General features: G+C 35.1%; 36 protein-coding genes and 1 long non-coding RNA gene across 48 annotated transcripts in view; 17 read left to right on the forward strand and 20 right to left on the reverse strand.

Moving 5' to 3' along the window:
* Nucleotides 1-2,841: 2,841 nt before the first annotated feature.
* Prp5 (pre-mRNA processing factor 5) lies at nucleotides 2,842-61,753 on the forward strand. Its single transcript, XM_023166297.2, has 12 exons — nucleotides 2,842-3,003; nucleotides 3,071-3,292; nucleotides 4,226-4,352; nucleotides 5,473-5,836; nucleotides 9,656-10,027; nucleotides 16,813-16,962; nucleotides 17,220-17,462; nucleotides 19,747-20,013; nucleotides 22,764-23,303; nucleotides 48,199-48,411; nucleotides 48,718-49,070; nucleotides 61,331-61,753. Exons 1-12 carry the CDS (start codon nucleotides 2,993-2,995, stop codon nucleotides 61,571-61,573), a joined length of 3,105 nt encoding a protein of 1,034 aa, XP_023022065.1. The 5' UTR covers nucleotides 2,842-2,992; the 3' UTR covers nucleotides 61,574-61,753.
* On the reverse strand, nucleotides 38,368-40,070 carry LOC141484676 (uncharacterized). The gene is made up of 2 exons (XM_074179836.1): nucleotides 39,352-40,070; nucleotides 38,368-39,297 (listed from the first exon to the last, which is right to left on the reverse strand). Exon 2 carries the CDS (start codon nucleotides 39,294-39,296, stop codon nucleotides 38,490-38,492), a length of 807 nt encoding a protein of 268 aa, XP_074035937.1. The 5' UTR covers nucleotide 39,297; nucleotides 39,352-40,070; the 3' UTR covers nucleotides 38,368-38,489.
* A 12,422-nt stretch (nucleotides 61,754-74,175) lies between the features above and the next one.
* Nucleotides 74,176-104,512, forward strand: LOC111510390 (nose resistant to fluoxetine protein 6-like). Its single transcript, XM_074179839.1, has 13 exons — nucleotides 74,176-74,397; nucleotides 74,891-75,042; nucleotides 75,105-75,283; nucleotides 76,089-76,168; nucleotides 77,233-77,426; nucleotides 87,697-87,842; nucleotides 87,950-88,118; nucleotides 89,521-89,711; nucleotides 90,023-90,164; nucleotides 93,905-94,082; nucleotides 97,340-97,482; nucleotides 103,853-104,086; nucleotides 104,398-104,512. The coding sequence occupies exons 1-12, from the start codon at nucleotides 74,220-74,222 to the stop codon at nucleotides 104,051-104,053; spliced, it is 1,953 nt and encodes a 650-aa protein (XP_074035940.1). The 5' UTR covers nucleotides 74,176-74,219; the 3' UTR covers nucleotides 104,054-104,086; nucleotides 104,398-104,512.
* Nucleotides 104,513-113,061: 8,549 nt separating this feature from the next.
* On the forward strand, nucleotides 113,062-128,182 carry LOC111506811 (hexamerin 70a). Its single transcript, XM_023162016.2, has 6 exons — nucleotides 113,062-113,219; nucleotides 120,938-121,075; nucleotides 121,311-121,450; nucleotides 123,033-123,890; nucleotides 125,273-126,054; nucleotides 127,859-128,182. The coding sequence occupies exons 1-6, from the start codon at nucleotides 113,156-113,158 to the stop codon at nucleotides 128,085-128,087; spliced, it is 2,211 nt and encodes a 736-aa protein (XP_023017784.2). The 5' UTR covers nucleotides 113,062-113,155; the 3' UTR covers nucleotides 128,088-128,182.
* Nucleotides 128,183-131,741: 3,559 nt separating this feature from the next.
* Nucleotides 131,742-146,100, forward strand: LOC111506812 (hexamerin 70a-like). The gene is made up of 6 exons (XM_074179840.1): nucleotides 131,742-132,184; nucleotides 134,627-134,761; nucleotides 134,827-134,966; nucleotides 137,159-138,016; nucleotides 142,363-143,144; nucleotides 145,788-146,100. The coding sequence occupies exons 1-6, from the start codon at nucleotides 132,124-132,126 to the stop codon at nucleotides 146,011-146,013; spliced, it is 2,202 nt and encodes a 733-aa protein (XP_074035941.1). The 5' UTR covers nucleotides 131,742-132,123; the 3' UTR covers nucleotides 146,014-146,100.
* Nucleotides 146,101-149,432: 3,332 nt separating this feature from the next.
* Nucleotides 149,433-158,086, forward strand: LOC111506809 (hexamerin 70b). The gene is made up of 6 exons (XM_023162015.2): nucleotides 149,433-149,578; nucleotides 150,840-151,007; nucleotides 153,538-153,677; nucleotides 153,789-154,646; nucleotides 154,881-155,662; nucleotides 157,775-158,086. Exons 1-6 carry the CDS (start codon nucleotides 149,512-149,514, stop codon nucleotides 158,016-158,018), a joined length of 2,259 nt encoding a protein of 752 aa, XP_023017783.2. The 5' UTR covers nucleotides 149,433-149,511; the 3' UTR covers nucleotides 158,019-158,086.
* Nucleotides 158,087-169,340: 11,254 nt separating this feature from the next.
* On the forward strand, nucleotides 169,341-178,697 carry LOC111506808 (hexamerin 70b). The gene is made up of 5 exons (XM_023162014.2): nucleotides 169,341-169,500; nucleotides 172,050-172,183; nucleotides 172,242-173,105; nucleotides 176,000-176,775; nucleotides 178,331-178,697. Exons 1-5 carry the CDS (start codon nucleotides 169,440-169,442, stop codon nucleotides 178,602-178,604), a joined length of 2,109 nt encoding a protein of 702 aa, XP_023017782.2. The 5' UTR covers nucleotides 169,341-169,439; the 3' UTR covers nucleotides 178,605-178,697.
* A 5,477-nt stretch (nucleotides 178,698-184,174) lies between these two features.
* Nucleotides 184,175-674,818, forward strand: LOC111507545 (uncharacterized). Its single transcript, XM_074179853.1, has 6 exons — nucleotides 184,175-184,467; nucleotides 208,083-208,242; nucleotides 551,714-551,886; nucleotides 566,784-566,967; nucleotides 579,735-579,899; nucleotides 674,560-674,818. The coding sequence occupies exons 2-6, from the start codon at nucleotides 208,127-208,129 to the stop codon at nucleotides 674,774-674,776; spliced, it is 855 nt and encodes a 284-aa protein (XP_074035954.1). The 5' UTR covers nucleotides 184,175-184,467; nucleotides 208,083-208,126; the 3' UTR covers nucleotides 674,777-674,818.
* On the reverse strand, nucleotides 195,792-197,934 carry LOC141484677 (uncharacterized). Its single transcript, XM_074179841.1, has one exon. The coding sequence runs from the start codon at nucleotides 197,840-197,842 to the stop codon at nucleotides 195,947-195,949; it is 1,896 nt and encodes a 631-aa protein (XP_074035942.1). The 5' UTR covers nucleotides 197,843-197,934; the 3' UTR covers nucleotides 195,792-195,946.
* LOC141484678 (uncharacterized) lies at nucleotides 204,485-206,007 on the forward strand. Its single transcript, XM_074179842.1, has 3 exons — nucleotides 204,485-205,005; nucleotides 205,065-205,286; nucleotides 205,345-206,007. Exons 1-3 carry the CDS (start codon nucleotides 204,835-204,837, stop codon nucleotides 205,588-205,590), a joined length of 639 nt encoding a protein of 212 aa, XP_074035943.1. The 5' UTR covers nucleotides 204,485-204,834; the 3' UTR covers nucleotides 205,591-206,007.
* On the reverse strand, nucleotides 370,003-375,130 carry LOC141484679 (uncharacterized). The gene is made up of 3 exons (XR_012466737.1): nucleotides 375,026-375,130; nucleotides 373,156-373,280; nucleotides 370,003-370,420 (listed from the first exon to the last, which is right to left on the reverse strand). It is a non-coding gene; the product is annotated as an uncharacterized lncRNA (long non-coding RNA).
* LOC111508765 (uncharacterized) lies at nucleotides 389,313-405,627 on the reverse strand. The gene is made up of 3 exons (XM_023164372.2): nucleotides 405,433-405,627; nucleotides 395,911-396,435; nucleotides 389,313-392,061 (listed from the first exon to the last, which is right to left on the reverse strand). The coding sequence occupies exons 2-3, from the start codon at nucleotides 396,432-396,434 to the stop codon at nucleotides 391,845-391,847; spliced, it is 741 nt and encodes a 246-aa protein (XP_023020140.2). The 5' UTR covers nucleotide 396,435; nucleotides 405,433-405,627; the 3' UTR covers nucleotides 389,313-391,844.
* Nucleotides 414,182-431,782, reverse strand: LOC111508766 (uncharacterized). The gene is made up of 3 exons (XM_023164373.2): nucleotides 431,579-431,782; nucleotides 424,578-424,979; nucleotides 414,182-415,703 (listed from the first exon to the last, which is right to left on the reverse strand). The coding sequence occupies exons 2-3, from the start codon at nucleotides 424,976-424,978 to the stop codon at nucleotides 415,517-415,519; spliced, it is 588 nt and encodes a 195-aa protein (XP_023020141.1). The 5' UTR covers nucleotide 424,979; nucleotides 431,579-431,782; the 3' UTR covers nucleotides 414,182-415,516.
* Nucleotides 440,307-442,368, reverse strand: LOC111508764 (uncharacterized). The gene is made up of 2 exons (XM_023164370.2): nucleotides 442,215-442,368; nucleotides 440,307-442,152 (listed from the first exon to the last, which is right to left on the reverse strand). Exon 2 carries the CDS (start codon nucleotides 441,850-441,852, stop codon nucleotides 440,662-440,664), a length of 1,191 nt encoding a protein of 396 aa, XP_023020138.2. The 5' UTR covers nucleotides 441,853-442,152; nucleotides 442,215-442,368; the 3' UTR covers nucleotides 440,307-440,661.
* On the reverse strand, nucleotides 446,971-460,640 carry LOC111508768 (uncharacterized). Of its 2 annotated transcripts, none has more exons than XM_074179843.1 (3): nucleotides 460,400-460,640; nucleotides 454,130-454,224; nucleotides 446,971-450,330 (listed from the first exon to the last, which is right to left on the reverse strand). In XM_074179843.1, exons 2-3 carry the CDS (start codon nucleotides 454,143-454,145, stop codon nucleotides 447,116-447,118), a joined length of 3,231 nt encoding a protein of 1,076 aa, XP_074035944.1. In that variant the 5' UTR covers nucleotides 454,146-454,224; nucleotides 460,400-460,640; the 3' UTR covers nucleotides 446,971-447,115. The 2 variants fall into 2 exon arrangements, with proteins under 2 accessions (XP_074035944.1, XP_074035945.1); XM_074179844.1 differs by lacking the exon at nucleotides 460,400-460,640 and adding an exon at nucleotides 454,425-454,548.
* LOC111508767 (uncharacterized) lies at nucleotides 468,098-498,164 on the reverse strand. Its single transcript, XM_023164374.2, has 2 exons — nucleotides 498,146-498,164; nucleotides 468,098-471,950 (listed from the first exon to the last, which is right to left on the reverse strand). The coding sequence occupies exon 2, from the start codon at nucleotides 471,943-471,945 to the stop codon at nucleotides 468,220-468,222; it is 3,726 nt and encodes a 1,241-aa protein (XP_023020142.2). The 5' UTR covers nucleotides 471,946-471,950; nucleotides 498,146-498,164; the 3' UTR covers nucleotides 468,098-468,219.
* On the reverse strand, nucleotides 505,702-510,387 carry LOC111516362 (uncharacterized). Its single transcript, XM_023172532.2, has 2 exons — nucleotides 510,228-510,387; nucleotides 505,702-507,111 (listed from the first exon to the last, which is right to left on the reverse strand). Exon 2 carries the CDS (start codon nucleotides 507,104-507,106, stop codon nucleotides 505,958-505,960), a length of 1,149 nt encoding a protein of 382 aa, XP_023028300.2. The 5' UTR covers nucleotides 507,107-507,111; nucleotides 510,228-510,387; the 3' UTR covers nucleotides 505,702-505,957.
* LOC111516363 (uncharacterized) lies at nucleotides 520,420-528,752 on the reverse strand. 3 transcript variants are annotated; one of them, XM_074179847.1, is made up of 3 exons: nucleotides 528,628-528,752; nucleotides 521,755-522,658; nucleotides 520,420-520,631 (listed from the first exon to the last, which is right to left on the reverse strand). In XM_074179847.1, the coding sequence occupies exons 2-3, from the start codon at nucleotides 522,637-522,639 to the stop codon at nucleotides 520,617-520,619; spliced, it is 900 nt and encodes a 299-aa protein (XP_074035948.1). In that variant the 5' UTR covers nucleotides 522,640-522,658; nucleotides 528,628-528,752; the 3' UTR covers nucleotides 520,420-520,616. The 3 variants fall into 3 exon arrangements, with proteins under 3 accessions (XP_074035948.1, XP_074035947.1, XP_074035946.1); XM_074179846.1 differs by lacking the exon at nucleotides 528,628-528,752 and adding an exon at nucleotides 527,862-528,018; XM_074179845.1 differs by lacking the exon at nucleotides 528,628-528,752 and adding an exon at nucleotides 527,858-528,010.
* Nucleotides 536,956-545,467, reverse strand: LOC111507546 (uncharacterized). The gene is made up of 3 exons (XM_023162873.2): nucleotides 545,332-545,467; nucleotides 540,447-540,473; nucleotides 536,956-537,509 (listed from the first exon to the last, which is right to left on the reverse strand). Exons 2-3 carry the CDS (start codon nucleotides 540,451-540,453, stop codon nucleotides 536,962-536,964), a joined length of 555 nt encoding a protein of 184 aa, XP_023018641.2. The 5' UTR covers nucleotides 540,454-540,473; nucleotides 545,332-545,467; the 3' UTR covers nucleotides 536,956-536,961.
* On the forward strand, nucleotides 560,266-561,206 carry LOC141484568 (uncharacterized). Its single transcript, XM_074179534.1, has 2 exons — nucleotides 560,266-560,793; nucleotides 560,846-561,206. Exons 1-2 carry the CDS (start codon nucleotides 560,748-560,750, stop codon nucleotides 561,115-561,117), a joined length of 318 nt encoding a protein of 105 aa, XP_074035635.1. The 5' UTR covers nucleotides 560,266-560,747; the 3' UTR covers nucleotides 561,118-561,206.
* An 11,054-nt stretch (nucleotides 674,819-685,872) lies between the features above and the next one.
* wake (ankyrin repeat and fibronectin type III domain containing protein wide awake) lies at nucleotides 685,873-885,702 on the forward strand. 6 transcript variants are annotated; one of them, XM_074179852.1, is made up of 12 exons: nucleotides 685,873-686,293; nucleotides 826,803-826,958; nucleotides 840,826-840,904; nucleotides 861,772-861,875; nucleotides 866,861-867,031; nucleotides 869,054-869,260; nucleotides 872,739-872,955; nucleotides 873,214-873,384; nucleotides 875,372-875,995; nucleotides 881,193-881,487; nucleotides 881,600-881,868; nucleotides 881,953-885,702. In XM_074179852.1, the coding sequence occupies exons 2-12, from the start codon at nucleotides 826,832-826,834 to the stop codon at nucleotides 883,136-883,138; spliced, it is 3,450 nt and encodes a 1,149-aa protein (XP_074035953.1). In that variant the 5' UTR covers nucleotides 685,873-686,293; nucleotides 826,803-826,831; the 3' UTR covers nucleotides 883,139-885,702. The 6 variants fall into 6 exon arrangements, with proteins under 6 accessions (XP_074035953.1, XP_074035951.1, XP_074035950.1 ...); XM_074179849.1 differs by lacking the exon at nucleotides 685,873-686,293 and adding an exon at nucleotides 758,084-759,099 and having other exon boundaries at nucleotides 882,001-885,702; XM_074179848.1 differs by lacking the exon at nucleotides 685,873-686,293 and adding an exon at nucleotides 758,085-759,099.
* Nucleotides 705,635-706,613, reverse strand: LOC141484585 (uncharacterized). Its single transcript, XM_074179555.1, has 3 exons — nucleotides 706,090-706,613; nucleotides 705,809-706,030; nucleotides 705,635-705,751 (listed from the first exon to the last, which is right to left on the reverse strand). The coding sequence occupies exons 1-3, from the start codon at nucleotides 706,258-706,260 to the stop codon at nucleotides 705,635-705,637; spliced, it is 510 nt and encodes a 169-aa protein (XP_074035656.1). The 5' UTR covers nucleotides 706,261-706,613.
* On the forward strand, nucleotides 721,477-758,242 carry LOC141484586 (uncharacterized). Its single transcript, XM_074179556.1, has 4 exons — nucleotides 721,477-721,573; nucleotides 736,379-736,748; nucleotides 736,812-737,111; nucleotides 758,161-758,242. The coding sequence occupies exons 1-4, from the start codon at nucleotides 721,477-721,479 to the stop codon at nucleotides 758,240-758,242; spliced, it is 849 nt and encodes a 282-aa protein (XP_074035657.1).
* Nucleotides 885,703-892,852: 7,150 nt separating the features above from the next.
* Nucleotides 892,853-894,162, forward strand: LOC141484680 (uncharacterized). The gene has a single exon (XM_074179854.1). The coding sequence runs from the start codon at nucleotides 893,281-893,283 to the stop codon at nucleotides 894,073-894,075; it is 795 nt and encodes a 264-aa protein (XP_074035955.1). The 5' UTR covers nucleotides 892,853-893,280; the 3' UTR covers nucleotides 894,076-894,162.
* Nucleotides 894,163-895,745: 1,583 nt separating this feature from the next.
* LOC111512188 (odorant receptor 10) lies at nucleotides 895,746-900,832 on the forward strand. The gene is made up of 4 exons (XM_023168291.2): nucleotides 895,746-896,515; nucleotides 897,323-897,424; nucleotides 898,276-898,431; nucleotides 900,267-900,832. Exons 1-4 carry the CDS (start codon nucleotides 896,441-896,443, stop codon nucleotides 900,327-900,329), a joined length of 396 nt encoding a protein of 131 aa, XP_023024059.1. The 5' UTR covers nucleotides 895,746-896,440; the 3' UTR covers nucleotides 900,330-900,832.
* Nucleotides 900,833-901,916: 1,084 nt separating this feature from the next.
* On the reverse strand, nucleotides 901,917-921,738 carry LOC111512185 (glutamine-rich protein 2). Its single transcript, XM_074179558.1, has 11 exons — nucleotides 921,657-921,738; nucleotides 920,840-921,017; nucleotides 917,540-917,687; nucleotides 914,367-914,552; nucleotides 911,825-912,012; nucleotides 910,621-910,773; nucleotides 910,144-910,209; nucleotides 909,934-910,084; nucleotides 907,602-907,764; nucleotides 906,744-906,792; nucleotides 901,917-902,050 (listed from the first exon to the last, which is right to left on the reverse strand). The coding sequence occupies exons 1-11, from the start codon at nucleotides 921,736-921,738 to the stop codon at nucleotides 902,011-902,013; spliced, it is 1,404 nt and encodes a 467-aa protein (XP_074035659.1). The 3' UTR covers nucleotides 901,917-902,010.
* On the reverse strand, nucleotides 920,878-944,051 carry LOC111512184 (uncharacterized). Its single transcript, XM_074179855.1, has 9 exons — nucleotides 943,864-944,051; nucleotides 940,770-941,010; nucleotides 936,183-936,314; nucleotides 935,896-936,100; nucleotides 927,652-927,776; nucleotides 926,395-926,565; nucleotides 925,029-925,074; nucleotides 922,833-922,965; nucleotides 920,878-921,017 (listed from the first exon to the last, which is right to left on the reverse strand). Exons 1-8 carry the CDS (start codon nucleotides 943,927-943,929, stop codon nucleotides 922,869-922,871), a joined length of 1,083 nt encoding a protein of 360 aa, XP_074035956.1. The 5' UTR covers nucleotides 943,930-944,051; the 3' UTR covers nucleotides 920,878-921,017; nucleotides 922,833-922,868.
* An 8,529-nt stretch (nucleotides 944,052-952,580) lies between these two features.
* LOC111512187 (tetratricopeptide repeat protein 39C) lies at nucleotides 952,581-981,986 on the reverse strand. 2 transcript variants are annotated; one of them, XM_074179856.1, is made up of 9 exons: nucleotides 981,573-981,986; nucleotides 972,844-973,192; nucleotides 969,958-970,318; nucleotides 969,687-969,896; nucleotides 962,925-963,093; nucleotides 962,664-962,871; nucleotides 954,908-955,150; nucleotides 952,765-952,985; nucleotides 952,581-952,712 (listed from the first exon to the last, which is right to left on the reverse strand). In XM_074179856.1, exons 1-9 carry the CDS (start codon nucleotides 981,771-981,773, stop codon nucleotides 952,599-952,601), a joined length of 2,076 nt encoding a protein of 691 aa, XP_074035957.1. In that variant the 5' UTR covers nucleotides 981,774-981,986; the 3' UTR covers nucleotides 952,581-952,598. The 2 variants fall into 2 exon arrangements, with proteins under 2 accessions (XP_074035957.1, XP_074035958.1); XM_074179857.1 differs by having other exon boundaries at nucleotides 970,222-970,318; nucleotides 981,573-981,985.
* A 5,484-nt stretch (nucleotides 981,987-987,470) lies between these two features.
* On the forward strand, nucleotides 987,471-988,856 carry Bub3 (mitotic checkpoint protein Bub3). Its single transcript, XM_023162895.2, has one exon. It carries the CDS (start codon nucleotides 987,601-987,603, stop codon nucleotides 988,591-988,593), a length of 993 nt encoding a protein of 330 aa, XP_023018663.2. The 5' UTR covers nucleotides 987,471-987,600; the 3' UTR covers nucleotides 988,594-988,856.
* Nucleotides 988,857-990,387: 1,531 nt separating this feature from the next.
* On the reverse strand, nucleotides 990,388-992,165 carry LOC111507561 (G-patch domain and KOW motifs-containing protein). The gene has a single exon (XM_023162894.2). It carries the CDS (start codon nucleotides 992,013-992,015, stop codon nucleotides 990,918-990,920), a length of 1,098 nt encoding a protein of 365 aa, XP_023018662.2. The 5' UTR covers nucleotides 992,016-992,165; the 3' UTR covers nucleotides 990,388-990,917.
* Nucleotides 992,166-993,047: 882 nt separating this feature from the next.
* Nucleotides 993,048-1,009,385, forward strand: Prp6 (pre-mRNA processing factor 6). The gene is made up of 13 exons (XM_074179858.1): nucleotides 993,048-993,255; nucleotides 993,325-993,384; nucleotides 997,516-997,582; nucleotides 997,639-998,080; nucleotides 998,835-998,917; nucleotides 999,953-1,000,297; nucleotides 1,002,536-1,002,851; nucleotides 1,003,181-1,003,395; nucleotides 1,005,546-1,005,722; nucleotides 1,005,959-1,006,142; nucleotides 1,006,289-1,006,485; nucleotides 1,006,540-1,006,824; nucleotides 1,008,056-1,009,385. The coding sequence occupies exons 1-13, from the start codon at nucleotides 993,161-993,163 to the stop codon at nucleotides 1,008,389-1,008,391; spliced, it is 2,802 nt and encodes a 933-aa protein (XP_074035959.1). The 5' UTR covers nucleotides 993,048-993,160; the 3' UTR covers nucleotides 1,008,392-1,009,385.
* Nucleotides 1,009,386-1,013,193: 3,808 nt separating this feature from the next.
* On the forward strand, nucleotides 1,013,194-1,020,366 carry LOC111515136 (chitinase domain-containing protein 1). Its single transcript, XM_023171371.2, has 6 exons — nucleotides 1,013,194-1,013,560; nucleotides 1,013,610-1,013,790; nucleotides 1,019,396-1,019,599; nucleotides 1,019,651-1,019,809; nucleotides 1,019,877-1,020,099; nucleotides 1,020,178-1,020,366. The coding sequence occupies exons 1-6, from the start codon at nucleotides 1,013,282-1,013,284 to the stop codon at nucleotides 1,020,320-1,020,322; spliced, it is 1,191 nt and encodes a 396-aa protein (XP_023027139.2). The 5' UTR covers nucleotides 1,013,194-1,013,281; the 3' UTR covers nucleotides 1,020,323-1,020,366.
* Nucleotides 1,020,367-1,021,003: 637 nt separating this feature from the next.
* Nucleotides 1,021,004-1,033,330, reverse strand: INPP5E (Inositol-3-phosphate synthase). 2 transcript variants are annotated; one of them, XM_074179860.1, is made up of 9 exons: nucleotides 1,032,844-1,033,330; nucleotides 1,032,249-1,032,320; nucleotides 1,030,153-1,030,291; nucleotides 1,029,921-1,030,095; nucleotides 1,029,702-1,029,859; nucleotides 1,026,915-1,027,187; nucleotides 1,023,071-1,023,297; nucleotides 1,022,700-1,022,923; nucleotides 1,021,004-1,021,236 (listed from the first exon to the last, which is right to left on the reverse strand). In XM_074179860.1, the coding sequence occupies exons 1-9, from the start codon at nucleotides 1,033,072-1,033,074 to the stop codon at nucleotides 1,021,122-1,021,124; spliced, it is 1,614 nt and encodes a 537-aa protein (XP_074035961.1). In that variant the 5' UTR covers nucleotides 1,033,075-1,033,330; the 3' UTR covers nucleotides 1,021,004-1,021,121. The 2 variants fall into 2 exon arrangements, with proteins under 2 accessions (XP_074035961.1, XP_074035962.1); XM_074179861.1 differs by lacking the exon at nucleotides 1,032,249-1,032,320 and having other exon boundaries at nucleotides 1,032,844-1,033,327.
* A 3,678-nt stretch (nucleotides 1,033,331-1,037,008) lies between these two features.
* On the reverse strand, nucleotides 1,037,009-1,076,267 carry LOC111515135 (aldehyde dehydrogenase, dimeric NADP-preferring). Its single transcript, XM_074179862.1, has 4 exons — nucleotides 1,076,192-1,076,267; nucleotides 1,043,233-1,043,531; nucleotides 1,042,013-1,042,619; nucleotides 1,037,009-1,037,636 (listed from the first exon to the last, which is right to left on the reverse strand). Exons 2-4 carry the CDS (start codon nucleotides 1,043,521-1,043,523, stop codon nucleotides 1,037,029-1,037,031), a joined length of 1,506 nt encoding a protein of 501 aa, XP_074035963.1. The 5' UTR covers nucleotides 1,043,524-1,043,531; nucleotides 1,076,192-1,076,267; the 3' UTR covers nucleotides 1,037,009-1,037,028.
* Nucleotides 1,076,268-1,089,679: 13,412 nt separating this feature from the next.
* On the reverse strand, nucleotides 1,089,680-1,094,814 carry LOC141484681 (uncharacterized). Its single transcript, XM_074179859.1, has 2 exons — nucleotides 1,093,766-1,094,814; nucleotides 1,089,680-1,093,701 (listed from the first exon to the last, which is right to left on the reverse strand). The coding sequence occupies exons 1-2, from the start codon at nucleotides 1,094,322-1,094,324 to the stop codon at nucleotides 1,090,418-1,090,420; spliced, it is 3,843 nt and encodes a 1,280-aa protein (XP_074035960.1). The 5' UTR covers nucleotides 1,094,325-1,094,814; the 3' UTR covers nucleotides 1,089,680-1,090,417.
* A 1,020-nt stretch (nucleotides 1,094,815-1,095,834) lies between these two features.
* On the forward strand, nucleotides 1,095,835-1,126,889 carry Tc-re (major facilitator superfamily domain-containing protein 12-like). Its single transcript, XM_074179866.1, has 10 exons — nucleotides 1,095,835-1,096,128; nucleotides 1,099,251-1,099,455; nucleotides 1,106,920-1,107,003; nucleotides 1,107,054-1,107,252; nucleotides 1,111,593-1,111,704; nucleotides 1,113,356-1,113,543; nucleotides 1,116,720-1,116,915; nucleotides 1,119,904-1,120,012; nucleotides 1,124,415-1,124,565; nucleotides 1,126,585-1,126,889. The coding sequence occupies exons 2-10, from the start codon at nucleotides 1,099,284-1,099,286 to the stop codon at nucleotides 1,126,721-1,126,723; spliced, it is 1,350 nt and encodes a 449-aa protein (XP_074035967.1). The 5' UTR covers nucleotides 1,095,835-1,096,128; nucleotides 1,099,251-1,099,283; the 3' UTR covers nucleotides 1,126,724-1,126,889.
* A 46-nt stretch (nucleotides 1,126,890-1,126,935) lies between these two features.
* The window catches only part of LOC111517383 (integrin beta-PS), a 72,401-nt gene continuing 45,903 nt past the window's right edge, over nucleotides 1,126,936-1,153,433 (reverse strand). For both annotated transcript variants that reach the window (XM_023173529.2, XM_023173528.2), the window contains exons 8-10: nucleotides 1,151,343-1,151,435; nucleotides 1,147,643-1,148,082; nucleotides 1,126,936-1,128,989 (exon numbers count right to left, since the gene is read on the reverse strand). In XM_023173529.2, coding sequence (XP_023029297.2) covers nucleotides 1,128,649-1,128,989; nucleotides 1,147,643-1,148,082; nucleotides 1,151,343-1,151,435 — 874 coding nt within the window. In that variant the 3' untranslated portion in view covers nucleotides 1,126,936-1,128,648. The remainder of the gene's footprint in view (nucleotides 1,128,990-1,147,642; nucleotides 1,148,083-1,151,342; nucleotides 1,151,436-1,153,433) is intronic.

Consider the following 1,153,433-nt stretch of genomic DNA (forward strand, 5'->3'; position numbering starts at 1 on the left):
ATTTATTTGTTTCCAATACTTCCAACAAATTCACCTCTCTTCTTTTACTGCACATAAGTATGTAGAATTTTTTTGTTTTATATATTTACATGAAAATGTATTTACATGGATCAATACTCAGCAATTTTGATATGTTATGCAAGTTAAATAATTATTCTTTTGGTGTCTCAGATAAGGTATTGATGATTCAGGGAACATTTTTGTTATTTCAGGTACAGGTTTAATTAACCTATCTAAATGGCATTGACTATATTACAGTATATTTAAGGATACGTTTGTCAAACTGAGTCAGTTGACTTGTGAATGGTTTAATAATCCGAAACCGGTCGTAATAAATAAAAATCTCAGGAGAAATTAGACAAAATTTATTTTATCTATCCTATATTCAAAATGAATTTCCACAAAATGAATATGTCATCAGTCGAACAAGTTGTATTCTTCATTTTCATGTTCACCACACTTATCAGCGTGATCATTTGTTTCTGAATGGAAAAGTAGATGGACATTAAATGAAAGTTTTAAGCATAATTCAACTCACCTGGAAAAATAATCTTCACAACAGGAGCCTAAACCACTTTAAAACCATATTCAACCCAATAACAAATAAGTAAGAGTATGTGCTTTATATAGTCTATATTCAAAATTCGAAGGTATGTGCATATCACTGAAAACAAACAAGGGAGAGAAAGCCATCTAAGATTCGATAGCGACAGTTAAAGTGTGATGTCAGAACCAGGTAGCAATCACTTCGAAACTTCATTACGCCCTAAAATAGTTGATATCTGCTGAGGCCATTAATTTAAATCTAAGAAGAAGAATAGTTGACATTTGAAGTGTTTTTCACTCAGAGGATTTTTTTGTTCCTCTGAGGTTTTTCACACCACATGAAACAGAATGATTGTTTTAAGAATACTCTGGGTTGCTATGCAATCAACAGTAAGGTACGAAAGAGTAAAATTCCATGGTCTTTTCATGTTTTGGTAATCAGAACTGGATGTCTATTATATTGAGATATTCATAAGATCCTCAAACATGCCATTGACATGTTTGAGGATCATTGACATGTCATTTCAACCTCGTTGAAATTACTTAATAAAATCATTCTTGGCTACAAATTATTCCACAGTATTTCTATAGTTACGGAATTCTGTGGTTTATACTTTAAAATATACTCAAAATGAAATCCTAATTTCATGACAGTTTCCTTTTGCCTTTGAAAATTGTTTTGAAATTATCTCTCTAATTATTAATGTATTATTACTGGAAACAATAGTCCGAAGTGGTGATTTGAATGAATTGGATATAAATTATCACACCAAATCTGATAAAGTATTTCATGAAAATTCTGAAATATTTTTCATTGTGAAAAGGTAGTACATTCAATAGGATGAGTCGCCAAATTATAAAATTGAGACTCAGATCAAATAATATTTTGATTATTATGTAGTTTAGATGTAAAATAAATAAGGAGACAATTGAATTCTCGAAAGCATTTTATTCGGTATGATTACAGAATACTTTTACAAAAGCAACATCAATACAGAAACATACTGAAGCGCGAAGGCAACCTATTTTATTATTTGTTTCTTGGAAATCACGACTCTGAAACTCGAAATTTCGACTTTGATCTCGTAATTTCGATTTTAAACTCACAATTGCGGCCTTAAACTCAAAATTTCGACTCCAATTTCCCACATGATCACAATTAAAAATGCATTTGTCTGTACATCTTTCATTATTTGATGTTTTTTGTGAAATTCTCAAATTTCATTCACGAAAGTGACTTTTAAGAGAAGATTTTCTGTACTGTATCACATTTGAGCTGAATTTTCGGTCTTTACTGGGGTAAGAACTGTTGGATTCTTTATCATTTGAACAGACTCGAATATAGCAGAAGATGACAACTCAGATTATTTAAAAATGGTGATATATAGAACTGAAACATGTTATTGGGTGTATTCAATGTGACTGCATTTCATCACCGCTGTGCGGTCAAGAGCAAAGATGGGGAACACCTGGTTACTAAAAATACTACGATGAGTCGAACACACATTTGTAGTTTTAGTTAGAATACCTAGCATTTATAGAAATTGACTAATATGACTACATTTGTAGCTGTGGTTACCTTCGTGACAATCGTGTGCATGTTTGATGATAATAAAAAAACTAAGACAGCCCGCGGACACATACTTGTGACTTTTTGGTCGCATTAGTAAGGTGCCGCAAAGTGTAAATATGGGCAACACCTGGTTTCAGAAAATGAAAAGCATCACATATATGAACGGAGTCACAGATAAGTGTTGTGTCAACCACACATTTATAATTTCAGTTAGTATTTCAGAATCAACTAATATGATCACTCAGACAGTGACATGCGTGGATGGAATATGAATACCTACTGAAAAATGTTTACCAGAGTGAATAAATAAAAAAGGAGAACTCGCGGATATCTCATCATTAATTAGGTTTATTTTATATCATTTCATTTCTTGATGCATGTTTATACATTTCTAGTTTGAATTTAATGTATTTTTCAATTTGATTTCAGTTCAATTTATGTTTAATGAATTTTTATATTGGAATTATACCTAACTCAAATATCACATGATCAATCTTGAACGTCTTCGTTAATATTTCAAATAAATAATTATTTCCGACAATGATTTTTCCACGAGAGACCTAATTTTTGGTAAAATAACAACGTATCTTTTATTTGTAGGAATTCAAATACAAAATGCCATTTTATCATGTTTCCTGTTTTCCTATAGTTTTGAATCGGTTTTTCGCGGCAGTGTTTCCCTAGAATAGCTACCAGAAAAGAAGAAGAACTGATTCCCAGAAGAAAAAAGTTTATGGTTATGTCGTTATGTTGTGTTGCTGGTTTTGTTGACTTTTGGCTTCATAGTATTTAATTAAGTACTTGAGAGTCGGATGAATTATTATGTTTTAAACAACTCACACATTTGCTCTGTATATTTGATCTCCCTATAATATGGTGCGAGGGTAATTATTCATTGAATAAATTATTAAATATATTTCACATGATCATATTTTCTTATCAATATTTCAGCCGAGACAGGAGCCGAAGTCCGGAGCGGAAAAGAAGACGATCCCGATCTAGAAGTAAGGATAGATCTAAACCTGGCAGGTACAGAAGGAGCCGGTCTAGAGAACCAAGGCGGAGAAGTAGATCACGTTCAAAGGATCGAGATAGAAGAGAACGAGACCGTAGGTCCCACAGTCGCGAAAGAGATCGTTCTGATAGGGACCGTTCTGAAAGGGATAGAAGAGGGTATGCTATATTGATGAAACATTAGTAATACTTCAACTAATAATAAAAATCATATATTATTATATGGAGTTCGGAACGATTCCTGACATTTTTCATGGTTGACAGTGGGTTTTTCCATTGATCACATGATCAAAAACAACCCTCAACAGTCAAAACTTACGTGAGGCAAAAACTCAGTTTTTTCATGACACTATCATATTAATTGTTGATCTTGGAATATACTCATGAATTTATTGAATTAATGCAAGGAATATATTAAAATCTCGACACATATCGTTTTGATAGAATATTTGGGTTGGCGACTTTCTTTATATATTTGTTCGACAACTGTGTAACTAAAATGTGCACTGATATAGAGAGTTGAACTGAGTTACAGAAAATTTATTTCTGCAATAAATCTATACAATCAATATTACAATTTTCCAAAGCTTGAAAAAATTCAATACTCAGAAATATATGATCATATGAATGCTGTTCTAAATGAAATTCATTCACGAAGGTTCTTCTTCCCAGATAATTTCCTGTCATTCTAGAAGTAGGGTATTCCAGAATTTTTTTTTTAATGTGTTTGAAATTTGCAATATGCAAGTGTGGTACAACTATAAAAACTTGCAGAACGTTTGATTTTTTTCAATTGCCCCACTCTTGTCATTAAATGCTAACGCTAATTCTGAAATTATTTTCTCACAAGTGCAGTACTACTGAGAACTAATACAGTCTAAAATAAGAAGGAGTATCTGCCAATCTTGAGTATCAAATACTTTGGTATAGCCTAGAAGTATGTAAATTGTTAGGTTTTTTAGTGTGATATCTACTAAATTGGCTGTAGCACAACTAAACTCTGGTCTGGACTCTGACACTTTTTATAATATATAATTTAGAAAAATCAGAGCATTTGCATTGTTTTCCTATTCTACAATTATAATTTTGCAGAGGTGATGGCAAAGAAAGACGTGGAGGTGTTGGAAAGTCCAGCAGGAGAAGATCCAGGTCAAGATCAAAGGAGAAACCAAAACCAGATGATTCGGGGCTGTCATTTGATCCAACTAATTTGGACAAGGTATCAAAATATATACATAACAGGACTCGTATTCCTTCTATTTTTTCTACTTATTAGTGGGTAAGAGGAAAACGACCTCTTTCACCAGAAACTGCCAGTTAATGAAAACAAAGTTGACCTAACAACTTACGAATATACATTCGTCCTAACTACAATATAATATTGATGAGTAGAATTTCCAACTTCTGGTGTAAAACACTTTTTCCTGACTATGATGATGTAGATGGTTGACATTGAGTCCAGCTCTGGGCAAGGTGAAACATAAGTAAATATTTCTTACACAAACTACTGAAGGAACAAAATGTAAGATACAGAGAATCTTCAAGTTCTTAAAAGGTTTACATTCATCGATTAAGATAAACTTACTATTGGCTTTACTTAGGCTTTAAAGTTTGCCAAAGACTTAGTTGTGATCAATATAGTAGATTTTCCACTCAGTGTTGATATTCGAGATGAGTGGCGTGTCCTACAATTTGATAAATGTAGGGTGCCCATCACTAGAGACTTTCTAAAAAAGTGGAGTACCACCTATAAATATTTCCTTGTTATGGTGGCACAAGAAAAAAGAATGGAAGCTGAAAAGAAAAAAAAAGAGTAGATGAAGAAGATGCGAAGAAGGAGGAAGCAGGAAGCAATGAATATTAAGGAAAAAGTTCAACCAGAAATCAAGGGAAGCGAAGGAAACAATTCAAAAAGATAAAAAACCATAGAAAACATAAGATGAAATTAATTGTAACTCACATATAAAAAAATGATTGTTGAGAAGAACACTAGAATGAAAAAAGCCCATGCAGTACAAGTAAAGAGGCAAACAGAAATAATTTGAAAAAAAAAAGATAGTTCTAGACTACTCAGAGTCTAGCTCAAAGCAGAAGACTACTTATTGTGGTTATTATTATTATTACTTTTATGTTTAAATTAAAAGGGGTATATTTTTATGTATTTTGTGTTGATAACTTCTTCAAAAAAATATTTTAACTGTTCTACTTTTTTCATAATGGTTCTACCTTTTTCCAGAGATTTCCCAATTTTTTTACTGTTCAATAGAAAAAATTGGATACGAGACCTGATATAACGACGATAAGAAAAATTGTCACATATCTATTTATACAAATTCTAGGAAGAAGAACAGAAAAAACTGGAATTGGAAATGGTGAAGAGAAGAGAAAGAATAGAACGTTGGAGAGCTGAACGAAAAAAGAAGGAACAAGAAGCTGCTAAAAAAGAGGCACAAAAATCTGCCTCTAGTCAAAATTCTACAATATCTCAAGGTACCTTCAAAAAGTGGTCACTAGAGGATGATTCTGAAGACGAAGATAAGATTGATAAATCTGAAAAAGAGGGAGAGAAGGATAAAGAAGAAACTGAAGGAAATGGACATGAAGAAATGAAAGAGAAACCTGATATTAGTACCCCTGAGCCTAAAAAAGAAATTGAAGAAAATATCGAAGACGAAGCTGATCCTTTAGATGAATTTATGAAAGGTATATTGTTTATACTGGGATATTTTATGATTATAGACAAGACAAGACAATTTATTTTCCACCGAATGTTACAATACAAGTACCATACATTATGGAAATCGTCACTAATAAGTAGGTTATAATAATATTACAATTTCACTTTTTGGTCATAAAATAAAATAAATTAATATAAATAAATAGGAACATGTACACACTTTGAAAATTAATAAATGAAATATAAGTTTATCAATACTAATTAGAATTATTTATTAAAAATTTGAATCAAAAGACTACTGTTTCATGTGGTCCGAGTCAAAATTTTCATTCAAAAACTCCTGAACTGAATAATAGCATTTCTGTACTAAAAACTTTTTTAGATAATTTTTAAATAAACTTGTGCTGAGTTCTCTAAATTTCTTAATTTCACATATTTTATTGTAGCATTTGATTCCTATATAATTGGGATTCTCCTGTCCGATTGATAATCTAGAGAAACATAAATTGATGGTGTCCTTCTGCCGTGTGTTATGATTGTGAACATCCTTTCTTGTTTTGAGAGAGTTATGTTTATTTATGATGTGAACAATTATTGAGTAAATGTACAAGCTTGGTAATGACATAATACCCAGCTCAACAAAGTGGTTTTTACAAGATGTTTTGCTAGATAAATTCAGCATACACCTTATAATTTTTTTTGAGTGATAAATAATTGACCACTATTATGGGCTTTTCCTCAGAAAATCAGACCATACGACAGGCATGACTGAATAAGGCCAAAATATAGTAGTTTCAGTACTTCCATTGACACTGTGTTACGCAAGTTTCTAATAATGAAGCAATATGAGCTCAGTTTTGAGGATGTATGTTCAACATGATCGTTCCATGTGAGTTTTTGATCCAAGTGGACCCCTAAAAATTTTGTACAGGTCGAGTTTTATAATGATGTTTCTTCAGTTTTAAGTAGTATGCTCTGGTTCACAGTGGCATTTTTTGTATTAAAGTAAACAGCTATTGACTTGTCTATATTCAGAGATATGTTATTATTACCACACCATTGGGTTATGTTTTCGATAGATTTGTCAGCTTTGTCCTGTATTTCCCCCTTGAGTGTCCAGTGATGATTAAATTAGTGTCATCTGCATAAATAATTGGATAGCTTGTTTTATTTACCTCCATGGGTAGATCAGTTATAAATATATTGAATATATAGTTATGATACTGAATATATGTAACAAAATAAGGATGTTTCTCAAATATTGCAGTAGAAAATGAATAAATGTTATTTTGTTGAAATTTATGAATAGTCGTTTGGAATCTTCAGTAATAATAATATTTATTTCACTTATAGAACAGTATGAAAGCATTATAATAAACATTTACATACCATACCGTCCATGTATAACTATAAACAAATATAATTATATAAATATAAAACAATAAAACACGATAGATGGTAAACTGTACATATGAAGGTAATTAACAGTTTTTTTATCGAGAGTAACTAATAAAACTCGTCAACGGTGTAGCAGTTTCTTTCGATATGATATTTTTTCAATTGTCTTTTGAAAATGCAGATGTTCACTGAGTCCCTAATAGAAACATCTAGCTTGTTATACAATTTGGGTCCAAGGTATAGGTGACTCTTTTGATAGAGGGAGGTTCGGTGAGGATTCGCTATCAACAACCCTCTAGTTCTAGTTGCGTATGGGTGGTCTTGCTGGTTTGGCTAAATTTTTCTTTATTCTTATGAACGTAGAGACACATCTCATATATGTACAGACCAGCAACTGTGAGTATTTCCAGCTCTTTGAATGAGCTTCTTCATGAGTGTCGCCATCCTAACCTAGCAATTATTCTGATCGTGCGCTTTTGTAATATAAATACTCTTTCAGCCGAGGAGCTCATACCCCAATTCAAGATTCCATAGCGCAAGTGACAGCCAATAGTTGCATAGTACAGACTTAGGAGCACCTCTCTTCCACAATGATTCGACGTAAATCTCAGTGCATAACAGTTCTTACGTAGTTTATCACATAGTGAATCTATATGAGGACCCCAATTCAGCTTATGATCTAGAATTAGACCTAGAATTTTTGTTTCTGGTTTGGATGTCACCTCTAGTTGGCTATCTTCATATATTTTGAGAGTTTCGGTGATGTTCTGCATTGTGAATTTGACTAATGCTGTTTTGCTGATATTTAGTGCTAAATGATTTTTTCAGCCCATTTCATTATTTTCTCATATATGGATTCTGTTGATTCTGCAAGTGGTAATGTATTACAATCAGTGACCAGAACATTTGGATCGTCTGCATATGCAACTATATATACCTTTGAAAGACTATTTAGGTATTGTATCAAGTCGTTCGCATAAATAAGAAAAAGGAGTGGTCCGAGTATAGACCCTGTGGAACTCCTTGCTTGCAGGTCAAGGACTGACTGAACACCTTGAATTCTCACTGTTTGTGACCTGTTCTTTAGATATGACATCATCCAATTTTGGGCAACTCCACGAACCCCATAACGATGCATTTTCAGGATTAGTACATAGTGATCCACACAGTCAAATGCTCTAGAAAAATCTATGAACAAACCACAAATTTGCAGTTTGTTATCCAAGGCTGTTACTACGTGTTCTATGAAATCATATAAAGCTGTTTCCGTGCTTTTATTTTGCATGAAACCTTGCTGGTTTGTCGACAGTAATTCAATTTTGAGGAAAAACGATAGTAACTGATTTTTAATATTCATTTGGTATACCTTGGATATACTAAAGAGAAGACTTACCCCTCTATAGGTCTCATAGCTATTTGAGTCTCCTTTTTTAAAGATTGAGGTAACGATTGCAACTTTTAATTTCTCAGGGAATATTCCCCGTTCCATGGAAAGATTTATCAAATAGGTCAGGGGGTAGACTATTTCTTCCATGCATTTTTTCAGAAGATTGTTTGAGACTTGATCATATCCACTAGCATTATAATTCTTTAATTCATTTATTAAATCAAAGACCTCATATTCCTTCATTGGGTAGAGAAATATTGAGTTTGGGCAAAGTGCGACTGTATTTTCCATAAAATTCATATCATATTCTCTTTGTTCTTCCGCTTTCGTTAAATGAGCATTAAAATTGTTAGCCATGTCAACACATGACACCTTACGTTCTCCACTAAAAATGGAAATATTTTTGGGTTTATAGGTTTTTTTCTGGATATTATTTACAGTTTGCCACACTGTTTTTAATTTAATGTGAGAATTATTTATCTTATGCTCAATGCATCTTTGATTATTCTGCTTTAATTTAGAGTTGACTTTCATTGTTTTTTTGTATGTTTCAGTGGAAAAGATACCTCAATGTAATATTGAAGGATTTCATGAAATCTATTATATGCTTCGTTAGGACATGTTTCCTTGTAAACATTCTGTCAGTTCTCGTTTCCAAGTAGTATTTTAAAATCTGAGATATTTTTCTCTGAGAAACTTGAATAATAAGAATTCAGAACATTGGAGTTATTGGTGGTATTTTTGTTGGGAATTCAATTCTTTGTCCATAGTGATCTGATAAATGAAAATCCTTGATCTTTACTATAATAGAGTTTCAACTTTTTTGTAAGATGTCATCATTTCCTGCAAACTGGATGCAGCTAGTGGTGGATGGTTCACCATTCAATACTTGAATCAACTTTCAATATGTTTGACTCTTCATTCTGATGAACTTTACTAAATATGTTTGACAAAAATCTGTTTTTCCGTTAACCAGCTAATACTTCAACACAATATTTCTTTCAAAATATAAACTATTATAAATATTTTCATCAATATATTTTTTAATTTTTTTCTTCAGGGGTTCAAGCAGAGGTACGAAAAATCAGTAAAATAGACCTGAAAAAACCTGGTGAACCTAATGAAAAAAAAGGATCTCTAGTCATTGTAACAGGTGTAGCCAAGGCTAAAACAAATACTAACAAAGGTGAACTCATTGAACAAAATCAGGACGGACTTGAATATTCATCTGAAGAAGAACAGGAAGATTTGAAAGATACAGCTGCCAGTTTAGCTAACAAACAAAAAAAGGAACTAGCAAAAATCGATCACAATACCATTATTTACAATTCTTTTAGGAAAAATTTTTATGTGGAAGTGCCTGAAATTGCCAAGATGACTCACGAGGAAGTAGAGGCCTACAGGGAAGAAATGGAAGGAATCAGGGTAAAAGGTGAACAAGTTTTTATGCTTTTGAAATTTAAAAAAAAAGTTTTTCATCTTTATTTTTTAGGATTTTTTCTGGAAATATGTTAGAATGAACACTCATATCAAAACTTACTAATAAAATTTATTTTAATTTTTACGATGAAAGGTTTACAGAACCATAACAATATCTTCTTCAAGTAGGATTTGATTGTAATTCTAAATCATACCCTGCTTGAAGAAGCAGTAAAGCGAAACATGTCTTACGGCTTTGCAAACCATTTACAGTGAAAATCAAAATGAATTTTGTTAGTGAGTTTTGAAGTAAGTTTGTAAAATATTATAGTAATTTTGAGACAGAATAACAGGATTTTGGGCACATTTGAAAGTTTATAATTTGAAAAAAGAACAGCGACAGACCTTCTTTTACTGTGTTAAATAATAATTACAGCTAAAAACCAAGGAAATATTATGTACCATGCTAATTTGGCCAGCAAAACAAGCGTCGAGAGACAGCACTTTTGTGGTGGTGTGAAAAAAGTGTTTTCAATAGATAAATTTTATGTCCAACCAACTCAACATTTTATTTCAGTCTTGTTGAAGATTCTGCATATTATTGCAAATTTTTTCCTCTATTTTCTTTACAAATTAGCTTCGGGAATTTTTTTACTTTAGAAAATTAAAATATAGATCTGAATACCGTCACAAAACATTGAACGAAATATTCATTAATTAATCCTGACTTATACAGACTAGTCCCAGTTACATATGCACAGTCCTACATAAATTACTCTAGATCTAACTTAACCTGACACGCATTATAGGGTACAGAAGATGAGTTCCAATGAAGTAGAGTTTAATGAAGGTTAGCGTGTTGTAAAAAATTCTGAAACCAATTTATTGTAAGACATTTAAAAAATCAGTTTACTACTACTAGAACTACTCATATTTAGGTGTATCTACTGAAATGATTTTCAGTTGTCTAACAAATGAAGCATTGAATATTTCATTAAAACAGACAATGATAAAATAATAAAAGGGATTTTTTTATGGAATTCTGAGACTAATATGAAAATCTTGTCTCAATTTTTATATAGAGCAAACAGGTAGAACTTTTATTAACTATGTGAAAGAACACATTGTCCAAATGAATTGAAATGAAATGAAATGAAATGAAAAATGGCGGCAGGTGCAAGTCCACTGTCATTAAACTCTAAAGAAAACAATGAATTTATATGTAAACATTGTCAGAAAAAAGTTGTGAACAAAGCATTGTGTATCAAATGTGAAGACACTTTTCATCCTGCATGTCTCAGGCAGGCTAATGAGTCTAAAAAAGGTGATTGCAAGCATGTGGTGGGAAATCAAAACCAGGGTAAAGAAAGAAACCAAAGTGACCTAGTCTACACTGAGGAAATATTCCTAAAAGAAGAAAATAAACTTCTAAGAGACGTAATCCAGAATAAGGAAACAATTATTAAGGACAAAGAGATCGTTATCTCATTATTGAATGACAAAATCGCATTCCTAGAAAATATTTTGTCACAATATAGCTACAATTATCCTCACAAAACTCAGTCTGAACAGAAAAACGGCAGGCAAATAGCACAAAAAAAAGGCCTATCAGAAAAAGGTGAGGCTGAAAAAACCAAACATACCAAGCAAAACCTTATAAATGAGTCAAAGGTAATAAACAGCCAGAAATCGGAGAATGCCCAATTACAGGGTGATTCATTTCTCAAAGTGAATCAGATTGCACCAAAAATACTACAAATTCAAACAGAACAAAAAATGAACGAAATCATAATGTTGACAAAAAATGATGAAGAAGAAACACAGCATGATTACCAAGTAGTAACAAGAAGGAGAAGAGGGCATAACATTGGAAGTGGTAATGGAAATGAACATTTTTATGGGAAACACGAAAATAAAAGCAAAAAGATATGGCTATTTGTATCACGGGTACCAGACACCATTAAGGAGGATAACATAGAGAAATATATTAAAGATAAAACGAAGACAGAAAATGTGCACGTCAAAAAACTAGAAACAAAAAACATACGGAAGGATAACCAGTCTTTTATGATTGGAGTAGATCCTCATCTAAAAGAACTTATCTACGCACCTGACTTTTGGCCCAGAAATATAATTTATAGTAGATTCAATTTCAAGCTAGGGCAACACTTTCTAGATGGGCAACCAAAAGAAGAGGAGGCACAGACAAACCAACCGAGGTCTTTTTTAGAAATACAACAACAAGATCATCATACCCCCAACCACCACTGAACTGTGATGATGCATTCAATATGGTTCATTTCAACATACAGGGACTTTCAGGAAAATGTGATGACCTTAACCTACTACTGACAACACATAATGTGAAAATCGCTTGTATCGATGAACACTGGCTCACAGAAGATGAACTGAAGACAACTGTGATTAAAAACTACAAACTCATCTCATATTTTGCTAGGACACAACATCGAAGAGGGGGAGTATGTATATTTGCTAATGAAGAAGTAAACCTTGAACCAATAACTTATAAAGGTAGTGTAGAGAAGAGCTTTGAAACGTGTTTAACACGTATCAAATTTCTAAACAGAAATAATTTCATATATATTATTAGCATATACAGAACTCCAGATAGTGAATTTGGTACCTTCATTACCAAGATAGAACAATTACTCTATGAAATATATAACAAAGAGGATACATTTATTATCTGTGGTGACATAAATATTAACTTTCTCGAATACAGTGTGAATAAAATGTTATTGATGAATCTGCTACAAGAGTATAACATAAAATATTACATCAATGAGCCTACAAGGATAACTAGCCATTCTGCAACTTGCATTGACAATATCTTCTCGAATACAGAAATAAGTCATGTACGGGTGTTACACTCTTTTTTATCCGATCATACATATCAGCTTTGTACTCTTAATATTGCAGTGAATGAGGAAATCAAAACAGAGTCTATCTATAAAAGAATATTCAATGACTCTAATATTAGCACATTTCAACAACATATATCCACTGAAGACTGGAATGAAATATACTCAGCTAATACTTTTCAAGATAAGTTTTCCATATTCTATAAAACATTCATTTACTACTATAACATTTCATTTCCCGTAACTAAAACTAAATTGAAAAATAACTCAAAAAAATGGTATTCCCCTGAAATCAAGGAAATGCATGCTCAACTTTGTGAAATGGAAAGGGTAAAAAAACAAACACAAGACAAGAACTACATTGCAGCATATAAACAGTTTAAAAAAGAGTATAAATGCCGAGTAAAACATTTTAAAAAACAAAAAAATGATGACAGACTTTTTAATTCACCTAATATCATGAGAGAGAGCTGGAAAATTATTAAAGAGGAAAATTGTACCAAGCAGATAAATAAGGTCAATATTGTTGATAATCAAGAACAGACAATTACTGATCCAATGATAAAAAGTAACTTCATCAATGACTTTTTCATAGACTCTTCTCACAATTTCAACAAACCCAATAATGGTGATAAAAAAATCAACAGATTCCACAAAAGTTTTTTTCTAACACCAGTGACACCCATAGAAGTAACATCCATTATAAATAAGACAACAGCTAAACAGTCTGCTGGCATAGATGACATAAATGGGAAAATTCTCAAATCTGTCTGTACTCTTGTAGCAGATATCATATCATATTTAATAAATGAGTCTTTCACATCTGGAACATTTCCAGATGTTAAGGAATCAAAATGTATACCTGTATTTAAAAATAAGGGCTCTGCTTGTGACATACATAACTATAGGGCTATATGCATACAAAGTCAAATCGCTAAACTATTCGAAGCATCCTATTGTGATAGATTGACCAAGTACTTGGAATATTTTGAGCTCATCCCAGCAAATCAGAATGGTTTCCGTAAGCACAAATCAACCAGCTCGGCAATTTCTGATTGCCTAGAGTTTATCTACAGTGCAATGAATGATAGAAATAATGTTCTAGGACTGTTCTATGACTTCAGTCGGGCTTTCGATACCATTGATCATCATTTGTTAATCATGAAATTGGAAGGGTTAGGAGTCAGGGGTGTTCCGCTTCAATGGGTAACATCATACTTAACAAACAGAACCCAGACGACAGTTGTGAATGGTGTGAAGTCAGATTCAAGAGTAATAAATTCAGGGGTTCCACAGGGTTCAATCCTGGGACCACTATTGTTTGTAGCTTTTCTGAGTGACATTGAAGACACCTGTAAATTCGCAAATCAAATGATATTATATGCCGATGACACTAATATTCTGATGTCACACAATAACATTGATCAATTAACAAATTTAAGTAACAAGGCATCTAATGAAATAGAAAGGTATAGCTTTGAGAATGGCCTCAGCCTGAATGGAAAAAAAACCAATTATGTCCGGTTCTTGCCAAAAAACATGAATCCAAATTATGACCTATACTTAACCTTATCTGGTAAATCTATACAATCCATGGAAACCATCAAGTTCTTAGGTGTTACTTTGGATAGTAAGCTAACATGGGAAGCACACATAAATACTGTATGTTCGAAACTAAGCACTACATGTTATATAATAAAAAATCTGCGAGATACTGTATCAGCAGACATCTTGAGACTATGTTATTTTGGGATGGTACAGTCTACTCTACAATATGGCGTGATATTCTGGGGGTCGTCTTGTCACTTTGAAAGGGCATTTGTATCTCAAAAAAGGATAATAAGAACGATTTGTCATGCTCATCCAACCACAACATGTAAACCTTTATTCAAGAATCTCCAAATACTAACCCTTCCATGTTTATATATTCTTGAACTGATTATGTACATAAAACGTAACCAAAAAGAAATAATGAGGAATGAAGACACTCATATGTATAATACTAGGAATAAAGAAAAACTTCGACAACCCTATTCAAGGTTATCAGTCTGTGAAAATTCACCAAAGCATATTGGTATCAAGTGTTTCAATAAAATAAGAGATTTGATAGATGTGAATCTGAATGACATTCTATTCAAAAATAAATTGAAAAACTTTCTTCTTGAAAAAGTATTTTATAATGTTGAAGACTTTTATAATTCGTGATGTCTCATAATTGTAAGACTGACTATTGTATGTACAATTTATCTGGTTTGTTTCCGATTAACAACTTATTTGTAGATTACCTTCTTTTCTTTCTTGACTAGTCTGATAAGTGTTATGTATGTGTATGTATAATGCCTTGTATAACCTTTGATTGATGAATAAATTCTATTATTATTATTATTATAATAAGTACTGATAAATATACTTATAAATAATAGTACTAGTAGTACTATTAACTGTAGTTAATTTTACTATATAGTTAACTATAAGTGCATAGGACTATGGTTTATTGAAATATGTTTAGCAGTTTAGAAGATTGTAAAAAAGGTTTATCTTCGAAGATAACTTTTTGGGAGTCTCAGTTACTTGTGTTTGTTTATTGATATTACGTATTACGTACCACTAAATACAGCAACACTTCTCATTTAATTTTTTCTTTCTGAGAAGTACTCTGAAGTTATAATATATAACTCATTCCATTTTAACCTTGTGATGTTAGTATTTTTGTTTCAGACAACCTATATATTTCAAATGAATAATATATTCATTTTATATAAATTGAAGGTTATGTATTTTTAGGAGAGTTTAATTATTGGGAAAGGTTTTGGCTTTTTACTTCTCCATCTTTATATAAAAAATGTGGGAAAGTTACAAACAAAGAAAGAAACCAATTAATTTCAAAATAAACCCTTTACAAAGATGTGTAGATCATGCAAAGATCAACTTTTGGATACAAACTGGAAGAAAAAGTCTTCTCGAAACAACTACTTTCATATAAACATTGAATTACAGGAAAGAAAAAATACTTTGGAAACAACAACTTTCATATGAACATTGAATTATACAAAAAACACGTTCACCCATTCAGTTTGTACAATGTTTATATGAAAGTAATTATTTTGAGAGGGATTTTTCTTCCAGTTTGTGTCTGAAAGTCAAAGCTAAAATATGCTTTATTGTGTGAAGATTGACATCTTATTGACAAAGCTTGGTTAAAATAATTAAAAAACAAAATTACACATTCGCCGTCGCTACTTAGTCAGGTGAAACTATAAAATAATATACATTGGTAGTGTGTTGAATAAAACTTCAAGTAGTAACTGAACATATGTATATACAACAAAAAAGGACAGAAAAACTTAAAAAAACAGTTTGTATTTACATACACTTTACGAAAATAGCTATGTAATAAGAATATATTCTAAAAATTTTCAATACTGATTATATAAAATGTATTGAGAGTCGGACACAAGTCGAATTTAAAAGTATCTTGATAGTACTCTGATGAATTATAATAGTTTCTCTCACAAAAAAATCCTTCAAAACTTCCCTGAAGTTCCTGTTATGACATGCATCTTTTAGATGTGATGGAAGGTGATTGAATACTTTCATTCCATTATAAATAAAAAAGTCTTTAATAAGAAAATATTTTGGAATGAGCAAATTACAATTGTTTTTTTGGCGAGTGGCGTTTGCCTTAATTCGCATGATCTACACATTTTTGTTTTATTTGAAAATTAATTACTTTCTTCCTTTCTTTGGAAGATTCCCCTTTTTTGTATAAAGACGGAGAAGTAAAAAGCCTAAACCTTTCTTTCCCAACACTAATTATAATATTTTTTACACCTGGCTAATCCGATCTATTTACTGTAAATAGGATAAAGACACAATAACATATGATTTGATTACTACCTACCTCTATATTTTACAGGTAAAGGTTGCCCTAAACCTATAAAAACTTGGGCACAATGTGGTGTTTCAACGAAAGAACTTAGCATTTTGAAAAAACTTGGTTATGAAAAACCTACTCCAATTCAAGCTCAGGCTATTCCTGCCATAATGTCTGGAAGAGACCTTCTAGGTAAGTTTATGTGAAATTTTTATCTCATTCTTCAGATATAAGTCAAAAATTGAATGACTACAACCTGATCACAACCTCACTAGGTTTTAATTTCATTTTTCCTCAAAAAATTGCTGAGATATATTTAAAAATTCCATTCAGGCAAATACAATACCTTTTTCTTGTATTATACAGATTTGACACCAAATTTCTATTCTTGCAAAACTGAACAGCAGAAGTAGTTTCATAGAACTGATCGAAGTTCCATTAATTCACAGGAATTGCAAAAACTGGAAGCGGCAAGACATTAGCTTTCCTTTTGCCAATGTTCAGGCATATTTTGGATCAACCTCCTCTTGAAGATACAGATGGACCAATAGCTATAATCATGACACCTACAAGGGAACTATGTATGCAAATTGGAAAAGACATCAAGAAGTTCACAAAAAGTTTGGGTTTACATGCAGTATGTGTTTATGGCGGAACTGGCATTTCTGAACAAATCGCAGAATTGAAGAGAGGTAATGTAGTTACTATCATTAAACCAAAAACTACCTAGACCATCTTTGACTTGCAAATAGATTTACATTTCATTGATAATTGAACCTAAATGTATGTGAACATAGAATGTAAACTTGAGTCAAATTCTATAAAAAAAACCTGAGAATGCCCCAGTGCTGATATCCAGAGATTGTTTTTTAAGTAAATATATGTGAGTTTAATAATAATTCTAAACACATTTGTACTGCAATTAAGATGCATTTATAAAAGAGAAATGAGGTGTAGCTATAGTATATATTTACTGGACATTCCATATAAATACATGCATTGTCAATAATAGCTAGTAAAAGGGTTACCTTTTAGGTTTTTGCAAATGAAAATTTCAGTCAATTTATTGTTCGAGATACGATCTTTTTTATGAAGCTTGTATTAAAATAAAAAATTGAAAGTAATCACATGTATAAATAGACATTCATACATGTATCATAATATAATAATAATAAATGACTTCATTTACCACATGTTTACATAAATTTGCAAGTAATATTCATTTCAAATGTAAAAAAACGCGGAGTTCGGCCATGGGCTTTCACATGAATGAGAGTACTCGTGTTTGCTCTTTCAGATTACACTTTGTTTAACTATAGTATTGCTCCAGATTATAATGAGTATTTTCAATCAATTGGAAATGCTTATTGTTGTATAAAAACAATTTTGTTGACAAAGCCTACTTAACTTGGGAAATTGGTAAAGAACAACCAATCAGTTATCATAAAAAACACGGAGCAAGCATGTTAACAAGATTGACTTGGAAAATAAAGGTGTTGAGATAAAAAATACACTTTTAGTCTTTCAAAATATTTGAATAATAATAATAACAATAATAATTTATTTCTCAACAAACATGGTAATACTACAGAAGAAAGAATATAGAAAAGAACAAAAGAAAATCTAACTTATTTGCTTAAATAAAAATATATGAAATATATAAAATATTGATAGCAACATAATAGTTTGTAACAGAAGATATTTTTTTCAATCTTTTCGAATTATTTTTCAATGACAGTTTCCAAAGAATTTGTCAAATTATTGTATAATTTAAAATAACTCCAATAAGAGTAAATCGATCGTTTCCCACTATTTGATCTAATATTCAAAACATTTAAATTTTTTTAATGCTTTGTTGCAATGTTTCAATTTGTTTTTTGCCGGATGAATAAAGGTACAAAGCTTGAGTTTGTATAATATTGATATGTCTAATATAATTTTTGGTTTATATAAACTAGTAGTTGATTCCTTATATTCCAATTTGCTAATACATTTTATATTTATGATGTACTGTTTGGAACCTTTGGTGTAATAATGAATATTACTGGAGTTTTTTTCCAACACCAAATACTCATTTTCAACACCTCAACACGTGTTTCGATCACCAATTGATCATCTTCAAGAAAAAACTCCAGTAATATTCAATACATTTTATAGCAGAGTTGAGTAGAGCATTTAATGTTGCTCCGCAAACTGATATTAAATACTGCAGTATTGAATAAACTAAAGAGAAAAAAATACATTTTGAATATTTAAGTGACAACAAATTTAGAATTCAAAAGAGTATAATAAAATATCAACATGTTATATAGGGCTTGAAGTCTTGAAGTCGTTAGTATTATAAACATTCTTCAACAACAGTTCTTTCACAGTGAGTATGTGGAAGAAGGAAGTTTGTGAAAAAAAAAAAGAAATTACACACTGCAAGTGGGTCACCATACGAAGAGATTTGGGCTGTCGGATGAGTCAACAAGTTATTTTTCAAAAATTTCCAACAAAAAACCACACATCACATCAAATAATTAATTATCTAAAAGAAAAAAAACAAATAGATGACTCATTACTTGGATTCTGTAGTATTGACTAACAATTTTTTTTGTTACCCTATTCAAAGAAAGTATGCATGGAGAAAACATTTTCATTGCCATAAGAAACTGTTAAAACCTTCTGAAAAATCACGTTTTGGAGAAATATCAACTTAACTACCCTTTTATTTATCTTGAGAAACAAAATTTGTTTATATTAGATAGATCAACAGAATTAAAAAAAAAATAATAAACTTAACAATGTTAACGTATACCAACAAAACTTCAGAGTGGAAAAACTGTTTTGAGGATTGGATAATAATAGAACAGTCAAAAGTTTTCTCCTACTTTTTGAGAAAGTTCAAAAAGTGACCCGTGTATAAATTAAACAAAAAATAGAATTTTGACTAAGCTATTGATTGATACTCTGTTTTTTGTCATGTTTTTTCAGGTGCTGAAATAATTGTCTGTACGCCAGGGAGGATGATAGACATGCTGGTAGCAAACAGCGGAAAGGTAACAAATTCAAGGCGAGTAACATATATAGTTCTTGATGAAGCAGACAGAATGTTTGACATGGGATTTGAACCACAGGTCATGAGAATTATCGATACCGTCAGGCCTGATCGACAAACGGTGATGTTCAGTGCTACTTTTCCTCGACAGATGGAAGCGTTAGCCAGAAAGTTGTTGCAGAAACCTATCGAGGTTCAAGTGGGTGAGAAAATCAATTTTGAATATTTCTAAATTCATTGTCCCAAAATTCATTGGCATCTTCTGTTATATTGATGAATATGTGAAATTTTCACTACACAAGAACTATGAAGGTGATAAAATGTTATAAAAGTTTCATATTTCAAGTCTATATACAGCTACTGGATTGAGTCATGGCTGGTGGGAGAAATTGATCTGCATAAAGTTTGGGTCGGTTTATGACAATCTCATCGGCTATGACTCAGTCCAGCAGCTGTTCTCTGGTATACGACTTCTGATGTGATTTGATTTGATCCTGTAATGGGAGTAATTGTTTTGGTGGTCCAAAGATACTATTTGATTTTTATACGATAGGAGCATCTGTCAGTTATATGTCCATTTTCATAAATGAATTACTTTCTGCGACCTCAGCAAAGCATTTGATTGTATTTCCCACGACATTCTTTATACCAAGCTAGAACACTATGGTTTCAATTCTTCAAGTTTAACCATTTTTAATATCCTACCTGAAAAACAGAATTCAGATTGTCTATTATAATAATACTTTTTCTGAAGCAGGTGCTGTCACCGTGGGGGTGCCAAAGGGGCCGTTAATGAGGCCTCTCCTTTTCATTTTATATATATTAATGATCTAATAGCCAATCTTCCTTCAACCAGTTGTGTGTTATAAGTTGACAATACAACCTTGGCCAATAGAAATAAGTATTTAAACATTCTTCAGTTCAATATGCACGAAGAGCATTTGAGAGTATCACAGTGGTTTATTGCAAATGAACTATGTCTTGATGCAAATAAGACAAATAACTACATATTTACTCAACGTTAGCAGGCTGTAAAATTTTTAGGTTTATTTTCAGATCAAAAATTACTATGGGATGAACTTATTCAATACTTGTCCAACAAAATATCAAAAAATCTTATTCTTCTCAGAAATTTACAGCCTGTTGCAAATCACGAAACCTGTATGATTGCCTATTTTAACCTTTTACACCCCCATTCAACATATGTAATCCCTGTTTGTGACATTCGTCATACTGTTCCAAAATATTTGGCCTTCAAAGAAAGGCCATTAGAATAATAAATGGCCATAGTTTTCAAGCAGATGTGAAAGTCTACTTTGAAATAAACAAAATGCATAGTGACATTCACCATTATAACACAAGAAATATAGCTCTCATAACAAATTATTAAGCACCTGAGTTTTATAATAAGCTCCCTTTTCATAATAATAATAATTTCAAAACCAAATGTAAACATATATTTATACAGGAAAGTTATTACTTATTTGATAACATTCTTAATGCTGATCTGGGTTGTTACTGAAATGATTTTGATTATCTTCATTTTGATAATTTGATCATAGTTCATAGAATTCTGTACTGTCTTGTTTGATTTATTTTAATTGTAATTTGTATGTTTTTTTGAATGTATTTCAGTATGTAACCACATTGTAGACATGTGCAAAATCTGTATGATTAGAAGCACATATAAATTTCTATCTATCTATCTAAATAGTATTCATTGATTTTTATTGATTATCTTTTTTTCTTTGCTATAGATAATATTTCATTCGTGATTATCCAAATGTGGGCATGTTTCTGGCACTCTTCCTGTAGATATCAAATTTTAGAGTGTCCTTGTTGTCTATAGAAAGAGTTGTTCAACTGAAAGCAATTAGGTTCTAAGATGATCTGTAGGTATTCTTCAAGTATTTTAGACCATTGATCTCAATAAGATACCTCAAGTATTCGACTGTTTTTGTTATAGAGACACATAATTTTTTAAATCTGATTATGATCTGCAAACTAGATTAACGTACAATTCAAAAAGCAGTGGGGACTTTTAGAATTCCAAGACTCTATTTATATGAAGAAATATATTTTTGTGGACAGTTTCAGTACATAAAACGTATCCGTACTTGTCATTTACGTCTCAGTAATGTTGCCGCTCCATCTCAGTTTCATTCAGTCAACATTTGTGACGGCTATTCATACATATCAGTAGATAATTATCCAGTGATTGTTATTTGTAGTGCTTTTCTCCGAAATTTTGCTGAACGCCTCATTTTACATGTGCCGGGAATCGCACGTTAAACGGTCAGACCTTGTTAATCCTTTCGCACAAGTTTCTACTTTCGAGGATTGTCGTTTGTAGAGGGGCAACAGCTGGTTAACGGAAAAGCAAATTTTTTTCAAACAGTAATACTTATAAAAGAGAAAGCAAGATATTGGCGAAGGGCTTTTTATAATCAAGGTGAACACACATCCATCACATCAAGAAAGTATTGTTGACAATAAATTTTAATTATGACTGAAAGCACACTGAATTGAGTCTGACTGTCAGTCGAAGATATATTATTTGTGATGCACTGTTTGGAACCATTGATGTAGGTTAGTAATGAATATTACTGGAGTTTTTTCCCAACACCCAACTGTTAACGGTTTGGAAAAGACTCCAGTAATATTCATTTTAACTTAACTGAGACTGTTTGATGGAACGGAACTGAGAAGTGGTTGAAAAGTGTGAATAGACCTTAAAGACTCAAAGTCGTTTCCACAGGACATTTATTTTCAGTGTCGGACTTAGGGGTAAAATTGAAAATTGTTTAGAAAACCAACATGAAAAAACTATTCTTATAGAGTCAAAGTACTGATAAATATAAAACTAATACACATGCATAATCTATAAAAACTTTTTCACCAAGTTCACTTGTTAAACAAAACAATATTTTTATTTATTATTGTTACTTTGCAGGTGGCAGATCAGTAGTCTGCAAAGAAGTGGAGCAGAATGTTGTTATTATCGAGGAAGACAATAAATTCTTGAAACTCCTCGAGTTATTAGGTATATACCAAGAATTAGGAAGCATCATTGTATTTGTAGACAAACAAGAGAATGCTGACATACTTCTCAAAGAACTAATGAGGGCCGCCTATAACTGCTTGAGTTTACACGGAGGCATCGATCAGTTTGATCGAGATTCTACCATTATCGATTTCAAGTCAGGGAAAGTGAAGCTGTTGATCGCAACTTCTGTAGCAGCTAGAGGATTGGACGTCAAACATTTGATTTTAGTTGTCAATTACGATTGCCCTAACCACTATGAAGATTACGTTCACAGGTGTGGCAGAACTGGAAGGGCAGGAAATAAGGGATTTGCTTATACATTCATCACCCCTGAACAATCCAGGTATGCGGGGGATCTTATAAAGGCTTTCGAATTGGCAAATGTTCCTGTTCCTGAGAACTTGAGGACGTTGTGGGAGACGTATAAAACCAAACAGGAGTCCGAAGGTACTGACTTTATATTATCAATAGGAATGTTAGAAATATGAACAAATTCTAATGGATCCAAAAATGTTTCGATTTATTTCTGAACATTATATATGCATATAACTGTTGTTATATGCATATATATACAAGATTGAGATTCTCCTGATGATCGATTCAACAAATAAAAACAACGTGCCAGAGTTTTTCAGTTCTGAGAAGACCGGAAATTTTTGCACCATATTAGTTATTTAATGTAATGCCCGGTTGCAGAAAGTTATAGTAAATCATACCAGTCGCTGACATTAACCATGGTCCATTTTTGGTGGGTGTTCGCGTTTGGTGGGAAGTGTCTGAGTGGCTTATCGATGTTCAACAACTCTCCCGAACATCTCCCGTTGTAAGGGACTCACTTTTCACCACACGTGACGATCCAATTCAAAAAAGGATCGTTTTGGTTGTGCAAAAGTAAAGCAGAACATATCTCGAAACGTGAAAATTTCTGTCGATAATTCAAATCGTGGGGTACCCACTTTTTGAGCTTCTTCACCTTTTCAATGCGTTTTAAACCATCAAAAATAGCATGGGAGCTGACGCTCAGTTCTTCAGCCATCCCACACACCAGGGTTCGGCAAGAAGTTATAGGTGAGTTCCGGATACTATGGGAAAATTTTAAAATGGTCCGGAAAACACACGTGATAATAATCAAGTGCCTATGTATTATTTTGGTTTCAAATCAAATCTGAATTACAAAACTCAAGGTCTGAAATGAATGTGAGAAACTACACCGATGGTCTTGAGCCAGTTTGATCTTCTTCTTGAAGATGATCACTTGGTGATCAAAACACGTGTCGAGGTGGTATAAATACTTGGTATACAACACATTACAATATTTGGCGGTCCGAGGTTCGACCTTTGGCGATCCGCAAATGGATCGCGGTCCGTCTGTTGCTGACCATTGCCACACACCGTTTGTGATGGGTCAGTCTTCACCAGGGTCCTAAAATCCTCGACCTGGATTACTGTAGGTGACCACTTCGGGACTCATTTTCAAGGTAAAATCTTCGGAACGAAATTTCGCAAACCAACGTTGAACAGTACGTTCACTAACACTATCATTGCCAAATGCCCTGTTAATATTTCGGGCTGTTTCGGCAGTGCTTTAGTTCAATTTGAATTTGTAGAAAAGAATTTGCCGAAAATCGCTTGACACCATATAGTAATAAGCTCAAAATAGGAAAAACATTTGAATTTGGAAAATATGGACCTCATCAATGTATAGAGTACAAAATTCCCTATCGATCAGTATACACCACGACACAGTATAATAAATTTCTATTGAGATACAAAAACACAGGACTTTAAAACGGTTGAAACTTTTGAAACAACTCAATACTACATGGATCAATAAGTCCCGAGACTAACCCAGAGATGGTGCCCTTAGTAAACCAGTAACCACGTCTTTCTAGAGTACTAACCTTTGCTTGAAACGTGTCGAAATTTTAAGTCGATCGGACCAGAAACAGCTGAGTTATCGAGGTTAGAGTAAAGTCGTTTTGTAGTTTGTTTAAAAAATGGAAAAAACCGAGTTTCGTGTTCTGATAAAACATTGTTTTTTAATGGGTAAAAACACCGTGCAAGCGAAAGAATGGATTGAAAAATGTTACCCGGACTCTTGTCCATCAAAAGCAACGATTTGTCGGTGGTTTGCCGAGTTTAAACGTGGTCGTACCGACACAAATGACGCAGAACGCTCGGGTAGACCTGTGGAAGCTGTTACACCGGAAAATGTGAGTGAAGTGACAAAAATTGTAATGAAAGATCGTAAAGTGAAGCTCCGTGAGATTGCTGAGATGACACAGATATCATATGGAAGTGTATTTACTATCCTTCATGAAAAATTGAGCATGAAAAAGGTTTTTTCTAAGTGGATGCCGCGATTGCTTTCGATGGAACAAAAACAGCAACGAGTCGATGATTCAGAAAGCTGTTTATCGCTATTTACTCGCAACAAAAAAGATTTCTTGCGTCGTTACGTGACCATGGACGAAACATGGATACATCACTACACTCCAGAGTCAAAGCGGCAGTCATCTGAGTGGCGCACAGCTGGCGAAAGCCGTCCGAAACGTCCGAAAACGCAGCAGTCAGCTGGCAAAGTGATGGCGTCAGTTTTTTGGGATGCGCATGGCGTGATTTTCATTGACTACCTCGAAAAAGGTAAATCGATCAACAGTGATTATTATATTGACTTACTGGTACGTTTGAAGGAGGAAATCGCAAAAAAAACGACCGCACATGCAGAGAAAAAAAATCCTTTTTCACCAAGACAATGCACCTTGCCACAGGTCGATGAAAACAATGGCAAAATTAAACGAATTGGGCTTTGAACTGCTTCCCCACCCCCCATACTCACCAGATTTAGCCCCCAGTGACTACTGGCTCTTTGCTGATCTTAAAAAAATGCTCCAGGGAAAAAGATTTGGCTCAAATGAGGAGGTCATCGCTGAAACTGAAACTTATTTTGAAGCGAAAGATACATTTTTTTATAAACATGGTATTGAAAAATTGGAAAAGCGTTGGAACCATTGTATCACAGTAGTTGTTTACAGCTGATTCTCGGCCTCCCCCCACCACTATGACGTATTAATTGCTTTTTTTATTGGTTGTTGTTTGGTGAAGTTTTTTTGTTGTGCAGTGAAGTCAAGGCGTTGTGACCTTGAAGTGTCTGGTGCATGGATCGTTCAGATTTTTTTTTCATATGAGATTTTGTGTGTTTATGTGTGTGTGTGTGTGTGTGTGTGTGTGTAGGAGAATGCACGGTACAGGGTTTCATCATGTGCTTGTTTGTCTATGTACAAACATACGTCTGCATACTTCGAAGATCCTCCAAGTAATAAATGCTCCATCGGTGTTAGGGCACCAAGTTAGTAGTGGAGTGACGTCACAGCAATAACCGTTCAACGGCTAGAGAGCGACATGTTCACTCCACGACGTGTGGCAGAGTAATGCGTATTCATCGGTCTGCCCTCACCTCTCCCGAAGCGATGAAGGTTCGCTCTAGCCCCGCTATCGATGGTGACACAACGGCAGCCGAGGACCGTTTGCCTAGCGTCTACCCTCTCCGAGACCGCAACGACCACTGCTTGCTCGTACCGGCAACTGTTATCGCATCAAGTTGGGAGATGGGCTTGGCTGTGACGTCAGGCATCTCTAGTGGATAGCAACTAGCAATGTGAATCTTTCACGGTTTCATGGTGGGGGTGACTCACACTGTTTAATATAAAAGAAATGCCTGGCACACTATGAAATCAGTAGACGAATATATCTGCAGCAGTTAGCAATTGGTAGAGTGTTATTCAGTTCGTAATAGAAGGAAGACGGTGAGTGTATTTGTCTGTTGGAAATTGTTTATATTTTCGTATATATTTTCATCATGTCCGTTTCAAAAGTAGACTTGAATAAAATTAATAATTTGATTGTACAGGAGGTTGAAATAGTAGAGCAAAAGGCCTTATCATCATTGCCAATTGATGAAGTGTTCATAATTAAAAATATGTCAACTTATTCTACACGATTTGGTAAATCAATTTTATTAACTTTGCAAGATGTGAGCAATGATAAATTATTTAAAACATGGCTACCAAAACGTATTTCGTTGCAATTCAGTGATGACGATATATCTTGTATCAACTCATCAGGTGGTAAATATACGATGATGTATTTAGGACAGAGCCAACAAAGTTTTGCTGGCATGAAAACGCGATCTCTAGTCAAATTCAATATAATTGAATAATAATAGTAATAATTTATAGTGAATTTCTTTAGGTCATAGCTTACGAAGTTTTTTTGGTGTGAAAACGCTAACTCTAGTCAAATTCAATATGATTGAATAATAATAGTAATTATAATGAATTTCTTATTGTTTTATAATATTCATATATTAGATGATAATAATTATATGGAAATATAAACATTACTAACTTAGTTGAATACACTCACTTTGTAACTACAAGTAAAATGGGAATGTGAGTATTATATCACTGAAAAATTGGAGGTTGCTTATTGTTTTTTTTTATTCAATTTCAGTTCCACCATTTAAAGATGTGGATGCAGTACGCAAGTCAAGATTGGGTCGATGTTGTAGATCTCAAATCATCGGTTCAACATTTGTCGTCTAAATTGAAGGTGTTGGGTGATGGAGCCGAACATGCAAGCAATTATGATATGAGTGTATGCTATGATGAAAAACAAATCGAATTATGCCTTCGTGATGCTGAGAACTATTGGAGTGGTGCAGAAGTTTGTAACAAATTTTTGGATAATGAATTGGAATTGTGGCAACTTTGTGATGTTATGATTGAACTGAACCTAAGAAGATTCCTGTATAGCCTCCAACCATACTTGCCAGAATGGATTATTCATCACTTTGAATTGAATGATGAAAATCGAGAGGAAATTGAAGATGGTCGCGAAAATGATGATTATGAGGAAGAAGTTATTTTAGATAGTCTGTATGTTCCTGTAAATCATAAATAATGTCAAATAAAAAACTTTGTATTATTTTCATGTTTTATTTATTTAAATCTCATGAAATACAATAGAAAATGATTACAAAACAATAAATATGATATAAAATACAATACATGATATAAGTCAGTTACAAATAAAAAAAAAAGATCATGAAACAGTACATGATAGAGTGAAAAAAAAAGTGTCAATATCTGCTATGAACTGAACCATCCAATGCATTGTATGTTAAAACTGTATCATGCAAAATTAATGCATATACTTTAGTGTTGTCTGGAAACTTGGTCTTCCTCGTCTCAAACTCAATCTTTATATCAATAGTTGATGATTTTGTTGCATTCGGTTGATGAGAACAATCGATGACGAATAGTGGATTCTCTCTAAATTGTCCAATGTCCATCAGAGGTTCACTCATATCTTTATCATAATAACTTCGCTGGAAACTCTCAAAAGCATAATAAGCAGGAGCATCAAGTTTTTTATCGAAATTCAAATTCCAACGCTCATATGGATAAACTTCAGAATTCAAGTATACTCGAATACTATTGATATCAGCAGTTGTGAATTTTGTAATATCCTGTGTTCTATCTTCAGATGTGGTAGTACTTTGGAATGCGATGATGACAAAACGAGGAGTTTCCAATGCGTTAGTTGTTTTGATGGCCCATATGTCTGAAGAAGTCCCACGTAATGATGGTAGTTCATAGAGGTCCCACATACGATACGCCAACTTGATTTTGGCATTCAGATCGCTTTTGTTTATTCTACTCAAAAGTTTGAGCTTGTGTTTATCATCTGGTACAATATGTCTTATTTTCCATTCGATTTTATTTATTTCCAAATCAGCATCAACCTCACCTATATATGAGTTTTTGAATGATCGAGCGATAATCAAAATCAATTCCTGTTTGGCATTCAAGATACTTTTGTTGTAATCTTCAGCAAAACCCATCAAATATTTCAGTGGTAGTTTTCCACTAAAAACATGACTGTTTGTATCCAAGATATCTTGCTTCAATTGTGAAAGTCCCCAACCAGATGTCAATAATGTGTTAGCATGAGATTGTCCAAATGATATCATGGTTTTCATTGTAGATGTTATCCCAGGTTTTCTAACAACAGCCACTTGTTCACCACCCATTTCATAACGAATTTCGTCAAAGAGAAATGCAATTGCATTATTCGAGAGATAGCATGTTTTCGCTACATCTTTGGGGGTGAATTTACCTTCTATGTAAATGAAGCTCTCGGCAATATCTAGTATAACATCTTGATTATTGATTGCAATTCTGATTTCATCCGAATTCCTGAATAGCGGTGATCCATAGGGCTTATATGTGTGCTCATGTAAACTTATGAGAGAATGATCGAGCACTGGTTCATTGAATATATTCAACTTTTCATTGTTTGTTTCGAGCACCATTGTTATTTTCTCACTTTCAATCCAATCGATTTCAAAAATTTAAGATCACTCACAGACAGAGCGTTATGTGCTAACTGTTTAGCATACACTTGTGGAATGAGCTTCTTTTTATGCACACCTTTCTTTTTGATAGTGCAACTCGTTTGGATTGTTCAATGCGATTTTGTCTATTATAAATGAAACCCATAACAACAGTTATTCGATTTTCTTCAATTCCAAAATAATGAAAATCTCTTCTTCACTTCCAAAATCGATAAGGTTATTTTTTTCATCCAAAATACGCACTGTAATGTTGTGAATCAATTGACGACCTTCTGGACTGACAGGCATATATATAATACTGTGTGGTTCTTTAGTAAGATTGTAGCCAGGTTCAACATCAATATCGAATGAGAAAAGAATGTGGGATTCTTCACCATTTATATATGAACCAGATATTATATTGCAATCTAAGCGGATAAGTCTCACAGTTGTAATGTTTATTGGTAATGATGATTCATGTATCTGATTTGGTGGAAATATTTCATGAGCGAACCCCATCATTTCTGCTATTGAATTTGGATGTGTCAGATCAATTTCATATTTGGATCGCATTTCACATTTGAATGTATTATTATTGGCGTGTAGATAGAAAATATCATCTGCAACGACATCATTTGGTTTTTTATCATGAAACAATCTGAACATGATATGTTTCTGTATGACGGCATTGATCTCTTCTATTTCATAAGCACCACATGGAATTTCAATTGTCAACTTTTGGGGTATCGATGAGTTGTCATTACTGATTCTAAAACTAACTAAGTTATTAGCTTCAGTTATATTATTGATTGTATTGCATCCATAGAATCCCAAAAGTCCTAATCCATAACGACTGTTCCTATCCAATTCAATTGGTGGAAAAAAATCCGCACTCAAGACACTTGTCCCGACAGCTTGTAGCTCGAACTTTCGTGACATGACTGATGAATATTTTGAAACACATTTCAATTTATTATTGTACACAGCAACAACACATTTGAGACAATTTACACTTTTTGGAAGGTGTTGTATTGTAATAAGTATCATTTTTATTGATACCAATATTCACATCCTCTATATTACAAATACAACACATAGATTTCCGAGGTATAGGACCGTCATTAACATCCGATTCTGAATTTTGATCGTGGTGGTGGTGCTCATAACAATATCTATGTTTCATTATATCGATGTCATCTTGCAGATGCTTAGGCAACTTTTCCCAAACATATGCAATCTCATGTGCAACACATGCAAGTATCACTTCCTTAGGCATATTTGCAAGCATCACTTTATCCATTTTTTTCAAGGTACCATATTTTGAAAACATTCTAAGTGAAAACCCCATTCCCTTGATAGCCTCCCGATCCAGTTTTGGTGTTGAATCCATTTTTATTTGGAAAATTATTTAGAGAGAAACTGCAAGCACAAGTGACCACAGAGAACTGTATTAAATTTCTGTTGTCGATCATAGTTATATTTGATTTTTACATTCGAACATTTTCGAAAGAATCGAGTCAATTCCAATGGTGGGGGTAGATCTCCAAAACTATCGAAATATGTGACTTCTTTCCCACATTTTTTATATGCCACCCAATGTGTTCCTGGTCCACTTATTCCATCTAAATTAACAATAGCTGTCTCGTTTTGTTTTGGACCTGAAGATGGTAATCTATCACGCATAAAAACACCACGAAAATGTGGAATTTTCATTTTTTGTGCATAATAACTGAGATCGAGATCAGTAAGAGGCCTCTGAGGTAGGGGTTCAATTAGTTTTTTGTTTTGTTTGTGGCTTTGTATGGTTTTAAATATAGTCCTAAACCTTTACGGTATGGTTTGAGATATATTCCACTTCCGCGTTTGCCTAATGCTACAGCCTCCATGGTTTTATTGTGACGATTGGCTTCCATTAAAGCCGCTCTGCTGGCTTTTGCCGAATTCACGGCCTTGGTAATACCAGCAGCGGCTCCCGCCAAACTTCCTAGTGCGGATAGTCCAGCAAAAATTGGTATCAATGGTAAAAGTCCACCGATCTTGGGAACAGGAATTATGCGTGGTGTGCGGATTTTCTTCTTTCCACCGGCAGCTTTAAGGTATTTACGTGCCGCCTGCAATGCCACAGTGATAGCTTTTTTGCTATTATTCGTCACAAATTGATTCCCACCAGCTTTCTTCAATACATTTCGCACTTTATGGACTATCCCAGCACCAAATGCAACTTTTTTAATTTTATTTTTCTTCGTTTGTTTCCTCTTACATTTTTTCTTATTGGTACTACAACCCATGCCCATATGTCTTTTCGCTTTCATAATGTTGGTGACAAGTAATGCAGCTGCTCTTTCCCCAATACTCGCGTCCTTCGATTTAACCCTATCCCAAGCGCTGTATTCAAGTTCTTTGTCGGCTAAATGTCTTGCTGCAAGATCGGATGGATGCTTAGAATATTGAATATCGTGTTTTTTGCATTCAATATCTAATTTATTGATTCCAGGGTCGTTACGAGCTAAACGTTGTTTCAATTTTGTACCCGGTCCACAGTATTGATAACCTCCGGGTAGATGTAATTCGAAAGGAAGTTTGTTTATTAAATCATTAACAAAACCACAACCTCTTTTAATTTTACGATCACTTTGAATACGTCCGTATCGTTTGATGGTACACATTGAAATGAATAAGCTAATAACATTTATATAGTCTCCAACCACGGCACGATGCGCATTGTAAAACAGAAAGAAAAGTTTGCTGTAGATAATCTAGATGAGAAATTTGGGTGTGGATTGAATGGACAAAAGGTATTCAGACATGGTCCACTACTTCCATCATCAGTTCGAGGACTCATTATAGGACCTTCAAATTGTGGAAAGACGAATGCAATGATATCACTATTAACACATCCACAAGGACTGAGATTTAGAAATGTGTATCTCTATTCGAAATCACTCAATCAACCTAAATATCAGTACTTGCGAAGTGTTTTGGAACCTATAAAAGGATTAGGTTTCTATACATTCAGCAATAATGCAGAAATAGTGGAACCCTCCGACGCTAAGCCTAATTCTGTTTTCATTTTCGATGATGTGATATGTGAAAAGCAAGATATTATTAGATCATATTTCTGTATGGGACGTCATAAGGATGTTGATTGTTTTTATCTAGCACAGACATATTCACGGGTACCCAAACAGTTAGTGCGTGACAATACCAATTTCATTTTAATGTTCAAACAAGATGAGACGAATTTACATCACATTTATTCAGATCATGTTTCACCCGATGTAACATTCAAACAATTCCAATTGATGTGTGTTAAATGCTGGGAGGACCAATATGGATTTCTAGTCATTGATAAGGATAGAAAAATAGATGAAGGTAGATATCGCAAAGGATTCGATAGTTTTATATACCCATGATCTTGTTTTTTACACTTATTCGATCACTGAATATTGTAGAGGTCACTTCATCAGCGAATTAGGCTATAATTTAAAAAAGGGCATTATGAATACAAAAAAAGATTCTGAAAATAAAAACAATGAAATGAATTTGAAACGTCAACTAGTAGAGACAACAGAAGCTGTCAGGCAGAAATTCAACTCTATCAAGAATGATAATATTGAAAATCGTACGACACTTGAAAGATTGTATGAGCCCATAATGAAACCATTGAATGTTTTATCATCAAACGCTACTTCTAAATCACCAGTGTTATCACCAAATCATGGAACTGTTCAATCTACTTCAAATTATCCCATGAGTACTCCAATAGGAAGAAAACAATCTTTTGGTAGTGTATCATCTGTGAATAGTGACACGAGCACACTTCAAGACGATATGAGAACAACTCTATTCGAAACACCATCATCGTCCCACATCGATTCCTCGGATCCTGACATCTCACCTGTTATGAATGAAAGTGGTGAAGATGTTTTGATGAAACATTTGAATAATGTAAAATCTAGAAATCCAGCATATGATGGAACATTTGGCGTACGTATGGATCCTATTACACAAAAGCTGAAAATGGGAAGTCTAGTGGTGCATTTCAAAGATGGAAACATTTCATTTTGGGATGCTAATAAAGTGAAAAAATATGAATGCGCAGGTAGTCCAGAATTGTATGATATGATCTTTTTGAAGAATCCACGAGATGTTGATAATAAAGAAACTCGTCAAGTATATTCCAAAATATTGAAAATAACGAATGCTCCATATAAACAATATCATCAGAAGAATGGTTTTAAAAATACAAATTCTAAAAAATTTCGTGAAGTTATCAAACCTCTATTAGACTCACGACAATATCCAATAAGAAGTAGAAGTAAAATTGGTGGAGCACTCAAACGAGTGAAAATGGAGAAAATATATAATTCTAAACCTGTGAATTATGTGTACTGGGATTCACCGAAAGAGTTAGTTGCTCGCCTACGATTATTGGTAGCTTCAAAGTCAGCTGGTCATACAGGACATGACAATGAAATAATTTCAATAATTGAAGAATTACGTGAAGAAGGTATAATATATTAACATATTCACATGTAATGATCACTGTCACATCATCATTCAATGCAGTAACATTATCACACTTTCTCTTTAATCATATTGAAATAGAATGACTAATGAAATAAGTGATGTCAAACGACAAGTTGTTAATGAATTACATAAACCTGCAAGACGTAATTTTCGTAGAAGAATAACCACCATCAAAGGTTTTGCAGATCTATGGCAAATAGATTTAGCTGAACTGCAACCTTATGCAAAAAGTAATGAAGGATACCGATATATACTTGTAGTGATAGATTGTTACTCCAAATATCTGTGGACTGTAGCAGTTAAAGATAAAACAGGTAGTACAGTAACTAATGCAATGAAACATGTACTGAAAGAAGCCAAATACTCCCCCAAACACATACAAAGCGATCAAGGGAAAGAATTTTTCAATAAAAGCTTCTCATCTCTCATGCGAGAATATAATATCAATCATTATTCAACATTTAGCACAAAGAAGGCAGCTATAGCAGAAAGAGTGATTCGTACAATAAAGGGGTGGCTCTATAAGGAATTTTCGATGAGAGGTCACCACAAATGGCTTGATATTCTTCCAACTATAACTAGTAGATATAACAATAAAGTTCATCGTACAATAGGTATGGCACCCATTAATGTTGATCCATCAACAAGATTGATATTCAAAGGTATCAATGGAGTTGGAGAAAAACAAAGTAAACCCAAATTCCGATTGAATGATATTGTACGAATAAGCAAATACAAAAATATTTTTGAAAAGTCTTACACTGCGAACTTTACCACGGAACTCTTCAAGATTGTTAAAATCAATAAAACCTTTCCCACAACCTATAATCTTGAAGATATGAATGAACAACCTATTAGAGGATGTTTTTACGAAGAAGAGTTATTGCGAACCGAAAATCCTGATGTATATCTGATCGAGAAAGTGCTGAAGAAAAGGAAAAATAAAGTATATGTAAAGTGGTTAGGACTTCCTAGTGAACAGAATTCTTGGATTGATGAATCAAATATGCTTTAAATGTATCTAATAATGTATTTATGAATAAAGTAATGTTAAAGTTCATTATTGTTTTCATTTCAATTATATGTAAGTGAATTGAAAAAATATTGCAGCGGTAAACATTGCCCCAACCATTCGCAATGTTCTGTGTATACCAAACCAAATTAATTGTATACTCCATTCCCGCTTAAAATTTTTTTCAACTCACAATATTGAGAACACAATACCATTCCCAAAACTAATCGCTGTCACTTTGAAATGCTTTCTCCAACTCTTTTCGCCAATTATCTCTCACTGATAATGCCGTCTCATAAAGTCGAGTCGACTCCTCAAGCTCTGCCTGTGCTTGCATTCTCGAACGTTGATTGAATTTGTCATCTTTCATGATTTTTGAACGTAGTTCATCTGCTTCTTTGCTCATGTTAGCCAATTCAATTTTCGCTAATGCAATCTTAGCATCTAATGCTTGAAGAGTGTCCTTATTGACACTAATAGCTTGCTCACTCTTTTCATGTTCAGCAATAGCCTTTTGCGCCTTTACAAGACGGCATTTCGCTTTCTTTTTCATATCTCCAAACCGAAGTAATGGAGTGAAAGAAGATAGCGATTCAGTCATCAAATCACCCTTCATTTCTTTGGGTTCACATTTTGTCTTCCTCTTCGATCTGTCACTTTTCGTTGTGGGCTTTTTCTCCTGCAAACCACTTTTCGATTGTTTTTTTTCTTTCAACTCAGTGACAATCGATGAAGATGCATTATTAACCTTCCTTTTGATAGTTCTGGATTTTTTATCAACACCAAGAGGGGGGGTAGATGAAGGGTGTTTGGATGATGATGATTGTGAAATGATTGGAGTTTCAACGATAATTTGTTGAATTGGTTCCGGCACATCTGCGAAGTTAACGAAGTCGCTAATATCAAAATCACTTATCGAGTCTTGAGACTGTAAATGTAATACTGGAATATTTTCAAAATTAGTGTGATCGATATCAACAAGTGGTGAACCATCTTCAGCAATCAATAGTGGCATGGAGCTCATGATAATGATTATTTAGGTTTGGAGGAATGATATGTGATAGCAATAGAATGTGGATAGGAAAGGTGATGATGTTACTGATACTTCACCTTTTATAGAAGAAAATAAACTAGCGCATGCGCTCTTTCGTCAACTAGCCCACTCTTTCATCGACTAGAGATGCCATATCCTTCTCTCCCACTTAAAACGAGTCAAGTGATAGGTGGGAGTCGTACCACTTCCGTTTCCTATTCAATCGTATAAGTCGACTTGCGATCCTGAAGTTCATTCATTCACTCTCTACAACTGTGAGCAAACAACAACAAGATGAATTCTGCAAAAATAAATGCTGCATTAAATAGAATATCTGCTGTTGATGAAAACAATTGGATAGACGAATCAGATGATGATGATGTCAATGTTCCGCTAGAGGAAGTGATAGTTGAAGCAGAAGATGTTGGAGTCGATGAAGATGAGATAGACGAAGTTGAAAACGAGGCCAACCAAAGCGACGAAGATGATGACGTGATGGAGTTTGAGAGGGTCATGGATGAAGAAGGAGATGATGAAGGGATAGAAGCTGACACAACTGAAGGCGATGGTGCTTTGAGGATCGGTATGCGAACGCTCAATGTCAGTGAGACATTGGAAGATCCCTTGGATTTGTATTGTGCAATGGATGCATACGTATTAATCAGCACAATAGATGGAGAGAACAAAAAACTATGCTGGTGCTGCTTTCGGTTTTATTCGCATAGAAACAATAATGGAGGGTGGTATGCCCATGTCAACACCCACAACACTGTCTCAATTATGGAAATGGGACAAAATTGGTGTGAAGCTTGCGAGAGGCCACTAACAAACTTCACCCGAGTATCTACATGTATTATATGTAATAATGTCCAACCTGTGGCACAATAACCGTGGACCTACTGGTCAAAAAAAAACAACAGCCCTTTTCAGGGCTACATTATTCACACAAACGGTAGTAGTAGAATTCACAGATTATGTGATAAATGACTACTTTGACTAAAAAGTCGAAGTTAGGATTTGGTTTATCATCGAATATCTGTGTATATGATGAGTACTACTTTGACTGAAAAGTCGAAGTTGATATTTTCTCAATCATTGAATATAATGATGAGTACTACAGAGTTGGATGATGATACTTTCACATAAGTTTTGACTATAGTGTTAACCTATTTCTGATTGAAAGTATAATGATAGCTCTGAAAATAGTTGTTTATTGTCTTTAATTGTAGCCCTTAAAAGGGCTGTTTTTCCTATTAATCCATACAATGGTATGGACTAACGCTCTTCATCATCAGAAACAATCATGATGGTGTCATCATCTGAATCATCTGTATCTGATGATATACTGATGATGTCGTCCTCATATTCATCAGATTCATCTGAATCAGATGATATACTAATTATGTCGTCCGCATGATCATCTAGCTCGTTATCCTGTAGATCGTCTAACTCATCTACTTCCTCTTGCATACGTTCCGGGAAATCATCAGGAAGATCGTAGATGCGTTGCAGCATTTCTGCGAAGGTTGTACTGAAATGATCAAACGTAGAATCTATTTCATGTACCTGGATGGGTCCTGTACTCATCATAGAAGACTCTGGTACACTCATCGGTTCGGTGGTGGAATCAGCAATCGACATTGTGGAAGAATGATGTAGAACTGGGATTGATACTATATTTATATTGGAAGAAATAAAACGGAGGGGGTGAAGTGTAAATGTAGAACAGTGTTTGAGATTCGAAAACATTAAAAATGACGATCTTCATGAAACTCTGAGCGATTATTATGAGAAATTCTAAGTGATTATTATGAAAAACTAATAAGAGAGAGGGAGGAAGACACTGCCCCAGCCTCGCAGTGCCTCGTGTACACCAACCAAAAAAGTGTGTACTCCGTGGAAGGAAAGGAAAGGAAAGGAAAGGGTGGGAGAAACAGGGAAACGATTACATATCGTCGTCGGAATTTAGGACATCATCGTCATCAATTAGGATAGGAGATGGCGGAGGACTGTCCTCGATAAGGATTGGGGATGGTGGAAGTCTGATGTCGCCAGCGTCATCGTCGTCGTCGTCGTCATCCTCATCTGTGATGTCTACAGGCGGTGGGTCACCCCATTCGTCATCCCATTGGTAGGGATCCGGATAATCCCCGTCCGATAAGTCAGCTTCATCACTCCCAGTGACATGCTGAACCTGCACCCTGTAGTCATTATTCATGAATTCGAAGGGAATGTCATGAGGTGCCGTTGTGGAGTCCACGAATCCTTCATGGATAGAAGCCCAGTAAGGATGTTGATGCGCTGGGTCACTGTACGGCTCAGTAGTTGAATCAGGTTCCATGTTGAAGGTGGCTGATCAACTGAATATTCCAACAGATAATTCCTACTTTTATACTTTTGAAAGGGAGTGGGGAGGAGTGGGGATGAAAGAACTTGGAATTGAAAATGGAAAAAAAGAAAAATAATGAAAAGACGAAGTGAAGAAAAATGCTCCAACCATCGCATTGTTCAATGTGTACCAAACCAAAACAATGTACACCCTTTATTTCACTTCTTTTTTCATTTGTTTTTTTTTTGTTTTTTATTCCTAAAATCATAATTACAAACCTAAAACTACCATGCTACCTAATTATCCTAAAACTATCCTAGTTGACCTAAAAACTATTTCCCTTTATTCAAAAATTTCTTTATAAATATTTTTAGTTCATTATTGAGCTCTATCGAAGAGGTCTCTGCCTTCCGCCTTTCCTTCAGAGCTGCAGTCCTTCGATCTAGCTCGGCCATCCTCATTAACAACTCGCGCCGTTGGCTAGCAATTTCATTCTCCTCCCGGGAAATGCTAGCCAACGCGGCCTCACTATTTCGTGAAGCAAGTGCAACATCCCTACACCTCTGTAGGAAAGTTTCCATCTCCTGGGGGTTAACCTCTCCGACAGGCTCCGGCACTGGTGGCACTTGTGGCGCGATCTCCCCGGCAGGCTTCGACACTGGTGGCACGACCTCCATGGCAGGATCAGGCACCGGTGTGAGTTCCATGGGTGTCAACATCGCTAATAATGCAAATTGGGTGAGGATTTCACCTGGAGATGGCACCCTCGGCACCGGCTTATATGCCCTCCGTCTTTCCACTGTCAATGCGAGCGGTGTGGGACGTCTCGGAGGATTCCTTTTGGCGGTCGACCAACTACCTGCATAAGGGTTAGTCCTATTGCATTTACTCCTATACCTTTGAATAGGACCAACCTTAGCTGCAGATTGCCGCTTGGCTTTGTTAACAACCCTGTCTTCCTGGAATAAGACAGGGCTGCGTGGCCGCTGCACACCACCCGAAGTTGAAGCCTTCACCTCTTGGACCATCGCCACCTCGTCTCCCTCGAACATATCAGGGCTGCCTGGTCGCTCCACCTCAACATCCACAGGTATGATCGATGCCACAGCGTTGTCGATTTCCTGCGTGTAGTTTTCCATTCTGAAAATGTAATACAAAGTTAGTTGTTATGAAAAAGTAACATTGATAACTTACTCAAAATTCGCTTGTTGTAGACTGTAGAAGACTGCTGTATTAGACTGGTGTTGTAGTAGATTGCTGTAGCTGGACTGCACTCGATGAGAAGACTTGTCGTACTGAATGCCGAGAAGTGTGCTCCTCAGGGTGTAGGCAGAAGTGGGAGTGGTGGGAGTGAGGTGGGGGCGCGCATGCGCAATTGTGGGGTGAGGCGAGCAATGGTGGGAAGGGGGCGGGGCTAAAAGTGGAGGAGAGTGGGCGGGGACTACAGTGTGTTGTTAATTTTTTTTTTTAATGAAACATAAAATTAAAAATTTTTAGTCATAGAACCGGCATTGGTCATCCTCAGTCATAGAACCGGCATTGATCATCTACTTGAATTGTGACTGGAGAAAAAAATCTTTATTTTTTGTAAATCTATATTATTAAAATCAATAATGGGGGTATTTAATGTTCAGTGTGTATGTAGAATCGATATTTTTTGAGAAATGAGTGGTGGAATCTCATTATTATAATATTGAATTTATTACACTTATTTTCAATTTTACACGAAAAATAGTAATGACAAAAGTTGTAGAGAATTTAATTTCCAACAAATTTGGTCTCTATTATTTTTTTCGCAGGATTGATATTTTTCGAGAAAAGAACGGGTTGTAATCTCATTATGTAATATTGAATTTATTACACTTATTTTCAATTTAACACGAAAAATAGTAATGACAAAAGTTGTAGAGAATTTAATTTCCAACAAATTTGGTCTCTATTAATTTTTTCGCAGGATTGATATTTTTCGAGAAAAGAACGGGTTGTAATCTCATTATGTAATATTAAATTTATTACACTTATTTTCAATTTTACACGAAAAATGGTAATGACAAAAGTTGTAGAGAATTCAATTTTCAACAAATTTGGTCTCTATTATTTTTTTCGCAGGATTGATATTTTTCAAGAAAAGAACGGGTTGTAATCTCATTATGTAATATTGAATTTATTACACTTATTTTCAATTTAACACGAAAAATAGTAATGACAAAAGTTGTAGAGAATTTAATTTCCAACAAATTTGGTCTCTATTAATTTTTTCGCAGGATTGATATTTTTCGAGAAAAGAACGGGTTGTAATCTCATTATGTAATATTAAATTTATTACACTTATTTTCAATTTTACATGAAAAATGGTAATGACAAAAGTTGTAGAGAATTCAATTTCCAACAAATTTGGTCTTTATTAATTTTTTCGCAGGATTGATATTTTTCAAGAAAAGAACGGGTTGTAATCTCATTATGTAATATTGAATTTATTACACTTATTTTCAATTTTACACGAAAAATAGTAATGACAAAAGTTGTAGAGAATTCAATTTCCAACAAATTTGGTCTCCATTAATTTTTTCGCAGGATCGATATTTTTCGAGAAAAGAATGGGTTGTAATCTTGAGAAAAATTCCGAATCTTGACGATCAAAATTTTTTTTTAATTATAAACCTTTAATAATTCATAAAAAAAAGTAAAATATTGATATTAGTGGTTCAAATCCCGTTTTTTTTCGCAGGATCGATATTTTTCGAGAAAAGAACGGGTTGTAATCTTGAGAAAGATTCCGAATCTTGACGATCAAAATTTTTTTTTTAATTATAAACCTTTAATAATTCATAAAAAAAAGTAAAATATTGATATTAGTGGTTCAAATCCCGGTTTTTTCGCAGGATCGATATTTTTCGAGAAAAGAACGGGTTGTAATCTTGAGAAAGATTCCGAATCTTGACGATCAAAATTTTTTTTTAATTATAAACCTTTAATAATTCATAAAAAAAAGTAAAATATTGATATTAGTGGTTCAAATCCCGTTTTTTCGCAGGATCGATATTTTTCGATAAAAGAACGGGTTGTAATCTTGAGAAAGATTCCGAATCTCGACGATCAATTTTTTTTTTTTTTTTAAACCTTTATTAATTCATAAAAAAGTAAAATATTGATATTAGTGGTTCAAATCCCGGATTACCCATAAAAAAAATCAATAATTTTTATATAAATGAAGCTTTCATATCTTATATAAAATAATAAATGTTATTAACACCAATATGTAAGCCTGTGGCGTAATGGTTAAGACCCTAGCCTATGCAGACGTATGACATGAGTTCAAATCCCCGTGTGACCAAAAATTTTTTTCTTTATTTCTCACCATTATTCCTTGTGATTTAAATAGAATTGAAACTGTTAGTATAAGTGGGCCTGTGGCAGCGTAGATGTTAAGGTATCATCCTACCGCACAGACTATCCAAGTTCGAAACTTGGCAATGACAAAACTAGAAAAAAACTAGAAAAAATAATAAGAAGGAGGCGGTGGGGGGGGGGGGGGTGGGGCAAGAGGGTATAGGTTTGTGAAAAAATATAATTTTTTTAATTTTAAAATTTATTTTCAAATTTCAAAAATTTTTTTTCAAATTTGCTTTTTTTTTTCAAATTAAATTTTTTTTTCAAATTTTAACAGTTGGGAACATGTCAAGTCAGAATTCGAGTACATCACTAATGCCACTTCAGGGACATTGAAATATATATAATAATACTTGTTGATAACTTTCATTATTAATTTTTCAAATACACATTTTTTTTCCTAACCTAACTTAATCAGGCCCTGCCCAGGCAGGCTATTCCACTTCACTATTCACCATGTTGGTTCAATTAATACGTCATCTGTTGCTTTTGGTTTTGGTTCTATTATTCTAATATTTGGATCAATGTTCAGTCCTGGATATCCCACTCCACCTGATGGCCTGACTTTATGGCTTTTCTCCAAAACTTCAACTCTCTCTTCCAGTACATCATACTTTTTCATTGTAGTCGCTGTTATGTTTGACATAGCATCAAATTTTTTATTTGTAGACGCTGTTATGTCAGACATTTTTATGTCTACATCATTTGTAAGTTTGTCAAATTTACGAGTGACAGTTATCCGAGCCTCTGCAATTTTATCGTCAAATGCTTGACGGGCATCGCGAGCAATATTGCCTATTGTGGATTGTATTGCAGCTTGTAGGGCTAGAAGTATAACCTCCTTTGTTCCGTTAATTTCCCCCTCAAGGTATGATACAGTTACACAATCACTCTTGTCAATTGGTTCGCTTGTATTTTTCAATATTTTTCTTTGCATGTCATAATGACCATCTTTTGTTAATTTAAATCCATTGCCGGGTGGACCTCGGATGACATTACCACCCCATTTTTTTTTTCTGCCAAATTTATCGATTGTTTTAGACATTGTGCACCCACGATGATTCTTTTCAAACTGATATTCCTTTCTTTTACATTATACTATATATTGCAGTAATCGATTAGGGAAATAGAAATAATACAAATAAAATTTCAATCATTTTATATTCATTACAGTAATACATATACATACATACATAATACATTAATATCACAATACTTCTGTCATATTGAATTTTCCGGTTTTGAAGATATTGAATGATACTTCAATCATTGATCTCGGCAGATAATAAATTAATCAATTGATCCAATGGAGTCTCCTGAGATTGTGATTGTTGAATAATATTACTTATCCAACGAATGTTCTCATTTGGATCGTTTTCATAAAATTCAATATCATTATGACCCCAAGGAAGAGTGTGGGTAGTATTCGGAATGATAAATCGTTTATCGTCGTGGTATGATAATGCAACTTTATTTTTCAATTCAGTATACATATCATGCAACACGCTTCTAAATGAATTCATCTTTCTGAATATCATACCACCTTGTTCGACGATTTTTTGATAATCTTCGCATGTCAATTCATTCTTTATTACCGATCGTTTAACCCCTTTGGCTTTCTTAAATTCACCATCAACAGATTTCACATAATATGCTTTAGCACCTGTACCATAAAAACTCATGATTGGATCATTTGGAAATTCATCTTTGAAGTTACCCAAGACTGAACTTGTTACTGGAATATTGAATTGGTTAACTATACTGTAATTGGATGTATCAAATCTACTTATGTTAGTTTTTATGAATTCATAAAAATTTTCTGTGTTTACTTTAAGAATGAGCGAGTCGGTATCTGTGTAAAGTAAAGAGACATTTTCATCAAAGTGTTGTTTGATGCATCCATAGAAAAAGTCATACATGACTGTTTTAGATAATTCTAATATGGAAAATCCCAAATATAATGGTTTATCGTAATGAACCTTCACTCTACCCAATTGAATGGCAACGAAATTATCAGTGAAAATTGAACAATTTTTGAAATTTGGTTTGGCTATGAGAGTGCTGGCACCTATATTTTTCTTTATATTTTCCCAATGTGTAACGAGTCTAACATCAATTCGATTATCTACATTCTCCATTGTCTTTCCATACACCGCATTATTCATTAGTTTATAGAAATCTTTAACAGATTTGTTGTTAGACCTATTACGCATTTCAGTATTAAGATCTATATAGGGTTTCATCCAGCATGATTGTTTGAATTTCAATACTCTATGTGTATTCATTACAATCAATCCATTTTTGACAGCTTGCTGTAGATTCCTATAATGAACAATATATTTTCTTTTATCATTCAAATTTGGAATTAATTTGGGAATTTTCGATTGTGTACGAGGTGGTATTATTTTTTCGACTAAAAATGGAAGGTCAGAATGTTTATCATGCAACTCTTGTGGATAATGAATGTCCACTTCAAATACATACCCATACGGACTATCAGTACTCACATCCATCACATCAAGATTAAGAATTTCATTTGGTGTCAACCATGTAAATTCACTTGTTGGTAGAGGTTGTGACATACTGTGACCGTATAGATTTGTTGCATCTAAATATGTAATGAATGTGGAAGGTTCATTGGGATTATAATTGGGTAAAAATCTATTATTTGCTATATGTTTCCTCTCGCTACATTGACTAATTCCACCTCGTATACCTTTTTGAAAAAAGTGAATCATATCAATGTCAGTTAGTAATTCCAATTCAACATTAGTGAACTTCAACATGGCATCCCATGATAATCCAGGTGCAGTATAATATTGTGCCGGATCTAAGTTATATATCTCTAAACTTGTGGTGCGGAAGTTTTCAAAAATATCACATAGTAGCAATACATCCGACTTCAAATACAAATCAGAGTATTCCCCCAAATTCTGACACTCGAATAGATTCCAAACATTTCTAGCCCTATCATAATCAGTTTCCGATATATGTTCACAATTGAGTGTGTCATAAAACTGATTTTTTGTCGGAAGTAATGGATAATTCAATTTGTCAATGTCATCAACAAAACTATATGGAAATACACCTTTCTGTCTCATCAAATTGAATTTCTCAATTTGTGGGAAATGTTTGTGCATCTCCAAACATTGATCGGAGGTCAAGTTTGCACCCAACTTCTCCAACGAATTAGTCATAAATTTATAACTATCGATAAATCTCATTTTGAGATAATTCTTCCTAACCACACCATCTTTATCGGTATAGCTGTGTGTGAAGAGATGCTTCGTGAAAGATATATATTTCTCTTTAGTTTGCGGGATAACATCAACTTTCTCTTTATTCCTATACAATTCTTTTATGAATAAATGACAATCATAACCACTTAAATTATGAAAAATGATAGGTATGAAGTTTGGTATTTTGAAATTTAAATTACATTTCGAGTGAGCGGCATGTGATCTTTTCTTTCCTGTGACATGACAATGATCTCTTACTTTGACTTCACCATCAGTAAATGCTTTATTACATATACCACAAGTTCTGGCTGCAGCAAACTGTTCTTCTTCTTCGTCAGTTTGTGTATCCATCGGTTTAGGGTTTCTGAGATGATTTTCATGTATCTCTTTCAAATCATCTTCAATGCTACTCACAAATTTCTGAGCTGCATCTACACCCCTATATGTAACAAATTTTGACAAATCATCATTATATGAACACTTTATCAAATAAGCAAATGAATATGGGGCATGTTTGAATGTTTTAATCGTGTATGAACTTTCAGGATTTGGCTCATTCACATGAATCGGTTTAAGCACTGATTCAAAATCAGCATACACTACAAATGGCACCCTCATTTGCCTCTCAAAGTTTTCAAACATTAGTTTATTTTCCGCAACCATTCTACCATATTTATTGATCTTTAAATTAGTAGTTGGTGTTGTGGTACTAATGTGATTACAATCATACATATTATGACGTAAAAGCAATCTCTCATCAGAAAAATATATCAAACATCCGTCACAAAAATATTTTTTCTGTCTATGAGCTGATAGTTGATTAGAAACTAATCTTGAAAGATCTTTGATCCAACAATAGTGACCATTACCGGAGTCATCAGTTATAAACAACAAATTGACATGTCTCCGGAGTCTTCTCTGTGAGTATCGCAATGGACCAATCACTTCATACTTCATTTTACCCTTCTCAAATGTACTCTCTAAACCGTAAACATTAATTGAAATATCATTCCTATCTTCGAATATTTCGATACTCTTATTATTAACTTTAACCGGAAAATCCATACCTGTGACATCTAAAACAGTGGAAAAATGTGGATATGACGTAAGTTCGGACACTCGACTATCTGCAGGATATAATGCTGATGTTATAGCCCAAGCAAAACAATATTGATCTTCATTACGAACATTCACAACAGCTTTCTTCCATTGAATACATTGAGGCAGCTTCACATATGAACGTCCTTCCAGTGGACTGTATTTATTAATGTTGACCTCGAGAAACAATATTTTTTCACAAGTCCAACCTGAATTATTAAAAAAAAAATTACTATTCAATCTTATTGAAATTTTTAAAAAATAAATACCTGAGTCACGATCCTGGAACTCAGTCGTTTGAGCCACAATTACATCACGGAATCCATCAAAAACAGCATTCAAATCTGAAGATTGGTCCACTATTTTATTTTGGGAATTAAATGACTTCGTGTCCCTCGAATCATCAGTCTGAAGAATATAATTCCCAAAAACTTCCATATTCACCTTGATGCTTTTATGGATCCTGATGGCTGATTCCAGTAATTCAATGACCTTCTGCCTAATCTCATTGAAAAATGACATGTAGTCACTGGTTACAATCGAACTCTCCACCCTGTATGTAGCAATGCGGCAATTGAATGCATTCGTTATAATTTGAACACCGTCAGACAATTGAACACATGCATTATTTTTATGACTCATGGTTCTTCGGTGAGAATTCACTTGGGTCATAGGAATTGTCACATTACAACAATTGCACGTATACATAGGTGTTGCATTATCCACTCTCACCCGTTTCACTGCAGGCCCTCCTTGGCAACTCTGGAGCTGATGCCGACGAAGATTATCACTACGAGTGAAAGATTTACCACAGTCACAGGAATACATTTTATATAATAGTTCTCACTAACTCACTTGATGTAAACTGACATAGCCAACACTCGTACGCTTCTTAAATACACTCTGATAGGACCCGTCAAGACGTCATAGCCAACCCCACTTCTCAACTACATGCGCCAAGATTACCTCCCAACTGAATGCGATAACAGATGTCGATATACGAGCAAGCAGTGGTCGTTGCGGTCTCGGAGAGGGTAGACGCTAGGCAAACGGTCCTCGGCTGCCGTTGTGTCACCATCGATAGCGGGGCTAGAGCGAACCTTCATCGCTTCGGGAGAGGTGAGGGCAGACCGATGAATACGCATTACTCTGCCACACGTCGTGGAGTGAACATGTCGCTCTCTAGCCGTTGAACGGTTATTGCTGTGACGTCACTCCACTACTAACTTGGTGCCCTAACACCGATGGAGCATTTATTACTTGGAGGATCTTCGAAGTATGCAGACGTATGTTTGTACATAGACAAACAAGCACATGATGAAACCCTGTACCGTGCATTCTCCTACACACACACACACACACACACACACACATAAACACACAAAATCTCATATGAAAAAAAAATCTGAACGATCCATGCACCAGACACTTCAAGGTCACAACGCCTTGACTTCACTGCACAACAAAAAAACTTCACCAAACAACAACCAATAAAAAAAGCAATTAATACGTCATAGTGGTGGGGGGAGGCCGAGAATCAGCTGTAAACAACTACTTATCACCCTAAAAGGAGATTATGTTGATGAATAAAAAAAAATTTTGTAAAAAAAATGTTGTTTTCATTGTTAGTCTCGGGACTTATTGATCCATGTGTTAGTTATCTCTAAGTTCACGTTTCTCTCCTGCAGAATCAGAGTTGATTTCTCTAAGAATCACATACACTAAGTAGTTGAAATGAGTCAAGAATGGCAGTCTAAGGTACTATTTTTGTTCTTGAAAATACTGACAGATGTTAAAATCAATAGAAAATTTTTTTCTGAATCCATGAAAAGTGATTTATAGGAGAAAAAAATACTATAATGATATCAGGTTAATGAAAATGATAATAATTCATTTGTAGTGAAAATGATTCAAACGGTGATTATGCAATTCTCAAACCTCAACGTTTGTGAGATACATAATTGTAATGTGGAGTTTCTCTCACTGGAATCAGAATTTCGGAATTATCAACAGTAAAAAGGACTGAATATTTCTAAATGAAGGTAGAACATTTAGAGTGAGCTTTCGGCAGTGAAAATTGTCCACCACATCCAATTTCAGAAACTAGTAGAGTTTTTTTATTGTGAGAGATTTATTGTGAATGAGTTTTTTTCCTATTTAAAAAAATCAATTACTATACGAATGATCATTTAAGGAAACATTTTAATATTATATACTGTAACTTAATATTTTTCTAGAAATGATTTGGATTTTCAACCCCATTTCAATCATGTATCTAGCTTGTTTAACCGGTTCTTGACTTGACCTGTTCCAGGTAAAAAAGTTCACAGTGGAGGCGGTTTCAGTGGTAAAGGCTTCAAATTCGATGAATCAGAAGCAGCTGCTATTAACGAAAAGAAGAAATTCCAGAAAGCAGCTTTAGGATTGGCTGATAGCGATGATGAAGACTTAGAACATGACATTGACCAACAAATTGAAAGCATGTTTGCTACCAAGAGAACCGTGAAAGAAATTAAGGCTCCTCTAGGTAATATATTATTTTAAAAACCACTTTTTTGAAAATATAAGTTTCGCTTGTATTTTCAATTGTTCATTAACGGGTTAAGTCGAAGAACAGCTTGTGTACTCCGTGAACAAAAGTCAAACTATGTTGTTTTGAAATAATTAATGTTTTATTACTATTGTAATAATATGTTCTATGAATAATTTTTTGTTTTCTAAACTTTTATAATGTTCAATTTTGAATTTATTTCAAGTATATATTTTGAAATTAAAATTTTATACATTTATTTATGTAAAGAATAGTAACTTTATAACAAAATTTGAATTTTAGGACTCATCAACTCATCATCTATGGGTAATTCTAATACTGCAGTTGACAAGCTGGAATTGGCCAAACGTCTCGCATCCAAGATCAACCTTACAAAAAATACAATTATGGATACCAAGTTTGCCACACAACAGGCTGCAGAATCCATCCTAAAGGGTAGCGGATCTCAGCCTCCAATCACAGCAAAGACTGTTGCTGAGCAACTGGCCGCGAAACTTAATACGAAGCTCAATTATCAACCAAAGGATGATGATGATCGAATGGACGAAGATTCCGAGCAAACCTTCAGAAAGTACGAGGAAGAATTGGAAATCAATGATTTTCCTCAGCAGGCTAGGTGGAGGGTCACCTCGAAGGTGAGTTTGTTACTTTCATTTCATTTTCGATAATTTATTTTCATGAACCATTGTAATAATAGAAACAGTAGTGTAAAATAGTAATTTAGCCTCAGAGAAGATATCCAGTTTCTTTCGGGAAAATGAATCATTTGGTAATGTTTTTTTGGTCCAGGGTGCCATATTTGGTGCTTTTTTTTTCGTATATGGTGAATATATTTTCAGATTTATTTAGTCAAATATTGAATTGTCTTCTTTACAATTTCTTTATATTAATATATCAACATTTATATATTCGTGATATCTCAAAATTTGTCATTGAATAGAACTGGCTGATACTGATATTAAAACTAATTAATACAGTTTATTGTATGATTTTTATCATAAAGGGTTTTACAAAAACCGCTACAAGTGTATCGCTATACAATAGTTTTCTGAAGCATAAACTAAAAGTTACTTCTAAATTACAACCATTTTATATTCTAACCCAGGGGTTCCCAACTGGTGGTATGCGGGAAAGCTTCAGGTGGTACACTTGAGTGATATGAGAAACATGCTGTTAATAGCAAACATGTCACAGCTCATGGGTCGCCAGAAAAACAAAATACCCATGACCCAGTGAACGACCTGACATCTTTGTTTTTCTATTACATTGGAATTTCTAATTCCTAGGTAATAAAACAATAAAACACTTTAGGAATTTTACCTAGGAATCCCCAGATAGTACAATTGGTAAACAAAGGGTGTTTCATTTTTTACCTGTGGGTCTTTAAAAGGATTGTCTTTTACTTTCACTTGGCATTACAGGTTCGTAGTGGGTGTTGTAATTATTAATTCTGATTATCGTATAAGAAAACTGAATGATGAAACGATTTCTCATGCCCTCTTCTACTTACAGTACGGTTTTATAGTGAAGCCAGGGAGTGAAACCAGTGACATTCCTATTCCTCAATGTGTTGTATGTCTTGAAACACTTTCGAACCAATCCATGAAGCCTTCTTTACTGATGCGACACCAAAATATTAAGCACCCTGATTTGATTGGGAAGCCCATTGAATTTTTTAAAACAAAATCTAATTTTTTAAAGAAAGAAACCCAATGTTTGACGAAGTTTGTCAATACTAATACTAACTTGATGAAGACGTCATACCTTGCTAGTTTCAGAATTGCAAAAGATGGAAAACCTCACACAATAGGTGAGATGCTTTTACTGCCAGCCGCTGTGGATATGGTTCAAGCCGTGTTAGGAGAAAAGGCAGTCAAAGAAATTAAAAAAATACCACTGTCAAATAACACAGTAAAAAGACGAATTGACGATATGTCTAATAATATTGAACTCAAGAATGGACTAATTTTGCACTTTAAGATGAAAGCACTTATGTTACAAACATGGCAGAGCTACTTGTTTTCGTGCAATTTGATTATAATGAAGAGGTAATAGAAGAGTTTTTTTTTGCAAACCACTTGAATCAAATACAACACTGGAACTCACTTTAAAGTAATTGATGAATATGTGCACTCCCTGGTCCAAGTGTATTGGCTTGCCTAGAGATGGGGCAAAAGCTATATCAGGAAAAATGACAGGACTAGCAGCAAAAATTAAGGAAGTTGCTCACGAATGCAAAAGTACGCATTATGTCATCCATTGAGAAGCATTAACTGCTAAAGGTATGCCGGAAAATCTTAACTCCGTTCTATCAGATGCTGTGAAAGTTATTAACTTCATAAAGGCTAGGGGTCTAAACATAAGATTATTCTCCTTGATGTATGAAGAAATGGGTGGCAAGTTCAAAACTTTACTCCTGCATACAGAAGTGAGGTGGTTATCTCGCGGGAAAATTTTGAAACGTCTCTTTAAACTGAGATCAGATTTTCATGTTTTTAAGTGAAAAAAATCAGGACATGAAAAAAATCAGGACATGAAAAAAATCAGGACAAAAAAAAATGTTTGCTGATGAAGAATGGTTGTCTAGATTGGGTTACCTAGCCGACATTTTTGACAAACTCAACACACTGAACTTGGGACTTCAGGGACCAAACACAACTTGCCTTCACAGCCAGCGACAAAATAAATAAACTCCTTCAAGAGAAAGTTGGTCCTGTTTTGTTTACAAATACAGGAGAAGAATTTATCTGCATTCCCCACCCTATCATCATTTTTTGAAGAAAATGAAATATCTCCAATGCCAGATGTGGTTGCAGATATCATTGTTCACCTGGAAGGCCTTCAAAAAAGCTTTAAGAAGTATTTCTCTGAAGATTATTCAAAAGTAGACTGAATCAGAAATCCTTTTTCAGGTAAAAGAAAGTTTTATCGGCCTTACAGAAGATAGTTTCATGAAATATTATTTTAAAGAGAAATCTTTAACTAATTTCTGGATCGGATGTAAAACTGAGTACCCTTTGCTCTTTCGGCAAGCTCTGCTATTTTTGATGCCATTTGTTACGAGTTACTTTTGTGAGGGTGGATTTTCTGAACTCTTACATAAAAAATAAATATAGATGCAGAATAAGTGTTGAAGAGAACTTAAGAGTGAAGATAAGTTCCATTACTCCTAATGTTGATATTTTAATCACAGACAAACAACAAGTTTCACACTAAAGACTATAAAAGTATATTTTGTATGACAATTCATTTTTTGCTGACTTTTTAATAATTTTTTATTTGTATGTTTTTAGACCTGTGGGTAATAAATGAAACTGTAAATTAATACCATTTCAATCTTTTTATTCCTCCTTTATTATAAGCATATTATAAATAAACAAATATCTAACCATTAAATTTGAAGTTTTCTCAGGAATTTAATTATAAAAAATGTCTTTTAGAAGAGTAAATATTATATGTTTATTAAAATATTTAGGTCTGGTGGTACGCCAATATTTCTCAAAAAGTCAAGTGGTACGAAGGTGCAAAAAGGTTAGGTTAGGTTAGTTTAGGTTAGGTTAGGTTAGGTTAGGTTAGGTTAGGTTAGGTTAGGTTAGGTTACCTACTTGTATGCCTAATTTCTAGTGAATGAATCTATCTGAAAAGGTCAGGTATGAATAATTCATGAACTATATTAATAATTTTTTTTTGAAAGTACATTAAATATACCTAACTGTTTTTACCTTGGAATGAAGAGATTCAATAATGGCAAATTTACGTAATGATGATTGTAATAAACATTTTCTTTGTCCTCTTGCTTCACCTCGGAAAGATCCTGGATCTGAAAAGGCTTGAAACTATCTTACCTACTTTCCGTGGTTTGGAATAAATTTTGTTCTGATCTGCAAATTACTGACAAGTATGATTAATGAAAGTGACATTTTTTGTAACATTAATTTGATATCAGGAATTCATTGAGAAACACCTAAACTCTCCAGGGTATTTCACTTATATGATGCAATATGATTAACTAGTTTCATAAGAAAATATGTATGAAATCAACACTTCAGTATTGGAAAATTTGTCAGTGCATTGTAAGTTTGTGTGAAGTGTTCATATCGAATGTGGCAGATGAGAAGTTGTGCATTTGTTTGTGAAATTTATTTATACCCTTTGCATGGAGCAGGAATAATCCTTATAAATGAATACATGAAATGTATTTTGGATTTTCATCAGATGACGGACACATCCATTCACAGTAGTTAATGAATATATTTTTGGATATTAATAATGTCATTAATTTGAAATTTGTAGTCTTGAATGATTTCTGGAGGATTTCAATAATGTTTAATCAAAAGTAGGACAATAATTTGTTAGTAGTCTTTCTGAGTGTACAAGATTTTATACTTCAAGTTTCAATTACATACTTTTTTTTTGATTTCTGCACGAATTATATTTTATTGTTAGAACAATAAAAATTAATATAACCACAAGACAGAAATTGAATAACAAAAAATGAAATATAAATATCACATCTATTGGCACATGAGCTAACGCACATAGGCCTCCAAGAGATTGTGGAGGGAATGTGCTAAAACAATTGACAATCGCCAGATTCGAGAGTCTTTTCTGTACGTTTTGAAGCTTTTGAACTCTTCGAAGTTCTGGAATATTTCATCTGAGAGATTTCCTTCAATCTTTATCTTCTTAAACACCATATGGAAAATTGGAGTTTTCATGAGCATCAGAAAACAAGAAATACAGTAACGACACAAGAACCAACTCTGAAATAGGAGGATTGCTTGATAGCTTCGTTCATTTTTTGACAAAAATCGTCTAGCAGCCCTCGTGAGCAAAGCAGAAATAGTTGGTACGGAAGGTTCTGTCAAAACATCGAGCACAAAATATAAGAAACTACTTATATAAATTCACCTAGCTGGTAAAAGTATATATCGGCTCGGATGAAGTATCTATCACAATGCAAGTACGCATACCAAAAAGATTCAATAGAAAATTATTAGAAGGAAAAACCCAATAATCATTTTATATTATTTTTTGACAAAACCTTCTTGTTCAGTAACATTTTGGATATTACTCAAGAAACATTTTGCATATTCTCGAAACATGTACTCTCTGATATACTATTGATTCATTGAATATTGCTAATTCAGTTGTTACACCCTCTGTTTACTTCGTATTTCAATTATATGTTAATTCTGCATTTATTGTCGGCGCCTGATATTTTGCAGAATAAGGCTTCTGAATGGAACATGTTTATTTCAAGTTCAAGGATTTGCATTTAATGGCCGAATGCATAATGAACCCAAACAGGTTTAATTAATTCAGTAGGATGCAAGATTCAATTCATCTATCTCCAAATAAGTCGACCGATATCGTTTAAAACGAGAATAAGAATTTGTATTTTCAGCATCTCACAAAAAATATATCACCTCTTCGATTACAAGGTAGATATCAATAAATATAAATGCAACATTTATGAAAAAATGAACTATTGAATTTGTTTCTGGGGCTGCAATTTTCTCAACTTCACTGTAAAATTTATAAACAACGAACTCTTCCTCTTTTGAATTTTCAGTCAAGATATTGTTTTGTGTTTAAAAAATATCACCTATGTTATTTATATAACACATTATCTTTCTTGATTTTCAGTTCCCGGTACAGATTAAGAAATGCCTAATCTTTAAAAGAACTGTCAATTAATATTTCCATAATAATTGAAAAAATAAATAGTAAACAGCATTTTGGAAGCTTGAAAAGATATGTTTTACAAAGTTTGGTTCAATACAGTATTTTCTATAATAACTTGTGAAAAAATACCGAAAATCACACCGAACTCCTTCAATCGTCAGTAACCTAAAATAATGACAACTCAGTAATTGTCTCACACTCTTCTGGGTACTACCAGGTGTCTGACCTAATTTTCAAATGTTTTGAACAACTATAGAATATTATTAAATCAAATATCAAGTATATTTAATCCAATTGTAATCCAATTTTTCATAGAATAACTTGGATAATCATAACCTCGACTCTGCTACATTGAAAATTTTTGGTTTACTCCTGGCATTGAATCTGATGAAATTTATCAAGTATTTGACCATCTTGCTGATGACGTAGGAGCCTATCCAAATTTCTTGCAGCTTGAGACCTAGACTTTTTCCTCTGAGATTGATTATATGATGGTTTCATTCCTCTTGTTATCATACTGAAATCAACTTCCATTATTTTCTTCCTAATGAACCCAAAAATACATGAATATATCAAAAACATGTAACTATAACTTTTTAGTTGAGATGTAAGTACTTGATATTTATTGCATGGTCTGAATTCTGGAAAATTAAGTTGGTTTTGTGACCAAGTATGAAAACCTTGGCTACCAATGAGTAATTTGATTACAGATAAAATGGATTGTACATAAATAGTTTATCAGTGACTTTTTGCAATCATGTTATGTTGGATATCTTGTTATGATTTGTAACTTTCCAGAAATCTACAGCAAATTTATAATATGCATAATGAAATGGATTATTTATTTCTTGAATCAATATTTTGTATATTCCGGAAGGTCATAAAATCAGTTTTGTGTTATTAGTTCATTTTTGTTAGCAAAACACATTTGAAGAGGTTTTGAGATTCAAATTTATAAGCCTTGCTCTCCAAGATAGTTATTTATACTTTATTTGAGAAAGAAGAAGAAAATAGTTATTTGAATATTAACTGTATAACATAATAAATTGTGCTTAAGAAAGTATACTTTTATGGTTTCGTAGGAAAAAAAGACCTTCATTTGCAAACCAGACAGGGTCTGTATGGAAAAGTCTCATTTGCTATCTTTTGGTAACCTAACATTCAATATACTACACAATACAATACACATTCCTAGAAACAATTTAACTAGAGAAACTCCAACATAAGGGATATTACCTGATGTAACCCAAATACAGGCAAATTTAAAGAGACATCCATAGACAGGAGTGCACCAATACCTGCACTAAGGCGTTCTAACCGTATAAAAGAACAAACAAAAAGGTAAAACGTTCAGTTTGAGTAGAGCCATGAAGATGATATTACAGCCTGCTATCGAAAGCACTGGCATACGATAAGTAGAAGTTATTGAAGCTTCAAATCCTTTTAGTAAACAAATATTATTATTGGTTAATGCAGTCAAGCTGCTGGAAAATAATTCCATGAAAATCAAAAGATAAGTACTTTCTGATCATTCTCATATTGATTTCAATTTAAGAGCCACCGGTAGACAGCTGTTTCAGCCTATTGGGCATCGTCAGTACCGGGCAGGCGGTCCTCGATTGAAGACAAAATGTGAAAAACCAGAAAAGTACTTAATAAAAATAGCTGCGTAAACGTAAGTGAAACATAAGTGGAACCACCTATTAGTGTGACACCCAAGTCAACATAAAAAACTTGGCAAGTTGACTTGACATTATCCATTACCTTTGTCCTAACGGATTCGAGGGTTGGCGCTTTATTCTCAAAAAAGAAAGAATGAATGGTATAGCGTACAAAATTTTTCTGGTACTCGTCCAATTCAATTTTTTTTCTACCACGACAATGTACTTTTGGAGCTTGCACAATCCCAGTCACCTTTTTTTCACGTACAATGCGTTCAATTATCGACACGTATATTCCCGTTAAAAATGAACACTGGACTACAGCTTCCACTGTACGGAGTGTATTTTTTAAATTTTCGTACACTCTACAGACAATCTGTTTTTTTCTTACGACACAAACTTCCGCTTTCTTCGTAGAATACTTGGACCTGCTACGGCATCCATCTTAATACTATAAAAATAATAAAATTCAATCATATTATTCAATTATTTGTCAGTTGTTTACTTACCTCAAAAACTATTTTAAAGTTGATGTATTTTGAAAAACACTTTATCGTGAGATTTTCACTAGAACAGATTAACAAATCCGCAACACGCGTTTCGCTGCACAGTAGCTTTTTCAAGCGGGTTCACTAACAAACTGAATTCTACATACATTGTGATTTATATATACTTTTTGAAATATTACTATCTACCTAGAAACTAATAATATTCTAGGAACTAATTTACACCTGAGTTTAACGAACATTTATACCTGAGTTTAATGAGTAGGTCAACTAATTATCTCACAATAAAGTGTGAATGTGAAGAAAATCTATCATAATGTATTTTGACATCAAGTATCGGCCAACTCTTTCTTATATTTTAAAGTTAATAAATATAACAGTCTATTTAATAAATATAATAAAATATATTTAATAAATGCAAAACAAAGTCACCTTCACAAGAAAGAGAATACACTACGCCTATGCAGATAAGGACGCTTGATAATGAAGAAACGGAATGACTAGTTATGACATTTTAAGGACGCAAATATAATAGACCTGCGAAGTGTTGATCAGTTTACCGATGTTTCGAAGTATTTAACGAACTGGTTCACCTATTCGCTCGTATATCCTATCGATATGCAGAAGCTATCTTGTTACGGGAGGCAAATTATATGGAATTATCTTACTTTTCAATTATTTACAATGGCGATACATAGACAATAAAAATGACCCCGGTAAGAATTTAGTTCTAACATTTAACATTGTTGCCGTTAGCTCTCAGTTCAATTTGTATATGAGTTACCTTCAATTGTAAATTGTTATACTATAGTGATGTACCGATTAACAGGCTACACACAATAATCGACTATTTTAATTACTGAACCACAACAGTTACAACGAATACAATCTGCCGGAATATTGAAAAACAATCAACCACATTGAACTGTTCGCATAATGATTATGAAGAGCACATGTGCAGGTAGGGTACACCTGTATCTGCAGACCCCTGACAGAGATATCAACCTGCCTAGGGACCTATTATTATTATTATTGTGATGTCATAAACAACCAACAAACATGTGTAGCGAAGTTACCACAGCTGAGTGAAATGTACTAATATGGATTGTAAAGTTAGAAATCATTTTACCGTATTTTAAGGAGGAATGCATGCCGCCGCACTTGATTAAATATTTCTCGAAAGACGTACCTTTCAATAATTTATCAGATTCAGAAGTATCATTTTTGAGTACCAGCTGACTGAAAAAATCCATAGACTGTTATTAGAGAACCTAATTGAATAAAGCTGAACATATTTTACGATTTTGAGACTATATATTTATGTGATAATTGTGATGCACTGTTTGGAACCTTTGGTATAGTAATGAATATTACTGGAGTTTTATCCCAACACCAAACCGTTATTTTAACGCCTCGACACGTGTTTCGATCACCAAGTGATCATCTTCAAGAGGAAGATTAAACTATGTGATACTACTGTTCATTGAAGTGAAATCAGTAAGAATTGACAGTTTCTGTTATGAAACAGAAACTAAGAATATCGGGCGTATGTTCTACAATAGCCTCAAGTTTTGTATGGTAGGGTAATCTCTTTAAATCAAGAAATTAGGCTTTAGAAAACTAATTATCTTTGTGGAAAACCTTTATAAAACACCTTATAGGTTGAATATATAACCCTCTTCAACAGTTACCAACAGATACCATTTTTTATGTTGATGCCATCTGGTTTGTCATTTGTAAGTATAGGTATGTGAAATATATTTTCAATAATGATTAAAATAAACTTTCCATGCACAACAGTAAAATAAAGCATTTACCATTTGCAGTCATATCTTTCGAGTGTAATATATCAACTTTTTTGTTTATAAACAAACTCAGACCATGTCAATGAACATCTGACTTTATGATCTGACCCCCCCTAGAAAGAACTGGTGATAATTTTAATCACAATAATATGTTACCTAAATAAACGAAGTTAATTAATACATTCTCAGACAATTTGCCGGTTGCTATGCAAATATTATGAACGACATTAAACTTTATTCATTCCATGATTAACGTATCTATAAATTTTGTTTTTAACTGAAATAAATGATTGGAACTTTTTTTATACTTTTAACGTTTCGAAAGTAAATATACATATTTCTAAGACATTTTTCACCAATAATTTTTCAGGTTTTTTGAGATTAGAAAGGGATTATTTTTTAAAACGTAAGGCATTTTAGGAAAATTTCCAAAAATTTATTTCATTTACATATAGGCAAAATTTATAAAACCGACAATTCTCTGACGAATTATACGGATTATATCATGCAGTAACTTTTTGGGATGAACTTTTCCGTGTGCTCTTCATTATCTACATTTCAAATTAATTCATTTTGCAGGTTGTGAGGTTTAGGAATCCGAAAGACATAAAGAAATATAGATCACTTTTACTTGAGCATGTAATATCCCTTGTTATAAATCGAAGTACTAACATCCAGTGTGTATATGGATGAACTGTAACGACACATCTATTTTTATAAAACCGATTTCTGAACTGCCACCGTAACAAATTGACCAAGTTTTTCTTGTATAATAGAAAACTATGAGAAAATAACTTGTGTTTATTGTTATTTTTGTGTTTGTTTCCTATCGAAATTTGTGACCCAAAAAAATTTTTATTTTACTTTTTATTAAATGAAACCAAAATTTATGTATAGAAAAACTGCCTTTTTCTTGTTAAGTTAATTATGCGGAGGTCTCTTACTCTTACTACATGATTACACCTCCTGAAGTAGTTCTTTACACAACACAATAAATTTGATTTCATAATGTTCGATGAAATTGGTGTTTACAAAGGTATTAACGTTGGCTTTAGTAACATTGGTTGTTAGAAATTCTCTTTTAGGATTCTGTGTAGACGTGGTCATGATTTGCTTATCATTATTAGAATATCAACAGGTAATTTTTTATTTAATGAGTTTAGTAATAACCATTTCCTCTTTATTAGCCCTTGATATGTCATAACTGCTCCACATGTCATCCATTCAAATTTTCAAGAATTCGTCGTAAGTCTTTTCATACAGTGGAAAAATACAGATAATAAACTAGGTAAAATGAACAAAATTTTAAGAAAATAAATTCGTACACTGGCATAGTAGTTTATTGCTTAGTCAAATCTAATCGTGATTGCCAACTATATCTCAATTCCAGATGCTATTAGTAATGGGCACTACTATGTTTTTACACCGAACCCGAATCTGGTAATGTAACTTGATACACTTCCCAATCAGTTCAAATAAAAAAAATCTAGATGATACCATAGTCCAATCGGTAGTTGATGTTGAACTTTGGCTTTACAATGGCTTTTAATATTATCCATGACTTGGCTTTGTAATATAGTTGAGAATTTTACGGCTATTGGAGTCGGTAGCCGGTTGGGTTAGTGTGAGTGGTTTGTTCTGAGCATTCAATAGACTGCTATGTGGAACGATGGTTTGAGGTCTACAACTGAATGATCGATTTTCACTGCGTATCATCCAATCAGTGCTAGTAACCGTACGTCAAAAGGCAAGACCTCGTCATTCCTTAACTCGCACAATTTTCTTCTTCTGAGGGTTGTCATTCGTAGGGAGGTGACAGCTGGTTGACGGAAAAATATATTTTTATTAGAATTAACAAATTTTCAAAGAGCCACGTCTTCAATTCAGAACAAAAAAATAACTTTGTTGCAGTTATTTTATTTCGGGATATTTCATCGCTGACAGTTATGGTCATCGTGTTCTGGGTAGCTTATTTTAATAATCCCTCGAATCACCGGGTTGAGAAAACCGGCCATCGGATGCCTGCTTCCACATAGCCCCGCTGGATACGGGAATGACAGTATCAATTGTGGTTATGTTATTCCCTAATTGAATGGCATTCCAACGATGGATTAATCCTAAGGTGTGTGTATCCGTACCGAGAGGATGAATGACACTGAGCCTATCAGCTGTCTCTAGGGAACCTTTAAGATACCGGGCGCCCTTTCGTAGTAGCATCGCCTTGTCATGGTAATGCGGGGCTCTGCCATGATTGACCTTCTTTCCCTAGCTACTCGTAGGACTTTTATGGATATGGTGAATTTAAAAATTCTTTCTGACGCTGAGTCTACAGAGGAGATGGATGTCGAGCTTACGACTCCAACTGACCTCCCTGTGAATTTAGATCAGGAGCGAGAGCTTCTCAACTCTCCAACTCCAGATCCAATAACTGACCCTAAAAAAATGTTTGGTGGTGCAGCCAAGAAACGACTGAGTCGTCTCCTCAAGATCGTGGTACCTTATGAAACCACCTTGCACCAAATTCTTGAGCGGCGTACGCAGAATCTGTCTCAGGTGGAGGAATAAACTCCCCATGAGCAGTTTAGCAAACGTTTGCGCTCAAGTGATGATTCACCAAAACCAGAGGCGAAAAAGCTCTGTACGGTTGAATCTAAGGCATCGTCAGGTGTAGCTGACAAAAACCTTCATATGGGAAGGTTGTCGCGGGTATCATGGTGGGAATCTTGCACCTTGACTACCCCACTACCTCATTGACGATGAAACAGCAGATCATATACTTTGTGCCTGCCCCGCTGGGGACCGAATCAGGTTTTTAGAGTTCGGCAGAGCCGTACTCTTACCATCTGACCTGAAAAATCATTAGAGTTCGGCAGAGCCGTACTCTTACCATCTGACCTGAAAAATCACTCACCACATAAACTAATCGGCTTCGTTAAGAAGCTGGGTCTATTTGGTCGGGTGTGGATAGGTGTGAGCCACAATAAACCATTGCGGGTTGCGGTGGAGGGTCGAATAGACCCACTCACTTTGGACCTAACCTAACTTAACTTAACCGCCTACAGAGTATCACGAATTATTTCAAATCAATAAATTCTCGTTACAAAAAGTATATTGTTGAAGTCAGATTGAAACTTGGTTATTTTTATGTTTTGGTGAAAACTGGTTTTTGATGTTTCTTGCACATCTTTACAGCTATTTAGTTCTTTATTGCTAATGATAGTTTTATCTATTTCAGGAAGCCTTGGCTCAGATATCAGAATATTCAGAAGCTGGCATCACTGTTAGGGGTACTTACGTCCCTACTGGCAAGTCACCTCCCGAGGGAGAAAGAAAATTATATTTAGCAATTGAAAGTACATCTGACATAGCAGTTTCTAAAGCAAAAGCTGAAATCACGAGGTTAATCAAAGAGGAACTACTCAAGTTACAAACCGCAGGACATCATACATTTAATAAGGCTAGATATAAGGTCGTGTAAATATTTTTGTAATTGTTTTTGGGATTCTTGATCAAGTATCTGTTGATTTTATAATTATTGATGGAATTCAATTATGTCAGTTGCGTGTGCGAAACCTACCAGTGTTGAAGAAGTATTTACCAGTTTTACACACTTTGTCTGTTTCTATGATTTATAGAGAATAAATAGGGTCTACTTTCATGTTAGTCTTTCATTTCATTTTCAATTTTCATTCAGAATTTACATACATATGAGAATATTTACTTCTATATGAACTTTAAAAATGATCTGATTCTTCTGAAGCAACCAGATGAAAAGGTAAATGGTATGTAGAAGGTATATTGAACAAAAATGTGTGTTGTGACTAGTGATAAGAAATTTCCATGTTGTTTTTGCGATAGTTACTCTAATATACTTTTTTGGTATATATTAGATACTAGCGAGTCGCCCCGGCTGCGCACCCGGGCGGAGCTGGGGTGATACTGGTACTAAATATACTACAGAATGTCTATACAAGGTTCATAGATTTTTTGTCAGTAGACAATATAAACATGTTTTCTTTAGAGCTTATTTTTGAAAGAGCGACATATAATTGGCCCGGTACCGACGCAACCGCTATGTCCCTGTATTTTAAATCTGTAATATCTCCGAAAATATTCATTCAAATTACATGCTGTAAGGGTAAGGGGTCATAATAATCACACAATGGACAGGTAAGATAAAGGATATATAAGATAATTTTATAAACGCGCCTTTATCCCCCGCGGTTGGCGTTTTGGAATATTTAAAAATCTTTATTGGATATCTAAAACATGAAACGAACCTATATACAAAATTTCAGTCTCCGAAAATATACCGGTGTGCAGAAACAGTAAAAAAAATTGTTTTAAGGACGCGCCTTGTTCCCCCGCGGCTGGTGCACCAGTTGGTATATTCAAAAATCATTCCTTATTGCACATCTACAATATAAAACAAACATACATACAAAATTTAAGCCTTCGAAAATATACCGGTACGGAGAAACAGTGATGAAAAGTTAACTTTATTTTATGATCGCGCATTTTTCCGTCGCGGCTGGCGCCTCAGTTTGAATATTTAAAAACCCTTTCTCATTGCAAAATGAACCTACATACAAAATTTAAGCCTCCGGAAATATACCGGTACGGAGAAACAGTGATGAAAAGGTAACTTTATTTTATGAACGCACCTTTTTCCCTCGCGGCTGGCGCCTCAGTTGAAATATTTAAAAATTCTTTCTTATTGAAAAACGAACCTACATACAAAATTTCAGTCTCCGAAAATATACCGGTACGGAGAAACAGTGATGAAAGGTTAACTTTATTTTATGAACGCACCTTTTTCCCTCGCGGCTGGCGCTTCAGTTTGAATATTTAAAAACCCTTTCTCATTGCAAAATGAACCTACATACAAAATTTAAGCCTCCGAAAATATACCGGTACGGAGAAACAGTGATGAAAAGGTAACTTTATTTTATGAACGCACCTTTTTCCCTCGCGGCTGGCGCCTCAGTTGAAATATTTAAAAATTCTTTCTTATTGAAAAACGAACCTACATACAAAATTTCAGTCTCCGAAAATATACCGGTACGGAGGAACAGTGATGAAAGGTTAACTTTATTTTATGAACGCACCTTTTTCCCTCGCGGCTGGCGCTTCAGTTTGAATATTTAAAAACCCTTTCTCATTGCAAAATGAACCTACATACAAAATTTAAGCCTCCGAAAATATACCGGTACGGAGAAACAGTGATGAAAAGGTAACTTTATTTTATGAACGCACCTTTTTCCCTCGCGGCTGGCGCCTCAGTTGAAATATTTAAAAATTCTTTCTTATTGAAAAACGAACCTACATACAAAATTTCAGTCTCCGAAAATATACCGGTACGGAGAAACAGTGATGAAAGGTTAACTTTATTTTATGAACGCACCTTTTTCCCTCGCGGCTGGCGCTTCAGTTTGAATATTTAAAAACCCTTTCTCATTGCAAAATGAACCTACATACAAAATTTCAGTCTCCGAAAATATACCGGTACGGAGAAACAGTGATGAAAGGTTAACTTTATTTTATGAACGCACCTTTTTCCCTCGCGGCTGGCGCTTCAGTTTGAATACTTAAAAACCCTTTCTCATTGCAAAATGTACCTACATACAAAATTTAAGCCTCCGAAAATATACCGGTACGGAGAAACAGTGATGAAAATTTAACTTTATTTTATGAACGTCTTTTTTCCTCGCGTCTGGCGCCTCAGTTTATATATTTTAAAACCCTTTCTCATTGCAAAATGAACCTACATACAAAATTTAGGCCTCCGAAAATATACCGGAGAAATAGTGATGAAAATTTAACTTTATTTTATGAACACGTCTTTTTCCCTCGCGTCTGGCGCCTCAGTTTATATATTTAAAAACCCTACATACAAAATTTAAGCCTCCGAAAATATACCGGTACGGAGAAACAGTGATGGAAATTTAACTTCCTTTTATAAACACGTCTTTTTCCCTCGCGGCTGGCGCCTCAGTTTGAATATATAAAAACCGTTTCTCATTGCAAAATGAACCTACATACAAAATTTAAGCTTCCGAAAATATACCGGTATGGAGAAACAGTGATGAAAAAATAATTTTGTTTTATGGACGCGCCTTGTTCCCCCGTGGCTGGCGCCCCAGTTGGTATATTCAAAAATTATTCCTTATTGCACATCTACAGTATAAAACGAATATACATACAAAATTTCAGCCTTCAAAAATATACCGGTACGGAGAAACAGGAATGAAAAAGTAACTTTATTTTATGAACGCGACTTTTTCCCTTGCGGCTGGCGCCTCAGTTGAAATATTTAAAAACCCTTTCTTATTGAAAAACGAACCTACATACAAAATTTCAGTCTCCGAAAATATACCGGTACGGAGAAACAGTGATGAAAGGTTAACTTTATTTTATGAACGCACCTTTTTCCCTCGCGGCTGGCGCCTCAGTTGAAATATTTAAAAACCCTTTCTTATTGAAAAACGAACCTACATACAAAATTTCAGCCTTCAAAAATATACCGGTACGGAGAAACAGGAATGAAAAAGTAACTTTATTTTATGAACGCGACTTTTTCCCTTGCGGCTGGCGCCTCAGTTGAAATATTTAATAACCCTTTCTTTGTGAAAAACGAACCTACATACAAAATTTAAGCCTCCGAAAATATTCCGGAATGGCGAAACAGTGATGAAAAGGTAATATTAATATGTAAACGTTCCCCTTTTACCCCCACGGGGGGCACCCCGTTGGAATATTTGAAAATCCTTTCTTAGTGCGCATCTAAGACCTAAGAAGCATCTAATATACCAAATTTCAGCTTCCTAGGACTTACCAGTACGGAGAAACAGAGATGAATGGGTGAGTGTTAGTAAGTGACTTTCGCGTTTATAAGTATAGATTGCAAAGTTTCAGAATGAACTGCCATTGACTAGAATATTATTGAATTCGAGAGTTATTGGAAGAATTCGTACTTTATATTGGAAATATGCAATACGAATTCATATGCATACCCAATGAATCATTGAAAATACTGTAAATATGATTTGTAATGTTATTCAGTGGCGAAAAAATTCACAACTCAATAAATTATAGGCCATGAAGAAGCTTCCCATTAGAAGCGAAAGCTTTGATTTTGACTGTTTTGATTTTTGACTGAGAGACTCAGTCAAAAATCAAAACAAATATATATATATATATATATATATATATATATATATATATATATATATATATATATATATACAAATATATATATATATTTGTATATATATATATCATCTCAGATGGCATTATCAAGACGAGTTACTGCTTCGCTTCGAGAGGTGTAACTGTAACTATCAAATAGTACCCAACGGATGAACACCCGGAAGAACAACACATCATATTCTACCATCCGTAAAAACCTACATTGTAATATATATATATATATATATATATATATATATATATATATATATATATATATATATATATATATATATATATATATATATATATATATATACATCGGAAAAGTCTAGGGATATTTTTAGAACATACTAAATATCATAAAAATAAATGCATGAGGTCGTTTAATTTCGATTAAATTGGTAGACTCGACCACCCTGTAGATTTCTATGGGTTGAACAAAGCCTGCAAAAACGGTAACTAATCTTTTATCAAGTTTTTTACAAACTGTAGGTTTTCGGCTAAAATGAATAATCTGAAAGTGTCGAGTTTGTACATTCTATGCAGTTCTTGCTCAGCAATTATACTGGAAATATTGTGCTTTAACATGGAACGCCATCACTTACCATTGGCTGAGATGAATAGAGCTGTAGGGCTTCTTCAAGGTGGCATGCGACAAAATGATGTAGCTCTTCGTTTGGGGGTCTCCCAAAGTGTTATCAGTCGATTGTGGCGGCGTTTCCGTGAAACTGGCAGTCCAGCCGAACAATATCCAGGGCGAGGACGCGCTACAACTGCAGTTCATGACCGATTTTTGGTCTTAACCGCAAGAAGACAATCGACAATCACAGCACATGAGTTGGTTAACGTGTTGCAGAAGACGCACCAGGTAACCATTGGTCGTGATACTGTCAGAAATCGACTGCATGAAGCAGATCTCCACAACAGAAGGCCACTTAGATATCCACCTTCGTCGAGAGGCAATCGCGGTAGAAGGTTAGAGTGGTGTCAAGAACATCAAAACTGGGATGCAAATGATTGGGCCACAGTTTTGTTTACAGACGAATCCAGATTTGGATTTCATACAGATTCTCGTCGAGTAAGACTGTGGAGACGACCTGGAAATATTGAACGTTTGAGACACGTCCAGGAAGTCCACACATATAGAGGTGGTACAGTAATGCTATGGGGCGGAATCATGATCGGCGGCAGAACCGATCTCGTTTTTCCAAATCGCTCCCTCACAGCTCGACAGTACCTCGACACCATTCTTCTACCTATCGTCCGTCCGTTTGCTGGTGCTGTTGGTGAAAACTTCCACCTAATGTACGATAATGCTCGTCCACATGTCGCGCGTCTAGTGACTGACTGGCTCACCAACCAGGGAGTTGATGTATTGCCATGGCCAGCACAATCACCGGACCTGAATACCAGGTAGGGCATGTGCCAAAGAAGAGCCATATTTTTTTTTAGTTTTGCTTATATGCGCACTCAGTATTTTTGACCATTTAATAAATTTTGTTGTAAGTTACATTCGTTTAATAATCACCCGTCAACTTTTTTTCCCTAAAGCGATCTAAAAAAAATTATTGCCATTTTTAAAAATATCCCTAGACTTTTCCGATGTATATATATATATATATATATATATATATATATATATATATATATATATATATATATATATATATATATATATATATATATATCTCATTTGCCATCTTCTGGTGATGTCTGGTTTTTTCAACTAGACTGATTAATTCGAACTCTGTGTCTCAATTTATAGGGATGGATGTTTCCCTTTACCTGCGTTGTTGCCACTACCTGTGTTTGCTCGACTACCTGTTTTGGTCTTATTACCTGAGCTGCCTCTCCTGTCTCTGTTATTGTACCTGTATTGTCATGTACCGAGTTTTGTCTCTGGAGTTGAGCAGTCTGATTGCTTGTGCGAAGTGATAAAACGGATCTCCATGTTGATGGTAATCTTTGCGCATCATCCCTCTTGTTCATATTATTAGGTCGTTTTTCAATTTCGATTGCCTCTCTGATTGTTCGTGAGTAAAAGTTTTCGTTGCTTGCTAGCATTTTTGTGTTGTCGAAATTGATGTTATGTCCTGTTTGAAGTACGTGTTGGAAGAGAGAAGACGTGGTGACTTTTCCCTTCACTGCTAGTTTGTGTTCATCTTTGCGAATGTTGATTCGTCTGTTGGTCTGGCCGATGTAAGTCCTGTCACAATCATGGCATGGTACTTCATACACTCCTTGTGATTCCAGTGGTATCTGATCCTTGGGATTACGAAGCATGGACCTTGTTCGTTCTGGTACGAACGAAGTTGATATGTTATGTCGGTGAAGAATTCTGCTGATTTTATCTGTTGTTCCTGCAATATATGGTAGTGTGGTTGTTATGACCGGTGTATCTCGAGTTTTTTGTTGTTTCCGTGTGGTCTTGGCAGCCGCTTTTATACTTCTTTCTGAGTAGTTATTCATTTGTAGCGTTGTTTCGATGGTGTTCAACTCTTGTTGTCTGTGATCGTTGTCTGTCCGTAAAGTATGGAACAAATTCATTTTTAGTTAAACAGGTCATTTTAAGAAATAATCCTGAAACACGTCGATTTTTGATGTTAATTTACCGTATTTTAAAATAATAATCTAATATACAGGGTGAATTACGTTCGAGTAATGACGTCACCGTATATATATATATATATACAGGGTGTTCATTTGAAAACTTCCCACCACGGATTTATCGAAAACTACTGATTGAAAGAAAAAACGCCGAGACACGTCAGAAGATACATCAAAGGGGACAACTTTTTAACCAATAACTACTTCACCCCCTTTCACCCTCTGCACCCCAGGATCATTTCCTTGAAAATTTTAAATGACAAGGGGTATCGAGTGATAGCTTGTTTGAAAAGTCTTCCGAAGTCCTTCATTATGACGTTTATTTTTTTCAAATCGGTCGATTCGTTTTCCAGAAAATTAGAAAAATCTGCATTAATTTTTATTTGTTCCGATAGAAAACAAAAACACACGAAAATATCACTTTTCATTTCAATTACATTTAAGGTTTGCCAATTCCACAATTCGTTTATAATTCAAAACGAAAACTACCAACATAAACAGCAGTTCGAATGATTAGACGTGGCAATAACCAAATACCAATCCCAATTTTTTCCGCGATTTTTTCATCAACACAGATATCCTAGGCGAACTGTTTTTATTGTTTACATGTGTAGTTATTCTCAGTTGCTAGGTGAAAGAAGGAATTGAATTTCCTGTCAGTTACCTCTGTCACAGTTTTCAGATCGTGAAAAGTAAATCATTGATTCAGAATCTATTTCGAAAATGGTTTACACACTAGCCGAAAGAGTGGAAATTATTCTGATTTATGGTGCCCAAAATCAATGTGCTCGGCAAACTGCCGTCACGTTTAATGCCAGACATCCAGATAAGTTAACTTCGCATAGGTATGTTTTGGACCTAGTTACTAAATTTACTCAAACTGGATCGGTTGCAAATAAAAAACGTGATAATAGAAGAGTTTTGGATGAAGCCGCTCAAATTGAAGTTTTAGGTCATTTTGGAATAAATCCTAATACTTCGTTACGCAAAATTGCTGCTGCGACTCATATTTCATTAGACTCTGTACACACAGTTACTAAACTCCATAAATTTCATCCATTCAAAATGAAAATATTGCAAGAGTTAACCGAAAATGATTTTGATAGGCGAGTGGAGTTTTGTGAAATAATGACTGCAGCGATTAATGATAATACCATTCGTGTGAAGAATGTCTGCTTCACTGATGAATGCACATTTTATCTAAATGGATTTGTTAATAAGCATAACTGTAGGTATTGGAGCAATGAAAATCCGCATGCTTTTGTGGAAGGGCACACCCAGTACCCTCAAAAAATTAATGTATGGGCAGGCATTTTAGGAAACAAAGTGCTTGGGCCATTGTTCATTGATAGAAATTTAAATGGAGACATTTATTTGGATATGTTGGAAACTACTATCAATCCGCTTATCACTGAAACCATTGAAAACCAAATCGAAGAGGATGGAAACCCTACACTTGATGAGGCTCAGATATATTTCCAGCAAGACGGTGCTCCTCCTCACTATGTTCTTCCGGTTCGACAATGGCTAGACAACGAGTTTCCCGATAAATGGATAGGGCAAAGAGGGCCTATAGAATGGCCTGCTAGGTCCCCGGATTTGACGCCATTAGACTTTTTTCTATGGGGCCATTTGAAGTCCATTGTGTTCACTTCCCAACCTGCAAATTTGAATGAACTTCGTCAACGCATTATCGACAGCTGCCATGATATCCAACAACATGTATTTGAAACTGTCCGTCAGGAATTTGAACATCGCCTATATCATTGTTTGGCCACCAACGGGCAACATTTTGAACAATTATTGAAATAAAATGTAATATTTTTGTATGTATTGTTTCGAAAATTCCCAAATTAGGATCAATAATATTTTTCTAATTTTCTGGAAAACGAATCGACCGATTTGAAAAAAATAAACGTCATAATGAAGGACTTCGGAAGGCTTTTCAAACAAGCTATCACTCGATACCCCTTGTCATTTAAAATTTTCAAGGAAATGATCCTGGGTGCAGAGGGTGAAAGGGGGTGAAGTAGTTATTGGTTAAAAAGTTGTCCCCTTTGATGTATCTTCTGACGTGTCTCGGCGTTTATTCGCATGGCACGATTCTGCATCTTTTGTAGTCTGTTCATTTCCTTTTGATTGAGAAAAACAATAGAACAATAATTTAAATGTGGAAGGATTATGGAGTTGTATACTAATAATTCAGACCATGTCTCATATATAGGGAACATATAATGATGATTTTGTAAGCTATTGTTTTGTTAACTTTTAGCATGTTCCTTGAATTTTAATTTGCTGTCAATAGTTACACCCAAGTACACGAATTTGTTTACATTTTCTATATCACTGTCATTCAATCGTAGAAGTATGTTTTCATTATTATGATCTTTATGTTTCCCTAATAACATCCATTTTGTTTCATTTACGTTCACCTTTGGCAGATTTGCAGAGCAATATCTGTACACCCTTTCAAAACTAGCGTTCATAGCATCAACACACTCATGTACATATTCAATTCTAAAGTTCAGTAGAATATCGTGGGCAAATAAGTGAATTTCAAATCATCTAAAGGAACAATTCATTTTGGCCAGTCTCAACTCCCTACACTGTAGGTTAATGGACTGACAGCTATCAGAAAACAACTATTCCCCTGGCTATTACCACGAAGAGTTTTAGATTATATCCGACAATGATATAATGAATCACACCACCCGCTGACCACCATACATTAACTATGGTCCATTTCTGGTGGTGGAGTTCCTGGTTGGCTCACCGGTTTCCAACTACTGTCCTGAACGTCTCCTGTTGTCGTAGAGGATCAAATAAACGAATGTTTCGATTTTGCGAAAGCAAAGAAGAACAGACATCGAAACGTGACAATCTGTCCATCGTTCAAATCGAACTTTTTGTCCTTTCCAATACGTTGAAAACCATAAAAAATCGCAGTTCTTCCGCCATCCCATGCATCGTTTGCGACTGGTGAATCTTCACCAGGGTTAATCCCTGAGTTAATCCAGGAAGAGAACATAGAAAATTTAGCAAACCAACGTCTAACAGTGCGTTCATTAACACTATCTTTGCCGAATGCCTTTTTCCACATCGCATTGGTTCTAATACTCCTTACCTGTTTTATTATTAAACATCACTACTTCATTAGTTTTTCATCTATCATCGTGCTTTTATTTTCTTTATTATCGACCTGTATTTTTTGATACGACCTGTATAGATAAATATGAAAAATATTTCATTAGCTCGGCCTTCCATTACCCTTCACCGCAACCCTCAAGGATTTATTGTGGCTCACACCCATTCACACTCGACTAAATAAACCCAGTTTCTTAACGAAGCCGATTAGTTTGTAAGGTGAGTGGTCTTTCAGGTCAGATGGAAGAGTACGACTCTGTCGAACTCTAAAAACCTGATTCGGTTCCCAGCGGGGCAGGCACAAAGTATATGCTCTGCTGTTTCATCGTTAATGAGGTAGTCGGATAGTCAAGGTGCAAAATTCCCACCTTGATATCCGCGACAACCTTCCCATATGAGGGTTTTTGCACGTCGGCTATACCTGACGATGCCTTAGATTCAACCTTGCAGGACTTTTTCGCCTCTGGTTTTGGTGAATCATCACTTGAACGCAAACGTTGATAGGCTCAGTGTCATTCATCCTCTCGGCACGGATACACACACCTTAGGATTAAGCCATCGTTGGGATGCCATTCAGTTAGGGAATAACAGAACCACAAGTGATTCTGTCATTCCCGTAGCCAGCGGGGCTACGTGGAAACAAGCATCCGATGGCCGGTTTGCTCAACCCCCACATCCCAAGCCAATAATGCACTCGCCAAAAACAGCATGCACAGTGGTTCAGGCAGTGAAAGATGAACAAAGACAGCCAACCCGCCAGTTTTTTTGGTTAACATAATTTGTTATTTTTCAGCTAGTCTTTTTAATTTTTCACAGATTCTCTCAGAAATTTCAAGTCAATTTACATCATACTCGGTTTTACCCGTGGCTTCGCTCGCATTTATGCCATTAAATAAGTGTCAGTACATTAGAAATGAATCAATATGAGAACTTATTTTAATGCTTACCTTTTACTAGTTCGGACTTCCGTTGTCTAATATATACAATGATTTGAAATCATTGTATATATTACAGTATTACAATAAACAAAAAAACTAAATTCGTTTTCATTGTTTCAAATATTAGGTATGTCGATGTTAGGGTTTTAACCCGTTACCAATGTGGACTGTATATAATTATTCACTAGTATTAATGAAAGCCCAAGTACTTTCAACAAATTATATTTCCATATATTACACAATGTGCAATGTATGCACTGTCTGTCTTCTATTCTAACGTGTTACCATCGTTACACTTGACTAGCAACCCAAAAGCTCTTAAAACTTTAAAACTGTTATCTCTCTATGCGCGGGTGATGAAATTTTGTACACATATTCTTGGAAGTATTAGAAGTAATATAGGAAACTTTTTATAAAAAAAAAATTATGTAAGATAAAAAAGTTGTTTATCAAAAAAATCTCAAAATTTAGCTACTTTGTTGGTAGGGTAGGTTAGTTTATTTTAGGTTATGTTAGGTTAGGTTAGTTCGTACTTCCATTGTCTAATATATAAAATGATTTGAAATCCCTGAAACAACTAAAAAAGAGGAATTAAAAATGAATAGCTGAAAATACCAATTATATTAAGCAAAAATAACATGAAATGAAATAATAGTGAAATAAAATACGATTCAAATCAAAACGATTGAACAAAAAATAAAAATAAAGAAATAAAATTAAAAAGTTGAGAGATTCCAAGCCACGTTAGTTCACGACGTTTCGATTGTTTGTATCTATAATCGTTTTCGGGTGATGACTGGACTGATTCCTCCGAGAGAAAAAAAAAAGAAAAGAAAAAAGAGGAATCATCAAGATTCTATTAGACCGTGCTTTCGGGCTCTGTAATACGAAGGAAGGTCTCGAGAAGGAACTAGACATTATCAAAAATTATCTTCAACGGAATGACTATTCCAAAGCGATGCGATGGTAGAAAATACTTTGGCTAAAAGACAGCAGGAGCCTCGCAAGGAAGAGAAACCGTCACAAGCAGTGCTTGCACTTCCCTACATCAGAGGATTATCAGAGAGGATAAGAAGAATTGGTTCCAAGTACAACATCAGAACCTGCTTCAGATCCGGTAACACTATCCGTAGCAGCCTCATGAAAACCAGGCCACCAAACGTGGACTGCGATTCCAAGAATTGCATTTACCGGATACCCTGTGACTGCGGAAAATCCTATATTGGTGAAACTAAGAGGCCATTGAATGGAACACACACAGCGAGGGGAAACCAGCAAATCAGGAATAGCAGACCATGTTTGGACCCATCAACACAACATCGAGTGGGCTCAAGCTCATCCACAAAGATGAACACTGGTTTAGGAGCCACGTGTATGTTGTCCAGCAACGCATTTAGCCAAGGTAGCGTAGAGATACGCAACGTATTGAAACCCATCATCAAGCGAAAAATGGCCAACTCCCGCCAAACGGTCATCTCCCACTGAACCAGTGAAGTGGAAAAAATGGAAAGCGGGGATAAGTGAAAGTACTCGAACGACCCATAAATAGTCATCTCTCGGAGGAATCAGTCTAGTCATCACACGAAGACGATTGTAGAAACAAACAGTCGAAACGTCGTGAACTAACGTGGCTTGGAATCTCTTGACTTTTTATTTTTATTTTCATTTTAATTCTTTTTTGTTCAATCTTTCTAATTTTACTTGTATTTTATTTCACTATTATTTCATTTCAGGTTATTTTTGCTTAATATAATTGTTATTTTCAGCTATTCATTTTTATTTCCTCTTTTTTAGTTATTTCAGGGAATTTAAATCATTTTATATTTTAGACAATGGAAGTCCGAACTAATGAAATTCATCATGAAACATTGTCAATCACCTTCAAACAAACGCTAATCTAACCTAACCTAACATAACCTAAAATAAACTAACCTACCCTACCAACAAAGTAGCTAAATTTTAAGATATTCTTCACAAAGAATTTTTTTATCTTACATAATTTTTTTTAATAAAAAGTTTCCTATGTTACTTCTAATACCTCCAAGAACATGTGTACAAAATTTCATGATATCGGTTGAGTAGTTTCCGAACTAATGAACTAATGAAACTAATGAAATGCTCCACGAAACGATTTCAACCACCTTCAATGTCGTTGCTGTTATCTACTACATATTTTCGTTAGTGCGGTGACGTTTTCATTATACTTAGTGACTTTCATTATCGACATACCTAATATTTGAAACAATGAAAACGAATTTAGTTTTTTTGTTTATTGTGATATTGTTTCGAGATGCAGTTGGTGAAAATTCAATTCATATGTATTTTGATTACTTTGAAGACATTTATTTCCATACAAACTCATCTGGAATATCGGAAAATTGTAGCAAAATCTTCAAAGACGGAATTTTCTCAGATGATATACGTGAGTATTCGATTACGTGAAAACTATTTCTGAAGTGAATGAGGTTATTTATGAAAATATCCAAAATACTTATTTTAAAAAGTAATAAATATAACGTTTCTATGTTTCATTAAAATTTTGGTGCGTGTTATAAATGTATAATGGGTGTGTTCTCTGATATTCGGGGATTAAGTATTCTACCATAGATGGCGTATAAATCTGTCTGTGTGACTGTTTGTCTGTTTTCCGTTAACCAGCTGTCGACCCCTACGAATGACAACTCTCAAAAGTAGAAACTAACGAGGTCTTACTGTTTCAACGTGAGATGCGTAACACGGGTTGGACGATAGGAAGTGAAAATCGATCGCCCGGGCTTTGCGGTTTGAACCACCGGTTCACACAGCGGTCGATTGAGTGAGTGATCATACCACCCACGTCAACCTGACCCGCTACCGTCCTAAATAAACATTTTTCACTTAGAGCAAACATTATTGAGGTTTGCGTTTTGTTTCAGTCTATGATGCTAGTGCTAAGCTTCCCTCAGGAATATATCAAGGAGACTATTTTGATCTGGGGAATTTTGACGAATGTTACAACTATGTAAAAAATACATCTGAAGGAACTCCCGTTTTTGGAAAATATTGTTTAGGTCAAATGAACACAGAAGTAATATAAGTAACATTGATTGATACAATTTTTGGATTTTTCGGTTTATAATTTGTTTTCAGATGATACACATAGATGTTAGTGGAAAAATTGAAAATATTAGTCTTCATAGTGGTTTCTGTTTGAATAGCTACTGTTCTTTGGACGACTTCTCTAAAATATTCTACTTACACAATTTCACTGAAGATAAATGCCATTCCAGGCAAACAGAAAGTTCAATTTTTCGTGAAAATGTCATCACGTAAGTATTCTGGAAAAACTGAAGCATTTTTAGACTAATATGATACAGGAATACTTTCCAAAAACGTACATTTTTAAACAAACAACACTATTTGACATAAAAATGTCACTTCCCACTGCAATTTGATTAAAAAAATGCTATTTTCAAACAAATTATTTATAATAAATGTAATACTAATTGAAACTCGATTTCATGTTATAATTTTTTCAGTAATCAACTTCCCCCTTGCGTGAACCCACTTCTGTCTTTTCTGATGAAAGGAGTTTATCATACATCCAAAAAGGGCAGAAAAATTTCCCTAAATATCTATACCTCGGCGACTTTACTATCAATGACATTGAATGACATATTATTGGAATGCTTCAATATCTCAAGCTATCATCTGTTCGGTTCCCGGGAACAAATAATATCAACAGAAAATTCCTTTCCTTACTGTCACTAGCACTTAAAATAATGCAGCCGAGAAAAATACGATTTTCTTTTATGTGTTGTTCACCTTCAAATGTTTACCATTCACTTGGTCCAGGTTGAAAACCAAAATGAGAGACTAGGAAAAATTTCCAATAGATGTTTAAGGCCCACAATCAACGTTGTTGATTCATTTCACTTCCGAGTGACACGCCAGAACATCTTACGGCGTATTTCACAGTGGGGCTATATTATAATCCATATCCTTCGTATTTTGTTCATACGATGAAGGCTTGCAAAACATAATTATGTCAAATAGTCTTTTATAATAAAGGTCAATACAGCAAAATCATTATATATTATTTCTTTGACGCTTATAATTAATGATCTGTTGCAGAATCGTTATCATAGGAACTTCTACAGCAGTAGTGCTTCTGTCAACTTTGTATGATATGGTGTTATCATACAAAGGAATAGGTAATTATTTAAATATTTAATGAACTCTACATGAAAGTACGAAGTGTGGCTAGAAATTAACAAGAAATGTCTGTTTATGGAACAAATTTTACCTTATCCCCTTCAATATACTTCCCTTCGTTATCCCTGAACTCTTCCATACATTTTTTTACTGTCCAAAACAAAGTTTTGATTCGTTTTCTGAAAACAAATTTATAGACTCCTTGATATTTCCTTAAAAGTTTCCACAGTAATAAATCTGGTTTATTTCAATGCTTCCTTCAGTTTCGAAAACTTGAACCAGATATGGTGAGTAGGGTGGATGTTCCAACTCAGGGTTCCAATGCTTGACCAGAATAACTTAAGAATGCGTGCATCCATGGCGACTTGTTCTTCTACAAGTATTTTTAATTTTTTTTAACCGTTAACAGGGAATTTCGAGGATGCCGACAAAAAACAAACTCATAAACTTGAATTTTTCGTTTGGACATTCGAGATTTCTTCCCTCTTGGTGGATATGGACTCTTCCAGTGCATTGATTGGTGTTTAGTTTCTGTTCGTCACATTTCATTTCTTTTTCCAACAGTTTAGGATTTTCCTCAAAAGAACAGCACAAATTTCCATTCATAAGAAATTTAGACACCATTTTGATACCATTGTGATATTGAAATATTCATATCATATTTGTACGGTGATTTTGATGGATATGAATACCTGTTTTCTCGATTTTTTCGTTCATTTTCGAAGTTGTAGGACGGTCCTGAGCGTGGATAATCTTCGATAACTTCTCTTCTTTCTTTGAAACTTTTATATATCTGAAACTCCGTGTACGTAACATACATCTACTCCTATACACTTTTTGTTAGGAAGAATATCACATTGATAACTTTTTGAGGGCTGTGGCCAAAAACTAAGCAAACCAGTGCCATCCAACTAGCCGGAATGTGAGGGGGGAAGTTAGGCGACTTGGCAATATGGCGATTGACTTTTAGGCTCGCATTGTTTGTCCTAAGGAAAGCCAGTCACGTTATTTACTAACCACGCCTCGTTTTTTCTTTTCGATGATAAAGAAGTGTGATTTTCAGAGACGAAAAGACAACCAATGGTAATTTTTTCGGCCTTGGAAAATACCAAAAAACATTTCGCAACTTCAAACAGCTCAAATCAAATACTGTGTATCCATGGAATAAAAACCATAAGTATATTCTGGATAATATTCTTTCACGAGCATGCAATTTGGCAGAATGCTCCTCTCAGTAATCAATATGATTTACCAAAAGTAAGTTCAAAAAGATATACGTATAGTTTACCTCAATTTAGAACTATTAATAGATTATTTTACTCCCTGTAAAATTCAAAAGATTTAATATATTTTAAGGAACAGTTCATTTGGAGATTTTCACTGAACAATATTACAAAAACTCAACACGTGTTTCGTTATACAATAGCTTCTTCAGGTCTTCACTAACTTGAATCAGTTCAGTGAAAACCTCGCAATGAATTGTTTCTTGAATACGTTATGGATTTTCATCAAGTATTGGCCGAATCCGTCACATATCTTAAAAAATATATGAAAAATTGTATAAGTTAGTACACTTAGTACCACTTAGTACGACTACATCTATCAATTCATTAAAAAATATATCACTCGATATCTCTGATTTTATCAGTGGTACAATAAAATGAGTCTCCTACTTTCTTGGTTAATAGTCTAATGATCTAAATGACTTATATCTAAGAAAGTGTTTCGTATTTGATTGAATTCTTCTTCTGGGCTCCGTAACAATGAATTTTATGAAACATACCTGCCACAAACGCTATACCTGTTGTGGTTTTTAATGTTGTGGAAAGTAATGATGAAATCAATCAGACGTGTAATATACAGGGTCATTGATATGTATGGAAACGGTCGATTATTTCCTAAAGTAAGATAGCTAGCGAAAAATGTTTGGATACAAAAGTTTTAGGGCTTTTCAATATCTATCACACCAAATAATAACTAGGTATGTATGATCAGTCAAACTGTCTTGAACAAATGAAGTTGCTTTTTCTTTGATAGACCACCCTATATATTATTCCAGATTTCAATTCTGTCAAAATTTTGAATGAAATTGATAAAGCACACCCTTGCCTAAATTCAACCGTTTTGTAGATACCGACTTTTGAAAATAACTTTTTAATGAATTATCCAAAAATGTTTCAAGTCCATTAAGTTCATAGTCTGAATTTCACTAGTTCGGACTTCCATTGTCTGATATATAAAATGATTTGAAATCCCCAAAACAACTGAAAAAGAAGAATTAAAAATAAATAGCTGAAAATAACAATTATATTAAGCAAAAATAACCTGAAATGAAATAATAGTGAAATAAAATACAAGTAAAATTAAAACGATTGAACAAAAAATAAAGAAATACAAATGAATATAAAAAAAGTTAAGAGATTCCAAGCCACGTTAGTTCACGACGTTTCGATTGTTAGTATCTAAAATCGTCTTCGGGTGATGACTGGACTGATTCCTCTGAGAGATGGCTATTTATGGGTCGTTCGAGTACTTTCACTTATCCCCACTTTCCGTTTTTCCGCTTCACTGGTTCAGTGGGAGATGACCGTTTGGCCGGAGTTGGCCATTTTTCGCTTGATGATGGGTTTCCATATGTTGCGTATCTCTACGCTAGCTTGGCTGAATATGTTGTTGGACAGCATGTATGCGGCTTCCTTGAATTTTCTCCTAAACCAATATTCCTCTCTGTGTATGCTTTCAGCTTGGGACCACTCGATGTTGTGTTGATGGGTCCAAATATGGTCTGCTAATCCTGATTTGCTGATTTCCTCTCGCTGTGTGTGTTTCTTGTGCTTGGCAATGCGAACATTCAATGGCCTCTTAGTTTCACCAATATAGGATTTTCTGCACTAGCAGGGTATCCGGTAAATGCAAGTTCATAGTCTATCAAGTTTCCTTTTGAAAGTTTTCAGCTCCATAGCAACGACGTGTCGTTTTTTTGTCTATACTATAACAATTTTCAATTGAAGGTGATTCATTAGCAAAGTCACACTTGAAATGATCAACGGGTAATCCTCTTACCAACTCTGCAGAGGCATACCAAAATAATATTTTTATTTATTTAAACACATAGGTAATTACGTAAAAAATGTTATAGTAGGTGGCGCTACCTGGTGTCAATGGTAAAACTGACTACATTTTCTTATTATGCCTAATACAGTACTTCAAAAAATTTACAAAATAATTATTATGTTCCATTTATATAGAAAGAGAACTACAAATCAAAGAAATAATTACCTATGTTATGCTTATGAAGTTTCAGAATCCATTGACACGTCTGAAGAGAAATCCGCAATTACACTTAAATCTATGATTGTTTGGTCGAAAACATTGTCTACCATCCCGTCCAATTTCCACATTTTCTCTTCTTCTTTGATCACATGGGACATGGGCTACAGCATTAGCCCAATCTTCTTTCCGTATCCGTTCCATTGCGAGTTCTAATAAACGTTGGACATTAGAAATTTCATATGTCACGTTTTCACGAGCTACGTAACCCTTTATTTGAGCCCAGAGTAATTCTATCGGGCTATTGTATCCACCACATGTTGGCGATATCTGTCACGATGCTGTTTAATGACAATCATAAGCTCGGCCTTAACCATGTCCTCGGAAAATGGAATGGATTTTTTGTCCTAACCAACTCTGCATGTCTGCTTTATTTGACTGTATTGTGTTACATTTTTTATACATTTATATACTATTTATCCCATTGACGTATGCGAATACTTTTTATGTATGCATTGCACGAATACATTCTATTCTATTCTATATCTTTTCTTTCTATTAAGACAGATTTACGGGATCGTTTGGCATATATGAATTTCAAATCCCATTTCTGACCCATTTCTGATTCAACCGAATCAGAAACATTGCAGCGTTTTCATGAAACTGGAGGTATCAAAGATCGACCAAAAAATGGAAGACCAGTAGTAAGCGTTACAAATGAAGAAAATTCTTCGAATGTCATGTTAGATGTGGTTGAAAATCCATTAAGTTCGAAACAACAGAGGGCTTTGAATCATAACATGAGTCGATACTCCATATGAAAAATTAGCAAACTGCAAAAATTCCATCCATATAAAATTCACTTGAAACAAGCATTGAACGAAGACGATTTTTATTGTACAATCGACATCTGTTATTATGGATAAATTAAATGAAAATGTCAACTTTGTCAACCACATAATGTTTTCTAACGAATCTACATTATGTTTAAACGCGAATTTAAATCGACACAACTATAGATATTGGTCATACCAAAATCGACATTGAATGGAGGAAGTTCACATTCAACGGCCACAAAAACTAAATGTCTGGTCTGGCGTTATTGGTGGACACATCATACGACTCTATTTTGTGAACGGACATTTGACGCTAAACGACATTTATTACTTTTACAGCAGCATATAATTCCAGAGCTTAGACGATTATTCTCGAATAATAACAATCCCAATCTGCCGGTAGAACGAATATGGTGTGGTACGTGCATATCTAGATAAAAATTTTCTTGATAAATGGATTAGACGGAGGGGAGCAATTGAATACCCAGCTAGGTCTCCAGTTATTACCCCACCTGACTTTTTCTATGAGATCACATGAGAAATTTAGGCATCAAATTTCCACCATTCCTCCTCCCATGATTTTAGATTCACTACAAAATTTCGTTCAGCGAGTTCATAACTGCCAGGAGGTAAATGATAAACATTTTGAGCACCTTATTAAATAGAATTCCAAAGAAAATATTTGTTGTTTAAACTTGTTTTCTCTTTTTTACTCCTGGCATAACTAATGTTTTCATAAAATTTTAAATATCCTGACATTCGTTGAATAAATACATTTTATCGTTTCATAAATTTTTATCAACCCTGAACAATTATGCTTTTTTTATTATCGGTTAAAAATGTTGAATAAATTGTAATCTTATCCACATACTCCACCTTGTGTGTAGAATTTCGATTAGAATTGAAATATGGAATAATATATAGGATGTTCCATTGAAGGAAAAGCAACTTTATTTCTTCAAGACTGATTCTGTGTACTCAATTTTCATTTCTGTTCAAAAATCTGTTTAAAATCTGTTTTTCCGTTAATCAGCTGTCGCCTTCATACGAAGGACAACTCTCAGAAGTTGTCATAGATTTTAATAAACCCTAAAACTTTTGTATCTCAACCTCAATCGCTAGCTATTTTACTTTAAGAGATAATCTTCTGTTTCCATACATATCAGCGACCCTGTATATATAAGAAATAAAAAACACTGTGGCAAATAAAATATTCAGGACTAACACAATGACACACAAATGAATAGCTTTGTCTGTGATTTTTATGGAGTGGTGCCAGTTTTCATTGCTGTAAGAAATAATTAGAATAAAAAAAGGAAATTATTTCGATTATTAAATGATTAAGTAGAAGTCTGCAGTATTGCTCTCTTTCATGACCAACAAGGACTGTGGGGTTCTTGATATTGAGTTTTAAGATTTTCCCATGCGTTATGAAACTGTGTTTTTAGGTAACGCCCGGCTTGGCCAGTATAGGATTTTGGACAGTTTCCGCTGTTCAATCTGTGAACTTTGTTAAATTGTGTATCTAGCGGTTTTTTATTTTTCTGTTAAGAAAAAACAACAACGATATTCATATTCGAAAAGGCCACTTCAATTTGTTTGTCACTAAGTAACAGGTCAAGTTTTTTAGATGGATTTTCCACAAATGGAAACACAAAATATAATATTCCATGTGTAACAGTTGGGCTGAAAAGTTCGTAGGCTAACATAGAAAAGAAATTGATAAAATTTGATTTTGTTGTTCAATATAGTTGATTTCAAGGACGATACAACTGTCATACAATTTTTTGTTAGTATTATTGTAGTTCAATTTGTGTTTAGCCTTTTTTCTTTGGCCCAATTCATTCAATTTTGACATCGTTTTCATTGACTTGTGGAACGGTGCATTCCCTTGATGAAACATCATTTTCTTCAAATGGGGCCGTTTTGGCGATTTCATCCTTCAAACACTCCAGTAATGCTATGTAATAGTCGCTGTTAATGGGTTTTATTAAAAACTTTCGTTATTTTTTTTACTTGACTTGAATGTACCTATGTTTATATGTCAAGATGGAATCTAGCAAGTTAAATTTGACCCACTTTCCGGTGTCTGATTGAGCTGAAATTTTACATACTGGTCCAGTCCCGATGACAATGCATGTTTATGATAAGCATGCCTTGATTCTGCTGTCGGGATTGGCTTCTAACGAGAGAACTCTTCAAAAGTTAACGGTAGGGACATACAATTTTGCCCACCCATAGGGGTATGGATGATAGTTAGTGGGTCCATCATGTAATCGCTACCACCTTCAGGGTTGGCTCCAAACCAAATTATTCCTAAACGGTCGGCAGTAGAGACTTGAAATCTTGTATACCCTTTCGGATATGATAGACGGTTGGTGGGTCCACCATGAAATTGCTGCCATATCCAGGGTTGACTCCAAACCAGGGAATTCCTCAACGGTCAACAATAGTAACAGGCATAAGAGACATTTGGCGTAATTTGGTGAGATGGGCGTCAATAGCATTGGTTTGCAACCTGTTTAATAGACAGAAAACTCCAAAATCAAACCCGGAATAGTGTTGCGTCAGGCACGAGTAAGCTTTAAGCTGAAACAAGTGGTGCATACATTACCAGATTACTACCTAAGTCAAGGTGAGGCCGTGCCGAACACTGAGTGGCATTAGTGTATAAAATGATGCCTTAGAGCATCTGGGCGAACCCTGTTTACATTAGCTCGTAACCTTCCAAACCTGAAAGGTTTGACGGATATTTCTTCGGTACTCCAGGAAACATGGGAAATAAAGAAACAACAACACTAAGAAAAAGAAGGTTAGAGAAAAAGAAGTTAAGACGGGATTCACATGATTCAACCGAAGGCTGTGCAATTTGCAGCGAAACACAGCCATGGCACCGCGGAACGCAGAATGTTGCCAATAGCACTATGCTGGTTTGATTGAAGGTGTTTGACAATGTTTCGTGGTGTATTTCATCAGTTCGGACTTCCATTGTCTAATATAATATAAATTGATCTGAAGGCCCTGAAAAAAACAATTGAAAAATTAATAAGATTAACCGAAAATAACAGTTTTATTAAACAAAAAAGTGAAATTACAAAGAATTGACATACAAGCAACAACCAAACAAATAAAAATTGAAATGTTAATAAAAGCTGAAAAAATAAAAATTAAAAATTATTATTACCAAAAAAAAACATCTGTATATCAAAAATCCACTCACACAGGACAGTATCTGAACCAGAAATCAAACCACCATCAATCGACCAAGAGAGGAATCATCAAGACTCTACTAGACTGTGCTTTCGGGCTCTGTAATACAAAGGAGGGTCTCGAAAAGGAACTAGGCATCATCAAAAATGACCTATAACGGAATGGTTACTCCAGAGTGATGGTAGAACAGGCCTTAGCTAGAAGACAGCAAGAACTCCACAAGAAACAGAAGCCGCCACAACCAGTATTTGTACTTTCTTACATCGGAGGATTATCGGAAAGGATAACAAGGATCCAAGTACAACATCAGGACCTGCTTCAGATCTGGGAACACTATCTGTAGCAGCCTTACAAAAACCAGGCCACAAAACGCGGACTGCGAATCCAAGAATTGCATTTACCGGGTGTCCTGCGAGTGCGGTGAAACTAAGAGACCATTGAAAGTTCGCATTGCTGAGCACAAGAAACACACACAGCGGGGAGAAACCAGCAAATCCGGAATAGCAGAGCATGTTTGGACTCATCAACATAACATCAAGTGGGCTCAAGCTGAAATCATCCACAAAGAGGAACACTGGTTTAGGAGAAAATTCAAAGAAGCTGCGTATATTTTGTCCAACAACGCATTTAGTCAAGCTAGCGTAGAGATACGGAATATATGGAAACCTCTAATCAAGCGAAAAACGCCAATCGGTCATCTCCTGCTAAAAACCAATGAAGCGGAAAAAGTGAAGAGGGGATAGGTGAAAGCACAGATCTCAAAGGAATAAGTCCAGTTATCACCCGAAGACGATTGTGGATTCTAACAATCGAAACGTCATGACATAACTTGGTTTGAAATCTGTTTTATTTTTCATTTTTTGTTAATAATAATTTTTAATTTTTATTTTCTCAGCTTTTATTAACATTTCAATTTTTATTTGTTTGGTTGTTGCTTGTATGTTAATTCTTTGTTATTTCAGTTTTTTGTTTAATAAAATTGTTATTTTCGGTTAATCTTATTAATTTTTCAATTGTTTTTTTCAGGGTTTTCAAATCAATTTATATTATATTAGATATTGGAAGTCCGAATTGATGAAATAGTACTATGCTGGGCTTGTATAGTGCATAAAATGTATGGTAGTAGGGTTGACCCCGCCATTGTGTATTTGGCCCAAAGTTGTTCGCTGCTGGCCAAGCGTACTTGGCCTTGAGCCACGATAGAAGGCCTTCTAACAGAAGAAACAGACTGGCACCCGCCCATGTGACGATGACGCACTCAATGCGTCATGTGAATTGACTAAGAAATATATCTAGCGAAAACTAAAAAATATAAAATAAATCAATATAAGAAAAATAAAAAAAAGTTTTTATTCACGCCCCAAAAAGATAAAAACAAGATTTAAATTATATTAAACCAATTCATTTTCCAATTACTTTGAAATATATAATTGTAAATAATAAGATTTAAGTTTACTTAAATAATAGGATTTAGCCTCGGTGCTGCACGATGTAAATTTGAGTAACTTATAACGTCATTACGCAATTTATACGATATAGAAATTTGTCGCGAAATTTAAGCACTCGTATTACTTAGTTCGAACTTAAGTTTTTTTAAATTAAAGTCAATCAGATCAAAATACTTAACTTACTAATTGATCCTACACAGGTAGATCTTCGAGATTTAAGCACTCGTATAACTTAGTTTGAATTTACGTATTTCATCAAGTATCGGCCGATTTCATCATATAGTTTGAACTTATTTTTTTATTTGAAATCAATCAGATCAAGTTACTAGATTAGAGCACTCGTATTACTTAGTTTGAACATAGTTTTTTTCAATCAATGTCAATCAGATCAAGTTACTTAACTTATTTGGAATCACACGTTGAATGGTAAGACCTCGTTAATCCTCAGCTCGCACAAGTTTCGACTTCTGAGGGTTGTCATTCGTAGGGGTGCGACAACTGGTTAACGGAAAAACATATTTTTTTAATTGATCCTACACAGGTAGAACTTCGAGATTTAAGCACTCGTACTACGTAGTTTAAACTAATTTTTTTTATTTGAAATCAAATAGATCAAGTTACTAGTTGATCTACACAGGTAGATCTAAAAGATTAGAGCACTCGTATTACTTAGTTTTTTTTCAGTTAAAATCAATCAGATCAAGTTACTTAAGTTACTAATTAATCTACACAAGTAAGTCTCGCGATAAGCCTTAATATCATATAAATTGTGTAATGGCGTTATGAGCACCGGGGCTAAATCATATTATTCAATTGAATTCAAAACTTACTATTTACAAATAAATTTTGTAAAGTAATTGGAAAATGAATAGTTTTAACGTAATTTAAATGTTATTTTTATTATTTTAGGGCGTGAATAAAAGTTTTTTAAAGTTTTTTTATAATAATTTATTTATTTTTCAAGATAGTCGATGAATATTATATTATATCTTGCCCATCCCAAAAAACTGATACCGTAACCTTGTCAGCCAGGGTTATCACAAGCGGTATATTTCTACTTTTTCGGTAGATTTTCAACACAAATTGAAAAATTGCAGTAGATGAATTTTCGCAGGTAGATTTCGGTAGTTTTGGATAAGACGCCTTGGCGATATAATTTTCATTTAAATGTGAGTAGCGACGTCTACAGCAAATGACTTGAATTCATTGTTTCTAGGTTTTGCCCGCTTCGATTTGCAATACAAAATGGATACAGATAATAAAACATCCATTACCCGATAGCTACTGTTTTCTGAATATCTCCGACCTCTGATTAAAGGAAGAAGAAGAAGATAATAAGACATAACCTCATTTCAGTTTTCGTTTTCAAACTTTCAAATAATTCAAAGTTTCATTTAAAATATGTAAACATGTCCGTTTTACCATAACTTATGGTAAACTTGTTACAATGAATAGTTCAAAATAACCTTAGACAAGAGAAAATAACCAAAAACAAAAGCCAACTAGAAAGCAACTTGCTATTTCAAGTATTAGACCACGCCCATTTAGGGATGCTATTCAAATGTCGTTACAAGCGCCACCTAGTGATCGAAAACTCAAATTTTCACTAGGTTGCTAAGTTGGTGCTTTTCAAATATATTGCAGTAGATTTCAGTAGATTTTCAATGACAACGTAGGAAGCGTGTGACCACGCTGTTGTCAGCCGACTGTTGCGTCTTTGCATGCTTTGGAGTCGGTTCACCACGTGCGACCCACTCAGATCATCGTTTTGATTCCGGTGTGAAATTATGGAGCCATTTTTCACCCGACGCATATCGACATATAAGTTCGGTTTTTTATGGTGGAACAGCTTCAATCATCGTTCAGAATAATCAGTTCGTAGTTGTGTGTGGTGGATTGTGAGCTCGCGCGGCACCCTCTTTGAACAGAGCTTTCGCACAACAAACGATTCATCCACGATATGTCCAACACGTACCTTCGATATCTTTAGAGCCTCAGCTATCACGAGCAACTTCACTTTGCGGATATCCAAAATTATTTTGTGGGCTTATTTGACTTGCCCATTTCACCTCGTTGAACACTTCTCAATGGTTGATTTCCCTGGTGCGAAGTCCGAATAATGTTTATCAAGCTTGCTTCGGCTTCAAGAGTATTTTGTTGCCAAAAACAATGCCTCATTATCACACGAAATTCCTTTACATCATTTTCTTCAAAATATCCAAAGTTGCTTGACTCAAAATGTTCTATTTCACAAACTGATAGTCCGACAACTAGAAAATTTATACACGTGTCTATTGAAGGATAGGGTCAACTAAAAATCATATGGATTCAATACTAATAGCGCCATGTGTGTGTTAGTCTACAAACCTTTCAGTCCACCTATCAGATTTTCACTCTTTGCTTTTTATTTTCAATCGATCCAATTATACTAGATTTTACCAAGAATTTGTCAACAACTTCTTCATAAAGAATACCGTTTCTCACTGAACATAATAAGAAACAATAACAAGAATTATACTTGATAATAATTTCACAATTTTCATACCATAAATCGAATGAAATGGATAGACATATATAGATCAACACGTCTACATCATCAGTGGTCTACAAACTAACATGCAGCGAAACGTATTTTAAATAAAATCTTTGGTGTGGAAATTGTATAATCATTATCAAGGATTTTGGATAATCGCTTAGACATCTGAAAAACACCTGTGAAAATAGCGAAAACTGCAATTCAGAATATATTCTATATTTTTGTAGTACGACGAAGTTAAGAATGCATATATTTCCCATGCACCTCTCGCTGTGGATACATTTCTGACAATCGCAGGAATGCTGACTACCCTAAGTATGTTAAAGAAGAAAAATATTAATATTTTCATCTGCATCATGCACAGATACTTGAGGTGAGTGCAATTTGAAGTCATTTGCAATTATTTTGATAACATTGTAGGTAACGTTTTAAAAGATTTTCGCCCTCAAAATTTGACATCAAGATTTTTCGCCTTTTTAGACTGACCCCTGTTCTAGCCATCGCAGTTTTAATGCATTCTACGATTTTGAGATATTTTGGTAATGGTCCACGTTGGAATATTTTCGAAAGTATACTGATTCAGCCCTGTAGAAACAATTGGTGGATGACACTGCTTTATGTACAGAATTATTTGTCACCTATGAATTATGTAAGTATTTCTGCTTATAATCGTGCAGAAAATCAATTTCCAGCATGAGAGTTATGGTTGAGATACTTGAGTATATTAGGTCCGAGATTGTAGATAATTTAGTCGGTCGATTAAAATTCACACACTGTGAACACTCATCAGTGACCTTCGTTTCTTTTTGGGATTTGTCACTCCCCATACCACAAAGAAGTGGCCAACAGAGTTTGTCACATTGCTTGTATACCTTCCCAAGAGAGAAAACTGCAGATGGTCCAGTTGCAAGGTAAAAAAATGCCGAAACCAAAAGTTATATCCATCCATTAGTTTTTCCGTATTTCAGTAATCCATTTCAAAATATTTTTTCCATCGGAGAGATATAAAATCAAATTGAATGTTGCAATCGAATTTTCTCTAGATGGATAAGATATGAGCGATTATGCAGCTTCGAATCACTGTGGGTCTACTTAGAGCGGACATTACACAGCATATTGCCACTGTATAGAAGGTGTTTTCTTCTATACGGTGATATTGCAGACACCCGTATACTGGCACGTGGCACAAATACAACAATTCACACGTGTCACCAATTTCACCAAAATAGTGGATAGGCGTTCGTCCTCTTTTATGGAGAGGGGGAAACGAGTTTGCACCTTTGAGATAGCTGACATAATGTTTCTTTCAGCTTTTTGAAATGTTATTATTGACCTGTTAATTATTGGATTACTTTAACGTTGTTCTGTTTTCAATAATATTTCACTCTATTTCACTTTGTCACAAAAATGATATTTGTACAAGATACACTTCACTGTGAGATTTCAACTGAACTGCGTGATAGCTGAAATAATAAAAAGATTTGCATTTTGGCATACCATTTTATTAATGTGTGTCATTTAATTTCATATGATAATGTTAGAATATTATATTATTTCAATACTTTACATAATCGTATATTCGTATAGTTAACGTAATGATTTAGAAATATTGTGAAAGTTCACTGAGTTCAATATAATCCATACATTGTTGAAAAAACTGTTTCCGCAACCATTTCAGTTTTGTATCATTTGATTGTTTTCGCAACCATTTCAGTTTTGTATTATTTGATTGTTTCGAAAATTTTGGATCGGATTGTCACGAATGATGATCCTCTACGACAACATGAGATGTTCGAGACAGTGTGTGGATACCGATGAGCCACTCAGGCACTGTTCAAAAATATGCCTTTGCCACACATGTTTGTCTTGTTGAATAAGTAATATTCGTTCAACGTGTTTTTTGATGTCCATGTGCTTTTACGAACATTCTAAAAATGTTCAATGGATATTCTGTTTACTGGGATGAGGGGCTTTAGCCTCAAACTGAGCGAGGAGCGGAAGTCAGTGGTCTGCTGTGTCCGTATACTGACTTGAATCTTTTTACTTTACAGTGTGTCCCCCAATCATGGTACTTAGCTGTCGACATGCACTGTTTCATTTTTGGTACTATAATTCTCATTCTGCTGAGAAATTCTATTAAAAAAATGGTTTTTGTCACAGCCTCCTTGATCTTGACAGGTATAGCAGTAACTTATTTCATTTGTTACACTTATGGTTTACCAGTTTCTAACTACACCAACGGGTAAGTAATTTCTGATGATGTTGAAATATGTCAAACTAATATAATGGATGATTGAGAAGAGTAGGTACCTCGTATTTTACACTGAATCACATACCGTAGAACTCAGTCTCAGATAAATTATCCAAATTGTTTTCTTATCAATTTCATGAAGTGTTCCTTCATTGAGTGGTTTCGGTGAGTGGTCCAGTATATGATGATTCAGGTCCAAAACGTTCAATCTCATTTTATTTTTATCAATCAATTCTTGTTGCAAAATTCAATATCACTCTGTGTATGTATTTATGTATTTTATATCCGTCATAACTTCGTAGGTGGGACAAATCAGATAATTACATTAAAACGTACTACGTACCAACGCATACAAGATTTCCACCATATATGATCGGCATGTTGTGTGGGCTGTTTATGAAATCGATCCAGTCTTCCGAAGTTGGCAAATACCATCTTACCCATGTATGTATAATGATTAATTATTCATTAGGAGAAAGAATTCAATTGTTTTTTGTCGCGTAGATTTCAAATCTATTTCCCTTTCTTTCAACAGCTCTAGTTTTTAAAATACAGTTTATGACCATATTTGTGTACTAGCTTCATTTACCTCCCACATATCAATATATATTCCAGGAATATTTCATGAATATACATTTGAGGATATTGTATTATGCTATGAATATGCCATGGATATATATAACTTCTGGTGAATATTTCCTGGAAGTGCTCCTGGCGAACCATTGATACATTCTAAGAATATTCCTGGAGAATATTCTTGGAATAACTTGAAATATTCTAAGAATATGTAAGGTATATTCTATTAAGAATATTCCAGGAATAGAACCCAAGGAATATTCATAAATTATTCGGGATATTCTGAGTCTATTGTAGGAATATAAAAAAGGGAATCACCATAAAATATTCTTCAAATATATTTCATGAATATTCTAGAAATATTTGGAATGTGATGAGTAAATGGTATTAATTTTTTTTTTTGAATGATGCAACTAATTTTCCTTTATTTTCAGTATTTCAATATTGAATTTCACAAAAAGGATTTGAAGCTTTATATCTTCTATTAATTATCTGCGAGCGCTTTCGACAGTTGGTAGTACTGTCATCTTCTAGGCACTCCTCAAACTGAACTTGTCATCGTGTCGTCTGCCTCTTTATACGGTCAGAGTGTCTCAACTCCGATGAAGTATTTCCTATGGCTAGGTTCAATTGTTTTTCTTAAAAAAACATTTTTCTCGGAAAATGGTCGTTCTTCCTATTTCTACGTCATAAAATCGATGTCCATTTAACCACTGATAAGAATATACAAAAGATATCTTAGTTATTATAGCCTGTCTAAACAAATATTTTTTTACGAAATAAATGATGTACCTATCACATTTTTCTAAATGGAAAATTATTTTTTTCATTGGATGCAGAATTTTTCCCATAAATCGTGCAATATCAAACCAAACAAGATTAAATGAAAAAACATTATGAATATTACTAATATTTTTTTTCATTTTATGGTATATATTCATGGATTCAGAGCTTAAGTTCTAAATATATAAATTTGTCAAGTGACAAACTACAAAAATAAAGAAGGAAGAGTTTAATGAAGGTTGATAATGAAACTTTTATAAAATATGTCCGATACGTCTTCCATTTTCTTGAATGCAGAGCTGAAGTCTATGTTTGAAAGTCGGTTCTATCCTGGGCAAGACAGCTGGTGTAATGCTGCCAAAAGCATTCGTTATTCTAAGTTGGATATTTTCGGAAGAAGCTGGTGGCTCGGTGGCTTGACGTAAACCATATTTTTATGTATCCCCATAAGAAAAAATCCAGTTTTGATAAATCTGGTGATCTAGCGGGCCACCGTACATGCCCATTCCGTCCTATACATTTATTGGGAGCGCTCATGTTTAGAATAATTGATACATCCAGTTTCAACAAATCGTTTAATTTTATTTTATTCGCTGAAGGTGAACTATACATCAAATGAAGAAATTGCACGGTGTTCTATTTAGAGAATGAATGTGTTGTAAACATAACATATATCTCGATCACAGCCGTCACATATGGATTTCACAGTAAAAAAATCATTGATATTATGGCGATACAATAGAAATTTGTCATTTTTAGAAAAAAAAAAAAATAAGAAAACTATAGGACACGCTATAATGTACAACATTGAAACAAGATATCTTTCGTACATTCTTATCAGTCGTCAAATGGATTTCACTTTGAAAAAAGTCTTTCATGCTTTTTTAAGAAAAACTATTGAACCTAGCCATAGGGAATATCTAATGAAATTTGTGGAGGTTTCGTTGGCGCTCCTCATGGATCAATAATATACAGGGTGTTCCCTTTAAAATAAGGAAGATTCTGCAAATTTTTATTTACAATATGGCAAGTGGTATTTCATACCCTGTATATCACAGGTAGATTTCAGATATATCATTTGAGAGAGTTACCAATGTAGAATATTTGACAAAAAAAAATCAATGGGACTTGGCACAACTTTATAATTTCAAATATTCTGAGTGACGAAAATTGGGAAAAAACCTGTCATGCTAGATATCTCGAAAACCGTCAATATTTTCGAAGTGAAAATATACATAAAGTGTCTTTTATTTTTTATGTAGAAACCGAAATACCGATAAAAAATATAGGCTGCCATTTGAAAAAACACAGTTGGGATCCGCCCAGAAAATATTGAACACCCTCTGTGGTGTTCACCACAGAGGGTGTTCAATATATATATATATATATATATATATATATATATATATATATATATATAAATATAAATATAAATATATATATATATATATATATATATATATATATATATATATATATATATATATATATATATATATATATATATATATATATATATATATATATATATATATATATAGCAAGCTGTGGGCGCCAGTTGATATTTATTCAACAGGAGGGGGGTAATAGGGCAAATAGACAAAGCCTTCTAACACTTCTTTCAAGCAGTTAATTTAAATATTGAAATCAGTAAGGTTAATGAAAAGTTAAGAAAATTACATTTGATTGAAATATACACTATAACAAGTTCAATTAATAAGCAACCCAGTCCATTGGTTAACTTGAATTTTAAGGCTTGTTAAATGTAATTGCAAAATTCACAAACAGAAAAAGGTATAAACTCAATTAACGAACAGGCCTGTTTTGTTAACAACATTTAACACTTTAATAACTAAATGGGAAAACAAAACTTGAGGGTTCCTGTATCTGGGGACATTTTTATCCAAAAAATTATATCTTTGTGGGTTTCTCACGCTAAAGAAAAGAAAATATTACAATTGCACTTCCTAAACAACTGTTTATGGAGCCTTGAAAAATAATCAGTGGCACCCCGTGTATCCGTTGAGGGAAATATTTATTGCAACGGCCACCTCTTTCCTCAATTTATTAATAAGAAACGCCTCATATTACACGTATAAATTCATCTCCATAAAGAAACCTAAAAGTTACATATTGGCGGAGAATGAATTGATTTTAGTCAATAAAACACTAACCTTAGATTTAATAAGGTTTCTTTCTTTTTATAAAACTCAAGATGGAATCAACACCACGAATTCCTTTGGACGAGTTCTTTCTTCTCTCTTCTTTCTTTTTTTTTTTGTTTTTTTTAAACCCTTCGTTATCAGTTTCGATTCGGAAACTCTCGGGCCAATTTGGTATACAAAATTACAAGAAATTTTGTATACTAAATTGGATTTTTGTTTATTTGAAATTGGATATATATATATATATATATATATATATATATATATATATATAACAGAATAATTAGTGACTGGATTAACTATAAATCGATTTAATTCGTGAGGCTGCAGTCAATAGCTGGGCTGTTACAAAGAAAACTCTTTATTATATGTCAAGCTTTTGGTATATTTCACACCTTCGTCAGGACAACTACAATAATAAGATTATATTTCTTGTAAAAAATATATAAATATGGAGAACTTCCTAACGTGAGAATAAAATATAAAATGGTTCAAAAACAGATAGAAAAACATTAATAAATGACAGTTGATAAAAATTTTGGCTGATAATGTCAAGTGGGAAAATTCTGAATGATACTCACTATTGACTGCAACCTCACGAATTAAATCGATATATATATATATATATATATATATATATATATATTTTTTTTTTTTCAGGTTCAATCATTCGCCGTTTGGAGTGCAACGATATCTATATTAGCAATGTGTATGTTTATTTCGTCAGCACTGAGCGATGAGACTGCTGTTTTGAATGCTGTGTATAATGCAGTAAACAGATCGATTTGGTCTCTAGGAATTTGTTCTATCATCCTGATGTGTTTCACCCAGAATGGAGGTACGAAATTTATGAGATATAAAACTACAGAGTGTTTCCTAACGATGGTTTCAAGAAAAAAAGTTTCTATGAACATATGTCTGGAGTTGCTTCGTTTCTGAGGTAGAGAGTGAAGTTAAAAAAAACGGTTAGTAAAATGTTATTGAAATTATTCGGTGATGAAATCACTGCTAAGAGACAACCGATATGGCAACCCTATTACTGTCAGCTTGTCTCCAAATCAGGTGTTCATGAAATGCAAAGTGGCTTCAATGTTTTTTCTGGAAAACGAATCTATATATGGAGAAAACACAATAGAAAAAGTTTCATTTTCAGTTGAATAATCCAAAAAAATATAAAACTACTACAACAAGTCAGTGGCATACTAATTTTCCCCAATATTGTTGGCTGCGGTGAACACTGAGGCTCCACTGGACCTAATAATTTCAATGTAGTTATGGCTAAATGGGCACCTTATCACTTCAAATAACTGTAGCGAATTTCAACCAAATCGGTTTAGGGATAGTCATGATAGTTTATAAAAACTGTACGCCCCCTGTCTCAGAAACAAAGCAACTTCGGACATATGTTCATGAAAACTTTTTTCCTAAAACGACCTAACGAATCCCCCTTTAATTTATCGTCGTATCAGGAACAGGCAATATCGACGAATGCGTAAAATGGGAGTGGATCCCATTTACGCAGAAAGAAAGAAGTTCTATAAATTTTCTCATTTGTGGCATGATCTTCAAATTGACGATGACCAACACTTTCCTCATTTTCGCACTAGGTTGCGTTCAAATCCCAGCAGAACGGCATCGGTTCGCAATTTGCACCTAGTTGGACGAAAACTGACGAACGATACGGGCCAAGTGGACGCGGTCCCTTACCGATCCATGTGTTTGGATCGTTCGTGCGTTGTGCGAATTCTGACGAATCGATTTCACAACTTATCGCAGATCATTCAAAATATTTCTATTTGTTTCGATTACGAACAACTGAATGTAGCCACATGGTACTCTTGAAACAGCATAAATCAATAATAATAATAAAATAATATATTCAATGATTCATCTCCCTACTTCCCTACTGGTGTTCTATATTCAGTATACTGAGAAAGGCAAGTAATGATTGATATCAAAACGGATGTTAGACAATTCAAAAATCGTTGGTAACTGGGTTTGATACCTCTCAAATTTTTTTAATCAGGCACTTTTTCGAAACACCAAAACTGCAATACACCAACCAAGTTGACGTCTTCAGTAGGAAAAAGAAACTCAAAAAATTCTACCTACTGATTTGTATCAAATTTTGTATAGAAAATGAAATCAAGTGCTCAAAAATACTTGAAATGTTGTCAGTGGCATATGATGATTGTACTCTGAGTCAGAAAAATGTTTACAAATGGTACAAACTATTCACAGAAGGTCGAAAAGATGTGAATGACGACGCTAGCCCTGAACACCCGAGCAAATCAACAACTGAAGAAAGTGCTGAGAAAGTGAAGAAAATTGTTATGGGAAATAGTCGAATCACTATAAGAGAAGTTCCTGAGGATGTCGGCGGCATATCGGTTGGCAATTTTTTCGGAAATTTTGGGGTTTTGGTAATGAATTTCGTTTGAAAATTGTTGAATTTTTCCCAAAAAAACCGTCACATGAGCATTGATCAGAATCTGTTGGATGACATTATCGCTGAAAGGCTCATAACTGGTGACAAATCATGACATCGAAACCAAAGTTCAATCGTCCTAATGGAAGAGGCCACGAGAGCCATGACCAAAAAGCACTGCAAGTTTGATCACCGTGGCGTAGTACATCAGCAGTTCTTGCCACATGGTCTTAATCTTGAAGTTATGTGCCGCTTGCGAGAAGGGATACGAAGAAAACGTCCGGCATTGTATGAAAACAATCCATGGCTTTTGCATCACGATAATGCACCTGCTCACTCGTTGGCCAACAACAACATCATGATTATTCATTAGCCACCATATTCACCAGATTTGTCGTCCTGCGACTGTTCTCATGGAAAGACGGCGTTTTGCGAGGCTGAGAAAGAAGAAACCGAGAGAGCTTAAGGAGATACCAAAAAGTGCAAATCAGAACTGCTTCGAAAATTGGAAATAATGCTGTTGTATTTTTCAAAAAAAAATAAATTCATCTAATTTTTTGAACATACCTAGTATCTAATCGTATCTAATAAGGTACTCTTTCACCTATTACTTCCTGACACGCATCAATGCCCTCGAATAGGAAGATTTGGGATATGTTCTGGTAAAATTCCCAGCTAATTTCAACAGAGTGTTTCATGTAATTGAACAATGATCGTTTGAAATGGAGCCTCCGTCAAGGCTCTATGCCGTTCTTCAAAGCTTGTTGAGCGACACACATTTTTGCTGGTATCCGTACTTTTGAAACGGTTTTCAATGGCTCGCTTAGTCTGACCGATATAATTTTGTCCCAGTTCACCTTCAATCCTCAGCTCGCACAAGTTTTAACTTTTGTGGGTTGCCGTTCGTAGGAGAACGACAGCTGGTTAACGGAAAATAGTTAGTTGTCAAACAGATGTTTTGAACGGATATGCAAACTCAATATTCGAGGATCTGTTGTTAAGAGTTGAAATAGAGCCCTCAACCCTTGATTTCATTGTATCAAAGTTCGCAAATATATTGTCGAAACCAAGTCCGTGAAAAATGATCTAACTCATATTTTGCTTCCAGTTCATATCTCCTCTTGAACAGATTAGCTATGAAGAGGAGCAGTGGATTTCCAATTGCTTTGCCTTCATGCTGTCAGTAGAAACGGTCGTTGAACTGCAAGCAAGGGAGGAGTTAGATTCCTTTCCACGGACTTGTATATGTAGAGAATGTATTTTTGACAGAAAAAAAATCAAAGGTAGAGGACATTATTTCAACACTTAAAAACAGATCCTGCTATCAGAGCTGATATCTTTGATAGCTTACACTATTATCCACAACAAAAAACGGCAGGTCTAAACATTTTTGTCCATAGATTTTCCATTATCCCCTTGAGTAAAGAGAGGTACGATATTGAGAAAAATGTAATCAGGGATGTAGCTGAAAGCAACATTCATTTTTCTAATATAGTAGATAAGGAAGCGCAGATGATTACGAAACGTAAATAAAGGATGAATCTCCGTAGTTTAAATTTTTGGAGATTATATCCAACATTCCTATATAAATGATAGGTAACTCTAAGAACAAGATACTTTGCGCTTGAATTATTTTTCGTACATTTATATTTGCTTGACTTTTTCAGGAGTTATCGACAAGTTCTTGTCCCTTCCGAGCTTCCAAGTATTGTCGAAACTGACATATTGCATGTACATATTTCATTTCATGATAATACTGGTGAAGGTGGCATCATTGAAGACTGTGGTACATTTTTCGATATATGATCAGGTAAGTAACTCAATACATACCTATCAATTCCTACGGTTTTTGTCAGACATATATATTTTTGAAAAACTGTAATTCCGCGTCAAAACATTATTACATTGACTTCACGCCTACCACTTTTCCGACTTTATACGGTCCGACACGAAGAAAAGCTGTGGATTGTAGCCCAACTGAGCAAGCTAGTGTTGTCCAAGCGGCTGAAATGTGCAGGAGAGGTTTCAAATGACTCAGATATTTGACGTTTGACCATGAGACTCGTATTATTTGTCTCACAGAAAATACGAGTTTTAGTTATTTTCTTACCACACTACCTGTTTTGTTGTCCAACCGGCTATAATGTACAGGGAAGATGTCATGCGACTAAGCAGCCGGTTTATGATGAACCATTAATGATTTTTTTTCTCAGAGGTCTCTTCCTAACGGTTTCTCATGTGTTTCTGGGTATATCATCCTATAAATTTTTGTTTCTAATAGATCCATTTCCTCGTTTGATTTCGGAACAATGATATTGGAAGCTCCACAGCTGTTTATTGCGCACATGGAGGGTATATCAACGATACAACAAGATTATTCATATAATTTTGTAACGAGAAGGCCTGAAGTTTTGATTGAACCCAATTGGAGAGTCTAGAACAGAGGTTCTCAAATGTATTTTGTATACCGCTCTCTTCGAGAATTAATTACTTTCTAGCACCTCCCAATTTTTTTACTTTACTACATTTTAAGAATCACAATCGCAGTCATTATTTTAATAAGTAAATGTAAAAATAACTGAGACTTTCTGATGAGGGTAACGAAAACACCATTTTGTAATATTAGGAAAACTTTTATTCATGTTATTAAAACAAATATTTAAATTTTAATTATAAAACTAATCTAATGTGAAGGATGAATTTTATGATTTTTAACAAGTTTTCAGGCTCGAATTTACTCAAAAACAGCCGTAAGTCACCGCGTTCGGTAAAATCTGCAACCGATTTATCTTTTTAGTGAGCAACGTTGCCACAGTACTAAATCCACGTTCACACAAATACGATGATGGGAATGTTATCAAAAATCGTTGAACCTTTCTATACAGGGTGTCCCTGGACTTCCTCTTTTCCTCTCGGGAATGTATAGATGGGGTCAAAATATCACCAGTACTTCATATAACTTTTTTTCCTAAAAGTCTTCGTAACCAAGTTACGGGCCCTCGAAGTTACAAAATGAAAAATGTTTTTCTTTGATAACTTTTCAAGTGAATATTTAAAATCATCCAAATTTTGGTAATTGACTAAACAAATGAATTCCTTCGATGAGCTTTCAATCAGGAGTCAGTTGTTTTGCTACAAAGTCAGGAACGGACCACCCCCGATGGTCCACACCCCAAAACTTTGAAATGACAGATATTTTTCAATATTTTTCAACAAAATAAGGTTACTTGGACAATTTTATGAATAAAAGTACTCGTGTGGAAAGTCGATCGGAGCAACGAGTCTTGATAAAAATGTAGTTCTACTCGACGACATCAAACCCGCTCGTCCACCATTATTTGAAATGAATAATTATCAAAGCAGAAATAATAATGATAACGTTAATTCAACAACATTTATAACAGGAATAATACAAAGTATGCTAAAATGAAGTCGTAAACAAAAAGTACAGTACCTATATGGAAGTTTAAGTCACAATTGTGATAGCAGATATTTTTTCAAAAGAAATATCAAGTTCTGTAGATTCGTGGTGTTTTTAAACTAACAAGCTACTCTACTATGAAATATCGAATCCATTCCATATTTTGTATGTACATAATACGTGTGGAATAATCACGTTTCGTGTTGATCAGTTATCTGAATCTCATGAAACTCAACATTCGAATGTTTCAAATTCTTCTTCACAGCTAAACTGTTGAGGAGTTTCACTGATAATTATAATTTTATGGGAGAAATTCTTTAACACGAATCTAAATTTAGCTGAAAAAACGCACATCGGAAAAAATATTTACTATACTAATAAAAAGCAAACGAATGAACTACAAAAACGGCTGCACATGATCAGGTGAAAAATATCCAGGGAATAATTATGTTCCATTTCTTTCACAGATGTTGACAAAAAAACCTTTTAGAAAGTTTTGATAAAAAATGAGAAACTGGAATGCGATTTGGTTTTGTTGAGTGGTGCGTTGTCATATGACTATCATTGTATTGTCAATATTCTATAGGATATTTTGAATTTTTTTGATATGGCCGAACAGTTTACATTCAATGAATATGCAGATATGCATGTATTTTATGGACGAGCATTTTGTAATGCTGCAGAAGCTCGTCGTCTGTATTCCGAGCATTTTCCCAATCGAACGGTACCGTCAAGAGAAACATTCGAGCGTGTCGATCGCAGCTTGAGGGAGACAGGTATATAATAAATTGATAATTAATTTGAGCACGTTGTTTTATTTCGATATTATTGTAGGTACAGTTTTGCCAAAACGAGGTGGTGAGGGCGCTCCTAGGACGGTACGTACCGTTGTATTGGAGGAAAATATTTTGGAAGCCGTCGCTGATGATCCTTCAATGAGCATCAGAAATCTATCAGAACAGTTCCATACATCCAAGTCCACTATTCATAGAATAATTAGGGAACAACTGCTCCACCCATTTCACATCCAGAAGGTACATGCCATGACACCTCAAGATTTTCCAGCACGACTGGAATATGCCAATTGGTTCATGGATAGGCAAAGAGAGGATATGACTTTTATTAATCGAGTTTTATTCACTGATGAAGCAGGTTTCAGTAGAGATGGAGTTATCAACTCTCATAATCTCCATATATGGGCCGAAGAAAATCCCCATGGGATATTGCAAACCAAACACCAACGGAAATTCAACGTGAATGTTTGGGCTGGTATCATAGGAAACCATCTTATAGGACCATTCGTTCTACAGGACCGATTGAATGGAGAACGTTATTTGGAGTTCATTCAGAACGATTTGAATGGACTTTTGGAACATGTTCCATTGCAAACCCGAAGAGATATGTGGTTTATGCATGATGGCGCTACTCCTCATTTTAGTTTGATTGTGCGTCACCATCTGAACCATATTTTCCACAATAGATGGATTGGTAGAGGTGGGCCATATTCATGGCCATCGCGGTCTCCGGATTTAAATCCATTGGATTTCTTTCTGTGGGGGCATCTAAAAAGCCTTGTTTACGCTACACCTATTCAAACAAGAGATGCATTGTTGAATAGAATAACATTACATTGTGAAGCCATACGAAACGACCCTGGAATGCTATTTCAAGTACAGAGAGGGTGTCTTCGCAGACTAAGAAAATGTATAGAGAGAGAAGGTGGTCATATCGAGCAGTTTCTGTAGCGGATTTTTCATTTCTGTTTGCTCTTGAGGCTCTTGAGTTTCGTTAGTTAAACGTGTTTGCATTATAAAAATTCGTTATGAACATTTTACCTATCATTTCCATTTTCCTTAAAAACTAATATTTTCGAATAATGGTAGACATCTCAGGATAAATGTTGTTGAATTAACGTTATCATTATTATTTCTGCTTTGATAATTATTCATTTCAAATAATGGTGGACGAGCGGGTTTGATGTCGTCGAGTGAAACTACATTTTTATCAAGACTCGTTGCTCCGATCGACTTTCCACACGAGTACTTTTATTCATAAAATTGTCCAAGTAACCTTAATTTGTTGAAAAATATTGAAAAATATCTGTCATTTCAAAGTTTTGGGGTGTGGACCATCGGGGGTAGTCCGTTCCTGACTTTGTAGCAAAACAACTGACTCCTGCATGAAAGCTCATCGAAGGAATTCATTTGTTTAGTCAATTACCAAAATTTGGATGATTTTGAATATTCACTTGAAAAGTTATCTGAGAAAAACATTTTTCATTTTGTAACTTCGAGGGCCCGTTACTTGGTAACGAAGGATTTTAGGAAAAAAAGTTATATGAAGTACTGGTGATATTTTGACCCCATCTATACATTCCCGAGAGGAAAAGAGGAAGTCCAGGGACACCCTGTATACAATGGTTGAACGATAAATCACAATCCAGGGTACAGTTGCGGGATTGGCTTTTGTAGCCAAAATTCTTGGTATCCATTTTTGAATTTTATTTTTATTTCCTCGTTCGTTATCGGTTCTATGAGTTCTTCTTGCAGCTCGCGTGATCCTGCTGTGTTGACATTTGAAAAAGGATCCAACACCCAGTCCGGTATTTTTAATTTTAAAATGTCCTGGAATCGTTCTGCAAAATCACTGTGGAGGTTCTTCAAATGTTGGCAGTGAACAAGCAAGTCGTCGTTGTTGAAGGATACTGCTGACAAGTTAGGGAAATTGCGAAACTCACGTCTGCCGATATTATTCTTGTATAAGAGTAATTTGGCGCTACAAAAGCAGCAATGCCATTTTTTATTTTAATCAAATTCAAGTCGCCACCTTGAAGTTGAAGATTGACATCTTTGAATAATTTATACAGGTCTGTCAAGTACGCAACATCATTCTTTGAAGTGATGAGGTTGTCGTGCTATTCTTTGTCTTTGTTTTTCAAGAAGTCTATTACAGGGTCAAATAGACTATAAATTCGAGTCGAGTTGATAACCAACGCACTTCTGTGTGAAATAGCAATCGGTTGAAGTCTTCATCATTAGCAGCACAAATCTGATTAAATAATCTGCCATTTAAAGAGCTGTTTCGGATTTTATTGATTTGATGATATATTGCAGTGATTGAGAGAGGCGCTCACTCAAATTTTTCGCTACCAAATGTTGCCTTTGAATGACGCAATATACAGCGAGTACATCTGGAATTTTATTTTTCAACTACGTTATGGAGCCTTTGTGACGTCCTATCATAGCCGGAACGTCATCCGTAGCAGCTGATATAATATTCTTCAGTGGAATTTCTTTCTCATCACAAAATTTTTCCAGTATATCATATATGGTTTCTCCTTTTGAATCTGGCTCTAAATTTCTGGCAAATAGTAGTTCTTGATATATTTTCTCATTTTTAATAAACCTCACGTATGACAACAACAATGCACACGTGCACTCATCTAACTGAATTGAGAATTTAGAAGTCTTCAGATGATTGAACAAAGACTCTTCAATGCTTTCAGCCATCTCATCAATTCGTCTTTGCACGGAACTATTGCTCAAAGGAATTTTCGGATAATATTTGCCGCTGATTTATGGAGCACAGTAGTTATTACACAGTTATTATTACACACTTTTGTCTTTTTTATCTGATTGAGGGTTTCATCGCTTCATTCGAAAATGTTTTTTGACAAAGAAGGCACATAGGCGAAGATGGATTTGTGGGATTTTTAATAAATCCATATTTTACATATTCCACGTTATACTGCCGTTCCTTCTATTTTGCTTCCGACATAATTTTGTCTTCAAAAATACCGAAGTAAAGAATCGAGTATTGAAAACTTGCTAATGACACCACTCACAGTATTCACCACCTCACATACAGCACTTTACCTAGCTAGTTGCTAACTAAATTCACTTGTTTTCGTAATATCGTTGAATGACGTTACTGGCTGAATGGCGCGCGCGCTTTTATATGAGGCAGCGGGCGGGCCTAGCACTTTCGAGAATGGAGACTAGAAACTTCTCGCTTCGCATTGAAGCTTACTGCCATCGATTGAACAGTTTGACAACTATCGGACAGGAAATAGTTACGGTCTAGTCCCCTAGATGGCGTCACACGAGGAAACGAGCGTTAAGCGTAAAGGAGCGGTAAAGTTTGTGTTAAAAGCAACAAAACATTTTTAAATTGGCCATCGCCCCCCTAAACCGCTTCAACGTCCTCCAATCTTCTCTGTGCCCTTTACTGCCCCCCTATAGGCCTCCAGGGTGGCGTTATCGCCCACTTTGAGAAAGACTAGTCTAGAAATACAAACACGCGCTTTGTTCCTTATGAGTAATGCCTATTCTCCACCTATTTCATACTTGTAATTGTGCAAAAGGTGAACGTGCCATTAGGAATGATACCTTCATCACCGTTCATAGCTCTCATTGCACATTTTTCGATTTCTAAGGCATCCCGAAATTTGTCATGTAACGGCCTCGATAATTTCAACCACTCTGACATATTTTGTAACCATTCTTCAAAGCACTTTGAGCGATTCTAGACTTTTCGGGTCTAAGAAACCGAATATGTGAAAATGTTCTTAGAAGAGAGCTATTGGCGTCCGTTGAATTTGACTAGCATAGTTATTATGACCATTATCACAGCTTAGTTCATGAATTTCAGACTTTTCCTTCGATATTTTTCAATATATCACAAAGAAGGCATTGACAATTATATATTTTTATTTGAAATCACTACCCTATATATGATTTTTGACTAGGATTTTTTACAGCTAATCGAGACTTGGGGATTAACAGTGGTGACAATAGGCATATCGTTCTTAGCAAGCTTGACATTCGAATTACCCATATTCACCCTGGAGAATTACGTCATCAGTAGATGTATCAAAGATGAAATCCTACCCTCGTTCAGCAGGAAATGTGAAGAAACACGGAAGCTAGGATTTTTTTTGAAACCGAAGAAGACGAAATAAATTAGATGTGAATTAACATCAAGATTAAACAAGGTGATAATAGAAATTTGGTCTCTTCATTTCATGCACATTCTTCAGATAGATTGATTGATTTTTTTTATATTATCTCATACCTCTAGTACATTCCAGCTACGAAAGTATTTGATAAACTTAGCGGAGGAATTGTTTTATTGAAAAAGATTTTATGTATATCAAAACTCTCAAGAGTCCCGCGAAAAGTGTATCCAAAAAATAGGATTGTGTAAATAAATACCTACCGAATGGTATGAATGATATCGACGAAAGCTCAATTGGATATTTTGATATTGTATCCATTTGTAATTATTGCAGTCCATTATTTTCAGGACCCTGGATTCAACGGGAGATGAATGAAGAGAAATTATAGGTTGAATCTTCTCAATAGGAAGAAAGCAGATATGCAAGAATTATTTGAAAAATAGACGAATTATTATTCGTATCATAAAGAGTCGACGAAAATAAAATTGGTTAAACAAATGTAGAGTCAAATTCCCAATATTTCTGATTCTTCCTTTCATAAAACTATTCCTAACATTTTATACAAATCGTTCATTAATAAGTCATTTCCAGATCATCTACTTGAAAATATCTTATTTAATACCGTATGTGTCAATAATAATTCTAATGTCATTCTTCTTTTAAATATTACTACCAATGAGACTATTCTAGTACTGAACCGACTACAGAATTCTCGAAAACACCTTTATCGATATAAGCCCGTCTTCCCGGGCTGAACTTCCCTAGAGGGCAGTTCAGAAAGTCAATCGAGCGGCTAAACAAGAAATTCAAATAGTAGAAATAAATTAATCGTTAGTTGCTATGTGTTGTAATAAATAAATCAGTTAGTGGCTATTGAAATATTGTTGGAAATAAATTTGTTTAAGACAATTAATTCATTATTTGTCAGAATTGGTGTCAAAAGTGGATTTGTAAAATAAATCTGTGAGCGATTAGTGGACAATCTTTGTATTGCAGGGAAATTGACGAAAAATAGACTTGTGGATGTAAATAAGTATTTTCGGACATATACAGTTTTGTGGAAAATAGACAATAAGAGACAAAATGTGTTCGAGGAAAGTGCGCCTAGTAGACTTGAAAGTCACCGAATTGAAGCTATAATTGGAGGAGAGGGAGCTAGATTGTTCTGGAAAGAAGTCAGTACTCCAGAAGAGATTGTGGAAGAACTTGACTGAGTCAGGAGAAGATCCTGAAACATATTTATTCGAAGTTTCTGGGGGTGATTTGAGTTTGAGTTCAATAATGAACAATCATCTGCTCGTACACAGCAAGCTCCCGTAAAAAACGCTTATGTTGCCATTCTCCAACGACATGACAAAGGTGTTTTCGTAAAAGGCCTCATCAACAACGAGCCTTGCACCATGCTGATACAGATGCGACGAGAACCATTCTTGGGCCAGCCTTTGCCAAAACACCAGCAAGAATTGAACCGTCAAGTTGGAAGCTACGCACCGCAACAGGGGAACCAGCCACTCACTTGGAGAACTACCAATTGAATTGATGTTGGGCAGCACTACATTGCACCATCGAGCATTGGTGGCGGACATCGCATCGAGGACGATGTGATCATTCGAATGGACATAATGAATTCCAGAGGGTTCGAGCTGAATTTTCAAGACGGCGTTCTACGTGTCGGCGGAGAAGAGCTGGTGCTTCATGGAAGAAGCGAAGAGATGATCAGGGTCCTGTTGGCTGAAGACGAGTGCGTACCTGAGAGGGCTGAAATCACCCTGGAGGCTCGCCTGGACGGAAAAACGAACAGTGGAGAGGTAGTAATGTTCGAGCCAAGATACACGATGAGAAAATCAGACGAGGAATCGCAGTGGGGAAGGCCCTTTTGCGTATTTCTGTTACCTTGAAGAAAAGAACAATGCTGGGGCACTGTTTGTCTATTTCCTCCGTGATAAGGAGTGTACGCGGTCCGGTTAGCCAAGCCAACAACTTGCCTAAAGAGTTGGAGAAGTTGATTGACATTTCCTCCAAGGACATGCCACTAAATCACCGATCCAAATTGAGGGAGTAAGTTAAGAAGTGTCAGAAAATCTTTGATATTGGAGAGAGCAGAACGAATGTAGAATGTGTGGAGAAGACTCCCTCTTGCCAAGAAAGAAGAGGCAGACAAGATAGTCAGCGATACGGGAAAAGAAGGAGTCATTGAACCTTCTGACAGCCCCTGGTCTTATCCAGTCGTATTAGTGAAGAAGAAGGACGGCTCGACAAGGTTCTGCGTGGATTATCGCCAACTAAATAATGTGACAGAGAAAGAGCAATCAAAACATTTCAATACAGCTTCACTTGGACCATTCTTTGCTTTCCTAGAAGTATCCACCATCGCATTGTGGAAATGATTTTCTGGAATAGTACTCACATATGAGAAACATGATTGGTTATTTCCTTCATTTCGATATCAGACTGATTCATCAATAAGAGATTGGTATAACAAACCTACAAATTTCATTTCATTAAAAATCAATAAAAATATATATGATCTGTCTTTTGGAAAAAAACAGCTTTTCGGCTCTCTATTTTTACATAATTGAACAAAAAGGTGGAATACGGATGACTTGTTCCGAAGTACACCTCGAAGGATGACACTATTTCAATACTCGTTTATATATTACGTTGGGTAACATTCCTATGGATAATATCTGAGTCATTTTGACAAGATCTACGATTAGGCTAATTATACGCATCGTTTTGTACTTTTGTTTGTTCTTATAAAACATTTTTCATAACCTCATATCACTTTAAGATATCTACTTACAGGTTAGTTTTACTCTCACTCCCATGGCTTGCCTTGTTGGGTAGTATGTATTTATTTACTACTGAATGCCTTCTTCCTATTGCATCCTTTAAATAATAATAGTAATAATAATAATAATGATAATAATAAATCGGCTTTATTGATAATACAAAAAAAACAATACAAAAATATATTTGAAAATGAAAATAGGTTACAGGAGATTCTGGTACTCCTTGGCGAAGTCTAGCTCAAAGCTACTCTAACTCAACCAACAAGCACCAAACATACAAAAATAAAAGCAATTAACAGTGATTGTACCACGAAATGAGAACCGTAATTAAAATAATAATTTGTTATTACCTTCTAAAGATAGTTGATGAATAATTTAATTTAATTGATCTGTTGTCTAAAAAGCAAAAGTTGACATTACTGACTATCATAGATATAATTTTTATATTTGTATTTGAATTTCCTGATATTGAATCTCTTCAATTGCTCAGGCAATGAATTATAGAGTTTTACAGCTCCAAAAAGAAATGATCTCTGAAACTGTGCAGTGCGATGTTGTGGCATAGTTAATTTGTTTTTATGTCTAATGTTTCTTGAGTGAATATTTTCACGCAGAATTAGTTTTTGTATTGAAAGAGTAGAATGGGGAAGGGTGATCAATTTATGGATAAAACAACCCAAATGATGAATCATACGGTTTTTCATATTGAGCCAGCGGGAGTTTTTAAAGGCTTCAGAAATTGAATCATACTTACGAAGTCCATAAATTAGGCGGCAACAAGAATTTTGCACTTTTTGTATTCTTTTTTTATCTGAATCATATAAGTATGGCCCATATATGAAGTCACAGTAGTTGAAATGGCTTAGCACCAAACTATCACAGAGCATTCTTTTTAGAGGTTGGCTCAAAATAAAACGATTACAATATAACAGTTTCAATGACATAAGCTTTTTTCATTGAATTTTTAACATGACTAGTGAATCTAAGATCAGTTTCAAGCATGACCCCTAAGTTTTTAGCTGTATTGACAGGAGTCAAGATAGTATGACCTAGTTCTAAACGGAAATTGTTTTCTACAAATTTACGATTCTTCTGCGATCCAAAGTGCATCAGCATTGTTTTATTAGGATTAATTTTCAAATCATGTTCACTTGATAACCCATTGATCAAATCAAGATCAGTGTTAAAGAGATTTTGTGCCTCAGCACACTCATCGATTTTAAAGTGCATGTATGTCATCAGCATACGCCTGTATTTTACATTTCTTGATGGACGAGATAATGTCAGTAGTATAAATGATGAACAATAAAGGTCACAAAATGGAACCCTGTGGTACTCCTGATAGAATATCAAGAGGTAAGAAGTGATGACCATCAACAACAACTTTTTGAGATCGACCAAGTAAATAAGACCAGATGAGAAATAAGGCAGCACTATCAAAACCATAATATTTGAGTTTCATGCAAATCAGTTCATGATTGATGGTATCGAATGCTTTCGAAAAATCTAGTAGTACCAGAGTGCTGATCATTCCCTTATCAAATCCCTCAACAATGTCTTGTGTAATAGTAGCACGAGCTGTAGCCGTGCCAAAACCCTGCCTAAAACCACATTGCGATAGTGATAACAGATTATTGGTATTGAAATATTCATTAATTTATAAATAAATAACTCTTTCAAAAATTTTACTCATGGCTAGAAGTATACTGATAATTCTGAGATCAGAATAACTAGCTGGATCATTATTCTTGGAAATGGGTTTCCCAATGGCCATTTTCCATAAGTCTGGAAAATATGAACGTTCAAAACAACAATTGATGATATGTGTAATATATTCATCTATAAACGGGCTACAAAGTTTCAACATTCTGACTGAAATCAACCCCTGAAGCTTGACTTTTAATATCATTCAGGATTTCATGAATAGCTTCTTCAGTAGCGAATCGAAATGAGAAGTTATCTTGCCTGATTGAATAATTATTGCTATAAAATTCAATATTTTCAATTATTAGAAACATTTTGTACGAATTGGGTAAAATAGTTGTTTATTTTATCGGGATTCGAGAGGTGATTGGGTAATGAATATTGTTTTTTTGAACGAACATTGAGGTTAGAAAGAGCATTCCAGGTTTTGCGTGGTATTTTTTCAGAACAGACAGACTTGAGATATGTCCTTTTTTCAGTTCTAACTATTGACATGGTATAATTTCTCAATTCTTTATACCTCATACGATCATTAACAGATTTAGTTTTTTAAATTTTTGAACATTTGAGGTAAATACATATTAACATGAAAAAATATCATTATAATTCCATAGTGAATGTTTGGAGTATGAAATGAACGAGAGAAAGTTATGAATTCAAATCCAGAAATATTTTTTTCAAAAAACTAAGTTGTCCTGAAATATATCATTTTTGATCTACCTGATCTGCCTCAAAAATAGAATTTCCTTCACCAAAGCAAAATGATTTACATTTTTCAAAAAGTGTTTTGATAGTAGCTGAGCTTGCAGGTTTGCTGTGGAGGTCTGCAATACACATAAACAAACAAAACGCTGACATGTTACGGATACGACTAGTGAAAAGGGGGTATCGTTACATTTCAAACGTACTAGTCTAAGAGCCAGCTTAAATCTGACAACACATTTTTTACGGTATCTGAAATTTTGTCCAGTGAGACTCCTATACCCAGTACTAGCTAAACCCGGCCGCGGTAGGTTTGGGGTCCCTCAGGTGAGTCAGCTGTGAAAATTAAGTAAATTTTCAATATGTTTACGTAAGGTATTCTTAGTCAGGCTACTGTCTCCGAGAATGCTTTTTGAAATTCAGCGTTATTTTTCAGTAACAAGGTTTTTTTTGCCCCGATTTAAAAAAGCAGGATTGAAATCACAACCAGTGGAAGCGTGGAAACCAATTAAGCTTCTAGCTAGAAGTGGACCAAGTTGTGCATATATTTTACTAACATCAATAAACTTTTCGTTGTTATCTGTCCGGTTAGCATCGGCTAACCGGACAGATAACAAGATAGAAAGATTTTTCAAGTTAACCATTTTGCCCAGCATGATAATTAAAATATCAGTATCTGAACCTCTAAAAACAATATTAGACTGATCCATAATGCTTCAAGCATGGAAATAGTATATTACATACCTATTAGGGTGAGAAGTGAGCTATTATTTACTGAGAATTTTTATATCCTGAGGCGCGTAGCGCCGGTTTATGTAAAAATTTGGCATGTGTCAAATTTTGATATGAATCTAGGAAATATCTCATTGCATTTTTGATATATTTCTATGTTCCATTTCTCTCATCGCTTCTGTATGTTCATAACTTAGAATTTCTCAATTCTGCATTATAGTGAGAAAAAAAATTCCTTGGTTGTATGATAACCCAAGGCAGCTATGAATTGTTGCATGTCAAATTGAAATGGTACAGTTTCCATGGTGAATACGCGATGTTGATGATAAGCGCGCAACATCTACCTAGGCCATGAAAACGTTTGCCGGCGTTTCCATGACAACCAAACACTGTACAATGATTATTATTGCTGTCAGTTTGACAAATGCGGTTTTAATTCAAATTTAGATGTCATTTTGAAGAAGTTAAAAGATCTATATAAGTAAAACGTCAATATAATTAATTGAAAAATGGGTAAAAATTCAAGTGACGATGATTTAGAGATGATGTGTACCCCGCCTGAAGTTAGAGTGGTGGCAGCTAGTACAAGTAGTGATTTATTGCCAGAAAAAGTTTTTGTGAATATCTTTAAAATTATAGAATTGTTCTCATTATTTACCTAGGTGTTTTTTTATAATGATTATTTATTTACCAAGGGTGAGAAATATTAATTCTCGTTAGGAGAATGAAGTTAATAATAGCAATTTCTCAGGTTAGCAGTGAAAAACATTGTTTTTTCACTACCAACCTGAAAAAAATCGTGTTTCCACTACTAACCTGACCTAACCTCACCGAAGAAGACTGGCAGAAAAGGATTAAAAAAGTAATTTTAGTTGAAAAAACCTATATGGAGATTGGACACTTCCATTTCAATGGTGGAATTATCAGAAGCTTGTGACTGAAGCGATCGATTGTATATATATGTGAGTAAGTAGTATTCAGAAGTATTTTCAATTATCACTCTCATCACCGATTTCGAAAATCGGTAAAGAGAAAAGATGATTGTTTTTTCATTTTTTACCCATATACCAATTTTTAGCTCTAGTACAAATTTAGTTTTTTTACAGTTTTTCGAAAATTTGACATTTGGCGATTTCTCAAATTTAGCCAAACCTCAACAAAGTTAGTGCTTTATGCCTAACTTATCTTTCCAACGCATTCTTATTACCAATTGCAATTCTAAATACAACTTATTTCGCAAAAATTTAAAACACCAGAAAAAATTATGCCAAAAATGATGTAAAGTTAATACAGTTTTTAAAAACAGATAAATATTTCACTTTATTTCTACTTTTTGCGAATAGCTTGATACATAAGCACGGGGGCCGTTAACGGGGGCCCTCATGTCCCCCGTTAACGGATGAATAACTTTCTCATCCATCCCACCCCAGCCAGGTAGGAGTATCCCGTGAAGGGCGGCACTGATGTCTAAGGACTTTATGCCGTCATCAATCAGTCATGAACCCATTGGTCCCTCTCAAGACCAACAATCAGCCAAAAGGGTAGGGGAGCTGGTCTCCAAACCTGGAAGAATTGACGATGACATTTGGTCGTGATACTTCGACGGTTCACACCGTTCTGAAGAGACCATGCCCGGTACTGATGATGGGGCAATCACCCGAAACCGATCTATTGGTTGGTCGGATCGACCAAACGAAATTAATTTCTGTTTTTCATGGTGAGAAATAATTTGCGACGAATCTTCCAAATCGAAGACGTTGCACAGGTGCCTGATGGTTTTACTTCAACTCTTTGCGCGGCATTAGCTGGGTGGGTTGTTTGTTTTTCCGTTGGGTATCTGCCACACGTACCTACAAAGTCGTAGGTATGCATGAGAGGAAAGGGGCAACCCGGAGCATGTCACCTCTCCGGAATATTAATTATTATATATATATATATATATATATATATATATATATATATATATATATATATATATATATATATATATATATATATATATATATATATATATATTTGTGTATGGCATTTTAATAACAAGTAAATTATTAAAGTAACAAATTAAGAACAGAACAACACACAATTGGTATTAATTCAATTTCGAAAATTCACAAACTGACAGCGTCATACCAATTTAATTGTCACTATCGCTAATAGCGATCTACTAGATAGATTAGTTTCGTATTTTCGCATTTATGACGATGTATCTCTGTAGTTGTTCGTAAAATAATTTTTTGCTGCGAACTGGTTTATTTTGGGCAAAAAACCCAAGAGACATTTTTTGTTTAGAATGAAACAGACTATCGGAAATAGATTTTTAAATGGTGAACAAATGATAAGAAAACAGTTACATTGGAAATAAATTTTAAGGGTTGCGTTTTCCACCCCTTACATCCATGGGGTAAACCAAATAAATTTCTGGCTAAGTGTCTTTTGGGTAGTACAAAACGTCAGGTTGATTTCAATATTATAACTTTTTTAGTGCTTGTCAAAAAATTGTTATACAAATTTTATGTACCCCCTTTATGGGGCTGTATCTTAACAAGGGATGCTCCAATGAAGTTTCTTTATATGGAAGATCCTATCTTTTTTTCGATGAGGAATCACGTCCTTAAATGTTTTACACTTATTTAGTTACACCCTGTATATAAATATTGGGTTATTCATTTTTGAGTGCATTGATTTTCAACTTCAAATCCACAGAATACTTGCGAGATGAAAATAAAAATACCCAGATATGACTAATTTTTGAAAACTTTTGAAGTTTGACATGATGACCGCCCTACTCCAAAATATTTTCTCAATTATTGAAATCATTTTCGATATCATTTTGATATATCATCAATTTTTTCCAGATTTTGGATTTTTACGAAAATTCCATTGAACAATTCATCTCTAACTCGTTATTTGCAGACCGCAATGTCCATAATAAACAACTAGAGCCGGTCTTCGCAACTTTTTTCAAATGAAAACTAGAAACCAATATCATCCAAGTTGCAGAACCTGCTATTATTCACAGAACCTGCTAGTATTTATCGTATGACAATATTTTGAAAACATGGTAATAGAGATGTTAATGAGGTGATCGGCATTATTCACCGGGAAAGAAGTTTACTATAAGAAGAAGATTTTTCGACACCGTCCTCAGATTCAGCTGTTTCTTCAAGAAACAAACATGAAGATCTCCTTAGTACTATTATTGGTGGGTTTTTACATCTGTGTTACTTTTGGACATGGCGGTGAGTATTGTTATAAATATTATTGACTTTTATTCCATTCGCAAAATGAATATGAAAATCAATTTATAATAACTCTCAATTGATAAAAAAATGAATTGAATTGATACATCTCTTCATTTATACCTGCCAAGTAGATGTATTGAAATATGATGTGCAGATGCAAGTGTTATGTGAAAAACAAAGGTGGGAGGAAGGATTTGTACCTATAGCTTATACATATATTTTGGGTTCTCTGTATAACTATAATAAAAAATAATCAGATGACGTTTTTCAAAAGGTATGAAATTTGAGCTGACGATTCTGATCATAAGGTAGAATAAAAAAGCAACTATTTTTAGAATGAGGACTTCAAGATTGGCAAGTTGTAGTTCTATATGTTTGAAATATGAACATTCCTTTAAACTTTTGTTCTATAATTGTATAGTATCAAGCTCATGATATTTTCTTCAAGATATAATGCAAATTCAACGTTTCCAAGTAACACGGCATTGAGATTTTCACTATACAATTTCAGCCGTGTTCAAAAATAAACAAAATTTTAATCACACATGTTCCTCACCATCATTATTATTAATTTTATTGATTATTACTACATCGTTTAGTCAATATTAAAACACCATTCAGGAATATACATTTACTTATTCATTATTGTGATAACAATATCGATTTATTTTCCCAAGAATAATATATGTTCATAGTAGAAAAAAATAATTCAAAAATATAATATTACTAAGTACGAACATAAGAAAACAAAAAAGAAAAACTGGAAAAAATGAGATGATTGAATATAGCTTGAGAGACTCATAAATATAAAAGTGAATTTAATGTTCATGTATTTTGTTAAATTGATGAAAACATTGAATTCACTATTGAAGTAAAAGCAGACAATTCAAACTCAATCAATTAGTAGAATGAACAACAAACATGATTTTTCAATTTATCACAAACCTTCCCACATGGATATTACTATTCATTAAGATTTCACCTATACATATCAATACAAAATTGCATCTTATAATAGCATGATTTATAGGATTTAAAGCTAAAATAATAGACACAATACTTTCCAAAAAAGTCTACGCAAAAGCGATTCAGGACGTTTTTTCTATTGTTAAGTTAGATAATCAAAACCAAAATTATAGAGCTATAATATATTTTGGACAAACAACAGAAAAAGTGGCTTAATTTTTGAATGTTCTAAGCTATATGTTGGTCAAACCGGCAGAACATCTAGGATTCGCATCCTGGAACATCGTATGATGAGCTATGTAAATAAAAAACAAGTTCAAGTCATCTTTTCGAAGAAAATCATATCTCTAATGGATATTTCGAAATTTCACACATGGAAAATGAAGGTTTGAAGCTGAATCATTTGGAAGCAATGGAAATTAGTGATCTCAAAAATTCAAACAATTTGCTTCATGACCAACTGGATCTAAATAGATCGCCATTATTGAACTTGTTTTCTTATGAACCAATGTTGTCCAATTCTTCATATACATATCATCATTGATATAATATGCTCTAGGTGATCATAACTGAGGATGTACCTTAGGTATATAAAAGTTGAGTAGATGCTCTACGTAATTATGATCGAATGAGTACCTGAGTAGGTAGTTATCACTGGTAATTATGTGGGGTATAATAATTAACTTTTTCTTATTGTTCCAAAATATAAGTAGTGTAAATAATGAATTCTCATCTATGATGAGACCAAGAAATTTCGCACCGAAAGAGTAAATATTTTCATTTTTCCCATCTTCGTACTTGGCTGAACCGCGTATTTGCAAGCACTTCGATAACTTTCTCATCGGTAGACCCTTCGCCAATCAGGACTAGGCAAAAACGTCTTTCGTCGACTTCATCAAATCACGAGCAGCCAATGACAGGATTGTTGGGACTAGTGATAGGTGAATTATTAGTCATAAGAACACAACGTGTATCAATAATAGAATTTATTAAAAACGAAAACAAAACGGCTAACGAAAAACGAAAGAAAAAATTACAGAGTAATCTTGTGAAACTAACGAGACTTTTTAGTTCCCGGTCGAAACCCTAGAACAGAATGAATACATCAGCTAAAAAATGTTTTCGAAGCATAGTATAAAGATTTTATATTATGTTCAAAGTGACTCTCGAAAAAATCACCACTGGCAATCATCTCGGTCATAAATATAGTCATGAAGGTTCAACCACTTGGCCCCCCACTCGGAGGGTCAAGTGAACAGTTCAGTCCGTTCTCAATATCCATCCTTTTTTTGGCAATAAACTTTCATTCAGAGAGAATTCCAAAGATACGTGATATGAAATGTCGAAAATAATGAGTACAGATTGAAATAAAAGAATTAACACAAAAACCCAAGCAGATGGATATTTTGGACGACTGCTCGATAATAGAGTTATGAAAGGTAATTTCTTTACAAAAATTTATAATACTAAATAAAAATCAATAAAGGAATAAAATGTTTATAAATTAAGTACATAGTTGTAGGAGAAACCCTGCAAGATTAATCGACTTGTGTTACGTTGGCAAAAGTGCACCGATTCAAATGGCGCTTATTTTGATTGAATTGCAAGAGTGTTCACTAAGATATTATAGTTTGAAGTAGACTCAGACAACGAACATAACCTAGCTTAGTATTACTATCAATTTTTTGACGATTTACATTAACAAAGTGAGAATAAGCAGACACTATCTGTATCTGTAGGATTGGGAGGGTGAATGTAGACACAAAGCACTTAGGCCCCATGTGACCCATTGTACATCCTCCCGAGGAGTTGTCCTCCTAGGTCATCGTCCATCCTGTCCTTTGCAGGAAGGTGAACAGGTCATTAGGAGACCAGAACGGCCAGTCCCCTGGGCGTTCCCCTATCCGCCACCTGGAGACGGGGAGCAGACACTATGTCAAGTGCTTGGTTTAACGATTTTTCGAAAATATTTTTGCTTTCATTAGGTGGCCGTATGTATAGTTACTACAGAAATTTCACTAAGGTTTCTTGAGTAACGAACGATACAACTCATATATTTAATCTGATCTATTTAATTATTGAGAATCCCTTTTCCAATAAATATAAGGAAACCATGAAATCCAAGTTTGGTTTTGGTAGATTGTTCGACATATTTCAATACCATATTTTCATACCTATAATTTCATAGAGATACCCATATGAAATTATTATTTTTCAAGGTGCTATGTAAATGGAAAAAAATAGAGGTCTGCATTAGATTTCACTTTTATTCACTAACGTAAAATATCACCAGTTGATAGTCTTAAAACGAAAATACCATAATCCTACTTAAACTGTATTTCAGAAATCCATTGCTTCGAAACAAATTATCGCAGCTCAAAATTCTCATATTCATGTCGACATATTTTACAGATTTATTTACAGATCTATTTATAGATAGATGAATTGGAATACTTCATTTCGATGAGGTTTATTGACCTTTATCCTTGACCATGTGCAGATATTAATAGAATCCAGAGCGATAGAAAGTCAAGTTCAAGATATTTCTCGTATATCAGGAACTGAGAGTGAAATTATAAGAATCATGTCAGTTTTAAATAAAATTCACTTAACGCGGGATACCTTAATATTTAACGTTATATTTTGTACATATTTCAATAATGAAAAATACGGTTTGGAAGACGAAAACCACTAGACGCATATATAAAATTATGGAATCGTATGTAGTCTTTGCATTTTCTCTGGAGTAGTCAATGTATCTTGCTTCCTCCATATTGTGGAAAGTTATACACTCAAAAAACAGTAAGAAGTATACATTTATAGTTCACTGGAATTGATTTTTGGGACTGACTTTTTGTCTTATGAAGGAAATTTGAGCTGTGACAGACTCACTTTGGTTTTGACTAGATTATTTGTTTATTGATGTATTTCTAGTGTCCAGTTGGCATCAGTAGAATAATTAGAATTACCAATACCGAAGAAACATCAAGAAAAATGACATTGTGGATAATTCTTCGACAAAGATTTTTATTTGAATAGTCCAAAGATTCAGTGACCTTATGAAAATTACCAATTGGAAGAATAATCATAAAGCATAAGAAAGATGGAAATAGGAACTCCGGTATCGGAATTGTAGAAAAAAAACGCATCTATTTTTGCAGTATTTGGGAGCCGTCTGGTTTGTGTATTCTTTACAAATCTATGGAAAACTCTGCATCCTCATATGCTTATTGAGTTTTTTTTCTCCATCTGGTTTATAACCACGTTCCAACAATCTTGTTCACTGCATCAGTTTACAGAAGTCCCTTGTTGAATGTTAGTTGTATTCTCCTGGACACAATGGCAGTTGCATTGCATACAGCCCTATTTTTTCAGGTGTCCTTTCAGTGGACAATGTCCTTGAGTAGCCCTGTGAATGTTCTGAGCCAAACCTTGCTTTGTTGAATCTATTTCCGTACCAATGACTTCAGCAACCCCACTGGTTAATGTCCCCTCCTTTTTATTTTTTGAACGGGTCAACTCAAAAAATTGCTGGGATGGTGAAATTAATGCATGAAATTGACAGATGAAACTTTCAAAAAGACGACTGGGCGCCATCTGGGAAAAAAATTAAATGGAAAGGGGGGTTTCCTGGCGAATACTTCACAATCCTAGAATATGAAGTCAATATCTTTACCTACTACAAAATGGCGGAACATTTAATAATTTCCTAAAGACAAACACATTAATAACGATATTCCTATAAATATTTCTTTTTATCTGCCATATGGCAATTCCAACAACCCGATAAGGTTTTCCAGGAAACACATACCCAATATCCAGAAAAAATTAACGTTTTGGCAGGAAACCATATTGTAGGACCTCTATTTATTGATCAAAATTTAACAGGGGAACTGTATTTGAAGCGAATCCTAATGAATTCGATATGGATATGGTATTCCAACAAGATGAAGCACCACCACATTACTCCAATCAAGTAAGAAACCATTTGAATACCACTTTTCCGGTCGTTGGATTGGCCGTCGAGGTCCTACAGAATGGCCAGCCTGCTCGTCAGATTTGACACCCTTGGCCTTTTTTTATTGGGCTATTTGAAGCAAAAGGTATACGAAACTGAAGCTCCTGCAATATTGAATATACGGCAGAGAGTAATAAATATTTGTAGAGATATTGACGTTACTGTGTTCGAAAATGTTCGTCGTGAAATATCGGATAGGCTGTTCATATGTCAAGAAGTCCAAGGCAACCATTTTGAGCGTCTTCTGAACCTACCTCAAGCTTATAACCTCATGTAGTTAAATGCCAATGTATTCAGGCAATTATTAAAAGTTCCGCCATTTTGTAGTAGTTGAAGATATTGACATTATATTCCAGGGTTGTGAAGCAATTGTCAGCAGCTTCTTTGTAATTTCGGCCTTCCAAATGTTTAGCAATAGGTAGATTCAAGGATTGAGGTCATTTACTGAATGACCAAATATAATGAAATAACTTCCCGTAAGTGAATAATTTTTCAAGTGTGGAAACTGGTAATTAACTGATACATAAGCTCTGACAATTTCGTTCATTGCAACATTATTTTCTTATGTTAATGCAGGTGGATTTATTCTCAAACTCAGGTACACATTTTTGACATTTAAATGGGAAAATAAAACTCAGGTACTTAATGTTCAGGTAGGTACTTATAATTGTAAAAAATACATAAAGCATTGAATATGTAAATTTTTAGTTAGTGTAGACACGTTTGAAGAAGCTATTGTATGGCAAAACACGTGTTGCGTTTTTAAATTGTTCTGTGTAAACCTCACAATGAAGTGTTTCTTGAATAGCCTCTTATCAGATTATTCACGAACATTCCACAACATTCCATGATGTTTCGATATGTTCTAGATTGTTGTGGAAAGCTCTCGAATACTCTCGAACGTTCTGGACTGTTAAAGAAATTTCTAGCAGATGTGACACTGAGACTGAAAAAAAATGCATACAGGTTGTAAATGCAAAATGGAATAAATTCATTATTTCGTTTACTGTAACGAAACACGTCAAACGTACATTATAATTTGACATACTTCAAGGATAAAATGTTACCCATACCTTCAAACCCCGTCGAATAACAGGTATAACCCCCATTTTTTTAAATGGGAAGTATAGGCTTGTATATATCGTTTGAAATGTCTCTTAATTCTCTATTCAAAAATGTTATCGCTTTCCAGTTTATTGCAACAATTTAGATAATATACATAAAAATCATGTGGTTACCGAAATTTGATAAAATACACTCAAAAACTAAAATGTAACGCATAACGTAATGAAATGTAGAATACGAAAAAGATATGGATGTTAAAAAAGATGTTCAAAATGTTCACCGCAAATGTCTTGGCAATATCCTAATTTCGAATAAAACCGTCTTCTAACAGTATTTAACATACCAGGCGTGACCGACCTAATCGCAAGCGTTAATCGTTCTTTTAAGTCATTCAAATCTGAAGGTTTAGTTTTGTACACATTCCCATAAAAAGAAATCTAATGATGGAAGAACAGGTGATCGTGCTGGCAATTCAATCGATCCTCGCCTCCCTATCCACCGATTGGGAAATAGTGTATCGAGGTATTGCCGGATATTAACTTGATAAGTTTCCTGGATCAGGATATACATTTTGCTAAACTTGGAAGGACATCATTTTGAAGTAGTGCCAAATAATTATCGCCATTCAAGTTGCCCTCAATGGAAAAGGGGCCAATGATAAGGTTTCCTACAATCCCTGCCCAAACAATAACCTTTTGAGGGTATTGCGTGTGTTCTTCTCTCATCCAGTGAGGATTTTACGTTGACCAGTAGTGGCAATTTTGCCGTTTAGCATGACCTCGGAAAACATAATGTTTTCTAATTGGATGATATTGTTATCCAACATGTCCATCATTTTCTCACAAAAATAAGTTCTTCTATAAAAATCGTCATCCATGAGCTCCTGAGTAGGTATCATTTTATAGTGATGCATTTTATTTTCTTTTAATATGTTACTATCGAGGTATGGCTAACATTGAATGTAGTGGATGCCTGTCTACTCGATGTATGTGGGTTTTCCTCGAACTCAAGCATCACATTTAATTTGAGTTCATCGCTCATTGCGTTGACAGCTGCTTTTTTATCTGCTCCACATGACCAAGTTCGCGAACTGCTTCTCTATTTTACTTATTGTTGCTCAAGATATGGGCGGTAAATTAGGAAATTTCTCATGAAATAGGCAAGCTACTTCCTATTGTGTTCGGGTTTTATCTCCGTAACCAGTCATTTGTGAAACTGTAATTTTATGCATTTCCCTTGATCTAACCTTTTGTCAGACTTGAAGTTAACGAATTTTAAACTTGAATTGAAATACTGACAACTAATATTGTAACATACAAAACAAGTTGACAAGGCAATAGGTTTTGAGTGTATTTTATCAAATTTCGGTAACCACATGATTTTAATTTATTTTATCTTGATTGTTGCAATAAACTTGAGAGCGATAACATTTTGAATAGAGAATGGAGAGACCTTTTAAACGAAATATCACTAGCCAATACTTCCCATTTAAAAAATTGGGGATTGTACCTATCATTCGACGGGGATTGAGGGTAGGAGTAGCATTTTTCCGTTGAAGTATGTCAATATGTTCGAATCAGCATTATGGTATTTGAATTGGTTGATGAATTTTTCCAATATGAAAATAATTTTGAAACCACTCCTTTCACCTTTTTTATTTCCTCAGTTTCAGGTCATGATGGAATTGAGCCCTGTCATAAAAATTCCGGGTTTAGAGGAGGATATCATGACAGATATGAACGCCATAATAGGCGAAACCAGGAAGAAATACCCGAACATATCAAAGAACTGTACATAAAGAAAGGTTCGTACAAAAATTTGTTTCACTCGGATTTTCATAGAGTAAAGATGAAGTTGATGAAAATATTCCACTATTTTCGGTTTTTCAAATTCAGAATCACTTAAGGAAATATATGGTTATGCATAGTAGATCAGGTTCTACATTTATTTAAAAATTCGTCTTATGTGAAGAAAAATCAATATATTCTATAGTATGTGAGATACAATTCCATCATTGATATTTTGCTTTTTGATTTCAGCTGATAGATCTTGCATGGAAAAACAAAAGCAGATCCTTAGCCTCCTTTACCGCCTGAACCAAAAATCCGAGTTATCGGAACATATCGAGATTGCAAACACTTTCTCTCCTTTCGGTTCTCAAAACACTACCCTTTATTTGGTAAGTGACAACATCGTGTGAATATTGTAAATTAGCAGAGTATAGAGTAGAACAAACTCTATTTTTCCAAAATATTAATGTTAACTGTAGTACAGTTTCATGAATATATATTTATATATATATATATATATATATATATATATATATATATATATATATATATATATATATATATATATATATATATATATATATATATATATGTTCTTCAATATGTGATAATTTGTTTCCATAAAATAGGAACCAAACGAGGAATAATTAAGTTATTCAAAATCAGACATGCTTTTGAAAAAAATTCAGCTGGAGAAATAAGACAACCATTCCAATCGTCAGGCTTTGATTAAATTTTTACTTAAAAGATCATCAGAGGCTGCTGGAGAAAGAAATAACTTATATCACGAAAATAAAAATTACGTTTTGGCGCTGCTACATTAATATTTTCAACAAACTCCTACTATGCTAAAGTATTTTTGAGAGCGACCCTGAGCATTGGTAATTATTCCCCCATTAGAAATACATTTCTGCGTTTCAGTACCGTGGAACTCCACCAAATCAATCAATCCTAATTTTACCATCGTCACTAGGTCCTTATCGATTTCATTGTTTCACTTAGGTTCGTTAAGAATGATGAAGTTTTGGTCAATTGAGCATTATGAAATTTTGATGGTTGAAGCTGTATTGAACATTGGAATATGCCTTTATTGTTGGTGACTCATTGACTCCAAGAACTGAAGCCAATGTTGACATATTCCTCTTGAACTACGAGCAAGAAATTTGAGGGTTCCAAGCTCTACCTTGATGGGCTCATATGATTACTCAGCTCTTGAATTACAGGCAGCTAATATTCTGGACAGACGATATAAATCATAACAAATTGACTTGTGTCTGTTAGGTTAAAAATATCACTTTTTTTGTCTGAAGGTGGTAATGTACCTAATATATGTTATATCTGAGACTAAGGATTCTTGCTTCAATGCACAAAATGACCAATTTGATTAGCTTCGACTCAAAAGATATTTCACTTTCAGAAAAATGTATTCATTCCTGTCAATTACTATTTATTTTTATAATAATTGGTGGAGCTGGCAGAATCGACTAAACATCAAAAACCAAATTGATTCTAACACACCTAAAAACAAAACATACCCTAAAATTATTTTTAATGAGAATCCATTCGATTGGAGATATGAAGAAAATATCGTTGACATTATTTGCAAAGTTTTATGTTGAATTAACTATGTGGAGTTGATAAGCCTGAATTGGGTTTAGTATTTTTCTATATGCTCTTGAAATGGACCTCATAAATTCATCTTTTCAAGATTCAAATGAAAGCAAATATGAGTACAACCTTCTTATTTCAAAATGTTATTCAATCTTCTCTGCTGACAGGAATTCAAAATATTTAGATGATTCGAAAATTTAAAAACAAGCCTTCAACAGTGTTAGAGTTGGAACGTTTTCTATTTTGTGTTGTCATAACTCGAATATATAGGTTTTTGTAGCATTCAAGTGAGTTCTGTTGCATTTGTAAATCACTAGAACACCATGTAAATTCAACTAATTTTTGAATTGCGTGTTACAGAATTCAAAAGCTGTTGAAGACTTCTACGAGTACTATAGATACGGTCCTCTAGATAGAGGAGCCACTTTTACTATTTTCGACGTGAAACATTTGCAACAAGCCGTAGCTTTGAGCAGATTGCTGTTCTTCGCCAGAGACTACGAAGTCTTTTACAAAACTGGCGTATGGGCCCGTCAAAATGTCAACCAGGGTCTCTTTACCTATTCCCTCTATGTAGCAGTGGTTCACCGTTCCGATACCAAAGAAGTCATGCTCCCACCACTCTATGAAATTACTCCTCATCTGTTCTTCAGTGCCGATATAATCAACAAGGCGAAATACTACAAACAAATTCACGACTCTAGCAAGAAAAATCAAGAAAATAAATACAAAGGATACACTATCGAATCGGATTATTCCAGTAACTATTTGACCTTGGATGACGAACAATCATCTCTGGCATACTTTCTGGAAGATATCGGAGTGAATGCCTTCTTCCGCGACTTCCACAACCACTTACCGTTCTGGATGAACGGTACAGAGTTCGGATGGAACTACTCGCATTTCAGAGGTCATCTTTTCTACTCGTTCTACCAGTACATTTGGGCCCGTTACCAATTGGAACGTATCCCACTGGGACTTGATGATAACGAATACTTCAACTGGGATTTGCCGGTAACAACTCCGTACACCTCGAATCTGGAATATCCAAACGGAGTCCCCTTCCCTAGCAGGCCAAAGTTTGCCAAATTGCATGAATACTTCTACAACTACGGACAGTCTAGGTGGACCCAGAGCTTCGCTGGATTCAGCTATAGTTTAGTAAATGACTTCGAGAGACGAATTGCTGATGCTATCGAGAGTGGCGCGACATGGAGTGTAAGTATACTCTTTTTATTTATCTCAGGACGGATAATAATTTAGTACTTTGAAGTAACACACAAAAAAATAAATAAGATTCCACCTGATTGCAACGGATAATGGAAGTATTGAATCACACGTTAGGAAGGTAAGACCTCGTTAATCCTTAGCTCTCACATGTTTCCACTTCTGACGGTTGTCGTTCGTAGGGGTGCGACAGCTGGTTAACGGAAAGACATAATTTAAACAAATTTTAAACAGATTTTGAGATCATGCCGCACGAAGGCAGAAATCTTGACCGGACAAATGCAGATAGCTGTCATTCTTGGCTCGTTGCATCTGCTCAGGGCACATGATTTTTGGACCCAATGACCACTTACCTCTCTGTGTGGAGAGTGGTCATTAATTATTATTGCTGGCGCGCCGTCCTGAATGTATCCGGACAGGGCTTCATTAGCTAACCCTTCGGGAAAATAGTGATAGTGATATTTATTGATTAAATTGAAAATACAGATGAACAAATGGATAAATATATGCAATAATTGAAAATAACATCAAAAATCAAAATTCGCAAAAAAATTGAGTTGTAATAATGCCCCATTACAAACATCAAAAGAGGGTATAGAACACAACTACGACTAACATTGAAACATACTATACACTGTCATATTACGAATGAAGATTCTTCTGGCTCTTTGATACTCCTTCCATAAAGAGTAACACATGAAAAAACCCAGACTGATAGAAAATTCATTTTTAGTTTCTTACAACTCGTCAATTGAAAATGACTAGAATGATTTCGAAGAATTCTCACCAGTGAATAATTGTTTCTTATATGATTTCATTCAGATCAATTAAAAAAACAGAGATCTCAGAGAATCATTTTATCAAGATTAATTTCCACTCCCAAAGAGGTGATAGAGAAAATTGAAAAATGGCTGCATGCATTCTTCAATTTTCCAACTGAGAGGAACTCAATTCGAAAATCTAGAGAGTTCCAAGTGACTGTTAGAGAGGAACTAGTTGTCCACCTCTGATAAACCCCGAGAAGGTACTGCGGGAAACAGAATGTATCTTATATTCCTACATTTGATGTGATCGTGTTTCGTACCACAGAAAAATGAAGATGGTAAGATAATTTGATGTTATATATAGAAATAATAACATAAAATGACTTGATTACAATGGATACTAGTAACTAACCTGACAGAAGGTCAACCAACGATATTTTTCAAATGAACTGAATTGAATTATCTCATCCACCATTTTTCTAAGAGAATCGTGTAGGTACTTTCATTTCTTTTCCTTGCACGACATCCGAAATGTTCGAGTAAGTTACCTAATTGAGAAATATCATCACACCCTCAATCGATAACAAGATTTACTTCTCTCATTTTCAGGAAGCAGAATGCAAGTTTGTGAAAGTGAAGTCCGATGAATTCCTAAATGTCCTTGGCAACCTCATTGAAACCAATCGTGATTCTCCAAACGCACGTTATTACGGCCCAATATGGTTCTTCGCTCGCCATCTCCTTGGTTATTCCATTCAATCCTTTGATCAAAACGAACTTGTCCCATCTGTATTGGAACATTATGAAACCACACTGCGAGACCCAGTTTTCTACCAACTCATCAAGAAACTCGTGGTGGTACCGTTCCAGAGATATCTAGCTCGCATTCCACCTTACACTGAGAACGATTTGCTCTTCCCAGGAGTGCAGATCACCAAGGCTAAAGTGGATCCTCTCGTTACCTTCAACGAACCTTTCTACTCCGATTTGATCAACTCTGTTTTCTACAAACCGAATGAACCCTACGGTGACTTCCTTGTGCGAGTTAGACAGAATCGTCTCAATCATGCTCCATTTGAAATCAAACTCAACGTTAAATCGGACAAGCCGCAAAAAGCCAGCGTTAAGGTGTTGTTGGGGCCAAAATATGACAGTAAGGGACGTTCTATCGGAGTCAGCCAAGGCCGTCTTAACTTTGTACTTTTGGACCATTTCAATATCGATCTTCAACCTGGAGACAATCTAATCACTAGGAAATCATCAGACAACGGATTCTATGCTCCCGATAAGATATCTTTCACCGAGATATACGACGATGTTGAGGCAGCTCTAAAAGGCGAACGAGACTTCAATATCGATTTGAGGCAAAATTCGTATGGATTTCCGCAAAGGCAAGTATTGTAGTAATGAATAATTACAAGTAGTAGTAAACAATTTTCTCCCTGAGACTTGGACCAAAACCATTCAGTATTTCAAGGTTTGAAACAAACAGATATGGGAAGTTGGATTTTTGTTTTATCAAGAAATTCTCCTGATATATGATAATGATCAATTTCTTATAATGCCAATTGAAAAAATAATTGACTGATGTGGAATCAAAATAATTTTCGAAAAAATCGGACAATATCTGAACGGTCTGATCTTGAATAATGATAAACATTATACTAATAATAATATTGCCGTTCGAATTTCAATCTACTCGTTTGGAGTAGTGAAGTGAACTCGGGAGAAGTTGTATGCATCTTCATAGATGTTTGCATCCCGTTCCACGTTCATACTTTCCCGACAATAGGGAAGCCGTGAACTTTCGAGTTTGGAGTATCTACATGACAGAATTGTACTGGAGGAAGCCTGCAGTCATCAGGAGTTCGCATCCCCTTCTCTGCATGATCCGCGACCGAGCAGGCTGATGAACTCGGTTTAGTTTTCGACACTGAACGAAGTGATCACAACTCTGCCGCCAAGTTGGATCTCATTCACCAGAAGGCCCACACAGAAGCCGCAGAGAATACTTTACTCCTGCGGTACCATGGGTCTTCTTTAACAACATTGAAGAACTCGGAGTATCAAATCACCTGACCCTCGCTTTCCACAGGTCGAGTGGATGAAGTCAGAACTGGAGGGGTTCATTATGATCTGCCAGGGTGGTATCTTCAACAGCTCAGTCCACCGCAGTCGCATGATGGGTATGAAGTTTCCTGACTCAAGGTGCAGGCCTGCTGCTAGGCTATATCCATCGACATAACGCGACTCTAAGAGAGCTTTATTACCATTACTACCGGAACTTTTACGGTATTGACGGGACTTCGATGTTGCCGTTGCCGATGTTGAATCCGTTGTCGGGAATGAGAAATGCCAAATCTATTGAAACGATTTAATTCCCATCCTCAGGCTCATACAAGCTAATAAGTCTGATGTAGTTCTTCTCCACCATAATAGTTAGATGTTATTCGTCCTGACGTTTTTAGCTCCCGGTTAAACGAATATAGTCCGAAAAGAGGACGAGCTCCTAAGATTCTACATAGGCCACTCTGTTGAGTTGTACATATAACCCTCAATTTTTACCCTTCTGTCACCAACCCCTACCTTTGAATAGCCATGTTAGTTGAATTCAATTATTTTTAACCCTGATCAATCATAGATCAGATTCCCGCCAGGAGTCTACCGGTGTCACTTCTCACTTGGCCACTGTTATTGTTTATCCATTGAGTGTAGATACAATTTACGGTGCAACCGAAACTGAAATATCCAAAAGAGTTTTTGAACTCATTGGATTTGCCAGGCATGCCACTGCATAATTTACAACTGAAGGTTGGATCACTCCGTGATTTGAATATACCACGGCTGTGCAACATCACCCGATTAGTTATTGAGGTGTAATTATATCAATACCACGAATCTCTATCATAGCTACAGATTGGCATTTGCAATGACTATTAATGAGTGCCAAGACAAAACTATGTCCGATTGGGGCTTAGATTTGAGCACGGACACTTAATTATACGTGGCACGTTCTCGAGTGGGTAAACCATCAGTTTGTTTGTGTTAGCTGAATATGAATTAACCAAATTTATTGAACACACTATAGCATTGAGGGATTGATATCATTATGTTATTGTTCCGATAGAAATAATTTTTGTGGCAAAACAACGTTTTTCCGGGTCAGCTAGTATTTATATACTATTTATTTTACAGATTGCGTTTACCCAAAGGCAGCGTGGGTGGAACATCATACCAACTCTTCTTCGCAATTTATCCATATTCAAAGGAACACTTCCACAGAAGCAATGACGTTGATGCTGATTTGATCAATAATTACTCTGTGGACTATCCTTTGGACAGATTCATCAAATTTGACAAACTTTGGGAAGAAATCCCCAACTTCCGTTTCGAAGAAGTTAAAATTCATTTCAAAGAAGAATAAAAGAGCAATAGTGATATACATAGAAGATTATGTGATATGTGTGACCATGTATGTATATTCCTATGCAATAAACTTGAACTTTTCGCAGCACACAAGCTGGATTTTGTTTCTTCCATAATTGTAACTGTAATGTTTTACGATATTATTCTGATCTCTAAGTGAGAAATAGTTTTCTCTCTGCATATTTCGCTAAAAACTGACTTTCGTCTATTATGATCATATTAATTCTCAAGTTCAAGCAGTCGAGACAAATAGTCTTGTGAATACTGAATGAGATGGCAACTGAATGATAAAAAACGCCAACAAAGTTTTTTATATTGTTTTCTTCATTATAAATAGTTATTTGTTTATAACTAGGCAGAAAACTAACAGATATATTGCCGCGGGTCCTCTCGGCAATGAAACTAGCTAAGGCGGTAAATTTGTTTCTCTGCCGTGTGAAATATAATTTTTCTCTCCCATTGTTTGTACAGAGTGGACCAAATTGGATACTTCCGAACGGAAACTCCTGTTTTTAAACTAGATAGATAAACACTGATGGCTGTGTCTCAGGGTCAAATTTTATGACAAACTCAATGGTGAATGCGGCGTATTGATATCTATTATCCTTTCTGATTTACAGCATGTTTTTCGAAAATGTTGCTGTAACTTTTTTCCTGTCAAAAATTTCTTGATTCTATGAGAACATTTCCAAAGCACTTTTTTACGTGAAGCAACATTTTGCAACACTGCCGTTTCCAATTCGTATCCAGAATTGGTCGGCAATTTAGAAATAAGATCTTTCAAGCTTCCCCAGAGGTGAAAGTCCATAGGCGTTAGGTCCGGTGACCTGGCCGGCCAACGGTTGGGTCCTTGGTTGGCTATCCAATTATTACCAAAATTTGCACCAAAAAAGTGACAATTGCAGTGTTGTGAGGGGATAACTCCGTATTGTTGAAAATGAGAGTGCCATTATAAATGAACGGGCCGATAATTCTATTCCTGAAAAACCCTACCCACGCAATAAATCCAAATCTTTCTTGACTTTTCTGCTTCACAATAGAATGATGATTTTGTTGTGCCCAAGTATAAGAGATGTAGCAGTTGAAAATGCCGGTACTGCTCAGAATTTGAGGAAAAATCACGCACTCGGTTACTACTTTCCAAGAACCACTGGCAAAAAGCCATGCGGCGTTCAAAATCTCCTGGTCTGAATTGATGAAGTCTTCTGGTCCTGTATGGCTTGAATTTGTGTTATTTCCTTCTAACGTTGGTTCTTGGTAGGCCTGTTGATGTTTTTACATTTCGCGTGGACGTTTTGGGATTATTTCCAACAGCTCCAAAAACGATTATTCCTTCCAAATCATTATCCCTATTTGATTCATATAATTTTGGTCTTTTCTTTTCAAATAGACCAACATCAATTGAGTTGTCTCTAAAAGGTTGTCTCGTCTCTGGATACCTCTCGTGATACAAATTGCTTTCTGTTTCTGCACTTGCCCCAGTTTGTATAAAAACAGACTATCATATTCCATTTTTCATAATTCTTATAATAAATTGTGAATGTGTTTGAAAATTGAACAGAAGTCACTAACTGAAGACCGTCTTTACTGCTTAAATCAAAATTTGACAGCTACCAGTAAAGAATTGCATTCAGTTTTATCGTCCAAAGCCTATTTGATCAAAGTGTGTGTTTCAAAGTCTACATGAAAAAACCTAAAAGCAGTGTATTTCAAAACATGTGTGTTTAATTTTCTTCAATTTGGCCCACTCTGTACAGTGTGTTAAAAAAATAATTCTTTTTTAAATAACGGATATGGTTAGATTAGGTTCAAAGTGAGTGGGTTTATTCGACCCTCCACCGCAATCCGCAAGGGTTTATTGTGACTCACACCTATTCTCACTCGGCCAAACAACCCAGCTTCTTAACGAAGCCGATAAGTTTGTATGATGAGTGGCTTTTCAGGTCAGATGGTAAGAGTACGGCTCTGCCGAACTCAGATAGTCAGTCAGATAGTCAAGTTGCAAGATTTCCACCTTGATGCTCATGACAACCTTCCCATATGAAGGTTTTTGCACGTCAGCTACACCTGACGATGCCTTAGATTCAGCCGTGCAGGGTTTTTTCGCCTCTGGTTTTGGTGAAACCTCACTTGAGCGCAAACGTTTGCTAAACCTGCTCATGGAGGGTTAGTTCCCCCACCTGAGACAGATTCTGCGTACGTCGCAGCCTTCGCTTCTGAACTAAATTTACAGCGAGGTCAGTTGGAGTCGTAAACTCGACATCCATCTCCTCTGTAGACTCGCTTCCGAACTAAATTCACAGAGAAGTCCGTTGGAGTCGTAAACTCGACATCCATCTCCTCTGTAGACTCGCTCCTGAACTAAATTTACAGAGAGATCTGTTGGAGTCGTGAACTCGACATCCATCTCCTCTGTAGACTCGCTCCTGAACTAAATTTACAGGGAGGTCAGTTGGAGTCGTAAACTCAACATCCATCTCCTCTGCAGACTCGCTCCTGAATTAAATTTACAGGGAGGTCAGTTGCAGTCGTAAACTCGACAACCATCTCCTCTGTAGACTCGCTCCTGAACTAAATTTACAGAGAGGTCTGTTGCAGTCGTGAACTCGACATCCATCTCCTCTGTAGACTCGCTTCTGAACTAAATTTACATTGAGGTCAGTTGGAGTCGTTAATTCGACATCCATCTCCTCTGTAGACTCGCTCCTGGATTAAATTCTACAGGAAGATCAGTTGGAGTCGTAAACTCGACATCCATCTCCTCTGTAGACTCCCTTCTGATCTAAGTTTACAGGGAGGTCAGTTGGAGTCGTAAGCTCGACATCCATCTCCACTATAGACTCAGCGTCAGAAATAATTTTTAAGTTTACTCTGTCCACAAAGGTCCCACGAGTTGCTAGGGAAAGAAGGTCAATTACGGCAGAGCCCCGCATTACCGTGACAAGTCGATGCTACGACGAGAGGACGCCCGGCATCTCGAAGGTTCCGTATCCTCTCAGAACGGATACACACACCTTATGATTAAGCCATCGTTGGGATGCCATTCAGTTAGGGAATAAGAGAATCACAAGTGATTCTGTTATTCCCGTATTCAGCGGGGCTACGTGGGAACGGGACCTGGCACACACGCCGACCGGTGATCAGCGTCGATCACCGGTAGGCATGTGTGCCAGGTCCCGTTCCCAGATGTGGTTCACTATTGTGGTTCACAAGAATATTATTCTAATAGATTGATGGTTGCATTCTTTGGAATGCATAAATTCCTGAATCTAAACGATACATAATTTTTGCACTATATGCAAGCAAGTGTTGGAAACTTAATTATTTGGAATCCCTGGAAATTCATAAACATAAGAATTGCGGATGACTGAATTGACATACTAGCATATTGTGAACCAGCAGATGTAATGTAAAAATATCTTAAAACTGATTTATTCTATCGTTCCATTAAATATATTAGGTACAGTTGTACTCAAAATACGAATGAAAATTTGAAATATGGCATCAGAATTAAACTTTCAACATTGAACAGAGTAGCCAAAAATACAAGTTGAAATGCTTCCTCTTTTGTCAAGTGAAATACGTCATATTATTAGAAATTACACGAATATTTCCATTATACAAAAATGGTACGCAATGCATTAGAATTACACCTTTTCATGTAATTACATGAAAAATTTTTAAGACTAAGTAAATCATAAAATCAAATCAGAATCGTCTAGTGGCGCCTAATGTATATTATCATATTCAATCTAGAGATACATATCGAAAATTCACATTCTCTTTTCGAAATTCTGTGTGCGCCCTTGTCGTCCGGTCTCGAGAACTTTTTCATTACCGAAGATAGCAAAATCAAGCAAGTTGCAAAACCTGCTCTTATATGTAGAACCTGATGGTAGATACACTACGATATTTTTAGAACCTGGCAATAGGGGCGTTGATGAGATGATCGTAAATACTCACCGAGAAAAAAATTTAGTATAAGAGGCGATTCAGTTTTACTGTACACAGATTCAGTGGTTCGTTCAACGATCATGAAGATCTCCCTTGTCTTATTGGTGGGTTCCTGCACCTTTCTTTGTTTTGAACATGGCGGTGAGTCGAATTTTCTTATAATATAGTACTGTATCTTACTCGATAATTTAGCGAGATTCATATTTATTTTTTGACTAGATATTGCCTGCGACTTCGTTCCCGAGGACTTTTCCCAGATCGTTCAACAAAATATAAATAAAGTTAACCAAACTATCAGCCAGATCAAATGAACGGTATTTTTGATAAATGGTTTAATTTAGTTTGCCCTGTTTGTTTGGGTCAAATTTAGTAGAGCTTAGTTCGAGGAATGATACTCTGACGGATTTCGATTTTCAATTGTCGGAAATCATCGACTTTATGTTGATGATATACACTACCTTGCACTGACGAGTGGCCAAACAGCCCGAAACCGGTCTGCAAGTGTGTTCCAATAATTGAAAATCTATTGCGGCAGTTGTATCGCCAACAGCATATGCAGGAATAACTTCTGTGAAGAATCCTGCACCGACACCTGTCGGATATAATCCAACGCCCTTCGTGGTATTAGCCAAGGGAGTAGTTGTTTTCTGATAGGTGTCAGTCCATTAACCTATTTTGTAGGGGGTTGAGACTGGCCTGAACGAATTGTTCTTAGATGATTTCAAATTTAGTAATTGAAGTTTGACCTCCTTTCTATTGACAGATTGATCTAATATTTGGTACACACATTTAGTTTTGATGACAACACAATTTAATGGATTCTGTGTCATTGATAATCAAAAATGGCCGCAGCTACAGGTGCAAATCCAAAATAATCTAAACAAAGAACTTTGTCAACTCAGAATCGGAATACAAGCATGCGGATCTCTCACTCAAGATTTTGTAACTTCATAATAAAAAAGTGGTATCTCTAACTTGATATCAAGTTAGCGAGACAACATGTATTTTTTTAAAAAAAGGACCGAAAAAATATTTTTCTCCGCAACTAATTAGCGAATAAATATACTAAATCAACGGTCTAGTCAAAGTTCTGAAAAACTTTATAATAAAAAAGTGGTATCGCTAACTTGATATCAAGTTAGCGAGACAACATGTATTAAAAAAAAAGGGGCGAAAAAATATTTTTCTCCGCAACTAATTAGCGAATAAATATACTAAACCAATGGTCTAGTCAAAGTTCTGGAAAACTTTATAATAAAATAGTGGTATCGCTAACTTGATATCAAGTTAGCGAGACAACATGTATTTAAAAAAAAAGGGGCGAAAAAGTATTGTTTTCCGCCACTAATTAGCGGATGAATATACTAAAACAATGGTCTAGTCAAAGTTCTGGAAAACTTTATAATAAAATAGTGGTATCGCTAACTTGATATCAAGTTAGCGAGACAACATGTATTTTTTAAAAAAAAGGGGAGAAAAAATATTTTTTTCTGTAACTAATTAGCGAATGAATATACTAAACCGATAGTCTAGTCAAAGTTCTAGAAAACTTCATAATTAAAACGTGGTATCGCTAACTTGATATCAAGTTAACTTGATATCAAGTTAGCGAGACATGTATTTTTTTGAAAAAATAGGCGAAAAAATATTTTCTTTCGCAACTAATTAGCGAATAAATAGCGGCAAATTGTTTTGCAAATTTCGAAAAGTGTCTCGTCAACTTGATATACATGATTTAGTATCGTGTCGAAGACGGCTAAAATGATACGTCGTTGGCAATATACCACCCAAGTTGAGGTAAAAGTTTGAATCGTGTCGGGAAATGTTTGGCGTTATGGTGGATAAAAATGGAGAAACTAAAAAATTGAAAATAAAATAAGTAAAGAATTATGTGGCACGGTTTTATTGAAAAAAAAGGGACTAGTGATATAGATAATGTACTAAAAACTGAAAATAATTTGGAAGGTCCTCGGTAGCAGTCATCACACCACTCTCCTCAGCAATCTACGGTATTGATCAGATAAAAACATTATAATATCGTTCGGCGATGCATATGTTAATACAAGTAGTGTTTCTGTACTCATCAGTGAATGGGGAATATAAAAAACTATGGAATAGAATCCTTAGTATACTTTTTTATATAGTTTACCCAAATGAAATTGGTTTAAATTATAATGTTATCATTTCTAACAAGAACAATTATTCTGGATATCCTTTTGGGAGCCTCCAGTTGTGAATTTTTCCAGGATCCCGGTGATGGATTTGTGATTTTGGACTTGGGAAAATACACTCGGAGAAGCACTATTATAAATATTATCACATTTATTTGAAATACTTTCTATAGACATCAGAATGTATGATTATATGTACTACGTATTGTAAGTAATACTGATAATATTTTGGCAAGGAGCAATCGTGGCTCAAAATGCTAAATGTGTAGATATTCCATATTTGGTGAAAAACTAAAATAATATTTTTCCGTTCATAGAAAATTAAAGATTACATTTTCTTTGTCTTTGGAGAACTGAAACTAATATTATTGAAATTTCAATCAGTTTCAAATTATGTTTTCCGTTGTTTCAGTTTCAGGTCATGGCGGAATTAATCCTTGTCATCGTAATCCTGGGTGGACATGGCACCACGAGAAATCTGGACATCATGATAAACAAAATACCAAGGAAATACCACAAAATATAAAAAACCTCTATATCAGAAAAGGTACATGCAGATAAAATTATATTTCATAATTTATGGTACATTATTCATTCCTCATTTTGTTTCAGCTGATAAAACCTGCCTGGAAAAACAGAAGCAGATCCTCACCCTCCTCTACCGTCTGAACCAAAATTCTGAATTACCGGAACATATCGAGATTGCGAAAAATTTCTCTCCATTTTGTGCACAAAACATCACCCTTTATTTGGTAAGGACTTGGAAATTAAAACTTTTTTTCGTATTGTATTACATACAGATTATCCCAATAGGTATCTTTATGGCTATTTATATGCACAACATCAGTTTGAAAACTTCACACCTTCAATATCTGGGTTTCATTGGAAAAAACATGAAAATTATGGGAAAAAATGTTTTGACTTTCTACTCTTTCATCTTTATACAACAAATTTTGGAATCTTCAAAAGGAAGGAAGAAAGCAATCCATTTTAAAATAAACTCTATACGAAGATGTGTAGATCATGCAAAATAATAACTTTCAGACAATAACTCGAAGAAAAAGTCCTCTTGAAATAACTACTTTTATATAAACATTGAATTACACGAAAGATGAAATACTTTCGAAATGAATACTTTTATATGAACACTGGTTTATTCAAAAACAGTTTTCTTTATTCAGTGTATTCCAAACATTCGTTATGGAATTGAATCAGATATCATTCACAGGATTCCTACACAATACAGCAAACAAAAAAGACAAAATTTTCCCAGAATCATTCTCTCCTGAAATTATACCCCCTTCAATTTAAATGAAAATTATATTATGGAAGGAAACAGTTTCGAAGGATATTTTGAGACTTGCATCACGAGGGTTTGCAGTTTCTACATTTTTCATTATTTCATAGAACTTTTATATATTTTTTATTTAAGCCTCAACCGCCAGGGGTTACAATAAGTGAACCACAAGTAACTTGTAACTCATATTTTATGTAGGAAACTAATGTCTTTCAGAAATTTGAATAGTTTATTATTTGACTGACCATTCAGTAACACTTTTAGATCTTTTCACATATATTCAGTGGGCATAATTGAAGACTCGCTGTAAATCAAATAATTTAAAGGAACAATTCGTTTAAGCCAGTCCCAACTCCCTACGCTGTAGGGTAATAGACTGACACCTATCAGAAAACAACTACTCCCCTGACTAATACCACGAAAGGGTTGGATTATATCCGACAGGTATCACTGCGATTATTCCTGCATATGCTGTTGGCGATAAAACTGCCACAATAGATTTTCAATTATTGGAACACACTTGCGGACCGGTTTCGGGCTCTTTGGCCACTCGTCAGTGCAATGTAGTGTTTGTCATCAACATAAAGTCGATTATTTCTGATAATTGAAAATCGAATTCCTTCAGAGTATCATTCTTTGAACTAGGCTGAAGCGGACAACAAAAAACGGATTTGTCATCGCCCTATCTGCCTGTGAACGAGGTAACCAACCGAATATCTGAAATTTGCCCAATTCCTCGTATAAGGAAAGAAAACTTTTCACATATAGTCAGTGGGCATACTTGAAGACTGGCTATAAATCAAATCATCTAAAGGAACCCTTCGTTCAGGCCAGTTTCAACTCCCTACATTGTATGTTAATGCACTGACATCTATCAGAAAATAACTACTCTCCTTTCAATTATTGCGGCAGTTGCATCGCCAACAGCATATGCAGGAATAACTTCAGAAGCCTGAACTAACACCCGTCGGATATAATCCAACGCCCTTCGTGGTATCAGCCAGAGGAGTAGTTGTTTTCTGATAGGTATCGGTCCATTAACCCATAGTCAAGGACAGGCACAAAGTATGCGTTAGGGCAGAGTTTGGCAGAGCCGTACTCTCACCATTTGACCTGAAAGACCACTCACTATACGAACTAATCGGCTTCGTTAAGAAGCTGGGTTTATTTGGTCGAGTGTGAATAGGTGTGAGCCACAATAAATCTTTGCGGGTTGCGGTTGAGGGTCGAATAGACCCACTCACTTTTGATTTAAATAACCTGGCGTTAATATTTTGGTTACTTTTTGTATAGCCTTTGTGATTGACCAAAATCTGATCGATGATATCCTTGAAAGCTACAGGTGCATCCAAAATGAAACATGACAATCAACATGGTTTGTTCGATCACAGTAGATGACATAATTAGCCGTGAACAAACATATGGACATAATAGATCGCACACAATCGCAAATTCTGAAACTTTGATAGTATTAGCTTTTTCCTCAACATTATCGTCACCTAATGTTATTATGAAATAAAATCTTACTAAATAGAGACGAAACACGATTTTTTGAATTCTGCTACTTTTCCTAAACCTGAGTCTTTCATTTTCATTTCTCACATTTAACTGAAAAATTATTTACGGAGCTAATTTTCTACATTGCAGAAAGAAGGAGTTATCGAGGAATTCCACAAGTACTGGAGATACGGCCCCCTTGCCAAAGGAGCGATTTTTTCAATTTTTGAAGTGAACCATTTACAACAAGCTATAGCTCTGAGTAGATTGTTGTTCTTCGCCAAGGATTACGAAATATTTTACAAAACAGCTTCGTGGGCCCGCCAGAATGTTAATGAGGGTCTGTTCGTTTATTCTCTCTATGTAGCAGTGGTTCACCGTTCCGATACCAAAGAAGTCATGCTTCCACCACTCTACGAAATCACTCCTCATCTGTTCTTCAGTGCTGATGTTATCAACAAGGCGAAATATTATAAGCAAATTCACGACTCGAACAAGAACAATCAAAGTAAGGGATACAAGGGATATACAATCGATTCTGATTATTCCAGTAATTATTCGAATCAAGACGATGAACAATCTTCTCTGGCTTACTATCTGGAAGATATTGGTGTGAATTCCTTCTTCCGCGACTTTCACAACCACTTGCCGTTCTGGATGAACGGTACAGAGTTCGGATGGAGCTTCACTCTACTCAGAGGTCGCCTGTTCTACTTGTTTTACCAGTACATTTGGGCCCGTTATCAATTGGAACGTATCTCATTGGGACTAGATGATAACGAATACCTTAACTGGGATTTGCCGGTAACCACCCCATTCACCTCGAATCTGCAATATCCCAACGGAATTCCCTTCCCTAGTAGACCCAAGTTTGCCAAATTGCATGAATACTTCTATAATTATGGACAGTCTAGGTGGACTCAGAACTTTGCTGGATTCAGCTATAGTTTAGTGAATGACTTCGAAAGACGAATTGCTGATGCCATTGAAAGTGGCGCAATATGGAGTGTAAGTATATGTAATTGATTTTCTGTTTGAGTTGACATAAAGTGACATATACATTTATTTTAAATTTACTATTTTATGAAACAATACATATTACTGTAGTTTTATGCCAACACCAAATCGTTATTTTCAACACCTCGACACGTGTATAGTTTACTATATAGCTTGTTGAAATAATATTTTTAGTTCAGATTTACCTGACTAGGTGAATCTGACTAGCAGATGAGGCAACATGTGAAATTAATTTAAAGGCATTCAAGACGCAGGTATCAAGCAGAGTTGCTTATGGTATAAATAAGGACAACAGTGCATGTAGATCTAGTTTAATTTTCCTCTTGAAGACGATCACTTGGTGATTGAAACACGTGTCAAGGTGTTAAAAATAAAATAAAATATAATTGAATATATTGAATAGTATACCTTCTGATGATAGGCCATCAATATTTTTCTCATTTAAAAAAAAAAGTGACTCCAAACATTTTTCAAAAGTTGCTGCATGATGGGCAATAATATCAAAATTATAGGTTGTTAATGAAATGATAAAGAATAAGCATAATGAAAAAAATTAAATGAAATTTTGTATTGTTATTAAAGCTACATGAATTAACTGAATAGTGAATACCTGCGGTATCTAACTTCATTCATCAGTTTTTATTCACTCTACCGTGTATTGTTTGATTTTTTTCACTTATCTTTCAATATGTGATGGAGTTGGCCGATACTTGAAAATACATGATTATGTAATCAATTAATATTTTATTATGAATTTTCCACTGAATGAAAAAATTTTCTACTTTAAAAAAAATTCTCAAATACCAAACTTCAACATTGACCTGGCACGGACCCGAAAAATGAAGACTAGAAAAAAATCAAAATTTTTCAAAAACTCCTCATTCAATAACAAGAGTTATTAGATGATGATGAGATATAGAAATATAAATACCTCCACGTTACACTAATTTATGAGCTGTTTCTTGGAATAGTTGTTCAAATGTCATCAACTTAAATTCAAACTATTTGGAATTGAATTGAATAACAAAAATTGAAAATATTTATGATGGCCTTTTCCGTTTGATTCTTGTTATGAAATTTGATGATATTTCTCTTCCTGTTATACGTATATCGGCGTTCACAAACATCATACGTAATATATCGTTCCTTGAATAATGTGCAATGGTCTTTTGTTTGACGATATAAACTGTTTTGATTACGTGAGTTCAAATCCAAAACAAGCACTTTTCTCAATCAGCAGATAGACCAACAAAACAGCAATCATGCGTCAGCCAACGTATTCACCAGTTTTTGCCACCTGCGACTTTTTCCTGTTTCCAAGGTTGAAGAGACCCATGAAAGTGCGGTGTCTTGCGAAGATTGAAGCGATAAAAACCAAATCACTGAGAGAGCTCAAGGACATACCAAAAAGTGCATATCAGAACTGTTTCGAGGATTGGAGAAAATGATGGTACAAGGGTATTATTTCTATGAGAGACTACTCCGAAGGGGCCCAAGCGAAGCTCTCTGGTTTACAGAGAAAGGCTTCTCTGGCTATCACTGGTGCCATCAGTACCACACCGTCAGCGGCCATGGAGATCCTTCTAGATCTACCTCCTCTCCACATTTTTCTGGAGAGAGAGAGGCTAGATGGACTGCATACAGACTTGTACACATTGCCAATTGCACAAATCAATTAAATGCACAGTGCAACAGACTGTTGGTTGACACTGGAAGTCACAGCATTCTGAAAATGACCTCTGACTTTATGCCTGCAACTGTCAACCACGAACTGCCTTATAAAGTACTATTTCCGAGTAGAGAGGACTGGATCCTCCGGGAGAAGGAAATATTAAGAGCAGATAGTTGTTGGTTCACAGATGGATAAAAAACACCTTCCGGTTGTGGTGCAGGAGATTTTAGTCACAAACCCAGGACAGAGATATCTACCTGCCTAAAAACTTATGCGACTGTATTTCAAGTGGAAATTTACGCTATTGAATTGTGTGCGGAGATATTGGATAAATCCAACCTCACACACAAGTCAATAAAAATATTCTTGGACAGTCAAGCGGCGTTGGAAGCTCTTGGCTCCTACCGAGCAACGGCCTGGAAGGTAATGAAGCTGCTGACTCTATTGCAAAGTAGGGTGCTGCAAGCGCCTTCATCAAACCAGAACCTGTCATTGGCATCGCATTGGGCTTTGCCGAACAAACATTGAACACCTGAACGGAAAGGAGACTTATGGACTTCTGGAAGAATCTTCCAGGATTGGCTCACTCCAAGGCGTTTATCCACCCTTGGAAGCTTGATCCCAAACAGTTGTTGGACTACAGTAGAGATGAACTACGATCTCTAACAGGCCTTCTTACTGGTCACTGTCATTTGAATCATTATATGCAGAGACTTCGACTGTCTGAAGACTGTGTGTGTCGCCTCTGTTTGGAAAATGATGAAACAGCAGAGCATATACTTTGTACCTGCCCCGCTGGGCACCGAATCAGGTTCTTAGAGTTCAGCAGATCCGTACTCTCACCATCTGACCTGGAAGACCACTCACCATACAAACCAATCGGCTTCGTTAAGAAGCTGGGTTTATTTGGTCGACTGTGAATAGGTGTGAGCCACAATAAACCCTTGCGGGTTGCGGTGGTGGGTCGAATAGACCCACTCACCTTAGACCTAACCTAACGTAACTCCGAAGGGGACAGAATAGTAATTGATGAATGAAAAATATTTTTGAGAAAATTGAAAACTCACATTATTTTTCGTATGCATAAAATACATCTTGTTCATGAAATCTGTTTAAAATCTGTTTTTCCGTTAATCAGTTGTCGCCCCCATACGAATGACAACCCTCAGAAGTTGAGAAACTTGTGCGAGCTAAAGACTAACGAGGTCTTACCTTTTAACGTGTGATTCCTAACACGATTGCAGAATTATTCCAGCTTCAACCAGATACATTCTGTCGAGAAGATATATGGTGGACGCGGGAATCGAACCCACAGCCTTTCGATCGTGGATCGGGCGCACTACCCATGGTAGTGCGCCCGATTCCACAACAATGGTTGAAGACAACTTCAAATGAATTCATCGAGTATATAATGAACCCAAAATGATAGAAATAACCACGGTTTATTTTCAGAAGGGTTGGAAAAGTACCGCAAGCAACGCCTACACTACCAAATGTCAAATTCGACCTAAAATCATACCTGGATTTCTTAAGAAATATATCAATTTCTGATGTGACCCAGCGTTTTCCCCAGTTTCAAATAGTCAATACTTTAGACCGCAGAATTCAGTTTCAATAGAATAAAATACTTCTATATTTCGCTGCAAATGAACGCAAGTTCGTAAACAGAACCTTTCCAGATACGTGGATAAAAAGAACAATGATTGTTCAGCCTACTACTTCACCTGATATTTTCTCATTAGACTTAGTTTTAAGGTGAAAGACTGAATCCGGGAAAAACTACAGGACATAGAAACGAATTCAGTGCCTGCGTAGGTCAAAGTCTGGCGGTCATTGGAAAACCCTTTGAATATTTACTGTGACTTTGCTTCTGTTTTTGTGAGTGTATCTAGTAGCTTCATAGTAACATAATTTAATTCATTATTTTTGATAAATACATTTGTCATGTATCATTTCGAGTATCATGTAACCTATTAATTACATAATTATAATACATGCTTCTAATCAGTTGTGTTGAATTGGCCGCGGTGGTAGTGCGCCTGACTCACTATCGGAAGGCTGTGGGTTCGATTTCCGCCTCGACCAGATATTTTTCTTGACAGAATTTATCTGGTTGAAGCTAGGATGATTCTGTAACCGTGTTAGGAATAACACGTTAAAAGGTAAGACCTTGTTAGTCCTAAGCTCGCACAAGTTTCTCAACTTCTAAGAGTTGTCGTTCGTATGGGGGCGACAGCTGACTAATGGAGAAACAAATTTTAAATAGATTTTTTTTAACAGTTTGTCAAGATAACTTGGAAAATTAAAATCAAATAGTATAAAAAGAACGATGATGAAGTTATTACTCGAAGGTAGGACACTCAGTATATTGAATCATTGAGTGAGTCAAAATAAAAAAGCAATATTCTTGTTTATATATTACGTCATGGACGCACTGTATATAAAAAACTATATAATTGATATATTCAAGATTTAGCTGTTCAACCACCACGTAGAATTGAACCATTTTCTTTTATTGAATTTTGTTTCTAACGACTGAATTGGAAACTAGTTTCATGATTTCAAATTGATATGAAAACAATTTCTCATGCTCAGAAATGAATACCATGAAAAATTTGAGGTTTTGAATGTTGTTAAAAACCAACTTCTCTCTTTCATTTTCTAGGAATCGGAAAACAAGTTTGTGAAAGTGCAGTCCGATGAATTCTTGAACGTCCTTGGAAACCTAATCGAAACCAATCGGGATTCACCGAATTCCCGTTATTACGGACCCATATGGTTCTTCGCACGATATCTTCTTGGTTATTCCATCCAGACCTGTGACCAGAACAAACTAGTTCCATCCGCACTAGAACACTACGAAACCTCATTGCGTGATCCAGTGTTCTACAAACTCATTAAGAAACTCGTTGTAGTACCATTCCAGAGATATCTGTCTCGCATACCGCCTTACACAGAAACCCAACTTTTGTTCCCAGGAGTGGAGATAACCAAAGTCAAAGTGGATCCTCTCATTACCTTCAACGAACCTTTCTACTCCGATTTGATCAACTCTGTCTTCTACAAACCGAACGAACCCTACGGTGACTTCCTCGTGCGAATTAGACAGAATCGTCTCAACCATGCTCCGTTTGAGATCAAACTCAACGTCAAATCGGACAAGCCGCAGAAAGCCAGCGTTAAGGTGTTGTTGGGGCCGAAATATGACAGTAAAGGACGTTCTATTGGACTCTGCCAAGGCCGTCTTAACTTCGTCCTTTTGGACCATTTCACCGCCGATCTCAAATCTGGAGACAATATCATCAGTCGCAAGTCTTCGGACAACGAGTTCTATGTTCCTGATAAAGTATCTTTCTCCGAATTATACAAAAATGTGGAAGTGGCTCTCAAAGGTGAGAGAAATTTCACTGTTGATCTGAGACAAAATTTGTATGGATATCCACAAAGGTAAGTGTTGAATTATGTTTGTTTTTCAGTTGTAACATTGCATACTATGATTGTCAGTGATTCTTCAACAAATTGTAAGATAAATACTACATTTTCTCTGACAATAATATAACTGGACATAATAGACTTGTCTTTATAAAAATTGTTTTGAATGTTACCACAGCTTCTTCAGAGATAATACTGAACCTTGCATTATTTTACATCTGTGTAATGGAAGAAGTAGCAGTAAGTGGCCTCAAAACTCATCATACAATTAACAAGGAAATAAATTTAAGTCATCCGTGACAAGAAGTCGTAATGTACTGTATGAACTGAGTGCTTCATCTTGTGAAGTCATCAAGATTGGTGCTGAAAGTCCGATGTCCGCACCTGACTATGACAGTGTTTTATATAAATGGATTATATTTGATTCGATTTCATAACAAATGGTTGGAGTACAAACTGGATAGAAAAAAAGGTGGATAGTCAAAAGGGTGTTCATATTATGGAAGTAGTTGTTTCGAAAGTACTTTTTCAGAGTTGGATCTGTACCCGTACAAAATTCAACTGATCTAACGACCATAGACAAGCCCATTCAGAGAACACAAGTCCCTGTCCCATTCTACATGAGATACAAGAGCGTCCAATACATCCAAAAAAAAGTAACTTTTTGGTGTGGATTCTGGACTGGCGGCATTATATTTCTTTGAGAACGACATTGGCCAGGCTATCACTGTCAATGGCGAGCACTATAGGTCAATGATTACCAATTCCATTTGAGCTGAATTGGAAAATCTGGACACCAAGGAAATGTGGTTTCAACAGGATATTCTGCAGGAGCGATTCGAGGGCATGGTCATCTTACGTGGAAGTGATGTGAACTGGCCACACAGATCGTGCAATTTGACCCCTTTAGACTTTACCTTGTGTAGTTTTCTTAGGTCGCAGGTGTATGCGAATAAGCCACAAACCACAGCGGTTTTCAAAGCCAACATTACCCATGCCATCGGTCAAATTCAGCCTGATTTATGCGCCAGAGTCATGGAAAATTAGACGTTTTGATTGCGCTTCATCCAGAGAAGCCGTAGTGGACATTTGAACGATGTTATATTTCACACATAATGGCATCAATAGGACCTTCAAGCGATTTCAAAATTTCGATGATGTCTTTCTCACACACTCTGTTTTAATAATCTCGGTGACCTCGAAACAAAGTGCGGAGCCAATTTCTTTCTTTTACCATAGGCGTGCCCTCATATAATAATACATCTCTCATTTTCTAATCACTTAATAATGAAACAAACAACAATAACCAACTACAAAAACTAAAAACAATAATAACAACAGCGAATAAACTAAACACAATATCAATTTCCAACCGTTTATTATAACTAATCCGATGCCCGCGGAGAATCCTTCAATACTACAGCACAGTCTCTGGCAACTCGGGCAGATCACGTGGTAAGAGAAACTACTATAACATAATCCTTTTGATTGATAATTGTGTATCATCTGTATATAGCCGAAAGATTCGAAGTGTACATTTGAAATTTAGGCATGCTTCGAGGTAGATAGTCTTTTAACACGTTTTTACCAGTGATACGGTGCAGAGAAGTTTGAAAAAGTGCACAATATAACTAGTAGAGTGCCTCCTGTGATCACCTATAGTGAAACAAAAAGGAGTTGACGTACACATTTTCATGGGTGACATCAACATAAATATATTAAACACCTGGGACACTAATACTAACCAACAGGGATATTTCTCCTACATCAATAAGCCTACCCGAGTAACCAACAACACCTCCCGTGTAATTGTCCATATTTACGTAAAAGTATCAGGAAAACAAACTTTCGGAAAAATCACATTTAAATCGTACATTTACAGAACTAATCTAACTGATCACCATACTATTATGATTATAATAAAAACGAAGTCTGTTTCCCTGATACTACAAACGATAACAACACCAACGCTGAATATACGAACACTTATATAAATCACAATAAACTAAAATCATTTCTTGAACAAGAAAAAAACACAAAAAATGATTATTATATGCATAAAATTCACGATGCTCGAAAAAATTATAGAAAAATTTGGCAAAATATGAATGAAATGACCAACAGCAACTCGAAATGTCAAGACAAATATAACAGTATAGATGATAATGGCCAAAAAATTTTCGATGATAAAAACAAATCAAATTACTTCAACAATTTTTTTGCAAATATTGGGTAAAAAATGGCTATCTATCTAAAATAAGATTCAATTAAGAGACCTTGAAAAACTCTAGATTCGAAGTTGCAAAATTGAGAATAATTTTTTATGTCTGTGACCTTAATTATGATATATGTGTGAGAGTGATACAAAACACAATATAAAACACAATCATGAATATATACTCGTACGAATTGAAAATGACAATTGGAAATACAAATTTTACTTGACGCATTTCAATAAAGTATTGACAATTTGCAGCTTATTTTGCACAAGATAGTAAATTGTATGTTTATAACCGGGGCCAGCTAGTGTTTTGAGATTATATTATTGATATTCTGGAAAAAAGGGGATTATATGAGTATTCGAAAAATACATATTAAGCTTTCATGAACATTTGATTACATCTAATCTGATTGTACATAACATATTTTATTTTGCAGATTCGTTCTACCTAGAGGCAGCCCAGGTGGAACATCCTATCAACTATTTTTCGCGATATATCCATTTGACGGTCGACCACTTCAAAGAACTAACAACATTGAAGTTAATTTCATTGACAATTACTCTGTGGACTATCCATTGGATAGATTTATTAAATTTGACAAGCTATGGGAACAAATCCCCAACTTCCGTTTCGAGGAAGTTAAAATTTACTTCCAAGAATAATAAGAAACTTATATTGATTAAACTGAAATGTGTAATTTGTGAACATACATTTGGTACTTTTGAGTAATAAAGACAAATTTTATTTTTTGTGCGTTTCCACATAAAATCTCGCAAAAAAGTGTTAGTTGAATATATCTGCAAACACATGTATAATGAAGAACTCCAATGTTCCGACTTGTGATGGCAACTAAAAAATTGATCATCAGAAATTCTCGAGCGCGTCAGATTAAGGTAGGGTGAGTTAATTACCTGCTGAAAAGTGTATATTCCAGTAATCTGATAATTTGAGAGTGACGTAAAGAAAGGGGAGGGCAGCAAAGTTGTGAAAAAATAGCGTCATTTCGACATTCTCGGGCGTAGCTAATTTTTTATTATTTTGAAGGAAATAATTCGAGGATAACGAAAAATATATAATCTGGCGATTTCCGCAAGTCGAAATAACAAAAATTCGTCGATAAAGTTGATTGCGTGCAGCTGTGTGATACCTATATTTCCCTCTCCGAGTTTCTATTCCTCTATTCCCTATTCACTTTTTCTCTATCTATTACTCTCTCATTCCGTCCCCACTCTGAATTCTGTTGCAATGACGCCATCACAGCTGATCACAGACACTCGTTCGTGATTGAAGATGATGATTAATTAATCAATTGATTGATGGATGTAGCCGTTATTACGTGGTAGGAAATCATAATGAAGAAAAGAGAAATAAAACTTTCTATGTTTTTTACCATTTTTATTTGTAACTAACATTACTACAGTTTCGTCCTATAAGGACATTTTCAAACTTATACAATATATAAGTTTGAAAATGTCCTTATAGGACGAAACTGCAGTAACGTTAGTTACAAATAAAAGTGGTAAAAAACATAGAAAGTTTCATTTCTTATCTTCATTAATTAATCAATTGATTATAAAAAATTGAATTTGTTTGAGCATTTAAAAAAATATTTTCCTATAAATACAAGTATTCTACTTGAAAAACATGCACTTATTTATTTGTATGCTATTTCCTGAGCTTTTCAATTAATTAAGTTCAATGAATTGAAAAAAAAAAATGTTTTTGTCAGATTGAAAGAATCCCTCTAGATAATCGTCAGATTATGAGACAGCACGTCTAAAACATAAAGATGAACCATATATATCTTAATCTGATGCACTTGAGTATTTCAAAATGGCGATTTTTTTTGCACATTATAATAATGGCCGCGAGTTTGCGTCAAATCGAAATCGTCAGATTATTGAATGAGAGCTTTTTTTTGTCGCACTTAACACCCCCCTAGAAAATCTGACGCGCTGGATTGTTTTTTTTTTCTTTTCACTTTCAACCCTTACGTACAACCACACACATCATGCAAACGATCAGATTAACATACCAACATTATAAAAAATACGTAGGACATTGATGCTATCAATATCTGACGCGCTCGAGTATGTCCATGCAACAGTATTTTTTTACATATTCAAAAATTTATAGCCGCTTTCCCCACCGATGAAAAGGTATATATTATATAACATTTTTTTCTCCTTATCATCTGAGCTTTGCAACCTGATATGTCTCAATGACGCTCGAGAGAATCCCCATTTTGCATCGTGGGTTCCCCTGCTATAGAAGGTGAACAGAATATCTGGTAATTAGTGGATAATTCGGTAACTATAGCTAGAACAACCCGTGACCTACACAGAAAAAAATAAGGGCATTTTCAAACTTATAAATTGAATTTTAGGTTTGAATTTTAACTTTATTGTATAAGTTTGAAAATGTCCTTAGAGGACGAAACTGCAGTAGGTTAGGTTAGGTTAGGTCCAAAGTGAGTAGGTCTATTCGAACCTCCACTGCAACCCGCAAGGGTTCATTGTGGCTCACACCTATTCACAGTCGACCAAATAAACCCAGCTTCTTAACGAAGCCGATTAGTTTGTATGGTGAGTGGTCTTTCAGGTCAGATGGTGAGAGTACGGCTCTGCCGAAACCTGATACGATCCCCAGCGGGGCAGGTACAAAGTATGTGCTCTGCTGTTTCATCATTTTCCAAACAGAGGCGACACACACTGTCTCCGACAGTCCGAGTCTCTGCATGTGATGATTCAGACAACAGTGAACTTTGAAAAGGCCTGTTAGATATCGTAGTTCATCCCTACTGTAGTCCAACAACTGTTTGGTATGAAGCTTCGAAGGGTGAATGTTTGTTTGGCAAAGCCTAAAGCGATGCCAATGACAGGTTCTGGTCCGATGAAACTGCTTGCAGCACTCTCCTTTGCAAGGAAATCCGCAGCCTCATTGCCTTCCAGGCTAGGTATGGCCAGGAATCCTGATCAGAGACAACTGCAGTAACGTTAGTTACAAATGAAAGTGGTAAAAAACAAAAAGTTTCAATCCCGTATTTTCATTTAAATAAAGTGTTGCTCGATTATCATTCCCATTCGAAATGTGTAACATGTGGGTTATTATGAGGGGCTAATACTAATGATCTCTATACATTTTTTTCACCATGAGTTGGCAAATTCACAGTTAAAAAATAGTTTCTTTGGAGTAATTTACTTTTTAGTGAATATTTTCATTCCAAAATAATACTTTCATTCGAATCACCTAATCGTAAATTATTGGATAATATTAAAAAAATCTCAATTTTCAAAAATAAAACTTATACTGCGGTTACTTTATTCATGAGCAGGGCTAGGGTAGTATCGAGCTATTATAGGAGATACTCTGAAGATATTTGATGGAATTAGCCGATACTTGATGAAAATCTATAACTTATTCAAAAACCACTTCATTGTGAGATTTTCCCACTTGTTTCGCTATACAACAGCTTCTTCAGGCTATATGGACAGGTGTCCCCTTCCAGAGACACTGTCAGAAGTCTCCAGGAGACTTATTATTATTATTAGCAAACAATGTTGCATTTGGGTAAGGTCAGGATTTTGACAATCAGTAGAACAATGACGGACTGTTAAAAAAATCATAGAAAATATATTACCACAAATGGTCCAATTAGATGACCTGACAGGGCACGATATTCAACTCTATTGGACTTTTTGTTTTTCGTTATACTCGAATTTTTTTGAAAAATTGTATATACATCTATATACTTTCAAGATTGATTTCATATTTTGCTCCAAGTCACTTGAAATTTTTGCCACATATTTTAATAACACCCTGTTAATGGAGAAGGTGAATTACATCTGAAATAACAATTGAATATGATGACAGGAGAAAGTACGAGTGTTCTGTTGTCCTCTTACGGGATCTACAGATTATTCAATACAGTATCATGAATTCTATAAATAAATTCATTTGATAGGTGTTGCCAGTAACAAAAATTTAATTGGATTTATCATATCGGTAACAGATATTTCTTAAATAATGTTTTCTTTTGCAAAACACGACAATAAAGGTCAGTGGGGGTCAATGTGGTATGATACAACGGGATAAAAGTTAACTATAAAAAGGTGAAGAATTCATACTCCCTTCAGATTCAGTTTGTTCACGAAACAAACATGAAGATCTCATTTGTCTTGCTGGTGTCTTTTGCCACTATTGCGTTAACCTCCGGACATGGTGGTGGTAAGTTCAAATATTTTGATAATAATACAATTTTTATTCTATTTTTTTAATTCTGTTGTACAAATGAAACTTATGAATATTGTTCTACATGTTTACAGTACATGGATACTTTTGATAATAATAATAATATGTCAAGTACACTGATTTGCAATGGTACACATTTCTAGTGAGGAAGGGATGAAAAGTTAGCTAAAATGTAAACTCAACAACCCAATTTAGGTTTGACGTAGAGCTGACACATATCAAAAATTATATTTTATTTGATTGCAATTTCAATTTGGGTTGGAGTTGCTTTATATGATATTTATTCGAATTGTATGAAAGGTAAATCAGAGTTAATCTATTATTTCGAAGGGAAAATAAGATTTCACCTTAATTTCTCTCTCAACGACAACTATATGTTCACATAATTTCAATTTAAAGAATGGATATGACAATCGTTTCTTATATTATGGTTTTCACGTTCAAAGATATTTGATATAATTCCTTCTTACTGATTTACTCAAACGTATAATTTTATGTTGTTCAAATTAACTTTTTTTATTGATCTTTTTGGGAATATCCACCTTATGTGATGGAATTGGCCAATACTTGAAAATTCAAAACTTATTCAAGTTACACTTCATTGTTAGATTTCCACTATACAGTTTACAAAACCGCTACACGTGTTTCGCTATATGAAAGCTTCCTCAGGCGTGTTAATACATATATGTATGAGGAAGCTATTGTATTGCCGTTTTGAAAACTGTTCAGTGAAAATTTCACATATAAGTATTACTTCAATAAAATATTCGAAGTATTTTTTCATTTTCCACAAAGAAAAATGTTTTATCAGTATATATCAGTAACTTGTATTCAAAAAGTTTGCTCCCGATTTCTTCCACAGAAAATGACTTTTTTCAATATCCCGATGTAACCTATCAAAAGTTGATTGTGATTTATTTTTGATTTCGAAAATATTTCAAAATGAAATGAAAACACAATAGGTATGTATCAAGAGATGTTTCTCTGATCTTCTCAGATGACATGTAGGCATCCAGAATGGAATGGGCAGCTCTGGAATTATTTCTGTGAACCATCTTCTGGGAATATTCATAGTGATGTACTGAAATGTTTTCATTTGACTTGTCTATATTGAGTTTCTTGGATATTTTAGGTGCAAGATTGCCACTTTTATTATCGCAACAACCTTTCCATATGTTGGCAATCCCATGTCAACTATACATGACGACACATTGAATTTCATCATTTTATTTTACAGGTTATAATGGAATCAAAAGTAACCACTTCGGTCTTGGTAATGGACATGGAGGGAATGTTAAATCAGGTCACTTTCATGGACATAAGAAGGATAATGAGCGGTACGTCGAGCAAGATATTACTCTAGATCAAATACCTGAACTAGTTAAGAAGACACATATTAGAAAAGGTAAGGGGTATCGATATAATCAAATCAGTAATCAATCACAAATAGAAAAAAAAATCTCTCAACTGGTGAAGACACGTCCGAAGAAGCCATTGTATGGCAAAACAGGTGTTGCGTTTTTGTAAAACTGTTTAGTGATAATCCCCAATGAAATGTTTTTGAATACGTTAGCTCTAGGAATTCATATGTGTGGATGTTAGTTATCCTGGATCCGTTCGTAACTTCTACTGTGCCTGAGGTGATAATAAAAGGTATGAATACTATTTCAAATAATGATCAGGAGTATGGGATAGACCCTCGTTGATAACATCATTTTAAAATGATTGATAGCAATATCAACGAAAACTACAAAAACATTCGCGCTGATGAGAGAGTTTAAATTATATAAGAGTTATGGATTTTACCATATTTTCCAATCTTGAAATATATCTGGTGAATAAAGATACAGATTGAATTGATTATCACGTAATGATAAATATGAGTAAGTTGTTCTTCTTATTCATCTAATCAACTGCAATATGAATATTCTTTCGATCTCAACTGAATGTTTCCACTGCTTTTCGCATGACTAATACGAGAAATCGCACGTTAAAAAGATAATACCTCGTTAATTCTTGGCTTGACCAATTTTAGACTTCTGAGGGTTGCCGTTTGTAAGGGGGGCAACAGCTAAAGCTACCTGTTTCTCCTCCTCACATGACAAGTATTTTGAACAAATTTTATCGATTTTGTTCATCTTGCAAGGATCTGTATCTGTATCTATAGAGAAGGGGGGGGGGAATGTGAGCCCACAGCACTTAGGCCACATGTGACCCATTGTACATCCTCCCAGGTTATCGTCCATCCTGTCCATTCCACGAAGGTGGACAGGTCAATAGGTCATCTCCTTTATATCGGCAGGTGTAGGCCAAGACTCGCCGAACACACACTCTCTTATTGACGATAACTCCAGGCACTCACATAGGACATGCCTGACAGTTTCATCTTCCTGTTCACACATCCTGCATAGAGGTGTGTTCACTAGCCCCATATTATGGAGGTGTTTCCTCAGTTGACAGTGACCATTCAGAACTCTTGCTGTTAAGCATAGATTTTTCCTGGTCATCGCCAGATATTTCTTCGACGCCAGCTTCCCAAGGTCGCCCAGGGTGATCCTGGCAAGATTGCATCCTTTGATTCCATCCCATCTCTTCAAGGATTGAGCATTGGTGTAACATTCGGCTAGTTCCGCAATTGTCGAAGTCATCAGGCCGTAGAAGCCACTGAGTCCTAATCTTGCATGGACTGTTCCTACCGAAAGACTGAAAGATGAAGATGGATTTATTGATAAATTGACATCCACTGTGTAGTGTCATGTATTCTTTAAACACTTCAACACAGTGTGAAGTTAATCTCAAAACATCATAATGGTTACAAATATTCATTTAAATGGGAATGCTTACAATACGATGAGTCCAAAAACTATTGGAAATTGTACACTATGAAAAATGTATGGTATTTCATTTGTATGTAGAAAATCTGAAAGAAAAATTATCATATGTCATCTTTTTCTAATATTATCCAGTTACTATTGGTGTTGACGTCCTCTTTCCCTTTTCCATCCTGGGTAACTCAGTTCTCTTGGTGTTTCAACAATGCCACTTTGACGAAATCAATCCCACTTAACGTAGGATAGGGTCCATACTCAAAGTGGAGTTAGACGATTTTGTTGAAAAAATATAATGAAATCTCGACTACTTCATTCTAACAATTCTCATTCTGAAGTTCAGACAGCACTCGAAATGAATTCAACTCTAACAAGAAATCTAGTATATACAAACTTAGCAGCTCATCTTCCAACTACATATATGAGTCAAAGTCATGGAACAATTATTACGGGGGTATCAAAACATAAAAGATCACTGACTCCTTCAAACGAAACTCTCCAAATTTGTCTTTCTGTCTATTGAGAACCTTACTATCTTAGCAATCAATGGAAAGTCAACATTCTCTTTTTTAATTACAGACGATTACATAACTTTCACAACTGAATATTCATTTTCATTTGAATCAATAGATGACATTAGCCTTGTTAATTCCATTTGTTATCAATTTTGAAGACTAGCACTTACCAGTGACTTCATTCGAATTGACTTCAGTGTTTGGGTTTACCCAGGTTTTCAAACAGCAACAAGTTCTCATGATTTATAAAAAAATCGTTTTACAAACTCTAATTGTAGTTGAGAAAAGTGTCAGAAGAATCAAGTGAACCGCATTCTCATAACATTTTTAAATCATGAACCGAACTGAATATTGAGTAAAGCCTACTAACATACGAGTGAATTAGTGAAAAATATCCTCAAATCGGTTGAACCGTTGAGCCTATACAAATAAAGAGACGAACAGATAAAAATTCTCAATAATTTGTCCCTGAAAAAATCGTACCTCTGATAAAAACTCCAAATGAAATATTGATGTTTATGTAACCTATTTTGAGTTTAGAACATCTGAACTGAGTAAACTGAGTAATCAAACATATTAAATTTGATTTCAGCTGATCATACTCTGTTGCAAAGACAGAAACAAATTCTTCACCTTCTGCTTCATTTGAAACAAAAATCCCTGATACCGGAACATATCGAGATTTCCAGGAGTTTCTCCCCGTTAGCAGAGGGTCATGAAAACCTTTACCTAGTGAGTGCTAACACTTCCCTTGTATGGTTTTTTCAATACTTGAACAAAACTTAGAACTGTGCAAAACCACATCAGATATACTATTGTGTGACATTGATTTTCTCATTCCAGAAAGATGACGTTGTTGAAAAGTTCCGTGAGCTCTGGGAATATACACCACTTGCCAAAGGAGCAATATTTTCCATTTTTAACAGAAATCATTTGAAGCAAGCCATTGCTTTAAGTAAACTGCTTTACTTTGCCAAAGACTACGATGTTTTCTACAAGACTGCTGTTTGGGCTAGAATGAATGTGAACGAAGGTCTATTCACTTATTGCCTCTATGTAGCGGTTGTTCACAGATCTGATGCCAAAGGAATCATGCTCCCTCCGATTCATGAGGTTTCTCCTCACTTGTTCTTCAGTGCTGATGTCATTGAGAAAGCTCAATATTACAAACAGGTTCATGAAAGTCCTAAGCAACACCGCGAAGAAAAGGGTTTTAACGGATACACTATTGATTCTGATTATTCCCACCACCACCTGAATTTGAATCGTGAACAAACTGCTCTTGCGTATTATCTCGAAGATGTGGGTGTCAATAGCTTCTTATTTTACTTGCACATAAATTTCCCTTTTTGGATGAATTCGACAGAATTTGGATGGAGCCGCTTCACGAGAGGAGCCCTCTACTATCTTTTCCAACAGAATATTTTGGCACGTTATCAACTTGAACGAACTGCATTGGGATTCGATGAGATCGAATTCCTCAGTTGGGATCTACCAGTCAAAACTTCTTACCACTCAAACCTTGTATACCCCAATGCCGTGCCTTTCCCCAACAGACCAAAATTCGCGAAGTTACATGAATACTTTTTCAACTATGGACAATCTGGGTGGAAGTCAAGTCTCCCTGGTTACAGCTACACATTCGTAAATGATTTTGAAAGACGTATTGTTGAGGCTATCGAAGCTGGTGCGATATGGAGTGTAAGTATACTTGTTGTACTATGATTATGAGAAACAAAAAAAGTTCGATATAATAGACATTGACAAATTTCCATCTAGATTCTTGTCGAATTATTTGAATAATTCGTTTATAGCCATAACATTTTCACAGGGGATATAAAAGATAATTCATGAAATAACGTAAACGTAGAAACTGAAAAGAAATAAAAATTAGAAGGTTTCTCAAGCGACAGTGATGGATTTCATTTGTTTCAGGAATCTGAAGGGAGAATGGTTGAGATGGGATCCGAGCAATTCTTCAATGTGCTTGGAAATATCATAGAAGGCAATCATGATTCTCCGAACCATCAATATTACGGTTCGATATGGTTCTTTGCGCGCCACCTTCTTGGTTATTCCACTCAGCAATTGGATCAGAACGAGATATTACCATCGGCATTAGAGCATTTTGAAACCTCATTGCGAGATCCAGTATTCTACGTACTCGTCAAGAAACTTGTTATGATTCCATACCAAAGATTCCTGCAGCAAGTTCCACCATACACCAAACAAGGCCTTTTGTTCCCAGGAGTTGAAATTACCAAAGCTGAAGTGGATGATCTCATTACATACAATGAAACATTCTACTCTGATCTAGTCAACTCAGTATTTTACAGCCCAAAAGAATCATATGGCGACTTCCAAGTCCGTGTTGGGCAACCTCGTCTAAACCATGCTCCTTTTGAATTTAAAATTCATGTGAAATCGGACAAACCACAAAAAGTCAGCGTGAAAGTGTTCCTTGGACCAAAGTATGACAGAGAGGGTAGACCAGTTAAAATTAGCGATAGTCATCTCGACTTCTACCAGTTTGATAACTTTGTTGCTAACCTTCAAGTTGGAGAAAATGTCATCTCTAGAAAATCTGAGGATAACCTATTCTTTTCTCCAGATAAAGTCTCATACCTTGACCTCTACCAAAATACTGTAGCGGCCCTTAAAGGTGTCAAAGATTTCAATATTGACCTGAGACAGAATTGGTATGGATTTCCACAAAGGCAAGTATTGACTACTTCAATATAGTTTTATGTAGCGTACGTACAGTATTTATATGACAACATTTGTTGAGCCAGAACTTCTTATATATATATATATATATATATATATATATTTATATATATATATATATATATATATATATATATATATATATATATATATATATATATATATATATATATATATATATATAAATAGATAAGTACTTTTCGATCATTCCCATATCGCCAATTTAAGAGCCACCGGTATATATATATATATATATATATATATATATATATATATATATATATATATATATATATATATATATATATATATATACTTATCTATTTATGTTTTGATTTTTCTGATATGTCTAGATTTTATATATATATAATAAATTCTACAAAAAGGATTTGAAGCATTATATCTTCTATTAATTATCTGCGAGCGCTTTCGACAGTTGGTAGTACTGTCATCATCTGGCACTCCTCAAACTGCAGTCTGAGATAAGATATAAAGCTTCAAATCCTAATACTCAAAATAAAGGAAAATTAGGTGCATCAATCAAAATATATATATAAGAGACTTCTCTCTACTTGCATGTTACCCGGACTTGTAATTATGTATCTTCTTCCCATCAACCAATTTCCTGGAGTCTTTGAAGTCCACTAGATACTCGTTAGGACAACAAGAGGACTGCTTCGAATTCTTGGGGTTCTTGTTGAATACTCTTCGTGAGCAAACAAATGGCAGAATCAATACTTCTGACCGCTCTGGATTGAATGATTCCATACAGTATAGCTCGTCTTGTGTTTATAGATCTTTTGCTGGAAAAATCCTCACTTGTTTACTTTTTGGTGAATGTTCAAGAGGTAGTGTCAGTCCGTGCAAAGCTTATTGTCCAATCATCTGAAAATGGAACTTGTAACGGGTGATGATCAACTGTATTGCCGAACATGCGCCAAACTAACCGACTATTATAAGAAAACAAGTATAGCTGAGGCACCAGTCAATCTAATAATAACACTGATGATCTTCAAACAAGACTCAACCTCTGACGGAAGCACTAAACTCTGGTTTAAGTTTGACGAACGAAGTGTTCTGGCGATGTTATGAATTCATTGGAGCCTCTGGAGACATCCTACATTTTGTTTCATGGAAGAGAGGACATTAGCAGATTAAGATCTTCAGATGATGTGGTGCTGCAGGTTTTTCCGGGTTTCCTGTAGCTGAAAAAGCAAATGCGCCACTGGAATCAATGAAGTCGCCCCGGAGCGCCAATTCATTTTTGTCCTTTCATTATTTCATGATTTGTATTACTTTATTTGAATGAGTGGAAAATCAAATTATAATTAATCCAATGGAAAAAAAAAGAAATAATGTATTCTTCGAGGGCAGGAAGTGTTTTCAATAGATGCATGTTACGCCAGAGGTTCCAAATTCCACTTATCAAGTTTGGGCTTTGGTTTCATCTGAAAGAACCTATATTCATTTCCACGGGTAGTTGAAGATTATATATGTACCAGTGAGGTATATACAATATAATGTGAGGAATATTGGCTAGTCATATACGTGTCCGTCTCAAAGATGATGATGATTGGGCAAGTCGAGATTGTGCAGTACTCAAACGAAAAGTTTTATCTTCCTAGTATACTTAGCTTGGAGTGTGAACAACTTCGACCTGAAGAAAACGCTAGGAAATGTGCTGAGACCATGCTAAGACCGCTTTAGTCATGGGAACTATCCCTGTGATGAATGTACTTGACGTTATCTATTCTTGAAGAGGTCTTATGAATTAGGAAAGTTTATCTTCATCTTCAAATGTTGATTTATCATCATCTTGAATTGGATCGTAATCTTGGATTGCTTTAGATTACAACTAATGTTGATAGCATTTCACATTGTTAGAAATGTGAACGTTTGATTTTGAACTAACCTGAAAACTTACTAATACTGTCATTTTCATTATGGAAGGTTTATTGAACCGTTAGCCCCAGTTAGATGGTAGCATATATGCAAATTAATGACTTTTATATTGCTGAATGGTATTACCCACTTATTCTGTTGCATGGATGTCAAATGATAAGGAATTGTTGAATATAGTTTTAAAATTTTTTTGTTAACAGATTTATGTTACCCAGAGGCAGCGTCTGTGGAACCCCCTATCAACTATTCTTTGCCGTTTATCCATACAGTAAGGATGTTAATCAATATACCCATAATCTGAATGCAATTTTGCTTGATACCTATCCCTGGGGTTTCCCACTGGACAGATCTATCAAATTTGATAAACTCTGGAATGAAATCCCCAATTTCCGTTTTGAGGAAGTTAAAGTCTACTTCAAAGAAGATAGATTCTTGGAAAAATAAAAAGTGTACGATTTGAGAAATGTTTGTGATTATGTGAATGAATAAATAGTATCAGTAGCAAGAAATAACATTTTTTCTTTAAAACACTTCAAACCAGTTCTTAGTGGAATTTACTTTTCAGAAGGAGATTTTATTGTAACGATTATTGAAACGGACTTATGAAAGCGAAGTGAGGCATTGAAAATATTTTCAGTTCGAAAAACAATTCAATAAATACATAAAATGAATATAATTTGAAAAACTAAAAAACACGCTTTTAAAGAACATCTAACTGAAAAGTTAAAAATATTTTTTTTAAATAAGCTTGAAACAATAACGAACGAAAAATACCAGAATCATTGTGAAAAAAGCGACGGGCGCTTGATATACAAAAAATATTGCACAAAGCGCCCATGCTTTTTCACAATAAGAATAGTATTTTTCGTTCGTTATTGTTTTAAGCTTATTTAAAAAAAATATTTTCAATGTTGTTTCGATGTTCTTTGAAAGTGTGTTTTTTAGTCTAATAATAGTAATAATAATAATATTTATTTTCCCACAAGACCTATAAAATGTATAGGAATGGTCATTATATAATGCACTTAAACAGACTACAGTCATTTAAGAATAAATATATATAAAGGTCGACATAAAAATACATATACACACACACACTTACACTTATATACTCATGATATAACTAGCCATTAAAATATTCTTCCAACGAGTAGAACCATTTTTCAGTCAGGAATTGTTTGAGGGAGCTACTGATTTTTTTTAAACATTTGGCTTCTTTTATATTTTTGGGTAAATGATTGTAAACAGACAGACCCCTAATTGTAGGAGCACTGTCAGATACCTTATATTTTGTGAATGGAATGTGGTAATTTTTTCTTTGGCGTGTATCCACGGAGTAAAAATCTCCCGTCAAAACAAATTTTTGTCCATTTTCAAAAATAAAGACGGATAATTCATAAATATAGACAGACATGAGGGTCAAAATTCTTAAATGTTCAAAAAGGTCCCTACAGGAATGTGTACTAGGAACTCTAGCTCTCTAGCTATTATTCTTACTATTCGTTTTTGTATAGAAAAAACATTTTTTGCCAAAGTGGAATTTCCCCACAAACATATTCCATACCTAATTCGTGAAACAACCTGTGCATGGTATAGAGACACTAGTTGAGGTATTTCCAGTATATATTTGAGATTCCTGAACATGAAACATACAGAATTTAATCTTTTCATCAAGTTTGTACAGTGACCCTTCCAGCTTACGTTTTCATCAACAAAGAGTCCAAGAAAATTGGTTTCATCTGTACTGTCAATGGATACATCAACACTCATCTTGATTCTGAGAGGATCGCATTTTCTTTGATAGTTATGAAATCGTATAATTTGGGTTTTACGAGCGTTCAAATTCAGAAAATTTGTATTGCACTAGTCCTGCATCAGTTCTAGAGCTTTTTCTGTATCTTTTTGCATATTAAATTCGTTTTTTTTGTGAAATTATCAATGACGTGTCGTCTGCATACATTGTTACATGAATGCCTTTCAAGAATTTATTCAGATCGTTAGCGTACAATATGAATAAAATTGGTCCCAGGATCGATCCTTGTGGTACACCAATATTATTGGCTTTACTCTTTGAATTGACGAAACCAACCCTTTCAGATTGGATATTTGGAATACATACGTACTGATGACGGTGTTTCAAAAAAGAGAAAATCCATTCTGATGTTACACCTCGTAATCCATAATTATACAATTTCGATGTTAACTGATTATGATTGACACAGTCGAATGCCTTGCTGAGATTACAAAAAATCCAACAGGGCATTCGCCTGCCTCAATGAACTCTATAACCTTTTCAAAAAAAGCGATAATAGCAGTATTAGTGGAACGACCAGCTGAAAAGTCATGCTGATTTTTCGTGAAGATATGCATTTATACAAAAATGTCGGTTGAGAAAAGAGTACTCAAATACTTTTGAGAAACTTGATGTTACAGTAATTGGACGATAGTTATTCATATCAGTTGTACATGCCTGTTTGAAGATGCGAATGATTTTTCCAATTTTCAGACATTGTGGAAATTCACCATTCAGAAAGGACAAATTCACTAAGTGAGTGAGAGGTTCAATAATATTTCCTAAACACGCCTTGATTATGAAAAGTGGGATTTCGTCCTGTCCAGAAGAATGTTTATCTTTCAGTTTAGATTTCAATAATGTTTTCAGTTCGGGAGGGGTGAAAGGATCAAGAAAAAATGAGTACTCATTCATATCCATTTTGATCCCATTAGAAATGTTACGTTTTGTACATACACCTTTTTTATATTTTGTGATGGAGCGTTTATAAAAAATTCATTAAATAAGTTTGATACCTCAATAGGGTTGTCATATGTCATATCGCCATTTTTTATAATTATAGGTTGTTGATTTTTCACGTTCGTGTTGTTGAGTTCAGATATAACATTCCAGACCGTTTTGTTGACATTGCTAGAATTAGCGATTCTATTTTGGTAGTATCGTTTTTTTGAATCTCTTATTGAAACTTCGTGTTCCTTTTTAGCTTTTTTGTACTGATTTGTTAATGGAGGGTAGTATTTTTCAAGATGGTGTAAATCCTTCAGTTTTATACTAGATTTCTTAATTTCGCCTGTTATCCACTTTTTGTTCTGGTCATTATTCTTATCAAAATATTTTTTCAAAGGAAAGTGAGTATTGAACTGAAATAGAAAAACATCTATAAATGCACTGAAAGATGGTTCAAGGCTTGAGTACCTGAACACCTCATTCCAATTTTTTTTTGTGAGAGCATTATTGAAATTATTGATTTAAAAGGTTTGTTTACATTTTTCTGATTTCTGTTCAGGAAACTCGAACAATACCGTACGATGATCAGACAAGTCATTGTCAATGACACAAACCACCGTGTCAACTACGTTAGTGAATACGTGATCAATGATAGTCGCAGAATGATATGTAACTCTCGTAGGCCAGTTCACGACGGGTGCCATATTAAAACTATCAAGTATATGTGTGAGCTTACTAAAATGTGCATTATCCCTGGAACTGATAGAAGAGTCAATATTTAAATCTCCAGATAAAGTGATGTTTACATGAGGAGAATATACCTGCTCCAATACTTTTAAAATATTTTCTAAAAAAACATCAATGTTACCGCTAGGTGAGCGGTAACATGTAAAAAGATTATAGTCTTGTTTTCCATTTTGCAGGATATGCCACAAATTTCAAAATCTTTTTCAACACAATACTTTTTAAAATTAATTTGTTCACATTTCAGTCCTGTTCTGGAATATATTGCGAGGTTCTAATGAGGTTCTGCAAAAGTAGCTCGATAATTCAAAACCTTTTATATTTCGCAAAGAGGAGGATTGAAAAATACTTTTTTCAAATAAAGAAATACATGTGAAGTGAGTTCGAATTATATCAAGGAGGTTACGCACAGCGCCATGTGCCCACGAATAGATCAAGCAATAATGTCGATAATTTTGTCAAACACTGATCCCAAGCTTGAGAGCAGCAAACAAACATACATACATACATACAGGTAAAGCTGATAAAAGCGTGTTAATGATGAAAACTGAACAGATAACAGAAAGTATATGAGTATCTATAGCTTGCATTAGTGTGATGAAAATTGTAAAATGAGTGTCTAAATACAGAATACTTTTGTTAGATCTTGATTGTTCTATTTTATTCGTTTTATTTCATTTTCATTTCACATTCATTATTCATTCTAACTTTATTTGTTATTTCATAGATTTCGAATCATATTAGAGTCATATTAGACAATGGAACTCCGAAATAGTAGAATTCAAAACAAAATACCTAATTAAAATGAATATAAATTCATATAATAACTGACCCAGCAAGCTCAGAATTAATGATTTTTTTTTATCAAGCATGAAGTAGAGTCAGACTAACAGTGCCCGTGTTGACAGGTCATTTTCATGCTCAGCGGTAGATTTTGCGACAGAAAAACAGTGGACTGATAAAAATTTTTTTACGCTCAACATAAAAAATGTCATATTATCTTTTTCTTAAGGACAAAACAAAAGCATTACAGGAAAACCCTTGAGTCGCTATCAGAACGGTGCCTGTGCGAAAGTAGCGATTCACAATGGATTTAAATCGCTGGAGATTGAATTCATTTGGTAAAACGTTCTCAGGAAGTTTATTCCACATAAACGCAGTTCTCCAGATGAAAGAGTTCTTAGAGAGTGGAGTTCGAGGTGTACTGAGGTGAACCTCAAAACGATGAGTAGCCATAGTCCGTCGCGTATTTGTGATATGTACCGCTCTTGGAGAAATCAAATGTGCCAATGTGTGAAATGGGCCACAGTGGTAGTGCGCCCGACTCACGATCGGAAGGTCGTGGGTTCGATTCCTGCCTCGACCAGATATTTTTCTCGATATAATTTATCTGGTTGAAGCTGGGATGATTCTGCAACTGTGTTAGGAATCACACGTTAAAAGGTAAGACCTCGTTAGTCCTTAGCTCGCACAAGTTTCTCAACTTCTGAGAGTTGTTGTTCGTATGGGGGCGACAGCTGATTAACGGAAAAACAGATTTAAAACAGATGTTACTTGAACACCTTCCGTAAAAGTATATATAGAAGAGAGACAAATCTTCCAACTTTTGGTTGCACGTGATGTTCGCGTCTCCAATCAGGCATGTGGCTTTTTTCTGGAGGATGGAATCCAGCAACTTCAGGGTATGTTTGGTGGCAGAGCTCCTTATATGAGAACAATACTCCAAAGGTCTGATATGAGCTTTATAAAGTATCAAAAGTTACTGAGGCGTGTACAGTTTTCTGGTTCGGAACAGTGTTCCAAGCTTTCGAGAAGCAGCCTTTGCAGTTCCAGCGACATGATTGTGTTAAGACATATTAGTCTTCATTTTAACCCAACAAACTCATGGAATCTGTTTACTTTCAACCCAATTCGAAATCACTTCTAGATCCTCATTAGGATTTGCAACCTCGGGCTCTGGTGAAAATGTGCCTCACAGCCGATGTCCTGGAATCCAAATGGAAAGACGAGACAAGAACTGTCCTGTCGTCAGCAAAACAATTTCTTGGTTTTTTCCAATAAGTTGTTTAATAAAGCATTCTGTAACGAGAATATACACTCTACTTAACCATTATCTTTGAATTGACAATTATATGTATTTTCTAATTCTTTACAATATGTAGTATTGCAGAAGGAAAAAGTACATTACCCATTTGCGATTGTTGTGACTACTTCGGATTGTGATAAAAAAGAAATTCTCACTGAAATTCCCAACTCATTTCTTCGAAATATACAAGTCAAATATTTTTGGAAATTCATTCAATATTCGTGAAAATTGTTTTTTCTAAATGTGCGAATAGTGAAGTCATGTGTGTGTACAATCTATATAGGTGGGCCACTCCGGCCCTTCAATTGCTAATGCCTAACCTAAAAATCATTCAAACAGCTGTGAATGCTTAGGACACTTTTTTATGGAAACACTTATTCCACTCAATGATCAATGGTCGATCGGAAATATTTTTGAGTTCATTAGTTCAAGTTCAACATACAAACAACCTTATATCAGATATGATTTCAGTTATTTCTGGATCAAATGGCAGTTGAAACTGATACTGTGATGAGTCATTTACCTAAAACAACTTGAGTTTTGTTCTCGACCAAATCACGATATGAAAATATGGAAATATAATTACAATTCTAACAGAAGCTAGTAGTTTTCCACAAGCAGTCACTTGTAGTACACTCGTTTAGAAAAATTTCATGTACTGAAATTGCGAGGAGTTGAATTCACTTGGTCAGATCAAACTCATAAGAAGTCGTGTAGAATTCAATAACTACTTGATTTATTTATTCATTTATTTATTCTATATTTATTACCCATACAGTCCATTATAAAAAATGGCTATTATATATTAATCGTAATCAGGGGCGTCTTTAACCTATATGAGGCCCAGGGCATAATGGATAATGGGGCCCCTATGACTTTGACAGATCAGTATTTTCTTAGAATAGATAAAGGAAGTAGATAAATAAGGTTGAATATTTATTTTTATTAACGATCACATGAAACGAATAGATAAATGTAATACAGGGTGTAACTGAATGAGTGTAAAACATCAAGGAGGTGATTCCTCATCGAAAAAAAGATATAATCTTTCATATAAAGAAACTTCATTGGAGCATCCCTTGTTAAGATACAGCCCCTTGAAGGGGGTACATAAAATTTGTATAACAATTTCTTTCACACGCACTGAAAAAGTTACAATATTGAAATTAACCTGACGTTTTGTATTACTAAAAAGACACTTAGCAAGAAATTTATTTGGTTTACCCCATGGTTGTAAGGGGTGGAAAACGCAACCCCTAAAATTATATTCCAATGTAACTCTTTGTCCCATCATTTGTTTATCATTAAAAAATTTATTTCCGATAACCTATTCCATTCTAAACAAAAAATGTCTCTTGGGTTTTTTGCCCAAAATAAACCAGTTGGCAGTAAAAAATTATTTTACGAACGACTACAGAGATACATCGTCAAAAATGCGAACTGGAGTCATTGTTATTTTGTAGTTAGAACCTGCATTAAGCGAATAAAGGGTAATAAACAAAACTGATTTATTTATAACAAAACACACAACATGTAGAAATCATAGTAAATGTTCAATATGTCTACCTTCAGATATTACGCATGCCTCTAGACGTCGGCGCATTGAGCCACGTATTCGCTCAAATATTCCAGGAGTCTCTCTGATTACCCTGCACGCATCGATGATGCGGTTTCTTGAGTCCTCTACATCGCGAACAGGAGTTCGATGAACCAAATGCTGTAAATGGCCCCAAATAGAGAAATCGAGAGGATTAAGATCCGCGGATCGAGTGGGCCAGTTCTGTGGCCCTTCTCGACCTATCTATTGATTTGCATATGTTTCAGTTAAATGCTAAGTGCTACTTGACTGAAATGGGCGGGAGCCTCATCATGAATAAAAAACATATACTTCTGACGCCCAAAGGGACTTTCTCCATCAGTACTGAATGCACTTCTCTCAGAAATTGAACGTATGCCTCACTATTTAATCGGGGAGGTAGAAAATGAGGTCCAATTAAATCATCCCCAATAACTCCGAGCCACACGTTAAGAGAAAACTGTTCTTGATAGTTAGTTTCGACAATAGCGTGAGGGTTTTCATCAGCCCATATGTGGTAATTATGAAAATTAATAATCTTGTCCCGAGAAAAACTACATTCGTCTTCAGAAAGTCACAATTTCTTCTAATCATCCAATTCAATTGCAAAAAACAAGACTGTTCGGAAAGTCTCGCGATAACAGTGCCTGTACTCGTTGCAGATGGTAAGGGTATAAGAGTTGTTCCTTTAAAATTTGAAATACCGTCATATGAATAACAATTAGCTGGAAAGCAATCTTTCTAGTACTGGTAGTAGGTTGTTCTTCAATCAAATTAAGTACTGTTTCCTCAAGCTGTGGTGTTCGTACTTCTCGATGGCGACCACAATCCTGCGTTCTTTTGTCGAATGAACCATATTCTCATAATCGTTGATGAAGTCGAGCAAATATTCTATGTGAAGGATGCTGCCGTTGAGGATACATTTCAGCATATCTTCTAGAAGCTTCTAACCTATTCCCCTGCGACAGACCGTAAACGTAATGCATATCAGCCATTTCCTCATTTGTGTATGCCATTTTGATAACAAATGAATTATTAAAGTAACACATAAAGAACAGAACAACAACACACAATTAATATTAATTCAATTTCGAAAATTCACAAACTGACAGCGTCATACCAATTTGATTGTCACTATCGCTAATAGCGACCTACTAGATAGATTAGTTTCGTATTTTCGCATTTATGACGATGTATCTCTGTAGTTGTTCCTAAAATAAATTTTTGCTGCAAACTAGTTTATTTTGGGCAAAAACCACAGGAGACATTTTTTGTTTAGAATGAAACAAGCTATCAGTAATAAATTCTTAAATGATAAACAAATAATAAGACAAGAAGTTACATTGGAAATAAATTTTAGGGGTTGCGTTTTCCACCCCTTACAACCATGGGGTAAACTAAATAAATATCTGTGTCTTTTTGGTGGTACAAAACGTCAGATTGATTTCATATTGTAACTTTTTTAGTGTTTGTGAAAAAAAATTTTATACAAACTTTATGTACCCCCTTCAAGGGGCTGTATCTTAACAATTTCTTCGGTTGGTTTTGGTATATTTATTATTAGTCTATTATATCCTTCCAAACTATAATAGGTTCTATCGGAAAGAACTATTTTTACAGCTTTTCTGAAGCCAGTGATGGACTGTATATTTTTGATATAATTTGGAAGGTGGTTGTACATCTTGCACTCGTTATATATAATGGAGTCCTCAACTAGAGTGAAATATGGTAAAGGTAGTTAGATATGGTCACTTTGGCGGGTGGCATATCTACTATCTGTAATGAAATTTTGTTTATGTTTATAAATGAGACACACTGTTTCAAGTATAAATATACACACTACCGTGAGAAGGTTATGTTGCTTGAAGTGAACTCTACACGAATCGCGAAATTTTAATCTCAGGGCTCTTTTTTGTAAAACAAAAACACTTTGAAGAACATTTCCACTGCACACTCCCCAGAATGGGATACCATATCGCAAATGTCACTCTATCAAGGAGTAGTATACTGATTTTGCGATTGTGTAACCTAGTTCTTTTGCAGCAATTTTTACAGCGTAACAACCAGAGGACAATTTTTCATTCAGGTTTTTGACATGTTCATTAAATTTGAGACCGTTGTCAATGTATAGTCCTAAAAATGTAAAAAACATACTGTTTTCAATGATCTGGTGGTGGATAGAAATATCAGATACTGCGCATTTGAAGGACACTATCTTGGTTTTTAATATTTTGAAGGATAAAAGGTTTGAGTAGCACCACTCTTTAACTTTTATTATATCTATGCACAGTTAACTGACAAGAGATGTCAAAATGTATTTTTACAGAAATATTGAATTTAGGTATCTATTTTATTATGAAAACAGGACAGTTGTACAAAAAATTTTGTATGATATTTGTGTTAAAAGTAAGTTTTACTTTGTTCGTGAAATTGCTCAACTCACTACGCTCGTTTCGCAAACTTTTTCACTTACAAAATAGAACCTTACTTTCAACACTCATATCATAAATAGCTATTGCGATTGAAAAATAGTAATCTACAGCCAAAATTTCAATTTTACGTTTTTACTATCCGCACCATAAAATTTTACAAGAAGTCACTATCGAGAAATGAATGAAATAATCGAGTTCATAATCTGGTGGTAATCAAATTACCACCCTGATATAAACCATGACTTAGGGGTCGTCCATGCACCAGCTAATCATGGCAAAATGAATGACCCTCCTTGATATAAAGAACGAATTTATTTTATTTATTAATTTTCAGTGGAATACAAAACAGGACAAACCCAAAAAGAGTATTCACAAATGCTGAGGTAAAAATAACAGTAAATGGTTTGATTGTTATAAATAATATGCAATATTGTGTTATGAACAGTGCAGTGCAGTTCAAATTACAATAGTTGGATATGAAAAGGCTGATTGTATGAACGTTTGAGAGACGTGATGAAGGTTGGGAAAGAATTAGAAAAGATGTCATTTTTTATTGATTTGGATATAGAGTTTTAGGATTTACAACACCTATTCAGGGAAGATTTCAAATGGTAATTAGTTATACTTTGATTTGTTTGGAATGAATATAATCCTCTGGTATTATACATTTATCAAAAGTTGATTCAATATAGAACTGTTGTCCAAACAATTATTTATTATTCACTCTCACAAGTTTCTCAACTTCTTAGAGTTGTCGTTCGTATGGGGGCGACAGCTGATTAATGGAAAAACAGATTTTTTATAGGAACTTGATATCAGCTATTTGGTGTCTATCCGCCCAAGATATCAGATTGGTTTGTATTCTAATTTGTAATAGATCTTTGAGATTATTGAAACATTTTCTATTGATGTAGGTGACAAATTTGCTTTGTATAGATTAGTCTTTCAGTATACGAGATATACAAGGGGTTCCAAATAACTAAAGCAGAACTGAGCTAGCTATTTATATAAGCTATGTGAAGTGTATGAACATAGTTAGTATTACGGAAATTTTGACAAGTCCTGATCAGAAATCCAAGACCTTTGTTGGCTTTTTTTGCAATATAGTTAATATGCGAGTCAAATAATAGCTTAGAGTCATATAATATTCCTAAGTCCTTGACTTCAGATATTTTCTTCAGTTGCTGTTTGTTTATGTGAAATATCACAAGATTATTGATGTCGTTCTGAATGAGGAGTGAATTGTTGGAACATGTCACACTATGGAATACTTTCAAGTCGTCAGCATACATTAAAAAATCGCAGTAGGAAAAACAACTAGATATATCGTTAATATAAATGTTGAAAAGAAGAGGCCCCAGATGGGAGTCTTGAGGGACTTCGGAAGTGATAATAATGAATCTAGAACAATGTTTGCCCAGAGCGACTGCCTGAGACCTATTTGTCTTAGCATATCATCGTCTATACCGATTTCGGCCAGCTTGTCGAGTAAAGTTGCATGATCTATCTTGTCGAATGCCGTGCTGAAATCGGTATAGATGGCATCAACCTGGTAGCCTTTATCCATGCTCTTTAAGAGATATTCAGTATAAATAAATAATTTGGTTTCAATAGAGCGATGTTTTACAAATCCATGCCGTTCATTATTGATTGAGGATCCAACATCAAAATGAACAATTTTCCTGTTTTCCTGTATCACTTCTTACTATCTATTTTTTTTTGTGACAAAATATTTTCCACGAAATGTGGTTTTCACTTTTCATATGACTTCAATGGGAAAACTTCAGTAAAATAAGCAGATTCATATTATTGGGTCACTTGATTGACCAAAAAATGTCATCATCACTGGTCAGATATCAACTGAAAACTTTATACAGGTGCTCTGCACCAATTATGAACAGGAAATATGTTGAAATTGAATATGAAAACTATTGGAAAAGTACCTCTGAAAACACATAATGACTTTCCGTTCTGGAACAAAAAGAAAGAATCTGCTGCTACCTTAGTTGATCAACACGCTTTCTTAATTATTTATCCTCATGAATCGAGAAGTTTTAATATTGCTCAATGCTTGTGAATATTGAAACTTATCATTTGATAAAATTTCCGATGCAACCTGAAAAACACAGGGGTTAAAATTGGCTCATTATCAAAAGCGAATACAACAACAATAATGATTGCAACTAAGGTCAGTGATATATCACGTAAACAATATGTACGTGATTCTGTATAAAAAGATCGCCAATTTCGAGAAGATCAGGCTTGACGGATTGTTTGCGAGACAAACATGAAGATCTCCCTAGTGTTTTTGGTGGGTTTTTGCACAGCTGTGCTCTCGAATCCAGTTGGTAAGACATTATTTTTATTTAAAGCTATCTTAGGTTAGGTTTTGTTGCACTTTTCTCAATAAACGGTTGTCTAACATTTTTAACTTTATTCTGTTGTTTCAGAAACGATTGAAAATAATTTATTTAAGCAATAAATAACAAATATTCAGTCATAGGACTCCCTGGTATGTACAAAATTCGTGACTTTTCAGTCGTTTCAGAGATATTAGGCTGTCAATATTTTTTGAAGAGCTCCAAAACAGCAACTTTGTGATTTCTGATGAGTTCAATTTTTAGTTCAAATTATGAATTTGTTTCTCTATTTTTCAAATTCTTTGGATTGGCTACCAAAGACCATGCTGCTAAAACGACTAACATTTCAAAAAAAATACCTACTTTTAATGATTATCTATACTCGTTCTTGAAAAGAAATTTTATATTTTTTTCTCACCTAGTTCCTGAAGTACTGAATTCGTGAGGAAAACATCACAAGTTTTTTCAGTATTTGTTGATATGAACAAATTTTGATTATTATTGGAGTTGTTTTCCAATAACAAACCATTATTTTAACACCTCGACACGTGTTTCGATAATCAAGTGATTATCTTCAAGAGAAAGATTAAATCTTCCTTTTCAATATGATTATTTAGTGATCGAAACTCCTGTCGGAGAAAATTGAATCTTCCTCTTGAAGATGATCAGTTGGTGACCGAAACATGTGTCGAGGTGTTGAAAATGACGGTTTGGTGTTGGGATGAAACTCCAGTAATATTCATTACTACACTGAAGGTTCCAAACAGTGTATCACAAGTGAACAAATTTTGTCTATAAGTAATTTCTGGTATCTATAGTCGAATCGAAGCAAGTAATATTCACTTATTTTATATTTTTTTTCCGGAATCATAGGGTTGAATGTTGACGACGAGTTTTGATGATATATGATGGAATTGGCCGATGCTTGATGAAAATCCATAACTAACGTATTCAAGAAACACTCTATTGTGAGATTTTCATTAAATAGTTTTACAAAAACGCAACACGTGTTTCGCAATACAATGGCTCTTTCGGGAGTGTCTTTACTAACTGTATTCTACATATTCAATGCTTAGCATACCTAATTTTACCATTTGAACTACCTACCTACTTTACCTGAGTCGTAATTAATTGAATTACCTGAGCTTATGTCCCAGTTTCCATATTTGGAAAAATATTTATTTAAAGAATTCCAGTAATAATTACCCGAATTCATGAATCTACCGATTTCGAGTAATAATTAGTCGAATTATTGAATCTATTGATTTCAAGAATTCAGGTAATTTACTGAATGATCAATTATAATTGAATGACTCCTCGTTATTAAATATTGCCATATTTTTTCTTTTCATTACTTCGGAAAACGTGAGATTAAAAGTCTGGTTAAAGTGGTCCATGAAATGTTTAAAGATAGTTATTATTTAGATATTAGAATTTTCGAATAAATCATTAAGTATTTCATGTTTGGCAGTTTGTGAGAAATAACTAACTCTGTAATCTCAGATTATCCTGTTCTACTGCGAAAGTATTTTAGCATTAGACATTTTCATTCAAAAATATCCAAGTCGTTTTTTAAAATTGTTTCTTCTCGAAGAAATTTAATATATCCATTGACCATCTGTCTAAAAAGTATTGCCATATTTTTTCTTTTCTTAGTTATCAAGATTTTCAATTGAATAATTTTTCATAGTAGTTTATGCTTGGCGGTTTGTGATAAATATATTAGGTTAGGTTAGGTCCAAAGTGAGTGAATCTATTCGATTCTCCACCACAACCCGCAAGGTTTTATTATGGCCCACACCTAGTCGCACTCGACCCAATAAACCCATTTTCTCAACGAAGCCGATTAGTTTGTATGGTGGGTAGTCTTTCAGGTCAGATGGTAAGAGTACGGCTCTGTCAAACTCTGAAAACCTGATTCGGTCACCTGCGGGACAGGTATAAAGTATGTGCTCTGCTGTTTCATTATTTTCTAAACAGAGGCGTCACACACTGTCTTCCGATAGTCTGAGTCTTTGCATATGATGATTCAAAGTGACCTGTAAGAAGACCTGTTAGACATCGTAGTTCATCCCTACTGTAGTGCAACAGCTGTTTGGTATCAAGCTTCGAAGTCCATAAATATTTTTGCCAACCAGGTGTTTAATGTTTGTTTGGCAAAGCCAAAAGCGATACCAATGACAGGTTCTGGTCCTATGAAACTGCTTGCAACACCCTCTTTTGCAAGGGAGTCAGCAGCCTCATTGCCTTCCACGCCAATATGGCCAGGATAAATAACCAACTCTGTATTCTTAGATTATTCAAAAGTACTTTTGTATTAGACCACTTTCATTCAAAAATATACAAGTCGTTTTCAAAAATTGTTTCTCCTCGAAATAATTTCAAGGACTATTGACCGTCTATCTGAAAAAGTATTGCTTCTTTAATTCTGATAAATGGAAGACATTTGGGTTTGAACGAGTTAAGAATATAGTTTCATGAAAAATACTTTCATTATTGTTATAAATGAGTATTTTATTATCAAATATAAATTTCAGCTGATACGAATTACCTTAAAAGGGAGCAACAAATACTGAAACTTTTGTATCATGTGAATCAACCAAGTACTTATCCAGAACACGTGGAGATCGGAAAATCGTGTATGTTCTGTGAAAAAGGATCTTTATATGATGTGAGTTGTCTAACAATCTGAAAATCGAATTGAAAATGTAATATTTGAACCTTTGCAGAAATACGAGAAACGTGAAGTGGTCGACAATTGGGTACAATTTTGGAGATTTGGGCTACTCCCCAGGGGCGAAGTATTTTCAGTATTTTACGAGGAGCACCTGCGCCAAGCTATTGCTCTTTTCAAACTCTTCTACTACGCCAAAACTTACGACGAATTCCACAGAGTCGCAACTTGGGCACGCCAGAATGTTAACGAAGGAATGTTTGTTTACGCATTTTCCGTAGCTATCATCCACAGACCCGACTGTCGCAGACTTATGCTTCCTCCAATTTATGAAATCAAGCCCCACTATTTCTTCGACAAAGAAGTAATCAACAAAGCCTACTACTACAAGCAAGTACATAATTCTCGAGACGTACACCAAAACCCTGGAAGTTTTCCAGGATACACCATTCAGACAAACTACACCCATGACCACATGAATTTGGGACATGAACAGTCGTTGTCTTACTTCCTGGAAGATATTGATATGAATTCTCTATACTATTATTACAATCTTTACTATCCATTCTGGATGAGCAGTGAAGAGTTCGGATGGAAAGATTCGAATCGTGGATATCTTTACTATTTTGCTCACCAGCAACTGCTAGCGAGGTACTATTTGGAACGTATGGCTAATGGTGCCGGAGATATTCACACACTAGATGTAGATTCACCCATTCAGACACCCTATAATCCGTCCATGGTTTATCCTTGTGGAGCAGAATTTCCGAGTAGACCCAAATTCGCCAAATTGCATGAATATTTCTTCAACTATGGCAAAAAGTGGAGCTGGAGCAGATTTGGAACCAATAGCTTCGATTTCATGGCTGACTATGACAGGCGTATGAACGATGCCATCGACCAAGGATTTGTTTTTGATGTAAGTAATAGCTTAAACGACGTAGGAATTTAACTGTCCAGTACCAGCACTCTGTAAAGTATGAAAGTACCTAAGTTACTAATACCAAGTACGTCAAAGTATGGCAGTAAACAGTACCGAGAACTTACCTACCTCTACTCAATCAAGTGCAATAATTTTGTTTATGAGGTAGGTCGGAATGAGTTTCTTGGTTAACGGCTATCGTTCTCATATGGACAATAACCAAATTTCAGAGTAGGATGAATTCGATACAAATTAATAGATTTTCAGGAGATCAACTGTTTCGAGAATATAAAAAAAATTCATTGATAGTTTGTTCATGACTTTTTTTGATATTGTAAACACAATTATTAAACAAAAAATATTAGAAAACCTCCCAGGAAAATGATTTACAAGAGAGTGTGGATGATCAACTAGGTTTATTCGGGATTTATAGTACCGAAAAAGTTTTGACTTATGTTTCCTTTAAAAATATATCGTGAGATCCATGAACAAAATACCGTTTTATTGAAAAAAAAAATGATAAAAATAATGTTTTTTCATCATTGAATCCTCCAGAATCTCAATCAGATTACTCTGCAGCAATGGAAAAAAATAATTAGTACAAATATTTTTCTGGGAAAAAACCTGGGAAAAAACCTGTCAAAAAAATTGTTTTCGAAATTTGTTTTGTCTATAACTCTCCCGAACCGCTAGGTATATACTCATGAAACTTCATATTTTCAGAAAACACTTTCAATGGGGAAATCGAATATGAATGAAATATAGGGTGTTGTTCAAATAAAAAAACCATTTATTGAGATTCCATTTACAAGTTTTTTTCAATTACCAAATAACTTATCAAATGAGTTTCCATTTTGAATTTTCTAGAATGCTCGGTACATACTCATAAAATTGAACATTTTTCAAGAGGAATTCGAATATAGAAGGAAATATATGGCATTATTCAAAAAAGTACAAAAATCGATGCAGTTTTCTATTTCTAATTCTCACTCGAAAACATATGCATCTTATTTTTCATACCATAAGCCTATTGCCTCAGTTTCACAATTAACCACAAATTACTAATGTATCCGATGAAGAAAATAATAAATGAAAATGAGAAATCTACTGAAAAATGTTAATTTATCAGTGAAAAGAAGTTTTAGTTCAGTCGTGTGGTCTAAAGACACTCGCTTTTATTGGTTTGAATATGCTGTCGGATGAAATATTCTGGAAAACTAAAAGAATATCATGGATACGTTGATTGGATCACTTATATAGGAACTGAGCTCATTTTCATATCATTTAAAAGAAATGCCTGAACGTTATCGGTTCCGGTTGATCACTTTTTTTTCAAAATTAAGGATAATTGTGAATGCTCCTTACACACTCATAAACTTTTACAACTTTCAAGATATATAGAAGGAAAAATATGCCATTCTTTAAAAAAACGAATTTTAACACCCCACAATTCTTCTAGGTACCCTGTATATATTTTTTTAAATAATTCGGAAAAATCTAATGTTTAAAACAATATTTTTTGATAACTTCACTCCTTTATCTCAAACTTCTGATGGAATCTCGATGCGACACACCCTGTATCTCCAGTTTTTATTGTAGTCACTGCATTTAGTGTTTATAAGATCGAATTCAATGGTAAATTGTAGATCAACGCATAGTGTTCAAGCTTGTCGCCTACTTGTCCGGCACAGCACAGCACGGCGCTGTCCGTCGCCTGATGGCGACGGGTAGTAGCATCGCCCACTTGTCCAGCTAGAACCAGCATACTGAAGGTGCGGTTTGTTCGATTTCGAGGGAGAGCGGTGACAGAAAAATGTCTATCATGAGCAGTTCTGACGAGGACGTCGTCATTATAGTGGCCGCATTATTGAATGTAGAAGAAAATAGTCACAAAAAGGTATGTTGTGGGTCCATCCCATTAATCAAAAGAGGGTAAATCTGGGAGAGTTTCATCATCTTTTCAACGACCTGAAAGAAGACGAGGAGAAATTTTTCCAGTATTTCCGAATGACTCCAGGCAAATTTTCAGAACTTCTGGATATTCCAGAGCCTGCCTTAACAAACAACTCAATTTCTCCTGTCAATTTTTATAAGTACCGTCTGACACTGTGGTGTCAACTGATGGAATAGATAAACAGACAGACAGAAACTCACCACGCACGATGTGACAAGTTGATGCTGGCAAGCGCTAGCCGGCGAAGAGCTCACTTGGCCAGTCCGTCACGGCACGTGCCGTTATTTGCCGGACAGGATCATAGAGCTAGAATCTTTTCTGGCGGCGGACGTTCTTGGCTGTGCCGTGCCGAGTTAGTGGGCGATTGTCCATTGATTTTCATTGTTTCAATCCTATACGTATTTTGATGGGAGGGCCGTGGTGTGCTGCGCCGGAGTGGGCGACAAGCTTTACTATGTAATGTAATCTTACAAAAGAAAAGTCTAATCAATCAGTAGCTTATATTCACAATTTTTAGTGATTTATTGAAAGTATAATAGGTTCGAATTAGATGTTTTATGAAACAAAATGTAATTTATAATCTAAGCTAACTATCCAGATTTTCGGTTCAATCAACATCAAAATACTACATTTTTTCAATGCTGATGTGTTTGGAAGATTTTTGACAAATTCGTCGAACACTTTTCTACTTTTACATTTTTGCTCTAGTGAAAAATGTACAGTGTTTGCTTTTTTTTACGAATATCTGAAGGAAAAACACTCCACTAGTAAGTTAATCTTTTTACTTCTCAGCTGAAATGTCCACTCTTCTTCATTATTCTCATAAACTAGCATTCTCCATTCGATTCCGTAGTGTGGAAGTCAATCATTTTTAGAAATATGGAGCGATAAGTAAAATAAAGATGACTAAGAATAAACTTTATATTTGTATTCACAGACCAAAGGCAACAAAATCGAACTGAACACTCCCGAAGGCTTTAACGTTCTTGGAAACCTCATCCAAAGCAACTGGGACAGCCCTAACCGCAAATTTTACGGAGCATTATGGAGCTATCTTCGCCATTTCTTCGGTTATTCTTATGCGCCAGTAAATAACTACCGGGAGGTTCCTTCAGCTCTGGAGCACTATGAAACATGCATGCGAGATCCTATGTTCTTCCAAATAGCGAAGAAAATGATTATGAAATTCCAGAGGTACCTTTCCGATCTACCACCGTATACCGAAGAAGAGTTGCTGTTCCCAGGAGTTTCAGTTGAAGGTTTGGAATTCGATCCGCTTATCACATATAACGACTGGTCCTATTCTGACCTGACCAACGGCGTGTTCTATAACAACCAGGAAGACGCCAAAACTTTCGACATCAGAGTGCGACAGTATCGCTTGAACCACAAACCGTTCACCTACAAGATCAAAGTCACCTCGGACAAAGCCCAAAAAGCAGTTGTGAAAGTTTTCATGGGACCTGCATACGACAAAAACGGTGAAACTATGTTTTTGAATGAGAACCGATTGAACTTTTTGATATTGGAGCATTTCGTACACGATCTCAAGGCTGGAGAAAACGTTATCACTCGCAGTTCCCACGAAATGAGATTCTACGCTCCTGACAAAATGTCCTTCAGAGATATGTACAAGAGAGTGAAAGCTGCTCTTGAAGGAGATGGGGAATTCAAAATTGACGAAAGGCAGAACTACTTCCATTGGCCACAAAGGTAAGAATGATAATACGATGACTTATGTGTGAGGAAATGATTTATTTCGTATTGTTTATCGTCAGTTAAAGGTCCAGAATGCGAATCTTCAACTAATTTAAATCAAGTTTCTATAGAAGCTTCAGACCTGCCTGCAACACTTTTTTCCTGGCCCTGGTTTGGAACATGATCAAGAGTAGACACTTACATCACCTCATGATTCGATTAGATAGGGGGTGGATCCAAAGTGAGCGGTTCTATTCGACTCTTCATGACAACCCCCGATGGTTCATTTTGGCTTGAACCCACTCAGACACAACCAAATGGAACCACCTTCCCAATTGAGCTGATTACTTATTCGATGAGTGATTTTTCAGATCAGTTGGCAAGGTGAAACTCTGCAAACGGGTAAATCTGATCCTGTCCACGACAGGGTAGATACAGCTTATGTGCTCTGAAATTTCATTTTGGAAAATATAACACTCTAAAGTTAATAGACTATGGAATCTAGAAAGGACTTGATCGATGGTGAGTCGACTACCTTCGTTAGGTTGGTGAGCAACACAAATGTTAAGCTCATGATTTCAAGCTTCTTGATTTGACTATTTTCTGTGAGGTTCCCTTTCCCCCTTTCTTCTGATTTGTAGTTCTTGAATTTCATGACTACTTTCAATTTTCAACATCGCTTCTCTATCTCTGGATCTTTCGAGTGGGTTGGATTGGGTCGAAATTGTTTTTACTTCAACCAGCTGTCGTCTCGATACGAATAGATTTTACCGTGTGATTGGGGCAGTTGTGATTCTCAGTACGGATGTTTCCATCAACAACATACCCCAGATTTATAAAAATTAGTTCGTGCTCCACTGGAATGTTTTTGCAACGTGTTTCCAGCAAATATATTGAGCAAAATATATCTAGATCCCTAACGATATCGAAAAGCTTATCTCAGATAGCAAGAGTAAAACCAAATCCTGCTATATGCTGGACCAAGGTAGGGTAGGCACAGAGTATATGCTCTGCTGTTTCATCATCATCCAACCAGACAGTGACCTGAAAGTAGGCCTGTTAGACGACGTAGACGACGAACAATGTTTTGGTTATGTACTCCGATAGATGTAGAATTACTTTGAAAGGTGTCAATCTTGGTAGTTTTTACCAGTCGTTTGAAACTTTTCATGCAGTCCAGGAAATCAGTGTTTATTTGGAAAAGCCTGGAGCAATACCAATTATAGGTTCTGGTTCAATGAAACTGCTCACACTAGAAGTTGATATCACTGATGAAACCATATTTGAATAACGACCAGAAAGATTGATGCCTTCCGCTTGAACGTGAAATGTGACTCAATTCCTCTTTCTCAAACAGCAAAGAACTATGATACAGTTGTGGACATAAATACTCTCCTCGCCAAAACGACAACAAAAAGGCAGAGAAACCGCCTTTCGCTTCAATGAATTTTTTAATGCATGAAGACAACAAATATGAACTAGAAATTTCCATATTTATTCTGATTAACTCGTTCACATACTTACCTCAATTGAAACGGTAAACAATAATATGAATATATGAATTTTCCAGATTTATGCTACCAAGAGGTTCTTCAGCTGGTACACCATACAGATTCTTTGTTATCGTTTATCCATACGAGCCTTACCATGAAGGAAAATACGAGACTGATGGAATTCCTGCTCCTGGTAGTGGTGGCGTTTTCATCGACAATCGAACCGCTGGTTTTCCATTCGACAGAGTGATTCGGTTTGAGAAGATGTGGTACCCACTTGCCAACGGACAATTCCAGGAAGCCAAAGTATACTTCAAAGACATCTACGATATTAATGCTCCTCATCATTAGACTGGAAATTCACCGATACTTTTCGATATGCCGGATTATGAAATATGTGAATATTGTGAAATGAATTAAATATGTATTGAATGAATTAATGAATCGCAAGAGTTTTTTTTTCATGGACGTGTGTGAGTAACTGAACGTATCTCCAGTAGAACACAAGTTTCCAATTCAGATATAATTAATTACCTGTCACAAAAAGTAACGCACTACTTCATTAATGACAAATGAAATATTCACCAATGAAATGTTCTGGATTCAATCGAAACGAATTGTTTACCAATATAACAAAATCCACCCAGGAATAAAAACGGTATCCATGAGTAGCTGAGGAAATATTGTAGTGAAGATAAGTAGAAACTGGGCTTTCAGAAGTTTTGCTTTTAGATTTATGAAGACGCAATGAAAAAAATATCTCTTCATCACATTTTGAACCAAAGTGAATTGAAAAATGTCATCGAAGCCAGCGAGATTCGACTCAGCATGAGAATCATACGGCCAAAGTATTGAATTCAGGTACTCGTAGGAAAAAACAAACAATTGAGAAATAGAATTGAACAACTCAGGAATAACGTAACCAAGGAAAACAATATTGTGTTCGGTATAACTACACCCAGTCAAGCATTTACTGCTGATTTGATTTGTTGGGAACTTGATGATCTCATATGAGTAGACCTGATAGGTTGATCAGATAATTTTTCCAATTCAGAATGAATTCACACATAATCTCAAGAAAAATAAGATTTTCTAATGTCGAAGAATCTCTCAAAAGACGAACAATAAAAACGGAGAATTTTGAGATGTTAACTTGAAGAATCAAATCTTCATTAATATAGTCTTTTTCAACTAAAATAACTTTTTTAATCCTTTTCTGCCAGTGTTCTTCGGTAATACTAGATACTTCCTCTTCAATTAGCTCTATTACCTTCTTTTCAGATTTTGGAAAATTATTTTTACGCCTGATGCTCCGTTACAATTTTCCCTAGATCAACTCGATGGGATTGAAAAAAAATTAGGGAAAAGTCTCAGTATGGTGTGTCCATACTTTTCAGCAATACTCTTGAAGGCATACACCTTTTCAAATGTTTTTGTCTGTGAAACTTTAAGTAGTTAGTTTTTGGTATAGTAATGTTCAAAATACAAATTGTTATCCATTAAAAAACTTTGTATTTCATCTTTTCTCGGATTTTTATTCGGTACTTTGATGAGTTGTCGCGAATGATTGATAGCGTTGTCAAGAACTATAACATTATTCGAATGTAAATTTGGGATCAATGAGCTTTAAACCATTCCTCAAAAATATTAGCTTCTAGTTCTCATTTATTTATTTATTTATTCAATACATCCAGCAGGCCAAAAAGCCCATTTACAGGTGTATAGAATTAGAAATATGATAATTATACATATAGTGAGATTAATTTTAAATGAAACAAAAAATCTCTTTTTTGGATTGTTTGAACGTTGGAAAAATATATCTACACTAGGAACATTATTAACACATTATGATAGTCAACATTCCAGACTTCAAGTTTTTTCCACATAATTTCAAAGAATTCAGAACCCTTCCTTCAGTTCCTTCGCAATGCATAATGATAAGTCGCGATCCTTTGTTTGCAGGCATGTTGAGCGTACACATTCTCGAACTATCAGTCCACCCTTTCGTCACTGTGTCGTGAGAGTCATACCAAGTTTCGTCCAAATAAAAATTTTGCCGTTGTTCTTGTCTATATTTAGTTATTTGTTCTTTGTATTTGTTACGCAATTCCACTATTCTTCTGCTTTCCATAATTGCTTGATGTTTGTTTTTTATTTTAAATCTAAATTCTAGTTTCTTTATCCGATTCTGAAGAGTTTAGTCAGCAACTCACATTATGGCCGGAAGTATTGAGTTTCTTCCTTATGATTTCAGTTGTAGGAGGGTTTCAAATTTGCTATCTGTATGGATGACGCTAAATTGGAATTTTTCCAAACACAAAATTCTCTTATCGACATACATTACACCTTTTTCTCTACTGTACCAACTTAACTTTTCTTACAAATGACAAAATGACAGAATTGCAAACTTAAACTATGTTTATTAACAGTTTTTGACTATTTTATGTACAGTTGAGAAAGAAATTTCAGTCAAATCTGATATTCCTTGTAATAGTTTGTTTCCCTCGAAACCAAACTTGAGATGTAGATTCTTATTTACATTGAAACATACTCTCTGTATTTCAATATTCGAATGCATAAGAATCTTATTCACTGGTATCCCCTTTTCACATTATTCACCATCGCTATTGGAATCACTACACCGGAAAAAGTCTTCGTTGTTATCACACTCGTTATTACTATTAGCACTTATCCAAGGACGCCACATTTCAAACAGATAACAAAAGTTTTAAGTAATTATAACTGCACCAATATCGAATTTCAACACTCAAATCGCGATCAGTTCCTGAACTGAACATTGACTAAACGACTCTTATAACCATCCTCGCATTACATTCGTCACCGTAACATGACTTCAAATTTAATTTTATGACTCTCCAGCCAATCATAAAACTCAATTGGCAATAATATTCCAATACGAACCGCCTAGTATACAGTCCGCGTGGACTAGTTGGCAGCGGCTTCATTTCTCTGTATTGGCTTTTTTGGCCTTTGAGATTGCCGACAGCTTTAACTATGTACAATACCGGTTACTTCGACTATACCGTAATGTTCGATTTACCGGCCACAAATAAGTGAACGGTAAGTTGATTTACTGGACAGAATTAACCTTCATAAACTCTAGCGGGGTACAGCTGAACCCCAGACATGAATTTTTGGGTATATTTTCTAATATATTTTTTTTTACCTAATATCCTTCGAGCTATGCTTCTTAAATATATATCTGAATTGGTATACAAAATTTTGAATAAATTGCTTTTTATTGTAACTAATTATAAAGAATTTTGTTGCTTGGTGTCCAGATGCACTCCGTTCGGTATATAACGACAGGTATAAATTTTGCCTACGTTAAAAACCAACCGGGGTACAAATTAATCCCAAATTGTTCAAATGACGGAGATTCCCCGTTTCTTGGTGTCAACACTCTCGGGGATTCCCAATTTATTTGTACACCTATTTTCTCAATATAATTTAAGGGTGTTTAGTCACGTTTACAGTTGATTGTCGAGTACGCGTTTATAAAAATGAGTGAACCACGAAAGTTTATAAATGAAAATAAGGTAACCGACGAAGAACTATTGGCGATATTAGAAACTGACGCTTTAGACCGTTATTTTATTGATTTACAACTAGAGGATGGTTCAAGTGATATTGAGGAGACTGACATAGTGACTGAAACTGATGAGATAGATGACGTTTTACAAGTTAGTGATAGGGAAAATGAGTCGACAGATTCTGCAGATGAAATAGGCCCGTCAATAAACTTTTATACAGATCATCCAACTTATTCGTCTAAAGATGGTAGTGTGTGGGCAAAGGTTCCTTTTACTACGAACATCAAGAGACGAAAATGTAATATTCAGAAGGTTTCACCAGGTTTCACTAGATATAGTTCCCAATTTTCCACCATAAAAGAAGCTTTTGAACTACTTCTTTCACAAGATATTATGGATGTGATTTTATCGGAGACAAATAGAAAAGCCGAATCATATTATGCGAGAAATGAGAAGGCCTTTTCTCCTTTTGTGCAAGAAGAACTGGAAGCATTTATTGGTTTGCTTATTATTTTTGGAGCCTGGCACGCTGCTAAAGAGCCAATTTGTGTACTTTGGAGCCAAGATCCAACTTTATGTCGGCCTCTAGTACCATCTGCCTTGTCTCGCTACAGATTCCAAAATATTATGTGCTTTCTAAGATTCGACAATTTTGAAACAAGAAAAGAAAGAAAACGCACTGATAAATTGGCCCCAATCAGAGATGTTTTTGATGGTTTTGTAGCAAATTGCAAGAAATCTTTATTTCCATCTGAACATTTGTGCGTGGAAGAGCAGTTAGTCCCATTCCGAGGCAAGGCCCTTTTCGGGTTTACATGAAGAGTAAGTACGGTTTAAAAATTTGGGCATTGGCTGATTGTAGTTTAGCATATACAGTGAATATGCAACCTTATTTAGGTAAGTTTTTTGATGAAAAAAATGTACATTTTTAATACAGAATAATTATTTTAGGCAAAGTAGGAAACAAACCGGAGAAAGGCCAAGGACAAAGGGTAGTGTTAGACCTGGTAAACCATTTATCTTCAGGATATGGAATAACTACTGATAACTTTTTTACCAGTATTGAGTTAGCTAATATGCTTTTAGATGAAAACCTTACCTTGTGTGGTATACTGCGTAAAAATAAAACTTGTATTCCAAAAGAACTACTTCCAGTAAGATATAAGAAGGACTTTTCAAAAGAACTACTTCCAGTAAGATATAAGAAGGACTTTTCAAGTATGTTTGCTTTTATGGAAAATAAAACCTTAGTTTTTTACGTACCAAAAAAAAATGCGGCAGTTATTTTTTTATCGACTGAACATAACGATGACAAAATAAGTGGAGAAGAAACTAATTACAAACCAGACATTATCTCACAATACAATAAAACAAAGGGTGCAGTGGACACAACAGATAAATTAGCGAAGGAATTCACGACACAAAGAAAAAGTAATCGGTGGCCAATGGCAACATTTTTTCATCTGCTGGACATTGGTGGCATCAATGCCTATAAACTTTGGATGTTGAAAAATCCAGATTGGAAAAAAATCGCTTGGATAGGAGAAGAATGTTTTTGTTGGAGTTGGGCCAAGAATTAATTAGAAAAAACATAATTTGTAGATACCAAAATAACAAGTCGTTACATTCCAATATAAAACAATCCATCATAACCATTTTGCCAAAATTAAACGTAAGGAACGAACAACCTGTTCCCGTTATTGGCAGAAAGCAGCGACGTTTCTTATGCGAGAGAAGTAAAGACAGGAAATCTCGAAAGTTTTGTATTCGGTGCAATCAATTCGTGTGTGCAGAACATTCAAAAAATATAACAGTTTGTAACAGGTGTGATAATTAAATCATTATTTAAATTGTCACTGAAGTGCTTGTTCTTTTTTCATAATTATTTTTGTTTTTATTATTCCTAATCTTTTCATACTATTTTTTCAAAATGTGTTTACTCATTTATCAATGCTGACAACTTTTTTATGTAAAAATATATTTTTTTATAAGCAGAATGTGTGTTTTTTTAATATTCCCTAATTATAACATTGAAAAAATAATAATAAGCCAAAAAAATGTTGGGGTGCATTTGGACCCCACTCCGTATTTAATGTAAGTTTTTGACCACGGGTTTATGAAGGTTAAATAGATACATTTCATCAATTTCGTTGCAAATGATGTTGCACGGAAGGCATTCAAACCATTTCCGGACCATTCTGCGAATAATGACTGAGGCTGAAGATTCTCCTCCTGTTCCAGAAGCTCAAGTCACGTAACATTCGAGGAAGAAATAGTCACGCCCCTTTCATTTGTCGGATCGATGGCTTCCATCCAGAGCGCCGTGGAATTGCCGAACTCGTGGCCAACGCAATGCCAGTTGTAGTCGTCGCGACGCTGGCGTCCGGATAGTCGCTTCGAGCCGAAAGTTTGGATTAACGCGTCGCCGAAGACGTGCTCTTCTGGACTGCTGATTCGAAAATGCGATTAAAATTCATTCCGAGGATTTTTCAGTGACGGATCGAGGATTTTAGTATTTGTGTTTATAGTGGTTGGATTTATATGGAATGTGACATTTGGAGAGTTTTTCGGTAACAGCAAAAAACTTTTGGTGTCTGCAGCGAATGAGTTGTGAAACTTAGAAACTATACGGAAGTTAGTTATTCGTAATTGATCTTCAGGTAATTTATTGCGACATTCATACAAGTGCAAACTTCTGTATCTCTACATAAAATCATATTTCGTTTTACCATTCCGTAATCGGCATTGGCCGTTCAATCGTGTATTCATACAGTGAATTCCAGTTGAAACGAGCCAGCTTAATGAGTAAATCAATATTTATACTGTAATATCGATACTGTACAAAAAATTGAAAAGTCTTTTGATTATGTATCCAATTTTGTAACATTTTTGACATTACAACAATGTCAGAAAAAAGTAGACTTCTTATTTCGTGATTTAATTCAACTTTATTCACCTTGAAAACAATTCCACTAGGTGAAATGTTCGAACTGAGTAATATTGAATGATACTTACAAATACAAACTCACGAGAGAAAATTTATTGTATAAGTACACAATATGGTCCTAAATTTTATCACTTAGTTACTGCTGGAGTTGTTGATGCTTATGTCAAAATTATTCTGAAATAGTGACTGCCAGCTCAGTTTTATTATCGAAGTTTTTAATTTTTGACCTGTTTAAACCAGAGTTATTATTTCGTTCATTACCTTTTGTTTTATAAAAAATGGTTCATGCAGTTCAAAAACGGATTGGAATGGTGGGTTTTTACTACAAACATGTAAAATCTGTGAAGGACCCTGCTTGTGTTTTCATGGAAGACAGGACTGTGAGACATGAATATGGATTGGTGATTGAAAATGGTAACGTCAATAACATATTGCGTGACTGTTGTAGGCCACCTTACGTTGATGGGGAGGCGTGAAAAATTTTTAGAATTCCTTATCAACAAAGTGAAAATGATTCATGAATTGAACGGAAATGATTCCCACAGAAGAGTTGAATTTAGTGCGATTCTTTCGGAATGTGTCGACCGTAATCAAGCTTTGTTGTACACCACGTGTTTCATGGATGAATGTACGTTTTATCTGGATATTGAAATAAATCGAGAAAATTTTTCAAATGATTCACATCCCAATATGGCACGCCAATTTTTTTGAGGACAAAACACAAGCACTGCAAGAAATCCTTAAGGTACTCTCAGAGCGGTGCCTGTGCGAAAGTAGCGATTCATATTGGATTTGAAACGCTGGAGAAGGAAGAGTTCTTAACCAGTAACCTTCTAGGTGTACTGAGTTGTATTGCTCTTGGTGGAATCGAGTGTGCCAAGTCACTTGAACACCTCCCGAGAAAGTATCTATAGCAGAGAGACAAATCTTCAACCTTTCTTCGATGTTCCACGCTATCTAATCAGGCGGATGGCTCTTTTCTGGATGGAATCCAGCAACTCAGGGTATGTTCGAGGGCAGAGCATCAAAAGTAACTGAGGTGTGTATACTTTTCTGGAACAGTGTTCCAAGCTTTTGAGAAGCAGCCTTTGCAATTCCAGCGACATGATTGTGCCACGACATGTTGGTGTCCATTTCAATTCTCAACAAACTTATCGAAGCAGAAAGCGGAATTGTCTGACCTGACATTATTATATCCGGTTCGGAGACATTTTTATTCTTAGAGAAAACCAATGCATGGGTTTTTGTGGGATTGAATTGAACCTGGTTACTTTCACCCCAATACGAAATCACTTCTATATCCTCATTAAGATATGCAACCTCCTGCTGCCGGTGAAGATGTGTCTCCGTAGCCGATGTCCTGGAATCTATATGGAATGACGAGACAAGTGTGCTGTCGTCAGCAAAGCAATACATTGGATTCTTGGTTTATTCCAATGTGCCGTTGATAAACAATAAAAAGAGGGTTGGAAACAATATGGATCCCTGGAGAACACCAGCGTTGATGTTGAAAGTATTCGAGAGATATCCATCGACAGCCACTTGCAGGGAACTTTCTTTCAGGAACTTGAATATTATGGAATATAGAAGGAACTTTGAGTAACCATTATAAAGAATCAATTTTTTTAAAGCAAACCTGAATGTTGAAGGAAATTTCAATTTGCTGATGATGTGGTTTTATGATGTTATGCAAAGTATTAACAACGCTGTCCAATTAGATCCTCTTTGCAAAATTGAGTAGTTAAAAGTTGGGATCTTTCTCATTGCCTATTAGCAATGTGACAGTTTCTCCATAATAACTTTTTGGATTGAAAGGAGAGTTTCCTTGGTGATAATTCAATTGAGAACGGTTCCTTCAATGAAATATTACGGTGCCCATCGGTTCAGATGATTTCAAGAGTGTGAAACACACTAAGAAGTGTCAGAATTTGATCGCAATGGCTTGTAATAGAAGTCTATAGGTATATAATCCTCCACCATAATTTTCCCTACCTATAAAATTTATGAATGGATAACTAAACAGTTTAAAACTCTCACAATTGACTTCCAGTGTCATTAATTCACATGAAGTCATAGATAAAATCAATGCTGTACAGTTGTGGGATGGAAAGTTTCAGTATCATTTGATGCATTTTCGTTTTCAAGTGTTCCTATATCAGAAACTATTGAATATTTGAGTGATCTTTTGAAGGTCATTGGTCAGATTGAAGAAGTAATCGAATAGTACATAAAGCTAACAAAAAAATCTGCATGGAACAGAATTGCTGAAATGATCCTGATACTTCTGTACTTATTATGGCACCAGGTGTCTGGCGACCGACTGCTCTTGTACCTAATTGATCCGACTCTCTTTCAATTATTGGGAGACTCTTTGTGTTATGAAGTGCCAGTATTCATGTCTTCTTGATGTTCAAGTGACATATATCCTTCAAATTCTTCAAAGGGTGGGACCAATCAGGTACAAGAGTAGTCGGCCTTCCGACACCTGGTTCCATTTTAAGTAATTGAACACTTTGATGACAACAAGATTTATGGACTTCTGGCAGAATCTTCCAGGATTGGCTCACTCCGAAGCGTTTATTCACCCTTCGAAACTTGACAGGCCTTCTTACAGGTCACTGTCATTTGAATCATCATATGCAGAGACTCGGACTGTCGGAAGACAGTGTGTGTCGTCTCTATTTGGAAAATGATGAAACAGCAGAGCACATACTTCGTGACTGCCCAGTTCGGGACCGAATCAGGTTTTCAGAGTTCGGCAGAGCACCATGCAATCTAATAGGCTTCGTTAAGAAACTAGGTTTATTTGGTCGAGTATTAATAGGTGTGAGTTATAATAAACCCTTGCGGGTTGCGGTGGCGATATCGAATAGACCCACTCACTTTGGACCTAACCTAACCTAGCCTCATTATAAGTAGAAAGACACGAGGATAATTTTCCTTTTGAGCATCGCAGCAGGGTAGATCACATCAACCGTTGCCATATTGCTTTTGATAATATCTGCCGCAGTAGCAGGCGGAACGTTAGATATAAAAACCTTCAGAACACGGCTAATGAATCTGGAAACATCGGACAATGTGTGTGACGAAAGCGTACACACACGAAAGATACGATATACGTTGAAAATTATCAGAGACATGGCTAAAAGCTGAAAGCTTCGAATAATAACGTAGATACATTAATTAAAGAATCTGAATGCAGGAATAATATTCGTAATTCTTCAGCTTTTCGAAAAGATATTGAATCTGAGTTCATTGTCCTTCTGCATGAACCAATATACACCAAAAGATTAGATGGTGTTTTCAAAAAGTTAAACGTGAAAGTAGCCTTTGAAACCTTAAGCCTACTTCAACAACAACAATGTTAGTTAACCCTAAAGACAAGATGCTTGAGAGTGAAAAGTAAGGACTGTGACAACAAAATACATCGGTCCCATTGAGCACGTTATTGAAAGTCGTTTCAAAGAACATGTAGCACATATACGATAGCGGAGACTGGAAAAACCTGATGCCACTTTACCAGTGACGAAGTTCCCATCCCAAACGGTACATTGTTTATCTTCATATGAAACGCTCTGTTGAAATTAGTGGAAACTTCTATGAGGAAATTTCCCGTGAATTTCTACCCGAGGTCACTGATATGTATCTGAGAATGAAAGTGAAAGTGTACCCTGTTAGATATAAAAAAGACCAGTTTTAGAGTCAAGAAATCGTCAACTTGGTTGTTAAATCGGGCCTCGAAAAGAGTGTCACATTATTTCAGAACAGTGCTTGTTTCGGAGTAATACTGGGTACATGATGATTCTTCTTTGCAACCAAATATGGACAGTAGATTCAGCAGCATAACATTTTATATGTTGATAACATCTGTACCTAACAACCAATCCAGAAATTCACACAGTCACCGTAAGGTCTCCATTGGGATCTTCCGACTACATACATTTCAGTGTTGAGTGAATTACCGATAAATGTCGGGGAACAATCCAAACTGGACCAAGTTCGGCATTACAGATCCACTGAGTGGGAGGATCTTCAAGACCATTTCCGAATTTATTCCTAGCTAGACGTTTGTTTCAGCTCTGATGATCCATCAACTTGTGCTTTCAAAGTCACGGAAGTTATTCAATCATCCATGAATGTATATATTCCTTTTTCAAGACTTCTCCATCTAGATACAAAAAACAAGGATGAGGGAATCTTCCAAGGAAATGAAGGAAGTATTCAATTTTAATTTGGAACACTATTCTGAAGCAGAAAACTGTACACACCTCATCAATTTTTGATGCTTCATAAAGCTCGCATCAGACCTTCTGTGGGCATTGTTCTTTTGTATGCAGCTCTGCCCCTGAGCATACTCTTGTGTTTTGTCCTTAAAAAAGTGTACTTATAAATCCGATAACTATCCAGAATAATTGGGGCACAATTTCAATAAACTCTAACCGATATGAAACTATCTTCGAGTGAAGCGCTCTTTTCCTGCAGCTTTCACTGCAATGCAACTAGTTCAAATCAGAACCCAAAATTGACAAAATTTCGGTAGTCTATCTCAAAGCTTGGCTCTATAACAGACTGCTTCTGAATCCTCGATTATCATTGATATTCGTCTGCTGATCCCATATATTCCTACTTGTTCTTTAAAGACAGGTGATTTCGTGGTTTATCCCAGCAACACTGATAAGACCTATGACAGGTGGAAACAGGGCTGTCTGGAGTTGAATTTCGAATGTTTTGGGCTCTGAGTTGAACACCAATTGTTTTTATTGCCTTGCAGTGAAAGCTACCGAGAAAGCAGTCGAAATCAATAATTGACTTTCTGATAGACTACCTTTGGGAGCCTTGTTTATCAATAAAATCCATGGATGGTGCTTTTATGAACAAAGATGTCATAATTTTCCTTGAATTGTGTAATGGAACCGATATTCCTTATGTTGCATCCAAATTCAGTCTTTGACTCAACAAGCGTAATGAAGCTTAGAGAGTAGGTTTGGTCTCTTACAACCACAAATAATTTCTCAAAATTGAATCGAATTTTTGTAGGCCCTTGATACAATAGATGTACGAGATGAATGAGAGTTTTGATCAATAATAAAGCCGAAACATTTTAACTTTTTCAAATACAAAATGGTCCTTACAATAATTGAAGAATTTGTATCGTCGATGTAATCACTTGAAGTAGACCAGTGAACCAATATTGAGAGAAAGTTAGCGGTAAAACGAAAACTACTTGAAAAGTTCTCAAAATATATAATCATCTAGTAAATTGGAAAGTCACAAACTGAAATTCGCGCAACATATCAACAATATATATTCGTTCTCTTGAGATATAAGCAAATACAGATTCAAAACCTATTTTGTTACAATTTATGAATGTTATCGTTCGATATTTTTCGAAATTACTGAATGAAAGCTGGATTGTCATAACAAACACATAACTTGAGTCCTTTTGAATAGGATATTTTCATGAACTACACCTTACGATTTGATTTTCACAAACTTTGTTTTCAAAAATATTTCACATATTGTAGCATTACGAAAAAGCTATTGTAATAGTGAAACATGTCGTGATATGTATATATTTTTGAAAATAAAGTTTGTGAAGATCAAATTGTAACATGTAGTTTATGAAATTACCATAGATTTTCATCAAGTAACGGCCGAATCAATCAGAATAACTCAGGATATTACTTGAAAAAGATGTATCCCCCCTTGCTCCCACCGGGTTGAGTGCCCTGAAGTAGAAGCTTCCCCTCCCCAGCTAGTTAGCGAGGAGAACCTATTACCCCACTCCACCCACCCCTGCTCTCCGAGCGGTCCTCAACTTACTGATGGACACTTCAGCAAGATTGACATCTGACCTCTTTTGGTTGGAAGACAGCCTTTTGATGCTATTCTTTCGCGATCGGTGAAAATGTTTTGTCATGACTATTCCTAACTGAATTTTTGCATGGGGGCCCCCAAAAACTAACCGGCGCGGCGGCTATTGTTATTAGAGTCGAGCGTTCCTCAGTGAATCTAAGGATAATTCTATCGCGGTCGAGTTGTTCTGCGATGAACTTGCTGAAAGAAAATCTGATTAATATGCTTACCGGAGTCGCCTGACGGCGACTCGTGGGTAGTCGTAGGTTCTGTTTCGTAGGCCTTGGGTGTTTGCCCCTTTCTCGGAACCTGGGGTCATCTATGTTCAACGCATCGTATAGATCGCGTAGCGCTGGGTTGTTGTGCGATCTGATTCTATGGAACACGCTTTCTGCGTGTTCTCTCATATACACGTCCACATATTGCGTGTTCAGGTCAAGTCTCTGTATATGTATCTATATGGAATATAGTACGGCGCTTTTACGGCGGCCCTTACGCTCGCGTTCATGAACGACTGTATCCGCTTCCTGTATGTCTGTGCTCACTAGCCCCAGGCAGTGCATGCGTACAGTATTATGGGCATGAGAACGGTTTTGACCATCAGCAACTTCACTTTCAACCCCATGTTGCTTCTGCGTCCTATGATTGGTGCCAGTCGTTGTCTGGCGTGTCTGGCCATTTCGATTCTCTGCCGTACATGAGACTGAAATGTTGATCTCCTGTGTAAGGTGACCCCCAGGTATGTCGCTTAGTTTGTCCACGGAATCTCTTGTCCGTTGAAGGTGACGTTGCCTTCCGGTTGTACGAACCTGCGAGTGAACAGTATCGCCTGACTCTTGTCAGGGTTTATACTGATCTTCCACAGGTTGGCACAGTCCTCTAATATGTTCGCCTGTTGTTGTAAGTACCTTGTGACATGTACTTGGCTCGTGGATCTCGCCAGCAGGGCCGTGACGTCCGCGTAAAGCGCCAACGTGTTGAAGTTGTTCTCTGGCTTGGGCATGTCCGCTGTGTATACGGAGAAGAGGTGTGGCGAAAGGACTGCTCCTTGCGGGACTCCTGCTTCCAGTAGTCGAACTGTTGATAATTCGTTTCCCACGCTGCAACTGCGTCGCCTGTCAGCTAGAAAAGACTGAATTAATCTTACCATTGCTTTTGAATATCCGAAATCGGTCATTTTGGCCAGTAGTCCGTCATGCCAAACTCTGTCGAACGCCTTGGAGACGTCTAAGAAGATAGCTCCGGTGTTATGTCCTTTTCTCCCGAGGTTGAAGCCCTCGGTCGCGAAGTCTACACCCTCAAGACTTGTAGCTCTGTCGAGTGTTCTGATCTAAAACCGAACTGCTCATCCGGGAGGATTCCTCTGGTTTGGTCTTCGAGTCTCTTCAAGATGACACGCTCCGCCACTTTGCTTATGGAAGGAAGTAAGTTAATTGGCCTGTGATTGTCTGGGAACAGGTGGTTCTTCTTGGGATTCGGGATGTGGATGACCGTTGCCTCTTTGAACAGGAAATGCTGCAATCTGAGTATAGCATTTATGATGTTGGTTATGGCTGCTATACCCTTGCGCGGTAGTATTTTCAGTGCCCGGTTTGTTATGTTGTCCGGGTCTGGTGCTTTACGAGTGGATAGACGTCTAAGGATGTCTTTCACTTCCTCGGGAGATGTCGGGGCCAGGGGCTGCGGGTTGTCCGTTCGATGTCTTAGTCTCCGTACCGTTCTTTCCACCTGTCTCTCTATTTCGTCTACACTGTCCGTGAACGGGACGTTGTTCTCTCTGCACTGCCTTTCGAAGTTGTCCGCGAATGCTTCCGTCTTCTTCTGGTCAGTGTAGACGATTCCTTGCTCGCCGTGTATTGGTGGGCATGGCTGTCGCGGTCCGTTCCTGACTTCTTTCTGCATTCTCCATGCAGAATAGTCTTCTTCAGTGTTCAGTTCTTCTAGACGGGTAGTCCATTGTCTCTCTCGGATAGCTTTCAGTATCCTGTTGGCTCTTTGCATGCACCTTTTGTCCACAGGCGCGCGAGTCATTTGGTATCGTCTTTTCAGTCGTCTTCTTATCCTGATCAGTTTCATTGTTTCTGGTGGGAGCTGATCTTGGAAGTTGGAGCGTGGGGCTGGGACTTCCCGTGCGCTTCTTTCCATCGTTTGGGTGATCGCCTGCTGCATCTGTTGCGTGACGTTCTCCAGATCTGTTTTTGTTTCGATGCGTGGTATCTCACCCATCGCATCGTGTATGGCGCGCTGGAATTTCATCCAGTCGATGACTCGCTTTGTTGAGTTGTCTGTTTTCACTTCACCTCTTCCTACTGTGAATAGGATGAGGTTGTGGTCTAACGAACCTTCGTCTAGTACTTCCATCTCCGTAGTTTCGATGTTCTGCACTAGTGCGATGTCGAGAATGTCTGGGACTTGGTCTTCTCGCGCTCAGTATGTTGGGGTGTTCGGTGCTACTACCGCGATGTCCTCGAATTCTTCTATGATTCTGCCTATTTCTCTGCCTCGTCTGTTTCCATTCCTGCAGTTCCAGTCTCGCGACTTTGCGTTGAAGTCGCCGATGGCAACTGTTGGATGGTGGTCTGGAAACCTTTCTACCATGTCGGTTCTTTCTAGTCTTCTACCTTGCGGAGGCAGGTATACCGACGATATTCTTAGCTGCCCGCAGCGTCTCAGTTTGACTCTGACCGCTACTGCTTCTCCGAGTTGGATGTCCGGTTTTCTGTCTTCGTTCTGCGCTAGGTCTGTTTTTACAAGTAGAGCCGCTCCCCCTGTGGGGCGGCGCCTCCCTGGCCTGTCTGTCCTATATACGTTGTATCTTGGGATTCGCTAACTCTTTTCTCTCCTTAAACTTGTCTCTTGTAGTGCCATGACGTCTATGTCTAGACGCGATAGCAGCCCCAGTAGCTCGTTTCGCCTTTCTATGGAACCGTTTATGTTCCATGATCCTATAATTAATTGCTTCGGGATTCGTGCAGGCATTACTGTTTCCCGGGTGCTTGGATTAGTGCTGTTGGGACTGCTTGCGCGATCTTTTGCTGCTCAGAACTTTGATCAGTTCGATGCCGGTTTTTGTTTCCCTTTTTTGTGAAGTCTTTTTTTTTACCAATGGCTGTTGTTGCTGTTTAGGCCTCTGTCTGTCGGCTTCTCTGGGCCTGTTCCAAGCTGTTGTCCTCGGCTTCGGGAACATTTTACATCCCCTGTAGCTGGCTGGACGCGCATCTAAACAGTTAGCGCATTTTGCTGGTACCTCTTTTAGCTTTTTACATTTTCTGCTCTCGTGGTTTCCACCACATTTTACACAGCGTGCCGTTGAGTGGCAGCATATCTGTGCATGTCCAAATAATTGGCATTTGTGACATTGTGATATCAGCCCCCTGTTTATCCTTTGGTGTTTTGCTCTCACTATGAGGTTCACGCACGTTCTTAGTGCGTAGATCCGTTCTTCGCTTTTCGGTACTTTTACCAAGAAAAGCGGTAGCGTCGCCCTGGTGCGCCTGGATGTCATCCTCTAATATTGGAGCACAGTGTATCCCTGTGCTTTCAGGTCGCTTGTGACGTCCTCCGCCGCCATGTTCTCGGGGATCCCGCGAATCACTGCGTGTAGCGCGCGTGGATGTAAATCCCATTTCTGGTCAACCTCGCTTTGTTATGTCCGATTTTTCTAACTTCAAGATCTTTAGAGATCTCGTTCCACCTTTCACTGTCGTGAACGACTATCGGTGGCGGCTTTGTCGGATCTTTTTCGGGGTTTGTCGCATGGGTTGGTGCGACTTCTTCCTCTTTTGGGGATGATGCCACTTCTTCAGTGTTTTACCCCTCTGAGTTGTTTATCTGTGTTGTGTTTTAGTTTCCATGTTTTCGCTGGCCTGTTTTTCTGCCTCCTGTTTGGCGTTTTTTGCAGCTTTTCCTTGGGCCTGTCGTTTCCTTGTTTTTTTGTTGGGTCTGGCCTTTTCAACGGGTACGAACCCGTCTTCTTCTGAATCAGAGTCCGAAGCGCTGTCCGGACCGCGTGGCCTCTTGGATTGGCGCGTTTCCTCTTTGTCTTCAATGTCCGTTTTCCTCTCCTTGGGTTGATCTTGTTGTTTATTATTGGTTTCCTCGGTCTTTTCTCCTCCTTTTTGCGCTTTAGACGGTCCCGTGTCCGTCCTCGTTCTTTGGGCGAGTATTCCTTCTACTTGATTGAGCCTTTCATCAAGTTGCTTAATCATGTTTGTCAGCTCTTCCCTTTGCTGTCTGATCCTGTAGTTTTTCCTTTCCAAATATTCCAGTTTTTCTTCCATTTCCATAGTGGGGGCCTAAAAACCTAATACTCTGTTCTGAAAAGAACTAATGTCTCAGTGCTTTGTATATACGTAGCACTACACGTTATCGGTAGATCGCTCTAGATAATACTCTTATCGCTTTTACTTAGGTAAAACTCCAAACTCTCACTTTGATGTTGCTACCTCGGTATCTCTCGACTCGTTATGTATAGAATGGATGAAAAAGATTTATTTGCTGAGTTCTAAAATTTATACCCACCCCACGAAGTCTTTACAATTTGATACATTTATATAGTTTGAAAATATGCTTATTGGTTAATCATTTTATTGAAGGGTACTAGTAAACCTGTGAATTTTGTATTACTTAACTGACAACTGACATAATTTACTAATAACCTCAAAATCTGACTAAGAGGCGACGACGACAACTACCCTCGCGAGGACAACATTTGTGTGATCGATATAAAACTCAAACGGTAAATATCTAATCAATAAAAAATATTTTTTGTGGTTTCTTTCCACCTATCACTGCAAGCAGACATTCAGATGATACCAGCGGGTTCATTCGGTTGATTTAATGAATTTGTTAGAATCCACTAAATGGATCACATAAGTTTTCAAGATATGATAACATGGCGTTTATCCCAATGTTATAATACAGTTATGGCCAACTGCAGCTGTAGCCAACAGATACTTTTGTAGCTGCTAAGCAGAATTACATCGATGTGAAAGAGTTGCATCCAGATAGTGCTGTTCCAATCTGGGCATATCATTGATGTTACAAGGTAGATTTGTTTCTATTGTAATTTTCGTTCACATTTCATATTGTTGATTCCATTGATGGCGACTTAGTAAAATAGTTTTGAAGCTTCTAGAATTGGTGTAGAAAAACATATTTCAGAAAAAATGAAACAACAACTATGGAATAATTGAGCCATTTTATTCCATAAATATTTAGGTGAATTCATACATACATTAAACATTTTTATAATTTTTGTTTTTATCAGATCAAACAAGTTTTTCATTACTTTAGCGTTATTTCTTGCAAAACTAAGCATTTAAAAACCTTATCCATTAAATGAAACAAAACTTGTACCCATTCAAAAACCCCCCGAACAGAAAATGAAGATTCGGGGGGCTATTGCAGTTTTCCGAACAAAATTCGTATTCTTCTGCAGCCTGCCTCTCCAATTCTTGGAATACATTGTCACTCGAGTTATTATATTGCTCCAGAGCTTGTCTCTCTAGTTCGTCAGAATGGCTTCCACAAATTGGAACCATATTTTCACTTCTAGATTCATCTAGCACTAAGTCAATAGTTCTTGAAACCAAGAGATCAATATCATTGTCTTCTTCGCTTGCTGAAACTGTTGATTGAGATATCAGACTGGAACACGATGTATTATCATTCGTTTTCTTTATGTTGCATCCAAATGCCCCTCCTGATCGAACTGCCTTCTTTTTTTCTAATTTATTGGATTTTTCTCTAGATTTTGATTTGAATGGCTGCCTATCGAACCTCTGAATATTTGGGCTGTGTTTATTTTGTGTAACAAAATTTGAAGCATGTATTATATTATACTGAGAAGAAACAGGAACCTGAAATGTCCTCTGTGGAAAGCTTCTTTCAAAAGTTTGTGGTACAGTTCTATGTAACATCACTGGGGTAACTGGGGTATAGACAGGTTGCAGAAAATTTTGTGAAACATTATTTTGGATGAACATATAAAACGATGGATGTTGGTGATAACTAGTAGACGGGTAGTTTGGCCTATAACGCGTTGAGCCAGGTGTGAAACAATTTTGTGACATTTTTTTCTCATTGAAATTATTTTCACATTGAAGGCCATTACTGATGGTAAATAAGTTACCACTAACACCAACATTACTAGTTGTTGAAGTTGTTTGCACACTTCTGGAGTTGACGAAAGGTGAATGATTAGGAAAAAGTTGTGGTGAACTCTCAGAACACATTGAGGAATTTCTTGTTGAAACTTCCCCGTAGTACTTAAAACTGTTAGGCAGGCTATTTTTATTCATATCACTATTAACACTTCCTAACTTTTCCATAACATTTTTATCTGGGCTAATATTTCTTTTTAGTATTGTCATTTGTCCTTCTGTAGGTTCGTGTGTTATATTTTTGGAAGAATAACCTTGCAGTACGGCAGAATACAATCTCCTACTTTGGGCAGAATCTGTATGTGTATCTAATATATGATCCGCGGAATGGCAGTCATTCTTTATTTGTTCTTTGAAGGAGTTCGAAAGCAAATTGAGATGATCAACGTTGTTTTTGTAATCGAATTCATCTTTAAACCACTCATAGTAGTCTTCTTTCAAATAACTTGTAACATCATCACTGTCTGATACAAAGACGTGGCCAGCTGGAGATTTATATACTATAAAGGATTTTTCACCTCGGATAGATTGAAGACTACGAAACATGAAACTTTTTGATTTCACATTTTTGGCATCCCATATCTTCTTCACTTCATCTTTGGAAATTTGATACTTTAGGAAATATTCAGATAGAGAGTTACTTTTCAAGAAAGGTGATTCGTACAATGTAAAAACCCTGGGATTCTGTTGATTGTCCTTATTTTCTATTTTATCTGTATAAAATTTATAATAGTCGTTTACTTCTTCCAACATCCATGGTTCTTTGTTTGGTTCATCAAAAAATTCATCTGAGAAATCATTAGATACCTTTAAATCTTCCATTGTGTATGATAATTCTCTTGAGTCATTATATTCATAGTTAGAATACCTTGCTAATTTGCTTTGGGGAATACAATCTCTCACTGTTCTAGGCCTTAGTTCTACAGGTTTGGGTTCCTGAAGTTGATTCTCCATCATAAGTAGATCCATATTAGATTTCCATAAATTACTATATTCTGTTTTCCAAGTTTTGTCGGCACTATAAGCCACATTTTCGTAAGCTATTCTGAGCTTCTCCCGAATACTCATCAAACGAAATTGTCTCAGTAGCAAGTAAATTTTGTTGGATTTATTTAATACACGTCAAGTTGAAATGTCAAAATAATGGCTAGCATTACTGACATTACATCTTTCCAGAGTTGAAGTTCGGAGGTACAGAACGAAAGACTGCTTCATGAATCTACAAAACTTCCAAGGTATGAAGATATATGGAATTCTGATAATTTGAAAAATAGTTTCCATAAAATATAAATGAAATGATCATCAAAACGATCTCGATATCAAATATTCAAAAATAGGTGACCTCAAAAAATTCCATAGGGTGTTCTGAACAGTTGAAACTGTAGAAGATGATAATATTGATTCAGCGAGAAAAATAGTTTGATTGTTATATTTCACTGTCAAATAGTTGGAAAAATTCAGTATTCAAAAATATTTTTGATCAAGATATAGTAATCGAATATAAGTAAAGTAACAGTTGTAGAAGAATCAATATGATACCAGGACCGTATTATGGAATAGTGGATAACATACTCTCCGGTATTAATATCGAAATATGAAGTATGTCTGGCATTAAATAAAAAATTTATGGAATTGAACATGATAGCAGAGCACGTGATTCTAGATCAAAAAGCGTTGTTTTAATTTACCATTAATGTCATCAGTAGTAAAGGCTGGTTCATGAATGTAACCTCTTATCTCCAAAACAAGCAATCTTGAGTGGAAAAGGGTAATGAAATGTTTTTTACGAAGATGACTCATCATGAGACTGAAGCAGAATATTCAAGATAAATGAGGCTCCCAAAGGCAAACTGTTGAAAAGTTGAAGATGATTTAGTAAAAGCTCAGCTAGTTGCCATTTTCCACTTGAAATTGAGGAAACAGAAAGTAATCAAACTATTGATGTAGAAGATTGGCTTCGAGTCAAGATAAACAAGGCTTGTGAGGGGAAATACTATCGTTTTTTTTTTTGAATCTGAGATCATCAAAGATATAGAAATATACTTATTCTTCACTGCAGAACTCTAGGAGTCACAAAAACAGAACTATTGACAGATATAATTGACTCCTTTGGTACGAAAGGCAATAAAACAGAACATGGTATATGGGAGAAGTGTTATATTGGCAGACGAACAAATGTGGATTTATTCTGGAAGAAAAGCATCACCCAAACTTTTCAAAAAATCTTCAGTTAAAGTGATAATATTTTATGTGATTTCTGACATTGAAAAATAAAATCCGTGGTTAATTCTGATGATAAGCAATGGAAAAACTAGGTGATGAATGTGAATTGTTATTTATTGTCAGAAATGTCAGTTAATGTACTTATGAATTCAGGTGCACTGTTCATTTAAATTACTGAAAAGAATAGTTCAACAACAAACCTTTCAACACACATTCCAACAGATCTCACAATGTCCGTTTCTGGCGATATTTTGCTACAGAAGTATTGGAAGTCAGTTCATTATAGAACAAAATATTAGCAAATGGACAGTGCAGTCCTACATATCCGCGTATTACGAAATAAACTATAATGTAGCAATAGATTTCGTATATTTTAGGCCCTTCAATATACATGACTCATCAATATAATTCAATAATCAATATCACACCTATTGTTCTTGTTCTTTGAATCGACTGATCCATACTTGTTTATGCAGGATAATTTTTCCCCGGTAAAATGTAAATTGGCTATCAAATGCCACGTAATATGAAAATACTCATTAATCATTCATTGAAATCCTCAACAGTAACGAACTCCTAGTCAGAATGGATGGTACATAGCTATTCTGCATGTCACATCATGAATAACAAGGATATTGATGTAAACGAATGGTCTCCTATATCAACTCAATGAGGGATGGTGATGTCAATTACCCTGAAATGGAAAAGTCCTATTTCGTTTATTCAATGAAATAAAATTGACGTCTCACAATGAGAGCATGGAAATTGTAGGTTTCATTAGAGTCATACAGGGCCATCCGTTTATGGCTGCCGACTCCTTTCATCACATAGTGGAGGTTTCTATGAAAAAAATGGGCAACAAGCTTTATGATTTTTCAGATTTTGTACAAGCCGTAAAAGGTGCTGCTCATAAAGTCGAGGTTCTGCCAATAAAGCCACAGCATTTTTACATTTGGGAAGATTTTTCCTCGTACCGAGGCCCTATTTACATGTTATGGTTCAGGTAACCGTGTACAGAAGATCGTAAAATATTACATATAAAAATGACTTTGATGGTCCATCATTTGATCTTGATTTTTCAACCGCCAAGATAACAAAAAATAGAAAACTGCGGCCACCCAAAAAAACAAAGAGAAGTTCTTGGAATTTCTTCTCAGAAGAAAGGCAATATAATAAAAAAATTTTTTGGAATTATGAAAAATTGGTTGCAATTCTGGGACACTCTTCAAATTTCAGATGAGAACTGAACAAAATTTATATTTTTCTATTTGTATTCTAGTTTACTTCTGGGTTTATTTTCAGTATAAATATATATTATTTTCTGAAAAATTCTTTTAATATTCCACAAATGTAGTGTATTCTTCATGTATCACATTATTGATAAATCGTTTCTATATAATTTTTTATTTATTATTCAATCTCCTAACCAAGTCCATGTGGTAAGAAACAGAATCGAACGTTATCTATTAATTGATCGTTAGCGCAAGGAAACGTATCTTAACTTTTTGTTCACATTTCCTCAGCCAATTAGTCATATCTCACTTTAAAACTGAAATATTAGTTTATGCAAGACAAGTTAATTACCATGTCATTGTCGTCTCAAACTTTATAGTATTTATTAAAAAAAAACATAAAAAATTTGACTATGTAGGTGCGGTTCTGAAATTCAATAAAATTCCTTATATCTTAAAACAAGAAATATTGAGATAAGCCTTACTGGCTTGGGAGGGCAGAATAGAAAAATAGAAAAATTATGGAAATGCTTATTGCCTGGGAAAACTTCAAAAATTGAAAACACATCAAGTTCGTTTATTGACTAGAAAATCACTAAGAAATTTTCAATACTCTTAGCAAGTGCGTCATCTGACTTTTTTTTTCAAATGTGAATGGAAACCGAATGATGTCTCATCGAAAAAGGCTTTCAATTTTTCATCAGCTGTTTTGCTTCTGGAAATCTGTTCAGTCGATTAAAAGATTGGACAATTTGAAGTGGAAACAATATACAGTGTTTTTCTTCAATGTCCCCCCTTTTATTTTTTGAAAAAAAGTAAATGGAAATGGGGGCTTGTGACACATCTTTTTGAAGCTCCTGACAAATGCTTCACAACCATAGAATATAATGTCAATATATTCAACTACTACAAAATGGCGGAACTTTTAATAATTGCCTGAATACATTGACATTTAACTAGATAATGGTTGCCTTGAACTTCTTGACATATGAACAGCATATCCGATATTTCACGCCGAACGTTTTCGAACACAGTAACGTCAATATCTCTACAAATATTTATTATTCTATGCCGTATATCCAATATTGAAGCAGGTTCTATTTCGTACATCTTCTGCTTCAGATAGCCCCATGAAAAAAGTCCGAAGGTGTCAAATCTGGCGAGCAGGCTGGCTATTCTGTAGGACCTCGACGGCCAATCCAACGACAGGGAAAAGTACTATCCAAATAGTTTTTTACTTGTCTGGAGTAATGTGGTGGTGCTCAATTTTGTCGGAATATAATATCGATATCGAATTCATTAGGATTCGCTTCGACGATTTCAGTGATTTCAATGATTTTAGTGGGGGTCAAAAGTATTTTCCAGCATATTCAAATATAGTTCCCCTGTTGAATTTTGATCAATAAATAGAGATCCTACAATATGGTTTCCCAATAGTCCTGCCCATATATTAATTTTTTCTGGATATTGGATATGTGTTTCCCGGAAAACGAGGGTTGGTGTCACTCCAATAACGGCAATTTTGTCTGTGAACATTGCCGTTCAAAAAAATGTACATTCGTTACTAAAACAAATATTGTGGAGATAGGTAGGATGCTTTGCAATGGTTTCTGGCATGATTTCGCAGAATTCTATTCTTCGATCAGGGTTATCTTCACTTAATTTTGTATGGATGATACCTATTCCTCTTCAAAAGTTTCTACACAGTAGAAGTAGACACGTTACAAACATTTGCGACAGAATAAGTAGACTGTTCAGAATCTACTACCATCTCACCAATTATTTGCACTTGCTGTTCTTCCGGAATCGACGGAAGACTTAGGGGCTTTTTGTTATGTACACTACCGGTAGTTGTGAATTTAGATACAAGTTCCCGCAAATATTTTCTACAGATAGGACGATTCGGAAAACTTTTATTGGAAAATCCTTTTGGTCTTGTGAAAGTTACGCGTGGCACCGTAAATAAAAATCTCTTCAATTTTTTCTTCCAATGAACGAGAATTTATCATTTACGAGATTGTTGACGTGGTACCTTTTACTAGTAAAACCGAAAACTAAATGAGAATTTCCTAACTGAACAATGATGTTCATTGTGATACTGACAATTTTTGTCGTTTTCATAAACAAAAAATAACTCAACAAACCTTATCGGGTTGTTGGAATTGCCATATGGCAGATAAAAAGGAATAATTCTAGAAATATCGATATTAATGTGTATGTCTTCAGGAACTTATTGAATGTTCCGCCATTTTGTAGTAGGTGAAGATATTGACTTCATATTCTGGGGTTGTGAAATATGCGTCAAGAGCTTCAAAATGATGTGTCACAAGATCCCCCTTTCTATTTAATTTCTTTCCCAGATGGCGCCCAGTCGATCTTGAAAGTTTCATCTGTCAGTTTCACTTCGAAATAAAGTATTCATGCATTAATTTCATTATCTCAAATTTCAATTTTTTGAGTTGACCCGTTCAAAAAATAAATTGGGGGGAGGGACATTAAAGACATTCACTGTATTTTATGAAATATGCAAATATTGAATAGTTTTTTCGCTTAAACTGGTTTTATTCAAACCATTTTTGGACATTTTGAAGCAATTAGTGTGTCAATTCGTGATATACCATATTTATTAGTCTTTACAGGTTTTCCAGTGAATCTTCATGTGTCTCCACAAAACATTTGAAAAACTTGAGACGAGGGTAGAGGAAGCCACTTATTTGAACTCCCTCGTTCTAGACAGCAACAGTGAAATCTGTTGTTTGAAAATTACCATTTTTCATGACTCTTGCACTTACATTTTCGCAAAATTACATGCTATATTTACAAACGTTTTCCTTCAGTGCACTTGTAGGATTCCCATTCGTCGTAGTGACCATATTTCTTGTATTGACCATATGCAATGCAATATATATCAATATTGTACCTCCATAGCTTCACTAGGAACCAGACATTCATTTCAAAATTCTCTAGTTTCACGAAATTTTGCCATCACGAAAATTTTTCTCCTGACGTTGTTTGTCAATATGCCGTTGATTTTATACTTCGGTATTCCGATTTTCACATTCATTATTTCAATGGTGAATTCTTGACAAGAAAAACGCTGAACCGTAAAAACTGCAAATTGTTTTGGGAAAAATTCAGACCAACTCGACAGCTTTCTACTTGAAATCGATTTGAATTATGCAGTCTTCGGAAAATGTATTGGTGGCATTTCAAATCTTCATATCTCACATCTTCATATTTTCCGCTCCTGAGTAACTTATCCCCTCACACAAAAACTTGTCAGGGGAAAGTAATCTATTCTAATCTATAGACTTCAATGTGAGATTTACACTTGAATGTTTACAAAACCGCGACATGTGGTCGCTTTACAATAGCATTTTCGTGCGTCACACACGAGTCGCGATTTTGTGAACTTTCAAGAGAAAATCTGACATTGAAATATATGCTATCATATTTTTGGAAAAGTAACCGCCTTTACCCACTTAATCGTTTAATATTTCATTCTTCTATTTGAAACACTTCCTCCTTACCAAAACATAATAGACGTCACTCGACGCGCGTTTTGCTGACCAAGTTTGCATCATCAGGCTAAGACTAAAAGGCTTAGTCATTTGGTATTTTCAATAGATTCATTTCACGCCAGAGGTTCCCAATTCCTCTTATTGAATTAATTTTTAATTTTTCTGCTTTTTTGACTTCTTATTGGAAATCTGGGAAATTACAAAACAATTCACTATCAGATACACAATGATAATTTCTGGTCTTCTTTGGTAGTTTTTTCGTAATGTTTATTTTTGGAGTATTGACAAAATAAAAATTTCAATGAAAATTTGTTGATCAAAATGAAATTGGCTATTGTGTTCATTAGGAATTAATTCGACTGTACTATAACACCGTGTTAGGAATCACACGTTAAAAGGTAAGACCTCGTTAGTCCTTAGCTCGCACAAGTTTCTCAACTTCTGAGAGTTGACGTTCGTATGGGGGCGACAGCTGATTAACGGAAAAACAGATTTTAAACAGATTTTTTTTTAACTTCGATAGAGATTTCCTGTACGCTTGATACTATTTTCGTTTCGACTGAGACTTTGGGAATTAAGTTAATTATATACTTATTAGTGTCAACCGTCCATTTTGTGTTCGGGAGACATTTTTTTTGTTACTGATTATTATACAGTTTTAGATTTTTTTTAATACAAGTTTAATGATACTTAGAGCTTATAAAACAAACATAAAATAAATTCTGACAGTAGAAATAGTTATTTATGTATCAAGGGAATTAGGAGGGCCTTAATTACCGATGGCAAAGTTTGCGTCCCGAGGGCCTCTGGCCCGAGGGACAGCAATTGCCTGAGGTTATTAAGGCTCATTAATTCCCGTGGTACATAGATAATTTTATTTCTGACCGATTTCAATAAAATTTTGTTCATTTTTGAAACGGAAAAATGTACCAATTCATTACCTTCCCGGTATATTTGAATCAGGTACCGTTGATTATAGTAGAGTTTTCTTGTTGCTAGGTTGTTGCTATGTTACTTGTTTATAAACAGAACTTTGTTATCAAGCTGTGTTTGCGGTGAAAACGTGTTTTCTACCCCAAATATAATGGAGGATATTTTGAAAAAAGCTGAACAAGCAAGAGAATCATTAATTCCATCGAAAAGTGAAGCCGTATACCAAAAAGAATACAAGATATATCTGGACTGGCTGACACGGAAAAATGTTATGCCAAAAGATGTCACTGAAACTGTATTTCTGGCATATTTTCAAGAACTGGTAAGGAATTTTCTATGTTTTTCGGTAGATTTGGTAGTAATTGTGTTTATTCGTTTCAGTCAGAAACGTATAGTCCGAATTCTTTATGGACTAAATGGTCAATGCTAAAATCGATGGTGACTATACATGAGAAACGAGATATCACCGAGTTCAATGAACTACAGGTTTTTTTGAAACGGAAGAGTAAGAGTTATAAGCCGAAAAAGTCTGCTGTTTTATCTCCTAAAGATGTTATCAGATTCCTAAAGGACGCTCCTAATGATATTCATTTATTGCATAGGGTAATTTTTTTCTTATTTTCCTTTTTGTGTGTATTTATTTCCTTTTTTTTTGTTATAGGTTGTTTTGATTATGGGTTATTTTGGAGGATGCAGAAGTCAGGAACTTTTGAATATGAAGATATCGGATATAGAGGACCGGGATTCCGTTATGGTAGTGAACGTACCGGAAAGTAAAACTGGTGTATCGAAGAAATTTACAGTTGTGGATGAAAAAGAGTTCTCAGCTTTGCCTTTATTAAGACTTTATATGTCTTTGCGTCCTAAAGGTATTGAACGATTTTTTTTTGAGCTTCCGACAAAATAAATGTACATCTCAGCCAATTGGAAAAAACATGTTTGGGAAAATCCCCAGCAAAATCGCAATGTATTTAGGATTGCCAAACTCATCTTTCTATACGGGACATTGCCTTCGTCGCACTTCTGCTACTGCTCTAGCCAATGCAGGAGCAACTATGACTAACTTAAAAAGACACGGAGGTTGGAAAAATTCCACGGTGGCGGAGGGGTATTTGGAGGATAGCATCGAATTGAGAAATAAAACGGCGCGTATGTTGTCTACTTTGTCATCAGAAGAGGCAGGTACCTCGACTGTAGTGAACAGAAGCTCCAGCCATACAAAAGAAGAAATTGTTTCCAGTGGCGGAAGTAATTTTCAGGGAACATTTCAAAATTGTACATTTATTATTTGTAATGACGTGAATAAATAAAATATAGTTCAGTTTTCATTTCTATTTATTTTTACTTGTGAAAGGTAGAGGGAATTATAAAATCTATAATGTCCCAAGGGAGTTATGACCCTCTTTATTGATAGCGTAACTATGACGATATAAGCTTATAATATCCCGGTCAGAAATAAATTACTTAAAACAATTTTGACAGACTCAAAGTGAAAATGGAAAACAAATGAACGATAACCGAAAACCATCGCCCCCTCGATGCTGGTTTACTGAAAGTTTGTTGCCGCCTTATAGGCCTCATTTTACAGCCGAGCTATCTGTATATGAATAAAATATTAGGTTGGCTATATGCGAGCGTAAAAATTTCGCAGAGGTGTATGAAATTACTCATTATTAGTGTCTCATGTTTTCATGAGTTTAATGTTTCTCAATATTTTTGAAAATTATTGTTAGGTAAAATTCATTTTCAGGATCTCTCTGTTGCAAACTTGTTTCAGCAAAATTTCTTTTTTCATCATTTATGACTTCTATTTGTAAATATACGAATAAAAGAATCAACCTGTCTAAACAATTAGTTTGATTTACTAAGTCAGAGAGGTTTATGAATGTTCATTCAGAAGAGTCACAAATTTTCTGACCAATGATGACGCTCTTGTGATGCACTGTTTGGAACCTTTGGTATAGTAATGAATATTACTGGAGTTTTTCCCAACACCATACCGTTATTTCAACACCTTGACACGTGTTCTGATCACCAAGTGATCATTTTCAAGAGAAATATCAAACTAAATATACTTACCATGTTATCCTTATTTATAACATACATACCTCTTCTAGGTACCTGCGTCTTAAGTGTCTTATATTAATTTCACAATATTGCCTTCTCTACTAGTCTCAAATTGAATTTAATGATCAAAATATTATCTTAACAAGCTATATAACATACTATTAGGTATTGGTCCATCATCGTTATTCATTATATTATTATGTTTACTTATTTCTACACTCTCAAAGGCATTTAGATGCCTGTTGTTGTTAACTTGTCTAACTGATCTCAATGAACTGAAGTCTATGGGAGGGTTTTTGTTGCAAAATATGATGGGTGACTGCTGATTTTTTTTGGTCTTCAATATTTTAAGTGTGCTAAGTGTTCCTTATATCTTATTTCAATAGATATTTTGATCTATCCATAATATTTTGCATCGCGGTCCTTGCATTTAATTTCGTAAATTCCAGACTTTTCCGAAATCTCGACTTTGTCTTTTGGACTTTCTAAAAGGCTTTGTAGTTTATGACTTGTTTTAAAAACCAACTCCATACCTACTTCCTTGAAAGTCTTCTCAAAGTTCTTCGTGTATTGGTGGTATGGAAGTGAGATAGTTTTATCTTGGTTTTCGTCGTTTTTATAAGTCGAGATTTCGTTAATTTTCAACCTAATATCTTTCTTCCTTTTTATATCATCTACAATACACCTCGACAAACCTTTACTGGCTGCTATTTCCTGAAGTGTACGTTTTTCTTTCTTGGACCTCTCATGTGTGAGAGGAAAAGTCAAAAGACGATGCACTAGAAAATTCAGTCCAACACGTTTGTGATGTCTGCAGTGATGTGAACTGTCAACAATATACCTGTACGTGCATTTTTCTTTTCTAAACACATGGTATTCTAGCCCTCCATTTTAGCTTCTCATTACTAAAACGTCAAGAAATGGAAGTTGTCCTTAATTTTCTAACTCATACGTGAATTTTATTGATGTAAATCTGTTATAAAAAAAGGAAACAAATTCCTCAATATTCGATTTTTTGTTATCGAATATCGCGGAAACATCATCCACATACCTTACCCATATCCTGGGTTTCCATTTCAAATCTGCTTATGAACAGGTTTGCCAGATAGGGGAAAAGGGTAGGGGGAAAGGAACGGCATAGCCGTTCCCTCATGTTGCTTATAAAAGCAATCATCTACCTGGAAACGATTTTGTTTCATACACAAATTAGTGAGAGGAACGAATTCATCAATTTCATTATAATTGAAATTATTTTTCTCTAGTAATTCCCTTACATTCAAATAACTTTCGAAAATTGAAAAATTAGGACTTTAATTCGTAATTTCTTTACAGGTTCTGAGCACGTTGCTGTAGTATAGATCGCGAAATTATTGGAAATGGACGAAAAGAAGCAATATTCGGCTTTAACAATTGATCGAGCAGCTTTTTTGTTACTGAGAGTCAAGAAAGCGTTCAAGAAAAAGAAACTCCAACGCAAAGAGCGGGAAAGAAGGTGAGATTATTAATTTTCTAAATCAATAATTCATTAACTTTTGTGGAACCCACTGTTTCCTATTTTAATGAATGTTCATCAATATTGGAATATATTATCATGACGAATTCTTAGGCTAACTTGACAACCAAATGAGTTCTGTAACAAGTTTTGATGCATGAATGATATGCAAATTTTATATTTCCTCGAAATAATTTTTATAGAACAGTTTATGTGTCATCAATCCAAAGAAACTGCCTGAGCATTTATTTTGACAAACAGTTCAGGAAATTTATTGTACGATACCGAATATTTTCTGAAAAAAAGTTGCGAGCAAAAGAATAAATAATTATGAATTAAATTTCTAAATATTCACCTTTTGAAAAGTTCCTACACAGTACGATCTGGTGAACAAGCTTCCTGGCTGATACGACGACGGACATTGCATTATATCCGACACACATTTATGCAAGATAATTCACACAGTTAGTCTTGTAGATGTTTCTTGTTCATCTATCATCAGATCCTACTGGAAGAGACAAATATTTCGAGATTTCATTTCTCATTCGTGTCTATCGCTTCTCGATACAGTAATCAGGATTATTTCGATTTCTATAGTGCATTTCTTTTAATGTCCCCTCTTTTATTTTTAGAACGGGTCGACTGAAAAAATTTAAATTTGGGATAATGAAATTAATGCACGAATACTTTAAATGAAATTGACAGATGGAACATTCAAGATGGCGACTGGGCGCCATCTGGGAAAAAAAATTAAGTGGAAAGGGGGGTCCTGTGACACATCATTTTGAAGCTTCTGACGAATACTTTACAACCCTAGATTATGAAGTCAATATATTCACAGTCTGCAAAATGGCGGAACATTTGATGATTTTCTGAAGACAAACACATTAATATCGATATTTTTATGAATATTATTTTTATTTGCCATATGGTATTTCCAACAACCCGATAAGGTATGTTAAGTTATTTTTTGTTTATAAAAACGACAAAAAATGTCAGTACGACAATGAACATCATTGTTTAGTTAGAATATTCTCATTCAGTTTTTGGTTTTACTAGTAATAGGTATGACAACAATCTCTAAAATGGTCAATTCTCGTCCATTGGAAGAAAAAATTGAAGCGATTTTAATTTACGGTGCGACGCATAACTTTCACGAGACCGACAGAATTTTCAATGAATGTTTTCCAAATCCTCCTCTGTAGAAAATATTGGCCGTCGAGGTCCTACAGTATGGCCAGCCCGCTCACCAGATTTGATACCTTTGGACTTTTTCTATAGGTCTATTTGAAGCAAAAGGTGTACAAAACTGAACCTGCTTCAATATTGGATATACGGCAGAGAATAATAAATATTTGTAGAGATATCAACGTAAAATATCAGATAGGCTGTTCATATGTCAAGAAGTTCAAGGAAACCATTTCGTGCATCTTCTGAACTGACCTCAAGCTTATTATCTTATAATATGTAGTTAAATGTCATTTTATTTGAGCAATTTATTAAAGGTTCAACATTTTGTAGTAGTTGGAGATGTAGACAATATATTCTAGGGTTGTGAAGCATTTGTCAGGAGCTTCAAAAAGATGTGTCACAAGACCCTCACTTTCCATTTAATTTTTTTCCCAGATGGCGGCCAGTCGCCATCACTTCAAAATAAAGAGTGCATGCATTATTTCAATTACATCCGAATTTAAATTGTTTGAGTTGACCCGTTCAAAAAATAAAAGGGGGGGACATTAAAGAAATGCAATGTACTTATAAGCAGAATACTTCAATTGAATAAAATGCATGAACCTGAGATGAAGTGAATGAAAATTGAAATCATATGCGATAGTTTCTATTAAAATACAAATAATACTAAAGAGTATATTCTATGCCGAGAAAGTTATTTCATTCTAGGCCTACATCACTTTTTGAATTTCAAATCATTTGGTCACAGTGAATAACGAATAGATAATGGTGCAGAAAAGAACTGGAATCAATTTTTCCAACAATAAGTTATAGAATGATCAGATGAATAGATAGATAGGAAGGCATTTATTGACTCCTTTGAGAACAAGAAGTAATATTTGTGGGCTGTTCAAAAATGTTCACAGTTTCAGTTGTTTAGCATGTTTAGTTTGTTGGTGAAAGACAAAAGTTATAGAAGTTTTGCGTGTTCGACGATTTTCTGTTATAAAACGAATGGATCAGAGAACTGGCATCAAATTTTGTGAAAAAATGAAATGAACATCTCAGAAACACTTGAAATGTCGACAGTGGCATACGGTGATTGTACTCTAAGTCAGAAAAATGTTCACGAGTGGTACAAGCTTTTTACAGACTATCGAGAAGGTGTGAATAACGACGATCCCTCGATGGGAATATTTATGGTTTGAATAAACATTTTAATAATTCTCATTATGAATTTTGCTTATAGGAATATTTCAAAGAAGAAAAATATATGGATATCAAATCCAAGTATTTCGGAAACCATATGTTGTTTTTCTTGAATCCCTTGAAGAAAACACTGGAAAGAATGTTTACAATCACATGAGTGTCAGATTGAAGACCTTTTGAAACTGAATGGATAATATTCAGTCAAAACTCGATGAGAACTCTGAAGATCATTTAATGTACGACAAAAACTCCCCAACAGAATATTAACAGTGACTCCATTACAGCTCAGATTATTACGTTACGTGATGTACCTTTTCTCGTAGATTAGTTATATTGCTACTTTAATAATCTAATTACACCTCACATTTGCTTTTCCTTCAGGATATTCACTCGTTTTCAAACGCTCTGAAGTTCGTGAAGTAGTGAAGTAGCGGTTATTATTGATCTAGTCGTTACTGACAAGCAGTACTTTCAGACTACTACCAAATGAGACTTTGATCCACATATAATGTAATATTGTATCTGTATGCTTGGAGGAGATCGACAATGTTTTATGATGAATTTCATTAGTTCGGACTTCCATTGTCTGATATTGCATGAAATTATTCGAAATCCCTGACAGAACTAATAAACAAAAAGAATGAAAAAAGATTAGCTGAAATAAGAATTATATTAGGTAAAAAAACCTGAAATGAAATAACAGTGAAATAAAATACAAGTAAAAATAGAACAACTGAACAAAAATAAAAAATAAATCGTTAAGAGATTCCAAGCCAATTCACTTCACGACGTTTCGATTTTTAGTATTCACATTCGTCTTCGGGTGATGACTGGACTAATTAAAAAAATCTGTTTAAAATCTGTTTTTTCGTTAATCAGCTGTCGCCCCCATACGAACGACAACTCTCAGAAGTTGAGAAACTTGTGCGAGCTAAGGACTAACGAGGTCTTACCTTTTAACGTGTGATTCCTAACACGGTTGCAGAATCATCCCAGCTCCAATCAGATAAATTCTCTCGAGAAAAGTATCTGGTCGAGGCAGGAATCGAACCCACGGTCTTCCGATCGTGAGTCGAAATTCCTTCAAAAGATGACTATTTATGGATCATTTGAGTACTTTCACTTATCTCCGTTTTTCTTTTTTCACTTCACCGGCTTAGAGGGAGATGACCGCTAGCTTGGCTGAATATATTGTTGGACAGCATGTATGCGGCTTCCTTGAATTTTCTCCTAAACCAATGTTCCTCTCTGTGTATGATCTCAGCTTGGGACCACTCGATGTTGTATTGATGGGTCCAAACATGGTCTGCTATTCCCGATTTGCTGGTTTCCCCCCGCTGTGTGTGTTTCTTGTGCTCGGCAATGCGAACATTCAATGGCCTCTTAGTTTCACCGGTATAGGATTTTCCGCACTCACAGGGTATCCGGTAAATGCAATTCTTGGAATCGAAGCCCGCGTTTGATGGCCTGGTTTTCGTGAGGCTGCTACGGATAGTGTTTCCGGATCTGAAGCAGGTTCTGATGTTGTTCTTGTACCCAATTCTTCCTATCCTTTCCGATAATCCTCTAATGTAGGTAAGTACAAACACTGTTTGTGACGGCTTCTCTTCCTTGCGAGGCTCCTGCTGTCTTTCAGCCAAGTTGAAGATCATTTTTGATGATGTCTAGTTCCTTCTCGAGACCTTTTTTCGTATTACAGAGCCCAAAGCACGGTCTTATAGAGTATTGAAGATTCCTCTTTCAGTCGATTGATGGTGGTTGGATTCGTGCTTCAGATACTGTCCCGTGTGAGTGGATTATCGGAATACAGATGTTTCCCATATAGTGTCGGTCACCTTCACCAATACGTCTAAGAATGGCAATTCGTTGTGGACTTCCTTTTCCATTGTGAAAGTGATGGAAGGTCTTCATGTGTTTTTTTGTCTAATATAATTGTTATTTTCAGCTCATCGTTTTTTAATTATTTTTTTTATTAGTTCCTTCAGGGATTTCAAATCATTTTATACAATATCAGACAATGGAAGTCCGAACTAATGAAATTCATTGTATCTGTGTCAATTTTCATTAACTCAGTTGAACCACAATAAAATGTAGCAGTTTGTAGCCGAGTGTCCGACAGACCCAACAACAAGACTAAATAACTTAGGCAGAACTTCTCTTGATGTCGTGCAAAAAATGTTTCATTGAACAAAGTATGATACTTTTCGTATTGGACCGAATCGAATGGAAATCGACCCAACTTCAAATTGATTGTGTGAAGATGTACTAACGAAACTCCTGCTACATTCCTGGACGGGTGAAGCGTTAACAAAAAATGTCACATCTGAACAACCACTTTCAAAAACAAATATCCAATTTCCATGTGTTCAAATCAATCGCATCCAGAAATCTACACGCCGCTTTTCTTTAACAAAACTTGAAATAATGAAAAATGAAAGCAAACACATCCGAATTTAATATCTCGAATTTCACGAAGCGAGGACTTTTGTCGTTCATATTCATTTTACACATAGCTTAGACCGAATTGATTAAATGCTAATTTAAACTCCTGTGAATTGAATCTCTCTTCTGATGAGTCTTCTTATCATCAAGTTCATCAAGAAGCAGATTTATTTATGTTATATAATGTATTGATTTATCTGGGAATGTTCAGCAGTTGGAAAGATATACCATTATGAAAAATTCACTCTGAACATCAATGGAATCATGGTTAGAATAAATATTCCATAAAAGATAATGATTGTAACGCAACACCTGTCAGACACCTGTCAGAATGAAATTAAACTCTGCAGCTGCCCAGGACGACCACGGAGTGAAACGACATCTAGGTATCATAATTACAACGTCAGACTCAGGGAAATCGATATTACTTGCCTTAAGGTTGACAGTCACTCAAATATTCGTTGTGTAATGTATCTATTAGAATATCCGTTTATATAATTGTGGAAGTGTATTTGTCGAATATTGAAAAAAAACTTGGAACATTTTTCAAAACATTCATTTATTGGCGGCGCAGTGATTTCGAAACTCCATTTAAGGTTAGATGTCCCAGATGTCTCAAAATGATAATTACACTTCCACTTTCTCACGAAATGAATTATTGGTAGGAGAAAATAATATTCTAGATATCTAGATTATAACGATCAAATACTAAATATTTGTTTGGAGGTGGTTGACAATGTTTCGTCTTGTATTTCATCAGTTCGGACTTCCATTGTCTAATATAATAGATATAATATGATTTGAAATCCCCGAAAAAAAAATTTAAAAGATTAACCAAAAATAACAATTTCATCAAACAAAAACTGAAATTACATAGACATATGACATACAAGCAACACAAAATGAAAAATTCAAATATCAATAAAAGCTGAAAATTGAAAAACTTTAAAAATATCAACAACAATAAATGAAAAATTGAAATTTAAAAGATTCCAAACTAAGTTACGTCACGACGTTTCGATTGTTAGAATCCACAATCGTCTTCAGGTGATAACTATTTGTTGCTTGTATGTTATTTCTATGTAATTTCAGTTTTTCGTTTAATAGAATTGTTAAATTCGGTTGGATGTCCGAACTGATGAAATAAAATACTAAATGTTGCCTTCAGTCTATACGAGCTAAACTCCAGTCTTGAGGATTTGAGGAACACCAGTCCACGATATTCCAGTCATATTTTTGAAACATCTTCCTGAAGCAGCTAAAGTGTTTTTGCTTCTCGGACCAGATTCTTATAGGCCATAAGTTTTACATGTTCAATGACAAAACTTATGGAGAAAATGGCCAGTTGTCCATTTAAGAAAACGACGATCAGGTATCGACAATATTGTGGACTTAGAAAGATTCTGGAGGCATTGGCAACAAAACAAACCTGTATTGCAATATGTCCTGACTGCGTTAAAAACTTTTTGATAAATAGATCTTTCTCAGTAAAAGTTCACAATTTCTCGTGCGATAATGCCATCGAAGAAAATGGAACCCCTCAAGGATCCGTAATCAGTCCAACGTTGTTCTTAAATGCGATAAATTATATACTTCTGCACTGCACTGTTTAGAACCTTCGATGTACACGTGTTTTAATCACCAAGTAATCATCTTCGAGGGGAGGAATGAACTAACTAAATTAGTGTTGGTGTTGGGATTGAACTCCAGTAATATGAGCTAAATTATACAAATACAACTTAAAAAAAACCTCTGAAGGCTCGTTTATATGCTGACGATTTGGTGATGTACATAAACACATAACTGAGATGAAAACTCTCTTACAACACTTCGCCTCCGATAGAGGCTTGAAATTCTCTGTTACAAAAACTAATGGTATGGTGTTTTCCAAATTATAGTCCATAGAAAATCTCCGTTAAAACTGTACAATGAAAGGTTAATTTTCAAATCACATGTTGAATTATTAGAAATGTGGTTTGACCCAAAACTATCTTGGAAAGTACATATCAAACAACCAAAACTTTTCTCTCATAAAATCTTAAGAAAGCATAACACTATTCATAAAACTGCGCTTCGAATTGATTTGGAAGCATTTCGCACTACTCCGATAGAAAGTATTTAACCTTATCACATGGCACATCCATAGCAGCAAATAGAAATAAGCCTTTGTACAACAATACCTCCACCAATAAACACTTGCACTATTTCGATAGGAAGACACGTAAACCTACGTCGTACTATGGAAGAATTTGAACGTATCTTCAGCACCTAAACATTGATTTCCCGGATGTCTATCTGTTAGATCTTGACCACCCACGCTTGGACTATACTAATTCCTGAACATCGATTTACATCACTGTAATGAACTAGATACAAACTCTACTATAATCAGAACTATCTCAATCTCTATTTTAAATCAGCGTTACCATAATTTCACGAAAGTATAAACAGATGCTTCAAAAATCCACAACGGTGTTGGTGCAGCGGTGGTAACTCCTACCAATGCATGTTTTTAAATATAAACTTCCCTCTGCCACTACCGTCATTCCGCAAAACTGAATGCATTATACAAGGCAATCCACTACATTAATTCATTCAATTTTCCTCTAGTCCTAATCCTTACAGACTCCTTTAGTTCAGTAGAATATAACAGCAATTTATCCTACTAATTCTATAGCCAAAATGATGAAATCAGAACTGTTGGAAGCAAAGATGAACAGGAAAATCAGCGTTATGGGATCGCTTCTCACATCGGGATAGATGGAAATGAAAGAGCAGACCAATGTGAACGAAACACGATAGTAAGTGCCAAATCAGGCGTAGTATCTCGTAGTGTACCGAGTGATTTGAAAGTCTTTTTCAAAAAGAAATGTTTGTGTTTCTGGAATCTAAAGTGGGTAAATTCGCGATCACAATTGCCTTACATTAAAAAAAATATCTTGGGTTGGCAACCAACTTGTAAGAACAGAAAAGTACAAATAACTCTCACGCATACAAGATTTATAAATACAGTCCTATCTTCTAACGAATAGTGACCCAATTGGATGTGACGATTGTGACACAGTACAAAGTGTAAATCACATTTAAAATGAATGGCCTGAATACAATGATAAGATAAGATAAGATAAGATAATATTTATTGACCAAAACGCGATACACTTGGTATATGTGTGGTAAGTCAGGGTATATATTTAAAATATGACATTATGAGGACCCCAAGTCAAATAATCAAATGAGTAGTACATTCAGTGAACTTACATCGCAGTGATAAGGCACACACAAAACAAGCAAAATATATACATAATAACAATGTTAGACTAGGAATGCCAGACAAAACTTTAAATTAAAATGTATTTGAGTTGTTTGGGAGATCGTCGTTCAAGAAGTCCTGATAACTATAATAGCATTTCTGTATTAGAAGGTTTTTAATATTGTTGTGAAATTTTAGTTACTCTTGACCTTTTTAAATTTATCTGGTATCTTATTGAAGCAGGTGATAGCATTGTACTGTGGAGATTTCTTGAAAAATGACATACGATGTTGAGGGATTTGCAATAGATGTCCATTTCTGGTATTGTAGTTATGGACAGTGGCGTTCTCTGTGAAGAGATTAGGGTTTTCCCTAGCAAACATTATGCATTTCAAGATAAAGATGCAAGGCGCTGTTAACATTTTTTTCTCAATAAAGATAGCACGGCAACTGTCCCTGTAGTTCATATTGAATGGGCAACAAAAACTCTCATAAAATCATTTGCCCTCCCCCAGATCATAATATTAAATTGATATGGGAGTATACCATAGCATGATAAATGCTGAGTAACGCTGATTCCCTTAATGTTGATTTCAGTTGCTTTATTGCATAGTATGCTTTATTTATTTTAGAACATGTATTGTCTACTTGTTTTTCCCAGTTCAGATTAGAATCTAAATAAGTACCAAGAAATTTCGTCACCTGTACGTTTTCAATATCATATGTAACAGGAGCATTTAGAGTATCAGTCCTAAAGTGAAACTTCATCGATACTGATTTGGAGGTATTTAGGATAAGTTTGTTTCTTTGGCACCAAGCACTGAACTGGTCAACAATACTTTCAGATTTACAAATAAGTTGCTCAACGTTTTGTCCCGTTAAAGTTATGGTAGTGTCATCCGCAAACATCGTAATGTGTCCATCTTCTATATATTGAGGTAGGTCGTTTGTATATAGGAGAAACAGTAGGGGACCTACAACCGAGCCCTGGGGCACACCGAGTGTTATCTTTTTGGTCTCAGAGAACGACCCATTGCAAAGTACCTTCATGTTTCTTTCGGACATGTAAGATTGTATCCAATTAATTATATTAGTTGGGAGACCTAAATTGGATAGTTTAGGGAGTAGAAACTCCGGGCACACTGTATCGAAAGCCTTCGATAAATCGAAGAATAAAGAGAGTACAACTATTTAATCATCAGATCCCGAATGACATTAGAATTCTCTTCGGGACAGAATTTTTCTCAAAAAATCTAATTGGTTACCTCAAATCGATAGACTCATTTGCACACTTCTTGTTTTAGTCTTTATCATTATTAGTATTGTATTAGTATTGTGCTGATCCGTTGCCAATCACCTTGCAGGTGGTTACCACTAGGTGGATTTCGCTTAGAATATTCAAACGATTAACGAAAGAGCATCTCTCGTATGTCAAAAAAACAACAAAAAAAATGACGGTTTAAAAACAAACGCGATAACTTGTATTCGAATAGAATCAGTACAGAGATATAGGTAACCCATCATACTTGTTAGTGACTACTAAATCCAGAAAGGATAACTTCGTTGATAAATTATGTTTCAGTTTAGACACGTACGGCTTTCTCTGAGCTGAAAAATAAGCAAAGGAATAGAAAATTATATTGAGAATTGGGAAACGAATAAAAAAATAAGGATGATCTAAGTGGACCCTTACGACAGGAAACATTATAAATTAAATACATGAAATATATTGTAACTTTAAATAATTATCCAGCCAATTATATTCTAAATACTGAAGTAACAGGCTGGAAAGACTGAAAAAATCAGTTTTTTCTCTCAGAAAACTTACAAAGGTTATCCAGTTCTTTATGACCTAATATCGAGTGACCTATATACGTTAGTGATTGTTAACAGCCTTCTTGCCGATTATTATGTGATAAAACTGCAATATGAAGCAACTACATCATGTGTTTTCAAGATTGATTACACTGATGTTTGAATTTTCAAGGTGAGAGAAAAGTTAAGAAGCGATGAATTATAAGAGAAACAATGAGTTCTAAATAAGAAATTTCCTTTCTTTTCGCTGCGTGTTGTTTGAGAGCTGATGACAAACGATGAAGAGTAATGTTTTATTTATTTTTTGATTTCATCGAATACTTTTGGTGAACAAATTGATAAGTACCATTCACGTCAAAGAAGTAGAAGTAGAATTATTTCATGAAAGTGATACTTCTGTAGGATTTGGTTCATGTTTAAAAATTCAAACAAACTCAAAAAACCCCTTCAGAAAGCTTATAATTCTTTAGTTCCTCGGCTTCATAATGTCATTCCATCCGAAACCAAGATGATTTCAACATTCGTTCATTTGAATGATAATTGAAAGTATGAATACTGAGACAATTCATTCATGAATTATGATTTTTAATGTCATTACGATGTCATCGATGACATAAGCAGATCAAGCTTATTCCATGACATTAAAAATCGTAATTCATTAATGAATTATGTGTATTTTCTATAATGTTATCCAATATGGTACTGAAGAGCCTTAGTGTCTTAAGGCGAAACATCGATGTATACCAGTGAGGATGACAGTGTTACATGTAAGTGCAATTTGTTACCATTCATTTAAAGTAGAACTCAAGTGAATGATATCTAATTTTTATTCCACAACGAATGTTCGAAATACAAACTGAGTAGAGAAAAGTATCTTCTGTATAATTCAGTGTTCATATAGAAGTATTTGTTTCGAAAGAATTTTTTTCTTTCGTGTTTATATGAAAGTAGCTGTTTCAGGAGGACTTTCTTTCAGGTTGTGTCTGGAAGTTACTTCTTTGCTTGATCTACACATCCATGTATAGAGTTACTTATTTTCAAATTGATTACTTTCTTCCTTCCTTTGGAAGATTCCCTCATCTTTTTTTTTAGAAAGTCAAAGACTTTCTTTCCCAAAAAATAAATTAGCTTCTTATCTACTGAAACTTTCAGAAGTCCGAAAACTAGCTTACCACAATGTGCTATAAAACTTGATTTAGAAAATATTTTCTCCCAGCTGGTTTTAAAATAATATGGCTGGGCCGGACTGGTTTGAAAGTTGTATGGATAGAAATCCTCAACTATCTCTACGTACACCAGAAGCTACATCTTTGAGTAGAGCAACGTCGTTCAACAGAACCAACGTTAAAGTTATGTTATTTTTCTACGAAATATTTTAAAATTACGATATAGATATTATAATTACTCATAAATGTTGGGAGAATATTCGAAGGGATCTCTTTTGTTAATAAAGTTTTGAAATAATAATAAAAATGATTAATCATTGATAATTTTTTTAATTTTTTTTCGTAACATCGTGCCCCAAAAATATAACAACCAGCCCCAAATTGGGGGTAAGTTGTTACAACCGACTTTTTTTGTTAAATTGTCCATTGTGAAAAAATGACATACATTTTAATGACTTTTCAATATTTCAATAGCCGATAGATATACTAACGATAAAAGTAATCAAATGTATAAACTAGTTGATAGCTACTGTCACCTTTACAATTATCTAAAAATTGTAACAACGTGCCCCCCTCTCCGCTTCATATATACTTCTTCCTCAAGTCACAACCGATTTGGTTATAAATGAAAAAGGGATTCAGTCAATGCAGACACTTATCAGTTCCACCTTAGAATCCCTATAAATTTCGCGGATCGTTCCGTTGCCTCAGTTGGAAAGCTTCCCAATTTGAATCAGCGTCGTGCTTTGCGTCTATAATGTGAGAAATGAACTCCGCGAAACCCTCAACCCAAACTTCTCTGATTCGAAGTGCATATTATAAAATCTCACGTGTACGTTGTTGGCTGGAGCCAGAAAGCTCTTTCCATTTCATAATGATAGTTCGTTTTTTTCAGTCTATGAATATAATCAGTTTTTTTTGAGTAATACAGAAGTTCAGTTTGGGATGACGGCAGTTTTTAAAATTTTGAGAAGTTATTATTCTCAACTTCGTGGACCAATCATTGAAAAAAATATTTTACCATATAAACTGGCTGTTTATTTTATCATGTAGTAAGTTTGCCAAATTCTGAACCGTAGTAGATATATAGACGATTAGTTTGGAAAAGGATAACTATCGTAAGGAACAGTACCATAATCAAAGAAAATTCACAGGGACTTTCACCCTCCTGGAGTTATACCAAAAAAATTGAACGTGCTATTTTTGATTTTTTATGAATAGAATTGGTATTTCAGAAAATACAAAAAATGTAAAGCGGAAATTTTATGTCGAAAGGTACTATAACGGCGAAACAATGAATATTTGATTAAATGTTTTGTCTCAACACGGCCGCTATCAACTTTTTTGCCAAATACGGACTTGTCTCTTCTAGTACAAATATTGATGAAGCTATAAAATCACAATTCAGTTGTATATCCCATTTGCGCTTCATTAAAAATAATTAGTATCATCAGTAACAACAATTTTCGAATAAGGTCCATAGTTTAATACTTTCCCAAGTTTGCAATTTGGTCACCAACTCACTCCATAATAGCAATAATTTCAATAGTCAACTTTCTTCTACTTTCAATCAAACCAAAACATTTCTCAAACACAATACCAATATGAAGGTTATTTTTTCTGACAAAATTAACGTCACTACGACTATGACAACAACTCAGTACGATTCTCCAGCTGATGATATCCTCAACGATAATAATCCATACAAAATTCTTAACAAGATCTCCTTTACCACCTATCAGCAAGAAGCCTATAAAATAATTTCCTAATTAGTCTTATTGAAATTAAAATGGTGCACTAGGATTACTATTTGATTCAACTGTGTTTTCCTTTTCCAATAAAATTTATTAACAGATGAAAGATGGACATCTCTGTTTCTCCTAAGAGTATTCTAGCACAATATATGACGGACGATCTGGTAGAATCGTGCACCAGCAAATTGTCGTTTCAAATTGCTTTCTAAAGAAATTTGTGGACGACACAATCCTGGGTATTTCGCATAATGGCATTAATGAAATGCTGTAAGTTTTTTACAATTAGAATGAGCTGATCGTTCACTATTGAAGAAGAGAACGCTAGCAAGAGTATTCCTTCCTTAGATTCCTTATTGACAAGAAGAAAGCATGATTTATTGATAGCTTCGTGGTAAAGGAAGCCATCAGGTGCTTAGGGCAGATATTCATATTGTGACTCTTTTCATCAGATTGAACACAAATATCACAACTTAGTTTTTATTTTTCATTACCTCATCCAAGCAGTCATTCTTATAACTTAATAAATATAGTTTAAAAAAACTAAAAAACACGCTTTTGAAGAACATCGAACTAAAAAGTTAATTTTTTTTTAAAATAAGCTTAAAACAATAACAAACGAAAAATACTAGTATTATTGTGAAAAAGCGACGTTCGCTTGATATATAAAAATATGACACAAAGCGATTATAAGATGCAGTAAGTCTCCAACAGAGGGCGGACAGTTGTAAAATTTGTGAAGTTGAAATTTGCAGTAATAATTTCAAAAACCAATTCAGTCTTGATGTTTTGATTTGAAATTTCATTCAAAATATTAATGGACTAAAAATATTTTTTCAGTGAATAATTTTATTTTTCAAACCAATCTTTTGATTTGATATGTATGTCAAGCACCTTAATTCTAATTATTCGATTTTTTGAAATATTTAAGTGACTAAATTTTTTAGGTGTACAATTTACGATAAAGTTTTCATTGTTGAAATCCATATTCTGGTTTGCTTTCGAATAATCGAATTAGATTTTAAAATGTATCTTCCGTTTCGTTCAAAACTTTTTTCAGTACTGAATCACAGGTAATTGAAAATATTTAAATATTTCATCTGTAGTACAAAATTTCGCTAACACTTATAATTCTTAAAATATGTTTTTTATTTTGATTTTCTTTTGAACAACCTATCAAGGAGGTTACGTATAGCGTCATCTGCCCACGAATAGCTCAACCGAAGTTGATTCTCACTGTTATTTTGTATCCATTCACTTTTATATTTTTATGTTTTATAGTTTCCATATTCTTGTACTTACATTTATGTGTTGCATGAGAATATTCATTATTATTATTACTATTATTCATTTCAATATGTTGCATATATATTATCACTTTTTGACTACTTTTTCACCCCAAAATGCTGAAATCATGTTCAAATATTACTTTCAATTTGTATAACTTATATTCTTTAAAATAATAACACTTTGACAATAATATTTTATCGTCGACAATATCTTTTAAGTTGTGTATCTTATATTTCTTAAAATAGTAACACTTTGTCAATGAGATTTCATCTTCAACAATAAAGTACATTTTGATTTGATTCGATTTGATTGCAATAATTGATAGTTACGTACAGCGCCATCTGTTCGCAAATAGATCAAGAAATAATTGATAGTTATGTACAGTGCCATCTGCCCGCGAATAGATCAAGCAATAATGGCAATAATTCTGTCAATACAGATCCCGATCTTGGGAGTTACACACAAACATGCATACAAACAATCATACATACATACTTACAGGTGAAGCTAATATAAAGCGTGTAAAGAAAATAGCAAATTTGAACATGTGAAACTAGCTTTCAGAAATCAGAAGACTATTATTGAACTTTTTTCCAAATTGAGGGACAAAGATGTTATGAATTTATCTAATGTGGTATATTCCATCCCTTGTTCCAGTTGTGCGAAGAAGCACATTGGAAATGGGACTAGTAGAACACTGAAAGATCCTATTACTTCTCCCAGAAGTGACAAACTTGTATTGCACCAGTATTTTGCAGACTTTTCAACCTGTCTTACAAGAAAGAGGTTTTTCTTTCTGGTTGGAAGATTTTTCTAAGGCCTTTGACCGTGTGTGGCATGAGGGTTTGCTGGCCAAACTTCGAAGCTGTGGCTTGTCGGAACATTTTTGTGTCTGGCTGTTCAGCTTCCTGAAAGGGCGTTCCCTGCAAGTGGCTGTCGATGGGTATCTCTCAAATACTTTCACCATCAAAGCTGGTGTTTACCAGAGATCCATATTGTCTCCAACCCAGTTTCTATTGTATATCAACGGCTTATTGGAAAAAATCAAGAATCCAATATGTTGCAATATATTGACAGCACATTTGTCTCGTCATTTCATTTGTATTTCAGGGCATTGGCTACGGAGGCACATCTTCACTGGAAGCAGGAGGTTGCATATCTTAATGAGGATCTAGAAGTCATTCCAGATTCAATTCAATGCCACAAAAACCCATGCATCGGTTGTCTCCAAGAAGATAAATGTCTCCGAATGGAGACATTTATCACAATATGGACACCGATATGTCTTGGCACAATCATGTCGCTGCAATTGTAAAGGCTGCTTCTCAAAAGCTTGGAACCATGTTCCGAACCAGAAAGCTATACCTACACACCTTAGGCCTTCTTTGGAGTATTGTTCTTATGTATACACACACTTGGGACATTTTTTAGGGACGAAACAGGTCCCTAAAAATATCCTAATAATTCCGACAACCATCCAGAATAATTGATGACACAATTTCAATAAACTCTAACCGATATGAAATTGAGTTGCTCCAGAAATGGTGGTTCCGAACCAAAGAACTGTACACACCTCAGCAACTTTTGATGCTTTATAAAGCTCAGATCAGACCTTCATTGGAGTATTGTTCTCATGTATGGAGCTCCGTCCTCAAACTTACCCTGAAGTTACTGGATTCCACCCAGAAAAGAGTCATTCGCCTGATTGGAGACACGAACATCTGGTGCAACCTTGATAGTTTGGAACATCGAAGAAAGGTTGGAGATTTGTATCTCTTCTCTAGATACTTTCAAGGGAAGTGTTCAAGTGACTTGTCACATTTGATTCCACCAAGATCAGTACATATCAGAAATACGCGACGTTTGAGAACGTTTGAGAACTCTTTGATCTGGAGAACTGCGTTTATGTGGAATTGAGAACGATTTTTCAAATGGACCTAATATCCAACGATTCAAATTCAATGTGGATCACTACTTTCGCACAGACACCGCTCTTAGAGTGCCTTAAGGATTTTCATGTAGTGCTCGTGTTTTGTCCTTGAAAAAACTCAAGTTGAGAATTATTATTCAATCAAATGTAAGTTAATCAAATTTAGTCTCCTTCACTGAACTGTTTCCAATTTTGAGAAATTTTTCAATTTCCTGTTGAACATGATTGGTTGCGAATTTGCCTGATTTTGTATGGAAAAATCGTCATTCTCAATGTTCAAAAGCAGTTTCATATTTTGTGTTTCAACAGTTTTCAATACATTTATTCCTTTGATTTTGACTATTTTATCGGTGCGTAAGGTCAAGATCGATTTCTAAGCAACTTTTTCGAATAAATTATTATTTCAGTATCATCAACGCGAAGCAAAATATACGCGAAGATTTCAAGAATTTGCCTTTTTCGCGGGAATGTAGTAGGCCGGGTTTCAAGCTATCACTCGAGCTAAGTATGGCAAAAAGTGCGGCCCATGAAAGTTTATGCCTGTACCAAAAATCAAATATCTACTTTTAAAGTGACTGAAATATAGGGGAGACGAATGAAGTGGGGGTTTTCCATATTCAATGATGTGACGATCCTTGAATACATTATACTTTTCCCTATATCGCTTTCGACGAAAAATTTGCATTATTTCAACTCAATGAAAACTTCTGACCGCATGTCCAGTCTGAACACTCATTAATTATTTCAGCTTCAAGGATTTTGACGTTGAGCCACACTTTCCAGACTGCCCATTAAACCTTATAAATGAAGTATCCTTTGACAAAAAATGGATATCCTTTCGTATAAACGAGGATAATGAAAAAACAGTATTTTTCAGTAACTAAGTTGAAATTGAGGTAGAGTTAATTATGGGTTATCCCCTTTACTTTATCTCGTTCACTCGACAGTCAACATCTGTATGGGAATGCATTTCAGATTGTTGAAGTACAAAAAAAAAACTTTAAAAGAACATAAGACTATATCGAAATAAAATTTCTCCCAAGGTACCTATATGGTAGATTTTGGAAAATGCCTGCCGGAAAACAACTACTTTCCCGGCTAATACCACTCTGGATATTGAATTATATCCGATAGATATTTATGCAAGATACCTCATAGAGGTTAGTGTTGCAGATGTACGTTCACCTGATACCGTAATGTGATGCTTAGCAACATCTTTTTTTTTTCTAAGACGATGATGGTTTCATTTTCATTTTTGTGCCGTTCTCATTCAGACCTGATATTTAAAAATTTCATTGGATCCTGAACAAATCTATTTCAATTATTGCCAATTGACGGAAAGTAGGATTATAGCAATAATCATATATGATTTCTATAAAATTTATAATTGAAAGTCATATATTGTGCATACGCCCTAGTCTCTAATATTTATTATCCGACCAACCCTATTTCAGGAAGAATATCATTCTTAATTTACTATATGACATTCCCGTGTTAGGAATCACACGTTGAAAGGTAAGACCTCGTTAGTCGTTAGCTCGCACAAGTTTCGATTTTTGTCGAGAGTTGTCGTTCGTAGGGGGGCGACAACTGGTTAACGGAAAAACATATTTTAACAGAAATAGACTCCAAATTTCACTTTTTATACTTACCTGAAATTTCATCTGGACCTATGTCTATTGACAGGACTTAGGAACTTTTACTAGTGAAATAATATTTCTACCAACTTTAGTAGATGGGAAACATTGGAGAACTGTAAAATAGTTGAACTGAAAAGGTATTTTTTAGGAGGAATTACTTCTTGCGGAAGAAAAGTCAACATTTCAGAATGAACTCTTCACAAAGATCTCTAGATCATGCATGAAAGCTACTTTCAGATTCAAACTTGAAGAAAAAAGTCCTCCGAAACAACAACATTTGTACGTACATTGAGTTCTACGGAAATTACTTTGTCTAATTCAGTTTTTACTTCAAAAATTCGTTATGGAACTGAATCAGATATCATTCATAGAAACGCTACACCATATAATATATGGAAGAGTATTACGATATGAAACACTATTATCCTCAATGGCGGATTTCGAGTTTTAGGAATGAGATCAGCACTTTTCTGGACGATATTTTCCAGTGTCTGGCTTTATTGACACAGCAGTTGTGAAATTATCTTTCTCCGATAACAGTCTCTTTCTGAAAAGCATTCATATCTGCCCTAAAACAACGATAAATGAAATTAAAACATTCTGGGAAGCTGTAGAATCGCTTGACCCACTATATGACCATGAAATTCTGATGGCTGGGGACTTCAACGTACCTGAATATGCGTCATATTCAGAAACAGATCATAGTAGCCCGCATAATACTTTGTTGAGCAACATGACAGTTTTTCGGCTTATTGCAAAATAACTTTGTTTTTAATGAGATGCACAGACTCTTTTAGACCTGGTGTTCTGCAATCACTTCTGTCTCGTTGAAATATCCCTAGATCCATTAGTAAAAGAGGACGGTCATCATCCTGCTTTGGAAATAACATGCGAACTGAACTTCAAAACGAACTCGAAGAAGAAATTTGCAGTATGTTTCCAGTATGTTTTAAAAATGCTAACTTTCCGCTAATCCTCAACTTCGATTGGATGTTTTTTAATGCGTTTCGCAATACAGATGAAGAATTATACAGTGTATTTGATCGCTGCGTGCCAAAATTCTCGATGAAATCTAAAAATAATTATCCAGCCTACTTTGATGGTGCATTGATAAAGAAAATTCAAACTAAAGCAAAATTTTGGTGTGAATATAAAAGAACAGGCGACATTCACGCTTTTCACGCATTCAAACGTTTTCGGACAGAAATGAAAAGATCCATTAGAATAGCTCATGAAAAATTCATTCAGAAAACTAAGAGTGAGATTATCCATAACCCCAATAAGTTTTGGTCATTCATTAACAAGTCAAAACGTACGAATGGAATCGGAAATAAATTGTTACATGAAGGCAAACTACTCGATAATCCCTCAGATATTCTTGATGGTTTTGCAGATTTATTCTGTGGTTCTTATGTAGTGTCAACATCAAGTGACCATGCGAATAATAGTAGTGATATTCCTTCGAAAAAGCTTCAACTTTGAAATTACTTTATCATCTGTCGTGGGGAGTCCCTACTATCAGGTCAATATAAATCAACTAGAAACCCTACAGAGGCGCTTCCTAAAATATATGTCTTTTAAACTTGAAGGCACGTATCCTACTGTAGGATTACCCTATTATGAATTGCTTGAAACTCACAATTTTTGTAGTCTCGAGGTAATGCGTAAATATTATTCATTTATTTTTTTATTCAAGATAAACAATATCATCACCTGCTCTCAACTGTTACATATGTTGAATTTTTGAGTTCCAAGACGGTCATCTAGGAATAGTGTCACATTTTATCTCAACACTCCGCGTTCAAATATAATGAAAAAATCTCCGATCTATACAATGTGCGAAACCTCTAATTCTATTAGTCATGTCCTTGATATATTCAACTACCAGATTATACAAATCAAAAGACATTTCTTAGGTAACTAACAGTTGTTTTTATTTTTTTTTATATAGACTCACAAATTATATTATGAGAGTGTTATATATGAAAAGGCCACTGTTACTCCCTATTCTGTAATTGGGTTCATCCTGTAGAATAGTGTATAAAATAAATAAATGAATGGACATTATAAGATGAAGCACATCAAACTACTCGTACTGTAATAAGTCAATTACCGGACCTTCAACGTGGACTACTTTCACCAGACTGAGCTTGTCCCATTAATGAATAAATATAAATGGATAATTGATGAAGCATCATAACTCCGCACAACATTACTATACTTGGAAACAAATGTGATTATGTCACTTTTTCTACAATCTGCAACGCTGAATATCACAACTTTCATTCTCCCCAGCCGTCAGATTTTCCATTTCGAAAACCTATTTCAAAATTGTTCAGAAATAATACTTTTATGAACTTCGCAAATCCTCTTGTGGAGAAGTACAAATGTCGTGAGAGAGAGAGAGTAATCCGTATTCAGACAAATTACAGTCTTTGTTTTGAGCTTGAACACTTCAAATTTACATAACAAAGCATCAGAATAATCTAGAATGGAAAGCAATGCATCTCTTGAGGTTTGACAGTCATAACATGAAGAGAAGCTGAATATGGCAGGAAACTCCATTTTCATCCAGACAGATTGAATCTTGTTTTTTCAGACGATATTTTTTTCAGGTATGTCTGATTAGTTTTTTATGAACGAGGCAGAACGGAATTAACTGAACTCATTTTCACTCACTGGGTCTTTGTAGAGAATTATTTGAAATCATATTCGAGTAATCAGAAATTAAACTGATCATTTACTACCTGGACTGAAAAATATCGGTCCTACCAAATAGATGGTGCTAGTCTTATTATATTCACCGCTTTTTCATTTAATAGTACCAACCTTCAAAAGGAAGCTGTTGAAATTTCATGATATTCCACTCCTGAGTTCGTGAGTTATTGTGCTAAGAGTGACACTACTTTTGTTATTTTGAAAACAATGGATCAAAAACAATTACGCGTTTTAATTTTACACTACTTCTTGATGGGAAAAAATACCGTTCATCAGAAAAAATATTTAAACATTGGTTTGCAGACTCAAACGTGGTCGAAGAGACACCGATGATGCAGAAAGCAGTGGACGTCCAAATCGATTTGAATGATCGAAAAGTGAAGTTGTTTGAGTTAGCTGACATTGTAAAGATATCAAAAGAATGTGTTAGCTTCATATTGCATAAGCATTTGACTATGAGATAGCTCTGTTCAAAGTGGGTGCCGCACCAGCTCAGTGGTGACCAAAAACAAAAACGTTCTTGATGATAATGAGCAGTATTTGGCCATGTTTAGAAATAACAAACCGGCATTTTTGCGTCGATATGTGACAATGGATGAAACATGGATCCATTACTCAACTCAGGAATCAAAACGATCGTCATCTGAATGTAGAGCAATTGGTGAACCGCGTCCAAAGCGCACGAAAGCACATCATTCGGCTGGAAAAGTTATGGCCTCGGTATTTTGGGATGTGCGGGGTGTAATATTCATCGAGAATTTTGAGAAGGGAAAAACCATCAACAGTGAATATTATATAGTGGTATTGGTTCAAAGGCCGAAATTGCAAAGAAACAGCCCCATATGGCGGAGAAAAATGTTTTTCTCCATCAAGGCAACGCACCGTGCCACAAGTCAATAAAAACAATTGCAAAATTGTATGAATTGAGCTTCGAATTACTTTTGCATCCACCATACTCTCTAGGTCTCGTCTCCAGCGACTTTTTTCTATTCGCAGATCTCAATAAAATGCTCACTGGTAAGAAATTTCACTCGAATGAAGAGGTTATTGCGGAAACTGAGGCTTATTTTTGGGCAAAAGATAAATCGTTCTACAAAAGTGGTATGTTAGAGCGGCACTGGAATGATTGTGTTGCTTTTGATGGAGATTGAGTTGATGAATAATGTTAGTACAACTTTTTCTGTATGCTAGAAATAGTGTTTCACCCATGCCAATATGGTTATGATGATTCAATTCTGGACAGGTGTACTATCTCTTCCTGAGAATCCTTAGTCTAATATTCATAGATTTTCACCAGATGAAGTTCGATTAGTAACCAGCTTGATGTTACATTTCACGATATGGAAGAGCTTCATGGAGCAATATCCGAATTGATCCCTCTACGAAACCCTTCATCACTTGGAAGGGTCGATCGCAGCTTGAGAAATGGTTCTGATGCAGATTCTGTAGAACATGTTCTTCCTTACGAATCAGTAGACAGTTTTCCTGAAAATTTCGCGAAGAAAACTGGATTAGACAATTTGGGAAAAACTTGCTACATGAATAGCATTTCACAAGTGTTGTTCATGATGAAGAATTTCAAGAACGAGGTTTCAACGATGCACAAGAACGATAATGTTTCCTACTTATTTGCCAAACCCAAACAACTGTTCATGTAGTTGTAGTTTCGTAAGAATGTATTATCTTTCCCACCAACCGATTTCCTAGAGTCTTTGAAGTCCACTAGATACTCGTTAGGACAACAAGATAATTGTTTCAAATTCTTGGGGTTCTTGTTGAATACTCTTCGTGAGCAGACAAATAGCAGAATCAATTCTCCTGATCGCTCTGGATTGAATGATTCTGTACAGTCTATCTTATCCCGTCTTGTGTTGTAGATCTTTGGCTGGAAAAATCCTCACTTGTTTACTGTTTACTTTATAGTGAATGTTCAGGAGGTAGCCACAACGTATGTGACTTTCTGGAACTTCAACTAGCATTTCCTAATATAACTGATAACCAGTTGGTGCAAAGCTTATTGTTGAATGATCTGAAAATGGAACTTTTAACGGCTGATGATCAACTGTATTGCCAAACATGCGCCAAACTAACTGACTATTATGAGAAAACAAGTATAGTTGAGGTACCAGTCAATCTAATAATAACACTGATGATCTTCATTCAGTTCAAAGGGTGAGGGAGCCAGGCTCCAACCTGTCTAAATTCAAGATGGCCTTCCACTGATGATCTTCAAACATGACCCAACCTCTGACAGAAGCATCAGACTCTTACGAAAGCTCGAAATAGATGAACACTTCAATCTAGCAGACCACTATTGTAATCTTTATGCAGTCATTGTTCACAGTAGTTCTGGCGTTGAATCTGGTCATTATTACGCATTGGTCAAAGACGAAACGGACTGGTAGCGATATACTGAATTTATTGGAGCCTCTGGAGACATCTATGAAAGAGAGGCCATTGGCACATTAAGATCTACAGATAATGTGGTGCTGCAGGTTTTTCCGGGTTTTCCTGCAGCTGAAAAAGCAAATGAGTCACTGGAATCAATCAAATCGCCTCGGAGCGCCAATTAATTTTTGTTGTTGTTGTTTCATAATTTCATGATTTGTATTACTTTCCTCTTTACTTCAGTAAAAAATCATCATGAGCATAGATATACTCACAGATGATCTTCCACCCAAACTGTATTTACGTATGTTTACGTATTAAAAAATACTTCATTGTGAGATTTTCACTAAACAGTTTTACATGAGTAAAGGCACATCCGAAGAAGCCATTGTATGATGAAACACATGTTGCATTTTTGTGAAACCCTCAAGTGAAAATTTCACAATAAAGTGTTTTTCAATCCGTTAGTTATGTATTTTCATCGAGAGTGGTGAGTGGTCTTTCAGGTCAGATGGTAAAAGTACGGCTCTGCCGAACTCTAAAAACCTGATTCGGTCCCCAGCGGAGCAGACACAAAATATTTGCTCTACTGTTCCATAATTTTCCAAACATAGGCGATACACACTATCCTCCGACAGTCCGAGCCTCTACATATGATGATTGAAATGATAGTGACCTTCAAGAAGGCCTGTTAGACATCATAGTTCATCCCTACCGTAGTTCAACAACTGTTTGGTATCAAGCTTCGAAGAGTGAATAAACGCCTTAGAGTGAGCCAATTCTGGAAATTCTGCCAGAAGTCCATAAATATTCTTGCCATCCAGATGTTCTTGTTTGTCAAAGCCTAAAGTTCTAGTCCGATGAAGCTGCTTGCAGCACCCTTCTTTACAAGGGAGTCAGCAGCCTCATTGCCTTACAGGCCAGTATGGCTAGGAATCCAGACCAGAGATGATCTGTTAAGTCTTCCTATCGAGGAGAGTCGTTTTTGGCAATTTGCTACCAATTAAGACGTTGCTCGGTAGGAGCCAAGAGCTTCCAACGCCGCATGACTGTCCGAGAATATAATTGACTTATGTATGAGGTTGGAGTCTTCCAATCTCTCTGCACACAATTTAATAGTGTAACTTTCCGCTTGAATACAGTCGCACAGGTTCCCAGGCAGGTTGATATCTCTATCCTGGGTCTGCGACAGAAAACACCTGCACCAGAACCTTCCGGTTCTGGTGCATTTGTGAACCAACAACTATCTGCTCTCAATTTTGTTTTCTCCACCAGTATACAGTATAACAATGTTTGAAAGTTGATAGTACAAGAGGACACTTTTTTGAGATTTTTGTTTAGAGAAGCACGATTGCCGTATAGTATTTTGAGTTTCCAAATGCTTTTCCTACTACATTCCGAGATATGATTTCCGAGTCGTAGTGAGTAGTCCATCCAGAGACCTAAATTTTTCACAACCCCAAACTCCACTGGAATATCATTCATTCTGCTGATAATATCATTATTCTCCTAAAACATAAGTCAATCGTTTTTCCTACCAAGAATAATAGCTTTATTTATATTGTGGTTTAGCGAGAGAGAATTGTCTTTGGAAGCTGTGAAGATTTTTTTAAGAGTCTCAATGATATTTCTTGTATTCATATCCAATATCAGTATATTGGTGAATGAAATTGAGATGTGATGTGTGTGGTGTTTCTACTGTACATCTATGGCAAAATTCACCAAAGTATAGAAGAATATTCATTCTCTTTTTGTAAGGCAATCGGGATTTATACATTGATATCAACCAAGTTTGTGGCCTACACAAATCACATAACTTTTGATACGAAGTTTCATTGACCCTTACTTCGAAAATGTGTGTCTGTCATACCTCAACATTCAACTTCAAATGTTTTTTTGTGAATTCTGCTAGAAGTTCATCATTGGTTCACAAGAAGATACTGAAACATAATCAGTAAGGAATTACAGTCGATGTCAATGAAGAAGTAAATATTTTTCAGTGAATATCGCTTTTAGATTTTCTGCAAAAACAGTTGTGGAAACCTATTTATATACTATACTTCATGAAATGTTCATTTTATGAAATTCTGCATTGTAGTTCCACCTCCTCCGTCTCCTCCTTCTTCCTTCGATGGAATGATGTTACTCCGTGCCCTTTGTGCTGGTAGTCGCTAATTCAATTTGCATAACAAGCGTCAACTGAACTAATTTGAAAATTACTGTTAATATATGCCTGATAGTACGTCAGATGTGGCTGAATTATAGGGGAAAAATGATAGAAACAGAAATTCTGTGAATATGAGTGCACTCCAGATTTCACTCACATCATGAAAACGTTGGTATATTCGTAGGAAATATTTAATTACGAGAGAGGGTGGTTAGTTAATTTGAGATTCCCGTTTTCAGCAAAACTGCAGGAATATTCCGAACAAGAATGCCATTTTTTTACAAGAGTTCAGAGAAGGAAAAAGAAGGAAAATGTTTTTCACTAATGTTTTACACTACTATATAAAATGATTTGAAATCCCTGACACAACTAAAAAAGAAGAATTGAGTATGAATAGCTGAAAATAACAATTATATTAACCAAAATAAACCTGAAATGAAATAATAGTGAAATAAAATACAAGTAAAAATAGAACAATTGAATAAATAAAAATAAAGAAATGAAAAACGAAAATAAAAATAAAAAGTGGAGAGATTCCACTCCCCGTACGATATTTGTGTATCGTCCCTTCTGAAGAACCTCTTCGATCTTCTGTTCGTAGAGAACGGTATCCATTATCATAGTAGCGTTTCCTTTATCTGCAGGTAGGATCTTGATGGTGTTGTCTCTACATAGGCCGTTCAGAGCTCTACGTTCTTCATTGCTGATGTTAGATGTTGGAACTGGTTGTCGATCCAGCTGTTCTCTAATTTTCCTTCTGAACTCTTCTGCCTCGGTCTGGTTAATAAGGGAACTGGTGGATTCCACTTCAGTAATTATCTCCAAAGTGGGAACAGGTGTTGGCGTAATGGCGAAATTTAGGCCTTTTCTCAACAAGGATTCCTCTATTCCCGTGAGCGAGCGGGAACTCATGTTGATGACGTTGGCGGCTTCATAGTTTTCCTGTTTTCGGTCTGTATTTGGGCATTGTTTCCTCACTAACTTCCCCCACTTTCTGTTGTGGGTATTCTCCATGCCTTGGCGGATCTTCAAGCACGTGCTTTCAATCTTGGCAAAGATTGGTCCATGATCATCTTCCAATATCTCTCTTCTTATCTCTTCAAATCGTTCCGTGGCATCCTGCAACAAAGTTGACCTCTTCCAACGGTGATAATTGATTTGAGACCTTATCAGTGCTCGGCTGGCGCGTTCCAATATGCGTTTAGCTCTCTCTCCTGGGATTAGCGAATTCAGCAGAAAACCTTTGGGGATTTTTACTTTCCTTAATACAACCATTACAAGGAAAAACATCGTCCTTTGTGATAATATGGAACCATGGGAATACTGAACTAGAGGCCTTCCTGAAACACATCAACAGAGCGAGACCTTCCATCAATTTCACAATGGAGAAGGAAATCCACAACGAATTGCCATTCTTAGACGTTTTGGTGAAGAGGACCGACACTAAGTGGGAAACATCTGTATACCGAAAACCCACTCATACGGGACAGTATCTGAACCACGAATCCAACCACCATCAATCGACTGAAAGAGGAATCATCAAGACTCTATTAGACCGTGCTTCTGGGCTCTGTAATACGAAGGAAGGTCTCGAGAAGGAATTAGACATCATCAAAAATGATCTTCAACGGAAAGGCTACTTCAAAGCGATGGTAGAAAAGACTTCGGCTAGAAGACAGCAGGAGCCTCGCAAGAAAGAGAGGCCGTCACAACCAGTGCTTGCACTTCCCTACATCAGAGGATTATCGGAGAGGATAAGAAGAATTGGTTCCAAGTACAACATCAGAACCTGCTTCAGATACGGTAACACTATCCGTAGCAGACTCACGAAAACCAGGCCACCAAACGCGGACTGCGATTCCAAGAATTGAATTTACTGGATACCCTGTGAGTGCGGAAAATCCTATATTGGTGAAACTAAGAGGCCATTGAATGTTTGCATTGCCGAGCACAAAAAACACACAGCCAGGGGAAACCAGCAAATCAAGAATAGCAGACCATGTTTGGACCCATCAACACATCATCGAGTAGTCCCAAGCTGAGATCTTGCACAGAGAGAAACATTGGTTTAGTAGAAAATTCAAGGAAGCCGCATACATGTTGTCCAACAACGTATTCAGCCAAGCCAGCGTAGAAATACGCAACATATGGAAACCTATCATCAAGCGAAAAATGGCCAACTCCCGCCAAAACGGTTATCTCCCACGGAACCAGTGAAGCGGAAAATGGAAAGCGGGGATAAGTGAAAGTACTCGAACGACCTATAAATAGTCATCTCTCGGAGGAATCAGTCCAGTCATCACCCGAAGACGATTGTAGACTAACAATCGAAACGTCGTTAACTAACGTGACTTGGAATCTCTCCACTTTTTATTTTCATTTTTATTTTTCTTTTTTCATTTCTTTATTTTTATTTATTCAATTGTTCTATTTTTACTTGTATTTTATTTCACTATTATTTCATTTCAGGTTCATTTTGGTTAATATAATTGTTATTTTCAGCTATTCATTCTCAATTCTTCTTTTTTAGTTGTTTCGGATATTTCAAATCATTTTATATAGTAGACAATGGAAGTCCGAACTAGTGAAATTCATCATGAAACATTGTCAATCACCTTCAAACAAAGGAAAATGTTACAATATATATTTTTTTAATTGAATTGAATTGTAAATATAATCGAAAGTTATTACGTGTTCAACAACCATATGAAAAAAATTGAACTCGTTCATAAATTGAGTACTTTTATTCAAGTATTCCTCAATTCAATCTTTGATTATTTTTGCGAAGTTTCGAATACTATCGTATGTTTTTCAATATTCTGATTTATTCATAATCAAATAGCAAAAATGAAATCATATTCAAATAACTTTTCTCAAATTGATATTTAAAGGAATTCTGAAATTTTATTAATAATACCTATGAAAAAGCAAATGAGTGCCCAAGGAATCTGTAGCATGATACTGTGATTGAATGCCTGTGATTGAAATTATTCGTGGAAATGGTTACATAAATATGTACAGCTACAATCAGTAGAATTTTGAACTATTTCAAATAGACAGTAGTATCAGAAAACCATTATAATAGAAAACATTCAAAACTATGCACAGAAAAAAAATCAGGAGTTTATCAGAAATCATAGAATATTCACACAACAAATTTATGAACAAACGATGTGAAGAAATTATTGGGAGATATATGTTTTAGTATCATTTCTCAAGTAGATTCAGGGTGATATACAAGAACAATATAATTTCCCTTGACAAATTCCGTCGTGAAGCCGGCAATTAACAAAAAAATTTTTTGAATTCGAGAAAAGTTAGGCCAAAGTGATTACATAGTGGATATATTGAATGATAATTCAAATGAGAGGCCGTGACTTTGTAACCTCAATTAACTTTCAATTCTTCACAGATATTGTGAATGATAGATGGTTACATTTCTTGGAATTTTTAACAAATTGATTATTTTGACCTGCTCTGTCTGGTGAATGATTGAATGCATTTAATTATGACACGCACTTAATCATTCCCCGTTTGATTTCTACACAAAGAGATGGAAGGTAGTCACTTGCAATTGGATGTAAAATAAATGATTCATAACTGAAAAGTCCAGTGGAAAAACGATGAGGTTCAATATTTTGTTAGTCCTTTGAAAAGTTACATTTAGGGTTGCGTTTCTCAGAGGACGCAATTTCATTTTTTTAATGTGTAGGGGAGGTTAGTAGAAGCTTGAAGTCAAGTTTGTGGGGTTGCGACTCTTGTCCCCCGGCCGCCGTCTTCGAAAAAGAGGGTGCAAAGGGTTTTTGCGCTGTATCTCGAAGACTAGCAACCCTGCAGAGAATTTAATCGAACATAAAATGTAGAAAATTAAATTTTCAACAATTTTATTTTCATTTCTTTTTATTGTCAAGTGACTAACAGAAAAGTTATAAACAAAAATATGTGAAAATTTTGTAACAAGTTTCCTTTTGGAGGTTATAACTTTTTTCTAGTTAATTTTACAATAAAATGACATCATAGCAATTTTGTAGAGGATTTTTCAACGAACAATTTTTACTATAGAGTTGTTTGATTTTATTTCGTCATCTAGGTTTTAGAGCGCTCCAAACTTGACCAGATTCTCGAATGCTCATAGGGATACAATAAAAACAAAACGTTAGGCTTACTTTTTTATCTCTATATTTTTTATTCATACAATTTATTATGATCTCAACATTCCTATGCTATTACAAAACTATTTTTGACCTTTTTCCCCACCACCTGTGAGGTAGAGTCTGGAGGCACGTTTTTTTTATGGGTGGGTATCCCCACTAGGCCTAATCGACGGGCAGTTTTTAGACAAAATAATATTTTTTATTATATATTGGAAAAGGTCTATCATAGTTATCATTTTTTCATTATCTTCGATGGTCCAGGCTGCGAGTCAAGATCTGAATCAGTATACGAGGTGAATTTTTGTGGTATAATGGGAGTATATTGTCGGTAATTCATCTTCTTATTCATTTTCTTCAATAAATGTTGATATGTCCACGATGTTGCTGCAGCTGCCACCTAGGATAAATTATAATAATAACAGTAATAGCAAGCAGATGTTCATGTGTCCTCAAACAACTACTTTTTTCTAACTGCTTAGGGTTCTGAGTTTTGTAGTGGAGAGAAAGGTCAAAAATAGTTTAATAATAGCATAGGAATGTTAAGATCATATTAAATTGTATGAATAAGAAAATATATAAATAGAAAAGTTGCCTAACGTTTCGTTTTCATGAACATTCGATAATCTTGTCAAGTTTGGAGCGCTGTAAAATCTAGATGAATAAATTAAATTGAACAATTTTATAGAGAAAATTTTTCTATGAAAAACCCTCTACAAAACTGTTGAGATGTAATTTCATTGTAAAATGACCTGAAAAAAATTTATAACCTCCAAAAAAAAACTTGTTAGAAGATTTTCATTCATTTTTGTTTATTACTTTTTTGTTGGTCACTTGAAGATAAAAAGTTATCAATATAAAATTGTAGAAATTCAATCTACTACATTTTATGTTTGATTACATTTTCTGTAGGCTCGCTAGTTTACTACATACAGCACGAAAACCTTTTGCACCTCTTTTTCCAATACGAAGTATCAACCCCTCCAAAGGTTTATGAAAGGAACAGTTAGGTTTCAATAACAATCACGTTGAAATATACATTTTTCAGCTGAAAAACGATGAGACGACGAGTTTCTTAGCATTTTGACTTCCCCCCTATTCGCTGTTTCTATAATTGTTACAACATTGTTCTCATCAGCTTAGAGCTGGCTCTTGTTCATTTTATAAAACGAATCGAACATGGATTTGCGTAAGGAAATAACTGTGTAGATTTGAAAAGTAAAATTTAGTTTTTTTTCAGAATGTATTGAAATGAAACCTCCATGAATGTACAAGTAAATCATTTCATTAGTACAAAATGTTCAATTATCTCAGCAGAAATGAAGTAAGTTCGCAAATTTTATTCAATCTATCAGCAATGATGTTGATATTTACCATCGATATCAAACAATCTCAAAATCATATTATTACGTATCCTGCAGTAGTGAGTAATATTTTCAACTTGAATGTTCAGCAATCAGCAAGCGTATTTACGACTTGTAGATAAGATTGAAAATAGTAAATACATTCAAATCACATAGAAATTGAACATTAACCTCAGAACTCAATTTGTTTCCGGGTACTGAGAAAAAACTTTTGATATTGTTGAGAAAGAACAATTGAATTTCAAATTTCCTCTAGAAAATAATCTTCCTTTCTTTCATACAAACATTACCTTTGCTTGTCACTTCATCATTCTACAATGGTTCTTTTTGATAAAGCAGATAATGAGTGCCTGTTGGACACTTCGGAGTGGGGAGTGTCAGCTAGTTACCAGAAAAACAAATTTTATTGTTGAATTTATTGAACTGATAGCAATATATAAACAGAACAAATAATGTCAGCAACAGTAGTGAATAATGTTGATGTCTCTATTGAAGTTCCACGGGGTTCCATGTTAGGTCCGATATTATTCATCTCTTTTGATGAGTTGGAAAATATGACGATACATCCTTAATCATCTCACATGAAGATGTTATAGTACTGTAAAAATCGTGCTCTGATACAATTGACAAATCAAATTCATCGTTTTATAACTTAATATGGAAGTCACGTATTTTCTAGGATATCAAAAGTACTAATAGGTACGTCCAGAATTCAATATTGAAATGTTTGGTAATCAAATAGCACAAAGCTGTAGCAGCATAAACTTGCTAGGTATCTACTTTGATGGATACTTGTGAAAAATTCAACTCAAAATATCTCAAAAATTCTATATGGAAATTCACAACAGAAATCAAATTGAAATCGATTCTGAAAAACAAATATGACAATTGGAGTCTAGGTTGGGAAACTATTGTTTCTCTTGGATGTCGACATCATTTAGTTCGGAAAAGAATAATGAAGAAAAGAGAATTGAAAGGCAGTGAGAATGCTCTCTGCAACAATCTAGGAAAATTGATATAATTACACAGATAAGTCATAATAATGGTTTCAACGCAGAAACTATCCAGAAGTTAGTCAGAAAACAAAGCCGTAAATTCACTTACAGATTAATATACTTACCCTCAGGTCAAACGACCAGAAATCAAGAAATGGGTAACTCTAACATATTATGGAAAAAGACCAGAGATAATTGCGGGTTTTTTCAGAAAAAACAATGTGGAAGTGGCATTTAGACCACATGCCAGGTTATCTGATTTCCTTTTCAATGCCAAAGGTAAGGTGGACAAGTTGGAGAAATATGGAGTTTATAAGCTTACGTATCCGGAGTGTAATAGTGTTTATGTATAATATATGTATAATATTAGTTTATATATATATATATATATATATATATATATATATATATATATATATATATATATATATATATATATATATATATTAATATGAATGACGACCGTCAAAGGGGGCAAATATAGAAGATGTTTTATTGAATTAAGCTGTATCTCAATCATTGCCTTACCAATCCGTTTTTGTCCGATATTTTGAAATAATATACGATGTTCTCTGTCTACCCTTCATTCACCGGTCTATTCATCATCAGAAGAACACAATAATCTAATAAATTGGTCCCATCATAGTTACGAACCTTCGTAATATAGTTGTGGCCAGAGTGTACAATCAGAGCTTGAACCTCACTCAACTGCACGAAAATTGAATTCTATTGTAGGACTTCATGTAACATCCCGCTTTCGAACATTGCTCGTCGGGTTTTATTGTTTTTGTTGTACTGTCTTTACATCGAACATAATTATTTCCTGATTATAATTACACATCGAACGGAACCGCTGAAGGTTTTCTACTGTTTCTTTTAGAGAACACCATTTCCGTTTTCGATTATATAGTTGAATAGGGAATCCGGATAAATGTGTTATACCGTTATTGTAGTTTATGTGTTGATTTCAGTTTTCACACTGAAATAATCAGTGAACCGTTCCAAATCGTTCTTGCTCTCGGGGCTGAACTATTGAGAACTGTTCCCGTTGCTCATGCGTATTCATGTGGATGTTTTTTTTATTTATTGATTTAAATAATTGATGATTCAGGTTAGATAACATTTGAACTGACTACAAAGATACGCTACAAAACAAAATGGACATGATTAACAGTCTTTTCTTGTCATCATCTCTCCATATAACCTGGTTTAACCAAGTGTCCGAGACAATTTCGGACTGTTTGAGATTTTTTATTCGTACGCATCATGTTTTGCGCAGTGTCCAAACAGTTTCGGATATTAGAATTAGGACAAACCTTTTAGTTTTTTTAGAAAAGGGCAGCATACTTGCTGCATTTTGATACTCTTCTGACTGTTAATTGTTATTAAGACTTTTTTCTGATCGACTACACCAGAAAGGTATTCACTACGAAATATCTACTGTGTGGTGATATTTTTCTGAATAAAGTTTGTGAAGATGAAATCGTTTCCGGTGTAGTTTGTGGAATTGAAATTTAAACTCAATGTACTTTACGAATCCTTTTCGAAAGGAGACAACATTAAACATTTTTGAAGGCCTCATGAATAGTAAATGTCTTCTCTGCTTCACATCACAAATCTATAACTTTCACAATTTTAGCATAATCATTCATTCGTCTACATTGTGCAGTGTTCTTCACTTCTGTGTTGATCATAATATTTTCCTAAGTAAGCTATTCAGTTATGGTATAAGGGGTATACCATTGGCATGAGTAACGGATTATCTTTATCACAGAAAACAATATGTCGCTATTAACAATGTAACTTCCAGCATGGTCCTCTCCAAATTAGGAGTACCTCAAGGGTCGATATTGGGACCTATATTGCTAGTATTGTACATAAATGATTTGGAGTATGCAACGCATGGAACATTCATTACAATGTATGTAGATGATACGTCGATTATAATCTCTGACAAATCAGATTCAGTTTTGAAAGAATAATGTTTTTGTAAGTAATTATAAATGATTTTCTGCGAACAATTTGTTTTTGAACATTTTCAATGAGATTTTATCATAGGCAACGGGAATGTGATGTCATCAGTTTCTGAAGAATGGATAATTCCGACACAGTAACAACAGAATGTACGAGCTTAAAATTTTTAGGTCTCCAAATTAATGAATGTTTGAATTGGCAGAACCACTGTGACTTCTTAATCGAAACAATTAACTCTATTTCATATCAGTTGCGAAATATTAGGATGGTTTTGAATGTTGATTAGATGCTGAGGCTGTACTATGCTCAGGTTGATTCCAGACTAAGATATGGAGTGTGCTTCTGGGGTCTTTCCTCTCGCTGCTCTGACGTCTTTACAGCACAAAAAAAAACTCATACGTATCATTAGTAGCATAAGCAACCGTGATTCATGCATAAATGCTTTTAAAAATTTCAGAAGTCTAACTGTTCCCAGTCTTTTAATTTTTGACTTATGCTTGTCTGTTCTTGAGAATAGAAACAAGTTGTTTGTACCAAATAAATGTAAGCATAATATTGATACAAGACAAAGAAACAATATTTTTGTACCATTTGCTACAACCAAATTAGCTTTTGTATCACCCGATCAGATGGCTCCACGTGCCTATAATTTGCTTCCAGATATTATAAAAAATCCAAAATCATATATATCTTCAAAAGAAAACTCAAGGATTTTATTGTTGTTATCTGTTATTATCGCTCTGAAGAATTTATATGTATGAGTATGTAGTTGTCATTATCTTTTTTTTCCAGGAATTTCTAGTATTCGATTCTTTTTTTTGACGATTCCTGTACAAATTTCATAACTTTGTCAAGAAAAGAAAAATTAAGATTTATTATTATTATTTCAGTAATGAAACCAGTGCAATACCCATTTCGTCTTGCGACTCTCTATTGAAAGTTGGAAGCATCAAGGTTTTATTTTGCAATCTGTTTAATCTGTTCGGTTTATTTTGTAATGATTAACATAACTACAGAAAGAATATCTGTGAAGAAATAGATGTTTTTTTGTCGATATTACTCGACTCCTTTTTTTTTGAGCACTACAGGAAAATACTTAAGGCGCTCTACGAGCAGTGCCTCTGTGAAAGTAGCGATTCGCGCTGGATTTGAATCGCTGGAGATCAAATTCATTTGAAAAAAGTTCTCAGGAAGTTCATTTTACATGAACGCTGTTCTCGAAATGAAAGAGTTGTCAAATAGTGAAGTATCTACGATGTTTCAGATTATCAAGGTTGCGAGTAATGTTCGTGTATCCAATCAGGCGGATGGCTCTTTTCTGGATAGAATCCAGCAGCTTCAGGGCATGCTCAAAGGCAAAGCTCTATACATGTGAATGATATTCCAAATAAGGTCTGCTCTGAGCTTTATAAAGCATCAAAAGTTGCTGAGGTATGTACAGTTCGGAACAGTTTTTCAAGCTTTTGAGAAGCAGCCTTTGCAATTCCAGCGACATGAATGTGCCAAGACATATTGGTGTCAATTTTGAACCCCAACAAAATTTTCGAAGCAGAAAGCGAAATTGTCTGTCCTGACATTATTATGTCCAGTTCGAAGACCGATGCCTGGGTTTTTGAGGCATTGAACTGAACCTTTCACTCGAAATCACCTCCAGATCCTCATTTCATTCAATTTGGAACTGAATGGCATTTCACTAGGAACTCCTTCAACTTCAGCATTACCGCGGCTAATTTCGTTCAATTGGTGGACCAATCATTTTTCTTACTCTCCTCCGACTGTACCATTCTTGTCCCCTCATTATTTCTTTTTTTCCTATTCTAGTTTTATTGTACTTTTCCCTTTCATTTACTACATCACTTCCATTCCACTTTTTCGTTTTTCTTCTAGATATATTTAGATTCATTCACTTACCCTCTCGTCCACTTCAAAAACTCAAGGTTGGGTACTTGCTGATCTATTCATTATCACCGCTATCACATTTTATGTCACTGAATTTTTTTTGCATCACAAAAATACTATTTTTGATATCAGAATTCCACAATGAAATTTTCTAAATAACTATTATTACTGATCACTGAAGCGCTTGCTTTTTAAATTGCTCTAGTCACTGTAAATAACTAATTACCTCTGATAACTCTGGCATACGTTCAACACCCAGTTCAAATAACACACAGTTGGCTATCGATGAATCATTTTCATGATTCTGAAAGTAAGGAAAGCAATACATTATTTCGTTACATACAGAGCAAAACGAAAACCTTGAAAACAATTTTTTTTGTAATAATGAATCTCCATTCCCGTCATCAAGAGATTCGTGATTTTTCTCATAATATTCCAACCACAATGGCGTCTGAGAATTATACCCCTCATAATCAGTGCCATAACAGAAATTTCTCGCAATACAAGAGCTCTCGTGTTCGTGCCTAAATGTGTTTATCTCTAGAATATATTCTTTCTCTCTGAAGCGTTGTTCGAGAAAATTGGAACATTTTGCGAATTCTTTTCTGACGGTTTTCCTACATCTCAAAAGCTACAAAACTCCTTCCAAAAGGTGCGACACATATTTACATTGTTATGTGCTTTGCGTATTGTTCGTAAAAATAATGTGATTGAGGTGACAGGAATGAGGACTTAGAATACTTGTCGAAGATAGATCATTTCACTTTGATTTCTGTGAAATGATCTGTTTCAATTCAGATGCTTTCCACAATGACACAAATGAAAAACAGTAATAATAATAATAATATGTTTATTATCGCATACACTGATATACATTACATAGAGTGCTATCGAAAATAAACAAGATAATCACAGAAGCCATAGAAATCTATAGCTTGTTCATGATAAGGATACATTGTAATTAACTGTATAAATACTTAATCTAACATTGAAAGATAATGAATGATGAATTAATCAATAACCTAAGTAACAGAAAGTAGTTTCAGACAGAATACATAGTTATTTTCGTCTGCTCAACAAATGCTCAAGTTAAATTGCTGTTTGAAAATCAGAAAAGAAAGCTCTTTCGGTATTCAGAATGAATTTCTTTACTTCTCTCTCAAACATGAGAGAACTGTTGATATTTTTGATTTTTTCTGGTAATATTTGGTATAAGCGTGGTCCGAGATATGTTGCATTTCTTTGTCCTATGGTTTTGTTACATCGTGACAAGAGTTAAAGAGTTTGCCTTTTTCCTTATTGTAGGAGTGGATGATTGGTTTTATTTTGATGTTTCCTTTTTTACATTACTGAGTATGCTCATAAAAGAGTTTGTCGAATATCACATACATTCGCTTCTTTAAATAAGGCCGCAGTTGGATGAGTTATTTTCCTATTAAATATAATCTTCAGTATCCATTTTTGTATGACATTTAGATTCCTAAGACAACAATCATTCACTCCTCCCCAACCTATTACACCATAGGATAGTTGGGATTGGACAAGTGCGAAGTACAATGTTTTCAAATGTTGAATGTCAAGAAAGTTTTTTAAGTTATTTCTTTCATATGTAGGTGCTAGCGAAAATGTCTATCTAAATGGATACCTAGACTCGCCTTCAGGTATGTGATTATTGTTTCCTATATTTAGGGGTCCCATATTGGGTAATGTACTGCAGTACAAATTGGGTTTTTTCGAAATTGATCGTAAGTTTATTGTGACAGAACCATTTTTTGATCTCAATAAAATCTTTTTCTGCAGACATTTTCAATTGGTTCCATAAAGAGTCGATATACAAGACAGCCGTATCGTCAGCAAAGCTCAAAAGTTTACCTTTTGTTGGTATCTGCAATAGTTCAATCAAATATATTGTAAACAGGATTGGTCCTAGAACCGTTCGTTGTGAAACACTATAAGTAACAATTTTGGGATAACTCATAATTCCATCGATACTAACTATCTGTTCTCGGTCACATAGATAGCTTTCGAAAATGTCGTAAGCTTTCCCACGTATTCCGCAGTTCTCTAATTTTCTCAGGAGTTTTGTATGACTGACGGTATCAAAAGCTTTGGATAAATCAACGAAGATGCACACTGCTGGATTTTTTTGTCAAGAGCTTCGTAAATACAAGTAGTTAGGTTTTGTATTGCATCTTCCGTTGATCTTCCCCCCCTGAATCCGTGTTGCTGATCAGATATCAATTTGAATTTCCCAGTAAAATTCACTAATCTTATTTTTAGAATTTTATCTATTACTTTGGCTATTTTTGAGATCAGTGATACAGGTCTATAGTTACTCACTATTGTTTTGTCTCCACTTTTAAAAAGTGGTTTTAATATTCCAATTTTGAATATTTTGGGAAATCAGCCTTCCTGTAAACATTTGTTGATTAGGTGAGTTGATATTGAATATTGTTGTTTGAATATTGAATGTTGATATTGAATATCCGAAGTTGATTTTGAAACAGAACAAAGCTTTATAATAAAAATTCCTCGCAATACAAGAGCTCTCGTTTTCATCCCTAAATGTATTCATTTCCAGATTATATTCTTTCTCTCTGAAGCGCTATTCAGGAATATTGGAACATTTTGCGAATTCTTTTCTGACGGTTTTCCTACACCTCAAAAGCTACAAAACTCCTTCCAAAAGGTGCGACACATATTTACATTGTTATGTGCTTTGCGTATTGTTCGTAAAAATAATGTGATTGAGGTGATGGGAATGAGGACTTAGAATACTTGTCGAAGATGGATCATTTCACTTTGATTTCTGTGAAATGATCTGTTTCAATTCAGATGCTATCCACAATGACACAAATGAAGAACAATGTTGATATTGAATATCTAAAGTTGATTGAAATGTCAAAAACAAAAAAAAAAGATGCAACTTCCACAACGGAAGAAATGAATACATTCCTTATGGAAGCCCTTGATGATGCTCTATCCATGAAGGTAAGAAAAGAAATTCAATGCAAACAATTTGATTTTTGACATAATATATTCATAGGTACTCCTTGTTTTCGGAATTTAATGAGCTGATTGAAATGACTATGGATGATATTGAATACTCACTCCAAAATCATTAGCTACGCTGATGACACGGTCTTGATCTGTAAAGATGATGATTGGTTCAACCAAAAAACTGAAGTTAGAACAGGATCTGAGTCAGATAAAAATGTGGTTCGATTATAGGCTATTATCAATAATCTTTGAAAAAAATTCTACTTACCATTCAGTAGCTATGATATAGCCCTGCCTACATACGAAATTGGCTGGGGCGGAGTCTCCAAAACTCATCTGCATTCTCTCTAGGTGATGCAAAAACGCTTTCTCAGATGTATTCTGCATAGAGACTATACCTATCCAAGCGACCTTCTATACGAAGGATCCGAAATATTCGATCCAAGGCAACTTTTCTTTATTAGTATAACTACAGCCCAATACATGCACAGAAATGAATTCATCATTTTGGACCATAAATATAACACCCGTCACAAAAAAACTATAGTGATACCAGTCATGAACAAAACAGTAGGTCAAAAGAATTATCGATACTTAGGCTCGAAACTTTTCAGCTCATTACCGTTAAACCTCAAATGCGAGACAAATCCAAAAATGTTAAAAAAAAACCTCAAAAAATATATCAAACTTATATCCCGTGCAGAAATAGCTGGAAAAATAGAGCACCAATCTGATATTTTTCAAGCCTCAATGTAGTACATCTTCCAAACATATCTCTCTTTAACTAAGTATCATGAATTCCAAAATAGTTGCATCATGTATGTTCATTTTGATATCAAGACTCATGGGTTCTCTATGTGTCCTATACCATGTACATGCAATATGAATTTTATTATGACAATTATTTCTAAATATGTAGTCTACTATATTGTGTCACGAACAAAGTATGTCTTAATTAACTGTAATCGCTTCCTTATACAATTTTTATCCCTATATGTAACAATATGAATACTATATCTCTATTACTGTTTTCCCATTACGCCACGTATATTCTTTTCGATTTCACGATCTTGTGAGTCCTTTATATCGATTATATGTGCTATCATATGAATTTCATAATGTAAATAAGTTATTTTTGATTTGAATCTACTGTACTATGTCCATTAATCTATATACCTTAATGACTTGACATCGTTTCTATACAAACAATTTTAAATTTCAAATTATATATATTATCCTTCCTTATACACAAGTAGTTTACTGCTTCGTAAGTTCTTGTTTTGTTTTATTCATATATTGTCTAAATGAAATGTATTGATACCTCAATCAGAAAGTGAATAAAAATAATAATTATTATTATATTATTATTGCCCGACTTATCGCGTAAACTACTTCCTGCGAGAGGAAGAGTGGCACTTTCCTTCCCAGTAATACTGGACTACTGCCCTGATAGTTCCTGCAATTTTAATACTGTCTATATCTATCGTCATTTCACCACGTATCTGAAATGTATTGAAACGCATACCTTCAATATATCCAGTGGGATTTATCCCACGTTATGCAGCTTCCAGATAAAAAAAACAACTTTTTTGTTCAGTTGCCCACATTTTGGCTATCTAAGTGTTCAATCAGAAGTAGCACAGTAATGAAAATATATAAACCGTTATTCAAGAAAAAAACTGGTATCGATCCCAAACTGTGAGTGAACCCATCTCTTCTGATTCAAAACTCACGTGAAGTTCTTGAAATAAGTGGGATTTTTCAATTCATATTTTTTCACATTTTCCAGTGGTTTCAACCCCACAGAACCCAAAAACAAAGCAATCATGATCCAGTGCGAAACAACGCTGTTTCAATCTGTCTTAGGTCTCCTTAGGGCTAAACCATGAATGCACTGTTGGTTTCATCTATCCTGAAAGACCAATCCTAGGAATAAGGAAGCATAAAAATTTGCCTCACAAAGAAGCCCCATGGTCTGTAGCAAAGTTAAGGTCTGATATCGACTATCTTTGGACCATCTTTGGGTTCAATCCAGTTACCTTGCAATGAAAGTTACAGCGGATGGCAGAAAACGGTGGTCCAAGTTGCAGCTTGGTTCGGGGATGAGACCTACTGCGCTGCCTGATGTTGGATCAGTATCATTTGAAAAAAAATGAGGATATAAGAATCGTTGTTTATGAAAAATCAGCAGATGTTGACTCATTACTGTAAATGGATTGAACTTTGGATTAACTTTGAAGTTAATTTGTTCAATTCATGAACTATTTATTTTGTAAAAACTCTTATCTGATTTCTTACCAATATTTTTATTTGTTACCACTGTTTTCGGTAAATTAAACCATTTTCAAGTATACTGGTGCAGATCGGCAGCTATCTTCAGTTCAGACAGATTGGAGCCTAGCTTCCTTAACCTTGTGGCTGATTTTAGTTAGAGGTACAAACGAGTCATGACTGAAAGGTGGTGGCACTATGAAAGTCAGTACCTCCCTTCACGGTGTACCCCTACCTGGCTGGGGTGAGGTAGATGAAAAATTGTTCGTCTGTCAACGGGGGACATGAGGGCCTCATTTGAAAGAGTGTCGAGGCCTTATATATCGGGAGGGGTCATCTACAGTAGCTTCTCCAACTAACGGATTATTGTGAGTTAACGCACAATCAAAAACTTGCCGATTCCTCGACTGAATGTCCTTTCGTTATTTCAGGTACCTGAAATAACGAAAATATTACCTGAATTATTAATACCTCATCTGAGATACCAGAGCAATCATAACATATCAAAATTATTGACAATTCATCTAAAAATTCTACTTGTGGATTGCTGCAAATACCAATGGATCCTATTTGTCAAAATTCACAAATTCAAAAGGGGAGGGCTGCATAGTTCTTTCTTCTCTTTTCTGACTGCATGTATGGTGAATTTTCATGTTCTCTTTATTTATTGTGTGAATTGTTTCTTGTGAATGTCCATATATACCTGATGTTTTATCTGATAATACATGTTCACGGTATCCTATGTTTTTTCATTCAACCGCTACTCTGATGAAGGAATCACAAATGTTCTATGTATTTATTTATTTATTTTCGTAATAGTAAGATCATTGGTCTGACCCCTCTGGACTTGTACGTTAAGGAGGTTGCATTAATGATTATGTTATTATTGCGCACGGCTGGTGAAAACTTCGAAGTAGGAATGGGTCAATTGAGGGTGAGCCTATGGCGAGAAGCGCTTACAGCACAACTTCTGCTGCAGGCAGCCAATGATGCAATTGAACTCAGGTTGGTGTTTAATGAACCCTACAAAATACAAATGAAACAGAACACAGAGTCAGATGGTACAAGTGCAATACGCATATATACAGATGGCTCAAAAACCAAAGAAGGCTCAGGATGTGGAGTGTATTTCAGATCACTAAGGCTACGGATTAAGTGAAGAATGGGAAAAAGTACCACCGTGGTTCAAACAGAACTGGCTGGTATCTCAATCGCCACAAAAGGAATAACCATTACCATCAGCCAAAGCCTCGGTAGATAATAACATTTTCCTGGGGTGAGTTAAAGGGCACGACAGAAGTAAAGGTAATCGCATTGCCGACTCTTCAGCCAAGGAAGCGGTAGGACTAAGAATTTTAGGACCCAGTGACACCTAAGGCCCGATGACTTTGACAATTGCTTAACTAGCTGAACATCAAACCCATGCTCAATTCCTAAAGAGATGGGATGGAATCAAAGGATGCAATCTTGTCAGGATCACCTTGGGCGACCCCCTGGTAAGATGGGGAGCTGACGCCGAAGAAATATTTGGTGATGACCAGGAAAAATCTACGCTTAACAGTAGGATTTCTGACTGGCCACTGTCAACTAAGGAAACACCCCCATAATATGGAGCTAGTGTACACACCTCTATGCAGGATGTTTGAACAGGAAGATGAAACTGTCAGGCATGTCCTATGCGAGTGTCTGGAGTTATCGTCAATGAAAGTGTGTGTTCGGCGAGTCTTGTCCTACACCTGCCGATATAAAGGAGATATTCCCAGTGATCTGTCCACCTTCCTAGAAAGAACGGGATGTACAATGGGTCACACAGATATAAAATAGTAAGATCAAGAAAGTTAATGCAATTGTTTTGTTCAATTTCAACCGTGAATTCCACCTTATCATAGAGAGTGTTGAGGAAATTCAGGAACTGATCTATTTGTCTCGCTGAACCGTCAAATTCCATGAGGATATCATCCTTATACCTAAACCAGAACAAGATGTGATTCTGTAATAAGGCATTACTCCCAATATGCGTATTTTCGGTATAAATCTTTGAGTAAACTGAAACGGGGAATATTTTCAGTGGAGACTAGATTTGGGAAAGAGAATCTTCCTTAGGAAGGAAGGTAGCAACCAATTTTGAAAAATCAACTCTGAACAAAGATGAAATTGACTGTTTCTTCCTTTTATTTCAAAGATTCTCATATTTTTTCATATGAAGATGGAGAAGTAAAAAGCCAAAACCTTCCTTTCGCAAAAATGTTAGAGTAGCAGTTCAATCAATATCATCTTCATGAGTTTGATGAGTTGTTTCTATCAAATATACAGTATTTTTTAGTATTCTGATGTGTTTTGTATCTGATCGAGTTGTTGAAAGTTATCAATAGCATATATATGATTTTTTGAGAAATAGCAATATCATATCATCAATATCACTACATATTCTAAAACAAAGTCATCCGCCGCGTTGGTCGATCTGTTTTACAAGTAAAGTAACAACAATTTTTTGAGGTAATCTCCACTTCTGCCAGGTAACATAAATCAAAACTGATTTATAACAAAAACTCTTAATCGTACAACTTCATTAGAAACCTTCCTTGAGAAAACACCCTGAGGCCTCGAGGTACAAAGTGAAAGAAATTTCTCCTGAGCCATCACCATTTGGGAAACAAAAAGAGAGAACAAAAGTGAAGGAAATTAATTCGAGTTCATATTGAAAAAACTTTTCATCGCTTCTTTGGAGCGGGGCATGAATTCGTTTAATCCCGTAAATCGATCTGAATACAACTTCACGGAATACTGAGATACAGATAAGCTTGTCAGCATCTCACTTTATAAAGAAATGTTGAAAGGCGTTCATTGAAAGTTTATTGGAAAGTAACATCATGTTTCAGTCGGTGATGAATGCGGATATTTCGGTGTGAAATGTAATAGGAATTCCTGTTGAGGTTACCGCCTGTGGAAATAAAATCGCTCACTCCTTTCTCTTTTGATTCATAGGAAAAGGAAAACCCTTTCTTCCGGAAAACACATCTTGGATATCGAAGGCATGGCGAGAAAGTTGAGGTAGGATTTTATATTAGCTATCCAAAGACTTGTTACATCCGCAGAAAACCCTTCTTGAAAATAAACTGTAAAGAAGGGAGAACATAAGAAATTTATTTGTGATATTGAGATATGATCCTAGTAGACCGGGAGGTAGCGTTCCATTTCAACAAATCATTTTATACAATTACACTTTTACACTGATACTCAAGAACTCTAAACGTAAACTATTTATCACGTCAAGGTTTGCTTCACCTCATGAAGCAAACGTTTGCTTCATTGTGTTGTGTTGGTTTCAAATATTTGTTTGCTACAGTGTTTTATATCTCTCAAGAATAGAGATAGATGTCCCACTTTATGAAATAACCACCTAATTTGAAAAATAATAATTTTATACGAATAATTTCAATAATGTAGCCAGTCCAATTCTTCATGTTGAATTATTGTTATTATTTTTTAAAATTTCAAATACATATTTTGAAAAAAATAGCTTTTTGTAGAACATTTTTTTTGAGGATAGATGCCTGCAGTGCAGGATAGTCTCACTTTTCTCGGCAGATGTGACTGAATTGACGAATTTTGTACCTTTTTTTGAGGATAGATGCCTGCAGTGCAGGATAGTCTCACTTTTCTCGGCAGATGTGACTGAATTGACGAATTTTGCACCTTTTCTCGCTACGACTTTTTCGGGTTCATTATTTAATTGAATTCCGGATTCATCCATATTGAACATCCTTTCTGGTTTGTCCAACAGCTCATTTTGGGTCAGAACTTTGGTCAAAAGATCTTAGAAGTTATTGACTTCCTCTCTACTAAGACCTTTAGCTCTGGCCACGGATAAACCTCCAGCTTGTCTGATAGACAGTTCTGGATTTCGTTCAATGGAACTTCTGAACCATGCACCTCCAGCCATTTCATTTTCGTAGTCGAAATTGTGTTTTAGCCCCAGCTTTTCAGCAAATTGATAAGCTAACATGCGTATGGCTTGTCTATTTGGGTAAATCCCTGCATCACTAAACTTGAGAATGTGCTTTACTAGCCTTTTCTCGTTGTCAAAAATCCAAAATAGGATGTTTTCCTTGAAAAATGCTTACGATAATGGATCTATTGAAAACTAGAGACAGCAATTAGTTCCTTGTAATACACTGTTTGAAACCTTTGGTGTAGTAATGAATATTACAGGAGTTTCATACCAACACCAAACCTTGAAACGTGTTTCGATCACCAGCGTCTCTATCCCGCTGGAACATCTATCCCGGTTTTACCCTATCTGTCAAATTAGTTGTCATTTATTCAGTCTGTTTTGGGAAATCACCATAGGCGGATATAGCATTCAACAACACGTGTAAATGATGAAAGTGTTTCATCAAAATGGGTGTTCTGTTCGGGCAACGTAGTTCAGTAAACGATCGACTAACCCTCATACGTCAATGTAAATAACTACGGTAGATCGTATTTTGTCAACAGTGTAATAACGTACAAAAATTAAAAGGATCTGAATTGTGGAATAAGATTTCTCAACCGAGAAATCCTCGTGAAATCCCACTTAGTTGTCACCAGTGTAATAAATGCCCCTTTCTGATTTATTTATTCTTCATAAATTAATTTTGGCAGGTGCTGTCACCAGATGCGAATTTCTCCACATCAATTTTGGATGTTAGGCAAATCCGAAAGAGGCTTGAATTCGGATTCCTGCACGAGGAGGAATCTATGGCCGTTCTCCAAGGCGTTTTGGCAACACTAGATTTTTCCGGTCTTCGGAATCGCATATGTGCTGCGGGTTCTCTGAAACGAGTTTTATTAGTTTGTTTGATTCAACCGATACATTTTATACGCAGTCTAGAAAGCTTATTTCAAATATTCTTGACTTTTCATTTTCCAACATTTCATTTTTAGGGTCATTTACCATTTGTGAAGGGAGCAAGAAGTTTTAAAGGCTACTTTTCACGTTTATCTTTCGTAAAATGCGATCTATTTCGTTGTTGTATCTTGGTTCATATGAATGGACAATGAACATTGAATCATTGCCTTTTCGAGAAGTCAAAGATTCTCCGCGATTTGTCTCCTTTTTTTAATGTTATTTCTAAGAGTTCTCCTCATTTTGAGTTAAGTCAAATACATATTATGATTATCTCAATTCTTTTGAATATACGAGTAAGATGAAAACTAGTCCTGCTTGTATTGACTAGATGATGTGGAGGCAAGCGCAAAAAGTCATTATTTTTTTATTGTTCATTGAAGAAAAAATGTCAAAAGGACCTATTTAAACATTTCATTTCCATAAATATTTTAAGCAAATTTTGATACATTGATAGCCAATATCTTCTGCAAATATTTTACGGAGTCTTTAATACAGAAACTTCGTTATTGTATGACTATTCAAAAAATCATTTCTTGTTGGGTAAGCAGAAAAAATTACCAATAATCCACTACCTCCGGTGTTAACCACAGGTGAGCAAATCCATAACTACACAGTTTGAATTTCAATAATTTCAAATAACAATTAAGTAATAAGAATGTTTCTGTTTCAAATTATATTCGCGATCGTCTCACTCAACATTGAACTCACAGTTCAGTTTGAAATTATTTATACTTTTCAATGGAAAACAATAATAAAAGCGTGAATCTTTTTCCAAAGTTCATCACTTGTTGGACTTTCTATTTCTCCATCTTTATACAAAAACATGTAGAAAACTTTCTGAAATATTCCATTAAAAACTGTTCACAATCATGTGTTGATCATGATCATGCAAAGAAGTAACTTTCAGACACAAACTGGAAGACGAACAATGAAAAAAAAATTGACACTTCAGGTTTTCTCTTGATATCAAAGCATATATTTTCGTAAAAAATACAAAAATCAACTACACTTAGAAAACGTATTACTTAATGTACTATAAATATTCATGATTTTCGTTGATATTTGTCTTCTGCTGGGTCCCTTCTCATTTTCCAATAATGATCTGTTAGCATTCCTGGACTCCATTTCCATTAATAATGCTTCTCCATTGAGGATATGACCTGATGAAATCTCTCTCCTTGTTCGTCATTCACAGCACCCAAATCTTGGTGAAAGTCCAACATATGTATTTTTTAGGACACATTACACCCCAAAGCTTTATATAACAATATAAGTTCCTTATTAGGTCTTTGTGATTTCTGCTTCACGATTCCCTAGGAAATTTTCGACAACACTCACAAAACATTTCCAGACGATTTTTTCCAGGTCATTTAGTCCTTTATAGGTTGTCGTATTTGTGAGCCTACAAATATTCTCCCTTCAATTTTCGCGTCGCTGAGTTTGGGAATTTCTATTTCAGATTTGAAAATCTACTGCCAAAAATAAATAAATTTTAAATCGTCACAAATTTTCCAAGTGTGTTCACTGTATTTAATTTTTTCACGAAGATTTCTCATATTTTCGTGAGTTTATTTCATATCAGGACCATGAGCAACCAGCATTGAAGGGAGTTTGTTTCTGTTATGCAGCAACACTGCCTTCAAAGTAGTTTTTGAAGAGTCGATGAACGATCGCCAGTGACTTTGATCATGTTCAAAATTCAATAAATTCATTACAGCATAAATGTTATTACAATGGACTGAATACTTTACTTTAGAAAAGTAAGGTTTTATTTCACCAACACGATGTGGAAAATAAGAAACTTTTGTATCGGGAGAAAGTAAATTCCAGTCGTTTAATCTAGACCTCAAAAGTTCAGTCTGATGTTTAGACAAATTCAAATCACATACTAAATCGTTTTAATCACTTTGTGTCAATGAGTGTGGTTCTTTTGAAGTTTGCGGATCATTACTTGGGTGGTTATTTTCATATTCCTCATGCTAACAAGTTCCGGACTGGAATCCCGACTTTTCTGGTCGTTGTAATGCCTTTTATTTTTGTTCGACTCAAATAAAAGGCATTACAACGAAGTTCAACATACTATCCAGTATTCAAACTTGTCCAAATCATTTGTATTTCAAATAGCAAATGTCTAGGTTCTTGTTCAGCTTAACCTAATAGGAGTTTCACACATGTTACACAACATTTATGTGGGACCCAGAATTTATCTTGATGCTGCACAGTAAATCCAAAATATTCAAATGGGGTGAAATTTCAACGCTAGGATGTAAAAGTTCATTCTCCAAACACATAACAAAACTGTCGGGATTAGTAGAACACTTTCGTGGCATATTTGCGATGTACCTATCAAAAATGTCAGCTGATGCAATAGTTATACAGCCGGCCATATTATTTATTCAAACAAATACACGAACATAAGGTTAGAAATGAATATATAGGTGTCACAAAAAAACTGGATGTGATTGAAGCATAATTATTATATATTTATAATGGCAATAGGCCAACATAAACAAAAAACATCACAAAGATCATGTGACAAAAATACTGTTGACCAGTGGTATAAATGATTGTTTTAATTTCTCCAGCTATAACTGAACAACAATAATCAAAAACTGCTCAAGGTATTCACTTTGCCCGGATTTTTCCTACCCCTTTCAATCCATTACATGGTAACACTAGACTAGATTAGATTGTCAGGAAGCTGGCCAATGGCCTGATTCACTGCAACCTCTTCAGATCTATTGTGATGCTCCTTGGTTGTTAGGTTCATTGTCTAGCTTGATCTCTTCTCCGCATCTTGCGTGTCCCAGCCTATCGCTTCACATTCACAGAGTACATGCATTGCGGTTTCTTCCTCTTCTTGACAGAACCTGCATTGGTTTTCTTCTGTTAGACCCATGTATACACCTTTTTGTTGTTCGACACGGTTGGTAAACCAGAGTTCTTGGTTTAAATCTTATAAACGAATGCAATGTTTTTAATTTTTTTTTCATCGGTCTAATTCTGAAACTAGGTATTCGAAATTGAATTGTAACAATAATAGAAAATATTCTCGAATGATTCATATGATTTTCACTTGTTATGAAATTCAATGATACTTCTCTCGCGAGGAATAGTAGTTGAGTGATTTACTAAGCGATTAATGGTCACATTTCTCACTTGTTGAAAAATATAGTTCCAATATACAAAAAAAGGGGACCACACCAGAATCACAAACTACCGACCTATTCCTGTTATAACACACATTTCCAAAATTTTTGAAAATGTTATAAAAAATCGTTTAACTTCATTCTTGAATAAATATAATATAATTTCTAATCATCAATTTGGCTTTCAAGAAAAGAAATCCACCGAAGACGCAATAATGACTTTAATATCTAGAATAACCACAGCATTCAATGATAGCAAACCGTGTCTTTGCGTATTTATAGACCTTTCCAAAGCATTCAACACGGTTAATCACGGTTAAAAAAAATCTGTTTAAAATCTGTTTTTCCGTTAACCAGCTGTCGCACCCCTACGAACGACAACCCTCAGAAGTCGAAACTTGTGCGAGCCAAGGATTAACGAGGTCTTACCTTTTAACTTGTGATTCCTAACACGGGTTGGACGATAGCAAGTGAAGATCGATCGTTCAGACTAGGGCTTGAACCACCGACCAACACGGTAGTCAATTCGAGTGAGTGAACAAATCACCCACGCCGAACCGCGTGCTTTTGAGATCGCTTGAAAACATAGGTGTAAAAGGACAGAGCCTGAAGCTCCTCGAAAATTACCTCTCAAATAGATATCAACGAGTGAAACTCGACCAAGTTGTCAGCGAAACAAATAAAATTGAATACGAAATACCACAAGGTACTGCCTTAGGACCCATTCTTTTTAATATATACGTGAACGAAATATACTCTCTTCAAAGTGATGGATTTATTCTCGGTTTCGCTGATGATACAGCAATACTTTATACTGCTGATACCTGGGCGGCATTCGAAGAAACAATTCAAAATGACTCTAGTAAAATGAAAACATTTTTACTAGTAAACTACTCATATGAAATATATTATTAATAAACTACAAACTATTCTATATAGATTCAAATATCTCAAAAACATATTACCAATCCACCTGCTGAAAATACTATACCACGCACTAGTGGAAAGCCATTTTCGCTATGAAATACTAGGATGGAGAGCTGCAGCAAAAACCTACCTACATCTTCTAGAAATAAGTCTAAAACGGTTTATAAAGCTCAAGCAAAAGATCGACTATACAACTCAGATCAACTGTACCTGGAAGCAACATTCATCGACACTAGACAGCTATACTTTTTCCTTACACTCATAAAATATCACTCCACACAAACACCGGTTCTTACTACTCATCCATACTATACACGAAATCAAAACCCGTTCCCTATATGATGAAAACAACAACACAACGTTTTTTTCAATACAATACACCAAAATAATATAATAAATTACCTGAACGGTTGTAAATATTGATATTTCTGCCTCAATTCAAAAATGCATTGAAGAATTTCATTCTTGAGAATTCAAGACAACTAGTTCATCACTTTTTCGATGCTCATGTTAGCTAAACAAATCCTGTTGTTGTGTACTGCCCACATGAATGAGAGCTTTATTTATTATCATCTTCATTAATACTACTTTATGAAGTATGTTTTTACTTTTACATTGTTTATTCTTTCTGCGTAACTACTATATCATTCGCATTCCTTTTATAACATTATCACATTTTACTGCGAAACAAGTGCGACAACATATACCGCTCATTAGTTTCAACCATATGTTTCGTAAGATAACACTTTTGTATCACTATTGAATAGAGTTACTTATTATTATTACTTACATAAATAAGGAGGAACTTTATAAGTACTCTGATTATTATTATTATTTTATATACTATGTATTCATTTACTAATTTTTTCTATTGTTTAGTACTTGTATATGTATGTTATCCGCATTTTTAGGTATTGAATGGCGAAACAAGTACAATAGCGCTTATCGCTCGTCGGCTTTATTAACTTCATTTTATTGTGAGGCATTTTTTTGTATTATGGATATTGAATAAATATTATTATTAGTTGACACGTCAAGAAGAGTACTTTGACCACACCACTGAAGATAACTGCCGCAATTGCAGTCGAAATGTTTGGAGATTATAACCAAAGAAGACCATGGGGTTTCGAAAATCATTTCAGTAGAATTACCTTCTTTAATTAAGGCAAACCTAACTTCTTCAGTTACTGCCTCTGCTTCTACAGAATAAAATATGGTGCTGATAATCTCTCGTCTATGTTCAATTACTTTCTTTCTTTTTCACATTTGCTTGCAAATAATGTTTTGAAATGGAGAATTCTCAAAAACGTACAACACACAGGCAGTATTTAGACGATTTAAATATCACATATGCACCGCTTCAACTGCTTATCCATTCATACCTTGCAACGCAAAATAATTGGGACAAAGAGGTTTTCCTGAAATTTACCGCCACTCCGTTCCAAGCAATTTGGTGAGGTTAAGTGTTACATAGGAAGTGTAATACATTACATCCCTTTAGTCGCAGGGCATATTAGCTCAACTTTAGGGTCGAAATGAACCGAAGGAAAAATATCACCCGTAATGGCTTGAAAATTTGTGTGGAATTTGTTCTTTAAGTACCGTTAATAAACTCTCACGATGTTTACGATTTTTGTTTTGAAGTATTTTAATTCCATCGTGCTTCATTTCAAACATAGGATATTAGCTTAGTACAGTTCTGGTTGGGTTGTTTCAAACATTTAAATTGCGATGGTTTGTAATCAACCATCTTCAAAAATATCATTGAAATCTACTCATATATATTAATTGACAAATGTTCAGATGTCTGAAATTCATTAGTGCATTTCCTCCCATTTCTGAAGTTGTAGATAAACAACTATATGATTATAATAATGATAATCTTCATTCAATATTCTCAGATCACATACAGCATGATACAGGATTGGTCATAAATAAAAACCATGAGAGGGTAAACACATTAACAATCAATATTCAACATATTTACACACATATACATAAAAACATTCATTCCAATTCATATTCATACACACAAGCAAACACATCTTCATTTTGCATCAAGGAATTATTTCATTATTTGAAACCATAAAAACAATTATTTTTCAAATATACTTTCATTTTGATTCGAAGGAGTTTTTATAATACTTTTTTAGGGAAACGAATACCTATTCTGCTTGAGTTATTTGAGATTTTGATGTTATATGATATGCGAGAGTGGATTAAACCCCCCTGTGAGTCAGAAACGGAACTGTAATCCAACATTTCAAAGAACACGTCAATTTCCATTCCTAAAGAAACTAATTCTGATATAGAAATGATACTCTAAACTTCACCCTTCTGCGGTCAGCAACTACCATCCCTATTTTTTCAATAGCATGGGGGGTCGAGTGATACACCAGTTGAGAGGTATTTTAGCCCTCTATTACTCCTGTAATTTTTTTAAAAATTGGTTCATTCGTTATTGAGAAATTGAATGTTGAACGTTTTATTTGAGAAAAAATAGAAAATTTGCTGTCGCTCATAAAACGTTCAACATTAAATTTCTCAATAACGAAAGGACACATTTTGAAAAAAAATACAGAAATAATAGAGATACAAAAGACCTTTGAAATGATGTATCACTCGAACTCTCATGCCATTGAACAACAGGGTCAGCAACTAATAATAATCTTTTTGCTTATGGCATCAATACTATTTTTTCAACTCATCCACTATCTATATACTTTCCAAGGAGTTTCGTAACTTCAGGAAGATGACTGATACTATTTCTGACAACCACTTGCATACCTGTAGTCACAGACCTCCACCTAAAATGGAAATGCATACAAACTATTTTTCACTATCACTATCAAGAAATTACTTCCTAAACTATTCAGTTTTTTTTTATTCTCCAGGATTATCTAAATCAGTTGCCAATGTACCATCTGCATAGAGAATTACAGAATCTGAAGTGATATGATCAGGTAGATCGTTTGTGAATAACAAAAAAATTAGCGGATCCAGAATCAATACGTAAGGAAGTCTCAGATCCATCTTAGAATATTCAAATTAATGATCTTTGATTTTGGCTGATAATTTTCTGAAGCGCATGTATGATATCCGCAAATATCTATCTACCTAAAGACAACCGAAAACAAAAATACGACCTAATCCTTCATCATCATCACATGTTTCGAATCGGTTGTTCAGGCCGCAATCTATCATTCTTACTATTTTTTTTTTGTATAATTCAATGTTTATGTGAATGTGTGGATTAGATATTTGATTTTATACTGTTTATTAAATTTACAGCTCCCATTTCATATTTTCGATATGAGGTGAATTCTATATTTCAGATTTCATATTCAGGCATAAGCTTTTCACCGCATACAAATATCTGATGCTTCGTGGATTGTTTTATATTTATTTGTATTTGTATATGTATTATCTCAAGTAACTCATTATTTGGAAGAAATAGTTTTAGACTATACTTTCAGAAAAAGTTCTGATGAACAATTATTCTTATTCAGTAAAAAATACATTATTTTTGTTATATTGAGAGATATTTATTTATTTTTTGGTGAGTATGACGTTAAGTTTTTGATTATTTCTAAACAATTGAAGGAAAAACTGAAAAACTAACAAATAAACATCCACTAAATCAAAGAATTTATATATTATTATTCTGAGCGTATCTTTTTCAAAATTATTTTGAACCTGTAATCATTCACCATTAGTTGGAATGTTTCTTTCTATCCATCGTCACTGTCTAACAAAATAAATCACAGTCTCTTCGTGAAAAAGTTTCGAATAACTTCAGTTGAAGACATCATCGGATCGTTGAATATAGAATTCTATCTCTAGTAATCTCCTCTCACAATCTGAAGATGAATGAAATAAAAACTTCTAATCGTGGCTTACAAGTTGATTTGTGATTTCCAAAGCGAAATTTCAGATCTTATTGTTTCAAGTTCTTGGTTACTCTGGAACCTCTGGAAAATGATTAGCTCTTACGAAAGTTTTAATGTAGTCTTTCATTATCATTATTGAAGTTATTACTTCATTATAGCAAGTTCACGAATGGATTTTCTGCTTTGTAATTAATTGTATCTGGAATGATGTCTAGGGGAGAATAGAATGACTGACAGTTTTCCAGAATTATATTCAACATTATAGCACCCCCAACTGCGTAGGAAGTAATTTCGAAAATCATAAGTTATTCTATGAAGGGGAGGTTTGAGAGATAATGTCAAAACGTAATTATTCCATTCACAACAAATCAAAAGGCTTCATAACATTTTGGTGAATTCATCAGCCGTTCAAATTTGGCATTTTCTTCAAGTGATGAGGTATTGAATATAATTTTGTTGTCTGTTACTGTTGCTGTTACTGCCTATTCCAGTGTTACAGTTGTACAAAAATGCAACACGTGTTTCACCATTGTATTTTATTGTATGGCGAAACACGTGTTGCGTTTTTGTAAGAATGTTTGGTAAATGTCTAGTAAATGAAGTGTTTCTTGATTAGGTTATGGATTTTCATCAAGTATCGGCCGATTCCATCAAATATGAAATGTGACAAAAATGTTTCAACCAATGTCTATGGCGTATGTCAATGGTTATTTGTAAATTGGTTATTTGTAAATTGGTTTTCATTATTCAGAATGAGATATTCTCAGTATTATTCAGTGTCAGTATCAGGCAGATGTTAGTGTATTGAAAACCCGAAATATATTGTAACTAATTGAAGAATTAACTGTCCTAAACAAAATTATCTCCAATAATATTTCACTAATCACAAACTAATTCATTAACTACAACACTTAGCAACTAACGTTTAATTTATTTCCACTATTTGAATTTCTTGTTTAGCCGCTCGATTCACTTTCTGAACTGTTCTCTTGGGTAGGGAAGATGTGCTTACATCGGTAACGGTCCTTTCTAGAAATCTGTAATCGGGTCGGTCCTAAAACAGGTAATGTCATGTGTTTGTTCGCTGAGTTGGCCGACATATCGGTCAGAGGCGGCTTCAGATACGTTACATTGCCCCCTTCTTGAAGACGTTTCTCCCCGAAATGTCATCCTTGGTGTGTGTCGATACCTGCAGGACTCCCCATATCTGCACTGTGAAGTTCGATGGAAGTAACATTACACAGTCTTCATGCTCGGTCGCGGAGGACGGTTTGTCTTGAGGATGTTTTTTGGTCAGCAAGTAGAAAATGTTTGTCTGACCCTGTAGCACTCTTCCGACTTCTGGATTCTGTTCTCGTAATGTTTGGAGCTGACCGAATTTCTTGTTGTTGGAGAATGGCAACATATGCGTTTTTCACGCGGACTTGCTGGGTACAGGACGCCTATTGCCTTTTCTCATCAACCCCCTCTAGTTTTCCTGATTTGGTGTTGGTTCTTTGAATGATGGACTTTTGCTACGCACCTGCCCAATTTTCTCAGTTCCAGCATCTTATTGGTTTCCTCTCAGGCAACACTTCCTTTATTGCCTTTCTAATGGTGGCCTCAATATCAGCAGGCATCTGTTCATCTTCCTCGATAGTTCGAACTTTGCTCTGGCCCTTGCAGGATGGATTTGCAGCCCCAAACTCCAGGGCGCTTGCCAGAGGATCCACGAGTTGTTTGGAATGAGCTAGTGTCAAGGCCTGCCTCGTTTCTTGGTCGCGAAGTCCGTCCAAGAATGCTAGATCTGCTAACCGCTCCATTACATTGTCCGGTGTAGCAGAATATGCCAGACGAACTTATCGAGCAATGTCGGTTTCAAATTCCTGTAGAGATTCTTCTGATTTTTGGCAGCGGTTCTTTAGCTGTGAATGGTAAACGTGCTCTAGGTTAGTCTGCCCATACCGTAGCTCAAGATGCTTTATAAGTTGGTCATAGTCTTCCTGTTCTTGAACCGTCAGTGTTTGAAAAATATCCGTTGCTTCTCCACGCAACGCCAGTGTTAATGCTACCGCCTTTTCTCCTGCATTCCATCCTTTCATTCTGGTCGCAGCTTCGAATTGTCATATGTAATTTGCCCAAGGAGTTTTTTCGTCAAACTAGACCGATTTTGTTTTGCAACTTGCTAATTGTTTCCTTCATCTTGCTGATTTCTGCCTTGACTCCACCTTTGATTTCATCGCCTATTTTTTTCCATTCTCTTCATTTCTGCCCCGATTTCATTTTTGATCTCCTTTTTGATTTCCTCTACTTCCGTGTTCATTTCCTTCTTGATTTTGTCTGTCTCTGTCTTGATGGTTCCTATCCTATCTTCGAGTAGACGCCACACAACAAAGTTCTTTCTGTAAGCCTTCTGCATTTTCTTCAAGTTCCTTCTTAAAGCTCTTGTAATTCTCTAGAAATTTATCTTTCAACTTTTTCGAATTATATTGAAGTTCATCTTTCAGCGATTTGGTATTCTCATCGAGTTTGCTCGTTATTGAACTCAAATCACCCCCAGAAACTTCGAATAAACATGTTTCGGGATCTTCTGATTCAGTCAAGTTATCCCACAGTCTCTTCTGGAGTACTGATTTCTTTCCAGAACAATCTAAAAACTGAGTTTTAATCTTCCTCTTTGAAGATGATAACTTGGTGATCGAAACACGTGTCAAGGTGTTAAAAATAACGATTTGGTGTTGGGAACACACTCTAGTAATATTCATTACTACACCAAAGGTTCCAAACAGTGCATCATAAGTAGATTAGATTAGATTGATTTGAAAGTTCTGAAAATTTACTGAATGACCAAATGAAGTTGAATTCTTTTCCTTTATCGAACCTATTTTTGTGAGTGGAAATTGGTAATTAATGTATTACATGTTCATTTCATGGGTTAGTAAATTTTCTATCATTGTGTTTGAATTTGCAATTAGTAATCAGGTGAAATTATCAGTCATTGAGTAGATGGAAAATCATTTGATTCAAATTATTTTACAAAACACTGATTATGTGGAATTTAATCAGCTTGAACACACCTGAATTTGTAAATTATTCAGTGAAAAATCTCACATTAAGGTGTTATGAATGCGTTATGGATTTTCATCAAGTATCGGTCAATTCTCTCACATAACTGTCAAACGATCTGAAAACTAAAAAAAATTTTGTTTTTATTTGCACTTATTTCCGAGTTCATAAGTTTCATTTATTTGGTGAATGAATTTATTTCGGCGACTTCGCCAAATCAAATGCTTTTTTCAGGTGGGGAAGTTTGGCATTTTTAGTTAGAATTATATAAATGGGAGCAAACCGAAGAATAAATCAGGTACTTTTCCTAATGACAATTTAAATAATTTTTTTTGCAGTTTGTAGATCAATCATTGAAGTGCTCTCCGAGAAAATATCAAATGCGAAATTATGAAAATAGTTTTACGAAGAATAAAAATTCAAAGTCGCCTCTACAATTTAATATCACCATCAGATAATAGAACGGCATAACCGTCAATCAGTACCTGTTTCGAAGCTATATATGCTCATCATCAGCTGGTTATTTAAAATTCTACAATGAAATAAGAACAACATAACAATAGTTAATTCAATGAAGTATAAAATACTTACATGAAGAAGAAAATATTTTATGGAGAAAAGAAAATTGTCACATGTTAACAATGAAACAAAACGTCACATGTGACCTTTTCATGTGACAATTTTCTTTTCTCCATAAAATAGTTTCTTCTCGATGTGAGTATTTTATACTTTATTGCAATAACTATTGTTATGTTGTTCTTCTTTTATTGTGGAATTTCAAATAACTAGCTGATGATGCACCTATATAGGTTCGAAACATGTACTGATTGTAGGTTTTGCCATCATGTCTAGCAGTGAGGATGTCAGTGTTCCATGTAAGTGAAATTCACTTCTTTCATTGATTATATTGTGTAGGAATCCTGTTAATGATATCTGATTTGATTCCATTATGAATGTTTGGAATTCAAACGGAATGGAGAACAGTGTTTTTCGTACAATTCAGCGTTCATATGAAATTATTCGTTTCGAAAGTATTTCTCTTTCGTGAAATTCAATGTTTATATGAAAATAGCTGTTTCGAAACGGATTTTATTTATGTCGGAAAGTTACTTCTTTGCATGATCTACACATTTGTGTATAGAGGTAATTTTGAAATTGATTGCTTCCTTTCTTTCTTTGGAAGATTCCCACATTTTATGTATTAATATGGAGAAGTTGAAAGCCAAAACTTTTATTTCTCAAAAATATATTTGACATAAATCCATTTTGTGAATTCTTCGTTTCTTTTTTCAGATTTGTTAGCACTTATATTAAAAACAAAGATGTCTTTGTTTTTAATATAAGTGTTTAGATCAAACATCACAGTGTGACTGATCAGAAAATAATAAAATACAGAAATATTACAATGAAAAATCTAATAAAGGTAAAATTCTGAAGGGTAAATCGCAGAAAGTACGTCTGTTCCTTATAAATATCCTCATCGATCATTTTCAGAGAATTTCCTTCCGAAATATAAACTTTCCATTCTTCAACCTGAAATAGTGAGGAAATGTCGTGAAGTGGACTATTCATTTATTCATTCCGCTATGAATAGTAATACACCTGATTGAATGTTTCTCATAAATAAAAACTCGTTCAATTATCATCGCGAAAAAATACAAAAAAGGAATTCTTACAATAATCAGTATGGAATATTTAACCAATTTTTTTCTAATTGTCCCACCTAGCATAGCAAGCTCATTTGAATTTTCAATCCAGTGTAATATGATTTCAGGAAATATAATACCCATTTTTAAGTCTGAAATTTTCATTCCATAATTCTATTTTTATCTGAACTGATACCATGGAGAGACATTATTTATTCATTGGTGTTGGTGAAATTGGTGAATTAAAAAATCGTAATTCAAGAATGAATAGTGTGTATTTTCTATAATGTTATTTAATTTGGTACTGAAGAGCCTTAGGGCAAGTGTCTTAAGGCGTAACATCGATGTATAACAGTGAGGGTGACAGTGTTCCATGTAAGTGCAATTTGTTACCATTCATTTAAAGTAGAACTCATGTGAATGATATCTGATTTTTATTCCACAACGAATGTTCGAAATACAAACTGAGTAGAGGAAAGTATCTTCTGTATAATTCAGTGTTCATATAGAAGTATTTGTTTCGAAAGATTTTTTTTCTTTCGTGTAATTCAATGTTTATATGAAAGTAGCTGTTTCAGGAGGATTTTCTTTCAGTTTGTGTCTGAAAGTTACTTCTTTGCATGATCTACACATCCATGTATAGAGTTACTTATTTTCAAATTGATTACTTCCTTCCTTTCTTTGGAAGATTCCCTCATCCTTTTTTTGTATCAAGATGGAGTAGTAGAAAGCCAAAAACTTTCTTTTCCAAAAATTAATCACTCCTAAAAATATAACCCCTTCAATTCATTCAATTTTTGTATCTGTAATCATGTATTTTCAAAAATCTGAAAAAATTATTTATCATTCCTTCACCAAAAACGTCAATTCCAAATCACTTCAAATCTCTTCGTCCAATAAGCATACTTTGCTCATTATTTAAAGTGTTCAAAAAAATTATATTTCTCCAGATTCTAATACCTAGATTCTAAAATCTAGGATTATTCCCAAGTGGCAGTCGGGATTAAGATCTTAACAGAGCTATGTCACTGACCTTCAGAATATTCAGGGCGATAACTTTTAAGGTTGAACTTTTCAGTTTGCCCTTGACTACACTTCAGCAGATTCTCTATTGATTTATTTTTCATTTATCCAGACTGGGAACCTGAAAAAACAGTATAAAATAGTTTGATTCTGTTTTTGTACTAGCTTTCTTACCAGAAATTTAGGTTGTTTTATGAAATTTCTGAAGATATCCAACAACTTCAGTACGTTTCAAAATGATATTATCATCCAGAAATACTGGAACCAACATGTTTTCTCTGTACAGGATTTCATAGGTGAAATTGAGAAACCACAATCATGGATTTTTGCATGTGACCTAAAGATATGTCAAAAGTGGCTGATATATTTCATCAACACCTCTAAATCTTCAGATGTGCTTCTCAAATTAATTTCGAAATTCTTTCATCATATGCACACCTAATGCCTCAGGGAAGAGAAAATATTGAGAGCAGATAGTTGTTGATTCCCACACAAGTCATTAAAATATTCTCGGACAGTCAAGTGGCGTTGGAAGCTCTTGGCTCATACCGAGCAACGTCTGAATTGGCAGCAAATTGCCGAAATCTACTCTCCTCCATAGGAAGACTCAACAGATTGTCTCTGGTCTTGAATCCTGGCCATACTTGTCTGGAAGACAACGAAACTGCTGACTCGCTTGCGAAGAACGGCGCTGCAAGCAGCTTCATCGGACCAGAACCTGTCATTGGCATTTCTTTAGGCTTTGCCAAACAAAGATTGAATACCTGGATGGCAAGAAGATTTATGGACTTCTGGTAGAATCTTCTAGGATTGGCTCACTCCAAAGCGTTCATTCATCCTCCGAAGCTTAATACCAAACAGTTGTTGGACTACAATAGGGATGAACTGCGATATCTAACAGGCCCTCTTACAGGTCACTGTCATTTGAATCATATGCAGAGACTCAGACTGTCGGAAGACAGTGTGTGTTGCCTCTGTTTATGAAATGATGAAACAGCAGAGCACATACCTTGTGCCTGCCCCGCTGGGGATTAAATCAGGGATCGAAAGACCACTCACCATACAAACTAATTGGCTCCGTTTAGAAGCTGGGTTTATTTGGTCGAATGTGAATAGACGTGAGCCACAATAAAGCCTTGCAGGTTGCGGTGGAGGGTCGAATATACCCACCCACTTTTGACCTAATCTAACCTAACCTAACAGATTCTCTGTTGATTCATTTTTAATATTTTCAGATTGTGAAAGTTCATGAACCCTTAAAAACAGTATAAAATAGTTCGACTTTATTTCTGTACTAGCTTTCCCAGCAGAAATTCAGGTTGTTTCATGAAATTTCTGAAGATATCCAACAGCTTCAGCACGTTTCAAAATGACATTAATATCCAGAAATGCTGAAACCAACATGTTTTCTCTGTACAGGATTTCATGAATGAAATTAAGAATATCGATACGTGGATTTTCAAGTCACTTGGATTGAATATAGTTTTCTTAAGATTGTTAATTTATCCAAAATGGATGCCTCCAAGGGGTGACCCTTCACCCCTTCCCCCTTGAATTATTTTGAAAGATAGGAGAAAGTACGGATAAGAGGGAATTATGTCGCCGTCCATAAAATTGCCTTCGTTCCTTGGGGCGTGGCTATGTTTGAACGGTGAGTAGTAGAGGGCTAGATCCACAATTATATAAGACTGACTGATAACAGGGTAGTACGTAACAGATGATACGGTGCAGGAAAAGGGTCGATTTTTTGAGTCTCATGGAAATTATTTACCATATATAATTGGAAAAGGTGGGAAGTGGAAAACTTCTGAGGAAGGGAGGAGAACGATTGAACTCTTTACACAGATGTGTAGATCATGCATAGAAGTTACTCTCAGATATAACTTGGAAGAAAAAGCTCTCTCGAAAAAGCTACTCTCACATGAACATTCAATCACATGAAAGAAAAAATACTTTCAGAATAACTATTTTCATTACACAAAAATTCCTTTTTCATATCCAGTTTGTGCTCCAAATATTTGTTATAGAATTCAATCAGATATCATCAATAAGAACGCTACACAATATCATCAATGAAAGGGGTACAATATAAAAATTCGGTTGCATGATACACATCTCCAATAGTGAACTTCGAAGTTTCGGAATAAGACACTTATTTCATCACCTCATCAGGACCTTTCTAGATAAATTCACGAAATTCATATCACATTTTAACTTTGTCACAGGAGAAACGAATTTGCTCATGTCACGATAATAATACGTAAAAAAATTTATAAGTTCATTTGATTTGATCACAGCCATATAATCCTTGACTGAATTGGAAGATGTATATTTTTGAATGAAAAGCTTTCTACTTTTCCATCTTCAATTGAAACAAAATCAATTGAACAAAAATTGTTCCACCTTTTTGTTTAAAGACTGAGAAGTAGAAGGTCGATAAGTTTTTTTCTTCAAAAACTAATGTCTCTTGAAAAATATCAATGCTATTTTTTCTTTTGATTATTAAAGTAAAATCCATCTGTTTAAAGACTTTTTATTTCATGATCGAACAAATTTCGTTTAATAAAAATATGAGATATATTCGAATTCAGTCTATAGAAAATAATTTTGTTTTCTCAAGTTATACATCTACAATTGAAAACCGAATATATCTGGACCTCTAATGCCATATATATATATATATATATATATATATATATATATATATATATATATATATATATATATATATATATATATATATATATATATAATATATATATATAGAGGCATACGTCCTATGGAGATACAGGGTGGCAAAATTTTCAAAAATAATCAGTTTTTTAATAATAATTGAGATAATTTTGTAGACATTGTGTACATCAGAAAATGCGCCTTGAGGCATGGAACATATGTATCAAATATGCCAGAGATGTCTACAAAATTATCTCGGTTATTATTAAAAAACTGATTATTTTTGAAAATTTTGCCACCCTGTATCTCAAAAGTTGGGGCGTTTAGGACATACGTCCATGGGACGTTTTTTCCTTAAAATAGGTCTAAGAATTACCTCCTTGAATATTAGCAAATTTTACGGGGAGACAAATTTAGCGTGGCTTCTCTTTCGTTGCCTCAAGAAGAAGAATCTCCTTGTTGATAAAAAAATTGAAAATCTATCTCGTTCCCCTAGTTACCAACTATCAATTTTCACATATACAAATTTTCAAATTCTTTTTCAGGAAAATTTTCTGTTCTACTAATTTAACATTGGCTCTCAAATTTAGATACATTTTCTTTTTATATTTTCGTACAACAATAGTGAACCTCCCTTTTATATAAATATAAATATTTTTCAAAAGCATCACTTCATGCCAGTTTCTAAGGAAGTGATTCACAATAATAAATTTTGAATTTATTATCTGTTATCAGTTTTTCGTATTTCGATGCGTTTCAATGTAAGAATGTTAATATTTGAATTTCCCACTCTTATTTGCTTGTTTCCGGTCAAAGCTGTGGGTTTCAATATATGTACAGGGTGTCCTTGCTGTATTTTTGTATCTGAATTCCTTCGTGATGTTTTTTTAAATTCCCATACACTGTTGTATTTCGAGTTTTTTCATAACAATATATATGGCATATCATAGGGGAGAACTTCCTGTTCGATGATTTCTAGTCATATTCCTTTTAAGAACGGTCATGAAAACGTTAGTAGTAACTTGCTTAAATTTTTGCAGAGATAGAATGTTAAATTCAGTTATTTTTTAGATATAATAATAACAATGAATGCTCTTATTGGGAGGTTACTCAGTATCTAACCTAACCTAACCTAACATAACAAATGACAGAATTCAACATCGGCACATGATAAATCAAGGCAAATATTGCCCTTCCCTTCAACCAATTTTTGAATAGTATTGTATTCTTATGACATAAATGAAAATAAGTGGTATGTGAAAGATTTGTTTGAAGTTCAGATGCATTCCAACAAGGCACATATATTTCGTTTCTTTCGTTCCTGACTTATCTCAAAAATAATTCGTATGATGATTTCCGCCTTACTACATTTTCCACACTGTCTGACAACAACGCGATTATAATTTATCAGCTCACCCCAATGTTTCTACTCACGCCAACCTGATGTGTTTATTTTAAAGAGGTCAAAGATGTTTGTCTTCTGTCACGAGCATTCTGCTGACGGTGACAAATCTTCTCCGTGTGAGACATAGCAATTGGTTTCAGCTGTACACTGTGGAATATAAAATGAAAGTGGAAAAATATCACAAGAATATTTCAGATTTCTGGAGATGTTTACGACACAATATGTACTCCTGTACTTAGAATGATTTATATCGAACTCAGTTCTTCGAAACAGTAATTTCATAAACTATACCTTACGAAACAGATTTTTGAACTGGATCCACCAAATTGATAATTTCAAAAATGATATATTGGAAACTCAAATCATTGATGATACATCGTTTGAGATTATTTCTTAAAAATCACCAATCACGACCTCTAAGCGACATACAACCAGGATATCATCATCTTCCATTCTCATCAACATTTTTTCGAGAATCAATCATTTCAGTACCACAACTTGTATATTTATTACATTGAAATCGTAATATTGACTGGTCGCAGCTTTATTCAGTTATCAAACAAACCAAGACAGATTGGTGACCAGGAAAGAGAATTTGCCAATCTTCCAGAATGAAATTTCAAAGTTATTTCAGTGTTAGGTGAATTTTCAATAAATGTTCCAAATCATTATATTTTAGTAATATTAAAATTTTTTTCTATAATCCTCAAATCGACATGATACTGTGTGATTCATCAGAGTAGTTAATAAACATCAACCAATCGGTTGAGACTATTGAAAAACAGATTAGAATTGCTTGTTCTTCTTAGACAGGCTTGTCTGGCCATCAATGGTGCCATCAGTACCACACCTTTAGGGGCCATAGAGATCTTTCTAGATCTACCTCTTCTCCACATTTTTCTGAAGAGAAAGAGGCTTTTTTTTGTGTGGGGTGGACTCCTACTGGCTAAAACCACCCTTAGCTCTCTCTCGCATCCGGAATCGTCCTAAGACATGACATCGGCACGAGCTGCATTCTAGTTTCATTTCTTCTATTTCTCTCGAAGATGTTCGGTTCTATGTTGTTTTTTTTCCTCTTCCTTCTTTTTTATAATTTTGGTGATAGAAATGGCGATTGTATTCCATGTACCGGGATTCCGCGTCATTATATCTACTATGTTTTCCATACTAATGCTTTTCCCTTCTGCGTGTTCGAGATTTGTTCTTCTATCGATCCATCTGCCACAAATGAAAATCGTGTGTTCCGCAGTGTCTGCCATTCCGCAGTATATACAGTGGTCGTCTTCACTTTTTCCGATCCTTTTTGTGTAAGTGCGAAAAGACCCGTGCCCTGTCAGGAATTGACAGCATTCTGAAAGTGACCTCTGACTTTATGCCTCCAGCTGTCAACTACGAACTGCCTTATAAAGTACTGTTCCCGAGTAGAGAGGACTGGATCCTCGGGGAGCAGATAGTTGTTGGTTCACAGATGGATCAAAAACAGTTTTCGGTTCTGATGCAGGTGTTTTTCAGTCGCAGACCCAGGACGTAGATATCAACCTGCCCAATAACCTATGCGCTATTGAATTGAGTGCGGAGTGGAAGAATCCAACCTCATACACAAATCAATAAAAATATTCTCGGACAGTCAAGCGGCATTGGAAGCTCTTGGCTCTTATCGAGCAACGTCTAAATTGGTAGCAAATTGCCAAAAACGACTCTCCTTGATACGAAGACTTAACAGATTGTCTCTGGTCTGGATTCCTGGCCATGCTGGCCTGAAAGTCAATGAGGCTGCCGACTCCCTTGCAAAGGAAGGTGCTGCAAACAACTGCATCGGACCAGAACCTGCCATTGGCATTGCTTCAGGCTTTGCCATAAAAAGATTGAACACCTGGATGGCGAGAAGATTTATGTACTTCTGGCAGAATCTTCCAGGATTGGCTCGCTCCAAGGCTTTCATTCCCCCTTCGAAGCTTGATACCAAAGAGTTGTTGGACTACAGTAGGGATGAACTACGATGTCTAACAAGCCTTCTTACAGGTCACTGTCATTTTAATCGTCATATGCAGAGACTGTTTGGAAAATGATGAATCAGCAGAACACATACTTTGTGCCTGCCCCGCTGGGGACCGAATCAGGTTTTGAGAGCTCGACAGAGCCGATATCATAGTAACTATAGATAGTAGTTCTTATAGAAACACAAAAAACCTTGATGTGGTGTGATTCAAAAGTTTAAAAACACATGAATGAACTTGTTCAGAGATCTTATCTATCCCTGAAAACATTATACGGAGGCAGGCTTCTTTAACGACGCATATAAAACTATTTCTGAGTAAATCGTTAGTATTCTCTATTTTTAATTTTGCTGACTGCGTTTATGGACTTCTTTATGCTGCTTGTTTGTTCTATAAAATCATAATTACAAAAAAACCCTACTATTTGCATCGTAAAATTACATTTTGCTCTTATATTCAATATAACCAAGTTCAAAACTGAATTTCTCATACCATGTTTTTCACATTAAATATGCACCTTATACAACTCGTTACCTCTGGAACTTGAATGTCTATCGTTCACAAATTTCAAATTAAACTACAAGAAATATATTTAGGCCCATCTCAACTTCTTCTTTTGTTTCTTCCTTGTTATTTTTCCAATATAAACTTGAAACATCAATTCATGGAAGAGTGTGTAATGATGCTAACATTTCGAAAAGGCTGATAGAGCTAGGGCAGCATTTTTGGGATTGAATGGAAGAACATTTCAGTGGAGGTCTTGTCTCCAACTGGAATGAACTTCGCTCTTTTCTCCTGTTTATCAGCTCATGGTCACAAATATGAAGTGTACATATCATGTGAGAAATAAAGGGATTATTTTTATAATCATCATTATGAAATTGGTTAAGGCTTTTGCGGCCGAGATTTTTAGTGTCACTATCTTCATTCGGGTTTGAAGGCCGTCGTAGTTTGGAACTGAAACTGGCGAAACATCAGGATGCTGTTCTAAACTACGACGACCTTCAAAATCGAATGAAGAGAGTAACACTGATTAGCAATATTATTATTATTATATAGTCAGATCAAACCGGTGTCGAGAAAGTCGCATACTCTGAGAGCAATTTTATTGATTCCATCTTCATACAAATGCTTTCAAAGAAAATCTGCAGCTTGCTGGTGATTCGCCATCGCTCGTAAAGACATCTTTCGTAAATTATAGTTTCCATCTGGGGTTCAATAGTTCTCGTAAACGGAGGGCAATCAAAACTCATACTCAATCTCCATCATTATTTTATTGTCAATCAAATTGGAGAATGTACTGAGACAGAGGTTATCAAAATGTTGGGAAAGCGTGCAAGGAAGCGAATAAAATACAGCTCAACAATTTTCCGAACTAGGCTTTGACATCTATTCAATTTTTGTAGTCATTAAAGTACTCTCATTGAAGTACCTGAAAGTATCTTATTAGTTGATATTTCATTCTTTCCAAAATAGTAATCAGTTGAGTATTGAAACACAAATATTATTGAAATAAAATATAATTTCGATATAATGTAGTGTGAACAATTAACTCTAATAGTAAATATAAGTACCAAAATGGTGCAGTCGTAGACTGCTTTTTTCACACTCATATATGTAACAATTATGTAAAATATTCAATTTTGAAAAGTTGTATATTATACTATTTCATAATACAAATTAGGAAATTATAAAACAACAACAAAAATTAATTGGCGCTCCGGGGCGACTTAATTGATTCCAGTGGCGCATGTGCTTTTTCACCTGCAGAAAAACCCGGAAAAACCTACAGCACCACATCATCTGACGATCTTGATCTGCCAATGTCCTGTTTCCCATAAAACACAATGTGTAGGGTATCTCCAGAGGCTCCAATGAATTCAATACATCGCCAGAACACTTCGTGACACGACTATCGTCAAACTCAAACCAGTCCGTTTCGTCTTTGACCAAGTCGTAATAATGACCAGAATCAACGCCAGAACCACAGTGAACAATGACTGCATGAAGATTATAATAGTGGTCTGTTAGATTGAAGTGTTCATCTATTTCGAAATTTCGTAAGAGTTTGGTGCTTCCGTCAGAGGTTCAGTCTTGTTTGAAGATCATTAGTGTTATTATCAGATTGACTGGTGCCTCAGATATACTTGTTTTCTTATAACAGTCAGTTAGTTTGACGCATGTTTGCCAATACAGTCGATGATCACCTGTTAAAAGTTCCATTTTCAGATGATTTAACAATATGCTTTGCACGGACTGGTTATTAGTGATATTTTATGAAAAATGAGAAATGGAACTTCGTATAAATTGATGGATGTACCCATTATTGCCTGGTAGGAAATCATCAGAAATCAGCGTAAGCATCGCGGGTGCAACCTGTTGAATGATCAAATCGATCTAGTTTACTCAATGGTTTTCAAATTATCTTATTCACATTGTCACAGGTAAACAAAATTCAGGTACTCAATTAAGTTAAGTACCTCTGTTAGTACCTACAGTGGTGTTATATAAGGGCTAATGTAATCAATCATTTTTAGTTGAACGTAAAAGTTTGAAAATTTCCTTATAGGCCGAAACTGCAGTAAAAAGTGATTAAAAATAAATATAGTTTCAGAAAAATAAAAAACAAGTTTTAGAGAACATCGAACTGAGAAGTTAATAATAATTTCTTTAAATGATTTTGAAACAATAACGAACGAAAAATACTAATATTATTGTGAAAAAAGCGACGGGCGTTTGATATACAAAAAATATGGCACTAAGCGCTTACGCTTTTTCCACAATAACACTAGTATTTTCCGTTTGTTATTGTTTTGAGCTTATTTTAAAACAAAATTATTTTCAACTTTTCAGTTCGATGTTCTTCAAAGGCGTGTTTTTTAGTTTCTCAAAACTATATTTATTTTCAACTTTTTATTTCGATGTTCTTCAATAGAGGTGTTTTGAGTTTTTTCAAACAATATTTATTTTTTACTTTTCAGTTTCATATGCTATAAAAGCGTTTTTTTCAGTTTTTTAAACTATATTTTCTTCTCAAATCAATCTTTTGATTTGATATGTAATGTCAAGCACCTTAATTCTTATTTTTCGATTATTTGAAATATTTAAGTGACTGAATGTTTTAGGTGTACATCTCACGATAACGTTTTCATTGTTGGAATCCATATTCTGGTTTGCTTCCAAATAATCGAATTAGATTTCAAAATTAATCTTTCGTTTCGTTCCAAACTTTTTTCTGTAATGAATCACGGGTAATTGAAGATATCAAGAAATATCAAGGAGGTTACGTACAGCGCCATCTGCCCGCGAATAGATCAAACATTATCAAGGAGGTTATTTACAGCGCCATCTGTCCGCGAATATGTCAAGCTTCAGAGTAACAAACAAACATGCATACAAACATACATACATATAGGTGAAGCTAATATAAAGTGTGTAAAAATAAAACTTTGTATGTTTTTTATCACTTGAATTTCACTACATGATTATAAGACTCATTTGTTTTTGAGAGTCATCATATGGACCACCGAAAACTTAGCTCATGGTGTAAAAGCGGACCTTCAAATGTTGACAACTTTGTTGAAAAAATTTAGTGCTTCCATTGTACTCTAAGTATCATTCTTTAACTTTAATTTTCCATTCCTACCAATCCTACCAATTCATTTCTTACTATTCTTATGTTATTCTCATACCAATATGTATTTTTCGGTAGCTCAAAATTAGTTTTTAAAGTATGTTCATAATTATATTATCATTTACACCAAACTGCAATGGGAATAAATGGTATACATGCTTCCTACACCTCTCAGAAGTAAATATTTCTTTTTTCTAAATGATATCCAGTTACGCTGGAAAAATCTTAAGAGATTACATTCCAATTCGTCCGTCATTTTCTACATTTCTCGGGGTTAAATTTTCACACCGTGGAAATATTTCTATATGTATTCGTAATATGAACGGGAATGTTGCAGTTGGCGGAATGAAACGAGCAACGGTGCTGAAATCTTTCTCCTGATTCACTAACTCGACAAACAAATTTCAATTTACTTTAAAATATATCATCGTTCTGTAATTTTCAACTTGTATTAAAATCTGAAGCAGATTTCATTGACTCATAATCAAACTCATACGATAACATTGTAACTGATCACTGTCTGTTTCTATGTGTGTTTGTGCGTGCCAATCTCAAAATCGGATCAACTCACTAAACTGATGTGGTAGGCGTCACCTAACATCAAGTAAATGACTCATTATAATCTATTTGTGAATTAAAAAGAAATATGCCAATTTGAGTAATCACGTCCAACATTTGTCGAAAGCAATACAACGAAAACATTTTTCAATTCATTCGACTGAAACTGTGGTTAACTATATTTGGAGTTTGTGAAACGGTTATGAATCAAAAATAGGCAAATACATGAAAGATTTTTGCAGGGAAAACCTTTGAACTGAAGCCAACGCGATGGAAATCACGGGTAGCAACTATACGAAATATATTGAAATGTGGTAAATCATCCATGAAGAAATGTGCTCACCTTTATTTATCAAAATAATTTGCTCAGTTGCTTATCCAAAATGCAATATAAAAAACGAGTCAGAGACTAATGACGATCTGAGTTGGAAATGAATTATTCTTCGTGTTTTCAACTTCTTCAGCTCACTTTGCTGACGACAGCACACTTGTCTCGTCACTCAATATGGATTTCAGGACATCGGCTACGGAGGCACATCATCACCGGCAGTAGGAGATTGCATATCTTGATGAGGATCTAGAAGTAATTTCGAATTGGGGTGGAAGTAACCAGGTTCAATTCAATGCCACAAAAACCCAGGCATCGGTTTTCTCGGCATCGGAGACAAATGTCTCCGAACTGGATATAATAATGTCAGGCCAGACAATTCCGCTTTCTCCTTCGATAAGTTTGTTGGGGGTTAAAATGGACACCAATATGTCTTGGTATAATCATGTCGCTGGAATTACAAAGGCTGCTTCTCAAAAGCTTGGAACACTTTCCCGAACCAGAAAGTTTTACACACCTCAGCAACTTTTGATGCTTTATAAAGTTCAGATCAGGCCTTCTTTGGAGTATTGTTCTCGTGTATGGAGCTCTGCCTCCAAACATACCTTGAAGTTGCTGGATTCCATCCAGAAAAGAGCTATTCGCCTGATTGGAGACGCGAACATCACGTACAACCTTAATATCCTGCAACATTGAAAAAAGGTTGGAGATTTGTCTCTCTTCTATAGATACTTTCACGGGAGGTGCTCAAGTGAATTGTCACATTTGATTCCACCAAGAGCGGTACATATCAGAATTAAGTGACGGAATGTGGCTGCTTGTCGTTTTGAGGTTCAACTTAGTACCTACACCTCGAATTTCACTGCTGAAGAACTCTTTCATTTGGAGAACGGCGTTTATGTGGAATAAGAGGATAGGAAATGAATAACAACTGATAATTATATTCACGCAGATAAGCTATCTGATCTAATATTCAGCAATACAAAAACCAGCAAAGTTTGGTACATGAAAAAGTTATTTCAAGCATATTCGATATGAAGTTCTGCTGTTACCAAAAACCTGCTCGAGCAGTGGAGTATCAAGATTATTGAATTCCATAATTAAATCTAAACATATTGAAGTAACATTTTCAAAAAACTTTCCCATCTCGCCTAGAAATATACCACTTTCAATTTTATTTTTTATATTTTTTCAGATTGTGGAAGGTCGAAATATCTGAAAGAGAAATGATAGAAACTCTGGGTTACTTCACAGAAATTAAACATATGGTGGTGTATATACAAATAGCGTATCTGCGAAGTCAAATTCATATGAATCGTTATACTCCATAAAAATAATTTTTTTAATATTCAAAAGTACTAGAACAAAATTATCTACTATTTCAAGTTACCCAATTATTTTGATGCAAAATCAGTTAAGAATTTGACACAAAGATTCAAGATGTTTACTGACGAAAACGAATTGAGAAATTCATCAACTTCCTTGACCACAACAACGTCTTCATGGCAATCTGATAATATGTGTATAGAAGAAACCCAAAGGAATATTTATCATATCCAAACCGAAAGAATACTACATCGGATATACTTTCTGTTCATATCAATTTTAGAAAGAAAATTCTGATGAAAGAGTGATGTGATGACGGTCATAGATCAGGTCAGAGTTTTTTGCTATCTTATGCTCGTATCATAAGTAAAGTCTTTTGGGATATCGATTTATGAAAATGAAAATCAACCGATCATTTATAGGAACACTTTGTGAAATATCCGTAGAACTAGTTGTTCTACTTCCCTTCTCAATTTCATAGTGATAGTGATGTATGCCAGGAGATCCAGCGGATTGTCTGGCTGCCAGTTTTGTTAGTTCATTCAGCGTTACCCAGGGTGCACTTATAGTATTCTACTATGAATTCGAACTAGCTTTACACCCCAAGTACTCATAGGTAATAACATTAGTACTCCAAAGAAGCTTAAGCTTACCACAGGGATCAGTATTTGCTCCCCTACTGTTCAGTTTATATATTGCTGACATGCTTGGAACGAGTTCGAGAGAGTTCAATACGCTGACGACTGGAAATTAGCTGCTAAACATAAAGGTATTGAAGTCACCGAGGATATCCTAACAAACGACCTGCTGGCTATCGGGCAAGTGGAGACTAAAACCAAGTGCTTCTAAGACAGTGGTCTCTAGTTTCCACCTAATCAACAAATTAGCCAATAGAGAACTGTAAATTTACTTTGAAGGCATGCCACTTGAACACAATAAACAACCTAAATACCTAAAGGTCACACTAGACAGAACGTTGAGTTTCAAAGAACATCTGTCGAAAACAGCAGCTAAGATCAAAACGCGTAATAACATCCTCCAGAAACTACACGGCACCACTTGGGGAAAATCAGCCACCACACTGATATCTTCAGCCCTGGGCTTGGTATATTCAGCAGCTGAATACTGCGCCGCGGTGTGGGTTAATAGCGCTGACGTTGGCCTGGTTGATGTTCAGCTCAATCAAACAATGCGGCTTAATACAGGTAATATCAAACCAACACCTACTTTCTGGCTCCACACGCTTAGCCATATAGCCCCCTTCACCTCCGTAGAGAGCATGCTCTTGTCAGGGAATTCAAGAAGATAATTAATGATCCTCAACTACAGATCCACTTCGATACCTCGCCCTCGAAAGAAACGGACTCCGCTCCAGGTATCCCCCTCTCAGAACTGGAAAGTATCTGCATGATGCCGGTTTTGACATAACTGCCCGCTGGGAGAAGAATGGAAGGTCAATGCTCCACTAGCCTACCACAACATGACTTGCATATCCAGCAAACCACATGGATTCGACCTACCCCGCAAAACATGGTCAACCCTAAATGGAATTAGAACCAAATGCGGGCGATGCGCTGACTCACTTTTCAAATTGGGTAAAATCCTTTCCTCCACGTGCGACTATGGAGATGATATACAGACAATCAGCCACATCGTTGAAGACTGCCCACTGAGGGCTTACAATGGTAACCACTCTGACTTCCGGACAGCGACTAAGGATGCAATTGAATATACGTTCCAACGAAAACTTGACCCCCTGTAAGTCAGAAACGGACGTTTCTAGATTTGTAGGCTCAGTAGAATACACTCTCGACTTCAGGTGTCCCTACGAAAAAAAGTCCATCGGGGTGAGATTAGGTGATTTAGCTGGCCACTCCTCTGGTCCCCTTCTGCCGATCCAATGCATCGGAAAGCATTCGTCCAAAAACTGTCTCACTCGAACATCAAAATGTGGGGGTGCACCATCCTGCTGTAGTGTTATTTAATTTTGTACTGAATTGTCATCATTTTCTAAAATTTGTGTAATCATAGGATCTTCACAGTCAGTAATAGATTTAGGTATGTGTGAAGAATGGTCCAACGATATGATTACCAAGAATGCCGGCCCAGACATTCCGTTTTTGTGGAGTTTGTGAATGTGTTTCCATCACCAAATGAGGATTCACATCGCTCCACTGACGACAATTATGCCTATTCACCATTCAACATTAAAGAACTTTCGTCTGAAAAACATGTATTGTATAATAGGTTTGGGTTATTGGTCAATTTCTCGCTGAACATCTCACAAAACTGAAGTCGACGATCATGATCATCGTCGTTTGATTTCTGAACTAGCCTTATTTTGAAAGGATGGAATTTGTAGGCTTTCAGAATCCGAAAAACACTAGTAGCTGATACACCAGATGCTCTAGCTACTTGTCTAGCAATTCAAGGACATATACAAATTGATTATCTAAAATCTATGTCCTTGAATTGCCACTTCGACTCCGTCATTTCCGACAGGAAGAGATACTTCATGTTTTCTGTTGTGAACAGAACCTGAAGTTCGAAACTTATCCATTAACTGTTTAACATATTGATGGCTCACGTTGTGGTCTGGATGATTCGTATTATAAATTCTTGCAGCAGCTTCAGCACATCCATTATTTCGATAATGATGAGTGATTTTTTTGCTGGTATCTTTTTGGCAACACTGTTTTTGATAGATCACGCGTGTATCGTTTCTTGTGTCATTGTCAAACTTGTTCACTTTGATCTATAATTTACCTATGAATCGACTTACGAATTAATAACGCTTGCAAATTATTGAATTTCATTATTAAAATTCATGCTCGATGAAGAAAGTGCATCGCGCACTTCTTCCAATTTATGGGCAGTTTCATCTGCCTAGTGAGGGAGCTATTCGGAAGCTTGTGATTAAATTTCGAACCCAGTATTCATTATTGGACATTAAACCACCAACACGCATACGTAGAGTGAGGACGGAAGAAAATATTGCGGCTGTATCCGCCAGTTTTCGTGATGACCGTAAAATGTCGATTCGCCGCCGTTCGCAGCAATTGGGCCTGTGTTACTCCACTACGTGGAACATTTTGCGAAAGGATTTGGGTGTAAAACCTTATAAGATACAGCTGGTGCAAGAATTGAGGCCACACGGGTGAATGGGCGCTGGCAAAGTTGGAGAAAGATCAACATTTTTAAAGAAAAATTGTGTTCAGCGACGAGGCTCATTTCTGGTTGAATGGATACGTTAACAGGCAAAATTGCTGCATCTGGAGTGAACACCAGGCACGATAATTGCAAGAGCTACCGATGTACCGATGTAGAGTAAACCATGTTTGAACACAGTGAACAAGGATGACTGAATAATAATTCGTGAAGAAGTTACGGTGTTCCACTATCTACTTTTTGTTCTGCCTCAACTAGATTAAAAAAAGCTACCAGTGCAGACAAAAAATAACAGTGTCGTCCATTTCAAAACGTTTAATACCAATTATATAAATACTACAAATCTAGAAGACCTGCGACAGAGAATTGTTGGTGAATGCCGATTTCTGAGTCCGGACACCTTCAATAATGTAAGGAAAGTAGACTGTATTATTGTATGGAACTAGATAAATGTGAATTAGAGTGATTAATTTTTTTTGGGGAAAGAAAGTTTTTGGCTTTCTACTTTCGTAATTCATGAATGAAGTGTGTGTATTTTCTATAATGTTATCCAATTTGGTACTGAAGAGCTTTAGGGCAAGTGTCTTAAGGCGAAACATCGGTGTATACCAGGGAGGATGACAGTGTTCTATGTAAGTGCAATTTGTTACTATTCATTTAAAGTAGAAATCATGTGAATGATATCTGATTCACAACGAATGTTTGAAATACAAACTGAGTAAAGAAAAGTATCTTCTGTATAATTCAGTGTTCATATAGAAGTATTTGTTTCGTATTTGTATAATTCAATGTACAATGTATAATTAAATGTTTATATGAAAGTAGCTGTTTCAGGAGGACTTTCTTTCAGTTTGTGTCTGAAAGTTACTTCTTTGCATGATCTACACATCCATGTATAGAGTTACTTCCTTCCTTTCTTTGAAAGATTCCCTCATCCTTCGTTTTTTGTATCAAGATGGAGTAGTAGAAAGCCAAAAACTTTCTTTCCCAAAAAATAGATAAATGTCATTTTGAATACTTTATCCGTTGATTTCTTCAATAAAATGAGCAACAGCCAATTTTTTTTTTTTTCTTAAATAAAACATTTAATTTCTCAATAACGAATGAATAAATTTCGAAAAGAATTGCAGAAGTAATATAGGGACGAACGACCTTTCAAATGATGTATCAATTGACCCACCCTGTCAGTGAAAAAATGTAGGGGGTAGTTATTGACCGCAGGGAGGTGAAGTTTCGGGTATGATTTCCATATCAGAATTAGTTCCCTTGAACTAAAAATTGTACTTTATACTTTTATACAATTATGTTTGTTATGTTAACTTTTGCGATTTAAATAAGCCATTCGCTAAATAAATCTCAATTTCAATAATTTTCAATGGATATGTACATAACTCTTACGAACCAACATATTCAAAGTCAAAGAGAAACCATCCAATACCACTTTGGTAATGCCATCAAAATGAGTTATTTCTATTTATTTTTAATATTTATTCCAATATTTACACACAGAAAATTATTTAGGTAAACTTCCGAAAGTTATAGTGAGAGCAGAAATCAAAGTTCGCAAAGTAAACCTTTTTCGTGATAAAATTCACGGAAATATCCAAATCAAACATTTCTTTGATGAATAATTCAATTCATTGAAAATGATTTTCGGGTAGCATATGTACTGGATGAACATTAAATTTACCATGAAAAATGTACTACCTTGTGGTCGTTTTCTCCCGTCAGCCTCGCTTCCGGGTGAACATTTCCGAGTGGAGGGAATGTATAAAATTTTGATTGGAGTTCAGTGCATCGAATCAGGCGGACTCGATAAATGTGTTCGATAACTGTTTGGAATTACAGTTGACGGGCAACTTCTCAAAAAATCTGGTGCCGTCGTCACGAATTATTATTCCAAAGAAGAGAGTGAAACGTGGCTGAAATTTTTAAGGGTCAGTTGCAATATATCGTATCACCGGTGAACAGGAGTGGAATTTCAATTATGTTTTCATGAAAAGGGTCATGAGTCTCGAGAATTTTTTTTCTTGAAGAAAAATGTCTCGCTCGCTCAGAAATATGAATTTATTGGAAAAATATACAGATCGTTTGATGAAATGATCTCTACATTATGCATCTTTGTTGATTCAACAAGCCTTTGATACACGGAAAAAAAAGATTCGTTACTTCAAAGAAATTTATTCAGTCCAATTTAATTCGTCAATTTGATCAAATATCAATCATTCCAAACGACGATTAAATGATAATTTTACGGAGAGAAAATGAAGTTCTCATTTTAATTTCTCTAATATTTCAATTCAAGAGGTCTGATTAACGGAAAAACAGATTGTAAACAGAACAGATTCACCTAGTCAAATAAATTGTGTTTCATTTCAAGAATAAAATTTATTGAGTTGCGTCAAACAATATAATTTCATCAAATCGAAAGAACGTCTGTTGAATGAAAACTTTTCAATTTAGTTTAGCAGTATGGGGTGCTGATTTGACATTAACATATAATTGAATCAGCTGAATATTTATTTTCACTTCAACAATACATATCAATACATAAAATTTCAAGCTTATGGATAATTTCATTTCAATATATTAATTATTTTTTGGTTTGAAGCTGAATTATTTTCTTGAAAGAAATTGTATAGTTGAATTACTCCTAAGGAATAAAACTGCCCTGGCAGCATTGCCAAGATTATTATAAAATGGAATAATCTACTTCTCACTGCAGAAAAATAGGGATATACGTAGGTTTTTATTTTTCTACAGCAAAAGAAGCTTTCAAAATATTAAACTGGAGTTTAATTTGAGCGTTGCTTTCAGGTCGATATTTATAAGCGTTTTTCCAGTCAAATGGAGCTAACGTATCAGATGCATATCAAATAATAATAATCTTTCTTCATGAATTTCACTAGTTCGGACTTCCATTGTCTATTATATAAAATGATTTGAAATCCCTGAAACAAATAAAAAAGAAGAATTGAAAATGAATAGCTGAAAATAACAATTATATTAACCAAAATAAACCTGAAATGAAATGATAGTGAAATAAAATACAAATAAAAATAGAACAATTGAATAAATTAAAATAAAGAAATGAAAAAAAGAAAATAAAAATAAAAAGTGGAGAGATTCCAAGTCACGTTAGTTCACGACGTTTCGATTGTTAGTATCTACAATCGTCTTCGGGTGATGACTGATTGATGAAGACGATTGTAGATACTAACAATCGAAACGTCGTGAACTAACGTGACTTGGAATCTCTCCACTTTTTATTTTTATTTTCTTTTTTCATTTCTTTATTTTAATTTATTCAATTGTTCTATTTTTACTTGTATTTTATTTCACCATTATTTCATTTCAGGTTTATTTTGGTTAATATAATTGTTATTTTCAGCTATTCATTTTCAATACTTCTTTTTTATTTGTTTCAGGGATTTCAAATCATTTTATACAATATTCAATGGAAGTCCGAACTAGTGAAATTCATCATGAAACATTGTCAATCACCTTCAAACAAATCTTTCGTCATGTACAATCAGACTGTACTGACGGAAAGAGCTGTAAATATTATGATTTTTCAACTGAAACAATAAATCATGAAAGAAATAATGGTGAAATCAACTTCAAATACATTTGTTGTCTAGTTTCGAAATAAAGGCATCGGCTACCCTGTTCTTTATGAATGCCGGTCGGCACCATATTCGTTTGCACAAGATAGAATAAAATCACAATCACAATAGAATAAAATGTGTTTTGCGTTTTGCAAGGAATTGACGAAAGGTTTACAGTTTCTTTTTGATTACACGTAGTTTGAAGTTTTTCAGTGTTTTCACAGGTATGTTGGTATTTATTCATTTTACGACAATTGAAAACAATAACTAATTTTACAACTCTTAAAACCATGTATTTTTCACTGTTTTACTCGCACATTAGCTATGGCATCACTTTCTGGGGCAATTCCACCCATGTGATAACAATTTTTAAAATGCAGAAGAAGGCAATAAGGGTACTTGTCGGAATTGGTTTTAGAGATCACTGTCAAGAGCTTTTAAAAAAATTGATAATTACGCCTTTACCATGTTTGTTATTATTTCACACTTTAATTGAAATTCATATAAGTCAGTCGGTGTTGCCGAGAAATTCGGATGTACACAGCTACAACACTCGCAATGCTCATCTTATCCGAAGCAGCCGTTTTCGACTAAATATTTCACAGTCGAACTCACTGAACTATGAGCTTTTCAACACATTGTCATCAAATGTAAAAAAATTAAGTATTAATGCCATTAAAAATACTTAAAAAAGTATCTCCTGAAATATTGTTTTTACACTGTTGAGGATTACATTGCGCATTGCCGAGCCAAACGCATTGCCGCATCTCTGCTGTGATAGTTTAATAACATATTGTAACTCAACTCTTAAATTCCTGTTTTTACTGTATTTCCTGTCAAATTTTATGTAAAAAATTTTTATTGGACTTTCTTTTTTGACGTGCTACAAACAAACATATTGTAAAGTAGTTAAATAAAATCTATCTATCTATATACTTTCTTTTATTCCATATTTTGAAATAATTATGAATGGCATGTATTGGATATCGTTTCTTCCAAGAACGTGCCCAAACAGTATAAAAAAAAATTTAAGAGACTGGAAAATACAAAATATGTTAATGTTTTAGTATAGGAGTAATCATTTGAGAAAAATTTATATTTTTATTTAAATATTTGTAGAAGTCTATTATAATTTATTAATTGTTGAATAAATTTGTTACTGATATTTCTTGATTTTTGTTTATATTTTGCTCATTCTCATGTTGAAAAATTTTCCATGGCATAATAAATACATAATCAGTATTGAATATGAAATATTATCTGCAATATTTGATGGTAAAAAGAATACCTATTAAAGTTTTATAGATGAGAAAAGTAATTTTTAGTAGGACCGATCTGAAGCTCCATTACTACCAACCAGATGCCGGTACTCAAATTAGTATAATATTTAGTTGATCAAATCCAATAAACAAATCCAAACAAGAGGAAAGGATTTTGATTTGTAAATTTATTTAATTTGGTTCATCATTATTCATACTTATTTTGAAATCTTGAAAAATGCTTTACTCTAAAGGCAAGATACTTACAGTGAGTTATAAACATTGTTCGTTCAACTAATATTTATTATTTGTTCAACAAAATCATTACTTCAGTGGACATTTTCCCATTATCAAAACAAGCAAAGCTCTCCATCATCCTGCAGATATGTTATGTTTCTTCAACATAACTTTTACCCAAATAGAAAATACATTCGATTAGAATTGAAGGGATTATATTTTTTAGGAGTGATTAATTTTGGGGGAAAAAGTTTTTGGCTTTCTACTACTCCATCTTGATATAAAAAGATGAGGAAATCTTCCAAAGAAGGAAGGAAGTAATCAATTTAAAAATAAGTAACTCTATACGTGGATGTGTAGATCATGCAAAGAAGTAACTTTCAGACACAAACTGAAAGAAAGTCCTCCTGAAACAGCTACTTTCATATAAACATTGAATTACACGAAAGAAAAAAATTCTTTCGAAACAAATATTTCTATATGAACACTGAATTATACAGAAGATACTTTTCTCTACTCAGTTTGTATTTCAAACATTTGTTGTGGAATAAAATCAGATATCATTCACATGAGTTCTACTTTAAATGAATGGCAACAAATTGCACTTACATGGAACACTGTCATCCTCACTGGTATATATCGATGTTTCGCCGTAAGACACTTGCCCTAAGGCTCTTCAGTACCAAAATGGATGGAATTATAGAAAATACACACAATTCATTCATAAATTACGATTTTTAATGTCACGGAATAAGCTTGATCTGCTCATGTCATCGATGACATTGTAATGACATTCATTCACCTATTTGATTTAATCCCAGCCGAGAGGAATCTCATTTGAATTGAAGGGGTTATATTTTTTAGGAATGATTAATTTTTGGGAAAGATAGGTTTTGGCTTTCTACTACTCCATCTTGTAGATGGGGTAGTTACTTGAATTCAATTCTTATTTAAATTGAAATAACTGATCGATGTGATTGTTTCAATCAACTATTTGTTTGATACAATGAACATATGCTTGAAGAAATAGTTGGCAGTCAAGAATTATTTTTTCTTGCATCAACAAAATATTTTGTCGTGCATAAATGACACTTTCATTTCTTCGAATGAAGTAAATTTTCTTTCATTCAACAAATCTTTTTTTCCGTGTACAGTCTGCCATAATAAGCCAGTCCACGTCCTGAACGAAACAAACGCGATACTGTCATTTGGTGTTCCACAGGGGACAATAATGAGTCCACTTCTTTCTGGAATTTATATGAATGACCTATTGAAAATTGAAACAGCTGAAGATATAGTTAGTTACTTTTGCTGATAACACGGCAGTGATGTGCCATGCAAACAATTGGACCACTATAAGAGAGAAAACCGGGTAGGTTTTGGCTAAAATAATTCAATGATTCAATGGTAGTTTGTTATCAGTAAATGAGTACCACTTTTTTATTCTAACTCATCAACACGGAGTGGAATACTTAAGTATCATTCTTGATAGTAGACTGGTATGGAGACTTCATATCAACAACATAGTGGAACAAATGAGATCCCAATTGAGTACTTTCAAATTTCTGAAGACCATCAAATATTCATAAATTGAAAACTTGAAGAAAATTAAATTGTCAAGATTCTATTATGGCACATATAGTCTTTATATGAAGACTGAAGTATTAAAAATGAGACAAATATATTTTCAAAAAGAAATGAACAGAAATGAAAATACAACACAACAATAGTATAGTACAGAACGCAAAATTCAAGTGCTGCAATTCTCAAAGAGAAAAAATGATTACCCAAGAATGCTTTACCTACCTCACTCAAATGTCAGAAATACCTGATCCCAGGAAAAAAAATCATTATCTAGATTTTCAATATGTCTTTCGATTGTTTTTTCTATCTAGGTATTTATTCACACTTACAATACGAAATTTAATAACCACACACAGAGATCTATCTTTTTGTGGATCCTTCATTATTCACCAATGTGAATTTTTTATGGAATTGTTCAATCATGCCGATTTCAAAGATAGATAAAATTCATTATAACTACCAAAAGGTGAATTAAATATTTGTAAAAAGTATTTGAAACCATGCATATGTACGTGATATATATCCAAATGTTAAAAATTATTCCGTAGCTGGTTTTTTAGGAATTATTTATCCTATTTTTCATTCAAACGTCTTCTTTTTCAAAGTATTCAGAGATGAAGTGGTGATTGGAAAGATTTGTTAACTATTTTCGACCCTATCTCTCACCCTTTATCATATCTAGTCAGTGGGAATTCGATGTAGTGATACGCACCCTCCTCAGATTTCAAAAGTTAACTAACGAACATGGTGTTTTATTAGAAAAAATTGAATTCAAGTGAATTAACTTTGAAACAATATTCGTGGCTTCTTGAATGAAAATAATTTTCATGCAGGTTCTTTCAAACGAATTTATGACTTGAACATAGTAAATTCAGGTGAAAAACAATTCAGTGCTGAAAGTGGGACGAAGAGTCTATTCCAATTACTGAAAATTCACGAGACTTCCCTTTCTTTCACCTTTTATCGCATCAACCTGCAGAGATTGAAATTCAAATAATCCTTTTCATCAAAGGAAAAGTAATAGAGAAGCCAACGGCTTCTTTCCCAAAAAATGAGAGTTTTCTATAAATGGATTCCACACTATAATCAGAGATTCAATTACAGAGGATTAATATCACCCCCGTGGCCTTGATTCTATAAATTCTTACGTATCGATACAGAACATATTCCTCAACTCAAAACTTCATCATCGCAACTTTCTTCATTTAACAATTTCATGAGCTTCGAATCTACCACAGCATTAGTCGATTCAAAACTACCGGAACTTGGGAACTCGGTTATATCCAACACACCAAGATAATCTCTTTTCAAGATATTAACCCCTCGTTCAATGTGGATCCAACAGACTGAAACGATGTTTCCATTCGAAAACGGTGGAACGGTTATGAAAGTTTCGCCAACTATAACTCAAGTAAGGGATTTCAGTTTTCCTAGCACACCTTGACGAAATATGTAACTAAATTTCTCAGAGGAATCCTTGCTTTGAGGTGTTTCGATTATTCATAGGCTCCCTGAAGAGTACTTCAACCGCAGGAATGGAAAGACTTGATTCAATTCAACATTAGATATTCAGTAATTAGCAAGGGAATTTTCTTGCTTTTCGGGTGATTTTGAATACAAATCTGAGATATAATCCTGAGGCGGAGGTGAATGATTTGACTCACAACAGTGCTCTACATGATAAAAACAGGGTATAGATGTCTCTCAGAAATGAAACCTTAACTGACATACTTTAAGTTTTTGGGAAAGAAAGGTTTTAGCTTTCTATTTCTCCATGTTTGTACAAAAAATTAAGGAATCTTTCACAGAGAGGGAGGAAGCAATCAATTTCAAAAAATCAACTCTATACAAAGATGTGTCGATCAAGTAAAGAAGTAACATTAAGACCAAAAGTGGAGAAAAGCCATCTCGAAACAAACAAGCATTGAATTACACGAAAGAAAAATACTGTCGAAAGAGATACTTTTATATGAACACTGAATTATACAAGAAACACTTCTTTCTATTCAGTTGGTATTCCAAACATTCGCTATGAAATTGAAGCAGATATTATTCACAGAATTGTTGTACAATATTGTAAATTGAAGAGGTTGAATTTTACTTACAAGGAATACTGTCACGCTCACTGGTGGATATTCCATGTTTCGGATATCCACAAAGCTGTTGACAAAAAAAAATCATGAGAGCTTTTAAATACGATTTTCAAACGACCAATTGGAATGTTAATGAGGAAACAATTTTATAAATTTTTCTGCTAATGATAATAATGAATATTCAACTAAATTACTCACCTTATAGATAGAAATGAGTCTAACTGACTACTTCAATCGAATAATAATCGACAAGTTTTCAACAATAAAACTAAAATTACCTAACTGAAATCAAAAACACAGCTTCTCAACAATGAAGTTGAATAAGCCAACTCAAATCGAAAATATAATTTGAATGTACTATAAGTAGGATCAGTATAGACGTGCGCCAGGTCGATCTTCAACTATACACTGCTATGAATCCAATGCGATGTTATTGAAATACTCAATAGAGGAGTGTTGAAGCGTAAATTCGTTATCTGCGCCTATTTGAGTCATAGTCAAATAGTTTGAATTATGAATGAAGGAGAAATCAAGGTTAAAGATGTTTGAAATTAGAAATTTTGAGAATTAGTTCAAATGATGGATGAAGGAGAAATCAATGTTGAAGATGTTTAACTTTTCCTTAAGGAAGTGAATGCCAACTTGTGTGAGAAAGTGAAAACAGAGGAGAGTCAACTCGAATAAATCGAACTGAAAATAGAAATCTCAAAATACAAGTAAACAAACCTGGAAATAATGGAAAATAATCAATTTGGTGTTTTACGGAATACAAGCCGAATCAACTGTAGAGAAACAAAACATTTTTGAATCCATAATGGCAATATCCAATTCATAACTGCGGATTTCAATTTCAAAAAAGATTTCAATAATATTGTTATACTGAGAAAAAATATGGAAGAAACAAAAACGACAGTCATTCGATTCAATTCTGTTCTGAAAAATTAAGATTTCTTAGAGAACAGTGGGAAACTTAAAGGATCGAGAATAGTAATGAGCGAATACCAAAAATAAGAAAGAGCTACAATAAAAAAAAATTGCTGAGTAACTAGTCCAATCTAATGTAATTTATCCCGTTTTTACCGATTATTGTTACTTCCTATTTCAATACAGTCTTATAATAAAAATTAATATTGAACAAAATACCAATGATATAAATGTTATTAAAAAAACTTAGCATTTTCGTCAAATATGTATATATCACTTTTTCACTGTAATATATGAAGTATCAATTAGAATTCTGAAAAAATTTAAATACTACACAAAGAAACAAGTTTCAAACTGTTCAAAATCACACCCAAAAAGTCAATTGTTTCATGGGATGCCTTTTCCATTGTGATTTGAAGTTTTGGGTTGACAGAATCCAGAATTCACAAACATATCATCAACTTAACACAGACAAAAATATGGTTTCACTTCCGCTCGATCTTAGCCACGTTGTTCAAATTTTGCCGGATTGAATGGACTGTTAATTGCGATTCCATCTATTGATTCATTGAAAACACCACGTCACTGGAAAAAAGTCGAACATAAACAGTGAGCAAACAGGGCGGTTATGTCTTCCAGAAATATTTCACTAATTACCTGTATGTATTTTTGGACTGGACTAGTATATGAGGAGACCAAGTTGGAGCTTATTAGTATGACCCCAGTTTTTTACAAATTTCCGACTCTTCAGTGAGTTACTTTGGGTCTTAGTGGTTTAGCTAAACACGCCGTTCAACTGGGGGCTCAATGATTCAGCCGTAGCGTTTGTTAGAATATACAATAAACTGGCTGGCTAATGATTAGGCAATTCGTACGATAGGGTGACCATGTGACAGAAATAAAAAAGATGGAACATCTGACATGACGTAAAGTATTTTATCTGCCCACCACGACCGCAAGATTAATAGACATCTAACAAGATATCAAAATAATGTTCTCTAGGTAAAATGCGTACTGTAGGGGCAGTGGTTGTGAGTCTTTTTTTAAATTAAATAATCTTCGTTTGCAGTTGTCATAACAATAGATGCAGTGTTCGACGTCGTGTCTGACAATCACAGTGCGTGGATGCTTTGTGACATGTCGAAAGCGTTCGACTACGTCTCACATGAAATTCTGTTGGAAACATTGAACTATTACGGAGTTATAGGTATAAGAAACTATCTTACTATTCGTCAACAAGCAGTGATGCTCAATGGTACCTTATCAAAGTTTCAAACTATTGAACATGGCGTTTGTTTGAAGGTGATTGACAATATTTCATGATAAATTTCACTAGTTCGGACTTCCATTGTCTACTATATAAAATGATTTGAAATCCCTGAAACAACTAAAAAAGAACAATTGAAAATGAATAGCTGAAAATAACAAATAACCAAAATAAACCTGAAATGAAATAATAGCGAAATAAAATACAAGTAAAAATAGAACAATTGAATAAATAAAAATGAAGAAATGAAAAAAGAAAATAAAAATAAAAATAAAAAGTGGAGAGATTCCAAATCACGTTAGTTCACGACGTTTCGATTGTTAGTATCTACAATCGTCTTCGGGTGATGACTGGACTGATTCCTCCGAGAGATGACTATTTATAGGTCGTTCGAGTACTTTCACTTATCCCCGCTTTCCATTTTCCGCTTCACTGGTTCCGTGGGAGATGACCGTTTTGGCGGGAGTTGGCCATTTTTCGCTTGATGATGGGTTTCCATATGTTGCGTATGTCTATGCTGGCTTGGCTGAATACGTTGTTGGACAACATGTATGCGGCTTCCTTGAATTTTCTCCTAAGCCAGTGTTCCTCTTTGTGCAAGATCTCAGCTCGGGACCACTCGATGTTGTGTTGATGGGTCCAAACATGGTCTGCTATTCCTGATTTGCTGGTTTCCCTCGCTGTGTGTGTTTTTTGTGCTCGACAATGCGAACACTTAATGGCCTCTTAGTTTCACCAGGTTTATTTTGGTTAATATAATTGTTATTTTCAGCTATTCATTTTCAATTCTTCTTTTTTAGTTGATTCAGGGATTTCAAATCATTTTATATAGTAGACAATGGAAGTCCGAACTAGTGAAATATTGAACATGGCGTTCTGCAAGGGTATGTTGTGGGCCTGCTCATATTTGTCATTTATATGAATTATTTGTGCAAATATATGCACTAATCGAATCGGTTCGGTTGCAGACGACACCACTTCGGACGACATTCTGTGGGATAAATATAATAATATATCATAGAAGAGGTACCTAATAGTGCTAATCAGTGGTTTCTATCCAATAAGCTGAAACTGAATGGTCAGAAGACACAATACATCCAGATTTCCGATAATAATCAAATTATCTCTAATTGTGAAACTGTTAAAGTTAAGTTACTGGGCATTACATTAGATATTAGATAATAGACTCACCTTGTTTGCACATATATCTCAACTAAGAGAAAACTCTCGTTCTGTATTTGTTCTTCGCCAATTGAAGTACATCACTAGTACATATATTTCAAAAACCTTTTACTTTTCACTGTTTCACTCCCTTATTAGTTATGGTGTACAACTTTGGGGAAATTCATGTCATTCCATTCAAATATTTAGGATGCTAAAGAAGGCATTGAGGGTGCTGACTAATATTGGATCCAGGGATCACTGTCAAGAATATTTAAAAAATCTCAGAATTATGCCATTGCCAACTTTATTCCTTTTTTACGTTTTGATTGAAATCCATTAGAAGAACCCATCCACGAACATAACACACGAAACACTCACTGCTTTAGAATGAATCGATTTCGTCTTCACTTATCGCAAAAATATTCCATAGATCACTCTCTGTACAATATTTTGCCCCAAGATTTCGAAGAGTTCAGTCTGAATACTAACAAGAGAAAACTGAAAAATCATTTGTTGAGGCATTGCTTCTATTCTGTCTTCTTTTTCATTTTCAAAGTTATTACCTATGTGATTGTTGTTATTTGCTTGTTAATTTTACCTAGTAAATTTTAAATGTAAAGCCAAACATGACTTGCTACAAACATATTGTATTAAGATACGTAGTCAAATGAATATTATTATTATTATTATTATGTAGTTTTCATAATGCGTAGGCGTAGATGTTTCATCACTCACAAGTCAATTTTTTCATATCCATTTGAAACTGAAATTAAATATTTGTTTTTCACCCTTCAAGATAGTGAATCATACACACTATAACTTCAGTGAAGAAAAAAAGAAGGTTTCGATGTTACTGAAGCCGCAAGATACGAGTGTCATATATCAGTCAGACAGAAAAACTCAAAAAGAAATATTCGGACGACAAATCAACATCTCATACGACATACGCCTACAAGAATTTCATGAGACATTCCGAATCGACAAATATGTCTTTCCAGACCCGGAATATTTGAACTCGTTTCTTGATATTGCACTCGCTTGGAAAACGCAAAGCACTTATCCAAAACCCATTTCCCATTTGACGAAAATTCACTTTTCGAAATTCCAGGTAAACTAGAACGATTGTATTCCCCTTTTCTTCGGGAAAGCTATCTCCTTTCGCATCGGCTATCTGCAAGTATTTCACTGAACGAGTTTTTCAAATGAAATACCTACCTTCATCATATTCAAAAAAGATGTTACACGAAATTACTCCCATCAGAATATGAATGAACAGTATTTCGAAATGAAAAAACCACAGTAGAAAGTTTCTCTTTGTTTCTTGAGCTCCAAAAAATATAGAGAAAACTTTGGACAATAAAAATGGATCGTTTATCAGCACCTAAAAAGCCTCTTAAGAAAGAGAATGAAATAGAGAGCTAGTTATTTAGTTGAGATGAAGAAACATAATTTTTTTCAATGTTTGTCTTCTTATGCCGATTCAGTAATTCCACATAAATCCCAACAATCATTTATTTTATTTATTGCTTCCAGCTTTTTTCCAGACCGCTTTAAAATTCCCTGTCATCCCGACCTTTTTCCGGTTACCTCCTGGAAACGGAATCATATAATTTATGTATAACGGCACGATACAGCGTTAATGAATGAAGAAAAACTCATGGAAACAAATGAGTTAAAAGTCTGGTTGGCTGAGGAAACGGAATCAGCCACGAGAGGAAGTGAAGGATTCATTAAAGCTGCAAATGAGTTATCTTGAGTATTGAATTATCTTTCACAGCCTCACTTCAAAATGAATCGCGAACTCAATTAACAAGGGTGATATTCTGAACTGACATGTAAGGAAAAAATGTAAACCGAGTTCCTATAATTTTTCCATTATGAATAATGTTCATGATGATTTCTGCCATTTTGAAATAAGTTCAAAGTGAGTTCATGCTGCATTATAACTCGCAAGATTTTATTGCGACTCATTTTGTTATAACGTCAAATAAGGTTTAATATACAGCGGATCAGTTTGAATACTATCTTTCCCTCTCAAAATCTCCCTTCCAGTTTCGATAGATACTTTAAGAATCATCAGCACAACCCTAAATGTTACCATTAGATTTTCAGATATGTAGGAGAGTTAGAGTACAGGATTTTGAAGGGCTTTTGATTTTTTTTCGAAGGTACCCTTACTATCATTACTTTCTAATCATCTTCTTTCTGAAATTGTCTCTACTGTGGGTTATTGTCTCAAGGTAGTGTTCGAACAAATTTATTGATCGAAGAATGTAAACTTTCCCAGTCGGAGATAAATGGATGGAGGCTTTTTTCCGGATTTCCTGGCCGAGGTCTGCAGATTTTTATGCCTGGCGTTTCACAATGGAATGAGAAACCCAAGATACTCTAGCCTTCTTGGATGTTCTTGCGAATAGACGTGAAGACGGTACTCTGGGCCACAGAGTGTACAGAAAACCAACGCACACAGACAGATACCTGAACAAAGACTCGAACCACCAGTCACAACAAAAGAGAGGGATGATTGAAACATTGGTTGAGACAGCACGAAAAATCTGTGAACCTCAGGGTCTGCCTAAAGAACTATAACACCTGAATAATGCATTCAAACGTAATGTGTACAGCGGAAGAGAATTCGAGCGGGCCATACGACCCAAGAGAGAGAACACCAAAGCAACCCCAGCTAGGCCAGTCAAGGAAAAAGCTTTCCTTCCCTATGTCAAAAATGTCACAGACCGGATTGGTAAAATCTTAGTGAAACACGACGTGAAACTAATATTCAGGTCAACAAAAACCATCATGCCAGCAACGCCAGGGCTATATCGGATCCCGTGTTGCTGCGGATCGGTCTACATCGGAACCACTAAATGAAGTATAGGGACTCGTCTCTCCGAACACAAAAGAAACTGTCGCCTCGGACAAATCGACAAGTCTGCTGTGCCTGAACATTCTCTCAACAAAGAAAGTACTCACATTATTTCATTCAAAGGCACAGTAATACTGGACAGTACCCACAATTACTACTTAAGAATATACAGATTCAAAAGCATAGGGATAATTTCAATAGAAAAGACGAGACAATGAATATTAATAAAAGCTGGCTACCTGTCCTCAGAGGTACACGAACACGAACAGATAATACAATTAGGAATGATATAAATAGAGCACCCAGTTCGGAAACGGTAGTTCTGAAGCTATCTTCTTAGACGTCTCCACGGAGTTCGACAGAGTTTGGCATGATGGACAAAACCAAACACAAAACCAATGGTAAGATTAATTCAGTCTTTTCTAGCTGACAGGCGATGCCGTTGCAGAGTAGGAGACGAATTATCAACAATTCGACTACTGGAAGCAGGGGTCCCGCAAGGAGTAGTCCTTTCACCACACCTCTTCTCCGTATACACAGCAGACGTGCCCAAGCCGCCAGAGAACAACTTTAACAAGTTGGCGCTCTACTCGGACGACACGAGATCTACGAGCCAAACGCATGTCACGAGATATTTGCAGAAACAGGCAGACAGATTAGAGGAGTGGGCCAACCTGTGGAAGATCAGTATAATCCCTGACAATAGTCAGGCGATACTGTTCACTCGCAGGTTCGTACAACCAGAAGGCAACGTCACCTTCAACGGACAAGAGATTCCGTGGACCAACAAAGCGACATACCTGGGGGTCATCTTAGAAAAGAAATTAACATTTCACTCTCACGTACTGCAGAGAATCGGAATGGCTAGACACGCCAGACAACGCCTGGCACCTCTTATAGGACGAAGAAGCAACATGGGGTTGGATGTAAAGTTGCTGATGATCAAAACCGTTCTCATGCCCATAATAATGTATGCCTGCACTACCTGGGGCCAGTGCGCACAGACATACAGATATATATATATATATATATATATATATATATATATATATATATATATATATATATATATATATATATATATATACATATACATATACAAAAAGGATTTGAAGCTTTATATCTTCTATTGATTATCTGCGAGCGCTTTCGACAGTTGGTAGTACTGTCATCTTCTAGGCACTCCTCAAAAAAGTAGTTGTTGCTTCGAGGGCTTTCTCTTCCAGTTTGTATCTATGAGTAACTCCTAGGCAAGAACTAAACATCTTTGTGAATAGTTTATTTTAAAATTAACTGCTTTCTTTCTTTCTTTGGAAGTTTTCCACAAATTCGTATTGATCTGGAAAAATAGAAAGCCAAAACCTTTTTTTTCATAATTGTGTGATGCTGAATATAATTGATTTTCACATCATCTGATCTTTCAATAACGAAAATTCCGCCAACTTTGTCACATTTCTGAAATATGTTGTGAGGCTCTGGAAACCGAGTTCTGAACTTCTATCAATACGTTGTCGATAAAGCTACCGTGAAATATAGCGAAAAGAAAAAAAGCTCGGAGAATGAGAAATGATTTCAGAGGTGAGTGAAAATACCATTCGTGTCCATCGGGATAACTTTGGGGACCGACCAACGATCGCTTATCTTAACCGAACTAGAAATTTCTCCAGAGATTCGCGAATCCTTCTGATCCTGTTCGACGGAATTTGTTCCGTGATTCGTTATGAATATGATGCAATTCATATTCGGAAACAAGGGCAATTATGAGATGAATACCAGCGCTTTTTGAAGGTTTTTGATACAATATTCAGTACAGTGGTCACCGCATATTTGAAATTCGAACAGGACAAGTAGGCCGTGGTATGAAACGTTCGTTGCTGAGACTTCGAGATACAACGAGATATAACTCCCGTCCTCGCAGTAGACACACGTACCACTGATGATATCTGCCGCAGTAGGTTAGATTAGGTTCAAAGTAAGTGGGTCTATTCGACCCTCCACCATAACCCGCAAGGGTTTATTGCGGCTCACACCTATTCACACTCGATCAAATAAACCCAGCTTCCTAACGAAGCCGATTAGTTTCAGGTCAGATGGTAAGAGTACGGCTCTGCCGAACTCTAAAAACCTATTTCGGTCCCCAGCGGGGCAGGCACAAAGTATATGCTCTGTTGTTTCATCTTCAATGAGGTAGTCGGATAGTCAAGGTGCAAGATTCCCATATTGATACCTGCGATAACCTTCCCGTATGAGGGTTTTTGCACGTCAGCTACACTTGACGATGCCTTAGATTCACCCATGCAGGGCTTTTTCACCTCTGCTTTTGGTGAATCATCACTGGAGCGCAAAAGTTTGCTAACCTGCTCATAGGGAGTTTGCTCCTCCATCTGGGACAGATTCTGCGTACGCCGCTCAAGAATTTGGTGCAAGGCGGTTTCATAAGGTACTCCGCTCTTGAGGAGATGACTTAGTCGTTTTCTGGCTGCACCGCCAATCCTTTTTTTTTAGGTTCAGGTATTGGATCAGGAGTTGGAGGGTTGAGAAGCTCTCGCTCTTAATCTAAATTCACAGGAAGGTCACTTGGAGTCGTAAGCTCGACATCCATCTCCTCTGTATACTCGTTCCTGATCTAAATTTACACGGAAGTCAGTTGGAATCGTAAGCTCGACATCCATGTAGACTCAGCGTCAGAAAGAATTTTTAAGTTTACTCTGTCCATAAAAGTTCCACGAGTAGCTAGGGAAAGACTGTCAATCACGGCAGAGCCCCGCATTACCGTGACATGGCGATGCTACGACGAGAGGGCGCCCGGTATTTTGAAGGTTCCGTAGAGACAGCTGATTGGCTCAGTGTCACGGATACACACGGATACACACACCTTAGGATCAAGCCATCGTTGGTATGCCATTCAGTTAGGGAATAACAGAACTACAATTTATTCTGTCATTCCCGTATCCAGCGGGGCTACGTGGAAGCGGGCATCCAATGGCCGGTTTGCTCAACCACCACATCCCAAGCCAATGCACTCGCAGTAGACACACGGATTTTGTTCTCTTCAATCTTCAATGAATGTATCAACTGAAACTGTGAGTTTCAGTTGATACGTCAAGAATAGTACTTCGACCACTCTACTGAAGATGACTGTCGCAGTTTCAATTGGAACGTTTGGAGATTGTGACCAAAGAAGACCACGGCAAAACCCGGGAAACAACCATAATATTGACGCCAGCCGTAAAAGCCCACTTTCCGATATCTTCCTGAATATTTGCCTATCTTTGATTCATATAGAAATCAATTCATGAAATTTGAATATTGTTAACTGAAGTGTCAGCCAAATCAACGGAAAAATAATTTTATTGTATTTTTTTTCCAACAAATGTTTGATATGTCATTAACTTAAGTTTTTATTTATGAACCGATTGTCATAAATCAAACACATCATGTTAAGTGAATTGATCACCTGTCGATGAATTGTAAAGACTTGGGGTTTCCTGCTATTAACGACTGCAATTGAACTGGAAAGATCTCTAACAATCGCGTCTTCAAGAAAAACATAGTTCCATTGATTTTGGAATTGAAGTCACTGCTTTGTTGAAATAATATGGTGAATTTTCATTTTTCTTGAAAAATATTTATTTGTTCATCAATTTCTATTTTGTCGTCTTCAAAGTTTTTCGTTGCTCTCCTGGGCTCTTCCATTGGGACGATTGGGCTTTGGTTTTGATGTCATAGCCATTTACTCATGATTCGTCACCAGTTATGACCCTTTTGAACAAATTTGGATTGCCGTTGATGTCATCAATTTTCTCCACTTTCTCAACACATTAATCGTTTGTTGATGTGCTTGGTGAGCGTTGTCATTTACATCCTCTCGATATTCTGTGAAAAGTGTATACCACTTGTAAACATTTTTCTGACATTCACCGAATGCCACTGTCAATATTTCAAATGTTTTTGAGCAATTAATTACATTTCTACATAAAATTCAACGAAAATTCTTCGATCCACTTTATTTCGTAGCGGAAAATTACTGAACACTTCTAACTACCACCAACAAACTAAACATGGTAAATAGCTAAAACTTTGAACATTTCTTCAAGATAAGGGTATCAACATATGGTAGTTTCTTCAGTTGCTGGTGCTTTATGTCACCAACATTTTTATTCGATTAGAATATTATTAACTCCGTCTTGAAAGCTTTTCGGTAACCACATTACATGAATGAATGAATGAACCACATTAAAATGAATGAAGTAAGTTATCCTTAAGAATAAATTGAATGATATAGCCGTTACTATCCGTAGGAGATCAACATATGCGATCGCGGAATTTTTTCAAGACCTTTAGAATGGAAGCAATATGTTTTTCGTGATATCTCATGGGGATTAACGGAAAAACAGATTTTAAACAGATTATGTAGCGTTTTTGATGAAAGTTAGCTTCGCAGGAGTAGCATCACCGCCCAATTTCTCACGGATAACAGCGTCATAATGAAGGTTTTTCAATTATTTTTCTTGAATCAGTCCTTTTATTGATGGATGGTAGTTGTTGACTTTGATCCCTTCAGACAAACGGAGCAGGGGAGACTTTGTGAGAAAAAAAAGACTTTGCGAGACTTTGCAAAGAAAGGAACCACTATTATTCCAAAAAACAAAATTATAATAGTACATTATGATTACTGTGTAGCTAGAAGATGAGAGATCGTCTTCATCGAATAACTATAAAGACCGGCGACCAACCGCTTATCTCAGTGAAACTGGAAATTTCTCCAGAGATCCACAAATCGGCCCAACCATATTCCTCTAATCAGTTCAGTGAATCGATGGAAATTTGTTACGACAGCGAATAAATTTCTCATGAATATTGATTGATTCATCTCTTAGTAGAGTGGATGGAAGGAAATATCCACTTGAAAGACTTTAATCTACTATAATTAATATATGGATTATCTACTCTAGATGACATAATACATTTTTGAATGTGAAAGTGTAGTGCAGAGGTATATGAGTTTGATTGAAAACTACGAAATCTTTTTATACTGGTTTCACGTTGATATTTCAGAAGCACAAAATCGCATAATCGTTTTCAGTTACTATTAAAGCTTTGAAACTAATCATTCTCCATTTTCAAAATGAATTTCCTTACCTGTATTTGCCCATGCATCTACTGCATTGTTGAATGGGAAGTAGGTGATATACATTTCATGTATATAAAATTTACGTTGATGAAAGTATTCTATGAAAGAATGGATGTTCAGTTTGATATCATTGAGAAACAATTCCTTTCTCTTTGAAGCTAGTTAGCAACTGATCTTATTGATTTTTAGTGCAAGCAGATTAATAGATAATATTCAAAGCGAATTGATTTGCATCAGAATCAAAACTATTTTCGTCGACATTTGCTTCGGCATTTTTTGATATCGAAAAAAATAATTATTATTATATTGTGATATTATTTTATTATAAACGAAAGACAAACTTTGAAAAAAAATTGATTGGACCATTCAAGCTCCGGAATTGAATTATTAATGTACTTCACTTTGACTTTTCTGTATCAAATGAGGATGACAGTATTCCATTTAAGTGAAGTGGGAATCCTGTGAATGATATCTGATTCGATTCTATATGAATGTTTGGAATGCAAATGGAATAGAGAACAGTGATTTTTGTATAATTAAGCGTTCAAATGAAAGTATTTGTTTTGAAAGAATTTTTCTTTCGTTTCAATGTCGATATGAAAATAGCTGTTTTGAAAGGGCTCTTCCTTCCAGTTTGTGTCTGAAAGTTACCTCTTTGCATGAACTACACATCTCTGTATAGAGCAAATTTTTTTGAAATTGGAAGATTATCATAATTTTATTATCAAGATGGAGAAGTAAAAAGCCCGAGTATACCAAGTTCTGTACATATACTACACATAAATCAATTTTTAGTTGTTTTGGCGTGATTCACAGAACAAATGATATATAGCCGGGCAGTCGACGTGGGTGCTTTATTCACTGTATCAATCGACCGATATGTGAGTCGGTAGTTCAAACCGTAGGCTGAACGATCGATTTTCACTCGCTATCGTTCAACTCGTGTTAGGAATCACACGTTGAAAGGTAAGACCTTGTTAGTCCTTAGTTCACAGAAGTTTCAACTTCTGAGGGTTGTCGTCGTAGGGTTGCGACAGATGATTGACGGAAAAACATGTTTTTTTTCATATATTCATTAAAAACAATAAACCAAAACTTCACATATATTAACATTACTTTTATGATACTTTGTTTTTATATTTTTAGTATATGTTTCGGGATGATCGATGAACCACCAGAGATCCTTTTCAGGTAATATGGATACATGGACTGATTATGAATATTCCGTGAAAGTCCTTCTTGTATCGACTCTTCATCAAAATTAGCTGAACACCCTTTCAATGTCCATGTCCAGAGAAACAAAATTGATAACAGGAAAACCATTGTTAATCCATCAGATATCTACAAGATATCTTGAATCATTGGATTCTTTCCAATGATTCAAGTCAGAAGTAATCCTTATATCATGGTTTTTTTAACTTCAATGAGTATTGTGACATTTCAAAATTGAAGCAAAATTTGTGAAAAAAAATGTATTTGAAATCTGTTCAAGTAAAGAGTTGACACAAAAGTCTGATAGCCTGTTACAAAAGATGATGTCTGAGCAGTCAGTTTACTTTTATACTTTCATTTTCAGTTTCTCATTTCAATACTGGCAACCATATATAATTCACCCCGACTCAGTGGTTCACGAGGTTGTGAAATTTCAACTTCATTATGACTACTCTCACTGCTTCAATAACTTATCAAGGCTGACCAACCAACAAATTGCGCTATTCTCACTAGATGAATATGGCATATTTTTCATAGAGTGCTCAGTAAAATGTTTTATCATTCTTTCTAATACTAATTCCTATTCAAATGTTGTGTACAAACGTCATTTCAAGAGTAGGTTGAATGGACTCTAACGCCTATCAGAAAACAATTACTCCCCTGGCTAATACCACGAAGGGCGTCAGTGCAGGAATCTTCACAGAAAATTTCCTGCATATGCAATTGGCAATACAACTGAAAGAGCCGACTTTCCATTTTGGAACGGGCACATTTGCAAACCGGTTTCGAGCTCATTAGCCACTCATCAGTGCAAGATAGTGGCCATCATCGACCTAAATCCAATGCTAGGCGTCTGTCCATTCAACCTACTGTGTAGGTATACTCGAGACTGGTTTGTCCAACTATAGCAAAAATACCCAATATGAAATATCTCGGTATTATACTGGATCAACATCTACGGTGGGATGATCACGTGACCCATGTAACAAAAAGGATCAGACAACTGATCCATCAATTTTATAGTATCAGAGAGGTCTTGAACAAAAAAAAATCTTTTGATATTATACAACTCCCCGGTCGAATCAGTTATTAGATATTGCATAACAGTGTGGGGAGGTCTGTACGATAATGCATTGGGTGAACTTCAATCAACACAAAATTCCTTAGTAAAATCAATATTGAAGAAAAAAACTTCATTCCACCATTCCACCAGGAAAATTTCCTGCATATGCCATTGGCAATACAACTGAAAGAGTCGACCTTCCATTTTGGAACGGGCACACTTGCAGACCGGTTTTCGGCTCATTAGCCACTCATCAGTGCAAGATAGTGGCCATCATCGATCTAAAGCCAATGCTAGGCGTCAAGGCATCAATGCTATACCCACTGTGTAGGTATATTCAAGACTGGTTTGCCCAACTATAGCAAACATACCCAATATGAAATATCTCGGTATTATACTGAATCAACATCTACGGTGGGATGATCACGTGACCCATGTAACAGAAAGGATCAGGCAACTGATCCATGAATTCTATAGTATCAGAGAGATCTTGAACAAAAAGAATCTTTTGATATTATACAACTTCCTGGTCGAATCAGTTATTAGATATTGCATAACAGTATGGGGAGGTCTATACGATAATGTATTGGGTGAACTTCAATAAACACAAAATTCCTTTCTAAAATTAATATTGAAGAAAAAAACTTTATTCCATCATTAAGCTCTACAAGGATATTGAAACACTTGATACAAGAGAATTATATATCTACCAGTCATTGATCTGGATTTTCCATAATAAACAAAAATATACGACTCCCAAAGCTAAGCAAACTAGATTCGCTGTAAATTAGTCCTTGATATTACCAATTTTTCAGAAAACACACACACAACGTTATATATTTTTTTGTGTACCAAAACTGTGCAATATTTTGCCACATGACATAAAAAGTATAAACACCTTGACAAAGTACAAAAACACAGTAAAAAAATTTATATATGAAAATAAAAATCTGTTAAAATTTTTCTAACAAAAACAACAAATCATCATTCATTGATAATATCACCTCTCCACTATCTCTTTTGTTAGAATCAAATTCTCATCAAACACCTCATCCTCTCTTGCCGTCGTATCTTTCCTTCTACTGTTATTGTCTGCATAATCATGAATAGTTACCTAGTTTTTTTTTAATTTTTAATTTTCTTATTTTATCTCTTTTTCCCTTTCATTTCTGTTTATATTTCTCGATATTAATGTAGTTGATCTATAACCACTAAATCTTGATGAAACACTTAAACCACTTCAGATATATTTCAAGGCCACAACACAAGCAATTGAATTGCTTAGGTGGGTTGTTTGCTTTTGAAGCGGAATGTAACATTTTCAAATTATAACATGGTAATTCTGTAAATTATGGTATGCGGACAAATTAAAATTGAAATTGAAACGTTTGAAGTTCCATTTCATTAGATTTGTTTACTGCCAGTCTTCAAGCATAGCCCACTGACTAATAAGAAAGTTTTTCTTCCTTATTCAGAGGAATCGGGCAAATTTCGGATATGCAGTTGGTAAGTATCTCGTGATATTTTGTTGTTCGCTCCAACTTAGGAAGAGGAATGAAATATTCTGAAAGAATTCCGATTTTCAATTATGGAATATCATTGACTTTAGGTCGATGATGGTCACTATCTTGCACTGATGAGTGGCTAATGAGCCCGAAACCGGTCTGCAAGTGTGCCCGTTCCAAAATTGAAGGTCGACTCTTTCAGTTGTATTGCCAATTGCATATGCAGGAAATTTTCTGTGAAGATTCCTGCACTGACGCCTGTCGGATATAATCCAACGCCCCTCGTGGTATTAGCCAGGGGAGTAGGCGTCCAACCTACTCCAGAATGGCTTGATCGTTTGAAGTTTAATTTTTTTAGATTTGTTTACTGCCAGTCTTCAAGCATAGCCCACTGATTCAATACAAATTCAAATATTTGTGTTTGCTCATTCATAATTTTCGATGTGCATTCAGTTGAACTCCCAAAAAAAAACTTATCCTATGATGGATAAATAGATCGACATATGTATTTCTAGAATTTACCCTTTCTCTAATTTAATCTGATGAGAGCAACTTACTATAAACGCGAATTGTTTCTACCAACTTTGAATGCTGACTTTGAACAAGCGAGAAACCAATCAAACCTTTATATAAACTTCAACTGAAAATAAAGGAAGTGTAAATAACGGATCGAATATGATGAAAGACTGAGCTTCGCTTTCGTGAAAATGAGTTTTCCACAAAGTAATTGAGTTTTCCAGATGCACCACAAATTTTAACCTTGCCCGAGAGGATGTTCTTACGTATTTTCAGTTGTGATCTAATTATTCCATACCATGTTTGCTATCCACAAGTTCCACTTGTGAAATTCTTCTTGAAAGTGTTCCCGTCTCATACTGAAGTTGGAAAATGTTTTCACATACATGGTTGATTAATATCTCTTTCTCAGATGAGTTTTCTCGTACATGTTCTCGGAGACCAATTAGTCTCATGTCATTTGCGTTGAAAACGCTAGAAAAGCTACTTGACAGGCATATCAGGGACGTATCACTGGCTATCAGACCATTACATCGAGACCAATATGCATACAGATCAGGTATGTCAACAGAAACGGCTCTATGTCGGGTAACAGAAAAAGTAGATTATACTTACAAAAACAGGGAAGTACTTTTAGCTGCTTTCTTGGACATTGAGGGTGCATTTGATAATACGTCGTTAGAATCAATCATCCAGGCGTCGAGGAGAAGAGGGATAGACAAGACAAGCTGTAGGTGGATAGACTGCATGCTTAGAGGAAGATTGGTATATACAACTATTATGGGGGAAACAGTCGTGGCACGGGTACCAAGGGGCTGTCCTCAGGAAGGTTTCTATCCCCTCTGTTATGGAACCTTGTAATGGACGAGCTACTGTGTCTCTTGGGCCATATTGTGTATGGAGTACTGGGGTATGCAGATGACTTAGTCATCTTAGTCCTGAGTAAATACAATAATAAAGTGAAGGGATGCATACAGCAGGCCCTGAACATCATAACAAGATGGACAGAGAAAGAAGTGCTTAACATAAGCCCATCCAAATCGACCACAGTAGCATTCACCAAGAGGACTAAAACGGTGGGTCTCGGACCTCTAAACCTTCGAGGTGAAGAAATACAAGTGTCGGGGTGGGTTAAATATCTGGGAGTAATCATAGATTCCAAACTGACCTGGATCCAACTTGGACAGGATAAAGAGGAAAGCGGAGGTAGCACTGATGCTCGCCAAACGCACCTATGGAAAAACAAGGGGGCTAAAACCAGATATGGTATATTGGCTATACACGATGGGGGTTAAACCCATGATAACATTCGCATCTGTGGTCTGTTGGCCAAAGATGAAGCAGGCGAACGCCATCAAACAAACTAGGTAAGTTGCAAAGACTTACATGTTTGGGAATGACGGGAGCAATGAGAACTACCCCAACAGCTGCATTGGAGACACTCCTGAATCTACCTCCTTTACACTTTGTGATAATGGGGGAGGCCAGGATGGGCCAATTCAGACTGGAAAACTCACCGAACTACAAAAGATCGGAGCGAACAGAAATTTCGGAACAAGTGAGGGAGCACATATTGAATATGTGCACGGACCACATGACATCAAAGTACAACTTCAACACAAACTTCACGGCCGAAATCATAAGCCGTGAAGAGTGGAAGACTCCTGGTATACAGATGGATCGATGACCAAACATGGAACGGGAGCTGAAATATACCGAGCGGATAGAAATCTAAACTACAGCTATTCGCTAGGACTATACACATCCGTCTTTCAGGCGGAAGTGTATGCTATCTTGCAGAGTGCAAGGTTTTTTAAATTGAGACCTCAAAGAAATGAGAGGATCAATATTTTTACAGACAGCAAGAGCGCACTAGGGGCTCTGACAAACCCGAAAGTGACATCAAAACTGGTCTGGGAATGCCATGAAGAACTGAATGAACTTGCAAACAGGAACAAATTAAGTTTGTACTGAGTGCCAGGGCATTCAGGAATCACAGGTAATAATAAAGCTGATGAATGCGCTAGACGCGGATCATAAACTTCATATATATGTCCTGAACCAGCTCTGGGGGTACCAAAATCATTGGAACGAAACCAGATTAGGACCAATAAGAAGCACACAGAGTACTGGAAAAAAGTACCTGGCAACAAACATAGTAGAACCTTCATTAGGGAACCGTCCGAGAAAAGAACTGAAGAACTACTCCAATATAGTAGGGATCGGCTGAGAATGATTACAGGATTACTAACCGGTCATTGTCCGCTCAAAGGACACCTGAATAAAATGGGGCTGTACAACGGAGACCTCAGCTGCACGGAACCTGTACAAACTAGTACAGGAAACGAGACTAATGAAATGGGTGTCATGAGAAGATGGGAGAATAAACGCAATAAGCCCAAGAGGCTGCAGTGTTTTCTGGAGACTTGGACTAAATGGACAAGTCAGACAGCTCCCAAGGTACAAATAAAAACGTAGAGACAGGCATCATATGAAAAACCATAATCATACAAAAAATGACCGACTTCCGCCAAAATGTCATCTCCCGCTAAACCGTGAAGCGGAATGAGAAAAGAGGAGATGATAAGTGAAAATACTCGAATGATCCATAAATAGTCGTCTCTGGGAGGAATGACTGAATTTTTTATTTTTACTTTTTGTTTAATTGTTTTATTTTTCACTTGTATTTTATTTCACTGTAATTTTATTTCAGGGTTTTAAATTTTCAATTTGTATTGGTTCTTTTAGGGATTTCAAATCATTTTATATATTATTAGACAATGGAAGTCCGAACTAATGAAATTTAAACCGGAACTGATTTTGCAAACTGTGCATCGGATTGTGATTAATTCGTGATTACTGAAAAGTCAGATGAAAAAATCTTCATTATTATAAGTCCAATAATTACAATATCACTAAGTTATGTTATTTCATAAATTTTTTTCTGAAGATAATCAGATATATCCTTTGATTTATTGAATAACACTGAATGTGACAGCAAGACTACATTTTATAAACGAATAACCCCATCCAACAAATTTTTCAGCACTTAAATATGAATATACATGACTGAAGCACATTCTATAATATATCGGTTTTATCCATTTCCTATTACAGAATTCAATTTTCGTTCTGCACAGTATGTCCATCGAATTGGTGTAGTTGGCAGAGCAATGCAGAGGCAATAAAGATTAGTATTGGGTCAGTAATCCTGCGGTGGTTGAATTTCTGGCATGTGAACCGATCACGCTACACTGAGAAAAAAAAGAATCGAAATTTTCCACTTGTTCTAGTTATAGTAGTTGTCATACGGAACAACAGTTAACACTTGAACACAGAAGAGATTTAAAGAAAATGAAAGGTGACAAATAAAAATATCGCTGAAACTAAAAACGAAAATATAAATTATTTTTGAATTACATGCTTTCATTTGAGAAGACTTTTGAATTTCGAGAAAAAACTTTTGATGCACTTTTACCAATAGGAAATGTAGTTATTATAGTTTATTTTATGATTTTCACTATGGAAGGTTTTACAAAAACCGCGACACGTGTTTCGCTATAACAATAGCTTTCTCAAGCGTAAAATAAAAAAAACTTGAGAAAGCTATTATATAGCGAAACAAGTGTCGCCGTTTTTCTAAAACACTTCATAGTGGAAATCATACAATAAACTGTATTAATTAGTTTAAATATGGTTTTTCATCAAGTATTGGCTAGTTCTATTCAATTATTTTACCAATAGGATCTTCAAGAAGTGAATCGAACTTCATTAGGCATTTAATACCTGCTTCAACAGAAGCAGTTTACCTCCAGTAAACACTATTTTGTTGGATCGATGACCGAAACGTTATGAAAGCGTCCTTCCCCGCCCTTTGGTGATCGTCACTCTTAGAATTTGAAAAGGAATTTTTCAAGAGTGACACATCATTGATAATAAAATTTTATAAGGAATTCATGTATGTGACTGTTCACTATGTAACTATGTTGGGGCCCAACAGCTTCCTAAAGAAAATTAAAATTCCCAATTTTTCACCCATAGACGAACGTTTCAATTTTGAATGGTTTTATTTAGTTTGCAATGTTTGTTTGTTTGAGTGAAATTTAGTAATTAAAGTTTGACTTCCTCCCTGCTGAGGAATTTTGATCTAAAATTTGAAACGAACATTTAGTTTTGACGACAATACAATTTAATATGTTCTGTATCATTGTAAATTTAAGATGGCCGCAGATACAAAATGGCGGATTATACATTGTTTCACAACTACCTCAATATGGGTATCAAATGAAGAATGAACATGAAGAAGAGAAATGAATAAGATTAAGAAGAACAGAATGAACAAATTAAAAAAAAAGTTGGAAATATATTGAACAGATTTATTAAAAAAAAGATGATTATGATGCAGATAATGTACTAAGAACCACTCAGCAATCTACGGTATTGATGAAAAAATCCCCAGATTACGCTACGCCCAACGATTTTATTATTTTTGTATCTTAGATTGCTGAGGAGAGTGGTGTGATGAGAGGTACCTAGGACCTTTCGTATTACTTTTTAGTTTTTCGATTATCTGATCCATTGATATATATATAAATATATATATTTTTTCAATTAAACCGTTTGACATCGAAACCTTTTTTCACTCATTTTATTTTACTCTATGTATCTCGAAGATCTCAATGAAAAATAATCTTTTACAAATATACAAACCTAATATCAGATGTAGATGAATCGTAGTGTCGCATATGTGGAATCCAACTAATAATGAAACATATTCTGGTGCATTGTGTTAATTAGAAAGAGAAAATCTCAACAAAACTCAACAAAAATTTAAACGGATGCTTGTGATGTTGTAACATACATTCCCTCTCAACTTTTGAATTGGGCAGAATATCAAAGTCGGATAAGTGATAAAAAAGTCATCACCGCCACATACAGAGCGGTGGAGTTAGTGAATGAATTGAAGAATAAAGAAGAAATATAGATAATTCATGACTCTACAACCAGAAACTCCAAAGCTAGTTATCAGAAATAACACAAATTTGGTACTTTGCAAGAGAAAGAAATCGTTCACGGAAATTGAATTCAGAATGAAATTGAACCAAATATTTTGACAAAAAAGCACATCCACGACTACGTGAGTGAAAATCCACATCCTGTATTGTGTTAGCTTGACAGCTGTCACTCATCGATATAGAGAATTCGCTTTATTTAATTTCATTTCAATTTTCAAAAATAGTTTGCGCCTGATATTTAGAAGAAAAAAGCAATGCAGAGGCCGGCCGTTATTTTCATGAAGCAGCAGTGCAAGATTTCCTGAAAATCTGATCTGCTGAAAATGTATTAAGAAATGGGTTGGAAATTGAAAGAATAGATGAAAATTGTTGCGTCTATAGTGAAAAACCCCCTGCAGCCCACGACAACAGTTACTTCTGAGAAAGATGTCTCAACAACCACCGTCAACAAATACCTCAGGAAACAAACGTATCGCCCCTGTGATATTTGGAAATCACATTGTTAGTCCTTTATGTCTTGATGAAAATCTGACTGATGATTCATATTTGGGAATTCACCTGCGGATTCAAAAATTTGTGGCCACCAATCAGGATGAATTCGAAAATTCAGTTGTTTTTCAACAAGATGCTGCGCTCCTAATTTTTTTAAGCCTCTGAGATATTGGTTGGATCAGACATACCCAGGAAAGCGAATTGATAGGTGCTCCGTTGGAATGGCCTGCTTGTTCACCGGCTTTGACTCCTCTCGTTTTTTTTCTTTGGGGTTATACCGAATCAAAAGTTTATGTTAGTCAACTTGGGACACTAAGGAAAATTAGAGACGAAATAACCAAAGTTTGTGCTAGCAATACTCCAGAAACATTCCACAATATCAGAAAAGAGTCAAAAATAGATTGTTTCACTGTCAGGGGGTTCAAGGAGAACATTTTGAATGATTGCTCGAATTTTTTTCATGCATTAGATGAGTAATAACTAGGTTGAAATAAAATGCTGTTTTATGGCTTTGAAATCAACAATTATCCATAACAAAAGATGGTAGGTACTTATTTATTTCTTTTTCCACTGAATATTTATTTCAGAATAGGGTGGCGAAGTTACGATATCCCTGCTCTCAGATTCGTATATCAATAACTTCGCAACCGATTATCGAAATTCAGAAAAGTGGAGTTCATTGTATAGAGAATTGAAAAAACTCATACGAAATGTCATGAGACCTCCCTGCCCATTTGAAGAAAAGTTGATAGCGTTCTCTCGGCGGCAAGTAATGTCTCACTATTAGCTATTTATCAAAAAGTATTGGAAATGATTCTTTCTCAAAAAATGGTGAGAGGACTATTAGGAGGCTGAAAAGTTCGTAGGCTTACACTCAGATGGCCGCTACCAGTATTATATTCAATTAGTAAACATTAAAAAAGTCCACAAATTGTTTTTGCGTGACTGTAAGGTAAATGGATCGGGATAGTTGAGGCTCTAAAGATATCAAAGGAACGTGTTGGACATATCGTGCATGAATATTTGGGTGTGCTAAAGTTCTGTTCTAAGTGGGTACCTACCGCGGCTGGCAAGGTATCAGTATTTTTGGATGCGCATGGTATGAACTTGGTATTAAGAAACTAGAAAAACCATCAACAACGACTATTACATAGTGTTATTGGAGCGTTTAAAGAACGGAATCGCGCAAAAATGGACCCAGTTTGGAGAAAAAAAAGCTGTTTCATCAAGACAATGCACCGTCTCACGAATCAATGAAAACGATGGCAAAATTTCATGAATTGGGCTTCTAATCGCTTCCGCATCCACCGTATTCTTCAGATCTGCCCCTCAGTGACTTTATCCTATTCTCAGACTTCAAGAAAATGTTCGCTGGAGAGAAATGTAGCACCAATGAAGAGGTCATCATCGAAGCTGAGGCCTATTTTGAAGCTAACGATATGTTTGAAATATGTTGAAATATTTGTTTGAAATATGTTTTTTCGATAGTCAACTGTAGCACTCCTACGAACGACAACCCTTAGAAGTCGAAAATTGTACGAGCTAAGGACTAACGAGGTCTTACTTTTAAACGTATGATTCATAACACGGGTTGGACGATAGCAAGTGAAAATCGATCGTTCAGCCTGCGGCTTGAACCACCGACCAACACGGCGGTCGATTTGAGTGAGTGAACAAAGCACCCACGTCGAACCCACCGGCTACCGACCTAGAAAGGCAAATCGTACTATAAAAATGGTATCCAAAAATTGAATGACCGCTATAATCGTTGTATCGCCTTTGAAGGTAACTGTATCGAATAACGAAATCAATTTTCATAATTATTTTTATGTTAGCCTACGGATTTTTCAGCCCAGCTGCTATTTCCACCGTACTGTATTTGTACCTATTTTGTAAGTGAATAAAAGCAAGAATTCGTTTTCTTCACGTATATATTTCAATTATGTGAATTCTCATAGGAAATATGCAGTAATAGCCACAATGTCAGTATTGCTAGTTTAGTTCATATTCCTTGTGCGAAATTTTCCCGCAACGTAGCCTTAGAGGTCACATCCGTGATACAATCTGCAACTGTCAGCTTCCATTGTCACAATAAACTATTTTTCAGTGTAGAGAGTTGTGTTGCAGATGATGAAACGGTGTATGTGAGAATAATACATAGCGACATGTGTTACGGTAACATGCGCTGGGAAATTAACAGGTCCAATATGTTTCATTAATTTGTGGTCCTGAAAACCGAAGATGATATCGTTAATTGACAATGGTAATTAATTCAAATTAAATTTTTCAATTCAATTTTATATTCAATTCGATATAACAAGATATTTAGACATACATACATTATTATAACTGGCTGATACTTGATGAAAATTCATATTAAAACTCATTATTAATAATAATAATAAAAATAATGATATGAAAGTATTCAATTTTTCAGTACAAGGATCAATTAATATCAATTTGAACAATCTGAACAATCTCAGGAAACCCACAAAGGACACCCTGTGCGTGGGTATTATCGTTTTATTCACAATATTCACATTATAAATGAGAACAGTGGGACTAAAATGGATTTGACAATTCAGGTTATGAAAATGTAAAGATGTGGAAATTTTAAATGTAAAAAGAATGTAAAAAGGTAATATGCAAAAATGGAAATGCAAAAAATGTAAAAATGGTAAATGTAAAAATGAAAATGCAAACATCTAAAAAGTATAAAAATTGCAACGAATGTAAGGCTGTAAAATTCGCCATGACTTCACAATATTATTGATGGAAAGAATGTTATACTAATATTTGCCAAATAAATATCCCACTTTACTAGTTCCCATTTTAGTAGGCAATTTCAACAGTGTTCTTATATGGTTTAAATAAGTTTAGTAATGAAGGAACACTTACTAAGGCCTAGCCTGGGCGTGGGTGTTCCTTCATCATGTATGGTTATTGAATAATTATAAATATAATATCAAAAAAAGGGTGAAGTAGTGACATTAGACATTGAATAGGGTATTTGACTCGTAGACATATGCACATTTTTGATGGGTTTAAAGGAGTGTAAGAAAAAATACAAGGAATTATATGAAATATGAACATGAACCCATTTTCTCTGGGTAAGTAAAGTAAGGCAACTGACCGCAATTCATGCGATCTAGGGATCAATTAATCGATGTATAGGAATTCTTTCTGTTTGTGAAATGAAACATTTGACATCTTTTTTGAATGAAACAGTTGGCAGTGCAAGTCTGGTTCTCATAGGTAAGTAACTGTAGAGCCGGTTTATAAGATGAATATAATCTGTTCTCTGTACGATTATTTTTGTTGAGCATGTCGTGTTCAGTTGCGCATTGATTTTAAGTCTTGTTATTATGCTTGTGATCTAAGTAGTTCAATTTTGTTCGTTTTTTGTGTTGTTTCAGAACAGTTCCTAGAAAGTAAAGTTGTTCGAGGTCGAACAGTTTTAATTCTTTGAAAAGTGTTTCCGATGAGTATTGTGTTGGTTTTTCAAAGATAATTTTCTATCACTATTCCTGATGATCGAATTGTTATATTGTTTCCGATATTCAATGTATCGTATTGGGGTAGTGAGTTGGCATAGCACGAGAATGGTAGAGATAATGTTTTTTCGGGATTAATCGATAGTATTTCATCCGCAAAGCATTCAAAGAGTTCACCCATGTCATCTTCCACTTTAGTTTTGGGGTCATTCCAGCTTCACTGATGATACTGCTGTATCATCAGTGAAGCAAACGATGCTGCCACAAGTATCGTGTCATAAATACGTCATTGATATATATATTGTAAAGAGAATTGGCCCCAAAACTGTTCCCTAAGGTACTCCGCATTTCACAATTCTTTTGTCACTGACGAAGTTATTGATTATCACATATTGCTCTCTGTCTTTAAGGTATCTCTCCATGAGCTACTTCAAAGTTTATTTTATGATTTTCACTAAAAAGGGTTTTACAAAAACTGCGACACGTATTTCGCTATACAATAGCTTTCTCAAGCGTAAAATAATAAGTTACTTCTAAATCACAACTATTTTATATTCTAACATATAACCTACTTGTTTGTATGCCTACTTTCTAATGAATGAATCTACTTGATTTCCCTCTGTGATTAAATGAGTGGCATATATGTGGAAACTATTTATGCGTGTTCCTTTATGGGGCCTTTGAATGTTTCCCCAATTCGAGGAGGAGAGAATCAAAGTTATAGAACTTTAACTTACTTAGGCTAACCCACTACAAATATTTCGAATTTTCTGTTCAACATAGGTGTAAATATTGGTTTGAAAACCAACAACAATTAAGGCATGCACATTAAGAATAACAAAGATAAAAGTTCAGTTTCAGAAAATAAATTATCATGTGGGTCATGTCCGATGTTTCATGTAGGTCAAACTGGAAGAACGTTCAAAGCCCGCATAAAGGAACACAGAAATAGTTTCCACAATGGAAAAATAAATTCCACATATACCACTCATTTAATCACAGCGGGAAATGAGTTCAATCATGAATTCAAGACCCTCCATTTCGAGAAGAAGGGTTTAAAACTTAACCTGTTGCAGAGTATGGAAATAAACAAATTTAAAAATTCTCAACATCTTATGAACGATCAAATTGAACAGAATAATTCGCCATTATTGATCCTGTTTATTTCCAGGTAAGAAAATTATATTTTCATATTCATATAGTTATTGAATTTATACCTGTCCTTTTCAGGTAGATTCATTCATTAGAAAGTAGGTGATATGTAACAAATAGTTGTAATTTAAAAGTAATAGCTATCCTTTATTATCCCAAGGGTTCTCCTAAGCAATCGTGGCGCTTGTCTTATGCATTGCCTCGGAATAATTCAGGATTTTCATTGGGCAATTGAAATGAATGGTAATCATATTATACATAACAAGGTACTGGTATCAAAGAAAATATACATTTTATCCATAATTGAAATCATTAAATTATTCTTTTTTCATTGCAATTGTTTTCTTATTTCCTTTTTCAACACGCTTTTATTAACTTCACCTGTATGTATTTATGTATGTATGTATGTATGTTTATTTGTTTGTAACTCTCAAGCTCGGGATCTGTATTTGACAGAATTATCGACATTATTGATTGATCTATTCGCAGGCAGATGGCGCTGTACGTAACCTCCTTGATATATCGACATTATTGTTTGATCTATTCGCGAGAAGATGGCGCTGTACGTAACCTCCTTGATATAATTCGAACTAACTTTACATGATTGAATAGAACTGGCCGATACTTGAGAAAAATCCATATTAAAAAACTAATTGATACAGTTTACTGTATAATTTTCACTATAAAGGGTTTTACAAAAACCGCGACACGTGTTTCACTATATAATAGCTTTGAGGAAGCTATTGTATAGCGAAACACGTGTCGCGGTTTTTGTAAAACCCTTAATTGTGAAAATCATACAATGAACTGTGTTGATGAATTTTTTTCCACTTTGCATGTATTTCTTCATTTGAGAAAAATATTTTTTTCATTAACGCACGCCTGCTGCCTTGGGCGTGGTAGCTGATTTTCAGGCTCCCTCTCTGAACTCGGAAAATATCAATGGTAATTTTTCTAAACAATATACGGCTGATTGATCCCAAAGTTTAGATAAAATAAATATAGTTTAAAAACACTAAAAAACACGCTTTCATAGCATACGAAACTGAAAAATGAAAAAAAAAGCTTAAAAAACTAAAAAACACGCTTTTGAACAACATCGAACTAAAAAGTTAAAAATACTTCTTCTTTAAAATCAGCTTTAAACAATAACAAACGAAAAATGCTAGTATTATTGTGAAAAAAGCGTGGGCGGTTTGTGCCTTATTTTTTGTATATCAAGCGCACGTCGCTTTTTTCACAATGATACTAGAACTTTTCGTTCATTTTTGTTGGAGCTCATTTAAAAAAGATCATTTTCAACTTTTTAGTTCGATGTACTTCAAAAGCGTGCTTTTTGGGTTTTTTCTTTGTTTCACCTTCTCTAATATCTGGTTTATTATTTTTTCATTTTGTTCCATTTTCTTATCTTACATTTCAGTCTTTAGAGCGGTAATGTGGTGAGGATATATGTCTTAACATTTGTATTACAACAATGAGGTTCGTTCATATAAACTTATATACATACACAAAACATACGTACTAACATATATGTCTATCTTCATCCAGATACTTAACTGACTTTTAATAAACCATAAACATTTTTTTCAAAGTAATATCACTAGTGTTAGATAGTTGTGGTGGGTGAATTGTTTTATATCAGTTTTATATTCGATAAATGAGAGGTTTTCTTTTAAACTGCGATCTAGTATATTGTTAAATTAAGGATCGAAATAGAAAACTGTTCGTTGTGTTTAAAAAAAATGCTAATCATTACATTTAAATTTTCGATAGATCTAGTATTCTTTATTTTTTCGCTATCACCCGAAGACGGGTGATGACCAGTCACACACTTTTGAGCACTCAAAACATCGAATTGATGACTCATCCTCCGTACAGTCCTGATTTAGCACCCTTCCTCTTTGTTACCGAATATAGAAGGTTAACTGCGTGGTAAACGATTTACGAACGCCAAAGAAGGCCATTTTGCAAATATTTTTTTGTATAAAGATGGAGAAGTAGAAAGCCAACACCTTTCTTTCCCATAAAACTGTTGGCTTTCCAATTCTCCATCATCAAATGATCACCATTTGTTTTCATTTCCTACAATTATTCATGACTGTAAGACATATTTTAGCCAATAGCTCACCATAAAGAAACTAATTTCTCTAGGTAAACCTCAATGGTCTTTCCACCACTTCAGGTTATTGATTAGGCTCTCACTGCTGATAATTATTCAATTCCAACTACCAACCGTGAAAAAACAGACATAGGTCTGACGGGCCGGCCACTCGGAATCAATGAACCGTGAACGACCAAAGCAGTATATGAAATAGAGGGAATCGAACGTATAAATTATTTATAGACCAATCTTTTCCTCGAAAAGAAGATTGATAGTGAGAGGGAGAGTATAAATTAGAGAAAAGTACAGTTTTTTATTCAATGGAGAAATTTAGCCTATAAGGGAGTTTTTGTTTTCAATTCCAGTGACAAAATTTATCTGATGAATAGCGAGTCACAGAAACTGCAAGGCTCATAATGATTAAAATTAACTGGGAAAGAACTCTCCTAGTTGTGATGATATATATTCATAAGAAAGCTCATATAAAATTTGTAAAAATAATTTGGCTCGTTGGGAATATCTTGAGTAGGAGATTAGTCAATTTTCTGAAAATTAACTTTCAGACATTCTATAAATGACAGAAACGAAAGATTTCGAAACATTTAGAATCTGTTTTTTGGACTTTTTGGGCTATTGAGTTGATCGATCATCGCAAGGTTAAAAATTCGAAAGCAGTGATGAGTTCCCACATGCGGTATGTAGATTTAAAAATAGTTGGTAGTTATTTATAATGATTTTCATTAAAACAACGATGAAAATAAAATAATGTATTTTTGTAGAAAAAATAACGAAAATCAGATTTTCTTAGAAAGAAGGTGAATTTAGGTTTCACTTTCATATACTTTCCGTACACCTCCATCAGAAAGATTTCTGCCCAATTGCAATTCATTAAAATTTTCGAAAAAGGCCTTTTTAGCTTCTAACTGAAAGAAGACGCACACAGGATTTACGAAAAATATGTATTCTGGAATAATAGAACTCACTGGAATAGTAATCATTTGAAAGTTTTCTGTTTCTTTCTTCATTCAGTAATGAAATTTTATTCATTGAAAATATGATAGGAAGGGGCCAATTTATTCATTAGTTGATTTCCATTTTGTCATATTTTCAACTTTACTGATCCCGCTTTTCTCTTGAAGTTCTTGATATCATTCAAAAAATGAAATTCATAAGCTGGTGTGAAGACCCTGCCATAGAGAATAACGAAAAGTTTGTAGGGAAAGACGGCAGGGTCGTGCTCAAGCAGATGAAAAACGGGACAAAAGTGTATTGTATATTGGATTGAAGCACCCTATACCGATAGGAGATGATCGATTTTGGTTTATATTGATTTGAATAACACAGGTGATATTCCTCTTCAGTTCATCCGTCAAAACTTCCTTGATAAAAATTTCGTAAATAATTGTCGAAAATACATTTTGTAAATATTATGTTCCATCAAAAAAGTGTACTGGGCAATACAAAAAAAAATTCAATCACAAGTCGCAGCTCAAAAAGGTTTTGTTTCTTTCACCTTCTCAAAACTGAAAATGCTACAGCAAATTAACCGATTTGAATCATTTATTCTTGGAAAATTATGATTGAAGTTTCCAAACGAAGTGTGAAGTAAAGTGCTTATGGCAATGACTAGCTGAACAATTGCGTTCCACTCCACAATCGATTTTCTGGGAAATTCACCACCCACTATTCCCACACTAGAATCAACATTTCCGGAACTTACTTTTTCCTGTTGAGGTGCCCGTCATCGTACTTAATAAGTGCGCAAATAAATTCGCACTAGTTTCGCACTGTCTCACAAGTAAGGGGTTTTTCCTTCTTGGAAGATTGATCGCGTTCAGCCTATTCCCAGAGAGGGTAAGAAACACCTTCCAAATAACTATAGACCAGTCTCTTTGCGATCAGTGATATCAAATAATCATGGAGTCGTAAACCACCGTATCCTCAAACTATTAGAAGGCTTCAACATCTTGAGCGATCATCAATATGGCTTTCGTAAATAAAGATCAACAAGCGACCTTCTATCATATATCACCCATATTTGGAATAACGCAATCGAGAAACATGGAGAATCAAAGCCTGTTGTACTCGATATTTTCAAGGCCTTTGACCGTGTGTGGCATGAGGGTTTGTTGGATGAGGATCTAGAAGTGATTTCGAATTGGGGTGAAAGTAACCAGATTCAATTCCCTCTCCAATTCCCTCTCCAATTCCTCCTCCAAGAAGATAAATGTCTCTGAGGTCAGACCGTTTCGTTTTCTACTTCGATACGTTTGTTAGGGGTTGAAATGGACACCAATATGTCTTGGCACAATCATGTCACTGGAATTGCAAAGGCTGCTCCTCAAAAGTTCGAAACCCTGTTCCGAACCAGAAAACTGTACACAGATCTGAGCTTTATAAAGCTTAGATCACACCTTCTTTGGAATATTGTTCTAATATATGGAGCTCTGCCCCCAAACATACCCTGTATTTGCTGGATTCCATCCATAAAAAGGCCATTCGCCTGATTGTAGACGGGAACATCACGTGCAACCTTGATAGCCTGGAACATTGAAGAAAAATTGGAGATTTGTCTCTCTTCTAAAGATACTTTCACGGAAAGTGTTCACGTGACTTGGCATATTTGATTCCAAGAGCAGTACATATCAGAAATATGCGACGAACTGTGGCTGCTCATTGTTTTGTCCTTGAAAAAAAATAATAAAAAAATATGCAAATAATTCTCTGTGTATTACTCATTGCTAATCTCTGTATAGTATAGATAATGATAATGGTGAAAGGCATAAAGAAAGAAATTAAACTTTTTATGTTTTTTTACCACTTTCATTTGTAACTGACGTTACTGCAGTTTCGTCCTTTAGAAACATTTTCAAACTGAAGGTTTCAAAACTAAAGTTTATTGTAATAATTTCAAAATGCCTTTATAGAAAGAAACTGTACTAACGTCAGTTACAAATCAAAATTTGATTTCTCATTTTTCATGTTGATTTCCTACCACGTAGTAATAACTACATCCATCAATGTAATAAAAGTTAGAAGTGTTTTACGTGATAGGCGATTTTTCGCTATTGACAAAATTTATCGGAAAATTTGCTGCAAATCTAGTCTAAAAAAGGAAATTGAGTGCTTTAAAACCCCTAAAATGTTGATAGTGATATACGGTAATTGTACTCTGAGTCAGTAAAATGTTTACGATTGGTACAGGATTTTCACAGAAGATCAAGAAGCCGTTTATGACGATGCAACTAATGAAAATGCGGAGAACATTTTTATGGAAAATCGTTGAATCACTAATAGAGAAGCTGCTGAGGATGTTGGCATATCGTCCGGCTGATCCTATATAATATTTTCGAAAATTTTTGGCATGAACGTTGGCAGCAAAGTTCGTTCCAAAATTGCTGAATTTGGACCAAAGAAACGTCGTATGAGCATCGCTCATTGCTGGTTGAATGACGTTAGAGACGCAGCAATCCGGATCTGCTTAAAAGTGTCATAACAGGTGACGAATAACGGGTATATGGTTGTTACATCGAAACCAAAGTTCAATCGTTCCAATGGAAAATCCCAGGAGAGCCAAAAAACCACGGCAAGGTCGATCAAATGCCAAAATTTTGCTCATTGTTATCGTCGAATAAGGTGGCGTAGAACACCAGGAGTTTTCGCCACGCACAGTCAATAAGGAGTATGTATTCCGGTATTGTGGAATACATACTCAAACAATTCACAATTCTACATCACAATAATGCACCTGCTCATTCGTCATTGCTTGTTCGTAATGTTTTGGCCAGAAACAACACTGAAAACAACAACTTCGATTTTTACCGTGGCGTAGTGCATCGTGAGTTCTCGCCACATGGTCGTAGGTCAATAAAAACTATTATCCAATATGTTCAGTGTTGTGGAAAAACAATTCATGGCTTTTGCATCACGACAATCCACCTTTTTACTCGTCATTACGTGTTCGTAGTTTTTCGGGCAAAATGAACACCATAATCATGCCTCAGCCACCGTATTCACCAGATTTGGCCTCCTGCGACTTTCCATTGTTCCCAAGATTGAATAAACCCATGAAAAGACGGCATTTTGCAACGATTGAGAAGATAAAAACCGAATTGCTGAGAAGGGTCAAGGTCATACCAAAAAGTGCATATCATAACTGCCTCAAGGATTGAAAAAAACGCTGGCACGAGTGCATTATATCTGAGACTGCTTTGAAAGGGATGAAATAAAAATTGATGAATAAATAACCAATTTTCGAAAAAAATTAAAAAATACCCTTTTATTTTGAAAAACCTCATATTATCGATTGTTCTCTATTCGGAGAATAATAACCCTTCTGATAACTCTTCAATTTTTTTTCAATTTTAGGTAGGTTGTTCTGAAACTGGAAATATATTGGAAATTTAGCATTGAAAATGGTAATATAATCACTCTTGGAAAATATTCGAATTTCATCTGGATTATATATACCACTATGCAACTCCAATTTTCTTGAAAAAAAAATCCGAATCAAATGAACCTCTTTAAAATATTGACATTTGTTTGTTTCAGAGTTCATCACAAAATATTTTCGAAGGTAGAAAACCTTATATTCATTTATGAAACTGTCCTTGACTTCTTCCTCGCGCTATCATATTTTTTCCTTAAAATATATTTATTCAAAGAGAAAAAATCATAATTCATCGAACACTGAATATTCGCCCTCGCGGCAATCAATTTATCTACACAAACTTTCACGGTGAACATTTTCATTTGCACACGTGTCAGCCGATGCGGCATTTCATTATTCCACATTTGAATTCAACACGACGATAACATTCCTGGAAATACCCTCGCTCTAATGAGGTTGATGGAGACATATCGGCTTCAATTCAAATTAATTAATTATAATCAGGATTATATTATGGGAAGCGACAAATACTATTTACAAAGTTGAGCTTCTCTGATTTATTATTTTGATTATCATTATAGACGAAATATCTGTAGAGTTATCGCTTCCAAAGTTGAAGTTTGGAGAGGGAGTATAGAATGTTCAGTTAATAATTTGTTGGCGTACTAGTGGGCCCTGTTCTAGTTTCAGGCCTCTTAAGAGACGGCAGTATGAGGTACCGTGGTTTCTTTGGTTTCATATTCACCATTTCTTTCTAACTCGTTGGTTGATTATAGTTTCCCAATTTCTCAATGACGGGTATACTCCTAAAACTGTATGTTTGTGGTGTTTCCTCTTGTTACTAGAGTAATCCTTCAGTGCTTCTAGGATCATATCTGGGGGAATGGAAGTTTTTCCAAGGAAATCGTCGACAAGAAACCGAATTTACATTCCTCGACACATCACAAGTATATATAAACATTCATTCTCTTATAATATAGCTGATATTCTTAATGCATTTTCCTCAGACATTATAAATGTCTCGTATCATAAGTTATAGACGTTTATTTATAAACTTTTGATTTAAAATCAAATCTGATGTGTCGTTGAATAAATGTATCTGCCAAAAGTTTCAATCGTATTCATAATTATATCCAAACCACGTAGTTTTAATTTATACTCCAAAAAAATAAACCAACATTTCAATCTGAACAAATCCCCTTGGAGCAGACAAATGTATTTCATTAGTTTCATCAGAATGCAGAACTAGACACCTTCCTAAAGCACATCAACAATGTAAGGAAGGAAGTCCACAACGAATTGCCATTCTTAGACGTATTGGTGGAGAGGACTGACACTAAATAGGAAACATCAGTACACCGAAAACCCACTCACTCGGGACAGTATCTGAACCAGGAATCCAACCACCATGAATCGACTAAGAGAAGAATCACCAAAACTCTAGTAGACCGTGCTTTCGGGTTCTCTAATACAAAGTAAGGTCTCGAAAAGAAAAAAACTAGGCGTCATCAAAAATGACCTTCAACTTAATGGTTACTCCAAAGCGATGATGAAACAGACTTTGATTAGTAGGCAGCAAGAGCCTCACAAGGAAGAGAAGTCGTCACAACCAGTACTTGTACTTCCCTACATAAGAGGATTGTCGGAAAGTATAAGAACAATTGGGTCCAACTATTACATCAGAACCTGCTTCAGATCTGGGAATACTATCCGTAGTACCATCACGACAATCAGGCCACCAAACGCGGACTGCGATTCCAAGAATTGCATTTATCAGATACCCTGCGAGTGCGGAGAATCATACATCGGTGAAACTAAGAGTCCATTGAAAGTTCGCATTGCCGAGCACAAAAAACACACACAGCGAGGGGAAACCAGCAAATCAGGAATAGCAGAGCATGGTTGGACTCATCAACATAACATTAAGTAGTCTCAAGCTGAAATCATCCACAAGGAGAAAATTCAAAGAAGCTGCATATAGCCAAGCTAGCATATAGATACGAAACATAGGGAAACCTAAAACCGATAAAGCACTCGAATGACCTATAAATAGACATATCTCGGAGGAATTTATTCATTTATTTGTATCCAAACAGACCTAGTGGTCTAATTACATGGATAAATATACAAATATATAATATTACCGAAAATTTATATTAATTTACAAGCGATAAACATGAAAATTAAGGTAAAAGTAAAAACAAAAGTGGAAATTAAAGTAAAAGTGAACTTAACACTATGGTTTCTAAAATATCAGTTTTAATTTAACAAATAAGAAAATTTATTTTAGTAGTAATTATAATCAGTTAGCATTATGATGATAAATTAATTGATAATAATTAATTTGTTTGATTATAATGTTTCTAAACATATTTTGAGTTATTGACCAATTCAGATCAAGGAGTGTGTTATAATAATTTGCTAGTCGGCACCTGAAGTCCAGTCATCACCCGAAGATGATTGTGGATACTAACAATCGAAACGTCGTGAAGTAACTTGTCTTGGAATCTTTCAATTTTCATTTCTTGTTAATAATTTTTGATTCTCAGCTCGTGTTAATAGTTCAATTTTTCATTGTTTCTTGTATTTTATTTCATTGTAATTTCAGTTTCCTTTGCTTAATATAATTGTTATTTTTCAGTTAATCTTTTTAATTTTTCATAGATTCTTTCAGGGATTTCAAATCAATTTATATCATATCAGACAATGAAAGTCCGAACTAATGAAATGCACCACGAAACATTGTCAACCACCCTTAAATAGACAAATGTATTCTCATCCAGTTATATTCAATTCATGTCATCAGAATGAATATAAATTTGTATCTCGTAGGTAGAGTTAGAATGAGATAGGAGGTTAATTCGGTGTATTTATAGAGGGTTTTCCAACAGGGATTCTCGAACTTAGACAATTGATTACGGCCAGCTTCATCTGTCAAATCAGTTGTCAATTATTCAGTATGTTTTGCCAAATGACCATGGCAACATTCAACAACACGTGAAAACGACGAAACGCACGATCTGCCAAAAATGTCGTCGTTTTCTGTGAGAGTGTGCAGGAGAATCCGACTCAATCGATTTCGCGTCGCCTTTCGCAGACCACAACTTTGCAAATTTTGCATCTTGACTGGGGCCACCACAGTAAAAAAATTCAACCGACGTAGACAACGACGTGTGTTCGATGATTGAGCTCCGGAGCAGTTGGCAACTGATCCCAATTTTCATCGAAAAATCATCTTCAGCGATGGGGTCCATTTCTGAATGAATTGGTACGTGAACAAACAAAATTGTCGAGTTTGGGACGATACCTATCCTCATGAGATCCGAGGCATCCCGAAAAAGTTAGAGAGCCCGTACACGAGCCACATTTTGCGGTTGGATCGACCACACAATTGCAGTCGCGTTCCAGCGAACTCAAGCCGCCCATAAAAAAAATACTACACTCCACGTACACGGGCGTTCACAAAAGTCAAAACGGGCGTCTGCAGTCAACTTGCTGCTGATCTCCGCCGAGATGTCATCGTGGGATCCGCCGTACACTAACCACAAACTTGCAGTCGTACCCAACCGCGTAAACCGTCGTGTATTTTTTTTTAATATTGGTCTCACAGCGTTCAATTTTTGATTTCAAAATTTTAATTAATTCATCAAAATAACTAATGGATATTCTGAAGTAATTAAAAAAATGTTTTTGTCTTGCCGGAATTTACCGGTTGTTGCTTGTATGTTATTTCATTGTAATCTCAGTTTTTTGCTTAATAAAATTGTTTTTTCAGCTAATCTCTTTAATTTCTTCATATATTCTTTCGGGGATTTCAAATCAATTTATATCATATCAGACAATGGAAGTCCGAACTGATGAAATGCACCACGAAAAATTGTCAACCTCCTTCAAATAAAATATAAAAATTTCCTTCCTGTTGTCGCGCAACCAGAAGTGGATGCACCCAAAACGATCGTACCTTTCTACGTCTTCTCCTTCTCCTCAAAATAAGAAGTTGTAGTGCTTCTTTTTCGAAATCTATGTTGAAACTGGCACTAAACTCTGACGCCACAAAATATAGATGCCTCTACTGCAAGTGCGATTTATATGACCGCAAGTCGACCACAAAAATGTGGTTGGGGCAACCGCGAAGTGCAGTCAACGTAGCCACAATGTTGTGGTTGCCTCAACTGCAAATATGTGGTCCGTGTATGGCCGAACTCGTTGTTTGGCATGGATTTTGGGCTGGCAACGTCATCGACCCATATTTCTTTAAGAACGTTGTTGGCCAGGCCATCACTGTCATTGGAGAGCACTATAGGTCTATGATTACCAACTTCTTTTGGCCTGAATTGGATGATCTGGATATTAACAACATGTGGATTCAACAGGACGGCGTTACGTGCCACCCAGCTCATGCCACATTCAATATTCTGCAGCAGTGATTTTAGGGCATGGTCATCTCACGTGGAGATGATGTGAACCGGTCACCAAGATCGTGCGATTTGAACCTGTTAGACATTTTCTTGGGGGGTTTTCTTGAGTCGCAGGTGTTTGCGAATAAGCCACAAACCACAGCGTCCTCAAAGCCAACCTAACCCATGCCATCGGTCAAATTCAGCCTGATTTATGCACCAGAATCATGGAAAATTGAACGTTCCAGATGAGCTCCATCCAGAGAAGCAGTGGCGAACATTTGAACGATGTTATATTCGATACATAATGGCATAGGTTTTTCGAATGAATAACAAATTTCGATGATATCTCACAGACACTTTATATTATTTGAATTTCAGAGATAGGAAACGCCTAATGAAATACCGGCGTATAGAAACGTAGGATGTTGGGTGGTAGAGAAGGACCTCACTAGATGTCACGTAGTAGGCTACCGAACCTTGTCTTTCAGGTCAGCATAAATGTAAAACATACATGTTCCTTATTACATCCAATATGTTCCTTATAATATATCGTTCTGATATAAATTATTATTACAACTGGGATCTTTTCAATCAAACACAAAACGATAATGAGTGTCAGGAAAATAATGAAGAAAATAATTCAGGAGAAATGATCTATATATTCAAATGGGATAATTTTCTGTTCGCGAAGGTTTTCTTTTCAGGAATATAATTTATTTATTCATGCCGTATGAAGTCGTTGGTACAGGAATTTACTATCGTTGCATATAGAGGTTTTGAGATTAAGATTGTCATACGTAGCAATATGATCTATCATCTACTTCTGAACTATGAAAATCATTATTTTTTTCGAAGTTTATCGTGACTTCCCCAAAATTCAGCATGAAATTGCTTTCTATCTCACGTTTGATTTCAATATTCCAAACAGAATCAGTGTTCCATTGTTTACTTATTCAGGTGAATATACACAGTAACTCGGTAGTAATCTATTGATTACAGCTAACAATCTAGCAATTTGTCTTTAATGATAACCTTGACAGCCACTTTATTGCATTTCCGTAATTGAATTTCCATTGGGTATCATCGGAGATGGAAGATTTCCCCGTAAACTCCCAATCAATAGGGCACTTGATAACAATGTTATTCCGGAAGGTTCGTTTATCATGCCTGGCGTAATTTGACAAGCTAATCGGTTAGAAAGTTTCGATATTCTGAGAAGGAAAATATGCAAAACCATCATATATCAATTAAGATGCTATTGAATTAATAATTCTGTCATAATCAGATAGTTGTATTTGCATTTATGAAAAAATAATGAATTTTTTTTCTGCAGGACAAACAAATTTTGCTACCAAGTTCCGCCAAATAATTTCTGTCGATAAAATTATTAGTATTTGCCTAGATGCCTTTTGACTTCGATATCTCCTGAAGTTTTTCATCAAAGGACGTCTCATTTTGTACCATAGTTATCAAATAATTTTACTACACTTGTATACTAATATTGTCGGAAGGTACTATTCAGTTGTCACTCCTCTAAAATAAAAAAAAAATCCGGGATATATAACGAGTATATTTATGCTAGTTACCCACTCCCCAGAAGCGTTTTGATATACAAAAACCAAGATAAATATATCTCAGTTCCATAACACCAATATACGAAGAACTTTGAAAATATTTTCAAGGAACTAGGTATGGAGTTGGTTTTTAAAACAAGTCATAAACTACAGAGCATTTTAGAAAGTCCAAAAGACAAAAATTGAGATTTCGGAAAAGTCTGGAATTTACGAAATTAAATGTGAGGACTGCAATGCAAAATATTATAGACAGACAAAAAGATCTAATGAAATAAGATATTAGGAACACTAAGCACATTTAGAATATGGAAGACGTGAAAAACCAGCAGTCACCAGTTATCTTTTGCAACGAAATCATTCCATAGATTTCAGTTCATTAAGTTAAGTTAGACAAGTTACCAATAACAGGCATCTAGATGCCTATGAGAGTGTAGAAATAAGTAAACATAATAATATTATGAATAACGATGGTGGACCAATACCAAATAGTATTCTATATAGCTTGTTGAAATAATATTTTATTAATTAGATTTACGTGACTATTACATAAGGACACATTGTAAAATTAATTTAGGACAAGTATATAGGGCAATATTGTGAAATTAATTATACACAGCTTTTAATTATAAATTCACCTAACTATATTACATAAGGACACATCATAAAATTGATTTAAGACTAATAGATAAGGCAATTTTAATAATTAATTTTATATAGCTTATAATTTTTGAATTATCAGATTCACCTAATTAAGACGTAGTATCTATAGTATAAATAAGGACAGCTTTGTGAGTATGATCAGTTTGATCTTCCTCTTGAAGATGATCACTTGGTGATCGAAACACGTGTCAAGGTGATGAAATAACGGTTTGGTGTTGGGAAAAAACTTCAATAATATTAATTACTACACCAAAGGTTCCAAACAGTGTATCACCAGTATAATTCTTTCGTTCACCTCATTTGGTGAATTTTATATAACAACATTCACATTTATAAATAATTGGTGAAGTGTACCAGCAGCGTATTGGTTGAGCCTTGTGGATACATATGCATCAGACACAGTCTCTGCTGAATGCACTTGTAAACTCAATTGGATTTTGTGATGATTGCCTCTGCCCATGTTACTTTACATTCAGTCACTTCGATTTCGATGTCTTCCAGATGAGCGAATTTCTGTGATAACTATTTTCACCACAAAATGGAAATGAGTGTGGAATGCTTGACATATGAAGAATCAATGTTCACTCTGTAAATGATGATTCATTAATTGAATGATCGTCATATGATGGTTTTCGTGAGACATTTGTTAATATACCAAAATAGTTTCAAACCTGTTACGTTCGTAATAGGATAATTGAATAAATTATTTATAGATTATGTTTACATGATCTTCACCTACACGACATTATGTCACATAAACACTCTCTTCTTGATTGAAATATTTCGTAAAACATTGAACTTCATGAATATATCAAAGCAAATCATTTTCTTCTAGCTGATAGATATACAGTTATCTCCGGCCGTGAAAGTTTACATTCTTTGATGAAATTCATTATATTTTGAGAAAATTCAGTTTATTCTATTTATGCATTATCAAATGAGGATTCTTTTATGTTTTTTACACTACTAGCGACCTGACCTAACCGCAGAACATAAGTCCAATTTTTTCCTATCATAGTATCACCTTAGATTGTCCATGAAAAAAGTTTCCGTTTCCACTTCAAGAGCCTTGCCACAACATCCGAGAACATCCCGAAACATTTTGGAAGATTCGGAAAGAGTCTGAAACCTTCGCGATAATCCTGGAATATGCCAGATCATTGTGCAACAATCAACTCTATCCTACATGAAAGAAGATTTTGAGAATTCACATGAAGGGTACAAATGCTGGATTGTTCGAAAATAGTCTGGAATATTCAAGAACATCCTTACTGTAGAGAAGGGAGGGTGAGTGTAGGCCCACAGTACTTAAGCCACATGTGACCCATTGTACATCCTCCCGAGGAGTTGTCCTCCTAGGTCATCGTCCATCCTGTCCTTTCCAAGAAGGTGGACAGGTCAATAGGAGACATCTCCTTTATATCAGTAGGTGTATGCTAAGACTCGCCGAACACACACTCTCTTATTGACGATATCTCCGGACACTCGCATAAGACATGCCTGACACTTCCATCTTCCTGTTCATACATCCTGCGTAGAGGTGTGTCCATTAGCTCCATAATATGGAGGTCTTTCCTTAGTTGACAGTGGCTAGTCAGAAATTCTATTGTTGAGCGTAGGTTTTTTTTTGGTCATCGCCAGATATTTCTTCGGCGCCAGCTTCCCAGGGTTGCTCAGGGTGATCCTGACAAGACTGCAACCTTTGATTTCATCCCATCTCTTCAGAGATTGAGCATGGTTGTGAAGTTTGGCTAGTTCTGTAATTTTTGAAGTCATCAGGCCGTAGGTGGCACTGCGTCTTAAAATTCTTAGTCCAGCCGCTTCCTTGGCTAAACAGTCGGCGATGCGATTACCTTTACTCCTGTCATGCCCTTCAATCCACCTCAGAATAATGTTATTATCTATCAAGGCTTTGGCTAAATCTTGATGGCATTCTAGTACTAGCCCTGAGGCAACACATTGTCTATTTGAGACTAATAGGGCTTATCCAGCCACTTCTAAACCACGCTGGTATTTTTTTCCATCTCCCACTCAATCCTTAGGCTCAGTGATCTGAAGTAAACTCCACATCCTGAGCTTTCTTCGGTTTTTGAGCCGTCTGTATATATGCGTACTGCATTTGTAGCATCTGACTCTGTGTTCTGTTTTATTTGTATTTTGTAGGGTTCAGTTGCATCACTGCCATAGGCTTAACCTCAATTGACCCATTCCTACTTCGAGGTTTACAACAGCAGTGTGCAATCCTAACATGGCAATTAACGCAACCTCCTTGACGTACGGGTCCAAAGGAGTCAGACCAATAATTAATTCCATTGCCGCGGTTGGTGTTGTTCTTATTATTCCTGTGATGTTTGAAATAAGCCAATCGCTGTATTTGAAATAATTTTTGGATGTTCGTAGAACAGTCGGTGTCCATGCAATGGACGACGTTGCTCATAAGCCACATATGCTATTTTGCTCTAATCTGTAGGTGAGAGTTCCATGTTAGCTTATTCAGATGAAAAGCCCATAAAAAAGCGTTACTTGAATCAGTGCATTACATAGATAGACATATGTTATCATGGACGTTTTTGTAGACCTATGGAAGAAGAACAATACGCAGTGAATTGGTTTGTTGTCTCAAAGGAATTCGGCAGTTTTCGATGAAAAATCGCAGAGTAGCACCACCGCCTCGACAAGAAATAATGAAAGCTTATAATTAGTGGCTATAACTAACACATTGCGTTCACATAGACAGGCACGACGGGGGATGTATTGATTTTTGCCACGTTTCACGGTAGGTGTAGTAGTAGGTTTGAAGTGAGTGGATTTATTCTACCCTTTCTGAATCTTTTCAGGCAGAGAGAAAGAGAGAGAGAGAGAGAGAGAAGACCTCTCTCATTCACGATGTTCATTATTATTGATCGTAGAATATTATTGGAGTTTTTCCCAACACCAAATCGTTATTTTCAACACCTCGACACGTGTCTCGATCACCAAGTTATCATCTAAAAGGGAAAGATTAAACTGGAAACTTCGAGAAGGTAACGTTATTTATGCTATACAGATATACCATACAGGTCTATTACACAAACAGGTATACCACACCTGAATAAATTTTACAATTTGCCTTATCTTTTTATTTTACAATATGTCCTTATGTAATGTTCAAATGTTATACCTATATATAAAACAATTTTCAGATATATAAAAGATTAATTTCACAATATTGCCTATTTGAATTAATTTTACAATGTGTCCTTATGTAGTAATCAGTATATCCAATAATATTATTTTAACAAGCTATATAGTATGCTATTCGGTATTGGTTCGTCATAGTTATTCATAATATTATTATGTTTACTTATTTCTACACTCTCATAGGCATCTAGTTGCCTGTTGTTTTTAACTTGTCTAATTAATCTTGATGAACTGAAGTCTATGGAATGGTTTTGTTGCAAAATATGATGGGCGACTGCTGATTTTTCAGGTCTTCCATATTTCAAGTGCGCTATGTGTTCCTTATATTTTACTTTAATAGATCGTTTTGTCTGTCCATAATATTTTGCATCGCAATCCTTACATTCAATTTCGTAAATTCCTGACTTTTCCGAATTCTCGACTTTGTCTCTTGGACTTCCCAAAAGGCGCTGTAGTGTATGACTTGTTTTAAAAACCACCTTCATATCTAGTTCCTAGATAAGGCAAATTGTAAAATTAATTCAGGTGTGGTATACCTGTATGTGTGGTAGACCTGTATGGTATATCTGTATAGCATAAATAGCGTTAGCTTCGCAAAGTTTCCAGTTTAATCTTCCTTTTGAAGATGAACACTTGGTGATCGAAACACGTGTCGAGGTGTTAAAAATAAGGATTTGATGTTGGGAAAAACTCCAGTAATATTCATTACTACCCCAAAGTTTCCAAGCAGTGCATCATAAAAAAATTGATCGAAGAGTTCATCAATTTTGCAATTGATTCAAATCATCCCTCTTCTGAACTATTCAATTTTTTTCAAAAGAAAGATAATTCTCAACCATGACCTAATGAGATACTGTGAAAACCGGAAAAATAAACATAAGAGAAAATTATTTTTTTATAATTCCATAAATCTTGATTAATTATTGTCGACTTCATTAGGCGATTTAATACCGGTTTGTATAAAATATTGGTTTTCGAAATAATGCTTTCATTAATATTTCATCACGATCCTATAATTAATAGCACATTCAGTGGAGCAGTAAGAATTGAATTATGTAATTATTACAGGCTACAGTGACATTATAAAATATCAAGAAATCGAGTGTGGAGTTCCATTATTATCTTCCCAAGTGTATACAGATCTGTTGTTTTGTGTCTATTGAAAAAATATACAGGACGTCTTGACGTTACTGAAGATATGCTTGTATTATTAGATATGAGTAGATCATACTTATTCCGTGACATGAAGTCGTGATTTAATAAATGAATTGTGTGTTTTTTTCTTATAATGTTATTCAGGTTGGTACTGAAGAGCCGTAAGGCAAATGTTTTACGGCGAAATATCGGACGATTATACCAGTGAGAATGACAATGTTCCTTGTAGGTGAAATTTTTACTCTTTCATTCAGAATATTATGTAGAAATCCTGTGAATGATATCTGATTCAAATCCATGCAAATGTTTCGAATACAAACTGAGTAGAGAAGAGTATCTTCTGTATAATTCAGTGTTCATATAAAAGTATTTGTTTCGAAAGTGTTTTTTTTCGTGTAATTCAATGTTTATATAAAAGTTGCTGTTTCAGGAGGACTTTTTCCTCCAGTTTGTGTCTGAAAGTTACATCTTTGCATGATCTACACATCTATGTATAGAATTACTACTATTGAAATTGATTGCTTCATTCCTTTCTTTGGAAGATTTTCACAAATTTTTGTAGCAAGATAGAGTAGTAGAGAAGCAAAAACTTTCTCTCCCAAAAATCAATCAATCCTACGAATATAATCCTTTCAATTCATTAGATCCTGTTATGCAAAGACATGAAAAAATCATGTGGTTGACAATGTTTCACGGTGAATTTCATCAGTTCGGACTTCCATTATCTAATATGATTCTTCTATGATTTGAAATCTATGAAAGAAACAAATTAAATCAGAATGAATAGCTGAAATATAAAATTCATCAAGAAATAAAACCTGAAATGAAAATACAATGAAACGCATATAATAATCGAAATACAAAATGAAAATAACTACAGAATAAAAATGAAAACAAGCAAAAAATTCAAAATGAATAAAAAAATTGAAAAAGATTTCAAACCAATTTTGTTCACAATGTTTCACAATGTTAATTTCCACAATCGTCTTCGAGTGAAACCCTTTCCGCCGGAACGCAGTAGGCTGGGCTTAAGGCTGTCACTCGGGCTAAGTCCGGCCGTACACGGACCACATATTTCGTGGTGCATTTCATCAGTTCGGACCTCCATTGTCTAATATGACATAGACAGATTTGAAATCCCTGAAAAAATAAGTAAGAAATTAAAAAAATTAGCTGAAAAACAATTTCATGAAATAACATGTAAGCAACATTGTGGTCACGTTGACTGCACTTCGCGGTTGACCCAACCACATTTTTGTGGTCGATTTGCGGTAATATAAACCGCACTTGCAGTTGAGGAAACTGACATCAAAAATTGAATGCTGTGAGACCAATATGAGAAAAAGTACACCACGGTGTACGCGGTTGGGTACGACTGCAAGTTTGTGGTTAGTGTACGGCGGATGCCGTGATGACATCTCGACGGAGATCAGCAGCAAGTTGACTGCAGACGCCCGTTTTGACTTTTGTGAACGCCCGTATATGTGTGGCACAGTATTTCTTATGGGCGGCTTGAGTTCGCTGGAACGCGACTGCAATTGTGTGGTCGATCAAATATCTGCTTTCAAAAATGACTAAAATACAGGAGTGTCTTCATCTCAAGTGTGTCACATTGTATGTACGATTAAAAAAACAAGAAGAAATTCAATTGAATTCCAAATTGACGTAATCTTGATAATGATGACACAAAAGAAAGAAAATAAGTAACAAGGTAATATTCATATGTAGGTACCTCATAAATTTCATAATACAATTCAACAAAGATAATTTTTGAAATTATTATAATTCAAAAAATGAGATGAATCGCTAACGTACTAGAAATCGTACTTTGGAAGGTAAGACATCGTTGATCCTTGGCTCATACAAGTTTCAACTTCTGAGAGTTGTCGTTTGTAAAACCGATTTTTACTCAACGAAATTTCATCTCAGTGAGTACTGAACGTATTATTTGAATGATAACGTTTCTTTGTAATTCACTACACGATAATACGAGCTGAGTTTTTCATTGCGAATATCCATTCAATGTACCTCAACTAAATAGTGTGCATGAAAGTAGTTTATTTTTCAGGACAGGTTTGTTTTGGCATTATAATTTATCTATACTATTATACTTTTATACAGAGTGTTTCCTAACTATGGTACGAAACTTCAGAAGGTGATTCGTTAGGTCATTTTGAGAAAAAAAAAGTCTGAGCATATGTCAGAAGTTGCTTCGTTTCTTCGATACAAGTCGCTATTTATAAAATATTATAAATATCCTTACACCGACTTGGTCAAAATTTGCTTCAGTTATTTTATGTAAAAAGACGCTTATGTAGCCCTGATGAATTGAAATTATTGGGTCCAGTGGAGGTTTCGTGGGCACCACAGCTAACAACATTGGGAAAAAGTACGCCACTGACTGGTTACTGCAGTTTTCAATTTTTTCAGATCAAACAACTAGAAATACAAATTTTTCGTCGCTTGTGTTTTCTTCAGATTTTGTTTCGAGAGGAAATATTGAAACCACGTTGCATATCATGAACACCTACTTTGGAGACCAGCTGTTTTTTAAAACAGATTCAAACACGAGACCAGCTGACAGAGAAAGTGTTGTCATATCAGTGAAAGTGAGATTTGTCACTCAGCAGTGATTCCACCATGGATAATTTTACTAACGCTAAAGTGGCTGAAATGCACTTTATTTATGTAATGGCTAATTGGAAGCACGGATAATTCACCAGGACAGATATCTCAACAGAGTGATTCCATGTGCTAAAATATTTCAAACGCCTTATGCAAGATTATGTGAAACTTGGAGTATTAATGAAAATGCAGGTGGTTGATGACCAGAAACTGTAACAACGCCTGATGCGATAGAAGAAGATCCTTCAAACGGTACCAGAAAGATTGCACTGCAGCTAGAAGTCAGCCCAAAAACCATATGAATAGTTCTAATAGGTGCAAGTCCTACAGTCTCGGGATTTCAACTCAATATCTTTGTTTCGCAGGTTGTTGATCCATACCATAGCATACAATAATAATTTTTCACCAAATATTTAATTTACGGACGAAGCAAATTTTTTAAGAGATTCCATGTTATTAGAGACATTCACTTTTAGCAACAATTTCCGCAGAACGTTTGGGTAGGAATGATTGGTGAATACCTAATCGGCCAATTTTTTCTACCAGCAAGATTAACAGGTGAATCCTACACGGACTTTTTGCAAGATCATTTACCCATTTTGTTAGAAGAAGTATAACCCCTTCAATTCAAGTACCGGTACTTGTGAGAGGCAACATGTGGGCTCCACCTCAATTTATTGCTCTTGCTCGTCATCGTCTCGACATCACCTACTCCAATCGCTGGATTGGACGTGCAGGACCCCAAAATTGGCCAGCTCGCATTTCTGATATGAATCTTCTAGATTTCTTTTTATGAGGTCATCTGGAGGCTCTTATTTATTAAATCTTGTACTGGATGTGAATGACTTGAGTAATCGAATAATTGACCATTTTAATGTCATAAGAAATACTCCAATTATTTTGAACATGTCACAGAATCAATGACGAATCGATTGCAGTTATGTATTTTATCAGAAGGTGACATTTTGCTCATTTATTTTAAGGTCGAAATTGTTTATTATTTACTTTTGGTTTTTTATTTTATGTTGTCCATGTAGTTTTTAGAAGGTATTTTTTTTCTCGAAAACGAAGCTGTTTAGTAGCTTCATCTAAAATAATGAAACACTATAAAAAAATCAGAGTCGTTTTTTTCTTTCCAAATATTGTTGGCTGTGGTGCCTCTGAGTTGCTACTGGAACTTATAATTTAAATCTAGTTTTTAAACTTCCTGAGATACAAGGGCGTATCTCAGGAACGAAGCAACTCCGGACGAATGTTCGAAGAAACTTTTTGTCTTGAAACGACCTAACGAATCGCCTTCTGTAGTGTCGTACTGTAGTTAGGAAACACCCCGTATTGTGCGGCGTTTTAATAAATGATATTTTTCATAGGGAGGAGTGATTTTTGTAGAATTCGATGTTCATGAGGAAATGGTTGAAATACTTTTTCATTCGTGTCATTTGATGTTCATGAAAAAGTATTTGTTTCGAGAGGGCTTTTTTCAGGATATATCGTCTTATATATACTTACGAGTATATGCCTGATCTACACATTTCTGATAATAGTTCATTTTATGAATGAATATGGAGAGTGTTTTGAATACATTTTTTCAATACGATATTCATCGTTGGTTTAAATATTCTTGAAATGAATTAGCATTTCATGTACGTTATTATTGTTTTCTACATGATTCAATTCAAATGAATAGCTTGGAGGTTATCGCAAAGTAAAAAATATCGTGCGACAAAATATTTTCAAACGGCCTAACACACTGATAAGACAAGCATGTTGAAGAAAGTTTGCAATTGCAATTGGTTTTGTTAATTTATTTTCACACCATACAATTCAATTCGAAATCATAAAGTAAAAGGAAGTAAAAGCTGATTTGACACAATGACAAGAAAAACAGTAGGTATCTTTACTTTGCTACCCGTGTAGAGCCGAGTCGGGTCGTTGATGTTATGTAGATTTCTATTTTTTGGGAAAGAAAGTTTTTGGCTTTCTACTACTCCATCTTGATAAAAAAAAATCTTCCAAAGAAAGGAAGTAATCAATTTGAAAATGAGCAACTCTATACATGGATGTGTAGATCATGCAAAGAAGCAACTTTCAGACACAAACTGGAAGGAAGCCCTCCTAAAACAGCTACTTTCATATAAACATTGAATTACACGAAATAAAAAAAAATCCTTTGAAACAAATACTTCTATATGAACACTGAATTATACAGAAGACACTTTTCTCTACTCAGTTTGTATTCCAAACATTCGTTATGGAATAAAATCAAACAAATTGCACTTACATGGAACACTGTCATCCTCACTGGTAGACACCGATGTTTCGCCGTAAGACACTTGCCATAGAGCTCTTCAGTACATTGACAGTATTCCATGTAAGTGCAATTTGTTACCATTGAAAGTAGAACTCCTGTGAATGATATCTTATTTTATTCCATAACGAATGTTTGTAATACAAACTGAGTAGAGAACAGTATCTTCTGTATAATTCAGTGTTCCTAAAAAAAGTATTTGTTTCGAAAGAATTTTTTTTTTCGTGTAATTCAATATTTATATGAAAATAGCTGTTTAAGGAGGGCTTTCTTTCAATTTGTGTCTGAAAGTTGCTTTTTTGCTTGACCTACACATTCATGTATAGAGTTACTCATTTTCAAATTGATTACTTCCTTTCTTTGGAAGATTCCCACATTTTTTTCTATCGAGATGGAGTAGTAGAAATCCAAAACTTTTTTTCACAAAAATTAATCACTTCAAAAAATATAACCCCTTCAATTCAAGTAGATTTCTACTTTTGCAGTCTCAAAGTAGTTTTTAATTCCTTATTTTGTATTATTATCCAACTGGGATAATTTAAATATTTTGTCAAGTAATTAATGAGTACATCTCGAAACGTTGCGTTGGAATTATTGTATGATAATAATAGTTTATTAACCATTTGTTGGTACGCTATGTACATATGGTAGGTCCTTATAGTATAATATTACAATTTGTTACACTAAAAATATACGGACATATGTATAAATAAATAAGTAAATAAATAAAATCTGTCAATTTGTACATATGAATTTGAGTGTCTGTATATAAGAATGAAAATAGAAATAAACAATCAATATTGTTGATCATTAAAAAGGTAAAAGTCATGTAAGATCTGTGTCTATCGAATTATCGTTCATAAACTCTCGGTAACTATAATAGCACTTTCGAAGTAAAAAGAATTCAATTTTGTTGTGATATACCTCATCATTAGTAATTTGTTTCAGCTGATTTGGTAACTTATTATAACAAGTGATTACATTGTAGCGTGGGGAGTTCTCATATAATGAGGTTCTGTGTTGTGGAATTCTCAAAAAAGCTCCATGCCGTGTATTATGTTCGTGTTCAGATACATTTTTCGCAAAAACCGATAAGTTATGTCTTGCTAACATAGCACATTCAAATATATAAATGAATATGAGGGTTAAAATCTTTTTTCTATTAAAATAGGCCGGCAACTATCTCTGAAATTCGAAATAAATATAAGTCTCAGGATTCTTTTCTTAGCCACAAAAACTCTATTTGAGTCTCTTGCTCTTTTCCAAGCCATGATTTTTAAACTAAGCCGAGAGTGAACCATTGCGTAGTAAATATTCAGGAGGCCTGTTTCATCTAAACTGGGCTTCATCTGCCATATAGCATGCTTTACTTTGCTTTGTTCAGATTTGCCCATGATTAACTTGTTTATATATTTGAGCAATAGATACATTCTGCCGAACTTTCAGCTCCTGATCTAACCACTTCAAATCATTAATAAGTTAAGTGAAATGAGTAATGAATTCACTCCCAGGTAATGTCAAAGAACAATGAATCAAGCGTCAAAGTTGAAAACGTTTTACTGGATTGGAACCACAGTCTATTTCGAAATTTAATTAACTAAGTGGCAGAATAGCTTCTTTGGCCTTTCAAATCATTTCGACTGCGTTATGAGATTCCATCATTGTCAAAAGGTATATGAGAGAATTGATTTTGTCTTCGTTGTAACTCAATTAATTCTTCATTATTAATAAGGGAAGAGAAAATACTGACAATTTCCAGCTCGGAATACACATTGTGTCTCACTTTCCATGGAAGCAATCCCGTAACTTCCGTAATTGTTAAGATAGAATGATGAAACTCACAGGATTGAGGGAAATGCTAAAAATACACTTACCACCCAAATGGTGTTGGCCTAAGTGATATACACTGCTCGCCATTCGCGATGGTAGAACCTATTTTCACGGTTAATCCTTCTAGAAGGCAGAATAGGCTGGAAATTCGTTCAGATTTGTGATCGGGACTCTCAAATTACAACAGGTACTCCTTTTTTCTGTAAAAATATCGGCTCTGAAAAATCCAAATTTGTCTCATTTTTCTTGGTAGCACCCCCGTATCTTCCGTAATTGTTGACGTAGAATTGTGGAATTAGCGGAATTGAAGGATATACCAAAAATACTTTTCACCTGAACTAACAATTCTGATGGAGAATAATAATAAAATCTGAGCATTAGCTTATGGGGCTCTCAGTTTACAGATGAATCAATTCAACCAATGGAAATATCCACTGAAAATTTGTTTGAAGGTGATGAAGAAACTTGCCTTGTGATCTTTTGATTTTTAATTTTCATTTCTTGGTAATCATTTTTAATTGTATTTTATTTCTCTGTAATTTCAGTTCTTTTTTGCCTTTTGAAATTGTTATTTTTTCGGCAAAATTTTGTATAGATTTTTTCAAGGATATCAAATTCGTTCATATCATATCAGACAAAGGAAGTCCGAACTAATGAAATCCACCGAAAATGTTTTACCGGGAAACAGTCATTGTATTTTATACCCTTTCAATATTTCTTCACTATCAAATCATTGCCATCCTCTTTCGCGAATTCAAATTCTTGTATTCAATAAAAATCAAGAAATGTCCTGACGTTGCCGTGGAAAACAAATGAGGATTGACATTAACCAAAAATATTGTTGATACAGCGTTATAAATTCAGTCTTACTTCCTCGTGTTAATTCTGTTATTGTTCCTGTTGCTTTTGTTTTTATTGTTCCTCTTGATCGTATTAATCGTGATATTTGTGTGTTCCTATGAGTTTCTTTTCTGATCTTTCATATCGATTTAGTCAAAAACATGTCCCGACGAACTATACAAGAGAACATTGACATAATACTGATAATTGGAGAAGGCGCGATGTCTTATCGCGAAGCAGCTTCTGAATTTAATCAAAGACACCCATTTGATACTCCTGTACATCCTGAAACAGTTTCCCAAATTCACAACCAGTTCAAGAGAACCGGCCAAGTAATGAAGGTGAGGAAATTCGAAAAAAATCATATTGATTATGATACCATATTGACAGCATATCGTGCTGATCCCCAAATAAATTTGATAAATTTGTCACTCCAACTCAACACAGACCAAAGTGAAATTTGGAAATGCTTGAAAAGACATAGAATACATGCCTTCAAACATAAAATTTCTTCCCACTTCACACGGTGGAGATGAACAAAGAAGAATCGAATACTATGTGTGGGCACAAGCCAATTACCTGAATGACAGTAATTTCTTAAAAAAATATTATTCAGGGATGAGGCGACTTCCACCACGACTGACGGTGTGGTATCTTCCCAGAATTTGAGATATTGGTAAGACCAAAATCCGCACTGGGTGGTGAATTATCGAAATCAAATATCACAAAAAGTGAATGTCTGGTGTGGGATACTGAATGAAAGACTATTAGGACCTTTTTTTATTGAACGAAATTTGAATGGAGAATTAGTCGTTCATTTCCTGGAAAATGAGATCTCCTACTTTCTGGAAGAATTGCCTCTGAATGTAAGGGATAAATTAATTTTTCAGTTGGATGCTTCACCCGTTCACAATTATGGTACAAACAGGGAATGGCTCAACAGAAACCTATCTAGGAAGTGGATTGGACCTAATAGCCCCCTCGTGATGTGGCCCCACGTTCCCTTGATATCACCTACCTAGACTTTCATTTATGGGGAGCGTTAAAAATAAAGTATATAGGAATAGGCCCACTACTCGTGAAGGTCTCCGCGTGAGAATAAACGATGTATGTCAGGAAGTTACACCTGGGGAACTGAGAAAAGTGGTTGTAAATAATAAAAAACGAATAAAAAAATGTGTTCTCTTCGAAGAAGGTCTCATAGAGGAAACTATTATTCGAATTTCTTGAATCCGAATCAATATAGAATTTTCAGTTACTTCTACATATATCAAGTATGATAGTTTGAAAGACTGTGGATTGTTCGTTAAATCAATAATGATTCAAGTGTGATTACATATTCCATGTATATAGTATATATTGTAAATGATCTTCAATTTCGGGATATGATTTTTTGATATACTTCATTGAAAATCATTTAAACTTATGCTATGACTTGTTTCATTCTTTCGAGAACAAGATTTCCGGAAATATTCATATGACATTGAAGAGATTCAAAAGGGTCGAAAGTAATCACCATTTAAAAAAAAATTCAGTAGAATCAATTCCTTTTAATTTCATGACTCATGAACAAACAGGAAATCAATTTCAATTTTTACTTCAGCGATGACTGAGCATTAAACAAAATATTTTCATTGTTCGATCTGTTGAATATTAAAGGCACAATAACATGTTCCATGCTGTTTTTGGGTAAAAAATCTAGATCGAAAGAGGGTCTGCTCACCTTGATCACCTGTCGACAAGTCGGGAGATCGAGGTGGCCATTCTATTGCTCATCATCGATTAGTACATCGGCTAGGAAATCTATCATTGAGGTACCTTGTTTCTCGAAAAAAGTTGTGCGGTGAAACTCCATCTTGTTGAAGGGGTCCATTATTTCTTTAAAAAACTTACATGCTGTGTATAACTTATCCTAAGAAAAAACCGAATATTTCATTTGTATGTGTATGTGTGAAATAACCAGAACGAACGAGTTATAAATTTCATGAACTTCACTTTTCGATTTGATCTTCAAACATTTCATTTTCGAAAAATATGTCACGGTGTAGATTTCCAAATTAATAATCAATACGCTTTTATTAGCTTCACCTGTTTGTATGTATGTATGTTTGTTTGTTTGTAACTCTCAAGCGCGGGATCTGTATTTGACAGAATTATCGACATAATCGCCTGATTTATTCGCGGGCAGACATTATCGCGGCCAGACATTATCGCTTTATTTTTCGCGGGCAGATGGCACTGTACGTAATCTCCTTGATATAATTCGAACTCACTTAACATGCATTTCTTCATTTGAAAAAAATATTTTATTTCATTAATACGCGCGCCTGCTGCCCTATTTGTAACCCTCCTTTGCGCGCCTGCTGCCTTGGACTTGGGGGTTGATTTTCAGGCCCCCTCTCCGGAATCGGAAAACATCAATGGTCATTTTTCTAAAAAATATACGGCTGATTGATCCCAAAGTTTACATCAAATGAATATAGTTTTAAAATACTAAAAAACACGCTTTTAAAGCATATGAAACTGAAAAATGAAAAATAAATATAGTTTAGAAAACTAAAACATACGCTTTTAAAAAACATCGAACTGAAAAGTCAAAAATATATTTTTTTTATAAGCTTAAAACAATAACGAGCGGAAAATACTAGTATTATTGTGAAAAAAGCGTAGGCGCTTTGTGACACATTTTTTGTATATCAAGCGCCCGTCGCTTTTTTCACAATAATACTAGTATTTTTTGTTTGTTATTGTTTTGAGCTTATTAAAAAATAATTTCAGCTTCATAGGTCTATGTTCTTTAAAAGCGTGTTTTTTTAGTTTTTCAAACTATATTTATTTCACTATGGTTCTTCACCACGTAACGGCGGAATCAAATAACTATAGACCAGTCGCTTTGCTATCAGTGATATCAAAAATCATGGAGAAAGCCGTATTCCACAATATCCCTGAATATTTGGAAGGTTTCAGCATCTTGAGCGATCATCAATATGGCGTTATTTGAAATAACGCAATAGAGAAACATGGAGAATCAAGAGCTGTTGCGTTTGATATTTCTAAGGACTTTGACCGTGTGTGGCATAAGGGTTTGCTGGTTAAACTTTGATGCTATGGCTTGTCGTATCATTTCTGTATATGGCTCTTAAGCTCCCTGAAAGAACGTTCCCTGCAAGTGGCTGTCGATGGATTTCTCTTGAATACTTTCACCATCAACGCTTGATGTTCCCCAGGGATCCATATTGTCTCCAACTCTCTTTTTATTGTATGTCAACGACTGATAGAAAAAAAAACGAAGAATCAAATATATTGCTTTGCTGACGACAGCATACTTGTCTCGTCATTCCATTTGGATTCCAGGACATCGGTTGCGGATGCACATATTCACCGGCAGCAGGAGGTGGCATATCTTAATGAGGATCTAGAAGTGATTTTGAATTGTGGTGAAACTAACCAGGTTCAATTCAATGACACAAAAAGCCAGGCATCCGTTTTCTCCAAAAAGATAAATGTCTCCGAATCGGATATAGTAATGTCAGAGCAGACAATTCCGCTTTCTGTTTCGATGAGTTTGTTGGAGGTTGAAATGAACACCAATATGTCTTGGCACAATCATGTCACTGGATTTACAAAGGCTGCTGCTGCAAAAGATGCAAAAGCTTGGAACACTGTTTCGAACCAGAAAACTTCACACACCTAAGCAACTTTTGATTATTTTTAAAGCTCAGATCACAAATTCTTTGGAGTACCTACTGTTCTCATGTATGGGGCACCGCCCCTAAGCATACCCTGAAGTTGCTGAATTCCATCCAGAAAAGAGCCATCCCACTGATTAGAGACGCGAACATCACTTGCAACCTTGATAGTTTAGAACATTGAAGGTTGGGGATTTGTTTCTCTCCTGTATATACTTTCACGGAAAGTGTTCAAGCGACTTGGTACATTTGATTCCAACAAGAACGGTACATATCAGAAATACGCGACGGACTGTGACTGTGACTCAGTACACCTCGAGCTTCACTGTTTAGGAACTCTTCCATTTGAAGAACTGCGTTTATGTGGAATGAACTTCATGGTAACTTCATGAGGCGCTCTTAGAGCGCCCCCACTGGATGGTCAATGTGATCCAATTGAAAACAAGGATTCATTATGTCCTCCTTGAATGTGAGTTTGAAGACTTTCTGCATTTTTTCATATTCTCTGTAGGAGCCGATGTATAGAAGGCGGTAAGTTTTCAAATCAACACACTGTATCACGTTGTGTAGTATTCCTGTTTATGCATAATATCTGTTCCAATTCCATTATGAATGTCTGTACAAACTGAAAAAAAAATTCTTGTGAAATATAATGTTCATAGTTGAAGGTAGTTGTTCTAGATGGATATCTTTCTAGTTCATATTTGAAAAGAATTTCTGTGTATAATCTACATATCTTATTGAAAGAAGGAACTGAAACTCCCCCCCCCCCATTTTTCATATATTGACAGAAAAGTACTTAGTGTGTCAAATAGAACGGATACATTCTGGTGATGTTTCTTAACACCAATGAAACTTTTATCAAATGTTTCATAAATATTTTCACAATATTATGATAATTTCGCTTGTCTTTATACAAATAAAGATGGTATTGGAAATTTCTTGTGGATTCTCACCTGTATTTATTTATTTCAGGTATCTGACTGAGAAAATGTCCACCAGCAGGGGAGCCCACGATGCAAAATGACTCGAGCGTCATTGAGAGATATTAGGTTGCAAAGCTTAAATGATAAGAAGAAAAAAATGTTATATAATCATCGGTGGGGGAAGCGGCTACATATTTTTAAATATGTAAAAAAATACTGTTGCACCGACATACGAGTGCGTCAGATATTGATAGCATCAATATCCTACGTATTTTTAATAATGTTGGTATGTTAATCTGATCGTTTGCATGATGTGGGTGGTTGTACGTAAGGGTTAAAAGTGAAAAGAAAAAAAATTAATCGAGCGCGTCAGATTTTCTGAAAAGGTATAAGTGCAACAAAAAAAAGCTCCCATTCAATAATCTGACGATTTCGATCTGACGCAATTTCGCGGCCATTACTATAATGTGCAAAAAAAATTCGCCATTTTGAAATACTCAAGCGCGTCAGATTAAGATATATATGGTTCATCTTTATCTTTTAGACGTGCTGTCTCATAATCTGACGATTATCTAGAGGGATTCGCTTAATCTGACAGAAACAATATTTTTTTAAAATTTTGTTCAATTCATCGAACTTAATTAATTGAAAAGCTCAGTAAATAGCATGCAAATGAATAAGTGTATGTTTTTAAGTAGAATACTTGTATTTATAAGAAAATAATTTTAAAAAAACGCTAAAAATTTTTTTGTTTTTTATAATCAATTGATTAATTAATGAAGAAAAGAGAAGTGGAACTTTCTATGTTTTTTACCACTTTTATTTGTAACTAACGTTACTGCAGTTTCGTCCTATAAGGACATTTTCAAATATATTTATTGTATACTGAATTATATATTGTATGAGTTTGAAAATGTCCTTATAGGACGAAACTGCAGTAACGTTAGTAACAAATATAAGTGGTGAAAAACATAGAAAGTTTAATTTCTCTTTTCTTCATTATGATTTCCTATCACGTAGTAACGGCTACATCCATCAATCAATTGATTAATTAATCATCATCTTCATCTTCATCACGAACAAGTCTCTGTGATTAGCTGTGATGGCGTCATGGCAACAGAATTCAGAGTGGGGACGGAGTGAGAGAGTAATAGATAGATAAAAAGTGAATAGAGAATAGAGGAATAGAAACTCGGAGAGGGAAATATAGGTATCACACAGCTGCACGCATTAAACTTTATCGACGAATTTTTGTTATTTCGGCTTGCGGAAATCGTCAGATTATATATTTTTCGTTATCCTTGAATCATTTCCGTCAAAATAAAAAAAAAATTAGCTACGCTCAAGAATGTTGAAATGACGTTATTTTTTTACAACTTTGCTGCCCTCCCCTTTCTTTACGTCACTCTCAAATTGTCAGATTACTGAAATATATACTTTTTAGCAAGTAATTAACTCACCTTACTTTGATCTGACGCGCTCGAGAATTTCTGATGATCATTTTTTTTTTTACTAATCTGATCCTTTATCCCTCACAGGCGGCCTTATATATGGGGCTCATATTTGGTGTAGGTACTTAACCGGGTACAAGGTATCCCCCTGCATATTAATCTGCCGCGCTTTAGTAAATCCGGAAATACCCGCTTGGGCTCCCCTGTCACACCTAATTAACCGTAGAAATTTCTTGTATGAGTCCAGGAGGAATGATGACGAAAAAACAAGTCTATAATCTTCAAAAATGAATCATGTTTTTGTAGCTTTCATGAACAAATGAAAAAAATGTGATTTAATTCCTTCCTATTCAAAAAATATAGTGTTTGAGGGAATAGGGTGAATGAAATAGGCGGTAAAGATCCGCCGACGACTCGAAACGTTCAGGTTAACTTCATCTGGGTCGGTTGTTCCACTAAATTGCACTGAACGAAAAGTAAATAGCTCTTTGCGTTGTACTAACATTTGCATATCCCTTCAAAGAAAAATTACTGTGCTTCTGGAGAGCAGTCATGGAGCGAAAGGTCGTGTTTTTGAAGTGATGTCTTTGATATCTACAGTATACTGAGCGTTGTGAAATTCAGATAATAGAATAAAAAAAATCCATTTCTAACGGTGATGGAAAGTTTCTGGGACTTTACCTCATAAACTCTCAGGAATCAATTTCACTTTCAGAATTTGCTATTTCGTATATCAGTATCAATAATTTGGACTATTTCATACAATTTTATAAATAAATCATTGTTCCAAACCAGGAGTTTCTTCCAATTGAAATTTTCAAGAAGATATATTCAGAATCCTTAAAATCTTCTGAGATCTTCCACAAACCTCAAAAATGAGTATCAGGTTGAAAAAAACTGTGGAACAATCATAATTTGATGAAATTTTACCCAAAGAAACGTAAGCTTTGAGTTCAGCTATGGCTATGCTACTTGAATTGAGCTGTGTAATTTTGGTATTATTAGATTGATCGCAAGCCTTTGATAACATTTAGGATCACACACCACAAAAATATAAAAAAATTCAAAATTATAACTTGACTTTCATGTTCGATGTCTAGTTCGAAGAACTGCCTTTTGAAGAGTCATTTTTGTTGTTCTTCTCCACTAGAATCTTCCATGTATTGTTGGAACTGTAGTTCAACTGTTGAAACTGTGATTTAATATCATTCTATCATTCATGAAACTCCAATGAAAATTATCATTGCAGTTTTATCGAAGAAAGAATGCGCCTAATCATCAATTTGGTATTCGAAGTGACATCATAAACTGACACTAAGTTATGAAAGCGAAACGATGTGGCTACTGCTCCGAACAACCCAACCTTTTTATGAAAAATGGCTTTTATTTTTGAAATTCGTGATTGGTTGAAGCCCTAAGTTACGATTTTGGATCAATTTGGCCAGCCTCCACCTGTCAAGGTTAACAGGAGCTTCATCGTAGTGATCTTGAACAAAGCAATGCTATCACCCAATTTTTTTGACAACGTGTTATAAACACACAAATTTCATTTTTCATGAAGTCGCCTTCTGCTCGGGTGATTTTTATATTTTTCATTTCATGTATACGGCCCCCTTCACTTGATTATCTGACCTTCTCCTGCTTGGAATGATCAGGAACATTTCGGGACATCTCAAGTGGTCTCATCGGACCAGTTTGTCAGGCCGCTTGACTTTGTTTTCATGCGGCATAGTTTTGATTTTACGATGACTCCAAAGATATTATTTCAGTCGATTCACAAAGATGATGAATAATTCGTACATATAAATATTTCTTTTGAATCACTTCTTCAGTTGAAACTGTAATTAATTCATTGATGTAGTTTTTGAGTTTATCGCGTTCAGACAGACATATATTTATAATATATTTTGATAGGGTTGCTCAATAGGTCTTGATTTTTTTATATTTGAATCAGGATCTTCCTCAACTGCCAAACAGCCACCTCAGTTTTTCCTGTTCTTAAAGTTCGTTTAATTTTTTTTTGATAATCATCTGATTCAAAACTTCTTCATCTGCAAAACCTTCAACGAACATTTGGAAAGTTCGTGCATCTGCAATATTTATATTTTGAGAACGTTTTCCATATAACCGCCTAATTTGTAGTGTCATCATCAAGCCCATATATTTAGACCATTATACATATCATGGTGTTCGGCAGAAAAAGCCTTTTGTTGCGAAGATTGTTATCTTTGGAAAAAGTGTTATGATTGATTTTTGATATTCTCATTTCGATAATTCACAACAGTACAATTTCAAAAAATTAATAATATTCCTAGCATAAAACAAGATGAATACGCATGATCATATATTTCCACGTATAAACTGAAAATAAAAACTCCAGAATCGCTTAAATGAAAATATAGAAGGAACCCGATAGGCCATGTATGCACGATCGAACACAACCTTTAAAAGAAACTCACAACTCCCCCATTATACCGAAGTAACTTGCAGACTCTTGGAAGTTAATAATCCGGCCTCTTTCCGAGAGAATTTTCAGCTTTCAGCATTTTCATGTTGACATTAACTAGCTTCATTCGAAGCTAATGAAGTTTTAGATCTACTCGCAATCGAATTCTTCCGGATCAGGGAAGACCTTCGTTCGACCTTCAATTTGCTACTCAGCAAATCGCATCGATCTGTATTTCTTACATTCAGTTGAACCACAAGAATAAGTCGACTGTCTTATTTCAAATAAAACATTATCCAATTCATTATATTTTTGAAAATGGTCTAGCCAAATTTCTTGTAATATAATATGTGGGTTATACTATTATTATCACAGTAGATTTTTTCAAAAGTTTTCTGTTGGATGTCATGTGTTTTTATAGCTCCAAATATCATTCTACTGTGTTGTGGTGTATACTGATCGATAAAGAATTTTGTACTCTGTACACTGATGTTTTTCATTTGTTTCAATTCAATTTTTTGCTCCTTTTTAGCTTATACAGTGTGTAAAAGCCAAATGAAATGAATTAATTATTTCGGCTACTGTAAATATTTAAGAAAAATTTCGAAATACGTCGAATATAAATTATAATTTGACATTCTTCAACGTAAAAATGCCACCCTGTAGTGTTCAAAAGGGACAATGAAACACTGGTTGTAATTGCACCCCTATTTTACACACTAAACTATATTCAGGCTAAATCCCGTCATGAAATGAAAAATTCTCTTCTAGTAAAGTAAAACATAAAATAAACATTTCTCAATAGCTATAAAAAATCACAAATTGAACATGGGCGTAGATAGATAATTTTCAACAGGCAATGAATGGTTTTAATACTTTACACACCCCTACCTTCAACCCCTTTCGAATGACAGGTACAACCTCCAATTTTTTTAAAGAAAAGTATAGGTTTGTGATACATCGTTTGAAAGATTTCTACATTCTCTATACAAAAATGTTATCGCTTTCAAGTTTGTTGCAACAATTAGGATAAAATAAATTAAAATCATATGGTTACCGAAATTCGATAAAATACACTAAAATGTAATATAAAACGTAATGAACTGTAAAATACGAAAAAGAACTATGAATATAAACAAAGTAGATGTTGAAATTGTTCACCGAATACGTCTTGACAACATCCTAATCTCAAATAAAACTTATTTAACATATCAGGCGTGACCGACCTAATCGCAAGCGTTATTCGTTCTTTCAAGTTATTCAAATCTGAAAGTTTACTTTTGTACACATTGATCTTTACATATCCCCATGAAAATAAATGTAATGATGAAAGAGCTTATATTCTCATTTTCATTAAACAATTCAGTCATTTCTTTCAGTTTCCTTTTTGTTATGATAGGTTCTCTTATCAGAACTCGGGCTTATTCATTCAATCATATTCACAAAATCTCTCAATAAAATATGTTCTACTGATTCAGATTTTCATTTTTTTTGTTTTTTCATGTCGTGTTCAATTTCTTATGCTGGAAATTCTTGAAATCTCAGCAGTATGTGCATACATAAAACACTATAATATCATTTTTCATTCGGTTTTTCTTTGAAACAACCACTGATAAAACAGCAGAGTACATAATTTGTGTCTGCTCCGCTTGGTTTGTTTGGTCGAGTGTGAATAGGTGTGAGCCACAATAAACCCTTGCGGGTTGCGGTGGAGAGTTGACTAGAACCACTCACTTTCTACCTAAACTAGTACGGAAACGGCAGCTCGTTGACGAAAAAAAAACATCTTAGCTTGAAATTATGTTCCTAATATAAACATGTTGAAATGAAAAAAAAAAATTTGATACTGACAGTTTGGGCATTGGAAGTAACTGAAATCGTTAGGAACTTTTCAGATTCTGTTGACATTAAGGATGACAGAAATTTCATAAACCTCAGAAGTGTCTATTACTGGAGTTTTTCCCCAACACCAAATCGTTATTTTTAACACCTCGACACGTGTTTCGATCACCAAGTGATCATCTTCAAAGAGGAGGATTAAACTAGAAACTAACGCGAAGCTAACGCTATTCATGCTATATAGATATCCCATACAGGCAAACCATCCAGGTGTACCACCCGTACAGGTATACCAACCTAAATTAATTTTACAATTTTGCCTTATCTATTATTTTACAACATATGTTTAATTGTTATAGCTGTATATAAAACAATTTTCAGCCATATGAAAATTAATTTCACAATATTGCCTATCTAAATTTATTTTTGCAATGTGTCCTTATGTAGCAATCAGTAAACTCAACAATATTATTTCAACAAGCTATATAGTTTTATATACAGCTATAACAGTTGAACATATATTGTAAAATAATAGATAAGACAAAATTGTTAAATTAAATAAGGTTGGTATACCTGTATGGGTGGTACACCTGGATGATTTATCTGAATGGGATATCTATATAGCATAAATAGCGTTAGCTTCGCGTTAGTTACTATTTTAACTTCATCTTTGAAAATGATCACTTGGTGATCGAAACACGTTTCGAGGTGTTGAAAATATCGATTTGGTGTTGGGAAAAAACTCCAGTAATATTCATTACTACATCAAAGGTTCCAAACAGTCCATCATAAGTACTGAAAACTGTCCTCAAAAAAAAATCAAATCAATAAATTTTTTGTGATGATTCGAAATAATTTTTAAAAACCATGCAATGATAATGAATATGGGATTGAAATAACTGTTTCTCCTATTTCTCAAAAAATTCAAAATATTTTCTGTTTATCTTGATTTTTTCAGCATTTTATATGTTCCCGAATCAATTTCACATTGGAAAATGTATGTTCATTATGATATGCCTAAACATGTTACCCCAGAACTCATCGGTATTTTCAGGTGCATCAGGAATTTAGAAAGAAATACTTCGGTATTTTTTTATCCTAATTTTTGTTACATAAATATTTATTGGAAACTACCAAATAATAGTCAATCAGTTTGTACGTGAAATGTTATCGAATGCATCAAACTAATAACCTCTCATGATGACAATAATTCAGACAGATGACCATTTGTTGCATATAAGTTATATCTCAAACCAATGTTTCCTAATTGTTTTCCTTTGATGTCTGAACATGATATCGCTTGTGATATAGATGGTTTGCAAACGTTCATGAATATTCATCAAATCTGTCGCAATTATTGAGTGGTCAATTAACATTACTGTTACAGACATACCAAATCACTAACTGAAGTGTAACGAAGGATTACAATTGGTCCGGTCTACTGGCTTTGGATTGGCGTTAGATCGTCCAATTTTCTCCTCCTGGTGAAGGGGATTATCACAGTTTTGCTGGGGTTGACAGACATTCGCTGCCTCAAGCACCAACTGTGAACAACTTCCATCATGCTTTGAAGGATATTTCAAGCTACCCTTCCCCACATGGACTTTATGCTTCAGGTGAATCCTGATCAGAATTTGATACTGTACGGGAAAATAAAACCTTCATTTTCCAATAAAGTCATGTTATTCAATCACTTAGTCATCTTTTATATCTGCAGTAAAATAAGTACTACCAATTCTGAGAATTTGTTGAAAAAGAAAAAGCAGTAAGTGTTCCGATTGCCGTCGAATTAAGATTATTTCCGTCAATCAAAAATGTCATCGTCTTATGTGACAGATACTATTCACGGGAAATGAGCCCTGAAACTTACTATAAGTTCAAACACCTGTCTTGCATTTTTTCGCACGGTTCAGACTGTATGAAAAATATGACCTATTTCATAGTTTATTCATACGAGTACATCACTGTGAAGGAAGGCTTCATAGCTCCAATGCTTTATACAGCTCAGATCATGTAGCCCGCAAAAAGCTACTAAGAAATGGAAGTTGCTATGACGACCAAGTATTCGGCTCCGGCTAATTCTAGTGGAGGTGGGAGCGGGTTGTAACAAAGATGTCTTAAGAATTTGGGCGCCAGGTAAGTACGTTCAACCCTCGAATACTCAATCAACTACCAATCACAAAGTACCCAACTAATTGGAGTTTGACTTCAAAAATGTCGCAATAATGAAAATAATAAATCTCGCTGGTGAATTAATGCTTTACTAATAACAATAAGTCCTTTTTCTAGTCAATATAAAGGGAAAGGGGGCAGAAATTAATGGATGGATAGTTATTAGCACCAAAATTAAGATAATAACCGCCGCTAGCTATGGGCCTGAAGCGAAAGGCGCATAAACTAATGATCTCTTACTATTCAACACCGTTACCGATTAATTTTCGCAAATAACAAATGTGGAATTTGAAATAATACAATAAATTTAACAACAAAAAAGTCTTAACAATAACTTAAAATACTTTATTTCGGTTAAGTGTGATACGCGTAGCAGTCTATTTGCATGACACCAGTACAGGCGTAATATCTTGACAATTCCCCCTTCTACGGTGCTGGACAGAAAGTCTATTTCGGTTCCTCTCCTTTCGAATTAATAGTTCTGACTCTTCAGCCTTCAACGGTCTTCAGCATAAAGTGGACACTCTTCCACGACCGGTAATAGAATGGTGTTTCACGTTGGAACGTAAAAAAAACCCTTGGACCTGGCAAGGGTTTTTCATCAGTAGGTGTCAACGAAAATATTCTGGAAACAGTTTTTCTCAGTTCCTGGTTTTCTGAACGGTCTCAGAAATGATTCGTCGTATCTATCCTTTTGGTGCTATGCCCAACAAGACCTTGATTACGTAGGGTTGTGAAGTTTGAAAGATCCTCGGCAAGGAGAATGAAAACCACGTTCAAAGTAATACAATACCCAATATAGGCAACGTGGACCATTTTTCACTTATTGAAACTTCGGAAAATAATCCTCATAAGAGAAGTCACCAATGACAAATTATCCAAGAGGTTTCTAACAAACTTCACTCACAGCCACCTCAAAAACCATAATCGGTTTTCAAGGTGACTCCGAATACTTCGCATTTTTTTTCAGGTAGGAAAAAAAAATCAAACGCATGTCTCTACGTCACTAATGATTGAATGCTAGACCAATCAGAATGGATCACGGGAAAGGTACTTTTGGTCGATTGATAATACCAAATTATGCGATCGGACCTGAATCAACTCAGACACGAATAATACTCAGAAAAAATCAAATTCCATTTCCTTGGAGATATCTAGGTTATTTATCCAATTCGGAAAATTCTTTCCAGTGGTTATTACCATAACCAAAGTTGAATATATTACACACATCGGAAAAGTCTAGGGATATTTTTATAACATACTAAATATCATAAAAATAAATGCATGAGGTCGTTTAATTTCGATTAAATTGGTACACTCGACCACCCTGTAGATTTCTATGGGTTGAACAAAGCCTGCAAAAATGGTAACTGATCTTTTATCAAGTTTTTTGCAAACTGTAGGTTTTCGGCTAAAATGAATAATCTGAAAGTGTCGAGTTTGTACATTCTATGCAGTTCTTGCTCAGCAATTAAACTGGAAATATTGTGCTTTAACATGGAACGCCATCACTTACCATTGGCTGAGATGAATAGAGCTGTAGGGCTTCTTCAAGGTGGCATGCGACAAAATGATGTAGCTCTTCATTTGGGGTCTCCCAAAGTGTTATCAGTCGATTGTGGCGGCGTTTCCGTGAAACTGGCAGTCCAGCCGAACAACATCCAGGGCGAGGACGCGCTACAACTGCAGTTCAAGACCGATTTTTGGTCTTAACCGCAAGAAGACAACCGACAATCACAGCACCTAAGTTGGTTAACGTGTTGCAGCAGACGCACCAGGTAACCATTGGTCGTGATACTGTCAGAAATCGACTGCATGAAGCAGATCTCCACAACAGAAGGCCACTTAGATGTCCACCTTTGTCGAGAGGCAATCGCGGTAGAAGATTAGAGTGGTGTCAAGAACATCAAAACTGGGATGCAAATGATTGGGCCACAGTTTTGTTTACAGACGAATCCAGATTTGGATTTCATCCAGATTCTCGTCGAGTAAGACTGTGGAGACGACCTGGAAATAATGAACGTTTGAGACACGTCCAGGAAGTCCACACATACAGGGGTGGTACAGTAATGCTATGGGGCGGAATCATGATCGGCGGCAGAACCGATCTCGTTTTTCCAAATCGCTCCCTCACAGCTCGACAGTACCTCGACACCATTCTCCTACCTATCGTCCGCCGTCTTTGTTGGTGCTGTTGGTGAAAACTTCCACCTAATGCACGATAATGCTCGTCCACATGTCGCGCGTCTAGTGACTGACTGGCTCATCAACGGAGGAGTTGATGTATTGCCATGGCCAGCACAATCACCGGACCTGAATCCCATCGAGCATGTGTGGGACATGCTTCAACGAAGAATTACTCCGCATATGGGGAACATTCACACAACGTTTCAATTGAGAGAGCTTTTAATCGCTGAATGGGCAAATGTACCTCAACAAGACATTGTTAATCTCATTTTGTCGATGCACGATAGATGTAGGGCCGTAATAAACCAGCGTGGAGGCCATACTTTGTACTGATTCCAATTTTTTTTGTATTATGATTTTTTTTCGGGGCCCAAAGAAGAGCCATATTTTTTTTAGTTTTGCTTATATGCGCACTCAGTATTTTTGACCATTTAATAAATTTTGTTGTGAGTTACATTCGTTTAATAATCACCCGTCAACTTTTTTTTCCCTAAAGCGATCTAAAAAAAAATATTGCCATTTTTAAAAATATCCCTAGACTTTTCCGATGTGTGTATTATAGTACTCTTTCAATTGGTGCTCCCACTAACATTTTCGGAAACTGACCGCTTGATAGCGGAACGAGTCTCAACGGAGTATTTTGAAGGTAAATTTGGTTAATCAAATATCACATTTCTCTTAGAAATATCAGATGACAAATTGAAGAAATAATATGAAGTTTATTGAAATGAAAAATAAACTAATTTTCGTATGTGTCTCCAACCAATAATTTAGGGTTATTTGTGAAGTGAAAATATACCGTAACAATCAGACATTCCGAGTATTGTTCACATATATGGAGCTCCGGCCCTAAGCATACCCTGTAGCTGCTGGATTCCATCCAGAAAAGAGTCATCCGTCTGATTGGAGACGAAAACATCACCTGCAATCTTGATAGTCTGGAACATCAAAGAAAGGTTGGGGATTTGTCTCCCTTCTATAGATACTTTCACGGAAAGTGTTCAAGTGACTTGGCACATTTGAATCCACCAAGAGCGGTACATAGACCTCTACAAACAGCAAATAAGAGCTGTTTCTCCTGAGGCGCATTTACGAAGGTAGCCTAAAATCACATAATATCAATAAAAAGTGTACAACCCCTTGAGGAAATAACTGTACTTTTCTTCTATAGAGAGAAGTCATCGTTGACACTGGACCACAGACAACCATTTCACTAGTAAGGAGGTTCCAGGAAAAAAACTAGTAAGGAAGTTCCAGTGAAAAAACGAAGTTACACAATGAAATAATCTGATTATTGCTAACGTAGAAAGCTTGTGGGCCAAAGATTTCGTTGAAATATTACATCATAACTTTTTACCAACATTTTCAAACTATGGAGTTTAAAAAATCTAATATTCTCTAGAATCTTACAAACAGACACAACCTTCTTTTGACGTAACAATGTTCAAATATTGACCTAAATTTCAAGTATAAAGTGAACTGCTACCTATCATCAACGGTTTTTACGTGAGACAAAACATACATACATACAAAAAAGCTTCAATTCAACGTGTTTTGCAATACAACGACTCCTTCGGGCGTGTCTTTACTAACTACATTCTACATATTCAATGCTTTATATTCCTAATTTTACAATTTGAAATACCTATATTTCAAGTAACTGAGTTTGTAATGAAATAAATTATCTGGGCTTATCTCCCAGTATTTTACGGTTTCTGAAGATGCAGATTCAACTAATACTGTTAAATAGAAGAGAATATTGGCGGTTACTGAGTTTGCTATTTCTGCACTTATAGTCACAATCACTGAAATTTTTTCATCAGAATCTTATTATTGATGAAAAATTGTTGTTTTCATGATATACAGGGTGTAACATAAGTACGTTAAAATATTCAAGTGACGTAATCCTGAGACAATTGTAAGAAAAAAGTCTATATGAACATGTGTCCGAAAATGCTTTATTTCTGAGATACGGGGTGATGAAATTGAATTTTTTTGTTCGCTTTTTGAAAATAACTCTTGAAAAAAATAAGTTATTTGCACGAAATTCGGTACCCGGGGTTTTTTTGACGTAGGAAATCGTAATTTGATATTAATTTTCTTGTAACATCTAGAGGGCGCTGCGTACGCTGTCATTATTTATTTTAAATTACCCTAACTTTTTTGACAATAAACTTCTGGTACTTTTCATGAAAAAACCTAATTTCCACACCTTCTCCAAGTAAAAAAGGTACACCTCAACAACGCTGGAAGTGATCGTTTTCGAGATATTTACAATTTCCTATATCGATGAATATTAGTTAGCTCCTAGGGCGCTAAGTGAAGTTGCTGAGAACATTACAAAAACTAAAAATGTGGTGGATGGTTGAAATTTTTCAAAACATGGTAGGATTTTGTGATAAATCTTTTGCAATTTTAGTTATTTTCATCAAACTTTATACGCAGTATACTCGTACAGACTTCTTCTAAACTGAGCATTATCGAACTGTTTATTCAATCCAAATTAAAAAAAAAATTGGCAGGTTTAATTATTCATGTGGAGTTTGTAAAAAAAACAATTCGGAGAAGTACTATGTTATTTATTAGAAAAATAAACATATAAAATTGAACGAAACAACTATTACAAAAACTGTTCAAAGTGATGATTCCCAACAGTAATACAAGCTTCTGCTCTCCTCATCAAAGAATTCCGCACCCGTTGAAAAATGCCCGGAGTGTTTCTTATCGTTTCGCAGCAAGCTATGATGCGATCCCTCAACATTTCCTCGTTTTCAATGGGGCTAGCATAAACTAGTGATTTTAGGTGACCCCAAAAGAAAAAATCGACGGAATTGAGGTCCGGTGACCTCGGAGGACAATGCTCAGTGCCTCCTCTTCCTATCCATCGTTAGGGATATGCTACGTCTAAAAAATTTTTGCTATCACACTGAAATGAGCAGGAGCTCTATCGTGTATAAACCAAGAGTGATTTCGGAGACCAATGAGAACATCTTCCATATGTTGGGGAAGCTCGTGTTCCAAAAAATGTATGTGAGCATCTCCATTCAAACGTAAGGGGAGAAAATAGGGCCCAATCGAATAATCCCCAATTATGCTTACCCATACATTGAAAGAGAATCTGTCTTGGAAATGAGTTTGCGTTATCGCATGTGGGTTATCTTCCGCCCAGATGTGGTTGTTATGGAAGCTCATGATACCATTTCTTGAAAAACTAGCCTCATCCGTGAAGAGGATTTTTGGTAAAATTTGCGGATGTTGTTCGACTTTTCTTTGAAGCCATTGAGCAAATTTGATACGTGGTTGGAAATCACGTAACGTAAGTGCCTGGACATGCTGAATATGATAAGGATATAATTGCTGTTCCTTTAAAATTCTGTAAAGTGTCATGTGATTCACATTTAAAGTTTGACTAATTTTTCTTGTCTCTGGATGTTCACTAATTTCTTCGAGAAACGCCTCCTCCAATTCTACAGTTCCTGTAGTCCGTGGCCGTCCTACTGCAGAATTTGTTTCAAAGCTTTCAGATTCGGAAAGTCACCGGAAAAGATTTGCAAATATCGCTGCACAAGGAGTCACGCTTTGGGGATACCTGTCCTGATATATACGACTGGCCTCGCATGAATTTCCGTCAGCCAAGCCGTATGCAAAAACCATATCAGTCATTTCAGCATTCGTAAAGTCGGGCATGGTACCAAAACATCACTTTATAAACACTGAACTGTGAATTTGTCAATTAATAGTTAAAAATGTGACAGCGAACTTCTATTTTTATAAACAAACTTTCATAGCCTACTCGATTTAATTAACTTAATTTGATAGCGGAAAGTGACAAAAATTATTGAAATCAAATTAGGTTATAAAGTGATAGGCATCGATATAGAAAATTGTAACTATCTCGAAAACGATCACCTCCAGCGTTGTTGAGAAGATGTACCTTTTTTTACTTGGAAAAGGTGTGGAAATTAGGTTTCTTTATGAAAAGTACCAAAACCAAGGGTACCGTAATTCGTGCAAATAACCTATTTTTTGCAAGAGTTATCTTCAAAAAGCGAACAAAAAAATTCAATTTCAACACCCAGTATCTCATAAGATTGTCTCAGGAATACGTCACTTGAATATTTTAACGTACTTATGTTACACCCTGTATAGTAAGGCTAGAATCTCAGGATATTTCCGGATATTCCAAAACTGGCAGAGGTGACACCCATTCATGGACTACTCCAGATCCTTCTATCCTGTCTAAAATATTAGTAAATTAGAAAGATCTGGCATGAGAGGAGAGGAGGAGGGGAGGAGAGGAGAGAAGGTGCTGAAGAACACATTAAATCCTGTGTAATGAAATTGGCCGATACTTCATGGAAATGCATGACGTTTTCGAGTAACACCCTGCTGTGTGATTTTCACTGTACAGTTCACAAAACCTCAACACGTGTTGCGATACACAATAGCTTCCTCAAGCTTTTTCATGCGCTTGGAGAACCTATCGAAGGAAAAATTATCTTATATCTTATATATAAGAAGTCAAATATAACTCATCAAAATAAATCTACTTGAGTTGTCTGGCAGAAAGCGATAGAAACGAATTAAGCGGATTTACAGGATTTAGTTTTTTGCTGCTATCTACCCAATCAATTTACAACCATTTTCTGAATTGATTCATGAAGAAATGAAGTACTTTGCTAATCGAAACTTGCGAATTTACTTATGAAATTGGATCGACTGAAATCAGTGATATAATTGAGTTACCAACATTTCCATCGTCCTATTAATTCCATCGTCCATGTTGGTGACACTTTATGATAATATTTTTTTGCATTTTGCATGTTTGTATAGAAATAGTTTCAGAAGTAGGTATAACAAAAGAATTGAAATAGTTCTCATATGTAAAACAATTTCGAAAAATCCCCTGAGTTACAACATTTATTAATCAAGGATGGCTGAACCAACTTTCATTATTTTTGATTTGTTGGATTTGTCTTCGCCCGGCATATCAGTTTCTCTGATTCAAACACACCGCTAAGCATGAAAATAGCCTGGAAGTACAACGTTTGATTATTCTAAAGTGATACTAAGTGAGCCGGGTTCCATATTTGACGAAATTTCAATTTTGACCTGAAATTTAAAATCAAGATTTGCAAAATTATGTGAAAGATGTTCAAAATGAAATCTGATTTTTTCCCAAATAGTTACTGAACAATCGAATTTGTGGGAAAACAGATAGATAGATATATTTATTAGTCCTTTGTGCTACATTATGTAGATGGGACAGGTCATATTCCTCAGATCTAATATATAAAAATGGATGTTTGTTGGTTGGTTGGTTGGTTGGTTGGTTGGTAAGTGATAAACTTCTACATCGCTCAACCGATCGTGATCAAACTTGACATGTATAAGTAATTTTTCATAGCGAAGGTTTTTGGGCTATCAATTTTTCTGTAACTCGCCACTAGATGGCGCTGTAGAACAATTTTTTGAAAGCACTGTTTTATAACGCTGCGCACGCCTCAGTTCGTTGATTCTGATTCTATCAAAATATTGGAACAGCAGCGATACAGCAACATAGTACTAATTCCTACCAAACTAATAACTACCAAATTCCACATGGGCGAAGCCGCGGGCAACAACTAGTATAATATGAATGTGTGAGATTATAAGATGTTTGAATTGAAGGGGTTATATTTTTAGGAGAGATTAATTTTTGGGAAAAAAGTCTTTGGCTTTCTACTACTCCATCTTGATACAAAAAAGGATGAGGGAATCTTCCAAAGAAAGAAAGGACGTAATGGATGAATTGTGTGTATTTTCTATAATGTTATCCAATTTGGTACTGAAGAGCCTTGGGGTAAGTGTCTCAAGGCGAAACATCGATGTATACCAGTGAGGATGACAGTGTTCCATGTAAGTGCAATTTGTTACCATTCATTTAAAGTAGAACTCATGTGAATGATATCTGATTTTTATTTCACAACGAATGTTTGAAATACAAACTTAGTAGAGAAAAGTATCTTCTGTATAATTCAGTGTTCATATAGAAGTATTTGTTTCGAAAGAATCTTTTCTTTCGTGTAATTCAATGTTTCTATGGAAGTAGCTGTTTCAGGATGACTTTCTTTCAGTTTGTGTCTGAAACTTACTTCTTTGCATGATCTACCCATCCATGTATAGAGTTACTTATTTTCAAATTGATTACTTCCTTCCTTTCTTTGGAAGATTCCCTTATCCCTTTTTTTGTATCAAGATGGAGTAGTAGAAAGCCAAAAACTTTCTTTCCCAAAAATTATAAGATGTCATTTGAATAAAAAAAATAACGTGTCACACATTGTAAAACAAACACATGCATATCAAAATATGAGTAAAAAATAGAAATAGATACATAAACAATATGTTACGATATATACGTCACAATGACAGTGATCTGACATTACCAATTTCAAGTATGAATTCATCTATTGTGTAGAAACCTTTTTCTGATAGAAACACTTTCAACTGATTTTTAAAAACTTGAGGTGGCAGTGTCTTTATATCGCATGGCAGTATTTTGAAGAGACGGATACCAGCAAACAGGAAGGAGACTTTTTATACTTTGCGTGATGGTGTTTTTGGGTGATGAGCATATCGTTATTTCTAGTATGCTAATTATGGACTTCCGATCTCGACTCTAGTTATCTTCTATTTCCATGAATATACGTCAATGTTTTTAGAATGAATGAACAGGCAACAGTTAGTATTTTATTCTAATGTAAAATCTCTTTACATGATGTTATGTAATCTAGATTGAAAATTAGCCTCAGTAATGCTTTCTGTTTTATGAAAATTCTGTCCAACTCAGTTGCTTAACCCCAGACAGCAATGTTGTTGTAAATAATGAACTGAAACTTGGCGAAACAAACTGATATCAGTGCTGTTGTATCTAATTTATTCTTAAGGGATTTAATGATATAATACGATTGATTTAATTTCTCGCCAAGTGAAATGTGACTCCATTATTGTTCCTAAAAATTATGTGGAGCTTGTTAATGCCAAAGATTCATTTCGGAAAATGAAATTGAAAGCGTGTAGGCTTCAAGATGAATTTGCAAATTCCATGCAGACAGGTTTTCTCAGGTTAAATAAGTCTATTCCCGTAACACCAGTCATCAAATTTGTGTAGGACTGAGTTTACAAGGTTATGCACTTCTTCCGTTGTTTTACTTGAAATAATAATGGAAGTGTCGTCTGCATAAAGGTATATCGCACCATTACTTATATCATTAGGTAGATCATTTACATATAACAGAAAAATTAGTGGACCGAGTACACTGCTTTGAGGTGTCCCATTTGTTACAAGGAATTTATCGGACAATATATCATTCTGTTTCAGCTGGAAATATATATTTGTTAGGAAAGCCATTATGAGCTGATTCATGTTTCCTCGAATACCAATCTTAAATAGCTTATCTGATACGAGTTTAATATTCAGAATGTCGAAGGCTCTACTCAAATCAAAAAATGAACCTACCACAATGTTTTTCCATACATTAAATCATGTACTTCTTGTACAAAATTGAACGTTGCAGTTTCTATCGAGCGATTTTTCCTGAACCCGTGTTGGCACTTTGACATTAGATCGAATGTTTCCAAGTGATCATTTATTCTGCAAGCTATAATTTTTTCAAAAATTTTTGAGATTGAGATTATTGATATGGGACGATAATTATCGATAGTTTCACTGTAATCATTTTTAAGTATAGGGACAGGGACCGCGATTTTAAGCAGGTCAGGATTATTTTATCATTGTGAACTTAGTAGGGTGAAGTGGGGTAATTGCGTACTTGGGGCAAATGTGTACTCATTTAAAAAAAGGAGGAAAAACTGAAGCTAGCTGCTATCTAGTGGCGCCATTTGGAAGCCTGTAGTTCAGTGTGATCACTTCTCAGATGGCTGCACCTATGTCCAGATAATAAGGCTTCATCAATCTGCCTCCATTTCGTCAGGTGTTTTTTTTCGTTATGAATCACATTTCGTGGACTTCTGTTTACAGTGCTGCAGGATCACCATTTTCAGCTAGATTTGATTCGTTCTTGGATAAATCACTTGAAGGTAAGTTGTTTTCTTCATTAATGGCTGCAGATTAGTTAAATTAATGTTTACCTGTACATAATGTTGGGGTATACATTTACCCCGGTTTGTTTTCAGTCACGGGGTAAATGTGTATTTTTTTCCGGGGTAAATGTGTACTACAGTACTTTTACTTTTACTGACAACCGCCCAGGCGGTTCCTTAATTTCAAAACTCGTCATAGGTTATCAATAAAAAAACCTGAACCCCTGGAATATGTAAGGAAAAAGATGACCGATCCGTTTGTAGTGGGAGAATATTTCGACTTGTTGTAAGGACTTTTGACCCAATATAAATTTTCCTCCTACAACATGGGTTAGCAGAGTTGCTGGAGGTCTCACTCAAATTTTCTATTCTCATTTTGGCCAGGACTTGCCACTATAATTCCTTTTTTTTTACCTTCCAAGATACAAATTTTGACATGTTCTTTTCAATTTTGCTATCAAAGACGTTTTTTACCTTTTACTCCTATGCTTTGTAGTTTGTTTTCACCTTTGTAAACTGTGCCAATTAAGAGAGGACAGAAAGTGGGCAACAAAAAAAGTGCATAGCTTCCACTGGAAAGTTCGGAAATAAAAAAATCAGAATTTTTTGTCCTTAACTGCTCGTTTGTACACATTTGCCCCAACAGCAAAACAACTGAATTGTATAGGAATTCCATGCGGCGTACACATTTGCCCCAACTTGTGGGCAATTGTGTACTTCGGAGGTGGTTTTGAAAAAATAGCAATACAACCATGAAAAAAATAGTTTTTTAAAATTCTTTGGGTGATTTGTAATCTAGAGAAACGCCGCTAAAAGATGAAATAAAAAAAAATAAAATTTTGAATAACCCCCTCCCCACCAGAGGCTGAAGAAGTTGAATTTCGTCAAAACAGGTACGCAATTACCCCACTTCACCCTACTATAAATTTGTTTTCATTATTTTCATGTGGTTGTTTTATAATATTCCAGAGAATTTTGGTTTTATTGGTAGAATCCTGAACTTCTTTCATGAAATCATCTATTTATTCCTGACGTATTACATGTAGACATGCAGAACATTACATTTATTTCAAGGTGAAATATTCCGAAAAGAAGAAAAAGAGCGTTGAAATTGTATAAAAAAACATATGCGTTTGTATTACTTCCATATCTGTTCATTCATTTATTGTGTTTCCAATTGAACAACGGATTTCGTTTCTGAATATTTAAAGAAGGAATATGTTTCATGAAACATGATCATTTCCAGCCTATTCCAGGAGCTCACGCACTTCCACATTCCTTATTATTTATTGATGAGTACCTGGGAAATTTAGAGACGAAATTAGATGATTGTCCCCACCATGTGAAGGCAATTTCGAATGAATGTTTAATAAGGTCCTTGAAAGTTTATGTCGATGTGACTCATTGATATTCTTTCTTCAAAGCGGTGAATGTTCGCTAGTGAATATACCGGGTGACGACGAAATCATTGTCCACGGCACCATTCAATTGTTCATGGGATAGAATATTTGAAATTCGAACTGAACATTCAGTACATCAAATTCGACGGTTTTAATGATGAAACAGTCGAAAGACGAAAATAAACCTGAGTCAAGAATTTTGAACAGAATCATATATATTCTTCGCCATTTCATTAGATATGAAATTTTCTTTTTAAAGATTCAACACATTTGGCAATTCTTATTCAAAATGGCGGCGTAGAAATCATTTTATTCAAATTCAATATTGCGGCACTGTGAAGTCATCAATAGAAATATTGTCACTAGACTCGATGAATGTTTACTCTCGCAAGTCGAAACTTGTGCGAGCTAAGGACTAACAAGGTCTTACTTTTTAACATGTGATTTCTAATAGGATGAAACAAATGACAAAGTTTGAACAAAAATTCGGAATTTCAAATTATTCACTGATCCACGATTTTTTTTCTATTTTTTTTTTCAAGTGACATCGATATATATTTTTCCAGTAAAGAAAATGCTGTTAATTTTTCTGTGTCAGTGGCAAAGTGAAAGTGTTCTTGTTTTAAATGTTCAATGAATATTTGGTGATCAAGAGGAGTCAGAAGTTTAACAATAAACTTGTACTGAAAATTTCATTGCTCAATTGCTAACTTTCTGAATTTCATGAAGGAAGAACTAATAAAAAAAAAGAATCAAAAATGAATAGCTGGAAAATAACAATAATATTAAGCAAATAACCTGAAATTAGTGAAATAAAATAAAACAGGTAAAAATAGAACAATTGAACAAAGAATGAAAATAAAAAGTTAAAAGATTCCAAGCCAAGTAACTTCACGACGTTTCGATTGTTAGTATTTACAATCGTCTTCGGGTGATGGCTGGACTAATTCCTCCGAGAAATGACTATTTATGGGTCACTTATCTCCGCTTTCCTTTTTTCACTTTACCGGTTCAGTGGAAGATGACAGTTTGGCGGAGTTGGTCATTTTTCGCGTGATTATGGGTTTCCATATGTTGCGTATCTCAGAATACATTATTGGACAACATGTATCCGTATCTGTAGAATAGGGCGAGTGTAGGCGCATAGCACTTAGGCCACATGTGACCCATTGTACATCCTCCCAAGGAGTTGTCCTCCTAGGTCATTGTCCATCCTGTTCTTTCCAAGAAGGTAGATAGATCTCTAGGAGGCATCTCCTTTATATCGGCAGACTTGCCGAACACACACTCTCTTATTGACGATAACTCCGGACATTCGCATAAGACATGCCTGACAGTTTCATCTTCCTGTTCACACATCCTGCATAGAGGTGGGTTCACTAGCCCCATATTGTGGAGGTGTTTCTTTAGTTGACAGTGGCCAGTCAGAAATCCTACCGGTAAGCGCAGATTTTTCCTGGTCATCGCCATATATTTCTTCGGCGCCTGCGTCCTGACAAGATTGCATCTTTTGATTTCATCCCGTCTCTTTAGGGATTAGGCATGGCTAGTTCCACAATTGTCAAAGTCATCAGGCCGTTGGTGCCACTGGGTCCTACATGTATGCGGCTTCTTTGAATTTTCCTCTGAACCAATGTTTCTCCTTGTGTTCTTTCAGGGATTTCGAATCATTTTATATTATATCAGACAATGGAAGTCCGATCTAATGAAATTCATCATGAAACATTGTCAGTCACCTTCAAACAAATGTTAACTTCTATTAATAACATCTCAATGAATACTTATCTTTACATTTTGAACTTCGATTATAGCTTTTTCGTGTTACTAATTATACATCACCAAATAACAAATTACAGGCCGGGACGAAATCCGGGGCAATTATTCTTTGGTGTCTGTATTTACAGACACCAAAGAATAATTGCCCCAGTTAATATCATTAATCTGTCTATATGGCAGAGTGAATTTATCTATAGCCTTTAACTAGTCTCTATAATTCTTATTTTCACAAAGGGTGATCCAAGTAATATTGAAAATTATAGACCCATCGCTTTATTGCGCATCTTTTCTGAAGTGAATGAAGTGATTCATCAACTGAGACAAGCACTATAGAATTTATTCAATAGTCAACAATCTGTTTAAAATCTGTTCTGTTTTTTCCGTTAATCAGCTGCCACCCCCATACGAACGACAACTCTCAGAAGTTGAGAAACTTATGCGAGCTAAGGACTAACGAGATCTTACCTTTTAACGTGTGATTCCTAACAATGAAATATATCATGGTGAATGTGTGATCACAATTTATTTTTGATTTATCGACATGGTCGATAGCTCTTTTATTTCGAAAATATTGGTAAACCTTGGTATCCGTGGGCCAACCAATGGGTGGATTGTATCCTTTCTCGAACTAATAAAGGTCATTGTTGAGTTTGATGACGTCATCTAAGAGGAATTCAAAACATATATAGGTACACCTCAGGGAAGCATACTTGGTCCTCTGATATTTCCCGTCTTCATGTATCTGTCGCAGCCAAATGGTTGAAATAGCCGTTCAATGCCATTTGATTGAACGGCTATTTTAACCAGTTGGCTGCGATATATACGAAAGAATATTCGAAAAAGTCAACACAATTCTAATGGAATTCAAAGGTTGGTGCTTCAAAAATAAACTAATTTTTGATCACAATAAAACGTAGTACATCGAGTTTTATAGTAACCATGGAACACCTTTGAATTTTTCGCTCTCATTTGAAGAAGCAATTATTGAACCATCCAAAATCGTGGAGTTTTTAGGAACACAATTTAACTGCAACCTATCGTGAAACTCGCATTTTGATGTAGTTTGTGACAACTGGAATGAATGTTTTTATGTATTCACTACACTTAGAAGCATGCTAGAAGGCCAACATCTGCTTGAAGTTTACTATGCACTTGGGTACTTTGCTATATCATATGGTATCGTTGCGTGGGGTCAAGCGTCTGAATCACAAAGAATTACAATCCGATCTATTTATTGTGAATACCGTAAATTTGAATCAGAATTTGAAATATGTTTGGCGCATAGGTAAAAATTTTGAACGCTTTTCATTTCCATTGAACGATTACTACAACGGTATCAACTGAAGACTTGGGTAATTTTCCGGAAATCAGCATCATCTCATTTCCAATTTCTGTTTCAACAATATCAATTCACTTTACTCAAAATGTTTCAAATAGATGGAATAGCGATGTATTCCTGTGATTTTGTTAAACCATTCTTCGGTTTCTCCGCAAATCAGTAAAATTCTGCAAAAAATCATCAAATTCGGTTTACCCGTGTCAATATTTCTACTGAAACGAGCCATGATATAATATTTTTGTTCAAAGAATAACCTGAAAATTATTACTTTGGTGCATTCATATTTTGATTTCTTCTCTTATTTTTGATATTTGGCCTCTCGTCAGTACTATGCAGAAATAATAAATTGGAATGTTATCAAAAGAGACTCAAACCCATTGAGATGATTTAGTATTTGCCTCCTTTCTCTGTAAAATAGTGAATGTAATATCTACTTTCAGCAAGGCCTGAAAATATAACTTGAAACTGGTTCCCTTGAATAATAAAAAAATCAACCATTGTCACTGCAACACTCTCTATTATGGAATCAATCTACTATTGGCTATGAGACTATGAGGAGATCAATACATTTATTCCTGAATTTATTCAATAGGAGTTCATAGAAATAAAATATTTAATCAGTCTATGGTCAATACTCTACAATTCCGCATAGTTTATTCTTTATTCATGCTCCCGTCCCATAAAGATCTCTTCCTGCGTCTTTATTGATGCCACTTGTGTGTGCATAATACTGCTGATATTTCCTTCCTTCGTTCTGATCGGCCTTCTTATCTAATCTAATCAAGCATTCAAGAATATTTTTTGTTAGAAATGAACGTTCTTGACTGCTCTCCATAGGGTGAATTTTGGCCCACATGTTATGAAGAGATTGCTTTGTATTGTGGTAGGTGAAATCTGATTTCGTGAAGGTTCCATTTTCAATCGTTTTTTTGTGAGTCTCGAGAAGGGACTTCATGTCAACTGGACCGCTCATCTGAAAAAAATAAATTTTCAATATAGGAAGATATATGTATCGTTGGTCAAAAGTTAGCGTATAGTGCAGATGTATACGAGATTGATAAAAGTGATGAAACTTTTGAAGTGGTAGATAAAAATCAACGAACACTTTGATGTTAGTCACACGATATTACTCCGAAAAGAACAATTGCCATTTCCAATTTTGAATTTCATAACGTAAATCTCTAATTAGTTAATTACCTGGAAAAAATAATTTTCATAGAGCCCTTATTGAAATAATAATTGAATGAAGAAGTTCCTCTTCTCAAAATACAAGGGTGAAACCCAAATATCACAAAATTCCATTTGTAGAAAATTTATCTGATAAACTTGGGATGAATTGAAGTGAAATATTTGAATGAACATACAGTTGGAGAATATTTTTTCTCGAAACAAAAAACAAAAACACCACAAGACATGCAATCCAATATAGTGTACAAATTGAATTGTGGAACCTGTCACAAATGGTATGTTGGTCAAACCGGACGGTATCTTAAAACACGGCTTCAGAACACATGAGAGATTCTAAAAAAAAATGAAAGAGGCAAAATTTCATTTACATGGAACACTGTCATCGTTACTGGTGAACATCCGATTTTTCGGAAGAAGACACTTGAGGCGACTGAAATGGACGTTTGGACATTGAAAGATATTGTAATAACCGTGTTCTGTCGATGACTACTTTTTGGTGCTAAAACATCGAATTATTGTCTCCTAGTTATAGGTAAGTTCTATACTGATACTTATCCACTATGAAAATTTTCAGGTTTTGTTGCAAACAGTTATTTTTATCAATCATAAATATTTATTAGAACATTTACGTGAAACATGAAATGGAAACTCATATTATGCAAAGGCGAATCACACAACCCAGCTAGTCAAAGTGTAAAATTTTCCTAATCATTCAGATCAATATGACAAAATTACGTAAGTAGTGGAGTTGAGGATAGTTTGAGAGTGCTGTAGGATCGGTAAGATCTAGACAAAATCAAAATGTCCGCAGACAATTTTCTTTGAAAAAATATATTTGGATAAAGATTTATCTACGAAATATTTGGATCGGCTTAATATTCAGCTTATTGAACAGAAAAGATATGTTCAGTGAATGAGGAGATATTGCCAAGTTGAATTAATGGTAACACCCAAAATCAATATTCAAAATTAACAATATACCGAACAATTGCAATCACGAGATATCTTTTCGATAACCCAAATCTAAGATCTTCCACTTCAAATTCTTCAAACCTACTGATAACTGTAACAAATGAATAATAATCCTGATAATCTTGACGTGTCGATTTGGAATTTGATGATACCGATGATTTCATTTGCTGCAAACACTTGGAAATTGATTTGTCAAGTGTTTGATTGCTATGATTTGAACTTGTCACTTTGTTCTATAATGCACTTCTATGCCAAATATGCATTTGAATCAGGCTTTCATTTATTTCACTAAGTTGATCAATGTGATTAGTTTTCATACCTACTTAGTAACTCTATAAAACGTTCAATCTAGTCATTTTAACTCAAAATCCTTAATTAATTTTCAAGTGTCATTTCTGATATAGGCAGGAAACACCTGGATAGGATCCTCACTTACTCACTCATATGGAATTTTTTTGAATATCACTGAAAAAAATGTATCACGGGAGTGCAAGAGGAAAAATACTGCGGTACATAAAAGCGTACCGTTATGAAGTAAATGCATTATTGAACAATAGTGCCGTTTTGTAGTGAATATACGGGTTGTTTATTTTTTAGCTAATCTCACCACTACTATTTCGGAAACGATAAGACATAAAAGGTTGGTGAAAATTCAAATATCGGGAAACTAGAATGATCTATTTTCAGATCGAGGCTATCAATGGTTGTTTTTGAAATATTCGCTGTCATCGTAATTAAAAAAGTGCGCAAATGAACTCGCACCAGTAGGTATTTTGCAGACTTTTCAACATGTCTTACAAGAAAGGGATTTTCCTTCTTGTTGGAAGATTGCTTGCGTTCAGCCTTTTCCGAAAAAGGACAAGAACAACCTTCTAACTGACTATAGACCAGTCGTTTTGCTATCAGTGAAAGCCGTAAACCACCGTATCCTCATATATTTGGAGGGCTTCAACATCTTGAGCTATCATCAATATGGTTTTCGAAAACAAAGATCACCAGGCGACCTTCTATGTCACCCATATTTGGAATAACGTAAAAGAGAAACATGGAGAGTCAAGAGCTGTTGCGCTTGATATTTCTAAGGATTTTGACTGTGTATGGCATGAGTGTTTGCTGGCTTGGTGTACACACCACCAAGAGTGGTATATATCAGAAATACGCGATGAACTGTGAATGCTCATTATTTTGAGGTTCAACTCAGTACACCTCGAACTTCACTGTTTAAAAACAATTTCATTTGAAGAACTGCTTGTATGTGGAATAAACTTCCTGAGAACAAAACCAATGTGACCCCTCTACGAGCGCTTTAAGGTTTTCTCTGTAGTGCTTATGTGTTGTCCGTTAAATAAACTAGAATTGTTGGTTTTTTTTCTGGCCGTACCGCCTCCATTTCGAATGATACAAGTTCCTCAAAATAGGAGACTTTTGTTCAATTGATCCGACCTTGTAGGTTTTCGAGAGAGAGATAGTGGAATCAGCTAAAAAAAGTGGTATGTATAATGAAATCCCATTTCCACTCAATATATCGGACACAATCAACTATTTCACCTTGTATTCTTCTGAAATTTTATTCAGGAAGCCGCACGTAGAATACCCCTACTTTGGTCTTGAACTGCCTCTCGGGATGGATATATTGAAAGTTTCTCAACTGCCATGTAATTGCTGATAAGTTCCTGTAACAAATGTAAATAATTCAAATATTCGTTTCATTATTTTTATAAATAGGTTACCTGAATAGGTTTACTATAGTTTCACTAACAGAAATACAGAAAAAGGGAATATGATCATACACTACGTGTATTCGATGTCTTTTTTTGAATTGAGAACATTCTTGTTTATATTGAAAGATTCAAGTCCACGATGTCATCACATTTTATCATCTATCAAAACTCTGATTTACCAAAAAAAATTCTATATCCTCTGTGTACGTTGAGAATTTCTAGTTTTGAAAACATGTATCCGCATAACTCAAATTTGAAACCTTGTGACACATCCTAGCAGACCCGCAATTTTGAGACACTGAGTATTTGATTCTTGGTTATGAATTTCATATGGAACTTGCTTTTAGTACTTTTTAGAAATCAGAATTACCTCAGTCAGTTGTATTATGAAAATTCACTCATTTTTTGAAGGAAATGATATTACAAATATTATGGAGTTAGAGCGAAAGTTATTTTACTAGACCCCGACATATTTCTTGAACTATTTTTCATTAAAATACTAAACATGAACGAAATTCAAATTCATCCAAGTTCATTTGCTTTTCCATCCAGAATATGCTTTGTTTTTTGTATATGATTCGTTCTTAAGAATCTTCAGCAGTTTTTCTAGTCTCGCTAGGTGGATTAAAAAAACATTTAATCGTACATTCCTTCTTCATTGCAGATAATGCGCAGATTTCAAAAATGATGTTACGATTTTGTTACTGTAGAATTTCTCATTAGGATTCTATTTGAACTGGACTCTCAAAAGTAAGGGATGTCTTCTGTGATAACAATATTCATCATTATTTTACAAAAAATGATATTCCATGGTGATTATGTATAATTTTTTGAATTGTGTAATTTTAAAGGAAATATTCGTTAGGCCAGTCTCAACTCTCTAAATTGTAGGTTAATAGACTGACACCTATCGGAAAACAACTACTCCCCTGCCTAATACCACGACTGGCGTTGGATTATATCTGACAAAAGTTATTCCTGCATATGTTATTGGTGATACAACTGCTGCAATAGATTTTAAGTTATGCCCACTGACTATATGTTAAAAGATTTCTTTCCTTATACCAGGAATTGGGTAAATTTCGAATATGCTGTTGACTACTGTGTTCAAAGACAGATAGGGAGATGACAAACCTATTGTTTGTTGTCTGCTTCAGCCAAGTTCAAGGAATTATACTCTGAAGGAATTCAATTTTCAATTATCGGAAATCATCGACTTTATGTTGATGACAGACACTACCTTGCACTGACGAGTGACCAAACAACCCGAAACCGGTCTGCAAGTGTGTTCCAATAATTGAAAATCTACTGCGGCAGTTGTATTGCCAACAGTATACGCAGAAATACCTTTTGTAAATAATCCTGCACTGTTGTGCCCTTCGTGTTAATAGCCAGGGGAGTAGATGCTTTCTGATAGGTGTCAGTTCATTTACCTACGTAAAAATTCAGCAATGTATCAGCATTTAACTTGAGGAAAAAACTAGGATGAAATCAGGAATATAATCAGCAATTTGTAGCTATGTTATGCATGAGTGATTTTGATAATACTATAGCCATATTCAGTTTAGAGTTTTTCACAAAATCATTATTTGAAATATTCCGATCTGAAAATCAACTCATTACGTATATAAAGCAACAGTTTTCTGTACCTGCATACTAATATAATAACACAAAATATAAATAACACCTGAACTTACCTGCTTCAAGTTATGTTGTGGGTGCACTCGAAACAATCGACTATTTCAATGTCAAACTGTTACCTTATATACCTGTAATCAGTGGAAATAATCACAAAATAAATGAACGTGAAAAACTGAAGTTTATCTTTGATATGCATGTCCGGATCAAGCTGGTGGGTTTACAGTTCATTTGTCGATTATCAACCACTGGATATTAGTTTTTATTGTTTATTTGCTGAAGATACTCATGTTACGGAAAAAATACTGACGAAAAATTAATAATTTCAAACATTTCACCGATGAATTGATGAACTGAAGAATTGAAATCAAATTGATGTTCATAGGTCGGAAAATATAATTTGGAAGTAACTCTGCTTGATTATCTGACTACTGGACCATTATACACAAAAACATTTTTAGGAGAACTGAATCAACAAAAATTCGAAAATTTCGAGTAAAGTTACAGATACACTGTAACTTTACTATTGATTTGTTATAAGTTCTATGTGGAAAATGGAAGTTAGGACTATTTACTGGTTTCTGTATCTGTAGAGTAGGAAGAAGTGTAGACCCACAGCACTTAAACCACATATGACCCATTGTACATCCTCCCGAGAAGATGTTCTCCTAGGCCATCGTTCATTCTGTCCTTTTCAGGAAGGTGGACAGGTCACTAGGACATTTCCTTCATACTGACAGGTGAAGGCCAAGACTCGCCGAACACACACTCTCTTTGGCAACCTTGAGGTGTCTCAAGGCGACCTTCGTGAAGGTTTTGGAAGATGCAGCGACATTACTGTCGTTGCGCGTCTTCTTTAACCTTCTTGGGATTCCCTCCGTGGAGGTGCTCAAGTAAGGGTGCTTTCCCGCAGGGGCAGCCGGTTCCCTGTCTCTATTCAAGGTTGAGATCTTGGCGCCCACCGCATGAAGTGCCCTTGATGTTGGAGGTAGAGTGAGGGAGGAGGACGGTGCACTTATAGTTTCTGCCTCTATCGCTCTCTTTCTCTTTTTTGCTTTGGCGCCGCAAATGCGCTTACGCCTTGGCCATTCTATTAAATCACGAGGTGATCTGTCATGTCCAGCCTCATTTCAAGTGGTAGATTGGGATGGACATTTCTGTTCATCGCCAGCCACCGCCATAGATTGAGGTGAGCATTTCTGTTCAGCCTCGGAATTGATTTTTGTTTTTACAGTGTCTGTTTTTGTGTTTGTTTTATTGATGTGTGTTCCCACGAGTAGCAGAGGAAGATTTGGTCACTCCGACAGAGCCCCACATTACCAAGGGAAGGCTAATTACAATGAGGTTTCACCCGTTTCCCCAGGGGGATCGTTCGTTACCGCATATCACCCTGCGGCCATTCAGCTGTCGGTACGATTCCTTACACTCCAGCTTAGGAAGGCTTGTCCACGGTAGCATGTTTTGTAAAGACTTTTGGGGGGTTTTAGTTCCCATCCCCCTTCTTATTTCTGCCACTGACCAGGAGTCCGTCGACCCCGTCCATAAGGCACATTGGCTTCCAGGACATGGCTCCCAGTCACCTGGCCGTTCCCCTATCCGCTACCTGGGGACGCGCCCGATAGGTAGCCCAACCCACGGGTATGTACTGGTTTGATATCAATGAGAGAAAATGCTTTCAGAAGATGAAACTCCATCTTAATTGGAAGCTCCTTTGAAATGTCAAAAAAACTACAGTTATTGGCAAATCAAATATATTTTTCGTTTAGCATCACTATGCCAACCTCAGTACACTTATTTCCTAAGGAAATATTTTAGCTTCTGTACAACAATAGTAAATAAAATTACGGCTTAGGTCATTTTCATTTGCCCTTACATGAAAGTCTCCTTCACAACTGTCTCTTCCAAATACTTTTTTTTCTCAGACACCAATACAATTATTTCAGGCTCGTATATACGAATGCATCGTAAGATAAGCTCTCCTAGGCCCTTATTACAAGGCTTCTTTTACACTACCCAAAGGAAGCACAGTTCTTGCTGATCTGATCTTAACAAATTCGTTAAACACAAATTGGTGCTGTGTAGATTTGTCCGCATAGATGAATCGCTGGAAACGAGACTGGGCAAACTGGCAAAGAAGCCGATCACCAATCCACTTACAGCAACAAAATGTGGAATTGTAATAATAATAATAAATGCTTTTATTGAAAGGTTACTCAGTACAAGAGATACAAATCTAACCTAACAAATGGCAGAATTCAACGTCTGCGCATGATAAATCAAGGCAGAAATTGCTCTTCCATCCAATCAGTGTATCACTATCTGAAACGATTGTACCAAAATATGCTAGAGTAAAAGAAAAGAGATAATTGCGGGTTTCTTCAGAAAAAAAAATCTAGAAATGGTATTCAGACCACATGCCAGTTTATCTGATTTCTTTTTTAATGCCAAAGATAAAGTGGACACGTTGGAGAAATCTGGAGTTTATAAGCTTATGTGTCCGGAGTGTAATAGTGTTTATGTGGGACGATGAAAGGTCCTTTAGACTAGGTAAAAATGATTCGACGTTTCCAAACCACTCCTTGGCATGAAACCAAATGTTCCCGAATGTAAACGACACAGAAATTTTGCACTTTGCAAGAAAGGGTTTTAAACTTATTTATTTGGAATTCTTGGAATTCATAAGCATAAACAATGCGGATGCAATCTGTTTATTGATCAAATTGATCTACTTACCCACTGGTTTTCAAATTAGAGTATCCAAATTGTTACAAGTAAACAAAATGCAGGTACTCAATTGAGCTGAGTACCTCTGTTATTACCCACAGATGTGTTATGTAAGGGATAATGTAATCAATCATTTTACGTTTAATGTAGAAAAGTTTAAAAATGTTCTTGTAGGACAAAACTCCAGTGACGTTAGTTATAAATAGAAGTGGTAAAAAACATAGAAAGTTTTATTCTAGAATAAAGAAAATACTTTTGTCTAGTTTCTTCTGTGTTTATTTATTCGTTTCGGCTTATAAGGTCATTTTCAAGAGTTACTTGAAAATAGCCTTATAAGCCGAAACCGGTCGTAACGAATAAATAAACACAGTAGAAACTAGACAAAAGTATTTTCTTTATTCTATATTCAACATGAATTTCTATAGAATAAATAAGTCATCAATCGAACGAGAAAGTTTGAATTCTTTTTTTTTTTCATGATGATTACCTACCACGTAGTAACGGCTACATCCATCTCTTTGGGAAATTCCCACATATTTTTGTATGAATATGGAATAGTGAAAAGTAATAACTTTTGTTCCCCAAAAATCAGTCTCTCTTAGAAATATACCTCTTTCAAATCAAATGGATTTCTAATACTTCATCCCGACTGTGGATTTTATTTCATTCTTGGATGTCTCATCACAGAAACTGCTTCATTTCTCACTGGAAAGAGTCAACTCATTGTTGTAGTACTCCCAAACTAGGTTAGATGATTTTCATGCTCCTGACAAGGTAGTTTCGGGATTTATGTTGGCTTCAGTTTAGGATCAATGGTTTGTGGTTACCGTACTTCTGTTTGTGGGATGAGAGTTTGCAAAAATGGGATTCACACTTTCAGTAAAAAAAAGTGCTCGTCGGTTTTTGGGACAACACTTAACAACCGATATTCTCAGCTCAGCGCAAAATCCTGCAGTTTTTAAACCCCAAGGTATTTGCAAGCACGAGATTGGTGACACTGATTCTTGGCGAATCTGATTGAGAATTATATCTTCTACATGGATTTTATCAGAATTTCCGGTGGTATAATGAAATAGAAGTTTCACGCTGCCACGACAGAAAGTTGAATGGGAACTGTGGTATCCGGGTTGGATAGATGTGGTTCGAAGAAAATATTGAATACTGACGACAGACATACTCAGCAATAGTTGGCAGCTATGTGACTATCCTTTGGTCTTGACTCTTGCTTGCTCGTGACTCTTTATTGAGACCTTATGCTGCGTGTCAAGTGTATTCATACAGAAGAAGTAAATATCACTCTTCTGATTGGCTCAGACGGTCCTGGTTTGATGGGGCATTGACGGAGAGCTGGATACTATGTTTTGTCCATCCTTGATTTATTTTTTCCAACAGGAGTTGTTTCTATGTTTGAAAATCTTACATAGAGTTTCAACAAGTCTACTAGTCGGAGGGGGTCGTAACCAACTACCCTGAAGATTCTCGTAGTTAATATGGACTAAAATCTCGGATCAAATCCCTCCAGTGGATTCGGCTACCAAGTCCGAATATTCATAATTTCCATTGCTATAACAAACTACTTCCAAAATAGTCGATTTGGAGCCACATTCATAATCAATACCTTATGTGAAATTTGTAACTTTCGTTTCATTTATTCAGTCGATATGTTATGCTTAACATATTCACGAAGTATAGTCAGTGAATATTGAATCCTTGAACTGGTTCCCAATTTTTTGAGTACGAGCCTGATTGTAAACAGATAAAAGTTAATTTAAAAACTCAGTTGTGTTCCATAATTTATACAAGGCATGTGACAACGTTCGTCACGCGTGGGAATCTTCTGTTTTGACATTGCAACGTTGATAGCCCAGTTGTTGATTAATAATCAATATTAACGATTTGTGACTGCAACTAAGGGCATTGTTGACCTAGAGATCCACAATTTTCATGCCATTTAGTGTTCAACACTGGACTAGTCTGATAATGATATGATAATGATTACATGTTCGAATAACACCTTATTGTGATATGGAAATCTCACAATTTTATTAATATGATATAAAAGAGTTCCATCAAGTATCGTTTAGTTTCATTACATTGAAATATCAAATCAGAAAGTCTAGAATCAATATGTAGCCAAATAATCGAACCACTTAGGTATTTATTTAATCATTGTATCAAAATAGGTTTCCAAAAATTCTGTCATACATTCGAAAACAAAAAAAAAAAAGAAAATACGAGGTTAACGTTGCACATCTACAAAAAAAGAGAAGCTCGACTGGTGACACACAGGTTAATGCAGGGGCAATCCCCAATCAGCCAGTCACACGGTGCAGAATACTTGAAACTGTACAATGAACTAACGTGACTTGGAATCTCTCAACTTTTTATTTTCATTTTCTTTTTTCATTTCTTTTTTTTTATTTATTTTTGCTCAATTGTTCTATTTTACTCGTATTTTATTTCAATATTATTTCATTTCAGGTTTATTTTTGCTTAATATAATTGTTATTTTCAGCTATTCATTTTTAATTCTTCTTTTTTAGTTGTTTCAGGGATTTCAAATCATTTTATATAGTAGACAATGGAAATCCGAACTAGTGAAATTCACCATGAAACAATGTCAATCACCTTCAAACAAGCATTTTGTATTCTCTGTAGACGGAAGAAATCGCATAGGCGTAAAGAAGGTCCATAAAGAATGACACAGTATGATAGCTTTGAAAAAATGAGACTTTCGCATAATGTCACCTTCATCTTTGTGGAAAGGTCACGATTTGGGTACAATTGTCTGAGAGTATTATATGATACCTTACATAACTTGCTGACATGTCTCGAAAATTTCAGCTCACAAACCTAGATACAACCTGGATACAAACCTAGATTCCGGCACTCCTTGACCTGGGGGAGGTAGTCATTTTCAATTTTGATTCTTATCTGTCCAAAGGCAATTTAAAAAAGTTCTAGTCCATCCCCAATTTATAAGTATAATTATAATTGTTCGCATGCCATTAATTTTTATTTTCATTTGAAAATGTTGAATGATAAATAAATATTATCTGTGGAAAAATTGAGTTATTCATTCTTGGCCAACAGACTGTCTCTCATTTTGTCTCGAAACAAATATAGTTTCATATTACGAAGTGATGGGTCGATCTCATTATGACGCTTGAAGATATTGTAGGTAAAGCTTCTTCGGAACAGAGAAGTTTTGTGAGGTGGAAGCGAGATATGACTCCTATGACGTAAATTGAGATTATGAATATCTGTCCTATATTTTATTTTATTGTAAAGATATGGGGGACACTGTTTATTGATTACTGAATGAGTTGAAATGAAAAAATGAAGTTATCGACCATCTTGCATTTTTAACCACTTTGCGGATCTTAGCTTGTGAGATATTGGATCATATTTGCGGATACCGTAGATCAATCTGAGACATGATTCCTGTATTTTTTCTATACGATTGATATCGTTATTATCTAAGCATGGTCCATACAGAACGTCACAAAAGTTAAAGTGACTCAGGACAAGTGTATCACTTAACGTTTTTTTAAGTGATTGTGGAAAAACATGTTGATGAGGGTAAAGCATTTTCAATGAACAATAAGCTTTTTGAAGACAAGAGTTGATATGTTTTCTCAATCGAAGTTCTGTATCTAAGTGTAACCCTAAATTCCTGGCATCACTTGTGAACAGTAACTCTAAATTTTGAATTTCAATTCTCATAATGGTTTCAATGTGATGTTTGTTTTTTCCAAATATCATTACTTTAGACTTGAGTGCGTTGATTTTCAACTTATGCGCATGTGATACCTCTACTAATCGGTTTATATCTTCAGATATAACTTTTTGAGCCTCAAACCAATCTTCTGGAGCAAATGAGTGATACAATTGTGTATCATCAGCATGAAAGTGGACTTCACAAGTTGTAATGCTCGAAATGAATGTACTTGTGTATATACTAAATAGTACGGGGCCAAGTGTAGACCCATGTGGAACTCCACGTATTAACTCCTGTCATGTATATTAGTATATTATGCAACGATCATGTAATGATGGTTATTAAGACACGAGCATTAACCGGGATATGAAACGAGCCGAAGGCGAGTTTTGTATGGTATATGCGAGTGTATTAATAACCATTACATGAGAGTTGCATACGCTATTTTTTCTAAACCCGATAAATAATGAAAAACTATAAATATTATATTTGTATTGAACAGATTTACAGTATTTAACTCATATTTTTTAAAAAAAACACAAACTTAATGATATTATCATGGATATATGAAAACTGTAAAGATTCTAATTATATTTATATTGAATATAACAACTGTAATTAATGTGATCTTTTAAAAATATTGGAGTCGATGGTATTCCTTCTATATCGCTGTTTTCAGACATTTTGATAATATAGGTAAGTAATATGAAAACTGATTTTGACAAATAAAGCAATTAGTTACTTAGGTTAGAATCTAGGACAAACAAAGGAACAGGATTCTTGATTGAAAAATTATTGGTTTCTATTGGTTGATAATCTGTATCGTTATGAAAAATCTGTATCATAATGGATATCATTATGATACATGTGTCTCTCTAATAATATCGTCAACAATGTTAAGTAAGGCTGCAGCACAACTGTGTCCTGGTATGAACCCTGATTGTTCAAAAGGCAATATAGTATATTTTTCAAGATGATGTCTTATTTGAAAGTTCATGATTTTTTCAATTACCTTCGACAGATATGGTAGTATACTAACCGGGCGGAGGTCATTGTAACTCATTACATCACTTTTCTTGGGCAATGCAATTATCCGTGACACTTTCCAGATATCAGGAAAAATACCTTCCAGTAAACAAGAATTGAGAATATTAGTTAATACTGGTAGAATCGTTGGGCAGCAAAGTAATATCATTTCTAAGTTTATTAGGTCTGGACCAGTAGCTAGTGATTGCACCTCTAGCAAGCATTTATGAATTTCTCCGACAGTAACTGTTGAAAAATAAAAGAGTTCCCTAAAAATGGATTTTTTACTTTGAATATACTTATTGAGCAAATTTTGTTCATGTTCGGACTTATTCGATGATGACTGTATGAAGTGCTGATTTATTCTGTTAGGATTATCAAGACATTCTGGTATAGGTACAGTTGTTTTGCTGTGTATATTGAAATTTTTTAATCTTTTCCACAGAATCTTACTACAATTTCTGTTTCTTGCACTGAATTCTAAATAGCATTTTTTTTCCTTACGGACAGCTATATTTACACGATTTCTGAGTTGTTTGTAATAGTTTCAATGACCTTCGTGCTGCAATTTTTTGTATTTACGGTTAGTTTTTTCCCTTAGTTCAATTGTTTTTTTTTATAACATCTGTAATTCAAGGAGGTTTTTGATATTTGAAGGAAATTGTTTTCAAGGGTCTGTCAACCTTGACTGATACTGCCTTACCAAGGAACGAATCAGGTTTTCAGCGTTCAGCATAGTCCCACTCAATCCAATCAACCTGAAAGATCACCTGCTAAATGAAGTAATCGATTCATTAAAAAGTTGGTCGAGTTTCAATGAGTGAGCCACAATAAAACCTTGCGGGGTCGAATAGACGCATTCACTTTGGACCGACCTACCTATACTTTCATTCTCCGCTGGGATTTTCTTCCAGTTCAATGTAATTCAGGTACATATTTTTTTTTCTCCTTCTGATATGATAAAATGAGAGAGAACTGCTCTTCAGTTTTATTCACAAGAAACATTCTTGAAATATTGCATTAAAATTTCATCAGGATCTTCGTCAGCTATTCGAATGGATATTTCTGACAGTGGAATTTGAATATTATCAGATATAAGATTTGATAAATAATATCTCTTGAGTTGCGTCAATGAACTATTTGTATACAGATTACTGAAACTAATTCAATGTCAATTGATATTCATGATAACACTATAATAAAATTGGGAGGAGTATATTTCTTGGAGAGAGTAATTTTTGGGAAAGAGAAGTTTTGGCTCTCTACTTCTCAATCTTTCTATATGAAGAACAGATAGGACAAGTGTCTTACGGCGAAACATCGGATGTCTACCTGTGAGGATGACAGTGTTCCATGTACGTGAAATATTACCTCTTTCATTCACTATATTGTGTATAGCAATGCTGTGAATGATATTTGATTCAATTCCATAACGAATGTTTAGAAAACATTCATTAAGGTGTTTTTTTGTATAATTTAATGTTCATGTAAAAGTATTTTTCTTTCGTGTAATTCCATGTTTATATGAAAGTAGCTTGTTTCAGGAGGGCTTTTTCTTCAAGTTTGTGTCTGAAAGTTACTTCTTCGCATAATCTACACATCTTTGTATAGAGATAACTTTTTCAAATTGATTGCTTTCATTCTTTCTTTGGAAGATACTCACATATTTTTGTATAAAGGTGGCGAAGTAAAAACCAAAATCTTTCTCTCGCAAACAATGAAATACTGACTGATATTGGTACAGTTGAACAAAGTTGTATGAAAAATATACTTTTTCAAAGAACCACCGTTTTTTATTAGGTATTCAGAGTAACATGTGACTTGGGGTCCAAATAATCAAATTGTTAGTTTCCACATTTCTTGAGACATGGCTGACGGATGAAATATAATTGAGGTTCATTTCAGAGAATCTAGTTGGCTGTTTGATGTGATGATGATAATGACAACGTAAAAAATTCAAAAAACGCAAGTTTTTTTCAGAATTTCAAAATAAAAGTTGACTTCGATGAACAAGGAGACGGAATGTAAATTATATTCAAATTGAACAAAAGTTTTTCAAATTGATAACTTTGACAGCCCATGTTGAAAAATTATAATGACTTCATATACCGTGTCACACATAAAGTCCGCATCAAATGGGATTTTTTTTGTTCATCTCTTCAAGCTACTTTTGATATCTCCATTAGGTTGTGCTTTAAAAATGATGCCAAATGACATGCATGTGACCGATAAAGTGATTTTTCTTCCCTTTCCCTTTCAAATTTGACATTTTTTCCAAAATATGTTCAGAAAAGCAGTTAATGCTCGAAATTTCTAAAATCGGTGAAGAGAAAAGATGATTGTTTATTCATTTTTTACCCATTTACCAATTTTCAGCTCTCTAGTACAAATTTAGTTTTTTCACAGTTTTTCGAAAATTTGACATTTGCCGAATGCTCACTCAACAAAGTTAGTGCTTTATGCCTAACTTATCTTTCCAATGCATTTTTATTACCAATTGCAATTCTAAATACAACTTATTTCGCAAAAATTTAAAACACCAGAAAAAATTATGACAAAAATGATGCAAAGTTGATACAGTTTTTAAAAACAGATAAATATTTCACTTTATTTCACATTTACGAAATATTTTTTATGAGGTATGAATGAATAAAATTACTTCAGAAATCAATTAAGATTTTGTTGCCTAGAAAACTAAACCGTAAAAAATTCTAACAAATATCTGTTAAAATAAAGTTATAATTTAAATTAAGAATACTAAATCAAATCGAAACATATGCCTAAACCATGTTAATACCAATAGAAATACAAAATAAAAAGTCACATTTCGGTGTGCCTTCCACCACGTTCAATGCAATCAATTGTCCTTTTCAAAACATCTGCATTCTTTATACTACGGGGTTTCGTGCTTACAATACATTCTCGAATAACTGTCTCTAAATGGTTTATATCTCGAAAAGGTCTTTGCTTATACACCTTTTGTTTCAAGTAACCCCACAAGAAGAAATCTAGTGGGGTTATATCAGGAGATCTAGGCGGCCAAAAGTGTTCCATATTGCGACTGATTACTTTGCCCCTAAATATTTCCAAAAGACGCTCTTTAACCACCCTTGTAGTATGAATAGGTGCACCATCACACTGATACCACACAACATCTCTTACTTGAAGGGGCATATTATCCAAAACTTCAGATAGTTCGGTATTCACAAAGTGTAGGTAGTCCGCAGAATTTGAATTATGTCTAAAAAAGTATGGTCTTATAATTTGATTGTTCAATATGCCACACCATACATTCGTCTTAAACAAATATTGATCTCGACATTCGATTACGAAATGTGGATTTTCTTTTGCCCACCACCTGCAGTTTTGCGAGCTCACAACGCCATTTGAAGAGAAGGTCGCTTCATCTGTCCATAAAATTTGATAAGGAAAATGATAATTTTCTTCTTTTTCCCCTTGAAACTAAAAAGAAAAATACAAGCGCATCTCGAAGTCCCTTTCTTTTAATGTATTGATAAATTTCGGTTTATAAGACGTAAATTTATTATTGTGTAAAATACGTCGTACACTCTCTCGGTTAACATCTGTTCTATCTGCAATATCTTGAATACTTGTTGTTTTATGTTCTACGACATCCAAACATATTTCAAATTCCACTTCTTCAGTATGTCTAGAAGGCTGATGTGCTTTTCTAAAATTACTCTCAACCGAACCAGTAGATTTAAACTTAGTTATTATCCTACTAACTGTTGACTGATGAATATTTTTTGCAGGATGTCTGGCATTGAATATCGGTATTCTCGCCGCATATTAAAACGATTTCAATTTTCTCTTGAAGATTCAGCATTTTTAACAACACACTAGACAACGAATAAACTATTTCAAATCTAAAACTGATAAACACTATTTTGAGTTATTCAACAAATGTCATATGACAATAAAATATTTTGCTTATTCAGTTCAGTTCGATTGTTTCCACAGCACCCTTAGTTTAATTTCCTTGTAATTTTTCGTGATTAGTAAATCAAAGTTCAACTGTTTGAAAAGTGCAGTGAAGAATAAATTATTGACTTTTCATTGATATTGTTTTTCAATTATGCTTATGTATCGAGCTATTTCGCAAAAAGTAGAAATAAAGTGAAATATTTATCTGCTTTTAAAAACTGTATCAACTTTGCATCATTTTTGGCATAATTTTTTCTGGTGTTTTAAATTTTTGCGAAATAAGTTGTATTTAGAATTGCAATTGGTAATAAAAATGCGTTGGAAAGATAAGTTAGGCATAAAGCACTAACTTTGTTGAGATTTGGCTAAATTTGAGAAATCGGCAAATATAAAATTTTCGAAAAACTGTAAAAAAACTAAATTTGTACTAGAGAGCTAAAAATTGCTCGAAATTTCGATTTTCGAAATTTCGAGCAATAACTACTTTTCTGAACATTTTTTGGAAAAAATGTCAAATTGGACAGGGAAGAAAAATCACTTGATCGGTCATATGCATGTCATTTGGCATCATTTTTTAAGCACAACCTAATGGAGATATCAAAAGTAGCTTGAAGAGATGAACAAAAAAAAATCCCATTTGATGCGGACTTTATGTGTGACACTGTACTACTATATGAATGATTATTTTTGGAGAAAAATATTGAAAATTTTATCCTACAAGTAGAGGAACATAGTTGAAATGAAATATTTTTAGAGTCTAGTAAACGCTTCGTTAATTTAATACAAATAATAATGAATCAAAACCACCTGGAATGTGATAAATTTTTTCAACAAGAAACATTCAAAAAGTGAAAATGTTTTGCCATGTGGTGCTATGGATTATGTGGAACTAGCAAACAGTTTCATTACTATAAATTGATGGATGTAGCCATTACTACGTGATAGGAAATCATAATGAAGAGAAGAGAAATGAAACTTTCTATGTTTTTCACAACTTTTATTTGCAACTAACGTTACTGTAGTTTCATCCTATAAGTACATTTTCAAACTCATACATTAAACTCAATGTATACATAGAAACTGATAATTTTCCACTTGAGTTACTGAAAAAGTCTGCTTATTCACTTTCTACCGTACTCTGTCATATGTTTTATAATTGCGTAGCGTCAGGAATATTTTTAAATCAAATGAAACTGTTAATAGTGTTACCATAACCGTTCAATGGTTTCTAACACAGTGTGCTCAAAGGAAAAAAATATAGAAACAACATTGTTTGATTTTATAGACAAAATAAATTCTCTATTAGAACAAGAGTGCAGTACTCGTGGTGTTTCCCTTGATCCAAGTGAAGTTTTTGGACCATTCTGTTTCAGTACGAAAGATGAAGCCTTAGATCTCATGAAATCGTATCTTAGCAACAGAGAATAATTGTTTGTATTGAACATCAATCAGAAAAGTTTTTTCCTCTAGCATAGCTGAAATTCATAAAGGTGTTCCACAAGGAAGTGTGCTAGGTCCATTGTTGTTTCTTATTTGTATAAACGATTTCCCTGAAATTTTTGACAACACCAACACCAAACTCGTTAGTTATGCTGATGATTCCAGTTTCGTTTCACCTCTTGACTGCCATTTGAATTTGGAAATTGACTGATGTTTCTACATTTTCAACATATTCTATTGAAAATGAACTCCTTTTGAACAGTTCAGTTTTGAGATCAGTTGATGTCACCATCATTGTTCCGGAGTTCGTGAACATAGCCCCTGAAAAGTTATATTTTTCATCATATATAAAAATGTTAGTGGTCTATCTAGATGACAGATCAAACTTTGACAAGCACATTGCGATGAGAAGAACACATTGATAACACAGTTATGAGACTCAATGAGATACTTTATAAATTTTATCAAACCTGACATCTGAAGAATAAAAAGCTTTAACTTATGATTTACAACTCATTTGCAGAATCTTTATTGAAGTACGCTATCGTTATATGGGGTGGTCTCGGTAAAACATTATTACACGTTCTAGAGGTCATGCAAAATACCATATTAAAAATAATTTTTAAGAAAAACAGAAGGTACTCAACTGAAGACCTTCACGAAAAAACTGGATTATTTGATGAAAGAAAACTCTATACCTATCAACGCTCAATATGGAAGCAAAATACCTCCATCTCTCGGATAAGTCATACTTACAACACACGTACTAAATATGTGCAGAAAACAAATGTTCCACTGTGTACACTAACACATAAACAGAAATTCATATCAAACTTTGGTCCAAAATTGTTAAACCTAGTCCCTATAGAAATCAGTCATTCCTAATGAACATAGAATGAAATCAAAACTAAAAAAATATGATGTGAACCCAAATTATAACAAACTCAAAACCGTATACGTACTCGAATAATAAGAAATTCAAAATACAATGAATAATCATATTCTCCCTCCCTCACAATGAATTTCACATTGTTTTTTTCCCTTTTTCTACTCACCACTCAGTACGTAAATAATAAATGCAACCAAGTTGATGATCACAAATGCTCTTAGTTCTTTTCTTTCTTTCTTTTTCTAGTTTCTCAAGTTATCTAGTTTTAATTTTGAAATCATATTGTAAATTATGCTCACCTGAATGAAATTTACTTTACTTTTACTTTACTTCCACTTTACTATCTATCTAATTTATCTAATCTATCTATACGAGTATTTTTCAAAATAATACAAGAATTTTAATTTTTTTCGAAATCCCTCAAAAATGGCCAGTGGTTACAAAGTGGTATCAGTTGGAAAAACTAGCCCATTTATGAAAAATGAAGAACTGGAGATTTTACGTTTCCTTGAATCTCCTTCAAGTTCGAGTTCATACTTGTAACAATTCCAATAATGTTCCTGGACAATCAATGGATGATAGGAATAGTAATATATTGAACTAATTTAGTGTAAATATATTTATATAAAAAATAGTCACATATCTCTTTGATACTCAGTCAATATCACAGCGAATAAGTAAACATTTCAGTCAGCAAAAAAAACATGAATTTTGAACGTTATTCACAAATTTATTGGTGGAATGGTCCACTCAAATTAAAAACACGAAACACAAATATCACACCGGAAATCTAAATTAATTGCAAGATTTTTTTAACTTGAAAAAATTCAAAAATATTACCAGTTCAGTCAATACCTACCCTTTGTCACAAAATATTATCGATGTCATCAACCTTGCTCTCAAAAATAATTTCGAATTTGAAATAATAATAATAAGATACTACTTTGATTTTCCTGAGATTAGCCAAATTCAACTGTAGTTTTTGAATAGCTACAATTTACAAGCTAACATTTATAATGCAAATAATAAAAATAATTTGTAATATAAGATACAAGTGAATTATTCGTTTCGTCAAATCAAAATAACATTGAATGCATTTTGATATTGAAAAATATCCTAAGCTTGATTTTCATCAATAACCTAATGATTCATTTCGTTACTAACATGAATGTTCCTGTTCTTTTAGTGAAACAAATGGTCGAACGTAAACAAATAATTACAAATGAGTCACTTGGAAATATTTCAGTATGGTATTTTTGTACTAAATATTGATGATAATACACTCTCATGTATGAAGAGTTTTACTGTTGAATTTAACTAAGAAAACGGTCTCACTCAGAATTGTGGATTTCTTTGTGGACGTGGAAACAAAAGTTTATAAAATAATATCATGACTCATGAGATGAACTCCATGGGCAATGTACATTTTTTTCCTCAAAAGTGCAAATTTTTCAATCGACAAATTTGAAAACTATTTCTTTAGAACTGGTGGACGCAAAAATGATTTCTATTTCCTAGTTGAAGGATTTGGAAATTTCTTTTATGTAGTTGAAATTCTCCCAAAACATTTTTTAGAAAAACAAATTACCATATTATTCATTATTTATATATCCAAACCACTTAGAATTTTGCCAAAACCTTGTCAGTGTTCATATTCATTTTACCAAAATTGAATTTCTTCGTTTCACAGTTACAGAATTAAGTATGTTCAGTATTTTGTCACATTAGCAGACTTTTACTACTATAGAAGGTGTCATATTATGATAATGTTACCAGAAAACTGTAAAATCACATTTTTTGGTTCAAAAGTTCTACTGAGGAAATGGTCCTGGATAAAAAAAGCATTTAATTCGATCTGCAACAGCAGAAAAATGTATTCAAAATAGTCGTAAATGTTATCGAAAATGAATTTCTTGACGTCATCAATATTGATATTATATGATGTTTCGATTCATCTACTGATGAATTTCTGAATGTAATTAGAGGTAATAATTATTGTTTGACAGTGATTTCAACGATAAATCTTTATCACAATATTCACAAACCATTAGAGTCCATGTATGGTGATCTCTAAACAGTTTCTATTTGTTGTCAGTTTAAATTCATAATGCGTGTACGTCAGGACATTTTGTGAGAAATTAATTTTTTCCTTCTCAAACTTCTAAATTTCTTGAAATAGGTAAAACTGAATCCGATATGTAAACTACTTTTCATTCGAAAATTGTGACGATTTTGTATTAGATGATTGTATTTGTAGGCATAATAATGAGAAAAGCTGAAGAACGTTTGAATGTGTGACATCAATGAAAGCTTTTCTATAGAAATAATATGAGCCAACTGGAAGCTCCTTCACAAACATCCAAAATACAATTGTTTATGTAAATATAGAGAGACAGTGCAACTATATTGAGAATTGTTACGAGATGGAAAATTTCCTAGTTATGAACCTTCTCGTCCATTTGATACATAGTGTGACACCAGCTATTATTAATATGAATTCGAAATATTAATGGAGTTCAAATATATAGACTGAAACATTGTGTGCTATCGAAACATGAATATTGGGGTTTATTATATTTGGATATATGAACCTAACAAAACTATCATGTAGGCTCCATTTTGGAATAAAATTTAAAATGTTTTCATCACAAAGTTAAACTACAGTTTCAGTTCACATTTTTCCATAATTTCTTCATGTTAGATTGTTGAAAATAACTGGTTAACTGTTTTTAGAGAATGATGGAAACCATAAGGAAGCTTGCTCAATAATTTCTGGTTTTCCAGAAAAAACTGTAATCAATTATGTTTTGATTATATTTTCTGGAGTTCGACCGAAATCAGAGTAGTGAAAAGTTATGTTTGTGAAAATGATAGTGAAACAGAATTTGATCGATGAAAGTTATCACAAAGTATCATGAAAAAATTGAGAACAGATCGAACATCGAACATCTCTTCCTCTTGAATTGAAACTGAATGGTCAATATTTTTGAATTATTTTCTAGGAAGACACAATGGCAACTATGAACATCAGATAGAATTCTTTGAAAACATTCTGAAAAATATTCAAAACACATAATATTCGATGTTACAGAACCAGTATTATAGCAGTCTTGCACAAACACAGGTAGGACTCCTATGAGTAAGAGTAATTTCGTCCTCTCTTGCCCTTAGTTAGGACTGGCAAAGATTTCTCAACTCCTCTGGAAGCACAACTTCCTGACGAGCTTCCACTATCTCTTATGTTTCCACGGAATATTGCCTTTGATCCTACGTAAACGCCATATCCCTGCCGTTTCATTCGCTTGTCTAACGTTTTTCTACCGTCTTTGGAGGGTGGAAAACTCTTGTAACTGAAAAATATTTATTGATCAATCAGTAGAAACTGAAATGTTTTCTTTCATATGCAGAAATAACTACTGATCTCTACACATCAAGTGCGTTTTCAAGGGGAAGAAGTTTTGACTCAAATCATCTGAAGGAACACTTCGTTCAGGTCACTCTCAACCGACATCTATCAAAAAAAAACAACTATTCCCCTGGCTAATACCACGAAGGGCGTTAGGTGTCAGTGCAGGATTCTTCACTGAAGTTATTCCTGCATATGCTGTTAGCGATACAACTGCCGCAATAGATTTTAAATTATTGGAACACACTTGCAGACCGTTTGTGGGCTGTTTGGCCACTAGTCAGTGCAAGGTAGTGTCTAAAATCAATATAAAGTCGATGATTTCCGATAATTGAAAATCGAATTTCTTCAGAGTATCGCTCCTCGAACAGGGCTGAAGCGGACAACAAAAAACGGATTTTTCATCACCCCATCTGCCTGTGAACGAGGTAATCAACCGAATATCTGAAATTTGCCCAATTCCTTGTATAAGGAAAGAAAACTTTTCACATAGTTACTGGGCACACTTGAAGACTAGCTATAATTCAAATCATCGTTCAGGCCAGCCAGGGAACAATTCGTTCAGGCCAGTCTCAACTCCCTACACTGTAGAGCTATCAGAAAACAACTACTCCCCTGGCTAATATCACGAAGGACGTTCGATTCAGTCCATTAATCTACAGTGTAGGGAGTAAAGACTAGCCTGAACGAATTATACCTTCAGATGATTTGATTCATAGCCCAGTGGCGTAGCGTAGGGGGGGGGGCGCCCCGGGCGGCACTTTTTAGGGGGCGGCAAAATTTCATAGTAAATAATAAAATATATTTTGTAAATATTTGAACCATTTCATATTTTAACGCAACTATAAATTCAGACCGATTGAAAAGAGCAAGGAATTTTTCATTACTTATTCTGTGACGAATTCGGAGAATCCCCTTTCTTCGGATGATATTTTGTTTCAAATGGTAACACCGTCTATACTGACTTGCGGAGATTTACCATATTTTATTTTGTGCTTGAATTGGGTATGACTTATAATCAGCGAGAATGACTTTTATCACATAATCATTAAGTTCAATATTGTTTATTAAGTCCCTTTGAGAAAGTACGTGATACTTTGACAATTCAAAGAAAGTTTTATTCGTGGATTTTCAGTTATTCAGTTCACACTGTTTCGTAACTGTGATTTTTGTGCAAATGGGGCATTTTACCATAATGAGAGAAAAACTGAGTTGGAAACTATTAGAGCAAATGAAGGGGCTTCACTTAAATATGTGAAAAGTGTTGTTCATGAGACGTCAGATTCTACATTTGACTCAAATTCATCACAGTCATCCGGACCTTCAAACCCAGAAACAAAAATAATTTAATTAATGCAGACTCACTTGAATTATTGAAGTTTATTGTAAAATATTAGCTGGAAGACACTCTGCCCAATATTTTAATCATGCTGCCAATATTTTTTTTAAGTTACCATGAGCGATGCTAGCTGTAAGAGAAGTTTTTCGAAATTGAAATTTATTAAAAATTATTCAAGATCCACGATGAGTACTCTATGACTAAAAAATTTTGCTATCTTGTTTATTGAACAAGAGGTGTGTGATGCTACAGACATTGATGGTGCAATAAAAGACTTTGCTCTTAGAAAAAGTAGACGTTTAAATTTTTAATTAAAGCCGTAGGTTTTGTTTTTAACTCTAACAAATGACTACCTATATTATTTTTCAAAAATATATAAATATTACTCAATAGTATCTAGTTCTAATTGAAAACTGATTTTCGTTTTATATTCAATTCGCTAATTGTTTAATCATGTCGAATAAATACTATGTACTGTATAAATGGTTGAAGTAAGAGTTTTTGTATAATAAACGTGATTGTAAAGAAAATAAATTTTAATTTGAAATCTAACTTATTATATTATTTGTATAGTATACGTTAAATTGAAATACCTAATTAAGAGGGCGGCAAAATTGTCTTCCGCCCCAGACAGCCAATACCCACGCTACGCCACTGTATAGCCAATCTTCAAGTATACCCACTAACTATATGTGATAAGTTACAACTCGAAAATCAAACACTTTATCAAAATCAACCAATTGATTCCAACTTGTTAAAGAAACTGAGTGAATTATTTGGTGAGTGATCTTTCAGGCCGGCTGACAAGAGTAGAACTTTACTGAGCGCTAAAAATCTGATCCAGTATGCGAAGAGACGGCAAAGAAAATGTGCTGTGCACCTAAAATTTCCTTCTAAAGAATATTTCACTTCAAGATTTGCAGACCTTGGTCCGTTTATCCGAAAAGTGGTGACCTGATCGGCGCCCAGTCTTCGAATAGATTTGTCAGTTGAGTAAACAACGAAAATGTGTGACCCCGGAGGTAGAACTTCAGTGGTCCAGGTGACACCATTACATAGTTCTAGGGTGCTCATTTCTCCCATCATTCAAAAGGCGATCTGCAGTTCTTCTTAGGTAACATCTAACTATCCAGATCGAAATGTGCAGTTATGGGGCATACCTGTGGACAATTTTCTGAAAAATCATCTTCAGCGGCCATAATGGCATATTGGCGAGATACCAGTTAATTGGTCGATATGGAGTTTGTTGAACGTTCAGGGTATAAGATTACCACCTTACTGATCGCAACAAACTCTTCATATGTGGGCAACTGACGATATATTGGATTCAACTGAGCTCCTTTTTCTGTCTCTGGTTTGAGTGCATCAAGATTAATGTGCTTTTTTGCTCAATGCAGATTCTGCTCGTGCTCAAAAAATTGGTGCATGGCAAATTCAATAGATAGCCCACTTCTGAGGAGACGACTGAGTCGCTGTACAAATTTTTCTCAACAGGATCAGGAATTATGAAGTTCACTTGAAATTGAAAGTTTCAGTTGATACGTCAAGAAGAGTACTTCGAGCACGCCACTGAAGATGACTGAAGCAGTTGCAGTTTGAACATTTGAAGATTGTAACCGAAGAAAACCACGGCAAAACCCAGAAACCAACCAAAAAGGGACACTAATTATCTCACTTTTTTATTTCTTGTGATTCTTTCCATATTTTTTGTTTCCAGAATAAACTCTTCACAAAAATGTGTAGATCACGCCAAGAAGTGACTTTCAGACACAGAGGAAAACACAGCCCTCTCGAAATAACTACTTTCATCTAAACTTTGAATAAAACGAAAGAAAAAATACTCTCGAATCCACTACATTTATATGAACATTGATCATACAAAGAACACTTTTTTATTCATTCGTTATGAGATTGAATCAGATATCATTCAAAGGATTGCTACACAATATAGTATATGAAAGAGGTGAGATTTCAGTTCCATGGAACACTATCATCCTCAATGGCGGACCTCAATTCATAACATTACGACTTCATCCCACGAATGAGTTAAATCTACTCGTGTTGTTGCTCGTTTAAATTGAACGGAATATATTTTTTGGAGCCATCAATTCAGAAATTTTTGGGACTGGTTTTGGCGTTCTATTTCTCGATCTTCATACAACAAAAACTTCCACATTTTTCCGTATGAAGATGGAGAAGTAGAAAGCCAAAACCTTTCTTTCCCAAAATTCAATCTCTCATTGAAATGTATTCCTACAAATTCATCATTGTTCAACTTTTATACTCGAATCTTCGTTTTTTTTTTACACGAAACAGAAAGAAAAACATGGCTGATAATAACGCATGAGCGTAGAGAAAATTGTGATAAGAAGGCCTATTTTCGATTTGTTAATGAAGTATTTATTGTATTTCTAATTCAAGAATATCACAATAGTAGCACGAAAAATTACTTACAATAAGTGGCGCTTTATAATTGTGAAGGTGCTAGGACCTCTAGCAGCCCTTCTTTTTTGAAATTCCAGAAATGCGTCTTCCTCTGCTAAAAATTTAGAGTTTTTTCTACTAGAAGAAAATATATATCGTTTCGTTCTACCCGAAGTTGAGGCATTGGGATTATCTATAGATTCATCGTCAATAGGAAGCTGAAGTTTTGGTGGAATCATATTCAATATGGTTTCAATCTCGTCGGTTGAAATAACCCTTCTTGATGGTCCCTGTATTGATGATCGTGCTGATGATAATACTGATGTCGATAATGATGGTTGTACTGATGGTGGTAATGATTGTGGTAGTGATGGTGGTAGTGATTGTGGTTGTGATGGTGGTAGTGATGGTGGTACTGATGGTGGTAGTGATGGTGGTACTGATGATGGTATTGGTAGCGATGAAGTAACTGGTGGTATAATTTCTTCTCGTTCCCCTTCAGAGGTATTTTCCTCACTGTCTGACCCTCTGCAGGTGTCCAGAGCACAACCCATGCTGAAAATGCATTTTGGTTTCAATGAGAAACATATATATGACGAATATAAATGGCATTCCAAATTTTTGTTTTTCATTTTGTTCGAAATCACAAACCATTTCGAGTGGGGATTACAACCATTTCAATATTTAAAAAAATTGTAACATATATGGAAAATTCAGTTTTGAATAATTTTGAAAAAATCTTTACGATTAATATAACATCAGATATATATCAAATCAAATCAAAAAAATCTTTATTTCCGTAGACCTAGGAAAGGCATGGAAAAAGTCACATAACTCAGTACAATTACAGTCATAAAACAACATAATTATAAGACATATTATATAACATTTAGACCATAAAAGGGATACAAAAATTAAAATTCAAAATTCCAAATCAGACTGAAAAAATTCTCCAAGCGAATAAAATACCTTTTCACATAATAGTTTCCGAACTTTTTGTTCAAAGAGCTTTACACTAGTTATTTTTTTAATGGATATTGGGAGCTTGTACAGTTTTATTGACATGATATGAGGTCCATTAGTCACTTTGGCTAACTTATGACTAAGAATTAAAATGTTATAGTTTTTTCTCAGGGTGAAGCCCGAAAGAAGACATGTATCATCTCTGTTCTGAAACTTGGAGCAATTTGATTTAACGTAGATTACGCAATTGAGAATGGTATACATGCAAGTAACAGTTAATATATTCAACTTTGCAAATAGTGATTTACAGGAATCGAGTGGTTTTTTAAAACAAATTGTTCTAATAATCTCTTTCTGGAAAATTAAAAAGTCACTGATTGTATTGCAGTTGCCAAAACAAATAATACAGTAATTAAGGGCAGAGTAAACATATGCATAATAGTAACTTTTAAGAATTTCAATAGACACAAAATTACGCAGATTCCATATAACGAAACAATGTGTCGCTAATTTCTTCAGTATGAAATCAACATGATGATTCCAATTGAGTTGAGAATCAATAAAAACTCCTAAAAATTTTTTATAGTTTACCCGTTCAATACTTTTAATCTCAGACCTAACCAATACACTACAATCAGTTTCCTGAATTGTAAAGAGAATGGTGTTGGTTTTAAGATTATTTAGAATCAAGCCAATTCTTAGAACAATAATTTTGCATGTTGGATACAGCATCATTTGCTCTTACCGACAATGTTTCACAATCCGAACCACTGACAGTAAAAGATGTGTCATCAGCAAATTGTACCGAGCACTGTAAATGATTAATTTTTGAAAGGTCATTAACAAATAAAATAAATAGTGTGAGCCCCAAAACACTACCTTGCGGCACACCTGTAATAACGTTTCGAGATTCAGAGAAACATATATGAGTACATAATAACTATGGCTCCTCTGAAGAGAAGAAAAATGGCTGCAGTTCTTCAGGAGGTATTAAAGCATTATGTTTTTGGAAAAAAAACTTTTTGGTTTTCACTTTACAAAACAAATTGGGAAACTTCCAAAGGAAAGAAAAAAAAAAGTTTGGAAAAAAGTTATTTTTTCTAAGAAGATGGAGAAAATCTTTCTGTCACAAAAACTAATCTCTTGAAAAAATATAACACTTTCAATGTGATGAAGGTATTGAACAGAGTTTTATATAGGGTCTTCTAAAGGGGCTTTCAAAGTTTGACAATTGATAACGGCCATCTTTTTGAAGCTACATCTGTCAAATTGCTTGTCATTTATTCAGTTTGTTTTTTTCAAATCATCATGGACGGATAAAACATTCAATAACACGATGAAATTGTTTAATCGAAGTGAATGTTCTCTTCGGGCAAAGTACGCGCTTTGCCCATTTTACGGTTGCCATAATCGTGGATATATTTGAGTTTATAGTCCAGTCATTTCAGGGGGTTTGCCTAGGAAAGTGGACATACCCAGCTGTAAATTTGAATAAACTTTGTATTTTGACATCATATGAGTATTCTCAAAATTCACATATGATTCGACGGCCGCAACTTCAAAAAGTGGGGGTCGTTACAAGGAATATAAACAAGGAATATAAACATTGCCATCGAGAAATTAATAAATAAATCACAGTTCAAATTGAAGATGAAGATTAGTCAAAGAAACATACATAATTTTTTTTTAAATTGTAAGTGGTATATTAATAATTCTCAGATCGAACTAATTAATTTCTCTATAGAGAAATCTGATGATACGAGTCCAGAAAGTCGATAACTATAACTATAATATTTAATCTGAGCTCGCGCTGCCCTCTGTCTCAAAAACGGTTCAACATATGAAAAAATGTTTGAATGAAAAGATAGATAATTCAATTCTCTACAATATTGATGATGAATACAAATAGCATAAAACCCATTGGAAACGAGATATTGGCAAAAAACTTGCAAAAAGTCGTTTTTTTTTTTTACTTTTGACCCCCAATTTTTGAAGTTGCAGCCGTCAAATCATATGTGAATTTTGAGAATACGAAGAATACGAAGTTTATACAAATTTACTAGTGGGTGTGTCAAGTTTCCGAAATACAGGCCTAAATCGACATAAAGTGACTTGGTTTAGTAAACTATCAACCAACATCCAAAAATATCGCGTTTGTCTGTGGGAGTGTGCAGGAGAATCTGAGTCAGTCAATTTCGGGTGGCTCACAAAAACTCGGGATTTCGCAGATCACAACTTGTCGAGTTTTGCATCGTGACTTTGACCTATACAAAATTCAACTGACCCAGGAACTGGTTAAACAACAACGTGTGTTCACTGAATGGACTTGGGAGCAGTTGGCAACTGACCTTAAATTTCTTGGAAAAATCATCTTCAGCGATGAGGTCCGTTTCTGGAAATGGATACGTGAACAAACAAAATTGGGAAGATGAGATCCAAGAGCGTCCAAAGCACCCCGAAAAAGTCACTGTTTGGTGTGGATTTTGAGCTAGCGCCGTCGGTCCATATTTCTCTGAGAACGACGTTGACCAAATCATGACAGGTCGATGATTATCATTTTTTTTCAGCCTGAATTGGATGATCTTGTCACCAACGACATGTGGTGTTGACAGGATAGTGCCACATGCCACATTGATATACAATGTGGTACGTAGCGCAATGTGGCTCGTGAAAATTGCAAAAATTATAAACAATTTAGTAAAAAAAAGGAGGGGTTTGGTTTTTGGCAAATATCTCGGAAAATATTAAAAATGTCCGAAATTTGAAAAACGATCCTTAAAGAGAAGATAATTTCCTAAAAAAAGATTCACCTCTCGTACCTCTACCACTGATATTAATAATTTTAATTTAGAGGCAAAAATAGCGCTGAAAGCGGGCGATACGCGTCCCGTACATGCTGACCGATACGGACCTTTGATCAATAAACATTATTTCAACCCATTACATATCATTGGAGAGAAAAAAAATTCACATACCTTCTAGACACTTGAATAAACGAAAATCCATGGAAAAAATTGTTTACCGTGATTATTTTATTAGATATACTTTAGTTGATCAACTAATTTTTACAAGTTTTAAATTTACATATGAACCCTAATAATTTTCAAACTAAAAACCTCAAATTCTGTTCACTTCTTGGAGCTTTCTTTGAAAGCCTTCAAAAAAGATTTTCCGTGGTGAAATTGTAAAATCTAAATTTTTCAGTTAAAGCAATGAAAAAGTTTTTTTAATATTCAAATTCATCCGTATTTTAACAAATGTATTGTTTATAAGATATTTGAAATGTTTTGGGGAGATTTTCATCAGTGATGAATATTATGATATTTAAAAACAGAATCGTTTCTTAAAAAAAGTTATTGCTTGAAATCGCATTTGTTGATTAACAATTTCTTTTTGCTACTGAATATGAATATCAAGAAACGGTTTTTTTTCAAGCATAATTTCTATTTCTCTTTGATATTCTGAAAAAAAAACCTTTTCCAAATTTATATATTTTTTTCTTGTTTAATACACAATTTGTTTTGAACAAACTAATTGTTACGATATATTTTTTCAATAGTACCAAAAAACAAAAACAACCATCTGTTGCGCCTAATGAAAGACCACATAGTTTATTCACGTAATACTCTACCAAAAGGTTGAACTGGAACTTCTGACGTAATATGAATCCAATGTTTCTTTCATCTCCTGAAGACGCCAACTTGTTTGGTGAAATGCGCATCAAAAAATGTATTGAATGTCTGGTGAAAGGAGAAATTTGCATGCTTTGAATGACCACTTCATTGTGAGGTTTCAACTGGAAAGTTCACAGAACCACAACCCGTGTTTCGCTTTATTATAGCTTTCTCAAGCGTTTCCATATTGAATCCTATAGTGTTCTCAGAATGTTTATAGAATGATGATTTGTTTCGATCTTCCACACTCTTATTGTTGGTCGGTAGCCAGGCGGTTTGAGTGGGTGCTTTGTCCACTCACCCGAATTGACTGCCGTATTGGTCGGTGGTTCAAGACCTAGTCTGAACGATTGATTTTCACCTACTATCATCTAACCCGTGTTAGGAATCACACGTTGAAATGTAAGACCTCTTAATCCTTAACTCGCACAAGTTGTCGTTCGTAGGGGTGCGACATCTTGTTAACGAAAAAAGAGATTTCAAACAGATTTATAAATTCACCACTTCAACATCATTAATGATGTTGGTGGTAACAAAGGACTGACTGACATTTTTTCCAGTAAATCAACTTAACGACTAAATACTCGTTAGGATAACAAGAGGATTGTTCAGAATTCTTGGGGTTCTTGTTGAATACTCTTCGTGAGCAAAAAATAGCAGAATCAATACTCCTGACCGCTCTGTATTGAATATTTCCATACAGTCTATTTAAACTTGTGTTTGTAAATCTTATGCTGGAAAATCATTACTTGTTCATTCTGTAGTAAATGTTCAAGAGGTAGTGAGAACGTAATTGAATTTCTGGAATTTCAACTAGCGTTTCCTGATATGACTAATAACCAGTCCGTGCAAAGCTCACTGTTTAATCATCTGAAAATGGAACTTTTAACAGGTGATGATCGACTGTATTGCCAAACATGCGCCAAACGAACTGACTGTTATAAGAAAACAAGTATATCGGAGGCACCAGTCAATCTAATAATAACACTGATGATTTTTCAAACATGACTCAACCTCTAATGGAAGCACCAAACTCTTACGAAGATTCGAAATTGATGAACACTTCAATCTAGCAGACCACTGTTATAATCTTCATACAGTTATTGTTCAGTGTGGTTCTGGTCATTATTACGCCTTGCTCAAAGACGAAACGGACTGGCTTAAGTTTGACGATAGTCATGTCACTAAGTGTTCTGGTGATATATTGAATCTATTGAAGCCTCTGGAGACACCCTACCTTTTGTTTTATAAAATTGTTTTAAAAAGATATTGGCAGATCCAAGATTTTCAGATGATGTAGTGCTGCAGGTTTTTCCGGGTTTTCCTGCAGCTGAAAAAGCAAATGCGCTACTGGAATCAATGAAGTCGCCCCGGAGCGCCAAATAATTTTTGTTGTTTTATAATTTCATGATTTGTATTCTGGAAGTGTGATCGTTATATGTATATTTTATACATACCTGTATACATACCTGCATACCTGATACACTTTTCGATTGCAAAAGCAATATCGTTTTACTTTCGATTTCAATCAGCTATCACCCAAAAATATTAATTACAAATTTCAATAAAATATGTACAAAATGTATATGATGTTCACCTATTTTTGCTATATCGACAAAACTGAGATGATAATAATAATAATAACCATATATTAATTGAAAGGGTATATTTTTAGGAGAGAATTTTTTTGACCTTTTACTTCTCCATCTTAATATAAACAATTTAAAAAATTATCTCTATAGAAAGATGTATAGATCATGCAATAAAGTTACTTTCAGGCACAAACTGGAAGAAAATGTTATCTCGAAACAGCTATTGTCATATGAACATTGAATTATACAAAAAAGAGAATTATACGAAAAACACTTTTCTCTATTCCATTTGGAGAGGTAGAAGGCTAAAAACTGGCTTGGATCATGTTGTTGAGAATAATATGAAGAAATCAAAGTTGAATTTTATTGAAATTGAACATGAATACTACTGGAGTTATTTCCCAACACCAAATCGTTATTTTTTAACACCTCGACATGTGTTTCGATCACCAAGTGATCATCTTCAAAGATAAAGATTAAAACAGTTCCAATCTTCCGCTTTGAAGATGATCACTTGGTGATCGAAACACATGTCGAAGTGTTAAAAAATAACGATTTGGTGTTGGGAAAATAAACAAGTACTATTTTTCTAAACTTGTGAAATAAATTTTTCTATAGTTAGTTAGTCCCTGATCTTGCCACGATGAAATGAACAAATGAACGTTTTCCAACTGAAGATAATGCTAACAAAATTGATAAATAAATCTTTCATGGGATGAAATTCCATTTCATGTTTTAGCTGAAGTTCGAGCTTATTTGAGAGTTATTCACAAAAGGCAACTTGACAGAAGCATAACGTTGGAATGATCACCTCGTTCTCTTGACTTGACTCTGTTATCAGAAATTAGGCTCATATCTGAACAGAACATATAACTTTGAAGGTTCTGAAGACTGTATTCACCAGAAAATTGTGCAAATTATTCTGGATTCAATACAGGATAGTGTAAGGAAATTTTAGTATCAACTGTCTCTGTTCAGATACAACATGCAGTGAAAATATTATGTTTGTAAACTTTCATTGAAATCAACAGCGGAGAAGCCACTGCAGCAGATTAGTTCATACCTTTCTGATAGAAAACAATGTAAGAACGTCATCTAACACGGATATTGTAGAGATATATTGTGGAGTACTTCAAGGCTCTGTATTAGGTCCTATACTGTTTCTGTTATATTTAATGATTTAACCAACATATCGAGTACCGGAAGCTTTACCTCATTTGCTTACTACATCACATTATCGTGGCATGTCAAGGACAAAAGCAGACATGAAAAAGTGAAGAATTGGTTTGACTCGAATCTTTTATCATTGAATACCAGCAAAACAAATATATTAGCATTCAAGGGTAATATACCTGATACCCCCTAGACAATAATACAATAAAAAATAACTACCATTTGAAATTATTGGGAATTTATTTAGATGAAAATTTAAAATTTTCTCAGCATATTGCACACATCAATAAAAAATTGGCATCAAGATGTTTCGCACTGAGAACCATTTGAAAGGAACTTGGGTTTGATTTTTCGAGAACATATAATCTAAACGGTTTATTTAATATCTATATTGGAAACCATATCGATTATACATAAAAATAGGGAGAACTATGAATCTACAGTTACAGCTACATACCACACAAGGCAGTCAAATGAACTGAATCTACCTATTCCAAAAACATGTTTGGCTCAAAACTCGTTGATATAAAATGGAATCAGGATATACAATAAACTTACCAATGAAATCAAAAATACTTCTTTTATCATATTCAAAAAGAAATGTTTAACACTATTAAGTGATGAAGCTTATTATGACCTACAAGAATATTTTGACGATGCCCTGTGATTTAGAATGTGTGGAAATTGCGATTGTACTGTGTGTGGAAAACATATTTTAATTCGTTGTTCTATTTCTTGTCATATAACTTTTGTAGATGTATGTATATATAGTTTATATTTTACTCTAATCATCTTCATTTTATACATTTATACTTCATGTTTATATTAATATTTATTTATGACGTTGTGTTTGTAACAAAATGCTATTCTCGAACAATAAGCATATTATCAATCAATCAATCAAATATCTGAGAGAAATTTGGGTAAATTTTCGTTATGTGGACACCCGGCGATTTTGAAAAAAATTTTGACTGTACGTATGTATTTTGATGCGTAGATTACGAATCCGAAAGAAAAAAGCGGCGCTCTCCCTTATTTAAAAAGTTACGGCCCTTCAAAGTTCAGAAAAGGGCAACTTTTCAGCCTTCCTTTTCACTAAATAAACTATTTAAAAACACAAGCATTTCTTCACTAGGTCACCTCTACACCTTATTTCTCCTTCTTTAACACTTTTCATTTCAATAATCAACATTTTTCTTATAAAAATGTTAAAAAAAAGTACGGAGCTGCTTTTTGGTTACATATCACTGTATTTTACGTTTTTAAGGTTAATGATATGGTTGGTACGACTGATGCAGTCCATATTCCTGAAGTAATTCAAATGTTTTTTACCTTCATTCTTTAGATCGTAAATTGGTTTTTGGTGGTGTATTACGAATTTGAAATAGTAGGCGACGGCAAATATCAACCGCTTTTTTCTGAAATGTCACTAGTAAGTAACCTAAAAATAGAATAATGTCACCAGGAGAAGCATTCGTTTTTAAATTAAGTTTTTTTATAAGAAAAATGTTGATTATTGAAGTGAAAAGTGTTGAAGAAGGAGGAATAAGGTGTAAAGGTGACCTAGTGAATAAATGCTTGTGTTTTTAAATAGTTTATTTAGTGAAAAAGAAGGCTGAAGAGTTGCCCTTTTCTGAACTTTGAAGGGCCGTAACTTTTTAAATAAGGGAGAGCGCCGCTTTTTTCTTTCGGATTCGTAATCTACGCATCAAAATACGTAAGTACAGTCAAACATTTTTTCAAAATCGCCGGGTGTCCACATAACGAAAATTTACCAAATATAATTTGCAAAATGTTTATTACTCTCTTACTCTCTCATTGATAACACGTGATACCAAGATGATCAGAATTTAAAAAGGTTTCCCAATCTCATTTTTTTTTTCAAATATAGAAATGAGACTCCATGTTCAACATTGTGAAAAATACAAACTGGAAATGTTGCATTCTTTATGAATATGTGAGAATGAAAATTGTAGAATATTTTGTTTAAATCAGGCATTTGGTACTAATATTTGACTATTTTGTTCAATAGATACAATTTTGAGATGAAGTATCTTCCATAGAGTCACGTAGTATGCATAACTTTGTAATGTAATTTTTCAGTTTTCATAAGTCGGAAATAATTGCAACTGATTCAGTGTCATACTCACTTGGTCAAGATAATTTAGCAAAATATTTTTTGTAGCAACCGATAGTCAACACACTGAGTATACACGACACTTTCTTTTCACAGGGAAAACAAATCATGTATAATTATTCACTTAATAATATAATAATTCAAAAATGGAGGACCATCATACGATACTTCTACCGTCAATTTATTGTCAAAGTATTTCCAGATACACAAAAACATTGGACCATGAAATAAAGAAAAAGCATTCTCGTTTCCATATGAGGTGAAAAAAGTTTCAAAGATAATAATGATTGTACCAGGTTGTACCACATTTGATGAATGTGAATTCGAGCCTTTGATGAAATCTGCTACAAACATTATTCGTTGAAGAAAAGAGAAATGAAAGTTTCTATGTTTTTTACCACTTTTATTTGTAACTAACGTTACTGCAGTTTCGTCCTATACGGACATTTTCAAACTCATACAATACACTAAAATGTCCGTATAGGACGAAGCTGCAGTAACGTTAGTTACAAATGAAAGTGGTAAAAAACAAAGAAAATTTCATTATGATTTCCTACCACGTAGTAACGGTTACATCCATCAATTATTCGTTGAAGTTGAAGAGTTTTCGAAATGTTTTCATTATGGATTGTATGAATTAGACCTCACTCAGATAATTTATGATATGCATGGATTGAAAATATAGTTGAACTGTAGGTTTCATTAATCAGCTGGCAACCCTCAAAGGCATAATCTTGAACAAACTAGAAATTGACGAGGTATCCTGTTTCTTTTTCTTTGAAAGAGTTACAGAAAAATGCTGATGATGAGTTTGAAACTGGTGTTTTTGTCCAAAACTTCTGGAAGTCTATCTACAGTCTATCGAGTACAGTTTCATGTATTGAGTTTTACTCAAATATATGGTTTCGCGAGTATCACTGCCCATTATATGAATTGGAAAAACTTCAGAACAAATTTTTAAGATAATTGTACTTGAAAAAAATATCACGTATGGCCAGAATACAGAATATAGTGAGAACATCTTATTTGAGGAATGAATTCAGGAAACTGTTTCCCGAAAATTGGCACGAAATATGTGTTATATCATATCATTTCTTAACCGACTTCTTAATAATAGACTAAACTTACCTCTCTCTCTCTTTCTCTCTCTGAATTAATGGACATTGCTTTCCATTAGGGCCCATTTGTCCAGGCTCCTCCTATCAAATTGACATCAATTTGACAGTTTTCTGTCACACTTTTTATAATAAAAAACAATGTACTTTCTCATTATCGCCTCCTGCTCAGGAGACCTTTTGATTTTTCAACATATATATTTATTGGGTCGCCTCCTCTCCGGGAGACCTTCAGGTGGTTATCCGAATAACCCCGGCCTGGATACCGGCGTGAATAAAGGGGCCTTTAAACTTCACTTTATGAAAATTTCACGATGGACTATCACAACACAAAACGGAGCCCCACGATAGCACATGGCATCCGCGTACCTTCTTTGTGGACGACCACGGCCACCAATCACATCATTCATTATCGTTAGTTGATTTTTACGTTCTAACCAGAAGAACAAGAATAAATACGATGTTTTATATGCAGAATTTCTGCTCTATAGGTGCCCCACTTGCAGGTATGTTCCGTCTCGCAAATAAATTGAATGTAATGATCGATATAGATTGGACAGATTCTTACTAAGGAATTTAAGTAGAAACGTCATTACACAGCTAGTGGCAATGTCTTTGTAAGATCATCACCCTCATTAATCTCCGTTAATAACTGACTTGTTTTTTGAGTGTATTATATTGTAACTAATAAGGTCATCTTTGAAATTAGACCTGTGGTCTTTTAGGGTAAATAATTAAATAGATAAATAAAGTTTCAATGATTTTTTTATAACAGATTTGGTAGCATTGATGTATCTGTTTCAATTCTATCACTTTATTGGAGTATGTGCTGATTAGTTATTTCTGATGGTTTTTTCTTCTGGGTCACATCCGGAAAAAAATTCTGTGTATGATCTATACATTGTTGTATATATTATTCGTGTTATGTTTCATTTTCTCTCATTTTTTCTGGAAGTTTTCTTCTCTTTACATAGTTATGAGTAGAAAGTCAAAGAGGTTTTTCTCAATAGAAAAAAAATTTTATGTCGCTGAAGTGACGTTAATAAAGCCTAAGCAACAACCTAAATGCCTAAATGTTTTAGAATGACAACATTTTGAATAATTTTAAGATCCGCGCAAAAACATTGCAGAAGTGGTGAAGAAAGGAGTTGATCATAAAAAGGGAGTATTGCAAACACCCAAAATACGGAAGGCGATCTTTGAAGGAGGATATTTCCTATAAAAAATACCCTTGAACATTATTTAGACCTTCAACCAGAAAAATCAACCATTGAGAACTGGTTTGCTAAGTTTAACGGAGGTGAAATGATCACCAAGGACGATGCATGCAGTGGACGCCCAAAGAGGATTTCGCCGACAAAAACAGTTTTGGATGACCGCAGAGTAAAATTAATCGAGAAAGCTGAAGATAAAAGAGAACGTTTGGACATATTGTAGCATGAATATTTGGGTATAATGAAACTCTGTAATAAGTGGGTGACGCGCGAGCTCATAATCGACCAATAATAAGAACGAATTGATGATTCTGAGCAGTGTTTGAAGCTATTCCACCATAAAGAACCCGAATTAATGAGTCGAAATGTAATAATGGATAAAACATGGCTCAATCGTTTTCCACCAGAATCAAAACGATTGTCATCTAATTGGACTGCACGTGATGAACTGACTCCAAAGTGTGCAAAGACGCAACAGTCGGCTGGCAAGGTTATGGTGTTAGTATTTTGGGATTCGCATGATATAATGACAAAGGAAAAACCATCAACAAGGAAGTGCTGTTCCATCACAAATCTCTGAAAATGATGGCAAAATTGCATGAATTGGGTTTCGAATTACTTTCACATCCACTCGCAGTGACTTTTTCCTGTTCTGAGGCCACGAAAGAATGGTCATTGGAAAATTTAGCCCCGATGAAGAGGCAATCTTCCAAACTGAGGCCTATTTCTAGGCTAAAGACAAATCGTATGGTGGGACAACTGGTATCAAAAAATTATATGACTGCTATAATAATTGTATCGCCCTCGTAGGCAACTATATTGAAAAATGAAAGGAAAAAAGTTACCTTACGACTTTTTCAGCCCAATTGTTAATTGGAACTAATTAACCCCTCACTCTATTCAAGTATGCCATTATAGCTCCGTAGGTGGTGGACAGGTACGTTTTATCCTGGGAGAATCAAGTGAACATTTTCTGTCTGACATGGTCTACAGTTATTTTCTGCAAACATGATCTGCAGACGTGCAAAGACGGACCGCTGATCAAGTCCTCACGAGAAGGAGAAAAATGTAGCATGGTCTGTCAACACAAAAAAATTCAGACAGTGGTGGTAGAACACATACACTCTACCAGCTGAACCGAGAAACGAATTAGGTTCTCAGCATTCAGCATGAAGTAATGACTTCTTTTGAAAGTTGGCGAAGTTTGAATGTACGAGCTAGAATAAACCCTCGTAGGTTGCAGTGAAGAGTCAAATTGACCCATTCACTAACTATACTATCATTATTTGCTGGAACTATTTTTTCAATCCAACATAATGTCTGTTTCTTCCTTCTGATATGCTGAAATGAAAAAAAAACCTGATGTTTAGATTTTCGCATAAAAAATTTGCCTCAGAATTTAGACAGGATTATCTTCAACTATTCAAATGAATATTTCTGACAATAGAATATGAAATTTGATAAATGATATCTGTGTAATTGCGTCAATGAATTATTGGTATACAATTCGATGAAGCTAATTGAATGTCAATTAATATTCAAGACAACATCAAAATCCTTTTAAGCTCGAAACTCCTTATTGATACAGTTGAACAAAAGTGTATAGAAAATATACATCGTTTTCCATTATGTATTCAGAGTTAATGGTGACTTGGTGTCCAAATAATTGAACTGCTAGCGTCCATTTCTCTTGAGACATGGCTGATAAAACAAATATACTTGGGTTTATTTCAGAGAATCTACTTTGTCTTTTTGAAAGATGTGTTAGAGATTATCATAAGGGGATATGAAACTTTCGATAACTGTGATGATAGTTAGGAATTTGTGTTACTTTTCAATGGCCCAATCTTGATGTTGTGTTGTGAATTAAAATGAGAACTTCAAGAATTCAAAAGTAAATGCAAGTTCTTTTCTGAAACTTGAAATGAAAGTGGTTCTCGATGGATAAGAAGAAGAAATAAAAATCACATTCAACCAAATCGTGAAAAATGTGAAATTGAACAGAAATTTTCCAAAGTATATTTAATATTTTTCTAGATAATACGAAAACTTTAATTTTTATTCTTCTGTGAATGCCTCAAAAATGGTTATTAGTTTTCAAATCTAATCGTTCAATTACATGAATGTTACTGGAGTTTTTTTCCCAACACCAAACCGTTATTTTAACACCACGACACGTGTTTCGATTACCAAGTGATCATCTTCAAGAGGAAGAAAATAATGGTTTGATGTTGGGAAAAATCTCCAGTTATATGATATGGAGGATATGATTCTATCGGTCGAACTCGGTATTTATTTTAATCCATTTATTTATTTATACACTGTTCTACAGGTTACATCCAACTACAGAACAGGGATATTAGTAAAATTACAATACAATACAATACAATTACAATAAGTTATAAACAATACATATACAATTAGCTGAAGTAAAAAGACCCAATCTCAGAGATGAAACAGTAAAACATGTCGAGCTGACAATTTGCAGAATTGCATATTGGGACACATGTTATGCAGACGTGAACGTTTCAGAATATTTGTACGTGGTGTTGGCAGATAAAAAGAATTAACGACTCCAGAGGTTGGTCTACGTACATTGAAATTCAGTTTATGCAGAATATGTTGGTCAATAATTAAATCATTAATCAGTTTGAAAAGAAAAATTGTGGAGTGACAATCACGACGGCAACTCAAGCTATTCATAGCATGTCTAGCTACCGATGCATCATGAGGAAATCCAATAGGTGGATAGATATTGTCTGATCTATAGGAGAGAAGTTTTAGGAAACGACGTTGTACTGATGGATTCCAAATTATAGATGCATATTCTATTTTTGATCTGACGAAAGCATAGTATAAGGTTTTCAATGTAGATGGATATGAGAAATCTCTGGAGATTCGTGCAATAAATCCATGCATTCTGTTTGCAGCCGACATAATGGCTTCAATGTATGTTACGATGGAAAGTTTTGTATCGAAGGTAACACCTAGATCGGTGAATATGCGAGGCCGTTGAAGTGGAATATCGTTTATTAAATACTGATGTGTTATTGGACGATTTTTTAGTGTGTACGTCATAACATTACATTTACTCGCGTTTAAAGGAAGATTATTGCCAAAACACCATTGCTCAACACGTTTCAGATTGAAAGAAACTTTAAGACAGTCCTCCATGCCATTGATCTCACAATATAATTTCAGGTCATCCGTATATATCAAACAGTTGATAGGTTGGTTCTGGTTCTGCGAAATTCAGGTTCTAGGACGTCGAGATCATGCGCCGTTGATATAGAGCGTTCTGGTTTATTTCGGACTGATGAATCCTCTGTTCTGGTTTTGACTGCGGAATGATCCTAAACTGTTTTGAACCGTCCCGAATCGTTCTTGCTCTCGAGGCTGAACTGTTGAGAACTGTTCCCGTTGCTCATGTGCATTCATGTGGAAATTCCTTTGGGCTATTTGCTGGGATGTTTTTTTATTTATTTGATTTGAATAATTGATGATTGAGGGTAGATAACATTTGAGCTGACTATAGGTATACGCTACATAACAAAATTTACATGATTAATGGTATTTTCTCGTCTCCATCTCTTCATATATACGATAAGTGGTACAGTGATCTCCTCGAAAGCTTTCTGGTTCAAACAAGTGTCCGAGACTATTTCGGACTGTTTGAGATTTTTTGTTTGTACGCACCATGTCTTGCGCAGTTTCCAAACGTTTTGGGATGTAAGAACCAGAACAAACCTGATGTCAATGACCTCAAATATGTCGTTTATGAAGGACTTAGGTTGTTTTCTTGTGGAACACCCGAAGTAGCTGCATATTTCATGAATTTGAAGCCATGGAATATAACATACTGACAGTGAAGTATGGTATAAAAAGTTGGATCAGGTTCAGAGGTATTAGTGAAAGAACAAAATATTGTCATTCCAATAAACTGATGCTGAATGTACAGAAAACAAAAATTATATATTTCAATAAGAATAATCTAATCGATAGCGAAGTCCTTTAGACACATAACTCCACTAAGTTTCTGGGTGTAATGATTAAATCACTCTCATGCTCATTGCCTGAGCATATTGAAAGTTTATCAAAAAAGAACTCTTCAAATCCCACTTCACAATTTTGCAATTGAAGTATGAACTTCATGAGACTATTCATATCCAAGTTTATTATTCATTAGTATATTCTGTATTATTATTTCACATCATGTTATGGAAAAATGACACATAAATAAATAGCTCAGTCGGTAGCCAGGCGGTTCGACGTGGGTGCTTTGTTCACTCACTCGAATTGACTGCTGTGTTGGTCGGTGGTTCGAACCCTAACCTGAACGAACGATTTTCACTTGCTATCGTCCAACCGGTGTTAGGAATCACACGTTAAAAGGTAAGACCTCGTTAATACTCAGCTCGCACAAGTTTCGACTTCTGAGGGTTGTCGTTCGCTGCTGGTTAACGGAAAAACATATTTCAAAACAGATTTTTTTAAAACAGATTTGTTACATAAAAACGGATTGTTAGATTGATTTTCAACATGAAGCCACGTGATTCTTGCTTGCACATCGAAAAACATGAAAATGAGCTGAAAAAAAAACAATTACCACCACCAATATTGCACTAGAAACGGTACAAATTTAATAACAATGACTCACAGAACATCCGCATTTGAAAAATTGCCAACTTATGTTGGGGTGAAAATATATAATAAACTCCCGAATCTAATGAAGGCCTGTAATACTCTCGAATTCAAAAAATCACTGAAAGATTTATTATTGGCTGAAGCTTATTATACATTACAAGAATATTTCGATGATTGAGTTTTTGTGGATATATTTGTGTAAAGAATCATATTCTTTTATATTTCAATTTTACATTTCTATACTTGTACATTTATACGTTTTTCACATTTTCACATTTTTATTTATACAAATGTGTATACATATTTATATTTTAGGGATCTACGTTCAAATGTATGTTTGTTTATACTTTTTCTTTTAAGGTAAACGAAAAATATATTTGAATAACACTTCCAAAAAACAAATAATGAAATTATAAAACAACAACATACTTATTAGCAAGTACAAATATTCAATATATTACAATTATCTAATACAAATCGTAAAATTATAAAACAACAACAAAAATGATTTTGCGCTCCGGGGCGACTTCATTGATTTTCAGTTGCAGTAAAACCCGGTTGCAGTAAAACCCGGAAAAATCTGCAGAATCATATCATCTGAAGATCTTAATCTGCCAATGTTCTCTCTCCAATGAAATGAAATGTAGGGTGCCTCCAGAGGCTCCAATGAATTCAATACTTCGCCAGAACACTTTCAAAGGCGTAATAATGAGACCAGATTCAACGCTGAACCACAGTGAACAATGCCTGCATGAAGATTATAATAGTGATCTGCTAGATTGAAGTGTTCATATACTTCGAACCTTCGTAACAGTTTGGTGCTTCCGTTCAAGGTTGTGTCATATTTGAAGATCATCAGTGTTATCATTAGATTGACTGGTGCCTCAGCTATAACGTGTGATTCCTAACGTGTTAGGAATCACACGTTAAAAGGTAAGACCTCGTTAATCCTTAGCTCGCACCAGTTTCTCAACTTCTGAGAGTTGTCGTTCGTATGGGGGCGGCGGCTGATTAACGGAAAAACAGTTTTTAAACAGATTTTTAAACAGTCACTTAGTTTGGCGCATGTTTCGCAATACAGTCGATCATCACCTGTAGAAGTTAGGAAACGCTAGTTGAAATTCCAGAAATTCACATACGTTTTTGCTACATCTTGAACATTTACTACAAAGGAAACAAGTTAGGATTGTTCCAGCAAGAGATCTACAAACACAAAATGAGATAAACTATACGGAATCATTCAATTCAGAGCGGTCAGGAGTATTGATTCTGTTATTGTTTTGCTCACGAAGAGTATTCAACAAGAACTCCAAGAACTCGGAACAATCCTCTTGTTGTCCTAATGAGTATCTAGTGGACTTCAAAGACTTCAGGAAATCGGTTGGAGGGAAATATGATACATTTTTACGAAACTGCAGCTGCATGAATAGTTCAAATTGTATATTAACTTTTGTTTTTTGTTTTTATTATGTTCACTTTGGATAATCATTTTATAAGTATAAATTGACATGTTCAATATCATGTAGTTGGTCCATGAATGAATAAATGTCTTTCTTTCTTTCTATTCCTTACTACACCTCAGGTTCCAGACAGTGAATCACAAGTTTAATTATATCTTCAGAACGCCAGACTATTCATAGAAATTTATAAACTGTAGTTTTTCTGTTATCCTCATTCATAATTCTAACAATTCAAATAATATTCCCGAAATGATGTTATGGACAATAAACAGATGGTAGGAATAGTAATACATTAAACTCATTCAGTATATTAATATATTCATATAAAAAATAGTCACATATCTCTTTAATACCTAGTCAATATCACAGCGAATTAGTTAACATTTCAGTCATCAAATGAAACATTAAATATCTAAAACAAATTTTGAACTTTATTTACAAATCCATTCGTGGAATGGTCCACTCAAATTTAAAACACGAAACACAAATATAACACTGGAAATCCAAATCAATTACAAAAAATGTTTTTCACTTTAAAATATTCGGAATACTCAGTTCAGTCAATACAATTTATCAGAAACAGAACTATCATCCACAAAAAAGAAGATCCATGTCACCAAATACATACTACTTTCATTTTCCTGAGTATGACGAACCCAACTATAATTTTTTGAATAGCTACATTTTCATGAGAATCATGTTTTTTAGAAATACACGTATACGTTAATATTCATTATATACAAATCTGTGAGCCGTTTCATATTATACGAAAATATAAACAGAAATATTCTGTGCTTACATTTATTTTATTGAATTTCATGTTCAGGATTTTGTCATATTCGTAAAATTGTATTACTTTCGAATTGTAATAAAGTAACCAGAAACCTGTAAAATCACATTTTCTGGTTGTTGGTATGAATCCTCTCGTACATTGATTACATAATATGGCACCTGCTATCATCAACCTTAATTTGAAATATTAATGGAGTTCAAAAATTTAAATTGAAGCACTCACTGTCTGTTATCGAAACATGAATTGGCGTACATCAGAGTATTTTGATATATGAACTTAACAAAAATATTATGTAGGCTCCTTTTTGAATAAGATTTGAAATGTTTCCACTACAAAGTCAAATTATAGTTTCACTTCACATTTTTCCCGTAATTTCTTTATGATAGGTAGTTGGAAATGAATGGTTAACTATTTTTAGATAATGATAAAAACCAAATGGGAGCTTGTTCAGAAAAAAATTGTAATCAATTATGTTTCGATTATATTTTCAGGAATTCGGCACGAAATGAAAGTAATTAGTATTTTTTTTTGTGAGAATAATACTGAAACAGGAATCAATCGATACAAGTTTTCACAAAATATCATGAAGAAATTGAGGATCAATGAATTTCCCTCTTTTGAAAAAGAGGGGTCGTTTCTTCCTCTTAAGTGAAAACTGAATGGTCAATATTTTTGAATTATTTTCTAGAAAGGAACAATAGCAGCTATGGATTTCATTCCAGTTATAACTTCATATATAAGTATTTGAAAAACATTCTGAACGTTCTTCAAAACACATAATATTTGATGTTACAAAACCAGTATTATAGCATTCTTGCACAAACACAGATGTGACTCCTATGACTACGAGTAATTCCGTTCTGTCTTGCCCTTAGCTAGAGACTGGCAAAGATCTCTCAATTTCTCTGGAACAACGACGACATACTGACAAGCTTCCTCTAGTTACTCTGCCTCCATGGAATATGGACCTTGGTCCTTCGTAAATGCCATATCCCTGCCGTTTCATTCGCTTGTTCCACATTTTTCTCCCGTTTGTGGTAGGTGGAAAACTCCTGTAACTGAAAAATATATAATGGTTATTCAATAGAATCTGAAATTTCGTCTTTCGTTTGCAGGAATAACTACTGGGCACACACTACTGGGAACATACGTCAAGTGTGTTTTCAAGGAAAACAAGTTTTGACTCGAAAATCATCGCAAAACCTTCCACCCTATAGACATATAGGAAGATGATTTCGAATTGTAACCTGTAAAGAATTATCGTGGTGGCACTTTCTTGAACTCAATCAATTTAATCCAACTTCTCAACGAACCCTAGTAATCATTTGTTGAGTGATTTTTCAGGCCAGCTGACAAGTGAAACTCTACTCAGTGCTGAAAATCTGATCCATACACGAAGAGACGGTAAGAATATTTCACTCCAAAATTTGCAGATGTGAAAATGTGTTTGTTTGAGGGTTGTTGACAATGTTTCGTAGTGCATTTCATCAGTTTGGACTTCCATTGTCTAATATGATATAAATTGATTTGAAATCCGTGAAAGAATCTGTGAAAAAAACAAAAAGAATATCTGATTGATTCGGCCGTTACTTAGTAAAGATCCATAGTAATTTCAAAAACTACACCTCACGATTTGATCTCCACAAACTTTATTTGAAGGAATATAATCACAACATGTTTCGCTAGCATAGTAGCTTTTTCAAAGTTTCTGGAGATCAAATCGTGAGTAGTTTTTGAAATTAAAAAGATGAGCTGAAAAAACTGAATTCACAATGAAATAACCAAAAACCCAAAAAAAAACTATTAACACGAGCTGAAAAATTAAAGAATTATTAACAGAAAATGAAAATGAAAAATAAAATCGAATGATTCCAAACCAAGTTACTTCATGACGTTTCGATTGTTAGTATCCATAATCATTTTCGGGTGGTAACTGGACTCATTCCTTCGAAATCTGACTATTTATAAGTCATTCGACTGCTTTCACCTATTCCCTCATTCCTCTCTCCGCTTCATTGGATTTTAGCGGGAGCTGACCGTTTGGCGGGAGTTGGTCGTGTTCCGCTTGATTAGAGGTTTCCATATGTTACGTATCTCTACGCTAGCTTGGCTAGATGCGATGTTGGACAACATATATGCGGCTTCTTTGAATTTTCTCCTAAACCAGTATTCCTCCTTGTGGATGATTTCAGACTGAGCCCACTTGATGTTATGTTGATGAGTCCATACATGCTCTGCTATTTGCTGGTTTCTCCTCGCTGCTTGTGTCTCTTGTGCTCGGCAATGCGAACTTTCAATGACCTCTTAGTTTCACCGATGTATGATTTTCCGTACTCTCAGGGTATCCGGTAAATGCAATACTTGGAATCGCAGTCCGCGTTTGGTGGTGAGACTTCTACGGATTGTGTTCCCAGATCTGAAACAGGTTCTGATGTTATACTTGGACCCAATCATTCGTATCGTTTCCGACAATCTTCTGATGTAGAGAAGTACAAGTACTGGTTGTGGCGGCTTCTCTTCCTTGATGAGCTCTTGATGTCTTCTAGCGAAAGCCTGTTTCAACATTACTTTGGATTAACTATTCCGTTGAAGGTCATTTTTGACGATGCCTAGTTGGCGTAAAGAATTCGTCCTTCAGTTGGAAGTAGCAATTTCGTTCACAGCATCCTAGTAATTCCATGATTACTTGTATCGGTAAGTTTGTTCTATAGTTCAGGTCCCCATAGCTTCTTCTGTATGATTTGAAGTGCTTCTTCGACAGGAACGTCGGTGTAGAGGCTTTCCACGTCGAAACTGATCAGTGGATCCTGCTCTTTGACTTCGATTTCCCCTAGTAGTTCAACAAAATGCCTTGCATTTTTCACAGAAGATGATGTTTTTCCTTGCAGTGGTTTACTTATTGGTAGAAAAAATCTGAATAAATTCTGAGTGGCTGACTCCCTGGAGCTAATGATCGGTCTGAGCGGAACATACTTCTTGTGGATTTTGAGTAGTCCATATAAGTGAGGGAGCTTACTGTGGTACCGGGAGCTTACTGAAAAATAGTCTGGTACAACTTCCTTTCAATTGATGCAGTAGGGTCTCTTACGATCTTCGTGTATTTTCCTTTCTGAAGCACCTCTTTGATCTTTTGTTCCTAGAGATCAGTATCGATCACAACAAGCGTTTCCCTTATCTGCAGGTAAGATCTTGATGGTGTTGTCTCTACGTAGCCCTTTCAGGGCTCTTCGTTCTTCATTGCTGATGTTAGGTGTTGGAACTGGTTCTCTATCTAGCTGTTCTCTAATTTTCCATCTGAATTCTTCTAACTCGATCTGATCAACAAGCAAACTGGTTGATTCCATTGCAGTTATTATTTCCAAAGTAGGCACAGATGTTGGTGTAATAGCGAAGTTCAGACTTTTCCTCAACAAAGATTCCTCTATGTCTGTGAGCGGGCGAGAACTCATGTTGATGACGTTGGCGGCATCATAGTTGTCCTGTTTCCGTTCTGCATTTGGGCATTGTTTCCTCAGCAACTTTCACCACTTCCTGTTGTGAGTTTTCTCCATGTCTTGTCGTATTTTCAAGCAAATTCTTTCAATCATGGCAAAGATTGCTCCATGATACTCTTCCAAAGTCTCTCTTCTTATTTCTTCAAATCGTTCTGTGGTATCCTGCATCAGAGTTGACCTCTTCCAATGGTGGTAATTAATTTGAGACCTTATCAGTGCTCGGCTGGCGCTTTCCAATATGCGTTTGGCTGTCTCTCCTGGGATTGATGATTTCAGTAAAAAACCTTTGGGTATGATCTTGTTGTCTCTAGCTCTGCACAAGAAGCTGAAGTGAGAGATACGTGACATATGGAGTTATGTTTGGACTCATCAACATAACATCAAGTGGGCTCAGGCTGAAATCATCCACAAAGAGGAACACTGGTTCAGGAGAAAATTTAAAAAACCGCATATATATTGTCCAACAACGCATTTAGCCAAGCTAGCGTAGAGATACGTGACATATGGAAAACTCTAATCAAGCGGAACACGACCAACTCCCGCCAAACGGTTAGCTCCCGCTAAAAATCAATGAAGCGGTGAGAGGGAAGAGGGGATAGGTGAAATCAGTCGAATGACCTCTAAATGGTCAGATTTCGAAGGAATGAGTCCTATTATCAGGCAAAGATAATTGTGGATACCAACAATCGAAACGTCGTGAAGTAACTTGATTTGGAATCTTTCAATTTTAATTTCAATTTTTATTATGAATTAATATTTCAGCTCGTGTTAACAGTTCAATTTTTTGGTTTTTTGGTTGTTGCTTGTATGTTATTTCATTGTAGTTTCAGTTTTTTGCTTGATAAAATTGTTTTTTCAGCTAATCTTTTTAATTTTTCCACAGATTCTTTCGGGCAATTCAAAGGTTGTCGGGTGTTCAAGGTATCAGATTACCACCTTAATGATCGTAGCAAAAATTCCATATGAGGGCATCTGAAGATATATCAGATTCAGCTAGGGAGATTTTTCCGCCTATTTTTTGAATAGATCTTTTTTGGAGCGTAAGCGTTTGCTGACCTGTTTAAGAGAAATTTGTTTCCTCTCCTGATGCAGATTCTGCTTGTTCTGAAATATTTGGTGCGAAGCAGGTTTATAAGAAATCCTGCATTGTAGGAAGCGAATAAGTTTCTCTACTGAATTGCCCAAAAGGAGTTGAAAAAGTAAGAAGTTCAAGAGAAACTTGCTTACTCTCCTGATGCAGATTCTGCTCGTTCTGAAATATTTGGTGCGAAGCAGATTCATAAGACATCTTGCATTGTAGAAAGCGAATAAGTTGCTCTGCTTAATTTTCCCAAAAGGATTTGAAGAAGTAAGAAGTCTCTTCTCTCATTTCTATAACCAAAAAGTCAAAATCTTTGGAAACTTTAATATCTGTAAATGTTCTCTAGGAATTCCCCCCACAGCAGTATCCTGCATTACTGTGACGGAAGTGATGCATCTTTTGAAGACGGGAAGACTCAACTTAGGGTAACGTCATCTTTGAAATGCCAGATGATTGGAGAATAACAGAACCAAAAGTAATAGGGACTGTTACTTGAATATTTGAATATTTTTAACAGAGTCAAACAGATTTCATTGAGAGGCATAACATTATATCCCCGATTCAACATGGTTTGCGATACAATATGTCCACTATAACTGCTGTAACAGCTTTTTACACAAAAAACTTGGAGTACATCGCGGCTGGTGAATGCCCTGCTGGAATATTTTGTGATCTCAGTAGGGCATTCGACTGCGACCACACGATATTATTGAATGAATTAATTATATTCATATTGAATAAGAGGAAATGCCCTTGACTGAATAGAGTCTTTCACCAGAAACAAGAGTCAATTTGTTTCGGTGAATCATAGATCTGAAAATAGTCATTGTAAATGTATTTCAAATACTCAGGTTTTGACCACTGGAATACCTCTAGGATCAGCGTTGGGACCGCTATAATTTATATTATATTGTAATGATGTTGGGGCCGCGGTTGCTGAGAATACGTGCGTTATATATGCAGATGACACTTCTAATTTCGGACAAAGACAACACAATTTTGAAAAAAACTTGTAACACGGTGTCAAATCGTTTGGTTTCATGATGTGCTGCCAACTCATTTCATTTCAACTCTCGAAAAACTTTACTAGTACGGTTTCATCACAGGCAAGAAAACTGACCGACTCATTGAAAACTACCTATAGAATTCAGGTTTTCAAAACCACCCTTAAAAGGTTTTTATAACAACATAATTTTTATACCATAGATGAATTTCTCAATCTTCCGTAATTTTATTTTCCTATTACACTAATTTAATGAAGCTGGAGATGAATTAAGTTGATATGTTTCGTATGCATATGACAGTCTTTCATGTATGTTTGGTTCGATTTTACTAGTTTGACCTATCCTTTAACTTTGTAAGTTCTACAGTATAAATAAAGTGATTTGATTTGATTTGAACCACTTCTTCAATGGTTCTTATTAAAATACCTGGTACAAAATGAAGATTTGTGTTAAAATATTTATTTTTTAAATTTATTTAATGTCACCTGTAGTGAGAGACGTTTTATTTTTCAAATTTGATAACGTATTCAACTCACGTTTAACACTTTTGAAAATAATTGAACACTTCAAAAATTATTTCACGTGCCTGACTCTTGATTACTGGTTTTTGTTCTGCGATAACTTTTTTTTAGAAACAACAAAATTTATCCAGACAATGCCAAACGCCAAAAGCATTGGAGGACAAGTAATGATATAGATATAATAATAATGATAATAATAATAATGAATGATCTTAATTTTTATCTTGGCTTACGCTATTCTACCACTCAACCAAGAATATTTTTGTACATGAGAGTATTAATAGTGATACAGTAGCATAACTCAAAACTGGGACCTGATCTAGGTTTTAACATCATGTGACAAAAGTATATAGAGGTAAATTAATTTGGAAAAAAAATATGATGTGAAATGCATTAGATGATTAATTTAGGTTTAATTTGATTTAATTTGATTCAATTCATGCAGATTCATTGTATACCGAAAAGGATGGCTTTCGTTTTATTTTTAAACGCAGAAAAAGATAGTGATTTCAGTTCGCAGGATATGAATTGTACTCGGTTACAGAGAAAGAACATTCAGAAAAAGATAGAGAGTGACGCGGAAGGGTAAGCATATTGATGTTACGAAGGTTTCTAGAATAGTACTGGTAACGTGGAGTAATTTTGGAGTAGAGGTATTCTGGACATTGGTTTCTCAATAACTTATGAACGAGGCATACAAGGTGATGTTTCCTTCTATTTAACATTTTCAGCCACCCAAGATTGTTTAAAAATGTTGTTACATGTGGTTCTGTACAGAGCATTTGTATGTCTTGCAAGAGCTGTAGTGGGGGTTACATTAAAAATGAGTTTGTGCGAATGGGGGCGGGCTCGCCATCACGTTTGGCGCTTGCTGTACTTTTATATTGAATCGAATATGATTCACGGGATTGCTACACAATATAGAATATGAAAGAGGTGAAATTCACTTTCATGAAACACTTTCTTCCTCAATGCACCATCACCAATCTGGATAATATTACATTACAAGCACTCAATTCATTCATAAAATCACAACTTCATGACATGAATGAGTTGAATCTACTCATTATTTATTTATTTATTTATTTCATACACTATTCTACAGGATGAACCCAATTACAGAATAGGGTGTAACAGTGGCATTTACAAATATCTAATTACATAATATACTTTGTGAATCTATATATAAAAAAAATTAAAAACAGAACTGTCACTTAGATAAGAAATGTCTTTTCATTTGTATAATCTGGCAGTTGAATATATCTAGGATATGACTAACAGAATTAGAGGTATCGCCCATTGTATAAACTGGAGATTTTTTCATTATATTTGTACGCGGAGTGTTGAGATAAAATGTAACACTATTCCTAGATCACCGTCTAGGAATCCAAAAATTCAACATGTGTGAAAGTTGAGAGCAGGTGATGATATTGTTTATGACCTTGAATAAAAAAAGAAATCAATAATATTTACGCATTACCTCGAGACTACAAAAATTATGAGTTACAAGCAATTCATAATAGGGCATTCCTACAGTAGGATACGTGCCTTCAAGTTTGAAAGACATATATTCTAGAAAGCGCCTCTGTAGGTTGATTTATATGAACCTGATAGTAGGGACTTCACACAACAGATGCATATTCCAGCCTAGATCGAACAAAAGTGAAATAAAGTAATTTCAACGTTGAAGCTTTTTCGAAGTCTTTTGTATTTCTAACTGAGAATCCATACATGCGATAAGCTGCTGTTAGAGTAGTGTCAATATGTCTATTGAAAGAGAGGGATGAATGAGAAGTAACACCTAGATCAGTGAGTGTATCAGGACACTTCAGAACTTGATTGTTTATGACGTAGTTGTGTAAATTCAAAATCGTTTTTAGTGAGTAAGACATTACATTACATTTGGATATTTTGAGAGATAGATTATTTTTCCGAAACCTAGTAGCAACGCGATTTAAATTCAGAGCGAGACGTTCGCAATCATTAGAACATATTATATTGTGATAGAGTTTCAAGTCATCTGCGTATAAAAAAAAATTGACATCAATCTCAGCTCCGATATCATTAATGAACATATTGAACATTAGGGGTCCTAGATTTGATCCTTGTGGTACACTACATGTGGCTATATACTCGATAGACTCGAGGCCATTGAGTTGGACGTATTGCTTACGATCGTAAAAATACGATTTGAAGAGGGTAATTGATTCATTGGATAACCCAAAAGTCGGAAGCTTGTGGAGCAGGGTACTATGGTCAAGACTGTCGAACGCTTTAGAAAAATCAGTGTAGATGACATCAGTCTGAGACGGATAATCGAATCTCTCTGCAATGCATTGAGTGATTGTTACAAGATTGGTGGTTTGTTTGAAGATGATTGACAATGTTTCATGATTAATTTCACTAGTTCTGACTTCCATTGTCTACTATATAAAATGATTGGAAATCCGTGAAACAACTAAAAAAGAAAAATTAAAACTGAATAGCTGAAAATAATAATTATATTAAGCAAAATAATCCTGAAAGGAAATAATACTGAAATAAAATACAAGTAAAAATAGAACAATTGAATAAATAAAATAAAAGTAAAAAAGTGGAGAGATTCCAAGTCACGTTAGTTCACGACGTTTCGATTGTTAGTATCCACAATCGTCTTCGGGTGATGGCTGTCATCACCCAAGCACAATCTTTAATGATACATGCTGGAATATGATCAAGTCCCACAGTAATTTAGGCTTCATTATTTTAGGATATGATAAACATCTTTAAGCCTGAAGTTTTTTATTACTAAGCTGGGAATATCACTTCTGTTGTTCGTATGGTCATTTGATGTTGACACTATATAAGAACCACTGAAGGAATCTGCAAAGCAATCAAGAATATCTGAGGAATTATGGAGTAGCTTGCCTTCATGTAACATTTTATCTCCGATTCAATTCGTATATTTCGACTTGTTAATGAATGAACAAAACTTATTGGGGTTATGGATAATCTCGCTCTTAGTTTTCTGAATGAATTTTTTATTAGCTATTCTAATGGCTCTTATGATTTCTGCCCGAAGACGTTTCAATTCGTGAAAAACGCAAATGTCGACGTTTTTTAGTGTTTACACCAAAATTTTGATTTAGCTCGAATTTTTTTTATCAATGCAACATCAAAGTAGGCTGGATAATTATTTTTAAATTTTATCGAGAATTTTGGCACGCAGCGTTCAAATACACTGTATAATTTTTCATAAAAGTGAAGACAGGCATCATCTGCATTGCGAAACGCATTCAGAAACGTACGATCGAGATTGAGGATCAGCTCACACATGAGCGGAAAGTTAGCTTTTTTAAAATTGTATGCATCTTGGAAAGATGATTCAAATTTATTCTTCGAGTTCATTTTGGAGTTCAGTTCGCATGTTATTTCCAAAGCAAGATGATGACCGTCCTCTTTCACTAATGGATCTAGGGATTTTTCAACGAGACAGAAGTGATTGCAGAACACCAGGTCTAAAAGTCTGGGCGTCTCATTGAAAACAAAGTTATTTTGCAATAAGCTGAAAAACTCTGACATGTTGTTCAACAGCTCATGTCATCAATGAGGAGAGATTAATTTTTGGGAGAAGTTTTGGCCATTTGTTTCTCGAAAGTAGAAATCCGAAACCTTTCGTTTTATGCTGGCATGTTTGTTTGTTTACACAAAACAGAAAGAAAAACATGACAGAAAGTAACGCATGAGCGTAGAGAAAATCGTGATGGGAAGGCCTATTTCCGATTTGTAAAAGAAGTGATTATTGTATTTCTAACTCAAGAATATCACACTAGTAGCACAAAAAATAACTTACCACACGTTGCGGTCTACAATTGTGAAGTTGCTTGGAGCTCTGGTAGCCTGTCCTCTTTGACATTGCGGAAATGTGTCATCCATTTCAGTTGAGGCATCGGGAGGAAGTGTAAATTCATAGTCAACAGGAGCCTGAAATTCTGGTGGCATCAGGTTCAATACCGCTCGAATCTCGTCAGTAATTTGGATTACAACTGCATCTGGCAGTTGATATACTGATGATGCTAGTGCTTGTGATACTGATGGCGGTTCTAATGGTGGTGATGGTGGTGGTACTGATGGTGGTACTGATAGTGGTCTTGATTGCGATGCGGCAACTGGTGGTTGAGTTTCTTCTGGTTCCCCTTCAGGGGTACTTACTTCACTGTCTGTGTCTCTGCAGGTGTCCAGAGCACAACCCATGCTGAAATTTCATCGCGGTTTCAATGAGAATCAACAAATTTAAATGGCTTTCACAAATTTCATTCGAAATCAGAAACCTCTTTGAGCGAGGACAGAATTATTCGTGATATTTAAACAAGTTGTACCATATTGGATAGAATAGAACAGTTCATTAACTACGTCACATAATATTGAATGAATATATAAAACAAAGAAGTAAATTGAAAAATGTGAAAAGATTAGGCAACGCAGGGTTTGTCTACGTACGTATACAGGGTATAACTAAATCAGTGTAAAACATTCAAGGAGGTGATTCTTCATCGAAAAAAAAATAGGATCTTTCATATGAAGGAATTTCATTGAAGCATCCCTTGTTAAGATCCAGTCCCTTGAAGGGGGTACATAAAATTCGTATAACAATTTTTTTCACAAGCACTGAAATAGTAACAATATTGAAATTAACCTGACGTTTTGTACTACCAAAAAGACACTTAGCCAGTAATTTATTTGGTTTACCCCATGTTTGTAAGGGGTGGAAAACGCAACCCCTAAAATTTATTTCCAATGTAACTTTTTGTCTTATTATTTGTTTACCATTAAAAAATGTATTTCCGATAGCCTGTCTCATTCTTAACAAAGAATGTCTCTTAGGTTTTTGTCCAAAATAAACCAGTTCGTAGCAAAAAATTATTTTAGGAACAACTACACAGATATATCGTCATAAATGCGAAAATACGAAACTAATCTATCTAGTAGGTCGCTATTAGCGATAGTGACAATTGAATTAGTATGACGCTGTCTGTTTGTGAATTTTCGAAATTGAATTATTACTAATTGTGTGTTATTGTTCTGTTCTCAATTTGTTAGTTTGAAAATTCACTTGTTATTAAAATGGCATACACAAATGAGAAAATGGCTGATATGCATTACGTTTACGGTCTGTCGCAGAGGAATGGGTCAGTAGCTTCTAGAAGATATGCTGAAATGTATCCTCAACGGCAGCATCCTTCACATAGAATATTCGCTTGACTTCATCAACGATTACGAGAATATGGTTCATTCGACAGAAGAATGCAGGATAGTGGTCGCCATCGAGAAGTACGAACACCACAGCTTGAGGAAGCAGTATTTAATTTGATTGAAGAACAACCTTCTACCAGTACTAGAAAGATTGCTTTCCGGCTAAATGTTGATCATATGACGATATTTTGAATTTTAAAGGAACAACTTTTATACCCTTACCATCTGCAACGAGTACAGGCACTACATATCACCGCAAGATTTTCCGAACCGTCTTAAATTTTGAAATTGGATGCTGAAAATGATTGGAAGAAATTGTTGCTTGCTGAAGACGATAGAATTCACAGAGGAATGTAGTTTTTCTCGGGACAAGATTATTCATTTTCATAATTACCACATATGGGCTGATGAAAACCCTCACGCTATCGTCGAAACCAACCTTCAAGAACAGTTTTCTCTTAACGTGTGGCTCGGAGTTATTGGGGATGATTTAATTGGGCCTCATTTTCTACCTCCTCAAATGAATGGTGAGGCATACGTTCAATTTTTCAGAGAAGTGCATCCAGTACTGCTGGAGGAAGTTCCTTTGGGCGTCAGAAGGGATATGTTTTTTATGCATGATGGGGCTCCCGCCCATTTTATTCAAGTAGCACGTCAGCATTCAACTGAAACATATGCAAATCAGTGGATAGGTCGAGGAGGACCACAGAACTGGCCCGCTCGATCCCCGGATCTCAATCCTCTCGATTTCTCTATTCGGGGCCATTTACAGCATTTGGTTTATCGTACTCATGTTCACGATGTAGAGGACTTAAGAAACCGCATCATCGATGCGTGCAGGGTATTCAGAGAGACTCCAGGAATATTTGAGCGAATACATAGCTCAATGCGTCGACGTCTAGACGCATGCGTAATGTCTGAAGGTAGACATATTGAACATTTACTATGATTTCTACATGTTGTGTGTTTTGTTATTAATATATTAGTTTTGTTCATTACATTCATTAATCGTTTAATGCAGGTACTAACTACAAAATAACAATAAATCCAGTTCGCATTTATGACGATGTATCTCTGTACAAATGATAAAACAAAAAGTTACATTGGAAATGAATTTTAGGGGTTGCGTTTTCCACCCCTTACAACCATGGGGTGAACCATATAAATTACTGGCTTAGTGTCTTTTTGGTAGTTCAAAACGTCAGGGTAATTTCAATATTGTTACTTTTTCAGTGCTTGTGAAAAAAATTGTTATACAAATTTTATGTACCCCCTTTGAGGGGCTGTATCTTAACAAGGGATGCTCCAATGAAGTTTCTTTATATGAAAGATCCAATTTTTTTTTCGATGACGAATCATCTCTTTGAATGTCTTACACTTATTCAGTTACACACTGCATAAACAAATAAATATTCATCTATGATAATAGGGGTATTTACAAACTACCACAGTACAATCGATACCGATTGTACGTGAACGTACGTGAACGTACGTGAACTTTCCTAAAATGATCGTAGTATTCCGAGACTGAGTAAAAACATTAGTTGAGTAGCATTTCCTTGATGGCTCTTTTGAATTTGGTGATACTAAGCTCTAAGTTATTTGGCAGAAAGATGAAAAGATTGTAATCAACAGAATTAATATTTGATCTGGTCAAACGATAACGGCATGTTCTTACCATGTTCTTACCACGCATTTCTCGTGATGTGTTGGTGTATGTCAGACTGTTTCTCTAGCAACTGAGCATTTTTTAATTTCCAGTAGCATGGGGGACTATTTATATTTTGGAAACTGTTAACACTATTGTCAATTGGTAAAATGTGGCAACACAATAATGAAGTTTGACATTTTTCAGCATGAACGTACTCACAACGTTTCGATGTAGAAGTGCTAGTTGTTTTTTTCAGGTACAATGAGTTGAGAAAATCAATTTACTCAAAGAATAGAAACTTCGAGAGAAGGTTTCCGTTGGATTACTTTTCACATCTTCCGACGTGAATTATCTCAACAAAAATGTGTGGATGAACTCAGTTCTCCATATGTCGATGAAGCACCATCAAAAATCACATTATATCACTGGTATAATGAATTTAATCGTGGTTGTGGTTTAGTTAGCGACAAATTCCGTGAAGGTTGCCCAAAATCGGTTGTTGTGCCACAAAACATCGATGCAGTGGTGCATGAACTGATAATGAAAGATCATCATGTGACATATTGTGAGATAGAGGCATCCTTGCACATCAGTTTCACTTTTGCATGAAATGTGTTCTCGTTGGATACCCCATAATTCATCAATCGCCCAATAAAAGGCTCGTGGTGGTTCTTGAAAGGACGTAAATAAACTCGTGACAGGTGACGAATCATGGATGTATGCGTATGAGCCGGAAACAAAAAACAGCAATCGACCAGGTGGGTATTCCAAAATGAGCTATATCCAAGAAACTTTGTTCGTGAAAGAAGCACAACGGAACAAACGATCACCTTTTTCTTAGGCCGAATGGATTATGTGTCCACTGTTTCGCATTAGCAAAGTAGAACGGTCAATTCTGAGTGGTACACAAACATTTGTTTTCCGTAAGTCTTCGTAGAAATTCGTAAAACTAACGGCCGAAGACAATCATGACAATGCGAGCTGTCGCACATCTCGTCAAACAGGTGAATTTTTGAGCAGTCAAAACATCGAATTGATGATGATCCTGCGTACAGTCTTGACTTGGCACCCAATGACTTCTTCTTGGTCCCGAATATCAAAGGAGAATTGCGTGGTCAACGATTAACGAGCGCCGAAGGAGCGGTTGAAGCGTTCAAAAACCATGTTTTTGAAGTGTTTCAAGAAGAATGGAAAAACTGCTTTGACAAATGATTTGAACGAATGCAAAAGTGTATTGATCATCAAGGGAACATTTCGGAAAACAAAGCCATTTTCATTAAAAAATGTTTGTTATTATTTGCTATTCCTGAAATAAAAATAGTACCTCTCTATGATGAAATCACTTTTGAATAAAATTATTCGTATTTCCATTGATATAACATTAGATATGCACCTAATAACTCTGGCTTCTCCGAAGAGAATTTTTTTTATAAACAACTGTAGTTCACGCCAAACTCATTCTTCAAAATGTGATAAAGCATCATTTTTCTGTGAAAGATAACTTTTTGGTTTTCAGTTTACAGAAATATAAATGGGAAAATTCCTAAGGAAGTAAAAAAGCATTTAAGTTTCAAATAAACTCTATTTATTTGTATAAAGATGGAGAAGCGGAAACCAAAAATCTTTTTTTTTTAGAAAAACGTATATTAACAAAAAATAAACCCTTTTCAATCAAAACATTTTTCTATTATTGAAGTTTTTTTCATTTTGGTGCCCACTGTCGAACGTAATGTTTCATAATTCATTCACGCAACACTCTATCAAAAGAAGTTTTTTCCCAACACCAAACCGTTATTTTAACACCTCAACACGTGTTTCGATTACCAAGTGATCATCTTCAAGAGGAAGATTAAACAGTTTGATCTTCCTTGTTCTGAATTTATTTTACGCCACAGGTTCCGGTTTCACGTTTCATTATGGAATAAAGATATTGAAAAAATTAGAAAGAAATACATACTTTAATTGGAATTATTTAAAATCTTCATACTCCTAAAATTAAACAGATTCATAATCGTTTGTTTGAAGATGGTTGACAATGTTTCGTGGTGCATTTCATTATTTCGGACTTCCTTTGTCTGATATGATATAAATTGATTTGAAATACCTGAAAAAATCTATAAAAATTAAAAAGATTGACTAAAAAATAACAATTATATTGAGCAAAGAAACTGAAATTACAATGAAATAAAATACAGGAAACAATTAAAAATTGAACTAATAACAAGAAATTGAAAATGAAATTTTAATTTTTATAGATTCTTTCAAGGATTTCAAATCAATTTATATCATATTGAAGAAAGGAAGTTTGAACTAATGAAATATATTCATAATCATGCCACAAGACACACCAAATCACTGTCAAAAACGAAAAACAAACAAAGGAATCGGTATATCATGATGGAATCCTTATATATAATTCAATTCCAGATACTGCAAAGAAGTACAATTCAAATATCAATTGGAAAAAATATAATTTCACAAAAGGCAGCTTGACAGAAGCATAACGGTAAAATGACCAGCTCGTTCTTCTGACTTGAATCTGTTGAATATTTTTATGGAGTTATCAGAAATTAGGCGAATATCAGAAAGAAATGAATAACGTCGAAGGTTCTGAATACAATATTCAACAGAAAATTGTGCAAATTTTTCTGGGTACAATACAGGATGGTCTGATGAACTCTGAGAATCATTTGTCCCTGTTCAGAAACAACATGCAGTAATTTTTTTTATTGACGACTTTCACTGTCCTTAACTTATTTTCACAATTCCTTATATTCTTTGCCTTGCTTGATGCTTCGATTTGTCAAATGCAGTTTGATGAAGGATTGTAATGAAGAAAACGTTTGAATATGAAAAAAGTCGGACAATCACCTGTAAAAACTGAACCTACTCCGAACAATCGAATTCTGTAAAGAGAATTGAAAGATGCTGAATTACTTTTTCCAAAAATATAATGAAAGAACACATGTTTGTGTATTTTTTTAAACAGGGCATTTCTTTAATGCCCCTATTATTTTTTGAAAACGTCAACTCACAAAATTGAAATTTGGGATAATGACATTAATGCATGAATACTTCATTTTGAAGTGGAATTGACAGATGCATCTTTCAAGATGGCGACTGGGCGACTGGGTGGTTCTTGTGACATCATTTTGGAGCTCCTGATGAATACTTCACAACCCTAGAATATAAAGTCAATATCATGATCAACTACAAAATAGCGAAATATTTAATGATTTCTTGAAGACAAACACATTAATATCGATATGTCTAGAAATATTCCTTTTTATCGGCCATTTCGCAATTCCAACAACTCGATATGGTTTGTTAAGTTATTTTTTGTTAAATAAAAACGTCAAAAAATGTCAGTACGACAATGAATATCATTTTTCATTTAGAATATTCTCATTCAGTTTTCAGTTTTACTAGTAGAAAGGTACCACGTCAACAATCTCTAAAATGGTCAATTTTCATCCAATGGAAGAAAACAATTGAGCGAATTTTAATTAGGAATCGTCCTATCTGCAGAAAATATTTGAGGGAACTTGTATCCTAATTCACAACTACCAGTAGTGTACATAACCAAAAGTCCCCAGGTCATCCGTCCATTCCGGAAGAACAGCAAGTGCAATCTCACCAATTATAATTGGTGAGATTGGGGGAGGGCATTGAGGAAATGCACTGTATGATTGCGAATTTCTTCTGGGAAATTTAAGTGTAGGATAGAATGATCTTAAGATGATCAGAATTTCAAAAGGTTTCCTAACCTCATTTTCTTTCAAATATAGAAACGAGTATTCATGTTCAGCATTGTGGAAAACACCAATTGAAAAAGTTGCATTCATCATGAAAATGTGAGAAAAAATAGTGTAAAATGTTTTGTTTGGACAAGTAGTTTGCGTAACTCTGTGAGTTACGCATGAGTCAACAATAAATACTTTCATACTTACTTTTTCAGATAATGTTCCAAAATAATTTTCTTGCAGCAACCGCTAGTCAACACACTGAGTGTACACCACAATTCCTTTTCACAGGAAAACAAATGAAACTGTGAAATCAGTCACTCATTAGTATGATAATTCAAAAATGAAAGACCATCCTACAATATTTCTACCGCCCATTGATTGTCATTGTATTTACAGATACACAAAAACATCGGATCGTAAAAAGAAGAGTAGAGCATTCCCTTTTTCAATTGACCTGAAAAAACATTTCAAAGAAAATAATGATAGTTATCCACTGAACATCTATCGAATGTGAATTAGGAATATAATACAAATCATTTGAGCTTTTGATGAAATCTGCTTCAAACATTATTCGTTCATTTAGTTGAGGTGGAAATTTTTTCGAAATATCCTCATTATGGATTATAAGAATTGATGAATTTGAAATTTGATTTTAATTTACTCCTTCATGAATATACCGCTTTTCAATTGCATTCAAGTACCTGTAGTGAAACTTCCTGATATATGAATGGATTAAAAATGAAGTAGAAATGTATGTTTTGGTAATTAGTAAAATAGTAGTTGACGAGGTAGGCTGTTTCTGATTTCTTTAGGGGAGTAACAGAAAGGTGCTGATGAAGGTTTTTGTTCAAAACTTTTTGAGGTCCATCTATAGATTGAATTTCCCAAATTATTTTTTTGCTTATATCTTCTTTATTCGCAGACATATTGAATATCTGTTTACATTTTGCTATTGGCACTTGATGTGGGCTATCAGAATATGTCCATGAATTTTTTATACAGGGTGCCATCTGACTTGAAATTGAATTTTATTTTATGTTTCCGGATGTTTCGGTAATATTTGATTATAATTGGGTGAATTCTTCCCTTTAAATTGCGGTCCTGAAAATTGTTTGACTGAGTTAAATAAAAAACAATAGCAACTTTCACGTCTCCCTATGTTCCGTAGAGTTTTTAGAGAATTTTTTTTCATTTTCAGGTACCTATTCATTTTTTCTTATATTTCCATTGCTCTGAGCGTTTATATTAACTTCGAATAAGAAAACCTTTTATGATGATCTGAAACATATCTACAACAAAAATATATTATATATGTGTTTTGATGAGCAGAAAAAGGAATGATAGTTTTAATAACAATCGAAACGAATATTATAACTGTAATGAAAATTATTGGGGCAATAAATGTTCGAATTGGAATCCTTCCAGTTCGAGACAAATAATGGGCCAATAAGATGGCCTGCAAGATCACCAGATCTTACTATTTTGGACTATTTTCCATTGGAGACATTGAAAAATAGGATTTACGATGGCAGAGAGATAGAAAATGTGGAAGACTCGAGATTGAGGATTTTGAATGATTTCGCAACAATGCAGCAAATATTAAGGGCAATAAATAATATGAAAAATCGTGTTCAGAAATGTCTAAAATTGGAAGGAGTCCAATTCGAACATTTATTGTGCCAATAATTTTTTTGTATATAAATTACTTCATTTAAATTTTCATTACAATCTTTGTTTTGGATGTTATTATTGCTATCATGTTTTTTTCTGCTTATTAAAACACATATAATATATTTCTGATGTAGATATGTTTAAAAAAATCATAAAAGGTTTTTTTATTCGAAGTTTATTGTAGAAAATACTCAGAGCAATAGAAAAAATATGAAAAGGTACCTGAAAATGAAAAAAACTCTAGAAAAACTCGGTACATAGGGAGACGTAGAAGTTGCTATTGTGTTTTTATTTAACTTGGTCAACCAATATCCAGGGCCGCAATTTAAAAGGAAATAATTTACACAACTATAATCAAATATTGCCGAAACATCGCGAAATATAAAATTAAATTGAATTTCTTAGTATGAAGTGAACATCGACGATACAAAAACTACAACAAAAAATACATGTCCGTGTTTAAAAATTCAAAGAAGGGGGTGGCTCAAGTCAGATGACACCCTGTATAAAAGATTCATGAACATATTCCGATAGCCTTCATCAAGTGTCAAAAGCAAAATGTGGACAGATTTTCAATATGTCTGCGAATAAAGAAGATATAGACAAAAAAATAATTTGGGATTTTTTGGTTTTACCTGTATATCTTCAGAACCAAAAGAGTTATATTCGATTTTTTCAGATCATTGAATAGGTTTCTAAAATACGCAACTTTGCCACAATTCAACCGACACTGTATCTCTTAACATTTACGAGATCCCCATGTACAGAAACGAATTTGAATAGCCCTGTACAATAGGTTTTATAGAATTGTTGTATCTCTTTCAATTTTATCACTCTATTAATGTATGTACTGAATGAGAAAAAGTGATCGGATGTGCATGATCGAGATTAAATGGAATGCGCACATGAAGGAACTGACATAAAAAATCAAATATACTTAATTGCTATATAAGTTCAAATTCCTTAAAAAGATCCTTCACCTCAAACATCTGGAAATAATTTATCATGCCCTGGTCCAAACACATGTGCCCTATGGCATAATCGCTTGGGGACGAGTCACCAATAATCACCTCAAAAACTTAGCAACGGTACAGAAATAGATGAAGAAAATCATGATGGATAAATCTTATATCTACAAAAGCGATGATCTGTATAAACAAGCAAAAATAATGGACATTCGACAAGTGTGGTGCCTCTGCACCACCGAAGGAACATATATAGCAAGCTTGAAAGTGCTTATCATAAATATAACACTAGGTCTAGATTAATTTCTATTGACATTCCTAGAATGTTGAAGTTTCAATATCTGGCTCCCAAGTCATATAGTGTTATTCCTTTCAATTTCAAACTAATTAATTCTTTGTCGCTCTTTGAATCCAAAATAAGAACTTGGATTGTCAACACACCAAGAAAAAAGCTACATCAACTAATTGTAATCAAGAATTACTAACCAAAAATATCAAAATATATTGAGAAATCTTTAGTTTTTGTTTCTAAAACATCTATTTATAAACTGTATCCAATGTTACTATTCAATACTAAATGTAAATGAACGCCATCTTCAAAGTATAATTTTATTGTACTCCTTTATAATTATTTTTTAACTGTGATCGCTTATATGTGAATTTTCTTTATTTTACTTTTAATCTATTTGGTGTAAACTATTTTTTTTGTTAATTGTGATTTCAAATCTTGGTTGTTTGTCTATTTTCAAATCAATAACCAATACTCACGTGCAGGCTTTGATTGGTCTTTATTTATTTACCACACTGGTTGGTACGATTAAACTATAATCAACTATATATTACTCTGTATTTTACATGAATAATACTGAATATTTCAACAATATATTTCTGTACTTTTTTCTTGGTAAATAAATATGATTGTTATTATTATTATTATAGTTGTTTCGGATGGTTTTTTCTCCTGGGCCACATTCTTTAATAAAATAAAATAAAAATAAAACGGCGCGTATGTTGTCTACTTTGTCATCAGAAGAGGCAGGTACCTCGACTGTAGTGAACAGAAGCTCCAGCCATACAAAAGAAGAAATTGTTTCCAGTGGCGGAAGTAATTTTCAGGGAACATTTCAAAATTGTACATTTATTATTTGTAATGACGTGAATAAATAAAATATGGTTCAGTTTTCATTTCTATTTATTTTTACTTGTGAAAGGTAGAGGGAATTATAAAATCTATAATGTCCCAAGGGAGTTATGACCCTCTTTATTGATAGCGTAACTATGACGATATAAGCTTATAATATCCCGGTCAGAAATAAAATAAATTTTGATCAAAATTATACGACGACGCCTATGTTATAATTAGGGATATTTTTGCTGGTATCTTTTTGGCAACACTGTTTTTGACAGATCACGCGTGAATCGTCTCTTGTGTCATTGTCAAACTTGTTCAGTTTGGTCTATAATTCAACCATGAATCGACTTACGAATGAACAGCGCTTGCAAATTATCAAATTTTATTATCAAAAATCATGTTTGGTGAATAAAGTGCATCGTGCACTTCTTCCAATTTATGGGAAGTTTCGTCGGCCTACTGAGGGAGCTATTTGGAAGCTTGTGACTGAATTTCGAACCCAGTATACATTATTGACTATTAAACCACCAACACGCATACGTACAGTGAGGACCGAAGAAAATATTGCGGCTGTATCCGCCAGTGTTCGTGATGACCGTGAAATGTCGATTCACCGCCGTTCGCAGCAATTGGGCCTCTGTTACTCCACTACGTGGAAAATTTTGCGAAGGATTTGGATGTAAAACCTCATAAGATACAGCTGGTGCAAGAATTGAAGCCACACGACTTCCCACAACGTCTAAAATTTGGTGAATGGGCGCTGGAGGAAGATCCACATTATCGAGAAATTTTGTTCAGCTCTCTGGCTCATTTCTGATTGAATGGATACGTTAACAAGCAAAATAACTGCATCTGGAGTGAAGACCAGCCACAAGCATTGCAAAAGCTGCCGATGCATCCCGAAAAAGTCACTGTTCAGTATGGATTATGGGTCGGTGGCATCATCGGGTCGTACTTGAATGGCGAGCGCTACCGTGAGATGATTGACGACTTTTTGTTGGCCAAAATGGAAGAATTGGGCATGCCTGACATGTGGTTTCAACAAGACGGTGCCACATGCCACACGGCACGCGAAACAATGGCCCAATTAAGAGCCGCCGCGCCGTCAATTGGCCGCCTAGATCGTGTGAATTAACGCCTTTGAATTATTTCTTGTAGGGTCATGTTAAAGCTCACATCTACAGGGATGAACCAGCAATGACTGACGCTCCGGCAGCCAATAATGAAGCATTTATACGTGAAATACCAGTCGATATGTTAGAGAGAGTGTTCCAAAATTGGACCATACGGCCATTTAAAGCGAAGCTGCGGACAACATTTGCATGAAATCATCCTCAAACATTGAATTATATGGATTATTCTATCGATTTCAATAAAGATGTCATTTATTTGAAATGTTTAGTGTTGTTTTGAAAATTAAACCCTATACCTCTTAAAAAATCACCCTTTACAAAGAAACTGTCGACGTTCGGTAACTATTTAGTTTTTATGCCATTAGAATTGACAGCGTTTGTACTACAGTGAAGATCTTGAACTATAAATATTAATAATAAATGTTTCAATATAAATTCCACCACCTGTTCTGTTTTTAATCTGTTTTTTTCGTTAATCAGCCATCATTAGAAAATTAATCAATTGATTGATTTTTTGATGTTCCTGTTAAAAACAAATAAGAAAGACATTCGTGCGTTACTCGCTATGAGCTGATTTTGAAATAAACTTTCTTTATGACATTTATTCTTCAAGATAGTGTTTTAGTGTATTAATTTGCATAAGAATAAAATTAAAATTCAATTTCAATCTACCAAGAGAGTAGATCCCACATTAACTGACCCTTGATATAGACCAAATATACGCGGGCTCAATAGACAGATAAATGCACACTCTAATTATTACATAAATAAAAAAATATAATTAACTTACTGATGACTTGATAGTGTGTTGTAGTGAGATTTTGCTTTCTTTGCAGGAGACTGCTCACTTCCACTTCCTAATAATCACTGTCAGATATTTTTATTTTTAATAATTTTTTGAAATTATTTATTCAGTAAAACACAGGTTATGTACACTGTGGTACACACTACTATGTATACTATAGGTATCTGGGCTCAGTGTGGTGACAGAGACAGCGCAACGCCGAACCACTGGGAAGATAATCGCACAGTCGCTTGCGCATGGTGACCCGTCGCCACGCTAGCCAGCGTGTGGCTGGCATAGCAATCTGTGATGGGTTCGTAACTTTTTTGTCTTTGAAGTACTGTTTATGAAGCCTAAGCAACAAGTTCTTTCTCGGGAATTTTAGGTCTACGCTATCAAAAATTAAGGTTGAGCTGTAATTCGATTTGGAATAGCAACTTTTTGAATGCACTTTTGCAATATCACGCAATGAGGAAATAGAAAAATTCATATTTCTAAACACTCCATTGTGGGATTTTTGCCAAACAGGCTCACAAAAACGCATCACGTGTTTTGCTATACAATAGCCACTTAATTCGTTCACGAAGAAGATATACATAGTTGTTTTTTTATTTTGTTACTATCAGATGAAAATATTGAGCAGAAATTGATCTGATTGTGAGGAAAAATTTATTGAATGGACAAATTAAAATACACCAAAAATGTTTTTCATGAATACGAAATAGCGGTAATAATAGTAATTTTTCAAATAAAACCTCAATATCAATATTGACTATTGAATAATCAATCAATGCGTCTCTGAGAAATTAACAAAAGTGTTATTGAAACCATTGTTCTCTGAAACTATTCAAATGTTACTGTAGTTTCCTTCCTAACACTAAACCGTTATTTCAACCTCTTGAAGATGATCACTTGGTGATCGAAACACGTGTCGAAGTGTTGAAATAACGGTTTTGTGTTGGAAAAGAAACTCCAGTAAAAAAAGGTTCCAAACAGTGCATCACAAGTTCAAAAATATTTGTTTACTAACAACTGAATTACCAGAACAGAATTAGAATATTACATTCAATAGTGTTCTGTAATTAGAAAACGAATCTTTCGAAATATTTTTATATTTCATATTCATATTTCAAATAGTTAAAAAAAGGTGGGAATCAAATTATTCTGATTTTTTCTACGGATCTATTCCAAAATATTTCAACATTAGATTCAGCAGTGAGACAAAATTAAGGTCTTTAGCTTAAAAGGTTTCACGGTTTCTATATTTCATATCTTGAACATATATTTTTTGAAAAAAATACTGAATTCAGATCAGCACATTCGAGATCATCGTAATCCATTTCTTGTCCCAATTTCACCTCTTTATTGAACCAATGAATACTGGTGGTGGAGTTCTGGGTTTGGGAATATTTTTTCATATTTCGGATACTTGCAGATATTATTTCGCAGAAATAATATTTTTTATATCATTAATTTGTTAATAACTTTTGTATTTCTTCACATCGAATTTTCAAAACAGTGATACCCTGATCATATGATCATAATAGGCCTTTTCATCACAATTTTTTGTGCGCATGCGTCAGTATCAGCCATCTTTTTCGTACTGTTTTTTGTAAACAACAATGTTGAAGAGCCCGCAACTCGTGTTTTAAAAATTATAATATAAATTGAAGTGTATCAATTGTAAAAAAAGTGAGAAAAAATAAAGTAGTAAGTAAAAATAATCAGAAAAAAAATTTTATACTCCATTATTATGAAAAGGGACAACAAAACGTTGTTGTTATGGAGTATGTAAAAGTAAAAGTGATACACGATACAAATCATTCAAAACTATCTATCTTATGAATTTTCCAAATCATTGTCTTAAATATCGCAAAAAAAATAATCAAATCATCAAGAAAATTACATATTAATGCCTGTGCAAAATGTGCCAAATGTGAATTATAGGTGAAAAAATTTGGCAGGAGTGACCGAGAATTTAAATCTATCCATGATGTTACCAAGGATACTTATATTTGCTCACTACCTACATTTCATTGGAGAAAGTGATCCAACTGAACAAAACCCTGATCCTTCAAGCTATCAGGAATTTCAACATACGTACAATATTCCTTATTGCATTTTTGACTGTAAATTTCATATATATTATGTTGAATTAAATATTTCCCTCTGATAAAAATTACTAAACATATTCAAACCAATATTCACATATTTGTCTAAACAATAATGTCATATGTACAGCCTCAAAATATTAATGGCTTGCTTTATTTATTAGTTCCATAAGTAATACTTTTGTCAACTGAAATATATTTTCAATTACACCAAATAAATTGACATTATTAATAAGAATAAAGCTGCAAATACTATTTTTTTCAAATGTTTTTAGATAGTAAACAAATGCTGATACCTAACATCTCAATCAGTCAACTTTTTTTCTTTTTTGCGGACGCACATGACGTTTTAACAACCTTTTGAATTGTTCACAATTATGAGCCTCAACTGAATTATTAACAAGTGAAGCATCATCAATGGTTTTTTACAATAATTCATTTGTTTGTAGAGATAATATTCCTTGCCCAGCCATTGTAGAATAAAACAGTACGAATGTTTTGAATTACCGCCATTTCAATATGACAGCTACGCTTGCGCTCGTCTTATGATGAAAAGGCCTATTTCAAATGGTAGGAATCACACGCTGAAAGGTAACACCTCGTTGATCCTTTGCTCGCACAAGTCGGGTCGAGTGGTGACAGCTGTTTGAAGGAAAAACAAATACAACAGATTTTTTTAATGGACAGAAAATCGTTGAGAGGATATTTGATGATTTCTATCTTTAACTAATTACTATTCATGTATACTTGTTGATTTATCGACTGAAAAAGTAGCAGAAAATAGTTATAATAATGAAAAAAAAAATATAATTTCGTTTTTTGAAATGAGGTTTCTCAAAGTTTTTTGTTGAATGTTAGAGAATAGAAGGATAGCATTTGTAAATAACGCTAGAGAATGAAAAGCTGAAAGTAGTCCCTCTAGGCAGTTAAAAAATACATGTGAATGAGAAACTGTCATCTGTGGGAATCTACAAAAAAACTTCAATATTTTGTTATACTTCAACTTCCATTTTAGTGTGGACGTTTCTTCCACAAAAATAATACAGCTTTTCGAATGATATATACCGGATATATACCGGAGAAAACTATCATACGTACTTACAGTTTTCCATTCGCAAGAAATTTTTTGACGCAAAAATATAAAAATATTTTATTCAGTCGTTATTTTTATCTCAATGAGATTCATCTGAAATATATTAACCACTATTATAAATTATTAGTTATGAATAAGAAAATAAATAATATCGTGTTGAATTGTAAAATTTAGTTGGTACGGAGTGGATTATACAGAGTCTATTAGTCTTTACCAACATCACGTGATATATATTTCCAACTGCCAGCAGTGTATGGAGGAGAACTTGAAAGAAGGTTCCATGTGAGCTATACATTCGTTCAAAATAACGCTTCAAATATGAACTTCACCTTTTTTAACTTGCCTTTCACATGGATTTCAAATGATTTCTGAACTTCACTTATACTTAACCAACACAACTATTTATTGATGGAACTCAAATGTTTATTTCCAATAGATTTCACTTGTTCAGTGAGTATTTCAAATAGAGTTTCTTCATTTCTTGTTGCTTTGATTTCTAAATCCTTTATACATATGTCAACTTCTCTAAGCAGCTCCTTCCTTCCATTTCCTGGTTCAAACTTATTATAAACATTGTTGATATCCAAGTAGAAGTTGGATAATATCGTACAAAGTTGGATAAACTTTGAATCCCTCTTCAAACCTCTGAAATTTTGAATATCGTCTTTCACTTCTTTCAGTTTGGATTTCAAAGCACAAAGTTTTTGCTTATCGTATGATTTAGTCACTTTCTCTTCTAGCACCTTCAGTTTACTTTGATATTCTGCCAAAAGAACATTTGCTTCGTCCAAAGTGTTTTTTAAGTCATCAATTTCATCCAAGTCAACAACTGAATTGTCTTTAAAAATTTCATCAATACTTTTACAGCTCCGTTGGAGTTTTTTGAATACTTTCTCCTGTCGAGTGAAATCTCTTGATGAGGGTAGTGGGCCCCGAATAGGTTCAGATGAGTCACTAGAGTATGGCTGGATATTTGATTTTTTTTGCTTCTGTCTGAATACTTCCTTTCCAACAGGTGTTTCCTGATTGTCAATATGAACAACACCTGAGCGAATGTTTTGTTCTTCCACAATATCTCTTACTTTAGTGGATACTTTTGATATTGCACTATCCATTTTCAGTTTTGTTGCCTCCACGTTACTTTTGAAGGGACCAGGAGTTGTTAGAATCAGGTCCGGAGGCACTGCTTCTGTTCTTTCAATCGCGACTGTTTTTCCTTCACTTGAGTTTGATTGTATGGAGGCATTCATGAATTTCAACTGAGATTCACTCGAATCGTTTTCTTTTTCAATAACAATCGGGTTTTTCTGTTCCATATCATTACGTTTTGAATAAACATCTTCTTCCAATTCATCATATCCACCAGAAGCTATCACATCTGTGTTTACAACGCAATTGAATTTGTTTATGAATTTTTTCGTACTAGAAGGTTTATTCCTAGCCATTTCTCTCCCGGTTTGTACTTCTGTTGATTCTGTTTTCGATACTTTGTTTTGACGAGTATCTTCTTCAACTGCATGTTTGAAAGGAGTCTTCATTTCGTTTACGCCAAAACCAATAACATTCGATACTTCACGCCCTTCTTCCATCGTGTGCTTTCCTCCGGGAGATTACTCTGGTCGACCATGGACACACCAAGCCTACTCATTCTCTTCAGCTCCATATTTTTAAGTTTCTCTTCAACTTCATTTTGAGTTATTTTCATGTTGGTTTGTTGATAAGGTCTTCGAGAAACTTTTGGAGATGATATTTTACCTGGTTCATCACTTCTGAATTTTGTTAGATTCAACAAGTTGGTTTTGAGCTGCCCTTTAGACATTTTAGCTTTGGTTTGTTTATTTTCTGTGTTATCTTCAGTTTCTTAATACACTGTAATGTTGGTTGCCTATCTGCAATGGAATGAGATGAGTATTTGAAAAGAAAACTTGAAATATTTCATGTAATAACTTACAATTATTGGCAGAAAACTGAGAGGTCTAGTAAAACTTGTCACAGCTGACAAATTCTTATTCATTTTATGTGGATTGCATTCACTCAAATCACGTACCTATAGAAAATGACGTGAATACTTTGTGTGTTCGCTAACTGAATAAAAACATAGGAATGTTGAAACATACGATCTTATCAGGCTTCATGATTTACTACTGTAGATTAGATAAATTTGTAAAAACAATGATCAAGGTGACACGTTTTCATACACTTCCACGTATTCGTCTGTATCCTGGGTTGCATACTTCTCGATAATCACATCCAACTTGCTTGTGAACAATTTCTGTACTTCCTCGATTTTTGTTACACACAATTTAGCTTCTTTGTAGTCCTGTTCATCGATGAACGTTCTCTCAGAAATGTCTTTCAATCTTCCGAACCATTTTGGAATATTTTTAAGTAACAATTCTTCTTTATTTCTGGGCGCTGGTATGGGAATTCTTGAGGATTCGTTGGAAAATGGACGTTCATTTTGATATTCGTTACTCGTTTCCTCCAAGTTTGAGTACTCCGATTCTGTAACATATATTTCTTCATATCTGTTTGAACTATTTCCTATTCTGCTGATACCTACTGACCTCGTTTGAGGTGGTAACCCATAATCAATAATTTCCAGTTCTTTTCGAAAATTGTACAACAATCTCTCACTTTGTAAAACGACTTTTTTGGATAGGTTGTCATTTCTCTGGAAATGTTCTACTTCTCGTATCAACGCCTTCAGTTCTTGTCGTTTCTCTTCAAGGAAGTGTGAATCTTCACTACGAACTCCATTGTGAATATCCTCTCTCAGAAATATAAAGTATATGCCTTTCCGGATCAAATAGCTTTTATTACTCACTGGATCCATTTTTTTTGAGCCGGCTGATCCCATGGAACCATAAATTTACTGCTACTGTTTGCAAAAGATTTTGAGCTCCAAATTGTGCTAGATTATAACTGTGATTGATCTGAAGAAATCGAATTTACTTTCATTATCACTCATTTCACTATCAACTCAAATTTTGAATATGATAAGCTGGAAGAGTACTTACTTTGATATCGTGTTATGAACGTCATTTCCAATTTTAAATCCCCAGTAATATCGCACAATTTATTTTATATATCAGTATCATATAAGTAATCATAATATCAGTGACATCTGAGATTTATAATTCAATTTGTAAAAAAGTTAATTGGTATATCAATTCCAGATGTAGGTATCATTCTCCGTCGATGTAAATCCCCGGTTTAAATCGAGATCAACAAAAAAAATATTTCTTTTTCAACAGAAATGATATAGTTAAATCTTTGATTTCAAGATAATAAGAAATTCTGTTGGAAACATCATATGTTCCAAATTTTACAGTGCACTAAGTACTCAATACGGATAAAAAATCAACATAAGTACCACTTTCTCAAATAAAACTTTTTACTGAACTAATTTTCGAGCACTGAAGTTATCAACATTTTCTTGAATAAGACGTTTGAATATGTAGAAGAACCAACATCAAATATGTTTCTACACAGCATGATATCGAAGATCAATTTGAACAAAAACTTTATGTGGAGAACAAGCACTCTTCCCAAACACCAGAACTGTAAAACTCTTCTCGACGCGCGTTTCAACAAAAAGGTTAGCTTCTTCAAGAGATACAATAGACTACCACCAGTCTTCTTCACTTCCTGAAGACGCCAGCATGTTTTGTGAAACGCACTCCAAGAATAGGGTTTCAGTTATGATGTTTGAAAACAGTGCTCGTTCTGGAATTATTCTGTATTCACTCCATCGACCGCTGTGTGAGTTTCCACTTTTGAGGGTTGTCGTTCGTCAGGGGGCGACAACTGGTTAACGGAAAAACAGATTTCAAAACAGATTTCGAACAGATCATAAACTTTATGAGTTAAACAGTGGACGATGAACAGTTAGTTCGAAAACATGTTAAGCAAAAACAACAGCATGCTGAAAACCAAACAGAGGATGGGAACTGAAATATACTGTGCGGGCAAAATTTGACATTGTAGCCACCTTCAAGGGAAAATGTATGAGGGAATATTATTATGGGGTGGAAAAAATATGTTCAGGAGTGAATTGTTTTTGCAAAAAAATTGGCTTTTTACTTCTCCATCATTGCACAAAAAAAGTGAGATACTTACAAAAAAAAACAAAGGGAGTAATTGACTTCAATGAAAACTCTTCATAAATCTACACTTCCTTGTAGACCATGCACAGCTGTTTCATTATAATACAAACTGGAATCCAAACATCTACTTTCAAACACATGAACATTGAAAAACACTGAAGTTACATTTTTTCTTATTCAGTGTGTACACTAAATATTCGTTATGGGATTAGAACAAATATCATTCGCAGCAACGCTACACAACGTAATATACAGGGCGTTCCAACAAAAACTTGACCTCCCTGTAAGTCAGAAACGGACATGTACCTAATCGAAGATTTCAAAGAACACGTCAATTTTTATTTCTAGGGGGACAAATTCAGATATGAAACCCATACCCGAAACTTCACTCCCCTGCGGTCAGCAACTATCTCCCTATCTTTATGAACGTCACGGGAGGTTGAATGATGCATTATTCGAAAGGTCTTTCGACCCTCTATCAACTCTGTAATTTTTTTCGAAATTGGTTCATTCGTTATTGAGAAATTGAATGATGAACATTTTATTTAAGAAAAAACAGAATATTCGCTGTCGTTCATTTCAATGAGAAAATCAACAACAAATAATATCAGTGGAAACAGAATCGAAGAATGAATTGTTCAAAATGACCTCCACCTAGTTGCATGCACTAGTACAGTCAACTCTCGAAAGCGTTCCGTCATTATTCAAGATGTCCGGAGTCAGCAATCGGCATTCCCAAACAATTCTCTTTCCCAGGTCTGTCAAATTTGTAGGCTTAGTGAAGTACACTTTCGACTTCAGGTGTCCCCTCAGAAAGAAGTCCATCGGTGTGAGATCAGGTGACACAGCTGGCCACTCCACTAGACCCCTTCTGCCGATCCAACGCAATGAAAAAGGTTTGTCCAAAAATTGTCTCACCTGAACATCAAAATGTGGGGGTGCACCATCCTGCTGGGATGATATTTCGTTTTCTACTGAATTGTCATCATTTTGTAGAATTTGTGTAATCATAGGAGCTACACAGTTTTGTAATAGATTTAAGTATGTGTCTTCATTAAGATTACCTTAAATGAAGGATGGATGAATGATTACCAAGAATCTTGGAGGAGACATTCAATTTTTGTGGAGTGTTCATCACCAAATGAGGATTCACAACGCTCCAATAACAACAATTTTGTCTTTACCATTCAACATAAAAGAACTTTCGTCTGAAAAACATGTATTGTATAAAAGGTTTGGGTTATTGGTCAGTTTCTCGCTGAACACCTCACAAAACTGAAGTCAACGATCAGGATCATCTTCGTTTAATTCCTGAACTAGCCTTATTTTGAAAGGATGGAATGAGTAGGCTTTTAAAATCTCAAAAACATGAGTAGCTGATACCAGACGCTCTAACTACTGCAACTTTAACTCAGTCATTTCTGACAGGACGAGATACTTCATGTTTTCTGTTGTGAACAGAACCTGAAGTTCTAAACTTATCCATTAACTGTTCAAAATTCAATTTCGCAATAACGAATAAACCAATTTCGAAAATAATTACAAAAGTTATAAAGGGACGAAAGACCTTTCAAATGATGTATCACTCGACCTCCATACCATTGAAAAAATAGGGAGGGGGGTAAATGCTGACCGCAGGGGGGTTAAGTTTCGGGTATGATTTTCACATCAGAATTAGTTCCCTAGAAATGAAAATTGACGTGTTTTTTGAAATTTTCGATTACACGTCCGTTTCTGACTTACAGGGGGGTCAAGTTTTAGCTGAAGCGACCTGTATAAAGAACTACTGATGTATAATTTCACTCACATGGAAGAGTTTCAATTTCCAGGTGGACCTTTCAGAGTTTAGACTCCTCTCATCAGCATCTTTTCAATAATTGAAAGAGTAATTTCCGGTATTCTGAAAATTTGTACTTTATGTGATCGCAAAAGACACTTTTGCGAAGGATTCGGAGACATCCGAAATTTTGGAAGGTCTACCTGAAAATGAAAATGTTCATAATCTTTCACATATTACGATTTGTAGTATCTCACAAATTATATCTGTTTCAATTCTCTAACTAATTTTTGGAATAAAAACTGTATGGAAAAAATTGACTTTTGTATAATTCAATGTTCATATATTCGAAAGTAGTTATTTTGGTTGGAAATTTTCTATCAGGTCGTATTTGAAAAAAAATTGTGCATGATCCATACATTGTCTTTAAGTCAATTTCTTTCTTTCTCCCTTTGGAAGGTTCCAACTCTTTCTATAATAATGTGCGATAGGCATTGAATATTTTGGAAGTGATATCGAGAACTGTTGATGTCATGAAGAACAGAAAACACTGTCGGACACAAATATTAAGACTAAACTGGCTGTCATCTCTGTGTTGTCTTCATCTTGGTACGTTTGTGTCAGTTACTTTGGAAAAATCGATTCACGTCAATGTCCTGCATCTCAAGATGATTGCTCATCCAGAAAGAGAATTAGATTGCCCTAGTAAACTCATTCAAAAAATAATTTTCCATTTATTTGAGGGTGATTTCTTCAGTTTAACGGTATGTTGTTCAAAATTACGAAGTAAGAACTGGGAAAGGAACTGAATATATTCGGAATTGATTTTGTTATTTGAAGTTTATTGGGAGTGGCTGAAATATAGTGGTTAACAAACAAATATTCTTATTTGTGTTATAAAGTTCAACTTCAGGTGGTAACATAAGATTAATGAAGGTGGTGTTTTTCAATAGGAATCAATTTCACTCAGGATTCGATGCTTTGATATAGTATTTGTGTTCTTCTATCAATTTCTAAAAAAAAAAACTGAATATTATAGTGACACTTCATTATTCTTCGACGACCATCATTGTTTTGGCAAGGAAATTTAAAAAGTAAATCCGATAAATATAGCAAATAATCTCTCATTTCATTTATATTCTCCCCTGTAATACTATTAATATTTTGGAAATGCTGCCATAATTTATTTTCTATAAAGCTGATGTTCATCAGCGCTGAAATTTCTCGTTCCACATGAATGATTACGTTTGGTATGGAACATTTCAATTCATTCACTCTTGTATTGCATTCGTTGTTCTCAATATTGACTTCCTCCAATTTTTCCAACAGATTCAACAGAAAATCTTTCATCAGTCGATAATCCTCTCTGGCGTCATACTCATCAAATGAGTTGATTTTTGAAATAGCTTTACTAATTTCTTTCTCTACTTCATTGAGAATTTCTTCTGAAGGATTCTCAACAACTTCAGATGTGTTCGATGCATTCATTTCTGCATTTTCAATTGGATGTGTCTCCCTGACATTCAATTCTTGATGTGAGGGATTGGAGTTGCTAACCTCAACTGTGGAGACATTCTGAACGTTTTCTTGTTCAGTTCTGCTTGGAAATTTCTTTGCTATCTGATTTTCATTTGATATTGTATTCGTTGTTTGGATTGTTTCATTCAACTCATTTTCAGTAAGATGGCACTGCTCTGATCCTGAATGAATTCTATTAGATAATTTTGAATCTCCACTGCAGATGGGCCCGTTTGTCTCACTAGGCAAGGCTTCCGACAAATTCTGTTTTCTATCTACATCCACTACAAGTTTATCTGAATCAATATTTTTTGTCTCACTCGTCAGTTCGAAAGCACGCATTTTCCTATATTCTTCACCCACATTCTTCTTCAAGTTATTTATTTGTTCAATGCATCTTCGTTTTCTATCTTCCAAATTATTTTCTGGATCTAATTTGTTCAAGTCCGATTCTAAATAATTCAATGTATTTTCAACCTCCTTCAAATTTTCTTCTGATTTTTTCAATTGATCGAAATTTCTATTGAAGTAACTGATGTGATCTTCTATGTTTTTCAAACTTGTCAGATCCAAAGCACGAATTTTCCGATATCCTTCACTCACAGCTTTCTTCAAGTTAGTTATCTGTTCAATGCATCTTCGTTTTCTATCTTCCAAATAATTTTCTGGATCTAATCTGTTCAAGATCGATTCGAAATAATTCAATGTATTTTCTACCTTCTTCAAATTTTCTTCTGATTTTTCCAATTGATCAAAATTTGTATTGAAGTAACTGATGTCATCTTCTATATTTTTCAAACTCGTCAGGTCCAAAGCACGGATTTTCCGATATTCTTCACATACAGCCTTATTCAAGCTATTTATCTGTTCAATGCATCTTTGTTTCCTATCTTCCAAATTCTTTTCCGGATCTAATTTGTCCAGTTCCGATTTGAAATGATTCAATTTTTTTTCTATAGCCTTCAATTGATTTCTTGATGTTTTAAATTGATCAAAATGTTTAATGAAGTAACTGATGTGATCTTCTACAGTTTTCACAAATAGGAACATTTCTGCTTTCTTTTCCAGAATATCGGTATATTTGTATACTTCTTGGAGAAGTTCTCTTTTTCGACTGTGCAGTTCACTGCCTTTTGGAAAAGACAAGTCATCCATTTCCAAAAGTAAACGAACGGAATATTCTTTCAATTCGTAGAATTTTGGATCAGTAGGTATTCCTATGAAAGAATCGATTTCGGATTTGATTTCATCTCGTCTCTTTCCAATTTGTTTCAATTTCATTTCATTGCTTGTTTTGTCTCTGCGGCAACTGCTTTGCTCAACTTTTGAGAGTATCTCAACTTCTACAGAACTTGACTCTGATTCAGAGAACACTTCATTTAGATTATTTTTATCAGTGTCGATATAATTTGATTCTTTCAATTGATCAAGACCTACTTCTCTAATTGAAATTGCTTCTTGAGTGACTTTGTGTTCACTTTGAGTACCAGATACTTCTTGTTGATTTCCATTTCTGATTTTGAAATCAGAATTTTTTTCAGCAGAATGATCTGAATCTTGAGGTTGCTCTTTGATTACAGTTTCTTTTTTCTTATGTATACTTCTTCTTACATTGTTACTATCTTCAAGTTTGTTTGACATTTCATCTAGTTCACAAAATTTGGGATCATATTTTTGATCAGCCATACACCCATTCTCATATTCATTTGCATTTTGCATCCTTTCATCTTCGTTTGATTTCTTTTCATTCCATTTATCTTCACAACGATTGTTGATATCACATTGAACTATTTCACTCTCTATAGGTTTTATTGACAATTTCGAAAAATTCTGACAAAAACTGCTTCCATCAGTTTCAACATAATCCACTTTCACTATTTGATTCTGATCTGAATTTTTATTTTCAATTTTTTGCTGATCAAATTTTTTTTCCAATCTTTCTGATATTTCAGAAATTTTTTTCAATATATCTTTTCGTTCAGTCGCTCCTATTGCTTTGTTTTCCGGCAGACATTTCTGGAAAAGTGAACATATTTTTCGAATCATTTTATACGAGTCATGGTCTTGTGATTCATAACACTTCACAGAAGATTTCTCCAAAATGATTATTTTATGCTTTAACTCTTTCAGTTCGCCATTGAGAACTACTCTTTTATTTATCAGATGTTCCAATTCAGTGGGAACGTTTGTAGATTGGATTGACCCAGAAACATTTGAATTTGATAGGGTACATGCATACATAGAATGGCGAATTTCTTGAATCAAACTCTCAGATAATTCCAGTGTTTTGTCTATTTCATTCCTCTGTGCAGTAGTCAAATTGTTGTTTTTCATACTTCTTTTGACAGAATTCAATCTGGTACAAATTTGTTGTAAATCGATGAGAGTATCACTGTTGGTATCTGATTTTTTTTTTTTGGTCATATTTTCCTTTGTAGATTTTTGATGACTGTTTACAAGAGAAGTGGGCTCTTTTCTAACAGACGCTGCTGAACGACTAGCATTACATATTTGATTTGCTTCTTTTTTACTGAAAGCTTTTCTTTCGGGGTAACCGTGTAGCTGAGTATTTTGTAATGGATCCTTTCCAATATTTTTTTTCCGATCAGCCTCTCCATGTGGTTCATTACTTTCTGACTTTCGCAGCACATTTCCCATTTTACCTGTAAATGAAAAATTTGTATATACAAATATTCAGAAGAATAAAGCTTAAGATGGATAAATTAGTGGCTGTCATTAGTGAGTATGCAAACATTTTTCAGGAGCATGAAGCGTATACTTCATGTTCTGATGACTTTACTGGCAATCAAGATTTTATCTCTTCCGTGAAAAAATAGCTTTATAATTCAGTCAATTATTTATAAACGTCAGCATGGAAAATGATGAGTCAAAGAATTATATGAATTTTTGCGAAGATTCGTTGATGCCAAAGAACTACATGCTATAATTCGTGCCATGAGTTGTTTAGGAGCATCTTATACACAAGAATACTCACCGTAGTTGACAGTATTCGAACGGATATATGAGCAAAGAGGGTCGGAAACATGAGTCATTAGATGCAAAGGGAATCTGTTTATAGGTAGATGTGTAACGCAGGCGTAACCTGTCTATCCTGGAACGATTACCGTAAGGCATTTGATACAACATCGCCTGAACTCATTATGCATCCAGTCAGATGCCTTGCGGTACCCAACAAAATAGTGAAATACTTTGATCAACTGACGGACTCGCTTCATCATAACATTTGGTTGGGCTAGAGTCCAAACAGAGTTGGTTACTTCCAGAATGGGTGTATTTCAGTTCTGCATATCACCATTGCCATTAAACGTTGCGCCATCCATTTGTTTTATATGCAATACCTTACACTTTATGCCTGTGGTCCTTGAGGATGATGGAAGAGTATACGCCTGCTATCGGTATGACATTCGGGATAGATAAATGTGCAACGGTCCATCTCAAAAGAGATGTACATCTCGTAGATGAAAGAATTCGGTACCATCTGGATGCTGGAGAGACGTATACTTATCTCGGGTGGAGCAACGCCACAAGAAGTAACAGCAGTGATGAACTCTCTCCGTGAAAATTATCAGCACAAACTCTGAGAGATCTGCTCATTGGAACTGTTGGAGAAGAACAATATCACTGCTACGAATATGCTTGCCCTTTCAATCCCACTCTACTCGTTTGGAGTATTGAAATGGACTCCAGAGGAGGTGTATCAACTCGACAATGCAGCTTGTTGAGACATCAGAAGCTCGGATCCTGCCCTCTCATGCCCGCTACCATGAAAGGGCGAAAATTGGAGCATTCTTCTTTTGGGCAGCTGTTCAAGTGGCTGATGGAATAGGTATTGTTTTCGACACTGAACGAGGAGATTAATCTGTCACCGAGTTGAAATCCGCCCGGCAATAAGCCTATATGAGAGCCAAATACATATATCACTTTACTCCTGCGGCAACACAAGGATGAGCCACTTATAAGGGATTTTTTTCAACAATATTGAAAACCTCAAAATGAAGTGTTTTTTGAATGAATATTAAAGATTTAGATTCTTCAAAGCGCTTTACGTTCGCCTTCCTCAGGTCGAATGGGCTGAAGTCGGAAACTGAGGGGTTCATCATGGCCTGCCAGGATGGTGTCTTCAACATCTTATTCTACTGCAGTCGTGTGATGAATATAGAAGTTTCCGACATGAGGTGCAGGACCTGCCGTAATGCGCCTGAACCCTAATGAATTTGCTGTCAGTATGCCCAGTATATGCAGTCTCAGCTTAAATCCATAGACACAATGCGGCACTAAGAGTTCTCAGGATCTGAGAGTGCTCTGGGGGATATTGAATCCATTTTCAGAAACGAAAAGTGCCGAATTTATCGGAACCATTCATTCCCCATTCTCAGGCTCACAGAAGCGTATAATCCAGGTGTAGTTCTTCTCGACCATCAGAGCAAGATGACATTTGTCGTGTAGTTTTCAGCGCCTGATGAGACGAATATTGTACGAAAAGACTCTATTCAGACCACTCTGTCAAGATGGTCGCTTCGATTATTAGAGTCCTTGGTAGAATGATGCCATCTCTACTCTCGAATCTTAGGATCATACCAGCTTGTTGCACTGAGGCAAAAATCTTAGCCGGACAAATATAGAAGGCTGTCATTCTTGCCTCACTGCGCTCGCTTATGGCAAATGATTCTAAGCCCCCGGTCTGTGGAGTGGTCATTAGTTGTGCCGAATTCATTGAAACTTTCGCCCTACTCAAGCTCTGGATGTGATGAATATTTTTCGAAAAGAGTAAAAATAAGGAATGAGATATCGGGATCTTTTCTTCGAGCACTCAGTCTTTATCTAGACTACACAGTTCAAATGATTTTTTAATGTTGAAGGCATTGGTGGAATGACACCCTGTCTACTCTCCAATTTCAAGGTCATTTTAGTGTGCCTCAGTATGGCAGAACATATGCAGAAGGTAGTCATTTTGGGTTCATTGTGTCTTAGGGCACATGATTCTCGGTCTCAATGGTCACTCACCATACGGTGTGGGAAGTAGTTATTGATTGGTAATGTCGACAAACTGTATGTGTCGGAGGTTGATGATAGGAATCGACTGGCGCAACCCTTCAGATAATGATAATTATTGTCTTTTATATTTCGGGATTAGAGAACAAAAACAAATAAAAATCACTTTACGATTTTTCAAAATATTTCCCATGAAGATTTATACATTTGAATTGAAAAGTTTATATTTTCAGGCGTGATTATTTTTTTGGGAAAGAAAGTTTTTGGCTTTCTACTACTCCATCTGATACAAAAAAAGGAGATGAGAGAATCTTCCAAGGAAAGGAAGAAAGTAATCAATTTGAAAATAAATAACTCTATACATGGATGTGTAGATCATGCAAAGAAGCAACTTTCAGACACAAACTGAAAGAAAATCCTCCTGAAACAGCTACTTTCATATAAACATTGAATTACACGAAAGAAAAAAATTATTTCGAAACAAATACTTCTATATGAACATCGAATTATACAGAAGATACTTTTCTTTACTCAGTTTGTATTTCAAACATTTGTTGTGGAATAAGAATCAGATATCATTCACATGAGTTCTACTTTGAATGAATGGTGATAAATTATACTCACATGGAACACTGTCACCCTCACTGGTATACACCGATGTTTCGCCTTAAGACACTTGCCCTGAGGCTCTTCAGTACCAAATTGGATAACATTATAGAAAATACACACACTTCATTCATGAATTACGATTTTGAATGTCACGGAATAAGCTTGATCTGCTTATGTCATCGATGACATCGTAATGACATTCATTCACTTATTTGTTTTAATCCCAGCCAAGAAGGAATCTTATTTGAATTGAAGGGTTTATATTATTTATATTATTTTGGGCCAAGACGAATCTTTTTAAGTTACTGTAAACAACACAAATATCGCGAATATTATCAAAACTTTCTGAGTATGTATAAGCTCAAAAATGTCCAAGTTTACGATACAGCTGTCAGTTGCCAGATTGCAGCAATAGGGTTGCCAAAACCCGAAACATAAAAGGTAACCTATCTTATTTACGGATTCCATATGCAATAATCATTGAAAAAAACAACAATACTCGAACTGACATGCGTTTGTAATAATTTTCAATTTTTCTTGAGCTATTTTTCATTTCTATAACGAACGTTTGTAGTGAAAGCTGAATGAGAAAGTGATTCCAATGTTCGTATGAGAGTAGTTCTTTTAAACGATTTTTTTTTCTGTAATTTATTATTTATATAAAAGTAGTTTTTTTTAAATGATGTTCCTTCCAGTTTGTTTCCGAAAGAAACTTCTGTGTATACACAACATATCTTCATGAAGAATTTTTATTGTTGTTAAATATTTTTCATTTCCTACATTTTTTGTTCATGATATTATCAATACGAGTATATAACATTTTGTCTATAAGCTACTCACTTGAATACGTAGACATGTGTGTTCTCCTTTGGAGAATTAAAAGAAGAAACTGGTGAAGTTTGATGACGATCGAAGCAGAGATTGAAATTATGTTCCTGAAATAGAATAAAAACATGATCAAAATACTGATACATTTAGTAGGCTCATGATGCCATATACGATGCCATTCAAAAAATGTAACTTTTTAAATCGAATCATCTACTACAGAGTAACTAGTAGTTTCATATTCGTTTTAAGAATATGCAAACAAACGAAGAATATCGTAATTTCAAAAAATAATGTATTCAAAACTCACTTCCGTTCATTCTAATAATTGTTCAAAATGTTTTGTCATTTACTTTCTGACAATAAAAAAGTGTTTTCAAGTTCAGTTCCTACATTGTGAAATGTTTCTGTTCTCACTGTTCTGTCTCTAGGATTTACTGTGCGGGTATAAACTGTACATTAGGTATCGCTGAATATTTATTTTTTGATTTCGACACGATGAAAAACAACAAGTTACTGATGAACAAAGTATTTTTTTCCAAAGTATATATTGGTTTTGCAGTAACTGCTAGGGAGATAATAAGTTAAATTTTTCTATGTCTGTATGCAGTTCTTCATTTCAATTTGATTTTGTTTCAGGTTACGAGAGGGTAAAATAACCAGAACTCAACAAACTCTATAGTTTATCATACAAAACGTTTCGTTTGCTACTGTCTCAACAACTAATGTTTCATATGCTACCGCAGTAGTATATGAAACGTTTGGCACTCCAGATTCCACCCGACCACGGCCTACCAGCCCCTATTTCGTTATCCTCAATCATCAAACTCTGCTTTTTCTAATAATTGATGAACAAATATTTCTTCAGTGGAAACGATGATAACAAGAAAAATATCAGAAGCTATGAAAACATGGGCGGAGAAAAGAAAAAGGAAGAATAAAGAAGGTAGAAGTGGGCACAAAAAAAGCCATTTTTCAACGTTTCGGCAATCCACAATCGTCTACGGGTGAAGAATAGTTGTGGTTTAGCCATCGTGGTGAATCTGGATGGTAATAATCGCAAAGCCACGAGGTAGCTGAGTTTTAAATTTTCTATTTCATTTTTTCATGTATTTTTCTCACCATCAGTTTTAATAGGATTTAAGGATTGACCAATCAATGTCCTACTCTTGATACAATAGCTTTTCGCATAGGAACAGGAGATCTCAGTAACCGTTGACAATTGTATTACCAATTGAGCAAAACCCTTTCCAGCTATGAACCTTCTTTAGCTCCATGATCGTATTTCTATTTTGTTTTTGTTTCATCTGTAATCTGTAGTTCCGGTCCACAACTGTGGTAACACATTTGTGTCACGTATCACTTCCTTGTCATTGAACGTACATTCATTGCTGTTTGTGAAACGATCTCGATACTGCATCTCAACTCACTAGCAATCCTGTCACGAATGTATTCTTTCAAGTTTGTGATCCATGGAAGGGCACTGTTAATAACTTCAATGATGGAACGAAGTTTCAATAAGTAGCTGTAGTAGCGTTCGAAGAATGTATGTATAGTAAAAAGCTGATTTGACCAAGGTTCTGCTAAAATGGCTCCTTCTCTTGTTACTGGGGTCAAGGGAATCGTTAATATTGAGTTCGTTTCTGTCATAATCGAGAACAAAGTCAGTTTTTCACTACTGGATTTCTGCTGAATCATCCTATTTGAGATTACATGACCAAACAAACTAATCTGCTTTTCCAATATCGACCACTGACTTGAGGTTAATTTTCCGCCAAGCATTTCTCATCTTCATGAGTTTTTCTTTAAATTTTATGTCATATCATAAAGACAAAAATACAAAATTGCCATCACTCAGAACTAGTTCCCTTGAATAACTCAACCATTATACGATTTCAGTAAAAGGACTTCAACTGATACAATCCATATTCATCAATGAAATGTTTTTGGGATATACCAGTTCTCACTGAGACGACTTATCCAAAATTGGTTCAAACTAAGGGGTTTGGTAAATACAATGATTATTTTGTTTGATCTGAATCTGATCAGTATTTGGTTAGATATAAGTAAATAAAAATTCGAAATGGCCAAAAACTTCAAATATTTTTCTTCTTGTTGAAATTACTGAAATTTTAATAATTTTAAAATACAAATCATGAAATTATAAAATAACAACAAAAATTTATTGGCGCTCCGGGATGACCTCATTGATTCCAGTGGCGCATTTGCTTTTTGAACTGCCCTGAAATTTGCCCTGAATATTTATTTTTGTACCATATACTGATCACACAATTTGTTGATGAAGATAAAGAACATAATTTGACCAACTCTTCTGAGAATTTTAGCCTTCCACAATCTGAAAAAAACTGTAAAGGGGTACTTCATATATATATATATAATATATATATATATATATATATATATATATATATATATATATATATATATATATATATATATATATATATATGTATGTATGTATATATGTATATATATGTATGTATGTTTGTTTGTAACTCTCAAGCTCGGGATCTGTATTTGACAGAATTATCGATATTATTGCTTGATCTATTCACGGGCAGATGGCGCTTTACGTAACCTCCCTGATTTATCTACATTATTGCTTGATCAATTTCGCGGGCAGATGGCGCTTTCCGTAACCTCCTCGTTATAATTCGAACTCACTTAACATGTATTTCTTCATTTGAAAATAGTATTTTTTTTATTAACGAGCGCGCCTGCTGCCTTATTTGTAACCATCCTTCGCACGCCTACTGCCTTGGGCTTGGTAGCATATTTTCATGCTCCCTCTCCTGAATCGGAAATTATCAATGGTCATTTTTCTAAACAATATTCGGCCGATTGATTAGATGAAATAAATATAGTTCAATGAAAAAACTAAAAATCACGCTTTTATAGCATACGAAACTAAAAACTGAAAAATATAGTTTAAATAAGTAAAAAACACGCTTTTGAAAAACATCGAAGTTGAAAGTTAAAAACAACTTTTTTTCAAATAAGCATACACAAATGAGGAAATGGCTGATATGCATTACGTTTACAGTCTATCGCAGGGGAATGGGTTAGAAGCTTCTAGAAGATATGATGATAGATATGTTCAATGGCAGCATCCTTCACATAGAATATTTGCTCGACTTCATCAACGATTACGAGAATATAGTTCAATCGACAAAAGAACGCAGGTACGAGGTACGAGAAATACGAACACCACAGCTTGAGGAAGCAGTACTTAATTTGATTGAAGAACTACCAGTACTAGAAAGATTGCTTTCCTGCTAAATGTTGATCATATGATGGTATTTCGAACTTTAAAGGAACAACTCTTATACCCTCGCCATCTGCAACAAGTACAGGCACTGTTACCGCGAAACTTTCCGAACCGTCTTGAATTTTGCAATGATTAGAAATGAATAATTGTGACTTTCTGAAGACGATAGAATTTACAGACGAATGTAGTTTTTCTCGGGACAAGATTATTAATTTTCATAATTACCACATATGAGCTGATAAAAACCCTCACGCTATCGTCGAAACTAACCATCAAGAACAGTTTTCTCTTAACGTGTGGCTCGGAGTTATTGTGGTATTTAATTGGGCCCCATTTTAGTCAAGTAGCACGTCAGCATTTAACTGAAACATTTGCAAAACAGTGGATAGGTGGAGGAGGACCACAGAACTGGCCCGCTCGATCCCTAGGTCTCAGTCCTCTCGATTTCTCTATTTGGGGCCATTAGCATTTGGTTTATCGTACTCCTGTTCGCGATGTAGAGGACTTAAGAAACCGCATCATCGATGCGTGCAGGTTAATCAGAGAGACTCCAGGAATATATGAGCGAATACGTAGCTCAATGCGCCGACGTCTAGAGGCATGCGTAATGTCTGAAGGTAGACATATTGAACATTTACTATGTTTTCTACATGATCTGTGTTTTGTTATTGATAAATTAGTTTTGTTTATTACCGTTTAATCGTGTAATACAGGTACTAATTACAAAATAACAATAAATCCAGTTCGCATTTATGACGATGTATCTCTGTAATTGTTCGTAAAATAATTTTTTGCTGCGAACTGGTTCATTTTGGGCAAAAAACCCAAGTGACATTTTTTGTTTAGAATCAAACAGGCTATCGGAAATGAATTCTTTAATGATAAACAAATAATAAGACAAAAAGTTACAGTGAAAATAAATTTTAGGGGTTGCGTTTTCTACCCCTTACAACCATGGGGTTGTGCTTGAGAACAAAAATGTTTTACAAATTTTATGTACCCCCTTTAAGAGGCTGTATCTTAACAAGGGATGCTCCAATGAAGTTTCTTTATATGAAAGATCCTATCTTGTTTTCTATGAGAAATCACCTCCTTGAATGTTTCACACTTATTCAGTTACACCCTGTATTTCAGCTTGTTGAACAGCATACAATACATCACTTACTGTCTCACGAATTGTTCCAAGTTTATTAGTCAAAATTATTTTAATAAAAAATAGAAACAACTGAATTGTTTAACGATAACTCAACTGATATCAGTATTCAAAGCAGATGTTTTGTGAACATAGAAAAATATTAAATAAATTATATTCATATGGAATACGAGGAAATGCCCTTCACTGGATAGAGTATTTTACCAGAAACAGGAGTCAATTCGTTTCGGTGAATCATAGATCTGAAAAAAGTCTTCATGAATGTATTTCAAATACTCAAGTTCTGACATTGGATTACCTCAAGGATCAGTGTTGAGACCGCTTTTATTCATATTATATTGTAATGATGTTGGGGCCACAGTTGCTGAGAATACGTGCGTTATGTATGCACTTCTAATTTCGGACAAAGACGACACAATTTTTAAAGAAAATTGTAACACGGTGTTAAATCATTTGATTTCATGGTGTGCCACCAACTCAGTTCATTTCAACTTTCGAAAAACTATTAGAACGGTTTCATCACAGGCAAAAAATCTGTTCAAGTCTATAAATGAAAATCAATGAGAATGAAAACACACTTTCTTTATCACATTCTTTATGAATGTAAATTTTTGGGACTCACGCTAGATAATTGTCTGAACTGATAGAGTCATTGTAATAAACTGATGTCGAAACTAAGTTCTGTTTCGTATCTGATACGAAATCTTAAGCCGATATTATCCACTGAACAGTTAGTAAATTATTACTATGCACATATAGAATCTATAATCAGATATGGCATTTGTGTTTGGGGAAGCTCTTCACTGGCTCCAAATGTATTTAATGCCCAAAAAAATATTATACGGATTTTAGCAGGCGTTAATCAGGGAACATCCTGCAGATATTTTTAGAAACATTCGAAATTTCTAACTTTCCCAGATATTTTCATTTTTGAAATGTGCATGTATCCATTCACACCAATAGGTCGAAATGTGGTCGCTTTTCATCCTTCCATAATGTAAATACAAGAAAGTGCAATGATTTTTACATAAATTCTGTCAAATATAATATAACCGCTAACTCACCTTCTTACTTGGAGCTACTTTATAACAAACTGCCCGGCTCATTGAAAACTACCGAATTTTATTTCACTATTACATTAATTCAATGAAGCTGGAGTTGAATGAAGTTGATATGTTTTGTATGCATATGACAATCTTTCATGTATGTTTGGTTTGATTTTATTATTTTATATACATGTACAAAGTGCTATTTAATCTTCCTATAACTTTGGAGGTTCTACAGGATCAATAAAATGATTTGATTTGATTTATCGAATCTACAACTTCCAAAAGATACTAGATCGAGGACCACTTCTAATTTTTTTTTATAAAACTGTTTTTCAAAATTATTTTATACATATTATGGGAGAAATTATAGAACGATCCCTAGAAAAATCTCAAAGAAATATTCAATTTGAAACATTTCAATAAGGAAATGAAACAATAATTTCAAGTTATCTCGACTAATTCAAATTCGTAATGCATACTTTAATATGCAAAATTGGCTATATGGCCTTTGAGACCTAGTGTTTATTTTGTTAACCGAACACATTTTTCATATGAAAAAAAATTTGAAGCGCAGTATTTCTTTACTGTTTCACTAAATGCTATATTCAGGGTTATTTAATATTTGGCAACTTTGGAGTTCACCTGCCCTCCTCTGTCATATGCCACTGTATCAGTCGATGATAAAGAAATCGGCAATGACTTACATGAAAGTTAATAAACAATAAACAAACACATCAGTTCATCGTGGAACTATAAATAGAATAATGAAGAAACTTTTCAGAATAGGTACTCACTGTGAATTATACAGTTGTTTTACTTTGAGGTTTCACCAACAATTTTAAAATCCACCATTATCTGCGAAGTAAACCGTTTATCATCACTTATAAATGATTTTATCTTCCTGATACAGTTCGTACTGAGAATTTACTGAACTTGATGCAATTGAAATATTAGAAACTCCTTAATCAGCACTTCCATTCGGTTCGGATTGTTTATACCAGATATCGTCAGATAATATTCGACGCCATTTCCCTTCAGTCAGTAGCGACACAGTTTGTTTCTTCTGGTGGGTCTCTATGTGGCAAAAATAAAATGTGTAAACCTGTGATGGAATAAAATCAGCATCTCCATGAAAGAAATGAAATCAGAAAATTCTCTCATAGCTTAATTTTTATATTTGAAAATCTATTTCCTTGCATATAATATTTCACTCCTACTACAACATACTGTTATTCAGACTAATAACTCTTTCGAAACTATTTCCTTGCAGAGGTCCAGTTACACCTTTTTCGAGACGTAATTTGAGTCTCCACATAACTGTCATATTGCTCGCAAATAGTGGTGAAAATTTTGAAAAAAAATTCACGTGCTCGTGAAAAAATAACCTTCATCGAATATAGTTGATGGTGATAGTCTGAAATTGTGGTAGTTATTTTCCAAACAACCAGCCTATGTTGATTGGGTTGTTGTTTTTCCATCGGATATCTGCCACACTTACCTACAATGTCGTAGTTTTCACCTGAAACTGGAGCATGTCATATGCTCTCCGAAATATCAATCAATATATATATATATATATATATATATATATATATATATATATATATATATTTGATTGGTGCAACTAGTTTTTCTTTATTTTCAATGCTTTAATATTAATACTTGTTCACAAAAAGGATTAGAAGCTTAACTAATTTTTAATTATTATATGCAAGCGCTTTCGATAGCAGACTGTGCTACCATCTTCATGACTCTACTCAAAATGAACGTTTTATCTTCTTGTTTATTTTCAATACGGTTAGATCGATTTAGTGAATTTGTTATTGTTGTTGATGGTTCATCAATAATAAGGGTTCAAATAAGTATTCTTCCCCCCCCTTTCATCTGGATGTCTCGTTAAATTTGCCTGTACTTGTGTACAGATAATTTCCTTTGTGTTGGTGTTTCTCAACGTTCATTGTTTCTAGGAATTTGTACTGTTTTGTGGAGTATATTGAATGTTAGGTTTTTAGATTTGTATTTGTTTCCCGATATGTGAATTATGGCTATTGAATTTATAGATGTTGAGGTTTTCTCAGATGTTCATACGGTTTCCTTTATTGACTTGTTTCACGAGTTTGCTTTTTTGTGCTCATCGTACATTTGGATCCGTTTTTTCTGGTTTTTTCTGGTTTGGCCAATGAAGAAGTTGTTGCAGTCCCAGCATTGTATGCTGTACACTCCGTTTAGGTTTTTATCTTCTTCTTTTCCATAGCTGTTTATTTTTTGTGTGCAAGCTGAAAATAACCTGATGAAACACAAGTACAGGAAAATTCAATGAGATGTTTAGATGAAAAGAGAGGATAAATACCTGTCCAAATCATAATTAATGGACCATCAAAAACAATAACGAATTCACTAAGGTCATCTAACCCTATAAAAACCAAACAAGAGGATAAAACGTTCAGTTTGAGATGGATTGTAGCTTTTCAGGGAAAAGCTACAAAAGGTTTTGATGGTAGCTTTTCCCTGAAGATGGAAATAAATTTTATAGGAAATATTGGAATAACTTGTGTAATAAGAGTACACTTCCGTTCTGCTGTTCACCCTAAGATACTTTTCAAGTTTTGTCCTTAACTAGTCAGCAAAATTTCCTTCAACAATATATATCAAGTCCACGAAATATAAAAAGAAACTCAAGCATGTTAATACTCTTTTATTTTTTGAAACTGACAAATCCCTTTTTTGGATAAGAATGGAACCTGTAGTAACCCAAGTTTCTAATATGAATATACTAAACAGCAGTTGATAGTGCACTTTTCAGTTGTTTCTTCAGGAGCCTACTCTTTTGAAGCGCCCTTTGTATTCTGGTTGTTTCATCGGTGCTATGATGCAAGGTTTCAGTGGCACTGTTGGATGATGAATTGATTTTCTTTCTAGTACTAAGGTATAAAGGTATGATGGTATGAAGGTAAGAGACACACTTGGTATTTATGCTTCAGATATAGCATGCTGGTCTCAATTGATATTTCGTAGTCAAATCTTCTCAACTATCTCAACTAGAAGTTTGTTCAAGCGAGGGATTGATTAAGCTCTACTTTTCACGAGGTACTAGTACGAGGTAAACGACGCGTAGTGAATACTTACCATCTCAGCAATCACAATAGCTGTTGATTCAATGAGTAGAACTAATTATAATCATTTGACTGGTAATCTTTCAGTTCTTCAAAACTCTCTAGTGATTTATCAGACAACTACAAACGATTGCAACCATATCATGGAAACATTCGTGTGAAGACGTGGAATTCATTTAAACAGAGGTACAGATTCTTCTGAAAGAAAATAATATTTAAGAAACTATCTTCCAAGGATCAACAAAAAACGTATATCATGAAAACATCAAATTGCTATGGATTATTCACGAACTAACAATTGATTCACTTTACTAGACGACTATTCTCTTTCCAACTCGAAAGAAAATTTGCAGATTTGGAAAGTGCCAACAATTAGATGCACATTACGGAAACCATTTACTGCATTTGAAGTAGAAATCAGGTTTTATCAATTCAGGAAAAAACCTTTCGTCGTCACTGTGTATGTCGTTTTCAATTCACATTAGACGGAGAACTTTGAGATTTTTTGTTGTAGAAGAAAAAATACCACCAATAAAAAAAAATGCGACCCGTCACAGGACGCCTGGCAGATGTGAAACATCAATAATAATATTTTATGACTCCTGTGAGGATTTTTATGTAATGAATTATCTATAAAAAATATGTAATTGAAATACAGGGTGTAATTGAATAAGTGTAAAACATTTAAGGAGGTGATTCCTCATCGAAAAAAAGATAGGATCATTCATATAAAGAAACTTCATTGGAGCATAAAATTTGTATAACAATTTTTTTCACAAGCACTGAAAAAGTTACAATATTGAAATTAACCTGACGTTTTGTACTACCAAAAAGACACTTAGACAGTAATTTATTTGATTTACCCCATGGTTGTAAGGGGTGGAAAACGCAACCCCTAAAATTCATTTCCAATGTAATGTCTTATTATTTGTTGAAAAGATTTGGAAAAGCTGAATACACTTATTTGAATTAATGAATCGAAGAGGTTTTGTATTAAAGTGTATAATTTTTAAAATTCTTGCAAAGCGCTTTCGACTTTCGTCATCATCAGTGCTCACCTGAAAGTAAGTGATCTAGTTGAAAAGGGAATTTAGTGATAATTGAAGTTGTAAACTTTTTTTAAGGTTAAGAAATTTGGAAAAATTGTTTGAGATTACTTACTTGTCAGGCAACAGGAAGTATCAAAATAAGTAAATTGCACATTTGTAATATTTGACTTATATGAAACAAAATAGACTTATAGCCAAGAAAATACATTTTTGGATTGAGGCCATGTGGTTCAGTCAAAGTATCATATGAAGAAGGACAACTTGAGACAGAATGTATCAATTGTCGTGTTGAAATAATGGTACCAATTTGAGGAGTGATCCATTATGGATATAATTGAATATGTAGAGGAAAAATATTGAATAAATTATATTAATAAACTGTGATTAATCAATAATTCATAATCCTCATATGAAGGGGAAGGAAATCTCGGTTTAAGTTTTTTTGAGTATTCAAACAATGATCATTGTTGGAAAGTTCTTTAGAAATCTCCAACTCTTCAAACAAGTCAAGTCTAAGGAAATTTTTATTATCTATTTTATGTGATATTTTGGAATTTCTATTGAGACTAAAGTTGTGATTGTGAAATTTTATGTGGTGGCCAAAAGCAGATTTGTCAGGTTTTTTTATTTGTTTATTAATACGAGTGAAAAGAGGTCTACAGGTTCTACCAATGTGAAATGCCGAACAATCAGAACAGTCAAGCTTGTAGACTCCACTACTGTGTAATTTGTTGATTTTGTCTTTAGAATTTACTAAAAAGTTACTTAAGCTGTTTTGAGATTCAAAAGAAATTTTTGTACCAGGTATGGTATTTTCTATAAATTTGGAAATAACAGTACACATATTTTGATCAAAATAAGGTAAGGAAAAATATCTCACAGAAGGTGAATTAAATAATGTGGTAGAGTTGAAAGCCAATCTTCTATCTGATCTGAGTTTAAATTTACTAATTAATTTGTGAATAATGGATGGTTGATAACCATTGTTGACAGCAATCTGTTTTAAAGTATTTAATTCTAAATTGACTGACATTTTCATGGAAAATTTAGGAAATTCCTTCATAATTAATAAAATTGATAAGATTCTTATTTGGCACAGATATGTTGATGACTGCTTGGTTTTCATAGATGGTAACTCTAATGTAGCACTTGATATCCTTGACTCCTTAAATCACTTACATCCAAAAATTGAATTTACACTTGAAATAGAACAAGACAATAAATTAAACTTTTTAGATCTTACTATAACAAAAACTATCAACAAACTAGATTTTTCCATTTACAGAAAGCCAACCCAGACTGATCATGTCATTCCTTTCAATTCATTTCATCCTATGCAACATAAAATGGCTTCCTTCAATTGTTATGTAAACAGATTGTTGAACATTCCCTTATCTCCCTCCAATTTCAATTTAGAATTAAATACCTTAAAACAGATTGCTGTCAACAATAGTTATCAACCATCCATTATTCACAAATTAATTAGTAAATTTAAACTCAGATCAGATAGAAGATTGGCCTTCAACTCTACCACATTAGTTAATTCACCTTCTGTGAGATATTTTTCCTTACCTTATTTTGATCAAAATATGTGTACTGTTATTTCCAAATTTATAGAAAATACCATACCTGGTACAAAAATTTCTTTTGAATCTCAAAACAGCTTAAGTAACTTTTTAGTAAATTCTAAAGACAAAATCAACAAATTACACAGTAGTGGAGTCTACAAGCTTGACTGTTCTGATTATTCGGCATTTCACATTGGTATCCAAACTTCGTGTGGCGAGAGAGATAAAATAACGCCGAACCAGTGGGAAGAGAATCGCACAGTCGTTTGCGCATGGCGACTCGTCGCAAAGGCACGCGTTGTCACGACAGCAATTTTTTCACCCTACGACTATAATAGATATTTCACATCAGAAAGGAATATTTCTCCAACTCACACTATAGACCTAACACTGATTGGAAACCTCTTTCAAATCTTCCTTCTGCAAATAACAACTTGACTTCAAAGAATTATTGGAATGTTGTCCCAATACTCCAAATGGATACCTAGATTTTCGAATGGAATAAGGAATTCAGTCAAACTACTTCTTCATACCTTGAGGAAAAAGAATACGTTAAACGTTGAAATGGAATCTTTGACACTCAGGGTTGAAATCGATTCGAATTCCTCATGAACTAATGTCATCCCTGCCGATAGACATAGAGTAAGCACTGCTTTGACCCCTTGGGAAATGTTCTGGTGGAAAAACATTCGAACCAAAGCAAATATTTTCACATATAGTCAGTGGGCATACTTGAAGACTGGCTATGAATCAAATTATCTAAGAACAATTCGTTCAGACCAGTCTCAACTCCCTACACAGTAGGTTAATGGACTGAGACCTATCAGAAAACAACAACTCCCCTGGCTAATACCACGACGGGCGTTGGATTATATCCGACAGGTGTCAGTGCAGGATTCTTCACAGAAGTTATTACTGCATATGCTGTTGGCGATACAACTGTCGCAATAGATTTTCAATTATTGGAACACACTTGCAGACCGGTTTCGGGCTGTTTGGCCACTCATCAGTGCAAGGTAGTGTATATCATCAACATAAAGTCGATGATTTCCGATAATTGAAAATCGAATTCCGTCAGAATATCATTCCTCGAACTAAGCTGAAGCATACAACAAACAACAGGTTTGTCGTCGCCCCATCTGCCTGTGAACGAGGTAACCAACTGCGTATCCGAAATTTACCCAATTTCTCGTATAAGGAAAGAAAACTTTCACATATAGTCAGTGGGCATACTTGAAGACTGACTATAAATCAAATTATCTAAGAACAATTCGTTCAGTCCAGTTTCAACTCCCTACACAGTAGGTTAATGGACTGGACTGGAATCCTGCACTGACACCTGTCGGATATAATCCAATGCCCTTCGTGGCATTAGCCAGGGGAGTAGTTGTTTTTTGATAGGTCTCAGTCCATTAACCTACTGTGTAGGGAGTTGAGACTGGTCTGAACGAATTGTTCTTAGATAATTTGATTTATAGCCAGTCTTCAAGTATGCCCACTGACTATATGTGAAAGTTTTCTTTCCTTATACAAGGGATTGGGCAAATTTCGGATATGCAGTTGGTTACCTCGTTCACAGGCAGATGGGGCGACGACAAACCTGTTGTTTGTTGTATGCTTCAGCTTAGTTCGAGGAATGATATTCTGACGGAATTCTATTTTCAATTATCGGAAATCATCGACTTTATGTTGATGATATACAACTACCTTGCACTTATGAGTGGCCAAACAGCCCGAAACCGGTCTGCAAGTGTGTTCCAATAATTGAAAATCTATTGCTACAGTTGTATCGCCAACAGCATATGCAGGAATAACTTATGTGAAGAATCCTTCACTGACACCTGTCGGATATAATCCAACGCCCTTCGTGGTATTAGCCAGGGGAGTAGTTGTTTTCTGATAGGTCTCAGTCCATTAACCTACTGTGTAAGGAGTTGAGACTGGTCTGAACGAATTGTTCTTAGATAATTCAAAGCAAATATAATTCTCCATTGGAAGAAATAAAATTGATTGAAGCAAATCTGAAAAATAGTTTTCCATTTCTACGAAACATCAAAGTCCCAGAGATTCTTCACCTGATTTAATATCGAATATATACCACTATTTGATAAATATTCAGTGGAAATTAGTCAAATTGATGTCAATGAAGGGTTGAAATACACTTGACTATCCTCAAAATATTTGTCAGTATACGTCCATAAATGACTCAAGAGAGAATAATATAGATTTTCAGTGATGGAAATTGATGCTTCGAGTTGAACCGTTTTCTTTTGTATTACATCTAATAATTCAATAGAACCAATGTTGGTAGAATTATCAAATCCTCCTCTACTCGAAATACTTTTTGGATAGGAGATCAGAAAGGTTTGACTATAAGAGGTTCAGATTTCCACTGTCTCAAAAAATGATTTGATATCCTAGAGAAGATAATTGAAGTACAGTAAAATGAACCTCAACGGTTTCATCGCTCAACATTCTGGAATTACTTTTTTTCAGTTCTCCTAATGGAGTTACTGCTTCAAAGTTTTTTCTGAATATGTAAGAACAAACTAAGTGCGCTTATCATTGTTATTAGGGTACCGTGAACTTTTTAATTAGTCTATATGGGAAAAATTATTCTTTACTGGAAAGAGCGTATACGATTTCTAGCTTTTGGTGAATCAGAAAAAGCTGCAGCACTCTAATGGTCACCAGAACCGTTTTGAATATCCAACAAAATAAGTTTATTCGATGTTCGATCTGAGGTAAGCAAACATTTGGAATAAATATAAATACGTGAATAAATTATTATTGAAATCAACCATGTCTTATGAAAATGACAATAGTATCAGGTATTTATTCTATTGTGGAACAAATATTGGAGATGATTCGGTCAAACAACAATTCAAACGGTTGTATCATGAATAATATTAGTGCCTTCCTTGAGCTTTATCAAATAATTTTTAATTTTCTTATGACACAACATTTTCCTCTTGTTAGGCTCATCATCCAACTGAACTCTTCCCAACTTGACTTGGAGTTCGATAAGTTTTTCATCTAACCTATTGTTCTCTTCTTTTGTAGAGCATTTTTTTATTTTTTTAGTCACAATCTCCAATTCATTTTCTATGCTAGATATAATTTCTAAGGCCTGCATTCGTTTGTCTAAATAGTCTAGGCAGTTTGAAATTTTCTGTTCAATATCCTTCTTTCTATCATCAAGGACGTTTTCTTTCTTGATGTTCAGGAGGTTCAATTTCACGTTCAGCTTCAATATATCATCTTCAAGCTGCTGATACTCCTCACTCGTATCGGAATTATCGAAGACTGCAATTTTTTCAATAATTTTTTCAGTTTGTTCTTCAATTCTATCAAGTTCTTGCTCCTCAGTTGTGATTTTTCCAATTTTGTTCCGTTCGATATCTTTCAAGAATGCAGTACTACCAATATATGTATCCTTGGATTGTTTTTCGTTTATAACTTGCTGATGCACTTTATCTTCTGTAGTAGTCTTGATTTGTTTCTCAGTAGCATTCTCGATATTCATTGAAGTTTTAGAATCAGTAGCTTCAACTTTCTCATTATCATTTCTTTCATCTATTTTTTTCACAACGTTATCTATCTGCTCAACACAACTCTGTTTTCTCTCCCTCAAATTCTTGTTGAAGTTCGTTTTTTGTAGGTCTCGTTTCACAATTTTGATGTGCTCTGCTAATTTTTCCAAGTCTTTCGTCGATTTTGTGTAGTGGTCGAAATTATTTTCGATATCACTGATTCTCCTTTCGAAATTGATGAGCTCTTCAGTTTCATTTGCTCTTTGGCTCAGCATCTTACTACAATGCATAGCTTCTTCTGAAAGTTTAACTTTTCTATTATATAACTCTCCACCTTCAGGAAAGGTCCCCATATCATTTAGTTTCAGAATTATTCTGATAGCACACTCATCCAGTTCGTAAAATTTATTATCGGAAGTGGTTCCCACGAAATTTTCAATTTCACTCCTGAGTTCATCCAATCCTCTTTCAATTCTATCTAGTCGTTCTGTATATTTACCTTCACTAGCTTCGTCTTTTTTCATTAGGAGGATGTTGCGATTCTCCAAAGCTGTTGATATTTTTGCGTCCACTATGATCTTGAGGGCATCGACCTCATTTTGTATTGAAGTCTTCATCTGCTCTTCGTTTTCGTTCAACTTTTTTAGTTGGTCAAGTTCTAATATAACAAGATCTAAACGAGACTTCAAATGCATGAAAGAATCAACATCGTTACCGGCAACAATTTCCATGTCATTCCTAATATTTTCTAATTCTGCTCTAAGTTTCATAATTTTTTCATCGTCTATTGCTATCGGCCTTTCACTTATCGTTCTTCTGAAACTTTGATCCTTTGTTGCCCGGTGTTCCAATATTTTCAAATGCTTTTCAGCTTGTCTAGTTACTTCGTCGGATATTGTCTTATTGTCTATATGCTCACTGGCATCTATGATTATTTTATTCAAATCTTTTTCAATTTTATTATAAAGAACACCTTTGTAAGCTCCTGAAAATCTGTTCACTTTATCTTTGAGAGCAGTCAATGTTTCTTGAATACTTGCCTTTTTTTCCATAACTTTCATCAGATATCGTAGTTTTTTAGATATTTCGTCTTTCTGCTCACCTGTGATATTTTCATTCTCTGTTAAATACTGCTTACATGCCAATAACTGTTTTATGATCATTTCAAACGCATCACTTTCTTTCTTATCAAAAAATTCTTCAACAACTTTTTTCATGTGTTCGAAACATTCGTGAATGGTTTCAATCTTCCCGAATGAATATACTTGCTTCAAGTCTTGACTGTTCGAAATATTTGTCAATAATTTTTGAATATCTAGCGAGACTATTTTTGCATTATTGGCAATCGTTTGGTTATTGTGATTAAAGTAGGCCTGTAGAGTTTTCCTGAAGGAAGCGAGTTTATTCCTCACATGGGTATCGTCCTCAATTTCTCCGATTTTTTCTTTAATATAGTTGACTTGTGTTCTAATCTGATCCACAACAGAAAAACAGTTTTCATCTCGAATGTGATGAGTTTCTCTCTTCATCGTTTCATCTAGCTCACTTTGCTCTTTTTTCATTTTCTCTTTGGACTTCACCAGATCACTCGCACCTTTTTCCGCTTTCTTAACATTTTCAAAAGTACTGGATTTTATTGTGAATTCATTCTGGCTCTTATTTGAAGTTGTCAAATCAGGAGAAGAATAGTTCAGCACTTTGTTCAACTTTGGCTTGACAGGCGATATGTTTTCCCGACTTGTTTCTATAGATCGCACCGCATTTTCTAAAATTTTCATCAAGTTGTTGAATTCTTGTTCAGTGAATTTCACTTGTTTGATGGTTTTCTCGACGGAATCGCAAAATTGTTTCACTTCTTTCAGTATATCAACGGAGGTTTTTTTTTTCAAAATAGATTTATCTTCTCGCTCACTATTGAGTTCCTTCTTCTCAGTACCAGTTAGAGAAGAGACAGAATCGTTGATGTTGATGAGAAGCTGTTTTTTCTTCTTTTCTTCGCTTTCATCTACGTCATCAATTGTGTTGACGAAACTCTGGAGACTTTCAAGTTTGCCTTTTATATCATCCTTGTTTTTGGTTTTTCCACTGGCAATATTTTTGATAAGTTCTTCGTACGTCACCTGTGCTTTCGTTAAATCAGACTGACTCCCTTTCTTCGTTGAATCATTCATGTACTTGTACAGCCAAGTTATTTGGTCAACTATCTGCATTTTCATGTTCTTGGTATTTTCATCGATAGCTTCTATAGATGACAGTCTCTGATTAATTCTCACCAAGTCTTCCTGTGCTCCCTTCACTGAACTAGGGTCATTACCTTTAATTGCTTCTTTCAGAGAAGCATCAGTTTTTCCCAGTTCCTTTCGGATTTCCTCTAACTTCCTCACCAAAGTATTGTTGTTTTGTTCGTAGAGGAATTCTATATCTTTACTTCTTCGAATCTCTTTCATAGCAGAGTTGATTTTTTGGTATTGTGAAGTGAGAGAAGATACCAGTTTTTCTTTTCTATCGCCAAGAGGAGTATCCTCAGAAATTTCAATCATTTCAAGATCTGTGGCGAGTACCTCGATAGTCTTCTTATGAACTCGCAGTTGGGTACTATCCTTATTTTCGATTGCAGTTTTGATTTGTGGTTTGAGAGATTTAAATTTCAAATCAATGTCTTCCAAAGTTGAAACGTGCCTGGACATGTTCTGACTGCTTATGGATTTTTTTATGGGTGAAAAATTTATTGGGATTGTTTTCGAAGAAGATCGTCTTCTATTCGTAGGCACTTCAATGATTGAGTTAGTTTCGATAGCTGCCGAATCCAAGATTGATTCCCGTTCATGTACGGGGGTTGAGAGAACCTCCGTTACAGTATTGGAAATGTTCTCCTGAGTTTTTGTTAAATGTTTCTCCTTTACTTTTCCTTTCAGGGCACTAACTTCTTTGGAGTATCTCACTAAGTGTCGGTAATGTTCCTCCTGGCCTGTCTTTGTAATCCTACTTCTGGTTCTCCTAAAACTCGCTCTCAGTGAATTGACCTCAAGATTGATGTACTTTAGCTTCTCTTCTGGTTTCACCTGCTGGTTTCCCATTTCATCTGAAAAGGTAAGTAATGTATTAAAAGAAATATATACACTGGAAATTATTTACTGAGGATAATAGATTTTCTCTTGTTGTTGAAAATATATTATAGTAATTTTGGAATGATGTACAGAATATATTTCTATACAAATAGAAGAACTGAACTATTCACATCTATGTGAAGCTTCTACTCCTCGAACTATAGTCATCGAGACAATATTGATATTGCAAAACGTGTTTGGTGTATTACAAAAGTCTTGTGATGAAAGTGAGTGCTTCAGGATTATGAGATTTGAAATCCTGGTGGAAAATCGAAAAAGTGGAGTAAAATTGATATTGAATGAAAAATAAAGTTCGGAGGCAGCGTTTGTTGTTGACCTAATCGCAAGCGTTATTCGTTCTTTTGAGTCATTCAAATCTGAAGGTTCAGTTTTGTAAACATTGCTCTTTACATATACCCATAAAAAATCAATTGATGAAAGATCAGGTGATCTCACTAGCCATCCAATCGATTCTCGCCTCCCTATCAACCGATTGGGAAATGTTGTATCGAGGTATTGCCATCAGACATTAACTTGGTGATATGGTGGTGTTTCATCCTACTGAAACCATATCGTATTCACTGGAACTTGAGGGTTTTCTGGATCATTTTGAAATGTTGGGTAATAGTTATCATCGCCATTCGCCATTATCGCCATGGTTTCCTACAATCCCTGCCCAAACATTAACCTTTTGAGGGTATTGCGGGTGTTCTCCTCTCATCCAGTGAGGATTTTCCGTTGACCAGTAGCGGCAATTTAGCCGATTAGCATGACCATTGAGACACAGTGCACTCATCAGAAAACATAACGTCTTCTAATTGAATGATATTGTTATCCAACATGTCCATTATTTGCTCACAAAAATCTTCTCCCATGAGCTCCTGAGTAGATATCATTTTTTCATAGGGATGCATTTTATTTTCTTTTAATATCTTTAATATCGATGTATGGCTAACATTGAATGTAGTGGATGCCTGTCTACTCGATGTGAGTTTTCCCAGTATGTGGGTTTTCCTCAAACTCAAGCATCACATCTAATTCGAGTTGATCACTTCATTGCACTGCTCCTCTATTTTGCTTATTGTGTTACGATACAATTTTGCTTTGTTATAAATTAAACAATTTATTTACACTTTTAATAATCGGTTAGTTTATTCATTTCCACATGCGAATTTATGTATATTTAAAACCTTTCTAACCCGCCTATGACACCGACTAGGTCGGTAAATAGGTTGTGTTCCTTTTTTTCTCACACCCAAGGACATAAGGATGAGGACGGAAATTTTGGTGAAAAGATATTTTTCGATTGTGAATTGCTGAATGAAGTGATTGCCTGGTTGAATTATTTCGCTCGTTCACTACCTAGAAGGGATTTTCGAATTTTCAGCGAACTGTGGTTCCGTTTTGATATTGTGAAGTTTGGAGTATTTTGGGACAGTATTGGAAACCACCGCTGCAAAAGCAGGATTTTTATAAAAAGGTCAAAGAGTCAGTATTTTCTGTCAATTCTAAGAGGACGATCTTTGTCTGTTTTGTGTTGGAAACACCCTCGATTATAATATAATAGTATTATATTATTTAATATAATATATAATAATAATTATAATAATTTATTAATTATAATAATATTAATTATTAATTATAATAATAATTATATAATAATAATTATTAGGAGGGTGTTAGAATATTCCTAAGAAAGGCGTATTTGCATCAGCTTGAATTTGGGAAATTGAAATCGATTGCCAGATCAGTCTCTTGAAGAAGTTTTCTGATCGTTACCTTTACCAATAATTACCACTGGGAATATTAACAGATTCCTACTACATCCGTATCCACCGATACTGCCGGATCAGTATTCATTCCCTGGCAGCTTACGAAAAAGGAGCACCCGAAAAGCAGCTAAGTTTAGACTAAGTTATTTGAATAAAGAACCCGGTGTTTATTTATTTCCTATAATAAAATGTACAAGTTACCTCATTGAGAGGAGTGGTGTAAGCTTTCACGTGACGTCACATATTAGCACATATTAGCGAATGTGTTATGATAGTGGTAATCTAGCAATTGAAGTGAGGAATCGGCAAACAGAGGGGTCACTGTATTTCTTTTTTTATTATTGTAATAATCTTCCTTAGTCATTGCGAATAGAATTATTACTTTTATGAGAAGTTAAATATTTCAATAGTGGGCTTCCCCAATAACTGGGCAGTTTTCCGGTTTTTAACTGGCCAACAAAAATTGGTGGCGCTTCCCCATTTAGTTAAAAATCATTGTTTTTCTTTTAATTAGTTGCACCCACGACTTTGTGCAAACCACTGACCTAGTCGGGCATGTTAGTGGTGTTTTTGATTTTCGGCAACCCTATTGTGAATTCAATTATCTTGTTCAAAAACATCTCGTAGCAATTGTTCCTTGAGGTATGGGCGGAATATTTGGAAATTGCTTATGAAATTGGCAAGCTACTTCCTGTTGTGTTTTATCTCCGTAACCAATCATTTGTAAACTGTTATTTCATGCATTTCAGTTGATCTAATCATTTGTCAGACTTGGAGTTAACGAACTATAAACTTGAATTAAAATACTGACAAATTCAAATAATATACCAAACAAATTGACAAGGCGTTTTGAACTAACGCTGCCACGGAAATTATTAACAGGTTTTTAAGGGATACCATCTGAAAAGAACATTGCTATGATTTTTGCCTACTTTCTTATTATCGATACCTCAACATGAAATAAGTTTTGAGTATATTGCAATAAGGTTTCAGCGTATTTTATCGAATTTCGGTAACCAAATGAAGATAACTTTCAAACGATATATCACAATCCTATACTTCCCATTTAAAAAATTGGGGGTTGTACCTGTTATTTGACGGGATTTGAAGTAGCATTTTTCCGTTGAAGCTTGAAATATGTCAAATTATAATTCAAATTGGAAATGTTTCGAGATTTTGTTAAAATATGTACCGTAACCGAAATATTGAATGTATTCCATTTGGCTTTCACACACTGTATACTGATATATTATGTGTCTAACCATTTGAAGATGCAGGATTATCATCGAAGCTGAGAGAGTTTTCAACAAATCGTGCTTCTTTCTGTTAAACGGGTGGTAATTTGGGCGCAAAAATATCTTCATCACTCGAATCCCATACGATAATTGGGCAGCCATCACTTTCTGGGATTGAACTCACCTTCATGAGGATGAATTTAGGTATTTTGATATATGTGTTTTCCCCTTTTCCGATAAATTTAAGTATCTTGATATTTTCGTTTTTCTCCAGTAAGTCAGTTGTGATGAAGATGAAGATACATGCATCTTCATCGAATTTCACCAATTATTATTCACTGTTAAAATTGGTGTCGCGCGAAATCGTTCTATATAAGTGGGCTCCTGAGAAAAGTGACGATTATTTGGAAAAACATAAAGACAAAATGAGAAATATTTTGAAAACTGTGTGTCGCGGGGGACTGTTTTTGTCGACAACGAAATGCCCTATCGGCAGGTAGGCAGGTTTCAGTGTTTTGTTTGTGTTTTTGTAAACAGAGTTCGCTATGTGGAAACAGTCGGCGACAAAAAGCAACTATTCAGTTAACTATTTTATTGGGGTGTGACATTATCACTTTATTTAAATCGTTCAATGTGTGGTGTTAATCTTATCCATAATCTACTAGTCTTCTCAACAATGATCTCAGCGACTCAGACTAATTTTTGTGTTTGGTGGAACTTGAGTTTCCAGTTTGTTCTCGAAACTGAAACAAATTTTTCGTTTCTATTTTTAACAACGAAACTAGTCGCAAGCGAGTCCGTTTGGTGGAAATCTGCCTTAACATATAAATGTTGCAATTTTGTACAGACTTCCACTTATAGGCGATGACTTATTTGATGCCATTCTTATAAAAATAAAATAGTTAGAAGTACGTTATCCAGAAGTAAGTTGGTGTGTCAGTTGATCAACATAAAACGAGACAAAAAAGTACTACAAAAACGGGCGTTATCTCTCGAAGCCGATAAAGCATCCCATTCTTTCCTATCAGTGTAGGCGCATAGCTTATTCCCTGGGAAATTTCCTTATTTTATGTGAATACAATTCAGATAAAACACAGGTAATATTTTTTGTAGATTATTGTTATAAAAAAACACAAATACGACAGAAAAATCCTGAAGGCGCTCTGAGAACGGTGCCTGTGCGATTAAATTCATTTGGAAAAACTTTCTCAGGAAGTTTATTCCACATGAACGCAGTTATCCAAATGGAAGAGTTCTCCAGCAATGGAGTTCGAGGTGTACTCAGTTGAACCACAAAATGAAGAGCAGCCACACTCCGTCGCGTATTTCTAATATATACCGCTCTTGATAGAATCAAATGTGCCAAGTCTCTTGAACACCTTTCGTGAAAATATCTATAAACAAGAGACAAATCAACAACCTTCCTTCGATGGTCCAGACTATCAAGGTTGCAAGTGATGTTTGTGTCTCCAATCAGGCAGATGGCTCTTTTCTGGATGGAATCCAGCAGCTCTGAATAGAATAGATTAGAATAGAATACGCAATATTGGAGAAGGAAATCATTCGGTTGGATAACAAACTTTGAAGGAATGATCTTATTCGGATTTCAGTGTGATATTCGCGACCTTTGTCTCAACTATTTGAGAGGTATTCTAGAAATATATTTCAATCTGGAAGTTATCAACAATATCTTCTATTTCATCAGTAATACAAATGTGAAAAAAATACTGAAATTTGAGCCAGTATCGTACATGAACAAAATCGAAATTCAAAGAAACCTTTTTGAACTCGAAGAAAAAAATATGTATGTTGTAGACGATTTGAGTCCTGAACAACAGACTGTAAATGAAGTTCTACGTCAATATTTTGATAAAACCAAAAATACCGGAATGAAAGCTACCATAAGGCTGAATCATTTGATATTGAACAACAATAAATTAGGCCTAGAAGAACTGAAACAGGATCCATCTGTATTGAAGTACCAAAGAACATTTTCAAATGTATCTGAAAATACTGAGGCCAGTATAGTTTCGGAACTAACACAAAGATGGCACTAGTCTCATTGCATCCACGGCTTTTTCAGTTAGTACTAACCTTCAAAAAACATCTGTTGAAATTTCATGATATCCAACTCATATGTTTGTGAGTTGGAATGCTAAGATTGACACTGATTTCGTTATTCTCAAAACAATGGATCAAAAACAATTCCGTGTTTGAATTTTACACCGCTTCTTGATGGGAAAAAATACCGTTCAAGTGAAGCAAAAGCTTGAAAAGTATTAAAAGAATTCAGTTTCATCAGGAACAACAATTAAACGTTGATTTGCTGATTTGAAACAGGATCGTAGAGACACCGATGATACAGAACGCAGTGGACGTCCAAATGAGGCAGTAACACCAGAAAACATAAAAAAAATCCATAATATAAAATTGAATGATCGAAAAGTGAAGTTGCTTGAGTAAGCTGACATTGAAATAAAATCAAAAGAATGTGTTGACTCTATATTGCATGATAATTAGACTAAGAGAAAGCTCTATTCAGAGTGGGTGCCGCGCGAGCTCACTGTTGACCAACAACAAGAACGTCTGAGCAGTGTTTGGCCATGTTTAATCCTAGCAAATCGGAATGTTTGCGTCAATATGTGACAATGGATGAAACATGGATCCATCACTTCACTCCGGAATTGAAACGATCGTCATCTGAGTGAAGAGCAACTCGTGAACCTCGTCCAAAGTGCCCGAAAGCACAACAATCGGCATGGAATGTGCGTGGTGTAATATTCATCGACTATCTTGAGAAAGGAAATATCATCAACAGTGAATATTATATAGAGTTATTGAAGCGATCAAAGGCCGAAATTGCAAAAAAAATTGTTTCATCAAGACAACGAACTGTGTCACGAGTCACTCAAAACAATGGCAAAACTACATATGTAAAGCTATTCTAGAACTTCCTAAAGGAAATATTGCCTTTATAATTTGAAAATCAAGCCCTCTATGCGCCACCACACCATATATAACTCATGTAATTGTTCCACAATGATATGGGATGTTTCAGGATGTTACCAAATATTCCAGACTATTTCTAAGCAGTCCAGAATGATCTGGGATATTAAGAAATGATGTGGAATACTCTTGAAAGCTCTGTAATGTTTTGTATTGTTGAGGAACTTCCTAGTGGGTGATTATTCCAGCCCTTATATCTTTAAAAGCTCTCTCTTCAGGTTTAATCGGGAATATTTTTCACGGAGATAGATGGCGACTACACCAAAAAACAAACTCCTTTGATCATTCCATAATGATCTGGGATATTTCGGTAGTTTCCCGAATGATCTAGAATATTCTTGGGATTTCCTGGAATGTTGTGGAATTCTTTTGAATAATCCAGAACGGAATGAACTCTGCTAGAACTTTTAAGACGGGGAAACGCCCAGCCCTTATATATTCAAAAGCATACACTTCAGGTAAAAATTGAAACCTTTTTTATGGCTAAGCTGGAGTGATACTATCACAGAAAAAAATGTTCCCTACACGGTTTAACGCCGCGGGTAGCAAATGTAAAAAATTCAATAAAGTGAGTGAAATGTTACTATACAATACAAATTTTTTGAAGAAAACGTTTGTGTCACTTCGAATGTTATTTTGGTGGCAGCCCGTGACGGTAATAAGTAATGAAAAATGTACATTGCAGGCAGTCAAATGATATCACAAACCAAAGTTAGGTTAGACTCATTTGTCAGAAGACGGAATTTCATTGATTGCTCAATTTTCTATAGCTTTTGTGAACGAAATACAGGCGCATCACGGCCTTTCTTAACAAACTTCCAAGAATATCATTAACCAGAGTGCATTTCTTTAATGACCCCCTTCTTTTATTTTTTAAACGGGTCAACACAAAAAAGTAAAATTTGGGATAATGAAATTAATGCATGAATACTTTATTTTGAAGTGAAATAAATGACAGATAAAACTTTCAAGATGGCGACTGGGCGCTATCTGGGGAACAAATACAAAGGGAAGGGGGGTTTTGTGACACATCATTTTGAAGCTCCTGACGAATACTTCACAACCCTAGAATATGAAGTCAATATCTTCACTTACTACAAAATGGCGAAACATTTAATAATTTCCTGAAGACAAACACATCAATATCGATATTTATAAAAATATTCTTTCTTATCTGCCATATAGCAATTCCAACAACCCGATAAGGTTTGTTGACTTATTTTTTGTTTATAAAATGACAAAAAATGTCAGAACGACAATGAACATCATATTTCAGTTGGAATATTATCATTTAGTTATCGGTTTTACTAGTAGAAAGGTACCACGTCAAAAATCTCTAAAATGGTCAATTCTCTTCCATTGGAAAGAAAAAAAGGAGCGATTTTTATTTACGGTGCGACGCGTAACTTTCACGAGACCGCAACAATTTTCATTCAACGTTTTCCGAATCGACTGTAGAAAATATTTAAGGGAACTTATATCCAAATTCACAACTACCGGTAGTGTACATAACAAAAAGCCCCCAGGTCATCCGTCCATCCCTGAAGAACAGCAAGTGCAAAATAATTGGTGAGATGGTAGTAAATCTTGAACAGTCTACTTATTCCGTCGCGAATGTTTGTGAGGCGTCTTCTTCTACTGTGTGGAGATTTTTGAAGAGGAATAGGTATCATCCATTCAAAATTGAAATGGTACACCAATTAACTGAAGATGCCCCTGATCGAAGAACAGAATTTTGCGAAATCATGACGGAAACCACTGCAAGGCATCATACCTATCTCCACAATATTTGTTTGTGTGACGAATGTACATTTTTTTAAAGACAATGTTCACAGACAAAATTGCCGTTATTGGAGTGATATCAATCTTCACGTTTTCCGGGAAACACATACCTAATATCCAGAAAAAATTAACGTTTGAGCAGGAATATTAGGAAACCATATTGTAGGACCTCTATTTATTAAAATTCAACTTTGAATATGTTGGAAACTACTATTGACCCTCTCATCACTGAAATCGTCGAAGCGAATTCTAATAAATTCGATATGAATATGGTATTCCAACAAGATAGGGCACCACCATATTTGCAGACATAATGCAGACAAGTAAGAAACTATTTGGATACTTCTTTTCCCAGTCGTTGGATTGGCCGTCTAAGTCCAACAGAATGGCCAGCCCGCTCGCCAGATTTGACACCTTTGAACTTTTTTAATGGGGCTATTTGAAGCAAAAGGTGTAAAAAACTGAAACTGCTTCAATATTGGATATACGGCAGAGAATAATAAATATTTGTAGAGATATTGACGTTACTGTGTTGGAAAATGTTTGGCGAGAAATATCGGATAGGCTGTTTATATCTGTTCAAAATCTGTTTTACCGTTTATCAGCTGTTGCCCCCATACGAACTACAACTCTCAGAAGCTGAGGAACTTGTGCGAGCTAAGGACTAACGAGGTATCACCTTTCAACGTGTGATTCCTAACACGATTGCAGAATCATCCCAGCTTCAACCAGATAAATTCTCCCGAGAAAAATATTTGGTCGAGGCGGGAATCGAACCCACGGCCTTCCGATCGTGAGTCGGGCGCACTACCACCGCAGCCTACCAAGGCAACCATTTCGAGCATCTTCTGAACCGACCTCAAGCTTATTACCTCATATTATGTAGTTGACTGTTAATATATTCAGGCAATTATTAAAAGTTCCACCATTTTGTAGTAGTTGGAGATATTGACATTATATTCTAGTTTTGTGAAGCATTTGTCAGAAGCTTCAAAAAGATGTGTTACAATACCCTCCTTTCCATTAATTTTTTATCAGATGGCGCCCAGTCGCCATCTTGAAAGTTTCGTCTGTCAATTTCACTTCAAAATAAAGTATTCGAGCATTAATTTCATTATCCCAAATTTCAATTTTTTGGGTTGACCCGTTCAAAAAATAAAAGGGGGGGAACATTAAAGAAATGCACTGTATGTTTTTATTGTAACTACGTAATGACATTCTGAAAAGAAAAATTAAATATGGTGGAGTTTGAAACTTGAAGCATTAGCATTCTACAACAAAGAAAATTAGTTCATATGTAATGGTATTTATAAGTATTTCAAAGCTAGAAACCTTCAACTGTTTCGAGCAAGCCAAGTAAATTATTTTTTTATCATGCTATGCAAATTTTATTCAGAATTTGGTCAATGTTCCATTCTGATTTTTCACATATAAAATCGGTTCTCAAGAATATCCACAAACTACTCAAATTTTAAATATTTTGTACCTGATGAAACAATGTACTTTTCTCCGTTCAGGTGAAGATCCAAGAAAAAAACAACTGATTTTGTGAGTCACCCACTACAATTGTTCGAAAGAGAAATTTCAAAGCTGACTACCGTTTTGATAAATAAGTTGGAAGATTATCTACCTGCTTCCGGTAAAACGAAATTGGGGTAGGAACGCTGTTCATTTGTCATTGGTCAACGAGGCTACCTGTGATTTTGCAAACTTATACGTCGAATTAGATAAATGGGCTTGTACACATTAAAGTACTGAGAAATACTACCCGTATTTCAATTTCAAACCGTACTGAGGTACGGTTTGAACTATAATAACTATAATTATCCGGTATACTTTCAATACAGATTAATTGAGTTCTTTAATATATCGTCAATTGTTTCCGCCTATGCAGGACAATGTGTCTCTACTGAACAACAAAATAATAGCAGTGGAGCCCACGATGCAAAATGGGGATTTACTCGTGCGTCATATATAGAGACATAGTAGGTTGCAAAGCTTAGATGATAAGAAGAAAAAAATGTTATATAATATATACCTTTTCATTTGTGGGAGAAGCGGCTATAGATTTTTAAATATGTAAAAAAATACTCGAGCACGTCAGATATTGATGGCATCAGTGTCCTACGTATTTTTAATAATGTTGGTATGTTAATCTGATCGTTTGCATGATGTGCGTGGTTGTACGTAAGGGTTAAAAGTGAAAAAAAAAATTAATCCAGCGCGTCAGAATTTCTAAGGGGGTGTTAAGTGCAACAAAAAAAAGCTCTCATTCAATAATCTGACGATTTCGATCTGTGCAAACTCGCCGTCATTATTATAATGTGCAAAAAATTCGTCATTTTGAAATACTCAAGTGCATCAAATTAGGATATATATGGTTTATCTTTATGTTTAAGACGTGCTGTCTCATAATCTGACGATTACCTATAGGGATTCACTTAATCTGACAAAAACAATATTTTTTTTTAATTCATTGAACTTAATCAATTGAAAAGCCCAGGAAATAGCATGCAAATAAATAAGTGTATGTTTTTTAAGAAGAATACTTGTATTTATAAGAAAATAGTTTTTAAAAAATGCCAAAAAATTTTTCATAATCAATTGATTAATCAATTCAAACTTATATAATGTATAAGCTTGAAAATGTCTTTATATATTGTATAAGTTTGAAAATGTCCTTTTAGGACGAAACTGCAGTAACGTTAGTTACAAATAAAAGTGGTAAAAAGATAGAAAGTTTAATTTCTCTTTTCTTCTTTATGATATCCTACCACGTAATAACGGCTACATCTATCAATTAATTGATTAATTGAACATCTTCATCACGAACGAATCTCTGTGATCAGCTGTGATGGTGTCATGGCAACATAATTCAGAGTGGGGACGGAGTGGGAGAGTAATAGATACAGAAAAAGTGAATAGAGAATAGAGGGATAGAAAATCGGGTAGGAAAATATAGGTATCACACAGCTGCACGCAATCAACTTTATCGACGAATTTTTGTTATTTCGGCTTGCGGAAATCGTCAGATTATATATTTTTCGTTATCCACAAATTGTTTCCTTCAAAATGAAAAAAAATGTTTACGCCTGAGAATGCCGAAATGACGTTATTTTTCTACAACTTTGCTGCCCTCCCCTTTCTTAACGTCACTCTCAAATTGTCAGATTACTGGAATATACACTTTTCAGTAGGTAATTAACTTACCCTTAATCTGACGCGCTCGAGAATTTCTGATGATCAATTTTTTTTTTACTTATCTGATCCTTTATTCCCCATAGACGGCCTTATACATGGGGCTCATATTTGGTGGAGGTACTTAATTGGGTACAAGGTATCCCCCTGATTAATCTGCCGCGCTTTAGTAAATCTCCGTTTGGGCTCCTCTATTATAAATAGTCCATTCATGAATTTCAATCTGTTCTAAAAAAGTAATAAGAAGCTTCCTTCCAAGCGAATTTCACGGTGACAGAGTTATATCTAATTAAGAATAGACGTACTTGTATAGGGTCTTTCACACCTGCGACTTAAGAAAACCCCACAAGAAAAAGTCTAACGGAGTCAAACCGCACGATCTTGGTGGCCAGTTCACATCACCTCCACGTGAGATGTCCATGCTCTCAAATCGTTCGTGTAAAATATATAATATGATTTCATAAACTACACTTTACGATTTGACCTTCACAAACTTTATTTGAGAAATATATCACGATATGTTTGACTATCACGGTAGCTTCTTCAACAGTGATTTAAATACTGTATTCAGTATTCAGATCACTGTTGTTCAGATCACTCAAATGAAGATGGAGATCAAATCATAAGGTGTAGTTTATGAAATTACTGTGGATCTTCATCAAGTAACGGTCAATCAATCAGAAAAAAATATACAATGTGAGCTGACCTGTATGGCACGTAGCGCATGTTGAAACCACATGTTGTCCAGAACAACCAATTCAGGGCAAAAGAAGTTGGTAATCATCTACTTATTGTGCTTTCTGTGATATTTGACGAAACATTCTGATAGTTGGAAGGAGGTTGTCGATCAGAGTGAACTATGGATGGAATATCGTGCAACCGAATATAGTCAGGAAGATGTTCATCCAAAAATAGTTCTAGAACTTGACAGATTACGAATTGTTCTCAATACATATTTGGAGCATTGATTTTTGGAGCAGTTTGGTATTTTTCAGGCTAGAAAGGAGAGCTTAACTGAGTTTCACCTGCATGAAAATGTATATTGCACTATTCCGAAATGATTTCCATTCTGGCTGTTTGAATAAAGTAGAACTTCTGATGAATTCTTGAGGTATATCAAATGGAGTATAGAGAAAAATTGCTGTATTTTATATTACAATGACTCTACTTTATATAAAATAGATAGTATTGGAAGAAGATGCAAAAATTGTTTCACCGATTTTAAATTGGATACAATTTAATCTTGTGGATTACTGTATTAAATACCTTCGACGAACCTCATAGAATTAGGATTTTGATTTCAACATTATCTCTGGTTCTTTTGAAACTATATTAATATGAGCTATACACTTTCCAGTAATCTCTTAAGAATCCCACCACACAAAATGCCACTTCATAAATAATACCCTCATTATAGTGTTTCCACATTTTATAACAAACTGCCAAATGAGGTGGAACCAGCAAGAAACGATGAAGTCTTCTGAAAGAAAGTCAAAGAATCTTGCTTTCGGAGGAATATTACTGCAGTTACAATAATTTTTTGAATGATTTTTTTTCAAAGACAAAACACAAGCACTACAGAAAAAGCCTTAAGGTGCCACAGTCCATCGCGTATTTCTGATATGTACCTCTCTTGGTGGAACCAAATGTGCCAAGTCACTTGAACACCTCCCGTTAAAGTGTATATAGAAGAGAGACAAATCTACAACCTTTCTTCGATATTCCAGGCTATCAAGGCTGCACGTGATGTTCGCGTCTCCCATCAGGCGGATGGCTCTTTTCTGGATGGAATCCAGCAACTTCAGGATATGTTTGTGGGCAGAGCTCCATACATGAGAACAATACTCCAAAGGAGGTCTGATCTGAGCTTTATAAAGCATCAAAAGTTGCTGAGGTGTTTATAGTTTTCTGGTTCGGAACAGTGTTTCAAGCTTTTGAGAAGCAGCCTTTGCAATTCCAGCAACATGATTGTGCCAAAACATATTGGTGTCCATTTTGACCCCAAACAACCTTATCGAAGCAGAAAGCGAAAATGTCTGACCTGACATTATTATATCAGGTTCGGTGACATTCATCTTCTTGGAGAAAACCGATGCATGGGTTTTTGTGGCATTGAAATGAAACTAGTTATTTCCACCCCAATTCGAAATCACTTCTAGATCCTTATTAAGATATGCAACCTCCTGCCGCCGTGGACGATGTGCCTCTGTAGCCGATGTCCTGGGATCCAAATGGAATGACAAGGCAAATGTGCTGTCGTCAGCAGAGCGATATATTGGATTCTTATTTTTTTCTATTAGGTCTTTGATATGCAATACCAAGAGGGTTGAAGACAATATGGATCCCTAGGAAACACCAGTGTTGATGGTGAAAGTATTCGAGAGATATTCATTGACTGCCACTTGCAGGGAACGTTTTTTCTGGAAGCTAGAGAGTCATACACAGAAATGATCCGACAAGTCATAGCATCGAAGTTTGGTCAGCAAACACCAATGCCACTTACGGTCAAAGGCCTTAGAAATCTCAGGCACAATAGCTCTTGATTCTCCAGGTGACATGTGATAGAAGGTCGCCTATTGATCTTTGTATCAAAAATGGTGAATGAAAATTAATATAATAATTATTATTATTGAAACTGACGTTTCGTCCGGCTTTCACAGGCAAAATTTTTCTTATCGGCTATTTAACGAAAAAGAATTGTACCAAATAAAGTACCTGTGGCACTTTAAGTTTCAATTTCACTACCAATTATGCAACTAGGTTATTTTCATCATGTCTATCATTTTGTTGGGAAGACTTCTCAAGTAACATATTTGAATTTTGTTTGCATCATTATTTTCGAACTCTTTCTTCTTCACTTCCATACATGAAGAAAGTGTAGAAGACGTTAATTTCGCACTACAAAAGTGTTTTAAGTAGTCCGTCAAGGTGCAAGATATTTTCTTCCGACTTCTGTCTCTATAAAGGCCTTTGAAAACTTAGTAGATCACTTGTAGCTTTTTATACTCTCCACCATTCTTTATATATTCGTTCTGTTGAATGTGGAAAATGTATTCGATGTAGTTTTCAACAACATAATATTATCATTTGAAATCTCATACTCAATACTGCTTAGTCCTCCAAACCTAACGATAATGTAAATTTTCATGAGTCACATTTGTTTATCTTTAATAAAAATTTTATGGTCAGATTGATAAGCGATTCAGTTCTTCACTCACATTAGGTAGAGAGCTGACAATAAAAATCGATGTTAATATCAAAGATCGAAAACTTTCTGTCGATGTAAGGGTTCGTATAGAAATATTATAGATGGAAAGTAGGAAACATTTGTTCCCTATGTATCGTATATAAGCCACATTACTATGAACGGAGCTGATACACATTTCTTCGATTCGATTTTATGGATGGATTATCAAATTGAAGGTGTACTGGAATATATAACATACAGAATATACATTACTAGCAACCCGCTTCGGCTCCGCACGGGTGCAATGCTGATGTTGAATATAAATTCACCCACTGGAAATTTAAAGGCATGGAGAAACAGTGATGAATAGATAATTTTGTTTAATGGACGTTGGAATATTTGAAAATCCTTTTTCATTGCATATAACGAACCCACACATACATAATTTCAGTCTCCGAAAATACACCGATTCGGAGAAACAATGATGAAAAGGTAACTTTACTTTATGAACGCGCTTTTTTCCCCGCGGCTGGCACTCTAGTTGGAATATTTGAAAATCCTCCCTTATTGCACATCTATAACATAAAACGATCCTACATACACAAGTTCAGCCTCCGAAAATATAGCGGTACGGAGAAATATTGATGAAAATAATTTTCATATGTAAACGCTCCCGTTCTATTGCCAGGAGGGGATCACCAGTTGGAATATTTGAAAATCATTCATTACTGCACATTAACAACATAAAACGAACCAACATACAAAATTTCAGCCTCCGAAAATATAGAGATATGGAGAAACAGTGATGAGAAAGGGGGCGCAACCTTTACACCCAGAGGGGAGCCCCATTTGAAATATTTGAAAATCCTTCCTTAGTGCTCATCTAAGATTTAAGAAGCACCTATATACCAAATTTCAGCTTCCTAGGACTTACCAGTACGGAGAAACAGGGATGAATGTGTGTTAAGTGAGTGACTTCCGCATTTGGGTTGGGTAGGGAGATCACTTTTAGTACCACTTGGTATACATTTATAGGCTGGTATATCAAATGCAATACGATCTGCCAGCCTTGCAAGATCTCCATCACATTTTTAGTCTGGATAACAAGATCATTCGAAATGATCTCTAGCAACTTTTTGAAAAATTTCACGAGGGGCTCGAAAAAATTGCAAAAGTAAATATCTCGGAAAATATTAAAGATGTCCGAAATTTGAAAAAAGATCCTTGAAGAGGGGGAAATTTCCTAAAAAAAGTTCCACCTTCCGGAACTCTATCACCAATATTTATAATTTTAATTTATAGGCCAAAATAGCGCTAAAGGCGGACGATGCGCATCACGCACGCGCTGACCAATACGGACTTTTGAACAATAAAATCACATACCTTCTAGACATACCTTCTAGACACTTGAATAAACGGAAATCCATGAAAAAAAATTTTCCCGTGATTATTTTATTAGATATACTTTAGTTAATCAACTAATTTTTACAAGTTTTAAATTTACATGAAAAACCTAATAATTTTTAAACTAAAAACATCAAATTTTGTTCACTTATTAGAGATTTTCTTGTAAGCCTTCAAAAAAGATTCCAGTTGGAAAAATTGAAACATTTTGATTTTCCACTTTGTTATTGATAATCAAAGACGTAAAAAAGTGAGAAATTCAATTGTTGCAACGAAAAGTTTTTTTTTAATATTCACATTTATTCGTATTCTCATAATTTAAAGTTATTATCAAACAATTCGTACAAATTTTTTACACGAAAAAGTGACAAATGGTTGTTTTTAACGTTTGTTTGAAGGTGATTGACAATGTTTCATGATGAATTTCACTAGTTCTTCACTTTTGATTCCCATAATACAACCATTACAAGGAAAAACATAGTCTTTTGTGAAGAATTCAAGGCATTTTGTCGAACTACTAGGGTCAATTGAAGTCACACAAGAAAATCAACTAATTAGCTTCGACGTGGAAAGCCTTCATACCAACATTCCGGTCGAAGAAGCTCTCCAAATCATACAGAGGAAGATATCTGAAGACGGGAACCTGAAACGAGAACGAATCTACCTATAGAAGTAATTATGGAATTACAAGGATACTGTGTAAGAAGCTGTTATTTCCAACTGTAGGACGAATTCTTTACACAAGATGAGGGACTGCCAATGTGATCGCCAGTTTCAGCAGTCATAGCCAACATATATATGGAGTGGTTTGAAACTCTGGCCATTGAAGAAGCCCACAAGAAACCTCGGGTCTGGTTGAGATATGTTGACGACACCTTCACAATATGGAACCATGGAAATACTGAACTAGACGCCTTCCTGAAACACAACAACAGCATGAGACTGTCCATCACTTTCACAATGACCGACACGAAGTGAGAAACATCTGTATACCAAAAACCTACTCACACGGGTCAGTATCTGAACCACGAATCCAACCACTATCAATCAACTGAAAGAAGAATCATCAAGACTCTATTAGACCGTGCTTTCGGGCTTTGTATTACGAAGGAAGGTCTAGAGAAGAAACTAGACATCATCAAAAATGATCTTCAACGGAATGGCTACTCCAAAGCTATGGTAGAAAATACTTTGGCTAAAAGACAGCAGGAGACTCACAAGGAAGAAATGCCGTCACAACCAGTGCTTGCACTTCCCTACATCAGAGGATTATAAGAGAGGATGAGAAGAATTGGTTCCAAGTGCAACATCAGAACCTGCTTCAGATCTGGTAACACTATCCATAGCAGCCTCACGAAAACCAGGCCACCAAACGCGGACTGCGATTCCAAGAATTGCATTTACTGAATACCCTGTGAGTGCGGAAAATCCTATATTGGTGAAACTAAGAAGCTATTAAATGTTCGCATTGCCGAGCACAAGAAACACACCCAGCGTGGGGAAACCAGCAAATCAGGAATAGCAGACCATGTTTGGACCCATCAACACAACATCGAGTGGTCCCAAGCTGAGATCATACACAGAGAGGAACATTGGTTTAGGAGAAAATTCAAGGAAGCCGCATACATGCTGTCCAGAAATGTATTCAGCCAAGCTAGCGTAGAGATACGCAACATATGAAAACCCATCATCAAGCGAAAAATGGCCAACTCCCGCCAAACGGTCATCTCCCACTGAACCAGTGAAGCGGAAAAATGGAAAGTGGGGATGAGTGAAAGTACTCGAGCGACCCATAAATAGTCATCTCTCGGAGGAATCAGTCCAGTCATCACCCGAAGACGATTGTAGATACTAACAATCGAAACGTCGTGAACTAACGTGGCTTGGAATCCCTTAACTTCTTTTTTATTTATATTTATTTGTATTTCTTTATTTTTTGTTCAATCGTTTTAATATTACTTGTATTTTATTTCACTATTACTTCATTTCAGGTTATTTTTGCTTAATATAATTGTTATTTTCAGCTATTTATTTTTAATTCTTCTTTTTTTCAGTTGTTTAGGGGATTTCAAATCATTTTACATATTAGACAATGGAAGTCCCAACTAGTGAAATTCATGGTTGTTTTTGTTTTTTGGTAGTAGTTAAAAAATATATCGTAAAAATTAATTTTTTCAAAACAAATTGTTCATTAAATGAATACAGAAAATAGATATGAATTGAAAATGTATTTTTTTCAGAATATCAAAGATGAATAGAAATTGTGATTGAAAATCGTTCCTTAATATTCATATTTAGTAGTGATAAAAAATTGTTAATCAGCAAATCCGTTTTCGAGCAATAAACTTTTTTTCAAAAACGATTTTGTTTTTAAAAATCATAATATTCATCAATCCCCCAAAAAAATTCAAATATCTCATGAACAATACATTTGTTAATAGAATAGAACTGGCCGATACTTGATGAAAATTCATATTAAAAAACTAATCAATAGAGTTTATTGTATGATTTTCACTATAAAGGGTTTTACAAAAACCGCGACACGTGTTTCGCTATACAATAGCTTCCTCAAGCATAAAACTATGCGAAACACGTGTCGCGGTTTTTGTTAAACCTTTTATAGTGGAAATCATACAATGAAGTGTATTGATTAGTTTTTTAATACATTTGTTTATAACAATTTCTTTAAACAAATAGAGCTAAAAATTGAGAAGAATAATTTTTATGTAACTTCAAATAATAATAATACGAATAGATTTAAATATTATAAATTTTTTTTTCTTTGCTTCAATTGAATTTTTCACTTTTTAACGTTATTAATTACAAAGCGGAAAATCAAATTATTTTATTTTTTCCATTCCATTCTTTTTTGAAGGCTTTCAAGAAAAGCTCCAGGGAGTTAACAAAATTTGAGGTTTTCTTGAAAATTTGAAACTAAAAGTAAAGTAAAAATTATATCTATGAAATAATCAGGGGAATTTTTTTTACATGGATTTTAGTTTATTCAAGTGTCTATAAGGTATGTGGATTTTTGTTTTCTCAATAATGATATTTAATGAGTAAAAATAATTTTTATTTTTCAAAAATCCGTATCGGTCAGCGCGTGCGGGGCGCGCATCTCCCACTGTTAGCGTTATTTTTGTCTCTGAATTAAAATTATTAATTTTAGTGATAGAGTTTCGGGAGGTGAGACTGTTCTCAAGAAATTTCCTCCTCTTTAAGGATTTTTTTTTGAAATTTCGGATATCTTTAATATTTTCCAAGATATTTGCAAAAAACCAAACACCCCTTTTTTTACTAAATTGTTTATAACTTTTGCAATTTACTAGAGGTCATTCCGAATTAAATGAGCCCTGGATCATAATTTTCGGTGTCCTTGGACAAAAGTTCCAAAACAAGGATCTTGTGACCCAGACTATTTGCTCGCCAAGTACAATAATGAAAAAACGTGTATTAGCCAAGCTGAAAGTTCGCAGGCTAGCACACATTAACCCTAACCTTCAAACGACACGTGTACAAATTTCACAGCTATCGGACAATTAGTTTGAGTGAAGCCACTATTGTTAGTTTCGAGAAAATGAATTTCTTGTGTTGAAAGAGCACTGCTTTTCGCCGAAAAAATACTTTTGAAGACAACACTTAGTTGTTGAGAAGTGGTTTGATAAGTTTACACGAGGTGAGATGAGCACCGAAGTCGATGCAGGCACGTAGATGACCGCAAAGTAAAGTTGATCGAGATAGTTCAGGCTCTAAAGATATCAAAGGAACCTGCATGAATATTTGGATATGCGATAGCTCTATTTGAAGTGGATGTCGCGCGTCCTCACAATTCACCAAAAACAATAAACGAATTGATCATTCTGAGCACTTTTTAAAGCTATTCCACTGAATGTATACGTCGATATATGACAATGGATGAAACATGGCTTCTCCATCTCACACCAGATTCGAAACGATCGTCATCTGAGTGGACTACAAGTAGTGAACCGACTCTAAAGCCTGCAAAAACGCAACAATCAGCTGGCAAGGTTATGGTATCAGTATTTTGGGATGGAAATGGTATAATATTCATTTACGATCTTGGAAAGGGAAAACAATCATCAGCGACTATTACATAGTGTTATTGGAGCAGTTGAAGGACGAAATCGCAGAAAAACGTCTCCATTTGTGAAAAAAAAAATCTGTTCCATCAAGACAATGCACATTGCACAGTGTCACAAATCAATGGAAATTATGGCAAAACTGCATTAATTGAGCTTTGAATTGCTTCCGCATCCACCGTATTCTCCAGATCTGCCTCCAGTGACTTTTCCTGTTCTCATACCTCAAGGTAGTGTTCGCTGGAGAGAAATTTAGCGCCGATAAAGAGGCCTGTTTTGAGGCAAACGACAAATCGTAACATAAAAAATATCATCGAGAAATTGTATGTCCGGAAGATTAGTATCTTATTGACAAAGTCTTGTAAAAAAATTAAATGCATGTCATAGAATATAAAATATACAAAATACAATACGTGACATAAAATATAAAAAATACAGAAAGAGCAATTTCACAAATAATACATTAAGGAGACAGATGAGTTTAGGTGAAGATTGAAAAATCAAGTAGAATTTACAGGTTATCATGGTAGACGTCATGGCTCGAAAAATAAGCTTCGGAACTTTTTAATATCTGTGCTATTTTTTAGAATGATAGGAAGGTGATTATATATAAACTTCAATACTTTCGTTAATCAGAGAATGATGAGTCAAGGTGAATTTTGGAATAGGTGAGTGAAGCATACGGTTCTGTCTGGTATTGTGACAATTTGTTTCGGGAGTGTACATGCTAGTTTTATTTTTATGAATTAAGCATACTGTTTCCATTATGGATAAACAGGTGACAGTTAATATTTGTGGCTTATGAATGAAGGCTTGCAGTGATCTCTTGGCTTAGACTTTGTAAAGACCTCTTCTGTAAACTGCAATGGCCCCAGAAAGCTATTCCGTAACGAATATGAGATTCAACCAATGCAAAGTAAGCCATTCTAGCTGTAGTGAACCCTAGTTCATTTGATATCACTCTAATAACATAACATCCACTAGATACTTTTTAACTCAAATAGAGTACATGTTTTTTTAAATGTAATTTATTGTCTATGTGAATGCCTAGGAATTTAGTGTGCTGTTTGTTTTATATGTATTGATTATAAAAATCTAAATCGTCTAGTGCATATTTGAAAGGAACTATAAAAAAAAAATAGTTTTGTTTTGTTCAGGTTGAAGCACATGCAGTTCGCGTTATATCATGCTCGATTTTTTTGAATATCTATTTTTATCATATTTGATAGCTGATTAATTTCTTTATTACTCCATATAATAGTGGTATCGTCGGCAAATACAGTAAATTGTCTTGCGATGTTAATGGTCATTAGGTCATTTAAGTATATTAAAAACAACATTGGTCCTAAAACAGACCCCTGAGGTACTCTATGTTTTATGTTACTGAGATCAGACTGTCCACTTGATGTTTTCACCACCACATTTTATTGAAGAAATAATTTTTTACGTTAGCTTACGAACTTTTCAACCCGAATATCATATAAATGAAAACGCAATGACGCCGAAGAATTCAGGAATAATTTACCATACGATGTAAAAGATAAAAAATAATCGCTCAGCATTTAGAAATCTCGAAAACATTATTCAATGCTGCAGAATATGCATTACAACTGGAAGGAGACATTTGGAGAGCAGATTTAAAATTGAGATACTAGTATTATTGACTCAAAATACGGGGTGTTCCTTAAACACATGCTAATATTCAAGGAGGTAATTCTTAGACCCATTTTAAGAAAAAAACTTCCTATGGACGTATGTCCTAAACGCCTTAACTTTTGAGATACAGGGTGGCAAAGTTTTCAAAAATAATCAGTTTTTTAATAATAACTAAGATAATTTTGTAGACATCTTTGGCATATTTGGTAAATATGTTCCATGCCTCAGGGCGCATTTTCTGATGTACACAAATTTGTATTTTTTCAAACAGTGGCATCCCTACGGGTTTCGCATTGAATATTTTTGGGGAAAAAGTACTACGCCAATGCTTTCTTTTCTAAATAAAATCATTTTTGAAATCCTCATTCATTTTTGAGAAAATTTGATCTCCTGGTATTTCTTTGTCCGACGCATGATTTTCACTCAAAAAAATAAAAATCGACAGAAAGCAATTTAAGAAATTAGATCAATTCTAAAATGAATGAGAATCTGAAAATTTCTTCATAACGCATTACCAATTCCCTAATAATATTTGAAAACATAATCTGCAAAAAAATAAATTTTTCACAAAAACGAGTTTTATTTTATTTGATAGATAGATAGATAGATAAATATACTTTATTGTCCAAGAAAAAATTCTCATTGACAAAGTGTGATGAAAATATAGATATATGTATATATATATATATATATATATATATATATATATATATATATATATATATACATATAAAAATATAAATAAATAAAACAGCAAATTAAAAAGTATGTAAAACATATTTGTCAAAACAAAACAAACTTTGCATTTTCATTATAAATGCAATTGTATCACAATCCAATTTACACATACACATATTAATGTGGAATAAAACAAGACTATATGTATAATAGTAATAATGATAATGATAAAAACGTGATCGTTAATACATAATATTGTTTAGCTTATCTTGGCAGAACACTGAGAATATTTACAATTTGTCATCATAATATTCCTGCAGGCTATAATAAGCTTTCATGAGTAGTATATTTTTGACCGACTCCCTGAAACGTCTCTGACAGTAAGTCTAAACGAATAGCACAAATTTGTTAATTAGTAATAATACCAAAACTGATTATAAAAATTGTTGGAAGTGGCCACCTGAACTTAGTATGCATGCTTCCGCCCTTCTACGCATGGAATTACGCACCCGTTCAAATATTCCGGCGTATTTCGTATAGTTTCACACGAAGCAACTATTCGCTCTCTCAAATCTTCTGAAGTATTGACGGGAGTTTTATACACAAGAGTTTTAAGGTGACCCCATAAAAAAATCTAAACTGTTGAGATCGGGGGATCTTGCCTGCCATTACTGAGGTCCTCCGCGACCTATCAAACGATTAGGATAAACTGTATTTGAATGGTTTCGGACAATTACACTGAAATGAGCAGGGGCGCCATCGGGCATGTACCATATTCGATTCCTTAACGCAAGTGGCACATCTTCCAATAACCCAGGTAAGTCTTCTTCGAGAAAGTGTAAATAAGAACGACCATCAAGGCGTCCTGGTAGAAAAAATGGGCCTATTAGATGATCACCTATAATTCCTGCCCATACATTAACCGAAAATTGGTGTTGGAAATGGGTTTCGGTTATTGCATGGGGATTTTCTTCAGCCCACACATGATTGTTATGGAAATTTTGAATGTCATTCCGAGAAAAATTTGCTTCGTCTGTGAACAAAATTTGTGTCTCAAACTGCGGATTTAGTGCAATACTTTGTAGATACCACTGACTGAAGTTCACACGCTGTGGAAAATCTCTGGGGAGTAATGCCTGCCCTCTTGAAATATGGTATGGGTATAACAAAAAATCAACCAAAATACGCCAAACAATTTGATGACAAATATCCAGAGTTCTAGCGATCTTCCTCATACTCGTCTCAGGATGTTCCTCAATTTCTTGCAGTACCGCTTCCTCAATTTCAGGAGTTCTTACTACACGAGTTCTACCTTCCGGAGTCCCTTTCTTGAAACTACCAGTTTCCCCAAGTCGACGATGAATATTTGAAAAGGTTCGGCTATCTGGTAAGGCACGATTAGGATATCTTTCCTAATAAATGCGCCTGGCTTCTGTTGCATTATCATCGGCAAGGCCATATACGTAATGCATTTGCGCCATTTCCGCATTCGTATAATTTACCATATTTACTGATATTCAGAAAAACAGCGGACTACCAAAATAACTTCAATAATACTCCAAAATCAATCAAAACGCGCTGTGACAGTTTTTAACACCAACACCTTACTTTAAACCAACATCAATATTAGCTACTGACGTTTGTACATACAGAGAATTCGTTTTTTATTGCTATGATGGGTACGCTGTTCTTTCTGCTTTCAATCTTTAAAAGAAATCACATATCGACAAACTCCATATTTCCAAGAGGTGCAGTAAATAAATTCTGCTACACGTCATTTATTCCAGGATAACTAAATTTATGTTTTCAAAAATTATTAAGCGGTGCTTCGTTATGACGTAATTTTAATTGAGAACAGTGCATCTGACAACAAACAAATACCTTTTAGATCCTCAATTATTTTGCAAGAAATCTGATCTCTTAGTTTGCTTTCAGTCGATGCACGATACCGCATCAGATTTTTAAGGAATTTATCCTTAAGTAAAGCGATTTTTAATTTTTTGAGCGAAAACCATGCGTTGAACAAAGAAAACCCAGCAAATCAAATGTGATCAAAAATGTATGGAGATTTTAAAAATAATTTTTAATTCAAGATAAAGCAGTGGCGTAGTATTTTTTTCGACAAAAATATACATTTCAAAACTCGTACGTACGCCACTGGCAGTGAAAATTAAGAAAATTGTACATCAGAAAATGCGTCTTGAGGCATGGAACATATGTACCAAATATGCCAAAGATGTCTACAAAATTATCTCAGTTATTATTGAAAAACTGATTATTTTTGAAAACTTTGCCACCCTGTATCTCAAAAGTTAAGGCGTTTAGGACATATGTCCATAGGACGTTTTTTCCTTGAAATGGGTCTAAGAATTACCTTCTTAAATATTGGCATGTGTTTAAGGAACACCCTGTATATTACAAAACTAAGATGATTTGCATAGAGTTAAATCTCATTCAAATTAGAAAAAATGTACTGGTTATCAAGAAGAGGGATTATTGTTTTGATTTCGTGTCTTGAGAAGCAGTCTTTTGAATAACAGCCAATTTTTGAAGAACAGAAATTTGTAATGGAATAGATCGATATTTGATGAAAATTAATAACTCATTTGTATAACACTGGACAGTTTACAAATGCGCAACACATGTTTCGATATACAATAGCTTCCACAAGCTTTTTCATACGCTTGGAGAACCTATCGAAGGAAAAAGTATCTTATATCTCAATAAGTCAAATATAACTTATCAAAATAAATCTACTCGAGTTGTCTGGCGTTTCTATCGACTGCGGAAACGTTTGAGAAAACTATTGTTTAGCGAAACACGTGTTGTGGTGGTTTTGTAAACTGTCCAGTGGAAATCTCAATTATTACTTGAATAAGAACAGAAATAAAAAAAAAATTAAAAATGAAACTCTCACATTTTCTAAAAGCCGTGAAATATTTACAAACATACTGTTTGCGTAAATATCACAAAAGTATTCGAAAACGGCGAGGAATCGGATCATGACGTATGTATTTAACGGTTTTTTTTTAAAATTAATTCCTCATAACGTTCAAAATTGTTTCCACTGATTAAACAAAAGTTTAGGAAAGTTTTGTTTCAATCAAAGTGCTGTTCAATTCAGTATGATCTTGACCTACACATGCATTCAATGTTAATTTCATTATTTTAGTTTCAAATATCGATTATCAGTGGACTATATGATAATGAATGAGTCAATTGAAAAGGAATGTTATTCACTCTTGGTTTCAATGTCTATCAAGTCGTATGAATGTAAACAAGTTATTTTCATATTTCTCCGAGCATTCATCTGAATTCAACGTGCCGAACGCATGGCTTGAATTTCTCCAGTTCTACTACACACTTCTGTCTATTACATACTTCGGAACTAATTAAACTTTATCGCTGTAATTGACGGATTTGAGTGACTGAGACAGATCGACTAGGCCTTGGAAAGTTCGATCCAGATCTAAGAAAAACTAAACGTCAGTAGTAGTTAGAAAGTGTGTACTTACTGGTGTGGCAAAATTCTTATCCAAAAGTTTCACTGCGAGGAAAAACAAAACACCCACCATGTTAGGAACGAGCATACTCTGTCTACCAAACAGATAATGCTTTATCAACTGGTAAACACTGATGAAATCGTTTATCGTAGAGATATGGCAACAATCGAGTTAACGAAATGAGTCCAACTTTTGTTTTCAGTTGGTGCGAAGGCAGATTAATGGATAATAATTGAACATACACATAATTGAATGATGAATTGTCCTTTGAAAAAATTTTTTGTGGAGGAGTCAACATTCCTCTCTGCCTTTCTGGGTTTTAACTTTTGACAATCTGAATAATAAACGAAGTTTAATCAAATGAGAATCTGCTGAAGGACAACCTGAACCTTTCACCCCGAAAACTTAGTGCGTAGCATAAACCACTGAAGAGACTAGTCAGTCGGTGACTTGTCCTATTCATAAATTAATTTTCATGGTCAGCTTTCTTCAGATGGTTTAAGTTCGTTTGACACGAACAAAACCTGAGAAAACGAATGAAAAAACTAAGTAAAAACTATTTTAAATGTTGAACGGTTTAATTAAAAAAAAAGATAATGATTATGTAGATAATGTACTAAAAACTAAAAAACTAAAGAATAATTCTTACAAAATATTGAGGAAAATCCATAGGAAGGTCCTAGGTAGCAGTCATCACACCATTCTCCTCAGCAGTTTACGGTATTGATCAGGTAAAAAAATAATAAAATCGTTGGACGTAGCGTATCCTGAGTAGATACTTATGTCAATACTACGCCAGACGATTCGATCATTGTTTTATCTGTTCAATACCGTAGATTGCTGAGGAGAGTGGTGTGATACCTTCTATTTAGTACATTATCTACGTAATTATTATCTTTTTTTTTAATAAAACCATTTAACATTGAAGATGTTATTTATTTTATTTTCAAATTTTCAGTTTCTAACTTTGCTACTCAATTCTTCTCATTCTGTTTAGTTCATTTAGTGCCTCAGTATTACAAGGTAACATGTAATCCGCCATTTTGTATCTGCCGCCAATTTCGATTCACAATAATACATGATAAATTATATTGTCATCAAAACTCAATTTGTGTACCAAATATCAGATCAATATGTCAACAGAAAGGGGGTCAAACATCAATTAGTAAATTTGGCCCAAACAAACTAATAAACAGGGCAAGCTGTATAAAACCATTTGGAAACGAAACATTCATGATATAGCCTGTTACTGTGAAAAAAAATATAGGTGAGACTTGAATTCCTTTAGATGTGAGAATAAACGAACATCGTGAATATATGAAGATTATATAAAAAATATAAAAATATAGATAACAGAATCGAGGAGAGCAAAACATATTTTGAAATCAACTGGTAATCACGCAATAAAATGAAATGAAACAAAAATTGTCTTCTAGGAAACTCATGATATATTATTTAAGCAGATGAAACGTATATTCCAACTGAACCTGTGAGGCCAGAAGTTGGAAATTCATATACAAACATGAACTAAATTTTTTTTCTATCAACGTAGACTATCGTTGACAGCATTCTTTCGACGTCAGTCAAAGAAAATATTCCTGTTTTCGTTTGAGGCGTTTTCAGGAATGGATTCTTTAGGTTTAGAAAATGGACAGGAATCACTTTTCGAAACGTAGACCATCTTAAAATAGTCAGGTATGAACATTTTCTTTTTCATCCATCGATTATTTGATCATGAATACTACTTACTAATTGGACTCTTCAATGGTTTACTGGGAGATATATTCATTTTGCCCATTATTACAGTTCAGCAGATTCTCTATCGATATAGCTTCGTTCATTTTTCAGAATTGTTGAACTTGAGGCTTCAAAAAAAGAATAATGATTTTTTTAACAGTTCTGTGCTGAACAATGAAGTTGTTGCCATAAATTCAAGAACCACTGGACGGATTTTCATGCAGTGTTCACCGATGGACGAAGAAGACGAAAAAAAGATGAATGTGAAATAATGATGTGGTAATTGGAAGAAAATCAAACGCATTTGATAAAAATCCTTATGAAATAAATGAGTCAGTTACGATTGTATCTCAATTGTTTATATCTAGACTGCGTACCTGCATCCTAGAAAACTGTACAGATTGCGAACAAACATAAAAGTCGTATTCTTGTCGAAATTCGAAGATTCTCGATGGCATATATTTCTGACAGATTGCATTCTCTCAAACAATTTTTATTTATATACTACTATACCATATATTCGATTGTCGTGTTTTAAAAATATTACTATTAAAAAATTACCTATCGTTATCTAGCCTGAGACGTAGACAGTAGATATTCTGGAAATTTTTTCCTGACCATACGAATTAGTATACCGGAGTATGAACACTGTTTTGATATTGCTTCATCTATGGAGTGAAAACCTAATAAAATTGCTTTTATATCTTCATTATTTCGTATATTATACAATATGAGAAGAAAACTCTTCTTGCAAGAAGGTACATGAGTCACAAAAATTATGAAGATAGCAACACTCGTGAATAAAATCAAATGAATTTCGTTGTTCATCTTTTGACAGTTACTCACCAAAGTTTCAGCCATTTTAGATGCGCAGTTGTTATGTGTGTTATGAGTGTTATGAGTGTTTTTATGAAAATGAACACAATAAAGTATCGAGCTGTCATTTAATATTTGAAAAGCAATACGCCTACACAAATCAAAGATGAGTTGGCCATAGTTGGCATTTACCATAGTGGAATTTTAGGCAGCTGAATTTAAACGTGGCTGTAAGAGCCTGGGAAGACGATGAACATTCAGGACGTCCAAAAACTGCAACTACATACGAAAACATCGCCAAAGTTCACTAAATGATGCTAGACTATACGACCACCAGAAGTGAGAAATATAGAAAAGGTAATGAATAGGTCAAAAGAATGTGTTTGTCACACATAAAATCCATATTAAGGCAAGAGAAAGCTGGCCGAGCGTTACGTGCCGCGTTTGCTCACGTTAGACTAAACATGTGTTCGAATGAACATTTCCAACGCTCTGTTGGCGCAATTTGAATCCGAGTTTTGACGCCGATTAATTACTGTAGATGAGACTCGAATATTCCAGCATATGCTCGAAATAAAAATACAGTCGAAATAGTGGACTGCAAGAGGAGAACCGGCTTCAAAAAACAAACACTGTTTTTTTTGGCAGGGAAAGTGATGGCGGCTACTTTTTGAGCTGGAGTTGTTTCAATCGATTATTTTCAAAACGGAAAAACCATTACAGGAGCATACTACGCATCATTACTTGACAAGCTGAAGGGAAAACTTGAGAAAAAACGGTCACATTTGCAGAAGAAGAAAATCCTGTTTCCCCAAGACAATGCACCGTCTCACATCTCAGCGGAGCCATGGCGAAAATCCATGAATTACTGTTTCAACTGGTTGTCCATCCACCCCTACTTCTCCATCTTGATAATGTATACTATATTGTGTAGAAATCCTGTGATTTTGTTTGTGGTTGATTCGGCCGTTACTAGATGAAAATCCATAGTGATTTCATAAACTACACTTTAGGATTTCCACGAACTCAATTTTTTTTAAATATCACATGTTTTGCTAACACAGTAGCTTTGTCGTAGTGAATAACCTACTAGTACGTACTTACGTTTAGAAATAGAGTTTGTGGATATCAAAGGTGTAGTTTATCAGTAAATCCTGTGAATGATATCTGATTTAATTCCATAACGGATGTTTGGAATACAAACTGAATAGAAAAAAGTGTTTTTTTTATAATTCAATGTTCATATAAAAAAATTTGTTTCGAAACTACTTTCTTTTATGTAATTCAATGTTTATGTGAAAGAAGCTGTTTTAAGAGGGGTTTTCCTTCCAGTTTGTATCTGAAATTTAGGAGAACACCAGGTAATGGAAATCAGCGGGCAATGATACCAACATATCTCCAAAACTATAACCGCTAGAAACACGTTTACTGCCGTCCCCGCCCCGTTATGCTCTCCTGCTAGGGCTGCGCCGCCCCAGTTTGCGACAGTCTAGGAAATGACAGGTGTGTTTTGTTTTTACGGCTCGCCGATGTAAATTTTTATGGTCGCAAAATAAACGGTAAGTATTCTAATTATTGATGTATCAGCATGTGACTTTTTTACGCTTTTACTCGTACATTCATACTCATATTCCGTGGGTAATGAGGATCGGGTGACCCCCATTGCCCGTTAGTGATCACGATTTCTCGCAATGTAAAGGCATACTATAATTTTGTTATTCTGCTTTCAGATGCCGAAAGTACGAGTTAGAACTACCACAAAAGCTTACTGGTCAACTGACACTTTGAATAAAGCGTCGAAACCTATTGAAGAAGATGTGTTTTCTATACAAAAAGTGGCTAAGGTTTCGACGTTTCGTTATTTGGACCACTTGAAGGGGCATATGAAAAAAGTGTGCCACTTATACAAGAGAAGTCACCTCGCAGAAAAGATCACACCTTACGAAGTAGCATCTTTATTGGCAAGGCATTTAATAACGTTGCGTCCATTAGTAAAGAAGAGTCGGGATTTAGACCTACAGGTATTTATCCAATGAATCACGATGTATAGTGTGATGAAGATTTCCTACCAGCTGAATTGCTTCGATCAGAAACTGCTGCCACTCAAAACTTTGATGAGTCAGTTGCAATTATTAGCCCAGCGCCAGTACCTGACACATCAATTCAAGTTAATTCACTGCTACCACCGACGCCGGCAAGAACTTCTAGCGCCGTTGATTATATAGCCCTTGGCCCATAAGTGGAAAGTGTTTCACTAGCACCTGGTCCAGTATATTCGCCAGTCCCTGGCACATCAAAACAAATTACTCCAGCAGTCTCTAGTTTTGATTAGGTTTCCCAGAGAAAAGCAATACCCACAATACTAGACAGTCACCAAAAGCAGCATGTCAAAATTTCAACATCCGCCAATAAAAAAACTTGATAGAAAAAGAGAATAATAAGAAAAGTAAAACCGTCTACCCAACCAAGGATAAGGAAAAAGGGAAACCGAACCGAAAGAGTTAAGAGGAAGGTTCTCCATGAATCACGTGAAACTTCTGTTTCAGACGTGGCTACTGATGAATTATGCCAAGACGATGAGCTAGATGATGCTGACGACGTAGGGAATGCGTGCTTGATCTGTAACGAATTCGGCCGAAATAATGATATTTGGTACAGGTGTACATCATGTGGTTTATGGGCTCACACAGATTGTACGTGGTGGAAGTCTGCCAAGGGTTATGTATGCGATTTGTGCTAGATTTTTGTATGATCCTCATTGCCCAAAAGGTGACCACAATTACCCTCACCTCAGTACAATTGAAATCAAATAGCTTATTTTTTTCACTTCTGTATTTCCCAAAGATGATCATTAAACTGATGTTTTTTTATCTCAAATGAGCCAATTAAGTGGATTTTATTATGAGACGATTGCAATAAAAATTAAGTTTAATTTAATTCATTTATTTCAATTATTCCTTGAGTGATCAACATTACCCCTTTCTACCCTACTTCTTCGCATGATCTGCATATTTTTGTGATATGAGGTAATTACTTTCGAAACGGAAAAGTTAACACATCTAAAAATCAAGCAATGACACGAATATATGAAATATGATAGGTAGGTATTGATGAATCATTTTATTTTTTTCTTCATTAGAATTGATGATGTATAGGATATGAATTTTCCATGGAATGGAAAATATTCTTTTAGAAATTTAAACAATATTCGAAAATTATAGTCATTGTGACGAATTCTCTAATTGAACTCATTTGGATCGTGAAGAAACACAGGAAAACACGTAAATATGCCGTATATCTAAAAAAGAAATATGTCATTAGAAATTTAATGGAAAACTGAGTCAGAATGATGATTCATGAAATATAACCTTATGAGCTTATGATAAATTTAAAAAGAGAAGTTCCACTGTGTGAATTTTGGGTTTCCATATTTTCATTCAAATCAGTTCAATTACATTTTTTAACCAACTGATACTTTTGGTGTATGGTGTATGAAAGTGCTAGTGAAGTATCAACTTTGCTGAACAATTATTTCATAAATGCTCCAGCAGAAGTCATTAACAAAATTGATCAAGCTCAAGTAGAAACCACAGATCTTCCTAAAATTCAATTCAATAACTTCACAATATACCTCAATCGTTTTGCTGAGATAGAACTAGAAGCACTCTTAATAAGTGAACTCAAAAACAAACATTCTGCAGGAAATGACGATATACCGCTCTTCCTTCTAAAGAAATGTTTGAGCAATATCATCAAACCTTTGACTTTTTTCGTGAACTTGTCATTTTTAAAGGGAACATTTCCCAACTCCCTTAAAACAGGGAAAATCATCCCAATTCATAAAAAGGGTTCAACTAGCGAAACGGATAACTATCGTCCCATAACAATAACGTCAAGCTTCTCAAATATCTTTGAATATTCTTTCCTTGAACGGTTGTTGAAATTTTTGGATGGTTTTAATATTTTAAGTGAAAATCAGCATGGGTTTAGAATTAATCATTCAACGAATACGGCTGCAATTTCGTTCTTTAACCAAGTTATTGAATATTTGGAACAGGAGAATGCCCTGCTGGGGTCTTTTGTGATCTCAGCAAGTCATTCGACTGTGATAATCATCAGCTTTTATTATCGAAGTTGTACAACTATGGAATCAGAGGCTCTGCTTTTAATTGGATTTCTTCCTTCTTAACTGAACGTACTCAGTATGTACAAATTTCGGAACGTATTTCCGGAGCATACACATTCGTTAATTCTGAAACTAAAGTGGTTAACATGGGAGTTCCACAAGGGTCTATATTGGGGCCAATTTTATTTTTATTGTATACCAATGATCTTGAGAAATACCTTACAGGGATCCCTGCTACCATGTACGCTGATGATACTTCTGTGATAATATCGGACAAGGATGAAATTGCAGCACAACAGAAATGCGAACAACTTCTCAGTTCTATAAACGAGTGGTGTAGCCTAAATTCTTTATATCTGAATGCAACGAAAACCCAAATCGTCAAATTTCATAATTGGCAAAAAAATTGTCTTTTATTAAATGTTTGCGTTAGTGACACACTAATATGTAACATAAACGAAGTAAAATTTCTCGGACTAGTTGTCGATGAAAATATGAACTGGAAAAGTCACTGCACTTATTTGAATAAAAGATTGAATTCTTTATGCTACATGTTCAGGAGTCTCAAGCAGGTCCACTTCAATAAATGACGTTTTTATCATCCTAAAAAAAAGAGTTTTAAGAATTGTGGCCGGCGTTTCCTCCACGAACTCTGCTAGAGGACTGTTTGTTAAATATAACATATTGACATTATTTTCACTCTACATATATGAACTTTGTAATTATGTTCATGAAAATAAAACTAAATTCAACAGAAATGCAAACCTGCATGACGTTAACACTCGTCAAAAAAATCATTTTCACATTCCATTTTGCAAATATAAAATCACTTATAACTCACCTGATCATATGGGGCTGAGAATCTATAACAGACTACCCACGATATAAAAAATGTCAATGAATGTAGGAAATTCAACAAGATACTGAAAAAGTGTTTGATTGAAAAATGTTTTATTCATTGGATGAATATTTTAATATGTAGTTGGTGATAAGCCTGTTACTGTCTAGCTTATCAATCTTTTTACTTTTTTACCTTTTGTTGTCCCGACTATTCCTATACATATTGTACTATGTCTTTTGGAAAATAAATATAATTATTATCATTATTATTATTATATATTTTATCTATTTTGATCATTCATTTTTAATTATTCACTTTTTCTGTTTCATCCGAAACTTGAAAGACAAAAACATCAGATGTATCAAAAATCGAACAAATTTCAACTCGAGATGAAAACGCACAAATCAAAAATTAACTATTCTCACTCTCACTAATTTCATGTTACCTAAATTTCGCATGTTTTCATCAAATACAATAAATTTAAAGAATGAATTTGAAAAATACTTCAAATCGGACTATCAAAATATCATACAGTTGAGAAATGGTTTTTCAGACTCAGATATCAAATGTATCGAAATAGAAACTATGAAACTAATAAAATCATTTCAATTTTCACGGGGTTTTCTTTGAAATACCTCAAAAAATGTTCATTCACGTTCATAAATGTTCATAAATTCTTGACGAATCGTTGGAAAATGTTATTATTTTTATTACTAGCTTTGTATTATTAACGGAAGTCCACGTTGGAATGAATTCATTTTACAGTAGTTGTTATGGAAATTTTATAAGATTATTACAGTTTATACAAGTACTATTTGGATATTCCACTACATTTGAATTTTTCAAAAAGTGTTTTAATCAACAACCAGTATTTCATTACCAACAGATGTTGATAAAAAATGATATAACTTGAATAAAAAGCAATATTTTTCTAGTAAGTATCAAATGGCAGTTGTCTTTGTGAGTTTTTGAAGCTTCAAACTGACTTCCTGTTGGCTCAAGCCATTATTTTGAACAGATAAAAAAACATCATCTTGATGTGTATCCTCATTTGCAATATCTTCAGTTTGAGCACCTTTCTTTTCGTCAACAACTTCTATAACATCAACAGACTTTTCATCTAAGAAATTCAAACAACTGCCAATGTAGTTTTTGCAAAGCCTAATTTGATCCAAGTTGAAACTGTCATTGGTTTTCATGTCACTTATTTCATGGTAATAGCTGGTGAGGGTATTTTTTATGCGATTGTACTGTGTTCCGTTTTTCTTTCCTACAAAATCTGCAATTTGATACTCGATGGCCTCCAGTTGTTCGTTAATATCGGTTATTCTATCGAGTAGAGTCGAATTGCCGTTTGAGGGGTGGGGTGCATCTTCAGGGGATACGATGGATATTTTTTTGTTGGGCATTACTACTCCTGGCAAAACGGGCACCCCCATTTTCAGAATGGATTTTCTTTTCTCTTCCGCACTTTTCATTTTTGGAGAAGATACTTCAGAGTGCACATCTGCTTCAACGGTCGTTTCTGGTATGACCTGAACAAACTTCAATTCCACAGTTTGTCTTTTTTCTGAACTATTAGCTAGCTGTGATTTCTCGTGTTCTTCATATTTTTCAATAATCTCATTGACACCATATTCTTCATAGGAGTTATCTTCCTGGTCTTCAGTTATTTCTATGTCATCCTCTTCCTCAAATTTTGTACTACTTTTCTTTTTCTTCGATTTGCTCTCTTTTTGTTTTTGCTTCTCGTGTTGTTCTGATTCTTTCATTCGAGCTTTCTCATGATTTTCGAGAACTTTGTCATCCAAGGCCTGATAAGCTTCTTCAAGTTTATTCCAAGTAGTTTGGTAAATATTTCTTACTTGTGGTTGTAGATCGTTTTTTCTCTTTTCTAAATTGTTTCGAATCTGATTCAATTCTTGCATCAATCCTGCATATTTTTCATGTTCTTCTGTTTCCCGGAATCTTTTGATGTCTTGAATAACTTTGTCAACTTTTGATTTCAGGCCATGTATTGTTCTTCTTTGAGATCTTCTTGCCACAGTATTTCTTCTTTCCAAATGAGATTTTGATGTCGATATTCCCATTTTGTCTGAAACAAGAAAATTATTTTTGAGTCTCTGATGTTCTTAACGGAATGAAAATTTAATATGTTCTAAGAAAATATACAGAACTAACACAAATGGTACATCACATATATCTACATTTTTCTTATGTAATGCCATGTCATAGTGTCGCATCATCAATTTTAATTTCAAAATATGGAAGTAACTATTTTATACTGTTTTTTGGAGTTAATACCCTTTCACAATCTGATAAAATAAAAGCTAAATTAATAGAGAATCTTCTGAAGTGTAGTAAAGGGCAAACTGAAAACGTTTGTTTGAAGGTAGTCGACAAAGTTTCGTGATGCATCTCATTATTTCGGACTTCCATCGTCTAATACGGTAATTGATTTGAAATACCTGAAAAAAATCTGTAAAACAGCAAAAAAAGGTTAGCTGAAAAAATAACAATTATATTAAGCAAAATAAATTGAAATTACAATGAAATAAAAATACAAGCAACAACCAAAAAAATTAAAAAAAAATGTAAATATCAATGAGCCACTCAGAAATTGGCCAGATTTTTACTACCAATAATTTAACCACTGCAAGGAAAAAATATCATCCTTTGTGAAAAATTCAAGGCATTTTGTTGAACTACTAGGGGCAATCGAAGTCAAAGAGCAGGATCAACTGCTCAGTTTCGACGTGGAAAGCCTCTACACCAACGTCCCTATCAAAGAAGCACTTCGAATCATACAGAGGAAGCTATCCGAAGAATCACACCTGGAATATAGAACAAACTTACCGATACAAGTAATCATGGAATTACTAGGATGCTGTGTAAGAAACTGCCTGAAGAAAGGATTCTTTACGGGACTGCTAATGGAATCGCCACTTTCACCGGTTATAGCCGATATATATGGAGTTGTTTGAAACCCTGGCCATTGAAGAAGCCCACAAGAAGCCCCGAGTCTGGTTGAGATACGTGGACAACATCTTCATAATGTGGACCCATCGGAATGCAGAACTAGACACCTTTCTGAAGCACATCAACAAGGAAAGGATAAGAAAGATTGGGTCTGAGTATAAGATCAGAACCTGCTTCTGATCTGGGAACACTATCCGTAGCAGCCTCACAAAAACACACACAGCGAGGAGAAACCAGAAAATCAAGAATAGCAGAGCATATTTAGACTCATCAACATGACATCAAGTGAGCTCAAGCTGAAATTATCCACAAGGAAGAACACTAGTTTGAGAAAAAATTCAAAGAAGCCGCATATATGTTGTCCAACAACGCATTTGGCCAAGCTAGCGTAGAGATACGCAACATATGGAAACCTCTAATCAAGCGAAATACGACCGACCCCCGCCAAATGGTCAGCATCCGCTGAAACCAATGAAGCGTAGAGATGGAAGAGGGGATAGGTGAAAACACTCGAATGACCTATAAATAGTCAGCTCTCGGAGGAATAAGTCCAGTTATCACCCGAAGACGATTGTAGATACTAACAATAGAAACGTCGGTACTTGGTTTGGAATGTTTCAATTTTTAATTTTCATTTCTTGTTAATGATTTTTCAATTTCAATCTTGTTAATTCTTTAATTTATTTTTTAATTTTTTGGTTGTTGCTTGTATTTTTATTTTATTGTAATTTCAGTTTTTTTGCTCAATATAACTGTTATTTTTTAGCTAATCTTTTTCAATTTCATACAGATTTTTTCAGGTATTTCAAATCAATTTATATCATAATGGAAGCCCGAACTAATGAAATGTGCAAACTGAAAAGTTCACCCCGAAAAGTTGACTGCGTAATATAAACTACTGGAAATGCCAATTAGTTGTATTAGTTGTGTCAGTAACTTGTTGTATTCATGAATTTTGCCGACAAGTTGCCAAAAAATCAATTGAAAAAATTAAATATTGATACTTAGCTGTCTCAAGTGGTTAACGTTTCGGAAAACAATCGTTTTTCGTGTTCGAAACCTATATTCACTATAAAAATCTCGCCTAGGAATTTGATAGCTCTAATTTTTTGGATTCAGATTATGGAAGGTTAGCTTCCAGACTGAGACATGGCATATGTATGTGGGGTAACTCGACTTCGATATCAAATATATTCGTTGCGCAGAAGTATATTTTGAGAATAATGGCCAAAGCCTCAAAAAGGGCCTCATGCAGAAGTTTATTTGGACAATTTAACATTTTGACTCTTGTCAGCATGTATTTATTCGAATTGTCTTTAAAAACAAACATAAATTTATCACCAATGAAATCATACATAGTAGGAATACTCGTCAAAAATATAACTTCCACATACAGTATTGTAAATATAAGGTTACTTCTAATTCACCTTATGTGATGGGTCCAAATATCTTTAATAAGGTACCAAAAGACATTAAGGAGCTCAATAAAATTGATGAATTTACCCGAAATCTGAAAAAGAATTCAATTGATAGTTGTTTTTATAACACAGACGAATTTTTTATATCATAAAATAGTTTCCTTTTGTATTGTATTTTATATTATGTGTTGATTTTGGAGTGTTTTTATATTGATACGGACACTGCGTTTTCATGTGTTCTTCATTGCTGGACAAATCCTCTACATACTTATATGTCAAACGGATAATCAATAAATAAATAAATAAATAAATAAAATAAACCTACGTTTCATCCAATCTGAACCATCCTGAATATTCATATTTGGACAAATGAGAACACATGAAATTCATGAAATCACTACTTGAATATAAAATAATGTTGCTTTATATGTGGTTAATTCAATATTACTATTATATTCACTCGTATTCCCGAATAGAATGAACTAACTAACAAGGTTGCTGATATCTAAGACAAATAGTTTTTCTGGAATAATTCTACGGTACACGCCCAGTTAAATTTAATCAGTCCATCAAATAGTGATGTCTCTCACAGAAAAAAAAAACTGATTTTCATAATTTTGTCATCACTGCCCTAGTTCAATTATTGTCAATACTCAGATTTGACTTTTGTAATTGTATAGAAACATGAATATAACCTCTCAGATCGTTATTTTTTAAATCAGAGATCTTATCACTAAGAAAATAAATGATTCATGTAATTATTCGGCAGTGATGAATTTTGGAGCAAATAAGAATTGCATCACTTGCAACTTACTTTTGAATCAGCATATAGACACTGGTTTCACCTCGTTTCTAGGAAAGGACACTAGATGGGATAACTTCAAATGGAGCGAACAACTCCGTTGCAATAATCACTGGCAAACAGGTACGAATTGTCATGATAAAAACGGCTGATTAACAAGTAGAGCTTGATTAGAGATAACGTTGTTTATCAAGCTATATACCCAACCAAACCGTATTTCGTCATATAGATATATCAACAAGTTTGTCTTTTATGGGGAGAATATAAAATATAAAACATTTCCAATTCGCTTATATGATTTTTTGAAATGAAATTAGTTTTCGTCTACTTTGAGTGATGATTGGAATGATGAAAATTCATCCAAAACACATAATGAATCATTATATGTAGTACGAAGGTTAATTACATATGCTGTGAAGTAGATGAAAGTGATATTAATGAAGTATCATGAAAACACAAACATATTTTCTCAAAGTGGAAGTCAAAACTTGAATTATTTTTGGAATTTATATACAATTTCGAAACAGCTCATTGTCTCTTACGATGTAAAAATGAAACTTTTTTTGTCGCTCATCATATATTCATTAAATATCACTGAAGTTTATTCCCAACACAAAACCGTTATTTTAACATCTCGACACGAGTTTTGATCACTAAGTGATCATCTTCAAGAGGAAGATCTTCCTTCCCGTCTCCCAACAGGGAGACGACCTCGAACGCTTGTATCACGAATGGAAGATCCGAGTGAACCCGGAAAAGACGATAACCATGGGAAAAACGATATCTTCTCCTGCTAGGAAAGTGAGGGTCTCTGGAAAGGAGATCGACTGGCGAGCGCGGGTAGAGTACATCGGTCTTCTAATAGACCGTACGTTCACCTGGAACCCGCACATTGATTCCGTTAAGACAAATATCGAGTGTCAGATCAGAAGTAAGATTATGACAAACGCTTCACAAATACAGGGTGTTTCATCTCAGATGAGCCACCCTGTATATTTCGAACGTCGAATGATTTTGTTTGGGGGACATCTTTTGACGTATATTTTAGGCTTGAACGAGCAACCCCCTAATAGGGGGCCCCTCAACCTCTCAAACTTGAATAGGAAAGAGGGGTTGAGTGATACTTTATTTGAAAGGCCTTGGAAGCCTCTTTATAACGGTGTATGAAAAACGTAAATTTGATGAACCGTTTTCGGCAAAAATCAATTTTGCGGTTCGAATGAGCCACCTTGAATAATTTGGTTATTTTTACAATGTACAAGACCATTTTTATTAAACCCTTTCCACAAACTCAAACAATCGTCAAAAAATTACATTCTTGAAAAATTTAATTGTGTTATCATCATGCTTAGAATCAAATAAGGCAAATCTGCGTGTTTGAATCCAATGTTCAAATTGTCCTCCATTGACTTCCATCAAATAATACTTTCAGCAAACTCACAGCAAAACATTTCCTTATCTTGCCTCAATTTTTTTTTGCTTTGGAGGTGATGATTATCTGGTTGTAACGATTCTTCGATCATTTCAGATTTGAAATCAATCTGTTGAGTTACTACTTTGCTGATTTGTTTAAAATTTCAAAAAAGATGATGTACACATTGCAAGAACATGTTGAGCTGGTTAACCTTTATCACCAAAAACAAAATTGTACCTGAACGGCTCCAAGGATATTCAACCAAAACCATCCTGAACGTAGCTTTCGCCATAAGTACGTACTGGAATTGATTTCAGAATTTGTGGAGACGGGTTCAGATATTCATAAAAAAGGGCACCCAATGGAATTGTGAATGATGAAGGAGTAGCTGTGGCGGTATTGGGACATGTCCAACTTATGCCAAACACGCAATCTGTACGACAACTTTCTGCAGTTTCCGATATTAGTCAACCTAACGTTTTCAGAATTCTACATAGACACAAGTTCCATCCGTACAAAATAAATTGATTCATGAATTAAATGATGATGATTGGAATCGAAGGCAAGAGTTTTGCGAAATTATGGCCGAGCGTATCAACAATAAGTGAAATTTCTTGTACAACGTTTGCTTTTCTGACGAATGCACTTTTTCACTTAACCTTCCGGGACTAACATGTTTGAATGGAATTCGGGGACTAACATCGGTCTCAGAGACCGACTCACAAAAAAAGGTTTTATGTTTTCAATAATCATCAGTTGAAGCATTTTATAGTTAGGGTAGGGTATAAAAAGACATTTAGAGCATGTTGTATAATTATTGAAAATTTACAAGAAAGTATTATAAACTTTTCAAAAACATATAAAATAAAAAACGTATGACCCAACTTTAGTAGTAAAAACTAAAATTGTAACTGTTTCGTAAAAAACTAAAGCAATATATATTCAAAATACGTTAGTAATTTAACCTAAACAATAGACCCAATTGTTAGAATTGGCAGAAACTGAAATTCTGTCGTTAAAGTTCATCAAATTTTTCGATGCATTCCTTGCATGTGGGGGTTAGATGTTCCAAACACATAAATTTATTTTCACAAACTACACTTAAACGATTTGATCTCCACTAACTTTATTGAAAATAATCATAACATGTTTCGCTAAAACATTAGCTTTTTCAAATGATTAATACATCCAAGCATCCTTACATTCATATTTATATACTACAGGTAACCACAATCGAGACTACCTGTAAGAAATTACCTGAATCTCTACATCGCCTACCTGCTCGATTATGCTTACCTAAAGCAAATTGCCTACCATCTACATCAATAATAATTCTTTATGGGTTTTTAAGAAAACAAGTTCAATAATGGTGATCTATTCAAATCTAATTGGTCATTCATTAGAATATTTGAATTTTTAAGTTTATTAATTTCCATTGCTTCTAAATGATTCAGTTTGAAACCTTTATTTTCAATGTGCAAAATTTCGAATTCTTCATTAAAGATGTGATTTTCTTCTAGAAGATGATTTGAATACGTTGAATTTGTTTTCTTGTTTACATAGCTCTTATGATGTTCCTGGATTCGATTCCTAAATGTCCTGCCAGTTTGACCAATATATACCTTAGGGCACGTTCCACACTTTAATTTATATACCCCTGATTTCTCGAATTTAGATGTCTTATCTTTATTATTTTTAACTAGCTTTCCCAACGTATTACTTGTTCTATATGCAATTTTAATATCTCTATTTCTCAAAAATGAAGCCACTTTTTCCGTTGGTTGTCCAAAATAGGTTAAAGCTCTATAATTTTGATTATCTACCTTATCAATGGGAAAAACGTCTCGCATCGCTCTTGTGTAGACTTTCTTGGCAAGTATTTTGTTTATTAATTCGGCTTTAAACCCATTGTTTACCGCAATTTGCTTGATGATATTGAGTTCTTTATCAAAATTATCTATTGAAAGAGGAACATTGACTAATCTATGAATCATGCTATTATAAGCTGATACTTTGTGTTGATACGGATGGGTAGAATCGTAATGTATCGTAATATCCGTATAGGACGGTTTGTGATAAATTGAAAAATCATGTTTGTTGTTCCTCCTACTAATTGTTAGGTCCAAAAAATTGATTGAGTTGTCTGTTTCTATTTCAATAGTGAATTTAATGTTCTCATGAATTTTGTTAATATCCCGATGAAAAGTATCTAATTGCCTCTTAGTACCTGTAAAACATACCAAAACGTCATCCACATATCTATGCCAATACAAGAAATTCTTAATCAAAGGATGTTTAAAGATTGACTTCTCTAGATTATCCATGAAAATTTCTGCAAGTAATGGGCTTAATGGATTTCCCATAATTAAACCTTTTGAGGAGGAATAAATATTGTTGTTGAATTGAAAATAATTTTGGTTGAGACATAATGACAGAAGGTCAATTATTTCTCGTTTTATGACTGGGTTCACTCTATTTTTATCTAATAATTCTATTACTAAAGTAATAGTATCATCTGGAGGTATACTGGGAAATAGATTCTGCACATCAAAGGATAGTAATTTTGCGTTGTCTGGTAGAGATAAGTTCTCTATTTTATTGATTAAGTCATATGAGTTCCGTAGACTAAATTTTGGTTGGAAGTTACTATGGTTTAAGATGATATTGATAAGCCTTTCTGATAATTTCACTGATGGTGCAGTGACAAAGGAAACCACTGGTCTAATTGGATAACCCTGTTTGTGCAGTTTTATGAGTGAATATAATTTTGGCATTTGGGGGTTCATCAATGTTAATTTGAACTTTTCCCTTTCTGTAAAAAGTATGTTAGAATTTTTCAAAAAATCTTTCACTTGTCTTTGAAATAAATTAGTTGGATCACGTTTCAGCGTTTCAAAATTTCCTAAATTCAAGAAATCAAGGGTTCCGTTGACATAGTCCTTTCGATCAATAGCAACTACAGTATTGCCTTTATCTGCTCTAGTTAATATAACATTATTTTCGTTAATTTTACTACGTATTGATTTAACAAGTTTCAATTCATTCGTAAAAGTACCTTCTTTCAGAAATTCTGACTTTATGAGATGTGACGCCAAATGTTTGTTATTAATGTTATTCAATGTCCCTCCTAATGCCATTTCAGTTTCTATTCCCAAAATTTCAAAGTTGTTAGTGCTATTTTTATGTCCAATGTTGTATTTGAAACCTTTTTCTATCAACCCATTTTCCATGTCTGTGAACTGAACTTTCGATAAATTTATGAACCTGTCATAAAATTTATGATTCGAGAAATTGTTTCTAATAGATAGAGATGGTTTCTGTGCTATTAGTGAATTTAGTTTTTTCTTTTGAATGCAGTACTTTTTATGAATGATTTGATTTACTTGTTCTCTTACTCTAACATCTAAAATATCGAATTCTATAGATATGTGGATGACGTTTTGGTATGTTTTACAGGTACTAAGAGGCAATTAGATACTTTTCATCGGGATATTAACAAAATTCATGAGAACATTAAATTCACTATTGAAATAGAAACAGACAACTCAATCAATTTTTTGGACCTAACAATTAGTAGGAGGAACAACAAACATGATTTTTCAATTTATCACAAACCGTCCTATACGGATATTACGATACATTACGATTCTACCCATCCGTATCAACACGAAGTATCAGCTTATAATAGCATGATTCATAGATTAGTCAATGTTCCTCTTTCAATAGATAATTTTGATAAAGAACTCAATATCATCAAGCAAATTGCGGTAAACAATGGGTTTAAAGCCGAATTAATAAACAAAATACTTGCCAAGAAAGTCTACACAAGAGCGATGCGAGACGTTTTTCCCATTGATAAGGTAGATAATCAAAATTATAGAGCTTTAACCTATTTTGGACAACCAACGGAAAAAGTGGCTTCATTTTTGAGAAATAGAGATATTAAAATTGCATATAGAACAAGTAATACGTTGGGAAAGCTAGTTAAAAATAATAAAGATAAGACATCTAAATTCGAGAAATCAGGGGTATATAAATTAAAGTGTGGAACGTGCCCTAAGGTATATATTGGTCAAACTGGCAGGACATTTAGGAATCGAATCCAGGAACATCATAAGAGCTATGTAAACAAGAAAACAAATTCAACGTATTCAAATCATCTTCTAGAAGAAAATCACATCTTTAATGAAGAATTCGAAATTTTGCACATTGAAAATAAAGGTTTTAAACTGAATCATTTAGAAGCAATGGAAATTAATAAACTTAAAAATTCAAATATTCTAATGAATGACCAATTAGATTTGAATAGATCACCATTATTGAACTTGTTTTCTTAAAAACCCATAAAGAATTATTATTGATGTAGATGGTAGGCAATTTGCTTTAGGTAAGCATAATCGAGCAGGTAGGCGATGTAGAGATTCAGGTAATTTCTTACAGGTAGTCTCGATTGTGGTTACCTGTAGTATATAAATATGAATGTAAGGATGCTTGGATGTATTAATCATTTGAAAAAGCTAATGTTTTAGCGAAACATGTTATGATTATTTTCAATAAAGTTAGTGGAGATCAAATCGTTTAAGTGTAGTTTGTGAAATTACTATGGATCTTCATCAAGTAACGGCCGAATCAATCAGAAAAAACATAAATTTATTGCACCTGTGACAGCTAAATCTGGTTTTCCTACTTTTTTTGGAGGAACAGTAGAAACAACGTCCATGTGCAGGAAGTGTAGGAGTTTGATTTTCATCAATAGTGTAGATTTCGTGTATTCTCAATTCAGTTGTTCTGGGAAGACCATTAGAGTTGACACGCTTTTTAACATGAGCTTCTACCAATTGATATCCAAGATCTTCTATAAATGATCTTCTTGGAATCGGAGTGTTATCTTTATTATTATTATTTTGGTGTATTATATAGGAGTTAATAGAAGCTATGTTCAAGGCACCATACAAAATTACCATAGGCCAACGCCGTGTATTTCTTGCACAATCGTAAGCTGCACATAATTTGTCAACGGTGTCCACTCCACCTTTTGTACGATTGTAGTCAATTATAATTTGTAGCTTATTAGTTTCACTATCAAGCGAATCATCTTTCCTGTGCCAGGTCGAGAGGAGAATTACATTTTTATTTTTTTTCCTAATGTACGACAGTAGGGTAAACTTTTCTTGATACCCGAATATAGTTGTTCCTTCAAGGTCTCTTCATTTTCATTTCGTTAGGAATTTGTGGTTTGTTTTTTCTCAGTGTACCTGTAACTGTCAGCCCATAATCATTCAATAGTTTATAAGCTAAGGTAGTAGAACTAAAAAAATTGTCCATGGTAACATTACGGTGTGAGCCCCATATGGGTTGGCATAACCTTGGCACTAGTGAAATATTGGATGTATCTAAACTATATGGACCCACTGGTTGTGTACCACATAAGATCTCCATTTTAGCAGTGTAAAACATTTTTGCGTCTACTAAAGAATAAACTTTCAACCCATATTTGTTGGGTTTACATGGAATTTAGACTCTGAATCCACAGCGACCTTTGAATGACCACAACATTTCATCCACAGTTACATACTTCGACAGCGAGAAATATTTGAGCAAATTTTCATTCAGTTCATCAAAAAATTCTCTTACTGCTGCTAGTTTATTTGATTTTACCTCTGTTCTTGTAGTAACATCGTCCATTCGGATATTTTGCAGCAAAAACTTGAACCTTTCAATTGTCAATCTGAAAATCTCTATTCCCATGCCATTGGATCTGAACAGATCGCGTATATTTTGGCGACCACTTTTTGATTTTCCAGAAATCGAAAGCAGCCCAAGTAGGGCTTTCAGTTCATCAATATCAGTGAGTCTGGCTGTTCTATATTCCTTAGAATATTGTTTCCTTTCTATTTGTCTGTTAGTGTGGACGACAATTCTTTCTAACATGGTGTCAGTGATGAATAAACTCCATATTTCAATTGCAGTTTTTTCTCTTCTGCTAAACCTTTTACTCCTGGTAACCTTGTTATAATATTATCTGACCGTGTTCTTACATTTGGATATCTGGTAAAATGTTTTGTCCATCTGGTGCCATCTTTGGAAATGAAACAAGGGATACGAACAGACCTGTTGGTTTCAGGTTCTGCAGCACCTTCTTCAATATCATCGTCGAACATTTCTTGCTCGGTATCCGAGTTTTCCTCCTGAACCAATAACTGATCTTCTTCTAGGCTACCGTCACTGTCTTCAGCTAATTCTATATCGCTATCTACCTCTTCAAAGAGCTGTTGAAGTCTTCTGACTTCTTCTTCGTAACACCATGAAGACATTTTTATCTGAAACCATTAACCAACTATTAAAAAAATATAACATTTCATAGAAAAAAAATTTTATCTTACCACTTTACTAAATCAAATCAGTTACGGGACGACTAACATCGGTCTTCGGTCATCTCAAATGAGGAAAACAGTCACAACATCCACCTTTAACGCTTCAGCAGACACTGATCAGTTAGGATTTAGGATTAGGAAGGTACTGAGAAGGCAAAATTTTAACGCTGGCAATCGGCCGTATTCGGAATAATTCGTAATCGTCGGTCTCAGAGACGTACTGTTAGTCCCGGAAGGTTAATGGAGAGGTTAACCGGCATAACTGTAGAATTTGGAGCGATACAAATACTCATCTAGAAGCTCTCACTCAACATCCAGAAAAGCTGAATGTTTGGGTAGGAATTTTGGGAGACCACCTAATTGGACCTGTGTTTATTCCTTGTAATTCAACTGGCGAACGTTATCTTAAAATGCTGAAAAATACGATTGAGCAATTAGAAAATGATCCTCTACTACTTGAACAACAATTGCATTTCCAACAAGACGGAGCTCCTCCGCACTACGCCGCACCAGTTCGCCAATACCTCAATTTGCAATATCCCGGTCGTTGGATATGGACTTCCCCTTGTGGGGACATCTCAAGCCCAAGATTTTTGTGACTCACCCTGAACATTTGGACGAACTACTCCAAAGAATTGTGAATGAGTATCGTCAAATAACTCCAAACACGCAGATTTGATTTTTTTATTGTAAGCATGATGATAAAATAATTCAATTTTTTCAAGAATGTGATTTTTTGAAGATTGTTCAATTTCACTAGCTCGGACTTCCATTGTCTACTATATAAAATGATTTGAAATCCCTAAAACAACTAAAAAAGAAGAATTGAAAATGAATAGCTGAAAATAACAATTATATTAACCGAAATGAAGCTAAAATGAAATAATAGTCAAATAAAATACAAGTGAAAATACACACACAGCGAGGGGAAACCAGCAAATCAGGAATAGCAGACCATGTTTGGACCCATCAACACAACATCGAGTGGTCCCAAGCTGAGATCTTGCACAGAGAGGAACATTAACACACACAGCGAGGGGAAACCAGCAAATCAGGAATAGCAGACCATGTTTGGACCCATCAACACAACATCGAGTGGTTTCAAGCTGAGATCTTGCACAGAGAGGAACATTGGTTTAGGAGAAAATTCAAGGGAGACGCATACATGATTTCCAACAACGTATTCAGCCAAGGCATCGTAGAAATTCGCAACATATGGAAACCCGAAAAATGGCCAACTCCCGCCAAAACGGTCATCTCCCACGGAACCACTGAAGCGAAAAATGGAAAGCGGGGATAAGTGAAAGTACTCGAACGACCTATAAATAGTCATCTCTCGGAAGAATCAGTCCAGTCATCACCCGAAAACGATTGTAGATACTAACAATCGAAACGTCGTGTACTAACGTGACTTGGAATCTCTCCAGTTTTTATTTTTATTGTCTTTTTTCATTTCTTTATTTTTATTTATTCAATTGTTATATTTTTCTTGTATTTTATTTCACTATCATTTCATTTCAGGTTTATTTTGGTTGATATAATTGTTATTTTCAGCTATTCATTTTGAATTCTTCTTTGTCAGTTGTTTCAGGGATTTCAAATCATTTTATATAGTAGACAATGCAAGTCCGACCTAGTGAAATTCATCTTGAAACATTGTCAATCACCTTCAAACAAAGATTGTTCAAGTTTGTAAAAAAGGGCTCAATAAAAATGGGCTTGTGCATGTAAAATAAGTAAATTATTCAAGGTGGCTCATTCGAGCTGCAAAATTGATTACTGGCGAAAACGGTTCATCAAATTTACGTTTTTCATACACCGTTGTAAAGAGACTTCCAAGACCTTTCAAATAAAGTATCACTCAACCCCTATCTCCCCAAAACAAAATCATTCGACGTGTTTCGGGAAATTTTTCCATTCACTATGAGATAAGAAATATACGGGGTGGAAAACTAGCAAATTCCTGGTGTACTCCAAAGTTTCTATCGAAAATACTTGCTTTCATCTGATCATCATCAACTATTTTAATCATTTCAGTACGAAGCATCCGTGAAAATTGTTATTTTTAAACGATTTATTCTTTAGTGTAATTCAATGTTCATATGAAAGTAGTAGTCTCGAAATTATTTCTTTTCTTTGGTGTATTTCAATGTTAATGCGAAATTAGTTATTTCGGATGGATTTTTTGTCAGTTTATATTTGGAAAAAACTCCTAGGCAACTTTTTTTATAGTAAAAAAGCCTGAACACTTCTCATTTTGGATCGCATGTTGAAGTTTATATTTTTTAGCGAGTCAAATTTTTAATTTAGCCCAGATGAATATTTTCATTCGGTCCATATTTTTCAATTTTCACTGTAACAGTCTATATTATGGTTTATATTTCATTTGATCAGTGACATTAGTACAAGACGCAAGAAATTGAAAAGATTTATTTGTACATATAAAGTCACTTATGTAGTTAACATCAGTACTGGTATTCATCACACAAATAGAATTCGTTTCATGTCTCATTTTTGGAATGAGTACAAGCAATAAATATAGAACAGGTTGTAGACATCCAGATTGATAGTGGTTTGTCGATCATTTTGCTTAAGACTACTTGGTCAATGATGTTATTTCTTCTTAAACTGAAATAAAAAAATAAATAGATAAGTACGAGAGGAACTTCAGTTACAATTACAGTTACAAACAATGAACAATTAAATAATGTGTGCTCGTGAAAAACTCTCGCTACCCCTATCAACTTTTGGAAGGCGTTGCAAAGACAATAGCATTGCATCATTCGTCACCAAAGAGGCGCTACAACAGATCAGTTTCATTTCGCGACCCCATTTCGCACGGATAGCAGAACATACATGCCTATATTTTTTGGCATAATGTTACATCAGCTTGTCCATGAAGAAGGTTTCGTTTATAGCTGAATGGCGTGTTTCTGAAGATAAAAGAGTTTGAAGTTTTTCCCTCTAGAAAGATCTAGAACATTTCAGAGTATCCAAAAGCATTTCACAATATTCCAGAATACCTGAAAACAATCTGGAATGTTGTGGAATATTCTGGAACAAGCTGTTATATTCAGAAAAATCCTGCTAGATTCCAGATCTTTGTAGAATATTCACCTGGAAAGCGTGTTCTCGAAGGGTGGAAGATTTGTTTTGCAGAAATTTCTACTACTGAATTTCTCACCCTTGAAAAAATATTCCATGAACGTGAACATGTGAACCTGTGATTAATTTCACGCTGTAACAAAAATCACACATATCTTGTGACGTTACACTAGCTTTCGAGAAGTGCGCAGTACAAAGTCGAGTTCTTCAACAACGGTAAATGCTATGATTTAGAAATTTTTGGCATTGCATTCTGTATGATTAACACTATCAAAATATATACAAAAATTAGATTCGGCTGAATGACCCTATTGACAATATGCAGGACGCCTGAAAAAACAATAGAACAAAATTTATTAGAATTAAGTATTGGAAATAGTGAATTGGTGGTGTGATTGAGTACCAGGCTCTCGACCCTGGGATTCAAAGATCGAGCAGAACGTCTACCAGATATTTTTCCCGCGAAAATGTATCTAGTTGAAGGTGCTGAATTGATTTTGCTACGGGACTGCTGACGGAACCGCAAATAGTCTTAGTGCCCCTTGATGGTTCGGAAAGTTATCAACCCAGTCTCCCCTGAATGGTGCGATGAAAGTATTTTCGTTCTCAGATTCAAATTTGAAAAAACTTATATGAAGTGACTTACCAGCACGTCAACTATTTTTGGCTTGAATTCTTCTGAAGGTTCATTGCTACCAAAATCATCAGGTGATCTCAAATCTGATATATCAGATTGTGTCTCCATATTCTCTTCATCAACATGTTTTTCAGCATTGGCTTCTTGGTCAGACGTAGCGGAATATTCTTCTTCTTGCGCAGTGTCACTCTTGTCAGTCAAAAAATAATGATCATCATCGGTCACAGATTCATCCTCGCTCTCCTCTTTAATAGAAAGTTCCGTACTATCTGCAAGTCTACTATCTTCAACACTAGAGCCATCACTCAATCCGGTATCTAAGAAACCATTAAAAGTTGAAGATACAAATTTCATTTGTTTCCTCTTCGATATCTTTCTTCTACTAACGGTAAGTGTTTGAACCTCTTCTGGTAGATTTTCCTCCTCTAGTTCTTTATTCTTCAAATACGACTCCCAGGCTTCTAAAGAGTGTAGCGATACTGCCGAGACAACTCTCCTCCTTTCTCTCTTGAAATCTTTTTCTATTTGAGATGGTAAATTTTGAACTGAAGTAGATAATGGCGTGATATGGTAATTAGTATTCAAATTTTGAATAGAAGAATAGTGGCATTTTCTTACGTCGTCGATACTGTTACTCTTTCTGTAATCTACTTTTTTTATGTATTCCTCATGATAAATTATTTTTCGAATATTTGTTACTATATCACTTAAGAGTTTCAGGATTTCTTTGTAATGATTGTCTTTCACTTTCTCTAAAGCCAGCACTTGGTAGTCTGGGTCTTTCTGATCAGTAACTGAGTTGAGGCAATCATTGATGTTGATTTTGATTTCTTCCTCTAATTTTTCTGCGCAACTGAACATATATTTACAGAGTTCGTTCAGAGTTGGACTCATTCTGCTGTGATCGCTGGAACTGAAAAACTTTTGTTCAGTACTGAGATTAAGATATTCATTATCTTAAGCAATAATAAATGTTGGAAGAGACTTCAAAAACGATGCTCCGATGAAATTAAAAAAAAGGTGAACAATTGTCATTTCTTTCATGGATTTGACATCTCATTTCTAGGTTTCAGTTGAAACGACATCTGTTTGGGGCTCGATTTGATAAAATATTCTGAAACCAATTTCAAAGGTGACAATAAGAGAAAATGAACATCTTATCAAACGAAATAAGTGAAGAGTTTTTGGTCGAACCACTGAATACCCACGGGAAGACATTTCAGCAGGTGGTGGTTAGTCTCTTCAGTTGACCTGTGAGAAAACGATTCTCTCTCCTATATATTTGGAAAGAACTTCTTCTACCTTCCTGATAATGTTATGTCTAATTTGTTGAGAACTCTTATAACATCCAGATGTTCAGATAACTAAGATGATCTGAATTCTGCTTAGATGTTGCATGCTTTGCTTTCCATTAGTAGAACGTATGTAATTTGATATTTTGAAAGAAAGAGTGAACAAAACGTGAAAAAAGGATAATGTCGTGAACTGTTCAGAATCTTCATTTATGTACTGAGGAAATTGCAACTGATCAATTTCTGTAATGTAGCTAGTGTAGTAGTAAGTGTCAGTAAATTCAAATCTCTTGTGTAATAAAATAATAGGATGAATAAAATGAATAGAAATAGAAGATATCTGAAAGGTCATTTAATGCCAGTTTCTCAATGGAGCTTCAACTTCCCAGAGGAAATTTATGTCGTGGCAACTCAAGCAACGCTGTCATCCTCAGAATGAAATTGATTCACTTTTCCCGGTAACCAAGACTGACAGATCAAAATGAATCAAAAGTTCGAAATTTTCGTGGGATACTTGGGTCCAACCACTAACCCCTCTGTTAGAGAGTGTCTAGCAAGCTAGCAAGAAAACTGATTCGTCGTGAGATGAAAAAGTACTATTGTTGAGTGACGAGAAATTTAAATTGATTTGATCGAGATGAGCGCGCTATGTCAAGATTCAGTTCCTTAAAAAGCGTAATGAATGTATTTTCACGCTTTTTGCATCTTTTTGCATCATATTCTATTGAAATGCTTCATACTGGTACCATATAACTGATATCAGAAGATGCGACGGATTGGTCTAGTGTGAGAAACCGACGTTACTGGAAAATGTAAATCGGAGAAGTTTTTGCTCTATTACAAAATAACCAATAATTGAAATTTCGAGAAAACTGAAGACCTAATTTATGAATATCTCAAAATGGAGGATTCTTTGATTATCGCTTATGGATTTCTACTCCTTAAAATTGGGTCAGTTAATTTTGTTAACTCTTTATTTGTCATTGAATAAAGAATCGTTTCAGCTTTCGTTTAATGGAGTTTTCATACTTCAAGAAGTTTTCAATATGAACTAACTGGTCAAACCCAAAATTTTGTGAAAGCTCATAGTATGGTCTCTTCTGGTATGGCTTTGCTTACAGGATGTTTCGTTTGAAAACAAAGTAATGCGAATTTTCATTTCTCCTGCAAGAAATAAGCATCACTCGATAAAATCATGAACATTGAATGAAATTTTGTATTCAATTTTATCGAGTAGGAAATATCTGAGTGTTGTAGGATCCCATTTTGTGACACCAATCTCACCATAACTTCCCCACTACTTGATATAAACCATGACAACCTTATATTTTTGAGAATCATTCTTTTGAGGAAAATCAATGAAATGAAAATGTTTAGGATTTTTGAAAAAACACAACACACATATACATTACATAGCTTTCAATACTCTCTACTTTTATTATTTGGGATATTTTTTTATCCCCAATAGGGAAGCATATATCGTCTACTCACAAATAATTGATACACTATGTAAGTAATAACTCACCATGTTGGATGTGATATTGGTCTGAATTCTCGATTCTTTTTGAAGACTGTGTTATTTCTAAGCTCAGAATAAAAACAAAAACTACGCAGAAAATGGAAGAGATAATCAAATCCCTTCACGTAATTCAAGTCAACTAAACGATTACTTTGCGTCCCTTCCTTTCTACTATAAAAACGAGTGTTTTCTTTGAATCACCACCTCAATAAAATCAAACTGCTAATTAACGTGAACAAAATACTGATTAGGAACAAGCGTAGTCGATCCCTCCTCGATTTAAAATTCGAGAGAATCTTATGTGTGGCAACTACATTATGGATTTTAACGTATTCAAAAAACATTGTACTGTGAGATTTTCACGTGTCGCTTTTTTTAAAATCGTTTAGTGAATTTCTCACAACAAAGTGTTTTTGAATACGTTAGTTATGGATTTTCATCAAGTATCGATCAATTCCATCATATATTATGAATTTTGGTTGGTTGGTTGGTTGGGTAACAGAATGATTTTTTTCTTAAAATAACAATTGATTTCTTGTCGACATGACGTTTCAAATTTGACTGAATTATTCTTCAGAGCTCTATAATAATGAATTTTTATAAATATACCTGTAACAAAACGTATACGGTTATTATCGTTTCCATTCCACAAGAAATAAAAAGTTCTTGATTGAAATACTCACCGAAAAGTAATTTTTTCGTGTTAATAAATTATTAAAATATTAATATTATCAACACGGAAAAAACTACTTTTCGGTAAGTAATTTAATTGAGAACTCATTATTTCTTGTGAAATTGAATCCGATCCGTATAGTATACATCCGTAATCAAGTATGGATCGAATGTACGACTTGAAGAACAATAAAGAAATTCTGGGATCTGCCCCCATTAATTTCTACAGAAGCATTTGAGAATGTTTATGCCTTTTTCACATTCGAACGTAGTTGATATGCTTCTTCCATGTGAGCTCATTAACTAAAATCAACCCTAAATATTAATAACTAGGTACTACTCGGATAGACAGAGAGCCTAGATTGATGTTATCTCCAGCTCTCAGTCTGTGCCTAGTAAAGAACATCACTGCTGATTTTTCTGGAGGAAAGAAGAAACCATTTTCGATTAACCAATATTTAAGGCAATACATGATGACCAATACTAAGGTCTACTACACATTCGGAATACGTCTCACGGCCTGTATAAATACGAGATCACCCGCATATTGAATACATCTTATGATTTCTAAATAGTTTACCAATATTAGCTAAAGTTTTCGCATTGAGTCCAAAATTCCTGAATTCTTACTCGAGTATGTTCCAAACAACTAATTTATATGCCTTCTTAAAGTCCAGAAACAATCCTGGTAAATAATGATTATCTGCAAAAGCACACTGTATGTCATTATTGGTATAGTGATTTGCATTCAAAACTTCCGAAAAAGTACATGTGAATGTTATCAGTTATCCTCCTTTGGTACTACTCTTCTCAAATTTAACGACAATTGCAGTTTTTTATAATCTGAATACATCGAATGAAATATGAAGAATAACGAAAGTTATTCAATTTGTATAATTTAGATAATTTAGGAAACAGTTGCTACATAAATTGCATTTTACAAGTATTGTTCATGACGAAGAATTTCAAGAATGAGGTTTAAACGATGAACGATAACGAGAATTTTTCCTACTTATTCACCAAACTCAAACACCCGTTCATGCAGCTGCAGTTTCGTAAGAATGTATGATCTTTCTCATCAACCAATTTCCTAGATACTCGTTAGGACAACAAGAGGATTGTTCCGAATTCTTGTTGAATTCTCTTCGAGAGCAGGAAAATAGCAGAATCAATATTCCTGACCTCTCTGGACTGAATGGTTCCGTACAGTCTATCTCGTCTATTTGCTGGAATAAATCCTAACTAGTTCACTTTGTAATACATGTTCAAGAGATAGCAAAAACGTATGTGACTTTATGGAACTTCAACTATCGTTTCTTAACCAGTCCGTGCTTATTGCTAAATCAACTGAAAATAGAACTTTTAACGGGTGATGATCAACTGTATTGCGCCAAACTAACTGACTATTATAAGACAAGAAGTAGGGCTGAGGCACCAGTCAATCTAATAATAACACTGATGATCTTCAAACATGACTCAACCTCTGACGGAAACACCAAACTCTTACGAAGGTTTGAAATAAATGAGCACTTCAATCTAGCAGACCACTATCATAATCTTCATGTAGTTATTGTTTACTGTTTTTCTGGCGTTGAAAGTGGTCATTATTACGCACTGGTAAAGACGTAACGGACTGGTTTAAGTTTGACGATAGTCGTGTCACTGAATATTCTGGTAATATTCTGAATTTATTGTAGCCTCTAGAGACACCCTTCATTTCATTCTATGGAAAAGAGGACATTGGCAGATCAAGATTTCGAGATGATGTGGTGCTGCAGGTTTTACGGGTTTTCCTGCAGCTGAAAAAGCAAATGCCCTACTGGAATCAAATCAAGTCACCCCGGAGCGCCAATTAATTTTTGTTGATGGATTGATGGATGTAGTCGTTATTACTACGTGGTAGGAGATCATAATGAAAAAAAGATAAATTGAACACATTGACGAAACTGCATTAACGTTAGTTACAAATAAAAGTGGTAAAAAAACATAGAAATTTCAATTTCTCTCCTCTTCATTATAATAATTTGTATATCACGAATTTGTATTTTTCATCTATTATTTTCCCCAACCCCATTTGTCTACTGTCTCCATATAGCATAAACGATTTCCATGAAGTCGATGACAAAGAATGGCATAACCTTTGACCAATTACTGCATGAAGATTATATTTTCAGTAGTTTCCGAAAAGCCAGCAAAACTGTATACTTTCATATTGCTCTATATTTTTGAAACTGGGAAGTTTTAGACATATCCAACATATTTTCTTCAGAACTTGACAAAATATCACAAAAAAAATTTTAAACCAAAATTATTACTTCCTGAATAGTCAGTACTTGAAAATTTAAACTATCCTTTTCCATTAGAATGATTAGCTTAGAAATCAATGTTTGGTTAATGTCAAACATAATATTTCTCGCTGTAATTGATGTTTAATCAGGATGAAACTCGTACAGATGATTCATTAGGTGAAAATTCCATTTCCATCGATATTATAACATGATGTCTGACAAGCGTAGACATATACCAAAAATAAATATTCAGTTCTCTTATTGATGAATAACAAACAAAAAACATGTTCATTTCTCCAGCAAATAACTCTATCAAATAACTTGTGGATTGAAATACTCACTCACATTTTCTCGTTCACTGACCAATATGTTCTCAAAATGATTCACAATTTCCCACTCGTTGAGCGACAGCGAATTTGTAACTGTATTTGAAGGTGATGATTAAACACCTTATCTCTGTTATCTCACTAACGAAATTTTTGCGAATAGCCTAACAACAATACTCAATGATATTTGCTGTAAACGTCAACACCTTCAAAATCAATAATCTACATGCAACAAAGGTAATTATCGACTAATCAATCGGACTGTTTTCTTTTGGGGAGTTTGTAATGCTTCATTGTAAAACGAAAGACTTCACAACATTCTTACCCCAACTCTTTTCTATCAAGGACATCTAGTAACTGTCCATAAGGAGTGACCACTGAAGGGGAGATATTACAAGGTACAGTGAGATTTGTTCTACTCATTTAATCAAACACCATATGCACATTGGTTTGATCCCAACTGAAGAATCATCAATGTTTACTGCGTATCATCCGACACGTGCTAAGAATCGCATGTTGAAAGGTAGGACCCTGTTTATACTCGGCTTGCAGAAGTATCGGCTTCTGAGAGTTGTGGTCCGTAAGAAAGCGGCTGGTCAATGGAGAAACACATCTCAAAACACGTACATATAGACATAAAACAATATAGTCACTTTTAATACCTTTAAGTGAATTGTAACCAAAACCATTGTATTACACCGCAGATGCTGGCTGCACGCCTATTTCGAAAAAAATACCTTTTTTTGGGTATACACTCGAGTTCTGTCCGGGAGTTAATTACATACCCCTGAATCCCGTCCGTAGTCTTTCCCCTACAGGCAAGAAAATTACCTTTACGGCAACAAAAGACAGGAGACTCTGAAAGGAAATGTATGTATCAAACCAGAAAAAAAAAATTAAACAGAAAATGTGAAAAAAGCAAAAAAGGAGTATGTATGATAACGTTATCACAAACAGTAAGAACCCGGCAAAAACAGTTTGGAAGAAATACAGAGTAAGTCAGGTAAAAGTATCAACAACAATACCTGCCTTGCTGCAAATGATTTCTGTTAATTCAGCTCCACAATGATTGATAACATTATTAAATAAATGCATCTCAGGGATGAAAACGGGGATGATCTCGTAAAAATGACTGTGAAAGATTCATTATTCTTGAACCCCACAAATGAAATAAAAAGTGTGATGAAAATACTCAAAAATAGTTCAAGTACGGAAATCATAAGCATACCACTCGCACACCCAGTTAACACATGCATGGAAAAGGGAGAATATCCATCACATCTGAAACTTTCTAGAGCAACCCCAATTATGAAAAAAGGTGATATAAATAACTGTGATATTTATAGATATATAACAATTACAACAATAATATCAAAAATAATTGAAGTAATCATCAAAGACAGAATAACTAGCTTTTTGGAAAACGGAAAACATCTCGATGACTACCAATATGGATTACCTATGATCTCAGATCAACTTCACAAGCGTTTTCTGAGTTAATTCACTCAAAGCAAAAAATGTAGACGTAGAGATACATTCACGTGCAATGCTATGCGACTTGTCGAAAGCCTTCGACAGTGTCTCATATGGCATCCTATTAGAAATACGGGATACGTGGACCAGCTCTTCGACTCATTGAAACATTCATTACGGACAGACAACAATACATATCCTACAATACTGTGACCTCCAGGGCCATACAAATCAACACGGTGTGCCTCAGGGTTTAGTTCTGGGGCTACTATTGTTTATCATCTATATGAATGATCTGTCAACCTTCTTGGACATCGCAGAGTTATTTATGTACGCAGATGACTCAACTTTTTTAATCAGAAGCAGGAATTTAGAAGCGATCGATGTTAGTTGAGACACTGTCACAAGGTGAAGCTTATTTCAACGCAAATATTTTATCTTTGAATGAAAAGAAAACTGAAGAAATAACTGTCTCAAAAAATACAGCAAATGATTCATGAGTCACATAGATTCCAACCTCAACTGGAAAGAACACGTTCAGGAATTGCAAAAAAAGTTGTCCAGCAGCAATTTTTATTTAGAAATCTCAGAGAAATATTATCAGTTGAAGTGCTGAAAACTGTATACTACGATTCACTGTCACTTAATGTATGGGATTTTATTATGGGGCACAAGGTCAGCGTGCCTCCAGTTATTAATGAATAAAAAAAAATGTTAGAACTATGGCTAAGGCTGGGACAAGGAAACACGCCAAAACATTGTTCATCAAAATGCATTAACATCCATGTATATACAGGCTGATTCACGGTGGATGGCACATTAGACGTTTCTGGTGAACCAGACAACGGATCACTTTGAAAATTTAATGGAGGGCATATTCGGACATTCTCTAGCCAAATAAAATATTTTCGACAATGAGGTGTTGCCGCTTCTATTAGAAAGCAGTAGCAGTAGCTTTTTTAAAGTTTATCCAAACATATTGAAATTGTTCTGAATTCGTATAAATTTCTTGAGGTTCATTGGCGGTAGATTCGGATACATTTCATTGAACTTTCTACATGTTCTGCTGATAATTTTGTCACACTGTCCAAAAATAATAAACAAATTCATAAGAACTTTGTTTGAATAGTTTTGTTCCATCGTTTTGAAGGTATTTGCAACTTCTGAAGTGACGAAAATGTCGATATTATTAGGAGAATGTCACAACGCTACTGTCAAATAGTAATCATGGCCTGCTTACCAAATACCGAATGGAAATACCATTCTGAAGGGACATTTTCACAAATAAATGTTCATAAGTCCGAAACTTGACTAGTTAGGTATAGGTATGATATACATAGAAAGAAAGCAAATTTCAGCAGCTTTCCGAATTTCCAATAATATACAGGGTGTTCCATTTAAAATAGTCAAATTTCAGCAACTTTTTCAAGCAAACGAAAAAACTGTATTTTTTTACCACCCTGTATTGAAGTAACGGAGATTAGGCTGACGTGTGGGAAGTGTCCAAGTATCACCTAACTCCAAACCAAATTTCGATATCATAGTACTTCTCAACTAAAAGATATCGGCATTTTTAGAAGTCATGATTTTCGAAGAAAAAAATTGAAATTAATTTTTATTTCGAAAACGGTAACAGATAGGTATAGGGAAATATCAAAAAAAGTTGTCGGGCAATTGTTGGAGATTCCAAAAATAATATTATATACAGAGGTTCCATTTGAAAAATCAAAGTTGCTACTGCTTTCTAATAGAAGCGGCAACACCGCATTGTCGAAAATATTTTAGTTGGCTAGAGAATGTCCGAATATGCCCTCCATCAAATTTTCAAAGTGATCCGTTGTCTGGTTCACCAGAAACGTCTAATGTGCCATCCACCGTGAATCAGCCTGTATGTCACAGAAGCCATCTTGTGGATACACAAAAACAAAAATGCGAACACTACGGAGAGTAAAATTCACAAGTACAATAGCCGTAATGAAGAATTGTATGGACTACCTCGAGTAAACTACACTAAAACAATGAAGTAGACTGACTATCTGCCAGTTAAACCATATAATCTCATACCGGTGGATTGGAAGACATTCACTACAAAAAATTGAAACACTATTTAAAAAAATCACTTCTTGTAAATCCACTTTATGATGTTAAAGATGTTTTCTCCCATGCATTCTCCCTTGCATTTCTACATCGCTTTACAAATTTTATATACATTTTTATATTACTACACCTCAGTCTTGACGTACCTACACAATTATGTTGTGAATTTATTTCACAAAACATTTTTGTAATTTTTAATAGACTAGTTCGAATTTTCTGTGCTCTCTGTATATGAGAGTGTGGGTATTCAGAAAAGTACAATAAAACGATGACTGTTCATTAGTGACAAATATGCAGATGTGGAGATCAATTCGAAAGGTAATCCGGATGAAGCCTTATGATATGATATATATCGTATAATAATGATGATAATATAATTGAAATATGCTTTTGCAGTTTCTCAGACCTCAAAGCGGAACCTTGCGGAATACCCAATTCGAGATAGGTGTGATTTGTGTGAGAGTTAAACGAAGTGCAATATGTGCATTTGTATGAGTGACGGTATGACAAAAAGGCACTGACCTAAGCTCGTTTACAAATTTATTTCTTGCATTATAAAATGTTTCTGAAGGACTGGGTGACTTATTTCTACGGAATTACTCCAGAAACATTCTTCCTATTATATTTATGAGCTCCACATCTCCATAAAAAATTCTGAACGCGTCATATTAGGTGAACTAATGAGCCATACTAAGGGACCACGTTTGAGAGGTAGTCAATTTTGCTGTAACGTAGTATCATTTAGAATGTCAATTGATTTTGTCAATATACCTAGCGTCTACCTATCGGTAATTAAGTAGACGTGATTCCTCAGAAGAGCCCACTTTATCACTTGATACGACTCATCTAGATGCCTTTGGGGGTATACGTAACATCTAAAGTGAACAATGGCAATTTATTTGAAATAAGGAAAAAAATGTTGAAAAATGAATTTGTAAAAATACTTCATTATCAGGATACCAATTTCCAAAAATGTCGGATGGAAATTTTAAATTGCTATTGAAAGAGATATCATCCTTTTCTTTTGGAGAAATAAGTTGATGAGTCATCAAACACCATTTTGTAATTAGCAAATTACGAACTCAGTATCTTGTCCCGTTCAGAAGTTGAGAGAAGGAGACTACTAGATGGACTAAAAGGTTCGTAGGCTAAGACACAGATGGCGCTAATAATATTAAATTCATTTGATTATCAATCAACCCTAACCTACAAAAGACACGTGGTCAAATTTGACAGCTGTTGGACTATCAATTTGTGGAATAGAATATTTTGAGTGAAGGAACTTCTGTTATTTTGAAGGAAATAGCAGTGTTAAAACAGCATTGCTTCTTGGCGAAAAAAAACTCTTTAAATCAAGGTTTGGCTTGATGAACATTATTCGGATTTTGCACCAGAAGCGGTTTGCTAAGTTTTAACGAGGTAAAATGAGCACCGATGACGATGTACTCAATAGACGCCCAAAGAGGTTGTTACCGACGACCGACGGTAACAAAAAAAAGTCCACAAAATAACTTTGAACGATCACGAAGAGAAGTTGATCAGTGTAGCTGAGGCTCTGAAGATATCGAAAGAACGTATTGGATATATCGTGCATGAATATTTGGGTGTGTGTAAGCTCTGTTCAAAGTGGGTACCGCGCTAGCTCACAATCGAGCAAAACAACAACGATTTGATGATTCTGATCAATGTTTAAAGCTGTTCTACCTCAAAAAACCCAAATTGATACATCGATATATGACAATGGATGAAACATTACTTAATTATTTCCCACCAGAATCAAAACGATAGTTCATTCGAATGGACTGCACGTGGTGAACCGATCCCAAATCGGCAACGAATTCGCAGAAAAACGGGTCCATTTGAAGGAGAAGAGAGTGATGTTCCATCAAGACAATGTACCGTGTCACAAATCAATGAAAACGATGGCAAAATCGTATGAAGTGGCCTTCGAATTGCTTCTGCATCCACCGTATTCTCCAGATCTGGCACCCACCGATTTTTTTCTGGTCTCAGAGTTAATCGTCGAATCATAGTACTATAAAAATAGATTCAAAAATAGTGTGACCGCTATAATATTTATATCGCCCTCGAAGGCATTTGAAGTATTGAATAATTAAAGCAAATTTCATAAAAAAACTATGTTAGCCTACAAACTTTTCAGCCCAATTGTTATTTACGTCGGTACTGTATAGTATCTTGTTATTTCAATAATATAGATTGATGTATTGAACGGCGCAAGAGGTAGAACTAAAGCAATATGTTAGTGAAACTAAAACTTCAGTACCACTTCCAGTGTCATTTCCTAGGTCTTGTACGTCAACTATGACTAATTTTCTATAAAAATATGCCAAAAGGAACCAAAAAGTGAAAGAACACATATGGTTGTTCGGCCCTGGAAGGAGGTTTTGTATTCTATAATTTTGAATGCGGAAGGCCATTAGATATACACATTTCATACATTCAGAATGAGTTGAATATTAATCCAATTCAGGGGTCTCCAAACTTTGAAGCCTTCGGGCCATAATGAGTTTTTCAGTTTGTTCCAAGGGCCATTTTCTGCCCTTAACTATATTTCTAGACTAGGATAGTCGCAAAGTGCGTGACCTAAGCAAACTTACGCTTTTTTGCATTTCAATGATTATTGTGCATTGTGACACTTAACGACATCTAGTGGCGAGTAGTGGTACTATGCACTATCTTTTTCAGCTAGCCGCTAGGTGGCATTAGGCGTAATTAAATATTTGGAATTACCGCGTTGGTTCAAGAAAGTTCTGGTTCTAGTGTATTCCGATCACCTCGAGATGGCAGTAATAATTGCATATAAAAAGGCTAGCGGCGCAACTGCGAGTTAGTCTGCGTAGGAAAGGCGGAGGAAGGGAAACTGTCAATTGTGAAATGAAGTAACACCCGTCAATAAAAATATTTTGATTTGACTTATTGTTTTTATGTGTGATTTGTTAGTATGGAAAAGAAGCGAAAAATCGACAGTGAATGCAGAACGTTCCAAGAAAAATGGAACTTTCAGTATTTTGTGATTGATTCCAGTAATATGGCGCTATGTTTAATTTGTAATGAAACCATAGCTGATCTCAAAGACTATAACATTAAACAACACTATGAATCGAAACATCTTCAAAGTTACTCCAAGTATATAGGAAGGAAAAATTTGATACTTTGAAACGCGGACTCAAATCGAAGCAATCTTTGTTTACCAAAGCGAATACTGAACAAGAGTCTGCACCTCACGCCAGCTTTCGTGTGGCTCTTGAAATCGGAAAACGTGGCAAACAATTCACCGATGGAGTAATGATAAAAGAATGCTTGATTGCAGTAGCCGAAGAAATATGCCCCGAAAAGGTAAATTTATTCAAAAGTGTCAGTTTGTCAGCAAACACCGTGGCTCGGAGGGTGCAAGACATCGCAGAAAATATATCATCTCAACTGTCTGACAAACATGGACATCATGAGTGGTTTTCTCTAGCATTGGATGAGTCAACGGATGTGTCAGATACTGCTCAGGTGTTGATTTTCATTCGCGGAGTAGATAAAAGCTATGAAGTGTATGAAGAACTTCTTGATATTGATAGTACGCTGGCTCAGTTGCGTCAGCGTTTTTTTGAACTTCGAGCAGAGATCGAAATTTTTTCAAATGAGAAGCAGCCCCTTTTGCCGATTTAAAAAATAGTGAATGGATGTGGGAGTTGGCCTTCTATGTCGATTTGACAAATCATATGAACGAACTGAATTTGAGATTGCAAGGAGAAAATCAGCTTCTTCCTGATTTATACACCAATATCAAATCCTTCAAGCAGAAAATAATACTATTTCAATCGTAATTACGTAAAAAATGTTTCACACATTTTGAAACATGTGAAATATTCAGCCACACTATAGAGACTGAATTTCCCGTCAATTTTGCAATCGAAACTTTGAGTGCTTTGAAGATAAATTTTGATACTCGTTTTTCAGATTTTGATGTCATTGCGAATAAAATTAAGTTTTTTCAAAATACTTTCAATTCTGACATTGAAACCCTTGCTCCGGAAGTCCAAATGGAAATTATTGATTTACCGTGCAGTGATATGCTTAAGAACAAATATCAAAATTCATCTTTGTTGGATCTTTATAAGAGTCTTTCACTGGAACAATTTGATAATTTGCATAAATTTGCTCGTGGGTTGTTTTCTGTTTTAGGTACTACTCACTTGTGTGAGAAAACGTTTTCCAAGATGAAGTACACAAAGAATGTTTACAGATCTCAATTAACCGATGAGCATCTCAAATCTCTTTTGATAATTGGTACAAGTAAAATTGATTCACAATTACAAAGTATTGTCGGTGGAAAATCACAATTACATAAATCTCATTAGTGTTTTTGTTTTACTGTGATTTATTTCAATTATTTGTTAGTTATTGATATGCTTAAACTTAGATACTTTAGTTAAGTTTTCTTTGTCATCATTTCTGTCGTTAAGTTTCACCTTGCAAGTAAATTAAACTGAGTAATTATCATTCTGTGTTTTCTTCTTCAACTTACCACAGCAATAGTAACAACAATTAGATAATCATTGGCTGTCGCGGGCCGGATTGATGACACTGGCGGGCTGGATTTGGCCCGCGGGCCGTAGTTTGGAGACCCCTGATCTATATAATTGAATAAAACTGACAGATACTTGATGAAAATCCATATCAAAATTAACTAACAATCTTCATTGTATGATTTTCACTATACAAGATTTTTCAAAAACAGCGACACGTGTTTCGCTATACAATAGCTTTTTCGAGCATAAAATAAAAGTTACTTCCTGATTACAACTATTTTATACACTAAAATAGGAATACAAATAGGTAATATGTTAGATAATATGTTATAGTATAAAATAGTTGTTATTTAATTACTTTTATTTTATACTAGAGAAACCTATTGCATAGTGAAACACGTGTCACGGTTTTTGTAAAACCCTTTATAGTGAAAATCATACAATAAAGTGTATCAGTTAGTTTTAATCCGTATAGATAAATTCATATTAAATTGACAGTCGTCATATATCACGTGAATTGCCCTCGTCACAGGTACATTTCAATGATAAGTGTGACGTTGAAAGTCGAAAATGTCGTCAACTTTAGAATGTCAAAACATCCGGAAGAAAATGCCGAATATCTTCTGAGTGAGTTGACCGATGATATATCTTCAGATGATGAAGTCGAATCAACTTCGGCATATTCGATTGACAAAACGAAAAAAACCTACCAAAATTGTTCTAAAATAGACGAGGAGGAGAACGGAATCAAGAATGATATCATGAAGATAAGAAATGAAGTCGAAGAAATTAAGAATGAAATAATTTCCAAAAATAAGGAACAATTGTTGCCTGACGCGAAGAGACTGGAAGAAATGCTCATTCAAAAAACACTCTTGTTAGATAAAATTGACGTAAAATCACTGAAATCTATAAGAGAATTGAGGAAAAACACTATTTTATATATTCAGGAATGCTTCGAATTAATGGATTCAAAATTAATGTGAAAGGAAAAATACATGGTCAATTCTATTCAGTGATATTATTTTCAATAGTTTTCTTCTTCAGTTTATCAAATAATTGGTAAATATATTTTATAACTTCTCTACGTTTTGCTCTCAACGTGGCACTGTGTTCTACTCTCAGTCTGTCCAGTTTCAGCACGATTCTCGTAAGACTTTCTTCGATAAAGTAATGCTGTTGGCTACCCTCAACATCATTGAAATTTTCTAAATGCTTATCAAACTCCTTAGCGTTATTGAAAAGCTCATCTATTTCGTTTATAACTTTCTTTATTTCTTCGTCATTTTCACTCGAATCAGGCAATTCTTCAGGTTTCAAAGCAGGTCTAGGACTCCCAATTCTAGCTTCAGTTTTAGACGTTTTGGAATCATTTTGTTTCTTTCTCGGGCGTGGAAAATGTTCTTTATTGTATGAAACAGAATCTCCTGTGTAAATGTAGGAAACAGGATATTGTTCAGGAGCCCGTGTAGGTTCGTGGATTTGTATTTCACCTTGTTCTGATTGGTATTGTATACATCTTGTCCGTCGTACAGTTCGATTCAGTAACCATTCGACTGAAAATGAATTGTTGGATTTGAATTCTCTTATAACATAACAGTCTAATTTTTTGATTTTTCATTGCTCGACTAGTAAATATAACTGATATCCTAGCATTGCTTGTAAATAGTACCTAATATTTGTACAAGAATAATATGGCTACAATTATAAACAACTAATAATAAACACATAAACTGAAGAGGAATAAATACTTGCTAATATAGTTCATTACGATTTGTAACACTTAAACGAAACCGTTTACGTGTTACAAGGAGCTATTGTATAGCGAAATACGTATCGTGGTTCATAAAGACTACTATAGTGAAAATCACAATGAACTATACTGCTTAGTTTTGTTATGAATTTTGATCAGGTATCGGCTAGTTTGATTTTTTTAAATGAAATGCATCTTCTTATGACAACTATAAAAAATATTCAACAAAATAGTCAAAAAGCAGATATGGTGGTACATTCAAAATTATAGTGAAATATTTCGACGAGTATAGTTTATGAGAGGGTATATCCACCCCATTTGTATGTTAAGGAGGTTGCGTTAATGACCATGTTACGAATAAGCACAGCTGGTGTAAACCTACAAGTAGGAATGGGTCAATTGAGGCCCTATAGTGAGAATCGTTTACTGCGTAACCTCTGTTACAGGCAGCCGATAATGTAATTGAACCCAGGTTTGTGTTTAATAAACACCAAAAATACAAATGAAACAGAACACAGATTCAGAGGCTATAAATGCAATAGGTATATATACAGACCAGGAAAGTAATTTCTGGCAAAAACATAACAATCTGCACCGAGTACAGACAAGCCCTATTAGCTTCGAACAGAAACCGTGTTACCTCAGGGCTAGTACTAGAGTACCACCGACATTTAGCCAAAGCCTCAGTAGATGATAACATCCTGAGGTGGGTAAAAGGGCACGACAGTAGTAAAGGTAATCACATTACCTACTCTTCAGCCAAGAAAGCGGCCGACCTAATAATTTTAGGACCCAGTGGCACCCACGGCCTGATGACTTCGACAATTGCGCCCCAGGGCAACCCAGGGCGACCCAGGGTCGCCCATGGTCGCCCTGGGTCGCCCAAGGTCGCCCAGGATCACCCTGGGCGACCCTGGAAAGCTGGCGCAGAAGAAATATCTGGCGATCTACGCTCAATAGTAGAATTTCTGACTGGCCACTGTCAACTAAGGAAACACCTCCATAATATGGGGCTAGTGGATACACCTCTATGCAGGATGTGTGAAGAGGAAGACGAAACTGTTCTATGCGAGTGTCCGGAGTTATCGTCAATAAGAGAGTGTGTGTTCGGCGAGTTTTGGCCTTCACCTGCCGATATAAAGGAGATGTCTTTTAGTGACTTGTCCACCTTCCTGGAAAGGGCAGGATGGACAACTCCTTGGGAGGATGTACAAATGGTCACATGTGACCTTAGTGCTGTGGGCCTACTCATCCTCCCTATTCAACAGATACTGAGATACAGATCCACTCCATTTCAGAATGAGGCTGATAAAAAACATATTCCAACTTCCGTTAGCATTTTTTCAGGTTCACAAAAGGCTTTTGATAACAAAAGCTTCTCTTCGAGTTCTTGAAAGAAATTGGAAGAAGTGGTTTGCAACTGAATCTATTTGAGAATTGCTCTGAATAACGTACATACTACTCTGTTTAAATATGAAGTGAATCTTCGTTTTATAAAAAAAATTTAATCAATTCATCAATTTCTATTTTCCCCTCCTCAGATGTAATACACTTGTGCTAGTGTTTTTTCCAATCCTCGAATCAGTTTTAACGTGTTAGGAATCACACGTTAAAAGGTAAAACCTCGTTAGTCCTCAGCACAAGTTTCTCAACTTCTGAGAGTTGTCGTTCGTATATGAACGACAGCTGATTAACGGAAAAACAGATTTCAAACAGATTTTTTTTAACAGAGATTCCGTTTTTATCTCCTCACTCGTCGCGAAACACCGTCCTTTCATTGGTCTCTTCAATCTTAGGAATGTTAAAAAGTCGCAGGAGGGCAAATCTGGTGAATACGGTGGCTGAGGCATAATTATAGTGTTGATTTTATCTGAAAAATTACGAACAAGCAATGACGGTGTTGTTTTTGGGCAAAACATTACGAACAAGTGATGAAAAGTGGGCAGGTGCATTGTCATGATGCGAAAGTCATGTACATCTGTACTTCCTGTGAATTTCTTTCACTTAAGGAATCATTTCATTGGTTATTCTTCTAGGGATTATAGTATTTCATTGCCATAGTAATCAGATTTATTTTCACTGCTTCTAACTATTTTCGGAAAATATCCTTTATGAATCGTTTGATGATTTTTTGCTTTTTGTCTTCAATGTTATTATTAGTCCTTTTGACAAGTTACCAGAAATTTGCTCTCTGCTAGGACTGTTAATGTTATCATCATTACAATATTATATCAGAGGCAGATAGCATGTTGCACAATCGACTTCAATTTTTCTATTTTCTGGATTTTGGTTGATATTTGGTTATTTTATCAGGTAACTTCTTGGGTTGATTTGAATTTTTATTGACTGACTGAAGAAAAAAATCGGATGTGGTTGTATATTTAAAATTATAGTGAATTTTTTCACGAGTATGGTTTATGAAAGGGTATTTCCACCCCATTTCAGAATAAGGCTAATAAAAGAAATATTCCAACTTTTGTCAGTATTTTTTATATTCACGGAAGGATTTTGATAACATCAGTTTTTCACTCCTCTCTATAAAATACTTTGTATTTTCAACTGAGTTGTCACTTTGGTGTCTATTCTCATAATATTCTCAAGACTTCTGGAAGCTTCCGTTTGACGATTTATTATTTGATTTTGCACAAACTGTTACAGTCTCTTCACTGAACAATAGTAATAGCCAAATCATTTTGAAATATATTCATGAATGAAACTGTTTATCAAATTAAGTACTTACAACACATATCAGCAGTATTCAAAAGACCTGGAAAAGAGAAACTATGAATAATTTTGGAAAAAATGTTATTGAGAAAATAAGATATACAAAAGTTTCCTCGAAGATTGATCAAACATTCATTTAAAGTATTTCACAATGGATTATCTTGAATACTGTATTATACTGGACTGTAAGAAACAAATGTTAGAATTCGAAAATGTCTGAAATAGTTTTCAATAGAAAAATTGGCAAAAGGTTCTGGAAGACCTACTGTAACCCTTCAACCCAATAAATATAATTCAATAAATATTCAATTTCCTTGCAAAATGAATAAACCGTGTAACTACATACTTTGATATTTTTAAATCAATAGCTGTATTAGAATTTGACTCAATTTTTTCTCCGATTGTGAGGAAAAGTAACCTAGAAAAGAAAAGTGTCATATGCTTCACATCAGTTAAATCCAATTTATTCTGAAAGACGAATACATTTTTTTGATATATCAAAAAAGTTTTTTTCGCGTTCGAAAATTAATATATCTCCAGAACAAATATCATGAAATTATAAAACAACAATAAAAATTAATTGGCGCTCCGGGGCGACTTCATTGATTCCATCTGAAGATCTTGATCTGCCAATATACTCTCTTCCATTGAACAAAGTTTCAAAAACTACACCTGACGATTTGATCTCCACAAACTTTATTTGAAAAATATAGCACAACATGTTTCGCTAAAACATTAACTTTTTCAAGTAATTACTTGAAATAAGTGGATTTCAAAGAGCTCCTACCCGTCTTCAAGACAGATATGGATAGTAGCGAAATTGCAATGAAACACATTTTGATACTTCAAATGTTTCAGAAGTCAATCAACAACTTTGACATATTCCCTATTTCCAAACTCTATTGACAGCTGTCAAGAACGTTCCAAAATGAAGTGAACCAGACAGAAAAACTGCAAGTACTCTTAGATTTTTCAAATTCTGAAAACAGAGGGAGATTTTAGCTTTCCGATGTTTAAGATAAGTAATAAAGTTCGAAATAGATGCACACTTCCATCTAGCAGACCACTATTATAATATTCATGCAGTCATTGGTCACTGTTCTGGCGTTGAATTGGGTCATTATTACGCCTTGGTCAAAGACGAAACGGACTGGTTTAAGCTTGACGATAGTCGTGTCATGAAGTGTTCTGGCGATGTATTTAATTTATTGGAGCCTCTGGAGACACACTACATTTTGTTTTATAAGAAAGAGGATATTGGCAGATCAAGATCTTCTGATGAAGTGGCGCTGCAGGTTTTTCAAGGTTTTCCTGCAGCTGAAAAAGCAAATGCGCTACTGGAATCAATGAAGTCGCCCAGAGTGCCAATTAATTTTCATTATCGTTTTATAATTTCATGATTTGAATTTTCGAAATGAATATGCCTATAAGTATCTGTATTAGTTCTAATTTTTTTCTGTTGGAAAAAATTATAAAATACGACAAGTTTCTGGTGGATAGAACATTTTTTGTGTGAAAAATATTTTCAGTTCACGCAGTAACTTATCGGTGTGAACTAAAAATTTGCCATATTTACACCTGTATAAAGTTTTTGCTTATATTTATGCAGTTATTTCCATCAAGAAGTATTCTTGGTTCTTCAAATTTTGTCTCCAATCGAGTATCGTTTGCATGGTTCTGATGATGTCCAACAGGCTGAAACAGCTGTCTACTGGCGGCTCTCAAATTGAAATTGAATTGTATTGAAGCGTATGGTGAATTGAATTTAACTATTATGCCCTCTTCTTACATTTCTTCCATTTTGTTATCAATTCACATTCGTACAGTAGAATACTATCTACCATGGTTGGTGATCGTTTCTTTCCTGAATAATCAACCGTAGAGAGGAAATGTTTCAAAACATAGTCCTATCGACTCTTTCACTTTCAGTTCGTGAAGTCAGCTTAATTCTTGACCACTACAGTTAGAATTCACAAATAATTTCCGTCAATTTTTAATATTGCCTTTGACTTGAACAAGCACCTCGTAACTCCTCCCCGAACTTCTGATGGATAAGTTAACATCCATTTTTGAAAAACTTTATTTGCATACTCAGCTTTTCATCTGATGAATCTATATTCGATCAAATACAGCTTTCACTTCAAATTATTAAATTAAACTGTTTCACCGTTTCCTACAAATTCTGTCGAATAAATAATTGGTATACATTTCAACTTTATTAATTTGTTCATCTAAATCACAATCATTATTATAAGACCTCCCATTCTATTGATTTTTTGTATTCTTCGACCTGTTCTTTCCTGGTATTGTTGTAAACTTACTATACTTGTTTAAATAGCACAACAATTCATAATATTTCATTCAAGCATTGGGATGTTAATTTGTTCTTGCAAAAAACGTAATTTTCATTGGTTCTGGGACTCTGCTGGTTGCAAATATCATCCACATTGACATGAGATCGTCAAGTTCATTTTTTACAATGGAAGTGCATTTTGATCACCTACATTTGGAATTTTCTTTTCAGCTATAATATCCCAAGGACATTGATAACTAACGAAATAATTTTATCAGTTTTCAAAAGCACGTTATTTGCTAACATCCCGACGCCGAAGGCGGAGGGATGTTACCTAAAATAACGTGCTTGAGGAAGTTGTGATAAAATTATGAGTTATTTATCAATGTTCGAGGGATATTCGGTGAGAAAATTTTTTGCAATTCGAACAAAATTATTTATTGAACACACAGTTATTAAAAGAACAATTCGTATAATGATATTCCGTTGATCTTGCTGTATTTGCCTCGGTTACTGCATAGGTGTTTCCACGCATACTATTGATTATTTGGTTATGATGTTCCTGATCAATATTCAAATAAGGTTTTATGGAATTTCCATTATTGTGCCAGTAATTTTCAACAATTGCTGTTCTTGAACTCCACTCTTAGCTAGTTGACTGACTGCAGTTGCTCTATTAGAGTGATTGGTTATTTTCCTCTGTTTCGTATCCAAGCCAATTGCTTCAGCAGAAGATTTCGTCCATCCGTTGATTATATTTCTACCCAGAGGCATATTGTCATACCAGTTATCGCTTCCTGTCTTCCAGTGACGATTTGGCCTTAAAAATAGTCTATTTGTCTTGATATTTGTGCCTCGTTTTGATAATAATTTAATGAATAATCTGACAGGACAAGCATTGTTATCACTATTTTGAACTAACCATTTGCTAGAGGCGCAGTTCTTTGAACCCCTTGGCAGGTTTTACTGAAAATTGGATTATATTCTATCCTATTAGTTGGAGATCCATTGTTGTCCTTTTCGATATGAAAATAATCAACTAAGCAAGCAGCACCTTCACCACCTCTCCAAGCCAATTCCACCGCTGCTATGTGATAAAATTTGCGTAGGAGTCCTATAGGGGTAAGTTTATAATTTTACTCATTTCATTTGAAGTTAATGGTACTGAGCTTGTTTTGCGTTTAGTGGGATCTGTTTGTAAATTTCTTCGTGCTGCGTCGCGTGCATTCCGCGCTTGTTTGAATGCAACACTTTTAAAGGGGTCTAGCATGATATTATACTCTTTGTAATACTTTTCTTGTAATAATTTGCTTGTTATATTCCATACGGTTTTAACAGTAGCCTCCTTAAACTCTGTGCTATCCTTTTTTCTCATATTAATCGCCCAATCCTTGAGTATTAATGCAAGCTCTTCGAGAGTACGATTTCCATCCAATTCATATTTTCTGGCGTCACAAAACTCCATAAATATTTTCCAAGTGTATTTTTTACTATTGACAGTATTTTTTGGTGTATTTTCTTCAATGATCTTGTCAATTGCCGCATCATTTTGAACACCAAAGCGAGGAAGTGACATTTTCGAAATAAATTGAATTACTGAAATGTCAAACAACTTTATTGTGTTGGTTGCTTAGCAATGTCATGACATAAGTGATAACTACCCGTGAAAACTATCCATGGGTAGTTATCAGTGTAATGATGGTTTCATTGGTTATTTCGACACACATGACTAGAAATAGACAAATTTGATAGGATAATTTTTTTGGCAAAAAATTTTCAGAATAATTGACCTAAACGGTTTCAGGAGTTTCATTTCTGATCAACTGCAATATTGAGATAATCCTTCAGTTACTATATTTCCTTGTTCTATATACAGGTATTCTTCTTTTTTATTTACCTCATTAACAATCAATTCCTAGGATATCTCAAAATTCTTCATACGAAATACAGGGTGTTCATTAAACATGCGGCAAACATTTAAAGAATCATTTCATGGGCTATTCTAAGGATATTTTGTCCTTTGATGATTTTTGATATGGTGCTTTGTTTTGAAGATACGGACCGAAAAAGAATTTCAACAATAACAATTTATTTCCAAAAATTACATGTAATGTTTCTTAATCTACAAGAACTGTTGAAAATAACTACCCTTCGCTCGGATACAAGAATCCAATATTCTCCTTATCCACTCCCAAACTCTTTCAAAAACACCAGTATCGTTTCCGATTGCGTTACACTCAGCAAATTGAATGTCTGCAACCGTTCGTAGTAATCGGAATGTTGTTGATAGGTACCAATGGAATTGTTAGATTTTTCATTGCTTGGTAGGTCTAGTGTAGTACGCTACAGTTTTATTTCGGCTACGGTAATAATTTTAAAATTACCAAAATTGTTATTGTTGAAATTTTTTTCGTCCCGTATTTTCGACACAAAGCGCTCTATCAAAAATCATCGAAGAATAGTCCAAGGAATAGTCGTTATTTTTGCCGTATGTTTGATAAACACCCTGTATCACCATATGGTAATGTAACTACAACCAATAGTCAAGAAAAGGGCATAAAAATAAAATCGGGGTATCTATATATATAACAATAAGAAAGTGTCTCACCTCATTCAATAACATCCACAAATTTTCAAGCACAACGTATGAATCCCTTATCGGTTTGATAAACGTTTATCAACACAATTTATCATTGTTTACTCATACAGGCAGTCGAAGTAAATCAGTACAGTTTTCGTATTAGTTCAAAGTCTGGTGACAAAAACTGCAAAAGATTTGTAATGGAATATTCCAATATCATATGAGTATCGAAGTTGTACATTGTATATGAGTCAGCACCTACGCCTGGTCAGATAGTGGAGCAACCGGCAGCAATGTGCTTTTATGTACGAGGTCTGTTCAAAAAATAAGGTGAATGTCCAAATTTTGCGAGCTACGTACATTCTATTGGCGATTTTTTTGAAGTGATAATTTCATATAGGAGGGTGAACCGCTTTGTTACCTAATGCGTTACAGCCCCAGTCTGTCTCTTACGCAAATGTCAACGGAACGCAGTCTCCTCCTCTCTCGTTGGATAGACGCTCAGTATTTAGTGTGCGGTAGACATATACTCTTGACAGTATTACACAAATCTAACCAGCAAGCACGTGATATTCTTTAATTATGTGAAATGTGACTTAAACATTATGATACTAATTTTGTGTACATTAATAGTATCATTATTCAATCCTAAAAAAGTAACAATAAGCTCATGATGACTATAATATATGTACATACACAAAATAATCAATAAAAGATTATATTAACAAATAACTTTTCCTCACACACAATAATAATAATAATGATAATAATACGTTTTTGTTCACCATAAAAGTAGAATTGGAACCAACAAAAAGAGGAAAATGAAAACAACTTTCAGTATAAACGTGAATAGCTGGAGTATCGGTCAAGGCTGTTTTTCAACTCAACCTGGAAATAGCAATAATTAAACAATAACAAAGAAGTCGAGTTAACAGTGATATCGTCATGATGAGATCAGAAAATGTAAGCAACCGCTGTAGAAAATTCCTTTTCGTAATACCAAGGTCGGGAACGGACAGGAGACTAGACAGTTGAATAGGACTCTAGTCTTTTTTTTTGAGTTTTTCATTGTATAAGATCTAAACTCACGAGGAAGTTGTAATGTTTAGGTGCAAACAGATTTTGAACAGATTATACGTAAAGTAGCGGGTGAAAATGAAAGATTTGTGTCTGGGGATGACTAAAACTGAACTGTTCCTTGTGGTAGAACTATTTATTGTTGAGAATGTTCTAAGCCTCTTCAGTAAGTGATCAGGTTGACGTGATATCAAAACTTTATGTGTGTTTATAAGTAGATGCAGTTTTCTGAGTTTCTCAACTTCCAACCATCCTGATTCTTGTATGGCTGAAGATATATGGTCATATTTCCAGATACCAAACGAAAAACGTAGATAGGTATTCTGAACACGCTATAGACGGAGAGCATCCAATTGATTGTCTTGAAGCAGGTTCATAAACACTGTCGCAATAAGAAATTTTTGACATGATCAATGACTCGGATAGTCTCATTTTCAAGTTTGTGTTGAGCAAATCACGATTTGGAAACAGCTGCCTAAGGACGTTATAAGAAGTTTGGTTCAGACAGCTGACATGTTCAGTGAAGCGAAGTTCTAGATCAAATCGCGATCCTAAGTTTCTCATCTCGGTCACGAAGGGAAATATTTCATTTTCGATGAGGACTTGAAATGTGGAGTTGGTGATCTCTCTATTCTTCTTGTGTCCAAACATCATTATTGCAGATTTATTTGGATTTATCTTGAGCTTATGGACTGTAAACATGTCAAAGATAGCTTGAATATCCTTTTAATATATGACTGGGCAGAGGTAAAATTACGAGGCGGAAAAGAGAAATGTAACTGCGTGTCATCGGCATTTTTTAACGAACTGATGAAAATCGCAGATGTATAAGCTAAAAAGCAAGGGCTCGAAGATAGATCCTTGTGGCACTCCCTTTGATACCGGTAGAATATCCGATACAGTTTCATCCACAATAATTTTTTGAGTACGAGCTTTGCATCTGTTCACTGGTCATTGCTTGTTCATGATTTTTTGGCCAAAAACAACACCGTAATCATGCCTCAGTCACCTTAATCACCAGATTTGGCCCCTGTGACATTTTCTATTACCAAGATTGAAAAGACCCAAGTAAGAACGGCGTTTTGCGACAATTAATGAGATGAAAACTGATATGCTGAGAGAGCTCGAAGAAATTCTAGAAGTGCATATGAGAACTGCTTCGGCGATTGGAAAACACATTGGCATAAGTGTTTTATATCTGAGGGGGACTACTTGGTAGAGTACAAACTAGAAATTGATGAATGAATTTTTTTGAGAAACATGAAAATTCACCTTATTTTTTGAACAGACCTCATATATTGAAAATAGCGAGAAAGCGGACCTCACATGTGATTGATAATCATCAGCTTGATTGTTTTCTATTATTTCTGGTACACAACAATTCATCAATTCCCGTCACCTGCTCTTTCTGTTCCAAACTAGCATCAATGTCATTCTTGCGTTCACCAATGCTTTACGTGCGGGTCTCATTGTGAGAATCCTGAAATTATATTATTATTCCTGGTAACTTTTAGTATTGTAAGCACTCGTCTGAAAGATAGATGTGTATTGACCGATCGGGTAACTATAAGGTGAATTTTCATCCGCACTGCAGGTATAATAACTTCTCGAGATAACTAACTGTTCATCATCCGTTTCATATCCGATATCCAAAGTGGATTTTTATTCTGCCCGATCTCTCGTAGCCTGATTAATTTTTCAGTTTCAACTGGCCAGCTTTTGTTTGAATGCAAATATGAAGTATTTGAGAGTGTCTCAAATGCTAGTGTGTTCGAAAGTAACCTCATTGTGATATTTTCGCTACTCAGTTTACAAAACCGCGATAGGTATTTCACTACAATTAGCTCCTTCAAACGTATTTACTGTTATTGGTGTTACTTCAAATTTTCTTAGCAGAAACAGATCACGTGGCGAAATATGTAGAAACTATTGTCGAGTTATTGAAAATTATCTTTCAAAATTCAATCTACAAACATTCTACACATCCAACGAAAATTAAGGAAACAGAATATTTAACCTAATTCAAGCCAAACCTAACAAAGGGAACAAACGCCATATATACAGGCCAAACTGGTAGAAAATTTTTATATAAGGTACCATGAACATGTCATTTCGGATAAAAAATCATCAATGCATGAACATCTTCAAAATTCTAAACATAAAATAGATAAATATAATTTAAAAATTCTCCACACAAGCGAAAAAGGGAAAATTTTGAGTTTGTTGTAATCTATGGAAATGAACAAGTCAAAGAAAAATCCAACTTGCTCTGAACAATAGTGCTCTCCTGAACCTATTACCTAGTTCCCAAAACCTACATTTTATCAAAAACTTTTGTTATGTTTATCGATATACTGCTATTAATTGAGGTTATCCCAGGTATATACAATGTAGGTACCAAATTATTCATGATAGGTATAGGCAATGTAGGTATGAATACTCAGATTTGAATGTGATATAGTTAGTTTTGAAAATGATGTAATGACCGAAACTAGTCAACATATATAATACTATCGTGGAAAATAGACATAAATGTGTTTTTTTCTACACCCGTACTCTAACAATACACTTATATGACCATAATCCGTTTCATAATGATATCCATTATGATACAGATTTTTCATAACGATACAGATTATCAATCAATAGAAACCCATAATTTTTTAATCAAGAATCCTGTTCCTTTGTTTGTCCTAGATTCTAACCTAAGTAACTAATTGCTTTATTTGTCAAAATCAGTTTTCATATTACCTACCTATATTATCAAAATGTCTGAAAACAGCGATATAGAAGGAATACATCGACTCCAATATTTTTAAAAGATCAGATTAATTACAGTTGTTATATTCAATATAAATATAAATAGAATCTTTATAGTTTTCATATATCCATGATAATACCATTCAGTTTGTGTTCTTTTTTAAAAATATGAGTTAATTACTGTAAATGTGTTCAATACAAATATAATATTTATAGTTTCTCATCATTTATCGGGTTTAGAAAAAATAGCGTATGCAACTCTCATGTAATGGTTATTAATACACTCGCATATACCATACAAAACTGCTCGTGTCTTAATAACCATCATTACATGATCGTTGCATAATATACTATTATAGTATATCCTCAGAAACTAGTCAAGCACTAGGCAAGTCAAGTACAGTACCAGATGATTTGAAAAATCCTGCTGAAATAAATGCGTTTTTATCAATTCTTGTGTTACAAAAGAACCTCCTGGAGGATTACTTTTGTTACATAAACAAAGGAAAATGGTGAAATTAGATTTTGAATTTCAAAAGGTGAATTACTTATTTGTTTATAAAACAATAACTATTGCACTATCCAATACGACGTATAAACATGCACTATATTATAAAGAGGATATTGAGATCCATGAGTATCCCAACAATTTCAACAGAAAAGAAAAAACCAAATATCGACTGAAATCTAGGAAACAGCTTCGATCGATTTATCACCAGCAGCTTACCAACTAGACTAATCAGAACAACCTAGCATGAGGACTTACCAACCTTTGCATGGACACCCCACCATCACCACAAGTATGACTGAATGTGGATATGAGGTTTTTCAGTCAATCATTGCTGAGATTTTGAAATACTCTATTCGTCCTCGCATATACATCATCCTCGTAAACGCATATACTATTGAAGATGCCAGCTCTAGTGGCAAATTCGACGTTTGTTAGAACATATCTACCTTTAATAATATTGCGTGTTTCAAAACCCAGGGCTGCTTGGTTAACTGGCGCTATCAAAAATATGTTAATAATACGTGATAAACTGAACAGGTATACCTACGAGAACTAAATCATCACCTTCAGGAACTAAACGAATTCTACTATTGAGAGAGAGAAAAAACAATTTTAACATACGAGCTCAGTAACAAAAATTCTGAAAATCTTTGGAATACTTTGAGGGCTTATAATGTTCTATCTGGCAAGTCAAGCACAGTACCAGATGATTTGAAAAATCCTGCTGAAATAAATGCGTTTTTATCAATTCTTGTGTTACAAAAGAACCTCCTGGAGGATTACTTTTGTTACATAAACAAAGGAAAATAGTGAAATTAGATTTTGAATTTCAAAAAGTGAATTACTTATTTGTTTATAAAACAATACATACTATAAACACAAATACTGCCAATGAAGATAGATTAAATTTAAAACTATTGCAATTAGGCTGTCTACATATAATTTCTTACATCACACACATTTTAGATTTTTGTTTAAATCATAATATTTTCCCTAAACTTTGGAAAAGAGCCATTTTAAAAATATTGACTAAAAAGTCGAACCCACATGAATTCCTTCGATGTCGTAAACAAATGGTTTTAGTTGATGGGCAATCCTCCAATTATATGGATTTGAAATGCGGAGTACCCCAGGGTTCCATTTTACGGCCATTGCTATTTGCTATATTTACTTCCTGCCAAGTGAAAACTCTTCAGATCTGTAATGTACACTTGTATGCGGATGATACTCAAATTTATTACAGTTTTCACCCCGGTACGGTAGTGGAGTCATGTGACCTTATAAATGAGGAATCTGATAGAAACTTAATCGCACTAAACCTAATGTTATTCTTTTCGGCAACAAAAACAAATGCTTATTCAACGTGCATACTTCACTGTTAAAACTATATATGGCAATAAATATTTCCTCCGTATTCAAATAAAATCAAATTTGTATGTCATTGAAACTGTCCATATTCAGTTATGCAGATGTACTATATGGTCTATTCTTGTCCAGCCAATATCAAATAAAAGTACAAAAATTAAAAAACTCATGCTAACGATCAATATTTGGTATCCGCAGAAAAGAACATATTTCACACAAATTGAAAGATACTAGTTGGCTGAATATGAGCAATTGAAGGAGATTACATGCCGCTATTCTTTTTAAAAAAAAATATTTTCGATAAAAAACCTTCATATTCGCACAAAAGTATCACCGATCGATTCGACATACATAATCTAAATATCCGTTATTAAGGAATTCTTTCACCGTCAATCTTCTAATTAGAAATATTATCCAATATTATCCAGTAAATCTCTCACACATGTACTTTTGATGGTAGTATGGAAACGCTTACCTACCTCTTTCCCTTCGAATCTTTCTAATTAGGTTTTTTCGTTTCGTAGCAAGAAATGGAGTCGATAATTATCAAAAACGCCTCATAAATATCTACTCATCATCCAGAGATTACTATTTCAGATGAAATAAATTGTTTCTCCTCTCTATAGCAACTGGATAAATATTCTCTCAGTTATTCAAATCGGATACAATTATTACTAAGATCGTTTTTATTTTCAGTGCTCAACTGGCAGCCAGTAGCAGAATAGACCAAAGGGCCTCTTGTGTAGGTCTAGAAGGGGCTGGAAGGACTAGCAAAAAACCTCCTCCATTACTAAGGTCCAGGACATTACCTGCTATTGTTGTTCCGGGTGTGAATATACTCCAAGCACAGTTAGGAAACTACAGTCACGGTGAGTGTTCCTTATTGATAAAAATCATTTAGATATTCGTTCATGGGTTCGTTCAGCAAATACAAAAAGGTTCAAATATCTATCGTTAAGTTGTATATTTCATTATCATAACCGCACTTTCTCCAATCTTGTAGAAAAAGTTTTGGTTGAAAAAATTATGCCTTTTCTACTCCACATGAGGTATAGAGTATTTCAGAATAATCTAATACATTTTTAATTTCTTCATAATCCAAGGTTCGGTTGGTTACGTAAAAATAGTAATAATATTTATGCATCCCTGAAGATCTTGTCAACTTATAGAACAAATCGGCAGAAAAAAATTGTGTAATTCGTGAAGTAAAGTAAACAAAATCGAATGGAATGCAGTTCATACAATGAAACATCATAAAAAAAATAAAAATAAAAAATGTTGCTATTTTTGCCTATTTTGTCATTCCATCTGGATTCCAGGACATCGGCGGCGATTGCACGTCTTCACTGGCAGCAGGGGATTGCATATCTTAATAACGATCTAAAAGTAATTTCGAATTGGGGTGAAAATAATCAGGTTCAACTCAATGCCACAAAACCCAGGCAATAGTTTTCTCCAAAAAAAATAATGTCTTCGAACCGTTTATTATAATGTCCGGTCACACAATTACATTTTCTTCTTCGATAAGTTTGTTGGCTTGGCACAATCATGTCGCTGGAATTGCAAAGGCTGCTTCTCAAAAGCTTGAAAGACTGTTCGAAACCAGAAATCTGTACACACTTCAGCAACCTTTGACGCTTTATAAAGCTCAGATCCGACCTTCCTTGGAGTATGGAGCTCCGCCTCTAAGCATACTGTGAAGCTGCTGAATTCCATCCAGAAAAGAACGATTCGCCTGATTGGTGACGCGAACATCACTTGCAATCTTGACAATCTGGAACATGGAAGAAAAGTTGGAGATTTGTCTCTCTTCTATAGATACTTTCACAGGAAGTGTTCAAGAGACTTGGCACATTTGATTCCACCAAGAGCGGTACATATAAGAAATACGCGACGACCTGTGTCTGCTCATCGTTTTGAGGTTCAACTCAGTACACTTTGAACTTCACTGTTCAAGAACTTTCTCATTTAAAGAACTGCGTTCGTGAAATAAACTTCCTGAGAACGTTTTTCCAAAAGGATTCAATCTCCAGCAATTCAAATCCCGCAATTCAAATCGCACAGGCACCGCTCTTATAGCGCCTCATGGATTTTCCTGTAGTGCTTGTGTTTTGCCCTTGAAAGAAGTCCAGATGGTCCGAGATGAATTGAACAACGCGATAATTAGTAGGCCTTAGAATATAGCTAACTTTTCAATGCCTTCTTGAATAGTATGATTTATTGGAGATCTCAACATTATAAGCAAACTTGGTCCAAAAACAATGTTTTGATCATTTTCATTGTGCAGTACTTGAACTTGCTTCTTTTATTTTACATATCTTACGAGTGGCAATGAGTATCCAAAAGCATCAGAAAAGTTTAGTTAGTAAGACACAAATACTCACAACTTTTTTTTGTGATTTTATTCAATACTGAATCATTTTACCGCTATGCAGATATGAGTTAGTTATTAAATTGGATTCAGCTCAATTGAATGAATAATAATTTATTCAAATACTTCCATTATATCAATGAATAAATATAACATTACTCTTTGAATTTTCATGACAATTTTATTATTTTCATCTGAACACATGCACTGCTCAAATATCGAAATTATTACAAATGTATAATCCATATAGCGATAGATATTGTTTTCAGTATAATGAATATTCTGAATGACATTGAATAAAATATATCCACGAACGTATTAATGCATGATCGTGAGTCAATGGGATAGTCTTCTACTCATAAATATATAGCATTATTCGAAATTATGATTGGTATATGCTATATTAATTGACACGTACTACGTTAGGCTGGTTAGGTCCAAACTGAGTGGGCCTATTCGGGCCACCACCGCAACCCGCAAGGGTTTATTGTGGCTCACACTCGACCAAATAAACCCAGCTTTTTAACAAAGCCGATTAGTTTGTATGGTGAGTGGTATTTCAGGTTAAATGGAAGAGCAAGGCTCTCCCGAACTCTAAAAACCTGAGTACGTCCCCAGCAGGGCAGGCAGAAAGTACATGCTCTGCTGTTCCATTGATAATGAGGTAGTCGGATAGTCAAGGTGCAAGATTCCCACCTTGATACCCGCGGCAACCTTCCCATATGAGAGTTTTTGCACGTCACCTACACCTGACGATGCCTTAGATTCAACCGTGCAGGGCTTTTTCGCCTCTGGTTTTGGTGAATCATCACTTGTGCTCAAACGTTTGCTAACTTGCTAATAGGGGGTTTGTTCCTTCACCTGAGACAGATTCTGCGTACGCCGCTCAGGAATTTGGTGCAAGGCTGTTTCATAAGGTACCCTGCTCTTGAGAAGACGACTCAGTCGTTTCTTTGCTGCACCACCAAACATTTTTTTAGGTTCAGTTATTGGACTAGCAGTTGGAGAGATGAGAAGCTCTCGCTCCTGATCTAAATTTATAGGGAGGTCAGTTGGAGTCGTAAGCTTGATATTCATATCCTCTGTTAACTCAGCGCCAGGAATACTTTTTAAGTTTACTCTATATAAGTCCCACGATAAGCTAGGGAAAGAAAGTCAGTCACGGCAGAACCCCACATTACCTTGACAAGGCGATGGTACGACAAGAGGGCGCCCGGTATCTCAAAGGTTCCGTAGAGACACCTGATAGGCTGATAGGCCCGGATACACACACCTTAGGATTAAGCCATCGTTGGAATGCCGTTCAGTTAGAAAATAACCGAACCACAAGTGATTCTGTCATTCCCGTATCCAGCGGTGAGACGTGGAAGCAGGCATCCGATGGCCGGTTTGCTCAACCCCCACATCCTAAGTCAATGCACTCGCCAAAAACAGCATGTACAGTGGTTCAAGCAGTGAAACATGAACAAGTACAGACAACCCGCCGTGCCTCGTACTGAGTTCGGATTACCATAGATAACCAAACACATACCGTCATTGTGTTTATGCTTTCACGGGCGGTGTCTAACGAATTATCGGATGCTTCCAGGTTTATTAGTCATGGTCTACAGGTCTGCAACTCAACTCTCGAATATCAAAGATGAACGAGGCTCCCCGAGGAGGTCAGTGGCAAAGTTGAGCTTCGACATTGACTGTCGAGGATATTTTAACTCTGTCTCCCACTGCAGCTTCCACAGCAAGTTGTCAAGTTGTTTATGATTCAGTATCAGACAGCGCAGTTTCGACCTGCCATAGATTTCATCAGTGGTGCTAGGCTGAGCCACAGATGCGTTAATGAACTCTGGTGTGCTTGAAGGACAAGCTCAAGTAATTAAAAATACGCCATCTATACTAGTTGTAAACTGTAGTCCATACACAACGTAACTGATGAAGCAGTTTTTAAATTGGCAAACAATGTTTTCAATAGGTTTCAGGATCAAGAAAAATGCATCACTGTATTTTCAGACTTAGCCAAGGCATTCGACACCGTCAGTCATGATATCCCCTTTCAGCGGTTACAGGACATTGGAGTTAGATGAATGCTTCTCGAAATTTTCAAAGATTACTTATCTATCAGAATTCAGATAGTAAAAATTAATGATTCATATAGTAGTCCGCTACCTGTCAGCTACCTCGGGAACAGTAATAGGCCCTATTTTATTTTTGCTCTATGTAAACAATATCTTTGATACCAGCAATTTCAAGGTAAAACTATTATCCTACGCCGATGATACTGCTGTAGTATTCGTGGGACGAACTTGGAATGAAACATACGAAAACGCAAACAAAGGAATGAAAACGATACATAATTGGCTAAGTACATATATATTGAGTCTCAACATAGATACAACTGAATTCATAACTTTCTCTTCTACAAGAAGATACCAACCTGATGAAAACTTCATTCCGATTCCGTGTTAGGAATCACACGTTGAAAGGTAAAACCTCGTTAGTCCTTAGCTCGCACAAGTTTCTCAACTTCTGAGAGTTGTCGTTCGTATGGAGGCGACAGCTGATTAACGGAACAACAGATTTTAAACAGATTTTTTTTAAACAGATTCACAAATATACGTGTACAGAAAACCAAAACTGTAGTTGTTTCCGAATATGTAAAACAAATACTATCAGATATTTAGGAGTCATGAATGACGATTTTCTACGCTGGACTGATGATATAGATCACATAGTAAAAAACTCCGCAAACTAATTCGGATATTTTACCAACTGAGAAGTATCTTAAGTAGAGATATCATATTGACGGTTTACGGTGCCTTGGTGGAGTCGATGAATAGATACTGTATCTTAGTATGGGGTGGCTTATTCAAAACATCTCTACATATTCTTGACGTAATACAAAACGCACTGATGAAAATCGCCTTAAAAAGGATAGGAGATATTCTACAGAGTTACTCTACGAACAAAGTGGTTTGTTCAAAGTAGGAAAATTATACGCTCATCCATGTTTTTTATGAATTTGTAGTAACCCCTCTAACATCATTACACATAAATATATTACGCGATTGACCTCCAACCAAGCAATTACAATACCATGATACCAGATGATCAATTGCACGATATCTTTGAAAATGTTTGAGCTAAATTACCTGCTCTCTCTCTCTCTCTCTTCTTATTACCTCCCTCTAGCCATCATTCTCCAATTGCGGTTTTGAACCTAGTAAGGTCACAGTATGCTGTGGTAAGGTAGACAGTAATATATAACTAAACGACCTATTTTAGCTTTCATTCAATTAATCTATTATAAATTATACAGGGTGTAACTGAATAAGTGTAAAACATTTGAGGAGGTGATTCCTCATCGAAAAAAGATAGGATCTTTCATATAAAGAAACTTAATTGGAGCATCCCTTGTTAAAATACAGCCCCTTAAAAGGGGTACATAAAATTTAGATAACAATTTTTTTCACAAGCACTGAAAAAGTTACAATATTGAAATTAACCTGACGTTTTGTACTACCAAAAATACACTTAGTCTGTAATTTATTTAGTTTACCACATGGTTGTAAGGGGTGGAAAACGCAACCCCTAAAATTCATTTCCAATGTAACTTTTTGTCTTATTATTTGTTTACCAATCGAATATTTCCGATAGCCTGTTTCATTTTAAACAAAAAATGTCTCTTGGGTTTTTTTGCCCAAAATGAACCAGTTCGCAGCAAAAAATTATTTTACGAACAACTACAGAGATATATCGTCATAAATGCGAACTGGATTTATTGTTATTTTGTAGTTAGAACCTGCATTAAAGGTAATAAATAAAACTAATTTATGATTATCCTGCACGCATCGATGATGTGGTTTCTTAAATCATCTACATCGCGAACAGGAGTACGATAAACCAAATGCTGTAAATGGTCCCAAATAGAGAAATCGGGAGGACTGTGATCCGGATATCCGGGGGGCCAGTTCTGTGGTCCTCCTCGACCTATCAACTGATTTGCATATGTTTCAGTTAAATGCTGACGCCCAAAGGAACTTCCTCCAGCAGTACTGGATGCACTTCTCTTAAAAATTGAACGTATGCCTCACCATTTAATCGAGGAGGTGGAAAATGAGGTCCGATTAAATCATCTCCAATTACTCCGAGCCACACGTTAGGAGAAAACTGTTCTTGATGGTTAGTTTCGACAATAGCGTGAGGGTTTTCATCAGTCCATATGTGGTAATTATGAAAATTAATAATCTTGTCCCGAGAAAAACTACATTCGTCTGTAAATTCTATCGTTTTCAGAAAGTCACAATTTCTTCTAATCATTTCCAGCATCCAATTGCAAAATTCAAGACGGTTCGGAAAGTCTCGCGGTAACAGTACCTGTACTCGTTGCAAATGGTAAGGCTACAAGAGTTGTTCCTTTAAAATTCGATATACCGTCATATGATCAACATTTAGCTGGAAATCAATCTTTCTAGTACTGGTAGTAGGTTGTTCTTCAATCAAATTATGTACTGCTTCCTCAAACTGTGGTGTTCGTACTTCTCGATGGCGACCACAATCTTGCGTTTTTTTGTCGAATGAACCATTTTCTCGTAATCTTTGATGAAGTCGAGCAAATATTCTTTGTGAAGGATGCTGCCGTTGAGGATACATCTCAGAATATCTTCTAGAAGCTTCTAACCCATTCCCCTGCGACATACCGTAAACGTAATGCATATCAGCCATTTTCTCATTTGTGTATGCCATTTTAATAACACGTGAATTATTAAAGTAACAAATTAAGAACAGAACAACAACACACAATTAGTAATAATTCAATTTCGAAAATTCACAAACTGACAGCGTCATACCAATTCAATTGTCACTATCACTGATAGCGACATAGTAGATAGATTAGTTTTGTATTTTCGCATTTACGACGATGTATCTCTGTAGTTGTTCGTAAAATAATTGTTTGCTGCGAACTGGTTCATTTTGAGCAACAAACCCAAGAGACATTTTTTGTTTAGAATGAAACAGGCTATCAGAAATGAATTTTAAAATGGTAAACAAATAATAAGACAAAAAGTTAAATTGGAAATAAATTTTAGGGGTTGCGTTTTCCACCCCTTACAACCATGTGGTAAACCAAATGAATTACTGGCTAAGTGTCTTTCTGGTAGTGTCTTTCTGGTAATTTCAATATTGTAACTTTTTAGGGCTTGTGAAAAAAATTGTTATACACATTTTATGTATCCCCTTAAGGGTTGTATCTTAACAAGGGATGCTCGAATGAAATTTCTTTATATGAAAGATCGTTTCTTTTTTTCGATGATGAATCACCTCTTTGAATGTTTTACATTTATTCAGTTACACTCTGTATAGCACAATCAATATCAGTCTGTAACAGCCACAACACAAGCCTAGCTTACGTGGCTACAGATTGACTGATACATGGTTCTTTAACAGGATTATTAATGACAATTTGAATTGTAAATCGCAGGGAAATCAAATCATATAACTGAATGATTGAATGACATGCGAAATGAATAAAATTACTTACTTACTTACTGAATACTTACTTAATTACTTATTTATAGTTCAACACCAGACTGCTCCTGACGCCATTTATTGGATCCGATCCCATTTCGACTTCAATCCTGAAATTTTGACTTTCAACTTGAAATTACGACTCTAAATTTGAAATTTCAACTTCATACTTGAAACTTCAGCTTCATTCTCGTAATATTGAGTTCAAAGTCGAAATTTCGAGATAAAAGTCACAATATTTCTTTAGACATATGTGAATTGTCTAGAAAATTGTTATTTTTTTCTTAGACAAATGCGACATACATGAATTGTCTAGAATATCGCCATTTTTTGTATTTTCACCGACGACGTAGTGGACTATTTAGAGTCAACAATTCCGAACCAATCTAGTTTGCTGTGCATGTAGGCACTTCTCTATGTCATGAAACTCGAGATATACATATTCCCTTTTTTATCCATCTTTAGCTTTTATGGCAACCTGTTTAATATTCTCTCCCGTTGATATTTTCACAATACTTTCAGCAAATCCTCGGTCGCTTTTCGGGATTCGCTTCGCAACATGGTGGAAATTGCTATGAAAAAAAAGTGTAGTGAATTTCGAGGCCCTCGTAGGAGACATGAAAAACATGAAGTATGCGTTTTTGCATACTCATGAAAACATGTGAAAATAATGAAGTTCGGGGCTCTCGAATTTTAAACATTCAGCGCGAACTCACAAAAACATTACTTATGAAAGGCTCCATTGTACTCAACTGGAAAATCGAGATTTTATTCAGGAAAGAAATGATTTCATGTGTTTTAATTTTTCATGGCTGTGCTTACATTTTCTGCTACTGCGTTAGAAGTAGCTTCGTTACAATAAAATCCAGAAGACCTTTTATGAATAATCTTCAACCATGTTTCAGCTTATTTAAAGAGCCTTTGAAATCATGTTACAAATGAACTGAATGACGTTCTGAAATTTCATTTCAGATATACTGAAGGGAAAGAAATGAAAAATAGGTAGTTTGAGAGAGCAGTAATGAAATAATCAAACTACAGATGAGAAATTCGAAAAAAAATTAAAATATTATATTGAAAACAATATTCAGTGGCTAATTTGATTTCCTGATTATTATTTCATTCAAAATACATATTTTTTACATATAGTCAGTGGGTATACTTGAAAACTGGCTATAAATCAAATCATTTAAAGGAACAATTCGTTCAGTGGCGGGACTCTGATAAGTAGAAATGTATTTTAGAATCGAAATGTGACGTCAAAGTCAAAATCTCGGTACTATGATGTCAATTTCTAAAGTAATCCCCCTTCCCCGTCAACGCCGATAGAATCGCTTCCAAACGAAATTCAAGAGCTTGCGAATTCTATGCTCGTATGTGTGACAGAAAGAGATAAGTAATAAATGAAGGATATAGGCAGATAGACTGTGGTATAGGTTATGGTGTGTCATAACTCAATTATTCAAAAAGTTAGTACCTAATAAGTTTTCATCATTATTTTAAAGAAATGGAAAAGAAAAATAAAATGCGAGTGACTCAAGATCACTGGCGAGTTTTTTTAGATTTCGCCGAAACTCACTCCGAAGTAGTCACCAACAAGTTCAGTTCCCATTTACAAGGAAAACAAAAAAATAAATTACTTTGGGAAAGGCTGGCACTAAAATTAAATAGTTTAGAACAGGGCAAACGGTCTGTGGAAGAATGGAAAAAAACGCTGGCAGACTGGAAATCCAAAACAAAACTAAAAAGCAGTAAAAATGCCAAAAATTAATTCAAACTGGTGGAGGGCCTTCATGTGTGTTACCGCTGACCTCTTTTGAAGAGAGATTACTGTCTCTCATGGGAAGAACTGGAACATTGGGGGACGGATCTGTGGCAGAGAAAGGTATGATACCACCAATATATAACTCTGAAATATAGGTAATAATTTTTTTTAGGAATCAAAAGGAAATTTTCTGAACCATTGGATAAACCTACTCTGGAAGTCGAGGATCCTTTTTTACTGCCTGAAGCAGATGAAACTAGTGAAGTAATTGTTGAGGAGTTTATGTTAGATGAACATAACTATTCAGAAGCTGCTAAAAGTTATTACTTAGAAACTGAGTTGCCTCACGCTGAAGAAGTTATTGGCACAAGTCAACCAAATATAGCAAATAGCTATTCAAACAAAAAAAAACAAAAGTTGAAAAAATGCACGAAGAAATATTAGATGTACTTCGGAACATTGAAAAGTCAATTGTTGCCGTATCTGTATCTTTGGGCAACATTGCTGACTCACTGAAGAAATGATAGAATCAAAATGATGTAGTCATTTTTATTTTCAAGTACTGAGAATAAGTTTTTATTTGTGATATTTAAAGTGATAGTACTAGTTTTGTTTTTTTTTTATATATTTTGTTTTATACTCTCTTTTTGAAACCAAATAAATTATTTTCTGATGTGTGTGTTTTTAAAACCTATGTCAATTCCAACTGAAATAAAATCAATGCCAACTTAAAATGTTTATTTGAAAAAAATATCATGTGAAATATTGTTCAATTATCAAATTTCTTCTATTGTCAGGATTCAAATTATCATCTAGAGGAAGTGGTTGATTTGGCATGCCATTAATAAGGTCTGGAATTTCTATATTTCCAGCAATACACAAATTATGTAAAATTGCACGAGCTACTGCAATGTTGCCAACAAAATCTGGAGAGTAACGTAATTTTCTTTCGGACATCAAACACCTAAAACGTCCTTTCAAAACTCCATTGCATCGTTCAATGCAATTCCTTGCTGAAGCATGTCTTGCATTATATCTTTCTTCAGGACTATTGAAGGGTGGATTCAAAATTGGGGTCATGAGCCAAGGTTGCTGAGGATAACCAGAATCTCCTAACAACCAACTATGATGATCACCTGCAGCATAACATTGCCTAAGTTCATCTTGAATTATGGAGTTTCTCCAAATAAATGAATCATGGCAAGAACCTGGATATCTCGCGTTAATATTGAGTATTCGCAAATTATAATCACAAATCTGAAATAGCTAGAATTGTAGAGAAAATTTACAATTTTTCGAAAAATACTTGCAATTTGTACATTTTTTTAATGGTACCCTTTCCGATTTAAGTAGTTGTGTTCCTCTTCTCGTGGTCTTATAATAGCTATATGAGTGCAATCTATTGCTCCTACAACTCCTGGAAATCCTGTGTGTTCCATAAATATTTCTTTTATTTGATTTTTCAACTCATTGTTTTGAGGAAATTTAATAAATCTTTCTGAAAGATGCTCAATGATTAATGAAGTTACTTCCTTGATACATTTAGTAACAGTTTGTTGAGCAATAGATAAATTGAAGGATTGTCCAATTACTCTTTGGTAACTGCCAGTTCCAAAAAAAACAAGAGCTGCAAATATTCTAATATTTGGATGTACTGCGTTATAACGTGTCGAGTGATTCATATAGGGCGATATTTCTTGAATTAAAAAATGTACCATATCCTTTTTCAATCGAAAAAGTTCTACAAATTGTTCATCAACTAATTGGAATGGATCAGAGCCAAACCTCATCGTTCTTCTCTCTAAATGAAAATTTCTCAACACCATCCTTCGCTCTTCATCAACACGTAAGTGGGGTAGCATCTTATCTTGTATATTGATAAAATATAAAACTCAAAAATCTTTCACCATTAACCTAACCTAACCTAACTTTCTTCTTCTACAAATCCTATATAAAGTATACTTTCATAAAAATAAAAAATTCCCCGGACTTTCCCGACAAGCAATTCTACATCGCAAAGCGATTTATGGGAGTGCCAAAATAGATTTCTACCATCACATTTTAGAAACGAATTGAAGCGATTCTAATTCGATAATTCTATTCATCAGAGTCCGAATGCAGGTCAGTTTCAACTCCCTACACTGTAGGTAAAAAGATTGACACCTATCAACTACTCCCCTGTCTGATGCCACGAAGTTGTATCACCAAGAGCATATGCAGGAATAAATTCAGTGAAGAATCCTGCACTGACACAGGTCGGATATAATCCAACGCCCTGTGTAGTATTAGCCAGGGGACATTAACTTACAGTTCAGGGAGTTGACACTGACCTGAACGAATTGTTTCTTTAAATCATTTGATTTATAGCCAGACTTCAAGTATGACTTAACTATATAAGTTTTCTTTTTTTATACGAGGAATTGGGCAAATTTCGAATATGCGATTGATTACCTTGTTCACAGACAGATGGGGAGATGACAAACCTGTTGTTTGTTGTCTCAGGAAAAATAAAGTATTGTATTGTATTGTATTATATTAATTTTTGGGAAACAGAGGTTTCATATCAAGATGCAAAAGTAGAAAGCCAAAAACCTTTTTTCCCAAAAAATAATTGTTGGTATTTTTGCATAAAAAAATAATAACAACTTGATTTCAATGTGTTCAGTAATTTGGACAATTACAGTATAATATAAAAACATAAGAACTTTTTGCTTTTGATGACCTGTCGGGAAGAAGGAAGGAAGATTAAACGCTTGAAGATGACCACTTGGTGATTGAAACACGTATCGAGGTTTATATAACGGTTTGGTGTTGGGATAAACTCCAGTAATATCCTATTCTGAATACTGGGTCCCTTCTCATTCTCAATACATGTTTTGAGGAATGTCTATTGTTTTCAACTTCCGCAAGTTTTCTTGCTTGAGTGAACGTAAAGATATACTGGTGAGTGCTCCTGTGTTGAAGTCCCATGAATCATTGTTTAGGATCAATGCTGAACAGATTTCATTTTCCAATAATAGTCGATCTCTAGATATTTCTATTACTCTGAAATATTATCAAATGAATTAACTCTCAAAAATAATTGAAAACTTATGTGGAATATATGATTGCGGATGTCCCCAGAAGGATTTCACCTGATCAGCGATCTGCGAAGTATCCACAACACGCAGAAGCTTTTTGAGTTAACGAGAATGTTTCTCGCAGGATCCCGCTAGTGACGTTTTAGCACTCACCAGCATTATTTTCCTATCGAGGCAGTGCTAATTGGTGGTCAGCAATATACCTCGACTCGAAGTGTGATGGACATGTCATTGTTTGGTGGATATTCGCCGCATAGTAAACCTGTAGTCGATCCTTGTAGCCCATCATCTACCACCTTGACACTGATTCTTTCAAACCGGTCGGTTGCGGGAGCTTCCTCGTCGATTTCTTGTACCACGAGTCATTGGTCTATCGAAGGGTTAGCCCTGTAGACCAAAAACCAGTATCAGATGGAGAGTAAAGTACCTCTTTCGTCTGATTTTGCACCAGTTGCTCGGGTAAGTGGTGGCGCAATTCAGTAAGGGCCTCAGATGTCGATCGGATATCCCTCTCCATCATTATTATTGTTATAATCAGATTCTTTCTCAGCTTTTGTCCTGCCAAGACTACTGCCATGACGCGGCATGTCGAGATCAGACAAGGTAACATTCCACGAAGGACTCGGTTAATAAAACCATTTTCATAGAGACGAATGAAGTCTATAGAGAACATTCCGTTACTTCATTCGTTTTTACTATCTATTTTGGAAGATATTCGTCTCACCCTCATCTAAAAACTCTACGACGAATATCATTCTACTCTAACGGGAAAGAAGAATATATCTATAACTATTTTTTGTGTCATCGGCATCAACTACATTGGTCATTAGCCTCGTATCCTGGGAAGGCATCGTTAATAACTCCTCGAGCCATCTAGAAAGCATCATGGCTATTCGCAGTCCGTCACCTATTAAATATTGCAAAGTCATATTTCAGCTTCAACTAGATACATTCTCTCAAGAAAAATATCTGATCGAGCTTGGGATCGAACTCACAACCTTCCCACCGTGAGTCGGGCGCACTACCACTGCGACAATTAATCGCTCTTAATCCGGTCAATCTAGACATTGGAAGGTACATAAATTTACAACAAGCTGCAAACGCGTGTAATTTTTCAAAACATAGTTGAAAACAAGATTTTGAAATTCCGAATGATCGCGATGCCTGTAAAAAAAATTTTCGAGGTCAAGGGTCAAAAATCTCGAAAAAAAATGATTATTCGCAATTTTCAGGAAAACAGTGAGTTTTATCATAAAATAACTTCAGATAAAAATTATAGACCATAAAATTTTCTACAAAAAATGTATCTTTTTTAGAGCCACCGTTTCTGAGATACGACGAGTCATAAAGTTGGAAACGTTGTAATCGTCATTATATGCACACGTTTCCACGCCAGTGTACTTAGCGCTTTTTTTTTAACGTGGTTTCCCCAGTAGGCCTATTCCACATGTCTGTTGTGATTCTGTCGAATTGAAAACTTGCATAATAAAATATATTAGGAAGGGTTGGAAATTATTAAGGCGATTGAAATTAAAAAATGTAAAAATGTATTCATCTTAGTCATAACCTTCAAATACTTCTTGTCGTTCTTCTTCTTGGTCTTCTTCTTCTTCTTCTTGATCTCCTTCTTCTTCTTGATGTTCATCCTAGATGTAGGTAAACTGCGTCAAGAGTGATGTATCGCATGTTTCCTCGTTGGTATCAAATGAATCCTCCACTATTGGTGATTCAGCATTAGAACATGACTGACCTTGACAATGTGTACATGCCAGAGAACACAACAGTCCAACTTTTTTACAACCACATTCAGCGCTGCATCCCTTTTTACAGTTGCAAAAAATTGTGTTCAGCATTTTTCCGGCGCAAGTGGAAGTAAATTCTGAATAGGTTCTAATGCATTGTCGACCAACTTCCAACCCCAGTCTGTTGGGTCTAGCTGATAACCAAGCCACACTTGAACTTGGTAATATACCCAGAAAAGATGTTGATGAGCAGCAACTGAGGTTGGAGGAAGACAAGCTGATTGCACCTGTTTCTTATTTTTAGTGTTTTTTACGAAACATGCATATCGATACTTATCTAAGCTGGTGGTTTTATTCGGAGCTTTGTACATAGAAAGAAGAAACTGAATCCCGTTGATGATAATTTCTTGTTGAGTCGAATTACTTTTTTTGAAAACTTCAGCACATTGAACTAAATCTTGTTTTTCAAACATTTCAAAGACTGTTGCTTTACCCCTCCTGTAAAATGCAGACGTCGTATCACAGCCAGTTATTGCGTGTAAAAATAATACATGATTTTGACTCTTTGCAAAAGTAGATAAACTTTTTGACGAAAATATTTCGGTTTGACTTTGAGCTTTTCCGGGCTTTAGAAAGAAAATAGTTTTTTCACATGGAGTTCGAACAGTAAGAAGTACGAGTAAGTATACATCTTCACTAACAACAATAGTTGTATTTCTGGACTGAATTTCATTCTACCTGATATTCTTATATTTATACTTATGTATACCAATAGAAAAATATTTTTACTGGAATTACAACTTCAGAGATGTATATACGTGGCATACTTATGCATATAATGACGATTACAACTTTTACAACTTTTTGACTCGTCGTATCTCAGAAACAGTGGCTCTAAAAAAAGTATTGAAACAGTTTTTGTAGAGAATTTTATGATCTACAATTTTTATGATAAAACTTACCGTTTTCCTGAAAATCGCGAAAAACCATTTTTGTTTGAGATTTTTGACCTTTGACCTCAAATAATTTTTTTTCCAGGCATCGCAATCATTCGGAATTTTAAAATCCTATTTTTAACTATGTTTTGAACGCATTTGCAGCTTGTTGAAAATGTATGTACCTTCACTCTTATTTTTTAGTCTAATTTGACCGGATAATCTATTACTGCTATTATTATTGATATTATTAGAGAAGATTTTTTGAAACTCAGTTTATTGTGTCTTTCATCGTTCAAACATTTCACTCATTGCTTTATTCGGAATTTCAAGAAGTTATTTCATAATTGCAGATGTTTCCAATGCAACACTACCCAGCAGGACGAGTCTGTCTTCGAAGTTCCAGTCGGCGCGCGTGTCTTTCAGCAGAGACGACACAGCCACCTTGGATATGCGTCGGAAATCGGCTGTCAGTCGATTGTGTGGAACGGGAAATTATGGTCCCGAGAGAGGAACTGATGGAACGCTTTTACTCAGGTAAATGAATATAAACGACCAGCAATAAAAGGTTTTTTCAATGTTTTTCACACTCTCGATTTATGAAAAACGAGGTTCTGCGAATAGTGTGGTTTCTGTACAAGTTTATATAAGAATCGATTGCTTCGAATTCTAAACAAAATTTAACTCAATACAGACTGTAAACTTTCATGAGGCTAATCGGCTTATCACAAAACCACACAAATCCCATTTGGCAAATGACTTTTTGCACATTCCAAATGTGACCGAGAATTGATGATGATATTTTTCTGTGAGTTACATTTTTGCATTTTCTCTGAAAAGAAAAAAAAAAGGATCTACAAAACTTATTACATGTCAACATACCATATGAATATATGTTTTATCGATAGTGTGGGGTTCCTTTCGAATTAGGAAAATATGTCAAAACTATAATAGAAGCAACTGTCTTCGTTAGCCAGATTGGCAGTTCCCTCTAGCACACATCAATCCCAGAAGGGGGGAACAAAATTTCATGAAAAAGTTTTGTTCTTGCTGGCATTATCATTGGCACACAATCATCTGGATATTTTTTGTTGATTTGTGCCGTGCCTAGAATATAGGCACGGTAGGCATGCCTTCAGAAACAATTAGCAAGAGACGAGTAATAAACTGTTCATGTGGTAGAATCGTGATTTCGGAACCAGAAATTTAAATATTTGTATATGTTTTATATATTCTCTGGTATATATCAATATTTTCTATCATGATAATGTTGAGTCGTGAATATAATTCTATGAAGAGGACTATCTGCTTATGTATAGGGATTAAAAAAATCGCTTGAATCATTAAATGTGACATTACCATTTTGAAAATCTTAAATTACAAAAATATTAGTAGGTGATGTTGATGGATGTCCTAGCCTGAAGAAGGCAATATATTGAAATTGGGGATTGATTCAGGAATATCACCTATGGGGTTATTACAGGGTACAATTCTCGGGCCAATTTTTTTCACTATATATGTTAAAGAGCTGAATTTGTTCTTAAAGAGGATTTAATTAGATTTGTGGACGATAGGGCTATTTTATCAGGGAGATAACTGCTATTTACTGAAAGAGAAAACGGAGGATGATTGGAAATACCGAAAAAGTTGATGAAATAATTGGAATCACTGGTAAAATCCAGCTATGTTGGGAATCCACCAGACTAACAGTTTTAGTTCAAATCAGCCAATTTGAAACATTAACTAATCCATAGACCAGATATTGCCGAACAGTAGACTAGTACCAATAATGCATAAAACAATCAGTCAAAGGAGTTGTGTATATTTGAGGTCCAAGATAAGAACTGTAGCCTCTGAAATTCCAATTTGGTTCCTAGTTTGTGAAAAATTCGATCACTGAAACTATAGCCGTTCACGTATCAACTTCCTTATTGCTGTCAAGTAAGTACTGCTTCCTAGCAATATTTTGAAACATTTTTTTCTTGAGAGATTTGTCATAGAAAATTCACCATGCATCAATTAATGTTATTATTTCGAAGCCTCAAACAAAAATAATGAGAGTTCGCAATCGTTCATCAATCGCAAAGTAACGAATCATTATGGTCCCCATAACCACTTTTCAGTTATGAATACAGGTATAGAAAGTCATATCAGCGACTCATCCGGAGTGAAGTGTCATTTATCAAAACTACCGTTCTGAAAAAATAATGATATCTCCAAGAAGACATTTTTTTCACATTTTTGATACAGCGAAAGGGTATATGAGTATTCACATTGATTTGACCATATACGTACTCCGTATCAATGAAGAGTAATACTATTTTCATCTATTTTCTACTCAACAACCGCAATCTATAAAAGTTGGTTGTTTTTGGCACGACAAGAAAAGCATGTCAAAAATCAAATATAAGTTTTTATCGACTTTTTTGAAAATTTTTACTTGTCAAAATCTGATAAAAATCCTGAAAAACAAAAGATGTCGATAAATAACTACAATTTGCGCCACAAAAAAGTTATTTGTTCGATATTCATAGAAGAGTGTTTTCATCATGGGAAAAGAAAGATGAAGAAATGCATGAAATCCGTGTATTTAATTCAACTCCTTGAAAAAATATGTTTTTTGGAAAATGTCAAAAAATAATGGGCTACCTTTTCATGGGCCGAATATTCTTAACGGAAAAATGCTTTTGGTGGCAGAATTTAAAGTTTGCATGTGTTTTATCAGCCCAAAAGTTGTTAGAAGTTAGGGATGGCATTTTTGAACGATTAGGTTTCACAAGTGAAATAATTCCACTATGAAATGAAGAATATTCAGTATTTTAAGAACCCATTGATGAAACTCATTTTGATGATAAATCGCGAGAGAGTGGAGCCTGAACCAACTGGATGTGATAGAGAAAAACCTTTTTGAAAAGGATTGACAATGGTTTCCGTTTGTCTGTTTCTCTGAATGCGATAAATTCAAGAAATTGAAAGGGTTATACTTTTAGGAGTGATTATTATTTGGGAAAGAAAGTTTTTTGGATTTCTACTACTTCATCTCGATACAAAAAATGTGTTACTTCTTTGCATGATTCACATATCTACGTATAGAGTCACTTTTTTTGACAAGGAGATTGCGGTTGCTCGATATTGAAGAATTTGACAATGCACTACCTAAATCTATATAGCATCAGCTCTGGCTAAAAAATGCGTACAATCTACATTAACTGGCTAGATCTGTGCCATGCTGGTAAACAGAACTGCAACTACGAGTCTTCACGACATGACCATTAGGTTCAGGGTCACCCGAGGCTGCCCTCAAGGTGAGGTACTATCTCCCCTTTTGTGGTCACTCCTGATGGATAGTCTGCTTGATGGCCTCGACAGAAGAAAAGTAGATCTGCAAGCTTATGCCAAGATGACCTTGTCATCTTGGCAACGTCCACGTCGGAAAGGGTAGCTTGTAACACCTCCAAAGCACAATGGACGTTGTTCACATTTGGTGCCCGAGGGAGCAGATGTCTGTCAACCTCAGCAAAACTGTAATAATCCCCTTCACAAGGAGGAGAAAATTTCGACGATTCAACGTCACTTTCTCCCAATGGTGGTGATGTCATTCCATTTGGAACGGAATTGAAATATCTTGGCATTATCCTTGATAAAAAACTTACCCGGAACGTTCACTTGGAAAAAGTTTTATACAAAGCCAGACTGTGGATCATTTTGAAATTCAGAAACGCATTTTTGTTAAATTCCATCAGAGAATATCAGTTGAGGAAGTTGATTTGTGACTGTGTGGTAGTTAAATTGAAAGGTTAACTTAAAATCATAAGAGGATGAAAGGTGTTACCTTAGGTACCCGTACCAATCAAACGAAAGTGTCCACAATGCTTCAAAACAACAAACTATGGGAAAGTAAGTAGGTACTGTGGAGAAGAGAAATTACTGACCTCTCAACCAAGGCATCACTTGATTTCCAATCTCTTTTCAAAATACAATCTGTTCGAGTTTGTTTTTTAGACAACTCGTCAACCAAGTATCGTTCTTTCACAAACGAAAACTTCGTAGCCTCTCCAGAATTCAAGAAACGGATTGTATTTTGCTAAGAGATTTGAAGTGGTGAGCTTGGAACCTGTTTCTCCATTAAAATAAGAATGGACCTATCCAGGCGATTTTTGTGATTCGTTTTTATTGGCTCAACCCGTATAATGCACAATCTAATACTCAGTTCGGAAAAATTTCGAATCATAGAAACATACCTCCATTATCAGACTAACTAGAAAGCTTCACCAAATGACTTTTCCTGAAAATATTCTGGATAACAAAAAAAAATTCTCAAACAAAGCAAAAGAAAATCACAATTTCCAATATGATCACGATCATCCCATTTATTATTTATAGCTTCATTTTTGTCACTGACTGTGTCGTGTTTTTTTTAGATATACATGATCGACCCATGTCTGACATAAATGATGAATATGGGTATTTATGCGCCATCAAATTGATGATCGTAGGATATTTATTGTTTCCAGAAGTGTCGGCATAAAAGCGAATACATAAAACTGTGAACGCTACCACCTATTATTTTCAATTGTAGCAGGTCTCAGGTGTACTCACGATATTCAGAACAGTAAAAACTATATTTCGTCTTGTATAGCAGTACTAAATTGTGAATAACGAGTCGGTTTCATTTACCAGTTTATCAGTATTCGTCTGCACGTAACGATTTCAGCTGTGTTACGCCAGCGACGCAAAGTACGGAAATCGCATTCAGAAAATGCCACAATTAAGTATTTTTCAGGTGCTTTTAGGTACCGAGGTCAAAAATTAGATGCTCTGTGACTTACACCGCAACTCAATACTCAAAGTTGCGTTGCTAGCATTATGTAATGCTAGCAACACAATGTAAATAATAATAAAATAATGAATGTTAAGGAAACAATATTAGGTGCTAATTAAGTGCTGAACGGTTAGGATCGTAAAATTTTCTAATTAATATACAAAAGCTTCCAATTTCGCTAAACAGATCTAAGAATCAGGTCTCTCGAAAACGAGGACGAATGCTCAAAGAGACATAAACTAAGCGTGGTAATAAAGTGCTAATTAGGTGCTTGCAAGAAATTAAGATGCAAACGACCATGAATAAGCGGAAAAAAAATTCGAGATACCTGATTTGAGAAAAAAATTAACAATATACAATGAAGTCTTGAAATGCTCGTAAACTAATACATAGGCAATCAAAATAAAGTGATAATTATTTGCTCACTAGATATTCAGAGTGAAACTAGATTCTATAATGCCTATGGGGCTCATGGACCTGAAAACCACCATGACGTATGTACTGAGTTTTTATAGTACTTTTCTCAATAAATAATGGCAAGAGAATGAAGTGCTAATTGGGTGCTCATTAGATATTTATAGTGAACCTAGATTTCATAATCGCTATGGGGCTCATGGAACTGAAAACCACCATGACTGATGTACTGAGTTCCTATAGAACGTTCCTCAATAAATAAGGGGAAGAGAATAAATTGCTAATTAGGTGCTCACTAGATATTCATAGTAAACCTAGATTCTATAATGCCTATGGGGCTCATGGTCCTGAAAACCACCATAACTGATGTAATGAGTTCCTATAGAACATTCCTCAATACCAACACCATTTGATTTAACATAAGGAGTGTGAGATATTATCTTAAACAGACTAAAGAGAAGATTTCGAATTTTAATTTTTTCACAATAATAATAGCAAATATTTATCCTCGCAGGTTTTCAGAGCTTCATACATCTTCAACTGTTAAGTCGACAAAAAAGATCAGAGCTTCTTCAATGAGAATTGAATTGCCGACAAGAACAGAAGCTTCAAGATGTCATTTTCGTAATTCAACTGAAAAAAAAAACGGAAAAAAAGTAATTATTTTTTGGGTTATTTAGAAAGAACATTATAAATTCGGTGACCTCCATAAAGAGTTGAGAAATCGAGTTTCACTTCTGAAATAATTTTTGTAACATTTAAAAAAAAATTGTAGACGGTAAGCGAAAGACTGTATTTATTGGCTCACTCCATTCATATAGAATATAGACAAACCAGTTAAAAGTCATCTTGCAAATACCCGTTAATAAAAAATATAATTAATTTAAAATAAGAAAGTTATCAAATTTTCTAATAACAATTCGTTCAGGCTAGTCTCAACTCCCTACACAGTAGGTTAATGGACTGACACCTATCAGAAAACAACTACTCCCTTGGCTAATACCACGAAGGGCGTTGGATTATATCCGACAGGTGTCAGTACAGAATTCTTCACAGAAGTTATTCCTGCATATGATGTTGGCGATACAACTGCCGCAATAGATTTTCAATTATTGGAACACATTTGCAGACCGGTTTCGGGCTGTTTGGTCACTCGTCAGTGCAAGGTAATGTATATCATCAACATAAAGTCGATGATTTCCGATAATTGAAAATCGAATTCCGTCAGAGTATCATTCCTCGAACTAAGCTGAAGCATACAACAAACAACAGGTTTGTCGTCGCCCCATCTGCCTGTGAACGAGGTGACCAACTGCATATCCGAAATTTGCCCAATTCCTTGTATAAGGAAAGAAAACTTTCACATATAGTCAGTGGGCATACTTGAAGACTGGCTATAAATCAAATTATGTAAGAACAATTCGTTCGAGCCAGTCTCAACTCTCTACACAGTAGGTTAATGAACTAACAGTCATTGTTCTTAGATAATTTTATTTATAGCCAGTCTACTAGTATGCCCACTGACTATATGTGAAAGAAAATTATGACTATCTTGTCAATTGTTTTTTGTAAAAATGAGGATCAAAACGTTGTTTTATTAAACTCTTGACATTTTCATAGGAATAGATTATTTTCAGCTTTCTCAGACGTGCACTAACGAAATGAATCGGATACCAATCCAATAAAGAACATCAAATTTTGAGCGCGAAAGTCAAGGCATTATGGAACTCAGGTGTTCCGTGAAAATCTAATGAGTACTAATTAGCACTTCATTCTCATGCCCTTATTTATTGAGAAACGTACTGTAAGAACTCAGTCCATCAGTCATAGTGATTTTCAGATCCATAAGCCTCACAGGCATTATGGAATCTAGGTTTACTATAAATATCTAGTGAGCGTCTAATTAGCACTTTATTCTCTTGCCCTTATTCATTGAGGAATGTACTATAAGAACTCAGTACATCAGTCATGGTAGTTTTCAAGAACATGAGCCCCATAGGCATTATAGAATCTAGGTTTACTATGAATATCTAGAGAGCACTCAATTAGCACTTCATTTTGATTGTCTATGTATGAGTTTACGAGAATTTCAAGACTTTTTTGTATATTGTTATTTTTTTTTCTCTGTGATAAATAATTTTATCACAGTTTTCGAAAGCACGTTATTTGGTAACATCCCGACGCCGAAGGCGGAGCGATGTTACCTAAAATAACGTGCTTGAGGAAGTTGTGATAAAATTATGAGTTATTTATCAATGTTCGAGGGATATTCGGTGAGAAAATTTTTTGCAATTCGAACAAAATTATTTATTGAACACACAGTTATTAAAGGAACAATTCGTATAATGATATTCCGTTGATCTTGCTGTATTTGCCTCGGTTACTGCATAGGTGTTTCCACGCATACTATTGATTATTTGGTTATGATGTTCCTGATCAATATTCAAATAAGGTTTTATGGAATTTCCATTATTGTGCCCAGTAATTTTCAACAATTGCTGTTCTTGAACTCCACTCTTAGCTAGTTGACTGACTGCAGTTGCTCTATTAGAGTGATTGGTTATTTTCCTCTGTTTCGTATCCAAGCCAATTGCTTCAGCAGAAGATTTCGTCCATCCGTTGATTATATTTCTACCCAGAGGCATATTGTCATACCAGTTATCGCTTCCTGTCTTCCAGTGACGATTTGGCCTTAAAAATAGTCTATTTGTCTTGATATTTGTGCCTCGTTTTGATAATAATTTAATGAATAATCTGACAGGACAAGCATTGTTATCATTATTTTGAACTAACCATTTGCTAGAGGCGCAGTTCTTTGAATCCCCTTGGCAGGTTTTACTGAAAATTGGATTATATTCTATCCTATTAGTTGGAGATCCATTGTTGTCCTTTTCGATATGAAAATAATCAACTAAGCAAGCAGCACCTTCACCACCTCTCCAAGCCAATTCCACCGCTGCTATATGATAAAATTTGCGTAGGAGTCCTATAGGGGTATTTTCATCCCAAAAGTTTATAATTTTACTCATTTCATTTGAAGTTAATGGTACTGAGCTTGTTTTGCGTTTAGTGGGATCTGTTTGTAAATTTCTTCGTGCTGCGTCGCGTGCATTCCGCGCTTGTTTGAATGCAACACTTTTAAAGGGGTCTAGCTTGATATTATACTCCTTGTAATACTTTTCTTGTAATAATTTGCTTGTTATATTCCATACGGTTTTAACAGTAGCCTCCTTAAACTCTGTGCTATCCTTTTTTTCTCATATTAATCGCCCAATCCTTGAGTATTAATGCAAGCTCTTCGAGAGTACGATTTCCATCCAATTCATATTTTCTGGCATCACAAAACTCCATAAATATTTTCCAAGTGTATTTTTTACTATTGACAGTATTTTTTGATGTATTTTCTTCAATGATTTTGTCAATTGCCGCATCATTTTGAACACCAAAGCGAGGAAGTGACATTTTCGAAATAAATTGAATTACTGAAATGTCAAACAACTTTATTGTGTTGGTTGCTTAGCAATGTCATGACATAAGTGATAACTACCCGTGAAAACTATCCATGGGTAGTTATCAGTGTAATGATGGTTTCATTGGTTATTTCGACACACATGACTAGAAATAGACAAATTTGATAGGATAATTTTTTTGGCAAAAAATTTTCAGCTATAATATCCCAAGGACATTGATAACTAACGAAATAATTTTATCACAGTTTTCGAAAGCACGTTATTTGGTAACATCCCGACGCCGAAGGCGGAGGGATGTTACCTAAAATAACGTGCTTGAGGAAGTTGTGATAAAATTATGAGTTATTTATCAATGTTCGAGGGATATTCGGTGAGAAAATTTTTTGCAATTCGAACAAAATTATTTATTGAACACACAGTTATTAAAAGAACAATTCGTATAAAGTTATTCCGTTGATCTTGCTAAATATTTTCCAAGTGTTTTTTTTACTATTGACAGTATTTTTTGGTGTATTTTCTTCAATGATTTTGTCAATTGCCGCATCATTTTGAACACCAAAGCGAGGAAGTGACATTGATCGGGATGGGTTTAACTGCCCTTTCTCGAACACGGGGGAGTTATAATCAACTTCGATACTAGTGGACTGGATTCCTTGTAGGTTGCTGGCTTTGAATAAATTGACGCTGAATCAGTTCGTTAACTAAATATATTTACAATCCTTAGCAGCTACCATCTCACAAAATCGTAGGACATACAAGTAACATTGGGCGTTGGCAAAATGCTTCTCATAAGATAGTCTGTGTTTAAATTACTTACAAAACGTTTCCTTCTTCAAGACACACTATGCACAATGTACCACTAATATATGCAAATTCACCTTCCTTTACTTATTAACTTGGAAAAAATACAAACGCCGAAATTATTCGAGCGTCGTGGATAAATTGAAAAATGAAGAGACTAAATCTCAGTAGGAGAAAGAAAAGTCAGTTAGGTTTCACTACCTCGGAGGACAATCTCGGAATGCGTTGTACCTCTCTCGGTTCTTTTTGGGAATTTTTAATGTCGACCGATAAGGGAAAGGGGCGATGTTTCTGGAATTCTGGGAATTCGTTGAAGGAACCTAAAGGTTTACAGATGTAGGAGTTGGAAAGCAATAAATGAATTGACAGAGCGCGTTCAGGGATGGATTAAGCACAATTAAAGTTGGAACTGAATAACTAATAAAGGATCAGAAGAAGCTTGTTGGAAACTGTGTTTCCAACATACATTTTCGAAATAAATTGAATTACTGAAATGTCAACCAACTTTATTGTGTTGGTTGCTTAGCAATGTCATGACATAAGTGATAACTACCCGTGAAAACTATCCATGGGTAGTTATCAGTGTAATGATGGTTTCATTGGTTATTTCGACACACATGACTAGAAATAGACAAATTTGATAGGATAATTTTTTTGACAAAAAATTTTCATCTTAATTTCTTGCAAGCACCTAATTAGCACTTTGTTACCACGCTTCATTTATACCTGATTGAGCATTGGAAGCTTTTGTTTATTAATTAGAAAAGTTTACGATCCTCGCCGTTTAGCACTTAATTAGCACCTAACCTAACCTAACCTAATAGTGTTTCCTTAACATTCATTATTTCATTATTATTTTCATTATGCGTTGCTAGCATTACATAATACTATCAACGCAACTTTGAGTATTGAGTTGCGGTGTAAGTTACAGAGCACCTAATTTTTGACTTCGGTACCTGAAAAGCACCTAAAAAATACCTAATTTTGGCATTTTGTAAATGTGATTTCCGTACTTTGCGTCGCTGGCATAACAGAGCTAACGATTTCTTTGACATTTTCCTCGATGCATGAAAATTATGAAAACGTTGTTGGAGACCAATATGAATGAACCTAAATCACTGTTGATGACAACTACTGTCAACAATAATATTTTTGACATGTAATTATAATTTTGGGACCTCAAGATATTCTGAATTCCGGAGTTTTTGAAGTTTATATTATACTTTCCTCTTCATTTAACTTCTTTGGGCATTTTCACAATCCACAACATGAAAAATATAGAAAATATTTTAATTGAAAGGGGTATATTTTTACAAATGATTCATTTTTGGGAAATACAAAAATGTTTAGTTCATGCAAAAAAGTGACTTTCAGACACAAACAAAAAAAAACCGTATCGAAACAATTACTTTCATATTTAATTTGAATTACATGGGAAAAACACTATCGCAACAACTACTTTTATGTGAGCATTGGATTAGACAAAAATCAATTTTTCAATTCAGTCTGTTCTCCAAACATTCGTTATGGTATTGAATCATTCACAGGATTGCTACACAATATAGTATCTGGAAGAGGGAAAATGTCACTTACATGGAACACTGTCATCCTCAATGGCGGACATACAATGTTTCGAAATAAGACACTTGTCTCATTACCTCTTCAGCACCAATCTGGATAGCATTACAAAATGAAGCACTCAATTCATTCATAACATTGCGACTCCATTTCTAGAATGAGTTGAATGGCACTACGTAATGATTAATAAGCCTCATTTGAGTTGATGCCATAGAGTCGTAGTGTTATGAATGAATTCAATGTTCATATAAAAGAAGGTATTTCAGAAGTATTTTCCTTTTCGTGTGATTCAATTTTTATATGAAAATAAACTCTGTTCATCCAAGCAACGTAGTGCTGCAAAACATTACCCAGAGAAGGCTGATTGTACAGAGTCGCACTAAAGAACGACCGAATTTTTCATTATAATATGCGGCTAGGTATAGGAACCAAAATAATTTTGTGTATGTAACATAAAACGAACTACAAAAAACTAGGGTTATGTCATTTCAGCAGGACAAACAGATAAACAGTTCTTGATTTCAAAATGGCGTTTTATCATATGAATTAAAATAGTAATAATAGAATAATAAATCATTCTGTCATTTTGGACCCAATTATTCGGTTTATAAAGAAGCTACTGAAAGAATCATCATTAAGATTGATTATCAACTAAATTATTCATTAGATGCACTAATTTTAACATTTCCATTTCTACTTTATTTTTCACATGCCCTACGCAATTATTTCATTTTTCAGCGGTAATAGATGGAATAGCTTCAACAAAAATTTTTAAAAATCACAAAATTCAAAAGTAGTGTTTTTTTGACAACATAGTTTTTTATGTTCACCTAAATGGGCTCTATTGAGTTGAACTCGCAGTGTTGAGGAGGAAGAAGTTATACTATTCTGTTATGTGCTTTAGCAATTTCGTCAACAATGCATTTATTATATTTGGTGTTATCGTCGAATGGTATACTTTTTAAACGCATCCAGTCTTGGATTACAGCTTTTTTGTGACTAAACAATTACTATGAAACTATGTTCCTTAACCAATTCTCTGAAGAAATGCCATTTCCTCATGTTAGTCGCCCGTTTTTTTTACTTGAAGGCCTACAAGTTATCGGGGACAAAATTGGTTTCACGTCTTATGTGACATACTATCAACCTTTTTTTGTGCCTGAAAAGTATTCATTTTGTTATAGTTGAAACTAGAAAAGCATTTCTTTCCATACGAATGACATCACATAAAAATAACAAGTTATCTTGTTCACAAACATACGCGGTTTCTTGAGAGTATAATGAGGTGATTGTTATCTGGAGGGAACCAGTTGAGAGGCCATCTAAACAGGCTTGTCTTGAAGAAGTCATTGACTTATCAACTCAAATTTAGAACTTACCCAGTATTTACCCACGTTTCATCCAGGTGATACATTTTTCTATTCTCTTTTCTGAAGGCACTTGTTTTTATTAAATATTGTCGTCTCCAAAATACTATTTCTGGTTTCTCGAGCACCAAACTATCTGTACCCTTTTTTTTATTTAAAACTTATTTTTTTAATAACTCGTGAAATATCAACCTTGTGAAATTTGGTAGATCAGGAACATTGTTTACGAATTTTAGAACTTAATCTATAGTTGGCATTTCATTTCTAAAAAAACTGATGTGCTTTCCTTCTAATAGCGTTCAAATCAAAATGGTCTAATTTATCAATAGTTTTTTTTTCGTGAGGGATTTGGTTTTGGAGCCGGAAAAGAATGCTTTCGTTTATGTTCTCTCATATTGATATTCCAGCAATGTTTTCTATTTTTTCACGTTTTCATCAACGGACAATAGAGGATTTGTTTCGACTTAATTTTTGTAAATGTTCATGATTACTTCTTTTAATTGATAATAACGTGCAGTTTTTTTAGTCTTTTTTGAGTTGAGTTTAGGGACACAAATACGCAGACATTAGACATTTCGAAAATTTCATACTTCAGAATACCGTATATGTACACACCATACGCGTTAAAACATAACTGACCACTCCGACACTCTGCGATATATCTGAAACAATGAATTTCGCCAGCCAATTGCAGTTAAATCTGATTGGCCAGCGTGATGAGGCTTGTTTATTTCACCCAATAGATAAATTTGTAAATTCTGATCCAATTTGAAATGTCTGACAATATTCAGAAGATTTTATTGTCTTTTATATCCCTTTATATGCTTTATATGTGTAAACTTTTGTTCTCAGAGTTCCAGCCCCACACGTGGTTGCTGCAAGAGCTTACAGAATATCCAGTCCTGGAAGTAGTACAACTGCTTTGTTTAGAATAGGGAAATTGCTGAATCAAGGGGGTTCAAAGAGCCAAATGGTTGTGGACGATTCTAACGTCTCACGGAGACTAAGTTGGGAGAGGTGAGTATAATAGAGCGTGGATTACGGGTGATTGTTTTGTTAAATATCCCTTTTGCTCAGGAAAATACCACGAGAAATACCATTAAAATATTCCAACAATAAAGAAATAGTGATTTAATAATTAAATGAATATCTACGAATGAGATGAAGATGAAATGAAACATATACGTTGATACACCCTAACAAACAGGGATTTATGTCTGATATATATTGTAAAAAAATAATGTTTAGAAAATTCACTGTCTGGTATCCTACTTTTCCTTTTTTTTTGGGCGAAAATTCTTCAACTTCAATTATTTGGATAAATATAAACTTCTATCTGATAGGCAGTACGGTTTCAAAGAGGGCAAGTCAGCGGAAGATGCCATTATTGAGCTGACAAATCATATTTATGGAGCCTTAGATGAAAGTAGGCCATGTCTTGTCATTTTCGTCGACCTTGCAAATGCTTTTGATACCGTAAGCCACACCATTTTAATATCTACACTGAAAAAAATTTGGATAAGAGACAATTGTCTACTGTTATTCAAAAACTGCCTTGAGAATCGAACACAATGTGTCAGAATAAATGAAACACAGTGATTTCAAAAGAATTGAATATGGTGTGCCCCAGGGTACCGTGCTGGGGCCGATACTATTTTCAATATACATAAATAACTTATTTTCCATTCAGAGCAAAGGAAAAATAATCAGCTTTGCAGATGATACCGCAATATTGTATAAGGGCGAGTCATGGCCTACTTTGAAACAAGATGTAGAATCAGATTTTTCCCTATCAACAGATAAAACTCATTTCTTACCTTTTTCTAATTACAAAACAACAATCCCCGAATTTGATTCTCTGTCTCTAGAAAAAAATACACGAATAATGTCAGCAAATATAATAAAATATCTTGGAATAGTTATAGATGTACATCTGAAATGGAACCATCACATCAACTTCCTCCTGAAAAAACTTCGATTTGTTCTTTATACATTCCGACAGTTGAATGATATTCTTGACCTGAAACAAAAGAAGATAATTCATCACAGTCTTGTGGAAGGTCACATCACTTATGGACTACTCGGATGTGGAGGTATATCTAAAAGTCACATCCATTCTCTTGAAGTCATTCAGGAACGATTTCTAAAATTGATGCTATCTAAGAGCTTGAGATATCCAAGTGATACACTTTATAAAGAATCGGGATTACTAGATGTAAGATAATTGTATTACAAAAACTGTAACATAGGACAACATAAACACAAGAATCAGTTAGAGACACTTACCCCTTACGATACTAGGCATCGTGAACAGTTCCAATGTCCTCGTATGCATAAATCGGTGGGCCAGAAATGTCATCAATACTTGGGTCCAAAACTATACAACCGCTTATCTTCGAATATTCAACAGATACGTAATATCAACTAATTCAAGAGTAAACTAGTCAGATTTATAAAGAACTTAACTGAGAGAGTGTTCATAATTTAATTTGATCCAATAACACAAGACAAAAGATAAACAGTTTTAAAACACGAAATTTGAACATCGCACTACCAATATATGAACTTGGCCCTTTCTGTATTCTACTCATTACATGCATATTATTGTTTTTTATATATTTCATATTATTAATTTAGTCAATATTTGTATCTCCCTAGTTTATCAATATATCTCCCTACTTTATCAATAGTTTATCAATGTGTAAAACTTCAATATTTCTTATATTCACAAACAAGTATGAACTTCCGTGATCTGTCTGTATGTGGTTGTTTGTTTTAAAAATTTTTTTTGTGTAACCTTTGATTTTGTCTATCAATGCGGGAATGTATGACATTGATATTTTATTATTTTTATTATTATTGGTGAGTTTTAGAATAACTGAAATCTCAGGGAATGAATGTTATGTTTACTGAGATTTCAAACCGATTGTGTTATTCAATTGAACTGGATTGTGAAAATTTAAATTTTGTGTTATGTGCTACTTATATAAAAGATTTTTGTAAAATTATTTTTATCATTTCTAGAGGCTATGTCACGCACAAGGAGCAATCTTGCGACTGTCTCTTCAGTGATGCCATAGTTTATTGTTCATTTATTCAGCTCTCAAGCACTACTCATATAATTGTTCTATTTTGTTATTGTTCTGTAATTTACACACATACAGGGTTTTACCTTCAGTGGAAGTATCCGTTTATTCATCAAGGTATATTGTACTTCATATACTTCATTTTATATTTATGTATTATGATTTGCTGATGAATAAATTATGATTGTTATATGCCATTTCCATTTCGAAACGAGAACGTCAAAATGACTCTATTAAGGTGATGTTTCAATTACAGATTCATGTATAAAATTTGTTCAATACATTACACCGCATCAGCTGCAAACTTAGGATAAATGAAAGCAAAGAACTTCACAATAAGAGAGTTAGGGATGAACTGCTCGCCATTCCAAACGGGTCTACATCCTTCTGAACGGAACTCGAAACTGTTAATCAGAACATTACAAAATCGACAATTCCACCAGTAACACAAACGGATGGTTCAATTGCAACAACAGCCGTAGAAAAAGCAAATCTACTAGCTGAACAATTTGCGTCCCACTCCACAGTCGATTTTCTGGAAAGGACACCACCCACTACTCCCACACTAGAATTCACAATACCGGAAATTACTTTTCGACAGCGTCTAGTCAGGCGTTATTTCTTCTTCTTGGGAAATTATTCGCGTTCAGCCTATCCCCGAAAAGGGCCAGAAAAATCTTCCAAATAACTATAGACCTGTCCCTTTGCCATCAGTGATATCAAAAATCATGAAGAAAGGCGTAAACCACCATATCCTCAAATTTATGGAAGACTTCAACATCTTCAGCGATCATCAGACTGGCTTTCGGAAACAACAGCCTTTAACAAACGACCTTATGTCATGTGTCACCCATATTAGGAATAATGCAATCGAGAAACATGAAGAATCAAGAGCTGTTGCGCTTGATATTTCTAAGGCCTTTGATCGTGTGTGGCATGAGAATTTGCTGGCCAAACTTCGATGCTATGGCTTGTCGGATCATTTTTGTGTATGGCTCTTCAGCTTCATGAAAGAACGTTTCCTGCAAGTGACCGTCGATGGATATCTCTCGAATACTTTCACCATAAACGCTGGTATTGCCCAGGGATCCATAGTGTCTCCAACCTTCTTTTTATTGTATGTCAACGACTTATTGAGAAAAAACAAGAATCCAATATATTGCTTTGCTGACGACAAGAGACTTGTTTCGTCACTCCATTTGGATTCCGAATCAGAAAACTGAATACACCTCAGCAACCTTCAATACTTTATGAAGCTCACATCAGACCTTTTTTGGAGTATTATTTTCGTGTATGGAGCTCTGCCACCAAACATACCTTGAATTTGTTGGATTCCATCCAGAAGAGAGCCATCCGCCTGATTGGAGACGCGACACGACCCCCCTAGTAAAAAAGTATATTATGCGACCCCCCGACCCTTTTTTTATATATGTTATTATTTTATATTACAAATATTCAGTCCATACAACATTTTGATGCGTTTAAATAATTGGGATACAAATACATAATAAAGTACGGCCGATGCCGGCTGTCCGGTCGAGAAACGGGACGTAACGAGCGCTGCCGGGGGCGTCGCGGGTATGAAGGAAGTGACACGCGTGATTTTCAACAGTTCAGTTGTTTAGCAAGCTCAAATCATTGTTTTCCGTTTTTCACATATTTAGTTGAAGTGATTTGTAATAATTGAAAAAGGATAAATTCCAGAAAAGACCAAGAGAACCGTCAACTTTTAGCCGGAGTGGTGGATCAAAACCAAAAAAAATCGTCTTTATGATGACAATTATTTGAAATTCGTGTTTACTGTGATAAACCGCAGTGCGTTATTTGCTTGGACACCTTTTCAAGAGAAAGGCATGAAGTCATCAGCCATCAACACAAAACATCCAAATGAAAAAGATAAACCCGTGGAATTTTTTGAGAGAAAATTAAAAGCTCTTCAGCATCAAAAAACTGATATAGTACAATTGTCCAACCTAAATGGAAAAGAGTTCCTTACTACTTATCGAGAAGCATTTCGTGTGGCTAAAACAGGAAAACCCCATACAATTGTCGAAAGGTTGAGTTTACTGGCAGCTTTAGATATAGCAGAAATTATGTTTGTCAAACAAGAAGTAGAAAAGCTCAAAAGTACACCTCTCTCAGACAATACCACTCAACGCAGGATAAGCGATATGGCGACTGACGTTGGAGACCAAGTCATAGAGAAAATAAAAGAAAGTACTTTTGTGTCCTTGCAATTTGACTTGCCCTTTACGGATATTGCGGGTTGTGCGCAGTTTGTCGCTTTAGTGCGTTTTGAATCCAATGAAAAATTAATGGAAAAAATACTATTTTGCAAAGCCCTTCCCTCAAACAGTACAGGTCAGTGCTTGCATAACATGATCCTTGAAGCTACGCAAGATATGAATATCGATTGGGAAGAAAAATGCATTATTGCTATTTGTGGTGATGGAGCAAAAGCTATGACTGGTGCAAAAAAGTGGATTTATTGCTAGATTGAAAGAACAAATGCCGAACGCTTCTTGGATGCATTGCTTTGTTCATCGCCAAGCTCTTGCGGCCAAAACCTTGCCACAGGAATACAGTCAAGTTCTAATTATTATTATAAAAATTGTAAATTCAATTAAAGGAAAAGCGTTGCATCATTTTTGAAGACATAAAGGCACTCCACCAAAATTTACTTAACCATACAGAGGTTAGGTGGTTGTAGTATTGACCATCCGAGTTATGGTACTCCAAGCTGAACATTTAATATATTTACAGCAGACCAAGTCGGAATACTCTGAATTTATTTGTAACCCGGATTTTCTTTTAAAATTCTTTCTGACGTATTTGATTATTTCAATATCTTGAATAAAAGTCTTCAAGGGCGAGATGGAAATGTCATCACTGCAAAAGACAAAATACATGACTTGACAAAGAAAATTGCTACAGTCTTATATTGAAGAAGTCGGATGTGAGATAAACATCAAGGAGTATATATATCCTGGTATGAAAACGGTGTTAGATAATTTGAAAGAAGATTTATGTCGTTACTTTTCTGTGCAAGAGATATCGGAAAACACTGAGCAAAGGTGGATCTTGAATCCATTTTTAACAGCAGTTATAAATGAAGCGAATTTAACAACTAAGCTCAAAGAAAATCTGCTGGAAATATCTGTCGATGGCATGTTACACTTAGAATTCAAGTCTGTCAATTTGGGTAGCTTTTGGTTAGAAGCCACCTCATATTTGTGCTAGTTGATATTTTCATCAATGGCCCAAATAAAAAGCAAGCAAAGAAATCGCTTGAATTTAGAAATGACTTAATTCTCAATGTAGCAAACACGGAACCACGATGAGAAACATTGATTGATCGAAAACAAGCGCAACCTCCCCATTAGGAGTGACAAGTAGACGTAGGCTTTAATTTTTTGTTAATTTGTTTGTATTAAAGCGTACAAATTTTTACCAGTATATGCTTTTTTTTACCATTTTCATAATGAATCTATCTTTATGAACTTTAATAATTTTTACTGAGGTAGTTTTTTATCCTTGCGCGACCCCCTACAGAAGCATCGCGACCCCCCAGGGGGTCGCGAAAGTCGCGGTGGTCTGGAACATCGAAGAAAGATTGTAGATTTGTCTCTCATCTATAGATACTCTCACAGAAAGTGTTCAAATGACTTGGCACATTTGATTCCACCAAGAACGGTACATATCAGAAGTACGCGACGGACTGTGGCTGCTTATCGTTTTGAGGTTCAACTCAGTATACCTTGAACTTCACTATTTAAGAACTCTTCCATCTGAAGAGCTGCGTTTATGTGGGATAAACTTCCTTAGAACGTTTCACCAAATGTATTCAATCTCCAGCGATTCAAATCCAACGTGAATCGCTACTTTCGCACAGGTACCGCTCGTAGAGTGCATTAAGGATTTTTTGTAGTGCTTTGATTTGCCCTTGAAAAAGTATTCAGAAGTACACTCGAACGTATTGAAGAAAATTTAAAAAAAAGTTTGCAAGAAGCAATACAAATTCTTCAATGTTCTAGAATATCAATGTTATTTTTGATGTTTGGGTTTTCAATTAGGCGGATGACTTTTTAATAGAATCAATCAATCGGTTAATCAACTTTATTATCTGGAATCCATTACAAGCATGGAAATCGTGGAAAAAACACACAAAGTAACAATACACAATGAGTACCAATCGGTTAGTGAAATATTAGAATCTTTGTGGCCACATGTTTGGAGCCGAGCTCCAAACAAGATCTCATTTGAGCCTCATAAATTGAGAAGATGTGAATATAATACGAGTTCAAAATAATTGGGAAAGAAAGTTTTTGGCTTTCTACTACTCCATCTCGATACGAAAATTAAAAAAAAGGATGAGGGAATCTTCCAAAGGAAGTAAAGAAGTAATCAATTTGAAAATAAGTAACTCTATACATGTTTGTATAGATCATGCAAAGAAGTAACTTCCAGACACAAACTGAAAGAAAGTCCTTCTGAAACAGCTACTTTCATATAACCATTGAATTACACGAAAGAAAAAAATTCTTTCGAAACAAATACTTCTATATGAACACTGAATTATACAGAAGATACTTTCCTCTACTCAGTTTGTATTTCAAACATTCGTTGTGGAATGAAAATCAGATATCATTCACATGAGTTCTACGTTAAATGAATGGTAACAAATTGCACTTACATGGAACACTGTCATCCTCACTGGTATACATCGATGTTTTGCCTCAAGACACTTGTCCCAAGGCTTTTCAGTACCAAATTGGATAACATTTGATAACATTGGATAAACATCGTAATTCATTCATGAATTACGATGTTTAATGTCACGGAATAAGCTTGATCTGCTTATGTCATCGATGACATCGTAGTGACATTCATTCACCCATTTGATTTAATCCCAGCCAGGAGGAATCTTAGTTGAAATGAAGAGGTTATATTTTTAGGAGTGAATAATTTTTGGGAAAGAATGTTTTTGGCTTTCTACTTCTCAATCTTTATACAAAAAAAGGATGAGGGGATCTTCCAAAGAAAGTAAGGAAGTGATCAATTTGAAAATAAGTAACTCTATACATGGATGTGTAGATTCCCTCATCTTTTTTTTGTGTATTCTCTATAATGTTATCCAATTTGGTACTGAAGAGCCTTGGGACAAGTGTCTTAAGGCGAAACATCGATGTATACCAGTGAGGATGACAGTGTATCATGTAAGTGCAATTTGTTACCATTCATTTAAAGTAGAACTCATGTGAATGATATCTGATTTTTGTTCCACAACGAATGTTTGAAATACAAACTGAGTAGAGAAAAGTATCTTCTATATAATTCAGTGTTTTTATAGAAGTATTTGTATCGAATAAAAAATTTTCTTGCGTATAATTCAATGTTTATATGAAAGTAGCTGTTTCAGAAGGACTTTCTTTCAGTTTGTGTCTGAAAGTTACTTCTTTGCATCATCTACACATCCATGTATAGAGTTACTTATTTTCAAATTGATTACTTTCTTACTTTCTTTGGAAGATTCCCTCACCCTTTTTACTTTCTTTCCCAAACATTAATCACTCCTGAAAATATAAACCCTTCAATTTCAAAATAATGTTATGACTTTTTTTTTTACTTTGAGTGGTATGATTGGGCCAAAACGTATTGGTATCCAATCTGATAATTGAAAAATTAATCGACATATTCAGCTAAATTTTCAGTCCTAAGGTCACTATATCGAGTTATGCACATTCACCTTCTGACGTAAAATTTATGCCTGGGTTTTTTCAGCATTACATTTCACTTGGTTTCTGTGAGTTGATACTGTAATTTTTTTCATATCTTCATATACAGCATTTTGTTGCCGGTAAAAATGAGCTTCGAACGACTGATGTTCCTGCATCAAAATGAAAGTATGCCTATTGATTTTTACTATAAAAATAAAATTCAAAATGAGTTATACGGATGTATAAGAGAATAAATATTTTGGAATGGAATTCTTAAGTCTTCAGACTTATTCTAATTTCTGCTAGAGTATTAGTACATGGGATAGTACAGTTGAAAAAGAGCTTTCGCTGACACATCGCGGATTCATCACTCACGGTTATTCTTTTACTAGTTTGTAAGTCTGTATTTGTTTATGATATTTATGAATAAAGCCGATTTATTATTACTATTATCATTATTATTATATTTCTTCCTCGCTTGGGGCTTTGTTCATGAGATGGAACTGTTTCTAGTTAACATATTTTTCTCTCAGACGAAAGATTCATGTATGCAGTCGAACCGTGTTGAAGTTAGTCGAGTCTCAGGCACACTGATATTCAGTTGGGATCATTCCTGCTTTCATGAGAGGTAATACCTCGAAACCAGTTTGTAGGTGACTTGCGTTGTCCACCACTGAATGAACGAGCATCATTTGCAAAAGTAACCTATGTGAAGTATCTTGAAGTACTGTCTGTTGGATATGATTCAATATCAATCGTGGTATCAGCGGTGAAAGTAGTTGTTTTCCGACAGGCAATTACCAGAACCTACTGTGTAGGTACGTTGTGAAAAATGAAAGTTTCGAAATTTCAGTATGGAGATATAATCTTTGAGAAAAATTGTAACATTATTGGAAACGATGTGTTTAGATACAACATCGAAGTTACCTGTTGTTTTTCATTTCTTGAAATAATCCTAATGATGATCACTGACTCAGGTGCATTGTTCATATAGAACTGTTTCATAAGATATATGATGGAATTGGCCGATACTTGATGAAAATCCGTAACTAAATTATTCAAACAACACTTCAATGTGGATTTTTTAACAAACAGTTTTACAAAAACACTACCCGTATTTCGCCATATAACGGCTTCTTCGAGCGTGTCTTTACTGTAAAGACGGGCCTGAAGAAGCCATTGTATCACGAAACGCGTGACACGTTTTTGTAAAACTGTTTAGTGAAAATCTCACAATGAAATGTTTCGTAAATATTGTTCCATAAATCGTTAATTTAGGTACTGTCGAAAAATCATTTTTGCATTATGGATTATATACAGTCAGAATAACGGGTGTTGTTTCGCACTGATTTCTCTTTGAAATCAATTAAAGTTTTCTTTTGAAGTTGTAACCATTGAATTATCCACCTATGTTTATGATGGAATTGTGAATAAGACAAAATTCTGAATAACGGCTAAAGCGACTGCAGGCACTGATTTTGAAGTTCTAGTTTTCCGTATGTTTTTCATTTGCAATTGATGTGTTTGTTGTTGATGTTGTCGGTGTGAACATCAACAAACCTGATAAGATATTCCAGCTAGATTATTCATCACTAATTATCATATCTTGTATTACATATCTGATTGTCAATATACTGTTTAATTTCTGATCAATTCACTATGTTTCCAATGGCATTTTCCCTGAGGTGGCGTCAACTCGGGTCCTATTTCAAAAATAATTCAAGTACAACTCCGAAATGAAGTTAACTGGATAATATAGTAACCAATTTGGATGTTTTACACAGAGGGATTTCCATATTTTCCTAAATCCGGAGAAAAACGAAAGCAATCTTGGTGAATTATGGCTTTCGCAAATGATTTACATCCCCCTTTATTCCCGTCTCGGTTAAACCTATGAATGAAGAATATACGCAAACAGTAGTGGGTTTCAGTGAAAATGTGGAGATTTATGTTCTATATACCTATATTCCAGAAACTGATATACTGAAATTGTCTGTATGGAGGTACAAAGTTGAATGCAATATGATAAAATACCAAGACTTTCATCAGCTGACTTTGATCCACATTTATGTTATGTTATTTGTGAGAGTGAACTCACACTGAAGTGTTATTCGAAAACGTTACGAATTGTCATCAGGTGTCGACCAATTCCATTACATACATATTTGGTGGGCCGAAGGATTCGCAGGCTAACACACAGATGGCGCTGCTAGTATTGAATCCCTTCAATTTTCAGTTATCCCTGACCTTCAAAAAACGCGTGTACAAATTTTACAGCTTGAGGAGTATTGTTTGGTGTGATAGAACATTTTGAGTGAAGCAACTCTTGTTAGTTTGAAGAAAAAAGATAAAAAGAAATTCCGTGAGTTGATGAAAGATTGCTTTTTGCCAAAAAAAACTTTTGACTTGGTAAACATTATTCGGACTTTGTACTAGGAAAATCAACCATTGAAAAGCGGTTAAGTTTGAACGAGGTGAAATGAGCACCAAGGACGATGCAGGCAGTTGACGCCCCAAAGAGGATGTAACCGACGAAAACATCAGCAGAAAAGTCTACAAAATAATTTTGGCAGACTTCAAAGTGAAGATGATCGAGACAGCTGACGCTCTTAAAATATCAAAAGAACGTGTTGGAAATTTCGTGCATGACTATTTGGGTATGCGAAAGCTCTGTTCAAAGACCAAAAACATGATGATTCTGAGCAGTATCTGACTATGTTCAAACAAAACAAACCGAATTTTTTTTGTCAATATGACAATGGATAAAACATGGCTCCATCATTTCACACCAGAGTTAGAAAATCGTCATTTGAGTAGATTGCACGTAGTGAACCGACTCCAAAGCGTGCAAAAACGCAACAGCCAAGAGCCACATACTCATTTCAGCGCTGCTCTAACATATGAATACCACTTTAGTAGAACTATTTATCTTTTGCTCCAAAATAGGCCTCAGTTTCAACAAGAACCTCTTCATAAGAACGAAATTTCTTACCGGTGAGTATTTTTTTGAGGTCTGCTAACAGCCAGTAGTCGCTGGGAGCCAAATCTGGCGAATATGGTATATGCGGAAGCAATTCGAAGCCCATTTCATGCAATTTTGCCATCGTTTTCATTGATTTGAGAGACTGTACATTGTCTTGATGAAGCTGCACTTTTTTCCTTCGAATGGGGTCGTTTTTTCGCAATTTTGACCTTCAAACGCTACTGTTGATGATATTTCCCTTCTCAAGATAGTGCAAAACCCCAAAATACCAAGGCCATAGCCTTTTCAGCCGATTGTTGTGCTATCGGGCGCTTTGGGCGATGTTCATCAGTTGCTCTCCAGTCATATCCATCTCCATCAAAACGATCGTCGTTTTGATTCTGGATTTGTTATGTTTAAACATGGCCAAACACCGCTCAGAATCATTAAGATGTTCTTGTTTTTGGTCAATAGTGAGCTCGCGCGGCACCCACTTTGACCAGAGCTTTTCTGCTATTACTGCCACCACGTCCATATCGTTCCACATCATCAGTGTCTCTACGACTACGTTTGGAGTCAGTAAACCAACGTTCAATTGTTGTTTCTGATGGAGCGGAGCCCTTATAACAGTTTTCAAGCTATTATTTCGCTTCAACGGTATTTTTTCCATCAAGAAGCAGTGTAGAATCAAAACACGGAATTGTTCCTTAAATAACAAAAGCAGTGTCACTCTTAGCACAATAACTCACAAACTTTTGAGTAGAATATCATGAAATTTCAACCGCCTTCTTTTGAAGGTTAGTACTTACTGAAACTAGTGCCATCTATCTGTTAAACCCGAGACTTTTCAGCTCTCCTACCTGGGTGAAACAGGAGCGTATCGCTAGTAAAATATGAATCCTGAAAATATTTTCGGGATTATTTCGCATACAGTTCGTCAAAACATATTCGCATTCGTTTCAATAATTTTCCTTTCCCGAATTTCACATCAATCTTTTCAGAGTGGTAGGTGGCGTAATATCCTTTTAGTCAAATTATATTTGCAAATCTGTACCTACTCTGAAGTCTGAAAAAAGTATTCTATTCGTATCGTAATATAACCAAAACAAGCTTCTATGAAACGTTGGATGATAATACAACTGATCAGTCACTGTGAAATACATCGAAAGCAAACCACATATACAATGTTCAAAGGCCTCCGATAAGTCAATTAAATGCAATGACAATGTAAAGGGGTAAAATAGTAAAAACATGAGTTTGATGGCAGTTCAAATTCAGTCGTATTACATACTTGATGATTTGTGTTTTGCCAGATATATTGATTTAAATTGAGTTTGACTAGATTTCATATGGAATAGTACCATTATCTGTTTAAATATACAGGGTGTTTCCTAACTATGGTACAAAACTTCAGTGAGTTCAGGTTGTTTTAATAAATGAAAGTACACTGAACATATGTTGAAAGTTGCTTCGTTTCTGAGATACACGGCGCTGAAATAAAAAAAAAACGGTATACATGAAATATCATAAATATCCTAATACCGATTTGGTTGAAATTTTCTACAGCTATTCGAAGTCATGAGGCGCTTATTTAGCCCGAGCTAGATTGACATAACTAGGTCCAGTAGCGTTTCAGTGGGAACCACAGCCAACAATATTAAAAAAAAAAAAGAAAACCACTTACTTTTTTTCAGTATTTCTTTTTTTCACAATAAAACAACTGAAAATACAGCTTCTTTTTCGAGATCACTTCGGAGAACTATCTATGGACAACATAAAATAAAAACCAAATGTAAATAATTAACAATTTCGACCTTGAAGTGAATGAGCAAAATGTCCACCTGATAAAATATACGACTGCAATCGATTTGTCATTGATTGTCTGGCACGTTTCAAAATACCTGGAGTATCCCTTATGACATTGCAATAGTGAATTATTCGATTCCCCAAGTCATATACATCTAGTACAGGAGTTTCATAAACAAGAGCCTTCAGATGACCTCATAAATAGAAATCTGAAGGATTCATATCAGGACTGCGAGGAACTAAAACTCCCCAAAAGTCTTTGCAAAACATGCCACCGAGGACCAGCCTACCCAAGCTAAGGTGTGAGGAATCGTGCCGATAGGTGAATGGCCACAGGGTGATATGTGGTTACGGACGATCCCCTTGGGGAACTGAGCGAAACCTCATTGTAATTAGGCTACCTCTGGTAATGCGGGGCTCTGCTAGAGGTCACCAACTCTTCCCTTGCTACTCGTGGGAACACAAATGAATGAAACAAACACAAAAACAGAAACAACAAAAAAAAACAATCCCGACACTGGACCGAAATGCTCACTTCAAACTAAGGCGGTGGCTGGGGATGAACGGAAATGTCCACCCCAATCTACCGCTTGGAATGAGGCTGGACATAGCAGATCACCTCGTGATGTAATATAAAGGCCAAGGCGTAAGCACAGTTGCGACAACGAGGCCAAAAATCTGTTCGAAATCTGTTTTTCCATTAATCAGCTGTCGCCCCCATAAGAACGACAACTCTCATAAGTCGAGAAACGTGTGCGAGCTAAGGACTAACAGAGTCTCACCTTTTAACGTGTGATTCCTAACACGTCTTGAACGAAGTCAACGAACCAGCTGCCCCTGCAGGAAAGCTCCCTTACTTATGCACCTCCACGGAGGGAACCCCAAGAAGGTTGAAGAAGCCGCGTAACAACAGTAATGTCGCTGCACCTTCCAAAACCTACGCGGAGGCTACCGTGAGACACCTCAAGGTTGCCAAAAAGAGTATGTGTTCGACGAGTCTTGGCTTACATCTGCCAGTATAAAGGAGATGTCTCCTAGTGACCTGGAAATGACACGATGGACGATGACCTAGGAGGACAACTCCTCGAGAAGATGTACAATGGATCACATGTGGCTTGAGTGCTGTAGGTCTACACTCACCTTTCCTACTATACAGATACAGATGAGGACTGCTACCTAACCAATTTTGCGGTCCTGTACGTCCAATCCAGCGATTAGCTTAGGTGAAGTCGAAATGCTGACGAGCAAGCATACTAAAATTAGCTGGATCCCCGTCGTGCATAAACTGCATGTCGCCTCTTACAAGTACCGGCACTCTTTATAATAAAATGGATAAATGATCTCGCGGAAAGTCCGTGTATAATTCAGCTGTTAATCTTGCTGTTAAAAAAATGGGACAATTAAGTAGTCACCAATCATTCTAATCCAAACGTCCAGCGAAAATTGTTGCTGAAAACACAACCTTCTGTATCTCAGCAACGAAGCAACTCCTTACATATGTTCATATCGTTTGATTATTTTCATAAAAAGACCAAACGAATCACTCTAGATAGAGTTTGTCATCGTAACCGAAACGAGTGACTGCGAAAGAAAGAACTTTTGCCTGCACTATTTTTGAAACGAAAACTTTGTTAATCTACAATACCATGCTACTTTTGTGCAATTGGTAGTGTTCAAAAATATCAAACCGTGAATTTAACATTTGGAGTTGGAAATCCATCAGCAATAATACCACAAAACCTCAAAGTCCTATTGATTATTTAGCAACACCATGAGAGCTAATAGCACCATGAAATCAGGATCCCGTAGGATGGTGGTTTCATCTATTTTGGATGAGTTTGAAAAAGTGGACATAGATCTGAGGTAATTTTTTGGTCGAGTGGTATTCGTAAAAATCATTTTCTGAAATATTCTCAGCTGAATGCATCGATTTGAGAACAAAATATCAATTTTCGAAATGAATGAATCTCATTACTCGAGTAACCAGAAATGTCTGCAAGAATCTTTGTTCGAAAGTACAATGTTCGAATAAATCAACAGAGTTCCTAAATGAATAAACTCATATTTGACGCGGCTAGATGTATCACCAATACGTCGCGTATTCTTTTCGATTTTTTAAAATTCAGAATAACGTTCCCATTCGAATTGAAAATGTTTCATGCGAATGAGTTTTGAATTTGAACTTCAAATTTCTGGATATTATACATAGATTATTGGTATCCAAGGAGAAGTTACAATTGAAAGATTATTGTCTCAGTACAGTTGGAGTCAAGTTTGAATATAAAGTCACAATCATTAACGAATATTTGATTTTATTGGTTCAATCTTAACTGGAAAATGGTATGATTCTTGAATACATCTAGATAGATGAATACATCAGATAAGTAACGTTTCATTGCTTTGAGACTCTGTTTAGGTGGCCTAGTGTTGAATTTATGCAACATTTTATCGGTTTGAAGGTAGTAATCGAAATGAATGCTACAAAACCTCAAAATTTTTTGGATAAATTTCCATTTTTAACGGAAACTGTGTTACTCGGCAATATTATGCGAGCAACCAATATGACAAAACCCGTAAGATGAGTGGTTTCATCTATTGCTGTTTGCTCGATTGGTATTGCTCAAAAATAAGTGGTTTCATCTATTGCTGTTTGCTCGATTGGTATTGCTCAAAAATAATAAAGTTTATATGAGATAAGTTTTGAAACTGGTCGTATTCGTAAAGATTATCTCACTGAATATTCTGAACTGGATGCATAGATGATACAGGTGATTCCGACAGGAGAGTTGGATTTTGTTAGATCTTCACAAAACCGTAATCTACATTTTTTCCGGATGAATATAATACCTTCAATCCGATTGGGCCAAGGGGATCGTCAATATTTTCGATTTTGGAATAACTCAAATTCTGATATGGCACGCCAAATTCACACTCAGTATATTCAGAAACTGAATGTTTAGGTTGGAATTTTTGGTGGACATGTTTTAAAGCAATCCAAAATATTTGCTTAATAATCAAGTTTCACCAATCATCAACAACTGCATTCATTTAGATCTTTTATTGCGATATGGGATAGTTTTTCAACTGGATAGTACCAATGTAACAGTTTCTCGATAAGGCAAGTTTCCATAGAATTGCCACTTAGATGTATCGATTTAACTTCACTAGATTTTTTATATAAGGATAATTGCAGTCAAAAGTTTTCGAGACACAGCCAACTACTGTATTTACTTCACGAGCAGAAATTACCTAGTGTTGTAGGCTACTAACACCTGTAGGAAACAAAAGTTCATTTATATCATTGTAAGTAAGTTAATGGTTCTTAGTTCAAACTTTCGATGGAATATCTTTTCTTCACTTCCACTTCTTAATTCGAAATCGAATACAAACCTAAAAAAGTTTGTTTAAATATTCATCAAAAACAATAAAGAGTTAGGTGTTTATTTACCCGTGAGCATGTGTAGATGTTCAAAACCTAGTGTTATAATTAAACTGTTCATTTATAATACCTGCTATAAACATTATGTATCATAGTTAAATGAATATATCTATCTATCTATAATTGAAAGACCTGTCAAAAAAGATAACATTTAACAATTATTCACATTTGAAATTATTGACATGTGGGTTGTAATAGAGTGGCTGAAAAAAAAATGTTATGTTTCACGACTTTTCTACAGTATCAAATGACTCATTCAGGATGGCTCGTTTTAACTGGCCTACATATTTTCCTTCCAGTGTACGGCATTTTGGTACTTTCATTTTCAGTCTCTGCGTTAATGGAAACAAGTTCTGGAATTTCGCCATTGTCCTTTTTCAACACTCTCGGTGAGATTGTCCTATCCACCATTTTCTCGTCGTTATTACAAAATCTTGATGGAGAAACCTTTCACAGTGAGAATATTAAAAAGTTGCCGGAGAAATCTAATTCAAAATCGACTTATTATTCCATCATCACAATTAGTACTTACACTGTGCCATTTCACAATGGAATCGTGACTGAAGAGAGAGAATTGACTTAAAGAACAGTCTGTGAGAAAATTGAGTTTGGGTTTTGGGATTACCTACTTATTGAAGGGACAATATATAGCCATTACTAGAAAACAAAAATTTCAAGTGTGTTACAGTATTCAAAGAAACATATTTCGTAGTTTTTTGGAAACTGGGGGAGAATTCTGAATGATCTGATACATTTTGGTGAGATCCCATCAAGATCCATCTAGTTACGTTTGGTACATAGAAGTTGACGACTTATAGTGTTAAATGCTTTACTATGATCGATTGATGAATAGAGGGTTGATTCATTGTTGTCATCCATCCATTCGACCCTCCACCGCAACCCGGAAGGATTTATTGTGGCTCACATTAATCAACACTCGACGAAATGAACCCAGCTTCTTAACGAAGCCGATTAGCTTGTATAGTGAGTGGTCTTTCAGGTCAGATGGTAAGAGTTCGGCTCTGCCCAACTCTAAAACCTGATTCGGTCCCCAGCGGGACAGGCACAAAGTATGTGCTCTGCTGTTTCATCATTTCCCAAACATTTTCCATTTTCCAAACACATATGCATATGATGATTCAAATGACAGTGACCTGTAAGAAGGCCTGTTAGACATCGTAGTTTATCTCCACTGTAGTCCAACAACTGTTTGGTATCAAGCTTCGAAGGGTGAATAAACATCTTGGAGTGAGCCAATCCTGGAAGATTCTGCCAGAAGTCCATAAATCTTCTTGCCATCCAGGTGCTCAATCTTTGTTTGACAAAACCTAACACGATGCCAATGACAGGTTCTCGTCCGATGAAGCTGCTTGCAGCACCCTCCTTTGCAAGGGAGTCAGTAGCCTCATTGCCTTCCAGGCCAGTATAGCCAGGAATCCAGACCAGAGATAATCTGTTGAGTCTTCCTATCGACAAGAGTCGTTTTTGGCAATTTGCTACCAATTTAGACGTTGCTCGGTAGGAGCCAAGAGCTATGAGCTTCCAATGCCTCTTCACTATCCGAAAATATTTTTATTAACTTGTTTATGAGGTTGGATTCTTCCCATCTCTCCGCACACAACTCAATAGCGTAAATTTCCGCTTGTAATACAGTCACATAGGTTCCTAGGCGGGTTGATATCTCTGTACTGGGTCTGCGACCCAGCCTCTTTCCGTGGTTTTCTCGACGAGAAGTTAGCCGTCTTCGTGTCCTGAGAGGCAACCATTTTCCCAGCTTTGGGATGGGTGTGAACCGCTGGTTTCCCACTATGTTTGGGTGGAGGTTTGATTAAACTTCTCCCCATAGGTGGATTTCCACTCGGCCCCGCTTCATTCACTCTAACAGGTACTCTAGAGTGACTCGGCTGAGTAGTATCCTGCTGGGAGGGTGTCCGGGTTTTAGGGCGGAGTAAGACCAGCCCAAAACCAAAATGTGGTCTGAAACCCATCCTCGCCAGCACGGCCATGGATCCTTCGTCAAAAGCGAAGGTCCTTTTTTTGACCAGGGCCTGACTTTGCCTTGTTGACAGACCATGGTTCATTTTCCTCAATCTAGTAAGCACCTGGTCAGAGGTCAGTCTGTGACTACCTCTGTCAGGTAGGTAAGCCACACAGATGTGTGGCGCCTTTCGGAGAAGCGCTCTCCCACGTTTACAGGGTATTAACTACACCCTCAAGCCAGTCGGCGCTAACCTGATCCTCACAGAATATATGTAACCATCCAGGCCAAAAAATGCAGCTCTGGAATTGTACCTGTGGCCCATCATCTGGAATAAACTCTACAGCCGACAAAATAGCCCCCTGAAGAGATTCCAACTGATTGGCCATTTATGAGGTATTCGTATAATCAAGGTGCAAGATTCCCACCTTGATACCCGTGACAACCTCCTCATATGAGGGTTTTTGAACGTCAGCTACACCTGACGATTCAGCCGTGCAGGGTTTTTTGCCTCTGGTTTCGGTGAATCATCATTTGAGCGTAAAAGTTTGCTAACCTGCTCGTGGAGGTTTGTTCCTCCACCAGAGACAGATCCTGCGTACGCCGCTCAAAAATTTGGTGCAAGGCGGTTTCATAAGTTACTCCGCTCTTGAGGAGACGATTCAGTCGCTTCCTGACTGCACCACTATACCTTCTTTTTAGATTCAGTTATTGGATTAGGAGTTGGAGAGGTAAAAAACTTTCGCTCCCGATCTGAAGTTACAGGGAGGTCAGTTGGAGTCGTAAGCTCGACATTCATTTCTTGTTGTGGAATTGGCCGCGTTGGTAGTGCGCCCGACTCACGATCGAGAGACCGTGGGTTCGATTCCTGCCTCGACCAGATATTTTTCTCGAAAAATTTATCTGGTTGAAGCTGGAATGATTCTGCAACCGTGTTAGGAATCACACGTTGAAAGGTGAGACCTCATTAGTCCTTAGCTCGCACAAGTTTCTCAACTTCTGAGAGTGGTCGTTCGTATGGGGGCGACAGCTGATCAACGGAAAAACAGATTTTAAACAAATTTCTGTAGACTCAGCGTTAGACTGAATCCCTGATTGACTTTCCGATAAGATTGTTTTTTCAATTGGCCATATATTTGTTCAGTAGCTGCCTTCTCTGAAATTTTCAATATCCCTGATAGTATTTTCAAGGGTCCTAAATCATTCTAGCATATTGGCTTGGATATTTGTCCAGATAACACCTTTCAGTCACGCATTATTTATAATGTTCGTGTCACATTAATACAACCAGGTTCATGAAATTCCCGGATATACCTCATTTTGAAAACTGTCATGACTTTATAATTACAAATTATTTTATATTTTTCTACACTTTCACCTTCGAAAACTGCCTGTCTCAACTTTTGCGCATTCTGGTATCAATAAAATTATCCTACTTTTAACTCACAGTTCCACGATATTTCTAAAAGTATGAAGAAGTGACCTAAATTGTTAGATGAATACTGGAAATATCCGCGAAAACTATTTTTAGAGTGCAATTCGCATTAGTCTTAACTAACCTAACATACCCGAATATCAATTTTCAGAAAAGATAGATTGGATGAAGCTTGTCAGTTACGTCTGCGGCAATCAGCTAAGTGAAATATTTCATTATTTGAGTACTCATATTTCGCGTTTTCATTGCAACGTGAAAAGGGCCAGGCACATTACATTTTCCATTAGTCATTCCTGTCATTCTACAATTCAATATTACTGATCTTCGATATTGTATGAATCGGAATGAAGTTTATTCAGTTTGTTATGAAATTCTTTGACGAATTGAGTTCAATGAAAGCTATTTAAGTAAGAAATAGGTAGAAATTAATTAATTGAAAATGCAAACATCACCTATTAAAGAAATTTCACAAACTCATTATATGAACGTGTAATGGAAGAAATAGAGGAAAGAGGGGAATAATTTCATTTGGTCATTCAGTGAACCTCCCTGAAATAAAGATATATCTAAATCAGTTAAATGATTATTATTGTTCAATAGCCTCAAAATTAGCCAACGATATCATTCCAACAGTGAGTAAGGTAGATTTCCTATGAATTCCTTGTATTTACATGACACAGATTCGAATGAGCTGAAGTTAGTAATAAAAGAAATAAAATACAGAAATTATGCTGGTGAAGAAAACTTTTCAGCAGAGTTGTTTTTACAACTTCCTGATGGAGTCAAGCTTCAGTAAGTTTACTACTGGTATCTTTCCTTCTAGTTCAAAATCAGCAAAGGTGATACCGCTTTACAAAGGAGGTGCCATTGATGACCCAAGCAATTTCAGTCCGATCTCAATTTCACCAATGTTATTAAAATCATTGAAAAACTAGTCAAGAGTAGGATAGTGGGTTTCTTGGAAAAACATAAAATTATAATTCACGTACAGTTTGGCTTCCGACACAAAAAAACACGAATGACATCATCTTTCTTTTCCTCGAAAATGTCTACACGGCCCTAAATGATAAAAAAGTGGTGGCGGCAGTATTTTTGGACCTTTCTCAGGCCTTTGATTGCCTGGAACCTTAAATCCTGCTGCAAAATCTCTTCCATTATGGAATCCGGGGGACAGCCTTAGAATGGTTCAGATCTTATATTACTGGTAGAATTCAAAAAATAATATTGAGCAATAACACTTCTGATAGTGGTGAATTGTACGTGAATTTCCTCAGGGGTGAGTCCTAGGCCCAAGATATTGCTCTCCATTTGAAACAGTTTATTTTTCCCTTCAAATAGGTGGTGGATTTTGAGATGATATTATATTTTCTTAATTCAAAATAGTTCACATTCGCAATGATATAATCAAACGGATGATGTCGTTGAAAGGCCAAGAAATTTGATTTCTTTGTTGAAAAAAGTGTGATTCTCTGGTGGAACATGGCGATGTTGGCATAAAGTAATAGTTTTTTCAATAGAGAGAGTTTTTCCAATAAAAAACCTATGATCTTCTTTTAAAGAAATACTTTTTACTGTGATATTCAATTTTCAAGATTCATTCTTCTCAATTTTTCAAATCATTCGTTTCATTTTTTTTAACAGATTCACTCAATTCATCCAACTGAGCAATTCTGAAATCGATTCCAAATAACTCATCGGAATTCCACTGCCCCTAAATTCCCCGTTGTCTTCACATTATCCTTTACAATAGCTGGGAAACCGCAGAGCATCGGAACTTCGTTGAGAATCAAAGTTTGATTGGTTGGCCGAACAAATAAAACTCCTATTCCGTGTAGGTGTTCCGTGAGCGTTGACATTATGACGGTCGAACTGTCCTTCAAGCTTCATTGAATTTTCCTGGTCGTCCATAGTTTTACGACATGAATTCAGTTCAAAAACCCGCTGAGAGGACATGAGGTCGCCGCAGTTTTCTGCAGGTTATTTTCTTTCAGGGTGTCAAGGATGTGATAGTTTTTGTGCCTGATTATCAGAATATCATAGACGTTGATCCAAATATTGAGATGAGAAACATATCAGTGTTTGTTTGAAGGTGGTTGACAATGTTTCGAGGTGTATTTCATTGGATCGCATTTACATTATCTAATATGATATAAATTGATTCGAAATCCCGAAAGAATCCAAAAATAACAATTTTATTAGGTAAAAAAACTGAATTAACAATGAAATAAAATACAAGCAACAATGAAAAAAATTGATAAAATTATCAACAAACAATGAAAGATTTAAAGATTCAAAGACAAGTTATTCCACCACGTTTCGATTGTTAGTATCCAACAACCAGTGCCGGTTGCTGCTGACGTAATTTTTGGTACATTTCGTCGAGTTTCTCACAATAGGATTCTGCTGTGATAGTTTGGCCCGGTTGCAGACAGTAATAGTGAATCACACCGGCCGCTGAGCAAACAGTCATCATGTTCTTTTCAAGATGGGATTTTGCCTTTGGAAAGTACGTGGATGACTCATCGGTCTCCAGCCACTGTTCTGAACGTCTTATGTTGTCGTAAATGATTCACTTTTCATCACACGTGGTGATCCGATGCAAAAAAAGATCGTTTTGATTGCAAAAAAGCGAAGGAGAACAGACCTTGTAACATGGACAATTTTTCTCGATCGTTATAATCGTTGGGCACCCACTTTTCGAGCTCATTGACCTCTCCAATACGTTTTGAACCATCAAAAACGGCATGGGAACTATCGCCCAGTTTTTCCATCACCCTATGCACCGTTCGATGGGTCAGTCTTCACCAGGGTCCTCAATTCTTCGTCCTGGATTACTGTAGGTCGACCACTTGTGGGCTTCTTGAATAGCCAGAGTTTCAGAGTTTGAAATTCTGACCACTGAAGAAACCCCAAGTTTGATTGAGGTACGTTGATGACACCTTCATAATATGGAACCATGGGAATACAGAACTAGACACTTCAACAACGTAAGTCTTTTCTTTACTTTCACAATGGAGAAGAAAATCCACAATGAATTGCCATTCTTAGACGGATTGGTCCGACACTAAATGAAAACCTCTGTATACCGAAAACCCACTCAATCGAGACAGTATCTGAACCTGGAATCCAACCACCATCAATTGACTGAGAGAGAAATCATCAAGACTCTAGTAAACCGTGCTTTCGGGCTCTGTAATACAAAGGAAGGTCTCGAGAAGGAACTAGGCATCATCAAAAATGACCTTCAACATAACCAACATGACCAACAACAACATAATGGTTACTCCGAAGTGATGGTGAAACAGACTTTGGCTAGAAGACAGCAAGTGCCTCACAAGGAGAAGCTGCCGCAACCAGTATTTGTACTTCCCTACATCAAAGGATTGTCGGAAATGATGAAAAGAATTGGGTCCAAGTATTTGGGAACAATATGCGTAGCGGCCTCACGAAAACCAGGCCACCAAACGCGGACTACGATTCCAAGAATTGAATTTACTGGAATAGCAGAGCATGTTTGGACTCATCAACATAACATCAAGTGGTCTAAAGCTGAAATCATCCGCAAGGAGGAACACTGGCATAGGAGAAAATTCAAACAAGCTGCATATATGTTGTCCAACAACACATTTCCCCCGTTGCTAGCGTAGAGATACGCAATATATGGAAACGTATAATCAAGCGGAACACAACCAACTCCCGCCAAACGGTCAACTTCCGTTGAAACCGATAAAGCGGAGAAATGGAAAAGGGATAGGTAAAAACACTCTAATAACCTATAAATAGTCAGATCTTGAAGGAATAAGTCCAGTCATCACTCGAAGACGATTGTGGATACTAACAATCGAAACTTCGTGAAGTAACTTTGTTTCGAATCTTTTAATTTTTAGTTTTCATTTCTCGTTAATTATTTTTAATTTTCATGTCTTGTTGTTAGTTCAATTTTTAATGGTTCCTTGTGTTTTATTTCATTTCAATTTAAGTTTTTTTGCTTGATATAATTGTCATTTTTTATCGAATCTTTTCAATTTTTATAAATTCTTTCAGCGGTTTAAATCAATTTATATCATATTAGACAAAGGAAGTCCGAACTCATAAAATGCACCACGAAACACTGTCAACCAACTTCAAACAAACGCTTGTCATAATATTTAAATTTTTGGTTATTTTATATCTAAACTGAGATATTAATGGGTAGAAGGTCAAATGATTCCAATTGGTATATTATATAATGCGATGGTCAGGTGGAATCAAGTCAGAATGAACACGACTGAGAATACTATTGTATAATGAAACACGTGTTACAGTTTTGCAAATTTTATAGTGAAAATTTCACAACGAAGTGAACGCAGTGTTACTTTAATATTCCCTACATCAGACGTCAACATATCATGCTATGACTCAGACCCTTAATATAAAAAGTACCTACAGGCAGGGCCGTCGCCATGGGGGGATGGGGGGGAGCCCCCCCCCCCCCCTTGCTTTTTCGACTTGGGAAAAAGTTGGGAAATTTTGGGCTGTTAAGATAGAAAAAAAAATTAAAAGAAAAAAAATTAAAAAAATAAAAATGAGAGAAAAGAAAGGGAGAGATAATGAGAAAAGGGAAAGAACGGGAAAAGGTTGGGATTTCCCAACATGCATAACCTGGAGATCCCATACTTTGGAATTATGAAATGCTTGAAAACTTCAAAAAAGTTTAATTTCTCCCAAGTAAGAGAACAGTCCCGAACAGTACACAAATTTTGACAATTTTACAAAATTCCTAACTTTTCGCTGTTTTTTTCGACTTGGAAAAGTTGGGAAATTTCGGGCCGTGAAAATAGAAAATATAGTAGAAAACAATAAGCACAATATAATTGAAGTGTTGTTTCCTTTCATTTGTATTGAATATTCCTCTACATGGTGGATATAGTGGTAGACCATGGGACCTCGGTCCAAAGTAGAATAAATCTAATTATTATTTCCATAGTTACCAAAATTTATTTTTGTTTGTGCATTCTAATGAGCATAAGCATTCTGCCAATCTTTGGATAGCTAAGTAAAAAAATTAATATATTATAATAGTAACTAATCCCTCGGCTTTCATTTTTTCGAAAGTTTGGAAATTTTGCTGATGGGGTTGAGAAAATTTGGATTCCTTCCCCTTGGTATTTCTTTTCGCTACGGCCCTGCCTATAGGTGCATCGACTTCATCATAAGTCAAATTTTCTGCAAGTCTAAATGGCATGGATGCATATTTGAAATAGGTTTGTGTACCAACCTACTGAGGATTCTGGCATTATGTTACCGAAATCTGATACCAGAAAATAAAACATGATTCAATAACATTGAGTACAAACAATCCAATGATCTCTGAATCATTTGAAAATTACCAGTTCCATGTGAATTCGACCAAATTATGTAGTCATTAACCACTTTTGTCCTCATGCTCAGGCGGCCATAAAATACACATCATACCCATATTTTCACAAATCTTCCTTCAAATTAGCATCCTAATTTACATACATAGTTTATATGGTAGTAATCAAAGAGGCACTATATGATTATGTCACATATTCTATTCGAAGCTACACAAGCTGATCATAAAAAGATATTCTATGATAATTTTGCTTATGGATGATACATATCTGGATACATGGATGATATCTATTCTGTAACTTTGCAATGGAGATATGCAATTTGCATCAAGTAAAAATAGTATGCTTGCACAATAATCGAAATAAGGCCTCTTATAATTATTTTCAATACTGTAACAGCAGTTTGAAAGTTAAGATGACAGTTAACTCTTGTAATGAAGAATAACTTCATATATAATACGATACTGATTGTATTATTATCTGATGCCTTGCAATGATAATTGCTTTGGTCTTCTTCCTATTTATTCTTAATTCATGGTATTGATTAATATACAAATGCTGCTCAATTAAGTTTGGTGATGCCTCTTGACGGGTTGATATCGCTGACAGCTAGCAAAGGATCATCAGCAGATATGTTGATAAATTCATACTTGTCGACGTATTTGATGATATTTAGAAAAATGATGAAGAGAAGAAGCACGAGCACACTCCTTTTAGGAACACATACGCTTACTATTTGCTTGCTTGGTCTAGCATTTTTCGCTGTGGTTGAATTAGGTTAGGTCCAAAGTGAGTGGATCTATTAGACCTTCCACCGTAATCCGCAAAGGTTTATTGTGGCTCACACCTATTCACACTCGACCAAATAAAGCCAGTTTCTCAACGAAGCCGATTAGTTTGTATGGTGAGTGGTCTTTCAGGTCAGATGGTAGGAGTTCGACTCTACCAAACTATAAAAACTTGATTCGGTCCCCAACGGGCAAGCCCAAAGTATATGCTCTGCTGATTCATCGTTAATGAGGTAATCGGTTAGTCGAGGTGCAAGATTCCCACCTTGATACCCTTCAAAACCTTCCTATATATGAGGGTTTTTGCAGGTCAGCTACATCTGACGATGCCTTAGATTCAACTGTGTAGAGCTTTTTCGCGGTTTTGGTGAATCATCACTTGACCGCAAACGTTTGCTAACCTGCTCATGGGGGGTTTGTTCCTCCACCTGAAACAGAGTATGCGTACGCCGCTCAATAATTTGGTGCAAGGCAGTTTTATAAGATACCCCGCTCTTAAGGAGACGACTCAGTCGTTTGCTGGCTGTACCACCAAACCTTTTTTTAAGTTCAGTTATTGGATCAGGAGTTCGGGAGTTGAGAAGCTCTCGCCCCTGAACTAAATTCACAGGTAGGTCAGTTGGAGTCGTAAACTCGACATCCATCTCCTCTGTAGACTCGCTCCTAAACTAAATTTACAGAGAGAACCATCATCTCGTTTATGTACTTGCTCCTGATCTAAATTCACATGGAGGTCAGTTGGAATCGTAAACTCGATGTTCATCTCCTCTATAGACTCAGCACCAGAAAGAATTTTCAAGTCTACTCTGTCCATAAAAGTCTCACGAATAGCTAGGGAAAGAAGGTCAATCACGGCAGAGCCCAGCCTTACCGTGACCAGGCGATGCTACGACGAGAGGGCACCCGGTATCTCAAAGGTTCCGTAGTTGATGAGCTCAATGTCATTCATCCTCTCGGCACGGATATACACACTTAAGGATTGAGCATTGTCGGGATGACATTCAGTTAGGGAATAACAGAACCATAAGCAATTCTGTCATTTCCGTATCCAGCGGGGCTACGTGGATACGGCCGGTTTGCTCATTCCCCACATCCCAAGCCAATGCACTCGCCAAAAACAGTACAGCCAACCCGCCATTCTTTCAGTGTGGTGAAATGTGACCTACTTAGAAAATAGCTAGAGAACAAGTAAAACACCATGCCTGTGAGACCATAATGTTTCAATTTCTATAGCAAAATTTGAATGTTTTCAGCACGGGCTAATTTCAATAGTATCGTTCGGTATCGAAATATGATGAATTCCGCTTTCCGTTTCTCAAGTTGCAAAATTAGTCTCGCAACAAATACCAGTGACAAAAATTAATTATCTCGCTCTCATACTTCCTGACAGATATTTTTCAACTCAGAAGTGGGGAGAGTACACGCTCCAACAATTCGAGTTTTAAGGAAACAATACCTAATGCAATTTGACGTCACCGTAGACTTCATTTCGATTCACTGAGGCACTTCTGAGATCAGAGATACGTGAGAAATTGCTGAAATAGGCGAAACGAACGGAATTGTGTTAGGAAAATTATGATCGGTTTAACTCGTTTCCCTCAAAGCAAGTCCATGGCAGCGTTGTGTAATCGATAAAACTCAAAGGAAAAATTCTATTTGACTTTGCTCTTTCCAACGGAGCGGATTTGATGAGGGGATGCGATTGAGTTGTGAGGATAACAAGTATTTGCTTTCGATTGGTGTTTGTTATGATTCTTCGACGAGAAATTGGAATTTATCTGGATACCTGAACTGCTTCCGCACAGGGTGATCTATCAAAATTATACCACCAGAACCCATCGAGTTTGCAAGGGAAACAACAATTGATCCAAAAATTTGTCAAATTCTTCAACCTCCTGAGTGTATATGTATTTCCTCATTCGTTTTGATTACAAGAAGTTTCGTAGTGTTCGATTGAATGATTGGAATGTTTTCAACGTCCATACAATAACTGATTATCGTGAAATAGTAGTTCGAAGTACTTGAGGTGTCTCTTTGTGACATACTTCACCCCCCCCTTTCACTTTAAAATTTTTCTGTGAAGGCATTTGAGAACAATGGAAATTTTTTATGGTCTAATTTCATCATTCTCTTGCAAGTTTTTCATAACAAATTGCTTTTCATTTTGAAATAATGAAGTTCGTCCGTAATAATATAAATATAATTTTTTTTTTTGTTTTAAAACCGGTAACATTTTTATGTTCTCATCGGAAGTTTATATTTTTCTTTGTCATTATCATTATATGTTATTTGAAAATTCATGCTTGATAATTTCATATTGTGTCTTCAATGTCGAAAATTTAATTGAAAGCCTTTCCAACATTTCCTCCATCAACCTATAATTCCAATTTACAATTTCAAACCCTGGGTCGGTTATTCATAAATGCAAAGTCAACGCGTGATCTGGAATATTAAATTCGTTTATCAATTGTTCATTCTCGATTGATTGGAAATACTGTACAGAAAAGCTCCCCATGTGGTATTTCAATTTTTATGAGCCTGTTATTTCTTGCGATTTTGTTCTGGTCTGATAGAATAATAATTTGATATTCAGGGAGGATGAAGGGATAACATTAGGCTCTCTTTGAAATATGACTCCATTCAGAGCTTCACGGATATAAATATTGGATTTTTAAACACAGTTGATCCCGTACATTAGAAAATGTTCAAGTATCCGCTTGAAGTGATAGTTTTTTTGATATAAGCTATATAAAGCTATATAGAGTATTCTGAGGAATTGAAAAAAATATATTGATTATTATTGTATGTAGGTAACTATTGTTGTCTTTATATAAACAATTTTTCTTCTCATTTTTGTATTCAATAGCAAAATATTTTCGAATCCAAAAACAGAGTATTGATGATGTCAATACCAGGCAGCTTTGTTCCGCTATCAGCTGAGTAGAACCAGGAAAATGTTAAAATGTCATCTATGCGATCAAAACAACGAATATCAAAGATTTGCGAAGCATGAAAACTCAAAGTCGTCTCCACAATTTATTATCACACTCAGATGTTGAAACGGTGAAACCATCATTCAGTACATGTTTCGAATCTAGATTCATCATCAGTCCATTATTTAAAAATTATGGAGAAGAAAATATTTTATAATGGAGAAAATAAAAGTGTCACATGTTTCGTTTACATGTGTCACATGTCACATGTAAACGACGGAAGTTTATAACATCCTAGGTAAATTTAAAAAAAAATACATTACTATTAACATTTCATTGTGACCATTTATTCATTGGTAACATGTGACAATTTTCATTTCTCCATTATAACATATTTCCTTCTCCATAATTTTTCAATAATCATCTGTTGATGAACCTCTATTCCTAGGTTCGAAACATGTACTGATTGATGGTTTTACCGTTCAACATCTGAGGGTGATGATAAATTGTGAGGACGACTTTGAGTTTTTATGCTTCGCAAATCTTCTGTACTCCACTTTGAGATATAATGGACTCGTAACACAGGTAAATATCAAATATATCTCTCTCCAAAACCATTGCGTAGACATCGACCACCGACCGGGATTTGTCCTTTGTATTTCAATACAGCTTTCACTGCAAAGCAATTATTTGAAACCAGGGCCCAAAAACTAATATGCAATACATTCTTGATTCAACACCAGACAACACTGTTTCGAACTGCCATATATATCATCAGTGTTGCTAAGCCAAACCATTAATGCATTGCTTGTCTCAGCTGTCGTCAATAAACAAGGGTGAGTAAGCGGAAGGGATGAAATTTTTCCTACCTTAAATGCCGATATATATGAATGATAATCAAGTTTCGACATCAATCGGCGAACGAGATTTGTCGTATTCCGTTTTTTGGCAGGCACCATCTAGTTCGAAGCCTAGCAGACTGAAACAGCACTATCTGGTATTGGATTACGATTATTTTGTTTTTCGGCTCCCGTTTCAACCAATTGCAGTGAAACCTGCAGAGAAAAACAAATCTTGGTTTTCAACAGATTGACTTTGGGAGCCTAGGAGAAAATATCGATTTCATTATTAGTATTATTATTGCAAGGTTTGCAATGTTTACATGTTTGCAGGTTCCCAACATTTCTCTAAAAAACAGTCAACATTCCTAATGTGAATTCCAAGTCACAGATTGGATAAATATTTCATTTCTTTGACCATTGGTGATATGGAAGTCGAAAACACTGAGCTAACTGATTGAAGTTTCATTCTATAGGCTTGTAAAGTTACTGATTGCAATCGGCCATTTTGAATCTATCCTCGTCAAGCTATCCTCAGGAATTTCACAAAATTACTCAATATTTTATTATCCTGCTACTACCCCATTTGGCCTCAAATAGGTTCAAACACCCATAAGGATAATCTATAACAGAACTTCCCAAAACAAACCTATCTGTACAACGTTTTTAGTATATGTGTGTTTCTGTCATAACCCTAAGTTATTTATGTCCGTTGGTTCAATCTCCAACTTCGACTCCTTATCATGAATTTAGTTTCATCCCTAAATTATGACTTGATTTTTTTTTCATAATTTAGTTTAATACCTAAGTTATTCTTGTCAGTTGGTTTCATCCTCAACTTCAACTTCTAATCATAAATTAAGTTCAATCCCTAAATTATGACTGGCTTTTTCACTCACTGATTGTTGTATTTCACTGTGAACGGTTTGCGATGTTCTACATCGATAACTCTTTCATAACGGTTTATGTTTTGGCACCTTTCTGACTTTGATTCTACACGTACTTTACATCTATCATTTCCTATATTCTGTTTCATCTTGAATGGCCCTACTTTTACTAGCACCAAATCTTCTAATTTGCAAGTCGGAGCTGTTTTTCGTCTCATATTGAAAATGTCATTCAGCTAAAACTGTTTATTTTTTTCTTGTGGAATCTCACCTGAGATATGAAATTCCATTTTGTGGCGTTTGTAGTCGTTATCTACTACATAATAATTTAATTTTGCAAAAACGAGCCGTGAGATATATGTGCAAATCAAAAAGTACAGATTCTTGTAGATTACTCTTTACCACTCATGGAATTCTAACAGTGATGTCTCTCTTCATAATGGAAACAGTGTGTTCAATTAAGAAATATTTGAACAAATTTCAATCCTCACCAATCGATCATGTGACAAGGCAATCCAACAACATCAAGTTGCCAATACCAATGACTTCAGTCATAAAGGATTCCATTGTCTACAATGGTTGTAAAATGTTCAGGAAGGGTGTGAAATGTTTTTTAAGTGATAGAATATACAATAATTTTATAATGATAATCATCTTTAAGAAAATATCATATTTGTTTATTATTACCCTGTATTTCGTATGACTTAGATGTTTTTACATATACAAACCGTTTTTTTTTTTATTTATTTATTATTTGCCAGTATCCTGATTTTATGTATTAAGTGATTAATTAGGTATATTATATCTCTCTCCCTCTAAAATAATGCCATGGTATCAACAATTACTAAATGATAATAATCATTCTTTAAGAGGCAGTTCTATCCCTCTCAGTTTAAACACGGGCGGATACTATGGTTGAAAAATTTTGGTTGAAAAACCACAGAGGTTGAAATTATAATTTCATTGCAGAAGGCTACATTGAAGATTCCGTTTCATGGAAAATGAAATATCTGGCAAATGCCATTATTATTGAAAATCAATACAATGAAATGGTTGTCAATAATTCCATGTTTGAAAGGGGTATAACGTTTCCATCATAGGAAAGCGTAGCATATGTTGTATTATTGGGTTAGTTTGTTCAGTTTGTTTTTTCATATTTGTTCATGTATTAACTCTCTCCTCCTATAGACGGAACTCCGATATATTCGGAAGGGCGCGCCAGCTTTATCAACCAAAGAAGATCCTCACACCGTGGGTTGAATGATCATTGGGTGTGTGAATCATGTGACCTTAGCAGGAGCAGTGAACCAGTAATGAAAGCCTTTTGTATTTTTCCAGCTAAGATTTCTGCCCTGGTGCGGTAAGCCGGCATGATCTTGAAATTCGATAGTAGAGAGAACATCATTACACCAAGGACTCCAGTAATCAGAACAACTATTTCGACAATCATTATTGCAAGTTTGGTTTGCAAGTTTTGTAACGTTTGCAGGTTTTCAATATTTTTCTAAAAATTTTCAAAAGAAGTCAACATTCCTAATGTGAATTCCAAGTCACAGGTTGGATAAATATTTCATTTTTTTTCACCACTAGTGTTATGAAAGTCCAAGCACTGAGCTAACTGATTGACTGAATCAAATTGAAGTTCTATTTTACAGGCTTGTGAAGTTAGTAATTGCAATTGGCCATTTTGAATCTATCCTCGTCAAGCTATTCTCAAGGATTTCACAAAATCACCCAATATTTTCTCAGTGTCTCCTCAGATTAAGATTTTGTGTTAAAAACGAAAGCATTATTCTGAGAAATGTACATAAAGGCGTTGAGAGAGATATAAAATATTCATAAAATATAGTTATTGCAATGTTGCTATATAATTTCAAAGAAATATATTGCTTCAATTATCGTTATTCTCGACATCCTTGATATCAAACGGTTCCTAGATCATTAAATTTTCCTCTGTATCGATCCTTTTCCGTCTAGCTACCAATCGTTATTCAGATTCAGATTCCTCCTTCGTTTGTTCTTTCTTATTACGATAAATAAAAAAGCCGAGCAATTTTCTTTATCTACAAAATTGAAGTAATTTGTGAACATCACGTGTGGGTTTTCCAACAACATTAGATTATATAACTCCTGGCAACAGACATATTCTAAATTGCGAGCATTTTTAATGAAATTAGTTTGAGGAGCAACTGTGTTCAGAACTGCTTTCGCTCCTAAGTGGGTAACTACAAGTTTTGTGTATAAAATGTCCAAGATAAGTAAGAAGAATCACGTTAAATCAAAAACTGACAGCATTCAACCCAGTAGAGGTGAAAATATATATTTTCAATAAAAAATCAGAACATACACCTTTCTCAATTACTAGAATAACGTTTCCAAAGATAGAAAATTCTGATTAGTCACGAAGATATTCAAAAATATCCAAACATAGGCTTTCACGGTTGAGGTCACGATGAAAAAGGATCAAAATGAATGAAATCTGGGCTGATAGGCCGACGTCTCATAGAATCTGATGTACCAAATGTTTCGTCTGCTACTGCAACTTACATCATCAGTGGTATGTACATTGACTGCAGAGATGAAGGCTATATTTTGAAGTTTCATTAACGACTGACTGACGAGCTACGTGTTCATCGTATTTATAATTTTAAAGGGAGGTGGTGATGGGATTGATGGGGATAGTTGTGGAGGTGATGGCGGGATATCTATGCGAATGCTCACTCCTGATTGGTCCGCACTATTGCTGGGACAATTCAACTGGTCCGCAATGTTACGAGGTTGTTTTGATTGGTCTGCGTTATTGACAGGTATAAGATATCGATTGGAGTTGTATTCTAGCCCATTTTTTGTCTTTTGTAGTACTGGGATACCACATTCTGTTGACCTGTATACCTTTTTCTTTTCTGTTGAATTTGTTGGTATGCTTTCAGATCCGTAATTCGTTGATTTCGTTTTAATTTCTTCTGACGTTCTCCAAGAAGATACTAAAAAAATAAACATAGTCTCATTGCCATTTTTCAAGCCGTACAAGGTGGTGTTTATACATTCTCAATTGAACGTTCAATCTCCGCAATTTCAATATTTTGTATGTATCGATGAAAATAATCACCCATTTGGCGATGATTTCACTGATATGTGGCCCATAATCGGATTCATCTCAATTCCAAACGATCTTGAAATGTTTTTTGAATTGTGCATTTTTCCTGGTTCGAAAGCTTTTCTTTTTCTTTTCAATTTTTTCATACCTGCCCTCCTCATCTTGGATACACTTTATAGCAGTGTATCGCTGCACTATTTGTCATAAATGATATTTTTTAAATGGGGCTGCACGAATATATAATGATGATTGAAGTCGACAGAAGTTTTGTCATAATATCTTCTATATTCCAAACACCAGTAAAAGAAATTAATGATGTGCTACTCTCATCGATCGCCATAACGTGCTTACTCAGATATGTATCAATCACTCTCTGAGGGTGAGCCAACAATTAATATTCTTCAGACACGAAACGTAGATATGTCAGTTATTATTTGAACTGGGAATTCTGAAACATTACTGGAAATATGGAATATTGAGATAATTATTTCGACTGAATTCAGAAAGAACTCACATTCAGTAAGTTTGTTACCAATACAACTTCATCAACTTGAAAAAATATATTTTCAGGAGAGATTGATTACTGGAAAATGGAAAATAGGTTTTGGATTTCTACTTTTTCATCTTCATAAAAAAATGTGGGGAACTTCCAAAGGAAGGAAGAGAACAATCAATTATATAATAAATCTTTACAAAAATTTGCAGATCATACATAGAAGTTACTTTCAGATAGAAATTGAAAGTTTTCCACTTCTTTTATAGGAAGAAGGAGGTGAAGAAAATAGCCAGAAATTTCTTGTCCACCTTCAACATGTGGTCTAACTGCACTAGGTCTAATTATTCAGTTATTACCCCAAATATTTCATAACATTGCAAAAATTACATGACACAAGTGTTCACTCTAAAAATTGCTGATAGGAAAGACAAATCAGGTAATTATTTCAGCGGAGATATTTGTTTTCTATCGTCTTCAATTCCGCACTTCCTCAACGGTCACTCAATATTTTTCTTCCATGAGTCATAGAGATTTCTTTTATATTCTGGTCAGGCTAAACTCAAAGTTTGTGACACACTGGAAGACTTCACTCTGTAACTTTCAGATTTTTCAACCATTTGAGTTCTATACTATGTCATTCCATTTTCAGCTATCTTTAAGTCATTTGTCATTCCTAATCAATGATGATTTATGTGTGTGGGTTTTGATGTGGGATACTGATGGAATCATATTATTTTGTTCCTGCATTCGAAAATAAATGGTTCTAAATCAAAACATGTCTGAAGACTGTATCAAGTAGAGATATACAGGGTGTTTCAGAATTCGACGGACAAACTTAAGTAGTTGTTTACAGCTGATTCTCGGCCTCCCCCCACCACTATGACGTATTAATTGCTTTTTTTATTGGTTGTTGTTTGGTGAAGTTTTTTTGTTGTGCAGTGAAGTCAAGGCGTTGTGACCTTGAAGTGTCTGGTGCATGGATCGTTCAGATTTTTTTTTTCATATGAGATTTTGTGTGTTTATGTGTGTGTGTGTGTGTGTAGGAGAATGCACGGTACAGGGTTTCATCATGTGCTTGTTTGTCTATGTACAAACATACGTCTGCATACTTCGAAGATCCTCCAAGTAATAAATGCTCCATCGGTGTGAGGGTACCAACTTAGTAGTGGAGTGACGTCACAGCAATAACCGTTCAACGGCTAGAGAGCGACATGTTCACTCCACGACGTGTGGCAGAGTAATGCGTATTCATCGGTCTGCCCTCACCTCTCCCGAAGCGATGAAGGTTCGCTCTAGCCCCGCTATCGATGGTGACACAACGGCAGCCGAGGACCGTTTGCCTAGCGTCTACCCTCTCCGAGACCGCAACGACCACTGCTTGCTCGTATATCGACATCTGTTATCGCATTCAGTTGGGAGGTAATCTTGGCGCATGTAGTTGAGAAGTGGGGTTGGCTATGACGTCTTGACGGGTCCTATCAGAGTGTATTTAGAAGCGTACGAGTGTTGGCTATGTCAGTTTACATCAAGTGAGATAGTGAGAACTATTATATAAAATGTATTCCTGTGACTGTGGTAAATCTTTCACTCGTAGTGATAATCTTCGTCGGCATCAGCTCCAGAGTTGCCAAGGAGGGCCTGCAGTGAAACGGGTGAGAGTGGATAATGCAACACCTATGTATACGTGCAATTGTTGTAATGTGACAATTCCTATGAGCCAAGTGAATTCTCACCGAAGAACCATGAGTCATAAAAATAATGCATGTGTTCAATTGTCTGACGGTGTTCAAATTATAACGAATGCATTCAATTGCCGCATTGCTACATACAGGGTGGAGAGTTCAATTGTAACCAGATTAGGCAGAAGGTCATTGAATTACTGGAATCAGCCATCAGGATCCATAAAAGCATCAAGGTGAATATGGAAGTTTTTGGGAATTATATTCTTCAGACTGATGATTCGAGGGACACGAAGTCATTTAATTCCCAAAATAAAATAGTGGACCAATCTTCAGATTTGAATGCTGTTTTTGATGGATTCCGTGATGTAATTGTGGCTCAAACGACTGAGTTCCAGGATCGTGACTCAGGTATTTATTTTTTAAAAATTTCAATAAGATTGAATAGTAATATTTTTTTTTTTATAATTCAGGTTGGACTTGTGAAAAAATATTGTTTCTCGAGGTCAACATTAATAAATACAGTCCACTGGAAGGACGTTCATATGTGAAGCTGCCTCAATGTATTCAATGGAAGAAAGCTGTTGTGAATGTTCGTAATGAAGATCAATATTGTTTTGCTTGGGCTATAACATCAGCATTATATCCTGCAGATAGTCGAGTGTCCGAACTTACGTCATATCCACATTTTTCCACTGTTTTAGATGTCACAGGTATGGATTTTCCGGTTAAAGTTAATAATAAGAGTATCGAAATATTCGAAGATAGGAATGATATTTCAATTAATGTTTACGGTTTAGAGAGTACATTTGAGAAGGGTAAAATGAAGTATGAAGTGATTGGTCCATTGCGATACTCACAGAGAAGACTCCGGAGACATGTCAATTTGTTGTTTATAACTGATGACTCCGGTAATGGTCACTATTGTTGGATCAAAGATCTTTCAAGATTAGTTTCTAATCAACTATCAGCTCATAGACAGAAAAAATATTTTTGTGACGGATGTTTGATATATTTTTCTGATGAGAGATTGCTTTTACGTCATAATATGTATGATTGTAATCACATTAGTACCACAACACCAACTACTAATTTAAAGATCAATAAATATGGTAGAATGGTTGCGGAAAATAAACTAATGTTTGAAAACTTTGAGAGGCAAATGAGGGTGCCATTTGTAGTGTATGCTGATTTTGAATCAGTGCTTAAACCGATTCATGTGAATGAGCCAAATCCTGGAAGTTCATACACGATTAAAACATTCAAACATGCCCCATATTCATTTGCTTATTTGATAAAGTGTTCATATAATGATGATTTGACAAAATTTGTTACATATAGGGGTGTAGATGCAGCTCAGAAATTTGTGAGTAGCATTGAAGATGATTTGAAAGAGATACATGAAAATCATCTCAGAAACCCTAAACCAATGGATACACAAACTGTCGAAGAAGAAGAACAGTTTGTTGCAGCCAGAACTTGTGGTATATGTAATAAAGCATTTACTGATGGTGACGTCAAAGTAAGAGATCATTGTCATGTCACAGGAAAGAAAAGATCACATGCCGCTCACTCGAAATGTAATTTAAATTTCAAAATACCAAACTTCATACCTATCATTTTTCATAATTTAAGTGGTTATGATTGTCATTTATTCATAAAAGAATTGTATAGGAATAAAGAGAAAGTTGATGTTATCCCGCAAACTAAAGAGAAATATATATCTTTCACGAAGCATCTCTTTACACACAGCTATACCGATAAAGATGGTGTGGTTAGGAAGAATTATCTCAAAATGAGATTTATCGATAGTTATAAATTTATGACTAATTCGTTGGAGAAGTTGGGTGCAAACTTGACCTCCGATCAATGTTTGGAGATGCACAAACATTTCCCACAAATTGAGAAATTCAATTTGATGAGACAGAAAGGTGTATTTCCATATAGTTTTGTTGATGACATTGACAAATTGAATTATCCATTACTTCCGACAAAAAATCAGTTTTATGACACACTCAATTGTGAACATATATCGGAAACTGATTATGATAGGGCTAGAAAAGTTTGGAATTTATTCGAGTGTCAGAATTTGGGGGAATACTCTGATTTGTATTTGAAGTCGGATGTATTGCTACTATGTGATATTTTTGAAAACTTCCGCACCACAAGTTTAGAGATATATAACTTAGATCCGGCACAATATTACACTGCACCTGGATTATCATGGGATGCCATGTTGAAGTTCACTAATGTTGAATTGGAATTACTAACTGACATTGATATGATTCATTTTTTTCAAAAAGGTATACGAGGTGGAATTAGTCAATGTAGCGAGAGGAAACATATAGCAAATAATAGATTTTTACCCAATTATAATCCCAACGAACCTTCCACATTCATTACATATTTAGATGCAACAAATCTATACGGTCACAGTATGTCACAACCTCTACCAACAAGTGAATTTACATGGTTGACACCAAATGAAATTCTTAATCTCGATGTGATGGATGTGAGTACTGATAGTCCGTATGGGTATGTATTTGAAGTGGACATTCATTATCCACAAGAGTTGCATGATAAACATTCTGACCTTCCATTTTTAGTCGAAAAAATAATACCACCTCGTACACAATCGAAAATTCCCAAATTAATTCCAAATTTGAATGATAAAAGAAAATATATTGTTCATTATAGGAATCTACAGCAAGCTGTCAAAAATGGATTGATTGTAATGAATACACATAGAGTATTGAAATTCAAACAATCATGCTGGATGAAACCCTATATAGATCTTAATACTGAAATGCGTAATAGGTCTAACAACAAATCTGTTAAAGATTTCTATAAACTAATGAATAATGCGGTGTATGGAAAGACAATGGAGAATGTAGATAATCGAATTGATGTTAGACTCGTTACACATTGGGAAAATATAAAGAAAAATATAGGTGCCAGCACTCTCATAGCCAAACCAAATTTCAAAAATTGTTCAATTTTCACTGATAATTTCGTTGCCATTCAATTGGGTAGAGTGAAGGTTCATTACGATAAACCATTATATTTGGGATTTTCCATATTAGAATTATCTAAAACAGTCATGTATGACTTTTTCTATGGATGCATCAAACAACACTTTGATGAAAATGTCTCTTTACTTTACACAGATACCGACTCGCTCATTCTTAAAGTAAACACAGAAAATTTTATGAATTCATAAAAACTAACATAAGTAGATTTGATACATCCAATTACAGTATAGTTAACCAATTCAATATTCCAGTAACAAGTTCAGTCTTGGGTAACTTCAAAGATGAATTTCCAAATGATCCAATCATGAGTTTTTATGGTACAGGTGCTAAAGCATATTATGTGAAATCTGTTGATGGTGAATTTAAGAAAGCCAAAGGGGTTAAACGATCTGTAATAAAGAATGAATTGACATGCGAAGATTATCAAAAAATCGTCGAACAAGGTGGTATGATATTCAGAAAGATGAATTCATTTAGAAGCGTGTTACATGATATGTATACTGAATTAAAAAATAAAGTTGCATTATCATATCACGACGATAAACGATTTATCATTCCGAATACTACCCACACTCTTCCTTGGGGTCATAATGATATTGAATTTTATGAAAAACGATCCAAATGAGAACATTCGTTGGATAAGTAATATTATTCAACAATCACAATCTCAGGAGACTCCATTGGATCAATTGATTAATTTATTATCTGCCGAGATCAATGATTGAAATATCATTCAATATCTTCAAAACCGGAAAATTCAATATTGATATTTATGTAGCCATTTATAATTAATAATATATGATAGAAGTAATGTGATATTAATGTATTATGTATGTATGTATATGTATTACTGTAATGAATATAAAATGATTAAAATTTTATTTGTATTATTTCTATTTCCCTAATCAATTACTGCAATATATAGTATAATGTAAATGACAGAAATATCAGTTTGAAGAGAATCATCGTAGAGTGCACAATGTCTAAAACAATCGATAAGTTTGGTAGAAAAAGAAAATGGGGTGGTAATGTCATTCGAGGTCCTCCTGGGAATGGTTTTAAATTAACAAAAGATGGTCATTATGACATGCAAAGGAAAATATTGAAAAATACAAGTGAACCAATTGACAAGAGTGATTGTGTAACTGTATCATATCTTGAGGGGGAAATTAATGGAGCAAAGGAAGTTATACTTCTAGCCCTACAAGCTGCAATACAATCCACAATAGGCAATATTGCTCGGGACGCCCGGCAAGCATTTGACGATAAAATTGCAGAGGCTCGGATAACTTTCACTCGTAAATTTGACAAACTTACAAGTGATGTAGACATAAAAATGTCTGACATAACAGCGTCTACAAATAAAAAATTTGATGCTATGTCAAACATAACAGGGACTACAATGAAAAAGTATGATGTACTGGAACAGAGAGTTGAAGTATTGGAGAAAAACCATAAAGAAGTTTTGGAGAGAAACTATAAAGTCAGGCCATCATCATCAGGTGGACTGGGATATCCAGGACTGAACATTAATCCAAATCATAGAATAATACAACCAAAACCAAAACCAACTGATGATGTATTAATGGAACCAACATGGTGAATGTATTCCCTCGTTAGGTTAGGTTAATAGCTACGTTAGGTTAGCTGCATACTTACGTTAGGTTAGGTGTTAGGTTAGTATTCCCTCGTTAGGTTAGGTTAATAGCTACGTTAGGTTAGCTGCATACTTACGTTAGGTTAGGTGTTAGGTTAGTATTCCCTCGTTAGGTTAGGTTAATAGTTACTGTAGGTTAGGTTAGGTTAGGTTAGGTTAGGTTAGGTGTTCGGTTGCATAGCGGTAGGTTAGCGTACTAGGTTAGGTTACGTTAATACATACGATAGGTTAGGTGTTCGGTTGCATAGCGGTAGGTTAGCGTACTAGGTTAGGTTACGTTAATACGTTAATACGTTAGGTTAGGTGTTCGGTTGCATATTATGTTACGAACGCGCGCGCGAAGAGGGCGTAGATGTCTCTCCAGATGTCCCGCCTACCTGGGGCCGGAGGCCCCACCCACCTGGGCGGAGCCCAGGCAGTGGGCGTGGCCCGTTAGGGCCACGCCCCCCCCCCCCGTCGCCACCAACTTTTCGGATACCCCGCCCCTTTCCGAAGCCCCGCCCCCTTTCCGAAGCCCCGCCCCTCCCCTCCCCGAAGCCCCGCCCCCCGACTCCCAACATTTGCGCATGTACACCCCTACCCTCATCGCGCATGTGCGCTCCCACCATTTTCCCACCGCTCACGCATCGAAGTCGATACCCTCCGGAGAGCACTCCACAACATTCAATTCGAGAAGTCATCTCATCGAGAGCAGTCCACTCCACAACAAGGCAGTACGTTCCAACGACCAACTTGATATTTGAGTAAGTACATTAGGAATGTTATTTTTTATATCAACTAACTTTGTATTATTTCTTCTTTTTCAGAATGGCAACCAATACACAGGAGGTGAATAATGCTGTGGCGTCTATTCTGCCGGTGTCCGCTGACCAGGAGGAGGCAGCATCTTCGAGAGCGGTGACGGTTGACCAGCCAACCACTTCGCGTTCGCGAGTTAGGTGCAGATCTTCTAGCCCTGACTTATTCGAGGAGGAGGAGGAAGTCAGGGCTGTGAAGAAGGTTTGCCAACGACCTGCAGCAAAGGTTGGTCCTATTTCAAAGTACCGAGCTACTTGCAATAGGACTAATCCTTATGCAGGTAGTTTTTCGACCTCTCGTAAGAGGGCCTCCACACCAGCAGCAGCACCAGCAGCAGTGGAAATTCCGAGGAGTCCTTCTCCGGAGTTGGTGATATTGTCGCCGTTGGTGACGCGACTACCACCGCTGCCAGCGACACCGGCGGATCCTGAGGTGTTGGTGCCACAGCCTATCGGAGAGGTTAGTGAAAAGATGAGTGTTTTTCTGCAGAGATGCAAGAAAGCAGAACGAGCTGCCCGATCTAGCGAGGCCGCGTTGGTTACCATGAAGCGACAAATGGCTGAAATGGATAACCGACGGAGGGAACTCCAAAAGGAAATGGCCGAAATAGATCGGAAGTATGCATCTCTGCAGGAAAGGTGTAAAGCAGAGACCTCTTCGATAAAGCTGTACAAAAAAATAGTGACAGTTATGGACACTCTTTTTGTAGATGAAGTGTAAATATAAGATTAGTTTTAGGTTAGTTAGGAGTATTTAATTATGGTAGTTTTAAGTTTATATTTGTTAAGTTTATATTGAATAAAGGAAAAGGAAGTGAAATAAAGGGTGTACACTGTTTTTTGGTTTGGTACACATTGAACAATGCGATGGTTGGAGCATTTTTCTTCACTTCCTCTTATTATTATTATTATTTTTTTTATTTCAATTCCAAGTTCTTCTAGACAAATACCTCACATCAATTTTTGTGTTCTCTAATCACTTGTAAATAATTTCATGTGAAGAAAATTTAAAAAATAAAAAATAGACATGTTTCATAGTGAAATCGACAAGTATATTTCATTTGTATTTTATCCATTCAAGTATCTCTTTCATTGAATATGTCTTATGTCACTTTGCAATTTACCCCTACTCATTGAATATGTCTTATGTCACACTACAATTTACCCCTACTCAATGTTCCACTCCTCTCCCACTCCCTCTCGAAAGTATAAAAGTAGAAATCATCTGATGAAACATTCAGTTGATCAGCTAGCATCGAGATGGAACCCGATTCAACCTCCGAACCCTATAGCTGCCCGGATCAGGGGTACAACTTCAATTACTGGGATAACAGCCAGGTACAGGTTGTCTCTTCCACCACGGAACCTCACAGTCCGCCATACGAATACCGGGATCACGACATCAGGATGCAAGTTCAACATGTCACTGGCAGTGACGAAGGACACTTGGATGACTCGGAATATCCAGATCCTGACGGATGGTGGGACCCTGCTTATGATGACATTGTCCCAATGAGTAGCGACGACGACGATGATGACGACGACGACTCTGGTGATGATGCTGATGACGAGCTTGACGTTAGACGTCCTCCACCATCCCCTATTCTCATCGAGGATAGTCCTCCGCCATCCCCAATCCTAATCGATGATGATGTCCTCAATTCCGATGATGACATATAATCATCTACTCGTCCATCATTTCCTTTCCTTTCCTTCCACGGAGTACACACTTTTTGGTTGGTGTACACGAGCACTGCGAGGCTGGGGCAGTGTCTTCCTCCCTTCCTCTCCTCTTATTAGTTTTTTTTTCCATAATAATCACTAGAATTTCTCCTAATAATCGCTCAGAGTTTCATTCTTGATGTTTTCGAATCTCAAACACTGTTCTACATTTCACCCCCTCCATTTCATTTCTTCCAATATAAATATAGCAACAATCCCAGTTCTATATCATTCTTCCACAATGTCGAGTACAGGACCCATCCAAGTACATGAAATAGATTCAACGTCTGATCATTTGAGTACAACCTTCGCTCAATTTCTGCAGCGAATCTATGATCTTCCTGATGATTTCGCAGAACGAGTGGAACAAGGTATTCAGGACGACATAGATGCTGTTGACGATAATAATGCGGATGATGTGATTAGTATATCATCTGATTCAGCTGATTATGACGACGACGACATCATGAGTATATCATCTGATTCAGATGACTACTATGAGGATGATATCATTAGTATATCATCTGATTCAGATGACGATACCATAATTATTGTTTCTGATGATGAGGAGCGTTAGTCCATATCATTGCATGGATTAATAAAAAAATAACAGCCCTTTTCAGGGCTACAATTAAAGACTGAAACAATTAAAAAAATAGCTCTTTTCAGAGCTACCATTATACTTTCAAACAGAAACAGATTCATACCATTGTTAACATTATGTTAACATTATAATCTCAAACGAAATATATGTATGTGAAAGTATTCATCATTATATGCATATGAATGATTGACAAATGCCAACTTCAACTTTCATTTAAAGTAGTACTCATCATATGCATAGATATTCAATGACTATCAAATTCCAAATTTCGACTTTTCAGTCAAAGTAGTAATTTATTTGTCATATAATGTATAGATATTCAAAGACTAACAAATAGTAATTTATTTGTCATATAATGTATAGATATTCAAAGACTAACAAATTTCCAACTTAGACTTTTATTAGTCAAAGTATTCATTTGTCACATAATCTATGAATACTAATACAACTAACTACTGTTTGTGTGAATAATGTAGCCCTGAAAAGGGCTGTTGTTTTTTTTTGACCAGTAGGTCCACGGTTATTGTGCCACAGGTTGGACATTATTACATATAATACATGTAGATACTCGGGTGAAGTTTGTTAGTGGCCTCTCGCAAGCTTCACACCAATTCTGTCCCATTTCCATAATTGAGACAGTGTTGTGGGTGTTGACATGGGCATACCACCCTCCATTATTGTTTCTATGCGAATAAAACCGAAAGCAGCACCAACATAGTTTTTTGTTCTCTCATCTATTGTGCTGATCAATACGTATGCATCCAATGCACAATACAAATCCAAGGGATCTTCCAGTGTCTCACTGACATTGAGTGTTCGCATACCGATCCTCATAGCACCATCACCTTCAGTTGTGTCAGCTTCTATCCCTTCATCATCTCCTTCTTCATCCATGACCCTCTCAAAACCATCACGTCATCATCTTCGTCGCTTTGGTTGGCCTCGTTTTCAACTTCGTCTATCTCATCTTCATCGACTCAACATCTTCTGCTTCAACTATTACTTCCTCTAGCGGAACATTGACATCCTCATCATCTGATTCGTCTATCCAATTGTTTTCATCAACAGCAGCTTTTCTATTTAATGCAGCATTTATTTTTGCAGAATTCATCTTGTTGTTGTTTGCTCACAGTTGTAGAGAGTGAATGAATGAACTCTAGGTTTGCAAGTCAACTTATATAGGAGGTGATGCGACTCCCACTTGACTCGTTTAGAGTGGAATAGTAGGAGAAGTTATCCCACTATACTTCCACATGATGTTGATTTGTATAAATAGAGATCGTAGGTATAGGAGAGAGCATTCAGAGTTTCTGTCATCTCTTTATATTCTAATCGAATTAGTAAAATGCCGTTTCCAAAAGAGTGGAATGAAAAACCAAAAGTGTGTGTCTACCCAATGATGATTGCAGGGGCTATTGTGTGCTACTTTTGTCAAATAAGTAGACCTAAGGATTCAATCAATCCATGTACTGGTATGTGTAGTGATTGCGTGTTGCGGATTCAACTATCGCCTCCTTCTCATCCACCGAAGCTAACAAAATCGGATTATCGTCAACAACAGTTACAGTGTCTGAAGTGTTCGAACTATAATATTTAACAATATAGGTATCTGTAGAAATATTTGTGGTACCTGTGCTGCCGTTCCAACTCCACTGCAACGTTGTTTGCGTTGTGATACATATTCCATGAATTGTTGGAATCATGTATGCAATGCATGTAGAAGTACTTGGGATCTGTGTGAGAAGGTTGGTCAACTCTACCCCAATAGGAGAATCCATTTTTTTCAATGTTGGTGTTTGACGCACGAGCAACAACTATTGAGGAATAGAGTCAAAGAACGTTCCACATCCACAGAGACATATTAACATTTTTCATTTTTTATTATCGTTATTGTCCTCTATTATTAATAAATATATATAATATTGAATTTATTTGTATTATTTTCTAACATTTAAAAATACATGCATGCAACACAAAGTTTTCCTCTTAAATGACAAAGATTGTTACATGCGTGAATAGTTTAGTGAGAGAGCGCATGTGCCAGTTGATGAAAGAGCGCATGCGCTAGTTTATTTTCTTCTATAAATGGTGAGGTCTCAGTAACATCATCACCTTTCCTATCCACATTCTATTGCTATCACATATCATTCCTCAGACCTTAATAATCATGAGCTCTATGCCGCTATTGATTGCTGAAGATGGTTCACCACTTGTTGATATCGATCAGACTGATTTTTGAAAATATTCCAGTATTACATTTATCGAGTCAAGATTCGATAAATGATTTTGATATTAACGACTTCGTTAACTTTGCAGATGTGCCAGAACCAAATGAGCAAATTATTATTGAAAATCCGATCGTTTCGCAATCATCATCACTCAAACACTCTTCATCTACCCTTCCTCTTGGTGTTGATAAGAAATCTAGAACAATCAAGAGGAAGTTACTAAGGCATCTTCATCGATTGTCACTGACTTTAAAGAAAAGAAAGAATCCAAAAGTGTTGTGCGACAGAAAAAACCCGCAACGAAAAGTGACAGATCGAAGAGGAAGCCAAAAGGTACTCCTAAAGAAATGAAGAGTGATTTGAAAGCTGAACCGCTATCTTCTTTCAGTCCCCTCCATCGGTTTGGGGAAATGAAAAGGAAAGCAAAATGCCGTCTTGTAAAGGCACAGATGACTATTGCTGAACTTGAAAAGAGTGAGCGAGCTATTAATGCTAATAATGAAACTCTTGAAGCATTAGATGCCAAGATTGCATTAGCGAAGGTTGAATTGGCTAGAATGTCTAAAGATGCTGATGAACTCCGTTCAAAAATTGGTAAAGATAAGCAATTCCATCAACGTTCGAGAATGCAAGCTCAGGCTGAGCTTGAGGAGTCGACTAAGCTTTATGAGACAGCATTATCAGTGAGAGATAATTGGCAAAAAGAGTTGGATACTGCATTTCAAAGTGACGGCGATTAGTTTTGGGAATGATAATGTGTTTTTCAATATCGTGAGTTGAAAAATATAAGCGGGAATGGAGTATACAATTAATTTGGTTTGGTATACACAGAACATTGCGAATGGCTGGGGCAATGTTTACCGCTGCAATATTTTTCAGTTCACATACTTATAATTGAAATGAAAACAATAATGAACTTTAATATTACTTTATTCATAAAAGTCACTATTATATACATTTAAACCATATTTGATTCATCAATCCAAGAATTTTGTTCGCTAGGAAGGCCTAACCACTTTACATATACTTTATTTTTTCTTCTCTTCAACACCTTCTCAATCAGATATACGTCAGGATTCTCGGTTCGTAATAACTCTTCTTCGTAAAAACATCCTCTAATCGGCTGTTCATTCATATCTTCAAGATTATAAGTCGTTGGGATGGTTTTATTAATTTTAACAATCTTGAATAGCTCCGTGGTAAAATTCGCAGTGTAAGACTTTTCAAAAATATGTTTGTTTTTACTTATACGTACAATATCATTTAATTGGAATTTGGGTTTACTTTGTCTTCCTCCAATTCCATTGATACCCTTGAATTTTAATTTTGTTGTTGAATCAACATTGATGGGTGCCATACCTATTGTACGATGAACTTTATTATTATATCTACTAGTTATAATTGGAAGAATATCAAGCCATTTGTGGTGACCTCTCATCGAAAATTCCTTGTAGAGCCATGCCTTTATTGTACGAATCACTCTTTCTGCTATAGCTGCCTTCTTTGTGCTAAATGTTGAATAATGATTGATATTATATTCTCGCATGAGAGATGAGAAGCTTTTATTGAAAAATTCTTTCCCTTGATCGCTTTGTATGTGTTTGGGGGAGTATTTGGCTTCTTTCAGTACATGTTTCATTGCATTAGTTACTGTACTACCTGTTTTATCTTTAACTGCTACAGTCCACAGATATTTGGAGTAACAATCTATCACTACAAGTATATATCGGTATCCTTCATTACTTTTTGCATAAGGTTGCAGTTCAGCTAAATCTATTTGCCATAGATCTGCAAAACCTTTGATGGTGGTTATTCTTCTACGAAAATTACGTCTTGCAGGTTTATGTAATTCATTAACAACTTGTCGTTTGACATCACTTATTTCATTAGTCATTCTATTTCAATATGATTAAAGAGAAAAGGTGATAATGTTACTGCATTGAATGATGATGTGACAGTGATCATTACATGTGAATATGTTAATATATTATACCTTCTTCACGTAATTCTTCAATTATTGAAATTATTTCATTATCATGTCCGGTATGTCCGGCTGACTTTGAAGCTACCAATAGTCGTAGGCGAGCAACTAACTCTTTCGGTGAATTCCAGTACACATAATTCACAGGTTTAGAATTATATATTTTCTCCATTTTCACTCGTTTGAGTGCTCCACCAATTTTACTTCTACTTCTTATTGGATATTGTCGTGAGTCTAATAGAGGTTTGATAACTTCACGAAATTTTTTAGAATTTGTATTTTTAAAACCATTCTTCAGATGATATTGTTTATATGGAGCATTCGTTATTTTCAATATTTTGGAATATACTTGACGAGTTTCTTCATTATCAACATCTTGTGGATTCTTCAAAAAAATCATATCATACAATTCTGGACTACCTGCGCATTCATATTTTTCACTTTATTAGCATCCCAAAATGAAATGTTTCCATCTTTGAAATTTACCACTAGACTTCCCATTTTCAGCTTTTGTGTAATTGGATCCATACGTACGCCAAATGTTCCATCATATGCTGGATTTCTAGATTTTATATTATTCAAATGTTTCATCAAAACATCTTCACCACTTTCATTCATAACAGGTGAGATGTCAGGATCCGAGGAATCGATGTGGGACGATGATGGTGTTTCGAATAGAGTTGTTCTCATATCGTCTTGAAGTGTGCTCGTGTCACTATTCACAGATGATACACTACCAAAAGATTGTTTTCTTCCTATTGGAGTACTCATGGGATAATTTGAAGTAGATTGAACAGTTCCATGATTTGGTGATAACACTGGTGATTTAGAAGTAGCGTTTGATGATAAAACATTCAATGGTTTCATTATGGGCTCATACAATCTTTCAAGTGTCGTACGATTTTCAATATTATCATTCTTGATAGAGTTGAATTTCTGCCTGACAGCTTCTGTTGTCTCTACTAGTTGACGTTTCAAATTTATTTCATTGTTTTTTATTTTCAGGATCTTTTTTTGTATTCATAATGCCCTTTTTTTTGAATTAAAGCTTAATTCGTTGGTGAAGTGACCACTACAATATTCAGTGATCGAATAAGTTCCAAAAACAAGATCATGGGTATATAAAACTATCGAATCCTTTGCGATATCTACCTTCATCTATTTTTCTATCCTTATCAATGACTAGAAATCCATATTGGTCCTCCCAGCATTTAACACACATCAATTGGAATTGTTTGAATGTTACATCGGGTGAAACATGATCTGAATAAATGTGATGTAAATTCGTCTCATCTTGTTTGAACATTATAATGAAATTGGTATTGTCACGCACTAACTGTTTGGGTACCCGTGAATATGTCTGTGCTAGATAAAAACAATCAACATCCTTATGACGTCCCATACAGAAATATGATCTAATAATATCTTGCTTTTCACATATCACATCATCGAAAATGAAAACAGAATTAGGCTTAGCGTCGGAGGGTTCCACTATTTCTGCATTATTGCTGAATGTATAAAAACCTAATCCTTTTATAGGTTCCAAAACACTTCGCAAGTACTGATATTTAGGTTGATTGAGTGATTTCGAATAGAGATACACATTTCTAAATCTCAGTCCTTGTGGATGTGTTAATAGTGATATCATTGCATTCGTCTTTCCACAATTTGAAGGTCCTATAATGAGTCCTCGAACTGATGATGGAAGTAGTGGACCATGTCTGAATACCCTTTGTCCATTCAATCCACAACCAAATTTCTCATCTAAATTATCTACAGCAAACTTTTCTTTCTGTTTTACAATGCGCATCGTGCCGTGGTTGGAGACTATATAAATGTTATTAGCTTATTCATTTCAATGTGTACCATCAAACGATACGGACGTATTGAAAGTGATCGTAAAATTAAAAGAGGTTGTGGTTTTGTTAATGATTTAATAAACAAACTTCCTTTCGAATTACATCTACCCGGAGGTTATCAATACTGTGGACCGGTACAAAATTGAAACAACGTTTAGCTCGTAACGACCCTGGAATCAATAAATTAGATATTGAATGCAAAAAACACGATATTCAATATTCTAAGCATCCATCCGATCTTGCAGCAAGACATTTAGCCGACAAAGAACTTGAATACAGCGCTTGGGATAGGGTTAAATCGAAGGACGCGAGTATTGGGGAAAGAGCAGCTGCATTACTTGTCACCAACATTATGAAAGCGAAAAGACATATGGGCATGGGTTGTAGTACCAATAAGAAAAAATGTAAGAGGAAACAAACGAAGAAAAATAAAATTAAAAAAGTTGCATTTGGTGCTGGGATAGTCCATAAAGTGCGAAATGTATTGAAGAAAGCTGGTGGGAATCAATTTGTGACGAATAATAGCAAAAAAGCTATCACTGTGGCATTGCAGGCGGCACGTAAATACCTTAAAGCTGCCGGTGGAAAGAAGAAAATCCGCACACCACGCATAATTCCTGTTCCCAAGATCGGTGGACTTTTACCATTGATACCAATTTTTGCTGGACTATCCGCACTAGGAAGTTTGGCGGGAGCCGCTGCTGGTATTTACCAAGGCCGTGAATTCGGCAAAAGCCAGCAGAGCGGCTTAAATGGAAGCCAATCGTCACAATAAAACCATGGAGGCTGTAGCATTAGGCAAACGCGGAAGTGGAATATATCTCAAACCATACCGTAAAGGTTTAGGACTATATTTAAAACCATACAAAGCCACAAACAAAACAAAAAACTAATTGAACCCCTACCTCAGAGGCCTCTTACTGATCTCGATCTCAGTTATTATGCACAAAAAATGAAAATTCCACATTTTCGTGGTGTTTTTATGCGTGATAGATTACCATCTTCAGGTCCAAAACAAAACGAGACAGCTATTGTTAATTTAGATGGAATAAGTGGACCAGGAACACATTGGGTGGCATATAAAAAATGTGGGAAAGAAGTCACATATTTCGATAGTTTTGGAGATCTACCCCCACCATTGGAATTGACTCGATTCTTTCGAAAATGTTCGAATGTAAAAATCAAATATAACTATGATCGACAACAGAAATTTAATACAGTTCTCTGTGGTCACTTGTGCTTGCAGTTTCTCTCTAAATAATTTTCCAAATAAAAATGGATTCAACACCAAAACTGGATCGGGAGGCTATCAAGGGAATGGGGTTTTCACTTAGAATGTTTTCAAAATATGGTACCTTGAAAAAAATGGATAAAGTGATGCTTGCAAATATGCCTAAGGAAGTGATACTTGCATGTGTTGCACATGAGATTGCATATGTTTGGGAAAAGTTGCCTAAGCATCTGCAAGATGACTTCGATATAATGAAACATAGATATTGTTATGACACCACCACCACGATCAAAATTCAGAATCGGATGTTAATGACGGTCCTATACCTCGGAAATCTATGTGTTGTATTTGTAATATAGAGGATGTGAATATTGGTATCAATAAAAATGATACTTATTACAATACAACACCTTCCAAAAAGTGTAAATTGTCTCAAATGTGCTGTTGCTGTGTACAATAATAAATTGAAATGTGTTTCAAAATATTCATCAGTCATGTCACGAAAGTTCGAGCTACAAGCTGTCGGGACAAGTGTCTTGAGTGCGGATTTTTTTCCACCAATTGAATTGGATAGGAACAGTCGTTATGGATTAGGACTTTTGGGATTCTATGGGTGCAATACAATCAATAATATAACTGAAGCTAATAACTTAGTTAGTTTTAGAATCAGTAATGACAACTCATCGATACCCCAAAAGTTGACAATTGAAATTCCAAGTGGTGCTTATGAAATAGAAGAGATCAATGCCGTCATACAGAAACATATCATGTTCAGATTGTTTCATGATAAAAAACCAAATGATGTCGTTGCAGATGATATTTTCTATCTACACGCCAATAATAATACATTCAAATGTGAAATGCGATCCAAATATGAAATTGATCTGACACATCCAAATTCAATAGCAGAAATGATGGGGTTCGCTCATGAAATATTTCCACCAAATCAGATACATGAATCATCATTACCAATAAACATTACAACTGTGAGACTTATCCGCTTAGATTGCAATATAATATCTGGTTCATATATAAATGGTGAAGAATCCCACATTCTTTTCTCATTCGATATGATGTTGAACCTGGCTACAATCTCACTAAAGAACCACACAGTATTATATATATGCCTGTCAGTCCAGAAGGTCGTCAATTGATTCACAACATTACAGTGCGTATTTTGGATGAAAAAAATAAGCTTATCGATTTTGGAAGTGAAGAAGAGATTTTCATTATTTTGGAATTGAAGAAAATCGAATAACTGTTGTTATGGGTTTCATTTATAATAGACAAAATCGCATTGAACAATCCCAAACGAGTTGCACTATCAAAAAGAAAGGTGTGCATAAAAAGAAGCTCATTCCACAAGTGTATGCTAAACAGTTAGCACATAACGCTCTGTCTGTGAGTGATCTTAAATTTTTGAAATCGATTGGATTGAAAGTGAGAAAATAACAATGGTGCTCGAAACAAACAATGAAAAGTTGAATATATTCAATGAACCAGTGCTCGATCATTCTCTCATAAGTTTACATGAGCACACATATAAGCCCTATGGATCACCGCTATTCAGGAATTCGGATGAAATCAGAATTGCAATCAATATCAAGATGTTATACTAGATATTGCCGAGAGCTTCATTTACATAGAAGGTAAATTCACCCCCAGAGATGTAGCGAAAACATGCTATCTCTCGAATAATGCAATTGCATTTCTCTTTGACGAAATTCGTTATGAAATGGGTGGTGAACAAGTGGCTGTTGTTAGAAAACCTGGGATAACATCTACAATGAAAACCATGATATCTTTGGACAATCTCATGCTAACACATTATTGACATCTGGTTGGGGACTTTCACAATTGAAGCAAGATATCTTGGATACAAACAGTCATGTTCTTAGTGGAAAACTACCACTGAAATATTTGATGGGTTTTGCTGAAGATTACAACAAAAGTATCTTGAATGCCAAACAGGAATTGATTTTGATTATCGCTCGATCATTCAAAAACTCATATATAGGTGAGGTTGATGCTGATTTGGAAATAAATAAAATCGAATGGAAAATAAGGCATATTGTACCAGATGATAAACACAAGCTCAAACTTTTGAGTAGAATAAACAAAAGCGGTCTGAATGCCAAAATCAAGTTGGCGTATCGTATGTGGGACCTCTATGAACTACCATCATTACGTGGGACTTCTTCAGACATATGGGCCATCAAAACAAACTAACGCATTGGAAACTCCTCGTTTTGTCATCATCGCATTCCAAAGTACTACCACATCTGAAGATAGAACACAAGATATTACAAAATTCACAACTGCTGATATCAATAGTATTCGAGTATACTTGAATTCTGAAGTTTATCCATATGAGCGTTGGAATTTGAATTTCGATAAAAAACTTGATGCTCCTGCTTATTATGCTTTTGAGAGTTTCCCAGCGAAGTTATTATGATAAAGATATGAGTGAACCTCTGATGGACATTGGACAATTTAGAGAGAATCCACTATTCGTCATCGATTGTTCCCATCAACCGAATGCAACAAAACATCAACTATTGATATAAAGATTGAGTTTGAGACGAGGAAGACCAAGTTTCCAGACAACACTAAAGTATATGCATTAATTTTGCATGATACAGTTTTAACATACAATGCATTGGATGGTTCAGTTCATAGCAGATATTGACACTTTTTTTTCACTCTATCATGTACTGTTTTATGATTTTTTTTTTTTTATTTGTAACTGACTTATATCATGTATTGTATTTTATATATCATATTTATTGTTTTGTAATCATTTTCTATTGTATTTCATCAGATTTAAATAAATAAAACATGAAAATAATACAAAGTTTTTTATTTGACATTATTTATGATTTACAGGAACATACAGACTATCTAAAATAACTTCTTCCTCATAATCATCATTTTCGCGACCATCTTCAATTTCCTCTCGATTTTCATCATTCAATTCAAAGTGATGAATAATCCATTCTGGCAAGTATGGTTGGAGGCTATACAGGAATCTTCTTAGGTTCAGTTCAATCATAACCTCACAAAGTTGCCACAATTCCAATTCATTATCCAAAAATTTGTTGCAAACTTCTGCACCACTCCAATAGTTCTCAGCATCACGAAGGCATAATTCGATTTGTTTTTCATCATAGCATACACTCATATCATAAACGCTTGCATGTTCGGCTCCATCACCCAACACCTTCAATTTAGACGACAAATGTTGAACCGATGATTTGAGATCTACAATATCGACCCAATCTTGACTTGCGTACTGCATCCACATCTTTAAATGGTGGAACTGAAATCGAATAAAAAAACAATAAGCAACCTCCAATTTTCAGTGATATAATACTCACATTCCCATTTTACTTGTAGTTACAAAGTGAGTGTATTCAACTAAGTTAGTAATGTTTATATTTCCATATATTATCATCTAATATATGAATATTAATAAAACAATAAGAAATTCATTATAATTACTATTATTATTCAATCATATTGAATTTGACTAGAGTTATCGTTTTCACACCAAAAAAACTTTGTAAGCTATGACCTAAAGAAATTCACTATAAATTATTACTATTATTCAATCATATTGAATTTGACTAGAGATCGCGTTTTCATGCCAGCAAAACTTTGTTGGCTCTGTCCTAAATACATCATCGTATATTTACCACCTGATGAGTTGATACAAGATATATCGTCATCACTGAATTGCAACGAAATACGTTTTGGTAGCCATGTTTTAAAATAATTTATCATTGCTCACATCTTGCAAAGTTAATAAAATTGATTTACCAAATCGTGTAGAATAAGTTGACATATTTTTAATTATGTACACTTCATCAATTGGCAATGATGATAAGGCCTTTTGCTCTAGTATTTCAACCTCCTGTACAATCAAATTATTAATTTTATTCAAGTCTACTTTTGAAACGGACATGATGAAAATATATATGAAAATATAAACAATTTCCAACAGACAAATACACTCACCGTCTTCCTTCTATTACGAACTGAATAACACTCTACCAATTGCTAACTGCTGCAGATATATTCGTCTACTGATTTCATAGTGTGCCAGGCATTTCTTTTATATTAAACAGTGTGAGTCACCCCCACCATGAAACCGTGAAAGATTCACATTGCTAGTTGCTATCCACTAGAGATGCCTGACGTCACAGCCAAGCCCATCTCCCAACTTGATGCGATAACAGTTGCCGGTACGAGCAAGCAGTGGTCGTTGCGGTCTCGGAGAGGGTAGACGCTAGGCAAACGGTCCCTCGGCTGCCGTTGTGTCACCATCGATAGCGGGGCTAGAGCGAACCTTCATCGCTTCGGGAGAGGTGAGGGCAGACCGATGAATACGCATTACTCTGCCACACGTCGTGGAGTGAACATGTCGCTCTCTAGCCGTTGAACGGTTATTGCTGTGACGTCACTCCACTACTAACTTGGTGCCCTAACACCGATGGAGCATTTATTACTTGGAGGATCTTCGAAGTATGCAGACGTATGTTTGTACATAGACAAACAAGCACATGATGAAACCCTGTACCGTGCATTCTCCTACACACACACACACACACATAAACACACAAAATCTCATATGAAAAAAAAAATCTGAACGATCCATGCACCAGACACTTCAAGGTCACAACGCCTTGACTTCACTGCACAACAAAAAAACTTCACCAAACAACAACCAATAAAAAAAGCAATTAATACGTCATAGTGGTTGGGGGGAGGCCGAGATCAGCTGTAAACAACTACTAACTTATACCACGTCATTCCTCTTGCAAAATGATGAAAAATGAGGTAGGACATGTGTGTCCGGAAATGAGCCATTTCAGAAATACAGGGCGTTGAAGTTGCAAAATAAAAAGACCCTTTCGTCGTAGCTCCCGGACTAAAAGGAATAAGTTAATGAAACTCAGCAAATCGATTACGAGCTAGAATGTGCTTCCTCCAGTGGTATGTTTGCTTCAGTATCAGTAGCCAGTGGCGTTCCAGCGGGTAATAGCTTATATTTCCCCCCTTATTTTTTACGCCACTGACTTTATATCCACAACCGTCTTTTTTTTTGAATTCCTTGATCAATTTTACGTAAAAACCAAATAAACATTCACTATGAAAAAACCAGTAGGTTTTCGAGAAAAATTGAGTTGAACTGATACGTGCATTCTTATATGGGAATAATCGATTAAAATAATCGAAATTCCAAACCAAAATTATTTGCACTCTTTTATGATTTTACCATTAATTTAGCGCTTGCAAGTGATGGTAATTATTGTGGGTTTTCTATCATCGTACCAATTTTTGTTATGTTTTAGCATATTGTAATGACAAATCATAACTCTTGAGGCTTATTTTCGTGCTTGTCAATAGATTTCATTGTTGAAATGTTTTCATTGTTCTCAGATCTTCGAGTGACTTTGTGATCTGAAAAAAAGTGACCCCAAATAAAATTTGCGATCATTCGGAATCTCGACTGAGTTAGGCTCCAATAATCCTAAAATAACACCATTATTTTGGGAAATTATTTTTTGTTCACAATTATCCTGTCTTTCCCATTCGTGAAATCACACTTCTCTTTGTAGAATCGTAAATATCTTGAAGAATATTCATTAATAAGAAATGAAAAACATTCTCAAAGTATACAGTGTTTTCAAATTTTCACAGATGAAGCCGAAAAACAAAATTTTACTAGTAGACTCTAATTATACGCCTGAAAAAAAGAAATGTATTTGGAAGAAGTCAATTTATTTGAATAACCATCTGATAAGATCTTCGCTAACTCTAGTCAGTAAATGAAGTTTTTTAAATAAATGAAGAAATGAAAGTTGTCTATTTACAGCTAATTACATAACTCTTAGTTGGATGTCGGTACTCATAATTCATCTTTGAGTAGAAATATCATGTTCAAATTATACCTTCTCTACACATATTTTAGATAATGTGATAAGAAACAATACTGTTGAAATTCTAGAACAGTGAGTCATAAACACGAATTTCTTTTTGAAATTTACATTGAAAATTCAAATGTGCTTTTGAATAATAATGAGAAACATCTGATGAATAATCAATAGGGTATTTGTTCGAAATTTTTTCCGTCAACACTTATACACGATCTGCAACGGCGCAACATAGAAAATCGCACTTTTTCAAATGATTCTAAATTTTCGGCAATCGTTATCGATGCAGCTTGAATGTGGGCGATTAATTCTTCTTGGCTTTTTGGTTCTGTTTCATAAACCAGTGACTTCATATGACCCCAAAGAAAATAGTCAACAGGATTCAAATCTGGTGATCTGGCAGGCCATTTGTGGGGTCCACCTCGACCAATCCAATTGTCACCGAATTTCCGATTTAGGTACTCTCTAGCAGCTAACGAAAATGAACAGAAGCACCGTCGTGCTGAAACCATATTCCATTCCGGATATTCAGAGGAACATCTTCTAACAATTCAGGCAATACTTCTCCCAAGAAAGTGCTATAATTGTCCCCATTCAAATTATCTGGTAAAAGATAAGGACCAACTAAACGGTTTTCTACTATTCCTGCCCAAACATTCAATGAAAAATTTGTTTGATGGCCATGAGGATGAATAGCAAAAGGATTTTCCTTGGCCCAAATATGGCTATTGCGAGAATTGAAAATACCTTCCCTTGTGAATTTCGCCTCATCAGTGTATAACACTTGCTTGATAAATTCCGGATTATTTCTCCACATACTTAAAAACCATCGAGAAAATTCAATTCGATCTGAATAGTCCTCTGGTTTCAGTGCCTGAACTTTCTCAGTCGATATGGGTATAACTGCTGTTCATGCAAAGTCTTCCAAACAGATGATGAAGACACATGCAGCACTCTAGCTATAGATCTACTACTTTCAGACGGATGTTCAGCAGCATAGTTCAATATCTCCTCTTCTGTGATATAATTTCTTACAGTTCTCTGTATACCTGCATTCCTTCTGGTAATTAAAAAACTTCCTGTTTCCCTGAGTCTTCTGTCCACGTTTTCGAACGTTCTCCAATTAGAAATTCTATTTCTTCCAGGAAAATTTTCACGATACATTCTTTGTGCCAACCTTCCATTTCGTCCCGATTTTCCATAAATAAGGTGCATGTCCGCTAACTCTTCGAATGTAAAATTCATTTTTATTATACGAAATACACAATCAAACACTTTCTGACAGATACGTTAACTTGGAAGTGTCATACGAATCTCATTTCATTTCCACAGCCCCTAACAAATTTATTGTTGTCAATGAATAAAGTAATCCTCATTGCTTAGGTGGATCAAAGATTGTTATAAGTCACGTGAATGTATTCTGAAACTATTCAACCAGTGGCTGAAGAACTCGAGAATATCGGTACAGTTATCTAACAAAACTATATAGATATGCCCAGGAAACATTGTAGATGGCTAAGGTTGAAACAAGTAATGGTATTTTGGTTAATCGATAAAACTTGGATTTTTACCAGTGAGAGAAGATAATTCGATAAAACATTCTGAGTTCAGTTTTGCCAACTATTCGTAATTGTCTTTGAAAATCGTTTGGATGGAACATTTTTATTAAAAAATAAATCTCGAGGTAAAGCCATTCAGTAGGTCTGCGGGCTCAGAACATATCTGCAAAAAAAGTTGGTAAAATGGTAGAAAATCCGCAATATGTTGCCGAAGTGAATAATTTTTCAAGCACACAATGAATGGTAGAATGATGAAAGAGTTCAAATAATTTCGGTTTTTGGAATTTCGATTATTTTACTCGATTATTAATATTCCCATATGAGAATGCACCTATCAGTTCAACTCAATTTTTCTCGAAAACTACTGGTTTTTTCATAGTGAATGTTCATTTGGTTTTTACGTAAAATTGATCAAGGAATTCAAAAAAAAGACGGTTGTGGATATAAAGTCAGTGGCGTAAAAAATAAGGGGGGAAATATAAGCTTTTACCCCGCTGGAACGCCACTGGCTACTGATACTGAAGCAAACATACCACTAGAGGAAGCACATTCTAGCTCGTAATCGATTTGCTGAGTTTCATTAACTTATTCCTTTAGTCCGGAGCTACGACGAAAAGGGTCTTTTTATTTTGCAACTTCAACGCCCTGTATTTCTGAAACGGCTCATTTCCGGACACACATGTCCCACCTCATTTTCCATCATCTTGCAAGAGGAATGACGTGGTATAAGTTTGTCCGTCGAATTCTGAAACACCCTGTATATAGTTTGTCAAGAATGGCAAAAGGGTGAAATTTATGCGGCCTGCGCATAACGAAGAGCTAGAAAGCATTCGGAGGAACAAAGATGCACATATTTGCGATTGAAGTTGTCTTTGCTTAGTGTAGATGCACAGTTTCCTGAATAAATTGTGAAAACCAATGTACAAAGTCCCCACTATTAGTCCAACTCCTTATTGAATTTAAAATAATTTTGGTCAAGAGGGGAAATAAGGGCTATAAAGATAACTTGTTTAATTATGGGAATAGTATTCTTTTGAGTTAGAAAATTATGATAAATGGTTATACCATTAATCGAAGAAATATTTGGAAAAATAAAGAAGGTTGCTTTTATTTTACTTCTAAATATGTATATATTTTATACTTGAATTAAACGCAAAATACGGCGAAAAATTTCTAAGAACGTAACAATTACAAATAAAACAATACAAAGCAAAAAATTGTAAAAGGCAAAAAATGCAAAAATTTGATGAGGAAAATATTTTATCTTAATCTTCGGAGGATGAATCTTCGCTAAGGTCTGAACTGATGTACTGTAGTTCAGTGTCACTATCTTCTTGCAAGTTGATTATCATGTCTACCATAAAATTTAATATTGGTTCCTTTTCCATGAAAAACTGTTCAAAACTTTGAGCATGGTCACATTGTTTTTCCACTCAATTTCAGAAAGCGTACTAAAAAATTCATCGCATAATCTTTCCCACGGTCTTTAAGCTAAAATCTACACTCATTTGTGCAGCATATTGCTTTAAAAACGCACACACTAGCTCTATAGGATTCAAGTCGGGGTGGTATGGAGGAACTTAGAACCGTATGCCCCCATGGGCGCTCATAATTTCATCAATTTTATACATTTCATATCGCGGTTCATGAATTCTAATTAGACCATACAAATCAATTTTCAACATATCTTCTGTAAAAAGTATATTTCGTTGCCTTAGCCTTCCATCATTTCGATTTTTCTATTACATGAAGTAGGAGACTTATTTACCTGCACATTGTGATAGGGGGCATTGTCTATCACTAAGACACTCTTTGATGGTAAATTAGGAATAAGCATCTCCTGTAGCCATTTTAATAATTCGTGAAGTTCATCTCGTTATGATAATCACCTGACTTCTTATTTGATCTGAGTTTCAAATACGCATTTTTCACAAAATCCATTTTCACTGCCCGCATTAGTATTTGCCCTTCACTAGTGTTGTCATTCCAGGTTTTATGTGGGTATGCGAGGAATGAATATAGGTTTCATTAATGAAAATTATGGGTCACTTTTCTCCTCGATATGGTTTTATACTTCGCAAAAAAGTTGTTCTTAACTGAACGAGTAGGAGATTTGAGCCGGTTCTAAGCCTCCCCCCACCACTATGACGTATTAATTGGTTTTTTATTGGTTGTTGTTTGGTGAAGTCAAGGTGATGTGACCTTGAAGGGTGTGGTGTATGGATCGTTCAGAAATTTTTTCCCGGTTCTAATACTCCCCCCACCAATATGACGTATTATTTGCTTTTTTTTGTTGTGCAGTGAAGTCAAGGCGTTGTGACCTTGAAGTGTCTGGTGCATGGATCGTTCAGATTTTTTTTTTTCATATGAGATTTTGTGTGTGTATGTGTGTGTGTGTGTGTTAGAGAATGCACGGTACAGGGTTTCATCATGTGCTTGTTTGTCTATGTACAAACATACGTCTGCATACTTCGAAGATCCTCCAAGTAATGAATGCTCCATCGGTGTGAGGGCACCAAGTTAGTAGTGGAGTGACGTCACAGCAATAACCGTTCAACGGCTAGAGAGCGACATGTTCACTCCACGACGTGTGGCAGAGTAATGCGTATTCATCGGTCTGCTCTCACCTCCCTCGATGTAGTGAAGGATGTGACGTAACGCCCCAGACTCGCCATCAATGGTGACACGCAGGCGGGCGAGGACTGTGCTAACGTCTGTCTTCTCCGAGAGCGCAACGACAATTGCTTGTTCGGCTATCGCTCTCGAAGCAGTGAATGATGTGACGTAACGCATCACCCTACCCTCGCTATTGATGGTGACACGCAGGCGGGCGAGGACTGTGCAAACGTCTGCCCTCTCCGAGAGCGCAACGATCACTGCTTGCTCGTGCCGGCAACTGTTATCGCATCAAATTGGGAGATGGGCTTGGCTGTGACGTCAGGCATCTCTAGCGGATGCATCGATGTGTCCTTACCTACCCTCACTCTCTACGGTGATGCGCAGGCGACGTGGATTATGGTATTTAAGAAGCGGGCGAGTGTTGGTTATGTCAGTTTCCATCGAGTGAGTTAGTGAGAACATATCATAGAAAATGTATTCTTGTGAATGTGGTAAATCTTTTACCCGTAGTGACAACCTTCGTCCTCATCAGCTCCAGAGTTGCCAAGGAGGGCCATCAGTGAAACGAGTGAGATTAGATGACGCTGCAGCACCTATGTACACATGTAATTGTTGTAATGTGATGATTCCATTGACTCAAGTGAATTCTCACAATAGAACTCTACAACATAAGAATAATACATGTGTTCAATTCAGTGATGGTGTTCAAATTATAAAGAGCGCCTTCAAACGTCGGATTGCGACATACAGGGTGCAGAGTTCCATTGTTTCCACCGATTACATGTTATTCTTTAATGAAATCAGGCAGAAAGTTATAGAATTATTGGAATCGGCCATCAGGGTTCACAAAATCATCAAAGTGAATATGGAAGTATTTGGGAGTTATATTCTACAAACACAAGACCTGAAGGAAACGAAATCATTTAATTCACAGAATAGAACAGTTGATCAATCTACTGATTTGAATTCCTTATTTGATGGATTTCGAAATGGGATTATCGCTCAAACTACAGAATTCCAGGAACGTGATTCAGGTAAACATTTCTACCAAGTTTTAATTGGATGGATTAGTAATATTGTTCTGTATTTAAGGTTGGACTTGTGAAAAAATCATGTTTCTGGAGTTGAACATTAATAAATACAGCCCGCTCAGTGGATGTTCATATGTGAAGCTGCCTGAATGTATTGAGCGTAGGAAGGCCGTGGTTAATGTCCGTAATGAAGATCAGCATTGTTTTGCATGGGCTATCACTTCAGCACTACATCCTGCAATCGATAGAACATCAGAAGTTTCATCGTATCCACATTTCAGTACAGTCATAGATGTAACAGGTATGAATTTTCCGGTAAAGTTGAAAGATATTGTGAAATTTGAAGACAAGAATGATATTTCAGTTAATGTGTACGGTTTAGAAAGTAAATTCGAGAAGGGTAAAATAATGTATGAAATAATTGGACCATTACGTTACTCTCAGAGAAGACTTAGAAGACATGTCAATTTGTTACTTATCACAGATGATTTCGGTAATAATCATTATTGTTGGATCAAAGATCTTTCAAGATTAGTTTCAAGCCAATTATCGGCTCATGAACATAAGAAATATTTTTGTGATGGCTGTTTATTATATTTTTCTAATGAACAATTACTATTACGTCATAAGATAAATGATTGTAATCACTTGAGTACTACAACACCATCAACCAATTTCAAAGTCAATAAATATGGGAAAACGGTACCTGAAAATATACTAACTTTTGAAAACTTTGAGAAACAAATGAAGGTACCATTTGTAGTGTATGCAGATTTTGAATCAGTACTGAAGCCGATTCAAACCACTAAACCAAATCCTGAATACTCGTATTCGATCAAGACATTCAAACATGAGCCTTATTCATTTGCTTATTTGATTAAATGTTCATACAATGATGATTTATCAAAATTTGTTTCGTATAGGGGTGTGGATGCAGCCCAAAAATTCGTTAGCAAAATCGAAGATGATTTGAAGAATATTTATGAAAATCATCTCAGGTTTCCTATTCCTATGGATGTACAAACTCCTGAGGAAGAGGAACAGTTTGCTTCTGCCACAAATTGTGGCATTTGTTCCAAACAATTTAATGATGGCGAAGTCAAAGTGAGGGATCATTGTCACCTCACAGGAAAAAAAAGGTCCCCTGCTGCTCATTCATCTTGTAATTTGAATTTTAAATTGCCAAATTTCATTCCTATAATTTTTCACAATCTCAGTGGATATGATTGTCATTTATTCATAAAGGAATTGTATAAAAACAAAGATAAAGTGGATGTCATCCCACAAACTAATGAAAAATATATATCTTTCACAAAACATCTCTTTACACACTCCTATACGGATAAAGATGGTAGGGTGAAGAAGAATTATTTGAAAATGAGATTCATTGATAGTTTCAGATTCATGCCTAGTTCTTTGGAGAATTTAGGTGCAAATTTAACATCTGATCAGTGTATCGAGATGCGCAAACATTTCCCACAAATTGAAAATTTCAATTTGATGAGAAAGAAAGGTGTATTTCCCTATAGTTTTGTTGATGACATCGAAAAACTGAATCATCCAAGACTTCCAACCAAAAATCAATTTTATGATAAACTCAATTGTGAACATATATCAGATAATGATTATGGGAGAGCTCAACTTGTTTGGAATTTATTCGAATGTCAGGATTTGGGTGAATACTCTGATTTATATTTAAAGTCAGATGTGTTACTATTATGTGACATTTTTGAAAACTTTAGAAATATATCTGTTGATAAATATAAATTGGATCCGGCACAATACTTCACTGCACCCGGATTATCGTGGGATGCCATGTTGAAATATACTAATATTGAATTGGAATTACTAACTGATATTGATATGGTTCACTTCTTTCAAAAAGGTATTCGTGGTGGAATAAGTCAATGTAGTGAAAGGAAACATAAAGCAAACAATACATTTTTACCGGATTATAATCCAAATGAACCATCTTCATTCATTTCATATTTGGATGCAACAAATCTATATGGTCACAGCATGTCGCAACCATTACCAACAGGTGAATTTTCATGGTTAGCACCTCATGAAATTCTCAATCTTGATATAATGAATGTGGATATCGATAGTCCTTATGGATATGTATTGGAAGTGGATATACATTATCCCCAAGAACTTCATGATAAACATTCCGATTTACCATTCTTAGTTGAACGTTTGATACCTCCATATGCAAAATCGAAAGTTCCCAAATTAATTCCAAATTTAAACGACAAAAGAAAATATATTGTTCACTATAGAAACTTACAGCAAGCTGTCAATCATGGTTTGATAGTGATGAACACACATAGAGTATTGAGGTTTAAGCAATCATGTTGGATGAAGCCTTATATAGATTTGAATACTGAAATGCGTAATAGGTCTAATAACAAATCTGAAAAAGATTTCTACAAACTAATGAATAATGCAGTCTATGGAAAAACAATGGAAAACGTAGACAATAGAATTGATGTTAGACTCATTACACATTGGGAAAATATAAAAAGAACTATAGGTGCTAGTTGTCTCATATCTCGACCAAATTTTAAAAAATGCTCTATTTTTACAGAAAATTTTGTTGCCATTCAATTGGCTAGAGTAAAAGTTCATTATGATAAACCACTATATTTAGGATTTTCCATTCTAGAATTATCTAAAACAGTTATGTATGATTTTTTCTATGGATGTATCAAACAACAGTTTGGAGAAAGATGCGTCCTTACTCTACACTGATACCGACTCCCTTATTCTCAAAGTAAATACAGACAATTTCTATGAATTTATCAAAAATAATATAAATAAGTTCGATACATCTAATTATAAAATAGGAAACCAATTCAATATTCCAGTGACAAAGTCAGTTCTGGGTAATTTCAAAGATGAATTCCCAAATGATCCAATAATCAGCTTTTACGGTACAGGTGCTAAAGCGTATTACGTGAAATCTGTTGATGGTGAACTGAAGAAGGCCAAAGGTGTGAAACGATCTGTTATAAAGAATGAATTGACATGTGAAGACTATGAAAAAATCATTGAAAAGGGAGGTACGATATTCAGGAAGATGAACTCGTTCAGAAGCGTATTGCATGATATTTACACTGAATTGAAAAATAAAGTCGCTTTATCGTATCATGACGACAAGAGATTCATCATTCCGAATACCACTCGAACTCTTCCATGGGGTCATAGCGATATAGAATTTTATCGAAATGATCCTAATGATAACATTCGTTGGGTGTCTGAAATCGTTCATTCTTTTTCTCAAGAGAGCGCCTTAGACCAACTAATCAATTTGTTGACTGTAGAGATGAATAATTGAATTATAATTCGAAGTATTATTGCTTATTCCTTCAAACCGGAACATTCTTATTTGTGATTATTTGTGATTATTGTATTATGTATTGTATATGTATCACTTTTACCAAGTTACTTAGATGAATAAAAAATGATAAAAATATTATTTGTTTCATTTCTATTTTCCTAACCAATTACTGTAAAGTATATAGCATAATGTAAATGAAAGAAATATCAGTTTGAAAAGAATCATCGTAGAGTGCACAATGTCTAAAACAATCGATAAGTTTGGTAGAAAAAGAAAATTGGGTGGTAATGTCATTCGAGGTCCTCCCGGGATTGGTTTTAAATTAACAAAAGATGGTCATTATGACATGCAAAGAAAAATATTGAAAAATATAAGCGAACCAATTGACAAGAGTGATTGTGTAACTGTATCATATCTTGAGGGGGAAATTAACGGAACAAAGGAGGTTATACTTCTAGCCCTACAAGCTGCAATACAATCCACAATAGGTAATATTGCTCGCGATGCCCGTCAAGCATTTGACGATAAAATAAAATGCAGAGGCTCGGATAACTTTCACTCGTAAATTTGACAAACTTACAAATGATGTGGACATAAAAATGTCTGACATAACAGCGTCTACAAATAAAAAATTTGATGCTATGTCAAACATAACAGGGACTACAATGAAAAAGTATGATGTACTAGAAGAGAGAGTTGAAGTTTTGGAGAAAAGCCATAAAGTCAGGCCATCAGGTGGACTGGGATATCCAGGACTGGACATTGATCCAAATGTTAGAATAATAGAACCAAAACCAAAACCAACAGATGACGTATTAATTGAACCAACATGGTGAATTTACTCCCGCGTTAGGTTAGATTAGATTAATACATACTGTAGGTTAGGGTCATAGGTGTTAGGTTAGGTTAGGTTTCACGGCGCGCGAAGCGCGCGGGTGGGGGGGGGGGCCACCGCGCCGGTGCGCGAAGCGCGCCGGCGCGGTGGCCCCATTACGCGTAATGGTGGCCCCATTACGCGAGCGTAGCGAATTGGGGCGTAAGCCGCGCGGAGCGCGGCCCGCTTTCTTCCCACCATTGCTCACCCCCGCCCACTTCCTACCATTTCTCGCCCCACCATATTCCAACCATTGCGCATGCACGCCCCCACCTCATTCCCTCCACTCCCAATGATGTTGATACCCCGAGGAGCACGTTCTTCTACATTCAGTACGACAACTCCAGTCATCCAGAGCAGTCCACCATACTCAACCAGAAGCAGTGTACTATACGACGAGGAGCTAAGTTTGAGTAAGTTAACAATGTACTTTAATTTTTTACATCTACTAACTTTGTATTATTTTACATTTTCAGAATGGCATCCAACACTCAGGAATTAAATAACGCTGTGGCATCCATCATGCCTATGACAGAGCAGGAGAAGGCATCCACTTCGCGAGTTAGGTGCAGATCCACCAGCCCTGACTTATTCGAGGAGGAGGAGGAAGTCAGGCCTGTAAAGAAGGTTTGCCAACGACCTGCAGCGAAGGTTGGTCCTATTTCTAAGTACCGAGCTACTTGCAATAGGACTAATCCTTATGCAGGTAGTTGGTCGACCGCTCCAAACAGCTTAAGGCCCTCCACACCACCCGCAGCAGTAGTGGAACAACCTAGGGCGCCTTCTCCGGAGGAGCCACCAGTTGTATTGTCCCCATCGGAGGAGGCTCCCATCGTATTCACTCCGTCGGTGGTGCCGCTTTCGCCGATGCTGGCAACACCGGTGACGAATCCTGAAGTGTTAGTGCCACAAGTGCGACAGCCTATCGGAGAGGTTAGTGAAATGTTGGACAGTTTTCTACAGAGATGTAAGGAAGCAGAACATGCTTCTCGAGCTAGTGAGGCCGCGTTGGTTAAAAGGAAGCGCGAAATGGCTGAAAATTGTTAACCGACGGAGGGAAGCAGAAAAAGTAATAGCCGAACTAGATCGGAAGTATGCATCTCTGGAGAAAAAGTGTGAAGCAGATACCTCTTCGATAGAGACTTATAAAAAGTTAGTGACTTTTATAAAAACTTTCCCATAGATTAAGTGTAAGTGTAGTAAGATTAGTTTTAGGTTAGTTAGGAATATTTAATTAAGATAGTTTTAAGTTTATGTTTGTAATTTAGGAAATAAAAATAAAATAAAAAAAAAAGAAGTGAAATTAAGGGTTACATTGTTTTGGTTTGGTACACATTGAACAATGCGATGGTTGGAGCATTTTTCTTCACTTCGTCTCATTATTATTTCCTTTTTTTATTTCAATTACAAGTTCTTCTATGCAAATACCTCACATCAATTTTTGTGTTCTCTAATCTATTGTAAATAATCTCTGGGGAAGAAAATATGTTTCATAATGAAATCAATAAGTATATTTCATTATAATTCATATAGTATTTTCAATTTTTCTCTTTCATGGAATATAGCTCATGTCATTTTTGAAATTCATTCCCACTTATAATCCCTCTCCTCCCCACTCCTCCCCCACTCCCTTTCAAAAGTATAAAAGTAGGAATTATCTGTTGGAATATTCAGTTGATCAGCCACCTTCAACATGGAACCTGATTCAACTACTGAGCCGTACAGTGACCCAGCGCATCAACATCCTTACTGGGCTTCTATCCATGAAGGTTTCGTTACCTCCACGATGGCACCTCACTCGATGAATTATGATAACATAATTTATGATGATCGGATACAAGTGCTTCACGTTACTGAAACCGATCAAGCGGACCTGTCTGATGGAGATTATCCAGATCCCTATGATTGGCGGAATGATTACGAATGGGATACACAGTCCGGAAACACAGACGACGACGACAGCGATGACGATGATGACGGTGACGCTGACAATGAGTCCGATGATAGTCCTCCACCATCTCCTATCCTGATTGATGAAGTCCTGAATTCAGACGATGATATGTAATCGTTTCCTTGTTTCTCCCATCCTTTCTATTCCTTTCCTTTCCTTCCACGGAGTACACGCTTTTTGGTTGGTGTACACGAGGCACTGCGAGGTTGGGGCAGTGTCTTTTTTCCCTCTCCCTTATTAGTTTTTTTTATAATAATCACTCAGAGTTTCTCATAATAATAATCACTTAGAATTTCAAGAAAATTGTCATTCTTATTGCTTTCGAATTTCAAACACTGAATTGTTCTACATTTACACTTCACCCCCTCCTTTTTTTTTCCAATATAAATAAAGCATCAATCCCAGTTCTATATCATTCTTCCACAATGTCGAGTGCTGATTCCACCACCGAACCGATGAGTGTACCAGAGTGTTCTATGACGAGTACAGGCCCCATCCAGGTACATGGAATAGATTCAACGTTCGATCATTTCAGTACAAATTTTGCACAAATGCTGCAACGTATCTATGATCTACCTGATGATTTCCCGGCACGTATGGAAGAAGGTATGCAAGAGGAAATAGAGGCAGAGTTAGAGATGGATGTCAATGAGTTAGACGATCTAGAGGATAACGAGCTAGATAATTATGCTAATGATGATGCCATTAGTATATCGTCTGATTCAGATGATTATGAGGATGACATCATCAGTATATCATCAGATACAGATGATGATACAATCATCATTGTTTCTGATGATGATGAGGAGCGTTAGTCCATACCATTGCATGGATTAATAAAAAAAACAGCCCTTTCAGGGCTACAATTGAAGACTGAAACAATAAAAAAAAATAGCTCTTTTCAGAGCTATCATTATACTTTCAAACAGAAACAGGTTCATACCATTGTTAACATTATAGTCTCAAAAAAATGTATGTATGTAAAAGTATTCATCATTATATGCATACAATGATTGACAAAATGCCAACTTCAACTTTCATTTAAAGTAGTACTCATCATATGCATAGATATTCAATGACTATCAAATTCCAAATATCGACTTTTCAGTCAAAGTAGTAATTTATTTGTCATATAATGTATAGATATTCAAAGACTAACAAATTACTTAGACTTTTATTAGTCAAAGTATTCATTTGTCATATATTCTATGAATACTAATACAACTAACTACTGTTTGTGTGAATAATGTAGCCCTGAAAAGGGCTGTTGTTTTTTTTTTGACCAGTAGGTCCACGGTTATTGTGCCACAGGTTGGACATTATTACATATAATACATGTAGATACTCGGGTGAAGTTTGTTAGTGGCCTCTCGCAAGCTTCACACCAATTCTGCCCCATTTCCATAATTGAGACAGTGTTGTGGGTGTTGACATGGGCATACCACCCTCCATTATTGTTTCTATGCGAATAAAACCGAAAGCAGCACCAACATAGTTTTTTGTTCTCTCCATCTATTGTGCTGATCAATACGTATGCATCCATTGCACAATACAAATCCAAGGGATCTTCCAGTGTCTCACTGACATTGAGCGTTCGCATACCGATCCTCAAAGCACCATCGCCTTCAGTTGTGTCAGCTTCTATCCCTTCATCATCTCCTTCTTCATCCATGACCCTCTCAAACTCCATCACGTCATCATCTTCGTCGCTTTGGTTGGCCTCGTTTTCAACTTCGTCTATCTCATCTTCATCGACTCCAACATCTTCTGCTTCAACTATCACTTCCTCTAGCGGAACATTGACATCCTCATCATCTGATTCGTCTATCCAATTGTTTTCATCAACAGCAGATATTCTATTTAATGCAGCATTTATTTTTGCAGAATTCATCTTGTTGTTGTTTGATCACAGTTGTAGAGAGTGAATGAATGAACTCTAGGTTTGCAAGTCGACTTATATAGGAGGTGATGCGACTCCCACTTGACTCGTTTAGAGTGGAATAGTAGGAGAAGTTATCCCACTATACTTTCACATGATGTTGATTTGTATAAATAGAGATCGTAGGTAGGAGAGAGCATTCAGAGTTTCTGTAAGTCATCTCTTAATATTTCTAATCGAATTAGTAAAATGCCGTTTCCAAAAGAGTGGAATGAAAAACCAAAAGTGTGTGTCTACCCAATGATGATTGCAGGGGCTATGTGCTGACTTTTGTCAAATAAGTAGACCTAAGGATTCAATCAATCCATGTACTGGTATGTGTAGTGATTGCGTGTTGCGGATTCAACTATCGCCTCCTTCTCATCCACCGAAGCGAACAAAATCGGATTATCGTCAACAACAGTTACAGTGTCTGAAGTGTTCCGAACCTATAATATTCAACAATATAGGTATCTGTAGAAATATTTGCGGTACCTGTGCTGCCGTTCCAACTCCACTGCAACGTTGTTTGCGTTGTGATACATATTCCATGAATTGTTGGAATAATGTATGCAATGCATGTAGAAGTACTTGGGATCTGTGTGAGAAGGTTGGTCAACTCTACCCCAATAGGAGAATCCATTTTTTTCAATGTTGGTGTTTGACGCACGAGCAAACAACTATTGAGGAATAGAGTCAAAGAACGTTCCACATCCACAGAGACATATTAACATTTTTCATTTTATATTTTTTATTATCGTTATTGTCCTCTATTATTAATAAATATATATATATATATATATATATTTTGAATTTATTTGTATTATTTTCTAACATTTAAAAATACATGCATGCAACACAAAGTTTTCCTCTTAAATGACAAAGATTGTTACATGCGTGAATAGTTTAGTGAGAGAGCGCATGTGCCAGTTGATGAAAGAGCGCATGCGCTAGTTTATTTTCTTCTATAAATGGTGAGGTCTCAGTAACATCATCACCTTTCCTATCCACATTCTATTGCTATCACATATCATTCCTCAGACCTTAATAATCATGAGCTCTATGCCGCTATTGATTGCTGAAGATGGTTCACCACTTGTTGATATCGATCAGACTGATTTTGAAAATATTCCAGTATTACATTTATCCAGTCAAGATTCGATAAATGATTTTGATATTAACGACTTCGTTAACTTTGCAGATGTGCCAGAACCAAATGAGCAAATTATTATTGAAAATCCGATCGTTTCGCAATTATCATCACTCAAACACTCTTCATCTACCCTTCCTCTTGGTGTTGATAAGAAATCTAGAACAATCAAGAGGAAGGTTACTAAGGCATCTTCATCGATTGTCACTGACTTTAAAGAAAAGAAAGAATCCAAAAGTGTTGTGCGACAGAAAAAACCCGCAACGAAAAGTGACAGATCGAAGAGGAAGCCAAAAGGTACTCCTAAAGAAATGAAGAGTGATTTGAAAGCTGAACCGCTATCTTCTTTCAGTCCCCTCCATCGGTTTGGGGAAATGAAAAGGAAAGCAAAATACCGTCTTGTAAAGGCACAGATGACTATTGCTGAACTCGAAAAGAGTGAGCGAGCTATTAATGCTAATAATGAAACTCTTGAAGCATTAGATGCCAAGATTGCATTAGCGAAGGTTGAATTGGCTAGAATGTCTAAAGATGCTGATGAACTCCGTTCAAAAATAGGTAAAGATAAGCAATTCCATCAACGTTCGAGAATGCAAGCTCAGGCTGAGCTTGAGCAGTCGACTAAGCTTTATGAGACGGCATTATCAGTGAGAGATAATTGGCAAAAAGAGTTGGATACTGCATTTCAAAGTGACGGCGATTAGTTTTGGGAATGATAATGTGTTTTCAATATCGTGAGTTGAAAAATATAAGCGGGAATGGAGTATACAATTAATTTGGTTGGTATACATAGAACATTGCGAATGGCTGGGGCAATGTTTACCGCTGCAATATTTTTCAATTCACATACTTATAATTGAAATGAAAACAATAATGAACTTTAATATTACTTTATTCATAAAAGTCACTATTAGATACATTTAAACCATATTTGATTCATCAATCCAAGAATTTTGTTCGCTAGGAAGACCTAACCACTTTACATATACTTTATTTTTTCTTCTCTTCAACACCTTCTCAATCAGATATACGTCAGGATTCTCGGTTCGTAATAACTCTTCTTCGTAAAAACATCTCTAATCGGCTGTTCATTCATATCTTCAAGATTATAAGTCGTTGGGATGGTTTTATTAATTTTAACAATCTTGAATAGCTCCGTGGTAAAATTCGCAGTGTAAGACTTTTCAAAAATATTTTTGTATTTACTTATACGTACAATATCATTCAATTGGAATTTGGGTTTACTTTGTCTTCCTCCAATTCCATTGATACCCTTGAATTTCAATTTTGTTGTTGAATCAACATTGATGGGTGCCATACCTATTGTACGATGAACTTTATTATTATATCTACTAGTTATAATTGGAAGAATATCAAGCCATTTGTGGTGACCTCTCATCGAAAATTCCTTGTAGAGCCATGCCTTTATTGTACGAATCACTCTTTCTGCTATAGCTGCCTTCTTTGTGCTGAATGTTGAATAATGATTGATATTATATTCTCGCATGAGAGATGAGAAGCTTCTATTAAAAAATTCTTTCCCTTGATCGCTTTGTATATGTTTAGGGGAAAATTTGGCTTTCTTCAGTACATATTTCATTGCATTAGTTATTGTACTACCTGTTTTATCTTTAACTGGCACAGTCCAATAGATATTTTGAGTAACAATCAATTACTACAAGTATATATCGGTATCCTTCATTACTTTTTGCATAAGGTTGTAGTTCAGCTAGATCTATTTGCCATAGATCTGCAAAACCTTTGATGGTAGTTATTCTTCTACGAAAATTACGTCTTGCAGGTCTATGTAATTCATTAACAACTTGTCGTTTGATATCACTTACTTCATTAGTCATTCTATTTCAATATGATTAAAGAGAAAAAAAGTGATAATGTTACTGCATTGAATGATGATGTGACAGTGATCATTACTTATGGATATATATTAATATATTATACCTTCTTCACGTAATTCTTCAATTATTGAAATTATTTCATTATCATGTCCGGTATGTCCAGCTGACTTTGATGCTACCAATAGTCGTAGGCGAGCAACTACTACTCTTTCGGTGAATTCCAGTACACATAATTCGCAGGTTTAGAATTATATGTTTTCTCCATTTTCACTCGTTTGAGTGCTCCACCAATTTTACTTCTACTCCTAATTGGATATTGTCGTGAGTCTAATAGTGGTTTGATGACTTCACGAAATTTTTTAGAATTTGTATTTTTAAAACCATTCTTCAGATGATATTGTTTATATGGAGCATTCGTTATTTTCAATATTTTGGAATATACTTGACGAGTTTCTTCATTATCAACATCTTGTGGATTCTTCAAAAAGATCATATCATATAATTCTGGACTACCTGCGCATTCATATTTTTTCACTTTATTAGCATCCCAAAATGAAATGTTTCCATCTTTGAAATGTACCACTAGACTTCCCATTTTCAGCTTTTGTGTAATTGGATCCATACGTACGCCAAATGTTCCATCATATGCTGGATTTCTAGATTTTACATTATTCAAATGTTTCATCAAAACATCTTCACCACTTTCATTCATAACAGGTGAGATGTCAGGATCCGAGGAATCGATGTGGGACGATGATGGTGTTTCGAATAGAGTTGTTCTCATATCGTCTTGAAGTGTGCTCGTGTCACTATTCACAGATGATACACCATCAAAAGATTGTTTTCTTCCTATTGGAGTACTCATGGGATAATTTGAAGTAGATTGAACAGATCCACGATTTGGTGATAACACTGGTGATTTAGAAGTAGCGTTTGATGATAAAACATTCAATGGTTTCATTATGGGCTCATACAATCTTTCAAGTGTCGAACGATTTTCAATATTATCATTCTTGATAGAGTTGAATTTCTGTCTGACAGCTTCTGTTGTCTCTACTAGTTGACGTTTCAAATTCATTTCATTGTTTTTATGTTCAGAATCGTTTTTTGTATTCATAATGCCCTTTTTAAATTATAGCTCAATTCGTTGATGAAGTGACCTCTACAATATTCAGTGATCGAATAAGTTTCAAAAACAAGATCATGGGTATATAAAACTATCGAATCCTTTGCGATATCTACCTTCATCTATTTTTCTATCCTTATCAATTACTAGAAATCCATATTGATCCTCCCAGCATTTAACACACATCAATTGGAATTGTTTGAATGTTACATCGGGTGAAACATGATCTGAATAAATGTGATGTAAATTCGTCTCATCTTGTTTGAACATTATAATGAAATTGGTATTGTCACGCACTAACTGTTTGGGTACCCGTGAATATGTCTGTGCTAGATAAAAACAATCAACATCCTTATGACGTCCCATACAGAAATATGATCTAATAATATCTTGCTTTTCACATATCACATCATCGAAAATGAAAACAGAATTAGGCTTAGCGTCGGAGGGTTCCACTATTTCTACATTATTGCTGAATGTATAAAAACCTAATCCTTTTATAGGTTCCAAAACACTTCGCAAGTACTGATATTTAGGTTGATTGAGTGACTTCGAATAGAGATACACATTTCTAAATCTCAATCCTTGTGGATGTGTTAATAGTGATATCATTGCATTCGTCTTTCCACAATTTGAAGGTCCTATAATGAGTCCTCGAACTGATGATGGAAGTAGTGGACCATGTCTGAATACTCTTTGTCCATTCAATCCACACCCAAATTTCTCATCTAGATTATCTACAGCAAACTTTTCTTTCTGTTTTACAATGCGCATCGTGCCGTGGTTGGAGACTATATAAATGTTATTAGCTTATTCATTTCAATGTGTACCATCAAACGATACGGACGTATTGAAAGTGATCGTAAAATTAAAAGAGGTTGTGGTTTTGTTAATGATTTAATAAACAAACTTCCTTTCGAATTACATCTACCTGGAGGATATCAATACTGTGGACCGGGTACAAAATTGAAACAACGTTTAGCTCGTAACGATCCTGGATTCAATAAATTAGATATTGAATGCAAAAAACACGATATTCAATATTCTAAGCATCCATCTGATCTTGCAGCAAGACATTTAGTCGACAAAGAACTTGAATACAGCGCTTGGGATAGGGTTAAATCAAAGGACGCGAGTATTGGGGAAAGAGCAGCTGCATTACTTGTCACCAACATTATGAAAGCGAAAAGACATATGGGCATGGGTTGTAGTACCAATAAGAAAAAATGTAAGAGGAAACAATCGAAGAAAAATAATATTAAAAAGTTGCATTTGGTGCTGGGATAGTCCATAAAGTGCGAAATGTATTGAAGAAAGCTGGTGGGAATCAATTTGTGACGAATAATAGCAAAAAAGCTATCACTGTGGCATTGCAGGCGGCACGTAAATACCTTAAAGCTGCCGGTGGAAAGAAAAAATCCGCACACCACGCATAATTCCTGTTCCCAAGATCGGTGGACTTTTACCATTGATACCAATTTTTGCTGGACTATCCGCACTAGGAAGTTTGGCGGGAGCCGCTGCTGGTATTACCAAGGCCGTGAATTCGGCAAAAGCCAGCAGAGCGGCTTTAATGGAAGCCAATCGTCACAATAAAACCATGGAGGCTGTAGCATTAGGCAAACGCGGAAGTGGAATATATCTCAAACCATACCGTAAAGGTTTAGGACTATATTTAAAACCATACAAAGCCACAAACAAAACAAAAAACTGATTGAACCCCTACCTCAGAGGCCTCTTACTGATCTCGATCTCAGTTATTATGCACAAAAAATGAAAATTCCACATTTTGTGGTTTTTTATGCGTGATAGATTACCATCTTCAGGTCCAAAACAAAACGAGACAGCTATTGTTAATTTAGATGGAATAAGTGGACCAGGAACACATTGGGTGGCATATAAAAAATGTGGGAAAGAAGTCACATATTTTTGATAGTTTTGGAGATCTACCCCCACCATTGGAATTGACTCGATTCTTTCGAAAATGTTCGAATGTAAAAATCAAATATAACTATGATCGACAACAGAAATTTAATACAGTTCTCTGTGGTCACTTGTGCTTGCAGTTTCTCTCTAAATAATTTTCCAAATAAAAATGGATTCAACACCAAAACTGGATCGGGAGGCTATCAAGGGAATGGGGTTTTCACTTAGAATGTTTTCAAATATGGTACCTTGAAAAAATGGATAAAGTGATGCTTGCAAATATGCCTAAGGAAGTGATACTTGCATGTGTTGCACATGAGATTGCATATGTTTGGGAAAAGTTGCCTAAGCATCTGCAAGATGACATCGATATAATGAAACATAGATATTGTTATGAGCACCACCACGATCAAAATTCAGATTCGGATGTTAATGATGGTCCTATACCTCGAAAATCTATGTGTTGTATTTGTAATATAGAGGATGTGAATATTGGTATCAATAAAAATGATACTTATTACAATACAACACCTTCCAAAAAGTGTAAATTGTCTCAAATGTGCTGTTGCTGTGTACAATAATAAATTGAAATGTGTTTCAAAATATTCATCAGTCATGTCACGAAAGTTCGAGCTACAAGCTGTCGGGACAAGTGTCTTGAGTGCGGATTTTTTTCCACCAATTGAATTGGATAGGAACAGTCGTTATGGATTAGGACTTTTGGGATTCTATGGATGCAATACAATCAATAATATAACTGAAGCTAATAACTTAGTTAGTTTTAGAATCAGTAATGACAACTCATCGATACCCCAAAAGTTGACAATTGAAATTCCATGTGGTGCTTACGAAATAGAAGAGATCAATGCCGTCATACAGAAACATATCATGTTCAGATTGTTTCATGATAAAAAACCAAATGATGTCGTTGCAGATGATATTTTCTATCTACACGCCAATAATAATACATTCAAATGTGAAATGCGATCCAAATATGAAATTGATCTGACACATCCAAATTCTATAGCAGAAATGATGGGGTTCGCTCATGGAATATTTCCACCAAATCAGATACATGAATCATCATTACCAATAAACATTACAACTGTGAGACTTATCCGCTTAGATTGCAATATAATATCAGGTTCATATATAAATGGTGAAGAATCTCACATTCTTTTCTCATTCGATATTGATGTTGAACCTGGCTACAATCTTACTAAAGAACCACACAGTATTATATATATGCCTGTCAGTCCAGAAGGTCGTCAATTGATTCACAACATTACAGTGCGTATTTTGGATGAAAAAAATAACCTTATCGATTTTGGAAGTGAAGAAGAGATTTTCATTATTTTGGAATTGAAGAAAATCGAATAACTGTTGTTATGGGTTTCATTTACAATAGACAAAATCGCATTGAACAATCCCAAACGAGTTGCACTATCAAAAAGAAAGGTGTGCATAAAAAGAAAAGTGTGCATAAAAAGAAGCTCATTCCACAAGTGTATGCTAAACAGTTAGCATATAACGCTCTGTCTGTGAGTGATCTTAAATTTTTGAAATCGATTGGATTGAAAGTGAGAAAATAACAATGGTGCTCGAAACAAACAGTGAAAAGTTGAATATATTCAATGAACTAGTGCTCGATCATTCTCTCATAAGTTTACATGAGCACACATATAAGCCCTATGGATCACCGCTATTCAGGAATTCGGATGAAATCAGAATTGCAATCAATAATCAAGATGTTATACTAGATATTGCCGACAGCTTCATTTACATAGAAGGTAAATTCACCACCCCAAAGATGTAGCGAAAACATGCTATCTCTCGAATAATGCAATTGCATTTCTCTTTGACGAAATTCGTTATGAAATGGGTGGTGAACAAGTGGCTGTTGTTAGAAAACCTGGGATAACATCTACAATGAAAACCATGATATCATTTGGACAATCTCATGCTAACACATTATTGACATCTGGTTGGGGACTTTCACAATTGAAGCAAGATATCTTGGATACAAACAGTCATGTTTTCAGTGGAAAACTACCACTGAAATATTTGATGGGTTTTGCTGAAGATTACAACAAAAGTATCTTGAATGCCAAACAGGAATTGATTTTGATTATCGCTCGATCATTCAAAAACTCGTATATAGGTGAGGTTGATGCTGATTTGGAAATAAATAAAATCGAATGGAAAATAAGACATATTGTACCAGATGATAAACACAAGCTAAAACTTTTGAGTAGAATAAACAAAAGCGGTCTGAATGCCAAAATCAAGTTGGCGTATCGTATGTGGGACCTCTATGAACTACCATCATTACGTGGGACTTCTTCAGACATATGGGCCATCAAAACAACTAATGCATTGAAACTCCTCGTTTTGTCATCATCGCATTCCAAAGTACTACCACATCTGAAGATAGAACACAGGATATTACAAAATTCACAACTGCTGATATCAATAGTATTCGAGTATACTTGAATTCTGAAGTTTATCCATATGAGCGTTGGAATTTGAATTTCGATAAAAAACTTGATGCTCCTGCTTATTATGCTTTTGAGAGTTTCCAGCGAAGTTATTATGATAAAGATATGAGTGAACCTCTGATGGACATTGGGCAATTTAGAGAGAATCCACTATTCGTCATCGATTATTCCCATCAACCGAATGCAACAAAATCATCAACTATTGATATAAAGATTGAGTTTGAGACGAGGAAGACCAAGTTTCCAGACAACACTAAAGTATATGCATTAATTTTGCATGATACAGTTTTAACATACAATGCATTGGATGGTTCAGTTCATAGCAGATATTGACACTTTTTTTTCACTCTATCATATACTGTTTTATGATCTTTTTTTTATTTGTAACTGACTTATATCATGTATTGTATTTTATATCATATTTATTGTTTTGTAATCATTTTCTATTGTATTTCATGAGATTTAAATAAATAAAACATGAAAATAATTCAAAGTTTTTTATTTGACATTATTTATGATTTACAGGAACATACAGACTATCTAAAATAACTTCTTCCTCATAATCATCATTTTCGCGACCATCTTCAATTTCCTCTCGATTTTCATCATTCAATTCAAAGTGATGAATAATCCATTCTGGCAAGTATGGTTGGAGGCTATACAGGAATCTTCTTAGGTTCAGTTCAATCGTAACCTCACAAAGTTGCCACAATTCCAATTCATTATCCAAAAATTTGTTACAAACTTCTGCACCACTCCAATACTTCTCAGCATCACGAAGGCATAATTCGATTTGTTTTTCATCATAGCATACACTCATATCATAATTGCTTGCATGTTCGGCTCCATCACCCAACACCTTCAATTTAGACGACAAATGTTGAACCGATGATTTGAGATCTACAACATCGACCCAATCTTGACTTGCGTACTGCATCCACATCTTTAAATGGTGGAACTGAAATCGAATAAAAAAAAACAATAAGCAACCTCCAATTTTTCAGTGATATAATACTCACATTCCCATTTTACTTGTAGTTACAAAGTGGGTGTATTCAACTAAGTTAGTAATGTTTATATTTCCATATAATTATCATCTAATATATGAATATTAATAAAACAATAAGAAATTCATTATAATTACTATTATTATTCAATCATATTGAATTTGACTAGAGTTAGCGTTTTCACACCAAAAAACTTTGTAAGCTATGACCTAAAGAAATTCGCTATAAATTATTACAATTATTATTCAATCATATTGAATTTAACTAGAGATCGCGTTTTCATGCCAGCAAAACTTTGTTGGCTCTGTCCTAAATACACCATCGTATATTTACCACCTGATGAGTTGATACAAGATATATCGTCATCACTGAATTGCAACGAAATACGTTTTGGTAGCCATGTTTTAAATAATTTATCATTGCTCACATCTTGCAAAGTTAATAAAATTGATTTACCAAATCGTGTAGAATAAGTTGACATATTTTCATCAATTGGCAATGATGATAAGGCCTTTTGCTCTAGTATTTCAACCTCCTGTACAATCAAATTATTAATTTTATTCAAGTCTACTTTTGAAACGGACATGATGATAATATATATGAAAATATAAACAATTTCCAACAGACAAATACACTCACCGTCTTCCTTCTATTACGAACTGAATAACACTCTAACAATTGCTAACTGCTGCAGATATATTCGTCTACTGATTTCATAGTGTGCCAGGCATTTCTTTTATATTAAACATGCGAGTCACCCCCACCATGAAACCGTGAAAGGTTCACATTGCTAGTTGCTATCCACTAGAGATGCCTGACGTCACAGCCAAGCCCATCTCCCAATTTGATGCGATAACAGTTGCTGGCACGAGCAAGCAGTGATCGTTGCGCTCTCGGAGAGGGCAGACGTTTGCACAGTCCTCGCCCGCCTGCGTGTCACCATCGATAGCGAGGGTAGGGGTGATGCGTTACGTCACATCATTCACTGCTTCGAGAGCGATAGCCGAACAAGCAATTGTCGTTGCGTTGCCTCTCGGAGAAGACAGACGTTAGCACAGTCCTCGCCCGCCTGCGTGTCACCATTGATGGCGAGTCTGGGGCGTTACGTCACAATCCTTCACTACATCGAGGGAGGTGAGAGCAGACCGATGAATACGCATTACTCTGCCACACGTCGTGGAGTGAACATGTCGCTCTCTAGCCGTTGAACGGTTATTGCTGTGACGTCACTCCACTACTAACTTGGTGCCCTCACACCGATGGAGCATTCATTACTTGGAGGATCTTCGAAGTATGCAGACGTATGTTTGTACATAGACAAACAAGCACATGATGAAACCCTGTACCGTGCATTCTCTAACACACACACACACATACACACACAAAATCTCATATGAAAAAAAAAATCTGAACGATCCATGCACCAGACACTTCAAGGTCACAACGCCTTGACTTCACTGCACAACAAAAAAAAAGCAAATAACACGTCATATTGGTGGGGGGAGTATTAGAACCGGGAAAAAATTTCTGAACGATCCATACACCACACCCTTCAAGGTCACATCACCTTGACTTCACCAAACAACAACCAATAAAAAAGCAATTAATACGTCATAGTGGGGGGGGGAGGCTAGAACCGGCTCAAATCTCCTACTTGAACGATATCTGGATTTTCCATTAATAATTTTCGATTATTTTTGGTTTTCCTCCAACGAAATCCCATGTCATTCATATATTTTCTCAAGCTTTCGTAGGAATTAGCATAGCTATTTTCGAATTCAAATTTATGATGTATGCGCCGAAGAGTTGGAACCTTTCCTATCGACAGTATAATAATTAATAATGAATCTTCGAAGCAGTCCTTTATGAAAACCATCTTTCTTTTTATATTTGGTGTCAAAAAAGCAGCGGCTTCTCCATTCTCAATCGATTTCATTTCCGTTGAAATTTTTTGTATACTGCTTAAACTTACGCCAGTTGCCATAGCAGCTCTTTCTTGAACTTTTTTGAAGTCCTTCATAGGTTTATTTTCTGCCGCTTCCCGTTGCACAAAAAAAATTACATTGGCTATAACTTCCCTCGTTTGACTGTACACTCGGTTAACCCGCGATGCTCACTTCACAACCTCTTTGCTATAAATTTAACCCCTGAAAAAAACATCATTTGTCAACGCATTTAAAATTGCTCATGAGGATACTGGTGATAGTGACAACACAAACACTTTGGATATATATTTTTGTTGAAAAATATATAAAAAACTAAATATGGACTGCCGTTTTCTCTTTAAGGCAATCCACAAAGTTATTGCTATTCATTTTTTTGTTCATCATCAACAACAGGTTCACATACTAATTTCTGTATTTATATTTTTGCCATGTCCATCTCTTCCCATGTAGCACCAAATGGTGTTGTAATGGCACTTACTTTTTTATCGGAATGCCACTGTCTAAAATATAAAGTGAGATCATCAGCTCGTCAAATTTTTATGTGCCTGTGGTGAAAAAAAAAAGTGTTTTCACAATATTTCACGATGCTATGTCCATTTTTTCAAAACGACCCGCTCCATATCTGATTTTCCTTTGATCTTCTCAAGAAATTTTTCCAGGTTCTTGATGGCCAATCTTACAATCCGTTCCTAACCTTTTCAATTCGCTGCTTTTCTTATATATCTGTTCATATTCTCTGCAGGAGAGATGGTTGTGTTATACGTGAGCACTTTTTCTGCTCTCCCAAAAACCCTATCTGATGGCGAAAAGCAATGCCCACGGACAGGGAACACTATTTCAATTTCAGAAACGGTAACTGGCAACTTGAATCTAAGCCGCTGCGACCGCAGCGGTCGCAGAAGAACCTTAGCTTTGTCACGTCGCCGTCCAACGCCAAGGAATCTAGATAATGTAAGAGAGCAACTTCCGTTGGTCCTTTTCTGTTTTTCTGACCACGTAAAAAACGTAAGGTGCTTAGATTGGGCGTCAACGTAGCAAAAGGAGTAAAAACAGACTTGGTGCGCATATAACGCATGGCCTTAATTTCAGTACAGAACTGAAATCTCTTTGAAACAAGCCGAGATATGTGGATATTCATCAGTCTCCTATCAAGGTTAATTCACAAGTGATTGATCCACCTTCTCCTTTTCCAGGGCGGTCAATGGACTTAGATCATTCTTCCCCCCAAATATGAGTTGCAGTCCTCGTGGTTCTGGTCCCCTTTCAGTGGAAGAACTTCATGAAGCAAGAGACGAATCAATCCCTCTACGAAACCCTTCTTCACTTGGATGGATCGATCGCAGCTTGAGAAATGCTTCTTATGCAGATTAAGGGAAACATGTTCTTCCTTACGAATCAGTAGAGAGTTTCTTGAAAATTCTGTAAAGAAAATTGGATTAGATAATTTACTTGCTACATGAATTATAGCATTTTACAAGTGTAGTTCATGACGAAAAATTTCAAGAACGAGAATGTTTCATACTTATTCACCAAATCTAAACACCAGTTCATGTAGCTGCAGTATCGTAAGAATGTATCATCTTTCCCTCCAACCGATTTCTGGAGTCTTTGAAGTCCACAAGATACTCATTAGGAAAACAAGGGATTGTTCTGAATTCTTGGGGTTCTTGTCGAATACTCTCCGTGAGCAAAACAATAGCAGAATCAATACTCCTGACCACTCTGGATTGAATGATTCCGTACAGTCTATCTCGTCTTGGGTTCGTAATCTTTTGCTGGAAAAATTCTTGTTTATTTTTGTACTAAATGTTCAAGAGGTATCAAAAACGTATGTGAATTTCTGGAACTTCATCTAGCGTTTCTTACTATGACTAATAACCAGTCCGTGCAAAGCTTATTGGTCAATCATCTCAAAATGGAATTTTTAATAGGTGATGATCGACTGTATTGCCAAACATGCGCCAAACTAACTGACTGTTATAAGGAAACAAGTATATCTGAGGCACCAGTCAATCTAATAATAACAAATACCACTTATGATCTTCAAACAAGACTCAACCTCTGACGGAAGCACCAAACTCTTTCGAAGGTTCGAAATGAATGAACACTTCAATCTAGCAGACCACTATAATATTCATGCATTCATTGTTCACTGTGGTTCTGACGTTGAATTTGGTCATTATAACGCCTTGGTCAAAGACGAAACGGACTGGTTAAAGTTTGACGATAGTCGTGCCACGAAGTGTTCTGGCGATGTATTGAATTTATTGAAGCCTCTGGAGACACCATACATTTTGTTTTATGAGAGAGAGAGGACATTGGCAGATTAAGATCTTCAGATGATGTGGTGCGGCAGGTTCTTCCGTGTTTTCCTGAAAAAGCAAATGCGCCACTGGAATTAATGAAGTCGCCCCGGAGCGCCAATTAATTTTTATTGTTGTTTTAGAATGTCACAAATAAAATTTCAAACGCATCATCGATTGGTGTTTTAGGAGGAGGTTGGACTTGCTATAAGTCAAAACAAAACGTTATAAAATTTGGTGGTTTTTGATTCAGCAATTCATAAAAAGCGTTGACTCGATTATAATAAAAAATGGATTGGACACAATACGGATGGAATAATAACTTACTTGCAAGGACTTTTTTTGAGGAGCTGAACAAGTCATAAAATTGATTTTCACTCTAGTCCTCTCCAAAGGCCTTGAAATTACCGAGTACCGTCCGATACTTGATTAAATTGTATGTAAGAAAATTGACTGTTAATCTCAGAAACCGTGTTGTTGGTCACTCAAGCTGTTGAACGATTACCTATATTCGAAAATGCTTTGAATAACCTTTTTCTCCATTTATTATTCATGGATTGCATCGTGTTGCGGTGTTGTGTTTCTGATTTTGTTTTACTAGGCCTCCTGTTTCAGCTAGTTGCTAGTTGTGAACGCTGCAGTTCAAGACAAAATACGAATGTCGTTTGGCGGTCGATGTCCGCCCTAAGGAGCCTCATTCATCTTTGATATTCGTAGAGTGATTTGTCTATCAACGCATAGATGGCGTCTTCGCAAAGGGAGATTTCGTTTTCAATGGATTTTTGATAAATTTCGATAAGTTCTCTTCAACATTAAAAAGATATTTCATACAGGGTGTAACTGAATAGGTGTAAAACATTTGAGAAGGTGATTCCTCATTGAAAAAAAGATAGGATCTTTTATATAAGAAACTTCATTGGAGCATCCCTTGTTGAGATACAGCCCCTTAAACGGGGTACATAAAATTTGTATAACAATTTTTTTTCACAAGCACTGAAAAAGTTACAGTATTGAAATTAACCTGACGTTTTGTACTACCAAAAAGACACTTAGCCAGTAATTTATTTGGTTTACCCCATGGTTGTAAGGGGTGGAAAACGCAACCCTAAAATTTATATCCAATGTAACTTTTTGTCTCATTATTTGTTCACCATTTAAAAATGTAATTCCGATAGACATTGAGCCACGTATTTGCTCAAATATTCCTGGAGTCTCTCTGATTACCCTGCACGCATCGATGATGCGGTTTCTCAAGTCCTCTACATCGCGAACAGGGGTACGATAAACCAAATGCTGTAAATGGCCCCAAATAGAGAAATCGAGAGGATTGAGATCCGGAGATCGAGCGGGCCAGTTCTGTGGTCCTCTTCGACCTATCCACTGATTTGCATATGTTTCAGTCAAATGCTGACGTGCTACTTGACTAAAATGGGCGAGAGCACCATCATGCATAAAAAACACATCCCTTCTGACGCCCAAGGGCTTCCTCCAGCAGTACTGGATGCACTTCTCTTAAAAATTAAACGTATGCCTCACCATTTAATTGAGGAGGTAGAAAATGAGGCCCAATTAAATCAGCCCCAATAACTCCGAGCCACACGTTAAGAGAAAACTATTCTTGATGGTTAGTTTCGACAATAGACTGAGGGTTTTCATCAGCCATATGCGGTAATTATGAAAAATGATAATCTTGTCCCGAGAAAAACTACATTCGTCTGTTGATTCTATCGTTTTCAGAAAGTCACAATTTCTTTAATCATTTCCAGCATCCAATTGCAAAATTCAAGACGGTTTGGAAAGTCTCGCGGTAACAGTGCCTGTACTCGTTGCAGATGGTGAAGGTATAAGAGTTGTTCCTTTAAAATTCGAAATACCGTCATATGATGAACATTCAGCTGGAAAGCAATATTTCTAGTACTGGTAGTAGGTTGTTCTTCAATCAAATTAAGTACTGTTTCCTCAAGCTGTGGTGTTCGTACTTCTCGATGGCGACCACAATCCTGCGTTCTTTTGTCGAATGAACCATATTCTCGTAATAGTTGATGAAGTCCAGTAAATATTCTATGTGAAGGATGCTGTCGTTGAGAATACATTTCAGCATATCTTCTAGAAGCTTCTAACCCATTCCCCTGCGACAGACCGTGTCAGCCACTTCCTCATTTGTGTATGCCATTTTAATAACAAGTAAATTATTGAAGTAACAAATTGAGAACAGAACAACAACACACAATTAGTATTAATTCAATTTCGAAAATCACAAACTGACAGCGTCATACCAATTCAATTGTCACTATCGCTAATAGCGACCTACTAGATAGATTAGTTTCGTATTTTCGCATTTATGACGATGTATCTCTAAAACCCAAGTGATATTTTTTGTTTAGAATGAAACAGGCTATCGGAAATGAATTTTAAAGTGGTAAACAAATAATAAAACAAAAAGTTACATTGGAGATAAATTTTAGAGGTTGCGTTTTCCACCCCTTACAACCATGGGATAAACCAAATAAATTTCTGGGTAAGTGTTTTTTTGGTAATTTCAATATTGTAACTTTTTCAGTGCTTGTGAAAAAAATTGTTGTACTAATTTTATGTACCCCCTTTAAGGGGCTGTATCTTAACAAGGGATGCTCCAATGAAATTTCTTTATAGGAGAGATCCTATCTTTTTTTCGATAAGAGATCACCTCCTTGAATGTTTTACACTCATTTAGTTACACCCTGTATATATTGTGTTACGTTGAAAAAAATCATCAGTTTTCATTTTTATTTTTGTTGTTGCTATTGAACCATCCACTTGTATCAGAGGTGGAATTGTAATTTGGTGAAATTTTGAGAGCTCGAAGATTTTCCTGTCATCAACTTTTTTCATTACTGAAATATTCATAAAAGTACTACTAAAAACATAGAAAATACCGAAAGTGATGATGATTCAATATCATTCACGAAAGTTATCAATATCACTTGTAGAATGAATTTGAATTTTTCACACGTCGCAATAGTTTTCAATTACAAAAAATCTAGTCCCTTCTGACATATTTCCCAGAGAACCTTCTAATATGAAATAAATTCGAATTTAACACTCCACTAAAAATTCGTCGTCGATCGTAAAATCTTGAACATACGAGTTTTAAATTTAGATGTAATTTGAAATTGGAGATTCCATCGACAGAATGAATTGAATCGAATTTCATCTTCTGGCGTCGGAAAAACCAGGAAAAGAAGGGCTTCGAGTGATATATGCTACCTTCGTAGAAGTTTTGGTTGTCGTAACGTTCTGACCTCGGAGTTTCTGCTTCGAAATCCTGACAGTAATACGATGAGATCTGAGACCATTAGTCAAAATATATCCGAGGGTAGCTGGAATAAATCGACCAGTCGGTTAGCAGAGAATGTTCTAATGACTACAGTTTGACATAGGTCCTTAGAAAATGAAGTTGTAAGGACGAATGAGGCACTATCATTAAGGTATATGTGCGGTACAAAAAAATAAAGAGATTTGAAATCTACTATTTGGGCGGGTTAATTGAAGGCATATAAATGAAAAATATGACAGGAAATAAACAGTGAGTATATGAATATCGTACAGAGGATAGAAAAACATAAGATGAATTATACTAGATACGTGGTTGTATTAACGATGCAACTTCAAACTTTTTGTTGAACCAGTGTTTCCCAGTGTGGAGGAACAACAGCTCTAGACCACTTGATATTTTGTTGGTGGCTTTAAATATGCTGCGCTATTCATGATTTGCTGGGTGTTACTCTAGTGTTCGCCAATATGCACTTTCACCGGCATTTTGGTATCACTAATGTGCAATTTGCGTATTTTCTTGAGATCCGGTGATACCGGTTATCGTGTGACTACCTAATAAAGGAATAACACTAGATATAATTGTGGATCTGGTCACAGAAATAGATGTCTTCATCTGTTATCTGAAGATTATATTATATTGTCTAGCTGAATCGCTAGACAATATCGTATATATCGTATTACACGATATGTCTGTCATTCATAAAATCGAGCATCGGCTAAAAAAATATGACACAAGGAATTGGAAAAATATTGATTGCTCACTTTTCCCTCTGTACAACTCTAAATTTACAATGTATATGAAGTTGAGCAAGTGTTATTTTATACATCCGCATCTCTTATTCAATAGTTTTTTTTCTAAAAAAAAAATAATTTAATTAAAAATCCAACACCATGAGGTTGTCTTAGTGAAAATTCGTCACACCTATAGTTGCCTAGATTTCGGCTGACAAGTTTTGAGCGCCAGTGTAGAGAGTGCCAGAAAAGCTTCGCAAACACACGGAGTGAGAAACATTCATTCATTCATGTATTTATAATGCTGGCTCACCAGTTCGAACCTGACAATTACATGTACTGAGGAAATTATACACTTTATGTTTTCCAATTACTCATTTAAATCTTCCCAGCTGATACTCGTTATTTATAAATAGCAAATCGTGAAACTCAATCTCGAAGGGTTAGTTAAACTTTATATCAGTCAGTAGCATGAGTACAAGATTGGCATCCTAAACCATGAAGATTGGAGAGTGAACAGTCATCCTGAAAACATATTTGATAGTCCTGGTATACAGACGGGTCGAAAACCGAACATGGAACGAAAGCTTCCCTTTGCGAGAGGAAATCTTCAATTCAGTCACACACTCAGTCAGAATACATCAGTCTTCTAGTGACAGCAAAACCAGTCTGTTAATACCGTGAAGAACTGAGGAAACTGACAGATAGAAATATATTAACTATATACTGGGTGCTAGGACACTCAGACATCGCAGGTAACGAAAGAGCAGATGAGTGTGCCAGGACACGGGTTATCAACTACATATAGGTCCTGTACATATAGGTTATGTACGCAAGCCTTTGGTACAGAACCAGATGTAAAAGTGGATCTATAAGAAATATCGAGAGTATTGGACTTTGAGACTGAATTTACGATCAGTAAGGGTCCTAACGATTTCCTCTTGGTATGTTGGTTGTGGTTGGATTCGTAAAACTTACCGCCTATGTGAATCTTGGTGGACAAATATTTCTACTTTATTGTCAATTTATCGAAGCTCTCTTGGTGTTGAGATTCTACAGGATGGTATTTAATTTCAGATTTATTATCATTTATTACATTGACTATGGCTGGTCATAATGGCTACCACACTGAAAGTCCATCACTTTGCTTGAAGAGTTAGTCCCTCTTCTGGAAATGATCAGGTCAAAACGCTACTTGCTCTAGCTTTCAGATCATCTCCTTTAGATGATCTGGAGTACTGTCTTGACATGGACTTTGGTGTACAGTATTTCTACGCCTAGTTCTTGTGATCCGGAGTATCTCAATGACGGTTGAATGAATGAAAGTAGGGATCACGACAACTTTCAGACGACCAAGACCGAGACAATTCCACTTTCTGCTTCCATAAGTTTGTTGGAGGTTAAAATGGACACCAATATGTCTTGGCACAATAATGTCGCTGGAATTCCAAAGGCTGCTACTCAAAAGCTGGCAACACTGTTCTTTAGAGTATTGTTCTCATGTATGGATCTCTGATCCCAAACATACCCTAAATTTGCTAGATTGCATTCAGAAAAGAGCCATCCGCCTAATTGGAGACACCAACATCATGTGCAACCTTGATAGCCTGGAACATCGAAGAAAGGTTGGAGATTTGTCTCTCTTCTATAGATACTTTCACGGGAAGTGTTCAAGTGACTTGGCACATTTGATTCCACCAAGAGCGGTACATATCAGAAATACACGACTTTAGCTGCTCATCGTTTTGAGGTTCAAATCAGTACACCTCGAACTCCACTGTTTAAGAACTCATTCATCTGGAGAACTGCGTTCATGTGGAATAAACCTCCTGAGAACATTTTTCCATAAGGATTCAATCTACAGCGATTTAAATCCAATATGAATCGCTACTTTCGCAAAGGCAACGCTCTGACAGCGCTGTCCTGTAGTGCTTGTGTTTTGTTTAAAAAAAACATCATTACTAACCATGGTGCTCATTACACTTATTGAGACAAAAATTGAAAAACTTACTCAAGTATTTTTATTCACACGTTTTCTTAATTATTCTGATTCAGAGGACAATGTTTTGATAACTGACCAGCAGGAGTTTCTTGTAAATGCCATCCGGCTGTCTGAGTACAAATTGTTTTGTTCACCTAATTCCGCTACATAATCTAATCATCAGCTGATCAAAGTCAATATATCGACATCACCTATTTGAATCGGTGGTACATCATGTTTTTATGGTAGGGGACACTGCAGTTCGATGCGATATTCTAAACTAATACTACATCTTGAGGATGCAAATTACAGACAACAAAGCTTCTACAAGGACATCTTGTAATATGATCTAATCATCGAATTATCTCTTTAACGATCCCTATGAAGTTCTGGAACACAAGGCGATTATACAAGATGCACAATAGAGGCAACAAAGCGGAATAATCAGGCGTCCAAGTAACCAGATACGGACCGTCAGGGGAGATCTTGTGATAATAAGTTGAGTAGCTCAAAACGAGACGGGAAATTTAAATTTTTTGACGAATTAGGTACATTTTTCACTATTTATTTGTGAAAGTATATTGAACTGTATTCTGATACATAAATATGATGCATAAATAAATATGATGCATCTCTGAAATTAGCAGATATTTGTTATGCATATTAGGAGATAGAATTCGTGAGAATTGTGAGAATGGATGAATGTAATGTATGTATTTACGTTTTTTACTTTTTCACGCCAAAACAGCTCAACGGATTCAAATGTAAGTTGGTATATATAATGACCTGGGATAACACATAGCGTAGGTTCTCACGGTAATGCGGGTGAAACAGCGGGAAACAGCCAGTATTGTATAAGTGGGTCCATTAGTCATTGGACCCCATAGTTCAAATATCATTCCTCCCAGTTGAAGGTGTGAGGGAACTGATGGTTATACATTGGGTACCTGTTGATTGACTGACAGTCTTATATTAACGTACAGCCGAAGGTACTGAACTTAGAATCTTGAAATATGCAGGTAGGTTCTTTGTATAGCGTAAATAAGCATCAAGTAAAGAAATTTCCACCCCCAAGGGAGAAAAATAGTAACTGAAAAATATGCCAACTGCACTAAGTAATTAATAGCTTCGAGAATCGAATTATGTTACCTATAGAGACATTTCGCAAAACTCTTACAACCGTCAACGACTTCTGCCCTCACGCGCCTGCCCGCGTTCGTATCGCGTTCTCGGCGATGGCGCTTCATTTACCTTCATTTACCCTTTACCTTCACGCATCGTCCCCCGTCGTCTTATAGTAGATGCAACGCGTAATGGCTTACTGCGTTGCGTCAAGTTATTCTTATGATATCGATAAATTCAGTCCTTTATCTTGTAATGTTATCCAGATTGCTGATGAAGAGACAATAAGACAATGGTCTTATTTCGAAACATCGATCAAATTTAATCCCATAACGAATATTTGGAGTACAAACGGAGTAGAAAGAAAATATTTTTTTACAATTCAATGTTCATAAAAGAATTGTTGTTTTGAATGTATTTTTCTTTCGTGTGAGTCAATGTTTATATGAAAGTGGTTGTTTCGAGAGGGCTTTTTCTTCCAGTTTGTGTATGAAATTTATTTCTTTGCATGATCTACACACCTGAGAACGTTTTTCTAAACTAATTTAGTATTCAGCGATTATTTTCACTTGAATCGCTCAACCGCTCTGAGAGCACTTTAAGAATTTTTCTGTAGTGCTTGTGTTTTGCCCTTGGAAAAAACTTTGTGAAGAATTCACTTTGAAATCAATTGCTTTCTTCCTTTCTTTGGACGATTCTTCTTTTTTTTAATGGAGAAATAGAAAGCCAAAACTATTCTTTCCCAAAAAACTGAACTCTTTTGAAAATATATCCCTTTCAATTCAAAACATTTCCATTCTGTAGTTTTCCATTCGTCAGCAGAATTACATATTCTCACTTAATAGAAAAATACATACAAAGAATGATGTGATATGAGACATATTTATTTGAATTGAAGGGGTTATATTTCTAGGAGTGATTAATTTTTTGGAAATTTGTAATCATGAAAAAGTACAAATGATATACCATCACACACATCATCTTGATGACGTTTGTAATGTATACATCAACAATCCTTTCTGTAATCATACCATTCCATATATTCCAATATTTTTCAGGTAAACGTTCTCATTTCAAAGAGCTTGGGCATCTCATGTCATTGAAATATCATTATTATTATCTTTGACAGCATATAAATCACCTGTCACCTGAATATTACTTTGATGGAACAGGATGAATCTAAGATAGTGAAAATGTTCTGTGTATAATGCACTTCAAGAGGTATATTCAAACCTCCGAAGAAAAGTTCCGAAACGCAAAACTAAGCATGGTTCCCGTATGGGGATCCTCCCACATACCAAACTCAATTGGGTCAATTGAATAACGATTCAAAGTAAATGTTTCCCCTAATCTTTCTCTTCCTATATTCCGATGCATTTCCTATCGTGAAATCCCATCGACAGAGGGTGGAAATAGAAAATCTTGGCAGAAAGACCTCCAACAGCGACATAAAAAAGAAAATGAAATAAATTTTCACGGCTTTTTCTACACTCCTTATAAATAAGTGATGGCAGTGCCTTCTCGTGTGCACCCTCCAGGCTTTTTTATTTCTGCTGTTAAACTTGTTCCGGGAGTGAGGTCGAAACTTATATGAGAATTATCGACCTTCGGGATACAAAAGCCAATCTCGTACATTACAAATAAAGTTTATACGACACTGAAGATACCCACTGAATTGTCGCTGAAAGATTTCTCCCTGAAACGTTCTGAAGAAAACGACAAGGAGTTCAATTGTGAGAGTATAAGTATCGACCGGAACAGCATTCGAGATTTTCCGTGCTACTCAAAGCAATGAATTGATTTTTCTTTTTGAGAGCTTCGTCTATTTATGTGACATACTCTGTGATGGCTTATAAACTATTATAAAAATCCACATTCGGTACAATTTACCATTACATGAAATTTATATTATTTACCCTACAGATGACACATAATAACTTCAATTCTTTATTTTACCAAAACAAACTACAATGAGCAAAGTTCAACGGCAATACGACAATAATGTAAATAAAAGTATACAGCAAGTATACAACAGCAACAGCATTTAATGTAGTTGCTCTTGTTTCGTGTGAAAATATAATAACATAATTGAGAACGCTAATTACAAAAATTAAAAATGAGGCTATCTTGTAATTAAGAAAGCCCAGAAGGGCCACATATTTTTAATACTTGTTTCTTCGAAATTACAACTTTGAAACTCTGAATTTCGAGACTGAAGTCGAAACTTCGAGTGTTTTGAGTCGAAACCTCAAGTTTCAAATCGGAATTTTCAGAATGAAGTCCAAATTTTGAGAATGAAGTCCAAATTTCGAGTTTGAAGTCGAAATTTTCGATATTCGATAGTCGTAATTTCGTGTGTGAAGTCAAAATTCCGAGTTTAGAGGCGTAATTTCGAGTTTTAATTCGAAATTTCGAGTTTAATCTCGAAGTCAAAGTCAAGTCAAAATCTTGACTTTCAAATCGGAATTTTCAGATGAAAGTCCAAAATTTGAGATTGAAGTCCAATTTTCGAATTTAAAGTCGAAATTTTGAGATTGAAGTCGAACTTCCGATATTAAAGTCGGAGTTTCGGGATTAAAGTAAAAATTTTGAGATGAAAGTCGAAATTTCAGGTTGAAAGTCGTAATTTCAGGTTGAAAGTCGTAATTTCGAGTTTTGAAGGCGAAACCTCGAGTTTCAATTCGAAATTCATGGAATAAGGTCTAGATTTTGAGAATGAAGTACAAATTTCGAGTTTGAAGTCGAAATTTCGAGATTGAAGTCGAACTTCTGATATTGAAATAAATGGGATAAACATGAATGGACACAAAAATTACAGTAAAAGTTTTCAACCAGAAATAACAATGAATATTAACAAGGAAAATTCATTTATAAATTTTGATGTTTCCATGTTATTCAAAATGAAGTAATTTATTGTTGAATTCGTTTTCTCCTTTGTTTGTGTTCTCTTTGTTTTTAGTTCAATCAATATTAGATATTTTTTTATCAGAAATGTAATTTGAAATTCGTTATACGAGATATGTTCAGAAAATAATGAAACTTTTGATTACATTAACGCTGTTGCCTTCAGAATAGTCCTTATTAGATGTTATGTACTCGTGCCAGTGCTTTTTCCAATCCTCCAAAAGATTTCTTAAACTTGATAGGCTTGATAGCGCATCGCTAATAGGCTTCAGCTCTATCAGCGATACGCTATCAACCTCATCTATTTTCGTGAAAAGGTATCCTTTTGAGATTCTTTTAATTTCTGGAAATAATAAAAAGACACATCAGGCCATGGTGAATATGGTGAATTGGTGAATATGGAGGCGGTAGTATTCCTACGGTACTGTTTCTGATGCAGAATACATGAAATGTTTTTACACAAATCTGGGCGTTTTTTCTGATATTGCTTTACGCAAATCATCAACGACTTCTCTGATTGTGGTACGACATTTTTTGATGATTATTTTCAGTTTTTCCAAGTTTATAAAGGCTTCCGCGGCGTTTGTCTTCTTCATCGTCTTCACGGTCATCTTGGAAATGCTTATATCACTCGTGAACTCATAGTTTACTAAAATAAGACTCACTATAAGTAATTGTTAACAATTCATACACATTTGATGAGGTCTTACAAACACATCTTTCGTTAGCGGATGCCACAGATGAAGTTAACAATGGAAACAGCTGAAAATTTGATCACACTTCAGGGGCGTGTATACCAATATAAAATAATTGACAATCGGATTCACCAAACCCACGAAATTTAAAAATTTCCGTTATTTTATGAATATATCATGCATACCATGTATAGCTATTTCGGTGGCTTTAACGTTAATCCTAGCTAATTAGTATATTATTATTATTTTGAATGTTACCTGATGCTATACTGATTTTACAGACGAGATACAATCAGCAATCGCTTACCTCGTTCTGCAAGTATCGACTCCATGGTTGAGGCAGTATGGGCAGAGAGCTCTGAAGCAGTGGAACCTCTGCTTCCTGAAAAGAGAGTATCGCTGCGTGCCGACAGGCCATTGGCGTTGGTGTCGCCATCTGTAGGAAGAAGAATGAAGGGACAACGAGGAATTAACGGTGAGTTTATCAAACACTTTTAGTGTTTAGTGTTTTTCATAAAACTCAATGGGATCTGCTGAATTAACTACAATAGAAAAATTCTCTGGAAAATTTTGTGATTTGTTCTTCTGCTTGTGATGAAATGTACAATAAAAAAAAAATTAAGAATTTACCCGGAGTGAAACATCGATTATCCAATACTATTCAACAGATGCAATTTCATGTAATTGAATAGTGGACGTATTATTTCAACAATAACGTTCCCTTATAACTTACTGATTTATAACATTATCTTTGAATTCCTCACAGCAGAAATTTCAGTTTATGTGCTTCGACTGTATAGTGTGCATACAAGAGTGTTTTACTGTGATTTCGCTGAAACAAACATATTGGAGAGATCAACTATTATGTGATTTTATTATAAAGATGCGGAAAATAAATGTCGGAACATACAAATTCCAATGCATTATGGACGAGGTTCACGATAGCAATTGATCAGTTTGAAAACAGGAATTTGTTCGCGACAGAATATAAACTATGCGATTGAACCACTCTACTTTGATGTATCCCCATCCACAAAGTAATTATGTCTGCTACACCTCTCTGAAACGGCAACCGACTCATCATTGTGAAAATGATAGAAAGCATGTGAGTATGACTGACTCTGAGTAAAAGACAGGGGCAGTGCTTTTTTGCCATTATGGCTTCGAAAATGAAATATATGCTTGGAATTGAGGAATGAACTAAAATGTTCTTCAAAACTCAAAAAAACATAGCGTGTACTTCCGAAAACTGAAGTCAAACGTAACTCAAAAAAACTACACTCCTATTGTAACGAAGGTTCAAATACACCACTTTGTTCTACCAAACGAAAGCTAAATTTGTGGTACAGAGATAATCTCTAATATCTGTGTTCATTTGGCGTAACCATGCTATCTGAAATTCATGGCCATATGCACATTTTTCAGATACCCCCAAAGAAAGGAATCACTTGGAGAAAAATCTGGTGATCTGAAAGGCCACATGATCGTACCACGTATAGATATCAATCGACCAGGAAACTAATTTATAGTAGGTGCAATTTGACAGCATTCAGGTTGCCATCAATAAAGAAGGAACCTATAATATAGCCTCCTATTATTCTTGTCCAATAATGCTAATTTTTCCGAAACCAATATCACACAATGGGTGGATTGTGTTTCTTACGTAAAGGAAATGATAAATCATCAGTTAGTTAAAAGTTTTTTGAAAACGAATCATTTTTATTCATGGTTTCACAATATTTCATCCGTTTAAGAAGTTCGCTGGAAAAATTTACAGAATGTTTTGTACTTTATAGCAATAGTTATCATTCTTTATCGACCTTTTTTTGGGTAATGGTTACCTTCCACAATCTGAAAAAATATAAAAATTATAATGGAGAACTTTATACAAGTGTAGAAGGGCAAACATTTTAGTTTACCCCGATAAGTTACTGCGTAAAAATCAAAGTATTTTTCACAAAGAAAAATCTTCTATTTATCAGTAACTTGTCGTATTTCACAATTTTGCCTATCAAAAAATATTAAGAAATTATACTTATCTTTTACGTTTCGGAGGCCAAAATAAAAAAATAAAAATACCTTGTTCTTGTGGTAAAGTTTACATTGGTGAAACCTCAAGACCATTGAAAGTGCGTGAGAATGAACATCGAGATTATATAAAAAATAGACAATTGACAGGATCAAAATTATCAGAACACATTTTAAAATCAGACGGTGAACATCGGGTGGAATGGAATAGGACAAGAAAGATTACCAATGAGCCTCATTCTAAGAGACGTAAGCTAAAAGAATCAGCGTATATTCTCATGTCTGGAGAGAATTGTATCTCGAATAGCTCCTTAGAAATAGATCGTACTTGGCTACCCATCTTGAAGGAAACTTTGGATAGTGGCGAAATGGCAACAAACTGATATCGGAGAGTACCTTGTATTACATCGAATATTTCAGTTGTCAATCAACAACATTGACATAATTTCATATTTCAAAACTTCTTTGACATCTGTCGAAGAAGTAAAGAAATAAGCTCTCAAAAAAGATAAGTATAATTTCTTAATATTTTTTGTTAGGCAAAATTGTGAAATACGACAAGTTACTGATAAATAGAAGATTTTTCTTTGTGAAAAATACTTTGATTTTTACGCAGTAACTTATCGGGGTAAACTAAAAAGTTTGCCCTTCTACACTTGTATAAAGTTCTCCATTATAATTTTTATATTTTTTCAGATTGTGGAAGGTAACCATTACCCAAAAAAAGGTCGATAAAAAACTGATTTTTTCCTCCACAAAAAATGACTTTCGTTGAATAGTTATCATTCCTTTTTGAATTATTCCGAACAGTTCTATCACTCATATTCATTTTATGTGCAATTTTTCGGCTCGTAAAAGGTTCACTGGTTTTAACAGCGGCACATACTGTTATTTTCCTATTTTGTCGGTCTTGAATTATTGATTCTACACGTGGTTTATGGGAATTTCGACACGCCGCTAGTTCTGAACACATTCAATTTTTTTTGACAGATTGTCAATGACGGATTTGCCCTATTTTCAAATGCAACAATAAATAGATTTATTATATCTCGAATAGAGTGACGACCAACATACCACTTCAAAATTTGTAGATATTTTTCCTTTGTAAACTTGAACATTTCAGATTTCGCGAGAAATTATTCTACTATTTTTAATCGTTATGGACTGACTGCTACCCAATGTATCAGTTTTTTGAATTAAACGGGACAGGAAGGGAAACAGTGGTTCAATCAAATATTCTGTCGTGAATAAATCTTGAACTTCAAACTGGTCGACTGCTATCGCAGACCCTATTCAGAATGCATTGCGATTCGTATATTCCGATATTCATTCTTCACATCTGTATTTCCATTATTTTTAATAATAAATTGTGTTATGAGGTTTACGTATGATATGGTCATATATTCATCGTAGTAGCTTTTTTCGCTCACACACACGTATGTAAACGTACATTCATCCAGTTTATATATTTCATGTGATGAACGTATTATTTATACCTGCTGGAAATCAAGAATTATCAATCTATTAGTGTAACAAGTGTCATACCTATAACAGTGTGGATTCGAACCCACATCCCTTGGATGGTAAATTGGCCACATTACCGCTTATGACATATTACTGTTAATTGAAATTATTATTTTCATGAAGCGAGTCAACATCTCCATCACAATTGTCAACAATGAACTTGTTTGTGGAGATCAAATCGTTAATTGTCGTTTTTGAAATTACTATGGATCTTCATCAAGTAACGGCCGAATCAATCAGAAAACAAAATTGTAAAAAAGTTTCTGAAAAGAAAAAATAATACAAGAAGTACATAGAATAAAAATGTGTGATTTCTACTAAGTTTATTACTGTTACGACCGGTTTCGGTTTATCAGACCATATTCAAGTAACTAATACATCAAGTCGAGACAAGTAGGTACTTTAATTTACACTCATGAGGTTAAGTTTCTGTAAAAGGTACCTGAAATAACAAATGTTAGCTGAATAATCAATACCAATATTACAATAACTAATTATCTTCTATAATATATCACGTTTACCAACTGTTGAATGGATCCTAAACTAGATGTCAAAAGTCACAAACTCAAAATGGGCGAGCTGCATAGTTCTAGTTGATCATTGAGCGTTTTGGAATTGGGGTTTTTATACAATTTATTTGTTTTCAATGATTTCAACAAATTCATCTCCCATCCTGTATTGCACGTATGAAGAAGTTTCATGTTTTATTTATTCATTGTGCGGTTTGTTTCTTGTAGATTTCCATATATAGCTAAGTTTTTTCCCGATAATACATACTCTCGGTATCTTATGTTAAAATTTCTGCCTGTCTGGCTTGCATAAGTTGCTTCACAGTCATCATATTCTGATCTATATATGCCCGATTTCTCCACTTATCCCCTTTGGGTTTTGCGTTGAATAACATGTTCCCTAAAGTATTCTTATTAGTGAATGATGTAATTATGTTGAGTTTTAAAAAATAGTTCTTTATATTTTCGCTACCTGCTTCATGATCTCCATTTCTACTTGAAAAGCCTCCTCCGATAACGGAATCATAAATGCTCTATGCTTCTGAATATCATAGAGCAGATAATATATTACAACCATATTTCCGCGAATTGAAAAACTGATCTGCAATAAGAACCAAAAATTCATCAAGAACGAACTACACCTACATCATGAAAAACCTAAAGGAGCTAACAAATATGCTACCATAATCTATTTCATCATTCATCATTTTAATACAATCTCAAATTCAAATTGATTTGATCAGTACTTCAAACTGAAGGGGATGATAAATAATATCTCTCTGAGTCTAATGTTATGAGGCCATATCTGAACAGAAGTGCCATTTCGGAAATGTGATATTTTCATTGACATATTTTTAAATCCGTTACATATGCTGACTGCTTTGTTCCGTGCTCTCTGTTTGTCCAATTAACTTACATGAAATCTTATCGTTCATCTATGTCGCTCCTCTGTTCAATGAATTCATTTCAACACTTCTTCAAACTATGGCTGACCCCTGGTGTATTGACGAGTTACGGATAGTATTTTTCTTCTGGTGTTGGAAAAATGTTTTCATTAGACCGACTATATGTTTCAGAAAATTCAATAGGGACGGATCTCTGCTCTTATCTTTCCGTACTATTTTCTTGTGATAGTTTCGATTTTGCTTATGGATCACCCAGGTACAACCCAGGTAAAAAAACACTCATCACGCGTAGAACAAAGTTTCCATGAAAATCTCTATTATAGATAATGTTCAGTATGGTCACGTGACTCTGACACCATAAATTATATGTAAAGTTCCTAAAATTCCACTGTAAAGGTCACTAAGTAGAATGCAAATAGACTGATCAATCAGCCAGAGATAACTCCAAGAGATAATTAAGCTCTGGGGAGAGTCTATGCATTTCTGGAATAATTAGAATTCACAGATAACATTTTCTATGGAGCCATTATTAACGGGATTCAACAAATCTACACATCCAATGAAAACGGAAAATTGTACTTCGACTGTAGGCTTTCATTTCATACCTCATCAAAACACAGTTCTCGAAAGGCGTTGAAGTTTTATTCTGGGAAAAAAATTGAGGCGCTAATTAAGTGATTCGCAGTAGAATACTTGTATAGTTTTTAGTTGCATCAAAAAATGGGTAATTATTTTACCTAAATGATGATGCCTAACAACAAACCTAAAACAGCCCTTTCAAAATGAGGTATTTAGTCAGAGCATACAATTATTTGTGATAATGGTACCAAGTTATCCTTCATATAGATTCACGAAAGTCCATTAAACATTGAGTTGTTTTCTTTTAGGTAGGTACGTGATTTATACCAAATTGAAGAATTTACTTATATTTTGGTTTGATATAGCATCAGGTTGTGCAATAATTATATATGTAGCTTATAATATGAAACATACTGACATGAATTACATGGAATCATTGTTAATGAGGTATAAAAATCTACTCAAGGACTTTGGTACGGGAACAACTATCGTGGCTCTGAATATTACTGGAGTTTTTTCCCAACACCAAATCGTTATTTTTAATACCTCGACACGTGTTTCGATCACCAAGTGATCATCTTCAAAGAGGAGGATTAAACTAGAAACTAACGCAGGTGTACCAACCTGTAAAAAAATAATTTAGGTTGGTATACCTGTATGGGTGGTACACCTGGATGGTTTACCTGTATGGGATATCTATATAGCATAAAAAGCGTTAGCTTCGCGTTAGTTTCTAGTTCAATCTTCCTCTTTGAAGATGATCATTTGGTGATCGAAACACGTGTCGAGGTGTTGTTGGGAAAAAACTGCAGTAATATTAATTACTTCACCAAAGGTTCAAAACAGTGCATCATAAGTATCGTGGCTCTGTTCATTCACAACATATGACTCATAGGCTCATTGCGTCTGCTTGGAGCAAATGAGGGTAGAGTAAAAAAATATTCGTCGTGCAGTTTTCAACTTCGGGTGAGGCATATATCGTCCGAAAAGTGAAAGAGAAATGGATGGAGCATCGCGATTTTTCTCCACAGCTCCACTAGCTCCACAGTCCCTATCTAGACCACTCAATTGAAATGGATGCTCTGATTGTTGATATCATTAGTGGATACATGTCTTCCTCACTATATGATCTTCCAATCTCTCAATTAAATGAAACCAAGTGTGTAGAAGGTATCACCGAAATTTTGTATTTGTTTGAAAGACCTATTGATGCTATTATGTGTGAAGTATAACATTGTTCAACTGTCCGCCATGGCCACTCTAGGTGGAGCGCATACGGAACGTCCAATTTTATATGACTCTGGCGCATAAATCAGGCTGAATTTGACCGATGACATGGGTTATGTTAGCTTTGAGGACCGCTGTGGTTCATGGCTTATTCGCATTCACTTTCGACATAAGAAAACCCCACAAGAAAAAGTCCAACGAGGTCATATCGCACGATCTTGTTGGCCAGTTCACATAACCTCCACGTGAGAGATTCACAGGTAGGCTACACAACGAAATATAAATGAGGTTAACTCAAAGTTTCGAGTCGAAAATACTCGTCTTCAGTGCCTCTTTGCATCTCACTTCAGTCACTCATTCTTTCAACTTCTGAAGAACAAAATACAGGAATTTTCCACACGAAATTACGACTTTATTGTCACTATAACAATACGATTATTAGATTCAATCCGGTTTTTATCTGAAAGAAATGCATGGTTTACATATCTTCGTGCAGAGATTATTTTGAACTCAACTGCTTTCGGTCTCTTTTCGGAGGGTTTTCTCAATTTGTTTATGAATATCGAGTGGTATGAAGACAAAAAAGCAGTTTTCCCCAAATAATCCCTTTCGAATCAGGCCAGTACCTAAACGAAATGTTAGATAATACTGATTAGGTAATACTCAAACTTCATTAAAAAGGCCACCTCAATCGAAATTCTTTACATCTCTGTGGATTACGACGAGTGTCAGTAAATTTGCAACCCTTTTAACAACCACGCGAGAGTTTTTCGAAGCGAAGGACAAAAACGGGGAAACAAAACAGGCTACGTAACTTGGAGTGTCCTTCACAAAAATTCACAATTACGGTTTGTAGTGAATGAGTGGTATGGATTCGTTTCTAATTATGAAGAGGACCATGAATGGAAATATCGTGTGACGGTAGTGGGGATTGGGAGAGGTTGTTATTATTTATGAATTTTCAATTATTGATGAGAATTTGAAAACACGATTAGTACAGACATCAAGAGCCAGAATACTTCATAAATATTGATACACATAACTAACTACTTGTTTTGGTGCTCTGAATATTTACACAGAGGAGAGCACTATTCTATTTTCAAATACAGCTCTATTCCTCAAATCATCCATATATTCTACAATTTTGAATATTGAATCAGGGTGGTATTAGTATAGTGAGGCAATTTCAGTTGTGGTTGCAATTTTGATACCACAGAATGAATAAAAGTAAATCTTTGAGGAAAAAACAGTTTATTAACCTTTTTTAGGCATTTCTGCCTTCAAATTACAATTCAATCACAGATAATAGACGGTGAAAATTACAAAAATATTTCAACAAGAAACTATCACCAAAGATTCTGAGATACTATTGGTTATTTCGGGTGTTAGGTTAGAAATCACACGTTGTCGTTCGTAGGGGTGCGGCAGCTGGTTAACGGAAAAACAGATTTGAAACAGACTTAAACCAGTCAAATATCTCAAATGTACGTTTTTTATATGAAATTCAACCATTTTTCAATGAAATAGTTCATTTGGTAATCTTAACGAATGAGGATAATGAATGAATTCAAAACGCCAGTTTGGTTGGGAAAGCGTGCGTCGAAAAGAGTGTTACATTTCTGGTGATGGCAAAAATTGTTTCGTTATGGAATAATGAACCAGTTTAAAATATGTGCAGATCATATGGAGCACAAAAACATCTTTCAAACAAGAGAAGGCAAATATTTTCATGTCAATAGAAAAATTCATTGAATGAAAGTTAATTATTTCGGGATTTCGCTTAACAATAATTGTTGGTTATGGTTACAGAGATTCATTGAATAATAGTTGATTATTTCTGGATTTTGCTTGACACTTGTTGGTTATAGTTATGGTTAAAAACATTCATTGAAAAAAAGTTGATTATTTAGGGATACGGCGAAAGCAAGATGGCCACCATACCAATTTCATAAATTAGGTCAATCTTGCTTACGACAAAGTTTCATATTATATGAACTGTGAAGTGATAAACTGATGGGTTTGATTACATTCAAAGATTACATTTTTCTTTCGAAGACATGTCAATGAAAGTTTGTTTCCAAAAATGTTTTTTACCATCAATGTATGCACTATAAATATGAAATTTCAGCATCTCAATAAAAATGAGTAATGAATTTTTTATCAAAACATCATTTCAATGTTCAATGAATACCATACAACTGTTTCCACATCGTTGACTATGGGAGAGCCCGCGGTAGATGTTATAAATGATATAATTAATATCAAATCGAATCATTTCTCGAGAATAATGGATCATCAAGGTCACTATTATTATTGTTATGCGCAATAGGTATTTAATGAAGGGGAGCATGGATGGATGAGTTGATTTGTGTTTTTGAAAGTGTTTGTTATTTGTGTTATTCAATGCCGACCTTCATAATTGGCGAGTGTTGTGAGACGTGATTTGGAATTGGGTAATCCTAAAATGAACTTCAAATTCTAAATTAACATTCATAGGATCAGGACAATTGATCAATATGTGTCGCACGTGAAGAAATTCATGGCGAAATCAAACAAACCTTTAACAGACATCTGCATAAAAGAAGTATTTTTCACAAAGAAAAATGTTTTTTTATCAAACGTTTTCAGAAAACACTTTATTGTGATATTTTCACTAAACAGTTTTACAAAAACGCAACACGTGTTTTGCCATACAATGGATTCTTCGTGCGTGTAGTAAAGACACTAGTGCAAATCTCTAACCTTTCTTCGATGTTCCAGGCTATCATCACGTGCAATGTTCGCGTCTCCAATCAGGCAGATGGCTCTTTTCTGGATGAAATCCAGCAACTTCAGGGTATGTCTGGCGGCAAAGCTCCATGTATGAGAACAATACTTCAAAGAAGATCTGATCTGAGCTTTATAAAGCATCATAAGTTGCTGAGGTGTGTACAGGTTTCTGGTTCGGAACAATGTTCCAAACTTTTAAGAAGCAGCCTTTGCAATTTCAACGACATGATTGTGCCAAGACATATTGGTGTCCATTTTGACTCCTAACAAACTTATCGAAGTAGAAAGCGGAATTATCTGACCCGACATTATTATATACGGTTCGCAGACAGTTATCTTCTTCTAAAAAAACGATGCCTGGGTTTTTGTGGCATTGAATTGAACCTGGTTACTTTCACCTCAATTTGAAATCAGTTCTAGATCCTCATTAAGATATGCAATCTCCTGCTGCCGGAGAAGATTTATCTCCGTAGCAGATGTCCTGGAATCCAAATGGAATGAGGAGACAAGTGCCAGCAAACCCTCATGCCACACAAGGTCACAGGCCTTAGAAATATCAAGCGCAACAGCTCTTGATTCTTCATGTTTTTCGATTGCGTTATTCCAAATATGGTTGATCTTTGTTTCCGGAAGCCATATTGATGATTCCTCAAGGTGTTGAAGGATATGGTTATAAACTTTCTTCATGATTTTTGAAGATTTTGGAAAATTTTTCTTGCCCTATTTGAGAATAGGCTGAACGCGAGCAATCTTCCAACAATAAGGGAAACCCCCTTTCTTGTAAGACAAGTTGAAAATTATGTAAAATGAAGGTGATTGTACTATATACTGCGGTTTTCTGCGACTTTTCCAAAGTCTTTGACTGCGTAAGTCATTATACTCTACTGCATAAACTCGAATATTATGGAATTAAAAACTCAAGCCAAGAATGGGTAAGATCCTATTTTGAACAACCGCAGTCAAATAGTGCGCTCTAGCACTGACTAAAAAATCTCAGGTATTGTATTGGGAGTACTTCAGGGATCAGTACTCTGCGGATGACACAACTTTTCTTTGTCATGATGTTTCACAACACCTCATACATAAAGTCGAAAGAGAATTAGTCTGATGATGGAGACCATGTTCAGTTTTCGATAAAATAAAAGAATGTGAAATTATGTAGGTACTCCAAGAAAAACACGTCAAAGCGAAGATTAACCCCATATAAAACATAACCATTTCAAACGAAATATTATTTTTCAATTCCATCATCGCTTTGCATTGTTTGCTATCCAGATCCACGGATTTTATTTATTTATTTATTTATTCAAAATTTGGGATACAAACAGGTAAATACCCATAGAAGCATCTACTGATAGTAGTGGTTACAGAGATACTCGGTGTCAACAGATAAAAGAAAAAATAAAAATTAATTAATTAATAAATTTCGTACATGCTAACCAATTATTTATTATTTTTGCTATGCGTTCTATCAAAATAGATTCCAAGATCTTTAATTTGGTCCACTCTGTTAATAATATTATTGCCCAGGATCATTGAAAATGTATCGGTATATTGTTTCTGCAGAAAGACATACATGCACATTTATTAATATTAGGTTTTAATTTATTGAGATAACGGTATTCTAAAAAAGCATTGAGGTCTTCTTGAATCTTTGAGCAATCTCTAATCATCGTTACTTTTCTGAAGATTTTTAAGGCATCTGCATATAATAGTACCTACTTGTGAATGCTTCAAGCAATCTTTCAAATAATTTATGAATACTAGAAACATTGATAGACTATCCTGACGTAGATCTGAATAGCGCGACTAAAAGACAATTAAATTGCTTCTGAACTCTTAACCCACAAAATCATTTAAGTGTTCACCTCCTGAGTGCAAACACCATTGAAACCGTTACAAAAGAGACGATTCAAGGGTCTCTGACTCATGTAAAAATCAAACAAACGTTTGCCAAGCATCGATACAAACGACAAAGACGAAGGTGGGCAGTGTCTTTTCACGTATACGATATACGAGTATACCTGTTTCACTTTGATACAACTACTCTTCTACCGTCGGCCGCCCATTTCAGTCTTGCCAAGTGCTTGTGACTCCTAATCGCGTAATGCCTTCCTTCATCAGTCATTTTATTGCTAAATTAGCACAATTTTCAATGTAAACAGTCGCGAAGTAACGTGAGAACTTGAGATCGTTCTCGTAGCGGAAGATGTTAATTCATTTGTGTTCGGTTCTTTGTCACAAAAAGTGAATAATACAGAGGAATCGCGGGTTACTGTGTGCTATGCGTTTGTTTACCTTCGTGTTTGCTTCAACAGGTGCTATTTTGAGGTTAGGTGCTCCTTTCATGTCTTTTGAACAGTTTAGGTTTGAACCTCTCTAATGTTAACATCCTCTTTCTTAGTTGATAATAGAAAAATAGTGTTGTTTGTGACCGGTACGAAGATAATCGTTCAAGCTGAAGAAAAAATACGGTGAGTTCAGTTTTGGATAGGTTTCTTTCTTGCTCTGTTTCATGTAATACTATTATGAAATTTGAAGGCTGGCGCGCAGAATGCGCTTAAATGGAATGGGTCACGTGAGGTTCAAAATACAGAGACAAGTAAGAATTGAAAGAACATTCTCGAGTTTTTTGATACAGAAAGTTTTTGCCTATTTTCTTTTTCAACTTCACACAAAAATTTGGGAACTTCCAAAGAAAGAAAAAAAGCACATAAAACTCTTCACAAAAATGTGTAGATCATGCAAAGGAATAACTTTCAATCCCAAATGGAAGAAAGAACCCTCTAGAAACAACTACTTTCATGTAAACATTGACTTAAATGAAAGAAAAAGTACTTTCTAAACAACTACTTTTGTATGAACATTTATAAACAAAAAAATCTATTTCTATTTTGTCTGTACCTACTTCAACCATTTGTCATGAATCGCTATTCAATATAGTTTATGAAAGAGGTAAATTTCACCCACATGGAACACTGTAATCCTTAATGGCAGACATCGATGTTTCGGAATGAAACACTTGCCTTATTTTCTCTTCAGCACCAATATGGATAACAATACAAGATGAATTACCAAATCCATTCATAGCATTACGACTCCATGTCTCGAATGAGTTGAATCTACTCAAATCATCGATGACAGTACGTCTTGAGTTAATAATGAACACTATTCTGGAGTCTGTGAAAAAAGTTCAAGTATTTTTCAGGCTTTTTTTAAATAAACGCAGTGGTATTTCATTCGAATTTTCTAGAAGGAATATGATTATTTATTCTCAAATAAATAATTTGAAAAAAATTTGTCGTCATCTATAAAATTACCGATTCACGTAGAACTTCAATTCTAACTGTGTGAATTCAGTTGTAAATGATATTTTCCCTTTCAACATAATTTCAGTTTCATTATTATCGAATAATGATGAATTGAATAGAGTCACCAAAAGGATTCTTGAAAGGATTTACACTTGAAATTCGAAGTGTGAAAAAACGTTTATAACTACAGCTACCGATGTGGCTGAAGTTAGCTTTAGATTTAAATCCGATTCTTTCGATTTTACAGTTGACCAGATGAATAATGCTCATAATGATAGTTTCTTGAAATATGTCTACTTCACAATGAATTTTGTAGGTAGAAATGCATGATGATATCACGCATATTGGAATTCACATCAAAGATTACACTAAAAGGGCGAGTCACTACCCGTAACAGGTATACTTTCAAAAAAGAGTTTCGCAAACCATTTCGAAATATACTTGGATTTAAAACGCAAAATAATGCAAAATGACAGCTTCAGTGAAAATTGAGAGGTAATCAGGCTGCCTAAACCTGGAAAGGGTGGTCTCACCCCTATTGCCACAAGTAATGACGATTTCTACTGATAATTGATATCTCTCCACCAAAAACATGACGAGATTGGCAGAAATTTCATTTGTCAAATGATGAAAAAAAAATCTGTATAGATGGCACATGGAGATTTATGATAGCTATGAAAGGAGGTTCAACCCCTAATATAAAATTTCTGCCCAGGTCAATTTCTGACGAGAAAATCGAAATTCACGAAAATCTATTATAAGAACATATTGGAATCAACACTAATATCATGAAAATAAATACCATTGATATAATAAGAGGGTGGTCTCGCCCTTATTTTGTCAATATACATAAATTTCTTTTTGTCAAAAACTGAACGAGATCGGAAAAATTTTCTGTACTCAAATGATTCAGTATAACCCTCTCGATAAAATGCATATAGGGATTCATAGCAAAGATCAGGCCATAAGGGCAAGTCGGCACCCCCACAGAAATATATTTGAAGAAGTGTTCGGCAAGAACCTGTTGAGATCGACTAGAATAGGAACCAGCAAAATAGTGAGGATGAGCCTTACTAAAATATCAAATAGTCACTACTCAGGCTTAAGCAAAGTAGAAAGGGTAGACTCACCCCTATTTTCTCCGATACTTAACGCCTCTCCACCAAAAACCTGACGAGATCGGTGAAAACTAAATATGTCAAGTGATGAACAATAATACTCTGAATAGATTCCACTTGGAGATTTATGAAAATTAATAGACTGCAAGGGGGAGTCAGCCCCTAATATTAAAATTTTTCCTGAGGCAGTTTCTCGCGAGAATATGTAGATCAACGAAAATCTACAATAATAACATATGGAAAACATACCCAATATCATGAAAATAAATATCATCTATATTAATTGATAAGAATAGGGTAGTCTCGCCCTTATTATGTCAATATATATAAATTTCTGTTTGTCAAAAACGGAACGAGATCGGAAAAATTTCCTGTACTCAAATGATTCAGTATAACCCTCTCGATGAAATGCATATAAGGATTCATAGCAAAGATCAGGCCATAAGGGCAAGTCGGCACCCCCACAGAAATATATTTGAAAAAGTGTTCGGCAAGAACCTGTTGAGATCGACTAGAATCGGAAACAGAAAAGTAGTGAGAATGAGCCTTACTAAAATATCAAATAGTCACTACTCAGGCTTAAGCAAATTAAAAAGGGTAAACTCACCCCTATTTTCTCCGATACTTAACGCCTCTCCACCAAAAACCTGACGAGATCGGTGAAAACTAAATATGTCAAGTGATGAACAATAATACTCTGAATAGATTCCATATGGAGATTTATGAAAATTAATAGACTGCAAGGGGGAGTCAGCCCCTAATATTAAAATTTTTCCTGAGGCAGTTTCTCGCGAGAATATGTAGATCAACGAAAATCTACAATAATAACATATGGAAAACATACCCAATATCATGAAAATAAATATCATCTATATTAATTGATAAGAATAGGGTAGTCTCGCCCTTATTATGTCAATATATATAAATTTCTGTTTGTCAAAAACGGAACGAGATCGGAAAAATTTCCTGTACTCAAATGATTCAGTATAACCCTCTCGATGAAATGCATATAAGGATTCATAGCAAAGATCAGGCCATAAGGGCAAGTCGGCACCCCCACAGAAATATATTTGAAAAAGTGTTCGGCAAGAACCTGTTGAGATCGACTAGAATCGGAACCAGCAAAGTAGTGAGGATGAGCCTTACTAAAATATCAAATAGTCACTACTCAGGCTTAAGCAAAGTAGAAAGGGTAAACTCATCCCTATTTTCTCCGAAACTTAACGCCTCTCCACCAAAAACCTGACGAGATCGGTGAAAACTAAATATGTCAAGTAATGAACAATAATACTCTGAATAGATTCCATATGGAGATTTATGAAAGTTAATAGACTGCAAGGGGGATTCAGCCCCTAATATTGAAATTGTGCCTGAGGCAGTTTCTCGCGAGAATATGTAGATCAATGAAAATCTACAATAAGAACATATGGAAAACATACGCAGTATCATGAAAATAAATATCATCTACATTATTTATTAGGACTAGGGTGGTCCCGCCCTTATTATGTCAATATATATTAATTTTCGTTTGTTTAAAATTAAACGAAATCGGAAAAATTTCCAGTACTCAAATGATTCAGTATAACCCTCTCGATGAAATGCATATAGGGATTCATAGCAAAGATCAGGCCATAAGGGCAAATCGGCACCCCCACAGAAATATATTTGATAAAGTGTTCGGCAAGAACCTGTTGAGATCGACTAGAATCGGAAACAGAAAAGTAGTGAGAATGAGCCTTACTAAAATATCAAATAGTCAATACTCAGGCTCAAGCAAATTAAAAAGGGTAAACTCACCCCTATTTTCTCCGATACTTAACGCCTCTCCACCAAAAACCTGATGAGATCGGTGAAAACTAAATATGTCCAGTGATGAACAATAATACTCTGAATAGATTCCATATGGAGATTTATAAAAGTTAATAGACTGCAAGGGGGATTCAAACCCTAATATTGAATTTGTGCCTGAGGCCGTTTCGTGTGAGAATATGTAGATCAATAAGTTCTGGCTGAATTTCATCACTCACCCTTATGAACTGATCTTTAATATAAATCACTATATGCATGTTATCGAGAGTTATATAGAATCATTCGGGTACTGAAAATTTTTTCGATTTCGTTCAATTTTTGACAAACTGAAATTTACATAGACACAATAAGGGCGGGACCAACTTTTTAATTATTAATTAATATAGATGATTATTATTTTAATGATATTGGGGTTGTTTTCCATATGATCTTATTGTAGATTTTTATTCATCTACATATTCTCGCGAGAACCTGCCTCAGGCACAATTTCAATATTAGGATTTGAATCCTCCTTGCAGACTATTACCTTTAATAGATCTCCATGTGGAATCTTTTCATAGTAACATTGTTCATCACTTACATATATATTTTTTACAGATCTCGTCAGGTTTTTGGTGGAGAGGCGGTAAGTATCGGAGGAAATAGAGGTGATTTTACCCTTTTTATTTTGCTTAAGCCTGAGTAGTGACTATTTGATATTTTAGTAAGGCTCATTCTCACTACTTTTCTGTTTCCGATTCTAGTCGATCTCAACAGGTTCTTGCGGAAGACATTTTCAAATATATTTCTGTGGAGGTGCCGACTTGCCCTTATGGCCTGATCTTTGTTATGAATTCCTATATGAATTTCATCGAGAGAGTTATACTGAATCATTTGAGTACTGGAAATTTTTCCGATCTCGTTCAATTTTTAACAAACGAAAATTAATATATATTGACATAATAAGGGCGGGACCACCCTAGTCCTAATAAATAATGTAGATGATATTTATTTTTATGATACTGCGTATGTTTTCCATATGTACTTATTGTGGATTTTCATTGATCTACATATTCTCGCGAGAAATTGCCTCAGGCACAATTTTAATATTAGGGGCTGACTCCCTCTTGCAGTCCATTAATTTTCATAAATCTCCAAGTGGAATCTATTCAGAGTATTATTGTTCATCACTTGACATATTTAGTTTTCACCGATCTCGTCAGGTTTTTGGTGGAGAGGCGTTAAGTATCGTAGAAAATAGGGGTGAGTCTACCCTTTCTACTTTGCTTAAGCCTGAGTAGTGACTATTTGATATTTTAGTAAGGCTCATCCTCACTACTTTTCTGTTTCCGATTCTAGTCGATCTCAACAGGTTCTTGCCAAACACTTTTTCAAATATATTTCTGTGGAGGTGCCGACTTGCCCTTATGGCCTGATCTTTGCTATGAATCCCTATATGCATTTCATCCAGAGGGTTATACTGAATCATTTGAGTACAGAAAATTTTTCCGATCTCGTTCAGTTTTTGACAAACAGAAATTTATATATATTGACATAATAAGGGCGGGACTACCCTATTCTTATCAATTAATATAGATGATATTTATTTTCATAATATTGGGTATGTTTTCCATATGTTATTATTTTAGATTTTCGTTGATCAATATATTCTCGCGAGAAACTGCCTCAGGAAAAATTTTAATATTAAGGGCTGACTCCCCCTTGCAGTCTATTAATTTTCATAAATCTCCAAGTGGAATCTATTCAGAGTATTATTGTTCATCACTTGACATATTTAGTTTTCACCGATCTCGTCAGGTTTTTGGTGGAGAGGCGTTAAGTATCGGAGAAAATAGGGGTGAGTTTACCCTTTTTAATTTGCTTGAGCCTGAGTAGTGACTATTTGATATTTTAGTAGGGCTCATCCTCACTACTTTTCTGTTTCCGATTCTAGTCGATCTCAACAGGTTCTTGCCGAACACTTTTTCAAATATATTTCTGTGGGGGTGCCGACTTGCCCTTATGGCCTGATCTTTGCTATGAATTCCTATATGCATTTCATCGAGAGGGTTATACTGAATCATTTGAGTACAGAAAATTTTTCCGATCTCGTTCAGTTTTTGACAAACAGAAATTTATATATATTGACATAATAAGGGCGGGACTACCCTATTCTTATTAATTAATATAGATGATATTTATTTTCATGATATTGGGTATGTTTTCCATATGTTATTATTGTAGATTTTCGTTGATCTACATATTCTCGCGAGAAACTGCCTCAGGAAAAATTTTAATATTAGGGGCTGACTCCCCCTTGCAGTCTATTAATTTTCATAAATCTCCAAGTGGAATCTATTCAGAGTATTATTGTTCATCACTTGACATATTTAGTTTTCACCGATCTCGTCAGGTTTTTGGTGGAGAGGCGTTAAGTTTCGGAGAAAATAGGGATGAGTTTACCCTTTTTAATTTGCTGAAGCCTGAGTAGTCTATTTGATATTTTAGTAAGGCTCATTCTCACTACTTTTCTGTTTCCGATTCTAGTCGATCTCAACAGGTTCTTGCCGAACACTTTTTCAAATATATTTCTGTGGGGGTGCCGACTTGTCCTTATGGCCTGATCTTTGCTATGAATCCCTATATGCATTTTATCGAGAGGGTTATACTGAATCATTTGAGTACAGAAAATTTTTCCGATCTCGTTCAGTTTTTGACAAAAAGAAATTTATGTATATTGACAAAATAAGGGCGAGACCACCCTCTTATTATATCAATGGTATTTATTTTCATGATATTAGTGTTGATTCCAATATGTTCTTATAATAGATTTTCGTGAATTTCGATTTTCTCGTCAGAAATTGACCTGGGCAGAAATTTTATATTAGGGGTTGAACCTCCTTTCAGTCTATTAGCTATCATAAATCTCCATGTGCCATCTATACAGAATTTTTTTTTCATCATTTGACAAATGAAATTTCTGCCAATCTCGTCATGTTTTTGGTGGAGAGATATCAATTATCAGTAGAAATCGTCATTACTTGTGGCAATAGGGGTGAGACCACCATTTCCAGGTTTAGGCAGCCTGATTACCTCTCAATTTTCACTGAAGCTGTCATTTTGCATTATTTTGTGTTTTAAATCCAAGTATATCTCGAAACGGTTTGCGAAACTCTTTTTTGAAGGTATACCTGTTACGGGTAGTGACTCGCCCTTTTTGTGTAATCTTTGATGTGAATTCCAATATGCGTGATATCATCATGCATTTCTACCTACAAAATTCATTGTGAAGTAGACATATTTCGAGAAACTATCATTATGAGCATTATTCATCTGGTCAACTGTAAAATCGAAAGAATCGGATTTAAATCTAAAGCTAACTTCAGCCACATCAGCTACCGGGCTGAGTCATGGCCGGTGGGCGAAACTGCATCTGCGTTAAGTTTGGGTCTGTGTATGACAGAAAGTATTAGGAAAAAAGGAATAGAAATTTTTGTTTGCAAATTCATGTTTACGGCTCGAATAAGCTGATTGATAACAGATTTCTACACATCTATTGCACATCTTGAGGGAGGGGCTTCTCACCGTAGGGGTTTCAGCACAAATATTCAGCTGCACTTGAATATTTACAAATTATAAAATAGATTTACTCAATATCTCGAACGAAAAATATTGAACTTTCATTTATTTTTTATTATTGAAATAATATAAGTTTTAAAACTTATATTAGGTACTTCAAGTACTGGATGCTGTAAGGAGATATTATGTGAAACTATTCAATGTTCAAAATAATTACATTCACGTACGTCCAAAGTCTTTTTAGTTAAGACGTTCTGTATAATTTCAGTTTATGTAAAATTATCCATTTGGAGTATTATAGGTCATGTTTTTCAGTTACAAAAATCCGTACTTGATAATCACTGGATGACTATTGATAATTGTGCTCACCTAAAAAAATAATATTACCAAATATTTTCGAAACCATTCAATATTCAGGATGACAAGCTTTCAGGACAATTTATGAAGGATTCGAAATCGCATACTTTTATTTCCCAGTTTTTTATTCAATCAGTAGGTAGGTAATTATTGATATACATTGTATAGATTATGATTATGAATACATTGAATAGATTATGCATTTCTGTAAATTCTGAGACAGTTAATACTTGTTTGAATTATTAGTGACAGAACTATTTCATCAAAAAAAAATTTCAAAATCTTTTTTGAATTTAACAAAACATGAATTTTTCCCTAGGTAGGTAGGTCTAAAGTGAGTGGGTTTATTCGACCCTCCACCGCAACCCATAAGGGTTTATTGTGGCTCACACCTATTCACACTCGGCCAAATAAACCCAGCTTCTTAACGAAGCCGATTAGTTTGAATGGTGAGTGGTCTTACAGGTCAGATGGTGAGAGTACGGATCTGCCGAACTCAAAGAACCTGATTCGGTCCCCAGCGGGGCAGGCACAAAGAATATGCTCTGCAGTTTCATCATTTTCCAGACAGAGGCACACACTGTCGGCACGCCTTGGAGTGAGCCAATCCTGGAAGATTCTGCCAGAAGTCCATAACTCTTCTTGCCATCCAGGTGTTAAGTGTTTGTTTGGCAAAGCCCAAAGCGATGCCAATAACAGGTTCTGGTCCAATGAAGCCGTTTGCAGCACCTTCCTTTGCAAGAGAGTCAGCAGTTTCATTGCCTTCCAGGCCAGTATGGCCAGGAATCCAGACCAGAGACAATCTGTTTAGTCTTCCTATCGAGGAGAGTCTTTTTTGGCAGTTTGCTACCAATTCAGACGTTGCTCGGTGGGAGCCAAGATTTTCCAACGCCGCTTGACTGTCCGAGAATATTTTTATTGACTTGTGAGTGAGGTTGGATCTATCCAATATCTCCGCACACAATTCAATAGCGTAAATTTCCGCTTGAAATACAGTCGCATAGGTTCCTAGGCAGGTAGATAACTCTGTACTGGGTCTGCGACTGAAAACACCTGCACCAGAACCGAAAGCTGTTTTTGATCCATCTGTGAACCAACAACTATCTGCTCTTAATATTTCCTTCTCCCGCAGGATTCAGTCCTATCTACTCGGGAATAGTACTTTATAAGGCAGTTCGTAGTTGACAGTTGGAGGCATAAAGTCAGAGATCATTTCCAAAATGCTGTGACTTCCAATGTCAACCAACAGTCTGTTGCACTCTGCATTGAATTGATTTGTGCAATTGGCAATGTGCACAAGTCTGTATGCAGTCCATCTAGCCTCTCTTTCCAGAAAAATGTGGAGAGGAGGTAGATCTAGAAGGATCTCCATGGCCGCTGACGGTGTGGCACTGATGGCACCACTGACAGTCAGACAAGCCTGTCTCTGTAAGCCAGAGAGCTTCGCTTGGGCCGTTTTCTGTAAAGCCTTCGGCCACCAAGCAATTGCACCATACGTGATCATTGGTCTGACAATCATCACAAGTTTCACCACAAATCCTTTGACATGTCCATAGAGACAGTCTGGCTTTGTGTAAAACTTTTTCCAAGTGAGCGTTCCAGGTGAGTCTTTTATCACTTCCGTTCCAAATGGATTGACCAAACCATTGAGGGATAGTGGCATTAGATCGTTCAATTTCCTTCTCTTGGTGAAGAGGATTAACACAGTTTTGCTGGGGTTGACAGACATCTGCTCCCTCAGGAACCAACTGTGAACAACGTCCAACGTACTTTGGAGGATATTACAAGCTACCCTTCTCGACGTGGACCTTGCCAGGATGACAAGGTCATCTGCATAAACTTGCAGATTAACTTTTCTTCCGTCGAGGGCATCAAGCAGACTATCCACCAAGGGCGACCACAGAAGGGAAGATAGTACCCCACCTTGAGGGCAGCCCCTGGTGACCCTGAACCAGATAGCCTCGCCTTGAAGAGTCGTAGTTGCAATTCTGTTTACTAGCATGGCATAGATCCAGCCAGTTATGGTCGATTCTATACCCTTTCTAGCCAGAGACAATCCTATAGATTTAGGTAGTGCATTGTAAAATGCTCCTTCAATATCAAGAAATACAGCAACCGCAATCTCCTTGTTGTCAAGGGATTCGGAGATTTTCTCAACGAGGTTGTTTAATGCTGAATCTGTCGATTTGCCGATTTGATAAGCATACTGGTGGTTATTCAGTGGGGATGCATATAATGCTACCCTCCTGACATGTCCGTCCAGTATCCTCTCAACTCCTTTCAGCAGGAAGGATGTAAGGCTGATTGGTCGTACCGATTTGGGGTGTGGGTCTCTCCGGCTCACTTTAGGTATATATATATACCACCCTTGCTGCCAACCAACCGGGTGGTATATAGTTCCACGCCAAACCAGCTCTATACAATTTTGTGAGAATAGGTAAAATTATTTCCAGTCCGCTTTGAAGAAGAGCTGGAAATATACCATCCTCTCCGGTAGATTTGAAGGGCTGAAAAGACTTAATAGCCCATTCAACTGCCGGTGCTGTGATAACCTTTCTTGCGACATCCCAGGGCGTTTAGCGCCCTCGAAGATGGGCGGTCTGTTGTTATTTTTCCCTAACGCAGAATTTTAATGAACTTAATAAAATCCTTTCATGCCGTATCTTGTGTATATCACATTTTCAGCTTCATTAAGCTCATAGTTTCCCACAATATCCTAACGGAGGGTCGGAACTTGAAACATAATCTATCTATGGAACTAACATAAAAGTAAATTTAACAAAAATAAGTTTGCGTAAAATTCATACTGAAATGATTATCCTACGGCATCATTAAACGTTCCCACCGAAGCGCAATTATTGGGGTTGTTAAACAAATAAAAAAAACTTAAAACCTATAACTTTGATACGTGAAAGCGATGAAAACGTTAAAGGTTAGGCAGTCTATAGAAAGTTTCACATAATTAAAAGTATTAGACCTGTTTAATCGGTTTAAATGATGAATCAGTGTTAATAACAAGCGGTGTGAACATCAGTATTTTCACAGGTAATTATTTTCGGAATTTGACATTTTTTGAGACATTCCACAAAAATTTGGATTTTGAAACAAAGTTTTTTATAAGTTCATATTATCGTTGCTCAGTGAAGTTTCAAAAACCATGCATACACTCCAACAAATTAAACTTGGTGCACTCGTAATATAACTCTTGAACTTTATTTATATTGAATACAAAATTTTGCATGTTTGTGTTATCAAAGTGAAAAAATACAGTTATTCGTATTTTAGCTGTATTCAAATTGAATTTTAAACTATGGAGAACAGATGAAATGTTAGGATATTTTTCCATGATAATTTGTTGTTTTGTCAGAAATGAGCAAATTAATATTGTCAGATTGAATGACAATGGATTTCAGCAAATGATGAACTGACAGCATTGAATGTAACTGGTGGCAAGTGGAACCCTGCGGTTTCCCCATTCTCTACGATCTGTTGAAAAGATTATATTCTCTAATACCGTATTATTCCATTATGCTTGAAAGAAATTGAGAGATTGACACAGTTGACTGTTTTGCTTGAATCAAAAAATATTCCACAAGGTCTTCCTCTTGCTTCGACACAGGGTGCAATAATAATAATAATGTTCATTCATCATATTGATCACATGTATATAACAGAGATTGGGCATCACGAAAGCAACATTTTCGAAAAAATGTTCCGTGTGCGTGATATTGCCAAAATATATAATTTTCACTTATAAAAGTCATATTGTATTTTAGTAAGATAGGCATCACAATAATTTTTTTTTCAGAAAGTGTGCTGATCAATAATTTGATGTAACAGAGTTCGATCAAAATTTTTCGGACAGTTTTTTAGTTTTTTCTTGAATTTTAATTTATTTTGTTTATTAATCAGTTGTATTTTTTCCGGCACTATGCTTCAGATCTTTAGGCCAAGATAACACAGTGTCTTTGACCTACCAATTTTTGGCATCTTGGAGCTAAAAATATATTTGATTTTCTTCGGGTATTATACCGGTTTTATTTTTATTCTGTTTTAAATGACTTTCAGAATAATCTTCAGGCAGTGTAGCTGCCTCGTAATTTTTGAGTTATATATAATTCGTGTGAATTCCATTTCAAGTGTCGATCGATCATTAAGCCAAAGTATTTGATTGAGGTACTCTCTGGAATCAATAAGTTTTGATCGATAATTAATGGACCTATGGTCGGTAGCTTATTGGCATAAGAGGTAAATGGTAGATATTCTGTTTATTTTACATTCAAGGTCAATTTGTTATATCGATACCATTTTAAGATGTTTTTGAAATCTTTCTGATTTCATCTTGAGGTCTTGCCATGTCTCCGCATTACAAAAGATTGCTATGTCGTCAGCAAAACTGAGAATGTTTCCTTCGGAATGCATTTTTAATAAACTATTTATATGGATAATGAATATTATTGGACCCAAGACCGTACCTTGAGGAACTCCATAAGTAATTGTTCTCGGACTACTTTTTTCCATCGATGTCAACTATTTATCTTCGATTATTCAAATAGGAATTGAACAGTTATATGCTCTTCCCCGTATGCAGATGTTTTCTAAATTTTCGAAGAGTCTCCTATGGCAAACAGTATCGAATATGCTTTCGATTGAAATCAATAATTATTTTTACAAAAATCATGTTATAATTTGTATGTTTGCTTTTTATTTCGAAAACCCTGCTTGATTTGTACATGAAAATTTAAATCGATCTCTGATATTCAATCATTTGATTAGAAATAATGATCACTTGTTGAGTGAATGTATTAGTTTTCCAGCTGTTCAGATGTGGTGAAAATATGCTGAAAATTATTAAAAAATTGTATCTTGGAAAATTGACTTTGTATAACTACAATATTCAAATATGTTATTCTCGGTAACCAATTTTACAAGATGAAATGGAAACGGGATGAAAATTAAACTTAATTGAGTATTAAATTTGAACACTCACAAGATTGGGATATGTTATACATGGTTATTGATTCAACAAAACAAATATCTCATCCCAGTTTTCCAGGCCGTTTTAAAGATCCGTTTTGAGGGGTGGAAATGAGGTGAAAAATTAAAAAGTATCAAAAGTTGAATTCGTACACCTACAAGAAAGAGATATATTGTCTCAGTAACATACATTTTACATCCGAATTTTCCAGACCATCTGAGGGTATGTGTAAATGTGGTGAAAATTAACAAAAAGAGTTCGTACATCCAAATCGTATTTCCATCCCCTTAGATAACCTGGAAAACTTGGACGTGATGTTTACCTTGTTGTTTCTATATCTCATTTTTGTAGATTTACAAATTCAACTATTGATCTTAAGGTTTTTTACTGAATCTCTTGGCAAAAATACCTTAGCAGCCCAATACAAAATTTCCGCATTGCAAAATAACTATAGCTGAGAAATATCTGTACTGCAATATCATCAATAGTCTTGAAGCTATAAATAGAATTTTCAATTGAAAATGCTTTTAGTCCTGTTCGAAACATGAAAATAGAGTCACAAAATCTTTCAATTGGTAGTTCAAGTAGTTACAGATTTTTGGTCCAATTGCTGGTTTTTTAGTAACACAATAAAGTCTGAGTTAGCTTGAAATTGTATGTCTTGTCATTTTTAATCGGTTTCATATATCTTCATCAACTGTAATATATGCAGCTAATAACGGTATTGATAACTTCCATCTCCGGTTGAATCATATTGAGAGCTATGAGCTAGTGAACTGCCTTGTAGCGTTATTTTAAAACTATATGTTTTGAAGGTCTTAGCGTGATTAGTTCTACTCATTCAGTTAACCACTATGCGGTTGGTTCGAAATCAACTGTAGGACTACCGACGGTCACCGCGTATCGTCCGACCCGTGCTAGAAATCGCACTTCAAAGTAAAGACCTTGTTAATCCTTAGTTTGTATTTGATTCTCATAATTTTGACACACTGTCACACTTTCATTGTTCATAAGATCAAAAATTACCTTGTCCGGTCCAGAGTTATACTCTAACAGGAATTGTTGCAACGAGAAATATAGAAATATGTAGATTTTGTCAAGATTACTTCACAGATCATTTCATTTATAATTATCAGAAATTACACATCAGCAGATTATAATCGGAAATTGGAAAACGTTGCATGTTACGTAATGATGTAATATTTATAGTGTGCTGGCACGGAACTTCAAAACCATCAAACAAGGCCAAAAATTCGAAATATTTCGAAAAAGATATCCTTCAAATTTCAACAATTTATCCATATGTACATATTTCAAAAGGCACTTTGAGTTTAAATTTCCCTATCATAAAGAGACAATGAACTTTAATGAAAAAAAATGGAGATACACGAAAAAAACTATATCCTCAAAAGCTATAAAATCCTATAAAATTATCTCTAAAGAGGAACTGTCACTGAATATTAAAAATTGAAATCTCTGCCGAGTCTGACTGTTTGTCTGTCTGAACGCGATAAATCTAAAAACTACTGAACGGATTTCTAGACTATTTTTACCAAAGAATGGAGTGAGATTTATGAGTTTGATTTATTAAGGTTTTTGCTGATTCGTTGGAATACGACAATGATATCCTTGGGAAGTTGAGGTGGTTGTACCCTACATAATGCTTTTTGAGATACAACAAAACAATTCGCTTTATATTATTGATATTTATAGGTCTACAAAAAGTTGGCGATAGCATATGTCTATCTTTTAAGGATAACTTAGTTTACCCATCTCGAATTTAAAATGATGATCGGATATAATGTGGTAATCGAAAGTTATTTAGAAGGATACGATATTATTCCCCATCGATTTTTATAAGGACAAAACACAAGCACTACAGGAAAATTCTCAAGGCGCTCTCAGAGCGGTGCCTGTGCGAAAGTAGCGATTCACATTGGATTTGAATCGCTGGAGATGAAATCCATTTGGAAAAACGTTCTCAGGAAGTTTATTCCTCATGAACGAAGTTCTCCAGATGAAGGAGTTCTCAAAGAGTGAAGTTCGAGGTGTACTGAGTTGAATCTCAGAAAGATGAGGAATGACAGTTCGTCACGTATTTCTGATATGTACCGCTCTTGGTGGAATCAAATGTGCCAAGTCACTTGAACACCTCCAGTGAAAGTATCTATAGAAGAGAGACAAATCTCCAACCTTCGATGTTCCAGGCTATCAAGATTGCACGTGATGTTTCGTCTCCAATCAGGCGGATGGCTCTTTTCTGGATAGAATCCAGCAACTTCAGGGTATTTTTGGGGGCAGAGCTCCATACATGAGAACAATACTCCAAAGAAGATCTGATCTGGGCTTTATAAGGCATCGAAAGTTGCGAAGGTGCGTACAGTTTTCTGGTTCGGAACAGTGTTTCAATCTTTTGAAAAGCAGCCTTTGCAATTCCAGAGACATGATTATGCCAAGACATATTAGTGTCCATTTTAACCCCCCAACAAACTTATCCAAACCGAAAGCGGACATTATATCATCCGGTTCGAGACATTCATGTTTTTGGAGAAAACCTGTGTTTTTGTGGCATCGAATTGTACCTGGTTACTTCCACTCCAATTCGAAATCACTCCTAGATCCTCAATAAAATTTGCAACTTTCTGCTGCCGGTGAAGATGTGCCTCCGTAGCCGATGTCCTGGAATCCAATTGGAATATCAAGACAAGTGTGCTGTCGTCAGCAAAGCAATATATTGGATTCTTGGTTTTTTCCAATAAGTCGTTGATATACAATAAAAAGAGGGTTGGAGACAATATGGATCCTTGGGGAACACTAGCGTTGATTGTGAAATACTCTAGTTGCCTTAGATATTTTTGCACACTATAATTGCCTTTCACATCATGCAGTTCAAAATGGAAATTATCTCGGGAATTATCGCAACATCTAAAATATCGTGCGATAATATAAATTGAAGTGGCCGGACAAACCGACGTGACAAAATCGTAGTTTTGTTTTGTGTTGTCCTCAAGTAGATATGTAGTGATCTCTTTCAGAATTGAAATCGATATTCATAAACATACTCTATTTGAGCAATTTTCTATAAGTAGTAATTATTATTAGTTACTAGTCAGCCTAGTTGGAATGAAAATATATTCTTCAAATTCTGCTCAATATACATACTTCTGTCAGTGGGTAGCTCCATCCATACAAAAAGATGCTTTGATTCGTCTTCAATGTTCAGAACATTTCATACCATTCTAGACAGTTCTGGAATATTTCACAACATTCGTAATCCTAATCGCCAAAATATCTGTTGAGAGTTAAAACAGAGTCGTCTACCTTTGATTTCTACGTATGAAAAATCGCAAACACGTCGTCTACATATCGTCCGTGGAAAGTAATCTATTTCATTTTGTGCTTTCAATCTGTTCATCAATTTTATGTAGTCTTCGATTACTTTTCCACTGAAACCATAGACCCTCAGAAGATCCCTCAAATATTCAATAGTTTTTAGTATAATGACACTCGGAAACATCAAGGGTACGTTATTGATGTGTATCAGAAAAAAATGCCAGTGAAAGTGTATCTTGTTAGATATAAATAGAGACCAGAAGACCAGACGCCAACTTGGGTGGTGAAAGGCGCGTAGAAAAGAGTATTGCATTTCTGGAGATTGGGAAAAGAGCTTGTTCTGAATATCTTTCTTTGCTGTATTATTATTCTCCAGGCTCATTTATCAACTACACGAGTTCACTTCTCCGGTCTTTTAACAGTCTTTGAGAAATAGTTTTATGATATTCATCTGAAAACACTGACTGCATAAATTGAAAAAGAAAGACTGTATTTGATACACTTCCTTCCTGGCAGGAGACATCCTGAAATTACCATATAAATAAGAAGGAATCCGCTTAGTCAGACACATGGAAAATGCGAATAGAGTTCCATCTGAATTTCAAAAAGTTGGAAGAAGTCGAATGTGTCAATATTTCTGACAGTGGTTTACTAGAATTTCATGAGATATTTTCTCAGATCATACAGGGAGATTGCTACTGAGTAACGTTTTCGAATAGGTCCCAAACAAATCCATTGAATTTATGTGATGCCCAAGCGAAGATCTCTGGCTTACAGTACCATACCGTCAGCGGCTATGGAGATCCTTCCTAATCTACCTCTTCTCCACATTTTTCTGGAAAGAGAGATTAGATGGACTGCATACAGACTTGTGCACATTGCCATTGCCAATTGCAGAAATCAATACAATGCAGAGTGCAACAGACTGTTGGTTGATATTGGAAGTCACAGCATTTTAGAAATGACCTCTGACTGTTAACTACGAACTGCCTTATAAAGTACCATTCCCAAGTAGAGAGGACTGGATCCTGCGGGAGAAGAAAATATTATGAGCAGATAGTTGTTGGTTCACAGATGGATCAAAAACACCTTCCGTTTCTGGTGCAGGTGTTTTCAGTCGCAGACCTAGGACAGAGTTATCTATCTGCCCAGGAACGAATGCGACTATATTTCAAGCAGACATTTACGCTATTGAATTGTGTGTGGAGAGATTGGATAAATCCAACCTCACTCACAAGTCAATGAAAATATTCTCGGACAGTCAAGCGGCGTTGGCTCCTACCGAGCAACGTCTAAATTGGTAGCAAACTGCCAAAAAAGACTCTCCTCGATAGGAAGACTAAACATATTGTCTCTGGTCTGGATTCCTGGCCATACTGGCCTGGAAGGCAATGAAGCTGCTGACTCTCTTGCAAAGGAGGGTGCTGCAAGCGGCTCCATTGGACCAGAACTTGTCATTGGCATCGCTTTGGGCTTTGCCAAACAAACACTGAACACCGGGATGGCAAGAAGAGTTATGGACTTCTGGCAGAATCTTCCAGGATTGGCTCACTCCAAGGCGTTTATTCACCCTTCGAAGTTTGATTCCAAACAGTTGTTGGACTACACTAGGGATGAACTACGATGTCTAACAGGCCTTCTTACAGGTCACTGTCGGAAGACAGTGTGTGTCGCCTCTGCCTGGAAAATGATGAAACTGCAGAGCATTTACTTTGTGCCTGTCCCGCTGGGGACCGAATCAGGTTCTTTGACTTCGGCAGATCCGTACTCTCACCATCTGACCTGAAAAACCCCTCACCATACAAACTAATCGGCTTCGTTAAGGAGCTGGGTTTATTTGGCCGAGTGTGAATAGGTGTGAGCCACAATAAACCCTTATGGGTAGCGGTGGAGGGTTGAATAGACCCACTTGCTTTAGATCTACCTACCTACCACTCACATAACAAACATTAGATATAAATGTACTCATATTCTTATCCTTATACTTGTTCAATGAGTTTCCTTGGGCAGCTACTAGCAGGTTCAGTATTCAAATAGAATAACCGACATCTTTATTCCCAACCTTCTTTCCATTCAGTTGGGAGTCATCATTCATTCGTATCGTTATATCATACAAAATTGAGTCCTGAATATATGAATCAACCTTTGATATTTCAAAGTTTATGACTTCCCGATGAAGGTTCCGTATTTCACCTAATCCAATCACAAAATTTTATCGAACTGGGAAGAACTTCATTTCAACCTGTAACACCTGCTATTCTCATAAAGACGCCTGGAAACACATTTTCATATAGGGCAGGGGTATATTTGGCAGATTCTCCGAATATTTGCTGTCTCTATAATTCAGACGAGAGGGGGGTCTGGCCTTACATTAACACCGTATAGAAGGTGTTTATTTCTATACGGTGACATTAGTGAGGACGAATTTTCATATCTCACTCGTAATGGTTGTAGAGTAAAACGAATTTGAAGTTTTTATCCTCAATACTCTGCGTTTTATTTACCCCACTTTTTCAAAATACCGGAAAATGGCACTTTTCCCATTCTTTCATTTCAAATCTTGCAGAAGATAATATTTTCTACAACTATGAAAAGTAGAAAAGCAGAATGGATAAAAAAATAAGTGGTAAAAAAAGTATTCCAACAATATAATGATATAATAATGATATGTTTATTTCTGACCGGGATATTATAAGCTTATATCGTCATAGTTACGCTATCAATAAAGAGGGTCATAACTCCCTTGGGACATTATAGATTTTATAATTCCCTCTACTTTTCACAAGTAAAAATAAATAGAAATGAAAACTGAACCATATTTTATTTATTCACGTCATTACAAATAATAAATGTACAATTTTGAAATGTTCCCTGAAAATTACTTCCGCCACTGGAAACAATTTCTTCTTTTGTATGGCTGGAGCTTCTGTTCACTACAGTCGAGGTACCTGCCTCTTCTGATGACAAAGTAGACAACATACGCGCCGTTTTATTTCTCAATTCGATGCTATCCTCCAAATACCCCTCCGCCACCGTGGAACTTTTCCAACCTCCGTGTCTTTTTAAGTTAGTCATAGTTGCTCCTGCATTGGCTAGAGCAGTAGCAGAAGTGCGACGAAGGCAATGTCCCCTATAGGAAGATGAGTTTGGTAATCCTGAATACATTGCGATTTTGCTGGGGATTTTCCCAAACATGTTTTTTCCAATTGGCTGAGATGTACATTTATTTTGTCGGAAGCTCAAAAAAATCGTTCAATACCTTTAGGACGCAAAGACATATAAAGTCTTAATAAAGGCAAAGCGAAGAACTCTTTTTCATCCACAACTGTAAATTTCTTCGATACACCAGTTTTACTTTCCGGTACGTTCACTACCATAACGGAATCCCGGTCCTCTATATCCGATATCTTCATATTCAAAAATTTCCTGACTTCTGCATCCTCCAAAATAACCCATAATCAAAACAACCTATAACAAAAAAAAGGAAATAAATACACACAAAAAGGAAAATAAGAAAAAAATTACCTTATGCAATAAATGAATATCATTAGGAGCGTCCTTTAGGAATCTGATAACATCTTTAGGAGATAAAACAGCAGACTTTTTCGGCTTATAACTCTTACTCTTCCGTTTCAAAAAAACCTGTAGTTCATTGAACTTGGTGATATCTCGTTTCTCATGTATAGTCACCATCGATTTTAGCATTGACCATTTAGTCCATAAAGAATTCGGACTATACGTTTCTGACTGAAATGAATAAACACAATTACTACCAAATCTACCGAAAAACATAGAAAATTCCTTACCAGTTCTTGAAAATATGCCAGAAATACAGTTTCAGTGACATCTTTTGGCATAACATTTTTCCGTGTCAGCCAGTCCAGATATATCTTGTATTCTTTTTGATATACGGCTTCACTTTTCGATGGAATTAATGGTTCTCTTGCTTGTTCAGCTTTTTTCAAAATATCCTCCATTATATTTGCGGTAGAAAACACGTTTTCACCGCAAACACAGCTTGATAACAAAGTTCTGTTTATAAACAAGTAACATAGCAACAACCTAGCAACAAGAAAACTCTACTATAATCAACGGTACCTGATTCAAATATACCGGGAAGGTAATGAATTGGTACATTTTTCTGTTTCAAAAATGAACAAAATTTTATTGAAATCGGTCAGAAATAAAATTATCTATGTACCACGGGAATTAATGAGCCTTAATAACCTCAGGCAATTGCTGTCCCTCGGGCCAGAGGCCCTCGGGACGCAAACTTTGCCATCGGTAATTAAGGCCCTCCTAATTCCCTTGATACATAAATAACTATTATTCACCATTTGGAATAATACAGTGAATAATATGATAGATAAAATATAGTGAATAAATCAGATTAGACCCACGAAGTGTAGAATTCCACTTGTTTGTGAGAGAGAAATAATACAAAAATTCAAATAAGAATGAGATACATGTAACAATACAAAATAAGTATACATATACACAATGAAAATGTGTATGAAAGTGAAATATAAAATATATGTATATGGAATGGTATGTATAACTATAAATAATATAAGATACAACGTGTTTCAATTTGAGAAATAAAACATGAAGTAATACAAAGACATTGATGAGTATATGTAAACATACTTTTCAAACAGACGTACCACAGGGTAAAATCATAAAATGAAATTATAGAATAAAATCATTGAGGTAAAAATGAAAGTTACAGAAAATAGTCCAATAGTTTAAAAGTTTCAACAGTTGAAAATTAAAATTATAGACATTTGTGATCTATGTTTTCCATTACATTTCCTATTTATTCCCGTGGTGTGTTTTTCAATAAGATTTTTAGTTTCCTTCCTATAATTACAAAAATTTGATACATTTCGCAAGTATTGTGGCAGAGATGTGAATACTTTGGACCCTAAATAACAAACGTTTGGAATATTTATATCAGAAGTATATCAGATTAGATTTGTTCTTGAATTGCTCGATAGGTAAATTCATGAAGTACAACTCTCTAGGATCAGAGATTTCTGACTCGGCATATAAAAGATCATTAGGGTAGTCAACATTTTTTTGCAGGACACATCTGAGGAACCATTTTTAAATACCTTCTAGAGCATTGAGGTAAGTTTTGGAAACTTCACTCCAACAAATTATTCCATAATTTATATAGGATTCTACCAAACTCTTATATAGAGTGTACCCCCTTATAGAATATACTTCTTTTGCCAATCTCTTGAATTTCTCAAATTCTATGAAAAACTGTTTTAATATAGAGACTCTCAATTAAGTTTTCGATATGTAAGTCACAAAAAAATCACTTCTCAAAATATGGAAGATTGGGTGTAAAACTGGGTGAATCATTTTCAAGTTGAGTCCAAAAGTCAAATCATCTAAAAGAACAATTCGTTCAGGCCAATCTCAACACCCTACACAGTAGGTTAATGGACTGACACCTATCAGAAAACAACTACTCCCCTGGCTAATACCACGAAGGGCGTTGGATTATATCCGACAGGTGTCAGTGCAGGATTCTTCACTGAAGTTATTCCTGCATATGCTGTTGGCGATACAACTGCCGCAATAGATTTTCAATTATTGGAACACACTTGCAGACCGGTTTGGCCACTCGTCAGTGCAAGGTAGTGTATATCATCAACATAAAGTCGACGATTTCCGATAATTGAAAAGTCAAGTTTCTTTTTCCATTAATTTCCTGTTTCAGGTATTTTCTCAGTAATATTCGAATTTGCAATCCATAAAATGTGTAATTCCAATTCTTCTTCTCATCATATGATCATAAAAAGGATGTTTTTCTAAAACTATAGCGCCCTGTAGTTGAAAAGTTCGAACCCATTTTCAGTTTTTTCACAAAATATACCCAAAAATATCTTCTTTGAATATCAACGATGTTGATATTTTCACTCCTTTGAACATGTATGTGTACGTTTCTCATAAACCACCCTATGGTGAAAAATAATTCGTCTGAATGGCACGAAAGTGCAATGAAACATGAATTTACTGCTACATTCACACCAGAGCAAAATGAATCCGCATAGCGAGAGATGGGAATAATAGTTAAAATGAAATTTATTGTAGTAACGTTGAATATTCGATGAATCATGCGAAAACGAATGCATGAATAGCAATGCAAATCGCATTGGCTTCTCGCCAATTTCTCCGAGGAAACCCATATATTTGAAGTTGATACGATAGTGAAATACATGATTTTCAGTGGTTTACTCACACTTCCATTTCTACGTAGGGGTGGTTTGGAAAAACTCCCAAAGGTTCACAAAACTGCGATACGAGTTTCGCAATAACTAAATTGTCTCCATGACAAAATCATATATAGCAAAAATATACATGATATAAATACTCGACAAACTATTTTCATCACAATTCCTCGACATAGAAGGGAAATTTTCAAGCGAAGTTTTTCAGCTAGATACATAAATACGTTCAAGATAACTGACAACACGAGGGTTTGCTGGCCAAACTTCGATACTATGGCTTGTCGGATCATTTCTGTGTATGACTCTCCATCTTCCTGAAAAAACGTTCCCTGCAAGTGGCCATGGGAATCTCTCGAATACGTTCACCATCAATGCTGGTGTTTCCCAGGGATCCATATTGTCTCCAACCCTCTTTTTATTGCATATCAACGACTGGAAAAAACCAAGAATCCAACATATTGCTTTGCTGACGACAGCAGATGTGTCTCTTCATTCAATTTGGATTCCAGGCCATCGGCTACGAAGGCACATATTCACCGGCAGGAGAAGGTTGCATATCTTAATGAGGATCTAGAAGTGATTTCGAATTTGGGTGAAAGTAACCAGGTTAAATGCAATGCCACAAAAACTCAGGCAGCGGTTTTCTCCAAGAAGATGAATGTCTCAGAACCGGATATAATAATGTCAGGTCAGATAATTCCGCTTTCTGCTTGGGGGATTGAAATGGACACCAATATGTCTTTGCACACTCATGCCACAGCTGGAATTGCAAAGGCTGCTCTTCAAAACCTGGGAACACTATTCCGAACCAGCCTCAACAACTTTTGATGCTTTATAAAGCTCAGATCAGATCTTCTTTGGAGTATTGTTCTCATGTATGCAGCTCCGCCCCTAAACATACCCAGAACTTGCTGGATTCCATCCAGAAAGAGCCATCCGCCTGAAACATTGTGAAGAAAGGTTGGAGATTTGTCTCTCTTCTATAGATACTTTTCACGGGAGGTGTTCAAGTAACTTGGCACGTTTGATTCCACCAGGAGCGGTACATATCAGAAAAATGAATTTAATCTCCAGCGATTCAAATCCAATGTGAATCGCTACTTTCGCACGGGCACCGCTCTGAGAGCGCCTTAAAGTTTTTCCTGTAGTTCTTGTGTTTTATCCTTAAAAAAAACAGTAGGTCGTGTTTCTTTTTGAAAAAATCCATTACTGAATATTTGCGTGAACTGCAAAAATAAAAATAAACTAAAAATATTTTCCAACTCAGAGCAAAAAATTAAATTCTCACAGCGTCGTCATGCAACTTAGCGCTTTTATGACCTAGGGGAACCACTGACTTGGAAAGTTAAGATAAAAAATAATTGAAAAGGTTTCCTATATTTTCTTTATCTTTTTCTCTTGCTTTTCTTATGCCTTCTGGTTCTTTGTGTACTAATCAGTATTTATAGTTTTAAGTTTAGTTTGTAGTGTGGATTTGAGTGGAAGACCAGTTTCTCTCCTGATGTTGAAAGAAAACTAAACTTTCACCTTTCATTCACCTAGTTCTTTAGAAATGATACTGGATATTGTGTGTGGATTCGTCATAAATAATAAATACATTATTATAAAATAGCCTTCTAGTAGTAAAGACATGCCTGAAGAAGCTATTGTTTAGCGAAACATGTGTTGCGTTTTTGTAAAACTGTTGAATGAAAATTTCACAATGAAGTGTTTCTTGAATAAAATAGCTTTCCTTGTTACTTTCTTGAACAGGAAGGTAGAGTCTACACGAAGTCTAGCTCGTGATGTGGCTTGGAATGAGGGGGGTTGAGCTAACCGGCCATCGGATGCCTGCTTCCACGTAGCCCCGCTGAATACGGGAATGACAGAATCACTTATGGTTCTGTTGTTCCCTAACTGAATGGCATCCCAACGATGGCTTGATCCTAAGGTGTGTGTATCCGTGCCGAGAAGATGAATGACACTGAGCATATCAGCTGTCTCTACGGAACCTTCGAGATGCGGGGCTCTGCCGTGATTGCCTTCTCTCCCTAGCTACTCGTGGGACTCTATAGAGGAGATGGATGTCGAGCCTTCGACTCCAACTGACCTCCCTGTAAATTTAGTTTAGGAGCGAGTCTACAGAGGATATGGATGTCGAGTTTACGACTCCAACTGACCTCCCTGTAAATTTAATCCAGGAGCGAGTCTACAGAGGAGATGGATGTCGAGTTTACGACTCCAACTGAACTCCCTGTAAATTTAATTCAGGAGCGAGTCTCCAGAGGAGATGGATGTCGAGTTTATGCCTCCAACGGACCTCCCTGTAAATTTAATCCAGGAGCGAGTCTACAGAGGAGATGGATGTCGAGTTTACGACTCCAATTGACCTCCCTGTAAATTTAATCCAGGAGCGAGTCTACAGAAGAGATGGATGTCGAGTTTACGACTCCAATTGACCTCCCTGTAAATTTAATTCAGGAGCGAGTCTCCAGAGGAGATGGATGTCGAGTTTACGACTCCAACGGACCTATCTGTAAATTCAGTTCAGGAGCAAGTCTACAGAAGAGATGGATGTCGAATTTACGACTTCAACTGACCTCCCTGTAAATTTAATCTAGGAGCGAGTCTACAGAGGAGATGGATGTCGAGTTTACGACTCCAACGGGCCTCACTGTAAATTCAGTTCAGGAGCGAGTCTAGAGAGGAGATGGATGTCGAGTTTACGACTCCAACTGACCTCCCTGTAAATTCAATCCAGGAGCGAGTCTACAGAGGAGATGGATGTCGAGTTTACGACTCCAACGGACCTCCCTGTAAATTTAATCCAGGAGCGAGTCTACAGAGGAGATGGATGTCGAGTTTACGACTCCAATTGACCTCCCTGTAAATTTGATTCAGGAGCGAGTCTCCAGAGGAGATGGATGTCGAATTTACGACTTCAACTGACCTCCCTGTAAATTTAATCCAGGAGCGAGTCTACAGAGAAGATGAGTGTCGAGTTTACGACTCCAACGGGTCTCACTGTAAATTCAGTTCAGGAGCGAGTCTACAGAGGAGATGGGTGTCGAATTTACGACTTCAACTGACCTCCCTGTAAATTTAATCCAGAAGCGAGTCTACAGAGGAGATGGATGTCGAGTTTACGACTCCAACGGGCCTCACTGTAAATTCAGTTCAGGAGCGAGTCTACAGAGGAGATGGATGTCGAGTTTACGACTCCAACTGACCTCCCTGTAAATTTAGTTCAGAAGCGAGAGCTACGGCGTACTCAGAATCTCTCTCAAGTGGGGGAACTAACCCCCATGAGCAGGTTAGCAAACGTTTGCGCTCAAGTGAGGTTTCACCAAAACCAGAGGCGAAAAAGCCCTGCATGGCTGAATCTAAGGCATCGTCAGGTGCAGCTGACGTGCAAAAACCCTCATATGGGAAGGTTGTCGTGGGTATCAAGATGGGAATCTTGCAACTTGACTATCCGACTACGTCATTAACAGATCATATACTTTGTGCCTGCCCCGCTGGGGACCGAATCAGGTCTTTAGAGTTCGGCAGAGCTGTACTCTTACCATCTGACCTGAAAGATCACTCACCATACAAACTAATCGGCTTCGTTAAGAAGCTGGGTTTGTTTGGTCCAGTTAGAATAGCTATGAGCCACAATAAACCCTTGTGGGTTGCGGTGGAGGGTCGAATAGACCCACTCACTTTGGACCTAACCTAACCTATACGAAGTCAATTCGAACAGCTAAGTCAAAACCAATGTACCGGATCTGATAAATTTACTAGTTAATGTCATATAAAACCTCCCACGTAAAATTAATGATATGAGCTCGTAAATTATACCACGCCGCCCATACCATACAAAAAAACTGCCGACGTTCAGTTACTATTTAGTTTTTATGCCTTTCGAATTTAGTTCTACTTTATTCACATGTAACTACTTGAAAATACCTGATATTTCCTTGAATAACTAGTAAACACAGGAAAGAAACAGGTTAATCTTGAGAACAGAAAAAACTCACGGGGGGGCAAATCTGGTGAATACGGTGGTTGAGGCATGATTACGGTTTTGTTTTTGACTAAAAAATTACGAACAAGCAATGACGAGTGAGCAGAAGCATTATCGTGATATAAAAGTCAAAAATATTTTTTCACAATACCGGCAAATCTGGATCGAAGTTGACGTCATTCAACAATTCCTGAGCGATGCTCATGCGACGTTTTTTCAGTCAAAATTCAGCAGTGTTGAAATGAACTTCGCTGCCACCAATTTCATGCCCATAATTTCCGAAAAAATTGCATGGCTCATCATCGGTTGTGCTGGGTCGTCCAGGGCGAGCATCGTCATTCATATCTTCTCGAAAAGTTGTTCCAGTTTAAACATTTTTCTGACTCAGAGTACAATCACCGTATACCACAGTCATCATTTCAAATGTTTTTGAGTACTTAATTCCATTTTTCACACAAGATTTAATGCATGTTATTTGATCCATTTTGTTCGATAGCTGAAAATCGCCGAACATGTGAAACTCTTTTAACTTTTATGCTTTTCACCAACAAACTGAACATGCTAAACAGCAGAAACTGTGAACATATGCTCGAGGCGAGTGTATCAACATGAAAAATCCCTAATCGAATGTACGTAGCTCCCGAAACTTGAACATTCACCTTGTTTCTTGAACATATTTCGTACATTTCAAGTTGAATCAGAAAGTTGTGAAACTAACAGTCCTATACCTCCAGGAAACTGGGCAAGAGGAAAAATATACATCAAAGAAAAGTATTATTTTTGTAATACCTTTTTCTTATGGACACTCTCTTGTTCTCGTTTTTTCAGTCGACTCCTAACAGTTCCTTCAAATCTAACATCACATCATTATGAATTTTAAGTTTCTCTAGTTACTATCATCCCATGGATACGAATGAGTTCTATTCCTATGCTAACGACCAAAAAATGATCTTTTATTTTGAATCCATTGCAAATAGAGAAGGAATAACCAACCCCAACTGATCGATATCAGAAAAAGACAACGCTCACGTGAAATGTCTAGCCGAACAACGTGTTCGCTGTGGCGTGCCCCTACAAAACGCCAATTGATGTCATACAACTCCACTATTTGTACAATTGCGAGAGCTCGAAGGAATGTTTTTATGTCAAAGGAATATAGTACGAAAGTCATCAAAACCGAGACAATTTCGTTTTTGTCCCTATAGAATTTTGCTTCAGATGTCTTTTGTGATATTTTTTAGATAGCAATGGTCGGGTGGATCTGACTAGTCAGATTATCTCATCATTATTCGAGTGGTCGTTATTAAGTTATTGTAATAATAGGAGCTTTCTAGCTCGTTTCTCCTTTATTAATTTTTTTAAATGAATTTTAGGTGCGCTGTCACCAGATGCAGGTTTCTCCACATCAAAATTTGAAAGTTAGGCAATTCCGAAAAAGTCTGTAGGGTTCGTGCCGATCGCACGAAGGCCGGTCTTTTTGAAATCTGATCATTTGGTATACCTACTTATATTCTCTTACATTATGTGGTTCCAGAATTGAATTTTTATTCATAATTAAACTGCTTTTTACTCACTAGTCTTTTCTCGATAGATTGACAAAAAGTCTCCTATCGGTTTTTTGTTGTCTTAACTTCATCTTACTCTACGAGGATGGTATTTTTCTCAGTCCAAGAGAAAATGAAAGTCCAAGGTTTCAAATATAAAGTTTAATGAGTAGAAAAAGACTCCATGGAAAAAATGAAAACAACGTGTAAAATATTATAAAAAAGGAAAATGTTAAATTCTAGAAAATGAAAGAACTAGAACAAGGAAATGCCGCCAATTTTAACCTAACCTGTTTAATATTTACAAATGCGCCAATTCGGTACAAAATACTCTTAGTTTTACTTTTACTTTTAGGAGAGTGGTGTATAACTTCAAATTTTCGCCCTTCTCTGTAATTGTATTATCAACTTTAGCTAAATAATCAGCACTAGGAACCCAATAATATATAATCTATTTGCAAATGGGAAGTGGAGTCAGATGAAATATTATGTGAACTCTCTCTAAATATCAACTGGTTAGTACAAAAAATAACAAACACTCACATTACGCCTCTTTGAGTGTTCATGGTCAACCATAGGTTCCGTTGACCCACCAACACTTTTATTTCAAACTCCCCTGTATCCATTATCGGTTTGTAAGTAAACTGCACGGATTTTTCTTAAATTTCGCACCACCCGCTTACAAACAAAATAACTTCGCCGATTCAGGACACTTTCCTCAGCCTCGAAGGCTGAGGGATGAGACCCCCGATCTCGTCTCGACGGGGTCCGGTGACCGACTTCTTCTGTCTCGCAAGAAACTCCCAAGCCCTCGCGTCAGCTACGCTATCCAAAAAAACCTCATATCAGCGTTTTTTCAACATTCCCAAGTGTATGATCATCGGCAGGATGCAATACATTTATTTGTTTAGTCTAAGTAAATTTTAACATGACCACAACGGCGCTCGAAAGTCCGACACTCATAAAGTAATTCAGCGCTTTTTCAACTGGAAAAATATCGACACCAAAGAAACGGGTGATCGACCTCGATCTTAATGAATAAAATAATATTTTATGTTACTCTCGCAATGACCGTTATTACACTACTCCCCCGTTCGTAAAAGTTCTGGGCACACAGTGCCATAACTTTTCAATCAAATAAAGCAACAATATGATAACCAAAATGAAAATTCGTAATGTATCCTAATGCTAACAAAAATTCTGTCGCTTTTCGGCGAACAAAGGTTTCGCGTCTGATCCGCGCACTGCACTCGCGAACACTCGCGTTTGTGCGTGATTCACTTCTGCAGTCAGCGAGGCTCCCTTGCCTGCTGTAACCTGATGTGGTGTGGTGTAATGCGGGAAGTAACCTTTTTCACGAGTCCGGGAAGCCTCAGGACTTTCCGCAACTCTCAATGAATAAAGTAATATTTTATGTTACTCTCGCAATGGCCGTTATTACATTATTATGAAGTATTTTTGGTGAAATATTTGCTCATTCATTAATTGTCTTCTGCATGTTGATATTCGTGAAACCTACCAACAGAATATGTTGTTGATGTGTCAGACGAATTGGCTACTTGGTATTTCTAAATATACGAATAAGCATAAACAGTGCATTCCAGTTGAAACGAGCTACTTTGATTGAGTCATTTGATAGGGGGTCTGTAGGAAGATCGTGAAACACGTCAACTTCAGTTTCAAAGGTGACATATTTCTACGTTAAAATCAACCTCCTTTGTCAGCCACTACAACCGCCTTCAAAATGGAAATAATTATCGAGTAACACTTTATTTGAAAGGTATTCAATTCTATACCCATCTCTGCATGATGTATTATTTGAATTCGTACAGCTAACCAGGATCAACAAAATATTTACTGTGATTCATAATTTGCATTTGTGTTTTTGTAGCCCTGTCAGGAACTGGGGCCATAAAAACTATTTTGGTATCTCACTTTATACCAATAAAAACTCATTGTACCTCTACCACTCATCCACCATTATATTTCCTTTTTTCAAATTTAGTTTCATCAATTTCAATTATTTTACTTATTTCACCCAATTTCGAAAAGTTGTCTTAGCGCAATTTCAAACAAATCACTTTCACGCAAAATGGATGTTTTACTGCTCAGCAAAAGTTGTTCCAATCAATCACAGATTCTGAGCCCATGTTTATTCCATGGATTATGAACTCCATTCTGCCTCGCGGCAGGCCCTACACCTTATGTCAGAAACCTCTATACCCATCACGCGACTACGGTAGTCTAAGATGTTGAAGACACCAACCTAGCAGGGTATGAACCCCTGAGTTTCCAACTCCAGCCCATTTAACCTGAGGAAATCGAAGGTCAGACGCCAAGGTCTTCAATGTTGTTGAAGAAAACCCCAGGCTTATCCTTGTTTTGTCTGCGACTTTGATATGGACCTTTTGCTAAACGGGTTCCAACTCGGTGACAGAGGTGATCACCTCGTTCAGTTCACCATCTTCTCTGGCAGCTGCCCTGAAGAGAAATGCTTCAATTCCTGGTTTCTCATGGTCACGGACCATGCAGAGAAGGGGATCCAAACTCCTTACGACTTTACAAGCTCCATCCAGTACCATTATATCATGTAAGACACTCCAAACTCAAAAGTCAACGGTCCCCTTGTTGTCGGGGGAAGTGCAACCGTGAAACGGACAATTTTAATACAAACTCCCATGGAGGAACATACTTTTTTTGGTCTTCACGTTGAGTTGATACAGCTCCTCCCGAGTCCCATTCCCTAATCTAAACGAGTAGAGTAAGATTGGAACGACAAGCATATTTGTTGCAGCGAATGTGTTCTTCACCGACAGTTCCGACGTCTCTCTGGGATCCAAATGGTACAGGATGCTTCCTTCTACGAGCTGCACATTCCCTCCGTAGTTTCCGTATCGTCCTCTTTCAAGATCGGCATGTTGCATAGTTGTCTATCCCGAATTTCATACACCGATAGCATGCCGGTACTCTTCCACCACCCCCAACGCATGATGGATATCCATTCCTCCACAGGCATGAAGTTTAGGATCATCCATGTAAAACAAATGGGTCACCTTGTGTCTCTGGTTTCTGGAGGTGCCACAGTTATACCCTCGAGTATTTCTGAGCGCAGAAGTGAAGGGGACTGAGGGAACCGCCCTGAAATACACCCATTCTAAAAGTGGGGTGTATTATTCTTATTATTATATTTAAAAACTCATTCGGTTCGTGATCAGTTTCAGTGAAACTACAACTGATGATATTGGTTACATGTGTACAGAAAATTATCATAATTCAATTTGCATTCTTCATCGCAGTTGGTACAACAATTGCCTTTGATTACATTTGAAATTTCGTTCTAATTCATGATTAACATTTTCATAAATCGCTATCGTCTAAATGGACATTCAAATCAAGAATTTTGATGTTAGGTAGTCGGTGACAAAATCTTTTTTCCGAAATGTCACTTAAAGTGAATGCATGTCATCAGAAAACTAATCAATTGTGAAATCAATTTTTTTCAATACGAAACTGTGCAAAGTAAACTCTAAGAATACTAAATTTCTATGTGAGTGTAATTTTACATCTATTTCCTTCCATTGATCACGTTGTTATCACGTAGTTTTCCTATGAATGAAAGTGTTTCGTGTTCATGTGTAAGTAGTTGTTCAAGGAGGGGTAGTTTGGAGACAAACTTCTTTACTCTTTGTTGAGAGTTCATGTTGAACATAATTTCATAATCCTTTCATCGGGAGGTATAAAAATGAAGAAGTAGACAGCAAAAAGATGTGTTTATTCGTTCTGTATATTTTCTATCTCATCTACCTCTTCTATATTATCTTCCACGAAAACACTATAATATTTGAATTAAAGGGGTTATATTTTCAGGGGTGATTAATTTTTTGGGAAAGAAAGATTTTGGTTTTCTACTACTCCATCTTGATACAAAAAAAGATGAAAAGTATCTTCTGTATAATTCAGAGTTCATATAGAAGTATTTGTTTCGAAAGAATTATTTTCTTTCGTGTAATTCATTGTTTATATGAAAGTAGCTGTTTCAGGAGGACTTTCTTTCAGTTTGTGTCTGAAAGTTACTTCTTTGCATGATCTACACATTCATGTATAGAGTTTCAAATTGATTACTTCCTTCCTTTCTTTGGAAGATTCTCTCATCCCTTTTTTTGTATCAGATGGAGTAGTAGAAAGCCAAAAACTTTCTTTCCCAAAAAACTATAATATTCAAATATAAAAGTCTAGAATCATTTATTTAAGAATGCATATTTTACATTTTCATAAATTACCAATATTGGAAGAACGTTTATTGTGCATCTGAAATTTTTCGCAGCTCATATGAATCGAGACGGTTATTCTATGATATTCTAAAATTCTTTTACGAGTCGATGTGTGCAGTTAAAGAGGTGAAATGGGCATAGAAACACATCTAGCCGATCGCGTAAAGTACAAAAATTTCATTCCTGCCCATGAATTTCATGACACAGAAGACTATAAAAGGGAATATTAACAAACGGAGTATTTCATCTTTCATTTTACGATGCCGGTGATAAAATTGTCAAAGAAAAATTATGAATGTTTAGTGTTACTATAAAGTAGACGTGCTGTAGAATTTTTGTTCTTCATTATTTCACAGTAGAAAATAATGAAATTGACGTTTGCTCCTTGAGTTAGATTTGATATATTTCTTAAGCTTTTTCAAAATGTTTTGTTTGTGTGTATGCTTTGTTGAATTGCTGAGTTGAATTTCGCAACTGAATTTTGATGCAGTTGAGAATGAAAAGAGAGAAAAAAAGAATAATTCGAAATAGTGGACAAGATGACGCATATAATTATTGGACATAGCCATAACTCGGCAATGAAAACAGTACACTCTGCTACTGTTATTGCATGGGCGCATCACAGCTGAAGACAGTCGTATGAAATACTTCTCCCATCTTCATACAAAAAATTTGGAAAACTTCCGGCGGAAGTAAAAGCAATGAAATTCAAAATAAGATGTGAAATGAGAAATGAAACTCTATGTTTTTTACCACTTTTATTTATAACTAACGTTACTGCAGGTTAAGGACATTTTCAAACTTATACATTGAACTGAAAATGATTTACTACATTAGCCCTTATATACCACAACTGTAGGCAATAACAGAGGTGATCAACTTAATTGAATACCTGAATTTTAATTACCTGTGATAATGTGGACACGCTAATTTGAAAACCGGTGAGTAAACAGGTTGCACCCGCAATGCCTATGAATTTTCAAGAATTCCTTATAATTGAGTTTGCAACCCTTCCTTGCATAGTGCAAAATTTCCATATCGTCCAGATTCGGGAACTTGTGGTTGCATCCCAAAGAATGGTTGGAAAACTTCGAATCATTTTTACCTATTATGAAGGACCTTTCATGTTCAGCATACCGTTTTAAGAAATTTCGATCACATTATTCCACATAAACACTATTACACTCCGGACTTCCGGACACTTAGGCTTATAAACTCCAGATTTCTCCAACTTGTCCACTTCATCTTTGGCATTGATAAGGAAATCAGATAACCTGGCATGTGGTCTGAATGCCACTTCCAAATCATTTTTTTCTGAAGAAACTCGCAATTATATCCCATTGCCAAATTGAAAATTGCCAAAAACGACTTTCCTCGATAGGAAACTATCGAGGAAACTCCTGCTCCTATCGAGCAACGTCAACTCCCTTGCAAAGGAGGGTTCTGCAAGCATCTTCATCGGACCAGAACCTGTCATTGGCAAACAAAGATTAAACACCTGGATGGCAAGAAGATTCAAGGACAGAATTTTCCAGGATTGGCTCAGTCCAAGGTGTTTATTCACCCTTCGAAGCTTGATACCAAACAGTTGTTGGACTACAGTAGGGACGAACTACGATGTCTCACAGGCCTTCTTACAGGTCACTGTCATGTGAATCATCATATGCAGAGACTGGGACTGTCATAAGACAGTGTGTGTCGTCTATGTTTGGAAAATGATGAAATAACAGTTCACATACTTACTTTGTACTTATGATGCACTGTTTGGAACCCACATACTTTGTGCCTGCCCCACTGGGGACCGAATCAGATTTTTAGAGTCTGGCAGAGCCGTACTCTCACCATCTGATCTGAAAGTCCACTCACCATCAAAACTAATCGGCTTCGTTCAGAAGCTGTGTTTATTTGGTCGAGTATGAATAGGTGTGAGCCACAATACACTTTTGCGGGTTGTGATGGAGGGTCGAATTGACCCACTCACTCTGCACCTAATCTAATCTGCCCATATATTGATTTCTGGTTGTATGATCTGGGGGTATATTATTCTGTAAGTGAATTTACGGCTTTGTTTTCTGACTAACTTCTGGATTGTGTCTGCGTTGAAACCATTAATTTTAATTTTCATAGCTAGATTGTTAGCAGACAAAGGTAGTGAGAATGCTCTGTGCATCAAATTTATTCTGATTGTATATAATGTTCAGGTCTAAGATATTTATATATGTTTCTCTATCTCTCTTTGAAGTATGAACTGTAGTATCAATTGGGATTATTCATGAATGTCATAAATTGGTTCAGCTATCGTGTGGCAGCTCTGAAACAGAATTTATTATAGTGGTCTCCAAGCTGTTCATAAATATGTCTGCTTAAAGTGGACTGAGGGTGAGCCCATTGGTAAACCTGAATCCAGTTCATAAAATTTGTTGAACTGTAGGTAACAACTGTGTGCCTAAATCATATGTGATATGGTCCACTTTGGCTTGATCTAATATATCTAAAAAGAGGGGCTTTCATTCGTTATATGGTATGTTGGAGAACATACTCTTTACATCGAATGAAACTAAAATTGAATAAGGTGGCGTGGTTTGGTTACTTATGTTTTCCACTAAGTAAATTTTTAATCCTGTGGGGTGGGACGAAATTGGTACCACTTTTAGCAGACATTCATGAACAGCTTGGAGACCACTATAATAAATTCCGATCTGGGTAAAAAATATTCATTTTAGGTACATATATGTAGACGATATTCTTGCCTGTTTCGAATATACTACTCGACAGCTGAACCAGTTTATGACATACATTCGGTTGCAGAAAGCTATAATGGATCACATCAGCCGCTGACCACAATACAGTTATCTTTTTTTATGGCATTCCTTGTTGTCCTAAAGCATCCACTTAGTATCACTTATCATCATTTCTTATCATTATCATCACTTATCATCACACGTGACGATCCGATCTTAAAAAGTATCGTTATGTTTGAGCAAAAGCAAAGAAGAAGAGACCTCGAAATGAGACAATTTCTGTTGATAATTCAAATCCTTGGACAACAACTTTTCGAGCTTTTTGACCTTGTCAATAGGTTTTAAACCATCAAAAACCGCATGGAAGCCTACGCACAGATCTTTCGACATTCCACGCATCGTTACTGATGGATCAGTCTCCACCAGGATCCCCAAATCCTCCTCCTGGTTACTACTGTGGGTCGACCACTTCAAGGATAAAATCTCCGAAACTAACGTCGCACAGTGCGTTCATTAAATTATTGTGAAATGACTGGTTGATTTTTTGGACCGTTTCGGCAGCGCTTTGGTTCAATTTAAATTGGTACACGAAAGAAAAAGTATTTTAGAAACAAATTCTCCCATATGAACATTGAATTATACAAAAAAAATTATTTCTATTCAGTTTGTAGTCCAAACATTAATTATGGAATTGAAACAGATATAAGTCAAAAGAACGCTACACAATATAAAAAATAAAAGAACTACGATATAACATTTTACTTACATGGAACCATGTCATCCTTAACGGCTGACTCAAGTTTTGCAATGAGACACCTGTTTTATTACCCCATCAACACCTTCCTGGATAACCTTACAAGATGAATTACTCGTTTCATCCGTATCATTCCGACTCTATGTCACGGAAGAGACAAATCTCCTCTTGTCGAAACATACAGGGTGTTTATTAAACATGCGGCAAAAAAATAAGGGACTATTCTAAGGATATTTTTTCCTTTGATGATTTTCGATAGGGCGTTTTGTTTCGAAGATACGGGGAAAAAGAATTTCGACAATAACATTTTTGGTAATTTTAAAATTATGAACATAACCGAAATGAAAGTATAGCGGATTTCATTAGTTCGGACTTCCATTATTGTCTACTATGATATATATTGATTCGAAATCCCTGAAGGAATCTATAAAAAATAAAAAGATTAGCTGAAAAAATACAAATATATTGAGCAAAAAGACTGAAATTACAATGAAATAAAATACAAACAACAACCAAAAAATTAAAACAAAGAATTATACTATTAACACGGGATGAAAGTTAAAAGCACTCGAATGACCTATTGATAGTCAGATCTGGAAGGAATGAGTCCAGTTATCATCCGAAGACGATTTTTTGTTGATAATTTTTTAATTTTCATCTCGTGTTAATAGTTCAAATTTTTATTTTTTTTATTTTTGGGTTGTTGTTTGTATTTTATTTCATTGTAATTTCAGTCTTTTTGCTCGATATAATTTTTATTTTTCAGCTAATCTTTTAAATTTTTTTCAGATTCTTTCAAGGATTTCAAATCAATTTATATCATACTAGCTATTACCCGCGGCTTCGCCTGCGTAGGATTTGGTTTGCCACATTGAGTTTCGTGACAGACCATTTCATACAAATAGTTACAATATATTTTCATTAACAATTATTGAAATTTTTTTTATAGAAAGTATTCCATGTTACTTTTAATACCTCCAAGAACATGTGTACAATGTTTCATGATGATCGGTTTAGTAGTTTTCGCGTGAAACTATAATAATAGGGGAGCCCAAGCGGGGATTTCGGAATTTACTGAAGCGCGGCAGAATAATATACAGGGGGATACCTTGTTCCCGGTTAAGTACCTACACCAAATATGAGCCCCATAAAGGATCAGATTAGTAAAAAAAAGTTGATCATCAGCAATTTTCGAACGCGTCAGATTAAAGAAAGGTCGGTTAATTACCTGCTAAAAAGTGTATATTCCAGTAATCTGACAATTTGAGAGTGACTTAAAGAAAGGGGAGGGAAGCAAATCTGTAAAAAAATAACGTCATTTCGACATTCTCCAGCGTAGCAAATTTTTTTTATTTTGAAGGAAAGAATTCAAGGATGACGAAAAATATATAATCTGACGATTTCCGCAAGCCGAAATAACAAAAATTCGTCGATAAAGTTCAATGCGTGCAGCTGTGTGATACCTATATTTCCCCTCTCCGAGTTTCTATTCCTCTATTCTCTATTCACTTTTTCTCTAACTATTACTCTCTCACTCCGTCCCCACTCTGAATTCTGTTGCCATGACGCCATCACAGGTGATTACAGAGACTAGTTCGTGATGAAGATGAAGATGATGATTAATTGATGGATGTAGCCGTTACTACGTGGTAGGAAATCATAATGAAGAAAAAAGAAATTAAACTTTCTATGTTTTTTACCACTATCTATAAGGACATTTTCAAACTTATACAATATATAAGTTTAAAAATGTCCTTAGAGGACGAAACTGCAGTAACGTTAGTTACATACGAAAGTAGTAAAAAACATGGAAAATTCAATTTCTCTCTTCTCCATTAATTAATCGATTGATTATAAAAAAATTAATATTCTTGGGCATTTTTTCAAAATTATTCTCTTATAAATACAAGTATTCTAGTTGAAAAACATACACTTATTTATTTGCATGCTATTTCCTGAGCTTTTCAATTAATTAAGTTGGATGAATTTTTGAAAAAATATTGTTTTTGCCAGATTAAGCGAATCCCTCTAGATAATCGTCAGATTTTGAGACAGCACGTCTAAAATATAAAGATGAACCATACATATCTCTATCTGACGCGCTTGAGTATTTCAAAATGACGAATTTTTTTTGCACATTATAATAATGGTCGCGAGTTTGCGTCAGATCGAAATCGTTAGATTATTGAATGAGAGCTTTTTTTTTTGAACTTTACACCCCCTCAGAAAATCTGACGCGCTCAATTGAATTTTTTTTCTTTTCACTTTTAACCCTTACGTATAACCACTCACATCATGCAAACGATCAGATTAACATACCAACATTAATGAAAATACGTAGGACATTGATGCTATCAATATCTGACGTGCTCGAGTATGTCCATGAAACAGTATTTTTTTACATATATGAAAATCTATAGCCGCTTCCCCCACCGATGAAAAGGTATGTATTATAAAACATTTTTTTCTTCTTATCATCTAAGCTTTGCGACCTAATATGTCTCAATGACGCTCGAGTAAATCCCCATTTTGCATCGTGGGCTCTCCTGCTATAACAAACAAACTTACATTCGCATTTATAATATTAGGAGGGGCCAATGGATGTCCGAACTAATGAAATGCACCACGAAACATTGCCAACCACCTTCAAATAAAAGTATAGCGTACTACACTAGACCTACCGAGTAATAAAAATTCTAACAATTCCGTTGGTATCTATCAACATTCCGATTACAGTGGAAGATGTGGAAGATTTGAGAAATCGGATAATTGCTGGGTGTAACGCAATCAAAAACGATCCTGGTGTTTTTGAAAGAGTTCGGGAGTCGATGAGGAGAAGACTGGATTTTTGCATACAAGCAAGGGGTTATGATTTTCAACAGTTCTTGTAGATTAAGAAACATTGCAAGTAAATTTTGGTAATGAATTGCTATTGTCGAAATTCTTTTTCGCTCCGTATCTTTGAAACAAAGCACCCTATCAAAAATCATCAAAGGACAAAATATCCTTTGAATAGTCCTTGGAATAGTGCTTAACATTTTTTGCCGCATGTTTAATAAATACCCTATAGAGGAGACATTCATACGCTTATTTGATTCAATCCCAGCCATAGAAAGATTGTTAAGTCTATTGAGAACACGTTTTCTACAGCAGAACAAAAAATGATCATTATCTTTAGTTTCTATCCAAACGTCACTTCTGTGCATAAAAATCGTTCAGAGAGTTTATTTTCCATTAAATTTTTTTTTTCTTGCTTCGAAAGTTCTCCAAATTTTTTGTATAGATACCTGAAGATGGAGAAGTAGAGAGACTGTAGATTGTACCATGTAGCACTCAGAAGTTTGTTGCAACCTCACCTCGAGCTTGTTTCCCTGGGTAATTTTTCATATCACTCGCATGGATGAACCTAGTAAATATAATATACATCTCTGTGACCTTCATTGACTGAGGTAAGTATCAGTAGTTGTATAAGTTGAGATATAATATATTCTCAAAATTATCCTTTGCAAATGTCACACAGGCATTACTGGCAAATATAAAAAAATTATGAAAATATAAATATAAATGATATATGAAAAAATACTTTCTAGAGTATGAAATATCAGACCCCAAAAATATCTAAAGTCTATCCAAATTCAAGATAGAGTAAAACAAAACAAAACCGAAGCGTGATGTTCACGTGATCGCCCACTGTCAGATGGAAAGGGCAGCGTTCATTGGTGAATTGGCCTTCTTGGTTCAAGTTCGATACCAGCACAGGGTTGTAATCAGTCGTTTGCGTGCTTGTGTGGCGTGCGTTATAGTATATTGTTCAAAGTTGTTTTCCAAGATGTCCAGTACAGACACTGCTGATGACACTGTGAGCTATCCTCTGAATCCAGCCAGGAAACGATCCAAAAAAAGACATTTAAGTGTTGAGATGAAAGAAGTGATTTTAAATGTGTTCAAGAAAAAAATGGAAGAAATTGAGACATCGACTGTCGACGAAGTCGTATCGAGAGTTTCCGATAAAATTGGAGTGTGTTGCGCTTCGATTTACAATATTTTACGGAAATATAAACAAAATCATACATTTTCCAAACGGAATACAAATCAGAATCGTCAAACCATTATAAAATCAATAGATGATGCTGATAAACATGCAATCAGGAGAAAGTGCATGAGTACATTTTCAGAAATGAAATAACCACGATAGACAAAGTAAATGAATGAGTGAATGAGAAATAAATGAAAATGTTTTATTGCCAAGTTTCAAGCGGTCAACATTCCATAAAGTATTGAAACATTTGAACTTCGTATGGAAAAAACGAGGGCGCAATAGTTTATTATTGGATAGAGAGGAAATTGTGTTATGGAGGAGAGAGTATCTGACCAAAATTGAATATTATAGGGAACAACAGAGAACAATTTATTATATGGATGAAACCTGGGTTAATGCTGGCCATACTACCCCTAAAGTATGGGTCGATGAAACTGTGACCTCATCTAGGAGGGCCTTTCTAGATGGACTATCCACCGGATTAACAAATCCATCAGGTAAACTTATATTTATATCAATACCTGCCTCAATCTCAATATATAAAAAGTAACCCTCGTATTTGTTTTATTTACTCACATACCTCTTCATAATTTCAGGTGAAGTAAGACGGGTTAATATTTGTCACATCGGCAATGAGAATGGGTTTGTTGCTGAAGGGCTGTGGTGTTTCGAGTCGATGAAAACTGGAGATTATCACGAAGAAATGAACGGTGAGTCTTTCGAACAGTGGTTTTCCAAAGTTCTACCCCATCTGGAGGATAATGCTGTGATTGTAATGGACAATGCACCTTATCATTCGCGACGGTTAGAGAAGATTCCGACAACGTCTTCAAAGAAGGTTGAAATCCAAAATTGGCTGCGATCAAAGAATATTAGCTTTGAATATGCTAAGAGTACAACTACTAAAAATTGTCAAAGAGCGCAAGCTTGAATACCAAAAATATATAGTCGATGGGATGACAGCAGGCCAAAACAAAATTGTCCTTCGCCTGCCTCCATACTACTGCGAGCTCAATCCCATCGAGTTAATATGGGCGGATGTGAAGAATTTTGTAGCTCAGCATAACACCACGTTCAAATTTGCAGATCTCAAAGTACTTTTTGATGAGGCTTTGAAAAGAATCACAGCGGAGAAATGGGAGAAGTGTGTTCGGCATGTGATATCGGAAGTCGAGACAAAGATGTGGAAGCTTGATAACATAATAGAGGCACAAATCGAGCCACTGATAATTCAGATTGGTGAGGATGACACTACTGATGAAGAGACAAATTCATCCAGTTGAATAATTTTGATTATTATTATTTTTGATTTTACATAAAATAGAAATTATCAATAAAGAAATAATTACGTCTCTTTTCATATAATGCTTGAGTGCGCTGTGAAAAAATCCAATGAAAATCTTTTTATATTACACATTTCATCTGCATTCTTCCCGTTAAACTGCAAAACTTGTGCATTTCACTCGTTATTATAAAAAAGTTTTCCTAAATATGATAAGCATTTGCGATCAACAAAATGTTGGTTCTGAATGCGACCCTGGCCAATTCTTGGGATTTTCAATATCACGTGCGTAGGGCATGTCAATGTTTACATCCACTCTATCTTGGATTTGAATTTACTTGAGTGTCAGACCAAATTTGCAATAAAATAATTTACATTTTGAAAGTTGGAGAAATGTACCAGTGTGAAGGTGGCCATGCGTTTTCATCCATGTGTTTGGTGAAAGATGGTTTCATGAAAAAATATTCCCAGCAATGTGTTTCTGCAAGGAGTTATGAATTTTTCTAATGAAAATTGAATTAAGGGTAGAAGGGGGTGTTCTTTCGCGTTACTAAATCAGCGACCCTTCTGGGGTTGATAAGCATGCCGCATTCGATGGTTTCATGAAAAAAATTTCCTAGCAATGTGTTTCTGCAAGGAGTTATGATTTTTTTCTAATGAAAATTGAATTAAGGGTAGAAGGGGGTGTATTTTCGTGAGACAAAATCAGTGACCCCTCTGGGGTTAATAAGCATGCCAAATTCGATGGTTTCATGAAAAAAATTTCCAGCAATGTGTTTCTGCAAGGAGTTATGATTTTTTAAATTGAAATTGAATTAATGGTAGAAGGGGGTGTATTTTCGTGAGACAAAATCAGTGATCCATCTGGCGTTATTAGGCATGCCAAATTCGATAGTTTCATGAAAAAATATTTCCAGCAATGTGTTTCTGCAAGGAGTTATGATTTTTTCTAATGAAAATTGAATTAAGGGTAGAAGGGGGTGTATTTTCGTGAGACAAAATCAGTGACTCCTCTGGGGTTAATAAACATGCCAAATTCGATGGTTTCATGGAAAAATATTGCCAGTAATGTGTTTCTGCAAGGAGTTATAATTTTTTTAAATTAAAATTGAATTAAGGGTAGAAGGGGGTGTATTTTCGTGAGACAAAATCAGTGACCCATCTGGGGTTGATAAGCATGCCAAATTTGATGGTTTCATGAAAAAATATTCCCAGCAATGTGTTTCTGCAAGGAGTTATGATTTTTTCTAATGAAAATTGAATTAAGGGTAGAAGGGGGTGTATTTTCGTGAGACAAAATCAGTGACACCTCTGGGGTTAATAAGCATGCCAAATTCGATGGTTGCATGGAAAAATATTCCCAGCAATGTATTTCTGCAAGGAGTTATGATTAATGAAAATTGAATAAAGGGTAGAAGGGATGTATTTTCGTGAGACAAAATCAGCGACCCATCTGGGGTTAACAAGCTTGCTAAATTCGATTGGTTTCTTGAAAAAATACTCCCAGCAATGTGTTTTTTCAAGGACTTATGCTTTTTTTAATGAAAAGTGAATTAGGGTAGTTGGGGGTGCTCTCGCGAGACCAAATCAGCGACCCTTCTGGGGTTAATAAGCATGCCAAATTCGATGGTTTCATGAAAAAACATTCCCAGCAATGTGTTTCTGCAAGGAGTTATGATATTTTCTAATGAAAATTGAATTAAGGGTACTCGGGGGTGTATTTAATTATTTGACAGAAAAAATATTCCTAGCAACGAATTTCCTTTCGGAATTATTTTTCTGCTTCTATTATTATCAGTTGTTGTACAATTTCAATAAAATGCGGTTCATTTCATAAAAAAAAGGATTTTCATCATCGTTTGAATCATTTCCAATCACATCAGTTCGTTTCCAGCAATGAGTCTATCAATGTAAAAATTTCCATGGCTAGCCATGTGAATAATTGAGGTGAAACGACCTATGGCGGAATAGCGCGCTCGCCTCTCTTTCACCAAACACATGGATGAACACGCATGGCCACCTTCACACTGGTGAGAAATGTTCACTTATAGTTGTTTTTTTCCCAACAAAGATTCAATAATAACTCCATTGAATATATGCATAAAATAAATCACCTTGACTGAGATGTCAGATTTCAGAACTTGTCAGAATTTGTCACAATCCTTTGCAAGATCAACTTTCGAATCAAAATTCGTTTTAGAAATAGAAATTGGAATGAGAAGAAGATCATATCCATATACATATCCATTCAGGAATCTATTATAAATTGAAATAATTAGTTTGAAGTCTAAATTTGAGATTGAAAACTCAAGTACAATTTAAACATCTAAATTACGAGTTTAACGTCAAAATTACGATGTTGAAAGCTGATGTACAAGTTAGGAATAGAAACTATGAGTTTAAAGTCAACGTTGTAAGTTTGAAACCAAAATCAATCAAGAAACGTGAAAGAAAAGTTCAAGAACCTTCTGCGCTTCTACATATGTCGTTTCATGTCGAAATTATGATTTCAAAGCCAACAATTGAACTTTACGAGTTTGAAGTGAAAATCTGGATTCTAAAATAAAAATTTGCAAAGTCAAGTTACAAATTTGAAGTCAAAACTAGAAGTTTCAAATAGAAATTACGAAAATAATGACGAAATTTTGAACACACTATTTCCATTTTAATGTCGAAATTATCAATTTTTTGTCAAAATTTTAAAACCGAAATTTTGACTTTGAATTCGAAATTATGGGTTTGAAGTCAAAATTTTGATTTAGATATAAAAACTACTAGTTCACGATCAAAAGTAGTCATAGTTGGAATAACGAGTCAAATTAAAATTTTGACTTCGAATTCGAAATCACGTGCCTGACAAAAAAATTTTGATTCAGAATCGAAATTACGAGTTCAAAATCAAAAATATGACTTCACTGTCAAAAGTACGAGGTCAAATTCGAAATTCAAGAATTAAAGAAACAAAAAAATGAATATGAGACTTTTTCGAGTCTTATTTGCAGAATGATAATATCTCTGGAATCTTCCAGTCAGAAATGTCAAATATAGTTTCCCTTCTCAAACGGTGGAAATCTTCCTAAATTAAATCACCAGCGGCGCCTTCGGAAAGCAATTGATTTCATCGTTTCTCCAATAACTACCACAACCCCTCCTAATCGTATCATGAATCTTTCATATAATGCTCGATATCCTTTCTAACCTCCTTCACCAACTGATAATTCCAATAGGTTCATATCGATTACGAGCAAAGTTGGTGTGTAGAGTCAACGGACCGTGTGACCAACTTAGCATCGAAGGACTTTTTCCAGCCGTCTGTAACGATGCCATTGGCTTGATGTCTTTGATCGTTCCCAAGAATCGACGAGGATGGAGGGAGTTTTTCATTTCGATTGTGTCAGTAGGAGATTTGAGCCGGTTCTAAGCCTCCCCCCACCACTATGACGTATTAATTGCTTTTTTATTGGTTGTTGTTTGGTGAAGTCAATGTGATGTGACCTTGAAGGGTGTGGTGTATGGATCGTTCAGAAATTTTTTCCCGGTTCTAATACTCCCCCACCAATATGACGTGTTATTTGCTTTTTTTTGTTGTGCAGTGAAGTCAAGGCGTTGTGACCTTGAAGTGTCTGGTGCATGGATCGTTCAGATTTTTTTTTCATATGAGATTTTGTGTGTGTATGTGTGTGTGTGTGTGTGTTAGAGAATGCACGGTACAGGGTTTCATCATGTGCTTGTTTGTCTATGTACAAACATACGTCTGCATACTTCGAAGATCCTCCAAGTAATGAATGCTCCATCGGTGTGAGGGCACCAAGTTAGTAGTGGAGTGACGTCACAGCAATAACCGTTCAACGGCTAGAGAGCGACATGTTCACTCCACGACGTGTGGCAGAGTAATGCGTATTCATCAGTCTGCTCTCACCTCCCTCGATGTAGTGAAGGATGTGACGTAACGCCCCAGACTCGCCATCAATGGTGACACGCAGGCGGGCGAGGACTGTGCTAACGTCTGTCCTCTCCGAGAGCGCAACGACAATTGCTTGTTCGGCTATCGCTCTCGAAGCAGTGAATGATGTGACGTAACGCATCACCCTACCCTCGCTATTGATGGTGACACGCAGGCGGGCGAGGACTGTGCAAACGTCTGCCCTCTCCGAGAGCGCAACGATCACTGCTTGCTCGTGCCGGCAACTCGCATCAAATTGGGAGATGGGCTTGGCTGTGACGTCAGGCATCTCTAGTGGATGCATCGATGTGTCCTTACCTACCCTCACTCTCTACGGTGATGCGCAGGCGACGAGGATTATGGTATTTAAGAAGCGGGCGAGTGTTGGTTATGTCAGTTTCCATCGAGTGAGTTAGTGAGAACATATCATAGAAAATGTATTCTTGTGAATGTGGTAAATCTTTTACCCGTAGTGACAACCTTCGTCGTCATCAGCTCCAGAGTTGCCAAGGAGGGCCATCAGTGAAACGAGTGAGATTAGATGACGCTGCAGCACCTATGTACACATGTAATTGTTGTAATGTGATGATTCCATTGACTCAAGTGAATTCTCACAATAGAACTCTACAACATAAGAATAATACATGTGTTCAATTCAGTGATGGTGTTCAAATTATAAAGAGCGCCTTCAAACGTCGGATTGCGACATACAGGGTGCAGAGTTCCATTGTTTCCACCGATTACATGTTATTCTTTAATGAAATCAGGCAGAAAGTTATAGAATTATTGGAATCGGCCATCAGGGTTCACAAAATCATCAAAGTGAATATGGAAGTATTTGGGAGTTATATTCTACAAACACAAGACCTGAAGGAAACCAAATCATTTAATTCACAGAATAGAACAGTTGATCAATCTACTGATTTGAATTCCTTATTTGATGGATTTCGAAATGGGATTATCGCTCAAACTACAGAATTCCAGGAACGTGATTCAGGTAAACATTTCTACCAAGTTTTAATTGGATGGATTAGTAATATTGTTCTGTATTTAAGGTTGGACTTGTGAAAAAATCATGTTTCTGGAGTTGAACATTAATAAATACAGCCCGCTCAGTGGATGTTCATATGTGAAGCTGCCTGAATGTATCGAGCGTAGGAAGGCCGTGGTTAATGTCCGTAATGAAGATCAGCATTGTTTTGCATGGGCTATCACTTCAGCACTACATCCTGCAATCGATAGAACATCAGAAGTTTCATCGTATCCACATTTCAGTACAGTCATAGATGTAACAGGTATGAATTTTCCGGTAAAGTTGAAAGATATTGTGAAATTTGAAGACAAGAATGATATTTCAGTTAATGTGTACGGTTTAGAAAGTAAATTCGAGAAGGGTAAAATAATGTATGAAATAATTGGACCATTACGTTACTCTCAGAGAAGACTTAGAAGACATGTCAATTTGTTACTTATCACAGATGATTTCGGTAATAATCATTATTGTTGGATTAAAGATCTTTCAAGATTAGTTTCAAGCCAATTATCGGCTCATGAACATAAGAAATATTTTTGTGATGGCTGTTTATATATTTTTCTAATGAACAATTACTATTACGTCATAAGATAAATGATTGTAATCACTTGAGTACTACAACACCATCAACCAATTTCAAAGTCAATAAATATGGGAAAACGGTACCTGAAAATATACTAACTTTTGAAAACTTTGAGAAACAAATGAAGGTACCATTTGTAGTGTATGCCGATTTTGAATCAGTACTGAAGCCGATTCAAACCACTAAACCAAATCCTGAATACTCGTATTCGATCAAGACATTCAAACATGAGCCTTATTCATTTGCTTATTTGATTAAATGTTCATACAATGATGATTTATCAAAATTTGTTTCGTATAGGGGTATGGATGCAGCCCAGAAATTTGTTAGCAAAATCGAAGATGATTTGAAAAATATTTATGAAAATCATCTCAGGTTTCCTATTCCTATGGATGTACAAACTCCTGAGGAAGAGGAACAGTTTGCTTCTGCCACAAATTGTGGCATTTGTTCCAAACAATTTAATGATGGCGAAGTCAAAGTGAGGGATCATTGTCACCTCACAGGAAAAAAAAGGTCCCCTGCTGCTCATTCATCTTGTAATTTGAATTTTAAATTGCCAAATTTCATTCCTATAATTTTTCACAATCTCAGTGGATATGATTGTCATTTATTCATAAAGGAATTGTATAAAAACAAAGATAAAGTGGATGTCATCCCACAAACTAATGAGAAATATATATCTTTCACAAAACATCTCTTTACACACTCCTATACGGATAAAGATGGTAGGGTGAAGAAGAATTATTTGAAAATGAGATTCATTGATAGTTTCAGATTCATGCCTAGTTCTTTGGAGAATTCAGGTGCAAATTTAACATCTGATCAGTGTATCGAGATGCGCAAACATTTCCCACAAATTGAAAATTTCAATTTGATGAGAAAGAAAGGTGTATTTCCCTATAGTTTTGTTGATGACATCGAAAAACTGAATCATCCAAGACTTCCAACCAAAAATCAATTTTATGATAAACTCAATTGTGAACATGTATCAGATAATGATTATGGGAGAGCTCAACTTGTTTGGAATTTATTCGAATGTCAGGATTTGGGTGAATACTCTGATTTATATTTAAAGTCAGATGTGTTACTATTATGTGACATTTTTGAAAACTTTAGAAATATATCTGTTGATAAATATAAATTGGATCCGGCACAATACTTCACTGCACCCGGATTATCGTGGGATGCCATGTTGAAATATACTAATATTGAATTGGAATTACTAACTGATATTGATATGGTTCACTTCTTTCAACAAGGTATTCGTGGTGGAATAAGTCAATGTAGTGAAAGGAAACATAAAGCAAACAATAAATTTTTACCGGATTATAATCCAAATGAACCATCTTCATTCATTTCATATTTGGATGCAACAAATCTATATGGTCATAGCATGTCGCAACCATTACCAACAGGTGAATTTTCATGGTTAGCACCTCATGAAATTCTCAATCTTGATATAATGAATGTGGATATTGATAGTCCTTATGGATATGTATTGGAAGTGGATATACATTATCCCCAAGAACTTCATGATAAACATTCCGATTTACCATTCTTAGTTGAACGTTTGATACCTCCATATGCAAAATCGAAAGTTCCCAAATTAATTCCAAATTTAAACGACAAAAGAAAATATATTGTTCACTATAGAAACTTACAGCAAGCTGTCAATCATGGTTTGATAGTGATGAACACACATAGAGTATTGAGGTTTAAGCAATCATGTTGGATGAAGCCTTATATAGATTTGAATACTGAAATGCGTAATAGGTCTAATAACAAATCTGAAAAAGATTTCTACAAACTAATGAATAATGCAGTCTATGGAAAAACAATGGAAAACGTAGACAATAGAATTGATGTTAGACTCATTACACATTGGGAAAATATAAAAAGAACTATAGGTGCTAGTTGTCTCATATCTCGACCAAATTTTAAAAAATGCTCTATTTTTACAGAAAATTTTGTTGCCATTCAATTGGCTAGAGTAAAAGTTCATTATGATAAACCACTATATTTAGGATTTTCCATTCTAGAATTATCTAAAACAGTTATGTATGATTTTTTCTATGGATGTATCAAACAACAGTTTGGAGAAGATGCGTCCTTACTCTACACTGATACCGACTCCCTTATTCTCAAAGTAAATACAGACAATTTCTATGAATTTATCAAAAATAATATAAATAAGTTCGATACATCTAATTATAAAATAGGAAACCAATTCAATATTCCAGTGACAAAGTCAGTTCTGGGTAATTTCAAAGATGAATTCCCAAATGATCCAATAATCAGCTTTTACGGTACAGGTGCTAAAGCGTATTACGTGAAATCTGTTGATGGTGAACTGAAGAAGGCCAAAGGTGTGAAACGATCTGTTATAAAGAATGAATTGACATGTGAAGACTATGAAAAAATCATTGAAGAGGGAGGTATGATATTCAGGAAGATGAACTCGTTCAGAAGCGTATTGCATGATATTTACACTGAATTGAAAAATAAAGTCGCTTTATCGTATCATGACGACAAGAGATTCATCATTCCGAATACCACTCGAACTCTTCCATGGGGTCATAGCGATATAGAATTTTATCGAAATGATCCTAATGATAACATTCGTTGGGTGTCTGAAATCGTTCATTCTTTTTCTCAAGAGAGCGCCTTAGACCAACTAATCAATTTGTTGACTGTAGAGATGAATAATTGAATTATAATTCGAAGTATTATTGCTTATTCCTTCAAACCGGAACATTCTTATTTGTGATTATTTGTGATTATTGTATTATGTATTGTATATGTATCACTTTTACCAAGTTACTTAGATGTATAAAAAATGATAAAAATATTATTTGTTTCATTTCTATTTTCCTAACCAATTACTGTAAAGTATATAACATAATGTAAATGAAAGAAATATCAGTTTGAAAAGAATCATCGTAGAGTGCACAATGTCTAAAACAATCGATAAGTTTGGTAGAAAAAGAAAATTGGGTGGTAATGTCATTCGAGGTCCTCCCGGGATTGGTTTTAAATTAACAAAAGATGGTCATTATGACATGCAAAGAAAAATATTGAAAAATATAAGCGAACCAATTGACAAGAGTGATTGTGTAACTGTATCATATCTTGAGGGGAAATTAACGGAACAAAGGAGGTTATACTTCTAGCCCTACAAGCTGCAATACAATCCACAATAGGTAATATTGCTCGCGATGCCCGTCAAGCATTTGACGATAAAATTGCAGAGGCTCGGATAACTTTCACTCGTAAATTTGACAAACTTACAAATGATGTGGACATAAAAATGTCTGACATAACAGCGTCTACAAATAAAAAAATTGATGCTATGTCAAACATAACAGGGACTATAATGAAAAAGTATGATGTACTAGAAGAGAGAGTTGAAGTTTTGGAGAAAAGCCATAAAGTCAGGCCATCAGGTGGACTGGGATATCCAGGACTGGACATTGATCCAAATGTTAGAATAATAGAACCAAAACCAAAACCAACAGATGACGTATTAATTGAACCAACATGGTGAATTTACTCCCGCGTTAGGTTAGATTATTAATACATACTGTAGGTTAGGGTCATAGTGTGTGGTTAGGTTAGGTTTCACGGCGCGCGAAGCGCGCGGGTGGGGGTTGGGGGCGGCGGGGCCGCGCGTAGCGCGGCCCCGCCGCCCCCCACCCCCACCCCCCCCTCCCTCCCCCCGGGTGGTGGGCGGTGGCCCCATTACGCTCGCGCCGGCGCGCGAAGCGCGCCGGCGCGAGCGTAGCGAATTGGGGCGTAAGCCGCGCGGAGCGCGGCCCGCTTTCTTCCCACCATTGCTCACCCCGCCCACTTCCTACCATTTCTCGCCCCACCATATTCCAACCATTGCGCATGCACGCCCCCACCTCATTCCCTCCACTCCCAATGATGTTGATACCCGAGGAGCACGTTCTTCTACATTCAGTACGACAACTCCAGTCATCCAGAGCAGTCCAGCCATACTCAACCAGAAGCAGTGTACTATACGACGAGGAGCTAAGTTTGAGTAAGTTAACAATGTACTTTAATTTTTTACATCTACTAACTTTGTATTATTTTACATTTTCAGAATGGCATCCAACACTCAGGAATTAAATAACGCTGTGGCATCCATCATGCCTATGACAGAGCAGGAGAAGGCATCCACTTCACGAGTTAGGTGCAGATCCACCAGCCCTGACTTATTCGAGGAGGAGGAGGAAGTCAGGCCTGTAAAGAAGGTTTGCCAACGACCTGCAGCGAAGGTTGGTCCTATTTCTAAGTACCGAGCTACTTGCAATAGGACTAATCCTTATGCAGGTAGTTGGTCGACCGCTCCAAACAGCTTAAGGCCCTCCACACCACCCGCAGCAGTAGTGAACAACCTAGGGCGCCTTCTCCGGAGGAGCCACCAGTTGTATTGTCCCCATCGGAGGAGGCTCCCATCGTATTCACTCCGTCGGTGGTGCCGCTTTCGCCGATGCTGGCAACACCGGTGACGAATCCTGAAGTGTTAGTGCCACAAGTGCGACAGCCTATCGGAGAGGTTAGTGAAATGTTGGACAGTTTTCTACAGAGATGTAAGGAAGCAGAACATGCTTCTCGAGCTACTGAGGCCGCGTTGGTTAAAAGGAAGCGCGAAATGGCTGAAATTGTTAACCGACGGAGGGAAGCAGAAAAAGTAATAGCCGAACTAGATCGGAAGTATGCATCTCTGGAGAAAAAGTGTGAAGCAGATACCTCTTCGATAGAGACTTATAAAAAGTTAGTGACTTTTATAAAACTTCCCATAGATTAAGTGTAAGTGTAGTAAGATTAGTTTTAGGTTAGTTAGGAATATTTAATTAAGATAGTTTTAAGTTTATGTTTGTAATTTTAGGAAATAAAAATAAAATAAAAAAAAAAGAAGTGAAATTAAGGGTGTACATTGTTTTGGTTTGGTACACATTGAACAATGCGATGGTTGGAGCATTTTTTTCTCACTTCGTCTCATTATTATTTCCTTTTTCTATTTCAATTACAAGTTCTTCTATGCAAATACCTCACATCAATTTTTGTGTTCTCTAATCTATTGTAAATAATCTCTTGGGAAGAAAATATGTTTCATAATGAAATCAATAAGTATATTTCATATATTTCATATAGTATTTTCAATTTTCTCTTTCATGGAATATAGCTCATGTCATTTTTGAAATTCATTCCCACTTAATCCCCTCTCCTCCCTCCTCCCCACCCTCCCCCACTCCCTTTCAAAAGTATAAAAGTAGGAATTATCTGTTGGAAAATTCAGTTGATCAGCCACCTTCAACATGGAACCTGATTCAACTACTGAGCCGTACAGTGACCCAGCGCATCAACATCCTTACTGGGCTTCTATCCATGAAGGTTTCGTTACCTCCACGACTGCACCTCACTCGATGAATTATGATGACATAATTTATGATGATCGGATACAAGTGCTTCACGTTACTGGAACCGATCAAGCGGACCTGTCTGATGGGGATTATCCAGATCCCTATGATTGGCGGAATGATTACGAATGGGATACACAGTCCGGAAACACAGACGACGACGACAGCGATGACGATGATGACGGTGACGCTGACAATGAGTCCGATGATAGTCCTCCCCCATCCCCTATCCTGATTGATGAAGTCCTGAATTCAGACGATGATATGTAATCGTTTCCTCATTTCTCCCATCCTTTCTATTCCTTTCCTTTCCTTCCACGGAGTACACACTTTTTGGTTGGTGTACACGAGGCACTGCGAGGTTGGGGCAGTGTCTTTTTCCCTCTCCCTTATTAGTTTTTTTTATAATAATCACTCAGAGTTTCTAATAATAATAATCACTTAGAATTTCAAGAAAATTGTCATTCTTATTGCTTTCGAATTTCAAACACTGAATTGTTCTACATTTACACTTCACCCCCTCCTTTTTTTTTCCATATAAATAAAGCATCAATCCCAGTTCTATATCATTCTTCCACAAAGTCGAGTGCTGATTCCACCACCGAACCGATGAGTGTACCAGAGTGTTCTATGACGAGTACAGGCCCCATCCAGGTACATAGAATAGATTCAACGTTCGATCATTTCAGTACAAATTTTGCACAAATGCTGCAACGTATCTATGATCTACCTGATGATTTCCCGGCACGTATGGAAGAAGGTATGCAAGAGGAAGTAGAGGCAGAGTTAGAGATGGATGTCAATGAGTTAGACGATCTAGAGGATAACGAGCTAGATAATTATGCTAATGATGATGCCATTAGTATATCGTCTGATTCAGATGATTATGAGGATGACATCATCAGTATATCATCAGATACAGATGATGATACAATCATCATTGTTTCTGATGATGATGAGGAGCGTTAGTCCATACCATTGCATGGATTAATAAAAAAACAGCCCTTTTCAGGGCTACAATTGAAGACTGAAACAATAAAAAAATAGCTCTTTTCAGAGCTATCATTATACTTTCAAACAGAAACAGGTTCATACCATTGTTAACATTATAGTCTCAAACAAAATGTATGTATGTAAAAGTATTCATCATTATATGCATACAATGATTGACAAAATGCCAACTTCAACTTTCATTTAAAGTAGTACTCATCATATGCATAGATATTCAATGACTATCAAATTCCAAATATCGACTTTTCAGTCAAAGTAGTAATTTATTTGTCATATAATGTATAGATATTCAAAGACTAACAAATTACTTAGACTTTTATTAGTCAAAGTATTCATTTGTCATATAATCTATGAATACTAATACAACTAACTACTGTTTGTGTGAATAATGTAGCCCTGAAAAGGGCTGTTGTTTTTTTGACCAGTAGGTCCACGGTTATTGTGCCACAGGTTGGACATTATTACATATAATACATGTAGATACTCGGGTGAAGTTTGTTAGTGGCCTCTCGCAAGCTTCACACCAATTCTGTCCCATTTCCATAATTGAGACAGTGTTGTGGGTGTTGACATGGGCATACCACCCTCCATTATTGTTTCTATGCGAATAAAACCGAAAGCAGCACCAACATAGTTTTTTGTTCTCTCCATCTATTGTGCTGATCAATACGTATGCATCCATTGCACAATACAAATCCAAGGGATCTTCCAGTGTCTCACTGACATTGAGCGTTCGCATACCGATCCTCAAAGCACCATCGCCTTCAGTTGTGTCAGCTTCTATCCCTTCATCATCTCCTTCTTCATCCATGACCCTCTCAAACTCCATCACGTCATCATCTTCGTCGCTTTGGTTGGCCTCGTTTTCAACTTCGTCTATCTCATCTTCATCGACTCCAACATCTTCTGCTTCAACTATCACTTCCTCTAGCGGAACATTGACATCCTCATCATCTGATTCGTCTATCCAATTGTTTTCATCAACAGCAGATATTCTATTTAATGCAGCATTTATTTTTGCAGAATTCATCTTGTTGTTGTTTGCTCACAGTTGTAGAGAGTGAATGAATGAACTCTAGGTTTGCAAGTCGACTTATATAGGAGGTGATGCGACTCCCACTTGACTCGTTTAGAGTGGAATAGTAGGAGAATTATCCCACTATACTTTCACATGATGTTGATTTGTATAAATAGAGATCGTAGGTGTAGGAGAGAGCATTCAGAGTTTCTGTAAGTCATCTCTTAATATTTCTAATCGAATTAGTAAAATGCCGTTTCCAAAAGAGTGGAATGAAAAACCAAAAGTGTGTGTCTACCCAATGATGATTGCAGGGGCTATTGTGTGCTACTTTTGTCAAATAAGTAGACCTAAGGATTCAATCAATCCATGTACTGGTATGTGTAGTGATTGCGTGTTGCGGATTCAACTATCGCCTCCTTCTCATCCACCGAAGCGAACAAAATCGGATTATCATCAACAACAGTTACAGTGTCTGAAGTGTTCCGAACCTATAATATTTAACAATATAGGTATCTGTAGAAATATTTGCGGTACCTGTGCTGCCGTTCCAACTCCACTGCAACGTTGTTTGCGTTGTGATACATATTCCATGAATTGTTGGAATCATGTATGCAATGCATGTAGAAGTACTTGGGATCTGTGTGAGAAGGTTGGTCAACTCTACCCCAATAGGAGAATCCATTTTTTTCAATGTTGGTGTTCGACGCACGAGCAACAACTATTGAGGAATAGAGTCAAAGAACGTTCCACATCCACAGAGACATATTAACATTTTTCATTTTATATTTTTTATTATCGTTATTGTCCTCTATTATTAATAATATATATAATATATATATAAATATATATATATATATATATAATATATATATATATAATATATAATATATATTTTGAATTTATTTGTATTATTTTCTAACATTTAAAAATACATGCATGCAACACAAAGTTTTCCTCTTAAATGACAAAGATTGTTACATGCGTGAATAGTTCAGTGAGAGAGCGCATGTGCCAGTTGATGAAAGAGCGCATGCGCTAGTTTATTTTCTTCTATAAATGGTGAGGTCTCAGTAACATCATCACCTTTCCTATCCACATTCTATTGCTATCACATATCATTCCTCAGACCTTAATAATCATGAGCTCTATGCCGCTATTGATTGCTGAAGATGGTTCACCACTTGTTGATATCGATCAGACTGATTTTGAAAATATTCCAGTATTACATTTATCGAGTCAAGATTCGATAAATGATTTTGATATTAACGACTTCGTTAACTTTGCAGATGTGCCAGAACCAAATGAGCAAATTATTATTGAGAATCCGATCGTTTCGCAATTATCATCACTCAAACACTCTTCATCTACCCTTCCTCTTGGTGTTGATAAGAAATCTAGAACAATCAAGAGGAAGGTTACTAAGGCATCTTCATCGATTGTCACTGACTTTAAAGAAAAGAAAGAATCCAAAAGTGTTGTGCGACAGAAAAAACCCGCAACGAAAAGTGACAGATCGAAGAGGAAGCCAAAAGGTACTCCTAAAGAAATGAAGAGTGATTTGAAAGCTGAACCGCTATCTTCTTTCAGTCCCCTCCATCGGTTTGGGGAAATGAAAAGGAAAGCAAAATACCGTCTTGTAAAGGCACAGATGACTATTGCTGAACTTGAAAAGAGTGAGCGAGCTATTAATGCTAATAATGAAACTCTTGAAGCATTAGATGCCAAGATTGCATTAGCGAAGGTTGAATTGGCTAGAATGTCTAAAGATGCTGATGAACTCCGTTCAAAAATAGGTAAAGATAAGCAATTCCATCAACGTTCGAGAATGCAAGCTCAGGCTGAGCTTGAGGAGTCGACTAAGCTTTATGAGACGGCATTATCAGTGAGAGATAATTGGCAAAAAGAGTTGGATACTGCATTTCAAAGTGACGGCGATTAGTTTTGGGAATGATAATGTGTTTTCAATATCGTGAGTTGAAAAATATAAGCGGGAATGGAGTATACAATTAATTTGGTTTGGTATACACAGAACATTGCGAATGGCTGGGGCAATGTTTACCGCTGCAATATTTTTCAATTCACATACTTATAATTGAAATGAAAACAATAATGAACTTTAATATTACTTTATTCATAAAAGTCACTATTAGATACATTTAAACCATATTTGATTCATCAATCCAAGAATTTTGTTCGCTAGGAAGACCTAACCACTTTACATATACTTTATTTTTTCTTCTCTTCAACACCTTCTCAATCAGATATACGTCAGGATTCTCGGTTCGTAATAACTCTTCTTCGTAAAAACATCCTCTAATCGGCTGTTCATTCATATCTTCAAGATTATAAGTCGTTGGGATGGTTTTATTAATTTTAACAATCTTGAATAGCTCCGTGGTAAAATTCGCAGTGTAAGACTTTTCAAAAAATATTTTTGTATTTACTTATACGTACAATATCATTCAATTGGAATTTGGGTTTACTTTGTCTTCCTCCAATTCCATTGATACCCTTGAATTTCAATTTTGTTGTTGAATCAACATTGATGGGTGCCATACCTATTGTACGATGAACTTTATTATTATATCTACTAGTTATAATTGGAAGAATATCAAGCCATTTGTGGTGACCTCTCATCGAAAATTCCTTGTAGAGCCATGCCTTTATTGTACGAATCACTCTTTCTGCTATAGCTGCCTTCTTTGTGCTGAATGTTGAATAATGATTGATATTATATTCTCGCATGAGAGATGAGAAGCTTCTATTAAAAAATTCTTTCCCTTGATCGCTTTGTATATGTTTAGGGGAAAATTTGGCTTTCTTCAGTACATATTTTCATTGCATTAGTTATTGTACTACCTGTTTTATCTTTAACTGGCACAGTCCATAGATATTTTGAGTAACAATCAATTACATATACTATATATATCGGTATCCTTCATTACTTTTTGCATAAGGTTGTAGTTCAGCTAGATCTATTTGCCATAGATCTGCAAAACCTTTGATGGTAGTTATTCTTCTACGAAAATTACGTCTTGCAGGTCTGTGTAATTCATTAACAACTTGTCGTTTGATATCACTTACTTCATTAGTCATTCTATTTCAATATGATTAAAGAGAAAAAAGTGATAATGTTACTGCATTGAATGATGATGTGACAGTGATCATTACTTGTGGATATATATTAATATATTATACCTTCTTCACGTAATTCTTCAATTATTGAAATTATTTCATTATCATGTCCGGTATGTCCAGCTGACTTTGATGCTACCAATAGTCGTAGGCGAGCAACTAACTCTTTCGGTGAATTCCAGTACACATAATTCGCAGGTTTAGAATTATATGTTTTCTCCATTTTCACTCGTTTGAGTGCTCCACCAATTTTACTTCTACTCCTAATTGGATATTGTCGTGAGTCTAATAGTGGTTTGATGACTTCACGAAATTTTTTAGAATTTGTATTTTTAAAACCATTCTTCAGATGATATTGTTTATATGGAGCATTCGTTATTTTCAATATTTTGGAATATACTTGACGAGTTTCTTCATTATCAACATCTTGTGGATTCTTCAAAAAGATCATATCATATAATTCTGGACTACCTGCGCATTCATATTTTTTCACTTTATTAGCATCCCAAAATGAAATGTTTCCATCTTTGAAATGTACCACTAGACTTCCCATTTTCAGCTTTTGTGTAATTGGATCCATACGTACGCCAAATGTTCCATCATATGCTGGATTTCTAGATTTTACATTATTCAAATGTTTCATCAAAACATCTTCACCACTTTCATTCATAACAGGTGAGATGTCAGGATCCGAGGAATCGATGTGGGACGATGATGGTGTTTCGAATAGAGTTGTTCTCATATCGTCTTGAAGTGTGCTCGTGTCACTATTCACAGATGATACACCATCAAAAGATTGTTTTCTTCTTATTGGAGTACTCATGGGATAATTTGAAGTAGATTGAACAGATCCACGATTTGGTGATAACACTGCTGATTTAGAAGTAGCGTTTGATGATAAAACATTCAATGGTTTCATTATGGGCTCATACAATCTTTCAAGTGTCGAACGATTTTCAATATTATCATTCTTGATAGAGTTGAATTCTGTCTGACAGCTTCTGTTGTCTCTACTAGTTGACGTTTCAAATTCATTTCATTGTTTTTATGTTCAGAATCGTTTTTTGTATTCATAATGCCCTTTTTTAATTATAGCTCAATTCGTTGATGAAGTGACCTCTACAATATTCAGTGATCGAATAAGTTTCAAAAACAAGATCATGGGTATATAAAAACTATCGAATCCTTTGCGATATCTACCTTCATCTATTTTTCTATCCTTATCAATTACTAGAAATCCATATTGATCCTCCCAGCATTTAACACACATCAATTGGAATTGTTTGAATGTTACATCGGGTGAAACATGATCTGAATAAATGTGATGTAAATTCGTCTCATCTTGTTTGAACATTATAATGAAATTGGTATTGTCACGCACTAACTGTTTGGGTACCCGTGAATATGTCTGTGCTAGATAAAAACAATCAACATCCTTATGACGTCCCATACAGAAATATGATCTAATAATATCTTGCTTTTCACATATCACATCATCGAAAATGAAAACAGAATTAGGCTTAGCGTCGGAGGGTCCACTATTTCTGCATTATTGCTGAATGTATAAAAACCTAATCCTTTTATAGGTTCCAAAACACTTCGCAAGTACTGATATTAGGTTGATTGAGTGACTTCGAATAGAGATACACATTTCTAAATCTCAATCCTTGTGGATGTGTTAATAGTGATATCATTGCATTCGTCTTTCCACAATTTGAAGGTCCTATAATGAGTCCTCGAACTGATGATGGAAGTAGTGGACCATGTCTGAATACTCTTTGTCCATTCAATCCACACCCAAATTTCTCATCTAGATTATCTACAGCAAACTTTTCTTTCTGTTTTACAATGCGCATCGTGCCGTGGTTGGAGACTATATAAATGTTATTAGCTTATTCATTTCAATGTGTACCATCAAACGATACGGACGTATTGAAAGTGATCGTAAAAATAAAAGAGGTTGTGGTTTTGTTAATGATTTAATAAACAAACTTCCTTTCGAATTACATCTACCTGGAGGATATCAATACTGTGGACCGGGTACAAAATTGAAACAACGTTTAGCTCGTAACGATCCTGGAATCAATAAATTAGATATTGAATGCAAAAAAACACGATATTCAATATTCTAAGCATTCATCTGATCTTGCAGCAAGACATTTAGCCGACAAAGAACTTGAATACAGCGCTTGGGATAGGGTTAAATCAAAGGACGCGAGTATTGGGAAAGAGCAGCTGCATTACTTGTCACCAACATTATGAAAGCGAAAAGACATATGGGCATGGGTTGTAGTACCAATAAGAAAAAATGTAAGAGGAAACAATCGAAGAAAAATAATATTAAAAAAGTTGCATTTGGTGCTGGGATAGTCCATAAAGTGCGAAATGTATTGAAGAAAGCTGGTGGGAATCAATTTGTGACGAATAATAGCAAAAAAGCTATCACTGTGGCATTGCAGGCGGCACGTAAATACCTTAAAGCTGCCGGTGGAAAGAAGAAAATCCGCACACCACGCATAATTCCTGTTCCCAAGATCGGTGGACTTTTACCATTGATACCAATTTTTGCTGGACTATCCGCACTAGGAAGTTTGGCGGGAGCCGCTGCTGGTATACCAAGGCCGTGAATTCGGCAAAAGCCAGCAGAGCGGCTTTAATGGAAGCCAATCGTCACAATAAAACCATGGAGGCTGTAGCATTAGGCAAACACGGAAGTGGAATATATCTCAAACCATACCGTAAAGGTTTAGGACTATATTTAAAACCATACAAAGCCACAAACAAAACAAAAAACTGATTGAACCCCTACCTCAGAGGCCTCTTACTGATCTCGATCTCAGTTATTATGCACAAAAAATGAAAATTCCACATTTTCGTGGTGTTTTTATGCGTGATAGATTACCATCTTCAGGTCCAAAACAAAACGAGACAGCTATTGTTAATTTAGATGTAATAAGTGGACCAGGAACACATTGGGTGGCATATAAAAAATGTGGGAAAGAAGTCACATATTTCGATAGTTTTGGAGATCTACCCCCACCATTGGAATTGACTCGATTCTTTCGAAAATGTTCGAATGTAAAAATCAAATATAACTATGATCGACAACAGAAATTTAATACAGTTCTCTGTGGTCACTTGTGCTTGCAGTTTCTCTCTAAATAATTTTCCAAATAAAAATGGATTCAACACCAAAACTGGATCGGGAGGCTATCAAGGGAATGGGTTTTCACTTAGAATGTTTTCAAAATATGGTACCTTGAAAAAAATGGATAAAGTGATGCTTGCAAATATGCCTAAGGAAGTGATACTTGCATGTGTTGCACATGAGATTGCATATGTTTGGGAAAAGTGCCTAAGCATCTGCAAGATGACATCGATAAAATGAAACATAGATATTGTTATGAGCACCACCACGATCAAAATTCTGATTCGGATGTTAATGATGGTCCTATACCTCGAAAATCAATGTGTTGTATTTGTAATATAGAGGATGTGAATATTGGTATCAATAAAAATGATACTTATTACAATACAACACCTTCCAAAAAGTGTAAATTGTCTCAAATGTGCTGTTGCTGTGTACAATAATAAATTGAAATGTGTTTCAAAATATTCATCAGTCATGTCACGAAAGTTCGAGCTACAAGCTGTCGGGACAAGTGTCTTGAGTGCGGATTTTTTTCCACCAATTGAATTGGATAGGAACAGTCGTTATGGATTAGGACTTTTGGGATTCTATGGATGCAATACAATCAATAATATAACTGAAGCTAATAACTTAGTTAGTTTTAGAATCAGTAATGACAACTCATCGATATCCCAAAAGTTGACAATTGAAATTCCATGTGGTGCTTACGAAATAGAAGAGATCAATGCCGTCATACAGAAACATATCATGTTCAGATTGTTTCATGATAAAAAACCAAATGATGTCGTTGCAGATGATATTTTCTATCTACACGCCAATAATAATACATTCAAATGTGAAATGCGATCCAAATATGAAATTGATCTGACACATCCAAATTCTATAGCAGAAATGATGGGGTTCGCTCATGGAATATTTCCACCAAATCAGATACATGAATCATCATTACCAATAAACATTACAACTGTGAGACTTATCCGCTTAGATTGCAATATAATATCTGGTTCATATATAAATGGTGAAGAATCTCACATTCTTTTCTCATTCGATATTGATGTTGAACCTGGCTACAATCTTACTGAAGAACCACACAGTATTATATATATGCCTGTCAGTCCAGAAGGTCGTCAATTGATTCACAACATTACAGTGCGTATTTTGGATGAAAAAAATAACCTTATCGATTTTGGAAGTGAAGAAGAGATTTTCATTATTTTGGAATTGAAGAAAATCGAATAACTGTTGTTATGGGTTTCATTTACAATAGACAAAATCGCATTGAACAATCCCAAACGAGTTGTACTATTAAAAAGAAAGGTGTGCATAAAAAGAAAAGTGTGCATAAAAAGAAGCTCATTCCACAAGTGTATGCTAAACAGTTAGCACATAACGCTCTGTCTGTGAGTGATCTTAAATTTTTGAAATCGATTGGATTGAAAGTGAGAAAATAACAATGGTGCTCGAAACAAACAGTGAAAAGTTGAATATATTCAATGAACCAGTGCTCGATCATTCTCTCATAAGTTTACATGAGCACACATATAAGCCCTATGGATCACCGCTATTCAGGAATTCGGATGAAATCAGAATTGCAATCAATAATCAAGATGTTATACTAGATATTGCCGACAGCTTCATTTACATAGAAGGTAAATTCACCCCCAAAGATGTAGCGAAAACATGCTATCTCTCGAATAATGCAATTGCATTTCTCTTTGACGAAATTCGTTATGAAATGGGTGGTGAACAAGTGGCTGTTGTTAGAAAACCTGGGATAACATCTACAATGAAAACCATGATATCATTTGGACAATCTCATGCTAACACATTATTGACATCTGGTTGGGGACTTTCACAATTGAAGCAAGATATCTTGGATACAAGCAGTCATGTTTTTAGTGGAAAACTACCACTGAAATATTTGATGGGTTTTGCTGAAGATTACAACAAAAGTATCTTGAATGCCAAACAGGAATTGATTTTGATTATCGCTCGATCATTCAAAAACTCGTATATAGGTGAGGTTGATGCTGATTTGGAAATAAATAAAATCGAATGGAAAATAAGACATATTGTACCAGATGATAAACACAAGCTCAAACTTTTGAGTAGAATAAACAAAAGCGGTCTGAATGCCAAAATCAAATTGGCATATCGTATGTGGACCTCTATGAACTACCATCATTACGTGGGACTTCTTCAGACATATGGGCCATCAAAACAACTAATGCATTGGAAACTCCTCGTTTTGTCATCATCGCATTCCAAAGTACTACCACATCTGAAGATAGAACACAGGATATTACAAAATTCACAACTGCTGATATCAATAGTATTCGAGTATACTTGAATTCTGAAGTTTATCCATATGAGCGTTGGAATTTGAATTTCGATAAAAAACTTAATGCTCCTGCTTATTATGCTTTTGAGAGTTTCCAGCGAAGTTATTATGATAAAGATATGAGTGAACCTCTGATGGACATTGGGCAATTTAGAGAGAATCCACTATTCGTCATCGATTGTTCCCATCAACCGAATGCAACAAAATCATCAACTATTGATATAAAGATTGAGTTTGAGACGAGGAAGACCAAGTTTCCAGACAACACTAAAGTATATGCATTAATTTTGCATGATACAGTTTTAACATACAATGCATTGGATGGTTCAGTTCATAGCAGATATTGACACTTTTTTTTCACTCTATCATATACTGTTTTATGATCTTTTTTTTATTTGTAACTGACTTATATCACGTATTGTATTTTATATCATATTTATTGTTTTGTAATCATTTTCTATTGTATTTCATGAGATTTAAATAAATAAAACATGAAAATAATACAAAGTTTTTTATTTGACATCATTTATGATTTACAGGAACATACAGACTATCTAAAATAACTTCTTCCTCATAATCATCATTTTCGCGACCATCTTCAATTTCCTCTCGATTTTCATCATTCAATTCAAAGTGATGAATAATCCATTCTGGCAAGTATGGTTGGAGGCTATACAGGAATCTTCTTAGGTTCAGTTCAATCATAACCTCACAAAGTTGCCACAATTCCAATTCATTATCCAAAAATTTGTTACAAACTTCTGCACCACTCCAATAGTTCTCAGCATCACGAAGGCATAATTCGATTTGTTTTTCATCATAGCATACACTCATATCATAATTGCTTGCATGTTCGGCTCCATCACCCAACACCTTCAATTTAGACGACAAATGTTGAACCGATGATTTGAGATCTACAACATCGACCCAATCTTGACTTGCGTACTGCATCCACATCTTTAAATGGTGGAACTGAAATCGAATAAAAAAAAACAATAAGCAACCTCCAATTTATCAGTGATATAATACTCACATTCCCATTTTACTTGTAGTTACAAAGTGGGTGTATTCAACTAAGTTAGTAATGTTTATATTTCCATATAATTATCATCTAATATATGAATATTAATGAAGCAATAAGAAATTCATTATAATTACTATTATTATTCAATCATATTGAATTTGACTAGAGTTAGCGTTTTCACACCAAAAAACTTTGTAAGCTATGACCTAAAGAAATTCGCTATAAATTATTACAATTATTATTCAATCATATTGAATTTAACTAGAGATCGCGTTTTCATGCCAGCAAAACTTTGTTGGCTCTGTCCTAAATACACCATCGTATATTTACCACCTGATGAGTTGATACAAGATATATCGTCATCACTGAATTGCAACGAAATACGTTTTGGTAGCCATGTTTTAAATAATTTATCATTGCTCACATCTTGCAAAGTTAATAAAATTGATTTACCAAATCGTGTAGAATAAGTTGACATATTTTTAATTATGTACACTTCATCAATTGGCAATGATGATAAGGCCTTTTGCTCTAGTATTTCAACCTCCTGTACAATCAAATTATTAATTTATTCAAGTCTACTTTTGAAACGGACATGATGATAATATATATGAAAATATAAACAATTTCCAACAGACAAATACACTCACCGTCTTCCTTCTATTACGAACTGAATAACACTCTACCAATTGCTAACTGCTGCAGATATATTCGTCTACTGATTTCATAGTGTGCCAAGCATTTCTTTTATATTAAACAGTGCGAGTCACCCCCACCATGAAACCGTGAAAGGTTCACATTGCTAGTTGCTATCCACTAGAGATGCCTGACGTCACAGCCAAGCCCATCTCCCAATTTGATGCGATAACAGTTGCCGGCACGAGCAAGCAGTGATCGTTGCGCTCTCGGAGAGGGCAGACGTTTGCACAGTCCTCGCCCGCCTGCGTGTCACCATCAATAGCGAGGGTAGGGTGATGCGTTACGTCACATCATTCACTGCTTCGAGAGCGATAGCCGAACAAGCAATTGTCGTTGCGCTCTCGGAGAGGACAGACGTTAGCACAGTCCTCGCCCGCCTGCGTGTCACCATTGATGGCGAGTCTGGGGCGTTACGTCACATCCTTCACTACATCGAGGGAGGTGAGAGCAGACCGATGAATACGCATTACTCTGCCACACGTCGTGGAGTGAACATGTCGCTCTCTAGCCGTTGAACGGTTATTGCTGTGACGTCACTCCACTACTAACTTGGTGCCCTCACACCGATGGAGCATTCATTACTTGGAGGATCTTCGAAGTATGCAGACGTATGTTTGTACATAGACAAACAAGCACATGATGAAACCCTGTACCGTGCATTCTCTTACACACACACACACACATACACACACACAAAATCTCATATGAAAAAAAAATCTGAACGATCCATGCACCAGACACTTCAAGGTCACAACGCCTTGACTTCACTGCACAACAAAAAAAAGCAAATAACACGTCATATTGGTGGGGGGAGGATTAGAACCGGAAAAAATTTCTGAACAATCCATACACCACACCCTTCAAGGTCACATCACAGTGACTTCACCAAACAACAACCAATAAAAAAGCAATTAATACGTCATAGTGGTGGGGGGAGGCTTAGAACCGGCTCAAATCTCCTACTTGTGTCCACTTCAGACTTGAACGATTCAGTAGATTTCAAAGTGGTCTGTGTCATATGAGCTATACATTGGTTTTCAATTGAGTTACTGAAGATGTTCTAACAGAGATCAAACCGTGTCTGAAGACTGTAAATGAGGCAATTTACATACGTACTAGAAAATAAATATTTCGAAATAAAATCTCGAAATATCCATCGCTCCCAACTACCTGAATCGTAGGTTCTGGTAAATGTCTGCCAAAAAACAACTACTTTCCCGGCTAATACCACGCTGAATATTGAATTATATCCGGCATACATTTTTGCAGACGTCACAGAGTCTGCAAAAATGTATGCCGTCTTGCAGATATTTCTTTTTCATCCAGCCCAGGACGATGCTGAAATCATTCGGGTAGATGCAGGAAAGATCCGACCTGAACAAAAAAGTGCCTGAACCTGGATTAATTTCAACGCGGCTCAACTGCATGCATGATAGCTTCATCTATGAGAAGGATTGGTAGTTTACCAATCCATGTTACTAGTTAGTAACACCTCCATTTCGTGAATGAAACCCCAAGCGGAAATATCCCATGTACCAGTATGCTAACTATTACATCCCATGTACGTACCATAACCTCAAGTGGCCAAGAAACATCCCATGTACCAATACTCCAACTGTTAGAGTATTGGTATAGTCGAAGTAAACGATATTGTGCACTCTTAAAGTTAGCGGTACTCTCAAAAGCCGAAAAAACCAATACATAGAAATGAACCGGCTGCGAGATATTCCACATGTACTGTAGAATTGGCGGTTTGTATTGGATAATTTTTACTAACCGAGTTTTATGATTGGCTGAAGAGTCATGAAATTAAATTTGAATCTTGTTACGGTGACAAATGTAAATCGGGGAATGCAGCGATGGTTATCGTCATCGTGTTCAGTTCAGGAACTGATCGCGATTTGAGTGTTGGTATTCGATATTGGTGCAGTTATAATTACTTAAAAATTTTTGTTATCTGTTAAAATGTGGCGTCCTTGGACAAGTACTAATAGTAATAACGAGTTTGATAACAACGCAGACTTTATCCTGTGTAGTGATTCCAATATCGATGGTGAACAATGCGAAAAAGACATACAAGTGAATAAGATTCAAGTGCATTTGAATATTGAAACACAAAGAGTATGTTTCAATGCATATAAGAATCTAAATCTCAAGTTTGGTTACGTGGAAAACAACTACAACTACAACGACTACAACTGAAATCATAAGGAAGAAATCGAATACTTCCTGCCATAACGTGAGTTGCTATGACAAAACTCTCCAGAATTGGATAAAGAAACAAGGAGTTAAATTTAATATACTGAAAAAACGTCAAGCAGTTATGGAAAGCAGAAGAATGGTGAAATTACGTAACAAATACTTAGAAAAAATAACTTAATATAGACAAGAACAACGGCAGATTTTCTATCTGGACGAAACTTGGCATGACACTCATGACTCGAAAAGGTGGACGAAAGGGTGGACTGATGGTTCGAGAATGTGTACGCCTAACATTCATACAATAGAAGAATCGCGACTAATTATTGTGCATTGCGGAGGAAGTAAAGGATGGGTTCCGAATTCTATGAAATTATGTGAAAAAGTGTATACCCCTGAGAATATTGCTGAAATGTATGGACAAACCATACTGAGACTTTCCTCCTATTTTTGTGTTTTCAATCCCATCGAGTTGATTTGGGGAAAATCAGGCGTAAAAATCATCAGGCGTAAAAATAAATTTCCACAATTTGAGAAGAAGGTAATAGAGCTAGTCAAAGAAGGAGTATCTAATATTACTGAAGAAATCTGGCAGAAAAGAATTAAAAAAGTAATTTTAGTTGAAAAAGACTATATGGAGATGGGGCACTTCCATATTAATGCTGGAAATAAATTCATTATTGATTCAAATGACAGTAATAGTGAAACAGAGATTATGGAAGAGGAATCATTATGGGATGATTCTTCCCGCTTGGGGCTTCGTTTACGAGATGGAGCTGTTACTACTAACAATTTTTCTCTAAGACGAAGATTTCTTATGTGCAGTTGAGCCGCTCAGAAAGTTTTCATTGAGATATAGTCATTGTGATGCGTTTCATTGAGGATATTTTTTATTTAGAGAATATTGGTATTGTTACGTTTTTCCCGTGGGTTTGACAATAATTGACTTTAAAATTGAGCTCAACCCCATTTCACTGCTACACTGACAATACAACACAAACAATTGAAATTTTTGAGAAACATTAAAAATTCATCGAATGAGACTGTTAAATATTTAAAAAAACGAATAGTGATAATTGCAATATAATTTCATTACATTCGTATTTTTTTGTGGGTTTACAACCTTCCACAATCAGGGGAATGTATTCATTTGCAGTTGAGATGTTTTTCAAGAGTGGATTTTGGGTTTTGAAAATGAAGAAGGATTTTATTTCGAAACGTCAATCATATATCTCTCGAATACTTTTTCCATCAACGCTGGTGTTCCCCAGAGATCTATGTTGTCTCCAATCCTCTTTCTATTGCATATTAACGATTTATTGAAAAAACCAAGAATCCAATATATTGCCTTGCTGACGACAGCACACATGTTTCGTCATTCCATTTGGATTTGGATGAATTGGGGAGAAAGTAACCAGGTTCAATTCAATGCCACAAAAACCCAGGCATCGGTTTTCTCCAAAAAGATAAATGTCTCCGAATTGTCAGGTCAGGCAATTCCACTTCCTGCTTCGATAAATTTGTTGGGGGGGTTGAAATGGACACCAATATGTCTTGGCACAATCATGTCGCTGGAGTTTCTGAGGCTGCTTCTCAAAAGCTTGGAACACGGTTCCAAACCAAAAAACTGTAAACACCTCAGCAACTTTTGATGCTTTATAAAACTCAGATCAGACCATCTTTGAGTATTGTTCTCATGTACGGAGCTTCGTCCCCAAGCATACCCTGAATCTGCTAGATTCCGAAAAGAGCCATCCCCCTGATTGGAGACGCGAACATCAGTTGGTAGTTTGGAGCATCAAAAAAAGGTTGGAGATTTTTCTCTCTTCTACAGATACTTTCACGGAAAGTGCTCTAGTGACCATTTGCCACCAAGAGCGCTAGATATAAGAAATACGCGACGGACTGTGATTGCTCATCGTTTTGAGTTTCATTCTTACACCTCGAACTTCACTGTTCAAGAACTCTTTCATTTGAAGAACTGCGTTTATGTGGAATAAACTTCCTGAGAACGTTTTTCCAAATGGATTTCATCTCCAGCGATTCAAATCCACTGTGAATTGCTACTTTCGCACAGGCACCGCTCTTAGAACGCCTCAATGATTTAGGCAAAATTTATAAACACAAGTTACTGACTAATTGAACTACTCGTATTCATTTACGTTTTATATTGTGGTAGGTTATACGCCCAGAAAACAGTAGGAAAAATTGAACCCCCTACAAAAAAAATCTTTCAAAGAATTATCACAATTTTTGTATAAACATTGATTCAGGTCATAGATGGCAAAACCTTTCTTTCATAAAAAATATGCATTGAATTGTGAATAGAATCCGTTACAACTTATTATAAGTATATAAAGAAGAGAGAAAACAATTTTAAAATGACGATAACAAAACATTCTTATTTACTTCATGAAAATGCTACAGATATTCGGAAAAGTATAAATTTTCATGATTTCTCAAAAGTAGTAAATAATAAATAGTTCAGAAATCATAAAATCCATTTCAAAATTGTCTTATCCATTACTTCTCGACTCTTGTTATATAGAGGATTCAAAATGTTGATACCGATTCCCTTACCACCATATAGGTATTGTTTTCCACCTCGTTGAGAAACTTCAGTTCGCTATAATAATTTCCTTCCAATGGAGATTCAGATTACTTTTCACTAACAGAGTTGCAAACAACTTCCTAAAGATAACTTTCACCATCACAAAAGTCCCTATATTTTTTTTATTTTAACATAGTAAAAACTGCCAAACAAAAGGATATGCTGAATCGCAACCATAAAATCGACAATAGAAAGAAGTTTAATCCTTGATTACTGCTGGCAAACTATTCGAGAATCGAGAGATAAAAGTTGCGTTACATTTGTAAGTATAATGTTATCCCGAAGCAAATGATCTGGAAGTTTCATGTAAGTTGTTTGACTTCAATAATAGAAACAGATTCGGTCGCAGAAAATGAGAGATACAACAAAAAAATACAGCGAGATAATCAAATTATCTTGTATGTCATAGAATAAACTGAGCAATACTCAATATTGTGGTAATGGAAACTGCCCTTATGAATTTTCTATTAAACTAGCGACCAGAGCTAGCTGGCTTCACACGGATAGCAGAACATACAAGGTGTTTCCTAACTACAGTACAAAACTTCAGAGGGTGATTCGTTGGGTCATTTTAAGGAAAAAAGTTCTCCTGAACATATGTCCGGAGTTTCTGAGATACAGGGCGTTGAATTTAAAAACCATATTCATAAAATATCATGAATACCCTTACATTAATGTGGTTGAAATTTGCTACAGTTATTTGAATATTAAGGCGCTCATTTAGGCCCAACTAGATTGAAATTATTAGGTCCAGTGGCGTCTCAGCGGGCAGCTCAGCTAACAATATTGAGAAAAAAAGAATGCCACTGACCTTTTATATTTTTAAATTAATCAAATAAAAAACAAATTTTTCATTGCTTGTGTTTTCTTCATATCTAGCTTCGTTTTAGAGAAAAAAATTGAAGCCACTTCGCATTTCATGAACACCTGCTTTGGAGACCAACTGACAGTGATAGTGTTGTCATCAGTGAAAGTCCGAGTTGCCAATTAGCAGTGATTCCATCATGAATGATTTCAGTAACACTGCAATGGCTGATATGCACTTTATTTATGGATTAGCAAATGGAAATTCGGAAGAAGCACGGAGAATTCACCAGGACAGATTTCTTAACCAATAGAACCAATAAGATGGCCACTGCTTCGGCCATCTTAGTGGCTCTATTTTTTACAAATTTTTTAATATTCTTCTTTTGTTACACAAAAAGTGACACATGGTTGTTCTTGTTTTTTTTTTTGGTAGTGTAAGAAAATATATCTCAAAAATTAATTTGTTCAAAACAAATTGTTTATTGAATGAATAAAGAAAATATAAATTGAAAAAAGTTTCTTTCAGAATATCACAGAGAAATAAAAATTATGGTTGAAAAAAATCGTTCCTTAATATTCATATTCAGTAGCAAAAAAAATTGTTTATCAACAAATGCGTTTTTAAGCAATAATTTTTTTTAAAGAAATGATTTTGTTTTGGAAAATCATAGTATTCATCTCTGATAAAAATAGTTTTGAATATCTTATAAATAATAAATTTGTTTATAACAATTTTTTTAACAAATAGAGCTATAAATTATGAAAAATCATTTTTATGTAACTCTAAACAATAAAAATACGAATAAATTTTCCACTTTTTACCTTTTCTTCGATTATTAATAACAATGGAAATCTTTTTTGAAGGCTTTCAAGAAAAGCTCCAAGAAGTGAACAAAATTTGAGGTTTTTAGTTTAAAAATTATCAGGGTTTTTATGTTAATTTGAACCTTGTATAAATTAGTTACTTAACTAAAGTATATGTAATGAAATAATCACGGGACAAAAAAATTTACCATGAATTTTTGTTTATTCAAGTGTATGTTCAAGGTATATGAATGGGTTAAAATCATTTTTATTGTTCTGAGATCGGTGCCCTTGGACAGAAGTTCCAAAAAAATATCTTGTGACCCAGAGTATAGGGTCTAGTAACTGTCATAATCATTATATCAAATTGAACCTGTGAATTTCTACAGAAACGTTTTTGCTTTGCAAAGTTTCATATTCAGTCGTAATAATATTTGAATATTTGATTCCATCGTTTCAGTTTGATGAGGACAGAGATAGTGTTTGAAATTATGAGAATCATGCACAACTAGGCTATCAGTGTATCGCATGATTCAATAATAGTTGGGAAGAAACGTTTTATATCTGTATACTAGCCTTTAATTTTTTTCATCATTATATCCGTTTGAAGGAAACAATCACGCTCATTTTTACTTTCAAACAACAGTTGAGAAATAATTCATCTTGAGCTAAGTGTTGAGTAACAAATTTGTTTATAGACAGCAACAATATCACACTTCAGTTTATGTTGCAACTCTTTCAACGAGAACGTTCAGCTGTACACAAATCTCACACAAATCAGTGCCATTTAGAAAATACAGGAATTATCACGTCTACTTTCTCACTTAATATTATTAAAGTTACCTGGGACACAAATTTGCCATCAACCATAAACGTGGAGTCTATAAGTGTCATTTTAAGAAACCCTCCATCTCGAAAGATGGAATCGTTGAGTTCATAGACTCGGTTGTGCAGAAGAGTACCGAAGTAGCATTTCACCGCAATCGACATTCAGCCTTAATACCGCTTGTGTTCGGTTCTAATTCCTCACCGTGAGGCACCCCTCTTTATCTTTTGTCGATAGGCGAGGCAGTTGGCGGTCCCCCATAAAAGTTTTACATTCATTTGTTCTTATATCAGCTACGATACAGCTGTTAGTAAGGCATGCGCCTCTGTCCTTGCGGGAAATACACAACATAACCAAAGATTTTTCGAACTTCTAACTGACAAATTTGTTGTTTCATAGTTTATTTATATTGCGAAGACTCGATGAAGGAAACGTGACGTGCAGCAAATGTGTGATTCATTCAAGTGATAAAAACACGTAAATATGGTCGGAAAGTGCGTTAATTTTGTTAATAACATGTGTTTGTGTTTTCCTGAAAAAAAAATGAATTTGTAATTAAGTTTCCTCAACATTATCACGAGAAGTGATGAAATATTGATTGAATATCCAGTAAGTGCGAGTTGTCGAAATGATAAAAAAGTCACAAATTGCTCTCTTTGACTTTCAATCAAAACGATGAGTGATTTGAGTTGATCTGAAGAAAACCATAAAATGCTTCTGAAGAAGCCACTGTAATGGGAAAGCCGGAAAACAAACCTTTGAAGAAAATGGCTGAACTTGTGACGGAGAGGCGAAAACCAGCTGTTCTCTTGAAAAGATCGAAATCTGTGAGATCTTCGTTGCGTATCTTCGGCGCGAAACTTCTTCAAACTCATCAGAAACACCACGAAGAACCCATTCAAAAAACCCCGTCTCTGTCTTCCTTGAATTCGTACAAAAGAACGTTCTCTTATGATGACAAGATGTCTTCTATGACCATTTTACCCGACTTCTATGCAAAAGAATCAGTTAACACCATCTTGAAAACTCCAATGGTGAAGTTTGAATCCAAGTACAAAACGAAAAGAGAGAAAGTGAAAATTACCACCCCGCCCCTAGTTATAGCCCCAAAAGCTGCCCAATTGCTTCAAATACCTCTCAGAGATAATCCGGAACCTCTGAGCTTGGAGTACGATAATGTATTTTTCAACAATAATATTGATCTACCTGAAGATGTCATTAGTGATCAGCTTGACTCTAACGTCGATTACAGACGTAAAGGTTTCCACAGAACCGCCTTAAGACTGTCCTTAGCCACTACAAGAAGAAAGAGGACTGAAATTGAGGCAGAGTACACAAGTAAGTGTTTGTATGAAAATTATTTTCCTTACCCATGATACAGAATCTAAAATACTGAAAATGAAAAGTGTCGATGATACCAATAGTCGCCTGAAAATTATTATAATTCAGTATTTACATGAACGAGTTTCTTTCATGACTTTTGTCGACTATTGAGTCGATTATCCAGAATTTACACTTCCAAATGGACTTGGGATGACAATGACAACAAATACGTCCTTCAATGCCTACGAACACCTATCTAGACACCTTTGTAATCCAAATCAACTTGCAGATTCTCCAATACATCAAAGTTTTTAGCACTTTACACTTTCAATTTTAATAATTATCAGCTATAAATCAATGTTTAATCTGGCACATTGAACTTCCCTTGCATATCATCTCTTATGATATTATATAGTGGTTTATTAAAAATAAGGAGTTGATATTAAGTACTCGCAATCTCGAATTAGATGAGAATTTTAATTTGTAACATTGAAAACAATCCTCAGTGGTAGTAATACCTTTTTATAAATTACGTTGTATAGCGTTCTTATGAATGATATCGATCTATCGAATGGTCGAAATACGAACAGAATGGGAAAAAGTAATTTTTGTATAAATCAACATTCCTATGATTGCCATGGAGTTTCGGATGGACTCTTTCTTCTTGTTTATAATTATATAAGAAAAACAGGGGACTAATTGTTTTCTGATAGGCGTCAGTCCATTCAACCTAATGTGAAGGTATATTCGAGACTGGCTTGAACGTTTAAAGTCCATTTCTTTAGATTTATTATTTTGATGTCTATCGCCTTACTAGATCACTTCACGTACCGCACTGCAACGTCCACTTCACTGTGTACTGTGTACGCTTGCATCCAGCGTTTAAATATCGCAATGAAACATCGTAGAATTTTCGCCGAAGTTCTATAGACATCGGTAGCATGTTTCTTGCTGCTTCTAGAGCGGCAGGTAACATTGGACATTCCCACGCTCTCAGCTACGTCACGTTTGGTTTACAACAACATCAACCGGCACCAATAACTAACGTTAGGATAATTTTGAAAAAATACAAATCCAAGCCATACAGGACCAGAAGAGTTCATCAACTCAGACCAAGAGATTTTGAACGTCGCATGGATTTTTACCGGTGGTTAATGGAAAGTTGTAACAAACTGAGTGATTTTTCGTTGAATTGTGCTTATGTGACCAGTACTGGCATTTTCAACCGCTATAATTCTTATACTTGGGCACAACAAAATCCTCATTCTATTGTGGAGCAAAGAAGTTAACGAAGATTTGGATTTATTGTACGGGCAGGTGTTTTCAGGGGTACAATTATCAGCCCGTTCATTTAAAATAGCACTCCCACATCTAAGAGGTATTTAGAAATTTCAAGGTAAAATATTAAACCCCTTGTTGATAAAATGCCACTAATGTAGCTCAGAAAATGATATTTTCAGTAAGACGGGGCTTTGCTTCACAACACTGAAATTTTTACCAATTTTTTGGCTGCAAATTTTGGTCATAATTGCGTGGAATTTTATATCGATACACTTTCATGTATTACGTATTGTTGTATTCTTGTTCATGAACAATTCTATAACGAATATTTGGAATACAATCTAAATGAAAAAAATGTGATTCAAAATTCATATGTTGGAAAGTAGTTATTTTGGTTGTCTATTTCTTCAATTTAAACAATGTGTACGTTTTATTAAAACAACGATAAAAATAAAATAATATTAATATTTAATAATATTAATATTTGGAAGAAACTCCTATGTATGATGTACAATTTTTTTAGAATGATAAAGAAACAGAAAACCAATGAGCTCTTACCCAAAATGTTCAATGCTTGATTGGAAACCAGCTTTTCATTTTTGGAGTAGAACGCTCACATTTTTCATTGTTTCAATGTGAAACAAATCGTAAGAACGTAATATTCTGAAATTTCTCACAATATATAAAGCGTGAGATTTGCAATAGGAAAGTTGTAAATTTGAATAGACAAACAACGAACGTTTATTGAAACATATGTGATACATTGTTCTCATATCATGCTTATTATGCAAACGTTGTGTGTGAAGCAGATCTCCAACATAGACATAAATGGGATTACAGTTAACGCGGAATTCATGACTGAGACTTATTTATAGTGGATCTCATGAAAAGAATTTCCGTTCCCCATAATTCCTTCCACTGAAATAATATAGAATATAATCTTTCCCAACCCCAGGATCCAAATGATCTTTATGACTTGTATCTTTATTGCTTTACCTGACTCTTCAATCATCTTCTTAAGGCACTGAACACTCCGATCATGTTGAACTTTTTCAACATGCTGAAATTTCGTTTCAATTCAAGTTTTCCAGAACAAAAAATAATATGAAATCTGCATTTACTCAAACAAAGCCAGGCAAAATGTCAAGAACATCAGATATGCCATATTTCAAATGTATCTATGGTACGTGTGTGAATTTATCCACATCCACAAAGTACACTGAGAAAAATATATCGAATTATTATTTTTTCATTTACCGACTCTGCGTACACCTACAATTTTTCAATATGATATGCTTATTGACTGATTTAGTGAAAAAAAAGACACATCCTAGTTTATTAAACTGTCTGAAGAGGTGAAAATAGGGTGGAAATATTTTAAAAAATCGTAACATAAAAAATCGACTTTGTACACCGACAATATTGAGACATGTTATTGCTCATGATCTATTCGACAGAAAAAACTTCATGTCATAGTTTTTCGAACCATCTGAGGGGGTAAACATGGGGGGAAAATATCAAAAAATTTCTCAACATGAAAAATCGACTTTGTAAACCTACGAAATTGAAATAGGTATGTTCTTCCTGATGATCTATTCGACTAAAAAACTTCAACGTCATAGTTTTCCAGGACGTCTGAGGGAATGGAACTAAGACGTGAAGTTTTCTCTGTAGAATAGATCATCATGGATAACATATCTCAAACTTATAGGTGTACACATTCTACGAGTCTTTTGGAAGGTCCGATTTTTTCAATTCTCCAACCCATTTTCACACCACCAGACGGCTTGGAAAACTATGACGTATGCTTTTTTAAACAGAACATAGTAGGTGTACAAAGGCGATTTTTCATGTTACGATTTTTTAAATATTTCCACCCTATTTTCACTCCTTCAAACAGTTCAGTTAAACAGGACGGTTCTTTTTTTTTCACTAAATCAGCCAATAAGCGTATTATATTGAAAAATGGTGTAGAAAAATAATAATTCTATATTTTTTCTCAGTGTACTTTGTAGATGTGGATAATTTCGCACCTGTATCTATGGTCACGAATCCTAATGAAACGAGAGCACTGAAAGAAACTGTTCACAAATATTTAATCGAACTGGAAATATTGCAATGTGTTCAAATAAATCCGATAAAAATTTCGATTCGATAATTTGAAAAAAAAAACATTTTTTTCAGTAGAATTTCAATATTCAGCATGGTGTATTATCTTCATTCAATTTCAAAATATTTCGAACTATTATTTTTGAACAATTTCAAGAGCACTCTTCGAAGATTTTAAGGATTCGAAAAAGGAGTGAAAGGTAATTCTCGAAACGTTGAGAGATTAGTTATAATAGAAGTTTATAAAGAATTTGTCATGAATAATTTAACCGAAATTGTCGATTTGAAGGTGAGCCGACACTCTTAATCAAATAGATTCAAATTTAAACTCCATTATTTTAAATAATTTCAATTGAGTTTCATTCAAACGCAGCATTTTTTGCAGTAATCAGCCTTCAGACTGATTTATTTTAGATTTTAAATTCATTTTCCAGCAATTCGAAGCTTGTCCAGAATATTTTTAATTACCATTTTATAGTAGGGGAGCCCAAGATGCAAAATGGGGATTTACTCGAGCGTCATAGAGACATATTAGGTTGCAAAGCTCAGATAATAAGAAGAAAAACATTTTATATAATACATACTCTTTCATCGATGAGGGAAGCGGCTATAGATTTTTAAATATGTAAAAAAATACTGTTGCATGGACATACCCGAGCGCGTCAGATATTTATAGCATCAATGTCCTACGTATTTTAAATAATGTTCGTATGTTAATCTGATCATTTGCATGATGCGGGTGGTTGTACGTAAGAGTTAAAAGTGAAAAGAAAAAAAATTCAATCGACCCCGTCAGATTTTCTAAGGGGGTGTTAAGTGCAACTAAAAAAAAGCTCTCATTCAATAATCTGACGATTTCAATCTGACGCAAACTCGCGTTATGCTTCATCTTCATGTTCTAGGCGTGCTGTCTCATAATGTGACGATTATCTAGAGGAGTTCGCCTGATTTGACAGAATTTTTTTTTTATTTTTTTTAAATCATTGAAATTATTCAATTGAAAAGCTCAGGAAATAGCATGCAAATAAATGAGTGTATGTTTTTTGAGTAGTATTTATGAGAAAATATTTTTTTTAAATGCTCAAAAAAAAATTACTTTTCATAATCAATTCCCTGAAAGATTGAAAATAGGCAAAGTTGTACCTATTCACAAAAAAATAATAAACAGTTGATGAATAACTACAGACCCGTAACAGTAACATCAGTGTTTTCAAAATAAAATAAATGAAATAAAAGAAAGCAAAACATTAGAGATGTTCAAAACAAAGATTAAAAATTTTTTAGTTCTGAATGCGTATTACAGTGTTGATGATTATTTAACGTAAGTGTATGTGTGGTGTGTGCATGCGTTTTCGTGTGTGCTTCTAGTTTTAGTGTAGTAGTTTATAATTTTAGCTTTACTGACTATTCCTAATACAATTACTTATAAAATTGTCGAACAGGAAAATAAAGGATTTGATTTGATTTGATTTTGATTTAATTGATTAATTAATCATCATCTTCATCACGAACGAGTATCTGTGATCAGCTGTGAAGGCGTCATGGCAACAGAATTCAGAGTGGGGATGGAGTGAGAGATAAATAGATAGAGAAAAAATGAAAAAGGTATAGAAACTCGGAGAGGGAAATATGGGTATCACACAGCTGCACGCATTAAACTTTATCGACGCATTTTTGTTATTTCGGCTTGGGGAAATCATCAGATTATATATTTTCCGTTATCCTTGAATTATTTCCTTCAAAATGAAAAAAAATAACTACCCTCGAGAATGTCGAAATGACGTTATTTTTTTACGTCACTCTCAAATTGTCAGATTACTGGAATATACACTTTTTAGCATGTAATTAACTCAACCTACCTTAATCTGAGGCGCTCGAGAATTTCGGATGATCAATTTTTTTTTTACTAATCTGATCCTTTATCGTTCAGGGGCGGCCTTATATATGGGGCTCATATTTGGTGGAGGTACTTAACCGGGTATAAGGTATCCCCCTGTATATTAATCTGCCGCGCTTTAGTAAATCCCGAAATCCCCGCTTGGGCTGCCCTATTATTATCAACCATGTTCATCCACGTTTCTCGCACGTAGCTTACTAGGCAAACGGATATGTGGTTGAGGTATTTCATCAAATAATAAATAAACAGTTTGCGAAGCATTTTAAGGGGAATCATTTCGGAAATCTGATCATTTTGTTGTTTATACTTTCTCAACTGGAAATGACACTGACGTCATTTATGACTACAGATACATATCAGAAATCAAAGTACACACTGCACTCTCGATCTTCAGAAAATAAGAAGAATAAAATTTCTCGTTGAAAAACTAACATACGTCCATGAATTATTTACGTCAGATATTCAGATGTTTTAGACATCACAAGAATGTTTGAATATAAACTACTTCATTTGAGACTTCAGCAGTGTCGTTGTTACCATTTACCTTGATATTTGATATTTGAGAGCATAACATTCAGCTGTGTAGTTTGGAACTACCAAGTTGATATATCTTTTTTTATAAGATCTCCATCCCGGCAAATTCTAGTAGTAATACATTGTTTTAATTACGAGGCAACATACCATAATTTTTTAAAGCTCGTGCACTGCCACTTATAGGAAAAATTACAATGAAATTACAAGAATTTCATTGGACAGAGAAAATTCTGTATTTCAAACACACTGACCCTGACATATTTTGGGAATCATATCCTGAAAAAGTTTTTTTATTATGCTTTATGGAATGAAAGTAAAGCATTTTTTCAACATTTCTGGTTATACCGGAAATTGGTACTAACTTCCTTATTTCAAATGTAACACCCCATATATTTTTACATTTTGAATACCTGAAATAAGTCTAACGCGAGTTCATATGATACACCATATACCAAAAATGAACCGTTCTCGAAATATTCAGTTGCTCACTCAAAAAAACTAGGTGATTCCCCATAAGATTCAATTGTTTGATAGAATATATAAATCAGTTATTATTGATTCATCAAAATACTTCATTCCATCGTCTTGTACGAGTAACATTTCCAAAATATTATACAAGGTATTTGGTATTGATGGCTAATTCTGAAGATATGAAAATGGACGAAAAACGTTTTTTTCAGATAGAACATCCTGTATTCTAGGATAGTTTTGAAATTCCGATATAATTCTGACTCATTTTCATGAAACATTCCCTATATAAAAATCAACCTTTCACGAAATATTTCAGTTATTTTTCAATAAAACATGTCCACCATACAACAACGGGTTATGAAACATTAATTTCAAACACTGTATAGTAGTAAACAAAATCATTTCCAAAAAAGTTTACGTAAAAACAATTCCAGAGGTTTATTCTACTGATAAGTCAGATAATCAAAATTATAAAACTTCAACATATTTTGTACAAACATCAGAAAAGTTGGCTTCATTTTTGAATAAATAAGATATTAAAATTGTATATCGGACAGGTAATACGTTAGGAAAGTTAGTTGAAAATAATAAAGACAAAACATCCAAATTCGAGAAATCACGAGTATATAAATTAAATTGTGGAACTTGTCCTAAGGTATACATTGGTCAAACTGGAGGAACATTTAGGAATCGCATCCAAGAACATCATATGAGCAAGTTCAACATATTCAAATCTTCTTTTGGAATAAAATCGTATCTTCAACAGAGATGAAATTTTACACATCGAAAATGAAGGTACAAAGCTTGATTACTTTGAAGCAAAGAAAATCAATAAACTTGAAAATTCAAACATTTTAATGAATGACCAATTGGATTTAAATAGATCACCATCACTGAACTTATTTTCTTAGAAACCGACATTGTATTATTGATGTAGAATTGATATAAAATAGTCTAGGTAATCATAATTTGGGGATTTACCGCGGGTATATGAAAGTTGAGTAGATGCTTCAGGTAATTATGATCACAGAAGTACCTAAGTAGGTATCTCCCACTTATGATTACGTGGGATATATAAAAATCAGACTATAAAAAAGGAATGCCTATCAGTATGTCATGTCGTGATATATTTTTCGAAAAAAAAGTTTGTGGCGATCAAATCGTAATGTGTAGTTCATGAAATTCTTCTTACTTGTTGCAGAATCTACATATCCGTAATGCATGTATGTCCTCATACATAATAGTACATAGGAGGCAGATCAGGGGAACGTGCTGGCCAAAGGTACAGCCCATTATTGACAATCCACAGGGTTTGACATTTGAAAAACCTGAGTTTTGGCCCATTAATACACCTTCAAAATTAGCCATCGGTTCCGAACACCTTGTGTAACTTTTTGGAAATGTTACTCCTACAAGACGATGAAATAAAGTAGTTTGATGAATCAATAAATGCTTCAAATAATGAATGCAGCACAGCAAATATTCTACCAAAATTTAAATAATGAAATAGGTATTGAATACAATTCCTACGATACTGAAATACTGAGAATTTAGAGACATACATTTACTGAAAGAGTTGTCAACCCCTCACCAAATGAGCTTCATTCAAATAATGAATGATAAAAATAGAGTAAATATTTGAACTGGAAGAGATAAACGTTGATTTTCCAATAATAAATTCCATATTATAACTGTCTAATGCACTAATAATAACGATTGACAAACAGTTTGCTTTTACAATTATAGGGGCATTATCAATTGAAATGGTTCACCTACTACGTGTGACTTTATGATAGACCTAGCATTGTTTGATTTGTTGACATACACAGTTCTTCCGGTGAATTTGAACAAACATGTCCTTTCGTGTATGAGAATATCGATTAGTGATAAAATGGCAGGTATTTCATCAATGCTTCGTTTTCTTTTTCTAGTCACACATGTAGAAACTCTTTGTATAGTTGATTTGTGCCGCATATTATTTCTCTTGATATCCTGATGATTAAAAAAATTGAGTGATAAAAACCGTCCTGATGACAACTTGTCTAGAAACAGTGCTCTTGTTCTGGTGTGAGAAAAAACTGTTTTCATTACATTCAATATACACCAATTTCTAATATCTTATGAAACTTCAAACTGTTAGTTCATGAAGTCCAATAAGTATTTTATTTGTTGCTTACGAAACAACGGTAAAATTTGAAAACAATTTGTCTTTTTCGAAATCGTAAATCTGAAATTTTCGTGAAGTAGGTAACTTAGCTTAAAATCTCTTAATTTTTAATTGTCATTGTTGTTTTTTGTTTAATTGGTCTATTTTCTACTTACATTTTATTTCACTGTGATTTATTTCCGGGGTTTTTTGCTCAATATAATTGTTGTTTTCAACTATTCCTGTTAGAATAGAGTAGACAGAATATTTTATTGGTGTTAAAATGAACATCAAATTCATACAGGTCAATACATCACAGATACAGAAATATAACTTATAAATCATATAAAAAATATCGAAGTAGTTACGTAGGTTTCACAATGTCAACAATTTAAAATTTCATTTTCTCAGAGACAAATACAATAAATACAACATTCTGAAGATTACATTTCATTTCAAATCTACTATTAAGGAATTCATCGTAGCTGTAGAAAGCTTTGTTTGTTAAATAGTCTTTCAATATAATCTTCAGTTTATTTGCTTTTAGATTTCTGATAAGGCAAGGTAGTTTTACATATTGTCTGGTTTCCTTGTATAGTGATTATATACATTTCTTTGAGTTTTGTATTGACTAATATTTTCACGCATATAGACAATGCATTCGTATATATCTTTATGAAATGGTCATGATATTGAGATCAATACATTTTTGTCTGACATCGGCATGATACCCCACGTTGGAAAGTACACGCATTGCTCTTCTCTTAATGCCAAATACTCAGATGGGGAGTGTCCCTGTATTATTATCGCGTACATACAAACTGATTGAATGAAAGCTTGAAAAGTCATCATACAAACTTTCTGGTCCACTACTGATCTAACATTTTTTAGAAGGTAAATGCTTTTATTAACTTAACTGGCTACATAATTTACATGACAGACAAACTTCAGTATGGGGTTCAGGTATACTCCCAAACAATTTACTGATTCTGGATTTTTATATATATTATTCTGATAGATGGAGAAAATCGTTGATTCAGTTTTGATATCATTTAAATTCAGCCGTTTTGAAGTGAACCAGTCTGATGCTTTGGACATTGTAATGGCCATACTATGGGAAAATATTCAAAATTTTCCTCGGAATTTGTAAAAGTCGTATCGTCAGCGTAGAGTACTAGGGAGCTATGAGCTAAGGCATATTTGATATACATTAGGAACAATAGTGGATCTAAAATTGAGCCTAGGGGTACACCGTTTCTGTTGATTGTTTCTTCTGAGAGAGTGACACCGCAAAATGTTACTTGTCTTCTATCTTCCAGGTAACTTGAGATCAGTTTCTTAATTGATTCCATTGAGGCCATAGAATTCAAGTTTTTTCAGTAAGATTTCATGTGATATACATTCAAAGGCCTTTGACAATTCTAGAGCCGAATTGTTCGTTTATCAACAGGATGTTTCCTTCAAAGAAATCGTATAGCTGATTGTTCAGTAGGAACTGGATAGAACTGGAACGAGCGTTATAGGTCTGTAATTCTGAGTGTCCATTTTATTATCTTTTTTGAAGACAGGTATGATTTTAACAAGATTGAATTTAGTTGGATACACTCCTTTTCTAATGCTTTCATTGTATAGTTTGGTTAGAGGAATGATTAATACATTTTTCAGCTCCTTGATTAGATTGATGTTCAAATCACATATACATGTACAATGTTTTGATTTAAATTTTTGTATTGCATCTCTAAACTCTATGTATGTCACCTCTCTGAACCAGAACGTGAGATTGGGATTTGCTGCGTTTTTAAAATATTGTTCAAATTTGTATTGGTTTTTTCAGGGAATCCAAATCATTTTATATAATGTGAGACAATGAAAGTCCGAACTAATGAAATTCATAATAATCACTCACTCGTATTTGCTTGTTCGTAATTTTTTTGCCAAAAGAAATACCGTAATCATGCCTCGGTCACTGTATTCACCAGATTTGGCTCTCTGTGACTTTTTCCTGGTTCCATGCTCGAAGACATCCATGAAAAGAGGGCATTTTGTGACGATTGAGGAGGTGAAAACTGAATCGCTGAGAGAGCCTCAGTACATACCCAAAAGTGCATGCCAGATTGTTTCGAGGATTAGAAAAAAAACGCTGAAACAACTGTATTATATATGAGGAAAATACTTTGACGGGGACAAAATTGATGAATAAATAAATATTCTCTGGGAAAAATTAAATTTCACCTTATTTTTTCCAACAGGAAAGAAAGTTTTGGCTTTGAGCTTCTCGTAAAAATATTTCCATTTCAATTCAGAGAAGTTTGGATTGTTTTTCACTAATGTGTTGGAGAAAAAAAAGCAGTCGGTATGCTGTAAAACTGAGTTAGAATAATGTTTTATGAACAGTTTTGATATTTGTGGAAATTGAAGAGAAAGTTTCTCGTGTTGTACTATACAGTAGCTTCTTTAGATAGGAAATCGCGGAGGAAGCTGTTAACAAACACATTCCTGAATATTTGGGATGCCTCAACATGGATTCTGGAAGCAAATATCAATAGGCGACATTCTGACATATGTCATGTACCTTTGATATAATACAATCACGAAACACGAAAAATATGTGACTTTGTGAAATCAAATTACATTTCAGTATAAAACAAATAATGTCAACGATAACATATCTAACAAACTGAATAGGTACTTCATTCCATAATTCACATACATGTTTGTATCATGTCAACTCAATTCAACGGGAATAGGAGAAAAACAAAATTAAATGCCGATATATCAGTGAAGCTACATGTATATTTCTCATACTATTTACCAAGAATATTCCAGGTGTTTACAAAGCATTTATTGAAAGACATTCATTCAACCGGAAGTTATGAAGGGGTCTTTATCTAAGTCTTTGTTTGCTCTATGTGATGAGAATCATAAATGTATTCGAAGAAAAAAGGGTCACTTTTTCTAAAACGCTGATTCCACTGATGATATCATAACAATTTATATACATTCATCAATTCAGAATTGTGAGGCGTTATTTTTTAATAACATTTTTGATACATAGTTCTGCTCTTTTTTTTTCAAAAAATGTCCACAAAAAATTATTTGATAATTATAAACACGTTATTTTTAATTTGAGCATTCAAAAGGCAGGTAAAGAAGAAAATCTCAATTTACTCACAACTGAATTGTTTCAGATGCACTTTCCTTTTGTCTTGTCATACAGTTATTATCCAATTCATATTTCTTCGATTTCTTCGAAATCACCTAAATAACTGGAACGTGAGTTCAAAATTTTTATCGTTTTGATCTTTTGTGCACTCTCGCTAAATACATATTGAGTGTTCTGTGGCAACCTGGCGAAACAACTGGTTAGGTCGATTCAATTCAGTTTATTCGAGATTTTTTTTCATTTGCAAATAACCGCATCGACATCATGGCTATTGGCAGTGAAAAAGATATTTTTGAGCAATAACTTCAATAATTAAATTTATATGATTTGTAAAATACATGAAATGAATGATTTATTTTGAGAAAAAAAAATGAGAATTTTCAATAGCTGTTTTAATTATTCAATTAAATTGCATATCAATTAAATTCTTCCGAAACTCGAAACATCTAATGAGCTCAATGCTGGAGAGCGAGTAACTTTCAAGCAAGTGACTTTTTTTTCATGCAATTCATCAAAACTCACTAATAAGATTCATTTTGATTTTCAAAATGAAAATTTAACACAACCACGACTCGTTTCCTCAAGCAGAAACTCCTTTTAGAGAAACACGTGTCGAATATAGTGAAATTCAAAATGAATCTCATCAGTAGGTTTTGATATGAATTTCATTAAAGTATGTACAAGGCCAGTCAGTCATTCAAGCAATTCATCAAGCCTCAATATTATAGCCCTGTCATATATTTGCTTTCTTTTTTCAACAACAAATATTAATATTGATACATTGGCTAGTGAAAAACTGATATTACGAACATGGTTATGTGTCCATTACAAATCACTAGTAAACATTAGTAAACTGTTATTCTACGACCTCATTGGTATTTTACGTTCCTGGAAGCAGAGAAAGTGCTTCAAAACAATTTTTCCTGTTTTACCATAAACTCACAATATCTGGATATAGGGAGGGAAAACAAGAAATTGTATAAATCCCTACATCTCTGAAACGACTGAAAGCATAAACAAATACTCACTACTCAATAACGAATACGGTTCAGGATCAATTGTTCAGAAATTTAGATATACTTGTGATTCATCACCAGACAACGCTGTTTCAACTCCACCAGATCTCATCAGTGGAGCAGTGTTGAACCACCGAACTATCCTCAGAAGTACAAGCATGAAAGTGAAGTTGATGACGTCTCCTTCTACGAATATGCCATCTATTAGATCTATAGAAGACTCAACTCTTCGAGTATCAAAACAAACTAGGCTTTCCAAGTCAATCAGTCGCAAAGCCAAGTTTCAACGTCGATCGCCGAAAGAGATTCGTCCCCTACTTCCTTTGCAGTTTTCACTGCAAAGCAACTAGATGGACTTAGATCCAACAACAGACAGTGCAGTTTCAATCTACAAGGTATCATCAGTCTTGCTAAGCTAAACCACTTAACAATTCCAAAAAGGCAAGCCTGAAAGTGAAGATGATGATATTTCCCCCTACGGAGATGCAGTTTATAGAATCTACATTAGACTCGATCCTCGAATACTGAAGAAAAACTATGCTCTCCGAAGTGATGAAGACCTCAGTTATTATTATTATCATTACACAACACAACAAAGTTTTTGTTTCGGGGTTGGAATTAGATGATTTTAATGTATTTCCACGTGTTAAAACCGAAAGTGACCATAAAAATTATATATTAGCTCTTGTTTTCAAGATATAGTATCATTATATTATATGCTATCATATATTATATCAACAAATGAAATATTTCATCACCAACAGTTGGTACACATGTTTGTTTACATAACACCCCTCTCATCAGCTGTTCTTAAGTAGTAAACATAACCTATGTGAGTTTGTCAATTGTACGCACGTGGTTGCTATTGAAATTATCGTGTGAAGTTGATTTTTAAATTAATTTACTGTGCTGATCTGAAATGCCTCGAAAGTGTGTGAATTCTGTCGATAGCTTTTGCTATATATGTGGTGAAATAACATTTAAGGCTCAGAAACGTAAAATGACACCTATCGTTAAGACAGCCTATGAACATTATTTTGGTGTGAAAGTTGGGGACCAAGATAAATCATGGGCTCCTCATATATGTTGTAATTCTTGTTCCGTCATATTGCGAGACTGGCTGAAAAATAAAAACCGGGCAATGGCTTTTGCAGTACCTATGGTTTGGCGTGAGCCTACCAATCATACAGACGACTGTTATTTCTGCTTAACTCCTCCCATTAGGCAAGGTTTATCTATGAAGAAAAGAGGAACGGTTAAATACCCTGATCTCCCATCTGCTCTTCGGCCTGTACCACACTCAGACAATTTGCCAGTCCCTTCTCCACCCCAAAACTATGAAATTTTAGAGGAAGGTGATGAAGACTGTTTAGAAGGAGCAACCCATCCTTCTACATCCTATGACCCTGATTTTGAGGTAAGCGATAGGTCTAGTGATCCGCACAGAATTAGTCAAGCAGAGTTGAGTGACCTTATAAGAGATCTTCGCTTGTCTAAGGAAAAGGCTGAGCTGTTAGGGTCAAGACTACAACAGTGGAATCTTCTAAAACATGATGTGAAAATATCTCAGTACAGACAGTGTCAAAAAGATTTGCTTCCTTTTTTTGAGAAAAAAGAAAACCTCGTAGTTTGTTCTGATGTTAATGGTTTGATGGACTGCTTGAATTTGGATCACACTCCATCTGAATGGAGACTGTTTATAGACTCTTCAAAACTAAGCTTAAAAGCTGTACTTCTGCATAATGGAAATCAGCTACCCTCTATTCCTATAGGTCATGCAGTTCACATGAAGGAAACGTATATAAATATGAAAACACTTCTCCAATCAATCAAATATGAACAACCCAAGTGGCACATCTGTGGTGATCTGAAAGTCATTGCTATACTCCTAGGAATGCAATTAGGGTTCACCAAGTACTGTTGTTTTTTGTGTCTGTGCGACAGTCGGGATAGAAAATCTCGCTATAAAAAAATGAACTGGCCTACACGAGACCTAAACCCTAATGAGAAAAATGTAGTTTTCGAGCCTCTTGTGGATCCTAAGGATGTTCTCCTTCCCCCATTACATATTAAGTTGGGACTAATGAAAAACTTTGTGAAGGCCATGGACCAGGAAGGACAAGCTTTTAAGTACTTGAGAGCAAAGTTTCCCAGGTTGAGTGATGCTAAAGTCAAGGAAGGCATCTTTATTGGGCCTCAAATCCGTGAAATCGTAAATGATCCTGCTTTTGACATGATTTTAACAGGAAATGAAAAAAGAGCCTGGGAAGCCTTTAAGGGGGTTGTACATGGGTTTTTAGGTAACAAAAGAGATGATAACTTCACAGCATTGGTTAAAGAGCTTCTTCAAGCTTACCACCAACTTGGATGCAACATGTCCTTAAAAATTCATTTTCTTTACTCTCATCTTAATTTCTTCCCACAAAACTGTGGAGCTGTGAGTGACGAACATGGAGAAAGATTCCATCAAGACATTGCCTTAATGGAACAGAGATATCAGGGCCGAAGCAATGCTTGCAGACTACTGCTGGTCTGTGTGTAGGGAGCTCCAGAAGTGTTTTATAAAAGACAAGCTAAACGACAGCGATCTTACAATGAATCGGATGGACTTAATTGAAATTTGGTGGTACAAACTTCTTTTATTTGTCGAAACACTAAGAATAATGTTTTTTTTTTTATTAATTTTGTACTTAAAATATTCTAAAAGAAACATAACAATATTGTTTTATGTACTTTCACTTTTCACGTATAGTATAACTACTCTTTAAGATTAAGTACTGTGTATCTCAAAAACCAGAGCTAATAAAAATTTTTCATTGTTATTTTCGTTTTTATCACCCCAAAATTAGTAGAAATTGACTAATTTAGTGTAGGAAACATTCAAAAAATATTTTTTTTGTTGTGTTGTGATTAATTCACAGGGGATTGTCCTCACTGGTATTTGCTTCCTGCACGGGATACATCCAAGTGGGGAAAAGGTTATTTATGTTAGAGGCTGTAAAAATTTATGGACTGTGTTGCAAGTTTTGATTATTACTGCTTCTTGTATTTATAGGTGTTTGTATGGGTAGATGTTAATTTTTTTGTGGGTTAATACTGAGCGATTGCATTGTAATTCGTGTGGTTGACATGATGGTACGTATTATTGCTATACGTTCTTGTGTCCATTTATGTGTTTTTTCAAATGTTTTTCTTGTTAATTCTGTTTATTTTTTGCGTCTGCTTGAGTTGCTATAATATGTCTATGAGTTGATTTTCGGTTGTTTGAGTGTGAATGTATTTTTTGGTGTTCTCTCGGTCTATCTGTGTGGAGTATTTTTGTTCCAGTATAGTTTCTTTATTATCATTATTAAATTTGAAATATCAACTTGGAAAATATTATCACTATCATTATGTAACCTTCTATGTTTTATCGGTAGAGTTGAAACCGGCATGTTTGCAGAAAGTTGCATCAATATGATGTACATAATCACATGACCTGTTTGATACTGATCATTTTCGGATTTTCCAGTCATGGTCTGCAGGTTTTTAGATCTGTTTTTATGTTTACAACTACGACAGATATTACCAAAGTCGATAAGGCAATGGTCGAGGTGATCTGTCTTGCTACGATACGCAAATGGAGAGTGGTCCTGACGTGTTCGCAAATACAGGGTGTTTATCAAACATTGGACTATTCCAAAGATATTTTGTCCCTTGATGATTTTTGATAGGGCGCTTTGTTTCGAAGATGTGAAGCGAAAAAGAATTTCGAAAATAACAATTTACTACTAAAAATTACATGTTATGTTTTTTAATCTACAAAAACTGTTGAAAATGACTACCTCCCCCCGCTCGGATGCAAGAATCCAATCTTCTCGTCATCAACTCCTGAACTCTTTTAAAAACACCAGGATCGTTTCTGATTGCGTTACACCCAGCAATTATTCGATTTCTCAAATCTTCCACATCATTCACTGGAGAATTATAAACTAATTATAAAATAATCCAGGGAGTTTGAATCCGGTGATTGAGCAGGCCATAAGTGGGGTCCACCTCGACCAATCCAGCAATCTCCCTATGTTGGATGTTGTAACATCGTGTATAAACCGCATTGCATTTCTTGTAACCAACGGTACATCCTCCAGAAAGTGAGGTAGTAGAATTATTAGATTTTTTATTATTTGGTAGGTCCAGTGTATCACGCTATACTTCCATTTCGAAATTCTTTTTCGCTCTGTATCTTTGAAACATATCACCAAATCAAACATCAACGAAGGACAAAATATTCTTAGAATAGTCCGAGAAATAGTCCCTTAATTTTTTGCTGCATGTTTATTGAATACCCTGTGTTTACATTGCCAGTTCAATCTTTTTTTTAGCGGTCAAAATTATTTTTATGTTTATGGATTTCTAAGGCACCCCTGTAGCGTCGCAGATGATACCCTCTGTATCTGAAGCTTGCATTCGCTTAAAGACAACATCATGAATGCCTTCTGAGGGAGCGTGCTCGTAATTTACCAGTTTGTCTGTTTGGCCATAGCCACAACTCATTTTATGCTCCGTCAAGCGCGTTTCAATGCTTCTTTCCGTGGTTCCGATATAGTAGTAGCATCAACTACACTTCTGGTGTATTTTATGATTTCCTGGGATCTCTAGCTAACCGGTGACTATTCTCTATTGCTTTCATGGATTTGAAAATAGCTCCAACTACATGTTTTTGAGAATCCTTCCAATACGGTTCGTTATACCGCTTATGTCTGACAGAAACATTATTCCATTGATGATCGGCTCCAGAACCACAATGAATTATTTCCGATTGTGAGACAAAACTTGCTTGATTGGAGCCTCACTGTAAACATTTCTCAGAAACGCATTCTTCCAATGACACATTCCATCTTGTAGCCCTTCCGGTTCACAGATACGTCCTCCTCTCTGCACGGTGCTGCAGATTACGATTAGAGTACCTGTTCAATCATCGTTCTATGAGTTTGTTTTCTATATACATCATGCCCCAGTTAGCCATTCTCTGATCTTTCCACCCAGGAAAGTGATTCTTTCATCCACTTCCTTCTCCATTGTGAACTGGTTTGGATTGGAAAATAAGTGGACGTTTGACTTCCACTCCCATCATGAATGTGAATACGTCAGGACCACTGTCAGTGCAAGTGTTGCTGCAAGATAGATCACATCGTCCATTGCCGCATCACCTTTGGTAGTCTGCCGCAGTTTTAGACGAAACCTCAAGCCTATAAACCTGCAGACTACGGCTAAGAACCCCGAAAACAGCGATTGATAAGATTATTCATAGTGAATGCTGATAAAACAAACACTAGTCTTCGGATTCCTCATGAGAGCGACTACATTATCATCCTGCACGATATTTCCATGACAGGGGCCATCATTTTATCCTGAACGTATTTACTTCCTCACATAACAATGATATAAAAATCAGATAAAAATAAAGTTCTCTTCCACTTGAACTACCCACCGCGTGGGCGAATAAAATAGTATCACGTCTCCCCAGAGAACATCTCCACTTTACAAAGGAATGAGTGATACGTCTGACAACTGTGTCTCGGGAAAAGTGAAATGTTTTTTCTTTTAATTTCATTTCCGTTTCGTGGCATACTACCGTTACGAAAAGAATTACATCTAATCGAATAAAATAGTTTTTTCATTTTTGTCAAGTTATATTATTATACTTGGCTGAGAAAACAATTCACTTTTTCCACGTATTCCTTGGGAATACTATCAGACTTTATTCCCTACAATGTTTATAGTAGAAAGGAACGAGCTCCTTCAGAACGTAGTAAATTGAGATTGATTTTTTTCAAGGACAAAACACAAGCACTACAGAAAAATCCTTAAAACGCTCTCAGAGCGGTGCCTGTGCGATAGTAGTGATTCACATTGGATCAAATCCATTCGGAAAAACGTTCTCAGGGAGTTTATTCCACATGAACCCAGTTCTCCTGAAATAGTGAAGTTTGAGGTGTACTGAGTTGGACCTCAAAACGATGAGCAGCTACAGTATGTCGCGAATTTCTGATATGTATCCTTTCTTGGTGGAATCAAACATGCCAAGTCACTTGAACACTTCCCATGAAATTATCTATAGAAGATAGACAAATCTCCAACCTTCTTTCGATGTTCCGGGCTATCAAGCTTGCACGTGATGTTCGAATCCAGTAACTTCAGGGTATGTTTGGGAGCGGAGCTCTATATATGAAAACAATACTCCAAAGAAGGTCTGATCTGGGCTTTACAAAGCATCAAAAGTCGCTGAGGTGTGTACAGTTTTTTTATTCAGAAAACAAATAAGAAAAACCATCTATAAATTTTACTTACTAAGAAATATACTGAATACTGTAACTCTTAAAACAGTGTACTATGCTATCACACAGAGCTTACTGCAGTACTACATCCATCCATCCATCCATCTAATCTTCTCTTCAAAGAATTCAGCGTCCTAACAGTCACAGTCACAGAACTGTACAGAACAGTCACAGAACTGTACCTCAAAAACTCATTGATATTTACCCACAAAACTCGAAGTCCGTCTGATGCATTATCTAACGATGGTGTTACAACTAGAGCTGTGTCTAAAGTTCCATCCTTTAACTATAAGTTGACGAGATGCAGTTTTAATTATCTCGGAAAAAAATTGTACAATATTGTAGTTAAACCAATTAGGGATATTAAGTTTCTCAATTCCTTCAAATCAAAAATAACTCCGTGGATCGTTGAGAATTCCAACCAGTTGTTGCAATTGTTATATCATCCAATACAATAAAAATGTGATTTCACATTTTCAAACTCACACACTTCATATTCAACTACTAGCTACCGACACATCTCTACCCCTCATCCTTTTTCAACCTTTATTTCCCCTTTTTTTCTTAAATTCTGTCGCGAATAATTATGTCTGAGTTCATAGTCCGGTATTACGCGACACATAACACTTACAAACATTGCACTAGAGACATATTTAAAACTACGGTATTACTGTTTGCTACACACGAGCTTACTCTGTATTAATTTGTATTATTGTTTTGTTATATTTGTTTGTTCAGATTGTATTATTACACACATCGTGGTGCGTTGTATTTACTGTACACAGAAATCATATCTATACATGTAAATTAAACTATATCACATATATCATTATTCCAAAATATCATAACGTACTATAATTGTGGTGCGCTATTCTCTGTGCATTGATATGTACATTGATATGTATTTTAATGAAACAATAAATTCTATTCTACAGTGTGTAACAACGAAAACTTAACAGAGCCGTTTTTGAATATTAAAAGTAAGATTTTTAAAAAAAGCTCGGACACGTCGATTTCTAATTGAAGGGAGACACCTTTCAGACTAATCTGATTTTTTGTAGTAAGCACCCCCTCGGAGGGGTGCGTCCGACGACCCTTATTTAGATAGGGAAAGTAAGTCGACTGGCACCTTGTTTTAAAGGTCTTTTGAATACCTTCACAATTCTGTAAAAAGAAAATTTTTGTGACGATTAGTTTTCGAGATAATTTGGAGTTAAAATTGCCATGTTAATAATACATTAGACAGACCACTCGGTAACTTGTATGCCTAAATAAAATAATTTTAGAGCAGTTCTTCTTATCAGTTTTTTGTTGAATAAAATCCCTTTTTTAAAATCAATACCCACGCCTCTTCTTCCAGTTTTCATTAGTACATCGTTCGATTATTTTGTTTAAACGGGTCGTGTATTGTTATATGTTTTAAAATGACTAACACTACTGCTGAAAGGGTTTCAGTTATTGCTTTATTTTTTGGCAACGACCAAAATACTAATGGAACATCAATTTTTTTTAAAGAGCAAAACCCTGGTAAACACCTAAGCAGAAATCACGTTCTGGATTTGATCACAAAATTCAGGGAGACAGGTTCGGTTATAAATAAGAAAAGAAATGTTCAGAGAAGGGTAGTGACGATAATGCGATTGGAGTGATTGGTCAAGTCATCGCCAATCCCAGAGGTTTATCAGCAATGGCCGGAATAAGCCATATGAGCGCATGAAGAATCCTTAGAAACCACAAATTCCATCCTTACAAACTTAAATTTTTTCATGAACTCAATGAGGATGATTTTGACCAAAGACAGGAGTTTTGTGAGGGCATGAGTGAGAGATTAATGAAAAATCCCGAGCTGCTTTATAACATCTGTTTTTTGGACGAAAGCTCATTTTATTTAAATGGTTGTGTGAACCGTCACAATTGCCGTTATTGGTCGGATGAAACCCCAAGACAATACGCAGAAATACGTACCCAACATCCCCAAAAGTTGAATGTCTGGGCCGGAATATTAGGCAAACATATTATAAGTCCATTTTTCATTAATGGAAATTTAACAGGTGATTCTTATTCACAACTTCTTGAAGGGGCAATACAACCTCGTATAGTTGAAATAATTGAACAGGATCCAGGATGTCAAGATAAATTTATTCATTTTCAACAAGACGGTGCACCACCCCATTATGCCCAGCAGGTTCCAAATTTTTTGAATAATCATTCTGAAGGACAGTGGATTGGCAGAAGAGGTCCAATTGAATAGCCAGCACGATCACCAGATTTAACAACACTGGACTACTTTTTGTGGGGATATATAAATTCTAAAGTTTATGCTACACAGCCAGCCTATTTGGATGAATTACGTCGTAGAATTATTGATGAATGCCGAGCTATAACTCCTGAGATGTTGAATAATGTAAGAGCAAAATTCGAACAAAATCTTCATTCTTGCATGGAGCAAAATGGCGCACATTTTGAACATTTACTTTAAATTTCCTATGTGAGTTACCCTTATTAGGTGTTACTTTTTTTGTGTGTGCTTCAAAAACAATTATTGGGATTTAATAACCCTAAACCAATTTTTTTAACTTTTCTGTGTCATCAGCATTCAAGGAAATCAGCAGTTTGTATTCGTTGTGTAGGTAAGATTCAGGTATGATTCACATTTTTATCAGAAGCATAAAATATCCACGTCAAAAGACAACCTTGACAAGGAGGTGTCACTCAATTTAACTAAAATGTAAGGGTGGTAACCAACCCCATCCCCCGAAAAAATCTCTTCGTAATAAACAAATAATTTTACTTTTTTACGAAATTGAATGGACACGTATTAGCAGGTTGTCATAAAAAGCAAAAATTTATTTTTTTATGAAAGTTCTGAACGTAAATTGTTCCTTAAAAACAATTTGATTTATTTTAAAAATACTTTTAAATCTTCAAATTATCTCGAAATCTACAAAAATTCTGATGTAAAGGTATTCGAAAGACTTTTGAAACAAGGTGCCACTCGACCTACTTTCCCTATCTAAATAAGGGTCGTCGGACGCACCCCTCCGAGGGGGTGCGTACTACAAAAAATCTGATTAGTCTGAAAGGTGTCCCCCTTTAATTAGAAATCGACGTGTCCGAGCTTTTTTATAAATCTCATTTTTCATATTCAAAAACGGCTCTGTTAAGTTTTCGTTGTTACACACTGTATATTGGTGTCCATTTAAACCCCCAACAAACTTATCGAAGTAGAAAGTAGAATTGTCTGACCTAACATTATTATATCTGGTTCGGAGACATTCATCTTTTTGGAGAAAACCGATGCCTGGGTTTTTGTGACATTGAATTAAACCTGGTTACTTTCACCCCAATTCGCAATCACTTCTCAATAATAATTAAGGTATGCAACCTCCTGCTGCCGGCGAAGATGTGTCTTCGTAGCCGATGTCCTGAAATCCAAATGGAATGACGAGACAAGTGTGCTGTCTTCAGCATTTACCGCCACTTGCAGGAAATGTTATTTCAGGAAGCTGAAGAGCCATACACAAAAATGATCCGACAAGTCACAGTATCGAAGTTTGGCCAGCAAACTCTCATGCCACACACGGTCAAATCCCTTAGAAATATCAGGCGCAACAGATCTTGATTCTCCATGTTTCTCGGCTGCGTTATTCCAAATATGGGTGACATACTATAGAAGGTCGCCTGTTGATCTTTGTTTCCGAAAGCTATGTTGATGATCGTTCAAGATGTTGAAGCTTTTCAAATATTTGAAGATATGGTGGTTCACGACTTTCTCCATGATATCACTGATACCATTGATATCACTGATAGCAAATCGACTGGTCTGTAGTTATTTGGAAGATTTTTCTTGCCCTTTTTGGGAATAGGCTCACCATATTTCATCAAGAAGGAAAAATCTCTTTCTTGTAAGAGATATTGAATAAGCAATAAGCCCAAGAGGCTGCAGTGTTTTCTGAAGACTTGGACTAAATGGACAAGTCAGACAGCTCCCAAGGTACCAAAAAAATAAAGACAGATTGAAAAGTCTGCAAAATACTGGTGCGAGTTAATTTGCGCACTTTTTAAGTAAGATGACAGGCACTTCATCAGGACCAGACGCCATGTTGATATTGAGCAAAATTAAATTGGTTCAATTTTATTATTATTGGATATATAATATGTCAATACTATAACTACGATGCCAAGTTGAGTTCCTTGCTCCATTTCCTAGTACTTGGCAAATAATTCCTGAACGAATTCTTGAATCAATAAACTCATGACTCATTTTTGCAAAACTCATTGAGAACTAATAAAATCTCTCATCTTGCTGAGACATGGCATATACCCCATATTCCATGAATCTTTTCAAATTTCGCCTGCTACAGGAGGGGTTACGAACTCTTAGAAGAGAAAATCGCTAAATTTGAATATGTGTACCAGTTCGAATTAGCTTTCTCTCTCATCTGATACATTCTGAATCCTGGTGGAGAAACTAGGTTAGAGGCAAAACCTCTGGAAGTAATTAGAGAAAAATCAAAACTTCAATCAAAATTGCCACGTGCTTAGTTTTTAAGGAAAGTGCAAACTCTCAACATTCATTGTAAAAAACATTTTGGAAATCATTGATCTAATTATGCAGATCATTGAATATAAAAATAAAATTCAAAATTTCCTAACTGTTGCCTCAGATTATTATTTGGTGATAATCGAAAACGAAGGATATCATTTATTTTTAGAAATCGGAAAACTTAAATAATTCTGTTTTAGTGTAAGTTACTCATTTTATTGGCGGAAAATGCCTGAAAAAACTACTTTACAATTTTTTTTATCTTCTTGTGACTAACGACATGGGATTCAGTCAGTTGAACTGACGATAGGGAATACTTCGAAATCGGTGTGTAGATGGTCTACTCGATTGATTTCAACTCAGTCTATAGACCACCACCAGTGGGTTGGTTAACTTGCATAAATATCTATTGAATATAATTAAATTTTCATCGTGGTATTATCCAGGGAATTAGTTTGTTTTCCGACGGATATTTGCCAGATTCTACTGTGTAGGAACTTTGGCAGAAGTGAATGTTTTGAAATTTCATCAGGTCATATATATTTTCCTGACAAGAATGTATCTTTATTCGACACAGTTATCTGACTTATTTCGATTTCGTGTCAACTGACTTTGGCGGTCAACGTGATCGAGAAGTCCTCATTCACTTTAGTCCTTCAAATATTGGAATAGTGAATGGAAATTTGCTCATACTTCAGGTGATGTGCAGTCACAGAAATATTATTTCAAATGAAACAATTATTTTTCTGTCCACTTACGAAGAGATTACTATTATTATGAATAATCTATTCTAGATGCCATTCCAAGAAATAATATATATCAAGAAAGTCATATTCACTTCGAATAAGATATTTGGCATATGCTATATACACAAAAAGAATCAGTTAAGTTAACGTGGTGGACTTGAGAGGTACTGAAAAGGTGAAAGTGATTCACTGGGGTTACTGAATTTTTTGATTTTAAATTGTTATTGAACTATACGGGTATGAGTGAATTTTTTTTCCAAAAAGCCTGCCACTTTTCAAAATAACATACAGTCATAACAATATCGATAATGAATGAAGATATTAAAACTTTGGACAAAATATGTTATATTTTTCCGACTAGTTATGAATTGAATTATATTGAATGAAGCATTTTTTATATCTAGCACATAGATGAGTAACCCTGAAAATATGTTTTTGTACATTCTTACAACGGTATGGTAACTATTTCGTAAATTATCTTTGACGGTGTGAAACCAACGTTAATTACATTGCTAGCATATCAATTTTCAGTCTATCAGAAGGCCTCACATGTAACAAATCCACTCCACATCAATGAATCTCTATAAAAAAGATTTTCTCTTTCTGTTTCTGTTGGTGGTCTATTTAAAGCAGCCACAAACTACAAAACAACAATCGATTTATGCGAAACATGAAATACATTTTCTCTAACATATCAACAACATCTTTGCAATAACATCCATAAAAGTAATTTCCAAGCATCCACCTTGAAAATTCATGCATCCTGAGAAGTCTGATGAACTTCTCATGAATATGTGATTGAATATTGATTTGCATTTCCAATTTCGTTCAATAATTCATCTCAATAAATTTTCGATTTTTTCCTTGAATCTTTTCTCTGGTTCGTTAGTTCTGTCAGGAATGTACTAGTAATTCAGGATGTTTCGGAATAACACTTTTCTTATTGCGTTATTGCATCAATATGGATGTCTTCAGAAGATGAAGCACTCAGTTCATTCATAACATTACAACTTTATGTCACGGATGAGTAAAATTTACTCATCTCACGATGATCTTATTCAAAGACATTCATACGCTCATATGATTCAATTTCAGCAATAGTAACCTTTATTAGAAACATTTGGAAAAGTTTCAAAACTCTTTGAAATAGTTGATTTTGATATTGATTGCTTTCTTTATTACTTTGGATGTTTTCCACATTTTGAAGTCATAACTTCTTATGAGAGGGAACATCGCTTCGTTACCTAACGCGTAACAGCGCCAATTTGTCTGGTTTCCTATCCTCTCACGCATACGTCAGCGGAAGGCAGGCTCCTCCTCTCTCGTCGGGCAGACTCTCAGTGTTTAGTGTGTGTTACGCATATACTATTTACAGTATTATAAAAATCTAACCAGCGAGCATGTTATATTCTTTTATTATGTGAAACGTGGCTTGAAAATGATGATAATTACTTTGTGTATGTACATTATTAGTATCATTATTTAATCTTACAAAAGTAACGATTTGCTTATGGTAGGTATAATATATGTACATACACAAAATAATCACTAAAGGCTTTTATTAACAAATAACCATTCCCTACATTATTATATCAATATATATATAAAATTTAGGTGATAACCTAAGCTTTTCTCAAGTCAAACAATTTCAATATTGGATAGTTCAAGTTAGATTGGTATGAAGTTATCACCAAAACCTCCAAAACCTCTTTCCCAAAAAACTAATTTCTCCGCTTTCAATTTAATCAGAATGTTATTCAGAAAAGTTGTTTGGCATGAGGAATTGTAAAATTTCGGGAGGATTCAACTGCTTTGATTGAACTTATTCAGATTGAGCAGAAGATACTGTATATATTTCAAATTGTTGTTAACATTCATGTTTCATTAAAGAATTTTGATGCTTCTTGTGAAACAATTATTGATGAAAAATGACGAATTTTATTTCATAGCTATAAAATAAACATACGCGAAGAAACTTTCACAAAATTGTTCACACTGAATGACATAAAAAATGACCTATGAAATACAAAACTGGACAAATATAAACTCGATTAAAGAAAAATCAGATGAAAAGTTTGATAATGAGCACTACACTCCAAACTATATATAAAATTTACTAACTCCTTACTATAGTAATACTTTCACAACATTTAGAAATCCAGAAATCCTGAATAAAATCAGAAATCCAAGCTGAGATCTTAAACTTCGAAATAAAATTCCACAATACAAGTAACAGAAACCCCTAATTTGAAAATTTTGTTTTGATAGTTTGTATTGAAACCTCTGGCATAAAATGAATCTATTGAAAATACTTTCCCAACACCAGAACAAAATTACGGTCTCTCGAAACGCGTTTCGCTCACCAAGTTAGCGTCCTCAGAGATCGATATGATTCATAATGATCTCCTAAGGACCAATAGCGAAACACACGTTTAGACACCGTTATTCTGTTCTGATGTTGGGAAAGTATTTTAATAGATAAAAATTTTGTGTAACAATTTTTTGGGAGTGAGGTATCTTCCATTCACAACTATAAACAAATTTTTCAACTTAATTGACAGCGATGTCTATTGAGTAATAAAAGCCCTTTATCATATCGAAGGATAGAATAAACATTTACACATTTTCCCCAAATCACTATTCAGATTCAGCGACAAGTCCTTGAAGAACCTAGAATTAACCCACGATATCCGTCTACCAACAACCTTTTTTTGACACGAATCAATACAATTTCAAATACCGCTGCAAATGGAGTCTGTCAAACAAGACAACCTCGTCATGGCCTACTACACCTTCATAACCCAATTTGTTAATGAGACACGAACATGTCTTGTGTACCTATGCAAATTAACGCTGCAGGGCTGTACGGAATTTGGCTAAATATAGCAATTTATATTAAGAAATAATAGGCACGGCACCTCCCTAGGACGAATTGATAACATTCAGATTCGTGTCTATCGGTAATAGGATACGCTGGACACCAGGATTCGGATGATTGGTATTTATTGCCCAGATATTTCCTCGAGAAAGTATTTTGGGAGTCTTCCAAATATGATAACGAGTTGTGTAAATCATTTAAACGTAACGAAAAATCTGGGAATAATTGATATATTACACTCAGTGACGCATACAGGGGCATAAAGATATCTTAGCTGCATAACAGAAAAAACTAATTAGACCATTTGAATAACAGTTTTGCTGGCCTATCATCAAACAAATGAATCAATCGAGTAGATAATATGTAACATAAAAATATTTGAAAGTTTGAAACCCGCACAATAATTTATCAGTTATGAGCAATTGAATATATTCAAAATAATGTCCCCACCCCTTTTATTTTTTGAACGGGTCAACTCAAAAAACTGAAATTTAGGATAATGAAATTAATGCATGAACACTTCATTTCGAAGTGATATTGACAGATGAAACTTTCAAGATAGCGACTGGGCGCCATTTAAAAAAAAATTAAATGAAATAAAAAAAAATTAAATGGAAAGGGGGGTCTTGTGACACATCTTTTTGAAGCTCCTGACGAATACTTCACAACCCTAGAATATGAAGTCAATATTTTCACCTACTACAAAATGGCGGAACATTTAATAATTTCCTGAAGATAAACACATTAATATCGATATTTCTAGAAATATTCCTTTTTATCTGTCATATGGTAATTCCAACAACCCAAGGTTTGTTAAGTTATGTCAGTATGACAATGAACATCATTGTTCGGTTAGAATATTCTCATTTAGTTTTCGGTTTTCCCAATATCCAGAAAAAATTAACGTTTGGGCAGTAATATTGGGGACCTTTATTCATTGATCAAAATTCAACAGGGGAACTGTTTTTGAATGTGCTGGAAACTACTGTTGACTCTTTCAAATCTGAAATCATCGAAGCGAATCCTAATGAATTCTATATGAATATTGTATTCCAACAAGATGGAGCACCACCACTTTACTCCAGACAAGTACGAAACTATTTGGATACTACTTTTTCCGGTCGTTGGATTGGCTGTCGAGGTCCTACAGAATGGCCAGCCCGCTCGCTAGATTTGACACCTTTGGACTTTTTTATGAGGCTATTTGGAGCAAAAGGTGTACAAAACTGAACATGCTTCAATATTGGATATACGGCAGAGAATAATAAATATTTGTAGAGATATTACTGTGTTCGAAAATGTTCGGCGTGAAATATCGGATAGGCTGTTCATATGTCAAAAAGTTCAAGATAACCATTTCGAGCATCTTCTGAACTAACCCCAGGCTAGTTAATTGTCAATGTATTCAGGCAATCATTAAATGTTCCACCATTTTGTCGTAGGTGTAGGTGTAGTATTGTAGGGTTGCAAAGTATTCATCAGGAGATTGAAAATGATGTGTCACAAGACCCCCTTTTCATTTCATTTTTTCCCCAGATGGCACCCAGTCGCCATCTTGAAAGTTTCATCTGTCAATTTCACTTCAAAATAAAATATTCATGCATTAATTTCAATATCCCAAATTTCAATTTTTTGAGTTGACCCGTTGAAAAAATAAAAGAGGGGGGGACATTAAAGAAATGCACTGTATAGGAGGTGATTTATAAAAAAAATCCACTACTGAAGCTTCTTTTCCATTTTCATAACTTACCATTCATAGTGACCGTTGGGCGGTTATACTGTTTTGAAACAGACATTCTCAAGTTTATTCTACTCGTACCTATATAGCGAATATCCATTTGAAATTTTGAAAACAATCATGATAACATATCATGACTAAAAGAAATCAAATACGATTAGGAATCCATTTTTTTCGTTAATCATTCACAAAATGAGTCTATTGTCAATCACTAATTGTTTAGAGTGTACATTCACATATAAAATTGAACTGTTATACAAGTACAAAAGATGGATTACCTATTCAAACAACACGAGTATTATTAAATCAAACAGGCAATTGTTATATTCAGTTATATTGCAATTGTTATATTCAGAATACAAATAGTGTACAATAGAAACATTTGTTTCATATTATTAACGCTATTTTTTAAAGGCTTCATACGTAATTGAAACAACTGAATATTTTTCGAAATTTTATTTGGTCATTTAACTTTATATGAAATATTGTTGGACATCATTTAAAAACATATTTTTGATGTTCAATTTTTCACAAGTAATTTATGTAGCTTTCATGATTGGCATGATTCAAGAAAAAATGTAAAAATGTCTATTTTCAACAGCATCACTACATAGTATAAAACAAAGTCGCTTCCCTCTGTCTGTCCCTATGTATGCTTAGATCTTTAAAACTACGCAACGAAGTTTGATACAGTTTTTTTGAATAGGCAGAGTAATTCAAGAGGAACGTTTATATGTATATAATATGCATAATGTAAAGAAACACTAATAATTTCAGAGGTTTCAAATGGGATGTGGTGAATAAACACATTTTTTACGGTTAAAGTTACCTGGCAGAACCTTACGAAATAGATCAAAAAATGTGCCAGAGTATAGTACACTTGAAAAAGTCTATAAAAATCCGCGATGGTATATGTATCTCTATGGGATAGGCTATGTAAGGTTAGGTACAAAGTAAGTGGGTCTACTCGACCCTCCAACGCCACCAGCAAGGGTTTGTTGTGGCTCAAACAACAAACAAAGCCAATTAGTTTGTACGGTGAGTGGTTTTTCAGGTCAGTTGGTGAGAGTACGGCTCATCCGAACTCTGAAAACCTGATTCGGGCCCCAGCGGGGTGGGCACAACGTATGTGCTCTGCTGTTTCATTATTTCCAAACAGAGGCGACACACACTGTCTTTCGACCTTCCCAGACTCTACATATGATGATTCAAATGACAGTGACCTGTAAGAAGGCCTGTTAGACATCTTAGTTCATCCCTACAGTATTGTAGTCCAACAACTGTTTGGTATTCAGCTTCGAAGGGTGAATAAACGCCTTGGAGTGAGCCAATCCTGGAAGATTCTGCCAGAAGTCCATAAATTTTCTTGCCATCCAGGTGTTCAATCTTTGCTTGGCAAAGCCCAAAGAGATTCCAATGACAGGTTCTGGTCCGATAAAGCTGCTTAAAGCACCCTTCTTTGCAAGGGAGTCAGCAGTCCCATTGCCTTCCACGCCAGTATGGCAAGGAATCGAGACCAGCGACAATATGTTAGGTCGAGGTGAGTCGTTTTTAGCAATGTGCAACCAATTTAGACGTTATTCGATAGGAGCCAAGAGCTTCCAACGCCGCTTGACTGTCCGAGAATATTTTTAGTAACTTGTGTATGAGGTTGGATTCTTCCAATCTCTCCACACACAATTCAATAGCGTAATAGCGCAATTCAATAGCGAAATACAGTCGCATAGGTTCCTATGCGACTGTATTTCATTATATCTGTCCTGTGTCTGCGACTGAAAACACCTACACCAGAACCGGAAGGTGTTTTTGATCCATATCTGCTCTAATATTTTGTTCTCCCGGAGGATCCAGTCCTCTCTGCTCGGGGACAGTACTTTATAAGGCAGTTCGTTGTTGACAGTTGGAGGCATAAAGTCAGAGGTTATTTCCAGAAATCTGTGACTTCCAGTGTCAACTAACAGTCTATTGCACTCTGCATTAAATTGATTTGTGTAATTGGCAATGTGTACAAGTCTATATGCAGTCCATCTAGCCTCTCTCTAGAAAAATGTGGAGAGGAGGTAGATCTAGAAGGATGTCCATGGCCGCTGACGGTATGGTACCGATGGCACTACTGATGGCCAGACAAGCATGTATCTGTGAGCCAGAGCTATTATAATAATATACATAAAATGCATGTAATAACCTAAGCTTTTCTGAAGTCAAACAATTTCAATGTTAAATAGTTCAACTTTGATTAGTTTAAGTTATTACTTCTGTCAGGCATCCCGAGTCGCACACGATTTTTTTGGAAAATGTTCATTTTCCTGAACATTGTCTCACTGAAAGATATTTTTCAAATCTACTTATCATTATGAAGTGGTGAGTTTCATATTTGCGTAAACGAATATTACAATGACCACAACACGAAGGCACAAACTAATATATTTGTGCCTGCGTATTCTAAAGTTACATAATCAATGTTTTCCTTGGGTTTGACATTCGGATCATAAAATCTAGATATCGCTCTGTGGTAATTTTTGAAAAGAATTAGTTTCCTTTTATAGGAATCTTAAATTATTCATAACTTTCATGAACGGACATAGTATTTGCAATTTTTCAACTTGTGAATTAGTCTAACATTTGATACTAGGAATGAGAAAGAAGTTCGATATTTATTGCATCGATATTTCCTCGAAAAAACATTCTGGAAATCTTCCAAATATGATAATGAGTTGTATAATTCATGTTAACGAAACGAGGAAGTCTGGGGCCGTTTAATGCATTATTCCTGGTAGCATATTAAACGGAGCGCTTGGAAAATGTTTAGTACCCCCTGAACGCTAATAGTGTTACCATAATTGAATTCGTTCTTAGCCTCATTCTCATTATCGAGTTAATTTTTGGAGCATGTAATCGAGGTGGTATTGCGTAAGGATATATGAAATGTATAATTGGAATAATAATGTTAATGAGTTTCAAACATATCGGTAAATGCAAGATATGGCGTTATTCAACAGCATTCATGATTTGAATATTGATTGTCAAAAGTACCCCACAATATTCTCACTCAGGATTTAAAAAAGTTACTTTGTACACCACAATTGAGATTATATCCTAATTTCGACATCTAGGTTGCGAACACCTCAGAAAATTTGTGGATTGCTTACAAATGAACAAAACATCAGGCGTATACCTGCCCAAATTGAATGACTCTCGATCGAGTACACTTTTTTGACGAATTGCTTTTTTTTTAATATTGTCTCTCACATCTTCTACAAAAACCAACTAATCTCTAACCAAACTTAGCCTATGAAGTTGAAGAAGAAAATTGAGTTAACCTACGAAATTGAAAAGAACTGCAGTGGGAAGGTGGGCATACTATAGCCCCCCCCCCCGGTTGAGTGCTTTGAGATGGAATCTTCACCACATGATTTCTGAGTGGTCATGAACATGCTACCTGACACTTTGGCGGGAATGATATGTAACCTCTGATGCTTATACTCTTTTTTTTATCTTATGCTTGTTATAACTGCCTCTACTGTGTGTAGTGTATGTGTTAGAACCTTATTGTGTGCGTATATGTGTCTGTGTCTGTAAGTTTTTTTATATACCTATCGGAACCGCAGCGCCGGACACTGACTTTCGGGATATCTACTAGATTTGTTTCGTATGCCTGATGTGCTTGACCCTATTGCATAATCTAGGGCCGACCCTGTTCAGTGCATCGCAGCTCTGAGTTAGGGCGTGTCCAAATTCGCTTGGAGGTTTTCTCAACGTGGTTTCTCAGGAGTACATCCACGTACTGGATACTAAGATCCAAGTCACGGTAGATGTAACGGTTGAATATGTATTTAGCAGCGTTTATGCCCATCCACAAGCAGAAGTGTATAAACCTCTGGAACTGAAGTACGTATGTTTCTAACTACAGGCAGTGGAGGCATACAGGATAATGGAAAGTAGGATTGTCTCAATAAGAAGTAGTTTCCCTTGAACATACATGTGTACGATGATTGGATAGAGGTTGTGTCGGGCGTCTTCCACTAGACCCAGCCTCTATGTGTCGAGGGTGCCTTCCAAATATCTTGCTCCGTTTGTCCAAGGAATCCCTTGTCCGTTGAAAAAAACGTATACTTTCCTGGCAGGTAAATAGTATCGCCTGACTCTTGTCAGGCGATAGGTTGGCCCATTTCTCTAATCTGTCCGCGTGTAATTAGCGCGAGGTTGGCGGATCTTGCCAGCAGAGTTGCGTCGTCCGCGTACAGAGCCAACTTCTTGCAGTTGTTTCCTGGCTTGGACACGTCTACTTTGTATACCTAGAAGAGGTGTGGAGAAATAACTGCACTTTGTGGGACTCCTGCTTTCAGAAGTCGCCTGGTGGAGAGTTCCTGTCCTACTCTCCATTGGCATCGTCAATCAGCTAGAAAAGAATCGATTATCCTTACCTTTGATCTCGTGTTATCTTGGTTTCGAGTCCATCGTGCCAGACTCTTTCGAATGACTTGGAGACGTCTAGGAATATTGCTCCTGTATGGTACCTTTACCCAGGTTTAAACCTTCTGTCGCGTAGTCAACCACTCTCATGTTCAGTACTTCGGTCTAGTCGACTGAAGGAAACGGCGAATGCAAAGAAAGTTCTGGCTGCTTAGACCGGTAATATTCATTTCTCAGGGGCGCGCGGGGTCGGCTCCATTTGATATATTACGCTTCGAAAGCTGGATAAAACTAGCCGATTCTAAAGTGTTTTTTCTGTTGGGTGAGTAGGTAGGTAGGTCTAAAGTGAGTGGGTCTATTCGACCCTCCACCTCAACCCACAAGGGTTTATTGTGGCTCACACCTATTCACACTCGGCCAAATAAACCCAGCTTCTTAACGAAGCCGGTTAATTCGTATGGTGAGTGGTCTTTCAGGTCAGATGGTGAGAATACGGATCTGCCGAACTCAAAGAACCTGAGTTGGTCCCAGCGGGGTAGGCACAAAGTATATGCTCTGCTGTTTCATGTTTTTCCAGACAGAGGTGACACACCCAATCTTCCGATAGTCCAAGTTTCTGCACATGATGATTCAAATGACAGTGACCTGTAAGAAGGCCTGTTAGACATCATAGTTCACCCCTACTGCAGTCCAACAACTGTTTGGAATTCAGCTTCGAAGGGTGAATAAACGCCTTGGAGTGAGCCAATACTGGAAGATCTTGCCAGAAGTCCATGAATCTTCTTGCCATCCAGGTGTTCAGTGTTTGTTTGGGAAAGCCCAAAGCGATGCCAACGACAGGTTCTGGTCCAATGAAGCCGCTTGCAGCCCCCTTCTTTGCAAGAGAGTCAGCAGCTTCATTGCCTTCCAGGCCAGTATGGCTAGGAATCCAGACCAGAGACAATCTGTTAAGTCTTCCTATCGAGGAGAGTCGTTTTTGGCAGTTTGCTACTAATTTAGACGTTGCTTGGAGCCAAGAGTTTCCAACGCCGCTTGACTGTCCGAGAATATTTTTAGTAACTTATATATGAGGTTGGATTTTTCCAATCTCTCCACACACAATTCAATTTTTATTGACTTGTGAGTGACGTTGTGTTTATCTCTCCGCACACAATTCAATAGCGTAAATTTCCGCTTGAAATACAGTCGCATAAGTTCCTAGGCAGTTAGATAACTCTGTCCTGGGTCTGCGACTTAAAACCCTCCACCGGAACCAGAAGGTGTTTTTGATCTATCTGTGAACCAACAACTATCTGTTCTGAATATTTCCTTTTCCCGGAGGATCCAGTCCTCTCTACTTGCTAGGTGAGTAATCTATGTTAACAACTTCTCGAGCCACCTATGGAGCATCATGCTTATTCGCAAAGCCACGTGTTGAAGTATTTGAACCAATTATCTCAGGATTAGTCAGTTACTACCACTTGCGCCAATTCTGAGTACAAAAGAACAAATATTATCTACTACCTGGATTTGCATGATAGTTAATAAAGTCGTTAATCATTGAATTGTGTCAATTATTCAAAGAATTCATAGGCGTAATAATATTCTAGCATATCATTATCGAATCATATTTCATAATCAGACTACCTACGTTGCAAATGTGACAATTCGCGACGTACAGTGATCATGATATATATTCAGATATAACTTTTGTCATTCCATTATATACTTTCGATTATATTTATTATTATACTTCAATGAAATTGGAACCTTATGAGATATGAATAATTCAGAATAAAAATATTGTAGACCCGATTTCATACTGAAACTATAGAATATATGTTATTATGTTGCGTAATGAATAACAAATACACAATAAAAAAACGTGATATTAATTAGCTTCTTCTCAGCTATTTTATCAACTTACTCTCAACTATTTAATTGAATTTCCATTCATTCGTTTAGTCTATAACAGCTTTTTACTTCATTTCAGTATCATACATCAAGTTTGTAGGTAATTGGTTAGTCAGATATTTTGACACTAATTATTTTATTGCCATGAAAAATAGACTTTCAGTCACGTTATACCAGTTCATGAAAACAATTGTATCTCATCCACATTGTTGTCTATTGTCAATGTAACTTTAAAATAATGTATATGGTGTTCCTTCTAAATCACATTCTTCTATAATTTCAACAAGCACTGTGACTAACCGTATCAAATGCTTTCTCTGGATCTACAAAAGCATATGAAGCAGACCTTGTTGCATCCTGTGTGGATTTTCCACATCTGAATCCAAATTTTGTTTGAGAGAACTTTGTTTTTTTTCAAAGAATAGTATACGTCTGCTTTTTATAGATTTTTTCATAAACTTTTGCTAGACATGATATTAACGAGACAGAAAGGTTTTTAGCCACTTCTGTAGAGTGGATTCACGACAGATGTCTTGAAGGCTTTGGGCAATGTACTTTTTTAAATGATATATTGATAATATATGTTCATCCGTTCATCTACATTGTGAAGGACAAATAAATCTACCAAGTCAGTTTTTTGATTTGTTTTTTCTCCTTTGGGTCTTCGTGTTTTATTTGCAACTTTTTCTTTGATTAATATGAAAATAGTTGAATTCCTCGACAATTTCTGTTTTTTTTTTGTAGTTATTTGTCCTATAATATCACATCTTATCATTCAGTGGAATTTGAAACGGTTGAGTGGCTGTTTTATCTTTTCCCGGAGGAAATTATGTTTTGTTATCATCAGTCGTTTGCATTCTTATGAATTACTACTGAAGTATTGTCTGATGCGTAATTAGGGAATTAAATAATGAACATAACAAAAATGTTGAAAATATTTTAGAATTTTATTTATTTATTTTTATTCAGCTCCCCGCCCCACTTATGAAAACAAATTCTAAATGCAATTAGCAGCTTATTAGCAAAATATCCGATACATAAAATATGTTTACCATTTTTTGTGAACTACACCGCTCATAACCTACATGACAATAGTTTATTCCACATATTTTCGAAAATTCAACAAGAGACATTTTTAGTTATATCAAAGTCGATTAAATGAATATATTTCAACCGTCATTCCAACGTTACTGTGTTTTGCTGATAATTAATATGTCAATTGTTGACAATTAATTTGAATATGAATGAAATGATTGTGAATTGAATAATTTTTTGTTCCGCTATATTAAATCTGATGAATCAGAAATGATGTCAACAAACAATTGATATATTTTGTTACAATCTATCATCTCTCTTCTACAATTATAATAGATGTGATTGACTGGTTTACACTACTGGAGGCCCGACTGGGAAATTCAGTAAAGTTTTTTGGTTGGTTCTCCAAATATTTTTTGAGAAATATTGAATAATTCATGAAAAGCGTATTCGAGATATTGAAAGTTTGAATTGGATTTCTAGGAATATCAGGTTTATTAATTTGTTGAACGATATCCAATACATCTTTATATATTTGAATTGAAGGGGTTATATTTTTAGGAGTGATTAATTTTTGGGAAAGAAAGTTTTTGGTTTTCTACTACTCCATCTTGATACAAAAAATGATGAAAAGTATCTTCTGTATAATTCAGTGTTCATATAGAAGTATTCGTTTCGAAAGTATTTTTTTCTTTAGTGTAATTCAATGTTTATATGAAAGTAGCTGTTTCAGGAGGACTTTTTTTCAGTTTGTGTCTGAAAGTCACTTCTTTGCATGATCTACACATCCATATATATTTTCAAATTGATTACTTCCTTCATTTCTTAGGAAAATTCCCTCATCCCTTTTTTTGTATCAAGATGGAGTAGTAGAAAGCCAAAAACTTTCTTTCCCAAAAATCTTTATATTTGTTTCATAACTAGAACTTGCAGAAACTTATAAAGCAACCTGCGTCCTCAAGTGTCTACATTCTTAACATAAATTGTCTTGAATAAAATAAAAACATTCACAGACCATGATATTCTTGAAGAGTCTTTATCACGATCCCTTTCAGTAGGAATCTGGCATCCTTCTTTTAAGTTATTCATTTCATCAACTGTAATTGATTTGAAATTATATCATTTTGATTACTCAATTATATATGTAAAGAGATAGACAACACCAAATATGTTTGATTACTATATTTCGATTTATCAAAGGTCTTTGATAATGTAAGCATAACATTTTCAAAAAATACATTTTCAAAAACTTTCGCCTCCAGGATCCCTAGCTAATATAATAATAATAATAATGGTTTTTATTAATGGTTCCATACAATTACAACCAATCAAATGGCAGGATTCAATATCTGCGAATGATAAATCATCGCAGAGATTGATCTTCTATCCAATACATTGGAGAGAAACATGTATGACAGACAGAGCTGTGATGGTGAAATATGATAATTCTATTCCACATGATCATGCTGTTAAAGTGTATTATAGGGTTCAGTTATTAGCTGTACTATTTCTTTGGTTTGTGAATCATTTTCCACTAATTAGACAATGTTCATGTAACTGTTTGATGACGAAAACAATAACATCTGATCAGAATGCGGAACAATTTGTAGTCGTAAATCTATTTTTTATGACTTACATAGCTAGTAGTACTCAGTCAGTCAGAACGAAATTATATTCGTATTATCTTCGTATTTTTTTCTTGATTTTGTTGACAGCAAATTTACTTGCTCGGTAATATCTGGTGGGGTAGCACAAATTCCTCAATCGATATCACTCATTTTGAATTTTTACGAGATACTGAATGTCAGCTCATAATTAAAAATAAGTGTTTGTTGTTTTACGAATATAACTAGATTCGTCACCAACCCACAAACTGTTGAACAATAAATTTACTGAAAATGTGATATTTATTTCGATTTCACAAAAAATTTTGAGACAAAAATCACTGATTTTGGCTTTTGGACAATTGAATATATTCATGAGATCATATTTATCAGAGTAAATGTTACATATCTCATAATTTTTTCAAATTTTTTATGGAAGTGGCCGTCATTAATTATACACGTATATTCTAAATGAGCCATTACCTACCTGCTGTCAAATACGTAATGATTAGTTCAACATGGAGGGAGAAGAAAAATAATAATATAACATTCATATGAATGATAAACAGGCGGGTTCAGATATAAGAGCTCATCTTAAGTTTATAATAGAGAACAGCATAGACGAAGAGAGTATTGAAAAAAAGACAAAGATGAAATAATACTGATGATAAAAGCAACTAACTAAGTATAAAGATGTCCTAATTTGCGTGAGACAACATGTGGGGATAGACTAAATAGAAATATATACATCGCGTCATGATATTGCCGTGCAAGAAACAAGCTTTTCAATCTCTTTTTAAAGTTTTTCAGTAGACTTTCTTTGTATTCCCTAGGAATGGTATTATACAACCGCATTGTACGAAGAGCGCTACGAGTATAAATTGCTGTGGAATGTCTGGGAACGAATAAAATATGCTTATTGCGAGAAGAACAACTATCAGATGGCGAAATCAGTTTTTCGCGTAGCTAAGGGAGATATCTCGATAAAAGAATTTTGTGTGTAAAAGTGAGTAGGTCGAATTCTCTCAGATACTGTAAATGAATTCAGCCAGCATCCTAATATTCTTACCTGATACAACTATTTTGTATACGTTGGAGTCGCATAGCATCTACTCGTTTTGAAGCAGGGTTAAGTTGTCTTAAAATATTGAATGAAGACCTACATAAATGACTTATATGTTTAGTGAGTCTCAGGTCTGTATCCTAGATTGAATTTTTGGATTCAGTCACTAAAGGAATTATATTGTTATTTATATGAATTGCTAGAAATTCACACACCTTATTCTTTTCACTTCTATGACCTGCGGTGAGTTGAGGGTTGGGTTGAAGTTTAAGTTATGTGTCATTGAATATTTCATTGACTTGTGTGGAATCTGTAAAATCGAATGAACAATAATTGAGTATTATCGGCATAGTAGTGTACTGCGGTAGACAAATTCATGAAAGTCGCTGATATAAATTACAAAAATTAGTGGTCCAAGAACAGAACCTTGCGACACACCAACGTTTTTAGAAATTGTAGTTGAGAGATCAACATCAAGATGAACAGTTTGGGTCCTTTCAGAAAAATATCTTGTCATCAGAAATACCTATCGTTGAAGCCAACCCACTCTAGTTTCTTACACAATATGGATGGAAACTAAAGTGTCGAGTGCTTTACTGTTCAAGCATAGTGAGGCAAGTAAAATTTCCTTTGTCAGTTGATTCGAAAACATCATTCGTGACTAGACTCAGAGCCGTGGTTGTGCTATAAAAGGAAGGAAATCCCGACTGAACAGAGGTGATCAAATTGTTTTGAACAACATAGTCTGTGATCTGTTCTTTGATGAATAATTCAAAGAACTTTGAGATGACTGAAAAAATACTTGTAACTATGATATTAGATGAATGCCTCATTCTGTATTTGAGTTAACTGTATGAAACATTAAGGGGTTGAATGAGCCTTAACTAGGGACATCTGCCACGTAGTGTTTTCCAAAACCGGTATACTAGTGAACTGTTCATTCAGATCTTTCAATTTATTCATAGGATAGGAAAACTAATGTTTTGTTTTCACGGGTTACTTCAAGAGACCTGAGCGTACTCCATGCAGCCTCATTAGAAATTCGACAAAAGTTATTTTCCCTATCCTTTATTTATTATGCATGGTAAGAATTGGCAAGTGGTTCTTGGCTATTGATTCTGTATGTGAATGACCTCCTACAATATTCAGACGATGATCCAGGAACCATGTTTTCCAACGAAAACGATAACGTCATCTGATCAGTATGAGAAACCTGAGACCTAGCATTTGTAGGAAACAACTAACATGTCTACGAAGGCAGCTACAAATACTAGGTCTTCTTAATGGAACTACAAATGTGAGGTAGGCTTTTGTTGTTGACTCCGTTCGTATGTGTTGTTAGCTGTTTTAAGCAAACAGGTGTTGACCATCTTTGGACTTGGCTACTTGGCACCAATAGCCAGTTGTATTATGACCTCACACAATATTCAGAGCAGGATGAGAAACAGCTTGTAGCCGTTACCTTTGCAAGACCTAGCATTTGTAGGAAACAACTAACATGTCTACGTAGGCAGCTACAAATACTAGGACTTCTAACAGGAACTACAAATGTGCGGTAGGCTTTTGTTGTTGACTTCTTTTGTATGTGTTGTTAGCTGTTTTAAGCAACCAAGTGTTGACCATCTTTGGACTTGGCTGCTTGACACTAATAGCCAATTGTATAAGTTGAAAATTACCACTTTCGATACCTCCCTATATCGTCTCCCCCGACACCTATTGAATTCATTCAATCTACTGAGTAGAGCTCTATTTTTATTACTGTGTGAAGAATCTTGTTATTCACTAGCAATATAGCTACGTTTGTGCTAGACATATACGGACAAATATATAGAAGGCCTATAAGATAGGGAAAGTATTGGCTTGGGGAAAAACAAGCTTTCGATGCAAACTACAAAAATAAAAGTGCATTGAAAATTCTTGAAATAGTGTTGAAATGGCTGAGGTGAAAGAAACACAGTTCCGGCTGAAAGCATTCGCCTCGCATTCACTTAGAAAGAGTAGTGTAAACTTTTCCTGTTTGCACGTAATGGAATTTTAACTTATTCTTTGAGAACAAAGATATTGCGGTCGTTCTCTGGAAACAATTTTCTTTGAAAGTTAATGATTCTTTTTAAATTTGTAGAATGAGATGTACTGAAAAGGAAATGTATCGTACAATTTCAGGTTGATTAATATAGTTACTAGCTTTCATGGTTATTTGATTTTGTTGAATGTTATGAAGGTTTAGAAACGAATCATATAGAAATAATTGATTAGAGAATTTGGTTTCTTTCAAAAATCTAAATTTTATAAAAATTGCTCATTAAATGAATGAGAATATCTGATAAGGGGATGAAGAGAGTAATGGCTTAGTACGTTTGTAGAATTGAAATTATAGGAAATATATTTCTTTCAGATACAAATCGAAAAATACAGTCGTTCTGAAACTATTACTTACTTTCTTGACTGATAATAACTGAACCCAAAATCACTTTTTGAAGTGATGACTTCTTATGGGAGGGTAAAACTGGCTTCTTTTTCTCTCAGTGCATGGTAGGCTCCTCGTCTCTCGCCGGACAGACGCTCAGTGTTTGTTGTGCATTAGATATATACTATTGACAGTATTATAAAAATCTAACCAGCAAACAGTGAAACGTAGCTCGAAAATGATGATACTAATTTTGTACATTATTAGTATCATTATTCAATCCTACAGAAGTAACAATTGGCTTATGGTGGCTAGAATATATTTACATAAACAAAATAATAAATAAAATATTTCATCGATGTATAACCTTTCCATACATAAAAATTACATAAATTAAATTTAAGTTATATCCTAAGCTTTTCTCAAGTTGAACAATTTCAATTTCGAATAGTTCAACTTAGATTATTTTAAGTTATCACTTTTGTTGGGCATCCCGAGAAGCACACGTTTTTTCTTTTCGAATTGGCATAATAAATATCATAAATGGCCTGAGAGGAAATTTGTACCAATATCTATCAATGTCGGATGTCATTTAATATCCAAATTGATATCCATATTATATGTATTGATGTTATCTAGGAAAATAGTGTTTTTTTTTGTTTTTTGGTGGGTTTTTATAAGATTCAAACTTCTTTGAACTTCAGAATACTTTTGGATTCTTCAGTTCATATTAGAGGCCCCACAATCGGTGTTGCCATACTTCTCCGATGACGTTAAAATTGTGCGATAATGTGAAAGATTGATTAAGATGAATTCAGTTCACTGAGGATACACTACAACAATAAAGAAATATAGTGGAAAATAGACAAAAGTGTGTTTTTGTAGTGTATCCTCAGTTAACATGAATTTCCACAAAATAAACAAGTCGTCAATCGAAGAAGTGAATTCAGTTCAGATTTTGAAGGAAACTTTGTAATTTAGCAATACCATGAAAGAATCTAGCATGAATAGACCGATAAAATCACTAGACCGGAGGACTATTTCTAATTGCACGATTAGTATTGCTCAGAAAAAACAAAGTATAAGTTTTAAAAAACAGATACTTATCTGAGAAAATTTTTAGATCGAGTAGTATCGTTAAGATTATTCGCTGAACTATTATCTTTTGAATGCATAGACATAAGAATAACTTGAAGAAAAATCCATTTTAATGATGGCACAGATGGATTTGTGATCCAACACCAGGCAACGCTATTTGGCCTCACTTGATCTCATCAGTGATGCTAGGCTGAACCACAACTGTACTAAAAAGACAAGCCTTCTGTCGATCCCATACATAGCGTCTTCGTAGGGGGAGAAGCCATCACCTTTACATTCCGTAATTGACTGTGATAAAACTGACATGGCTGTCAGTTTTATTACTGTCAATACTGTCAAAAATTATTGTTGTAAAATTGTCTTGAATTTTTTCATTATTTCATCGTTTTAAAGATCATATTCAATGAATTTCATCCCGAACAAAGAAATCATTGTAGAATTGAAATTATATCTGAAATTCGATATGAAAAAAATTTACGAAAAATTTCATCAATGACACATAGATGTTAATTTCAGTGCGGAGTAATGAGACAAAATGGCGTTAGGAAATAATATCCGACTTCATGAAGCAGAATCAGTAATACATTTTGATGGTGTGACATTTTTGGGAAATAATGGTTTTAGCTTCTCCATCTTTTCACAAACAAAAATATTTGTATGAAGATGAATAAGTTGAAGGTCAAAACCAGTCTTTCCCGAATATCAATCTCTTTCAAAAATATATCCCTGTCAATTTATTTGGTATTACCACATATAACAGGGGTTGTGAAGTTATCCATAAAGTACATTGAGAAAAAAATGTTTTCAAAATGGTTAAGGCCTTCTCGGACAAGGTTTCAGTGTCAGTATTTTTTTAGTTTGAAGGCTGTCGATTTTTGGAATCGAGTAATCAGAGTTTTATAAACCAGGATATATAAACCTTTGAAGTGACGCGCGCGGTTAGCTTCGGAAACAAAGATCAACTCGCGACCTTCGTATGTCACCCATATTTGGAATAACGCAATCGAGAAACATGGAGAGTGAAGAGCTAAGGCCTTCGACAGTATGTGGCATGAGGGTTGCTGGCCAAACTTCGATGCTATGGCCTGTCGGATCATTTTTATGTATGGTTCTTCAGCTTTCTGAAAAAACGTTTTCTGCAAGTGGCCGTCGATGGATATCTATCGGATACTTTCACCATCAACGCTGGTATTTCCCAGGGATCTATATTGTCTCCAACCCTCTTTTCATTATATATCAACGATTTATTGAAAACCAAGAATCCAATATATTGCTTTGCTGACGACAGCAAACTTGTATCGTATTTCCATTTGGATTCTAGGCCATAGGCTCAGGATGCACATCATCAGCGGCAGCAAGAGTTTGCATATCTTAGTGAGGATCTAGAAGTAATTTCGAATTGGTGTGAAAATAATCAGGTTTAATTCATTGCTACAAAAACCAAGGCCCCACTTTATTCCTTGTGGTCATTAATGATGTGCTACAAAATCTGCTGAAACCAGTTCAGGCAAGACTTTTTGCTGGTGATTCAATAATATTTGAGAAGGGAAAAAATATTCAAAATATGGCCAGTATTCTGCAAGGGGAATTGGATCAGTTAGAAGACTAGTCAAGGAAAAGCGGTTTTCAATATTCTTCCAATGAAATTAAATGTATTATCTTCACAAAAAGACCGAACAAAATCCACCAACCTTAACTTTCTAGAATGAAACACTAGAATGCACATTTGTGCATCCTAGTGTTTCATCCTAGTGGGATTGATATTTGACCAGTCACTGTCATGGAAAATCTATATTAAATATCTTGTCACAGCATGTCAAAAATGGCTAAACCTGTTGAAGTGCTTAACAAATAAACAGTGGAGCGCAGATGGTAGGACATTATTGACTTTATGTAGAACACTTATAAGGTTAAAATTAGACTACGGCTGCATATGCTACTCGTCTGCTTCCGCGAGCATTCTCAAAGCTCTGGATACAATACATAACAACGCCCTCATAATCATCTGTGGAGATTTAGTACAAGTCCGGTTGACAGCCTACTCTGTGAGTTAGAGTTACCTTTAAAGCTTATAAGACATGAACTGATACTCTCATATGCAGCCAGGCGACAAGCCCATCAAACTCGACAACCCTTCATTGTCCCAGTCACTCCCAGTACAAAAACAAATATTCCATTTCATGTACGAAAAATGCTTTCCCTCAACCTCATACAGATGCAAGCATTTCCACAAATCCAAGCCAAACTTTCAAAAAGAACTCCTCCATGGCGTATTCCCTTACCGAATATAAATACTCAGCTACTATCCATGAGCAAAGCAACCACAAATCCCCAGCTGATCCAAGCTGATTACCAAACTATAATACCTCAATACCGATTCACCAGAAAATCTTCACTGCAGAAAACGTACACACCTCAGCGACTTTTGATGCTTTATAAAGCTCACATTAGACCTTCTTCGGGGTATTGTTCTCATATACGGAGCTCCGCCCCTAAGCATACCCTGTAGCTCCTAGATTCAATCCAGAAAAGAGCCATCCCCGTCTGATTGGAGACACAAACATCATTTGGAACCTTGATAGTCTGTAACATCGAAGAAAGTTTGGAGATTTGTATCTCTTCTATAGATTTTCAAAGGAAGTGTTCAAGTGACTTGGCACATTTGGTTCCAACAACAGCAAAAGCAAAAGCAAAAATCTTTTTTATCAAAATAAACTATTTACATGCCTACATTTCATGAGTACCTCTACCTTAAGGGTACAGTAGCAAAGTGACTCCAGACAGACGCGCCCTCACGTTCCCGCCGAGTTCATGAAAAAACCAGGACAGAATGTCTACAGGAAGTTTTCTATGGCAGTTTTTTCATGAGCTTAGAAACGGTCATTTACATGTCGCTCATGGAAAATATCGAGTACTTCGTAAATCAACCCACCGTGACGGCGGGGTTGATAATGATAAACTCTAACTGCCGTGATGTTACTAGTCACCGGACTTTTCGGAAGGAACAACTTGAAGTGTTTGTAAGCAAGCCTTCGGATCAAATCCGTAATCGGCTTGACCTTCGCTATGTCTCGTAAACGTTCCTGAAACGCTCATAAAAATTCAAGCGGTTGTCCAGGATAACTCCCAGATACTTCGCACTTTACTGTTCTTCCACACACTTTTCTTGAATCGTCAATTTCCTGAAGATCTCCACGTCGGTGAATTTCTTCGTGAAATTGACAAGTTCAGTCTTTGACGGATTTAGCCTTTTCTTATTCCTCTCCATGTACGGTACAACAAACCGATCCAGGTGAATCTGTATTTGGCGTGTTGCCACCTCACTAGAGTAAGAATATGCATATATGGCAGTATCATCTGCATATATGCCTACATTCGTTTTTGCGAACATTGGAAAGTCATATGTATACAGAGAGTATAGGTGTGGGGATAAACAGGACCCCTGCGGAACACCTGCTTCCATTGAAAAATCCGTAGAGATAGCTTGGTGTATTCTTACCCTAAATTTCCGGTTGACCAGATAAGAATCCAAGATTCTTATCATGTATGAAGGCATGTGTGCCGTCCACATTTTCGCGTGTCCAAACGGTGTCAAAGGCTTTATGTATGTCCAACAGGACCATGACTGTATTCTTCTTCGGATGAAAGGCCTCTTTTATTCTGTGGACCAGTCGGATAAGTTGCGAGGTCGTGTTACGACCCTGCTTGAATCCAAACTGTTCATTCGGAACAAGTTTCAGCAGCCTTTTCTCCAGAAGGAGAATTTTGCTCAATAGGATCTCATCCGCAATCTTGGCGACCGAGCTAAGTAGCGAAATCGGTCGGTAGCTCTCTCTTTGGTTCTTCGGTTTTCCCGACTTATGAATGGGTATTACCTCCGCGCGCTTAAGGCAGTCTGGGTAATGTTCCCAGATCTCTGATTATCTGATTATCCCGTTGATGATACGTACCATTTGTACGAGACCTTTGCGCGGCAGGTTCCGGAGTAGAACTGCTCCAATGCCATTGCTGCCAGGTGCCTTGTGTAGTGGCATGCGTTTCATAGTTTCTCTCACCTCCTCAAAGTCGGTGAGGATTTTAGCAAGTTATTTACCATTTTGGCGAGGCGGAGGCATTGAACGCACCCTCCTCGCCGTCTCGGTGATGTTTCTATGCTCTTCGGTGCTGTCTGGCGTTATTCGGTGAACATCATGGAAATATTCGCCGCTGTGGCCTTCTGAACGTCGATCACCCAACTTTCATTACCTCTCTCTATGGTAGGCATGGGCTCGTATCTGTTGTCAAGACGTCGCACCATCCTCCACAAAGAGTTGTTCTGAACGTTAAGTCTCTCCAATGAGCATTGGAGAGACTTAACGTTCTTATATGTACCGCTGTTGGTTCCACCAACAGCGGTACATATAAGAAATACACGACGGACTGTGGCTGCTCATCGTTTTGAGGTTAACCTTAGTACACCTCGAACTTTACTTTTGAGGAACTCTTTCATTTGGAGAACTGCGTTCGAGTGGAATAAACTTCCTGAGAACTTTCTTCCAAATGGATTTAATCTCTAGCGATTGAAATCCAATGTGAATTACTACTTTCGCACAAGCACCGCTCTCAGAGCGCCTTAAGGAATTTTCTGTAGTGCTTGTGTTTTGTCCATAAATCGACGGCATTCATTCTACGACTTTGTACACTTACATCTTACAATATGATATACTCATTGACTGATCTAGTAGAAGAAAAGAATCCTCCTAGTTTTTTAAGTCGTCTGAAAGAGTAGAAATATTTTAAGAATTCCTGACAGAAAAAATCGACTTTGTACAACTACAAAATTGAGATATGTTATTTTTGGTAACCAATAAACAGAAAAAATCACGTCATTCTTTCAGACCGTCTGAGGGAAATGAGGTAAAAACGTATCATCAAAAATTGAATATGTACACCTACAAGATTGAGATATGTTATTTTTATGACCAATTCAACAAAAATACTTTACATCCTGGACTTGGGAGGAGGTGGAAATGAGATGGAAACTCTTAAAAAGTATATCTTCGAAAATTGAATATGTACACCTACAGTATTGAGATATCTTATTTGTGATGAACGATTCGAAGTAATGAACTTCACGTCAGAGTTTGCAGGGCGTCCAAAGGGTGGAAATGGGGTGAAAACTTTAAAAAATCGTATTTGCGTCTGATAACTTATTGTACAGAAGTGAGGTTAAAAGTTCGGAGCCAACAAACATCTATGGTACATTACATAGTGTATAAGGAGTTATAAAGCACATATACTGTTGTTTAAATCTCAGAAAATATTCTTAAAACTTGTTAGAATATGTTGAATTAGAAAATTGGTCACTTTTATTGAAAATCATTTCAATGAACCATATCTTGAACATGTTATATGTTATGTTAAAAAATATGGAAAATAAAACTGTAATGAAATTGATCGTGGTAAGTATACTGAAGAAAATACCAAAGAAAATAATTTGTATCAATTGTGATTCTAATAATTTCAGTCATAATTTTCGAACCAACATTTTTTTGTAAAAAAATTTCCATTAAACTAATATGAAAGTTCATTGAAAATAAGTTATTAGTTTCTTTTATCATACACTGAAAACTTTTATAGCTTAAATTCAACAATTCAACAATTGACAGATTTTTCCATGAAGAATTATTCAGACTTTTTTTCTACTTCCGACCTAAAAATGAATATGACAACGCCCCAATTTCAGGAGCCAGGAAAAGTCGATACTCGTTGCTCTTTGAATACATCATCTCTACGTGACAACTCAATTATGTTAAACATCGTATTTACCATTTGACGAGCGTAATTGGATAATTCAGCCTCGGTTGTATGAGAAGCAATTTAAAGTACGTCTGAATATAATTCCCTTCTTATTATAGATCAGATTACTTCAGTTTATACAATAAACAAAATATAATTGAATGCGACCCCAATTTGAATGAATAAACCAAGTCATGCTATTTGGAAAATATTAAATAATTTCATTAGGTTTGCGATAATGTTCAACTATGTCCAATTATCTTATGAAAGAAACCTCTATCATTTTTAGATTCCAATTTCAAAATCTTTTTGAATCTATGTTTGATAGGAATTGCACGCGGTGCTAGGAATCGTGGGTTAAAAGTAAGGCCTCGTTAATTCTTACCTCGCACAAGTTCCGAATCGGAAAACGATAACGAAAAACATATTTCAACATATATCTGATGGGTTCAACTTATATCTGATGAAAATGGTCGGTACTTGATGAAAATCCATTACGTATTCAAAGAACACTTCATTGTGAGATTTTGATTAAACAGTTTACAAAACCGCAAACAAGATCAACCATACAGTAGCTTCCTCGGACGTGTTCATACTCAAATACACCTAAGGATGCTATTGTATAGTGTAACTCGTGTTGTGGTTTTGTGAACTGCTCAGTGGAAATCTCACAATTAAGTATTCTCACATGGACCGCGCTGTAGTTCACGTTTTGTGGATATGATTTTCCATTATGGAATAAACAAGTTATTCTCCTCAAATTTGAAGACACATTTGGCATATAATAGTCTAATATCCATGATTTTCTGTTCTTTATGTAAATGAACACTTCAACTATTCATTTGTATTATAATGATGTATGCTTCAATTCCATAACGAATGTTCGAACTGAATAAAGTAAAGTGTTTTTTATAACTCAGTGTTCATATAAAAATATTTGTTCTTCAGTATAATTTAATTTTAATATGAAAGTAGCTGTTTCGAAAGGACTCTTTCTTCCAGTTTGTGTCTGATAGTTACTCATTTGTATGATCTACACATCTTTTCATAGAATTACTTTTTTTGACCCAGTCCAGGAGGACTGGGTCCTCCTGGAGAAGAAATATTAGGTTCACAGATGGATAAAAACACCTTTCGATTCTGGTGCAGGTGTTTTTAGTCGCAGACCCAGGACAGAGATATCTACCTGCCTAGGGACTTACGCGACTGTATTTCAAGCGGAAATTTACACTAGGACAGTCACTAGATAGTTCTTGGCTCCTACTGAGCAACGTCTAAATTGGTAGCAAATTGCCAAAAACGACACTCCTCGATAGGAAGACTCAACAGATTTTCTCTGGTCTGAATTCCTGGCCATACTAGCTTGGAAGGTAATGAAGCTGCCGACTCTCTTGCAAAGGAGGGTGCTGCAAGCGGCTTCATCGGACCAAAACCTGTTATTAGCATCGCTTTAGGCTTTGCCAAACAAACATTGAACACCTGGATGACGAGAATATTTATGGACTTCTGACAGGATCTTCCAGGATTGGCTCACTCCAAGGCGTTTACCCACCCTTCGAAGTTTGATACCAAATAGTTGTTGGGCTATAGTAGGAATGAACTATGATATCTAACAGGTCTTCTTACTGGTCACTGTCATTCAAATCATCATATGCAGTTTGGAAAATGATGAAACAGCAGAGCATATACTCTGTGCCTTCCCCGCTGGGGACCCACTCAGGTTCTTAGAGTTCGGCAGATCCGTACCATCTGACCTGAAAGACCACTCACCATACAAACTAATCGGCTTCGTTAAGAAGCTGGGTTTATTTGGCAGAGTGTGAATAGGTGTGAGCCACAATAAACCCTTGCGGGTTACGGTGGATAGTCGAATAGACCCACTCACTTCAGTCCTAACCTATCCGAATATAAAGCTTTTACGAAAGAGATATATAATCTCATGAAGATTATAATTCTGTAATGAAGTATAATTTAAATAACGACACTTGAACCTACAGTCGGTATAACTGAAAGTGTTTCGAACTATTTTTTATGAAGTAGATTCCCGTCATTATCGTATAACATTTTCATAATTTTTTCCATTTAAACTTTTTACAAAAAATATCGACGTAATTCCCGGATAGTAACTCATCAGATAATTATCACTTATTCATACTAACTTCATCACGACTCACTTTGTAAACGATGCTTAACTCCTTCGATCTACTTTCTTTTCGCATCTGTAATATTCAGTATTGGCACAAGCTCAAAGTTAGATATCATCCTCACCTGTTCGGGATATGAAATCTAATCCTTCGTTTTGCAAATTGGATGTATCACACGGCCAGAAATCTAACTACCCTATTTTCTTCTTACTAAAATTTATCAGATAATATAATATGAATCAAAAATAAACTCAATTAATTGAAAACAATTCAATTAATTTGAAAGTTATCGAAAGCAGTTTTCGTATCTGACAAAATCATTATTAGTATTTCATTCATTTACTCATGCAATGATTCCATAAGCAATGAAAACAAATCATGAAATTATGTAATAACAAAAATTAATTGGCACTCCGGGTGACTTCATTGATTCCACTGGCGCATTTGCTTTTTCAGCTGCAGGAATACCCGGAAAAACCTGCAGCACCTCATCATCTGAAGATCTTGATCTGCCAATGTCCTCTTTTTCATAAAACAAAATATAGGGTGTCTGCAGAGGCTCCAGTAAATTCAAGACATCGCCAAAACACTCAGTGACACGACTATCGTCAAACTTAAGCCAGTCCGTTTCGTCTTTGACCAATGCGTAATAATGACCAGATTCAACGCCAGAACCACAGTGAACAATGACTGCATGAAGATTATAATAGTGGTCTGCTAGATTGAAGTGTTCACCTATTTCGAAACATTTTGAAACAACCACCTTTTTCCATTTGCTATATCTATGAAGTTGTGTTACACAGTTGAATATATTCGAATATACCTAAATTGAAATATGGTACATCCAGTAGGGGATTTTAGGAAGCGAAAGTCACTAAACATTATTCAAGAATGTCTTTTGTAAAACCGATTTGTATGTACTCTTCCTTTACTGATAAGTACCATATCCGTTCGAGCAGTGACACATATTTATTCTTAAACCATAACCGATCCTCTCCCATACAAAGTCATTTTATATTGAGCATATCTCTCATTTGATCGTTGATACACTAATGGTCGTTTGTTTGGATTATGTAAAAACGCCTTGACTCATCTGTCCAAAAAATGTATTTCCAGTCTTGATCAATCCAATCGATATGTTTTCCTGAAAAGTACAACTTCCCCTTTTACTGCTCTGGGTTTAGAGCAAGCCCGTGGCCGACTATCCGAGGTGTCACTGACTCATCCCAGAAAGTTTGGTTCTGAACCGCACTGGGTACTCGATTTCTGCCTGACCAGGTCTTCCCAAGTGTTATTTTATCTTTCAAACATACGTGAACAATGTATTTGATACATACGCAAAATTCTTCGATAATTTCATTCTTCTCAAGGTGCGTATTCACCAAAAAAGCGAGCACGAGCGAACAAGAGCAAACAAGAGTGAACGAGCATTCTGCATCAATAATCGTCTGGTAGGTACGGGCTAGCGAGCGAGCGAACGTATGCTTATTCGCGTTCAGAAAAGATCGAGAAGAAGGCGGTACATCAAAAGGTGCTCCCACAAAGTAGATGGATCAACTACGACTACGAACTTAAAGATATTCGCTCTGGTGTGGTCGAGCAAACACGAGCGAACATGAGCGAACACGAGCAAACATACTAGAATGCTCGCTCACGCTCACTCGTGCACGCTTTTTTGGTGAATACGCACCTTAAGAGGAACTACTGCCCGAGAACATTCGGATGGGTCAAATTACATGATTCTGGATCCATAATTGACAGGTCCTGAAGGGCCTAAAAATTCATTACATTCTGAACTCAAATTTTATAGCCTTCATAGTATTATCATGTCTATCAAATCGTATCAATACATTTTTCCATATATTTGAATTTGTATACACAATCCACTATTCCAAGTGGTGACTTTTTTGCTGATCAGTGTATATTATATTACAACCCTATTGGAGTTACGAGCTAGGAAAGGTTTCACCAAAAACTGGTATGATCCGAACCACTTTCTACTATTTACTGAAATAAATGAGAGTATTGTTATTATTATTAGTTTCACAAAAGTTAAGCTGTCGGGGCTTGTTCCAGAACTCATCATCAATCAATGACCACTACCCACATTGAGTCCAAAAATCATGTGCACCAAACAGATGCGATGAGCCAAAATGACGGTCTTCTTCATTTGTACGGCCAAGATTTCTGCCTTAGTTTGGCGAGCCGGCATGTTCTTGAGATTCGAGAGTTGGGAGAGAATCATTACATCAAGGACTCCAATAATCAAAACAATCATCTCAACTGAGTGGTCTTGATAGAGCCTGCGGAGTTCTTCTCTTTTCGGGCGGTATTTGACTCATCCTGAGCTGAAAATTCAATCGTCTTACTCTGATGGTTGAGGAGTACTTCATCAGTCTCATATATCAGCTTGTATGAGCACTGAGGGTGGAAAATGAATAGTTTCAATGAATTCGTCACTTTTCATTCCACACAATGGATTTGATATCCCCCGGCGCGTAGGGCAACACCGGTGTCTCATCAATACCGTAAACGTGGCATAGTTGGTAATGAAGCATATTTAGGGCCGTGTTATGTCGATGGATATAGGCTGTGACCGCATATGCTGGACACGCCGACAGCAAGTTCACGGGGTATCAGGAGCCTCGCGGCAGACCCAACACCTGTTGTCAGGAACTTGCCCGTGATGTTCGCGTCTCCAATCAGGCGCATGACTCTTTTCTGGATGGAATCCAGCAACTTGAGGGTATGTTTGGAGGCAGAGCTTCATACATTAGAACAATACTCCAAAGAAGGTCTGATTTGAGCTCTATAAAGTATCAAAAGTTGCTGAGGTGTGTACAATTTTCTGGTTCGGAACAGTGTTCCGAGAATACCCCATACATTGGTTTATTCCTGTGTTGCCGCAGCATTGAGGTGATTTCTGCGGTTTTTTTGTGGGCGTTTTGCTGAACGGGTTCCAATTGAGTGACATATGTTATCACTTCGTTCAGTGTAGAAAACTAAACCGAGTTCATCAGCCAGCTGCCTTGCTTCAATTGCCGCTCTATTATTGTCGCGGACCATGCAGAAGATGGGATTTGGGCCCCTGATGACTTCACAAGCTCCATCTTGTACCATTCTGTCATGTCGAGACTTCAATTTCAAAAGCCTCTGCCTCCTCGTTATCGAACAAAGTACCATTATAGAACAGATGATTTCGGATGCAAACTCATAAGGAGATACATCATTTTTCGGGTTTTCTACTCCAAAGAAGTAGAGTAAGATCATATATTCGTAGCAGCAACTATTTTTTTATCTATATTATTATTAGTTATTTTTCTTTTTTTTTATTTTTCCTTTTTTTTTTTTTCACCGTAGTGTGCGCTGGTCAGGCCCTATCCCCCGAAGCCCCGATACATTCGGGAGGACGCGCCAGCATAATCAACCAATGACCACTTCCCACACCGTGGGGTAAGTGATCATTGGGTCCGAGAATCATGTGCCCTGAGCAAACGCAGTGAGCCAAGAATGATAGCCTTCTGCATCTGTGCGGCTAAGATTTCTGCCTTAGTGCGGCAAGCCGGTATGATTTTGAGATTCGAGAGTAGAGAAGACATCATTCCATCAAGGACTCCAATAATCAGAACAACCATCTTGACAGAGTGATCTGGATAGAGTCTGCGGAGTTCGAAGAGAAAATCTCGATATTTTATCCGTTTTTCCTCCTCTTTTCTGACGATATTCGTCTCGCCAGGAGCTGAAAACTCCACGACAAATATCGTTTTGGTCTGGTGGTCGAGAAGGACTACATCAGGCTTATTAGCTTGTATGAGCCTGAGGGTGGGGAACGAATAGTTCCAATAAATTCGGCACTTCTCGTTCCCCACAACGGATTCAATATCCCCTGGAGCGTAGGGCAACACCGGTGTCTCGTCAATACCGTAAGAGTGCCGTAGATGGTAATATAGCACTCTTAGGGCCGCGTTATGTCGATGGATATAGGCCGAGACCGCATATGCTGGACATGCTGATAGCAAGTGCATTAGGGTCTCATTTATTATTATTATTTGTATCATTGTTATTATTATTAGTATAATCATCATTACCAGATTAATATATAATATTACAATTCTAGTAAAGTCATAATATTCCCTACAATCGCAATTGAAATATAAAGTTAATGTGTGCTATATCCTACTTTGCGACAAAACATGAATTATACCACCATTTATCAGAAGTAATGAAATAACGAATAAAATTATATAATTCAGATAATCCACTCTGAAGTAATAACTCAATCTAGTTACTACATCTCGTGCATTCAATGGTTCATTAGTGAAACCAGGACATTATATAACCCATAAAAATCATCTCGTTCTCAAAATTAATAGTGCAAAACTTTGTTGAGCAAGAAACAACAAACTAAAGCTATATAACTGTAGAAAATTTGGTCGCATGTGATGCCAACTTCAATTAATTGTAATTTATAGAAGGCATTGCAAATGAAATGAAGGAAATGCATTTTACCGGGTTTACCGGGCCTGAAGTAAGAATCCAAGTTCCAGATTAATTGTTTGGCCTTGTTTGCAGCAGTCACTGTAAAAGAAGTAGGATAGAAAGTTTGCCAAGGTGCGAAGTGAAAAGTTCTGCTGAAAGTCTAGGAATGATTCACAAGTTAGTTTGTTAGCTGGTTTCGAATTTGATCAGTATTTTTTAATGGACACCAAAGTTATCAGGACTCGAAATATTTCGTCTATCAAACGTAAGCAATCATGCAGAAAACATTGTTTATTACACTTCCATTTAAACAATTTCACTTACACTTACTCATGGCGTTCTTTATTACATCACTTACGGAAAATTACTTTATTATATATTTTGTGAAAGTCTAAAAGTAATATTATCTTTCTCATTTTCTTTCAGAAAACCGATGATAGCATTTAAGCCATTATGTTGTCGACATTACATCATATGCGGTTTCAGTCTATATTTATCGAGTACTAATCTATTTAAAATCTGTTTTCCGTTAATCAGCTGTCGCCCCCATGCGAACGAAAACTCTCAGAAGTTGAGAAACTTGTGCGAGCTAAGGACTAACGAGGTCTTACCTTTCAACGTGTGATTCCTAACACGGTTGCAGAATCATCCCAGCTTCAACCAGATAAATTCTCTCTAGAAAAATATCTGGTCGAGGCGGAATCGAACCCACGGCCTTCCGATCGTGAGTCGGGCTGAGAAGAACCGAATATCAAACTTCTTCGAACTCCGCGAACCTAACCCTCTTTTGAAATAATTGTTGTGATATAGCTGCTTGCCACACTACGGCAGAAATCTGAAATTTGGCCGGACAAATGCAGAAGGCTCTTCAGAAACATACTTAAAAATGCATGGTGATTTCAAGTGTATATATGGAAGAATAATATCCATGATTATTCTAATATATAAAATTATCATTTCACACAGTGTTAGTTGGCATACGGACGGTAGCCGGTCGGTTCGACGTGGATGCTTTGTTCACTTTGTTCATACCCTAATTGATAAGAGTGTTTCATCCCAAACAGTTTCTTGAATTTTTTGAAAAAAAATGTTTTGTTTTATTTTTTTTTATGATGATATCAAGAAATACATACAACCCTCAATTTTTATCCTTCTATCGTCAACCCTTGTTTTTTAACAGTCATTTTAATAATCTTTTTATTTTTAACCTTGATCATAGATCAGTTATTCTTGCCAGGTGTCCACCAGTGTCACTTCTCACTCAGTAAACAGCACGAAGCCGGTCTCCTGTCTCTCTCACACAATAAGCCCTCTCCCACTGTTATTGTTTATCCATCGAGTGTAGATACAATTTACGATGCCACCGAAGCTGTGAATTATCCCAAACATTTTTTGAACTTTTTGGATTTGCCAGACATACCACCGCATAATTTACAACTGAAGGTTGGATCACTCCGTAATTTGAATCCACCACTGCTGTGCAAAGTCACGCGATTAGTCAATAAAAAATTAATGAAAAACGTTGTCGAATCCATAATTTGCAATGGTGAGAATATACTAACACCACGAATTCTAATTATATCTACAGATGTGCCAATCCATTTTAAACGTGTGAAATTTTCAAATAGATTGGCATTTGCAATGACTAATAATAAGTCCCAAAGCGTGGTGTAATATTCATCGACTATCTTGAGATGGAAAATACCATCAACAGTGAATATTATATAGCATTATTGGAGCGGTTGAAGGCCAAAATTGCAAAAAAAACAAACGCAAATGACAAAGAAAAAAATGTGTTTCATTGAGACAACGAACTGTGTTACAAGTCAAAGCAATGGCAAAATTGCATGAATTGGGCTTCAAATTGCTTCCACATCCACCGTATTCTCCAGGTCTGGTCTCCAGTGACTTTTTTCTGTTCGCAGACCTCAAAAAATGCTCCCTGGTAAGAAAATTCACTCGAACGAAGGGATTACTGCTGAAACTGAGACCTATTATGAGGGAAAAGATAAATCGTGCTACGATAAAAAAAAACGTGTTTTTTCCTTGGGCCCAGGAATTTTCAGCTCATGTATTAATTGAACCTATCAACTGGATTTTCACGTAATCCTCTCTAATAATTTGTGATAGTACTTTTACAGATAAGTTCTGCGTGAGCAGTAAAAGTAAATAATTAAATCCACTGAAAGAATCATATGTAACGACAGACCACATCATTTGATATTTGATGACCCAAATTCCTTATACTTACACTTACTTCATTATTGAAAGTCGCTAATTGAAATTAATAAAAATATTTTTATCCAAAAATAAGCAATTTCAAGAGGTATCGAGCAGTTTGTATGAAAACAAACAGAACATTATGAGTACACTCAAAACTTCATTCCAAATAATATTAACGTGCAGTTTTATGATTTTCTGGGTCTTATTTGCCATTCTCCTTCGGAAACATGCTTGTAACTGCATAATGGTTTCAACCGAAAATATCTAAGAATAATATTATTGACATTCCACTGATTAAGTTGTTATCGAATTTATTTACATTCCTCTCCCCATGATCCAAAACGGAGGTAAAATGAAAATGACCTTCGCTAAAATCGAACAAGATTCTATAGGCGACAGGCCACCTATAAAGTAGGTAAGTATAACGAGAAGGATAATAGTTCTTATCAAGAGAATGACTTGTAATCTGAATTATGATGTATTCACTTCCAAGTAGGTGTCGAATTCCTGATCTACCTTGCCTACTTTTGGCTCTGCTCTAAGAGCATTTTAATTGTCTTCGGTGATTTGAATGCAACACCTTTCATGCTGCGTTTAGGATGTCTCTCTTAAAATGATTCCGTAAACACCGATGTCTCCTACGATTGTGAAAATATTTTTATGATTATATTTCTTGTACAGATATTAATTAGTGATGAGAATCAAGTAACTGTGCTGATGTTAAACAGTAGGTTTACAGTCAGACAACACATCACCAAAGGATTTCACTCTTCTAGCTCCAGGCCAAAGCCGCAGCATTGGATACACCCGAACAGATGCCCCGGAGCACCCAGGTTTAGAAAATTAGAAATCTACGAAAGTTGATCCATTACTACAGATCAAGTTTGTTATGGATTATGAATTCCATTAGGAGTAGCTTCATTTTGGAATCTGAATAGTTTAAAACACTTTAAATTGATAATGGAGACTTTAGACCAAGTTCATAGGAATCCAGATTAGGTATGAAATTTATGTAGCGTCTCAGGATTACATAATAATAATAAATGGGATTCCTTCATTGACATACATTGTTTATAAAGAAGAAGTAGATACAAAAATCAATAAAAGGGCGAAGTTCAGTCGAGGCTGTTTCACAACTCAACCTAAGGGATAGCATGTATTATATATAAATATAAAAATAATTACCTAGTATACATTGGTGAGTAGTTCATGAATCTTTGTGAAACTAAGAAAAAAACAAAGGTTATAAATTCCAAAGTATATATCAAAAATATTCAACGAAAGTCATTTTTTGTGGAGGAAAAAATCAGTTTTTTATCGACCTTTTTTTGGGTAATGGTTACCTTCCACAATCTGAAAAAATATAAAAATTATAATGGAGAACTTTATACAAGTGTAGAAGGGCAAACTTTTTAATTTACCCCGATAATTTACTGCGTAAAAATCAAAGTATTTTTCACAAAGAAAAATCTTCTATTTATCAGTAACTTGTCGTATTTCACAATTTTGCCTATCAAAAAAAATATTAAGAAATTATACTTATCTTTTACGTTTCGGAGGCCAAAATCTGCCTCCGTCTTCAGAAATGGATAAAAATTCGAATAAATATGCAGTTATTCCTGTTTTGAGAGCTTATTTCTTTACTTCTTCGACAGATGTCAAAGAAGTTTTGAAATATGAAATTATGTCAATGTTGTTGATTGACAACTGAAATATTCGATGTAATACAAGGTACTCTCCGATATCAGTTTGTTGCCATTTCGCCACTATCCAAAGTTTTCTTCAAGATGGGTAGCCAAGTACGATCTATTTCTAAGGAGCTATTCGAGATACAATTCTCTCCAGACATGAGAATATACGCTGATTCTTTTAGCTTACGTCTCTTAGAATGAGGCTCATTGGTAATCTTTCTTGTCCTATTCCATTCTACCCGATGTTCACCGTCTGATTTTAAAATGTGTTCTGATAATTTTGATCCTGTCAATTGTCTATTTTTTATATAATCTCGATGCTCATTCTCACGCACTTTCAATGGTCTTGAGGTTTCACCAATGTAACTTTTACCACAAGAACAAGGTATTTTATAAATACAATTTTTTGTTTTTTCTTCAGTGTTGTTGGGTTTTGTATGTGTGAGTATAGATCTCAGTGTATTTTTTGTTCTGAAAGTAGTTCTAACATTATATCTATTTCCAATTCGTCTTATTTTTTCAGATAGTCTTGGAATGTAAGGTATAACGTTAGTTGTAAAAGGTGTCGTTGGATGTTGAGTCGGTAATTGTTGAGTTGGATGTTGTTGAATTTGTGAAGCTGTTTGTATGTTCGTTTGGTTTTTAATTTCTACACTTGTATAAAGTTCTCCATTATAATTTTTATATTTTTTCAGATTGTGGAAGGTAACCATTACCCAAAAAAAGGTCGATAAAAAACTGATATCAAAAATCTATTTAGCTTAAATAAGGTAAAATATAGCAAAACATACACAAAAGTGAGACAAAGGGAAAACCACATGATTGAGGTATTCCACTTGTTCACACTCACACTATGGGTTTTACATCATACCCAAAAAAGATGGTATTCATACCAAGGTGACATGGAAAATTTTCTTGTATTTGTGTATAGCACTCACCTTCTTTGAAAGTTGTGCTCTTACTATTTCCCAAGGATATCTAGGGATTCTTTCTGAGAAATATTGATGATTATTCCAATAAAAGGTAATGTATCTGCTTTTTCATTGCCGAATATCCTGGAATCCATGAAATGCAAAAGTCTATTCTGTTGTCGATAGAATAATAGAAAATGCGTTTGTTACGAAGGAAGTTATAATCATTGAATGGATGTATCGTTTTCTGAGATAGCTTGTTTTTGGTATTTTTGTAAACAGGTGTTAATTCATACCTGAATAGACTGCAGTGATTTTTACATTGTAGATATTCATTGAATTCGAAAATCAATTAAATTACGATTCGATATGATATGCATTGCAAATTTTTGAATAGCACTGCACAACACGCTGCAATTTTTCATAAAAGTTTAGCTTTTTGGAGAAAACCGATGCCTGGGTGTTTGTGGCATTGAATCGAATCTGGTTACTTTCATCTCAATTCGAAATCACTTCTAGATCCTCATTAAGATATGCCGGTGAAGAGGTGCATCCGCAACCGATGTCATGGAATCCAAATGAAATGACGAAACAATTGTGCTGTCGTCAGCAAAGCAATATATTGGATTCTGGGTGTTTACCAATAAGTCGTTGATATACAATAAGAAGAGGGTTGGAGACAATATGGATCCCTGGGGAACACCAGCGTTGATGGTGAAAGTATTCGAGAGATATTCATCGACGGACACTTGCAGGAAACGTTCTTTCAGGAAGCTGGAGAGCCATACACAAAAATTATCCGACTTGCCATAACATCGAAGTATGGCCAGCAAACCCTCATGCCGCACACGGTCAAACATGAACCTCCATGTTTTTCGATTGCGTTATTCCAAATATGGGTGACATACGATAGAAGGTCGCCTGTTGAGCTTTTTTCCGAAAGCCATTTTGATGATCGCTCAAGATGTTAAAGCCTTCCAAATATTCAAGGATATGGTGGTTTACAGCCTTCTCCATAATTTTTGATATCACTGATAGCAAATCGACTGGTCTATAGTAACTTGAAAGATTTTCCTTGCCTTTTTTCAGAATAGGCTGAAGGCGAGCAATTTTCTAACAAGAAGGAAAAACCCTTTCCTTGCAAGACAGATTGAAATGTCTGTAAAAAACTGGTGCGAGTTCATTTGTGCACGATAATGGGCACTTCATCAGGACGCCTTGTTGATAATGAGCTGTTTCAAAATTCTCCTGACTAGACGTTGTCGAAAAGTAATTTCCGGCATTGTGGAGTATTGTGGAAATAGTCGGTGGTACATTTCTCAAAAAAATCGACTGTGGATGAGAAGTAAATTGTTCAGCTAGTAGATTTGCTTTTTCTATGGCTGTAGTTGCAATTGAATCATCTGCTTGTTCCCAAACATCGGTGAACTGATGAGGCTACATAGTATTTTTCGTAGTTTTTTTTTAGTTAAATATGTTTTCAACTTTTTATAAGTGTTGTGCAGTGCCTACAAACCAAATACCTGAATATCTATTTATGTTCTACCTACGAAAGATAATAGAAAAAATAGTTTCATCCGACACACAGGACTCTGGCACACATAATCAAAATATAGTTTTATGAAGATCATGTTGATAAGTTTTGATATTTTTCATCCGTTATTCATTCAATAATCGTTATAAATTTTGAAGTTTGCGAAGATGAAAATTAGAATTTTCAGGTTAGATATAAATAAAACAAATTAATGTAACAGTGATAAATTTTTTGTAGGTTTTGGGTGATAGCAAATGATTCTTGGGATGCTAAAATTCATTCTACAGTCGATATCGACTTTCAAAACTAACCATCAGGATGAAAAACCATCTTTGTAGTTATCAACAATTTATATTTTAAATCAAAATGCTGTCATCGCCAAACCTGGTACCACCTGGCGGATAATAGCAAATGGTACTTTCATATGCTACAGTACCATGAGAAAATCCTAGACCGCTTTCATCAGTAGTATGTATTATGAGATTTATAAAAAATGTACTAAAATCACTATGAACTAACAATAAATAGTTAGACATCGTAGCTTGACACTGGGCATCCTTCGCTTTGATTTTTGTTCGTTCTGAAGATATTTAAGAGTGCTCTTCAGTCAGATTTTGGTTATTGAATAAAGTTAAATTCTTTGAAAATAAATACTTCATCCTCAAAATTCAATTCGATTAATGTCCCTATTGAGATATTTTACAGCAAACTCTCATGATCCGGCTCTCTGCCTATAAATAAAGCAATTAGAAAAAGTTGCGTAGGTTTTTAACTCGATGAAAACGTCCGTGCCCATATAGAACAAAATATAATCAGCAGGTAAGTCCAGTCATCCGAGAATAAAGGTCATTGTGTTCTTCGTGGTGTTTGCAAATATCCTCCTAGAGAGAATGGACGGATTACAAAATTGGGTGTCGCAAACAGTTCGTTAGTGTATTCGTTCGCTGTAGTTAGTTTGCACTGTATATTGTGCTGTGTAAATAGTGGTCGAAATGGTGTTCCAATACATCTATAGTAGCCTTGTTGACGTGGTGTTTAAATCTACAGCGAAGGTCTCGAATTATTTGGCGTATGCGTTGCTGACAGGTATATCTTAGAATTTCACATTGAGATAAGTTTGATTTGAATGAGATATCGATATACAAGCTGATTCGAATTAGGTGCGCACTATCGATGAATTTCATATAATGGCAGATAGGAAACCAGCCAAATCGGAAAACTACAGTAGCAGTTTTGAGTTAAGTTATTGATATGCAAGATACAAAAACATTTGAGTAACGGATTTTTGACTTTCAGAATGAAATACTTTTTTCTTACTTCCAACCATGAAAGTCCCCTCTTCTCAACTTTTGAATGGAACTGGATATCTATGTCCCAACAAAATTTACATAAAAATGTTTCATTATCAGTACTTTCTGGCAAAAAAATAGTGTGGAGATAGCGCTCTCAACTTTTTTTCAATAGAAATAAAAATAGTAATATTAACGAGATTCGTTTGAAGGTGGTTGACAATGTTTCGTGGTGCATTTCATCAGTTCGGACTTCCATTATTTAATATGATATAAATTGGGTAAATTTTCGTTATGTGGACACCCGGCGATTTTGAAAAAATTTTTGACTGTACTTACGTATTTTGATGCGTAGATTACGAAAGAAAAAAGCGGCGCTCTCCTTATTTAAAAAGTTACGGCCCTTCAAACTTCAGAAAAGGGCAACTTTTCAGCCTTCTTTTTCACTAAATAAACTATTTAAAAACACAAGCATTTATTCACTAGGTCACCTTTACACCTTATTCCTCCTTCTTTAACACTTTTCACTTGGAATCTGTTGTTTTTCCGTTAACCAGCTGTTGCACCCTTACGAACGACAACCCTCAAAAGTCGAAACTTGTGCGAGCTAAGGATTAACGAGGTCTTACCTTTTAACGTGTGATTCCTAACACGGGTTGGACGATAGCAAGTAAAGATCGATCGTTCAGACTAGGGCTTGAACCACCGACCAACACGGCAGTCAATTCGAGTGAGTGAACAACTCACCCACGCCGAACCGCTTGGCTACCGACCGACCGATCAACATTTTTCTTATAAAAATGTTAAAAAATGTACGGAGCTGCTTTTTGGTAACATATCACTGTATTTTACGTTTTTAAGGTTAATGATATGGTTGGTACGACTGATGCAGTCCATATTCCTGAAGTAATTCAAATGTTTTTTACCTTCATTCTTTAGATCGTAAATTGGTTTTTGGTGGTGTATTACGAATTTGAAATAGTAGGCGACGGCAAATACCAACCGCTTTTTTCTGAAATGTCACTAGTAACTGACCTAAAAATAGAATAATGTCACCAGGAGAAGCATTCGTTTTTAAATTAAGTTTTTTATAACAGAAATGTTGATTCTTGAAGTGAAAAGTGTTAAAGAAGGAGGAATAAGGTGTAACGGTGACCTAGTGAATAAATGCTTGTGTTTTTAAATAGTTCATTTAGTGAAAAAAAAGGCTGAAAAGTTGCCCTTTCCTGAACTTTGAAGGGCCGTAACTTTTTAAATAAGAGAGAGCGCCGCTTTTTTCTTTCAGATTCGTAATCTACGCATCAAAATACGTAAGTACAGTCAAACATTTTTTCAAAATCGCCGGGTGTCCGCATAACGAAAATTTACCATAAATTGATTTGAAATCCTTGAAAGAATCGTAAAAAATTAAAAATGTTAGCTGAAAAACCAATTGTATTAATCAAAATACTGAAACTACACTGAAATAATATACAAGCAACAACCAAAAAAAAATTGAACTATTCACAAGAAATGAAAATTAAAAATATAAAATTAAAAGATTCCAAAGCAAGTTACTTCACGACGTTTCGGTTATTAGTATCCACAACCGTCTTCGGGTGATACTTTTTTTTTGTTGTTGTTTGTATGTTATTTAATTGTAATTTCAGTCTTCTGTATTTCATCAGTTCGGACTTCCATTGTCTAATAAAATATAAAATGATTTGAAATCCCTGAGAAAAATAAAAAATAAAAAGATACCGAAAATAACAATTTTATTAAAACAAAAAACTGAAATTACAAGGAAATAACATTCAAGCTACAAGCAGAAAATAAAAAATTGAAATATTAATAGAAGCTGAAAATTAAAAAATATTATCAACAAAAATGAAAAATAAAATTCAAAAGACTCCAAACCAAGTTAGGTCACAACGTTTCGATTATTAGTATCCACAATCGTCTTCGGGTGATAACTGTCTTCTGCTTAAAAAATTGTTTTTTTCAGCTAATCTTTTTAATTTTTTCACAGATTCTTTCGGGGATTTCAAATCAATTCATATCATATCAGACAATGGAAGTCCGAACTGATAAAGTGAATAAACGAGATGTTACAAGACCGCTTGTCTCCTAACATCTCGTTTATTGGGCCAATTATCTATACATTTTTTTTCCGAATATCTGACTGATCTTTCCTGAGTAATTGACATTTCTGAAGTAATTTTGAGATTCTTCAAACAGACGATAAAAATATCATAATTTCAACATCAACACTCAGCCATACGCGAACCAGTTTGTCGTGATGAGGAAATATTCCATTTTGCTCAAACATCAGTTGAGAACTCATTTGGGTTGTCAAATGAGTTCTCTACAGGTATGACCAAATAGTCCGGCGTTAGTCGAATCATTCTGAAGTACCTTCAATTATGTTTTTTTTTCGTCGCAAAGTGGGAAAGAATATGCATATTGCATATGTCAGAACCGGAGCTTTTCTAAAATTTCTTATATTCAAATTCAAGGCTAATTTCCATCTAAGATCAGCACTTGAGCATATTTTCATTTCCTCGTTTCATTTCTTGGCCAACTGTTCTGTTCATTGACGATTAAACCATTTATATTTCGGGATTAGCGAATAATAATGAACATTTTTTAATTAAAATAGCTTAATTGTTTTTCGAAATATTCAATACACTTTTGCATTCGTTCAAACCATTTGCCAAAGCAGATATTCCATTCATCTTGAGACCACTCCAAAACATGGTTTTTGAACGCTTAATTCAATGTTTCGACTGCTCCAAAATTGGCCTATTTGGCGGTTAGTTTTACGAGTTTCTATGAAGACTTTTGGCAAAAAAATGGTCGTGTGCCACTCAGAATTGACCGTTCTATGTTGCTCAAGATGAACAGTGGCCACATGACCAATTCAGCCGAAGAAACAGGCAACCATTTGCATCGCTTCTTCCACGAACAACTTTTGTTAGATTTAGTTCGTCTTGGATGATCCCCACTGTCGATTACTGTTTTGTTTCTGGCTCAAAAGCATATATCAATGATTTTATATACGTCTTTTGAAGCACCATCTTTGAACTTTTTATATATTTCATTACACCACTTGACGCGAGCCTTTTTTGAGCGATCGGTAAATTACGGGGTATCCAACGAGAACAACTAAGTATTCATGTAGAATCGAATGTATTGAAGGGAAACTTATCTGCATGGATGCTTATATCTCCCAATATGTCACATAACGATCTTGCATTATCAGTTCACGCACTGCATCGATGTTTTGTGGCACAACAACCGATTTTGGACGACCTTCACGAAATTCGTCGGCGATAGAACTAGACCACGATTGAATTCACTATACCAGTGATATACTGTGGTTTTTGATGGTGCTTTATCGTCATACAAAGAACTGAATTCATCGACACATTCTTGTTGAGATAATCCACGTCGAAATTTGTGAAAAATAATCCAACGAAAACATTATTTTGAAATTTTTATTTTTTGGTCAAATTGATTTTCTCACTTCAAACCAAACAAATAGCACTTGTGGGTGAATTTTACCTATTGACCATTTTACCACATTTTACCTATTGACATTAGTTCCCGGAATAAAAATCCATCGTATTCTGCAGTTGCACTAGTGACTCAACTAGGTATTCACTGGAAGTACATTTCATCAGAACACAGGCTGATAGACCGTCGTCGAATATAACTTGAAGTAACAAACATCTTGTCTGTTGTTATGGCGGTGAGTAGTATTTGCGTTGACTGTGAGGACGAAGGTTATATTTTGAGGTCAAAGCATATTCCACTGATGATGTGTGCCGCAGTAGCAGACGAAACTTCTGGTACTTTAGGTTCCATTCAAACACAGCCTGCCAGCCCATATTTTGTTCTATTTATTGCAATTTATCACTGTTTCATTATAAATGTATTGTTTATGATGCAATTGTGAATGTAGTTTTATAATGAAGATATCATTTTCTACCAAATGAAACAAATTGTTCATCATTTATGCTGACAAGTGTATGAGTTATATCGTCAAGATAGGCTTGGAAAGAGAGGAGGTAGCATTCTATATTAAGAATACTCTGAAATCAAATTGTATAATAAAGTGAGATTTCGCTCCCAAATCCACGATGTGAATATCCGTCTTCTTTTTTTCTCAAGTCATCTTTTTCCAACGATATGTCCTAGGTTTATAATTTCATACCTATGGAAATGAGATATCTATTCAATTTGCATTTCAAAAATCAGTCACCGCTCTTATTGCAAATGACAAATTAATTATAGATCAGCTCGTATGGTCTGATATATTGTATTTTTCTCTGTGGTAGTTTTAATCTACCAAATGTATATATTTATCGTTCTGTATTTTAAGTAAAACTTAGAGTTTCACTTCATGATGTGGGAAAACTTTTGGAAAACTATTTGTGGAAGAGGGCGTCTTTTCGGTAAATCATCTTACCGTCAAGACCGAACTCTGCCTTTTGCCGGATTACTATATAAGTTTGTATTTCATTTCATTGTTCTATTTTGTAGTTTCTGACAATAAAATCTATTTTTTTGTGTCATCGGCATCGAGTGCCTAGAGAGCATCATGGCTATTCGCAGTCCGTCAGCCATGTGAAGTTGCAGAATCATCCCAATTTCAACTAGATAAATTCTCTCGAGAAAAAAATCTGATCGAGGTTGGCTCACTCACGACCTTCCGATCGTGAGTCGGGCGCGCCAATTTACCGCTATATTATTATTATTATTTCATGTCGTAGTTTGGACAGAAATGTACCTCTAGTTCAGTTGAAGGATATTATGAACGTGATATTTGTCAAAAATTTTCACCCAGTAGGTTCCACTATTTTCTATTTACAGATAATAAAAACTGAAAACTATAGAAAACTTTCGACAAGGAGTTCAGGTAGAAGAATAATATCGACATAAAAGTACTTAAGTACTACGATTGAGTAACCCATCAACAATATGTTCTTTCATCGTCAAAAACATTATGTTGAAGTTCATCAACTTTAATTTTCATAAAGCATTAAGATATCCAAAAACTCTATGGATCTGCTTCTTTGAGGGAGTAGTGGAAAGCCAAAAACTTTTTTTCTCAGAAAATATAATCACTCTTAAAAATATAACACTTTCAATTCGAAATGTATTTATCATACATATCATACATATCATGTTATGTTATACATTATACATTATACCTTATTTATGTGTAATACACACTTGTTTCAAAACTGCATTGGTTTTCAATTAGTTTTTTTATTTATTTTTTTTAGTTTATTTATTTTTTATTTATTTTTGTTTTTTCTTTCTCCTTCAGAATTACCCACCCTACAGGGTGAACTCGAGATGCAGGTAGCTACGATGCCTTTGAATAGGGGTTTGCCTCCCGGTCCCCAGAAACATAACAAAAAGGAAGCAAAATTGATACAGCAACGCCTAGAGAGGTTGGCTAAAGTCAACAATCACATACCTGGTAAGAAAATGTTCCACTCTGCGTGGAGATAAAAACTCGGGCAAATAAAATAATAATAATTGTTTATTCATATGTGATGGAATCGGCCGATACTTGATGAAAAACTATAACGTATTCATGGAACACTCTATTGCGAGATTTTCACTAAACAATTTTACCAAAACGCAACACGTGTTTCGCCATACAATAGCGTCATCAGGTGTGTGTTTACACGCGTTGCCTTTTTGTAAAACTTTTTGCCATATAATAGCTTCATCAGGCGTATCTTGACACGTGTTTTTTTTGTAAAACATTTTTGCCATACAATAACTTCATCAGGCGTTTTTTGACACGTGTTGCCTGCGTGTAAAACTTTTCACCATACAATAAGTCCATCAGGCATGCCTTGACACGTGTTTTCTTTTTGTAAAACTTTTTTGCCATACGATAGCTACATTAGGCGTGTGTTTACACGTGTTGCCTTTTTGTAAAACCTTTTCGCCATACAATAGCTTCATCAGGCGTGTCTTGACACGTGTTGCCTTTTTGTAAAACTTTTTCACCATACAATAGCTTCATCAGACATGCCTTGATACGTGTTGCCTTTTTGTAAAACTTTTTCGCCATACAATAGCTTCATCAGGCGTGTTTTGTCACTTGTTGCCTTTTTATAAAACTGTTTAGTGAAAATCTCACAATAAAGTGTTTTTGAATGATGTGTCTGTTTAGCTTTACATTACAGAGGCACAAAAATAGGAAAATGATGAAATAGTGGGATTCAGTCAGACGAGCTATTTTTGAAACCTGCCTGCAATTTCTCAAATGAAAGTAATAATAACCCAGATTCACGAGGTGGACATGAAAAATAAAAATTGACTATTCAAATTATCTCAGAGATAATAGTACGGTGGAAAAAAAATTAGCTAACATAAAAGAGGAGGATCAAAAGATCAAAGATCAAAATCAGTTTCTAATCTTCCTCTTGAAAATTATCACTTAGTGATCGAAATACGTGTAGAGGTGTTAAAATAACGGTTTGGTGTTTAAACGTTTGTTTAAAATGTCATCATTTTATATATCAAATTTTATTCTGCATGTGCCTTGAGAAACGATAATGATCTAACAAAATGGGGTGATAGGGGTGGTGAATAAACATGAATTTGTGAATTTTTTTTGTATACACGATTTAAGGGATAAGACGCTGATGAAACATTTTGTAACAAGGCAGAAAGAGGAAAGATAGGTTAGGTTTAGTGAATTTTGAATGACACTTCAGCTACAAATATTTATCAATACAGTTATCGAAGATACGTTTAACCACAACTCTACAAATCTGTTTTCTAGACTTTTTTATCGTTTCTGTGTGATAAACTTGATTTTATGAATTTAATTTTTTCAATCTGATTGTGGCAAAAATCCGAAGCGTAAAAACCAAATCCAAATAAACAGTGAACTGTGAGAACAATAAAGCATTCAAATGGCAATTCAGTTTTTGGGGTTCTCAAATTAACACATGGGCTGAAAAATTCCGGGTTTAAGAAAGGTAACGCTTTTTTTGTTCAAAATTACCTTTATTCGTCAACATAATCTCCATCAAGAGCCACACAATCATTCTCTAACATTTCAATACCACTTTTGTAGAACGATTCATCTTTTGCGTCAAAATAGGCCTCGGTTTTAGCAATCTCTCCATTCGAGCAAAATTTCTTCTTCTTCTTTTCGATTCAATGGCATCAGCAACTAAGGCTATCCGGCCAGTTGGTAACGAACGTTGTTGTTAAATCCAAATGTGGCCACACTCAAGTGGACCTGGAGCGGGCCCATCCACAATTGGGTTCAAATTATTATCCAGGAACTTGTTAAGCACAGTAAGCTAAAAATAATCCAGTTATATCATACAGGCGAAAACAATGGTTGTCCATGCACTACGAAGACATCGCACTAGCAAGCACATATTTCTTACCGGAGAGCATTCTTAGAAAAACACATTTTTCTTTGTCACAGCATGTCCCATCAAAATTTTGTAGTGTAGTAATTATTTTTTGTATCGATGAATCGGTGCAAGTTTTCTCGAGGTATACTAAGTAAACATGACTTTTAAACATTTGTAGGTAATAAATTTTTTTCATCTCAATGTCCAATGTGTTATATAATTTAGGTCCTAAGTAAGTATGGAATCTTTGTGCAATGGTTTTTTTCTGGTTTTGGTATTTTAAGGGCGTTTGTTTTATGTCTTGTGTTATGTACCTATATGTGAAATTCGAATCGAAACTTTCTTATTTTTGTGTTGATACACGAGAAGACTGTGACAAGAATAATTATTAGCATCACGTACATTGGTCTCGGTGTATAACAAGTCAGATGAGAATCGTCTTGTTTGGTGTAATGTAATTTTCAAAAGAAACTGTATAGTTTCAAGATTTCGAATCAGTTTTATTTTGCTCCTCCCCAGAAAACGATTCCCCTAATGAATGGTAAATTATTTTCATTTGTTTCACTTTCAAGATTTTTGATAAATATTTGAACTTGTACAGTATCTCATTTTTTTCATGATATTATTGATATGCGTTTCCCATTTCAACTTGAGTAGTATTATTCAAGAGTGTGAGCTTTTTATATTCTGTTAAATGACTTTCATACGATGCGAATGGAATATAAATTTGATCATAGTTGATTGTTAGTAATTTTGTATCAAACCAATGCATAATTTTAGGAAAATCTCTCTCAACCTCAGTTTTCACGCCTTCCATGATAAATCAATATAAATAACAGCGGTATCGTCTGCAAAAGTTAATATTTCCCTTTCGGTTTCTAATTCAAATAAATCGTTTAAGTAGATTATGAATAATATTGGCCCTAGAACCGTTCCTTGGGGTACTCCATATTTTATATAAAAAAACGTCGCTGTAAATTTCCCCTATTTTCATACATTGTTTCCTATCTGATAGGTAGGTAAATTCCCAATAACTCTAGAAGTCTTCTGTATTCATAAAGAAGACAGCTTGGATTAGTTAACATTGAATAACAATGTTGGGTCTTCAATCTCAAGATAAACTTTGTCTTCATCCTATGGTTACTAGAAGTTATTCCCTCAAGAGAATAATCCATCGATTCATTTTATGGAATCGTAATTTTCAGGTTCTCTTCAAAGTTTCCAGACTTATTTATTGGGACATCCTGCACCAAAGTCCCATAAATTTCGCCTCTCTGAACTTTGCGTAGACTCTTCACGAAACTGTTTTATATTGGAAACCTCCCGTGAGGGTCTTATGGATAAAGTTCGCTCAAGTAACAAGAGTATAAGTTTTCATTACTTAGATGATCAATGGAATATGTTCTTGACAACAAAATTGAAATCATTTAGCGTTACTCATTTGAAAGATCAACAATGTCCTTTTGCACTATTTCAGTAAAGTATGATATAGTGCATTTCTTTAATGACCCCTCCTTTTTTTTGGACGGATCAACTCAAAAAATTGAAATTTGGGATAATGAAATTAATGCATGAATACTTTATTTCGAAGTGAAATTGACAGATGAAACTTTCAAGATGGCGACTGGGCGCCATCTAGGAAAAAAAATAAATGAAAACGGGGGTCTTGTGACACATCTTTTTGAGTCTCCTGACAAATTCTTCACAATTGCCTGAATGCATTGAAATTTACCTACATAATTTGAGATAATAAGCTTAAGGTCAGTTCAGAAATGGTTGCCTTGAACTTCTTGACATATGAACAGCCAATCCGATATTTCACCCCGAACATTTTTAAACACAGTAACGTCAATATCTCTACAAATATTTATTATTCTCTGCCGTATATCCAATATTGAAACAGGTCCAGTTTCGTACACCTTTTACTTCAAATAGCCCCATAAAAAAGTCCAAAGGTGTCAAATCTGGCCAGCGGGCTGGCCATTCCTCTTCAAAAGTCTTCACACAGTAGAAGCAGACACCTCACAAACATTCGCGACGGGATGAGTAGACTGTTCTGGGTTTACTACCACCTCACTAATTATTTGCACTTGCTGTTCTTTCGGAATGGACGGATGACCTGGAGGCTTTTTGTTGTGTACACTACCGGTAGTTGTGAATTTGGATACAAGTTCCCTCAAAAGTTTTCTACAGATAGAACGATTCGGAAAACATTCATTGAATATCCTTTCGGTCTCGTGAAAGTTACGCGTCGTACCGTAAATAAAAATCGCTTCAATGTTTTCTTTCATTGGAAGAGAATTGACCATTTTAGAGACTGTTGACGTGGTACCTTTCTACTAGTAAAACCGAAAACTGAATGAGAATAATCCAACTGAATAATGATGTTCATTGTCATACTGACATTTTTTGTCGTTTTTATAAATAAAAAACAACTTAACAACCTTACCGAATTATTGTAATTGCCATATGGCAGTTAAAAAGGAATATTTCTATTAATGTGTTTGTCTTCAGGAAATTATTAAATGATTCATTTTGTATTAGGTGAAGATATTGACTTCATATTCTACGATTGTGTAGTAATCTTTCAGGAGGTTCTAAATGATGTGTCACAAGACTTCTTTCCGTTTAATTTTTTTCCCAGATGGCGCCCAGTCGCCATCTTGAAAGTTTCATCTGTCAATTTTACTTCAATATAAAGTATTCATGCATTAATTTCGTTATCCCAAATTTCAATTTTTTGAGTTGACTCGTTCAAAAAATAAAAGGGGGGTAACATAAATATATGAACATGTTATCAAATCCGGAATGTTTTCACAGAAAATTTGTAAAACCAAAAACCGGACTGTATTTTACGGAAAGCTTTTGGTGACCTGAAAAAACAGAACGTTTACTTCATTCCAGCATCGGAAAGAACATCTCTTTTAAGACTTTTCAGATATTTTGCTTCATTTCTGAAATATGGTCGATGATAATATAAGCGTTTTCTTGAATCCTTAAATCCCTAGTATATTCTTGATATAAGATTCAAACCAACTCATTACCTCTATAGAATATGAACTGGAACCGATTATTGACAGTCATCAAGTGAAGTTTATAGTGCAATTCCACACGAATAAGTTTTGCGTTATAAAGCTCAGATCAGACCTTTAGAGCATTATTCTAATGTATGGAGCTCCGCTCCCAAACATTATCTGAAGCTGCTACTTTCTCACAAGCACCGCTCTAAGAGCGCCTTAAGGATTTTCCAATACTGCTTGTGTTTTCTCCTTAAAAGAAAGCTTGAGAGTTTGAAATTTGAGTGTCAATATAATCCAAAATTTATTGTTCAACTTTTTCGTAGAGAGGTAATAAATTAAGTGGTCTAAATTCTTCACTTTCAGAAGCAGTGTTGTACTATTTTGAATCACCAGATATGTCTTTCGATAATTAGTATAAAATCATCATCTAAATCTTTTAATTTTAATTATTCCAAACCTTCTTTCGTATGATTGAAAAAATTCCTAGTTAAGACCGAAACACGTCTCATACCCGTAGGCGAATCTGTTTGGTTGGTTTAATCGCAACCTCTGACGTAAAATTAATCTAGTGAATACACTTTTTCCATACCACAACAAAAATACTGTCTCTATCTCAGTTATCTCCTGATAATTATCACTTGGTTAGCGAAACACGCTTCAAGAGATAGTCTTTTTTATTATCACGCTTTTATTAGCTTCACCTGTATGTATGTCTGTAAGTATGTATGTTTGTTTGTTTGTAACTCTCAAGCTTGGGATCTGTATTTGATAGAATTATCGACATTATTGCTTGATCTATTCGCGGGCAGATGGCGCCGTACGTAACCTCCTTGATATAATTCGAACTCACTTTACATATATTTCTTCATTTGAAGAAAGGATTTTTAACACGCATCGGAAGCTTCCAATATCAAAATTTTCAATGAAACTAATTTAATCCTCAGCGTTCAATCAAATGAGAAGTTGACGCCACAGAAATTGAGAAAATAACTCAATCAATATGTCGGTTTCCACAATTCCTCTCAAAGTTTTTTCAGGGTAAAGCTCAATAGCCAAATGATTTGCATCAACATCGATCAATAAGACGCTTATACTCCCGTGATTTGTAGATACATTTTCTTCTGGGCGAATGTCTCTGTGTTCATTCACTTCGATTTTCATTTCCGTTGTTGGAAAAATCAATTTCCTGTCAATCACGAATACATTTCGTGAAACGGCTATTAAAATTTTAGAATGTACCCCTTTCATTCATTTCTTATCGGTTTCATTATTACATTCCATTTCGTTTATCCTTGAAAATGATTAAATCTTGCTTGCTTCGAAGTAACGTACATTCCCTATCCAAAACTGGGATATGTTAAGGTTTTGTGAAATTTCAAATAATATTGACTTTCGTTATTCACAAATCATTGTTTGAAGTTCGGGAGTGTTACTGTGGACTATTCATTTCAATAATCAAATCCAATATTACTGACCAATGCCTATTTTGATGATACTCCAACAAAAATAGCAATGAAAACACACCTAACGAAAACGACCTTTGAGATTGGTAGAATACTAAAACCACAAATAACATAGAGTTTCAATAGCGGATCTTTGCAAAGCTAAACTCCAAAATCAATGGCCGAATGAGAAGTCTCTTTCTCTTTCTCTATCTCTCTCTCTGTTGCTTTCTCAGGCATTAAAATGACAAAGCCCAAACGCTTCGCATCCTTGATTATTCATTTAATTATTTATGTATTTATTTATTATCCACACAAGCTATCACAGCCTAGTTAAATGAATAAAAAAATAAAAGTTCATATAATCCTTGGAATACCTACTTATGAAAGTATAAAATAGTAAAATATATACCAAAACTGTAGAGAGAAATACTGCTCAAATAGGTAAATTTAACACATTTTCCAAAAATTTTTTACGGAATACTGATTGGGAAATTGTCCAGTCAAGATCTATTGATATATTCAAACGATTAACTAACTTTAGTAAGGATATTAGTGGAGCTTTCGTTGCGGTACTTATGGTTGGAATATTGAACATCAGCGAAAATCGGGTGCGACGAGTGGGTACGTGAAATGATAACATACTGAGAATTTCTGAAGAATCAATGTTGTTATTCAAGAGTTTGTGCATGTGCATCATTACTGATAATTGACGTTGCTGTTCTGAAGATAATATTTTAAATTCATGTCGTAGATCCAAAGACCTTGTTGAGTTGAGTTGACCACTTGTGATATCGCTTAAAAAATAAATACCTCAAGAATTTGTTCTGAATTTTCTTTAGTTCTTTCATATAGGTTTGCTACACCGCAAACCAAATAATGGAAGCAAACTCCAATTTCGGTCCCACCAACAAAAAAATAAAGCAATTTAATAATGTCTATATTAGAGAATGAAGAAGTTTTTCCATCAGAATATCATGATGAACCTGATAAAAAGCTTCACGAAAATCAGTAAAAACAACATCTAATTGAGTTTTATTATCCAAAACTTCGAAGGCTTTATTACTGAATTAAAAATAAATTTGTATTGTTAGACTTTTGTCTCATAAATCCATGTTTTTGAGGTACTATATTATTTGTTGATGTATTCATTGAGTTTCTTAAAAATGATATGTTCGAATAATTTTGCTGGTGAAGATATAATTGATATACCTCTATAATTTTTAATGTCCATTTTATTTTCGGATTTGTATATAGGCGTCGTAATTGAAGTTTTCCATACACCGGGATGAATATTTGTATGATGATTAAATCAAATATGTGTAGGAGAAGAGTTCTCAACCAATCACTACATCCTCTCAATATATAAGGAGGGATCCCATCAGTACCCGCTGCCTTCTTGGGTATTAATTTTTTTAATGGCCTTATAATAATAAGTAATAGTAATTCAGGCAAAATCATATTCAATGCAAAATCTAGACGTGACAGAATAAAGAAATCTGGAATATATAGAATAGAATGTAATAAATGCTCTGCAGTATATACGGGCCATACCGGCAGAAATTTCGAAGTAAGACTCCGTGAATACGTCGGTGTAGACAAAAAATCTTCTATGTACGAACATCTACAAGAAACAAACCACGAAATAAGTAAGGAAAATCTCAAAATCTCACATATATGTAGTAAAGGAAGGAAAATGAATTTGTTGGAAGCCATGGAAATCAATAAATCAATTAAAAACTCAAAATATAGAACCCTTAACGAACAAACAGATTTGTGTAGGTCTCCACTTTCGAATTTATAAAGATGACAACGCAGTTAATCACAGTTTGAAGTTTATGTAGTTGGTATTAAGGAATGTAGGTATATATCTTATCACCTAGTCTCGGATATATATACCCCGATATTTCTCGTAGGTCAGTAGTGTTAGAATACTTGAGAATGGTGTAAAAACTGAAACCTTGGTCGTATTAATATCAATTCATTAAGTAAGTGGAAATAAGACAAAGTATTTTATTTCTATATCTATATCATTTAATTGAAGATGAATTTCCACAAAATAAATAAGTCATCAATATCACAAAATATATTCAATATTTTATAAACAAGAATTGAGGTAATTGAATTTACAGCTCATGATTGTTTATTCTTATTGAATTGTTTAACAAGAACAGAAAATAATCACCAAGAACTTAGATGAATAAATAATTATTACTGCCCAATATGATACGGCATATTGAGTAACTTTCGTATTAATGATGATAATAACAATGATTTGAAGTCAAGTAACCAAAACCAAAATTCTTCAGAATATTTCCCGTTTCAGTTAATCTTTTAACAGTTTCCTGCAAATCATTTTAGAATTAATTTTATTTGTATGTATCTAACTATGTTTGCTTGGTTGAGTGGCTTGGTGAAGGCCATTTATTATTATTATCATCATTGTAAACTAGGCACCACAAAAATGTATTTCAGACAAGTTATTTTTTGCATTCTGCATCTTGAATTTACGGATCAGATTATTACCAATATAATAGATTGTTAGTAGAAATAATTTTATTAAAACAACGATAAAAATAAAAACAACAATAAAAATTAATTGGCGCTCCGGGGCGACTTCATTGATTCCAGTGGCGCAATTGCTTTTTCAGATGCAGGAAAACCCGGAAAAACCTGCAGCACCACATCATCTGAAGATCTTGATCTAACAATGTCCTCTCTCTTATAAAACAAAATGTAGAGTGTCTCCAGAGGCTCCAATAAATTCAATACATCACCAGAACACTTCGTGACACGACTATCGTCAAACTTAAACCAGTCCGTTTCGTGTTTGACCAAAGCGTAATAATGACCAAATTCAACGCCAGAACCACAGTGAACAATGACTGCATAAATATTATAATAGTGGTGTGCTAGGTTGAAATGTTCATCTATTTCGAACCTTCCAAAGAGTTTCTTGCTTCCGTTAGAGGTAGAGTCTTGTTTGAGAATCATCAGTGTTATTATTAGATTGACTAGAGCCTCAGCTATACTTCTTTCCTCATAACAGTCAGTTAGTTTGGCACATGTTTGAAAATACAGTCGATCATCATCTGTTAAAAATTCCATTTTCAGATGATTTAACAATGAGCTTTGCACGGACTAGTTATTAGTCGTATTAGAAAAAGCTAGATGAAGTTCCAGAAATTCACATAAGTTTTCGGTACTTCTTGAACATTTACCACAAAGTAAGCCAGTGAGATTGTTTGATAGTGAAGTTTGAAAATTTTCCAAGTAAAAATTCCTTACACACCTTTTCGTGTCGACTTCTGTTGAACTTTTGTTTGCTTATTTGCCTTAATTGGTAATTACTTTTTCACCAGGTTTTCTTTTTATGAGATTTGTTATAATATATTATGTGCTTTGGTATATGTTTCCTGTTTTTGTAGTCTGAAATTTGGTCAGCCTGATGCCGCTTAATTTTTTTTCCATTTTTCTCATATTGTAATATGTTTTAATTTTCATAATTGATGAATATTGTTCAGTTATCAAAGTAATTTCATGTACAATTAACTAATTAAAATAACATGTAGATCGTAACGGCTTGTATAAAAGAAATTATAATAATTCTAGGTACAAGTGGTTTTTCAATGGACCTGGGAATGCTTAATAACAATAATGTAATTGGGTCAGTGCATAAAATGAAATTACTGCAATAACTGATGCGAGAATAAATGCAATTTACACAAAGAATTAGTTCAATTTTTTAATAGAATAATCACAGGAAGTGGTACAAACGGTATCATCATTTCCTTCACCTTATCTTTCATAGACAAGCTAATCACATATAAATTGTTGTAAGACTTAAGAGGATGTGATTCAGTGAATGTCAGTGATTAAAATCAAATCAAAAATTCAATCGAATAAAAAAGAGTGGATTTTGGAGAACGGTCGTAAGTAATTGAATAGGAACATTGAAAAAAATATTATTATCTTGGATAAAAAGAAACCTGATATATGCCTCTTCGTCGATATTGCCAAAGCCTTCGATACTGTCACATAATATCATACCAGCTTATGGAAAGTTACCTGGGGCACAGTAAACAGTGTGTCACCATTTATAAAATGAAACGAGCTGAAGAATAGTACTTAGTTATGGAGTGCCTTAAGGAACAGTGCATGTATTGTTTATCTTGTTATTTAGCATAAATATTTCCACTGAGATCACCAGTTTTGCATGTGTACGGTTTTCTTTTTTGAATATATCAGTTGAGGTAACTCAAAAGAGAATATCTTTGATGCATTTCTTGATATTTAAAAACAAATCACTAACGAATAGTCTAGAAAAACTGTATTTTTGCCCTTTACTAGCTGTGGAAGCAATCTTTTGAGTTACAATACTATGGATACAGTTATATTCAAATGAAATCTTCGAAAACAATAAAATACCTAGATATTATTTTAAATAGCAATGAAACATGCACATTAACAATCTGACAAGCTTTGATATTCAGTCAGATTGTTTTTCAATAAATCGTCGACTAAAGAAAGATTGTGGAAGGTTATATACCAGAAAAAGGAAACAGTAAGAAGTATTGAGTCATCCACATAATATCCTGTATAAGATGAATTCATTATAATGAAGAAAAGATAATTGAAACTTTCTATGTTTTTACCATTTTTATTTGTAACTAACGTTACTGCAGTTTAATGTATAAGTTTGAAAATGTCCTTATAGAACGATTCAAAGAATACTTATTAGTTAATGTATCTGTTTGATAGTTCTTGAATGTATTCATAGTTCAGTTTGATATAATGTTATTTCTAGTATGTGTGAAAAAGATATTCCCAAATCAAACGTTTTTATGAAACAGTGATTCCAAGATATATCGAGAAAACTCGTTTCAAAATACATGAGGTCCCATTTCATTTCGTTCTGGATCAAATTCGCGATTGTCCTGAATTGAAAATTAGGATGAATTTGGTGGTAGAGACCAATTGGATCCAGAAAAAATCCTCTCGAGTGGACCCTTGTAGCTCCTGAGTCATATCGGTCTATTGCAGATCACTTCAGTAGTAACAAAATTTTCTGTTTTCAATGCTGTACACACGATTGTCCATTGTGTGACTAAATACTCATATGTCTGTTTCGTAATTATCAGGTGGGTTTCAAATGAAAAAAAACAACAACAAACTTATCGTTTTTCAATGCTTGGTTAAAAAAATTATCTTGGCGCAATAGATGAGCGTCATATTCCTATTAGAAGACCTGATATAGATGGGAGTGTCTTATAATCTGAAGAAAAATTGTGATTACTGACTAAAAATCAGACACATAAACATTCAAAAATGTCAAATGTTACATTCCTTAAATCGATTCCAACGTTTCTCTGTCTGAACATCGGATCATAAGAGTTAAATTTATTGGTGGCACTGATATGTATAAGTAAAATGCAGCTAGTGTTTTTCAGATAGCACCATAATTTCTTCAAATTTTCAATTTGTTATTTACTACTATAATAATTTAATTTATTCGGAACCGTCATTTTCAAGGCATCGTTACTTTATTCTCAACATTAAATTAAAACTGAAATCTGCGGTTCTGTATTTTCTTCACGATGTTAATTTATTTGAGTTTCCCCGATGTTCATTCAGCCTTGTACCCATGGATCTTTTGGTGGCACCGATATAAACTGTTCTGCAGGTGCATGGTATAGGACATACCTCCGCAGCTGATAGGGAATATCTTTTGTCTTCCGCAGATCTCAGGCTATGATGTATATTCCTGGTAGGCTTGAACACTGTTTCTATTTTATGTTTTCCTAAGATTTTTCCAATTCTGTCTATAACCCTAGTGAAATGTAGGTGTAGAAATGCACGTGCAACCGTTTCAATTTCATCCCTATTTTGACTTGAGGAAGTTTGTAGTTTCATGGCCCTGTTGATTTCAGTTACACTGTATCCATTCGATCCTAAAGTCACTTGAAGATGATCTAATTTGACTTGGATGGTGGTTTGGAAGTGCATGCAGATATATCTGTCCGTATGTGTCGGTTTTCAGTACACTTTATGTGTCGGTCGTGTGCCACGCCTTTCCACGAGTAAATCAAGAAAGGATATCCTTTTTTTTTCTTCAGTCTCCATTGTGAACTTGATGCTAGGGTGTTGAGCATTTATGTGGTCTATACATAGGTTCAGTCTGTCCCTCCCATGTCTCCAGATGACGAAGGTGTCATCTACGTATCGTAGCCAAATGGATGGTTTGAAATCGAAAGCGTCGATTGCCTTCTTCTCAAATTGCTCCATGAAGAAGTTGGCTATCACCAGGCTGAGTGGACTTACCATCGCTACGCGGTATAATTACACATAGAAATCTCCTTTCCATTTTAAGTAACCTCCCGTGAAGCAGACCTTGAAGAATCCGACAATATCACTAGGAAACAGGTTGGCTATCCTTCTCAAAGAATCTTCCAGCGGGATGTTGGTGAACAAGGACACATCGTCGAAACTGACCAGAATATCACTTGACTCCATGGTTATATTCTTTATTTTTCCCACAAAGTCTGTCGAATCCTGAACGTACGGGGTTGTTTTTTCAACATGAAGCTGGAGGAGCGATGCTAGGTGTTTTGACAGGTAATACGTAGGAAAATCCGAATCATTATGGGTCTCAACGGAACTTCCGTTTTGTGTATATTCGAAAACCGTAGAGCCTTGGCGGGACGGCTTCTTTACTCAGAATGGTATTCTGAATGGTTCCCGACAATGATGATAATTTTATAATATAAGACAGATGATTTCAATCCTATTTTTTGGACTCTTAAGTGGCCAGTATTTTTCGCAATTGTACGAAGAGGTAAAAGTGCCTTACATTTACAATGAAGTTTATTGTAACTGTTTGAAAATGTCCTTATAGGACGAAACTGCAGTAACATTAGTCACAAATAAAAGTAGTAAAAAATATTGAAAGTTTTTATTTCCCATTTTCATGAGTATCTCCTACCACGTAGTATATATCCATCATTTTAATGATGAAATTTCCATTAACTCGGAATTTTTTCGTTTCTTCTTTCAGAATCATTTAGATCCTTCTAAGCCTTCGTACAATCATTATTTGAGGACAGATTGAAGAGTTTCGCATTTTCAAGTTTCATGAGCTGTCTTGTAGCAAGAATTAACACGTTTTTGAACTCAGAAACTGATGTAACAAGAGTATATTTCGAATATTCATTTTCGGTTCCACTTAGTGGAACAAGAATTTCAACAAAGAGATCAATGAATAAATAATACTATTTTCACATTTCCACCACAACTATCCCTGAGCCTTTGAAGGGTAATTCAACTCATAGTCTCGCTTTTTCTATTGAATATTTTCTACAGTTTCCAATATTGACTATTTGCCAACGTTTAGACGCCGAAAAACTTTATTATTTGCGACAAAGTAACTTGTCTGAAAGTTTTCCTTACATGCCGGATGACATTCTGTTAACATGAAACTTTTCTTCTTGTTACAGCCCTATTTGATGCGGTCCAGCATGGTTATCTAGAAAAGGCAAGGACAATATTGGAGTCAACAGACGTAGACGTGAATAGGTAAGCAAAAAGTTTGAGGAAAATGAGGGCCGGAGACAAGAGAAAAGTAAATTAAGAAACATCTCGTGCACCCGCCGTCCAAATCACTTCGCTATATCACCGGGCAGAGGAATGGTCTAGTATGACTTCTCAGAAAATTACCTGTGGCGGTAATTGATTTATAAAGAGTGTAATATATGTTCTGTCTCTTTGAATTTGTGAAATTGAAGCACTCTGAAACACTAGTAGATATTTTAATTAATGTATTGTCATTGGACAATAGAACAATCTAGTTGTTGATGGGTGATGTTTATATTAGCCACAATACAAATTATAGAAAATCATAACTATAATACCAGTAAATACGATACCATATGAAATATATAATTCCGCTTAAAATATTGGAGACTGGTAAAGTCTACCTTTGAAATAAGCATAAGTTATGCTTGAAGAAGCTATTGTATAGCGAAACAGGTGTCGCGGTTTTTGTAAAACCATTATGGTGAAAATCATAGAATGAATTCTATTGATTAGTTTTTTAAATATGGATTTTCATCAAGTATCGGCCAGTTCTATTCAATTAATTCCAATTGTGTCACCTTCATATACTTGTGCCAGTGTTTTTTCCAATCCTCGAAACAGTTCTGATACGCACTTTTTGGTACATATCTTCAATCTTGGGGACAGCAAAAGTCGTAGGGGGGCAAATCTGGTGAATACTATGGCTGGGGTGTTGTTTGTGGGCAAAAAATTCCGAACAAACAATGGCGAGTAGGCAGGTGCATTTTCGTGATGCAACAGCCATGACGGACATTTTCTCCGTATTATTTCTCGCAAGCGGCGCATAACTTCAAGGTAATATTCTTATTGACAACTTATTGCGCTACGCCATGTTAATCGAAAAAAACAGCGAACAAAACTTTGGTTTCGATGTTATAAGCATTATATATAAGCAAAGAAATCTGGATCGCCGTAGAAGTCATTTAAAAATTCCTGAACGATGCTCATGTGATGGTTTTTTTGAACAAAGTTCAGAAACTTTGGTACGAACTTCTAAAATGAGGAAATTTATCGATAAAAACATAAAGAGTACTCTGCCATGCAGGAAAACCTTTACAAAGGAAACGTTTGAAAACAGAACGGAAGAATTGCTCCAACAGAGCAATTCAGTGGACATATCGTCATTTCAATGAGAACATCCGTATAGAATTTCAGTATGACTCAGAAAGTAAATTACGATGACTTGAGTACTAAACAATTTAACAAACAACACCAGTTGAACTATCTTAAAATATAATCAGATGGCTGATAAATAAATAATTAGTGAAACTATTGCGATCAAAAATCTTACATAAAAATCGATATAAGTCGAATTGTGAACTTGGCTTATCTTTTTTTTATTAGGTATGATTGGGAAGAGCAAAGAGATGTGAATTTCAAGAATGGTGTTGTATTTTGAGAAATCCAGTTGAAATTCTTTTCAGTGTCTGTCTTTATTTGTTTAAGGGATATTATTCTGAATTTTCTACTTTTTTCGAATTCTATTTCATCGTCTATTATCCTAAAACTCCAGCAACATTTTTGATGGTCTAGATTGCTTTTTATGTTAAAACTTCTTATTCATATCAATAGACGCCTCCGTAAAAATTTCATAAGTTTTGTTATGAACATATAATCTTCAAACCAAAAAATCTTTTGTTCACTTCATACAATTGGCTCTCTTCTGCCAGCAAGTGGTGCCCACTTTAGGTGCACAAATTTGATGAAGGTCAGCTAACCCGAAATACGTGTCTATGGTATTCTTTTTCTGAGTATCCATTGGATAGTTTTCTAAATATAAATATCTAATTTAGTGATATGCGCATACGTCTACTCACATACACACATATAGAATAAACAATTACAAGAAACACGCGTATACATTCAGCAAATAAACATTAAAAAAGCCACAGAAATAGCAAAAACTGTTTGTACGTGGCGAAACACAATTTGATTTAACACTTTCTTCTAATTAGAACAATAAAATGGAAAAAAAGATTTTAAAATAAATATATATAAAATATTTAACATTCACAAAATAATATCTGTGTTATATGAAAATATGAGTTTACTATGATGTATAAAAAAAGCAAAAGGTAAGTTTTGAACACTTTTGGGCCAAAAAATTGATGAGATCTCTGGCCTATTGTTTTGAATGCCAATGGTACTATGTATTTGTTTTTGTGTCTTGTAGTATATGTTTGGTTGGTTTTGCCTTTTCTTTATATTGATGCAATGCAAGGGTTTTAAAAAACAGTTGCCTTACGTCGAATATTTCTGATTCTTCATATTAATACCAACACAATCATCTCAAAGTGGCAATTATTCCTTATATTAATTTTTCTCTCTTCAGTAGAGATTCATAAATCAAAGCACCATTATTTTTATTCATGTTGAAGTAATCCGGGAATATGTTCGAACCCGCAAACCGCAAACCTAGCTCGTTTCATTCCTCATACCTGCACATGAATTCAAATTTGAAGTCTCAAGAGGTACGTTTTCCACGTGAACAAGTAGGCGTATAATTATTTTTTCACCATATTCTGAAATCTTGTTTGAGATTATAATGCGGAGCACTTCAATTTTCTTTCATGAAAGCAAGAAATTATTCGCGGCAGGAGAATATATAATGTATTTTAATATCAGTTTTGTTTGAAGTGTCAAAAGTAGGAGTAAATATTTGTTTCCATCGGATATTATGAGAATCAAGTTCGCTTTCCCTCTGAAAATCTTTGTCTAATGGTTCGAGGGATTGCCTCGTTCCTAGAAGAGATGAAAATAAATCGTCATGATCGTTATTACCTAAAATAAACGTAACTAAGCTCATAATAATTTACTCACTCATAAAATATTGCAGACACATTATTGTTATAAACATTTTCGTAGTGACTATTATTACAAATTCGTTGTCATATCAAAACATCTATATTTCTCACGTTCCTTCCCGAAACCACATCATCACTATCATTTTTTATTAAGAACTCGAATTTCCGAATGTTACTGAAATCCAGAGTTCTCCTGTCGATAATGTTCATTGATATTATAAATATTTGTATTCACTGAAATCCAACTAAATTTTTGTCAGAGTCGTCTTGAAAAACAGAGACCAATAATCTTTGTATCAATACCAAGTCATTCATAATTTCCAAATGTCTTTTGAAAATTTGTAGCTACCCAAAAATTTCTGTTCAGAAAATGAGGTTATCAACAAGAATTAACTAATAAAAATACTGTATTGAAAAAGTCATAGATGATTTTCACGAGAAACTAGATGAGCGATAATTTCTTTTTTTGAAGTAAGCCATGAAATACATGAATGTGAATGTCAAGTTGATTGTCACACACAAAATAAAAGTTATTCAAATTGTTGAGCGATTTTAAGGGAGAAACATTATTTTTTCCATTGACGAAAAAGTGGATATGTTTTTTGTATATTCGAAATGTTTGAGGAATGCTACCAAATCTCTGGCAATGTATCAGGAATTGTATCCTGAACGACGACAACTAAATCATAGATATTTGCAACGAATCGAATATACTTTACGGAATCATGGATCGTTTGAAAAACCCTCTGAAAAAAATGTACGGTTACTGAATGTGGTGGCGATAATGAAATCGGCGTTTTAGGTGAGTTCAAAGAAGATTCACAATAATGATAAAGTGACATTAATTTGATTTAGGATTTATGGAAAATGAAAAAATTGTGAACAATGAAGTATCTCTGAGAGAGATTGCTCATCATTTGGCCTTATCCACTACGTCTATACGGAAAATTGAGATCTATCAGCATCCCAACAATTCCAACAGAATTGAAGAAGGTATATCGATCAACAGAATATGGTATATTCAGTACTCAAGGTCAGACAAGGACTAGAATACAATTTCAAGCCAGTGAGGACCAATCAGAACGACCCAGTAAAATTTCGCACCAATAATGAGTAAGCATTTGCATGGATGCTCCGTTATCACTCCCACCACCATCCTCTAAAATTGATAATACGTGTGAACGTCTAGCTCGTCAGTCAGTCATTACTGAGACTTTCAGATATAACCTTCTTGGACGCAGTCAACATATGTTCACTGGTGATGTCTGCCGCAGTAGCAGACGAAACGTTTGGGACTTCAGCTTTCATTCGACAACACACTACCAGTTCAGATTTTGATATCTTCAATATCAAATGAGACTTATACCTGTTACAAACCTAGTTCATAAAATTATTCTACTGTCTAAATTCAAATACCTGAGAAGCATTCCTAACTAAATATGGCATAATAGCGTATATTATAGTCATATAAATAATGTTCAATATTGAAATAATTCAGAAGTGTTCATCAGGTCATCAGATGACCCTTACAAGCTTGATATGTTCTAGTCTAGATATAATAGAAATGTTCCATTTGAAATTAACTATCGACCAAAAACGAGATCGAAGCCAAATATTTGTATGCTACTCTTACTCAGCTAGGTCAAAAAAATATACTTTTCAGGGAAAAAGTGTTTAGCCATCTACTTCTACATCTTCATTTGAAAAAAATAGGAAAAAAGGAAAAAAGAAAGCAATAAAGTTCAAAAAACCCTTTATATTAATGTGTATGAGTAGATCTGGCATAAAAATTACTTTCAGATACAAACTAGATGAAAACGCCCTTTCAAAATAATTACTTTCACATGAATATTGAATTGAACTAAAGAAAAAGAAATTTCGTAACAATTACATTGAGTTATACGAAAATCATTTTTTCTGTACTCATTCAAACATTCCACGTTATGGAATTGAAACTAATATAATTCATAGGGGCGCTAAACGGTATAATATATAAAGGAATTACAATATAAAATTTCACTTACATCATTCTCGAAGTTTCAGAATACGATACTTGTCAAATTACCTCATCAGCACTATTTTGGTTCGACATTAACCTGAACTATTGCCCAGAGATCTGGAATGTTCCTTGGGCCTAAGATATATAATGATCTGTAAATTCAATTGAAACAACTGAACTTCATTTCTCAATTCAGAAAGCACAAAACTAATTTCAAGATCCAATATCGATTGATTAATATAAAGAATGTAAATCTGAGGCATGTTGGCATCACATCAACACAATTCATACTTTTTTTAATTTGGTCATTGCTCCATTTTTCTTGATTCATGATATAATTTTAAGTTAGTTTCAATACGTGTTTTTTTCTGCAATCTCAACCACATTGTGATAACTTTTTGGTTATTATTGCCTTCTTCACGAAACGATGATTACTGTTTACTGCCATATTATCTTTCTTTCTTTTTCCATAATTGATTCAGCTTTGGTCGACTGCTGATTTTTATAATTAAGCTATATCTAAAAACTGTTTATTCTTCATAATTAAATTCATGTATCATTTAATTTTCTACTTGTGGATGAACACGATTATCATTATTATCATTGCCGATCTCAGCTCTACATCGCAATGTACCGTGAAATGAGGTAAATAAAGTATTTGAGGTGAATACGGAAGTCCACTCTGTCTCTTCCAAAGAATTGTTCAGTTTAGCCACGTCAGTAAATTTATCTGTTGAAGAGCAATATATTACTGAAAACTTGTGATAAGATGTTTGATATTCAAAACTTTCATAACGATCTATTATCATCAGTTTCGTTTCTTCATCTTGAATTTATAATGAAAGCTTCATGTGAATGATCTTTTTGTTTTTCAAACGATAATAAAACAATATTAAAACAAATGCAACTCGTTGTGATAATTTGAATATAATGCTTATAAAACTATGTTGTCCGCATATTGTTGAGTACATTACTCACATAATGAACTTTTGCATAATTGAAAATGTTTTTCCTAAGAGGTGGGGCAGTGCAGTTGTGAAAGTGTTACCAAAAAATATAATATACTCCCACTGAGTTTAAAGACTTACGACCGATTAGTGTTCTTCCAGCTGTATCCAAAATACTAGAGAAAGCCATAGAAGTACAACTCCTGGAGCATATTTCAGAATTCAACACTTTACCATCGGTTCAGTCTGGGTTTCGGAAGGGATTCAGTTGCACTACAGCATTGCTGCATGTTGTAGATGACATTGTTAGAGCTTCAGATAGAGGATATTGTACAGCTCTAGTACTTCTTGACTCCAGCAGAGCCTTTGACACTATAAACCACGATTTATTGATATCAATTTTACATTACGTTGGTCTGTCAACTTCAACTATCACCTTGCTTGCCAATTATCTTAATTGAAGAAGTCAAAGAGTTACGTTTGATGGAACTTTTTCATCTCCAATATATCTTCAACGCAGAGTGCCACAATGCTCTATACTTGGGCCGATCCTGTTTGCTCTTTACTCCTCCAATCTTATCAAAAATTTGAATCACTGCAAGGTGCACTTTTATGCGGATGACACCCAAATTTATTATAGTTTCCCCCCTCCAGATGTAAATGATTCTTGCATGATACTTAATAAAGACTTAGATAATTTTTATAGGGCTGCAACAGAACACTGTTTACTCCTAAGCTCTCAAAAATCAAATGTTTTATTATTTGGACCAAAGTCCAAATAATCTAATATTTTAGAGTACCTAAACATATCAATCAATGGCGTGAATATCGAGTTGGTGGAAGAAGCGAAAAATCTTGGAGTCATCCTTGACCACACTCTCAGATTTGAAAAGAACTTGAATAACATATTGATATATGGAGTTAGGCAGTATCTTCCACTCAAATTGAAATTAGTATTATGTGGAGCACTAGTTTCATCACATTTTAACTATGCTAATACTGTCTATGGACCACATTTGAGTGAGCAGTATAAACGTAAAATTCAAAAAGTACAAAACTCGTGCTTGAGACTTATTTATGGAATAAGACGTTCTCAGAGAATTTCTCATAAGCTCAAAGATGCCTATTGGTTAAATATGAATAATAAAAAAATCTTGCATGCCGCCTACCCATTCCATAAAATTATTCTTACCAGAAAGCCTGCTTATCTATATAGAAAAATTTCTTTTCGAACGGATGTTCATAACGTCAATATCAGGTTCAGGGGAACACTTACTCCAACCTTCTTTTAAAACTGAATTTTTCCGCAGGTGTTTCAGTTATCAAATATGCCATGTGATGAATGACCTTCCCCTCGAATTACGTACAGCTGGGTTCCAAAAATTCAATTATGATCTATTTAGCCATTTATTCAATACACGTCAGTGATATGATTTGAAAACTTCACATCGTTTTGCTCCTACTTTCTGTAAACTTAATTGCCGTAATGTGGACAAATTTCTTTATTTTTCTTTTGTTTTTTTATTATTTAAAGAAAATTCAATAGAGAGGTATTTTTTAGGGTTGAGTGGAAGAACAGTTCAGTTGTTGAATTTATTCAGGAACTGAACTGAACTTCGCCCTTTATTTTCAAAAATTTTCTGTTTGTGTATTTCCTCAATCTTGTTTTTTTTACATATTTTTTGAAAATAATGAAGACGATTATTGTTATTATTATTATGAATATTGAAATTATGAACATTTTATGAAATCACTAAGGACATAGACACAACCCTAAGAAAGTAGTATCTACTGGCGTAGTAGAAAAGATTGAAAACACTTATGTTGGTTTTAATTTACAGATTGCAGAGTTGAAAGATGAACAAAAACTTCCCACAAACAAACTCCCACCTATCTGGTTCAATCCAACTTTGATAAATATCCAAGAGGAACAGTTATTTGTATTTTAAAAAAATAGCAAAACACATATCAGCAATGTTCCATAGTTTTTTCTTGTAACTTTTCTCAATTCGTAATCTTGACGAGGAAACTTGCTTCGATGCAGGCTTTCATGGACGTTCAATATAAGAACAATATAGCGGAAATAATTTTGTCCATTTTATGGAGTAATGAAGTAGTAGTAGTAGTATTGAAGTGATACTAATGATGGAAGCGTATTTTCAGGGAAAAAAAAATGTTCAGCTAATACTGTACTGCCTTCATCTACCAGATTTATGTCACGTACATGGTCCTTCGAGCCGGATCATGTATGTAATTTGTCATATATCATGTTTTCATTTGAGTGAATTTGATCAAATTTGTAATTAAAACACTTTCGAAATGTTTCAATCAAATTAGTATTTCACAACAAACCTCAGTTTTTCCATCTTCTTGGTAATGACTCGAATATGAAACTGGTAAAATAATATAACTTTGTTTTATAAATTTCTCTGTCGTCGTATAATGAGTTAATCTTCAGATAATAACCCTTTGTGTTTGAAAGTCCATAAATATGGATCAGTGACAGTTTCATGTGAAATCATAAATAATTTTATATTTGGCTTCTATACACCTTCCTGAGAAATTAATTTGAATACAGAAACACGGTTTCTGTTTCAGATTCGACTGTAACAGACGGTTCAAAGAGTAATACTTAAATATTTAATTACACCCCAGTTTAGAGAGAAGTTGAATGACCCCAGACAACTTTGAACTATGTGAACTCAGTTTAAATCTCGAAAGGTATGTTGATGACTTGAAAACTAGAGCTATAAATTGGAAAAGTTTTGAGAATTTGAAGGAAATTAGTCTTCGTTACCGGATAATGAATCGAAAAATTTGTAGTTACCAACTATACTAGGGAAACTTTGTGGAAACTTATTCAACTCGAGTGAACCGTACAATTCTAATTGTACGAACACAATTCTCGAAGTTACTTTCTAACTGTAGTTTGTATTTGAAATTTCCTTTTTTTAATGTTATCACATCGTAATATTATCAACACCATGAATTCATCAAACCCCAGTGTTATCAGTAAATAATAAGTCCCATTAAGATGGGCTTATCAAATCCATGTGTTGGAATTAATTTGTAGGTCGAGTGGAAGAGCCCTGCTTCTCAACTTCTGCTGAGAAAGCACGAACTCTACCTTTTGTCAGACATGTATATTTTGTTTTTTTTTTTTCTTTTTTTTTTTCAACTCATCACATGTATATGTATATGTTCGTGATTTTCTGGCAATAAAATCGATTATTATTATTATTCCCACAATTTTTTGTGTGAAAATGGGGCAGTAGAAAGACAAAACCTTACTTGTGTTATAATCAACAAATATTGAAATTTAATTGTCACTTCACTTCCGAAATGATCTCTCCGAAATATTCTAAATCATTTTGAAATATAAAAATATTATTTTTCACATCTTCCAACTTGAGAATTCAAAAATCCTTCTGTAAGATCTACAAGAAACAGCTTTGATATGTTTTAGGTACATTATAAAAGTAATTTTTATGTTATCATATTGCTTAAGACAAATTTTTCAAAATTTCGACTTTTATGACTGATTCATATTCAAATCCAAATAGGCATTGAAGTATATTGAATTACATCTGTTATTGCACATTTGAATTTTGAGGGAAAAATAATTTTGGAGATTTACACTCCTTTCAATGATTTAACTTATATAAATAATAATTTGAACCTGGTGTAGTTTTGAAGATTACGAATCAAATCAGTCTAAATCCTTTTTTTACATTCTTTTGGTATACTGTAATCGATCCCATTCAAAATTAGCAGTTTCCATAAAAGGTTTTTGATTCTATCGGAAAGCAATATGTCGACAGAAAATCCATTAAAACTTAATTACCGAAAATCAATTAACCGAGCGAATAGGAAAACCAAAACCAATTAATGTTACACTGATTCATTGTGATAAAATATAACCTTTCATTTATACCATTCAGAAAATACGGGTGCATGAGAAACCAATAATTTAATTATTTTTTGGAGCTCTTTCACAATAAGTTTTTCTTTATATGTTGAACAAAATGTTGGTAATACTGAATACATTGTTCGTGATCAGGGTCCAATGTACTTGTGGATTTTCGGTATTACTGATCGTTGTTTATTTGGAGTAAGTTTCTTAATGTTTCACTAACGACTGACTTCTGAGATTATATGTATATCTCTGTAACGATATTAGTGTTTATTTGCAGAAATAAATACATGAATTGATTGGAACACTGGTCCTATTGTTCACTTTGTGCTCTGTGTCAGAACAATTTGTGTTTTGCAACGCCGCAAGGTGGCGTTGCAAAACACAAGGGCAACAACAAAAATTTGAAAATAATATTTTGTATTGGCATTTCTATGGAGTATACTGTTCATTATTTTTATAAAATTTTCTCAAAATGCTTTGTTTGCAAATATTGTAGGCAGAAATAATCTGTTAGACCGACAATCGAAGACGAAGCAGTTTTCAGGATCAATCATGTAATATATGTGAGGTGTTCTGCCTTCTAGTTTCGTCATTGAAATTACCTCTTTACGAAGTGATATTTTATCTGGTATATCCAACGAATGATGTGTTGTGAGTACACTATGATGTATTATGTTGTGAAGCACTGCAGTTTGATTTCTATAATCCATTTTCGTAATGAGCATTTTAAATTCAGTTCTAAGGAACTGGATTGAACGAATATCTGTATGTTTGTGATTGTGCTTGTTTTTGACAACAATCAATGTTTTTCTTGAGCTTGACGTTCAAAATTATCGAACCCAGATGTCTTCGACTGCGTGTTCCTCTCGAATAACAAAAATAAACTAGCACGTTGACGTACAGATCAAATCTAAAAAGAAGAAAGGACTCCACAAGAACTTTTATAGTATACTAGTCTCGCTGTGAAATCAGCTGAAACTTCAGAATATTAAGGATATCAATGATTTGATTCCAAGGCCGCGAGGTTGACAGATTGACAAAATTGTCCATACAATGACACTGGTATTTTCAAATTAGAAAAAATAAATAGAATGTGTTTTTCCGTTAACCAGCTGTTGCACCCCTACGAACGACCACCCTCAGAAGTGCGAGCTAAGGACTAACGAAGTCTTACCTTTCAACGTGTGGTTCCTAAGAGAACCAACAGATTACAAATCATCTTTGTTGTCTTTGAAAACTGTTGAACACTTTGTATTTTCTTTCCAAATTTGAATTCAATTCATCGGGCTTGTTGGGAATCGATCGCGGAAGTAGAGAAATTCGGTTTCATTTCTTATTGACCTTCTTTGGGTATTTGTACCTTCCACAGTCTGAAAAATATGAAAATTGTAATGAAGAACTTTATACACGTGTAGAAAAATCAAACTTAATAGTTAAAATTAGGTTAGCTTAGGTCCAAAGTGAGTGGGTCTATTCAAGCCGATTAGTTCATATGATGAGTGGTCTCTCAGGTCAGATGGTAAGAGTACGGCTCTGCCGAACTTGATTCGGTCCCCAGCGGGGCAGGCACAAAGTATATGCTCTGTTGTTTCATTATTTTCCAAGAAGAGGCGACAAAACTGTCTTACGACAGTCCGAGTCTCTGCATATGATGATTCAAATGACAGTGACCTTTAATAAGTCCTGTTAGGCATCGTCATTCATCCGTACTGTAATAAGGCATGTTAGACATCTTAGTTCATCCCTACTGTAGTCCAACTGTTTGATATCGAAGGGTGAATAAACGCTTTGGAGTGAGCCAATCCTGGAAGATTCTGCCAGTAATTCATAAATCTTCTTGCCATCCAGGTGTTCAATCTTCCTTTGGCGAAGCCTAAAGCGGTGCCAATGACGGGTTCTGGTCCGATGAAGCTGCTTGCAGCACTTTCCTTTGAAAGGGAGTCAGCAGCCTCATTGCCTTCCAGGCCAGTATGGCCACGAATCCAGACCAGAGACAATCTGTTGAGTCTTCCTATTGAGGAGAGTGGTTTTTGGCACTTTGCTACCAATTTAGACGATATATGTTTCCTTGCCGACGTTTCGAATTTAATTAATTTCTTCGTCAGGGCTCGAAAAGAAGTTTTTTCGTGTTGATAATATTACTATTTCAAAAACCATCAGACACATCAGATACATATTCAAAAAAAAATATTGCCACAACCAAATTACCGAGACAACACAAAACGACATGAAACAAACGAAACGTTTGTTTCACGTCTTTTTTTAATTTTTTATAAATATGTATCTAATGTGTCTAATGGTTTTTAAAATAGTGATATTATCAACACGAAAAAACTACTTTTCGGGCCCTGAAAAAGAATTCAATTAAATTCGAAATGTTGGCAAGGAAACAATTGTTTTTTTTAAGAAAAAATTGATTCTGTTACCCAAGCAACCTTTTTTAAGAAAATTTTTTGGATCATTAAACTAGTTAACTTAGACGTTATATTTTACTCCGATTGAAAAAAATCTCTTTTGACATCTGTCGAGGAAGTTGAGGAATAAAAAGAATCAGCAAAGTAAAAACTGCGTATGAACCTAAATTTTGTCAATTTCTGAAGACGGAGGCAGATTTCAGCCTCCTAAACGTTACCATGAATATTCTATAATTTCTTAGCTATTCTATTGACAGGCAAAATCATCAAATATGGAACGTAACTAATAAATGGAACATGTTTCTTTATGAGAAATACTTTGGGTTCACGCAGTACTTATCGGGGTAAACTGAAAAGTTTGTTTTTTCTACACTTGTATAAAGTTCTTCATTAAAATTTTCATATTTTTTAGATGGTGGAATATACCCAAAGAAGGTCGATAAAAACTGATTTTCCTTCACAAAAAAATGAGTTTCGTTCAATGTATCCATTATTATGTGTATTCACCCGAACAAAATAAAAATACACTCCAATGAAAATACGTCTCAATTATTCCAATTACCACCCCACCTGCGGTGAGAATTGCGAATATCCTCTCTATATTCGGATAATTCACTGGTAGATTGAATTATTTCATTTCCCTGAAGCTGCATTATTCTATATTTGTATTTTCTGAATCACGAATAACTCAAAATTCGCGCCTATTAGGTTACTAATTAAAATTAACTGGACCACTTTGGAGAGCTTTCGCCTGTCGACCCAAAAAGTTTTTGGGTCAGTTTTCTCTCTAAAGACTCCTACTGCTCATTCCCGAGATGTTTCTACAATTTCATTTGGTTTCAACTTACGACCCTGTTAGAACAAATGGAATACGAAACCGCAAATATCAAATTACACTATTAGCAGGCAGTCACAATGAAGTGAATTGAAATCAGTTTTTGCACGACACAACTTCTTATTCTCTAATGGGGTGTCTTTCTTTGTCTTATATTCGTTAACATTTTGCTGATATATACAGAGTGGAAACCTAAAATGGAAAAAAATTATCTCCGTATAATTTAATTATTATCATGGATAGCGATATTAATTTGCATCAGGTAAGGAGTGAATATATTCATAACAGTTAGTATTATTTGAAATAATAATACTTACCCACTAATACTGCTAACATTTTCGAAAGCCAATGAGGTTGCATTTTCAATATTGGCACTGCCAATGGAAAGGGTTGGTTAGTTAGCGTGCGTGATTCGTTGTACTTATTCAATCGACCGCAATGTAATCTCCAAACATTTGTTATGGAATCAAATATCGTTCATAATACCGCTACACAATATACCTAATATATGAAACAGTGAAGATTTGGTGGCATTTACATCCTCAAAGGTGTACTACGAAGTTTCGGAATATAAAACTGTTACATTACCCTATCAGCACCATTCTGGAAATGGTACTGATAGTGGTAATAAAAAAGATCCTGGTCCAAAATAAAGAAGCACAAATTTCAATCATAACGTAAGGACTTCATGTCACGGACAACTATGACTATGACATAAAGCATTCAATAGTTCAGTCATCTCTAGGTAGCAACTTCCATAATATGGTTTTAGTAACAGAGGACATTGACGTTTTAGTGGTATTAATGACAAATTCAGTACCTGATGGTGTTCGCGAACCATCCAGCGAAAGGAATTCGAACTTCTGACGACTTTACAGGCTCCATTCAGTACCATTCTGTCATGTAGACACTCCAAACGTGAAAGTCCACGGCCTTCCTTTTGTCGGGTGAATTACAACCGTGGAACGGACGATTTGGGATGCAAACTCCTATGGAGATGCATAATTTTTAGGGTCTTTACGTCGAGTTGATACAGCTCCTCCAGAGTCCACTTCACTACTCCAAACGAGTAGAGTAAGATTGGAACGGCAAGCATATTTGTTGCAGCAACTTTGTTCTTCCCCGACAGTTCCGATGACCAGATCTGTCGAAGTTTGAGCTGATACTTGCCACGGAGAGCGTTTTTCACTGCTGTTACCTCTTGTAAGTGACGTTGTTCCACCCTGAGGTAAGTATACGTCTCTCCGGCATCCAGATGGTGTAGGATGCTTCCATCTACGAGGTGCACATCCTCTCCGTAGGAGATAGTTTTTCACTGCTGTTACCTCTTGTAAGTGGCGTTGTTCCACCCCGAGGTCAATATACTTCTCTCCGGCATCCAGATGGTGTAGGATGCTTCCATCTACGAGCTGGACATCCTCTCCGTAGTCCTCGCATCGTCCTCTTTTGAGATGAACCATTGCACATTTGTCTATCCCGAATTTCATACCGATAGCATACGTGTACTCTTCCACCACCCTCAAGGACTGATGGAGATCCTTCTCTCCAGAGGCATAAAGTTTAAGATCATCCATATAAAACAGATGGGTGACCTTGTGCCTCCAGTTTCCGGGGTGCCACAGTTATACCCTCGAGTATTTCTGAGCGCAACGGATAATGGCAATAGTGAGATGCAGAATAGAAGGGGACTGAGGGAATCACCCTGAAATACACCCCTTCTGAAAGTGACCCACCTGTTTGGACTCTTGCTTGACCAGATGTTATGGATAAGCGAGTTGGTGAAAGTGGTATCAGCTCATTGCTCATCTTGTATCAAATGCCTTACGGTAATCGATCCAGGCCATGGAGAGGTTACGCTTAGCGACTCCTCTCTTCGACCCTCTCTGCTCATATATCCGTTCGAACACTCGGTCAACTGCGGTGAGTATCCGTGTGTATAAGATGCTCGTAAACAACTTATAACACGAATTCAAGCATGTTATCGGTCTTTAATTCTTAGGAGTCGACAAATCTCCGCTTTTGGGGATAAGAACGGTCCGTCCCTCGGCAAACCAATCCGGAATCGGCTGCTCTCCATCCAGCAAATGAGTTGGAAACTATGGCCAGATGACGGTGGGTACTTAGTAGTTTTTTCCACCAATAAGTGTTCAGCCCATCTGGGCCTGGAGCAACAAAGTTTTTGGGACCAACAAGGGCCCTTCGAACGTCATCCGAGGTTATCGGGTTGCGCAGTTCATTGAGCTCGGGCTGTCGAAGCTCTCTGTTGAAAGCGTCGAACTGCGCTAGGGCTGGAGTGTCTAAGTTGAGTGGCTGCGGGTGTTCATAGATATTCTTCCGGAAGGATTCCACCTGATCAGCGGTCGGCGAATTATTCACAACACGTGGATATTATTATTATTCACCGTAGTGTGCGCTGGTCAGGCCCTATCCCCCAAAGCCCCGATACATTCGGGAGGGCGCGCCAGCATAATCAACCAATGACCACTCCCCACACCGTGGGGTAAGTGATCATTGGGTCCGAGAATCATGTGCCCTGAGCAAACGCAGTGAGCCAAGAATGACAGCCTTCTGCATCTGTGCGGCTAAGATTTCTGCCTTAGTGCGGCAAGCCGGTATGATTTTGAGATTCGAGAGTAGAGAAGACATCATTCCACCAAGGACTCCAATAATCAGAACGACCATCTTGACAGAGTGATCTGGATAGAGTCTGCGGAGTTCGAAGAGAAAATCTCGATATTTTATCCGTTTTTCCTCCTCTTTTCTGACGATATTCGTCTCGCCAGGAGCTGAAAACTCCACGACAAATATCGTTTTGGTCTGGTGGTCGAGAAGAACTACATCAGGCTTATTAGCTTGTATGAGCCTGAGGGTGGGGAACGAATAGTTCCAATATTATTATTTTTTTTTTTTTTTTTTTTTTTTCACCGTAGTGTGCGCTGGTCAGGCCCTATCCCCCGAAGCCCCGATACATTCGGGAGGGCGCGCCAGCATAATCAACCAATGACCACTCCCCACACCGTGGGGTAAGTGATCATTGGGTCCGAGAATCATGTGCCCTGAGCAAACGCAGTGAGCCAAGAATGACAGCCTTCTGCATCTGTGCGGCTAAGATTTCTGCCTTAATGCGGCAAGCCGGTATGATTTTGAGATTCGAGAGTAGAGAAGACATCATTCCACCAAGGACTCCAACAATCAGAACGACCATCTTGACAGAGTGATCTGGATAGAGTCTGCGGAGTTCGAAGAGAAAATCTCGATATTTTATCCGTTTTTCCTCCTCTTTTCTGACGATATTCGTCTCGCCAGGAGCTGAAAACTCCACGACAAATATCGTCTTGATCTGGTGGTCGAGAAGAACTACATCAGGCTTATTAGCTTGTATGAGCCTGAGGGTGGGGAACGAATAGTTCCAATAAATTCGGCACTTCTCGTTCCCCACAACGGATTCAATATCCCCCGGAGCGTAGGGCAACACCGGTGTCTCGTCAATACCGTAGGAGTGCCGTAGATGATAATATAGCACCCTTAGGGCCGCGTTATGTCTATGGATATAGGCCGAGACCGCATATGCTGGACATGCTGATAGCAAGTGCATTAGGGTCTCGGGCGCCTCGCGGCAGGCCCTGCACCTTGTGTCAGGAACCTCTATACCCATCACGCGACTGCGGTAGACTAAGGTGTTAAAGACACCATCCTGGCAAGCCATGATGAACCCCTCAGTTTCCGACTTCAGCCCACTCGACCTGAGAAAAGCGAACGTCAGGCGCTTTGATAAGCCAAGGTCTTCAATATTATTGAAGAAGACCCCATGCATTGGCTTATCCCTGTGTCTCCGCAGAAGTAAGGTGATCTCTGCGGCTTTTATCTGAGCTTTTTGCTGAACGGGTTCCAACTCGGTGACAGAGTTGTAGTCACCTCGTTCAGAGTCGAAAACTATACCGAGTTCATCAGCTGCTCGAGCAGCTGCCCTAAAGAGAAATGCTCCAATTCCTGCTCTCTCATGGTCACGGACCATGCAGAGAAGGGGATCCGAACTCCTGACGACTTTACAGGCTGTATCCAGTACCATTCTGTCATGTAGACACTCCAAACTCAAAAGTCCACGACCTCCCTGTTGTCGGGGGAAGTACAACCGTGGAACGGACGATTTGGGATGCAAACTCCTATAGAGATGCATCATTTTTCGGGTCCTTACGTCGAGTTGATACAGCTCCTCCCGAGTCCACTTCACTACTCCAAACGAGTAGAGTAAGATTGGAACGGCAAGCATATTTGTTGCAGCAACTTTGTTCTTCCCCGACAGCTCCGATGACCAGATCTGTCGAAGTTTGTGCTGATACTTGCCGCGGAGAGAGTTTTTCACTGCGGTTACCTCTTGTGAGTGGCGTTGTTCCACTTCGAGGTAAGTATACGTCTCTCCGGCATCCAGATGGTGTAGGATGCTTCCATCTACGAGCTGCACATCCTCTCCGTAGTCCCCGCATCGTCCTCTTTTGAGATGAACCATTGCACATTTGTCTATCCCGAATTTCATACCGATAGCATGCGTGTACTCTTCCACCACCCTCAAGGACTGATGGAGATCCTTCTCTCCAGAGGCATAAAGTTTAAGATCATCCATATAAAACAGATGGGTGACCTTGTGCCTCCGGTTCCGGGGGTGCCACAGTTATACCCTCGAGTGTTTCTGAGCGCAACGGATAATGGCAATAGTGAGATGCAGAATAGAAGTGGACTGAGGGAATCATTATTATTATTATTATTATTATTATTATTATTATTATTATTATTATTATTATTATTATTAATAAATACATTGTTTGAAATGGTTGATCCATTCTGAAAGCACTTCATCTCGAATTCAAAGGGAAAGTGTGTTATCGTTTCAATAAACTTCAAGTTTCCTTTCATCAAAATCATCCAAGGCACCCGTCCACTATTCCACATGGGCCGTTCGTGTTGGTGTTTATTTCCACTCACACCAATGACTTCACGGTGTGTCTTCTCACCACTGGAGCAAGACAAAGTGCTAATTGTGGAACAGACACCCAATAATTTTCTCTGATTAGCTTTGTTTGTAGTTCAGCTTACAAAGTGGGAGTTTGGATTGTTCAAGTGGAACAGTGTCCTTCTGAAGAATGGTGTCTCGTAACTGTGAACATGATTTACATAGTGGCAGATAGCAGGTTTTCGTTCAAGGGTGTTAATTTCCATATTGAAAAATCACGGTTTCAGAATGTTATTCTGATACATTCACAATTTCTTAAGGAATATTTTTTTAGTAACCGTCTAGCATGTAAGTACCTACTTCCTGGACGCTTTTTTTTAAGAGAGTATAATTTTTAAGGTACGAAAACGTTTATGATTTGTTCTCGAAATGGATGGATATAAACAAATCCTATCACAGAGAATATAATTTTGGCTTATTTTGCGCAAAACTCTGAAACTGTCATATTCTCTATCTTGTGGAGCATGTATGTTATGTTAAAAAGTACCATGTTAATGATTAAACATGTAAACATGCCCACTTTCTCAAAGGTTATTGCATTTCTCAAAAGAAAGGAAGTCTTCATCAGCGAGCAGATCAACAAATCCATTAGGAAACGAATAATACATGTATTAACTTAATTTTCTTTATTATCGGTTAGCAACAATTATTGCATGTAGACGGAAAGAACTAACAAAAATGTCAATGGATCTAATAAATGACAAGGAAGACATATTGCTTTTGATAACAGATTCCAAAACATATATTGGGACATTTTCTGTTGTAATTGGCCCAGAAAACCTGCTGTTGTTGTAAATTATTAATCTTCATAGCCGTCCCATACTCCACCTAACACATGTTTAACAAATGTTTGATTCAGCCTTTTGGTATCCACAGTTTTGGGAATGTCGGATTGAGAATAGTAGAATTTTTAAATTTACCCAATCCTAAAAATCACACAGGCCATAGCATTCGTCGAACGCCAGTAACGATATTTGCTGATAATGGTGAAAACATTACAAATTCGAAGAGACACGGAGGCTGGAAGTCTTCCAATGTAGTTCAAGGATATACTCACTATTCCACTAACAAGCAAAATAAAAATTGACAAGACCATTCATATTATCAGATGAAAACAATCAATGTAAAACGGAAACTTCACCTCCTTGATCTGACTTCATCAAAAGGCATTTAAATACACACCAAGCATTTCAAACAAATTAAATCCCTTCAGTATTAGCAATGGCTTGAATTTTGATATAAATAGTAATATAAATAAGAAATATGTTTCTTTTTTTTAAGGAAAAAACACAAGCACTACCAAAAAATCCTTAAGGTGCTCTCAGAGCGGTGTCTGTGCAATAGTAGCGATTCACATTGGATTTGAACCGCTGGAGATTAAATCCATTCGGAAAAACGTTCTCAGAAAGTTTATTCCACATCAATGCAGTTCTCCAGATAAAAAAGTACTTGAACAGTGGAGTTGAAGGTGTACTGAGTTGAACCTCAAAACGATGATCAGCCACAGTCCGTCGCATATTTCTCATATGTTCCGCTCTTGGTGGAATCAAATGTGCTATGTCACTTGAACACTTCCCGTGAAAGTATCTATAAAAGACAGACCAATCTCCAACCTTTCTTCGATGTTCCACTTTATCAAGGTTGCACGTGATGTTCGTGTCTCCAATCAGGCGGATGGCTCTCTTCTGGATGGAATCCAACAACTTCAAGGTATGTTTGGGGGCAGAGCTCCATACATGAGAACAATACTCCAAAGAAGGTCTGATCTGAGCTTTATAAAGCATCGAAAGTTGCTGAGATGTGTACAGTTTTCTGGTTTGAAACAGTGTTCCAAGCTTTTGAAAAGCAGCCTTCGCAATTTCAGCGACATGATTGTGCCAAGAAAAATTGGTGTCCATTTTAACCCCCAACAAACTTATCGAAGCAGAAAGCGGCATTGTGTGACCTGGCATTATTATATCCGGATCGGAGACATTTATCTTCTTGTAGAAAACCGATGCCTGGGTTTTTGTGACATTTAATTAAACCTGGTTACTTTCACCCCAATTCGAAATCACTTCTAGATCCTCTCATTAAGATATGCAACCTCCTGCTGTCTGTGAAGATGTGCCTCCGTAGCCATTATCCTGGAATCCAAATGGAATGACGAGACAAGTGTGCTGTCATCAGCAAAGCAATATATTGGATGTTGGTGTCTTTCAATGAATCGTTGATGTACGATAAAAATATGGTTGGAGACAATATGGATCACTGGGAACACCATCGTTGATGGTGAAAGTATTCGAGAGATATCCATCGATGGCCACTTGCAGGGAACGTTCTTTCATGAAGCTGAACAGCCATACACAAAAATGATCCGACAAGCCACAGCTTCGAAGTTTGGCCAGCAAACCCTCATGCCACTCACGGTCAAAGGCCTTAGAAATATCAAGCGCTACAGTTCTTGATTCTCCATGTTTCCATGATTGAGTTATTCCAAATATGGGTGACACACAATAGAAGGTCGCCTGTTGATCTTTGTTTCCAAAAGCCATATTGATGATCGCTCAAGATGTTAAAGCCTTCTAAACATTTGAGTATATTCGACGGTTTGTAAATTTTGTTCCTCAAACAAATATAATGCAGAAATGGGTCTCATTGATTTGTTAGTCTACACAGTTGCTGGAAAATAGTGTAAGCACCACGTCAGAAAACAGGTTTTTTTTGGATTCCCAGACTTTCAGAACTCGACTAAGGCTCGTCCTAGAATTTTGTCTACTCATCGAAAAAAATAATATTTTCAGGGTGTATCATGGTAGAGCATAGAAAATATCACTTGCTCTTCATCAATTCTTTCAAATGTATTCAGTATTTTCCACATTGGTTACTTCATTCGTGTTAATTATAAATTTTGTTTTTTTTTCAGTTTGAATTCTGATGGACTCTCACCTTTAGATGTTGCTGTTTTAAGCAATAATAGGCCGTTAGTGAAAATGCTTGTTAGTTTTGGAGCTAGGGAAGGCAATCAATGTAAGTATCTCTATACTAATTGTAAATGATATAATGGTTGAAATATAGTCACATCGATATAATAACTTCGTTTCATAGATCCATTCGTTATATTGGTTAGGCATACTTGTAAAATCTACATATGCCAGGTAAACAAATATATTCAATCTACTAAAAATGATATTCGAACTAATGTTTAAAGTATCGATTCTACCAGTAAATTGGTTGGTACTAATTATCAAACATCTCTGAGGACAAATTCAGCTCAAATGAGGTAATCCTAGTTTCACCCTAGGTGCATTCTTGGATTTTTTGAAAATTCCACATGTAGAAATTTCAATACTTTCATAAACATTATAACTTCTCTGTTCTTCATCAGCACATTGATATAGCATACTGATTCACTTAGTTCTACGCGATTTACTTCGCTCTACTCGTGTGTTGTGATCAACGATTATGGACATACAGGATTGCTTACTTTTGCGATTTTGTTAGACACGTCACGTGGTCTCGTGACGTAACAGTGGTGACTGGATTGATTCGGTACTGCACTTCTAAATTAAAATGAACAAATTTCAGGTAAATCCCTTAGTAAAATATTATTTTTAAATAGGATTGAATACTTAATATAAATGGATCAATCCTAAGTAAACATTTTTCTTTTGTGGATGATAGGGCGAGCTATTTGGCTTTTTTTAAAAGGAAGAGGTTTCATCAGTTTTTTATTATTTTCTTGAAAACTGTAACTCTTACAAAAATTTTGTAATGAACTTTGTTCATTACATCCGTGTTCATCCGTTGTGTATGGCCTCAAGCCATTGTATGGCGAAACACGTGTTGCGTTTTTGTAAAACAATTTAGTGAAAATCTCACAATAAAGTGTTTTTGGAATACGTTAGTTATGGATTTTCATCAAGTATCGGCCGATTCCATCATATATCGGTCTAGTTCTTGTTTTCCGTGGGGCCAGATGATGAATATGTCGTCTACATATCTTTTCCACAGGGTTGGTTTGAGGCGAGCGTTGTTGAGTGCTTCTTTCTCGAAGTGCATCATGAACAGGTTTGCGATCACGGGCGATAGGGAGAAACCCATCGGAGCTCCCTCTACCTGTTTATAGATCTGGTTGTCAAATATGAAATAGGTGTTTTTAAGGCAGTGCTCTGCTAGATCCGTGACATGTTGCGGAAAGCTATGATCAGTTCTAATGGTGGCTAGGGCTTCGTTTATGGGTATACTCGGGTAGAGGGATTTTATGTCTAGGCTGGCAAGGATGTCGGTGTCGTTTAGTTTGATGTTTTTAATGATGTCCACCAAGTGCTCTGAGTTTCTCACATAAGATTCTGCCAGCTCCGTCTTTGGTTGCATGATTTTGGATAAGTATTTCTCTAGATTTTGTGTCGGTGAGTTGATGGCACTCACTATTGGTCTTAGTGGAACGTCCGTCTTGTGACTTTTTGGAAGGCCATACAACTTCGGGCATTTGCTGGACTTTTCTCGAGGTATGGTTTTCTGCTCGATTTCCCGACCTAGCTTGAAAGACTGGATTTTAGCCTTTGTGGTTTTCTCTAAATATGTCGTCGGGTCTCTGGCTGATGGTTTATAAGAACCGTCTTGGAGGATGTTCATCATCTTTTTCTGATAGTCCGTGGTATTCATGACTACTGTCGCGTTTGTAATCGCATATCATCCTGCGGCCATTTAGATATCGGTACGATTCCTTGCACTTTAGCTTGGGTAGGCTGGTCCACGGTGGCATGTTTTGCAAAAGCTCATGGGGGTTTTAGTTCCCGTCACCCTACTTATTTCTGCCATTAACCAGGAGTCTGGCGACCCCGTCCGTAAGGCCACATTGACTTCCTGGACAAGGCTTACAGTCTCCTGGCCGTTCCCCTATCCGCTACCTGGGGGCGCGCCCGATAGGTAGCCCAACCCACAGGAACCTGCACTTTTATTTTTCGGATTACCGATAATCTGTTCCTCCTAGCCATCCATTTTATTGACTTCCCAAAAAGTTCGTTATTTGTGTCTACTTCTTCGTCTTCATCCAATTCCTTGCTTCCCGAAAGTATGGTAATTGAATTGTTTTTGATCAGGTCATATAATTTCTCTAAGCAGTTCCAAACCATTTCAGAGCTGACAAAATGTTTATTCAGGATTTTGATTGGAATTATTAGCTAGACGCGTGAATTGTCTCTTGAAAGATTTTTGCCAGTTTGCCCTGGCTTTCTGAGAATTTGGTTCTAAGTTTCATGTAATCCTCCTATATCAGTTTTCTCTTGAATCAGAACCACATGTAAACTATTTGATAGTGTTTGAATTGAACCAGGTTTTTTTCCGGTGATAGGCTCTTTCAAATAGATGAATTTTTCCATCTTTTCCCAACTTCATTCTAACTTTTCTTCGTGGTTATTGTAGAGTTTCAAGGATTAGAAATGACAAAAATAGTGATGATTCCAGAATAATGTGTTCTAGAAAGATCTAAATTGAAAAAGTTATAAATGACACATGGAATAAAAATATAACGTTTGTTTGAAAGAGGTTAACAATGTTTGATGATGAATTTTACTAGTTTGGACTTCCATTGACTAATATGATTGTAATATGATTTAAAATATCTGAAAGAACAAATTAAGTTGAAATAAATAGCTAAAATATCAATAATATCGAGCAATAAAACGAATAGAATAATCAAGATAAAAGATGAAAATGGCCACAGAGTGAAAAAATGAAGATTTTAGTAAGCAAAAAATTAAAAATGAAACAATCAAAAATATATTTTGAAAAATTTGAAAAAAATCCGAACTAGTAAAATCCACATTATAAATATAAACTATAACCTCACAAGTATCTGTTTCGTGGTTTCTGAAGTTTCATGAGAGATGAGGTAAAACTAATCCCGTTATTGGAGGAGATGAGAAAACTGTCAAGAAAATAAATGATAATATCGATCTTTTCATTTTACGTATTTAAAAGAAAGATTCACTTTTTATGAATCAATAATCAGTATTTGGATTCTTTTGAACATTATTCGTCTGTTTTGTTCTCTCTATAATGTTTTACATCTGCAAAAATATAACTTTGGATAAATTTTCTCTCTATATAACTGGTCTCAGTTTTTTAAAAGTTGATTATTCAATTTTTGGACGAAAAACTACTTGGCTTCCTACTTCTTCATCATTAAATAAAAACAAAAATTTTCTGATTGATTCGGTCGTTACTTGATGAAGTAGTAGTAATTTCAAAAACTACACAGTAGCTTTCTCAAGTGATTTCTCAAGTGAATATTCAAATCACTCGAGAAAGCTACTGTGCTAGTGAAACATGTTGTGATGTGATATATTTTTCAAATAAAGTTTGTGGATATTAAATCGTGAGGTGTGGTTTTTGAAAAAACAAAAATGTAGGGAAACTTCGGAAGAAAGAAAGAAAATAACTGCAAATTGATTTTTTTTTTCAAAAAATTCCCTTCTCAATACCGTTGACTATTCGAGTTTTCCGCACTAAGTAAATACTTCAGCAAAACAAGTAAGCAATAAAAACAATAGCATGTAGGAATTAAACAGGGTTACCTACCTTGTCACAATTATAGAAATTTATTGTAGTATTTGTATTTGGATTCATTGAAACCATGAACAAATGTTCGGCAATTTTTTTCTACTTTCTCAAGAATAGTGATTTTGGAAGTTATATAAAAACAGGTGAATAGAAAACTAAAGGGAGTATGAATACCTTTTCGTTGAATTCGAAAACAGAAAAGTTGATTATTTGAACATTCAGAACGTACTTACATACAAATACATACAATCTTCCTTCACTAACTCACCATCATGGTCAAATGAGTCGAATTAGAAAATCCCTTCAATTATACGATTTATATCAACGTAAACAAAGTTAAAACTCTTGGTAATTACAATTCGAATTAAACAGTTCTAATTGGAATTTGCGGGAAAGTGCTTTTTCGAAACGGAATCCAACAATTAAAAACAAATTAGAACAACGGCAAGATAATTGAAAAGATTCACCCTGTCGCAAAGTTCACGATCAACTTAGACGGTCGACTATTTGATGAGTTGAAACTTTGATCGTTTTATCTTTATTCGCTTTCAACAATTTGGAAACGATCGAAGCTAGACGATTGACAAATCTTGTACATTTTTCATGAACACAATATCGATTTTGAATATTTATGAGTTGCATATAAAAGATTCAGGCCAACGAAAACTACCAGAGAGGTCTAAGATCAGCTAAGAACCCTAGAAAGTGTTCAGCATCACCAAGAGTATACCGAGACTCTTGTAGCTGTGAGACCGTCTACAATGGAACCACGAAAAGAAGTGTACCTACCTACAGGGGTCTGTGAACACAAAAAATTTATCAGCTCGGGCATACATACCAACTAGTACATGCACCCAAATAAAGTACTCACGTGGTATCATTGAAAAAACACAGATAGTTGACGAAACTCAAAATTGCCGTCCGAAATAGAAATTCATAAACTCAAAAACAATTTCAATCGAACAAAATAGGGAATTAACATAAGTTGAATCTGGCTACCTGTCCTAAATTGCATCAAATCATGTTATTCATTGCAAACAATAGGAAGGAAGCCACTCCCACTCCCAATGGATTGAAACCGGGACACTTTCCAATAGTTTCATAAGTCTTGTTATAGTATAACCCAAGCACTTCGTCCGTTAACTTCGATAACTACGGAACCAATAGACCAAACGTCAGGTACAAACAGAACGTAAGGAATAAAAACCTGTACAACACGGCCAACACACCCGAAAAATAACTTCGGGACAAAAAAAGGGTTCGTTTTCAGCGAATATTTCAATAACTATTGCTGATTCTCAAATTTTAAAAAAGGTCCTAGAATAGTAGAAAATTCACTGAAACAGTGTGTACTTTTCCTTGGCTATCCAGAAACTATAATTCTGTCAATCAAAACGATCTCACATTTTTCATGTCGATTTTTCTCTGTAATACAATTGTTTTTACAGTTTCGAGTACAGAAAAACTGGGATCGCATTTGAAACAATTACTGGGTGATGCTGAAATGCGCCTTCACGAACTCGGTGGACTCTTAGAAGATCCTTGTGGCGTACCACCGAATACCAGAGCTTCATTCTCCAGTATCATCGGAAATGCTTATCCAACATCATCCATGACAGGTGAAACCTTGTTATGAACTAGTATTCAGCTCAAATTGTTGTTGCCGTGTCGAAACAAACATGTCCCCCACCTTCATTCAGTTTATTTATTTTTTATTATTATTTCTCCTCAGATTCAGGATTTTCTCAGAAACATTCATGCACAAAGAACACTATCACCAAAGTCTTTCTTCGCTATTAAATTGATCAAACATTTGTTTTGTTCTTCACTTTTATCAGTGATTGTTAGTAGATATTGTAAAAAAAAGGTTGGTCAAAATGGACACGTTTTTATAATCTTGTTCACAGGAGAACCTTTTTGCACACCATTGTTGTCTGAGCTTCAATGACACATTTCCTATTCATGGTGTTGCTAAATTGTTCAACTCATACTCTTACTTCATCCCAAGATCCTCCAGGACTACTTGAAAGTTATTTTCATTGGAAATGATTTCCACCATTGAGAATATCCTCGATAAAAATTATCCAATATTCACAGACTTTCATCATGTTCATCAAAATTATGCACCATTTTCATCACATAGGAATGAAATTTGTTTCTCTAGAAAATGGCAGGACATTTCACACCTGTTCAGAGATTTAGGTTTATTCAACGTGGAGGTCAGTCGCAAGCTCCACTCTGCTACTCTATTTCATAAGATCATCAAAACACCAATTTACCTTTTAAGAAAATATCTTTCAAAACCGATATGCAGCATTTGAATTCAAAATTCCAAAATGTACTAACTAACTAACCCTTTTAGAATAAAACATACTTTTGTTTCCAATTTTTTTTCAATTGCTTCAAGAATATTATTGAAATATTAAGATACTCTTCAAATCTTCCATTTTTATAAACAGGTTGAAAATGTATTAGGATTATGACAAACTGTTGTCACAACTACTGTTCCTTATCTTAGTTGTCTGGTTCAAGGAATAATACGAGTATAATTACATGTATTCAGTTTCGTGTGATTACTGTTCCTCACGACTACTGTTAATAGTTACTAGTAGAATACCTAGTTATAGTTTTTTTGCGAAAGAATGCCTTGATCGATTATTGCAGAGATTGAATCCTGCCTTTTGTTTGTTTCTGTTTTTTGTTGGGGACCAAGAATAAAAGTCTCATCATCATTATTATTATTATCATCACTTCAAAATTCTGTGAATTGTATCACTGACAACATATGCGGGAACAGAAGTTTGCACAGAAATGTTGAATCCTCAACATAACCCAGAACCGGAGTTTATACAAAATTACTCTCCATTGAGAGCTGAACTTCTTTTTTTTTTTGTTGTCGACCCTACCTCCACAAAATTTCTCATCAGATTTGATACATAAGGTGATATACCATTTCGTTTCAGTTGTTAACAGTTAAGGCACGGGCTGCTAGGCTTGTACATTAATGATTATGATAGTGATAAGTTAACAAAAAAAGCATTTTCAACGTAGACCTACGTAAAAAGAGTAGCATCAACATGATAAAAAAGTATATGCCTACATCACTTTCATCAAAAGTGTCTAGCCTTGGCGAAGCATGGAATTTAGTATTGCAAGATTGACACCACTAACTTATTATTATCAATAAAACCCACTTCCGCCAATAGCTTGTGATCCAACGCCAGATAGCGCTGTTTGGAAATGCCAAGGTATCATCAGGACAGTTGAGTGGTTTAACGTAGCACCACTGATTTTGATAATAAATTGGTGGAGCGACAACCACGACTAGTATCAGGTTGTCTATCTCAGTCACCTTCTCACTTTCACCTCCACCTCTCCCAGAGGAATTCTTCATTATATTGTTTTCAAAAAATCAAATTATTCGTATCCAAGATAACCTAAAACTAATTTCTTGACAGCCTTCTGATACTACAGTATTTTTCAGCAGTTTCTGAAAGTTTCAGATATGCAAGTCTGGTTCTAGAGAAGGTGTATTATTCGATTTCATTCTACGAAACTATCAACTGTTTTATTTCTTTGTACATGTACTCCTTCTGCTAAAAATAATATAATTTTTTATATAAAATAGTATTATTTCACAGGCTGTGCCGGTGGTGACACAGAAAAGCAAGCAGTAGCTTGGGGAAGAAGAGCGAAATCTTTAAAAAGACTTGTGCTAGGATTCGCACAAGCCAGACCTCCTGATCCTCCGTCTCTTGTAGCTTTGGATATATCTTCCTGTTCTACTGTCGCGGTGCGATTGCAGGAACCCACAGCTAGTGACTCACCAATTACCACCAAGTTCAAAGGTAAGACCCATTCAGTTTAGGCACACGGAAGAGCAATTTTATGTCTAACGCTTCTATCTAGCTATTTCTTTTCATGATGAATGATAGACCTAAATGAACAAGTCAGAAATAAGTGATGGGTTCAAGCCCAGTGAGACTCTTTATCTGAGGAATAAAGAGAAGACACTCACAGGGTTTCATATAATATTCATCAATTTATTCTAACAGAACAAATGTCTCAATAAAGAAAAATAATATTCGTTTCAAAGTTATTTGTGAATACATGTTTTTGACTCTTTTTTGGTTTGATATACAATGATAACCACAACTATATTTTCCCAAAAGCTAATAATTTATTGAAGGGAACTGGATCAATGAAAAAAATCAATGAAACTAAATGGGTTCAATAAAAAGTAAATATTGGAAAGTGGGTGATGGAACCAAGAGAATACAAATATCGTTTGAGTTTGAATCTAATTTTATGCATGCTCAAATCTCAGATAGTTTCATTCGACTCAGACAGAAATGTACTGTATTATTTTTCGCTTATCCAATTATTTCAAAAATAAATAACGCAGCTGAGTTGCATTCTGAAGATGTGATTTTGTACGATGAAATTCCCGAAAAACATGATCAAGCATATAGGTAACATTTCAAAAATATTGGAAGGAAGTATACATTGTTCGAATGGATGCATGATAAAATATAAAAATAGTCACATAGAAGGTATTGCTTATCTTTTTATCTATGTTATGGCACGGACTCTGCTCAAATGGGTAAAAGTCAACCGACCGATTATCATTCAATTGATGAATGTAGCCAAGAGATCATCGCCACTTTGTATTTGTAAATAACGGTACTGCAGTTTCGTCCCACAAGGACATTTTCAAACGAATTCTGCTACAATAAACTGAAATGATTAACAATGTAAACTCTTATATACATTTGCAACCACTGTCGGTAATAATAGATGGTCCTTAATAACTTCATCACCTGAATTTTGTTAATGTGTGACAATGTGGGTACGCTAATCAGAAAACCGGCGAGTAGACCAGGTCAATTTGGTCATTTAGTAGTTCACATCCGCAATGCTCATGTTTAAGAATTTCCAAGGATTCCAAATAATTGAGTTTCCAACTCTTGCCTGCATAGTGCAGAATTTCGATATCATTTAGATTCGGGAACTCGTGGTTGCATTCCAAGGAATGGTTTGAGAACGTCAAACTCTTTCCATCTAGTGTTAAGGACCTTTCATGCATACCGTTTTGAAGAATTTCGGCCACATTGTCCCACATAAACAGTTTTACAATCCGGACACTTAAGCTTATTAACACCAGATTTCTGGTCTTTATTCTCACATTGCTTTTCTAAAAAAGCTCACAATTGTTTACGTCCTTTCACCAAAATATGTTAAATATGTTACGAATTTCTTGATTCCTGATTGTTTAATCAGAGGGTGTACTAATCTGTACGTAAATTTGAGGCAATGTTTTCTAACTAACTTCTGGATTGTGTCTGCGTTGAAACTATTATTACGTCCTATCTGTACATTTGTTTTAATTGTCTTATCCAGATTGTTAGCAGACAAAGGTAACGAGAACGCACTGTGTAACATCGAATTGTAGGCTGCTGATTTATGACTGTCGTGATGGGAAGGATCACTTGGGATTGTAATCTCTATACCACGGTTTTCTGAATACATTGAACTCATTATAAGTATGTATTGTGTATCTCTGTTTTGAGTGTGAACTGCATGTTTCCATTAAGATTATTCAGAAATGTCATGATTTAGTTCAGCTGTCGTGTAGTACCTCTGAAACAGATGAAAATATCGTTTACGTACCAAATATCATATATACCAAAAATCAATATATTTTTTACCCAGTTCGGAATTTACTATGGTGGTCTCCAATTTATTCACGTCTGCTAAAAGTGGACTAAGGGGTGAGCCCATTGGAAAACCTGAATCCTGTTCATAAAATTTGTTATTGAACTGTAAGTGATTCTGATTCAAACATACATCGAAAGATGTCGGAATTTCATAAGAAGTTACATGATCTACTTTGGGTTGATCTGATATATTCAAAATGAGGGGCTGACATTCGCTATACGGTAGGTTAGAGTACTAACTCTTTACATCTAATGATTCTGTGGCGGGGTTTGGGTTTTTTCAATCCGGTATCTGAAAGGTGATTTTTCAGTTCATTCCTACCATTTTTCTTTGGGTCTTTCTTGATGACAGTAACATTTTCCTTATGAATGACTGATTCAAATTTCTGAATGTATGTTCTTCATTCAAGTATAACGATGGCATTCGATTTATCAGCTATATTTAGCTGTATCTGTTATTAACGTAACTAAACTGGTTTGTTTATTATTCCTGGTGCCAATTTCAGACTTTTGGACATAATTGAAATTTCCTCTATGTCAAACTCTACTTTGGTCGAATGAGTGATTTTTTTTTCACTGAATTTGATATCTGGTTCAACTGATTTGTTATGTATGATATGTTTGTGTTTCTGTGTTAGTGCCATGAGTTTCTTATGTTGAGTTTGGTACTTTCGGTATTCAAACCTACTAATTCTAGACCTGATTTTGTCATAAAAAATGTCAAATTCTGATGGAGTTTATAAGTAAGTTCACATGCAATACCTTATTCAGATAATGTTGCAGGATACTCCTTTTTGAGAACAGTGTTTTGCCCTCATCTTTCAGCCAGATCACTCGTGCTGTTATTATTGCCTTTTCTTCTGCTGTTGTTTTTGTCCTCGTTCTGCTGTTGATATAGTTCCTTCCCAGGCACTTTTTCTTAAACCATAAGTTCTGCCATGGTACTTCATTTTCAGTTCAAAGTTCAGTATGCGGTTTGTCTAGCTGTACTCACTTCTTTCTATAAATTTATGGATGTATCCGTTACTACGTGGTAGGAGGAAACTGGTAAGACGAAACTGCAATAACGTGAGTTACATAAGAAGTTAGAATTCTCATTTCTCATCAATAATCATTATTGACATTCATAAAAATAGCATCAACATACCGGTGGGTGATAAAATAATTTCACGAAAGTTTTCACAGTGAAATGAAAATAACATAGAACTAGTACATACCTTTGTAAATTTGTGATGCACTGTTTGGAACCTTTGGTAAAGTAATGAATATTACTAGAGTTTTTTACCAACACCAAACCGTTATTTTAACACCTCGACTCGTGTTTCGATCACCAAGTGATCATCTTCAAGAGGGAGATCAAACTAGTTTGATCTTCCTCTTCCTCAAGCGTAAAGGAGTTTATGCTTGATAAAGGTTTTTGTAAAATCCTTCATAGTGAAAATCATACAATGAACTGTATTAATTAGTTTTAGATTATGATTTATTTTTGTGAAAAGGGTTTTCACAGTAAATGAAATATTTGAAATCAGGAAAGAAATGTTTTTCATTCAGGCGGTTGATGTTTTGAGAAAATACTTCATTTGAACGAAAGGCATTTTTTGTTTTTCAGTACAATGGTCTACGCGGGCAGATTTCTCGATAATTACGGGTGAAAAAGAAATACTAGAGATATCCAATCCTAACTGTACCATAGAACTAACTCAGGGAAGGCGATACTTTTTCCGGGCGGCTTGTGGCAATTTAAAAGGTTTCGGCGCTTTCTTCACGTCCACTCCATCTTCAGTAGTACCTTCCACTTGGAGAGCTATCGAGCGAAAGGAGGAAAGGTAAATATCGGCTTCAATTTCAATGATTTTGTTGTTATGTTATTGAGACCATGAATTTCAAAGGTGGTCCTTGGTAATGCCAAGTTTTGAAATCAACCGACAAATGCTATCCACTGCAGACAACTAGACAATACTGTCATCGCCTACTTCTAACATACCTATACATCCATCTAACTACAGTAAAATGTGGAATAAGGATAAAATAATAATGAAATGATTCTAAAATATGTTTTTTGAATATATGCAACTATTTTTCAGGTTTGGTAACCAATTGAAACAATTAGATGAACTAATGGAAGAGGTGAAACAATTTAGGCCCGGTAGCGAAATTTTGGAAACACAGAATTCTCAAAGAAGGGTCCAGAAAAAGAAAACCACTATCAAACAGCTTTTTACGGCTGCCAGTAAATTCCAAAAGCATCTCAGAAGGTAAGTGTGTCACTGTTTAATTTATACTGAAAGATTGTGACTTTTAAGTTCGAAAAGTGACGAAGTCTGAGATTGGATGAAGTTATTCTCGAAGACGTCTGCTAATTTCTCAGGGGCTGTTCAAGTATCACGCAAGCACTATTGGGGGCGGGGGTCTTCTGCTTTGCTTATTTTTGATTGACATGAGGGAGGGGGATCTAGATGATGATTACATCAGTAGTAGTTATTTATTTTTTTACACAAGACATCCCACACATTGCCTGTGTTTCAAATGATGTTTACGTTTAGGTACTCGCTTATATCTGAGTATGGGAATTACCGCGCGCGCAAAAGTTGAATTGTTTAATTAGGATTTCGTTTCAAACAGACAAAGTTATACCTAAAATTGTTCGAAAGTTTCAAAAAATTTTATACAAATACGGAAGTACAAAATATGCAGAAGATAGTTAACGAAATGTGGCCTAATTATAAGTTACAAGAAAAGTCCGATAAGGACTAACCATGTTTACGCAATCATGGGAGGGGGAGAAGGAATTTGCTCACCTACTTTTGCTGACAAGGGGGATGGAGGTAGTAAATAATTGTAATAAATATGCTTTCGTAATATCTGAACGGCCCCTTAATGAGGTTTTTTCATTTGTTGAAATGATATTTTTTAGCCTCTATAAGTCGATGACGGAAAACAGTCTTACAATATTCTATTACTGTGTCATCAATCCGAACTGTTGTTGTTTGGATTCCCCGTCGGTCTCCAGAGGTTGATGACGAAAAATAGTCTAATTATATTCTATCACCTACTGGTTCGTCACTATTGCTGTCAAAACATAAATCGTGTCAATAGGACAACCCGTAAATAAAATAACTTCAATACGAAATCTATGATATGTGATTATTAGGATCTCACGATTTCAATTTTAGAATCAATTACTATAATTATACTTTCAAGCTCCAAGTAACAAATTCACCACATAGGCTGGATAGTCAATATGTTCAGACAAACAAAAGTTGACATGTCTCGGCATTTAGATAACAATTATGATTCTCATTGTACCCTGTCTGTTCAGGCTGGTATCATTCCCTATAACTTTCTGCAGTCGGGCCAAACCATCAGAACAGAGTCCTATTGTGATAAAATCGACGAAATGTACCGAAAATTGCTTCAGCAGCAGCCAGCACTGGTCAGCAGAAGAGACCCGATGTTGCTTCACGACAACGCCCGTTCGCACGTTTGACAAATCACCATCCGAAAATAACAGGATATTGGGCGTCGAAGTTCGGCCTCACCCATTATACTACCCAGACCTCTCGCCAACAAACTGACTACCATCCTTCCAAGCACTCTGATAACTTCCTCATCGGTGGAACTTTCGCCACTCAGTACCAGGCAAGAATGGCCTTCTTCAACTTCATCGAAACCCGAGCATCCAATTTTTATGCCGACGAAGTTAATCCACTTGTGTTACGTTGGCAAAAGTGCCCTGACTCTAATTGCGCTTATTTTGACTAAATTGAATAAGTATTCACTGAGATACTACAGTTCAAAATAGACTCATAAACACGTTCGAAACAACCTAATATATAACATATATTTTTGGGAAAGAAAGTTTTTGGCTTTCTACTACTCCATCTTGATACTAAAAAATGGAATGAGGGAATCTTCCAAAGAAAGGAAGGAAGTAATCAATTTTTTGTATCAAGATGAAGTAGTAGAAAGCCAAAAACTTTTTTCCCAAAAAGTAATCACTCCTGAAAATATAACCCCTTCAATTCAAATAACATATATATTATTAATGGAATTTGATTCGTGTTTTACTCATATTCCGTCCTTGCTAACATCTTCAAAACTAGTATATTTTTCTATTTTCATATAGTTTTTCGGTGTATTGTGGTTTTTGAAAAGTTGTTCATAGTGAAAATCAGTTGAATGTTCATTTGAAAAATCATTATACCTCAATGATTATACTCATACATACTTTTTTATTTTCAGGGGCATTTATTTAGCATGTATTCTATACCACGAAGACAAAGTATTAGTAACAAATGAAGACTTTTTACCTGTGATAGAAATAGACGAAACATTCCCAAGTTGCATCCACACGGATCTACACTGGTTGATGAAAATAGCCTGTACCTGGGACGACACGAAGCTCCTCAGATCCGAAATGGAAAAGCACTCGTCATCAGCCATTCATTTTCGCACCAAGCTGCTGACGGCAGCCATGCAAATGCAGTCCTCTCTCTGCCTTCAAGATCTCGGTCAGCTCTATTACAAACCTCTGCGGGATTCCCAAGGAACAATGGTGTTAAGTACTATAAACTATGTGAAAACTCCAAAAAGTGTGTCTGTGTTAAATTCGAGGTGGTTACCGATGAACAAAGTCTTCAAAAAAATGGTGCTCAGTGACGATCATAGTATTTCAGAAATTCTCATGGCCAGTATCCAAGAACAAATCAATTACCATCAGGTTTCTAGTCTGAAATTGAGTAGGGGACTATATCTGGCTTACTTGAAGATGCAGAGTTCCGTGGATATGATACAAGTTGTGGTGTCCTCCAAATCTCCGAATATGTTGCCCCATTGTAAAATTCGAGATAATCCACATGTGTCAGCGTGAGTAGAATAAAACAAGAGTTTTTTTGAAACTAAATACAAGCAAGCTTCTAGCATTTGATAGCTTTATAGAACTAACCAAATCACCACTACGTTATTCCCCTGTGTTTTGTTAAGCAAATTAGCACCTCTGCATAGTTTACTTTCAATCTAATGAGGTTATATTATATAGTTACCCGACTGTGCATACTCAGCTAAATTTCCATATATGTGAGAAGGGATCCGAATTTCCGGCAACAATTTAGGAAACTGTCAAAATGAAAATTATTTCAATACAAAACATTGAATTGGATATCATCCTTTGTGAATGGATGATGTAGTGAGTGGGTCTGATATTCAATTGAATAGGATCGTTCAGTCAAATCTATTCAGGTGGATTCTTTCAAATATTTTGATACAGCTAATCATCCAGAATACAATGACAAAAATTTCAAATCGATATTGTTCATGGTTATGAATATACAAAACTTCAAAACTACCTATGCTTTGTGACATCAGGGAATATTTTCGATTGTTGGTACCGTATCTGAATTGTTATGAAATGTCAAATTAAATTTATCTTTCATAATAAAACTACAAATATTCATCATCTGAAAATGAAAATTTTGAGAGAAAGTATATATTTTCTCAATATTTTTTTGAAGATATGAGCACTACAGAAAAATCTTCAAAATAGACTATCTCTGTGTGATTGAAGTATTACGAATTGTCGTGCGAAAAAACCATTTTGGAAAGTTTATTTCACAGAACTGTCCACTGAACACAACAGAAACAAAGAAAAATTAATGCTATGGATGAATATCCACCACAATGAAACAAGAGAGATGCGAAAGCAATACATTTCTCTTTATTAATGAATCGAAGAGGTTTTGTATTAAAATGTATAATATATTAAAATTCTTGCAAAGCGCTTTCGACTTTTGTCATCATCAGTGCTCACTTGTCAGGCAACAGGTCACTGATGATGACACTGATGATGATGACAAAAGTCGAAAGCGCTTTGCAAGAATTTTAATATATTATACACTTTAATACAAAACCTCTTCGATTCATTAATTCAAATAAGTGTATTCAGCTTTTCCAAATCCTTTTATTTCTCTTTATATTCTCTTTATATTCACATTTCTCTTTATATTCGAATAGAGAAACTAGTCATCAGTCTTGATGAAATATTTCAAAAAAAAAAATATAAAACGAGCGGTTACTCGTTAACAGTCAGATATATCATGGAGATCGGTTTTTGGTTGTCATTGGATGTCGTTTGTTAGGAAAGACAAATCCGGACTGGAATTCAATGACAACCATCCTAAATTTTTACAATCGTTCAACATGTTAGACTCGTTTTTTACGAAATACTTTCAATTGTAATACAAAATGTTATGCTCTCCTTTGATCATTTTCATCAACTCTTGATACCATCCTCCTGAGTCAATCCACGGATACCTCTAGGGCACATGACTGGTTTGGCTAGGTTAGGTCCAAAAGTGAGTGGATCTATTCGACCCTCCACTGCAGCACGCAAGGGTTTATTGTGGCTCACACCTATTCACACTCGACCAAATAAACCCAGCTTTTCAACGAAGCCGATTAGTTTGTATGGTGAGTGGTCTTTCAAGTCAGATGGTAAGAGTACGGCTCTGTCGAACTCTAAAAACCTGATTCGGTCCCCAGCGGGGCAGGCACAAAGTATGTGATCTGCTGTTTCATCATTTTCCTAACAGAGACGACACACACTGTCTTCCGACAGTCCGAGTCTCTGCATGTGATGATTCAAATGATAGTGACCTGTTAGAAGGTCTGTTAGACATCGTACTTCATCCCTACTGAAGTCCAACAACTGTTTGGTATCAAGCTTCGAAAGGTGAATAAACGGCTTGGAGTGATGCAATCCTGGAAGATTGTGCCAGAAGTCCATTTATCTTCGTGTCATCCAGATGTTCAATATTTGTTTGGCAAAGCCTAAAGCGATGCTAATGACAGGTTCTGGTCCGATGAAGCTGCTTGCTGCATCCTCCTTTGCAAGGGAGTCAGCAGCCTCGCTGTCTTCCAGGCCAGTATGGCCACGAATTCACACCAGAGACAATATGTTGAGTCTTGCTATCGGGGAGAGTCGTTTTTGGAAATTTGCTACCAATTTAGACATTGCTCCCAACGCTGCTTGACTGCCCGAGAATATTTTTATTGACTTGTATATGAGGTTGGATTCTTCCAATTGAAATTGAAATTCAGTCGCATAGTTTCCTAGGCACATGACAGGTACTCATGACTATATTGTTACTTTTGGGATGTTACTGTGATGACATTCTTCGGATCTTATCTGGGTATCAATAAACCATCCTGGGGTGAGTGCTACAAGGACTCTTTTATAATGTAGGTACTGTGAAAATTCAAGGTACTATTAGAGAGAATTTCTGAGGTATGAACGGATAATGAAATGAAGGTATCCCAAGGAAACTATGTACTATCTGGATATATAATATAGTGGTTCAAAACAAAAAAGATTTATAATATGTGTTCGATTTTTATAAAATTGCCAGGTAATGGCATAATATAAATATGAATTAAGGATATTCACATCAAGAAGAGAATGACGTCACAAGATGACAAGTTACGGCGTTGTCAACATGTGTACTATTTTGAACTTTCGAAATTTTTTGTACTTTTGATTTGTTTTATTGTTGATAACCTTTTCTGTACATTTTATACCCTGCCACTTCCGTCAAATGAACCGTCCAAACAGATGAATCAAACCACCTCTTAGGTTCCTTTATAGTTTGTGTATTAATTACCGATCGACCTACGCTATCTATTTACTATGATCATTTGATCTACGTATTTATATTTTTGTTACTCGTTCCATTGAACAGTTGCTCGAAATATTTCGGGTACAGAGAGCATTTTTAGGTTAGTATTCAAGTATGCCTCGATTTTTCCATAAATGTTTCGATCCAACTTTTCTGACTTTATAAATTTTTTACATGAATCTCTCTACCTGAACCCCTTTACCTGAACAGCTTTATGGAGTTGGCAACACTTCTGTGGATTCATTTGGCTCAGTCATTAGAGATTTTTCTTCGTGGCTAGCTTACCTACTAGAGTTATAGAGCTGCATCAATTTTTGCTCATTATTTTTGGACCTTGGAAAAATTGTTTTGAAATTCTCGATTTCTCACAAACTGCCGAATACGTCCATAAAATTAGGACATAGAGACAGAAAACATCCGGTACATATTTCAATTATTACATATTAAATTTCATTAGGTTTGTTCTGGATCCCAGTTTGTACTGTTTTGATTTTTCAAAAACAGTAGATGAGTCAGTTGTGGACAGAAATGATTCATGAACATGCTGTGGGATGATTTTTCAACCTTTATAAACAGTCTCATCAGAGAACCAGGCTATAACTCAGCTACAAGATTAAGGAAGCTGGACTCCAATCTGATGAAACCGAAGATGACATGAACCAGAACAGGTCTGTTGACAGAAAATGCAGCAAATACAACTCGTAGGCGTTTCATACCAAGTTAACATTCTGTTTGAAAAAAATTTCTCTAAAAAGTTATGTGTTTATTAGTTATGTTGAATCTTACAAGTGTAGGTACTTCACAATATGAACTGAATTTCTCACTTTGTGGTCGTTGGTTTCTCATTCTCTATGATTTTCTTCAGTTCTATTTGCCAGTTTTCTTGATATTTTCGTCGGAAAAGTCGATTCAGAAGTTGCTGCTGTTTCTATCATCGACATTGGCCCTTCATATCATTCAGAATTACCCATATCGTTAATAGAAAAAGTAGTTTTCCAGTGACTTCTGTTCCATGACGCCCCTAACCAGATATTCTATTGTGGATTACTTCACATCACCGTCGCAATTTTTTGACTCGAGAAATGCGATCGTCCGGTTTTTGTTGTCACTCGCGAATGCAGAAATAATTTTGATATTATTGCATCAATTATATAATAATAATAATACATTTATTATTTACCACAAATCCACAAAAAATATTTGGTTTCAATTAAATGAAAGCTAGGTAAATAAAAGGTGATAGTTCAGTTTTCTTTCAACACCAGGAAGAGAGAAACTGGTCTTCCACTCAGATCCCTGCTACAAACCAAACTTGAAACTAAAATATACTTACTGACTAGTACCAGTGAACAAGAAGACGAGAGAAAAGCAAGAGAAAAAAAAAGATGAAAGACAGACAGAAAGAAGATAGGAACCCTTTTTATAATTTATTTTCACTTGTGAGGGAAGTGATTCCTTCAGGTCATGAAATCGCTAGGTTGCATGACGACGCTGTGAGAATTTTATTTTTTGTTCTGAGTTGGGAGATATTTTCAATTAATTTTCATTTTTGTAGTTCACGCAAACATACAGTCATGGATTTATTAAAAGAGAAACACGACCTACTGTAGTCGGTTATCTTGTACGTATTCATGTAACTGGCAATATTATATGAAAAAATACGTTTGAAAATTTCCTTTCTGTGTCGAGGAATAGTGATAAAAAAAGTTTGTCGAATATTTCTATCATGTAGGCATGTTTTTTCGATATATGACTTTATCATGGAGATGGTTGGGTTGCTTGTATTTCAAAAGTTTGTAGAAGTAACAAAGGATATGTAGTTTACGCCTGTTGGACATATTGAGCCATTCAATTTCTTTAATTTTATGAGAAAATCTCTGCCTGCTACCAAAAATAAGTCTCAAACAACAGTTCTGGATTCCCTGAATACTCTGACTATTGGAGCCATCTAAACATGGCCCATATACAATATCACAATAGTTGAAATGGGAAAGCACTAATGAATCACACAGTATTTTTTCACATCTTGGCCTAAATAGTGTCTATGTGGGTAAATCATCTTCAAGCTAGCGTAACTTCTTTTCAACATAATATTAACCTGTTCTCTGAATCTCAATTTTTGATCTATAATCAAACCCAAGTTGTTTGCACTGTTACTAAAAGATATTGTGTTATTTCCCATCCTCAGTATAATATTATAAGATATATCATTCCTGACATTTTCATTACAGAACAAAATAACACATGACTCTTGAGGATTTATTTTGAGTAGATGTTTATCACATATATGTCTTTTAAAGATTGTTAGTCGATATTTATTTCAAAGGGATGGCTCTTGTAACATTTTCCAATAGTATCACATTGAATTAAGAGACATCCCTCTTATCTTTCAGAGAAGAATGGGAATACTTGAAACAGCAACATCTTCCAGACATCCTAGACAATGCAACTGAACTCCAACGAACATTCCTAGAGCTAGTCACAAGTGCCGCCAAACGCCTTTTCAACTACATGGATATAAGCAACGAAGACGCCAACATCCATCGTTTGTTTGACACTGAAGTTATAGATCTCACTGATGAAGTTAGTTTTATAGTTGTTTGTCCATCTGCAGAATTTTCCTGCTCTGTTCCGGGGCAAAGGGAAATTCTTCTCCAACGAGGGGATCTACTCAGTTTGCCACTTCAGGTAAATACGTTTGCAGTAATATTAGGATTAGGCTAAGATTTGTAATGTCAATAATGTTGTTTGTTGTAATGGTTGTAAATTCAAGAACTGTTTCATCACGTTCTTGTTTCAGGTTTTTGAAATGATCCATTTAAACACCTATCAGAACAGTATTATAAGAAAGTATTCCAAACTCAGCTGCCTCTTGGAACTAGATGCCGCAACAGCAAGCCACTTACATAGAGAAGCCTTCTCCAATAGCGAAGTAGCGATAGCCAAAGAACGGTTAACTAAATTACAGGACCTTCAAACTAAGCTGAATACTATCTGGAAAAGCGTCAGGTGGTTGATGGAAGTAATTTCTTTTGCTAGAGATCGTGTTACTTGTGGAATGAGTATGAGGTAAGGTGAGGCACAATGTTTCGATCAGTATTCTTCCATATTTATTCTTCAGAGTACAAATGATCATACTGAAATTTGTTACAGGTTCATTCTGGAGAAAGAATCTGGCATGTGTACTAGTCCAAAACGAAGTCTTTTGCAGATTCCTCCTCGCGATACAAAATCAGTGAAGAGTACTCCAGGTAGAGGTTCATGGCCGGGGCCAGGGGCTTCTAATATTACTCCAGGAGGCAGTCTTATCAACGAATTCAGTAAAAGTGAACAACACTTGAGCACAAACGAAAACACGCAATACCTCAGTGCTTGCAGCGATCCAGAGTCTCGAAAAAACAGCGACAGTTACAACAGTGATTACTTCAGCCAGAATTTACCTCCGTCACGTAGTGAAGACATTCTTTTTAGCATTCCAACTAGTACCACTCAACAACGTTTTCGAACCAACACTATTTCAAGTATTTCTGCTACTACCAGTCCTATGCTGGGTACTAGGTCGCTACGTTCTGGAAGCATGTTGAGTGTCAATACTCTCAATACGACCAACACTTCAGATAGTATGCATAGTTTTAGTTCAGATAGTGATGATTGTTTACACCCTATGAGCTCATCGACGCCAAACAGAAGACATAGATCAAAAATGGTACCATCAAAGAGCATGAGTAATGTTAAACAGAATATTTTGGACATAAGTACGAGGTCAGAGAGAACTAGACCAAAGCAGTTAAACTTCGATCCAAATATGTTGCACTCAAATTTAGAATCGAGTTTATCGAAAAGCCTGAGTAATATCAAATCATTCACAGACGTAGATTATCCTTCGGCTACGTATCTTAAACCCATGGATCTCTTAAGACCTCCAGAGAGTGTTGACAACTTCAAAATACCGGATGTCCATCCTCAGTCCAGCTCCAAAGATCTCGCAAGCGGAATACTTCAGGTTTATGCTGCCTACGAAACAGGCCTGGCCACTGGTACCAGCCTGAAGCTGCACGTCACTCCAAGAACTACAGCACGCGAGGTTGTTGATCTCGTTGTGAAACAGCTCAACATGGCTGTGGTACTAAAAGGAAAAGAAGGTCCTATTTATAACATTGATAAACTCAAAAACTTCTGTTTAGTCGCTGTAATTGGTGCTAGAGAACGTTGCTTAAGAGATGATTTCAAACCTTTGCAACTCCAAAATCCCTGGAAGAAAGGGAGGCTCTATGTTAGACAGAAACATGATGTTCTAGCTGCTCTCGAGCATAGTAGCAAACACAGCACAATTATTTGAAATGTTGATCATTGAATGGTATGACATTATCAATAGTGCACAGGCTGATAAGTGATGAGAATATTTTCGTTTGAGAATGGACTTTTGAAAATGTGTTTTCGCTCAAATTGATGTATACCCCACGAATCAATAGGTATCACTCTTCAAAGAACCAGTTACTTCATATTCCATACTTTCAAATTCCTGATGAAGATAAAATCAAAGTATATTGTGATCTAAAAAGATATTGACCCGTTTTCTAATTCAGATGTCACCAACATCTATCTTAACACTTCATATTTTAAAAATTTTTATGGTTTAATTTTTTGTGGTCAACAAATCTGAAGTAATTGGTTGAAACTGCTTGCTGAATCAATATTTCTTATTGATGTTGTTACACTGCTACCAGGAAACCGGCTTTTCAATGTTTCCATTTTGCAATAAGAAACTAAATTCAAAATACTAGACAGGCAGTAAACATCTAATTGGCCATTGGAAAGTCGGAATTAGTCAAATTTGAAATGGTGCTAGATGATTGATATATCTTATGACTATTATAAATAGTAATATAAGAGTTGCCTAAGCTCGAATATGAAACAAGTCTGGTAATCTCTAGGTGAGAGATAGAAACTAATTGGATTTTCTTATAATGGTGTATCCGTCTTTCACAAAGGGATATTTTCACTTGGATCGTACTCTTGGCAACAAAATGATTTCTCCAATGCCTGCTGTACTTCATTCTGTTTGTAGACATTGGAGATTTTACCGCTGTGATGATATAATTTAGAGAATTTATATGTATAGGACCACTATTGACAAAAAATAATTATTGACTGAGGTTTTTACGAATAGTAATTTTTGCCATCCACATTTACTCAGTGATAGAAATACATATTTTTGAAAAATTGAATTTTGGGCCTACCAGCTCGCTGAACCCCACAAAATAGTAAGAATTTTTTTGTAGTTGTTCGAAAGTGCTCTTAGAAATAATCCACTTCTATATTTTTTTCAACGATATCCTACATAAAAATCTCTGCAAGAACTAGAACCTGAAATGCAACCATTGATTATCAATTTCTTTCAGTGGTTTATGGTGTTTGTCAAAAAATATTAATTTTGATAAAAAGTAAAGTAACTTTATTTCTGACAATATCGAATAAAGGTTATTACAATTATAAATCGCGTTAAAATATACAATCACATCAATTAACAATTTGAAATATCAGATTTCGTTATCTTTCACCAATGTTTTCATTCTACAAATTAAATCTTATGTATTTCATAAATTCTAACGCATTTTGACGTTTACTGTCAAACATAACTTGTCACTATCTACATCTCAGATTTCATGTACCTACAATAGTCACAGTTGAATTTTTGTTTTGCAATATAAAAAAAATCCTAAGGTGATCGTAAAAGTTGTTTTGAACGTGATATTTAATTAATAATATCAACTTTTTTCAATAACAATTTCCGAAAAATAGAGGTACTGATCAAATTTTGTATTTTTTTACAAACCTCGTATAAAACTTAAATAATTTGATAACCGTGTGTTGAATTTTAGATTTTACTTATTGCATATTTTTTCATAAAGAAAAACATTTTATCTTGATATAATGAATACGCTGATCCATTACTTAATGAAAATTGATAATAATAGCGAATTATCGAATTTTTGGGCTATAAATTACAATTGAGGCTCGTTTTGCTACACAAAAAAAGTTTGCTATATTGTACCTACTCACTCTCATATTACTTATGTTGTTTTTTGTTCCCATAAATTCATCAAGTCAAAGATGGTTAATTCAGAAATGTCAAACTGTGGGCTTCTATCTTACTTGAAATATTAAAATTTTGTTCTTTTCCATTCAAAATATTAGAAAAAATTATTCCTATAATGGAACTCGGTCACAACGAATATTTCATGATTAAGATACTAGCAAACGGCATTTATTTAAAAGTATATATTTTACATTGAAGAAAATAAGACTTTTTGCATTCCATAATTATAAAAAATTCACCTGCTGGCTGGCCCTCATCAGTTTGATTTCAACAAACAATATAAAACTACAGGGTGTGCTACGGAAAAATCTCATTCCTAACCTAATTGTTCTTATGTGAAAATATTGTTCAGAATTTGTAGACGTTGCCAGTAAATATACACAGAAAATAAAATGTCTCGTATTGAATATATCTAAATGTTAGAAACTGTCTAGTTTATATTAAAATATAATTCTATAAGAATAACGCTTGTTGAAATAAAATGTCCGAGGTGTAGTAGAGAATCATATCATAGCATTATGTGTTCAAAAATCGAATATTTATTTTATTATGAATCTATTTTTATTTCAGTACAAAAATCTTGATATTAATTTGAACAATGTTATATTTGTATATAATTATGAGCAGAGTATGATAAAATTCTATAAAACTGTATAGTGCAATTGAATATGTAAGGAATTTCGGGAATGAGACAACCAAAAACTAGTGCATCGTATTATGTTGGCAATGCACATTATAATCCTGAGAAATATAATTTGTATAGAATGTAAAATATTGACTAAATACAATGTTATAAAACGTTAGTTTTCTATCTTATCATGAAAACCCCGAAAAAATTCTCCTGACATTCATAAAATCTTAATAAATAAGAATATACAAGTGTCATGAGGTTTGCATGAATTATATTTTCAAACTGAGTGATAAGTATATTTTTCTATTCAAAAAAATGTTGAAAATCATATTCAACAATTGAAATATACATATAGTTTTTTCCAGTGATTAATTGGAGAAAATAACTTTGTTTGATATAAGGATATTTGATTTTTGGTTACTGGTTGTATTAGTTTGAAGATATTTCTCATAACAATTTCGTAGGAAAACAAGAAGCAGTTCAAAAAAAGTTATACAATTGACACTCAGATTCAAATTGTGTAACTTTCCTTTACAAAAATCACTACAGAACATTTTATAACAAGATAGTATTGAAAGAGATATGGCTGTAGATATTGAACCATTATGAACCTAATATGCTTAGGTGTTGTAGTGTTTCTCAGTAACTCACAAATAAAGCTACTGTATGATATACAATGTGTCCGAGATTAGGAGGCCTAGCATGGAACAATTTGGAAACCATAAGAAATACAATATCGGTTGAGTTTTATAGAATATCGGTTGAGTCTTACAGAAAATAAACTGAATCGAAATTGAGCCCATTTGTTTTCTACAAAGAATTTTGAAATTCACATATCGTGAATAACATTCAGAAACTTTCTTTCATCGAGGTTATGTTTGCATGTTTTCGGAAAATGAAAATATCTGAAAATACTTCATTTTGATACTCATGATAAGAAAACTCATTTTGATTAATATTTTGGAGACAGTTGTCAAATTTTCAAAGTTCAACTCTAATATTCAATTATAACTATGAAGAGACAATTGATTATTAATTATAATAATTTTATAATTCCCAAGAAACATCATGTCGTATTCATGACATGAAACAAGTCACATCCGAGTGTAATAACAATGTAACAAAAATGAATGAGTTTTACAGAAGAGTTCTGCTGAAATTATAGTAAAATCTGATATTCGTCAGCTATTCAGAATGAACATAGGTACATGAACTTAGAAGACTTTCTTAGTAATGAATTGTATACATTCAATTCATCACGTGGAATAGATGGCTTTCCAAAGTTTGTTTTAATTGGTTTTGAACAGGTAGAATTAATTTTCATGTCTCTTGAATAATGATACCTCCGCCCCATCATCAGGAGTATTTAAATGAACACCTGTGAAACTTATAATGAACGTTGTATCCATTTTCAACTATTCAGAAAGTTACCTCTGGTGAATGCCAGGGTAATTATATGTTTCACCGGAGGTATTACAAAGTACTCATATCAAATTGAAGAATCCATTTCTGGCCATCATATAGAAAGGTGAGTACATTGCTAAGACGTTTTTTCTCAAATATTTGTCCTTTCAATTATTTTTGTTCAGCGCGGATGTCATATTTTTGAATCATCTCATAACGACGCACACTCAGAGCTGTTTTATTAGTTTTTCTCTGGCTTGAATCTGAACATTTGTTTTCAAATGGTATCATATATGATGAACAGCAATGGATTTATCTATGGTGTTTCATCTTTCAACTAGGGATAAAAACTATTGCTCTGATATAAAATGATAACTGTAACAACAGAAGTGACTTTTCTTCCAAATCTTTGTGAGACTAACTGTTTCAACAATATCCTTAAATTATCATTGGGTAGTTTCAAAAAATTTGTCCATTTTATTGAGCTCTGTTACGCCAGCGACGCAAAGTACGGAAATCGCATTTAGAAAATTCCATAATGCTAGCAACGCATAATGAAAACAATAATAAAATAATGAATGTTGAGGAAAAACTATTAGGTGCTATTTAAGTACTGAACGGTGAGAATCGTAACATTTTCTAATTATGAACAAAAGGTTCCAATTTTGCTAAACAACAGATCTAAGAATCAGGTCTCTCGAAAACGAGGACGAATGCTCAATCAATTATTGAAGAACGTACTGTAAGAACTCAGTCCATCAGGCCTAGTGGTTTTCAGATCCATAAGCCCCATAGGCATTATAGGATCTAGGTTTACTATTATTTATCTAGTGGACACCTAATTAGCACTTTATTCTTTCGCCCTTATTTATTGAGGAACGTACTATAAGAACTCAGTCCATCAGTCATAGTGGTTTTCAGATCCATAAGCGTCATAGGCATTATGGAATCTAGATTTACTATAAATATCTAGTGAGCACCTAATTATTAGCACTTTATTCTCTTGCCCTTATTTATTGAGGAACGTACTATAAGAAGTCAGTACATCAGTCATGGTGGTTTTCAGGTCCATGAGCCCCATAGCAATTATGAAATCTAGGTTTACTATAAATATTTAATGAGCACCTAATTAGCACTTTATTTTTTTGCCATTATTTATTGAGAAACGTACTATAAAAACTCAGTACATCAGTCATGGTGGTTTTCAGGAATATCTAGTGAGCACTTAATTAGCACTTTATTTTGATTGTCTATGTATGAGTTCAGGAGCATTTCAAGACTTTATTGTATATTGTCAATTTTTTTCTCAAATCAGGAATCCCAAATTTTTTTCCGCTTACTCAAGGTCGTTTTCATCTTAATTTCTTGCAAGCACCTAATTAGCACCTTATTACCACGCTTAGTTTATACCTGATTGAGCATTCGTCCTCGTTTTCGAAAGACCTGATTCTTAGATCTGTTGTTTAGCGAAATTGGAAGCTTTTGTGTATCAATTAGAAAATGTTACGATCCTCACCGTTTAGCACTTAATTAGCACCCAATAGTGTTTCCTTAATATTCATTATTTCATTATTATTTTCATTGCGTTGCTGGCATTCCATAATGCTAGCAACGCAACTTTGAGTGTTGAGTTGCTGTGTAAGTTACAGATTACCTAATTTTTGATTTCGGTACCTAAAAAGCACCTAAAAAGTACCTAATTTTGGCATTTTGTATATGCGATTTCCGTACTTTGCGTCGCTGGCTTAACAGAGCTGTTTTATTGTCATGTATTTTTGTAGCTCCATATCTCGATAAATATTTATTATACTGTGTCGGGGTACATATTGATGGATAGAAAAGTTCGTACTCTTCACATTGATGGTGTTAATTTTTTTTTTTCCAAATTTAAATTTTTTGCCTCTCTTCACCCTATTACTATATGATGTCGTTAAGCAATTGTTTGCTATTTTTGTCTATGAATTCATATTGAACCAAAGCCCTGCCCAAACAGCCCGAAAAATTAACCAGGCATTTGGCATCTTGATTGATGGTATGTTCGTCGTTGGTTGCCAAACTTTGTTACGGAGATTTCTACCTCGAAAATGAGCCACAAAGTGGACGACCTACAGTAAACCAGGACAAGAATTTGAGAACCCTACTGTAGACTGACCCATCACAAACCCTGCGTGGAATGTTTTTGATGGTTTAAAATGTTTTGGAAAGGACAGGAAGCTCGAAAAGTGGGTGACCTACAATTTAAACGATCGACAGAAATTGTCACGTTTTGAAGTCTGGTTTTCTTTCTTTTTGCGCAACCAAGACGATTTTTTTTTGTATCGGATCGTCATTTGTGATGAAAAGTGGATCCTTTACGAAAACAGGAGACGTTCAGAACAGTGGTTGGACACCGATAAGCCACCCAGGCATTTCTCAAAGACAAAAACCCCAAAAAAAAATATTGTGACTGTACGGTGGTCAGCGCTGCTGACGTGACTCACAATAACATTCTGCCACCAGGCCAATCCATGCAGATGTGAGATCAGATATGTAACGTCAGATGTAAAATATGTAATGTCAGATTGGACATGGTTGATAAAGGAGTACAATCGAACCTTGTAGTTAATGGTATCTTTCATTTGAAAAGTAATCAGCGATCCTAATCGAAAATTGGTGAAACAAGTTACTTCAACCGGGCCAAACCATCACAGCGGAGTCCTCTTGTGACGAAATCAACGAAATGTACTGAAAATTGCGTCAGCAGCAGCCGGTACTGATCAACAGAAGAAGTCGGATCCTGCTACACGATAACGCCCGTCCGAAATTTGAACACCATACTCCCCAGACTTCTCACTAACCGGCAACTATCTTTTTGAGCATTTCGACAACTTTCTTACCGGTATAACCTTCGCCGAACAGGACCAGGCAAAAACGGCCTTCATCTTATAAAATGCCGGACATCCAATTTTTATACTGCCGGAATTAGTCGACTTGTGTTACGCTAGCAAAAGTGCACTGACACAAACAGCGCTTATTTAGATTAAATTGAATAAACCCGTGTTAGGAGTCAAACGTTAAAAGGTAAGACCTTGTTATTCCTTAGCTCACACAAGTTTCGAGTTTTGGAAGTTGTTGTTCGTAGGGGTGTGACTGCTGGATAACGGCCCGATCACACTTTTCGTAACGCTCTCGTCACGCATTCACCAGCTTAATCCCCAAGTCAAGCGCACGTAATGAAGTTTTACTTCAACGAGGTTGGGGTATCCAAAGTCAAATACCAGCATCGTATATGCCAAAAACATTTTATTGTGAGATTTTCACTAACCATTTTTACAAAAACGCAACACGTGTTTCAACATACAATGGCTTATTTCATTATTTCGTACTTCCATTGTCTGATATGATGTAAATTGATTTGTAAACCCTGCAAGAATCTGAAAAAAAATAAAAATAAAAAGGTTACCTGAAAAAATAACAATTATATAAACCAAAAAAACTGAAATTACAATGATATAAAATACAAGTAACGACCCAAAAAATTAAAAAATAGAATATTAAAACGAAATGAAAATTAAAAACATTATTAACAAGGAATGAAAATTACAAATTAAAAGATTCTAAATCAAGTTAATTCACGACGTTTCGATTGTTAGTATCCACAATCGTCTTCGGATGATAAATGGACTTATTCCTTCGAGATCTGACTATTTATAGGTCACTCGAGTGCTTTCACCTATCACCTCTTTCCTCCCTTCGCTTCATCAGTTTTGGCGGAAGCTGACAGTTTGGCGGGAGTTGGTCGTGTTCCGCTTGATTAGAAGTTTCCATATGTTGCGTATCTCTACGTTAGCTTGACTAAATGCGTTGTTGAACAACATATACGCGGCTTCTTTGAGTTTTCTCCTAACCCAGTGTTTCTCCTTGTGATGATTTCAACTTGAGCCCACTTGATGTTATGTTGATAACTCCAAACATGATCTGCTATTCCTGATTTGCTGGTTTCTCCTCGCTCTGTATGTTTCTTGTGCTCGGCAATGCGAACTTTCAATGGCCTCTTAGTTTTTCCGCACTCGCAGTGTATCCGGTAAATGCTATTCTTGGAATCGCAGTCCGCGTTTTGTGGCCTGGTTTTCGTGAGGGTGCTACAGATAGTGTTTCCAGATCTGAAACAGGTTCTGACGTTATACTTGGACCCAATCCTTCTTATCCTTTCCGACAATCCTCTGATGTAGGGAAGTACAAGTACTGGTTGTGGCGGCTTCTTTTCCTTGTGGAGCTCTTGCTGTCTTCTTGCTAAAGCCTTTTCCACCATCGCTTTGTAGTAACCATTTCGTTGAAAGTCATTTTTGACCTAGTTCCTTTTCGAGACCTTCTTTTGTATTACAGAGCCCGAAAGCACGGTTTGTAGAGTCTTGATGATTCCTCTCTTAGTCGATTGATAGTGGTTGAATTCCTGGTTCAGATACTGTCCTGTGTGAGTGGGTTTTCGATACACAGATGTTTTCCATTTAGTGTCAGTTCACCAATACGTCTAAGAATGGCAATTATTTGTGGACTACCTTCTCCACTGTCAAATTGATGGAAGGACTTGATGTGCTTCAGGAAGGTGTCTAGTTCTGCATTTTAAATTTTTCACAGATTCTTTCAGGGTTTTCAAATCAATTTATATCATACTAGACAATGGAAGTCCGAACTAATACAATGCACCATGAAACATTGTCAACCAATACATTAGTTATGGATTTTCATCAAATATCGGCCAATTCCATCATATACTAGCATCGTAGTTACCGTGTTCGGAACGGGAACAACAACTCGAACACCAACTCGGGCACTGCCACTAAACTTCATGCTCAAGAATAATTTATTGTTTCATTCTAGAATTCCTCACATCTGGGGGCATTATCAGGATTCCTTTATATTCTCATTGCATGAAACAAACCAAAAATAAAGACAGGAGGGAAGTTTTATTGTGTCTAATATAAATATGAAGGAAGTCTTAATTTGTTTTTCATGTAATGAGATTTTATTATGGAATTTTGATGATGGATTCTAGAATTAAATTATGAATCGATTCCTGAAGGCATGATATTTAGACAGTAGATGAGAAAAAACACTATATTAGTGCTTTCTTTGTAGATTCCATATCAGTAACCTAGTGCTGGATTAGCCACGTAGCAAGAGTAGGAAATGCTATGGGCCCCGCGACCCGAAGGACCCCGCGATCCAATACCTGTCTTGCTGTTAGAAAATATCAATTTAGATAGGAATGTAAAGATATTTTGCTAGGCTATGCTTCACTCCCACCTGAAAATCGAAAACTAGATTTTGTCACGTTAAATCTCACCTGACATTAATCATTTATATTTACCTATGTAGTATAAAATATATTTATCAGATAGAACGTTGATTGATTAATAGATTTGACACGTTTTTGAGTTCATGTAAAAATAAGTAATTTTACTAACTTTTAACGTTAATGTCTCAATGTTTATGGTGTTGGATTACTACAACTCCCGATAAATATTTTTTTCATTATTCGTAATACTCTTGAGCAGATCCCTTTTGAAAATTGCGTTTCATTACTTTTCGGTTTAATTATAATCGATTACTATAAAATAATATATTTGGTTTTGAATTTTCGGTTTCCCACACAAAATTGCTGATCAGCTGAATAATTTCCTATGGGAAGACCAAAATTTTGAGACCTTTGTTTCTTGGCGAAGGTTGTTCAGTTTTATGGCCCGAAAACATCCTTAAAACATTTGCGCTCAAAAAAGTATGACCTTATATAATATCTAATTTATTTCGAGAAGAAGGCGAACTGTTTTTTACTCGGTCGTAATCTGTGATTACTTGATTTTTTATAAAACATACATTCATTTTATGAGTGAATAAAGGAATATATATGACCTTTTTTGAATCGATTATCATATCGATCATGTTTCGAGATTATTGAGATCTAGTGACGAAGTGACGGTACTATGCCTATTAATTTTGAGCAAGGTATCGCTTAAAGAAGTCGATAATTTGCCCAAATGAAATCCAGAAAAGTTTCTTCGTTGCTGTTTTGTTTTATTTAATACCCTTAACTTGAGAACCTATAGCAAACCAAAGGCTTCTTGACAGAATTGCTACAGGCCCCGCACTGGCTTAATTCGGCACTGCAGCAACCATTGGTTGTACTTTCAATACCACAAATATCATCCTCTTCGCACTGATACCACAAAGATTTGGATTAACGATGTTATTCTTCCGTTATTCTGCTTGATGACTCCGATAGCGTAGTTAATAAATACCCCTGTGTAGAAAACAGGAAAGTCGGGTTCAAATCCGGGTCAGAATTTTCCAATTAAATTTCAATGTTATGTGTTTTTTTTTCAGAATGGAGCATCTGTTGGTTGTCAAATTCTTCATGATAATCTCAGGAACATGGAGAATTCCTTTGAATACTCACTCCCGAACCAAACAGAACCTCTACAACATTTTTTCTGCAACGACGCAGATATACTTATGCGTTTTCGTTCTGTGCTTATTCATTGAACTTCCGCTCATCTGGAATGAAGATGTAAACAAAGTAACAGAAAATATTGGAATAACCATATTGTGTATCATGATTTTCATTAAAAACGTCATTTGTCAACAGAAGAAAGTCCGTGATATATTCGTATACATTCTAGAAACAGAGAAGGGGTTGAACGATTTCGAGAGTGAAAATCTAGAAGTTTACAGATCCAACGCAGTGTACACCAAAAATATAAGCATATTTTTATCCGTCTACTCATCAATGTGTGGTATCACTTTAGTTTTGACTAAGTTTTATGTGTACATTCAACTTAAAAATGCAGCAGCTAGAAACCATATGAATCAAACGTATATTGAACCGCCACTGCCTTACGTCGTCTGGAGACCAGTAGATGAGAAAAAACATTATATTAGTGCTTTCTTTATAGATTCCATATCAGCAACCATTGGTTGTACTTTTAATACGACAACTCAACTCATTTTCATATCTGTCATGACTTTTTTAATAGGTCAACTGAAAATACTTCAGAATCGCTTCAGGAACTTTGGACAGGCGTTGCAGGAGAAAATGACGACAACTGAATTATCTGGAAAATTGAGACTCCTCATTATACATCATAAACGGATCATAACGTAAATAATTAGTTTTTTGTGCTCAGTTAGACACTGTTGGTGAATGTTAGTTATCAAGAAGAATAATCAAAACCGCTCGATGATAGATACATATTTGTGGAAAACTTCTACAATATAACATTAGTCGCATTTATTATCAAACACTGGATATTCCACAACATTAGTTCACTTGTAATTTCCAAAGGCTCGAAATTTTCCAATATATCCTATAAAGCATCAATTCATTCATGAATGAAATGTGAAACTGAAACCTCTGGCGTAAAATTATTCAAAAACAAGCACTTTCCTCGAACCCTAGAACTGCAACACTCTACTCCACGGGCGAGCAAGTAGGATGAATTGGGATGCACGATTAGTACAAGAAAATTGGTCACTACGACCAGAAAATTGAAAAAAAACAAGTTCCATCTGTATGACATTTGGTTAGTACAAAAACTAAATAATAAGTTAATTGTTACTTGCATTATGACGTTTTCAAGTAAAAGCCATTCAATTCAATCATGTTTTTAGTATATCAAAGCTCTAGATCTCAAAAACAGCTGGAGTGAATAAAAAAATCAGCAATGAATACACAAGGTCGAAGCCTTTTCTCAGAAAGATATCACCCATTCCTATTTCGTTAAAAATTTGATATAACCCCGCTTTGGATCAAAAGCACTCCACCTTATAAATAATCTTGACGTGACTTTGGATTTTTGACACTTTCTGACAGTTATGGCCTGCGCTAGGTTTTCGTTAGCTTGCATGGCAAGAAAATTTAGACAACTTGTAAGATAGGATAAAAGCAAACAATATAGCTGGAAGCAAATATAACCGTGTCGAATTTCAAGAGAATGTGAATATCAATCATCATCTCTGAAACAATGTGAAGCTAGGTATTGCTTCCTTCGACTTCCAGAACCTGGCATACCAAATTTTGAGATGGTCATATAAATCTCACAAACGAACTCTGTAAATGCTACCAAATATTTCTTGTGTGAATGATTATTGTCTACGTCGTCGTGTTGCTTGACATTTTGACAATCCATGGTATAGATTCTTACTGAACTCTTGTTATGAGTGATAAACACCCCGCAGTGAGGGAAGGGGTTGGAATATCCCTGCCAGGTAACGTGTCACCTGTGAAGGTAAAAGTTCTTCTGAATGACGTCACTTCCTAAGGTGTATCCGTGCCGGTAGGATTCATGGTTTTGACTCCAAACAAAGCCACTAACGGAACCTTCGAGTAACGGGCGCGTTGAAGAAATGCGGGGCCCTGTTTCTATGAAATTTCTTCTCCAAGCTACTTGTGAGATCCTCATGAACTATTTAATAGAATATTACTGGAGTTCAGTCCCAACACCAATCGGTCATTTTCAACACTTCGACACGTGTTTCAATCACTAAGAGAAAAAAGAATCTTTCTTTCGAAGATGGTTTGGTGTTGGGATGGAATTTCAATAATATTCATTACTACACCAAAGGTTACAAACAGTGCATCACAAGTACATGTAACAGAACCAAATGAGAAAAAGCTTCTCAGTTCTCCAGCTTTTGAGACGAATTTACAGAGGAGAAGAAACAACCTAGGAGGCTAAAAGGTGCAGCCAGAAAGCGGCCCATCGATTCGTCAAGAGAAGGATATCATAAAATTGTTTTGCATCAAATTCTCGAGCAGCAAACATAAACTCTGCAAATGGAGAGAAAATAGTCTCCACCCAAACGAGTTCTGTTATCAGCAATAGCTGACATACAAAGCCCTACATATGGAAAGATTTCTGCGGGCATCAAGGTGGAAATCATGTACCTTGAATATAATATTCGAAGTCATACATTTGTGTTGCTTACTTACCTGACAAAGGTAGTGGAGAATCAAATAGACTCATTTCAGATCTACCTGAGTAACCATAAAAATGTACCTGATCTCTTCAGTTTGAATTGTTATATGACATTCATTGTTCATTGGGTCGGAAGTATTAAGCGCTGATTGATTTTCAATAGAAGAATTGGAATAAGTAGTGATGCGCTTATAAACTGGAACCTTGCTATAAAAAGTCTGGAGGGCTTGAGCATCTGAATGTTCTATTTGCTAATTTTATGTTGAATAACGCCTTGTCAATTGATATAAAATTGAGTTATTTGAATTCAATTTACAGTTTCACAGCCAGTTTTGGAAGTTGTTCAATACCTGTGAGCTTTATCTCAAAAATTAATATTTTCAAGTTTTGCAAATACTGCAAAAATGTTTTCAACTTTTTTCAACTTCGTAACATCACTAATAGTCAATTCATCGGTTCTACTTCGAGCGGTTTTTCACGTCATTGAGTCTAGTCATAGCAATTTAATGTGATTTATATTTTAATAGGCTTGTAGAAGATTTAGATGAAAGCATGAAATTTCCTATGCTTTTGGAGTTCACTATCAACTCCATTCAGATCACATCTCTAATGTTCCAATTTATAACAGTAAGTTATTTAATTTTTTCACTTTCTTTCAATTACACAACCGAAATAAGTGTCCAAATTAGTACATTTTTGAAAATAATGTAAAATTGACTCTATTTTATTCTTGAAATACTTGAAATAGATGAACCATTTGAAACAAGTTGAACTTTAACTGTTTTGAAGGAATCCTATTGGATCAATTTGCTCCCCATTCTTGATGATAACAACATTATGAGGCTGCCTGATCCTAGGCATGAAAAAATTAATAATAATTTCAATGAGACTTTCATGCAATCTTGATCATCTGGAATCTCGAAGGAATGTGATTGAGAAAAATGTATCATGGTCACTTTGAACTTACTCAATACTGATATTCGAATATGAAAACAATCACACCATGTTCAAACATCTCAAAGAAAACTACGAGAAACTATAATTGTTCCTAGGTGGCTCGAATAGTTATCAACATATGTTTCATAGAACACAAGGCCATTGAGCTATGAGCCTTTTACACGAAAAGACTATTAGATGTTTATGATCTAGCCTTATTACTACTACCGATGTGGAATTAAAGTATTGTGGCAAGACAGATTATAGTAATATATAATATTCATATTAGATAATTAGCATGATTATATATAATCACAGTTAATTTTACTATCACTTGGTTCTGAGTAATAAATGTTTTGAAGTAAAAAATATACAGCTGAATCGCTAGATCCGATTGAAAACGCTGCTATTCTGAGCACAATCCTTGTTCCTCATATAGATAGTATACTCACCTTCTATTTCCTAAATTCGATTATTTCATTCTTTTTTCACTTTCAGATGGATATTGACCCGATATTGATATTTAGAATAACATATAGCAGCTTGATGATAATACAAACGTTTCTGTTAGCATGGCATGCCAATGAAATTACAGAACAGGTAAATATATCTAAACTATACCATGAAGTGATAATTATTTTTCAATTATACGTATAGTAAACTGAAAACAAAATTGAGGCATGCTGAATAATGTTGCTATCTTCATTCGAGTTTGAAGGCCGTCGTATTTTGGAACTACATCCTAACCTAACGTTTCGCCACCACGAGTGGCTGGCTTCTTCAGAGATTTTTTAATTTTGATGATTCACTGATGATTCATCAAGATGAATAAACCTCTGAAAAAGTCAGCCATTCGTGCTGACGAAACGTTAGGATGCAGTTCCAAACTACGACGGCCTTCAAACCCGAATGAAGATATTAACACTAAAAATATCGGCCGCAAAATTTATGGCGAATAATATTTTGAAACATAAGCTTTCTTCGAAGTTTTATTGATTTTATTTTTTTGAAGATTTTTTTATCAAATGTAGTTGTTAAATTCAAATATTGTTTGTAATAATGTTGAAAATATCGTTTATAAAATTGTAAGAGTATTTGTATAATTTTGACTTGAAGTTAGATGATTTCCTTCATCAAAATGCAAAAGGTAGGAAATTTTTATTTGTGAAATTATAAAACAACGATAAAAATAAAAACAACAATAAATAATTGGCGCTCCTGGGCGAGTTCATTTATTCCAGTGGCGCATTTGCTTTTTCAGTTGCAGGATAACCCGGAAAAACCTGCAGGTAGGAATATATTCCACCGATATCAATCATCTTATAGTGCAAATATAATCCAAGTCAGTTGTCTCTGGACCACAAACAAAAATTGGTTTATACTAGAACTATTGTACCTACTTTTCGGAATCCAATTACTTATATTTATGATGAACATCCTTAATATTCCAGAGCCTGCTCATTTCTCAAGCAATCTATGAAAGTAGATGGTATGAATTACACACAGGACTCCAAAGAATTTTGCACCTAGTTATGATCAGAGCTCAGAGACCGCTTACTCTATCCATCGGACCGTTTTTCACTCTGACGAATGGAACTGCTGTTACGGTAAGATTTGATAATGCATTGAAATGAATAAGAATTCAATTGAAAATGTGTTAAAAAAATTGGGTGTTGTTTTACAAATTTTATTAGTGTTCATTTTGTAACTCATATCATTTTCGACAACTATCCACTCATTGTTTTCGCCACTATTAGTCTGTTTGAATGTTTGAGCTTATTTTTGACCAAATGAGTGAATGTACTGTCGTGATTTTAAATTCAATAAAATAAAATCATAAAGAATTCAAAATCAGGTGAAAAATTTTAATATCAGTTGGGAATTCTCAGAATCCAATTGGGACAATCGTTTGATCATCCTGTATAAATATAGTGAAACCAAATTCAATACTTGATAGCTCAATTGACCGGTAAAATTCAAAGAATTGATTTTAAATAATGAATGTGAGAAATTGGCAATAAAAATGTAACGAAAAAGAAATTCAATGGATAGTAATCAAAGCAGAGGAGCAATTAAATAACAAAATGAAAATGAGTAATAAGTAATTTTCAAATTATTTGAAATAATAACAACATTGAGGAAGTTTGACATTCAACTATTTCAATACATGATATGATGCTTTGATAATTTTAGGAGGAAAGAAAATACCAAAGACTGAATCAATAAATAAAATAATAATCTTAGAATTTAGAACTTTAGAAGGATGTTAATAGTATTTTCTGAGACTCAGTAATTAGTTTGTTATAAATTGCCAAACATGAGTAAGAACATTTTCAATATTGTTGCTAGGAAACAGAGACATTCAGAATTTTTTGCTGATGAGGAAAGCTGTATAAGAGAAAGTAAAATGATGATTATGAAGTGCTATTGGAGAGAGTTAGAGGATAATTACCTCATATTAATTTATAAAACACATTCCTTGGGAAAAGAAGTTGATCCAGGTGAATTACACAAAATGGCAGATTCCGAAGAGGAGCTTCATGAAGAGAACTTATTAAATTCACCTACACCGAATGCGTAAAAAGGCCTTTTATCACTTATTGCTGCATCGTACATCGAAACACGTAAATGCATGAATTCCGTGTGAAGTTGTGAACAATTTTCAAATTCAATTGAATAATAACCAAAACTAATATGTAGTGCGATTTATTGAAACCCTTTGCATAAACACTCAACCAGTGACCTTGATCATAAAATATTAGAATCAAGAACAAGTAATGTAGTTCAAAATGAACAAGGCTTGCCAAACAGAAATTGTGATAGTTCAAAAAAGGCTTGCTGAACAGAAATCTGTTATTGTGAATAACTTTAGTATATTGATAGAAATTTGTTGATTTGTGATGAAAATTTGCTGAATTGATGAATATCATTTTGTTCATAATCATTAAATTATTCATTTATTTTTTTATAATCATTTTTTTTAATTGGGTAAAAGTTATAGTTTTTCTATTTTTTTCTAATGAAATGATTGTTGAATTCTATAACATTATGAACGAGAGAGCCGATTACCAAAGAATTCCTCTGCGAAGAAATGCTGCACAAGGTGAAAATGTTATAGTATAAACTTTGTGTAAGAGTATAGAATTATTTAATAACAAAATTAAACTTCATAATATCATAATAAAAAAACCCTGAGATGATTATGATACGATTATTATAACTATTAAATACAAAATATTACAACAACAATTATTATGAGTCGTATTTTCTGCTTATTAAATTTTTTAAACGCCAGTCTTCTTGTCAAATATTCTAAACGTCTGATAATCCATTTCGCAATTTGTTCAAATGGGTCAATCCTATGTTGAAATTAGGATCATGGGGTATATGTATAGTATAGTTTATTTTTTATCCATGTTGACTGAATTTTCATTTGTTTCAGACAATGAAGGCAGCATATTCATATCTGACTATTCTGAAGAGAAAATACTCAACTCATCAGTAAACATCCGCACATTACGCAGAACTATTCCAAAGATGCTCAGAATGACAATGTAAACTTACAATTGAAGGCACCAATAAATCCACGAAAGGTTCCATGTATTATCATAAAATAATATATCATTTAATGAGCGAAAACTATGTCCCTCACTCGTGTAAATGTAGTTTGTAGTAAATCCTTTGAAAGAAAAATGGCCATTTCGCGACTAGAATACTATACTTTTCCAGTTACTTATGGCAGGTATATTTCAAAATAAGATTCACTTGTATTCAATGGAGAGAATAAAGGATATTCGTGTATTACTAAAATTAAAAAAAGTCGGCTTCTTGTTTGAAATTGATAATTATATATCTCATATTGATTCATTTCAGTTTCATTTATTCTCAATTATGATACTTGCTATCAGAATGGGAACTGCTAATACGTCCGTTGAAATCTATGCAAAATAAAATAAATGTATATACAAATCATAGTTTCGTTATCCCACTTCCAATTCATATATCAATAAGTCCTGTGGAAAATAAAAATACGTTCATTTATTCACTCTGTTATCAATAAAAATAAACATTCATCTCTGAAATCGAAGGCCATCGAAAGCATCGATAAATATCATAACAGAGAATCGAACAATCTCATTACCAATAAAATCATTATAAGTTATGGAAAACAAACAATTTTACATGGGTGTATCTGAAAACTAGTTAATAAAAATTGAAAAAAAAACAGATGATAACCTGATAAACGTCTTCTTTCTCCAAATTAAAATGTATTGATGAATATGATGAATTTCTTGAAGTAAATAGATTTTAGTTTCTGAAGAAAAAATAATCTTCCACTAACTACATTTTGATTAACAGCATTTTTTATATTTTTTGTATTTCAAATTGATGTATAAAACCAGTCATATGATATTCCAATTATATCGACCCAAAAATATATGTCCTTATTCATTATTTGTGTTGCATCATGGAAATTTGAGAAAGATAATATGGCTCTTTCATGGTTTTTCACCTGAAAGATCAAAATAACAATATTAGCATGTATTCTGGTGAATTTCAATTGTATTGATTCTTTTAAGGATTTCAAATCAATTTATATCATATTAGACAATGGAAGTCCGAAATAATGAAATTCACCATGAAACATTGTTAACTAACTTCAAGCAGCCTGTATTAAGCTATTTTTATTTTTAAAATCTCACATCTGAAATATCAGAACAATCATTCAACCGGAAACACTTCGTTGATATTTGATGAATATTGAAATAATGATGACTGGTATCCTACGAATTTGTATGATACATTATTTGAATCTGAAGCAATGACCGTTTTTTTTTTCAATTAATATAATGTCTTTCAAATCACTAAAAATATTCGACATCATTCATGTTCATCCAAATTCATAGAAACCAACTAGGATTCGCTATGATATAGAAAAAAGTTCATTTGATCTTCTAGAACAGAACTTATCAATGAGGGGTCCAAGGATCCAATTATTTCTTCTTGAATTTTCAATGAGCTTGAAATTTCTTCAACTTCACAGTAGGAAAAATGGAAATGTTGCGATAACTACACAATCAGAAATGAGATGTATTTTTCTATTGAATATTTATTGGGAATTTTAGAAGTCAATGCCTACAAAATCAAAGCAGGACGTCCATCATGTCGCGTTCTCCTTTGCCGTCTTAAGAAGCAGGTTCAGTTGTTTTCGTCAAGCTGTCAGACCTAAAGAATAATCAACACTAAAGTTATGAGTTTACTAACGACACGCCCTGGTTTTGCACGGGTGCAATGCTGATACTAAATATGAATTCACCCACCGGACATTTAAGGGCATGGAGAAACAATGATGAAAAGATAATTTTGTTTTATGGGCGCTCCTTTTTCCCCTGCGGCTGGCGCCTCAGTTGGAATATTGAAAAATCCTTTTTATTGCACATCTCAACATAAAACAAACATACAGACAAAATTTTAGCCTCGGAAAATATAGCGGGACGGAGAAACAGTGATGAAAAGGTAATCTTCATATTATCGACCAATATCTCTCATTCCGACTATTGCAAAAATAATAGAAAAACTAGAGAAAAGGCTCAATGAATTTCTCCTTTGCCATAACATTATAAAGAAAAATCAATTTGGATTCCAGAGCAACAAGAGCACACATGATGCAATATTCTCTTTCCTGTTTGGAATGTAGCAGTATTTTGTGACCTAACAAAAGCGTTTGACTGCGTTGATCATAAACTACTGCTACGAAAGCTGAATATCTATGGATGTAGAGGGATAACACTACGGTGGTTTGAGTCGTATCTCAATGGTCGCAGTCAGATTGTGAAAACGATTAAATGTTCAAACAGTATTTAAATAAATACTGGTGTACCACAGGGATCGGTTCTCGGTCCCATATTGTTCCTGTTGTATATTAACGATTTGCTGAACATAAGTATATCCGTACATTCACTCATTTCGCTGACGACACCACTATGTGGCATAGTAAAGGGAAAGATATACTCAATGAGACAAAATAGCTCTTGATATACAAAAAATCAAGTCTTGGTGTGATTCCAATCTACTCTCCCTTAATATTTCGAAAATAAATATTATGACTTTCAATTATGATTTCAGAATTTATCTGTAGCGAGCGGTATCATTGAGAACAGAGAGTGTACTAAATTTCTGGGACCATATATAGACGGTGGACTGAAATTTGACGCTGACATCAGAAAAATGAAAAGTAAAATTTCCACCGTCTCTTATGCAGTGAGAGTTATTGCTAGAGAACTGGGAGTTTATACTGCAAAAACAACATATCACGCTTTGGTAGAGTCTCACTTAAGGTACGGTATACCTTTTTGGGGTGTGTGTAGCCTTAATTTGCTGGAGTCTGTATTTGTATTACAGATCTATATGATACTTGTGCAGAGCTAAACCTCGTAACTCATGCAGGCAGCTGTTTATAGATAAAAAAAATGTTGACACGGTTGTAGCTGTTTTTATTCTGGAGACAGTGTGTTTGATTAAGAAACATCTTGTGAAACTTGAGGTTACCACCCATCATTATACAACTCGTTAGAGCGTGCAAAAAAATTTAAAATTGCCTATCTCTTGCAACTCTCTGGTCAAAGACTCCTTATTTTACAATGGTGTGAAGATGTATAACCATCTGTCGAGTTACAGTAAAGAGATAAATATTGATACCAATCAGTACAGAAAAAAGATTAAAGAAATTTTGAGTAGTAGACCCTATTACAGTTTGACTGAGTTTTGTACCGATCATTTTTAACTTATCATATTTTATGTGTATATATGTTTCAATCATTTATTGTGGTTTTTTATTCAGTGTTTTTATACAATATATTTTATCTATACATTTATGTATTCTTTTATATTTATTCACTAACTTTGTCAAAAAGATTTTTTCTTTTGACAATAAAGTATATATCTCTCTTTAATACACATCTACAAAATAAAATCCAAAATTTCAGCCTTCGAAAATATAGCGATACGAAGAAAAAGTGATGAAAAGGTAACTTTATTTTATGAACGCCCCTTTTTCTTCTGGGCTAGCGCCTCAGTTAGAATAATAAAAAATTCCTCTTCATTGTACTTCCACAACATAAAACAAACTTGCATACAAAATTTCAGCCTCCGAAAATATTTTAATAAACTACACTTCACGATTTGATCTCCACAAATTTTACCGAAAATATAGCGTTATGGAGAAACAGCGATGGAATGGTAATTTTCATATGTCAACGCGCTCCTTTTATCCCCAGTGGGGGAGCCTCAGTTGGAATATTGAAAAATTCTTCCTTAATGCCTATCAACAACATAAAACGAACCAACATACAAAATCTCAGCCTCCAAAATCATAGAGAAACATACAGAGAAACAGTGATGAAAAGGTAACTTCAATTCATGAACGCTCCTTCTTCCATGCAGCTAGCGCCTCAATTAGATTATTAAAAAATCCTCCTTAATTGCACATCTTCAACATAAAACAAACCTACATACACAATTTCAGTCTCCATAAATATAGCGGAACGGAGGAACAATGAATGACAGGTAATTTTCATATGTTAACGCGCCCCTTTTATCCCAGGGGAGCGCCCCTTTTATCCCCAAGGGACGCCCCAGTTGAAATATTTGAAAATCATTTCTTATTGCATTTCTACAACATAAAACGAACCTACGTACACAATTTCAGCCTCTTGAGTTGGAGTAATTAGGGGAGAAGCTTGTACCTTGAACCGGATTTTTTTAAGGCTCAATAATATTCAGATTTTTGAATTTCAACGTAAAATTTTTGGGATAACTTGTGGCGTATATACCTTGGAACATTATATTAAGTGGTTATTCTAATGAAATAAAAACAAACATACTATTTAGATTTTTATTTTTGACAGTCAATTTGGTCCAAGGTACAAACCAGTAGTGTACCATGGACCACGTAGTCTTATACCTTGAGCCGGTTTAAAAAAAAATCCAACAAATAGTTGCTATTCAACATTAAACTTCTCAAAGTCTGAATCAAAGACATGTATCCCTTTTTGTCTTTCTGACAATTCAGCGTGACATATTGGTGTGAGGTTATGCAAAACGTCTTGAATATCATTGTCAAAATGTGGACCACTTGGGCCAGAAAATTTGTTGCTGATGAGAATTCTCTTTAGATATTGCACCGTTAAACATTGACTTATAGCAGTTACTTGTGCAACATAAAAATGTATCATTTTTTTCCCATTAATTTAGTAAGACAGAAATTTCCTACTGACAAATCGAAAATTGGTACATCTGTAGATTCATCCTGGCATTCTTAAGTGCTATCCAATTCATCAATATTTTCAACGTCTAAGTCTGAATCGTCATCATAAACAACAATGTCATCTTCATCTGAAGATGATGACTGCATCACTTTTCTCTCAACTGCTTCTTTCTTTGTTTTTTTGCGTTTTTATAACTGTTTTTTTAATGGCTTCAAGTTCTAGTTTTTTTTGGTGTATCCGTAAGTATTCAGCATTTTCCTTTTTTTCGTCCTTTAGTGGAAGCCTGTCTCGGAGCTGCTTTTGTTCAACAAAGTGGTGAAGATACTGCATAAAAATTGTTTTGTTGGACGAGCCGCTACGGTGAGCAGAACCAATGGCACCAGGAGCCGCACCTTCAATCATGAAGTCCTTATAATTAACTCTCGGAAAAATTTATAAGGATGGCACACTGTTTCCTATGGCACTTACGCATGCAATAAGAGTAACATTATTGCCTCTCTTCCCTAAAGTTGCGCTTCCAACCTGCTTCACTCCTTTACAGACTAAAATCTCATCCGAAATCGAGAACAAAATTAATAATAGACTGAGAATTTTCTAAAGATTTCACAAACAAGAATGTATGGTAAAATTTACCTGGCATATGAACTTTTTTGTTTCCGCTTTCATCCAAATTGTATATTTTGTCAGCGGTAAACTGGTATTTTTCTAAATACCACTGTTTTCCTGCCCGACCTTCGTTTTCCCTGGAAGCAGGAATAGATTCATTGTTTATATTTGCAAAATTGTAGGCAAGAATCTGAAGATCTCGACGAGTAAGGCCATAATGCATATGAGATGCTGCAACAATATACTCGCATAAGCTATTTTTCTCCAGCGTCCAAAAAATTTGTTCGGACAGCACAGTTTTTAATTGATTCGTGAGGCACATTCTGATAAGTTTTGTTAAATATCTTTTTAATGTAGATCGGGACACTTGTCTTTAGAAGCAGTACGCAATGGAATATTATTATTTCGTACAGCATTTGCTGCATTTTGTAACACGTGAAGATCGGGGCAATTTCTTTTTTTACCCTGTTTATTTCTTGGCATCTAAAACAATAAATTCATAGAATTATAAAAACGAAACAAAACAAATTAACACAGGGCTTGTACCTTGGGCCATGGTCCAACGTATGAGACAAATCAATGGTCCAAGGTACAAGCCTATTTACTTTAACAAAGAATTACCTATTTAACCTACAAAAAGTAAAAACAAATTGATGAATATTATCAAAGTACTTTGTCTACATATATGACTTCAACATAAGGCATGCGGCAATTTAATTCATGTACTGTAAAAATTAATAGAAAACATTAAAACCTCGTCAAAATACTTACTTTTATAGGTGAATAGAACGTGCACTCGCTCAGAAGACGAACCGTTTAACATAGATTACTGAAGTCACCTGTCAAGCAGAATTGACTGAGATTTACGCGGTACTTTTGAAATTTTAACAATGGTTCAAGGTACAAGCTTTTCCCCGATATATTGTATTCCCCTAACATAAACTGAATTAGTTTCTTTGAGAAACTAAGATTATTATTAATTATTATCATCAAGAATGACATAGAAATGAGTGAAAATTTAATTTTCTAGCTGATTTATCACTTACTTGGGTACCAGTGATCTGTTTGTGGCATTCGTCTGTCCTGATATTCTCCCTGAAATTAAATAATTTGGAATTTCATCGAATGCAATTTTGAAACCAAATAACTATAATATTAAAAAAGAACAGACCAGTGCCAGTTACTGTTTGCACAATTTCCGGTACATTTAGACGATTCCCTCACAATAGGACTCTGCTGTGATAGTTTGGCCTGGTTGCAGCTATAGTGAATCACACCAGCTGATCATCTCCATACAGTAACCATGGTCTTTTTTGGTGGGTTTTCGCCTTTGGGAAGTGCCTATCCTGAACATCTTCTGATGTAGAGAATCCACTTTTCATCACATGTGACAATCCGATCCAAAAACGGATCGTTTTTGTTGCGCAAAGGCAAAGAAAAGGAGACCTTGAAACGTCACGATATCTGCCGATCTGTGATGTTCCAGAATGATACAGAGCCTACTCTAGAATATTGCAGGATATTCTGGAATGATGTGTAATGATCTCAAATGATCCGAACTATTTTATAAACTTTCAGAAGACAGAAATTGTAGCTCTTATATCTTTAAAAGTATGAGCAAACCTTCAATATGGATTGGGGATAGCGAACTTCGACAACAACTGGCATGTTTCTCTCGAACGTTCCAGATTATTCCTGAACATTCCATCATATTCCAGGATGTTTCGAAATGTTCTGGAATGTTATGAAATGCTCTCAAACACTTTCGGAAGTTCTGAACTGTTCTAGAACTTCCTAGAGAGCGAAAATTACAACCCTTATATTTCCAAAAATACATCCTTCATGAAAATCAGCGAAGCTGAGTCGTATCGCTAGTAGAATATAATTCCAGAAATTAATTTTACCTGGACTCGGTTGGTTGACAGCTGGCCATGGAATATCTTCTTCTCTATCTGACTTATCTGTTTTTTGTAGAGTTATATAAACTGCGGGTTTATCAGCATGAGGAGTAGGAGGACGCTCAGAAGCCAACTGCTTCAGTTGCTGATCATCTCTAGCTTTATACATCTGAAACGAAAGTATAAGACACTTCCAAATGTACTCATACCATAATAATCAGGAAAATTCAATTTAATGAGCTTTACACAGATACAAGGAAAGCAGGCTATATTTTTCATTGCACTCAAAAACTGTTTGAATGTTGTTAGTTATCATATCAACCATCTCAATTTCAATAGCTCTGCATTGTTGTTCAACGGTATATAGGTCAATCTTTCCCACTGAGATTTCAGGAACACCATCTAGAGATGGCCTCTGATCTCAATAGCCGTGATATCAGACCTCTATTCCAACCATTAGATTTATAATTTTCTTACGAACTTGAAGTACTGTATTCATGTTTTATTGAAATGCAAGTTCTTGTCCTGCAGAATAAAATCATTTGTATATTTATTAATTTCTATTGACGTGGATAATACCCTCTGGTTTTATTTTAAACTTGCAATGAATTTGTAACCAGATACGATGGTTTTGAATTATATATTTATAGGGAAAGATACTTTCTGATAGGAATATTTATCTCCCAAACGAAGCCGCCAGTGTAGCTATGCTAGGCCTTACAGGTGCTTTGTCGGGATATGTCATTGATACCTCTTGCATGAACTTCTCCTAGAGAGTGCCCTCATTTATGTGAGATATGAAAATACTACGTCCCCCTTTTCCCCTGTTTCTCCTACCAATATAATTACCGGCAATAATACACCGCATTCAAACTCAATAAGTATAATAAAAAAATAAGAAATGTTAAAGTTACAAATAAGATGTAAACGACAAATGAACAGAAAAAAACCGAACCATCAAACGGAACACATTAACCTTACCAGATTATAAGAGAATGCTCAACCGGCATTCGATTGATTATTCATAAACATGTCCTTCATTCGGCAACTCTATATGAGCCAAGCTATTCAAATAAATGTTCACCCACAGTATTTCAATAAAAGTACAGTGTTAGCCACCAGACGAAAAAACCCTAAAATTTTCTTACCAATAGTTTTCTTCCTCGGTTTAACTGAAGATAGCGGCTAATCCTGTTTTTTTAAGGAAAAGAAAGATAATCCGGGTTTTTCCCAAACTCCCAAAAGTACCTCGTATATCGCACTATTCGAATAACTCGCGATTGAACTCTCGTTTGCCCCTTTCTTTCGAATACTTCATTAGTTTTCAGACTTAATCTCCCCTTAAAATTTTCTTCTAATTCTTTGCACCCAAGTCGACCTTTCGAAGACCAAAAACCCTCGACGGACACTTCTCAACTTCCCAAAAAAAACCCACTCTCTCGCGTTCCATTTCCCATGAGCCATTTTTTTCCTAAGTCAGCGGATATTTCCCTTCTTGAAATTAAATGGAATAGTACAGCCCATACATCCAATCTGAAAATTCTATTCTATTACTTAGGTCTTTCGGTCGCTTCGCGATTCGTTATTTCGCTTATCGCTGACTTTTCGAAAAAACCCAACTGTGTTTCATAAACAAAGTATCTCCAGCTATCAATAATAATGAGTTTGTTCGTCTGGCCCTTACAAAATAACTATGAATAAAATCCACTGTATCTTGTGGTTAAGAAATATGCCTTTAGCACATACAAATCATATATACATCCGTTCAGTAAGATATCGTTTTCTTTTGGAAATCTTCCGACATTTCTCGATTCCCCATGAACTTTAATTATTCCCATTTAAACAAATATGTGAGACCACAAAAATTAAAAATAAAATACAGGGCTTCTTCTCATACGGCGAAATGTTACAAATTGATCGAAGGCAACGCAGTGAATGTCTTGAAGACGAACATTTTGCGATGGAAACTTGATCAGATATTAGCAATTGAACATTCAAAATGGCCGAAATTTCAAATATTTATCCTTTAGCCAAAATTAGAACTATGGGGCTGAAATTTGGCATGGATGTGTCTTTTGGTGCTTTTTACTCACAGAAAAATCTTTGTGAAAGAAATCCAGCACGAGAATCAAAAAATGAGCAAAATGTGTCATTGAAATTGACGTCCTGGACGCATCCTAGTTGGGTGACTTTTCTCATTGAGACCTAAAGCAAGTACCTTCAAAACGATGAATTGACTTTCAATTTTATCACCCTCATGTGCTTTTGCGCATAATTTGGCGAAGTTTTCTTCGATAACTTGAAAATTTAAATTACAGATTCTTAAAATATGTCTTACCCTTCCGTCGGTACCTCTAACATGCGTGTCCTCTACAGGAGCTATTTCAGGGCCCCACTGCTCCAAGAAGTGACCCAGTCTAGTCACTCTTTGTTGGGGAGTGGTAACAGTGTGACTTCCACCGCAGTATCGGTTACATACATGATCCGGACTACAGAAAATATATGTTAGAAAAGAGTGGAAGAATACAATATCAAAATTAATATATACCTCTTTGCCGATCGACTGGTTTGCAATGCGTTTTCGAATGTATTCATGTTTTTGCTACTTGGTAAACTAAAACAAAAAGAATCTGTTGGTAGCCAATAATAATAATAAAATTATCAACAACTGAAAACTTATATTGAGTAGAGAAATTATTGATAGGCATCTGGTTCGTTTTATCAATGAACCACTCGACCATTACAATTATTCGACTAGTTCACTTTGCCTGTTATCACTGCCATGACTGACGCTGAACTGACTGTACTGCCAACTACAAATCAAGTTGAACTTCAAAAGGGAAAATACTTTTGTTTGTTTAGAAAACTTAAATAAAAATATTGGGGTCACAATCACAATATTAATTACATCTGCCTTGGTTTCAAAAGCTCTAGACCATTAATAAAATAATAATAACAATTCTAAGTCAGAGAAAACTTCTGATGCATCAATTTGCTGAAAACGCAAATAAAATGAAATTTTTACCATTTTTGTTGTTTTCGAAGCTGATCCAACTCGTACGCCAAATAAGGTCCCATGCTTCTTGAAGGTGGTACGGCATAGGGTTTGGGATAAAGGGTAGGATCCATCTCTTTTCTCATCACCACATCCTTATCACACGAAATGCAGTTAACGTTTCTGAAAAATAAGTCAGTATTTATGTCTTCACTGAGAGTCCTTTTTGAGCTAGCATCTAAATAAAATATATGTGTAGATGTACCGTAAGTTGGGCTATCTATCGGGCGCGTCCCCAGGTGGCGGAAGCTGTCCGGGAAGCTAATATGTGGCCTTACGGACGGCATCGCCGGACTCCTACCTCATTGTAATCAGCCTTCCTCTGATAATGCGGGGCTCTACCAGAGGTGACCAACTCTTCCCTTGCTACTCGTGTGAACACACATGAATGAAACAAACAAAACATAAAGAAACAAAAACCAATCCCGAGGCTGGACAGAAGTGCTCACCTCAATCTATGGCGGTGGCTGGGGATGGACAGAAATGTCCATCGCAATTTACCGCTCGGAATGAGGCTTAACATAGCATATCACCTCGTGATGTAGTACAAAGGCGGCGCATTTGCGGCGCCGAGGCCAAAAGGAGAAAGAGAGTGAAATATGCATGAGTGGCAGTCACTATAAGTGCACCCTCCTCCTCCACTCCACCTCCAACAGCAAGGGCACTTCCTGCGGCAGGCGCCAAGTTCTCCGCCTTGAATAAAGGCAAGGAACCGGCTGCCCCTTCAGGAATGCGCCCTCACTTGAACACCTCCACTAGGGGAACCACAGGAAGGTTGAAGAAGCCGCGCAACGACAATAATGTCGCTTCACCTTCCAAAACCTTCGTGGAGGCCGCCGTGAGATACCTCAAGGTTGCCAAAGTATGTGTGTGTTCGGCGAGTCTTGGCCTACACCTGCCAATATAAAGGAGATAACTCCTAGTGACCTGTCCACCTTCCTGGAAAGGGCAGGATGGACGATGACCTAGGAGGACAACTCCTCGGGAGGATGTAGAATGGGTCACGTGTGGCCTCACCCTCACCCTCCCTACTATATACATACATACATACATACATATGTGTAGATGTCAGTCAAAGAAGTTTATAGTGAAGGAAAGCAATCGAAAATTATAAATTGCGAACTCACTCAAAAGGTCAGTTTTCAAGGCATTTTAAATCCGTAAATTTACTCACTTAAGATATTTACTCTTTGTGCCGGCGGCCTCGTTTTCTCGCTTCATAGCATTAAGCGTCTTGAATTTCTCTTGTAGCCCTTTCAGTTTATTATTAATGAAATCTCTCAGAGGATTCAGTTCAACTTTATCCAATTTACCGCCGATACTATTCTGTATATTATCCAACGCTTGGTTCCACAGTAGTTCCTTGAAACGTAGAAATGTTTTCAAATAAAATTACAGCTGAAAACTGAAATTCAACAATTCCAATTTCAAATATTTGATAATAAGACACTAAATTCCTCATTCATTCATGACCATGATGATGATATATGATATTCATTGATTTTCGACCAACAACATGTACCAAAGTACATGATAAAAACAATAGAGGAAGACTTCGACACATTTGAAAAGTTTTAAAAATATCTGAGGTAACAAACTGAAAACATAATAGTGCTTTGAATGAAGTATCTCTCTTTCAATTTGAATGGTGGTTGCCTTCTTTTCAGGCCGGTGGAGTATGATCAATGATTCCTATTTTCTGCATTTTCATTTAAATAGTTGCTTTGAGTGAATATAATGAAAAAATAACTAGGCAATTCATGTCTCCTCGATAATTTCTAATAAAGTTGAATGGGTCGTACAGTAAATTCTTTCTCTTTATGGTATCTGTTCGTTGAATAGTGATTATCAAAATCAATATCCATTTCAACTTTATTGCCCCAAAGTACATCATCTGCTTATATTCCAAAACTATTAGTAGAAATAAATTATTTAACAATAACAAAAGAGAGAAAAGATAGTTTACAAGTAAGAGAGCAACACATAACAAATTCAAAAAAATCAATTGCAATCAGAAATGATTACCGAGTATATACATTATCATGAAAAATGAGAATTTGAACTTTCCCTGTTTTTATATCATTTGTATTACTGCAATTTCATCCTACCCGGACATTTTCAAACGAAACAATGAACTCAAATGATTAACAATGTACATCGTTATATACATATATCCTATACAACCACTATCGGTGATGACAGACGTTTCTTAATGACTTTATTACCTGTGTCAATGTGGGTACGCTAATCTAAAAACCAGTGAGTAGACCAGGTTCAACGAGTTTGAAAATGCATTCCTTAGCTTGCAATGTGCTCTAAATGGTGGCAAACAGTCATAAAACGTAAAAAACTACCAAAATGGACGTTTGAAACATGCCTAGGTCATAGAAAATCTGAAAAAAATCATGAAGTCGTGTTTCTTTATAAGTTTTCAGAAAAACAGAATAATATTGACTTTTTTTTTGCTCATCTCAATTTTTTTTTAATTTTTTTCACGGGTGAGTGGGTTTTGGGGACGTGTTATTATCACCTATACTTATGAATTTCATCAGAATTCTTTATCAAATATTAAGCTGGGAAAGAAATAAATAGAAAAAAATCAATTTTTGGCTCCCCAACAAGGAGGAGGCGAGTCACGTGCCCTATGGACCATGTCGAACATGTTTTTTAGACCAATTGACATATTCCATGGGTAAATTTGGGCATTGAAGATAGGGGGCATTTGACCTATCTCAATACGGAATAACTTTTTTTATTTCTGATTGTTTGTTCTGGGGGTATATAAATCTGTGCGTGAATTTGTGGCTTTGCTTTCTATATTGTGAGCAGACAAAGGTAACGAGAATTCTCTGTGTGACATTGAATTATAAGCTGCTGATTTATGACTGGTGAGATGGAAAGAGTCACTTGGGATTGTTATGTCTATACAGCTCGGTTCTCTGGATACAATGAACTCAAATTCATTATGACTGTGTGTGATGGTCAGGACTAAGAAATTAATCTGTTTCTCTATCTCTGTTTCGAGTGTGAAATGTATGTTTCTATTCAGATTATTCATAAATGGCATAAATTGGTTCAGATGTCATATAGTACCTCTGAAACTAGCATATGTCTGCTAAAAGTGGACTGAGAGATGAGCCCATTGGTAAACTTGAATCCTGTGTATCCAGTTTATTATAGGTACAGTCAATATCCAAAATCCAGTTCAGCAACCAATTGTACAATATGTTATTAAGAATCATCTGTTATTACCAACATGGTTGTATAGGTATAATGGTGTACATTATTAATTATTCCAGTTGATTTTATCAGTTTTGAAATGTACTTTTTAGGATAAACTGCAGTAAAGTTAGTTACAAATACAAGTGGTATGAGAATTATGAAATCCTGAATAGGAAAACATTAGCATGATGGAAACAATGAATTTTCAGTGGTTAGATATATTTTGATTCGATGCTTAAATCAAATATCGAATTGTTGCTTTTATATTTTATCTTATACTGAATGTTATATAATGATCCCGTCTTCATAAATCGACATTATTCAAATGTTATTTGTATTCTAATTTCTGACAACCAATTCCAAAAGGAATGAGTTAGATTTGTTTGTAATATCTCTATTAGAAGGGACAAACTAGTTTAGGTTCATGAAGAATGTTATAACATCGATACTCAAACTAGGTGTCATGAATTGATGAATACTCTTTCACAACTAACCTGTTGGGATAATTTGGCCAATGCCTCTTCAAGACTCTTAGACATATCTCCACAAGCTTGATCGAACTGTTCGAAGGAAACTTTTCTATTGATTTGACAAGCATCTGCCTTATCGGCCAAAGCATCCTCTAAATCTTCCCTATCAGCTTTCACGGTTTTCAGGAGTTCAATTTGTTCAACTAAAATCTGAAAATACGTAAATATTAATATATAGCTGTTTCAAATCATTTTGGTTTTTTAATGCGAGCAGAATACAAAAAAAATTAAAAAATTAATATAGATGATGAATTAAAAAAATTTGCTCCAATGAAAACTTGACCAATCTTGTTACTCAGAAACGGGCGTAGGATCAACATTTCCCAAGATTTTTTGAATTTCTGTTTCAGTAGGGTCCAACTCCACCCCCTTTTTCTAATCGCATGTTAACCGAGTGATACGTAACACTAGCCAACAAATTAAAAAAAATTGCGACTAATATTATAATGGCTATACATGAGAGTTTAAGCATCCTGGCTGCGACTTCAACATCAAAAATGTTCCATCACGTAAAGATTTTGAGTTGTAGTTATTTTTATTTTATACAAAAAATTTCACATATTATGGGGAAATACAAAATCAAAACAAGAAAAAAACCATTATGGAGCAGAACGGCTTTTGAACTTGTTTTAGACGAATTTATCAATGAACGCCATTCGTCCGGACTATATGCAAATCCTAATTTTTTCATCACACCATTTGGATTTACAAACGCACATTTTATTCTACATAGTAAAAAATGAGGATAGCTCATGGTTATGATTTATGAATATTGTAACTCTGGTTTTTAGGGGCTAGTGAATTCCATTGTTGTAATCTTGACCCTAATAGTTCAGCATTCTCTTTGGACAAGTGGAGGTCCCGAACTAGGTTCGGGATTAAATGGTTGTTCGATTAAATGGGATGTTCTTCCTTCACTCTCGAGAAAATAAGGACAGTCTTTTTCTGGCACATCATGGGAAGCTGCCTGGTCATCATACATTTCCAAATCTTCCTCCCAATTTGCCGGGGCTGTTAGAACTGGTAAACCTTCTCCATAAAGAACCGACCTTCGTGCAGAAGGAATATCCGGATATACAATTTTGTGGGAAAGAAAGTTTTTGGCTTTCCACTACTCCATCTTGAACAAAAAAAATCGTAATTCATGAATGAATTGTGTGTATTTTCTATAATGTTATCCAATTTGGTACTGAAGAGCCTTGGGTCAAGTGTCTTAAGGCGAAACATCGGTGTATACCAGTGGGGGTGACAGTGTTCCATGTATTACCATTCATTCAAAGTAGAACTCATGTGAATGATATGTGATTATTATTCCACAACGAATGTTTGAAATACAAACTGAGTAGAGAAAAGTATCTTCTGTATAATTGAATGTTCATATAGAAGTATTTGTGTCGATAGATTTTTTTTCTTTCGTGTAATTCAAAGTTTATATGAAAGTAGCTGTTTCAGGAGGACTTTCTTTCAGTTTGTGTCTGAACGTTATTTCTTTGCATGATCTACACATCCATGTATAGAGTTACTTATTTTCAAATTGATTACTTCCTTCTTTTCTTTGGAAGATTCCCTCATCCCCTTTTTTTTTATCAAGATGGAGTAGTAGAAAGCCAAAAACTTTCTTTCCCAAAAGTTAATCACTCCTAAAAATATAACCCCTTCAATTCATACAATTTTGTGTTTGCTCTTTGTTGAAAAACCAGACAGGTTTGTCATGGAAAAGTAAGAGACGTTGTAATGATTTGTTGTTTCTCACCAAATCATTGGAACTGCAAAGGCGTAGAAGGGCGTTTGCCATTTAACCAGTTACTTAGATTTGCTGCACAGGTTTCGCAACAAATCCAATCGTGAGGACAACACATCCAAAATACTTATGGTAAGCTACCTTGGGCATTTGATTAATTGGCCGTTTAGGAGTCAACTGACCACATATATAGTAAAAACTATCTGCGGGATTAACGCAGCCACGTTTCTATATTTTCGATATTTTTGTACTGTTGCGAACGTCGAGTTCAAATACCTACGTTCAAAGATAACACTAATATAATTCTCTTAATATACCATAATTCTCTAATACCACCACCACTCGCGTTAAACCAATATTGTAAATCCGATTGTAAATCTGCTACCTTTATTTGATCCGTTTGTTCTTTTGGCAAACATCAGCACAAAGGGTAAGGGAGCCAGGCTCCAACCTGTTTGAAATCAAGACGACGTGCAGCTACTTTTATAGCGTTTCCGTATTTCTGGTATTTTCTGGAAACTTCGAGTATCGGAAGTTTGAGAAGCGGCGTTACTACAAGTCTGATATACAGCGGAAGCAGATTCGAATAGTGGGCAGGGCCGCTGTGTTGCCAGATTTTAAACAATTTCCTCAATTTAGGGGAGAGGCAAATTTCGAATGTCGTTTTCATTAAATTTTTGTGAAAAAAATCATAACCCAAAAATCTTACGTGTTAGGAAATTTGTACTATCATTTTCGCATGTAAGGACCAAACATTAACAAAGGACTGCCTTTGGCATTACAGTCGTAAATTGACTGTAAACTAGTGTAATTTGAAAGGTCTGTTATCTCTTTATTATCGCTGAGAAACAAAAATACCGAATAATAATGATAATAATAAAAAATCTCAAGTTCCTCGCGAAACCTTCTTGATTATTCCAAGAGCTGTCGCGTGCCCTGTAATCCCGTTGAGGGTAAAGCTTTCCTCCCCTATGTTAAAACTGTTATACACCAAATTGTGATAATTTTAGAGAAAAACGACGCGACGTGAAACTAATATTTAGGTCAATGAAAACTATCAGAGATAGTCAGAAAAGGAAGCAAATATATTTTTTCTTGAATAAAACGTTCAAAGATGAATTTCTCTATAACGAATGAACCAATTTGAAAAAACAGAATTGATGGAATTATGATAGACCTCCCAATAATTTAACCCTCTATATGCCAAACAAATATGGATCGGTAGCTGATGCACGCAAGAGAGTCGAATTAAATATCGAAATTGAACCCCCTCGAAACAAAAATTGACATTGTCATTGAAATTTTTAATCACACATCCATGTATGAGTTACAAGAATATCAACTTTCCGTTGAAACGCCGTGAATATAAATATTTAAGAACGTATAATTTGCTTACGTCAATCGTGTGTTCTTTACTTGAATAATCTTCTGCCAATTTCTGGACAGTTTCTGATACTACAGTGAATTCATCTTGAAGTGTTACGAGTTGACCGTGTAGTTCAGATGTTATATGATTCGGCCTTGTGTCAACTTCCTCCGGCATGCTTCAACATAAAAACCAAATTGATAATTGAAATCACCATGAGTAGAAAGTTTCTTGAGTGTATTGATATGAATCAGAGAGGAAGTTACAGCAGACATAGGATTGAGAAAAGTTAATCTTATAAACACGTTTCAAGCTTGTTACCCATCAATGACGTTTACGGATAGAAATACTTAATAGCAAAAAGCACAAATATGAATATGATTTTTTGGAGAACTCAATATTTATACTGTTTCTTTGGTTTTATAACCTTTCACAATCTGAGAAAATAAAAGATGAATAAATAGAGAATCTGCTGAAGTGTAGTAAAGGGCAAACTGAAAAGTTCACCGCGGTAGGTTATAAACCCAAAGTTGGCTTCAGTTGAAATAGTAAATAATAACGAAGATCATCCCGGAGTTGAAAAAAAGAATATTAATTGATATTATTCAGAGAAGAGGTTATCAAGGAAATATCACAAATGTGGGTCACGAGAAACTTCTTTGCTGTATTATATATCTGATTTGTATGACACGCAAAGATATAGCTGTCTCTGGAATGGCGTTACACTTGTTGCCTTTTATTCGAAAGATCTTCATGGAATCAAGCCCTTATATACGAATGTATGCCTATATATGTAAGCCCTTGCAACTGTTCCCAATTCATACAATTCTTTATAGTATTACTGACGAAAATCAACTATACATATATACCTACATAGTGTACTCTTCTATCTCTATTTTTGCTATGACTAATGGTTTTCTTGGACTATTGTTCACTCTCAATAATAAAAGTACTGGAAAAAATATTCGATCAATTCGAAGGTTCTGTATGTTGTTCATCAATGGCGAGTGCAATGCTCTAATCATGTTGAAAAGTATCTACTATTTTTGAGGTGAATGTGGTTTTCGACGAATATATTCCATTGCTATAGCCTCAACATTCCATGTTCAGTAAGATAAATTCATCCTCCAAATCATTTTAAAAGAACAGTCCAACAAGGTTGAGTCTGGAGGCATTACTGGTGATTCAATAAAATAATTTTTTGTCAAACCATAGAATGAGCATCTGTTGATCGAGATATTTCCGAACTGATCGTGCATAATGTGGAAGCGCACCATCTCATTCCAACCAAATTCTGAGATTTGGTGTATCAGGATCTTCTACGTTAGGAAACAATACCGCTGAAATGGGAAATAATACAGCTTCAACAAATTTCAGGTCCCTGTTGAAGTAGCTCGTCCCAATAATTTGAGCCCCCTTCCCCCAATATATCAGACCCACACATTAAGATTTTCTTAAGACAAACAGATTTGTATCTTGGGATTGATAAATTAACAGTTCAAGTAGCAGTTGATCCTACGACATTACTATACATAGCAGCTTCGATAATGTTTGTATCTCCATTATTTATCAGCCGATTTTAATAAATTTCTGTTGATTCAGTATGAAACATTTGACAATTGATATGTCACAAAAAGGACTTCACAATTTGGTTTTCTTAAGTAGCACTGCCACCTCACAAGAATGAAGAAGTTGATGAAATCGACATGTCTCAAATAGTTTCCTACCGATTTTAAGAATTTTTCGGGTCCACTGTGAAATTCAGGCTATTGTTAAGTTCTTTTCCGTGAGTTGACCAATAATTAACTATACTGAACGATAGTCAAACTTATTTCTATTTCACCTAAAATACAACAAACACTTAAACTAAAACTTCCACTATTATGGAATGTCTATCGCCTTACTACATCTCTTCTCGTACTGCACTGTAAATTCCACTTGACTGACTCGATGAGCGAGTGGATGGTGCTTATATTTAGCAATCGGAGGCGCTCTTCGCCACGTCACAATTGGTTTATGGCTACCAGTGGCGGCCGGCATTATTTTCTTTAGGGTGTGATTTACAACACTATAATGGATTTATGTTCAGACCTCTACGGTGATATTGGAATTCATGAATAAATTCCACCGGAAAGTACTATATGTACATGGAATATGGAATTTTAAAGATATTTTTCAGAATGTTCTGAAACCATTGACAACTGATTCTCCATATTTCATGTTATAAATTTGGACGGCGGACAACTTTTCTTTGAAGTTATTCTCTGAATTAGTGTATCAGTTTTGTCCCTGCGGCGGGGTACGTTAGGATACCCCTGCCGAGATCACCTCAATGACGTATATCTATTTGAAAACGATGTATGACTCTAGTCTACTCAGTATCAGTAATGGAACCTTCAAGTAACCAGGGCCCTCTCCTCGAAAAACCCTTGTTACGGTAATGTGGGACCATTCCTGGATCATAAAATCACTAAAGAATCTGATCCTTGATCTGCAAAGGAGATGAGAGTCGACTAAATAACCCCATCTGTCCACTCTGTAACATTGGATCAATAACAACAGCTTATTGATCCTACTAACCCAGACGGCTAGGTGGTGCATCCAGGAAGCAACTTATCGCCTCCTCAAGAATAGGATATTAGTAGACTCTACCTTGCACTAAATTCTTACGCAGCAGAAACATAAGCAAAAGGTCTTTCACTTACAGCAGAGACGTAATAGTTCCACATGGTTAACATATTATGCTCCCATATGGAATAGTTGCCGTATTCATCACAGTGGAAATCTTGCACCATGCACATCCGATAACCTCAATCTTGACAAATCAACTAGATTTTCTTCAGAAGAGCTCCACTTTCCTGCCTGGAAGGCTGCAGGCATTGTAACATGCGTTATAGGAGACTCCTAAGCAAGTCACACATGTTATTGCTCACGGAGGTGTGGCTTCAACTTCACAGGGAAAATCAGAACCTGTAGGCAGATAAGCCACTCTCTTTCTGGTTTGCCGCGGTCCGGGTCAGGTTTTCAGCTTCTGGCAAAGTCCCACTCTTACCAGCTGACTTGAAAGATACTTCACCAGAGGAAGTAATCGGCTCCGTTGAGAAGCTGGATTTATTCGCTCGAATTTCTAGATATGAGCCTCAATAAATCCTTGAGGGTTACTGTAGAAAGTTGAATAAACCTACTCAGTCTTTACCTGCCCCTACCTACTCCTAGTAAATCAGTTTTTGAAAAATTTTGAGATGTTATTATCCACTGTTTTTGTCATTGATGGACATATTTCTTTTGTTTATGGTAGACTTATTTCAAATCGTATTATTTTCTACTTACAGATGCACTTTCTCCATCATCTCTCCAAGTTGCTTTTCCAAGTCGCTAATACGATTCTGAAGAACATTTACTTGGCGACCGAAGCCACTGTCCAGCGAATGAATCTGTTCATAAAAGTCTTCAATCTTCGATTCCAAAATTTTGATTTGCACATCGGCTGGTTGGGATTCAGGACTTGCTGCAAAATGAAATATAAAGAAATTGTGAATGCGGGAAAAAACCAATCACAATGGTAGAAATTGACTCGCAAAAACAAAATCAAATTTAATGTGTTCAATTGAATGAAATTAATAGATGTATTGTAACTATGTTGGTTGAATAGAATTGAATGATTTTGTTATTCTTTTTCTTTAATAATAACAATTTATTTTTCCCGAGAAACATATAATGTTTATAGCAGGGAAAAAACAATTCAAAAAAAAGCTAACTATAACATAACTAAGTTCGAACAGAGCACACAAAAAAAGATGAATCAGATCCGAAATTCGAAAAAAAATACATACTTATACACACACATATACATTATTATCAACATAGATATAAATGTACTCATCAAATAATATATCTATACAAACAATAAAATATTTTTTTCAAATTATTCCGAATTTTCGTTTATTACATTTTTTGAAAGCATTTGGTAGCTCATTGTAAAATTTTATACCTTTATAATAAATCGAATTTTGCCTAATATTTATTCTCATTTTCATTAATTTCAGATTGCCTGAATATCTTGTCAAATGGTTGTGTTGGTCACCATTGATTCTGAAAGTCAAATTTGAATGTTTGAGCTTATTTTTGGCCAAATGAATAAAGGTACATAATTTGAATTCATCTAAGCATGACACATCTAATAGTTTTTTTGGTTTATACAAGTTGACTGTAGGCAACTTGTAGTTCATCTTGTATATACACCTAATAGTTTTTTATCTGGTTTCAATAAGGAATTTGTTGCCATGCCCCATACTGATATAAGATATTGCATTTTGGAATATACTAATGAAAAATAAATCAATTTAAGGTATTTTAGGTGTAGAATATTTCTTATTTTGAATAAATATTCAATTATGGGAGCTATTTTTTTTCTTATTGTTTCAATGTGTTTTCTCCATGATACATTTTCATCTAGAATAAGACCATGAAATATATAAGAAACAAAACTGGTTATGTCGCCAACATATACATGTTGCTTTCTATTCATTAAATAATTTTGAAACCATTTATATACTAAACCTCTGATACCTATATTATGCATTATTTTCAGAAGAATTTCATGGTCCACAGTATCAAATGTGTTCTTCAGGTCTAATGAAAAAACTCCACATTTTTTGTTTGAATCTAAATCTAGCTATCATTGGGTTATGACATCTAATACTTCCTACTCTGTGTCACAATTTTTCAAAAATCCGTATTGCTCATCATATAATAATTCTGTCTTTTCAAGATATTCAAACAATCTAGAATGTGCTGATTTTTCAATAATCAGCTTGAGCACCATTATTTTCTGTTTTCCAAATGTCAAGCACATTCGCCAGAAAACGTGGCTATTTCACTGTATTTCTGTTACCTATAGAAATCACAAACTGGAGAGATGATGCTCACCAGTCGAGGTATAGTATGGAAATTAAAAATTGTATAATAGGTGATGTAATATCACCTAAATTAGAAGAAATATCAATGTTGAGGTACCTCCTATAGTGAAACCAAAAACTTGATCCGTATTTTTCGAAATTGCACATAATTTTTTTTTTTCTATCGATAGTTTTCGTTACTCTTCTTACATGTATGAACAAGGTAGTGGAAAATAATTTTGATTCAAGAAGTAATTAAAATTTTATTCTGACCCTAGTCTTTTTAAGAACTGAAAAATGTAAAAACTATCTGTAAAAGGAGTTCAAAAACTACGATTTTGCCACTACACTCTCTTGATTAATTCATTATTTTATGAAAAGTTTCATGTTATATTGAAAAAGTCCATGGATTCAGAAAAACATACTTGTTAGTATTTTTTGGAGTTCTGCAATATCCTTCGTCAATTGGGAAGAGCTGCTAAGTTATTTTTAATGTCCATTATATTCAATTTCAATATCGTCAATGCGTCAGAAAGTGGTTTCTTAGAGATGTCATATCTGAAATAAACCTGAGTTATTGAGTGCTCTGACGTTCAATGACCACGTTTTACGCGACATATCATAATTCAGTTGAAAGTTACCATACTGGTTCGATAACCTAAGCATTTTAGAAGGAAGATTGGCGTTATAAAACCGGATCGGGTTAGTCATGTTAACAGCTACTTCAAGCCTAATCAGTTAGAAAGGATTGTTTTAATTGAACGGGTAAAAACATCGCTGCCATCTTGACTTATGAGTAGAAGTTAAGTAGTGGATGACAGTCGTTACTGCTACCTTCGTCTTCGAAATCAAAAAATGAACCAGTGAGAATAACCGCCGCAATAGCAGGCGAAACGCTTGGTATTAAAAGTTGCATTCGATCACAGCTCCTCAGCCCGGGTTTTCATCACATTCTCAAAAAAACATTTACGTGATCTTTTGACGGTAGTATGTCAATGAATGTATCATTTTTTTTCACCGTAGTGTGCGCTGGTTACGCCCTATCCCCCGAAGCCCCAATACATTCGGGAGGACGCGCCAGCATTATCAACCAATGACCACTCCCCACACCGTGGGGTGAGTGATCATTAGGTCCGAGAATCATGTGTCCTGAGCAAGCGCAATGCGCCAAGAATGACAGCCTTCTGCATGGCTAAGATTTCTGCCTTAGTGCGGCAAGCCGGTATGATTTCAAGCTTCGAGAGTAGAGAGGACATCATTCTACCAAGGACTCCAATAATCAGAACAACCATCTTGACAGAGTGATCTGGATAGAATTTGCGGAGTTCGAAAAGAAAATCTCGATATTTAATCCGTTTTTCCTCCTCTTTTCTGACGATATTCGTCTCGCCAGGAGCAGAAAACTCCACGACAAATATCGTTTTGCTCTGGTGGTCAAAAAGGACTACAACAGGCTTAGTAGCTTGTATGAGCCTGAGGGTGGGGAACGAATAGTTCCGATAAATTCGGCACTTCTCGTTTTCCACAACGGATTCAATATCCCCCGGAGCGTAGGGCAACACCGGTGTCTCGTCAATACCGTAAGAGTGCCGTAGATGGTAATATAGCACTCTTAGGGCCACGTTATGTCAGCCCACTCGACCTGAGAAAAGCAAACGTCAGGCCCTTTGATAAGCCAAGGTCTCCAATGTTATTGAAGAAGACCCATGCATTGACTCATCCTTGTGTCTCCGCAGAAGTAAGGTGATCTCTGCGGCTTTTATCTGAGCTTTTTGCTGAACGGGTTCCAACTCGGTGACAGAGTCATTCAGAGTCGAAAACTTTAACTGGTTAGTAAAAAAAATAAACTCACATAACGCCTCTTTAGTGGTTCATGGTCAACCATAGGTTCCGTTGACCCGGTGTATCGTCAACACCAACACTTTTTTTTTCAACCTCCCTATACCCAATACCGGCTTACGATTTCACTACCGAATCTACTTAAATTTTGCACCACGCCCTTGAAAGCAGAATAACTCACCTATTTAGGCCACCTTCCTCAGCCTCAAAGGCTGAGGGATGAGACCCCGAACTCGTCTCGACGAGCCCCGGTGACCGACCTTTTTGTGTATCTCCCAAAAACTCCCAAGCCCTCGTGTCAGCAACGCTAGCCACAAAAACCTCATCTCAGCGTTTTTAACTTTCCCAAGCGTATGATCATCGGCAGGATGTAATATATACATTTGTTTAGTCTAGCCCCACTTGTACATGACCACAACGACGCTCAAAGGTCCGACAGTCATGAAGTAGTTCAAACGCTTGTTCATCTGGGAAAATATCGGCACCAAAGAACTGGGTGATCGACCTCGATTTCTATGAATATAATAATATTTTACGTTACTATCGCAATGGTAGTTATTACATCATTAGGATCTCAAGACAACAGAATCTTGAATTGAAGCAATGATTTTCATCCTCAAGTACTGTGTTGTTATTGATTATGCATTATTTTTCGTGAGATGAAGTCATTTTAGTAATCAAGCGATGAGCAAAACGGAAAATTCAGATTTGTTGAACTCCTTTCGTCGTAAAATACATCCTGGAATTTTACCTTTCAAGAATTTAATAAAATCATCACATACCTGTCAATATCAGCAGCGACATATTGATTAGTCGTTCCCTCTGAAACTGAGAAAAGCTGTCAATGATAGAATATATCAAAAATACAAAAAAATAATATATCATCTTATTCGAGATGGAAGTAACTACACTCAGGTGCATAAGAAACGAAATGTTAACAAATTTTGATCTTGAATAACTTTTTGTTTTCATAAAATTTTTGATGATTTCACCCTGACGATGTTATTCGAATAGCCATTTACAAAACATTGTTCTCCTGTCATAGCCCGTTAAAAGCAAGTGATTGTCTAATATGGTATAAAATGATTTGAAATCTCTGAAAGTACCATCACAATAAAAAAATAAAATGAATAGATGAAAAAACCGAATATATCAAGCAATTATATAATATAATTAAATTACATTGTCAATATAATTTTTAGTTTCATCTGTTCATTTCAGTTTTCTATTGTATTGGTTCTTTCAGGGATATCAAATTATTTCATATCATATTAGACAAAGAAGTACGAACTAATGAACATCACCATGAAACATCAAATTTTGAGGTTTTTGATGATGATAATTTTGTCAATTTCCGATTTCAAAGTCAGATTTTTTATCTGATTTTCAATTTGGAATTTCATCAATTTTTTTTCATAAAATTTGTGGCCCTTCGACGCGTTCTTAACAGCTGATTAATATTTCTTTCACAATTTGAAAATCGATAATTAATCGATAAATTCGTTCATTCATTGTATTATATAAATGTTTCATAGTTTTCAAATAATTCTGTTGAATTACTTATATTTACAATAAATTCAACTTGGTAAAGTTACTGTTGATTTATTCATGCAAATGAAAATGTATAGGGATAGTTTTTGTATTTATTCATCAATACATTTATAATTATTATTATTGTTACTGTTGTACATAAATTTTGACTTCTGATGATTGAAGTTCGTAGAAGAAAGGTAGTTCGTTGATAAAAAAAAATGATTTCAGCATATAAGATCCCAACAATTTGGTTGGTTCATAAATTGATTTTTTCTCTTTTTTTCAATTCTATACTCTTTTTCATATTAGTTTTCATTCAATGTCTTGAGTTTTTTCATTATTGACGTTATATATTTGTTCTTCCATAGATTCACAATCTTTTAACACATTTTAGACAATTCCGAACTTGTAATATTCGCTAGAAACATGTCTTGAGCTGCCAGTTTGATTCACAAAATGCCTCAGATAGCTTGCCATCCTTGTTCATTAAAAGTTATTATTTGCTGTACTATTACTCAATGGGAAGGAAAATAACCCGAAATAAATACTTTCGTCAATTTACATATATCAAATCTTTATGTTCAGGAAATCAACATAAAATTTTATTCATTATACCTGTGGGTTCGGGAACTTTTGAAGTCATTGTGGCTGGTGTTGTAGTTTGAGGTAAATTCGCTAAGGCGAGTTCAATATCCTCCACTCGTTCCTTCAGAGACTTTTTCGTAATATCGCCACTAACAATCGATTCTTGTCTTACACTCGGAACATCAAATCCAACGAGTGAACCTGTGGAATGATGAAAATGGAAGAATGATTCATTCATGAACATTTTTGGAATTACTAAAATATGGCAATCTTAGACAGGTATACGTTGGAAATGAAAAAGAGTAGCTGTATCTGTAGAGTAGGGAGGCTGAGTGTAAGCTCACAGCACTTAGGCCACATGTGACCCATTGTACATCCTCCCGAGGAGTTGTCCTCATATATCGGCAGGTGTAGGCCAAGACTCGCCGAACACATACTCTCTTATTGACGATACCTCCGGGCACTCGAGTAGGACATGCCTGACAGTCTCATCTTCCTGTCCACACATCCTGCATAGATGTGTGTCTACTAGCCCCATATTATGGAGGTGTTTTCTTGATTGACAGTGGCCAGTCAGAAATCCTACTGTTAAACGTAGATTTTTTCTGGTCATCGCCAGATACTTCTTCAGCACCAGCTTCCCAGGGTCGCCCAGAGTAGTCCTGGAATCCTTCGATTCCATCCCATTTATTTGGGGATTAAGCATAGGTGTAACATTTGGCTAGTTCCGCAATTGCCGAAATCATCAGGCCGTAGGTGCCACTGGATCCTAAAATTCTTAGTCCAGCCGCTTCATTGGCTGAAGAGTCGGCAATGCGATTACCTTTACTCCTGTCGTGCCCTTCAATCCATCTCAGGATAATATTATTATCTACCGAGCCTTTTCTTAATCTTTGTGGCACTCTAGTACTAACCCTGACGTAAGGCTAATCGGGCTTGTCTGCTGTTAATGCAGATTGTTATGTTTTTGCCAGAAATTCCTTTCCTGGTTATTTTTTTGTAGCGATTGAGATACCAGCCAGTTCTGTTTGGACCACGCCAGTATTTTCCCATTCCCCACTTAATCCTTAGGCTCAGTGATCTGAAGTACACTCCACATCCTGAGCCTTCTTTGGTTTTTGAGCCCTCTGTATATATGTGTATTGCATTTGTAGCATCTGACTCTGTGTTCTGTTTTATTTGTATGAGAAAGAGTATTGTTTTCATTAATCACATATCAAATGTTCTTTCATTCATACCTGATGTGTGAACAATCTTCATAAACAATTTTCATTTGAAAAAACTAACCTCTACCAACAGTTTCCAACATGCTCGCTAATTTTCCCATTGCTACATCGACAGCGTCCATCCTCTTTTGCAGACTCAATAATTGATACATATCAAGAACTGGCGTTTTCTCGTTGGAATCAGTTCTGGAACATCAAAATAATGAATCGAATACATCAATGATAATGGGGAATGTTCCTCCTGACGAAAATCAAGAAGTCTTCATAAAAGACCTCTAAAACAACGCATTTTAAACTTATCATTTCAACCTTTTTCTTTAAAAAATTATTTAAATTCTTAAAAAAGAGGAATGAAATAATGCATTCAACATTTAAAGGGAGTCCTTTCTATTTCACCATTTGGCAACATCGGTTATAGCTAATAAAGGACAATGAATCTGTTATCTGTATGAGACAAACAAAGATGACATATTTCAGGCGTGCCGTTCTGTTTACTTGTGTTCCGAGTTCCCAGACATTCTGTGACATATGACATTTTGTGCACCTAACCTATCTTCCTCTATATAAATAAATAACAAATCAACTGTTGTTTATGTGGCTTATGGAAGTGGTATTGAACTTTAATTTATTGTCAGTTGTCAATAATTCATTATCAATTGTTGATTTATGAAGATAATTTTCCTTTTTTAAAGTAGAATTTCTAGGTACGTATAAATTATTTCAACTTGATATAGGCGCTGTTGCCAATATGTGAATTAGAAACAAATCCCTTTAAAAATTGAAACCCAACATTTGAAACATCACTTTGAATACTTTTCGAAGTGAATTTGAAAAACTCATGAATCAAACTCAACTTTATTTTGTTCAAACTTGCATTTGCTGTAATAACCCAAATCGAGGAATATTCCCCATTGTTGTGAACCGAAGGAAATAGAAAGTATCAGATCTTCTAGATCCTACCATTTTCCTGGAATCAATTCGAAACCGTAAAATCCTTCACATTACGGCCCTTATTGAAAATATGAAAATATGATAAGTCAAATTTATTTTTGAGGGGACATTTTGTAGGTTCATTTTCAATTATGAATGGAAAAGTGATTGAAACTTCATTTCGAAGATCGTTGAGCTACTTTCTCAAAATACTACATATTCCTTTTTTACAAGAAATAAATGAACAGTAATTTATCATATTAAATGTCCGAATTGTTCATTATATCCTGAACAGTTTCAAATTCTGCTCTAGAAGTCCTCAGAAGTTTCGAAAAACTGCCCAAGTTATCCATAGGGCCTTCCAACAGGGACTTCCGATCTTTGACAATTGATAACGGTCATCTTGTTGAAGTTACATCTGTCAAATTAGTTGTCATTTATAAAGTCTGTTTTACTAAATCACCATGGCCGGGTATAACATACAACAACACGTGCAAATAATAACATTTTTGTATGAAAATGGATGTTCTGTTCGTGTCACTCACAAGAACTTTATTGATAATAATAATAATAATATTCATTCACGTAGGAAAGAAGAACACAGAACAATGTAGTAAGAAGATAAAGGTGAATAAATGAGTACTCAATAAGTGTTTTTCACACTTGGTTCCAGAAAATGCAATAAAACTTTTGAATAATAAACATACTGACTGAATTGCGGAAATATGAAAAAAATCCAATGAGTATCAGACTTGTCTGAATCTGTGTAACTGTAAATTCACAACACAACAAAAAAATATTTTTTGAATGTTTCCTACACTAAATTAGTCAATTTCTACTAATTTTGGGGTGATAAAAACGAAAATAACAATGAAAAATTTTTATTATCTCTGGTTTTTGAGATACACAGTACTTAATCTTGAAGAGTAGTTATACTATACGTGAAAAGTGAAAGTACATAAAACAATATTGTTATGTTTCTTTTAGAATATTTTAAGTACAAAATTAATAAAAAAAAACATTATTCTTAGTGTTTTGACAAGTAAAAGAAGTTTATACCACCAAATTTCAATTAAGTCCATCCGATTCATTGTAAGATCGCTGTCGTTTAGCTTGTCTTTTATAAAACACTTCTGGAGCATCCCTACACACAGACCAGCAGTAGTCTGCAAGCATTGCTTCATTCCAACGGCCCTGATATCTCTGTTCCATTAAGGCAATGTCTTGATGGAATCTTTCTCCATGTTCGTCACTCACAGCTCCACAGTTTTGTGGGAAGAAATTAAGATGAGAGTGAAGAAAATGAATTTTTAAGGACATGTTGCATCCAAGTTGGTGGTAAGCTTGAAGAAGCTCTTTAACCAATACTGTGAAGTTATCATCTCTTTTGTTACCTAAAAACCCATGTACAACCCCCTTAAAGGCTTCCCAGGCTCTTTTTTCATTTCCTGTTAAAATCATGTCAAAAGCAGGATCATTTACGATTTCACGGATTTGAGGCCCAATAAAGATGCCTTCCTTGACTTTAGCATCACTCAACCTGGGAAACTTTGCTCTCAAGTACTTAAAAGCTTGTCCTTCCTGGTCCATGGCCTTCACAAAGTTTTTCATTAGTCCCAACTTAATATGTAATGGGGGAAGGAGAACATCCTTAGGATCTACAAGAGGCTCGTAAACTACATTTTTCTCATTAGGGTTTAGGTCTCGTGATTTTCTATCCCGACTGTCCCACAGACACAAAAAACAACAGTACTTGGTGAACCCTAATTGCATTCCTAGGAGTATAGCAATGACTTTCAGATCACCACAGATGTGCCACTTGTGTTCATATTTGATTGATTGGAGAAGTGTTTTCATATTTATATACGTTTCCTTCATGTGAACTGCATGACCTATAGGAATAGAGGGTAGCTGATTTCCATTATGCAGAAGTACAGCTTTTAGGCTTAGTTTTGAAGAGTCTATAAACAGTCTCCATTCAGATGGAGTGTGATCCAAATTCAAGCAGTCCATCAAACCATTAACATCAGAACAAACTACGAGGTTTTCTTTTTTCTCAAAAAAAGGAAGCAAATCTTTTTGACGCTGTCTGTACTGAGATATTTTCACATCATGTTTTAGCAGATTCCACTGTTGTAGTCTTGACCCTAACAGCTCAGCCTTTTCCTTAGACAAGCGAAGATCTCTTATAAGGTCACTCAACTCTGCTTGACTAATTCTGTGCGGATCACTAGACCTATCGCTTACCTCAAAATCAGGGTCATAGGATGAAGAAGGATGGGTTGCTCCTTCTAAACAATCTTCATCACCTTCCTCTAAAATTTCATAGTTTTGGGTGGAGAAGGGACTGGCAAATTGTCTGAGTGTGGTACAGGCCGAAGAGCAGATGGGAAATTAGGGTATTTAACCGTTCCTCTTTTCTTCATAGATAAACCTTGCTCAATGGGAGGAGTTAAGCAGACATAACAGTCGTCTGTATGATTGGTAGGCTTCCCCAAACCATAGGTACTGCAAAAGCCATTGCCCGGTTTTTATTTTTCAGCCACTCTCGCAATATGACGGAACAAGAATTACAACATATATGAGGAGCCCAACTTTCACACCAAAATAATGTTCATAGGCTGTCTTAACGATAGGTGTCATTTTACGTTTCTGAGCCTTAAATGTTATTTCACCACATATATAGCAAAAGCTATCGACAGAATTCACACACTTTCGAGGCATTTCAGATCAGCACTTAAATTAATTTAAAAATCAACTTCACACGATAATTTCAATAGCAACCACGTGCGTACAATTGACAAACTCACATAGGTTATGTTTACTACTTAAGAACAGCTGATGAGAGGGGGTTATGTAAACAAACATGTGTACCAACTGTTGGTGATGAAATATTTCATTTGTTGAAAACTCAATATACATATATATAATATAATGATACTATATCTTGGAAACAAGAGCTAATATATAATTTTTATGGTCACTTTCGGTTTTAACACGTGGAAATACATTAAAATCATCTAATTTCAACCCCGAAACAAAAACTTTGTTGTGTTGTGAATTATTGATACAATGATGCGTGTGAGTGGTATAAGATTGTTTGTATGACATTTATAATAAATAATAAAATAATAATAAATAAGGTGAAATGGACAATCCTGATGTACTAATATATAGTGCATTTCTTCAATGTCCCCCTCCCTTTTACTTTTCGAACGGGTTATGCAGTTAGAGTGGTTTCAAATGAGTTGGGTTTCCATATCACAAAGACCGTTTACTATGCACTTATTGAATCTGGACTACGTTATGGAATACCTTTTTTTAGGGAGCATTGATATTACAGAAGAGAGCACTAAGATGTCTCTGTAAAGTCAAACCCAGAGAATCGTGCAGGAATTTGTTCACTGCTAATAAAATTTTAACAGTCATCGCACTTTGCATCTTAGAGACGGTTTGATTTATAAACATAAATCGAAGTTCAACTTTGCTTCTACTCCTTATGCTACTCGTAAAAGCAATTGAAGGGCGCTGTGCAAAAAGTCCCTAAGTGACTTTTTCTTGTTTTGAGATACTGAAAGTTGAAAGTTTCAATTTTTGCTGGAAATAAAGTGGTTAGAATTTTGAAAGATTCAACTTTTATCAGAGTTTAAACATGTGTTAAGGTATTATATGGCGCATTCGAAACCTAATGTGACATACAGTTCTTTTATAAAAATTATATAAATTTTCACTTAGGGACTTCTTTAAAACAAAAAGAGATTTTTTTTAACAGACTGTAATATATAACCCAAATCAACATTTTTATTTTACAAGGCAAAACAAAATACTAACACATAAGATGAGTAAGCAAAAAAACAAAAAAAACATTCTACTCATTATCTTCAACGTCTGATTCATCGTCTTCCACGATTTTCTTTTCATGGGATGCTTCGTCTAACGCCTTATAAAATTCTCGATTTTCTTCGTTTTCTATGTACTGAACAAGGAATTTGATATTGGCTAGTTTTCCAGATTTAAGCTTTATGAAATGATTATAGGCATTCATTGAAATTAAGTTAGCAATAAGTCTTTGACATCCTACTCTGCAAAGAGCAAAAGAATTTGAATACTCCCCTGTCATAGTTTCTCTAAGTTTAGGTTTATCATTTGTAGAGAACATTACAGATCAACATTCTGAAATTCCTGGAATTGATTGTTTTATTTCAGCCGCATAAAACTGTTTATAGTCTCGCACTCTGAACTTTGGGAATTCATCGGAAATATCAGCATTTTTGTTCCAAAAACACTATTTCAAAAGGATCTTTATATTTATCTACCTTTACAGTCTCAAGTCTTTTTTTTCTATCAGGGTAAAGCATCGGTCTATTGGATTGAATGCCCTGGAATAGGATAATATATCACGATCTTTTGAAGGAGCCTAGATGCACAAAGAGAGAATCCAAATACGTAAACAAAAATTTGTTTTTATTCTGCGAAAAACAGTTGTCGCAAAAAATTGACAATATAACTTGTTTATCGGTTTTGTATTCCTTCAGATTGAAATCTAAAGCTGTAATAACTTCATTAGGGCCCTTGGTTGCTAAATTTTCAGTGAATAAAAACATTGTGGTTTGTTTTGTCACAACATTATTCATTCTTATTTTTGGAAGAAAGCCATTTTTCATCATCTTCTGTTGAAAATGGATCTATAAAATCTATAAAAAACAAGGCCACTACGTGAAAACAACAACAAAATGAAAATTACAAAATACGCACTTTTCTGTATCTGATATCACTTCGGTTCTTTTTGAAAGTTAGGTACTTTTTTAACACTTAGGTTCTTCTTGCACGAAACCTCTCGTCACTTTATAAAATGCTACTTGAGAAATGAGGCACTTCGGAACATCTTAGGCGAAAACTAAATAGAGTAATTAAAAGTACATTCAATTTATATCTAGATGGTGCTATTAGTTTAAACTCTTAAAAATGTTACTTAGGGTCTTTTTGCATAGAGCCCTTCAATTATACCTTAAGACTTCCCATCCAAACTTCGAATTTAATCAAGCATTCCATATATTATAATGGTGTTAAGTTGTTTAATTTTCTACCACTAGAAATGAAATCTGCAAATCTAAGCTGCATTCATTTGAAAAAGGCGGTGAAGAACCTACTTGTTGATAGACCCTATTATAGTTTGGAGGAGTATTTTAGCGAATTCATTTAACAATATATCAGCAATATATTAGCAATTTATTCTTTGTACTATCACTTCAAACATGGTGGTATTTCATCTATACATTTTTAGAACTTTTTTTACATTTACATTTATACATTTTTGGAAGTTTTTTATATCTACATTTACACTTTTTCAGTACTTTTTCTATATTAACATTGTATTTCTTGAACCTTGTCAATAAGATGCAAATCTTTGGACAATAAAGTATATTTTGATTTGATTTGATAATGTTCAGCGATGACACTCATTTCTGGATGAATGAGTATGTGAATAACAAAATTGTCGAATTCGGGACGATACATCCACATGAGATCCCAGAGCGTCCAATGCATTTCGAAAAAATCACTGTTTGGTGTGGATTTTGGGCATCTGTCCATATTTTTTGAGAACGGCGTTGTCCAGGCCATAACTGTCAACGGCGAGTACTAAAGGTCAGTGATTACCAACTTCTTTTGGCCTGAATTGGACGATCTGAACTCCATTGACATGTGGTTTCTACAAGACGGCGCAATGTGCTCATGCCACATTGAATATTCTGCATGAGCGATTTGAGGGCATGGTCATCTCATATAGAGGTGGTGTGAACTGGCCACCAAGATCGTGCAACTTGACCTCGGTAGACTTTCTCTTGTGGGATTTTATTAAGACGCAGTTAAATGCGAATAAGCCAAAAACCACAGCGGTCCTCCTAGTAAACATAACCCATGCCATCGCTCAAATTCAGACTGATTCATGCGCCAGAGTCATGGAAAATTTGATGTTTCGGATGCGTTCCAGCCAGAGAATCCGTGGCGAACATTTGAACGATGTTATATTCCACACATAATGGCTTCAATAGGTCTTTCAAACGAATTTCGATAATATCTGACTCACACTTTCGTTTACTCAACTTTAAAGGTAGGAAGCGCCTAATGAACTACCCTATACTATCGATTTCAATTACCCTTATAGAAATAAATCTAGAGGCGATAAGTCGGGAATCATGATGGCTGTTGTATTGCAGCACTTCGACCAATCCATCTGCCCGGAAATGTATCATTCAGTTACTGTCTAACTGGAAAAAAGTACTATGGTGAAGCTCCATATTTTTTAAATTGAACAAAATCGTCTTGAAATATTCTGTTACCAGCCACATCGATCTGATTTCTCAAACTAGTTGTTATTGAGAGGTTTATTATTTCCTCAAGCAGTTTTACAAATCGCTATGAATGGAGTTTCAATAATGTATTTACAAGAATGCCAACACAAACATTAGTTTTCGTGTTTATGACCTTTCCTAGTAAGTCACGGATTTCTGTCACTCCACTAGCAACAGTTTTGATTATTAACACGCCTATTGAAAAAATTACACTCATCAGTAAAGCAGATATTGTGAAAAATATTTTCATTTCAATTTATGAAATTCGTGATCGCTGTTGAAAAATTTTCATTCCACAATCAATTATTTATCCATAAGCACAGCTCTTCACGCCTGCAGGCTCCGTATATTCCGAAAATAGTGGCAACTTCTATCATGAAATATTTTTCATCTGGCACCTCACTTATAAACCTCTGGACTGGTTCAATGGTTTAATGATCGCATTCGACTTTATCATTGAAAACTTGCTCCACAAAGTTGACGAGTTCCGATTTTTATTTCTCTTCTAGATAGGCGGAGAAAACGGTTTTGCTGAAATTTCCTTTGACGTATTTACACCAGCTAAAAAAATTAAAATATGCGATGTCGTACTGCTGAGCCAATTTTTTTGTTAACAATTCAATTGAAGCTCTTTTTGCAGCCTCTTCAATATCGTCAAGAACACACAATTCCTCACTATTGTTTTCCATTATTCAAGACATTAAACACCTGCAAGAACTTCAAATAAAACGCGTGAGCTGTAAACAATACTGTTTGTTGGTAACCAGGTGATTCGGCATCACCTGACACGGCGACTTCACAGCAAATGCGATAACATAAAAATAGTTAACTGACAAAATATGTTCTTACAAAAATATCAAATTTATCTATTTCATTATGAAAACAGGACAGTTGTACAAAAAACTTTGTATAATTTTTGTGTAAAATATAAGTTTTATTTTGTTCGTGAAACTCTCTCACTCACAAAATCAAACCTTACTTTTACCACCCATATCATGAATAGCTATAATGTTTGAACTCACGCAAGAGCATGTATTATTTTTTCGTTTCCTGGCAGGGCTTCCAGTTCCCTCATTCGTTCTTCTATTTCAATTAATTTGTCTTCCAACTGTTGAAAATGATCTTTTGTTACAGTGACTGTGAAATTAGTCCCAGAATTATTCGGACTCTTCGAATTTTCGACGAGAATGACAGTAGAGCGATCATTTTCATTGGTGGTGAGTGATTCTTAAACAAAATAAATGATGAACTCCATATAAATAACTACTTTACTATGTACCACTGAACAAAATTTCTATATGTTCCTCACCTTTTCTTTTAGCCGCCATAACCTTTTTAGACTTGTGATGGGTTTCATCTTTTGCCTCCGAACTACTTTTTCCTGATTGCTTAGGTGACTCACCAGGTTTTTCTTTATGAGATTCATCTTTTGACCCTTTTTCTAAAGAAATAACGATATTGAATAATATTTTTATCAATGGATTATTCGTCTAGAGGTATCACAAGAGATGTGAAAACGAAATTATTTTCAGTATCAAAATAAAACAATATTTTCTATAAAAAACAATGCAATGTTGTTAGGCCATTGTAGCAAATTGATAATCGTACTAATATTTTTGAAAATCGTCTGTCTATCTGTCTGCTTGTCAGTCTGTAAGTCTGACTGTCTGAATGCGATGAACTCAAAAACAACAGAACAGATTTTCGTAACCATATTCAATTGAAACGGTGCCCGTGCTTTTTTTAAGGGTTGTCGATCGTAGGGGAGCGACAGAACGTTAATGGTAAAACAGATTTTAATACATTTTTTTCACTAATGGACGTAGTGATTCAAGAAGGTTTATGTATACATAATTGTTTTGTATAAATCGGTTGAATGTTCTGTTAAATGTTCTCCGCTTTTCAGGAACATTCTAGAGAGCAAAAATGTTAGCCCGCATATCTTGAAAAGCACGCCTTTCGTTCAAAAAAAAACAAACGAAGGGGGATTAGGAGCTATTTCATCATATTGTTTGTTCCGCAATGGTTTGCGATGTTTCGGTATTTTTCCAAAAAATGGTTGAGGTTTTCAGTGTAACTATTTTCATTCGGGTTTGAAGAAATTTCGAAAATCGACGGCCTTCGAAGCCGAATAAAAATACAGACATTTTTTGTAAGGTTTCTGAATTTTTCCGAATATTCCACAACATTTTTGAATATTACGGGATATTCTGCGATATGAAATGCTCTGGAGTACTCTGGAGTACTCTGAACTTTTCTAGAATGTTCTAGAATGCGAAACTTGCAGCCCTTATATCTTCAAAAGCACGCCCTTCAGGTGAAAATGGGAACCAGAAATACAACACTCTTCTCGAAGCACGTTTCACCAACCAAGTTGGCTTCTTCGGAATCAAGTTATCGAAAGAACTGGAATATTTTGATACTAATCGAGATTATTCTTGGCCCCTATTGTAAAACAAGAAATTATTCAACAACGCATTTAGTCAAGCTAGCGTAGAGATACGTATCATATGGAAACCTCTAATCAAGCGGAAAACGACCAACTCCTACCAAAAAGTCATTTCCCGCTAAAACCAATGTGGAAAGAGGGGAGAGGAGATAGGTGAAAGCACTCGAATGACCTATAAATAGTCAGATTTCGGATGAATAAATCCCGTTATCACCCGAAGACGATTGTGGATACTAAAAATTGAAACGTTGTGATATAACTTGGTTTGAAATCTTTTAATTTTTTTTTCCATTTTTTGTTGATAATATTTTTTAATTTTTTTATTTTCAGCTTGTATTGATATCAAAATTTTTTATTTTATTGGTTGTTGCTTGTATGTTATTTCTTTGTAATTTTAGTTTTTTGTTTAATGAAATTGTTATTTTTTGGTTAATCTTTTTAATTTTCTACAGATTCATTCAGGTATTTTAAATAAATTTATATTATTTTAGACAATGGAAGTCCGAACTGATTAAATACACCACGAAACATTGTCAACCATCTTCAAACAAATTATCCACTGTGTCGCAGTTGGAGTAAAACAAGAAATGTTCCACTATCACTAGGATACATCAGTGAAGTGAAAAATTGGTTTCTCACGCATAATCGAAACAACTTTCTTGATTAATTGAATTTATGAAATTTTTCCTTTCAATGTTTTCATTACTTAAATCAGAACCTATAACAAATAATAAAATATAAGATTATTCAATGAAAATTCCATTTTCTTGTTCTCGAGAGAATTTATCTGATAATTGTATCAGAGATAATTCTGCAACCGTGTTAGGAATCACACGTTAAAAGGTAAGACCTCGTTAGTCCTTAGCTCGCACAAGTTTCTCTTCTTCTGAGAGTTGTCGTTCGTATGGGGGCGACAGCTGATTAACGGAAAAACATATTTTAGGCAGACAGATACACTTATAAATACAGTACTTATCCACACATTATTTTGTAATCTATTACGAAGAAGTTTGTAAATGCAACTGTGCTTATTTCTCATTGATGTAATTTCAAAGGTTTAATATTTATTCTTGTTGTACTCAAATGGGTTATAATCGGGCCCGGAGAACAATCTCAATTAGTATCAAAATATTCCAATTTTTTCAATGACCTGATTTTGGTAGGAACTTTTGATCTGAAGACTACTTCATCCCCTGAAGAAGCCAACTTGGTTTCTGAAAGATGCGTCGAGAAAAGTGTTGTATTTGTGGTGTTTGGGAACAGTGATTCTTTCAGATCGCAAGTCTTAGTTCTATATTTTCTAGATATGCGAGCGTGCTATCATCATCAAGGCTCTACTCAAACTGAACGTTTCGTCCTCTTGTTTGTTCTTTTATGCGGTTCGAACACCTTAGTGCAGGTACTTCAGATAATTTTGATTAATTCGCCTGGATTTTAGTTACATCAGGTAATATTCTTTGTGTTGAATCTTCTCTAGGTTTGAAGTTTCTAGGAGTGTGTATTGTTTTGTGTAATATATTGAATGTTAGGTCATGTTGTCTTTTGATTTGTATTCGTTACTCGTTAAGTGAATTATTACTGTTAAATTGAATTTAACAGTAATGATTGAAAATACTTCTGAATACTACTTAACTGAGTTTCTTCGAAAGCTTCGGATAATTCCTCTTCCTTATTATCTATTTCATTATCACTATCGTCATTTAAATCACCACCATTAATATGGTGTGTTCAATCTCCATATAGCCTTTTCAAACTAAAATTACTTTTTTAATCCTTTTCTGCCAGTCTTCATCGGTAATATTAGATACTTCTTCTTTAATTAGCTATATCACCTTTTTATCAAATTTTGGAAAATTATTTTTACGTCTGATGCTTTGTTTCAGTTTTCCCCAAATCAACTCGATGGGATTGAAAACACAAAAATAGGGGGAAGTTTCAGTATGGTGTATCCATAATTTTCAGCTATACTCTCAAGGGCATAGATACACTTTTTCAAATTGTTGGTTTTTGGTATTGTAATCTTTTAAAAAAAATTGTTATCCATTAAAAAACTTTGTTTTTCATCTCTCCTGGAATTTTCATTCGGTACTTTGATGAGCTGTGTTTTCAAACCATTGCTCGAAAATATTAGCATTCATGTTCTTATGATACTGAGCATTACAGTCCACAAGTTTTTTTCTACATAATTTCAAAGAATTTGGAACCCATCTTTTTCTTTCTCCGCAATGCACATCAATTATTAGTCGCGATCCTTTGTTTGCAGGCATGTTAGGCTTATACATTCTCCAACCCACCCTTTCGTAACTGTGTCATAAGTGTCATATCAAGTTTCGTCCGAATAGAAAATTTGACGTTGTTCTCGTCTATATTTAGTTATTTGTTCTTAGCATTTGTTACGCAATTTCACTATTCTTCTGCTTTCCATAACTGCTTCACGTTTGTTTATTATTTCAAATCTAAATCCTAGTTTATTTATTCAATTCTGAAGAGTTTTGTCACAATATCTCACGTTATGGCCGGAAGTATTCAATTTGTTCCTTATGATTTATTGTAGGAATATCATTGCTTTTGTAACAGTCGTATATTGTTTTTTCAATTATTTTATTAGATGAACATCTAGGGTTTTGGTTTTTCTATATTACATCGCGTCTTGCGTTCGTAAGGTTAGTTTTTGTCTATTTCAAGTACAGTTGAGAAAGGAATATTGGTCAAATCAAGTACAGTTGAGAAAGGAATATTGGTCAAATCTAATTCTGTTTGTAATAGTTTGTTTCCCTCGAAACCAAACTTGAGATAAAGATTTCTATATACATTGATCATACTCTCTGTGTTTCAATATTCAAATGCATCCGAATCTTATTCACTGATATCTCTTTATCGCATTGTTCACCATCGCTATTGGAATCACTACACTGAAAAAAGTCTGCATTGATATCACACTTGTTATTACTATTAGTACTTGTCCAAGGACGCCACATATTGAACAGAAAACAGAAATTTTAAACAATTATAACTGCACCAATATCGAATTTCAACACTCAAATCGCGATCAGTTCCTGGACTAAACACGACTGCTATATAACCTTCCCCGATTTCTATTCGTCACCGTAATATGACTTCAAATTTGATTTTATGACTCTTCAGCCAATCACAAAACTCAGTAAGTAAAAATTATCCAATACGAACCGTCAAGTTCACGTGGACTAGTTCGTTGCCGGTTCTTTCTATGTATTGGTTTTTTTGGCCTTCGAGAGTGCTGCCACTTTTAGATGTGCATAATATCGTTTACTTCCACGATACCTATAGACGTCAATCATTGTTAAAATGAAACGAATATGAGTGAAATACGAAGAACAAAAAAAGTGTTGAAATGTTTCAAAAGTAGCATGAGCTCTGTTTAATAATTTTAAATTCTGTCAGTTCTTGAAAATTCATCTTTTATCTCACCTGCACTAGTCATTCTGGGCTTATTTTGTTTTTCCTCCACGTCCTCACCTTCAGAATGGTCTGGTCCACCTATCGTATATTCAGTTAAAGTCAGAGCATTACCGGTAGTTGAAGCAGACATGAACTGTTGAATACGTTCACTGTCCAATCCTCTGAATTCCACATTAGTGTCTGTTAAATTCAACTGACTTATCATTACTTGCAGAAGGGAATGGAGAACGGTGAAGTTCACCACACCAACCTAAATTGAGATAATGGAATGTGATGAAGGTCCATTATGTTCAATATCAACAAAAAGTTATCAATATCATTCAAAAAATATTGCTTCTGTTAACGTTCCCAATTTTATGAAGTTATAACCATGTCACTTCAAAGGAAGGTTTAGAAAATTTGCAGAATTATTGTGGGGCAATTGGTGGAGATGATTATTTGGTATTTTTTATCCTATTGTTGTTGCGTGCTATCAAACACATGTCTAATGAGTTTTTTCTCAAATAAAACGTTCCACATCGACTTCCTCAATAACGACTGAACCAATTCAAAAACTACAGATGGGGTAGAGGACCAAGACATCTACCAAATTATTGTAACGAATCTGAAGCCGATCCTGAGCGATATGACGGCCAGCGAACAAACACATGACATCATCGCGAAAGAATGCAGTCGACAACCGCCGGTAAAACACTAGTCGAGTATCGAACCGGTTACAGATTTCTAAAAAAACCCGTTACACTATATAAGCCGGCTTCCCGACCCAAGAGGGAGTTCAGAAAGTGAATCGAACAGTTAAACAAGGAATTCAAAGAGTGGAAATAAATTGAGCGTTTATTGCTAAGTGTTGTAAATAAATGAGTTTGTGATTAATGGAATATTGTTGGAAATAAATTTGTTTGAGACAGTTAATTATTCAATTCATTACATTATGCTTACTCACTCTAACCCTCTATGGCATTGAATAAATTGAGTGTCAAAATAGGTCGCCCTGAAAACAAAAATTGACATTTTCAGCTATAATATCCCAAGGACATTGATAACTAACGAAATAATTTCATCACAGTTTTCGAAAGCACGTTATTTGGTAACATCCCGACGCCGAAGGCGGAGGGATGTTACCTAAAATAACGTGTTTGAGGAAGTTGTGATAAAATTATGAGTTATTTATCAATGTTCGAGGGATATTCGGTGAGAAAATTTTTTGCAATTCGAACAAAATTATTTATTGAACACACAGTTATTAAAAGAACAATTCGTATAATGATATTCCGTTGATCTTGCTGTATTTGCCTCGGTTACTGCATAAGTGTTTCCACGCATACTATTGATTATTTGGTTATGATGTTCCTGATCAATATTCAAATAAGGTTTTATGGAATTTCCATTATTGTGCCCAGTAATTTTCAACAATTGCTGTTCTTGAACTCCACTCTTAGCTAGTTGACTGACTGCAGTTGCTCTATTAGAGTGATTGGTTATTTTCCTCTGTTTCGTATCCAAGACAATTGCTTCAGCAGAAGATTTCGTCCATCCGTTGATTATATTTCTACCCAGAGGCATATTGTCATACCAGTTATCGCTTCCTGTCGACGATTTGGCCTTAAAAATAGTCTATTTGTCTTGATATTTGTGCCTCGTTTTGATAATAATTTAATGAATAATCTGACAGGACAAGCATTATTATCACTATTTTGAACTAACCATTTGCTAGAGGCGCAGTTCTTTGAACCCCCTTGGCAGGTTTTACTGAAAATTGGATTATATTCTATCCTATTAGTTGGAGATCCATTGTTGTCCTTTTCGATATGAAAATAATCAACTAAGCAAGCAGCACCTTCACCACCTCTCCAAGCCAATTCCACCGCTGCTATGTGATAAAATTTGCGTAGGAGTCCTATAGGGGTATTTTCATCCCAAAAGTTTATAATTTTACTCATTTCATTTGAAGTTAATGGTACTGAGCTTGTTTTGCGTTTAGTGGGATCTGTTTGTAAATTTCTTCGTACTGCGTCGCGTGCATTCCCCGCTTGTTTGAATGCAACACTTTTAAAGGGGTCTAGCATGATATTATACTCCTTGTAATACTTTTCTTGTAATAATTTGCTTGTTATATTCCATACGGTTTTAACAGTAGCCTCCTTAAACTCTGTGCTATCCTTTTTTCTCATATTAATCGCCCAATCCTTGAGTATTAATGCAAGCTCTTCGAGAGTACGATTTCCATCCAATTCATATTTTCTGGCATCACAAAACTCCATAAATATTTTCCAAGTGTATTTTTTACTATTGACAGTATTTTTTGGTGTATTTTCTTCAATGATTTTGTCAATTGCCGCATCATTTTGAACACCAAAGCGAGGAACTGACATTTTCGGAATAAATTGAATTACTGAAATGTCAAACAACTTTATTGTGTTGGTTGCTTAGCAATGTCATGACATAAGTGATAACTACCCGTGAAAACTATCCATGGGTAGTTATCAGTGTAATGATGGTTTCATTGGTTATTTCGACACACATGACTAGAAATAGACAAATTTGATAGGATAATTTTTTTGGCAAAAAATTTTCTATGAAATTTCTCATCACAAATCCATTTCAGAGATACAGGAGAGGATGAGGTTTTGAATAGCCATCAATAAAAGAGTTACAGATATATCAATAATCACAAGAACATTTTAATTCATTTGAAATATTCCGCAATAAGAATTAGTGAATCAAAAATAAAATTTCTCTATTGCTCCTGAATTACTATTGGTAGTTGTATAAATATATGTATGATTTCAGGAAAAAAATGTAACAGAAATTGACTAAGATAAGTTTGTCCCAATAGCACTCTTTGTCCATCTGAAATATCAGGAAGAAAATCCTGATTGGAAAGATCCGATTGTACAACGTCGAATGATATCTATGAAAGTATTTTTCCGTCACTTTTTTAAGGTTGAGTTTTTGAAAAATATAAGCTACAGAAGCATTTTTCGGTAACTTCAATAGCTTGATAAACTCTACAGGTTTATCGGTAATTCATTTCAATGTCACTGCGATGGAAAACACGCTAATGAAGGTTCTACAGACATATGAGAGAGACTAGATTTCTTACCTCTGGAGTATTCAGAGCCAAGTCACACATTCTTGGTAGTGTTAACAGGGTTGCACTTTCAACCATGATTCTTGTGTGTATTAACAATGATTAAATGAAATATTTTTCGTTAGTCGTTCAATGTATTACTTCTGACATAAAAAAAGAAAAAAATGTAGTTGTCAAATAATATGAGAGATTGAAGACATTTCCATTGACAGGCGAAACAAACTGAAGACGGCGTCCAAGGAGTCTTTTTTCACTTATTCATTATAATTGAAATTACACAGGGTTGCCATTCTGTTCAGTGAGTTCATTTAGAGACGAACAAAAATATTCAATTCTTGTAATATTTTAATGTTTATGTCCAGATGTTTATGTTCAGCAAGGGACTTGTACAAACTAGTACAAGGCATAATGCTGTTGGAACGGGTGTCATAAAAAAAATAGACAATGAGCCCATGATGCTGCAGTATTATTTGGAGACAAGTCAGATGGCTCTCAAGAAGTAGAAAAAACACTTCCATTTATCAAGATGGGTGTGTTAATAATAATAATATATTCTTTATTTCATATAAACATTCATATATACAACAATAGTACATACAAACATTGAAAGAAAAGACGTCAAAGTAAAAAACAATAATTTTAGTGATTCAATTCAAAATATTCCTTTGAATCATACGGTTCCAGATTCAACAGAACATTGCTCTGCCGGGCCTCCTGTGTTCCATTTTCTATAAAAAATATCCACCTAGTTGGTTCAGAAAATCTTTGTGATTTGTGAAATCAAATCTTCTAATACCTACTCCGCTTGGCCAGAAGTCCGGTTTGTACATTTCATCCTTTTTCGATAGTGGTGCTGTCACTACATATCTTCGTAGTCGATCTTCTATGGTTGGGATCTCTTTCACATTTACTTCATTATCATAACCTGGTTTATTGGTGATATAGTCTTTTATCTTTTCTTCTGTTGCAGCCCTCTTCACTCTGTATAAATAAAATCATACTTTTCGCTCTGGTCCTGAGAACTCGGAAATATCATCGCTAGGACCTGTGCCAATATTCTTTTTGTATACTCTCTTTTGTTTGTTTCGTTTTCGATATTTGACTTCCACGAAATTATCATTGTTGTCGTTTGGATTATTTTAGGTTATGGGTCCACTGTTTGGATTGTTATTGTTTAAGCTTGTTTTGGCGGCAATATGTCCATAGGTTGGCTTCTGTGGTATTTTTTTTAGGTGAAAAAGTGATTAAGTACCTGCTTGCGAGGTACTTAATCACTTCGTTGGACATTAGGACTATGCATTGATGTTGAGTTTATTTTATTCCAGCTTTCTGTATCTGGGTTACTTTCATGTGACGTTCCTCGTCCGGCATGCGAATTGTTTATGTTTACGTTTTTTGCGCCTTTATTACTCTCCTCTGGTTTATGACTTCTTCTATTATTTTTTCTAATATCGCCATTTTATCTAGCAATAAACTGTTATTGATGTTCAATATATTGTTTTTGTCTCTTGTTTCTTCTAGTCATTCTTTCAAATACCTGATTTCTAGCAGCAGCACTTCTTTTTCACTCTCGTTGCTTCGCTTTTGATTTTGTATGATCTCGGTTTTTTCACAGCATATCACTTTGTTTTCCGATAAAACCTTCAATTGTTGGTTCCTTTTCGCACAACGTTTATGATAAATCGCGAAACAGTTTATACAAACTTTTACTCCACATTTTTTGTTCTCACAGCACTTCATAAAGTGTTCAATCTCCGCTTTTTCAGAGCTGTCCGACAATACATCTTCATTGTCGGCTATCTTTTCTAGTATCCCGAGTTTCCCGTGTTTCCCGAGTTATTTGAGTTTCATTATTTCTCACTCAGTGGCTCTCTCTGACCCACCTCGTTTATATATCACCTCATCTTTGAAATAAATTTTCAAGCACTCCAGGTATTTTCAATACAAAACTTTTTGAGTTATGGAAAATAATTGAGTCAGCAAGTACTTCGAAAAAACAATAGGTGATCCATGAGTAATTATCTAGCACTGATCTTTATTAGGCGAAAAATGTCTCATTCAGTAGTGTATCAATAGATATGAACCCAGGAGAAACGTAACGATTGAATTTATTTATGGTGAATACGAAAATCAGAAATCACAAAAAAAGAGAAAACCAAGAGAATATTTGAGACAAGGCGAAAAAAAATATTGCTGTTGATTTTCATGATGGTGTAAAATTTTAATGCTGTTTTGGATCTGTACAAATGAATTACTGAATGTCATCCTGACCAGTAAGCCAACTCACCCGTTATTCATTTGCGGCCAAAAAAAAGAAACATCACCGTATCTGATACCTAGTTTTGAAACCAATGATGTTTAAGTTTCGACTCTAGACCAGTTATCACTCGAATATGATAATCGAAAATTTCACTAGAATCTATACAAAATGTATACGCTGTGTACACTGTTTCTGTCATATCTACGAAACCTAAGTTTATAATAAATACCATATATGTACAATTATTATAAAAGTAACTGTGATAATTCATAGTCATAGGCTACTAGAAAAAAGTCTCATCTCTAATATTCATTAGAGAAAAATATCCACGGCTCAAATACTCTTTAACCAACCCTAGTGAATGAAAAATGACACCTAATTATATACAAGACTCCAAATTATATTCGCTGTACCGTTTAACTCAACTATTTCATCTGGACCTATATCTATTGACACAGTTTAGGCACTTTTACCAGGAAAATACATTTTTGATAGCCGCACATAAAACCGATTGCTGTCGTGGCGAGAGGTTACCATGCGCAAGCGACTGTGCGATTCTCTTCCCACTGTTTTGGCGTTACGCTAACTCTCCTGCCACACTGAGCTCGGATAATGAATCAAACAGCAAAAAAATATAAAAGTAATGAAAGGTGAAACTGGAACTTCTGACGTAGAATTAATCAAAAACAAGCACTTTTCCAAATCACCAGAATTTCAAGACTCTTCTCGATGCGTGTTTCACCAACCAAGTTGGCGTCTTCATCTGGTGATTAGGAAAGTGCTTATTTGGATTCATAAAACTGATGCGTTTTAGCTCACAGTAGTCAATATCTTGAAAAAAATTGTCATACCGAATTTAAAATGAGAACTTGAAACTTGACCGAGATATATTATTCAAAAGACTTTTCTGTGGAGAACTCAATACTTCATAAAATTAAAAACTAAAAAGTTTGTAATTATACTTTACGTTGAGGAACTATTTATATTTCGGGAACTGGCAACACTAATGTCAATAGGTAAAAAGTGGCAACAATATAATGCAATTTGACATTTTTCAGCATGAACATACTCAAGTTCTGATGTACAAGTAATATTTGTTTTGTTTACAGTGTATTGAGAAAGTCAATTTGACCAAAAAATATAATTTCAAGAGAAGGTTTTCGTTGGATTGTTTTTCACAACTTTCGACATGGGATATCTCAACAAGAATGTGACGATGAACTCAGTTCTTTGTATGGCGATAAAGCACCATCAAAAACCACAGTATATCGCTGGTATAGTGAATTCAATTGTGGTCTAGTTCGATTGCCGACGAATTCCATGAAGGTCGTCTAAAATCGGTTGTTGTGCCACAAAACATCCATACTTCGATGATAATGCAAGATCTGAATGTGATATATTGTGAGATAGAGGCATTCTTGCATATTAGTTCCACTTAAATACATTCAATTTTGCATAAACACTTGGTTGTAAAAAAATATTCTCGTTGGATATCCCACAACTTATCAATCGCTCAAAAAAAGGCTCGCGTCAAGTGGTGTAAGAAGATGATTAAAAAGTTTAACAGTGGTGCTTCAAAAGAATTGTATAAAATCGTGACACGTTACAAATTATGGATATATGGATATGAGCCGGAAACGAATCAGCAATCGACCGTGTGGGTAATCCAAGACGAGCTACATCCAACAAAATTTGCTCGTTGGAGAAGCACAGCGAAGCAAATGGTCGCCTGTTTCTTCGGCCGAATGGGCCATGTGGCCACTGAGCCGCTTGAGCATCGTAGAACGGTCAATTCTGAGTGATACACGATCATTTTTTGCTGGAAGTCTTCAAAACGAATCATTCCCCATCATGACAATGCGAGCTCTCACACATCTCGTTAAACAGGTGAATTTTTGGGCAGTTAAAACATCGAATTGATGACTGATTCTCCGTACAATCCTGATTTGGCACCCAATGTCTTTTTCTCGTTCCCGAATATCAAAGGTAAACTGCATGGTCAACGATTAACTAGCGCCGTAGAAGCAGTTGAAGCATTCAAAAGCCATGTTTTGGAGGTGTCTCAAGAGGAGTGGAAAAACTGCTTTGACAAGTGGATTGAACGAATGCAAAAATGTATTGAATATCATGGGGAATATTTCGAAAAACAATGAAGGAATTTTCATTAAGAAATGTTTATTATTTGCTATTCTCGAAATAAAAATAGTACCCCTCGTTACAGATGGAAACGGTTTCGAAATTTCCACATCACATCAAATCCCATAAAGGAGTCTTCAACGATAATTATGAGTTTTAAATAGTTATCATCTCAATAAATCATTATTCAAAAGTTCATTGTCTGCTAGACAGATTGTATCATGAAAATCAATGATATTTTGGGTAAGAATATATCAAAAGTCCAATACCACTTACTGAAAATATTTTAATTTATGTTTTTACAATCAATTCCAAATTGGGTTGGGGATACAACAACGGACGGATGAACTCACAAAAAAGAAACTTACACCCATTCAATTAGAAACAATTTCTGAAATTATATCTCTCTAATACATCATTATATCGAACACATATTTTATCAATTTTGCAACAATTCAATATTGGAAACAGGCAGTATCTATATCTGATTCATATGATTGTTATATAATTTTTTTTATTATGATTACCCTTATTGTCCCAAGAAACATTATACGTTCATAATTGGGTGCTTAAAATACGTATGTCTAGTTATTTTACAGTTGAATATAAATTATAAAAGAGTATTTTCATATATCTTGAGTTTATAATTTCATTCATTGATTACAATATATATTCCCTATTATAAACATTCATGGTATTTGAAAAAAAAATAACGTTATTATTATCGTTTTTTGAATAATACAATAACAAAATAAAAATGTGTCAGTCATTATGTGTACATAAACACTGACCATAAAGTTAGCCTTCTTTCAGCGTACAATATTGTTTTGAAGTAGATTTCGATATACTCGTTTAAGCATTCATAATGATAATTCTTTTCAAATTCAATTTTCGATATTTTCTGTCAATCATTCATGAGCATTTAACTCAAAATTTGTTTCATTCTGTAAAAATTCGTAAAGTTGTAACCGTATCGATTCTTTTTGAATCAGTTTTTATGTATTCTTGGTTTTCTCAAAACATAGTGAAAAGTGCATTATTCACAGTTTTCTGAAAATTAAATTTCTCAGATAATTTAAATCAATTGAATGAACTTGCGAACGAGTTTATCGTGGTACTTTACGTATTTCATCACTTACAATGGTTTGTTGATTTTTGGTAAGAATTATTCCGTTTAAAAAAATCCCTCTCAGACAAAACATCAATAATTTCAAAATGAATATTTCATAAACAATCATTGAGAATTTAATGTATTCTACACAGATAAAAAACATTTCATCTAGACCGAAAATCATATAGACTGACAAATGGAAAAATCAACCGTAAGACGTTAAAAAATTTGAAAATCCTGGCATTTCAGAGATTTATTTGTGGTTATTCTGATGATATCCTTGTCGTTTTTCTATTCAGCAAAGAAAGGATACAGACGCGCATGTGATGGTATTGACCCATACTTGATGAAAATCCATAACTTATTCAAGTGAAATTTCATTGTGATAATTTAACTGAACAGTTCAAAAAATCGCAACACCTATTTCGCTTTACAAAAGCTTCCTCGAGCGTTTTCATACTGGTGAAACACGTGTTGCGGTTTTGTAAACTGCCCGGTGAAAATCTCGAGATAGAGTGTTATTTTAATATTAAACAGACAACGATTTTGAGATCAACAGGTATTAATACCACTTCTGAATACTTTCGAGAATACAAGAAGAGATAAAATAGTTTAGGCAGTTTTAGTAATTTTAACATTAATATTTCCATCGATGAATGTAAACTTTCATGACCGGAGATGAAGACTATTATCCGGGTCTTCTGACTGTGGTTTGCAGGTTTTTATGCCTGTCGTCTCATCTACAGCTAACATTTTCAAATACATTTTCATTTATATTCTTCTTAATTGTACTACATGTTTGTGTTCGTGTACTTCTAAGAACATATAGGCAGCTCTCATAATTATTTATTTTCTTTTCGTTTCTTTTGAAATTATCCCTATTCTTTCACTGTCGATCAATTCCAAGAAGACTGAGATGGTTCTTTTCACCAGGAAAAGAAATTTATCGGGCTTAAAACCTCCGGAAATCTTCAAAAGCAAACTGAACTTATCTGAAGAGGTGGAATATCTTGGTACTATCCTCGACAGGAAGCTAACATGGAACTCCCACCTACAGAGTAGAGCAAAAAGAGCATAATATGGCTTATGAGCAATGTCAGAGGACAGTGGGACGCGCATGAGATCTCTCACCCCGTGTGGTCTCCTGGATCTTCACTGCAATAATAAGACCTATGTTAACGTACGGTGCCATGGCATGGGGACCGAAAGTTCTACAAGCAACGGCCATCCGAAAATTATATCAAATACAGCAACTGACTTGTTTAAACATTACAGGAGCCATGAGAACAACACCAACCGCGGCAAAGGAATTATTTACGGGTCTGACCCCTCTGGACTTGTACGTTAATGAGATTGCGTTAATGCCCATGTCACGATTGCGCACGGCTGGTGTGAACCTCGAAATAGGAATGGGTCAATTGAGGCTAAGCCTATGGCGAGAAGCGCTTACGGCGCAACCTCTGCTGCAGGCAACCAGCGATGCAACTGAACCCAGGTTTGTGTTTAATAAACCCTCGGTAGATAATAACATTATGCTGAGGTGGGTTAAAGGGCACGACAGGAGTAAAGATAATCGCATTGCCGACCCTTTAGCCAAGGAAGCGGCTGAACTAAGAATTTTAGGATCCAGTGGCACCTACGGCCTGATGACTTCGACAATTGCGGAACTAGACAAATGTTACACACATGTTCAATCCCTGAAGAGATGGGATGGAATCAAAGGATGCAATCTTGACAGAATCACCCTGGGTGTCCCTGGGAAGCTGTCACCGAAGAAGTAGCTGGCGATGACTGGGGCAAATCTACGCTTAACAGTAGGATTTCTGACTGGCCACTGTCAATTAAGGAAACATCTCTATAGTATGGGCTAGTGGACACACCTTTATGCAGCATGGAAAGGACAGGATGGACGATGACCTAGGAAGACAACTCCTCGGGAGGCTTTACAATGGGTCACATGTGGCTTAAGTGCTGTGTACTTACACTCACCCTTCCGACTCTACAGATACAGATATCCCTATGCTTAAACCATCAGGCTAAGTTTTAGGTCAGCGAAGGATCCTAGAGAACCTCTGGGGCAACACCAGGGGTATACCGGATTCCGTGTAGCTGCGGGTCGGTCCACATCGGAACCACGAAACAAAGTACAAGGACCCGTCTCTCCGAATAAACGAACCAAGTCGGCTGTGGCCGAACATGCTATCAACAGAGAAGTTACCCACATTATCTAGTTCGAAGACACGGTAATTCTCGACAGTACCCAAAATATATAGAGAGGCAATAGAGATTCAAAAGCATAGAAATAATTTCAGTAGAAAAGAAGAGACAATGAATATTAATAAAAGCTGGCTATCTGTCTTTAAAGGTACCGGAACACGAACAGGTAATATAATTAGGAACGATATAAATAGGGCGCCCAGTATGGAAATAGCAGTTTTGCAGGTCATAGACAAACACTAGTATTCAGTAAAGTCACGTTAAATAAAAATAAGATATGAAGAAAGTACAAGCACCTAAAGGCTGACTTTCGACCGCAGTAGGTCAGATGTCAATCTTGCTGAGGTGCCCATCAGCAGGGTGAGGTCCACTCAGGATGGGTGGGGGTGAATAGACGAGATTCTAGCTTCTGCACACAGTAAACGTGTGGGGAAGATTCTATCTCAGGGCACTCAACTCAGGGGGGGGAAGTAGTAGTTTATGCGTTGGAGCAACCAGAGCACCAGCTCGGGTATTGCGACCGTTGCCACATCGCCTTTGAAAAAGTCTAACGCAGTAGTAGACGAAACGTCAGACATAAAAACCTGCAGACCACGGCCAGAAAACCCAAAAATAGGTTTCATACAATAGCATCATATTATCAATGAGTAAAGCCAAGTAAAGAACATTTTCGCGTAATAAATGATTTTAATTCACACGTTTGACCATTTGGAATATGAGAAATTTCGACGTATCAAAACATGTTTCAAATGAAAGTATAGTCATGGAAATGATAATTTCCTATGAAAAACATATTTTCCATTCCAACAGTTTTCAAAATCCCTTCCATATATACTATTTCAGTTTTCGCATAAAATCTCATAACTTTTACCTGTTGCATCATTAAAACATTTTGTAAGATGAAAAATGACCAATTATAAAAACCGTGAGGTTTATCAGAGTAAGAACCAGAAAGTTATTCTTGCGAAAAAACATCTTGATTTCTAATTCAATAAAAGTTTCGTCTGAATTTCTCAATTATTATTATGCATGATACTGTCTTAATAAAGAATAAATTCTGACATTTAATTTATGGTCAAAGTCGTATTTTGTATACTGTGTCATCTTCTGCAAAAGCAATATACCCTCTTCTTTTGTCTGAAAAAAACCGAAGGTTATTAAACGGGAACACCGGGATAGTATTACTCACTTCTTCGTTCATCAATAAAAGTGACCCGAGCTCAAACTGACAAAAAGCCGATATGTGGGCATCATCGGAAATAGGGGAAATATTTTTTCTCAACTCTAAACAATCTCTAAACATCTCCATAGCTTCCCCGTAAAACCTTTGAATGCAGCAAGTATATCCAATGATTAATTTTGACAATCCTTTCATTGGTTCATCATTCGGGTCTCTTAACGAAATACAATCTGAAATTTTAAAGAATATGAAAAGCATTATTGAACAAATTATTCAATCATGTTCAAAGATGTAACAGTTGTTCATAGTTTATATAATAGTTTACCAACCGCAACACGCATTTATACTATACAATAGCATCTTCAGGCATGTACAATACTAAACTATAAGAGTCCTCTTCAATATGGGACATGGGCCTCATCCTGAGGTATGTATCCATGCCGAAAGGATGTAAGACACACAGTGTCACTAAAAGAACTTTCGAGATAGCCCTCTCGTTGTAAAACGGCCGTGTTACGATAATACAGAGCTCTTCCGCAATGAACCTAGCCCTAGACTCTTATAGAATCCTTTATAGACCACGAAATAACCAAAGAATCTGATCATGAGTCTTCAGAGGAGATGAAAGTAGAACCAACTTCCCCAACTATCCACTCTGTAACATCGCATTAAGAACAGAAGCTTCTCTGTCCTTAAACTTTTGATTCTGTTGGCAAACCTAGGAGACTAGGTGGTGCAGCCAGGAAACGACATATCGTCTCCTGAAGATCAGGATATCTTATGAACCTGCCTTGCACCAAATCCCTGAGCAGCAGGGGCAGAATATGAGTCAAGAGGCAAACGAACTCTTGCTGAGCAGGTCAGCAAACGCAAAACTTGAATCGATGAACCACCCAAAGTAGAAGCAAAAAAGTCCAATTTCACTGAATTCAGTATATCGTATAGATCTTCCTATATGGGTAGATTGCTCCGATATTTCTATTTAGGTCAGTAGTGCTAGAACACTTGAGTATGGTGTAAAAACCAAAACCTTGATCGTATTAATATCAATACATTGAGTAAGTGGAAATTAGACAAAGTATTTTATTTCTATATCTAATTGAAGATGAATTTCTACAAAATAAATAAGTCATCAATATCACAAATCTGATGATTCTGCTTCAGCGTGACATCAGCCGAGTTCATTGTTGTTTTTTCGTTGGTTATCTGCCACACGTATCTACAAAATGGCAGGTTTCACAAGTGTTCATCAGCATTTCATCGACATTTTACTATTATGTCACTCCTCGGAGAACCTGAAATCTTCAACTATTCACAAATTCCCTTGTCTCGTCATTTCTTTTGGATTCCAGGACATCGGCTAAGGAGGCACATCTTCACCGGCAGGAGGAGGTTGCATATCTTAGCGAGAGTCTAGAAGTGATTTCGAATTGGGGTGAATGTAACCAATGCCACAAAAACCCAGGCATCGGTTTTCTTCGATGAGTTTGTTGGGGTTTAAAATGGACACCAATATGTCTTGGCTCAATTATGTTGCTGGAATTGCAAAAGCTGCTTCTCAAAAGCTTGGAACCAAAAAACTGTACACACCTCAGCAACTTTTGATGCATAATAAAGCTCAGATGAGACCTTCTTTGGAGTATTGTTCTCATGTCTTGAGAACGTTTTTCCAAATGGACTCAGTCTTCAGCGATTCAAATCCGATGTGAATCGCTACTTTTGCACAAGCACCGCTCTGAGAGCGCCTCAAGGATTTTCCTGTAGTGCTTATGTTCTGTACTTAAAAAAATCCATCAAACAAGAACTCAATTGCAACTAGGGTAGTCTAGTTGTGAAACTCCAGACATCACCAGAAGATAGCAAATGATACCTTGCCGAAACGTTCTGAAAATAATCCTTATGAGAATGAAAAACACAGAACACGAAGCGAAACCCGAGCGTGTCAATTATTATTAATGATACTCAACAAAATATAAGATATAATAAGGTAATTTCTGAAAATAAATATTTCTGAACGTGTTTTGTGGATTAGCTTGATTCGCTGTGTAATTTTTTTAATGTCTAATATATTTGAATGTTCACTCTTTACGTACATTGTACTTTCTCAAAAATAATCGATTGTTCTTCAATGAATGTCCATGTATGTAGTTACCTTTTTTTATAACATCTATTGTAAGGCTATCGCAATTGGGTAAGGCATTCCAAAGGTATAACATTTCGAAAATGAGCAATTTCCAGAAGATCACTTTTTTCTTTTCTGCCAATTCTAAATCAGAAGGACAGAATTTGTATCGTTTTGTCAAAAACTGGTCTAGTGGTGTTCCCTTCAAAATTCCCACTCCGAATGCTTTGAAATCTTCAAAAATACTGCTTCTAAAAAAATTTTCAGAGGCACCTGAAAAAATAAATTTCAAATAGATTTTTGATTGCAACGAAATCATGAACCACTCCAAGAATATATCCTTAACAATGAAGTCGAACTTAAATAGTTTTCGGAAAACATTGAGAATGACAATAAAATTGTTATACCCAACACCCTTCACACCTATTGCCTTCAGAAATATATCTACTGAAATATTGAGAGAATATAATAATGATAATGCATTCCAATCCCGATACATAATCTCGCGCAATTGATGTTTTGACAGTTTACATGAATCATCAGGTATAGATATAGTATACCATATAGTATACATAGTACCTATACCATATTATAGTACCAAATTTAGTGAAAGTGACAGTAAAGTTTCTCCTATTCATAAAAATGGCAGGAAAAAGTGAAATAAATAATCATCGACCTCCATTTTCCGATTTTCCCACGAATTTTGGAAAGATTGCACATTCAATTTATAAGTTATTTGGGGAGAAATTATCTATGATGGTCACACCTCTTCAGGGCCTTTATTAAAACAGGCGTTGACTATTTCGGACCTTTAGAAGTATCAGTCAAGAGGAGCCGAGAAAAAAAGATATGCTGTTATTTTCACCTGTATGGTCACTCGAGCTATTCATCTTGAAATAGCACATGATTTGAGTACGAATTCATTTATCAATGTACTTCGTCAGTTTGGATGTCGGAGAGGATTTCCTGAGGAATTATATAGTGATAATGGGAAAAACTTTAAAGGAGCTGAAAAGGAAATATCTCAAGAACTGACGAAGTTGAACCAGGATGAAATACTACGATTTTATGCAATGAAAAAAATTAAATGGGTTTTCAATCCTCCTCTAGCACCTCACATGGGAGGATGTTGGGAACGACTTATTCAAAGTATAAAAAAGGTTTTAAAAGAAATTTTAAAATTAAAGTACTATCCAGAACATATTCTGAGAAATTTTTTGATTGAATGCGAAAATATTTTAAATTCTAGGCCTTTAACATATGTTTCGTTGGACTCTGAAGATGCAGAGGCATTGACTCCTAATCACTTTCTCATCTCATCGTCGTATGCTGCACTCTCCTGTACTGAAACCAGCGATAGGGATATGAATTTGACGTCCAGTTGTCCATCTGGTTCAGATGGACAAAAGAGTATTTGCCAAGTTTGATCAGGAGATCAAAATGGCATGGTGATTCAAAATCTGTCAGTGTAGAAGATGTTGTTTTAATGGTAGATCCAAATGGACCCAGAAATATTTGGCAGAGAGGTATTATCAACGAAGTTTATCCTGCCAAAGATGGTAAAATCAGGATCGTCGATATGAAGAATAGTAGTGGCACGATTTTTCGACGACCAGTTTCAAGACTCATCATTTTAGATGTTATAAAATAGTAGTAATTGGTTATTCAATTACTAAGGGGGAGGATGTTATAGATTTATCATTGTTATCTGATTACACCCTGTATATCGTTTTCAGTTGACATTTGTTAGTAGTGATCAAGGTTGATGTGAAAATATAAGTTTTGTAAAAAAAGAAAAGTTTTTTGAAAGACGTCTGACTTTTCTAAAAGAATATAAAATTTCGTTCTTCGACCCGGAATAAATAATAATTTGCAGGTAATTCAAAAACATATAGGGTGTAACTAAATAAGTGTAAAACATTTGAAGAGGTGATTATTCCTCATCGAAAAAAATATAGGATCTTTCATATAAAGAAATTTTATTGGAGCATCCCTTGTTAAGATACAGCCCCTCAAAGGGGGTACATAAAATTTGTATAACAATTTTTTCACAAGCACTATAATAGTTACAATATTGAAATCAACCTGACGTTTTGTACTACCAAAAAGACACTCAGCCGGAAATTTATTTGGTTTACCCCATGGTTGTAAGAGGTGGAAAACGCAATCCCTAAAATTTATTTCCAATGCAATTTTCTGTCTTATTATTTGTTTACCATTAAAATTTTTTTTTTCCGATAGCCTGTTTCAAAAAATGATTCTTGGGTTTTTTACCCAAAATGAATCAGTTCGCAGCAAAAAATTATTTTACGAACAACTACAGAGATACATCGTCATAAATGCGAAAATACGAAACTAATCTATCTAGTAGGTCGCTATTAGCGATAGAGACAATTAAATTGGTATGACGCTGTCAGATTGTGAATTTTCGAAATTGAATTAATACTAATTGTGTGTTGTTGTTCTGTTCTTAATTTGTTACTTTAATAATTCACTTGTTATTAAAATGGCATACACAAATGAGGAAATGGCTGATATGCTTTACGTTTACGGTCTGTCGCAGGGGAATGGGTTAGAAGCTTCTAGAAGATATGCTGAAATGTATCCTCAACGGCAGCATCCTTCACATAGAATATTGGCTCGACTTCATCAACGATTACGAGAATATGGTTCATTCGACAAAAGAACGCAGGATTGTGGTCGTCATAGAGAAGTACGAACACCACAGCTTGAGGAAGCAGTACTTAATTTGATTGAAGAACAACCTACTACCAGTACTAGAAAGATTGCTTTCCAGCTAAATGTTGATTATATGACGGTATTTTGAATTTTGAAGGAACAACTCTTATACCCTTAACATCTGCAACGAGTACAGGCACTGTTACCGCGAGACTTTCCGAACTGTCTTGAATTTTGCAATTGGATGCTGGAAATGATTAGAAGAAATTGTGACTTTCTGAAGACGATAGAATTCACAGACAAATGTAATTTTTCTCGGGACAAGATTATTAATTTTCATAATTACCACATATGGGCTGATGAAAACCCTACCGCTATTGTCGAAACTAACCATCAAGAACAGTTTTCTCTTAACGTGTGGCTCGGAGTTATTGGGAATGATTTATTTGGGCCCCATTTTCTACCTCCTCGATTAAATGGTGAGGCATACCTTCAATTTTAAAAGAAGTGCATCCAGTACTGCTGGAGGAAGTTCCTTTGGGGAATCAGAAAGGATATGTTTTTTATGCATAATGTGGCTCCCGCCCATTTTAGTCAAGTAGCACGTCAGCATTCAACTGAAACATATGCAAATCAGTGGGTAGGTCGAGGAGGAACACAGAACTGGCCCGCTCGATCCCCGGATCTCAATCCTCTCGATTTCTCTATTTGGAGCCATTTACAGCATTTGGTTTATCGTACTCCTGTTTACGATGTGGAGGACTTAAGAAACCGCATCATCAATGCGTGCAGGGTAATCAGAGTGACTCCAGGAATATTTGAGCGAATACGTGGCTCAATGCGCCGACGTCTAAACGCATGCGTAATGTTGTGTGTTTTGTTATTAATAAATTAGTTTTGTTTATTACCGTTTAATCGTGTAATACAAGTACTAATTACAAAATAACAATAAATCCAGTTCGTAAAATAATTTTTTGCTGCGAACTGATTTATTTTGGGCAAAAAACCCACGAGACATTTTTTGTTCAGAATGAAACAGGCTATCGGAAATAAATTTTTAAATGGTAAACAAATAATAAGACAAAAAGTTACATTGGAAATAAATTTTAGAGGTTGCGTTTTCCACCCCTTAGAACCATGGGGTAAACCAAATAAATTACTGGCTAAGTGTTTTTTTGGTAGTACAAAACGTCAGGGTAATTTCGATATTGTGACTTTTCAGTGCTTATGAAAAAAATTGTTATACAATTTTTATGTACCCCCTTTAAGGGTGGGGCTGTATCTTAACAAGGAATGATCCAATGAAGTTTCTTAATATGAAGGATCCTATATTTTTTTCGATGCTTAAATGTTTCACACATTCATGTATATACAGTGTGGTCCAACGAAAACTTAACACCTCGAGTTTCCGGCGTTAACATGAAAATGTGGAAAATCGCTCGAACCCGTCAATTTCTGATTCGAGGGGGAACAACTGTTCCACTGTTTTCATCCCCGTGACTTCAACCCCCTAACGGGGGTGAGCACAACCCCTTGATTTTGAATAGGGATGAGGGGTGTTGAGATACCTCATTTTGAAGATCTTATCGTGTACTATCTGACCGTAAAATTTCGCTCCAAAATATCCATCGATAACGACATGACAGGTAAAAGAGTGGAAGAGTACGTACTTTTGTGATTACTTTATTAAATGTTCGAAATGGGCACCATCCACTTCCATGCAGTAATATAAGTTTTGCTGAAAACGTTCACGTACATTACTCAAGATGTCTGGTGTAATTTGACGGCATTCATTAATGATCCGAGTTCGCAAATCATCCAGTGACTCAGGCTGGGTAGCGTAAATCTTGGATTTCAGGTGACCCCATAGAAAAAAGTCCAGTGGAGCCAGATCCGGTGATCTAGGTGGCCACTCAATATGTCCCCTTCTTCCAATCCAGGCGTGAGGAAAATTGTCATCTAAAAACTGACGCACCGGTTGAACAAAGTGAGGTGGTGCGCCATCTTGTTGGAAAATGATCGTTTGATGGTCTTCTGCATTCTCCAATACTTGCACGAGGGCTGGATAAATAGCGTTCTCCAATAGATCGAGATAAAGTTGGCCTGTGAGATTACCGGGTAGAAAAAAAGGGCCGATTATGTGATTTCCATAAATACCCGCCCAAACATTTAATTTTTGGGGGCGCTGTGTATACACCTCACGAAATAATCGTGGATTTTCATCTGACCAATACCGACAGTTATGCCGGTTTACAATGCCGTTAAGGTAAAATGAACACTCGTCCGAAAAACAGATATCGAACATGTAGTTTTGATTGCAGTTAATTATTTCACTGATCACTTCACAGAACTGGAGTCGGCGATCGGGATCATCCTCATTCAGTTCCTGAACCAATCGTATCTTATACGGATGGAATTTATGTTGTTTCAGGATTCTCATGATTGTTGTGCGTGAAACACCAGATACCTCGGACAATTTCCTAGTACTAACGGTCGGATCCATTGCTATATGACCTAAGACAGCCACGTCCCTCGCTTCGTCTCTTTCATGCACCCTCTTTTTGTTTCCAACTGACCCAGTAGCGTCAAATTTGGCAACCAGTTGCACAACGTAAGCAGCGGATACATTTTTTCCAGGATGTCGTTCGTTAAATAAAGCCGCTGTTGTGCGCGCAGAGTCGTTATTTCGGAAAAATAATTTTATCATTTCCACCCTTTCTTCTACGGAATACACCATTTTAATTCCACTACAAATTTACAATCGCTTGTACACACTTGTACCGTTCTTAACAATTCACGATAGACTAAGGTACAAAAACAAGGTCCGTCTACTTTTTTGGACAAAAAATTAACCACTCAATACCTTTGAAATGCGTCGGATACGAATAATATTCTCGAGATAAATTCCATATTGCCTCTTTCACTATTTTCGCTGTTATTTCATTATCGATGGATATTTTGAAGTGAAATTTTACGGGCAGATAGTACACGATAAGATCTTCAAAATGAGGTATCTCAACACCCCTCATCCCTATTCAAAATCAAGGGGTTGTGCTCACCCCCGTTAGGGGGTTGAAGTCACGGGGATGAAAACAGCGGAAAAGTTGTTCCCCCTCGAATCAGCAATTGACGGGTTCGAGCGATTTTCCACATTTTCATGTTAACGCCGGAAAATCGAGGTGTTAAGTTTTCGTTGGACCACACTGTATATAGTGTAGTGATTCACATTGGATTTGAATCACTGGAGATTAAATCCATTCAGAAAAACGTTCTCATGAAGTTTATTACCCACTAACGACGTTCTTCAGATAAAAGAATTCTTAAACAAAGAAATTCGAGGGGAACTGAGTTGGATCTCAAAACGATAAGCAGCCACAGTCCGTTACGTATTTCTGATATGTACCGTTCTTGGTGGAATCAAATATGCCGAGTCTCTTGAACACTTCCCGTAAGAGTATTTATAGAAGAGACAAAATTTTCCAACCTATCTTCGAAGTTCCAGCCTATCAAGTTTGCAAGTGATGTTTGCGTCTCCAATCTAACTGGCTCTTTTCTGGATGGAATCCAGCTTCTGGGTATGCTTAGGAGCTAAGCTCCAAACATGAAAACAATTCTCCAAAGAAGGTCTGATCTGAGCTTTATAAAGCATTAAAAGTTGCTGAGGTCTGTACAGTTTTCTGGTTCTGAACAGTGTTCCAAGCTTTTGAGAAGCAGCCTCTGCAATTCCAGCGACATGATTGTGCCAAGACATATTGGTGTCCATTTTAACCCCCAACAAACTCATCGAAGTAGAAGCTGGAATTGTCTGACCTGACATTATTATATCCGGTTCGGAGACATTTATCTCTTTGGAAAAAACCGTTGCCTGGGTTTTTGTGGCAAGGAATTGAACCTGGTTACTTTCACCCCAATTCGAAATTACTTCTAGATCCTCATTAAGATATGTAACCCCCTGCTGCCGGTGAAGATGTGTATTCACCGCAGATGTTCTGGAATCCAAATGGAATGACCAAGCAAGTATGCTGCCGTGAGCAAATTTAATTTGAAAGAACGTTCCCTGCAAGTGGCCGTCGATGGATATCTTTCGAATAATTTTACCATCAACGCTGGTGCTCCCCAGTATCCAACCCTCTTTTTTATTGTATAGCAATAACTTATGGGAAAAAACAAGAATCCATTATATAGCTTTGCTGACTTTGCACACCTGTCTCGTCATTCCATTTTGATTTCAGGACATCTTAAATGGCAGTAGGAGGTTGCATATCTTAATGATGATCTAGAGGTGATTTCAAATTAAGGTGAAAGTAGCCAGATTCAATTCAATGCCACAAAAACTCAGGCATCGGTTTCTCCAAAAAGACGAATGTCTCCAAGACAGCCAATTCCGCTTTCTGCTTCGATAAATTTATTGGGGTTTAAAATGGACCCCAATATGTCTTGGCACAGTCATGTCGCTGAAATTGCAAAAGCCACTTCGCAAACACTTGGAACACTGTTCCGAACCAGAAAACTGTACACACTTCAGCAACTTTTAATGCTCTATAAAGCTCAAATCAGACCTTTTTTGGAGTATTGTTCCCATGTATGTTGCTCCGCCCCTAAGCTTAACCTGAAACTGCAGGATTCCATCCAAAAAAGAGCCATCCGCGTAATTGGAGACGCGAACATCACTTGTAACCTTGATAGTCTGGAACATCGAAAAAAAGTTGGAGATTTGTCTCTCTTCTGTGGACACTTTCACGTGAAGTGTTCAAATGACATTTGATTCCGACAAGAGCAGTACATATCAGAAATACATGTCGGACTGTGGCTGTGCTCATCGTTTTGAGGTTCAACTCAGTACCCCTCCAACGTCACTGTTTAAGAACTCTTCCATTTGAAAAACTGCGTACATGTGGAATATACTTCCTGAGAACGTTTTCCTAATAGATTTAATCTCCAGCGATTCAAATCCAATGTGAATCGCAACTTTCGCTTAGGTACCGCTCCTAGAGCGCCTTAACGATCTTCCTGTAGTGCTTGTGTGTTGTCCTTAATTAAAAAAAACTAGAAATAATGAGTAACGTTGAACGAAACAGAAAATCAGATGATAAAGACGACCCATTACCTGCACAAATCCCAGCCACGTAGCAATAAAAAGCTCGAGACCATCTACTGGAGGATTTCAAATAGAGGAAAGTGTCCGTGGCAGCTTTGTAATTCAATCTTATCAAATGACACCACCCGATCTCGTGCATACATAACACCTTGAGTTCTCTTTGGTTCGAATTGTCAACTGCTTTTTGGTAAGCCATCAGAGCACCTTCCATATCAGACTAAAAATTATCACATAAAATGATTCTCGTGATTCTCAATCTCCGTTTCTTACATTCAGTCTGCAGACCCTTCCTCTGAAGAACAAAAATAGAGGGGACCGGTCGAATTCGCTTTCAGATTCTTTCAGAAGGTATGCAGATGCGTCGACTCCTGCTGTCACGTTCGTGCCGTCTATCCCGTAAAACGGTCTGACGATTGTGTGATACCACAGTAATGATAACCTGAAACATGCGGTTCAATTATAAACACAGTCCAATAAATAGAGCGGTGTCCGGTATTTCTGAATTTTTGATATTTTGTCTGGGATAGTTGGTATATATCTGGAATGCAAAATGCGCAATTCTTTCTCTGCTCGACGCCATTTTGGAAAACACCGAAAAAATTTATGATGCACTGTTTGGAACCTTTGGTGTAGTAATGAATATTACTGGAGTTTTTTCCCAACACCAAATCGTTATTTTTAACACTTCGACACGTGTTTCGATCACCAAGGGATCATCTTCAAAGAGGAAGATTAAAACTAGAAACTAATGCGAAGCTAACCCTATTTATGCTATATAGGTATCCCATACAGGTAAACCATCCAGGCGTACCACCCATACAGGAATACCAACCTAAATTGATTTTACAATTTTGCCTTATCTATTATTTTACAATATATGTTTATATAAAACAATTTTCAGCTATATAAAAATTAATTTCACAATATTGCCTATCCAAATTTATTTTTGCAATGTGTCCTTATGTAGTAATCAGTAAGCCCAAAAATATTATTTTATTTCAACAAGCTATACAGAGTCTATGGAATGGTTTTGTTGCAAAATATGATGGGCGACTGCTGATTTTTCAGGTGTCCCATATTTTAAATGTGCTATGTGTTCCTTATATCTTACTTTAATATATCTTTTTGTCTGTCCATAATATTTTGTATCGCAGTCCTTACATTCAATTTCGTAAATTCCAGACTTTTCCGAATTCTCGACTTTGTCTTTTGGACTTCCCAAAAGGCTCTGTAGTGTATGACTTGTTTTAAAAACCACCTTCATACCTAGTTCCTTGAAAATCTTTCCTCGTATATTGGTGGTATGGAACTGAGATGTATTTATCTTGGTTTTTGTCCTTTCTGAAAGTCGAGATTTCGTTCATTCTCAACCTAAACTTCTTCTTCCTTATTATGTCATCTACAATACCCCTCGAGAAACCGTTAGTGGCTGCTATTTCCTGTGTTGTACGTCTTTCTTTTGTGAACGTATCATGTGTTAGAGGGAAAGTCAAAAGACGATGCACTAAAAAATTCAACCCAGCACGTTTGTGCTGTCCACAGTGATGTGAACTGTCAGGAATATATCTGTACGTGCTTGTTTCTTTTCTAAATATATCGTATTTTAACCCTCCATATTGGCTCCTCATTACCAAAACGTCAAGAAATGGTAGTTGTCCCTTATTTTCTAACTCATACGTGAATTTTATTGATGGACATCTTTTATTTAAATTGGAAACAAAGTCGTCAATATTCGATTTTTTGGTATCGAATATCGCGAAAATATCATCCACATACCTTAGCCTATTCCTAGAAAAATACTTCGACTTTTCTTTGGTTTCCATTTCAAATCTGCTCATGAACAGGTCTGCTAGGTAGGGGGACAAGGGGTTTCCTATGGCTGTTCCTTCCTATTGTTCATGAAAGCAACCTCCTACCTGGAACCGATTTTGTTTCATACAAAAATTAGTAAGAGAAACGAATTCATCGATTTCATTATTATTAAAATTATTTTCCTCTAGTAATTCCCTGAGGTATTGCAAGGTCTGTGGAATTGGGACGCTATGAAATAAGGAACTAACATCAAAAGAAACCAAAATCTCACCTTCTTGTAGAACCAAGTTTTTGTTTGTTGTATGAATTCTAAAGAGTTTTTTATACTAAAACTTGGTCCCGCAAACGACAAGGTTTCAAATTCCTTAGTGAGCCACTTTGCTATTTGGTAGGTAGGAGCTCCAATAGCTGTCACGATGGGGACAGACAAAAAGATCTATTAAAGTAAGATATAAGGAACACATAGCACACTTAAAATATGGAAGACCTGAAAAATCAGCAGTCGCCCATCATATTTTGCAACAAAACCATTCCATAGACTTCAGTTCATTAAGATTAGTTAGACAAGTTAACAACAACAGGCAACTAGATGCCTATGAGAGCGTAGAAATAAGTAAACACAATAATATTATGTATAATATAATGATATCATGAATAACGATGGTTGACCTATACCAAAGAGCATACTATATAGCTTGTTAAAATAAAATAATATTGTTGGGTTTACTGATTACTACATAAGGACACATTGCAAAAATAAATTTGGATAGGCAATATTGTGAAATTAATTTTTATGTAGCTGAAAATTGTTTTATATAAACATATATTGTGAAAAAATAGATAAGGCAAAATGGTAAAATTAATTTAGGTTGGTATACTTGTATGGGTGGTACGCCTGGATGGTTCATCTGTATGGGATACCTTTATAGCATGAATAAGGTGCGCATTAGTTTCTAGTTTTAATCTTCCTCTTTGAAGATGATCACTTGGTGATCGAAACACGTGTTGAGGTGTTAAAATTAACGATTTGGTGTTGGGAAAAAACTCCAGTAATACCGAAAAAATTGCCGTTACTTGATAAAAATCCACAGTAATTTATCAAACTCCACCGGAAACGATTTGATTTTCGTGAAGATAATAATGCTACCGACTTCAATGGAGTTCCGGCGAATTTTCTACCACATCCGATTACGATATATAAAAGCTAGCCACGGCCATATCGACACAGTCAAGTGGAAGTTACAGGCGGTTTGCGAAGCGATCTAGCAAGGCTATAGACATTTGAATAATAGTTGAAGTTTTAGTTGAAGTGTTTGTTGTATTTAAAGTGAAATAAAGTTGAGTTTGATCATTCAGTGTAGTCAATTATTGGTCAACCCACGGAAAAAAACATAACAATAGGTATTAAAAACTGAAATATAAAAATTATTAGATAGTTGAATACGAAACCACGAGCAAAATAATCAATATGGGAAAATAGTCAAGCGTGAAATTGTCCATGAATAATATGAAAATATTTAGATGATTCTGGCTATACGAAAATCATATAATCCTGTATTTTTAATTCAGATCATCTGATACTTTTTCAATTGATTTTCGAATTTGATAGCAGTTTTAGATTTTTTTATTTTTTCGGGAATTGTATCATATATTATTATAATTCCTTCATGATGAATTGATTTCTGTCCAGAATTAGACTCCAAATTATTAGTGGTATGATATGAATATCATTTATTTCTATGAAATTAATATTTGAAATTTTCAATTCGTTTGTTATTGAATGAATGAAACAACAATTTTTCATATAGTGTTATCAAATCTAATGAATTTTTTGTTTATACAAATTCACTTTTGGTTCTGAGTACGATAATTGATATATGCATTTTATGAAGGTTTTAATGTGGATTTATTGGCTGATCCACAAATAGAAATTAGATAATGCAGTTGTGAGTATATAAGACTGAAATGAATATTTTTCGAAAATTTAAGACGAACAAAGTTCCTGATTTTGAATAGAATACCAACAGGGGGTGCTTCGGTTTTTCGAATAATTTCAATATGTTTTATTCACGATAAATTTCTATCAATATTTAATCCTAGGAATTCAATAGAATCAGTTGAATATATTGAATTGTTATCTAAAATCATAGGATTGGTATAACTGTTCAATAATCTTTTAGAAATATTAATTTATCCTTTTGAAGCCAACCTGAAATTATTTATATGTCTATTTTCGTATCATCATGAATTTTTTCGAAGTTATCTGTCAAGATTCGTATGAAAGTAGTTGTTTCAGAAGGACTTTTCCTTCTAGTTTGTGTCTGAAAGTTACTTATTTGCATGATCTACACATCTTTGTATAGAGTTAATGTTTGAAATTGACTATTTCCTTCCTTTCTCCGGAAGATTTCCACAATTTCTGTATCAAGATGAAGAAGTAGGAGGCCAAAAACTTCCTTTCATTTTTCTATCTCGCAAAATTCAAATCTTTGTTAATATTTTTCCTTTTCAACTTGGACTATTAATTCGTACTCGATTTTGAGAAACAGTTCGATATTGTGCATATTCTTTATTTGAAAATCAACCAAACTGTCTCCTCTTAGTTGATTGTCAAATAATTCTGTCTGTTAAAATCTGTTTTTCCGTTAACCAACTGTCGCCCCCCCCTAAGAACGACAACTCTCGAAAGTCTAAACTTGTACGAGCTGAGGACTAACGAGGTCTTACCTTTTAACGTGTGATTCCTAATACGGGGTGGACGATGGCAAGTGAAAATCGATCGTCCGGCCTTACGGTTCGACCCACCGGTTCGCACAGATCGTACAACAATTTTTCAATATTTTCCATATTTTTCGATATTCATAGTTTTTATGATGAATTGTTAGTGTTTTCTAAATTAAATTTATTCTAGATTCAAAAAATTGAATTGCTTTCTATAATCAAAGAAATTTTTAAAAAAATGGTGAAATATGAAATGTTTTTAAAATGGCGAAAGAGTCAAACGTGGATGCTACTAACGTTTCTATAAAATGGCGAAGGCATTTGTTCAATAACAAAACACAAGCACTGTAGAAAAATCCTTAAGGCGCTCTAAAAGCGGTGCCTGCACGAAAGTAGTGATTTACATTGGATTTGAATCGCTGGAGAATAAATCCATTTGGAAAAACGTTCTCAGTAAGTTTATTCCATATAAACGCAGTCCTCCAAATGAAAGAGTTCTTGAACAGTGAAGTTCGCGGTGTACTGAGTTGAACATCAAATCGATGAGCAGCCACAGTCCGTCTCGTATTTTTGATATGTACCGCTCTTGATGGAATCAAATGTGCCAAGTCCCTTGAACGCTTTCCGTGAAAGTATCTATAGAAGAGAGACAAATCTTCAATCTTACTTCGATATTCTAGACTATCAAGGTTGCAAGTGATGTTCGCGTCTCCAATCAGGCGAATGGCTCTTTCCTGGGTGGAATCCAGCAGCTTCAGGGTATGCTTAGGGGCGGAGCTGCATACATGAGAACAATATTCCAAAGAAGGTCTGATTTGAGACTTATAAAGCATCAAAAGTTGCTGAGGTGTGTACAGTTTTCTGGTTCTGAACAGTGTTCCAAGCTTTTGCAGCCTTTGCAATTCCAGCGACATGATTGTGCCAAGACATATTGGTGTCCATTTTAACACCCAACAAACTCATCAAAGCAGAAAGTGGAAATGTCTGTCCTGACATTATTATATCCGGTTCGGAGATGCCTGGGTTACTTTCACCCAATTCGTAATTACTTCTAGATCCTAGAGTTTTTAAAAATGTAAAAACGGTGAGGGACTGTATACTCCTACAGAAAGATGTAAACAATATAGTGAAATGGAGTAACGACAACAAACTTTCATTCAACATAAATAAATGCCATGTCTTAACTATACATAGGATCAAGCACCCAGTTTTTTTTGATTACCCAATGGACAATGAAGCATTGGAGCGTGTAGAGGAAGTTAAAGATTTGGGGGTAACCTATAATAACACATTTTCCTTTGCCAACCATATCTACAATGTCATCAAATCTGCTAATCGAATGTTAGGATATATAATTAGAGAAAGTAGACATTTCAACAGAATTAAAACTATTAAATTACTTTATTATACCTTAGTTCGGCCCAAACTTGAGTATGCATCCGAAGTTTGGTCAAACGAGAATGCAACGCTATTAGGTGATTTAGAAAAAGTGCAAAATAAATTGCTGAGATATCTGTATTTCAAAAAATATCATAAATGGCCGGATTATAGAACGGTGCGAACATCAACACTTAGAGCAGAATTTAAAATATTATCTCTACAGCAAAGACGTTGTTTGAATATTATGATATTTTCGTATAAAATCTTAAACAATAGAATAAATTGTCCGGAAATTCTATCGTTAATACCTTTTAATGTACCGCTGCGACGCACACGTTCATCATTTGAATTTAACTATCCTGTAAATTTATACGGATCTAGATCTTCTCTTGTATACATGCTCCGATTGGCTAATCAAACAGGTGTTTTAATATCATTGGACTGGATTTTATCGCAAAACAGTTTTCGCCAATTGATATTAAATTATTTGGTTAGTATTTTTGAATAACGTCTCCCTGTCATTCTGGTATATTGGCAGTTAAGGTTGTGTAAACATTATGATGCTATTTTCAGTATTAATTTTATTGTATATGTATTAGTATTGAACTAAAATTTTTGTTTTTTTTTTTTTGTTATATCCATGTAATTAGGCTAATCAGCCTGTTTGGATGAATAAATAAATAAATATGCAACCTCCTGCAACTGTGATACATCATACTAGCATGTAGAACAACTGGATTGGTGTCTTTTATCAGATAGTCATTTCTAACTAACTAACTTCTTCGAAAATTTCTTATCAATTTCGAATTACTTTCACATTAATTTCTTGAAGTCTGCCCAAGTCGTGTAGAAGAAAATGAAAGTTATATTCCATTCAATTCATATAGCTTGTAATCACTCAGTGCAAATTGTCAACGGCATTGAAAAAACATTTGTTACAATCTGTTTTCTATCAATCCTACGCCGCCCCCCTTCATGAACGACAACCCTCAGAAGTCGAAACGTGTGCGTTTTGATAGTGACAAGAGCGCTTCAAGTTTATTTCTGCAGTTCTCGTGCATTTTCATAAAAATAACCTTACTTTCATTTACGTTTCTCTAGAAGATATGTGATACTTACGACGCTAAAGGAGCTCGCATGTCAGTTCCTAGTCGAGCATACATCAAGCATGCTATTCCATTTTGTCTATCTGCAGAAAATCCCAAAATGTTGATTAGTCGAACTAGAGATGGAGGAAGAAGGGAAATCCCGAGTTGAAACAAACCATAACCAAAGGAAACAGCTCCCATCAAACGAATTATCATTTCTTTCTCTATCTTCTGATTCTCTCTTCAATAAAATGAGCGCTGTTAGTTCCAGTTAACATTTCAGTAGTTCAGAAAATACTCACATGTAATTTTGCGAAGAAAATGAGTAGGAAAAACTGTATGAAGATAAAGAAATAGGTAAATTAGTGAACTGGTTGCCCCAAGATTTCTCTGTTGTACGACTTGAGAGAGCACTATTAACCGACATGGATTTTTTGAGGAAATTTAACCCGAATCTTGTACTCTTTTTAGAACTATCAGTTAAATTCTTGGAGGAACCGTTGTGTAAATTGGAGGGACTGTAAAGGATGGCAGATTTAGAAACTGGAATTGGTTTTTTGATGTACCCGTTTGACGAAGAATCGGGAACTTCCCAATCTGGAGAAGTTGAATTTTCGGTTTCTGATTGTTCTTCGACTGAGGTTAATAGAGTAACAGTTGAATCTGAAAACAAAAAAATATTGGTCAATTTCTAACTGAGATATGAAATATCTATCGATATCTGTAAATTCTCGTGAAGATGATAGTTCTGATATTTTTATTTTCCATCATATTTCTTCAGGTACATATTTCGTGTTTCAATAATTTCAATAAGGAATTCCCAATAGCTGATGCTATCAACTTTAAATGAAATTATTTCGTACACATGAACTTGTATTATGAAACGAATTATTTGTGTTCCTTGGAACTGAAAACAAATGATTGTGTCCATTGCGAGGCATCAACGTGTTTTCAATATTCCGATTGGACAATTGTTCAGAGCAAAATAAAAACTCGGTCTTTATGTCAATTCATCCAAGGAAACTGCTGAAACTATCTTCTTGAAATGATATTGATATTTAGGATTCCTCGTACTACTGAATCGAAATGATATCAAAGTCTCAATAAAGGCTCAAGATTTCGAAGACTTCACTCAAGCAGTACAAGAAATGCTTCAGTCTTATCCAAAGTGAGTTCTTTCGGAATTATTTTCATCTATAGATCAAGTTTGATCTTAATTCTAGGTCATCATTGAATTTCAGACACAGATGTTCAATTCGAGAAGACTGAACGCAAAACAGCAGCATATGCCTCTTACTTCTATCAAATATCAAATTGGCGCTCCGGAGCGACTTAATTGATTCCAGTGGCGTATTTGCTTTTTCAGCTGCAGAAAAACCCGGAAAAACCTGCAGCATCACATCATCTGAAGATCTCAATCCGCCAATGTCCTTTTTCTCATAAAACAAAATGTAGGGTGTCTCCAGAGGCTCCAATAAATGTTATACTTCGCCAGAACACTGGCGAAGTATAATATTTTCAGATGATTCAACAATAAGCTTTGCACGGACAGGTTATTAGTCATATTGGGAAACGCTAGTTGAAGTTCTAGAAATTCACATACGTTTTTGCTACCTCTTGAACATTTAGTACAAAGTAAACAAGTGAGGATTTTTCCAGCAGAAGATCTACAAACACAAAACGGAATAGACTGTATAGAATCATTCAATCCAGAGCGGTCAGGAGTATTGATTCTGCTATTGTTTTGCTCACGAAGAGTATTCAACAAGAACCCCATGAATTCGAAACAATCCTCTTGTTGTCCTAACGAATATCTAGTTGACTTCAAAGACTCCAAGAAATCGGTTGGAGGAAAAGATGATACATTCTTGCGAAACTGCAGCTGCATGAACAGGTGTTTGAGATTGGTGAATAAGTAGGAAACATTCTCGTTCTCGTTAATCATTAAAACCTCGTTCTTGAAATTCTTCGTCATGAACAACACTTGTAAAATGCTATTCATGTAGCAAGTGTTTCCTAAATTATCTCATCCAATTGTCTTCTCTAAATTTTCAGGACAACTCTCTACTGATTATGGAAATTTACACTACAAAGCCGATGATGCGACAGAAAATGAAAACGTGTCAAAAAGATTCACGTTCCATAACGTCTCTCTCTCTCTTCTTTATTGGCCGATGCTTCCTGTTCAGACGCAATTGGGGCCAGCTCAATACGGGGGGTTGTCCTTGTCTGGATTAGCACTCAGTAACAACCCTTATATTTTAATTCTGAATCATGCTGTCGACTTCTTAGTGTTTGTTCGTCTACTTCTTCTCGTGCTATGAGAATGTTAGGGATTGACAAAGATACACAAACAAAATGTTCTGGGATATATGATGGAGTTTAAGTATAGGAATTTAGTTTATTAAAGGTTTATAGTTTGATTTTATTGTAATCTAAAAATTGGATAAGAATCTTTGTGATTTGTATATTCAGATTAGGAAAAACTTGAAATATGTTGAAGGGGGAATTAATACCATGTTTAATAAGTTCAAAATAAATATCTCTGTTAGGGATAACATTGATAGGGCATTCCAGGAAAATATGGTTTACGTTTTCTACTAGACCGCATTCACAGTATGGGTGATCAACTATTCCTAACTTGTACTGATGTTCTTTAGTATGACAATGACGGGTTTTCATCCGTATTATGGTGGTGATGTGTATCCTATCTATGTACGGTAGGGAGAATAATGCTATTTTACTGGGGTATTTTTCATGGACTTTGTTATAGGATTTACCTGTTTTTATAATGTCATTTTCCCATAGCGACTTGAAGTTTTTTATGATATTATTTTTTAAAATCGAGTATATTGTGTTGTCTATTTTGATTTTCAATGGGATGTTCAAGTTGGTTCCTATTTTTGCTAAACAATCTGCTCTCTCATTCCCTATGATGTCTGAATGTCCAGGTATCCATGCAAATTTGAAAATGATATTGTTTAAAGAGGCGTGATATGCCATATTCCTGATCGAAAGACTAATGTGGTCGATTTTGACAGTGACCTTTTTCAGCAAGATTTTGTCTAATGCACTTTTGTTCCATAACGTCAATATCTTGGAGAAATATTTACAGAGTAAAATGTCGAATAGTCAATCAGAAATCTAATAATCCAGTCACAAGAATAGTTAGAAATCCCACTGCTCACCTGGCAAATGGAGCTCCCCTATATTTTCTCGGTACAAATTCAAAATCTCTTTGTACACCTTCTGATACACCTTCCAAGCCTTCCTCAGAACCCACCCTCCTCTCAAATATCCAGAAATATCTTGTTGAAGGAAAGTCAAAATGGCTAGGCAAACTTGAGAATCCGCTAGAATGATTTGTGTTTCCAGATGATCGGCTAGAGATTTTGCAGCGGTTGTATCACTGTATCCGAAAACTCTTTGAGATACTTGCTTCAACCAACCGCTCTCAGTGGCACATCGTTTCTCAACTTCTTTGAGTGCTGATATCGCTTTGGAAAGTTTTGCCTCTTCGAAACTCATAAGAGCGTCCTAGAAATAAAACTTATTGATTAGGTATAAGGTATATATCTTCACGAAGTGGGTTGCAATGGTGATAACTAGGTATACTCCCCTCCCTCTTTCTATTCCCCTTCTAGTTTTTTTTTGTTGCTTACAAAAAACAATATTCTCCGAACGAGGAATAAGAGAGGAGAAAGGGAATGAACAAGATGTATACAAAACCCATCGTGTGTTCTTGATAAAAAAATAATAGAGAGATCCTCATTCCAGAGGTAATGAGATCCCCATTTACAGAGGTGCTGAGTACACTTGAAAGAGACACTTCTTGACAATGTCAAATTGGTACTTCAATTTTCAATGTTTTTTACATTTGCAAATAAATATATAAATTTATAAGTAAAAAAAATATTTACATCATGGATCTAAATTTGAGAAATACGAGCGATAGATTTTGATTCTTGCTGCATCTATCAACATGTGTACAAAGTTGGATCAATCGCATTTCTTGCATTGAGAGTTTCAACAAAACAAAGCGAATCCGTTTTAATCATCAAGGTTTCTTTATATCTTGAGAATGATATCAAAATGTTGCCAAACTTCATAATAACGTCTCTACTTCTCAAGGATTTTTATGAAATATTTGTGCCTCTCTGTTGAAAAAAAATATGAAACTGAATACGAGTCTATATCTATACAGCGTGACTCACGGTCGATGGTAGATAGGTTAGACGTTTCTGGAAAACGCAGAGCATAATTTTTCTGAAAATTCCGCCTCTCACATTTCTTAACCTTTTCTATCGATCTAAAATATTTTCAGCATGGCGGCGTTGCCACTTCCATCAAAAAGTCCTAGCAACTTTATTTTTTTTAATGGAACACCCCGTATATTAATACATTTTTGGAATTGCTTTACTATTTTAATACTTTTTTGTTAATAATGTCCTATACCTATCTCTATCTCTTTTCGAGATAAAAAATAAATTGTGCTGAATATGGTCCAAAACATAGCCTTAATTGAAATTAAGTACATCAGTATTCTCAATTCATGAAAAGTTGATATTTTGATGATAGTTTGGACAAACTCGAAATATTCAAATAACACCAAGAAATCGACTCCATATCATACAAGGCGTGCTTAAATTACTATTATTTCCATTGTGCATAAAAGTAGTCGAAAGTTAATTTTTTCAAATGAAACCCTCTGTATATTACTCGATAAATTGAAAGATGGTGAAAAATGCTTCAAGACGATATACATGTCTCTATACCTAAATCGTCAAGTTTTCTTAATAAAGCCGTTTTTGTGGAAAAATAGTTATTCACGTTTTACCTACAAGTGTTGAAAGTGGCATTTTATTTTGTGAGTGAGGATTATTGCAAAACGAGCGTTGCTGACGCTCGTTTTGTGGTGGAGCAAACTCACGAGCAAAATAAAATCACTTCTAACAAATGTATCATACAAATTTTTTTGTATAACGTTACTGCTGATAATAAAAAAAATTATAGGGTCCATGGGATTTGAACACACGATCTTTGGATTACAAGGCATATGTTAGAACTACATACGCCAATTCACGTTATTTTAAGGAGGATTATTGGTTAGTCATGAAGGACTTTCTACAGTTGAACTGAATACTACTTCGTCATCGTCAGTAACTTCACAGGGATTTAATATTACCAATATCATGAACTGCATGTGTGAACTATTCTAAATGATTTTTTGGTAGGTGTTCTGATTGAAGTGTTTCTATCAAAGAGATTTTCAATAACAGTTGTACAAAAAATAATTTTTAAAGAATTTGATTTCTAGGTAGCCGTGGAAATATCAAGCTTATGACAGTTTGGTGACTTTTATAAGTAATTGATAAATGGTTATTGACGGTGTTTAAAAAAATCGCCAAAAATGAATGCAAATATTGATTATTCAAACGAAGTTCTTATGAAATTATTTATTATACACGGACAGTGTGGTCAAATCATTGCCAGAGCTTGAAGAAAATTCAACCAAATGTATCCTGAATTAACACCAATGAACGAGAGGAAGTTTGTAATATTGCAAAATAATTTCCTTAACTACGGCTCCATGTTAAAAGCGCCTTCAACATTACCAAAACCTGTTACTTCAAATGACGACAATACTGTTAACGTTTTGGCATATTTTTATGCATATCCAGAAGCTTTCATTCGCAGTGCAGAAAAAGATTTAGGTGTATCACATGCTTCAGTACAACGAATTTTGAAAAATCACGGAATGCATCCATATAAATTTACCAAAATTCAAGCTCTAAAAGCAGAAGACTTCGAACGTAGAATGCAATTTTGTGAATCCCTTTTGATTCATACACAGGAAGATCGGAAATTTTTGTCAAAAATAATTTGGAACGGCGAATCAAAATTTACGAGGGCTGCTATCTTCAATAGAAAGAATAAACATTTTTGGGCTGATCATATTCCTCATGTAACAAAAAAATGGGTTTTCAAGAAAAATTTGACCTGAATGTTTTCTGTATTCTGAAGAACAATAAATTAGATTTTTTTATTTATGGAGACACACTGAATGCAGAGAGATATCTCCAAATATTAAGGACGACTGTAACCGATTTTCTTGAAAATTTGCCTTTAGAGGAATATAGGAATTCGTGGTTTCAACTGGACGGAGCGCTAGCTCATTCCACCCAGGAAGTTTCCAGGAAACTTGACGAACTCTTCGACGATCGTTGGTTTAGGCGTTTATGGCCATAGGATTGGCCACCGAGATCACCCGATCTCACGCCACTTGACTTTTTTTATGGGGTGTTTTAAAATAAAGGGTATACAGTACTCCAGTGCCTACCAAAGAAGAATTGCGACGGCGAATAGTGCGGAGTATTGAAGATCTGGATCCCCAGGAAATTGAAAAAGCAACCACAAGTCGCGTACAAAAAACATTTTAAAGTGTTTAGAATGTAATGGACAACATTTTCAGCATTTATTGTGAAAATGTGATATTTTGTTTACAATTTTGTTATTTTGAATCATCCTATTCTGTTATTGTCTGTACTTTCACATGTTTTAGCCCACAAAATCTTACTTTTTACCTAGAAATGACTGATTTTTGGTACAGTTGTTCCCTGGAAACTTTGAGCCATAGTTAAGGAAATTATTTTGTAACCTTACAAACTTCCTCTCGTTCATTGGTGTTAATTCAGGATACATTTGGTTGAATTTTTTACACGTTCTGACAATGATTTGATCACTTTGTTCGTGTGTTTAATAAATAATTTCATAAGAAATTCGTTTAAATAATCGATATTTGCATTCATTTTGGAAGATGATTCTAAACACCGTCGATAACTCTTTGTAAATTACTTATAAAAGTAACCGAACTACTATAAGCTTGATAATTCCACTGCTACCTAAATCCAAATTCTAAAAAAAATAATGTTTCTAGAAGAAGCGACTTTATTGAGAAAACTTGCCGATTTAGGTATAGGGATATGATATATCATCTTGAAGCATTTTTCACCATCTTTCAATTTACTGAGTAATATACAGGGGGTTTCGTTTGAAAAAATGAACTTTTGACTACTTTTATGCACAATGGAAATAATAGTAATTTTAGCACGCCCTGTATGATATGGAGTCGATTTCTTGGTGTTATTCGAATATTTCGAGTTTATCCAAACTATCATCAAAATATCAACTTTTCATGAATTGAGAGTACTGATGTAGTTAATTTCAATTAAGGCTATGTTTTGGACCATATTTAGCACAATTTATTTTTTATCTCGAAAACAGATAGAGATAGGTATAGGACATTATCAACAAAAGAGTATTAAAATAGTAGAGCGGTTCCAAAAATGTAATAATATACAAGGTGTTCCTTTTAAAAAAATAAAGTTGCTAGGACTTTTTGATGGAAGTGGCAGCGCCGCAATGCTGAAAATATTTTAGATCGATAGAACAGGTAAGGAAATGTGAGAGGTGAAATTTTCAGAAGAATCATGCTTTGCGTTTTCCAGAAACGTCTAACCTACCATCGACCGTGAGTCACGCTGTATACTAATATAAATGTGAAAGTTTGTTCGGATGGATGTATGTATATATGTTGGTGGCCCTTTCACGCTTCAACTACTGAACGGATTATACATCAGAATATCATATAGGCTACAATTTACAAAGGTTTTGTGTGATTTTGGTTATAATATAACGTATTAAGCAAGTCGAAAAAATTCTTGCCTTGCGTTGCCTATACCGTTAGAGTTATATAAAGATAATGTACGGTGAAATTGTTTATCTTAAGTAGTTCCAAATGAAAGTCCACAGTGGTATATATCTACCTCTTATGTGGATGCCAATATATGCAAAATACATAAATACAAATAAATTGAATACTTTTTTCACAATGAACATTTTAGAATATCTGCCAAATTATAATGAAAATTGTTACAATTTTCATTTTAAGTATTTAAGAATCATCACGATAAGATTAACTTGACGCAACGCAGTAAGCCATTGCTCGTCGCGTCCACTGTACGACGGGGGACGATGCGCGGGTGTATAGGGGAGGTCTAAGCAATAGAGCGCCATCGTCGACCAGAATGAGGACAGACGTCGTTGAGAGTTGTGTTGTGTTGTTGTGTTTGCGAAATTTCTTCATAGGTAACATAATTTGATTTCAAAGCAATTCATTAGTTAGTGCAGTTGGCATATTTTTTTAGTTACTGTATTTTCAAAGTAAAAATATAAATAACTAGCTGTTGCCCGCGCTTCATCCGCATATACTTTGGTTTGTCACATTAAGTTTCATGACAGACTATTTCAAACAAATAGTTTCAATATTTTTATTAACCCAAAAGTTCAGGTTTCCAACTTCAAAGCTGACGAAATTCAATACAATCTTTGAACCCCTATTTTTCCCCTTGCAGGTGGAAATTCCTGAATTCCTTTCTTGATGCTTTTATACGCTATACAAATAACCTACCTGCATATTTCAAGAGTCTAGGTTCAGTAGCTTCGGCTGTACGTTAATAAAAGTGTGTCAGTCAATCAATTAGTACCCACTTATATAATACTAGCTGTTCCCCGCTGTTTTACCCGCGTTACCGTGGAAACCTACCCTATGTGCCATTCCAGATCATGATCTATCTATAATAATAATAATAATAATAAGATTTATCCACAGTAAACAACATATAATTACATAAAAAAGTTCATTTAAAAAATACAGTAACTCATTAAATTAGGGTAAAAAGTTAATAAACGCGGAAAAAACACAGAAGTAGCTGCAAAAGCTACTTGTATATGTGTATATGAAGGCAGTAACAAAATAAGTTTAACTATATATTCTTGGAGCAAGGTAATTTGCACTTCGTTGACCTATACATTTTTCACTTCTGGGAAAGAAAATTGCATCAGCTCTTCTGGTATTGTAGGAATGTTCATGAGGGGTGAGTTGAATTTTATTAGCTTTGACATAAAGTAAAATTTTATTAACAAATATTTGTCTCACATCTCTACATTGGGATTCATAATAGAGTGCGTCAGAAGAAAATGTCATTGACCCCGCCCCAGCCCAAAATCCCATAGGATAGTAAGGACTCTATCAAGGAAGAATAAACAGTTTTCAACTGGTTAATGTTCAAGAAATCCTTCAAATATTTGAATTTAGATTAAAAAAAACCTCTTATGTTTCCTGATATTTGTTTTGTTTGCATATTGAACTTCATATGTCGATCGAAAATGATTCCTAAATACTTTATTTTGTCACCTTCCTTTATTTGAGAGTCTAATCCTACATTCAAAGGCCCAAGATCTGGTAAACCACAAGCATACGACGTGAAAGGTAGATAAGTTGTCTTCTTATAGTTCAATGTTAATTTGTTCCCTTTTAGCCAATTTGATATGTTGGAAAAGTCACTCTCTACTTTCTCTTTGAGTTCTTGCCAGGTTGACGCTTTGTACACCACAGCGGTATCATCAGCAAAGCTAATGATTTCACCACTAGTGTCTAGAAATAATATACTGTTTATGATACTGAACAGAAGAGTTCCAAGTACAGTTCCCTGAATACTTCATATGATACTGTTTGTGTTTCACTGAGAATTCCATCAATTTCAACTTTTTGTTCTCTACCCAATAAATTAATATGTATTCTTTATTGAAACAACGATAAAAATTAAAACAACAATAAAAATTGATAGGCGCTCCCGGGCGACTTCATTGATTCCAGTGGCGCATTTGCTTTTTCAGCTGCAGGAAAACCCGGAAAAACCTGCAGCACCACAACATGTTAAGATCTTGATCTACCAATGTCCTCTCTCTTATAAAACAAAATGTAGGGTGTCTCCAGAGGCTCCATTAAATTCAATGCATCGCCAGAACACTTCGTGACACGACTATCGTCAAACTTAAACCAGTCCGTTTCGTCTTTGACCAAGGCGTAATAATGACTGAATTCAACGCCAGATCCACAGTGAACAATGACTGCATGAATATTATAATAGTGATCTGCTAGATTGAAATGTTCATCTATTTCGAACCTTCCAAAGATTTTCTTGCTTCCGTTAGAGGTTGAGTCTTGTTTGAAGATCATCTGTGTTATTATTAGATTGACTGGTGCCTCAGATATACTTGTTTCCTTATAACAGTCAGTTAGTTTGTCGCATGTTTGGCAATACAGTCGATCATCACCTGTTAAAAATTCCATTTTCAGATGATTTAACAATAAGCTTTGCACGGACTGGTTATTAGTCATATTAGGAAAAGCTAGATGACGTTCCAGAAATTCACATAAGTTTTCGCTACCTCTTGAACATTTACTACAAAGTAAACAAGTGAGGATTTTTTCAGGAAAAGACTTACAAACACAAGACGATATGGACTGTACGGAATCATTCAATCCAGAGCGGTCAGGAGTATTGATTTTGCTTTTGTTTTGCAACAAGAACCCAAAGAATTCGAAACAATCCTCTTGTTGTCCTAACGAGTATCTAATGGACTTCAAAGACTCCAGGAAATCGGTTGGAGGGAAAGATGATACCTTCTTACGAAACTGCAGCTGCATGAACAGGTGTTTGAGTTTGATAATTATAAATAATTTTCAAGAAGGTTATAAATATTTCCTCCTATTCCATATCGTTTACATTTATCAAGGAGTATTTTGTGAGAGACAGTGTCAAATGCTTTAGACAGGTCTGGAAAAATACTGACGGTAGGAATTTTTTTATCTAACGATTCATAAATCATCTTCGTCATTCTCAGAATAGCGTCCTCTGTAGATCTGCCCTCTCTAAAGCCATATTGACGATCTGATAAAATATTGAATTTTTTTAAGTAAGAGTATAATCTTTTCTTGATGATTTTTTCAATTTTTTTCGATAAGTTAGAGATTACTGTAATGGGCCTGTAATTAGCGACAGATGATTTATGTCCACCTTTATGTAGGGGTTTTATTATTCGGCTTTTAAGAATTCTAGGATATACCAAATAACATTTGAATCTGTTGAACTGTTCTGGCGTAAAAAAGTAAAAAACGTAAATACGAACATTACATTCATCCATCCTCACAAACATTCTAATTCTTTCAGGTTTTTTTTTGCTGATGCTATTCAATATTGTATAAGTGGGTACCTATTGATTGACTGACACTCTCAAATTAACGTATAGCCGAAGCTACTGAACTTAGAATCGTGAAAATGCAGATTGTATTAAATTTCGTCAGTTTTGAAGTAGGAAACCCGAAGTTTTGGAGTAATAAAAAAAATTTTTAACTATTTGTTTAAAATGGTCTGTCACGAAATTTAATGTGACAAACCAAATTCTACGCAGACGAGGCCGCGGACAACAACTAGTTACTAATAAATACATATGAATTCTTACGGAATGTTTATATAAACACTATCACTTCAATAACGAAGAATACCAATCAGATTTTGCGTTCCTTCACTTCCGTTGTCCAGTATTACACACGGAAGGTGTTCAAGTGACTTGGCGCATTTGATTCCACCAAGAGCGGTACATATCAGAAATACGAGACGGATTGTAGCTGCTCATTGTTTTGAGGTTCAACTCAGTACACCTCGAACTCCATTTGGAGAACTGCGTTAATGTGAAATTAAACTTCCTGAGAACGTGAATCGCTACTTTCGCACAGGCACCGCTCTTAGAGAGCCTTAGGAATTTTTATGCAGTGCTTGTGTACTGTCCTTAAACATTTTGTAGTTTGCCTCCTACTAAAGTAACTCCCAGCTTAAATTTGTTTATATCCGTGAAAAACTCAATGAATAGTTCTCTATAACGTCACCTTTTTTATACAATAACAAAGCCAAAGAAAATACCTAATTTCTTTTCATAGCACTTTCAATTTTCAAGTGTATGTCTAAAATAAAATTCCGATAACTGCATTGATTAGTACATATACATAACATACCATCATCAGTCCGAATGAATGTCCAGAAAACATAACAATATTTTCAGGATGTTGCAAAAATATTTTTTCGGCCTCTTCGCTTTTGTTATTTATGATGAGTTTTATTCCTTCTCTTGCAAGAATCCACTCAGGCACTTGATTCTCATATTCCGTTGTGGCTTCTGGTACATTTCCATCGGGCTGTTCAGAGTTCGATGCCATTTCAAGCAGAATTGTTTACATTATTCCATTCGAAAGTATTGAATTTCCATTAGGCAGTCGGAAACTAACTAAAACGGTTTAATTTTCCGATGAACTTCGTCTTTGTTTCTGATTTTGTTCATGTTATTATCATTTTCCATTTTCACTGCAAATTTGAATGAGCTTTTTCAAAATGAGGTTATTTTGACATCATCCCTTGTCACAGATTGAGTTTGCTTCATATGCTTGCTTCAGTAACGGGGTTGGCTGACGGAGTTGTATCGATTGCAAGTTTTCAATGCAGGAATATACAAGGGCAATTCGAGAATTAACCTCCATTGTAGATCGGGAATAGTAATAATGGACGCACCGAATATTACCATTAACAGTTGAGAATATTCAATAGTCAATGTATATATGGACTCTGTTTTTCTCTTTAACGATACCTAAATTCATAAACTCGTTCGCTGATGACACTATCAAAGTACAATGTATAGTTGTCTTGAAAATATTCTATCATATAAAAAAAGTTGATTGATGTGCCAGAAACTGATATCAACTTGATATCAACACCATCGGTTTTGTCTTGTCTTGGATAAAGTTGCATTCATACATTGTCTTACTAGACTTCACGATTGATGATAAACTATTTTGTTAAGCTCACTTCAGATATACTACAGAAAAGATCACAAGAAAACTTCATTTCTTCTCTAGAATATCTATAAATCTGTCGATGTATTCAAGGATAACCGTATTCAATACAATAGTACAGAGTGGGCTAAATTGGATACTTTCAAAGGGAAACTTCTGTTTACAAACTAGATAGATGAAAACATTTGTGTCTGAGGGTCAAATTTTATGACAAACGTAATGGTGAAACCTGCGTATTGATATATATCATCGTTTCTGAGTTTCAGCATGATTTTCGAGAAGTTGCTGTAACTTTTATCCTGTCAAAAATTTCTCATTTCAATGAAAACATTTTCAAATCACTTTTCTATGTACAATTCAATGGTGTAAAAATTATTTTTTTCAAATGAAACATCAATAGTTATTGATGGAAAACTTTTTTTTTCAATGAGACACCCTGTATATCCCTGCATATTTCAATAGAGCTTAAAAATACTTTTCCAAAAATGTAGCACACTTGATGTTTTGCTAGAGTTATCTTTGATATATAGATCTTTTCGGTTTTTTCATGTAGACTTTGAAACGAACACTTTGATCAAGTAGACTTTGTGCGACGCGGCGATAAAACAGAAAGATATTGTTCAGTAGTAGGCAGGGCCGTCGCCATGGGGGGGATGGAAGGAGCCCTCCCTCTCTGCTTTTTCGACTTGGGAAAAAGTTGGGAAGAAGTTGGGAAATTTTGGGTCGTGAAGATTGAAAAAAATAATAGTAAAAAAATGAATAAAAATTAAAAAACAAAAATGAAAGAAAAGAAAGGGAGAGGTAATAAGAGAAGGGAATGAACCGGGAGAAGGTTCGAATTTCCCAACATGCATAACTTGGAGATCCCATTCTTTGAAATTCTGAGCTGTTTGAAAACTTCAAAAAAGTTTAGTTTCTCCCAAGTAAGAGAACAGTCCTGAACAGTCCACAAATTTTTAAGTGACGATTTTACGAAATTCCCAACTTTTCGCTGTTTTTTCGACTTGGGAAAGTTGGGAAATTTCGGGCTATGAAAAAAAAATAGTAGAAAACAATAAGCACAATATTATTTTAATGTTGTTTCCTTTCATTTGTATTGAATATTCCTATACATGGTGGATGGTAAGACCAAGGAGCTTGGTCCAAAGTAGAATAGTTCCCATTATTATTTTTATAATTACCAAAATTTATTTTTGTTTGTGCATACCCTAACGGGCATAAGCATTCGGACAATCTTTGGATAGCTAAGTAAGCATTTGTATTTCTATCTTTTGGTAACCAAGTGTTGCCCATTCTTACATACATTCAAAGTGATATACAGGGCTATTCAAATTCGTTTCTGTACATGGGATCTCGTAAACGATAAGAGATTAGAGTGTTGGTTGAAGTATGACAAAGTTGCGTATTTCAGAGACCTATTCGATGATGTAAAAAAATCGAATACAGCTCTTTTGGTTCTGGAGATATACACGAAAAACCAAAAAATCCCAAATATTTTTTTTGCCCATATCTTCTTCATTCGCAGACATATTGAAAATCTTCCCACATTTTGCTATTGGCACTTGATGTGAGCTATCAGAATATGTCAATGAATCTTTTATATAGGGTGTCATCTGACTTGGGCCACCCCCAACTTTGAATTTTTAAATACGGCCTGTGTTTTTTGTTGTAGTTTTTGAATCGTAGACGTTCACTTCATACTGAGAAATTAAATTTTATTTTATATTTCGGGATGTTTCGGTAATATTTGATTATAATTGGGTGAATTTTTCCCTTTCCGGCACTGGAAATTGGTTGACTGGGATAAATAAAAACACAATAGCAACTTTCACGTCTCCCTATGTACCATAGAGTTTTTAGAAAGTTGTATTTTTATTTTTAGGTACCTATTCATATTTTTTCATATTTTCATTGCTCTGAGCTTTTTCTGCAATGAACTTCGAATAAGAAAACCTTTTATGATTATCTGAAACATATCTACATCAAAAATATATTATATGTGTTTTGATGAGCAGAAAAAAAAAATGATAGCAATAATAACATCTGAAACGAACACTATAATTGTAATGAAAATTGAAATGAAGTAATTTATATACACAAAAAAATTAATGGCGCAATAAATGTTCGAATTGGTAGGTACAGAGAGCTCTTCGTTAATCGTACAAATTCAGGAGCTGTGGAATTTCTTGTGATATAATGGTGAATATCACTATACATTTCAAATATGTGTTGCACTTCATGTTGCCTTTCAGGTTAGCTTCTAAATTTCTGCCACCGCAGTTGTCGGTTGATTGGTCAAACCACCAACACTGACATAAAAACTTGGCAAGTTGACTTGCCACACCAATAGGTGGTTCCACTTATGTTTCGCTTGCGTTTACGCAACTATTTTTATCAAGTACTTTCTTGGTTTTTCTCATATGATGAAAAAGAGGGGCCCTATTATCGAGCCCTGTGGCAACCCCACGATTGCAGCACCTGCTTCAGAAAATGTATTGTTATAATTGTGGAATTGGCCGCGGTGATAGTGCGCACGACTCACGATCGGAAGGCCGGAAGGTCTGAATTCTGCTTTCATTTTAAGATTTAGTGAAAGTTAAATTTGGAGAACGTGGTATGAAGAATGTCGTAGGAAACACAATCAAAGGCTTTGCTGAGGTCGCAGAAAATAATTCCTGCAAAGACCCCATTTACGCATTCGGACAGTATTTACCAGATCAAGAACTGCTATTTCTGTGTTTTACCTGTACGAAAACCATATCTGGGTCACTACCTGAAAAACATATTGATATCTCCACAGGTAGTCTATATACAGTGACAATGGTGATGCTATTCAGAATTTTCACAGCAGAAATTTCACAGACTCTTTTTATGCTAAAAGACGTAAGACAATGTATACTCGACAAAAACAATATTAGGTTTGCACAGTATAATTGTACCGCCGTAAGAATATTTTGATCTGTACATCATACATACATCAATTTCATGAGTTTAATTTTTTAGAGATTGAACATTGATATGATTTATTGATGTTATAGAGTGAGTACTAGCGGAACTATCTTTAAATAATTACTACCTAATCATCCTGAATAACACGCAAATTCAGAACCGCGGACCTTTGATAATTAAATTCCCAACTTTTTATTCGCATTAAACTAATATGTCTTCAAGAATTAACTGATTCAAAAGGGATATTAGTAAAATCTGATGAAATATGTTTTTCCGTTAACCAGAGGTCGCCCCCCCTATGAATGACAACTCTCAGGAGTTGAAACTTGTGTAATGGAGGAAAATAGAAGCAGTTCTTAATTTATCGAGTAGGTAAAATACAAGAAATCACCAATGCAGAAGATGAAACCAATTAGCAATAATGAAATCGACTTGTAAAAATTACAGTTTGTGAAAAATTATTTGCATATTCAGAAAACAAGTAACAGAACCGAAGAGTAGCCTAACAGCAGGAGAACCAGTACCTACATGAGAAGAGTCACTTCAAGTCATTGAGGGCAACTTCAGATGCAAATAGATTGACATTAGACGGAAGAACAAATTTTGCATCTTGATTGGGCTATCATACAAAAAAACTTTCATTCTGAGCCCGAAGCATTGATACACCAAACTTGTCCTGCTGTATTATCATAAAAAGTTTTTCCATTAGGGAGTGAAAACGGTTGTAATAAAGTCCGTGAAAGTTTTGTTTCGAATACATGTTTGCGCATTGCCTGAGACAAAACCAAAAATTACCAAAATTGACTCTACATTCGCTCTTCCATTGTTGGCATGAATTATTTCGGAATATTACTAGTATCTGTTAGCCGACGCCGAGAAAAAGATGGGTATTTTTGGTTATCTTTATGGTTGTTCGAGCAATCTATTTGAATGTTGCCTATAGTTCAAACGACTCTGCAATCATGGCCATAAGACGGTTGATAGTTCGACGAGGAAAACCAACAACCATCATGTATGGCCGAAACAAACTTGAAAGGCACATTCGAAGAGCTCTGCACGAGATAAATGAGCCAATGTTTAATAATACGTTCACATCTGAAAAAATTACTTTCAAATTCATACCTCCCGCTACATCGCATGAGTAGAGCTTGGAAAAGAGCATTGCTGCCGTCAAGCAAACAATTGAAATGGCACGCCATGCACTTCAGGAGACGAAACTATACTTACATTTTCCGCAGAAACAAAAAACTTTGTGAACTGCCATCTTTCAACAGATTTTTTGGCTTTGAAAATCAAAATAGATTAACATGTGTTGAAATACCTGAAAAAACCTGTGACGACAATGGCGTAAGTCACAGAAGTTTGTAACTATTTATTAGCACATGTAAGTCAGAGAATATTTTCCATAGCTGATTAGTAGAGGAAAATTGACTAAAGACAAAGAGCTATTATAGATTGATGAAATCATCATCATGGTCGATGATAAGGCACTCCGAAATACATGGACAATGAAAATATATAGAGTCTGTTTTCTGGTTCAAGTGGCCGAATAAGAGTTGCAGAAGATTTTGCAAATAACATTGACATCAAAAAGTTGATGTAATTTATTCACAGTAATATCAAAAGCCTTCCTCGGTTAAATGTCTGTGATGAATGTCGTATCAACGTTTGAATGACAATGTGATAATAAAACGATTGCAAAGTTCCGTTAGCTGAGTGTGTTAACATTTTTTATGTTATTCACTGTAGCACTGTGTTGGATATGAATAAATAAAATTGTAATTGAAATCATTAGATGAGTCATGAATCAGAAAACATAGGTGTCTATATGATGATGTGATATTGCTGAGATGTCGATGGCAGAGTGCGCAGATGCGGGGCCGTGTAACATGGCATAATCAACGTAACTTCAACTAGAAAATTCTCTTGAGAGAAATATTTGGTTGAAATTACTTTGAAACCTACCTTTCTGGCACTATCATTGAATTATTTCATGTAACATAAAGATAGAGAGGTAGGGGAAGCAATAATATCTACTATCCCTCGTCAGCAGTTGCAGGAGCTGGATATATGAAGAAGTCCGAAGTCCAACAAAAAATCATCAACATTTAGAAGAAGTAGAAAAACTGTTAACCTTTAAATTCAATCATTCTCATTATTTTAATTGTTTGAATTTCTGTCATAACAAGCATAATAAATATTTGACAAAAAGACATTTGTATTTGCTCCGAACTTCAGTATAAGTAAAATGAAATCCCAGACAGAATACAAGTTGAAATCTGCCCCTGAAGATGCCATATCTGCAGTGAAATTTGGTCCTAACACCGATCAATTTCTTTTGGTTAGCTCTTGGGATGGATTTGTTAGATTGTACGATGTAACCGCTAATAATTTGAGACATAGATATACTCATAGTACTGCTGTCCTAGACTGTTGCTTCACCGATGCTGTTCATTCATACAGTGGAGGTCTAGACTCTACCTTAAAAACTTTTGATTTCAACACTACAAAAGAGAATACTGTAGGCACCCATTCCAATGCTATAAAATGTGTTGAGTACTGTAGCGAGGTGAATGGAATCATCACCGGCAGTTGGGACCATCACGTCAAGCTCTGGGATCCTCGCGCCCCAGTTTGCAGTGGAAGTTACAACCAAGGAGAAAGAGTGTACACTATGAGTGTGTGTGGTGAAAAATTAGTTGTTGGAACAGCCGGTCGCAAAATATTAGTATGGGATGTTCGAAATATGTCTTACACCTTACAAAAACGAGAATCCAATTTAAAATATCAAACCAGAGCCATCAGATGTTTCCCTAATAAGCAAGGTTATGTTCTTAGCAGCATTGAAGGTAGGGTAGCAGTAGAGTATTTGGATACAAACCCCGAAGTTCAAAGAAAGAAATATGCATTTAAGTGTCATAGGATAAAAGAAGATGGCCTTGAAAAAATATATCCAGTTAATGCAATCAGTTTTCATCCATTACATAATACATTCGCAACTGGTGGATCAGATGGTTATGTGAACATTTGGGATGGTTTCAACAAAAAGAGGTTATGTCAGTTCCATCAATACCATACCTCAGTTACCTCTCTCAGTTTTAGCCACAATGGCTCAGTTCTGGCTATAGCTTGTTCATATTTTCTAGAAGAAGACAACCCACCAAATCCTCTACCAGAGGATGTGATCTATATTCGAAGTGTTACTGATCAAGAAACAAAACCCAAGTATAGTTCTTCCTAAGTGACTTTTGTAGCATGTTAATTGTAAAGTGATATGTTGCTACTCGAGCTATGTATGATATTCTCAAAATATGAGAATGACAATTATTAGAAGTCAAGTTTGTTTTCAATTCAATGTATTTTGAAAGCTTTGACTTCAGATACATATTAATCATTTTGACTTCACGCCCCCTCATGTCATTGACGCAATCGTGCATTTGGGTGTTTCATGGAATTTTATATGTTTGATATTGTTTTACAATAAATGTCGGTAGAATTCTTGAATTTTTCTTTAATTTTTGTATTAAAAAATATCAGTAGAATATATAGGAATTTTATAATAAAGAAAAATAATCTATATGTATTCTTATAAAAAATCCTTGGAAATAACTCTAATGAAAAGATTTGAATGAGAAAACATGAAGTAAAATAAAACATTGTTACTCATATTGAATAGTTATATGTAACAATTATCCTAATATTTTTAATTGCATTTAAATGTAATTTAGAAAGGAATTAAATGGTTTGCTTTGTAGGTAAGCTCATTTTCTTAGCTTGATTTTCCTCAAATTAGCACAATAATTATGTACAACTATGTTATATTAATGAAACTCTGAACATGCATTAAACTTACAGCCAATGAATTAATACTACTGTTGGAATTATTATATTTGAATGGAGCATAAGCGAAAGAATTCGTTATTTGCTCTTGCTACACCACATATAGTATGCCAGTAAATCATCAAAGAATTATTGTACTTGTAAACAGGCTCTCAAAAACTCGGTTTATATGTGATAGAATTAGATGATACAAGATGAAAGTTTATAAAATACTCGAGTAATGCTGTGTTGTGAAATTTTCACTTGCCGCACAGGCACCACTCTAAGAGCGCCTTAAGGATTTTCCTGAAGGAATTATGTTTTGTCCTTTTAAAAAAAGGCTACGAAACGAAATTGTTAGACAAGTAGGTGTCATGAAAATACCTGAAAAACATAATAATCCCATAAGGCTAGTGTTTTCCAAAGACTTGGAAGAAATCTACAAGTCAGATATCTCTCGGGAAGCAAAAAAAGGTTGTAGAAAATTAATTTTGTATGTCTGTAGCAGAACAGTCTACTGCTATACTGCGGAATGGGCAGTATCAATCTTGTTATATGTTTGTATCGCAGAAGCATGCTGTTCAATGTGTAGCCAAGGCCAAACTTGAGGACTCATGTAATCCTTTTTTTGCCACCTCCAAAATTTGTTCAGTAATTGATATTTTTATTATTGAAACAGTATATTATAAAAACACCACCAGTTTTAATAATACGGTTAGGTGTTACCACGCTTTTCAGGCGAGTATAAATATTAAACCGCCGAGGTCAATAATAATATAATCATAGAATATATTCCTTGTACAATAGTTAGATTGAGCCTTCAGATATCCAAACTGATTCAAATGTGTACATTTCATTGAAAGTGAGGCGTTTGCAGTTTCTTTTTTTTGTCACATGATGATTATATTTGAGTTTAAGACACATTAAAAAATATCTCAACTACTCGCTAGGTTGGAACCTATATACCAGAACATGAACACCGTCATTAAATACAGCTTTTTCACTAACGCTAGCGAAACACATGCCTAGGGACAGTTCATAGGATCTGATGTGAACGAAGTGTTTTCATCAGAATAGATCATTGCGACATCCACGCAGGAACATAAATATTATAATTACTAAATATGCAGTGCATATAGCAGTGACAAATACAAAACATGAATTCTTGTGATTCATTGCGTAAATCTTCCCTTGGATTGATCTTTAATACCTACTCTTTATTGAAAAAATAAAAAGTTTATTGAAATATGAATATTATGAGAACATGCAAGTGTACAATAAATATTTATTTACATATCTAAATTCAACAAATATTTTGATCCTCGCCTCCTTTTTGTTTCCTTCAATACTCCAATGTAATCAGTCAATCCACTTATTTAAATTTATTTGCATTTTAGGGAATTCCAGTTGGACATCTCTAACCTTTCTTATATTCTTAGAGTGAGAACTACGAGACTCAGATTTTATCTCTTCTTCATTTTCACTTTCCTGATTATCATACTTCTTAGAATAGTGGCCATTTGAAGAACTACTAGCCTCAGATTTTATTTCTTTTTTAATTTTACTATCCTGATCAACACAATTCTTAAAATAGTGGCCACTTGGTCCCGCGTCTATTCCTCTATTGTCTTCCAACACTTCCTTGTTCATGTATTTGTCTCCTTCAATACTCTAATATAACCAATCAATTCACTTATTTAAATTTATTTGCATTTTGGGGAATTCCAGATGGTCATCTTCTTTATATTATCTTCTATTGTTGTGATCCCTAGAGCTTTTATGGCGCTTCCTAGAGTTCGAACTTTGAGACTCACATTTTATCTCTTTTTTAATTTTACTTTCCTGATGATCATACTTCTTAGAATAGTGGCTACTTGAAGAACTACTTGCCTCATATTTTCTTTCTTTTTTAATTTCACTATCCCGATCATCATACTTCTTAGAATAGTGGCCACTTGGTTCCACTGCAATTCCTCTATTCACTTTGGACTCTTCCTTGTTCACGTATTCATCATACTTAGTCTTATTCAACAATCTGGAGTACTTCAAATACTCCTCTTTTGTAACTGGTACCACAAGAAATTCATTCAGTGTTAAAATTTCACCTTTCAAAGATGTTCTCACTATAACCTTCCCATCTTGATCATCAAAACCTTGAACTTCACAATAATTTGCTTTATGACTTCCAGCAATTATTTTTGCAAAAGCCCCCTGGTGGAGTATTAAACTTTTTTCTCTACCAGAATTAGATTCAGCTGAAAGTTCACTTTTAACTAGTTTATTTGCCCCTAAACCTAAACCTTTCGGTCTTGGTTCTGGAGCATCCACTGCTTTTATATTCACAGCTCTTCTTCCGATTCCCATTCCTTCTTTCCATCCCATTCCCCTCAACATGGCCAAACCAAAATCACTGACAGGTGTATTTTCATAGTCGTCCAGAGTAGATTCCTTTTCACCCTCTAGAGACAAGACATCGTCGTTCAGTGGAAGAACATTTACTTTGTTTTCAGGTGTTCCTTCTGAGCGACGCCTTTTAGCATCGTTTATCAATTCTCTCGCTGCCAATTCATCCAAGGTTAGCTCTGAATTTGGTCTGCTATCTTCAGATTCCTTCTTATCTCTGGATTCATTCACATTTCTAATCCCATCTCTCCTTTTGTTTTCTTTCATGGGAATGACTAATGGTTCATCAACAACTTCCACGGCGTTTTTTATTTTAATTGATTGGTCTTCCAAGCATTCAATAAACTCAACATCTTTTTTTTCAGTTGGCTCACTCACAATAATTGGAACTTTTTTTATACTTTTATTGAAGCCAAAAGAAATTTTTTTTCCTGGTTCCATGACTTGAATATTGCTTAAATTTACTTTTTGGTTTTGAAAATTAACAGACAGAAGAATGCACAAAATAATACATACTTTGTAGTAGAATGTCAAAAAGTTTGTTATGGGGTACTTGGTGTACTCTTTGGTTATGGTTTATGGTCTGTATTCTTCTTCTTGTTAGTTTTGGCCTCAGTTATCAGGTTTGACGCTATTAAGTTCAATACTTTTTATTACAGTGTGTGTGACAAGAGTCTTGTTTTACACAAAATTGTACTGGAATATAGGACAAGTAAACTGAGGCATTTTTACAGACACGTCCTTGAATATACGTTACGTTACAATGCTTATCACCTGCATTAGGTATCTGAAATAACAAAATATTACTTGAATGATCAATACCCGGATTGCTCCAAATACCAAAACTAGTTGTCAAAATTCACAAATTCAAAAGGGGAGAGCTGCATAATTCTAGTTGGTCACTAAGGGTTCTGGAACTGAGTTTTCATTAAATTCATTTATTTCTAATGCTTCCACGGTAGCTCTTTAATTGAAGTCAATTTGGGAATGATCAGAATAGTACTTATCTATTTATTTTATCGGGTGATAACAGTTATCACCTGAAGACGATTGTGGGTACTAATAATCGAAACGTCGTGAAATAACTTGGTTTGGAATCTTTTAATTTTTAATTTTTATTTCTTGTTGATAATTTTTTAATTTACATCTCGTCTTAATAGTTCAACATAATTGTTATTTTTCAAATAATCTCTTTTAATTTTTTATAGATTCTCTCAGGGATTTCAAATCATTCTATATCATAGTAGTTCGAACTAATGAAATACAATAACCAATGTTCAAATTTTAATATCTTGATAACAATCACTCCGTGGTCCTCTCAACTACTTTTGAAAAACATAATTTTAATGAAATATTTCTTGAAATAATGATATAATTTCAATACAAAATGTCATTTCAACATTTTTCCGTTTTCCTCGATTTTTTTTACCGCCATCTCGCGACAACAATATTCGTGGTTATGATGAATGCTATGATGAAAGAAAGAAGTAGAAAACAACCTATGCAGTTATAAAAAATATTGTTATGAAAGAAAATAATTCAAATATTATTTAATATATATGAAAAAACAATCCTCTATTTGAAATATGTCTGCACCTCCTCAAGCCTTAGTGAATAGAAATAAAAAACATTTTCTGGGAGTACCGGCTCCTCTTGGATATGTTGCTGGTGTAGGCAGAGGGTATGTTTTTAGACTGCTTCAGAAATCAAACATGAAACTTCTCTCGTGTGAATAATTTATCTATTTCAGGGCTACAGGATTCACAACTCGTTCTGATATTGGTCCAGCAAGAGATGCTAACGACGTTTCGTGAGTATAATTAAAATTAACTATGTTATCAGTAAAACTAACTTGATAAGTATTGTTGTATACACTTGAGTATGTCAATAATAAATATGCCATCAAATGGAAAACATCTTTCTAATGGTGAATTTATGCACACTTGGCCAACTCTTAACTTTCTTACTTTAATTGTACTAAATTTTTTATTAGTACACATATGGCACTCAAATGATCGCTGATTGGCCCTACTCTCTTTATTAGTACTATTTTTTTTATTAGTACACATCCAGTGCTCAAATGATAGCTGATAGGCCGATTTCAGATTTCAGTAGAAATGAGGGACCAAGTACATTCAAAATGATATCAGCCAAGCCCAAAAAACAGGTTAAAAACATATGATACAAACAAGCTGATGTGATTAAAATTTGCTAAAATTTATCTTATTTAACTGCTCATTCAGTATAGCTTTTTTGCGATTTTTCTTCAGAGTAGAGGCAGGTGAATTACGATAATCTGAAAATATATTGTTCAGCAGATAAGGTACTAAGTAAGAAAAGGATGCCTTGAAAAATTAAGACCGATAGACAGGAATAAAACATCTATCAAATATGTTGCTCAGTGATCTCTGTAATGATTCTCTGTAAAGAAGGAATGAAGTACAAAAACAGGACTGATCTTCAAAATCTATCGGTGAAAATACATTGTGCGATAACGGCTATCCAGCTGGTTGATTTTCAGCTCTTAATAATTACAATATATCGTAGCCCAAACGGAGATTTTGAAATCTTCCTAAAAAATTTCAACTTATTATTGGAAAAAATATTTAACTTCAAAAAAGTAATCATAAACGGAGGCTTTAATGTACATTTTAATGATAAAAAAACCCTAAGACTAAAAAATTCACACAATTGATAAATTCTTTGAACTTTCATGAAAAAGTCCACATAAAACGAGAAACGAAAATACCCTTGATAATTTTCTCTTGAACTTTGAGACGGATGCACTCACGAGAGTGTGGGATCCGGGCCTATCCGACCATAACATTGTAAATATGAAATTAATGCTAAGCAGAGATAATGGACGTAATAGCAACAAAATATATTACAGATCCTACGAAAATGAAAAAAATTAATTTAATTTTTTCCAGAAATTAGATATGCAGAATTGGGATTTCGTTGGTTGTAATAAATTGAGTATAAACAAAACATTTTTGAAATTTATTGAGATACTCAAGTCATGTACGGAAATTGTTTTCCTCTCAAACAAAAAAATTAATAACAACAAACAAAGCAGTAAAAAATCCTGGTACAAAAATGAGCTCCAAACCATGAAAAATCAATTACAGCTCGTATCAGAACTATGCCAAATTTCTAATGATATGCATATAAAAATCTAAAAAAAGAATATCAAAAAGTATACAAACAAAATCTGAAAATTACAAAAAGAGAGTTTAATAACAGGAAAATAAAGGATTCAAATAATATTAACAAAACGTGTTGGGATATAATAAATGAAGAGAGGGGCAAAACAAAAAAACACCCAGAAATCATACTAAACGAAAATGACATTAAACGACTTCTTTATTAACAAAGCAGACGATATATATCATAGTATAGTACAAACCCAATCACATGTAACTTCTCCATTGCCAGGAAATTTTAAGTGTTTCCCAAACTTTAAATTTAGGGAAGTAACCTTTAACGAAACTAGAAATATAATAAATAAAATGAAAAATAAAACCAGTGCTGACTATTATGAGATAAGTATCTTATTAATACAAATAATCAAAAATATCATAATCTCACCTTTAACAAAGTTGATAAACGAAGCAATAAAATCTGGAACTTTTCCTGATCGCCTTGAAATTACTAAAGTGATCCCAATACCAAAAGAAAAAATTGCCGAAGAATTGTGTAAACTGAGACCCATCTCAATATTTCCCGTAATCGGCAAAATATTTGAAGCTGCTCTGAAATTGCAGTTAGTAGAACACCTTGAGGTACATAACATCATTCCAGATTACCAATATGGTTTCCGGAACGGAAAATCAACCATGGACGCTGTAATGCAGCTGGTAGATAAAATCGTCATAGGATTTCAGAAATGTGTCCACACAGGAACAGTGTTCTGCGATCTTCAGGCGGCATTCGATTGTGTGTCACATGAAATCCTGCTTGAAAAATTGGAGTTGTTCAAATTTGAGGAAAACCCAATTAACCTTGTTAGATCATATCTATCGGAACATAGACAATAGGTTTTTTTGAATAATAAGGCATCTGATACCAAAGAAATAAAAAACGGAGTCTATCAAGGTTCGGTTTCGGGACCAATTATATACTTGATTTATGTGATTGATTTCAAAACTGAAGATGACTCTGAGATTACGCAATTTGCTGACGACACATCATTAACGCTCCAAAATACAAATTACTAGGCTATAATTAAAGAAACGAAAGTAGCAGAATCGAATGCTAATAGATGGCTGACAAATAATAAATTAAAATTGAATACGCGACATTACTTTTTTACACACGAACAACTTCCTATAGACCAAAATGAATCGATTAAATTTCTTGGATTCCAACTGGATCCAAAGCTCTCTTGGGAAAAACAGATTTTATTTGCAAAAAATTGGCAACGAGCATTTATATTATAAGAAGTTTAATGGGCATTTCATCTATTGAAACCATTATCACTGCTTATCATTCACTTTTTATGTCCCATATATCTTATGGTCTAGTACTCTGGGGGCACTCGCCTCATGCAAAAAGAGTTTGGACTGCAAAGAAAACTTTTGCGAGTTATCTTCAAACTGGGTTACCAAGAAGACGTTAAAACAACATTTATTAATAATAAAATGTTTACATTACCTTCTCTTTACGTCTATTCGTGTATAAATTATGTAAAAAAAAATCCTGACTTATATCTAAATCAAAACGATTTTCATTCACATAACACTAGACAATCACAACAGATTAAAATTGAATTCACAAAACTAAATCACTGCCATTTTTCGACAAATTATTATGGTCCTATTTTATTTAATAAACTACCAGAAGATATAAAAAACTTGAATACAGGCTCGTTTACAAATTATATGAAGAATATCTGCCTGGAAAACGCTTTTTATAGTATCGACGAATTCTTATCATTTGACTTCAACACCAACTAATATTTTGAATTCACAATCTAAGTAGACAGTGATATTTATATTGAAATTGTTCACATCTCATTTCCTTATTTGTTTATTTTTTATTTATTCATTTAGTGTTTTTATGGTATTCTTATGGTATATGATATTTGACAAAACCTTATAATACTATTGTATTTTTTTATGGCGAATAAAGGATATTCTATTCTATTCTCGTGAATGTCTTCTATTCGAACTATTTTTGAGGCAAGGTACTTGGGTAGTCCAGTAGTCAAGATCTTGTTGACGAGACAAGCGTAGTGATCAAAATAAGTTTGAGGGGAAACATGTTTTGATCACTATGGGAAATTGGGGAAAGTGCTTGTTTTGGATTTATTCTATGCCACCTTTCACTAAATTTTTCTTTACAACCAGTTGTGCTAAGGGCTGTTGATTTTTCTGAATCTCTGAGCACATAAGTGTTTCAAATAATTCAGTTTATGGAATAGGGCTCCAACTTGGCCCATTCCTGTTTATTGATTTTATCAATGACTTATCACTTCTACTTGGATCCAATCATCTTTTTCACGAATGTGCTCAGTTCCAATAAATAAATTCCAGCTTTATATCAAAAAGCTACAGAGCCCTGAACAGGGTCAGTGCTAATGTCCATCTTGATACAAAAGAAAAAGTGGGAATCTGCTTTTGAAATTGATTGCTTTCTTCCTTCCTTTGGAAGATTCCCACTTTTTCTTTTTATCAGGATGAAGTAGTAGAAAGCCAAAAATAGGATGCGCTAAGATCAGGTTCCCAGTAAGAAATTTGTTTTCTTAATACTGCCTTGGACACTATTTCTTGTACTTCGTGATATTACTGATGAAAATCTTGATTCTATTTAAACTACTTCTCCTGAAAACAAAGCTTTTTCTGTTATGGGTGTATAATTAAAGCATTATTATTATTATTGAAGGTGAAAAAATAAAAATTTGTTTGATATATAACAATTATGTATTGATTTATTTTATTAGCGACGATCGCCATGCTCCACCAGCTGCCAAGAGACCCAAGAAAAAAGATGAAGAGGAAGAAACAGAGGTAAGCTCAGAATTTCTAAATAATAATGCACTATTAAGTTATCAAAACATTATCAGGAAGAAGAAAATTTGAATGACACCAATTATGACGAATTTAGTGGTTATGGTGGATCATTGTTCTCCAAAGATCCCTATGACAAGGATGATGCAGAAGCTGACGCGATTTATGAATCAATTGACAAACGAATGGATGAAAAACGAAAAGATTATAGAGAAAAACGCCTAAGAGAAGAATTAGAACGGTACCGTCAGGAAAGGCCTAAGATTCAGCAGCAGTTTTCTGATCTTAAAAGAGATTTGGCAGCCGTGAGTGAAGACGAGTGGAAATCGGTACCAGAAGTGGGTGATGCTAGAAACAAGAAACAACGAAACCCCAGGGCAGAAAAATTTACACCACTTCCTGACAGTGTTCTTTCAAGAAATTTAGGTGGGGAGGCAACATCATCTTTAGATCCCAACTCTGGTTTGGCCAGTATGGTTCCCGGAGTAATGACACCAGGTAAAATTAGGAAATATAGGGAATGAAAATGTCTGAATAGACACTCCTTACTATTCTTGAGGAAAATGAACCACTGTGTATGTGTGATGCTGTGTTGTTACTGCTCCTAAGTATGAGTTAAATACAATAATGGATTTTCAACAAGTATGTAAACTGTTGGCTAAACGAAAAGAAATATGGGGAAAAAGCTTTTTGGCTTTCTACTGCTCTATCTTTATAAAAAAATGTGGAAACTTGTTTCGAAAGGGCTCTTTCTTCTAGTTTATATCTAAAAGAAACTTACTTGCGTTTATAATTTAATAGTCTTCTTCCTTTTTTCGAGAGTTTCCCTTATTTTTTTGTGTAAAGATGTAGGAGTAGAAAACCAAAAGGCTTTGTCCTAAAAACTAATACCTCCTAAAAATATCTTCCCATTTAATTGAAAATAATTATATCCCTAAACATAGATTTTAATATTATGAAAGTAAACAAAGCATCAAAAAAATTATTCATAATCGTTTATAATGGTAAGATTGATATATACTGACTTGTGTAATCATTTCAAATGTTACAACACCAATTAATATAAGTATAATCTAAAATTGATTAGTTGGTTTCATTTTAATCTTCTTATCCACTTGAAAAACTCAGTTATTTGAGCATTACAGTATTGCCGATTTTTGCAACATCCCCTCATAAGGAAAATCATTGAAAGTTTTTTGAATATAAGTTTAAAACTAGTTGTTACTAAATTTTGAACGCGTTTAATTTTCAGGAATGTTGACACCAACAGGAGATATGGACTTGAGAAAAATTGGCCAAGCAAGAAACACATTAATGAATGTGAAATTGTCACAAGTAAGTTTAACTTCTAAAAGACTGTTCATGGTGAACTTTCCATCATATAAGCAGGTATCACTATAAGATGATTACTACTAATTTGTTAGACTGGTGTTGATTTTGATAGATGGAACTGATGGAAATCGCAACACAAACCATTGAGATACTTCAAAAGTATCGTCAAATCTTTTCACATGCTAATGACATGTTTGCTATGTCTATATTTATCTAGACAATGTGGGTCCACTCAAAAAAAAGGATTGAAAAAATATCTGTTTTCAATATTTTAATTGAGTTATGGCACAAATAGTTTCCATCCACTTTTCAAAAACATAGACATTGACATGAACTATAGAAAATGAAATTTAAGAAATATTTTGAGAAAATCCACTCAGTCTGTAGTATGATTGACTTCTCAATGAAATCATTACAGCTTTTCTAAATAGATATAAATCTTTTATCTTGAAAGTTAGTTTCGTGTCAAAGAAAACATCAGTTCCTTTGCAGGCTTAGTTATCTCTAGGTTGACGTCTTTTTGTATTTTGTAGTTATTGAATATAGGAATACTAAATTTTGGCAAGCTAATATCAATTTTTTTGAAAATTATTTTCATATTATCGAAATAAATTATTCAAATCAGAATGTAACAGTGTAATTACTTTCCTGAATTTTATTATTTTTTCATTTCTCAAGATCATCTGACAGTTTTAGAAATTTTTAGTTCCCAATAACTGCTAAGTCTTTTACAAAAATATATTTGACGAATGTGAAATTATTGAGAAATGCTGGAAGTTATTGTATTTTCTTGGGATAGTGTTTCTGTTGAAAAATAATGAGTTCAGATAGTGTATAAATCACTGATCCATCTTAAAATACTGCATTTTATACCAAAAGACTCCATCTGAGGACTCAACAGTTCGTGAACTGTACCGGATTTTATAAGAGTTCAAGAGTTTCAAAGAAAGTATCTATCAAAATTTTAAAAATGATTTAATATTATCGACAGTGAATAAAAAAAGTGACATTTCAAGATATTTACATGGTTATTCACAGGTATCGGACTCTGTTACTGGACAAACAGTTGTTGACCCAAAAGGTTACCTCACCGATCTACAATCAATGATCCCTACATATGGAGGAGATATAAACGACATCAAAAAGGCCCGTTTGCTCTTAAAGTCTGTCAGAGAAACAAACCCTAATCACCCTCCTGCGTGGATTGCAAGTGCTCGACTAGAAGAAGTTACTGGAAAGGTGCAGGCTGCCAGGAACCTGATAATGAAAGGGTGCGAAGTGAATCACCAAAGTGAAGATTTGTGGTTGGAAGCTGCTAGGCTCAATTCGGCAGATACAGCTAAAGCAGTTATAGCTCAAGCTGCAAGGCATATACCTACTTCAGTGAGTAATATTATATTTTATATAAGTCTTGAGTTGCTCTATAGTATATTGTACAACAAGCGAAAAAAACGACATATTTCTCACGAGCGCAGGAGTTTGTTGGCGCGAGCCGAAGGCGAGTGCCGCAAATCAAGCGAGTGAGAAATGTTATTATGAAGAAAAGAGAAATGAAACTTTCTATGTTTTTTACCACTTTTATTTGTAACTAACGTTACTGCAGTTTCGTCTTATACGGACATTTTCAAAATTATACAATAAACAACGTTAGTTACAAATAAAAGTGGTAAAAAACATAGAAAGTTTCATTTCTCTTTTCTTCATTATGATTTCCTACCTATGTCCTACTATGTCATTTTCTCACGCATTGTACACTGTAATTTTTCTACGGTTGCGTTGTTTTCAAGTATTGAAAATTAAAATACATATATAATAATACTTGTATGTCATTAACTCATCATTATATTTTATTTAAAATAGTAATTAACAGTTATATTTGAAAAATTTTGTGAAGTAATTCTTGGTAGGTCGTTTTGTTTCAACATGTTTTCGGTAATTGAAATATTAGCTGCGGTCGAAGATGAAGTTGATGGGGAAACGTACTGAGCTTCCACAGCATTGTTGTGTTCGGGTTCTAATGGCGCTGGATTCTACTATACTTTTTGAAATTTTCATTTTGTTAGCTATGGAGTTTTCAATATGAGATTCACCAACATTGCTGGATTTCCAATCCCCATGGCATTTTAAAGTTAAAAGATCTGTCCCTGCATTAACTAAAATAGTCACAGATGACCTTCGGAAAAGTGGCCAGTGTATAATTCACGGTTCGCTATTTCTTTCACCGTGGTGCCAAATTTATTTATCTCCACAGGCTGTTTCATTCATTTGCTATTTTTTGTAATTAAAAAAAAACGTTCCATTTGTGCATGGTCGAAGTTTCACATATTTTTTGTAAATTTGGTAGAAAATATAACATATCCAAATCTCAAGATATTTCAAAATTTCTATTCTCTCCTAAACATACAGTCTTTCATCACTTTCTCAACTGTTTATAATTTTTTGTTTTTCACCTCATATAAATACATATTCGAACTTAATAAGTAGAATAGGAATCGCTGGTATGAAATGAATTTGATAAAAACACTTAACTTTTCTCACTAAGAACTTATTCAATGACCTTCCTTACTAAAGGTATTGGTTCATCTGGAGTGTATAAAGGGTTCAGTTGTAATAACTTTTTTTTGTTGGCGAGAGGGACAAGTACATGTACAAATCAAATCAAATTTATTCATCACGGAAGTCCATACAAATGTATAAAAGACACATCATATAAACTTATTGGACTAGTCATAACAGAACCTACAAGCTAAGGTAGTATAGATACAAAATAAGTATACATCAAAAGTCAATGAACATTAAAAGTTGAAAATATAAAACTATAAATAAGTATATATTTAAAAGAAGTACCTTCTGTTCATCAATAAAGAAGCAATTGTACAATCAGAGAACATTAAAATAACAGTACGTCAATGATAGTGATATTATAAAATATATAATAATGACCATACACTAACATCAAAAAATCATTTGAAGAAAAAAAAACCATTTCTTCCAAATATTTGTGAAGAACGTTCCTGAAGCAGTTTGAATTCGACAATTTGTGAGTTGGACCAAACGGTTCCTTAAAACGATTAAAACACCTTATACCTTGATAAATATAACAGTTGCCCAATCGTTAGCCTGGAGAAAGGTTGACGTACATGTTCACGCTTTCTAGTTGAATATTTGTGAATACAACTATTTGATAACGTTGAAGCCTCTTGTTGTTTTTATATTTACAGTAATTTGCATTATATTCAGTGAAAGCAGGGTAAGAATTTGTAACTATGAAAATAACTGTTTACATGAAGTGTTGCATGTTTATTCAACACCTTGAAAAATATATACAATTATCCTACTTGTTAGCATTGTAGGTATAATGAAAAAAAAAACTGTATCAAAAATCCTTTTTCTTGGCAGGTTAGAATTTAGATAAAAGCAGCTGATTTGAAAAAGTATATCCAGTTTTTCCACTTGTTAGCATAGTATAATAAAAAAAACAGTATTAAAAATACCTTTTATTTTTGGCAGGTTAGCATTTGGATAAAAGCAGCTGATTTGAATAAATATATCCAATTATCCTAATTCTTAGCATTGTAAAATGAAAAAAAAAACAGTATTTAAAAACCTTTTTCTTGACAGGTTAGAATTTGGATAAAAGCAGCTGATTTAGAAACAGAAATGAAAGCCAAGAGGAAGGTGTTTCGCAAGGCATTAGAACACATTCCTAATTCTGTTCGTTTATGGAAAGCAGCTGTAGAAATGGAAAATCCAGAAGATGCCAGAATACTACTGTCTCGAGCTGTAGAATGTTGCCCAACAGCAGTTGAACTCTGGTTGGCTCTGGCTCGGTTGGAAACATATGAAAATGCAAGGAAAGTGCTTAACAAAGCTCGAGAGAATATTCCAACAGATAAACAGATTTGGACAACCGCTGCAAAATTGGAAGAGGCTAATGGTAGAAATATTTTCAATATAAAATTGTTTTTCTGTCTGTTTCGGCCGTTACTTGATGAAGATTCATAGTAATTTCATAAACTACACCTTACGATTTGATCTCCACACAATTTATTTAAAAAATATCACATGTTTAGTCAACACAGTAGCTTTACTTACTAAAAGTACATTTTTCACTGATATACCCCACGTAATCACAACTAATGCTACCCTAGTAGCGAAACGTGATATTTTTTAAAAAAGTTCGTGGAGATCAAATCTTAAGGTGTGATTTATGAAAAATATAAAATTATATCTTCACTAATCAATATTAACTGTTTATTATTTCAGGAAATCACCATATGGTGGAAAAAATAATAGAAAGAGCTATAACATCCTTGAGTTCTAATGGGGTCGAAATCAACAGAGAACATTGGTTCAAGGAAGCTATAGAAAGTGAAACTGGAGGACACATACATTGCTGTAGAGCAATCGTTAAATCTATTATTGCTTATGGAGTTGAACAGGAAGATCAAAAGCATACTTGGATGGAGGATGCTGAACATGTAAGTTATCGAACACTTGTGACACATGAACAACTGAGCTTCACCATATTTTGACACATCAGAAAATAATGCTGTGAAAATAGCAGATTAAATTAATGAACTGAATTTCTGGAAATGCTGAAATGCGAGGACTAGTGGTGTATCAATATAATTATAATGATAAATTTATTAATCCCAAGAAACATTACATGTGTATAGTAGGGACAATGTAATATACATATTAAAAAAACATACTTAGAATAACACAATAAACAAAATTATAATTATAACATAAATATTTATGGAATATAGAATGCGATTTTTACAGTGCGATAAGTTATGATCACATGATTTTATTTAAAATGAAATAAAGTTTATTATTTAATCAAATGAATGTCAGTATACCCAATAGAAAAGAAAATTCTCGTATTGTACAATTTGAAATTATTTCTCATGAAAAAAATTCCAGCATCACCAACTTTTCACAGAATACAAAATCCCAAAGGGATTTGGATGATAATTTACACCCCACCCTTCCCTATTGAAAATTACAGTTTCCACTGAAACAATTTTTCTAGTATCATTAAATTCTCACAGGATATTCTCAACTAGGTCTTGTATTATTCGAAATGGAAAATGATGACTTCTCAGGGGGACTAGGGGTGGTAATTTCAATCCTTTTTATTGATTTATGATGCACTGTTTGGAACCTTTGGTGTAGTAATGAATATTACTGGAGTTTCTTTCCCAACAGCAAATCATAATTTTTAACACCTCGACACGTGTTTCGATCACCAAGTGAAGATGATCACTTGGTGATCGAAACACGTGTCGAGGAAGTTTAATCTTCCTCTTGAAGATGATCACTTGGTGATCGAAACACGTGTTGAGGAAGTTTAATCTTCCTCTTGAAGATGATCACTTGGTGATCGAAACACGTGTTGAGGTGTTAAAAATAACGATTTGGTGTTGGGAAAGAAACTCCAGTAATATTCAAGCTATACAATATGCTATTTGGTATTGGTCCATCATCGTTATTCATAATATTATTACGTTTACTTATTTCTACACTCTCATAGTCATTTAAAAATAACGATTTGTTGTTGAGAAGAAACTCCAGTAATATTATCTACTCTTTATTGATAACTATTATTACTCATAAAACAAACATCATCAAATTTTCACAGAATACCAGCAAATAAATTTGTTGATTTTCCATTGAAAAATTTCAATTTTGTGGTGGTAATTCTCCCCCACCCATAATTGGAAATCAAAGTTTTCACTGGAAAGAAAAAATAATAGAGAACTTTGAACTTTTGATTTTACTGCTCAAGATCCTCGGAAAGTCAAAATTTTTCAACAGTAAATTAACAAGATTGCCTTCTTAGTATTCTGTGTTTTTTTTCAAGAAGAATAACAATTATCAATTAAAGGGGTTGAAATTAACACCCCCCTAGTCCCGCTAAGAAGTCATTACTTTTCATTTTGAATTATACGAGAACTACTACTATGATCCTATGAATTATCCTATGATAATTCAGTTCAGGAAAATTATTTCATTGTGAACTTTTATTATCAATTATGGGGAGTGATAATTTTTGTTCATTTTAAATTGTACCAGAACTACTTTGGAATATCATGTGAGAATTTACTGATGCAAGAAAAATCATTTCAGGAAGTAATTTGATATGATGAGTGGTGCAAATTACCATCTCAAGTTCCCTCGGAAATTGAAATTTTTCAGTGGAAAATTAACTACATTTAGTTGTTGTTATTTTGTGAGAATTTGGTGATACTTGTATTTTATTTTCTTGAGGAATAATAATTGCCAAATTGGGCAAATTCCTTCGAGCGCGTGAAATTTTTGGATGAAAAATAAGCTGCAAGAGGCCGTTAGTATTGTGTAAAATATTGATGATGCCAAAATTTCCTTTCTATTCGGAATAATTATTCCATGAAATGGAATAAATATTTATTTAATTTCAAACCAAATTTTGTGATAATAAGAATTGCATTGTAAAAATCTTGTACTTCATTTCATGAATATGTGAATCAAAATTATATTCATATGCCACTGGCCTACGCTTTCAGAAATTCTTGGAGATACAGCAAAATTATATCACTAGTATCAACAGATTTAATAACATGGTAAAAATACCCACTTTTCACAGTGCATTAATCAAGGAGCCTATGAATGTGCCAGAACAGTGTACAACATTGCTTTAGCTGCTTTCCCTGGCAAAAAATCAATCTGGTTGCGAGCTGCCTATTTGGAGAAGAATCATGGATCGAGGGACAGTTTGGAAAATCTTCTTCAAAGAGCTGTTGCTCATTGTCCAAAAAGTGAGGTGAGGTTATTCAGATAAATACCTATTCTTAGTCCAATCTAAATGTTTTGTCAGTAAAATAAGATGACAATCAATAGCATTAGTGTATAACGTTTTACAAAACATTGAAAATAATATTTGCAAACAAATTATAAAGGGATAATGTTCTACATGTGTTATGCAAATGGCCATAGATGTCTTCATGAAGATGATAGACAAGTAAGCCATGGTACATGTCTGTGAAACTTTACTTTCAGGTACTTTGGTTAATGGGAGCAAAAAGTAAATGGTTAGCTGGCGATGTACCAGCTGCAAGAGGCATTTTATCACTGGCTTTCCAGGCTAATCCTAACAGCGAAGAAATTTGGTTGGCTGCTGTCAAACTGGAATCAGAAAACAAAGAATATGAAAGAGCTAGAAGACTTTTGGCTAAAGCTAGAGGTGAGTTAAGATATCTCAAAATATCCTCAGTCTACATTCATAGTATTTTTATTTTAATTCAAAATATTTGTATAAACTTCTAAAAAGTGTGTATGAACTAGAAAAAGTTACTTCTCGTGAAGGGTCTGACAAGTGAAATATTCCAGGATCTGCTCCAACTCCTCGAGTTATGATGAAAAGTGCAAAGCTTGAGTGGTCACTCAATGATCTTAATGGAGCCCTGAAGTTACTAGATGAAGCTTTGAAAGTTTTCCCTGATTATCCGAAACTGTGGATGATGTTCGGCCAGATCCAAGAACAGAAAAATGACTTGTCAAAAGCTTTTGATGCCTATAATGCAGGGGTAACTTCCCAGGTATTTCATTGTTATTTAATATTGAGACTTTTGATATTACAGATAAAAAAATGTCCCAATTCGATTCCACTATGGCTTCTGTTATCAAGGCTCGAAGAGAAACGTGGATTGCTTATCAAAGCGCGTTCAGTTCTTGAGAAGGCTAGGCTGAAGAATCCTAAAAATGAATATTTGTGGTTGGAAGCCATAAGGGTTGAAATTAGAGCTGGAATGAAGGATATTGCAAATGCTATGATGGCAAAGGCATTACAGGATTGTCCTACATCCGGTGTGTTGTGGGCCGAGAGTATTTTCATGGAACCTAGACCACAAAGAAAAACAAAATCGGTAAGTTAACTACAATTTCTTATATTATTTTACACACCGGACGTTTCATTCAGCTGATCCCACTATTGTTATCTTGGAAACGGTAAGACCTACAAAGTTGGTTGAATTGGACAAAAGTTTCCTATTCCAGGAAACTAAAATAATCTGTTCAGATAAAGAGTGTCAGTGGTCGAATATCGGTTTTTGGCTATACCGCTTTGAATGTTATAAAAAAAGGCAGAAGAACTTTCATAGTGGTTCGTATTTGTTATAATCTGATATAAAACGATCTGCAATGTGACGCTTGGTTCATTAGATTTCATTATCAACTATTTTTTAAATTCAGACCTCTAGTTTTTTTCATCGATTTAATTCGTTATTAGAGTGGCTACAAAAAAAAAAGGAAAAACTAGAGATCCTCATTTAAAAAAATTAAGTTGATGATGAAATCTAATGAATGAAAGTTGCACTGCCAATTGACTTATATCACATTGTAACAAATATACAGGGTGTTAATTTGAATCCCACCCTTAATATCTCCCTTCCAGTTTATAATATGAAAAGTCTGACAGGTCAATTTTATTTCCAAGGGGTACACATTAAACAAATATTTTTAACCCTCATGTTTCAACCTTAGGATGCGGGCACGAAAATAGTGATGGCCGAGCGATGGCGAAGGTCAAGTGATGGCGACAGTCGAAAGATGTCGAGGCGACGCGACGGTGAAACGGTGGCAATCTATACAACATCAACAGTAGGTGACGCGCAAGAAACGAGCGGTGGCGTTTCGTGACCACGCGAAATACTTCCATCGCTTCGCTCCGCGTCGCTTTCGCGAGTTTCGTGCCCGCAGCCTTCGAGTTACAAATAAAGAAAAGCCTATTTCAAACAGTTCCTTGGATTGGATCATACTTGGCTACCCATTTTGAAGGAAGATATTGAAAGTGGCAAGATTGCAACCAACTAATATACGAGAACACCTTGTACTACATAGAATGTTCCAAAAGTCAATGATAATATTGACATATTAAATATTTCAAATCCCTTTCGACAACTGTCAAGGGAGTTTGGGAATGAACTGAAGCCAAGAAAAAAAAATTGCAACTTATATTCGATTATCCATGATGAAAAAGAGTTCGATAAAAAACTGATTTCCTCCACAAAAAATTACTTTTGTCCAATAAATATCAAAATCTGAATAATTTATTAATATTTGTAATTACCCTTAATAACATGTAATTTTTTTTTGTAGGTGGATGCTTTGAAAAAATGTGAACACGATCCTCATGTTTTATTAGCTGTGAGCAAACTCTTCTGGTCTGAAAGAAAGATTGCAAAATGTCGTGAATGGTTTCATCGCACTTTGAAAATTGAACCTGATTTGGGGGATTCTTGGGCGTATTTGTACCGTTTTGAACAATTACATGGTACCAAAGAGCAACAAGAAGATGTAAAGAAAAGATGTTTAGATGCTGAACCACACCACGGAGAACTATGGTGTTCTGTTTCTAAACAAATCAGAAATGTTGGTTTGAATACTGAACAGACATTACATGCGGTAGCAAAAGAAGTACCTATACCAGTCTAGAATTAAGTTGAAAATTATGTGTAAAATAGAGTATAATTTATTCTCAGAAGAATTTTCATTTCCATTTTGTGAATATACTGTGGTCGAACACCGGAAAGCCTAGTGTTCGAATACTCGCGAACGGTGTTGGCAGGACTGAATGCCGGATTTCATCAACACGTTGAAGAAAAATCATGATTCTTCTCTCTCTTTCTGTTTGAAATCTGTTTTTCCGTTAATCAGCTGTCGCCCCCATACGAACAACTCTCAGAAGTTGAGAAACTTGTGCGAGCTAAGGACTAACGAGGTCTTACCTTTTAACGTGTAATTCCTAACACGGTTGCAGAATCATCCCAGCTTCAACCAGATAAATTCTCTCGAGAAAAATATCTGGTCGAGGCAGGAATCGAACCCACGGTCTTCCCATCGTGAGTCGGGCGCACTACCACCGCGGCCAATTTCACAAGTCAATTCCAATTCAAGTCTTCAAGCGAGTAACATCCCATTCTTGTGCAAAGTAAAACCCAGAAAACTATACTACTATTTCTAATTACTTAGTTTCCCTGAGCAACGAATTTCAAGAAAGATTCAAGGATTTGGCACTTAGAAGTAGCCACTACTTCACAACTTGCGGTATTGGGATTTGATGTTGCAAAGTTATCGGATGAACTAATTGATTTTAAAAATGATACAAATCTGGAGGCGATTTTTAAAGAAAACAGAGAAGTAAACAAATATGAAGAATTCTGGAAATTAGTACCGGATAACTACAAAACGCTCAAAAATTGCGTACACTTGCTCCTCACCTTGTTTGCGTCAACTCACCTGTGCGAATCCTCATATTCAAAAATTAAATATGCGAAAAAGGTTTATAGATCCCGACTAAGTGATTCGCACCTGGACGACGTTTTGAGAGTAGCATGTAGTAATTATGTGCCAGGTTTGTCAGAAATTGTAAATAGTTTGCATCAATGTCAATCATCACATTCATTTTTAAATAAATGGTTTATTTTTACAGTTGCGTTTTATTGTATTTTATATACAACGTCCAACTCTAATAACGCAAAACCTGAAAGTAGTTTGTTCAGTTCAGTTTTATTATTGCGGCCCGCAAGGTCTAGCAGTAGCGACTATGTGGCCCAAGGGGAAAAAAGGTTGAGTACCGCTGGTCTAAAAACTAAAAGGTAACTACGATGGAATTGGTCGATACTTGATGAAAATCCATAGCTAACGTATTCAAAAAACACGTGTTGCTTTTTTGTGAAACTGTTTAGTGAAAATCTCACAATAAAGTTTATTTTGAATGAGTTAAAAAGTATCTATTATTGAATCTGAAATAACATTTAAAGTGTTCATTTATAATAATTTTGCAAATAATAAAATTTCATGACATTTTGAGTATATTTATAGATTTGTTGGAGCACATGTGATGAATAAATAAAAATTTCATGAACTTATTTTGTAAACTTTTTAAAAATTATGCACACCTTTAAACATTATCTAGTAACTGAAAGAAATTGCTTATTAATTGAATAGAACTGGCTGATGCTTGATGAAAATCCATATTAAAACTCATTAATACAGTTTATTGAATGATTTTCACTATAAAAGGTTTTACAAAAACTGCGACAGGTGTTTCGCTATACAATAGCTTTCTCAAGCTTAAAATAATAAGTTACTTCTAAATTACAACTATTTTATACCCTGACATATTACCTATGTGTATGCCTACTATCTAATGAATGAATCTACCTGAACAGGTCAGGTATAAATTCATACTATATGAATAAATTAAATTTTCAAAAGTTCTCTAATCGTTCTGTGTACCCATGTTATTGTATTTTGAAGAAAATTTAACATTGTAGATGTTCAAATCATATGGTAATTTATCATAAACAAAAATATGTATAATTATTTTTTCATTCATCAAAGTAATAATAAAGATACAATAACGGTACAAATTTATCATCTAGTATTCCTATTCCCACTCAAGGTAGTCCAGCAGTTTACTCAAAATTATCGTCTATGTATCTCAAGCCTACCGAACCAGAAGAATTATTTAATATGTTAGATTCAAGAAAAGCTTCAAGATTCGATGGAATTACCATAAAAATTGTTTAAAAAGTTAAATCAAAATTAGCACCACTGATAAGTAAATTGATAAATCTTTCTTTTTCAACAGATTTGGTACCTAATAATGCTAAAATTGCAAAAGTAAAACCATTATTTAAAGCATGTAAAAAAGACCAAATTGACGAATTATAGACCAATTTCATATAGATTATTGAAAAATCAGGACATTCTAGATTGTTTGAATATCTTGAAAAGACAAAATTATTATATGATGGGCAATACGGATTTAGAAAAAATTGTAACAGAATCGGCAGTATTAGATGCCATAACCCAATTATAGCTAGATTTAGATTCAGACAAAAATGTGGAGTTCTTTCATTAGACTTGCATTTGATACTGTGGACCATGGAATTCTTCTGAAAATAATGCATAATATAGGTATCAAAGGTTTAGTTTACAATTGGTTTCAAAATTATTTAATGAACAGAAAGCAATATGTCTATATTGGCGACATAATCAGTTCAGAAAAAAAATATGTGGGGTACCGCAAGGATTAATACTTGGACCTGTTTTGTTTCTTATATATATTTCAATTCTTTAGCTACAGTAAATTTATTTGGTAAGTTACAAATGTTTGCTGATGACACCACTTTAATTTACAATGGAAATGATGTACAAGAAATCAAAATTAATATTTCAATCAAATATCTTTATGGCTTGAATGCCAGTTTATGCTTGAGGAAGCTATTGTATAGCGAAACACGTGTCGCGGTTTTTATAAAACCCTTTATAGTAAAAATCATACAATAAACTGTATTTATTAGTTTTTCATATGGATTTTCATCAAGTATGAGCCACAGTTCTATTCAACCATAAAATGACACTGAAATTTCAAATATCTTCATACCTATATGTTCATATCAAAAAGGTATATATCAATTGATTTAAAAGATCCAATTAAAATGATTAATGAGAATATTAAATACTCTTCTAGTGCTAAATTTCTTGGTCTCAGTCTAGATGAAAATGTATCATGGAGAAAACACATTGAAGTAATAAGAAAAAACATATCTCCCATAATTGGAATTTTATTCAAAATAATAAATGTTGTACCCCTGAAATACCTAAATTGATTTATATTTTTCATTAGTATTTTTCAAAATTCGATATCTTATTTCAGTATGGGGTATGGCAACAAATTCCTTATTGAAACCAGTTAAAAAACTTCAGAACACAATTATAAGGTGTATATACAAGATGAACTACAAGGAGCCTAGAATCAACTCGTATAAACCAAAAAAAGTATTAGATTTGTCATCCTAACATAAATTCAAATTATGTACCTTCATTCATTTGACCAAAAATAAGCTCAACATTCAAATTTGACTTTCAAAATCAATGGTGACCAACCCAACCATTTGACAAGACATTCAGGCAATCTGAAATTAATGAAAATGAAAACAAATATTGGGCAAAATTCGATCTATTATAAAGGTATAATATTTTACAATGAGCTACCGAATGCCTTAAAAAAATTAATAAACAAAAATTCAGGATTAATTTGAAAAAATATTTATTGTTTGTATAAATATATTATCTGATGAGTACATTTATGTTCACATTGATAATAATGTATATTTATATTTTTTTTAAGCTTTAATTTTGATTCATCTTTTTTTTGTGTGTGCTTTGTTCATACTTAGTTATGTTATAGTTCCATTATTTTTTCCCCTGCTATAAACATTGTATGTTTCTTGGAAAAATAAATTGTTATTATCATTTTCAAAATTAAGGTGGCTGATTTGACCTAATCCATGAGACTATTTGATTATGTTAATTCGCACGGAATGTTCCTTATACTGAGCAATTGAGCATTTTTTTGCTATACTATGGTGGTAGATACAGGTCAAGTCAGCAACTTATTTGACACTATGGTGCTGTTTTCCATGTAGTGTTTTGCCGACATGAATTCCTTAAAAAATTCTCCTATTCCTACTGTTGATAAATTAACTTAACTTACAGGCTTGAACCAAAGGAGTACAGTTAACTCGCGATAATTTATCAATAGTAGGAATGGAAAATTATATCGGCCAAACCCTTACAAATGTGCTAACGTTTCGAAGGTCTAATAGATGAATTCATTGAAACAATCAAACAATCGGTGAAATTGAGAATTCGTCTCATGTTGAATACGTCACTCGTCAAAGAGTAGAAAGCTCTGTCATAGAAACAAAATTCTGCATACTACAAGTTACGTAGTGTACCGTTGTGTAGTTTTATCAATCACAAAACATTGGTATGGGGAGGAATTTCTATCGATGATGGCGGTGCTCAAACAGCTAACAGCTGGTCGGAATAACTGAATGTTAAACATAGGTTTATGTTTCTATTTTGTTTGGAGTCAATTTATTGTGAATTCGTAAATAATGATTTTAGTGCGTTTATTATATGTATTAGAAACTGATGATTAGGGAAAATAAATAACCTTCACTCACGGGAGGCTTAGGAAACCACAACAATATATCACACAGCTGACAAGACTGGTTTTGTTTTACCATCTGTCTTAGTTTCAATATGCGTCAGATGTCGTAACTGGACGATGAAGATAATTGAATAATCTTTGGTTTTGTCCCATTGACATAACCTTACCTTAGTATCTGTGACACAGATAAAAATTTAATCTGTATCTATGCCTTAGGTCATGTCGGTGTGTTGTCCCCGTTTAACAGATGTCAAATGTGACAAGTGAGGTTAAGTTAAAAGAAAGTACGTTTATGAAATACATAAAATTACCAAAATTTTTATCTCAAACGTTATCTTCAGTATTAAATATTTAGCATGAATATTCAAATAATAGTTTTTTTAATTTTGTTCTCTTTTTTACATAAGTCATACAAGACTGAAGCAACTTTGTCGCCCAAATCTCCAAGAGGAAATAAAGAAACCAAACCTAAAGTTGATAAGGCGAAGATAGGCCCTCAGAATTATACGGTATTTAATAAGAACTATGTAAATGAAGCTCCAACTTCTAGAGAAATACTTACTAATTACCAAGGTTTCTTCAGAGAAGTGGACGAATATAATTTTGATGGGTTAGTGTTAGGTTATGTTACACCAGTAAGTTGAGTATTTCCTGACTACTCAAAATTTAAGCTCCCATTTTTAGTGGAACAATCATGGCTATGACATTGCAAAAATATTTGGCAATAAGTTTTCTCACATAAGTCCTGTATGGTTGCAAATAGTTAGAAAGGGCACTGCTAAATATGAAATAAGGGGCACTCATGATGTTGATGAAAAGTGGATAACAGCTATTCGAAATGCTGGAAGAGAAAGGAAGCTGAAAGGTATTCTACCATTATTAATTTCTTTTATTTTTTTGTTACTTATTGTACCCTAAAGCAAATTCAAATCCAATATAGAGTGGATGTAAACATTGACATGCCCTACACGCGTGATATTGAAAATCCCAAGAATTGGCCAGGGTCTTATTCAGAACCAACATCTTGTTGATCACAAATGCTATATCATACTTAGGAAAACTTTTTTATAATAACGAGTGAAATACACAAGTTTTGCAGTTTAACGGGAAAAATGCAGATATGTGTAATATAAAAAGATTTTCATTGGATTTTTCACAGCGCACTCAAGCATTATATGAAAAGAGACGTAATTATTTCTTTATTGATAATTTTTATTTTATATTAAATCAAAAGGAATATTAATCAAAATTATTAAACTGGATGAATTTGTCTCATCATCAGTAGTGTCATCCTCACCAATCTGAATTATCAGTGGCTCGATTTGTGCCTGCATTATGTTATCAAGCTTCCACATCTTTGAATTTCACTAGTTCGGACTTCCACATCTTTGTCTCGACTTCCGATATCACATGCCGAACACACTTCTCCCATTTCTCCGCTGTGACTCTTTTCAAAGCCTCATCAAAAAGTACTTTGAGATCTGCAAATTTGAACGTGGTGTTATGCTGAGCTACAAAATTCTTTACATCCGCCCATATTAACTCGATGGGATTGAGCTCGCAGTGGTATGGAGGCAGGCGAAGGACAATTTTGTTTTGGCCTGCTGCCATCTCATCGACTATATATTTTTGGTATTCAAGCTTGCGCTCCTTGACAATTTTTAGTAGCTGTACTCTTAGCATTGAGTCTTCTAAGCTAATATTCTTTGATCGCAGCCAATTTTGGATTTCAACCTTCTTTGAAGACATTCTCTGAATCTTCTCTAACCGTCGCGAATGATAAGGTGCATTGTCCATTACAATCACAGCATTAGAGTAGAGTAGAGTAGAGATTATTCTCTTGTGACAAATTTGTATACAGTCGTCAAAAAAATAGTAAAAGGAAAATTTTGTACTTGCAGAAACAAATTTTAAGCTATTTAAAATGTAAAATAAAGTTATATATATATATATATATATATATATATATATATATATATATATATATATATATATATATATATATATATATATATATATAATACATTACTGTTACTTAGTCATGTTCCATTAAAGAAGTGTATGAACTTTTCACTTTTATAAAACACATTTTCTTTAAGAAAACTTTTTACCCTTTTACCAAATTTAACTAGGACTAGTTCCTTCTACTCGTTTGGTATCATATTGTAATATTTAATAGACAGAAATCTGAAAGAGTTGAGATTCTTGGATAAGCGAAAATACGGCACTATAACGGATTTATATCTGGTATTATATTTATTTTGAACAGTATAACTGGAAATGTTTTTCTTGGCAAAAAGTAAGTATTCATAAATGAATTGATTAGTCACAGTCAATATACCTAGTTTTTTGAATAGTGGACGACAACTTTCATCAAGTTTTGAATTTGTTATTACTCTTATTGCCCTTTTTTGCATTATGAGAATTTTATCAACATGTGCCGATCCACCCTATAAGAGAATTCCGTAGGACAAGGTACTGTGAAAGAGACCGTGGTAGGCTGTGAAAACAACACTTTCATTTACAATATCTTTGATATTTCTTAAGAGACAGATGGAGGTAGCTAATTATTTCTCAGATTGGTTATGTGAGCCTCCCATGTCAGCTTACAATCTAATGTTAGTCCCAGGCATTTTACCGGCAAATTGTCCTCCAGGGTTAAGTTGTAATTCAGAGTATAGAGTAATGTTTTTGTTTTATCATTATTTAGACACAAACTTACATTCGTGAAATATTCCTGAGCACTTTTGAGGGTGTATGATTCAATATTCTGATCATAGTTTCTCATTGAAACTAGTAATGTGGTATCATCAGCATATTCAACATGTTTTGACGATAATAAATGAGTTATGTCATTAACATAAATAATAAATAGTATGGGACCTAAGATTGAACCCTGGGGAACCTCCCATGTAATTTCCCTTTGGATGATACCTTTCCGTTTGAGGAGGTACACTGATATCTTACTGTAAGGTAACTCTGAATGAATGAAAAAGCATTTCCTCTGACACCATAACTTTCTAATTTCATTAAAAGAATTTCATGTGACACACAATCAAAAGCTTTGGAAAGGTCCAAAAAAGATGCTAGTGTCACATTTCCTTTCTCAAATTCATCTGTGATGTGAATAATCATATCTACAAGTGCAGTTATAGTAGACTTTCCCTCACGAAATCCATGTTGTTTAGGGTTCAGTACATTTTTTCTCTCTAAATAGTTGATCATTCTGATTTTATAAGCCAATTCAAGCAATTTTGATAGAATAGGAACTAGGGAGACGGGTCGGTAATTACTGATATTATTTTTGTTACCCTTTTTAAAAATCGGTATAACTTTGGAGAGTTTAAGAATCTCTGGAAAAACACCTTCTGCAAAACATGTATTGATGAAAAACGTTATGGGGCTGATTAATTCGTGTTTTGCAAATTTCAATGAGTCGCTATTTAGCCCATATTATCCTCCAGATGGGGTAGAACTATGGAAAACCACTCTTCGAAAGATTCACCGTTCATTTCTTCGTGATAATCTCCAGTTTTCTTCGACTCGAAACACCACAGTCCTTCAGCAACAAACCCATTCTCATTGCCAATGTGACAAATAATAAGCCGTTTTCCTTTACCTGAAATTATGAAGAGGTATGTAAGTAAATAAAACAAATACGAGGGTTACTTTTTATATATTGAGATTGAGGCAGGTCTAAATATAAATATAAGTTTACCTGATGGATTTGTTAATCCGGTGGATAGTCCATCTAGAAAGGTCCTCCTAGATGAGGTCACAGTTTCATCGACCCATACTTTAGGGGTAGTATTAACCCAGGTTTCATCCATATAATAAATTGTTCTCTGTTGTTCCCTATAATATTTAATTTTGGTCAAATACTCTCTCCTCCATAACACAATTTCCTCTCTATCCAATAATAATCTATTGCGCCCTCGTTTTTTCCATACAAAATTCAAATGTTTCAATACTTTATGGAATGTTGACCGCTTAAAACTTGGCAATAAAACATCTTCATTTATTTCTGTGAGTACTTTGTCTATCGTGGGTATTTCATTTCTGAAAAAGTACTCATGCACTTTCCTCCTGATTGCATGTTTATCAGCATCATCTATTGATTTCATAATGGTTTGACGATTCTGATTTGTATTCGGTTTGGAAAATGTATGATTTTGTTTATATTCCCGTAAAACATTGTAAATCGAAGCGCAACACACTCCAGTTTTACGGAAACTTTCGATACGACTTCGTCGACAGTCAATGTCTCAATTTCCTCCATCTCTTTCTTGAACACATTTAAAATCACTTCTTTCATCTCAACACACAAATGTCTTTTTTTGGATCGTTTCCTGGCTGGACTCAGAGGATAGCTGACAGTGTCATCAGCAGTGTCTGTACTGGACATCTTGGAAAACCATTTTAAACAATATACTATAACGCACGCCACACAAACGACTGATTACAACCCTGTGGTGGTACCGAACTCGTACCAAGAAGGCGAATTCACCAATGAACGCTGCCCTTTCCATCTGACACTGGGCGATCACGTGAACATCACGCTTCAGTTTTGTTTTGTTTTAGTCTATCTTGGATTTGGATAGACTTTAGAGATTTATTAATAGCTAGCCATAATTATTTTATCTACATAAAAAATATGACTCTCTCCTTGAAACCTTCATTTGTTATCAGTCAAAAACTCACCAGAATGAATAAAACGATGCTTCACCTTCAGTAAAGAAACACAGGAATAATTTAGTAAACATCTCAGGGTTTTTAATTCTTATGAATTTTTATTTACTGATCAATCTGAAGTTGAAATTGGCGTCCGTTTTTTTACAGAGATGCGACCACTTTTACATTGAGATATTGATAATTTTAATGAAATTACTTCCAGTAATAAAAACTCATAAAATGATACCTTGTTTTCACAATAGCATATTGCAGACCTTCATTCACTTACTACTTTAATTTTTGTCCATATAAAACTATTGATTTCCTAAATTCCATCAGACTACAGCACCCATTTTTACAAAGAATTTGTAGTTGATTCTGGTGGCAGTTTTACAAAATTCAACTAGAATCGCTGATTTCATGAACTCACTTATGGTAATAAAAACTCGGCCAAGGTTCATGATCAGTGGATGAAAATACAAAAGTGAAACGAATACTCAGCTTTGAAACATGTATTATATATTGTAATTGTATTTGATTTCTGAACAAAACATTTTATGTTCAAGTAATCAAGGCGAGAAAGAAAGTAACATATGTAACAAATTAGTTGGATTAAGTCAGATCTGATAAATACCATTAAAACACTTAACTCATTCATGGTTGGCATTCTAAAACAAATATTTGTCTAATCGGTCAGCAAGTTGAAGATGACTGAAGTCTGACGAATAAAATCTCACAGAATTCAAGTTCCGGTGTTGAAAATGTCATGTCTGAATTCATGATTACTTCATTGACATTAACCTAAGTCAACTTTTTTCCACATCAGTCAATTTGTAGAATCTTTTCGCTATGCCAAAAATTATAACATAATAAAACTCAGTAACAACCACAAAAAATTAGGAAATATACAAACATTAAAATAAATTTGATTTGAAAGGGTTATATTTTTAGGAGTGATTAATTTTTTGTATAGAGTTACTTATTTTCAAATTGATTAATCCTTCCTTTCTTTGGAAGATTCTCTCATCCATTTTTTTGTATCAGATGGAGTAGTAGAAAGCCAAAAACTTTCTTTCCCAAAAAATTAATCACTCCTAAAAATATAACCCTTTCAAATCAAATAAGATTCCTCATGGCTGGGATTAAATCAAATAGGTGAATGAATGTCATTACGATGTCATCGATGACATAAGCAGATCAAGCTTATTCCGTGACATTCAAAATCGTAATTCATGAATGAAGTGTGTGTATTTTCTATAATGTTATCCAATTTGGTACTGAAGAGCCTTAGGGCAAGTGTCTTAAGACGAAACACGTGTATACCAGTTAGGGTGACAGTGTTCCATGTGAGTACAATTTATTACCATTCATTCAAAGTAGAACTCATGTGAATGATATCTGATTCTTATACCTCCACAAATGTTCGATATACAAACTGAATAGAGAAAAGTATCTTCTGTATAATTCAGTGTTCATATAGAAGTATTTGTTTCGAAAGAATTTTTTTCTTTCGTGTAATTCAATGTTTATATGAAAGTAGCTGTTTCAGGAGGACTTTCTTTCAGTTTGTGTCTGAAAGTTACTTCTTTGCATGATCTACACATCCATGTATAGAGTTACTTATTTTCAAATTGATTAATCCTTCCTTTCTTTGGAAGATTCTCTCATCCATTTTTTTGTATCAGATGGTGTAGTAGAAAGCCAAAAACTTTCTTTCCCATTAAAATAAATATTATAAAATGTTGCAACAAAACTCAGGGTTATGTAAAAATAATAATTATTTCCTTATTTTCTTTCAGTGGTACCTAGAATAATATTTGACCAATGGACAAGCCAAGACTATGTGGAACTATTTTCGACCACAAAAGAACTGAGAGCTTTATCAAAGACCTTCATTCAAACGGCTAAAAAATATGGATTTGATGGATATGTCATAGAAGTTTGGTCACAAATTGCATCACTTGTGCAATTTGATTCCCTAGTCAGCTTAGTCAGAGAGCTTGGTAAGATTTTTTCTGAAATTCCTTTGATATTTTAGACTTTCTTCCTTCTAGCTGATGCTCTGAGTGCAGAGAGCTTGCAGACTATTCTTGTGATACCTCCAAAGAGAGGAAAAGAAGAACTATTCACTGAAAAGCATTTTGATGCATTATATGATCATGTAACAGCTTTTTCACTCATGACTTATGATTTTTCCAACCCGAGAATGCCGGGTAACTATAAAAATAATTTTCATTCACTCAGTTTGTCATCTTTATAACTTATAGTTGAATTTTTTAGGGCCAAATGCACCTTTGCCTTGGGTTAGTGACTGTATAACAACCCTAACTTCTGAAGAAAATAAAAGAAATAAAATATTGACAGGACTCAATTTTTATGGCAACGATTATACAGTTAATGGGGGAGGTCCCATTGTTTCCCATGAATATATTCAAAAATTGAAACTATATAATGGTAAATTGCAGTATGATCCAGAAATTGCCGAACATTACTTTGAATACAAGTAAGTCTTCATTTTCTATCATGTAATTATTGTCTGTGGTCGGGATCAGACACTTCATGTAATGAATTGTTGTTTTAGGGAAAATAATGGTAGAAAACACCTCGTGTTTTATCCTACACTTCTTTCTATTCACAAGAGATTGGAATTAGCAAAACAACTAAATACTGGTATTTCTATTTGGGAATTGGGACAGGGGCTAGATTACTTTTATGATTTACTGTGAAATAATGAATTGTTTATAATAAATTTATTGTTATGAGAACTTTATTTCATAGCTGTTTTTTTGCTAGTATTCTGATTTAAGAATGATCTTTTCAGTAATTTTTATGCTCATTAATTTCTATTCCACTTGCTACTTTTTATTCTATATCTTCTGAATGAAGTAGTGAGAGATCACGAAATCAGAAAATTTGTCAAAATTGTTGATACGGTCAACATTATTTTTGACGTTTTTCTTTTATAAGTAATTCTGATAAATCTGCTGATGCCGGTTGGATAGAAAAAACACTAATGTGAACTCTATTTTTTGCAATATTATTTTACCTCGAAAACCTCAAGTATACAATTGTCCCTATAGGTATCAAATATTTTCAATTTTTTCATAGAATGAATTATTTATCAAAATAATATTCATATCTGAATTAGAAAAAAATATTGTTTTAGAAAATGGCACATCATCTTATGAATACTGATCCAATACTTGATGAAAATTAATAACACTAATCATAATAATGATTTTCTCTTTGAATTTTATTTGAAACGTATTTCCCTACATGGTTGCTTCACCAGTTATCTTGTCTAGATGACATCTACTTGATGATTTTACTTTTTCTCCATATTTTGCAGTGATTTTCAAATTAAACTTTTTTTCGATAAAATTGGTTTTGAAATGTAAATATTCCAGTTGTAAGAAATAATACTTTTTATTATAATGAAAGTATCTTGAGGAATATCACTAAAAGTCGTATAACATGAAATAAAATAGGGTCAAAATTTGTTAACAAAATCTTTGGTCATTTTATTTATTGTAAAGAGCAGACTGTGGATTCTCCTTTTGCATTGTTCAAAGTTGCTGCACGCCTTTTCAGCCCTTCCAAATACACCTCCCTGTTGAAGAGACCAGCTGCCAATGGAATCCTAAAACATAATTTATTTTTACTATTACTATTTATATGGATGCTGTTGTAAGGGTCTGAGAAGAACTCTGAGAAGAAGAACTTCTTGACGCTTTGGAATCGTTAAATATTTTAAATGTTATCAATACATAAAAAGTGACATTATTAATATTTAATCGCCATTCAAAATAGAAGAATGAAGGTATAAATATTAGTTTAGAGAAAAAATCAATTTAATGTTGTATGTAATATGGCACTGAAAGAATATTAATGTAATGTAAACTTTTTTTATCCTACCAATGATTGAATGATATCAATTACAAAATGTTCAATTGGCAATTACTGACATGAAAAATATCAGGACAAGTCGAATGAAAACTTTTTCAATTTCGTTACAAGTTGATCTATATTATTTCTATTTGTTAATTTGTTTTATCAGCGGGTATTGTGAAATAAAATATGACATATGGAATCAAAGACCATCAACAAATCAGAAAAATAAGGCAAGGAATAGAACCCAGTGATACTTCGTTTCAAGACCGAGCTGTGAGAGGTGGATCCATTCTATTTAACTAGGCTCTGTCTACTATAAAGTGTGTATCAACCAAATGGAATAAATTCGTTATTAAATAAATACATGCGGGAATGTTCCAAAAAAATGCTCGTGCATGACTGGTATTTTAGATTGCTCATTATTTTTCAACCCAAACGTTTTATATAGCGTGTGTTATGTAATAGTGGCTAATAACAACTTTTTTATTTTAAATGCAATACTCTGTATATGTATTTTTCGAACATTCTACACATTTTAACATTACCTATTGCCTTTGGCAGCTAGTTTTTTATCTATCTCAAATGTCCAAACTCCTGAAATTTAATTTCAAATTCACCTAATTGTTTCCTGGGATATAACAGGCAAATTTGTAAATTTGTTATGAGCCACTTTTATTTGCGTCCCTGTGTTATTTCATTAAACAATCATCTGCCATTTTTCTGATATGAGGTTTAAAAAAAATCAAACAACTATAACATAACTGCTGTCTTGCATTCATATGACAGACATTTTAGTCTAAAATAAAGAAAACTATCAATAATTATTTTTGAATTCCACATTGATAAAAATATCAAAGCTGAAATTCAAAATTTGGATAATAAGTAAGATTTTTGCATTAAAAAAAAAGAGTTGGTATTGGCCACTGTTAGGTGACGCATCCTGGTTAAAAAGATTTTGTTGACAAAAATACGTAACTAAAATAATAATGAAAGTTTAGAAGCGTCTTTTTGGGACAAACCCCCATTGATTTTAATCGAATTTATTCCATTCAGATGATACACACTGTATAAAATTCTAACCATCAAATCAAATTTCTTGTAAACTCTTAAGGTGAAAACTGACTTAATAACAGGCTGTACACCAAATATTATAGAGGAATATATTCATGGTATACGATTTACTTAAAAATGTAAGATTAATAGGGAACTCACGTGTCCAAACCAGGCCTTAAATGTACTTTGAACACACCCCAAACTGGTTTGTGGTCAGAAGTTGTAATTGATGGTACAGAATCGTAAACTAAGCACTGCAACGGTGGATTTTCCAAATGGCCACTCAATCTACGGGAATTTTTTTGTTTGTACAATATTCTGTCAGTATACGCAGGAGTTCTTTGCTTGGAAGATGAATCAAAATTTTGTGTTCCAGGATCATACTAGAACAGAATTAAATTGCACATGCATACTTTTATCATTGTTTGAACTGAATAAGACTTCAAAATCTGACAATAATCCATTAGATTTTTTTTTACTTTTTTTTTCTTTATGTTTATCTTTATGGTTATTCTGCATGTTTGAATTACCTTATAAGAGGGTGGAAATGTAATTTTTGCTTCATAAAAACCCTTGAAAGCTGCTCCATCTGCTAGAACTGAACACAGTTGATCATGATGCATATATCCATGAGGTAAATGTGGAGGCAGTGGGAAACTAGTATTGGACAGCCACTCCAGAACTTTAGCTCTTGGCGTTGAAAGTCTGAAGTTTAAGTCTCCTGACCAGAAAACGTAGTCAAAATTCTGGGTAACATCTGAAAGTTCAAGAATTACAACACTTTTTCTACTGTCTTCCTAACATTATTTGAAAGTTAATGAAAATCTCATAAACTGAAGAAACTCAAGTTGGGAAGGAATATGTACATTAATATTTTACATAGTTGGAAGTTATTATTCATATTGGGGGATATGACTTGATTCATATAATTTCAGCTCCTCTGCAGTAGCAGTCATTGTTATATGCACTGTCATCTGAAGGAAAATTGTTCTACGAGTAATGAAAATGAAAGAAACTTCTGGCTTAGTGTTCCAGTTCTGGTGTTTGGGAGCAGTGCTTGTATTAGATTATCTAGAAAGCATACTGAAACTTTCAAAGTTTCACTTCCATTTATGTTTCTGATTTGACCAAAGCTTCATACTGCGAAATGGAATACAATTTTGGGGCTCATGCATAGACAAACGTTTTCATCTTTGTATTACAGAAAAGAGCACTCAGGTACTTATGCAAAGCGAAAAGAAAAGATTCATGTAAGCCACTCTTTATTAAACATGGAATATTAACATTTACTTCATTATTTATTTTGTAAACAGAAACTTTTATACATAAAAAAGTAATTATTCAGAAGATTGTCACAACACCCGCTCTGCAGATAGCCTTAGTATGCCTATGCCCAAATCTAACTTTCGTATATAGTGATATCACACTTTCAATAATCACGTGCTCTGCTTGGCAGCTGAACTTGAATCTGAATTGTCCTTGTCAATGCTTGTCTATTTATATGTTGCTGTAGGCTGTAACTGTGACGCGGTATGTCCTGATTGATCGGCGGCGTAAACGCTTGACGGGAAGCGTTCTGGTTAATCGGTTGGGTAATTGGGTAATGTGATGTAGCACGCTCGACTGTTGGCACATCGATTATTTTTCTGAGCGATATGATGCTGTTGATGGTGCACATAGTGGTGCCCCATATCTTTTGTTTAGACTGTCGATCTTCTCAATATATACAATTAACATATTCTCTATTTCTGTTTACTGTGTAACATACATATTACTGATGAAACTTGTTGGTTCCGAGGTATATAATTTCATACACAAAACAAATATATTTTTGAGTATCTCAGGGCTCGGTACTTTGTCCAATTTGTTTCTTGCAGGAATTTTCTCTTGCCAACAAAATGTCTGTCACATTTAATCCAATGTCCCACTTATTGTTAGCTAGGGAAGTTGTTCCACTTATTATCAGCATGGGAATTAGCTTTCGACAATCAGTTACCATAGGAACTTGGGAGAGGTGTCTATTTAGAATTTCAATCCACAGTCATCTGACTCAATTGATTTCTGTAAGTGTTTTGGTACAAGAAATGTCTTTTTTCTGCTTGGGATCTTTGGTTCAAACCAAATATTGATTTGGTACCATTTTACCCTTGATATTGAACTAAAGTAATTAAAAAAGGAACTGAAGAGGATTAGAGGAATAGTATCTTGGAATACACTCATGCTCGTGTCCCATGAACTGGTTCAATCGGCATTACAATATGACTGGTGTCCCCATACCTTCACAAAGCATTCAGTGCCCAGAAAAAAGTAATCAGAGTAATATATAATGTTACACCAAGAATATCAAGTCGAGAATTATTCTAAAATCAGAAATTCTTACCCTACCCAGAGTATATGTATTTTACTTGTCTATGAAGGAAAAAGTTGATATTTCAGGATAAAATGGAAATTTTCATTCACATGAGTCTATACATAAAACCATTCTCAAGTCAAGAAATAGCACGACACTCAGCAAAATATGTGGTTATCAAATATCCCAATATGTTCAGTCACATTTCAGAAAAATTCTGAAATGCATACTTCCATAGTTAAGACAAATTTCTTACTTTCAAATTTTGATTGATTATGTCCAAAGTTTACAATCTTAACTTTTCGTAAATAATAAGTTTCATCTCCATTGCTTTTACAGTATTTTATGAATAGTGATTTTATTTTTTCAATACCTTATATCTGATTGCAGCTTTTTTATAACTAGTCTAAGAGAAAATTTTGACTTTCTACTTCTCAATCTTGATACAAAAAAATGTGGGAATCTTCCAAAGAAAGGAAGGAAGAAATCAATTTAAAAAAACTATACCATTTCATGCAAAGAAGTAACTTTCAGACACAAACTGGAAGAGAAAGCACTCCTGAAACAGCTACTTTCATATAAACATTGAATTACACAAAAGAAAAATACTTTTGAAACAAATACTTTTATATGTACACTGAATTACAAAAAACACTTTACTCAATTTGTATTCCAGTTACTGAATTGAATCAGATATCACTCACAGGATTCCTACACAATATACTAAATGAAAGAAGTAACATTTCACTTACATGGAACACTGTCATCATCAGTGCATAATCTACACATCTTTGTATTTATTTTTTTTTCAATTGACTGATTCCTTCCTTCCTTTGGAAGATTCCCAATTTTTTTGTATTAAGATAGAGAAGTAGAAAGCCAAAAATTTTCTTTCCCAAAAATTACCCTCTCCTAAAAATATAACCCCTTTCAATTTAGTCTAAGAAGTTTATACCATATTTATGTATAGACTCATGCATGAATTAATACTCACTCACTGACTCACATCATGACTGATTTATATAGTAGACTTCCAATAATTATTTTATAATCTTATGATATCTATTTACTTATCTTTAGACCAAGGTGATTACTTTAATTAACATTAAAATGAAAGATTTGGTAAGGATGAATTAGCAAAAAAAAATAGTTCATTCAAAAATATAAAATAAATTTGAAGATCTAGAAATGAATGTGATACTGATGTACTTTCCAAAATTAGAATTAGTTTATTTTTGTATGATTTGTTTCATCACAAGCAAAAATATTTAAACAGACCATAAAATATTTGGTAATATTCATATCAAAATCTTCAGATATTTCAAAATTGAGAAAATAATTTTACTTTGTGTCTAAAAAGTAAATTTGTAACTGACAATGTGTAGTTCCATATTGGGTGGATCCTCTTCTCAAATTTCATACCTCATTCTCACCTTTAAGTGATATCTGAAACAGAAAAAAAGAAACACATTTAGAAAATATTGACAAAACAGTAAAATAAACAAAGAAACCAAAAAGAATGCAAAACCAATAGAATTGAAGAGAAAACACAGGGTAGTGAATTCATTAAATTATTAATGGGGGATTATTCACATGTTTCAAGACTTTTCTGAAAATCTCTAAATACCCCTGGCCTACAAGTGCTGAAAGTGATTTATAAGATTCTATTTTAATATTTATAATAATCATAAAGATAATTACAGGAATTTGGTTGTCAAAGTCTTGCAACAGTTGAAATTTCAAAAGTTCATATTCTTTGTGCCATATATACAAGATGTGCCTGGGAATTAAATTAGTATACAAAAAAACAAGTCTTCAAACAACTTTTTTCGTACTTACTGAAAACGAACTATGAAAATTCACAGTTTCACTAACCAATCACATTCAATAACAGTTTATTTGTTTACATGTATAGTACCCTTATACAAGAAATTTTACAATTGTAAGGAGGTCAAAAAAGATTATCTCATCATAAAATCTCATTTTCCTAATTATTATTTTGCAGGGAAAATGTGTTTCTTTACCTTTATTTTTGTTCTTGCATGGCAGTGTCTTTGGTAGATCAAGCGAATGTACAATTCTTTTAACATCTCCGACTCGTTCTTTCACTTTTTCCTGGTGTGCTGTCAGATGGGCTGTTACAAATAAAAATGAGGTACCAAAAACCATGAAGGAAGTGGCTACGGCTCCTTTGGTTCGGAATGCTGTTCCAGGTCTTACTGATAAACTTGCCTCTTCAGGAATTGAAACATACCAAATTAAATCTCTTCTGATGAAAGTTGATAGGTGTAAAGTACCTGAAAAAAAAGAGTACTGATTCCTTACTGAAAACATATGGAGAGTATATAATTTTTCAACATAATTTTGAGCTCGATTTATTTTGAATCAATTAATTCACAGGTTTTGATTTTTTTTCTAACGTGTAGATTGAAAGTTTCTTCTTGTTAGTGAAATATGATATCAATACTCTTTCATATGTTACATTGTGCAGGATTACTGTTTATATCTTTTTCAATTCCATTACAAATATTTGGGAAGAACTGAATGAGAAGAAGTGATTTTCATAACATTCATTGAAGGCTGCTGTTTTGAAGGATATTTTCCTTCCATTTTGTAAACAAAACTTCTATTCTTCTGAAATTTTCACTTTCTACATAATCGATGGAGAAGTAAAAAGCTGAAAAAAGTTTTTCCTAAAAACTAATCTCTCCTAGAATAATAACGATTTATTTTTCCAAGAAAATTGATGCTTACGGTAGGGAACAAAATTAAATACTGAAGACAAAAGAAAGACAAATTGAAACTGCAAAAAATCATCAATATAGTATACATAAACACTCACATCACAACATATATACAAGGAATAATTTTTCATATTTGGTTAAACATTTTTGATTGTTCAAATTTTTTTAATTGTTTGGTAGCTCATTGTGAAACTTAAATTCATTATAATAAATTAAATTATGCCCAATGTCTGTTTTAATTTCCATCAGTTTCAGATTGCCTGAATATCTTGTTGAAGGCTTCTGTGATTTTGAATGTGAGATTTGAACATTCCCTTTTCAATAATTCTATTAATTGTGAATTTTATTACAAATTTTTATTTTATTTTCGTGAACTGAATTCACAACTTATTTTTGCTAATTTGCTAATCATCATTATTCTTTTTTACTTTTTCTTAACAAGAATAAATACTAAACTATACTCTACCTGAGTAGACGAAAAGTACTGATTGAAGCATTTAACAAAAAACTAACTCTTCTTCTTTTATAATTATACATAGTTTAAAAAACATAAATATTGAAATAGGGTTTTCCAATTTTTTTGGCTATTAAGACCCATAGATGTTATTATCAATATATTTATAGACTCATCAAGGTTGAACATATCTTTTCCAGTTCTATTTGACTAGTCTATGATGATTCTGATCAACAGAGTGTAAACATATTTAAACATCAAAAGGGTACTAAAAATATTTTGAGTTCACAAATTTATTAAATCTTATACTAAAGTATTGAAATGCAATGCAATCATTCTACTTAACACATTTTTTAGTTAACCTATGAATGGTTGAAAAAAATTAAAACAGATCAAGTTTGTGCATCAGTCTATAGCTGAGTGTTATGAGCTTTTGTTGTGTCAAAAAATAATTTATTCTGCATACATTCATAGTGAAATAAATTCCCCACGCTGAAAGTCCAATATTCTTCGAATATACATTGAATATAGCTCTTAAAAGAGAAACATTTATTTGCAATCTGGAAGATAAATTTGATAGTGAAATTAATTTTAATCTTCAAGTATCAGAAATTGTGGCAAAAAGTCTTAAAATGCTGGGTTTTATGTTGAGAGTTTCTACTAATTTTTCAATTAAAACAAAAAAAAAATTATATTGTGCTGTCCAAAGATCCATTCTTGAATATTGTTCGTTTACATGGGACCCATACTATAATGTAAATATCGATTTGATTGAGAATGTTCAAAAGAAATTCTTAAGGAATTGTGCTTTTCACTTTGGTATTAAATGAAATGAATATGAGTACAGTTAACTCTTAACCAAGTTAAATATAAAATCATTGGAAGATAGGAGAATTTCTATGAACTTGAGTTTCCTCTTCAAATTAATAAATAGTGAAATAAATTGCCTAGAACTACTTCAACTAATAACTTTTCATATCAAACAAAAAGATACAAGATATCATGACATTTTTCCATACCAATTATGCTTTGAACAGTCCGATTCTTCGTATTCTGAAGCTGGGAAATCAATATCATAATAACTTGGATCTGTTGAATGTATCACTTCAGGTCTTTAAAAATCAATTGAAAAGGCTATAGCGTTTTGGAAGCTTTTCTTTACCCTACCATTTTCTTTGTAAGTACCATATTTGTTACATCTTTTTTCTTGTAAGTACCAGAATTGTTTCATCTATTAGTAATGTAGTCACTAGACATAAGGATTCATTAATATTTTGTATTTCACACTTTGCTAAATGTTTTCTAAAATTTTAAATTGTAATGTAGATATCAGACAAGAGCATTCAAAAATACTTTGTAGCTACTCACACTTTGTTAAATATGTTTTTGTAAATTGGCTTTGCCGTTGGATAAATAAATACATAATGACTGCGAAATATTCAGCAGGAATAATCAGGAATAGTCAGATTGCTGTCAAGGGAATTTATTAACTGATTCAATTTGAAGTGAATTGTGTTAGAAGTAGTGATTGTGTTTTTCAATCACGTTCAATCTATTTCAAAATATAAAATTTGAAGAATAATTGCCTCGAAAATACAATCATTACAACTCACCTAAAGAAACAGAATGAAAGAGTAGGTGAGATGGACCAATAGTTTCCTGCAAACTGACTTCCCATTCATATCTTTCGGAAGATGATTCTTGTGTGCCAAAGGACAGAATATCAGGAACATGCTCCATATTCAGAGGCAACACAAAATCATTCAGCTCTCTGAAAGAAATATAATTGTTGATGAAATAACTTTGTGATATTAAAAATAATAAAGCTTTACTTTGGAGGAGAATGTCCATTCATATTCCAAGTTCCCACAAAAATAGTAATTTCTCTATTAGGACAAACCCTGTCCAATTCACAAGGCCCCAGAAGAGAATTAGCACCAATTTTACCCTGTAAAAAGTTTCTTTGTCTAGCTTTGCTAGTTGGGATGAGGTGAAGTGTGCTCAATGCTGGAAAAATAAAGATTTAGTTCATTCTGTATCATTAGATCATTAAATGAAGCCTACCTGTTCTCAAATTTAGTACACTTTCATGAGATGTATAAGTGTCTGCCAGTTTGTTATTGTCCAAAGTTTCATCTGTGTCAGTACTTTCTTCGAACACATTACCTTCTGATATGCTGTTTCTTCTATCCAAAATCTGAAACTAGAAAGAAATCAAATGAAAAAAATTGTTCAACTCTAGAAATACTGTAATATATGGTAAAACTGGAACCTCTGGTGTGGAATAAATCCATAACAAGCACTTTTCCCACATACCTGCACTACTCTATCCGACGCTGGTTTTACCAACCTGAAGTTTACTTCATCTTCTGAAAACACCAACTTGGTTGGTGAAACGCTCATCGTGTAGGGTATTGCAGTTCTGGTGTTTGGAAAAAGTGCTTGTAAGTATTGTCCATGCTTGTTCATCTCCCAATAAAAAATAATATAAAATGTTCTACTTCTGACACTCAATGACTTGACATCTTACAATACTATCCTGAGCAGTCCCAAACTGCTTAATAATTGCAAGAGAAAGTAAAAGATATGGAATTTCATAAAGTGATAAGTTAAGCTGAGCATCTGAATATATTGAGTGAATAATAATAATAATAATAATAATAATATTTTATTCACCATTCACGATACATAGTGTATATATGGTAAGTCAATCAATAATCAGAATTAATACTAGGTATAAATTTAAAAATGTTAATATTTATACAAGACGTCACTAAAAAGAAAAAAAAAGAAAGAAATAAATTTATACATACATATAAACACATACACAATTGAAATATATAAAAACGTATACAGATCTAGTTCATATTTTATTTTTCAGAAATTATCGTCTAAAAATTCTTGGAAACTATAGTAGCATTTCTCTAATAGCAAGTCTTTAACTTTCTTTTGAAATATGATGTTACTTCCAGTCCGTTTGAGTGATTCTGGTAGTTTATTGTAATATATGATTGCATTGTAATCCGGAGACCTCTCATAGAATGTCGTTCTATGTTTAGGAATTTTCAATAAGTTGCCGTGTCTGGTGTTATATTCATGTTTCTCAGAATTACACGAATAACTATCTATATTCTGTTTGGCAAAGATAATACATCGAAAAATGTACACAGCAGGCACCGTAAGAATTTTATTTTCTTTAAAGATAGATCGACAACTGTCTTGATAATTCAAGTTAAAAATCAGTCTTACTAAACGCTTTTGGGAAACAAACACTCTCAAGAATTCTCTTGCTCGACCCCATGCCAATATATTCATATTAATATGTGCATATGCCATAGCATAGTAAATGCTTAGCAAGCCTGCTGTATTCAAGGTTGATTTCATTTGTTTAATAGCGAAATAGGCTTTATTTAGTTTTGAACATACACTTTCAATGTGTCTACTCCAATTTATACTCTCATCTAAATGAGTGCCTAAAAATTTAGTTTCCATGGAGGGTTGGATGTCGTCAATTACAAAAAGTTCGTTGGGTAACAATTTTCGGTGAAAAAATTTGACTATTACCGATTTGGACGTGTTTAGAATTAACTTATTTCTCTGACACCAGGATGAAAATTGATTTACAACCATTTCCAGTTTAACTGCAAGCTGTTCTGCATCCTGATCGGATATTGTTATCGTTGTGTCGTCGGCAAACATGGTAACATGAACGTTTTCTAAATATTGTGGAAGATCATTTACATAAAGAAGAAACAACAGTGGCCCAAGAACTGAACCCTGTGGTACCCCAAGTTTCACAGCCTGACTGTGTGAAATTGAATTATTGCATCTCACTATCATGGTTCTATCTGTCATATATGATTGTATCCACTTTATTATACTGGCTGGAAGTCCTAGAGGCGCCAATTTATCTATTAAAGTTTCAATACACATTGTATCAAAGGCTTTTGACAAGTCGAAAAATAATGATAGGACATATTTGTTGCTGTCAATCTCTTTATATATATAATTAAGCAAGTGACACGAGGCTGTTTCAATCGACCTGTTTTGCCTGAAACCATGCTGAGAAGTACTTACTAATTTATTCTTTTCTAAGTGATAAATCACTCTTGTAGACACTATTTTTTCAAACAATTTCGATGTATGTTTCCAATACTCACCAATAATTCAACTTCTTGAGATACTAAGGTAGGTAATTCATGAATTGAGCTGGCTTTTATGAAGTTACTTGACTGAAAATATTTACATTTTGGTGATTGTTATTAATATTGCTAGTAATACTAATAAGCTTAATATGCTTGTTTCGAAATGGCTGCACAAAAAATTGTTTATTTGGTAAAGCGACAAAATTTAAGAAAAGGAGAAATTCAAATTCATAGTGCTTGATAATTACAAACATGTATGCTAAGAACTCAGATAACAAAAAATTATTTCCAGATTATTCTATTACTCAACATTCTGTAAAAAATCTAGAAATACTGAAGTTATATAATACATCAATCCTCTATCTGGTAAATCTGGCAGTGTTGAAATTAACAGGCAGGTATATATTTCACTTAAAAATTATTAACAAGTACTTTGAATTGGCAAATTGGGATTTGCAAATTAGGATTTGCCAATTCAATACCCTTGAACATCTATATTAAATCTCAAGGTACTATTATCCCGGAGTGAATTTCAATGGATATTGTACCTTCATTCACCAGGGCAGTGCAAATGAACTATTTCCTTGGAAGAATACTAATTTATACCTACTTTATTCATTGGCAGTTTTCCATTTATGCATCTGTGGTTTACATCAAAACTCAAAGGCCTTTTGCATATAGCTGTATCACTGTTTGCTTCTCTGGTGGTAAGGTGTCTCAAACTTTTATCTTTTGCACTCTGACTTCTTGTCACAGTTACACCTACTTTATTCGGAATTTTATTTGGCAATATAAAACTAGCAAATCCGGATCTCTTATTCAGTTTACCTTTCTGTTCCATTGTAGTCTACTGAAGGTGAACTTATTGATTTTGCTAATATTAGAACATCGAATTCTTAACATTTTCACCGAATGATTAGGTTTTGGGACATGTTTTGTTGAAAAGCTTTTCGAGAATATACGTTTTTGCAAAGACATGTAACACAAATAAATCCAAAATGTTTGTAATGTAATTTTAACATCAAAGAAACTTGTTTTTGTTTGTATTGTAATACATAATTATGACATGATATGATTGACATAACCTGACACTTGCCCACAGGATGCCAAAGACGCACAGACCACAGAAATACAGTTCGGCTGCTCCATGCTGTATTTTCATGTACAGCAACCACTGCAAAAGCGAAGAAAATTGACAGATTTTACTGCCCGAGCAGCAACTGCTATAAAGTTCTAATGCTTGAACACTATCCATAAAAATCATAATAGAATATTCACACTAGTAACGGATCAGAGTATTCAAAATTTATGATTACTGTTTAGTTTTATGTTCGTGAAGATTTTGTTAGATTTGCACAGCAATAGTGATAATATTATTCAATTTAGCACTGAAACCTATATATCATTATATTTCTCTTGGCGAATCTTATTTGTTATATTTTTAAAGGAAAATTCATATATCATGATATCATTGTTTGTTCATAATAATGATGAAGAATGGAGAAACAAGAACTAAAATCTTCGAAAAAGGAATGATAGAGAAGAAATCGAAAACTGGTTTTGTGAACAATTGTACTGTAATGAACTTATTGTTTTGGTAATTTCCAAATATCCTTCGTTTTATTCTCTCTGGGGAGAGGCTTTTGATTTTGATATTGCTATGTAAGCATTCACGGCCGGTGTCTAACAAATTGTCCTATGTTTCCGGATTTATTTGCCGTAATCTGCAGGATTTTATACCTGACGTTTCGTCTGCTACTGCAGCAAACATTAGGCGATGCGGCAACGGTCGAAGTGCTGCGATGCACAAACTGAAAATGGCCCTGGTGTGTTTGTTCTCATAATAGGACTGGGTGTCGAACGTCCAACCCTTCTTCAATTACTGGGATACTCTTTGTGTTATAAAGTGCCGGTATTTATGTCTTGTTGATGTTTAAGCTCTCTTCCTTACGGTTTAAATTATTCTTATGTTTATGTATTTGTATGGCCTCTCTGATTAGCCCCAAACTCAGAGTAGCAAATATTACTCTGAGGCCCCAGATAATAACCTCTGGTTTCATCAACAACTTGCGCAAGTTCGAAGGCAATGTCATGACTACCCTCTCTGGGAGGGCGTGTTCTGCGACTGACGATTCATCTGTTTGACCATAGCGGCAACAAAAGAAGTTGCCGCTATGTCTCCGAAATGCCACCATCTGGATGTCTAGAGACATATACTTACCTCGGAGTGGAATAACACACCACTGACAAGATGTAACCACTCGTCAGTGGCGTGTTTACCTAATCAGATCGCAAACCAAATATTGTGGAACTATCCAACTAATCTCCATAACACAAAAATTAATCAATCTTTTTCATAAAATTATCTTTAAAGAAAATCACTTTTGAAATTGAAAACAGCGAGTGTGCTTCATACCACACGACTGAAGTAAAACTTTAACTCCATTTATATGTATGTATATAGATGGAGCTAAAGAAGTTATATGTATGTAAATACATATACTAGTTTTCTACAAATTGATAAATTATTATTTATCATTTCCATTTTCGGTTACATCAGTTATTACTGTGGTTGATTGTAAAACCTAGACAATGTGCTTATGGCATGGAAAATAAGATAATAATAATAATAATAATAATGTCTTCATTTCTAATGAAAAATAAAATGCATGATATTCATCTTGTTACACAAAAAATCCCAAGGGGGAGTTCACCCGAGGGTGCTCTACCACTCAACCCTTGCCATTTTAAATAAGCATATTATAACTTGAAAACTAACCTAACTAATCCTAAAACCTAAATTTTTATTTCACAATTTTTTGGCATTTGACATTTGTCATTTGTTGGGTCACCTGAATATTCACCACCAATAACCAAGTGGAAAAAAAGAAAGTTGTATGAGAGATAACGAAAAATGACTACTTGTGAAACATAGATTATAGAAAAAAAAGGGGTATACGAAACGGAACTGCACCAGAATGTGTTAACTTGCAGGAAACTTTTAAGCTCTTTTTTGAATTTATATAAATTACTATGGTGTTTTAGCGAATCGGGAATAGAATTATAAAGATGAAAAATCGAATACGAAAAACTTCTCTGGAAAATTGCGGTCTTGTGTTGTGGACATGTGATTACATTTTTGTTTCTCAAATTTATGTTGTGTACGTTTGTCCTGAATGTTATTTTACGATATAAATAAGGCGGATTTCTGTATAATATAATTTTATGAAATAAACATAATGAATGAAATTTGAATCTTTCATGTTAAACCAGTTCAGTTCCGCAAGCTTGTGGGACACATGTTCATACTTCCTAATTCCATATATATATAACGAATACAAGAGTTTTGAACACGTTGTACTCTGGACCAGGTATCGTAGTCAAGACAAGGTCCATAGACCGGAAAACAATAATTGAATTGTGCTAAAACTAGAGACTCGCATAACATTTTCTTTATAGGTACATTGAGGTACATTTTGTGAGGATATAGTAATCGTAGTGCACCATAGGCTCTCTGAATATTTCGATTGATATGTTCTCTAAATCTTAAAGACTCATCTAAAATTAAACCAAGATGTTTTGCATTACTTTCAAATCTAATTACTTCATTATTCAGATACAGTTTCAAGTTATTTTTAACTGATGCTACATGAGCATTGCTTCCAAATACTAGTGCTACTGATTTTTTTGGATTGAGAACAAGGGAATGCAGTTCGGAAACATTTGATATGGTTTCTAAGTCATTGTTCAACTTTCTAGGAGCGTTGTTCAAGTCATCAACTTCAAGAGGGAGGTATAGTTGTATGTCATCAGCATACATGTGTATTTTACAATGTTCAACATGTTTATGAAATTGGCTAGTATAAAGTGTGAAAAAAGTGGTCCCAGAACTGAGCCCTGAGGTACTCCCAAGATGACATTTCTGGCTGCAGATAATTGATTTCCCAATTTGACGGTTTGTCTACGATTGTTGAGATATGATTGACAAAGCTGCAGTGATTCCGTACAGACTCCACTTGTTTTCAAGATCTTTAGTAAGGTATCATGCCTAACCGTATCGAACGCTTCACTAAAGTCAAGCATTACCAATACCGTACAATTATTTTTATCAAGTGATCCAATAATATCATCAGTTACTTGTAGAAGAGCCGTCGTGCAACTATGTCCCTTTCGGAACCCCGACTGAATAGAGGGTAAGATTTTATTTTCATTGAGATGTTCAGATAGTTGACTGGCTAAAATTTTCTCAAACAATTTAAATAAGCCCGTCAAGATGTTTATAGGCCTAAGGTCAGAAAACTGTGAGGGATTTTCGTTTTTCGGAATAGGGGTAACAATACATATGTTTTCGAATGAAAATTAGAAAGATATTTAGAGAAAAGTGCGTCGATTGTTTTTCCATGTCCTGTGGTAGGTTCATTTCGGTTATTCATTTCCAATTCTAATTCATCTTGTGGAAGCTTCACCAAGAGTTGTTCATCTTCGGACGCGAAATTAACATTCAAATCTCCTGTTAAAATTAGCGGCAACGTATGATTCTATCTTCAGTAACTACCTCCCTCTCAACTTCCGTTCGCCTCGCCTGATCACACTTTTTTTAATGCTCCCATGACGCATTTACCAGCTTACTCCCCAAGTCAAGCGCGCGTAAAAAAGTGTTACTTAAAAAAACTGAAATCATGCAAGCCGAAGTTCATTTCATTTTTGAAATATTTTATAAGAGATGTAAGGACATAATTGTCGGAGCTGTCTCACGAATGATTTATAAAAATATATTTAACCGTTTCAAAAATATTTATTCATTTTTCCTATTTTCTATACATTTCAACATACATTTACTTATGAGTGCCGAAGCGACTCCAAGTCCAAAGATGACAAACGTAGAAAAATACCTCAATCCTGGAATTGATGGCCGTTTCTTGGTAGCATTTACGACAAAGTTCATCTTGCCCTCCGAAAATGGCGGATATCTTGCTGCGTTCAAGTATTCTCCCACTTTGTCCAATTTTTTAATGAGGGTGCCTTTCATGTGAGAAAACGTATCGAACGAGAATTTTCCATGGTAACCTCCCATACCACTGTTACCAACCCCTCCAAAAGGTATGGTTTCACAACTGAAGTGCATCATAGTATCGTTGATTAGCATGTTTCCGCTGGAGGTGTTCTTTAAGAAGAGGTCGTGGATTGTTTTGTCGTTAGAAAATATATATAAGGCTAGCGGTTTCTCTCTATCGTTGATGAAATCAATGGCGTTACCAGCATTGTCGATGTTAACAATAGGAAGAATAGGCCCAAATATTTCTTCCTGCATAACAGGATCTGTTGGTTTGACTTCTTGCAGTATCGTGGGCTCAATGTACAAATCGTCGATATCATGTTTACCACCAACAGCAATCTTGGATCCTGAAAAATACAATTCTAGATTGATCTATTGAAAACACTTTTTCCACGACACAACAAAAATAATTTCTCTTCACGCACCTATCACCAACTAGTTAGTGATACTTGTGATGCACTGTTTGGAACCTTTGGTGTAGTAATGAGTATTACTGGATTTCTTTCCCAACACCAAACCGTTATTTTAACACCTCGACAAGTATTTCGATCACCAAGTGATTATCTTCAAGAGGAAGATCAAACTGCCTCTTGAAGATGATCACTTGGTGATCGAAACACGTGTCGAGGTGTTGAAATAACGGTTTGATTTTGGGAAAAACTCCAGTAATATTAGTTAGTGATAGTTAACTTCATCAGAAGAATACTATAACTGATTGGAGCTCATATTATTAACTGATTATCAACTGATATCAACCTGGTTTCTACTTGTGACTGTTTGGTATGAGACTTCTGTTGTCTATCTCATTCCTCATTTTTCGATTTCGAAACCTTCGAAGGCATCTAAAAACCGTTTGTCATGTACCGATAACAAGGATTCCTCATATATTTTGTAGTCTATGAAACCGAATATGTGAAACATGATCCTTATCTTAGTTTGACCAAGCTATTACTTTATTGCAATTCTCACTCAGTAAAAATATATAACTTTCCAAGTACTTGGATCCGATATGTGGGTGATGTATTTGCCATATCCTCCACAAATAGGAGTATGGTAGAGAATTTTTTGTCTCTCTTCACAACAGATTCTGAAATATGAAGTTTACGTATGAAACTTAAAATAACGAGTTGCTATAATACCATCTCTGGATGTTCCAGGAATGAGGAACGCCGATAGGGGTTTATAATTTGAAGTAGGTATATAGAAGGAATACTAGTAGTTTCAGATATATCCCTGACATTTACCACCATAATTGGCCATAGACTGGTCACATTACCCTTGAGAAAATATTGGGAAAAATGTTAAGACAATGGAAAAAAGTCGGGATTTACGAAATCACCTATAAGGATTTCGATGGAATGAATGTTGGTCAAACTGAGGGTACTATAATAGCTCGCTATAAGGAGCATGTTTCACATATTCAGCTTTATAGACTAGAAAAATGTAATGTTGCTCAACATGCCGTAGAGAACGGCCACATAATAAGTGAAGAGTGCTTGAAACTATTGAAACCGATACATGACAACCACTTTTCATGTCTTTGAATGTTAGAATTGAAAATATATGGAATTAGATTTATGGACGGCGACAAAGATTTCATTTCTCCTCAGCCTAGTGCGAGGAATGATACTCTAAAGGAATTCGATTATCGGAAATCATCGAGTTTATGTTGATGATAGACACTACCTTGCACTGACGAGTGACCAAACAGGCCGAAAGCGGTCTGCAAGTGTGTTCCAATAATTTAAAATCTATTGCGGTAGTTGTCTCGCCAATATCATATGCAGGAATAACTTCAGTGAAGAATCCTGCACTGACACCTGTTGGATACAATCCAAAGCCCTTCGTGGTATTAGCTAGGGGAGTAGTTGTTTTCTGATGGGTGTCAGTTCATTAACCTACAGTGTAGGGAGTTGAGATTCGCCTGAACGAATTGTTCCTTTAGATGATTTGATTTATTGCCATTTTTCAAGAATGCCCACTGATTATATATGTAAAATACATGTATTCATATACAATACAATACAATAAAATGTATATATCATTATACAATATCAATGTTGCTTCTTCTGCTTTTTTCTACCCCACTTGAAGAAGTATTCAACTTCTGTAATAACATTTTATATGCATATAACAGCAGTGGTAAAGAATGAAAAATGTAAACGAAAACAAAGAATACAAAGAATAATCGGCCGATCACCAAGTATTGGCCGATACTTAATGACAGATGATAGTCCATAACATATTCAAAAAACACTTCATTGTGAGGTTTTCACCACACAGTTTTACAAAAACATTCGCGTTTTGTAAAACAAAAACGACGGCGTAGTGTGTAGTGAAAATTTCATAATGAAGCATTTCTTGAATACAATAAAATATTTTTCTTAACAAGGTCTTAACGAATATCTTAACAGTATCTTGGTTTTTAAGCTTTCGCTATTCTCGCTCGAAAGATTCGATTATAAAAAACCGCAGGCCATTATAAATACATCGCATAGAGCAGGCATGATGATAAGGCTCGATCCACACTATGATGCCGTTCTCGGTCCGATCTCGCTCCGGTCTCGGTCCGTTCCCGGTCCGGTAAAGTATTCTCAAACAAGAAAGAATCAGAGTATTCTCACTATCGCATCGCTCTGATTCCCATCCGACATCACGCCAGTACCGGTTGGTCGAAAAGAATATAGCTCGATCCACACTATGATGCCGTTATCGGTGTCCGATCTCGCTCCGGTCTCGGTCCGTTCCCGGTCCGGTAAAGTATTCTCAAACAAGAAACAATCAGAGTATTCTCACTATCGCATCGCTCTGATTCCCATCCGACATCACGCCAGTACCGGTTGGTCGAAAAGAATATAGCTCGATCCACACTATGATGCCGTTATCGGTGTCCGATCTCGCTCCGGTCTCGGTCCGTTCCCGGTCCGGTAAAGTATTCTCAAACAAGAAAGAATCAGAGTATTCTCACTATCGCATCGCTCTGATTCCCATCCGACATCACGCCAGTACCGGTTGGTCGAAAAGAATATAGCTCGATCCACACTATGATGCCGTTATCGGTGTCCGATCTCGCTCCGGTCTCGGTCCGTTCCCGGTCCGGTAAAGTATTCTCAAACAAGAAAGAATCAGAGTATTCTCACTATCGCATCGCTCTGATTCCCATCCGACATCACGCCAGTACCGGTTGGTTGAAAAGAATATAGCTCGATCCACACTATGATGCCGTTATCGGTGTCCGATCTCGCTCCGGTCTCGGTCCGTTCCCGGTCCGGTAAAGTATTCTCAAACAAGAAAGAATCAGAGTATTCTCACTATCGCATCGCTCTGATTCCCATCCGACATCACGCCAGTACCGATTGGTCGAAAAGAATATAGCTCGATCCACACTATGATGCCGTTATCGGTGTCCGATCTCGCTCCGGTCTCGGTCCGTTCCCGGTCCGGTAAAGTATTCTCAAACAAGAAAGAATCAGAGTATTCTCACTATCGCATCGCTCTGATTTCCATCCGACATCACGCCAGTACCGGTTGGTCGAAAAGAATATAGCTCGATCCACACTATGATGCCGTTATCGGTCCGATCTCGCTCCGGTCTCGGTCCGATCATAGTGTGGATCGAGTGTTCGAAACTATTCTCTAGCAAGTCAATACTAGTCAATACCGTTCACTATATAAATAATAGATACAATTACCTATATAACGACTCTATACTTTTATATAAAGGAGAGTGGTTTTAAGGGGACTTGATCAGTTGAAAAGTGACAGTCTAGAGGGGGAGAAAATCCAAATTTTCCCAAGTCCACTAGCAAAATTTCCCAACTTTCGAGAAAGTAAAAGCAGAGGGATTAGTTAGTACTATAATATATTAATTTTCTTACTCAGCTATCCAAAGATTGCCCGTTAGGGTATGCACAAGCAAAAACAAATTTTGGTAATTTTGGTAATTATAAAAATAATAATGGGAATTATTCTACTTTGGACCAAGGTCCTTGGTCTTCCACCATATCCACCATGTATAGGAATATTCAATATAAATGAAAGGAAACAACACTCAAATAATATTGTGCTTATTGTTTTCTACTATTATTTTTTCCATCTTCACGGCCCGAAATTTCCCAATTTTTGCAAGTCGAAAAAACAGCGAAAAGTTGGGAATTTTGTAAAATTGTCTCTTCAAAATTTGTGGACTGTTCTCTTACTTGGGAGAAATTAAACTTTTTTGAAGTTTTCAAACAACTCAGGATTCCAAAGTATGGGATCTCCAAGTTATGCATGGTGGGAAATCCCAACCTTCTCCTGGTTTTTTCCCTTTTCTTATTACCTCTCCCTTTTTTTCTCTCATTTGAATTTTTTTGATTTTATTCATTTTGTTACTTTTATTTTTTTCTATCTTCACGGCCAAAAATTTCCAAACCTTTTCCCAGGTCGAAAAAGCAGGGGGGGGAGGCACGCCCCTCATCCCACCCCATGGCGACGGCCATGTCTATAAGAATCAAATATCAATGCTTGGGCTGAGTACTACACCACAATCATTAAAAAATGTGAGAAGGCGAGCGACTCACTTGTATATAGTAGTGATGTTTCAGATCATTTGAAATTTGTTCCTATTGTTCCTAAGAGTGGAACAATCTCATTGAATCGGTCTTTTTTCACATCATTTCTGACAAAAATTCTATCTTTTTTGGGCATATTACACTTTGAAAGTTCTATCTTTAATCCTTACCTTCCAAAAGTTTCACTATCCTTTGAAAATGATTTCTGTTTACTATCCTTCCATAATCAGGAGATTCTTTTATATTTTCACCATACCATTTTGTCATGCATCTTTTACACGCCTCTATGAATTTTGTTGCTATTTCTTTTGAGCACAGGATGTAATCTGGTGCAATGCAGCTTTGACCAGCATTGGCGAAACGTCCAAAAAGAACTCTGGCCGCCGTCAAATCCAAGTCGGCCGTCGAGTCGATGTACACCGGGCTTTTTCCACCTAACTCAAGAGTGACAGGAGTGAGGTACTTACTAGCTGCCCTGTGAATTATCTTTCCCACATTGCAGTTTCCGGTGTAGAATATATAATCGAATCTTTGTTCCAATAGTTCGGTAGTTTCTGGTATTCCCCCATTTACTACATGGTAACATTTAGAATCTAGATATTTGGGTAAGAGTTCTGCTAAAACTTTTGCAGTGTTTGGAGCTATTTCTGATGGTTTCAGAACGACTGTGTTTCCAGCCGCAATGGCTCCTGAAAGCGGTGCCAAACATAGTTGTACGGGATAGTTCCATGCACCTATTATCAGTGCCACACCATATGGTTCGGGTTGAATTATTACCTGAAAAAAAAAAGTTGGTGAAATCCCAAAATTGTTTATTTTCAGTTACGCATTCAACAAAAACGATATCCTCAAGTTAATAACGAAATTTTCAAACCAATTGAAGTGAAAAAGCATGAGTTTTTAAATGAGATCTACGACAAAAAAAATGTTTGGCCTTCCAACTGTTTCATTGAAATATAAATAAGAATATTGCAAATAACGTCATCAATGAATACCAAAAATAGGGGTAAAGGTCTTTGAGTAAATGTGCGGAGTATCCTCTCATATTTCTTTTTTTCTAAATCCAATTGAGGAGTCAATCAGAGTCACTTCGTTTAGAGGTCACCAAGAACTTTGAATTTATGAACGAAAGTAGTGGAAGTGGACTTACTGATTGATTTTTACTATGTCTGTATTTTGATCGGTTTGTCCTATTTATACATATTTTATATTATTTAAAGTAGTACTTCTATAGCTCATAATGAGACATTTTTATATGTGGAAGTTGTACTTTCGATAATGAAGACTTGTCAAAACGTCACGGTCTAATTCTATCAATAAAGATTATATTTTCATCTTTTATAGTCTGTAACTAGTATTACCAATTAAACTAATCATAATTGTATCTTACAGTGTCCATGATAAACGTGAGAGGTTTATCCGGTTTCTGGGGTTGCATCCATTCCTCCAAATTGAAAATAATATTTCTTAGATCGTTAGCCACATAATTAACTTCGAAGATAACTGCTTCGAATTTTGGCTTTCTTACATCCTTGATTATTGCTTCTGTTAATATTTCTTTATTTTCTTCAACTAATTTCAATAGCGACTTGATTTGTTTCAAACGAAATGCGTAACTTTTTGTGACTCCACTGTTGAATGCGTCTCTAGCGGCAGCTACAGTTTCGGAAGGGGTCGACATGTTTTATCCTGAAAATATAGCAACATGAAAGTAGAGTGATACTACTTTGAATGAAATGTATACGTATTATATACTGTGTAAATAAAGTAAGACTTTGGTACACGATCTATTCTATATGTCAATTCAAAGTCAGTTTTTGCAAACATAGTATACTAGATACTAAAAATTTCAGTTTTAGAGACAACTACGAGTGTGATTGAAACTGATTGGGCAACATTTAACATTTCATTCAACTTTATATACGCTTTCCGTTGGGTTCTGTCATCAGAATTTTGGCGTTGCCCCAGTTCATTTGTGCACCATCTCTCATCAAAATATGCTCTGATAATTTGGATTTATCATATTTCGATTTTATCATATCATTATGTTGTTCGGATTTACTTATTCTAAAAGGACTTGAAGTCTTACCGCATAGTCATAGAACACCTATATACAATAAAATATGAGAAAGTCCAAACAAATAGAGCATATTTCGAATAGTGATGACGCCGAACTTCTGCTTGCATAATGTTCAAAGCCGTTTTAGGAGTTTTTCTTTAAGAATTTGAGAAAGAGCACGGAAGTAGTCATTCAAATGAAGTATACACTCATTTAGTTATTAAAGTACGCGTATTTAGTGACAAAATACTCTTCCCATAGCAGCACAATGATGATGCTAACTTGGTTAGCAAAACGCACGTGAAGAGGCAGTATTTTCAAGTGATTTGCCAACACTAATTAATTTCAATATTGTCCACTATGGGTTACTACGGGATTGCTATATGAGTTATAGCTATATATACAGTGTGTAAAAGCCAAATGGAATAAACTCATTATTTCGGTTACTGTACATATTTAAAAAATATCTGGAAACACGTCAAATGTAAATTATAATTAGACATTCTTTAACGTAAAAATGCCACCCCTACCTTCAACCCCCTTCGAATGACAGGTATAACCTCTATTTTTTTTAATGGGAAGTATAGGTTTGTGATATATCGTTTGAAAGGTCTCTTCATTCTCTATTAAAAATGTTATCGCTTTCTAGTTTATTGCAACAATAGAGATAAAATAAATTAAAATCATGTGATTACTGAAATTCGATAAAATAGACTTAAAAAGTAAAATGTACTGCAGAACTTAATGAAATTTAGAATACGAAAAAGAACTGTAGATGTTAACGAAGTAGATGTTCAAAATATTCACCGCGAACGTCTTGGCAACATCCTGAACTCAAATAAAACTGTCTTCTAACATTATTTAACATATCAGGCGTGGCCGACCTAATCGAAAGCGTTATTCCTTCTTTTAAGTCATTCAAATCTGAAGGTTCAGTTTTGAACACATTGCCTTTTATATATTCCCATGAAATTAAATGTAATGATGAAAGATCAGGTGATTGCGCTGGCCATTCAGTCGATACTTGCCTCCCTCTCCACCCATTGGGAAATGTATCGAGGTATTGCCGGACATTAACTTGGTAATGTGGTGGTGCTCTATCCTGCTGAAACCGTCTCGTATTCACTGGAACTTGAGGGTTTCCTGAATCAGGATATGGATTTGCTAAACTTGAAGTAGTGCTAAATAATTATCTCCATTCAAGTTGCCCTCAATGAGGAAGGAACCAATGATATGGTTTCCTACAATCACTGCCAAAACATTAACTTTGTGAGGGTATTGCGTGTGTTATTCTCTCATCCACTGAGGATTTTCCGTTGACCAGTAGCGGCAATTTTGCCGATTAGCATGACCGTTAAGAGACAAAGTACACTCATCAGAAAACATAACGTTTTCTAATTGGATGATATTGTTATCCAATATGTTCATCATTTGCTCAAAAAAATAAGTTATTCTGTCATTTTATAAGGATGCATTTTATTTTCTTTTAGTATGTTTACTATCGATGTGTGGCTAACTTTGAATGTAGTGGATGTCTGTCTACTCGACTCAAACTCAAGCATCACATCTAATTTGAGTTCATAACTCATTGCATTGGCAGCTGCTTTTTTAATCTGACCCACATGACCAAGGTCGCGAAACTGCTTCTCCGTAACTAATCATTTGTAAAACTGTTATTTTATGCATTTCCGTTAATCTAACCATTTATCAGGCTTGAAGTTAACGAACTTCAAACTTGAATTAAAATACTGACAACTAATATTGTAACATACAAAACAAGTTGACAAGGAGTTTTAAACTAACGTTGCGACGGAAATTATTTATAGTTTTTTAAAGGATACCATCTGAAAAGAACATTGCTATGGTGTTTGCTTACTTTCTTATCATCAATACCTCAACATGAAATGAGTTTTGAGGATATTGCAATAAGTTATGAGTGTATTTTATCGAATTTCGGTAACCACATGATTTTAATTTATTTTATCTTAATTGTTGCAATAAACCTTGAAGCAATTTGAAAAGAGAATGAAGAGACCTTCCAAACGATATATCACAAGCCTATACTTACCATTTAAAAAATTGGGGTTTTATCTGTCATTTGACGGGGGTTGAAGGTAGAGGTAGCTTTTTTTGTCCGTTGATGTATGTCAAATTATAATTTAAATTTGGCGTGTTTCAGGATTTTGTTAAAATATGTACCGTAGCCGAAATAATGAATTTATTCCATTTGGCTTTTACACACTGTATATTTGAGAAAGAAAGATTTTGGCTTTCTACTTCTCCATCTTTATACAAAAATGTGAGTATCTTTCAAGGAAAGGAAGGCAGCAATCAATTTCAAACATTTAACTCTATAGAAAAATGTGTAGATCATGCAAAGAAGTAACTTTCAGCCACAAACTGAAAGAAAAGCTCTTTCGAAACAGCTACTTTTATATAAAGATTGAATTACACGAAAGAAACATGATTTCGAAACAAATACTTTCATATGAACACTGAATTATACAAAAAGCACTTTTTTCTATTCAGTTTGTATTTCAAACATTCGTCATGGAATTGAATCAGATATCATTCACAGGATTCCAAAATGGAAGAGGTGAAATTTTACTTACAGGGAACACTGTCATTCTCACTGGTGAACATTTTAAGATGAAGCTCTTATATTTTATAATGTTATCCAGGTTTGATGCTAAAGAGGCGAAAAGGTAAGTGTCTCAAGTCGAAACATCGAATGTCTACCAGTGAGGATGACAGTTAGGATGTAAGTAAACTTTTACCTATTTCATTTACTATATTTTGTAGAAATCCTGTGAATGATATCTGATTCAATTCCATGACGAATGTTCGGAAGACAAACTGAATAGAGAAAAGTGCTTTTCCTATAATTCAATGTCAATATTATAAAAGTATTTGTTTCGAAAATATTTTTCTTTCCTGTAATTCAATGTTTATATGAAAGCAGCTGTTTCGAGAGGGCTTTTCTTCCTGTTCGTGTATGAATATCCCCGCATTTTTTTGTATGAAGATGAAAAAGTGAAAAATCAAAACGTTTCTTTTCCAAAAATTATTCTCTCTTAAAAATATACCCCTTCTAATTGAAATTATAACTTAGTTATAGCTATAATAGACAATTTAATTTCTCTTCATAAAAAAACTGGATGAAAGACTAGAATTGAAACCGCCTTCTGAGTTAGAGAAGGAGGTGAGAGTTGTGATATTTCAAAGTAAGTGTGTGAGTACTAGTTGAGCGTTCAGAAAGAAACAGATCAACATTTAAAGATAAAGCAAACTCATTATGTTGCTGTAAAAATAACCAACACGACGAACAGTCCAAATTCTTGTGCCAATACATTTTAATAGAAGTTGAACACGAAAGAAGCAGTCAAAACTTCTTGCTCACTTTAACATATTTTATTTAACCCTATAGACAACATGTTAGAAAATAAAAAGACGGAATATATAAAATAATATAAAATAATCTATGAGGACTGCGACAGAGAATATATCGACCAGACAAAGCAAGCTATTAAAACTTGTTTCGAAGAAAACGCAGCATATATCACTAGATTGAAGGTGATTGACAATGGTTTCATGATGAATTTCACTAGTTCGGACTTCCATTGTCTACTATATAAAATGATTTGAAATCCCTGAAACAACTAAAAAAGAAGAATTGAAAATGAATAGCTGAAAATAACAATTATATTAACCAAAATAACCCTGAAATGAAATAATAGTGAAATGAAATACAAGTTAAAATAGAACAATTGAATAAATTAAAATAAAAAAATGAAGAAAGAAAATAAAAATAAAAAATGGAGAGATTCCAAGTCACGTTAGTTCACGACGTTTCGATTGTTAGTATCTACAATCGTCTTCGGGTTATGACTGGACTGATTCCTCCGAAAGATGACTATTTATAGGTCGTTCGAGTACTTTCACTTATCCCCGCTTTCCATTTTCCGCTTCACTGGTTCCGTGGGAGATGACCGTATTGGCGGGAGTTGGCCATTTTTCGCTTGATGATGGGTTTCCATATGTTGCGTATTTCTACGCTGGCTTGGCTGAATACGTTGTTGGCGTTGTATGCGGCTTCCTTGAATTTTCTCTTAAACCAATGTTCCTCTCTGTGCAAGATCTCAGCTTGGGACCACTCGATGTTGTGTTGATGGGTCCAAACATGGTCTGCTATTCCTGATTTGCTGGTTTCCCCTCGCTGTGTGTGTTTCTTGTGCTCGGCAATGCGAACATTCAATGGCCTCTTAGTTTCACCAATATAGGATTTTCCGCACTCACAGGGTATCCGGTAAATTTAATTCTTGGAATCGCAGTCCGCGTTTGGTGGCCTGGTTTTCGTGAGGCTGCTACGGATAGTGTTACCGGATCTGAAGCAGGTTTTGATGTTGTACTTGAACCAATTCTTCTTATCCTCTCCGATAATCCTCTGATGTAGGGAAGTGCAAGCACTGGATGTGACGGCTTCTCTTCCTTACGAGGCTCCTGCTGTCTTCTAGCCAAAGTATTTTCTGTCATCGCTTTGGAGTAGCCATTCCGTTGAAGATCATTTTTGATGATGTCTAGTTCCTTCTCTAGACCTTCCTTCGTATCACAGAGCCCAAAAGCACGGTCTAATAGACTCTTGATGATTCCTCTTTTAGTCGATTGATGGTGGTTGGATTCGTGGTTCAGATACTGTCCCGTATGAGTGGGTTTTCGGTATACAGATGTTTCCCACTTAGTGTCGGCAATTCGTTGTGGATTTTCTCCTCCATTGTGAAATTGATGGAAGGTCTCACGTTGTTGATGTGTTTCAGGAAGGCGTCTCGTTCAGTATTCCCATGGTTCCATATTATGAAGGTGTCGTCAACATATCTCAACCAGACTCGAGGTTTCTTGTGGGCTTCTTCAATGGCCATAGTTTCAAACCACTCCATATATATGTTGGCTATGACTAGTGAAAGTGGCGATCCCATTGGCAGTCCCTCATCTTGTGTAAAGAATTCGTCCTTCAGTTGGAAATAACAGTTTCGTACACAGCATCCTGGTAATTTTATTATTTTTACTTGTATTTTATTTCACTATTATTTCATTTCAGGTTCATTTTGGTTAATATAATTGTTATTTTCAGTTATTGATTTTCAATTCTTCTTTTTTAGTTGTTTCAGGGATTTCAAATCATTTTATATAGTAGACAATGGAAGTCCGAACTAGTGAAATATATCACAATGACAAATGGTCTCTTTTAAACACCCCAATGTTTATCTTGATATGAATCGATTTGTTGAATTCAGAGGGAATTTTCAAGTTTCCTGTGAATTTCTACAAGAAATTATTGATGAAAAAGTGTACCCTGTTGAATATGAATAAAGACTAGTTTTAGAGTTAGAAATGAGTCCACCTCATCTCCTGAAATCATCGATTTGGTCGGTAAAACGCGCGTCGAAAAGAGTGTTGCAGTTCTGGTGTTTGAGAACAGTGCTTGTTTTGGATTTATTCTTCAACAAGGGTTCCAGTTATACCTTTCACGCTCTGTTTATTCACATTTTTATTTACAGAATATAGAAGCGCGTTTTCTTGAGAATGTATGGAAACAAAATTGAACATCTATATTTATGAATGAGAAATTCATTCACTTGACACTCACTCATTCATCTCTGTTTCTTCATACTGGTGAGTCCCAGAAAGCTAAAATTTTAGTATACAGGGTATTTCATATTCGATGGTCTATTAGACATCTAGAGAACAAAAAAAGATGAGAGTTTTAAATTTTGGTTACCGATGTAAATAGTTGTGATCTATCGTTCAAAAATATTCTCGTCACCGCAATGTTGCCACATCTACATGTAACAGACATCTACTTGGAAATTTCAAATGAAGTACCCTATATATTATATCATTTTTGAATTCTGCATCATAATCCAAATCACTTTTGTTGAACATGTTCTATGCATATCTCTCATCGTTTTTAAAATATTAATTATTTTATAATGGATACATCGAACTCAACTTCTGGCAACATTGAGATAAGATATATGGTAATTGTTATTTCAGAATGGATTCCAAATCTTATTTTATACAGAGTGTCTGAAAAATACGTCTCAATTTTTATCTTCGATAAACGACCATAACTAAATTTTTTCAAAAGGAACACCCTGTATATTATTTAATTTTCGAATTCAGTCAACTAATGTGAACAACTTCCATCAACTATGTCCTATAACTATCTCTGGCCGTTTATGAGATATGAATTCTTCTATAATTTTTTTCTTCTATGCAAATATAAAATTTCAAATACAAAATTCCGGAAAAATGTATTATGTAAATATCGAATAATGAATAATGACTTTACATCAGTTCAGGAAGGTTTAATGAAATACCTACATGATTGAAAATTCATAGTGGGTATATGACAAACATTACCTAATATTTCAAAACAAGAACGAACACTTTTTCAAAATTGAATTGATAACAAAAATAATTGTACACTAGAAAACAAGAGAAAATATTGTGAAACTGACTTCGCAATTATTTGACATTCGATACTGATATGACAAAAATTCAGTAGCTCAGTTACTTGAAATGCTGACCATTTACTTGTAAACATTTAACCGGTTCTTTCAGTTTCTGTTTCTTTGATTTTTCTCCAGAGGTGAAAATCTAGGGGAGTCAGGTCCGGTGAGCGAAGCGATCAAATCCAAGGACCCAAGCGACGTATCCACCGATCTTCGAACTTATCGGTTAGTTCCCTACTCACTTCACGTGTGCAATGTCTAGGAGCTTCATTCAACTAATACCAACATTTCCGAGACAAGTAAAGGGGCAAATTATCCAGAAAATACTCACAGTCGATTTCAGAATATCAAAATATTTTTCGGAATTCAACTTTTCTTCATAAATGCAAATAGAAACTTTATCATCTATGAGCATACAAAAAACATTAAAACTGAATTTTTGTTGAAATCCTCCTTGCTCAGAAGTGATTATTTCGACAATTGAATATTCCCTCACGTGAAAATTGTGATTCATCAGTCCATATCATTTTTTTCAAAAAGTTTGGATCTTCGTATGTCCATGTTAGTGCCATTTCGCAAAATTCTACCCGTTTTGGGGATCATCTTCATGTAAAGCTTGCAACCTAATTAATTTATAATCGTGCACATTATGTTTTTGTAAAATTCTCCATATAGAATTCGAGATATTCCCAAATCAACCGCAGCACTAGATACTGATGCATGGAAATAAGCATAAAAATATCCTAAAATGTTCATTTAATTTTCCATATCACCAGTCACCGGACTCACTACTTCAATATAACAGTCGATGAAGCTATTCTATAGTGAAACGCGCGTCGCAGTTTTTGTAAAACCCTTTATAGTGAAAATCATACAATAAACTGTATTAATTAGACTTAGATCATGACACACCACTATCCTTGCCGAAATTCGGTTGTGAAATTCAAAATTAATGTTTAAAACTCTTTTGATATTCGAGTAGATGATTAGAAATAGAAAAAGTTTCACCATATGTATTGAAGGAGTGAAGGCGCGATACCTACGCTGAAATTTTAAGAATGTTTGTATTATGCACTTGATTTTTCGTTTGTTTGAAGGTGATTGACAATGTTTCGTGATGAATTTCACTAGTTCGGACTTCCATTGTCTACTATATAAAATGATTTGAAATCCCTGAAACAAGTAAAAAAGAATAATTAAAAAGAATAGTTGAAAATAACAATTATATTAAGCAACAATAAACCTGAAATGAAATGATAGTGAAATAACCTACAAGTAAAAAATATAATAATTGAATAAATAAAAAAATTAAAGGAATGAAAAAAGAAAATAATAAAAATAAAAAGTGTAGAGATTCCAAGTCTTGGAAGAAAATAATAAAATTCCAAGTCTTGGAATCTCTACACTTTTTATTTTTATTATTTTCTTTTTTCATTCCTTTAATTTTTTTATTTATTCAATTATTATATTTTTTACTTGTAGGTTATTTCACTATCATTTCATTTCAGGTTTATTGTTGCTTAATATAATTGTTATTTTCAACTATTCTTTTTAATTATTCTTTTTTACTTGTTTCAGGGATTTCAAATCATTTTATATAGTAGACAATGGAAGTCCGAACTAGTGAAATTCGCTTGATTTTTGATTTATTGGAAATTTTATGCTTGCAGAGGAGCATTTTTTTTAAATAGTTCACTTCTCATAAAGGGTCAGAGATAGGTATAGGACATGGTTGATCAAAGTTGTTCATATTGGTTGACTAAATTCAAAAATTGAATAATATACAGGGTGTTCCATTTGAAAAAATATAGTTATGGTCGTTTATCAAAAATACTAATTGAGACGTATTTTTCAGACACTATGTATGAAATAAGATTTGAGTTCCATTCTGAAATAACAACCACCATATCTTATCTCAATGATGATATGATATATAGGGTGTTTCATTTGAAATTTCGAAGTTGATGTCTGTTACATGTAGATGGGGCAACATTGCAGTGATGAAAATATTTTCATACGATAGATCACAACCATTTTTATCGATAACCAAAATTAAAACTCTTATCTTTTTTTGTTCTCTAGATACGTCTAATAGACCATCGAATATGTAATACCCTCTATAGGTAGGTGCTTCTTAGGTCTTAGATGTCCGCTAAGAAACAATTTCAAAATATTCCAACTTTATGTAGGTTTCATGTTGTAGACGTGCAATAGAAACGGTTTTCAAATATTCCAACTGGGACGCCCGCCGCGGGGTCAAAGGAGCGTTCATGAAACAACATTATTTTTCCATCACTGTTTCTCTATACCCTCAAATTTCCGATGGGTGAATTTATATTTGGTATCAATATTGCACCCGTGCGGAGTCGGGGCGGTTCGCTAAGTTTGGAAAAACTCTCTTATTCCAAAGTGTTTCGCAAGAATACAATCATCTTTTCGAAACCCATCGTATAACTCTTTTTTCACTCTACTGTTTAATGATAATTACTAAAATAGATAAAGGAGACTCGACCTTCCAACCTGACTCGGTAATATCACGTTCGCTCATATTGGAGATAACTCATTTATTTCAGAGAGATTATCTGAAATTTCTCAAAAATTGTTGATCCCGTGAATTTTGAACACACTGGATTTTCCAAGGTATTAGATTGATAAACAACAACGTATGACACGATGTATAAAAGTGTGTATAGTCTATCCATTCCCAATTGGAACGGCAATAAAAATAATTGTACAGTCATAAACATTTCTAGCCTGTGGCCCCTAGTCGCCCAGATAGTTAGTAAACGTGCTATCAAATGTAGTTGAGGAGTAAAGGCTCGGCTAGCTGTAATGGCTGAATACTAATTTTTTGTCCGTTTCACAATATTTCTTTATCAGTGCCGTGTGTTCGTAGGGTTAGGTGAGGTAGTGAGTGGTTTTGAAAACCGTTTTTTGAAAACTTTTTCTAGAGATCAATTACCCTAACACCAAACTAATACTTTTGCACTCGACGCGCGTTTCGCTAACAAGGTTAGTATCTTCAGAAGAAGCAAATTGTACTGAATCTAAAGACAAAGGTTAGCTGTTTATATACCTTAAGTTTTTTGATCCGATGTGGACTTTGTTTGTTAAATGATGATTATCCTAATTGATTTTTCGGTAATTATAACTAGTGGAACCACTACCTGCAAATTAATTTGTCAACAATAGATTAAAAAGCGGACAAATCAGTTTGGTGTTAGGGTAATTGATCTATAGAAAAAGTTTTCAACTTTTACACCAAAGGTTCCAATCTCATCGTTTAAACCGATTTTTGTAAAAATCTTAGTGTTTTTGGGTACTTTCATCAATATGGAGACCTTTTGAAACAAATGATAACATTACGTGTGAGGCATCTGTGTCAATCGACAGGGATCCGGAATTTGACAATAAGAACTTACATGTTCAAGTTCAGCGAGTAGAAGAAGGAAAACTGTCACACTTCACAGAATGCTATTGTGAATAGAATATGCGAGTTAACGAAACTATCTCGTTCGACAGTTCTTCGAATCATTAAAATAGGGATGTCATTGACCATGCAATGAAACGAAAACAAAGGAATAAAAAATTTCCCAAACGTTGATGGTGCTACAAAAGATGTGATTCGGCGAACAATTTATGGTATACACCAAAAAAATGAAGTACCCACCTTGGAAATGATTTGGTATAAACTACTCGACTATCCCGATTACAATTACAAATCTTTAGAAACTCTACGAGGTGTCTTATTGCCTTGTGGTTTCAAATATAAAAAATTGAACAATCGGATGGTAATAATTGAATCGACACGCATTGTTCAACTCCGACAAGAATATTTGAGGCGAATGAAAAACTTCCGAGAATCCAGCAGACATATAATCTACCTCGACGAAACTTGGTTCGACACCCATGATGTTAAATATGGCTAGGTAGTATTGTGCTTTGAACACACCTTCTTCAAGGGGAAAACGTGTTATAATTTTGCATGCCGGGAATGAAAGTGGTTTCGTACCTAACGCTTTGCTTCTGTCGGCCAAAAATATGAAAGATTCGTCTGCTAATTACCACGAAGATATGACTGCGGCTTTATTCGAAACCTGGTTCAGTGAGCAGCTTCTCCCAAATATTCCTCCAAACTCGGTTATTGTTATGGATAACGCTCCGTATCATTCTCGGTTATTGATTACAATACCAAATAATTACACAAAAAAGCAGATATTGTTGATTTCATGCGAAATCATGACATGGAAATACCCGAAAAGATTCCAACGAAAAAGGTATTACTGGCGACCATAAAACAACGTAATTTCAAAAAAGAGTATATTATTGTTTGCCTCCATACTATTGTGTGTTCAATCCAATTGAAATGGTTTGGGCCACAATGAAAGAAAGCTTGCGGAAATGTAATCAGTCACCGACTTTGAATGCTGTGGTGCTTGACAATATAAGGCGAGTGGTGAATGAAGTAGGTAATAGTGATGTGTGGAAGAACTGTGTGAGCCACGTTATAAAAGAAGAGAACAAATATTATGTGCAAAGTTCCATAAATCCGATCGTTATTCAACCCGATGATGATTCCACCTCATCCGAATATAGCGAAGAAGAATTTTGATTTTTCTAGCAATTCTGTTGGCCTCTATTATTTTGGAAATATATTGTTACGATATTTACTTGGGGTTCGTTTTTAAAACAACAACACTAATAATACTTGAACAACTTTTATTTATTTAATACACAACTATAGTAGTAGTCAGCTGCGGCGTTAGGGATTTCGTAACATTATCCCCCTCTCAAATTTGATCGTCCCGATCAAACAATATGTCGTTGTCCCTATTGTATCGTTTGAGTCTTTCTAGGTGAACGACCTTCATTTTTGCTCTGGACCTACGTTGAATCCTATACACCACGTCAGTTATTCTCTTTACTATCGTGTAGGGTCCTTCAAAAGATGGTGTTAATTTGGGGGAAATTCCTTTTCTACGACGAGGGTTGTACAGCCACACTTGATCTCCTTCTTTGAATCCACCAGTATTTGCCTTGAGATCGTATCGAGCCTTCATCCTGTCACTAGTCATTTTTAATCTTCTTCTAGCCATTTCGTGGATCCTTGTCAAGCTATCTCGCAGTTCGTCTGCGTAATCTTGCACCTCTTTATTTTCAGCACTTGGTGATCCGAACACCAAGTCACAGGGCAAGCGAAGATCTCTTCCGAATATGATACTGGCTGGGGTGAGCTTTGTGGAATCGTGCACGTCTGCTCGGTAGGCCATCAAGAATAGTTGAAGATGTCGATCAGAGTCTTTTTGATGCTCTTCTACTACTTTGGAAAAATGTTCTTCCATAGTCCTGTTGAACCTCTCGACCATGCCATCAGACTGTGGGTGGAGGGTAGTTGTTCTGGTCTTGCTAATTTCTATTAATTCACAGACTTTCTTGAATAAATTCGATTCAAAATTTCTTCCTTGATCGGAATGTAACTCCATTGGCACACCAAACCTTGCAAACATGTTATCCACCAGAGTTCTTGCAACTGTGGATGCTTCTTGATTAGGCAAGGCGTAAGCTTCAACCCATTTACTGAAGTAGTCCATGTCAACTAGGATGTATTTGTTGCCATCATTCGTCATCGGAAATGGTCCGGCTACATCGATGGCGATCCGTTCGAAGGGAGCACCAACATTGTAATGTTTCATCTCACCTCTGGATTGTGTTCTAGGACCTTTGCTGGCTTCGCATCTTGGGCATCTTCGGCACCATCGCTCTACATCTTCTCGACACTGAACCCAGTAAAACCTTTGTCGTATTTTATCCAAGGTCTTGTTAACTCCTAGATGTCCTCCCGATTTACCACCATGGATCTCTTCCAAGACGCCACTTATTCTTGACATAGGCACAACCAGTTGGGAAATCACTCTCTTGCCATCGGCCGATTCCCAAGCCCTCTTCAGTAGACCATTCTCAACAATCAAGGAATCCCATTGTGCCCACAATGCCTTGAACGTTGGTGATCGATCAGAGATGTCCTTCCAGGTCGGTCTTTCTGCTCCACTTTTCTTCCATTTTAAAAATTCTGCAACGTTTGGATCACCCTCTTGATCTTGTCTCATTTTTGCTGTGGTCCAATTATCGTCTGCCATCAATCTCACTTGGTTGATTCCTTCGCGTCGTTCAATTCGTTCACAGTGTTTACAAACATTCGAACAAGGTCTTCCGGACAAGGCATCTGCGTTATTATGCAGTCGTCCTGGTCGATGTTTCATCTTGAAGTGATACTGGTTCAGCTTCTCAATCCACCTTGCTACTTGTCCTTCAGAGCTGCATGATCTGTTCTGATAAGGAACTCTCTTCCATACAGATATTTGTGGAAGTGATCTACAGCCTTGATTATTGTCAGTAGTTCCTTTCAGGTTACGCAAAAATTCCTTTTTGGCTTGGTTAGTACTTTGCTGAAGAACTCAATCACTTTTTCCTGACCGTCCTGTTCTTGTGATAGTATGGCTCCTATACTATTATTACTGGCATCTGTGTCCAGGACGAACAGGTCTCGTCGACGTGAGAAACTTAAAATAGGACTGGAACATAGGGCAACTTTCAGTTTCCCAAATGCTCGTTCACTTTCGTTGGACCAGACGAATTTGACTCGGTCTTCTGTCAACTTATGAAGAGGTGCCGCAATAACTGCAAATCCTTCCACGAACCGACGATAGTAGGTGCAGAGACCTAGGAAGCTCCTCACTATATGTTTATCTTTAGGTCTCGGCCAGTCTTTGATTGCCTGTATCTTTCTTTCCTCTGTTTGGATGCCGTCTGATGACACTCTGTGACCTAGAAAATCTACTTTTTTCTGGAACAGTGAGCATTTCTGAAGATTCAGTTTGAGGTTGGCATTCCTGAATCGTTGAAAGACTTCTTGCAAATTATACAGATGTTCTTCAAATGTCTTTCCCATGACCAAAACGTCGTCGAGGTATACGAGGCAAGTTTTCCAAGTAAGCCCTCGCAGAACCAGCTACATCAGTCTTTCGAATGTGGCTGGAGCATTGCACAATCCAGACGGCATAACGGTGAACTGGTAAAGTACGCTCCCAGTCGAAAATGCAGTCTTCTCCTTATCGTTCTCATGTATGCCCACTTGCCAATATCCACTCTTCAGGTCTAGTGTTGAGAACCAACATGAGACCTGCCAGAGTTGTTAATGTGTCGTCTATTCTTGGTAAAGGGTAGCTATCTTTCTTAGTAACATCGTTCAATTTCCTGTAATCTACACAGAATCTCGTAGATCCATCCTTCTTGGAGACCAATACAACAGGTGCGGACCAAGGGCTCGACGATTCCTCAATCACACCGTCTCTCATCATCTTGCCAACAAGCTCTTTCACCTCTTGCTGCTTGGCAAACGGAACTCTCCTTGGGGGTTGTCGAATCGGGTGGGCTTGGCCAGTATCAATTCTGTGTTTGACCAAGTTAGTTCTTCCGAATGTTGTCGAATCAAATATATCACTTTCGTTCTTGATGAAGTTTTTGACGGCTTTAAGTTCTTCTCCTGATAAGTGTTTAAGTGATTTTTCAAGAGTTATCATAACACTTTTAGAGGCTGCCTTTATTTCCTGGTGGTCGTTTGAATCACAGTTCGCCACCCATGTGACTGGTTTACAGGTTCCTATGACATCACCTCCTTTAACGGTTACTGCTTCAGGATACACATTGGCAACTCTCACAGGGATGGTTTGTTTCGTTTTTACTAAGGCTCATGCAAAAACTAATTTGCTGGGGGATTCATCACATGACTGGACTATTCCAACATAGCACCCGGGTCTTCATCAGCGATACCGTAAACTACTTTCTCCGAAAAACCAGGAATTCTCGCAGTATTCACTAAGCGCAGTTTCACAGGTATTGCCCTTTCTGCTGGAGTGGTAAGGACAAATTCCTCTCCCATAACTTCATAATCTTCTCTTCGTTGTCGAATGAAAAGCCATACTCACTGATCAAATCCATTCCTAGTATGAATTCATCTTCTATGTCTGCAACGTACACTGTATCAGTAATGGTGAGTCGCCCAAGAATCAGTGTTATTTCAGCTTCTCCTCTAATAGGTGCGTGAATAGACCAGTGACTGTTCGAAGCACGAAATTGGAAGAAATAGGCTTCACACTTTCAGGTCGAAGGATGTCGCTGCGTACCAAGGAAACTGCAGCACGGTGTCTATAGTGCATACGTCCTACATCGTATCGTACGATGTACTTCTCGTATTCACCATAAATGCCTTATAATTTTCACAAAAATGTCAATTTATTGTTTTTATTTATCAGTAAAATTCCACTTCCGACACCACTGTTACGATATTTACTTGGGGTTCGTTTCTAAAACAACAACACTAATAATACTTAGACAACTTTTATTTACTTAATACACAATTACTGCACTGATTATAATTCACTTAGAATACTCGCTTGCTTGAGACTTCGAACACTCTCTTGCTACTACTCTACTCTGTCGAAGGAACTCGCTCTTTTATAGTAAGATCGATGCATCTAGAATTTCTAGAAATTCCATATCCATCGCGATGTTTCACTCTCAGGATCGACGTTGTAATTCTTTTCGAGACTTTTCCAGTTACCGCCTAGGGAGGCAACGCGCGTGTGACGTCATGCTTAGGTAGAGGTCCCTTCGTCGAATTCGGTGACTGTAGTCAGCTGCGGCGTTAGGGATTTCGTAACAATATGTTTGACGAGAATTCGGTGTGATTATTTGTGTTTTCATTGTATTTTAGAGTTTTCGACTCGGAAATCAACTACCTTGAATTTCGAAGTTTTTCATAATTACTCATGGTGGAAAAATTCAGTTGGGATAACTTTTTCATGGGGTGATCAATTGCTATGATTGTAAGAATAAGTAACTGAAAAACTACCACTGAAAAATTATATTCCGAAGCATATGTCGAGGCGGGAATTCCTTCTCTGTGCTGTTCCAATTAGTATTGGAAATATTATAATTGTATACTACTAAATTATCACACTAAGAAAAATACAGAGTTATTTTTTATTGGAAATACATTCAGCATATGAACCGAGAAGATAGCAACGCTTTATAAACGAAAATTGATGATAAAAATAATAATAACTTGTTTTTTCGCTTAATAGTAATAATTCCTTTCATTTATTTTTGAATGAAAAAAAAGAGATTGATATTGAAATATATTCCCTCAGTAGCCAGACAGTTTCAACAAGCACACCGAAATTTCGGATAGCGCACCATGAGGGGAGTTTCGGGTAGCAGGCACTTTTAATCCCTACCCGAATTGCGGTCGACAATTATTAGGTCACAAAAATTTCACCTTATCTAATAATATAAATTATTATTATTCTGTCTACAACTATTTACTTTAGAAACATTTCATTTCCTTATTGATTTTTATTTTTTGTATTATAAATTCTTGTTAGGAAATTAACTTTTCATAACTCTATTATCGAACAGTCGTACCTACAAAATATCCATCTGCTTGGGTTTCTTTGTGTGAATTCCTTTTTTTTATTTTTACTCAGTATATTTGTATTTTTTTCATGGCAAATCATTGAAATACTCTCTTCTTTCGAACCGAAGTTTGTTGCCGAAAAACACATGGATATTTTAGAATGACAGACGCCACTTGGGATGTTTGGAGTAGGTGAGACTTTTATGTATTAGACCAGTGGTTCTCAAACTTTTTCAAAGACGGAACCCTTTTGGGAAGCAAAATACTTGATGGAACCCTACAATTAAACAATTGTTTTTATAAGTGTATTCTTTATTAATCAGCATAATAAAAGTATACTGTAACAGTTACTAATTATTATTTACTTCACCACTTGCCAAGGACAATAATAGAAAACATTAAAAAAGAAAAAATCTAACTAGTGGGTTGATATCAGGTTTGATGGAAGAAAGTTGGAGTCTCATATCAGCTTCGGCGTCCAGTCTATTACGATATTTTGTTTTCGTGGCTGCGTAGGTAGAGAATCCTGTTTCGCACAAATATGTAGTTGGGAACGGGAGAAGAATATCCAGAGCCATTTGGCCAAGCATTGCATATTCATCTTGGATTTTGCACCAAAAATCATTGAGAGGCGTCGTTTGAACAGTGACTCCATACTTGTGTCTGATGACATTTCTAAAAGAGATTCATATATCTCGTTTGACATGTTTTCAGGCTTTTCCAAGTTGGGTAAAAAAGGATTATAAATCCATGAATTCACTTTAATTTTTGTATTGTGTTCTTCGGGAAAATACTTTTCAAAAGATGCGCGCATCGAACTGAGATATTGGACCAATTCTTCAAACACATCATCTTCAAACATTTGTGAGTCGTTTTCGCTAACAAACTCACTGAGTAACGTAAAGCTTTCTATTTCTTTCTTACCAATGCAAATGATCCAAAAATCTAATTTTCTTTTAAAAGCAGATATTTTATTATAGGCCTGAAACACTGTTGTCTGTTTACCTTGCAACGATAAATTCAATTCGTTAAGTTTTTGAAAGATATCCGCCATAAAAGACAATCGGAACAACCAAGTTTTATCATACAAACGGTCCTTCAAATTAAAAGAAGTATCTGCTGAAAGAAACATTTGTAACTCGGCTCTAAGTTCAAATAGCCTTGTTAAAGTTTCACCCCGAGACAGCCATCGCACTTCTGTATGGAGCAGCAGTGTTTTAGGTTTGCTGCCATAATCTTCACACAATAATGAGAACAATCGGGATTGTAGTGGTCGTGATTTGATAAAATTAATTATTTTTACCGCTTCATTCATAACTAATTTTAGATTTGACGGCATTTGCTTCATCGCAAGTGCTTATCTATGCAGAATACAATGACTGGAACTACAATTAGGCGCTTTATTTTTCATTCGTGACACTGCTCCTGCTGTTTTACCTGTCATCGCCTTGGCCCCATCTGTACAAATGTCAATGCAATTGTTCCAACTGAGATTATTTTCATCAAAAAATATATTTATTTTATTAAAAATTTCTTCCCCGGTAGTGTTTGTAAGCAGCGGTGAACACATAAGCATGTCTTCTTCGAAAGAACTTTTATATGGATATCTCACAATAACCAGCAGGATAGCCAAACCAGCGACATCAGTCGACTCGTCCATTTGCAAGGCGAATCGTGTATTTTGTAGACGTGTAACCAGTTCTTGTTTGACGTAGCTTGCCAGATCATGGATTCGTCGTGAAATCGTTTGATAGCGGAACAGTAGAAAGATGCTTTGCAGATTTTTCATCGAGTATACATTTTGTTATGTCTAATACACATGGTTTTATTAAATTTTCAGCGATAGTGTGCGCTTCACCTGCTTGTGCAATGCGATAGCTAACTAAATATGATGCCTCCGTGGCCTTTTCGTTGATAGTTTGTGTTACATGCATCATATTTTTTTGACTTTCTAATAACTGATCTTTTTTGCGAACAATAAATTCTTTATTCTTGTCTTTAGACTCGGTGTGTACAGTTTCTAAATGTCGGCGCAATTTGGCAGGTGCCATGGAACTATTAGGAAGCAGTTTACTACAGAGCATGCAGAGAGGTGAGCCGTTGGAATCAACAAATCCGAAACTGATATAAGATTCATCATACTTCCTTCTTTTCGTCTTTGAAACCGTCGAGCTTGACGTCGTGGCTTCATCTTCTGGATCGGTGATTGCTATATTCTCCGCGCGCACTGCTTTTGAACATTCAGCGTCATTAGAAGATGTTGTTGCAACATCTTCTAATGACGTTTGGGGTTTAATAATGCACAATCGTTACTGCGTATACCTAAGAGACTAAATTTAGTACCTAGGTACAGTGAAGAAATGTATAAAACTGAGACAATAGAATACAGCAGGCAGTAAAACAATGAACACTATTTTCTCCCTAGTAGGTAGTAACTTATCGCTCCGAACGCTAATCGTCAACTGAAGACGCGCGACGCGCGATCGCCGCTTTTATAATTAGTCCTAGACTCGATCTCAAATATTCTCGAAAATACTCGAGTCGGCACCTTTGATAAACAAAAAGCAAAAATAAAAACAGAAATTTAAAAATTGCGTTGTAAACAATATCGACTTTATTCTTTGAAGTTAGAGTCGAAAGTCTCTTGTTGACAACTATAGCGTCTAATTCAGAGCCGGCTTTTATCAAGAAGACTGCGCGCTCACAACCCGCTCGCTTTAAGTTTGCCGCTGGCGATAGGTATGACGTTCGAAAAGTAGCATCAGCAAAACATAATATAAAAAATATTTTTTATTTAATTGTAACAATAAAAATTGTGTACGTACATATTTGGGTAAAACTATGACACATTATAAGTTTTGTTGTCACGTGGGGGAGGGTACGCGCATTCCACAGACCGCCAAACTTAGAGCGAACGGGTTGTACAAGTATAAAATTGTTGATACCAAACTTATGAGATATTGTACCAGCTATTGTAACACATGTTTATACAAATACAAATAAATAAATAAATAACGTTCATAGCGTTTTGTCCCCGCTCGGCCGCGGAGTCCGCGGAGCGACCAGAGAGAGGTGTTTTGATTTTTTTTTCTTAATTCTTGCGGAACCCCGCCAGAGGTATCATGGAACCCTAGGGTTCCGCGGAACACACTTAGAGTATAGCTGTATTAGACAATGGCCTGAGTGGTTAATCTTCTGTGAATATATTTATGACCCCCACCATATTGTCAGTGGCGATTATTTTCGAAAGTGACTGTCACTAAAAATTATATATTTTGAGAGACGAATTTACATTTTCGCGAAAAGTTGGAGATTATATCCACCTCCAGTAGCGAAAGAAATCCTCAATTGTCAAAAGATAAGTGATTCATTTACATGAAAAACAACAGAAGAACTGAACTCCAGTGAGAAGCCTTCAATACTGATGTACAGGGAAAATCAGCGACAAAGGACTGGGTTGGATACATTATCATTAAAATACGTCCAGTAGGTACATCCGAAACAACATCAATTATTTCTAAAAATGAAAAATTCTTGTTTGTCAATGATATGGAATTTTACATCGTGATATTCCCATGCAATAAGAACATACAATTCATGTGCAGTCAAAGTACATATTTTAATGATGAAACATTCGACTTTTGCGTTGAATCTTTCATTCAATTGTTAACGACATACGTTTATGTAAACAATATACACGTCAACAATAGTATACAGGGGGACACATTTTGACATATTCACATTTGATATTACTTTCCCTATCGCACCCCCAGAGCATGTCACTATTTTTTTAAATGGATCACCCTATATTGTTTCGCATCATCAGGTGCTCCATGATAGGCAGATTTCAATAAAGTATAAAAACATATGGTCTGGAGATTATGGTTCGGGAGCTACAAATCATTTGAGTTGAAAACAAGCCACCCTGAATTACTTCTGAAACAATGATTTGCAGGAGAAATAAAAAAACAGGTCAACAATTATACACGAATTCCATAAACTACACCTCACGATTTGATCTCCACAAACTTTATTTGAAAAATATATACCACAACATGTTTCAATAACGCAGTAGCTTTATCAAGTAGCTTATTCAAATCACTTGAGAAAGCTACTGTGTTAGCGAAATATGTTGCGATATATATTTTTCAAATAAAGTTTGTGGAGATCAAATCGTTGAGGTGTAGTTTTTAAAATTACAATGGATCTTCATCAAGTAACAGCCGAATCAATCAGAAAATTATACAGGAAACCACTTTTTGAAATATTCGTTCTAGAGACAAATATGTAAGCAATAAATCAGAATTTTTTTTTAATTAAGAAGAAAAAATATTTCTGAAATAAATTATTTCTCTGCAATGCCTCATGATATTCCCATTCAAATCTTCTAATATTGTTGATTCTATCTCATACACTTTGGACTTCATAGAAAGAAATCTACAGGAGTGAGATTCGGAGACCTTGGTGGCCTCTTCTGCGAATCCAGCGACTATGAAAATGATCATCCAAAAATTATCGCATTGGAGCTGCGTAATGAGGAGGTGCACCTCATCCTGCTGAAAAACTATTTCGTTTTCGAATAAAATTATATCCTCCTCAATTGCCCTATTGATGCACGGTATTATTCAATTCTCCAACATATCCAAATATTTATCACTAGTCAGATCATCATCGATAAAAAAAGTTCCTATGATGTGGTCACCTGAAATTTCTGCCCAAACATTCAGTTTTTGAGGTCGTTGGGTATGAACTTGACAGTGAGGATTCGTATCACTCCAATATCGATAATTTTGCCGACTCACCTATGCATTCAAACTAAACTTACTTCCATCCGAAAAACAAATTTTATACATGAAATTCTGATGCAAGTTGATCCGTTCAGTGAGACCTTCACAAAACTCGATACGTCTATCGAAATTATCTTCCTTCAATCCATGAAATAGTCTAATCTTATATGGATGAAATTTGTACTCATGAAGGATCGTGAAAATATTTGTTCGACTGATTCCTGATTCTCGAGATACGTTAGTACGAGATTGAAAATTTTCCATTAGTCCAACGTGCTCTAAAACTGCAGGACAAATAGCTTCATCGTTGACAACTCCTGAATGGTTATGCTTTTTATTGTTAACAGATCCAGTTTCCATAAATTTGTTCAAAAATTCAGAAACGTATTTTTGTCGTACATTTCTCCCTGGATGATTATCATTGAACATACGGGCAGCAGCTGTAGCACTATTTCCATTTTGGTGGTACATACTCACTATTTCCATCCGTTCCCGAAGCGTATAAACCATTGCTTCTCAAGAATTCACAGAAACAGATACACCAATTGTAACTTCACCTGGTAGGTAATCGTTTTTGTAGAATGAGACAAATACGAAATGAAGAGAATATCGAATTCAACTTGACTAGGCAAAATAAGACTTCGTTGGAGTATACTTCACAGAAACCTAGGTAACAGATTGTACAGAAGTTCATTTAGGGTGGCTTGTTTTTAACTCAAGTAATTTTTTAGCTTCCAAACTATGAGCTTCAGACCATAATGTATTCTACTTTGTTGAAATATGTTCATCATGGAACATCTGATAATGCAAAACAATTGATCCATTAAAAAATTGACATGCTCTGAGGGTGCGATAGGGAAAGTGAAATCAATTATGAATATGTTAAAATGTGTCCCCCTGTATACTAATGTTGAGGTGTTTTTTATTTTTCCTGAAAATCATTGTTCTAAAAGTTATTCAGGGTGGCTCGTTTTCAACTAAAATACTTTATACTTTGTTGGAATCTGCTCATCATGGAGCATCTGATAATGAGAAAAAATATAGGGTGATCTTTTAAAAAAAAATTGGCGGCATGCTCTAGGGGTGCGATAGGGGAAGTCACATCAAATGTGAATATGTCAAAATGTGTCCCCCTGTATACTATTGTTGACATGTTTTTTTTATTTTTCCTGCAAATCATTGTACCAAAAGTTATTCAGGTTGGCTCGTTTTAAATGGAATACACTGTATACGTACCAGTACTTTTTTCTTTTGTTGAAACGCAAAAATTTTACAACTTATAATCAAACCTCTAAACCAGGGGTTTCCAAACTTTAAAGCCTTCGGGCCCTAATGATTTTTTCAGTTTGTTCCAAGGGCCAATTTCTGCCCTCAACTATATTTCTAGACTAGGATAGTCGCAAAGTGCGTGACCTAAGCAAACTTATGCTTTTTTTGCATTTCAATTATTATTGTGTATTGTGACACTTAACGACATCTAGTGGCGAGTAGTGGTACTATGTACTATCTTTTTCAGCTACCCGCTAGGTGGCATTAGGCGTAATTAAATATTTGGAATTACCGGGTTGGTTCGAGAAAGTTCTGGTTCTAGCTAGTGTATACCGATCACCTCGAGTTGGCAGTAATAATTGCATATAAAAAGGCTAACGGGGCAACTGCGAGTTAATCTGCGTAGGAAAGGCGAAGGAAGCGAAACTGTCTATTGTGAAATAAAGTAACACCCGTCAATAAAAGTATTGACTTATTGTTTTTATGTGTGATTTGTTAGTATGGAAAAGAAGCGAAAAATCGACAGTGAATGCAAAACGTTCCAAGAAAAATGGAACTTTCAGTATTTTGTGATTGAGTCCAGTAATAAGGCGCTCTGTTTAATTTGTAATGAAACCATGGCTGTTCTCAAAGACTATAACATTAAACGACACTATGAATCGAAACATCTTCAAAGTTACTCCAAGTATATAGGAAGTTTGCGGAAGGAAAAATTTGAAGCTTTGAAACGCGGACTCAAATCGCAGCAATCTTTGTTTACCAAAGCGAATACTGAACAAGAGTCTACAACTCGCGCCAGCTTTCGTGTGGCTCTTGAAATCGGAAAACGTGGCAAACCATTCACCGATGGAGAAATGATAAAAGAATGCTTGATTGCAGTAGCCGAAGAAATATGCCCTAAAAAGGTAAATTTATTTAAAAGTGTCAGTTTGTCAGCAAACACCGTGGCTCGGAGGGTGCAAGACATCGCAGAAAATATATCATCTCAACTGTCTGACAAAAATGGACATCATGAGTGGTTTTCTCTAGCATTGGATGAGTCAACGGATGAGTCAGATACTGCTCAGGTGTTGATTTTTATTCGCGGAGTAGATAAAAGCTATGAGGTGTATGAAGAACTTCTTGATATTGATATCATTCACGGTACGACAACTGGGGCAGATATTTTTAAGGGAGTTGAAAATGCCATTAATAAAAAGAACCTTCGATGGAGACATTTGAAATCTATAACAACTGATGGAGGCAAAAATATGTATGGTAAAAATAAAGGGGTGGTTGCACTTGTGTCAAAGGCTGTAGAAAATGATGGTGATTCAAAACCATTAGCCTTACATTGTATCATTCATCAACAGTCCTTGTGCGGAAAATGTTTGGATATGTCAGAAGTTCTAAAACCAGTCATATCAGTTGTTAACTTCATCAGATCCACTGGGCTGAATCACCGACAATTCCGCGAGTTTATTCAACAGATTGGAGAAAATGATTTACCATATCATACTGCCGTACGCTGGCTTAGTTGCGGAAAAGTCCTTAAGCGCTTTTTTGAACTTCGAGCGAGATCGAATTTTTTTTAAATGAGAAGCAGCGCCCTTTTTGCCGATTTAGAAAATAGTGAATGGATTTGGAAGTTAGCCTTCTATGTCGATTTGATAAATCATATGAACGAACTGAATTTGAGATTGCAAGGAGAAAATCAGCTTCTTCCTGATTTATACACCAATATCAAATACTTCAGGCAGAAAATAATATTATTTCAATCGCAATTACGTAAAAAATGTTTCGCACATTTTGAAACATGTGAAATATTTGGCCACACTACAGAGGCTGAATTTTCCGCCAATTTTGCAATCGAAACTTTGAGTGCTTTGAAGATAAATTTTGATACTTGTTTTTCAGATTTTGATGTCATTGCGAATGAAATTAGGCTTTTTCAAAATCCATTTGATTCTGACATTGAAACCCTGGCTCCGGAAGTCCAAATGGAAATTATTGATTTACGGTGCAGTGATATGCTTAAGAACAAATATCAAAATTTATCTTTGTTGGAATTTTATAAGAGTCTTCCACTGGAACAATTTGAAAATTTGCATAAATTTGCTCGTGGGTTGTTTTCTGTTTTTGGTACTACTTACTTGTGTGAAAAAATATTTTCCAAGATGAAGTACACAAAGAATGTTACAGATCTCAATTAACCGATGAGCATCTTAAATCTCTTTTGATAATTGGTACAAGTAAAATTGATCCATAACTACAAAGTATTGTCTGTGGAAAATCACAATTACATAAATCTCATTATTGGCGTGAAGTTATCCACAGATTTCTGGCCACACATGCCGACGTAGAGGAAAATGAAAATCTGTGGTTGGGATACAAAATTATTAGCACCCGTACTAATATCTGTGGCTGGAAATACCTATTCACTATAGGTTGAACGTGAAATTATTGAGACTATTTGGTGTTTTTATAGAGTCTTGAGTAGATTGAGGCGTTGATAATCCTTTTCTCATCAACAATACAGATTAAGGGAAAAATAAAATTGAAAATATTAGACTTACTTTCCAATACCCCATATAGAAATGATATCCGATGATGTGCGTCCATCAAAATCACACAACTTCCATAGTTTCTTGAGAAGATTAACTTGGTGATAACAGTTTTCTTGTTATCTAAACAGATTTCGACCAAGAAATTGTTGAAACAATCAGACTCATTTTTTGAGATTCCTTGTATTCATGAAAATCACACAACTCTTATAGAATTTTGAATAGATCAACACAGTGAAAACCGTTTTTTTTGTTACCCATACGGAATTCGAGAATAAAATTGTTTGAAACGATCAAACTAACTTTTCAACCCCTTGTAGAATTGAAACCAGATGATGTGCGTGCATAAAAATCGCATAAGTCTTATGGAATCTTGGGTAGATTGACGTAGTGATAACAATTTCCTTGTCACCCGAAGAGATTTCGAAAACAAAAATGTTGAAACAATCAGACTCATTTTTTGAGATTCCTTTTAGAATTGGAACCAGAAGATGTGCGTTCATGAAAACTACATAACTGTTATGGAATCTTGGGTAGATCGATATAGTGAAAACCGTTTTTTTGTCACCCACACAGATTTCGAGAAAAAAATTGTTGCAACAATCAGACTCATTTTTTGAGATTCCTTGTAGAATTGGAACTAGAAGATGTGCGTTCATGAAAACTATATAACTGTTATAGAATCTTGGGTAGATCGATATAGTGAAAACCGTTTTTTTTGTCACCCATACAGATTTCGAGAAAAAAATTGTTGCAACAATCAGACTCATTTTTTGAGATTCCTTGTAGAATTAGAACCAGAAGATGTGCGTTCATGAAAATTACATAACTGTTATAGAATCTTGGGTAGATCGATAAAGTGATAACTGTTTTCTTGTCACCATACAGATTTCTAGGAAAAAATATTGAAACAATCAGACTCACTTTTTAAAACACCTTGTAGAATTCGAACTAGAAGATGTGCGTTCATGAAAACTACATAACTGTTATAGAATCTTGGGTAGATCGATATAGTGAAAACCGTTTTCTTGTCACCCATACAGATTTCCAGGAAAAAATATTGAAACAATCAGATTCACTTTTTAAACACCTTGTAGAATTGGAACCAGAAGATGTGCGTTCATGAAAACTACATATCTGTTATAGAATCTTGGGTAGATCGATATCGTGAAAACCGTTTTCTTGTCACCCATACAAATTTCCAGGAAAAAATATTGAAACAATCAGACTCACTTTTTATAACACCTTGTAGAATTGGAACTAGAAGATGTGCGTTCATGAAAATTACACAACTGTTATAGAATCTTAGGTAGATCTATATAGTGAAAACTGTTTCCATGTCACCCATACAGTTTTCGAGAAAAAATTGTTGCAACAATCAGACTCATTTTTTGAGATTCCTTGTAGAATTAGAACCAGAAAATGTGCGTTCATGAAAACTACATAACTGTTATAAAATCTTGGGTAGATCGATATAGTGAAAACCGTTTTCTTGTCACCCATACAGATTTCCAGGAAAAAATATTGAAACAATCAGACTCACTTTTTAAAACACCCTGTAGAATTCGAACTAGAAGATGTGCGTTCATGAAAACTACATAACTGTTATAGAATCTTGGGTAGATCGATATAGTGAAAACCGTTTTTCTTGTCACCCATACAGATTTCCAGGAAAAAATATTGAAACAATCAGATTCACTTTTAAAACCTTGTAGAATTGAAACTAGAAGATGTGCGTTCATGAAAATTACACAACTGTTATAGAATCTTAGTAAGATCGATATAGTGTAAACCGTTTTCTTGTCACCCATACAGATTTCCAGGAAAAAATATTGAAACAATCAGACTCACTTTTTGAAACACCTTGTAGAATTGGAACTAGGAGATGTGCGTTCATGAAAATATACAACTGTTATAGAATCTTAGGTAGATCTATATAGTGAAAACTGTTTTCATGTCACCCATACAGTTTTCGAGAAAAAAATTGTTGCAACAATCAGACTCATTTTTTGAGATTCCTTGTAGAATTAGAACCAGAAGATGTGCGTTCATGAAAACTACATAACTGTTATAAAATCTTGGGTAGATCGATATAGTGAAAACCGTTTTCTTGTCACCCATACAGATTTCCAGGAAAAAATATTGAAACAATCAGACTCATTTTTTGAGATTCCTTGTAGAATTAGAACCAGAAGATGTGCGTTCATGAAAACTACATAACTATTATAAAATCTTGGGTAGATCGATATAGTGAAAACCGTTTTCTTGTCACCCATACAGATTTCCAGGAAAAAATATTGAAACAATCAGACTCACTTTTTAAAACACCCTGTAGAATTGGAACTAGAAGATGTGCGTTCATGAAAATTACACAACTGTTATATAATCTTAGTTAGATTGATATAGTGAAAACCGTTTTCTTGTCACCCATACAGATTTCCAGGAAAAAATATTGAAACAATCAGATTCACTTTTTAAAACACCTTGTAGAATTGGAACCAGAAGATGTGCGTTCATGAAAACTACATATCTGTTATAGAATCTTGGGTAGATCGATATCGTGAAAACCGTTTTCTTGTCACCCATACAGATTTCTAGAAAAAATATTGAAACAATCAGACTCACTTTTTAAAACACCTTGTAGAATTCGAACTAGAAGATGTGCGTTCATGAAAACTACATAACTGTTATAGAATCTTGGGTAGATCGATATAGTAAAAACCGTTTTCTTGTCACCCATACAGATTTCCAGGAAAAAATATTGAAACAATCAGACTCACTTTTTATAACACCTTGTAGAATTGGAACTAGAAGATGTGCGTTCATGAAAATTACACAACTGTTATAGAATCTTAGGTAGATCTATATAGTGAAAACTGTTTCCATGTCACCCATACAGTTTTCGAGAAAAAAATTGTTGCAACAATCAGACTCATTTTTTGAGATTCCTTGTAGAATCAGAACCAGAAGATGTGCGTTCATGAAAACTACATAACTGTTATAAAATCTTGGGTAGATCGATATAGTGAAAACCGTTTTCTTGTCACCCATACAGATTTCCAGGAAAAAATATTGAAACAATCAGACTCACTTTTTAAAACACCCTGTAGAATTGGAACTAGAAGATGTGCGTTCATGAAAATTACACAACTGTTATATAATCTTAGTTAGATTGATATAGTGAAAACCGTTTTCATGTCACCCATACAGTTTTCGAGAAAAAAATTGTTGCAACAATCAGACTCATTTTTTGAGATTCCTTGTAGAATTAGAACCAGAAGATGTGCGCGTTAATGAAAATTACATAACTGTTATAAAATCTTGGGTAGATCTATATAGTGAAACCCGTAACCTTGTCACCCACACAGATTTCCAGGAAAAAATATTGAAACAATCAGACTCACTTTGTAAAACACCTTGTAGAATTGGAACTAGAAGATGTGCGTTCATGAAAATACACAACTGTTATTGAATCTTAGTTAGATTGATATAGTGAAAACCGTTTGCTTGTCACCCACACAGATTTCCAGGAAAAAATATTGAAACAATCAGACTCACTTTTTAAAACACCTTGTAGAATTTTAACTAGAAGATGAAAATTACACAACTATTATAGAATCTTGGGTGGATCGATATAGTAGAAACTGTTTTTTTGTCACCCATACAGATTTCGATGAAAAAAATGTTGCAACAAACAGACTCATTTTTTGAGATTCCTTGTAGAATTGGATACAGAAGATGTGCGTCCATGAAAATTACACAACTGTTATAGAATCTTGGGTAGATTGATACAGTGGAAACCGTTTTCTTGTCACACTCTTCTGATTCCAATTCTACAAGGAATCTCAAAAAATGAGTCTGATTGTTGCATAATTTTTTTTATCGATATCTTCATGGGTGACAAGAAAACATTTTTCACTTTATCGATCTACCCAAGATTTTATAACAGTTATGTAGTTTTCATGAACGTACATCTTCTGGTTCCAATTCTACAAGGAATCTCAAAAAATGATTCTGTTTGTTGCAACACTATTTTATCGAAATCTGTATGGGTGACAAGAAAACAGTTTTCACTATATCGATCTGCCTGAGATTCTATAACAGATGTGTAATTTTCATGAACGCACATCTTCTGGTTCCAATTCAACAAAGTGTTTTAAATAGTGAGTCTGATTGTTTCAATATTTTTCCTAAAATCTGTATGGGTGACAAGGAAACGGTTTTCACTATATCGATCTACCCAAGATTTCATAACAGTTATGTAATTTTCATGAACGCACATCTTCTAGTTCCAATTCTACAAGGTGTTTCAAAAAGTGAGTTTAATTGTTTCAATATTTTTTCCTGAAAATCTGTATGGGTGACAAGAAAACGGTTTACACTATATCGATCTAACTAAGATTCTATAACAGTTGTGTAATTTTCATGAACGCACATCTTCTAGTTCCAATTCTACAGAATGTTTTAAAAAGTGAGTCTGATTGTTTCAATATTTTTTCCTGGAAATCTGTATGGGTGACAAGAAAACGGTTTTCACTATATCGATCTACCCAAGATTCTATAACAGTTGTGTAATTTTCATGAACGCACATCTTCTAGTTCCAATTCTACAGGGTGTTTTAAAAAGTGAGTCTGATTGTTTCAATATTTTTTCCTGGAAATCTGTATGGGTGACAAGAAAACGGTTTTCACTATATCGATCTACCCAAGATTCTATAACAGTTATGTAGTTTTCATGAACGCACATCTTCTAGTTCCAATTCTACAAGGTGTTTTAAAAAGTGAGTCTGATTGTTTCAATATTTTTGCCTGGAAATCTGTATGGGTGACAAGAAAACGGTTTACACTATATCGATCTTACCTAAATTCTATAACAGTTGTGTAATTTTCATGAACGCACATCTTCTAGTTTCAATTCTACAAGGTGTTTTAAAAAATGAATCTGATTGTTTCAATATTTTTTCCTGGAAATCTGTATGGTGACAAGAAAACGGTTTACACTATATCAATCTAACTAAGATTATATAACAGTTGTGTGATTTTCATGAACGCACATCTTCTAGTTCCAATTCTAGAGGGTGTTTTAAAAAGTGAGTTTGATTGTTTCAATATTTTTCCTGGAAATCTGTATGGGTGACAAGAAAACGGTTTTCACTATATCGATCTACCCAAGATTCTATAACAGTTATGTAGTTTTCATGAACGCACATCTTCTGGTTCCAATTCTACAAGGAATCTCAAAAAATGAGTCTGATTGTTGCAACAATTTTTTTCTCGAAATCTGTATGGGTGACAAGAAAACAGTTATCACTATATCGATCTACCCAAGAATCTATAACAGTAATGTAATTTTCATGAACGCACATCTTCTGGTTCTAATTCTACAAGGAATCTCAAAAAATGAGTCTGATTGTTGCAACAATTTTTTTCTCGAAAACTGTATGGGTGACATGAAAACAGTTTTCACTATATAGATCTACCTAAGATTCCATAACAGTTGTGTAATTTTCATGAACGCACATCTCCTAGTTCCAATTCTACAAGGTGTTTCAAAAAGTGAGTCTGATTGTTTCAATATTTTTTCCTGGAAATCTGTATGGGTGACAAGAAAACGGTTTTCACTATATCGATCTACCCAAGATTCTCTAACAGTTATGTAGTTTTCATGAACGCACATCTTCTGGTTCCAATTCTACAAGGAATCTCAAAAAATGAGTCTGATTGTTGCAACAATTTTTTTCTCGAAATCTGTATGGGTGACAAGAAAACAGTTATCACTATATCGATCTACCCAAGATTCTATAACAGTTATGTAATTTTCATGAACGCACATCTTCTGGTTCCAATTCTAAAAGGAATCTCAAAAAATTAGTCTGATTGTTTCAACATTTTTGTTTTCGAAACCTCTTCGGGTGACAAGAAAATTGTTATCACTACGTCAATCTACCCAAGATTCCATAAGACTTATGCGATTTTTATGCACGCACATCATCTGGTTTCAATTCTACAAGGGATTGAAAAAGTTAGTTTGATCGTTTCAACAATTTTTTTCTGGTTCTAATTCTACAAGGAATCTCAAAAAATGAGTCTGATTGTTTCAACAATTTCTTGGTCGAAATCTGTTTAGATAACAAGAAAACTGTTATCACCAAGTTAATCTTCTCAAGAAACTATGGAAGTTGTGTGATTTTGATGGACGCACATCATCGGATATCATTCTATATGGGGTATTGGAAAGTAAGTCTAATATTTTCAATTTTATTTTTCCCCTAATCTGTATTGTTGATGAGAAAAGGATTATCAACGCCTCAATCTACTCAAGACTCTATAAAAATGTTAAACACCAAATAATCTCAATAATTTCACGTTCAACCTATAGTGAATAGGTATTTCTAGCCACAGATATTAGTACGGGTGCTAATAATTTTGTATCCCAACCACAGATTTTTATTTTCCTCTACGTCGGCATGTGTGGCCAGAAATCTGTGGATAACTTCACGCCAATAATCTCATTAATGTTTTTGTTTTACTGTGATTCATTTCAATTATTTATTAGTTATTAATATGCTTAGACTTAGATATTTAAGTTAAGTTTTCTTTGTCATCATTTTTGTCGTTAAGTTTTACCTTGCAAGTAAATAAAACCGAGTAATTATCATTCTGTGTTTTCTTCTTCAACTTATCACAGCAATAGTAACAACAATTAGGTAATCATTGGCTGTCGCAGGCCAGATTGATGACAGTAAATCATTGGCTGTCGCGGGCCGGATTGATGACACTGGCGGGCCGAATATGGCCCGCTGGCCGTAGTTTGAAAATCTTGTGAACAAAATGACACCAAAAATAATAGTACCGGACTTCGAAAAGAAATTACACTCTAGTGTCAAGCAAACGAAATGTCAGTTCAATAATTACGTTTGACGTTTGAGAACATATTTTGAAGTAGAACATTCTCAAGGCTCCCTTGCGATCGAAAAAATAGAAACATAGCTGTTAATAATAACGTAAATGTTATTCCAATAAGCTTCTTAGGAACGTATTATTATTATTATATTGAAGTGATATTAGTTTCATTATGCCATTATTGTATAAACAACGTTTTACGCGGTTTTGAATTTGAAATGATCACATTAAATAATGAATGCTTTTATTGAGGGGTTACTCAGTACAAGAGACACTAACCTAACCTAATGAGTGGCAGAATTCAACATCTGCACATGAAAAATCAAGACAGAAATTGCTCTTCCATCCAAACATTTTCTGCAGCAATGAAAAACAAAAGTGAAGCGATACATTTGAGTATGTAGGTATGTTTAAGTAGGTGAACTGTTTTTTTTGAGACTATTTCTCTGAAGCATCCAAGTTCATCAGATACTTTTTTAGCCAATATTCTCCAAATGATGTGCGAATTTCATTATTTGAATTGAAAAAATAGTGAAAATGAGCCTAGTCACACTATTTTCTCATATTTGGCCAAGCCAGTTCGGCCCTGTTTATAATTGTTGCTATGTTGACAATGATGCACCTAATGACTACTACAATTAATCAATAATATTTTGATATCAAGGCAGAGAGAAGTAAACAGAGTAAGTAATGCACTTATTTAAAGAACTTTTTTCATTGATATACTACTTCCATACAAGCTACAATCATAAATCTATTTCGTATATACTCGTATATCGTATTGTTATTGTGACAACTTACTGATAAAACCTCATACAACCACACTCTGTCGAACAACAACACCGAATGATATATTTTTTTGAACTGATAAATATTGTAATGAGTCGGGGTCAAAGTTGCACTTTGAGATATGAAAATAACTCTGTATACAGGCTGAACCAAATCAAATGCGCTACACTGATAACTTTGTAATAATTGGAGTTACGAAATCATTTGAACTAGCAAAGTAGAGGTATTATTTACGTCCATTGAACGATATAAACAGAAAACTATTCTGTATAAAATAACTCAGTAATTTTCTGTTATACGATGTTCACATCAGTGAAGTGTTTCTTAAAATTTACATTTTTCGAACTCACAGAAAAAGACCAAAGGGATGAAGTCAGGAGTCCTTGAAGGCTATCGAATAGGGCTATGCTTTTTTTTATTGATCAATGCCACATGAGTTAATACATTAATACCCTTCAAAAATCTCTTTAGGCTTTGCCTAAAGAGATTTTTGAAGGGTTGAACACCTGGATGGTAAGAAGATTCATGGACTTCTGGCAGAATCTTCCGTGATTGGCTCACTCCAAGGCATTTATTCACCCTTTGAAGCTTGATACCAAATAGTTGTTGGACTACAGTAGGGATGAACTACGATATCTAACATGCTTTCTTACAGGTCACTGTCATTTGAATCATCATATGCGGAGACTCGGACTGTCGGAAGACAGTGTGTGTCGCCTCTGTTTGGAAAATGATGAAACAGCAGAGTACATACTTTGTGCCTGCCCCGCTGGGGACGACTCAGGTTTTTAGAGTTCGGCAGAGCCCACTCACTTTGGACCTGACCTAACCCTAACCCTTCAACCATAATTTCTCATTTGGTCTACATTTATACTTTAAGCGCCGAGTTCTGTTTCATATATGTCATTTTGAAATGATATGCTATAAAAATAGATGAAATTGTTCAGTTTCCGATTTAGACAAGTTTCAAAAGAAAACCAAAGTTGCATAAAATTTGGTCGTGACGAGCTGATTTGAATCGAAATAAGGCTAAGAGAAGAAATGAGAGCCCCAAACTTGGAATAAACAGTTGATTCTTCGAGAGATATGGCGCTCAGGAATAGGATGGAAGGATAAATTGACATCTGCTTTGTTGAAAATATAGTTGGAAGGGCTATCAACTGCTATTGATTTAAACATTCCAAGATGCTATTCTTAGAAAAAAAGAGTTTGCTGAAGAAATTGAGCCTCAATACTAGCCAACAATAATTCTGTTCAATAGCTTACTTGCGCCTGCTTTCCCACGAGTCCTTGAATACGATGATGGCCATAACAGAAATGAGAGCACGACCTGAAACACTTTTCGTTCCTCGCTTGGAACTCTAAGTAGCAATAATGGTAGCAAGAATGTGAGAAGTTGTTTACAGCTGATTCTCGGCCTCCCCCCACCACTATGACGTATTAATTGCTTTTTTTATTGGTTGTTGTTTGGTGAAGTTTTTTTGTTGTGCAGTGAAGTCAAGGCATTGTGACCTTGAAGTGTCTGGTGCATGGATCGTTCAGATTTTTTTTCATATGAGATTTTGTGTGTTTATGTGTGTGTGTAGGAGAATGCACGGTACAGGGTTTCATCATGTGCTTGTTTGTCTATGTACAAACATACGTCTGCATACTTCGAAGATCCTCCAAGTAATAAATGCTCCATCGGTGTTAGGGCACCAAGTTAGTAGTGGAGTGACGTCACAGCAATAACCGTTCAACGGCTAGAGAGCGACATGTTCACTCCACGACGTGTGGCAGAGTAATGCGTATTCATCGGTCTGCCCTCACCTCTCCTGAAGCGATGAAGGTTCGCTCTAGCCCCGCTATCGATGGTGACACAACGGCAGCCGAGGACTGTTTGCCTAGCGTCTACCCTCTCCGAGACCGCAACGACCACTGCTTGCTCGTACCGGCAACTGTTATCGCATCAAGTTGGGAGATGGGCTTGGCTGTGACGTCAGGCATCTCTAGTGGATAGCAACTAGCAATGTGAATCTTTCACGGTTTCATGGTGGGGGTGACTCACACTGTTTAATATAAAAGAAATGCCTGGCACACTATGAAATCAGTAGACGAATATATCTGCAGCAGTTAGCAATTGGTAGAGTGTTATTCAGTTCGTAATAGAAGGAAGACGGTGAGTGTATTTGTCTGTTGGAAATTGTTTATATTTTCATATATATTTTCATCATGTCCGTTTCAAAAGTAGACTTGAATAAAATTAATAATTTGATTGTACAGGAGGTTGAAATACTAGAGCAAAAGGCCTTATCATCATTGCCAATTGATGAAGTGTACATAATTAAAATATGTCAACTTATTCTACACGATTTGGTAAATCAATTTTATTAACTTTGCAAGATGTGAGCAATGATAAATTATTTAAAACATGGCTACCAAAACGTATTTCGTTGCAATCAGTGATGACGATATAATCTTGTATCAACTCATCAGGTGGTAAATATACGATGATGTATTTAGGACAGAGCCAACAAAGTTTTGCTGGCATGAAAACGCGATCTCTAGTCAAATTCAATATGATTGAATAATAGTAATAATTTATAGTGAATTTCTTTAGGTCATAGCTTACAAAGTTTTTTTTTGGTGTGAAAACGATAACTCTAGTCAAATTCAATATGATTGAATAATAATAGTAATTATAATGAATTTCTTATTGTTTTATTAATATTCATATATTAGATGATAATTATATGGAAATATAAACATTACTAACTTAGTTGAATACACTCACTTTGTAACTACAAGTAAAATGGGAATGTGAGTATATATCACTGAAAAATTGGAGGTTGCTTATTGTTTTTTTTTTGTTCGATTTCAGTTCCACCATTTAAAGATGTGGATGCAGTACGCAAGTCAAGATTGGGTCGATATTGTAGATCTCAAATCATCGGTTCAACATTTGTCGTCTAAATTGAAGGTGTTGGTGATGGAGCCGAACATGCAAGCGTTTATGATATGAGTGTATGCTATGATGAAAAACAAATCGAATTATGCCTTCGTGATGCTGAGAACTATTGGAGTGGTGCAGAAGTTTGCAACAAATTTTTGGATAATGAATTGGAATTGTGGCAACTTTGTGAGGTTATGATTGAACTGAACCTAAGAAGATTCCTGTATAGCCTCCAACCATACTTGCCAGAATGGATTATTCATCACTTTGAATTGAATGATGAAAATCGAGAGGAAATTGAAGATGGTCGCGAAAATGATGATTATGAGGAAGAAGTTATTTTAGATAGTCTGTATGTTCCTGTGAATCATAAATAATGTCAAATAAAAAACTTTGTATTATTTTCATGTTTTATTTATTTAAATCTGATGAAATACAATAGAAAATGATTACAAAACAATAAATATGATATAAAATACAATACATGATATAAGTCAGTTACAAATAAAAAAAAAAAAAAGATCATAAAACAGTACATGATAGAGTGAAAAAAAAAGTGTCAATATCTGCTATGAACTGAACCATCCAATGCATTGTATGTTAAAACTGTATCATGCAAAATTAATGCATATACTTTAGTGTTGTCTGGAACTTGGTCTTCCTCGTCTCAAACTCAATCTTTATATCAATAGTTGGTGATTTTGTTGCATTCGGTTGATGGGAACAATCGATGACGAATAGTGGATTCTCTCTAAATTGTCCAATGTCCATCAGAGGTTCACTCATATCTTTATCATAATAACTTCGCTGGAAACTCTCAAAAGCATAATAAGCAGGAGCATCAAGTTTTTTATCGAAATTCAAATTCCAACGCTCATATGGATAAACTTCAGAATTCAAGTATACTCGAATACTATTGATATCAGCAGTTGTGAATTTTGTAATATCTTGTGTTCTATCTTCAGATGTGGTAGTACTTTGGAATACGATGATGACAAAACGAGGAGTTTCCAATGCGTTAGTTGTTTTGATGGCCCATATGTCTGAAGAAGTCCCACGTAATGATGGTAGTTCATAGAGGTCCCACATACGATACGCCAACTTGATTTTGGCATTCAGACCGCTTTTGTTTATTCTACTCAAAAGTTTGAGCTTGTGTTTATCATCTGGTACAATATGCCTTATTTTCCATTCGATTTTATTTATTTCCAAATCAGCATCAACCTCACCTATATATGAGTTTTTGAATGATCGAGCGATAATCAAAATCAATTCCTGTTTGGCATTCAAGATACTTTTGTTGTAATCTTCAGCAAAACCCATCAAATATTTCAGTGGTAGTTTCCACTAAAAACATGACTGTTTGTATCCAAGATATCTTGCTTCAATTGTGAAAGTCCCCAACCAGATGTCAATAATGTGTTAGCATGAGATTGTCCAAATGATATCATGGTTTTCATTGTAGATGTTATCCCAGGTTTTCTAACAACAGCCACTTGTTCACCTCCCATTTCATAACGAATTTCGTCAAAGAGAAATGCAATTGCATTATTCGAGAGATAGCATGTTTTCGCTACATCTTTGGGGTGTGAATTTACCTTCTATGTAAATGAAGCTCTCGGCAATATCTAGTATAACATCTTGATTATTGATTGCAATTCTGATTTCATCCGAATTCCTGAATAGCGGTGATCCATAGGGCTTATATGTGTGCTCATGTAAACTTATGAGAAATGATCGAGCACTGGTTCATTGAATATATTCAACTTTTCATTGTTTGTTTCGAGCACCATTGTTATTTTCTCACTTTCAATCCAATCGATTTCAAAAATTAAGATCACTCACAGACAGAGCGTTATGTGCTAACTGTTTAGCATACACTTGTGGAATGAGCTTCTTTTTATGCACACCTTTCTTTTTGATAGTGCAACTCGTTTGGATTGTTCAATGCGATTTTGTCTATTATAAATGAAACCCATAACAACAGTTATATTCGATTTTCTTCAATTCCAAAATAATGAAAATCACTTCTTCACTTCCAAAATCGATAAGTTATTTTTTTCATCCAAAATACGCACTGTAATGTTGTGAATCAATTGACGACCTTCTGGACTGACAGGCATATAAATAATACTGTGTGGTTCTTTAGTAAGATTGTAGCCAGGTTCAACATCAATATCGAATGAGAAAAGAATGTGGGATTCTTCACCATTTATATATGAACCAGATATTATATTGCAATCTAAGCGGAATAAGTCTCACAGTTGTAATGTTTATTGGTAATGATGATTCATGTATCTGATTTGGTGGAAATATTTCATGAGCGAACCCCATCATTTTTTCTGCTATTGAATTTGGATGTGTCAGATCAATTTCATATTTGGATCGCATTTCACATTTGAATGTATTATTATTGCGTGTAGATAAAAATATCATCTGCAACGACATCATTGGTTTTTTATCATGAAACAATCTGAACATGATATGTTTCTGTATGACGGCATTGATCTCTTCTATTTCATAAGCACCACATGGAATTTCAATTGTCAACTTTTGGGATCGATGAGTTTCATTACTGATTCTAAAACTAACTAAGTTATTAGCTTCAGTTATATTATTGATTGTATTGCATCCATAGAATCCCAAAAGTCCTAATCCATAACGACTGTTCCTACCAATTCAATTGGTGGAAAAAAACCGCACTCAAGACACTTGTCCCGACAGCTTGTAGCTCGAACTTCGTGACATGACTGATGAATATTTTGAAACACATTTCAATTTATTATTGTACACAGCAACAGCACATTTGAGACAATTTACACTTTTGGAAGGTGTTTGTATTGTTATAAGTATCATTTTTATTGATACCAATATTCACATCCTCTATATTACAAATACAACACATAGAATTCCGAGGTATAGGACCGTCATTAACATCCGATTCTGAATTTTGATCGTGGTGGTGGTGCTCATAACAATATCTATGTTCATTATATCGATGTCATCTTGCAGATGCTTTAGGCAACTTTTCCCAAACATATGCAATCTCATGTGCAACACATGCAAGTATCACTTCCTTAGGCATATTTGCAAGCATCCACTTATCCATTTTTTTCAAGGTACCATATTTTGAAAACATTCTAAGTGAAAACCCCATTCCCTTGATAGCCTCCCGATCCAGTTTTGGTGTTGAATCCATTTTTATTTGGAAAAATATTTAGAGAGAAACTGCAAGCACAAGTGACCACAGAGAACTGTATTAAATTTCTGTTGTCGATCATAGTTATATTTGATTTTTACATTCGAACATTTTCGAAAGAATCGAGTCAATTCCAATGGTGGGGGTAGATCTCCAAAACTATCGAAATATGTGACTTCTTTCCCACATTTTTTATATGCCACCCAATGTGTTCCTGGTCCACTTATTCCATCTAAATTAACAATAGCTGTCTCGTTTTGTTTTGGACCTGAAGATGGTAATCTATCACGCATAAAAACACCACGAAAATGTGGAATTTTCATTTTTTGTGCATAATACTGAGATCGAGATCAGTAAGAGGCCTCTGAGGTAGGGGTTCAATTAGTTATTTTGTTTTGTTTGTGGCTTTGTATGGTTTTAAATATAGTCCTAAACCTTTACGGTATGGTTTGAGATATATTCCACTTCCGCGTTTGCCTAATGCTACAGCCTCCATGGTTTTATTGTGACGATTGGCTTCCATTAAAGCCGCTCTGCTGGCTTTTGCCGAATTCACGGCCTTGGTAATACCAGCAGCGGCTCCGCCAAACTTCCTAGTGCGGATAGTCCAGCAAAAATTGGTATCAATGGTAAAAGTCCACCGATCTTGGGAACAGGAATTATGCGTGGTGTGCGGATTTTCTTCTTTCCACCGGCAGCTTTAAGGTATTTACGTGCCGCCTGCAATGCCACAGTGATAGCTTTTTTGCTATTATTCGTCACAAATTGATTCCCACCAGCTTTCTTCAATACATTTCGCACTTTATGGACTATCCCAGCACCAAATGCAACTTTTTTAATTTTATTTTTCTTCGTTTGTTTCCTCTTACATTTTTTCTTATTGGTACTACAACCCATGCCCATATGTCTTTTCGCTTTCATAATGTTGGTGACAAGTAATGCAGCTGCTCTTTCCCCAATACTCGCGTCCTTCGATTTAACCCTATCCCAAGCGCTGTATTCAAGTTCTTTGTCGGCTAAATGTCTTGCTGCAAGATCGGATGGATGCTTAGAATATTGAATATCGTGTTTTTTGCATTCAATATCTAATTTATTGATTCCAGGGTCGTTACGAGCTAAACGTTGTTTCAATTTTGTACCCGGTCCACAGTATTGATAACCTCCGGTAGATGTAATTCGAAAGGAAGTTTGTTTATTAAATCATTAACAAAACCACAACCTCTTTTAATTTTACGATCACTTTCAATACGTCCGTATCGTTTGATGGTACACATTGAAATGAATAAGCTAATAACATTTATATAGTCTCCAACCACGGCACGATGCGCATTGTAAAACAGAAAGAAAAAGTTTGCTGTAGATAATCTAGATGAGAAATTTGGTTGTGGATTGAATGGACAAAGGGTATTCAGACATGGTCCACTACTTCCATCATCAGTTCGAGGACTCATTATAGGACCTTCAAATTGTGGAAAGACGAATGCAATGATATCACTATTAACACATCCACAAGGACTGAGATTTAGAAATGTGTATCTCTATTCGAAATCACTCAATCAACCTAAATATCAGTACTTGCGAAGTGTTTTGGAACCTATAAAAGGATTAGGTTTTTATACATTCAGCAATAATGCAGAAATAGTGGAACCCTCCGACGCTAAGCCTAATTCTGTTTTCATTTTCGATGATGTGATATGTGAAAAGCAAGATATTATTAGATCATATTTCTGTATGGGACGTCATAAGGATGTTGATTGTTTTTATCTAGCACAGACATATTCACGGGTACCCAAACAGTTAGTGCGTGACAATACCAATTTCATTATAATGTTCAAACAAGATGAGACGAATTTACATCACATTTATTCAGATCATGTTTCACCCGATGTAACATTCAAACAATTCCAATTGATGTGTGTTAAATGCTGGGAGGACCAATATGGATTTCTAGTCATTGATAAGGATAGAAAAATAGATGAAGGTAGATATCGCAAAGGATTCGATAGTTTTATATACCCATGATCTTGTTTTTGGAACTTATTCGATCACTGAATATTGTAGTGGTCACTTCACCAACGAATTAAGCTTTAATTCAAAAAAAAGGGCATTATGAATACAAAAAAGATCCTGAAAATAAAAACAATGAAATAAATTTGAAACGTCAACTAGTAGAGACAACAGAAGCTGTCAGGCAGAAATTCAACTCTATCAAGAATGATAATATTGAAAATCGTACGACACTTGAAAGATTGTATGAGCCCATAATGAAACCATTGAATGTTTTATCATCAAACGCTACTTCTAAATCACCAGTGTTATCACCAAATCATGGAACTGTTCAATCTACTTCAAATTATCCCATGAGTACTCCAATAGGAAAAAACAATCTTTTGTAGTGTATCATCTGTGAATAGTGACACGAGCACACTTCAAGACGATATGAGAACAACTCTATTCGAAACACCATCATCGTCCCACATCGATTCCTCGGATCCTGACATCTCACCTGTTATGAATGAAAGTGGTGAAGATGTTTTGATGAAACATTTGAATAATATAAAATCTAGAAATCCAGCATATGATGGAACATTGGCGTACGTATGGATCCAATTACACAAAAGCTGAAAATGGGAAGTCTAGTGGTAAATTTCAAAGATGGAAACATTTCATTTTGGGATGCTAATAAAGTGAAAAAATATGAATGCGCAGGTAGTCCAGAATTGTATGATATGATTTTTTTGAAGAATCCACAAGATGTTGATAATGAAGAAACTCGTCAAGTATATTCCAAAATATTGAAAATAACGAATGCTCCATATAAACAATATCATCTGAAGAATGGTTTTAAAAATACAAATTCTAAAAAATTTCGTGAAGTTATCAAACCTCTATTAGACTCACGACAATATCCAATAAGAAGTAGAAGTAAAATTGGTGGAGCACTCAAACGAGTGAAAATGGAGAAAATATATAATTCTAAACCTGTGAATTATGTGTACTGGAATTCACCGAAAGAGTTAGTTGCTCGCCTACGACTATTGGTAGCTTCAAAGTCAGCCGGACATACCGGACATGATAATGAAATAATTTCAATAATTGAAGAATTACGTGAAGAAGGTATAATATATTAACATATTCACATGTAATGATCACTGTCACATCATCATTCAATGCAGTAACATTATCACCTTTTCTCTTTAATCATATTGAAATAGAATGACTAATGAAATAAGTGATGTCAAACGACAAGTTGTTAATGAATTACATAAACCTGCAAGACGTAATTTTCGTAGAAGAATAACCACCATCAAAGGTTTTGCAGATCTATGGCAAATAGATTTAGCTGAACTGCAACCTTATGCAAAAAGTAATGAAGGATACCGATATATACTTGTAGTGATAGATTGTTACTCCAAATATCTGTGGACTGTAGCAGTTAAAGATAAAACAGGTAGTACAGTAACTAATGCAATGAAACATGTACTGAAAGAAGCCAAATACTCCCCCAAACACATACAAAGCGATCAAGGGAAAGAATTTTTCAATAAAAGCTTCTCATCTCTCATGCGAGAATATAATATCAATCATTATTCAACATTTAGCACAAAGAAGGCAGCTATAGCAGAAAGAGTGATTCGTACAATAAAGGCATGGCTCTACAAGGAATTTTCGATGAGAGGTCACCACAAATGGCTTGATATTCTTCCAATTATAACTAGTAGATATAATAATAAAGTTCATCGTACAATAGGTATGGCACCCATCAATGTTGATTCAACAACAAAATTAAAATTCAAGGGTATCAATGGAATTGGAGGAAGACAAAGTAAACCCAAATTCCAATTAAATGATATTGTACGTATAAGTAAATACAAACATATTTTTGAAAAGTCTTACACTGCGAATTTTACCACGGAGCTATTCAAGATTGTTAAAATTAATAAAACCATCCAACGACTTATAATCTTGAAGATATGAATGAACAGCCGATTAGAGGATGTTTTTACGAAGAAGAGTTATTACGAACCGAGAATCCTGACGTATATCTGATTGAGAAGGTGTTGAAGAGAAGAAAAAATAAAGTATATGTAAAGTGGTTAGGCCTTCCTAGCGAACAAAATTCTTGGATTGATGAATCAAATATGGTTTAAATGTATATAATAGTGACTTTTATGAATAAAGTAATATTAAAGTTCATTATTGTTTTCATTTCAATTATAAGTATGTGAACTGAAAAATATTGCAGCGGTAAACATTGCCCCAGCCATTCGCAATGTTCTGTGTATACCAAACCAAATTAATTGTATACTCCATTCCCGCTTATATTTTTCAACTCACGATATTGAAAACACATTATCATTCCCAAAACTAATCGCCGTCACTTTGAAATGCAGTATCCAACTCTTTTTGCCAATTATCTCTCACTGATAATGCTGTCTCATAAAGCTTAGTCGACTCCTCAAGCTCAGCCTGAGCTTGCATTCTCGAACGTTGATGGAATTGCTTATCTTTACCAATTTTTGAACGGAGTTCATCAGCATCTTTAGACATTCTAGCCAATTCAACCTTCGCTAATGCAATCTTGGCATCTAATGCTTCAAGAGTTTCATTATTAGCATTAATAGCTCGCTCACTCTTTTCAAGTTCAGCAATAGTCATCTGTGCCTTTACAAGACGGCATTTTGCTTTCCTTTTCATTTCCCCAAACCGATGGAGGGGGCTGAAAGAAGATAGCGGTTCAGCTTTCAAATCACTCTTCATTTCTTTAGGAGTACCTTTTGGCTTCCTCTTCGATCTGTCACTTTTCGTTGCGGGTTTTATCTGTCGCACAACACTTTTGGATTCTTTCTTTTCTTTAAAGTCAGTGACAATCGATGAAGATGCCTTAGTAACCTTCCTCTTGATTGTTCTAGATTTCTTATCAACACCAGAGGAAGGGTAGATGAAGAGTGTTTGAGTGATGATAATTGCGAAACGATCGGATTTTCAATAATAATTTGCTCATTTGGTTCTGGCACATCTGCAAAGTTAACGAAGTCGTTAATATCAAAATCATTTTTCGAATCTTGACTCGATAAATGTAATACTGGAATATTTTCAAAATCAGTCTGATCGATATCAACAAGTGGTGAACCATCTTCAGCAATCAATAGCGGCATAGAGCTCATGATTATTAAGGTCTGAGGAATGATATGTGATAGCAATAGAATGTGGATAGGAAAGGTGATGATGTTACTGAGACCTCACCATTTATAGAAGAAAATAAACTAGCGCATGCGCTCTTTCATCAACTGGCACATGCGCTCTCTCACTAAACTATTCACGCATGTAACAATCTTTGTCATTTAAGAGGAAAACTTTGTGTTGCATGCATGTATTTTTAAATGTTAGAAAATAATACAAATAAATTCAAAATATATATATTTATTAATAATAGAGGACAATAACGATAATAAAAAATGAAAAATGTTAATATGTCTCTGTGGATGTGGAACGTTCTTTGACTCTATTCCTCAATAGTTGTTGCTCGTGCGTCAAACACCAACATTGAAAAAAATGGATTCTCCTATTGGGGTAGAGTTGACCAACCTTCTCACACAGATCCCAAGTACTTCTACATGCATTGCATACATGATTCCAACAATTCATGGAATATGTATCACAACGCAAACAACGTTGCAGTGGAGTTGGAACGGCAGCACAGGTACCACAAATATTTCTACAGATACCTATATTGTTAAATATTATAGGTTCGGAACACTTCAGACACTGTAACTGTTGTTGACGATAATCCGATTTTGTTCGCTTCGGTGGATGAGAAGGAGGCGATAGTTGAATCCGCAACACGCAATCACTACACATACCAGTACATGGATTGATTGAATCCTTAGGTCTACTTATTTGACAAAAGTAGCACACAATAGCCCCTGCAATCATCATTGGGTAGACACACACTTTTGGTTTTTCATTCCACTCTTTTGGAAACGGCATTTTACTAATTCGATTAGAAATATTAAGAGATGACTTACAGAAACTCTGAATGCTCTCTCCTATACCTACGATCTCTATTTATACGAATCAACATCATGTGGAAGTATAGTGGGATAACTTCTCCTACTATTCCACTCTAAACGAGTCAAGTGGGAGTCGCATCACCTCCTATATAAGTTGACTTGCAAACCTAGAGTTCATTCATTCACTCTCTACAACTGTGAGCAAACAACAACAAGATGAATTCTGCAAAAATAAATGCTGCATTAAATAGAATAGCTGCTGTTGATGAAAACAATTGGATAGACGAATCAGATGATGAGGATGTCAATGTTCCGCTAGAGGAAGTGATAGTTGAAGCAGAAGATGTTGGAGTCGATGAAGATGAGATAGACGAAGTTGAAAACGAGGCCAACCAAAGCGACGAAGATGATGACGTGATGGAGTTTGAGAGGGTCATGGATGAAGAAGGAGATGATGAAGGGATAGAAGCTGACACAACTGAAGGTGATGGTGCTATGAGGATCGGTATGCGAACACTCAATGTCAGTGAGACACTGGAAGATCCCTTGGATTTGTATTGTGCATTGGATGCATACGTATTGATCAGCACAATAGATGGAGAGAACAAAAAACTATGTTGGTGCTGCTTTCGGTTTTATTCGCATAGAAACAATAATGGAGGGTGGTATGCCCATGTCAACACCCACAACACTGTCTCAATTATGGAAATGGGACAGAATTGGTGTGAAGCTTGCGAGAGGCCACTAACAAACTTCACCCGAGTATCTACATGTATTATATGTAATAATGTCCAACCTGTGGCACAATAACCGTGGACCTACTGGTCAAAAAAAAAACAACAGCCCTTTTCAGGGCTACATTATTCACACAAACAGTAGTTAGTTGTATTAGTATTCATAGATTATGTGACAAATGAATACTTTGACTAATAAAAGTCTAAGTTGGAAATTTGTTAGTCTTTGAATATCTATACATTATATGACAAATAAATTACTACTTTGACTGAAAAGTCGAAATTTGGAATTTGATAGCCATTGAATATCTATGCATATGATGAGTACTACTTTAAATGAAAGTTGAAGTTGGCATTTGTCAATCATTCATATGCATATAATGATGAATACTTTCACATACATATATTTCGTTTGAGATTATAATGTTAACATAATGTTAACAATGGTATGAATCTGTTTCTGTTTGAAAGTATAATGGTAGCTCTGAAAAGAGCTATTTTTTTTTATTGTTTCAGTCTTTAATTGTAGCCCTGAAAAGGGCTGTTATTTTTTTATTAATCCATGCAATGATATGGACTAACGCTCCTCATCATCAGAAACAATAATTATGGTATCGTAAACTTCTTTATGGTTTTTCTCCAATACTTCAACTCTCTGTTCCAGTACATCATACTTTTTCATTGTAGTCCCTGTTATGTTTGACATAGCATCAAATTTTTTATTTGTAGACGCTGTTATGTCAGACATTTTTATGTCTACATCACTTGTAAGTTTGTCAAATTTACGAGTGAAAGTTATCCGAGCCTCTGCAATTTTATCGTCAAATGCTTGCCGGGCGTCCCGAGCAATATTGCCTATTGTGGATTGTATTGCAGCTTGTAGGGCTAGAAGTATAACTTCCTTTGCTCCATTAATTTCCCCCTCAAGATATGATACAGTTACACAATCACTCTTGTCAATTGGTTCACTTGTATTTTTCAATATTTTCCTTTGCATGTCATAATGACCATCTTTTGTTAATTTAAAACCATTCCCAGGAGGACCTCGAATGACATTACCACCCCATTTTCTTTTTCTACCAAACTTATCGATTGTTTTAGACATTGTGCACTCTACGATGATTCTCTTCAAACTGATATTTCTGTCATTTACATTATACTATATATTGCAGTAATTGATTAGGGAAATAGAAATAATACAAATAAAATTTTAATCATTTTATATTCATTACAGTAATACATATACATACATACATAATACATCAATATCACATTACTTCTATCATATATTATTAATTATAAATGGCTACATAAATATCAATATTGAATTTTCCGGTTTTGAAGATATTGAATGATATTTCAATCATTGATCTCGGCAGATAATAAATTAATCAATTGATCCAATGGAGTCTCCTGAGATTGTGATTGTTGAATAATATTACTTATCCAACGAATGTTCTCATTTGGATCGTTTTCATAAAATTCAATATCATTATGACCCCAAGGAAGAGTGTGGGTAGTATTCGGAATGATAAATCGTTTATCATCGTGATATGATAATGCAACTTTATTTTTTAATTCAGTATACATATCATGTAACACGCTTCTAAATGAATTCATCTTTCTGAATATCATACCACCTTGTTCGACGATTTTTTGATAATCTTCGCATGTCAATTCATTCTTTATTACAGATCGTTTAACCCCTTTGGCTTTCTTAAATTCACCATCAACAGATTTCACATAATATGCTTTAGCACCTGTACCATAAAAACTCATGATTGGATCATTTGGAAATTCATCTTTGAAGTTACCCAAGACTGAACTTGTTACTGGAATATTGAATTGGTTAACTATACTGTAATTGGATGTATCAAATCTAATTATGTTAGTTTTTATGAATTCATAAAAATTTTCTGTGTTTACTTTAAGAATGAGCGAGTCGGTATCTGTGTAAAGTAAAGAGACATTTTCATCAAAGTGTTGTTTGATGCATCCATAGAAAAAGTCATACATGACTGTTTTAGATAATTCTAATATGGAAAATCCCAAATATAATGGTTTATCGTAATGAACCTTCACTCTACCCAATTGAATGGCAACGAAATTATCAGTGAAAATTGAACAATTTTTGAAATTTGGTTTGGCTATGAGAGTGCTGGCACCTATATTTTTCTTTATATTTTCCCAATGTGTAACGAGTCTAACATCAATTCGATTATCTACATTCTCCATTGTCTTTCCATACACCGCATTATTCATTAGTTTATAGAAATCTTTAACAGATTTGTTGTTAGACCTATTACGCATTTCAGTATTAAGATCTATATAGGGTTTCATCCAGCATGATTGTTTGAATTTCAATACTCTATGTGTATTCATTACAATCAATCCATTTTTGACAGCTTGCTGTAGATTCCTATAATGAACAATATATTTTCTTTTATCATTCAAATTTGGAATTAATTTGGGAATTTTCGATTGTGTACGAGGTGGTATTATTTTTTCGACTAAAAATGGAAGGTCAGAATGTTTATCATGCAACTCTTGTGGATAATGAATGTCCACTTCAAATACATACCCATACGGACTATCAGTACTCACATCCATCACATCGAGATTAAGAATTTCATTTGGTGTCAACCATGTAAATTCACTTGTTGGTAGAGGTTGTGACATACTGTGACCGTATAGATTTGTTGCATCTAAATATGTAATGAATGTGGAAGGTTCGTTGGGATTATAATTGGGTAAAAATCTATTATTTGCTATATGTTTCCTCTCGCTACATTGACTAATTCCACCTCGTATACCTTTTTGAAAAAAGTGAATCATATCAATGTCAGTTAGTAATTCCAATTCAACATTAGTGAACTTCAACATGGCTTCCCATGATAATCCAGGTGCAGTGTAATATTGTGCCGGATCTAAGTTATATATCTCTAAACTTGTGGTGCGGAAGTTTTCAAAAATATCACATAGTAGCAATACATCCGACTTCAAATACAAATCAGAGTATTCCCCCAAATTCTGACACTCGAATAAATTCCAAACTTTTCTAGTCCTATCATAATCAGTTTCCGATATATGTTCACAATTGAGTGTGTCATAAAACTGATTTTTTGTCGGAAGTAATGGATAATTCAATTTGTCAATGTCATCAACAAAACTATATGGAAATACACCTTTCTGTCTCATCAAATTGAATTTCTCAATTTGTGGGAAATGTTTGTGCATCTCCAAACATTGATCGGAGGTCAAGTTTGCACCCAACTTCTCCAACGAATTAGTCATAAATTTATAACTATCGATAAATCTCATTTTGAGATAATTCTTCCTAACCACACCATCTTTATCGGTATAGCTGTGTGTAAAGAGATGCTTCGTGAAAGATATATATTTCTCTTCAGTTTGCGGGATAACATCAACTTTCTCTTTATTCCTATACAATTCTTTTATGAATAAATGACAATCATAACCACTTAAATTATGAAAAATGATAGGTATGAAGTTTGGTATTTTGAAATTTAAATTACATTTCGAGTGAGCGGCATGTGATCTTTTCTTTCCTGTGACATGACAATGATCTCTTACTTTGACGTCACCATCAGTAAATGCTTTATTACATATACCACAAGTTCTGGCTGCAACAAACTGTTCTTCTTCTTCGACAGTTTGTGTATCCATTGGTTTAGGGTTTCTGAGATGATTTTCATGTATCTCTTTCAAATCATCTTCAATGCTACTCACAAATTTCTGAGCTGCATCTACACCCCTATATGTAACAAATTTTGTCAAATCATCATTATATGAACACTTTATCAAATAAGCAAATGAATATGGGGCATGTTTGAATGTTTTAATCGTGTATGAACTTCCAGGATTTGGCTCATTCACATGAATCGGTTTAAGCACTGATTCAAAATCAGCATACACTACAAATGGCACCCTCATTTGCCTCTCAAAGTTTTCAAACATTAGTTTATTTTCCGCAACCATTCTACCATATTTATTGATCTTTAAATTAGTAGTTGGTGTTGTGGTACTAATGTGATTACAATCATACATATTATGACGTAAAAGCAATCTCTCATCAGAAAAATATATCAAACATCCGTCACAAAAATATTTTTTCTGTCTATGAGCTGATAGTTGATTAGAAACTAATCTTGAAAGATCTTTGATCCAACAATAGTGACCATTACCGGAGTCATCAGTTATAAACAACAAATTGACATGTCTCCGGAGTCTTCTCTGTGAGTATCGCAATGGACCAATCACTTCATACTTCATTTTACCCTTCTCAAATGTACTCTCTAAACCGTAAACATTAATTGAAATATCATTCCTATCTTCGAATATTTCGATACTCTTATTATTAACTTTAACCGGAAAATCCATACCTGTGACATCTAAAACAGTGGAAAAATGTGGATATGACGTAAGTTCGGACACTCGACTATCTGCAGGATATAATGCTGATGTTATAGCCCAAGCAAAACAATATTGATCTTCATTACGAACATTCACAACAGCTTTCTTCCATTGAATACATTGAGGCAGCTTCACATATGAACGTCCTTCCAGTGGACTGTATTTATTAATGTTGACCTCGAGAAACAATATTTTTTCACAAGTCCAACCTGAATTATAAAAAAAAAAAAATATTACTATTCAATCTTATTGAAATTTTTAAAAAATAAATACCTGAGTCACGATCCTGGAACTCAGTCGTTTGAGCCACAATTACATCACGGAATCCATCAAAAACAGCATTCAAATCTGAAGATTGGTCCACTATTTTATTTTGGGAATTAAATGACTTCGTGTCCCTCGAATCATCAGTCTGAAGAATATAATTCCCAAAAACTTCCATATTCACCTTGATGCTTTTATGGATCCTGATGGCTGATTCCAGTAATTCAATGACCTTCTGCCTAATCTTATTGAAAAATGACATGTAGTCACTGGTTACAATCGAACTCTCCACCCTGTATGTAGCAATGCGGCAATTGAATGCATTCGTTATAATTTGAACACCGTCAGACAATTGAACACATGCATTATTTTTATGACTCATGGTTCTTCGGTGAGAATTCACTTGGCTCATAGGAATTGTCACATTACAACAATTGCACGTATACATAGGTGTTGCATTATCCACTCTCACCCGTTTCACTGCAGGCCCTCCTTGGCAACTCTGGAGCTGATGCCGACGAAGATTATCACTACGAGTGAAAGATTTACCACAGTCACAGGAATACATTTTATATAATAGTTCTCACTAACTCACTTGATGTAAACTGACATAGCCAACACTCGTACGCTTCTTAAATACACTCTGATAGGACCCGTCAAGACGTCATAGCCAACCCCACTTCTCAACTACATGCGCCAAGATTACCTCCCAACTGAATGCGATAACAGATGTCGATATACGAGCAAGCAGTGGTCGTTGCGGTCTCGGAGAGGGTAGACGCTAGGCAAACAGTCCTCGGCTGCCGTTGTGTCACCATCGATAGCGGGGCTAGAGCGAACCTTCATCGCTTCAGGAGAGGTGAGGGCAGACCGATGAATACGCATTACTCTGCCACACGTCGTGGAGTGAACATGTCGCTCTCTAGCCGTTGAACGGTTATTGCTGTGACGTCACTCCACTACTAACTTGGTGCCCTAACACCGATGGAGCATTTATTACTTGGAGGATCTTCGAAGTATGCAGACGTATGTTTGTACATAGACAAACAAGCACATGATGAAACCCTGTCCATGCACCAGACACTTCAAGGTCACAATGCCTTGACTTCACTGCACAACAAAAAAACTTCACCAAACAACAACCAATAAAAAAAGCAATTAATACGTCATAGTGGTGGGGGGAGGCCGAGAATCAGCTGTAAACAACTACTAATGTGTAATTCCTTGGAGGGATAATATTGGAAGACAGAACTGGAATCTCTGACGTAGAATAAATCCAAAACAAGCACTGTTCCCAAATACCAAAACTACATGCAGTCTCAACTCGACCTGAATTTCACCAACCAAGTTAGTGATGACGTAACCTGCCTAATCTCTTGAAGACGCCAACTTGGTTGGTGAAATGCGCGCCGAAATGAGTGTTGCAGTTTTGGTTTTTGGGAACAGCGTTTTTGAACGGTTTCCTGGCCTGACTCTAGATGTGATTTGAGTTGGATTTGTGGAGATAGCTGACGAATGAAACAATTTGTTGCAGATCGTATGCTTCTTTCTCTGTCTTTCACTGCAGCTTTCACTGTAGGGCAACTAGTAGAAAACTGAAGCCCACAACTCTCGTTGGCGGTCGACGTCGAAGCTTGACTATACAACTGACCGCTTTGGAGACACTTGTTCATCTTTGATATCCAAAGATTGAGTTCTTTGTCGATTTCATAGATGGTGCTTCCGTAAAGGGAGATGCTCTTTCCCTTATTGGGGTTTCTCTTTTCAAAGTCAGTCGACTCCAGCAATGCATGTGTAATTCAGCCTAGCACCACCGATGAGACCTATTGCGGGTTAAAACAGCACTGTCTGGTGTTGGATCATAAATGGATGGTGTTTGGATTTAGATTTTCAACCTAAACATTTATTTCTTTTCTGTTAATGAAAGGTGGTCTTTTTCAATAAAAACCTAAGGTGAAGACATATGATTTCGTTCATTAATCAGATAACTGAATTTTCAGATTGAAGCAAAGAGTTAAATTATAGGCAAAAATGGCAAACTATTGAAATTTTAAATAAGATATATTTTACCTGGTAACGGATACGCGAGATGAAAGCGTGTGTTTCTTTATTAGTCAACGCCCTTTCTCGTTCAATGAACCCCTTGCAGGAAGATATCATTTTCATGGCGGTATTGGATATCACCATATTATAATTTGTAGAAACCTTACAAGATACCTGGAATGTAAAATTAGTTCAGTTCTATATTTCAGTTCACTATGTATAGCAGAGAAAAAATTATAAATGGACTTGTGCACTTTGCCAGTGAATTGCTGTGATTTTGTTGTTTGTGACAATTGCAATTATACCGTAATTGGTATTAAGTGAGTCTAGTAAGTACACTGTACAAATAAAAGCAGGGCCGAAATCGGTTTTAAATAAATACTGGGGTTCCCACTGCCTATTGTTCATTCATAAGATACCTGAATGAAATAGAGATGTAGAAATGAAAACTTATATGGAGATGGGGTACTGAAATTGGATCTTGAAGAATATTCAGTTCAATTCAAAATGTACTTTATCGCCTCAAGAATATCTTCTTCTTGACAAGGCATTTCAGAAAGTCTAATTAGGATATATACAAGTAGGATTGGAAGAGTCGAAAATATTCAAAAGTTGACAGTAAAATTGACTTCCATAACTATTACAGTTAGTCGTACTGAGTTGAAATTATTATAGAATTCAGCTAGGCTATTTTTTAAGATAGTTAAATTCTTGTGGTACCTTGGTAGAATTCATTCTCACTATAATAGGCCCTTGCAACAAGAAATTTTTCAACCTTATATCAGAATCTCTTTTCATTCTACAGTGCATTTCTTTAATATCCCCCCTTTTATTTTTTCAACTGTTCAACTCAAAAAATTGAAATTTGGGATAATGAAATTAATGAATGAATACTTTACTTTGAAGTGAAATTGACAGATAAAACTTTCAAGACGGCGACTGGCTCCTGACAAATGCTTCAAAACCCTAGAATATTATTCAATATCTTCAACTACTACGAAATGGCGGAACTTTTAATAATTGTCTGAATACATTGACATTCAACCACATAATATGAGGTAATAAGCTAGAGGTCAGTTCAAAAGATGCTTGAAATGGTTTCCTTGAACTTCTTATATATTAACAGCCTATCCATTATTTCACGCCGAACATTTTCAGAAACAGTAACGCCAATATCTCTACAAATATTTATTCTCTGCTGAATATCCAATATTGAAGCAGGTTCGGTTTCGTACACCTTGTGCTTCAAATAGCCCCATAAAAAAGGCCAAAGGTGTCAAATCTGGCGGGCGAGCTGGCCATTCTGTAGGACCTCGACGGCCAATCCAACGACCGGGAAAAGTAGTATCCAAATAGTTTCTTACTCGTCTGGAGTAACGTGGTGGTGCTCCATCTTGTTGGAATACAATATCCATATCGAATTTATTAGGATTCGCTTCGACGATTTCAGTGATGAGAGGGTCAACAGTAGTTTCCAGCATATTCAAATACAATTCCCCTGTTGAATTTTGGTCAATAAATAAAGGTCCTACAATATGGTTTCCCAATATTCCTGCCCAAACGTTAATTTTTTCTGGATATTAGTTATGTGTTTCCCGGAAAACGTGAGGGTTGGTGTCACTCCAATAACGGCAATTTTGTCTGTGGACATTGCTGTTCAAAACAAATGTATATTTGTCATTATAACAAATATTGTGGAGATAGGTAGGATGCCTTGCAATGGTTTCTGTCATGATTTCGTAGAATTCTGTTCTTCGATCAGGGTCATCTTCAGTTAATTGGTGTACCATTATAATTTTGTATGGATGATACATATTCTTCTTCAGAAGTATCCACCCAGTACAAGGAGACAGCTCACAAACATTCGCAACGGAATAAGTAGACTGTTCAGGATTTACTACCATCTCACTAATTATTTGCAATGCACTAGCTGTTCTTCCGGAATGGGGGCATGACCTGGGGCTTTTTGTTATGTACACTACCGATAGTTGTGAATTTGGATACAAGTTCCCTCAAATATTTTCTACAGATAGGACGAGTCGGAAAACGTTCATTGAAAATCCTTTCGGTCTCGTGAAAGTTACGCGTCGCACCGTAAATAAAAATCGTTTCAATATTTTCTTCCAACGGAAGAGAATTGAACATTTTAGAGTATGTTGATGTGGTATCTTTCTACTAGTAAATCCAAAAACTAAATGAGAATACTCTAACGTAACAATGATGTTCATTATCATACTGACATTTTTTGTCGTTTTTATAAACAAAAAATAACTTAATAAACCTTATCGGGTTGTTGGAATTGCCATATAACAGTATGTATTTCTAGAAATATCGATATTATTAATGTGTTTGTCTTCAGGAAATTATTAAAAGTTCCGCCATTTTGTAGTAGGCGTAGATATTAACTTCATATTCTAAGATTGTGTAGTATTCGTCAGGAGCTTCAAAATGATGTGTCACAAGACCCATATTTACATTCAATTTTTGTTTCAGATGGCTCTTGGTCGCCATCTTGAAAGTTTCATCTGTCAATTTCACCTCAAAATAAAGTATTCATGCATTTATTTCATTATCCCGAATTTCAATTTTTTGAGTTGACCCGTTCAAAATTTAAAAGAGGGGGGATATTGAAGAAATGCACTGTAGGTATATTCGCCTCGAGTTGATAGAATGATAATTGAGTAACTTTGAATTTGGAATTTTGTGTAAGTGCTATTGTAGGTGTAGAAAATCAAATAAGGTGTGAATGACGTGTACTATATGATGAAGTGTTATTATTTGATTTTTACCCACCGTTTCCAAAAAAACTGTATGAATAAAGAACAGTATGAATCCTTATATCTAGCCTTGCATAAATATCGAATGACCTTTTTTTGTAACGAGAATACCGTATTGAGAAGAAATTGTTCACAATCTTTTGGGAAGCAAATTTCATAACGTAAATGGGACTCAATTTGAGCAAAGAAAACAGATCTTGTAAGAGCAGTATCAGGATATGCCAATAAAATTGTTGAAATGGGTGTCCTGAAGAAACCCACATTTTTTTTTTTTGAAATGAAGAAGTAAAATGCCAAAACTTTTCTTAACTATGATTTCTCATTGCGAATTCTCGGTTCAATTGAACAAATTTTTTTCAATGAGTTTTCATCATTGAAGAAGTTTAGTTAGTATAGAATAGTCCTGTTGGTTAGTCCTGGAATAAATTACCTCTGAAAATAAATTCAACTAGCCATGTTTCTTGTGCGATTTGCTTTTCGCTCAATATTTATAACACCTTATTAGAAGTTTGGGCTGGATCATCCCATGATATCGTAGAAAAGAAAATCATATTTCAAACTCTAACTCAGTCTAACATATCAATAAACGATGTGCTACATGAAGATTTATTTACTTTGTTCCGATTTGACTGAAATAATGTCATCTTTGATTCTCATAAATTTGTTTTTTATAGGTAGTTGAAAAAATTCCTAGACTGAAATACAAAATGGAACCAGAAGAAGGTAATCGCCTCTGTCTTCCATTACAAAAAATTAGTTTCGGATTGGGTCATGTTTTTAACGATTTATGTGCTGCCATGTGGTTCAGTTATACACTGTTCTACCTCCAAGTGGTTCTGACTATGGAATCTAGAACGGCAGGATTATTGCTGATGATTGGTAAATATTTGATTTTATCTCTCTATCTTCGAAATACTATCTTCACTTAATGTTTATGTTATTTACTTGTTAGTATAGTGAAATTAGCTCCAATTTCAGAAAACAACACGAATTAGTTTAGGTTTTATAAGATTTATTTCGGCCATTACTGTACTACTGGCTCCCCCACTCCTGAAAAGGAGATTATAGTTCTGAGAAGGTAAATATTGGCAAATCAAATTGTTGGTTCCATAAATCTAAAGGAAAGTATTTCTGGTGATTTATGTTTGTAAATTGTTCAAAAGTTAATCCACAGTCGGTTTTGAGGAATTCTGACCAACAATCGAATTGAATTCGAAAATCCAGTTGTTTTCCAACAAGATAGCGCGCCCTCACATTTTTGGGCCTACAAGCGATTGGTTGAATCACTTATACCCTGGCATGTGGATTGGTAGGCGTGGTCTGTTAGAATGGCCTACTCGTTCATCGGATTTGACTTTTTTCGATTTTTCTTTTAGGGCTATATGAAATCGAAAGTTAATGTTATGCAATCTCGGACAATACGAAAACTTAAAGACAGACTTACCGAAACTGTGCTAGCATTAGCCCAGAAACAATTCCAAAATTTTAGAAATCAGTTCGGAAGTAGACTGTTTCACTACCAGGGGTTCAAGGAGATAAATTTAAACATTTGGTCAAATGATTTTTTCATGTATACGATAGACAATGATGATTTTGAAATGAATTGTTATCGTTTTATGCCCATGAAATCAACACTATCCATTGCAAAAGATGTTATAGTAAATGATATTGTTCACACTTAAAGCCATCGGCATTCTCAAAGGCCAAAAAAACCAATACATAGAATTGAACCGGCAGCAAACTAGTCCTCGTGGACTGTAGACGGTTCGTATTGGATAATTTTTACCAGCCGAGTTTTATGACTGGCTGAAGAGTTTTATGACTGGCACCCCCTCGGAGGGGTGCGTCCGACGACCCTGCTAATACGTGTCCATTTGATTTCGTAAAAAAGTAAGAATTATTCGTTTATTACGATGAGATTTTTTTGGGGGATGGGGTTGGTTACCACCCTTACATTTTAGGTAAATTGAGTGGCACCTCCTTATGAAGGTTGCCTTTTGACGTGGATATTTTATGCTTCTGATAAAAAAGTGAATCATACTAAAAACTTACCTACACAACGATTACAACCTGCTGATTTCCTTGAATGCTGATAACACTGAAAAGTTTAAAAAACTGTTTTGGGGTAATAAATCCCAATAATTGTTTTTAAAGCACACACAAAAAAGTAACACCTAATAAGGGTAACTCACATAGTAAATTTAGAGTAAATGTTTAAAATGTGCGCCATTTTGCTCCATGCAATAATAAAGATTTTGTTCGAATTTTGCTCTTAGAGTTATAGTTTGGCATTCATCAATAATTCTACGACATAATTCATCCAAAATGGCTGGCTGTGTAGCATGAACTTTAGACTTTAAATATCCCCACAAAAAGTAGTTCAGTGGTGTTAAATCTGGTGATCGTGCTGGCCATTCAATTGGACCTCTTCTGCCAATTCATTGTCTTTCAAAATGATTATTCAAAAAATTTCGAACTTGCTGGGCATAATGGGGTGGTGCACCGTCTAGTTGAAAATGGATAAATTCATCTTGACATCTTGGATCCTGTTCAATTATTTCAACTATACGAGGTTTTATTGCCTCTTCAAGAAGTTGTAAATAAGAATCACCGGTTGAATTTCCATCAATGAAAAATGGACCTATAATATGATTGCCTAATATTCCGGGATGTTGGGTATGTACCTATTTCTGCGTATTGTCTTAGGTTTTCATCCGACCAATAACGGCAATTGTGACGGTTCACGCAACCATTTAAATAAAATGAGCTTTTGTCCGAAAAACAGATGTTATAAAGTAGCTCGAGATTTTGCATTAATCTCTCACTCATGCCCTCACAAAACTCCTGTCTTCGGTCAAAATCATCTTCATTGAGTTTATGAAAAAGTTTAATTTTGTAAGGATGGAATTTGTGGTTTTTAAGGATTCTCCATGCGCTCGTATGGCGTATTCCGGCCGTTGCTGATAAACCTCTGGTACTTAACCTGGGATTGGCGATGACTTGACCAATCACTCCAATCGCATTATCGTCATTCACTACCCTTCTCTGAACATTTCTTTTCTCATTTAAAACCGAACCTGTCTCCCTGAATTTTGTGACCAAATCCAGAACGTGATTTCTGCTTAGGTGTTTACCAGGGTTTTCCTCGTTAAATAAAATTGATGTTCTATTAGCATTTTGGTCGTTGCCAAAAAATAAAGCAATAACTGAAACCCTTTCAGCAGTAGTGTAAGGCATTTTTAAACAAATAACAATACACGACCCGTTTAAACAAAACAATCGAACGATGTAGTAATGAGCACTGGAAGTAGAGGAGTGGGTATTGATTTTAAAAAAGGGATTCTATTTAACAAAAAACTGATAAGAAGAACGGCTCGAAAAATTTTTTATTTAGGCATATAAGTTACCGAGTGGTCTGTCTAATGCTGGCAATTTTAACATGGCAATTTTAACTTCGAATTATCTCGAAAACTAATCGTTACAAAAATTTTCTTTTAGCAGAGTTGTGAAGGTATTCGAAAGACCTTTGAAACAAGGTGCTACTCGACTTACTTTCCCTATCTAAATAAGGGTCGTCGGACGCACCCCTCCGAGGGGGTGCGTACTACAAAAAACCTGATTAGTCAGAAAGGTGTCCCCCTTTAGTTAGAAATGGTCGTGTCCGAGCTTTTTGTAGAAATCTTACTTTTTATATTCAAAAACGGCTCTGTTAAGTTTTCGTTGTTACACACTATGTGAGTAAGTAGTATTCAGAATTATCACCCTTTTATTTGAATCCCTACTCTCACACTCACCTATATGAACGATATATATATATATAACATTATAAATATATTTTTTTATTATATATATATATATATATATATATATATATATATATATATATATATATATATATATATATTTTATATATACTATATAGTTATTGTGATTCTTATATAATCAGAAATGATTATTGAATAACGAAATTAGTTAGCTCCCTAACTATATTAGAAAAAGGGAGCTGTTGGAAAATAGATTGCACTATATCGTTTACTGGAACTATACTAATTTGTTTCTCCTTCCAATGAACATTCATTTCAAAAATTCAGACATAGGGTGGTGGAGTTACGAAATTGCTTATCCCAAATTCAAATATCAATAACTCCGCAACCCGTTACCAAATTCAAAGAACTAAAGGTTAATTGTATAGAGAATCAAAATACCTTTCATAAGATGTCACACTTTGATAGCCCCCTCTCGGTGGCAAGTGATATGAAACTATTGGATTTTCATCAAAAAGTACTGAAAATCGTGTCCGACACTGATATCTTGCCCCGTTTGGAAGTTAGAGAGGAGAGGGGGGAGGCTACTTATCTCCACACTGCATATGTAACTCTGCCTCTAAGCATTCTCTGAGAAAATAATTCACAAAAGAATCATCCGCTAGACAGGGTCCATCAAAAAGAACCTTGATAGGCTGGAATATAATAAAAGAAAAGTTGGGCAGTTTTCTATTTTCTATAGATACTCTTACTGCAACTGTTCGACTGACTTAGCCTGCGTGATCATTTAGCAGTCCATCGTTTCGAGGTTTAATTTAACATATAGTCTATACGAAGTCAATCCGAGCAGCTCAATGAAAGACTAATACCGGGTCTGATGAATTCACTAGTCAATACAATACCTCCCGCATAAAAGTAGTAAGTAGTCCTCAAAAATTATACAACGGCGCCCATGCAATACAAAAAAACTGCTGACGTTCGGTAACTAGTTTTTATGCTATTCAAATTCACTTCGTATATACTAGAACTGTACTTTTCAAGTACTCGTCCATATGGAAAATGGTGTATTAGTGGAATAGGCGTCTCAGAACGGTTTGAATGAATGAGTATAATGGATATAATCTACAATGAAATGAGTTCAATGTAACAGTTGGGCTGAAAAGTTCGTAGGCTAACGTAGAAGAAAATTTTTTGGGATGAATTTTGATTTAATTATTCGATATACTTGCCCTCGAAGGCGACACAGTGATTATAGCGGTAATACAATTTTGCGATACCATTTTTATAGTACGATTTGTTTTTAGCCTCCAAATAGGCCTCAGTTTGACGATTACCTTTTCATCAGTGCTAAATTTTTTTCCAGCGAGGAATGAGGTCTGAGATCAGAAAAAAGTCGCTGGGAACCAGATCTGGAGAATACGGTGGATGTGGACGAAGTTCGACGTCCAGTTCATGCGATTTTGCCGTCGTATCCATTGATTTGTGACAGGATGTAATTTCTTGATGGAGCAGCACTTTTTTTCTTCAAATGGCGTCATTTTTCGCGATTTCGTCCTTCGAATGCTCCAATAACGCTTTCCAATAGTCGCTGTTGATGGTTTTCCTCTTCAAGATAGTGAATGAATATTATTCCAAGCGCAATTGCGCATCCAAAGAAACTGATATTATTACTTTGGCAGCCGACCGTTGCGTCTTTGCACGCTTGAACGCAAGTAGATTCGCCACATGCAGATGACGATCATTTTCATTCTGGTGTGAAATGATGGAGCCATGTTTCATCCATTGTCACATATCAACGCATAAATTAAAGTTTGTTTAAAATCTGTTTTTCCGTTAACCATCTGCCGCACCCCTACGAACGACAACCCTCAGAAGTCGAAACTTCTGCGAGCTAAAGATTAACGAGGTCTTACCTTTTAACATGTGATTCAAACACGGGTTGGACGATAACAAGTGAAAATCGATCGTTCAGACTAGGGCTTGAACCACCGACCAACACGGCATCAATTCGAGTGAGTGAACAAACACGCACGTGTAACCGCCTGACTACCGACCGACCAGGTTTTTTATGGTTGAACAGCTTCAAGCATTGCCCAGAATAAGCAATTCGTTGTTGTTTTTGGTCTATTGTGAGCTCGCGCGGCACCCACTTTGAACAGAGCTTTCACATACCCAAATATTCATGCACGATATGCCCAACACGTTTCTTTGATATCTTTATGTACTTTTTCGATGATTTTGTTAGTAACAGTTTTTTTGGGGAGTCCACTGCGTGCATTGTCTTCAGTGCTCATTTCACCTCGTTAAACCACTTGTCAACGGGTAATTTCCCTAGTGCAATGTTCATCAAGCCAAGCCTCGACTTCAACAGTATTTTTTGGCCAAAAAGCAATGCTCTATCAGCACACGAAGTTCCTTTTCATCCATTTTTTTCAAAATAAAAGTTGCTTCTCTCACATTGTTCTATTCCATAAACTAATAGTCCGACAGCTGTGCAATTTCTACACGTGTCTTTTGAAGGTTGGGGTTCACAAAAAATCATATGGATTTGACACTAGTAGCGCCATCTGGGTGTAAGCGTACGAACTTTTCAGCCCACCTAATATATCGGCACTGCTTTCAGGGCTCTTTGAAGATTTACCAGCAGTGTTCATATATCGAGTGGTCCAACGAAAAGTATGCACCTTGCTTTTCTCCTTTTTTTGTAACTTAACGCAAAAATGCTCGGACAGGTCAATTCTGCTTTTGAGGGGGACACATTTTAGATGTATTTTTCTACCTGTGCCTTCAACCCCCTAGCGAGGGTGAGTAACAACCCTAAAATTTTAAATGGAAAGTGGGGTCGAGTGATATATCATTTGAAAGGGCACAAAATTTTCTTTCCAATGATACCTAATTTGTTGTAGTTACTTGAATAGTTATAAAAAAAGCAAGAACATTTACTCGTTATTTTTGGTGTTAATGAAAATGCGAAAAAAACGGCATTTTTATCACTACTAAATTCCTCAATTTCTCTCTTGCGTTTTTTGGTTCAAATAACAACAGCAGATGAGTGTACAAAAATAATTTAGGCAAACGTTCATTGATTCAGTTTGGTTGCTTTTGAAATTATTTCAACTTTACTGTAAAAATGGTTTATTCCATTCCTGAACGAGTTGAAATTGTTGAACTTTATTATCAACATAAAACTTGTGCTAGACTAACTACTCGCTTCTTCAATAACAGTCATCCCGGGAAAAATGTGAATGATTCGTACGTTGCCAAGTTAGTCCAAAAGTTTGTCGATACCGGATCTGTCTGTAATGTGAAACACCAGCCACGGAAACTGATCAGAAATGAAGCAGTGGAAGTCGCTGTTTTGGGACATGTTGAATTGGATCATACTCAAAGTACCCGTCAGCTTGCTGCAGCCTCAGGTGTCTCCCGTTCGTCCATAATACGGTTATTAAGAGCCTATAAATTTCATCTGTTCAAAATTAAATTAGTACAGGAACTCAATGAAGATGATCCTGATAGAAGGCTGCAATTTTTTGAACAACCGATCCAGCTACTAATTGATGATCCGCACCTATCATTCAACACGTGCTCTTCCGATGAGAGTACATTTTTTTTGAATGGATCTGTGAATAGGCATAATTGCCATTACTGGGATGACAGTAACTCACACTTATTCCGAGAGGTCCATATCCAGTACTATCAAAAAATCAATGTCTGGTGTGGCATATTAGGTAGTCATATCGTAGGGCCACTTTTTATTCCTGGGAATTTAACTGGTGAGGTCCACCTGAACATGCTTGAAGATACAATTGATCCACTCATAACAGAAATAATTGAAAATGACCAAAATCATAATAATGATCGACTTCATTTCCAGCAAGATGGAGCACCTCCTCACTATGGTGCTCCGGTAAGAGAGTTTTTAGATGACCGGTTTCCTGGACGGTGGATTGGAAGGAGAGGCCCCATCGAATGGCCTGCCAGGTCACCTGATTTATCGCCTTTAGAGTTTTCCTTTGGAGACACTTCCAACGAATTACAGCAGAGTGCAGAAGTATAACACCTGATATTCTACAGAATGTTAGGAATAGATTTGAACAAAATCTGTATTATTGTATGGAAGCAAATGGGTCACATTTTCAGCACTTGCTGAAGTAGGATTCTACTAAGTCAATTACACATTTCGAAGTACTGGGTTGTAGTTGTTTTTCTTCATAATACCTACATGTTTGAGTGAAATACAACAAATTAGGTATCATTGGAAAGATAATTTTGTGTCCTTTCAAATGATATATCACTCGACCCCACTTTCCATTTAAAATTTTAGGGTTGTTACTCACCCTCGCTAGGGGTTGAAGGCACAGGTAGAAAAATACATCTAAAATATGTCCCCCTCAAAAGCAAAATTGACCTGTCCGAGCATTTTTGCGTTATGTTACAAAAAAAGGAGATAAGCATGGTGCATACTTTTCGTTGGACCACTCCGTACCTCGAAAACAGTATGCAACCTACCAATAACCCGTCGTTATTGGTAGGTTGCATACAGATGAAATGTATTTATATTTACTGTATTTATTTTTAGGTCAAGTTGTAGATTCTGTATCAACCCCCATGGCCGGATGGATTGTCGATCATTGTGGCCACCGCAAGCTCTGTCATTTAGGAGGTAAACAAAATAATAATGATGGGAGTATATTGTCCACACATTATTTTCAGGTACAATAGCGGTTTCTGTGGGTTTCTGTATGATTTTCTCTATGAAACCAACAACGTATAATACTTCAGCATTAACATATTACGCTTTGGTCATATCAGTCTTTCAAATAGGATGGGCCATTGTTCAAATTTCTCATTTATCGATAATCCCCGAAATATCGAGAAGTCATAGTCATAGTTCAGATTTAACTGCTATCAGGTGAGTTATATTACTCAAGATTATCATCATTGTTTTTTCTATTCGGCGATTATTTCATTTCTAATATTTACGAATCATCCATATACAGGGTGCATATAGGGGAATGGTGTACGAGATGATTCACTTAAGGGAGAATGCTTGTAATTTAGATTATATTCGACTTATTGCAGATAAAAATACATTCATCCATAGTAAATTCATCTATCTAACTGTTGTCATACTCAAAATATATATTTTATTATAAACACCATTTTTCAAAACATTATGAAAGGACCATCTTGTACACCCTGGTGTCCAAGATGATCTCAGCGGTAGGGGCAAGATGATCCCAGGATCATGTCACCCCCCTCAATTTGAGATTGTCATAGGTTATGGTAGAATTACCTAAATAAAGTCATAATCAGGGTTTACTATCTTGAATCAAGTCAGTCGGTCCCCATCATAATTTAATGAGGAAACAATCATCACATTGTATGAGATCTGTGGTTAAGTAAAGGTTCAACAAAATTATATATTCTTCTAAAGAAGGTAATAACTCATCTTCTGAAACAGATAATCTAGTAAAATAAATCTCACTACTCAAAATTAACATTAAGAAAATAAAAAAAATAATTTCTGCATTATTTTTAACGAATACAAATGAAATAAAAAAAAATATTTTATAGTGCTAAGCGCCTCTTTACTGGCGTAATTTTACACCAATCACATGTGAATTCATCAGGATCATCGCTATCTATCCCTGCACAAGCTTCATGGCCACATCTTTGGCATACACAACATTTTATCCATCCCTCGCCCCTATCATCTTTCGAAAATGTTTGCATACAGAAAAGACGTTCTGCGTCTTCTTCTTCAGATGTCTGTGATACAATATTCTTCCTTTTATTCAACATTCCTTTGCCTACAATTCTCCCTTTCTGTTTCTTTTTAGGATGTTTTTTCTTTACATTTTGTGGTGTTTCATTGGTTCTATTTTCTTTATCTGTCTTTTTATTTCTTTCTTCCTCTAAATAATTTTTGTATGGCGTGCTAGTTAGGATTGACGTGTCCATTCGTTTTCTCTTGAGATGGTTTCTTTTACCGACAGTTTTGGGCAAAGGATGAATTTGAGCTGGTGCAACATTAAAAGGTTCGCATTGGCTATCTTCCAGAATGGATGGCGATACACTTGAGGTGCGTGCGTAGCTCGTAGCTGGCAATGGCAACAAAGGACTCCGAATTGAAAAATTCACATCAATTATGGGAGTTGATGAGGGTGTTTTATTCTGCAAATCTGCGAAGACGTGTGAAGTGGAGGTTTCTGGTTCTGGTGAGGAATCCGTTGCTGGTAGTTGTTGTATGTTTGAAACCGTTGTAGGCGTTTCTATTACACTAGAGGCTTCATTGAATTCCATTTCGGTTGTTGCTGCAGCGATAAAGTCAGCTTCGGTAAACACATCTGGGTTGAAAGGGAATATCCTAGTTTTGGCAAACCCATTGATGGCATTTAATGGGACCGCTGCTTTTGAATAAGCGTCTCTAAAAATCTTTGCAATCTGAAATACAGTTACTGACCTACCAGGATTGTTGTTCATTCATTTTTCGAGTGACTGATTGTGGTATATACTTAAGGGATACATCAAACTGACATTTAAAGGCTGCAGTTTATGGGTGCAGTGTGGAGGCAAGCAGACAATAGTGACGTGGTTTTCTCGAGCTTACAATATTAATTCCAAATTTTTTGTGTGTGAAAGGTGGCCATCTAAAATCAACAGAACTGGGTCCTCTGCAGAAGGTTTCGTGTAGCTTATAAAATGTTCAAACCATTTGGTAAGAACTTCCAAATTCATCCATCCAGATGAATTACATGCCCATGCGGAGCCTGATGATGCGCCATCTATTAGTTCCATCTTCATCCGAACTCTTCGAAAGATAAACATAGGTGGTACAAAAGTTTCAGAAGCGAACATACAAATTACAGCTGTTGTAGTCTCCCCTCTTTCAGCTGATGTAACTCGAGCTACCTGTTTACGTCCAGTTTCTGCAAACACCTCTGTATTTTTGGTAGGCACCGTAGAAATGCTAGTTTCGCCAACGTATTAGATACGGTGGCACGGATGGTTTTTTGTCTCTTGAATACATTTTAATGTGGAATAAAACTTATCTACCACTGGTTTATTGAAGGCCCGTGCTCGAGCATTAGAAGTGGATTCAGGTGCACAAAGGGCTATATCTGGATGTCGCGGATGGAATCCTCTCAGCCAATCATATCCTGCTGTTTCTCTTTTGAAAGGGTTCGTGATATTATTTTTTACTGCAAGTTGATACGCCAAAGATAAAACATCTTGTATTAGTTCGTACATCCTCATCTCCATATCTTTAATATGCTTCACGAGCTCATTTTCCTGTTCTGCCGTAAAAACTGTTTTTCCCACCTAAATATTCAATTCCACCGACAGCCACTTTATTTTTGCCTTCAGCCCGCCTTTTTAGCGACATAACAGGCACCCAGAATTGTTTACTTGCTGTTCTAAATGACATGCCATTTTTTACAGCATCCAGCGCTTTGATCATGGAGTCTTCCAACCACTACCCGCGATTAGTTTTTTTTTTTACGAGGCATAATCTGAAACAAGATTAAATTATATTTTATTATTTGAAATCTTCTACTATTTAGGTAATAATGCAGGCAGTTCCTATTAATTAGTACATATTTATTAGTAAAACTATATAATGACACAAATGGTTAAAAAATGTTCCTGTAATAGTAGATATGATTATGTTGACGGGTTGTACAAGATGATCCACACGGATCGTCTTATACACCGATAACATGATCATCTTGCCCCAACACAACCTTTTTTATTCAATGATCGATAACATAACCTATGTAATTTCAACTGTTTCCATGCTGTTAAAAAATCAAGAAAGAGTAATACAAAGTTAACTAATACGTTAGCCACGACACTAAAGTACGTTAGAACATAAACTTGAAATCAACATTACCTTACATTAAAGTCACATAATTCTTGTTTTCTTCCTCAAAAAATTCAACTGTCTCTCAAGACCCATTACGATGGACTGTGGCGGGGGAATATCGGGAATTATATTTTACCAATAAACACAACTAGATGGCACTACTAGTTTCGTTGCAATATAAAAGGATCATCTTCCCTCAATGGATCATCTCGTACACCTTTCCCCTACATATGCATCTAAGAAGATATTTGGCACGGTTGACTGTAGTTGGCACTTCTTAAAATGATATACCAATTAGGCCGAAAATTATTTTACATTTGCAGAAAAATATAATTCAAAGGAGCGATACTTTGAATATACCGCCTATCTGCGAACTAATAATATCGATTGTATTTCATTTGTTCGGATATAACTTGATTTGAAACTCCTGTTTCTAATCTATAAAAATTCAAAAGATTAGCTGAAACATAAAGATTTTATGAAGCAAAAACACTTAAATTACAATGAAATAAAATACAAGCAACAATCAAAATTCCAAAAACTGAATTATTAACACGAAGTGAAAATTAAAAATTATTATCAAGAAATGAAAATTGAAAATTAAAAGATTTCAAGCCAAATTACTTCACGATGTTATCGCCTTTCACGGTGTACCCCTACCTGGCTGGGGTGGGATGGATGGAAAATTCATCTGTTAATGAGGGCCTTATTCGACAGAGTGTCTGAACTTTCTATATCGTGAGGGGTCGTGTATAGCTCCCCTAACTAACGGATTTTCATGAGTTTCCGCACTATCAAAAACTAGCCGATTTCTCGACTGAATGGACGGCTGAATGGAAGGCAGCTGCAAATCTCTGCGGATGGCTTCATTTTGCACGAACCAGGGAGCTTTCACAATCATCTGTATTAACTCATATTGGAGTTTCTTCAGAATGGATATATTAGACGGAGCCGCTTGTCCCCAGACGCCTGAAGCATACATGATTACGGGCTTGAACATCGTGTTGTAGATCGTAGGTTTGTTCTTCAGGCTCAATTTGAATCGTCTTTTGATCAGAGGGTACAGACTTTTGAACCGACCTTCGATCTTTGCTTTCTCGGTTATGATGTGCGGGTTCCAGATGAGCTTACGGTTTATTAGAAGACCGAGGTACTTTAACCGCGCTTGCCAGTCGATCTCTCTTCCAGGAAGAGTACACTGTATATATATATATATATATATATATATATATATATATATATATATATATATATATATATATATATATATTAATATTGAAGAAAATTCAATGGGACTGACTATAGTAGCGAATGAAACATAATCTGATGAAAGAGAGAAATGAAAGAAAAATATAATAATTCATAATTTTATTCAATTTCAGATATACAGCCTCAGTATGTTGCAGTATGTTGGTATATTTGATAACCTTCATGATTCTGGGAAATGATAGAGAAAATGAAGTTATAGGACCTAATGACTTTTACAAATTCAAAGTGAGTATCAATAAGTATATACATACTTCAAAAATGAAAAATTTATTGAATTAAGTCAAAATATATGAAATGAATATATTGGAAACAAACTATTTTTTGTACAACTGTCATTAAAAGTGACATTTTTGATAGTTGTCAAGAGTATTAAAAGATGATGTTTACAAAGTAGCGTGTCGAAAATATTTCCAACACCAGTGATACTTTTCGACCAAAAAGCAATAAACAAAACATAAATATTTAATTTTCAAAGAAGTTTCATTATGAACAACAAATATAGATACAATTAAATTCTTTCACAAAAATACATTAATTACATTATTATTATTTATGAACAATAATATGAAAAGTACAATTGGAACAACTGCTGATATTGATACCCTGCGATGTTAAAGAGCCTTGTCATATATTTGAACTATCTGAGTTGACAATTTCATGGGCATTAACATCTAATTCTTGAAGTGAAAAGGTCGATGCTGCAACGCTGGAGCTATCTGTTGGTCTTTTTATAAGAAATAGATTGATCGATGTAGCCCTCAGCTACCGTTGTAGACTTCCATCCTCCGTGCTTCTTAATATCCGTTATATTTGCTCCTGATTATGCTAGTAAAGAAGCAGAAGATCTTCTGAAACATTGACCTGTATATTCCTTTGTTCCCGGGAGGTTCAGAAACTCAGCAATGGTAGGGGACATTTTCCCAAACGTGTTTATACCAACTGGGTTGGCACTGCATTTATAATTTGAGTATTTCAGAAAAAACGTTAATGATTAATATCAGGTGGGCGTAATGCAATGTAATTATTAAAATGGTCAATGTTTTTCCAACAATGTGAAAAAAACGACATTTATCGTTTTTACATTTGAAATTTAAACAATCAATGATTTATCCATTGATTTAATGTCTTCTTTTAATAAATGGCACAGCTCTTCACGGCGGCAGGCTCCATGTATTCCGAAAATAGTAGCAACTTTTATCATCAAATATTTTTCATCTGGCACTTCATTTATAAACCTCTGACGAGTTCCATATTTTTTATTTCTCTTCTAGATAGACTAAGAAGACGGTTTCGCTGAAATTTACTTCGGAGTTTTTAAGTCTACACGAGCTAAGAAAATTAGAATGTGCGATGTCGTATTGCTGAGCCGAATTTTTTGATAACAATTCAATTGAAGCTCTTTTTGCAGCCTCTTCAATATCGTCAGGAACACACAATTCCTCACTTTTGTTCTTCACTATGCAAGACATTAAACACAAGCAAGAACTTTGAATGTGACTTCAAATAAAACGCGTCACCTGACACGGCCATTTCACAGCAAATGCGATAACATAAAAATAGTCAACTGACAAAAGATGTCAAAATGTATTTCCATAGAAATAATACATTTATCTATTTCATTATGACAACAGGACAGTTGTACAAAATACTTTGTATGATATTTGTGTTAAAAGTAAGTTTTATTTCGTTCGTGAAATTGCTCAACTCGCTACGTTCGTTTCGCAAACTTTTTCTCTCACAAAATAGTACCTAACTTTTAACACTCATATCATAAATACCTACCTATTACCAAATAATAAAAAAAAACATTTGGTGAAATCAGTTTTATTTAAAATTGATTACACGAAAATATCAGTAATATCGCACGTTGTTTCAGGAAATTGCCCTTCTGATAACATTCATAGGGCTGCTTTCTTCTATGTTATTTTATTGTGGTCTCTTGGGAACATATGAAAATGAATATGAAACCATTGGAGATTCGGAAATTGAAGACGCCAACACACTCCACAATCACAATGGAAAACATTTTTTGAAATCTTTCGTCATATATTGTGTATCGGTAATGTGAGTAGTAATTAAGGGAGTTTGCTAGATAAACAGAGTACTTTTTCCTGGCTACTGATCGTATTTGACAGTAAGTTACTTAGTGATCAACTACTAAAATCAAAAGCCATTTCCATTATCACATCATGAAGAGAAATGTTGTCAGTATAGATGTTTGTTCTATTGAAAACACTTCTTCAATACCAGAACAAAAGTCCTAATTTTTTACGAGTGTTTTGCTAATGAAATTTGCATCATCAGAATATGACTAAAACAAAATCTAACACATATAGTCAGTGGGCATACTTGAAGATTGGCTATAAATCAAATTATCTAAGAACAATTCGTCCTTCGTAGTATTAGCTAGGGTAGTAGTTGTTTTCTGATAGGTGTCAGTCCATTAACCTACTGTGTAGGGCCTGAACGAATTGTTCTTAGATAATTTAAAATCTTACAGTTATATTAGGGCTTTCATAATATCCGGGTGAACCATTATCTCACATAATGAGTTATTGAAACAGTGTCATTAAATTAACTCTTATTATTAGTTATTTTGTTATCGTATTACCTGCTTACCTGTTTTCTACCTGTATTTATTACGTTAGTACTAAACCTACAACAGACTGTTTGAAATGGGACCTTTGTCGATTATCACACTTTTGTTGCTGTATTCACAATAAAAAATGGAGTCGTATACAGGGTATACTTTAGTTTCGGCCCATATAAAAATACAAAGTTGATGATGTTTTCTAAAAGACAAAACGTCACAGAAAAAGTCTGCTTACGTTATCTTGTAGTCCTTAAAAAGTGGCCATGGCAAAGTGCTATTTGTTTTACATATCCTTCAAAAATAAAGCTAGGAAAAAATAAAAACGGAATTCTCAAATTTCGGTTTTTCTCGGATATCTCCGAAACTACTCGGAATATTAAAACTTTCTAAATGGCATATTATTAGGTACATAAATCCGTTACTTTTCTCTGATTCAATCGACCCTGTATCACTTATCGTTTCCGATATCCCCATGCTGTTTATTCTTATCTTGAGCACAGTGTATAACACATAACAAATCATGCAAGATATTACATGAGATAAAATATCAGAGTCGGTAAAAATGTTACATCCAGGTCAAGTGAATAAGATAATTGGTTTGAAATATAGATCAATAATCTAAAAAGTCCTTCAGGAGAAGTGTTTTTAATGGAGGTTCGAATTCCACCTAGGAAGTTAGGTAATTATTCTTGTGGAAAAATGTGTGTTCTGTAAATAGTTACGTTGTCATCAAAAATAATATTATCTATGAATAATAGTTCAGAACAGATATGTTTCCATAAATAGTAAATATTCAAAACATTATTTTTTAATTTGAAAGGGTTATATTTTCAGGAGTGACTAATTTTTGGCAAAGAAAGTTTTTGGCTTTCTACTACTCCATTTTGATATAGAAAAAACGTGGGAATCTTCCAAAGAAAGGAAGGAAGTAACTGTATACATAGATGTGTAGATCATACAAAGAAGTAACTTTCAGACACAAATCTGAAAAAAAGTCTTCCTGAAACAGCTACTTTCATATAAACATTGAATTATACGAAAGAAAAATTATTTCGAAACAAATACTTTTATATGAACACTGAATTATACAGAAAACACTTTTTTCTACTCAGTTTGTATTCCAAACATTCGTTATAAAATTAAATCAGATATTCACACGGTTTCTACACAATATACTAAATGAAAATAAAATTTCACTCACATGGAACACTGTCATACTCACTGGTAGACATCGATGTTTCGCCGTAAGAGAGCCTTAGGGCTCTTCAGTACCAATCTGGATAATACTATAAGAAAAAACACACATTTCATTCATAAATTACGATTTTTTATGTTACGGAATAAGTTGGGGGAAAATTTTACTTCATGGGATAATCACGGATTTTTGCGATTTTTTTTGTGATGATACTACGTGATGGTAGGAATTCAGAACACTTTTCATTTTTTGTCGGACTCAATTAGTTTTCGAGATATAGCCTGTCAAAGTTTGTATGATGTCATAAAATAAACGATTGCAATTCACATATTTTTTATCGAACACATCTTTTTCCATATCGTTGCACTATCCACTTTCATCCACTCATTGCCAAATTTCTTGAAATTAGATTGAAATTCCATAATTTGTCACATGCTAACTCAACCTAACCTAACCCGACCTAACCTAACTCAGTCTAACCTTACTTCAGAATTTTGAAAAACTATTCTCAACATCTTACCTGACCTCCAAACTCTGAAAGGAACGTATTTTCGAATATTTACTTTTGTAAAAACTATATTTCCTTAACATCTAACCTGACCTCCGATTTCTAAAAGGAATTCTATAAGGTTATGTCGATGTATGCACCTGACAAATTATGGAATTTTATTTTAATTTCAGGAAACTCGGCCATAAGTGATTGAAACGGGATAGAAAAAGGTGCGTTGATATGGAAAAAGTTGTGTTAAATAAAAAAATATGTGAATTGCATATGACGTCATACAAATTTTGACAGGCTATATCTCTAAAACTAATTGAGCCCGACAAAAAATAAAAAGTGTTCTGAATTCCTACCATCATCTATTATCATCCCTGAAAAAATCGCGAAAATCCGTTAGTATCCCATAAAGTATAATTTAGCCTAAGTTTGATCTACTTATGTCATCAATGACATCGTAATGACATTCATTCACCTATTTGATTAAATCTCAGCCAAAAGGTATCTTGTTTAATTTGAAAAGGCTATATTTTTCAATAATGGCGTCTTCACAATGAATTATCTCTGAACATGAAAAAACAATTTTCAGATAACTTATTCAAAAGTAAGTTTAAAGAGCAACTATTTAGTATTCAGTGTAACTGAGTCTGTGTTCGCAGTAAGAATCCTGATGAACATTTCTTTATATTCAACACTGTAGACTGAAAATCGAACAGAAACAGATCAACCAGAATTTATCTTTTACAGCCTTTTGTACACTTTTTCTATTGACATATATATCAATATGTATTTTTGACGTTTGACTTGTGTGAACACCTTGTTCTCTATAGCTACCATTATATAATTTATTGATTGATTGATTGGAATTATTTTATAAACATTTAATTTTCTTCAATCAACCGAATTAATTTGATATATTATTTGAAAGATATAATGAAAAATTATTTTTTTAGGTACATGACATCGAGATTATTCACAACACTGAATTTGATTTATATTCCGCTTTATATAAACGAAAGAGGTGCATTGAATGACGTTGACAAGGAGAAAGTTAGAGAAACAATTGCTACAGTACCATTAGCCTCATATATATCCTCCTTCTTGACAGCAATATTTTTGAAATTTAGAATAGAGATATTCACTGATAAGGTGAGGTTCAGACTTGGTAGTTGAGTTTTGATTGCTAATGCAATTGGATTGGGTATTGAACAATTATTTACTTATCATTGTAAGTCTTTACTGATTTTTCCCCATTGTTATCATGGTGAAAATTAATATTGATTGCTTCTCCAGCGATGCACATTTCTAATCTTGAATGAGTCGTTCAGAATTAGTCTTTGCCTGCATGTTGATTCCATATCAGATCACTTTCACCTTTATTTAGATTGGGTGATTTCAATTTCCGTTTTTTATTTGCTTGAGCTCAGGGCCGTAGTGAACAAAAAACCAGGGGGGAGGGAATCCAAATTTTCCCAACCCCACCAGCAAAATTTCCCAACTTTTGAAAAAATGAAAGCCGAAGGATTAGTAACTACTATAATATATTAATTTTCTTACTTAGTTATCCAAAGATTGGCTGAATGCTTATTTCCGTTAGTGTATGCACAAACAAAAATAAACTTTGGTAATTATAAAAATAATAATGGAAATTATTGTACTTTGGACCAAGGTCCTTGGTTTACCACCATGTATAAGAATATTCAATACAAATAAAAGGAAACAATACTTAAAAAATATTGTGCTTATTGTTTCCTAATATTATTTTTTATATCTTCACTCCCGAAATTTCCCAACTTTTCCAAGTCTAAAAAACAGCGAAAAGTTGGAAATTTTGTAAAATTGCCACTTACTTGGGAGAAATAATTTTTTTTTAAGTTTTCAAACAACTCAGAATTTCAAAGTATGGGATTTTCAATTTATGCATGTTGGGAAATCCCAACCTTCCCCTGGTTCTTTCCCTTTTCTCATTACCTCTCCCTTTCTCTTCTATCATTTTGATTTTTAAAATTATTAATAAGTTTTTTACTATTTTTTTTCAATCTTCACGGCCCAAAATTTCCCAACTTTTTCCTAGGTCGAAAAAGCAGGGGGAAGGCTTCTCCCCATTCCCCCCATGGCGAAGGCCTTGCTTAAGTTCGAATCTTTGGTTTGTATTTTGCAAAAAAATGATTTTCTGTCTATATTGTTGTTTTCTCACTCCAAATTCTAATCCCAAGTCATGATCTGCCTGAATAACAATTGATTTTTCCTGAAGCTTATATAGACTAGGACTAAAGCCTTCAAAAATGGTGAAAATTGAAAAACAATTATAGTAGAATGAAACCCATTGGAAAAAGAGGGAAATATATAGAGGGAAAAATAAATTATGGGCGACTTGAGTTCGAGAAGTGGGAGGGGATAAGTTTCTAAGGGTAAAAAATGGTTTATCTCGATTTCCGGCGAAACTACAAGTCCTATGGAAAAAAGTTATGGTAAAGTTGTAGGTAAAGAAAAGATCTACAACTTTTGTTTCCACAACTTTTTCACATAACCCCAAAATTTATGTGAAAAATTCAAATAACCAAGTTTATGATTTTTATCTTTTTCAAAAACATTTCTACGAAATTTGGTGAAAACTCACTTTTTCATGTCCTGAATACATTGTGATTTATTTGATTTGAAATATTTATTTTTCCACCTTATTTCGCGTCAATCAAAAAGGCACTCTAATTTTCAATCGAAAATTTTCGTGTCAGATACAATTCTTTCAAAAAGTCGGTGTGCTTTTTGTTCGTTGAAATCTCTACTTACTGATGGTGTAAAAAAAATACATTACTACAGTAAATGTTTTCAGAAAATGCAAGAAATTGAAAAAAACTCGAATTCGAATACGTACAATTTTGAGCTATTTATTAAAATTCACACTTTAATCACTCGCAAAACGTAAGAGATAGATGAAATTGGATTTGTGAAATTGAAACGTTTTGAAAACAAAAATTCCGATGTATTGGAAACAGTTCAGATAGAAGATATTTTAGATGTTACGGACAACTATGAAATTCCTTTGGCAGATTTTACATGGTCTTATTCCAGATTTGCAAATAACAAATCCGATAGTTGGAATGGGTTCATGGAAAAGGTATACACTAATTTGACTTATCATTTTATTCCTGTGCCGTTAATAAAAAATCCACCGAGTGATTATAATACCATTTTTACATCGTTGGTAGAAGCGGCTAAACAATGCAAAAACAAGAGCAAAATATTGTGTTTGTAACGTTTGACGAACCACTATACCACAAAGCTCGTGAAATCCTAGCCAGTATTGATTTAAATAATGATCCCTACAATTTATCCGTAATCCAAGTAAGACTTGGGGAATTTCATTTATTGATGTCGTTCTTCGAAGCAATTGGATTCATAGTGGTTGGTAGTGGACTTAAGGAGGCTTTTTGTGGAATATGTGCCGAAAATTCGTCCGAAAAAGCTCTTTCCGATACGCATATACGAGGTATCAGAGGACATTTTTTGATGATTCTGCAACCGTGTTAGGAATCACACGTTAAAAGGTAAGAACTCGTTAGTCCTTAGCTCGCACACGTTTCTCAACTTCTGAGAGTTGTCGTTCGTATGGGGGTGACAACTGATTAACGGAAAAACAGATTTTAAATAGATTTTTTTAAACAGATCGATAGCATTCTTAATTCAAATAGTGGCTGTTTAATGAACTGCCGTTGAGATCCCAGTTTATTCGTGGTTTGAGACTTGTCGATTCTGAAGATGAGGACTTCGTTGGAGGATCATTCATCGCCACCACCTACTGAGGATTTTCGTTGCTAAGTAAAGAAGAGTTTATCCGTTGCATGTATGATCCGGCCTAATATCAGTGGAGTCATGTGGTAGCCAAATGGTTAGTGAGTTTCACCGCTATTGTGAATGTGAGATGGATCCCAACTCTGGAATAATAGATGCTCACTGCATACCGTCTGATCCCTGCTAAAACTTGCAAGTTGAAAGATAAGACCTCGTTAACCTTAAGCTCGAATATGTTTTTAATTTTAAGGGTTATCATTTGAATTGTACGACAGCTAGTCCCACATCAACCCATTCAAAGAGAAACATATTTAGTTGCTCTTTAAATCCATATACATTTTTCAGGTAACTTACTTTATTGGATCTCTCATCGGACTTGTTGCATCAATTTGGATAGGCATAGGAGTGTCCCAAGACTCTGATGGACAACTTTTTGTGATTGCTACATTGTTAGGTAAGGTTACTGGTTTATTCTCCAAATTTAAAAATAATATAAAAATGAAAAAAATCAAATATATATAAAAAATATGAGAATACAAAAAAATATAGAAACTGTGAAAAATGTAAAAAGAATAACTCGTTCGAACTAGTAAAATTCACCATGAAACATTGTCAACTACTTTCAAATAAACTGTATATAATACTTACGAAATATAATGAAAATACTTCCATTGCTCTTTTGTTAGTATCATAATTACAAAAATGTTCATAACTATAATAAAAAAAATGGTCAAGAAAAAAATGCGTTCCGATACTGTGTATTCAGGATAAACGAAATGATGAAATTGTCAACGTACAATGTTTACTAAAATGATTACTAATCGTTGTTTATACTACTTGTAGATACCTTCAAAAACTCAATTACTTTTTAAAAATAAACTCATAACATACTTGTTCCTATCGGAAAACAGGAAAATTATCTACGATAGTGTTTACATATACTTACCTTATAATGGAAACCAATTATGAATGTATCAAATTTCAATTATAATTACGTTTCGATCGGGTACCATTCTTGTTGAGGCAATTTATACTTTCTTTCAAAGGTAGGTTAAGTAAGGTTAGGTCCAAAGTGAGTGGGTCTATTCGACCCTCCACCGCAACCCGCAAGGGTTCATTATGGCTCATACCCATTCATACTCGACCAAATAAACCCAGCTTCTTAACGAAGTCGATTAGTTTGTATGATGAGTGGTCTTTCAAGTGGTGTGGCTCGAACTCTAAAAACCTGATCCGGTCCCCAGCGGGGCAAGCACAACGTATGTGCTATGCTATTTCAACATTTTCCAAACAGAGGTGACACACACTATCTTCCGACAGTCCGTGTCTTTGCATATGATGATTTAAATGACAGTGACCTGTGAGAAGGCCAGTTAGACATCGCAGTTCATCCCTAATGTAGTCCAAAAACTGTATGGTATCAAGCTTCGAAGAGTGAATAAACGCCTTGGAGTGAGTGAATCCTGGAAGATTCTGTCAGAAATCCATAAATCTTCTTCTCATCCAGGTGTTCAGTCTTTGTTTGGCAAAGCCTAAAGCGATGTCAATGACAGGTTCTGGTCCGATGAAGCTGCTTGCAGCACCCTCTTTTGCAAGGTCAGCAGCCTCATTGCCTTCCAGGCCAGTATGGCCAAGAATCCAGACCAGACACCATCTGTTAAATCTTCTTATCGAGGAGAGTCGTTTTTGACAATTTGCTACCAATTTAGACGTTGCTGAGTAGGAGCCAAGAGCTTCCAACGCCGCTTGATTGTCCGAGAATATTTTTATTAACTTATTTATGAGGTTGGATTCTTCCGATCTCTCCGCACACAATTCGATAGCATAAATTACCGTTTGAAATACAGTCGCATAGGTTCCTAGGCAGGTTGATATCTCTGTACTGTACTGAACCAACAAATATCTGCTCCTAATATTTTCTTCTCCCGGAGGATCCAGTCCTCTCTACTCGTGAATATCACTTCATAAGGCAGCTCGTAGTTGATAGTTGGATGCATAAAGTCAGAGGCTATTTCCAGGATGCTGTAACTTCCGGTGTCAACCAAGAGTCGGTTGCACTCTGCATTAAATTGATTTGTGCAATTGGCAATGAGCACAAGTGTATATGCAGCCCATCCAGCCTTTCTCTCCAGAAAAATGTGGAGAGGAGGTAGATCTAGAAGGATCTCCATGATCGCTGACGGTGTGGTATCGCTGGCACTACTGTTAGCCAGACAAGCCTGTCTCTGTAAGCCAGAGAGCTTCTCCTGGGCGGCCGTTTTCTGTTAAGCCTTCGGCAATTGCACCATTAGGGATTATTGGTCTGAAAATCATCACATATTTGTTTTGGGATCTAAATCCCAAGTTTCACTACAAATCCCAATTTTCGCCTCCTGGATTATCACAGTTTTGCTGGAGTTGACAGACATCTGCTTCCTCAGGCTCCAATTGTGAACAAAGTCTATCGTACTTTGGATGATATTACAAGCTATTCTTCTCGACGTATACCTTGCCAAGATAATAAGGTTATCTGCCTAAGGTTGCACATCTAATTTTCTTCTCTCGAGGGCATCAAACAGACTATCCATCAGTAGCGACCACAGAAGGAAAGATAATACCTCACCTGGAAGGCAGCCTCTGGTGACCATGAACATAATGACCTCGCCTTGAAGAGTCGTAGGTTTATCGGCATGGCATAGATCCAGCCAGTAATGGTCGATTCTATACCTTTCCTAGCCAGAGATGATCCTATAGATTTAGGTGGTGCATTGTCAAATGCCCCTTCAATATCGAGAAATATAGCAACCACCATCTCCTTGTTGTCAAGGGATTGGTAGATTTTCTCTATAAGGTTGTTTGATGCTGAATCGGTTGATTTGCCGGTTTGATAAGCATACTGGTGATTATTCAGTGGGGATGCATATAATGCCACCCTTCTGAAGTGTCCGTCCAGTATCCTCTCAAGTCCTTCCAACAGGAAGGATGTAAGGCTGATTGGTCGTACCGATTTAGGGTGTGGGTCTTTCCGACCCATTTCAGTTATATATACCACCCTTGCTGCCAATCAACTGGGTGGTATATAGTTCCCCGCCAGGCTAGCTCTATATAATTTTATGAGGGTAGGTGAAATTATTTCCAGTTCATTTTGAAGAAGAGCTGGAAATATACCATCCTCTTCAGGAGATTTGAAGGGCTGAAATGACTTGAACTGCCGGTGGTGTGATAAACCTTCTTGACGACCTCCCAATCGTTCTTTTTTGGGCGTTTAGCGCCCTCGAAAATGGGAGGTCTGTTGTTATCAAGAGTCAGATTTCCAGGAAGCTGGTTTTCTATCAAAAGCTCTAATGTTTCTTTACTAGAGGTCGTGAATGTTCCATCGAGTCGTTTTAGCGACTCAATTTCAGCAGAATTTTGTGAATTCTTGTACTACGAGGTAAATCAGACATACTCTCACAGAACTTCCTTCAAGAATCCCGTTTTGCCTTTCTAATTTACTTGTTGTATATCTTTACAGTTATTTTATATAGCTCCCAGTTACCCGAGTCTTTAGCTTGATTGAATAATCGTCGAACTTCTTTTCTTTGTTTTCCAGGCTTCTTTCCACCAAGGAGAGTTATGATTATCTCTTTTAAACCTCAGTGGACAGTTCCCATAATAGGATGAGATCACTGCTTCGCGAAATTTCTCCGCTACTGTATCCATATCATCATGACTGTGAATAGTAATGAATCCGTTCTCAAAGTACGATTGAAGCGATTGTTTCCGTGGAAAATATTGAAACGTTTGTCATACCGATTTTTTTCGATATATCAGATCATCATAAGTTCTTTCATTTTCTCATAAATATTATCTAGGTAAATGCAACACCAGCCAAATAATTATAGGAAAATATATACATGATATATATCAAGTTCAATTTTTGAGTTATTACTATTAACAAACGAACTTACAATGATCAAACAACAAATGAGTGTATAACTGTGGGTCGGTGAACACTGGAACCACGGAGAGAAGTGTGAGTACACGGCAACATAAAAAAAATCTAGCTACCTGCACACAATTCCTCCCGTATCAGATCAATTGATTCAACTAATAAGTCACACCAACCGCCAATGGAATAAAACCGTAGACCCAAACCAATTCTGTATATCTGCTTTGAGAAGGTAGGCGAAAACCTTTAGACTACAGCCAAAAATGCGAGGGAAATTTCATCAGTCCTGCTTAAGCAAGTAAAGCGGTTCATTCCTACATTTTTTTGTATGAAGACTGAGAAGAAGAAAACTAAAACCTTTCTTCCCCAAAAATTAACCTCTCCTACAAATATAGTTATTTCCGCATCAAGATGTTAAATTGTACGAAATATTTTTACAAAAGAAAAAAAGAAAATATTATGCATACATCACAAAATTTACTTTCTTTTCATTCATTTCCATATTATCTGAATTTGCTGAAATAAGATATGCCTCAAAATGGATCTTTGAGGTACTCCTATGTTTTCAAATGAATGCTCAAGTATGTCTCAGAATGGATCTTTGGGGTACCCCCCTGTTTTTTAAATGAGTGCTTAAGTATTTTTATGTTCAGTTAACCAGTTTAGTGATCCAATAATTTTTCTGTAAAAAGGTTGGTTGGGTAACAGGATAAGCTTTTTTTCTTGAAAAAACAATTGTTTTCTTGCCAACGTTTCGAATTTAATTAAATTTTTATGTTCGATGTAAAAACCACTCTTACGAGTAAGATACCCAGACTAAGGCTTTTATTTTTCAAGTACCTAATTACCTTCAGAAACTAAAGGATGTGGGATTCAAATAAATATTGACCACTCATAAACTACAATTGGGGTGAAAGGAAAATAAATTCACCGAATATTTTTCCAGGCATCAGTGGATCCTCGACTATGGTTAGCAGTTTGTGCATAACGGCGAACTTTGTGAAAACTAATGGCTGTGGAGGTGGACTTGTATACAGTTTGGTTACTTTTACCGACAAATTGATATCGGGATGTGTTGTTCTGTTGATCCAAAATTTGTAAGTACCTATAGAAGTTTGATGATGAATAGAAATCAAGTTGAAAAGGTCAAAATGATGTCCATAGTTAGTCAATAATGTATGAATACTTCAGGCATTCGAGACCAGGAGTGGTGATGACTACATATCTTCTGGAAACTCCATCTACGAAAATTATATAGAATCAAATCACGAATATCAGAGATGAACGCAGGTTCCGCAGGTGGATCGTTGCAAAAACAAGCTTTGCGATCTTTATCCACTACTAGATAGCTTTGTTAAGATCTAAAATATAGTCTGATCATGAATGTGCGTGTTTCACGCCCAGAGTCACGATTGAAGACAACAAAATCCTGGTTGGCAGATCATGGTCAAATGAAACTTGTAGTACCTAACGTTTCGTCAGCTACTGAGGCAAACATCATCAGTGGAATATGCGTTGACCGCGAGGACGAAAATTATATTTCAAGGTCTCAGCATCGATTGACTGGCGAGCTCCGTGTTCACTCGTATTTATAATTTAAGAGGGTGGTGAGGGTGACGGTGGGAATGATGAAGGGTATGCTCATTTCTGATTGGTACGTACTGTTACTGAGTTGTGATTGGTCCACTTTGTTGAGAGGTATGCTGCTGGTAGGATGTCGATCGGATATCTGGCTTTCTCAACTTCTAGATAACACGTTGTGTTGACCTGTATACCTTCTTCTTTTCTGTTGATATTGAAGGTGTGCTCATAAATCTCAATGGCTTCTCTATGAAGTCATGCGTGTTAATTCCATAAATTTGCCAGGACGGCAATTTCTTCTTGATTATGTGAGTATTATTCTGCAACTGCGAATTTTTTCGGTTGCATTAGCTATACTTGTGTTTGATTTTTCCGATGTGAAGTGAGACACAAGAACAGGGAATCCTGTAGACACTGGCGGATTTCAAAGAATCTCTTTTGTCCGTGACTGAACTCTTAGTTTTGCGTAGTGGATTAGTTGCCTTGCAAATAGTTTTGATGTTCTGATAATTCACAAGCCAACTAATTAACAACGTGAAACTATCAAATCGTAACAGGAAAAGTTAACCACTCACCATTTCAAACCTTTTTTCATAATGCCAATACTTTTATTCATATTCAAAAATGTATCTGGTGTTCAAGAACTGATATTGTGATTGTTTTGCAAATTCTACCTGCTATCTCTGAAATTTTCCTGCTGTCCAAGAACTGTGATTGTAATTGGTTAACCAATTCTATCTGTTATCTCATTTATTATTAACCAATTGAATTCGGTACCTACAACGGTTGTAAATAGGAACTGTAGCCCAAGGAAGCCAACGATGAAAGATATATTCTGACATCCGCCGGTGTATACAGAATTCTTTGTTGCTGTGATTCTTTTCACATCAGAACTATCAAATGCCTGGATACAACACAAGCCGCCTCAGGCAACTGGAAAAATTCGGAATTTCAGAACATATCCTAACAGAAACAGGCCACATAATGAAATACGAAAACTGTCCTTTCCTAATTCAACGCGTTACCACGCTATTGAAGGCTATTGAAGAAGAAGGTATAAGGGCTAACAATACGTAGTATCCAGTACTCAAGAACGCCAGAAATGGACTAGAATGCAATTCTGATCGATATCCCACTAGCGGCATTCCTGTCAACAATGTGTACCACTCAGAACAAGCTAATAATACTGCGCCCAAATAGAACAAGCCAACAACATTGTGGACCAATCAGAAGTGAGAATTCACACCAGCATCCTCAGAGCCATCCCCTTTACCCACTAAAATTATATATACCAGTGAACACTGAGCTCGCCAGATATTCGTCGTTGAGACTTCGAGATATAATCTTCGTCCTCGCAGTCAACGCACACGATGTTGTCTGCCGCGGTGGCAGATGAAACTATCTACCTACCAGCCCGAATTGTGTTCTCTCCAAACGAAAAAGAAGATTGTTTTTTGAAGATCGTCGTTCACTCAGCGATTTTTTTACCACTTCGCTGTTATCTCAATTTGTAACATGAATATTTTTGATTTCAGGCAATGTTCTCCCAGTAGCTTGTGTCCTCATTTTTACGAAAATGTCTTGTCTTATATATGTGCAGTGGTTACTTTGGTAGGACTATTGTCTTTGATTTTACTACAGCTACAAATAAGGAAGAATTCTCAAAGGATCTGATGCAGTATTGAAAGAATTGATGAGCGAGATTCTTGTGGCATTTGGTACAGTCAGTTATCAATCATTGGATATATTGAACAATGCGCTTATTGTATGACGGTCATTACGAATATTTCAAATGTAAAATGTCAAATGAAAGATCTAATAAACTGTGTTTATTTTAATATTGGGAAATTATACACACGAAAACATGTGAGGGTGAAATAAAACAATACAATCAAAGGAATATAATTAAGAAAATGTTCATGATCATAATACTTTTTTCAATTTCGTACATTCTTGAGGTAGAACTTTGTACTGTTATTGTATTGCGTATTAAACCGGCTATTCAACCATGTTTAAAATCAGAGCAGTTACATGTGTAAAGAAATATTCGATGTTTACAATTAGGAGGATAGATACAATGTAAAGAAAAAATGATGATATCGAATGAATTAAAAAAAGGAAAGGCAGATACTGAATTAGGCAACACACAACATAACATAACATCCAAGTCCTCAATAAATTTAATGGTGAAAGTTTTATAAGTCTTTGCTGTTTGGGCAGAAGGTGTTGGGTGATATTTATCACATAAACAGCCAATATAATTTTTTTTGTTCATTATTATACAACATGGATCATTTGTGAATTATTATCATGAAGCAGTTATGTTATTTTTTTCAATAGATTTACAGGAACTGAAATGCTATAAAAGGTAGGTACTCAACTAATAATATCTGTTTCACTCAAAATGTTTTATAACTGAATAGACTTCTCAATTATACTTGAATATTTTAATCGGGCGATTCAAAATTATTTTGAGGTCATACGTTCCATAAATCTGATTCATATTCAGTGTGAAAAAGTCAGGATGGAATTAAATTTTCAATCATTGTTCACAATTAAATTTTTTTTTTGGAAATATCTCAATTCTATATTTTGAAATTACACCCCCTATTGAATACAATTTAATTCTAGTTTGGGGGTTGCAACCATTTACTTTTTTAAAATAAGGCAGGCGTTTGTGTAACGCTATCGTACATGGGGGACATTTCAGAAAAAACTATCACTGGTATTGAAGCAATATGACCCAAAAAAAATTTTTGGAATTTTTCTGTTTGTCTGTGTGTCTGTGTGTGTGTTCATGTGAGCTATTGTATTGTGATGAACTTCACTCAACATTTATCGTTTAATTCACTTCAATCGGTTTATGAATAAAAACTAAAATATGTAAAAAATTTGTTGGAAAAAAATATTGAAGTTCTTTTTAGATTAATTGATAGTTCTACTCAAAAACTGAAGTCAACGCTAACGAAGTTGCTGGCAACAGTTACTCTTGATTGAAAATCTTAAAACGTTATTCATATTCTGATCACTGGTATCTTTTTCTTATGTCACCTAAATACAGTTATTCAGTTTGAAATACTAAACCCTTCATATCACTGAAAGTCTAATGGCGTCAGATTAGGCCATTCTATAGGGTTTTCGAATATTGTGGCATCCTTCGTCAATTAGATGAAGTAATTTGTTTAATCCTGAGTTTACGTTCAATTTGAAAACAATTGAACTTTTCAATGAACTTTTCGATTGATGACAAAACCCTATTTTACGCTGGAAAATTCAGAGTTTGTGGCCTTCATTCTGAAGATGCTAAATTTAGGGATATGCTTTTTATGTAATAGAATGATATTTGGAAATCAAATTGTTTTTTCATGAATCTTTGCAATGATTGTGATAATAAATCCATCATTCAGCTTCTAAACTGTATATGATTTATTATTATCGAAAAAAAGTTAAATAAAAAATATTTCATTCAAAAGAGTCTATCAAAAACAAGATTTTTCCAATAACCAGAAAAGCATTACTCCTGAAGTTGGTGAAACACAGGTGATTATTTCTACGCCAGAGGTTCCAGTTTCATCTTTTATCAACAAAACAAACTTATTTCAATTGTTTTGCTCTCTTCCTCTCATAGGATTTAAGTAAATAGTAACGGGAGATTTGTAAAAAGGATTTTCTCCCCTAAAATTGCCCTGTTCTTTAATTAATCTTTCATATTCAAGTCGATCTGCTCGATCTCGTTTCCACTTCACCATCAAAATGATAGCTATGCCCGCAAAGAAGGTGAAAAGAGCTATAAGTGCTCCGCCTATTGTTCCCATGAAACCTGCAGTCATGAAACACTTTTTCACTATTGGTAAATATATGGATTCGTTATAAGCGTAGTAACAGAAATTAACTTCACAACGGCTGCTTCCATCGAATATCACAGTCGAACAGATCTCGCCTGAAAAAAATATATATGAATATTGGTTGTCAATGCGAAATAGCATTCGGTACATTTTCCCATTTGCCTAAACATCTAATACTAGATGGGCTAAAAGGTCACAGGCTAACACATAGACGGCGCAAATAGTATCAAATACTTATTATTAGTTTGTTAATCCTTACGTTTAACAGACATGTAAACACAATTCACAGCCGTCGGACTATTAGTTTGTGGGATAGAACATTTTGAGTGAAGCAACTCTTGTTGTTTCAAGAAAATGGATGAAAAGGATGAAAAAAATACTGTTGAATCCAAGGCTTGGCTTGATGAACATTATTCGGAGTTTGCACCAAGAAAATCAACCGTTGAGATGTGGTTTGCTGTGTTTAAACAAGGTGAAATGAGCACCGAGGATGATGCACGCAGTGGACGCCCCAAAGAAGCTGTTACCGACTAGAACATTAAAAAAGTCCACAAAATAATTTTGGATGACTGCAAAGTGAAGTTGATCAAGAAACCTGAAATTCTAAAGATATCAAAGGAACATGTTGGACATCACGCATGAATATTTGCGTATGCCAAAGCTTTGTTAAAAGTGGGTGCCGCGCGAGCTCACAATCGATCAAAAACAACAACGAATTGGTGATTCTGAGCAGTGTTCGAAGTTCTTCCAGCTTGAAAACCAGAATTTATGCGTCGCTATGTGACAATGGATGAAACATGGCTCCATGGACTTATACCTCCGAGATCCAGTTATCCCCCGAAGACGATTGTGGATACTAATAATCGAAACGTCGTGACGTAACTTGGTTTGGAATCTTTTCAATTTTTATTTTTCATTTTTTGTTAATGATATTTTTTAATTTTCAGCTCTTATTATTATTTCAATTTTTTATTTTTTGGTTGTAGCTGTATGCTATTTCCTTGTAATTTAAGTTTTTTGTTAAATAAAATTGTTATTTCCGGTTAATTCTTTTATTTTTTTCAGGGATTTCAAATCAATTTATATTATATTAGACAATGGATGTCCGAACTGATGAAATACACCACGAAACATTAGGTTCGTTTCAACCTTGAGTCACCAACAGATTTCCAACAGTTTGTAAATCGTTGTCAACGCGCATGTCTGGTAGATATTGGTTTCTGATTAATTTGAAATTTCTGATTGCAACAGCTGACAGCTGATAGTTCAACTGAAGTTTGGCATGGAATTTCAACATAACCTTTAAAAATAAATCTAATCAAGTGTATTTCTAGAGAGTAGTAGTAGTAGACTATATTTTAGGAATCCTAATATACAATATATAGTTATGCATATATGAATAATTTATATACGTATATAATTTTACAGTGCGTCATGTATTACAATTTGATATATTCTAATAATAACTTTGAATACCTACTTTTAAGGAATTTACATGTTTTATTTCATCAGGTAACTTATTGAAACTATCAAGACCTTTAAAGAACAATGAATTCATTCCACTCTTATAGTTTGTTCGGGATCTATGAAATACATTACATGTTTTTGTGTTATATGAATGGATGTCACTATTTCGAACTTAATATCTGCTAAGATAGGCTGGTTGTATCCCACTCGAAATTTTGAAAATAAAAATCATGCTCAAATAATACATTCTTTTATGTACCGGCTGCCACTGTAGAGTATTCAACATACATTCAATAGGGACTGGTTACATCTCAAAATGATTCCCATACCTCGATTTTGTAGTTTCTGCAACTGTCCCATTTGATTTTGATTGAATAGATACATCAGTGTGGCACACTAGTCAAAGTGTGGCCTCATTATGCAGTTGTAACATGTTAGTCTAGCAAAGGTTGATGAAGATTTTGAAATTCTAGAGAAAAAATACTTTTTCTTACATATCTTTCTAATGGTATATTCGGCATGCTTATTCAAATTTAATTGATGGTCTATAATGAATCCTAGGTACCTACTTAATTTCATTTACAATTGTGAGTTGATTATTGAATATGCTTATATTAACCTCGTTAGTATCAATCTTTCTTTGATTCGAATTTGTTGTAACCATCATTGCCTTAGATTTATTGATATTCAATTTGAGTTTATTCACTTGTAGATATAATTCAATGATCTTTAAAGATATATTGATATTTTGTACAGCTTCTTTTAAATCACAGTTTTCCGTATATACATAGGTATCATCAGCAAATAAGAGTAAAAGAGGGTTGCATTATTTTACATCTCTATTCTATTTACTAATCAACATGGAACTGGGAGGTAAAAGTAGGTCATCGCAATAATTAATTTGTGTAATTAAAGAAGTTCATATTTTAGGTTCACTTAAAGAATTCCTAATTTTTCCTGCGCCAGCAAATACATAATTTATTTTATAACAATTTTTGCAGGTTATGTTGTTTTCAAGTTGCATGAACATAAAACAGAAACAGTAATACGGAATACGCATGCGTCAGATTAATAGTTAGAAGATAGATTTTGAACAGGTTTGAATCTTGGATGGAACAGAAAACTGATAGTTTACTAAGGTTGGAAACTCATGTTGGAACGCAATCACATTACTGCGCACAATCCTGACTGTCAGAAACTGTTTCTGACGCTGGTTGGAACGAGCCTATTGTCAACCACCTTAAAACAAATTATTCGAGAGTACTATACTGAAATTACTAACAATAAAATCGAGTATGCAATTATTGTGAGAGCAAATGAGTAAATTTATGAATGCAGACTACCATACAATATATTTACACAAATACACATACTCTCATATAACATGTATGCTCATACACATTAAATTAATCGCAGGTAATATAATTCCGAATTACAAATACTGCATATAAATAATATAATTTTTCCTGAACTTTCTAAGTGTTGATAATGGAAGACTTTTAAATGTGTTTTTATACAGGAATGCGCAAAAGTCCGGAATAAAATTAATATATTTTTAACCTACCAGTACCAGGAAAAAAATGCTGAAATACGTCAGTTGATTTCACGTTGTACGCATTTTTTGGCAATAAAATGAAATTTTTTTTTTCAACCCCTTAGCTGCAACCTTCCACAAATTTTTTTTCCAATGCAAACCTATGTCGTGTATGGGCTCATTGAAAAGCTCGTTAAAAATGAATCTGACCATACCCTTAATTTTTTTTTACTCATGTGGTTACCACGAAATGAAAAAAAACTCTTTTAAAACCAAAAGAGTTAGAAATACCTACTTAGTGCTATCTGAGGGACAATTAACATTGCAAAAAACAAATAAGTGGCGATGATGTACATTGCTCAACAATTGCTAAGGATCACCAGCACCTACTTTCTAAAAGTTTACAAATTTTGAGAACAGACCCACTGGACCAGGCACCACAACAAATTTTATTGATTTATGTGTAAAACTGATAACGTAATGTAGCATCAACATTCTGTGGATTTTATTTTTTCACCAAAAACTTACACATAAAATTAGTTCCATCCCAAGCAATTGTTGACCAGTGTACCTCAAAAAGAGAAAAAGGTTGTTGCATTTCTTGTACCAAAATGAATGCCCTGATGAGAAATATTGTCTTGACTCAGTTTTAAAATTGTGGCATTTCTGGGTGAAATTGAAAATATGTATGTTTTGTTCAATAATTGGGTACCTTCAAAGTGTTCTTTTTTAATTTGCTAAAGAAAAATGGTATTGTCAGAGAGGCAGTGTCTCGAAGTCTTGATATTGTTGGGATGTGGGGATAGAATGCGGAGTCAAAGTGAGGTGTGTACTTTATTTAATACAAAATATCCGGAAAATCACATTTCCCAGGCTACTGTGAGTAAGATCTTACACAAATTTGAAGAACATGGTACAGTGAAGGACTTGCCCAGAAGAGGCCGGCCACATGCTTTAGACGAAGATCAAAAATTGGACATTGCCGTATCTCTGCAGGAAGATCCACATTTGTCAACGGTTTCATTAGCTCAAAACAATCCTGCGTCTAGACGTACGATTGGGAGGTTTTTGAAAACAGAAAAGTACCACCCATATAAGATATGTCTTGTCCAAGAACTCTTGGAAGATGACTATGACAGGCGTTTGCAATTTTGTGAGGAAATAATGAGGCGATGTGACGAGAATAATGGGTTTCCACTTAACATACTCTTTTCGGACGAAGCTACTTTTTATTTACATGGAGTAGTTAACAGGCACAACTATCGATTCTGGAGTCAGGAAAACCCGCACTGGATATGCGAAGCTCGTACGCAGCGTCCTTAGAAAGTAAATGTATGGGCAGGCATCATCAACAACAAAATATTAGGGCCATACTTTTTTTAGGGAAACCTTACAGCTACACTATACTTAGACTTTTTACGCTTCGAATTAGTCCCTGCTTTAGCTGTTATGTTTCCCAATGAAGCAGATCCAGATATCCCCACTGAAACACTTTGGTTCCAACAGGTCGGCGCTCCCCCACATCTTGGTATTAATGCCAGAGAATATCTCGATGACATATTTGCAGGACGCTGGATTGGACGACGTGGTACAATTGAATGACCGCCAAGATCCCCAGACTTAACGCCATTAGATTATTTTTATTGGGGATATATGAAAGACGAGGTTTATCAAAATAGGCCGGCTAATATTGAAGATCTAAAAAGCAGAATTAGAGTGGAATCACATAACATACCGGCTGAGGCCATAAGGAATTCCGTAGACGGGTTTTACCATCGCCTAGGAGTCTGCCAAGTAGAGGGTGGAGGCCAATTTCAACATCTGATACGTTAATTTACCCGTAGATAGCACTAAGTTCGGTATTTGTAACTTTTCAAGAGTTTTTTTTCATTTCGTTGTAACCACAAAAAAAGGGTATGGTCAGAATCCATTTTTTACGAGCTTTTCAATGAGCCCATACATGACATAGATTTGCATTTGAAAAAAATAAGTTAGGGGAGGGTTGCAGCTAAGGGGTTGAAAAAAAAATTCATTTTATTGTCAAAAAATGCGTACAACGTGAAATCAACTGATGTGTTTCAGCGTTTTTTTTCCTGAAGTACTGGTTAAAAAAATATTAATTTTATTCCGGACTTTTGCGCACCCCCGTATAAATAAAAGTGTGAACATGTAAAATGTTGAACAATAAATATCGAGATGAAAATATGACGTTTCAGGATTTCAAAATACTCGAATATACCGATATACAGGTACTAAGTGCACTTAGGATAATATTATGAATATCTGAAATTACTTTCAATTTTCAATTATTGACCGTATATAGCGACGAGGCGATAGCTTCATGAATAGTTTTCAATCTTTTTTGAATCTCAATGCTGACGTTTCGTTTTGCAGTTTTTCGAGAAGGAGATTAAATACTTTTGGTGCTAAATATTGATAGCATTTTTGGCCTGTTGATTTCGAAGCGAAGAGTATTAAAAAATATTTTTTTTTTTTGTCTTGTAGTATAGGTATGAGAAGTTTTAATAAGTTCGGTCTTATTGAAGAACTGAGTTGTAAAAAGAGTGGTAAAAGAATATTTGTCTGATATAAAAAATCTCAAACTCTTCATAGATAGCATCACTCGCGTATCTGTTGTTTTTGAAAAGTATCATTCTTAGGAATCGTTTTTGCGTTAATTAAAGTGGCTTGGAATAGGTTTTGGAAACCCCTCCTCATCCGACTATTTCATATTTTAGGTGTGATTCTATGAATCACACCTAAATAAATACATCTTAGTGTTTTTACTAGATAATCTATATGTGAGTTCCATTTGAAGTGCTTATCAATCATTATACTTAGTTTTATCTGTTGATATAATGGTGAGGTTATTACTGATAGAAATTTGATTGGAGTTTTATTGCTGCTAAAAGAATGAAAATGTTTTTCCAAAATTGATTGACAGCAATTTATAATTCAACCATTTTATTATCTTGGGAGAATCATTTTCGATTTTATGTTTTAATTTCTGCCAAGTGTCACTTTCATAGAACAGGACAGTGTCGTCCGCAAAACTTATCATCAAATTCAGCTCCTGTGATGTATACATATATCGTCCAGGTAAACAGTAAAGAGTGATGGCCATAACACAGTACCTTGTGGTACACCACATGTAATTATTTGTTCCTTGCTAATGTGGTTTTGAATTCGCACTTGTTGTTTTCTTCCAGTTAAATACGATTTCATAAGATTTTATACTATACCTCTCATACCCATATCCTCTGAGGCTTGCAATATAATGTAATGATGAACAGTATCGGATGCTTTTGCCAAATCTACGAATACTCTGATGGAAGGTTTTTTTCAAGTCTATAGCCTTGTATATTTGAACTGTTTTTTATAGCATCCTGAGTTGATTTTCCTTCTCTGAATCCCAACTGTGAATCAGACAAAATGTTGTATTCATTCAGAAATGAGTTCATGAGCGAAAAATTGTATGACCGCTTCAATCTTTGTATCGCCATCAAAGGCAACTATATTGAATTATATAATCAAATTTCATAAAGAAAAGATTTTTTTCCTCTTCTCTATGTTAGCCTACGAACTTTTCAGCCCATCTGTTACATCTGGGCAACGAAAATTACACAAGCTCTCGAACGAAGGTTTTCGTAAAATGTATATAGTACTTTTGGAATCATATTTAGTCAACCGTAAACAGTTTGTTCGATACAATGGTTACAAATCGGAAGTGTATACGGCAACCATCGGTGTACCACAGGGATCTAATTTAGGCCCACTGTTGTTCTTCCTGTACATTAATGATCTGTGTACATCTCTCGATTGCAAGAGGCTTATGTTCGCCAATAATTTAAAATTATATACGTCCGTCACTTCTTTAAATGATTGTAGTTATTTGCAGATCCAGTTGAATATTTTTCATAGGTGGTGTATCAAAAATAAACTCCCAGTGAATATTCAAATGTAAAGCAATGACATTTACTAGGAAAAGTAATAGTCTTCACTATGCATATTTAATAGATAATGTAGAACTGCAGCGTACTGACGAGATGAAAGATCTGGCAATTTATTTTGATGCGCAGCTCACCTTTAACATACACGTTGGTCGTACAGTAAATGCAGCATATCGTGCATACGGCTTTATTGTAAGAAATTGTAGAAATTTCACAAATTTCTCTGCTCTAACAAAAATGTATTTGTGTTTTGTCCGATCAAAACTAGAATATGGATCTCTAATATGGAACCCCATATATGGACAATATATTTCTATCGTGGAGAAGGCAAAAAAAAAAAATTCTGAAATTTTTGAGCTTTAAAATTGATGGAGTATACCCACCTAGATGCCAAAACTATGTTTCTTTATTACAAAGATTTGACCTTATATTCTTATAAAAACGCAGGGCGCAGACTTCCTTAATATTTCTGTACAATCTTTTGAACAATAAAATTGATTCCTGTGAATTATTATCTTACATCAACATATTTGTACCCCGGCAAACATCTCGAAAAAGCTGCACTTTTATGTGTAAACGGGCGCAAACTATCCTTAAGCTTGAGGCACCAATCTATGTAATGTGCACGAACTATAACAAAATTTGTGAATGTTGTGATATTTTTTCCTGTTCTTTGGTCGAATTAAAAAATAAGTCTAGGGAGTGTTTTTTTGCCACCAAAAAGTAGTTATTTAATAGTACTGAAAATTTGATAGTGGTAGCAAAAAAAAATGTCAGCAGCAGTTACTTTTCAAACATAATTTTCTCAGTGTATTTCTGTTAAAATTTGTTTCCAATTACAAAATTATGGAGAAAGAACAAGTGAAAGCTTTTTGAAAAGCTGATGAAGAGGAAGGCACATTTTGAAGAGAATGGAACAAGACGTTTATAAGCGAAGAACTATTTTGTTATGTTGTGGTAACGCCCTTAATGCTAAGAAAACTGAAACTATTGAGTTGTTTGCTAATATCTGCACAAGCATTTGTAATTAAAAAAAAAAGAGAAAGATAAAAGTCCAACCTACTTCTATTGCACGTCGGGCAAATAGAAGTTTACATGCTGGCGCTAAAGAAATACAGGAAGGTAGGCCTTCACAGTTGGAAGTTTTGAGAAACAAAAAGAAGAGATTGAAAAATATGAGATCATTAAGTAAAAATATTGAGCTTAATCAACCAAATGCTATCAGCCATGGATGTAAACATTGTGCTACCTGTATACATATTTCTGCATTTATTCATATTTATTAAATAGGTGTTTATTAAGTACATATTACACAATGTTACCTACTGTCAGAATGTATGTATATGATACATTAAATTGATATTATACATTATATATTATTACCCAGCTTGTTTTCATTACTTTTAGAAAAAACCTACTAACCACTATTACCACTATGATCTACTGTCAGGCATTTTGAGTATCCATCACGAATTGTTGCGCTCACTGTCTGAGGAACGGGGATCTTGGCACGCAGTACATTTCCTAGCTCGTCAACGCAACCAGTAACGTTCACGGTGTAGGAAACGTAAAAATGCACACGGGACGCAGTTGGCCAGTGACGTGAAAAGTCTCGTTGGGAGCAGTTGATTGCTGTTTTTGGCGAAAGAGCACTGCGTCGCAAAAATTTTAAGTAAGTATTACTGCTACAGTTTTGTGTTCAAGTGTTTCTCTTCATTGCCAACAAGGCTGGTGTATTCATCAACAATGACAGTTTTTATTGATTTTCTAAACAGTTTCAGTGTAAAACACGTAATGTTGGGGATCCTGTGTCCCCTAGTACCGGACACAAAAATGTCCCTCAACACCGGACAGTTTACAAGTTGTTTTTTCTACTAAGCATTTATATTTAATGATTATAGTTATTATAAGTTGTTTCAGAGAATAGAAGAACGGAGATAAATCGAAATGGAAGAGATGAAAAACAAAGGAAAATGGAAAGTTTTCGTGACGTCCTGCGATACACAACGTTCCAACGAACCAATAATCAGCCGTCCCAAGCCGTCAACGAGGTTTGATCCAGACATTGTTCAGATTGCCCATAATTTGTCACCATTGTCGGATGCTGCCATAAAAACACTAGCAGTTCGGAAGAGAAAAAGTGGAAGAAGCGAAATTCTAACATCATCACCCTACAAAATTGCTGCTGAAGAAAAATAGAATAAAAAAACATTAAGGAAAAAAGAAAAGAATGGGATCCAAGTTCAAAACAGCAGAAGAAGAGAAGGAGCAACGAACCAAAGATGTGAAGGCAAAAGGAAAAACTCGACATGAAACAAAGAAAAAGGAACCATTAACTCAAATATGTAGTGTGCGTAGTGTGCTTAGAGGACCACGACGAAGACTAGATATAATGCTCTAGTTGTCAAGAGTGGGCTCATGAAGCATGTGCCGGCATTCCTGAATGTAAAGATGTGTATATATGCCACCGATGCACGGCGTTTCAATAGTGTCCGGCGCTAGGGGTTCGAAGTTGAGTCCGTCCGGTACTAGGTGCCAGTGCCAAAAAATTTTTATTCTTTGTACCAAAACTTAATTGAAGTTCCTGAATATATTCAAGCAAAAGGTTTATTTATGTTAATTGATTTTGATTTTATAATTGGTTGACTTGACTAATATACAGGGTGTCCCTGGACTTCCTCTTTTCCTCTCGGGAATGTATAGATGGGGTTAAAATATCTCCAGTACTTCATATAACTTTTTTTCCTAAAATCCTTCGTTACCAAGTAACGGGCCCTCGAAGTAACAAAATGAAAAATGTTTTTCTTTGATAACTTTTCAAGTGAATATTCAAAATCATCCAAATTTTGGTAATTGACTAAACAAATGAATTCCTTCGATGAGCTTTCATGCAGGAGTCAGTTGTTTTGCTACAAAGTCAGGAACGGACTACCCCCGATGGTCCACACCCCAAAACTTTGAAATGACAGATATTTTTCAATATTTTTCAACAAATTAAGGTTACTTGGACAATTTTATGAATAAAAGTACTCGTGTGGAAAGTCGATCGGAGCAACGAGTCTTGATAAAAATGTAGTTTCACTCGACGACATCAAACCCGCTCGTCCACCATTATTTGAAATGAATAATTATCAAAGCAGAAATAATAATGATAACGTTAATTCAACAACATTTATCCTGAGATGTCTACCATTATTCGAAAATATTAGTTTTTAAGGAAAATGGAAATGATAGGTACAATGTTCATAACGAATGTTTATAATGCAAACACGTTTAACTAACGAAACTCAAGAGCCTCAAGATAAAACAGAAATGAAAAATCCGCTACAGAAACTGCTCGATATGACCACCTTCTCTCTCTATACATTTTCTTAGTCTGCGAAGACACCCTCTCTGTACTTGAAATAGCATTCCAGGGTCGTTTCGTATGGCTTCACAATGTAATGTTATTCTATTCAACAATGCATCTCTTGTGTGAATAGGTGTAGCGTAAACAAGGCTTTTTAGATGCCCCCACAGAAAGAAATCCAATGGATTTAAATCCGGTGACCGCGATGGCCATGAATATGGCCCACCTCTACCAATCCATCTATTGTGGAAAATATGGTTTAGATGGTCACGCACAATCAAACTAAAATGAGGAGGACCGCCATCATGCATAAACCACATATCTCTTCGAGTTTGCAATGGAACATGTTCCAAAAGTCCATTCAAATCGTTCTGAATGAACTCCAAATAACGTTCTCCATTCAATCGGTCCTGTAGAACGAATGGTCCTATAAGATGGTTTCCCATGATACCAGCCCAAACATTCACGTTGAATTTCCGTTGGTGTTTGGTTTGCAATATCCCATGGGGATTTTCTTCGGCCCATATATGGAGATTATGAGAGTTGATAACTCCATCTCTACTGAAACCTGCTTCATCAGTGAATAAAACTCGATTAATAAAAGTCATATCCTCTCTTTGCCTATCCATGAACCAATTGGCATATTCCAGTCGTGCTGGAAAATCTTGAGGTGTCATGGCATGTACCTTCTGGATGTGAAATGGGTGGAGCAGTTGTTCCCTAATTATTCTATGAATAGTGGACTTGGATGTATGGAACTGTTCTGATAGATTTCTGATGCTCATTGAAGGATCATCAGCGACGGCTTCCAAAATATTTTCCTCCAATACAACGGTACGTACAGTCCTAGGAGCGCCCTCACCACCTCGTTTTGGCAAAACTGTACCTACAATAATATCGAAATAAAACAACGTGCTCAAATCAATTATCAATTATTACATACCTGTCTCCCTCAAGCTGCGATCGACACGCTCGAATGTTTCTCTTGACGGTACCGTTCGATTGGGAAAATGCTCGGAATACAGACGACGAGCTTCTGCAGCATTACAAAATGCTCGTCCATAAAATACATGCATATCTGCATATTCATTGAATGTAAACTGTTCGGCCATAAAAATTCAAAATATCCTATAGAATATTGACAATACAATGATAGTCATATGACAACGCACCACTCAACAAAACAAAATCGCATTCCAGTTTCTCATTTTTTATCAAAACTTTCTAAAAGGTTTTTTTGTCAACATCTGTGAAAGAAATGGAACATAATTATTCCCTGGATATTTTTCACCTGATCATGTGCAGCCGTTTTTGTAGTTCATTCGTTTGCTTTTTATTAGTATAGTAAATATTTTTTCCGATGTGCGTTTTTTCAGCTAAATTTAGATTCGTGTTAAAGAATTTCTCCCATAAAATTATAATTATCAGTGAAACTCCTCAACAGTTTAGCTGTGAAGAAGAATTTGAAACATTCGAATGTTGAGTTTCATGAGATTCAGATAACTGATCAACACGAAACGTGTTTATTCCACACGTATTATGTACATACAAAATATGGAATGAATTCGATATTTCATAGTAGAGTAGCTTGTTAGTTTAAAAACACCACGAATCTACAGAACTTGATATTTCTTTTGAAAAAATATCTGCTATCACAACTGTGACTTAAACTTCCATATAGGTACTGTACTTTTTGTTTACGACTTCATTTTAGCATACTTTGTATCATTCCTGTTATGAATGTTGTTGAATTAACGTTATCATTATTATTTCTGCTTTGATAATTATTCATTTCAATTAATGGTGGACGAGCGGGTTTGATGTCGTCGAGTAGAACTACATTTTTATCAAGACTCGTTGCTCCGATCGACTTTCCACACGAGTACTTTTATTCATAAAATTGTCCAAGTAACCTTATTTTGTTGAAAAATATTGAAAAATATCTGTCATTTCAAAGTTTTGGGGTGTGGACCATCGGGGGTAGTCCGTTCCTGACTTTGTAGCAAAACAACTGACTCCTGCATGAAAGCTCATCGACGAAATTCATTTGTTTAGTCAATTACCAAAATTTGGATGATTTTGAATATTCACTTGAAAAGTTATCAAAGAAAAGCATTTTTCATTTTGTAACTTCGAGGGCCCGTAACTTGGTTACGAAGACTTTTAGGAAAAAAAGTTATATGAAGTACTGGTGATATTTTGACCCCATCTATACATTCCCGAGAGGAAAAGAGGAAGTCCAGGGACACCCTGTATAAATAAAGTTACATTCCTCGAAGTAGTTTTTATTTTATTTTCTGAAAACCTTAGCTGTCCATCACTAGGGGACTTCCCCCTAACTAGTGTTTTAGAGAGTAATTTTCACATATTAACACATGTATGGACAATGCAATATATCTCAGAAAATATATATTATGGAATAGGTTTACAATCAGAAGGGACCTCCTCCTCCCCCACTCCACCTCCATCAGCCAGGGCACTTCCTGCGGCGGGCGCCAAGAGCTCCGCCTTGAATAACGGCAAGGAACCAGCTGCCCCTACAGGAAACCGCCCACTTGAGCACCTCCACGGGGGGAATCCCAAGAAGGCTGAAGAAGCTGCGCAACGACAGTAATGTCGCTGCATCTTCCAAAACCTCCACGAAGGCCGCCGTGAGACACCTCAATGTTGCCAAAGAGAGTGTGTGTTCGGCGAGCCTTGGCCTTCACCTGCCGATATAAAGGAGATGTCTCCTAGTGACCTGTCCACCTTCCTGAAAAGGGCAGAATGGACGATGAGGACAACTCTTCGGGAGGATGTACAATGGGTCACATGTAGCCTAAGTGCTGTGGTTCTACACTCACCCTCCCTACTCTACAGATACAGAATCAGTAGGGACCGGAGTACTATATCATGAAGGGGTTTTCGATTTGTAGATGTATATCAACCCTCGAACTCGAGTTGATATAACCTTTGAACTCTTTTTTGAATTGTTCGATATTATTAATTTCTGAGATATACAGGGTGTAACTGAATAAGTGTAAAACATTTAAGGAGGTGATTCCTCATCGGAAAAAAGATAGGATCTTTCATATAAAGAAACATCATTGGAGCATCCCTTGTTAAGATACAGCCCCTTAAAGGGGGTACATAAAATTTGTATAACAATTTCTTTCACAAGCACTGAAAGAGTTACAATATTGAAACTAACCTGACGTTTTGTACTACCAAAAAGACACTTAGCCAGTAATTTATTTGGTTTACCCCATTTTTGTAAGGGGTGGAAAACGCAACCCCTAAAATTTATTTCCAATGTAACTAATATAGTCTCCCTAGGCTACTAGTCCCCCTAGGCTACTTTATTTACAAAAATTTCTACTTTCCATTGTTGACACCGAATCTCAGATGTGTCATTTACCATTCCAATAAATACTCTATTTTGAGATAAGTTTTCACCTATGTCATCAGCCTCCTCCATATTACAGTTCTCAGAATGAACCAAATGAATATTCCGCTGGCGACACATTTTGTGGAAATGATTAAACTTACCACAGAAACTGCATTGTTTACCAGTAGCCGGACAGTTTTTACCTCTCATGTGTTGTGAGCCACACCTATAACAGAGACCTTTCATCTGGCTTGGTACTTCAGATCTCTGCTGCCTGAATGACTGACCTGACGAGCCCGCTACCTGGTGTTGATTTGGACATTCACTTGATTGCTGCCTTGTCTGGTGCTGATACGTATTAAATTTTCGCGTTCCTTGAAAAATTCTTGAATGTTTTTGTATACTACACACTGTTCTTTCTCCTGCCATCTCTTTCTCTTGTTTTTTGGACTCCTCAACCGACAAACATATTTGAACTGCCTTTTTCAGTTCCAATTCATCATCTTCTAATAATCGTTGTTTCAACTCAACCGAAATTAGTCCACTTATTAACACTGAACACGTTAAACTTTCTTCTATGTCTCCCAACTCACAGTTTTTTGCCCTATTCTTAAGTTCCGTTACATATTGTTGTACTGTTTCTCCCTCAGATTGCTTCCTATTGATGAATTTGTATCTTTCAAACGTAAGATTTTTTTTTCGGTTGAAAATGCTCTGGAAACTTTTTTATCAAAGGTTCAATTTTATCTGTTTCACCATCCGAAAATTGAAAAGTATTATAAATGTGCAATCCTTCATCACCAATGTATTGCAGTAATTGAGCACATTGCAGATCTTCCTTTTTTCTATCTAACTCTGCTGCCTTTAGATAATTTTTGAACTTTTTTATACAAAAATTCCACTTCTCCGAAACATTTCCACTCATGTCAAGTGGCGCAATACCTCGATAATCAGCCATAACTTATTTTTCACAACGTTTAAAATTCACACAATTTATTATATTTTTTAATCCTGTTCGCAGCGCCATGTAATGATTCTACGATTCCATTTTAACAACTGTTTATTTTGAGGAATTAAACATACCATTCAACAAAAACATATATATAAAAAGTGGTAGGTACAATGTGAATATACATGGTGGCACACACATACAAATAGGATCTATTTTAATTTATTATAATCTTATTATTTGTTTACCATTTGAAAATTCATTTCCGATAGCCTGTTTCATTCTAAACAAAAAATGTCTCTTGGGTTTTTTGCCCAAAATAAACCAGTTCGCAACAAAAAATTATTGTACGAACAACTACAGAGATACATCGTCATAAGTGCGAAGAGGATTTATTGTCATTTTGTAGTTAGTATCTGCATTGAACGATTAAAGGGTAATAAACAAAACTAATTTATTAATAACAAAACACACAACATGTAGAAATCATAGTAAATGTTCAGTATGTCTACCTTCAGACATTACGAATGCGTCTAGACGTCGGCGCATTGAGCCACGTATTCGCTCAAATATTCCTGGAGTCTCTCTGATTACCCTGCACGCATCGATTTTTTAAGTCCTCTACATCGCGAACAGGAGTACGATAAACCAAATGCTGTAGATGGCCCCAAATGGAGAAATCGAGAGGATTGAGATCCGGGGATCGAGCGGGCCACTTCTGTGTTCCTCCTCGACCTATCTACTGATTTGCATATGTTTCAGTTAAATGCTGACGTGCTACTTGAATAAAATGGGCGGGAGCTCCATCATGCATAAAAAACATATCCCTTCTGACGTCCAAAGGAACTTCCTCCGGGTGTACTGGATGCACTTCTCTTAAAAATTGAACGTATGCCTCACCATTTAATCTTGATGGTTAGTTTCGACAATAGCGTGAGGGTTTTCATCAGCTCAGATATGGTAATGATGAAAATTAAATCTTGTCCCAAGAAAAACTACATTCGTCTGTGAATTCTATCTTCTTCAGAAAGTCACAATTTCTTCTAATCATTTCCAGCATCCAATTGCAAAATTCAAGACGGTTCGGAAAGTCTCGCGGTAACAGTGCCTGTACTCGTTGCAGATGGTAAGGGTATAAGAGTTGTTTCTTTAAAATTCGAAATACCGTCATATGATCAACATTTAGCTGGAAAGCAATCTTTCTAGTACTGGTAGTAGGTTGTTTGTTCTTTAATCAAATTAAGAACTGCTTCCTCAAGCTGTGGTGTTCGTATTTCTCGATGGCGACCACAATCCTGCGTTCTTCTGTCGAATGAACCATATTCTCATAATCGTTGATGAAGTCGAGAAAATATTCTATGTGAAGGATGCTGCCGTTGAGGATACATTTCAGCATATCTTCTAGAAGCTTCTAACCAATTCCCCTGCGACAGACCGTAAACGTAATGCATATCAGCCATTTCCTCATTTGTGTATGCCATTTTAATAACAAGTGAATTATTAAAGTAACAAATTAAGAACAGAACAACAACACACAATTAGTATTAATTCAATTTCGAAAATCCACAAACTGACAGCGTCATACCAATTTAATTGTCACTAATAGCGACCTATTAGATAGATTTGTTTCGTTTTTTCGCATTTATAACGATGTATCTCTGTAGTTGTTCGTAAACTATTTTTTTGCTGCGAACTGGTTTATTTTGGGCAAAAAACCCAAGAAACATTTTTTGTTTAGAATGAAACAGGCTATCGGAAATCACTTTTCAAATGGTAAACAAATCATAAGACAAAAAACTACATTGGAAATAAATTTTAGGGGTTGCGTTTTCCACCCCTTACAACCATGGGGTAAACCAAATAAATTTCCGGCTAAGTGTCTTTTTGTTAGTACAAAACGTCAGGTTGATTTCAATATTGTTACTTTTTTAGTGCTTGTGAAAAAAATTGTTATACAAATTTTATGTACCCCCTTTAAGGAGCTGTTTCTTAACAAGGGATGCTCCAATGAAATTCCTTCATATGAAAGATCCTATCTTTTTTTCGATGAGGAATCACCTCCTTTAATGTTTTACACTTATTCAGTTACACCCTGTATTGCGGAAGGCGCCCGTAGAGTTTCGGGTCCAAAAATTTAAAATTCTTCTGCCCAATACACTTTAAAGCTGGAGGAGGCAAGTAAGAATTGTGTTTCTGTCTTATAGTGTTCTATAGTGTAGTATAAGTATCTTATAGGGTCTGTGTTATAGTGGTGTTCATTAGTTATCAGAGTGGATTTAATTTTATGCTGTTCAACTTTCAAATGAAAAAAAACTGTCTCGGGTCTAAGATTTCAGTTCCAGAGTATGAAAGATCTGAGAAGTATGGGATTGTTTTACAGAATAAAATTTTCATAATTTTTTACTGTACAATTACTGAATTATTAATAATAGTTTTTTCGACTGCTCCCCCAAACTACTGTTCCATAAGCTATATGCGATTCCACTAATGCATCATATACTGTTTTCAGTTGGATTTTTTTCAAAATATATCTGAGGTTTTTCAGTTTGTAAATTAAGAAATTGTAGTTTTTTGATCACATACGCGACATGCTCATTCCACTTTAGGTGACTGGGAATAATCACACCTAGATATTTAAATTCAAATGTGGATTCTATTGAAAAATCGTCAGAATTTTTTAAAGTAGTGAAGGACGGCAAAGTGGATATATTATTGGATAATGGAAGAAACAATGGTTCGCTAGGATTTATGGTCAGCAATCGACTTTGAAACCATGATTTAATTCCATACAGATCTCTTTCTACTAGTTCTTTCAGAGTATTCCATTCTTGGGCTGAGTAGAAGATTGCTGTATCATGTGCATACGTGATTATTTATCCTTCGGTATCGACTTCAAATAAATCATTTGAATACATGTTAAATAGGATCGGTACTAGTAGGGTTTCTTGAGGACACCATACGTTACTGCTTCGGGTTTGCTATGGATATTCTTCAGTTTGATTTTTTGCGGTCTATTTGAGAGATAGCTCCTGAACAAGTCCAAAGCTTTACCTCTGAAAAGGTGACTTATGAACGCTCCTTTTTTCTTCGCGGCTGGCGCCCCAGTAGAAATATTTAAAAATCATATGTAAACGCCCCTCTTACTCTTACCCCTTGGGAGTAAGAGGGTGCATTTACATATGAAAATTTGAAAATCATTTTTTAGGGCGCATTTTAGACCTAAGAAGACCTATACCAAATTTCAGCTTCCTAGGACTCACCAGTCCTTCAACTTATTTCTTTACTATATTCTCAACCATGTCACTTTGTGATTAACCGAATATTATATCCCGAGTTCCATCGGTTGAAATGAGGGAAAATCCATAATTTTCGAAATTGTGCTGAGCAAATGACTTGAGTGTACCGTAAAAACTTCTTATCCTTCAACATTTTCATCGTTTTCTAGGGACATATCGTCCTATTCTATTGCAAGTAAACAATGAAATGAAGTTACAATTGTAATTGCAAATATTAAACTTGTAAAATACACCTGCCATTCTTCCAAAAAAATACTTTGGAGCAAAGCCTGAACCTTCTTGGGTATAAGTTGAATAAATTTATTTCGAATAAGGGAAAAAATTGGTAAAAAGAAAGTTGATTACGTTAGATCTTCATAATCAACTGCATCAATCACTCTTGCATAGTATTATGGTGCCTCAAATTGATTAATAAAATAAAATCAATAAAATAAAATTTTCAATGAATTGACTCATGTAGTCGTTACTATGTGGTAGAAGATCATCATGAAAAATGAATAATGAAAATTTCTATGTTTTTTACCAGTTTTTACATCAATGTATGTGTCTTTAGTTTCAAATAAAAGTGATAGAAAACAGAAATTTTCATTCTCCATTTTTCAATAGAATTTTCATCAAAGTGTCTATAACAAACTGCATCTTCACGGATGCATTTCTAGGATTTGCTTTGAAATTAATGAATACATTCATGAAAGTGTGATTCAGAATGATTTTGAAAACGATTATGAAGAATATTACTCCTCATCCTCGTTTTCGCACTTTGTGGTTAGCAGTACAGTTTGATTTAACGAAGTAGATATAGAAAATTCATGTCCCATCGTTCGTAATCTACTCACCACAATTGGATTCCTTCAGATCCTTCTGTTCAAATATTTTAATTCGACTATGGTTTTCTTCGGCATTATTATCGGTGATATTTTTCCCTACAACATAATCCTCAACTGGGGAGTCATAGGTTTCACAGATTGTGTTATTGTTCTCTCTGTTGGACTCGCAGTAGTTTCCAAAGAAACCTTCTTGACATTTACATCGATTGCATTCACATGTTCCCCTGTTACTGCAAACTGTTCCATCGAAGGTGCAATCGATAGTGGACAGAGAACAAGAACAAGTTTCACCGACGTATCCACTTTCGCAAATACATTTTCCCTCGATACATTCTCCTTGTGCAGGTCCTCCGCATATTTGGTTCTTGTGAAGGGGGCATTCGAATTCGCAGTACTTTCCCTGATAATAGGAATCCTTGCATATGCATTTGCCACACTCGCATACACCACTACGGAAAATAATCAAACAATTACCAAGTTAAATACTTTCAATTCGTATTATTTCAATCATGAAAACTATTTTTCAATCTGTCTGTCTTCATTGTCTTCATTGTCATTGTCATTGTCTTCATCTTCATCTGTCTGTCTGTATTGACGTTTGACCAATAAAAGCAATCACAATGACTTGATAAGTGGAATTTGGAACCTCTGGCGTGAAATTATACTATTGAAGATAACTTTCACTCACCAGAACAAGTATTCTATCTCTCGACGCGCGTTTCGCTAAACAAGTTAGCATCATCAGGAGATGGTCAGTCATCCCCTGATTATGAATGAATGGAGTTGACTAACTCGACAAACTTGCCGAACTGCTTACTTGTATTGTAAAACAGACTGGCTTATCATCTCATCTTTGCTGCATGAATTGAACTTTTCATTGAATCGAAAATAATTTTGGGATAGACAAATAGTAAGTCGATCTAGAGTTTCCCGTTTTGTTACAGGATCAATGTGGTTTCTGTCTAAGAACGCTCAACTATCTCAACTGTTTCAATTGGCGGAATACTGGAAAACAAATTTTGAACATCAAACGATATGAAATTAGCGTTATCAGGAAGAGTTAGTTTTTTTAATGTTATTCACTAATGGATATGCATCATTTATACTAAAATGCGGTTATTATTAGTGTAAGTTTTTATTATTTGTACTCGTATGAGCATTCATGGGATGTCACATACGACACGACATGTCCAATTGGAAAATTGGTTGGATGTATTTCAATGAAAAAACAAAGTTTTGGTGGTTGAGGGTTCATGATCCATTATTGTCCAGTCCATTATTTTTCAAACTGCGATTTTTCAAATTCGTTTATGATAGTTCCAACCTTTTAAAAAGGTTGACAATGATCATAGTTGGCAAATACCTATATAGCTGAGGAAAATTGGTATTGACTGCATATTTTTCAATCTGAAGCGTTTGAAAACCTTCTTAATGTAAGAATTAGATTGTAACAATATCCCACCAATCGTACAAAACACTTGTAACAAAACAATTTTGCTAGTTGTTACCATTTGTAACAATACTACTTACTGTTCATGACCATTTGTAGCAATATGTGTTAGCTATAACCATTTGTAATCCTCTCGCTATGCCGGGATTGTTTTGTTAATTCAATTTGGCAGTTGCTGTCACCAGACGCGAATTTCTCCACATCAAATATTTTGGATGGTAAAGCAATCCCGAAAGGAGCTTGAATTCTGCCAACTGAACCAAGAGGAGATTTTCAGTTGCATTTGAGAAGGATTTTAAGAATTCGCAGACATTACTTCCTAGATTTTGAAATTGAAGCCGGTTTCCAATCCATAAACTACTATTTTCAACAATGAAGAAGCAAACCAAATGAAAGAAACCAAAAACAAGATTATAATAATCAAATCTCAGATAAAAACTCAAATTTGGTGCCTTCGTCGTGATTTCCTACCATATACGAGATTGACTGTACCTAACTATGTCTCAATTTTTTTATCCACTCTGTGTACTGATTTTTTGGCTAACTATTCTCCAAAATTCAAATAACGGTTACTACCCATATACAGTTTACTCACAGTCGATTTTATAACTCGTCCCGGCTAATCCTGCGGGTTATCCAAAACGATATCGTGTATCGTGGATATCAAGATATCACGTGTAACACTATTATACTCTGTTTTGGCGTACGAAAATTCATATCTATTTTTCGCACTGAACTGCTCGATTCCCGCTCGAACTCACACGCTTTTTGATCCCCTCACGACAGAGTAAAAAACATGTGAGCCTCGGGACCCCTGACAGAAGTGATAATTTAAACTAATCTAAGTTGAACTATTTGATATTGAAATTGTTCACCCTGAGAAAAGCTCAGGTTGTTACTCAAATTTTATGTGTATTAATATGATAATATAAAGAAAGGTTATTTATCAATAAAATCACTTCAATGAAATAAATAAAAACACTTTTGTCTAATTTCCACTGGTTATTTTATTTGTACGACCGGTTTCGGGTTTTACCCTATTATTAACAATAAAACTTGAAGTATAAATTTTGATAATGGTCAAAAACCCGAAACCGATCGTATAAAAAAAATAACTAGTGGAAATTAGACGAAATTGTTCTTATTCATTGAATTAAAGTGATCATGAATTAATTTCCACAAAAGAAACAAGTCATCAATCACACAGATATTATTAAAATCTTTTATTGATTATTTTGTGTATGTACATATATTATAGCTACCATAGGCCGATTGTAACTTTTGTAGGATTAAATAATGATACAAATAATGTACATACACAAAATTAGATTTTTATAATACTGTCAACAACAACACTAATCGTATGTTAGATGAGAGAGGAGGAGCCTGCCTTCCGCTAACGTATGCGTGAGAGAAAGGGAAGCCAGACAAACTGGCGTCGTTACGTGTTAGGTAACGAAGCGGTTTACCCTCGCATGAGAAATTATCACTTCAAAAATATATTTCTAATCGCATCAACCGCCCGCTTTCCAATATTCCAACTCCCTTTTTGGGGCACTTGACCTGCTCTCGATAACTGTTTTCGCCTTATCTCCCTGTGACCGACTCTCGACAAAACTCGCTTGACAAAATTTCCGCTCGACTCCACTAGGACGACTGCCTCCCAAAAAACCCCCAAGCAATCGCGGGTACATAATTTTTGTAACCTCCCTCGATCAATCGCGAGAGATTGTTTTTCTCTGAGGTGATCATTATTTGCCAAACTTATCATTGATTAGCCTATGGCCCCGGCTCAGTTGAAATGGTTGCTAATTTTCTGTTGTTCTCATCAAACGGGCCCACGCGAAGTTGTTCAAGAGATAAACCACATTTTGCTTAGCTAAGCGGTCTACAGATATATGGTCTGAAAGCTGATATATTTTTGTCTGTTCTTTTGTCGATTCTAACCCATGAGTATTCCTCTGATTACGCGTCTATCGAAAAAAAACCGCATTTGATTTCTATAAACATTTCATGGCCGCACCACAGTAAAAGTTGTATTATTCTACTGTGTGACTGGTCGCTCAATAACTGATAAATTTCCGTTTCGATGGTGTGACCTTTCCAATGTCATTAACTTTTATGAGTCTAGCATCTCAACCAAAAATGTCATTATTAGGCGGCACGATTTTAAATTGTAAATATGACAATGTAATGGCTTAACATTTTTATCATTCTTGCCTAATCCCTCCTAATGATTATAACACTATTGATACTTACTTTTCGCTACACAATTGTGAATACTTTCCATTCTCGAGTTTCCTACAGGAAACAGTCGTTTCATCACATTCTTCGGTACAGTTTTTTCCTTTCCTATAAAAAAGTGATGATTATTGTTTGGCATTTTGGATGTGCGATGGAAATAATTATTCCAGTGTTTAGCTACTTTTCTGGGTTTCCACTTATCATAATCTGAAGAATAAACGAAGCTGAATTGATAGAGAATCTGTTGAAGTGTATTTATTTTTTTAAGGATAAAACACAAGCTACAGGACAATCCTCAAGGTGCCGGTGCGAAAGTAGTAATTATTCCACATAAACGTCGTTCTCCAGATGAAAGAGTTCGTAAACAGTGAAGTTTGAGATGAATTGAGTTTAGCGTAAACTGTAATAACGAGACATGTGTGCTTTCGTTAGCAAACCAATATATTGGATGCCTGGTTTTTTCCAGTAAGTCGTTTAGCAGCCACAGTCCGGCGCGTATTTCTAATATGTACCGCTCTTGATGGAATCAAATGTGCCATGTCACTTGAACACCTTCCGTGAAGGTATCTATAGAAGAGAAACTAACCTTTCTTCGATGTTCCAGACTATCAAGATTGCACGTGATGTTAGCGGTTCCAATCACGCAGATGACTCTTTTATGGATGGAATCCAGCAGCTTCATGGTATGTTTGGGGGCGGAGCTCCATACATGAGAACAATACTCTAAAGAAGGTCTGATCTGAGCTTTATAAAGCATCAAAAGTTGCTGAGGTGTACAGTCTTCTGGTTCGAAACAGTGTTCGAACAAGCTTTTGAGAAGCAGTTTTTGCAATTTCAGCGACATGATTGTGGTAAGACACATTGGGGTCCGTTCTAACCTCCAACAAACTTATCAAAGCAGAAAGCGGAATTGTCTGACCTGACATTTTTATATCCGGTTCGGAGACAGTTGACATTTTGGAGAAAACCGATGCCTGGGTTTTTGTGGCGTTGAATTGAACCTGGTTACTTTCACCACAATTCGAGATTACTTCCAGATTCTCACTGAGATATTCAACCTGCTGTCCCGGAATCCAAATGTAATAACGAGACATGTGTGCTTTCGTTAGCAAACCAATATATTGGATGCCTGGTTTTTTCCAGTAAGTCGTTGATATACGATAAAAAGAGGGTTGGAGACAATATGGATCCCTGGAGAACACCAGCGTTGATGGTGAAATTATTCAAGAGATATCCATCGACGGCTGCTTGCAGGGAATGTTTTTTCAGAAAGCTGAAGAGCCATACACAAAAATGATCCGACAAGTCATAGCATCGAAGTTTGGCCAGTAAACCCTCATGCCACACACGGTCAAAGACCCTAGAAATATCAAGCGCATCAGCTCTTGACTCTCCATGTTTCTTGATTGCGTTATTCCAAATATGGGTGACATATGATAGAAGGTCGCCTGTTGATCTTCGTTTCCGAAAGCTATATTGATAATCGCTCAAGATGTTGAAGCCTTCCAAATATTTGAGGATATGGTGGTTTACGACTTTCTCCAATGAAGAGTCAAATTAGTCAGTACTGTTATATTGAAAAATGATGCCCTTAGATTGGACCATCTTTAAAAAAATCACTTACTTAGCTTCCTTCTCTTGGTTGACGTTTCGGAAAATGATTCCTTTTCCACTGCCAAAGCTTAAAAATTCACGTATGAAAGACGCCTCAATCGGAAACAGATATACTTCTTTTGATAAACGTTAAAATGATGAAATGTTCAGATGTCATATTCGATACTTTATGTGAATAGACATACAGGATGTTTCCCAGTAAGGTATGGCGTTGGTTGTCAAATAGTTTGTTGTTGTTGGGTTTGTGATGATTGTATTTCCATGATAGCTCTTTCTACTGAATGTTCTGTGTACGCGGTTTTCTCTAAAATAACTATTTCCTCTTCCAAAAAACATAATGTGTACTATCGAAAATAACACCTAGACATTGGATTATTTTAACGTTTGTTAAAGGAAATACCTCGTTCCGTTTGAGGCTTGAGTGATTTATTTTTTTTTGTTTCGAGAATGAAAAGGTAACCCCTTATGAAACATAAAGCATCCAGGAATCTA

This window comes from Leptinotarsa decemlineata, unplaced genomic scaffold, assembly GCF_025532065.1.
Source record: "Leptinotarsa decemlineata unplaced genomic scaffold, Ldec_3_MD MMD2_tig00026282_RagTag_RagTag, whole genome shotgun sequence".
NCBI classification, from domain to species: Eukaryota; Metazoa; Arthropoda; class Insecta; order Coleoptera; family Chrysomelidae; genus Leptinotarsa; species Leptinotarsa decemlineata.

Bases quoted from the DNA above. Each gene is read 5' to 3' on its own strand.
- Bub3 (XM_023162895.2), top strand. From the start codon at position 987,601: ATGAAATCCCAGACAGAATACAAGTTGAAATCTGCCCCTGAAGATGCC.
- LOC141484681 (XM_074179859.1), bottom strand. From the start codon at position 1,094,324: ATGTATTCCTGTGACTGTGGTAAATCTTTCACTCGTAGTGATAATCTT. The intron at 1,093,702-1,093,765 runs GTATTTATTTTT...TTTATAATTCAG, and splicing joins GTTCCAGGATCGTGACTCAG to GTTGGACTTGTGAAAAAATA.
- LOC111512187 (XM_074179856.1), bottom strand. From the start codon at position 981,773: ATGGCATCGAACTCTGAACAGCCCGATGGAAATGTACCAGAAGCCACA. The intron at 963,094-969,686 runs GTAAGTATCACA...CGCATGTTTCAG, and splicing joins ATGCGAGCTCCTTTAGCGTC to GTTATCATTACTGTGGTATC. The intron at 952,713-952,764 runs GTGAGTAATACT...GGTTTTTTTCAG, and splicing joins TTTTATTGATGAACGAAGAA to ACAAAAGAAGAGGGTATATT.
- LOC141484680 (XM_074179854.1), top strand. From the start codon at position 893,281: ATGTGTTTTTTTTTCAGAATGGAGCATCTGTTGGTTGTCAAATTCTTC.
- LOC141484678 (XM_074179842.1), top strand. From the start codon at position 204,835: ATGGAGGATATTTTGAAAAAAGCTGAACAAGCAAGAGAATCATTAATT. The intron at 205,006-205,064 runs GTAAGGAATTTT...TATTCGTTTCAG, and splicing joins TGGCATATTTTCAAGAACTG to TCAGAAACGTATAGTCCGAA. The intron at 205,287-205,344 runs GTAATTTTTTTC...TTTTTGTTATAG, and splicing joins ATATTCATTTATTGCATAGG to GTTGTTTTGATTATGGGTTA.
- LOC111506808 (XM_023162014.2), top strand. From the start codon at position 169,440: ATGAAGATCTCCCTAGTGTTTTTGGTGGGTTTTTGCACAGCTGTGCTC. The intron at 169,501-172,049 runs GTAAGACATTAT...TATAAATTTCAG, and splicing joins TGTGCTCTCGAATCCAGTTG to CTGATACGAATTACCTTAAA. The intron at 172,184-172,241 runs GTGAGTTGTCTA...GAACCTTTGCAG, and splicing joins AAAAAGGATCTTTATATGAT to AAATACGAGAAACGTGAAGT.
- LOC111512184 (XM_074179855.1), bottom strand. From the start codon at position 943,929: ATGGTTGAAAGTGCAACCCTGTTAACACTACCAAGAATGTGTGACTTG. The intron at 936,315-940,769 runs GTGAGATAAAAG...TTATTTCTTTAG, and splicing joins GCCCAGAATGACTAGTGCAG to AAAAAGGGTCAAAAGATGAA. The intron at 927,777-935,895 runs GTGAGTTCAAAC...TTGATGTTCCAG, and splicing joins AAAATAATACATGCTCTTGC to AACTGATTCCAACGAGAAAA.
- LOC111510390 (XM_074179839.1), top strand. From the start codon at position 74,220: ATGAAAACGAATTTAGTTTTTTTGTTTATTGTGATATTGTTTCGAGAT. The intron at 88,119-89,520 runs GTAAGTATTTCT...TTTACTTTACAG, and splicing joins ATTTGTCACCTATGAATTAT to TGTGTCCCCCAATCATGGTA. The intron at 94,083-97,339 runs GTACGAAATTTA...TGACTTTTTCAG, and splicing joins GTGTTTCACCCAGAATGGAG to GAGTTATCGACAAGTTCTTG.
- LOC141484676 (XM_074179836.1), bottom strand. From the start codon at position 39,296: ATGGAAAACTACACGCAGGAAATCGACAACGCTGTGGCATCGATCATA.
- LOC111515135 (XM_074179862.1), bottom strand. From the start codon at position 1,043,523: ATGTCGACCCCTTCCGAAACTGTAGCTGCCGCTAGAGACGCATTCAAC. The intron at 1,042,620-1,043,232 runs GTAAGATACAAT...TTTTTTTTTCAG, and splicing joins TCACGTTTATCATGGACACT to GTAATAATTCAACCCGAACC. The intron at 1,037,637-1,042,012 runs GTAAGGATTAAA...TGTATTTTTCAG, and splicing joins GATAGTGAAACTTTTGGAAG to GATCCAAGATTGCTGTTGGT.
- wake (XM_074179848.1), top strand. From the start codon at position 758,496: ATGGGAAAGCCGGAAAACAAACCTTTGAAGAAAATGGCTGAACTTGTG. The intron at 840,905-861,771 runs GTAAGCAAAAAG...TTTTTTTTTCAG, and splicing joins ACAGACGTAGACGTGAATAG to TTTGAATTCTGATGGACTCT. The intron at 881,869-881,952 runs GTAAGGTGAGGC...AATTTGTTACAG, and splicing joins ACTTGTGGAATGAGTATGAG to GTTCATTCTGGAGAAAGAAT.
- LOC141484586 (XM_074179556.1), top strand. From the start codon at position 721,477: ATGGATCAGTCTCCACCAGGATCCCCAAATCCTCCTCCTGGTTACTAC. The intron at 736,749-736,811 runs GTAAGTTAACAA...TTACATTTTCAG, and splicing joins CGACGAGGAGCTAAGTTTGA to AATGGCATCCAACACTCAGG. The intron at 737,112-758,160 runs GCGCCTTCTCCG...GTTGTTTCATAG, and splicing joins GCAGTAGTGAACAACCTAGG to TTTATTTATATTGCGAAGAC.
- LOC111508764 (XM_023164370.2), bottom strand. From the start codon at position 441,852: ATGGAAGAAGGGCGTGAAGTATCGAATGTTATTGGTTTTGGCGTAAAC.
- INPP5E (XM_074179860.1), bottom strand. From the start codon at position 1,033,074: ATGGAACAGAAAGGTAAACTGAATAAGAGATCCGGATTTGCTAGTTTT. The intron at 1,027,188-1,029,701 runs GTGAGTTGTAAT...CTTTTTTTTCAG, and splicing joins CTTTCATTCTGTTTCTTTAG to GTACTTTACACCTATCAACT. The intron at 1,021,237-1,022,699 runs GTGAGTTCCCTA...ATTATGTTTTAG, and splicing joins TTAAGGCCTGGTTTGGACAC to GATTCCATTGGCAGCTGGTC.
- LOC111508767 (XM_023164374.2), bottom strand. From the start codon at position 471,945: ATGGGAAACCAGCAGGTGAAACCAGAAGAGAAGCTAAAGTACATCAAT.
- LOC111516362 (XM_023172532.2), bottom strand. From the start codon at position 507,106: ATGGGAATATCGACATCAAAATCTCATTTGGAAAGAAGAAATACTGTG.
- LOC111508766 (XM_023164373.2), bottom strand. From the start codon at position 424,978: ATGGGTTGTGCTCTGGACACCTGCAGAGACACAGACAGTGAAGTAAGT. The intron at 415,704-424,577 runs GTAAGTTATTTT...TATATTTTTCAG, and splicing joins ATTGTAGACCGCAACGTGTG to TTACAGGAGTTTTCCACCTA.
- LOC111516363 (XM_074179847.1), bottom strand. From the start codon at position 522,639: ATGAGTCCAACTCTGAACGAACTCTGTAAATATATGTTCAGTTGCGCA.
- LOC111507545 (XM_074179853.1), top strand. From the start codon at position 208,127: ATGGACGAAAAGAAGCAATATTCGGCTTTAACAATTGATCGAGCAGCT. The intron at 551,887-566,783 runs GTGAGTGTTCCT...TCATAATTGCAG, and splicing joins GTTAGGAAACTACAGTCACG to ATGTTTCCAATGCAACACTA. The intron at 579,900-674,559 runs GTGAGTATAATA...CTGATTTTACAG, and splicing joins CGGAGACTAAGTTGGGAGAG to ACGAGATACAATCAGCAATC.
- Tc-re (XM_074179866.1), top strand. From the start codon at position 1,099,284: ATGGAACCAGAAGAAGGTAATCGCCTCTGTCTTCCATTACAAAAAATT. The intron at 1,099,456-1,106,919 runs GTAAATATTTGA...ATTTATTTTTAG, and splicing joins AGGATTATTGCTGATGATTG to GTCAAGTTGTAGATTCTGTA. The intron at 1,111,705-1,113,355 runs GTGAGTATCAAT...ACGTTGTTTCAG, and splicing joins ATGACTTTTACAAATTCAAA to GAAATTGCCCTTCTGATAAC.
- Prp6 (XM_074179858.1), top strand. From the start codon at position 993,161: ATGTCTGCACCTCCTCAAGCCTTAGTGAATAGAAATAAAAAACATTTT. The intron at 993,385-997,515 runs GTGAGTATAATT...TTATTTTATTAG, and splicing joins AGAGATGCTAACGACGTTTC to CGACGATCGCCATGCTCCAC. The intron at 1,006,143-1,006,288 runs GTGAGTTAAGAT...GAAATATTCCAG, and splicing joins ACTTTTGGCTAAAGCTAGAG to GATCTGCTCCAACTCCTCGA.
- LOC111512188 (XM_023168291.2), top strand. From the start codon at position 896,441: ATGAAATTTCCTATGCTTTTGGAGTTCACTATCAACTCCATTCAGATC. The intron at 896,516-897,322 runs GTAAGTTATTTA...TTTCACTTTCAG, and splicing joins TAATGTTCCAATTTATAACA to ATGGATATTGACCCGATATT. The intron at 897,425-898,275 runs GTAAATATATCT...TTAATATTCCAG, and splicing joins CCAATGAAATTACAGAACAG to AGCCTGCTCATTTCTCAAGC.
- LOC111506811 (XM_023162016.2), top strand. From the start codon at position 113,156: ATGAAGATCTCCTTAGTACTATTATTGGTGGGTTTTTACATCTGTGTT. The intron at 113,220-120,937 runs GTGAGTATTGTT...TTATTTCCTCAG, and splicing joins TGTTACTTTTGGACATGGCG to TTTCAGGTCATGATGGAATT. The intron at 121,451-123,032 runs GTAAGTGACAAC...TGCGTGTTACAG, and splicing joins AAAACACTACCCTTTATTTG to AATTCAAAAGCTGTTGAAGA.
- Prp5 (XM_023166297.2), top strand. The intron at 4,353-5,472 runs GTATCAAAATAT...TACAAATTCTAG, and splicing joins ATCCAACTAATTTGGACAAG to GAAGAAGAACAGAAAAAACT. The intron at 20,014-22,763 runs GTGAGAAAATCA...GTTACTTTGCAG, and splicing joins ACCTATCGAGGTTCAAGTGG to GTGGCAGATCAGTAGTCTGC.
- LOC111506809 (XM_023162015.2), top strand. From the start codon at position 149,512: ATGAAGATCTCATTTGTCTTGCTGGTGTCTTTTGCCACTATTGCGTTA. The intron at 151,008-153,537 runs GTAAGGGGTATC...ATTTGATTTCAG, and splicing joins GAAGACACATATTAGAAAAG to CTGATCATACTCTGTTGCAA. The intron at 154,647-154,880 runs GTAAGTATACTT...CATTTGTTTCAG, and splicing joins AAGCTGGTGCGATATGGAGT to GAATCTGAAGGGAGAATGGT.
- LOC111508765 (XM_023164372.2), bottom strand. From the start codon at position 396,434: ATGGGTTGTGCTCTGGACACCTGCAGAGGGTCAGACAGTGAGGAAAAT. The intron at 392,062-395,910 runs GTAAGTAATTTT...AATATTTTTCAG, and splicing joins ATTATAAAGCGCCACTTATT to TTACAAGAGTTTTCCACCCT.
- LOC111515136 (XM_023171371.2), top strand. From the start codon at position 1,013,282: ATGAATATTCAAATAATAGTTTTTTTAATTTTGTTCTCTTTTTTACAT. The intron at 1,013,791-1,019,395 runs GTATTCTACCAT...ATTTTCTTTCAG, and splicing joins AAGAGAAAGGAAGCTGAAAG to TGGTACCTAGAATAATATTT. The intron at 1,019,600-1,019,650 runs GTAAGATTTTTT...TCTTCCTTCTAG, and splicing joins CAGCTTAGTCAGAGAGCTTG to CTGATGCTCTGAGTGCAGAG.
- LOC141484568 (XM_074179534.1), top strand. From the start codon at position 560,748: ATGGGAAGAACTGGAACATTGGGGGACGGATCTGTGGCAGAGAAAG. The intron at 560,794-560,845 runs GTATGATACCAC...AATTTTTTTTAG, and splicing joins CGGATCTGTGGCAGAGAAAG to GAATCAAAAGGAAATTTTCT.
- LOC141484677 (XM_074179841.1), bottom strand. From the start codon at position 197,842: ATGAGTATTCGGGAGAAGCTCAGAATAGCTTACGAAAATGTGGCTTAT.
- LOC111506812 (XM_074179840.1), top strand. From the start codon at position 132,124: ATGAAGATCTCCCTTGTCTTATTGGTGGGTTCCTGCACCTTTCTTTGT. The intron at 132,185-134,626 runs GTGAGTCGAATT...CCGTTGTTTCAG, and splicing joins TCTTTGTTTTGAACATGGCG to TTTCAGGTCATGGCGGAATT. The intron at 134,967-137,158 runs GTAAGGACTTGG...TCTACATTGCAG, and splicing joins AAAACATCACCCTTTATTTG to AAAGAAGGAGTTATCGAGGA.
- LOC141484585 (XM_074179555.1), bottom strand. From the start codon at position 706,260: ATGGAGGATATTTTGAAAAAAGCTGAACAAGCAAGAGAACCATTAATT. The intron at 706,031-706,089 runs GTAAGGAATTTT...TATTCATTTCAG, and splicing joins TGGCATATTTTCAAGAACTG to TCAGAAACGTATAGTCCGAA. The intron at 705,752-705,808 runs GTAATTTTTTTC...TTTTTGTTATAG, and splicing joins ATATTCATTTATTGCATAAG to GTTGTTTTGATTATGGGTTA.
- LOC111512185 (XM_074179558.1), bottom strand. From the start codon at position 921,738: ATGAACTACAAGTTGCCTACAGTCAACTTGTATAAACCAAAAAAACTA. The intron at 914,553-917,539 runs GTAAGCAAATTA...ACGTATTTTCAG, and splicing joins GTAAAGAACACACGATTGAC to ATTTTAGTTGAACAAATTGA. The intron at 910,085-910,143 runs GTATATATTAAT...TATTTTCTGTAG, and splicing joins ACCAGTCGATCGGCAAAGAG to TCCGGATCATGTATGTAACC.
- LOC111507561 (XM_023162894.2), bottom strand. From the start codon at position 992,015: ATGGAACCAGGAAAAAAAATTTCTTTTGGCTTCAATAAAAGTATAAAA.